Below are 1,044,929 nucleotides of genomic sequence, written 5' to 3'. Positions count from 1 at the left end.
ACCATACCGGACCTTGTTTAATTCAATTCAATTCAATTCAAACTTTATTTGCGTAGCCGACTGGCCATAGCATCTAAAAGAGAACACCAACAAAAATACAACAAATATGGTTACCAATAAAACCTTATTTTTTATATATATAAAGATTTTATTATTTTTCCATATGCATATAAAAAGAACACAACATACACAAATACAGTAAACCCTAACCCTAACCCTAACCCTAACCCTAACCCTAACCCAATAAAACCTTATAACCTATTAAAACTCAAGGTAATAGCTCCTTGGAACTTAACATAAATAGTAAAATGATACTGTTTAGTTTAGCAAACGTGCTAGCAGTTTTATTGCTACACCTGCCTGCTTTTTTTTTTTTTTTTGAAATCGAGACGGTTATCAGCTAGTTAGATCAGTATTTAATAATATAATTTAATAATACGATGTAACGCAAATGCAGCAATAGCGGTAAGCAAACCACACTCAGATCCCACTGAGGCGCAGCGCCTTTGTTTGCAATATGAAAGTATCATTGTTCCAGAGTAATGGGTGCATAGCAGGCACTTGGCAATGAAGTTTCTTTCTTGCAGCAGCAGGATTAAAAAAAACTGCCCCAGCCCACAGCAAAGCTGTCAGTCCCACTAGCACCATCACATGCCTGCCTTCCTGCTGTCAGCCGTCCCATCAAATCAAGAGACCGCAGTCGATGGTACCGAGTTTCCAACGTATCAGAAAAAAAGCAGCCAGGGAAAGAGCAAACCAACAGATTTTATGCCAAACCCACAAATGGCACTGCTTTCCATATTCAGTGAAGAAAAATCTTGGTCTATTGTAGAAGGAACATCTTACAATTTTAAATTTACTGCTGCAGGATTGTGCAAAAGGGGGGGGGGCTCCCGTTTCTAATGAATAATAATTGCACGTCTGCCTTGGTTATTAGTGTGCAAGCTTTTGGGTGCCACAGAGCTCTTCAACAACAGGGCAGGTGAAGTCCCACAAAGCAAAGTTGAGGTGAAGGAGAAAACCAAGCAATAGCTCAAAAGTTAAAAATGAGGCTAAGCGTTGCGGCTTTCAGAATGGCAAACTGTGGAGGCTGTAAATTATCGGGCAAGGAGGTCAGGGATTCCCTCCCGCAACGTGTGAAGCAGAGATTCTTCTCCAACCCCCCCCCCCCACACACCACCACCACCATAAAAGGCTGTGTCTGAAGTTTGGTGGGATTCCCCTGGGAGCCCCCTTTTATTCATTTAACAAAGTGTATTTTATACCGTTTGACTGTTTTTTTAAAAAAAAACACCTCTGGTTTGTGACATTTAAGTGAGGGGTGGGGCGTTGTTTCCTTGGCAACCCACCTACCTGGACTCTGGGTGTTGCTCCTCCTTATTCTTGATGTTCCGTCAGAATGTTGAGGCACCTGCTGCTCTCTCTGCCGCCTGGCTCAAACACCTCTCTCTTCAAGTTCATCTTTCCGTTTCTCTCATGAATCAGGTTATTCTCCATTAAGCCATGTTTGCAATGGGAGACCATCTCCATCTCCTTTTAAATACAGTAGACAACTCGTACATCCCAAGTTGAGGGGTGTGTGTAGCACAGTATTAGATCTGCTTTTAATGCTGAGGGTGGGGCTGAGAAGAGCTGCTGCCAGTCTGTGTGGGCAATACTGAGCTAGATGGGATCAACAGTCTGACTCGGTATAAGGCTGCTTCCTGTATATATCCTGTAAAAATAATTACACCCAAGCAACAGATGAGGAGGTGGCATGGACCAGAAGGAATGGAGGTTACTTGTGTAAGGGATGCTTCTGAATCCCAGGTGCAGAGGACCACATTCATGCCCTGCTTGCGAGTTCCCTGTAACAAAAATCTTAATTGCAATTCCCTCGTTGATTGCACTACCCTTCTCAACTGGATACAAGCAGCAGAGCTCCCACCGTCCTTCAGAAAACTTGCTCTCCCCAGGGAGGCTCGCCTGATGTCATCATTACAAGTAAAAGCATTCTGTTTTAACCACGTCTTTGGCTTTGAACTACTACCTATGGCCTTTCTGAGGGGGTGCAGTGTTTTAATACTTTTTGTTGTTGTTGTTAAGGTATGCTTTTGTTCTTTGTTTCAAAGGACGAAGAGCCACCACTGAAAAGGACCGTTCTCATGTTGCCACTCTCTGGATCTCTTGTGGAGGGGGCACATGAAGAAGGGCCTTGGATTACAATTGCAAGGTCCAGATTGGTTCATATAAAAGTAATTTATTATTTGTACCCCGCCCATCTGGCTGGGTCTCCCCAGCCACTCTGGGCGGCTTCCACCAAACATTAAAATACATTTAAAATATCACAGTTTAAAAACTTCCCTAAACAGGGCTGCCTTCAGGTATTTTCTGAATGTCAGGTAGTTGTTTATTCCCTTGACTTCTGATGGGAGGGCGTTCCACAGGGCGGGCGCCACTACCGAGAAGGCCCTCTGCCTGGTTCCCTGTAGTTTTGCTTCTTGCAGTGAGGGAACCGACAGAAGGCCCTCAGCACTGGATCTGTGTCCAGGCTGAATGATGGGGGTGGAGACGCTCCTTCAGGTATACAGGACTGAGGCCGTTTAGGGCTTTAAAGGTCAGCACCAACACTTTGAATTGTGCTCGGAAATGTACTGGGTGGTCCATGGTCTTTTTAGTGCAGCTGTGGAAGTTTTCCAGGTGGGGCTGGGAAAGACCTGTGTCAGAAGTGCTGCCAGTCAGTGTAGGCAATACTGTGAGATGCCAAGGACTGAATTTTTGTTCTACTAGAGTCTCATCCCTGTTCTGTATTAAGACTTAACACATCTAAGAACGCCAACCTATTCCATTACAAGCCCATCTTTTGCCTGTTTTTCATATTCTTCTTAGGAAAGAGGCAGTCAGGTGGCCTTTATGGCTGGTCAGCTGGATGGGGGCCAGCTCAGATTCTTGAGCAATGGCATGTGTAGCCTCTCAAGACTTTGCCATCTGGAGTTTGCTCTGGCGCAAGGTTGGGTGTAAAATGTCTGAAACAAGTCAATAAAAATGTCCTGCTTTCATCAAGGTCTAGTAGGAAGCCACTTCCCGATTTCCACATAAGGAAAACAATGCCCTTCAGAAGCTGTGATGGAACTCCCTGATTTAATGCTATGGCTTTTTTGGTATGTAAATAACACATCTGCGTGTTTCAATAGATGCGACCCAGAATTAGGAAGCGCTGATCTGTGTGGATAGAGCAATGAAAGTATTTATTATGGAGCTTGTCCACTTGCAAAGCCTGTTTTGGGCTGCACCAGCAAAACACTATGTCCCCTCCTCACCCCACCAAGTGTCACAGTTGCTGCTGCTGTTAATATGGACACCCTTGTTTTAGAACAAAGGAGTTGGGTTGTTCTTGCTTGCTTTGGTATATGCATAGACTCATGGTCTATATCGCAAGCTAGGGAACCTTGGTGCCAGTGCTTTTGCCTGGCTGAAACATGTCCTTGAACTGATGTTGCATCATCCTTACTTGTATGGACGGATGCAGAAGTGAGTGTGAAAACATCTGACTTTTGCATAGCTGGAATATAGCCTCCTTGTACTAAGGTTAAGAAGTGCACCTGCAGCTTGCGGACCTTGGAAGGTTGCCCATGTGCCAGAATTCATCCCTAGGTCTGAAAATGTCAACCCACCCCTACCTTAGCAAGAGCCACACTATTTTATTGGGCTGGCCAGTTATGCCTCATGGTCATTTTGGCTTGAATTAAATGCTAATCCTACTCAAGAAGTAAATGGACACAACTCATTTCAGTTGGATACCATACATATCCTAACTTCAGCTGCAGATGTAGGATCACAAGAGGCGAAAAAGCAATTACAACTGTCCAACTCCTGCAATAGTATGTGAAGTGTGGAGGTGAATATCCAGCTCACGCTTATTTTGACCAATGTGACGCAGGAACTGTTTGTCTGTAGCGGTTCAGAGTCAGGCTGACTTTTCCTTCAACGTCAATTTCAGGTTGTTGCTCAGGCCACTGCTACAGTGGTGCCCCGCTAGATGAAAATAATTCATTCTACGAGTGTCTTCGTAGAGCGAATTTTTCGTCTAGTGAAGCGGCAATGCAGCGCGGAGGTTTTCGCGCCGAAAAAAAAAATTCGTCTTGCGAGGCAGCCCCATTGACTTTTTCGTCTTGTGGGGCAGCCTTCCGCTAGCGAATGCCGTTCGTCTAGCGAGTTTTTCGTCTAGCGAGGCACCACTGTACTATGAAAAATTCACTGTAACAGCCATAATGTCTGGGAATGGTAGTCTAAACCAGTGTTTTTCAACCTTTTTGGGGCAAAGGCACACTTGTTTCATGAAAAAAATCACGAGGCACACCACCATTAGGAAATGTTAAAAAAATTAACTCCGTGCCTATATTGACTATATATAAAGTAATTCTCTTGAATTTTTCAATTTTTCCCACGGCACACCAGGCAACATCTCGCGGCACACTAGTGTGCCACGGAACAGTGGTTGAAAAACACTGGTCTAAACAGCTGGAGGCACCCAGCTGGGATAGCTCAGCCAGCAAGAGCATGAGGCTCTTAATCTCAAGTTCGAGTCCCATGCTGGGCAAAAGATTCCTGCATTGCAGGGAGTTGAACTAGATGACCCTTTGTGGCACCTTCCAGCTCTGTAATTCTGTAACTCAGGCTTCCTCAAACTCGGCCCTCCAGATGTTTTGAGACTACAATTCCCATCATCCCTGACCACTGGTCCTGCTAGCTAGGGATCATGGGAGTTGTAGGCCAAAAAACATCTGGAGGGCCGAGTTTGAGGAAGCCTCAACTGGTCTTCTTTCCCATTTTATGGCTAAGAAGTGTGTAATCCAGCAAAACGGCACCCCATATGTCCCCTGGCATTGAACAAGTCTCCTTAACACACACACACACACACACACACACACCCCCCTTTACTTAACATTCAGCTTTCAAGTTTAAAAGAAAATAAAAAATATAAGAAATATCTTTGCTTCCGAAAGCATTATCATACAGTACTCAAGGTTAAACACAAGTATCTACATTAAAGTTAAAAATAAATAGGATGAAGGCAAATTCATCTGGTTCTAGAGATGGCACAGAGAACTTGGCTGCGAGTATGACAAAGTATCATGAAATCTATTAATAGACTTTAAAACAGCCCGGCACAAAATACTTAAACCTTACTCATCAAGTGAGACCAAAACAAGATGTCGTAAGCATAAGCAGCAGCAGCAGCAGGTCTGTAAACAGCTGGCAGAGTTGAAAAGGAGCCTCTCTCGCAAGTGTGTCTTTTTCCGGCTTAGAGGGAGGATGGTGTATATTGGGGGGGAGAGGGTTGGGATTTCAGTGTTTACTTGTGGAAAGCAGGGGGTTGCAAAAGAACCCCTGACCAAGTCTGAAGGAAGAGAAAACAACGGCTGGCTTTAGTTGGAAAAGGGGAGGCTAAAGGGTAAGAAATGAGAAACTGAAGCAGCATCACAGAATCTGGAACATCACACACACACACACACATGCAATGATGCCCCCACTTCCCCCAAGCAGCTCTGGTGGAGGACCTCACCCACCGTTCCTGCGGCAGATTTGCCCCCCCCCCCAATCTGCACAATCCAGAAAAAGCCATGCTTTGCCACGCCTAGGGCAACCATACAGCAGCAGAGGCAGCCACTGTGGGCAAAGGAAGCCCTCTAAAATAACCTCCTGTTTCCATCTTTGCTAGTGCTGTGCCTTGACAGCAACAGAGTCTCCTTCCAAATTGCACTGCAATTAAGGCACCGACCGTGAAGAGGACCTGAAAACAACCTACTGGAGAGCAGCCCCCCCCCGGTCACTAAACTGGCGATGCTCCCCTGCCCAAAGCTGGCCACTCAGACTAAGGATACTAAGATTGAGTAGAAAAGAGCTCTTCTGTCTTGGGTCCCTCAGATTTGGGCAGACTATAACTCCCATCATCCACAGCTAGCTTAGTCCAGGGGTCAAGGATGGGAGTTGCTGTCCACCTACATCCGGGGAGCCAAGGTTGAAGAACTGATAGAAACAATGATTCTGACAGGACCTCCTGCGACAGGAATCAATGGATGATATTCCAGCAGCAACATGCAACTGAAGAAATGGGCATCATTCAGGTTGCGGGGGGTGGGGGGGGAGGAAGAGCAGCCCACCCTCCAAGCTCTGGTTTTGCCAGCCAAATAGGACTTTTTCCCTAGCAGGAATCGGTGGCAGACCCAATGCACCAGCTAGTGACAGCAAAGATGCCTGGCTTGTTCTTAGGCACACAGGAAGAGCCTTGCTGGATGCAGCGAAGGGTCTGTCTAAACCAACACCCCCGTTTCCGACAGTGGCTAGCCAGAAGTTTCTGGCGAGCACAAAAGCTCTCTTGCAAACTAGCATTTAGTGGCACTCTAGTCCCCCACACGAGGAAGTTTCACTGAGCTAACCTGAATAAAAACGGCTGCTGGGTGTCTCCTGCAGAAACGCTACAAGGGGGCATCGCATCTTGTGGCAAGGAGTACCATAAATAAACTGAGTGTGGTGTGTCTCTCTTTCAATTTCATGGGGAGACCTCAAATTCTAGTGTTGAGCGAGGGGAAGGAAAGCCTTTCCTCTACTTGTGTTCTCCTCTCCATGCATAATGACTTTAAGTGAACTGTGCTCATGCCTTCATTTGGCTATTTTTAAGCAAAACAGCACCAGATCATGTTAGCCTAAGGGAAAGTTTTCTGATCAGCGATTTTCAAACTCCTTGGGAACTGCCAGGAAGAAACGGGAGGAGAACTAGACACCTCCCTTTTCAGGGATTCCCCCGAAGACAGCACTGATGATCTCAAAGAGCCCGCTCCTTGCCCTCCTCGCCACCCATGCAGTCCTCGCAGCCGAGGACACCCGCCTCCAAATCCTCTCCCAGCTGGCCTCCCCAAGAAGCGGCACCCACAGATTTCCTCCGAGCCCCAGAGACAAGCTGTCCGATTGTTAGCGCAACTCGTTGAGGTTCAGGTTGTGGAGGTTCTGGCGCTGGCGGTTCAGGCTGATGGCGTTGTCCAAGGGCCGCTCCTCGCCCTCTTCCAGCGTCTCGGGCATGAACTGGCGGAAAATGCTGACGCTGCTGTGCCAGAAAATCGGCTCGGGCAGCTGGCCAGCCAAGCTCCACTTGCGGGTCTCCGGATCGTAGGACTCTAGCATCGCTGAGAGTTCAAAGGTGTTGTCGTAGCCGCCGGAGACGTAGAGCTTCCCTCCAAGGACGGCCAAGCTCCCTCCAACGTGCACCTGGAAGAAAAGGAGAGCGGTGCAGAAACCAAGCCATCTCTTCTCTACTCTGCATTTTGGAAGGTTGGTCACCTGCTTGCCATGCTTTCGGAAGCCTTTTAAAGATATCGCAAACCAAATTGTGCAGCGTCGTTCCCGGGATCAAGGAGCAGGGTTTTGTCTAGTGTTCGGATGCAATTGGATGCCCTTTCAAATTGAATTTTTTTTATTCTAATACGACACCTTGAACTGGCAGCAAATGGGCACAGGCGCAACATGTCGACAGGGTCTCTCTCCTGACATCAACCACGCTGCAGCAATCTGCACTCATTGCAGCTTCAAGATCAAGTGCAAGGGATAATAATGTAATAAAAATAATAATTTATTACTTATACCCCACCCATCAGGCTGGGCCTCCCTAACCACTCTGGGCAGCTTCCAACAGAATATTAAAAACACTATAAAAAACAGGCATCCCCAAACTCGGCCCTCCAGCTGTTTTGGGACTACAATTCCCATCATCCCTCACCACTGTTTCTGCTAGCTTGGGATGATGGGAGTTGTAGTCCCAACACAGCTGGAGGGCCGAGTTTGGGGATGCCTGCTATAAAACATCAAACATTAAAAACTTCCCTAAACAGGGCTGCCTTCAGATGTCCTCTAAAAGTCGGATAGTTGTTTTATTTCCTTGACATCTTATGGGAGGATGTTCCACAGGGCGGGTGCCACGACCGAGAAGGCCCTCTGCCTGGTTCCCTGAAACCTCAATTCTCGCAGCAAGGGAACAGCCAGAAGGGCCTTGGCGCTGGACCTCAGTTTCCAGGCTGAACGATGGGGGTGGAGACGCTCCTTCAGGTATACTGGGCCCCACAAAAAGCACATTGCAGTAATCCAACCCCCTCTCGCTAACTTTTCTCCATTGCCACCTTTGATCTGGACTCTTCAGCCTCCTCCCCCTTCAATTCCATTTAAGGTAAAGGGACCCCTGACCGTTAGGTCCAGTCGTGGATGACTCTGGGGTTGCGGCGCTCATCTTGCTTTATTGGCCAAGGGAGCTGGGTCATGTGACCAGCATGACTAAGCCGCTTCTGGCGAACCAGAGCAGCACACGGAAATGCCATTTACCTTCCTGCTGGAGCAGTACCTATTTATCTACTTGCACTTTGACATGCTTTTGAACTGCTAGGTAGGCAGGAGCGAGGACCGAGCAACGGGAGCTCACCCCGTTGCGGGGATTCAAACTGCCGACCTTCTGATCAGCAAGCCCTAGGCTCTGTGGTTTAAGCCACAGTGCCACCCGCGTCCCTTCAATTCCAATTACTGCTCATTAAAGATCCAAGACCCTCACCTGGAGCATTGGAGGGATTTTGTCCCATTCGTTCTTTGCTGGGTTGTAGACGTCCACTTCGGCAGAGTCGTCCCTGCAGAAGGAAATCAAGCAGAGGTGAACGAGAAGAAGATCCAAACACCCCTAGCCTTGTCGTGTGGAAGGGAGGGAAGGCACGATCCCCAAGCCTCTATGGTGGTACCTCGGGTTACAAACACCTTGGGTTACAAATACTTCGGGTTACAGACTCCGCTAACCCAGTAGTATCTTGGGTTAAGAACTTTGCCCTAGGATGAGAACAGAAATTGCGCGGCGGTGGCAGCGGGAGGCCCCATGAGCTAAAGTGGTACCTCAGGTTAAGAACGATTTCAGGTTAAGAACGAAGTAAGTCCATAACCAAAGGTACCACTGTACTTTATTCCTTAACGGGGCATGGGGACCCAATCCACTCAGACCTCATAGCGCTTGGCGCGCACACACCAAGTGTCAAAATTTCCGGGGCCTTTTGTGATCAGCTTAGAAAATAAAGATTCTGGTTGGAAGGACTGATGGAAAGGAAGGCGAGGAAGAGATCTTTGTGCAAACACACCAAACCCGCCGCCCAAAAATATGTTGCTTTCTTTCTCCTCTGCTTACCCCCACCCTTCCAGAGATTTGGAATCTGCTCTTTTCGTAGCCTCTCTAAAAGCAGCATTCCTCAGCCTGTGGACCTCCAGATGTTTTAGACTATCAAGACTTTGAAAAGATTGTATCACTGGATCAAATCTATCAGTTATGTGAAATTAATGAAGCTCAATAGTTATAACTGGAACATGAATAAATGTGCAATTAATGGCTACTGTTTTGAATGCTATTGTGCTATATTACCTTCCTTAGTGGAGCATGAATAATAATAATAATAATAATAATAATAATAATAATAATAATAATAATAATAATTTTATTTATACCCCGCCCTTCCCAGCCAAAAACCGGGCTCAGGGCGGCTAACACTAATTAAAATCACAGCAAAAACATAAAAACAATGCTTTTTATAGGGTGGGAGGTACAGGGGATGAGTTTATGGAGACAAGGCAATGGTGGCCTAAACCACTGAGCTAGACTTTGGAAGGGGAGGAGTTGCCTGCAGTTTCCATCCATCTTTTTTTGGAGGAGGAGAAGGAGATAAAAGGAGAAACCCTAGAAGCTTCCTGAGCTGTGCTCCAGCAGTTGCGTAACGCTCATCTCCTTGCTCTGTTCACGAAACAGGGAGCCTGACAGCAACAGGTGAGGGGTGTCGATGACAAAAGAAATGCGCTTTTCTGACCCGCAGAACGGCAGGCTGGGAGCCCGTCAAGACCGCCACAAAACTCCCAGCCGAAATGAAAGGGAAAGGCTCAGAACCTTCTCCTGGGCTGCTTCCTCCTCTCCTCTCAGCAAATGCCGAATGCCAATTGCATTCGTTAACTTTGTCGGGCAACTGTATTTACAATGAAATGTGGCACTTAGCAGAAGAGTTGGGGAAGGTGGGTGCAAAAGGAAAGGAGGGGGGTGGGGGGGTCACTGTCCTGTCGGCTTTGGGAGCTGCAAAATGTTTCTGGAGCCTCTGCAGGAATCCGAACTATTTCTCAAGCCAAGCTCTGGAAGGTTGCAGAATGCACAATTGCTTCTGGGGAGCAGAGCAGCCAAGCTCTTCAGCAAGCAACTGTTAAATCTCAGTGGGGCTGGCCGGGGGGGGGGGCAGAATGAATCTCAGCAGCAGGAATTCCAAGCTTCCTGTTCCTTGCCTGCACCAGTGGATTGAAGCGAGGCTGAACAGCCCCTTAAGATTCATTTAAGGCATCAGGATAAGGGGGCTATTTCTGCTTTCAAAAAAAGGATTTTCTTAACGTCTGGGGAAATGGGGTGTATACCCTGCCCCCAAATTAGGCATATGCTAGCACTGCAGGAGAGAAAAGAGCCCTGCGGGGACCAACTGGTTATAGTAAGCCGGACAGGGGTGAGTTTCACCATCCTGGCACCCTCTGAGCCATAAAGTCACTGGGGCCCCATGCAACAGCTCCCTGACCCAACTGCAACACGAAGAGAGTAATGTTGGCTTTGGGCAGCTGAAAGGGCAGCAAGCAAATCTTATCTTTCAGATGCTTCAGGCATACAACTTATTGCTTGTTTTAAAACAGGATGAAGCAGTTCATTCATTGGGAAGAGCATGTTGTACCCCCCCCCCGGCAAAAAATAAATAAAAAATCTGTTTGGCTTCTAGATGAAGAATGAGACTAGAGGTCACAAGGAAGCTCCCCACAGCCCCCGTTCACACAGGAGGAACCGAATGAGCCTCCACACCAGAGGAAGCCTCTTGGTGACTGTAGGGGCCACAGTTGCAGCAGTCCCTGGCAAGTGAATGGGTGACTGATAGCTGCGAGTGGGCTGTGGCAGCTACAGTCACATGGAGGCTCCTCAACCGATGAGAGTTTCCTGGCACAGCGAAGATCCGTCACCCTGTGAACAGCTGGTTCTGGAACCCATTTCTGAAGTCTACAGAGCGAGAGCTGCAACCTGAACAGAGCAGGTGCCCAAATCCCAACAAGGAAAGGGGCAGCTGACCCCTTCTCCTTCCTCCCCCCTCCTTGCCACTCCCTCGGCCAACTTGAAAGATAACAAGCTTATCCAAACTATTTTCAGACCTTGCTCAATCACGAGCTCAGCCCATCACTGGCTGAAGGGCTCGAGTGCCTTTCAGATAGCAGGAACCTGACCTACGACAGCCCCTCTCGATGAAGGGCACCAGGGAGCCGCCTCTGGGAAGCAACAGGCTCTTGGAAGCTCCCTTCTCTAAGCTTTGCCAACTTAATCTGCAGAAAGAGCTTTGGAAGTATGAAGCAAAGCTCCTTCTAGGTGGGGGGGGGCAGGAGTTCCTTCCCATCCCCCGCCCTGTCTGGGATGTTGCATAACTGGACCAGCATCCCGCAACCCTCCAAAATATCCAGGGAGATCAAACACATTCACAAAGAAGCTTGTAAAAACTCCTACGCAAAAACATCCCTGTTTGTGGCCTAGTGGGGCTATTGTGTGGGTGGAACGAGTGGCTTTTTTTTTTTTTTACAATTCTAGGTTGCACGCTCCCACCCTCACCCTATCTTGAGAGGAGATGGCAGCAGCTAAGGCAGCCTTTACCTGACAAAATACATCAACCCGCTGAGAGTGACGGTCTTGGGTGCGAACGACCAGGGGGGCAGCTGCCCGCAGTTCACCAGGGACCACAGGTCAGACTCGGGGTCGTAGCACTGCATCACCATGGACTCCTTGCCGGACAAGGAGCCGGTGGCGTAGAGCTTTCCGCGGCAGGCGGTGGTGGAGCAATTGTCCATGGGGTAGAGCATGGGCTGCAGGGGCTCCCAGGAGTCTAGTGTGTGGTCGTAGCGCTCGGTGCTGTCGGAGGCTACCACGTAGAGCAGCCCGTCCAGGACGACGGAGCTGTGGTACTCGCGGGCCTTCAGCATGGGAGACACCTCCGTCCACTCGTTCACGCTGGAGTTGTAGCGCCAGACGCAGTCGTAGAGCCTCGAGCCGTCGGAACCTCCTAGGGGCAGAGCACTGCGTCCCATTAGTATGGAATCATAGACCTGTAGAGTTGGAAGGGACCCCAGGGGTAATCTAGCCTCAACCCCCCCCCCAAAAAATGCAGGACTCGCACACAAGACTGTGGCTCAGGGCATGTGGTTCACCCTAATGGTCCACTTACACAAGGCAACAGCTCCATCTAATTGAGCTCCTTTGTACCACGTTAAACTGTGCCTTCTTACAAGCAGCAGCAAATCAAAGATTTGTGGCAGAGGTATTTCCCCTGGAGAATGCAGAACATGACTTTGATCCATGAAGGCCCTTTGTTACACACCAACGAACGTATTTCTTAATTGGGGGAGAACTGCCCACATCCCATGTTTGCTTGCAAGCCCAAATGCCCCTTGCTGAGACACCTCAACATCCCTTCAAGCAAGACCAGGCTCTGATCAAACCCAGAAACAAAAATGGAGTGCACAAATTTCCTTAGGGAAAATGGGATACATGGCCACTATCATCTGTGGCAACGAGAATCAGCTTCAGGCCAGTGTCCGATGCTCTCAGACTCTGACAAGAACCAACCTGTAGCTTGGAGAGAGCCGATGGCCCTCCTGTGGCACAATGGGTCAGTGCGCCTGGCCGTTAACCAGAAGGTTGGTGGTTCGAGACCACCCAGGGATGGCTGTGGGCAGGATTTGGACCAGATGACCATCATGATCCCTTCCAACTCTACAATTCTATTCTATGATGGAGATGTGGTACCCGCAAGGTGTTTGTAGACTACATTTGTAGACTACAGCACCCATCAATCCCTCACCTTTAGCTGTTTTGGTTGGGGTGGATAGGAATAGCTGGGATGGGAGTATAGGCTACCCACCTGTGCTGTACACAGACTTCAGCTGCATCCTTAGTCTGCTGAAGTCTACAGGGCTTAACTATGCTCGCAGAACCTCAGCCTGGCTGATGGGGCAGACTTCATGGCTTCTCCCCACCAAGAGGAAGACTCTGTTCCTCTGCACATCCCAGTGATCAGCTGTGGGCATGGGACTGGGACGGCCAGCTACCCTTACAAAAGCTCCTTTCTGGGCCCTGCACATGTGTGTTTGCAGGGATGTGGTGGTCTCCAAAGCTCACTGGGGGAGGCTTTGCCGAGGGAGAAAACGTCTGCCCCAAGGGCAGCCACATGGTGGGAATGAGAGAAAATCCTCCTAATGTCTTTTGACAGCTGTATGGAGAACTCCTGCAGGGAAGATTCCCAGGAGGGTGGCTGGTGCTGGGGCATAGCACAGAGGCATCTCAGCTCAGGTGTCTCCCTCGCTGGCTCCTAGCACCCGCTCTATAAATAACTTGCAAAGCAATGAACAGGAAGGGGGCGTGGAGACTCACACAGAGCCCCTTGTTCAGCCTCCTCTCTCTGGCTTCCCAGGAGGAAGGTCAAAACAAACTGGAAGCTCCCCACAAGCTCAAAGGCAGATGCTGCTGGTGACACATATCATCATCTCTGAGCATCGGCCACACACACTGGAGCTAAAGAAGGCACGTAAGATTGTCAGAAGAGCCCTGCAGCTGGATCAGGCCCACTTAGCCCAGCACAGTGACCAGCCAGATGCTTATAGGAAGCCGCAAGCTTCCCAAGAGTGATATGTATGCAGCCTAACACAGTACAACACATTCAGTCATAGGGCATTATTGACAAGAGGGAAAGGAGAGAGTGGATGGGGTCTGTTACCCTGGAGAAGAGCTGCCTGTAGGGATTGGGCAGGAGGGTAGCTAGGTCCTTAGGGCACAGACCCATGACACAAATTGGCAGGTGCTGATATGCATGGGTCCCCTTAAGATATTAAGAACTGAACAATACAGCTGTATCTGATCAATGGCCTATCTAGTTGCACTTCCTGTTTTCACAGGAGCCAACCAGATGCCCCAAAGGGAAGCCCACAAGCAGGACCCAAGCGAAAACTGCCACTCTCCCCACTTGTTATTGGCCAGCACTGGAATTCGGAAGCATTGCTGCCTCCATCCCTGAAGGCAGAGCCTAGCCAGAGTTGCTAGTAGCCATGGATACAGTACCCTTGTTTCCCCATGAACCTGTCCTATCCTCTTTTAAAGCCGTCCAAGTTGGTGGCCATCACCGCCTCCTCCGGGAGTTCCGCGGTTTAAGAGCTGTTCGCGCACCTTTTAGAGGGCACGCCTGTGGCAAACCCCTTCAAGCAGGGCTAGGGACACTCCAGCAACTGGTAGCCCTCCCGTCCCGGCTCACCGGTGACATAGATGTCGTTGCCGAGGGCGGCGGCGCTGTAGCCTCCTCCGAGGTGCTCGGGGAACTCGGCCAGGTAGCGCCAGTGTCCCGTGCGGGGGTTGAAGCAGTCGACGGTGACGAGCTCATCGCAGTCGCGGTCGCAACCGCCGAGGAGGACGAGGATCTCGGCCAGGCCGGTGGAAGGGCGCGGGCGGAGGCGGGCGCAGGGCGCGCGGTCGTGGCGGTCCAGGCGGCCGGCCTGGAAGAGGCGCGCCTCGGCCACCAGGCGCAGACAGGCCTCGGAGCGCGCCACCAGCGGCTCGCCCTCGACGTGGGCCAGGAGGGCGAAGCGGCGCACGAAGGGCAGCCGGACGTGCGCCAGGAGCTGGGGCAGGAGCGGAGCGCGGGCTGCCGGCTCGGCGCGCACCCAGCGCAGCGCCAGCTCGAAGGCCGCCTCCTCCTTGGGCACGCGGAGCGCGTCGTCGCGCAGGTACGAGAGCAGCCGCGGCAGCGGGAGGCGCTCCAGCTGCGCGGCCAGCTCGCCCTCGCTCTCGGCGGCGTGGCGCAGGACGCAGCGGCGGGCGGCGGCGGCCAGTGGGGCGCACGCGAAGGCCTCGCCGAACTCCTGCATCTCCAGGGCGGCGGCTGGCTCGAGACGCGCCGCCAGCCAGGCCCCGCACGCCGCCTTGACGGCTGGGAACTGGAGCAGGTCGGCGGCGCGCAGCAGGCGCTCGGCCAGCTCTGGCCCGCCGGGAGACGCCACCCGGCCCGTGTAGGCGAAGTCGAGCAGCAGGGCCAGGCACTCGGGCTCCACGCCGTGCAGCCGCACCCGCGCCGCGCGCGCCTCCCGCAGCCCGCCGCCGAACATGGCGCGGAAGTAGCCCGAGGCCGCTGCCAGCACCGCCCGGTGCGCGCCGAACTCCCCGCCGCCCGCTACCAGCGTCACGTCCAGCAGCGCCCGCTCCGCCCGCAGCGCGCACAGGCCCCGGAGCAGCGCCGTCGCGTGCGCCGCCTCCTCCGCCGTCGCCTCTTCGCCCGTCGTCGGTTCCATTCTCGCCCGCCGCTGAGTCTGACTGCCGCCCGACGCCTCCGCGCACCCTCGGCCGGCTCCTCCCTCGCCTGGGCTGGCGCCGGTCCCGCGCGCGCTCCGCCTCCTCCGAAGGGCGACGACGACGCGCCTGGCTGGCTGGCTGCAAGGGCGCCGCTCTCAGTCGCCAAGCAGCTTCGGAGAACACCAGGCTCCTCGCTGCCGCCCTCCTGCCTCCAAGGGGAGCCGGGAGGGGGCGGCTCTGTCGCTTCAGCCCCGGGAAAAGGGCAAGCCTGGGCTCTGGAGAGGAAGCGCCCGCTAGCACCAAGCGAAAGGCCACAGACGCTCGGCTGGACGTAAAAGGCAAATTGCTTGGAGCCTTCCCAAGGCAGTGGCGGCGCCTTTCAGCCTCCACCTGAACCTTCGTTAACTCTTTGCCAGCAAACTCTGAAAGGCTCGTGGGTGCGCAGGAAGAAGGCCCAGGGGAAAGGCTACCGGGATGCGCCTGGCGACGGCCCTCCTTGCATAGCTGCTCGGCTACCCGCTGCGTGGCTACTAGTCACGATGCCTCTAAAACTCCAAGGCTGTAATGTTTCTGAATGCGTCTTGCGGGAAACTGCAGGAGGGGAGAGTGACTCTGTGCTGGGGTTTCCAATAAGGTGGCATCTCGGTGGCCCCAGGCCCTGCCAGAACAGAATCCTGGACTAGATGAACCACTGGCCTCATCCAGCTGGCTTCTTTAATAGTATGTTCACAGTCTGCACAACTCACTCCCTAGTGAACGTTAAGTGCATAAGGTCATCAGGCTCCGTGGTAACAGCTACAATTCCCTTGTGGCATTTAATTCTGTTGAATTTATTTTACTGTATTTTAATTTATATATTGTAGATTTTTTTATATATTTAGTTTTTGAGATTTTCCCCGAGTACAAAGTTGCTTATAAACATTCTAAAGAAACAAGCCACTGAGTGAGCAGGGGCTGCGCCAGTCTTGTTTTGGGAGTAACTCCCTTTGAACTCAGTGAGGCAGACTCCCAAATAAACATGAGGCAAGGCCTCGTAGACTTTCCTAGGAAAGAGCCTGTTTCACATTCTGATGCATGCAGAAGATTATGATGCAATAAAGAATTAGTCACTAACACCCCTGTTCTAAATATAGTGGGTGACGCCAAGTAAGTCATACCCAGGGAGTGACTTAAGCTGGATATCCCCCATTATGGGGAAATAGTGGATCTGGCTCCTGAGCTTAGGACTTCACAGCTCCATAGTCTGGTGGTGCAATAAATCAAGTGCGTCTCATTCTAGGTGCACTCAGGTGGGCGCTCTCCAAAAAGCAACAACTTAAGCAGTCAAGTACTGTACTTCTTTATAGTGCCAAAAGAAAGGGGGATAAACAACTGTTCACATGCATGCATCCATTATTATTTGACAGACTAGGACACTCACACACTTACAGAGGCTGCAAAACCCCTTCTCAGAACTTATACACACACACACAAATTGTTAATGGGTTTTCCCAATACCCCCAACTACTGCAACACCACTGCTTTATTAAGATCTGGTACCTTTCCCCCCAGCACCAAATATGGGGTTACAATCTAAAATTCACCCCAGCAAGTGGAAAGAGATTGCAGTGGGATAAATTGCAAAACATGACTTATTATTTCAGTTACACAAACTTGGTGACCTCTTGGTCCTAAGCAGGGCACGCCTTTGCCATGGAGCTTCCAAAGATGCCTGGTTCGATTTGGGGCCTCAGCATCCGAGCAGCGCACTACAAGAATGTTGTGCTGAAGCTCTCCAGTCACAGCCTGAGTGTTTTCTCTCACAAAGGCCTCCTCTGTTGCAAGGACACTGCTTCTCTCGGATCTGCAACTGCTGATCAGCACATAACCATGTCAGCTGCTTATATAAAGCACATCAGACCAGACCCCGTGGCTGTAAACATCCCAGAAAAACTTTGCAGCTTTTCTCATCTGGGCAGTTTACATTTACTGTTAGTACTACCACTCCCCCCCACAAAAGAAATAGTTGTTTTTTAATAATTTTATTTATAGTTTTCATTTATATACATTTCAGTAGTTTAACAATAGTTGTAACATTTCAAACCTCAACTTCCTCCTCTTTCTGCGGTTTCTTAACTTTATTTTTATTATTTCCAGCATATTCTAAATTAACTTATTTAAAATATTTGTTTTATTTTTTAATTGGGCTGTATCCAATGTCACTCACATTCAGAGGAGACCCATGGATAGGCAGAGGCCGCTTTTTGCAATATCTGCATTTATTTACAGATACCCCAATGGCTGGCATTAACATAGCAGACCCTGGATCTGTAGTCTCCCACTGGGAGGGGGGAGGGGGGGAATGCTCTCTCCTTCCAAAAAAAGAGTCCAGGGATTGAGAGGAATCTCCTTAACAAAGGGAAGGTGCTTGGCCACACTGCCAGGGCCTTTAAGGTAATTCCTGGCACTGCTGCTGGGTCCCATTAATGTAACAATCAGGAGTCGCTTGTTGGCAGGTAAGACCTGCATTGACACCATCAAAAACCCATAAAAGCAGAAGGTTCAATTAACTCTATATCTGCTGGTCTCCTCTACTGATCTCATGGATGAAGGATGGAAGGGCCCATCTTGTTATTCTTTGGATTCATGTTTTTAAAAGGCATGCTTATTGCTCCTTCTGAAAAACTGAACCACCTTGTGTACCACTAGAGGCTATGCAACCCCCTCAGACTTTGCATCAGTCTGGGAACTGTTCTGTGATTTTTATCACCAAACAATCTCATGGTTCGCACATTCATACTAAATATGATTTTATCTGGCAACGTCTATGAACAACTGATATATTTTGGTATAAATACTGTATGAACCGTGCATCCTACTATGGAACATATTTTATGCTATTTGGTCTTTGCAAAGCATTTTTTAAATTTTACCATGCATTTTTACCCCTTTTGTTTTTATGACAGTTTTTATGATGGTTTGATGTTTTGTTTGTTTCATTTGCAAATCTTATTTTTAAAAGTTTATATACACCCACCCACACCAAAATAAAAGAATTACAGGAACCTCTGAAAGGGCTTCGAGTTATTGCGGAGTGTCCTGAAACTTAATGAACTGCGACATCAATTGTAAAAAACAAAAACCTTGCAAGACTTCCTGTGAACTTCCAGTGCCTCCCAAACCCCGACTGGGAAATTGCCCATCAGGATGCCTAAAGATCTCTCGGTGGAGCGCAAGGACTACGATTCCCGGTTTGCCATGCGAGCGGCGCAGGCGCAGTGCTGCTGCCAGACCAGGAGGCTCCTCCCCACTCGGGCGGGCGGGGCGGGGCTTCGGCACCCACCCCCGTTGCCGGTCCCGGGAGGCGCTGCCGCCGCCGCCGCCGCTGCTGTTGGCTTGCCGCCTCCTCCTCCTCCACCACCTCCACCTCCTCGCTCGGTCCTCTGATCCCACCCAGCCTGCCAGCCATGGATTCTGACTCCTGCGCTTCCCCGCCGCCCCCCGAGGTGAGAAGAGCCCCCTTGCCGTCCTCCCCCCAGTGATGGGGTACAAGGAGTCCTGCCCCCTCCCCCCCCAAAAAACCACTACCGCATATATACCCCCAGGAGCCCCACTTTCTCCTCTCCCCCCGTTTCGTCCCCCGCCCCGCTTTCTCTTCATCCTTCTTCAAGCCTTCTACCCGCCCCCCGCCCCGCTCTAGCCCCAGTTCAGGACACCCCCCCCATCCACTCCCCTCTCCGCGCAGAATTGGGTCTCTTGCTTGAGGTTGGATGTACGTGGGTGGGAGAGGGGGAAGGCGTGGCAGAGTTGAGGGGGTGTCCGGAGCTTCTTTTTTCTCCATTTAAATCTCACCCCCTCCCTCCAGCACACCTTTCCAAGCCTTCCTCGGCCACTGTTCTCCCCTCCCTTCCCTTCTTTTAAGGGTGCGATCCTTCTCTGGTGCTTCATCAGCACCCTGGGGGGTGTTTGCCCCCGCCGCCCAGGGCCGGTTGGGATCCGGCTTGCTGGGCAGCCGGTTGCCCGCACTCCATGCCTGACCCTCACTCCAAATCCCAACAAAGAAGCAGGCTCCCCTCCAGAATAAACCTCCCCGTCCCCCCTCCACCGGGCATTGCCCACTTATTATGATGGCGGCGGGTGGGGAATGGGCAAAAGTCTGCAATGTGGCGCGGCGCTTTAAGGGTTTGCTTGCAAAAGTGGGGGTCCCCTCCCCTGCAGCTCCTCAGCCAGTGACCCCTCCCTTTAGCAAAGTTTTCTCAAGGCCCCCCCCCCCCGCTTTTTCGGTCTCCGAGTGGCACCTCGCTGGCCCTGCCCTCTTCGAGTCCGTGGCTGACGCCCCTAGTGGTTACGCCCGCCTCTTCCTCCCTCCTTGCAGGATTTTTCTCCCGGATCCAAACGATGCCGCACGGTGGAGGACTTCAACAAGTTTTGCACATTCGTCTTGGCCTACGCGGGGTACATCCCCTACCCGCAAGAGGTATGGACGTCGGAGTGCGGGGTGGAGGCTGCCTTCGGTGCAGCTGGATAATTGGGGCGGGGGGGGGGAGGGGAGAGGCGGGCTCTGCTTCCCAAGATGCGGCTACCCTGCTGTGCAAAAGAGTGGGTGTTCTCTCCCCCTAAGGCTTTCTGGGATTTGGGGCCCTGGCAGGCTCCGGTTCATTGGTGGGGGGAGAATCGTCTCCGGAGGGAAAGGATCGGGAGAGGAAGCAGTGAATCAGTGTGTGTGTGTGTGTGTGTGTGTGTGTGTGTTTAATGTCTTTGCAAATGCTGCCTGGGGATTAGGATGCTTTTGTGGAATGAAATGTCAGGAGGTGCTTTTTTGTTCTTATGCAGATTGGCAGCCTTTGCGAACCTGGTGGCCTCCGGACATTTCGGACTACAATTCCCATCATCCCCCATGGGCCATCATGTAGCCATGCTGATGGGAGTTGTGGTCCGAAACACCTGGATAGCCCCATGTTGGCTACACCTGCATTGATAGGGAAGTGGGAAAGGCTGTTCTACAGCCCTTCTGTTCTGTCCACCCTGAATGTCCAAAGTGACCAGCTGTAGTGTCAAAATGCAGGCAAAACTCTGGAGATTCTTGCATTGCAGGGGGCTGGACTAGATGGCCCTTGGGGGGCCCCTTCCAACTTTGCACCTGTACCATTTCACAAAACTGTAATTTAAAACAATTGCTTGGGTGCTGGGCCTAATTGCAGCCTCTGTGAAACTGATTTCTGTGAAACTGATTTCTTTCTGCAGGACCCTTCTGTGCGGAACGCCCCTAGCCCCCCCAACAGCACCGGGGGCACCATCGACAGCGACAGTGGGGATGTGGGTGAAGCGAGGCTCCCCTCCGCCCTCTCCTTGCCAGGGAAAGCACAGAAGAGCTTCAGCCAGCTGACACATTGGAAAGCTTACACCTCCCTCTACCAGTGGGCAAAGCCCCAGGGCTTCCTGTTGGGCAGGAAGAAAATGGGGCTCAGGAGGAAGAGGAAGCTGAAGCGGAGGGAGGTGCTGGCGCCTCCACCCCCAGAAGAGGAAGACAGCCGGGAGCTGCTGGGAGGGGAGGAGTCCTATGCGCAGGCGCCCACGAGCCCCTCTTCGGAAGGCGATGCCCACTCCTCCACGGGGCACTGCTCAGCATGGGACTCTGACTCGCTCTCCAGTGCTTCGTGCCTGCCAGCAGCCCCACCAGAGGCTCCGCGCCTGGTTCAGACGGTGGGCAAGCGCACCATCATCCGGCAAGGGAAGCAGGTGGTGTTCCGCGATGAGGACGGCAGTGCAGATGACGAGGACATCATGGTGGATTCAGGTATGGAGCAGAGAGGGTCTCAAACAAAGCACTGTCTTTCTGCATCAGGCAGAAGGTTAAAAGCAGGGGAGCCATGAAGGCTGGATGGCATGTACTGACAGCTCCAGCCAAAACTTGCAGAAAACATCTGAAGGGCACCAAGCTAGTGATTGCAGTGCTGGTGGCACCACTTGGGAGAGCTTTCTCGGTGGTGGCTCCCTTTACGTGGAACACTTTGCCCTGTTCCCCTCTTGATTTGTGTTCTACTAGCGACTGATAACTTTTTAAATGAGCTTTTTGATTCTCTTGCTGTTTCACGACCCGATTGCAAATATTGCCTTTTAACTAATCATTTGTGTTTTTAATGGCTGGCTCACTCCTGGCTTCCTATATGTAAAACCACAAGATGAGCAACGCCCTTGTGGAGGGGGAAAACAGTGGTATAATTTTAAATAAGAATGTATGTATATTTTAAAAGGTCAGTGTATTAACCGCCTATTATTGACGGAACTCTCACCGCTATTAAAAAAACCAAAGCGGTATTTTGAAATCATTATTGTGGTGTGACCAGTTGAAGGCAACAAATTCTCTTGCCACAACAAATGAACTCCTTGGGGAGCCTGTGGGAACCCTGCAGTTATTATTGCTGGCTTCCATCATCAAAGCAGCAGCAAGGGATAGTGGGAGTTGTAGTCCAGAACAGCTGGAGAACCCCAGAAGAGTAGCCAAGCCCTTTTCTGTGTCACCAGCGGCAAGAGTGTTGGGCTGAGAGATAAAGGCTTGCTCCTTGGAGGGAGCACCCACCTACAAACAGGCTTCCCAGGTAGATGAATGTGGTTGTATTTGAGGACTGGTGGTATATCTGATTAGGGTCTCTTACCTAGAACTTGTTTCTCTCTCTTCCTCCCTGCCACACAGATGATGATTCCTGGGACCTTGTGACCTGTTTCTGCATGAAACCCTTTGCCGGGCGCCCCATGATCGAGTGCAACGAATGCCACACCTGGATCCACCTTTCCTGCGCAAAGATCCGCAAGTCCAACGTCCCAGAAATCTACGTCTGCCAGAAGTGTCGGGACTCCAAGTTCAACATCCGCCGCTCCAGCCGCTCCCGGATGGGGTCGCGCCGGCACTTCCTGGATTAGCCGGGTGGGATTTCCCCTTAACGAGTTTGACACAAGCGGACTTGTCATGTGAAACACGAGACTCTGGTTGGTGGGGGACAAACCCAGCCACAAGCAGGGAACATCCTCTCTGTGGTGAAGGGAAGCGTCTCGAGGCACCCTCAATGGCCTAAATCGCCACTTGAGAAGGACCCGATTCCGTGCCCCAACCAACGCAAGCCGAAGAAAAAGGGCATCATTAGGATAAGAGGAAGGGGGGGCTGCCTGGTGTGCACCTCACTTCCCTTTCTTTCTGTTGTCCCAGGTATGAAAGTATGGCAGGATGAACTGCCTGATGGGTGCTGAGTGACTCCACCATCAGGGAAGGGGATGCAGCAGTTTGAGAGCTGGAGGTGCCAGCAGCTGTTGCACCTCCACCGCGCTGCAGCAGCAGGATCTCTGTTAAGGTTGTGTGAAAAAGGGTTGCCTTCCCCACCCAGTGGAGAGCCAATCCGAGGTAGCCTCAAAGTGAGACAGCCCGTGGCTGCTGCTTTAAAAGCCACCTTCAGTGGGGGAAGCCATCTGCTCGTGCAGGCAGGGAGAGGGAAGGGCAGCCATTTCTCTCCCTTCGGAGGATGGGCTCAATTCTTATTCTGACAGGCTCCTCCTCCTCTCAGGTCCATGATAGGCTTTCCTTCAAGTCGGCTGGCTCTGTGTTCGTAAATTGGGAAACGTGTAAAAACGCTTCTTCTGAGCTGATAGGGGTGGTAAGCCTTGGCACCTGGGGATGCCTCTATGCATCCAGTACAGAAGTCTTGCGAGCTGGGAAATCGGCACAGAGATCTCAGGTTTAACAAGCCCAGTGGATTCCTGCCACCAGAGTGCTGATGCCTCCTTTGCAGTGACCAAACTGGCTTATTGGACAGATGTGAATCCTCAAGTGGATTCTCCCTTTGCATCGCTCTGAGCTGTCGACAGCAAGGAAATGTAGTTTGTGTGGGGAAGGAAGAGCAGCAGGCTCGGTGGAGTGAGGAGTGCACTAAGACAGACAGTCGTCTTGCCCGAGTCTCAGCGTGGAAAAGTATTTCTTTGGGCACCTAATGTGCGACCCAGGTTTTCTTATGATGGACTTGTGTTACAAGTGGTAATGGATGGGGGGATTGATACCCCTTAAGTCATTTACCCAATTGGTTTGGTAGGGTTCCCATACTGCATTCTTCTGCCATGACCGCAAAACTTTGTCCATTTATCAGAAGTATGAAGAACTTGATTCCTCCACACAGCAGGGTCTGCTTTCCCATTTGCCAAAGACAGTTCTTCTACAGAATGCCCCAGGCTGATGCTGTGATCACTTGGCAGCCTCAGCTACCATCTTGGTGGTGTGGTTTTTTTTAAATATATGTCTGCAGAGCAAGACAAATCAGTGTAGGACATCTTGTGGTGGAGGAAACAACCGAGGAATAAGTTTCCTGTTGAGCAAGAGTTTTCACTTGTATTTTGGCATTGAGCTCTAGGACCCAGTTTCAACCATTCTGCAATCAGGTGGTGTCTGGCAAGCCCAGTTAATTGGGTTTTTCAGCAGAAGAATAAACATCTTGCATGTCTGTGAGTTCATCTTTGTGCAATCTCAGTTTGAGAGCTTTATTTTTTTTAATTAAAATTATTTGTATTATCGGATGAGGTTCCTTGTCTGTCTTTCTAGAAAAGAAGTAAAATCTTTAAATGGTGCATGGGTGACGTGTTTTGCTGCTCAGTAGGAGTGGAGGCAAAACCACTCCAAAGCACTGGGAGAAGGAGCAGGAAGGTGATGGGGTGGCGGTGGCAGCTTGAACATAGATACCATCCTTTGGGCGTGACTAGTGTAAATGCGAAAAATGCACTTCCCTTTATTGGGGATGGGTGGTACTGTAGTTCAGTGGTAGAAAGTCCTCAGTTCAATCCATGGCATCTCAGATAGGGCTGGGTGCAGACAATACCTGTACTGAGAAAGCTGGACCAAGGTTCTGACTGGGCACATGGTTGCTTCTTGTTTTCTGAGTCTGGAGGAGCAATTCTACGTCAACACCATTAAATTTCTATTCATTTAGCCCATTCAATTTTCCACTACAATGCTCAAACCAGCTTTGAATGCAGGGGATCAGGAATGTCTGGGGATCATGAACACCTTGTTGGCAAATGGCTCCTGGACAAGATTCCCCCTTGGTCTAATCCTGCAACCAGGATCTCATTTTAGTGCTTAAGGCCCCAACTTTGGGGCTTCATCTCCCGTTTAAAAAAAGGACCAGTCTGTCAAAATCACAGCCATGGCTGATGAAGGTGCACCAACTGTCTGATGACAGAATGCGGCTTTGTAGGATTAAATCTTTAGGGAGGGATGTTTGATCAGTGCCAGGAACAGCCCGTAGGAATCAGGTTGTCCACCCCCCCCAACACTTCATTCCAAACATTAATATTTCTGCTTGATTTTAATGTGTTTACAGGCAGAGCTGTTGGGGGAGCGGACAGTAGTCTCCACTCAGATCACACTTCAGCCTCAGAACTTCTAGTGGCCTGAGAAGAGTCCCTATTGTTTTGGTATTTCCCTAACACACACACACACACACTCCCTTTCACCCATATAAAGTATTATGATAATGTCCCACCAGAGGGTTGTTGAGAAGGTAACAGAATATGGGCGGAGTGAAACTGCTTTGCATCTGCAGAATGCTGGAAACCCCCAATCTTGAGTTTCTTAAAAGCATTATTGGTAGTGAAGCCACTCTTGAGGTAAGAACTCACCTTGCAGGCTCAGAAACCTCCAAAAAAAGGGGCTTGGGAGTAAGGGGACGGGGTGGGCAGAGACCCACTGCAGCTAGGTAAGAGAGGGGTCATCTCCAAGCCAAAGGGCAACATCCCCCACAGCTTCCATCTTTGTTGAGGCTGATGGGATGGGGGCACATGATTAAAGGATTCCTTTATGTAACAGGCTCAATTTATGGGCATCACCATGAATGCCAATAGCTATTAGGTTAAGCTGGTCACCAAATTCAGCTGAAATGGAGCTTAGGAGGATGGCTGCAGAGGGAGAGAGCACTGGTATGCCAGCTAAGAGCTATGAGCACCTGGAACACGAATGGGAAGAGCATCAAGCACCTGGGTGGCTCTTACAGCCACTTCCCCTATAGTCTACAGGAGCAGAAAGAGCAGAGGAAATAGAAAATGCACACATTTCCAGACACCAACCATGGCTCCATCACCCTGATGGTGCCCTCTAGCTGCAGTTGGACTCCAACTCCCATCATCCCTTACCCCTGGCCATGCTGGCTGATGGGAGCTGAGAACCTAACAGCACTGGAGAGTAACAGGTTAGGTAAGACTGATCCCTTGTCCATACCTGTTGCAAGAAAGAATGACCAATTAAGTCACCAGAAGGCACTACATTTAGCCTCCCTGAAGGATCAGAGTAAGCATGTCTGGCTGTATCCTTTGCCTCTTTGCCCAGTGGGAGGCTTCTGTGCCCCTTCTTTAAGTAGCCAACAGTCCGGAGAAAATGGGTCTCTTTTTATTGTCCTTATTTGTTACAGGAGAAACCAGAGGCTCTGACCACATCAGCGGCTCATGCACTTTGCAAAATTCCCAGTCACACGAGGCAGGGGCTTTGGAAAGCGGGGAAGGATTGAAGTGGAGGGGTGCTCAGGCTGAGCTGGGTTCAAAAAGCAGAAGGTTCAAGTGGTTATTGTCTGAAAGGCGCCGAAGCAAGCCTGCCTCCAGGGTGCTCCTTCTTACCAGTGTTAATTCTAGCTTGATTCTGGTTCTTGAAGAGGCCAGGTCACAGATTTCTGAAACCAGAACTCACTGCGATCCAGGAATAAATACTATGACCATACAGTGTATTTCTCATTCCATCAGCTCTGAAGGAACTCAGGATAACTGACGTGGAAAAATGAGTGGGGCAGTCGGGTAGGGGTGTCAACATGAATAAGGATCTTTACTTGAAGGTACCAAGGGTTAACCAAGGAGATGGATATTACTAGACCAGAACTTGGTTCAATGGAAGATGAGAGAGAAAAATATTTGTCCAACAAAACTGAGGAGCAGCAACACCTAATTTCAAGAGGAAAAAGGGGGCAGGAGGGATGTAATAGGCTTCATGGAATCAGTTATCATTTTACTTAGGGTAAGAGCTAAGGTGGGGACAGATGGGGGGTATGATCTGGATCCAAATGAGTGGGGCGAACCCAGTTATACAAACGAATAAAGTGGCACAGGGGATGCACCACACTGTGTTTCAGGAACCAGCAGTTACAACGTAAAGCTTGTTTTGGCATTCAACACCCCCAGGGATCCTGCATAAATGTCATCAAGGAAGGTGTTCCAAGGACTATCAGAGAGGCAACTCCAGTCTCCTCTCTTTGGGTCTGTAAAAGGAGCTCTACACTGCCACCAGGGACAGAGGGCCAAAAATGGGACTCCTGCAACCTCTCCGTTGCTTTCTTGTAGCACAAGAGCACCACTGGTCTGCGGTGGGAGCAATCTTCCATCGAGAATGCTATTGCCTCTGATTTGGCACTCACTTGGCCCTCCCACTCCTATCTCCCCATTGTGCCTCCATCCGCACGACGCCTTTTGTGTACATCAAAACACTTATGGCGACTTTTACTCCTTTTCCAGGCCAGCTTCTTGCTGTGCTTGGAACAAAGACAAGTTGACAGGGAAACAGTTCCTCTTAGTGTATCATATTATATCAGCTGCTAGAGAGAGAGAGAGAGATGATGATGGACAGGAAGATTCAAATGTGTTAAAAGAAAGGCTTACAAACAAATTTCCCAAAGTGCATTTTGATTTTGGAACGTGGATATGAGCACCGTGTTCTTTGCATTGCCGAGCAGCAGCAAGGGTCTGTGCGGCGGAGGCCATGAATATGCCCGCTCACTCCTTCACCTGAAGTAGCCCGTACCCCCCTCCACTTCCTGCAAGAATAAGATCGACACCTCACCCACCCCGCCCCCCAGCCCCAAGGCTCCCCCCGCTGAAGAGGACACTGGTTACTGCAGGGGAAAGAGGGGGCTCCCAGTCTGCAGCCCGCCCCCTTGCGTTGACAGGGGCAGGCTAGAAATGCTAGCCATCATCAGCTGTGTCAGTCAAGCAACGGTCCCCAGCTGCAGGGTCTGGGTGCCACTGTCTTGTTAGAGCAGATTCCTCTCATTTTGTCCCACAATGTTATGTTGGGTGTCCAACCACCTTCTTCTGCACCGATCAGGAAATACGGTAAGTCGCATCCCCACCCGTCTGAAGATGTCATCAAATCCAGGGAGGAAAGATGGTGCCATATCTGCTGGCCCCTGGGCACAGAACTCAGCACCTGCCCTCTTCCTCACCAGATTAGCTGTCTGCATCAATCCGGTGAGCTGTGAGGGTAGCAAAAAGAAAAAGAAAAAAAGAGGGTGGGTGGGCAGGGAGATAAAGAGAGGAGAGACTGTTTTATAGAGGCTGAGGTCAAGGCAAACTTGCTAAAGAGTCACCACTGAGGGAAGTGTAAAGGCACTTTTTTTTTAATAAGCAGGGGGCAACAGTGGGTTCACTCCCAGGAGACCCACATTGTGCTCCTCCCACCCCTGTAAAACACCTCCTGCAAAATGGCAAAGGAGAGCAGGAAGCAGCCTGCCTCCAGCACTACGCAGCATGCCACCATCCACAGGGGAAACTGGCAGGGAGGCCCCCAATCCAAATCCTGACACGGAAATCAATTTTGTGGGCTATGGCTCTAAGCTATAATAGCTGCAAAGTTGGGGGTTCTGAAAATCTGGGTTTGCCCTGCCCTGCTGCAGCTGTGTACACAGGGGCACGAAGTAGCCTCCAGAGAAGCAGGGCAGGGAAATGTTGCCATTCCTTTAGGAGCTGGAAGCTGCTCCCCAAACCAGCCGGAGTCACACTGCATGGAGCTGGCCAGCCATTTCTGGGCACTTAGGATACGCCTCATCCTGAAGATGTGCAATATTTCTGCCGCCTTGGGGACTTGAAGCTTCCTCTCTACTTTGTTGATTTTATCAACTTTAAATTATTATTAACCTTAATTTGCTACTCAAGCTATTACTTGTCCTCCACCAGCAGGCCCCAGGGTGAGTTACAACAATTTCAGTTTTTAAAAACAGTTAAATCAGTCCCAGGAATATCTCCAGTGTCAAAGACCAAGGTACAAGAGGTGGGTCATTTGACAACGAAGTCAGGTTTAAGGGGTTCTCTGTGCGTCCTCATAGTCATGCTTAAATTGCTGGAGGAAAGTCTTGGCTCCATGCAGCAGAGTGTGCTGTGGCCACAACCGTCTCAAACTCACAGCCTCTGTCAGTGGACTGAAGGAACATGAAGGCAAACAAGGCGGGAGTGAAATTTGGAGATGTGTGTATCGTCGTCATCCCCCTGACCCCATGAGTCCTTGCAAATGCAATCTTCCCATCTCCTGTCCATATGGCAGCTCCTCAGTGGAAGGGCAATGGTTGCCTTTACCAGGCCTGAAGAGGGGCTGGAAGCGGAAGCAGCAGACCAGGGCTTTGCTACTTACACTGCTTTGGTATCCGAAGGGCCTCGTTGTCGCCAGACATCACTTGATGCAGGACTCCTCGGAACTGGTAGAGGACTTTCAGGCTCTTATCTTCCCCGACACAAGGGTCGTAGAACCCAGGCAGGCCGGCCTGCAAGAGAGGAACAGTCACACGCTGAGTCAAGGAGAAGGGCGGTTATAGAGATCTGATTGTTAAGTGACTGGTTGGGACCCATCTTGAAACCTCCTGCCATTGGAAAACTCTGGATGGAAAAGTTTAACGTTCGGATATGGCCACCAGCTTTGAATGATAAATTGACTCAGGAATGCAAGAGGGCCAGGGGAGAAACACATGAAGGCAACTTTGAAACAGTCTGGTGCCAGTTTATCTCTTCTAGAAACCTCAACAATACATCAGTTTTACTGCTATCTAATCACCTAATCATCTAATTCCTTGAGTTCAGTTGATTCTTATTTGCTGTGCTTGGTGCTGTTTTTAACCCCTTTATGTTAAAAATTCCAATAAAAATGTAATTACAAAAAAAGGAAGAGATGATGGTGGTTGTGCAGAAGTATGCACATTGTGTAAGAGCTAGTGCACTTGTGTGCACACCCACCCACCACAGAACTATTGTAAAGCTTGGCTTCTGTATCCTACTGGAAGTCCAACCAAAGGTTTACAAATCACACCTTATGATTGCATGGCTTGGGCTGTGAACCACCCCACGGCGCCCTCAGAAATGAAACAGGTGAGTTGTGTGAGATAATCTGTTTCTCCACCTCCCTGCACACTGGCCTCCTCTTTACCTTGGATGCTTCTGTAAGGATGAGCTTGGAGTCTTTCACCAGGCACTGCAAGGGCACAGTCACGTCTATGACCTTCACCTTCTCGTTCCTTCTGCTTTGGTCATTGACGAATTTCCCGTACCAGGCATTCACCACAATCAGGCCTGCATTGTTAACGAGAATAAGCTGTTGGCGCAGAGGACACTTTCAGGAAACAGGGGAACGCCCCCCTCCCCCTCCAGGCAAGGAGAGAGAGACAGAGACAGAGACAGAGACAGAGACAGACACACACACACACACAGAGAGAGAGAGAGAGGTCTGCCCAGGCCTCTTACTATATAAAATCAAAACAGATGAGCACACAAATCCCTCCACTGGGATAGAGGCTCCCCTTTTAAGATTCCATATATTCTTCCACCTTAGAGGCTAGGGCCTTGATTTATTTTTAAAAGAACTACTGAGGTTCTTGGGTTGCTGATTTCTGCAACTAGTACCAAAGCCTGAGCTTGCACAGTACAATAATAGGAGGTGCCTTACACTGAGCATGCTCTAGCTCAGCTTCATCCATGCCAATGGGAATAGGCTCTCCAGGGATTCAGACATTGGTCTTTTTTCTGCCTTACCCCAGAGATGCCAAAGTATGAACCTGAGACCTTCTGCATGCAAAGCAGGTGCTCCACCACGGACCTACGGCTCACCCGCCACTCATATGGGATGAATATGCCCTTGTAGATAAACTGGAACCAAATAGGTATTCCAGAATCATTAAAGCAAGCATTCTGGGGCACAACCTTTTTCCCCTTAGTGCTTCCTGTTCCAACTCGATGACTGAAGCCCCATAAGAGCAGCAAGCAACACAGTAGCATTTACGAACCCAAACAGAAGTGTGCAACCACCTCAAATGCCTGCAGGGCAGACCTGGGTGGAAGAAAAGGGAAATCAGCACTCCTTACCCATCCTGGCTTCTTCGGCCTCAATAATTCTCCGGACAGATTCCTGCATCAGCCGCACCTAAGTGAGGGGACAGACCAGGATTCAGCATCAAAAGAAGAAGGCTTATTTATTGTGTTTGCAAATATTCCTAAAGGGAAAAAGGAGGAGGAGGAGGCCTTTATAGGGACTGCACTTGTGTAAAACCAACATGTGAGCCAGGAATGGGCTACGCTCTGCCTCTTCCATCATAGGAGACTGCAGAAGGTTGCCCTCCAACTCATGGAAAGCAACAGGGATGGTGGACCTTTGGTCATTCTGGGGTTGGTTTTATGTGTGAGAGAACCTGAGAGGGGAGCCCCTAGACTGTGTTGCTCAAAGGCACAGAGGCAAAGTGGGAGCTGCAGCAGTAGGACAATCAAGAGCAAGACCCAACTCCTCTCTGGGAACCTCATAAAAACAAGACCGGAGGGAAGGGCCAAGGCTTGGGGATGTGTTCTCCTTCAACACATTACGCTACATGGGGCACGAGGAGGAACAGGATCTAAGCAAGATTAAGGCTTGCTCAGCAGCTGCAGAGGTTTTGCTGCCTACATGCTCCCAAGCATAACTTTGCAAGCACTAGGAAACATGTTTCACAGAGAGAGGTGAATTTCTGCACTTGTGTGTAGAGTTGCGTCACACTCGTCTCTCCAGGGTTGCAGGACAAGGTGTTCTCCAAAAAGCTATGCCAGGTTCTCTTGCCTGCCTCTGATCTTGAAGGCCTCCTTACCACATGCAATTGGAGCCTGTCATTGTACAGTAACTCAGCCAGGAGGGATGTGCACTCTGCAGCCTGCCCAGAGGCACTTGGATCGATTCTCCCTGCACTCCTGTCTGGATGTTGGCACTGCCCAGAGGTGACCAGGCAAAGTCCCCCCCCCCCACCCCCAGCCTCGATAATGAAGATTTGTTGTAACAAGAAATACATTAGCAAGGGCTAGATTTACTAGTGGCCTTGTGAATGCTTGTCATCAAGAGGCAGGGTCAAAATATCTGAAATAAGTGAAAACCTTAGACATTGAATGAGACCAAGGTGGAAACATCTAGCCCAGTACTGTGCATCTCAAAAGACATCACTTGGAAGCGCACATGCCAGGTGTGAAGGAGGCAAATGACAAATAAAAAGATGTCAGGTACTTATTGGTGCTAGCTTGCCTACAATAGAGACAATCTATGCTACAATAGAGACAATCTAAGTTAGGAAGAGAGCAGAGAGAATTGTAACAGAGCCTTTACATCCCGGTCATCATCTGCTTGATTTACTTCCATCTGGACGTCGCTACAGGACTTCATATACAAAATCGGCCACGCACAGGAACAGCTTTTTCCCTTGTGCCATTAAATTGTTAAATTCGTTTCCCTTGTGCCATTAAATTGTTAAATTCGTAGTTGTGTAGCTGAAGGGGAGGTCAATTATGGGTGGGATTTCTTTGCTTCTTTGTATTGTGAGTGGAACAGTGTTTGTATGTTTACATTGCAATGTAGCCGAAACAAATTCCAAGTATGTTGAAAAATGTACTCGGCCAATAATAAATTATTGCTTATTCCTTAACCTGGGACATGTAAAGCATATGATCTATCAGAGATGTGGCCCTGGCCCCCAAAACTGGCTACAGTCACACTCTTGCATGTGTTCTATTTTTGAAAACACACACATACACTCTCTCTCTCTCCAGTAAAGGCAGGCGATGAGGCAATTAAAACAGATTCAGTTATGTAAAAACCTGATTAAAAACAAAATAAACCCAACGCTTTCAAAAATGAAGACAGCCAGGAGAAACAGTGAAAATTTGTGAGAGGGCTATGCAAAATTCACAAGGGAGAGTTAGGAAGCAGCAACTCACCAGACCTCCTCAAACACCCAACCACATTGTATTCTCAGCTGCCAGAGTGTTTTTTGAAGGGAAGAAAAGCCCTTGAGGTGAAGCCCAGATCAATTATTCCAAGGAGAAAGTGCACAGAGAACCCTAAATTATCCAGGAACGGGGAAGGAAGCAAGACTTGAGACTCACTGCGGCTTCTGCTTCCTGCTTCTTCTGCAAAGTGTCGCTGGCCGTGCTCTCCCGCTGCTTCTCCAATTCTCTAATGTTTGGGTGGGGGAGAGGAAGGAGGAGGGTTTCATTGTAGTCTGGGCACCTGCCCAAGGTTTCTGGCCTCCCTTCCCACTTTTCCCCAACCAATTCCCTGAGAGAAGCAGCCATGCTGCACGAAGGCAGAACAACCTGACTCATGAAAGTCAAGCCCACTGAAACGAGCAGGAGCTAGACAGGAACACTGCTTACTTCTCTGTTGCTCTTGCAAGTTTCAAGGGCCCCCAAAACATGAGGGCTTCCCAATGGTGATGGATCGCATCTCATGTTAATTGGCTAGAGCAGGAAGGTATTCTTTGGACGGTTTTCTAAGCAAGTCACAGAAATACCCCCTTTGCAGCCCAGAGTCTGGCTCCTTCTTCTCGCTCCACAAATCCCTCCACCCTCACAGGAGAGCTCTGCGGAAAAGAACAGGAGGATGTTCCCCCCCCACCCTCTGCCAAACCACCACTACTGCTTCCCCCACAGTGGCCGGCCAGAAACTTGCAGGAGGACCACAAGCAGCCCTGGAATGCTACAAACCTCGCTTGCTGCCCCATCCTCCGGCACCCTGTTTCCAGAGATGTACTGCCTCTGATGTACACACAGGGCAGCCCTCTCCTCCATCATCAGCTGCCTTTGCTGTGCTGTGCTTTGCAAGTCAGTCCCACCTCTATCCTCCCCCAATGCATGCTGGGAATGCTTTTGGGGCACTCACTTCTCCCTCTGCGCCCTCAGGTAGGGCCTGATGATGAGCCTGTGCATGGCAAAGTAGATGACGAGGGGCCCCGCCGTGGCGTAGAAGACCGCACTGGGCAGCAGCTGATCCGTCAAGTGGATGGGGAAGAAGTAGGTCTGGCTGGCTCGGTTCAGCCTGAGATGCAGGGGAAAGAAGAGCAGTTAGCTGGCAAGGCAGGCACAGAGAACCTGCAGGAGCCAGCTTCAAATACGCAAGGGGCCAGGGGAGGGAGAGAGAGAGAGAGCGTGCCCGACTCTCTGGTTCCTTGTCCTGCTCAATCATTTGCTGCCAGGTGGCAATGGGACTTTGGTGACCCTGGTGTGGCAAGGGATGCCTTGAGTGGCGGGAGGCCCACAGCCAGAACTCTAGAGCAGGAAGAGGAGGGCCCCAACCCTGCTGGGGCCCACCTACATGACATGTGCCCAGGCACACAATTTTAAGGCAATCCCTCCTCCATGTTTCATTACTCAAGCCTGCTGAGCTCTTTTAGCAGGGGGCAGGAAGAGAGTGAGAGACAAGCTCTGAAGTCCGATCATTCAACTTCCCGCTTTTCCCAGGCCATTCTGCTGTGTTCCGGAGCCCTCTGCTGGCAAAACTGAAACATGCCACCCAGAATGACAGCAGCACACGTTGTGATAAGTGTCTCCAGTAGACACAGCTTTAACAGGTGTCTGGTTATTAGACATACTGTGTTGCCCCGAAGGTGAACTGCTCCAGAAGCTGTGCTGACACCATGTGGGTACTCAACATAACCCTACAATTCATTGGAAGTAGCTATGGGGCATATGTGTTTACACACGCCTGCTTTGATATCCTAATTGGCCTAGCTTTCATGGTATCCCTATCTGTAGGAACTGGGATGTTGGGCTCAAAGCCCAGAAGAGGAACTCTGTAATGTTCTGGGTGCCTGCCACCTGCACCCCTGGTCAGTTGGCTGACGTAACCTGCCTTAGTGTATAAACAATGTATGTGCTTTAGGCTGGGTGCAGACAGTCCATCATCGGACAAGCCACCTCCTTGCTGTGGAGCCTACTTGCTGTAGCATCCATCCCATATCTGCAAGGGCAAGGGAACTGACAGGCTGCTTCTCGCTGTAGGTCTATTTCTCTTCTTTAATAAAGCATTAGAACTGATCTTCCCTGGCACTTCCGCAAATCTCAAACTCATAGAGCCCTCCTCTGGCTCTACAGCCTGGGTGCAGGTCAACACACAAACATAGTGCGTTCATTCTGAACTACTAGTCCTGTGGAGGGGCAAGGCCCAGGGGCTCGAGGAGCTGGCAGTGGGCATCGTGCTGAGAAGTGGGACTTGGCAAAGGGGCCTAAGAATGCCAACCCTTACATGCAGTTCAGTCCAGTGGCTTTCCATGGAGTCCCTCAGTAAGTACCAGCAGCAAAATGCCAAACCAGAGGCAGGAGGAGCCGCTCCCTAGAACAACCTTCCCCAACCTGGTGCTGAAGACTGCTGCTGTCCAGGGCAGCCAGAGGGCAGCAGTCTGTGGAAAGCAGCCCCAGAACTCAGGCTGCCAACTCACTTGATTTTCAGAGAGACTCCCTGGGGTACGCCAACACTGACGGTGGCTCCAAGGATGCTGTGCCTGGAGATTTTCCGCTCCGCCCCATATTCCACAATGGTCCCAAAGAAACCAGCTCTGAAACAAAAGCATTTGTGAACACTAAGCAGAGGGACAGGCTCTGCCTCCTGAGATCACTGAGTCTCATCTTTAATATACCTTGCCAACTCACCCCCTTGCCTGATGGGTCTCCCTTCCCCTCCAGAAATAAAGAGGCACTGCAGCAGCACCTGGCATGCCTGCTACATCTGGTTTCCAGATGATGAGCACTGCAGCTGCAGAAGGATGCCAACCTCTTGCCCATGCATCCTTAAAGCAACCATTGCAAGAGGCTGACTCCCTTGCGCAAACCCCTATGCCAAGAGCTGCCTCCTGCCTGCTAGTTATACCTGCCAGGGGCAACCCTCTGGGCTGGGACTTACTTGAGAGATCCTTTCACTCGCGTCTGATCCTCGTCCTGAAACTTGTGCTGGTAACTGACCATCATGAAGGAGTGAGGGATGCCCAGCTGTGGCATGAGAGAAACAGGAAGGTCAGCGAACCCTCTTTCTTCCTTCGCTTCTGTCTCCCTCGCATTCACACATATATGCCAACACACTTTCTGTCCCTTGCCTACTGGCAGTAGATCCCTAATTCATTCATGCAACTCACTGTCAAGAGACCAAGTCGTGGTTTAGGTAACTTTATAGGCAGACTGGTCCATTTCATGCAGTAGGGTAGGGTTGTTCACACAGCCATGTTCAGAGACCACACTGTGGAGCATGGCTCAGGTATAAACAGTTGGGTGGCCCACACAGATTCCTCAGGAGTAGATGAAGCCTCATCCCCCTCTTAACCCCCAGAGTCACAGGCCAACCATTAGATCCAAAGAGGCAACTTATCAATTCAAGTCGCTCCACTTCAACTCAAAAGACTCCCTGAGTTACTAGCACAGGTCTCCCCCACCCTCAAAGAGCAGACAATAATTGCAAAGAACAGTTGGAGCCAAAGGAAAGAGGGCCGCCCTACCTGAAATGCCATTGTGAAGTGGCTAGTTTTGGTGTCCCGGACAATGCTTGTATTCATTGCTGACTGAATGCCCCAGCGCCACTGCAAGTAGCCCATGGTGTTCTTGTCCAGGTTCCTTGCCAGGACGGTTGTAAGGCCCGGGCGGATCCCTCGGGAGGAGAACTGCAGCGCACAGCTTGTCGTGACAAAGCTGTGAACAAGGGGATGGCAGGAAGAGGCTTAGAAGGAAAATCGTCTCAGTGAAACCGGATGGTTTTCCCTCTCCTGTTTAGGCAACTGCTGCTCACGAGGAGCCTCTCCCAGCTACACCCTGCTCCCTAGCTACAGCCACATCCATTCCCTTTTTAAGGCCATGAGAGCTTGAGGTGTGCAGGAGGCAAGTTATCCCAGCTTCAATTAGAGCCTCCAACTTACAGATGGACATGCACACCTCCTCCTTCTCCAGCAACATCTCTTGGGAGTTGGGAAAGGATAAGAGGAGGATTATCAGCTTGTGATTCTGGAAGCTGCTCAAAGCTCCCGTCATGCTCTGATGTGTACATGGAGCCCCACACATCAAACCAAGCTGCCCTGTTCTCTTTGGGGGCAAAACGCCAGCAAACAGCACACTCTCTGCCTCTGCTCTCTAGGAAATGTGCTGGGCCAGAAGAATGGAGTCAGCTGCATGCTATGCCAAGGACAAATTGACACAGGGGCCATCTCAAGGGTATGGGTCGGCTCTGCCAGAGTCAACCCACAGGGCAACTGGACCCTATCCATTCCAACTGCTGCATGCCCACACAACAGATGCCCGGAATGAAACAGTAACGAGCAGCAGTTACTGGCCCCCGTGTTGCAGTTCACTATTGCACTGCCCTTCCTTCTGCTAGCCCAGGCATGTACTGTCATCTCTGCTGACACTTGTAGATCTAGGAAATGTGTGGAGTCAGTTATTAACTGGCCACTGTTCCGTGGCAGAGCACAGGTGTTGCAGGTCACTCCCTGGTGTTATAATAATTCTAAGGTCTCAAATATAGAATAAATGTTCATAAATGTACAAGCCAAACACACATACTTAAGTATATAAACCACGTGTCTGAAACAGTACAGGAGAGCAATCCTGAAGCCATTTTGACTCTCCCAAATTGACCTCAAATATTTCTCTGCAAGGAGGAAGGAAATGGGAAAAGCTTTCCAATTGTCTTTGGACTGTAGGGGCTTACACCCCCCTGCAAATACAGTCTGGCAAGTATCTGTTAGGCTGAGCACACTATATGTGTAAGAGATTCAGGATTCAATATGTGTAAGAGCTTCAGGAACTTAAGTATTTACCATCTCAAAGGAATGGCCAGGCTACTCAGAAAATGCAATCAAGTAAGGCATTATCAGGAGGGTGGTCTTGGGCTTTCAAGAGACTTTCAAAAGTATTTACAGGGGCTTGCACACCATTGTTCAGGGGTCTCCTCCCTCCTGCGTGTGGTGAGCGGGGACCCTGTTGCAACCGTTTATTTCCTTTAATAAAGATCAGATTTACTAGCAGGCTTTGCTTTCAATATACTCTGGTTGACCTCTGCTTTCTCTCTGACCAAGAGCTCTCCTGAGGGACTCTCTACGGGCTCTAGATACCCCATAAGGGAATTAAGAGGTATTTTCTTATAACACTGGCAGCTCCAGGCCAAAGACCCCAGACAGCTGCTGCCCATCAATGATGGCAGCACTGGGCAGCTTTGGATCAGCGTGATAGCTGGGCTTGAGCTTGCTGCCCATTAGGAACTAAACTGGAAGCTGTCAATAGTGGCAACTTTTCCAATAATTCCTTTTGGAAAGATATGAGCTAAGGCAGAAGCAAAGGCCATCTTCTGGCCACAGAGGGATATTGCACCCCAGGAAAGAAGAGGCTCATGACGATGGACAAGCAGGACTCAGGGGCAAGCACACTCTCCCTTCCTGCCGTTTCCAGCAACTGGTATTCAGAAGCATTTATTGCCTCCAACCGTGGAGGCAGAGCAGAGCCATTGATCCAAGTTTAGTCCTAACCTGCAACCCACTTTGAATATTGTAAACTTCCTGTGTAAGCTTTTCTCTTTCCCATACTACACTCCCTTCTTTTTGCATTTTCCTCTCTCACCTCTAACAAACAAAATGACAACTGGAGGGTCAAGGAAAATCCAGCTGGAACAGAAATACAGAGGAATAAACGTGGGTGAGAAATTCAGAGATCCCTCTCTTTGGTAGTTGGCACTAACTCCCAGGGGTTGCCAGAGTAGATCCCTTAAACCTGACAGGGGAAATGGGGCTGGGGTTCAAGCAACACAAGGGGCAACATGGTGACCCTTGCTGTCTCTCCCAAGTTCAATTTGTGCTTGGGGAGAGTTCACGCAGCTGGGGACGGGGGGAGGCTTCCCTACTAATACTGACTTGTCCTTTTGAGAAAGAGAGAATGAAAGAAGAGGGAGAGACACTTGATCCTCTTTCCTGCCTTTTCCAAACTGTAGGGCCTACGAGAGGCAGCTGTCTGTCTCACTGGAAGGCCAGGGACACTTTGCAGGCACCTGCTCCTGTTTCAAGACTATACTTTGCGGCATCGGCTGAAAAGCACTTTCATATGGAGTTGCTAGACCAGGGGTTGGCCAACTTACCCGGCCTTGGGCCAGTTCCTCCAGCGCCGATCGCGCAGCGGGCCGGAGGGCAGGAGAGCGTGCACCCATACATGTGCACACACACTATTTCTGTTGCACTTCCGGGTTGGCGGAGCTTGTGCGCATGCACCTCCTCCAACCCGGAAGTGCGCCAGAAATGACACTTGTGCATGTGCACAAGCTATTTCCGGTGCTCCGCCAACCCGGAAGTAGGCAGCCGCGCCAGTAAGAGTGGGCATCGGCAGTGGGCGTCGCTGCGGGCCGGATAAAATCACTTGGACCGTATCCGGCCCATGGGCCTTAGTTTGGGGACCCCTGTGCTAGACGGACCTTGGATCCACCATGGACCTCTTTCATAAGAAAGAACTCAATACAGCAAACGATTCTACATCTCTGAATCCCTAGGTTTGGCATGGTTACATTATTTACATTTCAGCCTGCCATGTATTTTCTGAGAGGGGCACCAGGGCCCTGAAAGAAAAGGTAGCCATATGATTGAAAACTGGCATCCTACTGGTGTCAAACACTGAATGGCACTGTGGGTGGTTAATATCGGTGCCACTGTGTATGTTGGCTGGTTGCCTGTAGATGCAAGAGACACATAGAGATAGTGATGAATAATTGGTTGCATATTCTGTTTTTTTTAAGGTTTGATGTTCGGTTGTATTTTTATATATGCTGTAAGCCGCCCAAAGTGGCTGGGAAAACCCAGCCAGATGGGTGGGATATAAATAAAATAAAAATAATAACATCACAAATCAGTCCTGTTCCTTCTAGTGGGTGGAAGGTTGTCCTCCGCCCCTTTCTAAGTCTTACCATCTTTGTGTAAGATTCCGAAACACCTTCAGGCCAAACAAAGGCCCCTGGAGGTCTCCAGCTCCGAACTCTATCTGCACAAAAAGAAGACGGACGAGAGTTAGGAAGCAACAGCTACAGAGGTGAGATCAGTGCGACTCAGTTAAGCTCTGGGGCTGGTCAGAGAGCTCACTGTCGTGAGCTGCCCACAGCCCTTCACTGGTACAAGCTGCCTTTAACTACTCCTCTATGGCAGCAACTCGGGACGCCTGGATAGGCACTGGAGTGCATGGCCAGGGAGAGGAGGCAGGTGGTGCTTCCTCCCCTGGAACACAGCAGTGCTCACAGCAGGAAGTTAGCTGTGCAAATCCACATGGTAGCCTAGTCCAGCACAGTGAAATTGCCCAGCTTCGAGAGAGTGAAAAAAGAGGGCTCTGGGTGCCCTAAAACAGGAAAATCAGTGACCTCCCACCAACAAGAAAGACAGAGAAAGAGCAGCAGCAGCAGCAGCAGCAGCAGCAGCAGCAGCAGCAGCAGCAAGAAACAGGGTGAAAACTGGGAGAAACCAGCCCTCTTACCTCTCCCCAGCCTTTGGCAGACGTCACACGCCTCAGAGCCAAGTTCACAGAGCCGCCTCCATTCCCGTTCTGCGTTGAGAGGTTTCCCGACAATATCGCAGTGTCTGTGGCTGTCAGTGGAGCCTGCAAGAGAAAGGCAGCTGTCTTGTTGCAGCTCATAGGAGTCCTGCACAATCTACAGCAGGCCTCACTCTCAGTGGCAGGTGTCACCAAAAGCAGACCCGCCTGGTTGGCACCCCTTTTCAGTCTCCCATATAAATGAATACTTAAGATGCTGCCTCAACACCAGGTGGCCTCACCTGAGTGGGTACAGGGAGAGCGTAACGTAACTCTGTGTGCACTGATGCTCTCTGCACAAAGGAGACAAGTTCATGGAGGAGAAAGCTACTGATGGCAAGCCATGACAGCTGTGCTCCGCCTCCACACTTAAGAGGCAGCAATGATTCTGAATACCAGTTTTTGGAAACCACAGGATAGGAGAGTGTTCTTGTTCTTGGTTCCTGCTTGCAGGTTCCCTGCAGGCATTTGGTTGGCCACAGTGGGAACAACACTCTATGCCCCAACACTGTGTGGCCTCATCTACGTGGGTAGAATGTGTGGTGCACGGATGCTCTCTGCACGTAGGAGGGGTAGACATACATGCCCAAGACGTGGAATCAGATTAATCGGTGAATTTGAGAGCCATCATCTGCTGCAGATACACACTTAGACAAGACTTGAGGTGTGATGATTCAACCAAACTACTGAATAAGTCCACCGTATGCTCAGCCTCCTGGCATTCGACCCTCTCAGAAGCTGCGCTGTTGACTAGTTTTATGAATGCCTCTCCACCACTTGCTGTCCTTGGCATGTCCTGGAATGCTCCATCATATTGCAGCTCAACTAACAGTGGGCAGGGGATGCTGACCAAGTGTGCAGAAGAAGCAGAGAATAGTCTTTGGGCTTCCCCACTACTACCAAAAGCGGGATGCAGGTGGCGCTGTGGTCTAAACCACTGAGCCTCTTGGGCTTGCCATTCAGAAGGTCGGCGGTTCGAATCCATGCAATGGGGTGAGCTCCCGTTGCTCTGTCCCAGCTTCTGTCAACCTAGCTGTTCAAAAGCATACCAGTGCAAGTAGATAAATAGGTACTGCTGAGGCAGGAAGGTAAACAGCATTACCGTGTGCTCTAGTTTCCGTCACGGTGTTCTGTTGCGCCTGAAGCGGTTTAGTTATGCTGGCCATGAAAGCTGTCTGTGGACAAACACTGGCTCCCTCAGCCTAAAATGTGAGATGAGCGCCACACCCCAGTCACCTTCGACTGGACTTAACCACCCAGGGGTCCTTTACCATACCTTTTTTTAACTACTACTAACACCCTTTGCCCGGGAAACAGCTTTTAAGCAACACACGCAGAGCCTGTGAAGACTCTCTGCTTCTAGAGATGGGAGGTGTGTGGCATACAAATGGACAGCACTTGAGCGCATGAGAGACTCTGACAGCACATGGGCTCAGCCGCAAGTGAACCTTCCCTTTCCCACTTCCTCCGGTGCCATTTCAAAACAGATAATTGCATCCCAGAGCCAGATTTCATTTCCCATTGCTCTGTGCTGAGGTGCCTCATTAACAGAGAAACCCTTTTTAATTTCTCTCTCTCTCTCTCTCTCTCTCTCTCTCACACACACACACACACACACTATTTATACTTTACCTCGATGGACTGCGATATGTGCATTTTGTTAATTTCAACATGGGGAAAGCTGCTCCCTGGCACTTCTTCGTACTCCTCATCGTACCGATCAAAGAGGTCAGTGGCGTCTATTCCAACGCTAATTGTCCCCTGGAGAAACAAAGAAACAAGCCCTTGGTGTTAAATGGCATTGTGCTCAGCTGTTTCAATGCCTTGCTCTCTTCGGCGGCCAGTCTTCTTCTGCCTGGAACAGCAAGAAAAAACTTTGCTCTGCCATTTCCTTTGCAAGCCCTTCTGAAAGCCCACCCCCTTAGCCGACAAGATCTTATGCTTAACCTCCAAATGCTCACTTGCAGCTGCAATTCCTTACGTTCATCCCTATCCCATTGGGGAAAACCTTAATTCGTTACCAGAGATCTTAACACTGAAAGACATGGGCCAGTTTTAAGCACCTTCAAATGGTTATCCCTGCATTTGTTCCAGGGAAGCCTGCTGGATCAGGCTGGTGGCCCATCCAAGTCCAGCATCCTGTTGTCACAGTGGCCAGTCAGATGCCCCTATGAGAAACCCTGTCTCCTCCTGTGGCTTCCAGCAACTGGCATTCAGAAGCATTACTGCTTCCAGATGTGGAGGTACGGCATAGCCGTCACAGCCAGTTGCCACTGATAGCCTTAAGTATTCATCCAACCCTCTTTCCAAGGCATCCCAGCTGGTGGCTGTTGCTGACTCCTGTGGCAGTGAGTTCCGTAGTCTAACTACGTGCCCACCCCTATCTTCTCTGCCAAATTCAGCCTGTAAACTCCAAGCAGGAAAGTCTTGCCTCCTTGCTACGTTGCTCTAGAACTGATGGCTCTATACTAGATGGAAAAGTGCAAATCATGTTCACTATTACGAATGCATGAGCTGCATGCTCCTGTACCACCATCTATTTCAGAGAGTGGTCTGTGCAGATTAAGAGACAAACCCCGTCCCTCCATCCCACTTTTAAACATCTCAGAAAGACCTGCTCACTCGGATATCTAGGGGGAATCCAGAAAAGCTCAGATATGGCTGATTTATGCAGCTGCACCCCTAATGCTGGCAGGCAATCAAAGTGTCAATTAGGGCCTCAGGATGTAGGCAAGGCTTGGATAAAATTAAACCCTGCACATGGCACCACTGTCAGAATGCGTGCAAGGAAAGACTGATTTGCATCTGACCCTCGAGACCAAAAATAAAACAAAATCCGCCTTAAGGCTCTTCTCCCCCACCATGCCAACCGCCACCTGCAGAAATACTGCAATACAAAATGGAAGACATCAACAAGAGGCAAACAGAACCACTTGGAACGGGAGGGGCTCATCTTTATGATGGGTGGGTCTGTTCGCATGAGCTTGGGAGTCCATTCGGCTTCTCAGCCCTGGAAATCAGTTAATGAAGTGATGCATTTTTAAAGCTCTTAGTAAGGGCTGTGGAAAAAACCAAAGACATAACAGTCTCTACTAGCAGGCCTACAATCTAAGAGACCCAGCGCAAAACTGAAAGAGGGGCAAGAGAAGGAAGACAAAGCTAGGGGTGAGCAATAAGGCAACCGATTTTTACTGGTGGTACCAAATTGTTCTGGGACAGGAGGGGAGCCTGTGTTCATGGTGCCTCCATCCCAACCAGCCACTGCACAGAAAGAGTAGTGGGACCCTATCAAAGCATTTCTGCAGTTTCAAGTCCAGACCTGACCAAAGCTATCAAAAGACACCAGGGACATCTGGCTCAGGACCTCAATACCTTAAGGTCTGTCTCTCCCCATACAAACCAACCCAGACCCTGCGCTTGGTGCCCAAGGCCCCTCTCCATGTCCTCCTTCCCAGAAAGGTTCGGAAGGCTGCAACAAGAGAACTGGCCTTTTCTGTGGTGGCTCCCCATCTGTGGAATGCTCTACCCAGAGAGGCTCACTTGGCACCATCATTAAATGTCTTCAGGTGCCAGGCAAAAACATTCCTCTTTACCCAGGCCTTTGGCCATTAAATATTCTGTGGCCTGTTAAAGGGGGGGGCTGCTATTACAGTTATTTTATTATTATGCTGTCTTTTATTATGCTATTTATTATGTTTTCATTATTGTGCTCTGTAAAATGTGTTTTTAAATGTTGTTCACCACCCTGGGATCAACTGAATAAATAATAACTTTTTTTCACTGCTTAGGAATGTCCACCTCCAACAGGGTGCTGTTTGGTGCTGCAAAAAACCTAAGATGTGCCAACATTTTATTCGCAACGTTGCTCCCTGGGAGTGTGCCAGAGCACTTGCAGTGTGGAGCTCCCAAATCCATGCCTCTGAGAAGCAACTGAAGAGGAAAGGAGGAGCTAGGAGGCCACTGAGCCTGAAACCTGCTGTTGGGTGCCAAAGACACTTGATGGGAGTTAAGCAGATGTTTGTTGGAGAGCAACTGATCCAGGGATAAGAGGGATCACTCTTTTTTAGCAGGTCTAGAGGCTTTCCCACTGTGCTCCTTTGCGGAGGAGAAAGATGCCAGCCATCTCTTGACTGCACATCATAATCCTAAAGGAGCACATAATCTCACAGCCGCATCCAGCTCCCCGAGAGTCTCAGCCTGGGTTTCACTTGCTATTCTTTTTTAAACTAAGCAAGTATCCAAGTTAAAGAAAGCTGTAAAGAAACACCAGAAGGAATAGACTGTGATGGTCAAACAGTTGGAGGCAATGGTGCTTCTCTGCCTTGTGTGGACTGCTCCCTGCTCCACCCCCCCCCCAGCAACTGGCAAGCCAGAATAAATGATATGAGATAAGAGATGCCTATGCAAAAATAATTGAATTGAACGGAATTCAGCAGTCCTTGGCGCCAGCCCCCAGCAAAACTGGCCAATTCTACCCAGAGTGACTTTGCGAGGGGTATGTGAGCCACTTTCCCCTTCAGCTGAAGACGCTCTGGTGATATTTAAATAGGGGAGGGAGAACCAAACCAGGAAGCACCCCACCCCAAACTCCAGTAATGAGCAAGCAGAAACGCTCTGGGCTGCTGATTGGGAATGAAGGCTGAAAGCTGCAGTCCCTGCAGAGGGAGAACACAAAGTGAGATGCCATAAATTAAGCCCTGGCGCTTGCCAAACAAGACATGTTTTTCACCGCCTCAGTCATTCCTGTCCGCTATTCAGGCTGCTATATACTCAGACGGCTGGTGGAGCTTAGATCCTGATTTGCTTCCCCCCCACCCCCAGCCCGCTTTTCACTATAAACGCTTTATTTCTTGCCACAAAGGGAGGAAAGGGATAAAAGGAGAACTCAGAAATCTCTTCTGTGGTCGAGCAAATTCATCACTTTGAAAAGTCTCAGGACTGAGACCATCTTGTTGTTGACACTTTCAAGCTCCCCTGGAAGCCCTTTTCTTGCAGGAACGGGGGCTGAAGCGCAAGGTAAAAAAATGCTTCAAATAAATAAGTAAGTTCACTCCACACTCATTTGCATGGATGGAAGCAAGTTGCTTTAAAATTTGCAATCTACATGCTCCTCCTTCTCCCTGATTTTAATGAGTCTTAGTGGGCTATAGACACCTCTGCAAGGTTGAGTCAACCTTACAACTTGCAAAAAACCCAAACAAACTCCAAACTACATTTCTTTGTGATCTTCAGCAGAAATTTCTCTCTCACTGTGTCCTTATCCAGCTAGGCTGGACCTTCCATTCACACCTGGTGCCTGTGGTGTGAACTATTCCAAATAAAGAGACACATGTTGTTGTTTTTAAAAAAAGAGCCAGTGTGGTGTAGTGGTTAGAGTGCTGGACTAGAACTTGGGAGACTGGGGTTCAAATCCCCATTCAGCCACGAAGCTTGCTCATTGACCCTGGGCTATCTCTCTCAGCCTAATCTACCTCATGGGGCTGTTTTGAAGATAAAATGAGGAGAGGAAGAATTGGGTACACCACCTTGAACTTCATTGGAGGAAAGATGGGCTATAAATGTAATCATCATCATCATCATCATCATCACAGGTCAGTGTGGTATAGTGACTAGTGTGGTGTCCCAGGTTCAAAATCCCCACTCAGGCATGAAGTTCACTGGGTGACCTTGGGCCATCTCTCAGCCTAACCTACCACAAAGGACTATTGTGAGGTAAAAAGCAGGTACTTTCCTTGGAGGAAAACTAAGATATAAGCATAATAAATAAGATCAGCTGCAAGCCCTGTTTATGCAAGAAAGGTCTCTTTCTCTCTCTCTTTCTCTCTCTGTCTCTCTCTCTCACACACACACAATTACATTAAATCCCTTTTCTTTCTTTCTTAAAAACAAACCAACCAGAAGGGTTGGGCTTTTTTTCTTGGAGGAAGACCTGCTTCACCCACCCATTCCCAGAGCTCTTTTTCCAACCCAGACAAGAGAAAAGACCCACAGATACGTCCACAAGTTGGTCTGAAATGAAAAAAAGAACCAATTCCCTCCCCAAATGATTAAAAAATCCCCATGCTTGGTCTTCTGGAACCAATTCTCACTCACTGCAGGCTTCCTAGGAAATGGCTATTATCAAGCTTTCCCATGGCCTTGGGTGCTGGCACAGTTTAAGTGTCTGAGCAGCAGGAATGTTCATAGATATTCTGGAATACCTCTAGCAGTGGACTCAGTAGCGAGGAAGTGCTAATTTCAATCCACAGAAGCCAGGGTTCAACCACCCAATTTTACAGGGGTTTCTGAACGCTGAAGCGTGTTTTTACTTCAGTATTTCTCTCCAGTTGTGTTTCTTTGATTTGGGGCAAATCATCACCACCACCATCACCACTGCTGTTTCCCTGCACACCCAGATAATCTGTATGGGTTTATTAGATATCTCATTAATCTCTCATTGGCCAAAAAATTGTCCAACATGGCTCTGATTTTGCAGAGTTAACATAGATTATTATTTGTTTTAACCCAAGCTCGACCTCACACTGTTTGACTATGTTCAAAGACCACCAAGGAGGGTGTCTGCTTTTTGCCCAGCATTTGTGGGTGCAATAGATGGCTGATGGTTGCTCCTCAGAGAAACAGCACAAATCCTCCAGGACTGAACAACCTTCACCAACAAATCTGAACAAAAGCATAAAAAGTCCCGCCGATCTCATTCTACCAGCTCCTCTGGGACAAGTAGGTGGCAGGCCGTTGGTTTTTTTTTTTTTAAGCCCTGCTTTATTTGCTTGCCTTTCTCCACAAGGATGCCTTTTGCCAGCTACAGGCTGGGCAAGCCCGTCTAAGGGAGGTGCAGCTGGTGAGGTCACGTGTCAGAGCCCATGCCACACTGGCAAGGGAATCTGGTCAAATGGAAGGAATGGGTGGGTGGGGGTCAGAATAGCAGATGGTAGGTGGTTAAATATAGCACCCGGAAGATGAGAACACACCTCCTGTCACTGTATGAGATGCGGAGGGGGGGGGGGGCTGGTTCTTGCCAGCCACTCTAAATAGAGCAAACTTAAACCCCAAACTGGGGGGTTGGGGAAGAAACGTGGGGGGATGAGAGAGCGGGTGGTGGTGGTGAGGTTGTGGACCAGCAATGGGAAAACAAACCATGAAAGATAACTAGCCTGGCATAGCTCCTGCAGAATACATAAACTCTCTATGAAACACTGAAGTGCCAACCTGAAGCAAGACAAGTGCAGGTATAGTTGCCTGGAGCTATATATATAAAAAAAAAAACCAGGTCACCAGAGTGCCAAACAAGAGGCTCACACCACTGTTTTGAGATGCATTTCCTTTAACCCAGGCATGTCCAACAGGTAGATCGTGATCTACTGGTAGATCGTGATCTACTGGTAGATCGCGGGGGGTTCCTGATAGATCCTGGTTGACCTCTGGCCCCTCAGCGATCTCCTTACAAAAAAAGCAAAACAAACAAACAAACAAACCCAACTTTGGCTTCCTAAAAAAAGCTCCACAACATTGGGTAGCTGACTGCCAGACTTTTTACGGCAATGAGTAGATCACTGCCAGTTTTCTTATACTGTGAGTAGATCACAGTCTATTGGGAGTTGGACGTCCCTGCTTTAACCTATCTCTTGCACCATGAGTGCACATAGGATTCAGAATCCCTCTGGTTCAGAATCTAAAGGACTCCAGAAAGACTTGGAACGGTGTCTTGTTTTACGGGTTGCTGGAGACTGAAAGATGCCAGCACAAGAACTACAATCTTCATAAGCGAGTAAAGCAATTTATTGCGCCAAAGGAAGGAGATCATTCCAGGGTGGCAAATGGTGAGGCGTCCTTTTTGTGCTGAAGGGAGAAGACGCCCAGATACTTTCAAGCAATGTAATGTATGCAGTAAATGGGCTTCTTATGCCCTGGACATCCCTCAAGCTAAACAACCGTTCGATTGGAATACATGCACTACAGCAAAGAGGCTGCCTTTAGCACATTAGAAATGCTGGCTTCCAAAGTATAAAGTTGTCCAGCGCAGCAGGTCTGGGGTAGTCGGGAGGAAGGTGGGCATCTTGCCATTTGGCTTGGTGAATGATCTCTCTTCAGGTGTGCTGGCAGCCATGGTCTCTACACTTCCCCAGCCTCATGAAAGCCAGAAAGCACACCCCATGACCATCAAAGGCATTTTCAAGAGACACAAGGCTTTGAGATCATAACCCAAAGGTAAGGTCTTTACTTTGATCAGCGTACCACCCATCAAAAAACCAAACAGTAAATATTTTCAAATAAGACTGCTTGCTATAGTTTTCAGAAGTTTTGTTCTAATGACAATTTCTTTTAAAAATAAACCTTTTTACAAAGAAAACAGATTTCAAACATTAAACAACTGGTTTCTATGTGTTTTCTCTCTCTCTCTGTAGAATCCAAGATGACAGTCAAGCAACCCAGACAAGCCCTGGCTAGGGATAAAGTGAAGGCCACGGACCAGGCTAATCGCGGAGGAAAGTCGAGAAAGAACCAGACAGCTAGGGCTGAAACACAGGCAGAGAGGGGGACAGTCCTTGCTCCAAGGTCACAGACGTACAGCGGAGACATGCTAGAGAGAGGCAGCAGCGCCAGGATTGGCGGAGGAAAAAATCAAAGCAGAAAGAAAGCAGCCCTAAATTAAACACATTATTCCTCGAGGGCCAAGAGCAGGGTAATTATGAGCAGAGTGATGAAATTGGAGGACCCTAAGCTTAGGCTACAGCGACTCCACACCAGGTTTAGCCATATGGTCTAAATTAAAAGCAAAATTAAGTATCTTCATGGGTGAAATATTGTCAGAACAGGCAAGGGGTTCCCAAACTGTGGTTTGTGAATCACCATGGGGTCCATTCAGGTGGTTTGTGGGGTGAAGACAGGTGGTGCCACATTCATCACATTAAATATCCATATTGATTTTTAACTGTATTTTCATTGCTTCTTTTATTTCTTACAATGCATTTTTTTGTGCTACCATGTGAATTCTATGGAATACAATAAAATGCAACATATAATAAACAAAAGGAGAAATAAAATACACTTAAATACTGTACAGCATCTAGCACAGCACATTGCAATCAATGCAGCAAGCAGAAAAGACAATAAGTGGACTGCCAAGATGCCTGGCAATGTTCAGGAGGAGGTTTGTGGGAGGCAAGAGCAGGGGAGGAGCTTGGGGACTCCTGGAATAAGCTAAACCCAGGAAGCAGAGGGAGCTGGCTAAGTTAGCTGCACTTACATACCAATGGCTAACTTATACCACTGATTCCAACGGGGGCTTATACTGCATCCCATCCAAATATATAATTATACAAGGAGGAACCAGTTTGGAACACAGGATGCTGTCACACATTCTGTCACCCTTCAGAATGACCATCAATAGGTCTTGGGGCAATTCAACGCATAGGAACATAGGATGTTGCTTTACACTGAGTCAGACCACTGGCCCACCTGGATAGCTCAGTTGGTTAGAGCATGCTGCTGAAAACACCAAGGTTTCAGGTTCGATCCCTGTATGGGATGACTGCATATTCCTGCATTACAGGGGTTGGAGTTGGACTAGATAATCCTCAGAGTTCCTTCCAACTCTACAATTCTATGGATCAGCATTGTCTATTGTAGACACCAGGCTTGAGAGATCTAGTGTGCTTTACCTGGTACAAAAGATAAATATCTTTCAGAGCCCAGGAATTTATTTTGAGCTCCAAAACTGAACAGAGCTCACAAGTTTTCCTCTCCTGGAAACTTCCCCCTTTCTTTTTTTATTTTCTTTTGTTAGTTTCCTGAAGTCATTTTTGTTGGTATTGCTGCACAACTAAGAATCAGAAATCCTTGCTGATTTACTTCACAGCACCCAGATATCTACCAGTAGATCCTGATCCATCTTCTGGCCACCCCGATCTATATTGACTGGCAGCTGTTCTCCAGGGGTTCAGGCAGGAGTCCCTCCCAGCCCTTCCTGGAGAAGCCAGGGATTGAATTTGGGACCTTCTGTATGAAAAACCTTGTGCTCTGCTCCTGAGCCATGGCCCTTGGATCACAACTGGTCCCCAAGGATTACCCCACCCCCCTTTATTGCCCAAAACACACAAGAGAATTTCTACCATGGCTAAAGGCAATTTCACACATGCATGTTGATCATTTGATGACTGCCAAATTATAGGGGGGGGGCACTGATGGCTTGCCTGAGAGAATGGGCTGCCTTGCATTGCCTGCTACCATTTCAAAAGCACTGCTTTTCAAGAGTCAGTTCACACATCCAGTGGAGAGTCATCCAGCGACAAAAGGAGCCTGCCTCAACTAGCAGAACAGAACCCACTGCTGCAACCCAGAGAGAGGCTGAAAAGCATGCAAAGGCACACACAATTAATTTCTGCAGGACAGAGCCTGATGGAGCGCAGCCAGCAAGCAACACCAAAGAGGCGCCTCTGGGAAACTTAATTCAGGAGAAGAACATCTTTCTGCTAAACTAAATCCACCATTCATGGCAAAGGTGATATGAGAAAGGCAGGTCAAGGCATATTTTTCACACCGATATAGAACAAGGTCACTGTGCAATCTTCTGCCGCTTCGAGGTGACAGTCGAAGATGTGCTTTCAGAATCCCAGGGCAAACCTTTTCGCGTGCACCCTGCAATCTTATTTTAGAATTCTCTCTTTCGGGAAATATAGCTCTGCTCGTCACAACTCCCCTTTCATTTGCACCAGCCTGAAACTGAGAATGTGCGGTGTTACCCAAGATGGGTCCTGGCACACGAGGAGGAGAGAGGGGCTGCGCTTGCATCCAGAATATAACACGGGCTGCCGACGGCACACCACTGAGCATAACTCTGCTCACAGAAGCATGGAGTGGAAATAAACAAGGTTGCAATAGGCGCCTTTTTGCCAAGTGGAGATGCTCACAGCTGTGCAACCACAATGAGCTGTGTGCAAGTATTGGAGGCTTTCAGAACCTCATGGGATTTTCGGCAACGGCAGCTCTAGGGAAAAGGAGGAGGACACAGTCCAACGCTCAGGTGACACCCTCAGCCACTTTGTGGCATTTCAAGAAGAAACCATTTGAGCTACTGATGCAAATGGGGCCAGAGAGCGTGAAACTGAATGCATGTACTCTGTTGTTGCTCTCATCTTCTCAATTTAAATGCCAGGCATAGAAGCATCTGTTCTGAAGAAGGCCAAATGAACTACAAACTCAAACAAGCAGCCACACAATCCCTTGATCATCAGGCCATGGCAGGCGAACTGCAACCCATCACAGATACCGGTATTTAATTATGGTGTTTTGCTTTTCTTTTGCTCATGCGCTTCATTGGTATGCTGTGCTCCCCCTCCCACCTTGAGAATGCCCCAGGAGGTCCCCAGGTGCCTCTCCATTTAGATGCTGACTAGACTCAGAACGGCTGGGCTTCCGTGCTGCTTCTGCTGCATCATCATAGATCTTCAGGCCATGTTCTAATAAAAAGAGCTGCCAGCAACCAGTGCTTCACAAGGACCATATTTTGAACAGAGATAAGGGACAAGAGAGCTGCAGCTTTGGCTCTGACCCACCTTTGGCTCCAACTCATTCCTGAATTGCAGGAGGTTGGACTAGACGACCCTTTGGGTCCCTTACAACTCTATAATTCTATGATTCCCACTACTGCAGAGCAGTCTTTGGTGTTCTCCAGATGTTGCTGGAGTCCCGCTATTATAGCACATTACCACTCACTGGGGTTGATGGGAATTGTAGTCCAAACAGCACCAGGAGGACTCCAGGTTTACGTCTGGCACACTCCTATTTCCATGTACTGGGGTGGGGAGGGGTGCAAGATCCTGTGGCCTCAAGGTATTTCATCAGCTGAGATGGAGCTGCCCTACGCCTGGTAAAAGTACTAATTTCAAAAACAACTAGTTTCCTCCCCCGTGGCCTGACCCTCCAAAGGCACCACCTCAGCTCATCCCTTGGCAAAGCACATGGCTGCTACCTGCGGCCCACGAAAACTGCTTTGGGAAACCCCCACCTAGTCATCAAGCCAAATGGAGAATAGGCACAAGCCACTGGACAGCCTGCAAGCCGCCCCCCCCTCCGCCTTTTCAGATGTTGGCTGTGATGCTCCTGCTCCTGCAAAGGGAGGCAGAAGTACCCTTCATCTCGTATGCTGGAATTACCATTCTACTCACAGCAGGTCACTGACATCCTCCAACCCTCCAGCGCAGTGTCTTGAAACAGAGAAAGAAAAAGCCAGCAGAAAAAGAAAGAAAAAACACACGACCAGACAACTTGCAGCCTGCCAAGCTGCCCGCATCTGCTTATTGCTCCCTATTTCTGGTTAGAAATGCTTACTTATTTGAAGCCTATTTTATAGAACTAATAAACCGTCGGAAATTTTAAAATAACTCGCGTTCTTGTATGAAACGATCACAGCTGTGCTACCTAATTCCACAGGACGCTGCCTGGAGAGACATTTCCATAGAATGCCAATAAGCAATTGCTGTAAACACCCAGATGGCTGATTTTTATCACCGGATGCAGAGGCTTCGGCTCACAATGCGGCTCTCCTCTTTATCGCTCAACAGCCGCGGCAAAACGCAGCCGCCTCCTCACTGGAAATGTCAGGCTCCTGAAGTCAAGGGGAAGGAGTGCAGGGTGACAAGTGCCGCCCCTCACTTGCTCACCTACCCCCTTCCCTGGACTGTCCTCTCCCCACAAAGTCCCATGGCCCAGTCCCAGGGATAATGGAAATTACAAAACAACGAGGTTTTCATGTTCCATGACCCTATGTATGTGTAAACTGCTGCATGGGGTGAACGAGATGATCCTTGTGGGATTCTTTCGACTGTACAATTCTGTGATTCCATGTATACATGCAAGAGACAGCAGGGGCAGGTAAGAGTGCACAGGGCTGAAAAGAAAAACAAAACAGGCCAAGGTGGGTCCCTTTTGGCAATGCACTGAACTCTTTGTTGCCATTCCAGACATACAGGGCTTACACTATGGAGATGCAGGCACAGGATAACATCTCTGCCTTTGTGCACAGAACACCAGGGCCGTGAAAGCTTTCCAACATCAAACCTCAAGCTTAGGATGCATGCCCTACTATCCACACACACACCGCAAATCTCCACGAAATGGGTTCAAAGTAGGTGTGAAGGAGAGGCAACTGACCTCAGGCAAAGTAGGATGATACACAAGGAGTCACTTCCAAAAGAACCCCCCCCCACCTCCATGTCCATTTTAATATGTAATTTAGAAACATGGAAAGCGAGTAGAATGTTTGGTTGAGGCAAGGAAGCCGGGACTTCTCTGCACCTGCCTGTCTGCTTCATCCTGCCCTCACTCCCTCACACAAACTCTTGTCTTTCAGCTTCCACTCATCTCCACGGCCTCAGACGGCCAACTCCCATATCCCAAGAGGAGGTGTATTTGGCGGAGTGCACTGGAACCACTTCCCCCTCAAAACAACAACAACAAGTGGCTAGTCTCCATTAAATAGTTGGTAAGGTACTATGCCGTTTTGGAGCATTTATAACCAGGCATAGTACTAAAGGCAAAAACACACAATTATACGTCACATCCATATATATTATCTATATATTATGAGGATTACTGTTTAACATGCTTATATGCCGCTTTTTGTCAAAAGTGGCCTCAAAGCAGTTTTAAATAAATAAATAAATAAATAAATAAATTACAAATCACATAATACAGTTAAGATAACAGTGAAATATCAGCAGCACCTACATCAAGAATAAAACCACCGTATTAAGCCACACATGTGACCTGTGCATGGCTGGTTCCTGACCCTCCCCCAACTTCACAAAAGAGCCTGTACGCAAGAAAAAGGGAGGCATCCACCCAGCTTGGCAGTTCCACGGCTGCATTCCTTTCAATTGTTCTCGTGCCTCGGCAGAGCCTGGTGGATTGCTCCCTTAACAGTTTTAATTTAATTTTCCAGCGATAACACTGTTGGAGCAGAAGAGAGAAAGGCTGCCATAAAAGAAAAGAATTAAATTATATACTGTAAAACGGTTTGCATCCCCGGGGAGCGAGCAGGGAACAAACAGTTGTTCGGAAGAAAGAGAGATGTCGATAGATAAACCTTTGTGTTCTTACAACGAGTAGCCTCTCATTACCATTGCTGTGCTGTGGAGACAGGAAGGGGAAAAAATATTTAAACCTGGGCCTTGAGGAAGGTCTGGAGGGCATGAGGCAGGCCATTGGGGCTGATGGAAGCACAATCATGCTGGTGGCAAATGATGGGATTCCCAGTCCAAAACCATCTAGAAGGCACCAAGCTGATGACAGCCAATATCAGTTTCACCCACATCAGCCAAACTATAGCTTGGTTTTAAGAGGACAAGCCTCTGGTTCACAGAGACTTCATCTACCTTCATCTACTTCTACTACCTACGTCCTGGTTTGATCAAACCACAGTTTCTTGTTACATCTGAAACAATTTTTTGAAACTGTCCTCCAAACCAGAATGCAACCCGTGGTTTGAAGCTGGCTGGGCCACCTTACTCAGGAGGCAAGCACAAATCTTGCTTGCTGGTGAAGGTGGAATGTGCAGCTAGAGTCTGATCGTACCAGAAAGCAGCAGAAACTGAACGTTCATGAGGAGTAGGGGAGGGGAAGGGCATGCTCATGGGACTTGCCCCCAAAGCACCATGGTTTGGCTGAACTGAACCATTGCTTTGGTTAAATGTTTGCTTGCCTTCTGATGCTGACCTCAGCAGAGGCAAGACAAAAGGTACCCTGGACAGCTCCTTGAGTTCTGCATGAAAGCAGAGCTTCAGGTGCAGTTAATTCTCAACTTGCAGCTCTGTTCCTCCTTCACTTAGAGCAGACACCCCCAAACTAAGCCTCCAGATGTTTTGGGGCTACAATTCCCATCATCCCTGACCACTGGTCCTGTTAGCCAGGGATGATGGGAACTGTAGTCCCAAAACATCTGGAGGGCCGAGTTTGGGGATGCCTGACTTAGAGGTACTCTTTGCTGAAAGGGCACCAGCCTCTCTCTTCCATTGGTCATTTACTCCAGTAGAGAGGGGAGACTCTAGTTGCATGGAGCCTTCTGAGATGGACTGCTCTGAGTCAGAGGTGGGCAATGTGATGTCCTTGGGTCAGAGGTGTACTGGCTCCTTAGGCTCTCCTTGCCCACCTCCAGCATGACACAAGCAGAGCCTGGCAAGTTCTTAGTTGGAAAAGCACCTAGAAAACTCATCATCATATCCACCTCTAATTGTGCAACGAGTCAGACAGGAAGATGAAAGGGCAGCTACCCCATGCTGGGCTAGGTGACAAAGGTATTTTGAGACATGTTTTATTTTTGCAGTCAGGAAAAGAGGGTGGGGAATAAAACGCTCAGTTTTTTTTGTTGGAATTGCTTGGAACCTGAGACAAGTAAGGGCCCTTGCTTTCTACAAACCCTGGACTCCAAAACATGGTGCCTTCTATTTAGTTGCAGAGTTAAAACCAGACACTTGCAGAGCACACCACCTGGTGAATTAGATGCCCTCGGGCCTTTCACCCTTCTACAATTCCACATAAGAGTTTAAGAATATGATCAACGTGGGAAAGTAAGGAGTTTTCAGCTACCTGGGAATCTCAGCTTGTATCGTAAGAAAAGGAAATTACAAATACAGCTTGGGAAACAAGGGAGAACTGCCTGCTAAAACCTCAAAAGCCAGTGGGACAGAGGCCAAAGGTGGCCCCCAGGGATTCCAGCTGAGACTTCATTGCTTCTGCACACAAACTAGCAGAAACCAATATGCAAAATTAAGCAGCGTGATTTATGTGGGTAACAGAATCCAAAATTTGGGGTCAACAGCACACAGATTCCTTTTTTTTTGGTTGTTGTTCCAATAATGTTTAACCCATCTTCAACACCCAAGGGAGAGAAAGCACAAGGAGGAAAAGAAAAAACAAGGATATGTTTCAGTGTCTAAAATCACAGAGTCACTGCCAGCACCTGCCTGCTCCATGGTTTAGAATGCCAGGGGGAAAGGGACACATGTGTGACACTGGCAAAAATACACTTCAGATCCTTTGGGGCAGGAATCATCTAGGAAAAGGGAAACCATGTGTGGGTCCCAATACTAACAGTTGCCTTGCAGTTTACCCAAATACGATGGTCCCAGCATTATCTTTTTCTCCTCCTCTGACTGGTTGCTTTGATACAGGGCACAGGCAGTGGGAGTCTTTACCAGACTTGCTACCCAGAGCCATCTAACACAAGCCCTTCTGCATCCAAAGCATGTGTCCTGCCACTGAACTATGGCCGCTCCTCCAGGACAGGGTACCTTTCCAAGGATGCTAACTCCCAACCAAGGAGTGCTGTCTCACTCTATTTACAGAAGAGAAGGTGTGCTCATTCATATTGGCCAGAAACAAATGCTCCCTGCATGTGATTGTGTTTTATACTACTCGAGAGGGTTGGGTGGGACTAGAGATAAAAGGACAAGCATATCCAGCTCAGCCAAGGATTAAGAAAAGTTGTCAAAAACAGTAGGGCAAGAATTCCCCTGCAAAGGTTCCACCTCCATCAGCCACACCCAGGGTAGATCTGACCACCCTACTGTCAGTGTTTACGTCAGATTCCTTAGGCCCAAAAGGAAATGGCCTTTAGGCTGCCCTAGAATCCAGACAGCCTCTTGGCACTGCAAAGGTTTGGGTGCTATGATAAGGCATAGAAACTTCTATTGGACAGCAACAATGGAGCAGGTTTGGAAGTGCTTTTAAGTACCTAATAGAGAAAACAACCCGACACATCATTTTAGTGTACACAGAAATGATACACAAGAAGTTCATAACCAATTCACCACACCACAACTGGAGTTAAAAAAATAAAAATAAAAGAGCAGAACGCTTACGACAATGATGGATATAAAGCACCAGCTGTTCAGGGGGGAAGAGGGGGGGCAGATAATGAAAAGGAAAGGAAAGCCACATCTGAAAGACACTTTTTATTTGGGCAAGCTTTTAGCCGCAGGGAATCTGCATTGGTGTTGTGTTATTTCAGCTACATGTTTATATCTGCAATATATTTGGCATTTTATACAACTGTTATCTTTTAGCATGCTGCACAATGCTCCAACTTGAAGATACGACCAAATATGAATATAAAAATACATTCCATAGTTTGAGAGAAGACTTTGAAGAGAGGAAATGCCGCTGTGTTCATCAGCCCCGCCTGAGAAAGCTCAAGAATCTTTGCACCAGGCCACTGTCCAAAACAATGTGACAATCGTTTAAAAAGCCAGGCAGTTACTGATCTGTAGCCCATCTTGATCCAGGGAGGCTCAAGGTAAAGCTCGGCCCAGGGGCTTTAGAAGGTTAGAGATGTTTGGCACCGATTTGAGTCTTAATGCTGGAGCGCTTCAAGACACATTAGTGCACCTAGACGCTGCAACTAACTGCGAGCACAGCTAGGAGGCTAGATCAAGAAATCTGGGCCTTGAAACAAGGGCATATCAGGGTTTGAGACAAGATCCGGCTCAGTGAACCATTGTGAGCCTGGGAGCCTGACTCTCTGCGTGCCACGATCCAGCTCATGCCACTGGACTTTGAAGTCCTGAAGTAAAAGCTGCATGCCCCCCACCGTCTCAATAGTTACAACCATGACCCTACATACCACAAGGACTGGGGTGATGGGGATGCAAGCCCCAGCTCTGTATCCCCCCCCCCCCACACTCCACTACTGTCTATTCTAATTGGCAGCAGCCCTCCAGAGGTCTGGTGTGTTCTGCTGAAGATGCTAGGGAATGAATTTGGGGCCTTTGGCATAGAAAGCAGGTCCTCAGTCACCAAGCTAGGTGCCATCCAAGACCCAGTTAAGCCAGTATGCCAAGAGACTGGGCACACTGGCCCAAGGGATGCAACTGCAGCTCTGCAGCATGTGACTAGGGGCTGCATTTGATCCGGGGCAGAGGGAAGAGCGAGAAGATTGGCAGATGGCTGTAAGTAGGAGTTTTACAAACCAACACTGCACCTACACAAATCCATGGCACACCTGGGAAAGGGTCTCCCTGCATTGCTGCTTCTGGCTGACATTTTGACAGCTTTAAAATACACAAGCCCGAAACACGAAAGTGCCTGGGTTTATTGGTTCTTGAGCTGGGAGCAGCTTCATCGATGACGGCTGTTTGTCTGAGAGCATAATTAAGTTATTTCGAAAATGGGCCCTCGCTGTGCCTCTGGAGAGATTCCAAAGTTTCTGCACTTGTTTTGAAATTCTGAGTTGCTGCTGGAAGGTTCCTGTGACTTGGCACGGCTGGGTACTTTTCCTGCTTTGACACCTCCCAGCTCGACTTGGGGGGCATCCTGGGCTGCAACGCTGCTGCAGAGCAGCAGGCAGTGGAGAATGCTGATCCAAGAACCGTGAGGTTTCACTCAAAAGCTCTCAATGCACGTCCACCATTCTGTTCTCCATTCTTAATGCCCAACCATTCCTGCCTGTGGCCTCTATGCTTCCAGCTCTGCTCCTCTTCATACAGTACTGGCTCCTACACCTGGAACTCCGCCCCTCAATACCTAACTTCATGGTGTGATCCCCTATCTCACAGTCTCAAAACCTACATTGTCTGTAACTTAACCTCCCCCCCCTTTTTTTTGCCTAACTGCTTCATCCTTATCCCCAACCAAAAATGCATTGGCTTACTCACATTTAAACCTTGGTAATCCCAACCCTCCCTTCTGTTGTTTTCCTTTGCTTCTGGACACTTACTAGAGAGCAGGCATGTGGTGCTACTTGGGGAGGAATATGAAGGCCGCGTTGCAGAGTCAGGAGGCAGCATTCACATCATGGCGGTTGAGCTTCTCCAGGACCAAGTGTGTGCCCTTCTGGAAGCCTCATCTCACCTTTCATGCATTTGTCCATTAAGGAAGTATAATAACTATGACCACAACATCAACCTAGACGCAGACACACACACACACAAGCTCCCAGCACCTGCTATCTCAGGAACACTTCCTCCAGGCCAAGAGGGCACTCTAGCCTTTTACCTTGGGGTTAGTCCGCTGCTGAAGCCTCCTCTCTTCCCTCTCTCTCTGCAAACGCTCAAATTCCTCCCTGATCTCAGCAGGTGTCCTCCTCCTTTCCACCACCTGCAGGAGAAGGAATCAAGCATTTAGAGTTTATTTGGCAGCAGGACAGCCAGCAAACAAACAAACAAACAAACAAACAAGTGTGGGGCGTTTAATCAGAGATGCAACTGGAAACGCTCGAGGGCTTTTAATTCTCTATAGACAGGCAGGCCCAGAAGGGCTGTTTCCTTTCTTCACGCTGCAACATTCTCTCTCTTTCTGTGTCGTTCCCTCCTAGACAAAGGCACAGAGCTTTTATTGTTTTATTTAGAGTTACCAGTTACACTCCTGGCGCCCGGCTTCGTAAAAACAAATGCACGCAATATGAGACCCTGGCAACCCTAGCAGGGAGCCCACACAAAACATGACGTCCCTTGAACTGACAGTGTACCAGCATAATATAACAAAACAAGAAGCGCCATTCCGAAGAGAGATAACTGCTCAGTGCAGGATATCCAGGGCACCCAGATAAATGAATTGCAAGCAGTAAGTTGAGGTTCTTTAGTTTCCTGAGAATCCATCTAACACCAGCAACTTTTTTTCCAGGCCATAAATGGCAAAGCAGGCACAAATTACAATAATGGCAGCACACCAGTGCGTTCAAACATGAGGTTGCTTTGCTGAAGCTCAACAGTCAGTTCCTGGATGGGAAACCACCACATGTCCCTAAATGCAACACCCTATGTTCTAGCATGGAAGGAAGGTAGGGTATAAATGTAAGTGAATCAAAGGCCAGCGGCACAAGGCCAATTTCACAGGCACCAAGGTTTTTGCACTTGTGATAACAATCCTCACTTTTTAGAGTATTTTAAAGAAGAAAGTATCATAACTCAGTGGCAGAGCATCTGCTTTGCATGCAGAATGTCCCAGGCTTAACCCCTGGCATCTCCAGGTAGGATTGGAGGGGAAATCCTGCCTGAAACTCTGAAGAACTGCTGCCAGTTGGTGTGTAGACAATACTGAGCTACACATACATACCGTCTAAGGCAGTTTCCGATGTTCAAAGTGATTCATCTACATTTTCTCAGGAATCTGTACAACCCCACAAGTGACATCAATACTATCTTCCCCCAATATTGCAGATGTGGCATGCCTGTGGTGGCTGCTGCTGCTGGGGCTTGTCTAAAGGGACCAAGTGAGTTGATGGCAAAGGTTAAATTTGAAGTGGTGACTTCTGGAATCAGTCTTTGAGTTGTATCCAAGGCTAGCCCTACACAGAGTAGGCCCATTGAAGTTAATTGATACAACTAAGCTTAGGTCCATTAGTTTCAATGATTCTGAGTAGAATTTGGTTGGATACAACCCTTAGTTACTACACAGGAGTAACTCTCCAAACATTTACCTATAAGACTGTCTAACCTAGCTGTTTCTTAAGACAGCAACCAAGGCCACAACAGCTTTATTTGACAGGTGGAGTTTTGCCTTTCCTAAGGAAGGCGCTGCATTCTGAGTGCATGGAAATATGATTTCCCCCGGAACAGAAACATTTCCTTGGCTGCAGAGGCCACCAACTCTGAAGACAGGTTGTAGCAGAAACTTTAAGAGGCCTGAGTTTGGGGAAGAAATCACATCCACTCTCCCTACCCCCCAATACCAGGTTCTAAAACTATTTGATGGAAACGAGGGGATTAAATCAGCCGAGTCTGGCAAGGCCAGAAGGGGTGAGATTTGTTGTGGAGAATCCGAACCGCTTAACCTCTGCAAACCTGAATTAATGACTTTAAATTACTTTATCTCTGACATTCCTTGTGGCAGGAGGAAGCAAAAAAAATGGCTCTAAGGATCTCCATTCACTCAATTTCTAGGCATCAGATTATAGAGCAAGTTGCTCATTCCAAACACATCTGACAGGGCTAACTGCAAGGTCAAGAACACCTGCCCCTTGGCATCCCAATGAGGCCAGCAAGAGCTTGATCCGTCTTCTGTGTTCAATGCAGTGGTTTTACTGGATACTTTTAAAAAACAGGCTTTCGATTTGTTCTTATTTGTTACATGTTGTATCTGGGTCCGTTCTCCAAAAGTGGCTTTTTCACCTCTCAGACACCATGTGAGCTAAGCAAGCCTGAGAGGGAGGTTTGCTGTAAGCCAAACAGACACAACCTGGGTTATCTGCACACAAACCAGGGGCCACATCCTTTGTCTATCATCACCATTGTTTACTGCCTCAACAGCTAGGCATAGATTCAAGTCTGTCCACTAGCTTACAATCTAAACGGCATCAGACTGGGAGCGGGGGCTGTTAGTATGCTACTGAAAACTAGCGAGGGAAAAATGCCAGATTATAATTGCAAGTTTTTAAAGGGTGAGGAAATGTAAAGACAACTTAACAAAGCTTTGAAACTGTTACATGCAATATTTAAGAAACACTTCCAGTATTCTGAGTGTGACTATTTTTGCTGCTACTACTGTTCTGTCATTTTATGATAAATCGTATTATCAGCGTAGCATTCCTTTTGGTGTATTATTGTTGCAATTTGTTTCCATACATACGTATTCTCTATTCTGAGACCTTGAGGTGAAGGGTAGATTGCAAGTGCTTCAAATAAAAAGGAAGAAGAGTTTGGATTTGATATCCCGCTTTATCACTACCCTAAGGAGTCTCAAAGCGGCTCACAATCTCCTTTCCCTTCCTCCCCCACAACAAACACTCTGTGAGGTGAGTGGAGCTGAGAGACTTCCAAGAAGTGTGACTAACCCAAGGTCACCCAGCAGCTGCATGTGGAGGAGCAGAGACGCGAACCCGGTTCCCCAGATTACGAGTCTACCACTCTTAACCACTACACCTATGGAAATAATAAGATCCAGAATTCGCTCCCACAAGATGCAGTGCTAGCCGCAAGCATGGATGCTCTTAAAAGGGGGTTAGACAAATCTGTGGAGAATAAGGACTAGATGGGCCCTTGGCCTTATTCGGAAGCAAGGCTCTTCTTGGGTTCTCATGAGATTTCCTGCTCATTGTTCAGATGGTATCGCCACCCAAGTTTTGTTCCCGCAACTACATTCCCCTCTCTTCACGCCTTCACTTTAAGCTCCTTTTATGTACTTGGCAGTATCTCCACATCCAATGCTTGTCTAGAACAACCTTCTCTCTCTGTTGGTTCCTCTCTGGAGCCTTTGCTATACAGGGCCCAAACTTCTTGACCAGACTAAAACAGTACTCTCAACTGGACTCCCCCTGTGCCCTTTTCTCTCTTCCTGATTGATGCTCTCTCCCTTTCCTCCCCCAAAGCTGCTAATTTTAAATAGTTAACTTTCAAATTATGTACGACACTTAGCAATTTCAGGAACTTAGTCGATAATAATGATAGGTACCAGCCCAAATGCTCTCAAAGGCAAGGGGATCAAGAGTGAGTGGCTAATAAGCCATAATAGATACCACCACCCCAGGCTCCTCTCACACAGCCCTGGTGCTGCTCCACGCATACCCCTTCCTCACCACTTCCCTTTCACCAGCAACTATACCAACATTGACAGAAAAGAAGCAAAAGGCAAGAAAACTTGAGGGCTCTGAGCACAGCAGTATAGGAAGCTGCCTTATACTGAATCAGATCACTGGTTCACCTAACTCAGTATTGTCTACACCAACTGGCAGTGGTTCTCCAAAGTTTCAGGCAGCAGTCTCTCCCAGCCCTATCAGGAGATGCCAGGAATTGAACCTGGGCCCTTCTGCATGCAAGGCAGATTCTCTAACCCTGAGCTCTGTCCCTCCCCTACAGAGAATACTGGCAGATGTTTTAAAAAGTAACACCAAATGCCTCCCCCAGAGTGAAAGCTATTACTGAAGTAGGGCAGGATCTATATTAAACAATTCATCCTGCAGCTGCAGGAACACAGAACCAGCCTTGATGGTAGCTCCATAAAACAAGCTCTGCTGGTTAGGTTTGGCATCGGAGTATGAGTCATGCGATGAAGCTTGTTTTTATCTATGGGGCACTATTCCTGTACAGTATAACATCTCTGAGTGAATATGGAGGGAGGGAGGCTCTTTTTGTACCTAACAACAAAGACAGTGAAGTCAACAGGTGCTTTTTTATCACCATTAGATGTTAGGCTATGACCCTGATGAATGAGAACCCGAGCAGCCAACTCTGCCTTTAACCACGCTTCCAGTTTCTTAAAATGCTTGCTTTCGTATCCACTTTCCATCACATAGCTGAGGGAATACAGGCTGTTTAGGATGCGTTTGCACGTAGGTGTGTAAAGTTGCCTCTTTGCACTCCTAACCAATGGTCAACTTCCTAGGATAACAGGGGGTGTTGCGGGATTGATGTACTCTCTGTGGCCAAGCTCCGCTCCGGGGAGTTGGAAGCCTCTCTATCCGCAGCACCGCATTTCCAGGCTCAGAGTGACTGTACCCCCAAACCAAGGGTAAAACAAACACTGCTTCAACACACTCAATGGGGCAGAGGGAAAGAATGACCAATTGAGCAGTGGCGGGTTTTGATTTCTTCTGTTGTTTAAACACCACAGCATTGCCACACTGAAGAAACTCAAAAGTCACTTCTCAGTTAATGTTGGATCAGCTTGATGTCCAAGTTGGAGAGCAGGAAAGGATTTTCCATTGGACAGAGAAGGTATCCTGAGTAACATGGGCATAGAAGTCTTTGCATGCACCCGCAGTTTGTCACGTATAGCCCAGACAACACCAGTGAAAGTGGCTGGGAGGATTCTGAGAGTGAACAACTTGCAGGTCCTATCTGGCTGCAATGGTCTTACCTCCCATCCTTCCATTTCGAGGCCTCTCTTTCCATATATGTCATAGATGGCTCTTGTCTGTGGGTCACTGAGCACTGAAAATCAAAACCAAAACATGTTCAGAGCATGCAGCAGTCAAAGCAGATTTCAGACAGAAGTACATGTACACGCGTGCGTACACACACACACACACACACACACACTTTCCAGCACCTTCCAAATACATTTTCAGGAAACCTAAAACCAAGCCATCAAGCACACATTCCACAAAGACAACGTGGCCACCTCAAGCGCACTTCCAAATATGACTATGTGACACACCTCTTTGCAAACCTAGATTTACATTTTTAAATGCATGCACCTAGAAAACAAGCTGGGAGGCCGAACCTCTTTGTAGGAGAATGCCAAGCGCGTTTCTAGAACAGATTTTTCAAAGCACAACTCTTGGAATGCAAAGGGTTGAGGATTTCCCCCTACACAAACATCACCCATTTCAAGGTCTCTGCTGGATTTCCCTCCCGCTTTTCCAAGTGTGTTCCCATGCATCACAAGGCCTAATTAAGAACGCTGTAAACGATTCCGCCCACGTCCAAGCCTAATGGGAGGAAAGGAATGCTGACCATTCAGAAAACACCAGAACCAAATTTCTTTAGCTAATCTCTAGGATTTAATAAGAAATCATTTATTCACCATTTCACTTTAGCTTCCCTTTGGGCCAAACCGCTGGGCGACGAGAAATGCGGGTACTGCAGTTTTTCTACTGGGGTGGGGGTAGAATCCTGCAAGCTCCTAATTCACTTAAGTTTCAGTTACTTCTCCCCAAATTTCAAAAAATGCTGCAAACAAACTATCAATAATTCAGACGCATGCAAGATTCATTCAACCAAACCCAGATAACAGAATATAATCAAAAGGGCAACAGTTTCGATGAAAGACGGAGCGGAAACACACACAGCCCATCTGCCTGTGACTGCAGAGCTGAGAATCTGGAGAGATTGCATTATCTTGACTATGCAGATTTATCACCCAACACACTCCAGAGTTTCCTGATGGCTATTAACATCTAATTTTTTTGGCAACAACCCCCACCCCCGGCAAACTGAGATAAGAGATAAGCTTTTACAGCAGATTGGGGGAAAGTCTTTATTTCGGAGAGGAACATCTTCTTCTATACTTAGTTAAGTCTAATTATAGGAGAATTGCATGCCAAGCATAGCAAACAGCATCTCGAGTGAATTATAGCCCATACTTTCGCTGGTGGAAGAAATTCTCATCTCCCCTGTAATCCTTCATGGGAAGCAAAACCAGCCTGATGAGAAGCACTTACAGTTACGACTGCTTCAGATGACTATTTCAGTGCTGACACAGTTGGATTTTTTTACATTTCCTTTCCACATCATGAACTTCTATTTTTTGTGCAGAGCAAAATAAGAAACAAAAACTAAAGGAAAAAAAACCCAATGCCCCTATTCTGCAATTACACATCGTCCCTGCATCTGCCACCAAAAAAGCTCACCAAGGAATCTGGTACTCACAAGGCAGCTCTAGATAAGGAAAGAAGGATGCAGTTGCAGTTGCACACAACTGGGAGTCAGTGGGGTGGGCAGACTATGTTGTAACACCAAGTGGAAATCTGGGTAACCTTGGAGGCCTCCTCCAACCTCAGTTCTGCTGCCTGTCTAACAGAAAGATCTCACCTTGCAAAGGGTTCCAATGTCCTTGCTGAGCATGCTCGGCTGACTGCTTACAACAGGGGTGTGGAATTGGATCTGAACAGGGGACCAGAGCATTAAATCCCCTATCCCCTTGCAGACCACACTTCAGCAGGAGGGTGCGGTCACCCAGTTGGCAACCACTGGCATGACATCAGGCGGCCTGTTCAACTCATGTGGTTTGAAACTCTGCAAGCCCTGACTTGAGCAGATTGCTAGAGCCTGCAAAGTACTGAGAGTGATAGTGGGTGCTGCTAAAAGGCAGTGCCTGCAATCCCCTTTCTGGTCCACCTGTCAGAAATCACACAGGTTGCAAAGTTTAGGGCAGGTGGCAGTCATTCAGCCACAACAACCTCATGGACCATGTTCGATTTACGCACCAGAGCCTCCCTGCCCGTGGCTTGCAGCAAATCCCAGAAGAGCAGGCGTGCTAGTCCTGTTACAGTCAGCACAAACATGAATTCTGCAACACCTTAAAGACTTAAGAGATCCACTGAGGCACCAGCTTTTGTGGAATAGAGTCTGCTTGGCCACTCAAGGCTGCCATCAGCACCTATTGCAATGATCTCCAATTGGTGCCAAGACATGGAAGGGTGTAACAGGAAAACCAGTGTGGTGCAGCTGACAAAAGCATTGGACTTTTAACCTTACAATAGCCCTATAGAGCAGGGGTCAGCAAACTTTTTCAGCAGGGGGCTGGGCCACTGTCCCTCAGACCTTGTGTGGGGCCGGACTATATTTTTTTGGGGGGGGAATGAATGAATTCCTATGCCCCACAAATAACCCAGAGATGCATTTTAAATAAAAGGACACATTCTACTCATGTAAAAACATGCTGATTCCCGGACTGTCCGCAGGTCGGATTTAGAAGGTGATTGGGGCAGATCCGGCCCCTGGGCCTTAATTTGCCTACCCATGCTACAGAATATGACATTTATGTTCTCTGCACCAAGCTGCTGGAAGGAAGGTGGGGTGCCAAAGAATATATAAATATACCTGTCTTTGGACTATACTTGTCCAGTGCTTTCAGTTTTATAAAAACTGTCCCAGGACCTCAGAAGGGGGCTTGGGACATGAAGCCTCCCTTGGACCAGGGAGATATACTTTTGATGCATAAACACACAGTTCTGGGGTGGTCAAGAGAAAACCACATGATTTGAAGGGTGGTGTCCTTAGCAATCTGTCAAGCAACAGAGGGATTAGTACAGGAAGTGGCCATTTTTTGTGTGTTCGATTGGCACATGACCGCCAATGTACAGTGGTACCTCGACTTACGAATTTAATCCGTTCCAAATGCACATTTGTAGGTCGAAAAATTCGTAAGTCAAAAAAAGCAATTTTCCCATAGGAATGCATTGGAAATGAAAAATTCGGAAAAATTCAAGTAAAAAGTCGAGTAAACCGCATCTAAAATTCGTAAGTCGAGTAAACCCCATCTAAAACCGCCAGCGGATGTCCTTTAGATGTCGAAAAATTCGTAGGTGTGCGGGCACTTTTTTCATTCGTAAGTCGAAAAATTCGTATGTCAAGTAATTCGTAAGTCGAGGTACCACCGTACATGCTTTTTCCAGCCCTTGAAGGGGACAGAAGGGGGTGGGCTTATGCGCGCTCCACCAGCATGCGCAAAGACTCGGAATAAAACCCCTGTGCAAATGGGGAGTTGCCCATATAGCAAGGGAACAAGGATGAAAGATCCCTGGGAAAAGTTGGTGTTTCCTCACCCTGCTTACTCTACGCTCTTGAAATTCAGCTGAAGATCTCCTGGGAAATGCTGCTCCCTGGCCCACAGAGCAAAAAGTCCTCCACCAATTTGATGCATTCTGACACAGACTGCCTCCTATCAACCATGTGTGTTGAGATTCTGTCCCATAATGACCAAATGTTGGTTCATGTGCTGTAGAGGATCGCTCATCCTACATATGGAAGCCTCAGAGCTGCTGGATTGGCGAGTGGTATGAGGAAGGCAGCTGACTGTGCAAGTTAGCAGCATCTCTGTTCAAGTACTGAATGGCCCCACCAAGCTGAAAGCTAAAATCTGGCTGCTGTACAGAGAGGTTATACTGGAAGTTGCCTAGAGAAGCATGCTTCTTCAGTCTTACTCCTGGCTTTCTAGTCTAGTTTGCTACTAGAAAAGATGATTGGCTTGCTGGCATTCAGAGGTGGTCACTTCAAAACCCTTCCATGCCATACTCATAGAATAAGACTCCGTGGTCAGAATCTTTATTGGCTTGTTAGTGTATATCCTTGGGACCCCCCCCCCCCAAAAAAAACCAAATATATGTTCACTCATAGGAACATACTGAATCGGGCCAATGCTTCATATAGCTCAGTATGGACTACACTGACTGGCATCAGCTCTCTGGGGTTTCAGGCAGGTTTCTCTCCCAGCCCGACCTGGAGATGCCAGGAACCGAACCTGAGACCCTTCACATGTAGTAGATGCTCTGCCACTGAGCTACAGCCCTTCCAACGACTCATTTGTCAAAAACTGATAGTCTAGGTATTGATTCTCTCATATGAAAATGGCAAAATCCAGCTACTGCCTTTAACAGCAAAAAAGACTCGCTGTCTGGATTCCAAGCTAGAAAATCCATTGGCAGCTGCTGAGCCGAGGATGGCTGTGAATCTCCAGCATCCACTGACCTTCATAAGCCTGATGGAGAAGGTTGAAGAGCTGCTCGGCCTGCCTCTTGAGCTCTGGGTCCCTGTGCTTGTCAGGATGGTACAGCATACACAGCCTACGGTAGGCAGCTTTCAGCTCTTCCTGAGAGGCCTGCGAGAAGAAAAGAAATCCAATTATAGCACAATCAATGCAGTTAAGCCGCTATCATCTCAAAAATCTGCCCAGAAACGGGAACCCATCAGACGCACTCTGGCGCGTTCTGTTCTGCAGATCGGGAAGCATAATGAAGCTGTGATTTGCTAGGGCCGCTTCTCTTGGCATGGTGCAAGAAACCACCAGTCTGGGGCATTAATAATCATAATTTATGTAGCACAGTTCAAGCATTCAAAGCACTTACAATTATCTCAGTATTCCTTACAACAGCCTCCTAGAAGCTGAGCCAGCCAGGACTCTGGATAAAAGTGCCATCAGCATGCATGGGGCTTTACAAAGCACAAGGCAACAGGGCTCTGCCCCGGGAAACATAAAATATAAAGTAATTGTGCTACTATAATGCTGTTCTTTTGTTTTATTCTAGTTTATAATTTAAAACCAGTTTTATATCTTTGCAAGCCATTTTGCATGCACCTGGTTCTAAAAAAGCAGGCTATAATTAACAACGATGTATTATTATTATTTATGAATAAGAGAAGAATGAAGGCAAAGGTAAACAGGAGGAAAATGTGTCTTTGCTTCAGTTGCATGTATTTAATGTTTCTTCCAAGTGGCAATGGAGATTCAGACGTTGTGCTGGTTCAGGGGCCTCATAACCTTTATGGTCCTTGTGCCACAGAAGGGGACACTGGAGGGGTAAGGGCCCTGCTTGAGGCATGTTTGTGAACAGTCTCTTGCCTGTGGCAACCAAGATTCACCTCCAAAACTCCTAATGGCTGCACCCAAGAGGCTTCATATAAATGTAAAACAGCATTGGGGACATGGGGACAAAATTGTACCTTGTAGTGCATCACAGCATGAAGACTGTGGAGCTGAAACACAGTCTCTCAGTGCTACTCTCTGGAAAAGACCCTCTAGGTAGGAGTGGAACCAGTGTAAAACAGTGTCCCCTGATACCCATCCCACAGAACCAGTCCAGGAGGATGTCTTGGTCTAGTATCAAAATCCGTGGAGAAAGACAAAGAAGCAGAAATGCATTACCCCTGTCCCACTCTCTATACAGGTTATCCATCCAGGTAACCAAGGCTGATTCAATTCCAAAACAGCACCTGAATGCAGAATGAAGCGGATTCAGGTACCATATTTTTCATTACAGGTAGGTAGCCGTGTTGGTCTGCCATAGTCAAAACAAAATAAAAAAATTCCTTCCAGTAGCACCTTAGAGACCAACCAAGTTTGTTCTTGGTATGAGCTTTTGTGTGCACTGTGATCAGCAGTGGCGGGCAGGCGGGTGAGCGACTGGCGGAAGTGACCTCCCCCACCCCCCAAAAGAGCTAAACAATTTAATTTCTTAATTTTGGTTTAAAAAACAACAACAGGGGTCGTCTTATACATGGGGGCGTGTTATACACGGAAAAATACGGTAATTCCTCCAGGAACTCACTGCTTGGCCACCACCTTACCCAAGAAAGGGGTATTTATTATGGGTAGTAATTGTTATAAACCACAGGATCCAGGGTGGGTTTCTTCAGAAGCGGGCGCACCACCCACCATCTGCTTAAGGGGAGCGGCACCACTCCCTCATGTCAATAAGCCTTCATCGTACCCTGGGCCCATCTGGTCAACCATTCCTGACAGGCTTTTACTAGCCAGGATGGGCAGGGGTTAAGAGAGCAAGAAGCCGGTAGCATCATTGCAAGAATGTTGCTTACATTATCAGGCCAAGTAAAGTGACACTGATTCCTCGGTGAAGGCACTGCATTGGACACTTCAACTGGAGTTGCAACAGCAGTAACATCTAAGGCGCTATGGGGATGGGAGGAACTCAGCAAAGGCAGATTTGCTAGCCTTCAAGGTGAAGGCAAGGGTGCAAACTCTGGAACTAAAAAGAATGCCTATTTGTTACAAAACACCAAGCCAAATTCCTTGAAATTCACCATGATTACCCACAGGAGCAAAAGAGAGGTTTACGAGGTTGAATGATTAACTTGCAAAGATGGGGGCATATCTTTCTTCAACACACAAATGCATTTTAACAATATACTTTCAAAGGCCTTCTGCCTGCTCCTTTTGATCAATGCAGAGGTTTGTCCAGCTGTTTAGCTCGGAAACAAAAGGTCAGGGTGCTTCACATATAAGGCTAAGCCTCTCGCTCATGAACAAACACAGCGTATCAGCAAAAAACTGCAGTTTTTAATACATAAAGTAGGATTTGAGCCATTTCTGGTGACAAACAGGAATTGAGAGATTTCTTCTGTTTCTTATTCATGCGTCTTGGTTCAATGACAAAGGAATTGGACAGACCTACCTGGCTCCTGAGAACGCATTGCCTGGTGAAGGAGTCATCCTTCCTGAGCAACTGCTGTCTCTTTCCACTCTCTTGGTTATTAGAATTAAAGTAGATGAGAAGGGAGTGGAATTTCGAGCTCGGCAATGACCTTCTTTAATCAAATTAGTGATAAATGGCTTAATGTGCTATTGATTAAGTAATAGAAATGAGCAGTTCCATTTTTCACAAATATCATGTTCAATAAAATGTTAGATTGGGCCTTTCATCATAAGTGAATCACTAAGGTCATTGGTTCAATATTTCAAGAGTGATAACCTCTCTCCAGCCACCGCAGAAAATACTGACAACATTTCAAATTCTAATGAGATACATAAGTCACTAATAATGATATTTTAAGTTACATTCTTATTACTTAAACTTGGGGCAAAATTAAGAGGCACGCCATCATGCTATTCGGGGGATTAAACTCATTCATTTCACATCTCAATCATCCAGTTACATCTTCACAGCATGTAAATCTATTACAGATTAAATGGCCATATACTAGCAAATTGCCAGAGACAGGTTTTAGACATCCTTCTCTTCCCCTTCCCCAGGCCCATAAAGTTTAGTGACCTATTATTCTCAGATTAGCCAGTGCTCTGAAGAGCTGAATTTGCCCTATAAGAAGCTAGGTACAACATATGGAAACAAAGGCCTACAAAGGCAATGGAGAATTTCTCAATTTCAGCCCCAAAGTAAATTTAGTTATCTAGCAGAACTGGCTTTTGAAAGCCTCCAGAGAGCTCTGCTGAGAGTCCCTCAAGCCCTTAAGGGGACAGGAAAAGGACACCTGGGCATGGCTTGCTGCAACTACAGTAACCCTGCAACTTACATCCATTTAACTTGTGCATATTCAGCTTTACAGACTTGGCAAAAAAAAAAAAGTAAAAGCAGTGGAAACGAGGCAGGAAAAAAGACTTTGGCAATCCCACCCGCCACTGGACCTAATACGTTTTGACTATATGTGATTTTTGCTTCAGCTGTGATCCTGGGAACGTAACCTCTGTGTAAGTTGTAGACTTACTGCAAGATAGCTGAAAATTCATCTCAAAACCAGCCTTCCCAACCTGATACCTTTTGGAAAAAAATTCCAATCAGCTTGGCCTTGCTACCTAGGGCTGATGGGAGTTGTAGTCCAAAGTATCTGGTTGGCTTCAGGTTGAGGAAGACTTTTTAGAAGCATATGTATCAGCCAGTTTTTTCAGTTACACTAGGGCAAGATTTAAGGGAAGAAGCAGGGCTATGCTGAGTCTGGATCACCTAAGTGGCTCCCATTGGGATCTATGGAGAAAATGGTTGCATTCTGAGACAAAGTCAAAACAGAGCACTGGAACAAACACAGCTTCAACAACAATGGCATCTCAAGCACATTCACATCATGCAATCATAAGAGGGGAAATAAAGTGCTGAAGGTCATTTTGCTAGCATATGTTCTGCTCAATTCTGGAGGAGAACAAAAAAACCCTTTAACTCTATTTCAGTGAGCAATAGAGAATTACCACTAAAACTCAAATATAGCTGGTACCTAACCTCTAGGAAGGAGGGACGCGGGTGGCACTGTGGGTTAAACCACAGAGCCTAGGGTTTGCCGATCAGAAGGTCAGCGGTTTGAATCCCCGCGACGGCGTGAGCTCCCGTTGCTCGGTCCCTGCTCTTGCCAACCTAGCTATTCAAAAGCACATCAAAGTGCAAGTAGATAAATAGGTACCGCTCCGGCGGGAAGGTAAACGGCGTTTCCGTGCACTGCTCTGGTTCGCCAGAAGCAGCTTAGTCATGCTGGCCACATGATCTGGAAGCTTTATGCCGGCTCCCTTGGCCAATAAAGCGAGATGAGCACTGCAACCCCAGAGTCATCCGTGACTGGACCTAACGGTCAGGGGTCCCTTTAACTTTACCTTTACCCTCTAGGAAGCTGGCAACAATCCATCTTGGTGCTTCACCACATTGCTGGAGGGGCTGCCCTACACCCGGTACTCCTCTGCTCTCGGCATTTCTCCTGCAGAATCAAGTTGACTCAACCTCTGAGATCTAAAGCCACATTGTGATTCAGGATAGACCTTGTCAGCAAGTGACTGTAATCTGTTGAGTACTACATGGTACTGCTGAGTACTGTGAAGAAGGCTGTCTTCACAGCACTCATCAGGGAGATTCCACAGTAGTTGTTGCAGTCATGGTAGTCACCTTTGTTCTTGTAGAAGGTCACAATGCTGGAGTCGGGCATGTCTTGTGGCACGGATCCTAATTTCTAACATTGCAAGAGAAGGCCGTAGAGGTGTATCATGAGGGAAGATGGCTTTCAGCAGTTCTGCTGGGATTCCGTCCTGTCCTGGGACTTTCCCACATTCCAGAGAGTTGATGGCATTCTTCAGCTCATTGAGGGAGGGGCATCCAGCTCTTCCAAGACAGGCAGAGACTGGATATTGTCGATTGTGGTGTCAGAAACATGTTTTCCCACGGTTACAGCTCTTGATAGTGCTCATCACTTCATCTGTTTGCTGTGGTCTGTGATGATCTCTCCCAACAAGGTTTTCAGTGGTAGTTTTTCTGACTGTTGGTCCAAAGACTTTCTTCATGGCTTTGTACATTTTGCAGGTATTGCCACTGTCAGCAGCAAGTTGAATGCTCTGACACAGCTTTAGCCAACAGTCATTGGCACACTGTCTGGCAAATCACTGAGCATTGTTCCTTGCCTTTCTCAGTGCAGCAAGCATCTTCTCGCAGGGCACATGCTTGTAGCTCACAAGAGCCTCGTGCTTTGCAGCAATAACAGGCTCCATGTCCTTAATGCCAGCCTCAAACCAGTCAGGGATCTGCTGCTCTCTTTTGCTGAAGACATAGCTGTGTTGTAGGTTGCCTCTTTGATGTGGTTCCACCTTACGTCAATGCTATCTCTAAAGTAGTTCAGTACAGTTGTGCTTGTTCAACAGAATCAGAGCAGCACTCACAAAGTTCGTGTATGACTGTTCTGGCAATGCAGTATAGGTCCTCTTCGGCTGAATAAGAATCTTCTTGCCACCAGGGAGTGAATCCGTGTCACTGTTGACACTCTGGTAGCTCCATGTGACACCAACATAGCTTAGTGCCAATTGCCTGGTGACAATCAAGTCCAGCTGGTGCCAGTGGCCTGACCTTGTCTCCAGGATGCTGTTTTGCCTTGGTAGAGAAGAATGTGTTCATGAAGCAGAGGCTATGGTACGAGCACAGCTCAAGCAGCCTTTGTCAGTTCACATTCATAGTTGTCCCATGTGTGACCTTTGTTTCCAATTCTGGAATTAAAATCTCCCAGCAGTAATAGGTGTTCTCAAGCTGGGACCCACCTGGCAGCTTGGTCTAGTGCCTCACAGAATTGGTCCTTGATCTGTATATCAGAGCATATAGTGGAAGTGTAAATGCTCCAGAAGTTAAGTGGACCAGTGTGGCTGAGAGACAGAGAGGATGCCCTCAGTCGGCAATTCTATCATAGACAAAAGTGAGTTTCTCACAGCAATGCTTATAGCTTGAATTTGTGGTTCTTCTGAGGCCTCCTTGCCAGAAGGTGTGTTTCTTCTCTGCCATTAAACATGAGTCTTGTCTCCTGTAGAATGGCAATGTCAATGCTGTGTGTTTTCAGCTCACAGTCAATGATGGTCGTCTTCCATGAGTCATTGACTTGCAGCAAATCGGTGGGCAAGCCAGGACACATGGCCATGATGTTCCAGCTTGCTAGGTGAAAGGTTTTTTTTTTTTTTTTTTTTTGGCTGGTGCAGTGGTTTGATTCACTCATTGAGTGATACTCTGAGCTCTAAGCACCCATTGATGCAGACAGACAGTGGTGGGTCAGCACCTTATTGACCGGAGGCTGCCCAGCTTAAGGTGGGCAAAGTGTTAGAAACTGAGATATGAAAGCTAGGAGCTAAATGATACCTTAATCCTAGGTTGTGGGCATAACAAAGGAATGTCTAGGTGCACTTTTAATAACAAGACTACAAAGCTGAAAATGAATGAACTGCAGCTAAAATATTATGCTCATTTTTCACATGGTCTATCTAGTCCTTCCCCTGCCCACCCCCTAATAGTCTTAAGAGGGTCTCTTCTCCAGTCTTCAGAGAGTTGCTGGAAGTGGGGAGGCAGAAAAGGGGCCTCCTTTCCTTCCACTCTGCAGTTTTAATCTGAAATCTTAGGTGCAGTATTGTGCCCAGAGCTCAGAAACTGCTCACGCTAATGAAATTCCCTGTTGCAAAATGCGCCTAGAACAATGGGAGTTTCGAATGCTGGATGGGCAGTAGCAAGCAGACCAGTGAGACATGATCATTTCTCCCACTGACGAAAGCAACACCCGCACCCACCACACTCCTCAGACTACAAAAGAGCATGATGGCTCCTAAATTGAGGCCTATTAAGACCCCAGAAGTTACTTGAGAGGCTGATGTTGAATAACTGGTTTGCAAAAATGCTACAAATTAACAAAATGATCACTTGGAATGTGGACTGTTTTTATTTTTAAGGCTTCCAGGGAAAGAGAAGCAATTTCCTTCTTAAATCCCTTCCCCAAAGTCATCCTTCTGAGCTGGAATCGCCTGGAAGTTGTACCTTGGTTCGGCCTTGATTTATGAGCTACCCAATTAAATGATCTGTCATAACACTCTTACATTTTGAAAGGACAATGACAAGTCCCATTTCTCAGTTCACATATATTTCACGTTTTCATCTCTGTTAGCAAATCACCTGGGAATCATGGAAATGAGTCCTCCCCGCTTCACTACCACCACCACTGCCTTTTCCATTTAATAAATGTGGTTTGTGTTTCTTGTGTTCTAAATGGAAACAAAACTAACAACTATACATTACATTGACAAAATGTTTTGCCTATAAATCATCATGAATACAGATAGCATTCTGGGAACTGGCATTTTTTGGTATTTATAAAAAGGTTTTTTTTTAAAACTGGCCTTTTAGGGTATAGTCCTTCTAAAGTGAATCAGAAAGATTCATTCATAAAAATCACTTTTTGTTTGTATACCAAGCTATTCACCAGTTAATGAGCAGACACAAGTAAAGTTCAAGGAAGCGCTAGCACTGTCGCATGAAGCAATGGAGAACGTCGTGAAGACCACTATCACCTCTCCCTGCCCTTCATCTTCTCTTCCGAAAGCTCTTTCATCCAAACCCGTCAGCATCCAGTTCACGCTCCCTCTGACATCCTCTACTTTGTCAAGTGCAGAACAGAGCTGAACTATTATTTCTCATGATCTGGACACACTGCTTCTGTTATCACAGCTTAAGGATGCATTAGCTATTTCAGCAGCCATGCTTCACTGCTGATTCATGTTCAGCTTGTGATCAACTAAAGACATCAAGATGCTTTTCACGTATACCACTGCAAAGCCAGGTCCCCCATTCTGTACCTTTGCCTTTGATAATTTGCACCTAGTTGCAGGACTTGACATTTATCTCTGTTGAGTTTCATCTTGCTGGTTTCTGCACTAGTGTTTCAGCCTGCCAAGATAATTTTGAATCTTGATTTTGTCTTCTGCAGTGTTATCTACTCCTCCTGTTTTTGTGTCACTTGCAAATATGATAAGCTTTCTCTGCTCCTTCAGCCAAGTTGTTTATAAAAAAATGTTCAACAGAACAACGCCTAGGACAGAGTCTTATGGCCTCACTTAACTTGCATGACAGCTCTAATAATGACTGCTGTTGTGAAAGCAATGTAGAAAACAGTTTAAGTATTGTATATAATAGGCAGCACCCTTGCCAAGCACTCTTTTTGTCTCAATGCAAGTTAAGCATAAAAAAACCAATTGCCAAAGTTTAGGCAGGGAGGAGGGAGTTTTTCCTACTGCCACTGAAGCCTATCAATATGTACCCAAGAAAAGAACTGGTGGCTAATAGAGACCATGGAATAATAATGGCACAAGAACAAAACCATTAAGTAAGAGATGGCAACAACATTAAGTTTTCCTTTAAAACAAGCTTCTAGCGCATCTTTATCAACGGTAAAGTTATCAAATTGGATTTGAACTATGAACCGCAGCATCACATTGTGTCAGTCTTTAAAGCACTACGGCAGCAATTTTTCTTGCAATCTGGGTACAACTTTGGAATCAACCCATATTAGATGGCTACACTACTATCAAAATTGCTTGAGAGAGAAGAAAGCAATCTTACAAAAATTTATAATGGAAAGCAGCCTAACAGCCATCTTACACACTCAACTCTGTGGTTGTTTTCATTTCATTTTTGCTTCCATAGCACCAGGGAGTCAATCTGGTATGTGGCACTGGATTCTCCAACCCACCCCTTTCCCCAATGATACTGAGGGATGGATACAAGCAGCTACTAAAGGACACCACACTAGCATGGTACACTGCCCTACCAGCGCTGTTCCACAAGTAAAAGCTGATAGCTTAGGAGGGAGATGCCAACATCCATCCCTCTCTGGTCACCATTCTAAGTAAATCCTGCAAACCTTTTACTCTGGTAGCAGCCTCATGGCAGAGAATATGGAAGCACACAGAGTACTAAAAATAAAATAATGTAAGTTATGCACAACAACAGGAATCACAGAGATATTCTGGGATGATATACCGGTAGCTAGGCTCATGCCAAACCCAAAAGCAAGGTATGCAATAAACCACAGTGTGTGAGTGCTGAAGTATTCCTCCAGTTTTCCTAGTGGGACTGAATAGAGGTGGCGGCATTGAACACATATGGTCGTATGGCCTAGCAGCCCAAGGTCACATCAACACTGTACTTCTGATACTCTTCAAAACTGTGAGGAGCTACCATAAAATATGAAGGAAACAAAAGCATCCCTTTGAACAAAAGCCAGTCTAGGAAATGGTTGCTGTAGAGGCTGTGCTGGGGCTTGAGTGTGCAGCAGATGGTCAAAGGAAATTCATTGAAAGTGGCTGTTTAGACAGTTTGCTTGAGCTGCTCAGTTCATAAAATGTTTATTACCTTCTCCTATGGTTTTCTGGAACACTGCCTGTGATAATATCTGGATGGCTGAAAGACCATGGTTTTATTGCATCCAGCAAACCCAACCTCAGGCCATTTGTCTGGCCCATGCATTTCTACATTCTATCCTCTTTCCAAGGTAGTACATCCATGGCAATGTAAACTTTCCAGAGCTCTGTAGAAGCTGACCCTTATAGCATTCCCGGAGAAGCAAGCTGACACATAGACTGGATTCTGAGATGTGAGGTTCTCATTTATGCAGTTCTCAGAAACAAAGGGGCAATGATGAAAGGGAGCCGCAAGCTTGTGCTTTTCATCACTTCCTTCTTCTTTCCAAAAGACTGCAGTGGTCTTTGGGGAATATTTATCAAAGTTGAGATGGCTGCCATTATTAACTTTATTGTGGTTAAAATGCAAATGACATGAAGTTGCCTCCGCACTGTGTAGGGAGGAGAGGGAGGAGATGGACAGGCATATTTCCTTCTCTTTGAAGGAAACCCTCTGTAAGATTTTTACTAGTTTTACAAACCTCTGTCAAGCTTTTCAGCTGTTTATGGCTCAGATATAATAAGCCCTTAATTTAAACCCCCAGAATATGAACCATCCCTCAATGCTGTTGATGACAAACTAAAGGTGTTGAAGCCTCTCCAGTGATATAATGAATGTTTGTGCTATGGTGGGGAATGCTTTAAATTAGCAAGAAATCCTAGACATGTTTACACATATTTCAACTTGAAAAGTACTGGTACTTCTGAATTGCCCAAATAAAGTCCCATTCCCCAGTGGGAAGCAGACTCCTAGTGTTACCTGGGATGCCTGCGGTGGCAGCAGTTCCCATTACCCCATTGCTTTTATTTTTATTTTTTAAAAAATCCTTCCAGTAGCACCTTACTGGAAGGATTTTTTTATTTTTTATTTTGTTTTGACTATGGCAGACCAACACGGCTACCTACCTGTAACTTTTATTTTTCTTGTTATCTCAGGCTGTTTGCCTTGTAATTTCCTGCCTGTCTGATCTCCACCTCACCCTCATATTCTCTATTTAGTGAGTTAGAAATGGGAAATCCCTTGCTATTGGATCATTTCTATTTAAATAAATACAAATCTTAACACCAGCAAGCACATGTGATAATTAACAGATCTGAGGTTATACTGGGGAACACAATGAAAATGGCAAACAGGGTAACCAAAAAGATGAAGGAGCTGCAGTAACTCCACCGCAAAGGTTACAACATTTGGGACATTTGGTCTGGTGAAAAAAATGCGAGTAAGAGGGAACATGATAGAGGTGTAAAAGAACAGAGAGAAAAATAAACTATTCCTCTCTCATAACACTAGAACTCATAAATATCAAATAAAGATGAAGGCTGAAAGATTCGAGAAAGATAAAATGAAGTACTTCTTCATGCAGCACTGTGCAATTGGCTTTCAGAGGAGAAAGTGATGGCCACCAATCTGGATGGCTTTAAAAGAGGATTGGACAAATTCATTGAGGAGAAGACTATCAATGGCTACTAGCCATGATGTCTATGCTCTGCCTTCTCAGTTGGAAGGCTGAAAGCCATAGGAGGTGAGAATGCTCTTGTGCTTGAGTCCTGCTTGATGGCTTCCCATTGGGGAATCTGGTTGGCCACTGGGAAAACAGGATGCTGGACTCAATGGGCCATTGGCCTGATCCATTTTAAGAAGGACTTTAACAAAGTGGAAGAGGTGATTGCCAGGTGGAGGTATGCCAAGGAAACAAATCCTATGAGGAATAGTTTAAAGACCAGAGAACAGAAGATGAGACATGACAGTGCTTCACATATCTGTCATACAGCAGATGGAGCAGGCTTGCTTACTGTTACCTTTAGAGGCCAGGACTAGAACCAAGGGGTGGAAATTGGCTACTAGACAGGATGGTTCTACTCTGCCTCTATGGTTGGATGTAGCATGCTGGGAATTACAAAGGAGAGTGCTCTCATTGTACTCAGGTCTTGCTTGTGACCTTGCTATAGGCATGGTATGATATGAGTTACTAACCCTGATGGTTATGGTCTACCTCCACTGTTGGAGGCAGTAATGCTTCTGAGTACCAATTGCTGGAAACAACAGGCAGAAAGAGCTTTTTTGTGCTCGGGTCCTGCTTATCGGCTTCTCACATGCATCTGGTTGGCATTGGTGAGAATACGATGCTAGACTAGATGGGCCATTGTGTGATTTTGGAGCATTCAGAGTCCTTGGCATTCATTTTCCCCTATAAATCCACACAGCAGCTTTGTAAAATAGGCTGGTGTGATTATCCCCATGTTGCAATGAGGTGACTGTGGACAAGCATGGCTTGTCTTGGGTCATGTAGCGACTTCATGGCTGAGAAATTGATGACGGCTAAGGCTATCAATGGCCACTAGGCACAATTACTATGCTCAGCCTCCATGGTCAGAAGCAGTAATACTTCTTAATACCACTTTATGGGAATCACAGGTGCTGAGAATGCTGCTAAAGCTGCTTTGAATAACAATGTTAATATAATACACACTGTTTAAATTCTTAACTCATATTTACAACCTCTCCTTGTTGTTTTTAAAAATAAATTTTAATAGCAAACAAAGGTAGAAATTGCATTTGTGTCTCTCCTATGAGGAAAGCTTGCAGTGTCTGGGACTCTACAGCTTAGAGAAAAGTCAAGTAAGAGGAGACATTTATAATTTTTTGGAGAAAGTAGAGAAAAGTTTTTCCGCCTCTCTCGTGACACTAGAACATGAGGACTTCCAATGAAACTGAATGTGGGAAGAAGATTCCAACAGATACAATAAATGACTTCTTTATGCAGTGCAGAGTTTTACTATGGGGCTGCCTCCCACAGGAGGGGATAATGGCTAACTTGGATGGCTTTCATAGAGGATCCGACAAATGCATGGAGGAAAGGACTGTCACTGGCTATTAACCACGATGGCTCTGCTCTGCTTTTGTGGAGCTGCAATGCTTCTGAATACCAGTTGCTGGAAGCCACAGGAGGGGGGAGAGTTGCTCCTGTTGCATTCAGGTCCTGCTGGCAGGTTTCCCACTGGGACATCTGGTTACCCACTGCGGACACAGGATCATGGGCTACATGGCCGGCCCTACGCCGCCCTTGCCTGGCGCTCCTGCTGCTGAGCCTCTCCTGCGTCCTTCGCAGGTGCCCATTCTGTGACCCGCCCCTCCCCCGCTCCCCCCCCTCAGTGATTCGCCGGCTCCGCCTCTCCTACCCAGGCCTCTCCTTCCCCCCCGAGCTGCTTGTGAAGGCCCCCACCGCCGGCGCCTCACCTCCCGCCGCACGTTCAGCAGCGAGTAATAGTCCTCGTTGTCCGGCGCCTCATCCACTGACGAGGCCGCCGCCATGTTGCCGACCTCTCACCCGCACTCGCGCATGCGCCGGCGTGGTGGCTGCAGCCGGCCGGCCGCCGTCCTGGCCGCTCTAGGAAAGAGGAAAGCTAAGGAGGCCTCTTGGCTGCAGCGCCCCCTGCAGACACACTTTTAGAAAAAGGTGGCAGGGACTGGTAAGGGGAAAAACGCAAGACAGCGGCGGGAGGGCACAATGTCGAGCGAGGAGGACCGCATGCACAGAAGCGGGAAACCAGGAAGGGGGGGGTGAACGGCTCCTGAGAGAGCTTTTGAACAGGCCGCCGCGTGGATCTCGGCGCGCATGTGCAGCCCCCCTATTGCTCTCTGGCTTCTAGCGGAAAGCGACGCACCGCCCTCTTGTGGGCGGGGATATTTGTAGCGCCGCCTCCCTCAGACTCAAACTGTTTCAGTGTATCTGAAGAAGTGTGCATGCACACGAAAGCTCATACCAAGAGCAAACTTAGTTGGTCTCTTAAGTTGCTACTGGAAAGAATTTTATTATTTATCATTTTGTTTTGACTATGGCAGACCAACATGGCTACCTACCTGCAGGGAGGGTGTTAAGTACAGTATTGAGCAGTTTGGGAAAACATTATAGCAAAATACATTAATCGGTTATGGAAAATGAAGCATCAGTGATGCAGCCCAGTCAGTAACCGTGGATCTCTTCTGTAGCAGTTAATTAATGTGAATAATAATATTCATGATTTAAAAGATTTGAATATAATAATAATTATATTTATAATCAGGATCCTTTCCACTTCGGTGGTAGGATGCAGCCCTGTGTTGGGGAGAGGATAGTCTGGTGTGCACAATGTTGTAACATACTCAAGAAACCCACACACTTTGTTCCGTATTGATAAATCCCTTGAAACTACCCGTGCCTGTTCTATACATATCCCTGATAATTTACGCCATCTATAATCGCCACTTCACATATCTAGAAAGTGGGGGGTGTGGTGGCGGTGGCATAAATCCGTCTCTTTGCCATCCTTTTAAACGCCGAATATCGTATACATTTCAAAAGGTGGTTAAAGTGTTTTAGGGTATGTCTACACTGCAAACTGACCAGGTTTATATCAATTTCACTGTTATGGCTTGCTGTAAAGAGTCTTGAAGTTTGTTGAGATCCGTGATATAGATCTTTTGAAGATCCCGTTGGAATAAGATATGTGATGGACCAGGATCAGACTAAAGGGAGCCCATCTACCAAGCATCTATCCTGCTACCAGCAGTGGGTGCAGTCCGGGATGCCCGCAAGCAAGTCTGGCTGCTGTCCCTCAGTGATGGGCATTGTAAAGTGTTCTGGCTCAGAGAAGTCTTTTGGCTTGCCATCCCCACTGCTGGACACTTGAGGCACCTTTTATTCTGATTGGTTTGTGCAAAGGTTCTACAACAGGGGTTGCGTTGCATGGAGGAGAAGGAAGGGGAAACCCTGTTTCACAAGCAGAAGTCCTTGTGCAGGGCTTCTGCTAATGAACTCCTTAGCTCCATCATGCCACCCAAAATTATTTAAATACATTACTAACAGGAAAGTAGCTCAGGAGGCAGTTGGATTTGGATGACAAGGGATTCAAAGGTGTGCTAAAGAAGGAAAAGGAGACTGCAGAGAAGCTGAAAAGGAATAAAAGAACTACCAGGCTCTTGGCAACAATTGCTATCTTCTGTCTCCATGGGTCAGAGGCATCCCCTGAATACTGCTGGCTGGAAATCACAACAGAGAAGAGTGCTGTGTTGCGCACATGCCCTGCTTCCTGACTTCCCAGAAGAGGCCATTGTAATGGCTTTAAAAAAGGATTAGACAAATTCATGGAGGAGAAGGCTATCAGCAGCTACTAGGTTGGAGGCAGCAATGTTTCTGAATATCAGTTGCTGGAAGCCACAGGAGGGGCCATGGTGGGAACAGGATGCTGGACTCAATGGGCCATTGGCCTGATCCAGCAGGCTTGTCTTATGTTCTTAACTTTGCTTCAAGCGATTGCTACCGCGTATTTCCTTTTTTTTTTTTTTTAAATAAGAATTTATTGGCATTTTTCTATAACAACATATACCCACACCCACACCTACAATTAAACAAATGCAAAACAAATAAAACAAATACAAACAATGTCAAGTTTTCTTATTGCATCTTTCTAAAAAAAAAAAAAAATTCTATTTCCATATCTTGACCATTGACTTCCCCTGCCTTTTCACCTTCGAGTTTATATCCTTAATCTACTTTATAACCATTTCTCCTGAGAACAGAAAAAAATTTAAATTCAATTGTATAATTACATTCAATTTATATCTTCAACATTTTACTAAGAATACATCGTCATAATAATACCTCGTCGTAATTCTTCTTCATTTATTCTTATCGATTTCTTATCTTAATCTACATCTTAATCTTAATCCATAAACTTCATCCACTTAAATTCACTTTACTTATACTCCACCTCACAGATCTTCACAAATCATTCGCATCAAATCTATCTCTTCTATCCTTAAGACCACTGCTAATAACATAAAAACTTGAAATATCTCCTTTCATGTTCGAATAAAAAGTATATAAAAAAAAAAAATTATTGTTGACAGTATTCGCCCTCCGATTTCAATTTACCATATCAGGCTACTTTAAATTTTACTTAATGCTTCACCCCACACCCCCTCTGTCCATTATTCTTCTCCTGGTGGCATCAGCACTGAACTTCCATGTAACTTCCCTCTCCAAACGTCCACAGATCCAGGCACAGTCCAAACCTCTCCTTGCCACGAGTTCAGGGGTGTCCATCTCATCATCTCTCAGCTTCTTCGGTTCTTTGTAGCATTCCTTTTCTTCTTGTAAATACCTTAATTCTCTGTCCCTGGCCCCCGAGCTCACACCTCGGGGACTGGATATAAAAAATCTTGATGTCGCCTTGGGGCTGCCACCCCCAGAAAGCGAATTTCTTCTCCGAAGTAGCTCACTCTTTTCTCTCCATCTTTCCATCCACCCACTCAGCTCCTTGGCAAGGCTTTCTTCCAAAGTGTCAAAAGTTTTAAAAGCCTCCTCTGTGGGCAATTGGTTCCATTTCAGACCCCCACACAAGACTTTGACTCTTCTACAAAGCAGTTCCACCTTCAAGGCAGTGAGTCTCTGTTCATCTGTTAGTCCAGAGTTCAATACCAGTTCAAGGACAAAGCCCAGCATACTGGCAGAGGAGGAGGAAGTGGGTATCATATTTCTACTCCTGCCTCTTTGTTCGTCGCCATTTTCCTGAGCTGGAGCACAAATACCGCAACTTTAAATGGAGATATTTTCCTCTAGTTAGCTTCCCAAAAAAAGAGATTGCCAATCTCATGTGTCAATTTTAAATACTTTGTAACCAGTTCTGTAGCAGTAGTCACTCAAATTGGTTAGTTTGAGCTCGAAGGGAGGGAGGCAGGCTGCCTTTCTCCTTCCCCCCGGATCGTTCCGAAAACACGAATTCTAATCAGATTCTTTACTCACGACCACCGGGTTCCTTTAGCTCCATTCTTCAAAGGTAGAACTTAGACGCTCACCGCGGGCTTTGTCGCCGCATTTGCATCCCGGTTGGGGCATGTCCCCGAAGCCCGGCTCCGTTGGCCCTTCACCCCCACTCCCCCTTTACAGGGGGGGCGAGGGAAGGGTTCGGAGCCTCCGCGGGCGCTGCCGGGGAGCCCAGGGTGCGGGACGCTCTTCCCGCACCCCAACCGGAGCCCCGCTTTGCGGTAGCGGGGCTCCTAACCCCCGGGATGGACAGGGCGCTTCGGACCCGAAGCAGCCCTCGACCACCCGGCGATTGCGTCGCCGCCGGAAGTCTGCTACCGCGTATTTCCCCCCATTTCCCCATTACTTTCCTTACTGCAAAAAGCCCAAGGGTGTTTTTTGGTGTCCTCTCGGTATTATTATTATTATTATTATTATTATTATTATTTTATTTTGGAAGCAGATTTGTTGGGCAAGAGCAGCAAATCTGCTCTAATTGCAAAACCTGGATTTATTGCCTCATGCTTGAATCTCACTTGCAAGAGAGCACCAATCTGGCAACAGCCTAATCTCCTTTTAAAGCCAGCTAAGCTCCTGCCCGCTGCCATCACCTGGTGGAAGAGACCTCCACACATTAAGCACGCATTGTGGAAATAGGCCCTTCCTCCTGGAGAATTATAGTTTTCTCCCTCTTTCTCTCATAACACCAGAACTCGACGTGGACATCCAACGAAGCTGAATATTGGAAGATTCAAAACGGAAGAAATAAAGTAGGCTGCTTCTTCACACAGTGCATAGTTAAACTATGGAACTCGCTCCTGCAGGAGGCAGTGGTAGCTTTAAAAGAGGATTAGACAAAGAGAAGGTGATCAGTGGCCAAGATGGCTGTGCTTTGCTTCCAGGCTTGGAGGCAGCAATGCTTCTGAGTATCAGTCGCTGGAAGCCACAGGAAGGGGAGGTTGCAGCTGGAATACTGCAGCAGCCGGAAGCAGCGTCTGGGCAGAAATCGCTGTGAAATGTCTGCGGAAACCTGGACATAGGGCAATCAATGTTGGAAGTCTAGATTTTTGACAAATTTCCTTAGAAATAGCTCAGAAACTTCATTTATTTTTGAGATTTTGCAAAAAAATATTGGCCTGATCCAGCAAGCTGTTGAGAGGTAAACTACAGAGCCCAGAGCGGGGAGGGAATGTGTTTCGAATGTGCTTTTAGGGTATCATGTGTACTCGCAAACTTTTCACTGCCCTTTTTCGGGGTGGTGGGGTTATCATTATTTATTTATTTGTTTATTTATTTATTTTACATACCGCCCTATACCCAGAGGTCTCAGGGCAGTTCACAGAACAAAGGTTGAGTAGAGAAGAGTTGTTACCTCCCGGCAACATAAACCCTGAGCGAACAAGGTGTTATGTACTGAGTTGACTAGGATCCAAACTGCAGCAGTCTGATTGGTCCTAGAACAATAGGATTGAGATTGCAGCAGTCTGACTGGTCCCAGAACAATAGGATTGAGATTGCAGCAGTCTGATTGGTCCCAGAACAATAGGATTGAGATTGCAGCAGTCTGATTGGTCTGCAGGAGCCACCCAATCCAGCTCCAGGTGGAAGTGAATCCGCACTCTGATTGGCATACAGGAGTATCCCGGAATTAGCCAATCACGTGGGGCCCATTGTGTAAATAGTGTATATAAAGCAAACGTTTTGGGGGAACTACATTCCTCACTACTATGAGCTGAATAAAGAGCATGAAAATCACACTGGACTCCGAGTATCTTTCACAAGCATTGAAAGGAACGTGACTGTGTAAACAACTGCTTGCAGCCACCAGTGTTATGTAGCTCATAACATCCTCCACTCCCCTTCAGGCTTGACCCTACCATTCCTCATGTGTCGTCGCCCCCCCCCCCCGCTCTCCTTTCTCTGCCAATGGTGAAAGGTCCTCCTCATTACCACTGTGCATTTTACAAGCACCTTTCTCGTTAGTTGTGCATGCTGAGGCAGCACCCGTTTTGTCTCCCTTCCTTAATTGCTTGGCGTACGTAGACGTACCTACAGTCCTATATTTGGAAAGGTAATTTTCATGTAAATTCCTGCCTCTGGTATATATTGCATTGCGAGATCTAATTAATTAGATTGGGTGCCCTTCCTCGGGAAGATTACTTAAAAATCTGTCTGTTCTATAATTTAAACGTTCGGGGAAATTGCAGAGTTCTGAAGAAAAGGAGGGGGGGGTTGGCAGGGCTGGCTGACAGCCTGACCTTACAGAAGCATAGTAGTAAGTTTCAGGGGGGCTTACGTCCAGGTAGGCGGAGATAAGATTGCACGTTTTGGAAAGGAGATCGGCACTGTTCCTGCCCCCTTCCAAATCTGTTTTCCATGCACAAATCCTCATAAAGGGGTTCCACAGAAAAAAGTCTCTTCCTTCCGTTCCACCTGCAGCCTGGGCCCCTACCTCCATACCTGTGTCTTCAGTGCATCCTTGCTTCTGCACTTTTTGAGGCATAGGGCATCTCATAATGAGGCCTGCAAAGTGTCCTGTCCCCCCTCCTGACAGGTACTTTGAGTTATCCCTGCTCCCCACCGCTGAGGATTCCCCTTGTGGTTTCGTGACACTGGATCCCAATTCGGTCTCTGAGATATTTCCTTCCCAAGATCCCTATCTTTCCATTTATAACATAACAGGTTTTTGTTTTGTTTTGTTTTAAAGGCATCGTAAGTTCTGCATTTGTAAGAAATCAATCTTTTGCTTGGTCAGACCACACCTGGAATACTGTGTCCAGTTCTGGGCGCCACAATTTAAGAAGGGTATTGACAAGCTGGAACATGTGCAGAGGAGGATGATCAAGGGTCTGGAAACCAAGCCTTATGAGGAACAGTTGAAGGAGCTGGGGATGTTTAGCCTGGAATAGAGGAGACTGAGAGGAGATAAGACAGCCATCTTCAAATATCTATAGGGCTGTCTTAAGGAAGATGGACCAAGCTTGCTTTCTCCTGCTCCAGAGGGAAGGACCCCAACCAATGGATTCAAATTACAAGAAAGGAAATTACGAGGAAACATCAGGAAGAACTTCCTGTCAGTAAAAGCTGTTTGATGGTGGAACAGTTTCCCTCGGGAGGTTGTGGACTCTCCTTCCTTGGGGGTTTTCAAGCAGAGGTTGGATGGCCATCTGTCATGGATGCTTTAGTTGAGATTCCTGCATTGCAGGGGGTTGGATTAGATGACCCTTGTGGTACGATCCAACTCTGTGATTCTGATTTCCCCCTTGCAGGCAGGGAATTGGGTAAGGGGATTGCGAAACTTTCTGTGATCCGGGAACTGCATCTCCTCCTGAGCCCAGCTCGGCCCCCGAGACGTGTTTCTTCGCTTCCTTTATCTCCTGCAGAAAGAGAAAAAGCCAACCGTATCGTTAAATGAGGGGGGAAAGGGCTAGCCATATACAATTTTGTCATGCACCTTCGTGGGGACGGCCAGCCGCATATTTCAGCGGGGGAGGGCCCTCGCCTTGCCAGACTTTCTGTGGTGCCTGCGCACTTTCCTCCCCACCCAAAGTGAAGTGGCAAAACAATTTATACTGCAGCAGTGAAGTCTGAAATCCATTATTGCCGGCGCTTATCTTCAAAACAGAAGTCAATTTATCCCAGCTGTTCCCCCACCCCCTCCTCTGCAATAGATCTGGGCTGCATGCTCATCTAGGGCAGGAGAAGCTGTGGGTGCTCTTGCATTTTGCGTGGGACCTCCTCCCCCCCACCCGTGCTTTCCCAGGGGATAGATGTTGGCCCCAAACAAAGGTCACCACCTGTCTCCATTTGAACGAGGGCTGCGCTAGCCGGGAGAGGAACATTGCAGAGTGCCACTGCCGAATCTAAGCCGCCCTCTATAATTCATAAGGAGAAATTACCTATAATCTTTTTATTATTCTCTTGTCATTGAGCCGGGATGGGGATTTAAGGCTATTTTTGTCGTTTTCTCCATTGCTTTGCCTCCGCACACTTGGAAAGCAGGCTGAGCTAGGAGGGAGTCGAGGATGGTTGGGATGCACAGAGGAGCTCCCCACCCCATCCCGCTCCCTGCAAGCTGGAAACTGCTGAACAGGGATATTTCCAGTTCAGCCACCTCAGGGGTGTCCTGGATAATCATGCAGTTTGTAGGATATTAACCGTGGAGGGGTGAAGCAGGGGTCCCGGTTTAGGATGCAGAGGGAGAAAAAGAAGAAGAAGCAAACTCGCCGGAAAGATATCTGAGCAAAGGGCACCCAAGGTGCTCAGCAGCCTTTCACCCGAGGCTGGCCCTTGAGTTTATTCAAGACATAGCTGTCAAATCTCCCTTTTTTGTGGGAAACTCCCTTATTCCAAGCCGTTTCCCGCTGCTATCCCTTATTGTTGATATTCCTTAAATTTCCCTTATTTCCGGGAAGGAGAGTTGGAGTCCGGGGACTCTTTGGGTCCCTGCCTTTCTCAGCCCTGCCTGCCTGCCTGCCTACCTCACAGGACTGTTGTGGGGATTAAATGAGGACTGGGACCAGGGAGCTCCTTGGAGAAAAAGGTGGAATATAAATACCTAATAACAAACAGACAGACAGACAGATATATAAAGAAGAAGATAACATAGATGGATGTTTCTCAGCAACAGGTGCTCAGATTAAGCATTGCTGCCCCTAACTGGAGGCAGAGCAGAGCCAACCTGGCCAGAAGCCATCAGTGGTCCTCTCCTCCTGCATGAATTGGCCTAATCCTTTTCTAAAGCCATCCAAGTTGGTGGCCATCGCTGCTCCCTGTGGCAGGGAGTTCCAGAGGTTAACCGTGTGCTGCGTGAATAAGTGCTTTCTTTTCTCTGCCCTGATTTCTCTTTCCTGGGAGCTCTTTCCTGGTGTAAATTAATTTGTAGCCTGGGGGGGGGGGATTACCGCGGCGTGGACTGTCCCTGAGAACCGTAGACTGTCCCCGGGACAGGTGAGGGTGCTGATCCCTTATTTTCAAATCCGAAACTTGACAGCTATGATTCAAGATTCAGTGGGAAACACACAACCAGGCTGAAGCGACCCCCGTCTCCATGACACCCCCGTGGTGGCTGAGCTAGGAATAAGAACACAAGAACAGAAGCAGAATCCGCCGGATCAGGCCACTGGCCCATTTAGGTCAGCGCAGCAACCAGCCAGGTGTCTCAGTGGGAAATCTGCAAGCAGGGTTCGAGCACAAGAGCCCTCTCCCGTCCAACATCTGGTATTCAGAATCATTACCCTTTCTGACTGTGGAGGCACAACGTAGCCCTCATGGCTAGCAGCCATTGGTAGCCGCCTCCTCCACGAATTTGTCCCATCCTCTTTTAAAGCAATCCGAATTGGTGGCCATCCCTGCCTCCTGAGGGAAGGAGTTCCGCAGTTTAACCGTGTGCTGCGGGAAGAAGGGCTTTCCTTTAACTGCGCCTGAATCTTCTGCCGCTGCTGCTTTATGCCTCTAAATAACTAACTATCAACATTAGCAATGCAGGCCTAATAGCCGCTTTGTTTCATGCAAATAGATGGGCATGCTTTGCTGCCCAATGCTGGCTCAGCAAGGTCCAATGAGGATAGGACTGGCAGCTTTCAACCAGCTCTGGGGGCAGCTGCCTTTCCTGAACCACAGTTTGGAGCATCTCTCTGAACACCAACGTGTCTTCAGGCTTGGCTCCGCCCACTCAAGCTGACCATTGGGCCCTCCTGGAAAGGAAAAGCTGTCAACAGCCTCCTGTTGGGATTTGTGCCTTCCCGGCTTCTGTGTGTGTGTTGGTTCCGCCTCCTGGTTTGCATTTACCGAAAACATTTTTTTCCCTTGCCCTTCAGCCCCCCAAAGGCTCCCAGAGCTGCTTAGAAATGTTAGCTTAAGACAGTCCTTGCCTTCAGGCTTAAAATCTGAAAGGCGTAGCACAAAAGGAAAAGGGACTGGGAGGGAGAAGGAAAAAGGCAAGCTCTGGCAGTAGTGTTTAAACATTGCTGGACTTTTAGCACAGCTAGTGGAGAGGCTCTGCACTCCCATCTCAGTCCATTCTCCTATAGGAAGCTAGTTACAGTATTATCATCTTTTTTTCAATCAGGGAGATGATGGTGGTGGTGTCTCAGCAGCCCTGATCCAAGAGCAGCCGTAGATCAATTGATGAGTACCTGCTTTGCATGTAGAGAGTCTGAGATTCCATCTATTGCCCCTTGAGAGATCTCACGCAGCTAGACCAGGAAAGGCCTCCCTCCGAATCCTCAAAGAGCTGCTGCCAGAAAATCACAGCAGCCTCTCACTTAGTGCTCTCCCAGTGCTCTGGACTCTTAGTATTCAGGGATAGTGCAGGGACCTAAAGTTCAACAGAGCCTGGAGGCCGTCCAGTTGAGGAAGGCTCTGGGCTAGGTGGGCCAAACTCAACAGGAGGAGGCTTCGTACATTCGGCAGCAGATGTGGCGCTCAAATCTCGATCACATGGTGGGTTAAGGGACACAGAAGGACTGGATCCTCCTCACTGCACCCTTCTGAAACAAGGGAGCAATGGGCCGGCAGCCTTCTTGAAGGGGCCGCTTAAATCTTCACCTAGGCAGAAACTCAGGGGGGTGGCTGTTTGTGGTGGGGTGGTGGGGAGAAGCTGCATTGCAGGGGGTTGGACCCAGTGGCGTAGCAAGGGAGGGGCGTAGGGGGCGGGGCGCCCCAGGTTCCAGGGGAGGGGGGTGACACTCCCCGTCCCCTCCCGCCACTCCCCACCACCCGGCCCACAAGCCACCGCCTGCCCGGCAGCCCACACAGTCACCGTGGCACCAGATGGGCTGCGCATGCACAGCCTGCCGCAACACCCCACCCCCAGGGGGGTGCCTCCGTACCGCCACCCCGGGTGGCGCGGAGGCTTTCTCCACCACTGGTTGGACCAGATGACCCTTAGGGGTCCCTTCCGACTCTACAGTTCTGGGCATCTATGATGCTCATGCCTCTTTCCTTGCAGAGCAGACGTTTGCAACATGGCTTGCAGACCCACTGCTCATTCTAACCCAGCCTTCCTCTACCTCTGTCCGGCAACATCTGGAGGGCTGCCCAGATGCCTTCCAGATGTTTCTCACCAGCCCCTGACTCAGTGCCAACTGCTCCGCCGTGCCAAGACTCTTCTTTTCCACCCACCACCGCAGTGTGATACTCGACCTTTTGCAAGATAGCTGAAGAAAGAGACAGGGATGAGAGTTCAGAGGTCTGGAATTGCCATGGCAATGTGTCCTAGATTTCCCAGGAAGCCTGCAGTGCAAAAGGACAAACCATCCCTTTTGTGGGGGGGGGGGCTGCGTCGTCCCCTGGCAAGAGGTAGCAAAAAAATCACAGCACGTCCTCTCGCCCTCCAGACACCCCCCAACACACACACACACACACACACACACACACAGCTGTCAACTTTCCCCCCTTTTAAAGGAAAATTCCCTTATTCCGAATAGGATTCCTCGCAAGAAAAGGGAAAAGTTTATAGCTACGCACACACGTTGCATTTAAGTGATGGCGAAGCAGACCCACAAACACACAACTGCTTGGTTGCTCTAGGAGACAGATTGTGGCACTTGAAAAGACTGGTTCTTGGGCAAGAAATGCATGATTTACCACCATCGGAGGCAGCAATGCTTCTGCATACCAGTTGCTGGAAACCACAAGAAGGGAGTATTGCTCTTGCACTCTGGTCCTGCTTGTGCTCTTCCCATTGGGGCATCTGGTTGGCCACTGTCAAAACAGGATGCTGGGCTAGATAGGGTCCCTTTGCCCTGATCCACCAGGGCTGTTCTTACATTCTGATGCCCAGGGAGCCTTCCAGTGTGGCTGATGTTTGCCCCTTGCTTTCCTGGATGGAAGATGGACAGAGGGACAGGGCAGTCATTCTCCTCTGTACAGTAAACTCTACATACATCCATTGCCCCGCCCACTTTTGCTTCCGGCCCCGCCCATCACTGCCACATGGCCCTCAGGAGGTGGCCTGGGAGACTGATGAAGCCCTCGGGCTGAGCTGGAAATGGTTCTCCACACCTGCCCTTGGTGATCCATGCAAGTAGTGTTTCTATGCACAATACCTTTGGGATTCCTTGACTTTCCCTGTCACAGCTGACTGTAAACAGGATATTGCCTCCTGCCTCATACTTCCTGCCGCCCCCAAATGGACAATCTTGCCTTCGTTATAAAGATAATTTCTGTGAATGAAACTGCCAATAAGAAACGAGTCCCTTGGGTGGATATAAAGTGTTTATGCAAAATGTTAAAGAGAAAGAGGGAGGGGAGGAGGGAGAGAGAGAGAGAGAGAAGGAGTCTTGAACATAAAAGCTTGCAAGCCAGCCCGTTCTAACTCTCAGGTTGCAATCTAACAGAGAATCAGGTGCTATAATAATGATATATTATTATTATTATTATTATTATTATTATTATTATTATTATTATTATTATTATTATTTGTTGTTGTTGTTGTTGTTGTTGTTTTATTATTAATTTTATTATTTGTACCCATCTGACTGGGTTGCCCCAGCCTCTCTGGGCAGCTTCCAACATATATAAAAACATAGTAAAGCATTAAACATTAAAAGATTCCCTATGCAGGGCTGCCTTCAGGTCTCTTCTAAAGGTTGTAGCCTATAGTTACTTTTCTCCTTGACATCTAATCCTTCTACCTCCAGGAACCAAAAGGGGGATAGCAGCATGGGAGGGTTAGCTGGTTATTTCTCTAGGGTGCTATTTCCTGAAACAGGGGACAACATGGGATGGAGGGATATGGTTGTAAACATCAGCCCAGGGAGCAACATGGTAGCTGGCTGAAGATCTTTGGGTGCCCTGAGCAAAGGTGGAGAGGATGCACCCCCAGGTCTGTGTACAGAAGCCCAACAAGCTGGCAGCTGAAGCCTACATCAGCAATGGGGTATTTTTTTGCTTTTTACAACAACAACAACAACAACAACTTATTATTTATACCCTGCCCATCTGGCTGGGCTCCACCCTCTTTAAATTTTTTAATTTCCCCTCTTTTTATTTTTATTTTTAAAAAACCTTCATTAACATTATTAACAACCCAAAAGCGCAGTAGCAGGCTATTACATAATACAATATACAAAATCAACAAACAATAAATGGATTCTGTTAGGAGATACTGCTTCCAAAAATGTGTACATTAGTCAAAATGGCCTGCAAAAATATATTTACAAGGAGGAATCCGCAGTGAAACATCGCTGAATTTTCATTTTCAGGAGGATTTTTAAAAAGGAAACATTGCAGACTGGTGCAGAAGTGTGGAGGAGTGAATTTTAGATGGTAAAGCAACGAGAAATGGAGAAAACCAAAATGGATAGGTCCTTCCATCCCTACTCGCAGCCTGGGTTTGTTTGTTTGTTTGGTCAACAGAGATGAAGGCCGCCATAGGGTTGCAAAGGGGAAGACTGAGAGATCATCTCATAGAATCACAGAATTGTAGAGTTGGAAGGGATCTCCAAGGGGCATCTAGCCAAACCTCTGGGAGCAATGAAATGGCTGGCACAGTTCCCAGATGCCTTTGGCGACTGACTGGTGCAGTGAGAGAAAAGGATGGCAAAAAGGTCAGGCTTTAAATTTTTTGTGAAACTTTGACATCATACGGCTTATTGCTTTGAGCACTTGACGTAGTATGTAAAGGAGCAGACTTCTATCTTAGACCTATTCATATACTTTTATAAAACATAGAAACCACTAAAAACAGAACAAAGTAATCATTACAACGACTGACCAATCGAAAGGCTTGAAAGAACAGGAGAGTTCTGTCTGCATAGACAAGTCTTCAAGAGATGCCTGGAAGTCTGTGAGGGAGGATGAACACGGCATCTCTGCCGGAAGAGTTTCCCATGGCATGGGACCAGTGACCACCGATGCCCAGCTTCCAGCATACCCTCCAACATGTTGCCACAGAAAAACGGGTCTTCCAGGACACACTCCTGTATGAATTGTGTGACCTGCATGAGATCGCAGTGCCCCAAACCTCACTTTCTTGGGTGCCACAATCTCACATGAAATTGCACCCTGAACATTTTTGGGGGCTGTGGCACCCCAAAACAAGATGTCCCAATTTAATCAGAGCAGCTGAGGCCAGTTGACACCAGTCAGGCGTCTGTAACACTGAGTGGGCAACTAATAGGGCTCTTCTGGCCAATCTCATAGCACAGGGAATATTGTGCTGAGGGTGTATTTTGGTGATTTACTTAAAAACATGCACTGCAAATGCCCACACTGATTTTGGAGTCCAGCTTTTGTGGGTGCAGATATTCTTTCTTTCTTTCTTTCTTTCTTTCTTTCTTTCTTTCTTTCTTTCTTTCTTTCTTTCTTTCTTTCCAAGGGGGTTGCACACAGCCGTTATGGCCCCTCCTGTATTAAGTCCATCCGTACGGATGCCCCTTCCTCTTCTGGAGCAGAGGGGCTTGGGCTGGAATACTCCAGGGCTCCAACGGAAAAACATTTTTGCTCTTCCTTTTTAATGTTTTCCCTGCATGCTGCTGCTGATTTTATAACCTTGCTCACTGCATAGGAAATGAGGCTGTTGCTTTATTGCTGGAGTCCGAAGGACTCCTCATTTTCTATCGGCAGGGGAAAAAACCAACAACTCGCAGATCTTCAGAAAGGGAAGTTTCAGACGCAAACGCTTTGTCTCCCTCCCATTCCATCTCATTCTCCCGGCCCTGCTTTGGCTATTGCATCGTTCAGGAGAGCAACATTTCCTCAGGGGAAACCTTCTGGGGGCCACATGCCAGGAATGTGCGTGCACGTTAGGGCCGGAGGTAAATGGCAAAGCAATGGGCGGGGCCAGAGGCCAAATTGGGAAGGTCAATGGCTGGAACTCTGACTTTTGTACAGTGGGCTGCATTCCAGCCCCACACTGAGGTTTCTAAACAAACCCACCCACCCCAACTCCTTACTTATTGTCAGGAGCAAGCCAGAAATAAATCACACAGACTAGGTGAAGAAACAGGATCTGCACAGGAGCTCCAGGCCTCATGAGCACAGCAACTCTTCTCCGGTAGGTCTTGCCTCTATGAGGCGGTCGTGGAGACTGAAGTTCCCAGCCTTCCCACAGCTGCTTAAGTCTCCTTCTCTGCCAGGTCTTTCCCAAGCAATCTGAGACTGTGCCAGCGTTCCCTTTTCTTGCTGTTCCCACTTCATGCCTCTGCTGGTTCTGGCGGACCACAGGGAGGGGGAAACGTGCTTCTTCATCAGCCTAACTCGTCTCTTCCTCTTGGTCCCCCTCATCTCCAGCCTCCGCTTCTGCCTCTGATTCTGGACTTGTCTCTCCCACAGACTCTCCCCTCTCAATAAACCCTGTTACCTCTTCGACTCACAACTTCCAACACCTCTTCCTCACAGTCTTCTCCCTCTTCTCTCTCTGACCACTCATTGTTGTCCCATCACCAGTCCCTGGGCTCTGAGCCTTCTTCCCTTGGGGCTGCCCCAGCTGGTTCCTCCCACCATTCCTCTGCGCCCAAGCAGCCCATGACACCCAGGCAAGCAAGCAAGTGCAAGGACATGTTCCAGCCAGGCATTTGAGGGAAGGTTGGAGTAGGATTGGTGTGAGGTGTGGCCTAGGAAGAGGGTCTATGGCGTGGGGAGAGTCCTGAGGTCCTGATACAGAGGTCTGGCAGGCCAAATTTGCCCCCAATGCCTGAGAGTCTCCACTCCTAGTGTAGCCCCTCACCTGAGAGTTCAGCAGCGCTTTCTGATAACCCTCCCATATTCACCTGTACTTTACCAGCAGCTAGAAAAGCGTGATAAAGATCCTATGAGATCATTCTGGGACCCATCAGGCCTTGTGACACTGTGCCATTAAATGACATCAGGAGTCATACACATGTCTTTTTAAAAAGAAAAAGAAAAGAAAGGCCCTAATATGTGAAAATCACCGCTTTATTTTTAACCGAGGCAGGAGCTCTAAGAATAACTCTGAAAGCCAGGCTTAAATGTGAGAAAAGATTCCATTGCTCAGTATAGATGACACACAATTAAAAATAACATTGGGGGGGAATGCAAAAGAAGAAAATAAATCCATGAGCATGAGGTAGGAAGGTCCATTTGTTCAGACCGATTTATTGTGGGAGATTCCTGAGAGGCTTAGCAAATTTTGGAAGAGAAAAAGAGATTATATTTTATGGGAAAGGATTCAATAACCATTTTTTCCCCATAAAGCCAGTGATGGAAGATTGTCTTTGCTCCGCATAAACGTAACAGGAAATCAATAGTATCTTTTATGTGGGAAGAGACATCATCTCCGCGGACTTCTAAGACCAGCAGATATGACCAAATCATGACTTCACAAAAATTTAGCACTCGGCGTTCTTATCAGAGTGGGCAGGAGAGAATTCGTGACTTGCAAGTGCTTTTGGAGGTTCCCCCACCCCAATAAAATGCAGAAATGCCAGGCCTTCGTTGAGCATAAGAACATATGAATAGGGTGCAGGATGAGGCCAGTGGTCCCATCTAGTTCCCGTTTCACAGTGCTTGACACTGGGTTTGCACTTTTGCGTGCAAACAGAAATTGTGCGGCTGTGCCGTGCTCCTGTCTTGAAACGCGATGACAGCATCTCTTAGTTGAGAGTAAGGGAAAGCTCTTTGTTCAGGCTGATAACGGTCCAGGTTCAACAGGAAGTGCAGGATCCAGAAGCAGTGGCATGCGGTCAGTGGACTAGGCTAAGCTAGTCCCCTAAATGCTCCCAGTAAAGTACAATATTATAGCCTGGTGCCTCATTCCCAAAGCCCAGGAAACTTCTGCCCAGCTCTGAGAGGGAGGCACGATGCTCACGAGTGTGATGCTGGGACATCGTGAGGTCCCGCACGCGACATCAGCCCGTCCAATCACCCTCACAAGCTGGCCCTAACTGTTCCCCTCCGAAAAGTTTTTACCGCACGCCACTGCCGAGGCACGAAGGCAAGAGAAGAGTTGCAGGTCTGAACTGAACGGAGATACACACAAACCTCTCTCTTTGCCCAAGTGCATCTTTCTCCACCACACCCAAATATCCTTCACGAGGAGAATCGAGTGCCCACCATCAGCTGCACATGGCCAGTGGGCAACAAACAAACAAACAAACAAACAAACAAACAAACAAACAGGAGAGCGGGGAAGCCGTTTGTGCTGCTTCTCTTCTGGGGTTGCCACAAATAAAGGACAGGTCAGGGTGAGGATTGGGGGGGCACGCACACTCTCATGACACCGAATCCTCCCCCCTTTTTGGAGGGGTGTTCCCCTGCAAGAGGGAAGGAAGGAGGGCACAAAGGAGAAAGAGGAAGTCTCTCCCCCCTTCTCTCTATTGCTGCTCGCGCCCGGCTAGGCTTCTTGTCAGCCACACAACCCCCATTTTGTGCTGGATGAGTTTGAATATAGGGGGGAAAGGCATCCTATTTGTAGTCCAAATGGGACAAGGGACACTTTTGTCCAAAAAGAGGGTGATCCTGTTTTTCTAGGGACAGGTGACAACCGGGTTCTCCCCCCACAAAAAAAATGATTCCAAAGCAATCAGAATGTGAGGAGGCCAAGCTCCTAGAGTTCTATCAGCTGCTCTGCAACCTTCTGCTTTTTTTGGAGGGAAGGGGGGAGTTAAACTATCAAGGATCACCAACCTGGTGCTCATGGGCACCATGGTGCCTGGGGGTGCCAGGGAAGGCCTTTGCAGGTGCCGTGGCTCCTATGGGTGCTCAGCTGGCTATCCCCATTGTAGGGAGTAAGAACCAACTGAGAATTCACGAGGGGGATCAGATCTAGAGTGTGTCAGTGGGGTCCAGTCCCTGAAGGAGCTGACCGGCTGGTTGAAAAGTCTTTGCTGTACTTGGCAGTCTTTGATGTCTGAGGAAATTAGCATCCTGTTGGAGTGTCAGGCTTCAGGGACTCAGCTTCCTCCCCCCTTTGGCAGTATATAAGCAGATCAAAGAGAAAGGAGTCTCTTACCAGTTAGAAACGTTAATTATCACAGCGAGAGAACAAATAATCCATTTCCTAGGAATGAAGGTGCTCCCAATTAAGGGTTCCACCCACTTCCTCCCTAGTCACCCACATCTTCTAACCTGATCTCTCAACCACTGTGCTTTCTATGCTGCCACCTTATCTGCCCTTCTTGACCTTGAGCTGAGTGGATGAACACTTTCCAGTGACAGTGAGTCTGTTAACTCTCTCTCTCCCCCAGTTCTCCTCCTCCTAGCTGTTCCCCATCCAGTATGTCCCAGCTTCTGCCTTCTGAACTATGTCCCTCTGCAAACCACTGTTCCAAACCTATACTGTCCTCCTGCTCCTGGGAAGATTCAGGATCCTGATCGGTTGGAGGGGGAGGCTCCCACCGTTCCTCCTCAGTGCAGCCCTCCTCAGCACAGTCCCTGACATGGAGACGGGGCGGGAGGATCCCCCCCCCAAAGGTCCTGAAAGTTATCCCCCTGTGGCGGGAGGCCACCTGAGCCTCATCCTCTTTAGAGACCCCACCCTCATCAGAGACCTTTCCTGTGTCCTGCCTTGCTTCATGCCTGGCTTGCCTCCAAACCTTCAGCTGACATGCCCTTCTTCCTCTGAGAGGCCATGACTCCAAGGTGGGAGATGGGGACATCTCCCCAGTGCACCAGGCACCTCCCCTTCCCATGCCATCCCAGAGAGCCTGGGGCAGGAGGCTATGAAACAAGGGCCTGAGAGCAGTAAAGACAGCAGCCCACAGTGCAGAAAAGTCAGGCACTTTCCCCGCAAATGCCACAGCACCAATTATTCCTGCCAGGGGACCCGTAGCCTCTTCAGCGTTTGTTAATCATGGTTGCCGGTGTAGATCTTGCTTTTAATGGGAGTGCAGACATGAGCTTTGGGGATGGCGGAGGGAGGGGGGAAACCCTTCCTTCAGTGTCGGGATAATGGCCCCACGATTCGAGTTCCGTAAACAGAGGGTTGTGGTTGCCTTGCGCTTTCCTGACGAAGAGCACACTCTGGGATTAATTAAACTCTCTGCTTTCTGCTCGCCAGCGTAACCTTTCCCTTTATGCATTTTAGTGGGTGTACGGTGGAAAAAAGTCAAGTCTATTATCCGCATGGCTCCGAGGAAGAGAGTTATGCACATCTTTGGAGTGAACGAGGCGTTTAATGTTGCACAGGTGCCGTCGCTCCAGACGCGGCTCTCAAACATGTGCCGCTTATAGAATCAAGTTGCAAGCCGGTCCCAAGCAGACCCTGGCCTGCTCCTTTTTGGGGGTATGGAGCAGGGTGTCTGGAAACACCCTAAGAGCCTCCTGGGACAGGCTGGAGGAGCCCTGTATCCCACAAGATGTTGCCCAGCTCTGCCCTGCCCTGAGAACAAAGTCCCAAACTTTTCGCCTACCCTCAGGGCCAGATTAAGACCTTTAGATGTCCTAAGGGCTGAAAATATTATGAGACGCCCGTCCCATACGTGATTCAAAACGAAAGCAACATTAAACCATCAAATTATTATTATTATTATTATTAACTTACATGCTTGCTGGAACTAAGATTCTACATTTCCTGATTGCAAAATTCTGGATAGGTTGATTGATTTTTTAAAAAAATAAAAGAATCAAATGTCGAATTCATTCAAAAAACAGAACCCAACTCCCTCTTTTGTATGTTTGTTGTGGAGGAGGGTCCCTGCTTTGCTGGTGCCCTAAACACTTAGTCTGGCTATTGCGTGGTCCAACACCATCCATCCTCACTGTGAAGTGGCAATGGCAGTGGGATTATGCCTCCTGGAACAAAGGCTAGTAGGGAAGGCCCTGTCTCACTGGGGTGACAGTGGAGGACGTACCTGAGGGAACAAGGCCTTCTTAGAGGTGGCACCAAAGCTATTGATCTCATGGATCTCTGAATTTTACATTTTGTCGCTTTGCTGTTCCTGTTGGTTAATTCCTGCTGCTGCTGCTGCTGCTGCTGCTGCTGCTGCTGCTGCTGCTGCTGCTGCTGCTGCACCTGAGTAGTTATCCACTTCCTGTTGTCCTCTGCTGTTTAATTTTATTGCTTTTTAATTTTCATTTCTGCTTGTCGTCCTGGCGGTGATGGGAGTTGTCGCTCCAGACATCAGGAGGGTGCCAGTTTGGCCAGTGCTGACCTAATTATTATGGCAACATTTTGGGTGGCCCTTTTGCCCCTGCTATTTAGTGGTTATGTATCGCTTTTCAAATAATCATGTCTAAAGATGCTACAAAATTAGCTTCCAGGGGAGCCTGTGGCTGCACATGTGTGTTGCTCCAGCTCCCATCAACCTGCACCAGCATGGTCAGCGATGGTAGTCCAACAGCATCTTCAGGGCTGTAGGGTTCATATTTCTGCTTTCAACCCTTTAATTGTTTTAGCGAAAGGAGGAGGGAGAAATGAACTCCTTAATTCTGGGAGGTGATGGGTGGTTATTACAATTCATCAATCAACAGCATATTTTCCTTCTGTACGGGGGGGGGGGGGCATGGCAGGAGACGGAGACCTGCCACAGTTTTTTTGGTTTGCCAAGTAATTGTAGAAGAAGAGAAAAAGAATCAAAGCAGCTTTGGTTTTTGTTACTTTTCTCTCACTGGAGAAGGGATCCAGAAAAAGCTCCCCCTGCCTACTTTTAGGAGGAGGATATTTTCTAAAGGATCCCATTTGCTTTCTCCCCATCAATATTTGATCGGGATATATTTCTTCCGAATTTGGAACGTTGAACTCTGAGAGGGGGCCATGCTGTAATGGAAATATTTTTCCAGAGGGAAGAACCTGAGAGGCAGACGGTGAGGCCCGGACCCTGAAGAGAGACGCAGAGAGGAACCTGGAAATGTCAGTGACGCCTCTGGGCGGCTGAAGGGAAAGATCAAGGAGGAACGATGGAGGGCCTCTCTCCTCCTCTCCTGCCCACACCAAGGGTGTGTGAAACTATTTCTTGCCTCTCCAACAACCCAGTCTGCCTGAGGTAAATCTTCTGTCTGCTTCCTAGATGTTCCCATTCCTTATAGTTCACCTTATATCACAATAGGTTTTTTAAAAAACTTATTTATCTTTAACCATCAGCTATCCCCTTGCCAATTCTTTCCTTATTTTTTAAAATAAGTTTATTTATAATTTTTCTTTATAACAAATAAACATTCCAACAATGAAAAAGGGATTTAAACAATTCTCACATATCAAACCTCGACATCCCTCCCCCTCTTTCAGCGGTTCCATGAATTTACCCTCTTTTTCTTCTTCTTCTGCATATCCCAATTAACTCTATTTATTCTTTTCCTCATCTATTTCATATATGTTTTAGAAACTGCAGGTTTTTACAATAACCCTGCTAATGTCTTAATTTGTTTACAAATTGTTTGTAAATATTCAATACACAATTCCCATTCCTTAATAAAAAGTTTGTTGTCTTGATTCCTTATTCTTCTGGTAAGCTTTGCCATTTCTGCGTAGTCCAATCATTTCTGTAGCCGTTCCTCTTTTGTCTGGACCCCCCCTTGCCAATTTTTTGCATGTACAATGTTTTAACATTTGCAATACCTACAAGCAGTGCTATTTTTCTAGAAAAAGAGGTGCCAGAACTCAGCATGGACACCTCCCTTGTTACCTTAGTATGGAAATGGTGCCCACCTGAGAGGTGCCAGAACTGAGTTCTGGCTGGAAAAAAAGCCCTGTCTACAAATGAGGTTACTCCACAAAATTATCAGCCTCCATAAACTAATGCGAACCAGGCAGGGTGGGGGGATGACGTGCAAGAGGAGATGAAAGGCAGAAATACTCAGCTCCTACCTGGCCTTAGTCTCTTGCATCAGGGAAATTGTGTTTTTCCTGGGAAAAATAGAACAATTGATATGAGAGACTAGCAGGCCAGGATAGGTCTCTCTGGCTTTCGCATGTTGCTTCAGAGCTGCTGTCTGCAGGAAAGGGTGAGATGCTGAAAGACCAAAGGTGGGCAAACGCTGCGCCTGTCTTCAAAAGGAGGCAGGGGAAGCAGATCTGGGAAACTTTAAACCAGGCAACTTGACAACTGGGCAAAATTATTGAGCAGATTATGAAGTGCTCCGTCCGTGGGCCTCTAGAGAAGAATGCTTACTAGGAGTAGCCAGCCTGGACATATCAAATGTAGGTTATGCCAGACAATTCTTGTCCTGTTTTTTTTTTTTGGACAGACTTGTTCGTCTGATGGATCATGGGAATGCTGCAGACATCGTGCATCTTGATTTCAGCGAAGCATTTTGTGAGCTGCCCTATTATGTCGTTGACAAGAAGACAAAATGCGGGCTGAACGGAGCAACTGCTTGGTGGATCCGCAGTCGGCTGAAGAACTGTTTCCAGCAAATGATCATGAATGGCTCTGCATCAGCCTTGATGGAGGTCTTGAAGGGAGGGCCATAGGGATCCATCATAAGCCCTGCGCTGTTCAACATTTTATAAATGTGGGGTGCTTATCCAATTTGCAGGTGATGTGAAACTGGGGCTGATGAACGCCACACTAGACAGACTCAGGATTCAAGATTATCTTGACAGGCTGGAGAGCTGGGCCGAAACCTACAAGATGAAATTCAGCAGAGATAAATGCAGTGCAATTTTTTTCCCCCTGGAAAAAGCGGTGCTGGAGCTCACCATGAACATCTCCCTCACTCTTTTACAGTGGCAATGGCACCCACCCGAGCTGAACTCTGGTGAGCTCCGGCTGAAAAGAAATCCCGGATAAATGTAAAGTGTGTTTTTTAAAAAAATTTATATAAAACAAACAAACGAAGGCATGATGAACATCGGATGGGGTTCAGTAGTACCTGTGAGTAGGGTCTTAGGCCGCTTGAGCAGGAACAGAGATCACAAGAAGTGACTGCTCTCTTCTGCACCGGTCAGCAGGGTGCCCTTAGAGTCCTGTGTCCAGTTCTGCGTGCCACATTTCAAGAAGGACATTGACAAATCGGACTGCATCCAGGGAAGGGTGACAAGGATGGACTGGGGTCTAGGAACCAAATTAGAATACGAGAAACGGTTGAAAGCGTTGGGAGAAGAGACAATTAAGGGGAGACATGATAGCAGCCTTCAAATATGTGTTACACGGGAGATGGAGATGATATTCTCTCTGCTCCAGAGGGCAGGAGGACTAGAATGGATGTTCGAGAACTGCAGGGAAGCAGATTTCAGCTAAGCAACAGAATCTTATCGGTAATAAGGCAAGAGCTAATCAGCAGTGGGACAATCTGCCTGCTCTCCCTCGCTAGGGGTATTGAGTAAAAGCCTAAGAACATAAGATTCTGCAGGATCAGGCCGATGGCATCTTGTTCTCACAGTGGCCAACCAGATGCCTGCGGGAAGCCTGTAAAGAGGACCCAAACACAACAGTACTCTCCCCTCCAGTGACTTCCAGCAACTGGTATTCAGAAGTATTTATTGCATCCCACAGGCATCCTGACTACTGGCTGTTGGTAGCCACCTCCTCCATGAATCTTTCCAATTCTCTTTCAAAGCCATCCGAGTTGGTGGTCATCAACTCACTGCAGATGTAAATTCCATAGTTTATGCGCTGCATGGACTTTCTTTTATGTGCCACTCTATTCCGCCTTGGTCAGACCACACCTGGAATACTGTGTCCAATTCTGGGCAACACAATTTAAGAAGGACGTTGACAAGCTGGAACGTGTGCAGAGGAGGGCAATCAAGATGATTAGGGGTCTGGCCTTATGAGGAGCGCTTGAAGAAGCTGGGTATGTTTAGCTTGGAAAAAGAGGAGACGGAGAAGAGGTATAATAGCCATCTTCAAATACCTTAAGGGCTGTCACATGGAAGAGGCAACAAGGTTGTTTTCTCCTGCTCTGGAAGGTAGGACTCGAATCAATGGCTTCAAGTTACAAGAAAGGAGATTCCGGAAAAACCTTCTGACAGTAAGAGCTGTTCGACAGTGGAACAGTCTCTCTCGGGAGGTTGTGGACTTTCTTTCCTTGGAGGTTTTTAAGAAGAGGTTGGATGCCCATCTGTCATGGATGCTTTAGCTGAGATACCTGCATTGCAGGGGGTTGGACTAGATGACCCTTGGGGGTCCCTTCCAACTCTACCCTTCTATGATCTGTCCTGAATCTCCCAAAATTCAAGATCATTGGATGTGCATGAGTTGTAGTGCAGCAAAAGAGGAGAGGGAAGCTTTTTATATCCACTTTATGGTATGCTGCATTGCGGACTCTACTTTGAGCAGGGGTTGGTCGTGATGATCTCCAGGTGTCTCTTCCAGTTCTGTGACATGATTCCGTGCCCTGCTCCGCCAGCTGCCTGCTGGGCTCCTCAGCTTTGCCCAGTTTCTTTTTCTGCGTTACTGTTTCTGCCTGCCAGGCTCCGGGCAGTTGAGTAATGGTCCCCCATGTAATGTGGGCAAGCGGAAGCTGTAAAAATGGGTGTTGGAGTATTACCTGTCATCAGAGCCCATCGCATCTTGCAGCCTCTCCTAATGGGCTGACATATATCTTAAATAAGAGATGCAGGAGAGTGCCGAGAGCCGCAGAGCTCACCATCGCAGAGCCTCGGTCTCTTGGCACGGCTGATGCATAAACAAGGCCCCCTCCACTAAACAGTCTGTATTTTCAAGGTCTTTTAGCAACGTGGGGAAGAAATCTCCCCCCCCCCATCCACCCATCACTCTCGTTTCTCCTATCTAAGCAGATGAATTGCACCAAGTACTTAGACTGTGAACCTCTGCATGGAACAACGGAGGGACTTTGGAAAGGAACCTGCTCACATTTCTGCTCAAAATGTGGGGCTCCTTTTAAATGTTTCCTCGTCCCTGCCCCCCCCCCCCGCTCTTCAGTTCCATTTCAGATTTTCTCCTTTTGTTTATTTGCTGCATATATAGACCATCTTTCTGCTAAGGCACCTGGTGTGGTTCTTTTTTCTTTTTTGCAGTGCCAAAGACTAGATAGATAGATAGATAGATAGATAGATAGATAGATAGATAGATAGATATAGATATAGATAGATAGACAGACAGATTCAAACAGCCACACAGTAAAAGGAATGTATTCTTTCTGCATATGCTGTCTACGTTGCAGATTTGTGAACGGGAAAATTAAAAAAAAGTTGTGTATAAATCTGTCAATAAAAAGGAAACTAATTAGGAGCCAGTTGTGTAGTGGTTGGGGGGGTGGCTGAACTTTGGGGTTCTTGGAGAAGACCCCCCCAATTCTCCAGGCATTACACTCAGATCATCAAGAGATGCCTGGGGTCTCAACTTGGGTTTGGCTGCTTTCCCAGAGGGCCGACTCAGGACACTTTGCCCCCTTCCATACAGAAGCTGGCTGGGCTGGTAGCTGACTCTCACATCAACATTGGCACGTGGGCTAGAATTTCAGAAGGCAGAAGTTTTTCATGCTTCTCTTGACTAGAAAGTCAGCACCGCTTCCGCTCTTGATGGAGACTCAACTCTGGTGCTAGCTAGGTAACTGAGAAACTTCCTTTGCCAAGGCTGTAACCCTCAATCAGCCACTAGGGTGAAAGTCCTGTGGTTCTTAAAAGGAACTCCCCCCCCCCAACTTCCTTCTGCAGAATCCCAACTGTTTCCTTCAGCCCCTTCACCTGCACAAGAACATTCCAATTTGTGGTGCAACTTATCCCACCAGGGTGGCCTATCAGGGCTGGTCAGCTTGCAAAGGAACAACAACACAACATCCATTTCTTTGATTTTTACTCTGCCGCTTGGTTGAAGCCCCCGAAGGGGCTCACAATCAAATAATCAATTATGGAAATCACTCCCACAGGAGGCAGTGATGGCCACCAACCCAGATGACTTTAAAAGAGGGAGGGGAGGAGAGGGGAGGAGAGGGCTGTCAATGGCTACTAGCCATGACAGCTATGCTCTGCCTCCACATTTGGAGGTGGCAATGCTTCTGAATGCCAACTGCTGGAAACCACAGCAGGAGAGAGCAAGTATTGCTCTTGAACGTTGGTCCTGCTTGTGGGCTTCCCATGGGGGCATCAGGTTGGCCACTGCGAGAACAGGATGCTGGACTAGATGAGCCATTGGCCTGATCCAGCAGGGCTTTTCTTGTGTTCTTATGTCCATCAAACAAAACACCCCATGGAATAAAAAGACATGTTCCCAACCAGCTTTTCATAGTTACAACACACCCCTGTAAGGCAGGAATCCAGAAACCAAGCTCCTATAACCTTGATCCAAAATTCCCCAATAAAAACTCAATCGGGGAGCTTGTAGATCTTCTCTGCTTTACTTTAGCATTGCAGGGGCTCGGACTGGATGGCCCTTGGGGTCCCTTCCAACTCTACAATTCTATACTAAGGAATGTGGGTGGCACTGTGGTCTAAACCACCAAGCTTATTGGGCTTGCCCATTATAAGATTGGCGGTTGAAATCCGTGCGACAGGGTGAACTCCCGTTGTTTTGTCCCAGCTCCTGCCAACTTACCAGTTTGAAAGCATAGATAAATATGTACCACTGCGGCGGGAAGGTAAATGGCATTTTCATGGGCTCTAGCAGTTGTGATGGTGCTCTGTGCGCCAGAAGCAGCTTAGTCATGCTGACCACATGACCCGGAAAGATTTCTGTGGACAAGTTCTGCCTCCCTTGGCGGAGATGAGCCCTGCACCCCATACTGTAGTAGAATTTGACTGGACCTAACTGTCCAGGGGTCCTTTACCTTTCCCGATTCTATGATCCAGGAGCTCCAGAACTCTGAAGAGAACACAGTGTTAGGAGTGAGTGCAGGATGGGTGGGCGGGTGGCGCTGTGGTCTAAACTACTGAGCCTCTTCGGCTTGCAGATCAGAAGGTCGGTGGTTCGAATCCCTGCAACCGAGTGAGCTCCTGTTGCTCTGTCCTAGCTCCTGTCAACCTAGCAGTTCAAAAGCACGCCAGTGCAAGTAGATTACCTTCCCGCCGCAGCAGTGCCTAGTTAACAGCGTTTCCGTGCGCTCTGGCTTCCATCACAGTGTTTCCGTTGTGCCAGAAGCAGTTTAGTTATGCTGGCCACATGACCTGGAAAGCTGTCTGTGGACAAACGCCGGCTCCCTCGGCCTGAAAGCAAGATGAGCGCCACAACCCCATAGTCGCCTTTGACTGGACTAAAGCGTCCGGGGGTCCTTTACCTTTACCTTTACCAAGATGACCTGGTAAGTTCTTGACCTGGTCTCAGTTGCTTCCTGTTTCCAGGACTTTTTTGCCAGCTGCCTAGGAAATAACACAGGTTTGCCTTGGATGACTCACAGCATACATCAGCCTTCTCCAACCGGGTGCCCTCCAGATGTTCTGGACTACAATTGCCACTGGCCCCTGGCCAAAACTGCTGTCAAATGATCTAGCGGGCACCAAGTTGCGAAAGTCTAGCTTCCAGGGAATGGTCAAGAACTACTGGGTGGAAGGCTGGTGGGGAAGGTTAGATGCTGGCAAGGAGCAAAGAGAGTGAGGAATCCAAGGTGCTGGGTTTACTGAAATGTCAGCTGTGTCGGAGAGTACATGCCGCGTACAAAGAAAGATCACAGGGAAGGAGATTCTTCCAAGGTATTGCCTCTTCCTGTCCGCAGCTAATAGTTGACCAATCCACCTGCCCCATGCAGCCCCCCCTCCATGTCTTTGCAAACAATCCCCACATCTGCCGCTCTGACAAGGTTTTCTACCCTTGCTCTGTCCCAGGCTGCGATATTTAATATTTAACCATCTTTATTCAGTAAATAATTGATGCGCTTGTCTCAGCAACCTCAGATCAGCAGCCGGCTTTATTGTTGACAACAGGGAAATGTTCTCCTGCTGTCCTTAACTGTTTGTTACATGTGAACTTTGGGTCTCTGGATATATGAGAGCATCTCTTCCTGGTCCCAAGGCCACACACCTGGCTGCCCCAGCTCTGGGAGACGTGGGTGCCGGGAGGATGAGTGCCTGGCCCTGGAGGAAACACAAGAGGAGAAGCAGGTGGGCAGCCCAGCAGGTGGAGAGGGAAGGAGCTCGGCCCACACCTGAGCGATGAGCCTTGAAGGAATCAGCAGATCTGTAGTGCAAAGCAGAATCCTATGGGCAGCCTGCAGTACTCCCCTCTGGCCACTTTCGGCTGTGGCGCTGAAGAGCAGGCAGAAAGCAAGGCTTCTTCTCCTGTTTGTGCCCGGGCTGATACCACAGTGATGCAGACTCCTCCATTCAAAACCTTTACTGTAATTCATTACTGGGAGGCAGAGAAGCAGTTGCAAAGGAGTGTGGGGCTTGGGCTGATGCCAAGGGGTCTCTCTCTATTTGCCATTCCTTTCTGCCCTGGGCCCACCCCTTTTGAAGATGCATACCCTTCAACATTTCTCTGATGAAAATAGGGGCGTCCTATTCTATTCTTATTACTGTTGTTGTGTATTAAATAAGATATTCTGTCAGCCGGGTAAAGTAATGTTATTGGTCAATTTGAAGAGTACAATCACAATCCACAGCCTGATTGGGTCCCGCCGGGAAGTTTGAATATTATTGGTTCCCGCTAAAATGTATCTTTTCCCTCTGTCCCAATGTGTCTATAAATAGAGCTTTCCCTACCCCCTATTCCCCAGTCTTGTCTTATCCCTTACAATAAAGAGCTGTTCACTAAGAAGTGTTGCTGGACTTATTGCTACCAGAACCCACAACACAACAACTGTACCCCACCCATCTGATTGCGTTGACCCAGCCACTCTGGGTGGCTTCCAACATATCTAAAAACATAATAAAACACTAAACTTTTAAAAAAAACCTTCCCTATACAGGGCTGTCCTCTGATGTCATCTAAAGGTTGTATAGGTACTTATCTTCTCGGCTCGGGGGTAGCATAACTCCATATCTTTCAACATTTCTCTGATGGAAACAGGGATGTCTTAAGGAAAAGCGAGACATTCCAGGATCAAATCAGAAACTGGGACGGCTACTGTAAATCTGGGACTGTCCCTGGAAAATAGGGACACTTGGAAGGTCTGGAGATGTCTCCTATGAAAGATTTAAGAACACAGTGCAGACTCGGGGGCCTTGAGAGTCCACAAAGCCTCGTTCCCAGCACCCTGTGATATATAAAAGCACTTGCTGTTTTCCACTCCGCTTTGAGTGATAGGCAATTCCAGGGTGGCCTTTTATATGGACATATCAGCACTTGTTTTTAAGCCCAATGCAAACCTTATCTGCTGTTGCCTGAATGGCCAAATCTCCTGCCTCCCTGCCACCCAGAAACACTGCTCGACAGGCAACCTTCCCACAGAACTATCACCTCAAAGGGAAACAAGTTCTCTGGGCTGGGCTGAAAATAGCAGCAAGCCTGCATTTATTGGACATAGAATGGAATGTGAGGAGCAGCTGAAAGCTTTCAACGTCGGCACTAAAAATCTTGCTTTTGAGCGGTGAGAGGGAAATGCACTTTTTTTGAAAGTAACATCCGAACTGCCCCCCCACCAACTGCAGCTCCTTTGAGATGGCACCCACATCCTCCCACAAGTCTGACATGCATGCCTTGGGAGAGGGATTTGTTGTGCAAACCGCAACAGATGGATAAGCCAAAAAGTGTGAGTGGAGATTCCCGACTTTGTCATTGCACCTTTTAAATGGAATCCTTTTTATTTTGTTTTCCTCGTGGATGTTCCGTTTACTAAACCTCCATAGCAAGTCTCTGAGAAGCACCCACTCTTCCCCTCTCATTTCTGCCATATCATCACATTAACCCAATTAACCAAGCTTATCCTACAGCTGCCATGGAATGACAATGAGGAACAGGGGGCCGTGGTGATGGGGGGTGGAATATCTTTAAACATTTTAACCTTTCCAAGAAAAGAAACTGAACAGGGAAACCAACACAAATACACACACCCCTCTTCATTACTCATCTGATGAAACATCAGAGTCCTTCCTTTTTGGGCACCAGGAAGCACGCAGGTATTTAACCAGCTGCCTACATAAGCTCACGACAAAGTGGAGCCATCACATACATGCAGGCAAATTCTACATGCAGGGTCAGGCCTCCCAGGTTCGCATGCACTGTAGTGTCAAGGCAGTTGTCCGGTCTGCAGCCTCTCTGGATCAATGAAATCCATTGGATCCTGGTCCAAACCAGTCCATGCATGGAACCAGAATGAAACAAGACCTTCTCTCCTGCCCTTGAAGAAGAACCTCAGGATTGTCCTCAGCTCATGCTGGGACAGATCCCCCAATGCAGCCCATTTAGAGAGTATGCAGAGTTAATAAATCTGATGCCTGACCCCAAATTGGCCACACACCCCCACTCTAGAGCCAGTGTGGTGTAGTGGTTAAGAGTGGTAGACTTGTAATCTGGTGAACTGGGTTCGCGTCTCCGCTCCTCCACATGAAGCTGCTGGGTGACCTTGGGCTAGTCACACTTCTTTGAAGTATCTCAGCCCCACTCACCTCACAGAGTGTTTGTTGTGGGGGAGGAAGGGAAAGGAAAATGTTAGCCGCTTTGAGACTCTTTCGGGTAGTGATAAAGTGGGATATCAAATCCAAACTCCTCCTCCTCCTCCTCCTCCTCCTCCTCCTCCTCCTCCTCTTCTTCTTCTCTCACCAGAACTCAGCGGCAAAAGGGCCAATGAGCTCAGCTAGGACCTGGGAAGGGCCAGGGTTCAAGTCCTCAAGCAGCCATGAAGCACACTGGGTGTCCTTGGGCCAGTCGCTGTCTCTCTCAGCTTGATCTACCTCACAGGGTTATTGTGATGATTAAACAAGGAGGGGGGAAGAACCATATACACCACGTTGAGCCCCTTGGAGAAAAAGGTGGGATAAAAATGCGATAAAATAAATAACAACAAACTGTGGGCGACTCCCTGCAAAAAGAAAGCGAATGTATAAGGCAAAGGGCAGGTTTTTAATGTTAGTTCTCTACTGGCAAGGTATTTATTTTTGCAAAGAAAATTTATATGGTCTCGTTTTTCCTACCACCACCTCCTCCTGAGTTCAACTCACTGAGCTCCCAATTGCTTTGTGAGCAGATTTTCCAGACTCAGTCCACCGCCGTCTCTGGGCGCAGTTCTGACTGTCACTTCAAACAGGGGAAGCGAATTCTCGTTTGATCTCCTGACAAACAAGCTGGACGATTTCCATCTCCGACTGTCTTGTCTTCCCTCCCTCTGCACCCCTTCCCAAATTTGCTTCAGTCATCAGCACAAATAATAAAAAAAGCCATGAAAACCAACAGGTCGTTGAGAAAGGGAAGCTCGTTCTCCGGAGGCGCAGAAGGGAAGCGATCCCTTTTGAGCGTTTAGTCACACACATCAAAGGAAACAAGCGTTTCCATCTTCATTTGCATTGTGAAGGCATTTGATGTGGTCCAGTTCCAAAGGCGCCGCTTGAGGAGGCAGCAAGTGCCTTTGACGGCGCTGGGGAGCAAAAAGCAGCCAGGCAAGGAGAAGGAGGAGAAGTGGGAGATGGCCCAGCAGTGCCAAGGCACTCTGCATCTCCAGAAAAGGACAGAGCAATTTGCTTCGTTACCGGGGGGACTCATCGAAGCACGGATTCCTTGACATCTGCGATGGGAATGCTGGATTGGCACTGATCCCCGGATTCTTCAGCTCTTGAAACGAAGGCAGTTTTAATCGCTGTCCTAAAAAGTAAAACAAGAATGCATCGACTGTTTTCTACTCTTGAACAAGCTCTGTAAAACGTGGCTCCTTACTAGGGAACGCTGGTATGCTGTTTTTTCTTTATTTAAAAAAGAAAAGATAGATAAAAGAAAGCCATTCTTCACACAGCACATAGTGAAACCATGGAACTCGCTCCCACTGGAGGCAGTGATGGCCACCAACTTGGGTGGCTTTTAAAGAGGATTGGACAAATTCATGGAGGAGAGGGCTGTTGACGGCTGCTAGCCATGATGTCTATGCTGCGTCTCCATGGTCAGAGGCTGTAATGGTCCTGAATGCCAGTTGCTGGAAACTGCAGGAGGGGAGAGGGCTCTTGGGCTCAGCTCCTGCTTGTGTTCTTCCCAGAAGAAGCGTCTGGTTGGCCACGTGAGAAAAGGAGGGCTGGACCAAATGGGTCTTTGGTCCAACAGGTCTCTTCTTACATTCTTTTGAAGTCCCACATGCCCCCAACTGGATGGTTCAGCCTTAGCCAGAGGAGAAGGACCATGGCAAGATGTGTGGCACATGTACATGCTCGGGATTCTGGGAAGTGTTGTTCATCTAGGCACATGCAACCTCTTCAGGTGAAGTGTTGACTTCACCACAACCCTCTCTGAACAGAATGTGCCCCAGAAGAACTCCATGCCTTCCAACATTTCTCCAAAGAAAATAGGGACGTCCTATTCCACGATGATGATAATACTCTGGGTGGTTTCTAACACATATAAAAACATAATAAATCTATATAGGGCTGCCTTCAGATGACTTCTAAGGGTTGTATAGTTACTTATCTCCTTGGCTCAGGGATCACAGAACTCCATACCCTCCAACATTTCTCAAGTGGAAACAGGGACGTCCTAAGGAAAAGCGGGTCCTTCTGGGATCAAATAAGAAACTTTACAGCTTCTGTAAAATTAGGATGTCCCTGGAAAATCGGGACACTTGGAGGGTATGGAACTCAGCAGGAACTTCCATGTCCTGCACTGGAGGCGTAAAGCCATCATGGCAGAACAGCTGAACTATTGTCAGCTGGTCTATCATTAGTGATCTCTCAGGGAACCCCAGTTAATACAAGAGACATTGAGCACCATGAACTTTGAAAGCTTTCAAAGAGAAGGTTCATGATTAAATAGATTCCCCAGCCTTCTCAACTTCCCCAGCAAAGAGATTCAGACAAAGCAGGAATGGCAAAGAGATTAAAATTTGCTTCCTCACAAGAGACATGACCAGCTTCCCTATGCTTTTAATTTTTTTAGCCCTATTAGAAACTAAGATGTCAAAGAGGAGGCTGTAGAACAAATTAATACAGTAAACTGCAATTAATCACCTGCGCTAGATTGTATGCATTCAAGAATTCAGCAAGATTTTAAGAATTAAACAGTGCGGCTTGAAGGAAAAAAAAACACTATAAAGTTAATCTATCATTAAAATCAGCTCTCATCCTGGAGTGTAGCCAGGGCTTTGCCGATCTGTTTGAAAAAGGCCTGAGGGTAATCTTGGGAATGGCAGACCAGTAAGCCTGACTTTAGAACCAGGTAAATTAGCTGCAAAAAATAATTAAAGATGGCATGGTATGATAGGGGCAAAGCAGCAGGGCTTCTGCAAAGGGAAAAGCTTTGCCTCTCCAGCCTAATAAGATTCTTTGAGGGAGCCAACAACACAGCGGATAAAGGGCTGCTGGCAGAAAAAATTTATTAGACTTTTCAAAAGTCTTTGATAAAGTTCCTCACAAGAGGCTATTAAGAAAACTAGGTAGTCATGGGGTGAGAGGTAAAGATCTGTTATGGATTAGAAACTGGCTAGGAGATCGCTAGAAACAAAGCAGGAATAAATCTTCGATGGGCAGCAAAAGGAAGAGATTAATAATGAGGTACTCCAAGTATCAGGAGTCTGACGGCTGGTTCTAAATACATGAATATGTTATGAAAGCAAGTTGTTAAAATCACATCAGCTTTGCAATGAAGAGTATTCTGCTGGTGCCTAGCCAAGCTGTTCCTAAATTTATGAAATAAACCAATAAAGTATATGCAGATGTTATTAGCTAAATTTCTGTTTGTGTATAAAGGTGCACAGGGTTCTTCAGCAGGGAGATGGTATCGCTCCAGGTTCCCTACTTTCACAGTCACTTTCCTGGTGAGGAGAGGGCTTTATAATGTTAGGTGCCACCCCAATTTCTGGGGAACGAGAGATTCCAGGGGTTCTAAGTGGTTTCCCCCAGGATTTGGTTTCCTTGGAATGAAGGTCAGCAGAGTCTGTGGTGTTTTTAGAATGTTTGGATTTATTTGCAAAACCTGTGCAGAGGATGGAGGGGCTCACAGCATTAATGCCACAGCAGAACTTGCTTTTCGTTTAGGCTTCCCGAGAAGCACCAAACCCAGCTTTGGATCCAGCACGGAGCAAGATATGGCTCTGTCTCTGGCTTCCAGCATCAGCCCAGCTCTCTCTCACATATTCTCAAGCACACTACAGCCCCTTGGGTTTTTCTTTTTTTTCCATTCTAGGATAAGGTGGCATCCCACCCAGTGTGGTGAAAAAGACCCACCCATTTATGTCTATAGAAACAGAGCAACCTCTTTGGCTATATTCAATTGCCGTACTTAACTCGCCAGCCAAAGCCTACCTTGACAAAGGATTTGGTTTGGCAGGCTTCCTCTTATACATTCTACGTTGGCAGCTTCAAGATGGCAGGTTTGGAAGGAACCCATGGTATCATCTATACTGACCCCTCCAAACTCATAACGATAATATTTCCTTTCTTACTCATAAGGCTCTCCCTCTCCCTCCCTCCCTCTTTGGCCATGCAGCTAGCACTATTATAAGGGCGAAAATCAGCCTGTGAGAGAAGAGGAAACCAAGAGGCAACAAGAGTGTATGTCGAGCAAGAGGATACAGCAGGGTTCATCAGTATATATATAAATCCCCATTTGGCCATGAGGTTCTCTGGGTGACCTCGGGCTGGTCACAGCCTCTCAGCCTAACGCACGTCCCAAGGTTATTGTAGCATTATTTCGTTGAGAAAGGGGAGAACCATGTACACCATTTGAGTTCCTTGGAGGAAAAGGTGGGACACAAATGCAACTGATAAATAATAATAAAGATTTGGGCCTGCAGATATATGTGGAATTTTGAGCAAGTGCTGTGGCAATCACGAAATGGCAAAACAGGATGTTACCACTTAGCATGCACACTGCTTGCTGCCCCCCCCCCCCGTTGCTCCCACTGAAGCCTCACTTTCTGGGGTCACATGGCTCTGGCTTCCAGGTTCTGGTGATATCTTGTGAGAGCCCTGCACGGAGCCTCGCACAACCTTCCTGAGACCCCAGTAAGTAAGGCTCTTGCACAATCTCACCACAGCTGCTTCTCTGGCAGGGGTGCACCTGTGGAGGTGTGCCTTGGATTTCACCTGGCATGCAACGAAATGTAGGCATGTTCAATGTAGGAGAGACTGAGCCAGGTGAAACTGAGCAGGAAAAACAAAAAAGCCTCTGGTGCACTGAGGATTTTGGAGGGGTTATTCACTGAGACCTTTCACAAGCACCATAGGAGAAAATGGCAGGGAACCCTGGGATAGAGATAAGTTTCTTTCACTCTTCCATAGAACCCAGTGGGCTCATGCAATGAAGCTGAATGAGGAAAGACAAAAATAAGGACTTATTCACACATTGCAGAGTTACAGCTATGGAGTTCTCTATGCAAGATGGGTGTTACAATGAATATGATTTCCCAGCTTTTGAAGTACAGAAAACTGAAAAACATCTGTTGCAACTATGCATCCATTCCTGTGGCATAAAATATAAACATATTAGGGCTGCAACTTTAATAAATAGGGAAGATTTATCTATTAAAATATGTTCTGAGCCACTAAAAATGTACTTGGGTTAATAAAATCCAAAACTTTAGTTTGAAAGTTTCCTATATAAAGCTTGCAGGACCAGGAGGTGCTTGGCAGCGGGGTGGAGGGCTCCTGAAATTAAGCATGGTTGTATTACCACCACCACTTTCTGTCCGAAATGTATGTTTTTAAATTAAATTAATCATTGCAACAATTATAATGGTGATAATACTAACAGCCGTCCTAACATTATCATTTTTAAATGGAATAGTTACTATAACAATAAAAATTATAATTGCATCAATAAAAAATTATAATTGCAACAATGAAATTAATCAGCGCAGTAATAACAAAAACAGGCACAGTAATAAACAGATAATGAAATTAACACGAAGAAAAATTAATTAATTAATGTGTGAATAACGGTCTTTTTATTTGGTTTTTGCAAATAAGGACCCATGCAGACACCAGCCCCTCCAGAACCCAGCAGAACAGCCAATGATGGCAGGGACCAAGGGAGATCCTCCAATCGGACAGAGATCTAGACACTTCAACCATTGAAGTAAACCACTGAGAGTACCCCTTGGTCAATCAGAACTGCGGATTCGTTCCGCACCCCCTACCATTGGTCACAGTGCCCCTTTTGCGCCTCCGCCAATCAGCGCCTTTGTTTAGGGTTAACAAGGCGAGCAGGGGCGTGGCTGCCTGTCAATGCCAGCTGACCAATAGGAGCGCGCATCGGATTCCAGCCCCCGCCTTCATTCTCTCTCTCTCTCTCTCTCTCTCTCTCTCTCTGCTACCTTCTCTCCCTTTGGGACGCTGCTCCCTCCCACCCTCCGGCGTCGCGCTTCCTCGCCCTATTCGCTGCCTCGCATTTGCGTCACGGTTTTTCCCCGCCGCATCCTTCCTAACGCCGTCATTTGGCGCGGCTATTGGCTTAACCACCTGCCAGCAACCCCCTCCGCACCTTTCTAGAGTCTGATTGGCTACTCTCCCTACTCTAGAGAGTCCCTTTGCCTCTCCCCGCTCCTTTCATCATGGCCGCACTAGCCCCTCTGATGCGCCTCCCTCCTCTTCTCCCGCCCACAAGCCGACTTAGTCGCCCATAGGCCAGCGACGGTGCCAGTCAGGCCCATCCTCCCTTCCGGCTCGCCTCTGCTTAGCGAGGGTTGGCGGAGACAGGCATCAGTCCGCGAAAGGCCCAATGGGAGCGTCGCATTGCCTGTGAGGCGGCGGCTGGGGGGTCGGTTGGCTGGCCCGGTGTCGGACGCGGCGGCGGCGAGGGGACGCAGGCAGGCAGGCAACAACGGCGGCAGGGGCTGGAGGTGGACGGCAGGGGGGTAACAACAGCGGCGGCGACAGGAGAAAGAGGGGGGGCCTGAGAGAGTGAGGGAGCGGAACCGGAAATAGGTCGGCAGGAGGAAGGGGCGGGGGCAGCAGGCGGTGGCGGCAACGGCAGCGGCGCGCGCGCCTGCCTGGATCCCGGTCGCGAGGAGGAGGCGGCGGAGGAGGATGTGGCGCGCGGAGGGGAAATGGCCGCCGAAAACAAGCCGGAAGGTGAGCTGTGAGGGATGGGAGAGAGGGAACCGAAGCGCCGGCAGGACTGACCCGGCTGGTTTCACTGACTGATGGAGGGGGTGGCGGGCGGGTGGCCGGGAGGGTTGAGGGGACACGCGGCGGTGGCGCGCAGGCGGGAACGCGCGCGCACAGGGGGGGACCCCCCTCGAATTCCGCTCCCGCCCCGCTGCCTCGCGCGCGCTTCCTCCAAAATTCTTCCAAACGAGCCCAACGAGGCGGTGTCTCGGCTCGGCGTCTCGGGTCGGTCTCCCGGCCCGAAAGTTTCGAGGAGCTGCTGCCGCTGCTGAGGGGAGGGGTCGGCGGAGGGGGCAGCCTGGGGGCGGGGAATGGCCGGCCAATGGGAGAGGGGGGGCGAGGAGAGAGGGGGCGCGCGCGCGCGCTCAAACCCCTCCCCCGCCTCTGCTCCTGGCGACCCTCCGGAATAGGATCCCGCCTCTCATTGCCTTGCATGACAAGTGAGGCGAGGTGTGGGGTCGGGTGGGAAGAGAGAGAATCGGGGGGTTTTCCCTAGGCGAACGGGGGTTTGTCCCTGGGGCGATGGTGATGGAGTGGTTGTCCTCCTTGAGCTGCAAGGAGAAAGCTGGAGGGGCGCAAAAAGAGAAGAGTTCGGCGTGGGAACACAAAACGCACATACACACGACTGTGCCTCTTATTTGTTAGGCTGGGGAGTGGGGTAGGAAGAAGCACTTTTAGGCAGAAATCAAAAAGATTTGCCTTTAGGTGCTGAATACCTAAAAGAAAGAAAAGAAACCCCTAGAGGTGACGTCTGCCTGCTCCGTGGAGCGTGTTGGAGTTGGCATGTCCCGGGATTTGGGCTGGCTGGCCAGTTCTGTCAGTGCATTGTGATGACGTGCAAGTGGGGAGGGTTGGGTGGGTTAAGGTCCTGTGTGCTAAGAGAGTGGCTGTCTGGCAGCTGTGACATGCTCATGCACCCCTGTGCACACCAAAGACATAAGCAGCATCTTTCTCTGTGTGAGGATTGCAAGCGGACAAGCCCTGCCTTTGAACACATGGTTCACCTGCCAGGGTTTGCCAGGCAAAGGAGCGACAGAGCCACCTGTTCTCCTTGTCAGTGGAAAGGTCTGTGAAAGTCACTCTTTGCGTACTGTGGAAAGAACACTGGTACTTTTCTCTCCAGTCTCTGGCACTGGAAGGTTGTGATTGCCCTCACTTCCTTTTGTATATATAAGCAGGACATGGGATTGGTGCCTTTTCATGTTGGGATATTGCTGACCCACACAGTAATTGGCCAATGACAAATGCAGGTGAAAGTGGGCATTTACTTGTCATTTTGGGAGATCTGTGCCTGATTGCAGACAAGGACGCAGATACTCTGCTGTATGGTTTTGGTGGGACAGGCCTGCTTACTGAAGGCAGAATAAGGTTTGAGCCATAGTGAGGTCACAGCAGGCGTTGCTATTTGTGCAATTGGAGAGAAGGGATGTCTGACTTCTCCAGATGTAGGGAAAGAGAAGCATAATTGTGCCAGCTCTCATGCTGGGCTGTGGTAAGATGTGGTGGAGTAAGGGGCAGGGGAAAGATATACATCTAGCCTTTTTATGTGGGGATCCAGTTTTCTGTTGTCACTGACAGCACACTAAACATTAAAAAATATAACCCTGTTGATCCTTGGTAGCTAGCATGGGCAGAGAAAAGTGCTGTGGTACGTGCATGATTAATATGTGCGTGAAAAAAACATCAAAGTTGTGGACCAGAGAAAGAGGCAATGTTCTGGGCAGCCAAGGGCATGCCTTAAAAGGTAAGCTGGAGACCAGGCCATCCTTTCTGTTGGTGGAGGTGGGTGGGAAACTGGATAAATTGAGTGTAGGACAGGGCCTTGCATCTCATGGCAGCTGAGGCATTACCATATTGCTCCAAATAGTCTATCCTCTGCTGCTGTTCAAGGAGAAGGTACGGTATTGCTGCTTGGAGGTGCAAGTAGAGGCTACAGCAGTGTCATGCACATAGGTATTTGGCATGCATAAGTAGAGAGGCAGCCTTTTGTACAGAAGAACGAATATGCGTGATTTAAATGTGTGCATGATAGCATTTTCACCCTCATGTATGCTCCACGGGCCATCTCTGGGTAGCACAGGCACACCTGTGTGGATGGACATTCCTCTTCCCCTCTTCATATAGAGAAGTAAATAAATTTGATGGCATTTACCCAACTTTATGCTTAGATTTGTAATTGACCCATATCTGCTTGTTTCCTTATGCTTCCCCCTGTTGCTTCCTCTCTCTGTGTTGTGGCTAGACATGTGAGCCTAGTGGGGCATGGGCTGGCTATTCAACCTTCGGTTTACTACCTCTTCTGCGTCACGCTGTAAGACATCTGAGAGGGGACATGTTTTTAATGGGGTTGATTGACTGCTTTCAATTCATCTTCACCTCTTGGCACCATTTTGTTTCTCCTGTATATACTTTAGTCACAGATGCAATATGGCCTAATTGATGCTGAGCCATAAGAATCTTAATATGCTGCCCTCACCTGTAGGCAGGTGTGTTGGTGCTATCCATTTAGGAACATTGGAAGCTGCCTTCTATTGAATCAGACACTTGATCCATTGAGCTCACTGTTGTCTACACTGACTGCTAGTGGCTCTCCATGGCTGGAGATGCTTGGGATTAAACATGGGACCTTTCACATGCAAAGCAGGTGCTCTATCACTGAGCTATAATTTTTTTTGCCTTGCATTATGGGAAGGGCTGATCCTGCTAGTGTGTGTTCATTATAGGACAGACAACCACAGTAGCCCATGCAAAGTGAAAGCTGTGGCACATGCACCCAACTGTACCAGTGTTTCTTAGGGAAAGGGGCTAGGCATTCCAGGTTTGACTTTTCAAAATGGGGATTGGTTGCCATCTACTACGGAGTAGTACTAGCTCATTAGTAAAGCACATGCTTTGCAGCAGGCATCTCTCGTTAAATAATCTTAAGAAAGAAGGTTTGGGGGAAACTGTCTGCTGGAGACCTTGGAGAGCTCTTGTCAGTTGGAAATGTTGTAGATCATATTGAGCTAGATGAACCAGTGGGCTGTGGCTCAGTGTAGGAACTGCCATTCATAATAATATGCCCACTCAATAAACATACTCAATGTGTGATGTTATCAAACATTCTCCCTCTTTTGTGTGTGTGCATATGCTCTTGTTTAATATTCAGTTCAAGAGACCAGGCAGAACTGGGAGACTCCTATATCTAGTGCCCCTGTCCTGAGCTAATTAATAAGCAGGTAGGTTCTTTCAAACGATCACTCAGAGCTAGTAGAAAGTGGTGGAATTAACCACATGTTACATTCAAATTCTTTTCCAGTAGTGCAGTATTTTGCCTTAGTGGCACAACCTTCCTTCCTTCCTGTTGTTGTTTATTAAATTTGTATACTGGGCTTCAGCTGAAGATCCCAGGGCTGTTCACATGTGTGATGTGTGTAATTTTTTCTTGTGCAAATCAATCAATCTGTTCTAATGCTTCAAATATATAAATGTGCATAACTTGTGACTACATATCTCCTTCAGAAGGAATTGCTCAACACATATCTTCCTTGCATATGTCCTTGTGTGCATGTCCATTAAAATATTTAGGCAATAATCCACGTGCATGCCATTTTCTTGGTGTAGGTTAGAATTATTTTGGTCCCACAAAATATTTGGGATGTCCAGTAAGCAGAGGAGTTTCCCTTGTTTTGCGTCAATGGGTTTAGGGTTTGCTTTGGGGCATGTTGGTGCAGGTGAGATACTGGTGTCAAAGGCCTAATATTCAAAGTAGACTAAAAATGAGAATGAAAAAACAACAACAACAACCTGTGATTGGGATGTGGTATCTGAGTTGCTGCGACTTATTCTCAGGTGGCTCATTTTATGTATTACAAATTAGCATTCAACTTCTTTTTGATCGAGAGCTAAAACTTTCAGCTGCACTAAAAGAAAGTTGGTATGGTGCATGTCCATGCTTTAAACATTACTGCACAATGGGAGTGGTGTAGTAATTGAAATGGTGGCAGTAGTAATCAAGGACTCTAGCCAGGGATAAAATAAGGGATCAAATTGTTTGTTGTTTACAGCATTTTAAAGCAATAAATTTTATATTAAAATCAAATTGATTTTGTTAATGAATTCTCCACAAGTCTTTGAACCTTTTGTGTGATGTACAAAAGTCTTATTGAGATGTCACCTTGGTTTTGGAATTAATTAACGCTTAATAGGTAAAAAAAATATGACTTGTGAGGGGAAGAGGTAAAGCCTGTAACTTTTTCATGAAGTTGCATAAAGAGAATACGGTTTTGAAAATTGGAACATGAGGCTTTTATTGCATAGCCACAAGGGGGTAGTGATGTACTGTCAAAGAAATTTGTAGTGTATTGGCTGATCCCTTTAAGAACGTTTTAAATATACACATTGGGCTAGTATATATGAATGCCAACTCTGTGAGGTATTTAATTTTTTTTTGCAAGTAAAGGTTTTAAAGGGTTAAACATGTCCTGTCTTTATATAGGCTGTGTAATGCTGGATGGTTAAATGTTCTTTTCTATGCTTCTGTAGTACCTGCCAAGGCATCAGTTGCAATCAAAGTTGTTGTTTTGCATATTGCATTTAGAACTTCAAAAGTACTAAGGTGGCATGAGGTGAGGTGGGAAGCTGTGCCCAAACCTTAACCATATGGATATGACAAGTAGGGGGTGTTTTGAGTTTAAAAAGCAAAAAAATAAACCATATATGAATTGTTTTCTTTTTGTTCAAGGCTTTCATTCATTTGCATAACTTTGTCAGAAACATGCAACATCACCTTTATTTGTACAGTGCTAGCAGGGCCGGAAAGCAACTTGAAATCTCTAGATGTAGTCAAGGGGTTTTCAGTAGGTAGTAGTATCAAATGTCACAGACAACTTGCGCCCAGTCAAACTGTTGTGGCTGGGTACTTGGGGCCCTGCATGCTGGAATGGACTTTGGAGGTCTGAGGGAGTGAAATGGCACATGTTCTCTTTCCTTATGGAGATGCTGCTGAAACAGTATAGAATGTGATGTTAATATGTGTTTGCCTTAATAATAGAGAAGGTGAAGAGTCTTTTTTTTTAACATAGTAGGTCAAAGGATGCCATTCAAAATCTTCCACCAGTTTTAGAACTCTTGTGCCTTAAAATACAGTAGGCCTACCTCATATTCAGCTAAACATGTAGTTATACAATGACCCACATCTTTCCCCCCATTCACAAAATCACTGACTTGAGCTCCCAAATTCATGGCTTCTGCACATCCATTTGCTGTGCACTGTGGAAGTTTCGGGATAATCGAGCTTGCGTGGGTGAGTAAATGGAGAGGAAGATGCTGGCTTTGCCTTCTAAGATGCGCATAAGCATTTTCCTCACGTAAGAGGTTGTCTTGATGTCCTGTTTTGGTACAGGCATTACTTGAGGTGAATGAATTTCATGTGGGCTAGTAGTTATAAGCCATAAAGTTGCTTGAATAGTGCTTAAAGTTTCATTCTTGTACATTGTTCACTTCAGGAAGTCTAGTTCTTTTGGGACTGCAACAGCTGTTAGTGTGTTGAGACGATTACCGGTAACCTGCAAGGTCATTTGTTTCTCTGTTGCAGAAGGTCCGCTGTGATCCTTGACTTGCACCCTGTTTAAGCAGGAAGGTTGTCATGTAGTCTTGCCATGCCATGTGATAGTAGTTTTGTCATGTGATAGTCATGCATTGATGTTTAGAAATGTCTCTTCATGTCCCTTCCTCAACTACATTCTTGGTCCTTGTAGATAGTAGATGTGAATGCTGGCATTTAAATTAACATTCAGAAAACTCTTGCTCATCATGAAACTCCCGTGAGCTCTCTGAGATTGCCATATTCCAAACTGCTTGATCCCCACCCAAAAAGCACATTTTACCTTCATTACTTTGTGTTTACTTTGTCTGTAAATTATTACATAATTTTAAAATGGGTTACACTGTCCTTTACAGTAGCTCAGATTGTTCTAGACATCCTGACATTAATTTGTTTTCCACTTAGTAAATATTTATTGTAATTTTAGTGAGCTGGCCTGTGGGTAGCCTTTCTCCCTCTTTCTTTGGGGGGGGGGGCAAAAATTCTTTTTTGCTTTGCTTAATCACATGATACTTAACCTCTGTCAAAAGTATAAAGGGAGCCATTTCTCTCCTTTAATGATTGTACAAAGACAAGTATTTCACTAGTGGTTTATAATTGGAGATGCTGTTCCGGTTAACTTATAAAACTTAATGTTTAATAATCTCTGGACTTAACTGCGTGTGAAATCAAGTGGGCTGACCATTCTCAGGTCTGAGAATCTGACTATTTTGTAAGCCATTGATGCACTCCCTAAGGCACCATGGATGAAGTGGAAAGCGCTGGTGCTAAGAAGGAAGTCATGTTTTTCCATTTGTTTTGAAGGGTGGCTGCCTCTTAACTGGTCTCTGCCACCCACAACAGGGGTAATAAATGACAAGGGAAGGGTGTCATTCTCAGTGGAGGGTTTTAGGGATGTTCTTGTAGTACAAGAGTCTTGCCCCTGTTGTGAGAATGGTTTGCAAATATGGTTTTTAAATCGTTTTCACCCCTTAGTATTTCTGTCTGGAGTGCTGTACTGTATGGCCTGGTGGCTCACTTGGGGTGATGATGTACTTCCTGGGGGCGATAATATTACCAGAACACAAGCATGGAAAAGCAGTTGTCTCCACCAGGGCAGATAATTCAGCATTTAAAACTCATTTCTCAAACTGCCAGCCATATTTCTGGAGTCAAAAAAGTGTGTGTGGATTTTGAAGTGTTAAGTATTCAAGTGAATATTTATAGCAAGGCATAGAATGGGGTTGGAAGGGACCATGAACAGATTAGTTAACAGGTGAATGCAGATAGCTGTGCTAAGTGGATTCTCTATTGTATAGATTTGAAATAGCTTCTTGCTGAGCTGCTTCTTGGTAAAATCGAGCATTTAATTTGAAAAATGAAGACCTTTGTGGAGTGTTAAACTAAGGGAAAATGTAGCCTGTGCCTATAGTTTAGCACTGACAGTTAAAAAACTTAATCTTCAGAGGGCTGGGGATTGGAACGGCATCTGATGTCTCTTGCAGAACATAGACATGTTGTGATCTGGTTTTAAAGAAAAGCATGTTGTTGTTATTATTGTTGTTTGTTTTTTAAAAATCTCCTCTCTGTCCAAAGGTTTTGCTCATGTTGGAGTTTGGACTTTGAAAGGCATTTCCTGTGGCCATCTACTTTGATTCTCTTCCTTGTAAAATGTACTGCATGACGGCGGAGGCTGCTATTGAATAACTGTTCTGGTTTTATTGACCAACCATAGGCTGGGGGCAGCAAATCTTCAACAGAAAGATCTCTGCTGTGGAATTTGCTATTAGTTCAGCTGGAAGCCTTAGCTGCCCCTGAGGTTTTCATACATGACTGGAATGGGAGCAGGGCTTTCAGTGTTTAAGCAACAAATGGCTGTTCTGGAATAGAGTTCACTTTAAAAATGAAATTGTGCCCCCTGTTAAATTCACAGATTTTCATCACTTGTAGAAATATTAAGTAACATCTAACTTTAAACTGATGGCTTCATCTAGAAGTGGACACAGATCAATTTTTGAGTATATTTAGAAATGTTACAAAATTAAAGGTTTAGTAAATAGGGTTGGAAACTTGGATTGGCAACTTTCCCCCAGGTTTTTTTTTAATGGAATGTGACTTTCACTTTGCATTTTGATACCTAGGAAACTGGGAAATACTGTAGTTGATAGTCCAGTCAGGTTTTGTCTTTTGGCTCCAGGCCCCGACAAAGATGCAAGGAAGCTTCTTGGTTCCAAAAGGTCACTGTAGGGAAAAGAACTGGAGAATTTCTGCGATCCATTGATTTATTCCAATATATCATTTTGAAATAACTGCAAGTGTATGGGGTGGGGGTGGGTGGGGTGGAAAGGACAAGTTCTTTGCTAGTGATGATCAGGAATCAAATGGGAATGAAAAGAAGAGGGTATAGGTATACTCTCCTGAGACCAGTATTATTTGGCCTAGTGCAACTGCATTTGGAATATGGGTTACTGTTCTGGTTGCTTCATCTCAAAAATGATAACTGCTCTTTCCCCTTTTTTCAAAGGGCAACCAATGCAAACAAAAGGTTTCAAGCACCTTTACTATGGGTGAAATAATCTGGGGCTTTTTAGTTTAGAAGAAAAATGACTAAAGAATAATGGTTTTTAAAACTATGTAAAATGTAGAGAAAGTGCAGATATATTTTTCTAATACTAGAGCTTTGGGTTATCTAATAACTCAATGGCAGGAGATTCAAAACAGTCACTGGAAAAGCAGTTCACACACACAGGAAGGCATAATAATGGCATGAAATTCAGTTGTGTGAGCCACAAGATGTGGTGATGGCCATGGACTGGGATAGTAGAAAAAGACATGGGGTTAGAGAAATTCTGGAAGATGAAAGATGGTCTTAATGGTTCTTCACAGTGAAATTTTGAATGATATAATCTACCAAAAATGCGTCAAATACCCTGAATTAATTGGCACCTGGTTTCCCATCTTCATTTGATGCTTAAATTTTGAAGCACAATTACGGTGCAATCCTAGACAAGTGTACTTGGACAGAAGCCTCACTGAATTCTTGTGACTTAGTCCAAGCTAAGTATGTATAGGTTTGCAGCCTTAATGTGGTTTCAGTGTTTAAACAAATCCAAAGCTTTCCCTGGAAATTATTTTTATTGCCATTCTTGTAAAGACATGACTATTCAACAGCATGCACTTCCCTTGTATCATTTAAGAAGAAAATAACAAGGCATTTAAACCTATTAATAAGCTAGTTTCAATCTGCCCAAAGACTCACATATTGAATATTTTTCAGGTAAAGTCATCTGAGAAAGTAATTAAAATGTTGAAATTGCCCAAATGCAGTGGCATTCTACAGTATCTACTCATTAGATTAATCATTAAGAAACTATGCATTTTTAGAACTGGGAAAAATTATGTGGAAATAGAAATGGACATTTTCCTGCTCTGCTTCACTGTTTATTCTCTCTTAACTGTTGAATGGAGTCTCCAGGATTGGAACCAATGGGCTTCTGAATACCAGTTGCTGAAGATACATAATATTGTAGTTGATCTTGTGTGTTTGGTGACTTCCTGGAAGCAGGAGGTTGGTTAGCTGGAGGGAAAGCCATTGGGGAATGAGGGTGTTGTCCCTGAGTTTCTCCCCCTCACATCTTCTTTTCAACTTTCTTTTCATGCTATGTGTAGTTATCTTCTTCCTGCTCTTTTCTTGAAATTGACTACTGCTGCTGTTTATATCTTGGTTATGAAGAAGTCTTTCCTAAACATGCTGCCTGGGGCAAGGGAGTTGTAGTCCAAAACATCTATGGGCACCAGCTTGGGGAAGCATTGACAGAGTTTCTTGGTAGGGTGTCTACTACCTTACAATGTAAAAGTTGTAATTTTGGAATATATATATTTTATGCAGTTGTACCTTGGAAGTTGAATGGAGTCGTTCAACTTCCAAAACGTTTGGAATCCAAAGTGCGGCTTCTGATTGGCTGCAGGAAGCTCCTGCAGCCAATTGGGAGCCCCGGAAGCCCCGTTGCACGTTCACATCCCAAAAAACATTTGCAAACCGGAACACTCACTTCTAGGTTTGTGGCGTTTGGGAGCCAAAATGTTTGACTTGCAAGGCGTTTGGGATCCAAGGTACAGAGGTTTTTCTAATCATTGCATACTTCTGGATATTTCAGTACAGGTAACTACTTTTTCTTGTTGCAGTTTTGTTCCTACACTTGTAGATTCTTATCTCTTTCTTCTTCAGCTTTTACAAAAATTATGGAAAAGACAAGTGCCCTGTAAAAGGCGAGAAAACAATTTTGCAGGCTTTGAAAAACGACTGCCTAGAAGCAAACCTAAATGGTACAAATGCAGCTGCTCCAGGGCTTGTACAAAAAAGGCCAGCTAGGCTGCGTGGAGCTGGAAACTGCCCTGGCGTGTATTGCTGCTTTGTTCAGTTTTCAAGCACATGTTGAGCTTGCAGTCTGTCACCCAGATGGCTATTTTTAGCACTACTACTGCCGCTTTCAGAATTTCTCCCTCCCCCCCCCCTTTTCCACTAAACCTTCTTGTTAAATAATATTCTTAGATGTATTTGATCTTACTTGGCGATTTGAGCCTGGCTTCAAACCTGTGCAGTTCATTATATGCATTTCGTCTTCACTCTGCTTTCTCATGCATAAACTGAATGGAACTTAAGAGATAGCAGCTTGAGAATGTACATCATCATCATCATCATCATCATCATCTGGATTTATTACACACCCTTCACCCTGAGATCTCAGGGTTGGTTATGGCAATGCAACATTAGAAGCAGTTGAAACAACTTAAAATCAAAAGAATTTGGTGAGATATATACGTCAAAGGCCGGGGCAAAGAGGTGAATTTTTAGCATACAATAAAACCTATATACTGAAGGTGCAAGATGCACCTTTGTGGGGAGGGAATTCTGCAACTTAGGGGATGCCACAGGGGATGTTCTCTCTTGAGCCACCACCCCTCAAACATTTGTGGGTGGTTCGACTACCCAAGAGGGCCCACACTCTCGAGATGGTCTATATAGGAAAGGAGGTGGCCTATTCAGATATTTGTGGCCTGTAGTGTTTGGTGAAGTATGTCCTCGGTGCTGCTGTGCTCTCTCTCTCCTGCCCCCCCCCGCCTCGTATATATCTACCTAAGTCAGCTGGGAGACGAAAGTGAACAGAGAAGTAGCATAGTTTGAATAGGTAGTAGCAGTTAGCTGCATGAGAGTAATTGCATTGAGGAGTTCTGTCATCACATTATTATGTAGTGAGAACATGATGGGAGTAATCAGCTTGTTTGTGATCCAGAAGAACTGTGTGCAAGGTAAATAAATGACAAGTTGTTCAGTCCAAAATATTACTTTTCCAAGCTTCAGGAGAAATGTCTTGAATTGGATAATCATGCTGCAGTATGTCTCCAATGACATCTTTATTTCCTCTCTCAAAAATACTTGCCTCAACTCTAAAATTGCTTAGAGGCATAATCTAGTGATTCTGCCAAAGAGCAGTAACATCATTAAATACTTTTCACTGTTTGCATTCATATCCTGGCTGTTGAATTTTTAGGGAGTATACCTGCCCATGCAGTGTCTTCCTGCCCACCATCTGATCTTGTGTGGCAGATTGTTTAGTTCTGAAACAGAGGTTCCCTGCAAGCCTCATTCTGGTGGTTCACAGTATGCCCGTATTAAATAATTGTATTGAGTTTTAATTGTATTTTTATTGCTGCTTTTAATTCTTATTGTGTATATTATTGTATTACAATATGTATTCTACGGAAGGTATACAATAAAATACAACATAGGAAATAAAAGAAGCAGTAAAATACACTTGGAAATAATCCAGCACAGTGCATTAAAATTGCTGCAATAGGCAGAAAAATCATTTAAGTAGTCCTCCAATACAATCAGCAATTTTTAAGTGGAGAAAAAAGTTTGAGAACTACTGTTCTAAAACATAACGATTACCTTTTTGTGACCTAATCTTGAGTGTGTTGAAATTACAGGGGCAGGAAAAGACTTGACCTGACACAGCTGTTTGTCAGCGTTGGGAAGAACAGCCAAGCAGTGCAAGCGTGTTGCTTTTGTATAGTTGGAATAGGCTGTACTGCAGGTAGAACAAGACTGCATGTTCTGTGCATTTGTTTTATATTTGTAAACCAGGTAGAAGCCATTTTGGCATATAAGTGGTATATAAATTAATAAATGATATTTTAAAAATGTGTAAATATCTGCAGTCATGGTGGCCAGTATAATGCTCTTAGGGATTTGTTCTTGTGTCCTTGGCTCTTTGTAGGATGGAGAGGTATTTTGAACCCGAATGGAAGGTCTGTTTTATGGGACCTTTTGGTGGAGGATGTACATTGCAAACAGTAAAAATTTCTTTGCACCAAAGCTTTGATGGTTAAAGGCCTACAGTTCCAAATCTGTTGGATCACCAAATATTTAAGAACTGGTAAAAAAAGAGAGGGGTATGTGTATGTGTATATAGAGGAAGGGAGGGAGGCATGATTTGTTTGCTGTTGTATGTTTCAATTTTTTATTGTCTATGTTGCCTCCTTTGGGAGGATGCAGTGCAAGGAATGTGAATGAGGCTATAAAACCACCAAGACTTTATAGAGTGTAATTAATTCAGAATCCTTTATGGACTTTTATTGGTTGGCCTTCTCTCCCTTCCCTCACTTACCTTTTAGACTTTTAAGACTTTTGTACCATGGAGTTTAGATGATTGCTTTGCAGAACTTGGACTGCTGTCCAGTCCAATTTTCCAATTTTTGAGTCCCACTGAGTCCAGTTAGTAATTCCTAAGTTTTGGCTTAGTGTACTACACCCAAGACACTTAAGAACGATGCCTTACCTGAATATGTAGACACTTTGTTATTTTGTTATGGGGAATTTTTTTCTGCTTGAGCTGTATTGATTTTTTTTTTTTAATGACGTGGAGCTCTTGTTCCTAATACTGAATTCAGTTGTGTTCTGCCACTTGCTGCTCCATGTTCTTGCCTCCCTTGCCCCAATTTTTGCATTTGTCCACTGTGCACATGAAATGAATAGTTCAGTGTATAAAGTGTGACAGTTTGGTTCTTAACTCTATTTTACCCTTCCAGTCAATGTGAAGTTTGTATGGTTCAAGAAATGGATAAGAGGCCGTCACCAGTTTGGTCCTTCATGAGGGTTGTTGGCTGTGCAGGACTCTCTTCTCAGAATTCACCAGCTGATCATTGGTTCTTGCTGAGAGCCCTGTTATAAGCTTTGAAGCTCTGACAATCAGCTGATCAGCAGTGCCTGCAACCCCCCTTTTGGCCTAGTGCAACTTCAGTTGCCCACACCTGATGCACATGGCTTTTTCAAATTTACCTTGTGGGTCAGATGAGGAAGTCTGGCTGGCCTAATTAATTCTGCAAGCTGGAGGTTTCCTTCCCCTTCCTGAAGTGATAAAAAAGTTGATAGTTCTTGTAGGGACATGTTCCTCTTGAGGAGGAGAACATTTGAGACTTAATATGCCTGTAATAATAAAGAAATCTCAAGCTTCATCAGAGCCAACTTTCCCTGATCTGGCACCCTCAGATATTGTCAAACTACACCTTCCTTCATCCCATGCTGGCTTGGCGCTTATGGGAGTTGTAGTATGTGAAGGGCACCAGTCTGAGGAAAGGTACAATTGTAGTTTTTTGCCATTACCTCCCACCTGCACTCTTGAAGCTCCATTTTAAAATATTGCCTATTCTCCACCTCTGAAACCCCCAGCTGAGCAATTCACTTAACTTTTTTCTCTTTCCTCCTGTTGTATAAACAGAGTAGGATGTAAATATTATTTATTATCTCACTCTACTGTTGTTTGCACCCAAAGTATGCATCCATACCACCATTAACTACCGTGTTTCTCCTAAAATAAGACACCTTCTTATATTTTTTACCCCCTCAACAAAACACAGTATGGCTTATTTTCAGGGGATGTCTTATTTTAACCGCGTCACGTCAGTACGCTGCATAGCCACGCCTCTCCAGGCTGTTTTAATGGGAGGTGCCGCGTCACTATGGCTTATTTTTGGGGTATGGCTTATTTTCAGGGAACAGCTTATATTTCGCAAATGCATAGAAATCCTGCTATGGCTTATTTTATGGCTATGTCTTATATTAGGAGAAACATGGTACCTACTGATAAAGGTGCTGTGTATAATGACTATATATCCAGACCAAAGGCTCCATATTTTGGTTTGTACTAAACAGTGCCTCCAGTTGCTGAAAGTTGATAAGAATAAAATGAGGCATGATCTTCATGTCTTAACAGTTTCTTTACTCTGGCATCAGAACATTTGTAACCCAACAGTACTTCCTTTTCTCTTCCTTTTTATGTTACATAGATGCTTCAAAGGGGAGCGCTTTGCTTGATGTTCTGTCATGCAAGCTGCAACTTAGTGTGAATTTGAAAGAATGAAAAGACAGTTTAGATCTGAATGCCAGATCTCTGCTTTAAATAAGGAGAATGATAAAATCGAGAGGCTTCATATCTGTAATTTTGGTGTTCACTGTAGACTTAGTTCATCAAGGCAGCATGCATAGTCCTTCCCTCCCCCCTATTTTATCTTCCTAACAACCCTCTGAGGTAGGTTAGGCTTAGAGCTGGTGCCTGGTCCGAGTCACCCAGTGAGCTTTCATGGCTTAAAGAGGATTTCAACTTGGGTCTCCCCAGTTCTAGTCTGACAACCGCTATACCACACTGATCCCTGAGTAAAGCTTCCCTGTTTGTCTTGACCTGACTCTGCTTCGTGCCTGAGCTTAAACATTTTATAGTACCTTTTTGTCGGGTGAAGCTGATAGATGCTTATAATACAAGTCTTTCTTGAGGACTGTATTTTAGACCTGTGTAAGACTGAAAGTAGAAAAACATTTGAAAATGTCAGTAGAGGATAACCTGCTGTGCAATGGGATAAGATGTTATTTCTATGTCAGTCTGCCCCCCTCTTTCCTGCAAATTAAATGCAGCCTATTTGAATAGCCACTTGTTACCTACACCTTATCTTAGGCTTGGATGTGGTATTCTAACGAATCCTCAAATGTGCTCAATGCACACAACTAAGGCTGATAGTAGAAGAATTCATTGCTAGGTTGCATAAATGCAGTACGTTTTCCTTTTTGTTATCCAAACTTCTTTTGCTTTTGCTTTCAGATCTTTGATTATACAAACATACACGCTGAAAAATCTGGAGAGAGGGCCATTTTTATTTTTAACTGGTATAAGCTTTTTTTTCTATAGCACCTTGGACAGTACATGCTGTAGAGTAAACATAGGAATTTAAGTTGAGAAGAACAAACCCTCCTCACAGCTGTGCAGTCTTCCTGTCCATCATGACTTGGGTTTGGTCTCCACGTATCCATGTAGGCCGCCATGTTCCAGCACACTCTAGACACCTGGGAGACTTTGTGGTTTAGCGGCCGTTCAATAGCTATCATGTTGCTTCAGGAGACTATAGCAGTTTGCAATGGCCAGGCCTCTGCCCTTTTGTATGTGAGGATTGGGATGCTTTGGTCATATGGCTCATGTAGTGATCCAGAGCAGGAAAAAATTCTGGTACTATGCTTTCCCATGGAAACGTATTCATTTCTCAAAATGTGTTGTTGACTAAAATGAATCAGTAGCACAGTGGCCTAGGTCACATGTCACTTTAAAGCATAGTTAAAAACAAGTTGTTGCTTAACGAAGGCAAGCAATGTGCTGGTGCATTTATTCCTCCCCTATTCCTGCCTTCGTTGCATCGGGAGGGAAATAAACCAGGAGCTGGCTCAGTGTTACTTGCAAACAAGTGCTCATGATCTGTTTCTCTCAAAACATACCACAAGCAGTAAGCCAAGAGCAAACCTTGGCTAATGAGATTCCAGTTTAATTTTCCAATTCGGATTCTGTTTTTCAAGTAGCCTGTGACTGCTCCAATCATTTGCAGAAGCTTCAAGAGTTGTTGTGGTATTACTGAACCATACATGATCTCTTATACTGACCTGACACTCTCAGCACTATTGAACTTGCCCTTCAACTGTCATACCTGATTTTTGTGTGTGGAGATAGTGAATAGAGAACATTGTTTTGCGTAAGTCTAGAATTGGAAGTTATTTGTTGTACTCTTTCTGGTTTGTGGTCAACCCTACACCAAACCCAGGGCTCAGGCTCTATTGCTGTAACCAAGACTAGTCATGATTAAAACAAACAAAAAAAAATCCCCAAAGGGATTGTAGTTTAAAATTGCCTCTTTAGCTCTCCCTTGTATAGAAGGCATACTGGGGTACTGGGATGTCTTCTGTAGAAGTGGCAGCAGAGATTGGATTTGCTGTTCTGACACTTCATTTAGTACCACTTGGGAACAAAGCTGCTGGCAGCTTGTGTGGTTGGTTTGGAAAGATGTCAGCTCATAAACTTAGTCTCCACTTGTGAGATCAAGGGACTATTATGTCTGTGGTACAAGCTTAGATTTGTAGTGGCTCATTGTCTTGGCTTCCTTATGGTCACAAGTGGTATTTGTAATGTGACAAGTTATGGAGGAGAATTTTCTCTCTCTCACTCACTGTGTGTGTGTGTGTGTGTGAGAGAGAGAGAGAGAGAGAACTTGAACCTTTTGCATCAGAGAGGAGGAATAAGTTCTAAGTCTTGTTTCTGATGTATTGCATTTACTTTTTTCCTCTTTGTAGATGATCATGGAAACAGCAATGGAAGTCATGTAAAAATCTTTTTACCGAAAAAGCTGCTTGAATGTCTACCAAAATGTTCCAGTTTACCAAAAGAGAGGCACCGTTGGAACACTAACGAGGTAGCTACATCCAATTTCTGTGTTTTTCACTGGCTGGATTGTAAATCATAGCACATTGGAATCATAATCCTGTTCAGAAAGGCTCTGCCACCATCAGTGTAAAGCCATTCCTCCTCCCCTGGCAAGAATTGTCAATCAAGTCATTGGAAACTTAGCACGGAGTTTGAATTGTTTGTGTTTTTAAAAACAAAGAGGCAGAATTTGTGGGCTCTGCTGCATGTGGCAGGTGTTGGCATTTGTTTGCATGTCTTGCATTTTGCTTCTCTCCAAGGTATAGTTAAGATCTGTGTGTATCTGATGTAAATGCTCTTACACTTGTCAGGAATTAATGAAGACGTAGCTATGGTGCATCTTTGTCTCAAGTGTTAATTTGATAAAGACAGGAGGAAGATGATAAAACTTCCCAACAGCAGAACTGCTCTTGACCCTGCTTGCACAATAACCTCCTTGCTTTTCAAATTGCTTTAATATAGCATCCTCTTGATGGTATAAAGAATGAAATCTAGCCACGTATGAAACATTTGGTAATGTGCATAAAGGGTTTCAGAAATATTTAGTCTCTGAGGAATGTAGCATTCTCATGTCAGTTTTTAAAAATCAACCCTTTTAAATTCCACGATATAGTGGTCAAGTGTGGTTTGTTATAATGCAGAATATGTGAAGAGATGTGAACTCTATCCAAGCTCTTTTAAGTTCTTTGCTGACTTCTGCAGAAAGTTAAGCACAGGCTTAAATCTCTTCTGATGGAATGGGTGGGTCTTTAAAGAACATAATCTTTGTTTGGATTGTTCCCTGCATATAAAGTATTTCGGTGTAACTTTGGGCTGGACACGGTGTGCAAGCAGTCACACTCTGCAAAGGTTCTACTTGCAGCTTGTAGAAAAGTATAGGTTTGTCAAGAATAAGTGGCTTGTAAGTAGTTGTGAATATATGCAACTAACAATCTGCGAGAGAAATGTATATTTGATGGTTAACTTGCTAGTTGCCAGAGTTGCTTCAATACCTTCATCTGGTAACTTATTTCAGAAGGTTTCATCACAAATTGGGGGCACCATCTAGCTTAAGTTCAATGCTCTTAACATTCCATTTATTTCAGTGGAAAATTTTAAGCATGTGTGCAGTCAATGGGATTTACAGTACTTACCTTTGGCAGGATTGTATCTGTGGTGTAGAACATGCACCTTCACAGGTGGGAAAACGTGTTGATAGCAAAGTTATATTATGCTTGATTTCCCACTCCCTACTTTTGGTAACTTGTTTAGTATTTCATGGATTCTTTTTTAAAGCTTTTTTGTGGTTCCTGAGTTCTGACATCTTAGGTGATAACTTCTGTTGGCTTTGTAGCTTTTCTTGGTTATTTGTCTTGCAGCCATGCACAACTGGACTCCATCTCTGTAATTAGTAAAGCTTTTCCACATAGTACTGTGATGCCGTTTGCAAACCATTTTGAATATAATTAGAAAGTTCTGCAGCTTTTAGCGGATAAGTAAGAAAGAGAAAAGTCAATTCCTTCTAAAGGGAGTATCAAGCCTGTGGGCCAATATCCTTTGGTCTTTCTCAAAAACGTTTTCTCTGATTTTAACCAAATCTCTGGTCTTTTCCATTTCTGCTTTGAAGGATATGAAAATAGCCAAGTGCCATTCATAAAAACCTGTGGGACTGGCTGCCACAGATTAGTTATTCACGATATGTTGATTCCTTAGGCCATAGAACAAATTGCAGTTGTGACCTATGCAGCAACTTGCTTTGTTCTTAGAATAGTGTTGATCACAAGTGCGTGTTCTACTTTGAGTTATTCAGCATAAACAGTTGTATGATCAGGCATGAGATAAATTGTTGACTTTGCAGATGGTGCTCTTGAAGTTGAAGATGCGTCTTTATGGAGAGATTAAAGCAAATGGTTTCAAGTTCTTCAGAGTTGCAGTTTCATTTTTACTGCACTCTTTCTCAAAAAAGGAGCAGTTGCTCCTTTATCTTTGAGAATTCTTGGAGAACAGGTGAGGTCCCTACAGACTGGAGGTGGGCAAATGTTGTTCCCACCTTCAAAAAGGGGGGAAAGGAAGACCCAGGTAACTACCGGCCGGTGAGCTTGACATTGATACAAGGGAAGGTCCTAGTTAATTCAACACTCAGCCTGTGAGCATTTAGTAAAGGATGCTGGGAATACTAAGACCCAGCATGGGTTTCTCAAAAATAAGTCACGCCAGACCAATCTGATTTCCTTTTTTGATGGAATTACAAACTTGGTGGATCAGGGAAATGCTGTGGACATAGTGTATCTTGATTTCAGTAAGGCTTTTGACAAAGTGCCCATTATATTCTTGTGAGGAAGCTGGTAAAATGTGGGTTGAACGAGGCTTCAAGTTGCAAGAAAGAAGATTCCAACTAAACATTCAGAAAAACTTTCTGACAGTAAGAGCTGTTCAGCAGGGAAACAGACTTCCACGAGAGGTGGTGGACTCTCCTTCCTTGGAGGTTTTTAAGAAGAGGTTGGGTGTTCATATGTCATGGATGCTTTAGTTGAGATTCCTGCATTGCAGGGGGTTGGACTAGATTGTGTGGACTAGATCCAACTCGTAAGATTCTATGATTCTATGACCATAGAGCACATTTCCTTATCTGTAAAATACACAGGACAGCTGTAGCAAAGGGTGGTTCAGATCAAGTCCTGGAAGGAAAAGGGAAACTTGAAGGAAGGACAGTCTCAAACCTTCCATTTAGTAAAGTAACATCTGAAGTTGTGGGTGGTGGGAAAGGCATACAGCCTCCTGATGAGGGATTTGCTATTTGTTTGTGGAGATTCACTTAAAGTGTTTGGAAATATGTAGATACACAGTTGCCCAAATGCTGTCTCTTTTAAAATAAAAGTCATGGTGTCCGTTGTTGTCAGAAAAGAAACACTACTTGTTCATTTTTTTCCTTTCAAATTGGAGAAGGTAAATTATCAGAAGTTAGTCTGATAATGTCATTGTTGCTTCACGTGGTTGAGACAGACTAATATACATTTGATGTTTGGGGGGATAAAAGTTAAGGGTTTGTACAGCCATCAGTGCTTAAGTTCGCTACCAATTAACATCTCCAGCAGTATATGATGCATATCAATTTATATGCCTTTTAAAGAATTCCTGTTATACTCAGGCTAATACTGCTTTTATATGGCAGCGCTGCCTCTGGCTTTTTCAGCAAAGGAAGAGGGTGGTCACTCCATTACTTGGGGTTGAAATTGCAAACTACTCATACCACATTCTTGGGATTCCCTAACACTTGTTCATGCTGTGGTGTGATTTTTGTCTGTACATGCAGTCTTTTTCTTGGAGTTGTGATTGGCTTCCATTGTGTGTTTGAGATTGGATTCATTTTTCATTTAATTTGTATGCTGCCTTTAAAAATTGTGCTTAAAGCAACTTGCGATATATGCACATCTCTGGAGAAGATGTTGAAAGGAACCATTCCCATTTGACCATCAAAGCTGTAGTGGTAAACAATGATGTGGGACAGAACTTTATTCTTCCATGGAAAAATTTCCATTGCATAAGTTCATTAAGTAACAATGAATAAGTGTTAATAGCAAATACAATATTAGGCAAACATGGCTGTTTCAAAGCTAAATTTAATGTCTTTGAGGTGATTATCCCTAGTAAGTATGTGAGAGAATATATATATATATATATTTGAAGTCAAATACTTGTGGTGTGTTGGGACAGAAGATTAACTTGGGGCACTTTTTAAGCTTTGTTCACTAAACTAAAGCGGATATGCTAAATGAGATCACCCTAGGGCATCAGAAAAAAATTCTGATGCAAATTACCCCAATCTTCAATAAAATAAAATAAAATCCTGGGAAACCCCTATCACTAATGCCAAGGATTCAGTTTTGTAGCCACCAGCTAGGAGGGGGAAATGAAATGGCCAGACACCTTCACTTTACTAGTTGAAAGTTTCCTTTGCACCAAATTGTATTTGTAGAGGCCCTGCAGCTCTGTGCAAGCACAGGTGTTTGCCAGCTACTGGAGAATGTTTGGGGTTGGGCAGATGGGATGGACTGAAGTTGGAAGTTAGGGTAAGCAAAGTAAGATTTGGAGGAATTTGGATTCTTTGCTTGATTAAAAGACAGAAGTGACTGTTTCACTCATTTTACTGATATCCTTGAGAATTCTTTGAGAACAGGTGAGGTCCCTGCAAACCTGAAGTAGGCAAATGTTGTCCCCATTCAGAAATGGAAAAAGAGAAGACCTAGGTAACTACTGACCTGTCATCTTGACATTAATACCAGGAAAGGTTCTAGAACAGGTCATCAAACAGCTGGTCTGTTAGCACTTAGAAAAACATGCAGTGAATATTAAGAGCCAGCATGGGTTTCTTTAAAATTAAGTCATGCCAGACTAATCTTATTACCTTTTTATTATTTATTTTTGATTTGATTTACTTTTTGACTTACAAGCATGTTGGACCAGTGGAATGCTATGGATGTAGTGTATCTTGATTTCAGTAAGGCTTTTGATAAAGTCTCACACAATATTCTTGCAAAGAAGCTGGTGAACTGTGGGCTAGATGATGTTGCTGTTGGATGGCCATCTGTCATGGATTCTTTAGTTTAGATTCCTGCATTGCAGAGGGTTGGACTGAATGACAAGCTTTGCAGTGATCTCCTAGCCAATATTTATGAAGGGCTATGTCCATAAGCTGGCCTTTATATGGGAAGCCAGCAAGCAAGGTGGATATCGCCCAGCTCTGTTGATTTCAAAGTTGCTTTCCCTGTCCTCACTTGGAATGAGCAGATGCCTATTCCATTCTAGCAGCCTTCATGGTTTGCTCCCTCTAAGTGTTGTATAATGTAATGCCCTTGTGTTAAAAAGATACAGAACGTCAGTGCCAGAAGCTGTCAGTTTAATTGGGTCCCAGCATTATTGTTTTTATTTGCAATGTAGTCCACACATTATTTTATATTGGAAGGAATTACTCTCATGAAGTTACACAGAGCAAACTCTTCCCTGGTGAAGTTTCCGAAATCTCTTTACACAGGGACTTCATGCCTCTTGGCTTCCACAGTGCCTTTCTGTCTTGGCAGAGTTCATTAAATTGACAGAAACTGAGGTTACCTGCTGTTAATCACAGGCGCAGCTGTCTGTTGTGAAGTTTAGAGCTGGAGTTACGGAATGTACTGTAGCAATCTCTGTTCTCCAAGAAACATCAAAGCCACAGACTTATGTGTTTTAGGAATAGGTCGTGTAAGCAGGCACATTTGCACATCTTTAGTTCAGCAGTACAAAAGATGCCTTCCTATCGGTGAGCTGAACACCAAGCCAATTTGTACTGCACATGATAGAAAATGTTTTGGTAAAAATACACAGCTTCAGTATTCTGAGAAACATTTGACTGCAAAGTTCGTTTTCTCCTTTTAGTTTTCTTCATGAGAACACCTTAGTTATGATCTATAAGTCTCTCTGTAGTTTTCCATTGCCCTGTCTTGTAGCAACATTCACACTTGCAGATCTCAGGCTTAATGTCCCCCGGTCTGATATTTTGGTAAATTGTTTGTGCTGGTAATAGGGAGAAAGTTCTTTCCCTTGCTACGACTGTCACCAGAGAAAGGAGTATAGGGGAGGGATGAAGACAAAGCACCTGGCATAGTGTAGAAATCTTGGCGGCGCCCCCCCCCCCCTGAAAAAAAGTGCTTGTGCTTTTCTAGGAATCCAGGCTGATGAAGCCAGTTGCATCTAAATCCAAAGTTACTGTGCCAGTCTTTCCTACCCTGATGACTGTGAATGCCATTCTGCTTTCTAAGCAGCTATGCAGCAGCCACCGTGTGCGAGGAGCCAAGATACTGATAGATCAGGAACCACAGAGGAATTCAGGAGGAGAATTCTGCAGCAATACAGAGAATCACAAGTGAAGGTCAATATCTGCCTACTGCAATTCTTCTGTTTGTGAGCACCTTGCAGCCAGCCTGTCACAGTAGCTTTAGGTATTAATCAGTAGCAACCTTCCTGTTACAGAAAGTAACTGGCAGAGTGGCTTTCTCCCCCTAAGCTATCCTATAAGGTGGGCTGGCTATGAAACATCAGTCCATTTTTTAAAATGGTGCCAATGCTGATATGTTCCATCTGCCCCTCAATGAGTCGGGTAAATAAAATATTTTTCACATAGAAGGGTGGGTGAGTGGAAAGAGAAGCAAGAGGCTGTCATGCTTGACTACTAATCTTAGTGAAACTAATTTGCTATATTCTGTAGTATCAAAATCAACTATTTCTACTTGGCCAAATGTGCTGGGGTGTCCCCATCCCCCAAAACATGAAAGTAGCTATAACTTCTTAGGCCACAGTACAAAAATATGTTGTGAACAATCCTCTGATGTCCTTTGTATGGAATGTAAATGCAATGAGTTGAGTGCTTTGTGGTCAAGTAAGTTGCTTGTAATGTTTTGGCAGCCTATATAAGGAGGTCATCAAAATACATTTTCCTCTTGGGCCTGAGTCTTTGTATTACAAAGTGCTGTGCAGACATTATGAGGGTCAAACTGCCATTGAAAGCATAGCACTATAGCTTGAACATAGTACTTTTGCTTGGAATGGACTGTTGAGGTAATAGGTTCAAATCCTGTGTTTTGCTGTTCTCAGTATTTTACTTATCTGGGGTTTTGTTTCTGAGATAATGTTCAGCTTTGGGTGCCTCTGAAGCCCATCCCAACTGCAGGGGTAATTTTCTACCCCACCCCCCAGTCAGGAGGATCATTAACTTTGCCAGCGGTTAGGCTTTATCAGTGAATGTGTGAACCTCAGTCTCAAACTGGTACTGTACCCCTGAACACCTCATCTTTCACCTGAAATGTCAGCCAAAGCTTAGAGGTAGAGTTTACACTATGTATGTTCAAATCCTTGCATAGCTAATTAAAAGACAACAGATTCCTACAATTTGGGCTTGGGGATATTAAGAATCACTGTTATTCCAGCAGACTATAGTGGTCTGAAGGAGATGAACCTATCTGCCAGTATAGGAGAACATATTCATAAATTCAAACTACAGTAAATACCAGGATCTTAGTGTCATCAACATATAGCTGATACTGAAATCTCTTCTGAGATGTAGTGAGGATACCTAAGGAAGGGAAAGAATAGCAGGATGGTAAGAATAAACATGAAGGGACCCCCAACAAACAACAGGAAAGCAGAGAAAGAGCTTCCCTTTGTGGAAACATTGAAAGAACAGGCAAGAGAACTGGCTGAGGACAGAATCGTGGAGAGCTGGGACATAAAGGGAGACAAGAGGGTGTGACAGGACTGAGGAGGGTATCAAAGTTGGAGAAGTTCCTTCAAGAACTCCTGGAAGTGGTGTAGTCTTTTTTTGGCTACACTATAAAACAGATGAGAAGGTGCAAGGATGAATTGGTTGTGCATGAAGTTGGCCAAGTCTTTTGTTCTCCTCCAGAGGTGTTCAGCCATGTGAGAACATGGATCGAGAGAGCAGTGGGCCAGGGCTGGGAATGAGAGGAGTTATTAGTCTCCTGGGAAAGTGGGCAGATATGTCTAGCTGTGGGCAGGATAGAATGAATTGCAAGTGAAAACTGCAGAGTCTGAGAAGGAGGCAAAGACAGCAGATGGAGAAGATTAGTGGATTGGAGGTCTTGGGAGGATCAAGAGGCAAAATGTAGGGAGGTGGATGAAGGAGATGTATCAGTCTGACAGAGGGAATTTACCGGTAACTACAGAAGCATTTGAGATTGAGTGGTTTTTGGTGAAGAGAAACTCAAGAGTGCCCAAGGCAGTGAATGGAGAGTCTGTCCAAAGCTGTAGAAAGAAGAAGCCAAGAAGCAGCTGAGTCAGGGCAATAATCAACGTGAATGCTGAAGTCATCCAGGAGCAAAGTAGAAGTGTTGTCCCAAACTCAGGTCATGCAGGTCACATGCCATTGAGCCTTCAGATTCTATATCTGTGTAGGGACAGTTGTGAAATTTTTGTTTGATTCTATACACATGCAGTAAGACAAAGCAAGATCACTTAGTTGAAGACTAAATGGTCAGAACTTCCCAGAAGCAAAGGCTAGCAGTTATTCAGTGGAACGTTCTGCAGCATGTCAAGGACTGTTAATGTTGATACTTGATGGTTAACAGTTAATAGTTTACACAATAATAAATGCCACGTATGCAACACCGTAGAGATTATGTCTAATTCTTGACCTTAAAATTCAGGTATTTTGCCCTGGTTATCTCAGTTTTTGTTTATAAGCCTGCGAGTTTAATTTTAAGAGATTTTCCACTGCTGGAAACAGCTTATATGTGGCAGATCGGCAACATAAAATAATCCAGAAAATGGGTGCATTAGGGAGATGCTGTTAAAAACATAATATTATTATTTTTTGAGAGCTTGTTCACCTTATGCTGCATTTGATGCCTGGCAGCTTTGTTGAGAAACGTTTCTGCTTTTAAGAAAAGTGAAGGTTCTCTCTCTGATGTTACAGCAAGTCATTCCTTGATGTGCAGGGAAAGCTTGAGTTATGCTTGTGAATATTGATGTGATGTTGACTTGCCCATAACAGACAACTATGTGTATATGTCCAGCGTGGAGGTACAGTAGGTGCATCTGTAATGAAAGCAGACAGTTTCAATCATGGCTGCAGTGCTCTTCTCCTCTTTCCTGAAATTCTGCTGAGTCATTTAGCACCCACTCCATGAGCTCCCTCCACCCCATACTCTGTCCCCTGCATTGTGCAAAACTGACTTGGCTACTCCACATTTTGCCTTTAAAAGAACCTTGAGGCAGAATTGAAATTTCTCCGTGCTGTGTTAAATTTACATAGTGCAGAATTTGCTGTTAATGTTGCCCTGCTGTATGTTTCTGCTAATGTTTACCAAATTAGCAAACGTTTGGAGTAGGCACAGTAATTTCACATGACTGAAAGGTTATAATTCTGGCTGATTTTTAAACAAACACATCGTGCTAACTGTTGGGCTTCCAAAGAAGGTGATCAAAGCAGTGCTGTGTTTTCCTTAAACTGCTGCATGAAAGTAGCTTTCTTTTTTGCTGCTTTTTCCAGTCATCATCATCATCATCATCATCATTATTATTATTATTATTATTATTTAGCTATAGGTAATATCACCTAGTTACAGTTCCCATATAACTTACAACTTCTGCAGATCTTTAAATGTTTTTGAAAAATATTTAAAGGAGCTATTGAACGAATGAATAAATTTGAAATGTACACTACCTAATTGTTATAAATGAATATTTCAGAGGAGTTTGGGGTGAAACTATATTGTTGGGAACCATGAAAAATGCCTCTAGACAGACCTTTAGTTCATCATTATTTCAGTGAAAAGGGATTGGTGCCATGCAGAGTCTGTGAAGAAGAGAGAGGAAAAACCTGCCAGGCCATGTCTGAATTATCTCCCCCTAACCCAGCAGGAGGCAGGGCAGGGTTTGAAGTGAGCAAACAAACCCTTAAGCAACTTTGGAAACACTTTTGGGCCCTTTCATTGAAAGGGCAGTAGGGAGTGACTGGCAGATCCTAATGGACTCCTCCATTGTGCTTAAAGCCAATTAATAGCATAGTTTACAAAAAGTAGCCAAGGTTACCATTTGAAGTGCAGATTCCTTAGCTTATGGGGCCAATAAATCTTCCAATCAGTGTACTGTGATAGGCTTTCATCACTTTCCCTTTCTGGAAAAACTGGAAGACTAATTTTAGACTTGCCAGTAGCCTGGACTCAGAAGTGAGAGATGATTAGGTTCAGGACACTTTGCCTTTACGTACATGAAAAAAGAAGTATTATTAACAAGTGCACCATAAAGTGCATGTGTGTGCATACTCCTGCCCCACAGCATTGTAAATTTAGTACAATTTACACAAAAGTTTGGGACTGCAGCTTTGGGCTGATGGTTGTCTGTTCATGGTTGCTCTATGCAGTGACAATATGCCCCTCGGTTCTCTTTTCTGTGGCCCTGGGGTTCTTGGAACAGAACTCAGAAATAACTGGCTGGTAGATCTGGCTGGATAGCCTCAGAGAGAGAGAGAGCATGTGAAAACTGGCCTATCTACCGGTATTTGTGTTAACATTGCTCCATAGCTGCTGCAAAGGACTTCCTCCTTTTTTGAGACTCAAGGCTTCAACTGCTTCATTCCACTGGGTTTCTATACCTATGTGTCCCATTGATGGGTTACTACCATCTCTTTAGTCTTGGGGAAATGACACCATATCATATACCCATGGTTTCCAGTAATTTGTGACTTTGTAGTACCAAGACCTTTTGAGGGACACATATGATTTTGTGTGTGTGTTGGGAAGGTGAATTTGCTCTTCAGGTGCCTGAATACAGCTCCTGCTTTGCTTCACAGTTATCTTTCACCCCTACCTGTCTTCTGTGCCGCCCATTTTCCCCAAGGAGTTTTTTCCGCCCACCAACATAGCTTCCTTCAGTCTTAATTTCCTGCTGTACATTTTCGCACACATTATATTTTCACCCTCCTTGTTTTGCAGGCTGCATCATCTTCCCCCACATTCTCTACCAAAGACTCTTTCGAAGTCTTACTTTCTCTTCCCTTCCACCACTCTTATCCCTGCCCCAGTGGAGTTTCTGTGTTGCCTTCCTACTGTAGAGGTCAGGAACTTTGTTCTCCAAATGCCATTATGTTGTAAATAATGGTCCACACCAGCCAAAGGTCATAAAAGTGGCTAGTGTTCTTAGAGCTAAGCTGCTGTATTCCTTATTCCTTTCTGCTCCCCCTTCCCCAGCACTTAATACGTGTGTATCCTTTATCCTCAGGACTGTAACCTACTGAGTTCAATGAGATTTTCTAGTAGGTGTGCCTGGGGCTGTAGCCTTCCCAACTGTTTTGAGGATAGCCATAAGTTGGAGGGTTGTATTCTACTAAGTAATACTTAAGTAGACCTATTGGGATGAATGCATCTAAGTGTGTCATGGCCATGAATTTCATTGGGTCTACTCTGAGTCAGATTAGCATTGTATAGAATCTGACAAAAATGAATATATCAAAATACTTCATTTGAGCTTTTGTATACCTCCATTAGCGTTTTTTCATTGTTTGCTGATTGTTTGTATTTTGAAAAAAATGTGAATAAAAACATTCTAAAAAGCACCCTAACACTGTATGCATCCGATACGTTGCAGATTTCTCCCCTGAAGTAAATGAAAGACGATCAGCAGCCTTTTTAAAGCTATGCCAAATTCCTTGTATCAGTGGGTATGTTTGCCCTTTTAACATTCACCCCCTGCCCCAGCCATGTAATAGTGAATCTGTTGCTGACTAGTGGTTGTATGTGAAGCATCAAGGGTTGTATTAAATGATTCTTGAGTTTTGCATGTTTTCCAGTGGCCTCTTCCTTTAGCACTAATTCAACCTCCTTACGCTTTTAAGGATGCAGGTAGTATTTTTTCAGCTTCCAAGTACACCAGTTTGTCTCTTGTTGCCCTGGGGACCTGTCCTGACTTCTCCTTTGCCGCTCTCTGACTCTTGCCCATTCCATAAGCATTAGTATTTCTCTAGGTGCTATTTACAGCAGGTAATGGTAAGCAGGTAGTATTTCTGCTTCCTTGTTTCCTCTTCGTCCCCTTTCAGCAGTGGCCACTCATTTTATGTACAGCATTCTGTATCTGAAATATATTTAGAGCATTCAGCTTTTCTCACTGAAATCAATTAATGAGTATTTTCTTGTATAGGTTTTTTTCTATTTGTGCATCTCTATGCCCCGCCCCTGCTACTTCTCATGTTGCTTTTGTTTTCCATGTGAAATAACCCCCCCCCCCCGGAAGCATAGAAAGCGAGATTGAAAAGGCAGCATATCAACAACTTAGAAAATGTAATATTCTTCATTCCCAATTCATTTGATAAGTGAGCCAGTTCATCTGCCTCTTTTATTCTAGTGCCTTGCACAAAGATGTTTAAATCGACTTTGGAAAATAGTTTCTTTGTAAAATGCTGTGTAGAAGTACCAGGACCTGCAATACATATTGTAGAACATTTCCTTGAATGCTGATTTCCAGAGGCTGAGTGTTTTGTGATGCAGCAGCAGCTAATTGCCGCTTCTGCCCTCCAGATAAACAGGATAAACACTTTGATAAAATTGAACAAATTACTGCATCTCTGCCAGGGTTTTGTGTGTGCGTGTATTTTTTTTGCTAGCATGTTTTGAGATGTTTGGTTATTGCAGGAGGAATGGAATCATGGGTAATTTGTGATTACTTTTTCAGAAATAAATAAATATTGGGAAATTTGAAGCAATGGGAAGGATGGATCTATCCAGGGTATGTTCATTTCTGGGCAGACCACCACCCCTCAAAACTTTATTGGCCATGGCTGCCCATGGACTCTCTGGCAACCATGGAATGGGTTGTATCCTTGGACCTGCTTAAGGCCAATCTTCTCCATGGGTGTGGTAAGAACATGGCTATCTGATGTCAAGATACCCCTGGGTGTTGGAAAAAATGTAATAAATGCTTTAGAGCCAAGAAAAGTGAATATGCATCTTTTAAAAAATCTTGTATTCAATCAACAATTTAAAAATAGAATGTTGTAGTTGTAGCTCAAGTATATTAACTTCAAAGGGTTGTATTCAACATTGGTTCTACTCGGAGTAGACCCATTTAAATTAATAGACATGGTCAGTTAAATTCAGTGGGTCTACTGTCTGTTGGTCTAATGTTGGATACCACCCAAAGTTTGTAGTTTGTGTTTCAAGGACAAGCTTTTTAAAAAATTCATACTGTTCAGTTTCTACACACTTTAGAGTGAGCAAAATTGGCCCATACATTCTTTTTCATCTCCCCCCTCATGGAAAAGGACACAGTCTTTACATGTGCAGGCATAATGGTGAAATGAGTTACACTCATAATAAATATTTGTAACTCATATTGCCATAAAAAGGAATTCATGGGTGCATATATATAAACAATAAAATAGAGATTGTCTACAACAGATAAAGATGAGATGACAAATACAATAATTCAGTGGTTTAAAAACTGCACAATGGGAGGATGTCAAAGATGAGGCAAGGGTGGGAAGCTCTAGTGCTGGGCATGTAGTCAAAGTGAAGCGCACCCCCCCCCACAATGTTCCAACCAAGTGCCACTCAAATGTTCATCACCCACCCTTGAGTTTGATGGGAAATAAAAAGTGTTGGGTACCATCCTCATATGAGTTGCACCACATTCCCAGATGATCTCAACCAGTGGGGTTTGCCAGCAGCCAAACTGTCAAATAGAAATCCCCCAGCCCAGCCTTCTGGAACTATCTGTCCAGGAAGGGCTGAAACCAGAGTCCCATTCCAGTTGGATGGTCCAGAATGGTGCCATGTTCAGTGATATCAGATACTGTACCATTGAATGGTCCAGTAGAACCAGCAGGTGGCACTCTTACTGTTCTCTTCCCAGTGTGGTTTGCCCAACTGGGTAACAACAGCCATAACAGGACCTTTATCTATTTCATCTGGGAGAATGTGGACTGATGTCACTACCACATTTTCAGACACCTTGCTCAGAAAAGGAATATTAGTGATTACTTGGAATATGGTGGGATTCGATAAGGACTATGTTAGCAAAGTTCTTCACCACTACCTCATTTGATAAGGAAGTGTTTATCCCTCTCCTCACCCACTTGGTCAGCCCACCCCTGGATATCTTTGTCCACCAGAAAGCATAAGGACAGAATATGTTCTTTTTATCTACTGACTCTGCCCTAACCAATATGGTTTAGGGACCCCCTCCCCCAGTTTGATACTGGGCCCTATTTAGTTAATTAATTTTTGTTATAGTGTGAGACGTCCAAACAGAAAGCTGCAATGATCTACAATGGTTCAGAATTCTGACAAACAAGAAGAAACATGGTGATGTGTAGCCCTTGAGCCACATCACAACAGTGGTTGAATTCTTACCACACGGTGTGAATAATGTTATGAATTAAACGGAAAATGATTTCTGGTATGGTCTATACTTCAGTAGCTAATAAACTTCTGGCATTCATGTGATTTTGTGTGTAAGCACAATTTTAATCATTGTTTCCTCCCCCATTCCCACAAAGTTTTCTGTGGGTTGTATCAAGTGTTATCACTTTAAGGAGACTAATTGAAATCAATGGACATGCCTAACTCAGGTCCACTAATTTCAATTGGTCTATTCTGAGTGACACTTGGTTCAGTGCAACCTTACATGTAAAATATTCAATATTTTGCAAAGTTTTGGAGATGAATTTTTGTCGAAAGCCAACCAGCCATGTCCTATTCCTTACATTGGGGCAATTGGGGGGGGGAGTTTAATTTAGTGAAGGTTAAAAACATAAGTTGTCATTTCTATAAGAACTATAGAAGGCTTTCAGTTTTACTCTGAAGCTCCTTAAAAAAAATGGGTGCATGTTGTTCTTAGACATTGCCTTGTAGCTCAGATTAGAGACATTAATAAAGAAATGTTCTATGTATGCTTTGATATACTTGTTCTGAAACACCCCACGTAGGCATATGTTAAAAGCATTTGTGGCAGTTTCACAAGAAAACTTGCAGTTTCAGTTGTCAAAAGATTTAATTTGTCCTGTGTGAATTTGGCCTTAAGATATTAATCTTTAAATGAGTCATCACAATAATCACCCAGCCCTTCACCAGCTAGATGTTCACCATCTTCTGAACCCAGTGCCAGTTTTGGACTGTGCACATATCAATGCACACAAATCCATTTTTCTGGCAGACACATTTTGGCTCTGATGCAACTGCAGGCTAGATGATCAAGTACACCCTCAGTGTATTGTATACATATGTATGATTTGGGTGACTCAAAGCTTACTGTGGGGCGCATAGCCCAATTCCTTCATTAATCTGTTTGTGCATGTTGGGTACTTTCAGCAAGTGAATGCCACATTTTAGTGTCTTGTGCACCAACAAAGTGTTGGCTTGGACAAGAGGCTGTGGTATCTGGTAGAGTTTGGGTTGTGTTTACAGGGGGCCCAAAGTTTACCATGGGGTGCACAGACCCAGTTCCCTTTTAATTTATACATATTTTTTGCTGTTACTGACAATGTAGTATAGCTTGACTATGTTTGTTGCTTAACAAAGCATTGGGTTTGATGTGATTCTGTGGCAAACTGTAGAAGATGCTGCACTAGAGATGCGGGTGACTTTGCAAAGCACTTTGACTGTTGTAATTCCTTAACCAGATCGCTTCACCTTTCTGCATAATTTAAGTAATGATCACACACCAGCTGCATGATGCCTGCAGGTCTGCCGCCTATTTTCCATCTCTTAGGTTGTATACCTTTCCAGGAATGATATACACAGTATTGTTAATCAGGTATGGTATGAATTTTCTGTTTGGTTTGTGAGCTAATGTAGATAAATTCAGAGTGGGTGCTGTTTCATTAGTTGCCTGGACTAAGTCGTGTGGTGTTTCCTATGTAGCTTACGTGCTTTTTATTACTTGGATTTAAATAGGGAAATGTTAAAAATGCCTTTTAAGTTTAGCATGAATTTAATTACATGGAATGTAATGTTTCGTTCTTGTGTCTGGATTTCTGTCTCCTTGAAGGATTCTTGATAGGATTGGAGAAAAACAATGTACCAGTATTGCTGAAATGTCACCTAAATGCTCTGTTAGAATAGTTAGGGATGCTTTTCAGCTCAGTTATGCAAGGCCTGTTGTTCTTGGAGCTATGCAGCTGCTTCAGTCTGGAGTAAACCATGTTACTTTCTTAATGTTTTATCCCAGAAGTTATACTTTGGCTTTGAACTGGGCTTAGGGTTACTGAGGAAATGGTGCCAACTTAATCATAGTGTTTTATCTGAAGTATGTGATCATTTCTCCCCTCCCCAAATAAATATGGTGTTTACTCAGATGAATCTGATTTCACCTTGCTTATATACTAGTTATCCTGCTTCTTAGCTCTTCCTCCCCCCTCTCCTTTCAAAGACTAGAACAATACAAACAACAGTGCCTCTGAAGGATTGTGTGCCTCATACTGACATTGTGATGGGATATTGATTCTTGCTGTAACATTTAAAATGGCGTGCATGCCTCCCAGCAGTGAATACATATGACAGATGCAATATGAGATGAGAATTCTGGTAGAAATGAAATGATGTAGGGTTTATTTTCCTGTTCCAGTGGCTTTGCTGAGTGGGGAGGGGAGAGATGGGTTGGGTTTATCTTCTGTTCTTTTTGTAGGCAGGCAGCCCCAAGGAACTAAGACATTAGTTTCCAGTCCTGCAAGTGATTTTAATAAAAAAAACTAATTTAAGGAGAGGATTGGGCTGACTCTGCTTTTGTTTGTGTGCATGTGTGTTGGTTGCTGCAGGATCATATTCCCAGAACATATTCTTATTTTGGCTCACTTTATTTCCCAAGCAATTCCAGGGTTAACGGCTGGATGTAGAGGATGTGAGTAGGATGAAGACAGAAAAAGCAATACATGAATTGCAGTGAGAAAGTTAAAAACTCTGGCTCAGCTTTCATGTCCTATGCAGATGTAGTGCTGCCCAGTTTCCTAATCATGTTGCAGACTTTCATGTCACCTCTCTGCACAGATCTTCCCCTCTCCTTTTCGCCTCAGAGCAACGTATATCTTAAGTGCTACCTTTTTGCCCATTAATTTCCTGACTATAGTTGGCAACGATGGTCAGAATTAGATTTGGAAAGCGTGATTTGGGCAAACTATGAGTAGTGTGCTTGTGTAGACATTGCATACTACTTGGCTTTGAAATAGTAAGGTTTTTTTTAAATGCCTGCAAGAAAGGAATGGGTTGAGGAGTGACCAAGACTATAGGGTGCTCCCCTCCCAACCATGGTTGGTCAGCTGCTCAAGAGTTGTATCTAAACTGAGCTGGATCTGGGAAACTGACCTGTGATGCTTCTGAAACATGAATGCCAAAAGCCTTTTAAACTGGTATCAGTTGGTGTCCTTAAACTGGTACCATTTAGTGTAACTGGCTGTGTGGCAGAGACTAACGAATTCGTTTCTCTTTGCCTTAGCCCTGTTACTGCTTACTTTTCACAGGCTACTGTGTTTTGGGATTGAGATGGAAAACCAGGAGCAAACGGCCACACTGACATCACCCAAGGGGGTTAGTGGAAATAGTATGCAAATACAGTGGTACCTCGGGTTAAGTACGCTTCAGGTTAAGTACACTTCAGGTTAAGAACTCCACTTAAGAACAGAAATTGTGCTCTGGCGGCGCAGTGGCAGCAGGAGGTCCCATTAGCTAAAGTGGTGCTTCAGGTTAAGTATGGTTCAGGTTAAGAACGGACCTCCAGAACGAATTAAGTACTTAACCCGAGGTACCACTGTACATTGTATCTAAGACCAACACTCACAATTTCTGGTTGCCTGTTTGTGGGTCACTGTGACCTTGCTCCATCCCAACACGAAGGACTGGTCTCTGATGTCATGCTGAACTTTGCTCCAAGACTTGGTGGGGGGGGGGATTTTCTGTGTTGTGTTATAGAAACATAGGATGCTGTCTTATATAATGAGTCAGAACATTGGTCCATCTAGTTCAATACTGTCTACATTGACTGGCAGTGGGCTCTCCAGGCTTTCAGGCAGAGAGGTCTTTCCTAGCCCTATCTGACAATTCTGGGGATTAAGACTGAGATCTTATTCATGCAAAACAGATGCCCTATCACTGAGCTACAGTCATTTCCAAACTTGGAGTTGGGAGCTTGAGGTGCCTCTACAGTGAATTGCGACTCCAGGGTGTGTGTGTGGGGAGGGGGAGATAGAGGTTTGTTGTGCTCACCAAAGGGGTGGGGGTACTTACCATGACAAGAAAGCGATTGAGTTTCTTCCCCATTTGAGACTTAACTCTTTTTAATCTGTGTGGTGTAGTGGTTTGCACTGGGACTGAGGAGATGGTTCAAATCCCCACTCACTGATGATGCCCACTGGGTGATCTTGGGCCAGTCATAGTCTCCTAGTCAAACATAGCTGGTTGTGAGGGTAAAATGGGAGGTGAGCAGGAAGAGAATGGAAAGTGAGGGACCATGTGTGTAGTCTTGAGCTCCTTGGAGAAAAGACAGGATATACTGTGATATATACCGTAAATTCATTCCCTTTTGTATTGGTAATCAGATTACTTTGGGTAGAGTCTCAGTTCTGAGAAATCTGTAGCCTGTGGCTTGTTGTCCTGAACGTATACTTTTTACCCTCTATGCCCCATTCAAATATCCTACGTTACCAATAAGCCAGGAAGCCCTAACATTTGCTTTTTAAATGCAGCTCTAGGTTGATCGGATGCTGCCTTTTAATACAATGTTAATCTGTACATTAATAAAAAAATAGACTGAACTTGAAATAGTAAGATATGTTGTGCTTGGTGGTTGAGGGTTATGCAGTGTTTGTTTACCATATGAGACCAGCTGAACTCTTGAGGAGTCCTCCCGGCCATGCCCCCCCCCCTCCCCGGCAAAAGAAAAAATATTAAGCCTTAACAACTTGCTTTGTGTGGGGAATAAATTTTTGCAAAATGAGAAGAATCAACATAACATTCTTATTTCAGAATGACTTGGGAGCTCCTCTGAGATGTGTTAGAATGTATATCAAAGATTATTCACTTTATGTAGCGGAATTTCAATCACTTTAGATGTCTTTAGTAGTAAACTTACTCTAGAAGACCTTTTTATTGAGTTAAAGAGCTACTTACTTTAAACATGTGTGTTGGCTTTTATAATGTTTGCTAAATCAAGAGCAGCCAGATCAATAGTCCAACTGAGGTCAATATAGTGGGGTAACTGGGTTGAAATTGGACTCTGCTTCTTTAAAAAATATATGGGGGGAAGCATTTTTTGCAGCACAGTTAACAATATTATTTCCAAATAAATTGTTCATGCATTTCATCTATCACTGTGACAAAAACATAGTGTGGTTTTAACTTTTTTATTAAAAAAATTAAGCTACTTGAGTCATCACTGGATATGTGATGCATTCTTTTTATTGGATTTTAATAAATAAGCAACTACAAAACTAACTGCTAAGGCTGTGCAGAGCCCCCCCCCCAAGTAGTAGAAATATGTTTTGAAGTGAAGGTGACGGTAAATGTTGATTTGTCATAACTGATTGCAATGTGTTTGATTCATTTCAGTAAATGTGAATCTGTGCAACATACTTAGTTTTTTACTTACTGTAGCTCCTTTGTTTTGCAGAGATCTTGATGCAGCGCCATTTTGGATTTCTTTTTAATAATGTGTGACCCTTCACCTTTGATCCCTTGACCTGCATTATCTTGGTAACCATTTCATTTTTAATTTAATTTTCATTTTTTGATTTTTGGTGTGCAAGCTTGTAACATTTCACCTTAAATTGTAACATTCTTTGATTTCTCTAAATATAAGTATTATGTTTACCTGTAAATGTTGTAAAATGTTAGTTTCATTTTCTGTATTAAAATTCATTTCAGTTTTAAAAATATGCAGTTCTCATTGTTTTTCTTTTGATGTGTAACAGTGTTCATGTTTTTATACAGTATGTTTTCTAGCCATGTGTTTACAGCACTTATAAACTAACATTCTTTTTAAAAAATAATAATATGCAAGTTTTAAGCTTGCATATTCTTAAAACATTTTTCTTGCCCAAGTAATATGTTAGCAGTTTTGAGATCACAAGAGTATTATAGGGCTGAATTTTAAATCTATCTGTCTGTTACACAGCTTACTTCACAAGCCTCCTTTGCAAGTGCAGTTTCATTTAAATGTATGTAAAGATGCACCTTTTAATTTTTGTTCAGCTAAGTTAATTCTCCTTTTTTCCTGTTCTGGAGAATATTTGTTTCTTTTATGAAGACTCCATAATTGTTGTTTTGCCTGATGATGATGCCCATGCCTTGCTAGTTGACTTGTCCCTACTTGGTGTTTTTGGGACTTGCACTTCAAATTGTTGTTGGTATAGTGCAGCCTTCACCATTCTGGAGCCCTGTGGATGTTTTGGACTACAGCTCCCATCAGGCCTAGCCAGCACAGCACCATGTTCCAGTTGGATTGAATTGCAGCCCAAAACATCCGGAAGGCACCAGATACATGCAAATGCTCCATTTTTAACTAAAATCTGATGTAACAATTTACTATCACTAGACAGCAGATTTGTTGGACAAAATGAAGTGATCAGTACAGATTCAGATGACTACTTCTCTCCCTCATAACTGAAGTGGATGGACAATCACTTGTCCTCCGTATTACAGTTGTAATTGCAAGGGAATATGTTTAGCAGCAACATTCTTGGCATGCACTGGGTCAGACTTCACGGAAGAGGTGACATGTTAAAATCTGAAAGGAACTGAGCTTGCAGATTCTTCCGAAACAGGTAGTTTTAGAAGGTTGGAGCATGCTTACAAATCACATTGTTTTCAGTGAAGTTTTCTTCCAAGTAAGACTGCATAAGAATTATGGCACCAGTGGCACTGTTATGATCTAATGCTATTGGAATAATTCACATCAAGAGTGAGTATCATTTGACTGTAGAGCTCCAGCGTGTTTTTATGTATAAAAAAAGGAAAAGGTGTTGACACTTAAAGCAGTCAGCTAACTTAGGACAATGACTGTGACTTTGATAGGAATCTATTTTTGTCTTACAAATGATCTGGTGAAATCTGTGCTGAGCATGGCCCAGTGGAGCACAGATTATTTTTTAAGTGCCTCATTATTTTATTCTCTAACATTTAATACTGAAGTTTTAATTGCACACAGCTGAAGCTGCTAAATGAATGCTGAAATGGGTTTAGGGCCTCTTGGAGCTGCCTTTGTCTATGAAACTTTTTTGTTCATTACAGTCACAAATTACAATTTGGGTTTGGTACTAGGGATCTTGAGCTCTTGCTGTCCACCTCTCCCTCATTTAGGATAATATCTTTGCCCTCTCAGCACTATTAACAAACTGCAGACTCCGGGATTGTTTGGGGGAAGCCAAGTGTTACGATGTTGTTTTAAATGGATATTGCAGACGGGGCCTTTTCTCCTAGGAGTTAGGAAGCCATGTGAGGCTGTGAGAATGTGTCCCAAAGCTCCTGAGGTCTTGCTGCTTGGAGTTAAGGAGTCAGGAGTTGGCTATGGTATTGCACAGACCACCTCCTCCTCAACCCATGTGCTAATTTTACTCACCATTATATCTGGCTGTTAATCAGGGTCTACAATTTTTGCTGGCCAACCCCCCCAAATTCTGGTTGTCTGGTTCCTCCCCGCACTGGCTGGCTGGCTGGCTTTGGCACCTCTGACAAATTGCGAAGAAATCCCCCCCCCCAATTTCTTGTGGGAAAAGCAGGAGGGAAGTAGCATTCTGGCTTCAGCTGGCGCTTGGCAATGCGGTTTGGAGTCTCGCTGCTGAGCAAAGACTAAGAGAGATTCCCTACCTGTTTTCCTCTCCCTGTGAAGAGCGAGGTGAGGAGCGAGCTTCTAACTCTCAGCTGGCTTTTCTTCCAGGATTGGGGTGGGTGGGAGGGAATTGCAGTGAAGTTGCTGTGACAGTCCCAGCCCCACTCTGTAGCTTCAAAAGTGGGCGCAAGCTCGTCACGTTTGCCAGAGGGTGATATATCATACTCACCATGGAACAGCACAGAGGACAAAGCCTGCTGTTACCATTGGTTTAAAATGCAAGTTAGAATCCACCTGACAGAACCACGACCATATTCTATTCACTTACCTCCAGGGAGCATTATGTATACACCCCAGTGGATTCTACTGCTGCATAAATGAAGTGGGTTTTCTGCATTTGAACCTAGTACAACCCCCCCCTTCTGTTAGTGGTTATAGCTGAGTACTTTGTCCTGCCAAAGCAACCCCATTTCCTTGAGCTGCCAGCTGCAGCCCTAAGCACTTTGTGAGTTGGCTTCTTTGAAGTCAGCAGAGTTTCCTTAAGTAAATGTGCTTAGGAGCAGAGCATCGGGCTGTGAACCTGCCCAGTTCAAGAGCCCTTACTGGAGTTGAAGGGACTGTCTGAGCAGGGAGCCAAAGGATGAATCCCGGAGGCATGTAGCTGTGGAAATGCAGGCCTGCTGCATGATGGGGGCACACGCTTTTGCAGGTTCTCGTAGTCAGATTTGCTAGAAGTCTGGAGGGTTTCAATATTTTAGAACAGTTTTTAAACAAGCCTCGTGGCATGGCAAGCAATGAGATTGTCATGCTTTTCTAAGTGCAGAATGAGCTTGCAAACACTATAGGTCCAAAGGGTTGTTTTTACTTGCAAGCTGGTTTAGAGAACTCAAGGCCCTGAAAGTTGTCTGGGTTTCCTGCCTCCTGCTGTAGCTGGAGTTGGTCAGTACTTTTTAAAAATTCAAACTGATTAGGAGCTTTTGCTCCGTTTTCAGCTGTTGGCAAACTCTTGGCTACCAGGAGCTCCTAATTATGAACATATCAACAAGAAAGACCAACAGTTCTCCCATATATATATATATATATATATATATATATATATATCTCAATATCACACACTGTAGTAGCAGAACCTCATTTAAACATGACTTGAATATACCCCCCTCCCCCTTTCCTTTAGGAGTCATACATAAAAGCAGTTGTTATGCATTTGAAATGGAACCTTTTAAAACACATTTTTCTTCTTTTAGGTTGCTGCTAACATGACAGCATTAAAAGCTTGCTTGTAAAATAAAGCGGATTGTCTCTGTAAGCCCCCTCCATCCTACTTCAAATAATTGTGTGGGAAGACAAACGAAATAAGTAATGGAGGACATAGAAGTACACCAGATTTTTCACCCAGTGCTCTCTGGAAGTTTGCTGAAGAGATTTAATAACTGGCAAAATGTAATAGGATGCTTGGAGAGAGCTCACATTCCGGTTTCAGAGGGGCATATTGTACGTCCCTTGCAGGGCAAAGTTGGCACTCTTGTTGGGATCAGCCTATGGAAGTGAATCCTGCTAAAATTATTACTATTACTATTATATACAAATTAATTTATTTGATTTATATTTCACCTTTCCTCTAAGGAGCTCAAGGTGGTATGCATGATTTTCCCCCTCCCCATTTTATACTAACAACAACCCTGTGAAGTAGGTTAGGCTGAGAGATGGGTGACTGGCCCAGGGTCATCCAGTGAGCTTTGTGGCCAAGCGGGAATTTGAACCCTCGTCTCCCAGTTCCTAGTCTTAACCACTGCACCACAGTGGCTGTGATTGTAGTACCTGAGCAAAAACTCCATAATCTAGCTCAGGGGTCAGCAACCTTTTTCAGCCACTGTCTCAGACGGTGGTGGGCTGGACTATATTTTGAAGAAAAAAGTGAACAAATTCCTATGCCCCACAAATAACCCAGAGATGCATTTTAAATAAAAGGACACATTCTACTCATGTAAAAACACGCTGATTCCCGGACTGTCCGCGGGCAGAATTGAGAAGGCTTTAGGTTGCCTACCCCTGCTCTAGCTCATTTCAGTGACATCTGGCCTCGGCAACATGTGGCTGATGAAGCCAAATGGATTCCTCCCAATATGGCAGCTTGTTTGGAAATTCATTGCTTCTTCTCCATCTCCCTCCCCACCCACCTTGCTAAAACTGGTATGTTTGCCATTTCCATATCCAGGGTAACACCAGCCAGCATAGTTAGTGACTGGGAATGATGGGAGTTGTAGTCCAATAATATTTGTAGGGTGCCACATTGGCTTCCCTTACTCCATGCCATAATAATGTTTACAGTAGTTGAACTCGCTGCTGAACCTCATATTCTCTCTGGGAAACGGGTTGAATGGCTCTTGGATCCCTCTGTTTGTACAATAATTGGACGATTACATTTTTATCCCCTTCTTCCTTCAAGGAGCTTGGGGTGGGCCTTCTGTCCTCCCCATTTTTATCATGTGCTCAACTCTGCTGATTTACTTTCCAAAGGAGTAGCTATGTTAGTCTTTTGCAGGAAAACATCAAAGTGTATTCTGCCACCTGAAAAGACTAACAAATTTTATGATGGCATAAGTTTTTTTTGTGGACTGAAGCTTGTTTTGTAATAAAATGTGTTGGTCTTTTAAGTGCCAGAGGACCTTAACATTGTTTTTTCCTTTGAGGTGAGTTAGGCTGAGAGGCAGTGACCGGCCCAAGGTCACACAGTGATACGAGTGGGGATATGAACCTAAGTCTTCACAGTTGCAATCAATATTTTGTCCACCACACCAGGGTCTACTTAGGTGGTGGTGATGTTTAACTATAACTGCAAGATATACCAACCAGATCCAGCTTGTAAAGACATAGCCAAGTAAAGAACAGGCTGCCTCTAAGTGCATTCTTAGCCGAGACATTTGTTTCTTGAACCAGAGAAATGAAATGAGCCCAGAGTCCTTTCACCCAAAAATGCATTCCTGATTACTCCCAAGTTTTCAGAATTCTCATTTAAGGAGGAAAAGTCCCTTTTTTTCATTGTTATGGTTCTTGAATAGGGAACTTGTTTATGACTCTTCAAATGTTACAGAACTACAGCTCCCATCATCCTTGGCCATAGGCCAAACTTGGTGGGACTGATGGAAGTTGTGGTTCTGCAACATCTGGAGACCCAAAGGTTCCCCACAACTGCCATAGTTGAAAGCTGTTGTTAACCTACTTCAGCTCACCCAGAAATCTTCTGGTAGATCTGGGTCTACCTTCTTTCCCCACCTCAAGCCTGCGCTGCAGCATACTGGATCTCTACTGAGAACACTGTGCGCAGTCTATAATGCTACATAAATTAACAGTTAAAACAAAGTAAGCATAGGGTATTAATCTCCATAGAAATCTTTTTTTTTGCTTTCTCTCTCTGCCATAGCTAAGAAAACACCAAGAACAGAGACTGAATTGTGTGTGAGTCCTGAAAGGCTGCTCTTAACTATTTCATGTATTGCCCATACTTGGCATCAGCTCTGATGCCAGGTTTTAACGGAGGTCATAAATTTAAAGCCAAGACCCTCATTTTCTTTCCTTGAGCTGGAAAATCTTCAGACTGGCCCCAAAGATCTAGAAATGTGTCCTTAGCTCTTCATAGGACTGGTGGCCCAAGTGGTTGCAACTGGGTGGTTGCCATTATAGTCCAGTTTTCTTCTAGTTTGACCCTTGCCTCAGTGTTTGGATACCTTGTTTGGCCAGAAGCTTTGCCCTGGGGCCAGCTGTTAAAGGTTGCTTTGGGAACCTTAGTCCCTCTACCAATGCCTTGTTATGCTTCTACCCATGTCACTCCATCCTTTCCTACCAGCTTTGAATCTTTGCTGCAACCAGCATATGGTTAAGGTTTTGCTCTTGGTTTGGAAGCTGATCAGTTCTCACTGTGTTTGGAAATCCTAATTAGCTGGTCTCACACGGGAGATTGGGGCGAAATTGGGAGGAGAGCTTGGGAATTCTTGCCTTGCATTGTGTGCAATAACTGCACCATCATTCTTGCTTGCACCAAAAGGGAACTGGTTAGCCACAATAGCTCTAGGGTTTAAAATGCCACATGAACAAGATTCATTCAGCTAATAAGCTTTGAGCCTTCGCCTTGGGTATCAATATTAAGGGGGTGGGGAAAACTATTTTCTTCACTAATGCAGTATTAAAATGGGTGGGAGCATAAATGAAGAGCTCTTTCCCTTCAAGCCAGTTTTGAGAAAGCCATTATGAGGTAACAAATGGCCGTTGTAGGTTGCTGTTCATACATGCCTCTGCATAGTCATAAGGTCTGCCTGCATCAGCACCATGTTGTCTTGGCACATCGTATCCCAGTGTTTTTCAGGAGGGGGCTACACATTCTGCATCCACTTCCAGCTCCTGTCACAGACAGGCTTTTTACTTCTGTGGCTCCTTTGTAAAGTAAGTGTCTTTGTGTATTCTTATGCTGTGAACTGCCCTGAGAGCTTTAGATGAAGGGTGGTATACAAATTCAATAAATAAAAATAATAATAGCAGCTCCACATGGCATTATATCATTACATTACATAAGCCTGCAACCTGCGCGGCGATTACATTCTGGGAATTGTGCCTAAAGCCAGAATCGTCAAAACACATTGGGGACAATGGTGGGTCGGATTGCTGAAGTATTTTTTTCATGGGCACCTGCCCCACCCTTTTTACTTTTTTTTTTTTTTTGCCAAACGCATTAAGCTCAATGCGCACAAGTTAAATGTGACATAAGTTGCAGGCTTACTGCATATATATTTAATGGGGTGTGAATGTTTTTGCCTTACAACATTTTTATATATTGCCTTTCCCCAGGCAGTTTATAATTTATAATAAAGGGCTTGCAATCTCAGAAGAGCCATGATACGAAAAGAAAGGGTATTGAGACAGGAGGGGGAAAAATAAGCATGTTCAGGTGCCAATTCTTTCACATGGTTGGTTCCAGAAGGATTGGGTGCAATGTTCATGCCTGGAGATAGCTCTGGGAGTGGAGAACCCCAAATCACAGTTGGTCCCAGGAAGCTAGGCTAGATGGGCCTTCAATGTCTGTCTTCCTCTGGTGCAGCCAGTTGGAATGACCACAGATGAAATCCAATTCAAGAAATCAGTAGGCTGGTCTATTTGGGGCCCCATGTACAACATTTTGCTTCCCGAAGACTTCTTCCTCAGACAGAGGAAGGCAGCATGAGTGGCACCATGTTAAGTATGGCGCTGTGTTTTCAGGACCCAGGCTGTGGATGCGCAGCCCTGCCCCCCCATGCCGGTGGACATGAGCCATGCTAAATGCAAGATGGTGGCACTTGTAGGACATGTGGCCACTGCTATTTTGGATGCTCAGCATGTGTAAATCTAGGTGCCAGGCTTTACCGCACACACAAGTTGCATCAGAATGGGGAAGAGTGTGCTTTTACAATGTAGTTAGCTCAAGCAGTGATATGAAATGTCAGTGCATGGAATGAGTTCCTAGGGGACAGAAACAAGCATACAGAAAATGAAGGGTACAAACTCAACCCCCAGGGGCTCTGTGAAGTGAGGAATTTGGGTACTGTCATATAGAAATACAGACCTTTTTTTTAGCACTGTTCCTCTGTATTTTAAATATTTTGTTGATGGGTGAGAGAGAGATTCCCGCCCACTAAATACGGTACGGTAGCAGCTTCTCGAGCACTGCAAAAATCAAGACAGCAGTACCCAAACCTTTTAGCTATCTTAGTCACCTTGGCTCACTTGTTGAGAAAAGCTTATTGTAGTTCTTGGGGAGGTATTGGGAGAAACCCAAGAATACAGCTCACTTGTGTACAATTTTTCAGACAAACGCTCCTAAGTCTCCTGTTCCTTGTGTGGTGGGAAATGCTAAGTAACTTCTCCCTGTCAGTTGCATTTAAGATTCTGTCCCTCACGAAATTCCATGCAGGGTCATTGTGGGTAGGGGTTACCGTTACAGCCTTCACCATGGGCACGGGTCTCTTGAGTGCATTGCCTTTACACCTGGTGAATGAGAACCATTCAATTATACAGCAGGGAGTAGAGTACTCCACTTGAAAACAACATCAGAGACTGCATTTAGTGGAGAAATTGCCCTGTTTTAAAGCTTGCGTTTCCAAGGAGCTGGTGTTCACACACACAGTGCACATATCTGCAGACCTCACACAGATTCATATGCACACGTTTTAGGCAACCATATAGATTCTGAACAGAGGGAAGAGCTTTTCTTTCCTATCCTCAGGGCCTAGAGGCAGGCTTCGGTTTAGGACAGATACAGCACAAGCTGAAGTTTGCAGAATCAGCCCCCATCTTGTGTACTGTCTGGGGACTGTGGTCTCAGTGACAGGTGGAATGATGCAGAGTTGGGGCAAAGTGGGTGCCTCTGTTGGGGGTAAACAACTGGGCATCTTCCCCTACTCTGTTGCTCAATGGTTCGTTGCATTGGCTGACACACACAGTTGGGCTTAGGAATTAATCTATCCCACGCAAATCTGCACATTCATTGAAGATGTTGCCTGAGGTCCTCTAGATGACCCTCGTCTTCAGAACAGGGCCTTCTCTGTAGTGATGTCCCACTTGTTTTTAAACAAATATGTAGGGGACGTTGAGGGAGGTGACCATGGGTAGGAAAAATGTTAGGGAGCAGCAGGAATAACATCATGGCCTCACCTGTGTGGACCTGCTTTATAAGGAAGGAGCCTGCTAACAGTTCCTTTTTCACCATCTCTTCCTGTGGGGAGATGGTGATGAAACACTAATCTGCCCAGAGTGAGCTGTTCTGCAGAGCAAACCGCACCGAAAGGAGGTGCCTTCCTCTTCTTTCACTACTACTGCTTCCGAATTCACTGCTTTTGTTTCACGGGGCCTTTTGATATATCCATATAAGCAAAAATCCAATAAACAATTTCAAAAAGCTTGCTCGTTAGGCTGATTTCCTCATTCTTTCACAATTCTAATTATCTGATGTGGAGGAAGTAACATAATACACCGAAAATCAAATGAGGAATTAAAATGGCAATAGCTTTATTGCTGGAGGTTTTTTCCCCCTCTTAAAAAAAATCCTAATGAAGGTTTAACTATTATGGGTGGTGGGAAGTGGGGGAGAACTTGTACCCACATTAGAAAGGCAGTTTCAGAATCTAGTTTCACACTTGAGTCATACTTGTCATTTGTAACTGGAGGCTGACAGGATGATGGCTCATTTTACCGAGGCTGGATGTGTTTTGTGTGTTGGCAAAGCCATATAATTTCTCTCTTCTCTGGCATAGGCTTCTTCCTGGGAATTACCTTGGGGAAAGGAGATGAACACCAGAAGAGCCCTGCAGCTGAATCAGGCCAAAGGGGGCCGATCTACTCCAGCATCCAGTTCTCACAGTGGCCAGCCAGATGCCCAAATGGGAAGCCCCAAAAGCAGGACTCTCCCCTTTTGTAATTCCCAGCAATTAGATACCACCTCTATCTCTGGAGGTTCTGCACAGCCATGGACAGCCTTATCATCAGTGGATTGGTCTAATCTTTTCATAGAATTGAAGAGTTGGAAGGGAATACGAGGGTCTTTCAGTCCAACCCCCAGGAATGCAGGAATATTTTGCCCAACATGAAGCTTGAACCCATGACCCTAAGACAAAACTGTCCAAGTCGGTGGTCCTCAACGACCGCTGGTCAAAGAAAATTCCAGAATTTAACTGGGTGAAGAAGTTTCTTTTGTCTGTCCAGCAACCTGCTTCATTGGTTGACTCCAGGTTCTGGTATTTTGAGAGAGTGAGAAGAAAAAATTACGTATCCACTTTCGTCAAGCATGCATAATCTTACATACCTGCATCGTATCCAAAGGTTAAAAGCTACTTTGAATTACGCACTGAAACAGGCAGCCCACTTTAAAACTGATGCATTGTGATTTGAATGACCAGTCCCACACAGAAATCTAGCTTTTGAGATGATTGTAGCTTGTCCGTAGTCTTTTGAAAGTCAGCCCCATGTATAAGGGACAGCTGTTGCCTCAGTCTGGATGTTACCAGGGCATGGATGACTGTGGCAAGGTTATCTCCATCTGTGAGTTGCTACAGTGGAACCTGGTCCTGAAAAGTATTTTGTAGAACCAAAAGTGCTACTGTGAGAGGAGCCCTCACGTAGTGGTAGAGCATATGCTTTGTACTTTGAGGATCCTAACTTCCATCCTCTGGAAATGCAGACAGAAAGATCTGAGATGGCAGATTTAACCTTGGGATAGCTGCTGCTTCTAGTTAAAGTAGACAGTGCTGGATTTCCTTGATCTTAGTGGTTCTAACTCTGTGTCATCGGCAGCATCACAGACTCACACATAAGTACTGAAGGAAATTAGTTCTGTAAATTATCCCGTATTGATGAGAACTAGAAACTTCAGTGAACTGAGGAAGGAATAAATTGCTTCAAACTTGTTCTCTTCCTACAGAAGCGCTGGCTCTTAAAAGTCATTAATTGATGCGTGTGACTGCCTTTGAAGATGAAAACTTGCTATATAAATGCTAAGTATTATTATTATAATACGTTGCGCAAATCAATTGATGCTCCTGCGTTTCTGGAACTCTACTATGTCAAGGCACAGATAAATTACTGCCCAATCTAAAGCACGATCAATAATTTAGACCTGAGATTTATTCAGCTTCAATTTAAAAATGATCTGAAAACCCGAGGATAAAGTATGGATCACATCTATTGAACTTCTTCAGTTCTGTGCTTCTGCTGTGAAACACTATGAGGGTATAAATAATTGCATTGCTATTATTCACAAACAGTTTTAATATTTAATAATTTGATAATTATAAGCTTTTAAAACATCCATTAAATTCCTGAGCCTCTGCTGTAGAATTGGGTGGTACACTCCGTTTTGTAAATAAAAATGAAAAAGAACAGGGCCCCATACAGAACTTGGAGTTGCGCCAAAGATAAAACAATCCTTTATATATTTAGGCAGGGGTAAGTCCTATGAGTTCAACCTTCCTCCCATGTTTACTGGATGTAGAACTTCAGTATACAATGGTTCCAAGGATCTGTGAGCATGTAATACACCCTCTCTGGTCTCTCCTTCCTTGCACAAATATCCCTCACTGCCTTAGCCATGGTTATTATATGCTTCAATGCAACCTTAATCTCCATGGTTAACATTAAGCAGGCAACTAATAGCCATGGTTTGGCTTAGTGTGTTGACTGAATGCAGGCTGGTGTTTTGGTGTTCCTCCAGACAAATCATGAACTCTAACCATGGTTTTTCATTTTGTAATTTCAGTAGTGGGAACAAACTACAAGCCTTGGTTTGCACAATTTACTAAACTTAACCGTGGGCTACCTCACACAGCAGCAGCAACAGGATTAGGAGGAGCAAAGTGACAGTGATCTCTCTGGCAGCCTGCATGTGTCTGGTTTAGTGTTACATACAACCTGTGCCATAGTTTTAACTGCTGGTTTATCAAACCATGGTTTGCATTAATGTCAACCTTGGTTATTGTGTGTGCCAATCTAAAGGGGGAAGGGCATTACATCACTGCCTACTCTTGATCCCTTAATCATGGTGCATCATTGTCTCAACAAACATCTGATTATACAATATATATTTGATTTACAATGCAGAATAATAAGCCATTATAACAATTTTACCTATAGAACTCACCTGTGAATTAAAGGGTTGACATCCAAAACTGGTATACCATATATTAAGAGTTTGACTATGGTGTGAAAATGTTTGACTAGGAAATCTAGGGCAAGTACTGCCTTTATAGGGAGACTATTAGTCTTGGCAGGAAAGGCAGCTTTGGAAGGAGTTCTTTGAGAGATATTATAATTAAAAGCTTTGTTTAAATGTAGGGTCCCCCCCACCTTCTGAGGAGTTTAAAGAAATCCCCTCCCTTCCTAAATTGATTACCTCTCAACATCAGAACTCTTTGGCATTAAATACAAACTAAGCAGCCGCCTTGCTGATTTGACTGTTCCTTTCTGTAAAAATGCAAAGTAGGTTTTTAATCTTCTGATTTAGATGTTTTAATAGAAAGGAAATGTTTAACTTGCTTTTGGTTGCAGCTGAACCTGAGTTTAATCCACAAGAAAATTATTAGAGGGAGAGAAAGAAAGAAAGAATGAAACTGAATAGAAATATGTTATTTGCTGGACTAGCTGTTTTAAGTGTCTTGGAATATAATATATTCCAAGCGGGGTTACTGTTTTTAATAGAAATGACAGCTTGCATTTACACACTTCCTATAATTTTAACTGAGGGCTTATATATGGCAATTTAGTAGTATATTTGTGAACTGGGGCAAAACCACTTGAGTGACAAACTGGATTTCTTGGCCCATTCAACTTGCCCCGTATCTCCTTAAAGAGTTGTTCCTCTTGGAGTTTTCAAACTTCCTGTGTTCAGTTGGTCCTTCCTATTCTTTTTCCTTTGTGAATCTACCATGGACACTCCGTGTCAGACCTGGAGTTTCCGAAGTGTATTTATCCAACAGATGCTGGTTTCTGACCAAGCCTGTTAGAACACCATCCAAAACAGCCTCTGCTAGCTTGGTGTTGTCAAATGGGGCTGTTGTAATCCAAAACATCTTGGGAAGGCACCAGAGTGACAAAGGCTACTCTAGAATTTGCGTGACACTCATCCTTTGGCTATCCACTATAAGAAATATTCGGTAACAATGGACAAAATGCTAGGCTTCCAGGGAAGCCCAATGCCATCATTATAATCTGCAGAGTTCAGATTTTTAAAGCCTGTAACCCACTTTTAACCTTAAGCCAGGAATGGGGAGCCTGCCTCCTTCCAGATGTGATTGGACTCCCACTCCCATCATCCCCAACCCTTTGACACATTGGCTGGGGCTGACTGGAGTTTGGAGCCGTGGTGTCAGGTACTGGCTGGATGCTGAGGAGTGATGACTAGATGCCGCTGAGTTGGCGCCAGCAGAAATGGGGCTGGAGGCTGCCTTGGAAGAAGAGATTGGTGATCTGGGTAGCCTGTAGCAGCCAGGAGATGAGAGTCAGAGGCAGGAGAAGCTGCAGGATTGAAGCGTGAAGAACAGGTGCAGAAGGAGAGAGAGAAGAGAGATCAGGCTGGCACAGAGTCAAGGACTTTCACCTTTCCACCTCTCCTGCTCCACTGTCTCCCAGGAACAGGTGAGGATTGGAGCTGCAGGAGTAGAAACAGGTTGCATGCAGGCACAGTTTGGGTCGGGGAGGTATATAAACCGAGGTCAGGGGCAGGGCCTCTGTTGCAACAACTTCCTCATCAGGTGCAAACCTAGGAGTGCACACCTAGGAGTAGCCAGCGGGCATGCCTTTTCCTAAGTTGTAAGAGAGTCAATTGTTCACTCTGGCAGTGCCGTGACACATGGTGGCTGAAGCTGATGTCTCCCCACCCCTGCCACAGGGAACCCACTTTTTAAAAGCAAATGTTCATCTTTCCCCTCTCTTCCAAGGAACAGGGCCGTGTGTGTGTGTGTGTGTGTGTGTGTGTGGACTTTTCAGCCCCGAAGGCTGTGCTTGCTTCCCACGAGTCACATTGCAATGGTGGATGGGGCCAGAGGGACAGTGGGAAGAGCAGCGATTGCAAATTTTATTTTTGTACAGGGGGCCAATTTCTAGGTACGCTCACACTCTCCTATCTGTCCTCCATTTAGAAACACAGGTGCTTTAATCCCTTTTAATTTTTTTTTTAAATATTATTTTAATATTTCTAGTAAACTGCTTAAGAGGTTCTGCTACCATCAAGTAGTATATTACTTTTGTTAAGTAAATAAAGATCATGGCAAGCAAGAAAGGTTTTTAGAGTTCAAGGACATACCTCACCCAGGTGAAACTGCTCAAGGTGGGCTCAAATATGGGTGTGGCCTGAGAAAGTCCTGAGGGCCAGGGAGAGAGCAGTAAATGACTTCATTTAGCTCCTGGGCCCTTTGTTTCCCCATCTCTCCCCCAGCGATGGAGCCATGGACATGATCCAGTTGAGTTGGGGCATGACCCACCTGTGAAATGGCAATGCATTAAATCATGCCTATAGGTCTCTTTCCCTCCCTTCTGTCTCTCCCACCTGTTGCCCACCCCATGAACTATCATGTTCTACCGAGGGCCATGGTTCCTAATGCAAAGTGACCCTTCCTGGCATCTGGAATGTGGAGATGAAATGCCAAACCACCTTCACCTCCAGTCTGAGTGGTGATCTGCTGACGGACACTCACACATGCTTAAGTTTACAGATTTAGAATTCCTTGATGTTGCCCCCCCCCCCAGTTTTAATACACACTGTTGACTCCAGCTGGTTGAACTTTGTTCCCATTGAAATGAAAGGCATGCCGAGCTAGTCCCATTGATTTCAACGAGACCTAAATTCAAGTAATAACTCAGTCTGGATCCAGCTCACAGGCTAGGGATCCTTCACATGAAACCACAGAAGCTTATAATGCTGCTGATACAAAAATCTTAAAATAAGGGAGAACAAGACGGCGGGTGAAAATCCTCCGGCTCCTCCTCCTCCTTTTCAAACTAAAGGGAAAGAAAACATGTAATCAGGACAGTCATCTGATGGATGAAATCTTAGCTGGCTGCTTATATGATGATTAAGTGATTTGGAATCTGCATGCATTTTGCTTTTGAATGAAACAAGAATTCTGGGAGGGGGGGGGGGAAACTTACTTTGTGTTTAGGGGGTCTACTTATCTGCCTCCACAGCTCCCATCTTAGAAGGGTCATTTCTGTAGAGAAAAGGGGATGGCTCTTCTAAGTTAGCACACACTATTTGCCTTTTTCATTGTTGTTGTTTTTAAAATCTGGTTAATCAGCAACACCTTTTCTAGCCAACAAATAATCGTAGAACTGCAGCCTTATGGTAAGGGACATCCCCTCTTCATTCAGCTTGGTTTGGGGGGGAAGTCTGCAGGTGGGAAGCAGCCTTCAGAGTTGTAGTAGCCATCAGAAACGCCTCTCTGAACAACAACAACAAAAATTCCTTCCAGAAGCACCTTAAAGACCAACTAAGTTTGTTCTTGGTATGAGCTTTTGTGTGCATGCACACAAAAGCTCATACCAAGAACAAACTTAGTTGGTCTTTAAGGTGCTACTGGAAGGAATTTATTTATTTATTTGTTTTGACTATGGCAGACCAATACGGCTACCTACCTGTTACCTCTCTGAACCTTTTCTCTGCTCATGTTCACCATATGGATGAAGCACTCAGGAATTCCCAGGTTTGAGGTACCACAATGGGATATAGGGAAGGAGGCAATCTCTTAGGCAGTGTTTTCCGACCTTTTTTGGGCAAAGGCACACTTGTTTCATGAAAAAAATCACGAGGTACACCACCATTAGAAAATGTTAAAAAATTTAACTCTGTGCCTATATTGACTATATAAAAAGTAATTTTTCAATTTTTCCCACGGCACACCAGGCAACATCTCGCGGCACACTAGTGTGCCGCGGAACAGTGGTTGAAAAACACTGCTCTTAGGTATGCCCAACCCAGACACATCAGCACCACATGGCCTGGTTAGCCTCCAGAAAGTAGCACATTTTGTCTGGAAGGTTTGGAGTTGCTCTGCAGAGAATACTTAAGGATTTCAATGATTTGTCATGCTCATAGGAGAATTCCAAATATTCCCTATATAGCAGCGGTTTTAGATTCATTACTGAAGGCAAAATCTCTCTTCAGCATTTATTGTTGAAGTTGCAAAGTGCTCTGGCTCTGGATATTGCCTGGGGGGGGGAAAAGAAGTACTGCTGTTTTTCTCTTCTCTGCCGAAAGATGATTGATCAGGCACTCAAACCATCTTGGATTACTCCGATACTTCGCTGGACATGCATTAATTACATGCAGTTCATGGCTGGATTGGGTGAATTGGCTGGCTGTAAACTGAGCTCCATAGGCCTTCATGAGAAGCTCAAATGTTCAGAAAGTTTCTTCCAAAGCAGCTTCCCCCAGCTTGGTGACGTCTAGATGCTTTGGACTACAACTCCCATCAGCCCCAGCAGGAAGGTTTGTCCTGTGTGTTGTTCCCTCTTCCCAGGGAGGGAACAACACACTGGGTTTTAGGACTGGGCTATTCAGGCCACATAGAATGGCTAAGTCATACCTCCCAGTGTTGGAGGCATTTTGTCATAAATACTACTTGCAGGGGGAGGCAAGAAGGGAGAGTGCTGTTGCACTCAGGTCCTGCTTGGGAGCTTTCCTGTGCAGCAGCTGGCTGACTACTGTGCAAAACAAGATGCTGGACTAAAGGATCCTTTTGGTCTGATCCAGCTGGAGGGCTCTTATTTATGTATTGAATAGCCTTGCATTTTTATCCTAGGAGCTTACGGTGGTGCACTTGGTTCTCTCCTTTAATCCCCACAGCAACCCTGTGAGGTAGGTTAGGCTGAGAGGCAGTGACTGGCCCAAGGTCACCCAGTGAGTTTCACGACTGAGTAGGGATTTGAACCCTGGTCTCCCATGTCTTAGTCCGGCACTCCAACCACTACACCACACTGGCTCTTCTTGGGTTCTGGAGAATCACATAGGCAAATGTGAGTGGAGAGAACCATTCCGTCGCTGCATCCTGGCTTGGCACATGTGAGCAACTGCAGTCCGATCCAAAGGCAACCAGCTTGGCAGTTGCAAACCATACACTTCTCTGGGCTGGCAATGGGGAAACCTTATTTGGCCGGAGCGCCACGTCCCCTTCTGGGCAAGGTTCAGAAGGCCTCCTGCCAGTGGTGGGTGGATGGGTGGGGCTGTAGGAAAAAAGGGGGTGGAGCAATGAATTTAAATTTTCCTTTTGCACGTTAGGCTGGTTTCTACACCAATACACCCACTCACACCCTTTGGTATCCTTCACCTACAAAAGCAAGAGGCATATCCACAGTTGAAGGACATATTCCAGCCAGGCAAAGGAGCTCAAGGGTCTGAAGCAGGTCCAGAGAGGGGAGTGTTCTGGGGGCCAAAGGAAGAGGTCGGGGGGGGGGGGAGCACATTCAGCCCAATACCTGAGATTTCTCCACCATTGCACTAGTCAATGCTGTTGATTCAGCCTTCTGCACCACCCCTTAAACCTCCCAGGACTCCTTCCTTGGCATGACCTTGGCTGGGATGGACATTCCCAGTCACACTGCCCGCCTTTACTCTGGTGAGCACTGGGATGCAGTGGGAAATGATAAGCAGCACTCAGACATCCTTCCTTGCGAGATTTCTGGGTTGAAGTTGCCCCTCTGCAGCCTTGAGTTTGCAGCAATGTGAAGTTGCCCCCCCCCACTCCCCTACCCCTCTGCTTCAGGTTGGCTTAACCCAAGTTTTCTAGATGCTGTTCTTTCCAAATCTGCCTCCCACCTCCCTGCCTAAATCCGCTCTTGTTATCTGAGCAGAGTGATTAGGTTCTTTACTCCCCTCCTGTGGATGTTGTCAAATAACATGCAGATCCCCCCCAACCTGCTGGGATTACCCTGCAGGCACATTTTAAATGACCCAACAAAGATTGCAGCTGGAAGTGACTTTTCTTTGCCCTTGTTTCCTTCCCCAGATGATTTAGGAAACTTTTTTTTTTTTGTATACATAAATACTTCTGGGAAACATTTTGCCTACCTTTATAGAAGTGCAAAAATTGGTTTGGAGTCCGTGGAATGACTCCCCCTCTCGAATTTTTCTAGTGGTCCTTGAAATTGTTCAGCCATTATTGGAAACTCTCAATGATACTTGACCCATTTAGGGTTTTATTCCCCACCCCAAGTATGCCGGTGTGTGTGTGTGTGTGTGTGTGTGTGTGTGTGTGTTTGACACCTTTCCAAGTGACATATCTATACATTGTAAAACTAAATGTTAGCATGTAGTGATTCTCCAGTTGATATTGAGGTCAATGTTGTTAGAGGAGACTGGACTTCTAGCACTGTATAAATTGCTGAAATATCTGGAGATGCAAAGAGAGCTCATTTCCCTCTCTCACTTGAGTGTAGTAACCAGGGGTGTTGCTAGGTGCTTAAAAAGACTCTGGGCGCAGGCCCATGGCACACATTTGCATAACATTTGCATATGCTAAGATAGATGTAAATTTAGACTGACTTTCACAGGGGGAAAACAAATTGTGCCTCTTGTTGTCAGGGCTTACTGTACTCTATGGGGTGCAAACAGAATTTCCCTCTGGGCAAATTAAGTTGGTTGTTGATGGGGTCTCAATAGCACATCCAGCTCCCTGTAAGCACTTTATTTTAAAAATGTGACCACAAATAAAGAAAAAAAATAGGGTGAGATTTGCAACCGTGCATGTCGGCCAAGACCAGGCTTCCTGAAACTCAGCCCTCCAGATGTTTTTGGCCTACAACTCCCATGATCCCTAGCTAGCAGGACCAGTGGCCAGGGATGATGGGAATTGTAGTCTCAAAACATCTAGAGGGCCGAGTTTGAGGAAGCCTGGCCAAGACCATGTCTCCGACCCTTTCACATGCAACTCATGCCTTAACCTGTGAAGGAAATGAGAAAGTCGTAACAACATTTTACTGTTTGAACATTCTCATAGACCTTACCTGTTCCTGGAAAATAATAAAGAAACTTGACATATACTGAGTTTCAATATTTAATGTATTAATGTGCTGCAAAAGTATGGTTGCAAATATAAGCATTTTTTAAAAAGCTTTTTAAGCTCTGAAAATGGGAGGGGCAGGAGATCTGGGTCCGAGTGCAAAAGATTCTGAACCAACCCGCTACTGATGTTTTTGGTGGCAACAGCTTCTTCAGGGGATATCTCTATGGGTCCATGGTTCTGTGTCACTTTACTTTTGGAAATGTTGGTTGCAACATGCTACTTCTGCGCTTTGAAGGAGCCGAATGCAGATACCACGAGCGAGTTGCTACACACTTGTTCCAGCCTGTTCTTTGTTAAGCTTGTTGGTTGTTCTTGTGTAGGCCCATCAAAGTATATGGCCAGACTGAGATGGAGGGAGGTTCAAGGTGCCAGTCCCTCTTGAGGTTCACCTACCCACCTAGTGTCCCTTGACCCAAACACCCACTCTGCCTACATTTGTACTATTTATTTACAAGGCTTGCAATAGTTTGCACTATTCATTTCCAAATTATTTACTATTTGTTCACAATAATTTGTACTGTAGTTGGCATCCTTGTGTCTCAAGAGACAATGGAGTGTGCCTCCTGGGGTGAAGTCAAACCATTGTGTTAACAGCACTGAAGTGACTTCCCCGGGACGTAAGCCTGGGCGCAGTGTGTGTGTAAGTCCTGGGCTGCCCACCCGACAAGAGCCCCGTCTCAGCCTTGCTGATGTTGTCCAAAGGAAAGCAGAGCAATACATCTGACACCAGCTTGGCTGCAAGAATTGCCGGAAGGAGGTGTATATAGTGCCACCCAGCCATCTTAGGGATACCACTTCAGATTTGTGTAGGGTTTTCTCCTTGGTTTGTACTATTTATTTACTATTTGTATGCTCATTATTTGCTATTTATTTGTTTGCAATAGTTTGTGCTCTTTATTTCCTGTTCGTTTGCACAAGGGAAGTCTCCTTGTTCATGGTGTGAGCCAGGGCCAAGCAGGGATTTTGCTGCCCTCCCAACTCACAGCTGGTTGGTGTCCCTGAACTGCATATAACTGAATGGAGAGAAAGGGGGGGGGGAGCAGTTTCTGCTATGCCCGACCCGTTCCCTCCTTGGGCCAGGGACATGGGACATTCCCTTCAGGGGTTCCCCAGTTCTTCATTGGGCTTCTTCCACCCTGGTCTGTAAAAGCAGCTTCTTGCCTCTTTGGTGGAGGGGCTGGTTGTGAGGCAAACTCTGTAGTGGCTGCTGGGGCAAGGGGCTGGGGGGCGGGGTGGGAAGAAAGCCGAAATCAGCAGTTTTATTTTTAAACCAAAGCACCTGTCAAAGCCATGTGACAAATTGACTGGCCTTTCTCTCTCTCCCCCACCCCCACCCTCGAGGCTTCAGTAATTGAATCATAAACTTGGTGAAGTTTGTAATGTCACTGTTTCAAATGAAGATTTTTTTAAAAGTTAGTTCATTTAAATCTCAAATGTGGGCTTCCCTTTTGTTTTCGTTTTGTGGGTGGCTGCAAGCAATGGCTGCTTAGCTATAATTGAGATCTTTTTCTGAGTCTGCCCACCCGCTCCGGCCTCCAAGGCTGAACACTGTTGGGCAAACAACAAATCCCCGAAGTCTGTTAAGAAGGAAAACAGAGAACTTTGCAATTTAAGCTTTGCACACCTATTTCCAAGTTAATTGTTTTCCAATCTGATGTATAGCAGCTACATTTTCTCTTGCCTTTTGATTAATAGCTTTGCTAATTATGTGGCAAGGAGAGATGGCTGGATAGATTTTAGACTTCTCTTGATAACATCCAAAGGGTTAGCCATGCTAGTGTCTTGCAGCAAAAAGGTAAAAGGATCTTGTGGCACTTGAAATGACATGGGAATTTATGAAGGCATAAACTTTTGTGGCCAGCAGTCTCCTTCATCAGATACCTGAGGTGTGTGTGTGTGTGTGTGTGTGTGTGTGTACACATGGAGAGATTGTAGAAAGTGAGGCCAGAGGAAAATTGACTGCCAATGGTGCTCTGCCATGGACCTTAAATTGGCCGCCTTAGGCTGTAGGCTGAAGGAGAGACTGTGGTGCTAATCTGCTGAAATAAAAGTCTGTCAATAGATTCAATGTTAAAACCTGTGGGCTGAACTGGGATAAGGGTGTTTTAGCACATAGAATCATACAATTTTAGAGTTGGAAGGGACCTCAAGAGTCATCTAGTTCAACTCCCTGCAATGCAGGAATCTCAGCTAAAGCATCCATGGCAGATGGCCATCCAACCTCTGCTTAAAAACCTCCAAGGAAGGAGAGCCCACAACCTCCCGAGGGAGATCATTCTACTGTCAAACAGCTCTTACTGTCAAAAAGTTATTCCTGATGTCTAGCTGGAATCTCCTTTCATGTAACTTGGAAGTCATTGGTTTGAGTCCTACCCTCCAGAGCAGGAGAAAACAAGCTTGTTCTCTCTTCCATGTGACAGCCCTTGAGATATTTAAAGATGGCTATCATATCTCCTCTCACTCTCCTCTTTTCCAGGCTAAGCATACCTAGCTCTTTCAACTGCTCCTCATAAGGCTTGGTTTCCCTTCTCGTGGTTTCCAGCAACTGCTATTCAAGAAGCATTACTGCCTCTTTCTGTTCAACATTTGCAGGTTGCAGCTTTTGGGGCATGTTAGTTTAGAGAAAAGTTGACAAAGAGGCAATATGATAGATGGACCAATGGTCTGACTGCATATGAGACAACCTATTTGTTGCTAATAGTTACAGGGAAACAGGGTAGGGAAAGTGAGGCAGGTACCACCATGATTTTATTTGTATGATGTCTATCCACACACATAAAGGGCAGCCAAAATGATCAAGGGAGGGTGAGGCGACTTCCCTAGGAAGAAAGGGGGAACATTTGGGACTTTTTAGTTTAAAGAAAAGGTAAGAGATGAAATGATGGAGCTTTATAAAACTTTGCATGAAAGTGGATAGAGGAAAGTTGTTCCTTCCCTTCTCATAGCACTAGAACTCATGGAAATTCAAGGAAGCTGAATGCTGGAAGATTCAGAACAGCTCAAAGAAAGTACTTCTTCACGCAGTGCATAGTTAAACTATGGAACTCACTTCAACTGGAGGCAGTGATGACGATGATAATTTATTTGTATCCCACCCATCTAACCAGGTCGCTCCAGCCACTCTGGGCGGCTTCCAACACATATAAAAACATAATAAAACATCAAACATTAAAAACTTCCCTATACAGGACTGCCTATACAGGAGTTCAGATGAGAGCCAGTGTGGTGTAGTGGTTAAGAGCGGTAGACTCGTAATCTGGTGAACCGGGTTCGTGTCTCCACTCCTCCACATGCAGCTGCTGGGTGACCATGCGCTAGTCACACTTCTCTGAAGTCTCTCAGCCCCACTCACCTCACAGAGTGTTTGTTGTGGGGGAGGAAGGGAAAGGAGAATGTTAGCTGCTTTGAGACTCCTTCGGGTAGTGATAAAGTGGGATATCAAATCCAAACTCCTCCTCCTCTTCTAAAGCTTGCGTGGTCAGTTATCTCCTTGACATCTGCTGGGAGGGCACCACCACTGAGAAGGCCCTCTGCCTGGTTCCCTGTAACCACACTTCTTGCAGTGAGGGAACCACCAGCAAGGCCCTCCTAGCTGGACCTCAATGTCCAGGCTGATTGACAGGGGTGGAGACCAGTTCATGGGAGAGAAGGCTATTAGTGCTTTTCCTTCACGCTTGGAAGCAGTAATACTTCTGATTACAAATTGCTGGAAACTGCACAAGGGGAGAGCGCTCTGTTGCTTGAATCTAGCTTGTGGGTTTCCAATGGGCATCTGGCTGGCCGCAATAAGAACAGGACTCTGGGCTAGATGAGCTCCCTTTTGCCTGATCCAGCAGGGCTCTTATGTTCTTAGCGGTGGCAGTGATGTGTATGTGTGTGCGTGAGAGCGAGAGAGCGAGGGAACAAGCAGCTATTGCAGCAGTCAGAGTGCAACTCCTGTAATCTGAGAAACCAATTTTACTCTGGTATATGAAGTCCCAGAAGGTCAATCAACCAGGTAACACACTTTCTAGGTATAAATGTGACATATCTGTCCTTGCGGTCCGGCCTGTTGCTAATTTGGGTGCGCACCGCAGTCCGCAGGAATGGTTGGGAAAGTCGGTGATTGGTGCGTGGGGAATTCTTTTATTTTCAGCTTGCTTTTTATTACTGCCATGTAACAGGTGAAATCCTGTGGGTTCTCTCTTTCTCTCTCTCTCTCTCCCTCCCACACACACACCTTAAATAAAATGACACGTAGCTGTAGGGTGCAGCTCAGAGAACAAAATAAAATGGTTCAATTTTAGACTTGTTCTACCCCACTGATACAGAAAATGAGGTTAGGCTGGAGTTACTGCGGGCGGTGAAATAACCTTGCCGGTAATCTTTGTCATATATACATTAAGAGGTTATGCATTTTTAATTGATATACTTTAAATGGAGGCAGGTAAAACAAGATGATTATTTAAAGAGAGAGAGATAGAGAGAGAGAGAGAGAGAGAGAGAGAGGAGGAGGAGGAGGGGAACATTTCATCATACATTAAGGGACACGGCGATTCTCTTTGGGGATTTCTTGCAGTTCATCAACTTGTGACATAAATATTCAGATGCCTCCAGCTTTTAATTTAACAAGCCCAAAGCAGCCTCCTGTGCTCTTTCCCTCATTAAAAGCAAGCAAACAAAAACAAACAAATAATGAACTGGCCACGGTTATAAAGCACAGGTGTTTTCCCTCTCTCTTTTTCAATGGATGTGAAAAAGTCCACCAGGACCATATCAAGTTAAGGGTTCACATTAATCAGGACTCTTTGTGTTTGGTCGTTTAAAAAATAATTGCATGGAGGTAGCCTGAATATTTTGCCCAGGGAAAACAACAACAACCTGAGCATATGCAGTTAACAAACAGAGAAGAGGTTTGTGTCCAAGGCTGATGAGCATAAGGGATAACCGAACAAGCCACCAAAGAGGAAGCAAAAGAGTTGCTTTTCTCTTGGGGGGGTGGGTGGGTTGGGTGCTGACTCCACCACTGGGGAGGTGTTTTCCCAGTCTTTCCCACGCAGTCATGATGGTCTCTCGTGGTGGGATTAAAGGAAGATAAATCAGCAAATATCTTTGCGTATATGCTTCTGATGATGCTTCCAAGTAGAAAACTGAATAAGCATGCAAGGCCACCAAAAGCACGTGCGACCAAAATAATGTTGGCATTTCAAAGGTTATTTATTCAATTTATGGCATCCCGCCTTTTTTTTTAATCCAAAGAGCTCAAGGTGGTATATATGGCTCTCTGCCTTCTCATTTAATCCACACAACAACCCTATGAGGTAGGTTAGGCTGAAAGAGCCAGTGCCTGGCCCAGCGTCACCCAGTGAACTTTGTGAGCGAGTGAGAATCTGAACTTTGGTTTGGCAGGTCCTATTCCAACACTCAAACCACTGCAACACAGTGGCTCTTCCTTGAGGTAGCTTGGAAAGGACCACAACTTTCATACGAGAAGGGCTACTCAATAAACAGTTGTCACCATGCTTGTGAAACATAACCTCCTTGTCAAGATGCAGTATACCTCTGTAATGGGTGCAGGGGGGAACAATGCCGCTGGAGTGTTGGCTTCAAGCTCGTCTTGAGAGCTCCTCCAGAATTGTTTGTGTGCTGCATAAACCGTCACAGAAGCCCAGCTATGTGATAAAAGCTCAATCAGCACCTTGCAGCAACCACAGAGGTGGTGGCAAGCATTTTGCCCCAAGGCATATGCAGAGAAGGCCTTGATCATGCTTTTTCTCTCACCTTGTGGCGGGGTGGGTGGGTGGGGACTTTAGAAGAGGGATGGGGAACTTGTGGCCCTGATGATGTTGTTGGATTCCAATATCAGCGTGGCAGAGAGTAGGGCCAAAACATTTTGGGAAGAGTGTTGGGGTGCCCTGGTAGATCCAGGGCAGCTTGAGGCTCACAAGGGAAGCAGGCAGTGCCCAAATGGAAGCAGAGAGGACCAGCACCTTGGACAGCTCCAGAGGCCCTGCAGACCTATAGGAAGAAACTAGAGCCACCTGAAGTCTTACGCAGGCTGACCAGGCCTCTGGAGTGGCGGGGAGGAGCTGCTTGGCTGGCTAAAGAGCTCTCTGCTTATTTCACAGTCTTCAGCTTCTGGGTAGCAGGAAAGATGATGTGGTACCCTACTGCGGATGGCAGGGATGTAACTGCCAGCTGAAAGGGACCCAGACAAAGTGCTTACAAATATTTGCAGCTGTGCTGTTTGGATTGTCCACCTTTGGCCCCAAAATGTTTTTTGTGCTGAACTGGCATAGAGGAGGAGCTTGTGCCAACTCAGCTGCTTAGTGAGACCGGCAAGGGATCTCATTGAATTGTTGAGATCCTAGCCCCACCAGTCTCAGAACTGATGCCACAGTGGCTCTGGGATGGCTCAGTGTCTGGTAGGAAAAGGAAAAGGACCCCTGGACAGTTAAATCTAGTCAAAGGTGACTATGGGATGTGGTGCTCATCTCGCTTCAGGCCGAGAGAGCTGGTATATGTCCACAGACAGCTTCTGGGTCATGTGGCCAGCATGACTAAACTGCACCTTGGCGGAAGCCAGAGCACATGGAAATGCCGTTTACCTTCCTGCCACAGTGCTACCTACTTATCTACTTGCACTGGCGTGCTTTCAAACTGCTAGGTTGGCAGGAGCTGGGACAGAGCAACACGAGCTCACCCCATTGTGCAGATTTGAACTGCCGACTTTCTGATTGGCAAGCCCAAGAGGCACTACCTGCGTCCTGCTCATATGTCTCTCCCCACCTTAAAATGCCCTCTCTTCCACTTCCTTTCCTGCCCTGCTTAGGAATTTTTCTGGAGCACCAAGGGAGTGCTGTGCTGGTTTTTGTTTTGTTTTTTGGAGGGGTCGACTATCCCTGGTCACCCACTCCTCACTTCCTTTCTGCTCCTGGCCTCTGAGCTGCCTGGATCATTAGTTGTCCAAATCCTTCAACTCCCACCCTCCCTATTTTTCATTGTAAGCTTTTATATTGACAGCTGAACGTGCAGTACTAATTCGGCCGTGTTCAGCCTTCTTAAAAATAGCCCAACTATTGAAGTCAATGCCAAGAAGGCTCGGTCAATTTCAATTTAATTTAAAAGGCGTCAGATCAAAGGATAACATAGCAAAGCCCAATAATAGCCCAGGGTATGGGGATCGATGCATAACGATGAGTGATTCGGATCTGAACCTCACTGAAGGACAGTTGAATGGAGCAGTGGGAATGGGCTACCCACAGCATGCTTGGAGCCTGAACCGTTTGGCAGCTGCTCCCATCTGAGCTGGTTTTGCAGGAAGCAGAAAGGAAGTGAGGGTCGTAGCACAGGATTCCCCCAACCCCTGTCTTTTTTGCTTTGCCTTCTTGCTCCCTACCTCCACCTGAACAAATGATTGTGTTGCAGGAAACTGTTGGCAGGTGAAATGCATGTTGCAAGACAGGCCCAGAGGGCTGCATTCAGCCCTTGGATCGGAGGTTTGCCACCCTTGCTGTAGAGGAGACACCATGTGTGCATTTGGGTATAAGAAAAGGATTCGGCTCTGGAATATGCGGAAGCTACAGAGCATGGCTTCTCCTGCAATGTTTACCTCTAATGGTGCTGAAACACCTGATCTGTTGTGACATCTTTTGAAAATCCATTTGGGGAATCAAACATATGTTTAAATGGCATCAAAGCCGGGATTGATATGTGGTGGGATGTTTGTGTGTGTGTGTTTGTGTGTGTGAATGAAATAGAAATCTGTTCTGAACTAGCACCAAGCGGTGCAATGAAACTTCTTTGTGCGAGTCCTCTCTCTCTGTCTCTCTTTTTTTATTGGAAACTTGTCACTGTCAAGAAAGGTCACACCATTCCCTCAATCCGTCTCATGCTATCTGTGTTTTGCAAAATGCTGCAAAACAGGGTCATAAACCCAGATGGAATATTTTAATGCTGACATTGACTCGCTCACCCACCAAAGGATTCCGAGCTTTTATTCCCTTGTATTCCTGACAAAAGTCCAGAGTAGCAAAATATGCCCCCCCACTCCTCCTCCTCCTCCTCCTCCTCCTCCGGGCCATTTTCACCTGTGAAGGCCCCAGCTTTCTGAAGGTGGCTTTTCCTGCGTGAGTGACTCAGACATGTGGCAAAGGCTACATGGATGAGTCATGCTTCTGAGGACAGGTGTGAGTCCCCCCCCCCCGCCCAATCCCACAAGACACCAGAAGCTCGGAAGGAAGGATTCTGCAGCTCATTTGCATTGCTCCTGTGCAATGTGGAAAGAGGAAGAAGTTGCCAGCTGTCCAAAAAGGTGTCTGTTTTAGGTACAGTTGCTAAAATAAACCTTGCAGGGGTGGGAGGGATTTTCTTCTTTCTCAACCATTTTTAGAAAGCTGACCTTATGCCCTCCAGATGCTTCAGACTGCAATTCCCATCAGCCCCAGCATGGCCATATGAGCTCTAGGGAACTTTGGCTCTCCTAATAGACCCTGAACCCTCAACGGGAGGGGTGGGAAGAGATTCCCCACCACCACCACATGTGATAGTGCATGCTGGACATGCCAAGCCAGACTTACTTGTAATCTTGCTTCCTCTTGTGGACTTGGTAGACTCATCGCTTTTAAGAAGTTTAGGGAAGTTTTTAAACTATGATATTTTAAATGTATTTTAATGTTTGGTGGAAGCCGCCCAGAGTGGCTGGGGAGACCTAGCCAGATGGGCGGGGTACAAATAAATAATAATAATAATAATAATAATAATAATAATAATAATAATAACATTTCCCTTTCCGCAAGGCTTGTACCGCCCCTCCTTATTGCAATGCCGCAGGGTGAAACTGCTACCTGGGTCCCAACCCGTGCTTAAACCTTCTGGGCTGCAGAGTTCATCTTCTCAAGACTCCAAGGTTACATTTTGCTATAAGCTTCCAGGCCTTATGGCAGCAAAGAAATGCCAAAAGCGTGTGAAGGGTGGTGCCTGCTGAAATCTCAGAAGCTGCAGGAGGGAGACACTGGGTAAGATTTCTGTGGGATCGGAAGAACATTAGAGCAGCCTCCTGGATCAGGCCAAAAGGGGCTCCACCTAGTCCAGCATCCTGTCCTCACAGTGGCCAACCAGTTGCCCCAGTGGGAAACCTGCGAGCAGGACCTGAGGCTTCCAGCAACTAGTATGCAGAACCACACCCCTCTAACCATGGATGCATAGCATAGGCATTGGGGTTAGTAACTGCCAATAGACTTCTCCTACTCCATGAATTAGTCCATTCCATCTGTTAAAGCCATCCAATTCAGTGCCCCCCCCCTGCCTCCTGTGGGAGCAAGTGTCATAGTTTCACTGTGTGAAGGACTATCTTTTATCTGTCCTGAGTCTTCACTGTTGCATTCAGTGACTGTATGAGGAGCAAACAGGTTTTGCCCAGTGCCATACACCAAAAGCCAAGGTTGGCCACGCACCTTGGTGGGCTGTCCATTCAGCATTTGTTTAGGATCTACATGTGCACAGGGCTTCCCAGTTTCATGGAGTGGCATGCTCTCCCCTCCTGTGGTTTCCATCAACTGTTTTTCAGAAGTATCGCTGCCTTCAACTGTCTAATCCTTTTTTAAAGCCATCCAAGGTTGGTGGCCATCCAGTGGCAGTGAGTTCCATAGTTCAACAATGCCTTGCGTGAAGAAGGAACCTTTCTTCATGGGGGACTTGCTCCACTCGCTTGATTATTTTTGGTTCCTCTTTTTTTTCAACCTTTCCCAACTCTACAATGTCCTTTTGGAGGTGAGGTAACAAGAACTGTACAACCTGTGTTCTCCGAGGAGCGGAACAAACTGTGGCAAATGAGAAGTTTTCACACAGGTTGCAGAATCCTTCTGGATGCTGAAAGTAGTTCGGGAGCTGCGGTTTAAAGGAAGTCCTTCGCTGGAACCTGGACCGCTGGCAAGGTCGAGGTTGCACGGCTGCCGTCTGTTCCCATGTAGCAAGTGGCATTCACATGGCACTCTGCTGAAGCTTCTTCTTCTGCTTTCCTCACCAATAAGCCCCCCGCCCAGTGCCCCTCCAAGCTTGCACTGAAAGGCCTAGAACATTGCCCCCTGGCAAAGTGTTACACTCCAGGCTTGGATGCGAACTGCAGATTACCAACCCTCCTCTTTGGCTGGTCCTTGCTTCAGTGGCTCTGTGCTTCTGTTTTGTTTAAGGTCAAGGTATGTAACCCATATAGCTGCTGGAAATGTAACTTTGCAAATGTCGCCTCGCATTCGTAAAATGTGAATTTTCGGCTGAGCGGCAATTGCGAGCCGAGCCATAAAGTTCTGGGAAGTGGTGATTTTGTGTGAATAGCGTTAACTGGATGGGTCAGGTCGTCTTTGCAGAACAGCTTTTCAAAGGGCTTTGGATTAAAAATGTCCTTCTTTGTTCGGGGTCTTATCTGAGTGGCTTCTCCTTTTGTAGTTTTTTCATCATTGATGGGTTAGAAATGCCTGAGCAGGTCACTTAGCCCAGTATTCTGTTTCCAGCGCTAGGCAGCCTGGTGCTTCCAAGCAAAGCATGAAAAGGATGTCCCTCCTCTATGACCATCTCTTTGCTTCTCCACAGCATCTTGTATTCAGGGATACACTGCCTCCGTGGTGCCAGGGAGCCAGTGTGGTGTAGTGGTTAAGAGCAGTAGGCTCATAATCTGGTGAACCGGGTTCGCGTCTCCACTCCTCCACATGCAGCTGCTGAGTGACCTTGGGCTAGTCACACTTTGAGGTCTCTCAGCCCTACTCACCTCACAGAGTGTTTGTTGTGGGGGAGGAAGGGAAAGGAGAATGTTAGCTGCTTTGAGACTCCTTCGGGTAGTGATAAAGCAGGATATCAAATCCAGACTCCTCCTCCTCCTCCTCCTCCTCCTCCTCCTCCTCCTCCTCCTCCTCTTCTTCTTCTCCATAAAGAGAGGTTTCATTCGACTTCTGTGGCTTATAGCTTCTGTTAATACCCCTCCTCTACGAATTTGCCACATCCTGGCAGAGATTTCCACAAGCCACTCATTTGTATTTGATGCCGAACCCATTGGTTGGGGCTCACAGCTGCTTCAAGCAAGCCTCCATGACAACCAGGTGAACCCACCCTTTCCTTGTTAGAATACTGTAATGCCTCTGCGTGGGACTGCCCTTGAAGACTGTTCACACATTTCTGCTAGATGTGACTGCAGAGAAGGCTTGCTATGGTGTTCCTGCCAGACATGCACCTGGTAGAGTCTGCAGGAAAGCCTTCTCGGCTGATCTTAAAGGATGAGTGAAGATCATATGTGAGAGAGGCATGGCATCATGTCAGGGTTCTGGGGTGGGCATTCCAGGCACCCATTAGACAGCAACAAAGGAAGGGTGGAGACTTTTGAAGGAGCAGGAGCAGAGCTGGAGAAGAAAGAGTTGTAGGCTGGAATACCAGATGGAGTAAGTTATTGGAGAACATGTAGCGGGAGAAGCCTTCTTTGAGGATGGGGCGCCCATCGCTGAAACCTCTAGTCTGCTCAAGCATGCACAGCAATTTATGCTGAGCTGAAAGATAAAGACTATAAAGTATTTAATGCGTCAAATGGCACTCTCTCTCTTTCTCTTTCCTTCTCACACCCACTAATAGTTATTAGCCACATTGAGTAGGAGTCCTGAGATATTAGAGGAGGATTCCCCCCCCCTTCATTCGTGTAAATCAAGTGCTGTGTTTGCTTCGGGACTTTCCCTCTCCCTCTCCTGCTACTGGTCCTGAAATATCCTTTAGATTAAATTTTTATATTTGCCAGGAAAGGGCCCTCATAAAGATGATCAGATTAAGATAACACCAGATGCCAGGAACTTGTTGCCCCTGTGAGGAGGGACATCACAAGAAGTTTCCCCCCTCCTTGTTATCACACAAATTGCAAACAATTTGCATACAACTGTGCGGGGGGGGGGGTTTATGCTAATTTGCTACACAATCAATCCAGTAGCAATTTTGTTTGTTTGTTTAGTGGTGTGTGAAACTTACTAGATGCCTCAGTAAATATATAGATACAGATATAGATATATTCCTACAATTAACTGCCCTGAGACCTCCGGGTATAGGGCGGTATATAAATTCTAATTCTAATTCTAATTCTAATTCTAATAATAATAATAATAATAATAATAATAACAGCTATTTGAGGATCTTGCATCATCATTATTATTTGTTTTTTATCAGATTTATAGATTTAATACAACCATTGTCAACAATGCTGTTTTCTGGGGCTGCAACCTCTAATTTGGGCAAGGGAGCTTTAGCTCAGTGGGTGAGCATCAGCTTTGCATGCAGAAGGTCACAGGTTCGATCCCCAATGACAGCTCAAGGTAGGGGTGGGGGGAAATCTCACTGAAACCCTGCAGAGCTGCTGCCAGTCAGTGTGGACAGTACTGAGCAAGATGGACCAAACTTTCTGACTTGGTTTAAGGCTGCTTCCTCTTTCCCTATTTAAATCAGCCCTTAGCTCAGAACCATGAGGACTGGGATCTTGCTGTAGCTCAGTGGCAAAGTGGCATCAGTTTCCTTGGTTCATGGCTGAATCTCCAGTGGTATCTCCAAGTAGGGCTAAGAACTCTTGCCAGGCATAAATAGGCTACAAAACAAAAAAACAACAACTCCTAGTTGCACTTGATTTACAACATGGAATGCAACTACCATATTTTTTGCTCCATAAGAAGCACTTTTTTCCTCCTAAAAAGTAAGGGGAAATATCTGTGCATCTTATGGAGCGAATGGTGGTCCCTGGAGCTGAATTGCCCAGGGGCCAAAAGAGGATCATGCTTTTTATTTTACAAAGAGAAAAGGGGGTGTTGAAAGGACCCCGCTCAGCAGCTGATCAGCAAGAGATCGGGAGAGAGATAAGAGTCCCCGGCTCCCTTTCAGCCCCGCCCTCCTTTGTTGAATGTGCTGCAGAGGGAGGTTGTTTGTTTCCCCAGCGACATGTGACTGGCTGATTAGATTATCTGTCTGGAAACTATAGAAAATGCTCCCTTTCCTTTAGAAGCTGCAGAAATGTGAGTTGAACCCCATAAAAACGGGGCTTTTCCTCTTTGCTTTTCCCCCTTTGCAAAAAAAGCTGCAAAACTTTTAGCTGATCCTCAAAAAACCAGGGCTTTTCCCTTTGCAAAAAAGCTGCAAAGCTTTTAGCTGATCCTCAAAAAAACAGGGCTTTTAGAGGAGGAAAACCAGAAAAATATTTTTTTTCTTGTTTCCTCTTCTAAAAACGAGGTGCGCCCTATGGTCCGGTGTGCCCTATGGAGTGAAAAATACGGTACTTTATAATATGATCATGGGGCATCCAGAAAGTATAAAACAATGCAGCTACATAAGACCATCAATCATTCCCAAGCTATAATTCTAAGCAAGCCTCTTACATATGTGCCTTAAGTATGTATGCCAACTCAATGAGAGGTGGGAGCTGGGTTTTGCCGGGTAATCTCATTTATATTAGGTCTTATTCGAGACAAACAAACTCTCATCTCCTCATCAACGCAAAGAAGCCTTTATCTCTTTTGATCCTTCGTATTGGTCAGAGTTGAAAAATCTCTGTTCTCAGCAATATCGTGGAGAACTGTAGAAGACCAGCCAAGGCTCTTGCTCTCATTTTGAAATGATAACTATCCATATTCTGCAAATATAAAACATTATTTTGATACTGTATTACTATACTATACTAGACTGAAATGTTTCTTCGATTGTTCTTGAATCTTCCTGCCACGTTTGCCACCCTCACCCTTTGAGAACCGCTGATGTATTTATATAACAAGACCTTTCCTTCTAACTAGGAGCAGTAGCAGCATTTAACCCCCACCCTCGATCAAATCATAAACAACCTACACCAGGGTCCCCTAGCATTTTTAGGAGTTAATGGGCAAATTTAAAATTTTGAGAGATGTGAAAAGGCACCTTCATCAGTCACTGCTGCACTTGCTCAGAGAGAGAAGCTCTCGCCTGTTCAGTATGGATGGAAGTATTGATGTGTGGTCCTGGCATCCAGTGCAATGTGGGCTTGTGGGTTGTGTGTGTGTTTTTTTCAAAACAAGAGAGGCTGGGGCAGTGCAAATGGGAATGGAGCTAGAAGAGCAAACAGCCTCGCACATGTTTTATTTATTTATAAAAAAATATTTACATACCACTAAATCATTTACAAAAAAGATAAAAAACCATGCAGTTTTTGAGGGAATATATGCAGAGACACTTTGCAGGCATCATAGGGCATCCTGGCACTAGTTTGGTACCAGCACCTTAGGTAAAGAGACCCCTGACTGTTAGGTCCAGTCGCGGACGACTGGGGTTGCGGCCGCTCATCTTGCTTTACTGGCCAAGGTAGCCGGCGTACAGCTTTCGGGTCGTGTGGCCAGCATGACAAAGCCGCTTCTGGCGAACCAGAGCAGCGCATGGAAATGCCATTTACCTTCCCGCCGGGGCAGTACCTATTTATCTACTTGCACTTTGAGGTGCTTTCGAAGTGCTAGGTTGGCAGGAGCAGGGACCGAGCAATGGGAGCTCACCCTGTCGCGGGGATTCGAACTGCTGACCTTCTGATCAGCCAGCCCTAGGCTCTGTGGTTTAACCCACAGCGCCACCCACGTCTTAGTGCACCCCTACACCACCCCCACCACCTCCAAAATCTTATGTATTGATGTTTTGCTGCTATGCAAAATTATTTTTAAAAACCCATCTCACTGACATTCTATCCCATGTCAGGCTTAGTGAGAGCAGGCCAGTTGAAATTTACAGACGTGACTAACTTAGGTCCATGAATTCCAGTGGGTCTACTCTGAACATCCCTTAGTATGTAACGGATAAATCAATGCAGCTCTTTTATTGGCTGATAGGCCTGGCTTTTGCTAACTTGTCAAAAGCATTTCTGCCTGATTGGGGCGGGACGGGGGGGGGGGTGGTTTCACCAAAAAGAGATGGCATTTCTGCTGCTCACAATTGTACTCTGAGCCCAAAGGCCTTTGTGTCATTTCGCCAATGAAATTGGTGTCAGCCAGCTTTGCTGCTGGATGAATTACCCCGATTGACTGATAAATGAATAATTCTCCAGCCAATCAGATTTGCTTACTCCTGGTTGTACAGTGATTTTTGACTGAGGCACTGGGCATGCCAATTCTCTCCCCCCCCCAACAAGCCAATAAAAATGTGCCGTTTTAAAAATAACGAGCCCAGTTGCCACTCTGGTCTACTACCATCCATCACAGGAAAATGACAAAAATTTGCATCATTAATCTCCGACTGCCACAACAAAAATGCAGAAAGCACCAAGAGAGAATTGCTCTGGGCGGCCGGGGTTGGGGTGGGGAGAAAGGAATGTCTCCCCACTGCAAATAAATGCTTTGTGCTTTTTTTTTGTCCTGTGGTGTTTTCAGTGTTTGAAAAATGCCCTCGCTTCACAATGGCACTTACCTGGCACCAGGAGACGATTATCCTGACACAATGTTCTATTCTATTGACATAGGCTCTTAACTGCTTGCCTGCCAGCTTTTAAGTGGGCAGCTTTCGCCCTCCCTGGGGCAGGCAATGTTGAGGCAGGAAGCGTGTGTGTGTGTGTGTGTGTGTGATTGTTACAAGTAAGCGATTGGTTGCCCGCCAGATAATATTATGGGGGTAATATTTTGTAAATCATGTTGATTGTTTGCTTCAAATGGAGTTCACAGATGAATTAAATCTCCCTGTCTCCCAAGTTTCACCCGTGCCTGTGAATGTGTGGTGGGGAATTGACTTACGGTACTTATATTTATCTTTTCATTGCATTTATACCCCGCCTTTCCTCCCAAGGAGCGCAAGGTGGCTCATGAGCTTCTCCCGCTCCCCATTTTATTCTCACAACAACCTTATGAGGTAGGTCAGGTTAAGAGACAGCGACTGACCCAAGGTCACCCAGTGGGCTTCGCAGCCGAGTGGGGATTTGAACCCTGGTCTCTCGCTAGTGCAACACTCTAATCCATTTGCTGTCTTACTTTGGAAGGAAGACACCATCCAAGGAATGCTGGAACCGCTATAAATCACAGTGAAGCCTTCCTGTGGACTGGTCTCTTTTGCCGAGAGAGGTGCAGGTGACTTGATTCTTCCTGTGTTTATGGTGTTGTGTCCCCAGTCTCTGAACCTGTGCCCTTGGCTGATTTTTTTTCTGGTGTACTGCTTCAGCCTAAGGTGTTGATGGACTGTCCTACTGCACATTTTTAACTTTGGCGGCACACGTTCATGGCACTCTTTCTCAGGTGGAATAAAGCTGAGATTGTCTTTAGGTACAAAACCCCCAACTTCAGGAAACGTCTTGCTGTAGCTCAGTGGCAAAAAGTGTCATCAGTTTGCTTGGTTCATGGCTGAATCTCCAATGGTATCTCCAAGTAGGGCTAAGAACTCTTGCCAGACATAAATATGCTGCAAAACAAACAAAAACAAAACAAAACATGTCTTTGCCATCAAGCCTCTGAGCGGGCTAATAAATGTACCATCCTGAAAATGCGTCAAATTCCTGCCCCCCCCAACTGAAAAGAAACCATGGATAAGCAGCCCAATTAAGGCATGCTCAAGTTCATTAATTTCAGTGGATCAACTTTGACTAAGACAAGCATTTGATACAACCCCATGCCACAATTAAACTTAAGAGCATAAGAAGAGACTGCTGGATCAGGCCAGCGGCCCATCTGGTCCAGCATCCTGCTCTCGGTGTGGCCTACAAGATGCCCCAGTGGGAAACTTGCAAGCAGCACCGGGGCACAGGAGAACTCTTCCCTCCTGTGTTTTCTAGCAACTGGCATTCACAGCATTACTGCGTCTGATTGTGGGGGTGGAACATGACCAACATGGGTTGTAGCCATCAAATAGCCCTTTCCTCTGTGAATCTGTGCAAACAATAATAATAATAATAATTTTATTATTTATGCTCCGACCATCTGATTGGGTTGCCTCAGCCACTCTGAGCGGCTCCAAAACAGAATATTAAAATCCACAATAAAACATCAGACATTAAAAACTTCCCTATCTATACAGGGATGCCTTCAGATGACTTCTAAAAGCCAGATAGTTATTTTTCTTCTTGGCATCTGATGGCAGGGCATTCCACAGGGAGGGCACCACGACCGAGAAGGCCCTCTGCCTGGTTCTCCGTGAAACTTCATCTCTTGCAGTGAGGGAACTGCCGGAAGGCCCTCGCTGTTGGATCATAACATCTGGGCTCAACAATGAGGGTGGAGATGCTCCTTCAGGTATACAGGGCCAAGACCATTTAGCACTTCAGCACCAGCACTTTGAATTGTGCTCAGAAATGTACCGGGAGCCCTTTTAGATCCATTAGGACCAGTTTTATATGGTCCTGGCAGCCGCTCCCAGTCCCCAGTCTGGTAGCCACATTCTGGATTAGTTGTAGTTTCCGAGTCTCCTTCAAAGGTAGCCCCACAGAGAGTGTATTGCAGTAGTCCAAGCAGGAGATAACCAGAGCATGTACCACTCTGGTGAGACAGTGCTCAGGCAGGTAGGGCCCCAGTCGGCGTACCAGATGGAGCTGGTAGACAGCTGCCCTGCACAGCCAGTAGACAGCCGCTCATAGTTTAAGTAGGCGCTGAGCGAAGGAGGACTTCCTTTTGGTTTTAAATGAATGCACTGCAAAATGTCACTCCGTTTTGGATGCTCCTTTTTAACACCTTTGGTTTGGGCCTGCTGCTTCTCCCATCCTAGTCCCTTCATGTGACCGAGCTAGACGGTTTCTTGCATTCTCAAAACCGATGCTTGACTGTGAATTACACAGCTGGGGGGAAAAGACCTCTGGAAAAATAAATAACCTCCCCCCCCCAAAAAACTTCCTATATCCTTGAGATCCAGCGAGGTTACTCAGATAAGGGCAGGCTCATCTGGCGTCGTGCTGCTATATTAACTTGCGTGGCAGACATTTCCTTTGCAAAAGGCTACAAACTCCATTCCGCCAGGTCAGGCAAAAGGCTAAGCTAGCTTGGAGGAAGAACCTCTCCCATTACAAGCAGCTGACCTCATAGGAGAGAGGGAGCCAGCCCATCAATTGCCAGCTAGGAGAATTATCTCAGGTACCACGGTGGGAGGGAGGAGGGGGTCGGGTTGGCTGGAGGAGGGAGGGAGATGGCAAAGTTAAGTAATATTTCACAATGGAAATGTAATCACATCCTGGCAGCCCTCCTCTCTCCCCTCCTCCACATTTCCCTGGATATTTTAGCTTGAAATAATTAAAGTTATTGCCCAGATACTATTTTTACAGCTTGCAGGAGTAACATATGGTGAGACAACCAGCCTGGGTTTATTTAGGCAAGCGCTGGAGTTTTAACAAAATTAAAAAGAATAAAAATTCCTCCAAAAATAATACATTTAAAAAGAGACTGAAAAGAACAGGCACCGTTCTTATATTTAAAGCAAGTGTTTCTAAAAAAAAAAATAAAGTACGACAAGCTCTCTTCCCCCTCCCCATCTTCCTCTATGTGAGATGTGCTTTTGGTACTTTCGAGGAGTAGCAGCTGCACATTTCTCCTGCAGAGGAAGGAAAATGGGTCAGCGCCAGTTCTGATACTGAAGGGAGGGGCCAGGAAAGGTGTTCAAAGAGAACAGCTGGGGCGGGGCAGGAGCTGGTCTTCTCTAAACTAGAGGAGGGGGCGTTTGTAATTGGGTGTAAACACCCCTTGGCCCGGTAGCCTGTAGCCGTGAGAATTGCCTTCCAGTAAATCATAGAACTGTAGAGTTGGATGGGATCCTGAGAGTCATCTAGTCCAGCCCCCTGCGATGTGTGTTCAGGATGTCCTTCGCCACAGCATAAGGACGTTTGTTTACAATGAAGAAAGAGAGGAGACAGGTACAATCAAGGCTGTGCCTATAATCCGTTTTGGCTTCAGGATTCAGAATGCTGTTTATCTCAGCTGTTAGTAGGAAGTGAAAGAATCAGGCAATCTTCTAGTCCTCATGGCCTTGATTGTGCATGTTTGTGTGTGTGTGTGTGTGTGTGTGTGTGCGCGCGCGCCTGCTGCAGTCCATGATGCTGGCAAGAGGGGTCATTAACTGAACCATTGTGTTCTGCAAAACCTCATGGCCATGCTCTACGGCTAGCAGGAATCCAGCAAGTTACACAAACTGAATAATTATAAGCAAATTCATTTAGTTTGCATAGTGTATACAAGTTGTTGGCACTTAGAGAGGGAGGAAAGAGCATGCAGTGCACAAACAGCTCTGACTGTGATTCTGAGGTCTGTAACTTGACATGAGAAGAGCCTTTTGGAGCAGCCCAACGGCCCATCTAGCCCAGCCTCCTGTTCTCACGGTGGCCAGCCAGATGCCTTTAAGAAACCTGGAAGCAGGACCTGAGCACAAAGCACCCACCCCACACTGTTAGTCTTTCAGCAACTGATATTCTGAAACGCCAAGGCTCCTCTTGCTAGGAATCCAAACCTGGATTTAAACCTCCGGCAGCCAGCTCCTATTTCCCCATCTTTGATTTATTTAAACTTATTTAGAAGATTTATTGCTTTTTCTGACCCTGGAGGCAGAGCATAGTCATCATGGCTAGTGGCCACTGATAGCTTTCTCCCCCGTGAATTTTGTCCAATCCTCTTTTAAACGCATCCAAGGATAGCTCAGTTGAGCATGAGACTCTTAATGTCAGGGTCATGGGTTCCAGCCCTATGTTGCTCAAAAGACCCTTTCATTGCAGGGGGTTGGACTGGATGACTCTCGTGGTCCCTTCAAACGCTACAATTCTATGATTCTAAGTTGGTGGCCATCACTGCATCCTGTGGAAGGGAGTTCCATAATCTATGTGCTATGTGAAGTCTTTTCTTTTTATCTGTTCTAAATCAGCCTGGATAGCTCAGTTGGTTAGAGTGTGGTGCTGATAGCACCAAGGTTGCAGGTTCGATCCCTGGATCCGGAACCCAGGCAGATGGGCGGGGTATAAATAAACCACAATCATAATCATCATTAGGGCTTAAATGATCCTCAGGGTCCTTTCTGACTCTACAATTGTATGATAATTCACGCAGTATTCGGTTTCATTGGCTGCCCATGAGTTCTACTCTTAACTCATGCTGGCACTAGGTCAAAAAGACAGGGCAGTTTGCTCTGTTTGCATGTGTCCAAACCTGAATTTGCTTTTGCCTAAAACACAAAACTGCAAGGAGGTCTCTTTCTGCTTCCACTTGCTGCTCAAAACACACTCCTCTCTTCAGACTATCAGCTGTTCTTCCTTTTGAGTTTCTGGGTCTCTAAATGTTTGATACTTGTCTTTCTCTCTCTTTTTTTTTAAAGGAGATTTTTGCATGTTCTTGGCTTCCCCTCTTACTCCTCCGCTTTGAAAATGTGTCTCCTGCGCTCCCCGCTCCCTCCCAAATAGGAGTGTGCTGGGCTTCCTCTGTGCTGTTGCCCTCTCTTTGAAATTTAAATTTCACCCCTAGCTCAGCTTTCTGCTGCCTTCGCTTTACTTTGAAGTATTCATGAGCGCAGTTATTTGAGGAAACCCTGACGCTATGATTAGTGATAAAGTAAACCGGGAACCTCGGAGGTGAAAGCGGCAGCGACGGCGTCGTCGTCGTTTGCTTCGGCAGCTTTTTCAACCTGCAATTTCTAATTATAAAGCTCTGCCATGTTAATCCAATGCAGTCTTGCAAGGCGTTCCAACAATGAAACTCTCAGCAGTGTCGGCGGCAGGGGAAGCAGTCTCTCACGCAAAGTCCATACCCTCGAACATTTCTCCGATGAAAATAGGGATGTCCTATTTAATAATAATAATAATAATAATAATAATAATAATAATAATAATAATAATATTTATACCCCACCTATCTGACTGGGTTGCCCCAGCCACTCTGGGCAGCTTCCAACATATATAAAAACATAATAAAACATTACAATTTTTTTTAAAAACTTCCCTATACAGGGCTTTCTTCTGATCTCCTGGGGTCGCTTAACTCCATACCCTCCAATATTTCTCAGATGAAAAGAGGGAGGTCCTAGGGAAAAGTGGGATATTCCGGGATAAAATCAGAAACCAGGAATAGACTGTCCCTGGAAAATAGAGACACTTTTGAAAGATCCCGGCTCTGGGTTGTCCACACAGTTGGTCTTACTCAGAGTAGACCCATTGAAATAAATGGAAAGGGCTAACGTACATCCACGCACATTGGAACATAACAATCAGTCCAGCATCCTGTTCTCAGCCAGATGCCCCAATGGGAATCCCACAGGTAGGATCCGAATGCAAGAGCAACTCTCCCCTCCTGCGGCTTCCAGCAACTGGTATTCAGAAGAACGTGGAGGCAGAGCATACCCACCATGGGAGTAGCCATTGATGGCCTTCTCCATAAATTGGCCCCATCCTCTTTTAAACCCATCTAAGTTGGTGCCAATCACCACCTCCTGCGGGAGTGAGTCCCATAGGCAGAGCCATCTTAAGGGGATCTGCCGCCCTGGCGCGGCTATCCCTCCGGCGCCCCCGCCATGCCGCCTCTCCGCCGCCTCCCTCCCGCGCTTGCCGCCCCTTGGGAGGGGGGTGGGCGAGCGGGGGATGAGGGGCGTGGCGCTGGAGCGGCGCGGGGCTCTGCGCGCCCTTCCAGCGCTTCCGGGATGGGAGGCGAGGGCGGACGGCTCGCGCTCTGCGCGCAGCCGGACGGCGCGGCGCGGCTGGGCAGCTCGCGCTGCATCGGGCGGCTGCGCCGCGCCATCCGGCTGCGCGCGGGAGCGCGAGCCGGCCGCCCTCGCCTCCCATCCCGGAAGCGCTGGAAGGGCGCGCAGAGCTCCTGTGCTCTGCTAGGCGGCCAGAGGGCGTGGCGTGGCTGGCCAGCTCCCTTGCCGGGAGTCAGAGGGCGCTGCCGGCAGGCGCTGCCAGCGGGGCTGGAGGGCGGAGGCGCCCTCCAGGCCATTGCGCCCTGGTGCGCCGCGCCACCAGCCCCAATGGATGAGACGGCTCTGCCCACAGGTTAACTCAGTGCTGCATGAAAAAGGCCTTTCTTTTATCTGTCCTGAATTTCCCAACACTCAGCTTCATTGGCTGTCCAAAGGTTCTAGGGTTACGGGAGAGGGAGGAAAACTCCCCCCTGTCTACTTTCTCCCTGCCAAGCTTCATTTTATAAACTCCTATCATGTCCTCTCTGACTCGCCTTTTCTCTAAATTAGCCCCTGTAGAAGATACTGCCAGTCTAAGAGGAGAACATACTTGCAGGTGGTCGTGCAGTTTGAATGGGGATAAGGTAGATTCATTTTGCTGTAGATTTTGCTGGCGTCCAAAGAGGTTCGGGCAGGTTCATGGAGGACAAAGCTACCAATGGCTACTAAACCCAGATGGCTATGCTCTGCCTCCAGCTGCAACTACAGATACCAACAGCTGCGTGCTGAGCCAGGGCCCTGAGCCGAAAGATGGGTCAGCCGTGGGATAAAGTCTTAAGAACCTGGTTGCCACGTGGTTCGCCACTTCGGCAGGTTCAGCAAATATTAGCAGCCTAGCAGTCCCCGTCCCCCCACCTATTGCGGTCGTCGCCCTCTTAATTCCGCCCCGGAGACCCTGCATTCAGCTGCCGGATGCCATGAAGGAGGCGATTTACGACGCCGGCACCTGCAGTGGGAAAATGACGGATGAAGAAAATGCCTTTAATTATCATTCCGTGCCACGTCCCTGTCTGCTCTCGTCTCGGGTGCTGCAGCTGTTGGCGCGCACTTTATTTTAAAGCCAATGTGCTTATCTGGAGGAGAGGCTGATCTCCCTGGGCAAATTGACTTGTGGGAGACGGGGGAAATGGCGCAGGCGGCAGCGAGGCAGGAGCAGCGGCAGCTGAGCAAATGCAGATTTGGGGCTGCGTTTGCTCCTCTTAATTGTCTGATCCGTTTGACTTCCCAGCAACTTCCCCCCCCCTCCCCACCGCCACCGGCTTCTGTAAATAAAACATTTGTGGGGACACCAAATCGAACACCTACGACCAAATTGCTTTGCAGAGGAGGCTCCGTGCCAAATTCCTTCTTCCCCCTCTTTGCTGCTATCCCCGCCTCCCCCCCCGCACAAAATGCATTCTCTGAATAAATAAGATTTATGTAAGTTTGCTTGCGTTGTTGCTGCCTTCTCCGCTGACGTGCGCTGCTGCTGTGATAAAACACATTTGTTTGGTTGAATTTGGGATTCTGTTGGCGAGTGGGCCGCAGAGGATGTGTTTTTCGGAGTGGAGGAAGAGCCTCTGCTGGATCAGGCCTGCACCGTGTGCCGCCCACAGCGCTTGACCAGATCCCCTGAGGAAGCTCGCAAGCAGGACCTGAAGGCAACAGTCTTCCCTCTTTCTTTGCAAAGGAATCCTGAAGTTGGAAGGGATCTTACAGGCCACGTTGTCCCCCCCCCTTGCATAATTACCTCTTGCAAAGGAGAGCCCACCTCCTCCAGAAGCTGTCTCTACCCATGTCCAAACTGCTCCTTACCTTTAGGATCTTCCTGCTAATGTTTAGCTGAAATCTACTTCCTTGCCATTTCCACCCAATGGTCCTAGCCCTCAGTGGGCAGGAGGGCTCCTCATTTCCAATGCAAGGCCTCTTCCTGTTGTTCTTAGCCTTTCCGCTGAGTCTCGCCACGTCTCTCAACATCCAGCTCCCTGCTCACCAGGAATTGGATTCCAGAAACTTGGCTGCGCATAAAGTGTCAAGCATCTAGAGTCCCGGAACGGAAAATTTTTAACAGAGAGGCCCAAATGCCTGGTCACCTGCACCACTCAGGCAGGGGAATCGTAGACCTGTAGAGTAGGAAGGCACTCTGAGCATCATCTAAAAATCTGTCTCGAATTCTTCATTGGATGTCCACAAGTTTGAGTGTTATATCGCTGCTGACTCTGGCCTGGATCCTGGGCTCTGAGCAGCTTGTTTTTCAGGCAAAGGCTGCCCATCTTGATGTGTCCCCTTTGCTGCTGCTGCTGCTGCCCACTTGTGCTGCCAGCTTGCCTCCAGACTGTGAGATGATGAGAAGAAGGGCAGTCCTGGCCCCTGGATCACTCTGCCGTCCACACAGGTGTCCACTTCTTCCTACGCTTCCCTCATCTGGAACGGGGAGCCCTTTACGGAGCAGAACTAGGCCCTGCCTGCTCCGTCTCCTCCTTTTGTGCTTGAGAGTCCTAGGCCCTGTCAAGGAAAACAAAACAGCTACTCAGCTCCAATTATCTCGAGAAACATCCCCCTTTTATCTGGTAATCATCGCGTGACATCCGAGTAATACCAACAGCAATTGTGATGATGTGGAGGCAAATATAATTAAACAATCATGTGGCAATAATTGACTGGAGCTGCTTAAAAAGAGAGGCACAGAAGCAGTTTTTTTTTTAAGAAGGAGCCTTACAGATTGCATCAAGGTCAGGAAGAGATGGCAGCGCCGTTACGATGCTCATCAGAGGAGCCGCGCCACGAAAGAATTAACACGTCTTTTTTTCTGAGGGAACGCACCACGTACACAGCCCTGCATTAATTTTTATTAAGCGTTTTATGTTTTAATACAAAGCCTCCTCATGGCGTTCTCCGAGCCTTGTACGCTTTATACGTGCCATATATTTCAGCGAAGGTTTCGCTTAGTGGGAATGTGAGATTTAGCACTGCTCGAAGCCAAACGCCCTCAAGGAGGGCTGACTTGCTCCTTGACCTCTAAACGCAGTTGGTGGTTAAGGTGCTATGATCTTACGATAGCCCCCCCCCCGGGAGGCGGAGATCTGTACTGGAAAGTACTGAGCCGCTATTGGCTGAGTTGTCCTGAGGTCAGATAGTAGAGGAGCAGGCAGCCAGGATGCTAGAAGGAGTGTCTAGGAGAAGTGGCCGCAGCAGGGGTAGCCCAGAGAAACAGGAGAGCAAATAAGACACGCTGGGTGGGTTGCACTGCAATGCTGCCTTCTGTCCACAGACCATAAGCTGCTATTTCAAGGCCGTCTGCTGACTGGTGAAAAGGAAGAATAATCCTCATGAATAGAGGCTGTTCCCTTTATCGAGCGTTGGATCCAAGTGAGATATAGACGCTTACATCCTTTTTTCCAAAGAGCAAGCCTGTGTGTTTGCCCAGCAGCAAAGCTCTCTCCCCAAGTCTCCCCACCTTCTCCTTTATTTTCCCAATTCCTGGTGCAGGATGGGGCACAGACAACCCTGGCCTCCAGCAGGGAATGGCTCAGGTTCTCATGCTGTTTTTCTGACAACAAACGTGCTTATCTCCTTTTCCTGCTTTTGGGTTATCTGTACTGTTTGGTTGGGTTGGGGAAGTTCCTCTCCAAGCGATGCAACAATACAGGCCTTTTGGCGGAATGAAAACCCCCTAATTACATGTGTGTGTGTGTGTGTGTGTGTGTGTGTGTGTGTTTGTGTGTGTTTGTGTCCCACAATTCTGTTTTCCACAATATCTATTTTTTTAAAATCACCAGAACTTATGGTAATTTCAAAACATGCTCTAAAGATTGTTTTTTGGGTAGTGGCAGTTCAAATAGTGGCTTATTTCTTCTCTAGAGGGGGAGTCCCAGCCTGGATGGACAGCAGCTCTGCCACAGAATTATGGTGCTTATGGATCAGGCCATCCAAGGGCATTTCTGCTGAATGCAGCGAAGGAGAAGATGGCAGGGCCCAACCCCACGGCCCATTCCACATACAGAAGCTGACCTGGCTGGTAGCTGAAACAGTCTCCAGCACTGGAGATGAACCAGGGCAATGGTGTAGCGTGGGTTGCCAGTGCCCGGGGGCTAGGAGGAAAACGGATGGAGTACACATGAGCATTCAATTGCTTAACAGCATCCAAGTCACTCAGGAGATTGCAGCTGCAGAGAGAGAAGAGTTGTTCCAGTCATTTTCAATGGAGCCCACCAATGGAAGGGCACAACTGTATTGAGGCAACACTGGGTGTTGAAATTTTGCGACCCTGCCAGTTCTGCCCCTGTGGCCCTCTCCATGCTACACCACTGAGCCAGCATCCTCTGCTGGCCCTGGAACTAGCTTGAGGGGGTTCAAGGCAAGCCCCCAGCATAGTAACACCCTATCCTCCAATGCCCTGGAGCTACTCCCCAACATCCACTGCCTGAGGCAGTTTCCTCAACCTCCCTAATGATAGGGCCGGCCTGGTTGCTGCTGCTGGTTGACGACATCAGGCCCTTTTGCCTCCTGCCTCTGGCTGATGCATGGAGCCCTCCTGTTACCCTGCTGGAGAAAGGTGAGGTCTGCAGGTCTGCTGCAGTTTGATGCTGCTCCATGTATGTATGCTTGTAGTGCAGGATTCTGCTTCCTGAGAAAGTGGGCATCTAGTGAAGCTGAATGTTGGAAGATACAGGATAGCTAAAAGAAAATCCTTCCTCATTCAGCACAGAATTAAACTATGGAACTCACTCCCACAGGAGGAAGGGATGGCCACTGACCTGGAGGAGAAGGCTGTCTATGATTCCTAGCCAGATGGCTCTGCTCTGCCTCCAGAGGTGGATGCAGAAAGGCTTCTGAGTACCAGTTTCTAGAAGCCACAGGTTTGGGTCCTGCTTGTGGGCTTCCCATTGGGACATCTGTCTGGCCACTGTGAGAACAGGATGCTGGACTTAGATGGGCCATTGGCCTGATCTTAAAGTGTGAACAAGGGTCAGACGAAATCTCCGAAACGGGTGGCCAAATTAGAGTGTCGAACTTGAATGGCTCATGCAGCTCTTTGCCCCTCACCCAGCCTAGCAGAATAAATTATGCAAATTTGCAGGATGAGTGCAGAATGGATTTGGGGCAATAGGAGAGCTGTGGTTTCGTTTGCAGTGTGGAGGTATTTGGGTGGAGCCTCTGGCTGCTTCTGCTACTGACCCAAGCCGACAGCCCCCACCCCCCAAGCCGGGATAGGGGGACAGCGGGTGGCTCTGCAGCTTTCGGAAAGCTTTCTGGGCTGCTGTGTCGTACAACAGCATCTCGTGTTCCTACATCTGCAGTAGGGATTTTTAATGTGTGAAGCTGAATTTTAATCACTGCCTCAATTGACTATTAAAATACAGCACCGCACCGTAAAATCACTGTTGCTCTGCTGCGGGGATGCGTCCCAGAGCAGCAGAGTGGCGCTCATGCGGGCGGCGAGCTGATGATTCTGATGAGGGCTGCAGCTTCTGTCATCTGTCTCCTTCCCTAGCTTGGCTCCTGTCCCTGCTTCCTTTCGCAAGTGGGGACCGGGGGAGGGGGACGGGGTGAGTTTGAAGGGCCATTGGAGCCCCAGGGCAGAGCATCTTCTCTGCATGCACAAGGTCCCAGGGTGAACCCCCAATGGCCTCTCCAGGGAGTTCTGGGAAAAAAGAACCCTGGTCCAAAATCCTGGAGAGACGCTGCTGCCAGTCAGTGCAGACAGTGCTGAGCTAGATGGACCATTGGTCTGACTCAGTAGGAGGTGCCTTCCTATGTTCTTGGGAAGAAATCCCCTACCAATCACTGAAACGGAAATGTCATGGTAAGAAAGCAGCGGTGGGAGGGACCACCCACATTGCAGGAAGAAGGCCCCAGGTCCAGTTCTTGACATGATCAGTCCAAAAGGAACCAGGAAGGAGCAGGTGATGTATAAGAGAACTCACCCTCTTTTAAAGCTTCCTCTTTGCCCCTTGGACTGAGGACTTATTACTGTGACTGGAGGTTTTGAGAGCTTTCCTGATGAAATGAGCACAACATCCCAGCATTGGGTTGCAGGTTACAAACAGGCAGAGAACTACAAGATAAGGGTAGGCTTAGCTAAGATGTTGATCCAACAATTGACACCCCCCCACACACTCTCCTTCCTATGAGTCCAGATCTCCACCTCCCAATCTGCTGGGACCCTTCCCCAGATCGAGCTCTTCCAGGGGTCCCAGCCCACTGGTGCCTTCTCTGGGGTCCACCTCCTCCAGCTCTCTAAGCTCCTTCCCTCCTTCCTTGTCTTCTGACCATCGTCTCCGCTATGTCTCCATGGGACTCACAACAACACGAGCAAGTTGGTTGGCTGTTACTGAGGCAACAAGTTCCACTGTTTAACCATACCTGTGTGGAGAAGTCCTTCCTTCTGCCAGCATTCCAAGAATGGTGCTCAAAGGGCTTGTGGGGCAGATGGCAGAAGCCACAAATTCGCATAAATCGGCAAATGCTTGTTTATAGGTGCTTTTCTGGGCAAATGAAGATGGCAGGTGGGCCTGGGGGTCTCACCGGTGCTGTGTTTTGCAGACCGTGCACCCAGCCCTGCATTTATTGCATTTATAGCCTGCCTTTCCCTTCAAGGATCTCAAAGTGGCATACACAGTTCTTCCCACTTCTCTGTTGTTTTTATCCTTGCAACAACCCGGTCAAGTAGGTTAGGCTGAGCATGAGGGACTGGCCTAAGGACACTGCAGTAAGGTGAGCCAAGTGGGGATTTGAACCCTGAGCTGTCCCGGGTCCTAGTCTGGCACTCTAACCACTAGGCCACCCTGGTTTTCTAATTTAACACATGGGAGAGTTTGAAAATAGGGTGGGAAGAGGTTTTATACATGGGAGAGTTTGAAAATAGGGTGGGAAATGGTTCCGGGGTGCATACACTTGGGATTTGGCCACTCTTGACCTCTGGCTAGCAATGTTCTGCCCCGTCCGCGCTGAGGAAGCCTTGAGCCTGGTCCATTTGCCTGCGAAGTGGTGACACAGCGGACTTGCCAGGGACGACCATCTGATTCACGGTTTGTTGGCACAGACTTTGGCTGTGTCGTATTTACTTTTTTGTTTACTGTTGGCTGTTAACAACGGTAATTACCGTATAGTTGTGAGATGAAAACATGACTAAATTATGACAGCGCTTGTGTAACAATCTCTTTGAACGGGCTCGGAAGGCAACAGCTGTACAATTAGGCTATAAATTCTCTTAAATGAACTTGTCTCTGCCAATGGTACCTGGGTGGCAGTGCTTTGGAAGAGATAACTAGGCTTAATGGGCTCGGCGAAGGAGCCCCGTGAAAGAAGGGGAGAGAGGGGAAACTTTGGTTTCTCTGCTGCAAACCAACTTGCTCTCTCCTGGCCCGGTTACTTTCCCCGCTTTCATTGTGGGACATCCGAGAAAGCCAAGAGTAGTTCCCTTCTCTCCGCCTCTCTCTCTCCGGTGTGATATTTGCTTCAAAGCCCTGTTGGAGTCTCAACACAGGTTCTCTCTACAGATGGCAGAAGGGAAGTTGGAAGAGAGAAAGGAGGCCTTGCACTGGATTTGTGTCGGTGCCAAATTCCGCGTGGGCAACTGACTTCGTCTGATCGTCTCTTGAAGCTGTGAGGCAAAAGCCAAAATGATCAAGCAGTGCAAAGAGACGAGTTTCCGCTGCACTCCCTGTATTGATGTGTATTTTGCTAATTAAAAAGAAGCTGCTCCGGTTTGAATTAGTCTGCATTTCAGGCAGCAGTTAGGGAGCTTCAAAGCTGTATTTCTCATGTTTGGAAAATAACAGCCGTCCAAGACTAGATTCCTGTATCTTTTCTAGTCTGAAGCAGACAAGGCTAAGACCATGAGGGTGGAGAGGGTGATGGGTGGCTGTAGTCAGGGCTGCTTTCTCCAGATCAGGTTTCCACCCCTGCACTCTGGCTTAGCATTGCCTACAGAAGATAGTCTTCTGTGTTATATCACTCATCAGCCCAGCACTGCTGTCTTGGAGTCCCTTTCTCTGAAGCTTGCAAGCAGGGTATGGGTGCATCCACATCATAGAAGCGTAGAATTGTAGAATTGTAGAATCATAGAATCTTATGAGTTGAAAGGGACCACAAGAACCATCTAGTTCAACCCCCTGCAATGTTGGAATCTCAGCTAAAGCATCCATGACAGATGGCCATCCAACCTCTGCTTAAAAACCTCCAAGGAAGGAGAGTCCACCACCTTTTGTGGGAGTCTGTTTCACTGCTTAACAGCTCTTACTGTCAGAAAGTTTTTCTGAATGTTTAGTCGGAATCTCCTTTTTTGCAAATTGAAGCCACTGGTTCAAGTCCTACCCTCCAGAGCAGGAGAAAAGAAGCTTGCTCCATCTTCCATGCAACAACCCTTGAGATATTTGAAGGTGGCTATCATATCTCCTCTCAGCCTCCTCTTTTCATGTAGGTGAAAGGAAGTGAGTGTGGCATTGGCAGTCCTAAGCAGGCCCTAAATCGGGGCTCTTCCCAGAGGGGGCAGCAAATCTCCCCATTGCCAAGGAGCCCTTGGAGCTGGATATCCTTGCCCCAGGGTGGTGGTAGGGTGTCCCCATACCAGCGACCTGACTTCCTGGCTGGCTCTCACCCAGGACTACAGGAGGAGAGAATATGGAGAGCCAGGCAGGAGATTCAGAGCTGCCACGGAAGCGCCCTGCCTGTGAGGCTACTTGGGAGGAGCATGCAGTACATGAAAGCAGATCAGGACCCGGCTGAGAGCCAGGAAGGCCTCCAGGTCCTCTGAAAGCTCCTTATCTGAGTGGCTTTGTTGCTGAAGCGCTCCGGACAGGAGTGCAGGACATTGCCCTGGGTTGTCACTCCAGTTGCAACATCTTCAAAGGAGTCTTTTCAGCACTGCACATCGCTCCTGGCCAGAAGCTGAATGTTGGAAGATTCAGGACAGATAAAAGAAACTCGCTTCCACACACAACCGAACTATGGAACTCACTCCCACAAGAGGCAGCAACGGGCACTAACTTGGATGGCTATAAAAGGTGGTTAGCAAATTCATGGAGGAGGAGGCTATCTGTGGCTTCCAGCCATGATTGCTATGATCTGCCTCCACAGTGGTAGTAATGCTTCTGAATAGCATTGCTGAATCACATGTGAAGGAAAGGGTTGCTCATGTGCTTAAGGGTTTCCCACTGAGGCAACTGGTTGTCCACTGATGCTGGCCTGATCCAGCAGGCTCTTCTTATGTCTCCCCCATTGAGTAACATGGTTGGTCACCGTGGGAACAGGATGGTGGATTAACCCATCTTCTCATGTTCTTATGATCTATCTGCCCATAACGGTCCCTGCCTCAACTCTCCCACAGAACATGTGCATCCATGCTAACATGATGCACAACTGTGTGCTACACCAGGTTGAGGGATGAGTCGATGCTGTGTGTTGTATTGAGACACCCCCTCCCCATGAATGTGTTTAGCACAAAGAAAATATTGGTGCATGCAATCCCAATCTCTGAGAGACTCATGGGATCCTAGCACTTACCCAGGATTTGGTTTTATTGGAAGGTCCGTGGAAACTGTGGTGACTTATGGATATATGTTGCTAGGAACACCAGCAGGCAGAGTTTTCTCTTTTGCGCAGGTCCCGCTTACGGGTTTCCCATTGATGGATCTGGTTGGCCACTGTGAGAACAGGATGCTGGACTAGATTGGGCCACTGGTCAGATCCCCATGTTGTTAGAGGGAGCCATTCTCAAGTGCCCTGGAGCACGCTGGTTTTTGCATCAGCGTGCTGTTTCTTAACTTATGGATATTGTTATCTTTCTTGGAAAGCTGCTGTCCTCAATTCTAGTTACTCTGAGCCCTGTAGTAAGAAGGGGCTGAAAATGTGTTGGCAGAACGGAATGGAATTGGGTTTGGTCATAAGCTGAATTTCCTTCCCCCCTGCCCCCGCCCAGCTGCTCCTTGTAGCTCTTTCATTCAAGTTATCTGATGGATGTCTGTTTCTTAGGGTTTTTTGTGAATGGATGTAGAAGCACATTAGAGAAACTGGAGACGGTGAAACGGTGTGGGTGTCCCCTGAGGGTGTAGCCTTTCCCGAACGAATATATTTTTTTTGTGTGTGTGTGTGTGCGCGCGCTGAATTTTCAAGCGGCTTTGCTGATTCGACAGTTTTGCTGAAACCTTCGTTGAAAACCTCTTGATGTTCTGAATTGTGTGTGTGTGTGTGTGTGTGTGTGTGTGTGTACACACATTCTGATTGCCGTGACCTGTGGTTGAACAATGGATGATGATGAAGACGGACATGTCAAACTCAAGCAGCAATTTCTCTGTGAAAGCACTTAGTTTGGAAATCTCTTGTGCTTTGATCAGAGTGCCTCTTTTCATTGAGCTCGGGAAATGTTGCAAAATCCGAGTACATTTCATTAATCTGCATTTTTATGCAATGTGTGGGGTTTTGTTTTTTGTTTGCAATGCACTGCATTTTCTTGTCAAATGTTTAATAATTTCTGTTTCTCTTTGTAAGTCGCAGACCAGAGCAAAGAAGGGCGAAATTAATCAAATCTCTTAAGTCAGGTGCAAGGCTAAAGGCCCAATCCACCTGTCTCCCCACCCTGGGGGTACTTAATTTTCTTTGCTCCTTCCCACATGGCAAGTGGATTGTAGGAGAGGTGTCAGGAAACTGAGACTGGCAGTGACAGATTGGAACACAGAAAGTTGCCTTCTATGCGAAATCAGACCCATTGGTCCTTCTTCCAGCTTTTTACTGACCGGCAGTGGCACTCTGGGATTTCAGACCAGGAGTCCTTCCTGGTCCTACCTGGAGATGCCAGGGCTTCTGCATTCAAAGGATGAGGTACGAGCCTTTTCTTAAAAATAAAGCAAGATTCCAATCAACGTGGTTCTGAATGGAGGATCATCTCAGTATTGCATGCACTGCCTCCAGAATTTCTTTCCCAGCCCGATCTGGAGATACCATTCAGGATTGAACATGGGACCTTCTGCATGCAAACCGTTGAGCTCGGGCTCTTCCCATTTTCTTATGGGCAAATACACTTGCTGATTGAAACCCCACATGACCTTCCTTCTCCCTACCCAGGTATGATCTGAGTTCACTTGGGGGCTTCTGTCCCCATTTGGTTCGTCATCCACTCATCATGGCCATTTTCACCCCCACCCCACCCCCCGCATTCTCCGGTGAGAGAGCTCCTGCTTGCTTCTTGGAATAAATTGCCCAGTGATGCGTTTGCCCAGATTTATTCCCTTTTTATTTTGCTAAATCGAGATTTTCTACAGCGTTGCATGGTTCAGGAGGAGCTCGGCTTCATGGGGCCGTGGGCAGGCGTTGCCTGTTCCTGATCCAGGCTCTGAAATGGATTGGCTTTTGCTGCCACTGTTCCGGCACTGTCTTTCTAAGTCCTGGTTATTAATGGGGCTCTGCAGCTCCCCACGGAAAGATTCAGGCTGTAAATAGCGAGGCCAGGAAAATATGGCACCTGCAATCAGGCTCGCTTGTCTGCTCTCGGAAAGAGAAAGCTCTCCACGTCCCGCCATATATTGCTCTGGACTTCCCCTCGGAGCCACCTGATTGCTGGCAGGATGCTAATTTATGGGAGCATAACTCAAAAGAAACAACACGAGAAAAGTTCTGTTCTGTGTTTGGAGATAATCCACTTAAATCTCAGGGAATGAAGAATTAAGAGGGTGTCTATGGAGCAGTGATAATTCTTTCCCACAACCTCTCTCCCCCACCTTTCTTTCCCAGAACCAAGTGAATTGAAAAGAAAAAGACAAAGACAAGGGGCAAGGAAAACACACAAACTTTGCAATGTTTGAGAGGAAGTCTGTGGGATCTGCTTGACTTTCCTTTTGGACTCTGGTGTTGCAGCCCAGTCCCTTGTCTTCATTGATAATCACCATGACCATTGCATTTTATTTAGAAAATGCAGTACTATCAAGTGGTGTTAACCAGGTTGATAGGCAACTGATTAATAATAAAACAGCAGGAGGTGCAGGTTAATTCTGTGTCCAGGGCGGCTGTCTACCAGCTCCATCTGGTATGCAGACTGAGACCCTACCTGCCTGCAGACTGTCTCGCCAGAGTGGTGCATGCTCTAGTTATCTCCCGCTTAGACTACTGCAATGCGCTCTACGTGGGGCTACCTTTGAAGGTGACCCGGAAACTGCAATTAATCCAGAATGCAGCAGCTAGACTGGTGACTGGGAGTGGCAGCCGGGACCACATAACACTGGTCCTGAGAGATCTACATTGGCTCCCATTACGTTTCCGAGCACAATTCAAAGTGTTGGTGCTGACCTTTAAAGCCCTAAACGGCCTCGGTCCTGTATACCTGAAGGAGCGTCTCCACCCCCATCGTTCAGCCCGGACACTGAGATCCAACGCTGAGGGCCTTCTGGTGGTTCCCTCACTGCGAGAAGCAAAGCTACAGGGAACCAGGCAGAGGGCCTTCTCGGTAGTGGCACCCGTCCTGTGGAACGCTCTCCCATCAGAGGTCAAAGAGATAAGCAACTACTTGACATTCAGAAAATACCTGAAGGCAGCCCTGTTTAGGGAAGTTTTTAATTTGTGACATTTTAATGTATTTTAATATTTGTTGGATATTATATTGTTGGATATTTGTTGAATAGGGGGACCTAGCCAGATGAGCGGGGTGCAAATAATAATAATAATAATAATAATAATAATAATAATAATAATAATAATAATAGGCCTGCATCAGGGTGTGGCAGCTTCCCCTGTTCTTAGGTGCTGTTCAGAACCTGATCATTTCAGCTTATGGTTTACTGGTCCTCTTGCTAGGGTTCGGGATTATAGAGATATATGTGAAACTCTGTGCATGCTTGAATATAATGCCCAGGAGAGCTTGGGAGTAAAGGTGCCAAGCTGAAAGTTCGAGGAACATGTGCCAGTGCAACTATTTTGGTATGATTCCAAACATTATTTTGCATGCCAAAGGTATTTATTAAGGGTCCCTGAAGGGGCTACTATTGGCAGAGACAGATAACATATGATTCTTAAACATAAACCATTAAGAATGTTTTATCTAAATCCCACGTACGAGGATTTTTTCATGCATTGCCCAGTTGGCACCACTGTAAAAAAACAACAACCTGAAGTAAAGCCAGTGAACATCTGGGCACATTTTTATTTTTTAGTATCTGGATACTGCCCTTCAGCTGTTGATCTCAGGGCAGTTCTTGGCTTAAGCCACCCGGTCTCTGTTCACTTGGGTCTTGCTGGATCTAGCTGCGTTTTTTCTTCCACTGTGATCTTCTTCAAATGGATTCCTGGAAATTAATGACCAGGGCCTCATAACAGCAATGTAAAGAAATAGAAAGAACTTGTAATTTTTTGGTCTCGTGTTATAAGCACACCAGGGCATATCTCTTGAGTACCAGTTTCTTGGAATCACATGTGAGGGAAAGGGTTGCTCTTGTGTTCAGCTTCTGCTTGAGAGTTTCCCATTGAGGCATCTGGTTGTCCACTGATGCTGGACCAGGTGGGCTACTGGCCTGATCCAGCAGGCTCTTCTTATGTCCCCACCTCCATTGAATAATGTGGAAACGGGATGCAGGATTAGATGGGGTAATCCAGCAGGCTCTTCTTATGATCTATCTGCCCATAATGGTCCCTGCCTCAGTGCCTCAACTCTCCCACAGAGCATGTGCATCCTTGCTAACATGATGCACAACTGTGGGCTACACCAGGTTGAAGGATGAGTCGATGCCGTGTGTTGTATTGAGACACACGCACACACCCCATGAATGTATTTAATACAAAGAGAGCTGGATTTGTATTCAAAGAGAGCTGGATTTGATGAAGTGAACATGCGTGAGGGCCGACCAAAGTTGTTGAGCTGTTTTTAGGATTGAAGTTGCTGAGCTTTTTAAAAGGATTTTACCCCAGAACATATACTGCCACAGGGGCTGGATTAAATCAACCGGTGGGCTGGATTAGGCCCCCGAAATGAACTTTGGACATGCCTGGTTTAATACAAAGAGAATATTGCTATGCAACCCCAATCTCTGAGAGACTCCTGGGATCCCAGCACTTACTTGGAGTTTTGTTTTGTTGGAATGAAGGTCCATGGAGAATGTAGTGACTTACGGATATATGTTTTTATCTGCACATATATACAACTTAGCAGAAGATGGAGGGGCTCACGGCATTAACACTTCAACAGATATCAGTTCTCCATTAGGAGTCTACGGGAGCCCCAACTCACAGCTTTCGGTCCAGTGTAGAGTAAGATGTGTCTCTGTTTTTGAAGCTTCAGCGCACGCACCCTTGGCCTATTGTTCTTCATCCTAGAATGATGTGGAACCCAGCCAGAGGAGGTGGGAAAAGGCCTGCCCATTTGTCTCCATGGCAACCTTTTCCAACATGTAAATGGGAGTACTTAACCGGCCCACCAAGGCCATTGCCTTAACAAAAGAAGTGGATCGGCTGGTTCAGCAGCCTCTTCTACTACATCCAAAACATCACCGGATATGGGATGCAGACCTGGAAGGGACCCATAGATACCATCCAGACTGACCCCCCCCCGAAACCTATAATACTATGAATTTCAGAACCCAGTGGCCAACAAGCAGAGAGTACTTGTCCTGCTTCCTGGAGTCTCCTTGAGTACTCCTTGAGTACTTGTCCTGCTTCCTTGAGTTCCTTGAGTCTTGGAACTTGGCCCCTAACACCAGCCTGCCCTTCTCTGTAGGCAATTTGTCTCCAGCGGATTGTCATACTGGACCTGACCATTCCATTCTCCCCTGTTAGGAGGGCCACAGCTCAGTGGGAGAGTGTAAGAAAAATTCCCTGGGATTTCTGTTGTAGTTGGGCTGGGTAAGACTCCCACCCAAGAAACTGGAGAACCACTTGCCAGTCCAAGGAGGCAGCATAAATGGCTTCATGCATTTCTCAGGAGATCTTGTGGGAATGTTGTGGATACTCGGAGAGGATATATTGATTTAGTATTATCCTTCCTCACTCACGCTTGTGAGTCAGCAGCAGAGCAACATTCCCCAATATATGTTGTTGTTGTTCAGTCGTTCAGTCGTGTCTGACTCTTCGTGACCCCATGGACCAGAGCACGCCAGGCACGCCTATCTTTCACTGCCTCCCACAGTTTGGCCAAACACATGCTAGTTGCTTCGAGAACACTATCCAACCATCTCATCCTCTGTCATCCCCTTCTCCTTGTGCCCTCCATCTTTCCCAACACCAGGGTCTTTTCCAGGGAGTCTTCTCTTCTCATGAGGTAGCCAAAGTACTGGAGCCTCAACTTCAGGATCTGTCCTTCCAGTGAGCACTCGGGGCTGATTTCTTTAAGGATGGATAAGTTTGATCTTTTTGCAGTCCATGGGACTCTTAAGAGTCTCCTCCAGCACCATAATTCAAAAGCATCAATTCTACGGCGATCAGTCTTCTTTATGGTCCAGCTCTCACTTCCATACATTAATACTGGGAAAACCATAGCTTTAACTATTCGGACCTTTGTCGGCAAGGTTATATCTCTGCTTTTTAAGATGCTGTCTAGGTTTGTCATTGCTTTCCTCCCAAGAAGCAGGCATCTTTAAATTTTGTGAGTGCTGTCACCATCTGCAGTGATCACGGAGCCCAAGAAAGTAAAATCTCTCACTGCCTCCATTTCTTCCCCTTCTATTTGCCAGGAGGTGATGGGACCAGTGGCCATGATCTTAGTTTTTTTGATGTTGAGCTTCAGACCATATTTTGCGCTCTCCTCTTTCACCCTCATTAAAAGGTTCTTTAATTCCTCCTCACTTTCTGCCATCAAGGTTGTGTCATCAGCATATCTGAGGTTGTTGATATTTCTTCCGGCAATCTTAATTCCGGCTTGGGATTCATCCAGTCCAGCCTTTCGCATGATGAATTCTGCATATAAGTTAAATAAGCAGGGAGACAATATACAGCCTTGTCATACTCCTTTCCCAATTTTTAACCAATCAGTTGTTCCATATCCAGTTCTAACTGTAGCTTCTTGTCCCACATAGAGATTTGTCAGGAGACAAATGAGACAAATCTACTAAATAGCTTCCCCAATATATAGCAGGAAGCTATTTAGTAGATTTGTTTGGATCTCTTTACTTAAACAATCCAATCTGGCATTGGTCACATTGGAGTATGTTCCTTTTATCCCTCCTAAACAGATTATAGACACAGGAAGCTTCTTTAAAAAGTAATAAGAAGTTTACTCACATTCAGTTCACAGTTGGATCCCTGAAGGCAGGCTTTAGCTTAGAGTTACAGAAGAGGGTTTGCGTTCATCCCATATGGGAATGAGCCCATGTCCTGGTGGCTGAGAGTCAGCAGACAGCAAAATACATCAGTATCAGGAGAGCATGGCATCAAGAGGAAGAAGAAGAGTCAAGAGAAGGAAGGTGGCTGCGTGACTGGATCTTTTGTGGGGTCTGCAAGGGTCACACCCACCGACTTGGTCACATGCAGGGGGAGGAGGCTCCAGACCAGGTGTAACAGTAAGTTCAACTGACTGGATCAACATCCCCCTGTCCGTGTCCATCCTAGGCAAACAAGGAATGTTGTACTTGACTGCTGCCATGGATTACATCCCAAAGATCTCTCACTTAGAAGATCTGTCAGCTACACAGTTCTCCATTAGCACAAGGGTGGAAGACTCTGTATATAGGATAGTAAGCTATTTAGAAGGAAGGGAGCTAGGTAGCTCCTTTGCAACCTTTCAGGAATGCTGTACCCCATAACTCCAGTTCCCTTCTATTGGACCCTCTTGGGCAACCAGGCCTTACATTCTTGTCATTCAGCTCAGTGGCAGGATTTAACCCCTTAAGGAATCCTGACATTGTTTTCGAAAGCTCAAGGAAGCGTCCTTCTCTCTCTCTCTCTCTCCCCAACCCCCCGTAATCCTTTGTTTCTTTCTCTTAAAATAAAAAAATTATAGTAAAATTAAGCAGTTATTAGTATTCACGAAAAACGGCTTGTAGCAGCCGCCATGGAAGTAACGAGAAGCCACCTGCAGTTCAAAGCAGTACTTGATAATGCTGTAATTAGATTTGAGATGCAAAAAAGCTCATTAAAATTAAATAACATATTTGTCACTGTTTTAAGAGGTACAGATTGCCTCGAATCACGCTGGTCTCCTGACCTTGATGTCTCCCGCACTGTCGTGGCTGTCAGAATTCAAAATGAATGCTGGCAATTTTACGCGATGATTTCTGGGGGTGCCGTGGGGTGGGGTGGGGTGGAAAATATTTGAATGCAATGTAAGCTTTAAGATGAAACAGCCAATGAAAGCTCCTGTCTCAGTATCTGGATTGTATTTCCTCCCCTCCTTTTTTTGAGGAGGGGGGAAGGGAGAGGGAGGTAGCCTGGAGTGAATTTACATGGCCATTTGGTGAGGTCAGGTATTTGGGAGGGGGGCGTTGCTTGCCTCTGCTTGGGAGCAGACAACTGGGGACTCTCTTTTCAAATGGAGCGAGCGGATGGGTCTCCATGCAGCCACCAACACAGATGCTGACTCTCTGGGGCCCTGGGTGTCTGAGCACCCACAAAATTCCCCATGATGGGACTGGGCAACAACAAATTTTGGTACCAGGGCCATGCACGACCACGGGGCCAAGCTGGCACTCCTGACCACCAACCTCTGGCAAGTATGCGGACCATGTTTGTGGGGGGATTGAAGATGTACCCAATGGTGGCACCTAACCCATTGCTCATGAGACTGCCATACTGCTGCTCTCCTTAGCGTTCTGGGCTGTAGTGGGGGGGAGGAGAGACCCTAGCTCAATGGGAGGGCATCTTCTTTGCATGTAGAGGGTCCCCAATTCAATTCCCGGCATCTCCAGTTGAGTCTGGGAATGTCCCCCACCTGTAACCCAGGAGGGCTGCTGCTGTAGACAACACTGAGTTAGATGAACCAATGACCTGACTCAGATAGATTCCTACGCTTCTGTGATTCTAGAGGTAGCTGTTAAGTGAGGTGTTGCGTGGAAACGTAACATTTACAAATGTCGGATACCTGAATGGAAAGAAAAAAGGTGGTTGTGAGGAAAATGAGCTCGGTCGTTCGAGCATGAGACTCTTGCTCTCAGGGTCATGGGTTTGAACCCCACACTGGACATTGCAGGGGGTTGAGCTAGATGACCCTTGGGGTCCCTTGAAACTCTACAATTCTATGAAGTAAACCTTTCAAGGTGGAACCAGGGAGTCTATAGGTGGAGTGTTTGTCAGTGTGCAACCTAGTTGGCAGAAAGAGAGCTCGTCAGTGGCTCCTCTTCAGGTGGCCAAAAGGAGATATTGCAGTTATCTACACACACAGGATTTAGGTGTCTCCCACTGGATTTCCCAAGGCTCTCTGGGACTCCCTTCTTGGGCAGAGAGCAAGGTATTCTCACAAGGCCAGGCTCTCCCATTTCCCCCTGAGTCCCTGTTCTGCTCCCAGCCTGGTTGCTCAGGCTGCCAGCTTTTCCAGAGCGATCGCTGGCTGTTGTAAAGATGGCTTATGCCATGTTTTGTTTTAAAACATGCCACCCTTTCATTATTTTGCTCCAGATGCCACAAAAAGCTAAACATGCTCTTAAAAACTCGATAAAACAATAATTCCATAAAAAAAACACTGCAAGAAATCATTCTGACGGCGGCAAATAATCTGAAGCCGATGTAAGCAGTCGTTAAAATACTTTCCTTGGGTGGGTTGGGGGTAAGGGGGTAGAGCTTCTGGGCTTTTTTTTGCTAGCTTGTGGAAAGAATATAAAGGTGGCGCATGACGGACACCCCCTGGGGAGAGGATGCCCCAAATTCTTCCTCTGTCTTCCTGCAACGTTGGAGGACGTGACGGCCCCTGTCCTGTTTATCTGCAAAGCAAGGTAGCAGGAGCCGAGCATTGGAGGTGAAGTCAAGGAGCTTGAATTTGATATGGAAGGCAATTTGGAGCTAGCGGCAAGGGGACGAGGACTAATTGTCTGGCTGGATTTGCGACTTGCTGAAATCCATACCGTGACCATCGCGGCAGGGGAAGGGCTAAGAGGAGTTTTGTCCGAAGGGCCCAGGGGTGTGGGGTGTGTGTGTGTGTGGGCTGCCTTCTTCTTTTTTTTGGGGGGGGGGGAAAGCCAGTCGGTGGGTGCTGTGCTTCCAGCTTCCCAAGGTCCTCGGAGAAAGGGGAGAGAATTGCTCTCCGAAATCTGTGGCCTCCCCCTCAATTGGTGCAGGACTCTGAGCTTTCCCTCTAGGTCACCCTCTCGCTGCACGGCACGGTCCATGAGCACTAGAGACATTACTTTCATTACAAATCTAAATATGATCCATATTAAACTCAATTGGCAATGCAGTTTTGGCCTCGGCAGTCAATTAAAATCATTTGCATTTATTACTAAACTACTTGTTTGCTTTCTTTGCCCCTTTCCACGCACACACAATCTCCAGCTGCTGTAGAAAATGTCCCTGAAGGTGACTGCTGTGATTGTGGGGGGCGGGCAAGAGCATCTGTTGAGCCCTCAAGTCCACGTGGACCTTTGAGGAGTGCCCTGTGTGTGTGTCTGCATGTGTGTGTGTGTAGGAGTGAACTTGGCTGGGTTTGCTTGCAGCGATGTCAGAAAACAGTGCCTAGAACGAGCCAAAGTGTCCAGAGAGCTGAGAAGCTTCTGCAGGCAACCCCTCCTCTCCCTGTTCCAGGAAAGGGAGCACTTTGGGGCTGACGCTATTCATAATTTTAGCATTTCAGGCTGGTCAGTGAAATTGATCAAAGCGGGTTTCCAGCTTTCCAAGGGACTTGAGGGTTGGGAGATGTGGCATGGTTTATAGACTGGGCGGTGGTGGTGCACGGAGGGGGGCAGGAATTAATCTTAAGGGGTTGAGGATCCCAGGAGGAGAGGTGCTTGAGGTTGGCTTGAATATGAAATGTGCTGGCCACAGCATAAAACCACGAGAAATCCCTTGGCCTGTTTCCTCTGCCACAGATCGAGGGGCTCAGAAACACCGTTGTGGCATTGCCTGGGACTGACGGGAGTTCTAGTCCAAAATATCTGGAGGATGCTACTGTAATGTGCAGCGAGAGTGACTCTCGGAGGGCTTTTCCAGCCTTGCTACATGAGATCCTTTTAACCAGAAGGTGCTAGGGTGCAAACCATGCCAGATGTGCCACCATGCTATGGTCCTCCCCGATTGATGTTGTCTTCTAATCATTGTGGTGTTGGGGCCACGCAGCTGTGTGCTTTTTATTGATGTGTTCTGCATCTATCACATTGTTTTGTTTGGGAAGGGGTCTGGGGTCTTCTGGTTGAAGGGTGCTATAGAAGGGCCCATGTCCCTCAGTGGCAGACCATCTGTTGGGCTTGCAGAAGGTTGCAAAATCTCCAAGCCGGGCTGGGAAAGATTCCTATCATTAACTCTAGGGATCTGCTGTTGCCAGTAGATGTGCTTGGTGAACCAGCAATCTAACTCAGTATCTAAGGCAGCTCCCTATGGCTCTCCAAAATTGCTAAACTAGCACACCTAAAAAAGCCCCTTTTGGCTTTTGGTACCCACCATGGCTTCCTTCACAGCACCTCCTTTCTTTCTTCTACCTTAGAGGGACAAGCAAAGGAACATAGGGATATGGAAATCTTCTAATGTCAGGCCATTGGTCCATTTAGTGCAGTATTGTCTACACTGACTGGCAGCAACTCTCCACTGGCTTGCAGGGGACATTCCCAGCCCTACCTGGGGAATCCAGGGGTTGAACCTTTGGCATGCAAAGTACCGGTAAGTCTTTATCATCTGTCACCACAGGATTCGAGCTGGGCATGTAAGAAGGCTCCTGTGGATGTCCCTGCCTGTTTCTGTTTGGGGGCTGCTGGCCTCTGATATTCTTACCTCCAAACACTGGCTTGCTTTGGAAGGTGGTGTCCAAAGACGACTGCAAAGATGACCTTGAAAGCCCAGATGAGACAGGAATGGCTGGAATAATTATGAGGGCCAGAACTGTGTTCTCACCTGCCTTGCCTTTGAATACCTTTCTGCAGCTTTATTTTAGGTACTTATTCCTTGTAAACCACTTAGAGCTTTTACTGCAATCCAGTGGTATATAAATTTTGTTGAACAAATAATTACATTGCTGCCTTTCCCCTTGACTATCCCACAGAGAGCTGTGGAACCCCAGAATCTAATGGCTTTTGCTGCAGCCAAAATTCTCGCACCTCCTGTGAGTGCCACGTAGCTCAGATTCCCCCCCCCGGATTTTTAAATATATATAAAATAATAATAATAATAATAATAATAATAATAATAATAATAATAATAGTTTTAATTTCATTTGAAGCAAATTATAAACCGCCTATCCTTGCCAAAAAACAACATTGAGGCGGTGTACAGCCCACTAAAATGCAAGTTCATTAGAATCAATACAACATGTAGCAATCAATAATGGCGGCAGCAGCGCCCCCATAACTGGCTAAAGTGCAGAGAGATGGGCTAATGGACCCCAAAAGCCAAAGCAAGCAGGCATGTTTCTGATGGTTGCCAGGAGCACACCACCACTGGCAGGCTGTAGAGCAACTTACTGAAACGAAAGTGAAGACTCCGTGCACGGCTCTTAAAATATGACCCAGAAAAATAGCTCATTCTAGACATTACGTAAAGAGCACTTTAATGATTAAAGTGAGGCTGCTGTTTCCACCCCCCACCCCCTCGCCAATTGGCTTGAGATTATTCCAGTAATCAGCAAAGAGCCTCCACATTGCAGGAAACAGCTGACTTGAATGAAGAGTTTGTGTCTCAACGTTCCCTTTGGCATAAAACTCCCAGGGTGGAGGGCACCGTAGGCCAAGCTTTACTTCACCCGGATGTTTTGGACTACAACTCCCAGCAGGCCTAGGCAGCATGGCCGTATGATGTCGGGGCTGATGGGAGTTGCAGTCCAGAATCTCTAGAGGGCACTGGGTTGCAGAAGGATGCCATAGCCTAGCCATCCCTCCATGACAGGCGTCACCTTTTCAATATTTCGCAAGCAGCATTTCAACCTCCCTGTCTGTTGTCCGTGCCTCCTTCTGCACCATTCTCAAAAGAGCCCAAGTTAATTACTTGTGATGGAATGGTACCTTGTTATGGCTTACTGCCCTTTGGTGTCCTCATATATTTTGCCAATATTTTTTAAAGACGATTTTCAGTTCCACAAGAGTCTGTGTTGGCCTCATAACAACAAAAGCAGCATCTTTTAGAGTTGTGTGGGTGCATTAAAGAAAGAAAAAGCCAAGGTGGTGCTTAACACGGTATCTTACAACTGCTGTCTTTCAAGGCCATTGCTGAAGAAAGCCTTGGGCCCATTTTACAGGCCTGTTTGCCGCATGAAACCAGGATTGCAGTTTGGAGACCTCTTCCCCTAATTCCTCTTCCATTTTGTTTACATCAACACCGGCAAGTACTTCTCTTCCAATATTTACAGATTAGAAGTGTGATTGCAAGGACACAAGGAAATGATAACCACAAATCTAATGAAGTTTGAGCAGTTCTTTTAAAGGGTTTCCTCTCTCAAATAGACAGTGTTCTTTGTCTCACCTCATTATGCCTGTTAAACTCTATGGTGGGGAAATGCCATAAATCTTGCTTTCCCAACCTACCAAAACCACTTATTTCCCTAAGTACTGCAAACTCTTTACTATGTATTGCTGATGCCAATGGTGTTTATGTGGCTTTGAAAGAGGTTATTAGACAAAAGGGAACAGTTGTTCCATCAGGCTGCTGGAGAGCAGGGAAGAGATGCAATTGCAGATCATCAACTTTTGGCGCCTCTTATACTTGAAATCTTTCCATTCCAGCCGGCTATTACAAGAATTCTGTAACTACAAAATAGTGCCCGAGTTTGCTTTTCTCCTCCGCCCATCCAGTTCCTTTTCCTTTTGTATCATGTCTTTTCAACTGACATTTGCAAGCTGTTTAGGGAGCATTCCCTCACCGCCTTGACTGAAGAGTGGAATAAATCTGAGACTCCATTGCCGTGCCTGTCTTTGCTCCTTCCACTTCATGCCAGAGGGAGAAGAGGGAACAGACTGGCAGAAGGAGGTCTTTGAAGCTGAAGAGGTAATAGGGTTTAGTGAGCAGGAAGAGGCTATGGCAGAGAGCAGTCCAGAAGAGAGGCTGGAGAGGAGAAGGGGCCAAGAAGCAGAGATGAGTCTGGCTGGTGAAGAAGCCAGGGGGTGCCTCCAACTGTGACCAGCTCCCCTCCCGACTGGTCTTCTCCCTCTGGCCACTCGTCATCATCCCACCACCAGCCGCCTGGCTCTGAGTCTTCTTTCCCTGCAGGTTCTCTTTGGGGTTCCCCTGCTGGTGCCTCCCACCACTCCTGGGTATCTAGCCAGTCCATGACAATTGAGGGGAGTAGGTTGATCAATATGAGCCATCACCTCTAAACAGAACCTCCTGGTTCAGACGCAGTGAGCCTCTGTAAATGTGTGTGTGTGTGTGTGTGTGTGTGTGTGTGTGTGTGTGTGTGTGTTTGCTTTCATGCCTTGTTTACAAGATACCTGGAAGGATCTGCCATTGTTGGAGTCAAGGCGATGGACTTGATCTGAACCAGCCAGGCTTGGTTCTTTCTATGTCAGTTTGGGAATTAGTGATACAATTAGTCAGAGGAAACACCCACACGCAGATGCAAGGGAAAGCTGTTCCACTGGCTGCCAGCTCCATCCGTTGATTCAAAGCTGTGAGGCACATCGCCACATCTGTTACCGGAATCAGCTGATTCTGCTTCCATCCCCAGGAGGGAGATAAGTCTACTGTGCCCTTTGGAAACTGGTCCTGCTCTGAGCTTGTTGCTTTTGTTTCAGTTGCACATCTGCCCGACTGCCATTTTGTAGAGGCCAAGGGAGCTCTCTGGCAGGCGTGCACCTTGGACTACCTCCTTGGGTGGCATAGCTGCACAGAGAGACACTATTTGCCTAATGGATTTTGCTCACATGCCTGGCATGGTGCGTCAGCAGAAGCTAGAAATAGTTTCTACCCTGAGACATGACTGAAGGAATTTCTCTGTTTTGAGATGGAGAAGGCTCTATGGCACGGCTTGTGACTGACCTACATTGCTTTTTTCCTTCAGAAAATGTATTCCCCCAGGTTTTGGCATTCTGCTGTTTGGGGTGTGCTTGTAGGAGCATCTGCTGGCCACTGACCTCTGAGACTGGTCACATTTGTCCCTTGTTGGTTTTCATGAGAACCTAAGCAGAGCCTGCTGGATCATGCAGCCTCCTGTTCTCATTGTGGCCAACCAGTTTCTTCAATGGGAGACCCATAAGCAGGATTCAGGCACAAGAGCAGCATTTCCCATGCACCCTGTGGTTTTGGGCAACTGGTATTCAGAAACATTGCTGCCTCCAATTGTGGTGGCAGAGCATAGCCACAAAACTTTTCATTGCCCATTTGTCTTCAGGTTTAAGCTTTGTAGAGGTTGGACATGTTCTAACAGGATTGTCCTTCACAGCAATGCCATAAGATGTTGAGGAAACACAGCTATTCCCTGGGCAGATGATGCCCATAGGAGAGATTGTGTGCTTGGTGGTGGGACATATCTCTCAAGGACAGCCCAGCTCAGTATTTATGTTTGGAAATGTTGACATCTTTACATCTCTCTCATGAGAACACTGACACTACCCTTTTGGCAGATCCTATGAGATCTCTGAATAGGGTGGTTACTGTATGAACTTTTAAAATGTCATTGGTTGCATAAAAGAACTTGCTGTTAAGACTTGCAATTGCAGAATGTTCATTCATCTCAGGAGGGCCTCTAGAGCAGTGTTTCCAACCTGGTGCGTCCTTAGATTTTTTAAACTACAACTCCCATCAGCCCCTGCTCGCCTCAGCTTCAGCATCATATGGTGGTGCTGGCTGGGCTTGATGGTGGGGTGGCAGCCTGAAACATCTGGAAGGCATCTGGTTGTGAAAGATGCTCTGGATATTTTCAGCAGAAAGGTTCTCCAATACCAGAAGCAAACAGCAATGATCAAGAGGTCTGGCTGAATATATTGTTTTATAAATATAAGATAAAGGTGTTATGTTATAAGTAATGCGCAAATAACCCCGCTTTTCTGCAAAATATATTGCACAACTATGTGCTTCACATCTTTTCTGCACTCTGTTCCCACACTGGGTACTTTGGGAATCAACTTAAACCAAAGATTAATGCCATCAATTTGCACCAAGTCAGATTGTGATCTCAGTGCTCATGAAATCATGTCACAGCCTGCATTGCACCTTTCCCAGCCTCCAGGAAAATGGATACGGGTGGTGGTGTCAAGCTGGTGTTCAAATTTGTTCTGTGAAATTGGATGCCTAACAAGCACACCAACATCCATTCTGTTTTTTTCAGTCCAGGACAGACAGCCCTGGACAATATATTTTGCATCTTTAATTGAAAATGGGTGTTGGAAGTTAGTGGTGGTCGGGTTCAACCTGGCGTTTCAACTGAAAACATGGAATCGTAACAAATGTGGAATGCTAAAGACGCTGCTCTGCCCAGCCAGCAATGTACTGAGGGGCTGCTGAGAGAACAGATTGGCAGGAAATTGGGCTCTTCTGAGGATTCCTCTGTAAGACATCCAAGCTCTCTGAGAAAATCACCTTCCCTCCCTCTTCACTCCACAAACTTGGTCCTACATCTAGAAGCTTTTCTGAAAATAATGAGAGCTGGGGAAACATTTGCAGCAATTGTGCGGAGGACCCGGTTTGCAGTCAGGTGAGCATAAGCGAGGCTGGTTCCTGATGCAATTGCTACAAGTGGGCTTTGCTCTTTTCAATATATAAAAGAGGTGAGCAGACTTTAGGCTCATCAGCTCTACTTTGCTCTTATACTAGAACCCTAAGATCTACTCACCAGAGCCAGTTTGCAAAAGACATGAAGGTACAATTAAGGAACCTCGGAGCACATTCTGAGCCAAGGAATTTGTTTTTGGGCACTGGTGTCTGGTTTGGCAAAGGAACCCACTTACCGCAGCAAGGCAGCAATTGCAGCACCACGGTCAGCTCCATGCGAGCCCTTTGCTCAGACAAAGCCAGAGGTGGACTGAGGGTTTTGAAGTCTGTGGTCACATCCACCCCTTACGTTTAAAGCAGTATCCTGCCACTTTACACAGTCAGGGTTCCCCCCCAAAAAATAATCCTGGGAACTGTAGTTTGTTAAGCATGCTGAGAGTTGTTAGCAGACCACTGTTCCCCTCACAGAGCTACAGTTCCCTGCAAAGAGGGATCCATTGTTAAACTCCTTTGGGAATTGTGAGGTTTGGAGGGAAGGAAGGAGGATGGCTGTGCCTTGTGCCCTGTGAATTGGGAAGGTTTGAGCAAGCAATAAGAAGATGGGAGCTTTAGACAACCAGGAATGACATTGTACTAAGTAACAGAAATGCATTAAAAAATAAAGGCTGCTGCTGTGCTGGGGGGTGAGGGGTGGGATGGGACTTAAAGGGTCAGCCTGTGACAAGTTGACAAGACCAGCTAATGCAGCATCTCCTGTTCATTCATCACCTTCCATGCTTGGTTTGGATCCCAAGCTTTGTATCTAGCCATGGCACGAATCGATGCCAAGCAGAAACACATGCACATACTCATCTCTGTCTTTCCAGGCTTTGATGAAATGGAAGAAGACATGCTTGAAATGGCCACCCTTGCTTCTGCCTCCGAAGAAGCAGGAATCGGGAGTGCGAAGTGGCCTCCATTAGCAAAGCGTCGTAATTTTCCAAATTAAATTTTAATGGCTAATTTGTCTTTCCCCCCCACCAAACATTTCAGAAAACATCTTCTTGTTTTTAAAGCAGTGCTTTCCTCTCTCCACAATGTCATGCTGAAGGAGAATCGGATTATCTCAGTATCTCCCAGTAAAGGCAGGCAGGCTGTTGAGCTCCTTCTCGTCTCTCTCGCAAAAGACTTTAAGCTGCAGAATAATTGCCAGTGACTATTAAATAGAAAGTGGTTGCGAAAGGGCCCTTGCAAAATGACAAGTGCAAATATGGGCACTGAAACAGCAACGCTCCCTTTGTGACATAAGCAAATGGGCTCTCCTCACTTAGATGGAAGGGTTAAAGGCCACACACACACCACCTCATTTCTGTAAAGGAAGTGACCAGCCGATCATGCCTGGGCTGTGAGCCTGTGTGATAGACTGGCCTAGGAGGAGAGTTCACAGGCTTCAGAGAATGGCAACAGGACCCGGGACAGCTCCCTCGATAGTCTCCCAAGGATGCTGCTCTGCCAACACTCAGCACCTCAGAAGTCAAGCCCTGTCTGGTACTTGAGGGTTTGCAGCCCTGACTGACCACCTGGTTGCCTCCCCTGACTTGGCTGCTTGGCACTCCCAGGGCAATCCTTGGGCAGCTGCAGAGTGGTGAAGCCTGACTCCTTGGTGGAAGAGTCTGAGTCCCCAGCCCAAAGGAGAGAGTCAAGGGTCAAGCTCTCTCCCTGGCCTCTTCCTTGGGGCATGGAGCCTGTGCGATCTTTCAGGGAGACTCCAGTTGACTCACATCCCTCAAAGCCCCCACTGCCTCAGAACTGGCACACAAAGCCCCACCAATATGAGACAAAACAGTCACACTCAACTGATCAGAAGGATACAAGAGTCTGGGATGGGTCATCCTGCTGCATCTTTTCAGGAAAATATCACTTCTCATGTCCACTCAGAGCAGACTTATGCCCCTGAAATGTGCTGATGGGCAGTAGAGCCAGTGCCGCAGGCACTCCAAATCACTGTGCTGCTCTTTGCAAGCCCTGTGGGGTGTGCTCTGAAGTCCTCTGGGACTTCAAAGTGCCCAGTCACATAGTGCCAATCTGACATCAGTTGACTGATAAGTGGGCCACCCCACCCACCTGTCAAATTTGACCTATGAGGCTAGTACCTAATAAGGTTCTGGCTCACAAAGCCAAAAAGGTCTCCCCCTCCAGCATAAGGAATCACCTCCACAGGCAACAAGGGTGAGTCCATCTCATTTTAAAGAAGACAGCCACTACAGCACCACCCACTTCCTCCAGTGGTGTTTGCAGCCAATCCCATGCACTGTGAAGCTTCAGGAGTCAGGGTGCTAAGGGGTGTACTTAACACAACTGGCAGAACACATCAAGAAGAGGAGAATGAATTTCCTTGTGGTTCTGGAGTCTGAGTGGGCTCCTCTTTTGAGAAGGTTCTATCTCAGAGGACTGTAGCTCAGCATCCCCAGATGAATGACTCCCTCCCTGAAACCACTAAAAGCTGCTGCCAGTCAGTGTAGACAGTATTGAGATTGATGCACCGAATGTTTGACTCAATATAAGGCAGCTTCCCATGTTCATCAGACTCGGCCTCCAGGAGCTGGCATTTCCTGCCATTGGGCTGCAAGCTCCACCCCAAGTCTCTGCCTCTTGTTCCATCTCCCTGTCAACTGTTCCAGCCCCTGAAACCTGACTTTGCCAGTGCAGGAGGAAATGCCTGCCTTGGTGGACAAAGCTCCTTTTCGGAGTGTGCTGAGGCAACCCCTGACCGTCAGCGCCAGGCCACCTGCGCTGGCCACAGAGCCTTCTGTCCTGTGTTGCGGAGGCGTTTCAAGCCCATCCATGCAGCCCCCTTTTCCTGTGCAGTTAATTGACTGCTGGCGATGCTAATCTGGGAGCCAGGCATAATCCTTTGCTGGGATGTGAAATTGACCAGAAAGTACATCCGAGAGATAAAGCCAGAGCCGACAGTCCCGCCAAGATGACTCATGGCCCTTTCCCCCCAATGTAAATATGTAAACATCGCTTGCGGCATCCGGGTGACATTGCACGGCTATTAATTACAAATGCAGGCTTAAATATATGCCGAGTACTCTTACGTTAACCCAAAGAGCACCAATAAATTTCAAGATCTTTGCATTAAGCAGCCAGTGGCTAATGGACAGGCAGGCAGGAATTGCCTGTAATGAAATGCCAGGCAGCTGTTAAGCAAGCAATGGGAATGAAAAGGGAGCCTGATGGATTGTCTCGGAGAGGTACTCACCCTGAAGTGCCCCCCAGCAGTTTTATGCCCCAACTTCTTTCCTCCCATGGCCTGCCTCTCCACAGATCCTTCCGCTGCCTGCCCAGACTCTCCTGCGCCCAGCTTCTTGCCTTTCCTGCCCATCAAACATCTCTCCATGGACTTACCTGCCCCCTTTCCTCTGTCTTGATTTCCTGCTTACACCACTGAGCTCCAATCCTCCAGCTCTATTGTACTGGAAGTTTGCATGCAGCTCTACTTGCGGAAGTGGGATTTGCATGGATTAAAACAATAGAGTGAGGAACCTCCAATTTTTTGACTGTCCCTATATCTTTAACCTCTTGAGCTGAGATTTCTATCCCTTTGTTGTTCAGACGGGTACCTCCTAGGTTGCATCTCTCTCTCTTGGGTTGGCCGCAAAATGAGATGTCATCTTTAACTATCCCCAAGAGAACAAAAGAGAAAGTGTGGCTGCTCCTCTAGACTAGTTAGTTAGACTGGAACTAGAAACTTTTGTATCCAAGTTATGTATTTGCTACAACAATCAACTTCATTATCTTCTTACTTGTGTGTCTGCAACAGGTAAAGTCTGCCCTTTAAAACCATGATTCTCTAGCTAGAGGCTGCTGATCCCAGCATCAGGTCTGTCTCTAGGGGTTTATCTACACACAGGAGGAAAAAAAAGGTATAAATAAATCATAAATTAAATTGTTTTAACAAAAGGGGTGAACCTCTATGTAAAATTGCATAGAAAAGTTTTCTGCTCCACATCGCCATCTGGTGTTGCATGTTTGTAACACATTTAAAACTGTTTTTTTTACTAATGTAGCTGAGTCCCTGATCTCTTTAATGCACCACCACTTTCCTCTCTGCCCTACTCTCCAAGTGCAGAACACCCACCCAAATACCCAGATATCAGTGGTGGTGATGGGGACTTTTTTATTGATAAAAATGCTTGCACACCGAAGTTTCATTTTTAAAAAGTCCAGCAATAATTACATATACACAATAAAACTCACATACCCATTTAAAATCACAGGTTGCCAGCTAAGTATATGTATTTTTCAGCCCGAGCCCTGCATTTCCTTCCTGGGCCACATGCCAGCAGTGGGCGGGGCCAGAGGCAAAAGTGGGCGGAACAGCAAATTGTACTTTTGCTCTGTGGACTGGTTTCTGCACAGGCTCACCCACCAGTGGCTGAAGAGGGCTGGTGCCTTTGTGCCTTCCTCGTGCGCTTCCCAGAGGCATCTGCTTGGCCACAGCTGAAAACAGGATCTATTTAACTTAGGATCTGGTGGGCAGGATCTGGCATTTGGGGGTGGGGCTCAGTGCCCAGTCCGGGGGCAGGGCTGCTATTGCTGGCTGGTGGGAACTCTAGTCTAAGGACACTTGTCAGTCACCTTACAAATCCTCTCCTTTGCTTAGTTGTCTGGGTGGCCTGGGGAATAGGCCTTGCCTACAGGGCTCCTGGTTCGAGTTCTGACAGATCTTGCTCTTCTGCTTTCCGTATATCTTTTCATCACCAACATCAAAGATGTAGTGAAGTGCTTGAGGAGCTCTTCATGTCTCCCTCCCTCTGCTGCCATATGAAGCCCCCCCCTCTGTGTGTGTGTCCCCCTTTTTATTGCATTTCCCCTTTAAGAAGAGTCAAATGCATGGCTGCTGCTGCTTTAGTCACAGAGGCAAGCACAGCTTGTAACACTTCTTGTTCCAGGGAGTGTCAAGGAGTGAAGAAAGGGAGGGAGTGGAAAAAACAACCTTGGAAGTAATTAATGGAACTGGGGGCGGGTGGTGGGCCTTCAGGAGAATAATAGCACACTGGTGCCCCCCCCCCAATTTCCCCCCCTCCTTCTTCATTCTGTGAGTGCAATTACCTAGAAGTTCCTTTGCTTTCCTTCCCTTCCATCACTTGAAATAGGAAAAACTAACTGAGGGAAAGGTGATGTCAAATCTCCAGCTTTGGCCAGGATTAAACGGGTGCTGTGCCAAATTCTGTCCTCTGGTTTTTCAGAAGTTTGCTCCTTCTAGGAAAGATGCTTCTTCCATTTTCCTGCTTGTTTCCAGGGCACTTTAGAATTCCTTGGAAATTTCAGAGAGTTTGGGGCCTTCCACACCTTCCAAGTGTCCCTATTTCCCCTGATTTAGAGAAACCGTCCAGTTTTTTATTTGTTCCTGGAATGTCTCATTTTTCCTTAGGATTTCCCTATTTTCACTGGAGAAATGTTGGAGGGTATGGTCTTGGGAGGTGGCTGTGGGTGGAGTGAATGTGCTTCTTTCCAGAACACTTTTCTGCAGCCTCCCTCCCTGTCTGCCTTTTGTGGTCTGAAAAAAACCCCATGGAGGAGGAGTTCACCTCACCATGCCTCCCCGCTGGGTAACCGGGGGAGGGGGGCTGTGAAGTGTAGCCCACCAAAGAGATGATTTGTAGAATGAAAGAACAGAGACCCACAAGCAACCCTTGGTCAATAAGGGGCACCCCACCCATGAAAATTCCACCGAAATGTTCTTATCCCTTTAATAAGGAAATGCAATTTCATTTTTTCATTAATTGGTGGGAAATGGTAAAAGAAAGAAATGGGAATTGTTTTGGATGCAAAATTAGGCAAAATCACCATGTATTCCTAAAGGCCTTCCTGGACCAGCATGGAACATTCTGCCTACCCCACCTTCCAATGCCCAGAGAGTATATTTGTATGAATTTAAGACATTATGCCAAGCCAGGGGTGCATAGAATCCAGACTTTCCCAAGCTGGTGCTGTCCAGATGTTTTGAACTACAACTCCCACCAACCTCAGTCTCCTAGGACTAGGGAATTGTTGCACAAAGCATCTGCAGGGCACCAGCTTATGGGAGGCTGGCTTAATCAGAGAGTGGCTGGCGAAGTGTCTCTGCGAAGCCCCAAAGTGGGTCAGGAGGTGGGCTCCCCCTTTCTCCTCCGTAGAAGATGCAGAAGGAAACCCCTTTGCAATGGCGTCTCCAGGCTCCCCCGCCTCCTCCTCAGCTGGTTCTTGCGAGCTGAGAAAGCACCACACAGGAAAGGATGCCTATTTCTTTCCCTTGGTGCCGGGGAGAGCCTCCACGCTGCTGCTTTGTCCCTTGACTCCCTCCCAGGAGACTGGAGCTGTTTCGCAATCCCTGGGGCATCCCGTTTCACAGGGGGGGGGGGGAAGTAATTTCACTTCTGAGAGAATCCTTTGATGTCCGCATCCCAGTTTGTAGGCAGCTTCTTCTCCAAGAGGAGTTGCCTCATGACATCTTCCTATGGGCTTCACTTGAAGTTGGGGAAACCAGGACACTTGGCTATGGGGAGACTTCAATCAGGGTGCTTGCCCATTTTGTTTTTAAGGGAAGTGTTCCTTTCTACCTTTTAAATCGCCTCCCCACTTTTTTTTTAAGTAGTCCTCACTTTTTAAAACTAGCAACAAGCAGCTGTCGGGAGCATAAGAGGCAGCCTCCCAGCCTCTCTGTGATTACAGGAAAGCCCAGCTGAGGGTATTATGGGATTTTCAGGAAACGAGGGGCACCTGGGAGGGCTGCAGGATGCAGAGGACCAGAGGGATTATTTGTAGATTGAAAGGAAGGGTACTCACAGCCATCCTCCTTGAAAGTAAGGTAAGCACAACCAAACCCTGAATCGCACCCAAGGGAAATTCACTAAGCACTTTCTTCTTCCTTTTGCTAGTTTTCAAATGGGCATTTTTGGAATTATTCATTCGTTGGAGAATCGTCAGAGGGAAAAGGAAGAAGGCTCCCCCCCCCTCCCCTCCATAGTTTGTTTGGCTGCTGCCAGTTTTGTGTTTTGCTGCTATTCCCGTGCTTTCATTTGGAAGGGCTTTTTGTTTTGTCGGGTTTTTAGAATGTACTTAATGATGACGCATTTGGTTGCTTTCATTTTTAAACGTTGACATTGAGTATCCCATGACGGGGAAGTTTAGTAAACAAGAGTATTTGCCACCTTGCGGGGCAGTGGGAAGGATGAACGGCAAAGTGCAGGCGACGTGATTTAAACATGTGCCAGACGTAGATGTCAAATGCAGCCATTCCTCCATCAACGTACTCCTTTCCTTTGGGTGTCTTGCCTTACTTTGCACTCAGGCCCTCCTTGTGGGCTTCCCCTTCCTCTCTTTTTATTGCTTATCCCCACCAAAACCAGGCACCGTGCTACTCATAAAGATCAAAATAATGCAAGGAAATCGGATCCTGCCATGCGCTGCAATAAATCTCTTCTTTGTTGCTGAGATATTCTTCTGATCATGTTTACTGGATTCGTTTTTCTCCCTTCTTTCGTATGTGTGTGACACATATACATATAAATAGTGTGCTGTGTAATTTGGTGTTGTTGTTGTTTTAATTGTTGTTATTCTCAGTTATATATGGGAGCACCAGGGTTTCCCCCCCCTCAGCCAAAACTCACTGGAACTCAGTTCCGGCACCTCTCAGGTGGGCACCATTGCCATTCTAATAGAACAAGAGAGCCATTCAGGGTGAGTTCCAGCACCTCTTTTGTCTAGAAATATAGCACTGGGGAGCACCACAATCTTGTCCGTGTTCAGGGTCTCCACAGGTCTTAATCCAGCCTTGCTGGTTGGCCACTGTGAGAGATCTAGGGCAGGGCTAGAGGGGTCTTTGGCCTGATCCAGCTGCAGACCTCCCAGAGGTACATAGGAAGCTGCCTTATACTGATGAGTCAGGCCATTGGTCCACTTAGTTTGGTATTGTCATAGAATTGTAGAGTTGGAAGGTACCCTCAAGGATCATCTAGTCCAACCCCTTGCAAGGCAGGAATTTCAGCTAAAGCTTCCATGACAGATGGCCATCCAACACTGAATGGCAGCTTTCTGGGATTTCCAGCAGATGACCTTTCCTGCCTTGCCTGGAGATGCTGTCTGGAATTGAACTCGGGACCTTCTGCACGCAGTGCAGGTGCTTGGCTGCTCTGCTATGTCACTTCCCTCTTTATGTTCTTAAAAAGCTGCACTGGGCCACTTGAGAGGAGTTTGCGCTGGCCCAGTGCAGTTCCACCAGCTCTCTGCCCCTTTTTCACTGTAGGCTTCCCCTCTCTGCAATACCAACTTGCAAATAGTTTTCAGAACTGTTACAATTACAGACAGCCCCAGCCTGTTGGACTCCAGCTCCCATCAGCCCTTGCAAGCAGCACTCCCAATGGCCAGGGATGATGGGAGTTGTAGTCCAACAACATCTGAAGGGCAGCAGGTTGGTTGGGAAAGCTGTTGTCACATTTAGAGCCCTTTTGAGCTTGCTTGGCTAAGGCCTCTGCATCCTGGCTATGGAGGCTACTTCAGTGACCACCCTGAATATTGCATTCAGGGTGGGATTCCTAACTTGTCCTTTTGCCATCTGTAAATGAACAAGCTTGCATGTTTCCTGACAACACAGGGATTCGCCTCTGTGGAAGGACAGCCACTGGTGACTCAGGCCCCCTTGGCTGTAATCTCTTAATTTGTATTTATCTCTGCAATCCGCCACCTGCTTTCTCTGCCTCGTGGGTGTCACTCGGGGTTAGGTCACTCCCAAAGGCAACTATGCTAGAACAATTATGGGGGTTGAAAGAAATGCCTTCTGTGAATTCTGTGTGACCTTGGAAGTCTGCATCCTTCTAAATCAGCAGTTTATGTCCCAGCCCAGGCTTCTTCTCTTTGCATCTCTTGTTTGCCTTCCACTGAAGGAGGTGCAGGCAGGCCTCATGCTGTCAGTTGCACCTGCCTGGGGGCTAGATCCTAGGCTCTTAACCATCTCAGGAGGTCCAAGGAGCTGCAGACGGCAGTACCCTTATGAGCCACCTTAGTCTCCTGTGACTTTAGAGCCCAGCTGCCTGGGGATAAAGATCTCGCTCTACAGTTTTCCTTTTGCCTGTAAGGGCCACATCCTGCCCTGGCAGAAGTCTTTTAGCTTGAGGTGCTGCCTGGGATTCCTAGCCCTCTTCTCATGCAGTAATAGGAAGCTGAAGGAGCTCTGCTAGAAGGACCAGAGGCATGCCAACTCAGGTTTGCAAAAGGGTTGAGCCGCATAGCTGAAAGCAACCACCCAGCCAGTCTTGGGGCCTGCTAGATAATGGCCTGGGAAGGCTGTAGCTTAGTGGTAGAGCATCTGCTTTGCATGCAGAAGGTGGCAGGTTCAATCCCCAGCACCTGCAGGTAGGACTGGGAAACGTCCCCATCCTAAAACCCTGGGGAGCTGCTGCCAGTTAGTGTGGGCAGCCCTGAGCTAGCTAGACCAGTGTACCCAAGGCAGTTTCCTCTGCTCCAAAGTCATTCATTAGGATTTTGTGTCCAGCCTTTCATGGGGCTGCCCTCAAGGTGACTTACAATAATTGACAGAAGTAACAGAATGCAAAGCCATGGAGAAAAAAGACCCAAGCCGGTATATAAAAATGACAGCCAAAGACCCTCAAAAGGGTCTTAAGAGAACAGGACGGATCTCTTCCGGCTCCTAAAAGGGAACAAATGATGGTGTCAAGCCCACACATCTAGGGTGAGGCTGGGTTTCATCATTTGGGTGCCACTGCAGAGAAGGCACTGCTACTCTCCCATGACCCCAGAAAGGGGGGCATTCAAGAAGACCCCTGGACAGATTGCTATTGGTAAAACTCAAACAGGAAAAGGGGATGGGGGGAATCCCAAGATGGGGCTGCTATTTTCCATGGCACAGGCCTGTATCGTCCTTTCCTTCAGGCAGTCTTTCTCAGCCTTGGGGTCGCAGATGTTGTCAGACTACATCTCCCATCATTCCTAGCTAGCATGGCCAGTGGTCAGCAGGTGATGGGAGTTGTAGTTCAATAACACCTGCAAACCCAAGAATGGCTTCCCCTAAGACGTCTCCAAATTTTCCCTGTTGACTCTCTTTTGTTCCAAGCCTTCTGCTCTGCCCTTCATTCTTTGGCATTATGAAACAGGGTTGCCAACCCTGAAAGAAGTTGTTGAGCTTTTTTTTTAGACAAACTCCCAAGTTGTTCAGCTATATATATATATATATATATATATATATATATATATATATATAAAACACATTTTTTTATTGACTTGCCTAAGATCCAGGACAAAGCACAGCCTTTCGGAAATTCCCCCCAGACGTCAATTCCGCCTTTGAAATCCCGGTAATATCCGGGAAAATCTGGACGTATGGCAGCCCTATTATAAAAGGTGTCCCTTGCCACTCTCTGCTTCCTCTGTTCTTGGGGAAAACTGCAGCCGTTCTAGCTATCTTTACAGTGGCTTTACATGGGCATCTCCAGGGAGACAGAGAGAGATCCTATTGGAGCAGGGCACTACTGCAGCGGGGGAGCAAGTCCTGAGTAAACAGCTTCTGTTTTGCAGCCACTGGAAAACGAGAGTTGTTTCTCTCCCCCCCCCCCCCCATCACCACCCCCAGCTTTGGAGCCCACAATTTGTATTCAGATGAAGGTCATCTGAAAGGTGTAACACAGTAAACAGCCATTATTTCATTTTGATGGTGGTAGTAAAATTATAGTGTTGGTTGAATTATTTTAGTGTGGGACCATTACCGTCTCCCTAAAACACTTCTAAGGGGTTTTTTATATCGGCACTGCAGTCCTGAAATTAGAGGAAAATTAAAAATCACAAGGCTGAGGGAGCACCGGTAATTTTTTGAGAGCCTGCCTCGGTTTTTATTAGGGTCCCTCTTGCAGCTGCTTCCGCTCTTGTGCTGAGAAGGGAAGCGTCCTCTGTCCCTTGACAAGTTGCCGTTGCTGGGGTCACCCAATGACGTTCCAGCTCCATCTTCAAGCTCTGCCCTTGTGTGTGGGGAGGGGGCTTCCATTCTGGCCCCTTCCACATGCACCATGACTTATTAAAGATGACTTGAGGGCTTCCACAGATATCTAAGTGGTGGTTGAGTTGACCCCCAAAGCAAGCAGAAGCGGTACAGTGAAATAATAAGACCCTAAACCATGAATTTAGCAGAGCTGTGAAAAACTGAACCTGCCATTTCTTGCAAAAAGAAGCTGGGAAATTCAGCCAGTCTCTCCAAATGAGGAGAAAGGGATGGTAGCTTGAGAAACTACCAGGAGCGGAGCTGTAGTCCTACTCAGAGTAGACCCATTGAGCCTAATGCATCTGACTTGGTCACGTTCATTAACTTTATAGCCGAGTGGAGGGGATTTGAACCCAGGTCTCTACCAGGTCCTAGTCTGACACTCTAACTGTGCCAACCAGGCTGTCAGTCTCTATCCCTGGCACTTTAGGATTTCAAAGGTTGAAACCAGCACTTTGAATCCGGCCTGGGAGATCAGTGCAACTGGTCCAGAATCAGTGCCATGCGCTCTGGCCATTGTTGCCCGCATCAGAAAACTGAGCAGTAGTGGCACAGCCTGCGCCAGTTGGATTTTCCAGACTGCCTGCAACAGCATGGTGCAGTGGTGAGAGTGTTGGACTAGGGACCTGGGAGAAACCAGGCTTCATATCCCCCAACTCAGCCATGAAGCTCACTGGGTGGTGTTGGGCCAGTCACTGCCTCTCAGCTTGTCCTACCTCACAGGGTTGTTGTGGGGATTAACTGAGATCGGGGAGAACCATGGGCTCCTTGGAGGAAAAGGTCGGCCATCAATGCAATAAGGAAGTATCCAGGAACATTGCAGGTCAATATAAAGCCCGTCAGCACTGCGGGGGGGGGGGGAATTGGGGGAGGCGAATGAATCTGAGCAGGGTACAAACTGGCCAGCAGCTCTTACTCAGGGCCGATGAGTGCTTAAGTTTGCTATACTTATGTTAAGGGGAGAGCTGACTGTTTGGAAAAATCCTGGTCCTTGCGACAGTTACGAATCTGCCTTGTGGATAAATGTCCTGACGAGGCAACGCCACTTTTTATCAAGGCAACCATAGGGAATAATAGCACAGGGCATCATACAGACCGTTTCACACACCCCCTGTTAACATTCAGAGCAGCCTTCCTCAACCTGGTGCCCTTGGGGAATTCTGTCTACGGCTGCATTCACAAGGCAGTTTATTTTGACATTTCCCTCTTAATTTCTGCATTATACTTGAGCTTTCAAACGACGTAAATGCGATTCAAGTTGAGCACTCCTTTCTGTGTTGCTTTTTCCCCCTGGGGGTGGGGTGGGGAAACCCCATTTGTACACAACACAGAAATGAGTGCTAAATTTGAGCTGTATTTCAGGTAGCGGTTTTTACGTTGTGTGAAAGCTCAGATTAAGTTAGGGAAACATCAGGAAAATAGAATAAGCTACTGTGTGAAAGTAGGAAACAAGCAGCGGGTGGAGGGATGCAATACACCCAACCAGGGGTTAAAATGGCCCATTTACGTACACCACACTGAAAATGCAACATTCTCAGATATGTGGACCTTATAGTACTAGCAAACGGTGCTGGAATTCTTCTAGTTGGGAAGCTTTGGTTTAGAGAAAAGGTGAGCAACGGGGGACATGATAGAAATTTACAAAATGATGCATGGCATGGGGAAAGTGGACAGAGGAAAGTTGTGTAGTGGTTAAGAGCAGTAGACTTGTAATCTGGGGAACTGGGTTCGCGTCTCCGCTCCTCCACATGCAGCTGCTGCGTGACCTTGGGCTAGTCACACTTCTTTGAAGTCTCTCAGCCCCACTCACCTCACAGAGTGTTTGTTGTGGGGGAGGAAGGGAAAGGAGAATGTTAGCCGCTTTGAGACTCCTTCGGGTAGTGATAAAGCGGGATATCAAATCCAAACTCTTCTTCTCTCCCCCCCCCCCTTGTAACACTAGAACTCGTGGGATGGAGGGTGGAAATGATGTCTTCATGTGGCACATAGACTATGGAACTCTCTCCCACAAGAGGCAGTGATGGCTACCAACTTGGATGGTTTTAAACGAGGATCAGAGAAATTTGTGGAAGACCAGTCTCTCAGTGGCTACTAGCCAGGATGGCGATGCTATCCCTCCATGACCAGAGGCAGCAAATGCTTCTGAAGATTAGTTGTTGGAAACCACAGGAGGGGAGAGGGCCGCTCTTGTGCCTGGCTCCTGCTTGCAGGCTTCCCTTTGGAGCATCTGGTTAGCCACTGTGAGAACAGGATGCTGGACTATGTGAGCCATTGGCATGACTCCTTTTTTTTACGTTCAGGGTGGCTGCAGTATTTGAAAGGGGGGGGACTTAGCTTCTAGCTCACACTCCCTCCCAGCCGCACCATTGCATTGGCTGTGTTTCGAGAAAGAGATCCCCGGAGTGGTTGTGATGTCCCCAACATCAGAAGAAAGTTTGTTAGATGGAAGAAGCAGGGGCTTGGGAGGGAAATGAAAAAAAGAGTGCTGAATGTTCCAAAATAAATAATCTTTTGGTAGCGGATTTTCCCACCTGGAGAGGTAGCTTGGCATGGCTTAATTTCCATGACGCAACAGTTTCCATCACTGCAGATGACAGTACAGTCAGACAGGCAGCACCCTAATCCTATGCCATGAGCCAACATTGACTCACTCTCGGGAACTGAGTAAGAGGGAGAAACAAATTTGGCACTGTGCCAAGAGGACCAGGCATCTCTGAGTGAGTGAGTGAGTGAGTGTGTCTCTCTGTGTATGTTGGGAAACAGAGTCAACTAGGCGTGGGGAATTCTCTTGGCAAAGGAGCGCATGAAAGCGTTCGTTGCACAGCCATTTTTGGTTCAATTAGTGTTTTCTCACAAATGTTTGAATCGACCCCAACTGTTTGCTTGACGTTCCAACATCGCAGGCGCAGCAGCTGAAAGGCAGATGAGAGGCCGCCGTGCTGTTTCAAGTAGCAGTCCAGAACAGGGAGATTAGTTGGGGGGGTGGGTGGGGGGAGGAACCACAGTTCATCGGACCTCTTTTCTCTGAATGCCATAACCCCCAAAGCTTTCAGCTGGCTTCAAAACAGTGCACGCCTCTTTCTGTACAAAAGGAGGAAGCAAAATCAGATGGGCAAAATCTTCGCCAAGGCTCCCTGCACCCACATTTTTATTTTTGGAACTTTGGAAGGTTGGGATGCTGGCTATTTGTGATGTTCAGCAAGAGGGGCAAGCGATTGCAGCCCCCTCTCTTTTCCTTGCCTGCTGTTATACGGGGTCCCTTTTGTGTTTCTATCACCGCCGCCACCACACACACGCTTTCCTTTTCAGAACTCTTGCAATATAAATGCCAGCTTAGCGGAATGAAAATAAATTCCACCACCCCAGTTCTAGCGAATCTTGGGCATGCCAGGGTGGAGGTTGGCTAGACAGGCTCAGGCAATTACACCTATTATTAGGAGGACGTTGGAGGGGTTGATGTACTGTGGGCCACGCGGAAACAGGCGTCTCTAGACGTGGGCTACATTTTAATAGTGGGATTCTCATAGATTATCGCTTCCTTCATTAACATTTTCACACCTCGCTGGCTAACAAACGAGGAGAAGGCCTCTCTGTACTGGTAGATTTATAATGCTTCAAATGCGCTCTCTCCTCCTGTGTGTGCCAGACTTTAATCTCCCCTAACCTGGAGCTGCCGGGGATTAACTCTCTCTCTGCTGAGCCTTCTGAGCAAGATCCACACTCTACATTCAAAGCACACTCAACACCACATTAACATGACACACTCACACACATACACACCCTGCAAGAATCCTGGGAACTGTGGTTTCTCCTGCAATTTCCAGCACCTCTTAGTGAAGGACACTTCCCACCAAGGCGCCTGGTACTTTCCAAAGTCCTTTAGGGTGAGTGTCTGTGGCCTTGTATGAGCCCCTTTTGGGGAATGGGTGGTTTCCTCTGCAGAGCCCTTCCCAGCCCCTTGATTCGTCTGCCTCTCGCAAGCCTGAGCCCCTGCATGCACAGGTACTGTTTAACTGCTCTAGCACCAGCCCGAGATCCCTTTATGGCGCTTGCGGCAGTCCATAAATCTTGGATGTACGTTTGTGAACCGCCTCCTCCAGTCCTCCTGGATCAAGGTGCCGCCTCAGCTCTGCCTTGACCCTGGACCATAGCAAGTAGTTGCATGGAGGGATGAGAGGTGATGCTTTTGTAATGCTGTGACTATGAGTACCTGCTGCTCTCTGGAGGTTGCTGGACTTCAACCCCCATGGGGAGGGGTAGTGCCTCTGGTGGGGGACACGTCGTGCTCCTCCTGGGGTAGATTGTTCACCTTTGGTCCCCACCCTGCACTCAGCTCTCACCTGAGGCTCCTAGAAGCTATCTAGGAAGAGGAGGAGGGGGCTATGAATGGCCGCTAGCACAATGAAGTCTGTGCTTTTCCTGCACTGTCAGAGGGACCAATGCTTCTGAAAACCAGCTGCTGGAAGCCACAGGAGGGCAGAGGGCTCTTGGGCTCAGGTCCTGCTTGCAGGTTTCCCACAGGGCATCTGGTTGGCCTCCCTAGGGCTGATCCCCCAAGCTTCTCTTACAAAGGTTTCTCTCTCTCTCTCTCTCTCTCTCTCTCTCTCTCTCTCTCTCTCTCTCTCTCTCTCTCTCTAGCTTTATGTCACCCCTGGGGTCTCTCCTGCATTCATCTCTCAATGACTTTAAATCACTTTGGTATTTTAGCAGCTGAGAGAGAGCGGGTACTGTCTTGCCAGTGTCATTATCTTAACAGTGAATGGCAGGAGGTTTCTCGTATGTGTCAGGAGCTGTCCGCTAAGTTGCATGAATGCAACCTGTCCGTGAAATGACACCAGTGATACTCCGGGGAGGGTCAGACTGTGACACATACTGGCCCCACTAAATGTGTGGTTCAGGAGCCTTAGACCAGGACTCAGAGTAGTTTCTCCATTGCAGCATTTCCCCTGGCTCTGCTTTCTGCAAACTAAAAAAATAAAAATAAATCTTGACTTGAGCGCAGTAACAATTCTGGGATTGTGCAAAGCAAGACTTGTTGTTGTGCTTTAATATGAAATGCTGCTCTCATGCCAAAATGGCTTCTAAGCGGTTTAAAACTGTAATATTTGTTCCCCCTCTCCATTTTATCCTCACAACAGCCCTGTGAAGTAGGCTAGGCTGAGAGACAGTGACTGGCCTAAAGACACCACAGTGAGCTTCATTGCTGAGTGGGGATTTGAACTCTGGTCTCTCCCAGGTCTTAGTCCAACACTCTAACCACTACTCCAACAGTTCTCAGATGAAAATAGGGGTGTCCTATATTGGACTTCCTGTGGAGCGCCATTCCGAGCAGCCGGGAGCTCTCTCAGCTCCGAGAGGGCTCCGGTGTTTTCGGGCAAGGAGCGACCACAACCGCGCTGTGGGCTCTCTAAAAACCTCAGGAGGAGCGTCCTGAGGACTTGGGATCTAGTGGGTGCCAGACGTGCTGTCCTTGCTCTTGAGTAGACTTAGTAAAGTCTGTTCAAGCGAGCGGGGCTCTGGCACGGCACTGAAGATCTAAATAATAATAATAATAATAATAATAATAATAATAATAATGCTCCGCCCATCTTACTGGGTTGCCCCGGCCACTTTGGGTGGCTTCCAACATATATCAAAACATAATAAAACATTAAACATAAAAACCTCCCTATGCAGGGCTGCCTTTAGATATCTTCTGGAGGTTGTTGGCTCAGGGGGTCACATAACTCCATAATTTCCAACATTTCCCTGATGAAAATAGGGACATCCTAAGGAAAAGCGGGACATTCCGGGATCAAATCAGACACCGGGACGGCTATTGTAAATCCAGGACTGTCCTGGGAAAACGGGGACACTTGGAGGGTCTGCAACACTTTCACTCATAATTCATAAAATCATTACTTAATTAAAGTATGCCAACCTCTGGATGACGCCTCCCTCGGCCTTTAGAGCCTTCTGACTCCTCTTCCAAGACAGTCATCATCCAGCTCTCCAGAACAAATTGGCAGAGCAAAAACCGGCTGCTCCACCCCAAGAGGGACTCTGGTCAATGAAGCACATGCAAAAAAAGGGAAAAGGAAACGGACAGAGAGTAAACAGGACGTGTGCAAAATCTCAATGTAACCTGCACCCCTAGAGCACTGGCAAATATCTTGGGCCTCGGAGGTGCTGTGTGGCCATGTGAAGGCAGGCTCAGTGAGGGGGGACACACACCAAGGTGCCTTGCTCATGCCCTCCCCCAAGCTAGAGCTGACCCGGAAGCAGAGTTTCCTCCAAGGGGGTGGGGTGCTCGGGTTGATGAATTGCCCCCGGCATCGTCTGCCACTGGAGATAAGCATCACCACCTGTTCTGTATTTATTATGAGCCACAATTTGGCGAAGGGAGAATTTAGATTAATAACATTCAGCCCGAAGAAGTAATTTCCTTTGAGGAAAGCGATTTGCATGCTCTCTGCCCAAAAGAGCCGTCACTGTGCTCTCTCCTCGTGTCAGCTCAAATAATGAAGTTGAAAATAACATGGAAGGTTAATAGGTCCTACTTATCTCCTTAGAGCCAAGAAGGGAGATTTACAGTGTGGAACCTCTTTTGCATATTTCCTTCGCAAAGCAAGCCCACCCCACCCCCCAGACAAGATTTATGGGAACCCCCCTGGCAAAAGGGACCTGCTCTGTGATTACTCAGCAGTGAGTCTGTACACCTCGCTATTTGCACAGACCAGCTTTCCCCAACCTGGTGCCCGCCAGGTGTTTTGGCCTAGAACACCACAGCTGGAATGCACAAATTAGGCAAGGCTAAGAGAGTTTCACAAGGCAAAAAGACGTCTGCTTTATCTTCCAATCACTGATTTGTGGTTTTGATTGCGAATCAAATGTTTGAAAGATAATAATAGCAATTTTGGGATGCTGATGGAGTGAGATCAATGGGTCGAAACGCTCTCCATACTGCAAATGTGCTCTAATTCGTTTTTGGCTACAAAAATATATCCCTGGGTTGATGGGCCTCATTTGCTGCAGATTAATGTTTTCTTCAGCTAGCCTATTGCCACAGTCTCTAGCCTAGCTGTTTGTAGCCTTCGTAAAAAAAAAGTCTTGACTGTAAGATTTCTGTGTCCATCTGGAGGTGAGTATTACCTGCCATGGCTGACCAATGGCATGACTGTTTACAGGCCTGGGTACAGGTTCCTAATGTGCCATTGATAGCGCATGGATCACATGCAGAGGAGAGTACCATAACCAAGATCATCAATGTCTGGAAGCCAAGCCTTGTGAGGAACAGTTGAGGGAGTTGGGTATGTTTAGCCTGGGGAAGGGAAGACTGAGAGGTGATAGAGCAACCATCTTCAAATAGCCAAAAGGCTGCATCATGGAAGATGGAGCAAGCTTGCTTTCTGCTGCTCCAGAAGGGAGGACCTGAACCAATGGATTCAAATCACAAAAAGGAGGTTGCAACTAAACGTTAGGAAGAACTTTCTGATGGTAACAGCTGTTTCACAGTGGAATGGACTCCCTCAGAAGCTGGTGGACCCTCTTTCACTGGAGGTTTTTTAAGCAGAGGTTGGATGGCCATCTGTCAAGGGGTTCCCTTGCAACTATGCAACTCTATGATTCCATGAGTATTCATGTGGAATCAGCTGGTGGTGCAGCAGGGATCCATAACGCTCCCAGGAAACCTCTTGGATGCAGGAAAATATGGATAATGGAGCTAAAAAAATGTGTCTTCTTTCAGAACGGAGCAGCGTGGGAAGTCGTTCTGTACCTGTGTGTATGTGTGTGATAGACTATTTATCCAGCACCAACAGCATACCAAATTAAATGAAAAAATGGCATATGTGGTATTTGAAGACCCAGGTGGCGCTGTGGGTTAAACCATAGAGTCTAGGGCTTGCTGATCAGAAGGTCAGTGGTTCGAATCCCTGCCACGGGGTGAGCTCCCGTTGCTCGGTCCCAGCTCCTGCCCACCTAGCAGTTCGAAAGCACGTCAAAGTGCAAGTAGATAAATAGGGACCTCTCCAGCGGGAAGGTAAACGGCATTTCTGTGCGCTGCTCTGGTTCTCCAGAAGCGGCTTTGTCATGCTGGCCACATGACCCGGAAGCTGTCTGCAGACAAACGCCGGCTCCCTTGGCCTATAGAGCGAGATGAGCGCCGCAACCCCAGAGTCGGACACGACTGGACCTGATGGTCAGGGGCCCCTTTAACCTTTACCTTAAAATCTATATAGGGTGGGGTGACACAACATATTGAAAATTAGGAAGGGAAAGTCCAAGGTAACCATGAATGAGAATTGCAGATTCAACTTCAGCTGATCTGTTTTTTCCACACAGAAGTTCAATGGGATTTGCAAGGGGTGTGGGTAGGATTGTAGCCTGAGGCTTTGCCTTGCTTTGGGATGAGGTCAAAGGATTAAGCCAAAAGCTGGACAGGAAAGGTGAGGTTGGGAAGAGGGCGGAGAATGGGGGCCGACGCACTGGAGTGACAGGCATGGGGCAGGGAGGGAGAAGAAGCAGAGCCTGGGGCTTCCCTGACCCAGAATAGAGACCCTGCTTTATGTGTTTGGATCCGCTTATTTGATTACTTTTACATGTTTTTATTCTGCTGTTTTATTGGCTTTAGGTTGTAATGTTTGCTTTAATGATATTGTTTGCTTTTCATCTTGCGTACCACTAAGAGATTTTTTAAAATAAAAAAATACACCATTTAGACATGCTTTCAAATAAATATATGCATTTATTTAAGAACAGCAGGAAGCATTGGAGGGCATTGAAGCCAGGTGCAGGCTTGGGAATCCATGAAATGGGAAATAAGGGCAGATTTTTGTATCCTCTTGAGCCCCTTGAATGTAACCATAGAACAGGGGTTGGCAAGGTTTACCTCACCTGGGCCGGTTCACTCCAGCAGAGATCCCTCTGTGGGCCGGATCGCATGCACCTGTGATTTCCAGCGTCTGCACCAGTTTAGTGCAGCGCACAGGGACTCGCCTAGCAGGCGGCTTGGTTTGGGGCCGGCTCGTGGGCCGGTGAAACGACCCCCGTGGGCCACTTGTGGCCCATGGGTCTTAGGTTGCTGACCCCTGCCATAGAAGCTCCAATTTGTGAGATGTCGGGCGCAGACAACTCTGATGGGGTGCAAATACATTTGGAGAAGGGGTCTTTTACAGTCCTTCAACCGTGTTGTTTAACACGAGAAGGCTTCAACCATCATTTCCAAGGTCTCTGATCGCTGAGGTACTAAAACGGGAACCCCCACTTTGCTTTTTCAGCCCAAACGGCTACATGTTGAGTGTGAAGAAGTAACCAACCCTGCAGCTTTGCAGCCGCACAAGTTCTGGGATGCTCAAAGCAAAGACTGTGCGGAGGCACAACAGGCAACCTCCTTTGAATGCAAGTGGTTGCAGAGGACCTCCCCATCCAGTTTGGTTGAGTGAGCCTGTCCTGCTTTGGGGGGAGATTAACTCACATGGAAAGCAGCAAGGCCAGATTGGCAACTCACCCAGAGACACAACAAGTGCCCTCCTTTGTAGATGGGCATGTTGGGCTCCTCGGGAGCCTTCCCTTATTTGGGGATTCCTGATCTAACCCAACACCCGATCTCTCTGCTTTCTAAAATGTGATGAGTGGGCCTGTTGGAACTGCCATGTCACCCAGAACCTCTCCTGTCCTCAGCAGGCAGTCCTGACCTTGCGGGAGCCGAGAGGAGGCCAATCTGTTATCTCAGCATAAAGGAGTATCTGGAGCTTGCTCGGCAATTGACCACTTTAAAAAAGAAATCCATCTTGCTTAAGCAGCAGATGATAACAGGCTGCGCGGGAGGGAGCACTTTCAGGACGTGCTCCCTGCTGTTCCAAATTATTAATTATTATTGGTGCTATTATTATTGGTGTTATCATTGCCCTTATTTTGATTAAATTCCAACGGGACCCAGGGCGCTTAGTTACGGACTTGAGCAGGCATAATTTCATTTTTAACTGCTAAGCTGTCCTTAGGTTATACAGACACAAATTACACAGAATTACCAGTTTCCGTTGTCCTCCCTCCCCCCTCTGCCCGCTTCCACTTAACTTGAAAATGGCCAAGCATGGTTTTGTTTTGTTTTGTTATTGTTGATATTAAAAATGGAAGTCAGGGATTCTTGTAATTGGCTAGCAGAAAATACATTAATTTTCAAAAGAATCGCATTATGAAACGGCGTTCTGTTGCTCCAGATAATGACAAAGGGGGAAATGGATTAGTCATTTTAGAAAGAAAGAAATTAACCAAGTAGGCACTTTGCCTGGCTTAACTTAACTCATCTTCCACTGCCACCTGGTTCTAATGTATTTTTGGTGTTTATTATTTTTAAAAAGAGTTGCAGAAATTCACCTGTGTTGCAACACCTCCCGCGACCATTCCCCATTTGTTGCCTCGTAAACAGGCACAATTCACTGGTGATAATACAGCTTTCTCAACAGCCCTTTCCTCCAACAACTCCTTCCGACCTGGAAGACTTTGTGTGTTTACAGGGTCATACCCTCCAACATTTCTCCAATGAAAATAGGGACGTCCTAAGGAAAAGCGGAACATTCCAAGATCAAATCAGAATCTGGGACAGCTTCTCTAAATCAGGGACTGTCCCTGGAAAATAGTGACACTTGGAGGGCCTGCTCACTTCTGAGCAGTTGGGGTTTCCATGAATATTCCGTAACACCCCAGCGGCTGAGCCAATTGCTAGAAAGGGCTGGTTTCAGTCCGCAGAAGCCCATAGCTGTGAAGGTTTTTGGTGACTGTCGCCTGCCTTTCCATGAAGTGTGTTTTTCTTTTGGTGAACTTCTCTAATTCGAGAGCAAGGCCCTGTTTCCCCGCAAATGTTCACGTTCTTGATTAATACCTCTCTTCAGCTGTTAGAGCTCTTGACTACGTACCTCTCAAGCTATGCTTGCTGGCGTCGCCTGCAGAGAAGGGTGGAGGGTGAAGGCAGAATTACCTTTGGAAGTGTGGTGAAGGCATCTTGAAGGCACCACCCTGACAATGAACATTGCGGGAGGCAGGCAGAGCCGTCTCATCCATTGGGGCTGGTGGCGCGGCGCGCCAGGGCGCAATGGCCTGGAGGGCGCCTCCGTCCTCCAGCCCCGCTGGCAGCGCCTGCCGGCAGCGCCCTCTGACTCCCGGCAAGGGAGCTGGCCGGCCACGCCACGCCCTCTGGCTGCCCAGCAGAGCACAGGAGCACAGCTCTGCGCGCCCTTCCAGCGCTTCCGGGACGGGAGGCGAGGGCGGCCGGCTCGCGCTCCGCGCGCAGCCGGGTGGCGCGGCGCAGCCGGGCAGCTCGCGCTCCGTGCGCAGCCGGCCGCCCACCCGATGGAGCACAAGCTGCCCAGCCGCGCCGCCCGGCTGCACCGTGCCATCCGGATGCGCGCGGGAGCGCGAGCCGGCCGCCCTCGCCTCCCGTCCCGGAAGCGCTGGAAGGGCGCGCAGAGCCCCGCGCCGCTCCAGCGCCACGCCCCTCATCCCCCGCTCGCCCACCCCCCTCCCAAGGGCCGGCAAGCGCGGGAAGGAGGCGGCGGAGAGGCGGCATGGCGGGGGCGCCGGAGGGATAGCCGCGCCAGGGCAGCAGATCCCCTTAAGACGTCTCTGGAGGCAGGGTACAGAAATGCAAACTGCCTCCTTCTCACTTGAGAACATGCGTCTGCTGAGAAAATGTGTGTGTGTGTGTGTGTTGGGGGGTGGGGGTGGGGTTAATTCTCAAAGTCTTTCCCCTGTATTATTAAGGGGAAGGAACTTACCGGTAGTGGTTTTGTTTTGCTGCGCTGTGTTTTTGCTTGAGGTGAAACCATTTGATTTTTGCTAGATGAGGTTCACTCTAGACAGGATGGGGGAAATTGTGTTTCCAGTCACAAAGCACTTCCTTGGAGGTGAAATGGACCAGCAGTGCGATTTCTCCTTCAGATGGCTTCATTTACATGTTTTTAAGTTTAAGTCAAGTGTTATTGGCCACCCCAATCTCTGCACAAGATTCCAGGGGGCTTTGCATTTAACTAGGAGTTTGTGTTTCCTTCAGAAGTGAGGTACAATGGAGGCTGTAGTGTCTTTGTGAAATACGATTTATTTACACATATTTACACCTGAGCCTGCTGTCGAGCAGGTTAAAATTAAAAAAAGAAACACGAGGAGCTCCAAAAGGAAGAACTTTCTGACGGCAAGAGCTGTTTAACAGCGGAATGGACTCCCTCAGAAGATGGTGGGCTCTCCTTCATAAGAGGTTTTTAAACAGAGGTTGGATGGCCATCTGTCAGGGATGTGATTCCTGCATTGTAGGGGGTTGGTCTAGATGACCCCTGGATCCCACTCCCACTCCACAATTATATGATTCCACGAGCTTTCCAAACGGTGTGAATGGGTAGTAAAATGGCAAATGCAATTCAAAGCAAACAAGCCGTTAGTGATGCACGTTGGTGCAGAAAGGTTCTTAATTTCACATATATTATAATAGGGTCTGAACTGGGGGTGGCTGGCCAGGAACGAGACCTAAGGGTGGTTGGTGAGGAGCTCGAGAAGCTTGTTGAAACAATTACTGCCCAGTCAGCCTGACATCAATACCAAGAAGGATTCTAGAGCAGATCATTAAGCAAACGGTCTGTGAGCACCTAGAAAGGAACGCTGTGATCACTAAAAGTCAGCATGGGCTTCTGAAAAATAAGTCATGTCAGACCAAACTGATCTCATTTTTTGACAGAATTACAAGCCTGGTAGATGAAGGGAATGCTGTAGATATAGCCTATCTTGATTTCAGCAAGGCCTTTGACAAGGTGCCCCATGATATTCTTGTAAAGAAGCTGGTAAAATGTGGGCTAGACAATGCTACCATTCAGTGGATTTGTAACTGGCTGACTGACAAAGGGTGTGCATTAATGGCTCCTCTTCATCCTGGAGAGAAGTGACTAGTGGGGTGCCACACTGGTTCTGTCTTGGGCCCAGTCTTATTCAACATCATTATCAATGACTTGGATGATGGGCTTGAGAGCATCCTGATCAAGTTTGCAGATGACACCAAATTGGGAGGGGTGGCTAATACCCCAGAGGACAGGATCACACTTCAAAATGACCTTAACAGATTAGAGAACTGGGCTAAAGCAAACAAGATGAATTTTAACAGGGATAAATGTAAAGTACTACACTTGGGCAAAAAAATAAAAAAATGAAAGACACAAATACAGGACGGGTGACACCTGGCTTGAAAGCAGTACATGTGAAAAGGATCTAGGAGTCTTGGTAGACCATAAACTTGACATGAGTCAACAGTGTGATGCAGCAGCTAAAAAAGCCAATGCAATTCTGGGCTGCATCAATAGGAGTATAGCATCTAGATCAAGGGAAGTAATAGTATTCCGCTCTGGTCAGACCTCACCTGGAATACTGTGTCCAGTTCTGGGCACCACAGTTCAAGAAGGATACTGACAAGCTGGAACGTGTCCAGAGGAGGGCAACCAAAATGGTCAAAGGCCTGGAAACAATGCCTTATGAGGAACGGCTTAGGGAGCTGGGTATGTTTAGCCTGGAGAAGAGAAGGTTAAAGGGTGATATGATAGCCATGTTCAAATATATAGAGGAGGGAGAACGGTTGTTTTCTGCTGCTCCAGAGAAACAGACATGGAGCAATGGATTCAAACTACAAGAAAGAAGTTTCCACCTAAACATCAGGAAGAACTTCCTGACAGTGAGAGCTGTTCGACTGTGGAATTTGCTGCCAAGGAGTGTGGTGGAGTCTCCTTCTTTGGACGTCTTTAAGCGGAGGCTTGACAGCCACCTGTCAGGAATGCTTTGATGGTGTTTCCTGCTTGGCAGGGGTTTGGACTGGATGGCCCTTGTGGTCTCTTCCAACTCTATGATTCTATGTGAGGGCATTATTGGAGCAGCATGCTTTGCCTTTGATTCTCCCTGAATTCCACTCTTGCGTGGGCGTGGGATCTGCTTCCCTTGCAAATCAACGCAGGAGAATATGTAGCCTTGGACTCTTCTTTTGCTGTGACATCTCATGTCTCTGAATGGCATGGAGACTGCATTCTGCTGTTGTGAAACACATCTGACATAACCTTCACCCACCAGCAAATGTAGGGATGTTTCAAGCGTCACGTTGACGGGAGAAGCATTTGCTCGGCATGTTTACAAGGTATTAGGAGGAGTCCGCGTTGAAATGGCAAGCACGTGGTCCTCCGTTTGCAGCGTGATTTTCGAGAAGCGAAGAAAGGGGGTTGCAGCAGCGTGATCTTTTCTCTGGAGCTAAACAGAGACAGGTTCTGGTGAGATAAATCTGCTTGACCTCCATGCCCAACCCCAGTACTGTAACTGCCTCCTAGGGCAGGCCACAGTGCGGCCATATCTGAATCCAGGTCAGGCAAAGGCAGAAATCCAGTCTGATTGATTACATGCAGGCCTGACCAACCCAGAGGCTTCCTGACATTTGCCAATATCATAGAGGACAAAGTGGTGCGCCCCTTTTACTCAACTGAAGAGGGCTAGACACATAATTCATATGAGCTCACTGGGCTGCAACAGCCTCAGCCTCTTGAAATTTCAAAGCAGAGAATGAAAAATTGGCTTGTCTTATGGAAATACTGACACCTAGGGACAGAAGCCAGGTATTACAATTGCCACCTCAATATGGCTTTCAACTTGGACAGCTTTGAAAGAGGATTAGACAAATTCATGGATGAGAAGGCTGTCGATGACTAGTAATTCTGCCTCCGGGATTAGAGGCACCATCATCTGAAACCCATTTGTTAGGGAACACAAAGAGGAGAGCTCTGTTGTGCTTGTGTCCTGCTTACGGGCTTCTCATAGGCTGGCCATAGCGAGAACAGAAATCTAGATGAGGCGTGTGTTCCAATCAGGAGAGAACATACATTTAGACTAGGACTTTGGCTGATAATTGAGAAAAACAAAGCCCAAAACAGAATTGCACCCAATATTGCAATTGCGGAAGGTTTTGGTGGCGTTAATCAATTCCACAATGATTTAGATTTATTGACTATGTGTTCTCCTTGGATAGCAACATTTTCATTTTGTTAAAAATATCATGCTTATACTGACAAACAGTATTTTATGTATTTTTCATATTTATATCCCCCTTGTGAACCAAGAGTGGTTCCCCAAGGCAGCTCACAATTAAAAGCAACAACACTGATGATACAGGAGGGATATATTTATGGTAGTACCCTCTGGTCTCCAGCAGTTGATGCCATAGTCCAGTTTCCAGCTTCTTTCCTCCAGAAAGAGGCAGCAGAAGTTGTAGTAATGCTTGAGGGCTGAGGGTAACCCAATAAAGTCTCAAAGAAAACTCCGGAGATGTGAAAACCCATGATGCAATGTGACTGTGAGCAACCCATGATGCAGTGTGACAATGACAAAAATGTCCTGTCATTTCTGCAGTGTTAAGGCCAAAACACCACAATACTTTATACCAATGTCTGAATGTATGTGAAAACATACGGACCAACCTGGAGCTGTCGAGATGTTTTAGACCCAATTGGTGCAGCCTTCTGATGCTGGGGCTGATGGAAGTTTCAGCCCAAAATGTATTGAGGGCTCTGGGTTGGGAAAAGTTGTTTTGGAGAACAAATTCATTCCAATTTGCCTTTTAATTTTGCACTTATTGAACCAATACCTGAGCCAAAACACAGCTACCCTTGGAAATTCACACTGCTTTGAGTTTTGCAAGGCTGTTCTCTAACCAAAATATCCATGCAAAAAAAATGTATTTTAGGGAGAGATGTACACATTGTTACTGGCAAAAACAATGCACAGGTATGCATTATGTTAGACGAAATTTCTTGTAAAATGTGCATATTAGGGTAGATTACATCCAAGAATGCACATTCAAAATGCAGATGGATTTCTATGCAGGGTTCTTGTTTGTTTGTTTCTTTAATTGCAAACTAGTGTGGAAATGGAGAGGACCAAATTTAAGATTGGAAAAATGATCAACACAAAATGGACAGATTTCCCCCTGATTCCTGGGCTGACAGAAATGAATTTGAAAGCAATAACACTTTGACAGAAATAGGCTGGATACACAAGTGAATAAACTATTATCCAGAAGGCAGTTAGTTCTCCATAGAAACTGCTTCCTCTGGCAATTGGTTTCACGTCTGACCTCCTGGGTTTCTTTCTTTCTTTTTTGCTCTGCTACACCTTGGAGATGATTCACTCCTTACTTTTGTAAAAAGAACATACTTCTTCATGCGGCGAGAGTTACATTAAAGAACTTGCTCACACGAGCCAGTGACAGCCACCAAGTTGGATGGCTTTAGGAAGAGGGTAGGACAAATTCATGGAGGAAGAGAAGGCTCTCCAGAACGCGGCAGCTAGTCTGCTTACTGTGAGTGGCCGCCGGGACCATATGACACCGGTCCTAAAGATCTTCACTGTGCGTTTCCGAGCACAATTCAAAGTGTTGCTGCTGACCTTTAAAGCCTTAAACAGCCCTGGCCCAGTATACCTGAAGGAGCGTCTCCACCCCCATTGCTCAGCCCGGACACTGAGGTCCTCCTCCAAGGGTCTTCTCCTGGTTCCTTCATTGCAAGAAGCAACAGGGAACCAGGCAGAGGGCCTTCTTGGTAGTGGCACCCTCCCTGTGGAATGCCTTCCCTTCAGATGTCAAGGAGATAAAGAATTGCACAACTTTTAGAAGACATCTGAAGGCAGCCCTGTACATGTATTGGGAAGTTTTTAATGCTTCCATTCGGTTTTTAATATATGCTGTAAACTGCCCAGTGTGGCTGGGGAAACCCAGCTAGATGGGCGGGGTATAAATACAATTGTTGTTGTTATTATTATTATTATTATTATTATTATTATTATTAAATAATACAACTACTACTACTACTACTACTACTACTACTGGCTTTACCTCCAGGGTCATAGACAGTAATTTGCCTGCATACCAGGTTCTGGAAGCCACAGGAGGGGAGAATGCTCTTGTGCTTGTGGGTCCTGCTTCTGGGTTTCCTATTGGGGCATCTGGTCGGTCACTGTGAGAACAGGATGCTAGACTAGTTGGGCCATTGGCCTGATCCAGCAGGCTCTCCTTATGTTCTTAAACTGGATATCGGAAGTTAGTGAAAAGGTGCCTGTGCATTCAAAGAGCTACGCGAAACAAGCACCGACTAGCCTCTCACTTTTGCTTAGCCACTTAAACTTCATTCGTTTGTCTCTGTTTTTCAGGCTTGTCTCTCACCCTTCATCCCAAGACCTCAAGGCAGGGGGCACAGCAAGTCTAAATACAGATAAAAACCACCCTGTGAAATTTAAAACTTAAAAGCACACCTTGGTGGTCTGTTAATATAGAAGTTAATTGCCAACACGTTAATATTGAGGCAGGGGCTTTTTGGAGCCCAGGTTTGAAAAGAAAAGTGCAGATTAGCAGCCCACTTAAAAGACGGCTCTGGGAAAAAAACGGCGTGGTTGGAGGGGGGCATGAGGGCCTAATAAGCACCCCCTTGTCTCGTGCGAAATGTAAAATATTAATTTAAGGTGGTGATTTCCCATTACCAGATAAGTGCAAAGAAAGGAATTAACTTTTCCTACTGCTTAAGGTATGATTCAATAATAACCGAAGCTTTTAAATGGATGAAATATTTAACATAATTTGCATACATTAAATGGCGGAATACTGGAATCTAACTGATGCATCGAACGGAACGAAAGGATAAAAACCCGGAGGGATAAATACGAAATTACCTGCAGAATAAGAGGCTTCCTTTCTTGGCAACAATGGCATTCGTTCCAGAAAGAGTGTTATCCAAAGCTTTTTCTAGAACTTCTCCCTCCGGCAAAGGAAGATGCAGGGAGATGCTTTGTACCAAGCTAGACCTTTGGTCCATCTTGTTCAGTGTTGCCTGCAGCAGGGGTAGAGAAAGTGGGGGGCTGCAGTTGTTTTTGGACTACAGCTGCCACCAGCCCTTGCCAGTGTAGCAAACAGGGGTGATGGAAATGGTAGTTCAACAGTATCTGAATGGCACCACATTGACTATCCCTGGACTCTGTGCTGGCTGGTAGAGGCTCTCCAGGTTTCATTCTTTCTTGGAGATGCTGAGGATTGAACCTTGGGCCTTCTGCTCTCAGAGCATGCCCTGCTTCTGAGTTGCGGCCTTTTCCAGGGTCTGGGAAGAAAATAAGCACCAGCAGGGTTGATGAGCAATGCACTGCAGAGATGGGGAGCAAATCACAGATTTGTAGAGTTGGAAGGGACACTGAGAAACATCTAGTCCAACCCCCTGCAATGCAGGGATACGCAGCTGTCCCATGTGGGGATCGAACCTGAAACCTTGGCGTTATCAGCACCATGCTCTAACCAACTGAGCCATCCGGGTGGATTGAGCCACGTTGGGCAGAAGAAGGCATTCCTGTTGGGTGGTCTCTCAACACAAGATGGCTTTGCTAGACAAGTGGAGGAGGAGCAGAGTTCAGTGCTGGTGTTTGACTACAGAAGGTGTCTATGGCATTTCCATTGAGTCTTGCCTAAGGCAGCGGATCTGTGCCTCTCCCTTGGGATGCCAAGGCGGGTGGTTGAAAGAGGGCTTGTGAGTGCTGTCCCTTTCTGAGGCCCATAAAGAGTGTCACAGCCACCCTCTTTCGGCAGCAGAGGCAGTATAAATTGGTGTTCTGGGAAATGGGTGCAGAGGTGTGCTTTTGCTGAATCCTAGTAATGGACGGGATCCATTATGAATCCCCCTATGAGGAAAGGCTGCAGCGTTTGGGAGGTTTTAGTTCAGAGAAAAAGTGAGCAAGAGGTCACATGGTAGAAGTTCATATAACTACGCGTGGCACAGAGAAAGGGGATAGGAAATTTCTTCTCCCTCTTAACACTGGAAACTGGTGAACATTCAATGAAGCTGAATGTTGGAAGATTCAGGACAGGTCAAAGAAAGTCCTTCATGTAGGGCAGGCTTCCTCAACCTCGGCCCTCCAGATGTTTTTGGCCTACAACGCCCATGATCCCTAGCTAGCAGGACCAGTGGTCAGGGATGATGGGAATTGTAGTCTCAAAACATCTGGAGGGCTGAGGTTGGGGAAGCTTGTTGTAGGGCATAGTTAAACTATGGAACTCCCTCCCGCAGGAGGCAGTAATGACCACCAACTTGGATGGTTTTAAAAGAGGACTGGAGAAATTAATGGGAAAGAATAAAGCTATCAATGGCTACACCTCCATAGTCTGAGGTGGTTAATGCTTCTGAATACCAGTTTCTGGAAACCGCAGGAGGGGAGAGGGCTCTTGTGTTTGGGTCCTGCTTGCAGGCTTCCCATAGGCACCTGCTTGGCCACTGTGAGAACAGGATGCCGTACTAGATGGGCCATTGGCCTTTTCCAGCAGGTTCTGCTTATGTTCTTGTTATGCAGCTTAACTGGCTGCTGGGGCCAGTTTCTCATCTCTCCCGCCCCCCCCCCCCCCGAAGAAGAGTGCCCACATGTTTGAAATGCACTGGGAATTCCTTAAAAAACTTCATCCTTCAATAATTGGCTTTCTGGCACCGATTGCCTTTGCCCTCCTGCCTTTAGCTGCTGTCTTCTGCAGCTATATATGTGCGTGTAAAAGAGAGGGAGAGGGAGCTCAGCTTTGCTTTGCTTTGCTTCGGAAATTTCCCTGGTGTCTTCTTCTCCTCTTAGCACGATACCTTTCTTTAGCTGCCTAAGAGCAAAGGGAATTTCATGGTAAATACTTCATACTAAATATATTTTCGGAAATCTAATGAGCCCCGGTCCTCCCCACTCCCTGCGGGGTGCAAATCGCTCTCTCTCTCTCTCTCTCTCTCTCTCCTACCTACTAAAGCGCTCTCTCTCTCTCTCTCTCTCTCTCTGTGTGTGTGTGTGTGTGTGAGAGAGAGAGAGAGAGAGAGAGAGAGCGCTTTAGTAGGTAGGAGAGAACCTTCATTTCCCCCTAAAGATATCTAAGCTACCCCATTTCAGAGGTTCAGTCTTGGTCATTGTATAAACCCAATCTCAACATTCAAAGAAGAAATCATGCAACATTTCAGACCTTGCTCAGCTAAGAATAACATTTTCTAGGCTCCCAGTAGCTACCATGGCAAGGGCTTCCTAGTCCTTCTGAAATCCTGTTGCTCTCCTCCCATTGCTGGGGAGTAGCTGAAACTCAGGGGGTTGGGTAGTTTCTCCACAGGCTTAAACTGGTTCAGTCATCATTCCTTTGGGCCTGGCTGTTTGGCCAGCTGTGCTCCACTCACCACCCAACCAGACTTTCTTAAGATAGCCAGGGTCACATATGACCGACTATGCAACCAGTTAAGAGATGATCTAACAGAGGGATGAGCGACCTGGCCTCTAGCCAGGACCGGTGCTAGGGCTTCTTGCACCCTAGGCGAACCACCTTCTGGTGCCCCCGCCCCCCCGCCAAAGCCTGCTTTAGCGGGAGGTGGGGGGTGGTGGAGAGGCAAGCAGCAGTTTCTCCGCTGTAGCAGAGAAGCTGCTGCTCGCCTGCCCCGCCCCCCGCCAAAGCCTGCTTTAGCGGGAGCCGGGGGGTGGTGTAGGGGGCAAGCAGCACCTCTCCACTACAGAGGAGAAGCTGCTGCTAGCCCATCCCATCCCGCCCCCCTGCCCAAGCCTGGCCAGCGCCCCCTCCATTTTGGCGCCCTAGGCAATTGCCTAGTTCGCCTAAATGGACGCTCCAGCCCTGCCTCTAGCCGAAAGCAGACAGCATTGCAAGCCACCTGTATTTTATTGGGCTCATTAGTCCTGACTTTATTCTCCCAGTACTGAGGCCTGGAAAACCAGCAAGCAACAGTTCTTTAGATTCTGCCCCACCTTCGCTCCTTATTTATTAGACTCTGTTTGGGCCCCATCCGTGAGCCCTGCCTAGCCTCCCTCATCCTGGTATTTTCAAAAAAACAAAACTTGGAAACCCCACAAGTGTGGGCTAGATGTCAAGCAATCTGGCTACCGGCAGCGGGAGGGGAGAAAGGACGCTTGCCTTCTGCTCCTGAAAAATGCCCAGGCATCTCCTTGAGAAGCTGGTGCCTCTCCCAGACATTTGGGGGTTTGTCTGTAATCCTGACAGTTTGCTTGTGTATTGAAATACATTTCCTAGCTTTAAGGGAGCATGCAGGGAAGATTAAACACACCCAATTCCATTCCACCATCAAATCTTTTTAAAAGCTTTTTTTTCTTTTGGTGGGGAGGGGTTAGGGGTTGCAGTTGGAGAACAGCCTTGTTGCGCATGCACAGACTTTAGATTCGTAGAACTGTAGAGTTTGAAGAGTCCCCTAGTACAACCCCTGCAAAGCATCCCTTGCCAGGAACAGCCATTGCGCAGTGATGCTCTCTAGTCCCACTGAAATAGCAACAAGGCGGCAGAGGGGTTTAGACTGGGGAAACAGTACAGTAGCACCTTGGTTCTTGAACTTAATCCATTCTGGGAGTATGTTCGACTCCCAAAACGGTTCAAAAACCAAGGCGCGGCTTCCGATTGGCTGCAGGAGCTTCCTGCACTCAAGCGGAAGCTGTGTTGGACATTCGGCTTCCGAAAAATGTTCACAAACCAGAACACTCCTGGGTTTGTGGAGTTCAGGATTAATGGGATTAATAATAATATTTTATTTATATCCCGCCCTCCCCGGCCAAATCCAGGCTCAGAGCGGCTAACAACAAGTAAAAATAGCACCGTGTACATAAAATCACACAGTCAGTTAAAATACATTCTGAAATCAATTCAGAATCAAATTAATGGCAACCATTGGGCTAGAGTTCTATGAGGATTACAGAAGGAGAGGGGGTCAGACTGTGCCTTGGCCAAATGCCTGGTGCAACAGCTCCGTCTTGTAGGCCCTGCAGAAGGATGTCAAGTTCCGCAGGGCCCTAGTCTCTTGTGACAGAGCGTTCCACCAGATCGGGGCCACGGCCAAAAAAGCCCTGCCACTGGTCGAGGCCAGCCTAACCTCCCTGTGGCCCGGGATCTGCAATATGTTTTTATTTGGAGACCGTAAGTTCCTCCATGGGACATACCAGGAGAGACGGTCCTGTAGGTACGAGGGTCCTAGGCCGTATAGGGCTTTGAAGATTAAAACCAGCACCTTAAACCGGATCCTGTACTCCACTGGGAGCCAGTGCAGCTGGTATAGCACTGGGTGAATGTGATCCTGCGGCGAGGACCCCCGTAAGGAGTCTCGCCGCGGCATAAACACACATGCACACACCAGCCAACCAACCCGGTGCTACCCTCCAATCTAATGAGGGTGCTTTGAACTAAGAATGAAATGCAGAAGACCCAGTCTCAGTCCCCCTGCAAGATGTTTTCTCCATTGGCAATGCCATCTCAGAACAAAGGCCGCAAAGAAGACCTTTGCCAAGCCTTGCTGCCACCCCCCCTCCCCGGAGACCCCAAGGGGGGCTCTCGGTGGCTTATTGCTCTGGTTCACCATGGGGCAAGGGCAAGAGACACCACAGAAGTGCTCAGATGAGAGTGATTGCTGGCCGGTAGGAATTGGGAATGTTTGCTCCAAGGGTGCAGCTTACTCGAGTGAAGCAGGAGGTGTGTGAAAGGGCCTCTTTCCTTCCCTTGGGACAGTTTGTGCTCCTGGAGAGACAAACGGGGGCTGTTTCTGAGAAAGCCTGGTTGTTAAAGGAAGCCAAGAGGAAAGAAGATTAAGGGAGGAACTTGATAACAATCTTCAAATAGTCAAAAGTCTGCTGCAATATAGTTGCAACTCAATTGTTCTCTGCTGCCACAGATAATCAAGCAAAGAGGCTTATATTTCAGGAAGGCAGGATTAGGAAACACTCTGCATGTGTGTGCTTTGGTGGGGGGGGGGGCGCATCTCAGCCACCAGAACAAGCGGCAACAAAACAGGTTGTCAAATCTCTTCTATAGAGTTTTCAAAGCAGATTCTAACCAACGTGCGGGAAGCTTCAGTCAGCCTGGCCAATGATCAGGGCTGATGGAATCCAGCAAAATCTGGAGGGTGCCTTGTTGGCTACCCATGGTGTATCCCAACCTGATGACCAGCACTTTGCTGGGAGGCTGCACATGAATTTGAGCCAGGAGGATTTTCCACAGCTAGGAAATGGGAGCTGTTAACACACCCAGCAAAAGCGCAAAGGAGACTGCTGCTGGAGTCTCTGCCATCTTCTCCTCTGCTGAGTTGTTGCTTGCAGCTGGGCCTTCCCCCCTCCTCTCAAAGCAGACCATCACCGGGTCTTCTTCCTTCCTCCTGAGTAGACCTCTGTCCAGCAACTCTTGGCTCCCATTAGGTCCACTGCACCTTTGCTCCTGAGGCCTGTGGAAGGACTGGGAATCAAGGCAGGGCTCATGGTGAAGTCAGAGAGGTCCTGTAGCTGGAGCTGTAGGTTCCTCTAGGTCTTAAGTTGGAATGAGGATCCAGCCACAAGGGTTCAAGTCCCTCCTTCCCAGCAAGCATGGGGTTGATGGGAGCACAGCCATGGTGGCTGGGGCAGATGGGAGCCGCCATCAAGAATGTTGGGCTGGCATCAGGCTGAGGAAGGCTGCTCCAGAGGAATACAGGCAGCGACTGTCTGGTCCTTTGAGCGATTGTTCCACACTGTTGGTGCTGTAACCAAGAAGGCCCCGCTCAGTGCATCAATGGACTGTCCTACACCAAAAACATGACACAGGTTCTCGTCCCCCCAAATCCATGAGCCCAGGGAGAAACACAGAGGCCGTCTCTTTCCCTTGGACAAATCTGGGGAACTTGATGCCCCCCAGTTGTTACTGTACTCCAACTCCATCCTTGACCTTGACTGTGTTAGCTGGAGTCGGACAGCATCTGAAGGGTGCCAAAGATTCCCCACCCCTCCACCTCAATGTATGCTGAGCTTGAGAGGCAATAGCCAGTACTTCAGTTGGGCTTACATTCATTGAGTAGACAGCCCCTAGCCACAATGGCTATTCACGGAGGCAGTAGTGCTTCTGAATACCAGTTGCTGGAAGCCAGAGGAGGGGAGAGGGTTCTTGGCCTTGGAGTCTTCTTGTGGGTTTCCCAATAGAGGCATCTGTCTGGGCACTGCAAGATCAGGATAAGAGCAGGGGGAGCTAGTTTACTCTGAGTCAGTCCATCTCGGCAGAGTATTGCCTATCCTGACTGCCAGCAGTGGCTCCTCATGGTTTCAGGCAGGGTGTCTCTCCCAGGCCCGCCTGGAGATGCGGCTGGGGATTGAACCCCCTGGGACCTTCTGCATGCAAAGCAGCTGCTCTACTGCTGAGCTACAGCCCTGGTGGGCTAGATGGGCCATTGGCCTAATCCAACAGGCTCTTCTTTTCTTAGGGCCCCAGGAACATAGGGGTGCCTAGTACAACTCGACCAACTGGAATTAGTGCTAGGAGCCTCAGAAAGGGCTGTGTGTGTGAAATCCAGGAGGCAAATATAAGGTCAACGTTAACAAGCAGATAGTCACTGTGCAAGTGTTTCTCAACAGGTTTCTAGAAATGCCCTTTTGTTTCTACTTATAAATTGCGGTTCATCATCAAAACAGTGGCCAGGGCCAGGCTGGATTATCAATTAGGCCCAATTAACATGAGATCCTCCCCATCCCCCAGTTCTGAGTGAAATGTATTTTAGCAATTTTTCTTCCTTTCTCTTTCTCTCTCTTACCAGGTCTTTGCAAATCATATCCTGAAATTAAAAGAACGCCTGGGAGGAAAATGAATGTGGCTTTCCCAGTGACTGGCTGGCATTTGGTGCCTGATTAGGGTGGGGGGGGACAGGAAAGGCTTTTAACCTCCCGATAGCTTGGATGCAGAGCTAGAAAGGGGGAAGGACATGTGGGTGTTGGCTGACAGGAAAGGCTGCTGTTTGCTGAAACGGATCTATGCTTCTAACTGTGGGGAGTAAGAGCTGAAAGAGAGATGTGCAGGTGTTTGAAAAGGGCCAACATTTCTGATTTCCCCAAATGCTGAACCTGCATCTTCAATTGTTAAAAATTACCTTATTTATTGAAACATTAACGCATCAAAAAGTGAGAATCCTGCCCAATGAAACCATGGAATTGCAGCGTTGGGAATGACTTCAAGGGTCATCTTCTAGTCCAGGAATCTCGGATGAAGAATCCCTGACAGGTGGCCATCCAACCTCAGCTTGGAAATCTCCAATGAAGGAGAGTCCATCACCTTCCAAAGGAGTCCATGCCACTGTCAAACAGCTCTTCCTCTTCCTAATGCTTAGCTGGGATTCCCTTTCTTGCAATTTGAATCTGTTGGTTCAGGTCCTCCACTCTTGAGCGGCAGGAAGCAAGCAAGCTTGCTCCACTTTCCATGCGACAGCAGCCCAGGTATTCAAATATGGCCATCGTATCGCCTCTCAATCTTCTCTTCAGTGACATACAAATACAATGAATAGAAACTGAAAGGGTTCTAGTAGATTAAAGACAGCATAGCGTTGACTATTAACAGTAGACTTACTATTATGGCAAAACCTTACCAAAACCCACCCATTTTTCCATAGAATTATTGGTTTGATTTGCACATGCTCTTTTATGACAAGGGAACTTGATAAACATTACAATGGGCTAGATCTCTTCTATCCATTCAAATTCAGGAGGAGGTCTGCTTTTCTACCAGTTAATTACAACAACTATTACCCTGATGGTGCAATTTCATATTTGAGCATGGATGTTTTGGGGGCACCGTGAGTGCACAGCCCCTCCCCTCAAAAAAGTGTATCTTATGGGCTCTGTAATCTCACAGAGGTCACATATGTGCTGGCCCCAGGGATGCCCGGCCCAGAGGACACCAGGTGGGAAGACCAGAAACTCACCCGGGGCTGAGCGGGGCGTGGTCAGCAGTCCCAGACAACAGCAGTGGGTCCAGCGAACCAACCAATCCTGGGATGGGGTGGCAGCAGGGTCAGGTAACAGTCCATGGGTCTAGCCAGCTAGTCAGAGGTCAGGAACATGCTGGGGGTTCGTCCACAAAGCAGGGTCGAAGTCCAGTCCAAGGTACAGCAGTCCAACAGGGGGTCAGTCCTGCAAGGAGCAAGGCAGGAAGCAGGGCAAGGTACAGGTCAGGAACAGGCAAGAGGACACAGGCAGGCACGCGGTAGCAACTGTGTTGCTCACGCAACTTGGGGCTGGGGCTGGCCGGCTTTTATCCACCCCGGGGCATAGGGCGGCCCCTATCCTCTGGTGACTTGCCTCTCCTTCTGGCCTGGAGCCAAGCACTCCTCCTGCAGGAACTTAGTTCCCTTTGCCTCTCTGCCCTGAGCCTCTGCAGCCCAGGGGCAACCTCAGCTTCCCCTGACGAGGCTGAGAGTGGAACACCTGCAGGCAATGGGTCCTCCATCCCATCAGGAGCCAGAGCAGACTCAGCTGATACCTGCACCTGAGGATCCAGCACAGGTGAGGACCCTTCAGACTCAAGCCCCAGCCCTGGCTCAGCTGGTTCTGGAGGCGGGGAATCCTGTGCAGGCTGGGATCCCTCAGGAATCCGAATCCCAGGCCATCACAACATAACTAACATAGCAGCGTGGACGGGAAGACGCGTACCCTGGTTCTGGGGCTCAAGATGTTGGAGGGTATGCCATTTTAGCTATTTAGCCCTCTATAGCCCTATCTTCCATGAGTTTGTCTAATCTTATTTCAAAGCCATCTCAGTTGTGTTCTGTAGAATGTTAATGGCCATATCTCTTGAATCATCTTGAGGCCATTACTTTGTAATGCACCTGGATCTCTGTGTGCAATTTCGATGATGTGTGGGGCTGGTTTGTCACCAGATCTTGCCTCGGGATAGAAAGCTGGTTGATTTTGATGTCCCTTCTGCTTCTTTGCAAAATGCCATCTGGAACTGGGGAGAGAATCCTCAGGTACCCAGGGTAACTTGTGCTGACTTTATTGCTTTCAAAATCAATGGTTGTGTCACCTTTTGAGCTGGACAGAAGCGGTGTGTGTGTGTGTGTGTGTGTGTGTGTGAGAGAGAGAGAGAGAGAGAGAGAGAGAGAGAGAGAGAAATATTTTGCTTTCTTGCCTTGTGGCAAAGCAGACTTTTACATTTTGAATGTCCCTGAAAATTCGATTTGAGATATTAAAAATACTTAAAACTCCTTTTGTATCTTTTATGCAGTCGACACGCTGTGATCAGCACAAATTTGTGGCCTTTTGCAAAGTGACTTCCCACCTCTGGAAACAAATTTAAAAACAATAAGCTTGTTTTAAAATTGCATATCTCTTCCCAACATCTTCTGATCGCCATCGAGAAGGAAATGCCCCCTCACTTTTTTAAACCTGAAAGCTAGAGGGGTTTTCTTGGTGGGTATTCGTAGCTAGATGCTCTCTTAAACAGAATATCTGTTTTGACGATTCCACTGTTGATGTATGAATATAAACAGCAGTTCTTGCCAATAAATGTTGTGTGATGCGAGAGCCCAGGAAATCTGGTTACGGTCCCTGACACGGAGCAAGTTCTGTCTCCATTGAGTTGCATTGGGAACTTCTCCCAACTGAGACTGCTTTCAGTATATACAAGGGAACCCTCCCCCCCTCCAAAAAAAAATGGTTTAGCACTTGGAGTGCTTGTGTTGCCAGAGCCCTAGTGGGTTGTGGGTGGGTGGCGAGTCGGCATTAGAGAGAGAAATCTCTGCAGGAAAGGGTCTCCCATTGCAATTCCATTATTATTATTTAAGGTTTTGAACATTTAAAAGTGCAGCCAGTCTGCACACAGATCAGTGGAGCACAAGGCATATCACTGAGTGTTTGCTATGATCACAGAGGAAGTTGAGGGGACAATTGGGCTAGCCTTTGCTGCAGCCTGAGAGATACTGCGGGTTTTGGACTGGGAATCCAAATCAGCCTCAATAACACTCTGTTAACAGTGGACTATGTTGCGGTCTTCCAGCCTTCCTCAAACCTGGGTCCCCAGTTAATGCTGGACTACATCTTCCGCCATCCCTGATAATGGTCCTTGTAACACTTGCAGGGTTGTTATACCCAATTTCAGCCCAACAGTGGTCTCATAGCAGTGGGCAACAGCACAGGGTTGTTGTAAAACACCCAGAGCCTGACCTTCGGTATTCAGTGTGAACTACAGGGCTGTGATAAAGCCACTTCCGCCCTTAGAGGAGCTGGTGTTGCGGTCAGTCACGACCTCCCCACGTGCCCTGGGGGTGGGTGCCCAGCCCCTGCGCGATTGGGGGGATCCCGGCTGCGTCACTCCCAGGCCGACCCATCTGATTGGCCTGGGGGTGTGGCCTGCCCCATTTAAGCAGGGCACAGCGGGCATTGGAATATTTTTGTAGGAGTGAAGATGGGAGGTTGCGCCATCACCTGCCCTGCATTTGAAGGGTATTCCGTTAAAGGATTCTGAGGGGCGTGGCTCTGTCCAAAGCCTAGGGAGGTTAGGGCCAAAGGCACGCCCCCTATCGGTGACCCCAGGAGGAGTACCTAGTTGATGTGCATCAGCAGGACTCCCTCTGCTGGTGGTTATCCCTTCCTGGACTTCCAGCACACGGGCTGGAGTCGGATATAGTCGGTCAGATCCAATGCCTAAGCCAATACCGCTCATCATCTGTAACCAATAAAGTTGTGGCCTTTTCTGCCCATTAACCTTATATATTGTGTCACGTGTCATTTTATTTTCCGTCGGGGTCGGGACATTGCCACGCAAGCCACTCTTTCTCAGCACCAGCCCCTTTGGATTAGCAGTTTTTTTTTGGGGGGGGGTGAACTGCATGTGCAGTTCTCCTCCTGCTACATTTGGGATTTGTTGGGGTGTTTTGGGAACCCCTCTGTCCAGTCCCAGCTTTATTAAAATGCTGGATTTCTCCATTAGTTTCCATGAGCAGTTTACACTTCTGTCTTGCAGGATGCTTAAAAACAGCTTCCCAGTGTGAAACAGGAAATGTCTTATCCAGACAATGAGATGGTCCTCTCTACACTTTATATGCTGACTTGTCTCTTCCTTCCAGCCCCTTCAGTTCCCACTGAGTCTGCTCAGTCTTCATTGGGTTGATTTCGGTAGTCCTTGCGTCACCCGCCCATTCATTTTTCTGTAGTCCTGCAAATCTTGGGATCCTCCTGAGCCTGGTGACCCCCTCCCCATTTTCATATGGGTGCAGCTGCTGTTTTGGCACAGGGCGCTGGATATCGGAAATAAAATGTTGGGTTGGAGTTCATGGCATAATGTCCGAGGCTAGTTCTCCCTTAACTTTAGCCCAATTGAGCAAGAAAGCATTAAGTAGCAGCTTTGTTAGATATACAATGGTCTCTTCTTAAACCAAAGATCTTTTTTTAACACCACCATAAAGCATCCGAAGGTATTTCCGAGCCAGATTGCGCCTGTATTCTTAGCAGACATTTTGATTGATCCATAAACCAACTTGCTGGTTCCTGAGAAGCCATGCAGTAAAATGTGATCTTAGGAGCTCAGATACCTCCATCTGTTTTCCTGAGCACAAGTCATTTGTATCGGGATGCGAGGGAGGATACGGGAGGTGCATACGGATCTCCTAATCAGCTTAATGGCCCCTTGCGCTGCCTGTGTGTGAATCTGTAAACAGGGGTAAAAAAAGGGACGCGGGTGGCACTGTGCTCTAAACCGCTTGTCGATTGGAAGGTCGGTGGTTTGAATCCCGGCGACGGGGTGAGCGCCCATTCCTCTGTCCCAGCTTCTGCCAACCTAGCAGTTTGAAAGCACACCAGTGCAAGGAGATAAATAGGTACCACTGTGGTGGGAAGGTAAATAGCGTTTCTGTGCGCTCTGGCTTCCGTCACGGTGTTCTGTTGCGCCGGAAGCGGTTTAGTCATGCTAGCCACATGACCCAGAAAGCTGTCTGTGGACAAACGCGGGCTCCCTTGGCCTGAAGCGAGATGAGCGCCGCAACCTCATAGTCGCCTTTGACTGGACTTAACCGTCCAGGGGTCCTTTACCTTTACCTTACCTTTTTAAACAGGGGAGACAGTCGCCTCCCGTTCTTACATTGGGGCCTTAAATTGCAAAAACTTGGCTCTCTGGTTTTCGACATTATTTTGAGTTCAGAACATATCCTCTAAAATGTTTGCAGTCCCTCCCGGTTTTGCATCACATGTAAACTTGATGGGCCCACTCCCTCATTGGGAGGGCGATTTCATCCTCTCCAACATTTCTCTGATGAAAATAGGGATGACCTATTTAACAGCAACAACAATTTTATTATTTGTACCCCGCCCATCTGACTGGGTTGTCCCAGCCACTCTGGGTGGCTCCCAACATATATAAAAACACAATAGAACATTAAACATTAAGCAGCTTCCCTATGCAGGGCTGCCTTAGATGTCTTCTAAAGGTTGTCTAGTTACTTATCTCATCGGCTCAGGGGTTGCATAACTCCAGACCCTCCAACATTACTCCGATAAAAATAGGGACATCCTAAGGAAAAGCGGGGCATTCTGGGATCAAATCAGAAACCGGGGCGACTTCTGTAAATTCAAGACTGTCCCTGGAAAATAGGGACACTTGGAGGGTCTGGGATTTTAACATTAACACATTAAAAGAACACCCAATCAAGGACCAGCCCTACAAAGAACTTTCCAGTTGGAGCGGGAATTCGCTAATTTTCAGCTTCTCTGCTATTTTCAGGAGCGAGCCTTTCTGATTTAATTCTGTTTTTCAAGCTGAACAAGTAACCACAATAAAACAGAACGAAATCCAGGACAGTTACTGATGGAAGCAATTGATGAATTGCAAGCGGTTGGAGCATGGATATTAAATTGGCATCATCCTTATCCGATAGATGAAGAAGAATGACCCGGCTTAATAGTGATCAGAGGTAAACAGCTAGAGCCCTATTCATCTTGCTTGGAAACACACGACATTTCTCGATGCAAAATGATTCTATTCTTTGAGACACAGAAAAGATATGAGCTCAGAAAACTTGGGAGGGGGTGGGAGGTTGTTCTGCGTTTGATCTGACTCGTCTTCGGAATTAACAAGCGCCCCAGGATGTTTCATGGCTGCACTTTCTCCTCCAACTCCCAGCAGCCTAAGGGTCAGGGATGATGGGCATTGTAGTCTCACAACATTTGGAGGGTCTCAGCGGCCTCCTCTGTTTTGCCATCCTATCAGGGAATTCAGAGTATGGGGCTTTCAAAATGTTTTCCTTGTAGGCAGGTGTTAGCCAGATCTTCAACCTCCTTAGCTTCAGAGGTGAACCACACAAGGTGGTCTTGCTGTGTGTGTGTGTGCACACGATGTTTTCCCTTTCCAAAGCAGGTAGGTTTTGGGAGAACCGACCATGTTTCCTTGGGGTATGTTCTATAATGGAGCGGGCTGGTCAGACAGAGCTTAAGGAAATAAGAAGTTGCCTTGCTGGATTAGAGGAAAGGTCTCCCTAGTCCAGGACTCTGCTTCCTACAATGATGCTTCTAGGAAGCACGTTGCTGAAGGCAAAGCCTCCAAGGAACTAGGATTCACAGGCTCACTGCCCAGCCCTGTCTCTCCATCCCAAGTGAATCAGGAAGAGGCTGTTCAGTTTGGGGGCAAGTGTTGGAAGCAGCCATTGGCTGGATGACAGCTAATAAACTGAGACTGAATATGAAGGCACTGATGATTGGGTTGTTCCCAGCTCTGAGAAGTAGCTAGGTGGCCTGTTCTGAACAGAGTCACATTCCCCCGAAGGAGTAAGTTTGTCAACGGAGGAAGCTTCTTCAGCAAACACAGCCACTAGAGGCCCAGGTGGCCCCAGGGGCATGGCATACCTAGTTCCCTCTCCAGCTGGTTTGCCAGCTGCAGCTCTTCCTGGACCAGGATAACCTTGCGTCAGAAGATAAGAATAGCACACTGAATCAGGCCAGTGGCCCATCTTGTCCAGCACCCTGCTCCCACAGCGGCCAAGCAGACACCACTCTAAATGCTCTGCTAACCTCCTGCTTAGATTATTGCAATGCACTCCACGAGTCCTTGATGACAGTATGGAAACTGCCACTGATGGAGATGCAGCTGTCAGGCTACGTGGGATCATTTCACATTGATCATAAAAGAGCTTCGTTGGGTTTCCCGGCCAAATTCAAGATGTTGATCTTAGTGTGTGAAGCTGTACACCTGTTGGGGACCCCTGCCCTGCCCACCAAGTATCTGAAGTAGCTCCTGGTCCATCATCTGCCTTGACATCTACCAGGGAGCTCTTGCTGGAGCTTCCATTGATGACCATGGGCCATTCTGCTGTGCCATGGGACTGGGCCTTCTTTGTTAATGGTGTCTTGCTTGTGGAACTTCCATCCACTGGAGTCACGGCCATCTCCGTTTTGCTGATGCCATTTCAGCATCTGCTGAAGATCCAGCTGTTCCTGTGGACTTCTGGGGGAAGCTGAGTCAGCTCTTCTTTTCGCTGTAGGAATGATGTATTGCCACATTTGTGGAAGACTCACCAGCGATTCCAAAGCATTAACGTAAAGTCTGTACATTCTCCTGGGTGGTTTGAAAATGTCAGAACATCTGAAAGGCCCTGTTTGGTCAGTTTTCTGTTTCCACGGAGGCTCGAAGCAGGAGTGCAACAGCGACTCTCCCCATTTACAGGCCATAGCAGCTGGCATTTGGAGGTATTTACTCTGAGACAACTCAGTTGGCAGAGCATGAGACTCTTAATCTCAGGGTTGTGGGTTCAAGCCCCATGTTGGGCCAAAGATTCCTACATTGCAGGGGGGTGGACTAGACGACCCTCATGGTCCCTCCCAACTCTACAATTCTGCAATTCAATGATTTTACTGCTTCCAACAGTGGAGGGAGAACCGAGCTATCATATGATGATGATAATATATATAACTGTTCCTAGCGTTGTCTACCCACTGTCCTGCTTAATGAGGGTTTTTATTTGTGTTGCATATGAACATGTAAGCAGTTAAGCTTGCAAATGGTGGGGATACTCTGCAGGAAGTTGCCTGTGTGTTTATGTGTGTTTAAAAGATGCATGAAAAGATATCTTTCGTTTAAAACAATCCTCATTTCCTTTTTGTTATGGCATTATTGTTGTTGTTGTTGTTTGCATTTGCATTTGTTGGGAATGCACTCTCTGAATTCTTAAAGTAATCCACTCTGGGACTGGCGGCTTAAATGGAAGGCGGTTAAGGCAACCCTCCCCAAAAGAAGCCCTTTCAAAGCCTCTCTCTCCCTCTCTTCAAATACCAAGAGCTTAAAGGTTCAGACCCAGTGAACTGTATGTAAAGAGGGATCATGTGAGTGAAGACTTTAAGATGAATGACGTGAAGGCGCCGTCAGAAATGCTTCAGCCTTCCTTGGCTTGTTCTAATGGAATCTCAAAAATAGCAGCGAGAGGGGCTTAAGGAAACCTGGCATTTCTCTAAGCACCCCTCTGCGGTGCTGATTTTAGCAGGCATGGCTTACCCCCCCCCCCAAAGGACCCTGGGAACTGTAGTTTTGTGTGTAGTTGCCAGGAATTATTCGTCTAACGGGTGTGGAACGGTCAACCTTTGGGGAGCATGGCAGCAGTGAGAAGGGGCAAAGGCAAAAGTGGACAGGGTTAGACTCTTATTTTTTGGTGGTACGCTGCATCCCACCCATGTGGAAACCAAGAGGTTGCTGCAACCTCCTCTCTTCATCTAGCCCAGCAATAGGCATGATCACAACTCAGGGGTGCATTCTGAGCTGGTGCAGAGCAGGGCTGGTGCCAGCCCAGCCCTGGCAAGGGAGCTGAACAGAGAGATTGGGATGGGAGGGCGCATCTGTCCCCTGCCTCTGTGGCTCCCCAACCCTGCATTAGATGGTTTCCACTTCTGCTCACAGCTATTGCTGCTGTTATCGTTTATTTATATAGTGCCATCAACATATACAGCTCTGCACACAGTTAAAACAAGAAATTCTACCCCAAAGAGCATGCAGTCTCAAACAGTTGTTATGCTACGGAAATGGCCGTTTGCCTCCGCAGTGCAGACAATGCGGAAGCTGCAAGAGTCATGGGTCCAGCGTGGCCATGCTTCATCCATGTAATTCTCCCCTTAGGGGAACTCATGTGTAGAAAGATGCTCAGGTGACATGAGCATACCCAAAGGCTGCTCGTATTGCAAGTTCCCCTTTGGGCTTTACAGGGAACATGCATGGAGCCTGGTTGTTGTTTTTGGTTTGAAAGATTTTCATGGATAACAAGGGATGACCTACAACTTCTCTGTTTTCAATTCCTGGAGTCCTTTCTACAAGCCAGTTATGTGAGATACTGCTGTCATAGACATTGTGAAGTTGAGGAGGTGGGGTGGGAGAGAGAGTCGGGGTGGTAAAAGGGCAGGTAATGATCTTTCATTCTTTTGCTATGTTATGTGCAGAGTTTTTGAGTCAGCGCCACCGGGGTAGGTTCTTTATTTGCCTGTTTGTTTTTGACGGTGGTGCGAGAGGTTGCAGAGCCCAGAGCAGGGTTGGTTGCATTCAGCTGACTGCAGTGAGTTTCATTTGTGGGTGTGAGGGGATGAGGGGTGGTTGGGGCAAATCAGAAACAGCCCTACTAGAAAAGCTAAGCAACAGATTGAAACTAACGTGGAGACAAACAAAAGAGGATGCCTTCACCCCGGCGTGGCTCCCCTTTATTTCCTAGACAGCCCAACAAGACAACCCACCTAACCTGTGTTCCAACAATATGGAGCCTGTGTTCAAGAATCTCATGCCTCAGTGTGGCTGTGTTGGGAACATGGCACCCAAATCCATTCTGAGGCCACCCATTTATTTGATTTATACCCCCACCTCTTCTCCAAGGAGCTCATGGGTCTCCTCCTCCTCGTTTTATCCTCACAACAACCCTGTGAGGTAGGTTAGGCTGAGAGAGAGCGCAACTGACTGAGCTGGTGAGATTTCATGCATGAAAGCAGAGAACATACACACCCCATTCCCTTCTCACCCACCATCAATGCATCGTGAACAACAGGAAGCTCTCCATCCCAAGTTGGAGTTATGACAAATGGAGGGTACCAATGGGCATAGCCTGGATTTGTGTTGGGGGAGGGCAGGCCTTTTGTTGGAGGGGCAGAACCTCAGTTAGCTATAGATTTTTATTGATTTAGGAGTGGCAGCTGCCCCTCCCTGCCCCCCCCCCCTTGGCTACACCCATGGAGGGCACCCTGAAACAGCTGGCTGATATGGGGAAAGTTGCCCAGGGCCCATAGAGAGACATATTCCTTGTGCTTGGACATGTGCGAACACCTTCCAGGGTACAGATATTCCCACCCACCTCCTGTCTAACGTAATGATGCATGCTTTGGTAGTGGTAGTTTCAGAGGGGCTGCACGCATTCAGTACCCCTAGTTTGAGACACCTGGTTCCCTTCAGTAATGACTGGTTTCCATTCAGAAACAGCCCTTCCAATGAGCCACCCTGTGGCCACCTCCATGCTGGGCTGCCCAGAGTTAAAAGCCCCAGCTGGATGGAACAGAGATTTGATATGTACCAGTACATTGCTGGTGGATTTCTTTCTTTCTTTCTTTCTTTCTTTCTTTCTTTCTTTCTTTCTTTCTTTCTTTCTTTCTTTCTCTCTTTCCCCACCCCCTCGTCCTCTTTTTGGTAATGGTAATGATGAATGGTGTTTCAGCCCGGCCGCGACAGTGAAAAATGTGACAGCAGAATCCAGCAGGATGGAGCCGGGGTCCCCGCTGAACTGGAACCAGATCAGCTGATTTGGAGACGTCTCTCGCCATGGGCACCTCTTTGAGTCTTGCCAGAAGCACTGGTGGACAGATGTTGGAGGCAGGCTTGGCTCCCCCCTCCCTCTCCCCCCTTTGCAATAATCAAAAGCAACCGTTTACGGAGTGTAGAGAACCTCAGAACATTTATCTAGTGCTTAACCTTTGGAAACTCTTCCTCTTGCATGAGCTGTTGTGTTGGGGATATACTGTGACAGCAGAAAGCTGGAAGCAAGGCCGATGATTATCCCGTAGTGTCTGTTGCCAGGAAGGAGGGGAGGCTGCTGAACAAGACCAGGAATAAAGCCCGTAGAAAGTAGAGGGAAGCAGAAGGTGGCTCCTTCCCACATGCTGGCAATGTATGCTGGGGAAACTTACCTGCAGAATTAGAGTTGTGCAGCTGATAATAATAATAATAATAATAATAATAATAATAATAATAATAATGTGCTCTTCACCAAAAGGCTCCAGGTGTATAATGAATTGCCAGGCACACCTCTGTGGGGAGGAGGGGCTGCCCCAGAGATGCTGCTGTCCTGGGTCACCCCACCCAATCTCTGAGGGCAGTGGAACCTCCAAGAGGGCACCTTCCGCTGCTGTTAGCACCCAAGGGGATCTGTAGGGAAGGAGGTGGCCTTTCAGGTATTTGGGGCCTAAGGCATATAAAGCTGTAAACACCTTGAATTAAGCCCTGGAGATGAACTGGCAACCAGTGGAACTGTTTTTAAACTGGGTTTATACGATTACCCAGTCAATAATCTGGTTGCTGCAATTTGGAGCGGTTGAAGGGTGGATCTACACACAGGAAAAACCCGCTATAAATAAGTCAGAAATTAAATTTTGTGTGTGTGTGTGTGTGTGTGTGTGTATATGTATTCCGAAGTTTCCAATCATCTTCAAGGGCAGCCCCATGTACAGTGCATTGCAGTAATCCTGTCTGGAAGTGTGGAGTACAATGGCCAAGTCATATTGATTGATTGATTGATTTACTTAGTTAGTTAGTTAGGTAAAGGTAAAGGTACCCCTGACCGTTAGGTCCAGTCATGGATGACTCTGGGGTTGTGGCGCTCATCTCGCTCTATAGGCCGAGGGAGCCGGCATTTGTCCGCAGGCAGCTTCTGGGTCATGTGGCTGGCATGACTAAGCCACTTCTGGTGAACCAGTGCAGTGCACGGAAACGCCGTCTACCTTCCCGCCGGAGCGGTACCTATTTATCTATTTGCACTTTGACGTGCTATTGAACTGCTAGGTTGGCAGGAGCAGGGACCGAACAACAGGAGCTTTCCGTTGCGGGGATTTGAACCGCCAACCTTCTGATCGGCAAACCCTAGGCTCTGTGGTTTAGACCACAGCGCCACCCCTAGTTAGTTAGTTTTAGTTAGTTTTCTTTATTAAATTTGTATACTACTCTTCATCCATAGATCTCAGGGCAGTTCACAACATAAAAATACAAAATACAGAATAAGAACAAACCAATAACCCCCCCCCCGCCCCCACTTATCCCAAATCTCTGAGCTTCCCATAGCTGTCAACTTTTCCCTTTTTAAAAGAGAAATTCCCTCATTCCGAATAGGATTCCTCGCAAGAAAAGGGAAAAGTTGACAGCTATGGAGCTGCCTGAGGCCGCCTGAGCCTCCCATGAGAGCGTTGGGTATGGTAGCACCCACAAGCTAGAGACCTGCTCCTTCCAGAACAGGCTGTCTTCCTATCTCCCAGATTTGAGAACTTGGAACACCTCTGTCTTTTCAGGATTCAGCTTCCATTTTAGGGAAGTGAAGGGTTAGAGCTGAACCAAGGCTACTCCTCCACGCACCTACCCATAACATTCAGCTCAGTAAGAGAGTGAATATCCACGCACGCCCCTGCCCCCAGGTTTCCGCTGTTGTTGCTTGTGTGTGAATGTTGCAGCATTTTGTTTGCAAAATCTGGATCCCTTCACAGGTTAGTAGGGCGAGCTTTCGGATTGGGGAATTCCAGATGGGGAAGGGCTGGAAAACAGCTTTCCTTCCAGCGAAAGGAACGGAAAGGGAGCGTGGGGAAGGCGTTGCCTCCTCCGTGTCTCCTTAAAATGAATGGCATTGAATTAGTAATAGGGGCCTGCTTTAATATTCATAGCCTGCTACTTACGCAAGCCAAAAATATTTTCGCTTTTATGTCCTGCATGAAATTGTAAAGGAGAGGGCGATTTCATGGCAGCCGTGGGCGTAATGAGTTGCAGAGGAGCCTGATCTTGTACATTAATCAGCATTTGTTAGCCACCTTCTCCCAACCTGACCTAGAAGAGCTCTCCCCTGCCTTTAAAAAAAAACACAAAAGAAGACGACTTGCTCTTTTCTTAGGTTCGAGGATGGAGTTTGCCATTTATCCTCCCATGCGTCTATCCTCCTCTCATGTTCCGCCCAAGTTCCTTGGTGTGCATAGGGCTGCAAGATTGTCACCTGGGGGTCTCCCCAAATAAAGTGGGGCATTTCAGTCGTGGCACCTTGGGTAAAGAACAGCCTCTCCAGGGAGGCTCACCTGGCACCATCTTTGTCATCCTTTCAGTGGCTGGTGGAGAAGACCTCCATGTTCCACCAGGCCTTAGACATGGTTGGTCAAAGTCTGGGCAGCTCTGAATGAACAGATCTGCCTCTTTGATTTGAGGGTGCAGTGGGCTTTTTGCTTTCTTTGCATCTGTGCTCATGGCTTACTTTATATTTCAGGTTTTTTTTTTTAAAAAAAACTTAATTATTGCAAGTTTCCAATAAAACTTAAGGTTATGGAACGGCCCACCAATAAATAAATGAAGTAACAAATGCCCCCTGTGCTGAGGGGGCACTGTGTCGGCTGGCATTCCTGGCTGCCCTCCTTGCCCAGAGACTACCCAATGAATTTGAAGCTCTCTCTCACTCTCTCTCTGTAGCCTTTTCTCACCATTGGAAAAAAGACAAGTTGTGGTGACGTGTGTGGAGGAGATGTGATCAGAAGAAGACCCGAAAGGGTTTTGCAAAGGGCAAGAGAGATCCGCTGGATGCTTTTCAGGGAAGCTGCAGGCACTTGAGCGCAGATCTTGAGAATATTATTGCAGGCTGGTGCTTTGCTCTGCATTCCCTGAGAAAACTGCAAAGAGAAGAGCCGAGGAAAGACGGTGGGACTTTTGCTCCACCATTTGGGACTGTCTGGTTGTTTCCTGACACAAGGCTCAGCAGCAAAAAGACCTCTGGGCTCAACTCGGAGCCATAAAGTGTGGTATGTCGTCATTACGGGAACACAGAGGTTTTCCTTCGTCGCCTTAGTATTCACAGGGAATTTTGGTTTCTGTGTCTTTTCTTCAAGAAAAGCTCTTTCTTATTTTGTGAGCCTCCCCCACCCCGCTCCCTGTTGCCGCTCTGCAACTTGGTTGAATTCCCCCCCCCCCCACTTTCATCCTTTGTGCTGAAAGCAAGATGTATTTAATTGCCTTTGTAATGGACTTATTTACCGTATACTCTGTGTGTATGCTGGGGATGGAGGGAGGTTACGAAGAAGGATTTTGCGAGGTTGTTGGCTCATATTATTCCACTGAGAGGGCAGCCAAGGGTCAAAAGATTATGGAGATAATGTATGTGAAAGGCTTTGATCTCTCCTGATGAAGCTGTAGAAAGGAGGAGGGGGTGCTCTTCTTAATTTTGAGGCATTTGGAGGAAAAGGGAGTGGAAGGACATGAGATGAGTCTTGCTGGATCAGGTCAGAGGGGAGCCCATCTAGTCCAGCATCCTTTTCTCACAGTGGCCAACCAGATGCCTCTTCTGAGAAAGCCTCAAGGAGGACCCGAGCACAAGAGCTCTCGCTCCTCCTGTGGCTCTTTTAAGCAAATCTACTTCAAGGGTTTACCCTATATAATCCTGATCCAGCATCCAGACTCTTCTACTGATCTTTGAGTACCCAGTGCCTGGTTTTGCCCAGACCAGCAAGGTTCTGTTTATTTTTCTTACACCCGCCCCCCATCATGAGGCTCTCTTGCCCAGAGTTGCAATTTTGGGCTAGGCTTTGGAGTAACTTACTCACTACGGAAAGCTGTTGCCCAACTGTGGGAGCCAACACTAGCCTTCTCGCTAATGCTGATCCATTGCCATGATGGCTTTGCTCCTCCTCCAATGATCAGAGGCAATAGTGCTTCTAAATACCAGTTGCTGGAAACCACAGGAGGGGAGAGGGCTCTTGTGCTTGAGTCCTGCTTGAAGGTTTCCTCCTGGGGCATCTAGGTGGCCACTGTGAGGACAGGATGTTAGGCTCGATCAGGCATAGGCAAACTCTGGCCCTTCAGATGTTTGGGACTGCAATTCCCATCATCCCTGACCACTGGTCCTGTTAGCTAGAGATGATGGGAATTGTAGTCCCAAACATCTAGAGGGCCAGAGTTTGCCTACGCCTGGGCTAGATGGGCCATTGGGTGATCCAGCAAGGCTCTTCTTGTGTTTTTAGGTTCTTACCTGGTCACTAGCTGAGTGTGCTTTATCCACCTGGCTGTGGTGTGATGGGCCCACTCCTGCTATCTCTGGATTTTGGGTGCTCCAGTGCTTTTCACTGACCTCTGAATCTCAGGCAGCCATGCTTCATTGCACCTTCTCTGCCGTGGCTCCATTCAACATACAATATTCCCCCAAGAAGAGTTGTTTTTAGCATCAACTGTGCTTGGGAGCACTTGAAGTTCTTGCTTACGTCGATGCATTTTTAGGGCGTGATCTCTGACCATTGGTGATGCTCATAGGGACCTGTAATCCATCAGCATCCAGACAGCGCACCATTTGATGGACCATTTGTTGAAACACACCTTCCCCACCCTCTTGCATTTGGGGGGGGCGCATTTCCTTTGGGATGCATGGTTCTCTCCCTCAAACCATCCCATGCGCTGCCGTACCAGGAGGCTTCATGCACTGGACAGAGCAGGATCTAGACCATGAAGTTCCTCTCTCGGATTCAATGGCTTGGCCTTCCTTGTGACTCCTTGCCGGTTTTCAAATGGCATCTGCTCAGGAGAGATGGTAGCTGGCGGAATTGTATGGATCCGGGATTATATGAGTGTCTGGTTATAATGGCCCCTTCGGCGCCATTATGGTTTAGCCTTGTAAACAGCATACATTTTAAGAGCTGCTTTAATATGTGCTTATACAACGGCCGCTAATGGGCCCTCCATATTCATTAAATCTATCAAGAGCTTCGTGTAATAGTTTTCTTTTGAAAACAAGCGTAAAAACTGTTAACACCGAGGTTTTGTAGCCCTTGTGGTCAGGCTCCACCCAGGCCGCCTCCTTCCTGCCTTTTACCACCCTTCCCTTGAAACAAGCCAGTGCATTAGGGCGCATTAGGAGGGGAGATAATGCTTGTGGCTTTGCAGGCAGAAAGCTGGGGACGAGAACAGCAAATGAAGAGGCTGGTTTCCGTCACAGCAGAGAGAGCAGATGGTGCTTTTTCCAGCATCTTGTTCGGATTTCAGAGGGGTCAATTCTTCGGGACATGGGGCAGAGCCAGGTCCAGCTGATCTAATGGAAGTTCTCAAGATGAAGCCTTCACCTCCCTCTTTCCAACATTTCCTGTTTGCTACAAGGCCCTTATTTTGCGTGTGAGTCAGAGTGTGAGCTTAAGGCCAGATCCCTGCAGCTGGATGAGGCCAAAGGACAATCTAAAATATATATATTCATTACACTGATATACAGTACTATACCACCTTTCCCCCCAAGGAACCCAAGGTGGTGTAACATGGTTCTCCTCCTCCTTTTCATCCTCACAACAGCCCTGTGAGGTAGGTTAGGCTGAGAGATGGCGACTGGCCCAAGGTCACTCGGCGAGCTTTATAAAAAGAACCCCCAGAGTGCTTTATGAAAAAGATAAAGCAACGGAAGCAAGAGAAAACGACAAGCAATAGTTTAAAATATACAAAAAGTTAAAATAGTGAAACAGGTTAAAGTTCCACATCAACTTTGTAAGCATCTGGGTGGGCTTGTCCAAACAGAAATGCTTTTAGCAGGTGCCAAAAATAACGCAGCAGAGGCGCCTGTCTGATATCAATAGGCAGGGAGTTCCAAAGTGCAGCTGCTGCCATACTAAAAGACGTGAGTTCTTCCAAAACGGACGTCTATATTCTTACAGGAAAAAAGAGACTGTCTTTAGTGCTTCATGCTGAGTTAAGAAACAACCCAACTTCTTCACACAACCCATCATGAATTTGCAGGATTTGCTGACACAAGATGCAGCGATGGCCACCAACTTGGATGGCTTTAGAAGGCAAATTCAAGAAGGATAAGGTCAGCCCTGATGGCTGTGTTCCATCTCCAGGATTGGTGAGCCTCTGAATGCCCATTGCTGCCAGAGATCACAAGCAGGATGAATGCTTGTGCACTCACCGTCCTGCTTGCAGGCTTCCCATGGGCATCTGGTTAGCCACTGCAAGTACGGGTGGAATGCTGAAGCAGATCAAGTTATTACAAATGCGGCGCCGGTAGTAGTGCAAATTCCACTGGTTGAAGTGGTCAAGTGGCCACATGTGGGGTAAGGGGGTCTCATAGGTAAACTGGTCCCAAGTTGTTGACATGTGAGATAAAGAGCCATCATAGTGTGTTAAGTTTATCTTTTATTGTGTTTTAATATTGTAACCAGGCCTGGGACCTTATGGTTAAGGGTGGGACATTGACAACAACAACAACAACAACAACAACAACAACAACAGCATGAATGGCAGGGGCAGTGGAGGGGGGCATTTCACACAGCTGCCCATCTTCAAAGGAACTGAGTTTTGGTCTCTTGTAGCTCTGATAGGTCCCAGCACAATCACTCTTAACATAATTTTGGCAATGATTTAATGTGCATCTTCTTCTTCTTTTCTTTTTTTCTTTTTTTCCAGAAAGCATTTTAATTCCCTGTTTGAAATGGGGAGGGGGGGGGTCCCCTCTCCACCATAAATCAGAGGCTGAATCTTTTAACATTTACAGTTTTAAATGAATTCCTGCCGAGAGTCTCTTAAGCCAGATTTATATCTGATTTTGCATTGAACTGTGTCGTTATGAGGGCCTGAAAAAAATTCTCGTAGAAAATTAGGCGTAATGCGGAAACATGCTGAAGAGACAGTTCTTCAGAAATGTGGAACGTTATTATGTTTCAGGGATATTGGAGGAAGGATATGCAAAAAAGAACAATTACCATGGACATTTTCCTTTTAATGATCCTTGTACAATTCTTTGGCAGAAAGGTTTGCTGATGCCTCGTTATAGATAAAGGAAAATTGAGAGAGCGATGAGACTGGCCCCAAACGGTGTCCGAACAAAAAGGAGGGCATCGAGCAGGGCAAGACTGGTGCGATGAGCTCAACCAGTCGGATGAATGTTTGTTCCCTGGACCAGGGATGGGTTGACGTCTCTTGCATGAGTCGCTCGTACATCTCGAGTTTACAAGGCTGTCTTGACAGTTGAGGCAGAGCTAATCTGCGCTGAGGGATCCTGAGTCTGCATTCTTTCTTCAGCAGATGGAGGAAGTGCCTTGCTGGATCCGGTTTTTACATTATTTTAAATATGTTTCTCCAGCATTCTTTGGAAGAATGCCAGGTGCAAGTGAGGATCGACCTGGAAGCGGAATAGTGGCCTAACCTTTGCTTATTTATTGCCTTCATATCCCACCTTTTTCTCTAGGGAGCTCAAGGCAGCGTACACTGTTCTCCCCACCCCCACTTAATCCCCCCATAACAATCCTGTGAGGTAGGTTAGGCTGAGAGACAGCGACTGGACTCCAAGGTCACCATGTGGGCTTCATGGCGGAATGGGGATTTGAACCCCAATTTCCCAGGTCCTAATCTGATGCTCTAACCATTAAGACACACTACCACTCTACCATCTCTCCTCCCTGTCTGCAATATGCAAGGATCCCTTATGGCAGGTTGGGCAATAGGCCTTCTCAGGCCACACCCCTCTCCACAGGCCACGCCCCTCCCCACAGACCACACCCCTTAACAGCCCTGTGTTCCACCTTCCCTGGATGTGTTTGCCTAGGTTGAATGTGTCCTTTTGACTTGGGATAAAGCCTCTTGCATGTCAGGATGGGGACAGAGATGTGCATAGGCATTTCTGACTGTCCCATGGCTGGAATGTGGCCTAATGTATTAATGTGGGTTGCTGCATCCCCTTTTGCCATCTGCGTCCACCCACACCCTTGTTGTTTTGGGATTGGAGAAAGGCACAGATTTTGCCCCCTATGATGACCCCCCCACATGTAGGTCCTCTTCCTCCACTCCTTGGTTCTTCGCTGGAATGAGTGGCAGCCCTTGAAGGCTCTGCTGGGAGGTGGTCTGGGATAAAACCCTCCACAGAGGTTTACTGGTGATTCCTCCCAGAGCGCTGGGATGGGTGGGGAAACCAGCAGCCTTGAATCATGGAATTCATCCAATCCTTCCTGCATCTGGTATTACTTTCCTTTTGCCGCACAGGTATGTTACGGGGGAAATCCTCCTAGCGGGAGCCTCGTTACTCTCTGATAGATCTCGTCACCATACTAGTCTGATGAAGATTGCAGTCCCATGTGAGGCGGGAGTAACTCCCACTGAAGTTAATGGGTGTTCCTTCTCCCGAATAAACATGCCCTGGGATATGCCTCAGAGCCTCTGATGCCATCTAAGGGCCATTTCACAATTTATTGAAATACTGCTTTCTTTTTAAGCAAATGAAAAGAGGAGTAGGCAGGGGGAATAATCCTGGTATGTCCCGGGTAGGACCTTAAGGTCCTCAAATAATAATTTGTTGGAGGTCCCGAGCCACAAGGATGCTAGGTTGGCTTCAACTAGGGCCAGGGCCTTCTCTGTACTGGCCCCGACTTGGTGGAACAGTCTGGCACAAGAGACCAGGGCCCTTTGGGTTGGTTTCAGTTTAACCCTGATGTTTCATTCTTTTGGTGTGATTGGTGGGCTACTTAAAAATGAGGCTGCAGTTTAGATTTAATTTTAAATTGTATTTTAATCTGTATTTTAATGAATTGTTTTATGTTTTTGTTGTGATTTTATTGGTGTTAGCTGCCCAGAGCCCGGTTTGGCGGGGAAGGGCGGGGTATAAATAAAAAATTATTATTATTATTATTATATTATATACAGTGGTACCTCGGATTACATACGCTTCAGGTTACAGACTCCGCTAACCCAGAAATAACGCTTCAGGTTAAGAACTTTGCTTCAGGATAAGAACAGAAATTGTGCTCTGGCGGCGCAGCGGCAGCGGGAGGTCCCTGTGGTGCTTCAGGTTAAGAACAGACCTCCGGAATGAATTAAGTACGTAGCCAGAGGAATCACTGTATTGAAAACACGGTAATTAGTGATGTAGCTGATGCTGAGGGTGGGAGTCAGTCAGGACTGGGCATTTTGCACATTTCAACGAAAAGGGCATGGGAAGAACAATGGTCCATCTATCACAGCATCCAGGAGCCAAGCACCAGAGCAGCCCTCTCCCCTCCTGTGGTTTCCAGCAACTGGTATTTATCTGCAACTTTACTTTGCAGATAAATTCCATCAGTGTCATGGTTACCCATAACTGTTTCCAAAGTGTACAAAGCATAGCAAGGGGAGGAGGAAGAGCTACAGTAATATCTGGGCTGAGTTCAGATCATGCTCTGTGTTACGGATACCCAGCAAGCCAAATACATTGTGGGCATCACAAGCGTTTATAACTTTTTTGACGCCAACATTTCACATACGTACATACATAATTAAATAAATTCAGAACTCATCTAATACATTCTACCCAAGTTGCAAACTCCAGTTTTCAGGAGAGAATATGACACACACACCCCATCCAAGCTTGTTATTTAGAAAACACACACACACACACACCCTGCTGCTGAGCTGTAAATTAAGATTGTGAAATTAGCAATTAGGAAAAAAAAGATAATTACAGCCACCACGCAGTATCTCGATTCGACTAATTTAGAGTCACTCGCTTGTATTACACACTGAAAGTGATTTTGGACAGATGGTCCTTGCAGAAAGGTGACTGCCTCCCCACGTCCTCCGGGGGGCCGTTTCTGCAGCTTTCTGAGCTGAGCAAGGGGCTGCCGTTTTCTCTGCTTTGGCTTTTCATTAGCCAGCATTTTTGAATTGGAAGCTCTCTTTTTTTTGCTGGGGGTGAGGAGGGGATGTATTAAATTTCATTCTCTGGGATTCTCTGAGTGGAAGAATGTCTGCGATTTCTTAGCCAAATGGATTCAGCGACAGCTTGCGAGGCAGCAATAACAGCAAACGGGCTATTCCCACCTCTCCATCCTTCCTTGTGTTTCCAGACACTGAAAGTTGCTTGCAAGTTGCAACGTGCTGCGGAGGTCTGTGCCTGTGCCTCGGCCCAAGTCAGGTGGAAGCCAGGTGCTCTTACCCTGTTTTGCAATTTGCCCGAGACAGATAGAGATTTACCTCCAGGAGAGTCGCAGCAAGATTCCGAGGACTTTAGTGGGGTTAAAGAGTGAACTGGGGAGCCACAGAACCTGGGTAACTCCTTGTTAAGGTAACATCCTTAACACAAAAAAAGATAGTGTAGGGGGGAAAGCTGCAGGAAAAGGAAGGCAAAATGAGGAAAGGTGGCAGCATTTGTGGTCCTTAAGTTTAGGAAAAGGGCAATTGAATGGGGGCGTGGAGGAGGTGTAGAAAATTCTGCATGGGGTGGAGAGGATAGTTAAGGAGAACATCCTCTCTCCCATTACCAGAACCCAAAGGGACCACCCATTGAAGTTGAATGTTGGAATTTGGAAATAACTAGTGTGGCATAATGGTTAGAGCAGGGGCCAGCAAACTTTTTCAGAGGTCGGACCTTGTGGGGGGGCACTATAATTTGAAAAAAATAAATTAAAAATGAACAAATTCCTATGCCCCACAAATAACCCAGAGATGCATTTTTTTTTTTTAAAAAAGGACACATTCTACTCATGTAAAAACACACTGATTCCTGGATCGTCCATGGGCCAGATTTAGAAGGCAATTGGGCCAGAGACGAGGGTTCGACTCCCCACTCAGCCATTGAGGTCTCACTGGGTGACTTTGGGGCAGTCATCATCTCTCAACCTAACGAGTCTCACAGGGTTGTTATGAGCATGAACTGTGGAGGAGGAGAACTATGAGCTCCTTGGAGGAAAAGGTGGCATAAAGCGTAATAATGAAATAGGTTTTAGGACAGAAAAGAAAAAAGTACTTCAGGAAAGACAAGTCATGCAGAAAAGCCCTGCCAGATGGCTACTTATGGTACAGAAGTGAGCTGTCCTTGCTCCTACTTGTGCTCCTCAGCAACTGATATGAAGTTTCTAGCCAACATGCATGTTGACTCTGTCTGCACGTTGAACCATTTGTGGATATTCACCACCTGTAAGAAAGGGAAGAGAACAAGCTATCTTTCGGTGGTGAACCCAGACATCTAGCTTTCATCTTCCAGGTTCTTATAGTCCTTCAGAAACCTGATTTGGTCAGAGGGGACCACAGGTTATGAGAGGTGAATGAAGGTACCATGAGGAAACAATGGCTCTCCTCTTCAAAAGTAGGCCCTCTCACTCCAGCCTTGGTTACGAAGGATGGGGAAGCCCTTGTAACTCCCCTGTCATGACAAATGGGGTCTCTCTCAATGTCAAAAGGGTCAGCCGAGGACTTGATGGGGCCGCGGGGAAGTGTCTTCACAGTCAGATGACTTCATTGGCTAATCGGAGCTCCAGATTCCTAAATGTCATTTTATAATGTCCAATTAAGGTATCAGTTTGAAGGCATCATGTTATTTTAATTGAAACCGGTAAGAGTAATCTGTTCAATTTTTCCAGCTAAATTAGCGGTACAGACCTTTTAACAGATACTTAATAGGACTCTGTTATTAATGGAAACTTCCTGCTGTGGGAAAAATCTAATGACTTGCCCTGTTACATTAATGGAAGTGGGTGGAAGGAGCCACCTACGAATATGTAGTCCTCAGTGGAAGGTGGTTGGTGGACTCTGGAGTTGGTGTCCTATCTCCTTGAGAAGATCTATACCAGGGTGGTTAACCAGAGACCCTCCAGAGGACATTGAGCTCCACGTTCCATCAACACCAGGCAGCACGTCCAATGGACACAAATGGGTGGGTTCAAAGCAAAAGGAGGTGCTGCCTCCCTTGTGGGTGTGTATTCTAGACCCCTTCCCTCCTAGAGAGCCAATGTGGTGTAGTGGTTAGAGTGTCTGACTACTAGGACTTGGGAGGAGCAGGGTTCAAATCCCTGCTTGGCTATAAAGCTCACTGCAGTGATCTTGGGTCACTTACTCACCCTCAGCCCGACCCACCTCGCAAGGTTGTTGTGGGGAGAGAGGGGAGAACCATAAATGCCACCTTGAACTCCTTGGAGGAAAAAGTGGGATAGAAATGCATTAAAACCTTGGTTCTTGAATGCCTTGGTACTCGTACTTTTTGGCTCCCAAACGCTAAAAACGCTAAGTGTTCCCGTTTTCAAACGTTTTTTGGAAGCTGAATGTCCAATGTGGCTTCCGCTTGAGTGCAGGAAGCTCCTGCAGCCAATTGGAAGTTGTCCCTTGGTTTTCGAACGGTTTCAGGAGTCAAATGGACTTCCAGAACGGATTGTGTTCGAGAACCTAGGTACGAATGCATGTGCCCTGTGTGGTGTAATGGCAGGATGTCTCTGAATATTTAGTGCTGGGGCCAAGGAACATGGAGGCTGCTATTGTCCTTATGACCTCCTTGCAGGGCTAGCTGGACCTTTGGATGGATCCAGCCTCAGGACTCCTTTTATGTTCTTATTGCCTGATTAAAATCTTGATTAAAAAATAAATAAATATTCATTTTAATAGAAACTTGTCAAACAATAAAATTACTCTTATACATGGATAAATTAATTTTTCTTTTTTCTTTCGGTCTTTTTTTTTTTTTTTTAATTCTCCAGCCTCCCCTTTCCTTCCAACACACACCTATTGAGATTGCAAATCCTCTGAGTAAAAAAAGAAAAGAAAAGAAAAAAATACCTCCTAATTCAAAATGATGGATTTTTGTGAGCCGTTGGCACTTCTAGCGACGATTCATAATGACATGCGCAGAACAAAGAAATATAATCAAATAAAGAGGAAAGCCCAAACGAGGGAGAGAAAGGGAAAGTAGTGGGGGTAGGGAAGGAAAAAATAAGAAAGAGAATCAAGAAAAGGTAAAATATATTTTCAGTAATGCAGTCCCTATAACCAGGTCCATCTCCTGCCTTGTGAGATGACCCCAACCCAGTTGTTTGTTTGTTGTTGTTATTTACCCACCCTTCACCCAGGTCAGGCTATAGCACCCAAACACATTAAAAACACTTTAAAACAACTCAAAATCATGGAAATAAAGTGGGCCCCTGTTCCGTCTCTCAGCCTACCTTATCTCACAGGGCTGTTGTAGAGCATGAAGCTATGTGTGCTGCCCTGACTTTATTTGGGGAAGGTTGGGGTAGAAATGTAAACATGTGAATTTTCAGCTTTCGTAAGAACATCAGAAGAACCCCACAGCAGCAGCAGAACCAAGCCAAAGAGGGCAATTTCCACAGTGGCCAATCAGATGCCTCTTCTGGGAAGCCCACAAGCAGGACTTGAGATCTCTGCCTTAGGAAATTTGCTTATAGAGACCCAAGTTACTGCTGCTGCTTTATATCTTTATATGTACTTGGAAATAGGTGCAGGGGCTGAAGCTTGAACTTCAAAGGTGGCCTTTTGGCCTTTAAGGAAGTCTCTGACACAAGATACAATGACATGGCGACTGGCTTAGACACATTCTAAAGGGGATTAGAGAAGTTCACAGGGGGGTGGGGTGGATGGTACTATGGTGAAAGAAAGCCGTTTCCCTTCAAAGCTTGCTGGGAGCTCCCCAAAAGCATCTGGAGAAAGGTGGAGCCTTAGTCTGATCCAGCAGGATGCTTCTCATGAAAGTGTGTTCAAACTTGCATGCAGGTCTTCCTAGCAAACAGGGGAAAGAGGATGTGTTCTGTGGGAGCTTGAGGCTCCTAATGGAAGCAGATCAGGACCTTGGACAGCTCCCTAGGCCCTGCTGCCCAGGGAAGCTGTAGGAAGGAGCTGGAGCCCCTGAAGTCTTATGCAGGGTTGGGAGGGTTAGAGTGCCAGGCTAGGACATGGGAGACAAAATTTAACAACAACAACAACAACAACAACAACAACAACAACTTTATTATTTCTACCCCGCCAATCTGGCTGGGTTTCCCAAGTCACTCTGGGAGGTTTACAACATATCTAAAAAACATCAATCCATAAAAACTTCCCTAAACAGGGCTGCCTTTAGGTGTCTTCTAAAAGGCAGTTGTTTATTTCATTGACATTTGAAGAGAGGGTGCCACTACCAAGAAGGCCCTCTGCCTGGTTCCCTGTAACTTCGCTTCTCGCAGTGAGGGAACCAGCAGAAGACCATCAGAGGAGGACCTCAGTGTCTGGGCTGATGCGACGGGGGTGGAGACGCTCCTTCAGGTATACTGAACTGAGGCTGTTTTGGGCTTTAAAGGTCAGCACCAACACTTTGAATGGTCCTCGGAAACGTACTGGGAGCCAGTGAAGATCCTTTAGGATGGGTTCGAATCCCGACTCAGGTACAAAGCTCACTGTGTGACCTGGGGTGCATCTCAGCCTAAACTACCTTACAGGGCTGTGGTGGGTATTAAATGGTGAGGGGGAGAACCATGTACACCACCTCAAGCTCCTTGGAGGAAAAGGTGGGGGGTAAGAATGCAATAAATAAATACCGAGTCCCACCTTCCAGAATCCAGGCCAATGACCAGAAAGACTCTGGGGTGACTGGCAATCATTTTGGCTCTTGGTACTTGGCCTTTTATTTTTCTTTGTTTTAATGAAATGTGTTATTTCCACAATGCAGTTGGCTTCTGCTCTTTCTGCATGCACGCTGATGCATGGCCATAAACTGAGCTGGCTGTGAGCCACAATGTTTGGGAGGGGAAATGTGGCTGCGGGGAATGTGTGTGTGTGTGTTTGTGCGCCGTGGGGCTGTTTGCACCTGGATTGCTTTCCGTTTGCAAGGCAGTGGACCAAGGTCCGTGCTGAGCTTCCGTTTGCCCACCTGTGTCTCTCTGTCTCTCTCTCTTTTGCTGGCAGTGTGGGCCGGTTCCGGATGCCGCTGCAGAGCCTCTAAATGAGTCAATTAGGGATGGTTTCACATGTTGATAATAAAAATCCCGCTTCTGTCTAATTAGGTAGGACATTAGTCGGTGTATCCTTCTTCAATTAGGAAAAAAAATACATTTTAAATGTAGTTTTAATTTATTTGTGCCTTTAATTCAGTCACAACAGGGGAAAGGGATGGCGGTAATTGCCTGGGCTTGCTCACAAGGTTGACTGTGATGGGAGCCCCGCGTTTGGGCTGATGGAGCTGGATTTGTTGGGGATATTAAAAGTTGGTCTTGCATCTGGCATAAAAGACTGGCAGCTTAGCCAGGAGGCACCTATGCCATGCCAACCTGTGAAGGCACCTCCAGGACAGTGATGGAGGGAGCGTTGTCACCTGCGAATGACGGACGGGCACAGTTCTTTGGCCATCGCAGGGTTTGCAGGATTGTGTGGCACCCATTCAGGAGGTCTTTTGAAGCTGGACCGTATCTTCAGGATAATGCATTGCAAAGGCATGTCCCAATTAACTTGGGACAGTTGAGGGGTATGCCAACATCTGGAAGGCCAAAGTCTACCCGCCCCGCCAGAACTGAAGGGTTTTCCAGAGCTTGATGCTAGATCGACTTTGCATATTTTCCAGTCAGCACCTCTTGCCCCCAGGAAAAGAAAGCTTCTTCCTAGCTTCAGAATCACAGTGTTTCTCTCTCTCTCTCTCTCTCTCTCTCTCTCTCTCTCTCTGTGTGTGTGTGTGTGTGTTATTCCAAAGCACTCTTGTGCTGCTTTATATTGTAAATGTCCAATGCAGTTTACAAACAGAAGAAGAAATACAACCAATCATGCAATTAGAACTCTGCAATAATGACACAATGTATGTTCAAATGATGTCCCTGCTGATGTGAAAGACCTGTATCGCTGGTTATCACAGATGAGTTTGAGAAAGAAGTGTTCAGATGCAGAGGAGTTTTGGGGGGGGCAGGGCGGATGACACCCAATTGCCCCACAGCACAAACGCTGGATAAAGACATCTCCATTAATTGGAGGTGAGCTGTATGATGTCTCTTCGCATCAGTATTTACATTTCAAACTCGAATTTCCCAGATGCAGATGAGGGACACAGGTGAAGATTTTCCTCCTCTTCCTATGTTGTGGTTATTAAAAATGGGGAATTTAATTAAGAGAATTGGGAAAGGGGGAGGGGGACCTGCATGTCATTAAAGCTGCAGCGGAGAAGCAATGCCAATGCGGCCACAGTTCTCCTTCTGAAAATGGCTTTTTATTGCACATAAAGGTGAAATTAATAAGACGTGGAGCTCAGAGTGGTTTCCAAGATCTCTGTAGAGCAGAGGGAGGTGGTTTCCGGAGAGTCTGCTCTGTTTCTGGCTTGGAATCCCTGTCCAACTCAGCAGTTGGTTCTTTATTGGGACAGTGTTTAGGGATGAGTGTTCCCTTCTTCTTTTGGGGGGATTTTCTGCTGTGCTTGGGCGGTGAGTGTCGCTGAAACCCACCAAGGGCAGCAGCAGTGGGAGAGTGGTGATGGCAGCCAAAGGGTTATTCATGACCTCGAGGAAAAGCAACAATAATCTCACATCGACTCCACCATGGCTAGTAGCCATCAATAACCTTACCCTCCATGAATTTGCCCAACCCTCTTTTAAAGCCACCCGAGTTGCTGGCCATCACTGACTCCTGTGGAAGTGAGTTCCACAGTTTAACTATGTGCTGTGTAAAGAGGTCCTTCCTTTTACGTGTTCAGCATTCAGGTCCAACATTCTGCTTCATGGGCTGTCCACAAGCCGAACAATATTGTCTCTTGTTCATCACTTAGCAGCTTGTGGTTATTATTTCTCTTTGGTGCATCCAGACCAATCAACAAATGTTAGGAATGCAGAAATAGTAAAAAGCAACAGCTCCGCTGTCTAAAGTGCATCTCACCCGCAGTGACAAAGTGTAAATTATCGCACTAAACGGGGTCCGCTGGGGAAGGAAGCAGGGGGCCCCCCGAGCACCGTAAGCGAGGTTTTTCAACATAAATTATCTAATTGCTTTATCCTGAGTTGCTATTAGCCAATTAAATGGAGCTGTCTGGTGGCAATATGTGGAGAGAGCCACAAAGGGAGGGAGGGGCTTCTCTTTGAATTTACACTGTACCATCTGCATAGGGGGCCCTGGACCCAGAAGCTCCTAAGTCACATTCAATCAAGGCAAGCACCCAGAATGAGATGGGCAGGTGCCATCTACCAGCCTTGAAACGTGGTAGAGCTTTTTTTTGGGGTGGAGTGATGTGGAGTTGCTTAGTTGGCAACCGTCAACGCCCCTCGCACGCCTCCTCTACAGCAGCGGCAAGCGGGCTCAGTGGCCTTGAATCATCAGCCAGCCTTGCTTTAACGCTGATGCCCTGAATAGCGAGTGAGCGGGTCCTCTTCAGCTGGTGCTTGGAAACAATAACAACAACACAATCTGCGCTGTGCATATCGGGGGCTCGGACGGATCCATCTGCCGGCTGCATTTTGATTGCCTGGAATGAGGGCAAAAAATGGCAGATGACTAACCTCAAGCTGCTCCGAAAACGGGCCGAGAGAACACCTGCAACGACAGCCTCCTGAACTCCTCATTTTTAATGACTAATGGAAACGGCGGCGATGGCAAGAGGCGAATTACGTCGTGCTGTGTTCAGTCATATATACCTGCACAATCCTTTCAGCTGTCAGAACCCATCAGCGCTTGGAGTTGAGATGAAAGGATGCAATTTATTACAACCTGTTGCATGACCACCCTCGGCCTCTTGCTATTCGCTGGGGGATTCTTGTCTGCACACCGAAATACCACCCAGTGTGGCTGGAAGGAGTCGCAAGCGAATATTCTCAGCCCAGTGATGCTGCTCTTCCCCCCACCAAATGTTCATTGCCAAACGATTGATCTGTGCACTTGCATTCAATTCTCAGCGTCCTTGGATCTCAGACACCCAAGATACCAGCCCATAGCTCCTCTCTGCCCACTCTCCTCTTGGTTACTAGGGGGTGGGTGCTTCCTTAATCCTCCTCTATAGCCAGGCACTTCTCCCCTGGAGTTTGCAGTTCTGAATGGCCTGGGCTTGTTTCTGAAGCGGAAGTGATGCATTAGGAATCCTCTGTTGTTTCATTCTGTGCTGTGCATGCTTAGTTGGCCACGGGCTTTGGTTCGTTCATTCATGTCTGCCTCCCTCTCCTACAGCCGGATGTGTGGAGGTGCCTGCAGGCATTGCTAAAATAACAGGGGGGAGGGGAGCGCAAAAGGGAAAGAAAACGCTCAACACCCTCTTTGACAAAAGGATCTTTGTGCAATGGGTTTTCTGGGGGGGCAGTCTGGATGACACCTGGGGGTCCCTTCTAAACCTGTGATCCTGTGCATGTGGAGATAGATTCTATGAGAGGAAGCCTGCTGAACTAGTCCTTCTGAAGGGAATGGCCTTGGCAGGACAGTTAAGTACTGCTATTTGCATGCCTAAGAGGTTGCCATAGAGACAAATAGGGGTGTGTGTAATCCCCCCTCCACCTAGTTGGAAGCCACATAACCTTGTAAGTTGGAAGGATAATACCCAGAGTTTTGGCTGATGCTGGAAGCTGGAGAGACAGAGGCTTGCCTTGCTCTGTGCTGGACTCAAGAGCTGTGATTAGGGGCGGTGTTAATGCCGCGAGCCCCTCCATCCTATTTTCAAGTTGTATATATGTGCGAATAAAACCATATATTCCAAAGGCGCCACAGCCCCCCCCCCCATCAACCTTCCTTCCAGGGAAAACAAACCCCTGGGTAAGTGATGGAACCTCTTCGGTTCTCCTGATGCGCAGAGATTGGGAGTGCACATACTAAGATATATAGGGTCACATTAATGTGGCTTCTTTTGGGGAGGGATAATATGTGGAAGTGTGCACCCCGATAACACTGAGAAGGGGAAAGATGCAGATGAAGTGATGGGACTGGAAGTTGGAGGGAAGTGTACACGCTCCACTGCGTTCTTGCAGTAAGTTCAGAACTCCTCCTGGCTCAACTGGGGAAAGGGCCGTGGGTCAGTTGTAGAGCATCTGCTGTGATTGATGCTAAAGGCCCCAGGTCCCTAGCACCTCCGGGAAGGCCTGGTAGAGGCTTTTACCGCAAAACCTGAAGAGTCACTACCAGTCTATGTGTTTGGAGGGTCAATGCCTTGACTGGGCATAAGCCAGCTTCCGGCATTCCTATGAACTCAGCAGGAGCGGGACACAGCATAGACCGCATCTCCAGAACCTTGAAATGACAGAATGAGCAAGCACATTCGTTCTGCACTCCCTTCTCCATAACACAGAAGGCGTGGTGTAGTGGTTAAGAGCGGTAGACTCGTAATCTGGTGAACCAGGTTCGCGTCTCCGCTCCTCCACATGCAGCTGCTGGGTGACCTTTGGCTAGTCACACTACTCTGAAGTCTCTCAGCCCCACTCACCTCACAGAGTGTTTGTTGTGGGGGAGGAAGGGAAAGGAGATTGTTAGCAGCTTTGAGACTCCTTCGGGTAGTGATAAAGCGGGATATCAAATCCAAACTCTTTTTCTTCTTCTTCTTCTTATCCTGGCCCCTAGTGCTGCCCATCTCTTCCCCCAGGGAGATGCACGTCAAAGGAGTTGCCCCTCTGGGCCAGGATTGCCTCCTACCTGATGGTTGGCTGCAAGTGGTATTCACAGGTATACTACCTGCCTAGGGAGGCTTCTCATAGCCTAATGTAAACATAGTTTGACTGTGTTTGTGGATAAGGACCTGGATGTTGTGCTGCAGTCCTAAAGAAAAAAGAAATTTGAAGGGATCCCCTGGAAGGCGGTAGACTCTCCTTGGAAGTTTTTTAATGGAGGTTGGATGGCCATCTGCCAGGGATTCTTCATTTGTGATTCCTGCATTGCAGGGGGTTGGACTAGACGACCCCTGTGATCCCTTCTGACCCTGCAATCCTGTGATTTAATGAACAAAAGAGGTGGCAGTGGCACCCTTCTGGAACCCTGTAGTGGTTAGACACCCAGGGGAGGGAGGCAAGAGAGAGGAATCCTGCAATACTGATTTCTGAGGCGGCACTAAGACTTCTCTTTTGCCCTCTGTTTCTTATTTTCTTTTATTCTTCCTTTCATGCTGCAGTTTCAGTGCAATCTTCACAGAGAGAGAGAGAGGAAGGAAGGTGGTGGTGGGGGGTATAGCCACATTGTGCAGGAATTAGATCCGACTCTGGTGACCTTGGTACTGACATCCTGGCTTTTGTTTGCAAAATTGGGCAGAATGCAAGTGACAAATGGGGAGATAGGAGACAAACGCAAACAATGAGCCTCTCCTGGAAGGGACAATGGATGGGGCTTAATTGATTTTCCTTTTCTTCTTTTCCTTTTTTCTGCGAAGACATTGATTTGACCCTGTAAGACACACAGAGAGCCGATCATTAGGGGGCTTAATGCACATCGAAATGTGGTTTATTATCGCAAAAACCCTGACTGCACACGTGGCAGCTTTGTCTTTTAATTATTATTTTAATGACATCTTTGTTATCTCCAGGCCTGCAAAATCTTTCTCTTTCTCCTTCCCCTCCTCCTCTGCTCGCTCAGTCCTCTCTCCCTTACCCCCCCCCCCATAAGCACCATAAGTGGCGGGACACTTTTGGAGACTGGGGAAGTTGAGAGTGGCGCAGCTAAATGAAAAGGGCCACCACTGCAGCTCTAAAGCCGGCGGGAAATTTCATTTCATTTTGCTGCTTCTACCCTGTGCAGTTTGTGAGAAGGAAAACACCCTCAGAGGTGCACAATGATTTATTTATTTATTTTAAAAAAGCACAACCCCCCCCCCCAAAGATAACAATTGATAAAGCATGCAAACATCCAATTGCATTTATAGTTGCGAAACACATATAATAACGAGGATGGGTTGGGTTTTGCACAGAAGACCCAGGTAACTTAGGGAAGGGCCATAGCACAGTTGCAGAGTATCTGCTTTGAGTGTAGAACGTCCCAGGTTCAATCTAGAAGGCGTTTCCAGGCAGGGCTGCAAAAGACTTCCTGCCTGAAACCTTGGAGAGAGACTGTCAGTCACTGTAGACAATACAAAGCTAGATGGCTCTGTATAAGGCAGCTTCCTATGTTCCTATAATCTTCACTTTCTACAAGTTTCTAGTCCTTATGGAAATAAATATCTTCATGCATGTTTAGGGGCACACTGCCTGCTCGCTGAAACTTATTTTATAAGCTGCATTCATGTCCCACCTTTCCTCCAGGAAGCTCAAGGTACCCTACATACTTCTCCTACCCATTTTATCTTCGCAACAATCCTGTGAGGTACCGGTAGGTTAGCCCGAGAATGAGCAATGACCCCAAAAGTCACCCAGTGAGCTTCATGGATGAGGGGGGATTTGAACCCTGGTCTCCCAGGTTCTGGTCCAGCACTCTAGCCACTACACCACACTGGCTACCAGAAGGGGGACAGCAGCTGAGTCTTTGCAGTAGACAGCGGCTGTGAAGGTCTGGAGTGTGGCAACATGAGAACGGGTCTTTTCTGTGGTGGCTTCCCGCTTGTGGAATGCTCTCTCCAGGAGGGCTCACTTGACACCATCATTACATAGCTTTAAGTGCCAGGCAAAACCATTTCTTTCCCTTAGGCCTAATTGGGTTTTAATTATCTGTGGTCTCCATGAGGGGGTGGGATGTTCCAATACCTGCTTTTTTCTTTTTTGAAAAGGGCCGTGTTTTTGATTTTTCTTTGTTTTATTTGATGTTGGTTTATTTTAGGTCACTTTGCGTTACCTGGGTTAAAAAGCAACTTATTGATGATGATGATGATGATGATAGGAATAGGAATAGGAATAGGAATAATTTATTATTGGCCAAGTACATTTCCCAACATACTTGGAATTTGTTTCGGCTACATTGCAATGTAAACATACAGACACTGTTCCTCTCACAATACAAAGAAGCAAAGAAACCCCACCCATATTTTACCTCCCCTTAAGCTATACAACTACGAATTTAACAATTTAATGGCACAAGGGAAAAAACTATTCTTGTGCCTGGCCGATTTTGTATATGAAGTCCTGTAGCGACGTCCAGATGGAAGTAAATCAAGCAGATGATGACCGGGATGTAAAGGATCTGCTACAATTCTCTCTGCTCTCTTCCTAACTCGGGTAGCATAAATTGTCTCTATTGAAGGCAAACTAACACCAATTACCCTTTCTGCAATTCTTACAGCTCGTTGGAGCCTTTTCTTGTCTCTCTTGGAGGCTGTACCATACCAAGCTGTTATAGAATTACAGAGAACAGTTTCAATGATGCCTCTGTAGAATTGGATCAACACTTCCTGGGACAATTTAAATTTCCTTAGTTGACGCAGGTTGATGTTAGTAATAATGCAATGTGGCACCAAGCAATTGTGATCTGACACTTTCCAGTGCATTTATTCATGACAGCCGTACCATGGTTTTTGAACAGCTTAGTTCTCGATCGTTTTGGCTCCCGAACGCCGCAAACCCGGAAGTGACTGTTCCGGTTTGCGAACTATTTTTGGAAGCCGAACGTCTGACGGGGCTTCCGTGGCTTCCGGTTGGCTACAGGAGCTGCACTTTGGTTTCTGAAAGTTTTGGAAGTCGAATGGACTTCTGGAACGGATTCCGTTCAACTTCCAAAGTACGGCTGTACTTTCCTTACCACAAAATGGTGTGTGTGTGTGTGTGTGTGTGTGTGTGAGAGAGAGAGAGAGAGAGAGAGGGAGAGAGTTGATTTCACAAGACTTCCAAATCTACTTTAATTGTGCAACATGAGTTTGCTGGTATATGACTGACACCCCCTGCCTTCAAAATAGCGGAAGCCTGGAAGCCACCATAGCTGTTGAAGTATTTTTATCCCACTCTCTCTTTTTTCTTTTTTAATGCCTCCAGGAATGCAGACAGCCAGAGATCTGATTTGTCAAGTGAAAGAGACGACATTCACAACCCTTCTCAAGTTGCCAATGCTAAGACAGCCCCTGTAAAACACACAACGCAAACGGAAAAGGGATAGGGATTTGGGGGGGGGGAAGAAAACTTACACACTGTTTCTTTGTTGCACCTCGTCCAGCATTTGAATGAAGGAAAGCAAACTGCTTTCCACATGGAGCTCTTGCCATTGGTGTCAATCCTCCTGCAATGTCTGTCACGAGGGCAAACAGAGGCTTGCACCATAGACCTCGCACAGCAGACCTTTCCCATGGGAAACTTGGCTGGCCACTTTTAATTTTCTGCTTAGAACACTTAGTAGGTTCCTTGCAGGTGATGCCATCTTGCACTCAGCATTGGCCATGGCAATGGCCTTGTTAACTCATGCAGGAAGTAGGACGGAGGTGGTCCTATGAGAGAATGAGCAGCTACTCAATAGAGACTGCTGCTTTAGTCCCCAAACACAGAATCATAGAATTGTAGAGTTGGAAGGGACCCTGAGGATCATCTAGTCTAACTTCCTGCAATGCAGGAATAGGCAGCTGTCCCATACAGGGATCGAACCTGCAACCTCGGCGTCATCAGCACCACGCTCTAGCCAACTGAGCTACCCAGGCTACCTGGCTCATGCCAAAAAAGATTACAGGTTTTTTAAAAAGAAAGAAAGAAAGAAAGAAAGAAAGAAAGAAAGAAAGAAAGAAAGAAAGAAAGAAAGAAAGATGTTCACTAGGGGTAGGGACCCTTAGTACATTTGGAGAGGAGTCTGTTTATAGCCACTGAAATCCCGACAGTATTAATAATCTGGGATTAGGCTGTAAATGTATACAGTGTGTTGAATGTGCTTGATCGAGGGGCCTCTTGTCTTGATTTCCTGGTTTTGAATCATAAAAAGCCGCCCTGATTAAACAAATAAGGTAGAAAAACCATATCGGAGTTAATGACTTCCAAGGCTGACCATCAATTGGCCAAGCGTTAATCAAAAGGCCCCCATAAAGCCGGGCTTCAGAGGGGCTTTCACAGCCATTAATCTCTCTAAGCAGTTCATTTCTCTCCCCCCACCCCGTTCCCCTTGCCGTCCCCCCTCCCTTGGTGTATGCTTTTTTCTAATGTGGCAAAAAAAGAACATAAATTTCTCTCTCATAACATTGATATCCCTTTATGGTAACCTCTCCAAGAGCGGGATCCCTTTATACGAGTTTGATAGAATATATAAATTGCATCGGAAGCAGCTCTGTAGGATTTCTGTGATTGACTACGGCACCAGGAGCGGACGCAGCGGTCCCAGCGCCGTAATAAGGCCATTACGCATTGCTCGGTTTTTATATTCTCCAGCAGAGCTTTGCTTGGCAAGGGAGGACGTGGTGGCGGGGAGGGAGAGGGGATCGCACACTTTTTTTTGCAAGCCGAGCTGTGCAGGGGACAGTTGCAGGAAGCTGGTTGCGGCCCCATAAGCCGCTTGTGAACTGTAACTCCCCTAACGTCCATGGAGGGAGTGGGATCGCACCCGGGTAGGCTCTGCTCACACCTTTGTATCAGTGCATGGGGGCTGCCCCATCCCTCTCTGCCTTAAGAGAAGGACCACAGCTGCTGGATCAGACCACCCAGTCCACCATCTTGCTTCTCCTGCTGGGCCAGCAGAGCCTGAGGGCAACAGCCCTCTCCTGCTTGTTTGCCCTTGAATTGAACATCTGATATCCAGAGGTAGGCTGCCCCGAAAATGGAGGCTCTGTATAGCCCTCCTAGATTACAGTGCTGACCACTTTCTTCCTTTATTTTTTTTTAATTTTGTTTTCTTATTTTATACTATACTACAACAACAAAAATCAAACATACATTCACATACATTTTCCAATTTTGGCTAACATAGCCGTGACTTCCCTCAGACCTTCCACATGGCTTCCAAAATTATATCTTAGTATTATACTTCTTTAATCTACCATTGCTTACATTATCATAAATCTCATACATACTCTAGCTACCATACTTACAATAATATTTCTACACATTAACTACAAAACTTCTTGAAGTCCTATTAGCGTATTCAATTGCAAATTGTCTTTCAAATAGTTCGTAAACTTTAACCAGTCTTTGATGAATTTCTGGTCCCGCTGTTCCCGGATTCTTCCCGTCATTTTATCCAGTTCTGCAGACTCTTTCTTCCTTTAAAGCCCGCGTACATCACCATGTCCTACGTACAGGAAATTCCATCAGATGCTGTAATTAGGTGTGTGCGGACTTGTCTTATGGCTTATATGTCAGACCTTGCTGCCTCTCCAACCGGCTCGGAATCGCCACCTCCATCAGCAATTCTTCAAGCAGCGTCTATCACCGCTGTGAAACTTTTTAATTTAACCTTTCACATAAAAGTCTAATGAGAAGCCAGGAGTGTTTTTCATCAACTCTTATTATGTGCTGCGTTCTTTCATAGAGGAGTGGGGAAACAGGCCTGGCTTGGGTCATTCCTGCTCTTTACCTCTCGATTAGATTACTCCGATGCACTTTGTGGGGGGCTGCCCTTGAAGACTGCCCTGGTCCAGAAGGTGGCTGCAAAGGCTCTGAGAGGGTTGTCCCTCCGGGCCACAACTCAAGCATCCCCTGTCAGAATGGAGATATCCAGGGAAGTTTTCCCAGTTTCATCACTGCCTGCTCTCAGGCGGGTGGCAAAGACCATTTTATTCAAGTGGGAGCATTTTAGAGAATGTATGTTCTCTGCTGCCGTTTTAAATTGCTGTGAATTGGTATTATTCAACGCCAAAATCCATTGTCTTTTCTGTATCTTGACATTTCTGTAAGCCGCCTTGCAATATTTTGTTAAAAGGTTGGGGTGTATTAAAAGCGCAGTTATGCTGTTTCCACGTTTTATCGAGTACCAAATAATTAAGTCATATTGGAAGAGGAAACTTGCGCTGTCATAGTGTGCTGTTTTTAGTCGTATTATTGTATAATTTGAACTGCTAGGTCAATAGTCTTCTAGAGGACCATCTCCTTTAAGAAAATACACGCTTAGCCTTAATGAACTTTGGCTCTTTAAATTCCAAGGCCCTCCAGACGTCCTTTTCAGAGTGATTTGTGGTCATGATGCCATCGGGGTGCTTATAGGCAATACGGCGTTCAATACTGTTTGCGTCTGCAAAAATGTCAGGGCGGACACATGTCTTCTTTTTCACTCAGTGTGCTCTCTGTAATCCTGTAACTTTTCAAGTTTGAGTTTCTCCAGAATGGGTTTAGATACGACAGACGGTAGACCCATTTTGTTCCTACGTGGACGGCAATTAAAGAAAATAATCTGTGTTCATTAGACTAACTTTGCCGAATCTACATCTTAACAAATTTGAAGTGGACTGTTGGAAAATCTCTCCAGGCCCCAGTAAGCTGTTAACTAGAGGGATTCCTCCCTCCCACCTAATACACAGTATTTCTTAAAACATATGGTGAGTTCCACCTGGAATACGTTTCCCAAAAACTACAGAGGAAAAGCATAAGTAAGATTTTAATGTAAATCGCTCCAACCACCACACCACACTGGCTCTGGGGTATTGTTTATCTACCTCGTGGTGCTTTTGAACATACTCTTGTCCTCTAGGCAATACTCTTGTCCTCTAGGCAAGATTTTAATGTAAATCGATGTCATTTCCCCAAGAACCCTGAAATAAACAAGTGTGAAATAATGTCCGCTCTGGAGCAGATAAACCTGCTTATTACTATTTTGAAACCCTTTCTTAAGGTGATTTCTTGATTAGATCAACCAAAATGTCACAAAACAACATGGGAACTTTGGAGCCACCCGAAACTCTTCATCAGGCTAGGTGATCAATAAAGCAGGAGGCCTGGGAGCAGCGGTGGAGCCAGCCAATTGGGTGCCTGGGGCCGTGGGCATGCCCTGGGCCCAGGGGTGGGACCAGCTGCCCGTGGGAGCGGGGCCAGCCAGGGCAGGATGCTCCGTGGGGCCTCTGAGGAGTCTGCCTGCCTCCTCCCACTCAGCCACCCTACAGCTGAGGGGGAGGCAGTGGCAGGACCGTTTGGGGGCAGCGTGGAGCCTCAGGGCGCCCAAGTCACCGCATCACTCCCAGGAGAGATGCGTGGCTCGGGCGCGCTGCAGGCCCCGTGGTGAGTGCCGCCCGGCATTTTGTCACCCCCCCCTCTGTGGTGACACCTGGGGTGCACCGCCCCCACCGCACCCCCTTCCTCCGCGCCTGCCTGGGAGTGGCAGAACAAACCATGGGCTCCTGCTCAAGCCCTGCATCTGCCCCTTGTGAACATTTTCAGGGAGAATGTAAAAGGAAGGGGTGGGGCTCAGTCTCAGGTGCCTTGCAGGGTCCAGGTATCTCCAAGGCCTGTCGGAAAGGAGAAATAACAATGGCCTGATTCCCCCATCTCTAGAAATACAAATTCTAATGAGCCAACACACTTACCTTAAAAAAAGAGGCAACCATATGGTTGAAATGTGTTTAGCAATTAATTTTTATTTCTAACTCTCCTTTTCTCCCCAAGGAGCTCCCGGTGGTGTACATGGTTCTCCCTCCCTCTCCTCATTTAATCCCCACAACGAACTTGCGAGGTAGGCTTGGCTGAGACTGAGTGACGGGCCCAAGGTTGCTGCAGTGAGCTTCATGACTGAGTGGGGATTTGAACCCTGGTCTCTCCCAGGTCCTAGTCCGACGCTCCAACCACCACACCACACCACACTGGCTCTGGGGTATTGTTTATCCACCTTGTGGTGCTTTTGAACATACTCTTGTCCTCTAGGCAATGTATTGGGGGTCGGGGAAATGGCAGGTTCTTTTTTTTTAACAGTCCTAACTTTCCCATTATGTCTCAGTGTCAAGACATCAGTAACCATTTCTGTCATTTGTGACTATTCAGGATAATCAGAAAGCAAGGCCCTCCTTTCCCACTCACCATCCACTTACCTCCCAGGTGAGCTTGCAGAAGAATGGGTGGAATGATATCTTTAACCGTTGTTTTAATCGATGGAGCTAAATCATTCTGCCATGTTGGAAGAGGGAAATGGGTTTGCCACCGTCTGGTATTTTTAAGTTGTATTGTTATTGATTGCATAACTGTGGAGCTGCTAGGTCAGTGAGCCTTTAAGAGGATTATCTCTTTTAAGAAAATGTGACGTTGTGACGCCTTTAGACTTTACGGAACTTGGGAGACGCCGAAATAAATGTGCTGATGAATTGGCAGGATGACTTGGAAAAGCAAAGTGGAACGGGTGGGGTGGGGTTGGGGTTGTACCATTTCACGAAACGCTCCTTGAATTTCCTGGGTCACTTCTGCAGATGTTTAGGTCTGAATTTTGGGGTTTCCTGCCAGAGCCCAACTCCAGGATTAACTTAAGATGAGTTGGTTTTGGTTCATCTGGCTTGGGACCCCTCTGGGCCAGTCTTTTGTTGTGGGCGTCTCCTGCAATGTGTTTTTTATTCTTCCCTAATCGCTGTGCTGCCACGCTTTCCAAATTATTACCACATTACTGTTGTCTGGAGAGGCTGTAGAACAACAAAATCGGGATAAAAACAAGCCGGAACATTAGTAGCATCAAAAATTACGGGATTTCAGCAGGAGGTTATGGGCAGACACTCAGAGTGTCCCTATTTTCCAGGGACATTCCTGGATTTACAGAAGCCATCCGGGTTTCTGATTTGATCCCAGAATGTCCCACTTTTCCTTAGGACGTCCCTATTTTCATCGAAGGTATGGAGTTGTGCGGCCCTGAGCCAAGGAGACAAGTAACTATACGACCTTTAGGAGACAACTGAAGGCAGCCCTGTATAGGGAAGTTCTTTAATGTTTAATGGTTTATTATTATTTTAAATGTTGGAAGCCACTCAGAGTGGCTGGGGCAACCCAGTCAGATGTGTAGGGTATAAAGAATAAAATTGTTGTTGTTGTTGAATTCCTATTTTCATTGGAGAAATGTTGGAGGGTATTATGGGATGTGCACTGATTGGCAGTGCAGCCGTGTGAGCATCTCAAAAGCATTTGCAGACACAAGCAGTGTTGAGAGTGGGGTCGCGTGTGACTGCCCCGATAGCATCATGAGCAGAAAACCTTGTGAATGTGCAGTAAAGAGGCCATCTGGAGGTCCCCTTCAGCATCTGGTGACACAATCCCCTGGGAAACTGGCAGAACTCAAGATGTAGTTTCTGCTGCTGCTGGAGGTAGGGTTAAGGCTGCACCCTTTGGGTACGTGATTATTGCATTTTTTTTTTCAATAGACGTTTGCAGAATGGGAGGACTTCTCTGCTGGGTAACCATGTTGCTCAGAAGCCATTCATTACGGCGTCCACACAGACCTAATAAAGCACACAACACAGAGATCTGGCACCATGGGAATGCCCAGAGGATGTGAAGTATGAGCCTTAACACTAAGACTATTGGAAACAAGATATATTTTTGTGTCTCATTTGGGAATACTCTAATTGTATTTTGTGGCTCTGGCAGATGCCTGGGCCAGCTGGTTGGAGAAAAAGAAATTGTAGGGTTCTCTATTCAGAGTTGGTACCATATAGGAAGCCTTTTGGATTTTTGTTTGAGAAACACTGTTGCTTTTGAAACAAGCCTGTTCTCATGTTTATGTTAGGCAAGTTCGGAAGCCTTTGGGTGGGCTCAAAAGAGACTCCAGGTGATAGTTGCAAGGGAAGAGAGGGATGCTGTTTCTACACCCAGGTCAGACTCTCTCCGGGACCTGCACTGGGATGTGATAAGAAGAGCTGTGGATCTTAAAAGGCAAGGTTCTCGTGGCACAAACTGTTCCTGGGTTGAAGCTGTTACTGGTGTCAGGCACGTTTGGCCTGTGTGTGTCCCAGCTCCCTCACTCCAGAAGTTATCCCACTGCTGAATGCACTAGACTGTGTTAGGGTGTAGCAGTGCTTGTGTCAGGGCCCAGTTGGCTGAGGAAGAGAGCGGGGAGCTGAAGAACAGACCTTCCAAGTGTCCCCATTTTCCAGGGATGTCCCTGATTTAGAGCAGCCATCCCGGTTTCTGATTTGACCCAGGAATGTCCCACTTTTCCTTAGGATGCCTCTATTTTCACTGGAGAAACGTTGGAGAGTATGGAGTTATCCAACCCCTGAGCCATCTGAAGACAATCCTGTATAGGGCAGGTTTTTTTTTTTAAAAAAAAAGTTTGATGTTTTATTATGTTTTTGTATATGTTGGAAGCTGCCCAGAGTGGCTGGAGCAACCCAGTAAGATGTGTGGGGTATCAATAGTAAAATTACCATTATGGAATGGGACGTCTCAGTTTTCATTGGAGAAATATTGGAGGGTATGCAAGAGCCCCCCAGGGAGAGGTTGGACTGGCTGGATGGAGAAGAGCAGTGGGAGCCTGCCTCCCAAAAGCCCCCCCCCCCCCGGGAGGGCTCCACAGCTACCTTAGAGCCTGGAGCCTGGTGGTGGGACACTGAGGAGCAGTGTGGTGTAGTGGTTAAGAGCGGTAGGCTTGTAATCTGGTGAACAGGGCTCGCGTCTCCACTCCTCCACATGCAGCTGCTGGGTGACCTTGGGCTAGTCACACTTCTTTGAAGTCTCTCAGCCCCACTCACCTCACAGAGTGTTTGTTGTGGGGGAGGAAGGGAAAGTAGAATGTTAGCCACTTTGAGACTCCTTCGGGTAGTGAAAAGCGGGATATCAAATCCAAACTACTACTCCTCCTCCTCCTCCTCTTCTTCTTCTTCTTCTTCTTCTTCTTCTTCTTCTTCTTCTTCTTCTTCTTCTGTCAGCAGAAGGGACGAGGTGGGAGCTGTTTGAAGCAGGAGATCTGAGCGATCAAGGGGTGTGTGCAGTGTTTCCCCCCCCCAAAAGAATGTTTAGGGATACTCTCATTTTCCTACTCATGTTGAAATACTGCCCCTCAATGAGGCCAAACTTAGATTCACAAAATGTTCAGGGCTATGCATAGCCCTGCGTCCTCCCAGAAAAAAAGGACTCTCTCTGTGTGTGCATTTCACCTGGTGCTGAAATGACTTCAGAGCAATCCAATGCAATCTATTGCAGCCTAAATGGGTGGCCCCTCCAGAATTTGACACACACACAAACACACACACACGGAGAGAGAGAGAGAGAGAGAGAGAGAGAGAGAGAGAGAGAGAGAGAGGAATTTGTAAATCTCTTTGTGCTTTGCTATTCAGAACTGAAATAGATGACCTTTCACACTCATGCAATACTGTACAATACAATACATGTAGGCCTGGGCAAAAAAATAAATAAATAGGAGGGCATATTCTGATGAGGGGATGAGTTTTGTTCCACATGTCAAATTTATGAAGGAGAGGGGAAATACTGGGGGGGGGGGCAATCCTTGTGGGAAGCTTCTTCTTCTCCACCCGCCTCTCTCAAATATTATGCAGATAACTATGTTCAGAACTGGAGCTTCTGGGCTATACCGACATGAAACCGCTTGTTTCCAGAGACTCAGACTCTGTTGCTCGTTGAGGGATGGGGCTGGGCATTCCCAGGCTGCAGCCCTGCGGATGGTCGCCTTAACCTAGCCGAAGCTGCAGGGCAGGGGTGAAACTAGGCTTCCTTTCACCCTTCTGGAGGCTTCAGCCGGGGCAAAAAAACTGGCTCCCCCCCCCCCCCCGGCCTGCACAGCTACAGCTCTGCTGCAGGGAAGTGGAAGGCACAACTTGAAAGCCTTACCCTGGCTGGCTTCTCCTTGGGGGCAGGATGAAGAGAGGGAGCAAGGAGGAAAAAGGAAAGGAAAGAAGTGAGAATCGGGGAAAGAGAGAGAAAGAGTTCAGCAGCAGAGTAGGAATAGGGGAAATACAGAACAAATTGTGTCCTGTATTGAATCGATTCAGGATATAGCATTTTATACTGAAATAAGGGACAATCCTGTATTACACAGGACGGTGGGATGGGCAACCTGTCTTGGGGTCCACCTTGTGGAAAACGCTCCCTGTGCACATAAGGCAGGCCCTGACTGTGGTGGGTATAGCGGCCACCCCAATGAATAGCTGGTCCTAGAGAATTTTTTTTTAAATAAAATGAGTAAACAACATGGCAATGCTGGCAATCCTATCTGTATGTCATCCAAGTCAGCGAACAGATACCCAATTAGCTTCAGAAAGGTTGTTGCTTCTCATTTTGGGGGTCCTGACTGGGATTGTTATCTGTGTGTGTGTGTGGGAGGGGGGGAAGGGGAAGAGTCTCCTCTTGCCTTGCAAGGATGAAGGATTAAATCTCTTACAACGCTTACCGGTGGCGATTTGTATTTTGTTCTCACGCCTGTTGACATGAAAATGTGTCTGTGGCTTCAGAGAAGCAGAGATGTCCATCAGCGTAATTGATGGATCGCCGGCGTTTTAACCAAGCCGTTTAAATCTGCACATTATCCCAAAGTCTCAGCGCCTGCCCCCTTATTGAGATGTCGGAGGAAAGCTTAGTGCAGAGGCCCCTCTCACAACTTCCCTTTCCGTTCCCAGTTACAGTAACCCCCTAGGAACGGCAGCCGCAGAGCACACTTATCGAGGGCGGCTTTCCGTTAGCTCTCTCGGCCCATTGATTAAAAATGGCACCGCTCACTCAGTCAACTGAAGTTTCAGTTGATTAAGCTGCTCGTTAGAGTTAGGAACCCTGCAAAGAAACAATTTGTCTTACTGTAACCTTTCCCCATCCTTGCAGTATTTTGCTTCTTCTGGCTGTTAATTATTCTCTCTAAACAAAAAAAAGGCTTTTCATTTCTGGGCAGGACAAAGGAAGTGTACAGAGCAGGGGATTGCACAGTTTAAATGTCAGCTGGGGCAGGTCTGGCTTGATTTATGTGGAGGGTGGGGGGGGCAGGCAGGCAGAGGAAGGGCAGAGTCCCCACGGCATCTGGGGCGAGGAGCAAGCCATATACATGCGTATCAAAGGGATCAAAGTGGGTCGCACGACCTGCTTCAGAGGGGGCCCCTTGGATTCAGTTCCAGAACTGGAGTGCCCGTTTCGCCACTGCTCTCCGTTCCTCCTGTCCTCTTCCCTTTACCAATGGTAGCCAAGGTTTTTTGCCCCCCCCCCCGAAGGTGTCCAGCAACATTTTCGGGACACCACATCGTCTTCCCCACTTGACATCATGGCAGCGCCTACCTGCAGGCTGCTTGCCTGGTAGCGAGGGGAAAGACGCAGAGGAATGAAAGGAGCCTGTTCAGTCGTGACAAACTACACACCTGCAGTGCGCTCTGTACAAAATTTGGAAATAGCAACTGAAATGACCGAGGCCTCAGTTCCACTTTGGAATGAAGATCAGATAATCCTGGGAGAAACCAATATGAGAATTTTAGTTGGAGACCACGGCATACACACACACACACACACACACACACACACACACACACACTTTTTATTAAGTACCCGGTATTCTTAGCCTGCTCCTTAGGCAAAGCAAGCAAGCAAACAAACAAAGAAAGTACCAGGTATCCCAGAACAGTTGACAAATGTCAGCGGTTAGACCATCACTACCATCAGGCTCACAATCTAAAAGACCTGACATGAAAGGAAAAGGGGTTGGGAAGCAGGAGGAAAGACTGCAAACTTGGGCGCCATTTCTTGGTAGACAGGATTATTTTATTTCCGCACAGAATTTTATTGGTCTGTGACTGTGATAAATAATTCGTCCTGTCGTGACCAGCTGGAGCAGGAAAGACTTCAAGGACAGGAGGAGCCAAAGGTTGCCTGTTCAGAAGTTACTTTGAATATGTATTTTGAACACTTTATAGCCTGATTGGCCCCCAAAGGAGCTCACAATGAAAGTGTGTTCAAGGGTGTAACAAGAAGGCTACATGGGGAAGGTTGAATGTGGCCAACTCTTCTGGTGTCTGGGGGTTGATGTCCCAGTCTCCAGCTCTGGGCTCTGCTCTCTGGAGGGAGGCGGCAGAAGGGGCTGTGGAGGCATTGGACTGGATTGGTGTGTTTGTGTGTGTGTGTAAGGCCTGGTGAATGATCAAGATGCATAGTCACGATGCCCCACTCTTTGGTGATGCCAGAGTCCCCTGACAGCCGATGATTTGCCACGATCCCTGCTCTCATCAAGAGAAATGGTTTTTAGAGTAGCGAAAGCACTGATATTTAATGGTTTTTCTTTTCATTTTCTCACCATTTGTGAGATGCTTGTGCGGTGCAATTAATAAGCTTCATTCACTCATTCATAATCTAACCCTCCCCTGTTTTTTTCCTCTTTCAGGAAATTGCTGCATATCTAATAACATTTGAGAAACATGAAGAATGGCTAACAACCTCCCCTAAAACCAGGTAAGATTCACCCCCCAAAAGCCCCCCTTCTTGTGAAAATGCCCATTGATCTATTTTGCTACTGATTTTACTTGACTGGCTAAATCAATTCATTGGTCACCCAGTGAAGGCAAAAGGCAGGGAGGGGATCAATGGGGTGGGGGGCCAGGCTGCAGAAGAACCAGCAGCCCACCAAGTCATGCTTGATAGCTTGTGACACCAAAGTCTCATTAATTGACTTAATGAGTATTTTATTGAATGAAATCAGACTGATTAAAACCAGGCCATCTGCAGTCTTGACAGGTGGGGAGGGGGGAGGCTGAAACCTGATGGCTCAACGTTTAATTGTTTCTGTTGAGAGGGATGGATTTTGAAGGCTTGGCTGAGCGAAGGGGTGTCGTCTGCTCAAGTCCGCGGCGTTCCCAATTGCTGAAAACCATTTTATACCAGACAGCAAAGGGAACCAGAACTGAAGGGGAAGTTGTGCGGGTGAATCTGAGATTGTCTGTTGTCCTGTTGCATTAAGCGCTTGCTGCGATGAGACCCCGTACCACCACAAGCCCCAGCCCACTTTCCCAGGAAAGGCCACAACTGGTAGACCCGATGTATACACTTTAGGTCGTAATTGCTACAAGGTCTCCCAGCTTTTAGAATTGTAGTAATTTTGCTCAGCCTCAGCTACAACAAATGAGAACAGAAGGTGTCTTTTCGTGCTGCGCAAAAATTGTGGACATTTTAAGTAGGGTTGAGAAGTATGTTGGGTTGGGTTTTTTTTTTTTAATCTGGTTGTTATTATTATTTTTTAACTCTATTCTCTGCAAAGGTTTGTGTTTCGGGAAGGCTGTTTCGGGTCATTTTCTTCGGGCTGCCAATGTTACTGAATTACAGCTCTTCCTCAGAATGACAGGGACAGGGGCTTATTGGAATTTAAGGGGACTTGATAGCTCCTCTTGATAGCTGCACCACCTTCAGAAGTCCAGGCGTAGTGGTGTCTTAGGAGAGGGCCTTCTCTGCAGCAGCCCCTAAGTTGTGGAACTACACCCCCCCCAGAGGTGCGCCTGGCAATATCGCTCTGTCCTTCCCATGTTATGCTGAAGAGGCATCTCTTCACCCTGGACTACGACACCTTAGATACGTATTTTAGGACCCATCCCGTTCTCTTGATCATAATCTGTATTTTTTAAAATTGTTGTAACCTGCCCTAGTGCCTTGTCGTAAAGGGCCAGCAAGAGATTGAAATAACAGCAGATTAATGACACAATTTGGGAGGCGAGGGTGGAACCCCTCCCCTTCCATTTCTTTTTGCGCTGTAAGGAATTGCGGTGCGATTAACATTTGCAAATAGCTGGCATTTCAGCAATATTCAGACGCTGCCATTCAAAATGTGGAATTTAAGTTCCGTTTGGAATATGAGGCTTTCATCTCAAAATGCGAATCCTTTCCCTAAGGTACATTCTGCTACGTTCAGGGGGTCTTACGGCCAGGTAAGCATGTAATAAGAGTGTCATTTTAGAGGGACATCTCTGAGTGTATCTCAGATTCAGAAGTTCTGCGGCACTCCAGCTATCGCAAGGGGCCAAGCACAACTGCATTCCAAACTCTTGAAGTGTTTTCAGGTATTGAAACTGGGTATCTTCTGTCAAATAATCAGAATTTGCATTGGGGAACATTGGATTCTTTTGCAAGGGATAGATTAATTTCAGCTGCAATGAGTTCAGCCATAGGAGCCAACTCCTAGGGGCTGTGGGGACTTTGGCCCCCACAATAAAATATTTGAAGGGGCCAGGCCCCCACAAAGTTGATAGGGATTCCCATTCAAATGCTGTGTGTGCACTGTGTCATGTGATCAATTATGTGGGGCAGGGCTTACCTTGGCCCCCCACAATATTTTATGCAAGTTGGCTCCCCTGAGTTCAACATTTATTATTTGACACATTTTATAGCCAACATTTTTCCCGTGATAGAACTCGAAAGAGCTGGCGTGGGGCTCCCAGAAAGCTTCTCATGTAGCTGCTGACTAGGCCAATTTTTGAAGAAAAACATAGAGGGAAAAATAGGGGTTACAGAGGGGAAACTTCAGCTCAAAGACGCAATAATTGTGTTTGTGAAGCCTCCCATTCCAAGCCCAGTGCTGAAGCATCAGAAATTTTGGAAGCATCAGAAATTTGGGGAGAGGAGTGGACTGTCCAGATTGAAGCCTTTGGCAAGGCTTGGTCTTGCTGACCTGAGAATGCCTTCATTTGTTGGGTTTTTGTACAGAGCAAAACAGTATCCCCAAATTCAGGGATTGATGCAGAAGATCCCAACTCGTAGGCAAACCTGCACCGGGGTCCCGCTTGTGGGTTTTCCATTTCGGCACCTGGTTGGCCACTATGAAAACAGGATGTTGGGGTGTCCCACCTCCAGTTCTTTTTCTCTCTCCACTCCCGACCCCATGACATGCAAAAGCTACACAAATCAAATTCCATTCTCTTTACTTGCCTGTTGCTTGGTTTGGAAATCAGTTAGCGGGAGGACAAAATTTTAGCAAGACTCAAGAACTGCTGTTGGGAGTAACATGTGGTATAGACTCACATTCCCAAGGTTGCGTTGATGCCAAAAATAAAAGGAGACCCGTCTATAGGAATTCTGGCACAGTTCTTTCCAGCAGGCAAAATGACCTCATGGGCCATTTACTTTAAAAAAAGAAAGAAAAGAAAAAAGGTCATAGCTTCTATATAAGTTTATGTCCCATTGTGTTTGATAAGAAGGTTGGTGACAGGCTATGAAGTGGTGCCAACCCCCCTGTTAGAATCTGCAGGAATGTGCTGAGCTCATGTTTGGGGACCATGGCAGGCAGGGAGATGGGTTCTCCTCCGGTCTTGCTACCTGGGAGACTTTAACTGGGGACTCTGTGGATATCCTGCAGGCAAAGCAGGTGCCCTAACACTAAACCACAGCCTCTCCCCCTGGCTTCTTGGAATAACTCAACTGCCGCAGGTTCTCCCTGCTCTGGGACCTTGGAGTGGAGTGCAAGCAACGAAGGCGAATGGTAAATAAATAGATTATCAGCATCGCCTTTAATTCTCCACTCTGCAGCCTTGAGTTGCTCCTTGCCGGAGTACCAGAATACAAGGGAGGAAGCTTTCCGTGCAAGTATTGGGTGGCCTGGGCCAGGATCAGACCCCCAAGAAGGGCTTCGTGCATGGAGTCTGCCTTGCCGTTTTTCTTCTGACTGGTGAAGGATTTCCATCCTCTTTCTGTCTCCTCTCTCCCCTTCCTTTGTGCTGAACAGCAGCCGAGGGAGGGAAATGCCGTTTCCTGACTCGAGAGTTACCGTGAAAGCGAAAGCAGATCATCCCAACCTCGTGCCAAGTCAACTTATTGAACGATCCAAAGTTCTCTTGTGCGACGTCGGGGGAAGGGGGGGGGCATCAGCCGCACCATTAAAATGTCTGATTATGGACGTATTTGCAGAAAGAGTTACTCCCCCTCCTCCCCGCAGCACCCCATAAAACTTTGAGGGTTTGTTTAGTCTGCTGAAGGCAAGGCACAAAAATAGCAGGATTTCTATTAATATTAAAATATCCTGCTCCTTTGCGATTATACTTGAAAGGCCTGCTGTCCCGGGAGAAGGAGGAAAAAAAAGAAGACTGAATGTGTGTGTGCATGACTGTGTGTGCGTGTGCGCACAATTGCTGTTCAAGGACCTTAAATTACTTGTTTGAATTTGCTTTGGAATTTATATAATATATTGAAATTAATTGCTGCAGTTTAGTGCTGAGTTCATACAAACAGGCCTCTTGGTATTAAAGAATTAATGACATTGATCCTGCACTGGACTGGAACATTCTTTTGGGTTGTTTCTCTCCCCCCCTCCCCCTGCCCCCACTACTAATTTTGTTTGAGAAAATTAATAAAAATGAATTGCACGGCTGTGACAGTTTCATAGAGTTTCTTAATAAGATGATGCATAATGTGAGCTGTAAGGAACCCTCTTGCAGCCGCTGTAGGTTCTGATATTATTATTATTATTATTATTATTATTATTATTATTATTATTTATTAAAAACCAAACATGTGCCCCCCCTTGCTGTTGGAGTGGCTCAGGAGACAATTAAAAACACAATCTATTAAAATGATTTCTAAATCAACACAACACCAATCAGCGGAGAAAATGATCATGGAGGCAGAAACATCTACCAAACCCTGTCTGAGTAGCTATCCTCCAACAAACTGCAGCTGGAAGGAGAATGAGAGAGCCTGTAAGTATCTCCTTTAGAGCCCCGTAAGGAGGACACCACCACTAAGAAGGCCCCGCTCCTTGCAGCCTTCTGCATGACTTTACAGAGTTTCCCCGATTTGTAAATGAAGTTTGCAACACTAAGAAATAAACAAACCGCCCCTAGTTAAAACTGTGGGATTCACTTGAACAATATTAAGCGATGGCAACGACATCAAAGTGATGCCCACCAACTTGAATGGCTTTAAAAGAGGATTAGACAAGTCTACTGGTGGCTACTAGTCACAATGGCTAAGGTCTGCCTCCACAGCGGGAGACAGCAATGCTTTTGAATACCGGTTGTTGGAGACCACGGGAAGGGAGAGGGCTCTTGTGCTCGGATCCTGCTTGAGATTTCCCCGCAGCCATCTAGTTGACCCCTGTGAGAACAGGATGCTGGACTTGGTGGGCCATTGGGCTGATCAAGCAGGCTCTTCTTACATCTGTTTGTCAGTTTCTTCAATTCTGCATGTTTTTATTCACACTTTCTGTACCACCCTGGTATCTTTTGAAGGAGGCAGTTAACAAATAAATTCTTGAACAAACTAAGGAACAGCCTTGCTTGTGGGCCTCTTGGAAGGACTGGATCTCATGGATCATTGCAAGGAGCAGCATACTGAACTACACAGACCTTTGGTATGATCCCTTAAAATAAAATAAAATATATATTTATATATTTTTCACAAATAAAATACAATTAATCAAACATTCCCCCATACACATTCACTTGAAAAGTTGACTTCCCTCCCACCCTTCCATGGTTTTCAAATGGTTAACTTCCGCTGCTGCATATTATAGTTAATCTATACCTTCTTTTCTCAACTTTATTTCCAAAATAACTTTTGCTTCCGAATTTAACTCCAAACCTGCTAGCAAACTCACCGTAGCTTCTCTACAAGTCCACCACATATAAAATGTACTTTCTATTTATTTGCATTTTCAACATGTACCTGATCCTTTAGTGTGATCGTGCCGCAGGGCCCTCCTAATGGTTGGTGGAGCAGGGCATTATTAGAGCACAAGGCCAACAGGCTTAGAGGGTAGGCAGGAGACATTGCTCAGGAAGGTTCTGCAGAGGAAATTGATCTGAAACGTGACAGGCCGGATCTTGGGCTGCAGATCTTGTGCCAGAAACCCAACCATATTTCAGTGATAAATGACTGCTGTTATGAGATTGCTATCAGAGATCTGCTATCTTAAATCCTTGCTTCTGATTGCATCAGCTTATTGCTGGAGTGAGACTTGCTCTGCTTAGGAAGTGATAACTGGGGGAGGGGGGGGAAATCTATGAGAATAACTGCAAGCAAACAAGGTCATGCGACAGTGCTAGGACCATTATTGTGTAGAAAGCTACCTCCATGAAAATGAATGGCGCATGGCATCCAGCCCCATGCTGACAGCCATTGGGATATCTGTTGATACCATCAGGGTGATCATCTTCATCTTCTTCTTCTTCATCATCATCATCATCATAAAACCCACTCAACAGGCTATGGGTTTTCCACCAAGATTTGGGAGGTCTGTAGTGCCAGAAATTCCCATGGTTGTTCCTTTGGGGTTTTCCTTTTGGTTGTGGTTAGGAAATATGCTAATGCATCAACTTGAGTATTATTAAAACTAATTAAAAACTAAATGCCACATCAAGATAGATCAACAAAGTACATTTCGCGATGCGTTCTCCTTGATGTTCCCTCCCTTGTAATCTCATTTGTTTGCTTGTTGTTGTGGTTGTTTTTTAATTGGCCAGCTAATCTACAGCAGAGCTGGCAGTCATTAGCATGGCTTGGGTGGGGGCGGGGGGCGGGGGCGGGAGAGGAGGGGCAGCAGCGAGGAAATAAATGAATACATGAAATGGTGGAGAAGTACAGTAGCATCACAGGAATCTGGAATACTTTGCAGTTTCTACGCAAAATAATGGAAATTAATTAGGCGTTTTTGCAGTGAACAAAAATGAGGTTGGTGGGGGGAGCCGTGGGGGGTGATGTGTTGTGGGCCCCACCAGGTTCCTTGTCATCTAATTTTGGGAAACATCAGACAGCTCCTCATTCTCCAGCTTCCATGGTATATATTCTTCAAGGAAACAAACAAAAAGACCTTCTGTTGGTTTTTTTTTTTTTTGGGGGGGGGGTTGTGTGTGTGTGTGTGTGTGTGTGTGTGTGTGTGTGATTTTGTGTATGCACCCACATCCACTTGTAACATCCAGTATGATGAGCCACTTGTATAAGCTTTGTGCCATGCATGCATGACATTACTTAAAAGGCCATAATATTATGAAATCTGCCGCATGCACTTCCTCTGGGAATAAGCTCCACAGAGCAAACTGAGTCTGCTCCTCCATGAATCTGACTCCCAACCCCCACCAACCATGATGTCTGAGCCGCTGAGCCTCTTGGACTTGCCGATCAGAAGGTTGGTGGTTCGAATCCCCGTGATGGAGTGAGCTCCCGTTGCTCTGTCCCAGCTACCTGCCAACCTAGCAGTTTGAAAGCACACCAGTGCAAGTAGATAAATAGGTATCGCTGTGGCGGGAAGGTAAACTGCTTTCCGTCACTGTGTTCCGTTGTTCCAGAAGCGTTTTAGTCATGCTGGCCACAGGACCTGGAAAAGTTGTCTGTGGACAAACGCCTGAAGCGAGATGAGCGCCGCAACCTCATAGTCGCCTTTGACTGGACTTAACCATCCAGGGGTCCTTTACCTTTTTCTTTTTCTTTTTAAACCTGTGTACTACCTCCACTGCTGAAGGCAGCAAATGCCTCCGAGTACCAGTTACAGGGGGGGTATATGAGTGGGGAAAGTCCTGTTGTTTCACTCATGTCCTGATTGTGGTGGGCTCCCCTTTGCAGCATCTGGTTGGCCAGCGTGAGGACAGGTTGCTGAAGTAGACGGGCCTTTGGACTGATCCAGCTGCTGCAGAGATTTTCTGGTGCTCCTTTTAGGGGCCGGGCAAGATCAGTGTTGCACTGACACCAGCCTGCCAGCAATTCTTAGAGCCAAACTTGTATCCCCAGCGAATTCCTGGTACACCAGTGGAGCGTCGTGATCCCACACCCTCCGACGTTCCTCAGATGAAAATAGGGATATTCTATTCTATGACAGTATCATGGCTAGTTAGTTGTATTTATTGACACACACCCCCCCCCCCAACCCGGGCTTCCCTAAATGCGGAACATAAGTTCAAAGACTGTTGTGCTTTAAAAAAACCTCAGTTTTGTGTGTTTCCTCTAATAACTTTTGTACTTTTAAAAAATTAATATTTTATTAAGAGAATTTCATATTTAAAATGGTAGAGTGAGGAAAAAAGAGAGTGAGTGAGTGAGTGAGAGATAGATAGATAATGAAAAAAAGAGGAACAAATACTGTTACATTACCATACGTTAATATGCAGGTGTTTATATTCTTATTTTCCTAATACACATATGATTGTCAGTAACCTAATATATTCTGTGTAAACCCATTCCAAATGTCATTGTATTGATCCAAAGAAAGTCTGAAAATAACTTTTGTACTTGACCAGGAGGAAATGCTCAAACAGTGATACTGATGTGGAATAGAATGTCCCTATATTCATCTGAGGAATGTTGGAGAGTATGGGATCCTGGAGGTACTTAAGCCTAGGTCTCGCTCTCTGTGGGTGAAGGGAGCCCCTGTGTTGCCCTTTTGACACAGCTTTTGATGTGCATTTGCTGCCCCCTTTGTTCTTGTGGCCGTGGGGGGTGAGCATGTGTGGGAGAGAGACAGAGTCTTGTGGCATAGAGGAAGCTCAGGCCGGGGTGCATTTGTGAGTCTCTGTTCTTAGTCTAAGGGCAGACATCCTCCCTAGAGCTCCCCAGTAGTGTCTGCTGGCTCTTCCTGGTCCCGGCATGCACTAGGAGCTCTGTGTAGGGCAGGCTCTCTTCTTTTGAGGGGGTGGCAACTGGGAGTTAATCATGCCAACTGCGTGCCAACTCATGCAGATGGTTGCACGGGCACATTAGTAACCAGAGCTGGGCCTTTGATTACCCCCATTTCCTCCCTTGGGGAAGCAATTATGGGCTTTCCACTGTGGGATGCCACTTCTGACACCACTTGTTGCACTCATGTTACTAGAGCCAGTGTGGTGTAGTGGTTAAGAGCGGTAGACTCGTAATCTGGGGAACCGTGTTCGTGTCTCCACTCCTCCACATGCAGCTGCTGGGTGACCTTGGGCTAGTCACACTTCTTTGAAGTCTCTCAGCCCCACTCACCTCACAGAGTGTTTGTTGTGGGGGAGGAAGGGAAAGGAGAATGTTAGCCGCTTTGAGACTCCTTCGGGTAGTGAAAAGCGGGATATCAAATCCAAACTCTTCTTCTTCTTCTACAGACAAACCCTCCTAGCTACTCTGTCCATACCCACCTTTTGGGCTTGTCTTGTCTCCACCTTGTAAAACTTCAGCTCAGGCAGGGCGCAGCTGGCTGTTTGGCTAGAAAGAAAGGTAGACATGTGGAGGACTAGGAGCGATTTCCTTCGCAATTCATATTTGCCCCCTTGCCATTCATTCATTTAGGCCCACACAACCGGCTCCTGTCCTTGCTTCCTTTGAAACATACCTGTGTGTTTGGAGAGTCTGCACCAAGGAAGTTGCTGTGTAACATTTCTAGGCAGCAGGAGTTGGCAATGATTAATATTTCTGAAACCCCAAAGTTCTGCGGCACTGTACTCTGGCGAATCAATAGCAATTTACATGCGGTGTCAGTATCTATTTGTGGTAATTTAGTTTTACTTCGGCTACCTCCTGGTTTTATTTTTAGCATTTTAATTTCCCTCTGCCAGCTTTTAGGAAAACAAGAGTCACTTTCTCTCTCTCCCCCCCCCCACCCCCTCATAGGCAGACAAGGGCTACTGGATGGGGGAGCCACCTTTCTTCCTGTGATAAATTCTCACCTAATAAATCATGAAGCTTTTCGAATGGCCCGATTCCTAAGAAAGCAAATGTGTGCCTCCCCCCCCCCCAAACTCCAAAAAACAACCGGCCACCTTTGTTGGTGGTCTCTGGGGAGACCTTTCCCTTTTGTGTCTTTTATCCAACTGGTGCAAAAAACTGAGTTCTGAAAACCTTGCAGGGACAGGTGCATGAGCCCTCCTGGAATTATGATCTCTCCCCTAATCCCCTTCCCCTTCTTTCGCCCTGGGGCAACTTGGAGACTGATCCTGTTTGATTGTGGGAAGTGGGGCGGTGGCTTTGCCGGCAAGGAAGAGATGTAGAAAAGAGATGGAAGAGAGCCGGTTTGGTTTGGTGGTTCGAGTGTCAGAACAAGACCTGGGTTCAAATCCACACGCAACCATGAAGCTCACTTTGGGTGACTTTGGGGGCCAGTCACTGCCTCTCAGCCTAACCTCAGGGTTTGTAGACGGTCATAGAATCATGGTGTTGGAAGGGACCACGAGGGTCATCTACTCCAACCCCCTGCAATGCAGGAATCTCTTGCCCAACGTGGGTCTCGAACCCACAACCCTGACATTAATAATCTCATGCTGTAACTGAGCTACCTCAGGTTGTTGTGGGGATTAAATGAGGAAGGGGGGGAACCACGTACACCACCCAAAGCTCATTGGATAAAAAAGTGGGATATAAATGCAATAAAGAAAGAGAGAGAAGAGGTTTCGTGAGGTGGGGGCAGGGGCATATGCCCTCCCCAGAGGCATAGGAAGGTCAGGTGGTACCTGATGCATTGATCCCCCCCCCCCCAGCAAAAATGGTTTTACGTTATTTCATATTTTCTTACAAAGGAATAATAACAAGTAGTAGTAGTAGTAGTAGTAATAAACAACTTTTATTTATATCCCACCCTCCCTGGCCGAAGTCGGGCTCAGGGTGGCTAACATCAGATACATAACATTGGTATAAAATCAAACAATAATTAAATTACCTCCTAAAAACATCTGAAAATCAAATTAAAGTCTAATTAGATGGCTTTCCACAGTGTTAGGGTTGGGAACAGTAAGTGCTCCACTGATCTGAAATTTCAGCCTTCACAACATAGGAAAACAGCCAAGTAAACAGCTGTTTTGGTGGAGGAGGGTCAAGATATTAACCGATATGCATGAAATTTCATATATAGCTATATAATCCCTAGTATAGTAAGGTAAGACCTTCGGAGCAGGCATTTTTTTTTTTAATTGTCTTTTCCCAAAAAATTGTTCCTTGATAATTTGTCACCCCCTCCATTATGGAACCTGGGGCAGTCTGCCCCCCCGCCCCCTTGCTACGCCCCTGGGTGGGGTGGGGGGTGGCATTTTAGGGTAGTATGGTTGTGAGGAGGAGGCAGACAAATGTGAACTGGATCCTGTAGGCAGGAAGTTGAGTCAGAGGCTCAGCTTGTGTGATACCTGGGGTGTTGTCTGAAAACACTGAAGCACTATTCATGAATTCTGTTTTCAGTGTTTGATGGTAGCTGTAACATTCAGGTGAGCCAGGAACCCACAGACAGCAGTTATAATTTTGCAGTTTATAATGCCAGCACTTCAGTCCTGATGTCTAAGTTTTCTTTTTGCACAGCGGTATCTGTTGCATTAGGGAACTGCGGCTTTTGGACTGACATGCCACCATGCTACTCTAAATTTAAAATGTCAGTAAAGACCTGTATGCCGGGATACTGCTCCAAATTTCATCACGTGAAATTACAGCGCAAAACTCCCATGATTTTCTGAGTCGACAGGGTTGCAGGTTGATTTTTTTTTTTCTGGCAACAATGAACACGGAAATTATTGCTAAACTTCCACCAGACTCCAGTAGACTTCTAGAAATGGCTTTATGTTGTGTGAAACACCACATATTTAACAGGTAAGGAAACGCGGTGAAGATGGAATAAAGTGCCATCTTAGTGCAACCTAAGTCTCTTGGTTGTATAATAAATGTTGCTTTTTAATTCCTGTATTTTTTGTTGATTGGATGAGAGTAGGGATGGAAGGCTCTTGTCAGTTTTGGTTTGTTCCACTTTCTCAGTTTTCCAGTGTTAAATTTAGTTCTTCAGAATTTCTGTGCAGATTTCTCCTAATAAGCACAGTTTTGACAAACAGACACATTTTTGAAACAATTTGTCTTAATATAATGCATTTTTAAATTTGTTGTTATGCATGCATTCTTCGAATACGTGCCTTTTTGTAAACTTTATTTGGTTGTAGAACTGCATCACAAAGTTCAGATAAGTGCATTTCTTTTAATGCACTTAACTGTTTTTACAATTCACATAATTGTTTCGTAAAGTGCAAATTTGATAAATTTGGTTTTAAAGGTGAACTGAATTAAATTTCTCCCCCATCCCTAGATGGGAGGACCATCTTGCCTTTCTCCTCATGCAGCAAAACACCCTGGGGAGGCTGTATCTGTTGAGACATTATTTAATCAGCAGCCCCTTTGAGACGGTCATGGAATTGTAGGATTTGACGGGACCCTAAGGATTATCCAGTTCAACCCTCTGCAATACAGGAATACTGCCCACAGCTGTCCCTGGGTGGGCTCGAACCACCAACCTTCTGGTTAACAGACAGCTGAGAAAACAGCCAAATACAACCACCACCCAGCACCCCCATGACCAAAAATCATCACCCTTATGGAAACCCCATATGGACATTGACTCAATGCCTTTTGGAGAGATTGGTGTCTACTGGTATTCTAGAACCTTTGCAGTATATTAATTTTGCAGCATATAATTAATAGTAAAGTTAATTGATGAATTATTCATTTTTTCATGTAAAAATAGGAGCAATAAATATTAATAACTTTTTTTTTTATTAAGGGACTTTCCATTTCCTGTGTCATTAAAGAGAGATTAACCAAAAGTTGGTTTTAAATGAAGATTGAAAACAATTGTGCTGTTGAATTAATTTACAGTGTTAAGGCCATTATGCCGTGATCATAACTCCTTGCATTGGAGAGATTCCCCTCCCCTTGACTGGATTAGTAATATTGGAGGCGGGGAAAGAGAGCACTGTGAGGACCTACGGAGCGTTTTGCTAAACTACAGAGCATTCTTTGGGTGTTTCCAGATGCAATTCTGCCTTAAATCAGTAGACGAGGCAAATGCCGCCACTTGAACAGGCCAGAAACTGCGGAAGGGGGAGGCAACCACTGAGATTGTTTGCTGAAGTGCAGCGCACACACCCTGGCATTGCAGGGGGTTGGACAAGACAACCCTTCAGGTCCCTTCCATACCTACGATTCCGTGATTTGAAATCCCTTTCAAAACAGAGGGCCACTTGTGCTAACAATCTTGGGTGAGCAGTAGGGTGCTGCTGTTGCAAATCCAACTTCTTGGACTGTCTAAGACTCTGTATTAGACTGGCTAAAATCTATTTCTCTTCCACGTTCACTCCTGTACTAACAAGTTTTTCCTTTGTGAGTAGAGAGAAGTGCATTATAGCTGCTAACTAGCGGCAGCTAGACTGGTGACCAGGAGTGGACGCCGGGACCATATAACGCCGGTCCTAAAGGATCTTCGTTGGTTCCCATTACGTTTCCGAGTACAATTCAAAGTGTTGGTGCTGACCTTTAAAGCCCTAAATGGCCTCGACCCAGTATACCTGAAGGAGCGTTTCTACCCCCATTGTTCAGCCAGGACACCGAGGTTCTCCTCCGAGGGTCTTCTGCAGGTTCCTTCACTGCAAGAAGCGAGGTTGTGTACAGGGAACCAGCCAGAGGGCCTTCTCGATAGTGGTGCCCTCCCTGTGGAACACCCTCCCTTCAGATGTCAAGGAAATAAACAACTCTCTGGCTTTTAGAAGACATCTGAAGGCAGCCCTATATAGGGAAGTTTTTAATGTTTGATGTTTTAGTATGTTCTGATATATGCTGTTAGCTGCCCAGAGTGGCTGGGGAAACCCAGCCAGATGGGCGGGGTATAAATAATAAAATTATTTTTATTGTGATCATTATAACTATACTTTACTAATAATAGCCAGAAAAATCCTCACGTTTATGGGTTTCTGGTCTAAGTAGCAAATGGCTCATTGAAGGCTGCCCGGAGGGAGCCCGATTCCTGTTGGTCTGTCGGTCCAATACCCCTTATAGCTTTGTTTCCCGAAGAGGATGAACTGGACGGAAGTGGTTTAATGGCCATGGAGTGAAAAGATTCCTGTTGCATGGAAGTCCAGTAGATTTGGAAAGCCAACAATGAATCCTTTCAGCAGCTCAACCCTCTTCCCACTTTGTTTTAAAAATGCCCTTAGAGCAGGCGCTCCAGAACAGCCGAGATCCATTCATAGTCTTATACGATTTCATTTTGACTGTGTTTCCGATGAATTATTCAGCCAGGCGGCAGGTGAGAACGGGCTCCCCCGGACGGCTTGTTTTATTTAATATCTGGCTGGTAACCGAGGAGGAGAACAGCGTCGCGGTGATAGACAAGAGATCTGCTAACTTCAGCGTGGAAGGAGATATCCGTGTAGCCTCATATGGGGATTTAATTGGTACAGATGTTGATATTTCGGTTCTGCTGTGTAAGACAGTTTGTTGAACTTAGGAGGCGGGTAAAGGAGGGGGGGATTTCTGAATTGCTGTGGTTTTTGTTTTTTTGAAGAGGTATATGCACAGGTTGTCTTGGTTTGTGCAGGAGAAAGAAAGAGTTATTTAGGAAGCAGGAAGTTACTACATATTTCTGGAGCAGCTGTTGGTTCCCTTTTCCCATTTCCAGTCATTTAACTTATGAGTTTGCTCTGCCCTGCCTTCCGCTCAGGTGGGTAAGTTGATAATCCATACCCTCCAACATTTATCCGATGAAAATAGGGACACCCTGTTCCTCCATCATCACCATCCTATTTATATCCCACACATCTGACTGGGTTGCCCCAGCCACTCTGGGCAGCTTCCAACATATATAAAAGCATAATGAAACATTAAACATTAAAAAAAACCCTCTTCCCTATAACAGGGCTTCCTTGAGATGGTTCGAGGGTTGGATAACCCCATACCCTCCAACATTTCTCTGATGAAAATAGGGACGTCCTAAGGCAAAGAGGATCAAATCAGAAACAAGGGCAGTTTCTGTAAATCCAGGAATGTTCCTGGAAAATAGGGACACTTGGACGGTCTGGACTTAATAGTCTTAATAGCCCCCTCGCTACCACCACCTCTGCAGGTGGCCCTGTGTACCATTTCAGTTGGGTAGCACACAATTCATATTTCTCTGCTTCCTCACCAACCACCACCGTTTCAAACCTGTTGGCAAAGAAATGGAGGCGAAGGCTTTCAAAGCCTACTAGCCATGCTGGCTACCCTCTGCATCTGCGGTCAGAGGCAAGCCATGCTTCTCAATAGCAGTTGCTGGAAGCCACAGAAGGGGGGCAGCATCCTGGTGCTCAGGTCCTGCTTGCAGGTGTCCCATTGTGGCATCTGGTTGGCTACTGTGAGAACAGGATGCTGGGCCAGAAGGGCCTTTGACTGGATCCAGCAGGGCTCTTTGGATGTTCTTATCTGAACATCACAGGACCACCATCAGGACGACAGGAATAAAATGGGGTTTGCCTCTGCAGCCCTGATGGTAAGCATATTTACTCAGGAAGAAACACTGGGTAGGTTTTTGTTGTTGTTGTTGTTGTTGTTTTTTGAGGTAAAGGATGGCATGTGCTCCAAAAGTATAACAGTGTGGGAACTGAGAGGCAGCCTTCCTTCGAAACTTGCACTCCTTCAGGTTTTGCAGTGCACATTTCCAGCTGAGTAATGGGTGCAAAACATGCATGCCCTAGTGTGGAGTGTGAATAAAAATGCATATATTAGTGAATACAAAAACGAATTCTGTTGCGGAATGGGGGGGATATGCTTTTTCGAATGTGTATATTATACAAAATTGCATACAGACATGTGTATATTAGGGGGGGAAATACAGGGAAAGGCAGGTGAATGTTCGCAATGATTATTATTATTTTTTAAATTGCAAGCTCAAAATGTGGAAAACTGATTATCAGATTGAAAAAATTAGAAACTGAGAGAAACTGAGACACCCATCCTTTCAGTAACCGTGTACACATCCAGCTGCCCATCCCAAGTAAGATATTTGTTGTTGTTGTTTTAAAATATATGTGCCCACCTGGGGGATTTTTTTACATTTTAAAGTAAATGTCTGGGTTTTTTGTTTGTTTGATTGATTGTTTTTTGGTTTGGGCGCATGCAGCTCAGGCTTAGGCTGCTCAGCATGCCATGGCCGCTGCCAGCCCGAGTTGGGGAAAGAGGGGCACAGGCATGGCAGCCCCATGCGCCTCTTTCCCCACTTTGGGCTGGCAGTGGCTTGGGCTGTCCTGTTTTATTGCTCTTCAAGATATGGCAACCCTATTTTATTGGGAAAGTCCAATTGAATGGCTGGTGACACCACTGCACCTAATGCTCTTTTATCAATGTATTATGAAGACAGGAGAATTGTCCACAACCCTATTATTATTATTATTATTATTATTATTATTATTATTATTATTATTTTGTACCCCGCCCTTCTGTCTGGCTTGCCCCAGCCACTCTGGGTGGCTTCCAACATATATAAAAACATCATAAAACATTAAACGTTAAATAAAATAATTCAGCTTTGTTTTTATTTTGGTATTTTTGTGTGTGGCGGTGATCTGTGTTTGGAATTGATGGGAGCACCTCTTCTTCCTGGTGAAAAGTTGGGAGCATTTCAGGGGGACCCAGCAAACTCATATTTATTCATGATATTTAACCGGGGTAATAAAATTAAAGGCTTTGTGGCATTTTAAATGCCTTACAGCTTAATTTATATTCTGGCATGCTAATGAAGAGCCAGCTTTTGTCCAGGAGGTGAGATATGCAAAAATAACCTTTAAGTTGCTCATAATTAACCTTTAATGATATTCCCTCCACTTTACCAGTTTTGTTTTTTTGCACATCAGGAAGTGAAATGCAAGAAGCTGGCCATCCCTCTCTGCAGCCGACAGAACATGGCATTTTCTTTTTCTATTTTTTTTAAAAAAATCTTCTTTTGGGGGGGGGGGTTATTTATTTGCACAGGTTCTTCCTACATGAAACCTGGCACCAGAAGAGGGAATGCTCAAGATCAGGGACAGCTTTCCCAGTTTCCTTCCTATCCCTCTCTTCTGAGGAAGATAATTATTGACAGAGATAGTAGGCATGAAATAGTGACTAAATGAGCTTTCTCTCCCCCTGCCTCTCTTTCTCTGCAGGTTTTTGGGGGGCGGGGGGGGGGCAGGATAAGATGGACTGTAAACGGATATGATTAGTGGCATCCCTGGGACCAGTGAACAACAGCAACTGAGCAGTAGGTGCCACTGTCACCAGAGACTTCCCAAGTGCTGCTGGCCTGCAACAGGGCCTTTTTGGTGGTGGCTCCCCGGTTGCGAAATGCCCTCCCTAGTCAGGTGCACCTGTTCCCTTCATTGTCAACTCTCAGGAGGAATCTGGAAACATTTCTCTTTAGCCAGGCATTTGGTGGCTGGAGGGAGACTCTTCCCAGCAACCACAAGATCCTTGCATAGAAGGATGCTTTGAATTGCTGTAAAGATGTTTTTCACTGTAGCCGACTTTAGATGTTACAAATTGTAATTGTTTTTAGAATGTCTTAAAAGGTTCTAGAATGGGTTCTTTTTTAATGTTCTCCAGGAGTAGGGCTGGGGGGGGGGGACCCACCTGGGCCTCTGGTGAGCTGGTGTCCGTCACAATAGACCAGAGGCCTGACTCATAAGCCAGCTTCATACGCACAGGAACCTGGGATAGCTCAGTTGGTGGAGCATGAGACTCTTAATCTCATGGTTGTGGGTTCGAGCCCTATCTTGGACAGAAGATTCCTGCAATGCAGGGGGTTGGACTAGATGACCCTCGTGGTCCCTTCCAACTCTACATTTCTGGGATAACACAATGGAACAGGCCAGTGGCCCATCTAGCCCAGCACCCCAAAGCCCTAATGAGAAACTTGAAAGCAGGATCCGAGCACAACAGCACTCCCCCCCCTCCTACTGTTTCCAGCAACTGGTATTCAGAAGCACAACTGAGTGTGAGAGCTAGTAGCCATCATTGGCCTTACCAATTGTACAATCCTCTTTTAAAGCCCTCTAAAGGTAATGGTAAAGGACCCCTGGATGGTTAAGTCCAGTCAAAGGTGACTATGGGGTTGCGGCGCTCATCTCGCTTTCAGGCCAAGGGAGCTGGTGTTTGTCCACAGACAGCTTTCCGGGTCTTGTGGCCAGCGTGACTAAACCACTTCTGACACAACGGAACACCATGACGGAAACTAGAGCACATGGAAACGCCGTTTACCTTCCCGCCGGAGCGATATCTATTTATCTACTTGCACTGGCGTGCTTTCAAACTGCTAGGTTGACAGGAGCTGGGACAGAGCAACGGGAGCTCACTCCATCGCGGGGATTCGAACCACTGACCTTCTGATCGGCAAGCAAGCCCAAGAGGCTCAGTGGCTTAGACCACAGTGCCACCTTTTAAAGTCCTCTGCATTGGTGACAGTCACTATCTCTTATGGGTGTGAGTTCCATAGTTTAACTAAGCTCTGCATGGAAAAAGAACTCTATTTATCTGTCCTGAATCTTCTGACATTCAGCTTCATGAGTTCCAGTGTTATGAGAGAGGAAGGCCCAGTGTTACCAGGACTCAGAGTAGTTGGGGTTGGAATCATTGGAAGCATAGAGTTACAGGAAATCTGGTAAAATGAGGGAGTGAAAGGGCAGAAAAGAATGTTTTTTTTTTTTAAAAAAAATTAAAAATAAAATAAAAAAGTAGTTATTTTAAATTCTCGCCCTGTAACTTTCTGCAATGCTGACTGCCATGCCATTTCCTATGCTGCCTTCCTGCTGTGCCCCCCCCATCATGCATTCTTTAAGCTACCAGGAAGGGTTGGGGTGCTGAATGCCTCTGCCGGAGATGGATGTAACATTTGATCCGCTACCAGTTGTGACACTTGTAAGGCAGGCAAAACAGGGCGTTTTTAATTGGATTGAATATATTTCATGACCAAGAAAAGGCTTCATTGATTCCAGAGTCTTTTTGATGTTATCTGTAGGCACATTAACATCTCTGAAAGAGACTCACCCCCAGCAGCAGCAGCAACATCTGCCTCTCCTTGCCCACCATTAAGGTGCTTGATAAACTCTGCTATGAGCTGTGCCTGGTGTTACTTACAAACACAAGGTGACCCGGCTTCGGGAGAGGTGTCAGCCAAAGCCAAGGCCAGCTTCTTCTGCTGGGAGGAGGCTCTCGCACTCCCCAAAGGGGCTTTCATGTCCCTCCAGTGTGGTGTAGTGGTTAAGAGTGGTAGATTTGTAATCTGGGGAACCGGGTTCGCGTCTCCGCTCCTCCACATGCAGCTGCTGGGTGACGTTGGGCTAGTCACACTTCTTTGAAGTCTCTCAGCCCCACTCACCTCACAGAGTGTTTGTTGGGGGGGGGGGGAGGAAGGGAAAGGAGAATGTTAGCCGCTTTGAGACTCCTTAGGGTAGTGATAAAGCGGGATATCAAATCCAAACTCTTCTTCTTCTTCTCCTCCTCCATGCCAGTCTGAGCCTTCTCCGCAATTGCAAAGAGCTTCGTTAACTGCAAAGACTTCCTGATGGAGGTTGGGGACTTCAGAGCAGCCAGGCCGGCTTGCCAAGGGACAGAGTGGGGTGTCCTTGCCCTCTTGAAATGATTGAAGCCGAATTGCAACAGGTGGAGGAAAGGCCGGGCCCAGGTGCTTCGAGGCAACAGTGCGCAGGAAAGGACTCAGGCTGAAAGAGACAACTGGCACCCCTAATTTCACAGCGCCTTTTAAAACTGTCATTGGGGGTGACAGTTTCCTCCTCCTTTCATCCCTCGCTCCCTTGTAGCCCATCCACCCCCCCATCCAAATAATAACACCCAGTGTCTTTTCATAAACCCATTATTTGAGCCCTATTTCAGAATGCTTTATGACTCAGACTAGAGCTACAACATTTAAATATTTAAATCGGTCAGGCCCTTTACAAAAAAACAAAACAAAAACCTTTTAATTGACTTAAGTAAACAAAAAAAACCCGATTAGTCTGGGAGCACTTTTGTGCGTGCATTTAATGTTTGTTTATTTTTTTGACTTGTATCCAAAGTTAGACCTGCTCAGAGGAGACCCAACTGAAGTTAATGGGCATGACTAACTCAGGCCCATTTATTTTAGTGGGTCTACTCTCAGCAGGATGGATGAGACCCGACGTTTGCAGCGAAAGCCCTCACACAAACTGCGGGTGTCGAATGCAGTCGTAAGAGACATTTTCCCTCCTCACCTACATGTTACTTTTTTAAACTTTTTAATTATGTCCCACTCAGCCCTATCATCCAAGGAGGTCAAGGTAACATATGTGATCCCCTCCCCACCCCATTCTATCCTCACAACAACCCTGTGAGGTCAGCCTGGCTGGGAGAGAGTGATCGACAGAAGTTCAGCCAGTGGGCTTCATGGCCGAATGGAGATTTGACCCTTGGCCTCCCTGGTCTTAGTTCAACACCCTAACCCAGAACCTACCAAACTGTGAGTCACGATATGTTAGTGTGTCGCGCAAACACTCCCAGCACTCTTCCCAGGGCTGATAAGGGGTTAGTTTAACCTCCGGTTTGCTACCAAAACTGAATTACTCTGTCATGAAAATGATACATGTCTAAGAAGTGCGCCAGCAATACGAAAAGTTTGGAAAGTTCTGCTCTGGCGACTATGACACTATGGTGTCTCACAAGAGGAAATGATGTTTCTAAAATGCCTCCTCTGACGATGCACGCCTTGTTGGCAGCCATCAGAGGAAGCCTGTGTTTCTCAGAGTAGCATAGGAGCATGGTCAGCAGAGAATAGGCCTGGCTCAACTCCCAGGAAGGCTCCTCTGGGATAGTTCAAACACTTCATAAGGCAATACAGGGCCAGGACCACTCCCCACCTGGAATTGGAGCTAAAAGACCAAGGGCAAGTGTTGGTGCATGGAGAGTAAGTTGTAAGCAAGCACAACTGACGACGTTAAACGACATCACTTCTGATCATGGGGCATGTCTGTTGAGGCATCAACCATACTTTCCAGTTCCCTGGTTTTGTGGAGCAACATGGGGCAGCCTTAAATCTGATCTTAAATAACCAAGTCTCTTAAGCCCTCTCGCCGGACTGTTTTTACGCACGTTCAATTTATCTGTACAAACTTAACCAATCAATTGATTAATTGCCCAAAGCTCATGTGATCCATTAAGGAATGTTTAATTGGGTGTCAGTCCTGATTATTCGTGAGTTGGGCCCAAAGGTCCTGTTCCAGAATGTGGAAATCACTTTCCCTTCTTTTGAGCAAAAATCATAAAAAGAACATCCCCTCGATGTCCTCCTTCTGCTCAGAACATGTCCTATGTACTCTCTTTGGGATCCCATTTTCCTGCTGCTCAAGCTTCTTTGCATCCAACCCATTTGTTATTGTTTATGCACCACCGTCAGTGGGCCTCTGCATTGGACAGAGTCCTATCATTAGAAGGCAGCTCCCTGTCTCAAGGAGTTTACAGTCCTTTCTGTTTTGGTTTCACAGTGGATGGAAAATGGAGAGGGGAAAATGAGAGCTGCGAGTGACGGGTAGAATTTGAACAAGTGTCATTACATAGTCTGTCAGTTGCATGGACTTAGGTCTCTACCTAGAAAGCCAACAGGACCCAATCTGGCACCTTGTAGATTGATGTTTTGGACTCCAATCCCCCAAAAGGCTGGAGGACACCATGTTGGGGAAAGCTGGGCTAAGCTAAGATCTGTGTGGAAGGATGTCTGAAGGAGTTGGCACAGCCCAGGTGTCCTGGCATGGAGATCCAAGCATGAGGGGTAGGAGAGAGAGAGAGAGTGTGTGTGTGTCAGAGACATCACTGAAGGAAGCAGGAGACCTTTTGGCAGATCATTTTCAGAAAGCTGGAGGAACAAGGGACAAGCTGGAGGGAGAACTCAGAAGAGAATGGGATGCTGCTGCCGGTTCCTCAGGAGCTACCACCATCCCTGATCAACTTGTAGGCCTAGCAGCGAATGACCACCGTGCTTGTATTGAATTCAGAGTGCCCCTGTGGTTGGTTGGTGTACATGGTCCTGTGCCCCATGCTTGGGCGGGGTCTCACTCTTGGGACACTGCTGAGGTTTGAATTCACAGCAAAGCGTTGACGGCATTGTCCTGTGAGGCTGCCGGCGTCTCTGATCCCCCACTTGGAGCAGCTTGTTCCACCGTTGAGGTGTGTCCTCTCGTTGTTCCTCCTTGCTGTGAGTTTTTTAGCTGCTGCACTGGGGATCTCGGCGGGGCATTTGATGCTCTGAGTTCTAATGGCATGTGCTCTTTGGCTCCTGCTGGGGAGATGAATGTTTAATAAAGGCCTTCCTCGGTGGTTTCCACCAGCCGCCTTTGCTGCCGCAGGATCACCTGTGCACATAAAAGTCTTCCTGCTCCTTGTTGGGAGTTCTGCCTCCCCTCTCTCCCTCCCCTCTTTATTTCAAGCATCTGATACTTGGGAACTTGTTACCGGAATGCTCCCGGCTGGAGATCCAAAGCCAATTTAAGCGGTGAGGGGGGAAAGCCGGCAAGGTAATTTTCGAGACCCATAAGCAAACAACTTGCGAGAGCAGCTGATGGGAAAGTGGGGAGCGAGATGTCGCCTACTGAGTTTACCTGGAGAGAAATCGTTCGTGCATCCCTTTATCTCGGCCTCTTAACTTATCGCATCCACTTTGCATTTAAATGGAAATATTCTCTCCACCCCCCCCCCCAAATGTTTTTAATACTCCACGTTGGACTTAAGCATTTCTTAAAGTGCAGTGAGTAAACAGACAGGGAAGCACAGTGGGGTGGCTGCTGCTTGGAGGTCACGGGGAAGGGCAGGCTGCTCAATCTTTTTTGGAAGTCTATATATATCTGAGACCTCTGACTGTGCGCTGCCTTGGGTTGCCGGAAGGCCAGATGAAGCATTAGGCTCAGTATGTGGGCATCTTGATGGTGTCATCTACCGTATTCCACATCCGTTTCCAAGCTCTGCTTTGAAGGCCTCTTTTCTTCATCTCTCCTGTCCTGATCCTCTTTGCGCGAGAATTTCCTCCCACCTTGGGTGAGGAGTGGAACATGCTCCCCACCCAACCTGAAGCCTTAAATGACACAAATTGGGTGGCATGCGTAGTAGTCAATGCTAGTCCTACTCAGTGTAGATTCATGGATGTTTACGGACACGACTAACTTCATTCATTCCAATGGGTCTACTTTCTCAGTAGGATTTAGTTGAACACAACCCTATGCAATGGCCTGTTTGCCTTGGCTGGTCTTCTCCAATTGGAGAAAGCTGGCCTTGTCTGGAGTATATTCTGCACCTCCGAACCCTACACCACCTTGAAGATTGGCCAAAACCTACCTGTAAGAAGAAGGAGAAAAAAATCTAGGTGCCTTGTGGATTTGTTGTGGCTCCCCCAAGAGCTGGGACCTGACATTTCCTTTTGGATACAGCCTTGGCTGTTTGAGAATTCACAGGCGTGGCTCTTCTCTTTTTTGAACACTTCACTTCCAATTTGCCCACCACCTCTATTTGTTCCAGGCAATTGTGAACACAATTGGTAAAGTAAGCATCAACTAAGAGTTTAATTGTTCCGCTTAATGGACAATGACTGATGAGACGGAAGCTTTTGCCGGGCTGGTACCTTATACCGCACTGACAGGCTGCTCTTGTGGCGATGGCAGTAGCTGCCTTCTGGGCTCTGACCTCCTCTGGGTTCAGAATTCTTTTTTTACTTTGCTTTTCCAGACAGTTACCATAGTGGCCATATCAGAGAATCCTGGGGCTGCGAAGTTGACTTCTCTGTCCACCACAACCCCGAGACCCCTTTTGGGGGAGCACCTGGGGATAAGTGTGACAGTGAGATGGCTATGCCAACACCAACTTCATCTCCAGGGTTGCAGAGGCAGCAGTGCCCAGCTGTAGCAGGCTGTGCATGCCCAGCCTCCATGGAGGAGTCCTCATTTGCTTGCCAGGCCCTGAGTGCAAATAAGCTGTGCCCACCTGGCTCTTCAAAAGGAGTGCACAGGGGGTGTTCAAGTGTTGAGTCGACACCTTATCAGTTCCCCAGACAGAAATGCATATAAAATTATATATATATGGGAAGGGAGGGGGAGTTTACAAAATACACACAGTGCATTATTCTGGGGAAATCAGCTTATTAAAATTCATACTTCAGGGCTAAACTGTGCACAAAAATGTGAACATTTAGAGAAATGTACATGGACATTCATACAAATTATTGTGTAGATTCATTCATTTTTTACTGAAATCACAAACTGATGCAGGAATGCAGTGAACTAAACCAAAGTTTGGGCAAACAAGAAATGGACTGATGCTTCCATTTCTAGGAAGGTGGTATAAATGCCCCCTTTTCCCCTTGGGCAAGAGCCCTGTGTGGTGGGTTAGCGAGAGCTTCATGAATGAGTCAGGATCCAAACCCAGGTTTCCTGGTCTTCACCTATCTACTCCACCACACTGGCTCTCTTTCCTGTTGCATATTCGTCAAAACGTTTTGCCAGCTGTACAAACCAGAGAGAGAGAGAGATCTATTTGTGGCTGTTCCCATTTTGCAGTTGGGAAACTGAGTCAGGGTGCCATGCCCAGCCCACCCAAGCAGTCTGCTGTTGAGCAGGGATCTGAACGCTGCAGGACCTAGGCTCTGGCTAGCTCAGAGCCACATGGTACGCTCTGCAATCTGCAGCACATCCCATTCTCTCCTCCTTCATGATTTGCCCTCTGCTTGCCCAAGCTGGAATTTTAGAACAATTAATAAAAATGGGGTGTATGTGTGTGTCAACAGTGCTGCTATTAATGATCTCTGCACCTGCTGATTCTTTGGAGCCCCAAACCTTTAGGGTTATTTCCAATTCTTATTATTAGAGGAGGGGTTTGGAGGCCACCAAAGGTGGAAGAAGGTGGGCCTGTCCGGAGATGTGGCGTTGGCATTGCTAATCGGGCTGCTTTAATTGAGGGCGAAGGCCTCCTTCAGGTCCCTGCCAAACCATCAAGCGTGAAGGTAATTTGGAAAGCTTTACAGTGCCTGCCTGCTTGCTTGCTTGCCTCCCTCCCTCCCTTCCTGCGGATGGTAAGCAGGCCAGCTCCTCTGCAACAAGGCCCTTGTTTTACGGCAGAGCCTCGAAACGGTCAACTGAACAGGAATGCCAAGGGCTGGGATGTGTAAAAATTCCCCGACCCCATCTTTAGGTTTCTTTCGCCGCTGCTGGCACTAACAAGTCCCAGGTTGTTTGCTAAAGACCGTAAAAAACGCCTTGCCCTCCTCATCTATGGACAGTGAGAGTGTCAAGCCTCTGTCGAAACGATTTAGCTTCCTCCTGCTCACTAGAACCAGGCAGCCACCATCGAAATCAGATGCCGTTGGGCAGCTGCATTTACATGCTCCTGGCTATTTTTATTTTACAACCTGCTATAACTCTCTTTCCCCTCTCCTCCTCCTCCTCAGTTCTTAGTGAATCTGAACACCCTTTCTTAATCTTGCATTTTCTCTTTCTAATCCTCTCTTGCTGTTATCTGTCCCCAGTGATTAATTTTAGGTTGCAACAGCCTTGAGGCAGGTTGAGGCAGTGACCTATGATTTCTCCCCTATTTTTATTTATTTATTTATTTTTATTTATTTTTATTTTATTTTATTTGTTTTATTTTATTGCTTTTCTGAATCTCCTGAAAAAAGGGGGAGGAGTTTGGGTGTTGTTGCTTTTTTGCTGCCTCCGAAAACCAGCAAATCACTGGGTCTGAATGTTCGCTACCCCAGAGTCCTAAAGGAACACAAATGTGAAACTGGTGATCTTCTTACAAAAAAAAATATGTGTTACTTGTCCCTAAAAGTGGCCAATGTAACACCATTAACAGCAACAGCAACCACCCCCACCACCACCACCACCACCACCACCACCAGATCTAGGTGGGATCCTGGAGATTCTAGGCAGATTATTGTCTGCTTTTGGAAAACTGTTAGGAAGTATTGTTAAAGATAGGATTGACTAGTATATAGAAGAACAAGCCTTGCTGAAGCAGAACCAGCATGGCTTCTACAAGGACAAGTCTTGTCTCACTAACCTTTCAGAATCATTTGGGAGTGTCAATAAGCATATAGATGGAGGTGACCCAGTTGACATAGTGTACTTGGATTTGGTACTGAAGTGTGACAAGACACTGAAGAGAAGAAGCAGGTGTGTGCTCTTCCTGTTTCTCTCCTGATAAAGGTCGTATTTCAGGGAAACCAGGACTGATTCAGTCCCAAATTTAGGTCTGAACACAGATTGAAATGGATATAAAAAACAGTTTTCTCCAGAAACACCACAGCCCCCTCCATCACCTTACCTCCCCAAAATCAGCAACTGATCATAGAATTGTAGTGTTGGAAGGGACCACAAGGGCCATCTAGTCCAACCCCCTTGCAATGCAGAAATCATTTTGCCGGTGGTTGTTACATGCCATTGGCATTCAGCAACTGCCCAGTCATATGAAGGTGAGAAGATGGATCAGAAAGGAGCACAGAGCACAAACAGTTCAAAACTCCACAATGAAATGTGTCCTTGGTGAAGCCAAGGAAATCCCGGAAGACAACAATGCTAGAAAATCATGCTATACCTACCATTGGACAGAGTGAGCCAGTGAGGCCTCAGGCAGCAAAAGGTCTTGGCTGGGGGCAGAATAGGGAGCATGATTGAACCAGGACAGCTGGAATGTGTGCTCTTAGCCAATAATAATAATAATAATAATAATAATTTGTTGGGCTATGCTTTACATATTGTTTTGTATGTCTTGACTAACTACTGGCTCTTAATATTGATTGTGGTCTCTCTCTTTTGCATGTCTTGGCAATATTTTGCTTGCCTTCAGCTCCCATGAACACCCCCCTTTCAGGTCTAGCCCCTGCTCTTTGTGCTGCTAATGAGATTATGCTCCTTTTCTCTCTTCTCTCTCTCTCTCCCCCCACCCGCCTTTTGGCCTTGTTTTCTGCACAATCTCTAAGCTGAGGGTTTTTGAATTTGTGGGCAAAGATAAGATCCGGGAGCAGGGAGGGCTCATGCCAGCAAATGGCATACAAGTGGATAAACATTTTCAGGCCCAGGCTGGGTTGCTCAGTAATCGATAGATGGAGAGGGAGCCGTAGCATAAATCCACGTGTCAAAATGATTTTTCAGCCCCTTTGAGAGAAACGGATTTCAAAAGAGAGATTGACCCAAAGAAAGGAAAGGAAAGGACGGTTTTCTCCCAAGTTCCAGTTGGTTAGCATTCTTGCTAGGCACTCTGTAACAATACTTTAATATAATTAAATTTAAAATTCCATGTAGAATCTAGTGGGTAGGCAGATGTACTGGTATGTTAAACTTTATGTCGCTTGAAAATGGTTTTCAAGTACATCAGAGGGAGACCATCCAGCTGTAAAATTATCTGCTTTATGACGGTGCATCACAGCTTTGGTCTTTTCCCCCCCCTTTTAATTAAAAAATATACCTTTAAAGTCTAACAACCACACAGGCTGGCTTGACGGTAACTCCCACCACCCCTCCCTCCTTCCCTTCAACTCCCCTCGGGCCCCCCATGCTTCTTTCTTCTTGGAACTGAGAGGTAGGTGTCCCACCCCAGGAGCTGCAGTGTGGGAACGGCAGGCGCTAGGGAGGGAGGTTGTTGATGTGGCCTCTTGCCAAGTGGTGACAGAAGAGGAGGAGGCCCCAGTGCTCTTTCCAGTGGGAGGGGCATGGTGGGGGTAGTGAAGGGTGCAGGGGGTGGCCGACACAGCACTAACTCCCAGCCAGGCCGTAGCTCAGAAAGTCCGTGTTCAACCCCCAGCAGCATCTCCAGGTAGGGATGAGAACAAATCCTACCTGACACCCTGGACAGCCACTTGCAGTCAGAGTGGACCATAGTGAGCTAAACTGACCAGTGGATTGACTTGGTGTAAAGCCAGCTTATTGTGTTCCTATTTTGGAAGGGACAAAGCTGATTGGCTGAGTGCCCACATTGCCTTCGTTCAAAACCAGGAGGACTGGGATTAGATGGGCAGGGTACAAGTAAAATTGTCGTCGTTATCATCATCTTTGGAGAAAGACTCAGTAGAACACCTGCTTTGCATGAAGAAGGTCCCAAATTCAATCCCTGATGGCACCTCTGGATAGTGCTAAGGAGAGATCCTGGCCTGAAATCCCAGAGAGCCACTGCCAGTCAGTGTAGGCAGCACTGAGCGAGATGGACCAATGGCATCTGTCATTTACTGGCAGGACATTGATGAGTGTTGCACTGGGAGAAGGGGGGTTAGAGTCTGACTTGGGAGAGGGGAGCAGCGGTTTGTAGGGTACTGTACCAGCCAAGAGGCAAGAGTCAGAGGCAGGGAAAGTTTGGAGCTGGAAGAAGAGGCAGGCCCAGCAAGTGAAGGGCCGGGTGCTCCCCCACCCCCTTCTGCACCACTGTGTCCCCGAACCAAGAGAGAGCTGAAGTGGGAAGAGCAGAGGATGTTTCCATGCAGGCACAGTCTCTGGCTATGTGTGTGCTGTGCAGCCCATCGAGGGAAAGTGCATAAACTGGTGGCGGGAGAGTTGTTGCCTGTTGCTGCAATTGCTCCGTAGAGCGCTGACCTGGGAATAGCTGCCTAGATGCCAGATTGGTGTCCGTAGATACCCAGAGCTGTAGAAGTGACTGTGAGTGTTACCTTTGACAGTGAGAAGGGTTTACCCTCTGCCATGTGCACTCCTTTGGCTGGCTGGGAAATGACCTTGATAGCATCTTCTTGTGTTCCATCATCTCACTGGTATGAGGCCATAGACTACTTCACTGGCAGCAGTTGTGAGCTACTTCATGTCGGCTAGGGATTCTGGATGTGGAAAAGAAAGAACGGGTCTTTTTGTGTTAGCCCCCCAGAGCTCACCTTTCTCAGACTAGTGTCATCTTTTCAGTACCAGGCAACACACACACACATATACACACACTGTATATATTTGCTGGCATTTGGACTGTATAAATGGCTAGGCTTCTAGCAGTTGTTTCTGCTGGTTGGTCAGCAGATACAGATAATTCTTGCATTCAATGGTTTTGGAAGAAAGCTTTTAGTATATCCGTTATTTGTTTTTATGGATATCTTACAACGCAATTCTCTTGCTCTCTCTTTCTAAAATTGATTTGGGGCTTCTTTGGGTTACGTGAGGTGATATATAAATTTAATAAGCTGAGCTAAAACGGACTAAGTTCAGCATCCACCCTGAAATAACGAGGGCTATTCCAAAATGCTGTCGCACCGTAGACTTGTTTAATGGCATGATCATGCTAGCTTTTTTATTTTCAAGTCATTTCCTAATGATTCCTTTCCTAATGCTTCCTTCCAGCTTGGCCTCTGAACCCTGCCCCACTCCTCGGTATGGGGCAGCCTGTGCCATCTGTATGTGCCGTCCCATATTTATCCCCACGGGGGAAACAGCTCGAGGATCGGCTAGTGCCGTAGAGCATCCACTTTGCCTTGCCTTGTGGTTATTCCTGTGGTCTGTCAGATCAGAAAAGAGAATAGTTGTTTCGTGTGTGTGTGTGTGTGTGTGTGTGTGTGTGTGTGTGTGATGGGCTGGACAGTCACATCCTGCTTTGGAAGAACCTTATCAGACCTTAGGTGTGCAAAGGAAAGAGGGAAGTTAGTTAATGGAGGCTGGTTGGAGCTGGGCAGGAAGAAGAGGAGACAGCAACAATGCAGCAGAAGGATGAAGCTGAAGGCAGAAGAGGGAAGGAAGCAGATCAAGGCGAGGGCAGGAGAAGAACAAGCCGCGGAGGGAGGGCCCCTCTCAACTAGCAACCGCTGACTGGCAATCATTTATTTATCCTTCAACAAATTCCCTGTTGCCAAGGAACCAGCAGTGGGTTGGTTTGGCAGGTATCATGGAGGGTTTGTTTTCCTGGACTTCTGGCTTACGGTTGCTCTGTATTTGGTAGTCCTTAAGCTGGCAAGATAAAAGGATATTGTTCCATTCAGGGTGCTTGCCAGCCTCCTGAGCACAGGACCTTGAGGCATCGTTGTCCCGACAAATGTCATGACTAGAAGGGAAAGAGGTTGGGGAGCTTTGATGGTTTTCAGGCTGGTTTATACATTTGTAAAATAATTGCAACACCGCCACCCCCATGCTTTTGTTGAAACGAGCGTGTGTAATTTTGATCCAAACAGTCCACATAATGGTCTCAGACTGATGCAGGGTAAGCACATTTAAGTTCATTGATTTCCATGGGCTAATGAATCCTTCAGGTTCTCCTGCACTGCCAGGGTTTTGCTCAACAGGCCAGGAATGTTCCATGCCCATTTTGGGAGACAGAGGACCTGACAGTTTCAATGTTCTGAGTCACATACTTTAAAAACCTGAGTTATCTTAAACCTCACAGCTGTGCAGTGGGATCCATCACACCCTTGGCTGTCCCCATTTGCACTGGAAAAACTGGGGCAATCCCCTCTTACTGCTGCCTCTTCCCCACAAAAAACAACTTTTTGAAAGTGGGTTCACCCTGTCCCGTTACAAAACTTTGCAAGCCTCCCCCCTCCCTCGAAGAAACAAGGGCTAGTGACTTCTCCCCACGCGCCACAAGTAATGCTGATAGTTTGGCACATTAATTCTCCTGAGCTGTTGTTTGATGGGTTTAGGATTTGCCAAAGGGGTTTGCGAATGAACATCCAGAGAACCTTTGTGACATTTCCACATTTTAATTAACCTCCTGGCAGCAGGCGCAAATGTTATGAAGACGCAACCTGAATGTCAGTGACTATCTTCGAAATGCACAGAGGGAGAGGTGAGATTCTGACGGCCGTAGCCATGAGTGACAAGCCCAGGGTGCAGGGCTAGCCGCCAGAGAGGATCTTTTCCTCTGCCACAGGCTGGGTCAGGACGAGATCCAGGAAGGTGCGAGGAGATGGCTGGCTCAACCACGAAGGGCCTCCTTTAGGGTGGGGAAAGTTTGTGGAAAGTACAGCCAGCCAAGATGATGGCTCTGGAAATTTTGTCCCCTTCCCCCAACTTCCAGATTTGCCCACCCAAGGACAGAGAGGAGATCTAGTGACAGCACCTTCCATTCCCATCAATGTGTATTGATGAGCAGGAACCCTGTTCCCACCCACCAGCTGTTGTCCTCCAAACTCAGGCTCTCACTAAGAGATTGCTTGGAGCTGCCCGATTGAGTGGTTGCTGCTGCAGAGCTGTCCAGCATGGTCTACAGCAAGGTAGTTGAAGTCACAGAATCATATCATCAAAGAACTGCAGAGTTGGAAGGGATTCCGAAAGTCATCTAGTCCAACCCTGTGCAGTGCAGGAACCACAGCTAAAGAATCTCTGATAGATGGTGATCAACCCTCTGCTTAAAAACCTCCAAAGGAGGAGAGAGCACCGCCTTCCGAGGTTCCAATTTTCCAACATCAGAAAATTCTTCCTAATGTTTCATCGGACTCTCCTTTCTTGCAGTTTGAAGCCATTGATTTAGGTCCCACCATTTGGAGCAGCAGAAACAAGCTGGCTCCGTCTCCCACATCACAGACCTGTAGAAATTTGAAGGTGGCTATCATATCTCCTTCTCAGTCTCCTCTTTTCCAGGCTAAACTTCCCCAGCTCCCTGACCCATTCCTCATAAGGCTAGGTTCCCACAGCCTTGATCCTCTTGCTCACCCTCCTCTGCACACATTCCAGCTTGTCAACATCCTTCTTAAACTGTGGTACCCAGCACTGGACACAGGACTCCAGGTGGGCTCTGACCAAGGCTAGAGTGGCACTCCTACTTCCCTTGTTCTGGACCCTGTGCTTCTATTTAAGCAACCTAGAGTAGCATTAGTTTTTTTTGCTGCTGCATCACACTGTTGACTTGCATTATATTAAGCTTGTGGTCTGCTAAGACCCCTAGATCCCCTAGTCATAGAGGAACTGTCCAGCCAAAGGGTTGCATGGATCTGGAAACCACTTGTGCTCACAAATGCTGGACCGCCAACTGAGCACTTTTTATAATTGTCCCACCCCATCCTTGGGACATTGCCAGGATTTCTGCTCAGACTTGTTCTTGGCTCTGCATCCTGGGGAGGCCTGGAGCTTGGTGTGTATGTGTATGATCAATCAAAGTGCATCATTCTCAGGTTCTCTGGATTCTGGGAGCTCTCCAAATGGGAGGTAGTTTCAAAGAGTTTGTTGGGATTATCTGACTCCCCAAGGAGGAGGAGGAAGAGGAGGGCTGGTCCCGATAGTAAAGCGGCAGTATATTTATTTTATTTCGTAAAATCAGTAGACCATTTGATTGTAAAAGAAACCTCAAAGCAGTTTAGAAAAGGAATAAACCTTGAGAGGTCCAGAGAGAATGGACCTTCTCTGAAGTGGCTCCCCGTCTGTGGAATGCTCTCCCCAGGGAAGTTCAACTGGCACCTTCATACACCTTTAGGCGCCAGGTAACAACATTCATTTTTAACCAGACCTTTGGTAGATTTGATTGACATCCTATGCCCCTTTAAAATGTGGTTTTTTTTGGGGGGGGGTGTTATTTGGTTATTGTTTTTATTTTGATTATGTATTTTGTGGTTTTATATTTTGATTTTGTTCTGTGAACCTCTCTGAGACCTCTGGGTATAGGGAGGTATAATAATAATAATAATAATAATAATAATAATAATAATAATAATAATAATAATAATAAATAAATAAATAAATAGTAAATGCAGTTAAAAACACTCAAAACATAATTAAAATCAACAATAAACTAAAAACACATTCAGACATGTGCCATCATCCATGTGTTTGGATAGGTTTGACTAAATAAAATTTTTTTTTTAGCAAACATCGAAAAGAGTACAGTAAAGTTGCCTGCCTGGTCTCAATAGGCAGGGAGTTCCAAAGTGTCGCTGCCACCACACTAAAACATTGATTTCTTAAAGATGGGGAGTGAATATTATATGACACGTCGGTTCTGCGTATCCAAGCAGCCAAGTGGGCATATGGGAGTTAAAGTGATCTCATAGGTACAACACCTTGATGGGTGAACTGAGCTTCTGCCTCCAGCTCCTGACCTCTGGGACCCAGATCTGGAGAAATCAACACGCAGAAACACCCCATCTGTATTTGGCCAGTGCTGCCCATGACTCCAGCCTGATGTTGGCCGCCCCTTTCCTTCTCCATTCTGATTGCTCTCTGCAGCAGCGGTGAGGCTTTCTCTATCTGCTAGTAGGGAAAGTGACACTGAGTGATACAGATGGCAGGAGGACGGAGTGTTTACAAGGGAAATGAGGTTGTATATTTTAAGCCCTACTGTAAATACAAGTGACGGGCCAATGAATCAGAGTCTGTGGTCCAGGCAGAGAAAGTAGGATTCCCAGCGCTGATTTGTAGCCTGGTGTTCAGCCTTCCTATTGGCATGGGGAGAGATGCTCCCCCCCCCCCAATTCTGTACAAGTTGATGTACCAGCTGGATGCAGACTTTGCTGAATTAATATCTTGCTGACCTTTTGCATTCTCCTCATATTGGGTCCTTTCAACCCTTGGAAACACTCTTGTTTCAGGGCCAGAGTGACCAGGGACCAGCTTGTAGGCTGGATGTCTCTCCCAAAAGCAATGTTTCTGTCTCTTGGGTGGCCTTACAGAATTTTAATTGAGGCCTGTTTGAAGTTTGTCCACCATCTGCCTTTCAGAGGAGAAGAACGTCACTTTCAAGCTGTTGCAGATAGGTATATCGTACAGTTACTGTACTTCAACCTTCCGCTTAATTTTGTACACGTGCGCAATCAGGAAATGTCTACATTACAAAACGTTTGGAAGTTCTGCTGCGTTTTTTAAATATATATTTTGCTGGAAGCTGCTCAGAGTATGGCTGGGGCAATCCAGTTTAGACGAGTGGCATAGAAACAATAAAATTATTGTTGTTGCTGTGCAGTGTGGTGCCTGAATTTGTGCTCCAAGTCACCCTGTGTCCATGCTGAGCCACTTGGAGCCAGGGCTCAGAGCTGAGAGTTGGTTCCAAGAGTCAGAGCTGGGAGAAGAAAGCAGTTTTAAAATCAGAGGAGGTCAAGAAGCAGATGCAGGAAAGGATCACCAGGAACCCTGACGTAGAAGGGCTGACACACACATGCATTCATGGGGTATGTGCTGGTGGTGACTGACCAGGAACGAGACCTTGGAGTGAAACGAATGACGTAGTGATTCTTCATTGCTTCGTTTCTTGTTTATTTATTTATTCCTACAGAGTGGTGAGCATGGGCAGATTCCTTACAGCATTTGGCTCCTGCCCCCCTCCCAAGCATCACTGAGCATTGGGGGAAAGAGCAGGTGTGGGGTGGGAAAAAGCTATCTTGATGTGATGGTGCCTATGGCTGTTTCGAAATCTTTTTGTGTGTGTTGGGTTTGGCTGTCGAGTTGCCCTTGTGCATATGTTCAGAGAGCACGCAAAAAAGGAACTCGGTATAAAATCACACGTTGATTCCTATCCGTGGCTTTTTTTTGGCAGGAGCATAGAATTGTAGAGTCAGAAGAACAGACCCAGTCTTAAGTGTCTCCAGTTTTGAGTGCCTCAGCTTCTTAAAACCAGACCCTGCAGTTGTGTGGGGCATGTTGAAAGGGGAAAATTAAGTGAAAGCAGATGCACGGGAGCCAAGTCAGTCAGCAGAGAACAATTTAATCTCCCGAGTATTTGTTTCTGTATGCTATTTAATGATACCTTTGCAGTGTTTGCCTGATGGCTCAACTGCTGAGGAAGGTTACTGTGTATTCTTTTTTATATATATAAAAAATACTTGCTGCTGAGCGTGGCAAAAAGAAAAATTACACAACGAGAGGCTAAAAAGATTTGGGATTCTTTAACTCGGAAAGTGATGGCTAAGCGTCAGGGCAGCCCCCAACGTCTCTGCTTATAATGAACCTTTTGGAAGATAGGAATGGAAAAGAGATGTCTGCTACCCGCCCCCCCGCCCCCGGCATCCTAGATTCAGAGGGTGCCCAACGAAAAGCTAATGAACCAACGGAGAGATAAAGATTTGAAAAGTTTTTTTTTATTCTTCTGAAGAACTATTCTGGCTGCTCATCGCTTTCCAGGGCCACAATGCAAAATGCAAGGCTTTTTGATTCTATTTTATTAAAGTCATAAATGCGGCCAGGGTACTTTGGAAGCTGTGGGCCGGATTCAACTACAGTAGTACATCGGGTTACAAACACCTCGGGTTACAAACACTTTGGGCTACAGACTCTGCTAACCCAGAAGTAGTACCTTGGGTTAAGAACTTTGGCCCAGAATGAGAACAGAAATCACGCGCTGGCGATGCGGTGGCAGTGGGAGGCCCCATTAGCTAAAGTGGTACCTCAGGTTAAGAGCAGTTTCCGGTTAAGAACGGACCCCCAGAATGAATTAAGTTCATAACCAGAGGTACCACTGTATCTGGTTTCATTAGTACAGGCTTCCTCAACCTCGGTCCTCCTGATGTTTTGAGACTACAATTCCCATCATACCTGACCACTGGTCCTGCTAGCTAGGGATGATGGGAGTTGTAGGCCAAAAACATCTGGAGGGCCGAGGTTGAGGAAGCCTGCATTAGTAGAAGCCGGTAGAAGGACTCATGCTAATGCAGTGGGACTTCCTTCCCCCTCTCCCTAACGCACCTGGTGTGTCTCCCCCAAATCCACTCTGGAGGGTTAGGGGGAACCTCAGAACTGTGAGGTGGGTGCGGGGAGGGAAGAACATAAGAAGAGCCTGCTGGATCAGGCCAGTCGCCCATCTAGTACGCCATCCTGTTCACACAGTGGCTAACCAGATGCCTTTACAAATGTGGCCATAGTATCACAGAATTGTAGAGTTGGAAGCGACCCTGAGTATCATCTAGACCAACCCCCTGCAATGCAGGAACAGGCAGCTGTCCCATATGGGGATCGAACCTGCAACCTTGGCATTATCAGCACCATGCTCTAACCCACTGTACACACCACAGATTTGTATAATGGCATTATGATGTTGACCTCCCCCATTCCTTTCTTAGTGAAAGGGGAGCAGATGGTTCTCAGGTTGGGAAAACTGGTCCTCTTCCACTTCTGAGTGGGGTTGCACGCCCCCCAAAAGAGCAGCTGCACAGTCTGGAGCATGGGTAGGCAAACTAAGGCCCGGGGGCTGGATCGGGCCCAATCGCCTTCTAAATCCGGCCCGCAGGTAGTCCGGGAATCAGTGTGTTTTTATATGAGTAGAATGTGTTCTTTTATTTAAAATGCATCTCTGGGTTATTTGTGGGGCATAGGAATCTGTTCTTTTTAATATATATATATATTGTCCAGCCCCCCACAAGGTCTGAGGGACAGTGGACCTGCCCCCTGCTGAAAAAGTTTGCTGACCCCTGGTCTGGAGTGTGCTCTTTGACCCAGCTGCGTTGCCGGAACATCAAGTAGCCTCATTGCCATGCAGTACGTTTTACCAATGTAGGCTGGTTTGCCAGCAGTGGCTATTACTGGATAGGAATGGCTCACTCCCAGCTGGACTACTGCAGTGTATTGTATAAGGAGCTGCCCTCCATACCTTCAATTACTTAGAATTTGGCTGCAAGCATTCTTTCTGTTGAGGGTAGGTGGAGCCATGTTACACATTTCTCTGCTTCCTCCTGTGAGAATTTTAAAAGCCAGTGGAATACATTGTTCATTGTTCCTTTCACATGGAAATTAGCACCTGAGCAGAGTGTGCATTTGTGAAATAAAATGCTGCCGTTTAAAAGAGGACTTAATATGTGGTTAAGTGGCAGGAGCAGTCATAGAATCTCAAGACAGAAAGAGCAAAATATCAACAGGATGCTAAACTGTTCTTCCCCGATATGCGAGTGACAGGAAAGACGCAGGATGACAAGTTTATACTGTACTGTGAAATCAAGCTAGTGAGATAGGCTGTGATCCTAACTTCACTTAAAAAAGGCAAAGGACCCCTGACAGTTAAGTCCAGTGCTGTGCTCATCTTGCTTTACTGGCTGAGGGAGCTGGCTCTTGTCTGCAGGCAGTTTTTCCGGGTCATGTGGCCAGCATGACTAAGCTGCTTCTGGCAAAACCAGTTTACCTTCCCGCCGGAGCGGTACCTATTTATCTACTTGCACTTTGAGGTGCTTTCGAACTGCTAGGTGGGCAGGAGCTGGGACCGAGCAACAGGAGCTCACCCCGTCGCGGGGATTCGAACTGCCAACCTTTCGATCAGCAAGCCCAAGGCTCAGTGGTTTAGACCACAGCGCCACCTACCACTGCACTTACCTGGGAGTAAAGCCCTGCTGAATTCATTGGGATTTACTTTTGAGTAGACATGGTCAGGATTGCAGCTTTGTGATGGGTCATTAGCTATTTCATTAACCTTTGCCTTTAAGATGCCACACAAGACTTTTGGGGTTTGCTTGCAAAAGGCCAATAGAGCAACACCTCTGGAAATTCATTAACTTGAAAGGGAGCACACAGAGAAGGAGATTGCTTTGTAAATACCTTTGATGGCTGAGATGTGGATGTCTGTGTGCACTATGATATATACACATACTATATACATTGCTTCCAGCAGGTGAAAGTTGCCCACCGCTCACTTCCATAAAGCAGCATGTTTAGTGTGCAAACCTGGTAGACCTTCTCTTGATATTGGTCATTAGCATCACATTCTCTCATATCCTTTTGGAGAGGCTAGCCGTTGCTCTAGCTGCCTTGCCCAATGCACTTACCCAGTTAGGTGCCGATGGAAAGGTGGCTGGTTATGCTGGAGCCCAGGTAGACAAATTTGTCTACCACCTCAAGCGTGTGGTCACCAATGCTGCTGTGTCGAGTGCTCCTCAGGCTGATGGTGAGGCTCAACTCCCTTGCAAGCCTTGGGCAAAAGCAGATGATGAGTCTCTGTCGAGCTTCCTTGGAGTGTGCTGTCAAGGCTGCATCATCTGCAAACATTTTTCTGTTGTACATCCAGGACCGGTACTAGGCTTTCTTGCGCCCCAGGCGAGACCACCTTTCTGGCGCCCCCCGCCAAAGCCTGCTTTAGCGGGAGGTGGAGGTGGTGGAGAGGCAAGCAGCAGTTTCTTCCCGCTGTAGCAGAGAAGCTGCGGCTCGCCCGTCCGACCCCTCCGCCCCCTGCCAAAGCCTGCTTTAGCGGGAGCCAGGGGGGGTGTAGGGGGCAAGCATCCACCTCTCCGCTATAGCGGAGAAGCTGCTGCTAGCCCATCCTGCCCCCCCCCCGCCCAAGCCTGGCCAGCGCTCCCGCCATTTTGGTGCCCTAGGCATTGCCTAGTTCGCCTTAATGGATGCGCTGGCCCTGTGTACATCACAGGTGCAACACAAACACACGAGAGAGAGAGGAGAGGAGGATGAGGAGGGAGAGGGGAGGGAGGGGGGAAGGAGGGAGACGGAGAGAGGAGAGAGAGGAGAGAGAGAGAGAGAGAGAGAGAGAGAGAGAGAGAAACATATACAGGAATGAAAAACAACATCTTCCTTCCTATGGGAAATTAGGGACACAGAGAGAGCTAAGCCAGAGCTCTTCTCCCTGATTGCCTAGCTGCCTGCTAGATGCAAGGGCAGATCTGGTTGGTCTGAAGGATGCTTTTCTGCAGGTGTGAATATACCTTTTCAGTCCAAGTGCCCCAACTAGCTGTGGACAGAGCCAGATACCGAGGCAGGCAGAGCATTGGATGTGATTCTTGCCTTTCTACAGTAGGGTACGTGCCAGAGGTTTCCACACACACACACACTCATCCTCCACCCAGGAGAGCAGGACTGGAGAGGCCTTGTGACAGGTCTAGGGCCCACTTCAGCCTGGCACCAGCATTCACTGATTGTGAGAGGTGTGTGCTGGGGAAAGGGATAGTCCTGGGATAGTCCCAAGGGGCCCCATGGAGAGTTCCTGGGGTCCACATTTGGCCCTTAGGCCTGAGGTCCCCCATGTGTTCTGTGAATGTGCAGACCACACTTTAAAAGTCATTTCCCTCCAAAGACTGTTCCGACAAGCAAAGAGTGTCAGCTGTTGCCTCCCAATTGGACTGTTGTTGTTTTTATTTTTTTATTTGTAATTTTCAGTTATATACATTTCAATAGTTTTACAGTCATTTTAACATTTCAAAACTCAACTCCCTTCCTCCTCTTTCTGCGGTTCCTTAAATTTATATCCCCTGCATATTCTAAATTAACTTATTCTTTTATTCATCTACTTTAATTATTTACTCTTATGAAACTGCAGGTTATTACAATAATCCTGCCAATGTCCTTATCGGTTTGGACTGTTGTTTATTGGAAAGTGTACTATTTTAGACTGCAGTGCTCTTGAGTCATTCCATTCCCTGCCCATCAAAAGTAGAAGCAGGGTCCTGGCCTTTCACCCTGCTGCTAGGAAAAATGCTTTGAGATTTGAGTTCTACGAGAGGCAGGGGAGGAGAGCCGGGTGCAAGCCGTGCTTCTTCCTCTGCAGGGATATTTCAGCTGGACTTGGCCTGCCCCAAACATGACTGTTGGCCTAATGGAAATGGCCTTTGACAACCGGCTGTAGCTCATCTGACGAGTTGGTCTTCAAAATTGGCTTCCGAAAGATCAAACCTCAGTTCTTCCTCTACTGGGGAAATCCAGCAAATGGCCATGATGCTGCCGGTGTACTTGTGCAGCTGAATCCCAGCGATCAGCTGCCACCTACACACACACACACACACACACACACAAACGTAGCAAGGGGGGGGCGTAGGGAGGCGGGCCACCCCATGTTCCATAATGGAGGGGGTGACAAATTATCAAGGAACAATTACTGCCCTACTAGGGCGGTTCATAAAAACTTTTTTTTAAAAATGCCTGCTCCGAAGGTCTTATCATACTATACTAGGGATTATAAAGCTATATATGAAATTTAATGCATATTGGTTAATATCTTGACCCTCCTCCACCAAAATAGCTGTTTACTTGGCTGTTTTCCTATGTCGTGAAGGCTGAAATTTCAGTTCAGTGGAGCACTTACTGTTCCCAACCCTAACCCTGTGGAAAGCCATCTAATTAGACTTTAATTTGATTTTGAGATGTTTTTAGGAGGTAATTTAATTATTGTTTGATTTTATACCAATGTTATGTATCTGATGTTAGCCACCCTGAGCCCAACTTCGGCCGGGGAGGGCGGGATATAAATAAAAGTTTATTATTATTACTTGTTATTATTCCTTTGTAAGAAAATATGAAATAACGTAAAAACATTTTTGCGGGGGGGGGGATCAATGGGGGGTGACAAGAAATTTTCCGCACCGGTTCCACCTGACCTTCCTACGCCTCTGCACATACACACACACACACACACACACACTTCTTGCAATTGTTTGTCTTCAGAGAAAACATTTTCTGCCTCTGCAGGGCCGCAGTAATGGCCGAGAGCAAGGAGGAGATTACCATAGGAATGGCCCATTCATCTCCTGCAGTTGGTTTGGAATAAACCTCCAGTGGAGAGCCTGCAGTCGAAAATGGCACACAGTATGGATCCCCTGCAAGAGAGGAGCCAAAAATAGCCCTTTCGGTGGAGCGGAACTTTCAGGCCCTGAGTCTCTCGAGCAGAGAGTCCAGGTAGAAATACAGGAGCCGGTTTTCAAGAGAACGGCTCTCGTTATGTTCTATGGGACAAGGTGTAAGGGCTGCCTCCTGAGGCCATGGTGGCTCAACCTCTCCTACCCTTTGTACAGGTCATTTAAGGACAGGAGAGAGCAGGGCCAGTCCCAGAACTTTAAAAGACCAGGTGGGGAGGTGATATGCATCTGCTAATTTTGTTTATTTTCATTGCATTGATGCCCCATCTTCTTCTTCAAGGAGCTCAAAGTGCCATAGATGGTTCGTCCTCACCTCATTGTTTTCTTCCCAACAACCCCTTGAGGTAGGTTAGGCCGAGAGTGAACGACCAGCGCAAGGTCACCCAGTGAGTGGGGGTTTGAACCCAGGTTCTAGTCTGAAATTCTAATCACTGCATCACACTGGCTCTCCTGTATGTATTGATGCAAATTTAGGCCAACTTTAAGAGGGAAAATTGCTCTATAAGTAAAGTTACAAATGTGGGGTGTGTGTGCACAGGAGAAACGCCACTCCCAGGGCACCCTGTAACAATGCTCCTGGGGACAAATTCACCCTCAGCCTCAGAGACATCTCCAGAAAACTGGTTGTTTTCTCCCATATAAGTGAATGGTTGTTACCATTCACCCCAGTGGGGAAAATTCCGTATTACTTTTATATATTAGGGGTGGGCGTGACCACCTGTCAGAGTTGACCCATGAATTCTTTGCTCATCACCTGATGTGCAGGGAGCTTAATCCTGCTTTCTGCAAAGTTTGGGTGCATCAGCCAGTTACCTACGGGGAATTATCTCATCATCATCATCATCATCATAAATCTTTAATACGGTCAAAGACCAGCAAGAAAATTGTACAGTCCAATTCATATAATTGGTATCTGCTTAATAAAATTACAATTAAAATTTTGCAGATTTTTAAAAGTTTTATAGAATTTTTATGGATGGATCTTAACCACCTGTCGGCGTTCCTACAGTAGTCCTATGGTAGTTCCACTAGGGTGTCAGTCACTGGTATTTGCTGTCATCACAGTGCGTCTTATTCTTGTCGCTATGTAGCAAAATTTTGCAACAATCCTAGTGGTCCCTGTGTCTTTGGGAATTATCTCATGTACCTGAACCAAGCAGGATTGAAACAGCTCATGTGCAGGGAATTCTTTCAGTTCTGCATTTTTCCTATGGTAGACCTCAGTGTTCTGCGGGGGAACCCCAGAGTAGATCTCGCAAGCTTGAAGTTTGCTCACCTGGGTGTAGAACCTCTTCGGTGCAAACCTCAAAAAGCCGCCAAGAAACGCGACACAGCTGACCTGCACAGGTGTCACAACGGTGCTGACTGTGCAACCGCATTTCTAGATTGATAGATACCTGGGCAAGTATTCAGATATTCACCCCCACCTGCAACCTTTTGGTGTTACAGTCCAAAAACAGGTGCATTGCATTAGGTTGCTGTTCCCGTCTTCCAGCTTTGAGAGACGGCGTCATTTCCTCTCTTGACCGCACAAAGTCCTCTTGGCACTTTGCTACTTCAGGGATGACATGACGCAGGCATCCTCCTCTGTTTTTTCCCCGCTCAGGAAAGTGGCATCTGCTTTTTGATGGGGAAACGTGGTACATCAGACTGGACGGGTGAGCGGGGGGGACGGACAGTTTGGTGCGTGTGCCGGGTTCGTTTCAAAACCAATTTATCTTCCTTCATGGGATACACCAGCAAAGGGCTGCCATCCCTTGTCACCAGCTCCCGGGGAAAATTCATAGAGTTATAATTGAGAGAACAAACTGGGGGTGGTGCTGCTAATATGCCCCGACAGCGTTAAGCTGAGTGGAGCCATATTATAGAGCTGGATGTCAAAATGGGTTATGTGCGTAACTCAGGTGGTTCTCTGGAAGGAGCAGAGCAGGGGACGCTGGCCTTTAACGGAGAGCTCCTCTTCTGCGTTCCCTGCTGCAGCAACCCCCTCCCAGCAGGCTCTTTTGAGGAGGTCCTCCTGTGGCACTCAGCTCCTGCGCAGGCAGAGAGAGGGAGAGAGGTATGTGCTCTGGCTTGTGATTAGCCATCTGCCCAGGAGGCAGATTATGGGAGAACTCAGCTGCAACTGGAGTGTGTAAAGCAGGTGAGACATGTAACGGCTTTTGCAATCTGTAGGACACCCTGGGAAATGGAGTCTCTCTCTCTCTGTGTGTGTGTGTGTGTGTGTGTGTGTGTGTGTGTGCTGCTCCTGTGACAAAGCCCTTGGCTGTAGAGATGTGCAGTCCTCTCTCTCTCTCTCTCTCTCTCTCTCTCTCCCTCCCTCCCTCTCCCTCTCCCTCTCTGCTGGCGATCTTGTCAAAATCTGTTGAACAACCCTCAAAATTCCCACAAGCGCCTCACTTGTGACACTATCCAGTTTTCTCAGCTTCCAGTTCCAGGATTTGGGTCCATTATCATGCCTCATGAGAGCTCCTGGACTAGATTCTGCTCTTTTCTAGCCTGCTGCATTAGCACCGGCGGACTGCTGTAATAAAAGTTTTCTTCTTTGCTTACATGTAAACACTTCTGTGGTTTGGTCTTGGGTGGGAACCAGGGCAACATCACCGCTCCTGGCAGTGTGTATCCCCAATTCCTGGCAGCGGTACCCCAGTATAGTGCAAATATGCTGTGTCATGATGCCAGTAACACCTCTCCCGCCCCGCCCCCCGGCCTGTTTGCAAGTATTTTTGTATGTTTAATTATACGTTATGGGGCAGGAAGAGGACTCAACTTGGGAAGCAATTGTGCCATTGTGAGCTGCTGGGGGGCTTCCCAGGAGACCCCGACTACCCCACTAATACCCCCCAAAAAGTGCTGGGCAAGATGCATCCACTTCGTTTGATAATAGCAGCCCCGCTGGACCAATCAATCAATCAATCAATCAATCAATATTATTATTATTATTCTTGTTACTGCTTCTACTGTTACAAGGCGGAACACCACTTTTGGTAAGTTGTTTTCACACTTGCATGGTGAAGCTGACAGTTGCACTTCCCAAGCTCTGCCCCCTCCCAGAAATGAGACTCTCCCTCCCCCCTCTCTCCCTCCCCCCCTCTTCTTGACATCGTTTGGGCAGGGATGACTTTGCTTTATCCTTCACACTAACACTGAACTCTCATTTCCAGGTCGTTTTGCCCAGCAGGGCAGCACAGCAGGTTGAATGAATTTGGAATGCAGATTTTGTTTGATAAAAAATTGCTTCTATGAATCAAGCCATCTAAATGATTTGCCTCAATTACCGGGTTTGTTTACCCTGGAACCATTTCCTGCCGAGTGAGCCTGGCGCCGAGGCTCAGTAAGAAGGGGGTGCCAGTGGCTGGCCTGGTTATCAAGGCAAAAAGAGGTTTCACTTCATTGACTGTCATCAGCTGCTTCAGCAAGGCGATGCTGAGCCAAAACCGCAAGCCAGGTGGAGTCACTCATTTTCCAGGTTCCAGCTGGGACAGGGAACCTGTGTTCATAAGAGCAGGAAGTAGCCTTTTGCTGAATCAGACCATTTGGTCTATCTAGCTCAGCATTGTCTGATTGGCAGCAGCTCTCTGAGTTTGCAGGCAGGTGTTCCAAAGTCCCCCTGGAGATGCCGGGGATTGGGACCTTCTGCATATGAAGCAGATGCTCTGCCAATGAGCTCTTACTCCAGATGTTGTTGGAAACAGCTCCAATAATCTTGACCATCACCCCTCCTTGCTGGGGCTGAGGGAGTTTGGAGTTCACTAACACCTGCCATGCAGCAACATCCCACATGTTCACAAACCCCATTTTTGACAGTGACAAATGGTGACTTCACTTGGATGTGGGCGTGAAGTAGCCACCAGCCATCAAAGGCCACGAAGCACTTCAAAAACCTAGAGAGGGTGTTTGGCATATCCAGTGATCTCACAACCAGTAGGACCATTTCTGCAGATGCTGTGTTTCATTGCTAACGGCCAAACCTCCTTCGCCATGCTGCAGCAAAGTTTAATCTGTTTCCTTTCCCAGAGAACTCTGGTGCAATTCAGGCCACGGATTAACATTTTGCAGATTGTGACTGTTTCTCCGCTCTCTTTCCACCGAACCTCGCTCCTGTGCACTCGGTAGCTATCCTGATAATACAGGAATTATTTCTCAGTCACTCCAGAAGACCTGCTTCATTAGGTTGGTGACTGTTTGGCAATTTGCAAAGTCACTTTCACAAGTCCCCCCCCCCCTTCTCCTTTTAATACTCTCTGTGAGAGTCACTGTAATAAATGTATTCGATCTTAAGAGTGTTATGATTCAGTTTGGAGTGAGAGGAGGGGAGAGGGAAAAAAATTAGTCTCCATAATTAGCTGTGACCTCAAGATAAGCTTGGCGCTCTCTGGGAGATTGTGAAGATTTCCTGCTAGGAGCCCACCCACACCCCCGTTGCAATTCCTGCAGACATCCTGCAGCTGCTTTGATTACATCTCCATCAAGCTGGAATTGGAGCTGCACCTTGGCTAAGGTGGGCTTTCTGACTATATTTCTTAGCAGTAGTGTTTTCCTCCAGCTTGAGCTGTGCAGACAAGTAAGCAAAGGAAAACAAAACACACACAAGGGCAAAGGAAATCGGGCTCCTTGCATCTGTGGAAGGGCTACCTGGCTTCAGTCCCAGGTCAGGGGGCTGCTAGGAGGACCTATGGAGGTATGGTCTTCCTCCCCATCACCTGCTTGGAGCCACTGCACCATAGTCAGTGGCTGGCTTCAGGCGTTCAGCATCCTTTGACCAGTTGAAGCTGTGGGGCGAGGTGTAGGGACAAAATGGGAAGGAGCAGGTGGTGGCAGGTAGATGTTTGGCCAGGAGTTAGCCAGGTCTAAGCTCTGCAGAGAACTTGCTTCAGCAACCTCCAGAGGAGGCCCAGAGGCTGTAACTCAACTGATGCACACCTTGATTTCCTGAACCACCGGGTACCTGGCAGCCAGTCCTGCTGGAGGGCACGATCCCACAGCAGATGCTTGCGTGCAGTCCAGCAGGCCAATGTGTCTAGTGAGACCAGGTTCCTGCCTCTGCAGCCAATCCAGGGGCCAGGGTGCATGGAGATTAGTCCCACACAAGAACAGTCCCGAAGAGCTCCCTGGACCATCCAAGCCATGGTCCAACCAACGTGGGAGGTTGAACAGACACAGCAGCTCAGCTCTGCTTCCCTTGTGTACTTTGCCTGCTGATGGCAGCATCTGAGCTTGGCGAGGCAGGTGACCCTCACCTGTCCTGAGCTGGTGCAGCTGAGGAATCGCACCCTTCCTCCCAGAGCTAGCAAGCCCCACTGGCCAGCTAGGGAGCTGGGCTGGGTGCCCTTGCCTGCCTCAGCCTCCTAGAGCTTCCCTCCTGCTGCTCCCTATGCCTCAGAGCCTGCCATATTTGGGGAGAAAGCAGCTCCTCTGCCTCAGGTGATGGCTTCTGCTGCTCTGGTTCCTGTGCATTGACCCCCATCCCATCCCTCTCCATCCTCCCATCACCCGTGAGTACTTCCTACACCTATACCAACCTCTCCTTCCACATCCCTAGCTTGCCCTGGTGTGTCCTTGCCAGAATCCTCTTCCTCCTCCCTGTCGTCAGTTTATGACACTTAAGGAGGAGTGGATCTTGTAAAAAGGCCTTGTCTTTGCTTTGGAGTCCAGAGCTCATTGGCACCCCGTTTCCTTGTGTGTGGGGGGGGGGCAAGGCTGGGCAACTAGTGACATACCTCCATGGAGGGCTTAGCCTGGCTGCTTGGGTGGTCTGGGTTCCTTTGTCCCTGCACGGCAGAGGAGCAATTGCTGCTCATCCCCAGATAGAGGATCAGATCCTTGAAGCCCCCATGGATACTTTCCCATGTCCATGTCTGAGGCCACTGCCATTGGTGAAATTGTGGCATCTTTCCATGTACTGCTCACTGGTTCGAACCGCAATGCCAATTTGATCTCCCCTTTATTGGTGCAATTCCCGGAAAGGATTAAGTTTCAAGAAACACCTAGTTAAACTGGGGAACTCCCTCCCACAGGAAGCAGCGATGGGCACCAACTTGGATGGCTTTAAAAGAGGATTGGACAGCTTCATTGAGGACAAAGAAGATTGTTGCTATTAGCCACAATTGCTGTGTTTTACGTCCACTATCAAAGGGAGTGTGCCTCTGAATACCTGTTGCTGAAAACTGCAAGGGCGGGGAGTGCTGTTGTGCTCAGGTCCTGCTTGCAGGTTTCCCATGGAGGCATCTGGCTGGCCACTGTGAGAACAGGATGCTGTTCTAGATGGGACATTGGCCTGATCCAGCAGGCTCTTCTTGTGTTCTTAAGGAGAAGACATGACTTGTGGCCTCTGGGGGTTCACCTAGACCACTGGTCTTCAACTTGTGGGGTGGGACCCACTAGTGGCTTATGGCCTGATCCCAGGTGGGTCACAGCAGGAGCACTTGCTCCATGAAGATATATGGTAAAATGTTATGAAATGGATCCCCAAATGCATCTATGGGTTAAAAGTAGGTCCTGGCTCTGCAACGTTTGCAGATAACCTGACCTACAACAATGGCATGCAGAAGATTTAGATGGGCTGTTTTGTCTTATTCTGCTTTTTTATATTCTTGCAGGCAATTGGGTATGTTAATTGTTTTTTTTTTTAATGTTTTATTACTGGGCTTCTTTGATTGTAAACCATGTTGTGAAGCAGGATTGCCTGAACCGAGTCCAGAAACTCTTGAAACAAAGGAAGGAATAATCTCTTTCATCTCTGGGGCCAAATGGCCCTTCTCAGTTTCTTCCCCCCACCCCAAAGGGTTGTTTGTTTGCTCCGCAGAGACTTCCAGGCATGCTCACAAAATCAAAAGAGGCTCTGGCTTGCCAAAATGTCTTTTTGCTTTTCTGCGTGTGAGTGGAATTCATACAATATTTTTTGTCTTTTGCACAGATTTTTTTCTTGGGGGGGGGGGCGTATTCTTTGTTGTTGTTGTTGTTGTTGCCATAAATGGCGTTGCCTCCCTAGTCTGGAGCAAAGCTTAACAGCAAAATGGATTTTGACATTTTGATAAGGCTCAGAATCGTGATGCTGCTGATTTATGTAGTGTGGTTTTTTTTTGAAAAAAAATAATCTATTTTGAAAAGCTGGTTGCTTGATGTGAAAGGAGAGTGGAGAAGGAACCCTCCTGAGCTCAAAGGTCTCTCTAATATATGCTTGAAATGTATCATTTCTGGATAGATAATGAAATTTTGAGTTGCGGAGTTGATCGGGGGCGGGGGGGGGGGGCAGCAGTGGCAGTGGTTTCATCAGGCTGAAGGAGAAGGAGGGAAGTGGGGCTGCTGCAGGGCCCCCTCCATCCCTTCTGCTGAAAGACCAGCAGCTTTTGGCTCCTCCTTTCCTTCTGCAGTCTTTCCCCCCGCCCATCGCAAGAACTTTGCAACCAAGAACTGTTGGCTAAGTTTGCTTCCCGCCCTCCCCCACCCAATCTCCTTTTCCTCTCGTGTTGTGGATCGTGGCTGTCATCAGCGATATTTGCAAACTGTTCTGGGAGCTTCCTATGAATTTGGAGGCTTCGTGGGAGTGGTGTTAATGAGCAGGAATCTGTGAAGAAATTGCCTATTATTATTATTATTATTATTATTATTATTATTATTAGTCCAGCTGTTCAAGGCAGCTGTGAGCTGGATCTAAGCCAGTAATTATCACCACCTCTTGCGGCATGAGTTCCACAGATGAGGATGGAAGAGGGCACTAAAGCTTTCATCCTCCCATCCCGACCTCTGGAAATATTAGTCAAGGTTTCCTTTGGCTCCCAAGCATGCCTCTGAAACACAGGTGAACAACTTGCTTTAAAAATTAAAAAAAATCTGAAGAAGCTGGATTTTGTGGCCAGTGCCACATTGAGGCAAAGGGGGTGGGGGAGAATCAATGTCCAACATGCCTTTCTTTGTGTGCCTCCTCCACAATAGGTCTGGAGGGTGGCAACATGAGAACGAGCCTTTTCTGCAGTGGCTCCCCGTTTGTGGAATGCTCTCCCCAGGGAGGTTCACCTGGCGCCTTCATTAAACCTTTAGGCAGCAAGCAAAAACATTCCTCTTTAACAAGGCCTTGGGCTGATTGACTTCCAATGCCCTTTTAAGAAGTGTTGCGGGGAGTGGGTTATTGGGTTGTTTTGTTTTTATGTTGTGATTTTATCTTGTGAACTGCCCTGTGGGTATAGGACAGTATGCAAATTTTAATGATGTGATGATGATGATGATGATGATGGAGCTGTCCCACTCGGAGGGGTCAGGAGCCCAGCCTAGTTTGTGAATTGCCTTGATAAGGGCCAGAAACCTGTTTGTTTTTTTTAAATGAAAATTGTGAATCTTGGGTTGCTGAACAGGGTGGTGTGTTCTGAGAGTCCATTTCCATGGTACAATTTTGTAGCCATGGAATTCAGGACGACTGACCAGAACGCCTTGGACCTTGCATAAATCACCTGCAATATTGCAACGTATGCCGGAAGCAAGAGTCTAGGTTAGCCTGACCAGTGGGTCTTACAACATAAGGCTGCGTGGCTTCCCTCCCTCCCTCCCACCCACCCCACTGCCGCCTTTCTTTTCTTGAGCTGATTGATGTTTTCCAGAGATTCTTTTACAATATATCAGCTTCTGCTGTAAGAGCGATGCAATTTATGAAGGAAATTACAGGGGGAACATGTCCTTCCTCTGACAGGTGTTTTCTTAACTGTTGCCTCCTGGATGACGGGGCTGATGCGGAGCTTCGATATGGAGAATTGTGGGAAGGAAATGCGCAAGTGGTTAAAGAAAGTTCTTGCCATAACCTTGGAAGTGGCAGGGTGGTTTTTTGACAGGAGCCGCGGGGGCTCTGCGGTTGCCCCCCCGCCCAGATCTCTGGGTTTCTTAGCAGCTGGCGCCTGACCAGTGCAATCAACCTGGTATGTTCTCGGATCGAGTATCATGCCATCAGTTTAATTTAATTTAATATTATTATTATTATTTTTTGCTAAAAAGGGTTATCTGCCCAACTCAGGGCCATGAATCATATTGTCAGCTTTTTGTGCTGACTCTGCCTGCCTGCGTTCCGCTGTCAGAAATGGGACAAGCGGATTCAAGCCTGGGCTAAACGAGGAGAAGGAAGCGGTGACTCAAAAGAGCTCCCCTTGGATTTGGCTGCCCTGATCTGCTCTTGGCTCACATTTACAAAATCGCCAGGGTGAGGGAGGGGGCAAGCTCGGGGCCGCTCTTTCTGCACTCTGCTAGGGACAAGATAACTTGTTCCGCTTCTGAATTTCCCACAGAGGAAACCTCTCAGGACAGACGTTGCCAGCCTATTTATTTATTTATTTATTTATTTATACATACATACATACATACATACATACATACATACATACATACATACCCTGCCCATCTGGCTGGGTTTCACCAGCCACTCTGGGCGTCTTCCAACAGAATGTTATAATACAATAATCTATTAAACATTAAAAGCTTCCCTAAACAGGGCTGCTTTCAGATGTCTCCTAAAAGTCTGGTAGTTGGTTTCCTCTTTGACATCTGGTGGGAGGGTGTTCCACAGGGCGGGTGCCACTACTGAGAAGGCCCTCTGCCTGGTTCCCTGGTGAGGCCTGCAGCTGGGAACCCACTGAATGAACTACCCAGGATGGTGAGTGCACCAAGGGAACAAGGAATATTGGTGCCTGTGATTGGCAAGCAGTATGGAGTCTCTGGAATGGTCCTTCCTGGCATAAATGCAAAGAGCCTCACCTTCTGCCTAAGCTTGTTGACTGCACCTTCTGCCTGCTGAACTTGAAGGCTCCAGATTGCAGCTTTGCAATCTTCCTTTTCCACGTTTTGGGGAGAACCTCCCCCCCCAGGAGTTCAAAATGACTTCCATGGTTCTCCCCTTCCCCATTTAATCCCCACAGCAAGCATGTGAGGTTAGACTGAGAGGCCCAAGTTCCCTCAGCGAGCTTCTTCATGGCCACGTGAGGATTTGAACCCCTTTCTCTCCCACATCCTAGTCCTGATCAGTGACCACTATACCTACGCCTGTCCTGGTTGTGACTCAGCTTGCTGAATGATGATAAACTCCGAAAACATCAGGGAGGGAACTCCAGGTGCAACTCCCCCGCCCTTCCTCTTCCGCCAGGTACTGGGGGTCCAGAAAGAAATGAACATGGCAACTGTCAGGTCTCCTCTCTACAACTCTGTCCGAAAATGCTGCTTGGCAGTTCTAACCTGCAGTCAAAATGAATTTGGAGTTCAGCTAAGGAGGATTTTGGGGGGAGAGGAGAGCTACTCAAACTCACCTCTGTGCAGAAGTCTCTTGTCTTATGGGGGTGGCAGAGGGGGACGGGTCCCCAAACTTGCCTGAACCTCTGATGAGAAGGTGGCTGTGACCAAGGATAAGGCTTCCCAACTCCTCCACAGCCCTGCCTGCCCCCCCCCCCCCGGTCTCTCCTTTCCACTGTGCCTTTGTCTCCGAGAACATCCTCTTCTGGTGCGGGCTCCCCCTCCTCACTTTTGCATGGAAATGCAAAGTATCTGCTTTAAAAATAATCATAAAGGGAGTTATTTATAGCAGATGGCAGTAACCACCAGCAGAATGAATTCCCTGGTTGTCCTGCGTGCAAATTACTGACAAAAGTAAGAGGGAGACGGCGATAAAGCCTGGCTGTGTTAAATCACCACTTTCATGCCTTCCATAAGTACCACTCATGATCCAAATACGCCAGGCATCTCCTTTCTTGGTGCCCATCTCATCCCACACTCACCTTACAGGCCACCATCTCTACTAAGGAGGCTTCAGCATCAAAACTTCCGTCCAGATTTGCAGAGTCCTGAGTCACCTGCTCTTGTTTTCGAAGGGAGACAGCTGTGTTTGGAATTCTCCAGTCTCCTGTTCATTATTATTTCCAAACACATGCACAGTTTCAGGGACTTCGGTCGGTTTTGTTGGGGAGCCCCTCTCTGTTACCAATGTGCTCAATAACGACCCTTAAGCAATGGGACCATTGCTTATCCTTACTTTGCTTCCTGGATCCTGACTTGTACATGGTCTAGAGTCTTTGGACACTTTGGCTAGAAACCTCGCCTCCCCCCAGCCTCCTTGAGTAGAACTACTACTTGGGGCAAAACAGCCTGTTGAGGGGAAACAGCTGCAGGAACCCTGGCAGAGAATCCCTCAGGATTTAAGGAGAGTGCAGCTGCACTGTGCCACCAGGGAGCGGATAGGCCCGAAAACTCACCTTGCAACTCCTTGTGAGTGATCTGCGTCTCCTTCCTAGCAGAAAAGCCAGGAATGTTCCTTGCCTCAAGGAGCCTGCCAGCTTAACTGTCGGGGTGAAATATGCCATCTCTCTTTTGCATGGGATTTCTTGCCGCCTGCTCCAGGTAAGCAGCCCGTAGACAGTATCTTATTTGAACAGTTGCACGGGCTGTGCCTGATAACACAATTCCATTAAGACGCTTCTATCTTTATCATAAAAAGGCAACTTGTAAAATAGGGCTGGTATTGTGGCAGAGTATAATCGGAATAAAAAATGCAGGGGGAGAGAATATTTGAAAGTGTTTATTTCCTGGGACGCTGCTTTGGCAAATGTCAGCGGTGATGGATGCGGCATTCAGAAGTTTTGTCAGCTGGGTCTCCCCCGCCCCTCCAACGCCATGCCATTGAAGGTTACATTTTCAGTATCTTTTCAGCACTGGAAGTATGCAGAATAAATCACTATTAAAAATGCTGGACACACTGAATAAATATCCTGGCTTCATATTGAAATATTTTGATGGTGGCAATGCGTTTTATCTTACTCCTATCCGAGTGCGAGGAGAAGCAAAGGGAGGGAAGATAAAGCCATTTCTGATTTGAAATAACTTCAGAACAAGCCGGAGATATTGTACAATCTGTCAGTGGATGTGCCAGGGCCTGAGACAGGTTGAAGGGTTGCTCCTGAGCATGACTTCAGCCACACACGGATGACAAATGGAGCAGGGAGAAGCGTGATGCTCTCCAACTCAGTGGCAGGAACTGGACAAGCAGGTGCGGGGGCGCGCGCGTGCGGAGGGGGGGGGAGTTAACTTGTTTCATCTCACAAGGTTCCCTTAAATCCTGTACAGACTTCCTCTCCATCATGACACCCACCGTGTGGAATTGCTTCCTTCGAAAGAGATTTGAGGAATGCCTTCTGCTTCATTCCATATAGGTGGAATGCCTTCCGCTGCTGGCATTGATAGGAGGTGCTGCCAAACAACTGTATGGCTATCCCTGGTCAAGATACTTGAAGCTTTAAAGTACCTTGTTGGGTGCCCAGGGTTTCTGATTTTGAGAGATAGGTCTAGAAACAAGCTACCTTCTGCCTTGTAAATTGTTCTTCCCCCTCCAAAATTGTTAAAGTAGCTGTCAGCCAGGGGGTTCAAACCGGTACCTTCCGAATGCCGTTGGAACACACAACTAAAGAGCCCCCTTTGGCTGATGGTTCTCCTTCCTAGGATGAGGTGTCATCCAGCTAGGTGAGGTGGTTGGGGGAAATTCCTGCCTCTTTCCTGAAAAGCACCATCACTTAGTTGTAGCTCTTGCTGCAACCTAGCTCATTCTTTGAGATTCGGAAGGGAACACTTGAGTGGCCAGCTAAGACCATTGTCTTAAAAGGAAAAGTGGCCAGTTCAGAAGGCTCTTCTACTAGATACTAATCCTCACTGGATACAGCATCACAGACCTGGAAGTGTTCCAAGGATATCATCCAAATTGCTCCCCCCCAAAAAAAAACATATAACAATATTATTCCTGATCTCCCATCTTGACTCACTCACTTATGGGGTGGGGTGGGCTTTCTAGGCAATGGTGATGCCTCTGGGATTCCTGATGGCACTGCCTGCATGTGTATGTTTGTGGTTGGGGGGGGGGAATGAATGCTACCCAGGGCCTCCCCATTATAACTGTGTGGACTGCTGGGAAGCATCCAAGCTGGCGGCTTAACTCTCCCCCCCCACTTGTCAGTCCCTCTTTTGGTGGCACTGCTGCTCTGGAAGACAAATAGAATTAATTTCTGCACCTCTCTTAGTCCTAAACTGAGTGTCATGTCCGGGCTCATTCCAGCGACCTTTGCGTACAGCTTGATTGCTACATTTTGCTGGGATGCTTTGCACTAATGAAATCTGATTGGGAGATAGAATAGATTTCCGCCCAAAGGAAAGGAAGAAAAGAAAGGGGGGGGGAAGCCGCCTCCTGCTTGCTCTCCCTGCCTGGTGTCCCACTTTAATTGCCTTGTCATCATTAATTGATGTCTCAGAAGTGATATAAATAAATAAATGGCATTCCTGAGGTTCGTTTGGAGCCTGGGGCAAAGAGGAGGAAGGGGCCCTCTTTGGAGCTTGGCTGCAAAAGCAGAAGTAGCCCAGAGGCCAGGAAATGGGGCTCAAGGGAGGTAACCTGGTCTTATTACTGCTCCTGCTCTCCTTTGAATCCCTTTGTATCTTAGAGGGGAGGGTGACAAAGGGAGGCACAATAGTGATAAATGTGGAGCTCATCACCCTGGCTGCATACTGAGCTCACACTCTCCTGGGGTGGGGGGGTGGCGAGGGAGGGTGAGATGCAACAAAGGCATGATGGGCGCATGGCGATTGTGATCTGTAGGCAGCACAGAGGGCCAGAGCAGAGGGGCAGAGCAGGCAGAAGGTCCCAGGTTCCAACCCTGATACCTCCAGTTCAAATGACAGAATCATAGAATTGTCATCTAGTCCAACCCCCTCCCTGCAATGCAGGAATCTCAGCTAAAGCATCCATGACAGGTGGCCATCCAAGCTCTGCTTTAAGACCTCCAAGGAAGGAGAGTCCACGACTTTCCAAGGTAGTCTGTTCCACAGTCAGAACAGCTCTTATAATCAGAAAGTTCTTCCTGATACTTAGTTGGTATCTCCTTTCTTGTAACTGAAGCCATTGGTTTGGTTCCTCCCCTCTGGAGGAGGAAAACAAGTTTGCTTCATCTTCCATGTGACAGCCCTTCAGATGGCTGTCCTATCTCCTCTCAGTCTTCTCTTGTTCAGGCTAAACATACCAAACTCCCTCAACCGTTCCTCATAGGGCTTGGTTTCCAAGACCCTTAATCACCTTGGTCGCCCTCCTCTGCACATATCTCACATAGCAGGCCATCTCCTGATATCTCTTGGATATCAGGGCTGGGGAAAAGTCTCTTCCACCCAAGACACCGGGAGTTCCTGCCAGTGTGGCTAATAGCCTAGCCTTTGCCAACCTTCCAGATGTTTTGGACGACAACTCCCATTAGCTCCAGACTGATGGGGCTGATGCCAACGTAAGGACACAAGGAAACCCTGGCTGCTGGATCAGGCCACAGGGAAGCCATCTAGTCCAGCATCCTGTTCTCACAATGGCCAGCCCCAATGGGAAGCCCCATAAGTAGAACCTATAGAACAGTGCAAGAGCAGCACTCTCCCCACTTGTGATTCCCAGCAACTGGCATTCAGAGCAATGCTGCTTCGTACCATGGAGAGCTTTGTGTTTGTCTAATTGGCTTTTAAAGTTCACTGCCTCGTGCAGGAGTGGATTCCATAGTTTTAACTATGCACTGCAAGAAGAAATGCTTTCTTGTATCTGCCCTGAATCTTCCAACATTCAACTTCATTGGAGGCCCGTGACTCTTAGTCTTGGGCACGGGTAGACAAACTTAAGGCCAGGGGGGCGGATCCGGCCCAATCGCCTTCTAAATCTGGCCCACGGACGGTCCGGGAATCAGCGTGTTTTACATGAGTAGAATGTATTCTTTTATTTAAAATGCATCTCTGGGTTATTTGTGAGGCACAGGAATTCGTTCACTCCCCCCCCCATATAGCCCAGCTCCCCACAAGGTCTGAGGGACCGTGGACCAGCCCCCTGCTGACAGAGTTTGCTGACCCCTGGTCTTAGGTTTCTCCATCATGTCTCCTGCCCTACTCACTAAACAGTACTCAATGCTGCAACTTTTCCTCATAGGGGAGTAGCTTCACCCCCTTGATAATTTTGCTTGCTCTTTTCTGAACCTTTCCCTGACTCTACAATATCCTTTTTGACACGAGGTGACCAGAACCATACATAGTATTCCAAAATGCGTTCACACCATAGGCTTGTGTTATTGGCAGTATGAGGTTGGCAGTTTCATATTTTAATTCCTTTCCTAATGATCCCTAGCATGGACTTTCTCACACCTGCCACACACTGGGTCAACAGTCCTGGTTTAGGCACAGGGTGTCATGGGCTCAGACCAAGACATAGGGAAGTTGGGTGTAGAGGGGAAGCTCAACTCAACAGGAGGCAACTGTCTTGGGGTGGAGGTGACAGCCCCACCTGCTTTGTAATGTGCAGACCCACCATGCACGACCCTTTCAATGCAATGGAGTGCTGGCACCCGTGCACAGACTCAGAAATGTGGCTTCCCATTTCATCTGAGAAACTTCTCACTGAGTTTCAAAGAGCGATAAATTGCTAGAATATGATGGAGAGGGGAGAGAGGAGAGGCTGTTGGCCCACCCCACCAGGGCTGATTTACATGATGCACTGAACATCTCTCAGCCCTGGGTCAGCCTGGATTTATGTATATAATTAGTATTAATCAACAATCAAATGAGAGCTCTTGAGTAAATCAACGTTTTTTAATTAGATTGCTATGTTGCGTAAAATATTTTCTGACTGCGTGGAGAAAGGGAGCCCGCTGGAGCTCCTCCGCTGTGCCCTCTTCATTAGTGTTGGGGGCTCAAATGTTTGCAACCGCTCTCGGCTTCTGCTAATCAGGGGTTTTCGGTGGCTCTGCCAGGCTAGCAGTTGCATTCTGGGACAGCCTGGTGTGGAGTTTCTTGCTCTCCGAAGGAAGATTGCCAACAGCTGGATGTTGAAACATCAGCAGGTGAATATAAAACCATGGGGCTCAGGCAAGCCATTAGCAAATGGAGCAGAGGGAGTTTCTCATTGATCTCAGAGCTGCCAGAGAGCCTGGATAACAAAAGACTCCTACTGGATCAGAACCAATGATACTTCTAGGATTATGCTCATTTCAGTTGTCATGGTCTTGATCCCTCAGAATCCCCAAGCAGTAGAAGCTTCACAAAGGAGATGAACCCACTCACTCACTGGGCCATTCTGAGTAGACATATTGGCATCCGATTCCAGAACAAAGAAACCCCCAGTCCTCAAACTTGAGAATCTATGCTTGGCTGTGGACTCTGAGGAATGGATTCCTAATTGCTCCAAGGATCACAAAAGCCCTGCAGAGCACCAACAGCTGTTCTCCATTTCTCCAAGCCCTGGTGCCTAGAGAGGGACCCTTTGCTGCAGGGCTCAGAATTCTCCCTTCTGGAATTCTCTAGGTCAGTGTTCCCCAACCTTGGGCCCCAGCTGTTTTTGGCCTACAACTCCCATCATCCCTGACCACTGGCCTTGCTAGCTAGGGATGATGGGAGCTGTAGTCCAAAAACAGCTGGAGGCCCAAGGTTGGGGAACACTGCTCCAGGTCATACTACAAAGCTGTTGCCCAGGCAGTCACTGTCCATGGTCCTGAAATGCTCGCTCTTAAAGTATGCGCTGCTGACGCTGTCCAGGGTCCTGACTTTGTGCCTTAGCGCGAAACTGACTTGGGAAGTGCTGAACCGTTTCAGCTATCTTGCCTGGGCCACCAACACCTCAGGGATCAGGACATGGGCATAGATAGACCTCCTCCTCCTCCAGCTGCATGTGAGTTTGACAAACCTACTTGAAAGTGTAGTCCAATCTAAAGCCCACCTAGGCCAGCAGGCCTCGCTATATCTTGTGGCCATGAGGCCCATAAGTTTATCACACATTGTATGATGGAATCAGTTGAGTAGGCAGCCTTTGTGAAAATGTACTCAAGGTAGTTTTGAGAGAGCTTCTGAGATGTGGGGCTGTGATGTTCCCAGACACAAGCCTCAAAGGGATACGTCTGGGGATGCTTCGTGGCCTAGGATGAAGATCTGAGTAGTTCTAAATCAAGGATAGAGAGCCCTTTTCAGGGGGCCTCATTTAATCATGGAGGGCATTCCTGGGGCCACCTGCCAGCTGTGAGTCACACCAGAGGCAAAAGCTGACAGGGCAGGGGGGGGGGGGGAAGAGGGGCAACTCTTATCTTGCTGCAGTAGGCTACATTCCAGCCAGAGGTTTCTATCTATCCCTATATCGGGCAGCAGAGGCACCATCACTATGCAAGAAAACTCTTCCAACCAGGGAAGAGCCTACCGGAACAGGACGTAGCTGTGGGCAAAATTAACAAGGCCTTGCATTTCATCATGGGCCTGAGGATTTCTTTTTCTGCTCTAAATGAACACCCTGGAAGGATGTGTTGAGCTGTACTGCCTTGTCTAGCTGGGCAGGAAATAAACACCCTCCCCCAAAAATCAGTGAGTAGTGGTGTGCCCTCCATCTACAACCTTCCCATAATGGGTTATAGTAGCACTGAAGTGAGTCTTTTTCTTCTTCACCCTATGGGGTGCAGTGCTGTGGATGTCTTGGAGATGGCAGCAATGTAGGGTCTTTAAGTGGTGGTCTGAGTGGCAGTTCCTGAGTTTTTTCACTGTTTAATCTCCCAAGAGTGAAAGAGAGATGGTGGGGGTGGGGGTGGCAGGCCTGGATTCCTTCTGAGGCCTCTGTGATGCTTGGGGGCAAATTGAGGTCCGTAATCTCGATCACACCAGCACTTGTTTCTTTCTTTTCCCAGCTGTCATGCAGGAAGGAGTTTGCAGACTGTCAAAATGTAATATTGGCTTGAAGTGCTTCTCAATTAAATTTATAATTAACAAGTTATTATTCCATTTTCAAATATTTACTGACTTTATAATATCTCAAATCATCTGCCAGGCACGACACATGTTAGAGGGAGATCCAGGGACCCTGGCGACGACAGCGTTCCCCTCGGTTTGCTAAGCATGGAAGGTGTCTGAAAGTTGTGGCACCTGGAGCTGTTTTTTCCATTCAAAATTAGCTTATGTTACACAGCTCTCTGTCCCTATCCTTGTGTTTGTTGGTTTTTTTTCTGCACATATTTTGTCTAGTGTGGCAATGATTCTGGCATTTTGTGAATGTGAGGAAGACAGACTCCTTTTCATCAGAATGCAGGAAAACTGAGTCAGACCACTGGTCTACCCTCACATAGCATGTCTACACCTGGGGTAGTCAACCTTTTTATACCTACAACCCACTAATGCATCTTTCTTGATGGCAAAATTTCCTTACCGCCCTCCAGTGCACTATGGAAGGAGGATTCAGCTTGTGCCGTATAACCCCTACGCCAACCTAGAATCTGACATGCCCACTAGTGTGTGTAGGGACCAGGTTGACAACCCCTGTCTACACTGACTAGCAGCAGGCCTACCTGAAGTTGCTGTGTATTGAGTCTGGGCCATTTCTGCAGCAAAGAGCAATGCCTCTCCCCTAAAAGAAGGAAGCCTGGGGCCTCACACGCTTCCTGAACTGGGGCTCAGATTCATAGCACAATGCTCTGACCAGATGAGCTAGGTGGCCAGCAAATCTCATGGCAATTTGTGGTCAATGGTTTCTATTAGGTGCCTCTGTCCTTTAGTGGTCTGTGTGTACATATTTTGTTTCTTTCTGTCATGCTCTGATCTGCGTTGGTTCTGGAGAGGCAAACTGGTTCTTGCGCACACTCGGGTGAGCCTTTGCTCCCAGCCCACTTCTCCTTGTCTCCTCCTGGGGTCCCTTGAAAACAACCACTACTGTGGCCTGAAGATCAGTACTTCTCCTGTATTTCTTTGCCTCGCCGAAAGGTGCAATCCCTACAGCCTGGAAAGGTACTGCAGGAGACATTCCGTTTCTCAGGCCCCAGGAGAGGCACCTACAAGAGTCCTGGCTCAGGTCTGTGGACCACAGAACGGTGGCATCTTCATTTCCATGGGGGCCACTGATTACCTACATCAGCTTCAGATCCAGGAACTGTTGTTGACGCTCTAGCCTCCGATTTCCCATCCTGTTCTTTGCTGGCCATAGCAATTTCACATAATGACTGACTTGCAGAAGGGCCCCCAAGGAACATCTGGGAAGATGCTGGACAGACAAAAGAGGAGGCAGTCATGGCCACCAACTTGGATGGCTTTCAAGGAGGATTAGGCAAACTCATGGAAAAGAGGGCTATTGAGGGCTACCAACCATGCTGGCTATGCTGTGCCTCTACATTTGGAGGCAGCAATGCTTCTGAGCACCAGTCGCTGGGAAGACACAGGAGGGAGAGGGTTTTTGGGCTTGAGTCCTGCTTGATGGATCCTGTGAAATGCCATTGACTGGTAGAGCCCAGGATAGGCATTTTGGTCGGGCGCTGGGAGAACAGGATGCTGGAACTAGATGGGCCTCCTTTTGTCTGATCCAGCAGGCTCCCCTTATGTTCTTACCTAGTCCAACACTTACCTAGTAGTCCACTATGAGAACAGGATGCTGTACTAGATGAAGCTCTGTCCTGATCCAGCAGCCACTGGGATCTTCTAATGTTCTTCTGCTTAACACACACACCCTTGATGCAGGAAACCCATTGTCATTGCATCCTCAGCGGGTAGCTATCCACCTCTGTTTTAATGAAGGAGAATCCACCAACATCCATGGCAGTTTCTTCCACCTTCTGGTTAATTGCCAACAGTCAGTATTGACAGAATGTGCTTCCTAATATTTAGTCCAGATCCTTTTCCTGCTGAAGTCCAGAGCTGTGCATGTCCGACTGTTCAGCTTTATTTTTCCTCAGTAGCAAATCTCCAGAATGACGTGGCTCCTAGCCACTTCCACCCCATTGGGCCATTTATTTTTCTGAGGATGGGTGAGCATCAAAGCTGGGATAGCTGGTTCCCTTCCCCGGTTCTCCTCTCAACTTCTGGGAGACAAAGTGGTCAAGGCAAGTCAGGAATTGATGAGACCTTTAATCAGGTTAGTTGAAGCAGATGAAACCTCTCATTGCCCCCCGCCCCCCCGAGCTGGCATCTCTCCTTTTTCCAGAAGCAAAAGCAATTCTAAGTGCATTGTGCGTTAAACTCCTTTAAAAACACACACACAACCCAAAAACCAATTAGATTAATAATAAACCTCTCACAGCTCTCATTAGCTCCAAATTGGGTTAAACTTGGTTGTTAAGTTTCAGGGAACATGTAATTTTCTTCACATCTGCTGCAAAACGTAAGGGATAAGAATTGGAGGCTTGCGGGGGGGTTTCCCCCCAGAATGGAAGTTTGGGCTTCCCTGAAATTAATGTGCTCTTTATTTTGGAGGTATTTGTCCCAGGCCTGTATATGGCAATTTTTATCAGTGCCTGGGTCTCCGTCTTGGGTGGTTGTCCATCTTGGATGTTGAGAAGGCCACTTTTCATTCTTTGCCATGAGGCTGGTAAGTTTTTTCACCCAGGAACTGCATTCCCTCATGAACCACCTTCTGGTGGGCAGAGCTAGAGGTAAAAGTGGGTGGAGCCATGGGTCCAGCTGTCACTTTTTGTGCTGCTGACTTACATTCTAGCTGTGCAAATGCACCCCCACCCCCATACCCATACCCACACCCCTTTTTGTCCTGAACCCAGGCAAGAAAGATGCAGGGACACATTCCAGCCAGCCAGGGCTGATGTGCAGAGTATATCCTGGGGAGATAGAGGAGCCTACACGGCTGCATTTTGGTCCCCTGGTCCTCAGATTTCAGTTCACTGAGAAAAACAACAACATTAATGTTAAGCAAAAAAGGCCACCTAACTCTCTCTCCATTGGCAGGCAACAGGAGTGCATTGCATTTCTCTCTAGCCCAGAATTAACTTCTCTTTTAACACATCTACAACGGAAGGGATGTCCCTCATGCACAAGCCATCTGAAGTAAATAAGTCTCCAGGGCCTTTTTACATGTCTGGAGTGTGCTAGTGTTCCCCCCGCCCCTAAGTGTCTGCGTTACAGTGCTGTGGGGCCACCACAAAGAGGACCCTGCCCCTCATGCATGAGTCAACACCAATCACTGAGGTGCTGAGCAGACAAGAGGGGCCATGATATTCACATGTGGGCAGCTCATAGAACCAGCATTTTGCAGTGGGCTTGGGGACCCCCCCCCCGCCCTTGCAACCATTGCAAGTGGTTTGGATTTGTCTAATGTGCTATTTTCAAAACTAATACCCAAATGTAAATATTTTGATGCACCTTTAATAACTCCCTCCTGCTAAATATTTGTGAGGTTCTTAATGATGGGTTCTTTCCAATGAAATTCCGCTCAGAATAGACCCACTAAAATGAATGGACCTGAGTTAGTCATGTCTTTGGCCTGCAATGGGTCTACCTTGAGTAGAATTAACATTGGATACACCCCAGTAAATGTTTTTTATTTATTAATTTGTTGCATTTATGGCTTGTTTTTCCCCCCTCCAAGAAGCTTGAGGTGGCGTACACAGTTTCTCCCTCCTCTTTTAATCCCCCACAACAACCCTGCGAGGTAGGTTAGGCTGAGAGTGATTGACTGGCCCAAGGCCACCCAGTGGGCACCTCCTTGTCTGAGTAGGGATTTGAACATTTATCTCCCAGACCCTGGTCCAGCACTCTAACCACTGTACCACATTGTCTCTCTGGTGTATGTGTGTGTGTATATATCTATATCTATATATAGATATATGGGCGGGGGTAAATCTTAGCCCATTATTTCTCGGGAAGATGAATGGCCGTTGTCTTTCACAGCATATGCCGCTGCTGTCACAAATTTAAAAATGATTTCTGTATATGATCCTTCATAGACATTTATTAGTGTGGCAGGCATTGTTCCCCGCCGGGCGAGAGTGGCGTCTGGAGGATACCTCTCCAAAAACAAACCCAGGGATTTTTTCCTTTTTTTCCCTCTCCAGAATGAAATGTGAGAAAGGGGAAGACAGCAGGCAAAAGAGCACCTGCTGCATTTCATTTTACCGGTGGAAAATTAAAAGGCCATAAAGAGAGGGGAGTGCATCTCCCCTACAGCTCTCCTTGGTGCCCTTCTGTGGATTTGCCCACCACCAATTGGGCTAATGGAATCTATGCCAAGCAGAGGCATGCCCCAGCAGAGGAGAGAGGACAAGTTGCCATCTTCTTCAGCCCCCAACCCCAAATGCAGAGCCAGCTCTTAGCTTTCGGGGGTCTTGTGAGGGGGGACATCCTCTACACCCTGCTCCCTTAGTGAGACTTCACCCTCAGCACCATGAATCTCCTGCTGCTGCTGCTGCTGCTGCTGTTCCCCTTTCTCATTGATCAAGGAGAGAGTCACTGAGCAAGCAGACAGAGGCGTACTAGGCTCCCCTGCACCCTTGGCAAGGATCAGTTTGGCGCCTCCGAAACCAGGAGAGACCATGGACCAGAAACTGAAAAAGTTTGCATTTTGTTGCCTTTCACACACTGCCAGTGACTTCCTCTGTGGTCATTGGGGTCTGCTCTGCTCTGTTCCATCTCCCCTCTTCCTCCTCCTCCACCTCCCTCCCTCCCTCCAAGGCAGAGTGGAGAGGCACAATTGTAGTGCCCAGAACTGGACATGGTACCCCAGGCACATTAGAGTGGCACTCTTACTTCCCTTGATCTGGACACTATACTTTTGTTAATGCACACCAGATTTGCATTAGCTTTTATTTTTATTTTTTATTTTTTGCTGCTGCATCACACTATTAACTCATGTTCACCCTAAGACCCCAGATCCTTTTCACATGACAGCGATCGGATTGTGCATCCCCCTGCACACACTCACACATAATCCAGGGCCTGTGTGTTATTTAATACAGGTCACGTGATGATGATGATGTTGTTGTTGTTGTTCAGTCGTTCAGTCGTGTCCGACTCTTCGTGACCCCATGGACCAGAGCACGCCAGGCACGCCTATCCTTCACTGCCTCCCGCAGTTTGGCCAAACTCATGTTAGTAGCTTCGAGAACACTGTCCAACCATCTCATCCTCTGTCGTCCCCTTCTCCTTGTGCCCTCCATCTTTCCCAACATCAGGGTCTTTTCTAGGGATTCTTCTCTTCTCATGAGGTGGCCAAAGTACTGGAGCCTCAACTTCAGGATCTGTCCTTCTAGTGAGTACTCAGGGCTGATTTCTTTGAGAATGGATAGGTTTGATCTTCTTGCAGTCCATGGGACTCTCAAGAGTCTCCTCCAGCACCATAATTCAAAAGCATCAATTCTACGGCGATCAGCCTTCTTGATGGTCCAGCTCTCACTTCCGTACATTACTACTGGGAAAACCATAGCTTTAACTATACGGACCTTTGTCGGCAAGGTGATGTCTTTGCTTTTTAAGATGCTGTCTAGGTTTGTCATTGCTTTTCTCCCAAGAAGCAGGCGTCTTCTAATTTCGTGACTGCTGTCACCATCTGCAGTGATCATGGAACCCAAGAAAGTGAAATCTCTGATGTAAAAGGACACAAATGGAATTTTACAATGTGAGTTCGACTCATCCATGCACTGCATGGTGATAAAGTTCTGGAAGGCAGATTTGTATGGCCAAATCCAAATTTCACAATGCGGATGTGTGCAGAAAATGTGCTCCTTTACCTTGTTGTCTCTTCCTGTTTTCTCTTCTTTCCCACACCGTTTAAAAAAAACAAACGTTTTTCAACATTACACTTAGTCTGCCTAAAGGGATAAGTCTGGCAGGGTTTTATATAAAAGCTGTGTTTTTTCTTTCCATGGTTGTGGCAGCTAAAACTCGGGTACTACAAGTGAAGTCTTGACGTTGCAGATTGACCTTTGCACCATTTGCTCAGAACAGAAGTGTTCTTTTAAAGATTAAATCTTAGCTGTCATTTTCTGCAGGATTTTTTTTTGTTTTAAAGGCAGGTGTGTTATTCTCTGAGTTCTTCACATGTGTTTTCCATAAAGGAGAGAACCTTGGTTTTCACCAATAAATAAAGCATTTATTTGGAATCCCACAAACCCAGGATGATATGCAACATTTAAGCTATGTTTAAAATAAGATTTGGTATTTTTCTTTTTCTTTTTTTCTTTTTGGAGGGTTTATTCCCCCCCCCCCCTTTAAATTGGAACTTCGGGTTCTCAAGATAATGACTTGTTTCCGTGGAGAGAGCAATCAATAACTCAAAACGACAGTTAACACAAAGAACAGAAATCCTGTAGCTATATTTGAAAATATAGATCAAGCAGGCCCTCTCCTAGGTGCACTAACAGATATGTGAGTGATTTATACGAAAACAGTTTAAAACATTCACTTGCTGTAAGGACTAATTTTCAATAAATCAAACTGCATTCCCCATAGGAGTGTGAAATAAATGAGGGCAGGAGAAATTGCTGAAGGTTGTTCTGCAATAAAGAGATGGCTCCGAGTTCCCTTAAAATTATATTTAAATGGACAAAGTTGATTTAACTGTCTTTTCTCGTGTCTAGTACCAAGATTTAGGTCTATAGCACGTCATTAGAACCAGAAATTATTCATCAGCCGACTTTTAGTATTTCGTATGCATTCTACTTAATGGCAATTTTAATATTCCCATCTTCGGCCCTAAATCGTTATGGAGAGGATTCAAATTGCTTGGTATATGGAGCAGCCCATAAAATTCTTTCGGGAAAATTTTTCAAATTGAGTGGCAAAGATAGAATTATCAACATCTGATATTATCTGGTTGTTTGAAAACGGAAAAGGGGGTTTGGGAGGGGGGGGTAGAGAAGAGGCCTTTTATTGTGTGTTTGCTGGTGGCAGTAAAATCTATATAACCCAGAAGTTAAGTATCCCTGCAGTGGGTGAACGATTTGATATTTACAGCAACCACAGTTAAAACGAGAGTTGAACCCCATCCTTCCTCAGTGGGAGTGGTTGGCCCAGGGCCACACTGTGGCAGGCGACTGTCCAAGCTGAGCCAGAGGAAGCCTGCTTGGCAGGGGGTTGGACTGGATGGCCCTTGTGGTCTCTTCCAACTCTATGATTCTATGATTCTAAGCCAGCTGAGTGGGGACCAGGGGTTAGGGCCAGAAGTGAAGAAGCTGATGGTTTGAGTAAGCCAAGAGCCCAAAAAGGCCACCCAGGACCAGCCCAAATCCTTGCCTGTCTAGGAAAGCTTTATAACTGAGAGCCAGTGTGGTGTAGTGGTTAAGAGCGGTAGACTTGTAATCTGGTGAACCGGGTTCGCGTCTCCGCTCCTCCACAAACAGCTGCTGGGTGACCTTGGGCTAGTCACATTTCTTTGAAGTCTCTCAGCCCCAACTCACCTCACAGAGTGTTTGTTGTGGGGGAGGAAGGGAAAGGAGAATATTAGCCACTTTGAGACTCCTTAGGGTAGTGATAAAGTGGGATATCAAATCCAAACTTCTTATTCTTCTTCTTCTTCTTCTTCTTCTTCTTCTTCTTCTTCTTCTTCTTCTTCTTCTTCTTCTTCTTCTTCTTCCTTCTAGAATAACGTCTCATTGACATTCTATCTTTCACTGCAAAATAAATCTAAGCATTATAAAAAGAACACTATGCTTTGGCCAAATTGGAAAGAACTGTCTTCATCGTTCTGCTTATAGTGAAGACCAAGAGCTGTGTGGGTGTTGTGGGAGTTTGTGCACTGTGCTTCTGAGTCACATAAGGGTATTTGAACCCTTGCCTGTAGGGATGTCTGGGGGAATGCCGGCTGCGTCCTTCGGGCTGGTGGATGGGGGGGGGCGCTGGTATTACCTTGTGTCTTGAGGTTAGTAATGCTGCTGCAAAGAGCTGATCTGGGTCCATGTCTCCATTGGCATGAGAACCTAAGAAGAATCTGCTGGATCAGGGCATAGGGGGTCTACTGTATCCAGCAACTTGTTCTCAAAGTAGCCAAGCTTGTAGGGAAGGTAAAGGAAGACTCCTGCTTGTGATTCCCAGCGACTGGTTTTTTGAGGCAGGCTGCCTTGGCACGGGACGTACCGGTAGTTGCATAGCCTTCAGGGCTAGTGGGTGTGGATGGACTTTCTCTCCAGTCCTCTTTCAAAGCCATCCCGGTTGGTGACCATCCCTGCCTCTTGTGGGAGCAAAGGATATAATTTAGTTATGTGTGAAGGACTTAGAAAGAGCTTGCAGAATCAGGCCAATAGCACATCATCTAGTCCAGCAGATTAGGGCATGTCATTTTAGAGGGTGAAACTTATTTTTTTGCATTCCCCGCCCCCCCCCCCCCGGAGGTTGGTCTTTAAAATTTGCCTTTGGATGTAAGAAATTCAAATCTTATCCTTTTTGTGCCTGGGCAACATTTAGCTTGGTAAGTCTACATTTGATGAAGAAGCACCTAAACCGCTGTCGGAAAAAACCAAAGAATTTTAATTTTGCCTTCTGAAAATATCAGGTGATGCTCAATAAATGAATAATATATAATATAGCTGCAAGTACTTGGCAATTATATTTAATCATTTCTATGCAATTTTTTACGCACCTTTCACTTACCAAGCAAAGCTGAGTCCAGCATCCTCTTCTCATCGTGGCCACCTAGGTGCCCCAGTGGGAAACCCCACTCCAAGCAGGATCCTGGCTCAAGAACCCTCTCCCCCTCCTGTGGTTCCCAACAACTGCTGCCTCTGACCACGGAAGCAGAGCATAGCTATCATGACTAGTGACTACTGACAGCTTTCTCCACAAATTTGTCCAATCCTCTTTTAAATCCTTCTGCCACGTGTTGCAGCTTCCCGCCCTTCTTATCTGGAAGCGGATCCGGAGCAGGCTCCTCTGCTCGGCCCAAGCCAGAGGTTGCCAGGGCGCCCCACTTATTTTGGCACCCTCCTGTCTGTAATTGTGCCAGCCCCGATGAATGGCCGCCGTTGTGTTGATGAAGCAGCCCTGGGTGCTTGCTGGAAGGAGGAGGTGAGGATTAAGTGCCGTGGCCCACCGCTGCTCCGCCAAGACACATCCAGGCTCCAATTAATGTGTCCTTGATGGGATTAGTCACTGCCTTGACTGCGACTCTGGATAAAAATTGCCACGTCTGTTACTTTTAGGCTTTAACTTTCGCTAAAATATTGCAGATGCGATAGAGGCGCCCCGGCTTTCATCTGAAATGCAAATTGGTTTTAATATTGGCGACTCGGGGAAGGGTTGGCGTATTTACATTTCCGCGACGTGCCCGCGTGCGGGATTTATGTCGGTCCCTGCATGAGTGGAAGAGGATCTCATCGCTAGAATCTTAATTTCATTATATACGGGGAGCCCAAAGAGCCAGGTGAGCGGCAGGCAGGCATAACTCAAGCTTCCTTCAACCCCAACGCAGGCGCCGCGCTAACGAAAGGGAGCGGAGTCTTTAGGAGAGAGCGAGAGAGAGAGGCATATAACTCAGCTCCCTGCGTAAGATGAAGCACCGCTAGGGCTCCAGCTCAGGCGTCAAATTCGGCGGATTTGTGTTCCGTTGCCGGAGCAGGTGGTGTGCTTTTTTGTTTTGTAGCTTTGCTACAAGAAGCTGAACGTAAACTAAAGATATTTCTCCGCTCCCTGCCCCCACCACTTCCGCTAGCAGCTTGAACACAAACCATATCTCAAGGCCTAAAGGCAAGTGCTTATTTTGCAAAACAAACAGACAGCCGAGAAGTGATGGATTGCATGCTAGCCTGCAATGCCACAAGTTGCAAGCAGAAATCTTTTCAGATAGTGGCGTATGTGTATGTGTTTAAACTGACTGCAGGCTGTGTGTGTGACACGGTGGGCTGGATAGAGGTGGCCAGAACCAATTGCCTGCGTTGATTTTTCAGTAGATAGAAATGGCAGAAAGCCATGCTGATGTATTGAGGGAGGGGAACACCAAGCAACAGTAGTGTAACAGGTGTGATAGCCTGCCTACAGTGACCCCATAACCTTCCAGCTGGACTTCTGCAGTTCACTGTATTGTGGGGCTGCCCCTGGAGACTGCAGCTGGTACAAAATACAACATTCATGATGTTAACTACCCACACTGTAGTCTGGGATTTGAGGCTGAATGGGAAGGTCATCTTGGCACCACCACCAAGTTTTACTTTCAGACACAACAAGGGGAGTTTTCTTTTTGTCTGAGGCTTCTAGAGAATTTAGCCACATAGCCTTGAAGATTAGATGCACGACAGGTGAGCGAAACAGGTCAATGATTTTACACGTGTCTTTGTTTTAGATGCTGTAAACATTTTGAAACCTGTTCTGAGATCGCTTGTGAGCAACAGTGAGATATAAATTCCATAAAACGAACAAACTCCACTGTTTATTAGCAACGGCGCCATGCCGTTTATTAATTGCCCCTTGTTCTGAGCTGAGTGAGGTTGCCGAGACAGCAAAACAGGGACTTGAACCCCCTCCTTCTCCTTTTATCTGTCCTGAGTCTTCCAGCATTTGGCTTCATTGGATGCTTGCGAGTTCTAGTGCTATGAGAGAAGGAGAAAAAAACCTTTTCCCCAAAATGTTATAAACTTATATCTTGTCACCTCTTACTCACCTTTTCTCTAAACTAAAAAAGTTTCATATGCTGCAACCTTTCCAAACAAGGGAGTTGCTCCATCTCCTTGATCATTTTTGGGTGCCCTTTTCTGAACTCTACAATATCCTTTTTGAGTCGACGCGGCCAGATTTGTAGACAGTGCTCCAAGTGCAGTGGCACCATAGATTTGTATAACGGCATTAATATATTGACACTTCTTATTTCCAACCCTTTTCTTAATGATCTCTAGCATGGAATTTGCCCTTTTCGCACCTGAGTTCCTTCAATCCACTTCGACTTGCGTTTCACTCTTTCTGAATTCTGGTTTAAGCCAGGATGCAGTTTGCTTTCAGTTCCTTCTTGTAATTCCCCTCCCTGTGTTATTTAGCTTTGTGGGTCTCTTGGTTACATTTGCACCCTGACTTTCCATAATATATATATTTTAAAGCTATCCAAGGTAGGCAACACCAGTACTATTCAACTAACCCACCAGCAGGTATCAATGGAGCAGATTAAAAATGGCAGCTTGTTGGTAAAAAACATAACTGAATTAGAGATAGGGATTAAAACACAAAGCAAAACATACTGGCCACTGACTGAACTCCTGTTTAAGTAGAATAGGTGTTTAGAAACAGATGTTTAGAAAAATAGAATTGGAGAGCTGGAAGGGGCCCAGGGGGTCATCTAAAATACTTCACAGAGAACAACCTTGATGTGATCTTCCAGGCAGCTGCCTGTTTGGTGCAGAGCTCCATTCATGTCTTCTTACATATTGGCAGACTCTAGAAAAATTAGCATGATATGACCTTTTGGGGATGTGGGCCATAGCTCAGTGGGAGAGCATCTGCTTTGCAGGCAGGTTCAGTCCCCAGCAGCATTTCAATATAGGGCTGGGAGAGGTCACCCCTGCCTGAAAACCTGGAGAGCGGATGCCAATCAGTGTCGGCTATACTGAGCTGGGTGGACCAATGGTCTGACTCAGTACAGTGGTGTAGGGAACCGCTTTGCTGTCTGGAGTGGCAAATGTGGGGGCACCCCCGGGGGCGGGGCGCTGCTCCCTAGTGCGCGCGCCCTGACATCACAACGCATGCATCGTGACATCACAACGCATGCGCAGCATCCAGGGTGAAGTGTGCATGTGCAGACATGCGCACTCCACCCAAGATGCCAGGTGCGAGTGGCCGGCACCTCTTCCGTGCAACCTTAAAAGTTGCCGCCACCGAACAGAAGGGGTGCCGGGCAGTGGCTTGGGAGTGGGGTGGGGTGGGGTGGCGCCGAGTGTCACCCTCCCCCAAGGCTGGCACTTGGGGCGCTCTGCCCCATTGCCCCCCCTCGGTACGCCACTGACTCAGTATAAGGCAGATTCCTATGCACAATGACATCCAAATGGCTTTTCTGTCATGTTTCGCCAAGGCTCAAGCTGTGGGAAACTTGATAACACACACACACACACACCACTCTGTGCTCAAAATTTGGAATATTTCTGCCTCTTCAGAAATGAGACCAAGTCCCCGCAAAGTCCAAACTCCAGGGAAAGATTTGTCTGAGAATTCCAGGAGCGCTATCTGTTGAACATGGACAGGAGTGTTTTTGTCCTGGACGTCCAAACAGCAATGTCAGGAAAGTTTTACTGAGCCAAACTCTGAACCAGAGGTGAGCTTTTAATGGCTTCCTGGCTTGGGGAAGAGTCCCAGGCACTCACATCAGTTCTATGCTGATAAAAGCATAATCCTTTGAATCCAATCCTTTGAAACTTGTCCTCCCCATACCCAGTATTTCCAAATACTGGGAGAGGATCAGAGGGGTGCATTTTCCACCCTTCTCCCTCATCCTGATGCCCAAGATAAACATCTAGGAGCAGAATCCTGGGAGATCGTGGGAGATGTAGTTACCCTGAGGGCTCTTGAGCCTACACCTCCCATGCTCCATGTCAATAATCCAGGCCCATTTATACTTCTCTTCCCTCTTTCCTGCACTCCTGCAAATTTGCTCCGAGTTGCAGGTGCCACAATAGTCCCCGAAGCCCCTGCTTCTGGCACAGTTCCCACAGAAAGGTTGTTCTGTGGTTGCAATTGGTGGGACCCCTCCAGACTGACAAAGCCTTGGAAGAAGCAGAGAGAGGCCAAGCCCTCACAGAGGATATGCCACCTTGAGTTTCTTGGAGGAAAGGTGAAATAGCAAATCAAAGGAATAAATAGATTTAATAAAAAGTTAGGGCCGGGGGGGGGGGGGTCCCAAGTTCCATGGTTGGGATTCTCTCCCCCTCCTCCTCTCCCTGTCTTCCTAAAGCCGTTCTTAACCACAGCGGTGGAAAAATCAAGGCAGAGCACTTGGTGAGGCAACAATGGCTCATGCATTTGGTTTTTAATTTACAGCCAATCCTCAAAAGATTGATTCAGCTCTGGAAATAATGCCGGTTTCATTTGTTCTGCCGGCAAAAAGGAAAAAAAAAAGTGCTGCTATTGTGCTGTCTCATAAATGCGCCTTGTTTCCAAAAAACAGAAGCAGGCTCCCCTTCCTTTCTTCTCTGGGAGCTCGGTAGCTCTTGCCGTTGTAAATCTCCCGGAATGTATGATGGACGCTGACATTTGCATTGTGCTGATATCCATGCGGGATGTTCTCTGGGAGTTTTTCTGCCACTGAGCAGCTTTGGACATTAATGATATGCACAAATGCAGGAAGCACCGGGGAGCCGCCCCTCCCTCTTCCCTGACAAATGCTTAACATAAAAACCGGGGGCCTGAAGATTGCTCTCTGCAGCCTCCGGAGCGGACTCAGAGGTCACCAGGATTTCGTCACTTGGAAACATGACAGAATGACAGTTGCCTAAGCTTTGGAGCAGGTTGGAGAATCAGTTTGGATCGTGTTTTAGTGCAAAGTTCTCTAATTCTCACTTCCTCAAACAGAAAGCAAGCCCAAATGCAGCCATTGGTGGCCCCTTCTTCCCTGGAGGTTTTTATGCAGAGGTTGTTGGATGTTCTTTTAGCTGTGGTTCCCGCACTGCAGGGGGTGGGGTGGACTAGAGGACCCTCTGGGGTCCCTTCCAGCTGAACAGTTCTTTGAATCGGCGGTCCTTCAAAATTCACACTTCTTTGAATTTTGTGCTGCTCTTCTCCAGCCAGAAAAATATCTCCAAAAATGCATTACACTGGGAGAAAGGGTGTGTGTGTGTGTGTGTGTGTGAGTAGATGAGAGAGAGAGAGAGAGAGAGAGAGAATAACTTGCACAAATTTATGGGGGGAATTGCATGCAAAAATATGCATATCCAGAGAAATCCACACGAGACAATGGGAGTTGTTTTTTGGGGGGGAGGACTTTTGGAAAAAGATAATTGTCATGAACTGATGCAGAAATGTAGTGAACTTAAGACTGCAAAGCCAACACATTTATCCATCTGTGGTGTTGTTTAGGGTGGCCATGTGCCTTCACTTTACAGAGGGCATTCTTTAGTTGAAGGTGGCCAGTCCATGTTCTGGTTAAAAATAAAGAACCCCAAGAAGAAGGGAGAATTTGGGGTGGGTGTTGAAGTCACTCCTCAGCAAACCCCCTGCACAGGAGGCTTTAAAGAGGCACACAGGTCACATATAATGAGATGCACTGCATTGCTATTTAATATCATAAAATCATGTCCAACATTAGTCCTCTTCAGAGTAAAATAATAGGCATGACTAATTTTGGTCTGTTAATTTCAGTGTGTTTACTATGTGTAGGGATACAACCCAGGGTTATTATTTCAAAACTAGCATTTGATGTATGTAAATTAGCATACACGAGTCTGCGTCTTATTTTGTTCACTTTTTTTGGCTGATAGGTGAGGGCCACCCAAGTGTTGGGTTTAAGTTGGCAGAAGAATGTAGCCTCCTTCCTTCCCCTTCCCAGTAAAAACCTCTCCTGTGGCTTTTTAACCTCTTCCTGGCAGCACAAGGCCCCCGAAGCTGGAGTCAACCCTACTTGTTTGTTACCATGATGATATTCATTCTCCCTTAGAGAGGGACAGCTTTCTTAGCCTTGACTTTTCCTTCTCTAAAATGGAAATAACAGCAGAGCTGGTTATTCGTTTGGTTAGATCAGGCTTCCTCAGACTCGGCCCTCCAGATGTTTTTGGCCTACAACTCCCATGATTCCTAGTTAGCAGGACCAGCGGTCAGGGATGATGGGAACTGTAGTCTCAAAACATCTGGAGGGCTGAGTTTGAGGAAGCCCGGGTCAGATCATTTCTACCCCACTTAATGTAAAGAAATCTCGTAAGTAGGGCACAGAAAACTAAAGCAGCAACAACAGAAAACTTCAACAAGTGTTGAGAGAGAGAGAGAGAGATTGAGATTTAGTCTCCTAACATATAATGCTCAACACCTCTCTGCCTCCTGGCTCTCACCCAGGACTGCTCTCACCCAGGGCTCATACAAACTCACTGCTCGCCCCCCAAATCTCACAGAGAATAGGGTTCCTGGAAACCGCTGGCCTCACCTTTGTCTCTCTCCCCCGCCCCCCAGTGGTTGATGCTGGCGCCCAGGTGGGATGGAGCATTTCAAGGCTTCCCACAGCCAGGTCCTTTTCGACTGCTCTCTACTACGCAGCCAGTTTCAGGCTGCAGCACTGCAGGTTGGGTGCCTTTTCCAGAAGGCATCAAGGATGGCAGCGAACAGGACGGCCCCTCCACTTTGCAAAGGGAGATTAAAGCACCTGCCGTGTTGTTTAGGGATGTTGTGCACAAATAAGGGATGCAAACTTTAATTTGTTTTAATTAACCAAGATCTTAAAGTGCGGGGTGCGTCTTTATTTGATGCGACTGTGAGTTAAACGCATACGTGTTTATATTTTTTTTGAGGCTCTAACACTGGTGTGTTTCTGTAATTGGGAAGGAAAACAGGAAAATATCTTAAGTTGGTTTATTAAATTCTGAATTATTAATTCCAAATTATATTGCACTTCAGTATCTCGGGGAAAGAAACAGGGTCCTGTGTTGAGGTTTCGATAATATGCATATTGAGTTTAAATTTAATCAAGTGATCAGCCAATTGACTGTCAGGTGATGACTCAACTAAAATTATTTTAATTAGTCAACTGCACTTGCATAAATCTAAATCTAAATCTAAATAAGTCAATGGAATCAAAGGGAAGCAAGGCGCCCCCAAACCCTTCCTTCTTCAAGGCCTCTCTCCCCGCAACTGCTTCAGATGGCATTTGAAGAGGATAATTCAGTGCAATGATTATGTTACAAAAACCCATTTCTCCCTATCGAGCCCTCCTGTGGAGACTCCAGCTGCCAGGCTCTGCACCACAAGCTCTGGCCCCTGGGAATGGAAATGTAATTCCCTTTATGTTCTAAAGCCAAGAGTTCAGGTGAAAGGGGGACCTGCTTCCTTCCTCTTTCCCTTTACAGACCCACTCAGAGGACAACACCTTTGGCTTATAGGGACACTGGCCCCATGGGGTGGAGGGAGGAGGAAAGATTAGCCCCCAGAATGGTAAGATTTCTGTTTTAAGGTTTATTCCTTTTGGTTTTGATGTAGTTTTAATTGTTGTGACCTGTACTGAGTGCATCCGTTCAAAGGAATACTTTTGCACCAATGTGATGGTGTGTGGGGTGCCTTTCTGAAGTGCTTGGACTTCACCAGTTCTTGTGAGCTGGCGAGCTGGCTCTGTGCCCAGATGAGGCACACAGCTGCCTCTGTGTCCTCGCTTCTTCCCCTTTGATTGTCTCCTGCCGTGATCCTTATCACTCTGCTTTTCTGCCGGAAAACAGAAGGATGGACTTTCGACAATTTTGCAGGCACTCAAAGAGACAAATTTCATACCCTTCAGCATTTCTTAGATGAAAATACGATAGTCTTGTCTAATAATTGTTGTTGTTGTTGTTGTTGTTGTTAACACCCCACCCATCTGACTGAGCGTCCCAACCACTCTGGGCAGCTTCCAACATATGGAAAAACACAATTAAACATTTAAAAAACTTCCCTATACAGGGCTGCCTTTAGATGTCTTCTAAAGGTTGTATAGTTACTTATCTCCTTGGCTTGTTGGTTGCATAACTCCATACCCTTCAGTAGCACCTTCGAGACCAACTGAGTTTGTTCTTGGTATGAGCTTTCGTGTGCATGCACACTTCTTCAGATACATGCATGTATCTGAAGATGCATGCACACGAAGAAGTGTGCATGTACACTTCTTCGTGTGCATGCACACTTCTTCAGGTATCTGAAGAAGTGTGCATGCACACGAAAGCTCATACCAAGAACAAACTCAGTTGGTCTCTAAGGTGCTACTGGAAAGAATTTTTGATTTTGTTTTGACTATGGCAGACCAACACGGCTACCCACCTGTAACTCCATACCCTTCAAACATTTCTCTGATAAAAATAAGGACATCCTAAGGAAAAGCGGGATCAAATCAGAAACTGGGATGACTTCTGTAAATCCAGGACTGTCCCTGGAAAATAGGGACACTTGGGGGGTCTTGATAATTATCAGAAGCTTCCTTCCTCCTAGGCTGCACATGAGACCACCAGGGGTATGATCTGTCTGACTCTCAAGACCCTGCATTTCCATTCTAATTGTAGTTACAGTTCTCCTTCGTTCTGTTTATTGATTTATTTCCATGCATTTGCTGTAGATGAAAAATAATATGAATGAAGTAACGGTGGGGAGAAGGAGTCGTGGTTGGGGCAAGAGGCGTAAAACCAAGAAGGGTGTGTTGTGTGTTGTGTGAGCAGGCAGAGCTGAAGGAGAAAGCAACAAGTCTCTGAAGAATGGATCTTTTCTCAGGCTTGGCAGGTTGCCTGCCAAGAGGTTGTCTTCTCAGGCCTCGATACACAGGAAACATGGAGGTCTTCTTGAGGCTTGTTTGGCGCAGCTTGGCTTGACTGGGCTAAAAGGCTCCCCCAGCAGTCTGTAGGCAAGGAGCCTGGGGCATGGAGGAGCAGGAACAAGACTCGCAAGGGGCTACGAGTTATGACCTCAACCTGGATCTCAGGTGTCTTCTGCTGCAGAGGAACAGCTGGCTTGCAGCTGAGCCCTTCTAGAGAGTGGCAGAAAGATGTGGCTAGCCTTTCTTCATTGGTTTATTATTACTGTTAATTACCCAAACTTCACCCTTAGGCCCAGCGTTAAATTACAGTACTAAAAACAATTAAAAACAACTTGCAGTCACAAAAGTCAGAACATAAGAGGAGCCTGCTGGATCAGGCCAATAGCATCCTGTTCTCATTGCGGTTGGAAGGCTTTCCTGTGGGGCTGGGAAGCCTGTGACGCTCCAGCTCCAGCTAGCATGGCCAATTGTCAGGAATGATGGGGCTTGGAGACTAGCACCATCAACTTGAAGCAAGGACCCCATCAAAGAAAAGCAAGGAAGTACCCAGGCTGTGCTTGACTCTTTCTCTCATTTTCTGACATTGTCTATGCTGTGCCATCATAAGCAAGCCTGAACAACTCATTATCACTTCATTCATTTGCCAAAGCGAGGGGATGCCGTCACTCTTGCAGTGTGTGTGTGTGTGTGTGTGTGTGTGTGTGTGTGGCGGGTGGGGAAACATTCATGTTTTTGCTTCCCCTGCCATTTGCATGGTGTGCTTTGAAAGCTCTAAATTACTGTAAAATTGGAGGGCAGAAATAGCCCGTGGTCTGTTGACTTTGCTCCATGCCTCCAGACAAGGGAAGTTCAGCCACATTAGCTTCTTCCTTTTAAACAGCAGAAGTAGCTTAACAGCTGTATGGCCAGGTTAGTAGGTTTCAAACTATACTCCCATCATCCCTGGTGTCACGTGACCATGCTGATTGAGGGTGATGGGATTTGTAGTCCAATACATCGGGGGGGGGGGATCCAGACTTAGGAAGGCTGATGTATCGGCCAATAACTTTGTGGACTAATTTGCAAGGTTGTTGCATTCACTTATTTAACAACATGTATAAACAGATTATTAGAATGAAAAATCCCCCTATGCTGCTGACAGTAGACAGCCCTAAAAGTACCAATAAAAACATGCATTAAAAACAAGTTAAATAATGGACTTGCTGAAACACAAAAGGGTTTTAGCAGATGCCAAAACCAATACACTGATTGTGTTTGGCCTGATATCGGAGAGATCTGGCCCAGTGTTTTTCTCTTTCCTGTGTTTGCATTCAGAAGACTTCCCACCATGTGAGACCTCTCTGTTTGTAACGGGTCTAAGATCCAGGGCATCTGATCCTGCTTTGGATATTCAGAAATGCTCTTTCCTCCAAAGACTGGATGGGAAAGGGGGATCCTAGCTGGTGGCCTGGGGTTGTTTTTGAAAAGCCTGCAATGTTTTTTGTCCAAATGAGGAAATGATCTGCTGACCTTGGCTGACGCATCTCCCTTTCAGAAGCTAATTTCTCGATTTTATGGCGATGGGAGCTGAGGCATTCTGAGTTTCCTTCTCTGCAGACATCTGAAATAATTAGAAGGGTGGAATAGTAAAAAGGCGAATGGGGGGGGGGCAGAAATCAATTTTAGAAAAAAGGACCTTCTCCAGGCAGGCTTTTGGATGACCTTACTCCTTTGTTCTAGAAAACTTTGAGTCACTGTTAGCTTTGCAATATTTACTGCGGACTCAGAGCTCCCTTGGCTGTAAAGCATAGATCCCGATTAAATTATACGCCTGACATTTACCAAATTTTTATGTGACAATTTAGAAGAAACTGGTTGCGTTAAACAGCCTTATTAATATTGCAGTAATGTGATTAGGGGGAATATCACGGTCATTTAGACCAAAGGGGCTTGTAATTTATGGCCTTGGCTAGCAAGATGCTCTTGACCAAAATAGAATTTCTGCAATGGCTGGTGGGCCGAAGGGAAAAAGGTTGTACCTTTTCTGGTTAACTTTTATCATTATTAGTGTGTGCCATTTGCTCCTTAATACACAGACACCTGGCCCTTACTCTGGAAATCTCAGAGCAGCTTCTAGAGCAGGGGAGCTGGTTTAGGGCTACAATTCCAACCACCCCTGACCATTCCATGGCTTATCACGCACTGGAGCAGCCCTGCTGAATCAGCATAAGGCGGGCGCATGGAATCCAGCATCCTGCTTCTTGCCAATGGCAGTCGCTCAGAGGCACAAGCAGGGCCTTGAGACCACCCGCCTTCTCGGCTGTGGCTCGCTGGCATCTGGCATTCTGTAGCACAACTGCCTCCAGGCGTGGAGACTTTGCGATTGTCATCGGAATGTCTCTCCTTCCTTCTGTGAATTTGTCTGGTCTGCTTCTGCCAGGGGTGTTGAATGCAGAAGAGTGGAGCTGTTGCGCAGTGAAAAATAAAGAAAGCATGAATAACCAATGAAGAATCCCCTTCTAAAGCCACCCAAGTTGGTGGCCACCACCACTGCACCTTCTGGAAGCAAATCCTGCAATCTGTCCCGTGATATTTTGTCGGGTGCAGGACGTGAGTGGAACTCCTACAGATGAAGTCATCATCAGGCACATCATGGTGCTAAACGCAATGCCCAGGAGAGGGGAGGTTGAGTGTATCGGCCCACGGCACACCCTCCCCTCCCAGTTGTGCCCAGGACAAGCAATCCCTCTATTTGAAATCTCTCTCTCTCTCTCTCTCTCTCTCTCTCTCTCTCTCTCTCTCTCTCTCTCTCTGTGTGTGTGTCCTTCCTCCAGGCCCCAAATAAGATACAGGGAGATAGGAGCAAGCGGTTTTCCTTAAATGCCACAGAGCCATCAAAGGGAGGAAATTCAAAGTTGCCTTGGAAGTTGAAGCTTCCCCTGTAAATATCCTGTGCCATCTTCAATAGGGAAAGCTGTTTGATAGTGGATAGAGAGCTGGAGCTCACACCCAGGCCAGCTGACTGGCTGTGGCTAGGAGGCTACCGGTAGTAGGGAACTTCATTGATGGGAAGCAGCGGACCTCCCATGCTGGAGGCTATGGGGCGAATGCGGTGCCCACCTACCCTGCTGCCAAACATGGCTGCTTTGACTGACATTTGGTTTGACCCAGTGAAGCCAGTTCAGTTGTTCTATCTTTGTGCTATTTGAGTTTGGCATCGGCTGAGCTTGAAGATCCCGCACAGATCTTCCATGGGTGGTCCTTCCATGATGATGATGATGATGATGATGTCATGACTTTGTGGTTCTTCTCTCTTTCTCCTATGGAGTAGTTAGAAGCCATCCATTCCGAACTCCGTGGCTCAATGCAGTGTCTGCAGTCCAGGAGACAACGACAGCATTGCCGACAGAGGCATTGCTAGCAGTCACTGATAGCCTTATCCTCCATGAATGCCTGTCACCCCACCCTGGTCACCCTTTTCTGGACATGCTCCTGTTTGACAATGCCCTCCTTAAAGTGTAGCATCCAGAATTGGACACAGCACTCTGGATGAAGCCCATAGAGCACTGAACAGAGTGGAACGATTACTTTTCATGATTTTCATTTGGCATGCCAACTTGTTACATTTAACTACTACTTCCTCTTCCTCTAATCATCATCATCATCATCATCATCAATATTTACAACCTACACTTACTCTAAAAGGGTGGCAGACACATCCTCATTTTTTCCAAAATGAAGGGGAAAAAAGAATCATTTTAAAAACAGTTAAAACATTCCAAAAACAGTCACAGTTAATAAAACCTTCTTCCATCCAGTGATCTCAGGGTTGCCAGGAGCAGCGTTCTTCAATCACCAAATCCCTGGGTAAACAGGAATGTTTTCAGATTGCTCCTGGAGGAGCCCGTTCCAAGCTTTTGAACTGTTGCACTTATTGTTCATTTGAAATGCTGTGAGAAATACAAATGAACAGATGCTGAGGATAATGAGGATAAACAAGGGGCTAGTACCGAGATCTGTAGGTTTGGCTCTTGGTTTTACAGAAGACCAATGAAGTAAAAGATGCAAAATGAATATGATGTCAAAGGGCTTGTGAATCATAGAATGGTAAAACTGGATGGGAACCCAAAGGGGCACCTAGTGCAGCCCCCTGCAATTTCTGTGTCTATATATCACATAGTAAAGGGTAAAGGGACCCCTGACCATTAGGTACAGTCGCGGACGACTCTGGGGTTGCAGCGCTCATCTCGCTTTACTGGCCGAGGGAGCCGGCGTACAGCTTCCGGATCATGTGGCCAGCATGACTAAGCTGCTTCTGGTGAACCAGAGCAGTGCATGGAAATGCCGTTTACCTTCCCGCTGGAGTGGTACCTATTTATCTACTTGCACTTTGACGTGCTTTCGAACTGCTAGGTTGGGAGGAGCAGGGACCAAGCTACGGGAGCTCACCCCGTCGCGGGGATTCGAACTGCCGACCTTCTGATCGGCAAGCCCTAGGCTCTGTGGTTTAACCCACAGCGCCACCCGCGTCCCCTATCACATAGTATATTTACTAGCAAATCAAGTGACTGGAGATGTACCAGTAAGCGCCTGCATTCACAGGCAAAACCTCCTCCCTTTTTTTGGTCCCAAGGTCTGTGCTGTGTCGCCATGCTTGCTAAGGTCACTTGTCAAACGAATTCCAGAAATTCACTCCAAATCTATTGGAAGGTTGTGTCTTCTTCTAGTTTATTTAAGGACATAAGAAGGGGCCTTCCGCTGGATCAGGCCAGTGGCCCACCCAGTCCATCATCCTGTCCTCACCATGGCCGTCCAGATGCCCCCATGGGGAATGTCAAGCAGGACCTAAAAGCAACAGCACTCTCCCTTCCAGCAACCTTGTATCCAGAGGCATCACTGCCTCCAATTGTGGGTGGAGAATATTGTGACATGTTTTCACAGGTCTGTGTGCATTATCATAGAATTGTAGAGTTGGAAAGTTATATATTTTTTAAAAAAATCTATTTGTTAAATATACATATATTTCTAGCAGTTAGAATAAACCCCCCCCCCCCCGATTTTTATCGGGGAGACACAGCTTGGGTTATGAAAGGGAAAGGGGTGCCTCTGTAATGTGTGACGTCTCTAAGCCCCCCGCAATCCAAGCTTCCCCATTCCATGGAATAATATTTCTTTACCCCCTCCCTGCAATATTCAAAGCGAATGGCCCGTGTGTCCCTTGGAGGGGTCCCCCGGGGTAATAATTTGAGATAATTTTTGCTTCCGATAACTCTCTGCAGGCTGCCTCTCCATTTGCATATGCTGTCCAGCTTCCTCGGTGCTTCTGCTCTGCCCCTGAAGGGACACAATTAAATTACCTGATTCACCTCCTTCCCTTTTTGGATCCGTGGGGTTGATGAATGTCTTCGGCTGTGATGTTGTAAAAGCAAAAGCTGGTCTCTTTCTTGGCCTGTCTTCAAGGTGATTAATGAGCCGTTCCAGGACGGGGGCAAGGAAAGGGTAGGGGGGGAGAGATTTTCTCCATCCTCCCCGTTTTTTATTAACTGCACATTGGGGAGAAAGAGCATTTAATATTCAATGATAAACAATTTAATAATTCAATAGCAACAATGAGTCAATAATACATACCATTCCTTCTCGGCACCTGTTACTGAGAGAGGAAGCTGAAGTGTTCAGGTCTGCTGAGTCTGGAGGTGGCGGTGAAGGAAGAAGTTTAGAAAACTTGTGAGTGGTTTGGAGGATGAGGATAATGTCCCTCTTCCATTCCATCATAGCGGCATTCCCAGCCTACGTTGTTCTCCACCTGTTTCCAGTTGAACGTGGAAAGTTCGGGATTGGTGTATGTCTAGTTTGCCACAGCGATTTAATCACAAAGCAAAAAGGGATCTTGGTGCAATCCTGTGGCTGCAGCAAGATTCATTATCTCACTGCATTTTATAACAATGTGTGTCATATGCGCCAACTCCTAGGGGCCGAGGCCTTTTCGGCCCCTCCCCAATGCATTTTTTGAGGGGGCCAGCAACCTCCGTGTTCAGAGGACATTTGGCTACCCCCCCCAGCTCCTTGTGATGATGTTGCACATGTGACTTCAGGATGTTGTGCGATGTCGTACACTTGGCATCAGAACGTCACGTGGGCCCCCCTCCATCAACTTGCAAAGGTGGTGCCTCTGATATGTGTATCTCAATGTGCCTAGATGCTTGTCCACAGAAAAAATAGTGAAGTTGTGAGCCTTAAGTTGTTGAACTCTCTTCCCATAGAAATGCACCTGGCAACTTCATTATACAGCTTTAGTTGAATGCTGAACACACCTCTTTGCCCTAGCTTTTGATCTTGTGGTGCATATTTGTAGAACCTGCCTTGCTTCTGTGATTGTTCCAAACTGCTTTTAACGTTGTGTTTTAATTGTTCTAACTCACTGGGGGACCTTCGGGTGAACGGCAAGCAAGCAAGCAATAATAATAATGGTTTTTACTTTTATTAGTAAAAAGTCTCCCAGAAAAAGTTTACATACAATCAAAACGGGACAGTCCCTACCCAAGGACTTAACACACAAACACGACAAGCAAGGAAAAAGGGACAGGGAGGGAAGAGGAAAATCAAAACTCAGGCACCAATTTCTGAACAGTTGTTCCTATAATGACCAGCAAGCACAATCCAGGGGCAGGAGGTGCCTGATGGAGCTGGGCCCCCAGCAAAGCTGATGCAATGAGCCCTGCTGCTTTGCATCTCTCCCACTGAGGCTGCCCTCAGATGACACTTGAGAGGAGGCCTGATGGAGCCGGCCTGTCGCAGCAGAGCCCATGGAGGGAACCCAGCTTCGCAGCTATCTTACTGCTGGAATGGCTACTCCTTGATGATGTTGATGATGATGTTAATATAATCCTGTGGCCAAAGGGAAATGACAGTTCTCAGCACCACTCAGCAAACAGAATTAGGTGGTTTGTAAACCCCAGTTCCTGGGGGAAATTCACGTGTGGCGATTTTTATAAAACGTTTAACGAGAAACTGGACAAGAAAGATTTTCTACCTCCTCTGGCTGCAATGTCAGTAGACAGGCAATAAAAAAGTTTTCTGCTCTCCCAATGTGGAATTTCTGGCACAAATTGTAGTGATGTTCACTGGCTTAAGTGGTTTGGACAAATTTATGAAATGGGAGAGGTCTAACACAAAATAGTTGATTCACAGTGGAACTTTCCAGGTTCAGAGGTAATGTGCCTTTAGTTACAGAGGCAGCTGGCTGGCCACTGTTGGCGACAGAACACTGGGCTAGCAAACCCAGGACCTTTTTTCTGAGCGAGCAGAAGCAGCCCTTGCATAAGCAGAGAAACACCAGGGGAAAGCACAGATTGGAAAGGCAGGAGAGCCTCAGCGTTCCCCCCACCCCACCCCCAGTCTGGACTGCGCATGGTATAAATTTGATGAGAGAAATCCCCAAAGGGAAGTTTACAGGCCGAACCTTTCGGTGTGATTAGTTTGCAGGGTTTGTGTGTGCGTGTGTGTGTTTTATTTTACTTTTTGGTAATGTAATGTAGCAACGGAGCCGTTTGTTTGCAGGATTTGTATCTGATCTTGATCTCGCCTTGCCTCCGCCATCAATTTATTACTCCTGGCCATGTTTGTGTTTGAGAGAGATAAGCGCGGGAGACATATTTTCTCAGCCTCCCTTTTCTCCCCCTGTCCCGGCCTCCCCTTCGAAGCACAGAGAAAATCTGTAGGAATAATTCTGCAGCAGGTTGAATTTGACCCATGTTTGTTATGATGCCAAGAACTACCGTAGTTGGCTTCTGCGAGGAATAGGCTGACTTGGAGGGCTGTTGTTGAAATAGGCCATGGGGCTGATATCTGGAACTGCTTGCCTTCAATACCCTCCAAGACACAGGAAGGATGTTTGGTCAAAGTTTGTTCATCATTGATTGCCAGGGAACAGCACCTGCAGGAAGCCTTGAGTTAGAGACCCAGGAATATGTAAAAATACTTATTAAGCAGCCGCAGGCAGCTCAAGCTCTTTGCCGAACAGCTGAAGGTCATCTAAGAAGAGAAGGGAATCTGCTGGCAAAAGGAAAGGGGCCTGAACCCACATCTCTAAGAGAGTTGGTGTGCCCAACTCATTGTACTTCCTGCAGGTGATTTGGCTCAGAACTGTGATAAATGCTTCTTGCTTCGCTGGGTGGAGGTGTGCGTTTGGAAACCTCTGGCTTTTGAGTAGCTGGATTTGCGCCTGTTGTACAAAGCTAAGCACCATACCGTACCCTCCAACATTTCTCTGATGAAAATAGAAATGTCCCCATTCAACATTTTTCTGATGAAAATAGGGGTGTCAAAAGGCAGGACATTCTGGGATCAAATCAGAAACTGGGGTGGCTTCTGTAAATCTGGAACTGTCCTGGGAAAATAGGGACACGTGGAGGGATCTGTCACATCTGTTGCTCCACCCACATTTGCCTCTGGCCCCACCCACCACCGACACCAGAAGGTTGATCACGAGGGCATGCAGCTCTGAAAAGGGTGTACAGACTAGTCAGGTTTGTGAAGGATCATCCCTATGCTAAGTGTTTTCCACATCAAGCCATTGGTCCCTCAAGCCCAACGTTGTCTGGTCCATATTTCTCTGTCCTGGTGGGCTCCAGATGTTTGGAATATAGGTTCCTATCAACTCGGACCATTGGTCATGCTGGCCAGGGCTGACAGGAGTTGCAGCCCCAAGCCCACCATATCTGATGTAGGGATGTAGGCAAGGTGGTCACAGATGTGTGTGTGTGTGTATTTCGCTTCCCTCTTTCCGTTGACCTTTGCAATGGGGATTTCATGCAACAGGTCGAGCGCTGCTGGTCTGGAGGAATCAAGGATACAGATCCCACTCCACCCCACCCACAACGCTGCCACATTTAAGCCATTCTGCTGGTGCATCTTCACAGCAGAACAGGTGTGCCAGGGGTGTGTTCCACTCATGTGCCCCGGGGGTGTTCAGCTGCTATGTCCTGTGTACACACTATGCATCTCTTGTTAAGTAGATATGAAGAACCTGCTGGATCAGGCCAGGGGCCCATCCAGCAATTGACATTCAGAGGCATTTGCTAGTTTAACTACTTGCTGCATGAAGGAGGATTTGCTTTATCTGTCCTGAACCTTCCAGCATTCGGCTTCATTGGATACTTGGGAGTTCCAGTGTTAGGACAGAGGGAGGAAAACTTTCACTGAGAGTGAAATGGATTATGTATTGGTCCCCTTCCCAGCCCCCTGTTGTGTGGCTTGGTGCCTTGGGGAAAACATGGAGTTCTCTCTCTCTCTCTCTCTCTCTCTCTCTCTCTCTCTCCCTCCCCCAATTTTGATCTCAGTGGGGGAGTAAAGCAATCAGCCTCCCTTTCCCGCCTTAAGCTTATGTCTTAGTGGGAGGCGAAGGAGGCCCTGGCCACATTGCCAGCTGTGGGGCAGCACAGCTGGGCTGCTTTTAGGTGGCTGTCGTCACCCCGCACCATCTTTCTCAGTGGGGCAGCACCTTGAAGCATCACAGGGATGCAGGGATGGGGAAGAAATTCAATTCATTTTGCATTTAAAGGCAAACCTACCTATTGTGTACTTTCCCAAACAGTATGCAAATAGAAACATAAACCATCCATCACATTTTGTGCTTCTCTGAATTTTGCAATGCAGACCTCCAGCCAAGTATTGTCTGCAAAAATTGCACATATCGGAATGAAGTGTGTGCAGAAATGCATTGGTTAGTGAAAATAACACGCAAAACCGCTTTCCAGTTTGGAAAAATAATAATTGCAGTTCCAAAATGTGTACATTAGACAAAATTGTGTACAAAATTAGGAGAAATTCATACTAAAATGCTGCCGAATTTCCATGAGGACTACATGAAAATGTGGAGAACTGAAGAATAGGAAAATGTGAAACTGAGAGAAGCTGAAATGGATAGATTCTCCTATCCTTACACTAACTTAAAGGGACCTGGGATGGTCAGCTTTTCCGGGAGGTTCTGAGGACCCCTTGATCTCAGCAATGAGTGGTTCGAGGCTGATGATGCTGAAAGCGCCTTTTAACTGGCACAGCATTAAGATATGTGTTAGGAGGTGAAGGTCAGAGAAGAGACTGGCACACTTACTGATCCAAGGTGAAACTGTGTTCCCAGCCCTTGCTTTGTGGGTGCCAGCTTTGAAGTCAGGTTCATGACTCAGACCTGTGAAAGTTAAAACCTATAAGACAAAAAAAAAGTAGAGAAAAGAACAAAAAATTCTCAAATGTCCCGTTGTAAAAAATAAATAAAAATCTTGAGCAATCATCAGCAAGGCAGCAGGGACCAGACACACAAAGCTCTTGCAGGAGGGGTAACAGGAGAAGACCCCACCCCTCAGTAGGGAGATAGTTAGGCACTCATGCCAAGTGGGTTTGGAGGACTTGTTTGACCAAAACTGAGAGAGTGCCTGTGTGCCTGTGATAGGCAGCAATACAACAATCATTTTATTTAGAGAGCAGTCGCTTTATTTTGCAGTCTTTGGACTGCCAGGGGAAAGGAATTGGGAGGCAGAGGAGCCCCAACCTCACACGGCATCAGATAGTGGGCCAAGCCCTCTGAAGGGACAGTGTGAACAGCCCCCCTCCCCACTGACCGCAAGGTCTGGGGCAGATGGTATAGGACGATGCAGATCGGTCAACTTCTGGACCTCCCGGGGAAGGGCGTTGTGTTGGCTGGGTGCGATGTCTGACAAACCCCCACCCACATCTCATGGGACGATGGTGTCATAAGAACATGGGAAGAGCCTGCTGGGTTTATTTATACCTTCTGTAAGGTTCTCAGGTGTTGCTCAGGTGAGTAACCAGCCAAAGTCCATGGCTCTCAGGTGTTGCTCAGGTGAGTAACCAGCCAAAGTCCGTGGCTCTTTCCTATAAAGCATTTATTGTGCAGATATATACAGTGCTGAGCATCAACGATCACGTCTGACTCATCCTAGTTCAGAGTCCGGGAATGAGTCTTTCCGGTTTTTGGACCAACATAAAAGCCGCGGGAAATGGAATCCCCTCCTATCTCCCCTGCGCTGAAGCCCTCTGCGCAGTTGGGGTGCCAGAAGAGGTGCGCCTTCCCTTGATCCTGCTTGGCGTGAAGGCTCTGCTACCCTGCCAAAGCCCCGACACTCCCTGCCTCCCACTGCTTTGGGATGCTAAACACCTAAACAAAATGGATAAGAACATCTAAGGAGCCCTGCAGCTAGATCAGACCAGTGGCCCATCAGGTCAAAATGGGCAACCAGATGTCTCAAGGGAAAATCCCACAAGCAGGATCTGAGCACAAGAGTGCTCTCCCCTCTACCAACTGGCATTGTGAAGCATCACTTTCCTTTTACTGTGGAGAGCAGAGCCTCCTCCATCACCTCTAGTAGCCATACCCCATGGATGGAGCTACAAGCAGTCCCCACACCTCCCAACAGATCTTAAACCCCAAGCTGGTAGGTGCTCCTTCAAGCATCCCTCCAAGTATTTACCCTGCTACTTTTTACTCTCTGAAAACAGCTGCCTGATCCTGAGCACAGAGAAAGGTTTTTTTGCGGGGGGGGGGTCCTTTTACACTCTGGTAATGTGTGTGTGTGTGTGTGTGTGAGAGAGAGAGAGAGAGAGAGTTGGGGTGTGCAGAGCAGGGAGAGAGTGGCTTCCTTCCACCCTCAGTTCCTCGCGTAGATTTTGTTTCACTTCCACAACTTCAAGAGATTTACGTGCTCAAATGCCGCCAACTCCAGGTTTTTCCCCAGAAGTTGTTTATGGCGGCAACTGCTGCTAATGTTGTTGTATTTCTTTCTGTTCTTGGTGTTCCAAAGCCAAATTACTGTGACTAATGTACTTCTATAAATTTTTGCAGCCATCTCCATGGCTGCTGTCTGAAAATGATGCACAGTCTCTTCTTTGTGAATTCTGGGTTTACTGAGGGTTGTTTCCTTTGTGTGGGGGGTGGGGGTGGGGAGGGAAGGATGGCTTGTGCAAGAGTGGTATTTCTATTATATCAATTTGCCATATGGTAAAGCGGTTGGGGGGTGGAGATACAAACATGCGCTGAATGGACGGCGACAGATGTTTATTGGACAAATGGCTTCACCATCCTCTGTAGCTATGCCAAGATGGACATTTCTGAAAAAGATCTGGAGGCTTCCCTGGAGCTGATGAAGACAGAGCAAAGGCTAGATCTAACATTGACCTGTGTTGGGGGGGTGGGCAGCAGTGATTTCTTTTTGTTCTGGGGAAAATCGATGCTGGTTTGTTTTGTTTTTTAAATCTGACTTCTTTATTCCAAACTTGCTTTTTACCTAAATCATGAACGATGGGTTAAAAGATGGAGATGGGGGGGGGGAGAGAGAGACACTCTTTGGAAAAGTCTGAGATATTGTGTGGACCACAAACACAATCAGTATAACCTCCCCCCCCCCTTTTCTACTGCTTCCTCCCTACCACCACCCCTCCTGACCCCACCACAAGACTCTACACCAGGGGTCCCCAAACTAAGTCTCGGGGGCCAGATGCGGCCCAATCGCCTTCTAAATCCGGCCTGCAGAGGGTCCAGGAATCAGCGTGTTTTTACATGAGTAGAATGTATCCTTTTATTTAAATTGCATCTCTGGGTTATTTGTGGGGCATAGGAATTCGTTCATTCCCCCCCCCCCAAAATATAGTCTGGCCCCCCACAAGCTCTGAGGGACAGTGGACCAGCCCCCTGCTGAAAAAGTTTCCCGCCCCCTGCTTTAGACAAGCTGAAGAATCTGGATACACCACACAAAATGAGGCAGGAACATTTTTCACAGTTCCTTCTAAAACCACCGGTTAATAGACTGGTTAAATTTTTGAATGTACATAAAGCTATGTGTCCGCTTTAACTTAGCATGTTAGGGAGAGAGGTTTTGCTCAGATCTAACAGTCAGGCTCCAGATCAAAATTCCCCCACTCAGAAATGTGTGATGTGTGTCCCTTTTTGAATGGGCTGCAGACCCATTTCTCACCACTGGAAATGCTCTCTGCCGGCTGTGGGACTTTTTGCTGTTCTCTCTCTCTCTCTCTCTCTCTCTCTCTCTCTCTCTCTCTCTCTCTCCTGTAGGGATGGGAGACAAATTTGGTTTGGTCCACAACTTCTTGTAAATCTACTTAATTTAATGCAAACCTGTTTGATTCACACTTCCCAAAAACATATGCAGAAGGGGGGGGGGGGAACAGCAGCTGCACTTTGAAGTTCATTCTTCTCCCACGTTTTGTGGTGGCCAACTCCAGCCAAGAAACATGTGCATGAAAATGCATGCCATTAGTGAAAATAACATCCAAATACATAGGAGGGGAAATTGCATGCAAAAATATGGATACTTGGGAAATGCACTTCAAAATGCTGACAAGTTTTTGTGAGGACTGTTTTTAGTAAACTGGGATGAACTGACTAGAAAAATTAGAAGTGGAGAGAGAAACTGGAATGGGCTGATTCTTCCATGCCTGCTCCTCTGCCAGTGCCTGCCTTCCTTGACAGCAATCAGTCATCAATCAATCAATCAATCAATCAACAAACTCTTGACTTTGCATAGTGGGAGGGGGAGGTAACCACTAGCAGCAGGAAGAGCTTGCAGGCAGGTAAGCAGGTGCCCCTGTGGATGAATGGGTTGAAAATGATGTTCCTAATCATGATTTTCAGTGTGAGTGGAAAGGTTGGTTGGTTGGTTGGGGAGGAGTGGGATGCGCAAAACCAACTGGGGTCTTTTGAGCCCTTTCAGGTGCTCAAAAACAAGCAGGCAACCCCTGGAATATTTCAAGAAGTTTGGGGGAATGCTCAAACAGCCCAAATTGTTATTGAGACAAGCTGGGCAGGCATGGGAACATCACTAAGTGCTGGTGCTACTTCATTGATAGGCGCAGGGAGCACCCCCCAAAATATGACCTCCCTGCCCCACTGCAGTCCAGAATTCTCAAACCTTCTGCAGCTCCTTCCTGGTTCTGTGGAGGAGAGGAGATTTCTGCACAGCTTCAGTCCCCCCCCCCTTGGAAGGAGCTTTTGCTGTGTTGGTTTCTTGGGCTTTCAGGATCCCTCCAGCAAGTTCTCCCAGATACCTCTTTGTAAAAAACAAACAAAAGTGTGGCACTTTGGTTTAAAGCTATTTGTGCACATTGACTGTGCAATCCAGGCAGGTTGGCCTGTCTTCTTATTTGTAGCTTGTGGGGGGGGGGGACACACATACACAGAGAAGCTTGCCCAGTGCTGGCTCCAGCATCCAAGGTGTCCTATGCGGGCCAAGGGGAGAGGGAAGGGGAGGCAAGTGAAAGGCCACCCTCTCTCTGGGTGCGGAGTGGGAAGGGGAACAGGTAGCCACAACAAGAAAGGGCAACCATGAGGCTGGGAGTTGGCAGTGGGACCCCTCCAGGAGTGTGGGCCTGGCATGGGTCCAGTGATCCCAACCCCTGGTGCTGGCCTTCAAAGACGCCACCAAGCATCTCCATGGCTATCCTGAGATTTGAACCGAGGGCATCCAGCTCGTAGCTCATGCTCTCTGTAGCAATGCTGTGCTGGCTTAGTGTGCTTCTTCCTCTGAACTCTCATTCTTAGCTGTTGCACTGCAATAACTTTGATCGGCAGGCTTCATTCTTTGGGGAGAAATTTCCAGGTGGGTTTTGGGAGAGTTGCAGGGAGGAGGAACTACTAGGTAGGTGATAATTTTCTGCCGCACGGAGAATATTTCCTTTCTACAGTAACTGCCGTTGGTCACCTTATAGGAGTGAGTTCTCTACCTCTGTTAATTGACAGCTGAACCACCCTCCCTCTGTGTGCATGTGTGTGTATGGGACTCACTCACAGCTTTGAGGCAGCAGCATCCCAGGTGTTGGGTGTGAACGTAGATTTGCTCATAGCTGTCAACCTTTCCCCTTTTTTGTGGGAAATTCCCTTATTATAGCATTGGGAAACAGCAGGGAGGGTTGACAGCTATGCATTTGCCCGGCCTCCCTGATGAGCCACCCTCCTCTTGTTTTCCAGGCCTCAGAATGGCTCTATGATCCTATACAACAGGAAGAAGGTGAAATACAGGAAAGATGGATATTGCTGGAAGAAGCGGAAAGACGGGAAGACCACCCGAGAAGATCATATGAAGCTGAAGGTTCAGGGGGTGGAGGTGAGTGCACAAGGCGGCGGTGGCCGGGGGGTGGGGCTTCATTGCATCAGCTGACCAAGTAGGATGTTGTTGTTGTTGTTGTTTTAAAAAAATGTTGCGTCCATATATATGTATTTTAAAATGCTCCGCTCCACTTACTTACAGTACTTGTGAAAGGCTACCTTCATGTGTTACCCTAATCCCTGTTATTGTAGGAGAGCCATGTTGCTGTTGGTGGTTTTTTTGTGAGCAAGAGGTTGTTTCTGGTGGTGTAGGGCTAAACCCAGCACTCTGGAGCAGTGTTCGAAACTCCCATTGTTCTAGGCCCATTTTGCGACAGGGAATTTCATGTGCGCGAGCAGTTTCTGAGCTCTGGGCGCAGTAGTGTGCCTAAGATTTCAGATTAAAACTGCAGAGCGGAAGGAATGGAGCCCCTTTTTCTGCCTCCCCACTTCCAGCTACTCTCTGAAGACTGGAGAAGGGACCCTCTTAAGAATATTGGGTGGGGTGGACAGGGGAAGGACTAGAGTTAGACCATGTAAAAAATGAACATAACATTTTAGTTGAACTTCATTCATCTTCAGCTTTGTATTCTTGTTATACATAAAAAGTGGGCCTAGACTTCCTTTGTTGTGCCCATATCCTAGGTTTAAGGTGCCATTTAGCTCCTGGCTTTCATATCTGAGCTTCTAACACTGCTCTGGAGAGTCCTTGCGACTTGGTTGTAGGGCCAATGGAAGCCACATTTAGGAATCTAACTGGTTGGAGTTGGAAGGAGTTGTGACAGTTCGGAAGGGACTTGATTCAGTGCTTTTCCCTTGCTGAGCTTTTTGAGTTCTCTTACTTCGGTAAGGGGAGTGTGCGTGTTATCCTTGCGTCTTGAAAGACGAGTGATGCTTGGGGGAATTCTTGTCTCCCTGATCACAGTTTTTTTTAATGTAAGCTTTTGAAAGCTGTTTATTGCTTAAAAGTTTTTTTTTTTAAAAAAAAAAACCTTATTGTGAAAGAGTTCATTTCTTCTTCTTCTTCATTATCATCTTCAACATCATCATCATCATTGCAATTGTGAATTACATCAATGGCGAAAAAGTTTCACAAGTGAGTTACTGGTGATAACAGAGTTGTGCATGCAAGCGAATTTCAATTTGTCTTGCTCTCGGTTTCCAAAATAAGTGCTTGAGAAGAAATGGCTTCTGGAGCCAGGGAAGAGCGACAGCTTTAAAAAACAAAACAGATTTGTTCAGATGTAAAAGAGGGTGTACAAAGTCCCATCAATATAACAGAAGTTTATACGTTGCTGTATTTTATTATTCAGTTGCTTCACAAGGGACTGCATGTCTTGGTTGTGATTGATTCTCCTTGTATTTTAAAGTTTGAGCTTCTGCTACGTTGAGCTAGTTTTGACTTCTTCTTTTTTAAAGGATATAAATATAAAATAAAGCATGTGCCTAATACATGTCAGGATTTTAAAGGGATATGGTGCCTGGTGGTACCTCTCATCTGCACTGAAATTGCTTGCTAGAATGCTAAGGAGCTGTAATGACCATTAGCCATTAGAGATGTGCTTTTCCCACTCAATACTTAATAATTAAAGTGCCCCTAGAGGGATCCGTGGAAACACTGTGTGTGTCACCATCAGACCATCTTAAATTCTAACTCATCCCCCGCTCCTGCTGGTGACGCGATTAATGACAGAGCTGAATCTAATTCAGCAAGAGGGTAGCCCCTTTCCATGGCACAAGTCAGATTGGGTGCTGCCGTAGTTTGTGGGGCATTCGGGGGAAGCATTTCCATTTGCATGTTGCTCCGCTGTGGATCTTGGCCCGAAGCAGTCACTTGTCCTTTTCGGGCTGCAGATGCTGCCTGGCCGTTTCTGCATCTTTGACAAAAGTGGCATTTGGGAAGCGATTGGGTGGGTTTTCTCAGCAGCAGAAGGACGAAGGACTGTGCTCTCTCTGTGTCTTTCTGCCTAATGACAAAGCAGTGCAGTGACAAATCAATGGAAAAGTCTTGCCGGGCACCCTTTCTTCTGCCTTTCTCCCTCTCTTGCAATTCACTTCGTTCTGGTGCACATTAAGATGCAGATTATCCTGAGACTCCTCGTTGCCACAGACTCCCAGCTCCCAGACGCTGGGCATTGATTAGGCTGCTCATGAATATTGAAAGCTGCGCGTCACTTGCCGGTTCCTCCTGACACAGGGCAACGAGGCGATGGCTGCGTCAGCCAGGCAAATGCAACACCCGAGCAGAAAAGCGGGGAGCCCACTTGAGGCCAGAGCTGTGGCTGTCTGCTTTCATGACATACCAGTAGCCCATCAGCCATTTCCCTGTTTGCTATGGTTTCCACTGCTGCTTCATCTTGTGAGAGAAGGACTTCTTACTTGACTTTTTTTTTCAGTGCTGGGGCAGACTGATATTATACCCTCCAACATTCCACTGAATAAAATTGGGGTGTGCATCTTTTGTTGCTGCTTCTGCAATTCTGGGATGTCCTGGGAAATTGGGGGGTGGTTGTGTGGTACGTGATACTACCCTGGCTAGCGGCCGCTTATCATTAGCGCATACGTGCATGGTTGGATCCACTGCTTCCCCCAGGGTCTCTGCCCCCACTGCTGTGGGGTGCATGGCTGCTGCCAGCCTGTTTCCCTAGTAATGTGCAGAAAGAGAAACAAGTGCCCTCTTTGCACAACGGATATCTGAGTTACAAAATTCACTGTGGCAAGCTGTATTGCTGGCTGCTGACTTGGATGGTTTTTAGAGGGGTTTAGACACATTGCAGTAATGCTTCCGAATACCATTTGCAGGAAGCCATGGGGGGAAGTTGTTGTGCTCAGGTCCCATTTGCCGGTTTCCAACCGGCATCTGGTGAGAACAAGATGCTGGAATAGATGAGTCATTGGCCTCATCCAGCAGGCTCTTCTTAGGATCTTAATGGAGGGGATAAGGCTGTCTTCTACCTCCACTGTAGAAGGCAGTGTGTCTCTGAATGTCAGTTTCTGGGGATCAGAGCTACAAAGACTGCAGTTGTGGTCAGGACCTGCTTGTGGGCTTCACATCTGGGCATCTGGTTGGCCACTGTCAAAACAGGACGTTGGACCAGATGGGCCATTGGCCTGACCCAACAGGTTTTTCTAATGTTCTTAAGGGAGGGATGAGATACAATGGCTATATTCAACCTGAAGGAGGCAGTATGTTTCTGAATGCCAATTGCTGGGAATCGGAACTGGGGAGCACTACTGCATTCAGGTCCTGCTTGTGGGCTTCCCATAGGTGCATCTGGTTGGCCACTATCAGTACAGAATATTGGTCCAGATCAGTGTTTCCCAGCCTTGGGTCTCCATCTGTTTTTGGACCACAACTCCCATCATTCCTAGCTAGCAAGACCAGTGGTCAGGTATGATAGGAACTGTAGTCTAAAAACAGCTGGAGACAAAAGATTGGGAAACACTGGTCCAAATGGACCATTGTGACCTCATCTCTCTGCAGGGCTCACTGGGCATTCTTATTCATTTGTTCGTGTGTTTTTATGTAGCATCCTGAAGCGGGGTACAAAGGTATAAATAAATTAAACCATATTAACATTGCCAAAAATACACAAAATGACAACCCTCCAAGTCATTGTCCACCCCATGCAGGGGGCACAGAAATACCGACCCTGATGATGTCACATCATTATCTTTTGATAAATGTTTTTAAGGAGGCATTTTGGGTGGGTTTCCCAAACTTAGGTCTTTGGCTGTTTTGGGACTTTAGTTCCCATAATTCCCGACCACTGGTCCTGCTAACTAGGGATGTTTGGAATTGTAGTCCAAAAACAGCTGGAGACCCATTTGGGAGGGGGGAGCATTTGCATGTGGGATATCTGTTAGCTGAGCATCACTCGGAAAGTGAGGAGCATCCTTGTGTGTCAGCGGTGCTTGTCAGGTGGAATTTGATCAGGCTTTGGGTTGCCATTAGAGCTTTCTTGAAACGTCTGAGATGAAGGAGCGGAGGTATGCTTATTGAATTGTACAAACCTGAAGGAACTGAAAACACTCTGAGGGATTAGATTAAACATCAGGCAAAGACGGATTTTGCATTGCTGCGGTTCCTTCAGCATCAAGTTTACTTGTCGATTCAACAGGAGCAGACTGGCGACGGATTCGACCGCCAGCTCCTTCTGCTCTCAGTCAACCTCTCAGTCAAAGAGGGACATGAACTGGTGAGACCAGAGGAGAGTGTTTTTGCACTTAGCCCAAACTTTCCCAACCTGGTGCCCTCCAGGTCATCCCTCCAGGTCAGGATGGCTGGCTAGGGATGTTGGAAGCTGGCATCCCAACAACATCTGGAAGGGAGAAGGCTGGTCTATGTTTGACATATAACCAGATTTAATGGTGAGCTGTGGTTGTTGTTGGGTTTTTTTTTAAGCACGTGCATCAGTTGATATCTTTGAAGGGGTGGAGGGAGGCATTGTCAGATTTCTGGATGACCAGAGAGAGAGAGAGAGAGCACTGATTCTTTAGGAGGGAGAATGAATAAAATCCAGAATAACCTTGGACTGACTGGTAAGTGGGTTGGGACTAACCAAGAAGAAGAAGAAAAAGAGTTTGGATTTGATTTCCCACTTTATCACTACCCTAAGGAGACTCAAAGTGGCTAACATTCGCCTTTCCCTTCCTCCCCCACAACAAACACTCTGTGAGGTAAGTGGGGCTGAGAGATTTCAGAGAAGTGTGACTAACCCAAGGTCACCCAGCAGCTGCATGTGGAGGAGCGGGGACGCGAACCCGGTTCACCAGATTACAAGTCTACCGCTCTTAACCACTACACCACACTGGCTCTCAGGTGGAATTCAAGGGAGGCCAATGGAGAGCTCCAGATTTAGGCAAAGCAATAACCAAGGAGAGGAGAGCCCCTGGGGCACTTGAGGCAGCAGCAGTAGCAAGGAGACCCAGTAAGACTGTTTGTTGTCACTCTGCATGTGCTGTTTGAATGCCCCAATAGATCTTCATCAAAGGTCCAGCTTCCTTGATGTGGAATAGGTTACCTGAATGTAAAAACACCCTGAATGAAACAACGCCTTCAATTGCTTAGCAACTTGCTCTGCCTCCCCACATTTACGCTGTCCCAGCAGTGACATTACACCTTTTACGGCTTCATTCTCACTGTAATTTAATGAGATGGTCTTTATGTGGACTTTTACAGGGAGGACTAGCAGGGAGAAGGGGCTCCCATCTGCAGCAGGGCACTTGCCATATTAGGTATTAAGAGAGCTAGAAATAATGGCTTTGAAAAACAACTCCAGCTCTGATTTGCTGCCAGAGGAGGAACTCTTTATTGGGGTTGACAGAAGGCTCATAAAAAAACACAGTGCTGAAGAGAGGCCAATGAGGAACATGGGAGAGGTGTCAGCTGATCCGAGGGGACCCCAAAGATTTCAGAAGTACAACGTATCTTCTTTTTTGAAAAGATCTAAGGTGTGTCCCCTCAAGAAAAAGCATTACAGTGAGGACTGAGCATGCTCAGTAGCCATGGAATGTTAAGGGTCAGTGGGAAAAGAAAAGAGAAAACCCATGGAACGGAGGAGGAGGATATCTGTGAACAAAACCACCCTTTGTTAGAGAGTCGGGGCGATACACACACTGCAACACTTTGTTGCAGGTCCCCAAAGAATTTCATACTGTGGGATAAATGCCCCAAGAAGACAGCAGGTTCACAAATACTAATGCCAGATTTGCAGAGGGTGAGGGAGCTATGCAAACCAGTTGTGCATGTGATCTGTTACGATGATTGAGACCGGCGCTGCTTTGAATGGGGGAACACGATGTGCAATTAAAATAATTAATTGTGCTATGATGAACAACAACCATTTGTGTGCATGGTTGGGTTTGTGAACATGACGCGCAATTGCTGTTGTTTTACATTGCCCTGGGTGGTTTTTATATTATTATTATTACAGAAAGGTGATTCATAAGCTTTACAAATAACGAAGTGCAGGTTATGCTCAAGTGATACACGGGAAGAAGCTGGATCAATCTTTTGACAAGCACATCTCTGCGTTGGTGAAGAAATGCTCTAATTGTCGGGTTGTCAGCCGTGTGTTGGGAGGTGGAGCTGCTCGTGAACAGAAAGGGCCAAACTGCACCGATCGCTTTAAAGATTTTGATTTGCTGTTGGAGGCGGGAGAGATGGCTGGAGCAAAGATCCCCAAAATGTGAAGTGGGCACTGAAGTGGAAGTTTGATGAGGCTTCTTCAAGTCAGACCATGGATCCGTCTAACACTGGCAAGCGCTCTCCAGGGTTTCAAGAGGGGACCTTTCCGATTCCCAGCCTTTCTGGGGCTGCCAAGCATTGAACCTGGGGTCTCCTGTGGTTGCAAAGCATGCGCTCTACCACAAGGAACAAATGGTTGCACACACCCCAATCTCTGAGCAGTGAGAGGCTCCATGGCTGCCTGTACTTGCCCAGGGTTTGGTTTCCTAGGAAGGAAGGTCAGTGGAGACTGTGGTGTCTTTAGGATATATGGTTTTATTTGCACATACATACAAGCTGAGCATAGGATGGAGGGGCTCACAGCATGGCTCCCCCCATCCGGTTTCCAGCGAAGTCCCAAGTCACAGTTTGGGGTCCAGCTTGGAGCAAGACAAGCCTTTGTGTCTCCCCAGCTTCCAGCATCAGCCAAACTCTCTCTCTCTCTCTCTCTCTCTCTCTCTCTCTCTCTCTCACACACACACACACACACACACACACAGCCCACCTTGCCTTATTCCCAGGTGAGGTGGGAAAAGGCCCACCCATTTGTCTCCATGGTAACAGAGCAATCTCCTTGGATATGCAAGTGCCGGGTACTTAGTTGAGCAGCAAAGACTATTACCCCGACAAAGGAACTTGTTTGACTTCTTTCCTGTTACAGCTTCTGCCACGCATAAACATACCATAGGCTCCATAGGTATCTTCCAGACTGATCCCCTGAATTCACAACACATGGAGGTGCCTTATACTGAGTCAGGTCATCTTCTTCAGTTTTGCCTACACCAGGAATACCCAACATGCTTCCCTCTCCTTGTCTGTGGACCACAACTCCCATCATGCCTGACCATTGTGTGTGCTGACCAGGCCTGATCGGAGCTGTTGATTCCTCATCCTTGCTCTACACTGATTGGATCTGGTTCTGCAGAGTCTTTCCCATCCCTCCTTGGAGATGCCTTCTTTCTGCAAAGTAAGCATTCTACCCCTTTCCTTAAGGCAATGGAAGCTGCCTTGTACAGAGACTCGGCCGCTGGTCCATGTAGCTTAGTGTTGTCTACACTGGCTGGCAGCAGCTCTCCGAGGTTTCAGACCAGGAGTCTTCCCAGTCCTTACCTAGGAGATGCTGGAGAGTGAACCTGGGACCTTCTCCATTCACAGTAGGTTCTCAAGCCCTGAGTTTTGACGCTGCTCAGCGAGTGTGTGTTGCTGTGGCCCAGGAGAATGGGAGATTCCCAGGGAAGGGTTCCTGTTCACTCCCTGTCTCCCTGTTACTTTCCTAGCTTACATGGCCTGCAGTCCTTTAAAACAAAACCAAAGAGAGAGAGAGAGAGAGAGAGAGAGAGAGAGAGAGAGAGAGAGGAGAAAAGATTCTGGGCGGCAGCCCCAGCCGTGAGGATTCACTTGGCCCTCCTGTATTTATATCTCTTGGCAGAAGCTGCCGAAGATTCCCCCAAATCATCGTCCTCCTTGAACTTCTAATTAGTTAGAATCCCTGGTGGTGTGTTCATAATCAATTTGCCATAATTAAAAAATTCAGCTAATAAATAGAGGTAAAGCTGAATGTTGGAAGTCGCACCGTCTTCTTTCTGGGCTGACACGGCGCTGAATTTACAGCTGGGTGCTTTAGTTAATGGGTCTGCCTTATTCTTTGTGCATAAAGTTCTATAAATATCCAGGAGTGATGTGTTTTGAATGCAGAATGGACCTCCCCCTTCTTGTTTGGGGTGGGGGAAAGAATAAAAGCATTGTTTTTTTAAAAAATGTTAATGCTCGGCAAGAGATGCTTTTAATGTAGAAAACGACTAAAGAAATAAAGTAAGAAGATGGATTTTGTTATTTAATTTGGATATATGTTGAGTCCAGCCTTTCTGAAGGACCCTGCCTCGCTATATGAGCCTGCCTGGGCTTCTGAGATCTTCGCGGCAGGCTTTCTCTCAGTCCCGCCACCCGAGAGAGGGCCTTCTTGGTTGTAGCTCCCAAATTATGCAACTCGCTTCCACGGGAAGCTAGGCTGGACCCCTCTCTGCTTTCCTTTTGCTGGCAGGCAAAAGTTGGAGAAGCAGGTGCCAATTCTGCAGAGAAAGAATGCTTTTGGGAATCCGGAGGGCAGGTTTAGCACAGCACTAGCTGGGGATTGTGAGTCGGGAAGCTATTCTGGGGCGAGGAAGGAGGTTTTGCTAAGGATAAAGCCTAGACGATGGAGGAGGAACACAACATAATCACAATGTGTAATGTCCTTGCTTAGAGGCAGTGTACCACAAAGTAAGCAGCTCTGTGAACATAAAATGGGTGCTGCTGCTGGTGAGCTTCCTGGAGGCAGTGCCGTAGCTACGAGGGGTGGGGTATTCAGGTTACTTGACCTGGGTGAAACCTCCAGAGGGGTGCCATTGAGACTCCCAGCCTGTGTTTGTGTGTATGTACACAAATCTGTGCAAGGTGTGTGTGCCAAACTGCGTCTTTGACCCAGGTGAAATAAAGCCTAGTTTCACCCCTGCTGGAAGCCTAAGGCTGATTACCATGTGACTAAAATGAACCTTTTGGCCTTACCCAGCTGCAGAGCTCTTCTTGCATTTCTTTGAAATCTGGAACTAGAATCTGATCTCCTCCAAAAAGGCCAGACCAGGAACTTTCAGGTAGTAATTGCTTTTGCAGTTGTTGAATTGAATTGCTGGGTGTGTGTTGTGACCTGTCCTGGGAACGTTGATTGATGAAGGGCAGGCAAAATATACGAGAAATGCTGATGGATTCTGCCAGTGTCTAAACAGAAAATTCTCGGCGGGGTGGGGGTTCATACCTCAAGTGGGACAGTTTGCCAATTTCTCATGCCTGCCTTCAGGGCACCCATGCAACTGGGCACCCATGTTTCTTTAAACGAGCGCTGGAGTCAGTATTTTGTGGCACATTCAATACATTCTGCTTTCTTTATAGCTGCGCCATACCTGTTTTGAACTTCATTAAAACAAAACAAAAAAAATTCACTGAGGTAGGGGGGAAGTGGCCACATGGTGTCAGTTTTGCATGCAGGCCTTTCATTATTATTGTTACAATATAGATCTCCCTGTATGGATGGATGCAAAAAAAAAAAAAAAGTTTTCTTATTACTTGGTAAGCGCTAGAACATTTCTGTCAAAAAGTGGGTGGGGGTGGGGGAGGAAGGAAACCAGCCCACAGAAGGCTTTTGTGGTGTTTCAGTCTAACTGTTACATGCAGGCTGGATGTTGCATTGCCAGGATAACCTTGGTGATAATAGGGTATTATTATTACCAACACAGCTTGGGAGCAAAGGATGCCCTGCCTGAGAACACGCTGCCTTTTTATTTTATTTTCCAAAGCCACCCCCAGTTTGTAAGTGACCAGTGGGGCTTTTTCTGGCATTCTGTATGTAAAGGATCCCCAGCTGGATCCAAAATTGCAGGAATATATGCTGGCATTACTCAGTTCCTTGCAGCTGTCGGCAAAGCGCACTCCCGGGTTATTACCGGAGGACGAAGCAACTTGTGAGACCAGAGCTAATCTTGCAAAACTATTCCTAGGATGCTCTGATCTGCTTTAATTTAACATGGGTCTTTCTCTCCATTGGAGGTGAGCTGTGTAGTTTGCAAACTAATTAGGTTCATGTTGTTCAGACCGGCTGTGCTTAATGCATTTCAGCAAAATAGAATGAGGGCCGCTTAGAGGAGGTGGCCGGGTGGGTGCTTTGATGCAGCCACGCTGAGCTGGCCTTTGCGAGGGATGGTGCTTGGCTCAACACCCAAAAGATTTTGTGTTAACGGAACAGCTTGGTCTCATTCCAAGACCACCTCCTGCCCCCCCCCCTGGGCTGCAGGCATTATGGCTGTGGTAACTGGTCATTGGGGGCGGTGGAAAAAAACTGCTCTGTGTTTTATTTTGGGGGGGGGGACATCATGCCCGTGGACTAGGAGTTAGCCACCCCATCATGGCAAAATATAGATTGCTGTCATTCTGTCCTAGTTAGGCTATAATCCATGGGGCACTGGCCAAGCACTGGAGGATACTGGCCTTATGCAGGTAGTGGCGGGACATCCCTTTCAGGACCAAGGACAGGTCCCAAAGAGGTGTTGTGCTCCTGCAGACACCCAGGCACTAAAGCAAAGAAGCCAGCCTTGACCTGGAAGGTGTTGTGGCCTCCAGGTGAGCCCTCTAAGAGCCGCAGAGAGTCATCAGGAGCTTTGTCTAGGTGTGGACATGGCAGCCCACCTGATTCCAGTTGCCAGAGGACTCTTCAAGATGCTTCAAGTACAAAGTCTCATATTGGTTTGGGGTCAGTGCTCGCCCCCATCTGGAGAGATCCCTCAACTCTGAAGGTGCTGTCATAGGAAGCTGAGGGATTGAGAGACATGACAACCAATGTACCTTTGTGGTAGCAGCAATGCTAGAGCCTGTGCCTGAACTTTTGCGGAGAGTTGTGGTATGACCGTTGAAATTGGGGTGCTGGTCAGCTCCTCAAAATTCAGGCATCCTAGTTTCTTGTGAAGTATGTGGGTGGTATTCAACTAAGTTTTACTGAGAGTAGACCTGTTGAAATGAACAGGCCTGGCTAAGTTATGCTATTTAATCTCAGAGGGTCTACTCTGAGAAAAAATACACCCAATGTATTCAGAGTCTCAGACCATGAACAAAGACCCCTCTTCCCCCACCACATACACACTGACAAGTTACGCAAAATGTGAGAATAATAGTGCTGGCCTGCCTTAAAGGGTTATTTGTAAGGATTCCTGAGTTAATGCATGTAGAAGCTCTTAAAGTGCTCTCTAAATGCTAGGTCAGGAATAGGCAAACTCGGCCCTCCAGATGTTTTGGGACTACAACTCCCATCATCCCTAGCTAACATGACCAGTAGTCAGGGATGATTGGAGTTGTAGTCCCAAAACATCTGGAGGGCTGAGTTTGCCTATGCCTGTGCTAGGTGGTGTTATTACCCTATGCTCTGAATGTTCCTTTGGCCTGATGCAGATTTCAGTGAAATGCAAAAGCTTTCACATTAGTCTTGGTTAGCCAAATGCAGCCAAAACTGGAATCCTGCCCATTTACCCAGGAGTAAGTCCTGCTGAACTCAGTGGAGCTTTAGGCTAGGCCAGGATTGTGCTGTAATTTCATTTACATTGTGCTGTTAATGCACTGCTTTTCAAAATAGATGCATGAAGCAGTTTACAGTATAAAGACTCATAAGATGACAGGTGAAACCAGTAATAGTTGAAATAAGCAACTCAGATGAGATTCATCATTGGTATGATCTCAAAGAAGAGGTGGAGCAAGAGGGATTTTACCTGCTCCTGAAAGCATCCAGTGAGGAGGATTCAAGTACACCTAAGAGTGGAAAACATCCCCTATGTTGGGGCAATGACTAAGAAGGCCCTGCCTAGTAGATTTTGTGACCTTTCCCTGGAGATCTCGAAAAGGGAGTGGCTCTTAAGGAAGTAGATTACAGATTTTAAAAATGCACCTCAAATTAGGTTTGAAAACATAGTAATAAGCAACACCGTAGAAGAGACATAATGCACAGATACTGGCTTGTCTAAGTCAAAAGATGAGCAGCAGTTATTTGAATAACTTGAATTTTACAAACAGTCTTCAAGGGCAGGCCTACATGGAAAGTGCTCTACAGTAGTCTAATTTGGACATTGCTAAAGCACTAGTGACAGTAACAAAGTTTTTGGTCAGCAGCTTTTAAGAGAAGTTGAGGGGAGGTAAAATGGTGGGAAAGATTTTTATTTTTATTTACTTAAACCATTTCCTCCCACTCTTCAGCCCAAAAAGGCTCCCAAAGTGGCTGACAGTCAGGTGTTGGTGGCAAGACATTCCCTGTCCACTGGTCTGCAGACATGGCACAAAAGGAAAGAAGATTGGAAGGGAGAAGGAGAAAATTAAGCTATTTGAAACAGAAGAAGAAGAAGAAGAAGAAGAAAGAAGAGGAGTTTGGATTTAATATCCGCTTTATCACTACCCTAAGGAGTCTCAAAGCGGCTAACATTCTCCTTTCCCTTCCTCCCCCACAACAAGCACTCTGTGAGGTGAGTGGGTCTGATAGACTTCAAAGAAGTGTGACTAGCCCAAGGTCAACCAGCAGCTGCATGTGGAGGAGCGGAGATGCGAACACAGTTCACCAGATTACCAGTCTACCACTCTTAACCACTACACCACACTGGCCTTTGTAGAGACCAGACCAGCTGAAATAGAAAGCTTTCCAGTGGAGGAAGAGGAAAATGCCACACGTATTTCCGAACAGCTGATGGGGAGGCTCTGCCACCTCCCTGTCCCCAAATCTTCTTCCCTCTCCTGTAGGGGCCCTCTGAAGTGAAGATGGGAATAAAAATTCCCAGGATTGGAGTTGAGAGGGGAGAGAGAAAGATAGAAGCCCCTTGCTTGCCAGTGCATTTATTAAGGAGAGAGCGCCTGCCCCTTAGGACACATATATTAGTCTTTCCTGTTTTAAGCATTTACATGACAGTAGGAGAAAAGCCTCGGTCTGTTTTCTGTAATCTGCGTGGCCATAAATCCAGCACCCTCGGTGGTGATGGATGTGAGAGGCAGGGGTTTATTACAAGGAGTGTTTAAAAAATGTTGACTCTTCACAAATTGATTATTTGGGATTTATTTCAGAAAATATTTGCCACGGCGTGTGATATACTGAACTTATGGTCATTACGGCTCCTTAACGATTCACGCATCAAAGGGCACACCAGGGAAATCGGAGAGCTCCTTTTACAGTTTCTGAAGGGGGAATATGGATTATTATTAATTCTCAAATGGGCCTCCGGAGGATCTCTTCAGAAGGGGACGTGCATATCAATAATCCCCTTTCTGTATTGGGGGATCCTAATGTATTCATACACGGGAACATAAATTAAAAGCAAACACTTTTTCTCTTGTGGCAGGTTGATGCTCTAAGTGCTTGAGGGAGAATGTCTTTGAGCTTTGCCAAATACATAACACCCAAACTGTTTTAAACCACTTCACTTCCTTTTCTCGGAACTCACAGTAACGTTTATGGAGACAAATTTCTGGGAGCTGATGGCTTAAGGGGCCCTTTGAGCCAGTAAATGGAGCTTCCAGGTTCAGGGGCAGTCTACCTGTGCTTAGTGCAAGCAGCAGGGAGACGGCACTTCTTCTTTGTGCTGTTCTTCTCAGGTTCCCAGAGGATCTGCCCGGCGACAGTGGCGGGGGTGGTGGAGAGAAATGCTGAACTAGATGGGCCATTTTATTTCTATTGCAGAGCAGGGATTGCCTTTGAGGGACTGCTCTGTGTTTGTTTAGAAAATGAAAATACTTTCAATACCAGATGGAATTGCTTGATGGTTTTAAGCAGCCCCAGAAGGGTCGGAGATGGCAATAAATCCGCAAAGAAGTAAAGAGTCTATTTCTTTGTCTGTCTCTTTTCAACTAATTCCTCTTGAAACATATTGTGAATGGGCTGAGTTATAACAAAAGCCACGGAGGGAAAAGCCGAGAGGCAGGCAGAACCAGCCTCGACATGGGCTTTAACCAGGAGAAGGATGCAAAGCGACTTCTTTTTTTGCATCCCCCCACCCCCACCCCTTTTCCACTCAATTAGTTTCCACGCTGTGCTGGGTGCAAACTTCGATTGGAGAAGGTTTTTCTTCTTCTTCTCCCCCCCCCCCCCGTTTGCTTTTTACATGATTAAGAGAGATGAGATGAAATAAATTGCATGAATTACCCGCTGTGGTTGCTGCCTTCCAGCTTTCTTAAGGAAACCTTCCGGTGACTTTCTGTTCTCAACTTCCGGAGCTTTTGGCGTCTGTGTACTAGGGTTGGTTTTGCTATTGGTGGAGGAGGCGACAGCTGTTGAGTTCCAAAGAGGCATTATTGTCACAGACACCTAAGGATCGCATAAGCCAGCAACTTAGATGGCTTTGGAAGAGGATGGGACCAATTCGTGGAGGGGGAGGGCTATCAACAGGTGCTAGCCACAGTGGCTATGCTCTGCCTACACGGTCAGAGGCAGTAAAGGGCTATTCTTGTGCTCTCACATTCTTAACTGCCTTGCTGAATCAGTCTAAAGTCCAGCATCTGGCCAGGTTCCCCCAGATCCTCATGAGCCAGGCATGAAGGCAGCATCCTGCCCCATTGTTCGTCCCCTCTAAGAACCGATGCCAGAGCCATGCTGCTTCTCGGCATGGATATTCCAGCAGAACTCTTTGCCTTGCCCTCCTCCATTAATTAGTTGAATCCCCATCCAAGTTAGCAACCATCACGGCGTCTTCTGGCAGGCAATTCCATTGAGTCTCTTTTCTCTTCCCTCCTCATTTCTCTCCCCCCCCCTTTTGTCTATTAGATTGGCAAGAATGGTCTTGTTCTCTGTATAGCACTTAGAAAATTGTAGGGACTTATTAAATGTGGTGTTGTAGTCGATGATGATCTGTGGAATGCCTGCCAGTACCTGTTGGCCAGTTCCAGTGCCACCACTGTTGACTAGAAACACAGTCATTTCCAACAAATGGTCCAGGTTGTGGTTGTTGTTTTCCCCCGAGTTTCTTTTATTCTTAATAGTACTACTACTAATAAAACTTGGCCGATCCCTTCTTTGCCAAACCGTACAAGTGTTCCTGTTTGTCTTGTAAATGAAAACTAGAAAGCACTGTCTTCTCTCTCCCTATTCTTGGAGATGTGTTCTCCCTCTCACCCATTTTCTCTCTCTGCGTGTCCTGTTTCTTTCCAGAAAGTTTTCTTCTTCATTTAGCTGAGCTCCCCTGTAGCAACTTGACAACCTCATCTGCCCACCAGTTGCTGTGGGTTGAGGCAGGCAGGCAGAGGAGAACACAGTGAAGCCGACATACATCTGATGTCGACATCAGGAGTGAGTGATTCACCCTGACTGAAAGCAGGACTTTGCTGGAAGTCGGCTCCTGAGGGGGTGGGTGAAAGCCAGACACAGATACCATCAATTGCTGGAGACCTTGGGCACCTCTGAGTTACATCTTGCGGCAATGAGATCTGGAGTCCTACATAATGATGTAATCAGATAGTTTTCACCATGCACTTTGATAGTGATGGGTGTAAGGAATGTGGCTCTTAAGGGCATGGAGTGCCATGGGCGTAGCCAGGATTTTTGTTGGGGGGGAGAGAGAGGCTTTTGTTGGGGGAGGCAGAACCTCAGCTTTGTATTGATTCAGGGGGGACAGCTGGCCCCTGACCCCCTTTGGCTATGCCCATGCTTGCCTCTTGGTAGAATACAGTTTTCTACAAACCATAGGGGTTCCTGTCTTGGAGAATCTTGTATTCAGGGTGTTCCTGCCTGGTGTGTCCTGGGGAGTACTGAAAATAGGGACAACATTTGCCCTCCTCCAGTTTGCTGGGACTTTGCCTGTTCTCCAGGAACTCTCAAAGATTACTGCCAGTGGTTCTGAAATCACCTCTGCCAGTTCTTTTAATACTCTTGGATGTAGTTCATCTGGCCCTGGAGATTTGAATAAATTTAAACTAGCCAAGTATTCTTGCACTACCTCCTTACTTATTCTGGGCTGTGTTTCCCCTGCTGAATCATCTGCTCCATATTCTTCAGGTTGGGCATTGTTTTCTTTTTTTTTTTTTTGGAGAATTCAGCTGGCCCCCAACCATTCCAGTCCATGGGCTTCCTGTAGCTGAAATTGTGATAAAGGTGGAGAATCACCTGGTGACCTTGGAGGTTTTTGTTTTGTTAATGGGGCTGCCTGTGCAAGAGCTGTTTCGGTGGTGATGCTACAGTCCCCTGCTTTGATAACAGCGCAGTGGCAGCACACAAATGGATCTTGGGCTCAGGCCTCGTCTATACACCCATTGTGTTTTGATTTCCTGCTATGCATGCAGGATGGAGGCTCAAAAAATTGAGCACTCTGGAAAACATTCTCTCTGCAGCAATAAAGCAGAAGGGGGTGAGGAATGAAGCCTCTGCACCCCAGTCCTACGCCCACCCCGCCACCCACGCTGGAAAAATTCGTCTCCTTGCTCTTGGGATGCTTTTTTGCTGCAGTAACATTTATGGAAGGATCTTAAGACCCAGCTCTAGTGCGCTTGGGCTGCTCAACATTTTGCCTTCTGAATTTCACTGAAGGATAAGCAAGCGAAGAGGCGAACATCTGCTGGAAAACATTTAAGCAGCAAAAAAGTGTTTGTCTTGCAGAATATTTCAGGAAGCGCATTTAATTTATTTTGCTTAATTATCTCTCCTTGCATTTTTAATGTCCTTTAATACAGTTACGTTAAGCACTGCAGTGTCAAGATACTTAGAGCCCCCTTCTAATACATCCCGAATGAGGTGATTAAATTGCTTCTCTAACATGGCTTTGCAAAAAATTTATATATCTGTATCTCTCTCTCTCTCTCTCCTCTCTCTCTCTCTCTCTCTCTCTCTCTCTCTCTGTATATACATTGTGCATCATCACAGGGAATGGGGGAACTTGCATAACCCTTTGAATCGAAAGGTCACCGTAAGTTTATAGAAGACAAAAAGGGAAACACTGTCCTCTTCCACTTAGGGATTTTTAAGCAATGAAATAATACAATGAGTACATGTGCAAATTTGTGAAATAATTTTTTCAGTGCTGAGATCGATATATATTTTGTTAGTAATTTGTGTCTTGTAAATTTAAGTAATTTCTCTGCCAAATCCATTTTTAAACTTGTGAGCTCAATATTGAATGGATTTTCATTCTTTGCGGTAAATTCTCGCCATGTGTCTCCCATCTGTGTTTTCAGAATTGCAAGAAAATTATTAATAGAAGGAGGAAAAGAAAAGAAGAACGCAGGAGTGTTGGGGGAAAATACCCTGTCTCCCGTTTTTTACTCCCTAATGCATCTCAAATAAATATTGCGCTTTCATGTTACATCTAGCAAATGTTTTAGGCAGCATAAATTATACAACTCATTATCTTTGCTTAGAAAACCCCCAGCAAAACTTTGGCTCTCAGATGCTGAAATTCCTGATAGGCTCCCTGTAATTTAGTTTATTACTGACTCACCTTTTTTTTAATTAATAATTCCCAAGGAACTGCATCTCTGTTGCTCAAACCTCTGGGAATAGGATTGTTTCCTAGAGAGAAATCTCACATTAAAAATAATAATTGATATTTTGTTCTTTAACACTAAGTGTGGAATGGCTCTTTCTGTGACTCATTCTTCTTTGCAATATCCTTTGCTGCTGTTTTCTATTTATTGTTGGGTTGTTGTTGTTGGTTGGTTTGTTTTTTTGCAAATCTAGCATGCCTGCTAGATTTTTCTATTAACCGTCCATCCTTTTTGCTGCAAAGTTTTCCTGGTGGATTGTAGCAGGAGCAACAAAAGAGTTCTTTGGCATTTTAAAGCATAACAAATTTTATTACAGCACAAGCTTTCCTAGACTACAGTCCAGTTTATCAATCACATGAAGTGTTATGCTGAGTTCATAGCTATACACAGATCCCCCCTTTTTTTCTTTTATCAGAGATGCAGTTGTAGAAAGTGAGATTAGAGGGAAACCATGTACAAACGGTGAAAAATAGCTCATTAACAGTGGTTAATTCACAAACCCATTGTCAATGACACATACCTCCTGCCATTGGTAGCATAGGGTGCTAAAAATCCTTTCTCTTGGCTCATTCCAGAAATGACAGCATCAAACCTCTTGCTGTCTTTCCATCCAGTTGTTTCCTTTCAATTTCCTTTGCTCTAGGGTGGTCTCTGCCAGGGTCTCAGGGTACTCTGGGAAGTTGAAATACCTCCCCCCACTTCCCATATATGGATACTGCCATTTCTGATGTCAGATTCGTGTCCTTTCATTATTTTGTATCCGGCTGTCCCCTTTTGTGTGGAAGATGCAATGGGGCACTGCTGGCAAACGATTCCGTACCCTAAAATAGGACCTCTACACCTTTCAGAATGGTTTAGATTCCTCAGTTGAGATCGGACTATATGGGTTAATAAAAAGGGCTCCTGGCTTGTTTTGCTTTTAGGCTGAATTTTGTCCTGTTTTCTACCTGCGCGCTTTCATCTCATTTTGTACTCCTGTCAGTTTTGTGCAAGCTGTCTTGTGGAATTTGTCACTGTCAGTTGCCATGATGGCCACTCACTTAGGAGGAGTTTAAATGAAATCGCTGGAGGGGAAGAGGTCTATTAGTGGCCATTAGCCAAGAGAGCTAAAGTGGAACCTCCATGTTCAGCTGCAGGGCTACCTGTTGTTAGGGGAGAAACACAAGGAAATGTCCATACCCAGCCTGGAGCTTCATGGAGGCCGGGCAGCCCCTCAGTCTCACATGAAGTGGCTTTTCATATATTTCAGAGCTGCTTTCTCTATTCCACATGGCATATTTAAAATGAAGGATGAAGGGTGTTACCCTTTGGCTTTTGATGTTTTTAAACTGCCTGGTAGTTCATTTGCTTGCAGGATGCCGCAAGCTGGGGGAAATCCAAAATGCACCCCTTCTTCCATCTTCCTCCTCTCACTGATAATCATTGTGCAAGTAAGTCATAAGTTTCGCAAAAGTATTGCGCACTCTATAATAGTTGTGTGGAAAAGAACTCTTAATGAAGGAGTCAAAGGAAGCAGGTGTATTGAGCCTGGAGAAGAGAAGATGTGTGTGGGGGGGGTCATGGACCCCTGCCTGTGTGTAGTGTGGTGTGGTGGTTAAGAGTGGTAGACTCATAATCTGGTGAACTGGGTTCGCGTCTCCACTCCTCCACAAGCAGCTGCTGGGTGACCTTGGGCCAGTCACACTTCTCTGAAGTCTCTCAGCCCCACTCACCTCACAGAGTGTTTGTTGTGGGGGAGGAAGGGAAAGGAGAACGTTAGCCGCTTTGAGACTCCTCCGGGTAGTGATAAAGCGGGATATCAAATCCAAACTCTTCTGAAGGACAGCCACACAGAAGAAGGCAGGCTTGTTTTCTGCTGCCCCCGAGAGAGGGGCAGGCCTCGAGCTCACGGGCTGGAGTCAGAGGAAGGTAGATTGCAGTTGACTATTAGAAGAAATGCATTGACATCAAGAGGTTGACAACGGAACTGATAATGCAGAGGGGTGTTGGGTGGGCTCTCTGCCTCACTGGGGGCGTCTTCAAGCAGAGGCGTCTCTTGCAGGGGTGCTCTTAGCACTGGATCCTCTGACCCAAACAATGGGCCCTGTTGCATCTCACAGCTGTGTGGCAGAGCCTGGATCTCCGGCCGGCCTCCTTCCGCTGGTGGCTCAGCTCTGGAGCCAGACCAACGGGGCTCTCACGCTCACAACCAGCAGGGCAATAAACAAATCTTGCATTATTTATAATTGTGGAGATTAATTATGAATTGTAACGGTAAGGAACGTTATAGTGATGGATCTGCAGAGGCGAAATTGTTCTCATTAAAGGAGCAGGAGGAATAGATTAGGGGTCGGCAGTTGTTTGGAGAAGGTTTCTCCTTGGGCTCTGCTCCCCTTGTGGGTCTGGAATCCTGGTGTGAGTGAGGGTGTTGCTGCACTCCTATGGATGTAAACCCAGATACAAAAATACTGTGTGTTTCATACATGAACCTTTGTTGTTGTTGTTGTTGTTGTTGTTGTTGTTGTTCAGTCGTTCAGTCGTGTCCGACTCTTCATGACCCCATGGACCAGAGCACGCCAGGCATGCCTATCCTTCACTGCCTCTCGCAGTTTGGCCAAACTCATGTTAGTAGCTTCGAGAACACTGTCCAACCATCTCATCCTCTGTCGTCCCCTTCTCCTTGTGCCCTCCATCTTTCCCAACATCAGGGTCTTTTCCAGGGAGTCTTCTCTTCTCATGAGGTGGCCAAAGTACTGGAGCCTCAACTTCAGGATCTGTCCTTCCAGTGAGCACTCAGGGCTGATTTCTTTGAGAATGGATAGGTTTGATCTTCTTGCAGTCCATGGGACTCTCAAGAGTTTCCTCCAGCACCATAATTCAAAAGCATCAATTCTTCGGCGTGAACCTTAATTTAAAAGCATCAATTCTTCGGCCATGAACCTTGGGGATGTTTAAAACAGGCTTAAGGATTCCAGTCCACGTTTAAAAACCTGTAGCATGTTAATAATACATTTTTCTGGAGGGAGGGTTGGGTTCTGTGTTAAATTGGTTGCAGCAAAAGCGGCAGAATCTTGTAGTGCCAGGAAGACTAACGAGTGGGTTCTGAACGGCAAAAGGTTATTCCAAAATAAAGGGGTTGGCCTTTAAAGTGCAACAAGAGGCTTTGATTTTTATTTCTTTACACACATGTGCCAGAAGTAATGTGTGGCCCGTGACACACAGCCACGTGTCTCTTCCAAATCCGCCTTCCGGCAAACTAGCCTTCACCTGCGTTCCGTTGCATGCGCTGCAAATGCAGAGTAGGTACATGAGAATTGGGAGCTCTGTCATCTGCGGGGAGTGTAAAATACGGATTTTCCAGCCTGGCTTTGAGGCTGCCTAATTCTGCCCGAAACAAAATCTCAAGGGGAATTTGAAAGACCCAGCTTGGATGAAATTGTCACAGCATTTTCAGGGATGAAAATGAATGTTTGGATAGTGAGAGGGTGCCCGTTGCATCTCTCTGCCTGAATCATGTCTCCAGGTTTGCCCCCTCTCAAGCAGGAGGCATGCCTCAAACCAAGTCACCCCCACCCACCCACCCAGAATTTTGCCAAAAGCATTTGAGGCCACTTTGGAGATTTCCTGCCCAGGTGAAGTAATGAAGTCCTTGCAGTTTCTCTGCAGATGCTCCCCACATGTTGACCCCCCTGACGGATCTCATTTTCCAATTCTGGGATATGGGTAGGGTTAGGGTATGATGCTCCAAAAGCACCTCTGGCATGGCTTGAAGCCAGCCCAAGGGGAAAGAGAGGCTCCTAGCATCTCATTAGAATGTGGTTGAATCAGAATCAACCTGCTCTGCTTCCTGTGGCTTTTGCAACAGGCCAGGCTAGGGAAGGGGGTGGGGGAGATAAATTTGTTTTGCATTTTAAGGTGCACCCCCCTATTTTGCACCTCCTGAAATAACCCCTTGCAAAATCTCTGAAATGCACACTTTTTCTGAATTATGATGCAAAAAAAAAATGTGTATACGGAAATGTGTTTCCTTTCGTTTTTGAGAATAAAAGAATGCATATATTAGTGAACATAATATTTGGTCAGTTGGAAAGCGGAATAGGGAATAGGGATTCAGCCTGCGCTGGAGGGGAGTGTAATACTCCCCTTGAAGTTTGGGCATGTTCTCTCCTGGGCTCATACCTGAGCATGGATGCCCAGGTCTCTGCAGCAGCAAGGAGTGCATTTGCACAATTAAAGTTAGTGCACCAACTGCGCCCGTTCCTTGTGATGTCTGATTTGGCCATGGTGATGCATGTCTTAGTTGCATCCTGTTTGGATTACTGTAACTACATGGGGCTGCCTTTGAATAGCGCTCAGAAACTTCATCTGGTTCAAAGAGCTGCAGCCAGATTGCTGACTGTAGCTGGTTCTTGGGAGAATATGACTCCCTTGCTGGAACAGCTCCACTGGCTTCCAGTCTGTTTCAGGGCACAATTCAAAGTGCTGGTTATGATCTATAAAAACCCTACATGGCTTAGGCCCAAGTGATGTCAAATACCATATTCCCTCATTTGACCCTGCTTGGGTTTTGAGATCTTTTGGGGAAGCCCTTTCTTGGTCCTGCTACCTTCACAGACATGCTTGTTGGGAAAGTGTGAGAGGGCCTTCTTGGTTGCTGCACCCAGGATTTGGAGAATTCATTCCTGGAGAAGCTAGACTGGCTCCCTCCTTGTTGTCCTTCCACTAACAGGGGAAGACCTTGCTCCAACAGGCTCCGGAGAACTGACTGCTTTTAGTTAAAGAGAGCCAGTGTGGTGTAGTGGTTAAGAGCGGTAGACTCGTAATCTGGGGAACCGGGTTCGTGTCTCCACTCCTCCACATGCAGCTGCTGGGTGACCTTGGGCTAGTCACACTTCTCTGAAGTCTCTCAGCCCCACTCACCTCACAGAGTGTTTGTTGTGGGGGAGGAAGGGAAAGGAGAATGTTAGCCGCTTTGAGACTCCTTCGGGTAGTGAAAAGCGGGATATCAAATCCAAACTCTTCTTCTTCTTCTTCTTCTTCTTCTTCTTCTTCTTCTTCTTCTTCTTCTTCTTCTGGTGCTGTGATGTTTTTATTGTAATCATTGGTATGTTTTATAAATACAGTGGTACCTTGGTTTGCATACGTCTTGATTTGCATACATTTTGTCCCCCCCCCCCAATAATATTTATTCTTTTTCGAAACAAGCATACAAAAATGTAACATACTAAAACATAATAAACATACAAAAGCCTTAAAAAGGGGGGAAAAAACATAAAAAGATTCTTTTTTCTCCTCTAAATTTCTTTAACAGTGTTAGCTGATTTCCCTTGGTCCTTCCCATCTGATTTTCATTGTTAAATCATCCTTAGCAGTTTGGTTTATCATCATACTTAACATATTGATAATAATTACCAATAGTGCTCACTAGAAGGAGAGATCCTGAAGTTGAGGCTCCAGTACTTTGGCCACCTCATGAGAAGAGAAGACTCCCTAGAAAAGACCCTGATGTTGGGAAAGATGGAGGGCACAAGGAGAAGGGGACGACAGAGGATGAGATGGTTGGACAGTGTTCTCGAAGCTACTAGGCAGTGAAGGATAGGCGTGCCTGGCGTGCTCTGGTCCATGGTGTCACGAAGAGTCAGACACGACTGAACGACTGAACAACAACAAACAACAAACCTATATTATTACTTCACCATAAAAAACAAAAACTCTATACTAAAATCAAACTTCATGCTGCAAGCCTATAACTCCTCCTCTACAAGTCCATAATTTTATATATTGCAATATTTTTTCAAATAAGCTTTGAATTTCTTCCAATCTTCTTCCAAACACGTCAAACCTGGAAGTGCGTGTCCCGGTTTGCAACCTTTTTTTGGATGACAACCCTTTTTTATTATTACGAACAATTTTTTTTTGGAGGCCCCATTGGCGAAAGCGTGCCTTGGGTTACAACCTGTTTTGGTTTACAAACGCACCCCCAGAACGGATTATGGTTGTAAACCAAGGTACCACTGTCCTCTGTGTTTGTATATAGTTTTGATTCTATCAATGTTTAATTATTTTTAAATGACTGATTTCCCCCCGTTTTTTTCACTGGCTCTTGTTTTTATCTGTAAACCACCTTGAGTCCCATGATTTTAATAATAATATTTCGGATGGATTGTTGAACTGTGTGCATTGGGTGAATGTGTATGCAAAAATATCTCTTTTAGGAGAAACATGAACTAAAAAGCCAATGGATTTTTGGAAAAAAACAGGAAATAAGAGAAATCAAAATGGAAGATTTGTGCCTCCCTTGCCTGGGTAGAAGGCTCTGAGATGTTCCTGGGTGTCAAGCGACATCTGCTCCAGCCATAGGCTCCTCTCTCTACTTTGATTGGTCACCTGAAAATTCTCACTGGAGCCCTTGAGAAAGCCACATCTTCCATTCATAAAACCTCAGGTCTCATTCAGCTGTTTCTGTTCCCAGGCTCATCCTTTCAGTACCTAGGTTTATAAGACAAGCATCTTGGAGGACAGATTGAACGTGCACCATCTGCACCCACACCAGGAACTGGATGCTCCTGACCTTGTTTTTAATTAATGTCCGTTTTTCTTTGTTATTGGAACAATTCTGCGTTGCATTGTAAGAAGGAAAGCTAGCTCCAGCGGTCACCTGTCTTTCACTGGGCCCACCAACCCCTTTGACCATCTCTTCCTCCCTCCCTCTCATTTTCTTTTTAATGCAAGAAGGTTGGTTGTTGGGTTTTTTTTAATTCCTCTTTATGCTTGTTCCGGGAGGCAAAGCATTTTGTCTGGCTGTCCTTTAATCGGAAGTGCCTGAGGGCTGCTAAAGCGACTCTGTCCAGATGGCTCAGGTCTCCTCTTTGCAAGATCGGCAAGGCCAAGGGTGCTTTGCGTCTCCTAAACCTGTCACCCGTCTTCCTGGCAGGGCTACAGCAGCATCCCAGGCAGAATACAAAGGATGCTTTCGTGCTGAGCGAAAGGTGAAGTGCTGCAACTCTGAGGTTTGCGCCTTCTCAAAGGCATGCAAACAAACACACATTCGCCTTCTGCTGCATTTTCTTTCTGAACCGTTGCTGCTTCTTGCTGTAGGACTACAGCAGACTCTTCTCCCCACAACCTGGCTCTTTGACACCTTGCAAGGCTTTATTTATTTATGCTGTCATACACATATGTCCTGACTTCCTTCCATCTTGCTGCACAGAGGTCTCCGACTTGGGCACTGACCAGACGCAGACCTGCTTAGCTCCAGGAAGGGGCCCACATTAAAGACCTTCACATCACCCCTGTCCCGTTTCCCAATCACTCTCTCCATCTTGTCCGGGTTCAGAACACACTAAGCTTTCGTAAGTCAGGCCAGATGGTCCACATTGACCTCCAGTCGTGGCTCTCTGTGGTGGTCTCAGGGAGAGTTGCATTTTGCCACTGTAAGTGTCCCTGGTGTTGGTGGGAATACTAGTGAACATGTACATGGTGTCTTGCAGTAACCCTCCCCCTCCATATCACACCCTTTTCAATTTCCCATGAACGTGGGGGAATTTGGGGCTGGCTTTTGGAAAGAAGATCTAGGAAACGCAACTGAGCAAGACGGACCTCGTAATGTGTGGGTGTGGGGGGAGAGTTGCATACCCTCCAATATTTCTCCTATGAAAATAGGAACATCCTATTCAATACGACGACTACTACTAATAATAATACCCCACCCATCTAACTGGGTTGTCCTAGCCCCTCTGGGCAGCTTTCAAGATATATAAAAACACAATAAATCATTAAACATTTAAAAAAAAAAACTTCCCCTATACAGGGCTGCCTTCCGATGCCTTCTGTATGTTGTATAGTTACTTATCTCCTTGGTTTGGGGGGTGGCATAACTCCATACTCTCCAACATTCCTCTGACGGAAATAGGGATGTCCTAAGGAAAAGCAGGACATCCCAGGATCAAATCAGAAACTGGGATAGCTTCTGTAAATCTGGGACTGTCCCTGGAAAATAGGGGCACTTGGAGGGTCTGGAGTTGCTTCCATAGTAGAACCACAGAAATGTGGGCAATGGAAGAGAAACCATGTGTCATCTAGCCCAACTCTCTGCAATGCAGAAACCACAGCTAAAGAATCTCTGAGAAGACCATCCAACCTCTTTTCAAAACCCTCCAATGAAGGAGAGTCTGCCACCTTTCATTTTAATTACGTCCCATTCCCAAGTTTAGAGAAATTTCAACCTTACTCTGTCTTCGGGGCCATTTTTAGCCCTTCCATCACAAACAAAACACCCTTGCAGAAAATATTGGGCCAGTTCTAATTTCTTGCAGGTTTTTTCGCAGCCAGCCTGGCCAACGCTGAGGCTTCGCCTTGCATGCTGACGCTGCAGATCTCCATTTCCTTCCGTGCTTGTCTAGTCCCAGGTGCCCCCTCCCCATCCCCACGCAACAGGACCCCTGCCATGAAGTTTCTGGTTTACTTGGCTGACCTTCCTGAGCACAGGCTCTGCGTGAATCAAGGCCGCGGCCCTCCCTCCTTCCTCTGCTGCAAGGCGTAATATTCCGTGTGCGGTATCAAGTTTGCAATAAAGGCATTGGTAATTGCTTTGTAATTGACTGCTTCACCTTTCCCCCCTCCCCCTCCCCCCATTTAATAAATAGCACGAATAAAGCCGAACCACATGTGGTGGGGATTGTAATTCAAATCCCATTCACTAAAAGCGGGCCATTTTTCATTTAGCATGGAAAGGCGAGTTTCCTATGTAAATTATTCCAAAAGGATCTCGCTAGACTAATGACATTAGTGTCTGGATGGATTGAAGTTGTTTGAGTAATTGATGCTGGAGCACAGCTGCAAACTGTGCGAGGAGCCGAGGGCGGTAGCTGCCGGGGAGAGGCGGGGCGGGAGACAGTGGGCGGAAAAGGAAAGTGCAGGGGACACAGAAGTTTTAGCAGCTTTCACCAGACGGACTGCAAAAGCAGTAGAAAACAGAAGCTGCCTGGAATGATCTGGTGTATGGGGCAGTTGCCCCCATTGCCAAATGCAGAAGTGACCCCGCAGCTCTAAACACATCAGCCCAGCAAGAACCAGGTCTCAGGGGCACAGATGGGCTGATGAAAAGCTGTGGCTGGGCCAGCGAACTTAACCTAAGAACATAATCAGGGCCCTGGTGGGGATCAAGCCAGTGGCCCATCTCATCCAGCATCCTGTTTTCACAGCAGCCAACCAACCAGGTGTCTTTAGGAAGCCCGCAAGCAGGATCTGAGCACAAGAGCATCCTCCCCCTTCCTATGGGTTCCAGAGCAATGGGAAGTTGCACTAGATAAGCCTTTGGTCCGCTCCACACAGAGTCTCTTTAAAGATGGAAAGCAGGGCTTTGGGGGGATTCCATTGCCTCTCAAGGCATGGGTTCAGTGGAGAGGGCCTTTCCAGCAACATACAGGACGCAGGCTTCGTCCAAAAGTGACAAGATTGCGTGTGGGATGGGCAGCAAAACGTTAAGAACTTAAGAAGAGCGTGTTGGATCAGGCCAGTGGCCCATCTAATCCAGCTTTGTGTTCTCACAGTGGCCGGCAAGGAGAATCTGAGCATAAGAACCTTCTCCCCAGTCTGTGGCTTCCAACAGCCGGTATCCAGAAGCATTGCTTCCTCTGACCAATGAGGCAGAACATGGCCATCAAAGCAAGTAGCCTTCTCCTTCATGAAGCTGTCCAATCCTCTCTTAAAGCCAGCCAATGCATATCCCCAAACATTTCTCTGATGAAAATAGAGACGTCCTAGTTAATAATAATAATAATAATAATAATAATTTTATTTATACCCCACCCATCTGACTGGGTTGCCCCAGCCACTCTGTGCCGTTTCCAACATATATAAAAACATAATAAAACATTAAACATTAAAACACTTCCCTATACAGGGCTGCCAGGAACAAAGGTTCCAGTTACAGGTAGGAAGCCGTGTTGGTCTGCCATAGTCGAAACAAAATAAAAAATCCTTCCAGTAGCACCTTAGAGACCAACTAAGTTTGTTCTCGGTATGAGCTTTCAGGAACAAAGGTTGTATAATTACTTATCTCATTGGCTCGTGGAGGGTTGTGTGTGTGTGTGTGTTTCATAACTCCATGCTGTCCAGCATTTCTCTGGTGGAAGCAGGGACGTCCTACCATACCCTCCAACATTTCTCCCATGAAAATAGGGGCATCCTAAGGAAAAGTAGGACGATCCAGGATCAAATCGGAAACCGGGACAGCTTCTGTAAATCCGGGACTGTCCCTGGAAAATAGGGACACTTGCGGAGGTGTTATGAGGCTGGAGGCCATCACCCTCTCCTGCATATGAGAGGAGGTGAACAGGTAGCTTGCCTAGGTCACATTGTAGAGAGTTGGGGTGGGGGAAACTACCCTCCCCCCCTCGAGCAAGCAGTCAGGGACACTCCTCACAGGGACTCCCCACCCCAAGCGTGGGGGAGACTCTCCGTCTTGTGCGCAAAGTATAGAGAGATGCTTAGCCAAGCCCCAGGAGCTGCTGCAATATTATTATCATTTATTACCATGGTTTAAAATATTTATATCCTGCCGACTAACTGTAGTTCTCGAGGTGGCTTCGGAGGACATTAAAAAGCGAGTAAGATAGCAGGGAAAACAAACACCCACGTTAAAAGGGAACGGCCACCAGCCGATTAAAAACCAGAAGCTGAGTTGATTAATCAGTCACTTAAACTCACACAAAAGCCCAGGTAAATAATGGGTCGATCTGGCCCCTGTAGGCATGTGTGTTTGCACATTTATGTATGGGGTAGATTTATACCCTGATGCCCCCCCCTCCTCAGAAAAAGGGCATCACGAGGGTTACAACAGCGATAATAAAACAGCATAATCACAATAAACCAAATTTTAAAACCAGCAAATAAAATAAAACACAACCGTAAAGCAGCAGCAATAAAATTCTGCATAGAACCGCACTGCAACTGCCCGTTGCTTGAAAAGCTCAGCAGTGGGGGGGGGGGGGCAGGTTGGATATAATTTGGGAGGGGGTTACCCCCAAGAAAGCCCTGCAGGCTGCCAGCAAAGGGAGAGCCCATCCGCTCTAGAGAATGGGTACCATTGCTCAGCTGCCTTTCCCTGTCTAGAAGAGTCGCCTAATGTTCAAGCATTGGTTTGGGACTTAACCTCTGGAGCAGCAGAAAGCTAGCTTGCTCCATCTTCCATGTTAACAACCCTTCAGATATTTGAAAATGGATATCACATCACACGTAAACCAGACTTCTCTTCTCCAGGCTAAACATACCAAACTCCCTCAACCATTCCTCATAAGACTTTGTTTCCAGAGTTCAACCTCCCCCTTTCATCTTTCCCTTTCAGCTAGGACTCCTTCCTCCATCATGCCCGTCCTATCCAACATTTCTGTGATGAAAATAGGGACGTCCTATTCAATTATTATTATTATTATATTTTTATTTATATCTCGCCCATCTGACTGGGTTGCCCCAGCCACTCTGGGTGGCTTCCAATATATATATAAACATAATAAAACTATACAGGGCTGCCTTCAGGTGTCTTCTAAACGTTATATATCTCCTTGGCTCAGGGGTTGCATAACTCATAGAATCATAGAATTAGAAGAGACCACAAGGGCCATCCAGTCCAACCCCCTGCCAAGCAGGAAACACCATCAAAGCATTCCTGACAGATGGCTGTCAAGCCTCCGCTTAAAGACCTCCAAAGAAGGAGACTCCACCACACTCCTTGGCAGCAAATTCCACTGCCGAACAGCTCTTACTGTCAGGAAGTTCTTCCTAATGTTTAGGTGGAATCTTCTTTCTTGTAGTTTGAATCCATTGCCCCGTGTCCACTTCTCTTGAGCAGCAGAAAACAACCTTTCTCTCTCCTCTATATGACATCCTTTTATATATTTGAACATGGCTATCATATCACCCCTTAACCTTCTCTTCTCCAGGCTAAACATACCCAGCTCCCTAAGCCGTTCCTCATAAGGCATTGTTTCCAGGCCTTTGACCATTTTGGTTGCCCTCTTCTGGACACGTTCCAGCTTGTCAGTATCCTTCTTGAACTGTGGTGCCCAGAACTCCATACCCTTCAACATTTCTCCAATGAAAATAGGGATATCCTATAGAAAAGTGCAACATTCCGGGATCAACACAGAAACCAGAACAGCTTCTGTAAATCCAGGACTGTCCCTAGAAAATAGGGAAACTTGGAGGATACTGTGAGCCTGGTTTTGGATGTCCAGGGTGAGGGAAGGATGTCCGATCCTGGGCAGTGCATGTGTGTGAGCTGAGTGGTTTCCCATTCAAGGCAATATTCCAAGGAATACAAGGCCTCCTCCACCTCATGTCTACCCAGCCCAAGAAGGCCCAGGTGGGCCTCATCCTTTTCACTTAGCCCAGGTAGGGAGAGACAGTGAAGGGCCAGATTCATGCAGGAGAGGGAGTGTGGCCCAGGAGGTGGGGCTGTCCCCTCCCCTCAGAGGTCCCCGTGTCCAGGGCCCCCTCCCAGCCAGCAGGCGGCACTGCTCCCCGATGCAGAGAGGTCACCTTTGGCTTCTGTCTCCCAGTTTAAACCTACCCGAAAAGAGCATCTGTTTTGAGGCCAGCTTCTCTTTTTTCATCTCAGTGGTTTATCATTCTTCACAGACATCTCCTGTCTGCAGCTATCAAAATAACCTGAGCAATCTTTTCAGGAAGTGGGAGCCTCTGGGAGGGAGGAAGGGAGGGAGGGAGGGAAGGAGGGGAAAGGCAGGTTGCCCCTTGAGAATTGCTCCTCTCTGCTTCTCCTGCTGCTCACTGGGGGGGGGGGGGAAGCTCTCTAGCTGGAATCGCCTGGGATTGTCACCAGCTCAAGAAACCTCCTGCAAGCATCTCAGCCACACTTAAGAGATGCACCGCAACTCCCTCCCCCCCCCCCACGTCTTTTCCGGCCTCTTGAGAACCTGTCAGCGGGATAATGTAGAAATCAAAACTGCGGTGCAATTAAATACTTACTTACTCCTCTTCATGTCCCTTTAGACACAATCTCGCCTGGAAACTCCTGCTCCTTTCTATCTGGTTATTTTGAAAGGGGGGGGGAAAGTGGTGGTTTTAACTTGGGGGAGCAATAACTTCATTTCTGGAAGCAAAAAAATACATGTTAATTCTTGGCGCGGCAGCCGCACACGTAATGTGCTCAGGGCACATCTTATTTGGGCTACTGCTTATGAGTCTCCTCTGACGACAATTAGAAAAAACCCTCCCACCCTGAACAAGCGTTCTAAACTGGGTCGCAGGTGGTTGTTGGTTCCCCCTGTCTTTTAATATCTGGGTTGTTTTTTTTGGTTTTGGATTTTTGTCCTTGCAACTCAATAATTTCTGGGCCCAAAGATCTGGGTGAAGGCAGGAAAGTGTAGGGATTACGGAGAAGTGTTTATGAAACAGAACAACTGGGGTATAAAATTGGTGGGCTCTCCTTTCTTGGAGGTTTTTAAACAGAGGCTGGTTGGCCACCTGTCAGGCATCTTTTAGCTGTTATTCCCGCGTTGCAGAGGGTTGGTCTAGATGACTCTAGGGATCCCTTCCAACTCTGCAGTTCTGTGATTCTGTGATTCCAACATTGAGCAGAAGTGGAGGCTCCACACAGAGGCTGCTGAGAGCATTAGGTAAAGGTAAAGGGACCCCTGACCATCAGGTCCAGTCGTGTCCGACTCTGGGGTTGCGGCACTCATCTCGCTCTATAGGCCGAGGGAGCCGGCGTTTGTCCGCAGACAGCTTCCGGGTCATGTGGCCAGCATGACAAAGCCGCTTCTGGTGAACCACAGCAGCGCACGGAAACGCCGTTTACCTTCCCGCTGGAGCGGTCCCTATTTATCTACTTGCACTTTGACGTGCTTTCGAACTGCTAGGTGGACAGGAGCTGGGACCGAGCAACGGGAGCTCACCCCGTGGCAGGGATTCGAACTGCCGACCTTCTGATCAACAAGCCCTAGACTCTGTGGTTTAACCCACAGCGCCACCTGGGTCCCGCTGAGAGCATTACTTTGGCCCTTAATGGGTTTTTTTTTGGGGGGGGGAGCAGCTGGGTGTCCTTGTAGTGCAATGCTTGGGAACAAAGGTGTGGTTTGGAGCAGGTGAGCAGGACTCAGCACGTGGCATGGGGAGCGACAGCTGTTCTTAATGGTGCCTTATGCATCCCGAGGCCCCCAATTAGTTCCTTGAACTTTCAAAATAAGGAGCAAGAGGTATTGGCAGCTGAGAACCTAAAAGAAGGCCCCTGATTCCACCCATGTGCTGTGGATTGATGAATGAGCAAGTAAGATGAAGAGGGCTGAATGAGATTTCCCCACCCAAGCCACATTTGGCCTGGCGAACCAGCCTTTTAGGGCATTTCCCCCCAATATAGTCAGTTTGGTTTGCAGTTTCGCCCCCCCCCTCCATATACGCAATTCTGGTTGGATTTTAGCAAAATCCAGAGAAGCGTGAATTCCAGAGGATCGGTTCTCTTCCGTTCATTATTGTTTCCAGAAGTGCGAGTTAGGCAGGTTGGCTCGATGCAACAACAGAACGGAATTTCTCCCTCATTCCTGTTTGATCCAGGCTGTGTGTTTGATGTCGGGGAAAACCGATGGCTTCCATGTGGCCAGAGACAGTCGAGCAACTCGAAAGGTTCCCTTGTTCGGGGTGAAGTGGCTCCTTAATCTGCTTGACTTGCTCACATTAATCAACAAGTCTCCTTCATTGCTAATGCTCCAAATGGCAGGCAGTTCACGTCCGTGACTCAGTCCAGGGATAGACTGATAGCAAAAGCGCTGCTTTTAACCCGGGGGGGGGGGGCGGGGGGGGCTGCCTCATAGAATCATAGAGTTGGAAGAGACCACAAGGGCCATCCAGTCCAAACCCCTGCCAAGCGGGAAACACCATCAAAGCATTCCTGACAGATGGCTGTCAAGCCTCTGCTTAAAGATCTCCAAAGAAGGAGACTCCACCACACTCCTTGGCAGCAAATTCCACTGTCAAACGGCTCTTACTGTCAGGAAGTTCTTCCTAATGTTTAGGTGGAATCTTCTTTCTTGTAGTTTGAATCCATTGCTCCGTGTCCGCTTCTCTGCAGCAGCAGAAAACAACCTTTCTCCCTCCTCTATATGGCACCCTTTTATATATTTGAACATGGCTATCATATCACCCCTTAACCTTCTCTTCTCCAAGCTAAACATACCCAGCTCCTTAAGCCATTCCTCATAAGGCATCGTTTCCAGGCCTCTGAAGACAGTTTGGAAACTTCACGTGCTGCAAAAAGTGGCTGTCCAGAAGAATTTGCACCAGGATTGTGCTATTTAATTTATTTATTTGTTAAAATGTTTATACACCAGTACATCATGAGAAACTGCATATTCTAATTTTTGGTAGTCAGTCCCATCTCTCCCCCCCCCCCCAAGAAAATATATCAAGGTGGTTTGCAACAGTAAAATATAAAACTGTACAAGGAAACCATAAATCAAGTTAAAAACAGACATCAGTTCACATTTGTGGAACAATGGAGTCTTAATTGCCTGCAAAGGCCTGGCATTATAGAAAAGATTTCAGCAGGAGTTTAAAAGTTATAATAGAAGGCACCCACTGAATTTCTGTTGGCAGGGTGTTCCACAGGACTGGACTGATGACATAAAGTTCAGTTTCTTGCTGTTGTCAAATAAGCCTCAGCAATTTGGAGAATGACCAGCGATGTTCCTGCCAGTGACCTCAGTGATCAAGCTGGGATACAAGGCTTCCAGTGGCCCTCGAGGTACCCTGGACCTATATTGTTCAGCGCTTTGTATACAAGGACCTTGAATCTGGCCTTGTAGTAAATGGTCCCATCACCTCCTGGCAAATAGAAGGGGAAGAAATGGAGGCAGTGAGAGATTTTACTTTCTTGGGTTCCATGATCACTGCAGATGGTGACAGCAGTAATGAAATTAAAAGACGCCTGCTTCTTGGGAGGAAAGAAATGACAAATCTAGACAGCATCTTAAAAAGCAGAGACATCATCTTGCCGACAAAGGTCCGTATAGTTAAAGCTATGGTTTTCCCAGTAGTGAAGTATGGAAGTGAGAGCTGGACCATAAAGAAGGCTGAACACCGAAAAATTGATGCTTTTGAATTATGGTGCTGGAGGAGACTCTTGAGAGTCCCATGGACTGCAAGAAGATCAAACCTATCCATCCTTAAAGAAATCAACCCTGAGTGCTCACTGGAAGGATGGATCCTGAAGCTGAGGCTCCAATACTTTGGCCATCTCATGAGAAGAGAAGACTCCCTGGAGAAGACCCTGATGTTGGGAAAGATTAAGGGCACGAGGAAAGGGGACGACAGAGGATGAGATGGTTGGACAGTGTTCTCAAAGCTACCAACATGAGTCTGACCAAACTGCGGGAGGCAGTGGAAGACAGAAGTGCCTGGAATGCTCTGGTCCGTGGAGTCACGAAGAGTCAGATACAACTAAACAACAACAACAACAAGTAAATGCTGGCGCTTTAACAATGGCGTCCTTCATTCTCAAACAGAAGCTTCCACCAGCAGTCTGGCTACCATCTTTTGCATCAGCTGGAGCTTCTGAACCAGACCAAGGGCAGCCCCACATAGAACACATTGCAGTAATCCAGCCTCAATGTTCCCAATGCATGGACTGCAGTGGTCAGTCTATCCCTGTTCAGGAATGGCCATAGTTGGCAAACCAGACATAGCTGGTAAAAGGCACTCCTAGCGACAAAGGACACTCTTTGGCACAGTGGTTCAGTGCTGGTAGTCATCTTTAAATCCCTCAATGGGTTGGGCCCAGGTTACCTGTAGGCCACCTGCACTTGCACCAAAGCTTCTGCTCGCACATAGCAATCTACTTCAGAGTCCCTGGCTGCTTTGGGGTTTCTCAATGGTGACATCACGTGGAATCCAACTGCTTGGGAGGCTAGACTGATTCCATCCCTCAATAGTTTTCAAGCTCTCCCAGAACTCTCAGTGGAGCATCTTTGGGTGCTGAGTTTGTGCTGGGCTGGGCTGATGGCTTTTGTGCTGACTTCTTAGATCATCATGATAAAACGTTGCTGTTTCTAAATGCTGTTTGTATCGGTCGTTTTCTTATTGTGCCCTACTTGGCAAAGAATGTTTTATTAAAAAGTGGTTCATAAACCCATTAAGCCAAATGAAACAGTGCAGCAAAGATGGTGATGGGGAGATGGTTGGCAGCAAACTCAGTGGCATTGGTTATCCTTTCGGGAAGTCACCCAAACAGTTCCTGTTTCGTTGGCAGTTAAAGATGAATGATTTAATCATGCTTTGGTTGTGTCCACAATTGTATGATCTGTGGCTTAGGAAGGGTTGGTGATTCCCTGAGCTGTAGGCATCCGGAATCTAGGAAACTGGCTGGTGCCATGGTACCCTTGTATGCCACCCTGGAGCCCTCTGGGTGTTCTGGAATATTAATTCCCACCCGCTCCACCCAGTATGGCCAACAGTCAGGGATGATGGGTTTTGGAGGCCAAAACATGTGGAGGGCACCAAATACTGGGGAAACTGATCTCCTACACTGACTGGCAGCTGCTCTCCAAGGTACCAGACAGGGGTCTTTCCCAGCCTTACCTGGAGATGCTGGGGGTCAAAGCAGCCATAATGTCAAAGCAGAAATTTTATTAATGAGCTACAACCTCATTAGTGTGGAAATTGAACCCCCTCAGGTCTACACTCCTAGGAGTCCTCGATGCGATTCCATATCTGAGATGAGCTCGGGCAAAAGAACAGGCAGCAGGGTAGTCAACAGCCTGACATATACTCAATCCTGTCCCGATTGCCCAATACCAAGTAGCCAGCCCTCTTCAATTGGTCCAGGGTAAGGAAGAGCCTGCTTTTTGGGCCGCTGATATCCATTCTCCCCATCCACTGAGGTTACCATGTTCCTGGACCACAAGTACCACGAAGAGCCACTGGGCTGAGGCATCCCTCTCTGTTGCCATCTGAATCAGGTCGGGTTGAATTTTCTTCTTTTTTTTAACCAGAGGCAAATGCGGGGGGGGGGGGGGAGAGAATACGGACTGTAATTTTCAGAACTTGAGTAATCCCATTAAAGTTAATGGGGCTGCTCCAAGCAGAAGCCGCTCGCTGCTTGTTGCCCTCCCATCTGTGTCTGAAGCCACAGACATTTTCCTACGGGCGAGTTTGCTCAAGCCTGCCCTTTATGCAATCGCTGCTGTGCCGGCAAACGCCAGTCAATTTTCTCCTGGAATTACTCTGCAATTAGGGATGTGGAGGCAACGGGAAGGTGGCATTCAGCTACGTGGCGCTGTGAAAGGCAGGCCAGGCATGTGCCCGCCACTGTCACTTGCAATCCAGGGAGACGTCTGCAGCTTGTCTCTTGGCAATCGGGACTGATTACAGCAGACACCAGGGAACAAATTAGTGCACTCTGTTAAGAACGAGGGACCTGGACAGCGTCTGATGGCACTTCTGAGCATCACTCAGGCTTGAGCTGGCAGAGCAGCTGTTTTCGCACTTCGAGACCAGGGCTGTGGCTTCCACAGTTTCCTCACCCCATGACCCGGTCAGTCCTAGCCTGGAGCACTGTAATCCTCTCCGCGTGCAACTGATCTTGAAGAAGAGTTGGGAGTGGCAATTGGTGAAGGGGGCTTAGCTGCAGGACTCCTGCCCATCTCAGGTAGCTCAGTTGGTTAGAGCATGGTGCTGGTAATGTCAAGGTTGCAAGTTCGATCCCTGTATGGAACAGCTGCATATTTCTGTATTGCAAGGGGTTGAACTAGATCATCATCAGGGTCCTTTCCGGGGTTGTTTTTTTCTTTTCAGCTGAAACTGCACCTCTCCGGTAGGCGCCATTGCCATTATAAGAGAACAAGGGAGGTCCTGAGCCCTGGGGAGAGCAGTTTTGTAGAAAACTAGCACTGGGACACCCTTCTAACTCTACAATGATTCTGTGACTTGACTATGTTGAGTTGTCTCTTGCTCTGTGACTCAATCCAAGGTGCTAGATTTACGTCTCTGGGCACCAGTTGCAGGAAATCACGGGTGAGCAGAGTTGCTGTCGTGCTCACGTCCAGCTCGCAGGCTTCCGCCACGGGGATCTGGTCAGCTGCCCCGACTCTGGCATTAATTTTGGAAATCCTGCTGCTCAAACCAGAACCCCGGAGGAACAGGATACAGAGCAGAGCAAACCCACAAAGCCACCCAGGGGTGTTTTGGGTTACAACTCCCATCAGCCTGAGGGAGCATGGCCCCATCCTTTATCCAGCCTAAGTGGAGGCTTGGCCATGGGGGTGTCAGAGGTGCCCATGGGCAACCAACACATTTGTGAAACTGACCATAACTTCTGTATATCGTGCACTGTAGAAAAATTATTGTTGGGATATTCCAAAGCCTAGCAGCGAAAAAATGAAATAAAGCTGCAAGAGATTAATCCTATTAGGACAGTTCAGACAGGCTACTACAGCTGGAAAAGGTCATTCCATCACCAGTGGTGGGTGAGGGGCAGCTTCCAACTCTTGACAGTAGTCTTATTTGGCAGAGACATTGGCAGGAGTTTGCCTGGGTGAGGAGGCAGACCAGCGTGCTGCTGTTGGTTGCGGGAAGATATGTTTTTAGGACTTGGTCTGTATTGATTTGAAGAATCGCTTAAATATAACTCCCCGGGAAGGGCTGCTCCGGGCTCACATGTTTTAACGGACATCTTTGTACGTAGGGGCAGAACTTTGGTCCCCACAATTCGTTACACATCCTAAAAGGGCCAGGTATTAAGGTGGGGGGGGAGCGAGTTGGGGGGCAGAGGGAAGTGAAGCACAACCTTAGCTGACTTCAGATTGCAACGACAAAAGCAGCAGGGGCACCGACACACCACCCCAACATCTATATTGACATTTTCACTTTGAACGGATTGGAAATGGAATATCCTTTCTTTCGCCGGCGCTCCAGGGGCTGGCAGGGGCTGGGGGGGGCGCATTTCATAGAAACAAAATCCAATTGCAGATCTAAAGATTGAGGGCCTGAAATGAAATATCTCACGAATAAATGATATGGAGATTGGACGGTTGGATCTGTAGCCAAGGATCGGATGAAGGGGAGCAAGGTTTATTGGCCGAACCTCTCGATAATTGTGTGAGCCGCTTTTCACAACTTGGCAATTTAAAAAGCGATTCTTTCCCTGTGAAATAAAAATGGGGGTGGGGGTGGAATGCTGGACCTCTCTCTCTCTCTTTCAATCTCTCTGTGTATATACCTTAAAAAAAACAACGCCCTGAAATACCGGTATGTGAAATATGGAAAGTTAAACAGAGTTCCCTGTCTTTCCTGTTTCCTTTACAATTTGCTTCCAACTTAAACATGGGAGAATGTCAGGGTTATGGGGCTTGAACTGTGGCCTTTATTGCAGAAAAAGTGCTCATTAACTCATGGGGCTGCTCTAGAGGAGCCTTCCCCAACTTGGTGCTCCCCAGATGTTGTCAGACTACAACTCCCATAATCCCTCTGCTGGCTGGGTCTGATGGGAATTCTAGTCCAGAACCATCAGCATGGCACCAGGTCGAGGAGAAAGCTGGTCTACGTGATTAATGGGTTCCCTTCCAAAATTATTCCCACCTGGAATTCTGCTCTCCCTGCATTTGGAGATTTCAGAGGATCCGGCCTTGTTCTCAAAGTGGAAACTGTGGTCCATTATTTAACCTCGGAGTGTTGTGCCCAGCACTGGATGTGCAAAGTTTATGCCTTGACACCCCTTCTCTGGCATTATCAGCCTGCACGTTTGATGAAACACTACAAAAAGTGGATGAAAGCGATTTTTGAGAAGGGATTACTTTTGTGCTGTGCTTTAACAATACGAAGGAGCGTATAAACAAAATTACACAGAAGAGGAATACTGATGCAATTGTAATATACAGTCGTAACCTTGGCTGTCAAACTTAATCCGTTCCAGGAGTACATTTGACTCCTGGAACCAGAGGAGTAAGATGCAAGGTGGAGCAAACCCACAGAGAGCAGGGCAGGATCAGGCCTGAGAGCACCAGCATATCCCTCCCACTAACCATGGAAGCCCAGCCCCTCCTGGCACTAGGGAGAATGGGGAAGAAATTTGTTCCAGTTGGCATTTTAATATTAAACTCCCTCATTTGCACTTTTCATAAACAACCCACGATCCTTCAAAAGTCAGGCTTCTCTGGATTTTGCGACGCAGGTCTCTCTAGTCAAGTAACTTGTACAAAATAAATAAATACGGTAAATCCATAAACTAAACTTTGCAAGAACAGGCATCCACTAGTGCCAATGACGTGTGAAAACACAGCGTATTAAGGAAGATTGTTCTGCAAATGTGTATTGGGCAGAACTGCTTAGGGGGGGGGGAAGTGTATTGTTCATTTGCACAAAAATGCTGATGAATTTTGATGAGGACTTAAAAAAGAAAATCACAAACTGATGTGGAGATGTGAAGACTTGGAAAATGAGAACGTGAGAGAAGCTGAAATGGAGAGATTCCGCCATCCCTCCTTGGTTTCCACCTCCTGTAAGCTTCCCAATTTTTATTTTTATGCATTTTATTTGAGGGGAGGTTTTTTTTTGGAGGGCGGGGGCTAACTGCTTTCTTGGAGGGTGCCTGTTTTTTTTCTTTCCTTTTCTTTTGTTTAAAAACAACAACATTTGTTTCATTTGTTCTGAGGTACCTAAGTGTTTTGCCTGTTTCTGGAGTTATGAGCATCGCCTCGTTTTCTTCTGTGAAATGGGTACTTAGTTTCCTATATTTCCAAACCTGTCCCAGGGGTCAAAAAGTTTGGGGAGGCCTGTTCTGCTGGCACTGGTGCATGTGTGTGTTTGGGGGTGGGGGGTTTCACATGCAAAAAGACCCCAGCAACTCATTCAAAAAACTTCCCAGAGTCCCTGAAGGGTCTGGGTTAGGCCTCTGGTTGCCCAGACTTTCCTCTATGCATCTGATTCCAATGGAGCTTTGAATTCTGGACACAAAACGGTGTTGGCCATTGCCAAGATTGTCATCCCCTCCTCCTTCCCCTTCCACCCTTTGCCTCTGGGGAGGATTTATAGGGACAATATGTTCTCTGTTTGCAGGCCTTCGCTGGCATTTAGGAAATATTCTTAAATCTTTTTGTCTTCAAAACAACGCTTCGAGTGGATGATGCACTGTCTGTGATTTTTGTGCAATTTGTCAGAAAACATGTAGCCATCTATATTACCAATGTCCAGCTGGGCAGAAAGATAGCTTTTTCTGTGTGGGTGAAAAAATCTTGCACACCAAGAACATTTATGAACATCTGAAATATGAGCCTTATGGTGCTCTTGGTGAGGAGGGAGGAAGCCTTTAAACTTTTGCCTCCTTTTCTTGGGAGCACATTAATCCCCCGTCAGACATAGACACGCTACATGGATAGTCTGTTCTGATTTATGTACATAGCATGTACATTCCTTAGCACAGCATCATGAGAAAGGCCCTCGCCTGCAAGGAGCTTACAGTCAGTGAGGGGGAGCGGATGGGCGCAAGCTGACTGGATTCTGGCTTGATGAGCTTCCGGCTACAGTTTCAGAACCTCCAAAGGTCCCCAGGCCAACAGTGTCTGCCTGAGAAACTGGGAAGGGAGGAAAAAGATTTGATTTGGCTCCCATATCAATGCAGAGCTACCTAACATATTGAATTACAGGTGGGTAGCCGTGTTGGTCTGCCATAGTCGAAACAAAATAGAAAATTCTTTCCAGTAGCACCTTAGAGACCAACTGAGTTTGTTCTTGGTATGAGCTTTCGTGTGCATGCACACGAAAGCTCATACCAAGAACAAACTCAGTTGGTCTCTAAGGTGCTACTGGAAAGAATTTTCTATTTTGTTTTAACATATTGAAGCAATCTATGAACCCAAACATGGGCACCCTTCGAAGCAGCTCATCACAATGCGACGCAATTGTGCAACAGAAAAAGTGTTGATAACGTCACAGAAGTTTATTGCTCTTTGGCCAACCAGGCCAAATGCATTGCACCCACACCCACCCTGCAAACACATGCACCACGAAGCAAAACCAAGCTTGCATGAAATTAAGTGCATGCAGGATGCATTATCATGAAAAGCTGTTTAGAAACATTCCCTCACGAAAGCAGAGCTCCAAAGTTATTTTAATGTGTGTGATGTTCAGGTGCGGTCTGTAGCATGTGCCTCTCGTAGCCTGTTTGAAAAATCTGGCGGTTCTGTATGACGTGACGTAACCTGTATCTGCTGCTAGGAATGTGTTTCTCTTAAAGGGGGGGGGGATTGCTAAGTGTACAGAAATGTGACTGTTGGAGGAAAGGGTGCATGAAAACAAGTTGGGTTGTGAAAATAACATAAAGGGTGCATGTTGTTAGGGAGAATTGCTTGCTAAAAAGTGCAAGGCAATCATTGCATACAAAGGTGTACATTATTCTTATTCTTAGAATTGATATACCACCCTACACCCCGAGGTCTCAGGGAGGTTCACAGAATAAAATCAAAATATAAAACCACTAAATACATAATCAAAATAAAAACAACAACCCAATAACAACCCCCAAACCCCACATTTTAAAAGAGCATAGGATGTCAATCAAATCAACCAAAGGCTTGGTAAAAAAGGAATGTTTTTGCCTGGCGCCTAAAGGTGTATAACGAAGGCACCAGGCGAACTTCCCTGGAGAGAGCATTGCACAGATGAGGAGCCACTGCAGAGAAGGCCCGTTCTCGTGCTGCCACCCTCCGGACCTCTGGCACACAAAGAAGAGCCTCAGAAGGTGATCTGGGTAGGTTCATATGGAAAGAGGCAGCCCTTGAGGTATTGCGGTCCTGAGCTGTTTAAGGCTTTATCAGTCAAACCCAGCATTGCAGTAATCGAACATCTTAGGAGAACTGCACACTACCTGACATGAAAATGCGGAGAACTCAGCTGAAAAAGTGAGAGAAAAGCAAATGGACAGATTTGCCCTTCCCTACTGGGAAGCTAGAAGCCACCACTGTCTGTACTGCAGTTGCCCCTCTGAAGTGTTTCTCTACAGGCAGGTCCCTGCCCCAAAGTGCTTGCAGTCTAGAACTTGACACAGAGAGTGGGCAACAGAGGAAGGGATGGAAAATGGAGACTGTGGACAGGCAGGGGGAGAATATAGATTCCTTTCCATTGCACGTACGTTGGCTTAGCAGCAGTGGGGAAGTGAGGTGCTTCTGGTGGTTGCAGCAGCAGCAGCAGCAGCTGCTGCTGCTGGATCTTCTCAGGACTGAATTCTGGGTTGACCTCTTCTCAAAGCAGCTGCTGGTGGGAAAATGCTTCTGCAAATCCTGCCCCGGCCCCTTCCTTTCAAAGAGCCCTAGCCGGGAGATGCATTTCAAAGGACGGCAGGATGACCAAACTGGGCCGTAGCTGTATCAGAGGAGTTCCCCCCTTCGAAACACAATCTCCCTTTAGTCATTTAAATGTTACAGCAAGATTTTTATTTTTGTTATTTTGTAAGTGACTCTCAGGCAGTTCCCAGAGAAGGGCTTTGCTGAGCAAGTGTTAAATCAGCAGCCGAAGCACAAAGCGTCTAATGATGGGGCTGTTTGACCAGTTTAACCAAGTTGACAGAACTGGTGGTGGCGAGATGAGGGCTGACAGGGTGAGGAGCGGAGTTTTTACAGCCCTTGCATATTGAGCCTGCTGAGTCACAGGGAAAGAAGAAGGGAAAGAAGAGGCAGGGAGGATGGCGTCTCCCTCTGGGAGCTGCAGCCAAAAGCATCTTGTTCACCACATAGCTCTTTCAAAAGCAGCCGGGCTTCCCTGGCAGGATCAGGCCACAGGTGAGAAGGTCAGGGCCTGGGAACTCTTTTCAGCCTTCAGAATCATAGAGTCGCAAGACCCGAAAGGGACCACGAGCGCCATCTAGTCCAACCCCCTGTAGTGCAGGAATCTTTTGCCCAACGTGGGCCTCAAAGCCACAACCTTGAGTCTCATGCTCTGCCAACTGAGCTATCCCAGCTGTCGTGTTGTGGGCCTGCTCCTTCTTGGTGCAAAGCACAAGCTGTCGTGTTGTGGGCCTGCTCCTTCTTGGTGCAAAGCACAAGCTGCCCTGTGTAGCCCATCTGAAGAGGAGCTGCCAGCCAAGGCCAAGCAAGGAAGGGGCAGAGGAAGTAGGGAGTAGGGAGGAAGAAGAACCCAGCCAAGAGGTCCAGGGATCTGGAAGCTGTGGGGAGCAGGTTGGTGCCGGAGATCTGCCTTTGGGGCCTGCCACAGTTTTGGTTGTGCTTTTGCAAATTGAGGAAGTGGAGTTCCGGGTGGAGTTGGGTAGATTTATATATTTTCTCCTCTTGCCACTCTTTGCGGTCTTAAATGCTCCCCCTTCCCCAAAGCAAAAGAGATCTTCCTGCATCTCCCCCCCCCCCCGCCGCCCCTTGTGGATCTAATAGCATTTTGACTGAGGAAAGTGAAAGCAGGCACACACACCCCTTTAAAGGAGCCACTGGGGATGGATAATTAGGAAGGAAGGGAGAGCTGGAGTCGCGGGGGTTGCCAGCCTTTCCGGGGGCAAGTTTGCAAGCCGGGCAAACTGTTGCACACAAACAGCTCTGCATCCAAGCACACAATACAATCTCTTCTCTCGGCTGCAACAGAATGCTGCTTTCAAGCCAAACCTCCATGAGGGGACAGGGAGGGAGCCCTGTGGGTGTTGGGCAAGACACGTGTACCAGTGAGAGGCAGATGGGCAACCTCTGACATAGATTATGAATTGCCCGTGTTTTCAGCACCATGGATAGATCCCAGCAGACGCACCATTGGAGGGCGAAGCTAAGGCCAGGAATCTCCTGCTCCTCTCTGAGTGTTCACAGAATTATAGACTCACAGAACTGTAGGGTTGGAAGGGGCCCCAGTGCTCATCTAGTCCACCCCCTGCAATGCAGTGTTGGTCCAGTGCAGTCCTGCGCCAGTGAAGGGTGTGTGGTTCCAAATCCCCGGGAAGGAGACTAAATAGAGCAGTCGTTCCCAAACTACCCCCAATGGACCGCTTGAAAATTGCTGAGGATCTTGGCGGGCCATGTAATGATTCTTTGAAAAAATAAATAAATATGCCTGCTTTAGCAATTGCAGTGCGCTGTGCTAGATGCTGTATGGTTTTTAGATGCATTTTTAAAAACTCCTGCTTTTATTTCTTACACATTCTATCTTACTGCATTACAGTTTGGATTCCATAGGGTTCCAATTGTAACGCAATAAAATGCAATGTAAGAAATAAACGAAGCAGTAAAAATACAATTAGAAATCGATACGGAAATTTAGTGCGAAGGATGCGTCGCCTCTCTCCTTCAACCACAAATCCACAAATCCATGCCGTGGACCACCTGAATGACCCTCATAGAGCTGTGGTGGACCACAGGCAGCAGTTTGGGAACCTGTGTCATAGATGAAATAACCTGCACTCTGCCACCTCTGCCATGTATCCCAGAGGGTCCACTGATCCCTCTGAGTATGGCATGGATGTGGGGAGGTGGGGAGGTTTGCAGAGGATCCTGGAGAGGTATCTCTGGTATCTGAAGATGCCCAGAAGGTAATGGGTGGAACGGAGGCTTAGTTGGGTGATCTGCCTCTTCCTCCTTTGTAATCTGCAGTGACTTAGTCTTGGGATCCCCGCCCCATACAAATCTTCTTTTGCAGACAAGCTTCCTGAATTTATGTCCAGGTCCTAAGCCATGGCAGGACATTCCAGAGGTGATGCTTTTCTGGACACCAAAAGGCCTCTTAATAAAGATAGTGGGGGAGGACATTCCATGCGCTCTGTGCAGCAGAAGAACCCATTTTTATGATTTAAAAGTGCATTTTTTAAAAAAATTCAAAATGTATGGAATTTGAATGCAGAGAAGAAGAAGAAGAAGAGTTTGGATTTGATATCCCGCTTTTTACTACCCGAAGGAGTCTCAAAGCGGCTAACATTCTCCTTTCCCTTCCTCCCCCACAACAAACACTCTGTGAGGTGAGTGGGGCTGAGAGACTTCAGAGAAGTGTGACTAGCCCAAGGTCACCCAGCAGCTGCATGTGGAGGAGTGCAGACACGAACCCGGTTCCCCAGATTACGAGTCTGCCGCTCCTAACCACTACACCAAACTGGCTCTCTTTGCATTCTTTCCAAAGATCTGCACAAAACAGGGCAGGAGGACAGCCCTGTGACTGAGTGCCAGTGAGACTAAAAGGTAATGAAATTAGGCTGCTGGGCATTCCTAATCCCATGGAGTTTTCACACAGAATCATGATAATTGTAGAGTTGGATGTGACCCTGAGTGTCATGTAGTCCAACCCCCTGCAATGCAGGAATCTTTTCCCCAACATGGAGCTTGAACCCACAACCCTGAGATTCAGAGCCTCGTGCTCTACCAACTGAGCTATCCCAGGCATTGCTGTAGGTCCTCCTCGCCATGGGCTGTAGGAGCCAGGGAGGGGCAAGGTCCATCCTGCCACAGCCACATGTCGTAGAAATGCTCTTCTTTCCATGGAGGATGAAAGACTCTTGATGGCTACTGGCCGTGATGGTTATGCTCTGCATCCACGGTCAGAGGCAGAAATGCTTCTTAATACCAGTTTGCTGAGAACCGCAGGAGCAGAGAGTTGCTGTGGTGCTCGTGGGTTTTGCATTGGGGCACCTGAGAACAGGATGCTGGACTAGATGGGTCCCATTTGGCTTGATCCAGAATGTTCTTCTTAGGTTGTGAAATGCTTCCTCGAAACCTGTAGGTTCATCTGAGAAGGGAAAGAGCTTCCCCACGCACCCAGATGCATATCCCTGGAGAGGTCCTCTACAGGACTCTGGCCACATCAGAGGGACCTGAAGGTGTGGGGGAACGGCTCTTTCTCCTAGAATCTGGTGGAGAAGCATTTGCTGTCCTTGGAGGGCAGAATTGCCCCTCTAACCCTCTCTTGCTCTTTCAGCACGCGAGTCACAGAAACCTCCCTTGTGTGAGAATTTAAAAGAAAGTGTGATGGGAGAGGAGGTTTCATTTTTTTTAAAAAAAGATGTGCAGATGTCTCAAGCCTGCCAATAAACAGTGCTAGGAGCGCACCCCTCCCCCTTTATTGTTCTGCAGATATCCTGATCTTACAGGTGTGCAAGCAGGTACAAAGGAGAGTAGGGACTGTGGGTCCTAGGCCTTTCATAGCTTTCATGCAGGAGAAGCCTGAGGCTTGTGATGACAAACCCTGCCGTAGAGATCTTCCTCCTCCCCCCCCCTCCCCAGCTCTTCACCCTCATTCGGCGTGATCCTTCACAGCCACTTCTTCATCTTAGCAGGTTTATGGTCGCTCTAGAGCAAATCACCTGGTGATATATATTCATCTTGTGTCTACTGCCACCTTGTGGTCACCCACTTGTAACTGCAGCCGTGCCAAGCAGATCAAAATAGCTTTTTGGTGTGTGTGTGTGTTGGTGGTGGTGGGGGGGCGACGTGTTCCCCTTCCCGCTGAAAAGAAAGAATACGATTTGCCATTTAGAGGTTTCTCTATTCCATGAAACAGTGTAGAGTCTTTAACGCAGCATAGAAATGCAAGAAATCTGGAGATGGGGGGTTGGGGTTGGGGGTTGGGGTGGGATTTACTATTTCCCATTTTAAAAAAATGAAATTGACATGTTTTTCTTTTGTTTCTTACATGCATTTTACCTGTGTTAAGATGCACTCCTGCACCCCGCTTGTAGTGGGGCATACCTCTGAGTAAATGTGCTGCATGGAAGTGCAATATATTGGTTTGCACTCAGTGGTTATGTATAACTTAGCAAATAAAATTGAACTATATACGGTAGAACATATCAGGGGGTGAGACTAGATGAGCCTCGGGGGTCCTTTCCTACTCTACCATTTCATAGAACTGTAGAGTTGGAAAGGACCCCCGAGGCTCATCTAGTTTAACCCCCTGCAATACAGGAATCTTAACTAAATCATACATGGCAGAGGGCCATCTAACCTCTGCTTATACAAATATGCCCTCTGGTCCTCTGAACTGCTTAAGGTGCTTAAATAAGATATCAAAACTGAAAACCAAAAGCAGAATCACAGCCATAAACAAAAAAGGAAGGTTTGATTATCTGCGGTTAGGAAAGCCAAACAGAAACAAAAGGAACTTTAGAACTAGCTCTTGAAATAAACATCCCTCTGGTAAGCAATATGTATTCAATTACACTTTCTTATTTCCTACTCACCCCTACCTGGAATGAAGCCCTGTGGAACATTGTGGGACTTGCCACCCACCACACACCCATTTCTATAATGGGTCGGCCCTCCCCATTCCCTCGTCTCCTGTGCTGCAGGAGCCAGGAAGTCCTGGCTGAACACTCTGGCTCTTTTCCAGCCTTGCACACCATGGAGGAGGGAGCATAAGGGGTCCCCATATCTCACAACCACAAGAGCATTTTATGGCGCAGTCCGTAGGGGAAGGGGAACCCCTTGGGTGCTTCAGTGGTGGTTCAAAAGTAGTGCCTGCTTAACCTTTGGGTGAATTTGGATGAGGCGAGAGCCACTTCTGCTGGAGGGCCATCATTGCAAATCATTGCCTTGCATCCCCTCCAGCTTTTCTCCCAAAATGCTTTTTTTTTTTGAAAGCTAGGGATGGAAGGACGCAGGAGTGCCTCTGGGTGCAGCTGTTGGAGCCCACACAATTGCACACGTGGCTGTAATTTTGCCTGGATAATGGTGTCATGAAATTGAGCACTTAACTTCTCCTGACCTTCTCCAACCTCCTGCAGTCTCTTAGGACTCCTGTGCCACAGGTTCTGCTCCCACAATCCGCCACCCCCCTCTGCTGCCTTATTGGATCCCTGGATCCCCCCCTCCCCACGATTGCTCACTGCAACAAATATTTTTCCCCCCAGTGGAAAGGAGGAATCCTGTGTTGCTAAGGACTGCACAATTTTGCAGTACTATAAACCTGCTTTTGAGGATTATGACTTCTCTCTCTCTCTCTCTCTCTCTCTCTCTCTCTCTCTCTCTCTCTCTCTCATCTAAGTACATTTCTCAGCAGTGTGCTGGAATAAGAGTTTACGGCAGTGCTTTTGCTGTAATTTTTGCATCCCTGTTGTCATAAACAAGGAAAGTGGGTTAAAAAGGGCCCACCTCCTAAAAGATGGCATTCATAAAAACAGAAAGAGGCTCATGAAATCCACACGCCGGGACTCGCACTACCCTTGCTGGTGTTCCTATTTCTGTAGCTAACTTCCAAACCTAGCGTGTGCTTGATGTGGGGGGGGGGGGGCTGCTTCAGGGGTGACCCAAGCACATGCGGAAGGTCTTGAGGGTCTGGTTGATGGCTGTGGCCCCTCTTGTGGGCTTCCCATTGGAATATCTGGGTGGCCACAATGAGGACAGGGCGCTGGGCTAGACGGGCCTTTGCTCTGACCCAGCTGCAGGGTTCTTCTTGTGCTCATTCCTGCTTGGCAGGGGGTTGGACTGGATGGCCCTTGTGGTCTCTTCCAACTCTATGATTCTATGATTCTATGATTCATCTGAGCATATCCATTTCCCAGGGGCAGCAGGTCCCCCTCTCCAGGGACAGCCCTTTCCCCCAACTGCTCTCTCAATTCCCTCCAGCCTGAAGTGCAATTTAGAGGTTTGGCATGAGAGTAAGGAAGCTCAAGACCCCTTTGGGGAATGTTGCTAGTGCTATTGAGAGTTCCCTTGGTGTTACTTCAGCCAACAACCCTCCGCTCTCCCAGTTCTCCTTCAGATGTCAGCTTAGGCCAGTGTTTCACAACCTTTTTCCGACCATGGCCCCCTTCTCACCTTTTTTTCCTTCCTGTGCCCCCTATGGGTGTAGGCAGGGGGGCAGCTGCCCCCCAACTGAGTAAAAATCTACCAAAAAAAGATACAAATCTGAGCTTCTGCCCCCTTAACAAAAATCCTGGCTATGCCCATGCACTCCCCTGTCCTAGAAAGGTAGCTGTTTACATTTTGGTTTGTAAACAGAACATGTTTTATTTATATATTTTTATAATTTATATAAAATACAATTAAATAAACTGATAGGAACATAATGAAATATTGTTGAAGCAGAAAAACATAGAATTGTAGAATCACAGAGCTGGAAGGGACCCCAAGGGTCATCTTTCTAGTGCAACCCCCTGCAATGTAGGAAACTTAGCTAAGCATCCATGACAGATGGCCATCCAACCTCTGCTTAGAAACCTCCAAGGAAGGAGAGTCCAGAACCTCCCAAGGAAGATCCATCTTCCATGTATTATAAAAATTAAACAACACTTATGTGACCCCAGTTATTTGACACAGAGGGGGAAACCTACAGATACAGTATATATGGGAGATTTTTAAAAAGCAAGTGGTCCTCACTGATCTGCTACAAAAAGATCTTGTCATCTGGAGTAGCTTAGGATGCCTAGGTAAAACTTTATAGCCCCCCTTACCTGGGAGTAAGGCCCACTGAACTTAGTGTGGCTTTCTTCCCAGTAGGCATTTAGTTATTTACTAGATGCAAGTCAGCAGCACCAGAGGACCTTGCTCAGCTAGGAGCTGGGATAGATTTCACCCCGCGCCTTGCAGACCTGGGGCGATGCAGCCAATGGGCCCTATGCTCTTTGGCAGTATCCAAAGGCCCTGATCCGCTAGGTGCTGGGGTGGATTGCACCGTGCACCTTGCAGAGTCAGGCCCAGGCTGCCACCGGGCCCAGCATTGGCGGCAGCAACAAGCCCAGCCCTACCCATTGCCACCCCACCACCACACTTACCTGACCTGGAGGTTCTGCATCGCAGGCTCTACGGGTCAAAACAGGATCCTCAGTGATCGCCTTCTTCCACCGGAAACAAACCAGGACTGCTCCAAGAAAATGCATGGGGCAAAAAGGGGGACTGGGCCCTGGTGAACCACTCCCTTACCCGATTGTGATTGGCCAAGCAGATAGCCAGCTGATCATGATTTAAAACAAAAACCAAAAAACTGAAATTGATTTTTTTTCTTCACTTCTCATTTCCCTCTGTGGCCCCCCTAGCCTTGTGCTGTGGCCCCCCATTTATGTGATTTTCACCTGGGGGCCCCTCGGAATATCTCTCTCTCTCTGTGTGTGTGTGTGTGTGTGTGTGTGTGTGGAAACACTGATTTAGGTGACAGCTGGTGGCCAATCAAGTCCCCAATCTTATCAGCTTTCTCTGTGGAGGGTCTCTTTGCCTCCAGGTGATATTCCTAGAGGTAAGAGGCAGCAGGTCACCCCCACAGGGCAACCTTGCAAATGACTTACATTGAAGTTTTCTGCAGGTTCCCATTGGCCTAATCTGACTGGGTCTTCTTATGTTCCTGTGTTAATCTTCAAGTCTGCCCCAGAGCAAAGAGGAGGAGCACATTTATTAAGAAAGCACCTGCAATACAGAGGCTCAGTTGACACAGTGAATACCTGTTGCTAGGAATTGCAAGTGGGAGGTAGAACTGCTGCTTCTTTGTCATTTGGATGTGCTTCTCATTGGGGCATCTGGTTGGCCACAGGATGCTGGACTTGTTGGGCACTGGCCTGATCCAGCAGGTACTTCTTATTACTAGATTGCAGTAAAACACTGACGATGCCCTTGAAGTTGACTCGGGAATTGCAGCCAGTCCGAAACACAGCGAAACTCTATTGTCTGAGCAGAGCCAGCTGTTGGAACCACATTTCCCCAGTTCTTCAAGATCTGCACCGGCTTCCAGTTTGTTTCCTTTGTGAATTCCTGGTTTAAGCATCACAGCATGTGTCAAGAGACAGGGTGGCAGTAGCGGCGGCAGCCCACTTCAGTGAGAAGGAAGAGACTTGGTCGGTGGGTGAGGAAAGAGGGGCACCAGGTTGACGAACGAGGAGGAAGGGAAAAGAAATGCCTAGAGACTGAAATACATATTTAAGCCTTGGGAGTGTCAAGTTCCCAGTTCAAGAGCACAAGGCTCTCAATGCAGCCACCTTGCCGGATGGCTTAAGCAGATCTGGATCAGGGTGAGAGAGTGTCTGGGGCCCTCCAGGCATGTTGGGAGAAGGATAGGAAAGAATAAATTGACACTGTAAACCCCCTTCCCCTATAAGGAATTGGATAAAAATACAAATAGCTATGTAAAGTATGGAGTTGTTTGCTCCTTGGCATGATTTACTTCCTTCCAAGTCATGTCTTCTACTCCTTCGTGGACTTCCGGTTAGGTGCCGAGTCAATGGCGGACGGGAGTCTGAAGGCTCCGTCCTCCGCTAGGCGATAGGGATCTCCGTGCCTGCGCCACGGGTCCCTTAAAGCCACGGGAAGAGCGTCCCGTGGACCGACAGCTTCGTGGGTCCCAGACGTGCTGTCTCCGCTCCTGATTGACCCTCGTAAGGGGGAAAGTCAGGCGAGCGGAGCCCCAGCACGGGACTGAAGAAGCGACTGCCTGCGGAGGATCAAAGCAGCGATCCCGCCAGACCTGAGCACCCGGCACTTCCTACACAGAAACTTCCAAAGAAACTCTGTAAGTTAAAGAATTGGATTATTTTACAAGTTTAAAGAGCACTGCTTGCAGAGGAAATTGCAAAAGGAAGCCTGTTCCCTTTGAACTGTTTGCGCGAGCTTGGTAGCGCTAAAAGATCAAAGCCGCGACTAACGGGAAAGTTTTGCGAACTCTGCCAAACTTTTTAAAAGTGGATTAAAAGTTGTTTAAAGGATGTTTAAAGATTTAAAAACAGTTGATATGGCAAAAGAAGATGCCCCTCACCCTCTGGATTAGGATTCCGGGTCAGTAGCGGGCTGTGATACATTGTTGCCATTTTTTCTTTGTTGGTGTCTCAGTGACTGTTTACCAGTGGAGACATTTTGACTTCTTTGTAACCAGATACAAGTTACTCTATGGACTTTGGTGGTAACACTGCAAGTTAGAAACTGTTACTGACTTGGGCTACATGAAAATAAACCCTTCTTGGCTTTAAGGAATTTATATCTTGGAAAATTTAAACTCTTTGCCTAAAAGTTGGATCTTTGGGACTGGTGTGGGCTCCTGGCTCAGCAGTCTCTTTGTTCTCAGAACTGAGCTGCTGGCCACCTGGTGTTTACTTTTGGGACTGTTGGCCTTCTGCTGTGAATGTCTGAGATTGTTACCACAGCAACTGGAGTGACCTTGAGATTACAATTGCAGAGCTCACAGGAGATGGACACTAGATCAAAAACAACTGGTTCTAGCTCTGCACAAAAAAGAGGCTCTGTTTCCCTAACTCTACAGGAGCAAATGGAGAAATTGGTTGTTAGCGTGACAGAAATTGCAGCAGGACTGAAAAGCGTCACTGAAGGGTTGAAGCAAACACAAGATCAAGTTTCATCAGGAAATACAGCAGTGAACTCAGCAATTGAAAAGTTACAAGCTGATATTAAAGCGGATATTAAAAATTCTACGCAGACCCTGGAAAAATCAATTGGGCAAATTGAGGAGAACGTAAGGAAGAACAGAGAAGAAATTAATAGAATTGGGCAGGAGGTGACCACCTTGAAAAAGGACTCTGAGGAAATTAAAGTGGTCAAAGAAAAAATAAAAAAGGTGGAGGAAAAATTGGATAATTTAGATTTGGAGCAGATAGAGAATATTGGAACACGACAGAGAACTGTTGAAGAGTCTCTCGCATTTCTGCAACTACATCAGAGAGAGGGCAACATCCGCCTAAGGGGTCTTCCAGAATTGGAAGGGGAAGATCTAAAAGCGTATATTGTGAAGTTATTTTCAGGATTTTGGGAGATAGAAGAAATTAACGTCTCAGCGCGCATAGTGAAGGCCTTCAGATTTGGACCAAGAGGTTCCAGAGGAAAGAAAAGCAATAAAACAGTCAGTGACTGTTTGATTGTGCTACACGATCGACACGACAGGGACTACTTTCTGGACTTGCATTACAGAAACAACCTGGTGGTAGAGCAGAACAAAGTAATTTTTTATAAGGATATCCCCAGATTTTTCCTTGACAAAAGAGTTCCTTACAACGACTTGGCGACTGAGCTTAGAAAAAGGAAAATCCCCTTCAGTTGGGAATTTCCAGAAGGCCTGGCATTTACGTTTGAAGGAAAAAAGATAAGAATAAGGTCCTTGGCGGAGAAGCAAAAGTTTTTGGACAAGCATCTGGAACAATTCAAAGGTACACCACTCGATCCAGCACAACTCTACAAGTTCCTAGCGGAATTTCCATCACTGCCGGGACTACCAAGCTTACCAGGCCCAAGCCAGGATTCAGAGAAGGACAAGAAAGGAGAAGCAACTGGAGGAGAAGAATAAAGAAAGGGAAATGGCGCTCAAGCTAATGACATGGAATGTCCGGGGATTGAATCAGAGACCAAAGAGACGCAGAGTGTTTTATAGCATAGAAAAGAAGAATTTGGATATAATATGTTTACAGGAAACCCACATAGCCCGACGTCATAGAAGATTATTACAGAACAAAAAATTAGGCCAAGAGTTTATATCATCGGACAAGGTCAAGAAGAGAGGAGTAGTGATATATGCAAAGGAGAAATATAGCCCAAGACAGCTCTTTAAAGATGAAGAAGGGAGATACATCGCAATTGAAATCAATATACAAGGCGAAAAACTTTTGATTCTGGGACTTTATGCACCAAATGATGGAAAGTCAATTTTTTATAAGAAAATACATGATCTGCTGTTGGACTACTTGGATTACAAATTAATTTGCCTTGGAGACTTTAATGGTGCAGTTTCCACACTAATGGACAGATCCCAAAGAACCAAACTAACGAATGATGGGAAACTCCCAAAGACTTTTTTCGAAATGGTTGATAATTTGAACTTGGTGGATTCTTGGAGATTAAAAAACCCTACAGATACAGAGGCAACTTATTTCAGTGAACCTCAGCAGTCATGGTCGAGGATAGATTATATTTGGATTTCGAATGAATTGGCTCCAAAAATACAAAAGGCAGAAATCGGCCCCAAAACTCTTTCAGACCATAATCCGGTACAGTTAAATTTAAAAATGATTTCCAAGGATTCTTTCAGATGGAGAATGGATGACGCTTTGATGAGAGACACCAAGCTAGTAGAAAGAGCGGAGAAAAAGATAAAAGAATATTTTCAGATAAATTGGAGTTCCGAAGTGGAGAAAAGAATTGCATGGGATGCAAGTAAAGCTGTAATGAGAGGATTTCTCATTAGTGAAAAAGCAAAAAAGAAGAGACAACAAAACGCAGAAATGGAGAGATTGTTGAAATCAATCAAAGAAAAGGAAAAAGAATTAAGAGGACATCCCAGAAGTGTTAAAATTCAAAAAGAAATCAAATACTTGCAATCCCAATATGCCAATATAATGAATCAGGACATTGAATGGAAAGTGAAAATGATGAAACAAAGAACATTCGAATCGGCTAATAAGTGTGGAAAACTACTAGCTTGGCAATTGAAGAAAAGACAAAAGGCAAATGTCATCAGCACTTTGGTAGTAAATGGAAAAAATGTGGAGAAACCGGAGGAAATCAGATGGTGTTTTCAAAGATTCTACAAGCAACTGTATAAGGAGGAGAAGATAGATGAAGTAGAAATAGACCGATTTCTGGAAAAGAATGGATTGCAAAAAGTCCCAGAGGAAAAATTAGTCACTCTCAACCACCCAATATCGACACAGGAGATAGAAGATGCAATAAACAACATGCAATTGGGGAAGGCTCCAGGACCGGACGGATTAACAGCAAAATATTATAAGACACTGAAAGACTGGCTATCGCAGCCGCTAAGAGAAATTTGCAATAAAATACTAAAAGGAGATAGGGCACCAGAGACGTGGAAGGAAGCCTTTATCACACTGATTCCAAAACCAGATACTGATAAGACCCAAATGAAAAATTATCGTCCAATATCCCTTTTGAACGTGGATTACAAAATCTTTGCAAATGTATTGGCTACAAGGTTGAAAAGAGTGTTGAAAGATTATATACACAGAGATCAAGCAGGTTTCTTGCCAGGAAGACAAATTAGTAACAACACGAGAATTATTGTGGACATTTTAGAAAAACTGGAGAGAAACATAAATACAGATGCGGCACTACTGTTTGTTGATGCAGAGAAAGCATTTGATAAAGTTTCTTGGACATTTATGAAAAAGAATCTGGAAAGGATGGGAGTTGGTGAAAAATTTCTGAATGGCATTAAGGCCATTTATACAGAACAAAGAGCTAAAGTAATAGTAAACAGTGTGATATCGGAGGAGTTTGAAGTTGAAAAGGGAACAAGACAAGGGTGCCCTATCTCCCCTTTACTTTTTATTACGGTCCTGGAAGTCCTTCTAAATATGATACGAAAGGACAAACAGATAAAAGGAATTCGTGTGGGAGAGAAGGAATACAAACTACGCGCCTTTGCAGACGATCTGATGTTATCCCTGCAGGAACCGGAAAGCAGTGTTCCCAGAGCCTTGGAATTAATTGAACAATTTGGACTTGTAGCTGGTTTCAAATTAAATAAGCAGAAAACCAAAGTTTTAGGAAAAAATTTGAGTGCAGAACAAATTCAAAGAATACAGGAAGGCACGGGCCTCAATTTTGTCAAAACAGTAAAATATCTAGGTATCAATCTCACAACCAAGAATCTGAACCTGTACAAGGACAATTACGAAAAACTGTGGATGGAAATAAAGAAAGACATGGAGATATGGACAAGATTGAAATTGTCGTTAATGGGAAGAATTGCCGTGATAAAAATGAATGTCCTACCAAGGATGCTGTTTTTATTCCAAGCCATACCAATTTTGGACAAACTGGACTGTTTTAAGAAATGGCAAAAGGACTTATCAAGGTTTATATGGCAGGGCAAAAAGCCAAGAATTAAGTTTAAGATCCTAACAGACTCTAAAGAGAGAGGAGGCTTTGCCCTGCCGGACTTAAGACTTTATTTTGAAGCAGCGGCCTTTTGCTGGCTAAAGGATTGGTTTAAACTAGAGAATGTTGATGTATTGGACTTGGAAGGATATGATAACATGTTCGGTTGGCATGCATACCTTTGGTACGACAAGGTTAAGATCCACAGAACCTTTAAGTCTCATATAGTTAGAAAATCCCTGTACCAGGTCTGGACTAGATATAAAGACTTGTTAGAGAGAAAGACCCCTAGATGGATCTCTCCAGTGGAGGCCAAAGCCTATAAGAGACCGAACATGTCTGCAAACTGGTTAAGATATATGGACATATTGCAGCAGGAAGGGGACTCTTTTAAACTTAAAAGTTACGATCAAGTGAAAAGCCAGGTCCCCGACTGGCTGCACTATCATCAGGTATATGAAACATTTAAAATGGACAAAAAAGTTGGTTTTCAAGTAGAAAAATCAAAACTGGAAACAGAACTGATAGAATCGAACTTTAAGAACCTTTCCAAAATGTATAATCTTTTGCTAGAGTGGCATACGAAAGATGAACTGGTTAAATCGTCAATGATAAATTGGGCGAAAGATATAGGACATAATATTATGATGGATGACTGGGAGGGATTGTGGCAAAAAGGTATTAAATTCACTGCTTGTCATAGTTTAAGAGAAAATATAATGAAAATGGTTTACAGATGGTATTTGACTCCAGTTAAGATGGCCAGGATGAATACCAAAATGTCAGATGTATGTTGGAAATGTAAACATGCGAAAGGTACCTTTTTTCATATGTGGTGGTTGTGCCCAGCGGTAAATGCTTTCTGGGATAAGATTTATAATGAACTCAAGAAGGTAATGAAAGTTACCTTTTGTAAGAAACCAGAGGCATTCCTTCTGAGCATAACTAATGATGAGATACCCAGTCAGGATAGAGTGTTTTTTATGTATGCCACAACAGCAGCTAGAATTTTATTGGCAAGAACATGGAAAGGCGAAGAGATACCAACGGTGGAAGAATGGCAGATGAAGATGATGGAATACATGGAACTCGCAGAACTGACCGCCAGAATCCGGGACCAGAGGGAGGAGAAGGTGTCACGGGATTGGAAGAAATTCAAAGACTATCTAGTTAAATCAGTAAAATTGAATATTTGAGCAGAATTAAATAGAATAGCGGCTTTAGCAGGTATATGTTAGATAAAAGTGTTAGTAAGATATTTTGTGTGAAAGATTTAATTGTTAGAAAATGTGTTAAGATTTGGTGTTTAAGTTAAGATATGGTTAAGTAAAGCAAAGCGCATTAAAAATTGAGCAAATGTGAATAGAATAAGAGATAAAAGCTACCCAGAAGATATATATGATTCTGAAGACAGTGGAGGGAATGGGGGAAGTCCCCCAAAACAGAGAAGATAGTAATAAGAAAAGTAAGAGGATAAGTGTTAGTTTAAAGGTTTGTATATGTTTCTTTTTATTGTAATTGTTTGATTGTGTTTTTGTGTTGTGTTTATGTATTGCATTTTTGTATTGTTATTGTTGTTGTTTATGCTATGTTTTTCTTTTGTCTGAATAGAAAATAAAAGTCATGTCTTCTACTCCTTCGTAACCCACCGAGCAGCAGAAAGTGGATAGGCCTCGAAGCCCATGGAGATTCCCGAGGCCCTTGACTTGCTACGGATCGCGTTGGGCCCAGGGCAAAAGCAGCGTTTATCACCCTTGCCAAGGAGTTGTGAATGCCGCTCGCCCTGATTGCTACCTGCTCTCCGCAGCTTAGGAGCTAATTACTGTTTTTGCCCGTCTCCTCTGTGTTGCGAAATTGCTAACTGATTAGGAAAATTGGTACGTCTCCCCCGTCACCCAGGGCGGGGTTTGTGTTTGTGTGTTTTCTGTTTTGCCGAAAGGCCTTTCTGAAGCGCCTGAAGGGGGGGGGGTCTGGGGCCAATTGGCAGGTACTGTTCCTTGCCGTTTGAGCGGGAGATGGCGGAGCTGATATTTGGGGAGAGGGCGGCACTTCTGAACGGGTGGCTCGGTGGCCATCCGGCCTTGGGAGAGGGAAGGCGCAGCTGCCTGCAGGGGAGCTGCGAGTGTGTCATTATCGGCCCCTCAGGAGCCTCGTTCTGGCAAAGTTATGTGGATCTCTAGAGCTTTTCATGTTGAGATTTCACTTTGAGAACTCACCTTGGTTCCAAAGAACAAAAGCCAAGCCTTGCAGGTGCATCAGAGCTGCAACCCACTCCACCTTTGCACAGGTAGACAGCAACATGCCTTTAGGAAGTCCATAAGAGGCGCACGAAGCCCCCACTCCTATGATTCCCCCCCCCATGTTGCTTCGGATCAAATCCCCACTTGGTCACAAAGCTGTCTGGGTGACCTGGGTCCAGTCTCTGCACCTGAACCTAACCCACCTCACAGGGTTGTTGTTGGAATTAAATGAGGAGGGGAAGAACCACCTTCAGCTCACTGGAGAAGAAGGTAGGATTTATAAGCGCATTAAATAAATAAACAATAAATAGGTCAATGGGAAATGCGACCTGTATTTGGACCAGTGTGGGGGTCTGTCCCACCCCTCCAGACTCAGGGAGCTGCTATTCCTGTCTCCATGAACAAGGGGTTCAGGTTGAGTCTGATTCCCACAATGTCAGAACTCGGACATATCGGGTTGTCTCCAACTAAGTCCTGCTCAGATGAAACACGTTGAAATTGATGGGCCTAAGTTCACCATGTTCATTAACCTTCCAATTGGTCTACCCTGAGTAGGACTAGCACCGGATACACAATCCAAAGTCTCATATCCTGGATTGCCTTCCTCCCTCTCCATGGGCTCCCTCGTTTGAAGTGGTTGCAGTGCAGAATTGGGCCAGAGAGCCGAGTACATCGTCCTCTCTCATCCCACAATATCCTCATTTGTAAAATGGTGCGTCCGTCAGCTGAATGCCTTGGAGGGGGGGACAGGAAGAGACAACTCCAGGTTTGCAAATAGCACATGGATCACCTCTAGATGGTCAGGAAAATTGCAGAAGTTGTTTTACTTTTTAAACAACAGCTTGCAGAGAACAGGAGCAGAGCCGTCTTTGCTATTGTCTTACTGGCACCTTGTGCCAGGGCGCCGGCCTCGCAGGGGCATCCCAGCGAGTGGGGGAGCTGCGCGGCTTTGCCAGCGGCCTCCCTTTTCCCTGCATGCCCGCCAGCTGTGCCCTGTCAACCATATGACTGGTGGGCGTACAGCTTGCCTCCCAAGCCTCCGTGGGAGGAGACCGAGCCCCGCAGAGGCTTAGGATGGAAGCTGGACCCCACCAACTATATGGCTGGCGGGCGTGCAGCATCCTCCCCAAGCCTCCGCGGGAGGAGAGCGATCCCCGCAGAGGCTTGGGGAAAGGTTGACAACTCTGGGTAACGGGGGGGGGGCACAGCACCGGATATGCTTAAGACGGCCCTGAACAGGAGGGTTATTTATTTAAATGTTTTAAAACAAATCAAAAATCCCAGCAGAGCTTTTTAAAATTCCTCCTCATGCTTCTCTGGGCTGGGACCAGAGGCTCCCGTAATCCACTGTGAAATCATCAGCCAGTTTCTCCCATTCACCCTGTGTGGCTGCAAAGCACCCTTGATGGTTGCTTTTGTAGCGCCTTAATAGAAATCAATGGCACAGCCCAATGTGTGCGGAGCCTCCATTGTCCCAATTCCAAAATGGAAATAATAGAGCAAGTGCAATGAAGAGGAGCAATTACGATCAAGGGCAGGAGACATCTCTCCCGGCACAAGGTGGGCTTGAAAAGGGTTGGGGAAGAGAGAAGGGAATAATTGTGGATGGGCAGGTTGGCAGAACGGAACCTGGAAGGCTGGCGTAGACTTTTTCTATACCATACCAAGAGTGGCGGAATTAACATTCAACGGGTCTGAAATGAACAAAGGGAAACATCTCTTCCTCTCCCCGCCCCCCACCCGACATCCCAGGTCACAATGAGACATAATAGCGGACAATTATATAGAACTTGTTCAGAACCGAACGAGATTTATCCTTAGCTGAGCTTTTGATTGCACAAAATTGGAGGACGGCGGATCTCCCTGCTCAAAACGAATTGCTTTTGAGGGTGTAGGAGCTTGGCTCATGAAACAATGGGAAGGAGACGTGCGGCTCAATGGGCTAGTTGCCGTGAGAGCAACGTGGATGAGTTTTCAGGCAACTTAACATTGCTCCAGGACTGCTCTATTGGAAATACATCAGAAGGTGTGGATAAAGATGATAAGCAGTATCCAGTAGATTCACATCCTAAAAGACCCCCCCAAAGGCAATGGCCCTGGGGCCTAGCAATGCCCCCTTCCCCAAGTCTCTACAGCTAGACACAGCTGGCCAGAAAATGCCTCTCACTCACATGGTTTTGCCAGTGGCTCCCTTTTGAAGGGACCTGGGGATGGAGGGTGGGGGAATGCAGGTGCAAATGATCATTCCCTGATGGTAGAGACAGTCTCTCTTTCCTCTGAGGACTAGGAACTTGTAGAATATGGGTAGAATATGGCTTGCTCCAGTCCCAGCCAACATGGTCAAAAGTCAGGGATGATGGGAGTTGTAGTGCAGCAATATCCTAAGGGCACCCTGTTGGGTGCCCTGCTTCAGGACTCCCATTAAATGTTGGCTTTCCGCTCCTTGGGATTCCAGCTCCTTGAGCTCCTTGGAGAACAGGTAGGGTTACAAAATAAAACTAATTTAAACAGCACACACCTAGTGTTCTTAGACTGGCCACAGGGACCTTGTTTTTAAAAGGCAGGTTTCCATTCATGGTGATACCTGGGCAGCCATGGAGAATTTGTGCCACTCTCCATAAATTGTCCAGATGTCTGCAGTCTGGCAGATGTCAATGGGAGCTCTGTGGGCACCAAATCATTTAAACAAAGTGCCCCCGACTGCATCCTGTTCCTGATCCACCCTAGGAATACAGGCTAGGGTCAGAAAAAGAAGGTCAGAAGTTTGGGGGAAGGTCACCCCCCCCCCAAAAAAGCACCTTGATTTGATTTCAGATATTAATTAATTGATTACCTGCCCTTCACATTCTGGTCTCAGGGTGGGTGACAGTGTTAAAGCACCGTATTAAAAACAGATCAAAACAATTTAAAATATACACCTCTAGGGTCAAAAGCCAGGGTGAAGAGATGCTTCTTCAACTGTATAATGAAGGTGCCAGACACACCCCTGTGGAGAGGGAATTCCACAACTTAGGGCCCACCACAGAGAAGACCCTCTCCTTGGTTGCCACACACACACACACACACACACACACACACACACACACACACCAAGCCTCTGAGGACAGAGGCTTCCTGTACCCTCTAAATTCTGCAAATGAATCATCTGTACAATGTGAGCATCTGGGTGGTATCATCATTCCTCAACTGAGGAGGCCATAGTATGGGTCTCCCCATGACTCTTCTCAGTGGTGGAGCGTCTCGTGAAAGGGCTTCTGGTATGAATCTTATCACCCGGGAGGAGTTGATTCCTTACTGTAAGGCACTTTGAAACGCCCCCAGAAATAGACAGGGAGCCTGCATAGCTGTTCTCCCCTTTTTTCCTTCTATGGTGTCCTCTATCTTAATACCGTACCTTAGTTATTATCACTAAAATGTGGACCTCTCTCTGTCATACTTTGTGTGCGTGTCTTTTGTATTTGATTGTAGTAATATACTTCGCAATGGATGGGATAAGGAAATATTTTTCAGGTGTACATTTTAATGTAGTATATGGCAAGTGGCCTTCAGAGTGTTCCTTGTTGCAGGTGTCTAAGAAACTGAAAACAATAATGTCAAACTAACCACCCCGTCGCTCCCTTTCACCCAGCCTGAAGGCAGAGCTCAGATCTAAATAATAATAATAAGAATAATGTTCATATCTGCACTGAAGCGCAGAGAGTCCGAAGGTTGCTGATCTCAATATAAAAGAAGGCATTGGCACAACAATACTTTCTCTTTGCAATATGCAACTCAAAGTACATTTCCTTTTTTCCTGTTTTTTTTTCTTTTTGTCACCATGAAACTAAAAAAGGAAATACTTTAAAAGCAATAAATATTATTGTTTTATTTGGTGTTTGAATGTGCTCTAAACTGCTTTGAGATTCCCCCCCTCCCCCGCCTTTAAAATCTAAAGCGGTATAGAAATGAAATGAATAAGAATAAGAATTAATAACAGATATCCAGCTAAGTCGCACCTAGAGTATCGCTTGCCCTGGGGATAGCTGGAGAAGGAGAAGAAATAATCTCTGTGGTAGGGAAGTAGGGAAGACTTTTTCTCGGTGGTTCTGCCTCTCCCCTTCCTTTCTCTCTCCCCCCCCCCCCATCCCACGTCAAGAGCAGAGCTGGCAACTTTATGCAGGCTCCAGATTCAAGAAGGTCAGCATGCTCTCTCCACAAGACCGGTGCCAGCAATATTGTTTGAGAGAGATGGATTATCTGTCTTTGCTGGAGGAGGGATGGAGGGTCTGCAGAGGGCAAATGGAATACATAGCGGCACGCGTCAGACCGGCTGAAAGGCGAAAAGGGAAAGGTGGGCGTTTTGCAGAGCAAACCCCCAAGCAGCCCTCCCTCCCGGATCAGGAGTTGCTCGATACAGACTTTTTCTCTCTCCCCCCCCCCAACCCGTGATGGTCTTTCTGGTACAAATATACCGCCAAAGCCCATCTCAAAGCTGGAGCAATGCAAGAGGGAGGAATCTGAATGTCAAAAGGGCTGCTGATGGGCTGTCTTGGCGTTGTCAGGGCTTGAGATTTGGATTTGAAAAGTGTCAGAGTTTAGCAGGAGGCGGCCCCCTGGTACTCCCTCCTGCGAGTCGGAAACAAATGCCGGCAAATGGAGGGTCAGACGATGACATGCTTGCCTCTGGAGGTTTCGTGGAGGTGGAGGAGAGGCCTGGATTTCCAGCTTGACGCGAGGCTTCCTTAGACTTCCTTAGCAAACATCTTACCCTGCTGCTGAAACCTTGCGGATAAGGCCTGTGATTCGTATCACCTAAAGGAGCAGACAAATATGACCCAAAGGATACAGAGAGCCAGTGTGGTGCAGTGGTTACAGCAGGCATAGGCACACTCGGCCCTCCAGATGTTTTGGGACTATAACTCCTATCATCCCTAGCTAACAGGACGAGTGGCCAGGGATGGTGGGAGTTGTAGTCCCAAAACATCTGGAGGGCCAAGGTTGGGGGTGCCTGGTTTATAGTGTGTCGCAAGCCCCCTGAATGGTAGGAAAGTCCAGGAGAAGCAGAAAGGGACTCTTTGCTGTAGGAGGAGAAAGCATTTGAGGGCTTTTCCAGTTCCTGGCTACTTTCAAATATATGGCATAATGCCTGCAACCTTGCAGGGAGATCTGGAGGGCCAGGTTTGCCTATGCCTGGGTTAGAGTGTCATAGAATCATAGAATCATAGAAGCATAGAGTTGGAAGAGACCACAAGGGCCATCCAGTCCAACCCCTGCCAAGCAGGAAACACTGGGACCTCAAAGAACCAGGTCAAGCATCCCATCTCAGCTGTGAAGCTCACTGGGCGACCATGGGCCAGTCACCATTTCTCAGCCTAACGTCCCTCACGAGGTTACTGTGAGGGTAAAATGGGGAGGGGGAAGAACCACGCTTGCCATATTGAGTTCGCTGGAAGAAAAGGTGGGATATAAATGCAATAAATGAATATATAAATGAATAAATATCTGAGTTGGATGCTGCTTGAAGAAGTGTGGCCGACCACCTGCCTCCTTGACCCTTGCCTACCTTGGCTTCTCAGAGCTAGCCATAGAGAGATGACTGGGTGGGACCAGGGGGTGATTACTGCTTCCGTGGAGAAGGGAGAACAGCAGCTCCCTATAAGGAGGCGGTGGTCCGGCCTGCCTTTAAGGCCTCCCCAGACCCATGTCACAAATTGATGGAACCAAGATTGGCCGCAGCTTCCTGTCAATTGGACACTCATTGTACAACCGGGCAATGGGGGACAGTTGATACCATGTGGTGTGTCGAAGGTCCCCTCCCTGCTGTTCCTCCAACATGACAAATCATATGCTCATGCGCTGAGTTCAGTTTTTCTTGTTGCTGAAAATGGTGTAGATTTCCACACATATCCCCAACTGTTTCTGGCTTCTTGGCACCCTCCAGAATAGAGAATCTCCCTTCCCAAATATCCACCTCCCTTCTTCTTTCTTGCCCACGCTCTTTCTCACTTCCCTCATTCCGTGTTGTAATTCCTCCCTCCCATCATATCCAGAATTTCAGCTGCAGAAGATGATGGCCCTTCTTTCCCATAGACCTTCCTTAGGCACCTTAAAGCTCTTTGGGGACGAGTGCTGTGAGGGCCTCACCAGGAGAGGACTGCCTCATGGAGGAGAAGGCTTGTTGGTGGAAAATAGCCAGGATGGCTATGCCCTGCCTCCACGGTAAGAGGCAGTCATGCTTCTGAACACCAATTGCTGGGAACCACAAGAGGTGAAAGGGCTCTTGTGCTCATGTCCTGTTTGCAAGCTTAGCATTGTCACATCTGGTTGGCCACAGTGAGGACTGTGGGAATGTTTAGGGTGGCAGGAGAGAATATATTGTTTATTAATATCCTTCCTAACTTGTGTTAGCAAGTTTCTTTACTTAGCAGAGTGCATTCCCCTTTACACAGCAGAAAGCTAGTTGCAAACTCGTGTGAGTTTCTTAAGACAATACGCAATTCAATCTGGCAGAGCACAGTGTGATCCCTGAAGGCAGGCTTAAGGCTTAAAGTTACAAGCATATACAAACAGGTTTACTCCATATGTGGGTTGACCTAGTGACAGCAGGCTAGCAGTCCAGCAGTTCACAGGATGAAAGGAAGGTGGAAAAGAAAGGAGATTGGCAGCATGCCTTGTCCTTTTACCAGGTCTGGAAAGGTCACGCCCACCCACTAGTCACATGCAAGGAAGGAAGCTCTAGGCCAGGAGGAACAGGAAGTTTCGGCTGGCTGGACCAAACATCCCCTTGCATGTCCACTCTAGGAAAACAAGGAATGTTGTATTTGACTGCTCTCAGTGGATTACATCCCACAAGGAGAAGATGCTGGACCAGGTGGATCCCATTGACCTGATCCCACAGGTTATTCTTTGTTGTTGCAGAATGCCTTTCCCCCTACTTTTCCTTCCAGTTCAAGCTGACAGCCTCTTTGACATAGCTGTCAACTTTTCCCTTTTCTTGTGAGGAATCCTATCCGGAATAAGGGAATTTCCCTTTAAAAAAGGGGGAAAGTTGACAGCTATGCTCTTTGATGATTTATCCTACTATCTGGCTCTGGTTTGCCTCTGTCCCTGCCTGCCTGGGAGCTCCAAAGGGGCTGGAATCTTTATGCGAGGGAAGCAACTTCGCAAAGGTGGATGGGGGAAAGAGGGATGGCACCCCCAGGGCTGATAAAATGCTGGGGATTTAGAACACATTTCCGGCGGCCTTTTGGTGGCAGGAGGGTGTTTGGAGTTACGTGCCTGTTGAGATTACCGGTACGCACTTTGCTTGTTGGTGTTATGGATGTCTTGCTGTGAGTTGCAGCCAGGCTCCAAGGTCTTTTCAGAGAGGCCGGTTTATATTGCTTTGAACTCACGAGAGCAGAGACCTTGAAAGGTGCCTCCATCCTTCAGAGGCATTTGCCACGGTGTGGAAAACCTACAACTAGAGACCCAGCACTGATTTCCATCTGAACGCCCTCCTAATGATTCTGAAAGAGGGAAGACAGCGAGGGGAGGCTAGTTTCTCTTTCAAGTAGCGTATGTTGGGGCAGGAGGCTGATCTTCAGAGGAGGATTTAAACCCCATCCCCCCCAAAATTGGAAAGAAGTTTGGATCACAGCTCAACGGTCCCTCTGCTGTTTTACATCCTGTGCGCAATTAAAAACCTAACAATAAACAATTAACACAAGGGCCAAATGTTTAAAAAGAGAGGGGGGAGATTATGTAGAACTTAAACGACAAGAGACAAGTCAACATAAAACAGAGATGCCTCGCAATGTCTCCTGAAGTAGATCCAAAGCTCTAAACCAGGCATAGGCAAACTTGGCTCTGCAGATGTTTTGGGACTACGACTCCCATCATCCCTAGCTAACAGGACCAGTGGTCAGGGATGATGGGAGTTGTAGTCCCCAAATAGCTGGAGGGCCGAGTTTGCCTATGCCTGCTCTAGACCCTCTGGGAAGAATCGTGATCCCCCAGTGACCCCACTATGAGGAAGAATGCAGCCTCTTTACCTGGATGGTAATGAGATGCCACCTTTGCTATGAAATCTCATTGAGATCTCACTGAGCGAGGCAGTAAAAGGTTCAGAGATCAGGGCTCTATAGCAACTCCTCTGCCTGGACCCAAATCTCTGTGTTCCTGTCCACTGGCATCCTGAACAAGATGTTACTGCATTTTTGATTAACACATAGCCAAAACTTTTCCTGCAATTCACCTTTGCAAGGATATGCACAGGAGAAAACAATGGAAAAGCGACTGATTCTGCGAAACCTTAAAAGCACCAATGCCCTCAACAGTCTTGTTGTTTTTTGAAAAATTCCTTTGTACCCTACCTTTCTTCAATGAATGTGGTTCATTTGGCACAGAGCATCCCCAGAGCTTCGGGGGTGGGGTGGGGGTGGCTCAGGACATATACCAGGTTTAGGAGTCCTCCAGCCGCCTCCATCTTGCTCACAACCTCCTAGCAGCAGGTCTCAAGGCTGCATGCAGTCAAGGACCGGAGAAGTTCAGCGGAGCCACGTGGTTGGCTTCTTAGCATCATTCATCACCAGTTACAGGCTGTCAATTAAGCAGAGTGGGGAACAAGGTGTCCTGTGCTCTCAGCAAGTTTACCTAACACCCTGGGTTTTGTGCAAACGCACAGAGTTAGCGCTGTGAAGAAGAAGGCACAGTTGAGTTCTCGGGTTCCATACTCTGGGGAACCTCCAGAATTATTTTTTTAAAGGCACACATAACCAGGTGCTTTAAAAAACCTGCAGAATATCCAATGGGCTGTAAAGCAACGATCCCAGCAAAAAGCATATATAGCGATTCCACTTTCATACATGCTGGCGTCACAAGTTTCAGACACCCGTCCTCAAAACGGGTTGTATGGCTTTCACGGTGCATCTGTCGCACAAAGCATGATGCATCTGGCTGTTTGTAGGTCCTGTGGGTCCATGGATACAGCTTTGCACCTCTGCAAGCCATAGGGGGTGGGGGACTGCTGGGAAGCTCCAGCAGCACTGCTTGCACAGTGCCCTGTGTGTTACTACACAGAATACCCTAAGAACACTGTCCCATCATACAGTTAGAGAGATCCCATTGGTCTCTTGAAGCAGGAGTATACAGACCTCAATCCCTGTTGAGCATTGCCTGTGTCATTGACTTAGCTACACACCCTTCTGAACAGTTCTGATAACACCCTCCAACTTACTCCCGGCTCAGGACTTTTCCCTGCACCAGGGGGATAGGTGGCTTCTGTTTTCAGAAGAAGGGAGGGATCTCCTCAGCCTTCGTAGGTGGAACCAGGTGAGGTGGGATCCCTCTGTATTTCTGCGACCATTTGGATGTGGCACGGGTGATGGAAACTTGCCAGAGCAACCACAGCTACCGGGCAGGCGTAAATAATTTCTTTGCCACCATATGGCATTTAATTAGCTGAAACCAGGGGAAAGGATCCCGCTGCATTAATGGAATTTCTTGGACAAATGTTTTTTATCCGAGAGAGAGAGCGGGCAAAACTGTCCATAGCTCTGAGTTGCGGCAAAAGGCAAATAGGAAGGGATATTCATCCTCCCCCTTCCTTTTTTTTAATGCCAGAGGGGCGGGAAATTGTTAGATATCCAGAAACACAAGCAGAATCTAAATGGGGAAAGGACGTTCAGTGTGGAAATGGCACTGCTCTTGCTTCTGTTAAACAAACAGAATGTGAGTTGAGAAATGGAGGCCGAGGCAGCCAAAGTCCGCTGGCAAGAACCGCTGGGCAGAGCAGATCAGCCTAAGCCATGCTCTGTTAACTGAGTTATTACAATGGTTCGTCCTCCTGGAGATGCCAAAAGCGGAGGTTCTGTAAATAATCCGGGAGGAAGATAGTCCTCACTCAGAAGGCTCGCTGCCTTATGGCAAGTGTGCCACAAGTCAAGTCTGCAACATGAGTGAGTATCACTCTTGCATGCGCACACCATAATAACTGCACACCTTTTTTAACAACAATGAAAAGTGTGGGGGGGGGATTCAAACGAATGAGTACCCACTCATTGTTTTGTGGGGTTGTGAGGTGAGGTGGGAAGTGATAGATTTCACAAGAGCCCAAATGGATCTGCGGCGCCATTGTTCTTTGTCGAGGTGGGTGCGTTCCAGCCTCTCCAGCTCTCGCTCTCTAAGACATCAAATCAAACACACAGGACACATTTTTTTTTTTGCCCCCGCAGGTGGCAAGTCTCTTCTTGCTCTGCCCTCCTCCGCCGGTGGGAGGTCCTGGCTAGCAAGCGCTCTCATTTAATCAGTTCTTCCCCCGAACGATAGTTCTCCTTGGGCTTTCCAGATAGTTCTCTCTGGGCTTTCCAGTGGATTTCAGCTCCGTTTTCCTCACAGCTGAATCTGCATTACAAATGAAGACTTCTTTAATCACGCCTAGGACAAGGGTATGGATTGCAGAAAAATATGAAGCAATTATTAATCAGGTTGATTTGTGCTAATTGGTTGTTTTGGCTACTGGGGGCCACGAGAGCAGCAAGTGATTTACGGGTATTTCCTTGTGGCTGTTTTTGATTAGCATGAAAGTTAGGACCGTTTTTTTGGCGTTGTTGTCTGATTTGCAAGGGGGTAGGGGTGGGGGCGGGGGAATTGTCCTCCATTTATACGGGCTAAGCAGAGGGTGCCGTGCTACTCAGAAGCAAGCTAAGGTGGCATGCTTGGTGCTGTGAATGGCAGTTGCATGAAGCAGGGAGAGACAGAGAGACAAGAAAGAAATGGGATTTCTGGGTCACAAAACAAGGGATTATTCTCTTGCATCAGTACATTGAAATACCAAGATCTAGCAAGAGTACAGTAGACTCTGGTGGAGCTCCTGTTCCATTCTACTGAGGTTTTTTGCAGAAAAAGTTGATGTGCAATGCATATTTTCCAGTTTCAATTTTCAGGTAGAAACTTGGAAGATTTGGTGGAAGAGAAATCCACCCAACACTTAGAGCCACCCAGTCAGGAATCACACACAGTTTGACTAGCACAGCACAGCACCGCATCATCATCATCATCATCATAGCCATCAGATGTGACTAATTGATGATGTCACAGCAGGCATGTCTAAGTGGACATTATCACAAGTGTCTGATTGGGCAACCGCATGTATTCTGCTTGAATTGCATGGTAGAATCCATGTGGAATATAAATGCGAGGAAATAAATTTTTAAAAGGACAATTGGAGCTTGTTTTGGCACCACCCAAAAAAGTTTGCAAAAAAGCCAAACAATCCTGTAAGTCATTTTAACTCTGCTCTTGGGAGAAGTTCCTGGTGGGTTGTGCCCACTTCAGTTAAAGTGAGGTTGCCCTTGGGGATGTTGTACCTCGGTGCCAAGATGTCTTGGGCCAACCCTGAAAGAGGTTGACAAGACACAGCAAAGGTTGCCAGCTTTGGGCATTTCAATAAGCAAAGGAAGCCAACACCGGCTGGCATGCCACCCAAACATCATGTCTGGCTCTAGCCCTGTGGTTTTGGCATCTAGTGGATGGTAAAGATCAAATGTGCTCAATAGATGTTAATGCAGTTTCATCACTGCTTCCTCTTAGATACGGCCAGCAAATTCCCCCTCTCAACCACCATCTCCCCCTTAATGTGATTTGATAAGCAGTATCCTTGTGCTTGGTTCCCTTAGCTGGTCCTCCAGCAATCATAGAGTACTGGGAAGAGTGGCCGAAAATGAATCTCCCTCTTGATCAGTGTGGGTAGTGGAAAGTACATTCTGGGAATATTTCACGCAGTGCAGTCAGTGGCACACTTTGAGCCAAAGGATGGGAAACAATGAGAGCAACTGGCGAGCCGGCACTGCAACAAAGGCAGAATTGCATATCTGCTCCTTGTAGGAACTACAGGCATGAACACATTAGCGGCTAAAAACACAGCGAGGTCATCCCCCCCCCCCCCGCTGTGTCTCAAGGTGACTTTTACATTGCTGTGCATACTATTACCTGATTCGCTTCCCTGTGCCTGCAACCACCCCTGTGCTCTTATTCAGTGAAGCCGTCATCTGAGCATGTGCAGTGACTGTACACACCTCAGCTTAACTGTGGGGGTACATTTTCAAATTGGACGGAAGCTGATTTGAGGGGAAATGCATCAAACAGCAGCGTTTCTCAAGGAACGGCAGGATACAGATGGATTGCGGATGGTGCCGTGTTTTCTTGGCTTCAAATACCCACCGTGAGAGTGCATAGTAACTGGAGTAAGGGGCAGTATGTCTGTGCAGCTTGTGACTTCTGAAAAATAACCGTAGTTTCTCCCATGCTTTCTGAAAAACTGAGAAAAGTTTTTGCATGGCAGGGTGAGGTTGTTGTTGTTGTTGTTGTTGTTGTTGTTGTTGTTCAGTCGTTCAGTCGTGTCCGACTCTTCATGACCCCATGGACCAGAGCACGCCAGGCACGCCTATCCTCCACTGCCTCTCACAGTTTGGCCAAACTCATGTTAGTAGCTTCGAGAACACTGTCCAACCATCTCATCCTCTGTCGTCCCCTTCTCCTTGTGCCCTCCATCTTTCCCAACATCAGGGTCTTTTCTAGGGAGTCTTCTCTTCTCATGAGGTGGCCAAAGTACTGGAGCCTCAACTTCAGGATCTGTCCTTCTAGTGAGCACTCAGGGCCGATTTCCTTGAGAATGGATAGGTTTGATCTTCTTGCAGTCCATGGGACTCTCAAGAGTCTCCTCCAGCACCATAATTCAAAAGCATCAATTCTTCAGCGATCAGCCTTCTTTATGGTCCAGCAGGGTGAGGTAACGGAGCCAAAATGCACACAGGAACACATGGCGTGACTTTTGCTTTGCTACCCTCAGCGTTCCCCAGAGATTGCACCTAACCAGGAACCTACAAATTTCCCTCAAAATATCAGCCAGGAATGGGGAAGATTTATGGCCCTCCAGGTCTTGTTGGCGAATATGGTTGATGGTCATGGAGAGTCACCTGGAGGGCATCAACCTAAATGCTAAGATGCCCTGAAAAGACCCAGTGGGTGCCCTGGCTTGGCTACCAGGCAGAAGGAGTTCATCTTGATCTCTCACCTCATTTTAGCTCCACATTTTTGCATCCAGGTATTCCAGTCGACATCAGAGGGCATATTTATTTTATGAATGACTTCTGGGAGGGGATTATAAACCCCACCAGGATCCTCTCTGGGAGGCTGGCTCATATTCTATTTTGTCAGCAAACAAAAAAAAGAGAGAGAGGCAAGTTTAATACTTGCACAGGTCCTTTGGGATCACCCTGATGAATACAAGATGACAGTTGTCACAACACTCCATATAAATACAAGCAGTTTTGCAGAGCTCTCTTCTATTTTTAATGCAAAGCCCACCAAACTTGCTCTGGGGGGAGGCTGTCTGGGGAGCTGGCTCTGGTATCTATCATCCATATTGCGCCGTCACTTCTAAACACCCCCCCCCCCGCCCCGCACTCCACTTTTATTAGTTCAATGAAAAAACAGTTAATCAGGTAATTCATCTGCCAGGTGCCATCTTGACAATCTGGATATATTTAACTGGCAGCTCAGCGGAGCCTGGCTGGGGAGGGTGATTGGTGCCACCCTCTCATTGTCGCTGGCATTTTCTGCATATACGACTGTTTTGTTTTGCTTCCCCCTCCCTCAAGTCAAGCTGAACATCCCAGCAGCAAGAATTTGGGCCAGTTCTTCCCTACTCCTTGCCCAATACTTTCACCACTAGGCTATGCTTCCTTTGGCCCGACCCTGACCTCTCCCTGGTGGCAATTTAAAACCTCAGGATGCTCCTGGGTGAACAATGGGCAGTGCCCTAAAGTACCAAAATAATAGGCCACACAGTCTTCCAAAAACTGGTGCCTTCCAGCTGTTGTTGGACTACAACTCCCATGAGCCCCAGCCAGCTGTGGGGAGTTGTAGTCCAGTCGGTGGAGGGTGGTTCATTAGGGCCAATGGGGCGCTGCCCCACCAACCTAAGCCTGCCCTCAGCTAGCCCCCACCATGGGCGTAGCCAGGATTTCTGTTGTGGGGGGCAGGCTTTTGTTAGGGGAGGGCAGAAGCTAGGATTTGTATTGATTTGTATTGATTTTGATTGTTATAGGGGAGGCTGCTGTCCCCCTGCTCCCCCCTTGGCCAGGGCCATGGCCCCCACCTGCCTGCCTTCTTACTTGCAACAAGTCCAGGGGGTGGCATCCCCCACCCACCTCAAAAAGGAAAGTCCGAAAGGTGGGAAGGGAACAGGAAAGAATAGCAACATAATGATTGGGGGGGCGGTGCACAAAGAGCAATGAGCATTTTTAGTTGCTGGGAGATGACCGCAAGGTAGGAAAATCCGGACACAAAAGTTATTGAGGGGTTTTTTGGGGACCATTTTTGGCCTTACTTCTGGGAGAGGGAGACAATGGAACAAGGGGGAATCTGCAAGGTTTGTTTGTAGATTTCCGGGGAGGGGGGTTCTACAAACCGCAAATCAGCTGATGAAGTACACGGACCTGCAGTGGTCTCTGATCTAACAGATCTTAAGAGCTCCTGAAAAAGCCCAAAACCTGAATGCTGACCACTTGATCTCTTCTGCATTAGTATACTGTACTCAGCAAAAATCCCCCAGTCCTGCTGCTCTTTAAAACAGCTCAAAATTATCTTGCTTTGTTTACATGTTAATGGAGGCTGCTGGAAGAAAGAGGTCTCCCTCCCCCTTTTTTATTGCTTGCTTTTAAAGTGGGGGAGGGGGTGCAGGAGACCATCAGGGATCCAGCTGCTTCTTGGCAGCCGATCCATTATCCTTCTTAGCAACTGACCCCCACAACTGCCTCTTCCGGATAAAGCAGCACCGGGGCTATTTTTAGCTCATCAAAGAGATGCCAAGGAAGAGACGTTTGGAAATGAGAGCTGAACTTTCCCAGAGAGGCTAATCAGAAGCAGACGCCTGAAAAGGGGTCCGGACATCTCTGCTCACCCCTCTTCCCTGGCGGTCAGAAGAATGGACAGATATCAGGACTTGACCCGTCAAGGTCTCTCAACACATCCGACCGCTTCTCTTTTGCATCTGTGAAGCTGCTTGGCTAAATTGATGCATCTGGCTCTTTGCTCTCGTCTGTGGGAATGCACACGGGGAAATTTCTTTCAAGCTATCCTGCTCCTCAGTAGTTCCCCCCTCCTGTTGAAGCTCGCCCACCCCACCCCACCCTTGCCCATTCCTCCAGGCAAAAACAAAAAAAATTGCCTAACCACCATCTTTCTGGTGGGCAAGTTGACATGACGAGGAAGAACCCCCGTTGCCTCGGAGCCAGGAAGTCTGAGCTCGCCTTTGCGTGGAAAAGTTTAATAGCAACTTTATTGAGCACAAAAAGGAGACTTCCTTGCATCCCTGTTGATTGCATAATAGAGGGAAATGAGTTGAGTCAGCTCCTGTACAACTGAACAGGCCCAAATGCCAGCTTTTGCCCTTAGGGAAAGCTTTCTCTATTCCTCTCCTGACATTCCCGGGAGATAACCTAATTAAAACTACAGATGCTGGGTTTTATTATTATTATTATTATTAAAAAATGCTTGCCAGATGTTTTCTTAAAATGACCTAGCAGTGCTGGCAGATGAAAAGGAAAGTGCTGGCCCTGGACGCATCTGATGGCATAATGCAACCGTGTGTGTGTGTGTGTGTGTGTGTGTGTGTGTGTGTGGTGGGGCAGGGAGGGGAGGCCTCCATTCTGTATGCTAATGAATTTCAGTAGCAGACCACTAAGCCATAAAGCAAATGGGTTTCTGAGAGCACTGCATCAGTAATTCTTATCACCTGGCATCTGGGTATGTTTAGCCTGGGTATGTTTAGCCTGGAGAAGAGAAGGTTAAGGGGTGATATGATAGCCATGTTCAAATATATAAAAGGATGTCATATAGAGGAGGGTGAAAGGTTGTTTTCTGCTGCTCCAGAGAAGTGGACACGGGGCAATGGATTCAAACTACAAGAAAGAAGATTCCACCTAAACATTAGGAAGAACTTCCTGACAGTGAGAGCTGTTTGGCAGTGGAATTTGCTACCAAGGAGTGTGGTGGAGTCTCCTTCTTTGGAGGTCTTTAAGCAGAGGCTTGACAGCCATCTGTCAGGAATGCTTTGATGGTGTTTCCTGCTTGGCAGGGGGTTGGACTGGATGGCCCTTGTGGTCTCTTCCAACTCTAGGATTCTATGAATCTATTATCTGGAGCCACCAGCACAAGCAAGGTGATGCTGGAAGGAGACCCCGGCTCTGCATGACTGAGAGGACTCTGCAAGCATGCCCTCTGCAGCCGGTGGGCCAGAGAGGTGTCCTTGCCTGCAGCCAGTGACGTCAGCTGAAGAAGGACTTGGAAGAGGGAGGGGCCTCCTGGGGTCTGGGATGGAGTCGCCTTCCTTGCACTGCCGCCACCATAGCTGCCTTTAAAACTAGCCCCCGAGCCACTCCCGTCGCTTGTGCTCCTCTCGTCACTGGACTTCCCTGCTCCTGTATCAACATCAAATCAAAGTACTTCGCCGTGCAGCACATGAACTGTGGAACTCACTGCTGCAGTGATGGCCACCAACCCAGGTGGCTTTAAAGAAAGGATTGGACAAATTTGTGGATCAGAGAGGGCTGTTGATGGCTACCAGCCGCAATGGCTATGCTCGAGGTCGGAGGCAGTAAATGATTCTGGATACTGAATCCCAAGGGGACAGAGCGCTGTTGAGCCCAGGTCCTGCTTGTGCCCATCCCACTGGGACATCTAGTTGTCCACTGTGAGAATAGGATGCAGGACTCGATGGGCCACTGGCTTGATCTAACAGCCTGTTCTTACAGACTTAATACCAGTTGCTGGATGCTACAGGAGGGGAGAGAGTGCTTGTGCTCGAATCCTGCTTCAGGGTTTACCATAGGCATCTGCTTGGCCACTGTGAGAAGAGGGTGATGGACTAGAGAGGCCACTGGCCTGATCCAGCATATGCTTCTTATGTTCATATGTTCCTTCTCCTGCCAGCACATCCTCCTGGAAGCATCTTGAACATTTATGTTCATATGTTAAAGCTGAAAATAAGAGGCGGTCCATTACACAGACAAAATCTCTCTCCTCCCTGCCACTGCTAGAAATCTCCTCCACCCCAGGAATCCTGCTTCCTGCTGCTTTTGCAGACAGCTCACTTTGAATTGATCTCAGCTATGGATGGCTCCCAGCCCTCCTGCAGATGCTGAGATTGGGCTAGCCCTCTCACTGGCAGGGCCACGCTGAATTAGCCAGGCCTGGCTAATATACTGCAGCCCTTCAGATGTTTTGGCCTACAACTCCCATGATCCCTAGCTAGCAGGACCAGTGGTCAGGGATGATGGGAATTGTAGTCCAAAACATCTGGAGGGCCGAAGTTTGGGGATGCCCATACTAGAGGCTTCCAAACGTTGCCTGGCTTTCAGTGCAAAATTCATGAAAAAATTGACTCTTCCCTTACATGGTCCTTAAGTCCTTCTGTCCAGCCATATCCCAAGAGTCTAGAATCCTGGAGAATTCAGCACAAGAGAACCCAATCAGACCTTGCTATGCTGCGGCATTACCCTCAAAGGTGCGGGACTTTGTATTTGGTGCAGGTCAAAGACAATAAAACAGGCCAGAAAGAGAAAGGGACACAGACGGTGGGTGCCTGATGGGCAGCTGCAGTAACCTGATCTGATACTTTAGCCAAGAGCGGTGGTAGCAGCAAAAGGAAAAGTTCAGCAAAAGTTATTGGTGGAACATATAATTGCTATTCCGTCCCTGTTGTTTTCCGGCGAGATGATGAATATAGCACCCTTTAATCAATTTCTTTTAAAGCAAATTGACTCTCGCTTTCCCTTGGACCGACAATTTATAGGCAACAAATGTCTATTGGCACATTTATCAAAGAAAACATGGAGGTTAAATTACAGTTAAACTAGCAGCCAGCTGTCAATATCTAAGGATCGCAAACTATTTTTTTGCAGCCTCCGTTGGGGCAGCTCTCTGAGCTCCTAACCATGTGAGGTCAGGATTATTCCTTTGTGCGTGCTTGCGCGCACACACACACTCATGGATGACATATATCAATGTGTCATATCTGGAATTAAATCCAGCTTCTTGCACCTAAGAGACTTATAAATTGGTCCTGGGAATGAATCACTCCAGGTTCCCCCCCCCCTTTTTAGTTTTTATAAAAAAATCATGGAGGATGCAAGGAAGGATTCCCCCCACATGTCTGTTTTCCAAAAAAAAAGGAACTAGAATCGTTCCTTTTTTATCCCTTCAAGGAAGCTTAAATTGTAACTGTGCAATTTACAATTGCATTGTAAATTGCACAGTTACAATTCACAAGGTACAGGTTGGGGGCAGGGCGTAAATTTGATCTGCATTTTAAAAACAACCCGCCAAGCCTGATTTGCGCATCAGGAAACAGTTTGCAAGCCGAATCCCAGCTATCCGTCAAAATCCATACTTCTGCAACTGCAATGCAGTCCTCAAACCATATTGGGGAAAGCATAATCAGACGTGCATTTTATTACGGAAATTTCTTTTGCAAGAAAATTTCACATATTAGGCTAAATTGTATTCAAAGATATGCATATTAGAACAAATCCACCCCAAAAATGATTTTATAAGAAATCGTGCATAAAACTTCCAAACAGATGTAGAAAATGGAGCTAGCTGACTGCGAAAATGAGAATCTCAGAGACACCAAAATGGAGATATTCATCTTTCCCTGCTACTGCAGTTGGTGTAGAAACACTGTTTTGGGGCCTCTAGTGTGTGGCCATGAGGTGGAAGGAGCCCTCAGGTGACTCTATCCTCTGCTATGCGTTCTCAGTGTGGTGTAGAGCAAGCTGCCCTCTCTGCCTCAGTTCCCCCACCCGCAGTATGGCAATAAACAAAAATACTCCTGCCTTAAAGTGTTTGTCGGAAAGGTTATGACAGTATGATTTGAGTGAAGCAATCTGAATATTTGAAAGAGGTCTAGAAAGCTCTGGCCACCTCGCCAGCATCCTTTTCTCGCCTCTTACAATTCTTCAATGTCCGTTTTGAAGCGAGGCGACCAGAACCGTACACAGTATTGCTAATGCACTCCCATTAAAGCCATTATGATATCCTGATAAACTGCACCTCTTTACAGGGAGGTTAAGAACACAGCTATTGCAAGTTGTTGTTCAGTCGCTCAGTCGTGTCCGACTCTTCGTGACCCCATGGACCACAGCATGCCAGGCACCCCTATCCTCCACTGCCTCCCGCAAGTGCAGCATGCTAAATGCACGTGTGGAGGTTGCAGGCTCCAGCATCTTATTTGAAAAGACGTCTCTAACCATGCAGCTAGGGAATGTGGTGCCTGGCAGATGTTGCTGGACTCTCAACTCCCATCCGCCCCGGGCAACATATCATGGATGACAGGAGCTGGAGTTCAACAGCTTCTGGGAAGCCCCCATGCTGGCAAACCCTGATAGACGGATCACTGCTGCTGGTGGATAATGTATGTATTATATGAGCAATAATCAGGAGACTTTATATTCAATGGGACTTACTCCTCTTAGAGACTAAAGGGCTTATGTGCTATTGGTGAGAAGATGTTTGGAGGGTTGAGCAACCCCCAATTCCACATGTGGTTTTAAACAGTGCTTTTTTCGGGGGGGGGGGAGGTGGAGAAACTCACCACAAAGTTTGTTTGTTTGTTGCAGGCACAGTCGCAGTGCCACACACCCACACACCCTGGGCAGTGGCTAATGCACAAGATGTGATTAATAAACTCAAGCAGACAATGATCTGGATTAGAAATGGCCACAACTTTATTGATTAGGGATATAGGTGGCTTTTTTGGCTCAGGCGTTGGGTGTATATCCATTCCATCTCCAGCCCCAGACCAATTTTTTTTTTATTATTATTTAATCAAAAAGGTAAGGGAGCTCAGTTCCTGTAAATTCCTGCTAAAAAAAAAACCGCCCTGGTTTTAAATATTATAATTAAAATGTGCAGAGTGTGCATCAGTGCAAAAACACCCCCCGTGCCTTCCCAGGAGTCTTTGCAAAGCATGCTCCCAGATCCATCTCTCAGGGGAAGCAATAACCATCCTGATATTTGGCTCCTGGGATCTCTTTTTTAAAAGCTGCACGATGGAGCTCTCCTGGCCCAGCCTCTCTGGTGCTGGTGGACAATCTGGCTCGGATTGTGTTCTGGTCCCTACCACAGCGGCACCTTCCTTCCTGTGCAGGCCGGATTGTGGTGCCATCCAAGAACTTTTGCTGCTTCTTTGAATCTTGGAAGAGAGGCGATAGGGGCCAAATGACACGGGGCGCTACTGACCAGAGGCATTTCTTCCCTGGAGCTGAGCCAGCGGCCCAGAGTGACAGGTCTCCCAGGGGAGAGGGGAGACCTGCCAAAGACGGCCACTGCTGAGCGTGGGTTGTTGTGTTGTTGTGTTGTTGTTTTTAATGCCACCTTTGCCAGCTGCAGTGCCAAGAGAGAGGCTGGTGATGAATGTGGGATTGTTCTCCCCTCTCATAAGCGTCATCTGCGTGCATTATCTTCCAACCGCCTCGGCTCCGTCATTTGGTTGGCGTCCAGCGATGCCTTTGCAGAATTTCTAGGAGGTATTGTCTCCGTCTGGCCTCTCGTTCCCTCCCTCTCTCTCTCCGTGAAGCAAAAGAAGAACGCGGAAGCCGCCAGCGTTACGGTCTGTGTGCCAAGCGCCAATCCGGATGGTGCAGTAACAAAAGGCAAGGAAGGCATTGTGCCACAAGCTGCCAGCCTGAGACAGAGGGGATTTAGTCTGGTTTCGCAGTGAGCGGCTGGTGGCTGTGCCGTGGTCTTCCTCCTCCTCCTCCTCTTCTGCATGACATGTGCTAGTTACGTCCACCACCCAGAGATGTACATGGCTCCTCTGCACCCTTGGCAGGGAGCTGTATCTGTGTCCACCCCCCCTGCCAATCCCTTGTACCCTTGCCAAGGAGATGCATTGGCACCTCCAAAGCTAGGAGAGACCATAGACCACAAACTAAAAGAGTTTTATTTTCACCACCTTTTATGCTCCACCAGTGACTTCCTCTGTGGTCATCAGGATCGGGTCTGTTCTGTTTTGCCTCTCCTCCTCCTCCTCCTCCTCCTCCTCCTCCTCCTCCTCCTCCTCTGTCATTGCATCAATTTGTCTCCCGTCCTTCCTTGCTTCCTCTCACCGCTTTCCCTCTTAGCCATTCCAAACCAGAGTGCAGAGGTGCGATTTTTGCACAAACCCTTTGCAGTTTCAAAACAGGCAGCAAATAGCAGCCAAGGAACAGAATAGGGTAAAAAGATCTGGAGAAGAAAGAGAGGTAGAATGAAAATGCAGGTTGTCACACTAAGAGCCAGTGTTGCATAGTGGTTAGAGTGTTGGACTAGGACCTGGGAGACCACAGTTCAGACCCCCCACTCGGCCATGAAGCTCACTGGGTGACCTTGGGCTAGTCACTGTCTCTCTGCCTAACCTACCTCATAGGGTTGTCATCAATGCTTTTTTTCCTTAAAAAAATGTTTAGGGGTACTCTCATTTTCCTACTCATATTGAAATACTGCCCCTCAATTAGTCCCCCTGCATCCCCCCAGAAAAAAGCACTGGTTGTCATGGAGATTAAAGGAGGAAAGGGAGAATGATTTATGCCACCTTGAGCTCCTTAGAGAAAAAAGGAGAGATATTAATGCAATAATTAAATAATAAATAAATTTAACACTTATAGTGCGCCTAAAATCTTCTAAACACTGTACATACATTAAAAGACAAGACAGGCTCTGATATGTCATGAAAGGAAAAAGGAATGGGGAGGGAAGAGGAAAGCAAGCACTGAAGCAGCTGATCCTCCACTGGTCATTGGACAAGGCCATGGCGTCCTCCTGTTTGCCATGATGGTCTTCCTGGGAAATAGAAGTGAGGGGGAGGCAGAGGATGAAACCCTCCAGCAGTCCCTTTCCTTTCTGGCTGGAGTGCAATTCAATTCAGCTCTGCAATTGCAGAGTAACAGTAATAGTAACTGGTAGAGATTGATGGACCTGCTTGTATCTAGTCCCTGCCAGTTTTGTGTGTCTGCATCAGGCATAGGCAAACTCAGCCCTCCAGATGTTTTGAGACTACAATTCATATCATCCCTGACCACTTGCCCTGTGAACTAGGGATGATGGGAGTTGTAGTCCCAAAACATCTGGAGGGCCAAGTTTGCCTATGCATGGTCTACATTCATAAGACACTTCCTGTACGTTTCCAAATGAACCTCTATTTAATGTTTTTTTTTTTAAATCCACTCTTTTTTTATTTAAATATGTATTTCTGAACACACTGATGAGTTTTCTATGAAAGAATGCATTTCTGAATGTGTATTAATTCTAAAATGCACATTTCTATAGGCGTCTTGTTATTTTGAACTGCACTGCAAAATTAATAGAGCATGGAAATCTGCCTTTTACTGAGTTGGACCATTGGTCCATCTAACTCAGTATTTTCTACACTGACTGGCAGTGGCTCTCTTGGGTTTCAGGCAGGGGACATTCGCAGCTCTGCCTGGAGATGCCATGGAAGATTGAACCTGGGACCATATGCATGCAAAGCAGAATCCCTACCCCTGAGCTACAGCCCTTCCTCCAAGGGATAAACCACAACTGCTTTTTTTCTTCTGGAAGCTGCAGATCAGGCTGGCTCTCTTTAAAATACAAAGCGACCAGGTTCCTTGTGCATCTCTAGTAACAAGTCTGTAAATGCACAGAGGACCTCATGAGGATAGTGCGTATGGTTAAAAAATAAAAATAAATGAAAAAGTGGGTGTTGAAAGTTCTTGGACTCTGCGCTGGTATAAATTTGCTCCTTCCCTTGAGGAAGCTGCAAACTCTCAACAAGATGCCAGAATTTCTTTGGAAGTTTTAGCCTCCTAGTGCAGTTCGTTCAATGATGGCCATCTCAGCTGCAGGGCAGGAACAGTAACTCCAGCAGGGAGAAATTCTCCCGTGGGGACCCCGTTTTATTGATGTTCTGCTTTCTGGTGACCCGTCAACCATCTCCTATTCCGATAAGTGAAGGAAAGCCACTTTGCAAATCTGATTTGGCTGAGCACAGCTCACTTTCCAATCCCAGCAGGGAGGTGACTGGTGGTTTCTCGGAACCGAAGGGGCAGAGAGGAGAGGGCCGTGTCTCCCTCTGCACAGTTTGGGAAGTGGGTGGGGCTTTGGAAATTGGCATGTGGGCAGATAGGAATCATACAGTGCTGACCTGCCCTCGTTGGGGCAGAAGGCAGGAGCCCCAGAGCCAATGGCAACAGAACCAAGTCGAGCTAGTTTTCCTCCCATCTTCCTCCCTGCTGAATACTACGAGGGCAAAAGGAGGAACATCGGAACAGACTGCCGGATCAGGCCAATGGACCATCTAGTCCAGCATCCTGTTCTCATAGTGACCAACCAGATGCCTGTGGGAAACCTGCAAGCAGGACCCAAATTCAATAGCACTCTCTCCTCCAGCAACTGTTACGCAGAAAGCATTGCTGCCTCTGACCATGGAGACAGAGCATAGCCATCATGATTAGTAGCCATTGATAGCCTTGTCCTTCACCCCCCCTTTTAAAGCCATGTAGGTGGGTGACCATCTCTGCCTCCTGTGGGAGAGAGTTCCATAGTTTCACTATGTGCTGCATGAGGAAGGACTTCATCTTATCTGTCCAGTATCTTCCAATATTCAGCTCCATTCGATGTCCATGAGCTCTAGTGTTCTGAGAGAGGGAGGAAAGCTTTTCTCCATCCAGACTCCCCATGCTGTGCATAATTTTACAGACTCCTGACATGTCACCTATTCTTACCTTTTCTCTAAACTAAAAAAACCCCAAACTCTGCAACCGTTCTTCATAGGAGAGTCGCTCCGTCCCCTTGATTCTTTTGACTGCCCTTTTCTCGAAGCAACCAGAACTGTACACAGTATTCCAATTGTGTTTGTGCCATAGATTTGTATAGCAGGATTATGATACCAGCAGGTATACTTTCTATTCCTTTCCTAAAGATCCCTCCTAGCATGGAAGTTGCCAGACTGTGTTGATGGCTAAGAAGGCATGGAGGTTGGGGGGGCTGCCTGAGGGCAACCTGAGGTTGGGGGAGTCCAGTGTCCCTTTTGTCCTCATGGACCAGCTCCCAGTGATAATGTGTCTTCAGCCTGGCCTGCAGCGTGTTGAGAAGATGGCGGAAGAAGAAGTAGGGAGGAGAAGAAGGAGGAAACAGGCAGCAGGTCCTGCTCTGCTGAGCTGGGAAAGGGAGTCAAACAAGGCTGTGGCACTGCTAGAGGGCCTTGCCAATCCAGAAGTATACCTTATACTTCCTGACCATCACAGAGGCTGATGTTGGCCCCCCCCCCCGATCCATTCTGTGTCTAATAGATGGCTATCAATGTCTACTAGCCACAATGGCTATGCTCCACCTCTGCAGCTGGAGGAAGTAATGCTTCTGAATACCAGTTACTGGAAAATACAGGAGGGGGACAGTGTTCTTGTGTTCAGGACCAGCTTGAGAGCTTCCCACTGGGGCATCTGGTTGGCCACTGTGAGAGCAGGATGCTGGACTAGATGATATTGACTGCAAAACTGAGCTGATTCATCCATCTCAGGTAGAAAGCAACCACAAGGCCTCATCTTGTGAAAGGATTGGCCAGAATTGACTGTCTAGGGTCCACCTGGAGCCTCGTTCCTTTTAAGGCAGGGTTTTTGGGTGTTTGTTTGTTTGTTTGTTTTACAATCAAGTGCTGTAGAAATTTTATTAAATAAATAAGGCAAGCAATGGAGGCAGCAATTCTTCCAGACACCAGTTGCTGGAAACCACAGGATAGAAGAGTGTTATTGTGCTCAAATCCTGCTTGCAGGTTTCCCAGAGGAGGCATCTCTTTTGCCACCACAAGAACAGGATGCTGAACTAGATGGATGCTTGGCCTGATCCAGCAGGGCCATTCTTATGCTCTTATGTTAAGCTGCTCTTAGCTCTGCATAGAAGAGGGAGATAGAACTCATGCAATACCATTTAAAAAAGAAAAGAGAAGAAAAGCTCCCTAGGATCATTGCCATGCACCAAGCATTTTTAAGGTTTTAGTAATCATTCCCACTCTTAGTGTTGACAAATGCTGCACAATCTGCCTTCAACCATTAGTAATAAATATGCAGGCAATTGAATCGATTGATGTGCAGAGAAGCAACTTTGTGAGAAGAGTGGGAAGGGAGCAAACAGTGGGGGAGATCTGAATTTGGTGGCGTCTCCCCTGGGGGGCCAGGGAGGTGCCTCTTGCATCTCCCTGGTGAGCTCCCTAGGCAAGTTGAGGTCAGGTCCTGGTTCTGTAGGACCTGCAGGACCTGGGACAGCACCAAGGCAGCAGAGATGTTTCCCCAGCGAGGTAGGAACAAAAAAGCTTGCAGAATCCCTATGCAGGATGTAGTGATGGCTGGCCCCTCACCATGTAGGATCATGGAAAGAACTCAGAGGCAGTCACACAGGAAGCTTCCTTATACTGAGGCAGAATCTTGGCCCATCTGTCTTGGCTTTGCTCACAGTGACTGGCAGCAGCTCTCCATGCTTTCAGAGAGGGGGCATTCCCAGCCGTATGTGGAAATGCCAGGGATCCTTGGGCATGCAAAGCAGATGCTCTGCCACTGATCTATGCCCCCACCCCACCCAGTCCTCTGGCTTGTGCTCACTCAGTCATCTTTTCAAAGGTGGAAGGTGAAAGCAGGGACTGTGGGACACTCATTGGGGTGCTTGGAGCTGCTGGTCCCTGCTGAACCCCCTTTGTTCTCATCTTTTCAACCCTTCTCCCTTCACAGGCAATTCTGCACCTGTGACAGCAGTGTCCTCTGAATCAACTGCTTAGGGCAGTGTGTGTGTGTGTGTGTGTGTGTGTGAGAGAGAGAGAGAGAGAGAGAGAGAGACTCTCCTTCTCATCCATAATTCAGCAGGCTTTCTATTTCCCTAATCAGAAATTACCTTCTCTGCCCCCTCCCACTCCAGCTTGGACCAGCTTTCCCCTCCGCTCCAGCAAAACTTTCTTACATGGGCCGAGCATCAAAAAAAACCTCATGCAGGTGTCGCCTGCATCATCTGGATGCATCGGCCGGCCGATCCTAAAGAGTCCTTTAAATCGATACAAGCCCATTAATGGGCATTGTCAGTTTGGGCGCACCAAGTTGGCGCCATGACAGGCTTCTGTTTGCACCCGCAGGTCTGTGGGATGCAAGAGGGGGGAGAGTGTCATTATCATTGTACTGTGTGAGGTTGGTGGGGGGAACGGCTCGGAGAGAGACGTACGTGCTTTGCAGGGCAGTTGGCTTCCAAGCTGGCACAGGGGAGGCTGGGAGCCATTTTTCAGCTCAGTTCCTGGCTGATGAGCTGTTGAAGGACAAAAGGTCAGGCCATAACGTTGGCAGAGACAGAACCTCGGGCGGGCTGGCGAGGCAGTGGCTGCTCTTCTCCCTCCCTCTCTTTCTCTCCCTCTCTCGCTAGCTGTGTCTCACTGTAGTGAAAGTTGCTCAGAGTGTCACAGGAGTGGGGGGGGGGAGAAAGAGGGGAGCGGGTGACAAGAGAGACAGCTGTGCCCATCAAGAGATGCTCCTGTGTCTCTAGGAGACGGCGGCGCGTGGGCCTGTTTGGTGGCATTGTTTGGCAAACGTGGCAGTGTGGGAGGCATGGCTGCACTCCTCCACATCGGGCAGCCCTTCGTTTCTTTCTCAGCAAATTGCCAAGGGGTGGAAGCCCGTCTCCCTGCTCTTGGAAGCCTTAGGTGGGCGACGGGCTGAAGGCCAGGCATTCTGCAGATCATCAGGCATCATCGCCAATATTATCGACAACAAACAAGCTTGGGGGCACGTTAAAGGCTAGCAAAAGTTGCTATGAGACGAGCTTTCACAGACATAGCTGTGTTCTGCTGGTTTTTTTGGGCAACACAGTCAACCCTCCAGAAATTAGTAGTAGTAAATACTCAGGGCTTTTCTTTTTCTTTTCAGCTGGCTCACCGGAGCTCAGCTCCAGCACCTCTCAGGTGGGCACCATTGCCATTCTAGGAAGGTAGAAGTTCATAGTGAACTCTGCCACCTCTTTTTCTAGAAAAAAGCACTGTAAATTCTTCACCCCGAGTACCCACTTGTTAAGGTTTGTAGTTTCCTTTTACATGTATGTGCTGTTTTTAATTATTCTGTATGCAAATCACCTTGAGACAGTGGTTTGGAAAGCAATGAATAAATCAAAGGTAACAATAATGTAGTATTTGTAGCATCAAGCAGTGCCCCCCAAAAATGCCCCTCTTCTCATGTCTTAAAGTCCTTCTTGAAGTATAAACTGCTGCCCCAGGAGACAGTGGTGGCCACCAGCTTGGGTGGCTTGAGAAGGAGGTTAGACAAATTGACTGGCAACTAGTCACGGCCACTGCCACCATTGCTGAAGGTAGATGCCTTCCTGATACTGGTTTCTGGGGAACACAAATGGCTGCAGGGCTGCTGCTGTCTCCCTCACATCCTACTTGTGGACTTCCCTTTGGGGTAACTGGTCAGTCATTCTGGGAACAGGATGCTGGGCTAGTTTTCTGTAATGGAGGGGCCGAGTATTCTATATATGAGACATAGTTCTTCTTTCCTATGTTGTGAGTTGCCAAGAGATTTAAGTAGGGAATGCACAAATCATCATCATCTTATCTTCCCAGGACTAACCCCCTTACACTAAGTATCAGAATCACCTCCAGCCAAGTCAGTGTGTGTACAAAAGTGTAGGTGTCAGGAGAAAGTGTGTATAAAATACATATACTAGTGAAAATAATATATTCTGTCAGGGGAAATAACTTGCTTAAATAGGTATCTTAGACAGAAATGTGTGGGTTTTTTTAAGTGTATATTTTCAGATACCGTAAATGCACCAAGATGCACACACACACACGTATAAATTTTTGACGAACATTTGTGAAGAGAAGACTTTTTTTTATTTGCAGACTGATGTGGAAATGTGGTGGACTGAGTTTTAAGGCTGGGCAGCTGGAGAATGGAGAGGACGAATTTGTCCATTTTTGGCTGTGGCTCTGAATCACCACAACCCAACACCTTTGCCCCGTAGCTCACCTGCTGCCTCAATGCCTTGTCTTTAAAGTGAGGAGCAAGTTCTGTAAGAAGAGGTGGGAGCAGATCCTGAACGGGAAGGGAAGAACTAGCAGCAGCAGGAGACTCTGGGGAGAGGCAGGCCAGGAAGTTGGAAGGTGGCTTCCTGGCTTCCACCTTCCTGATGGCTTCAGGCCTACAGCGCTTTTGAGGCTGGAGGTTTCCGCTAGTTGGCCTGAAGTGCTTGGCCATTGTTCTCCTCAACCCGCTGTCCTGGTTGTGCAATGATTAAAGCACCCATAACGTCTCTCCCTGAGTGTCTGACTCATGAAAAAAGGGTGCGTGATCCAGCCCAAGGGAAGCAAAAATTCAGCATACGCTTAAGCATTTCCCCTTTAACGTGGGCTACAGGAGACCCCAGCGCCTGTCATTCTGAAAGAGCGAGGTGCATATTTGGGGGTGGAAGAGCAGAACTTGGGGGAAGGCTTTTTCTTGCAGTCATCCTTTTGAAAAGCGGCCCCCGGCTTTCTCTCCCCCCCCACCCCGACTTGGTTATCTCTTGCCAAGATGAGACCCTGTCATCTCTCTGTTGATTTTCAACAGCTGTACCAGTTGGAATATTTTATTCCGTGCAGAGGGGTTGAGACAACAAATTGTAGCTGTGATATCAACTTAAAAGCCATTAGCATTCCATGCTTGCGCATGTTAATGACACCGCGGAATAGCGATAATTAGATGAAGCATCATTTAACATCATCGCTGGTGTACTTTACATTTATTTATACATCATTCCACAAGCCCCCCCTCTTCCGAAGTCAGCAAAATCGAAGCCCTCCATGGCGTTCAATAAGGAAAATATCCCATGGCTGCTAGTTAATTATGCCGGCTTATTTGTGTAATAATTCTCCTTATTGCATTACTGTCCGCTTGCAGAGGGATCTGGGGAAGTGACCCTGGCCTTCTCTCCCCCCCCCCCAACCTTTCTTTTCATTCATCACTTGTTCTTCTGTCAAGGCTCTGCTGCGGCTCTTATTGTCATTTTCTGCAGCGAGCCTGGCCGTGATGAAGCTGTGCCACGGTGCAGAGAGGAAAATCTAGCTGAAGGATGACAAATGAGAAGGGGATTATTTAGCTGCAAAAAAGCTCAGTGGCAGCAGCAACAGCATGGGTTCTGGGAGGGTTGGAACCAGGCCAGGGGGCTGGGGGAGATCTTCACTCACCTGATGCCCTCCAGATTTTTTGGACCACAACACTCTTCAGCCTCAGCCAAGACGGCACAGGATGATGGGAGCTGCAGCCCACACCTGCAGGCAGTGTACGACAACACTGTGAAACACGAAAGCAAGGCAATAAAATCAAAAGGCAATCTGCCATCCAAATAAATTCAAACTCGCAGCAACAGGCACCCAGAACCAGAAAAGGCCATGAGGAACGGAAAGGTTTTCACTGTGCCCTGAAACTATGAGAGCATTGATGTGTGCCTTATTTCCAGGGGGAAGGGGGCCACCACAGAGAAGGGAAAGTCCTCTTCCTGGTTGTTGCTGGATGGAGATTGGGAGGTTCTGGGCAAACTGGGAGGGCTTGAGCTGAATGCATCTTTAGTCAGTTCAGGTCAGAAAGAACCAATTGGCTTTTGGAAGTGTGTGAGAGATGGACCGACCCAAGTACAGATACGGGAAGGCCCCACTTCTCAATACCTAATGGACCAGTTAGGGAACCACAAAGGGGCACAAGGCCACACACTGAGAAGCTCCAAGTTCAAATCCCAGCTTATCCAGACAGCAGGAGAATGGCTGTAAGGAATCTAAAGATTCGCATCCAGCAGTATCTTCTGTGAAGGCTTTTGGCTCCCACCTGTTGGGACTTGAGTCCCCATCCTGGTTTTGGGATGCTTAGAAATGTTTTCCCACCAGCAGAACCCCTTCAGACATATGGGACAAAAACTGGGAGTTCCACTCAGGAGATGTGCAGTGGAAGAGCAATATCAGAACAAGCATGGAAGGCGCACAAGGAGACACAGTTTGCTCAGACTGACCTCATGGCATCACGCTGTGTGGTGGTGGGGCCTCGGGGACAAGGGCAGTTCAGTCACAGTACAAGCCTCTGGAGGGATAGGTCAGTAGGTAGAGCATGAGACTCTAAATCTCAGGGTCATGGGTTTGAGCCCCACGTTGGGTGAAATATTCCTACACAATGGACGGGGTTGGGCTAGATGTTCCACATTGCCCCTTCCAACTCTATAATTATATGGTTCTATGAAGAGAGCAGGGTTGAAAGTTCAGTGCAGTCCAGCCAAGCCAAGGCCAAACCTCCGAGTCTAGACCCCAGAGGCCAAGGTCAAGAGCACAGCCAGGAGAGGGAACTCAACTTAGGAGCCAGAGACCTGTGGAGAGTCTGCTTTGCCGTCTGGGGTCTTGGGGTCTGGCACCAGGGCAGGGCAGGGCATAACACATGATCAGAACAAAGCTTGGTGTTGCAACAAGGTCTGCTTGCACTTCAGGACATCTTTGCCACCCCTTGGGAAGAAGACACACACACACACCCCCTCTGAGAGCAGCCTCTGTACCACCTTCTGTTTGTCTCTCCTATTTTTATCTCTTTCTCTGCCTTCCAAGGTTTGTAATTGCCCTTGGAACGGGGCCGTACAGATTCTTGGAAGGGAGGATGTCAGATTCCCAGCATCCTCGCAGGCGAAAGACAGGCCCTGCTATGTTGGCACAACAGCCTCCTTCCCTTGTACAACATCCTCACAGGAGCATCTCATGTCTCGCACTTCTCATGCAGCAAGCGCGCCTCACTCACTGTTTGGATTTGGCATGAGAGATGAATGCAGATTTCAGAAAAATGGCTCCTTCCAGGACAGACCCTCCCCCTCCTCCTCCTCCTCTCCCTGTTTCTCCTTCCGAGGGTTCCCTTTAAAGTTCATTACTTCCCCCCTCCACCCACCCCGCACAGGCGTGAATCCCTAAGTGCTTAGAAATTGCTCCAGTTCACCAGATGTGGGGAGAATATGAAAGGTTTTTGGTGTTTCTCTATTTACGACCTCCTCTTTAATAACAGAGCAAGAGACTTGGCTGTTTCCTGAGAGGTGGCGGAGATTGGGCAGGCGGGGGGGGGCATTTCTGGGTTTTCAACTCCGGCTGACATTTTGACACAAATGTCATCATTTGCAAATATCTGCCAGCTCTGTTCATAAGGCACCTCATCTGCAGGTTTAACAATTGTCGCTTCAAATCCGGGGGGGGGGGGGGGCGAGAAGAGAGTGAGAAATCCAACCTTAGAATACAGTCTAAATTAGAACACCGTCATCCCTGACCATTGGTCCTGCTGGCTAATGCTGATGGGAGACAGAGTCCAGCAACATCTGGAGGGGTGCAGTTTCCCCACCTCTCCTCTAGCTAAATAGCCTACTAAATAAAATAACACTGGCCTACCTTACAGTGTTGTTGGGATACTGAGATAATGTGTGTAAAGTGCCTTGAGCCCCTCACATACTCTATAGAGATGAATCTGCTACTGTTATTATCCATTATCTTTTAAGAGGCTGTTCTTATTTCAGTTGGATGAGCAAATGGTTTTCCCCTCCCTCCCGTTTTCCATGCATCTGTTAGGGAGAGTTCAGGGGCAAAGCTGAAAATGGCTGTTTCTATGCCTAAGGCTCAACATTCCTCTCTCTCTCTCTCTCTCTCTCTCTCTCTCTCTCTCTCTCACACACACACACACACACACACACACACACACACTCTGTCCCTGGTGGGAACCAGCACCAGATCAAATGAAGGGATGAGTACTGCTGCTATTGTGTGTCCAAATTCTCCCTGCCCAGGTAGACTTCTCTTGCTCAGAAGATCTTGTGCAAAAACTAAGGAACAAAGCAAAATCCTCATCCCCACTCTACCTGTCTGTAACCACCTAGAGCCTCTCTGCACCTACCCCCATGAGGGGCGGAGTGTGTTTTGCCAAATGAGGGGGCAGCAGAAATTAAGTGTCCCAAATGTGAAGCCTGCAAGCAGGACCCAAGCACAAGAGCATTTCCCCCTCCTGTGGTTTCCAGCAACGTGTATTAGGAAGCATGACTTCCTCCAGCTGTGGAGACGGGAGCATAGTCATCATGACTAGTGAGGGTTATGGTTCTTATGTGATTTCACTAGGATAACTTGAATCTCATTTTGCACCCTCTCCAGTCTGTGCCAAGGCAGGCCCCCTTTCTACTTACCCTCCTGGTGAAGATTCACAGCTGGGTTCCCCAACCTGGGTTATCTTGGACTACAGCTTTATCAGCCTCAGGTGCTGCCTGGGGTGGCTGTGGGGATGATGGAATCTGCAGCCCAAACATCTAGAGGGCACCAGGTTATGGAAGCCTCATATATGGATGCTGACCAAGGATGGAAAGACCTGTCTCATGTTTTCTTTTTCTTTTTCCCAACCTTAAATTCAGTTCTCCGCGTTTTGCAGCATTTTGCAGTTCTCATGAAAATCAGCGTTTGAGTGCATATTTCTCCTAATAAACACATTTTATATGCAGTTTTGTACCTATTTTTGCAAGCAATTTCCTCTAAAGTGATGCATTTTTGTATGTTATTCTCACAGATCTTTCCGTTTCTATGCACACTTTCCCCTAACATATCCATTTTTGTAAACGTTGGTTGGCTGGAGAACTGCATTGCAAAATTAGAACGAGTGTGAATTTTGAAGGGTAACTGTGTTTTGGGTTCTCATAATCGTTTCAGAAAGTGCAGATTTGGTAGGTTTGTTTTTAAGTGTGCATTGAATCAAATGTCTCATTTACCCCAAGGCTGACTGACCTGTCCCTCCCTATTTTTTTTTTTTAAAAGGACACATTTCAGTTTTATGAACAGCACCTTGGACAGCTCCTTGAGAAACCTGAGAGCTCTGCCATATTGCCCACCTCTTCCCCCCCCCCAACATTTTCCTCTCTCTGCATTTTTGAGTTCTAGATAAATTCCCTGTGTGTGTGCGCGCACACACACATACACACACACATTGCAGTATCAGGTGCAGTTTGCAATACATTACTCGGTCCTGACATTTATGGTGAGTCTAAACAGTGTGTGTTATTCCTGCCAAATCATCAGGCTCAAGCCAGGGGGAGAAACGGCCAGCAGCTAGAGGAGGTTTTATACAAAAGAGAGCAAAGTGATGCACTCTGGCTTTTCGTACTGCCAGCTATAAAACAGAAAACCGAAGAGCAGAAAATTGAAACCATCATGAAAGTGTCAGGTCCAGGGGCATCTGAGGCAGAAACCTTCCTGACTGCGGAAGTGATGCCGGCATGGAATCCTCTGGGTGGCTCTCCTTCAAAGTTTCCCCCCAGTGATTCTTTGGGTTTGGCGGGACAGACAATGGGTGAGTCAAAGGGTCTCCCTTGCCACCCTAGCCCCATCCACAGAGACACCATTGGGCGTTTCTCTCTCCCAATTAAATGCTTCTGGGGGGGTAGGGGGTAGAAATGAAGGTTTACTTTTCTTAGGATGAAGCAGAGCTCTGTATGTGAGCTACTGATAGCTCTTTGAAATGGATGACTGAGAAGAAAGCTGCTGTGATTAGGGATGGAATTGGTTGTAGGCTTTGACATTCTACAAGGTTGCCCCGTATTATTATTTTTTTATGGCTCAGCTCCTGCCCTGTGGAATAGTTAATTTTAAATATAAACAGTTATATATTGGTCTCTTATAAAACAGCCATGCTGATTCATTGGGGTTGATAGTGTGTGGGTGTGTGTGTGTGTGCATGTGTATACAAACACACACTAGGGGCCATGTCCCTGCAAATTCTGCTCACCAACCCCTATCATTTCCCCCACATTATGCAATGATCTCCTTCCCGCCTCATGCAAATACTAAGCTCGCTTTTCACCTTCCCAACCTGATTTCTTTTGTGCAAATTCAGGATGTGGACTACAAATACTCCAATGGGAACTGCATGACGACAGCCTTACATTTCTGTGCATATAGGAAGATATATATCCCACTCTCATATCTCACATGTTGTTTTGCTATTGTTTTTTTTGGAAATTTCTTACAGTGAAAGCCACTGGGGGAGTTGCTCAGAAAGGGAGCCTATAAATATTTTCATATTTTACAGATTAAAACACAAGTCAACATTCTACACATCTGGGTAGGCTTAGGAACAAATCCCACTGACCAGAATCAACATAGTGCCTGACCCTGTTCTAATTTAGTCTTCAAGGGGCTTTTTGCTGATTGTTTATTTATTCCACACACACACACACATCACCTTTTTCCTCCAAGGATCTCAAGATGGTGTCCATGGTTCTCCCCTTCCTCATTTAATCCCCAAAACACCCCGTGACATAGTTTGGGATGAGAGGCAGTGACTGGACCAAGGTTGCTTAATGAGTTTTGTGACTGAGTTGGGGTTTTGAACCCAGGTCTCCCAGGTTCTAGTTCAACACTCTAACCACTACACCACACTGTCTACAGTGCGAATGAGATCTCCAGGCAGCAGCTCCCAGGTTTCTTTCCACAGGGGGATTTCTCCTCTCTGAGTCGGTGTCAGGGAGGATCTCAGAGCCTTGTGTAAGTTGTCTGAAGAGACAAAGGCATTGCGGCAACTCAGCCAGGTTTGCTAATATATTCATGGTTAAATTTAATATGAAGTGGAAGGCCTTTGTTGGTTTCTGTACATGTAGTTAAAACTCCTGACTTGACAAATGAGATGTGACCTTGAAGTAAATTTGTCTATTATCTTGAAGTCACGCCGGCAGATATTAAAAATGGACTTCATTTATTTTACGAGGAGTCGGGGCATGTCAAGCTGCTCATAATTAGTAATAAACTTATCTTTGCCTGACTACTTTTTACACTGTTTGTATTTTTTTATTGATCTCGTCATGCTTCTGCGGCAATCATCCTCAATCGGCAGCAATGGGGTCATTTATAACAAAACAAGTCATCTCCCAACTTGGGATAGAGATGGGGGAAGTCCTTTAACTAATTAGTGCCATTTTGTAGGCTTTCATTCAGCGCAAACCATCTTTAATCATAACTGCCAGTCAAAAGTGCTCTCCTCTCTCTCTCCCTCTCTCTCTCTCTCTCTCTCGGTTAAAACTCATTTTTGCAGCTGGTAAACAAAGGTGAAAGAATTTGTTTCCTCAAAGTGAAATAAAATACAATTGGCCAAGCCCCTCAGTCTGAAACAGGTTTGCTACACTGGCTTTGCTTCCTTTGGGTCTCTGTAACAAGACACACGAGACCTTTTTAGTTGTGCTGGAGTCAAAACCAAGAGAGAATGAAATGAATAGACAGTGTAAAGATTAACATGTCTGGGGTTTCCTCCCCAACTTTGTGTTGCATTGTCTTGCTGACATAACTTTGCTGCATCAAAATAAAGAGACACACTGAATTGTTGAACCCAAATTATTCTAATCCTGGGAACCATCGTTTCAGCCTATAATGAGGCCAAGCTATACACCATGTAGCCCAATCTCTTCTTCCTAAGAGGTGCCAACCTCTGGAAAGCTTATGAGCAGCGGATGCAGATTGTAGCCTCTTCCTGTTGCTTGCCTCCTGTCCCTGCTTCTATAATATTCAGGTACACTGCTTCGACAGATGGAAGCTCCTTTGGACTGTCCTTTTTCTAGCCATTGATCGACCTTTCCACCTCCATGATTTGTCTTGTCTTCTACTTCTTCTTTTTAAGGCCATTTGAGCCATCACATCAAACAGCGCTAAAATATTTTATTGGCGGGGGCCAAAGGGTCCTCGGGAGTGGGCTCCTATGATCTAATATGCACATTTTTGCCTAATGGACCCATGCTTGCAAGCAATATGCCCCAACACAATACATTTTTGCAGATTATTTTCACTGACGTTAGCAGATTTTGTGTGCACACACTTCCCCCCAGTACATCCGTTTTTGTATGCATTTTGTCTTGGTGGGAGAAATGTGTCACAAAATTCAAAGAAGTGAGTTTCCTACTTTTGAAGATGGCTGTATTTTGGTAAGAAAAACTTGGGGGGGGGATACCTCTTTTTGTGGGTCCTGAAACTTGCCATGCAACCAGCCTTAACTTACCCCTTCCTGTATTCCTTCCTGAGTGGTGTTCACTGTGCTGTGGATGTTGTAGAAGGCGGTGAAGAGAGAAAACAAATGATGAGTCACTGCGTGATGTTTTTGAATCTATGGAGCTTGCCCTTTGATATGTCTTTTCATTGTTTTAGTTTATTGCTTTTGGTTTTCTCCTCCACCACCCTTTTTATTTCCTTTTAGGCATCATTCCTTATTTTGAAAGGTTCACTCTCCAGCCTGTGAATTTTTGTTCAAAGTTTGAAGGTTGGTTTCCGAGAGGCAGGGCAGCATTGAAAACAAGCAGAGTGGGGGGTTTAATTCAAGAGGTACCCAAGATACCCATGTTAGAGGAACATGGTGGTTGGTGCAGCTTTTAGAAGCTGCTGCCGAACGAATGTGGGTGGAGAAAGGTTTTTGTTCCTCGTAACACTAGAACCCGTGGACATGCAATGAAGCTCAGTGTTGGAAGATTCAGGACAGATAAAAGAAAGTCGTCATGCATAGTTAAACAGTGGAACTCCCTCCCACAGGAGGCAGCGATGGCCCCCAACCTAGATGGCTTTAAAAGAGGATTAGACAAATTCATGAAGGAGGAGAAGGCTATCAGTGATTGCCAGCAATGATGGCTATGCTCTGTCCGGAAGTCGGAGGCAGCAAAATTTCTGAATACCAATTACTGGGAACCACAGTTTTGGAGGGGAGAGTGCTCTTAGACTCTGGTCCTGCTTGTGGGCTTTCCATTGAAGCATCTGGTTGGCTGCCTTAAGAACAGGATGGTGGATTAGAGCAGCCATTGGCCTGATTCAGCAGGTCCTTCTTGCATTATTGTGATATCATACAGGTGTTGTGGGGAGCAGGTCCAAGCATACTGTCCTGATCCAGTTTGGTGTAGTGGTTAGTGTGTCAGACTCCGTCCTGGGAGACTGAGGTTCAAATCCAAACACTCCTTGGGCCAGTCACTTACTCTCAGCCTACCTCACAGGGTTGTTGTGAGGATTAAATGAGGAGGAGCAGGAAGAAGAGAGCCATGTGTGCCACCTTGAGCTCCATGAACAAAAAAGTGGGATATAAATGCAAGCAATAAATAAATGAAAGTCATTTTGATGGCCTGAGCCAAGCATGTCCAGTACCAGATGGAAATCAGGACCCTGGACAGGGGCATGTGTACTGGGTCAGAGTGCAGGAGCAGCCAGGGTTTCAGAGCAATCTCGCAGAGCTATCATACAGGTAAGAGAAGCAGGAGGAAGTTGCCGCTTGCAGAGGTTTACAGTGGGGAAGTTTCTGGGCCCCAGCGCTCATCATCCCTGACCATTAGCCATGCTGGGCGGGGCTGATGGGAGTTGGAGTCCTACAATGTCTGGAGGGCCGAAGGATTCCCTTCCCTGCTAGAAAGTCTGGTCTGGAGCAGTGGCGTAGCATGGCGGGAGGGTGGGGGGTCACAGGGGCAGTTGTCCTGGGTACAAAATTGTTAAGGGGAGCAAAATTTCAACACATGATGGTGCCTCAATACAGCTGCATGCTTCTGTCGCTGGGGTCCATTTAAAATGGCTTCTCCATGCAAACCTCTCCAGACAATGGAACAACTCTTCTTTTCTTGTCTCTGTGGCTGCAATCTCCTGGGTGATGTGGATACTGTTAGGCAATTGAATGTGCATGCATACTCTGTCCATTTCCCTCCCACCACCACCCTCCATATGGCCCTGGGCACTGGCAACACACACTACGCCACTAGTTAGGATAATCCAGGCAGTCTCCTGAGCGTTGCAACATGCCTCATTTTGGGCAGAGGGGGTTTGCGGGGACTTGGCCAATGGAAGTTTGGCAGGACTTTCTTTATCCTCAAGGCCATCAGTGATCCAGGTGCCGCCTTGGGGGTTCAGAAGGCTGCGTGTCCCATTTGGTGCTGGCAGGTCCAGTTGAACTACCTGGAGAATCTAAAACCGAGGTCTTTTATGGATCGTATGGGGGAGCAGCAGGAGAGTTACAGGTAGGGGATTCCTCGGGGAGTAAGGGCAAGGAGAGGAGGGAGTGAGGCTCTGGAGAACTGGGATGAATTGAGGACTGGCTCTGCCACTCATAGGCATGCGAGGGAAGATTTTGGGTTGTTTTTTTATACAAGAAGGCAGCTGAGGCCTCGAGAGCGAGAGCTGGCTCAGCGTCCAAGGTGATATTTCTGTGTCTTCATTTCTGCCGTCATTCATCTCTTTTGCAATCTGGCCACAGGCCGGTTATTTCCTCTCTCCTCCCCACCCCACTCCTTTTTGCAAAAGGAAGTTTACTGCTGCAAGTAATAGGGTCATTTTCCTGCGGCCATAAATCCGACTGTAGTTTGCTGTGGCTTCTGGATGGGAAGAGTAGAGGCCTTAGTTAATGGGCTTGAGCCACTGAAAAATGCAGAGCCCTCTTTCAAGGCATGTGTTTGGTGCTGGGGGTAGGGGGGACAGATTCTGCCTGTCTGCTTTGCAATTATGGTTTGGCAGAGGGGTGGGACTGAGAGTCTTTGCCGCCCGTCCATCTGCCAAGCTCTTCCTTCGCAGTCTTCTTGAGCCAGGACTCGAGAGATAACCCTATAGGTGTGACCATTAACATTTCCCCTCTACAATAATAGAGGGAGGCAAATTGGTTTCTCCTCTTTCTCGTAGTCCTAGCATCTCATTTCCTACGGACTGTTGCAATTTAAAGAGGAACTCTTTCCCCTCTGCAGAAGAGCCAATTTTCTCTGTGCCCTTACTTTTCTCTGTGCTAAACAGAAGGGGGAAAGGTCCATTGTCGTATGTGAAGAGCAGGAAGAAGTCAATCTGGTCTCATATCTGATTAAAATGCATGTGCTTATTAGGAGTGGGGGAGCCATTTTCACATTGGCCACTTCAAGGGGGTTTGGGGTGCTCAGTGCCACACAGTGGTATCCTGTTGGTGAAGGCTCAGCCAGTCAGCTTGGGTCAAGAGTGTTCTGGTTTGGCCCCCAAGCAGCAAGACCTTGGTGTGGGTGTGTGATCAATTCTCTTCCCTGACCCTGTGATTCCAGGCATCAATACCCACACCTGCTCCTGCTTGCAAAGTCCCCATCCCAGCTCTGTGTTTCTTGGTCATGCAGGTAAGAAACACAAGACAGAAGCTTAAATGTTCATCAGCCTTCCCCAACCTGGCACCCTCCAGATGTTTCAGACCACAACTCCCATCAGCATCTCCCAGCACTGATGGGAATTGTAGTGGACCCTGCCTCTGGTCGTTGGACCCTGCCTCTGGTCGTTCATATATGTTCCCCTGCATGTGCCATAGGTAATCTCTCTTTATCCCTCTGTATAGGGGAATGTTAAGTGGAGCAGCAAATGTGCATAACAACTGGTCATTGTGCACATTCACCGTGCCTCATGGAGTATGTGCACATAATCCTTCCAGGAATAGGAAATTTCCCAGTTAATATACATAATAGCCAACAGGCCTTGCAGAAAGCACGTGTATTTAATTTCCATCAGAATTGTGAGAGCAAAGGTCTAAAACTCCTCTTCTTGCAGTCCCTCTTCTGCTGCTCGGCTGACTAGGGAACAACTGAGAGTGGTGAAAGGGGGGCTGGGTTCATTTATTTAAAATCTGGAATGCCCTTCTTCCTGCTGCTTAGCTGATCAGTGGGAGGATATGTTGTGGATACATAAATCTAGGCAGTGGTCCAGAAGCAACCCAGGGGGTACAGATGGCACATTTCTGAACGGTAAACAATAATCTTTGGGGAGGCAGCATGAGGGCTTGGGTAGCTTCCCAGGGCTCTCCTGTGACCTTCCCAGAGCCCAGTAAGCAAAGGAACCCCACTGGGGTGCAGGAGTAGAAAGGGGAATAAATTAATGGAAGCTGGGGAACGTTGGGTTTCCCCAGCTCTCCATTTATTTATCTGTATTTCCCCCACCCATAGACAGCTGTGATTGTGTAACTCTAATAAGTGTAAGATGCTAGTTACCTGTATCTGTCTATATCACTATATTCCTGTTGATCCATTGACTGGTTGATATAGATGCAGAATTGTGTTTTGTAGCTGTACACAATGTGTAAGTAATTTATGGACTTGGAGCCACAGGAACTCCGATGGCCTCTGGCTTTGGTGGCTTTAGTCAAGGGGAGGGGAAGTTCCATCAATATCTATTATTTCAATTGATCGATCAATTTATTGCAGACAATAGGCTAGAAGGGAAAAAAGCACACAGTACATATAGCTACTGTTTTCTTTTTATTTCAGCATCGCTAACCCACATTGCTGTGTTGAAGTCAAACTATGGGTGGCTTACAGATAAAAATGTGTCAATCAAACCATGTTCAAAACGGTCGCTGAAAATAACAGTGCTGGTTGCTCACATAGAACCTTCATGTTCGGCAACAGTCTACCTTTCAACATCCCATTCCCAGGGGGCACAGAGTCAGGGCTGGCTGTTGCCTCCCCCTCTGCTTGTTGGCTTCCCATTGGGCCATCTGGTTGGCTGCTGTGGGGGCATCTGTTGGACCTGAGAGCCCTGCCATGGTCTGATCCAGCAGGCATTGTCTTTTTTCAGCATACTCAAGGAGAGAGAAAGTCACTCCCTAATCTCTCGGTTTGCCTTGGCCATGGCAAAGGAGGAGCTGAGAAATACCATTCTTTTATAATTTCTGATTTTGTTGTTGTTGTTGTTCTGCAGAGCCAATTAATACAAATGTGCCTAGTTGTGGATTTACTGTACAAAAATCAAAATTCACCAGCTACAGGAAAACAATGAGACGTTAGCTAAAAATAACTGGATTACTTCTCACCTTTGATACCTTGGCGGATCCTGATTTTAATGTCTGCAGCATTTGGGGCAAGTCTGAGTTTACTATGTTAAGAGGAAAATTCCACACTTGTTGTGCAACCCGTCAGAAACATTCAAAGCTACCTTATTTTAAATATGCCCCCCCCCCCCGCTTTTTGGGATCCTGTCCTCAAAAGGCAGCTTCTGGCAATAGACAAAAGCAATTAATGATACAAATAGAAAATTCAGACTGAAACTTAACATCAGGTAAAGTCGACAACTGAAGGTTTGTGTGATAGAGAGGCTTAAAACATAAAAGGTCAATTGGGAAAGGAAGTCTTAAGAGCCCTTTTCAAAGCAACCAGAGAAGATCTCTGGCACACGGTGATGCTGGTTCAGGAGGCCCTTGTCTCTCCAGACCAGAAAGCTGAGCCACCATGACCCTTCTTAAGGTTCAGGCAGTTTCTTGAAACATTGCAGCAAGCCTGTTACATATTGATGAGTGTTTTAATCTGAGTATCAAAGGTGGGAGCCTGAGGCTGACCAATGGTGGCAATGTCAAGAGGGGCCTCCAAGTGAGATGTGGACCACCAGGCCCACACAGTCACTTCACTGCACGACACCAGTGCCTTTCTGTGTTATAGATTTGGGAGGCAGACCCTCCCTTCAAACCCTAGAAATTAATCAACGTAGGATTTTGATTATTTGGGATGTGAAGGGAGAAATACAAGCTGTAGAGGAATTCCTGGACTGGCATATGCAAAACCACCTGGCAAAGCTAGGGCCAATTGAGGGTCATTGAGGGCCATTGGCAATGCAAGAGAACTGTCTTTTCCCCCTTGCCCTGAGGTGTGAACAGAGACAGGGGTGTGGAAAGTTGTCAGGGAAACTGTGACAGGAACAGAGAGTCTGGTGGGAAGGGGATCTGGGAAGGAGAAGGAAGAAGAGGTCTGGAAACCATCTTGGGCAGGTTGGCTGAAGGCTGGCTGAATTCTGTGGGGTACAAGCCCCTCTTGAAACAACCATGCTGTAAGATTTGGAGTCCCTCTGTGCAGACTGAAGGTGTAAATAGGTGCATACACCACATTTCTTAAAGCCATTGCAGTTTCCACCATGTCACAGTTCTCCAAAGGAGCACAGACCCTGGGTGACCCCCCCCCATGGGCACCTGCCACCGCTCATTTGGGGGGGGGGTCACCCAACTTTTGTAACCGCATTATTTGTGGTGTTTCTTCCTAAACTCAGGTGTGATTAGGGTGAAAAGCTGCCCCGTCACCTCTGCTCCCCAGTGCAAATTTTAGCTGGCACCTGGCACCACTTACACATTGGGATTGCGTTTGTCAGCACTTCTCCTTCCCCCAAACACACACACACACACACACACACACACACACACACACTTCTGGTTACACCTGTAGGGGACCTTGAACTATGAAATCATATTTCATCTTCTGCACAGAGCCAGACGATTGATGTAATGTGAATGTCGAAGAGGTTGTTAATAAATAATGAATTGCAGAACGAGCCAAAGGGTTGACCTTTTGGAGAACACCGTCTGTCACTGGGAGCTGTGCTTGATCTTTCGCTTTAACACCCATTTCCAAGGGTGGCAATTGGACTTCTCTTTTGCTCCTCTTCAGGCTACTGTAGCGTCTTGTCTTGTCTGTGCCTCGACTTGAACTCGCACGAACTTTAATGCAGGCTTTCGGTGCAGTTCTTCCGGTGCATCCATTAATTCACCACTGGAGGGGCAGAACCCGGAGGGTTCCGTTGTGCAGATGCACTTGCTTTTTCCAAACCAAAAAGCTCTGTTTCTAGTCCTCATCATCCATATGAAGGTAATAAGTCCTTCCCGAACCCACCCACTGCCTGTGTTGATGTCCTGAATAGCTAAGGAAGCTCCAGAGGGAGAGGCCCTCAGAAGTGGCTTGCTCCTTTCTGGAAAGGAAAAAGAGGAAGGAAGGAAAATTTTTGGAGCCTCTGAATCTCTCCTTTTCCCAAACTTAAGTTCAGTTCTTCCCATTTCATCCTTATTTCTCCAAATACATTTTTGTATGCAATTTTTCCTCATAGAAATATTTCTGCAATGTGAATATATAATGCTTCCCCCTCTGCTGTTTCCACAGATATGTGTATTTATATGCCTAGTCTATGCAGTTTTGTACACATTACTTGGATGGATAACTGCACTGCAAAATTTGCAAGTTTCAAATGCAGGGCTGCATTTCAGGTCCTCTGTTCCTACAGGGAGCGCAAATGAGGGAAATTCACATTTGAATGTGAACTGGATTGAATTTCTCCCTATCCCCAATTACTTCAGTTATGAAACACACAAGCAACATTTCACATGCCGCCATTGCAACCTTTCTATCCAAGTGTTTCTGCATTTCTGATATATTGCAGCAAAATTAAACAATCATTTTTTTAAAAAAAGAAAGAAAAAAAGGAACACTCTGAGCATGTGTGCAATTTTGCATTTTAAAAACTCACTAACACCATAGCGCTATCATGACTGCAGGAATGAAATAGGCTTTGCTTCTGCTGCTTCACTAAACACATTTACTTGAGTCTTAGCACCATTTTGTTGTGGGAAGGGATTGTATATGTTTCTGAAATAAAAAAATAGTGCTGCGAGGAGCATCTTTCACCATGGACATTCCCAACCAGCCACCATCAGATTATGTGTTTTAAAAGTTTTAACAAGAAGGAAAGCTGCTCTGCTACCCACCCCCATCATTTCCTGCTCTCTGGGTGATCATTTCCTCCTCCCCCCCAGGCGCGCGGGGGTGGGGGTCTAGATGTAGAGAAACAGCTTCCTTCATTGAGGGGAATCTGTTCTGTTGTTTGGGAATAATTAAAAAGCAGGAAGAGGAGCTCATCTGTTCCCCCATACGCAAGTGAATGTGTGAATCAGCCTCAGGTCAACCTGAGGAATCCACTTCAGTTTCAGTTTGCAGGGTGAGTAAGAGATTTCTCAGGGCTCTCTGCTGGGCTAGGGGTGCTGCTGTCTCAAAAACAAGCGGGGTCCTTTGACTGTAGCTGCTGCTGCTGCTGCTGCTGCTACTACTATAAAGCAAAAACGCAGCAAAATCGACTGCCTAACTGCTTAGCAGAATTCTTGATGCTTTGCAATACATAAAGCTCCCCGCATTTGCAGTTGCATGTTGAAAGACATCTGGAAACATTTCTAGTGCCGTCCTCTCCAGTGAGATACTCCAGTTTTGATAGCATTCATCCTAAAGCTAACGGCAAGGTTTTAAGAAGAAAAAAGAACAGCTTTGTTTGGAGGAAGAATGTCTCTCCCCCCCCCCCACTTAAACGGCGCCACAGCAACCATTTATTATTATTATTATTATTATTATTATTATTATTATTATTATTATTATTATTTTCTCCTCCGGAGGAGTAGAGTTCTTGATTTAGAAATCAAGGCACCTAAAGTCACTTGAACCAGAGTACGCAAAGTGCAAAGTCTTCCCACAGCCCCATCCCCTCGATAAAAACAGACATGGATGAATAGATGTCAATAAGTGATGGGGGAGGGGAGGGGGGGCTTAGTACCATTTAATGTCATGGACATGTGAATTTCAAAAACCTGGCAACAGGTTGTTTGGCTTGTAGTCAATATTTTGTTTAATGCAATGAGCTGCAAATTCCCTTTACAGAATGTCATTATCATAAAGAAGATAACTTTTAACATCAAAACCATTTGGACTTGGAAATATTTACAAATTAAAAAACAAACATCCAGTGTCTGGATATTCAAACCGAGCAGGCATAAGCCCAGGCATAAGGCCTTAACTCAAGCCACATTCACACCATCCATTTAGACAACTAAATGACCACTTTAAACAGACCTAGGTAAAGGTAAAGGTACCCCTGACCGTTAGGTTCAGTCACACACAACTCTGGGGTTGCGGCGCTCATCTTGCTCTATAGGCTGAGGGAGCCGGCGTTTGTCTGCAGACAGCTTCCAGGTCATGTGGCCAGCATGACTAAGCCGCTTCTGGCGAACCAGAGCAGCACATGGAAACACCGTTTACCTTCCAACCGGAGCAGTACCTATTTATCTACTTGCACTTTTTGGCGTGCTTTCAAACTACTAGGTAGGCAGGAGCTGGGACTGAGCAACAGGAGCTCACCCCGTTGTGGGGATTTGAACCGCCGACCTTCTGATTGGCAAGCCCTAGGGTCTGTGGTTTAGACCACAGTGCCACCCATGTCCCTTAAACAGACCTAGCTTCCCCCAAAGAATTCTGGGAGCTGTAGTTTGGTTAAGAAGGATGAGAGATGTTTGGAGACCCTGCTATTCCCCTCCCAGAGCTACAATTCCTAGAATAGTTTAACAATCAATCCCTCTCCACAGGGAATTCCGGAAACTGTATCTCTGGGATCAGGATAGGTTTCACCTAACAAGTCTCAGCACTGTCAACAAATCACAGCTCCCAGAATTCTTTGCTGGAAGCCATGACTGTTTAAAGTGGTATCATAGTGCTTTAAGTGGCTGGTGTGACTGTGTCTTTAGAGTACTGTAGCTAAACTTTAACCTACATTTTGGATTCTTTTCAAAACCTCCCCTCTACTTTGATGTGCCATTCTTCAGACTTCTCTCCATCTGCGGCCTTCGTGAAGCTCTTCTCTCGATGTCCTCCGACAGCCTTTCTGACAGAGGTGGAGGTGGAGACGTCAAAACGCCTTTAAGTCATTCTCTCCTTTGTCAGCCACTTATTTACATATCAGTGTTTGTGTCCGGCTGCATCCGGAGGAGTCCGAGCCTCAGATCGCCGGTATCTCTCTCCTCGTCTAGACCCCGGCTGCGCTTTGGCCCTTTTTTCCAATTTATGCAAAACGTAACCTTTGCTTGCCTCTCTCTCTCTCTGCCCTGCTCCCCACTCCTGTCCTCCCTTGGCAATCTTTCCCTCTTTTAAGGGGGGAAAACGCTGACAGGGCCTTTCTCCTGTGTCATTTTGGAAACTGTCAACAAATTCTATGGAGAGGTGACCTCCATTATGAGAAAGAAACCCAGTCTTGGACGTCGCCCAAGCTCCACACCGAAGCGCTCCTTTGAGTGGCAAGGTGACATTGTTTGTCATATCAGCATTCATGACCAGCTCCCCGCTCCTCGGAGAGTAATTATTTCTTTCTGAAAGAAAGGTCCAATTTGCTGTAAAGAACAGAGCCCCAGGTGAGAGAGAGAGAGAGAGAGAGAGAGAGAGAGAGAGAGAGAGAGAGAGGAGCCTGCCAGCCGGTTCCCCTGATACAAAATGAGGCAAGGAAACCGAACTTTGCATCACCCCGGCAATTGCGCGGGGCTTATTACGTTCCTCTCTGTGGCTTTTCCCCTGCCAGGTCCCATTAGAGCACCCAGGTGGCACTTCGGTTCGGCATACAGATCACAGGGCGAAGAGCGCCAGCTTGCAGGCGTACGTGAAAATCCCAAATGCCTGTAGTCTAAATGGGACCCTTTCCTTCCTGTGAAATTTCTCAGGCCCTTCACTCAGCTAGGAAGTTTTGTCTCCACATTCCCCTTTAGCATTGGTTGCCACGGGGTAGGAATGCACAAGCACACACTAGGAAATGTGGGCACTCTATCCTAGGTTGAGGTTATTGCAGTGATAATATCAGGGCAAAGACCCTCATCGAAACACCCTTCTCTTTATCAAAATTGGCTTTGGAGAGATTGTTGGAGGCCGTGTGCCTCTGGGCGTCACTTGCTGGGAATCACAGGAGGGCAGAGTGTTGCTGTTGGGCTCCGGCTTGCAGGCTTCCCACTGAGGCATCTGATCAGCCAATGTGAGGACAGGGTGAGGGTCTCTTCCAACTCTAAAATTCTATGGCTCTGTGGGTTGACCTTGGGGGCTTCTGCATGCAGTCTGTGTACCGCACCCCTTCCTCAATGGTCCCATTTAAAAACGCAACATGGGAATTGAGTCAAAGTGTTTTGCTTCCCCTGTGCCTTTGTGGCTCTGGGCGCTGGGAAAAGGAAAAGAGAGCCACTATATGAAGGTGCTAGAGGAGGAAATTTATCTCTCTTCTGTACAGCGGTACCCTGGTTCTCAAACTTTATCCATTCCGGAAGTCCGTTCCAAAACCAAAGCGTTCCAAAACCAAGGTGCACTTTCCCATAGAAAGTAATGCAAAATGGATTCATCCGTTCCAGACTTTTAAAAACAACCCCTTTTAACATGAATTTTACTATCCAACGAGACCATTGATCCATAAAATGAAAGCAATAATCAATGTACTGTACTATAAAATAAATAAGACAGTATTGTAGATGATTAAAAATTAACATTATTTTTTCTCTTACCTGCACTGATGATAGCCATTGTTTAGATGGGGGGGGGAACTTTTATCCATTTCCGCAGTCACTCACTCACTCACTCACTCACTCACTCAATCAGTAGCTGAACTGGGTTCCACACAGTCACAAAAACAAATTAACTGAAAAAGCCTCAAAAACAAAAATGCAAAATAAATAGCAAAAACAAAAGTGCCAAACTTAATCTGTTCTGGAAGTCTGTTTGACTTCTGAAATGTTCGAAAACTAAGGCGCAGCTTCTGATTGGTGCAGGCACCCCAGAAACAATAGGTGCAGGCACCCCAGAAACAATAGCCGACAGCTGTATTGGACGTTTGGCTTCTGAAAAATATTCAAAAAAACTTACTTCCAGGTTTTCGGCATTTGAGAACCAAGGCGTTTGAGAACCAAGGTACCACTGTATTCCAAAACCAATGGACAGAACTGAATCCTTGGTTTCCTGAGTCGGTATAACTGCTGTCAAACGCCTTGTTTTTTTTAAAAAAAATTGAACAACTATTTTGAATCCGCTTGGTATGGCAAGCCTGGCTTTGCTATGATTTATCTACCTGGGAGAAACTACTTGACACCCAACACAAACACACACACATCCACACCAGTCATTGTTCACGAGAAAACCCCAGTGGCTCCCACCCCTTCCATACTGCCCATTATGAGCTCTGTAGAAAAGGACAACATCACTCGGCTTCTGGGGTCCACAACATGACACCCCTGGGCATCAAGCTGCCCTCGGACACCCACTTTGCCTCCTACCATTAAAAAATGCCAAGAATTCCACTGCAAATGCCACAGATCTGCCTTTGCAGAAAAGTATCCTGGACATGTAGAATGTGTTCTATTTTTTTCATCATGCGGAGAGGGTACAGCAGTAACCAAATGTCCGCACTTGTGTGCAACAGTGGGAAGTGTAGAAAACAGGGCCACCCGTGACTGTAAATTTTAGATCGTAACTCACATGTGCTCTTTTCTCCTGGTGGGACTGAGATGTGCTTCCAAATAAAAGCCTTGATGTTGCTTCAAACCAGTTTCACATCATGGCTCACTCACCACTGCACTGGGCCTGGGAGGAGAGGAGCAACTCAGCCCAGCACTGCAACAGGGAGTAAAGGGCCTTGACTTCCTTCCAAGAGAGCCTTCTCGCCCTCCAATGTGGCACCATTGCTGCAAGGTCCGTGTTTAGGAAACAGGCAAGAGCACACCTGGTTTCTAGAGCACACCTGGTTTCCTTGGAGGACCCATGTCATGTCCCCTGAACATCTGAAGATCTGGTGCATAGCGGTACAAGGCAGGGCCTTACTTTCTGTGGCCCCGAAGTTGTGATGCTTCCTCCCCACTCACTTCTTTGTTACTAGCTTTTAGATGCCAGGAAGCATTAGGAGTGCTCTGATGGCCATTTTCCACCAAGCATCTTCACGTTGTAGTGGGTTTGATAACTTCCCTTCCTGCTCATCAAAGCAATGACTAGGAAGGAGCAATTTGACAGTTTCAGGTCCACCTTGCAGGGTTCGCATTGAGGCATCTGGTTGGCCACTGTGAGAACAGGATACTGGACTAGATGGGCTGCCAGCGGGCTCATCTAATGTTTTTTTTTTTTTTCTTTAGATGCCCAAGCAGAGGCTTCATGTGCATATCATACTATTATTTGAGGAAGATGAGGTGACAGCCCCTCTTCCAGGCTAGATGCGGCCTTCCCTGGTTTGACTGACATTTGATCAGGGGCTCACCTTTTTATTCAGTTTGGAAAAGGAATTTGGTTGGTCACTATTTGAACAGGATGCTGGACTACAGGGGCATAGTGATTTCAACCTCTTTGCCCAACTCAGTGTGCTGTGTCAATGATGTATTCTCTCTCTCTTGCTCTCATTTTTTAGCTGCTGTCAAAAACCATTGGGGGCTTAGAAATCCACATGGGGATGCTTTTTGGGGGTGAGTGGGGGGTCAGATCAGACTCAACATCTGGACCTCAACCATTCCTCCAGTAAGGACTGTTGTTGCCTAGTTAAAGACACATCCACTGCAGGGCATCTTTTTTAAAGTTCCTCCCGGTAAAGGGAGCCCGTGGCTCTCACCCTGAGCCATTGGATTCCAGAATTCTGAACTAGCCACTGCAGCTGTTGTTATGTAGACACCTTGCATCAAGCTCTAGGTATGCTCCGTTTCATTCTTGGCATCTCCCCCCCCCCATGCGCATTCTGCATCCCACCTTGAGCAACTCCAAATGTTCTTACGTCGTCATGCAGCTTCCCAAACGGCACTTTCCACATTCTGTCCTTTAAGGCCTCATGTAGGGAACGATAAAAATCCGGAGAAGGCAATTGGCTTCAGCACGGCATAAATGCAGCTTGGATATTATGGTGTATGCTAAATTTTAATGGCATTTAGAAAAAGTGTTTTGTGGGGTAGAAAATAGAACTGAACCTATCAAACATCCAGTGTGCTGTAAGCTTTATTGAGCAGAACCCTTTCGCTGCTACAATCAGAAGGATTTAAATGTAATAAGGTGCACTTGGAACCCAAGGGTTTTTAAATATACGTGGTGTTTTGTTTATTTTTTTATTTTTTAAAAACACACATTGATGCAAGAAGTAGAATGAACAGATCGATTTTCAGGGAAGGCAGAATTCAAGAGGGAAGAGGGAGCTTTTAAGTGGTGCGTGTTTGACAAAGAATTATTTATTGACAAGTGTTATTAAAATATTACAGAGTTAGGCAGAATAATGCCGTCTCTCCACCTAGGTTTCACTCCTGTAATTTCTGTTTGTTGGTTCTTATACCCAAAATGACTTTTAAAAAAGAAGCCATTATATTTCTGTTTTAGCTAAATGTGTGTGGGGCGGGGGCGGGGGGAGCTCCAGCAATGAGCTGCCACCACCTTTTACGGCAGCATGCAGTGGGGGATGCCCTGGACTCCCCCTGCCACACTTTATAAAAGCGCAACATTGCTTTGCATTTCTGTCCTGAGGAGGCTCAGCTGCTGCTGCTGGCGCTGGGGTGCCTAGCTTTCCGTTTTAGTGCCTGCCGTTAATGGAAGAGTGGTTTACATATGTCTACAAGTTTTAAAGTACTCTTTTTATATTGCAATAAATGTGTTCTAGGCTGTTCCTCGTGAGTTGTGGTGAAGGGCGGACAAATCTGTCAGCTTCCGTTTCTCTTGGTTTCCCAATTCCGTTTGCCACACTTCAGCATCAGGAGGCAAATTCTTATTTGCAAAAAAAAGAAGAAGAAAGAAAAAAGTTATGATGGAAATTTGTCAGATCTAGAAATGCATAATATACCCATTTTTGTATGTACTTTTTGGGCTGAATATATACATTTTGGCGAGTCCCCCTAATATAGTGTGTGGGTTTATTTTATTTTATTTTATTATTTTATTTGTATATGCATTTTTTATGCACAATTTCATTTAATTTTGTTGCACATAAGCCCAATCACCAAGCTGCGAGAGACTCAGGGGTTCCAGTACTTACTCAGGGTGAATTTTCCTTGGATGAAGGTCAATGGAGACTGTGGTGTCTTTAGGAGATATACGGTATTAACACATATATACAGCCTGAGCCTAGGCTGGAGTTGCTCACAGCATTATCTCACACCCCTATAGGGCTTGCTTCCCTGTTAGGCTTCCAGGGAAGCCTAAAAACATAGGCCAGCAAAAATAGATAAAACAGTACAATAGAAATGGTAGCCACTCAAGAATAAGTGTCTAAAATATAGCCTTAATTAAGAAATGGCAATCCAAAATAAATAGGGGCTGGGCAAGTTAGTAATGTTCATCAACATCAATTGGTCTACTCTTAGTAATGGGACGCTGGTGGTGCTGTGGTCTAAACCACTGAGCCTCTTGGGCTTGCTGATCGGAAGGTCGGCAGTTCAAATCCCCGTCATGGAATGAGCTCGCGTTGCTCTGCCGCAGCTTCTGCCAGCCTAGCAGTTCGAAAGCATGCCAGTGCAAGTAAATAAATAGGTACCACTGTGGCGGGAAGGTAAACGGCGTTTCCGTGCGCTCTGGTTTCCGTCATGGTGTTCCGTTGCACCAGAAGCGGTTTAGTCATGCTCGCCACATGACCCAGAAAGCTAGCTGTGGACAAACGCTGGCAATCCGGGCCTCAGGACCAAGTTTCTCTGCCCAGGCAAGCTCATGCAATCCTTTTGATAACATTCAAATAAAAAGGTTGAGACATGCCCCCCAACCTTACATAACTTACACCAGATTTGGCGCAAACGAATATACGAAGCAAATTTAGGAGTTCCTTTTTGGATGAGACAACACCTGAGGGGAAATGAAGGGAGATTATCATGTTTTGGTTGGAATGCTGGGTTTCCCCAGGGTATGTGGTTTTGTTTTTTTGTTTTTTGCATGCGGTAACCCTACTCAGAGTAGACCCATTGCAATTGCTGGGCATGACTGATTTTGGTTCATTGATTTCAATGGGTTGTATCCTGCTGAGTCCTGCTCAGAGTAAACCCAATAATAAATTAATAAGCCTAAGTGATCCATGTCTATTCATTTCAATGGGTCTACTTTGAGTAGGACTAGCATTGTGCGCATCTCATTGGGTCTACTCAGAGCAGATGAATGCTCTAGCAATCATTATTGGTCTTGGGAAGATGTCCTGAATGTTACTTTTGTTGTTGTTGTTGTTCATATAAAGCACCTCATTTGTAGGTCTGGATTAGTGCCTTGGCTTTGCCCTAAGAACAGGGACCTAGACTTTCAGAATCAGTTTGGGAAATTAGCCTCAGCTCTTTGTTTGTGGCATCATTGTATCCCCCCCCCTTCCTGTCTCTTAAATGCAAGGAGGAGGCATCTGTAATGGAGCCGAATTTTGCAGCATAACTCATGGAGTTGTACAAATACCCCATCAGCGGCGCAGCGGCTCATTTCATTGTCCTCAGTGCATGGAATCTTCATTATTTGCACTGTTGATAAAAGGCTGGGTTTCTTAGCAGATCTGCGCTACTCCATTTAGCTGGGAACAGTGATGTATTCTTCCCTCGCGATTGGACATCCTCTGTTTCCTTGGGTAATAAAGAACTCCCACACTGAAAGAGGAGAAAATGGCTGTTTCTCCCCTTGCTGGAGAGAGAGGGAGAGAACAGACCCAAACAATGCGGGGTGGGCAGAAGTCCCAGAGGGTGGGCTTGCCTGGAGGGAGCTGCCCAAATGCTCTGCGTTTCTTTCTTTCTCTCCAGGTTTTGGAGTGCCGAGTTAGCTGCTTTCATTGCCAAACTGTGCCCAATGCCCGAGGGACCCTTGGGCTTTCTGATATTTGTTTCCAAATTTGGGGGATGCCTTAAGGGTACAGCTGGTAGTGGACTGGAGACAGAAAACAAAAAAGTGGGACATGGGAAGATGTCGAGTCTTGCCTTAACTCCATTGAGCTCAGCGGTGTCTACAGTGGTTGCATACCCTCCAACATTTCACTGATGAAAATACGGACATCCAGGTTGGCAGTGGCTCCCGGGGATTTAGACAGGGTCTTCCCTGCCAAGCATGTGCTTCAGGTTTGCTCAAAGTTTGCTTGTTACAGGGGCCAGCAGGTCAAGCAGCTGCCCGTGGTCCTGAGCAATATAAGAAAACCAAAGAACTGGGTGAGCCCCAATGAGTAGTATGAACTGAAGAAAAAATGACCATCGCTGATGCTATGTTACTGGAATAAGTTACTGAAACCCAAAGCATTTGCAGTGTGATTCCCTTCTTTGGCAGATATTGTCAGGTTGGGGGCTAATCCAAATCAGCCCAGTGGAGGGTTAGGTACCTTTCTCAGCTGTGTCTCAATACCAGCTTCTTCGCTTGGGCTGGCAGACATCTGTGGTAGTCAATGAGAATAACCTGGAGACCTGACAGGGCTGAATTCCCATAGCTGACCATCCTCACTGGCCTGCCTTTGAAATCTCCTGGTGTGCACTGGCCCTCCCTCCCCCACCCCTATAGATAGCCAGCAGCCTTCCCTTGTCTACACAGGCTATAAACATGCTCCAAGTAATTACGTTCCTGGCAGGTAATCCTGGAGAGAGAAAGGGAGACCCTTTATCTGCGTGTGCAGAGCGTCTCTCTCTAGACTTTTATCAGCTGCAAACAGAAAGGATGGAGGGAAGGCGAGGTTTATTTTCCTGACGATAAGGATCTGGGCTCCTCAGCAGAGACAAAGAGACAGACAGACAGACAGACAGACAGACCCCAAACTTCATTGCGCAGGATGATCTCCCCAGCCAAGATCGCTTGGCAGATGGATTGTCTGGGTGGAGCAGGGGCAAGTGGGCCCTGCAGATTTACTGGCATGTTGGATGTCCCAGCATTCATTGCTGCTCAGTCGTAATTCTTACTCAAGCTGTAATTGTAAACAAAGACACTTCCACAGTGCGACCTTATGAAAATAGGCCTCCTCAGAAATTTGTCCTTCTGCATTCAGTGGGAGTTACTGCCCTGTAAGTGCTGCAGAGTTCAGAAGGGGAAGCGAGCCCAATGGACCAGGCCAGTGGCCCATCTGGTCCAGCATCCTGTTCTCTGCCAGATGCCCACAGAGGAAGCTCACTAGCAGGACATGAGCGCAACAGTACTCTGCCCACCTGTGACTCCAAGGGCATAATGCCTCTGACAGTGAAGATAGAACACAGCCACTATAGCTCGCAGCCATTGACTGCCTTCTCCTCCATGAATTTGCTCAATCCTTTTGTAAGATGGCCATCTAAGTTGGTGGCCATGCCTGCCTCCTGTGGAAGTGAATGTCATGGTTTAACTATGAGCTGCGTGAAGAAGGACTTCCTTTTGTCAGTCCATATTCTTCCAACATTCAGCTTCATTGGAGTCCACCTGTTCTGGTGCTATGAGAGAGAGAGGGGGAAAAAACTTCCATATCCACTTTCTCACAGATGATGGGGGTCTTGAGAAGAGACATGATGAATGAATGAATGGATGAATGAATGAATGAATGTAGAGGAGATTATTCTTCCTGCGCAGCCTTCACCCTCTCTGCCTTCCAGATGTTTTGGACTACAACTCCCATCAGACACAGCCAGCGTGACTGTATGACACTGGTGCTGATGGGAGTGCCGGTCAAAAACCTCTGGAGGACACCGAGTGGGTTGACGTCTCTTCACATATTTCTCTCTCTCTCTCTCTCTCTCTCTGTGTGTGTGTGTGTGTGTGGAGAGAGAGAGAAAGACGGGGGTGAAGAGAGATCTTTTTTATTATTCTCTTTGTTCCTCTTGTTCTTTTAGTGGCTGAGTCAGCACTTTGTGTGGCATTTAAGAAAGTTAATAGGGAATGCTGGATAAATAATTTAAGGTCATAGATAGGCTCCTCAGAGGCCTGCCTTCGCTTTTTTTCCAAGCTTCTGTAATGTGATGCTTATGCTGTTCAAAGCAGGGAAAGCAATCCTAGAATGTTGGCAATAAAAACTGATACACACAATGATGCCTGCTTTGGTCATGCCCAAATGGGCATTGGGATAAATCCACATGGCTGGCACAACCCTTCTCCTGCGGACAGCTGAAAATCTCTAGCTCCATAGTTTTGCTCCCCCACTCACTGTAAGGATGGAATCAATCAAGGACTCGATACATTTTAAATAAGAATTTGGTGGGATTTGTTGTGAACATGGATACATGGGAAAGGTTTTGCTGGTCAGAAGAAGAACAGCAAGCTAGAGACGGGGCTAGTGGGGCCAGTAAAGGGACAGATCCAGCATCCATGACATCTACCAGGGTCCCGGGCTCATTATCTTAGGCAGAGGAGGCAGAATCCTGAGCCTCTGGGTTGCGCTGCATCAGTGTTGGCTGCTCCCTTCCCTACCAGGGTCAAGATGTTCTTTCGCTGTCAGTCGCATGAGCCACTCTCTGCCCCATTTGTGCTCCCTGGTTACTGGTATCCAGAGGCAAACTGCTTCCGAGAGCCCTCCCCCCCTTAAAAAATCAGCTCATTTTGCTCTTCCATGTGCACACATTGAAAAATGCTAATCTAAACATAAAAATATCTAAACAGACTTAATGTACTATGGAGCAGCTTTTTATCAGCTTGGGTCCTGATTCATTAACATTTGCTTGCCGAGGTGAGGGCCATTATTGTTATGGGATTCCTCGGCATGGCCATATGGATATGTTGGCTGTGTTGGATGGATCAGCATGGGAGCAGCAACAAAGCCATCTGGGTGGTGCTTGCCGTTCGCCTTGAAATAGCTTTTAAAGTGCAGGCATGGGGAGGCCCCCACATTTCCAGGCAGAATCTGGTGCCTTGTGTGACTGAAAGGCCCAGGAATTCACTTGCTTTGGTCTGGAAGTACCCAGCTCTCAGCCCACTCAGCACCTCTTCTGATCCTACCCCTCACACCTCCCTTAATTCTCTCTCTCTCTCTCTCTCTCTCTCTCTCTCTCTCTCACACACACACACACACACACACACACACACAGCCTCTCTCTTTCTCTTGGGTTGAAACTAGCAAGGTGTTTCTGAGGATGCAATGGCCTTGGCACACATGAATCTTGGTTAGCTAGCAGGCATTCAGGACCATGGACAGCTCACTGGTTAGCTAACAGGCATTCAGGACCATGGACAGCTCACTGGTTAGCTAGCAGGCATTCAGGACCATAGACAGCTCATTCTGGGCCATGATTCAGAGTGAAGCAAGAAAGGAACCATAGAACATTCAACCTTAGTTTGGGGCCATCCAAGGGCCAAACTGGACCTTACTAGGCTTGGCAGCCAGATCTGTTGTAAAAAAACCAAATGTAAATACCAGGCACTGGTTTTCACCAGAAATTGAGAACATAGGAAAAAGCTGTGATCCTGAAAAATAGTGCACCTCCCCCCTCCCACAGGGCAGTTAGCACTTAAAAAGAAAATACTTCCCTCTGATATCAGTGGGAGTCTTCCACCACCCCCACCCCTGCATGCGCCCGCTAATTGTTGGGGAGGGGTGATTTTTGCCAGGATCACAACCAAAAAAATAAGTGTTAAAGTACCTCTCCCCATGTGCTGTGGTCCCAATAAAAATCAGGGTGGGGGTGTCTGGTATTTCATTTTTTGAAAACTATAGGTGTGGTTGCTAGTCATGCAATTAAAGCAGGCATAGGCAAACTCCAGCCCTCCAGATGTTTGGGACTACAATTCCCATCACCCCTCACCACTGGTCCTGTTAGCTAGGGATGATGGGAATTGTAATCCCAAACATCTGGAGTGTTGGAGTTTGCCTATGCCTGAATTAAAGTAACACCTGGTTGCCCTGGGAGGTTAGGTAATCCCCAAGGGAGGTGAGTTCCCCCAGTTTTGTTTTGTTTTTTAGTGTCCACAGCTTGGTTAGCAGTCATGTAACCAGCAGAGGCTCATGGGGTCTCCATGCCCCCTTCCTGCCCTACTCCCCAGCCCAGTCTCTTATCTCAATCCTGTGCAGTGGAAACGCGCCATTTCATGGTATTTGTCAGCATGCCGAAAATTGCCCCGAGGTCCTGCATTTATGTTTGCAGACTTTGTAAAAATATTATTTCCCATTGCTACTCAGTTTTTATAATGTCAATATGTTCAGATCTACTCTTTGGAATTACATTTTATACACAATGCTGCTCCCTTTATGCCCTGGAGAATGTGTGTTGTTGAAGTTAGGTTTTTTAAAAAAATGGGGTGAGAAAAGGAAAAGCCAGCCCCTTTTCAAGGGGAAATTCACAGGAGACTTGGGCTTTTGGCAACCATGTGGTTTATTATTATTATTATTATTATTATTATTATTATTATTATTATTATTATTATCTGGAGTGAAATGTGCCACATATCCTTAATTGAAATTCACCTTTTTTATAATCCAGAAGCCTCTTCCCTCCACTTCTTTTTATGGCTGTGATTTGAAATCCATTGTCGAGGATGATTATCTTCAAAGATTAATTCTCCCTGGGGAGGTTGCTGAGTTGCTGGTGTAATTGGAAAGACAGAAATTTTAAAAAAAAAAAATGAGGGGAGGGGTGGGGGAAAGAAAGGAAATACACCTGTTTGCATCTCCCATCACCATACTGTGCAATCCTAAGAACTGTCCTCCTGGACAAGCTAGTGGCCTGATTATGTGATGATGTGAAGACAACCATTCTATTGAGGTCCATAGTCTGGCCAAAATGGCCCCATCCACTGCTCTTAACTCCAGTATCCCACAGAAGCAGCTCTGAAAATAAGTCCCCTCAAAAGGACCACCTCTGCTGGTTTTTTCCCTTCCTTGTGGCTTTCCCAGAGACCTGGTTGACTACTACGAAAAGCAGGGTGCTGCAGGTCTACATATATCCATCTAATCCAGCTGGAATTTTCCTACACTCTTACAATATATTAGCTGTATAACCCCTGGCCTATTAGTGGCTACAGCAGAAGGGCCCACCTGGAAGTTCCAGATCTTTACCCCAGTATTTTCGGCTATTTGCAGGGCTGTACAAAAACCTTGGTAACATTCTTCATGGTGGGTGTCAGCTGCCTTCCCACCTAAAGCTCTCCCTCCCCTCCCCCCAAAGCCACTTGTGCAAGACTCATAGTCTTCCCTGGCTTTGGCTACAAAATCATTCCAGATGATGACACTCTCCAAGGGCAACATCATCACCAGCCTGTCAGCTCACTGCTGCCCCGTGTGGTGAGCAAGATCACTGCTGTTTCTTAGGGAAGAACCTCCTGGACTGACTCTGTCTATGGTGGCCATTAGCTCCTCCTAGGCAGGGAGGAGCATAATGGGGTGTATAAGAGGTCTACTGAGCACTAGTTAGTGTGTCTGGTCTTGGCCTTTAGCTCTGACGCTGGGTCAGAATCTCCAGTCCTGCCTGTGATCCAGACTGCTCTTTGGTGTGGATTCCCTGTGCCCAGCCCCAACAAACTCCTCATGAGAGGTTCAATCTCGTACATTGTGTTGTAGACTGCCTTGATATTTTATGTGATGCTGGTGGTCAATACTGTGTGTGTGTAATCAATAGATTGCCCAGGTGAGTGGCGCTTGTCATGCATTTCCCAGATCCACAAGCTGTATAGCAGGGGTGTCCAACCGGTCGACCACGATTGACTGGTCGATCCCCGGGAGGTTTGGGTCGATCGTGGTCGATCCTTTGTGGGGAGAAAACAGGATCCGGCCCTGCCCCCTCGCTCTGCCCTCCATTTGTGCATGATCGCTAGAACAGAAGACAGAGTTTTCGCTGTGAGGCTGCCTGTTTCCTGATCAATCTTTTGGTGAGCAGCCCTTAAAAAAGCTCAACAACTCTGACCTGAACCCCCCCAAAAAGGGGTAGATCACTGCCAGTATTTTATTCTGTGAGTAGATGACAGTCTCTTGGGAGTTGGACGTCCAACCTTGTTTCAGTTTGTCATAGTCTGTTATTCAGGGGCAGAGCTGATTCTGGCTCCAAATGCTTGACTCTTAGCTCTTGGGTCTTGGCTCTCTCCAGATTGCTGCCCACTGCCCAACACTGATACATCCAATAGCCACAATAGCCAAAACGGACCCTCCATGTTCAGAGGCACCTGACCATGAACACTGGGTGAGGGGGAAGCTCTCAACATGCCCTGCTTGTGAGCTTCCAAGGGGCATATAGTTGACCACTCTGGTAAACAAGACAGTGGACTAGATGAAACTAGATCCTTAAGTTCTGGTGTTTTAAGCAAATGAGTGTCTATTTACAATTGTAGTCTGATGTGTGTCCTCTCCAAAAGTTGGGGTGCTATGCTCTCTGACTGCCAGGGCTGGTGGACTCCAAATGACCTACCTTGCATGTTGCATAAGCTATCCATTCTGAAAATGTGTGCCACCAGAAATAAATAAAAGACTCAACTGAACATGTGCCCACCCACAGAGGAGGCCACCTGGCCGGCTCTAATCCTGCCTCCATCTGTGCATCATGTGTGTTTGGATCAGCAAGAGACTCCTGACATTGAATCAGGACTTCTTGTGAGAACGCTGGTCATGATTCATTGCTCTGGGTTACCTCCTTCCAGTCTGGAGATGTGCCCTGGTCAGTGAATCATGCAGAAACACAGATGGGCACTCCTCTGTGGACACTGATTTCTTGCTCTTTCACCCTCGCTAGAAATTGGGTGGGGTGGGGTGGGGTGGGGCTTTCAGGTCCAGGAGCAAAGCACTGCCTACAGTTTGCTTCATAATAAAAAATTATGCTTCAGCTATCATAAGTTTAGTAAATACTGCTCTATAATCCCTTTTAAATGCTGTTTATACAAGTTGCAAACATGACATCCCATGGCAAGCAGACCTAGGGGGTGGCGTTGTCCATTTTTGTGTGAATAAAATGCTTCCTTTCTATTTTCCTGAAGCAGATCTTTGCCAGTTTCCACACCACAAAAGCCTTTCTAGGATTAAACATTCTGGTGGATACATGAAACCCACCCAGTTGAGAGCTCTAGGGAGTTTTGGGATGAGAGTCAACTACAGGATGCAACAGGAGCAGCATTTAGGTCCTGTGAGGGCAGGCCTGCCTCTGATACAGCCCCCATTTCCTGATACCCCAAACTTCCCTTAGTTTTCTCCTTTCCCTTTGGTTACTGCCATTGTGTCCTTCCTGATGCCAGTTGCTCTGAGACTCTTGCTAAACTCTCAAAATTCCCCACCTTGTGAAGCACAAAATTAAAACTATTGTTCAATTATGGAAGGGGTTCATTAGCTGGGAAGCAGGGCAATCCTTAATCAACTGCCCCAACTTAGGTAAATAGATAGCACAGTTGTGCAATTAATTGGACTGTGCCTTTGCTGGCAACTGACTGGAGGGGAAGGAACTCCGGAATTTAAGGAACAAATTGTGTTGCACAATCCGGTTAAGAATCCCAAATCCCACCATCTTATGTTTTGACATGTCTATTATTTATATGCAAATGCAGTCTTTTCGGCAGAATTTCCTTGGAGATAAACTTTATTAAGGAAGTTAAAGGCAGAGGACACAATATGTTAATGGGAGATAATCAACATGTGGCTTGTGACTTTGGGAACAGGCTTGCAAGGAAAAGGGCAGATTAGCTGCTTCTGTTCACGTTTCCTCCCCTGCAGAGGCAGCTGGGTCTACAGCATCATAGAGGGAGGGGGCTCTTGGCAGTCCTCCTTGCATTTCTATTAGGCACCCTCCTGCGCTGGTGATGAGGACAAAAACAAACCCAACAGAAGCAGCCAAAAACTCAATGAAGTCAAGTTCTCCATCGCTGGTGCTACCCAGTGTGTGCCCTCAATCAGCACAGTGTTGTTCAGAAACAAAACAAAACAAAAACAAACCAGTCTCTGCCCCGAGCCCCTTGCCATGTAAATTTGACCAAGGGAAACTTGTAACAGGGGAGTTGTTTGGGCAAAGGTTAGAAGGACTTGGGATAGCTCAGTTGGTAGAACATGAGACTCTTAATCTCAAGGTCATGGGTTTGAGACCCATGCAGGGAAAAAGATTCCTGCCTTGCAGAGGATTGGACTAGAGGACCCTTGTGGTCCCTTCTAACTCAACAATTCCATGATTCTGTGATTTGCATTGTGATTTGAAGAGGTGACCCTGTGTAAAGTCTGCAGTGGGTGGGGGGAGATTCAGCTGAAAATAGCAGGGAGAGCTCTGCAAGGGGATCTCAGTGTGGTCTCGGGGTCATGGCAGCCCAACTCTTTCCTCACATCAGTAAACCAATGCAAAGAGGCTGTGCTCCATTAATGGAACTTGGCAACAATAGAAAATCTTGATAACTCTCTCTGTAAATGGAGACATTGATGTTTGGGGAGAGCTCTCAGGCTCTGGCCACATCTCTCAGACATTCTGCATGAATGGGAACTTACAGATTCACCCCAACTTTGCTTTCGGTGAGAGTCAGTTGCAACCTGAAGCACCATTAAATCTCTTAATCTTAGCCAATCCTTTCACTACACAGCTTCTGGTGAATGCTGAAGACGCACCTTTGGCACTTGAGGTGTACAGTTTTAGGACCCACCTTATTTCTATAGTTTTAAGTTGTTTAAACTGCTTTTAATACTGTGTTTTAATAGTTGAATCCTGCCCCTGCGACCTTAGGGTGAAGGGCAGGGAATATCATGATAATGCCCCATGCGTTCCTTTTGTGTGTGTGTGGCTACCTTGCATGGATTGAGCTCTCGTCCATCTGCTTGCAAGCAATCACAAGGCCTTCTGTTTTAAAAAGACATTCTTCCGAAGCTCAGCCTGATACTGATGGAACTTCAGTGCACATGCTCAGACCCTCCAAGTGTCCCTATTTTCCAGGCACAGCCCCAGATTTAGAGAAACCATCCCGGTTTCTGATTTGATCCTGGAATGTCCCGCTTTTCCTTAGGATGCCTCTATTTTCATCGGAGAAATGTCAGAGGGACATGGAATGAGACGTTCCCAGAGCTTTTTTTCCCCCCAGCCAGGACTCACTAGAACTCAGTTCCAGCACCTCTCAGATTGGCACCATTGCCATTCTAATAGAATGAGGGAGGTGTTCATGCTGAGTTCATATTTCTAGGGAAATAGGAAAATAGCATTGGGCGTCCCTATTTTCATCAGAGAAATGTTGGAGGGTATGCATGCCTTGCTCTGAGGAAGAGGGAAGGGGGTTAATGTGCATGGTTTGTCTGAAGCCAATTGGGAGACATAACAACCAATAAGATGAAGGGAAATGGGTTGGTGAAGCGCATGGTTCACTATGTGTGTCTATGTGTGTGTGTGGGGGGGGGGTGTTATCTGCCCAAATGCCACTCCATCCCCCAGAGTCCCACTTAACACAAGGTGACTTCAATGAGATCTCCGTAACTTGCTAAACTTTCTTCCAGGGTAGATGCAAACTGTTTCAGGCCTTTGCTGGAACATTTAATTTGAGGAGGAAGAGACAGATTGGAGGGAGGAGTCTCAGCTATCAGGCAATCAACCCTTCTGTTATTTCCACCTCCAAATTAATTTCTTGTAATTGTTTTGCACTTCCAGAACTGTGGCGGCTTAATAATGCTTCAAGAATGCCTCTCGTGCTTTTGTGTCTCTTTACTTGAAGGCTGGGTTCTGCATCGCCTTCAAGGATTGGGGAGGGGAGGGGGGAGAAGAATGCCTTTGCAGGAATAACCTGCTATGTTGTGGCCAGGTGTTGAGATAAGGAGTCCTAGAGAGGGATGCACTTTCAGACTTCCAGCTCCCACCTTCACCCTTGGCCATTGGCCATGATGGTTTCTGGGGCTGATGTAAGTTGGAGGCCAAAATCGCCACTTTCTTTTTCTCAGCAGGACCAGACATATTTGTAGAAACACCCGTCAGGAAGACAGAGTCCCTGGCCTCTGGCTTCCCCGGAAGGTTGGACTCATAAGCATTTAAACAGTGTCCTATAAGCCTTGTAAGAGCTTCTCCCACAGCAGAGGGGGGGTCTCAGGGCCAGAGGTGGTCCCCGAGTCCCTCTGTTTGGCCCTTGAGACTTTTCCCAGGCCACACCCTCTTCTCAGTGACACACACACACACACACACACAGAGAGAGAGAGAGAGAGAGAGAGAGAGAGAGAGAGAGAGAGAGTCCCCACTCTTTGTTTTGCTTTTGGCTGAGCTGGAATGTCTTTGTGAACTGTGTTAGGTCTCTTGTTTGTCTGGATGGTGAGAGAAGAGATATGGGGGTGGTTAGGAACCCCCTGGCTTTCATGTGGCTTGGATCTACCTGTACAAAGGTAAGTCACCTGTGTTGCTTTGTCCACTTTTGCACCTGGCCCTGCCCACCATGGAAGATTGCCCATGAGGGAATGCAGCCCTCAGGCTGTAATACGTTTCCAACTCCTCGTCTACATTAGTTCTCCAGGGTTTCAGGCTTGCTGTGTTTCCCAGCCCCACTTGGAGATGCCGGAGGTTAGACCTCCTGTGGTCTAAGCCTTTCCACTGAACCCTTAAAAACTGCCTCACAATGTGTATATTGTTGTTGTTGTCCAGTCGTTCAGTTGTGTCTGACTCTTCGTGACCCCGTGGACCAGAGCATGCCAGGCACCCCTATCCTCCACTGCCTCCCGCAGTTTGGCCAAACTCATGCCAGTCGCTTTGAGAACACTGTCCAACCATCTCATCTTCTGTCGTCATTAAATGGTGCTTAGTGGCCAGTTCCAGGGCTGAAGAGCGCTTTACATTTGCTCAAAGTCACACTGCAACATGGTATTTGACTTCTTTGTGTAAAAAGCATTAGAGGAGGATACAGATAGCCTGAGAATTCAGAAGGAGCATTGCATTGTCATGGAAAGTGCCATTGCTTGTTGATGTTGGCATTTGACAGTGGAGTTGTCAGAACCTTCCTGCGTAGGATTGAAAGGGTCCTTGGAAGCTGAGGTCAGAGGGCCAAGGACAGCCCAGACCGAGTAACTGTTGGGTGGTATGTTTTGGCCTTTGCTGCCCTTGTCTGTGTTTACTGCTTACAGCTCTTGCAGGCTGCAGGCTGGTTCCCATTTATACCCAGAAGCGAGCCTCAGTGAACTCAACAGGGCTTACTTCTGAGTAGACATGCATCGGATTACACTGTTAATCCTCCCTGGGAAGCTGCAGCTTTCAATATTTCACTGGCAAATAAGGCTGTTCCAATGTTTGCTCCAGGCTCTTAACTTCCAGTTTGAATATATTTATTTCTGCCCCCCTCCCCGCACCTTCTTCTATTCATCTCTTCTCTGGGGGGATGTTGTGAATGTTTAATTTTCCCCATCATAAGCAAAGCCTGTTAAGCAGAGTGAAACAGAAAGAGACATCTCGGGGAATAGCTCACAAGACCAGCTCCCTTTGCATGCAAAAGGGTAACTGGATCTCTTCCCCCACAAAGAAACTCTGAAAAAAAGAGGGGTGGGAAGATGGGACAGAGAGAAGCTTGGAGAGGCTGGAGGGATTCAACCTGATTCCTCTCAATTCTCCTGCCATCCCACCGGATCCGCACTTCCCAAACTATTGTGCGGATCAGAACCTAATTACCCTCCAGGTTTCGCATCACAACAAATGTGTGTTTTAGGATGGAAATGTTAGAAATGCGTACATAGAGATAAAATATGCCACTGTGCATTTAATTACAAATCTCAGAACAGATGAGCGTGTGTTTATGTGCATATGCTTTAATGAAAAAAGTGCAGAGACTGTCACAGAAAGAGGAAGGCGAGGGAACTACGAATGAGTACCTGCAGAACCGGCCCTTCCTTAGAGCCAGGCATGCCAGGCTGTGAAGAGACAAGGGGAGTGGAGGGGGTGGGTGGACACGAGGCTACCTGAATGGCCCTCGTGGCTGAATCACACCATTGGCCCACCTAACCAAAACAATCAAGGGGGTGAAGCTACTCCCCTGTGCAGAAAAGTCACAGTGTTTGTGACTTAGTAGTTCAGAGAAAAAGCAGGTAAGAGACAACATCATAGAAATTTAAAAAAAAATTACGCACAACAAGGGGAAAAGTCCATAGGGAAACATTTCTCTCCCTCTCATAACACTCAGAACTCGTGGGCGTGCAATGATGCTGAATATTGGAAAAATAAGGACAGATAAAAGAAAGTGCTTCTTCCTGCAGTGCATAGTTAATCTGTGGAACTCACGCCCACAGGAATGGAAGCATCCTGGGATGGGGGAGAGCTGTCTGTCCTTCAGCTCATCCTTCAATGTGCCCAGACATGCTCCCTGCTCTGCCAGTGTACCGTCACCCCTCCCCAGAAATCATGTGCTGGCTCCACGTGTGATAGATTGGAAGGGCAGCAGAGGGAGAGCATTCATCTCCATTTCCCTGAAGGCAGGACCACGTATTTCACCTAAAACAGGTATCTTTCCCAAAATGTCATCCCATCATGCATGGGAACACTTGCCCCAAATCATGAATATATAGGGAAGCTTTTAATATTTGATGAATCACTGTAGTTTAATATTCTGCTGGAAGAATTTATTATTATTATTATTATTATTATTATTATTATTATTATTATTATTTTGTCCTCCATCCTGCCCCGCCCCCTACATACCCCCCCCCCATCCTTGGCTGCTGGGGACCTTCTTCCTGAAGTTCTAGGTTAGACAAGCTCAGTTTTCTGACTGCAAAGTTTTTGTGGTGGAGATCAGCACCCACCACAGATGGGCTTGGCCTGGCCCCTCACTCTTGGCCGCCTGGCCTCCACGGCCGTGATGGCGAGGCAGCGGAGGGTGGCCTCATCGTCCTTGGTGAAGGCAAACTCATTATGTATGCCTGAGCGGACATTTTGACAATTAACAAATGCAGAGGGCCTGGGTGGATGAGGAGGACCTATCCATCTTTTACTCCTCACTAATCTCTAACTATTCTTACAAATGGTCTGGAAAGTGGGACATTTAACTCAACGTGGCAATTATTTCTAACCTTTCCCCCGCCATGCCGTGGGAATAGATTTGCTTTGACAAGGATCGTTGGCAGGGCTAATGGTGCTGAGGATGTGGGGGCAAGAGGATGGGGGCGGGGAGAGCGGCATGCTCTGGACTCAACCCGGATTGAACCAGCTGCCCTGCGTGGTGCGAAAGAGCAGAGAGGGATGCCTCCCATTTCTGTCATTTTTGTCAGGGGGTGTGGGGAACCTCGAACCGAGAGTCTTGCAGCTGGAGTTTGGGACGTTGCTGAGCCAGCTCCCTGGGGCTGTGTATGCTCAGGATTGAAGGCTACCTCCTTCAGCCATGGAAGGAGAAAAGCCTGTGTGACATCAGCCACTGTCCTTGGAGGGCAGAGGCAGGCTTCCTGACTGGCCAGGTCTTGGAGGAAAGACCCTCAACAGCTGATATTCATGAGGTCAGATGGTTCCCACTACAGCAGCTGCCCTCCAACCTGGTGCCTTCCACTTGTTTTGGAGTCCAGCTCCCAGCAGCCACAGCCAGCAGCGTCAGAAGTCAAGCAAGGAAGGGAGACAAGGAAGCAGGGCTACTTCTTCACATTCCTGTCTACATGAATTTGATGCATTGTTGTCTTTGCAAAGTTTGTGTGTGTCTGAGAGAGGGGTGGAGAGTGGGGGTTCAGACTAGGCAGAGAAAAGATAAAATTTTCCCCATCTTCAGATGTAGACCCTGCATTACTACATAGTGTTGCATGGTGCCCTAATCTCTGAGCAGGGCGAGATTTCAGGGGTCCCAGGGTTCGTGATTCCTTTGGGAATGATGCTAGGCAGAGATGGTGGTGCCTTTATGATATATGGTTTATTTGCATGTATATACAACCTGAGCCATGCAAATAAGCCATATAACCTGAGTCGGGACACGGGTGGCGCTGTGGTCTAAACCACTGAGCCTAGGGCTTGCCGATCGGAAGGTCGGCGGTTCAAATCCCCGCGACGGGGTGAGCTCCCGTTGTTTGCTCCCAGCTCCTGCCCACCTAGCAGTTTGAAAGCACGTCAAAGTGCAAGTAGATAAATAGGTACCGCTCCGGCGGGAAGGTAAACGGTGTTTCCATGCACTGCTCTGGTTCGCCAGAAGCGGCTTGGTCATGCTCGCCACATGACCCGGAAGCTGTCTGCAGACAAACGCTGGCTCCCTCGGTCTATAGTGCGAGATGAGCGCCACAACCCCAGAGTTGTCTGCAACTGGACCTAATGGTCAGGGGTACCTTTACCTTTACAACCTGAGCCAGCGACAGAAGGGTTCACAGCATCAACACCCCAAGAGGGGCTTGTTTCTCCCATCACTGCAGCCTTGGATTCAAACAGAAATCAAACATTTGCGCGTGCGCTCTCTCTCTCTCTCTCTCTCTCTCTCTCTCTCTCTCTCTCTCTCTACCTTTTTGCTGCTTTGCTTCTAGCTCATATCACTGAACCCTCAGCTCTTGCCTTTTGTCCTTTTCTACTAGCCAATTGAGGGGGGGCATGCATTTGCCATCTCATACAGATCCACTTCCTTTGTTTCCCTTAATGACCCATGACCCACCTGATCACCTCATCAGGAAGCTAGACTTGGTTTATATTTTAACATTTGCTGGATCCAGGGGTTAGAAGGGTATTGCATACAGCCTGCTGCCCCCAAACTCATAGCAATACTAAGTGCCATGACATAACAAGGGCATAACCTCACTTTCTGGAGCAACCTTGACTGGTCCTTTTCCAACCTGTGGCTGCTATTAGGAGCCAGGCAGTGGCTTCAAAGGGGGATGTATTTGAAGTGAGATGTGGAGGGTTCTCTCTGTAGCTCCTGTGGCATGCCATGCAATTTATCATGTTTATTCTACCTGGCAGGAAGGCACTTGGGGGTGGGGTCAGGGAGCGTGCTGCTCCTGCAGGTGCAGCCTGAGAGGTTTGCAGGCATCTGTCTGAAACTTTGGGTTTTGCTCATTTGAGAAGGTGCTCTTCCCGGAGAGTGGAGTTGGGAGAGAGAGCAATCTATTTCGGGCAAGATTGAAGGTTCTGCAACTGATAATAGAAAAAACGGTCGTCTTTGAATAAAATGCACAGGAAGTGTGAAAGGGCCTGCTTCACAGAACGCCCGCCCCCTCCTAACTTTGAGTCCTCTTTTCCCATGGCTGAAGGCTGAAAAATAGAAGCAGGAATAAATTAGTCCCCGTCGTTAAAAAGACTGCTGAGATTTAAATAGCCGTGGCAGGATTCCCTTCCTGCCTCCCATCCCCTACCCCTCCTTCAAAGAACAGTGAATTGAATTAACATTTTGGGTTGCATTTATTGCTCTTCTCTCTTTTATTGGCTGCTAAATAACTTTTATGGACACATCCGTTGCTTCCAGCCTGCAGAGGTAACAACCCCCGTTTTGTCGCTCTGCCGTCAACTCTTCTATTTCACGCAGATGCTGAGGGAAGTTTAGAGTTCTGATAGCGCGTGCCCTGCCCACCCAACAGGGTGCCGGGTTCAAATCCTGACTTGCAGTGTCTGGGTCTTGAGAAGTGGGCCTGCCTGATGCTTGTACCTCTCCGAGCCGCTCAGGTGTTTTTTTGGGGGGAGGAGCCTCCATGTCTCTGCCAGAAGTTTACAGTAAGTGACATCCAGCGCTGCCTTTGGGAGGTGGGGCAGGGGCCCCTCCAGCCCCACACCAGAGAAAAGCTCCCTGCCTTTAGGTTCCCCTTGAAATCCTCCAAGAATCACACTTGAGGAGGAGGCTTCCCTCCACACACATACACAGACCATTATCAGAAATTACGTTTTTCAAGTAAAATTTCCTTCCAAGTCTTCTAAGCCTTAGTTGAAAACTGGCTCGTTTGTAGCAGAGAGGTTTCAACAAAAACGACTCTTTTGAAGGCAGGGCAAATCCAATCCTCCTTTCTTCGATTTGCTTTGCACTGAGAGGAAGTCTCTGCACCCGGTATTAAAAGGAGAAGACTGGCAGACCCGCTAGCCCGGTGATGAGGGTGCATTTGGGGAGAGGAAGCCGCCCCAGAAACAGGTCGAGCAGCCAGATGCATTGCGGGGAAGCGGGGGGGGAGAGACATTTTTCTCCTTATTGTTTCTGTTCTAACGTGACGCACATCATATGCCGGTGTCCCAAAGAGGAGTCGAGTTAATTGAAGCGGAAGTCTTTGCTGCTTGAGCGCTTCCGGATCCAGGCGCGAGAGGCTTCGTTCAAGAGCTGGCAAAACCCGCTCATTAGGATCGATGGGTTTGGAACTATTGAGTTTGACATCTCCGCCAAGCAGCCCCACGCCCTGCTCTGTAAGGCAGTCAAGGAGTGGGACGAAGGCAGCTGCCAGTCTCCAGGCATCTCCCGTTCTCCCACATCATGAAACTGGTCGCCCACCTCCAACCTTGTCAGCAGCGCTCTGCTTCAAGAGGCTAGGCGGGTATCAGGGTGTTGTTGTTGTTGTTGTTGTTGTTGTTGTTGTTAACAGCTCACTTATGCCTACTAAATCTTTGCTGATCTTGGCTTTGGGCGTGTGTTTAGGAATAAGCAGGAGGTAGCTTGGCTATTTGCTCAATTTTCTTTCTTTTTTCATATAATTTTATTTGGGTTTACATATTAAGTTTATAATCATACCACAACACATCAAAAGTTACAAGATTCCCCCAAATCTCTGGACTTCCCACCTTCCTTTCCATGGGTTCTGTTGTTAAACATTTTCTGCTGCATTTTTTTTTTAATAATCCAAATATATATATTTGTATAACTCGATTACATCCATAGTTCTAGTTGCATTACAAGAGTGATTGCAATCCTGCTAATGTTTCAGCTGCCAACAGTGATCTTCAAGGTAAATTACAAATTTTCCCCATTCCTTATTAAAGTTTTGTTCTTCCTGATTCCTGAGCTTTCCGGTCAGTTTTGCCATTTCGGCATAGTCCAACAAATTAATCTGCCATTCCTCTCTTGTAGGGACTTTATCTTCTTTCCATCTCTGGGCTAACAGCATCCCTGCAGCTGTCGTCACATATATAAAGAGTCTTTTCTGCTCCCTTGGAATTTCAGCACCTACTGTACAATTCCTAATAGAAAAGCCTCTGTTGTTTGTTTTTTTTAAAAAAAAGTCACTTTAAATATTTTTCGTTTCATTATATATCATTTCCAAAAATGCTTTTATTACCTTACATCTCCACCACATATGATAGACACCTCAGGGCAAGGACCTGTCGGTGAAGTTTGCAAACCAAGCCATTGGTCCATCTAGCACAGCACTGTCACCATTGACTGACAATGGTTCTCCAGATAAGAGTCTCTCCCAACTCTGCCTGGAGATGCACGGCTGAACCTGAGACCTTCTGCATGCAAAGCAGGTGCTATACCAGCAAACCACAACCCTTCCTCTGTTGGTTTACTTCTCCATGGATAGCCAATGTGCTGCCTCCAGGTGTGCTTCTACTCCAACTCCCAGCAGCCTCAGCACTCAGCCTGGCCAATGGCCAGGGGTGATAGGAATTGTAGTCCAACATTAGCTGGAAGGTACCATATTGGCTGCAGGGATGCGGGTGTTGCTGTGGTCTAAACCACACAGCCTAGGGCTTGCTGATCAGAAGGTTGGTGGTTCGAATCCCTGCGATAGGGTGAGCTCCCGTTGCTCGGTCCCAGCTCCTGCCCACCTAGCAGTTTGAAAGCACGTCAAAAGTGCAAGTAGATAAATAGGTACCGCTCTGGTGGGAAGGTAAACGGCGTTTCCGTGCGCTGCTCTGGTTCGCCAGAAGCGGTTTTGTCATGCTGGCCACATGACCTGGAAGCTGTACGCCGGCTCCCTCGGCCAGTAAAGCGAGATGAGCGCCACAACCCCAGAATCGGACATGACTGGACCTAATGGTCAGGGGTCCCTTTACCTTTTACCTTACCATATTGGCTAATAGGAATTCGGATGCTACAAATCTATATCTTCCTGAGTGTGCCATATTGCCAAAGATCTCAGGTCCTTCTCTTCTTTAAAAAAAGTATCCTATCTTGGAAAAGTTATTAAAGTGGGTATCAAAGCCGCATTTTCTCCTCTTCCAGCATTCCAGACGATGCATTTCAGTTATCAGCGCAAACTTACAAAGCTGAGACAAGTAGGAGTTGAGCCTATCAAACAAGCACATTTGGCATGGATGCCCTCTGTCTGGGCATTCTGAGGGGTGGGCAGAAAACTGGAGCCAGCCCTGTTTATTCATTTTAAGTTGCCTCCAACCTCTCCTTTCTTCCACCCCACACAGAGTGGCTGTATCAGCCCCATCTCCTCGTCCTTTTGTGTTTCAATTGGCAGCAAGCGCTTTCCTCTCATCCCGCTGTGCCCTCCTGGGGATGTGAGTGTCTTTTGGTTCTGTCGATTCTATGAAGCTTTAAGCGTTCAAAGAGCTTCATTGTACTATGGTCCCATTCACTCACACCCCCCCAAGCCACACACACACACACACACACACACTTGAAGCAGGGCACGGAGCTCAAGAGTGGCCACCAGATCTCACCTAAAGCTAAATTCCGAGGCAAATTTGGTGGTTTCTGCTTCAGGGGAAAGATCGGAGGACTATTGTTATTTTATCTTTAGGGAAGAAAGAAAGTGATTTGGTGGGATGAGCTGATTTACTCCAGGGAAGGAAGTGCTCTGCTTCCAACCCACCCAACTAGGACTTCCAACAACCACTGCGGTGCTGCAATAGATTAGCTTTGCTGGCTTACTATTGGGAATGGGCATATTAGTCTAGGGGTTGCCAGTGCAGTGCCTGGGAGCACCAGTCTGTCCGCTGGTACCACCTACAGTCTCTGTAAATATCCCCTTGGAAATACGGTACACGGTGCACCAGAGATTCCTTGCTCTTCCTGCTCAGAGCCTGTTTGGAGCCTGTCTCAGCCTCTCCTATGCTAAACATATCCATGTTTTATTGGGTGTCAGGACTTGACACCTGCCCTCCCATCCTTTCCGACCAGAGGAGAGGCGCAAAGAATTTCTCTGTGTGGGGCGAGTGTGGTGGCTGTCGATGTAGGTGCCTCTTCCCCCATTGGTTGGGGCAGCATATGTCTGTACCACATTGTCATCCTGCCTCCTTTTCTGCTCTGTTAGATATGGTGGCCATTTCCTGTACCATGACTCCAAAGCAGCCACTTTCTGACTATCTGAAAGACCCTATCATCTCATACCAACCTGCCCAGGCTCTGAGGTCTTAAGGGGAGTCCCGCCACCCTCACAGGCATGCTTGGTGGGGATGCAGGAGAGGGCCTTCTTGGTGGCTGCTCCCAGACACTGCAACTCCCTTCCTAGAAAAGCTAGACTGGCTCCCTCCTTGCTGTCCTTGAAGGGTTTCTTGTTCCAACAGGCCTTTGGGAACTGACTAATTTTTACAGAAAAGGCTGGTGCTGATGATGTTTTTATTGTTGTTGTTCTCTTTATTTTAATAGTTTTTTTAAAAAAAATACTGTTTTAATTCTATTAGTGTTTAATGACTTTTTAATTGTGTCTGTGTTTTTAGCTTTTAAAAAAATATTTTAACTGCTGTTTGTATCTGCAAACTGCCTTGAGTCCCAGTCTGGGTAAAAGGCAGTGTATACGTAAATATAGCGATGATGATGATAATTCTGATGGGCATCTCAAGGTGACTGGAGACTCTGCACTTTCCCTGCCCGGTTAACGTGCAAAACAGTTTTCGATATTTCATGCAGAATCCATTGGGGCAAAGCAAAATAATTGATAGAAGCCATTTTTATTGCCTCTTAGGTAACAAACCTCCAGTGTAAATTAACTGCCTTAATTAATGATCAGCATAAAATCAAACCCCCCCCCCCCATTTTTTAGTGTAACTGTAAGTTCTCGGCTAATTTTACAGTTGAGCCAGAGTTAGAAACATCCTTTAGAAGATGGATGAGGCTGATAAGTTTCGGCTGCCCGAGAGGCTCTCCTCTGGACTGACACCCTTTGAGCTGGTCCTCACATATATATATTTGCCGTTTGATGAACTGGAACTGAATGTGTAAACCAAATCAAAACAGACATCCACTCATCGTACCAAAACCCAACCAGATTTCTTTTCATTCATCGGTAAGCAGGAGATATAAATCTCTTGGCCAGCTGAATTTGCCCTAAGCCCCCCACGCACTGAGGGAGGGGGGAATTCCTGTCATGTACTGAATGTGTCTCCAGCACAAAGCAATGGTGTTTAAAGTCTAGAACAGTTTGGCCATTCTGTGGGAGCCTTCTTCAATCTGGTACCTACCAGATGTTTCAGGCTATAGCTCCCAATAGCAACAGCGAGCACACTTGCTGAGATAGGTAGCCCAAAGCACTTGGAGAGAAAACTGGCCTATAACCATACAAGGAAATATTGAGAAAGGGCTACCATGGGTGGTGTTTGGGCAGGACGTTCCTTTGGGGGTGGCCACGATTCAGGGTTGGCCAGCAATATGCCGGCTGATGCATGTAGAAAAGATTCGGTAGACTTCAGGATGAAAGGTGGCCGGTGGAAGTTCCCCTTTCCTAAAACCTGGCTCCAGAGATTTTTAAATACCTCCACCTGGGCCAATCTGGCAACCATCAGACCAGTTAGTTCACTGTTTTTTTGTGGCACGCAGTTGTATTTCAGTGACCCAGCTTGCGATGCAATAAATAAAAGCTCCTTGAAGCTTGCGGACTCCTTCACGTCACCCCAACATAGATTCTGCGTGACTTATACGAAAACGTCGAGAACGTAACAAAATGCTTCTCCATGACACATTTGTTAGCGCGTTGCTCTCTGTGACTCAGGAAGGAAATTTATTCTGGATTTTGCTTATTTTCTCTCTCTCTTGTGCGTGGGGAGGGGGGAACCCAGGAGTTTTGGCTCCCCCCCCCTCCTGCCCCCTTCCCCCAGTTTCTTTTCTCTTCCTATATTTTGTCGAGGATTGTTGATATATGTCCCGGTGCTCTGGAATCTGTTTGCCAAGGAGTTTATCTTGCACTAGTCGTTGGGATAAAGGGGACAGGCCTGCTTAAAAAGAGATCTTTCATATTCTGAGCTGTCTGAGCAATCAATAAGCATTCGTGAGGGGCAGAGCCACTGACCTCATGACAGTAATTTCAGTCATTTTAAAGAAAGTGAGCCATACTTCACTCTTGACATGCTGGAGAGGGAGGAGGAGGAGGAGAAGGAGGCTCTGCTGCCGCTCCTGCCTGGGACTCTCTGTTGCTTTCAGGGTACAATACCTCTTCAGTCGCTCCCCCCTCCCTCTTCAGGACTGACGCCTTCCCACTCTGTGACTTCTAACTAAAGATGCTCAAGGATTTTTTCTGCTTTGCGCTTCTCAAGCAAACTGGCCTGATTCTCACTTTCTGAACCAATACAGAAAGAGCAAGAAGAGCGTCACCCACCAGTTTTCATACTCCCCCCCCAAAAAAACCCTGCAAAGCAAGCTGTCATCTCCTTCCCCCCCCCAAAAAAAATACCCCACCCACAAACCCATAATGCATACTGGCGATTCTCAACTTATGCTGGGGTTATGTAGCCAAAATCACACCTAGTCAAAGGCAGGTGGGATTGCCAAACTCCGGCTGCTGAATTGTGCACTAGCTGAAGTTTCAGAACTGTCTTCAGAGGCAGCTCTACATATAACGCTCATACCATCAGGATGATCCTCTCACGTTTCGTCCAAATCCGTTTTCCCCTTGTCATTTGAGCCCAATGGGGGAGGCAGATTTGGCCCATCGACTATGTGGCAGCCCTTGAAATGTTTGGAAATGGCTATCATATATCATTAGTGATTGATTCTCTGAAAGATGTCAGGGGTCTCCAAGAAGGGACTTGTCAGGGGAAGGAGGTGCTGAGTTGCCCTCTGCTGGGCTTCAGCACCCCCACTGCAGATGCTCAGAGAGGGGGGTTGCTCAGCAGGCTTCCGGGGATGCAGGAGGCCAGTTGGCTTCTATCGGGCACCATAAAATGGCTGATGTGGGGTGAGCCCAAGCTGCTCTGTTCTTGGATTGTGTACTTGACTTCCAGACCACAGGCTCTGAAAGTCTTTTGCATTTCGGTGTCAGTGATATTAATAATGATAATTAACCAGGGCTGGGGGGGGGGAATGCCTCCAGTTTACACTTTTATGCGAGCGTACCAGATTTGCATTCTCCAGACCGAAATTCTCTGTGGAAATTTGGCAATGTGGTTCTCCATTAAAAAAGAAAAAAACACACACACACGAAAAAGTGTGTATTAAGTGAAAGTGCCCATAAAAATGCATAGTTGTATGGGCAAATTGCTTGCAAAAAAAAAAAATGCATAACGTATGGGGAAATGCTTGCAAAAAAATACATATATTGGGCAAAACAGTGTACAAAGATCTGTGTAGCAGGACTAATGGGTGCAAAACTGTGTCTGGATTCTTCATGCAGACTTTGAAAAACAAAACCACAAATTGACATGGAAAAGTGAGAGATTGACTTAGATTGGATCTCTATGAACTGGACAGCGTGGGCCGCAATTGGGGTCCCTGCTTTGTCTTTGAGGTTTGGTTCCGTATTTTCCGCCCTGTAGCCGTAGTGCTGCTTTGTACATTTTGAATCCAAATTCATTTCATGGGCCTCGTTCCCTGCTGCCACTACGGGATCAAAAGCACTCTTTCCCCAGAGGGTTTTGTGGGAGCTTCCCTGTCTTTGGGGGGGTGTTCCCTCCACCTGGGTGCCTCCCTGGCAGAGACAACATCTTCATCGGCCTCCCACAGCCGTAATCGGCTCCTGATTGAGATTAATAGAGAAAATATTTCCATGCGCCTTTTCATTAATCTATGTTCGGGAAATTAATCTTGTGGGGCGACCTGTGAAAGGTGTTAATTGCAGTTTCACATGCGAATCTATCAAAAGTTTGGGAAAGGCACGCTAACAACGGCAAAACAACAGCCGGCGGTTCCGAGGGGATTTCTGCGGCTCAGAAGCGCATCTTTCGCCTGCCAATTAGGAGCAGAAAAGGGTTCCTGATGTGGCACAAATCTGGCCCCTTTTGCAGCAGGGTGGATGCATTTCTTGAATGGCTGCCAGGGGCCGCCGGGGAGGTGGTGAATCTCCACTTTATTTGCTCTATTCTGCTGCACAGAATCTAATAATTGCTCATTCGCCATAATGTGCTGCAGCAGCCAGGCAGTTTGTTGCTCTGTGGCTTTCATCCATGTCCAGTGACTGCTCCTGCCACTGATGTTGTGTGTATGGAAAAATGACATGTTAGTTTTAAAAGAAAATAGGGGGAGGAAGAAATAAGCACATCTGAGATCTCCCGCCTTTGCCCGTCACGTACTTAGAATCATAGAATTCCCAGCTCCTTTACATTGCAGGAATCACAACCAAGGAATCACTGACAAAAGGCCACCCAACCTCTGCTTAAAAACCTCCGAGGTAGTAGAGTCCAGCATCTTCCAAGGGAATCTGTTCCACGGTCGAACAGCTCTCCCTGTCAGAAAGTTCTTCCGAATTATTACATTTACTGTATATACCCTTCTTCTTCTTCTTCTTCTTCTTCTTCTTCTTCTTCTTCTTCTTCTTCTTCTTCTTCCCCGACCTTATTCTAATGGCTCACATCAAATGTAACTGATCTGTAGTAAAGACTCTACAACCTGAAAAAGAGACAATTCGCGTACTTTTGTAAACTGAGAAACTCTTTCATAAACATTATTTAGAAAGAAAGAAAAAGTTTCTTCCTAATGTTCATTCAGAATTGCCTTTCTTGTCATTTGAATCCATTGGTTGGAGTCCTGCCCTCTGGAACAGCAGGAAACAAGCTTGTTCTGTCTTCCATGGGACAGTCCTTTTAGATATTTGAAGGTGGCTCTTGGATCACCTCCCCACCCTCTGTAACCTTTATTGCTATTACTTATTAGGGGGGGGGGATGAAAACAAACCTTGCAGTTTTTCAGAATCTTTCCCCCCCCCTGTCAGAGCCCCCAAACACCTCCATTCCTCCGTGTTTTGTGCCCTGCCTAATGAAAATATTCACTGGTTCATTCAAATTTGCCTTTGCTTGCCCCCAGCGACATTATTGCATAGGGGAGCGGCCCCCCAAAGTAAGTGAGGTGGTAGCTTCTTGACAGAGCACCTGCATCGCATGCAGAAGGTCTCAGGTTCAATTCCTGATAGCATTGACAAGTAGGGCTGGGAACCCCCCCCCCCCCGTGCGGAAATCTGAAAAGCCAAAGTTACTGTCAGAGTTTGCAAAATGAGTTATGTGGACCAGTGGCCGAACTCAGTATAAGATAGCTCTCTATTTCAAAATGGCCTTTTATTCCTGAACTTGAGGACTAGAATCTTACTTTCTTTTTAAGGGAGGGGCCACAGCTCAGTCATAGGGCATCTGCCTCACATGCTGAAGGTTTTGGGTTCTATCCCTGGCATCTGCAGGTAGGGCTAGGAGTGCCCCCTGCCTGAAAAGCCTGAAAGTCTAAAGGCATATCAGTGCTGACAGTAATGAGCCAGATTTACCAGGGGCCTGGCTCAGAATAAAGCAGCATCTTATATTCCTATGAGGTCACCAGGCAAACAACAGTGCTAAAAAAGGAGCACAAAACAAGTTAAGTATTCTAAATATTTAATTTGAAAAACCCCAAAAATCCACCGATTTTCATGCAGGAAGTGAAAGTGGTGCATACTTTCCATGGCTGTGTTAGTTATTTCAATTATCAACATTTTTGAGTGAGTGTACACTTGTCGCTTGATTCCTCCCTACAAACAAGGCAATTATTCCTATTTTACAGATTAGGAGACTGAACCAAAAAGATGACTTGCCCAAGGTCAGCACAGGAGCACAGGACTGGGCTGTGATTAGTGTTCTTATCTCCATGTTCTAAACTTAGTGACAACAAATAGATTTAGATGAGCAGCTGCCCTTTGAAGTACATCAGTGCCTGTCTGCCACACCATGACAAGTAGATGGGACTGGCTTATTGGAAGCAAATGTAACTTTTTCCTGGCTATGGAGTCCATAATGCCTTCAACCAGAGGACTTTGGTCAAACTTTGAAAGAAGCAAGAGGATGTGAAAATAAATAATTGATGGCTGGTTTTTCTGCTTGTTGTTTTTTAATTGAACCAAAGAAATAATAACAAAATGGAAATGGAAAAGCCACCAAATGCATTAGCCATCATGCTAAGATGGGGTGGCATTGTCCATGGGGATGCCATGCCCTCCAGCACTGATAGCCCAAGCAAGAGAAAGGCCAGGAACCTCAGGGTTTCATGCAGACCAAGAATGTGAAGCAAGGAATTGGTCAGCACCTTGGAGAGAGGCTGAGATGGGTTTCAGGACCATGGCTAGCGACGCTGCAGTTGAGGCCAAAATGGACAAGTTGCCTTAGCACTGCCATGGAACAAACACCTGGCAGATTTTTATAACCCATTTTGGCTGATTTCACAGACTAGTACCTTCGTTTGCAGTTATTGGCTTCTATTAAGCTGTAGCTGCCAAGAAAGACTCGGGTGCACACTGTCCCTTCAGATTTCTTCCTTTCCTTTTTTTTCTTTTGGCACTTCTTGAATTTGACACCATTTTCATTTACCTCAAGTTGACAGGAAGAAAGGCACCACATTCAAAAAACACCAAATTCTCCTAGTGGCTGGAAAAGAAGAACTGGGAACCCAGTCAGTGTGCCCCTCCCCCAGCACCTTTCTTTTCATTTTGGTCCTGCAGGTTTTCCTTGTTCTGTGCTTGACACCAGGTGTTCTGCAAGTGTCGGGCTGATGTATCTGCATGAGGAAGGGTACACAGAGCGGAGCCCTCAACCTTCCTAGACTGTCCTTCGAATGACCTCTCAGGATCGCTGGCCTGACTTCACTTCCTCCTCCTCCTCCTTGTCCCATTAGAAGCCAGACATGCTTGGAACTCTCTCCACCTGTGATGCAAGAATGAGTTGCTCAAGGCATCTGCACCTTAAATGGGACTGGGATCTTTTCTATCCAACATGTGTTTCCTGTCATGAACACGGCTTTCTTATTTCCCTAAACTCTGAGCCTTGTTGTGATTATATCCAGTCTAAAGTGTGCTGCTCTACCAGGGATCAATTTCAGCTTCTGCTGAGCGTTTGACTGCAAATGCTATCAAAGTGATGGTTTGGACTAATGAGGGGAGCAGTGGGGTTTGTGAGGGGCCTAAGTAGACCCCTGTTCTGGAGATCCACCCCTTCCCCCGCCTTCCTAGGCCCTGGGGCCTGAAGGGGCTGTGGGGATACATCCTCAGGGCTTTTCTGATCCTCTCAGGGGTCTGTGGGCCAATTATTCAGAGTCTGATGGCAGAAGTGCCTCTTCTTTGTTTAGTGGAGGAGATGTGGGCTTCAGTGGGTCAAGAAGTGGGCTCATTTCCTCTCTGGGGCTGCTTTCATTAGAGGTCTCTGCCTCCAAGGATTCCTGTTCTGGAGCCATGTCAAGAAGTAGATCCAGCTTTGCCCTCAGGATTCTTTTCTGTTCCCAAAGAGATTAAGGTGATGTGTGTGTGTGTGTGTGTGTGTGTGTGTGTGTGTGTGTGTCCCTCTTTTCTATCTTTGCCATGCATATGGATGAGAATTGCTTGGGGAAATTTCACGTGCAGTTCCTAAGGAACTCAGGGTGGAATTGATTCATATTTTCTGGTTCTGGCAGTTCCACGACCAGCAAAAACTTTATATGTTAAGAAGATATAGGCACAAAGACGTTCCAATATTTGGACTAAGCAGGCTGTGTACATATTCTCCAGTAGACTGTGTGCAGAATAGTCCCAGGGGTTCCACTTGCAAGCTAAGCACAAACGTAAGGGTGGGGGCACTACACTCTGAGCAGCCTGCGTGCCCAGAATTAAGTGTCAGTATTGCCTCTGAGCAAAAGATTCCAGCTTGGACTTGCTTCCCCGACGAGCAAAGGAAAAGTTAAAGGCGCTGCTAGCTGTTCCCTGTTGCCAAAGATATGAGTTGAAGTCCTCCTGCTATTTGGGATTTCAAAAGTTCATTGCTGGGTCAGAACAAGGGGCATTCAGTCCAGGATTCTTCTTCAGGCAGCAGACAGGCCCTGGAAGCCCACAAGCAGGAAGTGGAAGGAAACAGCCCCTCCTCCACTGATTGACAGCATTGATTGACTGCCTCCAAACCAGGCAGGACATTTAGCCACAAAAAGCAGAAGTGCAATTATCCCCAGGCAGATGAGAAAAGCAGTTACCCATCCCATAATGTGTATGATGGTAGGAACAGTTGCCCATTCAAAAATAAAAATAGGGCACCACTCCTGGTTAGAGGAGTTGTGCCTGCAGCTGTTTAAAAGGGGGCAACAACTCACTTCTTTGGGTCTCTGGTGGGCAACTTGCATCTGGTTTCTTGGAGGGTGACCAGGGGTTGACCATGATGGACAGAGGATTGAGACTGGAGTTAAGAGGTTGAAACATAACACAATAAACGTAACAAAATATTCAAAAGCCATTGGCGTATCCTGGTTTGCTTCTCTTTTAGATTGTAGTTTGTGTAGGGCAGGGAGCTTTTTTTTATTTCTACCTTTCGGAGATGTAGCAGATACTTTTAGATGCTCTATAACTACTCACATATGAGATTGCAAAAAAAAAAAAAATGTCTGTTGGTCATTCTGGCAACATCCTCTGCAGGTTGAGTGTGCAGCTCAGTGTGACCAAGAGACAGGAGAGGCAACAGCTTCCTCTGTGTAGGGGATCCCTCCCCCTTCTCCAGCTGGCCTTCAGCATGGGGTGACAGGAGTGGGGAATGGCCGCCACCATGCCAGGCATAGGTTCCTACTTCCTTCTTCCTTTTGCAGGGGATTGTGGGGAAAAGCTGAGCCTGGCTAAGGCTAAGGAAGAGCTGCCACTGCAGCACAGTCAGCAAGAGAAGACTGAGAAATTAGGGCTTTCTGGTGCCCTGTGGATCGGAGTTCTTTTCAGAAAGGAATTATTTATTTCCAATTACTGGTAATTAAATGTGGCATGGCAATAACCCTTGTTTACATTGCCCAAGTAGCCTCAGGATGATGATCTATTGTTGGCTATTACTTATGAAAGGACTCTTGGTAAATTTTGCGCAACTTGAAAAACGGCAGAGAACATATTGGCGAAAATTGATGAATCGGAGGGCCGAGGGAACCGCCGTCTCCACTCCCAGGAGGCTCATTTTTAATGATACTTTTTTCTCTGTGTTTGTTAGCATACTGCTTATCCCTGACTTGGAGAAGCAAACAGCAATCTGGGCTTTCACCTGAACCAGAGACAAACAGGAGTCAGTTTCAAGGGCTGAGGAAATATCACCCCTGATTTATTGCTATTAATAGGGCACCTGGTCTCAGGCACCTGGTCATTCTCCATCATGTATTTCCACCTGACAATTGGGAGGCCCTTGAGTGCCACTCCCCTTCTTGGGCTGCTGGTGGAAAGCATTTTCCCGGAAAGGCATCCCTTCCTTCCGTGGAGTCACGTGGCTGTGGAAGCCTCTGGGTGCCCATTGCATGCAAGAGTGTGGTTATCTGCAGAGCCAGCGTGTCAGTCCAAATTAGAGCTATCTCCAAGTGGGTTGACGCATCACCCCCACCTGTGTGGAGCACACAAGCGCACACACACAATCCACCAAGACTCTGTTTGCATCCTTGCTTTCCGGTCTCTTGCTGCTGGTGCCGCCATGCACAGAGCATCATGAGCAGCTCCAGCTTGGAACGGCCTCTGCCTGGCTCTGCTCTGTTCCCCTCGTGCAATGCCTGACCTGCTCTGGCAGCATTTTGCTCCCCTTGACTCTTCAGGGATGAAAACACTGCCGCAGCACATGAAGATATTTTTGAAGGGGAGGGTGGGGCGGGTGATCCGTGGCGCCGCTTCCTTCTGCCAGGACTTCTGTGCATTTGACGGGCAGTAATGCAGCAGGGTTGGGGAAAGCTTCCCTTGTTGAAATATCACCTCTCATGCAGAAGAGGAGCAGAAAAAAGGGGCAACTTGAGCCCCAAACCACATCATTTGTACATGCATGTACACAGACGTGTGTGTGTGTGTGTGTGTGTGTTTGTTCATTCCTGCCTGCACACACACAAGCATGCTCTTCCCACCCTGTCAATATTTGCTCAAACAGGATATTACCGGTACATTATGTGTATGCTGATTGCCTGAATTATAATGTATACTCTGATCAGCCTCGGAGTACCTGCTCTGTTTCCTATCATGGATAAGGCTGTGGCACAAGAGCCATGGACCCTGCCGTGGTGGCCCCTCGATTGTGGACACTCTCCCTGCAAAGGCCTGCCAGATGGCATCTTTGCTGGCTTCCTGGAAGGCAGCTAGAGTTTTTGTTTTTACCCTCAGATGATTGCTATGCTCTCTGTTTGTGATCTATTGATGCTGATATTTAAGGGACAGCATTAGGATGTTTGAATTTTATCTTTTAAAAACAGAATTGTAAAACGTTTGTTCCTTTGTTTGTTACATTAATATACCACTGTTAATCTTCCAAGGAACTCGAGATAGTGTACATGGTTCTCCTCCTCCCCATTTCATCCTCACAACAACCCTGTGAGGTAGGTTAGGGTAAGAGATGGTGACTGACCCAAGGTCACCCAGTGAGCTTCATGGCTGAGTGGGAAACTGACCCCTGCTATCCCAGGTCCTACACCCTAACCATCACACCACAATGTTTATGCTATACAAATGGCTATTCCAAGTGAGATTGCTAAACTTAGATTCTTTCACACAGAAAAGAGATATACTCAGATAAATAAATCAGAATCGGTACATCGGAAGCTGTCTTATACTGAATCAGGCCGTCGGTTCATCTAGCTCACTATTGTCCACAATGAATGGTGGCAATGGCTCTCTTGGGGATTGAGCCTTGGGCCTTTTGCAGGCAGTGCTGCCTCTTGACCTATGAGCCTTGTGTGTGGCACTACAAGTCATTGGACAAGGATTGACTCACTAGATTGATCATTGGTTTCGTTCTCAGCGGCTTCCATCAAGACCTACAGAAAAATAAACAGATCGAAATTGGGAAATGATTGGAGAGGATCCTGACTGGGGGGGCGGGGATGCTTGCCAGCTGGAATTTTACCCCTCCAAGCAGTGTAGTCTGAAAATTCATCCTCCTGCAGAGGGAGGAAAAATGGAAACTGAAAAACCCCAAATAATATTATTTATTATTATTTAGTTCCAGCATCTACCAATTCTTTAGACAGCACTGTATTCTTTAAAAAGTAGGGTGGTGGTGATGGGGGAGGGGGAGTTGTTCTAGCTAGTGACCCAAAATATTTAATGGATTCAAACTGGCCCTTCCCACTAAGGATGTAAGGAGGCAATGATCTCCATCAGCTCCTCTGTTCATCGCAACCAGCCCTGTTTCCATTCTGCTCCACTTCGGCTTCTGCTAAAAACTACACTGTTGGTCTCGCTATTTGCTATGGCCAAAACTTACATAACTATGTATTTAATTATGCAATAAATTTCAATGGAAAGAAAACATCAAACAGTACAGAAAATAAATGTAATTATTTACATAATATTTGTGGACTTAAAAAAAAAATATGATAGTGAATACTGCTCACATACACTTGCATGATTTCCATTCTTGGCCTTTGTTGAGCAAGCAGATCATACCAGCTCCCACTCCCATTTTCTGTTGGTTTTCTCCAACTTCTGTACTTCCCACCCGCCATATACCTTGACCTCACAATAGGTCCATCAACATACTCAGCACAGCGAAGACAACCTGATGTGTGAGTCCTGGAGTCCTGTGTTCAGTTCTAAGAGGTGACCCAGTGTGCATATTTCACATGGAAGATGAAGGCAGCTTGTTTTCTGCTGCTCTAGAGGGGAGGACCCAAACCAGTAGATTCAAATTACACAAAAAGAAGATTCCGACTAAACATAAGGAAGTACTTTCTTTTCTTTCAGATCTTTTTTATTTTTTTATTTTGACAAAGTAATAATCATATACAAATAAGAATAAAAACGTGCACCCCTACCACCAAGACCACTCCATTGTAACTACCGGTACCCAACTTCCCAAAATTTCAACACCTCTTGCTATGGTTTGTACAAATTCTACAAACATCCTCCATATCTCCTCAAAATCATTTCTCCTGCATATTCCCCATCTTACCTTAATGGCATGTGCTAATTTATTGTTAATAGCTATATATCCCACACCTCTTTATGCCATTCTTCCATTTTATATTCTGCTTCCCTCTTCCACTTCCTAGCTATAATAATTCATGCAGCTGTCAATAAATTTGTGAGCAAGTCCTTCATAACCTGTGAACCTTCCACCCCATCATGAATTGATAATAATGCTACCTCTGGACTTTCGGTCAGCTTTAGCCCAGTGATTTCTGTTATCTCCTTAAACACCCTTTGCCCCCCCCCCCATGTACATATTTACACCTCCACCACATGTGAACATAATTCCCTGTTTCCTGGCATCCCCAAGGAAGGAGTGTCTAACAGTAAGAGCTGTTTAACAGTGGAACGGGCTCCCTTAGAAAGCAGGGGACTCTCCTTCACTGAAGGTTTTAAAGCAGAGGTTGGATGACCATCTGTCAGGGATTCTTGAGCTGTGATTCCTGCATTGCAGGGATGGGAGTAGAGGGACCCATGTGGTCCTTCCAATTCTATGATTCTGCAGTTCTATGAGTTGCAGGCAAACTGGTTTTCACACCAGATAGTCACAGGTATGACAATCCACACACTGGCCCAAATAAGAGCTTGAGCAGTAGGAGAAGCCCGTCATCTCTTCCAGCCAGTAGCTGGGAAAGGCTGCTAAGCCACACAGTTCCAGTTCACTTACATTTCTGAGTCCAGCTACAGAACGGTTAATAGTGGACTGCTCTGTGGCTTAAGTCCTGCAGAGAAGAGTAGAGCTGTACTTCTGAAGCATGACCATCAGCACGGAGGCACTGGGCTGTGTCCTAGCCTTCTCCGGGGGCTTTTAGGACTATCCTGAGCCCATGGGTCATTAAAAAAAAAGTTTAATCCATTCCCTCCCCCCCCCCAAAAAATAGACCATCCATTGCACAGACAAAAAAAATAGACCATCCGTACCATCCATTGCACAGAGAAAACAGAAGCCAAACAAAACCCATCAGTGAGAAAGAATTTAATCCAGTCCAAGTATGAGGGATAAGCTGTGTGGTGTGTCAGTTTTAGACATAGGGGCAAGGGGAATATTTGGAGGCGCACGAAAGGAAAAGCAAGGCACGACTGCATGATATTTGGTAGAGGTCCGTTTGCCAGCCCAGTGAGCTTCCCTTGCGGGTGGGAATTTTCTTGTTCCAGGGCACTTTGAAGGAGCCTGTTAGCCAATCACGGAAGACATGTCGATGAGCACCCCATGCTGGCTCTGTAATCAGAATGCAGACATGGACGGAAATGACTCTGCGGGGAACTTCCAGACGGAAGAAGATCCTCCTGCCTTAATTGGGTTTGGTAATCAGCCTTGGCTTAACGAAGGGGATGGGCACCTCATATTGTACTAGAGTTGCTAACAGGTAGTCTTTCAGAGAAGGGTGTACTGGCAATCACCACCCTGAAGCTTTATTTTTCTTGCTGTGGGTAGAAGAGCCTTCTGACTCTAGGTGAATCCCGTAAGGATTTGCTGGGCTGGATCATGCCCGCTGCCTTGTTTTCTGTGTGCATACATTGATCCTGGAGGCGCAGTGATGTACCTTGGTTAAAGAAACAAATGGCATCTTTTTGGGAGCATTCGCTGACCCCATAGAAGCTTCTATGGAGAGGATAACTGTAGCCTTCCGCTGTTGGATTGTTCTCATCCTGTGGTTTTTGGAGGTAGACTGCTTCTATATATGGAGGTTCCACTCAGATATCATAGTAGACCTCCCCTCCCCTGTGAATGCATTGCCCTTTTTCCAGCGGCGTAGCTAGCCGCTTGGGTGCCTGGTGCGGGGGCGTGTCCTACAGCCGGGGGCAGGGCAAACCACCCATGGGGGTGGGGCAAACCTCCCATGGGGCCAGGGTGAGCCTCTCCGATGCTTGGAGCCTCTCCGCCACCTTCACCTCCACCTCAGCTGTAGGGTGGCTGAGGGAGAGGCAGTAGGCAGATGCAAGTCCTACGCTGCCATTTCAGGCAGTGCGGAACCTTCAGGTGCCTAAGCCACCACGTCACTCCTAAAAAGTTTTGTGAGCCCAATTAAAACAACAACAAAATATTTTAAACTCATTTTGTCACACACACACCCAGTGATGATGCCCAGGGTGGACCACACCCCCTGCACCCCCTTCCTTCGCCACTGCCTTTTTCTAAACGATTTAGGATAGAATTCTGTACGACTCTTTTTTTTTTTTTTTTAAAGCAAAGTAGTTCTAAAGGTGAAGGTAAAGGGACCCCTGACCATTAGGTACAGTCGCGGACGACTTTGGGGTTGCGGTGCTCATCTCGCTTTATTGGCCGAGGGAGCCGGCGTACAGCTTCCGGCTCATGTGGCCACCATGACTAAGCCGCTTCTGGTGAACCAGAGCAGCGCACAGAAATGCCGTTCACCTTCCCGCTTGCACTTTGATGTGCTTTCGAACTGCTAGGTTGGCAGGAGCAGGGACCGAGTAACGGGAGCTCACCCCGTCGTGGGGATTCGAACCGCTGACCTTCTGATCGGCAAGCCCTAGGCTCTGTGGTTTAACCCACAGCGCCACCCGCATCCCTAGTTCTAGTAGTAGTTCTCTGAAGCTGCAATTGGGAAAGGAGTAAATGGGTATTTAGGTCTTTCCCTGTTTGACCCCTCAAGTTGATTTGCAGTCTGTGGGTTGGTGGGAATACAGGCCCCCCCTTGCAACTCTGTGCAAACTATGTTTGACCCCTCGGATGGCCCTTGCCTGGTCCTTTCTCTGGGGCTAATGTTGCTTCCCTCTAGTTCCCAGTCAACCCAGATTACCTCCTACACACCCAAGAATGGGCTTCCAAGGAAATTGGCAGGGCTGGGTCGCTTGCAAAGGAGAGCCAAGCATCTCTTGGTGCCCTCAGCTGGAATCGGAAGCCTGGAGAAACCCGACCAGGCAGCTGCCTTCCAGCCTGAGCTGGGCCCCGTCTCAGAGCATTGATCCGCCACCTGATCATGACAGCCTGGAATAGCCACGGTTTTGTGTGGAAAGTGCCGACGCCAGCCCTTCTGGCTGAGATCCTATTATCGCCTAAATAACCGTATTGATTGGATTGATACTCTTTTCTTAGCGTTTTCTGTCTCATTATAAAACATAAGAGGCTGTTGGACGGGGGGCAGATGTGGACACCCCCCCCCTTCCCCACACTGCCTTTTCATGTATAGAATTTGTGAGATTAACTTGCTTGTTGCATGGTGGCAGCGGCGGGCGGGAGAGAGCCCTGGTTTTGGCAGTCTGCAATTAATGAAAGGCGGGTGTTATGTCCTGGAGTCAGTAGTTTGACAAAAGCTAGTTTTAAGAAAAGGTGGGAAGGATCCCAGCCAGCCAGCCACCCCCAGCCAGCCTTCTCTAGCCCTAGACCCCTCTGGGGATGAGACCAGGTTTTCTGAAATTCCCAGTTCCCTCTCTGAAGAGGCAAAGTTGCCAGATGAGAGTAGCAGGATCTGCCCATGGGCAGCATCCATTTAGGAAGCCCTCCAAGTCTGGCCGTACCATCAGCAGGGAGAAGTGGGCACCTCAGGATGCTGAGTCTGAGAGTCGCAAAAGGGCAGCAAGTTGTTAGCTAATGTGTTAGGATTTTATTGATTCTGCCAGGCAAGGGGGAGACAGGAACACTTGGGGAGTTTCCTGCTGCAGGTAGCAAAGCCACTTGCCTGACTTTGGGTGCTGTGCATCTTGGCTTGCATGGGGGGTCCCTCTCGGTTCTCTCAGTTTCTCATTCCCCCCCCCCATCTTAAATCCAGTTCTCCATATTTCTACAGGAATTTTTAACTTATTTATTTTTCAAATAAAAGCCTCGTGCAAATTTGCCAGTGTCTCTGTGCAAATTTCTCCCCAATGAAGACATTTTTGCATGCAGTTTTGCCTAACATACATATCTTTTTTTTAAAAAAAAATGCCCCCCATATACGGTAATAATATATCTTCGAATGCTGCTTTCGCTAATATATGCATACTTAAGCATTCTTTGTCCAAGTGACGCATTATTATTATTTTTGCACACTTTCCTTGGAGTGGGCAAGGATAACTGCATTGCAAAACTTGGGAGAAGTGCGGATTTTGACGGGTGGGTTGTTTTTCAGTTTTGCATCCTGTTTCAGAAAGTGCAGATTTGGCCTGTTCTCCTTTTAAATGTGAACTTAATTGAATTTCCTCTCCATCCCTGAGAGGGATTGAAAATGTCTCAGGCAGCAAAATGCCCTGGGCTGACTGGATGTTTCTGACTCCCCCTGCCACATCATCCACATTCCTCCCCTGTATTTGGTGGGGGCAGGTGGCTAAATGATGCTGCTTACAAGGTGGAACCGGCAGATTAGGAATTGTGTTTCCCCCTACCTCGATTTTGTGCAAGGAGAACTTCTTCTGCCTGTGGAGTTTGCAGCAGCTTTTAGTTTCTTCATTTCCTTCTTATCTCTGCTCTGCAACCAAACATCCCCAGAATGTGGGTGCACCTTGAATAAAACAAGGCAAAAGAAAAGAAATCGCTGCGTGCCCCTGTGCACAATCACATTAATATTATATGTCGTTGTTGTTTAGTCATTTAGTCATGTCCGACTCTTCGTGACCCCATGGTCCAGAGCACGCCAGGCACTCCTGTCTTCCACTGCCTCCTGCATTTTGGTCAAACTCATGTTGGTAGCCTCGAGAACACTGTCCAACCATCTCGTCCTCTGTTGTCCCCTTCTCCTTGTGCCCTCCATCTTTCCCAACATCAGGGTCTTTTCCAGGGAGTCTTCTCTTCTCATGAGGTGGCCAAAGTATTGGAGCCTCAGTTTCAGGATTTGTCCTTCCAGTGAGCACTCAGGGCTGATTTCTTTAAGAATTGATAGGTTTGATTTTCTTGCAGTCCATGGGACTCTCAAGAGTCTCCTCCAGCACCATAATTCAAAAGCATCTCTCATATATATATATATATAAAATTTCTACCACCTTTCTTCTCCAAGGAAGGTGGTAGAAATTTATATATATATATATATATATATATATATATATATATATATATATATATATATATATATATATATGATGTCCCAGGCATTTTCAGAAAAAGCAATGTAGCCGTTCCGGCCACATAAGGGGGGGGGAATTGAAAATCTGCAACAAATTGCGTGCAAACATTTGAGTTTTCCAGGACTCTTCATCAGATAAACAAAGGGTTGTCAAGTGGGGGGGGGGGGAGAGAGAGAAACAGCTGATGCTGGAGCCACCTACGTCTGCAACTAGTAGATTAATTTTCACTTTTGTTAATATAAAAACTGCCTCCTAGCCTCTCTTGACTTCCCACCCACCCAGGAACCCACCAAGAATGGAGAAAAGACCTGAGCAACCTGTTTCTCCTTCCCAGCAGGTCTTGCTACCACTGAAACCCTGCATGGTGTCTCACAGAGAGCTCCATTGGATTGGGTGGTACCCAACTAAGGTCTTGTCAGAGCAGTCACTGAAATTCATGACACCTAAGTCAGTGATGCTCCTTTGCTTCAGCGGGACTGCTCTGAATAGGAACAGCATTGTATGTAACCCAGTGCCTGTCAACTTCTTTTACAGCCTGCCTTGAGACTCTCTCCAGATGCAGGCTCAGGTCTTCAGTAGCACCCAGTCTTTTTTCTCTATGCTACTCTCGGGTCCTCTGCCTGTATTTTACCATCTAGCTGGGGAACACTAAAGCTTGCACATTGCGGAGTGCCTGGGGAGGGGCCATCTTGGCTCAGTGGCAGAGCATTTGCTTTGCATGCAGAAGGTCCCAGGTTCAAACCCTAGTGGCATCTCCAGGATGGGCCAGGAGAGACACCTGCTTGAAACCCTGGAGAGCTGCTGCCAGCCAGTGTAGGCAACACTAATGACAATAGTCTGGCTCAGTATAAGGTAACTTCCACTGCTTTGTGCCACTTTGGTTAACCTAATAAAAGAATTACCCTACTAGTGATAATTGGAATTAAGAGTTAATGTAATTTTGATTGTTTTGGTGGCAGTGTTGCTAGTGGGCTTGAATGGAAAGTGGGGTGCACCCTGTTTAGATCTTGGGTCCCCAGATGTTGTTGTATTACAACTCTCCCATCATCCCTGACCACTGGTCCTGCTAGTGAAGGATGATAGGAGTTGTAGTCCAACAACACCTGGGGATCTGAGGTTGAGAAAGACTAGTTTAGATAGATAAATAAGTTACTGGGGATGGAGGGGCTCCCCCTTCCTAAGTCTTCCCCACCTGGGATAAGAACTCAAGGTATATCTGCTGCTTCTCCCTCTGGAAAATTCTTTTCCCTTGCTCAGCAGTCTCCGCTGAGCCTCAAACTCCGACAACTCCTGATGAAACAAAGCAGCCGTAATTTACGGGATTTTTGAGATAAGGTCGGAGCAGAAGACAAGGGAGAAGGGCTCCCAAGCCTTGCCATTTTTCATGTGGTGGAATTGACCGGCGCCGTATATCTTACGAGAGCAGCTCTCGGACAGCATTTATTATCTCCCATGAAAATGAGCTTTTCAGCTTTGATAAAAAATTAATACAAGTAAATGTCGACCTTTTTCTCTGCTTATTGAATGTCAAGAAAGCTGAGCTCCGTGGGCTCGTTTTGAACTTTGGTAAATTTCTCCAGACTAATCAGAAGAGACGAACGGGCCCCCGTTTGGGTTTTGGGGAGGCATGAAAAATTTATTGGTTGATTGTGGGCAATGTAAACTTGGTATTTTTGCCGAGGCCTGTCCAGAAAAGCCTTTCTTAAAGGCTTACTTACTGTCACGGCTGCCAAGGGCCAGTGAGCTATAGCAGGAGGCTGGGAGGCTTTTAAATTGGAACAGGAAGATTTAATACAGGCATACACAATAATTTGCTTTTAGCTGTATAAATAGCATAACAAGCAGGGAGTTGTCCAGAGGACGCTTGAAGGTCAGATCTCTCCAGGTTTGGAGCACACTTAGTGAGAAGTGGCAGCAGGAAGGACCTGATCCGGGGCCATCAACTGCTTCCAAAGGAGGGCAGAGAGGACTGAGGTTGCAGCCTGGGTAGGCCGAAGAGGGGGAGCTGAACGAAGCCCCTTGCCAACTTAACTATACTTAGATTTTTGATTTTTAGCCAGTTTCTCTCAGAAGGGAATTACTTAAGGGCACTAAGTGAAGAACAGCTTACGTGGGTTGGATCTCTCCCCAGCTTCTGCCAACGTCATTCTACTCTGTTGTCTCTACCCTGACTTCTACAAGGAAGTTTTAAGCCTTTCTCTGAACCCTAAACTGACGTGGAACCTTAATAGTTGAAACCATGTAAAAGTGAGAACTGGTGTGTGTGTGTGTGTGTACATGTGTGTACATGTGTGTATATGTGTGTGTGCATGGCTTATGTACAGTATCCAAAGGGGCTCAGCCCCTCTCTCCTGCCTCCTGCACAACAGCCTGTCCCTCCCACTCAGGAGTTTAAATTGATCATGCCCGGGGAAGGCTTTGAATGCTGATAATTATTAATTCTCCAAAGTGTAATGACTTCTTATCTTTAAAGATAATCGAGGGGTAGGATGAAACTAAGGGCCACCAAATGAATTGGCTCACAGCAAAGTTGGAAACGTTCCATTTTCTTTTTCTTTTCTTTCCTTTCCATTCTGGTCAGAGGACAAAATGCATCACCGGGCTAACAATGGGGAGGATAAAAAAGCAGCCGTAGAGAAAGAGCCAGAGAGAAGCAAACAAAGCGCCAGGTGTGGAAGTTTATGATGCATTTCGGAGAAGTCCCTTTTTGAGAAAGGCTCTCTGTACCAAAAAAAAGAGAGGGGACATTATAACAGGACAGAAACTGCATCTTCTAAAGCTAGGACTGTCTGCTAGGAGTGGGCAGTAGGAACTGCGCCTTCCTTGAAGGCGCTGGGAGAATAGTCCTTCCCATTTTGCTTTAGGCCAGAAAATATTCTCCTGAATTTCTTTCATTCCCCACATGTGATATATGAGGCTGAGGCCTCTGAAAGAAGGGGCAGGACTCTCCCTGAGCTGGCCTGAGAGGATCAGGGGCCCACCTGGTGTTAGTAGGCAGGGAAAGAAGCAATGGGATCCTAGAATCGTAGAGTTGGAAGGGACCCCAGAAGTCATCTAGCCCAACTCCCTTGCAAAGCAGGAATCACAAGTAAAGACTCCCTGACAGATGTTCATCCAACCTTTGCTTAAAAACCTGAAATGAAGGAGGCTCCGCCACCTTCCAGTGCAATGTGTGTCCAGTAAAGTCCCACCCACCCCTGGAGGAGAGCACATCTTGATTTATGCATACTTCCACACAGCATCTGCCAAGATCCACCTTCAGGGGCCATAGGAGGAGGCAGGAAGAAGACCCTGTGCAATCCCCGGTATCATCACTGCAAAGAAAAAAAGGTACCCATGGTGAACGTAAAGTATGACCCGTTTCTGCACCACCTCTGCCAACCCTGTGCAACAGCCACTTGCCCCAGTAGCGATCAGAGGAGAGATTGGCAGTCAAGTCACCATGTGGCTTGTGGATCCTCGTCACCCGGTTGTGATGCTGTGCTAGAAATATACCACGGTCGCAATCCTATATATTCTTATCCTAGAGGATAGGGGAGCCTCATTGGACTCAACAGCCAGAGCTGAAAGAAAGTTACTCCCATATGTTCTCTAGGTGCGCAAATATTTGGCTGGTACTCAGTACGCTCAGGGTTGGCCCTCGCATTTGGCAGAGTGAGGTGGCTGCCTCAAGCGGCAGGTGCTGAAGGGTGGCAGTGGAAGGAAGGGCTGAGTACCAGTATCACACATGTCCAGGCCTCAAGCTCCTCTCCTGCCCTATCACCAATGCCGGTGAGATTCAGCTCCCAGCCTAGTCAACTTCTCTGTGTGAAACTGCTGGGAGGGGATGGATGTTGCCCTTCACCTCAAGGCAGCAAAACGTTTTGAGTCAGCCCCGAATATTCCAAGTCAGCATTTGACAACCAATGATATTTAGTGTCAATATTTCACTGCTGATGTGACTTGCCAGTTGGTATCTGATAGCATTTGACAGCTGATATGCAATCACAGCCAGACTTTGACAGCATCTGACATGTCGCATGTCAACCCGTGACGATATTTCACATTAGGCAACAGCAGCAGCCTCAACGTATGTGACAGCCCCCAAGTCAGCTGACTTCCTGCAGCATTTAATATGTGGGGTGTGGGGTGTGGGGGGTGGGGAGGTTGCTCATTCATTCCATTTGCTCCCTGATCTCAAACCTCAAAATAATCTGAAAACCCAAATGGTTAAAGCTTTAGTTTCATGCCAGATTCCAGCTTTGAAACCCAAAGGTCAAGTCTTAAAGGTCTGGCCCCAGCAACGCTTTCGAATTGTGAAATTTGAAATTTTGTGGGAATTTGAACCCTTCCACTCTGCTCGATTGGTCATTACGGTTTAATGATTCTTCTGTGTATGGTGGAGGCTGGTACCCATTGTGGCTTGTAGGAAGAAGAAGAAGAAGAAGAAGAAGAAGAAGAAGAAGAAGAAGAAGAGGAGGAGGAGTTTGGATTTGATATCCCGCTTTATCACTACCCGAAGGAGTCTCAAAGTGTCGAACATTCTCCTTTCCCTTCCTCCCCCACAACAAACACTCTGTGAGGTGAGTGCGGCTGAGAGACCTCAGAGAAGTGTGACTAGCCCAAGGTCACCCAGCAGCTGCATGTGGAAGAGCGGAGACGCAAACCAGGTTCACCAGATTACGAGTCTACTGCTCTTAACCACTACACCATACTGGCAAGAAGCCCAAACAATAGGTGGGGCAGGATCCAATGACAGACAGAGCCTTCCCTTGCTCCTTTTGCTGCCATCCACCTCTCTGCTGAGCTCCACAAGGGGCAAGACTGAAACTTGTGAATGAGGAGGAAGCAGGAAGAGGGCCTGCTCGGTGGTGGCGCGACATCTGAAGGCAGCCCTGTTTAGGGAAGTTTTTAATGTTTGATGTTTTATTTTGTTTTTAATCTGTTGGGAGCTGCCCAGAGTGGCTGGGGAAACCCAGCCAGATGAACGGGGTATAAATAAATTGTTGTTGTTGTTGTTGTTGTTGTTGTTAGGCAGTTGGACTGGTTTTAAGTGAGAAGGCAAGCAAGTCGGGGCTGGCTGAGGTTGGTGGGGCAGCACCCCAGGGATTCTTTAGCTGTGATTCCTGCTTTGCAAGGGGTTGGACTGGATAGCCTTTGGGGTCCCTTCCAACTCTACAGTCCTATGAGTCTGTGTAGCGAACTTCACTCCACTTGGGAAGCATGCATGTCAGCAAGCAAGGTGGGCCAAGCTCTTTCCTTCTGGCAATGTGCCTGTTGGTTTTAGGGGTTCCTACCCCATCTTTGACGTGGTTGCCATGAGAACGCAGGTGGCGCTGTGGGTTAAGCCACAGAGCCTGGGGCTTGCTGATCAGAAGGTCGGTGGTTCGAATCCCCACGGTGGGGTGAGCTCCCGTTGCTCGGTCCCAGCTCCTGCCCACCTAGCAGTTCGAAAGCACCTCAAAGTGCAAGTAGATAAATAGGCACCGCTCCGGCGGGAAGTTAAACGGCGTTTCCGTGCGCTGCTCTGGTTCACCAGAAGCGGCTTAGTCATGCTGGCCACATGACCCGGAAGCTGTATGCTGGCTCCCTCGGCCATTAATGCAAGATGAGCACCGCAACCCCAGAGTCGTCCACGATTGGACCTAATGGTCAGGGGTCCCTTTAGCTTTACCTTACCCCATCTTTTAAGATGTCCCCAAGGCAATGTATCGAGTAGCCCCAAATGTTGGACCACCTGCAACCGTACCACCCTGCTTCTTAGGTTTCTGACAGTTGTTTGCGCAAGAAAAGTGATGCTGGCAAGGTTAGGACACTCCAGCAACTGCACCTTATAATCCATTTCCTGACATCCCTTGCGTCTTGTCCCATCACCTGGCCAGAGGTGCATTTGCCCTCCCAGGTATGGCAACGTCTTGACTGTCGTCACAAGGTTAGGAGAATTGCAAGCAGAAGGCGGGGAGGGAGAGAAATCATCCCGAGCATTAAAGTCACATGGAAATACGGCTTCGATGCAGAGAACTATTTCATATTTATTCTCCTTTAGCAACCGTTATAAAAGGCGTATAATGGGGATGTTGCAAATTAGACAAGTGTTTTCCTCCTAGCCTGACAATAAAAAAAAATACATCAGAGTCGAGCTGGAAATCCTAATATAAGGAAAAATAATGTTGGAGCTGAGCTGTGACAGGAGTTAATGAAGATTTTACTAGAAGGTTTTCATCATATCGGCAGCAAAAAAGGGGGGGGAAGCAGAAGCAGGGTGGGAATCAGATATAAACTTGTGGTAATGAACTGTGAATGTGCCGGCGGGTTGCTGAAGCCCTAAGCGATGGGTACCTGGCCAATTCTGTGCAGTGGGTCTCTGAGGCAGGTAACGGGCCCCACTCTGGGTCAGGTAATTTAAGGAAGGCTTCCTCAACCTGGTGCCCTCCAGCTATTCTGCACCACAAATCCCGTCAGTCCCAGCCAGAAGGGACAGGTTATCTCGTCCTGTTTTCGTCAATCCAAAATATTTGGGTTTCTCTATAGCTATAGCTATAGCTAGATATATTTGACCTTCACATTGGTTTTCAGCATTTACTGGCATCCAATCCTGACCTGCTACAGAGTTCAGCATCTGACAGCCAGCATGTAGTCACGCCATGGTAGCTCAGCGGGACAGCACTTGTGATACATGCAGAACGCCCAAGGCTCAATCCCCATCCCTGCCTGAAACCCTGGAATACCACTGCCGGCCAGTGTCTACGGTACTGTGCTAGGCAGACCCATTAGCTGATCTGGGTCAAGGCCGCTTCCTCTGCCTCCACGTTTGGTCAATGGGATGCAGAGGCCCTTAGCATTCAGGCCGTGTTTGCCTCCTGGCAGCTCAGGAGAGATCAGATCCCGTGTCTTCCAAAACAACATTAGGAAGAACTTCCTGACAGTAAGAGCTGTCCGACAGTGGAATTTGCTGCCAAGGAGTGTGGTGGAGTCTCCTTCTTTGGAGGTCTTTAAGCGGAGGCTTGACAGCCATCTGTCAGGAATGCTTTGATTTGTAAGAAGCAAAAGCCATAGCTCAGCGTCTGAGCATCTGCTTTGCAAACAGAAGGTCCCAGGTTTGGACCTGGGGGAAGTACCCTGCCTGAGTTTTCTTTCCTCCACAAAGGTCCTAAGGATCCCATTTTTCCCCCTGTCTGTTGGAGACTGGTTGTGGTCATATCCAGGTTGTGACGCGAGCACCATCAGAGTTATTGCCGAGTCTCCCCACCAGCTGCTAATTACCCGACTCCTCTTGGACTTAATTATTCCTTTTGCCTTGGCAGTGATGGATATTGCCTGTCAGGGCAGCAAACGCCGTTCCAGCCACACTGCTGGGATGCCTTTCGGTCTGGTGTTCTTGCTGCGGGGCTCATTCTGTTCTGTTTTTGCAGGGGCCCCCGGGAGGCCCAGCTGAGTCGCTCTTCCTAATGAATCCCTGTGATGATGCAACTTGTGAAAGCGCCCTTTCTGGTGTGCATCGCAACCGCTTCAAATGCAGCAGTATTTTTTTTTTTTAAGTAGCTTCTTTGCACTATAATTCAGCATCTCAATACAATGCAGGTGAGCAGCGGGAGAGAGAATTACGTGACACAAGAACAAAATAGCAGAAAGCCAGTGTGGTGCAGTGGTTAGAGCGTTGGATTAGGACCTGGGAAGCCAAGGTTCAAATTCCCACTCGGCCATGAAACTCCCTGGGTGACCTAGAACCGGTCACTGTCTCTCTCATCCTGACCTACCTCACATGGTTGTTGTGGGGACTAAATGAGGAAGGGGAGAACCATACACACCACCTTGAGCTGCTTGGAGGAAAAGATGGGCTATAAAGGCAAAAATAAAATAAAATACATAATAAACCAAACAAAATATCAGAGAAACTGGCTGGATCAGGCCAAGGGTCTATCTAGTCCAGCATCCTGTGGACTAGCCACTTGGTTTCTGGAAGCCCACAAGCAGAGGATGATTGCATTCATCCTTCTTGTTTCCCCAAAACAACCAATAATTGGTATTCAAAGGTAAACTGCTGCTGCTGCACAAACAGTTTCCATATCCTGTTTATATTAGTGGCAAGTTTGTCTAAGCCCTCTTCAAAACCAGAGATTAATTTTGTGTTGGGTTTTAAACCAGCTGCTCCCCCAAAGAAGTGTGCAACATCCCCCTTTGTATGTATCCCCACAAAAACAACCTTGTGAGGTATTGTAGGCTAACGACTTACCCAAGGTTGCATGATGAGCTTTAAGACTGAACCAAGAGTCCATCACTCTTATATACTGATTCTCCAAGACAACCACTTTGATTCACGGTCAGACCACTGCACTCAGATGTAGAAATTAGTGGTTTGCCGTTTCCCAAGGTTGTGGGAAGCTGGACGGGGGACTTGTTGGTTTCAAAAACTGGTTTGCCACGCCATGACCCTGGGGCTCTCTTGCTTGAGATACACACACCTAACTGCATGTGTCTTTAGGTCTCTGCCATAATAGAATCATAGAGTTGGAAGGGACCCAAAGGGTCATCAGGTTCAGGAGTCACAGCAAGACCACCTGTCCGAAGAAACTTCACAATCCAGTCTTTCTTCATTAGCATAGCACCGACATTCTATCATGTATATGGAATGGAGATTCAGCTCCCTGCACCCAGGTGTGGAGCAAGAGGGGTGCGTTGGGGGCGGTCCGCCCTGTGTGCCACCCTGGAGGGGGGTGACACTTGGCACGCCCCCCCCCACCGCAACGCCCAAGCCTAGCCCTGCCACCCAGTAAAAAGCATGCACTGACTGCTTGCTCGCAAACCTGCTTGGTGCGCGCTTTCCTTTTTCCGGCTGGGGCGTGCCAGGGAGGGGTGTCATTACGTAGCAACACATGCACATGCGCACTATGGAGTGGTGCTGCTGGAAAACCGCAAGCAAGCCTGCTCGGAGCCGAACAGGTTTGCGAGAAAGCTGCGAGGCTGCCTCGCTCCGCGGATTACTCGCGGTTTTCCAGTGGCACCACTCCATAGCTTGCATGCGCATGCGTCGCTTCAGAGTGACACCCCACCCCCGGGTGCCCCCAGGTTTGCCACTCCAGGTGGCCAAGTGGTTTCCTTCGCTGCTGCCTGCACCTATTGAGTTAATTGTCTAAATTTCCTCTGGGAAGGTGACTTCTAAGGGATCCTGGTGAGAATCTTGTTGCCTCCATAACATTCCCCCCTGTTTCTAGGCCCACATTCTCTGCAAATGCCACCAGCCTCTCCCCTGGCACTGACAGAAACTTAAGTTTTAAGAAGACTTGAGAGCTGTGGCAGACGGTAGCAAAGGACTCCGCATGTTTCTAGGCAGTAGAGAGGAGTGTGGGGAGAACGGGGAGAGATTCCAAGTGGCCCCCGTCATGGTCCACTCGCTGCCTCGGCAGCTTTCTGCTATGTGCCTGTGTGCTACATCCAATTTCCTGACTAAAATGTGAGGCAACAAATATGAATATGTATTAACAAAGTCCTTGATTAATTGCGCTGTTCAGCGTGGATACATCTTTTAATGATTATTTCCCTTTTTAATTAGAATTTATCTCTCCCCTAACCACAGACAACAGGATTAGAAGAGGGACTTTTTATTCTGCCATCAATTCTTTCCCCTCCCTTTGATGCGACTGGCAGGATGCAGAGCGAAGCAGCAGCCAGTAATCTGCATTGTTGTTGTCCCCCCACCCAAAATACCTCCACTCTCTTTCTTTGGGTCTGCAGGGAAGCTGGAGTTGGGGTTTTTTGGGGGGGGGGAGATTCCTTCCCCCCCTCCCTTATCTTCTCATTGTTCCTTGTGTGGATTAGGCAGTTTACAGACTTGGATGAGAGACAGCTTCCTAGTATCAGGAGTTTGTTTGCTCTCCTTTCACAAAAGGACGAGTGTTAAGAAGCTTCAGACTCAGGCGAGTTCAATTAATGACTCTCTTTGCCCTCAAGCACAAATGGAAGGAGCTTGGCTCTGACACAGACATCATTTGGCCAGCCTCAGATTCCTGGCTGATGGAGGCAGGTTGGTGGGGAATGTTGAACCAAGCAAGGAAGGGTGTTTGGAGGTGTGTGATCAAACACTTGGGACTTTGATTTCTCCTGTTTAGAAATGTGCTGACCAAATGTCTTCTGCAGCAAAAGGAGGGCTCTGACACTTTTCCCCCTGATTATTTTATTCAAGCAAAATATTTATACATCATATATTTATATGATAGCCATGTTCAATATATAAAAGGATGTCATATAGAGGAGGGTGAAAGGTTGTTTTCTGCTGCTCCAGAGAAGCGGACACAGAGCAATGGATTCAAACTACAAGAAAGAAGATTCCACCTAAACATTAGGAAGAACTTCCTGACAGTGAGAGCTGTTCGGCAGTGGAATTTGCTACCAAGGAGTGTGGTGGAGTCTCCTTCTTTGGAGGTCTTTAAGCAGAGGCTTGACAGCCATCTGTCAGGAATGCTTTGATGGTGTTTCCTGCTTGGCAGGGGGTTGGACTGCATGGCCCTTGTGGTCTCTTCCAACTCTATGATTCTATGATTTATACCATAACATAACAGAGCATCCATGTAAACTTGCATCAATATTTTTTAAAAAGCCTTTAACCGCCTATAGAACCACTTTGGATGTTAATCCAATTGAGAGGCTGCCTTGTACTAAAGATACTGCTTTGGTTCACATAGCTCAGTATAATTGTCTACACTGGCTGTCAGGGGTTTCAGGCGGGGCATTCCCAGCTGTACTTGACATCTCCAGATTCAGGAAGGCTGAATACCAGGGACAGGGAAACTTGTAACCCTCCAGGTGTTGCTGGCCTAGAACTCCCATCACCATTCCTGACCGTTGGTTCTGTTGGCTTGGGATGATGGGATTTGGAGTCCAATAACATCTGGAGAGGGGTTGATGTTCTCCATCCATGCTGTAGCTCTTTCAAGGTGAGAACCAACATGGTAAGAAACTGTGTCTGGAACCAAATGGGTCGGTGTTCCTTAGAAGCAAATGGGTGGTGGTTTTGCTACTGCTAGTGCCAATCGAGAATCATATCATGGGCCAGCTGACAAACTTCTGGGTTGTCTTTTAAGGGCACACTCCCATAGAAGTAATGGTGATAGTCCAAATGAGAGCTTCCTTGTGCATATGTGGCAGTAGCCATGCCTGATGACTTGGAGATTGGATCCCGGCCCATGATTCAAGAAGGCTCATTTGGATTGTGGATTTGCTTGCTGCCATTGCCAGGGCTCCCATATGGAGCTGTTCCGGCTACTTCAGGATCATGATGCTAATCTCTAGGGGTGTGCATATCACCCCCAAGATGTGCCTTGCATCTGTATCTGTGCATTAAAAAAAAATCATATCTGTTTCTTAGTATCTGTAAAACGAACCTGTTTTCACCATGCACTATAATGGGGGATCTAAAAATGTGCAGAAGTGGGTGAAATTTGCAGGTGCAGGAGCCTACCCAGAGTAAATGTGGTCTAGATGTCAAGGAGAACAAAAAATCTCATGAGATTTAGGTGAGAACTTGCAAGCTTGTTAGCTCTGGGAGGAGGCGTGTGATTCCTCAATTGGAGTAGGCTCAGGTGAGGATCAGATGCCTTGTCCATCCCAATCCCAGCAGGTATATAACAGAAAGACCGTCCTGGCCAGCCTGCATCCTGGCTGCTGTTTTTTTGGAGGGAGAGGCCTGTTTAATTGGGATATCGGCTGTTTTGGCATGATGGTATATCGACCTGTGGGGGGAAAATGTGTCAGAAATCACTTACAATGGCAACTGTGCCCACCTGAGAGGTGCCAGAACTGACTTTCTTTGAGTTCCAGCTGGAAGAAAAAGCCTTGCCTGTGGTGATGTTTTGCTGGGTGCTGTCTCCCTCCATGCCCCCTACTTCCGTGTGTGTGTGTGTGTGTGTGCCACTGGAATAGTCAGAGGCAACAAATGCCTCTGAATTCCCAGTGCTGGGAACAACAAGTGGGGAGAGTTGCTGTTGCACTCAGGTTCTGGTTATGGGTTACATTTGGGGCATCAGTTTAGCTAGTTTGAGAACAGGATGCTGGACTAGATGCTCCTGAGCCAGCAGGCTCTTACGATGTTCTTAACAGAAAAAAATGGCAGCCTTTTACTTGGATTAGGGCATACATTGTAATAGTTTCTCATTTGTTCCTCTGATCCAACTCCTTCTATAGGAGTCACTTTAATCTCTCCCCCTCCCTCCCTCCCTCCATTCCCCTCTCCCCCCTCCCCAATTCTCCCACATCAAAGTGAGAGGTACCTTCATCGCCAGTGTTCTCTCACCAAGGCTGTTGTGATTAAGCACTTAAATTGATTAATCAAATTTCCTGCAATGAGAACCACTGTCATTCATTAATCGGAGCTAGATTATAAATAAGAGGTGGTAGATATAAGCAGCAAACGTGTTGACAGACGCGGCGCGTCACCTTGAATACAAATGGGCCCAGTGCACCCAGTGGGTTCTCGCTATAGGCAGCTTCTTCCCCACATATGAAATCAGATCCAGGTCATTTTAATAAAGAAATATGCTGCCAGTGTGGTGTAGTGGTTAAGAGCGGTAGACTCGTTATCTGGGGAACCGGGTTCGCGTCTCCACTCCTCCACATGCAGCTGCTGGGTGACCTTGGGCTAGTCACACTTCTCTGAAGTCTCTCAGCCCCACTCACCTCACAGAGTGTTTGTTGTGGGGGAGGAAGGGAAAGGAGAATGTTGGCCGCTTTGAGACTCCTTTGGGTAGTGAAAAGCGGGATATCAAATCCAAACTCTTCTTCTTCTTCTTCTTCTTCTGCGGCTTTTGCCTGCGTGAAAATTGTGGGTTGCTCTCAGTCCTGCCAGGAGATCTGATGCTGACATGATATGTGGAACTCCACATGCTTCCGCTCTGAGTTCACACAAGGCTTGATATACCTGTAGCTTGCTTTGGACACGTCTGCACTTGGACTGGGGAGGAGACACCCAACTGGAAATGCCTCACCTCTCTGCCCTTCCTTCCATCTCTGTGCAAAGGGGCTTGCAAGTGCAGAGACTCAAAACCATCTTGGAAGGGGCTTGCAAGTGCAGAGACTCAAAACCATCTTGGAAGGGGCTTGCAAGGGCAAAGACTCAAACCTTCTGGTTGCCACAAAGCAGTTGAGACTGCAGAGAATTCCCTATTTATTTTCCCTAGTTCTGTATTGTCTTTCTCTCAGTTTGGGTGTTGCTGTTGTTGTTTTAGCATTTCTTGTGTTGTCTAGATGGGGCTTCACTTCCTGTTTTGTTTTGCTTTTGTCCACATTTGGCCACAGTGCTTGGTCTGACACAAATCAGAATCACATGATTTCCCACAGCCAATGAGAATAAAGGGCTATGGACACCAATTAGACCGAGGAGTACTGTATACAGAAGGAGGGGAGGTTGCTAAGGAGAGCCAGCAGCCCAATAGCATCCTTGACACTTGTTAGGCTTTTTTTTTTTGAAGCGAATATTGCAATTGGAGAACATTGCAATTAGAGAAAGCCTTTCTTTCCATGCTGTGGTGTTGAACACTTTTTGCGTGTAGCTCACCTTATCGCTGTTGTTCTAGGCAGGTAGCAAGTGCCTCTTCTTCCCTTTTTTTTTTTTTAGCCGAAGTCCAATCACAGTATATGCTTTAAGGCACAGCCATTGCATTGCAGCCTTGGGATGTCAATGCATTTTAGGAGTGACTGAATGGTGAAGACATTGAAGATGATAAACAATTGAGCCGGTGATTTGGGATGTCAATGATGAGCAACATCTGAAGGGCAGCAGGTGTGGGAAGGCTGATCTAGTCCATTCTTCCTGCGGTGATCTGCCAGGCACTTTTAGATGGGCCACCAGCAGGGTGTGATATCTCCAGGCACCCCATCATCACCACCATCTTCACTGGTGACCCTCCAATTGCTGATCTTCCTTAGCACCCTGCCTCTAAATGGAGGTGCTGTAGACACATCTTGGCAAAATGTGCATCTCAAAGCCTTAAGGCAGCACATTAATGAACTCCAGAGGTCTTAAAGAGCATTTCCAGCCTATTCAACAAGAGATCCTAAGTTAGTGATGCCCATTAACTTCAGTGGGTCTACTCTGATTGGCATATAAGGCTACAAAAAGCTGCTTTATACTGAGTACATCCATTGGTCCAGCTTGCTCAGTATTGTATGCACTGACTGGCAGCAGCTCTCTGGGGTTTCAGACAGGAGTCTCTCCCAGCTGGGTAGCTCAGTTGGTTGGAGCATAGTGCTGATAGCGCCGAGGTTGCAGCTGCGTATTCCTGCATTGCAGGGGGTTGGACTAGATGATCCTCAGGGTCCCTTCCAACTCCAAAATCTATGATCTACCTGGAGATGCCACTGGGGATTGAACTTGGGACCTTTTGCATATAAGGCAGATGCCCTCCCACTGAGCCCTTCCCCAAGTGGAGCTGCCATAGAACCTCAGGATGAAATGTGCATCTCAAACCTTTAAGGCAGGCTCCCTCAAACTCAGCCCTCCATATATTTTTGGCCTACAACTCCCATGATCCCTAGCTAGCAGGACCAGTGGTCAGGGATGATGGGAATTGTAGTCTCAAAACATCTGGAGGGCCGAGGTTGAGGAAGCCTGCTTTAAGGCAACCTTTCCAGGCGAGAGGCGAGCTAGGGCCCACAGAGGCTGAGTTTCTCCAGTCCATGTTCTCTGAAGTCACCCACTGTCGCTGAGAACTTGAATTGCAGAAGCTGGAGCCTGAAGTACGGCAGGCGAGAAAAGTCTGCACTGTTGACTTAGATGAAGGCAGAAGGTACGGGTCCCCATGAGCTATTGATATACCAGGCCTGCCGCCCTGCTCAGAGAGCTTACAATGCCTGATGAATGCTGCTCCTGCCCTGACCCCCAGGGGGTTGGAGAGCCCAGAGTTGCAGGTGGACCACTAGGTGAATTCCCAAGTCCCGGAGTCTCCACTGCTCCCCTTTCCCACTTGGGGAATAAATGGCAGCTCTGCTCTTCAGCTCCAGCTTCTGGGGGGCATGTCAGTGAGTGGAGGGAGCCTTGCCGAGATTAAAGCTATCATTTCTCGCTGTGCAGCCTGCATGCCTCTGAGTCGTAAATATTTAAAGAACTCTTATTAAAAGAATTACCGTCGTAAAAGTTTAAGTGTTTGATAGATGAAAACCAACTTGGGTGTTGCTCTCGTGCTTTCGGGAGCAGTGGGAAGGGGCTGCTCTGGAGGTGAGGGAGCAAGTCAGGCTTGTGGGAAAGGAAGTTTTTTTTGTCTTTTGCAGGCCTTCTTTCAGCTGCCCTTATAATTAAATTGGCCTGTCCTTTCTTGGCACAGCGCCCCCTTCTGGCCTTGTCAATGTCTCCACCTCAGGCCCTTCCTCCACGCAGGAATGAAGGTAGCCCCGCAGGGAGAAAAGTCCTTGATGTGCTACATTTCTGCCCTTGAGTTTGGTGCATTCCCAAAATTCAACATCCTCCCTGAGGTTTGAAAGCGATGGCTTTCAAAGAGGATTGGTCAGATTCCATACCTTCCAACATTTCTCCGATGAAAATAGGGATGTTCTATTCCATAATAATAATTTTATTCTTTATACCCCGCCCATCTGACTGGGTTGCCCCAGCCACTCTGGGCAGCTTCCAACATCTATAAAAACATTAAAAAAAATTAAACATTTTAAAATTACCCTATACAGAGCAGCCTTCATATGTCTTCTAAAGGTTGTATGGTTACTTATCTCCTTGGCTTGGGGGTGTTGGAAAATGCCCTGGGGGGTGCCTGCAAGCCCCCGGAACTCTGAGTGTCCTCTAGTACGCACAGCTCTAGAAAAGGTAGCTCCCTTCTCTTCCAGTGCACTTCTAGTGACATACATCATAATGATATATGCACACTAAGCTTCTGGCAGAACACAGAAAGAAGCGCGAAACATCATAGAGCTAATCTACTATTTATTTACACGCTATGTACAGACAAAAGCATAATGGCGTCCGTTCTCTCCAGCTCCGAGAGAAACAACAGGCACAAGTAAAAGTGAAAGTACATTATAAAGTACATACAGCGGAAGAGATAAGACTGTCTTCCGTTTCCCACAGTCTTCTCAGACTGGCATCGGTCAATCACAAATGCAGCATTGGAGGAGTGAAATTGCTAACAGGGGGTTGCATAACTCCATACCTTCCAGCATTTCTCCAATGAAAATAGGAAAAGCGGGACATTCCAGGATCAAATCAGAAACTTGGGACAGCTTCTGTCAATCCGGGATTGTCCCTGAAAAATAGGGATGCTTGTTGTTGTTTAGTCATGTCTGACTCTTTGTGACCCCATGGACCAGAGCATGCCAGGCACTCCTGTCTTCCACTGCCTCCCGCAGTTTGGTCAGACTCATGTTGGTAGCTTCAAGAACACTGTCCAACCACCTCATCCTCTGTCGTCCCCTTCTCCTTGTGCCCTCCATCTTTCCCAACATCAGGGTCTTTTCCAGGGAGTCTTCTCTTCTCATGAAGTGGCCAAAGTATTGGAGCCTCAGCTTCAGGATCTGTCCTTCCAGTGAGCACTCAGGGCTGATTTCCTTAAGAATGGATAGGTTTGATTTTCTTGCAGTCCATGGGACTCTCAAGAGTCTCCTCCAGCACCATAATTCAAAAGCATCAGTTCTTTGGCGGTCTGCCTTCTTTATGGTCCAGCTCTCACTTCCATACATCACTACTGGATGGAATCACTGCCTTGTCGTGGCGAAGGGGTTTGAATAACTCAGAGAAGCTATGAGCTATGACGTGCAGGGCCACCCAAGATGGACAGGTCATAGGGGAGAGTTTTGACAAAACGTGATCTACCTGGAGCAGGAACTGGCAAGCCACTCCAGTATCCCTGCCAAGAAAACTCCATGGACAAAGACAACAGGGACACTTGGAGGGTCTGCAAATTCATGAAGGAGAGGTCTATTAAAGGCTACTAGCCCTGGTGGCTATGCTCTGCCCCCACAGTCAGAGGCAGCAGTGCTTCTGAATTCCAATCGCTGGAAGCCACAGGAGGGGAACGGAAAGCTATTGTCCCACAGGCATCTGGTTGGCCACTGTGAGAACAGGAAGCTGGACTGGATGGGACATTGGCCTGATCCAGCAGGCTGTTCTTACGTTCCTATAGTGTGTTTCTATGTCAGGAAAGCTGCACACTCACCAGAAGGTCAGGACTAGCGAGGTGCAGCTTCCAGCCCAGGGCATACTCAGTAAAAAGTCCAGATGGTGCAGAATGGCCCTGGCAGAGACCCCTTGCCTGCTGGGAGCTTCCATCGTAGTGCCTGGCTGTTGGAAGCGCCAAGGGAGGGAAGAAGCGAAGGTGATGAGGAAGGGGTGCCTGGGAGCCAAGGCAGAGGACCAGGCCTCCCCGCCTCCCCCTCGGCCTGAGTGCCAGGGCCCTGAAAAATAAAGATTGATGGAGCCTGCTTGCTTTGGCCTGGCGTTGGCTGGGAGTCAGGGGGGCTTTATAGCGGCACGTTGGCTGTTCTCACTGAATTTTGATTAATGGAGCAGGCTGGAACTGCTGATGTCTCCCAGCTCCTTTAGCTGACAGGAATGAGGGTAATCTGGTGTTTAAATGGATTTGGGGATGTGTCTGTGGTTTTAGCCTCCGAGTCCTGAAGGGATGGCCATCTGCTGCATGATAGGGAAGCTCTGCATGGCTCAGAGGCTCTGGATTTCGGGTCCGCCAAAGACCAATGACACGTCTATAAAACAGGAGGTTCTGTGTCTCAGCGTTCTTAAGGTTCTGTTCTGTTTTAAAATACTTTTTTTCAGATTTGGCTGGAGCAGAGTGTGAAAGCCACAGATCAAAGGCCTCTGGTTCCCTCCCTACGCTAGTCTCTCCTTTCTGGACCAGTTAGCCGTACACGTTCCCCTGGAGGGATTCCTTCGCAAACACAGATGGGGGGGAAAACCTGCTCCTAAATGTAATGTCTTTTGCACACCAGCAACCTGTTTGGCATTTTGATGATTTTGAGCACATCGTTCCCTTGCCCTTTTAGAAACAGGTGCAACGGAGGCAGTAATGGTGGGTCCTCCTCAAGCATCTTGCAGATGGCATGAACCCATTCAGCCTGGGTTTTACAAACAGCACAAATTGACAGGGTCATTTTGCATGTGGCTGGACAATCCCCAACTCCCCATTGCATTGTGCTCCCCATGGCTGGTAGTTGGGCTTTTTCAAGGAAAGGCAAGGTGGAAATGCATTAAATAAGCTATGGGGAACGTGTGGCCCTCTAGGTTTTTATGAACTGCGGCTTCCATCATTCCTGATCAAGCTGAAGAATGAGGCTATGTCACTCTATGACTATCAGGACATGACAGTCATAGTCATCGGGGCATGCTGACACCTTCTAAAAAGCTCTGAGAGGGCCATGATGAAATGGCAACCCATCTGTAGTGGGTGGTTGGGCTGGACAATATATTGTCCAAAACCAGTGTGAAGTCCATATTGTGATATCAGTGTCATCATTTTTGACCTGACAATATATTGTCACTCATGATGTGTGTGTGTGTGTGTGTGTGTGTGTGTGTGTTGTGCAAGCATCGCAATGTGGGAAAAACCATAAAGTTAGCCAATGCCTCTACATAGCTTCATCTTTATTTCCGACATCATGATATAGCTCAGTGTTTTGTGGATGATATATCACATTGTTGAAAACCAGATTTCGCCCAGCCATAGTGGGTGGCTGAAGCAGGATTGACATGGCTTGCCCTGGTCACAGCTATCTTCCCAAGCGCCTGTGTTTCTTGCAAATCGTGTAGTTGGTGTTGTGCAAAGTAGTGGCAGAGTACCTGCAGTAAACACCACTTTAGTAACCTGTTAGGCAGATATTTTATTATACAGTGGTACCTCTGGATGTGAACGGGATCTGTTCCGGAGCCCCATATGCATCATGAGCAGAAAGCATCATGAAGCGTCGCATCTGCGCATGTGCGTGATACGATTCGGTGCTTCTGCGCATGATGTCATTTCGAGCGTCTGTGCATGTGCGAACTGCCAAACCCAGAAGTAAGCCGTTCCGGTACTTCGGGTTCAGCGCGTTCATAACCCGCGCCAAACTGCAACCCGCAGTGGCTGTAACACAAAGTATGACTGTATTTTGGAGTTTCTGCTTCTGAAGGGTTTGACTTCCAGTGAAAGAGGAAGCCAGGAGGCACATCAATCTGTTGGCTTCTTAAGACACAATTCCACAAGGCTGTCGCATTAAGAGAAGGCTGGGAGTGGGGTAGAGAGGAGGCGATCAGACCTTACAAATACGCTGCATTTGAAATGTGTGTGTGTGTGTGTGTCCCCTCCCCACCAGAAAACACCGGGGTGCCTTGGTAAGCATCATGGAAACAGGAGGGACTAAATTACCCGTCCATGCCTTAGGGGGCTCGGAGGCCCACCAGCTCCTACATTACACTTGCAAAATTCAATACTGCTGTATTTGAAGCCTGACTGCTCATATTTTAAAGCAGCTCCATTTTGTTGCAGGCGACAGAAACCCTGTTATACATCTAAGAAATGTGTACCCCATGCAGCCGACACGCCATTACATGTTTTAAAACGCAGCAGGTCCATCTTCTCCAAGCCTCATCCATAACGGAGCCAATAAGGTCCAGGACCAAGGTTATGAGCAACTCCTGATTATACCCGGTGACAGCCTTTTAATTTAAGGGACCTGCATCTCGTGGCTCAGGTTAGGGCCTGGCTCCCCTTCCTCTCTGGAAGTTTCCTGCTATTGTACAGGTTGTTGTTATTCAACAAGGAAAACTCCTGGAACAATCGGAGGGATAAATGGGGCTGTGTTTATACTGCAGTTTCCCCAGCGCATAGAAGACTTGGAGTTTGTGAAGGGATCCAGCTTCCTCACCTTTCTCTCTCTCTCTCTCTCTCTCTCTCTCTGGATAGCTAAGTTGCTTAGAATGTGGTGCTGATAACGCCAGGGTTGTAAGTTTGACCCCCCCCCCCATATGGGACAGCTACATATTCCAGCATGAGAGGGAGTTGGAATAGAATATAGATAAGGGGTCAGCAAACTTTTTCAGCAGGGGGCCGGTCCACTGTCCCTCAGACCTTGTGGGGGGCCAGAATATATTTTGGGGGGGAAATAAAAATGAAAGAATTCCTATGCCCCACAAATAACTGGCCAAATTTAGAAGGCGACTGGGCCAGATCCAGCCCCCAGGCCTTAGTTTGCCTACCCATGATATAGATGATCGTCATGGTCCTTTCCAACTCTTCTATTCTGTACCGCTCTGTTCTTTACTCTCTTAAAAATTAGTTTTTGTCCTTATGCCCATGAAGCCCTTGTTCCGTACATTCAGGTCTTTAGCCATTAGAACATAAGAAGAGAACCTAAGGAGAGTCTGGCTGCTGGATCAGGCCCACAGGGGCCCACTCTGTTCTCGCAGTGGCCAACCAGAAAAGGGTGGGTGTCAGGAACTGCTAGAGACCTGCAGTGAGTTCCTATTGAGCTAAACTCAAACTTCAAAGGGTCAGCCCTTGACTCAGGTGGTCAAAATGCAAAAAAAGAGAGAGAGAAAGACATGGCCTTCCTGGTTGCTCTTTTTGTCAGCACCTGTCAATCTATTTCATTGGGTCTTTCAGTTCCAGAGTGCTGAAAAGCAGTAACAAAATGCATGCCCGCCCAGCCTCTGCAGGTCAGGCATCATTTTATAAATGTCTCTTGGACACGCCCTTACAAACTGCCCATGGTGGGAGCATTCCTCACCCTTCCCACCCCACACACAGTTATGCCCACAAAAGGACCTGTCACCTTTGGATCTCTTGATTGGGCTTGTGGTGAGCTGCCCTGCATTGCTGGGAGGCTGCCCTGTCCTCCCTCTTAATCCTACTTCCTCCTTGCCATTTTCCATCCTGATGTGGTTTTCCCTGCTGAAAAGACGATGGCGCCTAAATTAGCCAGTGCAACCGGGTGGGAGGTACATCCTTGATGTCTCTTCCCTCCCCTGTGTGATGCTCCTTCCCTTTGCTGCTCATCTCAGTGCCTGGCCATTCCCTTTGGATTGATTGCGGAGGCAGTTCCTTCCCTTTCACACACACACACACCCCACTCCCCAGATGCTGACAGATCTTTGCAAAGTAGATTTCACGAGACTGTGTCTCATGCTTGTGGCAGTTGCTTAAACCCTGTTGCCAACCAGCTCTTTTGCTCAGAAGTTTCCGCGATTGTATTTATTGGGAAGTCCATCTTGAGTCAGGATTTCAGTCTTGCATGGTTAACCTGAGCCTCCCCACCCCCTCCCCTCCCTCTTTTTGCTATCAGGTTAATTCTTCTATCTCTTAGCCTCCTTTTGGAGAGAAGGGAGTTAGGCATGAGAAATTGGATGTCAGGAGGAGAGAGGAAGATTGGGGGGGGGGGAGCAAGGAAGAAATTGCCTGTTGAGGGAGAGGGGGGATCATGTGCTGATAAGACACTGCTTGGAGGGGGACTCCAAGACTGCTCAGCTGGGTCAGGAGAAAGAAGCCTCCCCCCCCCACACAATCATCATGCAAGGCATGTTGCTGCACAAAATAGATGCATGTCAGCATGCTGAGGACTTCTTACAGAGAGAGGAGAGCCGGCCACCACTGTCTGCCGGGTTGTTTCCAGCACTGGTGGATAATATAGGGATCTGAGTCGAATGAGCCAAACCACTGGTCCAAGGAGCTTGGGATGCTCTCCTTTAACTGACAGGGTCTCTCCAGGGTCTCAGGAAGAGGGAGGGGAGGCTCTCTACATCACTTGCCACCAAGTGCTCCTCTTGTAACTGCAGATGTTGGGGATCAAACCTTGAACCTTGCTCCCTAACCCTCTGGAGCACCCCTATGTCTGATTATTACAGGTCAGGGGGACGGCTGACATGGTGATCCCTAATACATTGCAGTCGGACTCCAGCTCCCCCTAGCCGGCATGGACAATGGTCCTGCCCCCTTCAAAAGCACGCTTGGTGGAGACGCAGAGGTGGGCCTTCTTGGTGGCTGCTCCTAGACTCTGGAACTCCCTCCCTAGAGAAGCCAGACTGGCTCCCTCCTTGCTGTCCTTCCGGCGGCAGGCGAAGGCTTTCTTGTTTCAACAGACCTCTGGGAACAGACTGTTATAAAGGAAAGGGCTGGTGCTATTGTGTTTTTTATTGTTGCCATTGCATGTCTTTCTAATAGATCTTTTTATCTATTTTCAAAATTCCATTAGTGTTCATTTACTTTTCAATGACTATATTTTCTATGTTTCTAGCCCCCCCCCCCCCCCGCCGCCCATTTTATCTTAAATTTGTCTGTTTATCTGTAAGCCACCTTTGAGTCCCAGCCTGGGAACAAGGCGGGGTATAAATGAATACAATGTCACCATCTTGTTTAATCGATCATTATGTTTACATCCCATTTTCTTCCCTCCGAGGATCTCAAGGTGGTGTGTGTGGTTCTCCCTCTCTCCATTTTATCCTCATAACAACCCTGTGAGGTAGGTTAGGCTGTGATACGGCGACTCACCCAATGAGCTTCATGGCTGAGTTGGGCTCTGAACCCTGGTCTTCTGATTGGACGACTCTACCCACTACACTACCGCTGCCTTTTTAAAGACCAGGAAGGCAGAGAAGGTGAGAGTCGGACGCCTGACTCCAACTCAGGAGAAGGCAATGGATGGGAAGAGGCAGCCTGGGAGGGTGACATACAGAGGTCCTTCCCTCTGGAAGGGATCACCAGCGAGAAGATAAATCCCTCAGAGTGTGGCCTCCTTACCAACAGCCCAGGTGTGCAGTACCCAAATGCTAAGACTGTGTTCCAGTAGCTGGAGCTCCACCTTTAGGGTTCCCAAAGTTCTGCACCCAATGTAGGGACATCAGGACAGAAGTCCATAGTCACTTACCTCCCCCCACACCCCACTTTTCTGTCAATGCAGAGAGTGTTACGAGATGCATAATGGAACGCACCGGTCCAGGATCATAATTTACCCACATCTGCATATATAAACTTTTTAGAGCAGAGGTTTTTATGTGATTTGTTCTCTCTAAAGATTGATTTAGCTTCTTATTAGGGGAATTGGGGAATTGCATATGGAGAAAACTAAACCTAATCCAGGGGGGGGGGTGTTTTGAAGGGGGTGATGGTGGTGGAGGAGGAAATAGATTTTATTTAAATATATATTTCTCTCTCTCCACTGGTGCAATTCAGCAGGGAGTAGATTTCAAAGCTTGTCCAACCTTAGCTTGAATTTCTGATTCCTTTTGCTTTTCCCGTTCACATCCCCCAAGGTGGTCTCATTAAAGGGAAAACACCTCAGCATTATTGTATTATTTTTAAATAAGCCACAGAAACTTGGAGGGCTTCGCGGAGGGGCAGCAGGTGGGTGGGTGGGTGGGTGGGTGGGGGGAGAAATTCCTCTCCCGCTTTGCATCCTCTTCTCTGCCCGTTTTCACAAATGATGATCACACAGTTATCAAAGTGAGCACACTTTGGAGAGGGCCGCCAGCAACCTTCATAGACACCTTCAGCTATCTGAAGGCCTGCCATATGGAAGTCAGTGCAAGCTTGTTTTCTGCTGCTCCAGAGGGCAGGACCTGAACTAATGGATTCAAACTGCAAGGAAGGAGATTCCGATTAAACGTTAGGAAGGACGTTAAGAAATGTTTGACAGTGGAACGGACTCCCTCGGAAGGTGGTGGCATCTCCTTCATTGGAGGTTTTTAAGCAGGCAGAGGTTGGGCGGCCACCTGTCAGGGATTATTTAGCTGTGCATTGTGGGGGGGGATTGGACTAGATGACCCTTGGCGTCCCTTCCAACTCTGCAGTATTCTAAGATTCTATAAATCAGTGCTTGCTTTGGGTCTCATGGCATTGTTCTTGAGGAGGGACTCTCATTGTATAGTACAAACCAGTGGGTGTCAGGCTCTCATCTCTATCTCAAATGAACCTGCTCCGTAGCCCTCTTCACATTTTGCATGCATGCAGGGCACTCTTGTGTTGAAATCAGTGTGAGACCCTGGCCCCAGCATCACACAGCCAGCTCCATCACAGCCTGGCATCTGAAAGCTGAGCACTGAATTCCAGAAAGTAGAGGTGGTTGCCCTATGTGTCCCCCCCCCCTCCCAAAAAAACGCTGCCAGTCTACAACTCCCATCATCCTCCCTGGTCATTGGCCAGGCTGGCTGCAGGGAGTTAGAATCCAGAAATGACATCTGGAGGGGACATGGTGAAGGGGCTTCCAATAATTGGAATGCTCCATTTGCCAGGTCCTCCTCTGTATGCACGATCAGCGCTTCAGCTTGTAAAAACACAAAAAAACAACGGATCTGGAGGCAGTTATTGGGCTGGATGTGGGCCAACAAACAGAAGCTGGACACAAATAAAATGTAGGTGTTTTGAGCGGGTGGTTCCTGGGTGTGGCAGTTGGCCGAGCATCCCATTCCATATAGTGTTGCACTCTCCTTGAAGGAGCAGGTGTGCAATTTGGGGTTACTCCAACAACCTCTTTGTCACCGGATGCCCAGGTGGCCTCAGTGGCTAGAGTAGCCAGCCATGGTTATCCATGTTTGGGTAACCTCCAGGTTGGATTACTGCGATGCGTTCTATGTGGGGCTGCCCTTGAAGACTGTTCAGAGGTGGCAAGTAGTGCAAAATGCATCAGCCAGAATGCTTGTGGAAGCGGCAGGCTGCTTGCGCGTGACCCTGCCATTACAAAAGCGATTGCACAGGTTGCCAAATAGCTCCCGATCCCAATTCAATGTGCCGATGTGACATTTGATGGCCTGAAACCCAAATACCGTATCTGAGAAAATGCACACACACAACCCACCCCATACCATCCTGCCTGGTTCTTAAGATCATTTACTGAGGTCCTTCCTCCTGGTGGTCTGTTTGATGGATAGGAATCATATTGGATAGGGGGCTGCAAGGCTGTTTCAGTGGCAGCTCCAGAATTCTTGAATGATCTCCCACTGTCTGGCCTCAACATCACACCTGGTTAGAAGGGCAGGTGAAGACACACTTTGTCTGCCATGCTTTTGGAGGGGAGGAGGTGTGATGCATTGAGGGCTGTGAGTTGCATCCGACCAGACTCATTGCATTGAAGAAACCTAAGTCAGCCATGTCCATTAACTTCAGTGGGTCTACTCTGAGTAGGACTAGGACTAGAGGGAATCAGCCTAGACTCTGGCAGGCTAGGGGTAGGTCATGAAGGAGGGCTCAATCAAAGAGATCAGGGCCCTTTCAGGCTAGCAGGAGAGCAAGGAGAAAGAGGCAAAGGAGTGAAGCCCAGACTCTGGCACTGCAGCTTTTCTCTGGCTTTGGAGTTATTTATAGATTGGAGAGTCAGTGGGGCTACCTAGGGTTAGAGGCTGGCTGTTGCCAAGCCAAGCCCTGGAAAGAGAAGAGCCCCCCCCCCCTTGCCTCCCCCTCAGAAAGGCTGCTGATCTTTTCTCCATTGTGAAATTTTTCTTTTATTTTTGTCAAGTTAAAAGAAAATCATGGGTCGGGGTGTGTGTGCGCGCACACACATGGAATTCCACCCGTCTCTGTCCAGCCCATTAATTCTGCATGCTCAGGACAGAATTAACCTTGGCAAGCTTTCTAGAGGAGAGAGTAATTCTAACCATAAAAATCTGCTGATTAAAGCTAGTTTTAGGAATTCGATTTCACTTAATGCCTTGGCAGCCAGCCCAGCAGAGCATTAACAGAGCCACAGATACACAAACCTCTCTCTCTGTTGTTCGTTGTTGTTGGGGGGTTTCTTTTTTGTTTTGCTTTGTTTTAACCTCTTCAATTAAAAAAAAAAATCAAGCTAATGAAACTCCCTTTGCATGTTTTAAGCAAGAATTCATTTTAAGAACTCCTTTTAAAAAGTGCATTAAAAAAGAAGGAGGAAGTGAGGCTTCCCTCCCTCCTGTTGCAAAGGGAAGGGGAGGGAGAGAGAGAGAGAAAGAAAGCCCTTGTGACAGTGGCAGGACATGTGCCCCCCCCCCCCAACAGCATGGCATTGTGCCTTGCAAAGGAGGCCACCCAGGAACTTGGAGGGGAGGGAGGAGTGTCAAGGAGAAAGCAGTCTTGGAATGCTCCAAACGGAGCCCGGAGTGTGCTGACATTTGGAGGAGAATTGCCAGCGCTTTTGAAGGCCTCATCAGCCTATGCCAAATGTTTGCTAATTTTGAAATTTGCTTCAAAATTAGCATCTTTGACACAGCCCAGCTAATTACTGCTGAAGACAGGACGGGATGCTCACTTTGCTGAAGATTTGCGCTGCTTTGGTTCTCTCGGTGCTACTGCTTCTTTGCACCACCTTCCTCCTGCTTTTGCCCTCACTGTCCTTGCCCTCATTTGCCCTCATCTGGCTTCCTCCTCATGCTGACTCCTTCTACTGGGCACCCAGGAAATTCCTGGCCACAGGAAGGTGGTCTCTATCTCTCAGCAATCATGTGAAGTTCTCCTGAGAATGGGTAGAGCAAGAGAGTAGATTAGCCTTCCTCCACCTGGTTCCCTCCAGATGCTTTGAACAAAAACTTCCATCGGGCACACAGCTTTCCTTCAAACTTTGCACATCTCTGAATTCAGCACTGCAGTTCTGCGACAGCAACAAGCAATGCCCAGGAAAAAATGCATATATTGTTGGGAAAAGGTGCATGAAGTGCATATATTTGTGAAAATATTACGGAAATTCAAAAAAGGCTTGCAAAAATGTGCATAGTAGGCAGAATTGCATACAGAATGTGTATATTATTATGGCATGCTGATGGGCAGGAGGATTTTCTGGAAAACTTCCAATGGATGGATGGATGGATGGACGTAGGAATGGAACAAAACTTAGACAAGCCAGAACTGGTCAATTCACCCATACCTATCTGTTGGCCAAACATCTGGAGGGCATGGGGTTTAAGGAAAGGATAGAGCAGATCAAGTATCTTGAAAAGGGATTGATAGCTGCCTTCTCCATGAAAGTAGTTCCTTCTGCTATCAATGGCTGCTAGCCTGGGTAGCTATGATCTGCCTCTGCAATTGGAGGCAGTAAATGCTTCTGAATACCAGTTTCTGGGAACTGTAGGAATGGGAAGCGATCTTGCACTCAGATCTTGCTTGAGGGTGTCCTAGAAGAAGCATCTGATAGGCCAGGCATAGGCAAACTCGGCCCTCCAGATGTTTTGGGACCATCCCTAGCTAACAGGACCAGTGGTCAGGGATGATGGGAGTTGTAGTCCCAAAACATCTGGAGGGCCGAGTTTGCCTATGCCTGTGATAGGCCATGGTGAGAACAGAAAGCTGGCCTTCATCCCACTACAGGGCTCTTCCTTGTGTTACACCTTTTGAAGTTCCCTGTTGGTCTTGCAGAAGTGGATCTTCTTTCTTTCGAATGTATCTGGTTGTTGATTGAAAAGCCGAAGGCGGCCTTTGCAATAAAAAATGGAAAGGGTCCTTGCTGTCTCTCCTTCCCTCTCCAGCCATAGGGTGGCTGGAGAGGGCCTGCCTGATGCAGGGGGTGGGGAGCAGAAATTGAATTATGGAGGAGTGGGCTTTCTCTCTTTCTCCTAAGCTGCTCAGAAGATGCGGGTGGCATCAGAGTTTCAAACTGGAGTCTTCGTGCCCCAATCCATTTGGTAACCTTTAAAGTGCTCCGGGATGCCTGGTTGTTTTTGCTGCCACAGATGTGTAAAGCTGCTCCTCTGGAGAGGTTACATTGAGAATGGCTACTAGCATGGTGTCCTTACACACACACACACACAAACACACACACAGCCAGTGGTCTGACCTGTGAATGACAACATGCTGCCCGGGGAGAAGCTTCCAGCCAAGCAAGATGTGAAAGACAAGACCTGGAGGTGAAAGGCCTCATCCCTGCCGGAAGGGCAGTCTTTGTTCTGTGCATTTGTAAATGACTCGGTGGCTCCCCGTGGCGAAGGAGAGGTGTGCAGGCTAAGGCTGGCTAATGGGGAGCGCTTATCCCTGGCTCCCAGTAGCCCTGGCTGTGTGGCTTGACTCGTGCCAAGAATGGGCACAGAGCAGGAGAGCTTCCAGGGCTTTTGTCCAACATGAAGGATGCGCTTGAAAGAAGCCCCTTGATAGTGGGTCTGGCCTTTGCTGGAGCAGCTCCCCCTCCTTCCCCTTGCCCTCTGCTTCCTTGGATGGAAGATTAGCCGAGGAACACAACACTGTATGGCAAATGGGTGGCGGGCACTCTTAGAAGGACAACAGATGCATAATTCTGTTAGAAATGCAAGAGTATTAAAAGCCATCAGCTGTGTTAGGGCTCAAGCAACATATGGAGGCAGGCTGCAAGTCCTGTTCTTTCCGGAGTCGGGGGAGATTTAGGGCCCCCTTCTTATTGCAACAGTCTGGAAGTTTAGGGATATCTTTTAGTGCATTTTTTAAAATGCCATGCTGGTATATTAAAAAGCAACCCCAAAAAGGGATATTGTCATGAGGATCTACTGCAATTCATCATATGTAAGAACACAAGATGAGCTGGATCAGGCCAATGGCCCATCTAGTCCAGCATCCTGTTCTCACAGTGGCCGACCAGATGCCCCAGTGGGAAACCTGCATGCAAAACCTTGAATGCCAAGGATATCTCAGTTTATACTTGTGGTGTTCACATTGTGTTGCTGCTTCTCACTCTCAGGAAGGGCTGCAGCTTTGCATGCAGAAGGTCCCAATCCATGTAGAGAATGGTACTCACTTAGATGGGCCAAGGCAGTATATTCGGTATAAGAACATAGACAGACTCTGCTGGATCAAGACAATGGCCTCCTGTACCCACAATGGCTGACCCAGTGCTTCTAATGGGAAACCCACAAGCTGGACCCAAGCCCTTCGCTAAGGACATGCAGGTTTCAGGTTGCCCCTAAGACTGATTGGAAGAAGAAACACACTGTGGTCGAGCCTTCGTTTTTCACAGAATCATCTAACTGTAGAGTTAGAAGGGACCTTCAAGGGCCATCCAGTCCAACCCACAGCAATGCAGGAATCACAGCTGAAGAATCCCTGACAGATGGCCACCCAACTGCAGGTTACAAACCTCCACCGAAGGAGAGTCCACTGCCTTCCGAAGGAGCTGAATAGCTTTTAAAATATAAAATCCCAGCTGTTCCCCAGATCTGCCTCCATCCTTAGGCAAAAAAACCGCACAGAAGTTCTTTGCAGAGACTGATCTGTTGTTAAGGTCGATCTTCTGCTTAAAACTGACAGCTGGGATGGCAATGGGGGATACCCTTGCTGGCAGATAAGGCAGAGAATGTTATAAGAAATGCATTTGTAAGTTTGCATTTGAGGGGTCTGAGAATCAAGAGGTGGATAGAATCTCTTAAGCACCATGAATCACACTCTGCAGCACTTTCTGTGGATTTCTCTAAGCCTTGACTTCCCAAATAACTTATGCTTGGGATATTGCAGCCTCAGTCTGAGATAAAGCAATGAAGGTGTCTCTGGAGAATATGGACACACACACACACACCAATAGGGACGTGCAAAAAGAGAGTGCGGTGCATGGCGGACACGTCCCCGTTCTCAGAGGTGGCTCTTTAACGTCCTTTGAAGTTGGTCTCTTTGAGAGTCTGCCCTGGAGGGAGGCTGGCACACGCACGCGCCGTGGGACCAGCGGAGATGGAATCCACTGTGAGAATAATTAAATCCTCTTCAGGGAGCGGCACGCATTTCCACCCCATCGCAGAGGGGCTGGGCCACTCTGCTGGCGTTGGTGAAACAGAAGTCAACAAAAAGGGAGCGCGAGAGAGCTGATTGAAATATTAAATTATGGTAAGCAGGAGCCTTGCCAGGAGGCTTCACACAAGCAAATAGGCATTGATTTTCTAATTAGAGGAAGGGCTGCCCGGGTGCCTGCCCCGCTCCTGCGTGCGCAGGGGATTGATTGAAGGGAAGGAAGGACCTTCTTTGTTGGGGAGGGAAGAAGGAGCCTGGGCTGGGTGGAGGGCAGATCTGTAGCGGCTCCCGAGCTGCCAAAGGAGGTCAAAGAGTCTAAGAGAAGACTGTAGCTCAGCTGTAGAACATCTGCCTGCATGCAGAAGATTCCAAGTTCAATGCCTGGCATCTCCAGGTAGGGCTGTGCTTGAAACCCTGGAGAGCCACTGTCAGTCATTGTGGACAACACTGAGTAAGATGGGCCAAGGATCCAACTCAATAGAAGGTAGTTTCCTATGTTCATATCCTGCCATCTTTGGAGACATGCAGGTGTGCCCATGCTCAGGTAGAAGGTGATGGAGATGTACACAACCTCCTGAGAGATTCTCGTTGGCTTCCCATGAAATGCCCACATTCCGATACCTTCTGCAGCTTAATGGTGATCCTGTTTGGTCCCAAGCTAACATTGTCGGCAGAAACCTATTATTCCCTTACTCTTCCTCCTCTCTTCCTTGTCTCTGTCCCCACTGCCCAATTGGGGATGCTTCTAAACTCAGGAACCTAGAAACCCAGAAAGCTGTGCCTTACATGAAATCAGGTTCCTGGTCCAATTAGCCCTATATTGTCTGTGCTTAATGGTTTTGCCTATGTTTGCCCTGAAGCAGGATCTTTTCATAGGCTCATGCTAATCCTCCACCACCACCATCTCACCTGGAGACTCTGTTGAGCAATTTGAGGAGATGGTAATGTTCATTAGCAATCCAGTGTGAAAATGGGGTGGGCTTTTGCCATCTTAATTGTAGCAATCAATAGAATGCTATAATGTTATACTTCATTTTATTATACCAGTTGGCAAACACAAAAATACACATCCTGCTTGCCTTTGCATTGTTCATTTCCTGCTGTCTCAAATTCCTCCGCCCACTTCCCCTTGCTGCCTTTTAGGGTTCATAGAATCATAGAATTATAGCGTTAGGAGGGAACCCAAAGGATCATGTAGTCCAGCCCCCTACGGTGCAGGAATCTCAGCTAAAGAATCTGTGACAGGTGGCCATCCAAAACCCTGATTCAGCTGCAGGGCTCTATTTCCTTATGTGAACCTCCCAATGGGTCATACTTTCCACCTCTTGGAAGATGCTTCCTAAGAACCCTTTGGATGTCCACCCGATGCAAAGACAGTGATGCTGAGGGCCCTCAGCAATTCATTTGGAAGGGCTGGAAATCCGATTTTTCAAGAGCGCCTGCTGTAAACAGAGGAAGGCTTTCATCTCCCTATAATTAATCCATTGCGATAAACTGATCAGAATCAACTTGTTTAGCATCAATGGGACTGTCATAAAAAGCAACGCAGCTAAAAGCTATGACTTCCATTGCAGGAGAACAAACTCAAGGCATCCTTCCTGACTTGTCGCTGAAAACAGGTGGAAACAAGTTGGGGCTCTTTTCTGGTTTTCGGTACAATGTTCAGTCAAGAATGGAAAGTTGTCCACCACTATCACCTGGCAACCTTTGCATACCTTTGCACTGTGGCACATCTCACCAGCATCCCCACGCGGCTTTCTGACGTAGATATTTCTGGTAGTTGTGTCAGGAAAGTCCGTTGGGTGGGGAAGACTCAGCCATGCAATCCAGTCCATGTGGTTGCCTAGTGCTTGTCTTCTTGGATGTCCTTGAGTTCTAAACATCTGAAGGCAGCCCTGTTTAGGGAGGCTTTTAATGTTTAATAGATTATTGCATTTTAATGTTCTGTTGGAAGCTGCCCAGAGTGGCTGGGGAAACCCAGCCAGATGGACGGGGTATAAATAAATTATTATTATTATTATTATTATTATTATTATTATTATTATTAAACCTTAGGAGAGACTTTCTTAGGGTAAGAGCAGTTTGACAGTAGAGCGGACTCCCTTGGAAGGTGGTAGACTCTAGTCCAGGGGTAGGCAACCTAAGGCCCGTGGGCCAGGTGTAGCCCAATCACCTTCTAAATCTGGCCTGCGGACGGTCCCAGAATCAGCGTGTTTTTACATAGAATCATAGAATCATAGTGTTGGAAGAGACCACAAGGGCCATCCAGTCCAACCCCCTGCCAAGCAGGAAACACCATCAAAGCATTCCTGACAGATGGCTGTCAAGCCTCTGCTTAAAGACCTCCAAAGAAGGAGACTCCACCACACTCCTTGGTAGCAAATTCCACTGCCAAACAACTCTCACTGTCAGGAAGTTCTTCCTAATGTTTAGGTGGAATCTTCTTTCTTGTAGTTTGAATCCATTGCTCCGTGTCCGCTTCTCTGGAGCAGCAGAAAACAACCTTTCACCCTCCTCTATATGACATCCTTTGATATATTTGAACATGGCTATCATATCACCCCTTAACCTTCTCTTCTCCAGGCTAAACATACCCAGCTCCCTAAGCCGTTCGTCATAAGGCATTGTTTCCAGGCCTTTGACCATTTTGGTTGCCCTCTTCTGGACACGTTCCAGCTTGTCAGTATCCTTCTTGAACTGTGGTGCCCAGAACTGGACACTGTATTCCAGGTGAGGTCTGACCAGAGCAGAATATAGTGGTACTAATACTTCCCTTGATCTAGACGCTATACTCCTATTGATGCAGCCCAGAATTGCATTGGCTTTTTTAGCTGCTGCATCACACTGTTGACTCATGTCAAGTTTGTGGTCTACCAAGACTCCTAGATCCTTTTCACATGTACTGCTCTCAAGCCAGGTGTCACCCATCCTGAGTAGAATGTGTGCTTTTATTTAAAATGCATCTCTGGATTATTTGTGGGGCATAGGAATTCGTTCATTTTCCCCCCTAAAATATAGTTTAGCCCACCACATGGTCTGAGGGATGGTGGACCGGCCCACAGCTGAAAAAGGTTGCTGACCCCTGCGCTAGGCTTTTAAGCAGAGGTTGGATGGCCATCTGCCAGGGGTTCTGTAGCTGTGATTCCCCGCATTGCCTGGGTTCAGACTAAATGGCCCTTGGGGTCCCTTCCAACTCTACAATTCTATGATAAGTATTATGAGAGAGGGAGGAAAACTTGTCTCTTTCCCCTTTCTCCACACTGTGCAGAACATTATGCACAGCAGCCATTTGCCTCCCCCCTCCTAATAAGCACCGAGCATTGTAACCTTTCCTCATAGGGTAGTTGCTCTGCTCCGCTGATCATAATGCTTGCCTGCACCGAAAAAGCATGAGGGCTGGGAGGGGGGGTGTGTGTTGAAAGCAGGAAGCCACAACTAGTGAAATTCCTCCAGGAAGCTTTTGTGCCTTCCAACCTGGAAGATCAGGCTTAGTTCAGACTTTGCCCTTCAAAGTCCCCAGAGGAAGCTGCTGATGCCGGCAGGTTAACAGGGAATCCAAGTGAGACTCACCTGCAACAAGAGAGAAGGAAGTGTGCATTATCACCATGGGAGCAGGCCGGGGAGACACCATTAATGGCTGTACCCGACTGTGAGAATTGAGAGCATCTTGTTGAGCGTGTTATGCCCCAGTTCATGTCCTAGGAGCTGTTTAGAGGCAAAAGTTCCATTAAAACAAAAACTCCACTTCCTACCCTCTGGGGTTGGCATTTCCATAGAGTATCTCTCTCTTTCCAACCCATCTTTCCCCAGAACATCACTTTGAGCCTCTTGCCAATTAAATCCAATCCAACCCCAAATCACCACCACATATGCTTCCTGGTTTCCTTCAATCCAATTGTAGCATGTTATCAATTTTTTAGCTGTTATTTCACTTTATAGCCCTTTAATATATTATTAATCTTGGAAACCCTGCTTCCTGCCCCTCCAAAAAAAGGAAGCCATCCACCCACTATAGATATAGATATATAGATATATATTTTCCTTTTCACAAATTTATGTCTTCAACATTATTTTTATGTCTTTTTATCTGGAAATGCATTTAATTTTTATTACAGTATTCACTCATGTCGTCTTCATTCCAGCAATTGAATTTATTAAGATTTGTTTCCTCTGCAGCTGGTCCTCATCCTTCTCCTCCAACAGTGTTTGTTCGGAAGTTCCAGGCGCAGAGCAGCCTGGGCTGCCCGCATTTCATTGGAAGGCAGGGTGTATCTGGAGTCCTTAGGGAGCCTGCAAGCTCCCCCTACTCTTGAGCAAGCTTATAGGGCAAGCGTCTTTTGCTAGCTTTGGACTGTGGTAGGGGAAAAGGATCCAAAGCCATAACCCCATCCAGAGATTTTTGGCTCCCGGAGAGAGCCCTTTGCCTGCTAGCCACTTCTGCAACTTCAGGGATGGAGCGCCATTTGTCTACTACAAAGCTCAGTTCCACCACTACCACCCCCCATTAGCCCAATGCCCAGCCGTTTTCCATCCTCCTTGCACCTGAGGCAGAATCAGATTGGAATCCATTTAGTTAAAATTAATTTTGGAGCAATTCTCTCTTGGTTAACGAGTTCCATGCTCTTCGCTCTCAGTCGGGAGACAAATGGGATTTTAATCGGCTGGTCTGATCTACGACTTGCACTAGCCACAGCCTCAGAATGCGGGCGACAGCTTTGCAGGAGCCCAGTTGAGACAACCCATAATATTGCTCCTCCGGATAATTTGTAAGAATAGACAAAATGAACATCGTAAAATCCGAGGAGAGGGGGTCTAATGTCAGAACATAAGGACAGCTTTTTGCTGGATCAGGCCAAAAGAGGCTCACCCAGAACAGCATCCTGTCCTCACAGTAGCCAACCAGATGCCTGTGAGAAACCCACAAGCAGGACCTGAATACAAGAGCCGCCCCACTACTTCCAGCAACCAGTATTCAGGAGCATTACTGCCTCCAACTGTGCTGGCAAAGCATAGCCTTCATCATGCCTTGTAGCCACTGATAGACTGTTCCTCTGTGAATTGGCTCTTCAGACATTGCTGGACTCCCAACTCCCATCATCCTTGACCATTGACATTGCTGGCTTCTTGAGGTTGGTGCTGAACAACAGCTGGAGAAGGACCACAGGTCCCATCGCCCATTTCAAAGAATCCTAGAAAGGGAAACCTCAAAGGACCACACAGCCCAACTTCAGGCCTGGGATGCCTGTTGGCGGTGCAAGTTCCCTGGGATCCATGACTGTATCTTCTCTGCATCAGAGGTTGGGCCATGTGTCACAGGGAGACATCTTGGCCAGGGAGGTCAGACGCAGAGGTGGAATGGGGTGGCAGTGTGGAACCTAAGCCCAGTAGCTTAGACAGTGTTGAGCTGGATGCTGAGGAGAGTCTGAGCAGGCTGTTGGGAGAAATCCTTGCCTCGGTAGCATCAGATGTCACTTGGCTTGGCCCAGCTGACACTCCCAACCTGAAGGGAGGTGTTGGAGCCTCGGTCAGACAGTGAACAGACAGCATCAAGGCCACCTCCCATCTCCAAGGATGCACCACCCTTTGTGCCAGCATGAGCAGAGAAGGGTTGCTTGCCCAGTCCTGTGGCCGGGGAATGACTGTGCCCTCTCTGCTCTTCGAAACGGTCACTTGGGGGGCATGCCAAGTGTTGGGACAAAGCTGACACCTAGAGCTTTGTTGCGACCACATGACTCAAACACCTTGTCACCTGATCTATGTTTGGATATTGTAATGAACTCTAGAATAAAGCTTTTGCCAATAATTGAGTCCAAGCGCCACACCCACAAGTGGGAGCTAGGGCAGGTAGCATCTGAATGGATGCAATTCCCATCTGCACCAGACAGCATGGCCAGCAGTCAAGGGAATTGGGAGTTGGAGACCAACATTATCTGGAAGGCTAGAGGTGAGCTAACCATGCTCTATAGGAATTTTGAGCTCTGTAGGGAAGGTTAAAGGTAAAGGACCCCTGACAGTTAAGTCCAGTCGCAGACAACTCTGGGGTTGCGGCGCTCATCTCACTTTACAGGCTGACGGAGCCGGCGTTTGTCCGCAGACAGTTTTTCCGGATCATGTGGCCAGCATGACTAAGCCACTTCTGGTGCAACAGAACACCGAAACCAGAGCAGTGCACGGAAACACCATTTACCTTCCTGCTGGAGCACTACCTATTTATCTACTTGCACTTTTTGGTGTGCTTTCAAACTGCTAGGTTGGCAGGAGCTGGGACTAAGCAACGGGAGCTCACCCCATCATGGGGATTCGAACTGCCAACCTTCCAATCGGCAAGCCCAAGAGGCTCAGTGGTTTAGACCACAGTGCCACCTGCAACCCTACTATAGGGAAGGTTAGAGCTGGCTATGCACCAGCCAAAGGGTTACTGCTGTGTTGACCAAGGAAGATCAAGACACTCAGCTCCCAGTATTTATTCTAGCCCTGGACATCCCAGAGGCATGCTGCCAGAGGCATGCTGCATGCTCCAAGGGCTGGTGTTGCACACCCTCATTCTCCTTTGTAGCTCTGAGGTCCCACATAACGTACAAGACTATTAGTCTGACCAGTTTCAGAGCCTGCAGGTGAAAACCTGCAATGTCCCCCCCCCCTTCTGCCTGCTATGTGATAAGCTGAATTCACTTCCTTCCTCCTTTCAATAGTGGGATTAACGTGCTACACTTTCCTTTGGCTAACATTATCTGCTCCCTCCCTTCTTAGTCTTATTTTCAGCAGGGGGTGTCAATGTTTTTCCCCTAGACATGTTTTGGAAATATTATTAAGCGCTGGCATTTGTGTTCATAAAAATAACTCCTTGACAGAAGCTGGCGGCCTTGAAAATCCTTCTTAATTCAAGCCAACCTTGTGAGTGATTATCTTGGGTGGCAAAAGGAGGCATTTCCTCTGAGTGTGCTCCCTGATAAAGCATGTCCTTTTTAATGACTCACCTGAATTGACATTTCCCCCCCTCCCACTAATCCCGTTATGGTCCCAGCTAATGATGTAAAGCCAGGAAATGCTCTTTTTGTTTTTTTAAATATATACTTCTTCTTTTATTTTACATTGCAAAAAGGATCTTTGGTGCTGAAGAATTATACATCTGAACTGGTGGAGGCAAATATGTGCGGATGAAATAGCTCAGATTGCAGCATCGAGGATAAGATATGGGTCTGTGTGCATGGGCACAAAGATTGTAAATGAAGGCAAGGAGAGGATGAACAATTGAGTTTAAGGCTTTTGGTTCTTATCCTGTTCTGGTGGGGTATGGTTTGTGGGGTGCTGGGCAAGACCAAGGCAACCGTGGGAAGAAGCATGAAGCCATCCACTGGCAGTGGAAACCAGAAGTATGAGCAAGTGGCATAACACTTGGGATGTGCAGGCTTGAGAAATAGCCAGGTCACAGTGAAAACCAGCCAGGACCAAGGACAGCTCAAAGGACGCACAAAGTTGCTCCAACAAGCAGCAGAGCCCAACAGAACCTTCGTCTTCTGCTGCAGACTCTGACGATGGTGTGGTGCTCCAAGGTCTGGCTTGGAGCCACAGATTCCTTCTTAATCACTGTCATCTCCAGTGTCAGCTCACATACTCGGCAGTCTGTACACTTCCAGGAGCTTTTGGGGTCCTGGTCCAACCTCAAGCCCTCCACTTCATGGAGATCTGCACACACTTCTCCCACAGACGCTTCCTTGGCCAAACATGTGGCGTCAGGAGACGATGCTGGCCCTTGCACCTCTTGATATAGGTCTTCAAGGCACTAGCTGTATTTCCACATGATGCTAAGCCATGCAAGGGCGACCCTTGGGTCCACAGCTGGCACAAAGGAGGTCAAGAAGCTTGTTTCCATTTCCGAGGAACCACAGTTTAGCATTACACTCTAAACGGTGGTTAGCCTTTGTTGAAACAAACCAGGTTTGTAACCCTCAGACTGAAGTTGGTTAGTCTCAACAAACCATTGTGAAGTTTAGCTGCGGTTTGTTTGTGTTCAGATGTCATGAGTGGCTGGGGAAACCCAGCCGGATGGGCGTGGTACAAATAATAAATTATTAATAATAATATTATGAGGTCAAAAATGGAAGTGGAAGCTTCTGAACTCTGCCTTGTGGCAGAGGTAGGGAAGAGGAAGCATGCAAGCCAACCATCATTGTGCGGGTGTTCTGTGCAAGCACAACCACTGTTGAGGTTAGGGTTTGTGAGTATCCCAAATCCAATCTCTGATAATGCTTTGTATGTTCTGTATGTTGCATACATCTCTGTGCTTGCCCATTCTCACTTAATCCTGTTATGCAGAAAGGTGCCAGCATTTCAAACCCTTCTTTCTTTCTTTCTTTCTTTCTTTCTTTCTTTCTGTCTTTCTTTCTTTCTCTCTCTCTCTCTCTCTCTCTCTGATGTTTCTGCATGTTGGATTCTGAGCCTGCTGCTATCAGGGGAAAATAAATGGGAAGGAGAACATCACCCAGAAACAGGGTTAGTGACTGCAGGGTGATTTCCAGGAGAGACCTATGGCAGCGGGAAGGTGTAGCATAGAGACAAGGCAGCGCACAAAGACATGACAGCTGGTAGCTGACAATAAAGTCAGGGCATGATGGATATCCGTGATTTTCTGTGCCAGTGTGAAAGGCCACAGGTACAGCGGCACAGATATGTGTCCCAAACAGGCAGCAGGGTTGAGAATGTTATCATCAGATGCATGAAATACCTGAAATGCAGCCTCCTTCCCTACAAACCCTCTCAGGGCCCTCTTGGTAGTTTCGCCACCCTCAGAAGTGTTGGGACTTCTCTGTGGAGGCATCTGGGACTCCTTCCCCACACCTTGCTTCTTCACTATGCAATTTCCAATGTATGCTGAAGATGCACCTCTTTATCCTGGCTTTTGGTACCTGTGATGTGTGTTTTCAAGGCCCACCCCATTGCTGTGGTTGTAATCTGTTCTAACTGTTTGCAATTTCCATTGTTGTAATCTGCCCTGGGAGCTGCCGGTATGTGGTATTGATGGTGTTGTTGTTGTTGATGATGATGATGATGCAGAAAGCAACTTGATGGTCAAGTTGAAGTGTACCTAAGCAAGTTGCAGATAACGGATGATTCTTTAGGTAAGCTTTACTCTGGAGAGCCAGTGTGGTGTAGTGGTTAAGAGCGGTAGTCTTGTAATCTGGTGAACCGGGTTCACGTCTCCGCTTCTCCACATGCAGCTGCTGCTTGGGCTAGTCACACTTCTTTGAAGTCTCTCAGCCCCACTCACCTCACAGAGTGTCTGTTGTGGGGGAGGAAGGGAAAGGAGAATGTTAGCCACTTTGAGACTCCTTCGTGTAGTGATAAAGCGGGATATCAAATCCAAACTCTTCTTCTTTACTCACAGTTGACCCGCTGAAATGGCGGACATCAAGTCCATTAATTTCTATAGGTCTACTGTAAGCAAAACTTAGCTGAATGCCACCCAGTGATATATATTCTGTTGTAGTTGGCATCCATTTGTCTCGAGATAGAATGTCGTGCAGGGGGTGACTTCCCCGAGCTGTAAGCCTGGGTTTTGTGTATGGGGGTCCTGGGCTGCCCAGATGACAAAACCCCCTCTAGGCCTCACTAATGTGGTCCAAAGGAAAACAGAGCAGTAAGTTTGTCACCAGCTTGGCAGCAAGAGTTGCCAGAAGGAGATGTGCAGTGAAATGTTTGTGATTCACCTCTGTGTGCTTAGACAGTGCTTGAAGAGGTGCCTTTCTGTAATGGGGTACATTGTCCTTTGTTAACCAGATACTTGCCAGATATTTTGGACTACAACCCCCATCAGCCCCAGCCAGCGTGGCTGGGGTGGATGGGAGTTGTAATCCATAAAACATGGAGGGAACCATGTTGGGAACATGTGTGGTACACGGTGATCAGTTAAGCCAGCTACAAAGGACAAAGTGAATTCAGACCCACCTTGCAGAAAGCACACCCGCCACCTTTTGTATTCGAGGGTCCCAAAGATCCAGTGCTAGCCTGCAGACTGCAGAAATATTCAGAGGAATCCAAAGAACTCAGCCCTCATAAAAACAGATACAAATAATCTCTCCCTCCAGAGCTGATGGAAGAGACCTCTGGCTATCACCAGCTCCCGGGATGATTCCTGAACGGCTTTTTGTGCCGTTGGGAAAACTCCTTAAGAAATCCAGAAATAACTCGGGTGGGGGAGTTAATATCTTCAGAAGGAGAAGTGGCATCTCATAACTTATTTAGTTTTGGTATTTATTTCAGCAGCAGAGAGGCAGGAAGCAAAAGTTTCTGCTTTATCCGAGACCTGCTTTATCTTAATCCTCTGCTTTATGGCATCCGGGTGCTGCTAATATTTACACAGAGCAGCTCGTTTTAAAATATTTACAGTGCATATAGCTCTTAATAGCGTTAATATTTTAAAATGCTTTGGCACTGAAGGGTGCTAAACTTGCTTGCTGAGGCAGTATTAAAAAAAGGGCTCCAGTGGTAATAACTTGAAATCCAGATCAGTTTGGCACCTTTTCCCTTCTCTTCTTCCCATGCAATTTTGGAGCAAATGCGGCTCCTTCCGAAATGGAAGCTTACATAATGCTGCCCCATAGATCTGTGAGCCTCTCCGGCTGTGCCTTCCTCCTCCTCGCTGGCGCAACCAGTGTGCACCAGGAAGGCATGTTTGGAAAGCTGAGAGGGAGCTGGTGACCTTTCACCTGAGTGAGGACTCTGTCCTATATGCCCCCTCCCCAGAAATGCACACACTGCTTTGCAGGAAAAATCTATGTCTCGGTTCAGAGGCAGAAAGTCACCAGGCTCCATTTGCCAAGAGGCAGCCATGGAAGTGGGGGCGGTTAGAGCTGCTGTGCTCAATGCAGATTCATGGTTTCCCTCTTATAACTCTGGATTTTTTCCCCTCTTCTTTCTCCCCGTCTTTAGTGCCTGTATGGTTGCTACGTTCATTCTTCAATCATCCCCACTTTCCACAGAAGGTGCTACTGGCTTCTTCAGGTAAGACATGGCCTTTGTATCTTATGGTGAGAAGCAGGGATTCTGGAGGGATCCCATCTGCCTCTGGTTTGGGGAAGGGTTTCCATCGCACAAATGTTGTCACGGATGTTTTCTTTGCTACGTGGTTGGAAATGAAATGGCCGCTTCTATTTCGAAAGAATTCCTGTTGGCGGACTCCGTTGTTGTTGTTGTTTGTGAGAAGGGATTGGATGAGGAGACCTGCGTTTTCTGTTTCTTGTGGTGTGCTGAAGGGACAACTGCAGAGGCATTGCGAGGCCAGTCTAAGGAATCAAGAGTGGTGGCTTTGAAATGGAACAATTTGCACCAATTGCACCAGCAGAGTGAAAGAAAACTGGCTGGCCTTGAACAGAGGTGGGAATCAGTGAACAACAGCGACTGGATTAGGAAGGAAATTGGGAGGAGGGGGCAGTGCAATTTTATTTGTGGTATCTTTACCTGAGGCATCAAAGTCAACAGTCTTCTTTGGTGTCAAGTTGTGGGTGAGGCGGAAAGGATGCAAGGCCGAGAAGGAGGAGAAAGTGAATGGCGGCCAATTCAAGACCTCAAACCTCACCAGAAAAGCCTTGTTACTTGTGATCGCCCAAGGGGTGCTCGCTGGATCACTCTGGCCTATGACGAGACCCCCTTGTAAGTCTGCCTGAGCCAAGTAGTGGTGGTGGGGCTCAAGTTGCAGACCCCCTTGGCACCCATCCAATTCTGGTAGGCTGAGGCGCCCTTCTGTGCTATGAAGTTCAGTTGTAGGCTTGGTGAAAACTAGCTGAGCCTTGGGAGCCTTCTCCGTCGAGCCCTGCAGGTGAAGGGGTTTTATGGCTGTTGCCTCTTTTCCCAGTTACGTCTGCGTTACTTACTGGCAAAGCTTCAGGCCTCGCCGTTGCGTGGAGATGATTTGTGACTGAGTCCAGGGTGGGGGAAGCGCTTTCCTCACTCGTCCCTTCCGCCGTGAATCCCTGGGCTGCAAGTGGTGCAGAAATTGTGAGCTCGAGAGTTCGGCATCTCTCTTAAAAAATAAATCTGGCCTGTGTGTCAGTTTGAAATGGGACGTGCAATCCTGAGTAAAGGGGAAGATTTATTGTGCTGCCACTGTAGGAATGTTTGTGGGTCTCCCGTTGCTTCCATGCGAGTTTGTGAGGAGACCTGAGGATGCTTTTAGAGAGAGGTGGCGTGAGGCAGGGGGTGCCAACAGCCTGTTCCATTTTGTAAAGCACAGCAAAATAAGCTTGTATCTAGCCTCTATCTATCGGTCGGTCGATCTCCCGTCAGTTGTTTTGAGGACTGCTTGCTGTCTACTAACCACAAATCAGCTACTTGAACATTATTTCCACGTGGGATGCAGGTTAAGGTTTGCGGCTCGGTGTTTAGTTTGATCGATTTATTTTTATTTTTAAAAGGACATAATCCTGAGGAAAATGGGCTTCATGGTCCCACCCTTCTGTCCCTTGACCATCAGTGGGATCTACTGTCTTCTAACGGTTGTGTGAAATTCTGTGTCAGTCCAGAGGAAACTGGCGGGTGACAGGGAGAAGATCCAACATAGGGCTGCAAAATGGGTTGGGGGAAGGACAGCTTTCTTTGCCCCTCCCTCCTTATTTACTCTCCTTTCATCTTTCAGAATAGTCCAAAGGGCCATCAGGCCAGACAGAATATTCATTTCCAGCTCTGCTATATTCAATGGAGAAATAAATGTGTCAGCCCTTAAGAGTGATAGCATTTCCTTTTTTGGCTGACATAAGAACAGAAGACTTCTTCCAAAGCTCTGAAATCCAGGGTCCATTTTCTTCTCACTTCCTCCCTCAGTGAACTTCAGTTGAGTCTTGGCCTTCTCATCTGAGGAACCTTGGGAGACCAGAGGCCAGACTTCGTACCTCAGCAATCAGGCCTTTGTTCTGCCTAGGGCCCTAGGCACTGTCTAGGTCAGCAGGCAGATGCCCAGCAAAGACCTTCCCCAGCCCAGCTACTGGAAAAGCTTATTTAAGAAAGAAAACTGAGAAGGGAGGCCATTGAACCTGCTCTGATCAGCTGTTGCTTTCTGACCTGGGAGTTTGGGGGGGGCAAGCAGGAACCCTTGGGCATTTTGAGGCTTGAGATGTGAAAGAGCCAGGAATTTGTAGCCAAGCAGAAGTCACAATTTAAGGGAGTGTGAGGTGGTTGAAGGTTGGCAAGGACTCACTGTTGGGCTCGGAAAATCCAGAAACCGGCTCAGCTATTTACAATTCCAGTTACACACCCTTGCAGATTCTGTTGCATGCCAGTTTATGTCACTGGCAGCATGGCAGGGTTTAAATCCTGCTTTTTGCCTGGTTCTCCTCTGGTCACTGCTGTGGGGCTGGGGATCTGCCTCCTGATGGAATTAGTGGGGGTGAGGAGGAGAGAGCTCAACCACTAGTCCCAGGTACAGAGGCTACAGCCTGCACTCTTCCCAGCATGAAGGAACTCTTGACCCTTGTCTGCATCAGGGAGAGGGGCTGCTGAGCAGGTCAGTATCAGACTCTACCAGCTAACTTGGTATAGCCAGGATGAGGTAGGAAAACTGTCCGGGACTGTACCACTTCAAAGACGGAAGGCTTACAAGGCTGAATGTTCCCCTGCAAACATATATTCTCTTGGCACAGAAAGATAGGATATCATAGAATCATAGAGTTGGATGGGACCCTGAAGATTATCTCATCCAACCCCTCGCAGTGCAGGAATATGCAGCTGCCCCTCTGAGGGATCGAACCTGCAACCTTGGTGTTATCGGTACTATACTCTAACCAACTGAGCTATCCAGCTATCAAAATCTGGGAGAATGTTAGAGTAGGCTTCTTCTCTCTGACACCCAGTTTTCCACGGACAGGTTTTTTTTTTTTTTTTAATTTACTTTGTTTTATTGACCTCGGAGTCCAGCTGGCCTTAAGGAAGCCGCTGCTTAGCCAGCTTCAGCCCTCCTCTCACAGTTGCAAAATGAGGGTCATTTCCTGGCAGCGTTGTTGTTAAGATTGATAAAGGCATGCATGCAACATCCTTCGGAGTGCTTGACAAGCGTGATGAGTTCCTTGGAGAAAAAGGCGGCATGTAAAGAAAATAAGTAAAGTAAAATAAATACAGTGGTACCTCGGTTTACAAACTTAATCCGTTCTGGAAGTCCGTTCTTAAATTGAAACCATTCTTAAACCAAGGTGTGCTTTCCCTAATGAGGCCTCCCACCGCCGGTGCCCTTCCACCATTCAGATTCTGTTCTTAGACTGAGGTAAAGTTCTCAAACCGGGACACTACTTCCAGTTTTGCGGAGTTCGTAAACCAAATAGTTCTTAAACAGGGCTGTTCTTAAACCGAGGTACCACTGTACATTATGCCTGTAGTGTCATTGCTCTGGCCTCAGTTGAAAATGGCAATTTGAAGGGTCCTCTAGCTCTTTCCTTACTCCTGTCTCATGACTCCATTCCATGTATCTTTTCCTTGGTGGGAATAATCAACTCCTCAGTGAATCTCTTCTTTGCCTGGAGAATTGATGGGGATTTGGGCGAGCCAACCAAAAGCCCCTTTTTTTTCTGGTGTGAGCTCGTCCATGAGCAGCTCTTGCCTCGTGAAACTAAATTGCCTTAATCAACCACAAGGACGGGTTGTGCCTTTGTTGCGCTGAAGTGCAAGCGCGTGATTCATGTGAGCATCTTCCTGGCGGAAATGGGCATCCTTCGATCACTTCCCCAAGGTCAGACAGCTTTGCAAAGAGAAAGCGGGGTGGGGAGGCAGTGGGCAGAGATGGCTAATCCCCCTTTCAGATACCTCCATGAGGCATCCATTCCGCGTCAAGGGTGAAAGCTGGGATAAGGAAGATGGAAAGCCTTCGCAGTGCCAAATGAAGCATCCATGATCAGAGTCCTTGCTGATACCTCTATATCAGAGCATGACAAAGGAGGGATTTGGGGCTCAGGGCTGTGTAAGTGATTCTCGGGCAGCTCCTGACCATACGTCATTCCAAACATGGTGTTCTGTGCCACTTTGACTTTTTGAAGCTGGAAATTTGGTATCCCCACGGATGTCAGCTCCCCACCTGAAAATCCTCTTGCAGTTTGGTGGGGAGGAGGGCAGCCGGTGCGGAGAGCAAGAGGCCGAAAGGCCCTGCAGGCTGAGTATTTACCGGTAACTTTCCCCTGGGCGCGGCGCTAAGTGTTGCTACTGGTCAGTTGGCACTCCGTCCAGGGGAACGCAGCCTACATTCAGACTGTCTGCAAAGCCACCCACCCGAAGAGGGCAAACAGACTCCAGTGCTGAAAAAACACCTCTGTGAGCCTGCATGTGGAGTTTGCACGCAGCTTTTGGTGTCCTGACCTGAGCTTCTTCTGTGTTTAGGCTCCCTAAGGACTTTTTTTTCCCTTCTCAACGCAAGAGCGATGCCAGCCAAACTATTTATACACGCAGTGGCAGTTCGACTCTCTGTCCAGAACTGGGTTCCTAGTTCATGGCAACAGCTTGTTAAAATTAGAAAATAGCTTTAAAAATTCATGTGCCTCTTTTGCGTTGCTGTTCCTTTTGCTCTCTAAAGCCAGAGCTATTCTCAAGCCTGTTTTTACCTTTGATGACCTGTATGCAACTCAACATTCATTTCTCCATTGATGTGGGGTGTGTGTGTGTGTGTGCTGTGCCTGCTTTCAACACTACCTCCCGCTTCTGCCCCACAAAGGCTCTCTTCTGTGAAACTACTTACTTTTAATGCTGGTAGACAGATAGTTTATGTCAGTTCACCCTTGGAGAGAGGGTCAGGCCAGGCATCTGTCTTGCTGCAAAGGCACTGAGGATGTCTATGATAGAGTGGTGTTGTTGTTACTGTTGCTCTTGTTGTTGTTCATTTCCTTTTTAGGTTGCTTTATATATTTTTAAGCAAAACATCTCAAAGCGGTTTACAGCACATCAAAACGTCAGATTGGCTCACTCCACCAGTGTGAGGTAGGGTCGGGCCCTGGCTTCTGTGTAGACCTTCCTCATCTGCAATTCCTGAAGCTATGCACGGACCACTTCTCTTTTGGAAGCTGCTCTCCTCCATTGTTTGCAAAGCAATCCTCTCCATGTTAAAAATGCATACAAAAAGAAGGATCTATAAAGGGGGAGGGGGCAAAGGTTGAGATTCAACATTGAGCTGCTACAGATGTTCCGTCTTTGCAAGCTTTTCAGCTTGCCAAATGGAACAATCCCTCCTCCATTCCCAACCAGCGCTGTTTTGGGGGTTCCCTTGTTACCCCTCCAAGACAATTCAGTGGGATTGTGGGGGGGCATGCCTCATTTTGCAAGCTAAAGTCCATGCGCAGGGGCTCTTACTGACAGGGCCCATCAGGTGAATGCCACCCATAAATTTCTGAAAGCATTGTACAAAAACATGTCACTAAAGCGAGAAGGTATCACATTTGAAATCAGAAGCTAAGGGAGATTGTAGGTTTTCCCCTGAGCGAAACAACAAAAGAAGCTATTTCTTGTTTCTCGAGCCATCCTAAGTGCCCTACTGTTGGAATCAAAAGATTGCGCTTGACAATGCCATCAGAACAGGACCCTCTTTGACAAAAGATGAGCACCAATTAAACTGCTATTTAAGAACCCCCAGCTTAATCTGTATTAATGAGGCAATCAATTAATCATTCCGGATTAATGTTTTAAGCCCTACGATTTGCCTTTTCAAAGGACAAATGGTGATAAACAAAATGCCTGAATTGGTCGACTCTCCCAGCCCCCCTGGAAGACAGAGGGAGAGAGAAAGAGCCAGGCATCTGATCAGCAAACATTGATCATCTGGTTCTGGACTTAGATGTCTTTAGGTGGGGAATGGAAAACTCAGAAGCGCATGGAGTGTGGATTCCTCCCTGGACGTTCCGCTCCAACCTTGCAAGTTATCTCATCAGGGCAGTGTTTCTTGATAACACCTTCCATGCTCTGGGTAGAATATAGGCATTAAATAGTTTCCTCCATCAACAGACTCTTGAAAAAACATAATTGTGCTACCTCACCTCCAGATCTGTGGTTCACATCGAGGAGAACAGTTGCTGCCACAAAGTGTGGCAATGGCCCCAAAGATAGATGGCTTTAAAAGGGGAGGCACAAGTTAATTCTTTTGAGGTGGAAATCCAAATACCCAGAGCCAGCAGGTATTTGTTGCATCACTGCTGCAATGTGATTTCACAGAATCATAGCATTATAGAGTTGGAAGGGGCTCTGAGGGTCATCTAGTCCAACCCCCTGCAGTGCAGGAATGCACAGCTGTCCCTTACAGGAATCAAACCTGCAACCTTGGCACTATCAGCACCAGGCTCTAACCAATTGACCTTTCTACAGATATGAGTTGTTTTAATCTCTCTCTCTCTCTCTTTGGTCTCTTTACTGTTCAGTTTTTTATTTTTTAATACTTAAATAACTTGATGGTTTTATGTTTTTGATTGTTGTGCTCAACCTCAGGTTTCTTGGGAAGAGAATTACGGATGGATGCATGGATAGTTGGCAGGCAGACCCAGCCAGCATCCCTTAGTGAAAATCTGTGTAGTCTCTTAGCATTCTTGGATCCTTGGGAAGTAACCCACCCACCCTTCCTTCCTTCCTTCCTTCCTTCCTTCCTTCCCTCCCTCTCTCGGTCCCCCTTTCTTGCCCGTGTTTAAAGGGTTTGCTCTGTGGAGCTCAGACCTCTTTATTTTTTCTCTGGGAAGTGCCATGTCTGCTGGCGATGAACAGAGTAATAATTAATAAAAGGCAGTTGAGCCCAGAGAGAAAGAATCCGCAGGTGATTTTTATACTGGGCTAGGGTGCCCTGTGTTGCATCTCAGGGTTTTCACTTTCTTTCTTCAAGATGAGGAAGGGGTCAGGGTCTAGCTAGGAGGGTAAAACACTTGGCTGTTGGGTCGCAACTCTTCCAGCAGAGAAGATTGCTTCTTGGCCTTTACCTCTGAGATTTGAACCACTCCTAATTTATACCTCGGTAGGTAGGCTGGAAGGAAGCATCTTCTAATGAGGCTGCCTCTTGTACTTCCACATATTCTGTAGTGCCAAGAGATCCACTGCAGGCTGCAGAATAAATTTTAGTAATAGCCCTGCTTTCTAGAAGGACTCTCACTCCTCACCAGCAAAGGGAATGTCTTTCCTTCGGATGCAATCTGTGCCAGTTCCTTTTCAAACCCTTGGAAAGGCTTCTGCGCTAAGAGACTTGTTTGACAAAGTGAAGCGCTTCTCTCTGTGTGTAGAGAAACACAAGTAAGTGTGTGTGTGTGTGTGTGAGAGAGAGAGAGAGAGAGAGAGAGAGAGGGAGAGAGAGTGTTTAGACAGCACCAGACTTCTAGCAATGGAAAACAGACCTGTATTTACAGCGATTAATACTGCCAGGAATGCGAGTTGGCTTTGCTGTCAGTTTTGGCCCAGCTGAATGGCAGAATGGAGTGTTTCCCTTCTGCTGTTGAGAATTAGTAGCTTGGGAGGCTCAAACACATCTGGCTGTTGTGAGATCGCAGGGCTGGCTGCCATTTGCCAAGCATCATCCTGCTGTCGAGTTCACTGTTGTGATGCCGATTTTTTTACCGACTGCACAGCAGATTTGTGGGGTGTTGGTAGGCTCTGGTCTCCAGTCTTAAACTCAAACCATACATTACTTCTACAGCATGGCATAGGGTTGGAGCCAATGTTGGTCCTACTCAGAGTAGGCCCGTGGAAACAAATGGACCCGGCTAACATCTGTTGATTTCAATGGGTTGACTCTGAGTAGGATTTAGTCAGATAACAACCTATAGGTGCTGGTTCAAAAAGAAAGGGGCAGATTTATTTAGAATTCATCAGTGTTAGGCTCTAAAAAAACAACAACCAAAAAAACCCAGTGTTAGGCTCTGTTCATTTAGGACTCAATCAAGACCTTGGTTTCCTTTCCCATGAGAGCTTTTAAATTAGCATGGTAAAGCAGAGAAGATTGTGCTGTATATAAGAAAATAGCACACCCTCCAAGTGTCTCTGTTTTCCAGGGACAGTCCTGGATTTACAGAAGCCATCCCAATTTCTTATTTGATCCCAGAATGTCCCCCTTTTCCTTAGGACGTCCCTATTTTCATCAGAAATATGTTGGAGGGTATGCAGTTAGGCGACCCCCAAGCCACGGAGATAAGTAGCTGTACAACTTTTAGAAGATATCTGAAGGCTATAGGGAAGTGTTTTAATGTTTAATGTTTCATTGTGTTTTTATAGATGTTGGGATAATAATAATAATAATAATAATAATAATATGATGATGATGATGGAATAGGACATCCCTATTTTCATTGGAGAAATATTGGAGGGTATGATACAAGTCTGGCCTGCTGGGTCAGGCCAAAGGGGGCCCATCTAGTCCAGCATCGTGTTCTCACAGTGGCTGCCCAGATGCCTATGGGAAGCCTGTGGGCAGGACCCATGCACAGCAGCTCTCTCCCCTCCAGTAGCCTCCACACACTGGTGTTCAGAAGCATCACTGCCTCTGACTACAGAGGCAGAGCTTAGCCATCTTAGCTAGTGGCCATTGGTAGCCTTACACGCCATGGTGTTTTTTTTTTTTTTTTGTCTAATCCTTTTTTTAAAGCCGTCCTGGTTGGTGGCCAGCTGTCATGAAGGGGCAACGTGTTCATCTTGTGTGCGTTTGAGCTTCACGCTGAAATGTCACGGGCCCCCTGTCCCTCTTTCGCTTCATATCCATTTTTTCCTGTGTGCGTCTTGAGTTGCATCCAGTGTCAGACCTCCTCAAAGAAGACCCGTCGCAAGGTGTTTACTCTGAGCAGAACGACTACTGGGTAGTACAACTCTGTGTGCGCTTGCTGGCGGAGGGTAGCGTTTCACACCCCCGACAAAGCTGGCTCCGGTCCATGAAACGTTTCTGCCACAATAAATCTGTTAGTCTTTAACAAGTCGCTGCTGCTTTTGTGGCAACAGACCAGCACGTCTGGTCCTCTGGAAGTTGCTCAAGGAGCTGCTGCAAAATTTCCCCTGTATGTTTCGAGAGCAATCTTCTTCTGCTTCTTTTGGGACCCCTTCCAAACTGGTGGCAAAGTTCTGCTGTTGTTGTGTTTTTTTCAGGGTTTGGCAGCACAAACGCCGTGTTTTGCAACACAAACAAACAAACAAATTGAGTGATAGGTACATCAAACTGGGGTTCATAGTTAGCACCCAAAACACTCTTGTTGTCCCATTCATTCCTTGACGGTGCAGGCATCTTGAGGCAGGGAGCAGGCAGTCCGTGGTGCTGCAGGTGTTTCTCACCCCAATGCTCCTCGCAGAGTTGTTGCGAAGGCAAACCTGTGGCAGGAGAGGGCTCTGTGTTTCATAGCAGCCACTCTGAGAAACTCGGAGAAGGAAGGGATAAGCGTGCTTCTTTGAGCTGTGCAGGGAGAATCCTCTCCTCACGATGGTGCCGGGAGGCACAGCGATGTTTTCTTTGCCCGAAGGCATTCCGAGATAGCTGGTCCTCCAGAGGCTGGGGTGTTGGGTTCCTTTTATATAAAGGGGTGTAAATTCATGCTGTAGATGGCATGTGTTAATTTACCACTACCTTGGGAGAGAAGCACCATTACTGGGTGATAAAAGAGGCCCTAAGTGTGAACTCCTGTTTCTGTTACCCATAAATGTACAATAAAGGCACGTGTGTGCGCTTGGGTAGCTCCCATTACAATAACTCTAACCCATCTCCACAAACACGCCCTGTCCCCCTTGAAATCACGGTTGATAAGTAGCCCCTCTGCCCCCCCCCCCCACGCCATCATATATGTCTGCCTGATGTATAGGAGGGTGTTAAAAGCTCTTGTGAACTTAGCCAGAGGCTACATATTATCGCTTCATAACAAGGTGGCAAAGGCGTCTCAAATTGGCACCTTGACTGTAAGTGTTGACTTCACAGTATCTTAAATGGAGCTGAACTGTAGATTTTTGTTCCCTTTCACATTTCATCCCTTTAATTATTTGTCTTTTCAAAACTATCTTCCCTGCTTGCTGCGCCTGGCCGATAAGGTGACAAGGAAAGTCATAACAAAGGGAGGTCAGCAATACCTTTTTCCTTGACAAGAACATGGGCCAGGCGGGCTGAGGAAATGAATTGCCGGATGTTCATTCCGATTAGGCTGGGGGGGGGGGAATACCAAGGCGCCCTCCCCAGTTGCTGAGAGCGTGTTTGTTATTTGATTTGACCGTGTTGGGGATCCGTTATTTTCAAGGCGACAAGGTTTGCAGCTGCAAGTGTGCGTGCGTGCGCGCATGAGAGAAAGGGGGTGTGTGAAGAAAGGCTCAGAGATGTGTTTGCCCTGGAAGTGCCCTCAGCACACCAGTCATCCCAAAAGCCTGGCCAAGGATCTTGTTTTGGGATCTAGGAACATGCTGAGTGATGATGGCACTGACCTGAATTGTTCCCCAGGGCAGGAGACTCATTTGCCCAGCTCATGATGCTCGGCGGTTTCCCAGATCTTCCTCCCAAGTTTCTCTTCCAGCTTGGATGGGTGAAGGAGGTTATTCTTCTCTTTGCTCACCTTCAACAGGTGAGCTGCTTTGCCAGTGGCCTGTGAAGATCTTTTGTGTTAAGCTCCTTACCATCTATGGGGCTCTTGACTTACTCTGGAAGCTTTTGCAGGAGTCCGGCAACTCCAAGCTATACCCCGCCCTTCCTCCTGAAGGAGCCCAGGGTGGCAAGAGCACTGGCCTTGATCTGCTTATTGGTGTTCAGAAGGCATCTTTGCTAACCTGGCTTGTCACCTGCTGCGTCCAGAGTTTGGGGCCAACATCTCAGGAGCTTGGAGGTTCTGGACCCATTGGGCTTTTGGGTCAGGATACCCAGGCACTTGCTAGCCCAGGTTTCCAACCAACTGCAGTCAAACTACAGTGAGGCCTCCTCGTGTATAGCCACCACTAACAGACTAGTAATGCCGTGATCAGTGTGGTTCAAGCCTTGCATTGCCCAGATTCTCTCAAGCAGTGAAGTGGCTCAGGAGCTCATCAGACAACAGCATCTCCTCAAGCTCATTTACCTCCTCTCTGTCAAGGAGCTACTAATGATTCCAGCATGGCCAATGGTCCACACTGGTGGGAGCTATAGTTCAGGAAGATCTGGAGGGCATCCTGTTGACTGCACCCTATCCTGGATGTGATATAGCTCTGGGAGTAAGGAATCCATTTACGACAACCACCACTCTCTTCCATCCTTGGAACAGGGATAGGGAACCTGTGGTCTCCCACATACTGCTGGGCTCCGTCTCCCATTATCCCCGCCCGTTGGCCATGCTGGCTAGAGTTGAAGTCCCATGCACATCAAAGTGCAAGTAGATAAATAGGTCCTGCTCCGGCGGGAAGGTAAACGGCGTTTCCGTGCGCTGCTCTGCTTCGCCAGAAGCGGCTTAGTCATGCTGGCCACATGACCCAGAAGCTGTACGCCGGCTGCCTTGGCCAATAAAGTGAGATGAGCGCAGCAACCCCAGAGTCATCCGCAAATGTACCTAATGGTCAGGGATCCCCTTTACCCCCTAGCTGCTACTACCCACTCCTCCATTGCCTTAGAATGACACAGAGGTGGTGGCAGGAAAGGATTTTAAAAAGAATAATCTGTGGCTCTCACACACCTCAAATGGACTGCCCCCTCTTTAAATCTTGGCAGATTTATGCACATCATTCCTCCCCCCCCCACCTCCCAAAAAATATTTGTTTCATTTGTTTTGGACCCCAAATTCTCTGCCTGCAAATGGAGTAGCATATTTGGCACCTATTTTTGGATCAGCACTAAGATAGGTAGACAGACAGATCTGTGTACATAATTATGGTAGATAAATCTATTGTGGTACCAGAAAGGTGTACCAGTGTTAACATCCCCTCTAGTGGAAATGTTGCCATTTTCTCTGTATCATTTCCCCTTTATTTACCAGCTCTGTAGGCAGGCAGCCCACTCAGGTTGCCCGATTTGCAGTGGGTTTTTATTTTCCTGTTCTCTGTGCTTTGATGGCATCATAATGCTGTAGAAAGAAAAGACCCCACAGCAGAAGGCAGACGAGAGAGACAGAGAGAGAGCATTTTGCAAAGTGTTGGGCAAGATTTGTGAGGTTTTCACCATTTCTGTTGGTGTGAGAGAACAGACGCTGGGTGCATGCAGGACTCTCTGCCTGACTGAGAGATGGATAAAATCAGGAAGACTTCTGACATCATGGGTTCCCTTGTGGCATGTGAGCACCCATTTGAGCAGTGGCCCTCCAGAGCAGCAGAGAAGAAAGCACACAGGACCACCAGCTCCTTCTGGAGTGTCTGGTTCAGTGCCCACTTGCTTCTTGCGCCCTTTCCCCCAGGAATGCTGCCACCCAATGTTGCCAGTGATGCACGGTGGAGACCACGATGGAGAATAGGAGCCCACATGCATGGGGGATCTGCACTGCACTCCTCACCTGCACCTCTGAATGGGGACCGTTGGGTACTGCTTTATACTGACCATTGCTCTATTTCACTCAGTATTGCCTGCGACTCTTCAGGACTGCAGACTCAGGGTTCTCTCCAAGCCCTGCTTGGAGATGGCGCTGGACAAGTGTAGGGGTACTGGATCTGAGGCATTTTGCATGCCAAGTAGACTTTCTAACACGGACCTGCAACCCCTCCCTGTTTTTGAGCAGGAGTCCCAGACATGCGATCCCCATGTGCTGGAAGGAGGCGGTGGCGGGGTGTTCCACGTGCCTCACATCCTTTATCCGAGGCCAGCCACGCCTCCGTCAATTCCTCCGGTCTTCCTTTCCAATCTCCAGTCTCCCGTCATAGTTTAGAGGACCGCGGCTGTTAAGCCCAGAGATAAAGGGAAGAGACAAACGGAAGCTGAATGAGATGCGGAGTCCTTAGAGATGGAAATTATTAATTAGACTTATTATCCGGAGCTTGTCAGTTGACTAATCCTTCGTGATGCTCAGGGCTTTGTGCTGCCAGGGTTGTGTCCTGTCAGCCTTGCGAAAGAATTGCTTTGTGATCAGAAGCACTAAGCCGGCTGCTTTGCTTGCTGCCTTTATTTGTCAGACCAAACAAGCATTCACCTCTCTTCCCCTCGTGCGTGGCTATGCCACAAGCAAAGCAGCCTGGAAAGCAAGATGCGACAACAAAATCCGGTGCTGCGTTTCCAGAGACCGAGCAAAGCTTGGTGTTTCTCATGGGGAGAGGAGGAGTGGATCTTTGTGGCCCCTTTACCCACTCCTGCTCCCAAGTTGGCTTGAATCTGGCCCTCTGTCCACTGTAGTGGGGAGAGATGGGGGGGCAGAGAGCCCTATTATGATGACCCAGTGCCTGACCTCCTCTCTGCAGCTGAGGCCAGGGGCAGAGGAAAGGAGGCAGGCTTGGTTTTGCGAACCTGGACCTTCCCTCTCCACCTGTGACCTCCAGGCCCACAGATAGGAGATATGGAACTGTTCCATGCAACTTTCTCATTGGTACTAAACCAAGGCAGGCGATCACTGCATTCCAATCAGCAAAGTGGAGGCGTAGTCGGTTTGATAAAAAATAAGTCGTTTTGGGTTGCCTTGGGCAAAATAAAGCAGCTGACAAATTAAATTAATGGTAATAGCAGAGAGATCTTGAATTCCTCAAACATCTCTAAGGGGAACTGTTCCTATTCCAATGCGTTAATTCATTGCTGGATCTGACAAAGGCCCATTTTGTCTGGCACGGCATCCCCAAAGTGCCCACCAGCAACATGCCTCTGAGTACTTACAAGCAGGATGTGGCTTCTGCTTTCTCAAGTTGTATAACATTTTTCTTTCATCTTGTGGCGGAATCTGCCTGATAATGGCACTCTGAGGCACCGGAATGGACATAGAAAGAGTGGCAGCTACTTGTGCGTTGTTGTTGTTGTTGTTGTTGTTTGTTTGTTTGTTGTTGTTGTCTTCATTATATAAAAGGATGAATCCTGCTCACTCCACTAAAAGCATGAGCACAATATCAAATTAGTTCTTGCCTGCTGCCTAAAGATAGAGAAAGGTGGTGCCTGGTGTTCTTCCCTGGGGAGAGGGTCCCACAAGAAGGGAGCCACCACTGAAAAGGCCCAGTCTCATGTTGCCGCTCCACGTGCCTCCCTCAGAGGGGACCCTTAGAGAAGGACTTCAAATGATCAAGGCAGGATCCAGGTTGGTTTTGATGAGGAAATGCATTGGGATCCTTAGGCTTTATATGTCAAGACCACCACTTAAAACTGAGTCCAGAAACTATCCTGTAAACAGTGCAGACATGCTAGTATTGATGCTGCCCGCTGAAATTTTCTCGTCCCAGTTAGCAGTCTGGCTGCTGAATTCTGCACCAACCACAATCTCTGAACCATCTTCAAAGGCAGCCCCATGTATAATTAGATTACATTGCTGTAATCTAACCTCCAGGCAGCCATGGCTGGAAGGCCCTCCTTTCCACTGAGGCTCCCTGTCCCTCCTGCAACAGTAGTGGATCTAGAAGTGTTGTGTCGTCCCCCCCCACTCAGGCTGCACACCTGCCCCTTCAGAGGGAGGGTCAGCCCATCCGGAGCAAGCTTGACCCCACCTGTCCAGTCCAATTGGCAACCCGCTCCGAGGCAGCTGTCAGGAAGGTGCGAGAGGAAAGCTCCAGCAGCCGCTTTGCAAGAGTTCAGTGGCTGCTGGTCTGGTCTTTGTCAGCTCCTCTTTTGATCATCCCGGCCTCTGCCTCAGGCGTGCCAGGCCCTGTGCGTCTCGATCGCAGGAGGGGGTTGTGGCAGTGTGGAGTGGCAGGCAACTGTCTCAGCCGCTGCTTGTGATGGGCGTTGAGTGTCACCTGCAGAGACAGCTCCTCTTGTTCGTTCCAACATGCTCATTTGCTGCCGCCGGAAACCTTGTTCTCATTTGCTCGCTTCAAACGGGTGCGGGGAAGAAGGGGCTCCATTGTGTGCCCATTTCCTTTGTGCGTGGGTCTGGGGGGGGGCTTCCTTTGAGAGCCAGAGAGGTCAGTTGCCATCCATGGGGGGGGGGCTGGTCCACAAGGGTAGCAGAACAAAAACAAAAACAACAGCCTTTATATGCCCATCTTTCATCTAAGGAGCTCAGGGTGGCAGACAGAATTCTCCTCTTCCCCATTTTATCCTCACAACAGTCCTGTGAGGTAGGTTAAGCCAAGAGCGACTGCCTGGCCTAAGGGCACCCAGCAAGCTTTATGTCTGAGTGGAGTTTTGAAATCTGGTCTCCCAGGTCCAACAGCCTAACCACTAGGCAACCCTGGCAGAGTGAGGTTGGAAAGGGGTTGCTGAGGTAGTAGAATGGGCATTTCTTCCCAAAACACACACACAGGTGGTGAGTCCCAGGTTCCCCCTTTTAAGCTCCCTCTTCTAGCAGACAAACAAGCCTAGCACCTCTGAGAAAGATTCACACGCCTCCGGTTTTTGTGCTTGCAATGAGAACTTCATGTTGAGGAACCTTGAAAGCAGTTATTGTCCCCTCCTGCTGATGGAAGCAATGCAGGGAACAACACTTGTGTAATGCGTTCGAGGGTTCATAGCACTCCGTAGTCCTTGTGGCAATACCGTACGTACAGTAATTGCCTCAGTATTGTCATTGTCATCCCCCACGATATTGCAGATGAGGTGACTGAGGGGGACTAACAGCATTCTGCTCCCTTTTCAGGCTGCATGTCTCTTCCCAGAGTAGCAGGGTTATTGTAGGATGACACGTGCTTTTTTCCCCCAGCCGGAGTGCATCAAAGCTCAGTTCCGGCACCTCTCATGTAGGTGCCATGGTGGGCTGGTGGTTCCTCCACCCACTTCTTGCCTTTATGTGCTTCTGAGAAGCCCAAAACGAACATTTCAAGTGCTGAGTCTGCACTTTTCTTAGATCTGTAACTCCACCTAGCTCCTAGCCATGATTGGTCAAGCTACGGGGCGGGTCTAACTCATATTTCCTTTTCTTCGATCCATCTCCCGTGCTGTGGCAGTGGGCCCTTCCAAGCTGCCTTTTCCTGAATCTAAGAGAGCGAAGGAGACAGGGGTGCATTCATTTGACCTGCACCAGAACCAGGGGCAACCCCCAGTCCAGCCAGGGAGACAGCTTCACCATAGTTTTTAGTTGTGAAACCAGCATCTGTTCAGGGCTGCCCCGAGTTGCCCGGTGACTTACTGGAGCAACACCATGGAGAGTTCTGGCACCTGTTTTTCTTGAAAAAAGACACTGTGCCCGCACACATGAGCATAAGAAGATCTGTGCAGCAGGACCAGCCCAAAGGGGGTCCATTCAGTCCATCATTCTGTTCTCAAAGTGGCCAACCAGATGCCCCCAATTGGCAAGAACAGTAGCCCTGTCCCGAAATCCTGCAGTTTCCAGCAACTGGCATTCAGAAGCATCACTGCCTCCAACCTATAGGATGAGTAAAAGCCAGGGATAGCATCCAAAGGTTGCATTGACCTTCTGTTGATGTTCTGGCTCAGGAAGAGTGAATGTGGGTTTTACAAATGAGCCTCTCTTAAGAATGTGGGGAAAAAATCACCAAAAGGGGTGTGTGTGTGTGTGTGTGTGGGTGTGTGTGATTTATGGGAAGCTGTAATATATCAAGGCCTGCCTCTACTGACTGCATGGTACAGAAATGAAATTTCCAACCTAACTTCATTTTTTGCAGAGGTTTCTGCCACTTTTGTCTTGGACACACACATAGAGAGGGACAAAACCCATAAAGGTTCTTTCTCTGGGCATACAAAAAAAACTGACATAGGTGCAAAATGAAGCCAGCGAGCCAGCCAGGAACTCAAGTCTCTGCTTAAATAAACCATCAGATGCATTTTCCAGTCTGCCCTGGGATGTGGCCGGGTTGCTAATTGCTAGGGGTTTATTATCGAAATCCCATAAACAAGAGAGTACTGAACAGGGGTGACTTGTGCTGGGCTGGGGGGGGGGTGAGGGGACCAAAAAGCAGATTTAATGCTCCTGGCTCCATGTGGAACTGAGGTATCGTTTGCAATTTTAGGCTGAGAGAGGCCTGTCTTTTTATCGCTGCGGCATTGCTGCCATTCACTGCTGGCTCAGCCAGCACCACACAGAATAGCAGCAGAGCATGAGAATTGCCAGCAAGAACCGGGGGGGGGGGGAGCAGATCTGGCCTGGATGGGACAAGTGACAAGTTGGCCATTCAGCTGAGCCTCCTCCAGGGAGGCAGTCGTGCTTCTGAATGCCAGTTGCTAGAAACCACTGGTGGGGGAAGTGTTTTTGTGCCTGGGTCCTGCTTGCGGGGATCTGGTTGGTGACTGCAAGAACAGGATGCTGGGCCATTGCCTATTCTTATATTTCTTCAAAGCAATTGCGATTCCCCAACTATCCCCCCCCCAGGCTTTATCGAGGTGACCCTACTTTGTTCCACCTTTATTGGCCCATAACAAGAGAAAGTTCCGTAGTTTGATATATGTTACCGGCCCGCATGCATACATCCCTAGATCTCTCATCTCATGACGATGCCCAGGCAAATTTGGGAGCCCTTTGCTCACAGAAAGGACTGATGTGTTTGAGCTGAGTTCTGCTCAGTGCGATGACTCTGCGGTGGCTCGTTCCAACGGGCAAGTTCTGATGTGGCAGTCTGCGGACAGTCCCCACGGCATTTATGAATGAAATGGGAGAGTTCAGATGCTTACATTTGACTACATTGGCAAGACAGCAAGAAGGATTTGTCTGTGTTCCTGGGTGTCTTTTGTAGGCTGTTGCACTTGGGTATTGGGATCAAATTGATAGCTGTCTAAAACAGGTTCTCTGGGACAACTGAACTGACCAGATGAGCTGTAGGTCAGTTTAATGTGAGTTCCCCTACACCCAGAAGTCCTTAAAATGACCCTGGTTTTTATCCCTTCACATCTGCAGATGTACCTCTTAGCTTGCTAGATGCATCTGCTTGCTAAACTTTTGGCCCACAAATCCTCCGAGGAGCTTAGGGTGGCTCATGGCACTCCTTTCACATGCACAGCTTAAGTTCATAAACCAAACTCCTCAGTTCTGAACTGTGGATGCTTCACTCATTCTTCCTCTGCTTCCGCCCCCTTGCCGCCACCGCCGCCGTTGCAGCTCAGGCACCGCTTGGTCCCATCCCACCCGAATCTTTGATGCTTTCCATGAGTTATCCTCGCCGCAAGAGCCGAAGTCTGACAACAGCACAGCTCAGTGGGAAACAAAATCAAACTAAAGGCGATGTGATTTTTTTATTGAGTTCTTGTACACCAAAGATTAGCCTCTCTCATTTTTGGCAGCACTTAAATTGCATTCTAATGCTATTTTGAGACATTGTGCATGGTAAATTGACTCCACCTCGGATCTCGGGTAAATGACTTATGAAATTGTGCTGTTTTCGTGGAGTCAAATGCTGCGTTCTGTTGAGGATTGTTAAAACAAGAATCGGAGGTGGGGGTTCTTTTGTGCTCCTTTATCCACCCACCCCTTCCTTAAGGCTGCATTCTTATAAACCATTACCTGGGAGCTTACTTCTGAGTAGGCATGTATAAGATAGTTCTGCAAGCTTCCTTAGAGAGCAGATTTTGCCCTTGTAATAACTGTTTAGAAATGTATGCAAGTTGATTGGATATTACTGGGGTGAAAAAGCAAGCCCACAGTAAGTGGTGCCAACATTAGCACAGTCTCAAAACTCAGAATTCTTAAAGATAAAAAATATCCGTAGACTTCTTACTGATTTTGCCACACCACTCCCAGTGGGCAACAGCCTCCACTGCTTCCATCTGTCTGTCTGGAATTTCCCACCAATCTGTTTTCTTGGATGGTCCCAAGCCATATTTTTCTGTCCTTTTCTCTCCACTTTCTCCAAATTGTGCATAACTTTTATACAACTCCATCCGTTAGCTGCCTGCCCACACCTCACAATTTAAAAATCCCCAAATGCTTTGGCATTGTTTGCTTCCCCAGAAAGCTGGTTTAAGGTCCACACACACACCCTGTAAATTATTGAGCATTCAGCTTTTGCATCACTGAAGTGCAAACAGGCCTCATGTTTCCACATGGCAGAAACACTTAACTGTTGACTCCTCACCTCCTCTCGTCCACAAAGGACAAGGTGGACTTTTGTTTTGATGGAGCAGGGCAGTGATTGTGCTCTCGGAATATAATGTGAAGGAGAGGTTTGAATGTCCCATGTTATATCTGGAGAGTGGCAGCACTTCCAGAAGGCACCAAAACGACCTTACTGGCGAGTTTGCAACGAGCCCGGACTGGGGCTTCCGCACAGCCAAGCTACAAGCTCACCCTGACTACTGATGGAGGGCAGGAGTCAGCTGTCAGGCTGGTGACATGGATGAGCTGAGCAGTTGGTGCTGGGCAGAGGATGCCTCTGTGTGGGTGAGCAGGTGAGGGCAGGCGGCTGCCAGGCAGCTACTGGCATGCAGAGTTCATTAGCCAGCCTGTCACGCCTCTGACAGGCACGGACAGGGAATAAATCCTGGCTCGGGCATCCAAGGGACCTTAAAATAGATTCTGGAATTAGTCCTGGCCTGAAACGGGGGAGATTCTCGTTAAAACGGTTCTGCTTTTCGAGAAACGACGCCATCACGCTGGCAGGGCTCGGAGATCGGCTGCTTGCTCCCGAGTGCGGCAAAGCAAATGAATAAATCAAACGCTCTTGCGTGCTTTGAAAGACTGAAGAGATGGCTGGCTGTGGCTCCTCATCTCCCAAGGGGTGGGGGTCAGGGTTAGTCATGCCTTTCAGTTTCTGAAAAGGGCCACTGCTGTTGGGCAGAATTTTAGGTGTGCATGATCCAAGGGGAGGAAACTGAGAAGACTGGAAGTTGGGAAACAGAGAGGAATTTGCTGCCACAGAATCCCCACCCCTCTGCGAATTTTGGTGTGGAGTTTTCTCCCAACGTTCAGCAGATATCTCAATGAAAAATTAATTTGGGAGGTTTTAGTTAGCTTCCTATTGGGATATTCTGGTTTCCACTTGTTTTGTGTTGTTTCCTGGGGTCGGGGAATCTATAAAATGAGCAGCACCCACATCATCCTCTGCAGGTAAGTTAACCTGATTGGAGAAGTGCCATGGTCAGCAAGAGATGCTGTAATTGTCAGCCCAAGCGAGGGAGCGAAAAGTCAGAGGATGAGGTTGCAATCCATTGCGGTTTGCTTACAGGGCTTCTTTTAAAATCCATATAAAACTGTCACTGTTTGGAGGAGGTACGCAAGCAGCTTAAGAAGGAAGGACGTTTCCAAGAGGCTCTCTGAGTTCTGAGTGTTTCCAAGTTCCCCTTGGATGCTTGTAGAGGGGGGCTCATTAATGAACATACCTGCGGGGGTGGGTGGGTGGATGGAAATGGAGTAATTAATTTTAGATACTTGTGAAACCAAAGGAGGTTTTTAAAAAGAATTGAGTATGTTTTTTTTAAAAAAGAACGGATTTCTGGAAGGGACAAGAACCCAGTTAAAGGGAGATGCTTTGAGAGTGAGAGAGATTGAGAGAGAGTTTAAGCAAATATAATTTTGCTGCTCTGGCCCCCTTTTATCTCTTGCTTTCAAGCCAGATAATAGCATTTTAGAAGAAGTCACCCCATGTGATTTTCTGTACAAAAGCTTGCGAGATGACGGGCAGATATTTGTTTGTGGTGCCTGAAGGGGCTGAGCAAAGTAATGGGATTGCCTCAAAGGACTCTCCTCCCTCCTCCCTCTGTAGGGAGGCAAAACTCATAAGTATATCGAGAAGATCCTGCTGGGTTCCAAATATCAGGCATTTCTGGGCACACAAAGGAAGGGTTTGCCTCCCTGCATTTATCACTTGTGATCCCAACGCCTCCTTTGCTTCCCCACTCCTCTCTCTTTGTCTGTGAGGACAGGAAACTGAGATGGTGACAGGCGACAGAACTGAGGAGGGTCGCTGGGCAAGCCTAGCAAAGGACTCGTGAACTTGAACCAGACCCCTCTGGTGCCTGCACAGCATGCACTCAGCCTCCCAGTGTGGCTCTCAGAGCCAGTGTGGTGTAGTGGTTAAGAGCGGTAGACTTGTTATCTGGGGAACCAGGTTCGCGTCTCCACTCCTCCACATGCAGCTGCTGGGTGACCTTCGGCTAGTCACACTTCTTTGAAGTCTCTCAGCCCCACTCACCTCACAGAGTGTTTGTTGTGGGGGAGGAAGGGAAAGGAGAATGTTGGCCGCTTTGAGACTCCTTTGGGTAGTGAAAAGCGGGATATCAAATCCAAACTCTTCTTCTTCTTCTTCTTCTTCTTCTTCTTCTTCTTCTTCTTCTTCTTCTTCTTCTTCTTCTTCTTCCCAAAGTCACCGGAAGGAAGGGGCTGATGGGGTAGAGCAGGCATAGGCAAACTCGGCCCTCCAGATGTTTTGGGACTACAACTCCCATCATCCCCAGCTAACAGGACCAGTGGTCAGGGATGATGGGAATTGTAGCCCCAAAACATCTGGAGGGCCGAGTTTGTCTATGCCTGAGGTAGAGCTTTGGCAAGGCCTCTGCCTTAGCCAGCCCTCCTTTACAAAAATCCTCTGGTTCCCTCAGCCCAATGCCTCAGCTCCAGCAGGGACCAGGCTGGAGAGCTCCCACTCCCCACTTGGATTTGGGCATGGCTGCCAACGAGTTCGGCTTGCTCCCTCTCACAGGGCAATGGAGGGGGGGAGCTAGGGAGTAGAGCAACCATTGTTACAGTGTTCAGGTTCTCTCCACCTCTTCCTTCAAGCTCCTCCCCAGAAGCCACCTTCCCTGTCAAAGTGAGGCAGTGTGGTGTAGTGGTTAGAGTTTCAGACTAGGACCTGGTGGGAGATATCAGGGTGAACCTGGGCCAGTCACTGCCTCTCAGCCTAACCTACCTCAGAAGGTTGTTGTGAGGACAAAACAGGGAGGAGGAGAAGCACGTATAAGTCACCTTGAGATCCTTGAAGTAAAAGGAAAGGATATAAATGCAATAGATGGATAAATAAATGAAGTCTTCACCAGGAACCTTGAGTCTTCCTCCTCTTCCTCAAACGAAATGAACCTGATATACATGCTGCTTCCTTATGTCACCTTCGTCCCTCGTGAACTTGGCCATGCCCTCCTTCCTCCTGCTGCCAAGTCCCCACCCACCGGCAATCATTGTCGACATCAAAATGATACTGGTCCTTTGATGCAGGCATCTGTCCATTGTGCTTCTCAGACTAGGATGCAAAGTCTTGCGTTCAAGTGTTCACTCAGCCTTGAGAATCACTGGGTGGCTTTGGACCTGTCACTGCCTCTCAGCCTATAGCACAGGGTTGTTTGCTTTTTGTCCAATCAATCAAGAAAGAACCTAAGCGAACTGCTTCCAATGTTTGTTGGAAATGTAAAGAAAAAGAGGGCACGTTCTACCATATGTGGTGGATGTGCAAGGAAATAAAAGCTTTCTGGGAAATGATATATAATGAGTTGAAAAAGATGTTTAAAATAACATTTGCTAAAAAAAATAAAAGCTAGAGGCTTTTTTGTTAGGCATTTTAGGCACAGAAATTATGAGCGAGCTGAAAAGACTTTTTATGTATGTGGCCCTGAAATGGAAGGAAGACAAAGTTCCAACACGAGAAGAGTGGCAGGTGAAGATGATGGACTATGCCGAAATGGCAAAGCTAACCGGGAGACTCGGAGACCAAGAGGAGAAGAAATTTAAGAAAGAATGGGAGAAATTTACAATTTATTTAAAAGAGCATTGCAAACAATTAAAAACTTTGGCAGGATTAGATTAATACTTGTGATATAAAATAATATAAAGGAAAAGAAGATAATATTAACAATAATTCAGATAAAATTGGATAAGCTGTATGGAAAAAGGGAGAATAATGGAAACCAGAGGGGGTGGTTGGGAAGGAAGTCAAGAGATTCAGAGAATCCTATGTGCGATGGTGAATGATGTGTTCTGATGGAAATTTCATTTGTGAAACTTAATAAAAAAATATTTATAAAAAAATAAAAATAAACACTGCAACCGGGGGGGGGGGGGGGAAGCGAAGTTACGAAACAGTGGAGCAGAGCAGAGGTTGCATTTTCCAAATAAAGAGAGAGCAGGTGAAAAAGAAAAGCAGCAAAACACATTACACAATCCAAATTATGTGGTTTGTGGGCAGGCAAAAGTTTTGAGTATGTGGATTTGACATGGAAGAAATTAAATCCCTCCGAATCAAGTGGAAATGTTAAAGATTTCCCTTTCTTCCAGGTCTACCCTTTAAAACCCATAATTTGTGAGTTATTTTCTCCGCAAAAGCCAGAGTGCATATATTCTTGTGCCACAATGAGAGGCTTAAGCCCTGTCACGTTTTCTGATTCTGGGCCTAGTAAGCTATCACTGCAGCCATCATCCATGTGAGAAGTTCCTCAGGTCAGAAAGTTGCTGTTTGATCACCTCACAAACCCCCAAAGGGCAAGTTTTGGAGAGGCTTGGGTGAGGCATTTAAATTTGTTTTGATACTGGGTCAGCCCAAAATTTAGATGCATGTAAAATTTAGACCGTGGAAAAATGTCCTTCCTGCTGCCACAACCACTCCAAGAACCCCGTGGAGTATTTGATATATGAGGAAGACCCACAGGTGTGTGGTGCCACCCTCACTGGGTTGTTATGTTGATGAAATTTGGCAGAAGGGGAGAGAAGAACCCAGTAGGCTACCTTGAGTTGCCTGGGGGAAAGATGTGATACCACTGTGTTAAATAAATAAAGCGCTGTGCATATTGCACAGGTCCTGTACTTCATAGATCCTCAGTTACATTAATGCAGTGATATTTACAGCAAGGTATGCAAATGTTGTTGTCGCCCCCCCCCCCAATAGCATATGGGGGTCGGTTTCTGAGGCTGATAAACATTGCCTAACACCACTTAATGTATGGATAAGCCACCTGGAGCCGCTTGGCTCACAGCTCACGCTCTCGGCACTGAGTCTACATAAATAATCAGTGGAGTGGGTCTCTCATAGTCCGAGTGATTCCTCTCTTGCCTTGTCAGAATTGCCTCCCAGGACAGTGATCTTGCTGCTACTGTAGCTGTAGCCGTACACTTGGCATTCTCGTGTTCCCCTCCCTCCCGATTCTCTTTCCCCACCAAATTAAGGCAGGAAACAGGAAATCTGTCTCTGCTTAATGAGCTGGAGACATTAAAACAAAGAAAAAGCCACTGCGTTTAATATTCCGCAGGTGTATCAGCCTCTCTCCTAGGTAGTCACCTGCAGTTCCTAAAGAAAACAAAGCAAGCAAGCAATTGGAATGTGGCAGAATTATGGGATGGCAGGACTGGGCTCAGGGATCGGGCTCTTGCACATAAGCAGCATCCTGGTTCCTCCTCTCCCCCCCCCCATCCAGATGAAACTTTGCTCAAGAAACCAGGATAAATAACAGAAGGTGATGGGAGCACCTTCAGCCAAGGCTCAGAAATGCACAACTGTTGGCCAATATGCCAAATGCTGCACCCAGCCACGTATGGTGGTCTTTCTAACAGAATGGGAGGAGCCATTTCATCGTGTGGGGAGGGGGTAGTGGTGGAAAGAGAGTTCACAGAGAGAGAGAACAAAACAGTCCAAATCTGAAAGCCATGGTACAGGCGGAGGAGTAGCCTACAGAGCAAAATAGCTTGGCAGTTTCAGCACCATGGAGAGATCCAAGGCTGCAACTTGATTCAACAAGAGTTGGGAGATGAGACCAGAGGCATTTTGAACTTCTGCCTCCTGCCCACATCTCCTCCACCCTGCACTCTTTAAAGGAGGGCTAGGTAGTGCCAGGGAAGAAATTTGATCTTGTTTACATTTTAAGGGGAAACTCCCTCATTTGCACTTCTTGAACCAATATGCAAACCAAAACACAGCTATCCGTCAAAATGCATATTTCTCCAAATGTTGCTATTCAGCAGGCGGTGTGTACAAAGATGCATAGAGGAGCGAGGTGTGCAAATAAATGTATATATAAGTAAAAAGCACACAGAGAGGTGTGTTATATTAAGGGAAAGTGCTTGTGAATGTGTCAAAACTGCATACAAAAGTGTCTTGATTAGGAGAAACTTGCATTAAAATGCTGGTGAACTTTCACGAGGATTATATATATTTGCAAATTTCTGTGAAAATGTGGAGGAATGAATTCAAGATTGGAAAAAATCAGAAACTGAGAGAACTGGAATTGAGCAGTCTGTCCATCCCTGGCACTAGAGAATTTCTCCAAGGAACAACAACCCCTCACTCTCAAAGGCAAGTCCCTCTCCTGCCTTCCATCATGGCCTCCTTCCACCTAAAGCAGGGGTCGGCAAAGTTTTGTGGCTTGGGCCAGTTCATGGTCCCACAGGCACCGCTGTGGGCTGGAGTGCGCACACAGGCGGGCATGCACACATGCACAAACACTATTTCTGGCACTCCTTCCCGTGCGGAGGAGGTGTGTGCAGCTTCCCATTGGCTACAGGAGCTTCCTGCAGCCAATGGGAAGCCGACCAGCATTGCAGAAGGCGGTCCCTGCTCTGCTCCACACCGGTTTAGTGTGGCGCATAGGAGCCGACCAAGCAGGCGGCGGGGGTCCCCACGCAGGCAGAGGGGGTCCATGGGCCAGTTAAATGACCCCCATGGGCAGCTTGTGGCCCATGGGCCTTAGGTTGCCGACCCCTGACCTAGAGCACCCTCTGCCCTTTTGGAGTGGCAAACATCTTGTGGAAGGCACCAGTCTTGGAGGTGCATTGAGATGAGTTTGTTTTTAATATATACATATATAATGAAAATTTAAGTGGGAATGGTCTGGAATCAACTTAACACTTGAGAAAATGACACAAACCAGAGAGATTGAGATCCATCCTTGGAGAAGCTGTTGTGTCCCAAACAAGACCAGAAGCCCATCTAGCATTTCCTCTTTCTGAGTTCCAGGTGCTATAGACTCTCTGTCAGGCTTACAAAGAGCACATGAGCATGTGTCAAGTGCAGCGTCCACCAACCCCTTTCCTTTCCCTGGCACCATGGAAGGCAGAATGTGCTTCTCCATTTGTGTCCCAACAAAGTACAGCAAACAGCCCTGAATTTCCCAGCAGAGTTTGGTGGCCATACAAATAGCTCAAGATTCAGTGGCTGTTGCTCTTTCAGTTTTATTGAACATTAAATCCATCACACAAAAGGGAGGGGGGAAGGGAGAGGGAATGTAGGAAGAAAAATGAATGCAACATCTTTCAAGGTCACTTACACGGATTGCTTCCTCCCCCTTCCCAATGCACAACGGACGGATCCAGGGCACTGGTGTGAAAAAATCCTGCATCAATTAACCACAAAGCCTCTGATCCAGCAGTGTGAAGTCCACATCACCACACTAGAATTTTTCTTCTCTAGTTCTATCTCAACTGGGCTACAGTCGGAGTCCAGTCTGGGGCCTTCAAAGTCCACCCCAGAGGATCAAGGTCCCTGCTGTCCAAGGCTCAATCCATGCACCATCATCATCGGGGTGGGGGGGGGGCTAGATAAGTCATCACTGAATGCTCCCTTGCTGGGAAGGAGAATGCTGGCCCTTCCATGAGGCAGGGTGAAGGTGGCCAACACAGGCGGCAGATGCTGAGGGGCAGGAAGAAGTAGCAAGGTGACCAGGCATAGGCAAACTCAGCCCTCCAGATATTTTGGGACTACAGTTCCCATCATCCCTGACCACTGGTCCTGTTAGCTAGGATCATGGGAGTTGTAGTCCCAAAACATCTGGAGGGCTGAGTTTGCCTATGCCTGAAAGTGACTCTGAAATTATTGTTACAGGTAGGTAGCCGTGTTGGTCTGCCATAGTCAAAACAAAATAATAATAAAAAAAATCCTTCCAGTAGCACCTTAGAGACCAACTAAGTTTGTTCTTGGTATGAGCTTTTGTGTCAGTTCTAGGGGTATTACCAAAGGTTGTCAATAATCACTGGCTGGCCGACAACTTGTGAATGTGTCTAGTCCTTTTTAAAAACCATTTAAAGTCCTATTTGGCATCTCATGCTCACGCAGTTACAGTTGCACGAGGTGGAACAGTGGGTCTCTCTTCCTGACACTGCCACTCTTTTCACATTCTTGGCTCCTGGTCACATGCTTCTCATATCCTATTGTAAGCAGTGCTTTTTCGGGGGGGGCTCAGGGGTACGCATACCCCTAAACATTTTGTGAATCTAAGTTTGGCTTCATTGAGGGGCAGTATTTCAATATGAGTAGGAAAATGAGAGTACCCCTAAACATTTTAAAAAAAAAAAAGGAAAAAAGCACTAATTATAAGGATGTATATATAGTGTTTATTCCCTAAGAAGGACTGAATCATGTCTGGAGTTCTGGCACTTCTTCTGTAGCTTCCACTAAGTTCAGCTTAGGTTGCATGCCCTTCTGAAATACTGTGTGTCCCAAATACATCACTGAGATGGTACGGAAGGAGCACTTTCATAGGACTATTTTGTTGCCGTTCTCCTTAGTCCACTTTCAAAATGCCACCATGTTCCACAGCAGTTTTGCCATACACTGAGAAGTACGCGGCATCTGAGGTATTGCCAAAAAAAATTGTGTGATGCACTATTCTTTGAAGGGTGACGAGACTAATCCAAATGGCATCCTTTATGCTGGAACAGCCCTTCTGGGGTGCTAAATGCCATGTAGCCAAAGGAATCTGATGATATGCTAGTGTCATATCCAAAGATATAAAGGCCGAAGCCTCCTTTGAAGTAAGCAGCACCTGCCCTTTGGAATTCCTTCCCCTCCTCTGTTGTCTTTTCTGCATCTGCTTTCCTCTTTTCCATCTTTCTCTTTCAACAAACCATTTAAGATCTTTCCGAGGCTGCATCTGTATTGGAATCGTTTTAAAGGTGTTTTTTTTTTAATTCTTTTATCACTTCCTGTTCACTTCCCTGGGCTACTTTGGGAGGGAGAGCAGGATATAAATTTCATAAACAAAGAAGTTTGGTCAGTGTTAGGCAAGGGGAGACACCTGCAACAACGTTAGTTTACACCTCTCAAATCTATGAGCATGCGAAGATTTCCGTTCTATTTCTGCATCATGACAGTAGAAGAAACCCATTCTGATGAGATCTGGCTATTATTATAGGTACTAGCGCTTTAAACCCGTTAAATTAACGGGCGCTAGAACATATGTGGTGAAACTTTTTAAAAAACAGACTGCTTGCCCGCCGCCACTTATAACGGCCGCTGCCGCTTAGAAGTACGTCCACGCGAGCGTGCACCCACCGCGTGCCCGCACACACCCGCCGCTTCAGCAGCTTCGCCCGGCCGTCCGAAGTCTCTGCGCTCCAAGTCCCAACGGCTGTCCATGGGGCACATGCGCAGTAGTGCAACCCCATGGACACAGGGACTGGACGCAGAGACACTTGCACTTTATTAGTGTAGATTACATCCAGGTTCAGCTGGATTTTATGTCTGAAATGCTTGGCATAACATGGAGTGTCAGTGAAAAAAAAACGGGTGATTATGTCTGTACCTGCTTCGTTGTTCATTTGTAATGCAGGATCCACACTAATTAGCACCCAAAGTCATGTGGAGATCTTGCTGCTGATTCCATCCTTTAATGGGAACTTTTGCAACCTACATTTTACCTTCTGAAATAGGGTCCTTATACTCCGGAGCAGCTTTGAAACATTAATTGATAACGCTAGGGGATCCTCCATAAACCCCCGTGTTTACATCTGGAGCTTCCAAGTTAAAGCATAGCTTGTAAAATAGCACCCAATATAACTGAGCTGGAATTGTGGATTAAGGGGGCCTGGAGCCATTCTTTGTTCATGCCTATTTATTTTCACCTGACAGTGTGCGACGGGTCATGATCACACTTAAGAAATTGTCCCGAGGCATTTCATCCTCATTTCCATCAGAATCCCCTGAATCACCACCACTTTCATAATAGACTTGCACACTTTTGGCAAAAATGTCCTTTATTTGTGGCATTTGTTACAAGTCACCTTTCAAACAAGACACTCTTGGAAATCAGCTTTGCGGTTTGGATCCCCTCAACGGTAGCAGAAATAACTGCACATTTGCCTTACAAGGCAGAACGGAAGCAGGTTCCCTCCCCACCCCCACCACCTTTGGAGAAGTTGTCTCAAACTCCCTTCCCCCTCCCTGGCTTGACTCTTATCCTGTTTCCTGCTGGAAAAGATGGATCTGATCCACGGTGCTCTTCTTAAGTTCTGGTGCTCTAGTGGAGAAGCCGGAGAAACATGTGGAGAGGGATATGGCGCTGTGAATGGCATTCTCAGCCAGTTATTCCAACAGCTGTCCTGTCCCGTCCCGTCCCCCAAAAAAAGAAGCTTCCTTTCCAGTAGAAGTGTCTCTTGATGTTCAGATGAAGAGGTTTTCATAACAATGCAGTCTCTAATCACTTCCTCTGCTATGTTGCCAAAATCACAAGTCACACATAATGCAATGACATAGCAATCTATTGGCTCTCTTGGTAGTTGAAACCTTGAATAAAATGTGTTGCTTTCAGCAATCACACTCACGTTTTGAAAGGCTTCTTTGCTTGTGGAAGCTCCAAAATGTGAACCAACCCAAATTTCTCCTCCATTCCTACTTTGGCCTGCCCTCCTTCTGAAAAAAAAAATATTTCTCTTTTGCCCTTCTGCAGGATCACCAAGGAGGAGTCTGTGCGTGGGATTTATTCCCTTCTCTCAGCATTCTGACTGGGTTTAGGGCAGTAGTTCTGAGCAGGAACGCATCCAATAAAAATTTGATGTGGCACTATAGCTCAGCAGAATCATCTTTTTAAGGATTCCACCTCTGGAGTATATTCCATTTTTAGTGCATTCTTTTTGGCACTGCAAATGAACTCTTAGCTTGTTAACCCGTTTATGGGGAAGAGGAAGAGGAAGAAGGAGAAGATGGTCTCATCCCAGTATTTCCCTGAGCAATATTTAGGTTTCTCTCTATGTGTCGGGGACTCTGGGGCTTGCTGTGGGGAGCTCTGGATCTGGTGCTGATAACTGTCTCGGCAAGTCACCAAATCCAGTGGCTCGAATCCAACTAAGCCTTGCTCCAAGTAGATCCATTGAGATTAATGGCCCAAAGTTAGTTATGTAAATTCGTTCCTATGTGTCATCTGCAGAGCCCTCTTCAGGCAGGAAGGAGAACAGCTCTCAGCAGGTAGAGGAAACATCTAAACTGGTGAGGAAGCATCTAAACTGGTGAGGATAAAGACTAGGAGATAGAGGCTTCTCCTTTCACCTTCTGGCATGAACCTTCTGTCTGCAGCAATTACTACTATGCAACCTTAGCATACTCCAGAGCCAGACTTAGTGCAGCCGGTCCTCATCTTGAGACTTTTCCTTCACATCATCAGTGCTTCTTCCCCCAACTCCTTCCATTTGTGAAATGCCATGTAGAAGTCACCAGGTTGGCTCTGAATGATACCAATGGAGAGGAAGCCACCCCTGAGCCAATGGGCGGCTGACAAGAAGCCAACTGTGCCTGGTGGATATAAAGTTGTGAAGTCTGTTGAGAAGAAGAAATAAATTTGCCACGTTTAGTGCGGGTGTAATAAATTTTGATTCCTTGTCCTCTGAGGCTCACATTGGCTTAGCATGCAAAACGAAGCCATTTGGGAGCACAGGAATGTGGAGGATTGAGAAATGGGCCTATGAAACAACAACCGCAATGCTTATTACAGCTCGTAGGGTCTTTCTCCATGATGTCCACCACCCTCAGGGCATCAATGTATCCTGGGCATCCTTCTCATGGTGGACATGATGGGACTGTGCGGATTTTCCCTGGGTGTGCCCTGAAATCCAGATTAGCAGGAATTGTAGTGGAGTCGGAGAATGTGACCATGAAGGTTTGACTTTGCTGCAGTTTGCTTGCAAGGGCTGGGTGGAGAGAGATTCTCAGAGTAGCTCCTAGATCGCAGGGCATGGATTATGAAAGCCAGGCTGAGGAAAGCTCCTTGGGTGGCCAAGGGCAAGTAGTTGCCACATTTGATCCTGCCTCTCTAGTTGAGAGACAAGAAGTCCACTATTGGAAAAGCAGGATTCAGTTGTTACTGATAAGTAAGATGACGCAAAAGCTGATGGTTTTGTTTCCTATCTATCTATCTATCTGTTTCACACTTCCAGTGAGCTGAAGGTGGTGTCTCCACTAATCTTCACAGTAACCCAACAATGTCATAACAATGGCTTGACATTGCTGCAGTTTGTTTGCAAGAGATTTGTAGCTAAGTCTCTGTAGTCACTAGAGTCTGGTGGAGGGACAGAGAACCTTTGGCGCTCCGGTTACTGCTGAATTACAACTCCCATCAGCCCCAGCAAGGATAGCCAAACCAGGGGTAATGAGACTTGTAGTTCAGCCACATCTGGACGGCCAGAGGTTCCTCACACCTGGTCAAGTGGAAGCACCGAGTTTGCATTTGGGCTTTTGGTCAGAGTGGGAAAACAATCAGCAGTTGCATTTAAAAGGATGCCTTTTGTCGCCTATTGCTTTTGCTACAGTTCTAATGCTAAAAGCATCTAATTTGCATTACTGCTGAGGCTTGTGGGAAATTCACCATAAGCTAAAACAAGCAAGAAAATGGAGCTTAAAGGGAGGGATAACAGGCTGCACGTAAGTCTTGCAGACTGGGGCATTCAGTTTGACAAGTTCAGAGGTTGCACAGCTGCTTGTCACCAAGGCTTCAGTGCTGCCTTAGGCTTCCCCACATCTTCACATTCCTTCCTCGGAGGTATTTGCACTGCTCTGACCAAATTGTAATTGGTGTCACGATCAAGGCAAAAGAATAAAGTTTTGAAGGGCAGCTGAAAACAATAAAGTCCAGCCAATGCTGTGAGTCACTTTAGATCTCTCAAAAATAGTTGGTCTTTCCACCCCCTTGGTGCTCTCTAATGGCTGCTGAAATTGCTAACCCAATTTGGAACTAACATCCGGTTTAAGGCCTGTGGTTTCCTAGTTCCACACTGGATCCCTATAAAATTAGGATGCTGCTTCTGTCCTGCCCACTTCCAGCATGAAAACTGTTGTACAGTTAAGCCAGAAAGTTCCTCTTGCCCTGTGCTCAGTTAAGCTTGGTCCTTCCCTGCAGCATCACCTGGGAGATCACAAATCTCAATCCCTGGGACACTAAATAAGTAGAAAGACAGGCCGGCTCTTCCATGTCTGATTTTGCAGTTAACGTCCTCGCTGTGCATGACCTCAGCTTCTGACAAGATGGAATGAGGTTTGGAAACAAACAGTGACATGCTTGCCGCACCCTAGCTGGGTGGCATAGAGGAGAATCGACCTGTTACCCCCCCCTCCCCAGTAGACTACAGAGACTTCAGAAGCCAGTCTTCTGCCTTCTTCAGACCTGTGTAGCTTGTTTGTTTCACATCAAGAATGATGAGGCCTGCACCTTGGTCCTCTCAGAGACATTATCCGGCAGCTTCCTCTTATTCATCACAGCAAATGGCCCAGACTGACTAGAGAAGTGCTTCTGTGGGAAAAGGAACAACATTCCTTTCCTCCTCTCCCGTGGACCTGCTATACTCAAGTGCTGGCGGGGGGTGGGGGCTGGAGGCTCTGTCTGCAGACAGATTTCCTTGCTGCCACTAGACCTTTCCTTCAGGGGGCTCTTCCTTAGCTGAAGAGGAACGTGTGATTTGGGTCAGCTTGAAGTGGACCCCAGCTGCCCATCCACTCGAGCTCTTATCACAGCAAGGCAGAGACTTATCAAGAACGGGAACGGGATCTAATCACTCGCTCTGGAATGAGCTTGGTGTGGCAGCTCCCATGCAGCCATTTGTTTCTGGAAGGACTAGGTCCCTCCTGAATAAGTTGATTGCCTGCTCATTTAAACATTTATTATGTTATGCTAGCAAAAAAAGGGGGGGCTCATGTGGTTGTAAGCAGAGCCTCTGTAGTCTGCCTGCTAAGCCACCGCCAGCCCAAAGATTGCCACACTGTTCACAGCCAGAGATGGGTGGGGTGGGTTGGCTGTATTTTAGCGACTTGGGGAGCAAGGTGATAAGAGGAATGAAGGAGTAATAGCACCAGTCAGAATGTCTGGTGCCATTTCTTTTACCCTGCAAGGATGATTGCTTTGTGGAGATGCCATGCAGGGATGAGGCATTACCGTAAAGCCAGTTCAGAGAAAGGGCAGAGATTTCGTACCCTCACTCTGTAGCCTTGTGTGCAAAAAAAGAAAAAAGAAAAAAGTTGCCTCTCAGCAACTGGAACTTCTAGGGGCTCGATTGTCATTTGTGACCATGAAATAGGTAGTGGCAAAAAAACAAACAAAAAACTTTTGGTTCAGCAGTAGTTTTCTTGGACTTCAGGAGGGTGGCCTGATTTTCTGTGTGCTCTCTTGGTAAGGCACATTGCAACAAAGCCACAAGGTCCCTATGGATGCAGCTGACTCCCCCCCCCCCCAATACACACACACTTAAAGACACAGGAGCCTCATGGGCAGGAAGTGACACTGCTGATTTCCAAAGTGCTGCTAAGATGCAGACAAACAGCATTTCAGAAACGGAAGAATAGCCACTCCCCACATGCCTTCTTGGGTTTCGGGTTCTATCTGTCTGTCTGTGTATCTGTCTAACTCTCCAATGCCTCATTATGCCTTGTGGTTTTTATCTTCCACCTTTGACTGGACACATTCTGGAGAGCCACAAAACTTCTGTGAAGTCAGCACCAGCCGTTTTGCCATTCCTAACTTCTGGTCTTGCCCTTTGCTGAGCAGAACCACCTGCCAGCATTTCCTGGGACAGGCACACCCCAGGCCCAATGCCGTGTGCCTCTTTTCTGTAAATTTCAATTAAAATGCTAAAAGGGTGCTCCTTTCGCTCAGCACGCCACAGAGTGCCTCGGCAGCTGATGCTGTCGTCTCAAACTTGCCAGGGTCATCTGTCAGAAATCCTTCACCCAAATCCACTTAGGGGATTAAGGCAGCACTTGACGCCGTGAGGGGGTGTGGCTCCAGCCGGCATCCGTGGCCATGTTGGTGGGTCTTTTTCTCTCCCCACTTCTGCTGGTTACAGTGCAGCATTTTCTTAAACAGAGGCCGGAGCAGCAGTAGAGGCCTTGTATAGGAGAGGATATGACAAATTCACAGAGGAGATCGAGCTTGACAACTCCCAGCCATTATATCTAAGTAGAACTTCATAGTTCAGGGGCAGTCTACCTCTGGGAGTCAAGTGGCAGGAGACTTACATCCTTGTCTGGGTATCTCCAGTGGCACTTGGGTAGTTGCCGTGAGGAGGGTGCATTCTTCCAAATGAAAGCCAGGGCTGCGTTGTTCCAAACAAACCATGCCTGGGGCCCACCAGTAGTTTCCTGTTGTTTTGATAGACCTTTTCCTGCCGCTTGTAGGATTTTCAAAGAAGCTTTTCACTGGGACGGGAAATGAAAGAATCCCAATATTTTATGTGTTTATTTCTTAAATGTCTTGCTGCCTGGCATTAGATCAGATTTCCAGATACAGCCAAGTGTAAATATTGGAGGAGGGGGGATGATACCCAGCAGTGGCTGGTGCCCATTAGGACCAGTCAGGCGGAAGGCGGGGAGCCCAAAGAGTTGGTGGCACCAGAGCCAATGGCAGGCAGAGCTAAGTTATTCTAGATTTGTCCCCATTCTTCTCCACGATAATAAGGACAACACCTGAGAGGAAGGTGGCAGGCAGGTGAGGGCTGCCTCAGGCCAGACTGAGGTTGTTGGGGCAGTGCCCCAATTTACCTTGTTGAAGCAGCCTCCCCAGGTGAGATGACCTTCCCACCAGCTTCCAAGGAAATGACGCTTTGGGCAAAATGTGGCCTCTTCAGAGCTGCGGCCCAGAGAAGTGTGCTAGTCTCCTTTCCCCAGGTACGTGTGTGTGTGTGTGTGTGACCCACAATGCTGCATTTAGATGGTGGCAATAAGGAAGGCTTCTTCTCCCAACCTGCCTTTAGTCCCGAGGAGCCCTGGCAGTGGCTTGTGCTCTTAGCATCTCAGCATCCTTTTAAAGATTTCTTAGAACAAGTTTGTGGCCAAGCTGAGGGAGGAAAACCAATGCTGAGCATCCTTGCTCCTGGGCCTTGATGGAGGAGATGGAGGACCTGCGTCAGTGAGTGATTGCCTTTCCAATACCTCTTAGCGGAAAGCTGGAGGACCTCGAAGAGGGAGAGCTCCTGGCTATCTTTTAGTGATAAACCGGAGTCTCCAGTGAGTAAACAATTGGTTCGCCACCCCCCCAACTCCCTCCCTCCCCCACATTGCAGTCCTTCTTGCAGTAACATCTATTATGTCAGCCCCCAAAATGTGTGGAAAGCATCCTCCGTTGCTGCCCCCTCCCCCCTCGCTATAGAAAAGCAGCACCAGAGCAAGTAAAATGGCCCGTCATGGGAGATGAAATATGCCCACATTCTTGGCAAAGCCTGTTTTTATTGCATGATGGTCCGAGATTCCGTGGATCAAGGCATCCGGCACTATTTCCAAATGGCTCACTGGCCCCGGTTGTCGTCACTCGCAGGCGCGGGGGCCATTCCCTCCCCCTTCTGGTTTACTCTTTTTTAGCCGGATTATTATCCATAAGTTTCGAAACAGCAATGGATTCCTGAGTGCTTTATAAATTAGGGCTGTATTATAGCTGCACCCAACAGCGCGGCTATATTTTTAGATGGTGTCAGAGTTTCTATTATAAACCCCATTTTTCAGAGCTTTATAACTTGGCCATAAAACTTTCACTGTGCGCCAACACCCAGAATAGACCGACTGCGTCTTGCACTTTGGAGAGGGAGGGGAATTAAAATCTTTTGGCCATATAATGGGGGTGTTTCTGTGCGTGAGACTGGGAGCAGGGCATATTGATTGTTGTACGAAGTGAAGACAGAGAGGGCTCTTCACTTTCTCAGTTCACGAGTAGCCCCTGCCAGGCAGGAAGCAGCAATCATTAATGTCTCGTCAAGGTGATCTTGATATGAAACCTCATTTGCTTACCTGCAAAGTGGAAGCAAGTTGTGGGAATGTTCTGACTCAGTCATCAGAGCACTTTTAGTGCAGTCCTAAAAATGTAAACGTGTCAATGGGGCAAATATGTGCTTGGGTATCATGCAGGTCCACTCACCATGAAAGCAAACACCCCAACATTTCTCTGATGAAAATAGGGGCATCCCATTCAATTATAATTATATTATTGATACCCTGCCCATCTGACTAGGTTGCTCCAGCCACGCTGGGCGGCTTCCAACATATATTAAAAACATAACAAAACATTAAACATTAAAATAAAACTTCCCTATGTGGGGCTGCCTTCAGATGTCTTCTAAAGGTTGTATAGTTGCTTATCTCCTTGGCTCGGGGGTTGCATAACAACATTTCTTCGATGAAAATGGGGACGTCCTAAGGAAAAGCGAGACCAAATCAGAAACCAGGATGGCTTCTGTAAATCTGGGACTGTCCCTGGAAAATAGGTACACTTGGAAGGTCTTTGAAGCAGCTATGCTAGCCTTCTGATTTCCTGTTTGGTGTAGACTCAGTGGCAAACCTGGAGGCAGTGTGGGGTTCTCATTCCACCATACTGATCAGTACTGGAGTATGATGATCAAGTTTCTGCTTCGAAAGGCACAGCTTGCAAATGAAAGGGAAGCAAATTGGGAGTCTCCAGCCTGGAAGGTGGTGGGTGGCTTCCTTTTGCCTCCCCTTCCCACCCACCCCCGTACATGAGGGAGGGAAAGGAAGAGTCCAGGGAGGGTCCCCTCCTCCCTTTGCTTCTGCATCCCTCTTTCTGCCTGGAAATGCATTTCTCTTAAGTTTATTACAGAGAGTGCTGCATTCATTTCGCCTCCGGAATGCTGCCTTGTAAGGAACACCCTATAAAATTTTGTTTCAGGTGCTGCAAACGCCACAAGAATCCATTAAAATGGGGGGGGGGGTTGCTGCTGTTGTTTTGTAAGTCATATTGAATTACAGCCTTTAGGGAGGATGTTTTTACCATCTTTCTTCTTTCTATCCTTTCTACTGCCCACTATTTCCAATCTAAGACCTGCCCCCCCAAAATACAAAAAAACAAAAAAATGAAACAACACATCCACTCTTACATGCATAATGCATAACGTAACTGCCGCAGACATTTTGGCAGGTGTAATGATGCTGGTTTTATAAGAAAGGCTCACCTTTAATCTCACTTCACCTGGGTCCAAACGTCAATATTTTCCCACCAAGATCCTGGCTTTGCTTGTCGTTCTTTTCTCTTTCCTTCTCATGCTTTTTAGTAGGGAGAAAACAAGAGAGGACAGCAAGAGGAGGGAGAACTGGTTCCAGAATTGCTCAAGGCCCCTGTCCATCAGGGGCCAAGCCAGAATAAATTATGGAAAGTCATAAAGATCACATCATAAATAAATCACACAGAGTTAGAGCTATTGTGCAATTCACTGGCTCACACGATCCAGCTCGTCTCACTTGGTGCAGGATCTTCAGGTACTTTCCCACATAGGGAACTCAGTGCCAGGCCACTCTTGGAGGCTGGAAACGGTGGAACTGCCCATCCTTACCCAGGATAGAAGATAGAAACCTTACATCAATGCAGGGTAGCAGGGAGCATCTGGAAAGGGAGAGTCAGATGAGAAAGAGGCAAGAACAGAAAGCTTGTTTTTGAAGGTGCCACCATAAACTACCCATCTCAAGAGCTTGGGTTAGGTAAAACATTCCTCCACTCTGCCTGCCATCCCCTCTCTTCTGCTGACTCAAAGGCTTGGAAGGGCAATTGTTCTCTTGGTTATAGATATACCTGGAAATCCCAGTTGTCCTACAATGGACGGCCCAAAGAGACCTCAGTGGCAACGAGGTGAGCCTAGTGGCCACGTGGCCAGCTTTACGGAGGAGAGTCTCATCAGTAGAAATTGCCCATCCACGGTCTTCCCTCCCTGCTATGGGGAGATGTACAGTATACCTGTTTTGTTTTTATTAATTTTGAAATTTGCATCTATACATATAAATTAGCAAGTGAAGGTTTTGTGCAAATTTCTGGTGGTCCATAACTGCATATGAAATGGCAGACTGGTCAGCTTCACACACCTACTTGGCACTAGATGTGTCTGTTCCCCAGCCTGAGGTTCAACTCTGAGAGGCTCTAGCAAGAGAGTCAGATCCTGAAGAAGAAGGGGAATAGCTTTGCTTTTACTAACTTTAACAAGTATCCCACACCCTACAGAAATTAATGAGGATGACTAAGATCCTTTATAGTGAATTGTGTCTACTAACAGGGGGGTGAGGGTGGCAGGCTTTCCTTACATCAGGGATTTCAACCCTTACAAGGAAATGTAACAAAATAGAAAATTCTTTCCAGTAGCACCTTAGAGACCAACTGAGTTTGTTCTTGGTATGAGCTTTCGTGTGCATGCACACTTCTTCAGATACACTGAAACAGAAGTCACCAGATCCTTAAATATAGTGAGGGAGTGGGGAGGGGTATTACTCAGAAGGGTGGTGGGAATGGGTGATCAGCTGATAGGTGTGGAAAACCTGTTGACGAACGGCTGCAATTAGTCTTGCAGGGAAAGGCAAGGGGTGAGATGGCTAAAGATAGCTTTGTTATGTATAATGAGATGAGAATCCAATGTCTTTGTTCAGACCAGGTTTCTCCATGGTAAAACCATGTGATTAGTTTGGTGATTAGTTGCAATTCGGCTATGCACAGGAAAGCTCATACCAAGAACAAACTCAGTTGGTTTCTAAGGTGCTACTGGAAAGAATTTTCTATTTTATTTCGACTATGGCAGACCAACACGGCTACCCACCTGTAAAAGGAAATGTAAGTTTAACCTGTCAGGATATTATCCTCAAACTCATATTACTCACAGATGCAAATATGAGAACCAGATCTCCTAGGTTCCCTTCCGCGTTTCCATTTTCCGTAGCCTCCATGTATTGGCCACGGTCCGAATCTGGGGGAAAGACTTATCTCTCGCATTCTCCCATCCTCATTTTCATTTTCATTTCCAAATGAGGGAGAGAGGATTTCTCTTTGCAAAATCCAAAGGCAGCAAGTTAGGACTGCCAGATTCTGGTGCATTTTAGCCCTTGGGGAGTCTTCTGTCCTTCTTCTTCTTCTTCTTCTTTTACCGTTGCTGTACAGAAAGATGAAAATGCTTCATTAAGAAGCAAAACGCCGTTGTGTTTTATCTGGAGGAGATCCTAGAGGACTAAATTAGGAGCAAGAAACATCTGTTGCTTTCTGCCTTTGTTTTAGTGCTCAATCTGCCAGCAATTCTGGCCTTTTGTACCCTTTTTAATGCGTCCCCTTATTCTAAATATTAGGGCATGTTTTGTTCATTAACTGCCATCATGTTGCAACCTTCTGGCAGAGGCAGCTCAAAGACCAGCGAGGGAGAAATCGGGGGCTTTTCTCTCTCGTGCCAAGAACTAACAGATCGGCTTCTGGAAGTAGAAGCTGAGCCAAAAGTTGCTCTGTGAGAACTTTCCGCTCAAAATTTGGGGGACAAAAAACCTGAGCCTCTCCACCACCACCCCCTCCATTCCTGGCATACTGTTGTTTTTTTGTTTCCTTCTCATGTTTTGCTGCTGCTGTTCCTGCCTCTGGTTTCACAATGAGGCATTTCTGGGTGGCTGCCATTTTTATTTCCCATAATCCCCTGGGAACAATGCTACATCTTTGTGAACGATTGTTCCAAGGGGATGACTAGGGTGGGCGGGCAGGTGGAATAATGGCTTTCTGGTGCTCCTAAGGTTTGTCACCAGCAAGGACTCCTTATTTTGGCTCAGACTTATGAAACGGATGGCATTTTAATTCTGAGGAATGAAAAATGATGTAGCAGCAAGTGCAGGAACTGATTTCACGGAGTAGGGCCTACAGGGCATGAACATTCTTGTGCTCATTAGGCCTGAAACCCAGCCAAACCTGTGAAGTTTTGTTTCTCTAATAAAGAGTTAACTTCAGCATTGAATTGTATGATTTATTGTCTGGCTTGCTCCATGACAAATACCAATAACAAATGCTTTTCAACAGCATGCCACATGCGCTACCTAATGCCGAAAGCCACACATACCCCTGCATGCAGGCACCACCCTCTGTGGTCTAGAGCAGCTGGTTTTCTTTCAGCCACCTTCCCCACCTCCCACAACATGGGGATAACAACACTGGAAGGATTGTTAGGAGAATTGGTATGGTGAACCTTCAGAAGTGTCCAGAGCCTGGGGGCTGTCCATGGTGCTGAAAGCTTTGATTCAGCCTGAATGGAATGGCCTACCCTAGAACTTTGGCCTTTCCTGGCCCGCTGGAGGAGACCTGCAGTTGCCAAAGGCAGGTGGGTCAGCATCTCTTCCCAAGCCTGCCAAAGCTCAGCAGCCTTATTCCTGCCCCTACCCCCCAAAACATAAACTTTATCCTGCCTCCGGATCATCAGGAATATTCCCATTGACAGAAAAAGAAAGTCTGGCAAGAGCTGGCTCTTACATTCTGCAAAGATCTGGAGGCAAGCCCTTCCTCTCTCTCGATCCCAGATGTGCCCAAGACCATTTCTTGCCTGAGGTGAGCAGCCAAGGGCTACCTGTTGCTCTTTCCAAGGCTTAACACCCAAGGGCGGCCAAGTTATTCCAGCCCCGGAGGCAGAGAAGCCCACGAGCATCTGATGGTAAAAACACAGTAATGGCCAATTAAATAGCGTAACAATTTGCTGTCCTTTGAGGGCGCCCCAAACCAGCTGCCCAAGGCGGCTCCTTCACTGCACCCAATGACAGGGCCAGTCTTGAATGCACCTGAAAGCATCCCGGGCTTCCTTCTCGGTGCCCCCGTGGCCATGGCAGTTTGCCTGCTGGAAGCAAAGCGAAAGGTTTACTTTGCCCTGTCTGCTACGAATCTCCCTCCAATGGAAAGCTGGTCTCATTGTTTCCACATCACATCAAATAATACTTTGAGGCAGAAAGTGAGAAAGCTGGCGGGGGGGGGGTGGTTGGAGAGAGAGAGAGAGAGAGAGAGAGAGAGAGAGAGAGAGTGCGGAAATATGGAGCGCGCCACGAAAGCAATATAGAGATGTTTCCCGTCGTTATAGCAACGGAAGCTAAACAGTTGACACTGAGACGAGGCGAGGAGTTTAGAGCCGGGGCTCCGCTGCGCTCCCCCCCCCCCCGCCTTGTCACAGCCGTTCCAGGACTTCTGCAATTCTAATGAATTTGACAAGAGGCGCTTGCTCTGCCGCTGCCGCCGCTCTGGCTAAGCAATTTTCTTCACAATCACCAGGCGGGGTTTGCTTTCTCTTCGCCCCCACCTTGTTTGCAAAGAAGATGAGCCTGGGAAATTGAGACCGGTGCTTCTCCAGCCAAGGGTGCCTGCATGCAGAACTCTCTCTCTCTGTCTCTCTGTCTATCTCCCTCTCTGTTAAACAACAGCATGGATGGCCTTGCTTGCTACCACCACGGAAGGATTATTTTCTCCCTCTCTCCTGCACACACAAGTGCAGGTAGTGACCACAACATGTCAAAGGTGTCCACGGCTAATTATGCATTAGGTGCGTAATTAGTGTGGGACAATCATGACATTTTAATGTTGTTAATTTTTATGCTATCCGAGGAATTGGAACGAGCCCGCAAGTTGCAGGTGAAGAAGCGCCACACTGGAGGCTAGGTGGGGGGAGGGAGATTCTGGCAGGCAAAGATCATTCAGACTGAGGTTCAGGGAACCGCATTGCAGGATGCAGCCCTGCCTGCATTTGCCCCACTGATGTCCAAAGGGTCAAGGAGCTTTGCCTGACCTCTCCTTCCCCTCCAAGATGTCCAATCTGCTGAGCCTGACTAACCAATTGTGAAGTAGGGGGAGCAATTCGTGGATTAAACCCATGAATGCCCGTGTTCTTCTGCCTTAGCTTATGTTGAATGACCTCTCCAGAGTTTGGGCCCAGCAGGACTTACCCTGTCCCTTCCAAAGAGAGGTCCCAGCTGCAAGCCCTCTGTGCCACCGCAGGCTGACCCAGACTTACTCTCCAGCAGTTATGGGGGAAGAGGAGCCCTGCTGCTCCTCAATATGCATTTGAGGGTGGCAGAAAGCACTTTCCCCATGACCCTGGGTCTTGCCAGGGGGTGTACCACAGTGCCCAGACATTCACCTTAAGGGTTGAGGCTGCTCCAAACTACTTCCAACCATGCTGCCTTGGCCAAGGTATGTATGGGACCAGGGAGACCCTAGGGCTCCAGTCCTGGAGGGGTGTGTGTGGCCCAATCCAAACTGATCCCCAGCTTAAATAAGGACTAAATGAACTAGCTTGAATTAGGACCATTCTGAAATGGCCCACCTGGAGCAGATGCAACTCAGCCACAGTGGTGACTGTTGGAGGGACACAGTATTCTGGGGCAGCAGTGGACTGGCTTCTTGTCGGGGCAGGAGAATGTGGCTGGCTTCTAGTTCACTCCCGGAAGCAAAGTGAAAGGCTGCTTTTTGCTAGGGCTGGGCAAAAGTTTCTCAACCCCTCACTTCTCTGCTGGATCTTTCTTCCGAGCACAGCTCAGGGAGAAGCCATGTGACGTTTGGGGAGGGTTTTTGTGAGGAAGCCACTTGACCTTTGAAAGGTGTACGTGTTCGCAAGGTGTTTGGGAAAGGTATGGAGCTGGGGGGGGGGTGTGCATGTTTGTGACTAGTCAGGCTGTCAGTTCTCTTAGCAGCAAATGCAGGAGGAACCTGGCGGATTCCTTTAGGGAAATCAGCAAAGACAAAGCTGTGCTCCCGCCTCGCTGCCAGGAGAGGGGCTCCCTCTTCAGGGAGTTCTCCACTAGCTGCTGTGCCTCTTTGACTTCAGAGTGTGCTCAAGAATATCAAGGCGGCCTCAAGGCTGATGCTTAGACTGTTGCTGTTTAGATTCTTTTGGCTGTGTGTATATGGGGTTTTTATATATATGATGCAATTTTAGTTCGTGTTTGTGTTTATGCAGGGCAGGGGTGTTTTTTGTGGTGCTCTTAAAAGGGGGGGGGGTTAATTGAACTATTCTCCATCCATTTTTAATGAGAAAAGAAATTGCACTTGAAAATTAGCAAAAGGGGAGAGAAATTTTCAATAAAATCTCCATGGGCGGGGGTTTGTGGGCTTTATTGTGCCTACCTTACTTTCAAGGTGACTGAGTGAGTTTGTGAGTCGTCGTCGTCTTCTTCTTCTTTGGAGATCACTCGTAGCCGAGTAAGATTGTCTTCCATAAACACAGTTTTAAAAGTGAGTCCGTAAGTGACTGCGAAGGGCAATTCTGGATCCACATGTCCTTCCACAATGGGGACATATGTTTCTGTGCGGGAGATGATCACTGTGAGGGTTTGCCAAGCGTGCCTTCCTCTTAGCACATTTCTCCCTTTTATCCTGAGTCTGAGCATCTTCAAAGTCCATGACACCTTTGGTAAAGACTGTTCTCCAACTGGAGCACTCACAGGCCAGTGTTTCCCAGTTGTTGGTGTTTATACTACATTTTTTAAGATTTGCCTTGAGAGAGTCTTTAAACCTCTTTTGTTGACCACCAGAATTACGCTTTCCATTTTTAAGTTTGGAATAGAGTAGTTGCTTTGGAAGACAATAATCAGGCATCTGCACAACATGACCAGTCCAACGAAGTTGATGTTGAAAAATCATTGCTTCAACACTGGTAATCTTTGCTTCTTCCAGTACACAGGCATTAGTTTGCCTGTCTTCCCAAGTGATGTGTAAAAATTTTCGGAGACACCGTTGATGGAATCTTTTGAGGAACTGGAGGTGGTGTTTATAAGTGTTCCATGTTCTGCAAATCATCTGCCTGGTGCCTGGCTGCACTTTCTGAACATAAAAATGTAAGACAATGTTGCTGGATCAGGCAGCCCAGGAGCCCATCTAGTCCAGCATCCTGTTCTCACAGTGGCCAACCAGATGCCCCCAAGGGAAGCCCCCAAGCAAGAACTGAGCACAACAGCAGTGTTCTCTCCATTTGTGATTCCCAGCCAACTGGTAGCCAGAGGCACACTGCCTCCAATGGTGGAAGCAGAACATAGTCGTGAGAGTCAGGAGCCATTCCTAGCTTTATCCTCCGTGAATTTTTCTAACCCTCTTTTAAAGCCATCCAGGTTGGTAGATTAGACACCAACAATTCTAATATTTCAAGTCCAGGCTCGGCACCCATTTTCAAGAGTGTCGGGAAACGTATAAAACATGCCATAATGTGATTGTTCCCTTGAGCGCTGCAAGTTCACGGTTAAGTTTGATGTGTAACCTTAACGGCACAATCCATTGTTTGGATCCCCAGCTCCCGATGCAGAAATGCGTTGCAGTGCAATGTCTCCAGCGATGTCTCCCAAACCTTGAGCCTTGCCAGCGTTCTTGTGCCTTGTGGGATGGCACAAATAAATAAATAACCATAATGCTCTGCAAGCTACACAAGGACAGGGAGAAGTGAAAAAAATAGCTCATATTTGTAAGCCGTGTGTTAAATTGGGACACCTTCTAGCTTCAGTTTTTCCCCTGCTCGTGTGCTTGGGTGAAAGTTATGGAAGCAAGTGTAAAATATAGGGAGACACAGTTCTTTGTAAAGTCGGAATGGTCTGTGCTTCCCTGAGCATGTTCGAAATGCCTTGCATAGAAGACAGAAGAGAGGCTAAAACAGGGGTCCCCAAACTAAGGCCCGTGGGCCGTATACGGCCCGAGGGACTCAGTTATCCGGCCCGCGGCGACCCCCACTGCCGCCACCTGCTCTTACCGGCGCAGCGTGGCTGCCCACTTCCAGGTCAGCGGAGCACCAGAAATAGCTTGTGCACGTGCGCAAGCGTCATTTCCGGCACACTTCCAGGTCTGAGGAGGCCCGTGCACACGCGCACAAGCTATTTCCGGTGCTCCGACAACCCGGAAGTACGTCGGAAATAGCGTGTGTGCATGCGTATGGACCCCTGCCCTCCATCCCACCGTGTGATCGGCGCTGGAGGAACCAGCCCAAGGCCTGCCAACCCCTGGGCTAAAACTTCCAAGTGGGCAAAAGTGGTCATTTCCCCCCTAGATGTTTTGGCTTACAACTCCCATCAGCCCCAGCCACAACTACTGGGGCTGGTGAGAGTTGTATTGCAAAAGGGTACCAGGTTGGGCAAGGCTGGGCTAGAGGTACATCTAACTTTGCCAGTGATGAAATGCAGAATTTTCTTCTCCCCAAGTCATCTTGTTTGAAAGGGGGTGGGGGGGGGGGAGAGAAACCTCTAAAGCTGCAGTATCCGTCTTCCTAATCACCAGCAAGGCAATATAAGTCCTTCAGCAGTGTGGTGCGATAAGAAACAGCAAAACAAGTTAAGAGATAAGAAATGACATTTTTATAGGCACGCAAGCCTGGCCTTCACGCCTGTTCACTTGGAAGTGAATCTCACTCATCTCCAGAGGACTTGCTCACTAGTCTGTGCGCTTAGGATTGCAGCCTGTGTCACCTCAGAAGTAAGACCCAGTGATTTCAATGGGGTTTCCTCCCAGGTAAGCAGGACCAGGATTGCAGCTGTAGCCAGCCAGCATCTTGAATTGAAGTCAGAAAGGAACTTTCTCATTGGCAAGGCATGAATAACGGCATTGGTAATCCTTGCACACACAATGGGTGTGTGTGTGTGTGTCCTGTTGCTGGTTTGTTGAGCTCTGTTTTGACACTTGTTAAAATTGTGTCTTCATGCTTGGGAGACAGAAGCCAAACCACCAAGCTTGCAAACTCCTAAATGCCAGGGCCAGTTGTCTTCATTAACACAGCAATCAGCTTTTTGGGGGGGGGGGGAGTTGGAGAGAGAGAGAGAGAGAGAGAGAGAGAGAGAGAGAGAGAACGAGAACGTATTTGGTTCTGTTTAGCAGAAGCCTGATGAGCTTCTAGCTTTGCGGCTTTTTATTTTGCTTTCCTCTTTCTCAGAGAAGACTGAAATCGGCCTCCGTGCTGCTGGCTGTGCCCAAATGAAGGGCCAAATGGAATAAATTGGAACTGATTGTCATTCAATTAGCGGCCTGGGCAGTGAGGTGAGGCCTCATCTTACAAGAGCTGAAGAAAGTGGGGGCTGAACAGAGGGAGGGGGGCTGCCAGCTTTCCATTAATCATCAGAGAGGCAACAGGGAGGCAGGTTCCTTGGCAAAGGTCCTGAAGGGAGAACATTCTTTCTGGAGGACTGACAAGGAAGTGGCTCCCAACAGTGCCTCAGGGCCATTCTGCACAGTGCATCAGCCTTTCCCCCAAACTGGTCCCCTCCGGTTGATTGGGAGTCCAGCTCCCAGTAGCTCCAACCCAGCGTGCCCCATGGTCAGAGGTCACGGGAGTTGCGAATGGAGAGAGGCAGATCTGAGCTGCTCAACCAAGCTCCTTCCAAGGGAGTGCAACCCTGCCCAGGGTGGGCAGTTATCCAGTTTGGGAATATCTGGGCACCCCCCCAAAAAGGCATGCATCTCAGGAGGGGACCCATTGACTCCTCCATTCATCAGTGCAGCCTGCTTGGCTGAGACGCTAGTGGCAAGGAGGAGGAGGAGGAAGAAGAAGAAGAAGAGGTGGAGGAGGAGAAAGAAAGAGCTGTTGATGCCACAGCCTGTTTGCTCATTGGTTCTCTGTGTGGCAGATGAGAAAGTGATAGGCCAGAGGCAAACTGACTAAGGGAGGAAGCTACTCTTGCCCAAAGCCCCCCCCCCAGAAGCTGAGATTAGTACGGATTCATTCAGTGGTAGCACCACAACCTTAGATGTCCATGCCTGCTCTGGAAGCCATTCCCTCTGCATTAGAAGCTGCGTCCCTAACCTCTATTGAATAGGGGGCTGCTGACTGCAATGGGCTGGGCTAGTCGCCAACTTGGATGGCTTTAAAAGAGAATTAGACCGATTCATGGAGGGGAAGGCTATCAATGGCTGCTAGACACAATGGCTATGCTCTTCCTTCACAGTCGGAGGCAGCAATGCTTCTGAATACCAGTTCCTGGAAGCCACAGGAAGGGAAAGTGCTCTTGTGCTCCAATCCTGCTTGTGGGTTTCCCACTGGGGCATCTGGTTGGCCACTGTGAGAACAGGATGCTGTACTAGATGGACCACTGGCCTGGCCCAGCAGGTCTCTTCTTAGGTCTTTATCGCTTGGCGGGGAGAGAGAAAGCACTTTGGATGCCTGGAAGACTGCGATTATTTTACTCCTGAATGGCTGTTTGCTCTTATTAAATGCTCAGCTTCTTCCACAGAGCAAAATGCTGGCGGGTGTTGAACGTGGAATCCCCCCAGCATGAGGCCCGAGCACCCTGGACTCCCTGTGGATTGGACACTTCCCAGATTCACCTCACCGGCACTAATGGGGTGGGAGCTCTGGAGGCCTGAGAGACGTGCCCACCGCTTGCAGGCCTGCAAAGCTTTTCACAGGAGGCCTCCTTGCCAGCTGCCGGGATTCCTCTGAGGCGGAGAGCAGTCAGAGAAGCATGAAATGGTGGGTTTCTGAGGGGGGGAAATCTGTCAGCAGCCTTCAGAGTTTTGCATCTCCAGTTGTGCTCATTCTCAGCTTTGGATTGGGTGAGGTGATGATCAGGTAGCTAATGACAAATGTGCCCAAATCTCCATCTCCACACCTTGCCAGGAAGCCATTAGTTTGATGTGTTGGGGATTTACAAGACCATTGAGCCATTTGGGGATAAGGATGCAACCCAAATCCAACGGCACAGATTCTGGAATCTGACCAGGTGGAATATTGGGTGCACACAGGGGTGCGTGTGTTGCAGAAAGCTCCACCCACACGGCACCCCTTCCTATGGCCATTGTTCCAGCGTGTGTTGGTGACACCAGCCAAGGCGTGGTGATGAGGGGTGTACCTTGTCCTCAAATAACCCCACAAGGCCCGGGTTATTTCAGACCAGAATGGCATGGCTCCCAGCATTTCTCAGATGGAAGCCAGACACTTTTGTGGATTTGTAACACCTCAAATCTGAGGGACGCTGCCTCCACGTTGCACGCTGCCAAAAACTTTTCGCCACTCAGCATGGCTTGCATTCATTTAATCCTCTGTAGAATGACCCTGCATCGGCTTCTCAAAGAGATGTGCTGTGTGTGTGTGTGTGTGTGTGTGTGTGTGTGTTTTAAGGGTGATTGTCTTTCAGAACACAAGACTGTTTACTGTATTGTTCGGTTCACAATGGAGCTGGTTGTACTTATTATTGAAACCTCGCAAGGCAGATTCAGCTTCTTGATGAGGTTGCTTGCAGGGGCTGGATAAAGATGGGAAAGGGTTGTGCTTCAAAGCACTTTAAAGGGGTAATCCTTTGCACACACCTAAGGGGGAAAGAGTCCTGGATTCCACGGGGGGGGGGGGAAGCCTCACTGAACTCCACCGTTTTGAGTAAATATGCAGAAGAGTCTGCAGAAAATTGTGGGGTTTTTTAATAATAAAAAACTGGTACCCCCAATCTGTCCAGTGCCCCCCCCAAAAAAGAATGTGCCCAGGAGTTTGCAGGAGTGCCCTGGCAGATGAGGAAAGATAGCAAATGTTGAAGACCCTTTCTTCTTCACTGTTAGCGACTCTCCAAGATTTCAGGCAGCGGTCCTTCCCAGTCCTACCTATAGACGCCAAGGACGGTGATCCTGGAGGCTGGAACCCTTTGCATGCAAAGCAGGTGCTCTGCCACTGGGCAGCAGTCCTTTCAATAAAAAATGAAGCAAGATGCAAGCCCTCGCAGTTCTGAATAAAGTCATTTCTTTTATCTGCCCCGAATCTTCCAACGTTTGACTTCATTGGATGTCCACAAGTTCTAGGGTTACATTTGTCCTGGAACTGAGATGAAACCTCTCATTTGCCTGGATGAAGGTTGGAAAAGTGGTGTGGGTGGGTTGTAGAAACCTCTGGCTTTTGCACAGTTGACGTAGCCTCCTGCACCACGGTCCGGGTCGTACCACTTGGTCTCTGTCCATTTTTGCTCTAGCCTCCTCCTCCTCCTCCACCACCACCACCACCACCCAGAAGGGGGTTCCCATGGGGGAATGCAGCTCTGGGGCTGAAAGGGGTTCCCCGCCCTTGACTGCTGGAACTGTCTAGCATTCTTGACAAAATGAGTTTCTTCCCCACCAGCACCACACTAGCCCCCTCCTCCTGGTGAAGACCAGGAGGAAGCCCTCCTTACCACCATCCCTGGTGTTTAATATCTGCTGTCAGCCTGTAGCCTTCTTGCACGCGAGACCTCTATAGCTCTTCATATTGAGCTGTCAGCATTCATCCCCTCCAACGTATTTTCTCCTTCTGTCAGGTGCTGGGATGGCATTCAGCTGAGCAGAAGAGAACTGTAGGAAGCTGATATGCTTTTGTGTGTGTGTGTGTGTGTGTGTGTGTGTGTGAATTATTGGATGTCATTCTGAAATGGCAGGTGGAAGCACAGTCTTGGTTGCTTTATCACCTGAAAATTTGGGGAGGCCACCAACAGGGCATGGGCTTCTCAACATTGGTGCTGCCCACTGTAGACCAGTCAACTTGACCCAAAGAGAAAGCCAGATCAGGACAGACAAGAGTCCAAATGTGGGAAACCAAACTATGCCACTCCAGAGGAGCCCCCTCCTTTTAAAAAAAATCTTTGCCAACTTTTATTTAAAGAAAAAGCACTCTCCAAGTAGGAGACAGAGCTGAACCAGGACATTTCTCCCTAGTGCCTTAGTTTTCTTTCATGTTTGTTTGGGTTTTTTTTTGTTTTTTGTTTTTTGTTTTCAACAGGGCACACTACTAAAAGCTGTAGAAAGAGCCCCCCCCCCCACCAGCTGTCTGAAATGGTACACTTCACCCTGCCAGTTCAGGACTGTACCATTCAATTATTCCGCTGCATTATGCAAGCCAAGAGGTTGTGTGGTGGGTTGTTGCCACAAACTGCCCTATACCCCTTTCGCAGAGGGATTTGGGTCCAATTAATGAGTTGTGCAGAAACCTGGGGGGGGGGGTTATTAAGAAGATAAGGACAGAGCCAGTTGCTTTGTACCCAAGTCAGAGCGTTCTTCCATCTAGTATTGTCTGTGCTAATTGTCAGTGCCCCTCCAAGGTTTCAGCCAAGGGGTCCTACCTGGATAATCCATTGGGGACTGAACATGGGACCTTCTTTTTTTGCAAGCCAGACACCCTCCCACTGATCTGCAATGGTCCTTCCCCTATATCATGGTTTGGTGTTTCCCATGAAGTCCAGCTCATCCCCACCAGGCAGAGCAGCAACACAAAGCAGCCTAGTTCACACCTGCCTTCCCTTTCAATGGCTTCATCTTAAAATCAAACACACACACACACACACACCAAGCACGGCAGGGAGCATCTCACTCAAGAGCTCAATCATAAACAGAATAACAGACTGGGAATTCATTGATTCTGCCAGCTCCCGATTCATACAGAAGTGCCTTTCTTCCAAAATGTAATAAAAGAGACAAATTGCAGCAATGTGCCACAGCTTTTGAGGCTGGGGCTTTGTTTGTTGAGAAACAAGCGGCTCGGCATAGAGCTGAGATGATGACAAGAACGGCGTCGGGAAATAAACCCCCAAACTCTTTTGTTGCCCATGAATGCAGCGCCGTGGTTGGCATACGACACTCTGGAGTGGCAGAGAAAAGCATTGGGTCTGCACCAGTTGCCTGTCCATGATGCTCTCAAAGAGCTGGCAATGCATCAGGCGAAGCAACCAGGAGTGAGGGGCTCTGCTCCCAACCCACCTCTCTCTAGATTCAAATGAGCGTCCGAATCTGGCAAAGGTGAACACTTCATTCCTTTGGGGTTCTTCTCCCAAGGCAGAAGAGCATGGCTGGTATTCTCAAACAGGCCTTCTTATGATGGACAACTGTCCCCTGGTCTTCCCTGCCTTGGGAAGGCATGGCTTGTTGTCCGTGGGGAGCCATGGAAGGTTCTTGGGGTGGTGAGTCTCGCCAGCTCAGCACAAAGCTCTTCCACCTTCCTTCAATTGCTACTCGTTCATCCATGAGCCTGGCAGATGCAGCCATGGACTTCAGAGATGCTGCAGGACCACTACCTCTCCTCCATCGCCTGTCTCTGTAAAGCCCTCGAAATTTGCTCGCCTCACATGAGGAGGCCTTGCCTGGTACAGCTGTCTATTAGAACCTGACCTTCCTGACGAAACACCTCCACCACTCTGTTTCGAATGGCACCACCCAGCTCCTTCATTGGCTTCTTCTGAGATGTCATCTCTTGCACGTTTTGTTCTCCTGGGTCCTTTGCCTGCTGCCCTTGGAGCATCTTCCATACCCACCTTGAGCCACATGGTTCACCTCTGGAGCCTCCACAGTGACTCCATATCCTAGGTCATCATGTTAATTCCACACATTCTTGTGGAACGTGTGCTCCATATTCTAAAGTTTCTCCGCCCACCCAAGTGCTCAAGCAGCCGCACCCTCTGTGACATCACAGCAACTGAGCCAATGGCAGCTGGAAGGGCCAAGACACTCTGGACTGAGGCAGGGATGGGATCAGAATATGGGAGCCATTTAGGCACTGGCACGCCAAGCGTAAAAGCAGGGAAGAAGAGAGGCCAGTAGGAGTTTGCAAGAAAGAGAGTGATTTACTCCTAAGTATGTTAGGTTTCAGATTGGTGCATAAATTGGCTTAAATGCTGGAGGAGGGGCGCTTGGGGCCATGAGGAAGGTGGTTCAACACCCCTCACTGCCTGTCATACTGATGGGCCCTTAGCTAGTACATTATATATAAAGCATATCTATTATATGAGAAAACTCTGAGTTTCCTGCAGGCCCTCTGTTCCATCAATATACTGGGAAGTGCAAGGAGGGCCTGGGGGAAATCAGAGAAAAGAAGAATCTGATTTTTCCTGGCATTAATCTTAATAAATGTCTCTTGTTCGGGAAAACAATAGTTGGTGAAAAACAGGCCTGCAAATTAGAAATATTTCTTACAAATAGTTTCCCTTCGAGCGTAAGTGTTGGGAGTACGGCGAAGGACACCGATAAGCTGGGCGGCAGGAGGAGGGAGAGAGGAGAAATGATTTGCATGGCTGCCTCTGGAAGTCAGGCCAGGTTTCCAGAAGAAGTTGGTCAGGGGAGGGGGCTTCTGCTTGCCCACTTTGGGTGGGGTGGGGATGCAGTGCTCAGGATGCAAGGCCCTCACCCAGCATAAGGAGCAGCATTATGGATGCTGAATGAAAGTCGCTCCCCACGATCTTCCTTATTTCCTACTTGGAGATGCTAGGGATTGAATTTGGAACATCCTGCATGCAAGGCAAACGTTCTGCTATTGAGCTATGGCCCTTCCCCACACTTCTACCTGCAGAAGCCTTTCGTTTCATCAGGCTGCAGGAGAAGGGGTGCAGGGCCATTCCATTGGCGGAACCGAGAGAGCAACAAATTTTGGTGCCTCTTTTGAGTGTCTTGCTTTGCCTGTATTGGGCCTGTGGGGGAAATGGCCATAAATTCTAGGCCCAGGGAGCTACCAAGGCACCCTACTGGCTGCATTTGGAAAGATGTTGTCTCTGCAAAGGCTTATGGCCGCACCTGGGAGCCTTAAAGGGGCTGACAGTGTTGGATCTACAGGCGCCGCTGTTCCTCTTTCTCCTGCAAAAAGAAGCCCTAGGGCAAAGCCCTGCACTGTGGCCCTGATCCAGATGGCATCCTCCATGGCACCAAAGCTGCTTTTTTGGGGAGGAAGACAAAGGAATGCCTTCTGGTCACACAGAGTTCCATGTGATGCAATGAAGTGGATTTACTTCCCCCCAGTTCCATTCTCGTCCTTCTGCTGCTGCTGTTTTGTGGGCTGCCACCTGGATTTTAGTTTGAGCAGGAGAGTGTCTAAAACAAACATGAGAGGTACACTCAGCTTAATTTATTTATCTATCGTGCAGATTTACTGCCCGCCTTCCATCGCCATGGTCCCCGGGGTGGGCTGCAGATCAGAAATTACATAAGAGCCATTAAAACAGCCATAAACTGTAAATCGGCATAAACAATAGGAGCAGCTGAAATAGCAGCTGAAAGCCACAGAAACTGCACAGGGCTGCCTGTCAAAGCTGAGTGCGGCCCAAGTGTGAAAGTGACCGTGGTGGGAAATGTGCAGTGTTCCCCTTGGAAGTAAGCTTGGCTCAGACACTGTTATATTTCTGGTGCCAAGCAAAGACGAGCCAGTTTGCCCGGGCATTGTAGGGTGTTGGCGCACTTTTGATTTAGATTCTGAATTAATGAACAAGGTATGATTGAAAAAGTGATCTTAAAATAGTGTAGAAAGCTGGTGTGAAAGGCAGTTCTGAGAGCCACAGTCCCATGAGCCAGGACACTGCCAGAAATGGGGCTTAAGAATGTAAGACCATTGCTGGATCAGGCCAATGCACCAGGGCCTGTTGTTTCACTGATCTGTCGGTCACTGGTGGAGGAAGAAGAGTGGGGGGGAGCGCACCGCCCCCGACAGCGTGATCCAAGTGGGGTGCCATCGCAGCTGCCCCCCGCCCATGCTGGGTGCCCCGCCCCCACAGGCGGTGCACACCCACCCCGCCTGCTCTCCGCTCCCCGGTGCCGGAGCAGGAAGCTCCACCACTGCTGTTGGTGCTCTTTTCTGCATTGGGAAACACCAGGAGAATAGCTCTGCGTGTACGACCACAAAAAAGACGACAGTTTTGCAGTTTTGCGTGCATCGGTAGTTGTGAGTGTTTTGGAAGAGATGAATCATTGGAAGGTGGGGTGTGGCAAACTGCCTATCCACGAGGCTTTGTTGGGAAGCCAAAAATAAGAACAAACAGAACCACACAGAGCATCCCTAATCCCGTCAGTTTCGCTTTGGGAACTAGGAGTTTTGGAACCCCAGGCTCCCCTGAGAAAGGGATTCAACATTTTGGGGCCATCTGTAGCTAATACGCTGGCGCTCTGAAAATACTGAGGGATCCAGGCAGGCTCCTTTGGGTGATTTATAGGAAAGCCAAAGTGTAAGTCCATCACAGATTATGCCTTTTGTCTCTGGAGTGGCATATATGAGCGCAACTCCCAGGCAACATTACATGGGAAACATAACTGGCCCTGAGTTACATCACTCAAGAGTGCCTGGGTGACGTTCAAGAAGCCGTGTTTAAAATGAGAAACAGGAGCATCCTGGGCACCAGCAATATTTGATGGAAGTAAAGGAAAGACACCTTCAAGCAAAGGTTTTTGGTGGGGGTTTTTTTTAATATCAAGTGATTTCCGCTTGCTTCCCTTTATGTGAGGGAAGGGTTTTGATGTTCTGCGACATCCTCTCTCTCTCTCTCTCTCTCTCTTTTTAAGACCCAGAAAGTTCCATAAAACAATCCCAAAGAGCGGAGGAGGGTCTTTCATCTGCTTTCAAGCCATTTCCCCCTAAGGAGATGGAGAAAAGGGGAGGGCGGCGGCATCGAGGCTGCAAGGTTACCACAAGGTCACCTGCTACAAAAAAAAGGAAGCTGGGAGGAGGGGGGGGTCTCCTTTCTTTTTAAGAAAATATCCCTATGAACCGTTAATGGGTGAAAGCTGGAGAACGTTTGCTTACTGCTCCGTTTTTGGATTTAAAGTTCCGGGGTTTTCTTTTTCTTTTCTTTTTTTTCTTTAAGAGAGATAAAAAGATGTGCCTTGAACTTTGGTATTGTTGTGTGCTCAGAAATAATGCCAGTCCTTTAAAGTTTGATGAGCTGGGAGCCTTGAGGGGATCAAAGGATTTTGAAAGGGAAGGTTACCATGTGCATTAACAAGGGCCCTTTTGATCCACGAAAGTGCAAGGCCTCCTCTCGCAGACAGGAAGGAAGTACTGGTGGCTACCCTAACCACTGCTCCGGTAATGGGAACGATGCCCCCAAATGGCCAAACCGCACCCATTCGTTGAAATGCAGATGATCCAACGGGCAACCTTGGATTCTGCAGCCAAAATAAACCCAAAGCCAGCATTCATGGGTGTCATGATCTACAACTAGGGGTGGAAGGACCTGACAAATTCACTTCTCTCTGATCCCTTCCCCCCCCCCCCCGGTCTTAAATTCAGTTCTCTACATTTTGCAGCAATTGGGGGTTTTTATATTTAAAAAAGTCCTCATGAAAATTCATCAGCATTGAAGAGGGCTTTTCACCTTACAAACACATTATTCTTTGATGTTTTGACTAATGTGCAAGCAATTTCTCCTAATGTAATGCGTTGTTGTTGTTGTTGTTGTTGTTGTTGTTGTTGTTGTTGTTGTTGTTTTCTCTAATAGCTTTATACACACTTCACCCTAACATGTGCATTTTTGTAAACGTCGGTTAGTCAGAGAGCCGCATCGCAAAATTCAGATGAGTGTGGTGTGTGTGTGTGTGTGTGTGTGTGTGTGTGTGCGTGTGTGTGTGTTAGGATGGCTACATTTCGGTTCACACAATTGTTTTGGAAAGTGCAAATTTGACAAATTTGGCTTCTGATGCAAACAGAATCAAACCCTAACCCTGAAACTATTCTTAGAGTGAACCCAAAGCCAATATTAAGGAGTGTCAATCAGGGTTAGGTGTCTCCTATGGGCCTCCTCCAGGTATCCTTCAACCCCCAACCAGGGGGAACCTCTGGTACTGTAGCATGGGATGTCCAGCTCAAATGTCTCCTTGGGACCGCAAGTGGCTGCATGGGGATATACTGGGGGGGGGGGTCCTGCTCCCCCTGGGGAGACCTCAGATTCGAGGTCTGGACAGCACCGACCCCCTGACACAAGGATGGGACATCTGCAAAGAGCTGAATTGCTTCTTTCCTTGGCAACACCCCCCCCCCCAGCCACTGCCCTTGCAAAAGTTCTCTGTGCCAGCTGTGGCTGGTTCTCAAAGGTGATGAAAGTTGCCAAGTGAGGCCTTTCCTGTTTTGTCAGCAACAAGCTGAACTTCCCTGTCACCCCCTAATGTGTTCGCTCTCCGTCTTTCTCTCTCTCTCTTTCTCTCCCCCCCCCCGCCTCAGTCAGTGGCACAGCAAAGTAATATCTGCCGATACTAAGCCATACATCTTGGCGGGTGACAAATCACTTTTTAATTGCCTCAAGGAAGAAATCCATTAGTCTTCCTTTTACGTGAGAATCATAATAACATCAGCTAAACGCAAGATGGATGGGAGCCTTGAGTCAATGGGGTTATGTGAGCAGATGAAACTGCCTCTGACTCGGCCAGGCCCCCCGGACCCTCCTGCGGCCTGGGAGCCCCACCTTTTGATGGGCAGTGGATCTCCAAGGGCTCAGGAGGAGAGGGGGCTCGATCAGCTCGGCTTCCACACACACACACACACACACACACACACACCTCTCAAACTTTGGACACATGAACTGCCAAGTGGGTGAGGAACATGTGGAAGAGGCTTCAAGGGGCATAGGTACCTCTTCTAAATGGTTTCAGGCACAGCATTGATCTCAGTGGAGGACAGTTTTCTGCAGCTTTGTCTTGGAAGAAGAAGAAGAAGAAGAAGAAGAAGAAGAAGAAGAAGAAGAAGAAGAAGAAGAAGAAGAAGAGGAGGAGGAGGAGGAGGAGGAGGAGGAGGAGGAGGAGGAGGAGGAGGAGGAGAAAGAGGAGGAGAGTTTTAGCATTCATCAGGGCAACCTCACAGACCCAGCTTGTATAAAGCTCCACAGTACTTCTTTGTGTCACCTTCCAATCCTCCACTTGCAATTGGGGACTTGGTGAGGAAAGACTTCCACTCTCCTTTGGCAGGTACAGAAGACGAAAGGAAAAAAGGGAAGGGGGAAGGGGAACACAGAGGTGGATTTGGAGTTTTTATGCATAGGTGAAACATCTGAGAAATTCTAGGGGAAACATTATTTTAATAAGGCTGGAGGGTGGGAATTGCCTGGGCAAGAATGGAGCTGTTTTGAATGGAGAGTTGATGGCTGTTTGTAGCCACTCCTAGGGAAAATTCACTTCAGGGCCTGGCATTCACGCTGCTAGTCTCAACGGCTACATTCTCCCTCCTCCATTGGAGACAGTGTGCCTCTGAATGCCAGTTGCTCGGTTGGGGAGAGTGCTGCTGTTTGCTCATGCCCTGCTTGGGGGCTCCCCATTGGGGCATCTGGACCAGCAAACAAACCCTTAAACAGCAGGCAAGGAAACAAAACTTTCTGGGCTAAACTACTTCCGTTGCATGTGGGAGCTGAATGCTTTCCAATACCTGTGCCTCAAAATTTTAAAATCCTGCATGTAGAAAATTAGTGTATCGGGAGAACAGCTCTAGCCTTGCCTTCTTCTCCCCCCCCCCACTCCAGACATGCTGTTTTTCTATGTGCAGGGAACTTTGTTTCTGCGGAGGAGCATTCTGTATTGTGACATCCCCCACACACCTGCAGTCTGAAGTGGTGCAATATAAAAATAGATTTACCCCCCTAGTCGGCTGCTGGTGAGTCCGAGGCCCTTCTTCTTCAGCATTTAAGTGTGATGTTCTGATGTTTATCGGGTTCCACATTATGTGTTGTCAGTTATCCGATGATGACACCCTCAGTTTGGTGTCAGAACTCTTACCTGAAGAGCAGCCTGTCACAGGTTGTGCACAACCACAGATGCTTCTCCTGGCCTGTTGCATTAAATTAGCTGGCATTAGAGCACCCATTTTTATTTACAGCATGTTGTAACAGAGAAAAAGAGAGAGGAGGGGTCTCTCTCTCTCTTTCTCTCTGGCAGTAACATCTGTAACTTTCACCATCTCTCCATTCTGGATACGCCTGGGAGCTCATTATGTTTTGAAATATAGAACAAATTACATTTTTTTTAGATAATTACCTTAAATGATTAGGCTTATGATATCCCTGATTAGTCAGAAATTTAGGAGGAATCGTGAATTTTAGATACGATAATTGGAAACTAATTTTTTCTCTTTCTTGGAGAATGATGGACAGAACGTATTTTTTCTCTCTTTTAAAACTTCCCCCTTTTTTAAATGACAGAGTAAAATGTTTGCCCTACATTTTCCTCTAGGGCTGAAATTGAGTTGCCACGGATCCAGGCTGAACAATCCAAGCAAGAGATACTTAAGTGCATCATGGAAATGTGGATCAGGCCCCTGCCCCCACCCACTTTGAGCTCACTTGCCATGTTTTCCTCCCATGTGCTGGATAGCTGGCCATCAGGAAAAACATAATTCTTTTGGCCTTAGCCTCTTGCGCACAGAGAGAGTATAGGGATACATGCCTTGCAAGGCTGCTGTGTGGATTGCTGAGACCAGATGTAGAATGCTCTGAGCATTACTATAGGAAACGTGGCTGGTGTTCTTATGCCTTCAGATGCTGAGCTCAATCAACAGCATTGTATGGGGGAAAGGGCATGGCTTGTTGATGGAGCACCTCCCTTGCCTTTTAGAAGGTCCCAGGTTTCATCTCCAGGTAGGGCCCAGAATGCCCCCTGCCTGAAACCCTGGAGAGCCACTGCCAATCAGTGTTAGGAATAAAATTGACCAGCGAGCCCTGTCTCCTCCGCATTTGCCTTTCCAGCACTTCCGGCAGGAAGGTCCCTCCTCTGCCATTTAGATTCATGGAGACCTCAGCATGGAGGCCAGAAGAAAGCAGGGGGGGGACCAGGGTCATCGTCCCAGGTGCATGGGGGGGAGCGCTGCTCATGCCACCCTCCCCGAGCTAGCCCTTCACCGCTTTGCGAGACTGGGATCTGATCAGATCCCAGCCTGGCAAAGTGGCTCAGGGAGGGTGACATAAGAAGGATGCAGCAGCCATGCGCCCTTCAATCCCAGTCCCTCAAGGGCAAAGCTGGGGTTGAAGGGCGCGTGGCTTCCTTTTCATGCTGCCCTCCCCAAGCCGCTTTGCAAGGCTGGGATCTGATCATTCCAGCCTCGCAAAGCGGATTGGGGCCGGTGTTGCTCTGGCAGCTGTGAGGGCTGGGCTGGAGTGCAGCGGGCTCCGATTGCCCTCCTGGCCCCGGGCTCCATGAAAACCTACTCTGCCATTGGGAGGAAGGAGGTGTGAGGTGGGCAGATGCTGCTGCTGCTGCTGCTGGAGCTCCCTTTGTTCCTTCCCACATTCTGGGAAGTGGGGCGGGAGCCTTTCCACCCGGCCAGAGCTCTTTCTCGCTGGAGGAGCGACTTAGATCAAACTCTTAAGAGTGTCTTATAATGAGCAAATGACAGTTTGCATCCCAGGCAATCCCTAATGAAGCCAACTCAAGTCAGGCTGTTCTCACTGAAGGGTGCCAAGCTGTAGGGCAGAGAGATGGATGCCGGCCTCTTCCCTTAATTATCGTATGTCTTGCGCTCTCTCTCTCTCTTTCTCTCTCTCGGGTCTCTCCTTCCTGGTGCTTCCCTCACCGCGGCGCAAGTCCCCACAATCTGTAATTAATTACCGGAGCGCCTGCTGGCAGCTATTTTTGAGACAAATACATGGGGATGTGGCTGCAGAAACAGGCTCACAGACCTGCAGACAGGGAGGGTCCTTGTAGATCCAAAGTTAATTTTCTTGTCCGGCCGACCCTGAGTTGCTGTTCATCTTTCTTTCTCTTTCTTGCCTGAAAGAGACATGGCCTTTTTCCATCTTTGTTTTTGACATGCTGGCTGGTGTTATATAAGAAGAACAGTCCAAACCAGCTCGCAATTTGGGCAAGATCTGGTGTGGTCATTACTTAAACCCAGGGCTTCTGGATCCAGGGGCCCCCAGAAGCCTCTCTGGAAATGGAGACACTGGAGTTTGAAATGGAGAAGAAGGTCCTGCTCTGTGGACCAGGAAAAGGTCCAAGACCTAATTTCCAGTATGTATGCAATGCCTGTCCAATGCAGGAGCTTCATGCTGCCTGCCACTAAGAACATAAGAAGACCCTGCTGGATCGGCCAATGGGGTCCCATCTAGTCCAGCATTCTGTTCTCACGGTGGCCAACCAGGTGCATGTGGGAGGTCTGCAAGCAGGGCCCAAGTGCAAGAACAACACTCCCCACTTGTGGTTCCACTAGATGGCTCAGTCGGTCTGAGCCTGGTGCTGATAATACCGAGGTTGCAAGTTCAATCCCCATATGGGACAGCTGCATATCCTTTCATTGCAGGGGGTTGATGATCCTCCAGGTCCCTTCCAACTCTACAATTCTATGATTCCCAGCAATTGGTATTCAGAAGCATTACTGCCTCCAACCGTGGAGGCAAAGCATAGCCATCATGGCTAGGAGCTGTTGGTAGCCTTCTCCTCCATGAATTTGCCTGATCCCTCTAGTTGGTGGCCATCACTTCCTCCTGTGGGAGCCAGTTCCTTAGCATAGCTATGGCCTGAGGCTGATGCTTAAGATCCTCCTTCCATTGTTTTCTGGGCATAAGAAAGAACCTGAGAACAGGAGATACAGACCACCTTCCCCAACCTGGTGCCCTCTGGATGTTCGCTGGGCTGATGTGAACTTTAGTCCAGAACATCAGAAGGGGCAGATTTGCAGCATGAGGATCAACTCCAGGTTCCTGACTTCTGTAGCAATTCCTGAGAGGAGGAGAGGGGTTCTGTGACCAACCAGTGATCTAAACACCTCTGCGTCCTCATTTTCTTTGGAGACCATCCCCATCAAGACAAATTTTTACCAGAGCGGTGTGTTTGCTTTCTCTGTCCTTGAATCATTTCCTAAATTTACTTTTCTAAATGTCATTAACCTGCAATTTCAGGCCTTTCTGAATCTAATAATGTGCTGATGCCTCCATAATTGGTCAGCCAGACAGAATTAGGGAAGGTGACGGGAGCAAGTTTGTGGACAGCAAAATTCAATGGGAGTTTCCCTCCTCTTCGCTACCTTTTGGCCCTGGCTTCCATAGCCTTATAGAGCATGAGATGGCAGAGCAGATAAGAGGAACCCGCCACCACTGTTTCTGGCTGTGTGGATCCTGTTAGGTGGAAATGGTTTTTCTTTTATCCACAATGACTAAAGCCTGAATCTAGGAGTTCATCTCCAGCTCAGCTACTTAGTAGACTTCAGTGTTAAGGCTATTGGTCATCACAGCAAGAAACAAACAAAATGCATTGTCGCCTATGTTAATGACACTCAGAGTAGATCCATTTAAATTAATAGGCATGACTAACATGGGCCCATAGGGGTGCCTGGCGTGCTCTGGTCCATGGGGTCACGAAGAGTCGGACATGACTGAATGACTGAACAACAACAACACAACATGGGCCCATTAATTTTAATGGGTCTACTTTAAGTAGAACTTAGTTCAATACCACCCATGCCCGGTGACTTTTTCCCAAGTCAGGAGACAGGTTGGTCCAATTTGCACATAACACGGTGCTATGGTTTGTTTTCCAAACCACAAGTTAACCACATAGATGATCCAACAAATCAAGGCTCGCTTCTCAAAAATGTGACTTGCTTTCCCGCTGCTCTTGCCTCATGCCTTTGTAGCTTGGCGATGTCTGGGGTGGAGTGGAGGCTTGGTTAAGGAAGGGTGCCAGGTCATCATTGAAACAGACCAAGTTTCCTAAGCCATCTGTGCTGTACCTGCTCGGTTTGCTCACTTCAAGGCCCCTCTTTGATGTCTCTTCTGGAGGTTCTTGATCCTGGATCTGACAGCCTTTCAACTAGGTGGCAAAATAGGACACATGGCTGCCCAAAATTTGCTCAGGTCAATATTAAGGGAAGCACTGATCGGTAGCAAAATACCTCCTATGCCATCTCTTTCTCCCTCACCCCAACTTGGAAATTACAGGCCAGGGAAATGCAGTAGGGCAGAGTGAAGGGGCCCGCCTCATTCATGCATCATATTTTTTGGTGTCATGAAAAGACAGCAAATGGTTAATTATTTAATTTGTAGTTGCATTTTCATGGCGGTGGTGGGGAGGTAGCGGTGTGGTTTTCTGCCTACTCCATTGCTAAAATAACCTGGCAGGCCTCCTCTGCCCCTTGGCTTCCCCACTTCAAGCAGCAAAATAGGAACATTGGGAAGCTAAAGAGTCCATCTAGCTCAGGGTTGTTGACACTGATTGGCCATGGCTCTGGAGAGGCCATTGCAGATAGAAGCTGGGACTTTTTACGCCATGGAGTTGGTACCCATCACCCCACTAATTGTTTTGTGCCAGCACTGGGTGACTCGAGGCTCCTGTTGAGTGGTGATGATTCAGAGGCTGAGATGGAGGAATTCTGAGGGCAGAGAAAATGTTTTTTTTTAGACTGGGCAAAGTTTCTCGCGGGGATGACACAGCCCTCTCTCGAATCAAGGAAGCACAGTTCCCCATCACCACCTCTCCTCTCCCGCCAGCAGAAGCTAATGGCTCTGGAAGGAAGTCACATCACATTAGCTTGATAACTGCACAGGCAAAGGGGCTCCGCTGCTCCTCCCCTTCCCCACCTTGATAGTTAGAGGAATGATCCCCAGGAAAGCCATAAATTATAACCCAATCACCAGCGAACTTCTGGCATGACCCATCAGGCCTGCCACGCAGGAAGTAACTCCCGTTTCCTGGGAATGGAGAAAGAATTGGTGGCGTCTGGAAAAGGCAGCTGGACTCTCTGCACTCCTTAGTTCGAATCCTCGCGTGTATCGGCTTGCATCGAAACGGCCACTTCCTCCTCCTCTTTGCCCAATCCCTGGTGCAGGTGGCAAGCAGCTGGACAGTTGGTCATGAATAATGCATCGGGTTAAAGGCCGGCGAGGGACCTGTAAGCGGTCAGAAAGGTCACATAAGCGATTGTTAAGGCCTAAACACCGAGCTCAACTTTAGCGGCGTGATTAATTGACGGGATCATGCGAGCTTCTTTGCAGAAGGGCCTCTCGAATTAGTTCATTAGTTACAGAAAGTTGCTTCTCTGCAGAAACTCCGAGAAGGTCGTTGCTCTCTCTCGAAAACAAGCCGGCCACGGAACAGCTTGGCTCGGCGCCCCAACTGGTTCTGCTTGCGTTAACCTCAGAACCTGGAAGTGGAGGGAAAGCATGAACTCTATCGTCGGCACAGCGAGGAGGACGCGAGGTGACCTTCAAGGGCCACTCGACCTTGGTCTGCATGGCAGCATCATTACACTGTCACCATTGTGTTAATTTATTCCTTTCTTGCTCTCTGGGGTTTTTATTTGTTTTCTCCTCATTCCCTGCTTCTCCTCTCTATTTAATTCTTCTGCTTTTAGTGTATTAGAGCAAATCTGTGGTCCCTGCTAGGTGATTTATAGGGTGAAGAGGAGCATTAGCAATTTAAGAGTGGTGAAAGTGGTCTGCGGGCACCCTCCCTGCCCTCAAAAATGTGTATGACACTTCCATGTTTAGGGTGAGAGGGAATGGCTTTGTTGTTTCCAGCTTGATTCATTTTGAGCAGAGGAAAGACCGTCTGTGATTAGTGCCTACTGTCCAGTACTTGTGCCGTCACTAACACACCTCCCCCAGCGACAGGGAACCTTCCCCCCAGAGACAGGGAACCTTCCACCCCATTTAGAATCTTGGCTGGGAACATCCTGCACATTTTGTACAAAGCCTCGCGTGCTTCTGGAAGGGCTCCAGAACCCACTGGGGAGCCAAAGATCAGCGGCCTGTTTCTTAAATGCTTCTACCCCATCTGGGATAGGAGAAACTTGGTTCAAATCTAGCTAAACCTCACTTCCCAAAACAATGCATGGGCTGAAAGGCAGCTGGCCTTTGAAATTTGCACTTCTCTGAATTTTGCAATGCCATTCCCCAAACAGAGAAATGTATACCTGAATGCATGAATTCAGGGAACCACGTGTTACTGAAAATTATTTACAAAATGCATTTTATTAGGAGAAAATGTTTGCAGAGTATGTATAAATTACGGTATGCAAAATTGCATACAATAATAATGTTTATACATGCAAGTCCTGCTATCAGAATGCTTGTTATCTGAAATCTCAGTTATCTGAACACAAAGAACTATATCCAAATCTCACTACATGAACGGCTGATTCAGGTATCCAAACAGCCAGAGTTTGCCCACTTCCTTACTAGTTTGAGGTTGGCTGATTGGCAGAAGCCATTTCAGACAGAAACCCTGGAATGTGGGAAGGAGATCAGACAAATTGCTTTTTCCTTTGCTTGGTTTTTGCTGGTTGGCTGCAGCAGTTTCGGGCAGAAACCATGATGGGAGGGAGGGTGATTGGACAAAGCACAGGTTAGAAATGGTCCCATAGGAAATAATGAAAATCATCAGCTTGCTATGCAAACACTTTCTTATTGAAGGATGTTCTGTTTGGAAAGCGGGACCTATGTGCATTGGGGAAAATGTGCACTGAATAAAAAAAGTTCATGAAGACTTTAAAACTGATGTAGCAAACTGAACTTAAGATGAGGAAAGTGAGAATGTGGGAGAAACTGAAACTGATAGTTTCACCCAGTTGCCAGTCTCTAACAGAGGACAGTTATCTGTTTGAAGGGTTGTCAGGCTCAAGTGTGGTTTAAAGAAAAAGAAGAACTTGAAAGGAAAGCGGCCGGGGGAGGATCTTGTCCCCTCTGAGGCCACTGGCACTCCTGGAATGGATGGTGAGATCCGTTCTGCCTGCAGCAACCCAGTCTAGAATTTGGACAGGGGAAAAAATGGGATTTATTTCACACTGTGCCCAAACATTTCCAAGCATACTTCTTTGGCCGTGGGAAGCAGTTTACTGAGCCTGTGTGTGCTTGTTTCATTTGTTTTACTTAACAATTTTCATATCCCGCTTGATTGTAATAAAACTTCGAAGGGGGTTGTCAAAAAAGAAAGAAAGAAAACATTAAAATTATCAATAAAGGACTTTTAAAACTGGGTATTGAAAAGCAATTCAAGAGATAATTGAAACCAACAGTAGGGCAAAAAGAGATGTCTGGGAGCCTGGCCTGAATGAAAAGGTTTGATTTGAAGTTCTGCAGGTTTGTAACACCAGCTACAAAGCTTCTCATAAGGAAATTTCACTTAAGAATGTCCTGGACAGGCCATGCTTTGGACATTGGATTAAAGCTTCATTTATGACCTCAACATGGCCTGGTGGCTATCAGTCTTAGCAGGGTGGAAGAGGAGAAGCCGTAGGCCTTGTCATAATCATCCCTGGGTACCATCCAAGGTGGTTGGAAGGAGAAGGAGGAGGGCCTTTCAAAAGGACCAGTCAGGCCATGATGTTTCCTCAATAATTACAAATTGATTGAAGTGAAACAGGTGCGTTGTGACGGTCCTGAGCACATTAGTGGGGGAATAAAGTCACTGTGACCGGATGCCAGCACAAAGCAAATCCTGCCTTGCCGGAATTATTGTAGCATGTTATTGATCACGTAGCTCAGAGGCTCACACATTTTCCCCAATGGCAAGTTTTGTTCAGATGTGGGGCGTGGAAAGCACAGGCCCATTTGCAGATGGCAAAAAGCAGGAGATGGAGCTGCCCAGGCAGGCATAAGGAGGGGGCATGCTTAGGCTGCAGCTCCTGTTTCACCTCTTGAGTGCCAAACTGGAAAGTTTAGGGGTGTGCAAGTGGTCTGCTAGCATCCATGTATATGTCCCTCCACAGCAAAACCTGGTTAGGTTTCCAACACGTGTCAAAGTCCTTTTGGTAGCAACACACTCTTGTGCATGTTTCATAGAATCATAGAATTGTAGAACTGGAAGGGCTTCCAAGAGTCATCTGGTCCTACCCCTTGTAATGCAGGAATCTCAACTAAAGCATCCATGACAGATGACCATCCAACCTCTGTTTAAAAACCTCCAGTGAAGGAGAGTCTGTCACCTCTTGTGGGAATCAGTTCCACTGTCAGACAGCTCTTACCTTCAGAAAGTTCTTCCTGATCTTTAGTCAGAATCTCCTTGAAGCCATTGATTCAGGTCCAACCCTCCAGAGCAGGAGAAAACAAGCTTGCTCCCTCTTCCACGTGACAGCCCTTGAGATATTTGAAAATGCCCATCATATGTTTAGCCTGGATAACAGGAGACTGAGAGGATATAGGATAGCCATCTTCAAATATCTCAAGGGCTGTCGTGTGGAAGATGGAGCAAGCCAGTTTTCTCCTGCTCTGTGGGGGTAGGACCTGAACCAATAGCTCCAAGTTACAAGAAAGGAGATTCTGAATAAACAACAGGAAGAACTTTCTGATGGTAAGAGCTGTTCGACAACGGAACAGACTCCCACAAGAGGCGATAGACTCTCCTTCATTGGAGGTTTTCAAGTATAGGTTGGACGGCCATCTGTCACAGATGCTTTAGTTTAGATTCCTGCATTGCTGGGGGTTGGACTAGATGACCCTTGGTGTCCCTTCCAGCTCTACAATTCTATCATTCTATGATTCTAACTCTTGTTACCCACCATGGAACCTTAGAGTGAAAGGCAGGCAATACATTGTAACAACAACAACAACAAATGTGCATATATTTGGAGAACATGTGCATTAAAATTTCAAATATTAGTGAAAACATCATACGGACAAACATTGTATTAGGGAAAAGTGCTTGCAAAAAGGTTTATATTAGGCAAAACCGCATACAAAATATGCATATTAAATGCTGGTGCATTTTTATGAGGATCTCTTTATTTATTTTTTAAAAAGCAAATTGATGCAGAGATATGATGAAAACGTAAGACTGGGAAAACGAGAAATTGAGAGAAACCAAAATTGACAGAGTCCTCCTCCCCATCATTTTGTCATTTATGCAAAGGAATTCTACCCTGCCTTTCTATCTCTTCTTTTTAGCATTTTTTTCCAATTATGAAATGCGTATAAAAAGTTGAGTACAAATATAAATACAGATAATATACAGTTAATGATATTTACGGCACTAAGGTTTCTATAATGTTGTTGGAAATAGAATATTCATAGTTTGATAAGGAATTCCATCAGTCAAGTATATACATGAATCAAATGTATATCAAAAGAGTTATAAAAAGATATATTAGTCATTTTCCCTCCATTTTTTCTGTGCTTCTTGAGTTCATACTGCCTGATCTAAACTCCCACACTTCAGCTAGTTTTATAGCATTAAACTTCCTCTAAGAAAGAATATGGGTTTGTACTTCATTGTTCCATTAAGAGATAAACAAACTCTATGTGATGCCCCAGATTTTAACTAACCAGGATTTGATAGGAGAAATTGTTCCCCAGTTCCAACATACATTACTGCTTTTCTGGCTTTTGTTAGCAAATGAGGAATCATTTCTAAATCTTCCTCTGGTGTTTTATCCATGAGATATCCAAATAATATTACTGTTGGATATCTCAGGAGCTCACGATCTAAAATATTTTTCACTTCAATCAATACAGAATTCCAAAGTGTTTGGCTTTTTGGACCGGTCCTTATAATGTGAGCTAGATTTGCTCTGGGCATTTTACATTACCTACCATGGTCACTGTCTTCTGGGTATATTTCATTCAGTCAAACTGATGCTATGTACTATCTAGTTTGTTTGTTTGTTTGTTTGTTTGTTTTATTTTTAAAAAAGCGTTAGAGATACATGTGTAAGGTAGATCCAGGACCCTATCTTCAAACCTTACCTGTTGGACCTGCTATAGCAACTCTTGCTACCGTTTGCCTGATATTTACAGCATGAAGGTTCTAGATTAGCGAATGGCTTTTGTATCTCGCTCAGAACTCCATTGGCTTGTCTATTAGACGTAATCAATATTTCAAAGCTTTCTGGATCTCTTAACGAGACGTGGATGCGTTGCAATTTATTTACTATCTTCCTAACTCGAAGGTATGTAAATCAAAGGTAACTGTGCGTACTCCAGAGTTTGTTTAACCTGACAGCTAAATGTTTCTCCTGTGAACATACTCCTAAGTTCAATCAAACCACAGTTCTCCTTCCTTATGAGCGCCACATTCCCCCAACGACATCTCCGGGTAGGATTGGAAAACACCCTCATCTGAAATCCTGGACAGCCACTGCTGCTGGTCTGGTTTGTTTTGGAATAAGTTGGCTTTGTGTGTGTTCCTGTGATTCCCAGATCCGCCAGCCCAATAGATTTCTGTGCTTCATCTGTCTTCTGTTGTCGTGGGATTTTTTTTTCCACCCTATGAGGTATCGGTTTTCACACCCACGCGGCAGGAAAGTTATCTCAGATAATTTCTCTGAAGCTTTTCTGAGCAACTGCTCCAGTATTTCTGTCATCCAAACACTTGTAGGTGGTAGCTACTGGCAACCATTGGAAGATGTTTTTCTTTTCTTTTTTGGGTGGGGGTGGGGGTGGGGGTGGGGAGCTTGCTGAAGGCAGCTCTTTTCTTCATTCCCTTCCATTACAGCCCAAGGAAAGTTCAGAGAGAGATGCTGCTAAGCTCTTGGGGGGGGGGGGCAAGAAGTGGATCCCCTCCTGCAAATGGCTCTTTAATGGGTTCAGGGCAACTTTATTTAGCCAGATGGCTTTCGAAGTGAACATTGCTGTAAAGAGAAATGACTCCGCTTTATTTGCTCTGACTAACTTGTGAATAGGGGGTGTTGCTAGGTACTTATGAGGGCTCTGAGCATAGGCCCATGGCGCAAATGGACGTGCATGTAAAGAGTGCCTCTGGGCAAATGAAGATGGCATTGACTAGAAGGGGGGCACTCACCAGCCCAGTGCTTTGTAGACCCCCCCAGGCACCTTGGCGAACAAAGTAAAAAGGGGGAAGTTGGTTTTAAAAGGGGTGGTGTTTTTAGTTGGAAAAAAATGAATTCTGAAAAATGGAAATATGAGGTAGGAGATTTGGGGGTGAATACAGAAGACATGAGGGATAGGAGCCATCTTCTAGGGACCAAAGTCCTTTCGCGTGCCCCCCAATAAAATATTTGAGGGGGCTGGCCCTCCTCAAAGTTGATGGGCATTGCCATTCTAATGGTGTACATGCACTGTGTCTTGTGATCAGTTATGTGGGGTGGGGCCTTACCTGCCCCCCCCATATTTTATTCAAGTTGGCTTCCTTGCATGGGGGGTGAGCCCCCTGGAGACCCTTGAAAATGCCCCTGCCTCCTCTTGACCAGCCTTGAGCCGTGGCTGCAAAAGGGGTCCTCATGCCAAAGGGACTCTCTCAAGTCCATTTAACAGGAAACAGGCCAGGGAGCTGTGAGGTCCATGAGATGACCTTTGCCATCGCCTCTCCTGGGAGGATTTGAATGGGTCTGGGGGTGCAAGGCCCATCTCCATCTCCAGGCAGCAGTGTCCTGCTGGAATATGTGTGTGTGTGTGTGTGTGTGTGAGAGAGAGAGAGAGAGAGAGAGAGAGAGAGAGAGAGAGAGAGAGAGAGAGAGAGAGAAAGAAAGAAAGAAAGAAAGAAAGAAAGAAAGAAAGAAAGAAAGAAAGAAAGAAAGAAAGAAAGAAAGATAAACAGAGCAGCACACATACACAGGAAAACACCCTGTCCTGGCTTCCCTGTTCCCTGGGTGTCTTCCACCTTCATTCCTTCCAGAAGTACCTGCTTTGGGGTCCCAGGCAACCCCCTCCCCCGTCCCCTCCGTTTGGCGGTGCCTTCAGAGGCGCTGTTACAAATGAGGGCTCTGCGGAGATGAGCGCTCTCGGTTCCCCAGATCACCTTTTCCTTTATTTTCTGAAGTGCTCAGAAATTGAAGAAACAAGCAGCGTGTCTGGGGAGTTTGACCTAGACAGCTCTATTAGGCTCGCATGTGGAGTTTGAAAAGAAGGGAGCGAGAAAACAGTCACCTCCACCTGAATGTCGGGTAAGGGGGGGGGGAAGAGATTTTTCCTTCCCTTTCAAGAGGCAGAGGAGTGATGAGCGGCACTCACTTCCCGCACCGAGGCACAAAGGATGAGTTCAGCCCTCACTGTCCCTTGAAGTTTTAACTCCCATCCCCTTCCTCTAAGGAAACTCATTAAAATGTATTTAGGGACATATTTTTTTTGTCCTCCTAAATTCACACACATTAACTCCATCCATGCTGCTGAGATTGGAGGGTTTCTGATCCTGCCAGGCACACTGAGACTGCCCGCCATGTGTGAATGTGAGTGACATGCAGGAGGGGAGTGGCAGTTTCAGGGTACTCACAGCAACACACCCTCACAGCCATGCCCACTTCTGAGATTTTGCAACCTTATAGTTTACACAATAATAATAATTGCAACAGATCTCCACATGTTCCCTTTCCACTGCATCTACAATTTCCTGTGCACATACATGGGCAAATGATTTGGACTACTCCAGTTTCTTTTTTCAGAGTGACTTAAGTTGTGCTTTCCCCAAAGTTCCATTGCACGTGACAGAACTTGCGCACTGCTCTCTTGTGTAGCCCCCCTTGCTTTTTCAGCGTGCCTAAATGCTTAGCTCTTGGAGAGTACAGAACGATGATTCATAGAATCATAGAGTTGGAAGGGACCCTGAGGATCATCTAGTTCAGTTCCCTGCAATGCAGGAAGATGCAGCTGCCCCCCCCCCCAATACAGGGACCGAACTCGCAACCTCGGCGTTATCAGCATCACGCTCAAACCAACTGAGCCATCCGGTCTGATTCCTCTTTGCTCTTCCCGCATGCCTTCTCCAGAGAGTGGCCCTAGGAACCAGTCCTCAACCTCTTTCGCTCTGATTGGCTCCAAACAGCACAAGGGAAGGAGAAGTCTTTTTCTCAGTGGCTAGAAAGAACCCTTTTCGTGCTGATTGGAGGAGGCTCTAGGATGCTGGGAACAGGGACTTAGCTGCAGAAATAGCAATGGGTTTTTGAACACCCCAACCCCAGACCCCTACACCTCTGGCCGCATGAAGAACATGCCAAACCCTCCTCAGCAAACTGAGGGGCCTCCAAGCAGGTGATACAGTTGCAATGGGAGCTGTGGTTCAGTCTCTTTTCAGCTTTGTGCCTTGTGTTTTGCAGCAAGGCTTCAGCTGCCCCTGGGACCCGGGTCTCCCATGGGTGGTAGAGGCTGGCTGAGGATCCCCTTAGGCTGAGGATGGAGCTGATGAGGGGGCTTGTTGCCCAGTGCCCCCTGGACATGAGACCCGGTGGACGAGGTGGCCACCTGTTCATTTGCTCGCTCACTCGCTCTTCCCCCCCCCCTTAATTTGAAGCAGTTTCCTTCCACCCTGCCCACTTATTGTCACAGGTTGAAATTAATGTCCTCTGATATAGAGGCAGGCAGCAAAACAATACCGTCAGAATTAGAGAGTAATTTTGGTCGCTGTAGTCATTAAGATAAAAGGCCCGTTAATGAGCAGCAGAGCCTTATTTGGTTCTGGTATCTTAATTTAATTGGATTTAAAAGCAGAAAAGAAAACCCAGGAATGTGAGGGGAGGAGGGGAGGGGGACAGCACCCTGCACATTGTGTTCATTGAAGCCTTCCTTACACAAATCTCCGCAGAATCAACACCAGGCACCTCTAAAATCAGCAAATTTCACCAGGGATGACAAGATGTGTTTGTTTGCTTCCATAGAGGAAACTTCAAGCCTATGCTTTCTTTCTTTCTTTCTTTCTTTCTTTCTTTCTTTCTTTCTTTCTTTCTTTCTTTCTTTCTTTCTATCTACCTACCTTCCTTCCTTCCTTCCTTCCTTCCTTCCTTCCTTCTTTCTTTCTTTCTTTCTTTCAATATATTTTCTAAAATTTCCACAAATTTCACATAAAATTCCAATACATTATAATTTTTTCTTTTGTTTTATTGACTTCCCATCTCATTTTCTGTTGTGTTTTTTTTATTCTATCTCCTTGCTTTACCCTACCTTCACTCGTTTTTGTCATAAGTATAATACAATAATCTCTAATTACGGTATTTCTGTTGCTCTATAGTTCAAATCCTGCTCGTCATCATATTATAATATTCATCATATTATAATATGTCTTTAAATAGCCCCCCCCCAAAAAAAAGGCTTCCATTCTTCCATAAAACAGTCATCCTTAAGTTCTCTTATTTTGGCTGCTAGCTTTGCAGGTCCAGCCTGCGCTCTTTCTGTCTGATGTGCAAGCGCATGAAACATGGACCCAGTCGGATACCTGGATGGGTGCCTCTGGCTGGCCATTCATTTGCCCTGAGAAACAGCTCAACTCTCCTGCTGCTGTTCCCCCTTGACATCCTTGTAAGAGAACCTGTCACAGACTGAACCAGGGACCACCTGCCTGCATCTCAGGTGCCCCAGGAGGGAGCTTTCGCCTCCACCCCCCTCAAGTAGATCTTCTCTGGAGATAAATGGTTTGCTTGAGGGAGAAGGCCAGTGAGGAGTGTGTCAGCTCCGGACAGGAGCAGATAAAAGCAGCAGCAGAGCCGTCACTAGCACCCCCCAGATCCTCAAGGTTCTGCATCCCTCCTCCCCGAGCCGTGCAAAAATAAAAGAAACAGGGTGGTCAAATGCAATAAGTTAAAAATAAAAAAGCAAGTTGTTTTAAGCAATAGTTACCTCTGCACCAACTCCTTTGGGGGAATGATGACTAGGTAGTGAGTTGAGAATGATCGTGCATCTATAAACGTGTCATTGGACACTTGGGGGGGGTGGATTTTCCAGGGGAGAAAGCAGGTGGTGCCGTCGAAGCCCTGGTCTCATTATGGGATGGTGAGATGAAATGGGCTCCTCTCTGGCATACTGGAACCCAAGTGGTTTCCTGGTATTCTAAAAGCTTTGGGCTATGAAGAAGACCAAAGACTAGCACTTGATTGGCACAAGTCTTGCTGCAAAGCCGACTGAACACTGGATAGTGTGAACTGCAAAAAAAGGCTCATCTCTGGCCGGTTGCTTGGAAACTGAGGTCTCTCGAAGAAGGAGCAGGGGGAACAGAGTCACCACCACCACACCTCAGGAGATCTCCACCCTGCCAGTGACCCTGAAGGGTGTTTGAATCTCTACATACCTGGCCCAAGAGGACTGGAGGTCCTAACGCCAGCTGCCTGGGTTCCTGCCCAGCTCCCAGAGCCCCCTTAACTTCTCCCCCCACCAGCCACAGGAGTGGAGGAGATGCTGAGTGAGGAAAGAGCTTCAGGGCTGCTGTCGAAGTGCCCAGCTGGCTGTGCATGAGGCCACTCAGGAGGAAGGGGAAGCACGTGCTTAGATCAGGGCCTCAAACTCCTAGCCGAGGTCCCAACCTGAGCTTCCTTGCTGAAGCTCCAAGATCCAGACTTCCTGACCTGGGGAAGCAAACCTTCCCAATGGCAACTGCTGATTGCAGTTGTAGTTGTAGTCCAATACATCTGGAAGGGACCAAGTTGTGGAAGACTATCTTTGAAGAGGGGTGGCCGTTAAAATGTCCTTCAGGTGTGGCTTGGCTCCCAGCTCCCATCACCCCTGATCATGTGTTATTCTGGGCTCTGGGACTGGCAGATACTCAAGTGGTCGAGTTCAAGTTTGAGTGAGGCCTGAGCCACAGAAGCAGGAAGGGAAGGTCTTCCCTTTTGCCCAGCAAAAGTGATGCAATAAAACCTCCAGGCCAGCTAAGGAGGGGAGAGTGAAGGAAGGGCCCCCACCTGCCCTGCTTCTTGCACAGCAAACAGGCCCCCATTCCGTAGCAGAAGGCCATCCATCACTCCCCCACTGTTTTCTACTTCAGGAGAAATGAAATGTGGGACTGGAAGAATTATGGTGTTGACAGCTGCTTGGTGCCAGGTGTTTATGCAAATACTCACGGTGGCTTTTGTCCCTGCAGCTGCAAATGACAAATGCAGGCCTTGGAAAAAAGACCCTCCCGCATTTTCCCATCCAAGACTAGCACAAAGCGCTGGAGGCATCAACCTCCCCACTGCTGGGAGGTGTGTGCTTGTGTGTTTCTGCATTGCATAAAATAATTGCAGCCTATAAAACCAGTTTTCATCATTCTGCCCAGCGCTCCCTCCTTTATGTCATAAGAACATAGGGAGCCGTCTTTTAGCATCAGGCCATTGGTCCATGTAGTTCACTGGTGCCTACACCATTCGGCAGTGACTGCCTATGTCTCAGGCAGAAGTCTTCTCCATCCCTAACCTGGAGCTCACTGGGGTTCAGCCTGAGACATTCTGCATGCACAGCCTGGGATCTCTTGAGCCTCAGTGCAGACTTTTTGCAGAAGGGTGGTTTCAAAGCAACAGGTAGTTCGGCCTCGGAATGATTTGCAGCAGATCGGCAAAGGTTTCTGACCTAGCAACAGCAAAATTAAATTCGGCTTTCAAAATAAAGGAAGCTAACCAGGAGTGTGTATGTTTTATGAAAAAGCACTGTGAGCTCAGTTCTGCTGAAAAGAAATCCCTCGGTTCATATTAGGCTCAGAGGCGCTACCTGGTCCTTAAATTCTATGTCTTTTCACCTGGCCTCACTTGGGAGAGCTCAGAGTTCTATTGAAGAAGGGCAGGGAAGGAAAGTAGCTCCAACAAGCCTGAAACCTGCCTGTCTCCTGTTTCTTAGGATCTCTAGGGGCAGACTAAACCTCAACATACACACCAGGGTTGGCAATGTCTCTGACCAAACTCATTACTTTCTGCCCTGTAAGCAAATGGCTGCCATTCATCCCCATCATTCACACTTGGGGACAACATTATAGGAGAGAGGAGCAAGTATCCATTAGCCTTGATCTTGGGTGACCTGGGCTTCAATGACAAGGATCCCACTATGGTGTGCAAAGCGCCTCTATGGAGGACAGTGGTGTCCCTTGACCTCCTGCTCAACCCTCTCTGCCAGCACCTTTTGAGACTTTTACAGAGCCGTTGGGTTTTGCTGCCACTATTTAGCTGCTCATACTTTGAGAATGCTCTGTTTAATAGCCATCCCCTGACAAAAGTAGCATAATCACCCAGTGTTACACAGGAAGGGAGCAAAATCCAGTAGAATAACTCAGCATGGAATGGGAAGACACCATCCAATGGGAAACATCATCATCATCATCATCATCATCATTACAAACAGCCTCTATGCAATTCACGAAAATGAATACAAAATTGCAAATCAATGTAGTCATCATCAATGAATAAAACAGGCCTGCCCGTCACAAACTACCTGCATTTTCATTAATATACAGGTTTTATTTATTTTATTTTATTTATTCCCATTCAGCCAATGTCTTTTTTTGTACACATTCATTGGCTGGAGAACTGCCTTGCAAAATTTGGAGATGGGTGCATTTTTCAGGACGGGAATGTTTGGGTTTGCATTTTGTTTGGGGGTGGGAGTGTGACTTAGGCAGCTGCCCCTAATTTCTCCCCTCCTCTCTCCCTCGGCACAGTTTGCCACATGGGAAACACACATACACACACTGTGGGCCTTTGGCCCCTTGGCCCAACCCTTTCCCTTCCTCGGAACTCTGTTCTTCCACGGCTGGGATTGCCGCATCCCCTCTTCTTCCGGTAGGGATCCATCCCTGCCAGCCTCTGCCGTTTGCTCTCCTTGCAAGCCTCAGGCTAGGACCCCCGAGGGGGAGCGTGTCTTCTGACACTAAATGTGAGTGATTCCCAGAAAACCACATGTCAGCTTGATGAAAGGGGTTGTGACGCCAGGAACGCTTGACAGCGAGCAACTGGGGGAGGGGGGGAGAGAAATGTTAATGTTCTCCTTCTGGGAGCAATTCAGCATCTGGATAGCGCCAAGGCTCACATCACCTGCAGGGAGCAGCGAACAGGACTCATACATCCCCAGCACAGTGGCTGAAACTCCCTCCCTGGCCTGGGAACAAATGATTTATGGCAAGGCAGGCAGGCAGGCAGGCAAGGACTGGCACGGCAGCGGCAGAGAGGTGCTTGTCCTCCATCCTACCATGGCCCTGAGTGCTTTGTATCCTTCCCTTCCTTGGGGACAGGCGATTCATGGTGACAACAACCCTCCATGCCAAGACCAAATTCCGTCTTGCAACTTCTGCATTCCAATCACGCAGGATGAGGAGGTGGAAGCTGATTGTGTGGGTTGCAATGGAGCATTCCTGCATGAAGTGGAATGCAAATCCTCACCATGTCAAGGGATTTCCAAGGACTACAACTAGGGAATTGTCATCCCAAACTTGCAGTGCTGATTAGGTAAAAGGTAAAGGACCCCTGGACGGTTAAGTCCAGTCAAAGGCAACTATGGGATTGCGGCGCTCATCTCGCTTTCAGGCCAAGGGAGCTGGCTTTGTCCACAGACAACTTTCCAGGTTATGTGGCCAGCATGACTAAATCGCTTCTGGTGACAGAAATCAGAGCACACAGTAACGCCGTTTACCTACCCTCTGCAGCAGTACCTATTTATCTACTTGCACTGGCATGCTTTCAAACTGCTAGGCTGGCAGGAACTGGGACAGAGCAACAGGAGCTCCCCCTGTCAAGGGGATTTGAACCACCGACCTTCTGATCAGCAAGCCCAAGTGGCTCAGTGGTTTAGACCACAGCGCCACCTGCATCCCTACTGCTGATTAACATTTGCTAGCAGAGGGCCTGCTGTCGTTGTCAAACAGCCCTCGTTTTCCCCAAGAACCAAGTCAACTAAATCAACCTTGGCAAACCTGGTGCCATGCAGGTGTTTTGGACAGATGTGCTGGCTAGGGCTGATGAGAGTTGTAGTCCAAGACTTTCTAGAGGTTGCCAGGTTGGTGAGGACTAAGTAATGGCAACCCTGAGTATTCATAGACTTGCCCGTCCAGAGCCTTTGTTCATGTTTTCTTAGTGCAGTAGCCTAGTGGGATCATCTTTGTTTTGCAGAGAGGAGACCAATGGCAAGCATGGCTTGTCTCGGGTCATGTGGTGAATTAATGGCTGAGAAATTCATGGATGAGAAGGCTGCCAGTGGCTACTAGCCACCATAGTTATGCTCAGCCCCCGCTGTTGGCGGAAGCATGGAAATCACAGGTGGGGACGCTGCTGCTTCTTGCACACAAGTCTAGCTTGTGGACTTCCCCAAAATGGCGCCTGGTTGGCCACTGTGAAAACAAGAAGCTGCATTAGATGGGCTCCCTTTGGCCGGATCCTGCTGCAAGGCTCTTCTGCTGTTCTTGAGGAATGGAGCGCCAAAGGTCCCCACCATGCTGCCCTCTTCCAGTGTCTCCGTGGAGGGGAGACTTTTCCTCTCTCTACCACTGGGGCCCCTCTCGACTCTATCATTTCCCCCTCCAAATTCTCCCTAGATGCCTTGCCCCCCACCCGGGCAGCCTCATCATTTCCCAGAGTTTCAGAGCCACTGATATTTGGGGAAAGCACCAAGCTCTACTGCAGATCGTCCGCCCTCCGTCCATAGCTGTGATTTATTGGATGGGGAATATTATAGCGCTATTATCTCCTCATGTGTTTTAGATTGTGTACCAACCTGAGTTTCTTTGAACATTGGCAGTATAATTTCTTTTTTAAAAATAATAATAGAAATAAAAGTTCTTACCTCTGCTTCACAGCCGCACCTGCAAAATGTGAGTGATTGTAATGCTGGTGTAGCTTTCAGGGTGGTTGTTTGGGTGACTGAGATAGTATGTGTGTTTGTTTGTTTGTTTGCGTGTGTGTGTGCGCGCGCGTGCGTGTGTGTGCGTGCGTGTTGGAACACTCAAAAAGTTCATTGCTGCCACTGCTTCTGCTTTTGCATGACTCAAATTCCAGGGGCTTTAGGACAAAAGTGCCCCTATCAAGAATTTGCGTCCCTGTGAGCCTAGAGAGGCCTTGTGTGGGATGAAATGGTTTGTGACATACAGGCTTCTGCACTTGGGATTATAATTTACTAAAGCTGCCTGCCAGGTGCTGTTGTTGGACTCCAGCTCCCATCAGCCCCAGCCAAGGGTCAGCAATGATGGGAAATCTAGTCTGGCAACATTGAGGAAGGTGCCAGGTGTGGAGGAGAATGCACTGAACCCTATTTAAACAACCTGCAGTGCACATGTCTTGTTGATCAAGATCTCTTCAAGAAAATCACACACACACACCCAAAAAATGGAATGGAGGTCACATAGCCCTAGTTTTTGCAGCCTTAGCTACAACCACTAGGTTGGAAAATGTATGCTCATATGTTTAATGTAGGAAGGATGGCTCAGTCAGTACAGTACGTGACACTTAATCTCAGGGTCGTGGGTTCGAGGCCCACATTGGGTGAAGGATTCCTGCATTGCAGGGGGTTGGACTAGATTATCCTTGCGGTCCCTTCCAACTCTATGATTCTGTGATCTCTGTGTACATCAGACAAATGCTTTTCAAGCTTTGGGAGTCTCAACAACCTGCTTGAAGAGGCACAAAGGGGCAAGATTAGCTCAGTTTGATTTCAGCTCCTTTTGTGGCAGCAATGCGAGGGGGACGCAGCCGAGGTTTGTATAATCGATGCTTTAGTTGCTTCAGAAACCAAAGGCTTCCTGCCACACCGCCGAATCCCAACCTGCGTATGTGCTGCATATACTTCAGCGCCTGCCCCCCACCGCCATTATGTGCATCTTACCTGACAGTCTGCTGTTGTTCCTCTGTCATGTTCCTCACAATTCTCAGCACTGTTATCACCTCCTTTTTGGAGAGGCTTCCTTCAGTCCCCAGTGTCATTTCCCTCTGTTTCCTCAATGTCTTATCTGGCTTCACTTTAGCACATTGGCTCCACTGTAGAGGTGAGGAATCACTTGAGAAGCCTGGTGGCTTCAGACCTGGAACGCCAACAGATTAAATCATTTTCTCGTTGATTTAAACACATTTGCATTTTAGTGAAACCTTGGTATAGGCAAACAGATAACTACAGAGGCGGCGGCAGCATCTGAGTGAGAGTGGCAGAAACAGGATGACTTGCAGTGGGGAGGACTTCTCATCCAAAGGGGGTGGGAGAAATCACAGTGGTTAGTTGGTAGAAGACAAATGATCACATGCAAAGATAAACACATTCTTCCATGTTGGATCATAACCAGTCAATAAGCATAGGAAGAAGACCCTTTGCCCAATTTGATCCGGTCTTGTCTTATCTGACCGGCTGGCAGCTCTTTGTGGTCCATGAAGTTTACAGCGTTTTGGACTTTTTAGTTTGGGGGGGGGGGAGGTGGCATGAAAGAAGTTTATAACATGGATGGCTTTGAAAGAAGATGGGACAAATTTATGGAAGCTCTTGATGGCTACTTGCCATGATAGCTGTGTTCAGCCTCCACGGTTGGAGGCAGTCATGCTTCTGAATACCAGCTGCCGGAAGCCACAGAAGCGAAGGGTGCTCTTGGTCCCGGGTCCTGCTTGTGGGTTTCCCATTGGGGCATCTGGTTGGCCACTGTGAGAACAGGATGCTGAGACAGATGGGTCTCCCATTGGCCTGATCCAAAAGTCTCTTCTTATGTCACTGGCAAGGAATGTTTTCCCACAGCCCTGATGACCAGGATCCTTTTAGCTTGAGATTCTGGAGACGAAACCTGCATGCCAGAAGGCTGCAGTTGTGACCCCTTCAGACTTATGGGGAATGTGATGTTAACAACACTCATGGAAGCACACACACACACCCCAAAAAATGTTTGCAATATTCATGCACCCTCCCTCAGCCTGGCATTTAGGCTGAGTCCCTTTTGTATACTCTCTGTAAAACCCTCCTCCCAACCATGTGACTGTATTATTATTATTATTAGTAGTAGTAGTAGTAGTAATAGTAGTAGTAGTAGTAATTAGATTTGTTACATGTCCTTCACTAGAAAGTCCCAGGTTGAGTTACAGCAGTAAGTAATTTGGGGCATTAAACACTAGGGTGAGCATTTTAAATTAGGCCCAGAAAGTCACTGGCAACCAGGGTGGCTGTTTTAAAACAAGGGTTAATTGCAGTAAGAGCCGCCAGCTTTAACTAGAGGGTTCGCCGAATGCCAATAAAGGGGCTCTCCATAAGATATACCTCCATAAGAGCTTGGAGCTCCCTGAGATTTGCTAGAAAAGCTCTTGGATTGCACACTGTCCTTGCTTCTAAGAAACTTCCCAGAGCCGTGCCTTGTAGGTCATTAGCTTATGGATAGCACCATTCTCTGAGCTATGATTAGGCTTGTGATTAGGCTTGGGCCTTGAGTGAAAATTGCAGGAGGGGGTGAGGGGCAGTTGAAAGCCCACCAAAGTATGGAGGTGCTTTTTGACCATTGATGAAGAAGAAAGCTTTGAAAAGGGCATCAGGTCTGGGAGAGAGGTCTTGCGAGCAGAAGCAGGCATTTCCATGAGTTCCCTTTGAAAATGTCAAAACCTATTTCAAACGGGCCAAGCAAGGCAGGCTGCAGGGCACCACTTGATTCCTCTGAACAGGATTGTATTGAGGCAGATGTGTAGCAAGGTCAGGTGGTACCCGGTGTGGAATTTATTTTGTCACACACTCCCATTGACGGCTTGGGGTAGGCTTGGGAGTTGTGGGCAGGCGGCGTGTCGAATGTCACCCCCCCCCCAGGCACGCCGCCCACCCACAACTCTCAAGCCTACCCCCAAGTTATCAAAATGAAGGGGGAAGGCTGCTGGGAAAGCGGCGGTGCTTTGGCGGCGCCACTTTGCTGTGCCACTTTGCCTTCATTTTGACAGCTCGGGGGAGGCTTGGGAGTTGTGGGCGGGTGGCGCACCGAATGTCGCCCCCCTCAGCGATGACACCCGGGGGGGTCTGCACCCCCCTTCCACGCCTCTGTATTGAGGAAGGGGGTGAGGAACTCCTATCTGCTTTTGATCTGCAGTGGTGCATTCACACATGCAGAGAGACATCCATGCAGGTCTGTGTGAACCAGGCCTGGTTATCTTGATAACACCTCAACGGCCTCAAGACCAAAAAGGCCTGTTTGAGCACAGTTATTCTTTCCCCTGAACATCGCCTGAGCAATGCATCCTCTGTTTTCATGTTTACGTGTCCCAAAACTTGGCAAGTGTCTCAAGCCACATTCCCCTCTGGACTCAGCAAAATCTTCTGTGCCTTTCCTGCCCCACCTATTGACTGTGTGCTTCATGAATCAAAATCGGTTCCGCTTTCAGCTGCGTGGTGTTTTTTTCCAAGCATTTGGTAAAGGGGAAGGGATGCTCTTTGGTATGGGGGGGGGGGACCCCCATGCTTGGGTATTCCAGGTGACATCATGGCAGCAGCGGCAGCAGCAGCAACCAGATAGGAAGCCACTTGGCAGCTGCGTGACATGATGCAGGCAGATTTGTTCCAGGGACCCCTTTGCTGGGGGCAGGGGTGGGGAGTGCAATCCTGCCTCAGCCATGAGCATTCAGAAATTAAGGAATCCTCCCCTGTGTTCTAGCCAAAGTCACAGCGCCCTCTGGTGCCCATTTGACGGAAACATTGTGCTTGGCAAGGCTGCAGAATTGCATTTCTAGCGGGGGGGATCCCATCACAAAAGCAGCAGCTTGCTAAACTTGCAGGTCTGCCTTCAACGCACACACGCCAGCCTTGTCTCAATGTCTCAGCCTTGCTGTCTGTTGCCCTTTCCTCAAGGTGTGCCATTTTGGTACAATCCAGATCAGCCACCTTACTCAGCTGCCCTCGTACACACACACACACACACACACACACACACACACATCCCTGGCAGTAATCAAAACAGAGAATACAAAGGCGATGCAGGGTGTTATTTTTGTCCAAAGGAAAGGAAGTGACTCATTCATTGGTCGGGGCTGAGAATCTCCGTCCGGCTCTCAGTGGCATCACCAGCTGCCAGGTGCCCACATTGGCACTCGGCCGATGAGGGCCAGGAGAGCAGAATCAAGAGCCGGGCAACAATAGCCGAGCATATCCAGGCATTTGCTTGGCGTCAAGGCAGAGATGAGAGAGCAAAGCCATGGCAAGAGGAGCTTCGCCTGCACAGGCTCCTTGACTCCCAGGTCAATTGAGGCTTGGCGTAGATGATGGGCACATTTTCCCCTGGGGGACTTCCGTTGGCTGAGACTAAATTTTGTTGTCCAGCTCGGCTCTGGTTAAGGTCAGATGGAGCTCAAAGTGTGTGGGGGTGACAATGAGGATGAAGGGGATCTCTCAGCAGCAAAGAGCACCAAGACCAGGCATTGTCTCCACATTGCTCCAACCATCTTGGGACCCTTTGACAGAGGTCAGGGAAAGATTGCCTTGCCTGGCTCTGGTCTGTTGGGACAGGGAGCCTTCCTGGCACAGGTGGAATTTTGCCTGGCATCTTTGAGGTTGCCAGTTCTGTGGGAATGGATTTAGGCACTAGGAGAGGATATATTGTTTGTTATCCTTGCTTGCTCACATTAGTGAGAACAGCAGAGTACCAATTTTTGCAGCTTAAACTTGGAAGCTAAGGCAAGGTTGATTTAACCTTCTCGGAACAATAATCCAGTATGCTTTAAGGCAGACCGGGTTTTCCCCAGTATTGCCTCTTTTTTTCCTCTTGAAAACAACAATCACACACACACATTGTTTTGTGAGGAAATAAAAGTCATATTTACTTACCCAATCTAGGTCTTGAAGCAGGAGTTACGGTAACAAAACGAAGGCAGGTTTAAAACTGCTAAGTTACAAAATGGTACAAAAAGTACAAAATGTAAGTTCAAAAATGATGTCTAAGCTGCACAGCTCAGACACATGCATGTTGTCAGCTTGGAAGCATGATGAAGGAAGATGAGGCTGCCCAGTCAGAAAGAAAGGATGCAGCTTTAAAGCTTCCTGCCAAGGCATACAAAGGAAGTGATCTCACTGAGTTCTCTCTAGCAAATTTTACAAGAAAGCTCTGTGATCCTCAGCCCCTTCATGCATCTGTCTGGCAAAACATGAAGTCTTGGTTTGGCTGTAATGATCTCCTACAAGTTCAAGACTATTGCAACCTTGAGTTCCAACAGTCTACCTTTCCAGTGGAATGTGTTTCTTGAGGAGGGGGAGTGTTACCATGGACAGAAAATTCTCAGCACTCTTGCCAGGCTTTCTCTTAGGAAACCCAGGCCAGGTACCTCATCCCAAAACTTAAGTAAGCCTGTTGTGTAGACATGACTATATAAAAGGCAATCCAGTTGAAATCTCTAGTTCATTTGCATGCAATTGATGGGGCTATGGTTTCTGCCTCCGGTGGTGCAGTGGCTGATTTTGAAGTGCAAGAGCTTGATACTATCACACACACACACACTGAAGAACAACTGTGTATAGCACAGCACCCCATTTTATTGGGATCAGCATAATCGCAATCGCATGGCAACATGGGGAATAAGCTCCATTGAACACAGTGGTGATTACTTGTAAGACACATGGAGTTTTAGCAAAAGATCCTCAAGTGGTTGAAATGCAGCTGTTATATATTCATTAGAAAATGCAAACAAACTTGCAGAGAAGTGTCATCATTTCAAGTAGGAATCCTGTCAAAGGAAAAGAAAGTACCCAGCCTCTGTTTGCTTATTTTTTCCCAGTCTCTGATTTCCACTGTTTCCATCTGTCCCAAACAAATTTTGCCAGGTGCTGAAGCCAGGCAAAAGCATCTGGTAGCTGATGGTGGGCCCGGCCCTCCCATTGGCAGAGTGAGGTGGCTGCGGGCTGCCTCAGGCAGCAGGCACTGAAGGGCAGCTGTGGAGGACAGGGCTGGGTATGCTGCATGCCCAGGAAATAAGCTCCTCTGCTGCCTTCAGGAAAAGGGGAGGATGTTGCCCCTTTACCGGTGCTGAACTGAGATGGCATTCAGGTTCTGTACCTGGGATTTGTGCAAGGGAGTGCCCCATTATTTTCCTTCATAAGAATATAAGAAGTGCATGCTGGGTGAGGCCAATGGCCCATCTAGCCCAGCAGACTGTTCTCACAGCAGCCAACCAGTGGGAAAGCGGGAAGCAGGATCTGAGCACAACAGCACCCTCCTTAACTGTGGCTTCCAGCAACTGGCATTCAGAAGCTCTCCCTCCATAGCCATCCTAGCTAGTAGCCATCAATGGCCTTATTCTGCTCCAACTACTGGTATGTTGGTGTGCATCACTTCCCCTCTGTGGGAACAGGTTCCATAGTTTAACTAAGTGCTGTTGCTTTTATCGGTCCCGAATCTTCCGTCATTCAGCTTCACCAAACATTCTGGAGCTACAAGAGAGGAAGAAAAAGTTTTATTGGTCCACTTTCTCCATAACGTGCATAATTTTATAAGCATCAGTTGTGTCACCTCTTGCCTTCCCTCTAAACTCAAAGGTCCCAAACGCTGCGACCTTTCCTCATAGGGGAATTGCTCCATCCCTTTGTTCCTCTTGGGTGCCCATTTCTGAATCTTTTCCTTCCCTTCTGGCAGCAAAATTTCTCAAGCCAGCCTTGCTCCAATGCCGACAAGGCTAGGAAGATGTGAGTGGCTTTCCTTCCCCTTTTAGTTGCAGGCTGGTCCATATTTCAGATGTGAACTGAGCCACTGTACTCTGTCTCTATAACAGAGAAGAATCATAACACTAGCCTCCCATTTGGGGCTTTCATATTACTCCAAAAATGTCCACAGAGCAGTCTGGCCATTTAAAGAAAGTGGTGCATAAATACCAAGCATTATTGATTAAAACCTCCCTTTCCCTTTCAGAACACAAAGCTGGGGTCTCCTGGCATTTCCCAGCATGCTGTGCTGCAAATTAGTTATGCAGCTGGTTGCAAGCCGGGACAGGGGCGGGGGGGGGGGAGGAGATGGTTAAAAGCCCCCTTTTTTTACAAGTTTGAGTTGCTGTTGCTGTTAGAACACAGGCACCCCCAGCACCCCCCCTAAAAAAATTAATGATGCACGCAAACCTGGTAAGTTTGGTTGAGTACAGAGTTCCTGAGGAATACACTCTTCTTTGCATCACTAAGCAACTGCAGTCCGTTCACTCACACAGAGCAAATTGAAACATTGATTTATCTATTTGTTTTGAAACCGGCACCAGTGGTTTCATTACTGCATCCCATGGGGAGACCCTCGCCCATGCTTGGCTTGGAAATTAACTCTTTTTGCCCAAGAAGCAGCTCTGGAATTTGCATCGGCGAACCTGTGCAAGAGCCAGAAGTGGCGGCGGCAGTGTGTGAGAGAGAAAGAGAGAAGATGAGGGTTTTACCCGGGCACAAGGAAGCATGAGATCAGGAGCTGTGCAGGGCTGCTTTTGTAGTCAAGGCAGGGCTGGTGAGAGCAAACCTGAGCTAAGCAGATGTTTGTACTGTAGGTGCCAAGTGAGATTCAGGTAGACTGGTGTAGGATATGCTAAACCTGGGACCCAAGGGTTGTCAAGGCAGGGATGCAGCCTGGGTGTTCCTCCAGCTCTGGTCAAAGGAGGGAAGTACAGACAAAGTAGGCAGGCTAGGAGGAAGTATGTTTTGCCTTACAAAGCTTCCAGGACAGGTGTGGTCTACCTGATGACCCCTGATAGGGCTGTGCTGCTACTGCTCTACTAACTTGGTTAGGAGTGCCTTTTTTTTCAACCCCAGCAGGTTTGCCAGCAACACCCCTTTTGGAAAACGATGACTGCCATTGCACTCCGTGCTTTGATCACTTCCAGATTCAATTATTGCAATGTGCTCCATGCGAGGCTGCTTTTGAAGACAATTCAGGAACATAAGTTGGCCCAAAATGCAGCAGCCAGATATCTGGCAGGGGTTTTGTTTAGATCTCATATAACCCCAGTTCATGGTGCTCGTGTTGGTGTTCAAAGCCCTAAACGGCTTTGCCCCCAAATGTCTGAAAGGCCGCCTCCTTCCCTACAGACCTTCTTGGGTGCTGAGCTCAGCAGAGGAGCACTTCTTGGTCATTCCTCCACCCTCAGAAGCTTGGGGGTGTGGCTGTGGAGAGGGCCTTCTCTGTGGTGGCCCCTAAACTGTGGGACTCCCTCCACACTGAAGTGCATCTGGCGCCTTCACTCTACAGCATTTGCTGAACACTGAAGATGCATCCTGGCTTTTGACACCTGAGATGCATGTTTTTAGGACCCACCTTATTTCTGTGGCTGCAATTAGATTTAAACTGTTTTTTTAATATTGTGTTTTAATCATTGTAACCCGCCCTGGGACCTTGAAGTGAAGCGCAGGTAATTAATACTCCTACTAATAATTTCACTTTACCCTCCCTTATCATCAGGCAGTAGCTGGATCTCAAGACCTCTCCCTCTCTATCTATCTCTTTCTCTCTTCTCCTCCTCCTCCTCCTCTTTCCCTCCTTCCTTTCCAAAGTTCAAGGTGATGTATATAAAACAATGCAATAAAGAACCATAAAGCCGCGATTTCACAAACAAGACACTAGCAGCACCAGAGGTGTGCTGTGACTCCCTCCAGTTTCACAGGTAGGAAAATCCACAGATGCTCAGCCAAGTAGCACTTACCCCACTGAATTTCCCCTATAGGGGGATTTACTGTAGATTTGGTAGGGCCAGCTCAGTTAAAACATTGGTAGGAGTTAAGGGAGGAGTGGAGTGAAAAAGAGTTGTGGTGAGAAGATAATAGGAAGTTCTCTTGAAAGTTTTGCGTATCTCCAAAGTCTTAAAGGTTCTCAGGCTTTGGTCGAATGCATGGCTGTTGTCAAGGGGTGGCCCATCTTCAGCCACCCCCCACCCCACCCCAGGTCCTTTGCATTGGCCCCAGATCTCCTCCCCTTTCTCCTCTCCCCAAAACTCCCCAAAAGGTTGTGGCACTGTGGGAGGGAAGGTGAGGGGGAGGGCTTCGCACCAGGCTTCACAGGCACCTTCATCATTCCCAACCTAGGGAGGACTTGAGGAGAGGTCTACTTGAGTTCTTTGAGCGGTGAGCTCTTTGAGTGTGGGGAGAATTTGCATTGGCCAAAATTCCCCCCGCTTTAATCTTACATCTGTTATAATATAATTATTATATTTATAAATTTGCGCTGAGGCTCTTTCTTCTCTCTTTAGAACAGGCATGGCCAAACTTGGCCCTCCAGATGTTTTGGGACTACAACTCCCATCATCCCTAGCTAACAGGACCAGTGGTCAGGGATTATGGGAATTGTAGCCCCAAAACATCTGGAGGGCCAAGTTTGGCCGTGCCTGCTTTAGAGTCTTGAGAACTTGTGATAAGGTTGTTGTAAATAATGTGTGTTGGCTTTTTCAGATTCAGATTTCACTCCTCCTTCTGCTTTAATCGTGTTATTTACAATTCCTTATATTAATGGGGAAGGACTTGAGACTTGCAACTTTTAAAGACTTTAAAAATACATGATACACAAACCCTTAACTAATGTCTAAAAAATAATCCAATGCCATTTTAAAATGTGTTGGAGGGGGTCATTGGGTTGCTTTTGTTTTTGGGTTTTTTATTATGTATTTTGTGTTTGTATATTGGAAAACAGGATAAGTTAGACAAACACACCCAGTATTTTAAAGTCATGTTCTTCTGTGCAAACCCTTTCAATTCAGCCTGGCTGTCCAACACTTGCCAGGGAACTGTATTTGTCAGGAAACAAGATGAGGGGTGGCAAAAGCCTCAAAAAGACACACACACACACACACACACACACACACACGAGAGAGAGAGAAAGCAGAGGATCTTGGCTGATCTTATGGAAATGAAGCCTTGTAACCAAATAAATCCAATTCAAAACCTGACCTCAGCTATAATTACTGCACATGGAAGCTCTACTTTTGACAAACAATTTACTTTTACTTTTTCATTTTCCCTTTGGTCATACAGTCATAATACTTCTTAGAATTCCTCAAATTATCTGTTACACTCTGAGGAGATCTACTTAAGGTTGAATGGAAGCCAGATACATACACAGACCATTTTACTATCTGGAGAGACAATCTCTTCTCCAGCCTCTTTCAAACTACTTTTTATGCCCTTTATGAACAAATGTGTTGAGTTTTGTGTGTGTGTGTGTGCAAACGTACGGGGGGGTGCGCGCATGCAGAATTGGGTCTTTGTCCCGGATAACAGAAAGCCTAGTTTTGGCCCTGGACACCCTATTTAATCTCACACCCATGACGCCCAGCCAAGGACCTTGCAGACTCTGAGGTTACTTTCTTGGGTGGGTGGGGTTGTTATTTGGGGACTCAGCCCTGCCACCATCGTCTGAGTCAGAGGATGACTCCCTTGCAGAACCTCTGCCTCGCCACCAACAGAAACCATAGCAGCCAAATGAAGGGAGGCCTTTTAAGTAGTTAAGAGGGGGATGTTTTGGCTACCTGGGAGCTCTCCAAGGTCCTGATCTTGTCTGATCTCTACTTTGTCCTGCTGCAGCCGGGAGCCTCATACTCCCTCGGTACAGAGCCCTGTATGAAGCAAGAGAATATTAGAATATTTGGCCATATCCGGCTAAGTAGGTCTACTCTGTGTAGGACTGGCATTGGATACAACCCAGTGTGCATGTAGGGAGTGTGTGTGTGTGTGTGTGTGTGTGTGTGTGTGTGTGTGTTATTGGGAGCAATCTGGAGCATGAATTTTTCCAAAGGGAAGCCACCCCTGAGGCTTCCTGGGAGAAGATGGAGGCACCTAGACATTGGCAGAGTCTGAAAATGAAGTGTGTAGAGCTGCATTCCCGTTCAAGAAAGGTCTCCCTGCAAGGAGAAGGGCAACTCCGTCAGCAGAAAAGGAGGGGCAAGAGGAGACTGTGGAAAGGCGTTGTTTGCAGAGAGCCGGCTTAATACATTAGCAGATGGGCAACTCCATTGATCCGGCCTTCTGGAAGATGCCACACCTCCCCAATACCAAAGAGTCTTTGCTCATTATGCCCAAACTCTGAGCGCAGTTATTAGTTTCCTTCCAATGGTTCTCCAGGAAAGTGTCCGTAATTAATAACTGTTAAACTTGGGAGGCCGCCTGGCTCATCCCCAGATCACCTCTCCGGTCTCACCACAGATCCCAGCTGCTCTCCAGCGCTGCACTTCCACGGGCGCCACTGCACAGAGGAGCTGCATTATTAAAACGCACTTAGAGCAAGGAGCCTCGCGTAGAGGGGGCTCAGGCCATCTACATCAAAGGCAGTCGAGCTGCCAGAATCGAAGGGATGATGAAGTGTGAGGTTGTTTACAGGCTTGGTCTGGCTGGGCAGGGATGTGCTCGAAATGGCGATGGTGCTGAAGTGAAGAGCATGTGCAGGGGGTAGAGAGGCGCAGGGTGCTGAGGAAGAGCCGCCGGCAGCTCTTTGCACCTTTCACAGCTCCATAAATTCTCTGCAGGAGCCAGGATGGTTGCACGAAAGGCTTTCGTTCCATCAGGCCTGACTGAGCTGCTCCGCTGGCACCCTGGAACACTGTCAAGAGGGCAGTATGGTGTGTGCATGTGCAGAGTGTCTCTGTGAGCCGTTGGGGGAGGGCAGGGAGTACATCATGGCACCTGGAGAGACCCTGGCAAGAGAGGACTCCTCTCCCTGTTTGTTGCACCTGCCCATCGTCGCTCAGGCACCTGCTCAAAACAGTTTCCTTCCAGGAGGCTTTGGCACCCTAAATGCTTCTCAGATGCTTTGCTTATCATAGAATTGTAGAGTTGGAAGAGACCCTGAGGATCTTCTAGTCCAACCCCCTGCAATGCATCTGTCCCATACGGGGATCAAACCTGCAACCTTGGCATTATCAGAACCATGCTCTAACCAACTGAGCTGCCCAGGCCCTCCTGTTGAGATCTTACATTGAGGTTTAATTTATGCTTTTAATATTGCGTATTGTAAATTTCATTCCTGTAAGCCACTTGATACCTACTTGGTGAAACACAGGAGAGAGGGAGAGAGAGAAGGAGAGAGGGAGGGAGAGGACAGATTTTGCCCTTATTACAAGAATAGCTGTGTAATTTCCCTTACAGGACTGAAAGGGAAAGGAAGGGACACCACTGGGGTGACCCCTGCCCCTCTCTCACCACTAACTATCTACCCTGTTCATCTGCCCCTGCCTGGGTTCTGTTTCTTAGATGTGCTATCATGCAATGGAATGTTGGTCACACTATTGTGTGACTTGTGATCGCTTTTCATTATATCGAGAGTTATCAATGGCTTGTGGAGCTTGATAGAGCAACACTGTCATTAGCAATTTCCCCACTCATTTTTGTGTCTCTGCAGTGACTGTTCATGTACGTAGAATCAATACCAAAATATGTCTGTGGGCCAAATAAATGACTGCCTTCCCCACCGTTGATGTGGTACCTGGTGTACCCAAGACCCAAAACAGGAATTAATGATGCTGGAGTTCCAGTCTCCGTGGAGACACTTACAAAAAGGTGAAGGGGTCCTTATCTGTCCCACAGGTCTGAATGTGCCCCCTTCTCCCCCTCCCCATTTCTTCTCTCTCTCTCTCTCTCTCTTCCCATAAACCCACATCTCTTCTGCCATGCTGTCTATGGGCTAGCCAAAATTCATCAGAACTCAAAACATGGCAAACACATCAAAATTAAATAGTAATGCTCTCTTTCTCACACACCCTGCAAATTCTCAACTGAAGTATATCAGTGGTTTGCACTCTTGGGCCACATCTACACTGTACATGGAAAATAGCCTTACATCATTCTGACCATCATAGCTTTCCCCCAAAGCATCCTGGGAGCAGGCACACAGCTCTGCACATTAAAAACATTCTTCTTCTTCTTCTTCCTTCTTCTTCATGAACTGTGTTTATTTATTCTCCTTCAACTGCTCTATTTCATTACTGATTCTTTAAAGAGGACCCAAAGTCCTGATGGCTGTCAGGTGGGAGCCAGGCCAGCTGGGCTTATGCCAGGAGTGCTGAATCGCCACCATCCAGCTTGGATTTCCCCTCCTCTTTTGTTCTCAAGCTGCCCTAAAGTGGGTTAGTGGATCAGAGCAGATTCCCACTTTGTTATTCACAGAATGCTGCCTTTTGGCTCCAGCTGGAGAAGAGTTCCATGTTTTCCGCTCGTCTAAAAAAAGAAGCCCTCTCTGTGCAAAGGCTGGCTATTTTTACCTCCCGTAAATTGGTTTCTCTCCCCCTCCCCCGCCCCCCAAATCTCTATCTCTCACTCACTCACTTTTTGTTCATCTGAGCAGAGAACTTACAAGGCTCCCTGCTCTGTGCCCCTTGCCCATATCTAAAGATCCTCATGTGGCCCAGATGGTCCTGTGAAGACCACTGTCAGGACATGCCCATCCCTCTCCCTTTCCCCTCACCTTCTCTCTCTCATACACACACAACCCCCCAGGCAGAAGCTGCTCTCCTGACAGCATGGCCAGCATCTCCCCCAAATGACCTTCCTTTCCATTGCAGGTGATTGGGGGGCAGTACGGGAGAGGGGTGGACCAGCCATAGACAGCAGTCTTGGAGAGGCCCCATGTGGAGATTCCACCCAGAGAAGGCACAGTTGATGGGAGACAATGGGAGGGAGGCATATCTTTAAAGGCATCAAGGCATATCCAAGTCCAAGCCCTTGTCGACATGATGCCATCAGAACGTAATAAGAACCCTGTAGCTTTGATGAGGCCAAAGGGGACCCATCTAAGTCCATTATCCTGTTCTCGCATTGGCCAGCCAGGTGCCCAATGGGGAATTGGCAAGCGAGACCCGAGCACAAGAGCACTCTCCTCTCCTGTAGTTTCTAGCAATTAGTATTCAGAAGCATTGCTGCCTCTGACCATAGAGGCGCGGAATATAGCCAGCAGGGTTAGTAGCCACCAATGAATTTGTATAGAGAAATAGAGAAGTATCACCTGGATGAACATAATTTCTATCTTCCTTTTTTTCTTTTTTTCTTTTTTGCGAGAGCTAACAATCCAAATCACATTATCTTCCATGGAAGTTTACACCTCTGCCCTGACAGTTTGGGTGTGCTCCTCTTGATCCTGGTGCCTGTTGCTATCAGAGTGTCAGAGATGCATCGCCCTAAATGTCCCTTTCCTCTTCCCCTCCTGCTCTCTTTCCTCCCTTGCTGACAACTGCCACAATCTCATTTCTAACAGTAGTCTTTTGAGGCTGGGCGAGGTTGGCATCTCCATTTTTCATTCTCGCCAATGCTTTAAGGGTTTGAGGGAGATTAACTGCCAGGAGGCCTGAGGTGCACAGGCAAGAAGAATGGGTTTGTTGTTGTTTTTTAAGTAGGAGAGTGGGTTTTGTCAGGGCTAAAAAGACATGATAAAGTCATTCACAAAGTTGGCAGCATGAGGAGCTGTCCTTCTTGCACTTTCTCTCTGCCCTAAGAAATTCCTTCCAGATTCCTGGAAGAAAAATGCGATGTTCCACAATAATTCTTTGTGGGGAAGAAAAGAGGTACAGAAGTACCTCGGAAGTCGAACAGAATCCATTCCGGAAATCCATTCGACTTCCAAAATGTTCAGGAACCAAGGCACGACTTCTGATTGGTTGCAGGAAGCTCCTGCAGCCAATCTGAAGCCGCAATGGATGTTTGGGTTCCAAAGAACGTTCTTAAACTGGAACAATCACTTCCGGGTTTGTGACGTTCGGGAGCCAAATCGTTCAACTGGCAAGGCGTTTGACTTCCAAGGTGCAACTGTATTTGGAGCCAGCAGGTGTCAAGGATTGACCTAGCCAGGCAACTGCAAAGCACCCAGGAGAGTTTATTGGGAGGTTGAATTTTCCACCCTATCAATGCCACATTTCTGCAACTTTTTGGTGTCCCTCCCTCCCTCCCCCAAGAATATGAGAACATAAGAAGAGCCTGCTGGCTCCGGCCAATGGGCCATCTAGTCCAGCATCCTGTTCTCACAGTGGCCAAACAGATGTCCACTGTGGGAAACTCACAAGCAAGACCTGAGCGCAAGACCTGTGCTTTCCAGCAACTGGTATTCAGAAGCATTGCTGCCTCTGAGCACAGAGGCACAGAGTAGAGCCATCAGGAGATGAATAACATTCACATAGCCCTGATGGGTAACTCTCTAGAGCTGACATTGTACTGACTGGCACAGGAGAGCCAGTGTGGTGTAGTGGTTAAGAGCGGTAGACTCGTTATCTGGGGAACCGGGTTCGCGTCTCCGCTCCTCCACATGCAGCTGCTGGGTGACCTTGGGCTAGTCACACTTCTCTGAAGTCTCTCAGCCCCACTCACCTCACAGAGTGTTTGTTGTGGGGGAGGAAGGGAAAGGAGAATGTTAGCCGCTTTGAAACTCCTTCGGGTAGTGAAAAACGGGATATCAAATCCAAACTCCTCCTCCTCTTCTTCTTCTTCTTCTTCTTCTTCTTCTTCTTCTTCTTCTTCTTCTTCTTTGCGGGGTCCTTGTGGCAAGATTTTGCACGGCTGGCTTAGCCACAGTTGGGGAGAAGTTGTGCACTCGTCTCTCTCCCAAGCAATGCATTTTGAGGGTCTTGCATTTCAGAACCGGAGGCCTCTTTGGGCAAAGTTGGATGGAGTCACCGAGTGCCCACCAGGCCTGTGGGCGTATATGAGCAAGTTCTCTTCCGAAAGCGTCCTCGCCTTCTAAATCAAATTACTCTGGTCCCCAGCTAAAATGCAGGCCTGGGGCTCAGGCGCTCCTCTTGAAACATTAACTGTTGTGTGCAAACCCTGAGCGGAACACCCTTCAGAGTTATTTAAGAGCTCCTCTCCTTTCCATTTTGATGATCTGTTTCTAAATTATACATTAAACTTATCAGGGTGACTAATGCCTTGCAGCCTCTGCACATCAGCCCTAATGTTGCTTACTTGGCGTCAACTCTGTGTTTACATGGAGAGGAGGCAAAGGGGCCGGTCTCCTCCCACCCCACCCCACCCCCGCAACCATCCACTGTGTTTATCTGGAAGGCTGACATCCACAAAACACAAAACACATCCCCAGCGTCAGCACTCCTGGGCAATCCTTGGTCTGCATGGCAGCAGCAGTTCCTCATGGCTGTTCGAAGGGCCTATGGAACAACTCCCACTCCAGACACAACCCTGAGAGAAAGAGAGGGAGGGAGGGAGACAGAAGCACTCTTTCTCTTCTCTGCAATATTGGTGGTGCTTGGGGGAGCTGTGGGGATGATGGATTTGGACATGGGCACCTAAAGTTACATTTTATCCATTCATCTCATGTGCGTCCAAAAGAGAGATGTACCTAAGGACTGAGGCCACAACTCTTTGCAGAGCAAGTCACCCCAAGCCCATTGAAAGGAATGGCATGGGAACAGGATCAGGCTGCAAGGGAGTGAACCACACGCCTTTGCAGAGGGGATAACAGATCTGTTACTAGGAGTGGGGAGACACTTGTATCTAGCATGCTTCTTGGGAGCAGAAAAACACAAGTCTACACTGCCCAACAAACCCGGGCCATGGAGCTTCTAGGCAAATCTTCCCCTATTTGGTTCTGGGATGGCAGAGAAATTGCCTGCTCCTTGTGATAGCCACCATACTAGCCCTATTCAGAGTAGGCCCATTGAAGTTAATGAGCAGCCTGCCAAGCTTAGGTCCATTGATTTCAACAGGTGGACTCTGAGTAGGACTTAGACAACTGAGACAACCCATTGTGCCCTCCAGATGTTGATGAACTTCAACTCCCATCATCCCTGACCATTAGCTGTGCTGGCTGGCACTGATGGGAGTTGTAGTCCAACAACATTTGGAAGGTGCAGCATTGGTTACCCCTGCACTAGGGGTATCTTGTACAATCCTGGGGTTAACGGTTCCTGTTCAAAGGGTCAGATTCCAGGTGATAATCCAACTGAGGGGGCCATGCGCTAGAACTCCTGCATCCAGATTCACAGCTCTGTGGTTGGCCACACTTCTGGCTTAGCAGGAAGAGAGCAAACCAGCTATGGCCAGCGTGTATATATATATATATATATATATATATATATATATATATATCCATCCAAGGTCATGTTTAATTGCCATTCTCCTACCAGAAGGAATCAGAGTGGGGAAACACTATAATAGACTCTATTAATGAATACATTTATCTAGGACAAATGCCGTCTCCTCATCACAAGCTACTCGAAGAAATTAAATGCAAAATCTAATTAGGATGGTGTGTGTTTGGAAAGCTAAGCAGTCTAATGAAGGGAATCATCCTCCTTGTCAAAGAGAGAGAATATATTCGCCCTGTGTGTATTGCAACTTTTATTTCTGCAACACTGGTGTGTGTGTGTGTGTTTGTGTGCACGCTTGCGAGCACATGCGCAGTTCTGTTTTAGCAAGAAAGATGTGGCACTGAGTTGAGCTAGGGTCCAGCCTGCCACAGGAACAGCTTAGCATCACTATCAATCATGGCTTGGCCAAATGATTGGCTTTGACACATAGGCAGCTTTCTGCTCCTCCGGCTGATGTAAGCAATTTTCGCGCTATTTAGGAAGGGGGTATCTGTGGGAAGGGGCTGACCATTACTAGATGGGATCCTTTCCCCTCTTCAGAAAGAGGCACAGACTGGTGCTTGCTTGTCATTCTTAATGTGGTCCCTCGCTCCCAAATCAAACCTAGCAGGGTCCTGCTCTGGACCCTTTGCTGGACTTACCTCTCTGGGACAAAAATTGGTATGATTTCAGCCAAGACAATGAACAGTTTTTAGACAGTAGACCTCCCCAAAGCATCCTGGGTATCTGTCTGCCACATCAGTAGCAACGAGAAATGCAGGCTATGTGAGGCTGCTTTTGGAAGATGATTGAAAGAATTCTCTTTGACCAATTTTCTCCCCAGCTCTTGGGAGTTCAAGCTTACCCAGCCGGGCTTCCAAAGTGCATTGGGCACTCTCCATTATTCCATTTTTGGAACATCACAGTTTTCTATGGAGGGCTGCACGTGTGCCATGAGCCACAGCTTCCTGCCACATCTAATGCTTTGATGCCACGTGTTGTCAGTGTGCAGAAGTGCAACTGCACATCAGTAGAACATCGCGCAGAAAGAATGGCAATCGGGCATTTCACAGCCAAATATTGTTGTTTCCCCCCCTTCTTTTTTTTCTGGGCATCTTTCCATCATCGTGTACCTGTGCACCACTAATTTTCAAAGGGGGGGGGGGAATTGATGGAAGGAATCTGTGCACACTCTGCTTCTGAAATTAATTTTAGAAGTTCTCCAGATTAAATTGATATTCAGAAAGAGTGGAACCCAGGGCAGAGCAGACTTGGGGAACAATCTGAGCTGGGGAAATCTGCTCATCTCCATTTATGCTTCACAAATGAATCTTCTCTTTGCTCACCTGGATTGATCCTGATGCTGGAACGTTCTAGGGCAGCTGAGAGCCGGTTTCTTTTTCAGCAAGAGCATAGTGGGAGCTTGAAAGAGTTTTTGCAATGAGCAAAGCCACTGCCTGTGCAAGTTGCAAGCAGGCGCTGAAGCAAATGTTTTGAATCCTAAAGCAAGGCCAGTCCCTCACCCCACAATCCTAAGCACTGCCCGTGCTAGCCAGAAACCTCTGAGCAATCCTGCCAGAGCTATTTCCCCAGATATGGCCTGCTTAATTTGTCCTACAGAACTCAACGCAATCCTCTGAGAAGTGTTAATCCTTATGGGGGTGCATTGCTTTTTGTTTGTTATTGTGGTATGTTATTTTTGAGTTTTTATATTGCAAGCCATCCTGTGATCCTCATGTGAAAGGTCAGTATAGAAACTTCGGTAATGGTAACGATACTAATAAACCAAGCTCCTCCCCCTTCATCTGCATAGCCCCACCCTGGGCCCCATTCCTTAGCCATATTTGACTGTGACGGAATGATGGGAGTTTGCATCCAAGAGAGAGGACATTGGAAGCTGTCCATCAAACAGATGGATGGAGAGAGGCTCCAGAGCATCCCTGAATTCAGGGGTGCTCTGGTGAAATATTGTGGTTTGAGTCGCATTTCTGTACTGTTTGGAAAGGGAATCCAATGGAGTTGTGTGGGATTCTGTATAGCATCCTCATCTCCTGAGTACGAGGTGGAACGAAGCCGAAATGGAGAGAGCATTAGGTAATTAACAAATAATGTCAAGGAGCTGGTTGTCCTGCCAAGAGCCTTACATGGCCGCTGCCTACCCCTGGACCAAAGAGCCTTTCAAGCAAGGGTGTCATCTCCAGCTTCACAAGCCCCCGCCCTCACCCTCGCTCCTTTGGCTGCTGATCTGCCTCTTTTGTTCCTCCCTCGGAGCAAGGCTCCGTCTCAAAATGACAAGCTTCAAGAGAGATTAATTTGTTATTTCAGCCCTTTGGAAAGTGCAGTTGCGCAGAAACGAGGTTCCCGGGTCGTAACGAAGTTCAGATCAATTAAAACAATTTACTTTGCCGCTAATGATTTCAGACCATTGTAATTTATTAGTAAGTAAATGACTTCAAAAGTGCATTCGTTCGGCGGCGGCACAGGGGGAATCTTAACAAGTTCTCGGATAAATTAAGGCCAGGATTTTGGGAGCTAGCTTTTATCGTGGCGTGTTTAAAAGCAGGGCCCCCGCCACTCAGCTTGATGGCTTCAAAGTTTCTGGAAACAATTAAAACTTCTAATCAGTTCTTTGGGGCTTTTTAAAGAAATGCAAATGAAGAGAGGGGCGGCTCTTGTGCTGGGTCAGTTTAAAGCAACCCTTTCTTCTTAGCAGGAATCACATTCTGCCTCCCTGTTTATGCCATCAGTGGCTAGGCACCCCACTCTAGTAACATGTGTTGTGGATGGGAAGGAGGAGCTGTTTTGGCCCATGAGGGGGTGGAAGCGGGGGCTGAGGGTGCTTCTCTGCTGGATGCTGTTTGGGAGCCATGCAGTGAAGTCACTTCACTTTTCATGGTGTGCTGATTAGGATGGACAAGGAAATCTCTCCACTGGTGGTTTGTTTTTCCTGCCCAAGTGACTTCAGCAGTGGCAATTCTCTTTCCTTTGTGTCTGCTGGAGGTGGCTTTGCACTTCTAAAACAGAAAGGGCAAGTCTTCAGTTCGGTGGATGGGAAGGGGCAGGTGAAAACAGAGTGAGTTTTGCAGACTTTGGGGGGATGGAGAAGGCTTATAGCTCTATGGCAGAGAGCCAGTGTGGTGCAGTGGTTAAGAGCGGTAGACTCGTAATCTGGTGAACCGGGTTCGCGTCTCCGCTCCTCCACATGCAGCTGCTGGGTGACCTTGGGCTAGTCACACTTCTTTGAAGTCTCTCAGCCCCACTCACCTCAAAGAGTGTTTGTTGTGGGGGAGGAAGGGAAAGGAGAATGTTAGCTGCTTTGAGACTCCTTCAGGTAGTGATAAAGCGGGATATCAAATCCAAACTCCTCCTCTTCTTCTTCTTCTTCTTCTTCTTCTTCTTCTGGCGGCTTGCATTGCTCAAGTTCCCACATGGCATCCACCACCAGGCCTTGAGCAGCAAGAGGGAAGGGCTTTCCCTTGCTCTAGGGCAAGGGTCCCCAAACTAAAGCCCGGGGGCCGGATGCAGCCCAGTCGCCTTCTAAATCCGGCCCTCAGACAGTCCCGGAATCAGCATGTTTTTACATGAGTAGAATATGTCCTTTTATTTAAAATGCATCTCTGGGGTATTTGTGGGGCATAGGAATTTGTTATTTTTTTTTTCAAAATATAGTCCGGCCCCCCACAAGGTCTGAGGGACAGTGGACCGGCCCCCTGCTGAAAAAGTTTGCTGACCCCTGCTCTAGGGCTTAAGCTCTGATGGCATTTGCAGGAGCGTAGGCCGGAAGTGAGCCCCACCACTTCAAGAGGGTGGTACAAGCTCCTGGGATCTTGACCTCCCCCCATGAGTCACCTGCAGTGGAGGGTAAGCATGGTGGCCCAGGGTCTGGGGCCACAAATGTTCCCTGGAAGTCCTTCTCCCTTGTGGCTCTTCAGTCGAGGAGAATGAAGAAACTATCGGATGAATCTGCTGACATGGGGCAAGAAGACGCATAGCTGTTCCTTAAAGCAAGCTACCATCTGCAAGAGCCAGAAATGCGGGGGGGGGACAGCAAACCATCTGTTAATTAGCCCTGTCCATTGGCACCTCTGCATTGCATTGTGGAGAGTGGGAGGTGATGAGTTGGAAAGTTTCAAGTGGACCCTTGCTCTGCCTCCTTTCTTGCCTCCTGCCCCCCTCCCTTAAAAAAAAGCCTCAGCGGCTAATCAAGGCATCACTGTGCACAGGTGTCATTCTTGGAACACAGGTGTGGGACAGAGAGCACAGGGCCTATGTTCGACTCTGCTTTATTATCGCTCTCCGAAAGGGAATTAAAGAGCAATTAGTGAGCGAGGACTGGGTTGTATGTTAAGTGGCTGAAGGTTTAAGAAGCCACCTGGAGTGCTTAATTAGTGAACAGAGAGGTGTTTGGGGCTTGCAAAGCTCTCAGCCCTTTGACCTAGAAGCTGGCCAGATGTGGGGAGTGGATCTAAGAAAGGGTCCCTGCTACAAGGAGCTTACAAAGAGCAAACCCTTGACAAGGAAGGCAGAAGAGGGCAGACAAAACATTTCATTTCGTTTCACTAGTAATTTGTATGCAACCTTTCTACATTGCTATACACAGGGCGGTATAGAAGCAACAAGGTATTACAACCAAGATCACACATCCTACAACAATCCAACCCAATGCAAGTAAGCCAGAATAACGAAACACTGGCTTTAAGATAAGCAACTTACATCAAATAAAGCAATATTCAATAAGCCATTTAGAATATAATACTACGCAATTAAATTAACTCTCAGAATACCAGCAAGTCATAATTAAACAGTAATTCACTCTCACCGATTACAATAAATCATTGCTAGGCTATAATCAATAAAAAGAACAGCAAAGTTGCAATCCATGAAATGTCACAATACATTAAAAAAAAGTAAAAAGACTAAATGGAGCAACAAAGTTGCATAATTTATAAAATTACAGAACGAACATAACTGGTCCCCTAGTTCACATCCAGTATCTAATCCAATCCTGCTTCTTAAGACTCTTTGGAATGTTGGAAGAGCCTCACATAGACTGTCCTCCTTAAACAAGCCTTTAAGGTAGGGGTAGTGTGATGATTCTTGTATTGTGAGGGGGGCGGAGAGGCTTTCTGGGCTCGTGGGCAGATGTGTCTCCTCACCCAGGGGTGGGGAACATTTCTCGGAGTGAGGGCCATGTTTCCCCAGGGGCAGTTTTCCGGGGTGCACATACCAGCGGTGGGCATGCCCAGAGGGAAAAGTGGGTGGAGCAACAGACGTGATGGCACTCCAGGCATGCAGAAGCCAGATTTACACACATGCACAAATCCCTTGGTCCACCCTCCAAACACACAAGCAAGAGGCATGATTGAGGACATAGAATTGTAGAGTTGGAAGGGACCCTGAGGATTGTATAGACCAGGGGTAGGCAACCTAAGGCCCGTAGGCCGGGTGCGGCCCAATCTCCCTCAGACAGTTCGGGAATCAGTGTGTTTTTCCATGAGTAGAATGTGTCCTTTTATTTAAAATGCATCTCTGGGTTATTTGTGGGGCCTGTCTGGTGTTTTTACATGAGTAGAATGTGTGCTATTGTTTAAAATGCATCTCTGGGTTATTTGTGGGGCATAGGAATTCGTCCTTATTTTTTTCCAAAATACAGTCCGGCTCACCACATGGTCTGAGGGACAGTGGACCGGCCCACGGCTGAAAAAGGTTGCTGACCCCTGGTATAGACTCTAGTGCAACCCCCTGCAATGCAGGAATAGGCAGCTGTCCCAGACGGGGATCGAACCTGCAGGTGGCTGGGGTGAGGGGAAGCCTGGGAACAGCAGTGGAGGAAGCCGCTCAGGCGGTGCACCCAGGGGTGGGATGTGCTGCCCATAGGGCGGGGCCCACCGCGGGTCCTCTGGAGTCTGCCTGCCTTCTCCCATTCAGCCGCCCTACATCTGGGGGGAGGCAGTGGGTGGACTGTGTGGGAAGCGCCCAAGCCACCACATCTCTCCCAGGAGAGACTCATGGCTCGGGCGCGCTGCAGGCCCCACGGTAAGTCCCGCCCGGCATTTTGTCAAACCCCCCCCTCAGTGGTGACACCCAGGGCAGCCCGCACCCACCGCACCCCCCTTCCTCTGCTGCTGCCTGGGAAGTCCTGAGAAACTGGTAGAAAGGTACAGAAGGACACATTTGAGTGCTGGGTTGAAGGTTCCCCCACCCCATCTCTTAAGCGTTAGGCTCCACCAGCTCTTGCGAATGATTAATTCGCTTACTGTAGTGCTGGGTCCCTGGTTCAAATGTCAGGCTTCCTCATCATCATCATCATCACCACCAACTTGAAGCAGAACTTACCAAAGAGCAAGCATTGCACACATACACACACACAGAGAGAGAGAGAGAGAGAGAGAGAGAGAGAGAGAGAGAGAGAGAGAGACTTCTTGAGGATTAACAGCCTGTGCCGCCTTTCTCAGGGTCGCTGCATCCGTGGACACGTTCCGTCACAGCTTCAATCTGCCCCTGGGTGAAATTGAGTGTCAGCTGCCAGGGCCGCTCAGATCCGTCAAGTGCCACTCGCCTTCCCCTTTATTAGTTCTATCGGTTTTATTGCCTGGCTTCAGCTCTGAAGGGTGATGGTTGTTTAGTGACAGGCGCTGGGAAAATCATTCAAGTTGACAGTGCTTTTTAGATTCCATTTCTCCACCGCCAGCCCCTATCTCTGGATGCTTGTGTCTGCTCCTAAGAGGGAGAGAGGAGCATCAGAGGCCTCCTGCAACCTGCGAGGTGATATCACAAAGTTCTCCTATGTCCTCCCCACACCCAGGACTACAGAAAAACTCAGGGAGTTATAAGGAAGACAGCACACCTGAACACAAGCAGAATCCAGTTCCATCTCTGGATGATCACTGTTGCAGTAGGGGGGCTTGGACTAGATGACCCTTGGGATCCCTTTGTTTCTGTGTCATACATTTTTATCTTGCCCTTCCTCCAAGGAATTTAAGGCAGTGTACGCATTTTCCCCCCTCCACACACACACACACAACAACAACAACAACAACAACAACCCTGCGGGGAAGGTTAGTCAGAGGGAGTGAGATTGGCACAAAGCTACCTAACACTCAAACTGCCACAGCACGCTTGACTCATCCTACCTGCAACTGGAGGAGGGAGGAGTCAAGGAATCCAGATGAGATGAGACCTATCAAGTAACTAGTCCACAAGCATCGTAGACAACCATGCAGCTGGTTATGTTGGCCACTCTAGGCTAAAGCTAATTCGGATACAGTGGATAAACTGATGAGATCTCCAGGATTATTTGAGTTGAACCTGAAGATTGTGATTTGAAGGGCTGTAATGAAAACAGAGGGGTTGCAGTATAAAAATTGCCGTGAATCTGTGGATTGGCAACTGATCCCCTACATCAAGACCCCGGCCAAACCCGCTTGGTTTGCAAAGCGTTTGTGGGAGGGCAGTTCTTGATTCATTTTTGTTTTTGTTTCATTATGTCCTTTTTGTTCTCATTTTGTATTTTTCTGATGTGAACCACTCTGGGATCTCTGAATGAAGGGTGATACACTAATTTAATTGTTGATGATGGGTGATAATGATTATGACAATGATAATGATAATGATAATAGCAGCAGTGTGTTAGTCTGCTTACTCTTTGCCCAGGACACAGAATTTCTGCATAGATGATAGAATAGATAGATAGATGGAGGCAGTGAGAGATTTCACTTTCTTGGGTTCCATGATCACTGCAGATGGTGACAGCAGTCACGAAATTAGAAGACGCCTGCTTCTTGGGAGAAAAGCAATGACAAACTTAGACAGCATCTTAAAAAGCAAAGACATCACCTTGCCGACAAAGGTCCGTATAGTTAAAGCTATGGTTTTCCCAGTAGTAATGTACGGAAGTGAGAGCTGGACCATCAAGAAGGCTGATCGCCGAAGAATTGATGCTTTTGAATTATGGTGCTGGAGGAGACTCTTGAGAGTCCCATGGACTGCAAGAAGATCAAACCTATCCATTCTCAAAGAAATCAGCCCTGAGTGCTCACTAGAAGGACAGATCCTGAAGTTGAGGCTCCAGTACTTTGGCCACCTCATGAGAAGAGAAGACTCCCTAGAAAAGACCCTGATGTTGGGAAAGATGGAGGGCACAAGGAGAAGGGGATGACAGAGGATGAGATGGTTGGACAGTGTTCTCGAAGCTACTAACATGAGTTTGGCCAAACTGCGAGAGGCAGTGAAGGATTGGCGTGCTCTGGTCCATGGGGTCATGAAGAGTCGGACAGGACTGAACGACTGAACAACAACAATTCTGCCTTGGTCAGGCCACACCTGGAACACCTGTGTCCAATTCTAGGCACCACAATTTAAGAAGGGTGGTGACAAGCTGGAATGTGTGCAGAGGAAGGAAAGCAAGATGATCAAGGGTCTGGGAGCTGGGTATGTTTAGCCTAGAAAAAGAGGAGACTAAGAGGGGATATGATGGCCATCTTCAAATACCTTAAGGGTTGTCACATGGAAGAGGGAGCAAGCTTGTTTTCTCCTTCTCTGGAGGGTAGGACTCGAACCAATGGCTTCATGTTACAAGGAAGGAAATTCTGACTAAGCACACAGAAAAAAACTTTCTGACAGTAAGAGCTGTTCAACAGCATAATGGACTCCCTTGGGAGGTTGTGATCTCTCCTTCCTTGGAGGTTTTCAAGCAGAGGTTGGATGGCCATCTGTCATGGATGCTTTAGCTGAGATTCCTGCATTGCAGGGGGTTGGACTAGATGATCCTCCAGCTCCCTTCCAGCTCTACAATTCTAATATTCTGGTGGTCCAAGCTGTTTGAGAATGGCACAGTCTGTCTCAGAAGGTGGTCGACTCCTCTTTCTTGGAGATTTCAAAGCAGAGATTGAATTGCCCGCCAACCAGTGATGCTGTAAGAGATGCATTTGGAGATGCATCTGTTGAGAGCACATTGTAAGACAGTTGTGTTTCCCTGCTATGTTTTCAAGCAGGCAGGCAGTGTGTCTTTGGGCAGCGCCACTTGGCGTGAGGACAGGAGTGTGACACTTTGCAGAGAGGAGGACAGGACTCCAGGAAGGAAGATTAACTGGGCCATCTCACAGTTGCAAGTCGGGTGGTTGATCAAGGAAAAAACAAATGCCTGAGTGCCTTTTGGAGTGTAAGAGTGGAGTGTCCCTCCCATTTTAGTTCAGGAAAAATATCACCCTTCTTCCCCAGGGATGAAAAGTTTTGGGAATGGTACCTTTTTTTGGACACAGTTGGGACCTCACAGTAAAAAAACAAAAAACCTACCACCCCACTCTCCCTGCTTTTGACTGGAGTTTAGTGCAAGTGACCCACTAAAATGGGTGCCAGGGGCAGGAAAACGTTGCCCAGCCCCTCCTTCCGAAACCCGGGCTTAAAAACTGAAATCAGTAAATGAACTCCATGCAGCAAACGGAGGGGGAAGAGAAAATGCCCCCGTCAGCCAAGCCATCCTATTCCCAGCATCTTAGAGAGGATTTTGGCTAACACCTGCAGTTCTGTCGCCATTAAATATTTATTCGTCGATGGCGAGAGTGGGGTTGGCGTTTTATTCTTCCCCGTGTTGAAACTAGGCCAGGCTGGGATTTAAAGACGCAAGTGCCTACGTGATTCCATTACCTTGCAGGATGTGGTACCTGCTTTGAGCGAGATGCGGGATTTGCGCTCTGTTTCACTGAACCTCCTCCTTAGACCTCTGTCGGCAGGAGCAAGGGCAGCAAGGCAGAGGAGAGACGTCCTAACCTCAGTTATCCAGGAGGAAGCCCCGTTGAATTCAATAAGACTGGCTTTTACAGAGACACAGCTGTGGTTGTGCTGTCAGTCAGAGAACCCACAGAGCCATGGGCAGCCGTGCCCAGACCTGGGCACTGAGGGGGTCATATTCTGCCACTGGTGCTGTGTAGGAAGGAGCAGGCACACCTTTTCTTAGTATACCTTACATAGCGCCAACTGGTGGCATTGACTGTAACTGCACTTACATTACAACCGCTACGTTGTGCTAGTTAGATCTGTGCCCGTCTGGGTTCAGGCCTAGATTTGGGGCTGAATCGGCCTTGATTGCCCTGATGGGTGACCTTTATAGAGGGAAGGGCAGGGGGAGGGCAACCCTGTTCCTTCTGCTCAATCTCTCAGCACCTTTTGATACTGTCGACCATGGTATCTTTCTGGACCAACTGCAAAATGGGTGTCCGTAGCACATGCAGTGGTGGCTCTATTCCTATCTGCAGGATCAGGTCCAGAGTGTAACCCTGGGGGAGTGCTCATTGGCCCCTTATGTGGGGTGCTGCAGGGCACTCCTTTGTCCCCAAGGCTATCCAACATTAAGCCATTAAGGGCAGCCATTAATGCTTTCATTAGTTCTTTTTCCAAGCTTGTCATTCTTTGTGCAACTGAGCTGAATGTTTCAGAAAATGTCTCTTCCCCCCCCCCCGTTCCCCCCCCTGCTTTGCAGCAGCAGCTCCTCTTGCTGCTCCTCCGGGCAGATGCCAGGCGCCATTTTTATTTCCCATAAATCACCTTTCCAATCCCCCGTTCTCTGTCCTGACCGTGCGAAAAGAACTCGGCAATCCCAGAGGAAGAATGCAAATAACGTCGAGGCACAGCTGAACAGCAAGCCCTGATGGACAACTATTCAAAGCCTTCAGACTGCAAGATGCCATTTGCATTTTGCATGCATGAAAATTGCATGAAGCGCAATTGCAAAATCTGTGGAGCCTTTTTGCATATTTGCAAGGGACATAGTTGCCGCTCTGCTGAGTCGTTTCCACCTTTCTACTTTGATCTTATTGCAGCAGATCTTCTTGCATCCAGGTGTGAAATCTAAATCTGAGAGCCCACCTCTCCCCACACTGCACACCTGGACCTTCAGGCAAAGTCCTGCTCCACCCAAAACAGTTTTAATCCTTATTTTCAAGTCCATCCCATTTCTGACCAGGAGAAGTTCTGTCTTACCCAGATTTAGCCTCAGTTTCTTAAGTCCAGGTGCAGCCCTGAGAATACCCACAGCTTCCTCAAAGTAGAATGAAAAGAATAAAGAGAGGTGGCATGTTATCCATATGTTGGTCACAATGCAGCCCAAATCTCTCCCAATAGCTCCATGGGGGCATTAAGCAATGGGGTGGGCAAGTTGTGTCCCTGTGGGGCACCGGAATCCAGAATGCCAAGCAGGATCCCTCCTGCGCCACATGCTGGAACTAGCCCTCAGGGGAGGACAGGAACTCTTCTCAGCTGTGGCTCGTCTTCATGATGCATTGCGCCTCTGTCCTCCTTTTCTCTCCCTTGCCCATTCTCTGCTGAAATACAGATTGCAAATGCCTTTCAGCAGGGCAGGCACCAAGGTGGTGCTGTGATAAGCAACAAGCCATTCATGGTTCATGTGGAACCGGTGTGGTTGTTTCCCTCTGGTGGAAAGCAATGGTAAAAGCAGGAGGTGACTTCCTGTCTCCAACCACCCTCTTCCTGCTACTCCCTTCCATGCACAGCAGACAAAGGGCTTTTTCCCACTAGGGATGGGCTGGTTGGTCGATTTCTCTCTTTTTCTCATATTTCCCATCTTAAATTCCTTTCTCCACATTTCCACACCAGTTTGCAATTTTTGAAAAATTCCTCGTGAAAATTTGTCAGTGTGAACTTCTAATATCGGTGCACAATTTTGCCTAATCTACACATTTTTGCAAAGCTCTTTTCCTTAACTTAATGCATTTTCGTGTGATCTATTCACCAGCACATGAATCTTATGCACTTTTTATATGCATTTTTATACACTAAACATGGCTAGGGAACCGCATTGTAAAATTCAGAGAAGTGTGAATTTTGCAAGACGACCATGGTTTGGTTCATGTTTTGTTTTGCAAAGTGTGAATTGGGTAGGTTTGCCTTTAAATGTGGACTGAATTGATGTTTTCCTTACAAGCGTGATGTTTTCCTTACAAGCGTGTAGCCTACCCTTGTGCAGTAAAAATGGAGCCATGTAAAGAGACATCTTGCCCCAGCCAGTCTTGGCTTCCCAAAGGCTGGTCTGCACTGCTGTCCAGGGGACCATCACCTAAACAAGATCATGCCTGAAGCAATCCCAAGTCACTCCCCGTGTTTGGGGGGGGGGGCTGAACAACATCCTCTGACTCCCACCCAACCCGCACATCAGAAAAGCTCCTTTACCTTCTTTTGATGTGGCAGGCAGGGGGGCTGGTGCTTATTTTGCTGCTCAGGGAGGAGAAGGAAGAGAAAAATATATATGTATATCCTGCACAGCTTCCCAACGCCAGCTGATTGCAGGCACAAAATAATCCCAGGCCAGAGTTTCCCTACACACCAGAATCCCAAGTATTATCTGCTTGAGAAAGCTTCTGGAACAGCTTTCCTCCCGGTGCCCCCGAAATGTGCCCCCACTGGCAAGTTAGGGATCTGAGCAGCAGCTGTTCAGCTCCTCTCTTCCACCCCCTGGAATTTCCTCTCCAACCTCCTCAACATCCTCCATTCATTTGAAACGGCCGCTGGGGAAGACCTGAGCAGTAATGCAGGTAGACGCCACGAAAGGTAGAGACAGACTCCCTTTCATATCTGCATGCTTGAGCAAAGAAGGGGTGTCAAGCCAGGAAAAAAGAGGGTATTTTAGGCCAGTGGTGTCATCACATATGATGCAGAGCTTTTGTCTCCCCGAAATCACTCCAACAACCCTGCAAAGATTACGATGAGAGGTGGTGGTTTATGTTGTTTCTTGTTTTAGGCGTTATTTCACCATTAACAAAGCAGAAACACGCGTGAAGGCATTTAAACAAACAAGCAAACCAGAACCAATGTCAGAATAAAATCAGAAGAACTGAAACTAGGAGCAAGCAACAATAGGATAGCAGTCGTTCCAGGGAGAAATCTCCCAGCTGCTGCTCCCTAAAGGAAAAGGAGTGATGCTCACCCAGTTCCCCTGGGGTGGCTGTACCAAAAATGGGGCACAGGAACTGGAAAGGTCCTGCCACTGGCCACTTCCCCTCTGGAACTTAACTTCCACCAGTCATCTCAGCAGACTGAGAGGTTTGTGCAGAGCTAGGCAACCCTTCAGGTGCCCTGGCTGGTCCCAGATCAGATCTTCACCTGCAGGGCCACTGTTGAGTTCGTGGTAAGTGGCAGGTGGGAATGAGGATTCTGGCAGGCACGACCATTATCCTGCCCTAATTCTCCCTCATCTCGTTGGCGAGAAAATCCTTCACCTGAATTTTAAGTCAGCTTCTCCCAGCATGGTGCCTTCTAGATGTTTGGACTACAGCTCCCATTGTCCCCTGCCAGCACACCTCTGCAGTGCTAACTGGGGCTGATGGAAGTTGCAATCCAAAACTTATGGAGAGCAGAGGCTGGATGATTTGTCTCTCCTCATTATGAGAAGTGGGTGCATCCTTCTTGGAGAGGGCAGTGGCTTCAACCCACCCCTCTAAATTTTCTTAAGGTGCTGCTCTACCCCCACCAAAAGCATAGGCTCTTTTGCCCTTCCCAGGCTCTAGCCTCTGGGAGGTGTCAAGGCAAGGATTTAAAAACCAACAGATGTTGTTTCCTTTTGTCTTGGGAGGAAAGAAAATGCTAGGCTCAGATATTTTCCAGCGCTTTGCATGTGAATAAGCCCGTTAAGAAAGTTAATGTCAACATTAATCCCGTCCCCAAAATACCTAATTTGCATCAAGATGATAGGAAGCATCTAAATTGTCCTGGCCCAGCAGGGGAAGCTGCTGGCAGCCTAGGGGAAGACCCCTAGTGGACCTCAGATCTTCCTCCTGCCTCCTTGTTTGGAAATCAGCTGGAGGAAGTAATATCCAGAGGGGTTAGGTAGGTTGCTCTTCCAGATCAAATCAACAAAGAGTCATTAAGGCAGGGACAAATTTATGATGGCATAATAAGCTTTTATGGACTAGATTCCTTTGTTTGTTGATGTTACTGTGACTCAGCTTTTGTAACAATGCATGTGGAACCCACCTTAATGTAAATAGCAGGGCTCAAGATGAATTCATGAGTCTTGCAAGTGGGCAGATCCACTGTTGAGTAGCTCATACTGTCAGGGACCTCTGGCCAAAGTCCTTTGTCTTGTAAGTTAAGCCCATGGTTTTGGGTCCTAACCTCTGAAGCAACAGGAAACAAATTTGCTCCACCGTCTAAGGGGCAGTTCTTCAAATATTTGAAGATGACTCCTATACCTTTTAAGTACCTCTTCTCCTGGCGATAATACCCCAGCTGCTTCGACCTTTCATCACAGGGGGTTGTAGTCATTGCCACCCATACTAAGAGTAGACCCATTGAACTCGATGGACAAAACTAAATAGGGTCCATTGATTTCAATCAGTCTAGTCTGAGTAGGACTTAGTTGGAGTCAACTGAATTCTAAGGTCCCAAATATAGAATAAATGTTCATAAATCCACAAAGCAAACACATACATAAGTATACAAACCACGTGTCTGAAATGGTACAGGAGAGCAATCCTGAAGCCATTTTGACACTCCCAAATTGACCTCAAATATTTCTCTGCAAGGAGGAAGGAAATGGGGAAAGCTTTCCAATTTTCTTTGGACTGTAGGAGCTAACACCTCCCTGCAAATACAGTCTGGCAAGTATCTGTTAAACTGAGCAAACTATCAACATGTGTAAGAGATTCAGGATTTACCATCTCAAAGGAATGGCCAGGCTACCCAGAAAATGCAGTCAAGTAAGGGACGTGGGTGGTGCTGTGGTCTAAGCCACAGAGCCTAGGGCTTGCTGATTGGAAGGTTGGCGGTTCGAATCCCCATGACGGGGTGAGCTCCCATTGCTCGGTCCCAACTCCTGCCCACCTAACAGTTCGAAAGCACATCAAGTGCAAGTAGATAAATAGGTACTGCTCCAGCTGGAAGGTAAATGGCGTTTCCGTGCACTGCTCTGGTTCGCCAGAAGCAGCTTAGTCATGCTGGCCACATGACACGGAAGCTGTCTGCTCCCTCAGCCTATAGAGTGAGATGAGTGCACAACCCCAGAGTCATCCACAACTGGACCTAACAGTCGGGGTACTTTTACCTTTACCTTTAAGGCATTATCAGGTATCCTGGCAGACAGGAAAGAAGCAAAAACTCTCAAATTTCTGCTGGAGATTCTGTGATGTATGCATGATGCTTTGGGTGGTGGTCTTGGGCTACAGGGTGGGCAATTTCAAAAGCTTGTGCACCATTGTTCTGGGTCTCTCTTACCTCCTTGCCAGGAGGGGAGGGAACTCTGTTGCAACAGAAAAATAAAGATCTGCCTTGCTTTCTGTGGATCTTGCCTCCACCCATTCATGTCTGACCGATCATGGACTTAGGGGACTCAGTCCCTTGGGGAGTTGGGCTGTGGAAAAAAGAAGAAGAAAACCCTATTTTTTTCCTATAACACAACCCAGGAGCTCCACGCCCCTCACCCTTGCCATGCTCCTCTGGAGACTAGAGCAGTGCTGTTACTTCTCTGGTCACTATGCTTTCCTTGACACAACCTAGAATTGCTGTAGCCTTTTTAGCCACCCCCTAGCACTGCTGACTCATGCTTAGCATGGGGTGCACTAAAACCACAAAGTCCTTTTTGAAGGCGCTGCTGTCACCACTGCTGTCAATCTGATTGATCAACACATAAATGCCATTTAGCTTCTCCACCCAACATGGTGTCATCTGAAAATGTTATGAGCATCCCCCTCCATTCCTTTCAGGCTCAGGGCAGAAGCATGAAGCTTTCACCTTGTCACTTGTCACCAGGTGGATGAGGAGCCATTGGTGAGAACTCTTGGGTACCGTCCATTGCTGGAAACCACAGAAGGCGAGAATGCTCTTGTGCTTGTATCCTGCTTGCTGGTTTCCCACAAGCATCTGGTCGGCCACTGTGAGAACAGGATGCTGGAATAGATGGACCACCAGCCTGATCCATCAGGGCTTTTCTTATGTTTTTATGCCCATCCAGAAGCTGCAAATCCACCAAGCAGCAGCATTGTCTAGATGGGAGGGACAAGCCACAAGCTGTCACCTGGACGCCCAACACTTGCGGGCTTCCTCAGAGGCATGGCGTCTATTGGAAACTATTCAACAAGATGGGTTCACCATGGCAGTTCTGGGCTTCATCCTATCACCTGTTTCTGCACTATGCAATCATGCACAGGCGGATGGAGTTTTTCTGGGTTACCTGCCTTCTTGGAGAGGGGAATGTTTGCTCAGCAAAAGGGCTATCCCACTGCACATTGGACTACATGTCTCTTCCCCCGGCTTGCTAAAAGACTTCAGGTAGCTGTTTATTCCTCTGTGTTACCTGCTCCTTCTCAGATGCTTCTTTGGATTCTGTGGATGCCAGAAGCCTAAAGGAACCTTTGATCTGCGCTCAGCCTCCCTTACATCCTCCCAACTTCAAACGCTCCCTTGTTAAACTTTAATCAGCCCTCCATTCCGCTCTGGGTTCGGCACTTACCGCTCCATTTCTGGGTTATCTCAGCTGTTAGCAGGCACTCGGCTCCTCAAGGAGCTGAATGGTCGAATGAAAAGGAGGATTTACCATTCTTTGATGACGGGAGTCTTCAGCGCTTGAGGTTGCAAGTCGTGGAAGTCGACAGGCCCTCTGTGCGGTGGAGGTTGGGCCTGGGGAAGGAGGCTGGTGGCATCTAGTCCTGATCCTTTGGAGCCAGTGGCTTGAACTGGAAATCCATTTCATCCTTCCTCCATCCCTTCACAGTCCTGGCACTCATTAGCCTGTCTACAGAGCAGGCCTCTCGGTGGAGAATCAGATCCAGCATAGCGCTGCAGACTCCAGCACAAAGAGGGTATCCCTGACCACTGGGAGAGAGGGGCTGATGGGAGTTGAGAGCCCAGCAGCACCAGGTGGTGTTGGTTAGATTAGACTTATTACTAAAAAGGTGGTTTAGTTTCATGAGGGAAGCATGCAACTGCAGAGTCGGCTGTTGTTGTAGTTGTTGTTGTTGTTGTTGTTGTTGTTGTTGTTGTTTGCTATAGTGCATGCATTCATTCACTAACTTCACATGAGCATCTCAAGGTGATCTAAAATTAAAATTGCAACAACAAAAAAACAACCCCGGCAGTTATATTTAAGAAACAAAACAAAACCCAAGCCATCCAAAATAGACACGTGGCAAAAGACCCCTTTATCCAGCTGGGAAATTCCATCAGAATGAAAATGCCTGTGATTGTTTCCAGGAAGCAGAAGACAGTGGGTGCCTGTTGTATCTCGATGGTAATTCTGCTCTGCAGAACAGGGGCAGTCACTCTAAAGGCCCTGCTCTTGAGTTATCGTGAAGCAGGCTTCAGTGATCTTTGGCACTTGTAGGAAAGACTCTCCTGCAGAGTGCACCAATTTCCTGGGTATTATATAAGGGATAAGGCTGTCTCTCAAGTAACCTGGTTGCCTCAGCTGTATAGAGACTAAGTTGTTAGCACCAAAGCCTTGAACTTGGCCCAGTAGCAAATTGGCAGCCAAGGCAAATCCCTCAAGCAAGTTTGCCCCCACAAGCAACCTAGCCACCACAACCTGCAGCAGCTGTATCCTCTGGTCCAACCTCAAGGGTAGCCCCGCATAGAGTGCATTGCGGTGATCCAGCCATTGGTTAAAGGGGGCTTGCTATCCTCCCAAGGGCTAAGGAGCCACTGGGAGAGGAAGGCCTGACAGCCCCTTAACCTCACAGGTGACTCTGGCCTCTGCTTGAGAGACCCTATCTTCCCTAATACAGCCAGTAGGAGCCAATGGGAGCTGTCCAGGGTCCTGTTCTGTCTTGCTCTGCCTTGCCATGGATGGGGTGGTGCAGGCATGAGGCTCTGGTCTTCATTAGCATGTCATTTGCAAGCCCCAGTTGGAGGGACAGGGTGCTTAAGAGAAAGGAGGTCTGCCCACTATCTCCTTAGAGTGGAGGTGGGAAGCTTTAGATCCAGTGACTCAATGGAAAATCCAGATGCAAAGGCAACAGAGTATTAATAGATGGATGGATATCAGATGGTGCCTTGTTGCTTCTAACGCACACTCCCAAGTCCAGCAAGGAGCCACTGCTGCATGGGAAGACTTCCTACATTGCAGGGGTTGAACTGGATTACCCTTGTGGCCCCTTCCAACTCTACGGTTCTGTGGTTCTTTAATGGCCACTTCATGGCTGGGACATAGAAGCTGCTTTAGAGGGACAACTGGCAAAGTCCCTTTGACTTTCCGTTCCTTGGCTGAACTTCTAGCTCCAAGTTTTTAATTATTATGGTTATTATTTTATTGTTCTCTCTGCTTAGCAATGTCTTGGTTTCTTTTTTTACTTTTTTAAAAGGATAATAATAATAATAATAATAATAATAATAATAATAATAATGATTAATACCACTAATGAAGCCGCCGAGCCTTCAGCTTGCGACTGATAAGAGGTGGAAGTGTCTGAATTGAAAAGCCGAATTTTCCAGCGGCGCCTGCTGTTGATATAAACCTTGAGAGCTCTCGGTGAATGTCAGCCCGGCTTTGAAATTAAAATATCTCCTGTTTTGTTGCGTCCATTGTTCCATCGCAACCTCGAGTTAGCTAGGGAAGGAAGGGAAAGAGCCACTTGGGGGCTTGCGGTATAATACTGGCATTTCTAAGCGGTGGAAGGGATGGGAGAGTTGCAAATGGAGCTCCATCTGTTTGAAAGGCAGAGTGTGTTGCGGGGTGGGGGGGGAGGTGGTATTCTGCTCCAAATGGAGAAATGCCATGGCTGCATCCTGGGAGCTACACTAGGTAGGGCAAAGACCGGACAGCCCTAGAGAAGCAGCCCAGTGGGGCATGTGCTAAGGCAGGCATGGGGCAGGGGCGGCAGGTATTTGGCAACCAGTTAGGAACATAAGAAGTCCCATCTGAGTCCCATCTAGTACAGCCAAGAGAGACTTGAGAAGTCCAGAGCCAGGACATGGAGGTAACAGATTTCCTCCTTACTGTTTGTTCCCAGGTGATATTCAGAGGTATTCACCCTCTCAACATGGGGCAGTTAAGCTGCTATGGCTAACTACAATGGACAGCCCTGTTCTTTTTCTTAGATCCTCTTTTTCCTTTGCCCCTCACACTCAGTCCATCATCAGGCTGATCTCCATTGCCCTTCCCTTCTGCTTTGACATTGCCGAACTGAGCCCCTTTCTCGCTTTCCCCTCGGGGAAAATATCTGGTTGCTGCCCAGGGCCATCTCATGCCTTGACTACTGCTGTCTCCTTCTCTTTGGCCTTCCGTAGCCTTGCTGTAGTCTTCTTGTGTCCATCCTACACCCTGCTGCCCAAATCAGCCCCCTGATCATCTCAGCCATAAATCCTTGCTCTGGCTTTCTGTCTGGTCCCAGGTGCTGCACAAACATCTCTGCTTCTGTTGGCTTGTGCCCCCTGCCCCTTATATCACCACCCATACTTCCCTGCCTGTGACCCACACTCGCCTACTGCTCTCAATAGTTCAAATTCTCCTGCCCCTTCAAATCTTCCCACCCTTCTTCCCTGGTAGCTGGAACTGCCAGCCAGAACCCCCTCTGCATGACCCTTCAAATTCCTGCTTAAAACTCATCTTTGGCCCAAGCCTCTTCTCCTCAGGCCCAATGCGTCCCACAGGAACTCAGCCTCACTGCATGTAACTGCAGCCATTGCATGTTGTCTCATTCCCCCTCTCCACCCTCCCCGCCACACAATCCCACTTCCTTTGTCTCTCTCTTGGGACTCTTTTTCAATTGTAAGTCTTTGGGGGAAGGGACCTGTGCAGCCAGTCTTTGGAAGGTTGGCTTCACTAAAAAAAGGCTCAAGATGTTCTCCACTTTTGTTCTGGGGAGGGATGAGATGCCACCCAATATTGTCTGGGGGTGGGGGGCGGGACTGAAACTCTGCAACTGCATAGGGAGTCTGGTTATTCTTTTTATCAGAAAAATTATTTCCCCCTGAAACATTTTGGCTCAGCCTCGCCAGCGTTCGGTGGAGTTCCTTTCCTCCACAAAAGTTGTGTTTATTGCTGCTCGACTCACGCACATTGCAAAGTCAAACCCATAGAAACTGTTTTGCTGCAGGCTCCCTGGGAATGATGCACAGCATTATCTAGGAGCAGCTTGCACTGGAGCGATTCCTTATGCAAATTTGGTGGAGGGGCCCCAAAGAGATTAATGAGACCTTTTTCAATTAGTGCACAGGGAGAAAAGGCAAAGAGTTCCCATTGTCATCTTATCTCCTGGGTTCTTTATCCAGGTGAAGAGTGAAAGTCAGCTCTGTGCCAGGGGGCGGAGGGCGGCAGCGTTTTTGCACTAGGTTGAGGGGCCAAGGGAGTCTGCATGGCCTTGGTGGTCCCTGTGAGCTGCCAGGCTGGTGGAGGGGCATCAAGTGTGGTCAGCATCAAGGTCTGCTAGGAAAGACCACCACACTGCAGACCACCAACGTGAGGTTTCAGTGACAGGGCAGACATCTCTGCTCAGGCAGAGATTGCTGTCTGATGAAAATGGCATTTGGGTTGCTAAGTTGACCCCCAGTTTTACTGGCTTCTTATGGGCTGAAGTGGGGAAGGGAGAAGCTGGGGCACAAGAGATCCTGATGAGGGGGCAGAGAGGCACCTATGGCACTGTCTGTGGGTTGAAGCAGCGAAAGCCTAGTGAAAGCCTAACAACAGCAACAGCACACTCCGGTTATAGACTGAATCAGGGCAGCAGCTCTGAGCACCATCAGAGAAAACTCTTTTTTATGACTTTCTTTCAAAATTCCTAAAAAGACTACTACAGTGGAACCTCGGTTTCCAAGCGTCTCGGAAGTTGAATGTTTCGGCTTTTGAACGCCAAAAACCCAGAAGTAAATGCTTCCATTTTCAAATGCTTTTCGGGAGCCAAACATGCCACGTGGCTTCCGTATTGAGTTTTCCAGATGTAAATGCTTCTGGAAATGCAGGTTTCGCTTTTTGAATGTTTCGGAAGTCAGAACGGTCTTCCAGAACGGATTACATTCAGAAACTGAGGTTCCACTGTATAATGTTATGCTACACCTTAGCATTTTCAACCACCCCTCAAAGCTGCATCTATTTTTTAAAGAAGCATGAGGAAGCTTGGGAACCCCAGGAAATGGGCAAACCCAGACGCCATCCTCCTAAACTCAGAGAAACAGCCCAGTCCAAATGTGTTCTTTGCTGCAGTCCTCCCCCCCCCCCCCCCCCCGCCTCTGATGAGGACAAAAAAAAAAAAAACATTCTTCCCCAAAGCCTACAGATAACTACAGACTTCAGCATCATCTATAAATAAAGAGGGTGACCGTCCCCTGCTCCCTTCTGCCTCAGTGTGTCCTTCAGGGCCCTGCACTGGCTTTTGTTTTGCTTTTTACTCAGTCCCACAGAGGTTAAGAAAGAAGGGAAACTTCTACTGAGGTCTGTGTGGAGGCCACCTGAAAATTCTGCCCCTGTGTAAGAAACATTTGAACAATGCTGCCTGGAAAGGAGTCTTGAGTAGGGCAGGCAGCCCAAAACCTCCCTGCAAGGTGAAGGAAAAACTGTCTTTGAATTCTTCTCTTCTTTGGAGAGTTAGTCTTTATGAATGCTTTGGGGGGCTATTGATTGACTGACAGTTGTGCCGTTGATTATCCTGGTACGTTGTTCCCACCTTCAGTTCTTTTATAAGAAATATGGGATATGCATTTTAAAAATAAGGCAGCACGCCTTGACATCCCCACCTCCACCCCGTGGCTGAATCAGAAGACCCATCTTGGGACCTGACCTGCCTCCCCCCCCCCCCCAAACGTCCTTTTCAGGTCTCTGAAAATGAGTGGCATGTCCCCTTGTTGGCACCTAAAGGAGGAGAAGCTTCTGAGCTGTCTTGGCTTTCGCACAAGGATGCAGATTTTCTGCCTTGTCCTGTGGGGAGGTTGTGGAAGGGAATGGGGGGAGCTCATGTCATCTGGGACACTCAGATGGTGTTAGTGAGCAGGTATTGCCACAAATGGGGCTTGCGATGTGAAGGAAGCTCCCAGGTTATCAGCAAATGCCAGGAGTGACTGGAGGGAGCGTGGAGATAAAGAAGGATTAAGGAGGCAGCTAACAAGAAGGCAGAACTCTGATTTCCTAATCCAAGCCCTGCCCTGCAGCGGCTTTCTAACCCTTTAGTCATAAAATGTACAGCACCATCCTCACTCCAGTGATTAGGCTTCCTTTTGTCATACAAAGGTATTAAAAAGGAGCGCACGCCGCTCCCATTTTCTTGAAAACAAATGCGGGCAATTCTGCGATTACCACGGAGGTGGCATAAACATCGCCCTGGGAAGCTGTCATTGCTGGCAGCTCCAGGGAGAGGCGGGCTCACCTGAAACGCAGGTTGGGAGGAGAACAGCTGGATTTCTGGGACGAGGAGAGAAAAGATGGGCTGGGATTCGCCCCTCCTGCTCTGTCATGGTGCTTTTGTCAGCCAAACAAATGATCAGTCGCTCTGGAGTACTTCTGGAGCGACAGGGCACCTGCTCTGCAGGGAGAAGGTCCCAGGTCCAAGTGTCGCTGTTTTCCAAGGATAGTCCCAGATTTACAGACGCCATCCTGATTTCTGATTTGATCCCAGAATGTCCCACTTAGGACATCCATATTTTCATGAGTGAAATGTTGGAGAGAATGGTTGTTGTTGTTGTTCAGTCATTCAGTCGTGTCCGACCCTTCATGACCCCATGGACCAGAGCACGCCAGGCACCCCTATCCTCCACTGCCTCCCGCAGTTTGGCCAAACTCATGCCAGTCGCTTCAAGAACACTGTCCAACCATCTCATCCTCTGTCGTCCCCTTCTCCTTGTGCCCTCCATCCACCTGGAGAAGGAACTGGCAAGCCACTCCAGTATCCCTGTCAAGAAAACTCCATGGACAAAGACAACAGGAGGGAATGGTAGGACGTCCCTATTTCCATTGGAGAAATGTTGGAGGGTATGCAGTACTGGACCAGATGGAGCAGGGATCTGAGTCAGTATAAGGCAGCTTCTTATGTGTCCTCCCTCCAATGCCCATGTGCAGGATGGTTCCAGGATGGAATGTGAATCTTGGCTGTAGCAAAACGCAGCTCTTAAGGTGGTGGGTGACACAAATATTCTTTATTTGTGTAGCCAAAGCCATTATGAAAAACAAGATACACAAGACAAAATAAAATGCATTACACAGGTAAGATAATTATTAAAACCAGGCATTCCATCGGATAGGAATTTGCTCTCCTGAAGAAATTGGCTTGTCATCCCTACAGACTTTTCTCCTTAAAATTTCCACTCTAAAAGATGAAACTGGGTATCTTTTCAGAAGTTTAAGAGAGTCTGTCACACAGTAAAAAGTTAATCAAGTACCCAATCCATCTCTCCGCTGAGAGATTTTAAATCTTTGAGCAAGGCTGCTCTTAAGTCCTCGCAGATTGCAAGCAAGGCAGATGACCCCACGTGGACAGAGACTCTTCGTACAGAATCGGACAATAGCGTCCTTCAACTATAGCAGACTGCATAGACGGTACTTTCAGAGCCGCAAAGGCATTTCTCCGTTTGGCATTTGTAATACTGGCGTCATAGTGATGGCAAGGAGTCCGAATGGGTAGTTTTGCATACCAAGGGGCATATTCAGACAAGCAGGCAGAAGTACAATAAGCACAAAAATCATGTTTTAGAATACAAAAGTTTATGTGGCGAGATGCCATCTCAAAATCTGATGAGTTCAAAATGTCCAAAGAGTGCCCATGCATAACAATAACTTGTAGTATTTCCTGATTCCAGGATGGAATCGCTCCATTATTAAGATTCAGCATTTCCCTGAAAGCAGAAAATACTGAAATGGGTCCTATCCCTTTTTAAATTTCAACCAGTAAAGGTAAAGGTAAAGGTAAAGGGACCCCTAACGGTTAGGTCCAGTCGCAGACGACTCTGGGGTCGCAGCGCTCATCTCACTTTACTGGCCGAGGGAGCCGGCGTACAGCTTCCGGGTCATGTGGCCAGCATGACTAAGCCGCTTCTGGTGAACCAGAGCAGCGCACGGAAACGCTGTTTACCTTCCCACCAGAGCGGTACCTATTTATCTACTTGTACTTTGATGTGCTTTCGAACTGCTAGGTTGGCAGGAGCAGGGACCGAGCAACGGGAGCTCACCCCATCGCGGGGATTCAAACCGCTGACCTTCTGATCAGCAAGCCCTAGGCTCTGTGGTTTAGACCACAGCGCCACCCACCACAGTTTCAACCAGTAGGTGGTGATAATAAGGGTCCTGAAACAAATGGGTGCTATGCAAACATTTGAGACAGAAGGCAGCTATTTGCAGGGCCAGGGTAGATTCTCCTAATCAATTTTGTAATAACAGTGATTATTTTTTAGCTCCCTGAAGAAGTCTACTTAATGTAATGGAAAGGTTCTGTTGGTGTGAGCACAGGCCCAGTTTCCCAGCTCCGTTTCCAGGCTTTGGTTACCAACAAAAGAGGCTGGCGCACTATTTTCTTCCTTCTTTTCTCAATAAATTTATCTCCTACTAGCTCTCCGTTGATGCTTGACTGGAGAACCTTTCCTGCCTAAAGGTCTTGGAGTTGAAATTCTCAGGGGTGAGGTGGCACCCAGGAACTTATGCCTTTCCCTTGCCACCGGCCGCCCCCCCTGCCCCCCCCAGTCGCTGCTGCTTCCATGCCAGCAGCTGTCAAATCCACCGGCCTTGGCATGGTTATTTATTTATGCCTTGCTAAGATGCCCTTGTGTCCTGGTGACTCTTGCTCTCTGTTTTATGTTTCTTATTTCAAAACTTAGGGGGGGGGAGCACTTTGCTTGCTCTGGGGCCTGGGGAAAAAGTTCCTCCTTAACCGAGGTTAATGTGGGAAATAAAATGGGTTGGTGGAACAAACAATGGCTGATTTACTCCCCTAATTTCCACAGGCTGGCGCAGCCGAAAGAGAGCCTAGCGCATGCGCCTTCCTGCCGGCGCCTGTGCCAGGAGGTCCACAGCACCATTACAAGCCATTATTACTTTCTGGATAATGTATACATTTTCACTATCACCCAGCCCCTTGCTCCTTCATTTTTCATAAGAAGTGGCACGAGATTAATGACGCAGCCGCAGAAGAAACGTAACGCCATGCCAACTTGATTTATTGACCACTTAGCATTGATGAAGCTGCAACCACGACTCAAACAGCTGTTGCCACTGCATTTCTCTTTATCAAAGGGAACAGCTTTTTGCATTTTTAACCAGGTCTTGAGCTGGTTTCTGCTTATCGTGCACAACCAAGCAAAAGGGGAAGAACACAAAAGTGGAGCCAAATATCTTCTTTGTGTCAGGAACTACCAGGTTTAGAAAAACAGAAGTGTGCTTCCTTGCCAGAGTTGAGTCTTGGTGATGTAAAGGTGCCTCTGAGCATAGACTTGTAGCTTAAAGTGCAGCCCCGATGATGCCTTGGCAAGCGAAAGCAGCTTTGGCTCTGTCATCAACAGCTGATGGGCAGTCAAGCCCAAGCCTTGGGTGCTTTAAGCACCACACAGGGCTCTTTGCAAGACCAGCGCGGGCACTTTGAAGTCTCCAAGTCGGGACGTCAAAGCACCCAATCACCTGATGCCATTGTGATGCCAGGTGATTGAATGGTGGGTCAAATCTGGCCAGCTGGGATCTGGTAGGAATCTGGCCCACTGCACCGAAAAGGTTCCCCACCTCCTCACCCCATATTCTCCCAGTCTGAGTGAATAATGCCTCTCCTTTCCCAGGCAGTTCCTGCCAGTAGCAAACACCAGGCTGCATCAGACAGAGAGCAGGTTCATCACCTCACCTTGTGGCTTAGCCTGTCCACTTGTGTCCCAACTATTGTGCAACGGGAATCTCTTGCTCCCCTTGCCCCTGAGGTGTAAGTCCTGGAGGACCAGAGTGTGTGCTTCACAGGAATCCCAGTGTGACCAAGAGACAGTCACCAGACAGACAGGTGCCGACATTTGGGTGCTTCCACCAGCAACTGAGAGCACCCCCTCTTCACCCTGGATTTTCCTGGCTGCTAGTAGTACCATCTCCTGGCACCTGTGGTTGTAACGGATGTTTTGTTGATATGGATTTTATTCTTATATTTTGTGTTTTAATTCTCTTGGCCTCTCTTTCAAAGGAATGGCGATATACTTTAATACATATATGGCTGATCTGCAGCCATTTTGCCAGGGGCCACAGAATGCTTGCTCTGCATCTACGATGGATCAGTTTCTCAGTGCGACTACAGCAGGTCACACTCTGAAACTCCCTGTCCATTGACACCCGGTGGCTGGTACCTTCTCTGTGCTGTTTCTAGCACCTGCTTAAAAACTTTTTTATGTTTAGGGAAGACTTCCCAGACATCTAATTTTATTACGTGCGCTTGTTTTTAAATTCTGTTGACTTCCTCTGTGCTTTTGGATAATTTAATTATGTATATTTATTTTTTTACAGTTTGTTGATTTGATCCGCATTTTTATGCTCCGTTATGTGAGTGGTTTAGAGGGTCATCTTTTTTGATTAGGCAGGTCGATAAATCCCTTTAAATAAATAGATAAAATTAATCCTTTGTTTTATGTATGGCTCTTAAAGTGCTTTCGGACCTGCCTTGAATCCTCAGCATACATTTCCAAAGGGCTCTGGCCTCCAGCTGCTGTTTGTTTGCCCTGCTGTGTCTCATGGACAAATGGCAGGTGTCATTAAATACAACATGCAGGATTTTTTTTAAATTTTCAATGCAAGCAGCATTACCTGGCTGCTAATTATGGGGAGTGGGGTCAACCTTCCCCTCTCCAGTGGTGGACCTAAGGAAAATCTCTCCTCTGAAACTCTAGCGCTTGCCTGCTTGAGCCGTGTTCTCCCCCTGGGTCAATGAGAGCATGTGCACAGACACACTTTCCAAGCATGAGCAGATCGCATTGAGACGCTGCTAGCCACAGTGACTATGCCCTGCCTCCACAGCGGTGCTTCCGAATACCATAGGGCTCTTGTGCTCAATGTTCTGCTCCCTGGTTTCCCACAGCCATCTGGTTGGCCACCATGAGAACAGGATGCTGGACTAGATGGGCCATTGGCCTGATCCAGCAAGACATTCTGATGTTCTTGTGCCCCACTGACATCAGTGGGCCTCACTCCTAAGGTAACTGGGAACAGAGTTGCTGCCTCAGTATGACGGTGGCAGGTGTGGGAGGGGGTGAGGGTGGTTGACAAAGCAGCAGAGCTTTAACTAAAAGAGAGGGGTTGACATGCAGTGTGGAAGCAGGGGAAATCCGAACCGGCAGCTCAATTTTCTGCAGAAGTATTCCGCTCAAGATTGGGTAGGGAAACTGAACTTACCCAGTGACTCTTGCCTCTCTATCTGGGCTGGCATTTAGCAGTCAGAGCTGCTCCCAAGAAGGAGATGTTATATAGCTTGATATTTAACTAACATCCGTAGTGAGTTCTATTTTTAAAAACTGCACTCCGCTCCAAGCCCTCGGCATCAGGTAAATAAAGAGTTCAAAGATGACGGGGCTTGCTTTGATTGGGCACCCTGGCCCCATTTATGAAGTTTGCCTAGGTCATCAAGGTGGGGTGAGCGAAGGACTCTGCATGATGAGGAAGGCGGGAGGATGCGTTTCAGCGATCATAAAAGCCGATTGGGGTGAGCCGTTCCGCAGCCTCCTTGAAATACCTGCATCCAGGGCAGTATTAATTCACAATAACAGGACAATAAATATGATACATTTCTAATAACTCCCATTATAGTAAAACGAATGGAAGTGAGAAAGGAGATGAGGAGTTCTCTTTGCCTTTGGGAACTTTCCCGATTGCTTTTTCTAAACGCTGGGTTAGTGATTGCCTCCCCCCCCCCCCCGAGCATTGGGTTGATTTGCTCACTTTATGGGTCTGTTAGGAGGCAAAATTCCCACCAGATGCCCTTCCAAAGCCCTTCAAATAAGGGCTGGATAAAAACTACAGAGGATAAACATCCTTGAAACTGAGGATCAGGAGAGGCAGCACGTCTCTTCCTGAGGCTGTGCTAGCAGCTTCGAGGGTCCAGATTGAAAGGTCCTCTTCTCCTCCAGCTTAAGGTCAGTATTGGACACCCATAGGTACCACTTCCCTTTCCTCAAGCAAGCTGAATTGCCTGTGGCCGCCCTACACCGCCTTCCCCCTCTGGACGCATGGCTGGAGGCTCTGCTGATTGCTGGATCTGCTGTCCTCTACTGATTGAAAGGTCAAGAGGTTGTTTCTCCTCTTTGGATTAAGATGGGGGGGGCGATAATTGCCCTATAACCTTGGAAGGTGGTGGACTCTCCTTCCTTGGACATTTTTAAGTAGAGGCTGGATGGCCATCTGTCACGGATGCTTTAGCTGAGATTCCTGCATTGCAGGAGGTTGGACTAGATGACCCACAAGGGGGTCACTTCCAACTCTACAGTTCTATGATTCTATGAATCTCGAAGCTCAGCATCTACAGTGTGTCCAACTGCTGCCTGAGTGCATTGCAGGGTGCAATAAGGGCCCCAACTGCATCATCACATCTGATTGCAAGCACACTTGCGGCAGGAGAAGAGGCCTCTACCTCCCCACTCAGATATTTCACATCTAAAGCCTCTGCCTGGAAAGGGGACTGAGCCATGAGGAGTTCAAACCACCTTCTCACAAGGCATCCTAAAGTGGGCATCTGAGGCCAGTTGCTGGAAGCAGCTGGAGGGTCCTGCTCTGGGGGCCAGGCAAGCTTCTAGAGGGGAATCATGGAATCATAGAACTGTCGAGCTAAAAGGGATCCCGAGGGTCACCCAGTCCAACCCCCTGCAATGCAGGAACCACAGCTAAAGAATGGAGGTTTTTTACACACAAACTAGGTTTTTTAACGGCCCATGAAGGAGAGTTCACCACCTTCCAAGGAAGTCTCTTCCACTGTCAAACAACTCTCGCCACCAGAAAGTTCTTTCTAATGCTTCCTGGTCCTCCTGGCCATTCTGCAGGCTGCATCCAATTGACAGGGGCAGGGGTGTTCACGGAGGGCTGGATCAGGCCCCTCTCCTTGTCCTGAATTGAGAGTTGAATCACACCACCCAAATGCACGTTTAAGGCACCCTCCTTCAGGGCAGGAAGATGAAGTGATTTGCTTCCTAATTGCTTGCCTTCAATGTCCTCTTCCCCCATCTGGGAGGAGAAGCAACTCCAGAGTGTGCTTTTCCTTGATAGTTTCTGCGGGGAGGAAGGCCGGCGCCCTCTCAGTTCCTGCCTGTGCCCCCACTCACTTGCGGCAAAGAGGGCTTTTCCCCCTGCTGTCCTTGGTCTCAGCCTATAGTTCAGGCCCCCGGTGTGTGTTTAAACCATCTGAAGGACAAGCAGTTAATTGCCTGGCGGCATCTTTTTCATTAGTGAAGAAATGCTCGTTAGTGTGGGAGCTGATTTGCTGGTCTGCTACCTTCCACCAGCAGCAAAGCGACTCCCTTTTGGCGAGGTCGGGCGGGGAGGGGGGGGGTGAGCTGCTTGGTGCAGACACAGATCCCCCCCCATCCCCCTCCCAAGCCCTGCTCTAGCAACATTAATGAAACATTAGAGTTTTAATTACACCATTATCCTATTTATTTTTATAAATAATTCCAGAGCAGTCATTAAAGTTTGTGGAATTTAGGAGCAAATGACTTCAGGGAGAGGAATCAAGTTTTCAATCTCGTTGTTGTCTGTCGTGGGGGCTCTTTCCTGGTTGCCTTGTTGTTCTTAAGATTATTCATTTATCCACCATCCAAGTGGAAGAAGTTTCTTTGTCGGAAAGTTTGTTGCGGCGGGACCAGACTTTCTGTGGTTGCTGCCAGCTCTCTGGCCCCCAGTTCTAGGAGTATACTGAGGTCCTGCAAATGTCTGAGGATGCCAGTCTTCCTCCCTGTTCTCCTCTCCCCTCTGGGCTAGGGGTGCTGGGTGGCTGCTCAGACACACCCAGATTCTGCTCCAGGAAAAGCTGCGCATGACCAATCCTGCCTGGAATATACAAACGGAGCCCATTTGCACAATTCCTCCCTTCCCATGCATAACTCGTCCTGCCACTTTTCCTGTTTTACATAATTCAGTGCCAGAAACTACCTTCCGCCTGCCCACCCCACCAGCTTCTGAGATTTCAGTGGCCGTTGTCCTTTTCGCACCCATCCAAGCTGACCTTCTCAGGCTTTAAAAAAAAAAACTTTCCTTTTGCTTCACCTTACAAGGGAAGAGCCCGTCAAAACGCCTCTCGTGCCATGTTCAGTCACTGCCTTTTGAAAACGTCCAGCCTCTCTAGAACAGGTTTGCGTGTCGAGACCCCAAAGCCGCCCTCCCAGGGATGAAATAAAAACACCAGGACACAGAATATAAGGTTAATGTGATTGGGTAAAAATTTGGCCACAACTTTATTGGTTACAGCATGTGAGCGGTATTGGCTTAGGCATTGAGTGGACCTGACTATATCTGACTCCTGCCCGCAGAGCAGGAAGTCCAGTAAGGGTAAACCACTGATAAGGGGAGCCCCGTCGATTCAGACCAACTCGAGTTCCCCTTGGGTTCCAATGGGGTCGTGGCATGGCCCTAGCCCCGCCCCGGGCTTCGGACAAGATCCCACACCCCCGGATTCCTTTAACGGACTACCCTTAAGCTTGGAGGGGCAGGCGATGGCCAGGCCTCCCCTCCCCCAACATTAGGTCACTCAATGCCTAACCGCCACCTTACAAAGTTGTGACGATTGCTAAGTGGTAGGCGAAAACCAAATGGCCCAGCCAATCTGCCAAGTGGAAAAATTCCTACCAGGCCCCCGACAAGGGCAGGCGACCAACCGAAGTCCAAAGCAAGGCCATAGGGTGAAACCTGCCTACAGGGAAGGGAGGGAGGGTGGGAGATCCGAGGAAGCGAGCCGAAAGGAGGTCTCTCGGCTCGCGCCTCTCCTTTTGAAAGGGAGCCCCCGGCCACGCCCCCAGCCGGCTGATTGGCCGGTTGCCTGCTGACGCGGCCGGGGACTCCTCCGAGCAGCGAGGGACAAAGTCCCCCGCCCACAGGAAGTGGGGAGAGCGGCTCTGCGGTCCACCGCAACTCCTCCCCACAAGGAGGTGGAGCGGATTTGCGTGTCGAGACCCCAAAGCCGCCCTCCCAGGGATGAAATAAAAACACCAGGACACAGAATATAAGGTTAATGTGATTGGGTAAAAATTTGGCCACAACTTTATTGGTTACAGCATGTGAGCGGTATTGGCTTAGGCATTGAGTGGACCTGACTATATCTGACTCCTGCCCGCAGAGCAGGAAGTCCAGTAAGGGTAAACCACTGATAAGGGGAGCCCCGTCGATTCAGACCAACTCGAGTTCCCCTTGGGTTCCAATGGGGTCGTGGCATGGCCCTAGCCCCGCCCCGGGCTTCGGACAAGATCCCACACCCCCGGATTCCTTTAACGGACTACCCTTAAGCTTGGAGGGGCAGGCGATGGCCAGGCCTCCCCTCCCCCAACATTAGGTCACTCAATGCCTAACCGCCACAAGAGTCCCGAAAGGGGCTCGCCGCCACATACCCTCACAGCTGCAACCAATACTTCAATCCCTCCGCTATATCGGCCAGCCAAAAGTCATTTTCCTCATTCAGAAAGGTGTAAGCCATCATCTCAAAACAATGCCATCTTGCTGTAAAGTATAGTGTGTAAGCCATCATCTCAAAACAATGCCATCTTGCTGTAAGGTATAGTGGGATGCAGAATCAACCGGCCACCCAGCATGTGCACCTTCTGTGCCACTGAATGATTCAAGCATTTTTTGGGTATGATCTGCTGCAGCTGAGGAACTACTACCAGGCAAATGCGTCTCTCCAGAAGCTGCAATCAAATAAGAGTCATTTTGGAGAGTTCATTGACATAAAGCCCAAGTCCTTTTGATGTTCGTGAGCAAGTCCAGGCCTTTTCGACTCGGCCAACAGTTTTCTCCCAGGTGCAAAACCAAAGCGTTGGTTGGGGGGGGGGCTTATGCCTCAGCCCTGGCCGTCACAATTGGCAACATCTTCCACCGCATCCCACGCCTCAAAATCCAAACAATATGGATGTGTGCAGGAAAACCCAGCTGGCACCACAAGCCACTGGCAATTGCCCTCACCCGGGCCCAGTGCACGATACTGCAGCCCACAATCCAGATCTCAATGCACTCTGAATCTAAAAAGGAAAGAAATAACAAGACGGAATAAGTCACAGGCCTGTTTAAATTCCGGAGCTGCCATGGATGTAACCTTGAGCCGAAAGGAGGTCTCTCGGCTCGCGCCTCTCCTTTTGAAAGGGAGCCCCCGGCCACGCCCCCAGCCGGCTGATTGGCCGGTTGCCTGCTGACGCGGCCGGGGACTCCTCCGAGCAGCGAGGGACAAAGTCCCCCGCCCACAGGAAGTGGGGAGAGCGGCTCTGCGGTCCACCGCAACTCCTCCCCACAAGGAGGTGGAGCGGATTTGTCACATATGAATGAAGTCACCTTGGTTACGGTGGTAAAACCTGGATTCTTCCTTTGTGCAATCTATATATTTTAAAACAAAGATGAATGAAACTTGGATTGCTATGAATAAGCTGTTTGCCACTAACCCTTTCTTATATTTAAACATATTGGGCCCCACCTAGTCTGCCTCAGGCAGGCGTCCCCCTAGGGGGAAACAGCACCTCTTTCCCACCACCACACCCATGGGTGCCCTTACAGACTGCCCACCCCCTTGTCTAGAGGTGGGCAGGTGATGACTGTTCATTGGGCCCAGTTGTGGTCCTCACCCCCCCCTTGGTCATGTCCTCTGACCTCTTTCCAGTGCCAGGTGAAAACTTTTTTGTTTTGTTTTATGGAGTCCTTGAATCTGCTGCTCTTTATATTGCAGCCTGGTTTTTCATACTGTTGCTTTATTGTTTATTTCTTGAGGGAAAGGAGCACAAACTGCCCTGCAAGGGTACACAGCCCTAGCAATTGCAGGAAGTCCTGAGCTCAGAGGAAAGGGGTAGACGTCCCCTTCTGGAACTCACATTTGCATCCCGGGACCAAACTAGTCTCACAGGTGCAATAAATTATTGCCACCTGGCTTGAAGCCAAGCACTACCAGCTGGAGATGCCTTCTGTGGGTCCACTGGTTCCTTGGGGTTCTTTGGGGCAGAACCCCAAGGAACTTTCCATACAGGCAGCAAAGTTCTTAATGTGGAGCCCAAAGCCTGGGATACAGCCAAGCCCAGAGTAAGCCTTGAAGCAACGGATAGGCTTTCTCAGGAGAATCAGGAGGGAGCAGCCTCCAGAACGGACAGGACGCCACGTTCGATTGACAGTGGTTTGAGGATGAGAAAAGGGAACTCAGGGATGGGGAGCAAATCCATGCCCCATTTGCATTTTAACACGAACCTCCTGCTCCCACAGTTTCCAAACAGATACACCAACCGACACACAACCATCCTCTGGCAACCTCGTTGAATGTTGTGAGGCAGCACGGAAATGCATATACTCCCCAAAATAGCATAGAAAACCACCATATGTTAGGGGGTGTTCTTGCAAAAGTGCATATATATTTGCCAAAACGCATTCATGAGGAGAAAGGAGTACAAGACGGTGCATAAGTTTGTGTGCATGCGTAAATTTGTGTGCGTAACTTCTTTGCGAATTAATGCAGAAATGGGGGGAATGGAACTGAAGTGGTTTTGTCATTTAATGTTGTTGGCTTTTGTTGCAAACCTCCTTTTGAGCTTTTATCAACCGGAAGGTATCATCATCTACTGCAGTGGTTTTCAAGCAATGTGCCATGGCACCCTGGGGTGCCTTGAGAGATGGTCAGGGGTGCCGCGAGCGACACTGGCCTCTGTCCCTCTTTCTTTCCCTTCCTCCTCTGATGCCCTCTCACATCTCTGTCTCCCAAAGGCTTGCACAGCTGTTTGTTGCAGCAGCCGTGGCTACAAGTTGCCCAGGTGAATGGTGCCTCTGGGGCTGGTCAGGGGGTGCTGGTTGCCAGGAGCTGAGGCTGCCTTGGAGTAAGCAAGCAAGCGGGCAAGGGAGCCCAGCCAGCCAGTCCACCAGCCCTTGCTGTTGGGAATGGCCAGACAAGTCCCTGACCCCTGTGGGGCAGTGTGAGGAGGCATCTCTCTTTGGGGCGGGGAGGGGGCAGTTCAGAGACCAGCAGCGGCTGTCCAGAGGACTCCCAAGGAAAAGGGAGAGGAGGCTAAGGGGACACTCCACAAGGGAAGGTGTTTGAAAAGGGGTGAGATGTTGTCAGCTCTGCAGGCAAGGGGTGACATAACTGGGCTCCTCAGGTGCCGCAGAAAGAATGTAGTTGGTCAAGGGAGTCTTGGACTCAAAAAGGTTGAAGAACTCTGATCTACTGTATATTCCGGGAAGCTGTTTGACGGCCTACTCTGTATTTGGACACCTCTTTAGATACTGTGACCAAAAGTTTTATGATTGTTCCTGAGATCAAGGAGCAATTCTCATCTGGGCGCCATTTTGAATTAAGATGGTCGACTTCTAACTTCTCTCATAATGGCACTGATTTCAGCCGCTGGCTTCAATACTGTACTGCGCTGATTTGTTAATTTATTTTTTGTGGGGGCAGGGCCTTAGAATTCCGGGGGGGGGGGTGTGCCAGGTATGATTTTGCTAAGAAATAATGATGCTAATAGGTCTTTTAGAATAAATTGGCGGTGGTGATGACAATGTGTGTTCTCTACCATTCTTCCTGCAGAACCCGGACATTGTGCTGGTCCACTACTTGAATGTACCCGCCATCGAGGACTGTGGAAAGCCCTGTGGCCCCATCCTGTGCTCCATCAACACCGACAAGAAGGAGTGGGCGAAATGGACGAAAGAGGAGCTGATTGGCCAGCTGAAGCCAATGTGTGAGTAGGGCCTGCTGCGCTTGGGGCTCCAGAAGCAGTAGGGCCCTGTGTGGTTTTGATTGGTTGGTTGGTTGGTTGGTTGGTTGGTTTGGTGAGTGGGAACAGGGGAGCTTCCCTTGCATATGGATAAGGTAGCTGATACACTCAGCATGCACTTCGGTCGCAAACCTACAGGCGCACCCTGCAGAATTTGCAGGAGGAGGGTTATGAGTCATAGAATCAAAGGAGAGTAGAGTCAGAAGTTACCACAAGGATCATCTAGTCCAACCCCCTGCAATGCATGAATCTTTTGCCCAGCATAGGGCTCGAACCCATGACCCTGAGATTAAGAGTCTCCTGCTCTACCGACTGAGCTACAAACTGGCTGGCTGCCGTCCCATTAGACACCTGTTTCGATTTCAGCAGTGCAAGGGGTGCAGGAAGGAGAAGAGATAGACTCATGGAATTGTGTCACCCAGTCCTGCAATGCAGAATTCACAACTAAAGAATCCCTGACAGATGGCCATCCAACCTCTGTTTAAAAACCTCCAGTGAAGGAGAGGCCAACACCTCCCAAGGGAGTCGGTCCCACCGTCAAACAGCTCTTACTGTCAGAAAGTTCTTCCTAATGTTTAGGACTGTCTTGCCATTTGTACCCATTAGCTTGGGTCCTCCCCTCTGCAGTGGCAGACAACAAGCCTGCTCCATCTTCCACATGGCAGCCCGTCAGATATTTGAAGATGGCCATCATGTCACCTCTCAGAGCCAGATTCCAAGGCCTACTCTTTTTTGCTCGTTGAAGAACAAGCCGCAAACAAAAAGGGAAGCTCCTTTTTATGCTTCCTGAGAGTCATGGTGATGCAGTCAGCCCTTGCCCAAGAAACGCCCTCTCCAAAAAGCAAAAGGCTGCGTATTTGCCGTTCATGAGAATCATTACATGCCTTGCAGACATCAAAGCCATTCTGCCATCGATAACAACAGTCGCCTGCTGCGTCAAAACAAAGCCAAATATGCTGCAGGGAGCTCCTGAGGAGGCTTCCTCACATGCAGGACAAAATGCAGGGAGGCAAATGGAGGCGCCCACACCTGCGCCCACACAGCCAGGGCCTCTGTGCCCCGGGGCCTGGCTCCCTCGCCTGGCCTTCACACAGAGATATGTGCCTGTTCCATGCAGGTTTGACTTGTTGCCTTGACAAGCATTTCCTTGTTAGGCTCCTGCCTCCTGCTGCCCTCTGCGGGGGCTGCCTTGGCTCCTTCCCCTCCTGGCTGCCCACCGATTGAAGTGCAAAGAGCATTTTGGAGCAGCTCTTCCTCCCATACAGAGAGCGGCTGCTTTGCTTTAGCCATCCGGCAAAAGGCTCAGAAACGGGAGAAACCTCCGCTCTGTCAGCAAGCCGTGCTGAGAATGAGCCGGGCCAGATCCACCTCCCTGGCCAAGACAAATTTGTCCCCTTCGTTCCCTCTGAGCCTCGTTCCCAGGATATTGCAAGTGTTTCCCCTCTGAATCCTGCTGAGCCTAGGACTGTGTTTGCAGAAGGAGTGCCTGGACAGATTGCAAGTGGACTTTGGAGGCCGGGAAAAGGCCAACCCCAGCTTCAGAACACCCAGAAAGTGCGGCCTCTTCCTTGCTGGGCTGAAAGTAGCAGAGCCCATAATGGGAAGAGCAGCTGCTTTGCATGCAGAAGGTCCAAGATTCATCAACTCCAAGGCTGGGAGAGAATCCTGCCTGAAACCCTGGAGAGTCACTGTCGGTCAGCGTAGACAATTTATTTGATTTCTTAACTGCCTTCGTGGTATAAGGTCCCGGGTGAGGGTTACGACAATAGAAAGATGCAATATTAAAACTGATTAACTTCAAAATCAGAAGGATAGGGTGGGTTCTAAAATATGTATCTCAGGGTAAAGAGGTGCATCTTCAGAATACAGATATCATATACCATCCATGCATAATCCAATTGTGGCTGAGGGGGGCAGTCTGGGGTGTATAACTGAGACTTGGGTGGACCCATGCTAATCCAGTATACCTACCTGAGTATTTGCTGCAACACCATTTTAAGTCAGATGGGTGGGGAGAGATGGCGGGTTGTAGTTATCCATAAAACCCCCACTTCCTTTGCCAAAAGATCCCTCCACATCATGTTTGCAATCAAGGGACTGTTTGTGGTGATGGACCACAGAGAAAGACCGAGGGTACTGCTAGTTTGCTGTCTAGTTTGCTGCATTGCAACCACAACGCCACCTCCCCACAAAGGAACTTGGTCCAGCGAACCAGCTGGGGATGGGCCACAATGTCCTCTCTGTGAGCCTTTGGGTGCGGGGAGCTGCAACTTTGCAAACTCTGGAAGGTCCCAGTAAGGGAGATCAGGAGTACAGCTTATTTTATTTATTTGTTGCGTTTATATCTCCGCTTTTTCTCCAATGAGCTCGAGGTGGTGTACATCCCCATTTGCTCCTTACAACAACCCTGTGAGGTAGGCTGAGAGGCAGTGACTTGGCCAAGGTGGGGGGTTTGAACCCTGGACTCCCAGGTCCTAGCCTGGCACTCTAACCACTACACCACACTGGCTCTCACACGTGTGTGGCTGACGGCACAGGTGTCTTTTTGTCCTCTCTGATCTCCAACTCAGGCTCCTTCACAGACTCAGTTCTCGCCCAGTGGTGTCGCTTAAGCTCTGCAGCTTCCAGCATTGCCTGTGCAATGGAAAGCGTATTCTGCAGCCGTCAGGGGCTATTACACTTGGAAGGCTCCCCTCCCCACAACGTACAGAAGCCGAGAGTCTCAAGAAACTGGGTGGGCAGCCCTAGAATCCCCGATTCTGCCTTTTCCTGGCTCCTGCGCACACAACAGCTGGGGCTGCTGCTCCACTCTGCCAGAGTGACAGGCGGCGTTGGCGCAGCCCTGACCTTAAAGAGAGGGGCCAAACTGCCCCCCCAGGGCTGGAGATGTGGAGCTGGAAAACTTTTGAGGGCATCTCTGATATCAATCCAAGGCCTGCCGGGCACCTCAGGAGGGGGGAAGTGGCAGCCGGCTTTAAAATCTGCAGTGCGTCAGGAAAAACGGCGTGCGGATGACACCAAGCCGGCTGTAAATCTCTTTTATGCCTCGGGAGGGAAGCGCAAAGTTCTGCCCAATTATTCGGCCTGCTTAGGCATCTGCACGTCCCTGTTTATGGATGCGCATCCTGGGAGAGTCTCCCGTGGAAATGCAGCTTGGGTTGGAAAGGGTGTGTGCGTGTGTGTGTGCATTTGCGGGGTGGGAGCTTTAGATTCTGATCAGGCTTCCGGTGAGGCGGGGAGGGGGGGAGCGTGGAGCTTGGCTGAGCACATTCCGGGGGGCGCCAAGCACTCTCCTCGCCAGGCAGACCTGCAATTGGGTTCCAGAGCAGAGCCCTGCTGCTCAGTCCAGGAGCCAAGCCCATTAGCTTCATCACATTTCCACATAAATCACATTCTATCGCAGGCTTCACAGTTTGATTTCCTGATGTTTCCAAATTTCTCTGCCCTGAAGGAGATTAGCCCGTGATTGAATCTGAATGTGTTGCCTGCTCCTCCTCCTCCTCCTCCTCCTCCTCCTCCTCCTCCTCCAGGAGTCCAGGGCAGCCTTTCACCAGAGAGGCTTCTTCTCTCTCCCCCCCCCCCAATTCACCTGTTGCATAATGCAGCTCAGTCTCCTTCCTACCACCCCAATTACCTTCATTCTTCCAGGCTTCTGAAGCACAAACTTCCACAGGTGAGCTTTGATTCCCTGGCCTGTCTCAGAGTCAGCCTTCTCTCTTCTGATGGCTGGAGCTGGCCGAGACTCCACTGCCACCAGCCACTTAATTACGGGGTCCAGATGCTGCCTCCTTGGGGGCAGATTCAAGCAGAATTTATCGGCCCTCCAGAAATGGCTTTTAATTTCAGGCAGGAGAAGGAAACTTCCCTTGGCAAGGAAGGACGCCTGCTGTCCTGGCCACAGAGGAAGCTCACTGGGTAGGGCAGGGCAGATCATGCAGGTGCTTTGATCTGTTGAAAACGAAGTGGAATTAGCCTGCAGAAGAAACACATGATAAGGGAATCTGCCTCTTAACTTCGCTGTTTGTATATAGTGCCATCCAAGTGGGTGGCACACCAGGCACAGCAAATCAAGGGTAGAGCCGTGGTGCTCACCTGACCTTGGACTACAACTCCCATGATCCTCACTGTCCACTGCCCATGCCGCCTCCTAGGGCTGCTGGGAGTCTGAGCCCAACAGCAGCATCTGGAGAAGGGAGGTTGGGGAAGGCTGGTCTAGATTTTGAAAGCGGGAGGCAGGGGGAAAGAGACAGGGCATGTTGATGCGTGTCCATAATCACATGTGCACCCACACATGGATGCCGACACATGTCACTACCAGGGAAGGTGTGCCGTTCAGGATCTCGAGCCAAGAGTCACAGTAAGCCACATGGAAGGAAGGCGCATTCTACGTTATTAACAGGGGTAGATCAGCCATGGGATGCAGGCTAGCTGCAACCCAATCTGCATGTATAGTATTACAAAACAGGAATCGGTTAGCAGGTCTGCGGAGTGGATACAGCTGAAGATGTGCATGCTCTGAAGCTCAGACATGGCCTCAACTGACAGCTCAGTGGACGTGTCATGTGGAAAAGGGAAAGCCAGGAGAAAGGAGAGGCAGAGGGCAAAAAAGGTCTGGCAGGGGGCTACCGAGCCCTGGAAGCACATGTGGTGGGGAGGCGAGAAGAGAGACCCTGAGAGACATGATCAGAGAGAGAAAACGCCAAGATGGGTCTTTTCCAAGAAGAGCAGGAGGAGTACGAAGTTTCTTTGAAGACTTCAAGGCTAGACTTTTATGGCTACCAAGGGTTGGGTGGCCAGGCAGCCTGGCTCTCCGATCAGAAGGTGGGTCTTGTCATGAAGCAAAGCTACAGGGAACCAGGCAGAGGGCCTTCTCGGTAGTGGCGCCCACCCTGTGGAACGCCCTCCCATCAGATGTCAAAGAGATAAACAACTACCTGACATTTAGAAAACATCTGAAGGCAGCCCTCTTTAGGGAAGTTTTTAACGTGTGGCATTTTAATGTATTTTAATCTTTGTTGGAAGCCGCCCAGAGTGGCTGGGGAAACCCAGCCGGATGGACAGGGTATAAATATTATATTATTATTATTATTATTATTATTATTATTATTATTATTATTATTATTATTATTATTATGCACAAACAGCCAGAGGGAAGGCAGTGAGGGTGGTAATGGCCGGAAGGAGGCAAGACATTGGAGATTCCCTGGAGCCTTGCACAGGACAAGTGAACTAGAGGGTTTGTGTAGCACTGTGCCAGGCTGTTGCTGTTGAGTGGCACCCAGGGTGTATGAAGGGGATAGATCTTGAAGCCTGGGTCAGGTGGCACGTGGGGTCACGCAAAATGGCTGTATTTGGAAGGGAGGAGCCCGCTTCCGGAGAGTTGTAGCGGGAGCTGCAGGGAGGTGCTATCACGAGCTAGAAACAGCGCGAGTCCCTGGCAGTTGGCACCTGTCAGCTACTTCCAAGCACTCGGCCTTCAGCCTGCCATTGTGCTTAATTGTTTCCCCTCCTGCTCCCCGCTATCCTTGCTTTGAGAGCTCTCCAAGCTGATCTGCAGATGCCCTTGGAGGCATCTGGTAGCTGAAACAAGATTAGCAAAGCAGAACTCCGTGTGCTCCAGCCAGGCCATCTGATCAGCAGCACTGCAAGGCAGCTGAGCCAGGAGAGCTGTGATGGTGTGGCCTTGACACTGCCACCGTCTTTCCAGTTCTGTAAAGCGAGACCCCAGAGGGTTGCAGGTTCCGCGTCAGTTGTAGCTGTGATGGGGCCTCTCCCAGGCAGGCAGGAGTCCATATTGGCCGGGGATGCTTGATGATGGTATGTATGAAAATAGTCACCTAAACTAAAAGGTTAGGCAGATTTGGATGGCTTTGCTCTGGCAGAACATTAAAAGAATGCAAGGGAAGGCAGAAGATAAAGGAAAGGCCAGCTGGGTTTTCGCAGATCCTGAGATTTAGTCACACTTGATTTTCTCTGGGTCTCATACCTTGGGTGCTGCCGTCACAAATTTTACCAACTTTACATGTTGTTGTTTTATAATGGAATTGTGAAAATTTAGGGCCTGTGCTTCCCCTCTGCCTTGCCCTGAGGACCAATTGCCACTGTCACAGCAAATGTGGTGTTTAGTTCTGAGGAGTGCACGGCCTCTGCAGGAGGAATTCCATGCTCCAGTCTCAGTTTCCAAAGCCCCAAGCACCAGATTTCCACAGACAAACAGTCGGCCGCTCTGCGTCTCATACGGTTCTTCTTTAGCATTGCCGTTTTTTCACCCGTGATGGGCTTTGGCATCCAAGCATCAAGTGGCCTTCAAAGTATTTGCTTGCATAACATGGATTTGTTGGGAAGGCAAGGAATAGGTTGGTGGGAAGTGTCAGAAAGAGAATGCAGAAGGTGCACTAGACTTAGTTGATGGAAGTGAGATAACAGCGATTATTATTATTATTATTATTATTATTATTATTATTATTATTATTATTTATACCCCAGCCACTCTGGGGCTTCCAACAGAATATTAAAATACAATAGTCTATTAAACATTAAAAGCTTCCCTAAACAGGGCTGCCTTCAGATGTCTTCTAAAAGCCTGATAGTTGTTTTTCTCTTTGACATCTGGTGGGAGGGCGGTCCACAGGGTGGGTGCCACTACTGAGAAAGCCCTCTGCCTGGTTCTCTGTAACTTGGCTTCTTGCAGCGAGGGAACCACCAGAAGGCCCTCGGCACTGGACCTCAGTGTCCAGGCAGAACGATGGAGGGGTGGAGATGCTCCTTCAGGTATATTTAAATCCAGGACAATGATATATATAGCAGTTAATGGAAATCTTGGCAAATTTTTCAATGTGGCCATTTCTGGAGCAGAATTCAGAAGTTCTGAAATAGCATTACTCACCCATCATTTCATTGGTTGGTTGGTTGGTTGGTTGATTTGTTTGTTTGTTTGTTTGTAGTATTTTTTTTCCATAAGAACCATCATCAACACAACATATCAACATTTATATAATACATTATAAAATTTCAAGCTTAAACAGAGCACAATTTGCTATTATTATTATTATGAAGGATTTTTTTTTGTCCTGCTGAAGACTCAGCATTACTAACTTAATATAACACTATCTGGATCATTCTTAGTGAAATACAAACTGAGGCGTTGCATTTGGCCACAACCACTGACTGATTTTTGCTGTATTCAACAAAACTGTTCCATCTTCTCCAAAAGCAGCTTTTGTCCCTTTGCTTCTGTTTCTGAATAACCAGAAATGGAACTCAAGGCAACTCACAAAAGTTAAAACAAACACAAATAAAACACAGAAAGTCTAGGAGTGTCCTTTCCTTCAACCCCACCAAACATGCCTGTGAGGGGGGTGGGACTGAGAGCATGGCCTTCCCAGAAGATCTCAGAGCCTGGGCAGGTTCATATGGGAGAATAATGTCCTTCAGATAGCCTGGGTATGTAAAGAGCTTTATAGGTCATAACCAGAACTTCAAATTGTGTCCGGAAACAGACCGGAAAACAGTGGAGCTGTTGTAAGAAGGGATTCATATGCTATCCCCAGCTAATAGTCTGGTTGCAGCTCTCTAGGCCAGCTGAAGGTTCCAAGCACTTTTCAAAGGCAGTTCCACATACAGCACATTACAGTATTCCAGATGTGGTGAAGCTAAGGTGTGTGTCACTGGGGCCAGATCAGAGAAATGCACTTGTGGCCACCACAGAGACCTGGGCACGCCCAAACTGCCTTCAAGGGGCATCCCCATCCATTATAGGCTAAGCCCTATTATTCCACCCTCTGACTGACCAAGAGCACCTCTGTCTTGCCTGGATCAAGTTTCAATTTGTTCACCCTCCTCCAGTCTGTTAGCTGATGACAGGCGTTGGTTTAGAACCAAGGCAGCTTCCTTGGATTTAGGTGGAAAGGTGAAATAGAGCTAGGTGTCATCAGCATACTGGTGCCACCCAACCCCAAGACCTCTACCAGCGGTTTCATGTAAATGTGAAATAACCTGGAGGACAGGACAGAACCCTGTGGCACTCCGCAGGCCAACGGCCAAGACATCAGACAGGAGTCCCTCGGCACCAACTTCTGGATTTGCTCACCCAGGAAGGCATGGAGCCACTGTACAACAGTGCTTTCAGGTCCCGTCCCAGCAAGGTGGATCAGACGAATACCATGGTTGGTGGTTTCGAAAGCCGCTGAGAAGTCCAGCTAAACCAACTGGGACACACTCCCCCTGTCCAATTTCTGGCATAAGTCATTCACCAAGGCGACCCCAAGCCATCTCTGTCCCAGAGCAGGCCTAAAACCATGTCGAAATGGATCTAGAAAATCCATCTCATCCAGAAACCTCTGGAGATGCGGTGCCAGCACATGCTTCACTACCTTGCCCAGAAATGGATTATTGGAAGGCAGTGGATAATTATCCAACATGGTGGGATTCCAATCCTGTTTTGAAACATCACATTCCCAGCAGATGGCGGGGATCACCTCTCATTTTGGCATTTCCAGCACATGGTGGAGTGATTTTTTATTAATCTTTTGTATCTAGACCAGATGGTTACATATATATATAAACTACTACTACTACTGAGTTTTAAAACTCATCGTTCTTTTGGGAGCTTTTGATAATGATGATGCTGCATTAGACGTATTAGTCGCCTTCTACCAAAGCCTCAAGGAGACTCGCAAGAAGATGAAGTTGCGACCCAGGAGGACTCCCCTCTGAGCGCCTGGGGGCCCCAGTCCTGCCACTCACCACCTGGCCTAGGGCAGGGCCTGATGGGCTCCATAAAGGACTGTTGCCGCTGCTGCTGGGCAGAGAGGGCTCCGTTTTTGGTTTTTGTTTAAATTGCTGTTATTTTTTACCTATGTCATTTTAAACTGTGATATTAATGCTGTATTCTTAGTTTTTGATTTTGATTTATGTGGAAATTGTTTTCCATTTGGTTGTGTATTTTTTTGGATGTGGTTTATTTATTGTTTATGACTTTTGTAATTATGTAAATCTTGTCATGTTGTAAGCCGCCTTGAGCATTGTTTTTAACTGTGGAAAGGCAGCATACAAATAAAATGATGATGATGATGATGATGTTGATGATGAGATCAATGCAAACCATCAAGAGCCGCCGCATGTTGGACCACCCTAGTCTAGATGAATTCATGGATGAGAAGGCTCCCCACCACTGCTACCCATGCTAGCTAAGTGGAACCTCCATGTTCAAAGGCAATGTACAGCTCTGGATACCCAATGCACAAACGCCATCACCTCCACACCCTGCTTGTAAGCATGGAAGAGGCACCTGTCAGAAGATGAGAGCCAGGATGGGACAGACCTGGTGTGGTCCTGCATGAGATTGGATCTTGGAGGTCCTGGATGAAGTTTGTGATGTGAAGGGGTGGAAGTTCTCCAGACAGCTGAATGTTGGAAGACTAGGGACAGACAAAAGAAAGTTCTTCATGCCAGCGGAGTTAAATGATGGAACCTGCTCCCACAGGAGGCAGTGATGACCACCAACTTGGATGGCGTTAAAAGAGGATTGGAAAAATTCATGAAGGAGAACAAGGCTGTCGGTGGCTACTAGTCACGGTGACTATGCTCTGCTTCCACTGTGTGGAAGGAGATGAAGCCTTCACGTTGTGATTTGGGTATAGATCCGTCCAAGACTCTTGTTTCTTAAGGCTATTGCATTTTAGGATGCCCCCCACCACCACCTATCAGCCAGAATCTCTTCTGAATCGATCAATAGGGCGTTCTGCTTACATATGGAGCTAACAGCTTTTTATATGGATGACAAAGTTGTCACAACTGGTTAATAAGAAACCACAGGGAACTAGCTTTACAGGAGAAATGCAGGGAAATCATCCTTGCTGAAGTGAAAACCTTTGACATGACATGCTCTGTTCCTTCACCTACTCTCCCACCTTCATGCCAACTTTCTTTTTACACACTAAGAGAGATTATAAGAATATAAGAGCCTGAATGTGCTCCACACTATTACAGGGCCAGATCCTTGCAGACCCCAGGCCCTTACGTTCTGCACCCACAACTATCACTGGCAGTAATGCTTCTGAATGCCAGTTCCTGGGAACCACAGGAGGGAAGAGTGCTCTTGTGCTCAGGGTCAGCTTCCCAGAAGAGGCATTTGGTTGGCTACTGTGAGAACGGGATGCTGAACTAGATGGTCCCCCTTTGGCCAGATCCTGCAAGCTCTTCTTATGTTCTCAAGACCATCCATTGGGCCAAAGGGCTTCCCCCCGCCCTCCCCTCAAAGGGATCATCTCCATCTCAGCCCTTGGTGACGTCGAATGTTCAGGGAACTCTCTTGTCACGCACGGCGTTGTCTGCTCTTTTGCACAGTGTTGTGTTTGACAACTGAATTTCCGCCTTCCATGTTGCACTTCCGCGCATCGAAAGCCGAGCTCGCACCTCCAGCAAATGCTGCTGCGTGTCAGTCATCCGTAATCACTGTGTTCTTGTTTTCTCCTAATTATTCAAAGCACAGACCTGAAACAGCCAACGGAATTCTTAAGTCTGTAATCTTGGTGATTATAGAATATTTAAAGGGTGGGGGTTGACCACTAACAGCAAAAGCTTTCATTTATGTATCAAAGCAAGCAGAGCCTCATCATTGCCTGGTCAAGGAGCTCCACCGTGTGGCTAGCAATAAGAATGAATCTCTCTTTTTTTTTTTTCCCGCTATAAAATTGGGGCTGGGGGAGGAGTTGTTTCAGCACATTTTCACCCAGCGAACATTCGTTCTCTCTTGATTTGTTTGTGGGGAGGGGAGAAGATGTTGCAAGGATTATCCCACATTTTCCTGTCCCTTTCCTTATCACATTTGTGTGGAGCGGATGGGGGAGCGGATCTGTTGCTCAAAGTCTCCTACTTGACAGCCGCCTGAATTTGCTAATAGGCAATTGAATCCTACCCTGAAAATAATGACTGTCTGCAAGTGCCCCGAGCCTACCAAATCAGGATTTATTATCTGCACGGGGCATTCAAGGCTTGAAAACTGTTCCGGCTTCAATTTCTTTCTAATCACCGTGGAACCCTGGCATGGGCCACAATGCTCATTTGTATTACAAATGCCTCTTTTGTTTATCTCCCTCCCTCCCTCTGGGTCTTCTGTATTGGCAGCACTCGGGTATTTGTATAAATAGCAGGGATAGGGATGCTTAGCAAAGAGCTGTCAGGGATCAAGCCGCCACAGGCAGATCTTCCCGGTCAGGTCACGCATTCAGCAACATGCCCTGTGGTGTTGCAAAATCCAGGGAAGTGCCAGTGTTTGTGAACTGTAGTTTAGAGAAAAGGTGAGTAAGAAGTTGCGTGATATTTATTTATTGATGTTATTGTTTATTTCATAAAATTTATACACCCGCTTGATTGGAAAAAGAAACCGACAGCAACCTCAAAGCAGTTTACAAAAAGACAAAACAAGAAAGCCAAGAAGAAGAAATCACAACCATACTTTAAAACATGCAAAAATTAAAATACTAAAATGTATTAAAAATGACCTCAACTTTCTAAGTATCTGGGTATGCTTGTCCAAACAAGAATAGTTTACAGCAGGCACTGGAAGAGTATAGTGAAGGCAAGTGCTTGCTCTCAATAGGCAGGGAGTTCCAAAGTTCAGGTGTTGCCACACTCAACGATCAAGTTTTTACAAATGTGGAACAGGTATTGTGTAGCACCTGTAATGGTGCCAATTCCTCTCTCTCCTTCTTCCTGTTGAGACAGCTGGTTGGCCACTGTGAGAACAAGAAGCTGGAGGAAGAGGAGGCAGAGATGGGCCCCCTGTGGTCGGATCCTGATCCAGCTGCTGCTGCTGCTTCAGGACACTTCTTGTTCTTAGGTGTGATGCTGATGCTGGGAATCAAAAGCAACCAGCAGCTAATAACACTTGATTTTTTTTTGAAAACCGTTTGTTTATTTCCCCTCCCCATTTATATGCCGCCTTTCTGCCCACTTTGAAATAGAGGGAAAGTGCTCCTTGTTGAGACGTTTGCTTTATAATTTGCTCTTTTAATTCGAGAGCCAACTCAAAGAACCATTTTGTGATGGGGCAGCCTATAAATAACAGGCAAACCGGCCGTTAGGCAGGCAGGCAGGGGTGGCCTCTCTTTTTCTCGGAGATGCTTTGCAGGCAGAGCCTGCCTTTCCGGTTTGGAAGCGGGGAGAGGTGTCCCAGGTGTGCCACAGCCAAGCTGGTGCTCTGCTTTTGCTGATGTCGAGCTTGTGGGTTTGTGGAAAGCCATAAAGGGGCCTTGCAATGGGCACCAGAGGAGGAGGAGGAGAGAGGAATTAATGGCTCCTGCCGCAGGAGTCATAAATGAGCCGTGTGGCAGCCGCTCAGCACTTCCACCAGTTTGTGTACCTGGTATAGAGATTCAGGAGAGAGCACCAAACTAGGAGGGGAGCTTCTGCACACACACACACACACACACACACACAACCCCCTGTTTGCCAGCTCAGGAACAACTGAGCAAGGCATCTGATGTGCTGGAGAGTAAGGAGGACCAGGTGTGGTGTGGACATCACCACTGCCCGCTGCTCCCCTGTGGCCCATCACTGAGAAACTGTGACTCTGGGATTGTAGTCCTAGGCCCACCTACTTAGGAGTAAACCCCAGTGAGCTCAGTGTCATGTTCTCCAGAATATAATTGTTTAGATGACTCAGAAGTAAATAACAAAACAGGCATCCCCAGCCAAACCACAAGAAACACCTCTGTTTCTGCAGCTCACCAATGCCACTACACACAATATGCACACACACACACACACACACACACACACACACACCTTCCTGACCAAGCCTATTTCTCCAGAGCAGCTCTCCCCAGCCTGGTGTGCTCAAACTCTTTTGGACTACAACTCCCATGATCCCCAGAGGACACATGCCAATTGGGGCTGATGGGAGTTGTAGTCCGAAAAGCCGGGGGGGGGGGGACCAGGTTGGCAAAGGTTGTGCCAAAGGGACTCTAGTTTCCCATCTGGGAAACAGCCCTCTGGAGTAACCCTCAAAGCGCCGTGTCTCCAAAGCGAGGACAAATTGTTTCCAACACTTTAATATGCTTGGAAAATTACAACCAGAAAAGGCTGGGTTGGGCCTGCAGTGCAAATCAGCTGAGAAACTCTAATAAGGAGTAGGGGCTGCTTGAGTTTTTCACTCTCCTTGGTCCTGAAAGTAGAACTTTTAAATACAGGCATCTCCCCCACTTACGTGGGGTTTTGTTTCCGGGTGCCGTGTGTTTAAGTGAAAGCGTGCAGAGTAGGGAACACCATCTAAAAAAACTGTCAACGCCCTTTAAAACTCTGGAAACCCTCGAAAAAACCCTTTTAAAAACCAGCAGCACTTACCAGACTGGCCTGAATGGTGGCAATAGTGACTGTCTTCCTCATTGCTGGAGGAGAATGTGGAAACAAGGTGGGTAGACCAGTCCCCCCCCGTAAGCGCCTGGCTGTGATTCGGAGGTAGACCAATACCCTGCAGTGCTTGGCTGTGGCCAACTTCCCTCTCTTTTTGCCGCGTTTTTGCGGTTTTCCTGCTCTTTTTCTGGCCGTTTTTTGCCTTTTTCACACCTCTTTGCAGTTTAAGTCAATTTACTTCATTGTTTCTCAGCGCGTGTACGCAGTCGTGTGCGGGTCGAATGCGCATAAATAGAGAGAGGCCTATAAATGTAAGGAAACGGCAAGCTTCTAGTTCTTCTACTATCCCATAACATTCATGGTGTCTTTTCTGCACTATCAGGCCCTTTTTTTTGGAATTTACTGTTTAATAACTGCAGCCCCTTCCGGAGATGGACCTGGCATTCCACCAGAGGCTTGTTTCTCTCTCTCTCTCTCTCCCTCTCTGCCTCTGACGCTCAAAATATCTGCACGTTATGGAAGCCTTCTTCCTGCAAAGTGCAGCCTATTCCCATTGTTTTTAGTGCATTCTCCCCTAACGCAAACCTTTTGTAGATAGATCGATAGTTATTTGTGTGCCCTTTTTGGAGACCAGAACTATATCCCACACTCAAGAAGTGTGTAATCCAAGGGATCGTTTCATTCCAAGCAGGTCAAATTGGGTCAGTCCACGGCGATAAATGTATAGGATGACTTTCTTCCACCAGTTACTTGCTCAGAGCTCCTTGATTAACCCTGGCGAAGCCGAGTGCTTTCAGCTAGGCACCGCATGGCTCAGAAGGGGCAATCTCTTTAGGCACTTGGTTCGGGAGACTAACGTGATGCAGTTATAGCCGCAGGCCCCAGACCTTCGCAAAGAGGCAGATACATTTCTAATTGCCTTTTTTGTAGTTAAAAGAAAATGCTCTGCCTTGCTTGACCCGCAGCTGCAATTAAGGAGCAAATGACAGACTTCACCGGGTTTCTAAGGAGATGCCGGAATGAGCAGCAATTGCTGGAAAAGAAAGGATTGCAAAGGGAACCCCAAACAGGGACATTGTTTCGAGTCTGCTCGCTCAGCAACGCACATCCAGGTGGGTTTTCACAACCCACAAAAGGGTGGGAGACTATTGTGTAAGTGTTCGGAGGTATGAAAAGAGAAATCTAATTAAAGTTTAATCCAGTTGAGAAAAACCAGGAGTGATCCCTTTATTTCTGTCAATTAAAACTTGTGGGGAGTCAGGAATGAAAAGGCACATGCTACTTTTTCAAATGGGCAGTCGCCAAGGAGACCCCGGCTGTTGTGTGTCCACAGTTAGGGTCTTTGGAGACAGGGTAGTATTTTTTTTTTCTCTTGGAAATGTAAGAACACAGGAGAAATGGAGGGAGCTGCCTTATACTGAGACCAGCAGCCCATCCAACTTCAGATGAGCAGTGGCTGCATAGGATTACGAACAGGAGTTTCTCCCCAGCCCTCCCTGAGAGGGAATGCCAGGGGATGAGCCTGGGACCTTTTCATGCAAAACTCGTACTGTAGTCTACAGCTGAGCTGTGGCCCTGCTTCTCACATGTGTGGTTTTATATTTTCATGGAAGTCATAAAGACAGGAATGGCTACATAAGGGTCATGGGGTAAGCCACAAAGTCCTGGTTTTAAGTAAGCCCTTATTTTGTTTTGTTTTATTTCCAAATAGTTGTAACCAGGTCTGTATTGGCTATTTTCAATCCCAGAGCAAGGAACAATGAGAACAATATTATCTCAGCATCAGCCCCAGAGATGATGAAAAAATGCTACCCTACTTTACAGGGCTGTTGTGGATGTTACTGCAGTCATATATGTGTGTAGCACAGAAATGCGTTTCTCCCCAGCTGATATCTTATGCCCTTTTAAAATGTGGTTGTGAGGTTTTTTGGGGTAGGGGGGAATATTGGGTTGTTGTTTTTAGTTTGAAGATATATTTTGTGGTTTTCTATTTTGTGGGTGTGTGGTTTGTGAGAGACGGAGGCAGAGTTGTATGCATGGCTGTGCATAGGTGAAATGGATCTGTTTGAAAGATGATGATGATGATGATGATACCCCGCCCATCTGGTTGGGTTTCCCCAGCCACTCTGTGCTGCTCCCAACAGAATATTAAAAACACGACAAAACATCAAACATTAAAAACTTCCCTAAACAGGACTGCCTTCAGATAGATGCCTTTATGTCTGGTCTATATGTGTGTGCATGAGAGAGTATGTGTGTGGTGCAGCTGCATTGTATATTATTATTATTATTATTATTATTATTATTATTATTATTATTATTATTATTATACTGCCCTATACCCGGAGGTCTCAGGGCGGTTCACAGAACAAAATCAAAATATAAGGCGACAAAATAAATAATCAAAATAAACACGACAACCCAATAACCAACCCACCCACCCCTCCTAAAAAAAACATTTTAAAAGTGCATAGGATGTCAATCAAATCAACCAAAGGCCTGGTTAAAAGGGAACGTTTTTGCCTGGTGCCTAAAGGTGTATAATGAAGGCGCCAGGCGGACTTCCCTGGGGAGAACATTCCACAGATGGGAAGCCACTGCAGAAAAGGCCCGTTCTTGTGTTGTCACCCTCCAGACCCTCAAGGAGGATGCACACAAAGAAGGGCCTCAGAATATGATTTCGGGGTCCAGGTAGGTTCATATGGAAAGAGGCAGTCCTGAGTCGTTTAAAGCTTTCTAGGTCAAACCCAGCACTTTGGGGGGTTTTTAAACATTTTTAATTTTATTGAAGAAATTTTAGCATAATCAAACATTCAAATTACATTTTTCAATTTCAACTAACCCCCCCCCCCGACTTCCGACTTCCCTTCCTGGTTTATAGAATATCTGTTTCTTCTGCTTATAATTTTGTATTCCTTATATATTAAAATTAAGGTTGTATCATTTATCTATTCTTCTCACTTTTACCTCATAATGATACTTTCTGTTTGTATTTGTCCATTGTAAGTGTATTACTCGAATCCTGCCAGTGAGTTCCTTTCAGTGCGTTGTTTCTGTATATACATCGTAAAAGGTTCCCAATCTTTTTTAAAGTTGTTATTGTCCTTGTCTTTAAGTCAGTTAGCTTCGCCATTTCAGCGTATTCCATCAACTCTCCTTGCCAATGTTCTTTCGTTGGTATTTCGTAGCTTTTCCATCTTTGGGATAGTAAAATTCTGGCTGGGTTTGTTTTGTTTTTTTTGCAAACCCAGCACTTTGAATTGGGCCCAGAAACTAATTGGTAGATAGTGCAGTCAGACCAGGATCAGTGTAATATGTTCTGGTGAGCAAACTGGCTGCTGAATTCTGCACTAGCGGAAGTTTCCGAACCGTCTTCAGAGGCAGCCCTATGTATAACGCATTGCAGTAATCTAACCTTGAGATTACCAGAGCATAGACAACAGTAGTTAGGCTATCCCTGTCCAGATAGGGGCATAGCTGGGCCACCAGCCGAAGGTGACACTCCGAGCCACTGAGGCCACCTGAGCCTCGAGTGATAGGAAAGGATCCAGGGGTATGCTTTCGTTTCACTATTTATTCACCTCTCTACCCAAACTCCAATGAGATCTGGTGTGCTTTCCAAGCAGTTTTGATCTTCCAGCCTTTCCGGGAGGGAGGTGGCAATGGGCTGTTTTATTAACCTTCCCTTCATAATGCTCTCTCCCCCACCCCACCCCTTCCCACTGATTCATTATGTGTCAGGAAGCCGAGCGTGACATGTTAAAAGCCATCTTGATAGTATTTTATATTCAGTGCTAACAACTCACTGGCTCAGAGGAGGTTTTCTTTAAAAAGCGGGGGGGGGGGGAGTTGCGCTGCGCAAGGAAAGCGAGACAATCTGCATATTGGATGTGCCAAGACAGTCGGTAATTTACATTAAGCATCCTGAAATTCTCTCCTTGCAATCTGTCACCCTTCAGTGGGTTTTCATCGTATAACCTTCACAACAGAAGGGGGAGCAGCAGCAGAAAAAGAAGCTCATTTGGAGGAGAAGGAGCAGCAGCCTAGCTTGGTGACCCAATGAGGGAAAGGTGGGGCATGGGTACAGGATTTGTGGCCAAAAAGCAAGCAGAGTTGAAGGCCAGCATTGTTCTTCAGAGAGCTGGGGATGATCCAGCGGAGGGTCCTCTCTCTATTCTGTACAGACTCAGAGCCAAATTGAAGAGGCCTTGCAAGTCCCCCATCACCTCACAAAACACCACCGTACCTTCTTGAGGAGCAAAAAACGGTCCCTTCCAACTTTACGATTCCGTCAGCAGCAGAACTGTACGTCCACTGCAAGGGAAACATAGCTCTGGAATCTGTGACGTCACACTTTGCACCCAGCCCAGAAGCTATCATAAGCCCAAGGATTCCAGAGCCCCTGCAAAGTTATGGCGGAGGTGGTGGTCCCCCAAGGTCAGCCATTGATTAAACATTGGCTCTGATCTGCTTGCACACAGGCTATGCAAAGCTTAGTTCCACCTAAAAGACTGGCAGACTAACCCCAAAGGCTAGAAGCAAAGACAGATTTCACAGATGTGTTTGAAGGTCGGGTGTGGTGCCTACTGGCTAGTGCATATGATGTCATGACTGGAGCCTAATGCTGAAGAGTCTTTAAAAAATTGCTTCCTTTTTTTATCTGTTCTTCTGCTGTCTGCCCATCTACAGCTCCTTCTCTCCTGCCACTTCAGTATCATCTTCTTTTCTCTCAAAACATACCTTCTCTTTCCGGGACTTCCTTCCTTTCTGGCCCAACACCTAATATGCCCCAGGTGAAGACAGATAGTTTTCCTCCTCAATTGCAAGTCTCTGCCTCTTGCCTGTTTATCTAAGCAGGGCTGCAGCTAAAACAAGGGAGGCATCTGAAATTCTCCTTGTTTTGGTTCCAAAGTTGAACTGAAGGACTCTGTAGATCCCTTTTTTATTTTCAGGTGGTGCACAAAGGGACATGCATGCACACTTCACCACAGTCTTCAATGCATCACACACACACCTTTGCATTACTGACATGAAAACCTTGCACAAGAGCAGCTTCAGTGTGACCTGATTGCACCAAGACGCTCTTTGGGCAGAGGTTGTGTCTCTGCACTTGTGTGCATGGCTGAAACGCAGCAAAACTCACCTGCAGGAAACCATGCGCACATTCATGCCAAGAGCGCTTTTGCAGGGTGGGGGGCACAGAAGAAAAAGAAAAAAAGAATTATCCCTGCACATATTTCCATAGGTTGGTACACAGAGGGGTGGGAGAAATGCAAAGAAGCTGAAGGGAGTTGAATCTTTGGCAAAGGGTGTACACTCCTGTCCTGGGATTTATTTTAGGAGTTATTCCAGCAAAGGAGGAGTGGGAAGCAGGGCAAAGCCCCATAGATAAGCATGGAAGGGAGAAAGGGGCATCCTCTCATTCCCAACTCTAATCACCCCAATGGGAAATGAGGTGACGAAGCACGTGGTTCCACATAGTCTGTCCCCAACCAAAGATCCTCCAGAGCAAAGGATTTGCCAGGACAATTGCTGGTCGTTGGCTGCTGCTGCTTCCACCTCACACCTTCCCTTTCTCTCTCTCTCTCTTTCCACAGTTCACGGCATCAAGTGGACATGCAGCAATGGGAACAGCAGTTCGGGCTTCTCTGTGGAGCAGCTGGTGCAGCAGATCCTGGACAGCCACCAGACCAAACCGCAGCCTCGGACGCACAATTGCCTCTGCACTGGCAACTTGGGTGAGGAGCAGGAGCTTGCAGGGCCCAAAGTGGAGCAAAAACGTTCTGCACTCTCCCAGTTTTGGAATGCCACAGAGTGCTGGATTTGTGGGAGGGCTAGGAAGGTCCTCTGCCTGAATAACTTGAAGAGCCACTGCCAGTCCATGTATGGACTGACATGGATGGACCAATGCTCTGACTCTGTATAAGACAGCTTCCTGTGCTCAGGGCCAGCCCACTCCTGAGATAAAGTGAAGCAACTGCCTCAGGTGCCAGAATCCACAGGAGCAGCAGTTTCTGGTGTAGCCCATTATTCCCTCTTTGTTCCTGATGTCAAGCTTCACTTTCTCCTTCTTCCCTGGTGGAGAGGGGAACACCATTTTGTAGTTCATTTCAAGTGTCAAAATGTATTGGGCCAGTCCTGCCTGTGCTCCCCATGTCCTTATGGGGCAGGAGGGTTGAAGGGCTCTTAGCCATAATACCTTAAGCAGGAACCTACATTAGAGAGATGGCAGACATTAGAGGTGGACAGATCAGCCGATTTCTAGGCTACTTGGGGAGGTAACTTCCAGTTCGCCCCTTTACTGAGCATTCAGCCTGATTTGCTGGTGGGGAGGTCACATTATTTTGTCAAAGGAAGTATTATCCTTCGCTTCCCAGCGTATTTGCTGGTCATTTTCCTTAGTGCAAAAAGTCCAGTCTTTTGAGGAAACAGGTCTGTGCAAGAGCTGGAAAATGACTATAATTGCACAGCCTGCACTTGCCAGGATACGACTGAATCCTCACCCCACCAATAAAAGGGGACATTCTGTATGTGCCCCAAATTTCAGACATACCTTCTGTCCTGTTTCTTCTTCAGACTACAAACCTCTTTTAAATAACCACACAAAGAATTGCATTATTTTTGCATATTTTATCTTAAAATATGTGTTTTGTACACATTTTATTCTAAAATGCTTACTTTTGAATGCATTTTAACCTAAACTATGAATCCTCTTTATGATTTTCAGATTTATACATTTCAATAATTTTACAGACATTTTAACATTTCAAAACTTGTCTTCCTTCCCCTTCTTTCTGTGGTTCCTTAAATTCTTTTAATTTATACTCTCCTCCCTCTTGTTTTAATAAATGTCTATAAGTTATCCACCCTTCTATCATATTCTTTTTCTTTACTGCTATAGCTTCCAACGGTGAGAGCCAAAGTGGTGTTTTTACCTCTAATAAATGTTTGTATTCATCCCGTACTCTATACAAATTTTTCCTAATTATATGATCTGTAAATCCTTTATGTACTTTCACCTCTTCATATCATAAATAAGCATGCCAACCAAAAATATCATGACCTCCTAAGTCTAGAATATGTGAATTCTCTAATGCCATCTATTCATTCAACCAACAAAGACAGGATGCCTCGTAGTATAGTCTCATGTCAAAATCAATTGAAAGCTGAGTTCCTTCTGGCCCACGTCTTATTCCAAGAGGCACAAATCCAGCTGTAGGCAAAACATGTTCAGGCTGAAGCTCTGAATCCCCCAATAGGTTGATCCTTTCATGGTGCTTTTGCCCATCTTCATCTTGCTCTAAGGCTGACAGCTGTAGAAAGCTCCAGCTCTTCAGTCCCAGCCACCCCTCTGCATTAGAAAGTAATAGAGAGAAACCTCTGGCATAAGGACCAGCTGGCTTGTGTTCCAGTCCACTATTAACCTTCTGTTTCTGCTTGGGACAGGCGCAGGTAGCAGTGTGCACCACAAGTGCAACAGTGCCAAACACCGCATCATCTCACCAAAGGTCGAGCCGAGGTCAGGCGGGTACAGCGCCCACTCCGAGGTGCAGAACAACGATGTCTCCGAAGGGAAGAACGAGCACAGCCATGGCAAGTCGTCCAGCCGGGAGAAAAGGAATGGCAAAGTGGCCAAGCCGGTCCTGCTGCATCAGAACAGCACAGAGGTCTCCTCGACCAATCAGGTGGAAGTCCCCGACACCACGCAGAACTCCCCCGTGTCCATCAGCAGTGGGTTGAACAGTGACCCTGATGTGGCGGACAGCCCGGCTGTCACCGGGGTCTCCAGCATGGCCGTTGCCTCAGTGATGGGCAACCTGTCGCAAAGCGCCACGGTCTTCATGTCGGATGTGACCAGCGAGGCCGTCTACACAATGTCACCCACTGCGGGTCCCAATCAGCACCTCCTGTCCTCGGATGCAGCTGCCCAAGGGCTGGTCCTGGCCGTGAGCTCGGATGGCCACAAGTTTACCTTCCCCACCGCCAGCAGCTCAGAGGGCCTGTCCATGCTGCCCGCCAGCGTCTCCGAAGAGCTGGTGCTCTCCACCACTCTCGACAGTGGCCGGAAGATCCCAGAAACCACTATGAATTTCGACCCGGACTGCTTCCTTAACAATCCCAAGCAGGGGCAGACGTATGGAGGAGGAGGCCCCAAGGCAGATTGCCTGGGCCCCAACATCAGGCAGTCACCCACGACAGAGCGCGGGTTCAACTTCAGCGCAGCCCTCACCAAGGAGATTAAGACGGAGGACACGTCCTTTGAGCAACAGATGTCGAAAGAAGCATTCTCCTCCTCTTCCTCGTCCAACTCGCTCACCCTTACGACCGGTTCCAGTTTGCTTCCGTCCGGCGGAGGCCTCAGCCCCAGTACCACCTTGGAACAAATGGACTTTAGCGCAATCGATTCCAACAAGGATTACTCCTCTGGTTTCAACCAAGCGGTCCAGAGCCCTCACGTCCACCAGACCCCTTCCCCCAGTTTCTTCCTGCAGGATGCCAGCAAACCTCTGCCTCTGGAGCAAAACAGCCACAACAACCTGAACGATGCAAGCAGTTCCTTTGTCAACCCTTTAGGGCTCCCCAACGTGAAGACGGAGGCTTCCTCCCAGAGCACCTCCAACTGCAACGGCACGGTGGAAGCTCGCATCGAGTCCACCTCTTCGCTCCAGCTCATGCAGTTCCAGGCAAACTTCCAGGCTATGTCGGCTGAAGGCGAGGTCCCAATGGAGACCTCACCGCAGGCAGATGGGAACGAGAACCTGCTGAAGACGGGGGAGCTCCAGGCCTGTGGTGGGACAGAGCACTACATGCAGCCCGAGACCAACGGGGGCAACTTGCGGAATGGGAACAGCCTTCCCATCCTCCAAGCGAACATGGTGCAAGGCCTCTACCCAGTAGCCCACCCGGGTTTGAACAACTCCTCCAACATGGAGCTGAGCTTGGACCACTTTGACATCTCCTTTAGCAACCAGTTCTCTGACCTGATCAATGATTTCATCTCTGTGGAAGGTGGGAGCAACACCATCTACGGGCACCAGCTGGTATCAGGCGAGAGCAGTGGGCTGTCCCAGCCGGAGGACGCCAACCGGGCCTCCTACAGCCAGGCAGAGATGTGTATCCCCTGCTGCAGCCCCCAGCAAGCCAGCCTGCACCTCAGCAGCAGCACAGAGAATGGGGCAAGCACTCTGGCCTACATGCACGTGACTGAGGTGGTGTCGGCGGCGGCGGCAGCTGCCGCTGCTGCTCAGGGCACCCTGGGCATGCTCCAGCAGAGCGGGCGCCTTTTCATGGTGACGGATTACTCGCCAGAGTGGTCTTATCCAGAGGTGAGCTGTTTGGCTTTTCAGCCCTTGCTGGGTTTTGGCAGTACTATTTTTCTAGAAAAAGAGGTGCAGGAACTCACCATGATGAACACCTCCCTTGTTCTCTTAGAATGGCAATGGCGCCCACCTGAGAGATGCCAGAACTGACTTCCAGTGAGTTGCGGCTGGGGGGGTGGAGTGGAGCCCTGGGTTTTGGAAATGAGATAATTTGGTCTGCCAAAGAGGGGAGGGCCCCACCTCTCTACCTGACTGTCCCATCTGTGCTCCAGGGAAGTTGGAAAGGAAGAAAAACTGAAACCACAGCATGCAAGAGAGAGGGAGCTTCTGCTGTTAGAGGTTGTATGCCTCTGAATGCCAGTCCTGGGAGCCAAAAGTAGGGAGGGTGCTGCTGCTGCTGCTGCTGCTGCTGCTGTCCTCGTGTCCTGCTTGTGGGCTTCCCAGAAGAAACATCTGGTTGACTACTGCAAGAACAGAATTCTGGGCTCGTTGGGTCCTTAAGACCTGATCGAGCTGCTGCTGGGCTCCTCTGGTGCTCCTATATTCTCCTTTCCAATAGGCATTACAGTCTCTCATTCCCACCAAGGCCTCTGTCCTTCCCTGTTTTAGGCTGAGCAAAGATGGGAGAGAGAGGTTGGGGTTATTGGGAGTAGGTAGGTGAGTGACACAGTTTCCAGCTTCAGCCTAGAAATATTTTGAACCGGCCTTCTGTGTTACCTTTCTCTAACTGCATGCCAAGACTCCCAGGTTGGACACTAAATGTGCACTGGCCAAGGTGCTGCAACCAGACCTTCTCACAGCATCCACACTTTTAACTCTTTAGAGAAGTAGATTTGAAAAGTATTGACAATGTGTTTGTCGAGGGCCTCCCAATCCAACCTGGTAAAATTGCTTTTTTGAAAAGTGTTTCCTGCCTTTCTGCCACTGGGGGTCAGCACAAGAGAAGCATATTTCGGATTCTCCAGGTTTTTAGATCTCCTGCCCAAATGTGGCATTTCCTCCTCATCAGAAACCAATGCAGGGCGGCTCTGCAGCCAGAAGATGCTTCTTGTCCTACGGCAGTGTTTTTCAACCTTTTTTGGGCAAGGGCACACTTGTTTTATGAAAAAAATCACGAGGCACACCACCATTAGAAAATGTTAAAAAAATTAACTCTGTGCCTATATTGACTATATATAAAGTAATTCTCTTGAATAGGAATCAAATAAACACAATTTTTCCCACGGCACACCAGGCAAAATCTCGCGGCACACTAGTGTGCCGCGGAACAGTGGTTGAAAAACACTGTCCTACGGTACTTGCTTGGACAGAGGCAGCAGTGGAACAGAGGCCTCTCCTTCCCCCAGCCCACATTTGATTCTCTCTCCCGGGCAACTTAGGCTAAAACAAGTCCTCCCTTCAAAGTCAAGGGTCACACGCATCAGTTTTCTTTGCAGAATAAGCAGCAGCTGCAGGAAGCTACCGTGGCTTTCCCCACAGAGCCATTTCTCACTGAAAATGCCCATAGCAGGAAATATTGTATCTTTTCCTCATGGTGAGTCGGGGCACAATATTGATCTGAAAAAAGAGGCAGAGGGAGAGTGGGTTAAGATGACCCTCCCCTGCTGCTGCTGCTCCTCCAGGCTCTTTTACATTTTTTGCAAAATCAGGAGACTGTGATCCACTTCTCTCTTGTACTCTCTAGCTGGGCCCTGAGAATCTCAGCCTGACTCAGGAGCTGCAGGCGAGCGGAGAGGGGCCTTTTCAGCAGCGGCTCCCTTCTTCTGGAAGGGCTTTGGAAAGGAAGTCTGAATGTCTCTCTCCTGTGTTGTGGTTCCAGTGTTGATGGATTGGTTTTTATTTCTCCTGCTTCCTTCAAGGGGCCGCTTTCCTTCAGGTGGAATGGCAACAAGCTTTGAGGTCCTTATTGGGGAGAAAGCTGGGCGGTGAACATGCCTGATAACATTCATCAGACAATAGGTTGCTGCATTTTCCATTCTTTCAGATGGGGAACTGAGGCAAATAACGACTTCTCTAGGCCGCAGAGTCAACTGAAGCCAGGGGTGGTATTTGAACCCCTGCTGATGGTGTCCAATGCTAGTCCTACTCAGAGTAGGCCCATTGAAATTAACAGACATGAGCAATTTAGGTTCATTAATGTCAGTGGGTCTACTCTCTGCATAGGTCTTAGTTGAATACCAGCTCACATCTGCCCTGTTTACACTTAGCTTCCTGTCTACTAGGTGGCATTGGTTACAGGACTTTGTTGGAGGAAATAAGACAGTATCTGATGGAGCGGCACATGGTTGTTCTCTGGTTCCTACGAAGCTAGCCTTTGCTGAGTGGTGCCTTTCCAATGTTTTGAGCTACAATATGGCCGTGACAGCTGGGGATGATGGGAGTTGTAGTCCAAAACCTCAGTTGGGCACCTCGAACCACTCACAGCTCCACACTTCCAGTTCCCAACTGAAAGCCACCTCATAAATAGGGGAGGCCCTCCTACCTCACCATGGGGCCCTGCCTGCTTGCCTGGTCTTGGCTGTCCCACATGCAGCAGGCATTGGCCACCAGGGCTGAGAGTCCCTTGGCGTCCATACGACTCCTGCTCTTATTTCTTCTCTCTGTGGCAAATGCCAGTCACTTTGTGGGGCAGGAGGAGGAGGGAGCCCCCCAGAGGAGGCAGCCAAGAGTGGTCCAAGATTGACTCCTCCTGACCCCCATTCCCTGCTCTGCTTGCTTTTTTCCTCTCCAGGGGGGCGTGAAGGTGCTGATCACAGGGCCCTGGCAGGAGGCCAGCAATAACTACAGCTGCCTGTTTGACCAGATCTCAGTGCCGGCCTCCTTGATACAGCCGGGGGTGCTGCGTTGTTATTGCCCAGGTGAGAAATCCAGGAAAGTAAGTGTGTTGGGGGGGGGGTGTGAGTGAGTGTGTTTTAAAGCCCCTGTGCTGGAAGCGTTGCATCAGAAAGAGCTGGGACATCTTTACACAATTGTAATCCTTGCTTCAGAACTCAGGAGTCACTCTGCTGCAAAGTTCAAGCCTTTGGCTTCCAACCACAGCATGCCAGGTTCCTGGAAACCTGTGAGTTGGGGAGGAGTAAAGAGGCCCTCCCTGCCATTTGTTTCCAGCATCTGTTATTTGTAGGTACATGGCCTCTGAGCATGGAGGTTCAATTTGACTGTCATGTCGGTAGATCTGTCTTCTGATCTGTTGCTTTTCATATAGATTTTCCCCCATCTGCTGCTGCCGTCCCAGTTTTAGCACATTGTTTAAGTTGTCCTATTGTCCAGTTTGTTGTTTAAATAGTCATGCTGGCCACATGACCCGAAAAGCTGTCTGCGAACAAATACAGGCTCCCTCGGCCTGAAGCGAGATGAGCGCCGCATCCCATAGCCAAGTTTCACTGGACTTAACTTTCCGGGGGTACTTCACCTTTACCTTGCCACCTTGCAGCAGACAAAGAGCCAGCCTCTGCTTCCAGAAAGGGCAGGTGGTGGGGAGGAGAGGGGGTCGCCACAGTCCTCAACACACTGAGAAAGGTGTGTTTTGCAGGTGCCCAGTGAAGGCTTCCGTGTGTTGGGATCACTTTCTTAAAAGCCACCGTCTCCGTTTGCCTTTCAGCTCATGACACGGGGCTCGTCACTCTGCAAGTGGCCTTCAACAACCAGATCATCTCCAACTCGGTGGTCTTTGAGTACAAAGCACGGGCACTGCCACCCTTGCCTTCCTCTCAGCACGACTGGCTGTCCCTGGATGGTGAGAAATGCAAACATGGCTCCCAGAGTGGTGGGTGGTCTTGGGGGCAGGAGGTCAGACTGTGGAGTGGGGGCTCCAGTCTCCTGAAGATGGGGGAAATGTCAGGCTTGATCGCTGGTGAATCCCTTCCTTGCAAGTAGAGCTGTTGCCTTCAGTTTTGTCTTGTAAAAGATACCTTAACCAGCCCATCCACCAGCAGGTCTCGGCCCCTGTTACTCTGGAGCACTCCCGAGTGATAAATCTCCTTCCAAAGCAAGCCCAGAATCTAAGAATGATGTATAGAGCCAGAAGTGACTGCAAGGGCAATCACAAGTGTTTCTGGGGTACTTCAGAACTCTGAAGCCCCAGATGTGCTCCATCAGTAACAGGGATGCCACAAGTTCTAGGATAGCTCAGTTGGTAGAACATGAGACTGTTAATCTCAGGGTTGTGGGTTCAAGCCCCACGTTGGGCAAAAGATTCCTGCATTGCAGGGGGGGTTGCACTAGATGATCCGAGTGGTCCCTTCCAACTCTACAATTCCATGATTCTATGATTTCAAAAACAGTGCCTCCCCTAGGCCACCACATCCACCAGCCTTCCAAAGCTTTGTGCCCTCCAGATTACTGATGCTGGCCTCCAACTCAGAGCGACCCCAGCAGCTAGCATGACCAGTGGTTAGGGAATGTGAGGAAGGTTGTAGCCCAAACATTTAGAAGGCACCAGCTTGGGGAAGGCTGTGCAAATGAGCGGGAGGATGGCAGAGACTCTGCTTCTCCTGCTACCTGTTCCTGTGTGGAAAAAGCCATGCTCGCCAGAGGCTCGGTCTATTAATTTCCTTGGAGGTGGGGAAGCTGACCCAGATTGTTCCCAGGCGACTCTTCAAAGAGTTCCACCTCCAGCTGACTCAGGCAACCTGGATTTTTTGTAGCTTACAGGGTGAAATAGGGGATAATGAAACTGCACTGCTCAGGTTTCCTGGAGGAACTGAGGCTCACCAAGCTAAAAGATGTGAGTGGGAGAGATGGAGGGTGCTACAGAGATCCCCTTTCTCCTACAGGAGAGGATAGGGCACCATTCTGATTCCATCTAATCAAATTTTATTGGCTCCGTTTGCACTGGGCTAGTGGTGGGGCATTCAAATGCGACAAAAATCAAAGCCATAAAAGTCTGCCAAACAGCAAAGCAGGTCAAAGACAATCCAGGGAGCTTTCTTTTCAAACACCTCCAGCAAATCCAGGAAACCCGACTTGCTAGCAGTGAGGAATACCTGCCCGGGGAGGGAGACACCTGGGAGGAGGTGCAGCTCCTGCAAAGCAGCTCTGCTTTGGGGCTCTGAGTTGTCTCTGGGCTGCATCACTCCAGACATTTCATGGGGGAGCCACGTAACTAAATGACCCTGCATGCCAAAACAAACCTTCCATGTGGAAAATTGTTGGGGAGAAGAAGGGCTCTGACCTCCTTCTGCAGACATTTCTTCTTCTTGGGGAAGGCTCAGTTAATCAGAGGATCCCTCAGGTTCATTTAATCATGCAATCTGATGTACAGTACTACATAGCCAAGCATAGCTGCGATGCCTTAGCTAAAGCTAGGCCACTATCCTTGCAAGCGTGAGGGCTGCTCAAAGACACAATAAGCATTTGCAAATGATGCAAAACTGTGAGGGAAAGCTACTATCACTGCAGACCTTGAGAAAACAGGAAACTGGGCCAAAACTAATAAAAAAGAATTTTACAGCAACAAATGCAAAGTTCTATATTTAGTGAGGTGCACCCTGAGGTTTTGTTGTTGTTGTCCTTTGGGGGCAACCTGCCTTGGCAGCAATACATGTAAAAAGGATCTCAGAATTGTAATCAGCTACAACCTGAACATGAGCCAGCACTGTGATATGGCTGGGGGGGAGGCAAATAATTTTAGGCAACATGAATAGGAGGATCATAGTTTCCAAGTCCTGGGAAGTAATAGTTCTAATTTATTTAGCAGTAGTCCAACCTGGTCTGGAGGACTGTGTCCACGTATGAGTGCCACGCTCTTAAGAGTGATGTAGACAAGTTGTATTATAGATTTGGGTGGGACCTTGGAAACACGTGATGCCTGGCTCAGTGCAGGATCTGCAACAGCAGCATCCTTAGCTGGTGACCGTTCCAAGGAGAGCCCATCTTCTCCTGAGGCAGCCTTCAAAATGGGGAGCGTTTCACACCCTGAAACGCAGGAATGCCCAAAGGGGGAGGATTGCCTTGCCGGCTCTGCTCCGGACGCTGAAGGGGGCCTGCCCAAGGGAAGGCCGTCCCAACGTCGATCCCACCCCAGTTTAGCCATGCGTCCTTGCCGCAGACCCTCCCTTTGCTTCACGGGTGCCCTGACACAAGAGTTGGAGGAGACTCCCGCCAAAGCCCACCCGCAGGGATGGGGGGAGTGGGGGAAGCAGGGAGGCCGAATCCAGGGACAGCAGAAACAACCCGAAGGCAAGCCGGGTGGGGGGGCACTTTTCAGCTCGCGGAGGAGAAGGGAGGAGGACGGCGCAAGGCATAGCGACTTGCAGCTTGCAGGGCGACGGGCGACAGCCAGGGCCGGCGAAGGGGAAAGGCGGGCGGCTCAGCCCGGCGGGAGGGGGGCGGCGTTGCCGCGCGGAGGCGGCTCCAGCCGCGCTTTGTCATAATGCGGAGCGCCCCCTCCCCGGCGGCTGCATTGCGGGCGCAGAGCGGCGGCAAGACCGAGCGAGACTGGCCAGGTCGCTCGCTCTCCGGGGCGAGCGCATCCTCCTTCTCCTCCTTCTCGTGCGCTCCGGCCGGGCATGGCGGGGCCGCGACGGACGGCGCAGGCAAGGCAGGGCTGGGCTGGGCTCCGCGGGCGAGGTGGGCGGCGGCGGCGGCGCGGGGCGTCCCGGGCCGGGCACCTGTTGCGCTGCCCCGACGGCTCCTCATTGGCTCCGGCGCGCGTGTGGCGAGCGGGCGCTCCCCGGCGGCAGCGGGGGCTGATGTCACTTTCCGCGCTGCGGATTGGCCGTGCAGAGGCGGGGAAGGAAAAGGAGGGCTGCCCAAAGAGCCCGGCGGGCTGGCCGGCCGCTCGCTCGCTCGCTCGCTCGGGCTGCGTCCGAAGGGACCCGCGGGCGGGTAAGCTGGCTGGCAGGTAAGTGCGCCTCGCTCCCGCCCTGCCCACTTTTTTTGCGCCACCGCGGGGCCCGCGCGGAAGGTGGGAGCGGACTCCAGGGGAGCGCCAGGCTCGGACGAGGAACGGGGAAAGTTCCCAGCCGCACGTGGGGAAGGAACGCGCCCTCTTCTCCCCCGCCCCCCAGGGAAGTTCCTCGCTATCCCTTACTTCGGGAGGGGGCACAGAAGAGCCGCCTAGAGGCTCCGGAACGCCCACCGCCAGCAGCAGCGGCGACCTCTCCCTCGGGGCGTCCGAAATGTAAGAAAACTTATTTTGAAATGCGGGGGACAGGGAGAGAAAGTGATTTGGAGCAAGAATGTGGTGAAGCCTGCCCCGCCCCTCGCCCCAAGGAAGTGCCAGGCCTCCTTGAACTGGTTGACCCTCGGGGCCGCTTTTTAGACAATAGTGTGATTAGTATACAGCTGGCGGGCAGGTGGTTTTTGCAAACTGTGCTCCCCCAAAATAGGCTACTCAGCCCGAAGAGGTGGCCTGTGGAACCTCCTGTCTTGGTTTGCCACCCTGGAAGTGGAGCGAAATCCCAAGAGAGGGAGTACCCCCCCCCCATCGAAATCTGACAGTGTCAGGGATCTCAGTCCCCAGCTGGATTCATTGTGGGGTATTAGAGATCTGGTTTTCCCCCAGGCAGGTTCATCACTTGATGACCACAATTTAAGGTGGAGCACATGGATTCTCTCCCTTGCTCCAGAGGGCAGGCCCAAAGGCCAAGGGTGCAAATGGGAAGGAGGAATACCCTCATGGTACAAGCTGTTCCACTGTGGAAGCAAGGCAGCCTCTGGGGGTGATGTGCTCTATCTATCCTGTTAGGGTACTGTCATGGGTGCTGTAGTTGCAGATCCCTGCCTTGCACAAGGTTGGGCTAGATGTTCTGCAACTCTTTCATTCTATAATTATGCTGTACAGCAAGGTCCTTTCCCTCCAGGCTGCAGATATTAAGCCCTCAAACATGTGGGTGATGCCTGGAAGAATCTGGGGTAGGGGAGTGGCCAACTAGGTTATATTTATTCGCTTGTCAAATTTCTGTCCCCCAGCACCACCAAGATCCCAGGGAGGCAAACAACAAAGCAGGAAGACAGTGCAGTTAAAAATAAGATGAAACTTATTTAAAGCAATTAAGGACATCTGAAAACCACAGCTAATTTCAAGCTTGCTGGAATCAGAATTTCTCAGCTATCAAATAGAAATGTTTTTAAACTCCTCCTAAATGTTAGTATTGAAAGAGACAGAGGCATCTCACCAGGGAGAACCACAGATGGGGAACCACCACCAAAGGGGCCCTGTTGCTGGTCAGTGCCAGTTGAGCAACTACCAGAAGTGGCAGCGCCAATTGTAGGGCTTGAGATGGTTGATATTTGCAGGGGGTCGGTACTTGGGTCCTGGCTGTTTTGGGCAGCTAGGACAGCACTTTCAGGACTGGTGATGCTTGGCCCCTTGAGGCTGCCCCACACACCAATCCAGCAGCTGCATTCTGCATTTGAGTGTCAGTCTTCCGAAGGCACTACCCTGTTTCTCCTAAAATAAGACATAGCCATAAAATAAGCCATAGCAGGATTTCTATGCATTTGCGAAATATAAGCCGTTCCCCAAAAATAAGCCATACCCCGAAAATAAGCCATAGTGCCATGGTACCTCCCATTAAAACAGCCTGGAGAGGCGTGGCTATGCAGCGTACCGATGCGACACGGTTAAAATAAGACATCCCCTGAAAATAAGCCATACTGTGTTTTGTTGAGCGAAAAAAAATATAAGACGGTGTCTTATTTTAGGAGAAACACGGTAGTACCCTATATATAATTCCTTTCCTATTCCCCCACCCGAGAGAGAAGCAGAGTCAGTGACTCAAAAGTAACATTGGTTGGCCGAAGGGTTTCTACATGAAATCTGGGCAAGCAAGATGCATTGTGACATTTCAAGGGCAGAAGCATCCTGAGAGTGCAGAGTAGGGTCAGTGGTGGGTGTGGCTTGTGCAGAGACTTATGTGGGGCCCTTTTGGTGCCAGATGCACCAAGAGGGCTGCACAAGTCTCCTAGGCCTGAGGTTCCTCACTGTTTCACTGAGGCCTTTGGAAGGATGCAAGCTGGCTGTCCTCAGTGCCTTGGTGTCCAAAGATAAACTCCTGCGACCTGGAGGTCCCATTTAGCCTACATGCCTGCTAGCTGTTGTTGGGTCTATCCATTGGAAGGTGCCAACAGGGCCAAAGACCCTGGGCATGCATTGCTTTCTTTTTTAGAATGTTTAAATACAGAAGCTGATTCTGTTTTGGGTGGTTGAGAAAACCCAAGAAAGCACTCAGAAGCAGGACAGTGTGATGCAAAAGAGCAGAAGAAGAATTGCTAGCATATTGATTCCCCCCAGATTCCTTCACACACATCCTTGTGGTTACAGACTTCTGAAGACTTGGGACCCTTTTGACAGTGGCTTGCCTCTCCCATTTTGCTTTTGCTCCCCATGGCGGGAATGGGGATACCTCTCTGATTCACACTCTTTCTCTTTGTTTCTCTCCTGTGTTGCCGCAGAGAACCAGTTCAGGATGTCTATCCTGGAGCGACTTGAGCAGATGGAGCGGAGGATGGCCGAAATGACTGGGTCCCAGCAGCAGCAGCACAAGCAAGGCGTAGGTGGTGGTGGGGGCAACGGCAGCGGCAATGGAGGTAGCCAAGCACAGGTACATGCTGAGCCCCCTGGCTGTGTTCCTGGGTGCCCCACAGGAGTACTTTACGTTCAAGAGGCTTTTGCAGTCTCTTCAGTCTTTTGTGCCACTCTAGAGAGGCTTCCTCCTCCCTCTTGGCTTTGAAGTGGCTGCTGGTGGTGCAAAACAAAAAACCACCAGCACAAACTGGGAGGAGGGGAACATTTAAGGTAGAGGCTTTGTGCTCCATGATGCTGGGCCAGCCACCGTAGGTCACTGGTAGAGCCCCTCCTTTTATGCTGAAGGTTCCAGGCTCAATCTCCCATGGTATCTCCAAGGTGGGGCTGGAAATGTCCCCTGCTTGAAACCCTGGAGAGTTGCTGCCAGTCAGTGTAGACAGTACTGAGCTAGATGGACCAATGGTCAGACTCAGCAAAACGCAGATTCCTATTTATCTTCTATGTTCAGTGTTGATGAAGAAGATGCACAGTCCATTTTGGGTGCAAAATGCAGACCATTGGTTCATTTAGCTCAGTTTTGACTGTTGGTGGCTCTCCACAGTTTCAGGGAGGTTGTTTTTTTTCCTGGAGATGCCATTGGTAATTGAACCAGGAGCCTTCTGCATGCAAAGCAGCTGCTTTAGCACTGAGCTATGGACCTTCTTCAGTTTATCAATTTCCCCTTGAAGACAATGAGTAAGGAGAGATATGTGCTACTATGTAGAAATTAAAGAAGCTAAAATGCTCAGAAATATTGTAGTTAGTGTAATTGGTTGCTCATTCTGAAGAGGGAAAATAATGCATAGGCTTAAAAAAAAGCAACAACAACAACCAGAGTATCTTCCGCATTAGCTCCCTGGGCCCTTCCCAGCTGTATTCTTGGGGAAGGCTGAAATGGTCCTGAAGACAAGCACAGGGAGTGTCCTAGCTGGCAGCTTGGTCCTTTCTCACTAGCTCAGACTTGCACTTCCTTGTGTTTTCCCTTGTTTGAGGGACACGACCCATTCATAGCACAGAGCCAACAAGCCCCAGCTGTTTGAGGACAGACTCTTCCCCCCTTCAAGCTGTCATTTGTTCATGGCAAAATCCATTAAGAAGCCTTAGACTCTGCTCTCTCTCTCTGCCCACACTGCTTGACTTGCTCTCCTGAAAGCTAGCCCCTGAGCCCAGCGCATCTCTCCCTTGCAGTGCGTCTCGGGGGCAGCCACCTTGGGGAACTGCTTTGAGAGCCGTGTGGTGGTTGTGTGTGAGAAGATGATGAGCAGGGCCTGCTGGGCCAAATCCAAGCACCTCATCCACTCCAAGACCTTCCGGGGGATGACCCTCCTGCACCTGGCAGCAGCCCAGGGCTATGCGACCCTCATCCAGACTCTCCTCAAATGGCGGTAAGAGCCTGGGGGTGCAGGGGCAGGCTCTGGGTGTGGGCACTTGGCTATGCCACTTACATAGGAGGAGGCAGCTCCTGGTGTTCAGGGCTGTCCTGGGGACTTGGTAGGAACCCCTTAAGGGCTGTTGAAGCCCTCAAGTGACTAGTTGACTATCCCCTGTGCAAATGATTCCTCCCATTGCTGTGGTAACTGTATCTTCACAGTACATGGGTGCAATCTCTTATTGGATCCAAATAAGCAAAAAAAGAAACTCTTAAATCCCTGAGCACCATGGGTGTGTGGCCTTTGCCACTTGGGGAAGCTTGATTGAAAGTCACAGTGTGTCTGGAGTGTGGGAAACTGTCTAGAATTGAACTATTTTGGATGAAGATTGGGCAGCTATGGGAGAAAAATCATTGTAAAACAAATTCTGCAAGACTAAAATAAAATTCTTTGAAAATAATACAAAAAATGACATTTAATGCCTTTAAAAAGGCACTAAAATCCTACTCAGCTGCTTGCTACAGGGGATGTCCAGTTCATGGTTCCTTCACACACATGTGGTGGTAAAGTGTCAAAGTTGCCCAGTTCTGGGATGAAATATTTATAGAAGTAACAAAAATACTGGGAAAACCTGTAAAAAAGAAGAAGAAAGAAACCACTAGAAATAGCATTGTTAGGTGTATTCAGTGGAGATGAACTAAGGTTTAGTAAATGGCAGCAAGAACATTGCTAGCCAGAAATTGGAAAGAAACAAAATGTTTAAATGTATTAAAATAGTACAGTGTAATTTGGGAAATGGCACTTTCTGTTTAAAAAAACAACAACTATAAAAAACATTTTTGTTTATATTGACATCTGCAACCTTCAGACTCTCTCCACTCCAGTGCTTATACAAACTTTACTGTTATTATTTAGATCTAAACTATGCCTTTAGGTGGGGTAAAAGGGGGGGTGCTAGGAAGGATGTTTAGTTTGTAATTTCCCCCTCTTCAATATGTAACTCAAAAGTACAATTTTTTTTTGCAAGTAACTTAAAAAAAAAACACCACCGTCAAGCTGCCACCCACATTTTCTTTGAGGGAAAGATTCCCCCCCCCTCCCCTGAGTAAACAGCCACAAATGACTACTCTCCTTCTTGGGCCCCCAGGACCAAGCATGCTGACAGCATCGACCTAGAGCTGGAAGTGGACCCCTTGAACGTGGATCATTTCTCCTGCACGCCGCTGGTAAGTAGCCCTGCCCTGCCCACGAGGTGTTCAAAGTCGCTTTTCTTTGCAGCTTGTGGTAACCAGGGAGAGGGTGGTATGAGTTTTCCATTGGGATCCTTGCACAAGTTTTGCATCCTTAACATGCCACTCCCTTTCCCTGAGCATATGCGATAGTGTAGGCTTGCAAGCTGTGTCCAACTCCAAGAGACTTGAATGTGAAACAATGGAGCTGTCCTATGGTGCACACACCAAAACTTGACAAGCCTACAAACAGATAGTTCTGTGAGTGGGTCCTGTACTCTGCCACAGTCCCCTCTTCTTTTCTTCCTTGCCCACCCAACCTCTTTTTTCTTCCAGATGTGGGCATGTGCACTGGGCCACATGGATGCAGCTGTGGTCCTTTACAAGTGGGACCGCCGCGCTATCTCCATCCCCGACTCCCTCGGGAGGCTCCCCTTGGCTATTGCTCGTTCTCGGGGCCACGTGAAGCTGGCTGAGTGCCTCGAGCACCTGCAGCGGGAGGAGCAAGCCCAACTCAGGCAAACCCCCCGGATCCCCTGTCCTTCGCATGAGGAACCCAGCAGTGAGAACTGGATCGCCCAGTGGCACAGTGAGATGGTAGCCTCTCAGGAGCCCCAGAAGGGAGTCACCGTGATTTCCAATTCCAATACAGGTAGGATGTTTGGTGTGGTTTGTTTGTTTGTTTGTTTGTTTGTTTGTTTGTTTTAAAGGCCTCCATCACATTCCTTGGAGAAAAGGTTTGGCCCATTCTCCTCCTCCTTCATTTGTTTCCCAGAAACTTAGGATGATCACACAGTGGCTAATTTTGGACGTCAGTATCCTGGCTCAATAAGCTGAGCTACGCACAAACTTCTACCTGCTGGCTCCATCCACTTCTCTCTCCTGCTCTTGCTGCACACCATGAAGACTTCCTGGGTTAATCATTGTTTCCTTTTCTGTCCAAACCAGGAAATGCTGGTTACTAGGGTGGGGGCACACCAGGTTTTGAGACAAACTTCTACTGTGGTTTCAGATCCTGGTTTGTGCCAGCCCTGGCAACCATGGTTTCCTGGTTTATATGGAATGGGCAGCTATGGTTACTTTACCCCTGGCATCTGGTACTGAGGAGGGAAGAACCAGTGCAGCAGCAGAACACAGGCACAAGGCCCCCTATGTACCCTAGCTTAATGAGTTCTGTTCCTCCTGTGCAGGTGATTGAGTCTTCTTGGTTTATCACAACTAGACCCTTGCCTTCCTGCTATGATCTAGAAACAGACTTAGGATGAGGCCAGTTTAGAGACCCGTTTTGCTCCCTCCCAACAGTGTCCACCAAATGTGCCCTTTTACACAGGGGTGCTATTCACATATGTGGGGAAACTAAGGTGCCTGCCCCCTCTGTCATAAGGAGGGGGCCTGTGTGCGTCTCCATACAGAGCTGATGCAGAGGTGCTCTGCTGTTCCCCACCTTGGGCACTTGCTTGCCAGGCCTCCAGAGCCTCATGGTCCCTTTGGCAGAGTGGACGCAGGGCGCATTTCATGGGAGCAGCGCATGCACATGCATACTCGCATGGCTGAGTCCTGACTTGTCTTTTGTTTGATTCCAGAGCTGAGGCGGCCCCGGTCCGAACCCTCCAGTTACTACAGCAGTGAGAGCCAGAAGGAGTACCCTGCACCCAAAAAACACAAACTGAACCCCGACTACTTCTCTGCTCGGCAGGAGAAGCTTCTTTCCACCGCCCTGAGCCTGGAGCAGCCGAGTGCCCGGAAGCCAAGCTCCAGTGCTAAGCAATCCCTCCCAGAGACAATCAGCCCCAGGCATGGGGTGCGGGACTATGCGCGGGAGCTTGTCTCCGAAGTAGCTGGCTACCACAGCTCCGGCACACAGGCAGGGGCCAAGTGGAGCCCAAAGGAGGCGTATATTGGCGTGCCTGCGATGCAGGTGGCAGGCAGCCCCAAGGGGCTGGCACTGGGGAAGGACTCAGGGGCCCAGCAGCTCCATCCGCGGGAGCAGATGAGCGTGCTGATGATGGCGGAGCGGGAGGTGGCTGACGCAGAGCTCCTCTCCTTCCGGGACGGCACAGAAAGTGAGGACTGCTTGCATCACATGGATGACCTGCAGGTGAGCCTTCATAAAACACACACCGGGGGAGTGAACCGTCCAATATCAAAAGCACTGCAAACAAAACAATCATTAAAATGACTAGCTATGCAAGAGGTAGTTTAAACATTAAAAAAAACTTCATGAAAAAGCTGGAAGTGAGAATGCCATTGCCAAATCTCTGCTGGAAGAGTGTTCCACAGCATGGAACCTGCTGCACTTAAACTCCCAATTTTTGGTTGAGGCCCATAGGGCTTCTGTAACATGGGGGGCAACTAGCAGTGCTCACCTGGATAATCTCAGTGATCAGGCTGGGATATATGAAGGTTCAGACAGTCCTTAAGGTACCCTGGGCCCAAGCTGCTCAGGGTGTTGTGTATCAGCAGAAGAACCTTGAACCTGGCCTGGAATATAAACACTTGAAATAAATAAGGATGGGAGGAAAGAATGGGTGTCTATTAGCAGCTATGTGAGTGTAAAGGAGGGTGAGGGGTCTGCCCACCACTGCATGTGGTCCTCAGTAGAGCAAAAAAGGCCAAGGTGGGTCAGGCAACATTCCCTGACCATTTAAAAACTTCCATGTCACCCCTCCTTGCTATTCTGAGGGCCTGGGAGGCTCTGCTTTTATGGCTGACTATGAGCCCTATCAGGGAACCCAATTCCCTCAGCCTTGCTTGTATGATAAACACAGGTTTGGGTAGCTGTGCTGCTTTCATTTCCTGCTGCCACCAACACACTCAGAACAGCTTTCAAAACCTCCTAGTAGCTGATGATATAGCCAGCTTAGGGGTGAAGTGGACATTTACACTAGAGACAGGATGAACTCCTAAGATGGCTGGTGTCTTAAGGGGAATGCTGTGTGCATGAGGGAAATAAGGATATTTGCACAGGGGTCTTAAAGGTGCTTGTTGACACTTTCTGAAGGCTCACGAAGTGCTGCTGTTGCTGACCCCAGCCTCTTTCACTTCAACCCAAATTCCCTAAGCATCCACCACAGACAAATTTGCCCACCACTCACTCCAGCTCCTGGGAGCAATCTGTACTCCTGGCTGTTTGGTCAACTTCAAAAACCCGCTTGTGGGAAGACCTTGACACCGGGCAGCCTCTCAAGCTAACTCCCTTCCCTTCATTGTCATCAAATGAGTATTAATAACACACTGGGCAATAGTATTTATGCCTCAGCTTTCTTTCTCTGGTCTTTTCTTCACACACCTCTTATCGACTCCCCGTTTCCCTCAACTGTCAAAATTCAACAGACTCTTTCTTAAAACCCAACCTGCATGATACATTTAAAGCACCAGAATGTGACTTTAAACAGGCATAGCTTCTTCCCCCAAAGAATCCTGAGAACTGTTAAGTTTGATAAAAGTGAAGAGAGTTATTAAGACACCCCTTTCTCCCTCTTTCAAAGAGCTTCAATTCCCAGAGTTTTCTTGGGAAGAGGAATTGACTCTTAAACTATTCTGGGAATTATAGCCCTTGGAGGGGAATAGGTCTTCTGACAACTCTCTGCAGCCTTCACAAGCTGCAGTTCCCATGATGCTTTGAGTGAAGCCATGACACTTTAAAATGGTTTAAATGTAAAGGGCAAATGGGGCCCAACTGACGTTTAATTCCCAACTGACGAGAATCTCCAGCCAATCAGAGTGCTGTCAGCCACACAGACCAATCAGAATGAATTTACCTGAACCAAGCATAATAAGATTCTCTTGTCAACACCAGCTACTGCTAAACAGGCTTGCAACGTCCTGTAATGGGACAAGGCCTTGACCTTTGCCAATTGCAGAATACTTTTTACCTTCAAAACCCAAGCACAAGCATTTTATGTAAAGCGTTCCTCCTCGGTCTGACAGGAGCAGGTTCTCGGACCCGACAGGAAGGGAGGTGGTGAGAAGTGCTGTTCTCGCTTTGCCTCCACCCACGTGCCCCTGAAAACCTTTCCTTCTCACTTCACAGGTGACCATGATGACTCTGGCAGAGCACATCATCGAAGCGACCCCAGAGAGGATCAAGCGGGAAAACTTTGTGCCAATGGAGGCGCCACCAGCCGAGAGGACGGAGAGCGCCACCATTAGCACTTCAATGAGCTGGCTGGCCAGTTACCTCGCAGATGTCGACCATTTACCAAGTGCTGCTCAAATAAGGTCTGTGGGCTTGTATTATTACCAGGACTGGTCGAGCTTGTGATGCCCGCTGGCCCATATTGACTTTTCTGGCCCTCACCTTGCGAAATTGAAAACCCACCAGGCAAGAGGGGGGCTCCTTGTTGCTGCTGATGCTGTCATATGGGGGGGGGAAATCTCCTACCCAGTACCCAGCTGTTAGATGCTTTAGTTCATTTCTGAATTTTGGGTTACAGCAGCTAAAATTAATCCACTTTGTTTTTCTGAGTCAAGCCAGTAAAGGTTCAGAACACCCCTGAAACAGGTTCCATTCAGGTTCACTGGGTGTGGAGCAAGTTAACTAGTTACAACAAAGTTTCAACCCTTAACCCTCAAGTACTGTACTGTGAAATAAACATCACTGGAATGCTAAATAGTAAGCTTGCAGCATGTTTTCATGCTGTTTCAACAAGGGTTGGCACATTCTGGGTCACCAAGACTTAACCCTTGCCTCAGAGAGGGTGAGCGTCTTCTCCCTGACCTGAAACACAGCACTAAGTCATGAACCAGCTGAAGCACCTCTGCCATCATGGTCCAGTCCATGAGTGAGAATGGTATTTTGGTCAATGAGTTAACACCGCCTCCCAAATAAAGAACCCTCTGAAGTGTAGTTTAACGGTGCTGGGAATCATAGCTGTGTAAGGAGGTAAGCTACAGCCCGATGATTCTTTGGGGAAACTGTGCTTCCACTGTATGGCTCGGATGTGACCAACTCACTTGTCTCTCCCCACCCTTAATCTGAACCAGATCCTGGATTTGTTATTTGTCTCCAGCCAGCCAGCATGTATTGGTGTTTGTGCAGCTATGACCCTCTTCCCCGGTGCCTCTTTTTGCAGAAGCCTGTACATTGGACCCCTGACCCCTTCTTCCAACACCAGCCTGAGCCCTGCAAGCTCACCAGTCAATGAAATGGCTTTTGAGAAGCCCAGCCTCCCTTCGGCAACAGACTGGACAGAATTCCTAAGCGCCTCCACCAGCGAGAAAGTCGAAAACGAGTTTGCGCAGCTGACCCTCTCCGATCACGAGCAGAGAGAGCTCTACGAGGCTGCCAAGCTGGTCCAGACGGTCTTCAGGAAATACAAGGTGAAGGGCAGAAGTCACTGTTGGTAGGGGTGGGTGCAGGGAGATGGCATCAGGGGTGCGTGGAAGTCTCCCAACCTCCCTTGGGAATCAGTGGCACTCCGATGCCAGCTGACAGAAAGAAGTTATTTTAGAGCACAGTGGCAAGTGAAGTGGAAGCCCAGGGCTGGTGTTTGGCACATGATTGTCCAATCTGCCCCTGCATGTGTTGAAGGAGGCAGCAACAAAAATGGCCCAGGAAGGTTCAAGGGAGGTGCCCTCCTCCACTGCTGATGCTGCAAATACATTGTTTAGTTTCAGGTGGGTAGCCGTGTTGGTCTGCCATAGTCAAAACAAAATCGAAAATTCTTTCTAGTAGCACCTTAGAGACCAACTGAGTTTGTTCCTGGTATGAGCATGCACACGAAAGCTCATACCAGCAACAAACTCAGTTGGTCTCTAAGGTGCTACTAGAAAGAATTTTCGATTTTGTATTGTTTAGTTTGTTCTATGTTCTCCTGTAGTGTTTGTTTCCCCACTACAAAACATGAGCTGCCACTGGCAGGAGCAGGAAAATGCACTTCATGGTTGTGTCAGGTGATGCTCTAGATGCTTCTGCATTGGGCAGCCTGATGTTCTTTGCCACACTTCTTTCCATGCTTTGAGTTCCAGTTCTCACAGGGTGCTTCTCTGAGGTATTCAGGGAATAATCTACAACCTTGACACAGTTGCACTTGTGTGCTGTAGCACTCAGGTCCTGCTTGCAGTCCCATTCCCTCTACCATTTGTCCCCTTCCCTTGCAGGGACGCCCCCTCCGGGAGCAACAGGAAGTGGCCGCTGCTGTCATTCAGCGTTGTTACCGGAAATACAAACAGGTGAGCTGCAGATGGCTTTATCTTGGTACCCTCAGGCAAGTGTGAGAAGCCACCCTGGACTGCTTTGTTTCTTGCAACTCAGCAGAGAGCTACTTCAGAAGTTTCAAAGACAGAGTGTGCCCAATTTTCAGCCTCCACAAGTGAGGGAGCCTGGGTTACTCCTGCTTCCTTTGCCTCACACCTCTTGTGAAAAAATTAAGCATCCCAAAGAGAGAGGCCTTCTGGTCCAACAGCTCATGGCGTGGTCAAACAGTTTCAGCACCATTTCAGACCACGGGTTGGGGTGGGCTTCAATAGCATGACACCTTTAAAAAAAGCTTGCTAGACCTCAGTCCTGTTCATCCTTTCCTCCACCTGAAGCCTCAGAGTAATCCCCCAGATCAGTGTGTTGAGTCAAACTTCTGTAAATATGTGCATGGAAGCTTAACTTGCATTTTTCTGTATTTGAGTAAATGTATAGATTCAAGGTGGTGGCAAGGTGTGGGAGCTAATGGGCCAGATAGGTTGTGAGGGAAGGCAGGGCCCTCTTTATCTGGAAAGGAATGTATAAGCAGGACTTTAGGAAATCTGCTATCTGTCTGACATGCTAGCCATCTGTCTGACATGCTAGTCCCCAACCCCATTCAGTTCAGCAATCTTCACCCCACCCTGCCATCTGAACAGCCCAGGAACAGTTTCGAACATACGTTGATGGCCTTTTTTTGCCTTGAAGCCCTGAGATTATGGTACTTTTTGAGGTGTTGCATACATCAAGTATGTAGCTGTATTTACTGTAGCCGCCAGCACCCTGCTTTTGTTTCCAAACTGCCATGCTTCGTGCTGTGGTGTCATCATGTAGAGCAGCAGAGGTTATGAGGAGGACTCTAAAGTGTGCACAGCACTTTGGATCCTAGCCATTGTCAACTACTGGTTTTGCTTGAGATTCACCACAAAGAGAGGGTGGGAGCTGGTTTATTTCCATGTTATGTTGCTGCAGCTGTCCCCAATAGCCAATAAAGTTGGGGTATTGCTGTGGTGTTTAACTTTCAAGGCAGGAGAGAGAGAGAGAATCTCCCTTAAAAAAAAGCTGAGGAATGGCTTCCTTCAGAGGCTTGGCAGTTGCCCACATATTTAGGTTGAGTTCTCAACCACCAATGGCAGAGTTTTTTCTGAGGAAATTGGTAAAGCTCAACTCTGCAGGCTCCCAAGCAAAGAGCCCTTTCCCAGCCATCTTACATTCAGCCCACAGCAGGACTCCCCAGGAAATTGCTGCTGCTGCAGTAGCAACTGCACACCCTCCTCCCTCCCTGTTGTGGGTGAACCTGAATGTGGCTGTTGGCTTCCAGCAGCACCCATTTGCTTTGATAGAATCTCTTCTGGAGGCACCCAGACCTCCTAAGGAGGCAGAGCCCCTCACTCTGTGCTGATGATGACTGACATGGCAGGCCGTTGAACGTTAATCTTGTATTTTCTGTTTCTCCCCCTCCCAAGCTTACTTGGATAGCCTTGAAGGTAATGACTGAAAATGCCCAGCATTTGGGCTCATGAGCTTTTCACTTTCATTGCAAGCCAAGGAGAGGGTCTGACCATTTTGCTAGAGCACACGTGGGTCGCATCCTGCTGTGGAGTGTGCATGCCAGCAGTCCTGCTTTGTTATGAATGGCAACCTGTCCCTTATGAAAGGGGCACATTTTCAGGGCCTTACCTGGCACCACAGAATTTGCTGGGGAGGGAGTTACACTTGGGGTGCATGCCGGAGGGAGAGACCGCAAATCACTGCAAAGCAAGGAAGGACTTCTACAAGTAGCTAAATAGGTTAAATTTAAAGTTGTTAAAATCATGAAGTCTAATTTAATTTAATTTGCTTAGCTTTTTCGTTTGTATGTTTTTGCACTCAATGGCCAAAGCTCTGGACGGCAGGGAAAGAAACTGGCTCAGAGACAGCCTGCCCATTTTCCTTTAAGCTTATATAAGTGAAGCGGGCTAGGTGCTTTTTAATTTAAAAATGAAAGCTGAAAATTCAGGGAAGTTGTCTGGTCCCTGGAAGCCCACCTCCAGTTTGGCACACTGGCCTTCCATTCCTACCATTTCACAGGCACACAGAATTTGCCATGGATGGGCCACAATGGGGGCCTGAGTCCTCTCCTAACCCCTCTTTCCCAGCACCTTCTTCTTCACCTACAAGTGTGGTGGCCCCCTAAACTGCTCCCCATATGGAGAAGGTACCAGTTTGCTTCCTTGATTAGGAGAATTGAGAGAGAACATCATTTGGCAGCAGTGCAGATTTGGCAATTGGGGGGGGGGGGAGGTTCAAGCACAATTTGGCGGTGGGTTAGGGTAGAGCAGGGGGAGAGATTCCTCAGTCAGAAACACCAACTGTTCTGTACACTTTGCTGATTTAGAGGCACTCTACCCCCAAGAGGTAGCTTATGCAGCCAGGAAACAAGGAGTGGCAGCTTCATCTTGTCCAGCTTCCCCATTCAGTGACCCATGTGTCAGACAGAGTAGGGGCCAGATCATCCATTGGCCCAGTCTAGCATGGTGGCAAGCCTTGTGTGTCAAGTAGGCACAAAGCCCACTTTTTCTGTGTGGCGCTGATTTGCACATAATACTAAGCCAAGGCTCATGGCTTGTTCCTCTTGACGCCAGGCAGGTTGGAAACCCTAATTGTACAATGCCAAGGGAAAACAGGCATCAGCTCTCCTGTGCATCAGCTGTTGGGTGAGAGAATGAAAGCCTGCTGGATCAGCTGCTTAGGGCTTGCAGACCACTTTGTACAGAGGTTCCCCGGGGCAAGTGGGATAACCCATATGGCATCATTATGACATCATTTGATTGACATGTGGGTTGTCCTCACCTACCTGTCGAAGTTGTTCCATGGGGGCCTGACCCACGGAGCTGGAAATGTTGTCCACCCTTGCAATGGATGCTGCTCATTCATGTTAAATGTGACCAACTGCATAGCATGATGTTTGAATCAGCCCACTATCAGGTTGAAAATTGGTGAAGTATTTGGCCTAATGTGCAGGTTTGTGTGCTTTCTCTGTCTCTTACACATGCACAGTAAATGGAAACCAAGTCTTAGAGCAGATTAATTTTTAAAAAAAAAAAACATTTTCCCCATGCTCTAAGGAGTAATTGAAATATTTTTGTCATTGTCCATAGAAAGCACTCGTAATTGGGAGACATTAATATTTTCTAAAAGTCCCAGTCCAGTCAGCTTCCAGTTTGTGGAACATACATGTGCACCATCCAGAGATGACTAACAGGTGTGGAAGGCCTGCCACAGGTGATCCACATTGCATTGAGATACATTCTGCATTTTCAGGGCAGAGCCTTTTTGCATATTCAGCTGGCCGTCCTCAAGGGATTGAGCTGTTTTGTGTGGTGAACTAGTGCAGGGGAGGGGAGTTAAGGGTAACAAGGAATAGAATTTATAGATGCAATCTTCCCCCCTATTATGTGCCCTGCTTAGTAAAAGCAGGAGGGCACTTTTTCTGTTACTGCAGTGAAATTCTTCTGTGCCCATCTCTGGATTTTCCCCTGAGTGACTGTTATTTTTGCCTTTGGGAGTGCTTCAGCCTCTCTCTCTCTCTCTTTCTCTCTCTTTCTCTCTCTTCCCCTTGCAGTATGCACTTTATAAAAAGATGATACAAGCTGCCATCCTCATCCAGAGCAAATTCCGAAGCTACTACGAACAGAAGAAATTCCAGCAGAGCCGGAGAGCTGCTGTCCTAATCCAGCAGTTCTACCGCAGCTACAAGGAATGTGGGAAGAGGAGACAAAGTCGCAGGACGGCTGCTCTCGTGCAGCAGAAGCTCAGGTGAGGTGGGCATGCTGGAGAAGGTAGACAGGGCATGGGGCTAGTCCTCACTGATCTTGGGCAGTTCCCCACCCACATTGACTTGCCAGCTGATATCAGGCAGAGTGGATGGATGGATGGATGGATGGATGGATGGATGGGGGTGTAAGGCAGAGGTTGATGCTTATGCACAACCTAGATTCTGCCCCACCCCACCCCGATGAATCAAGCAAATGCATAGGAACAAATATTATTGCTCTCAGAATTCATGATTCTGCATCTGTTACCGAAGAGTGCCTGCCAGCTGACATTTGGAAGGGCCAAGAAAGACAGGGGCACTGATGGGCGAAGAAGGGCAGACAAAAGGGCAGCTCAGATAGGTGGGGGCTTTCTAATGCTAGGAGGCCTTGTAGGAAGGAGGCCCATGTTCATAAAGTGTTTTGGTTGTTTATAGTTCTTAAAATTTTCTCTAATACAATAAAATTGCAACTACAAAAGGTACACATTGAATAAGTAGAATACAGAGCCCTCACTTAAAATTAATTGTTAGCCTTTACCACCTACAGAGGACAGCAGCTCCTCCTAGCTCTCACCTGGGATCTTTCGTTTCTCCTCCCAGCTTCTCACCCCTGAGAAACCAACCTTTCCCTCTCTCTCACCCAGGGTCCTCCATTGACCATCGACCACCCCATCAGTATACAGTCTTTGGACCTTAATAAAGGCTCCAAACATATGACTCCAAAGAAAGAAGAAAAGGAAGAAAAGCAAAGAATAGAAACAAAAGAAAGAAAGGGACAATAAAAAAGAAAGGAGAGAGAGAGAGAGAGAGTAAAACAGACAAAATAAAAAGAAACATTAGCAAAAAAATAATAATACATGGAGTGTTTTGTCGGCCAGCCTCCCTTATTATGAGTAAAAGTGCTAAAGTTTTTAGTCATCAGCTTGGACAGTCTCTCTCATAGGAGCATTAAGCTGCTCTATATACCACAGGCAGGCAGTTGGTCCATATAGCTCAGTATTGTTTGCACTGACTGGCAGAGGCTCTCCAGGGTTCCAGAAAGGGGGAAAGAGTCTTTCCCAGCCTAACTGGAGGATTGAACTTGAGATCTTCAGCATTGAAAGCAGATGCTCTACTACCACTTACTTAGATGGCCTTTTCCCTTCCCCACTTCCTCCTTGGTATCTCCTGGACCCTGATGTTCCCTTCCTTCCTTCCTTCCTTCCTTCCTTCCTTCCTTCCTTCCTTCCTGTCTTGCAGAAGCAGCTTGCTCACCAAGAAGCAGGACCAAGCTGCTCGCAAGATCATGCGTTTTTTACGACGCTGCCGCCACAGGTGAGACATCACCAGCGTTCAGTTTCTAGGTGTGCCCTCACCAAGATTCCTAGTTGGGGGCTACAGACCAAGGATTGGAAGGTAGTGGGTACAATCACATGGGGGGCTGCAAATGGTTGTGCCAAGAAACAAAGTACAGGTGCTCCCCAGAGGATTGGGGCCTGGTTGGATCATGAGTGTTGGTTTGTCCATGGGAAGCTGACTTGGGCCTCTGAAGGCAAAAGCAGGCACAACACTCTTGGCTGCAGCCACGTGAACCTTTGCCTGCAATGTAAATCTGGTTTTATAACATCACTGTTGCTAGATCTGCTCTTGGTTTGGACCCTCTTACATGCTTCAGGGGAGCTGCCTGCCTTTAAACATATACAGATGTATACTGTATATTTATATTAGTGGTTCCCTATACCTTATAAAAATATTAAATGATCATTTCAAAAAACAGATACTAAACTGCCCTGGCAGTTTATTGTGTGGTTGATGCTTTGATGATGTGGGCATGGGTCAATAGGAACCCAGCACCTTTCCTGACAGGCTCAATGTCTGCAGAAATTGTTTTTTAGGTTCAAAAAAGCCCCCTGTGTTTCCCTCCCAGGACAGTGTAAGTCTGTGGTACCCCCAGGTAAGGCAATAGGACATGCTTCTGTGGGATCCATCCCAAGAGGACTGTCAGTCCAAGCAGTGGGGTGTAGAGGGGGTGCTCCTGTTGCTTCACGATGAAGAAAGGCCATCTGAAATTTCAGAGTTTGGCACATGAGGAGGGGAGGCAAGAGGAAAGTGGCTGGGTAGATGCACTAAGAAGGAACAGAAGGGGAACTAAGAGCTTTTCTGCATATGACCCAGGATGTCATTTCAGATTTAGGACTAGTTGGGTGATGCTGGAAACTGCAGAGTGCAAATGAATGCAACCAACAAAGATTGTGGGGTTTGAATGGGCAGCCAAGCTTCAGGTAGAATTGCTGCTAGGCTGGAATTATGCACTTCACCTGCAGTTTGAGCTGGGGTGGTGGGAAGTCACTTAAGTGCAGAAGCTGTCTTAGGTTGACAAGCGTCTGTATGATGCCTTCATGGCTCCCAGCAACAGTTCAATACTGCTCAAGGCAATGAGTCTTCAATCCTTTACCCACTTACTTAAAAGTAAGCTCCACTGAACTCAGTGGGGCTGAATCTGTAGAATCATATTGTTACCAGCTCCTTCTAGCTGAAATGGGCCTCCTTAGTCTTCAAGTAAGTCATATTCTATGATTTTTCTTTTCTTTTTACACATGTGCACAGAGAGAGCAACAGGTTTTGTGGCACATAAAAGCACTTTTCAGTCATAGACCAATATGCTTTAATGGTTATAGCAACCAATGAGTGTGCACATTTTTCAGGAAATACAACTGAGGAAATGAGTTTTAAAACTATTGAGTTGTGCCCTCCTCATAACAGACTCATTGAAATTAATAGCCATGGCTCAATTTGTTACCTTAATTTCATTGAGTGTACTCCGAGTTGGACTAGCATTAGATACAACCCATTATTTAAATCAGTAATGCAGGCCTTTTCGTCCTCCATGAATTTGCTTGATCCCGTCTTAAAGCCACTGAAGCCACATTTGGTAGAATCAGATTCCACAAGCTAACTACATGCTGTGTCAAAAGTAATTTCTTTTGTCTGTCCTGAATCTACTGCCCACCAAGTTCAGAGCAACCCCAAATTATACTGTTGTGAGAGAAGGAGAAGGAAGGAAAACCTTCTGTCTAATTTCACCCCATCTCATCTCTACCAACTTCTTACTCTTCTGTTATCTAAACTAAGAAGCCCCCAAACAGTACAGCCTTTGCTCTTTTTAGAGTAAGCCCGTGTAAATTAATGAACCTTAGTTAGTCATGCCCATGAACTTCAGTGGGTCTACTCTGAATAGGACAGTGAGTTCTGGAGAATTCAAAGGTTTGCTTGGTCCATTCTGATTAGTCCTAACAAAAAGAACCCAATATTATCTTGATGTAATAACCATCTCTTGTAACACTAGAATTTGTGGACATCCAATGAAGCTGGATGTTAGAGGATCCAGGACAGAAAAACAAAAGTACTCCTTCAGACAGTGTATAATTAAACTATGGAATTTGTTCCCACGGGAGGCATTGAGGGCGACAAATTTGGATGGCTTAAAAAGAGGATTGGACAAATTCATGGAAGATAAGGCTATCAGTGGCTAATAGCCAGTATGGTTATGCTCCGCCTCCCCAATTGGAGACAGTAATACTTCTGAATACAGGTTGCTGGAAAACTGCAAGAGGGGAGACTGCTTTTTAAGTCCTGCTTGTAGACTTCCCATAACCATCCAGTTGGCCACTGTGAGAATAGGATGCTGGACTAGATGGGCCACTGGCCTGATCCAGCAGACCCTTCTCATCTGATGTCTTTTGTTGTTTAACTGGATTCTAATTCACTTGTACTGCCATCTCTGCTCCATTTACTCAAAGGACCTTTGTTTGACAGACTTTGTTAAAAGATTTTGGAGCTCCAAGTATATACTACCTTCAAAATAACCACTGCCCATGTATTAGTTGGCAACATTCTGGTTTATAGGAGTTGTTCCCACAATGGCCTCTGTGTTTGGTTGTGTATTTTGTACCATTCTTCCCACCATATGTGAGGGAGAGATGCAAAACTTTAACCCCCCCCCAAAAAAAAAACTTATGGAAGGGACAAATGGCGATAAGACGAAGCAAAGTGGTAGCCTCTTTAGCTTGTGATAGCCCGACTCCAAGGGCTCATCAACACTTCCATTTGTCTCACTCCTTTCCTACGGAAAACCCACTGCCTAGCTCTAAATCAGAGCAAACGTCAATCCAGAGAAAACCTAAATTGCACTCCCATTCAGTGCTAAAGAGCAGTTTTCCCCAGAGGAAAGCAGCGGAACAAGAGGAAGTTTGGATAAGCCCTGAATATGCTTTGAACTTGACAGTACTTTTTAAGGATGTACACCAGGGGGTAGCAGGTTACAAATTGGCAGTCCAGATGTCATACCTGTAGCCCCATCTGCTGGTGTTTCTTGACATCCTGTGCACAGCAAATGACTAGTTTGGCTTTGAAACAAGTAATAAGGCATGACTAGCTTTTTCCAGCAGGAAACACCTCAGGTGGCAAAACGGCATATGGGGATCAAGAAGCAAAGGGAAGGGGGCCCTTTGGAAAAGTGGCCAGCACCCTTCTGTTGAATCTGATGTTAATCAGAATTTTGATTCTGATTAATGGATTTTCATTACTTAATTTGAACCTTGGTAAGAAAGTGACGTTTTGGTCAGTGAGCCAAGATGGTTACAAGGTTTTGACAATGGCTTGGATACTTTTCACTGCGTTCGTAGCGCACCATATCCCTGGGGTTACAGTTAAGGAACACCTTATTTCTGATTATCACATAGTCTTTCTAAGAAAACTTGTTCTAGTCTTCTGAGTCAGAGAAGGAGGGTCTTGGAACATCAATGCTACTTCCTACCCAGCTCCAATAAAATAGACCCACCTATGGGTTTTGCTCAATATTGTATGGTGCTACTCAACCGACCTCACCCTCCCAGCATGTAGGTTGTTGCAAGCTGGCCCCTGAGATCTGACACCCCCACCATGGCCACCCTCTCCTCTCCCTCTCCCTTCCCCAGAGCAGGCAGCTTGCCTATCTTCCTTGATCTGAAGCTGTTGAATAAAAGGTGTCTACCTGTTGCCATCTATATGCTAATAGCTCTTTGCTATCGTTTTGCGCATCTGAAGCCCTCTGGTGGACCATAGGCGGTACAAAAGGGTGAGTTTAGCTGCCTGCTGGACTGTTTCTCTTCCATTTAAAATGATATATCTATATATATCTCACAATATATATATACATATATACACACATATATATATATGTCTCTCTCTCTCTTTGCTTTCTGCTTGCTTGCATGGGGCTGCAGCTGAGATGATGACCATGAAGTTTCACATCCATTGAATTCTCTCTGAATCGGGGAAAGTGACCATGCCACAGCTAACTGTTGCGGTTACTAACACCGCTGCTTCGTACTACCTGCAGTAGCTGTTACAGATGCATGAACGGAGCAGGGGTGGGGAGGGAGTACTCCTGTCCATCAATCATGGGGCATGCTGATCAATGAGAGAGAATGGGGCAGAAATCTCTGTCCCATTGCCCCCCACCCCCAGTAGCAGCTGTACTGAGCCTACCTAGCTACATTCTCTGTGGACGGTATCTGCTTCTGTCTATACAAAATTGCCCATAGCCTGAAAGCGAGGCTCCATCCATCACAAGGCCTCAGTGCTTTGTTGAACAGACTTTCTCCTCTTCTGCCTGGAGGGAAGAAAGGAGTGAGAGCTTCCTGCTCTAGCCTAGGAAGCGCTGGCTGTCAGCACTTCAGGCCAGGAATCAGGAACTGGGGTGCTGGGGGATGAGAGCTCAGCCAAGTAAAACATTGTGGTTGGGTGGTCCCTCTAAAGGCACAGGAGCCGCCCTTGCCATTGGCAGGTAGTATGAAGTCTATGGATTTGATGAATACTGATAGCCTAACCAAAGCTGCTGTCTACTGTAGTTCAGGATCTGGGAGAAGCCCCCAGCCTGGATCAGGCAGCCAAGGTCTGACCTGAGAGCAACACACACAACTGCATTGGCATCGTGCAGGCTCTCTTTTCCTTCCATGTCCTTACAATGCTGACATCTTGCTACATGAATGACTTCTGAAAGTCAGTGGAAATGTAGGGGCTAAAGAGAGGAGGGCTGGATGTGAGCTGCTGGGTTGCAGGACTGGGAAAGAGACTCAGCAGAGCCCTTGCTGCCAATCAGAGCAGGCAGCACTGAGTAGCAAGGAGGATCCACTGCCTGGCTTACAATCAGGTAGTTTCATGTGTCTGGAGCAGGAGAGCACATGCTTTGCATGCAGAATGTCCATCTCCAGCAGCAGCAGTGCTGGGGAAGACCCTGGAAGACCAAGCACCTCATCTTATCTGTTTTCTGCACAGTTATAGGATATGCCGTCCTTGTTTCTCATTTGTTGTGGGGGTCTGTTCTCCACCCAGCCAATCTTGCAGTTTGTTGGGCATCTTGTTCTTGGGACTGCCTCAGATATGAGATTTTATTTCATGTATTCTTTTAGTTATATCATTATTTTAAAATGTGGACCATATCAGAGTAGCCAGCAAGATTCAATGGCAACATTCCTCCTAGAAGCTGACAGCAGTGGTGAAGAAAATCATCCTTAAGATTTCTTGTATAGCTTTCTTTCCATTCTCTACTGAGTCCTTTAGTGGCTTAATCATGGGGGTTTTCCACAATTGAGCATTATTGAGCTGTTAATGCACTTTCCCCCCGCCCCACATTTGAATTATTCCATGGCTGCATATACATGAATTTGCCTATGAGGAAGAACTTTTATCTTTCCTGTTCATGTCAGTAGGCATTCCCTTTTGCGTTTCCCCCTGCCTTCTAATTTGCTGATTCAGTTGTGCCGAATAAATACTGACAGGGCATGTGCACAGATAACTGGGCATGCAATTTTTAAATCTTTAGCACACACTTTTGTAGTTTTCTGACTTTGTGCAAATCTGAAGGATCAAAAGAAAATATCTAAGGCTACACTCCTCCATTCAGGAGTGTGCCAGAAAATAAATGAAAGCAATTGTATGTTTTCAGCACATACTTTGAGATTAATACTGTGCAGTATTTGGTGCAGATTTGTGTGTGTGTGTGTAGTTTGCTTATACAGTTTTCTGGTTTTGTGCAAATTTGAGAGATCAAAAGGGGAAAAAACCACAAGGCTGTACAGCATTCGGGAGTGCAGTGGAAATAATTAAGAACATGACTGGAAAAGAAATGAAGGTATTGAGATAGTACTGAGCATGGAAAGGTGAGTAGCAGAAAGTGAAAATAGATCCACCCACCCCTAAATAAATAGTTTGCATTTCCAAGTGCAGTAGTTTGGAGCCCAATTTCCCCCAACGTCTCATTCCCCCTGTATCCAGAAAACTCGAATTTATAGGGGCAAAGCATCAAGATTGGTGTTTGTGGGTAACATCATGTGGATAATGCAAATTAAATGGGAAAGCAAATAGCTGCAAACACACAATAAACTCTGGTGTGAACAAACCCACTGATGTTTGTCCAGAAAAAGCCCTCTCCTCAAAAAAAAAACAAAAAAAAAAAACCCCAACAACAACAAACACCCCACAACAGTTCTGAAAGTCTTACATCTCAAGTGGTGACCACATCTTCCCAGAATATGTCTTCCTATCCTGTTGCAGGTGTTGAGCTTGTCACATTTCTTTCTAATTGGATTAATAGCCATTCCCTCTACTCAGAGAACTCTTTGACAGGTGGTTCTGTGTTGGAATCCTAAAGTTCCCCAGCAAGATAATTTCTCAACGCCACCATCAAAACAACACCCAGAATCCCTTGCTGAGGAATTTGTGATAATTGACAGAAGGTCCATGCATGCTTATAGGGTCGGTGTGCATATACAGAAGCGGTGGGAAGAGTAATGTGCTAGAGCAAGTTTTTTTTTTTTTTTTAAACTTTATTACGGTCATAGACCAGCAGAACTAGAGCAAGTTCTTCCAGCTCAACCTCAGGCTGTGAACACATCACTGGCCTAAAATGCAGCAAGGTTGGCCGCAGTTCCCCCAGCTGCATTTCAGCTGTGTGCTTTTTTGTATGCATCAGTACAGCTGGGATGTGCTTCCAAGTTGCCTGCCTGTCCTCCCCAGTGGGCAGGGATGGCTTCAGAAAGCTTATGATTTCAGATTGAAGTGAAGCTGGTTTGGGTAACAGTACATCCAAATACAGTATTTCTCAAGAGAATACAGGAAAGATGTGGATTGTGGCTGACACCATTGTGTGTGTATGGCTTGACAATCCAGTGGTGGAAGTGCACTGGATGCTGAGCGAATGGGAGTCTGTCCACTGCCTCAGTACTGTGGGCAAGGAAGCCTCCCATTAACAAATGCAAGGCTGGACTGATGCAGAAGAGTTGCTTTTGAAGGGTGCTGGAGAATGGCCTCATGCCTATGTGAACACACTTTGTAACAAGTGTGTGTGCTTGGCAGGGTCTGCTCAATGCTGTTTTGGACAGTGGAACCCATTTTGATGCCATTTGACTCTCCCATTGCAAAATCTATTGGCACATTCCATAAAGGTGAGGGAGCTTTCCCTTTTATACAGTACAGGTACCTTTAGAACAGTTGTGTGCTGCTGAGCTGGGATTTGAAAAAAAGAAAAAGGAACATATTTGTTTACTATTGCCCCATTAGTTTGTTGATGATGCCATGTTCGGTATCCTACGGTAAAAAATGCCACTGCACCGCCTCTTTCTCTCCCTTCACCTGGCAATTTTTACAGGGCTGCAAAATGAGAAGGAGAATTCCCAGCATGGGAAGATCCTGCCTCATGCAAAGGGGAACATGGGGTGTCTCTCAGTTCAGCTAGGCCTTAGAGGCATGATAAATAGCTTCAGGATTGGGTCCATGGAGCAGCCCCATAGCACAGCTTGTGACGGGAGGTGTTAGGACAGCTGCTCTGACAGGTAGAAACAGCTGCTGGTAGGACTAGGCACTTATGGGGTGAGCAAAGAGAAAACTCTTTGCTCTCATCTGCTGATGAGAGAGGGGGACATGAGTTTCCAGAGCCTGGGACTGACTCAGAAACACATAAAGGCAGGCACAGTAAGAGAGAGCCCCCCAAAGTGCTGAGAGGAAGGCCTTGTGGCAGGAGGCAGAGTCTTTCCTAGTGCAGGCAGCCACTTCCCAACAAAAGCCATGAAAGCTGCTACATTTGGCCATCAGCTGAGCATCTATAATATGGATCTTTGCTTTGCAAAGGATCTTGATCTGACAGCTGACCTAAAAGCATTCTAGGGGCCGAGCCCCGGAATACCATTTTAGTTATTCAACTATGTTTCTATTTTGGCAGGTGCAGGAGAGTCTAATCAGGTCCTTCAGTAATTTTGCAGATTTGTCGAAGGGGAAGCAAGAGCTTTAATCTCACTGGCAACCACAGGCCACTTCCACACAAATCAGCACCAAATCTGGACTTGCCATGGCACACCGACCCTGTAAGATAGCCCAGTAGCAACGGGTGTCCCATTCTCTATTTGTCTCTCCCTCTCCTTGCTACCAACCATGTATGTCACTTGGGGCAGAGTATAGCATTCCCACTGCTCTCTGTTGATCTTAGGAGTAGGTAAACAGCTAGATGAACTCCCAAGTCTCCTACTTGAGAACTTCAGACTGTCACCCCTCCTGCTTTCCCAGGCGCCTTAGCAACAGTTGTGTAGTCCAATGTTGGGGGACAGATCACCCGCCCTTGAAGGTATCCAGGATTCAGAAAAGCCCAGGAATCCAATTCAGCAGTTTTATACAAAATGAATATATAAAATAGGGAGTGAGTATCCAGATCAAAATGGAGATAAAAACCCTATGCTAGAATGTTGGGTGGTGGTGGTGATGATGATGATGATGATTTTATTCATACCCCACCCATCAAATAAGTTTTACTCAGCATAGGCCCGTTCCTTTTTAAAAAATTTAAAATACATATTTTAAGTTGTTTCCAGTTCTCTGTAAGCTGCCTTGAGTCCCTGTCAGGGAAAAAGGTGGGATATAAATAAATATAATAATGAATATTAATGGTCCTAACTTAGTCATGTCTATTGTTTCAAATGGGTCTATTCTGCCTGGGTATTCTGAGCCAGGGACAAAGGTGTGTGGAGGTGAGGAATAGGAGCCACCTGTGCCATGGCCTTTCCCTTCAGGAAGAATTGGATGGTTGCATGTTAAGGTGGCTTTGGGCACCTGTTTTTAGCATGGTTCATGTCAGCCCAGACCCACTCCTGTGCCTCCACCTCCTCCTCACATTGCAACTCCCTGGGCTTCTGCTTCAGGCGGCCTTGACCATCTCTGCTGCTTTGATTTCCACACAAGAGGGAGCTGCTGCTGCTGCTCTGCCCTCCTATAAAAGACCACATCTGCTGCAGCTGCGACTGCCGTTGCTGTGCATGTGCGGGACACGCTCACATCTCTGAATGCTGCTGCTGCTCCTTCCCAGTTGCCATGAGAATTTGTACAGCCCCCATGCACCTCACAGCACACCTCTTTCAGTTAGAAGTTCTGAGGCAGGCCTAGTCTGGCTTCTCTGTCCTGGTTCAGGAGTGGGCAAATGCTGCAGCAGCTGCTTTTGCCATGAAAAGGAGTCACAATGCATAGGAAGATTTTGAGGTTTGAAACCTGGGCCTAACCTAATAACCCATCCATGAGTGTGTGTGTATATGTGTGTGCATGCATAAGCCTCAGAGTCAGTGTGATCAGCTGGCTAGATGAAGCCTCTGGATTGGACAGACATAACATAAGTCCTGGGACTCCGGGCTTTCTTCCTCTGCCTGCTCAACAGAGCACTACGGTCTGCCTGCTCCAGCTCTCAGCTCCAGTGACTGACCTGCGAGGCATCTTTGGGCTTGAGAATATGCACCGCTGGTCTGGATACAGGAATAGCTGTCCACAGCTCTGACCTGGAGTGGAGAAGCCTTAGCTGGGACCTGATCTGTTTCCAGAGCTCCTACAATGGGGTTTCATGGTTCCTCTGCCAGTGGTGACCCTCCATACCTAGTGCAATGGTGATCTGGCACTGTCCTGTGAGCTTTGCCCAGGAGTGGGGTCTTGCCCCTGCATTTACACATGGGGCATTCCCTGGAAGCAGTGGAGGAGGGAAGCATATAGCTCAGCTATGAGGCATTTCTAATTGTTTGGGGAAAGTGTGGGGTTTCCCACTAGCAAGGCAACACTGTCTTGGCCCCACAGCTTGGGGGCTGCTCAGGGAACCTCTGTCATAGCTGTGTAAGGGGTTCCTTGCACTTTTGCATGTCAAAGCAGGCTTAGCTCTTGCCTTTTCATGTTAAAGAAGAAAAATGGGCAATTGGCAAAAAGATAGATATATCTAAGTTCAGTGAATAAGTTTCCTTATACTTACAGCCCTCTCTTGAATATTGTTGAATAAAAAAAGACCTCTCTAGCCAAAGTGTACATCTTAACAGCTCCACAAAGGACACATGTCTGAAGGGTTCCCAGAGGCAAACCTTTCAGAGCTGCTCTTTTCAGAGTTCTCTATGGAGTGGGTGGTTACTAACATGGTTCCCCCACCCAATTTTGCTGTATCCCAACTCCCATCATCCCTAACTTTTGGCCATGCTGGCTAGGGCTGGTGGGAATTGGAGTCCAACATTTTCTGAAGGGCAACCCATTGGCTACCTCTGCTGTGCAGCTTCCTCAGGTGCAAAGATAAATTTTCAGATCTGGGAGTGGTCCCACTGATAGCAGCATCTATATTTAAACAGGTTGTAGTATATTCATTGCTATATTCAATAAGTGTGATTGAATACTGACAATAGTGTGTTTTGGTAAGTATGTCTCTTACTATGTTTGAAACCTGAATTAACCACTGGATTTTTGGTTTCTTCTGAAGTCTCATCAGCTTCCCAGTTCTTGTGCCACCTTGAGGGTGCACAGTTAGACAGTGTCTTTCTTTCTTTCTTTCTTGTTTAACCTGGACTTCTCATGCCTTGGGCAAATCCAGCATCTCCCTCCAGCATCAGGGCCTGAGATCCTTCAGCAAGGTGGAAACAACACCAGGGAGAGACTTTCAAAGGCCAAGAGTGAGGCTAAAGAGAATGGTGGATTTGTTGTTGGAAAGCCAATCTGGGGTTAAGCGCAAAAAAGCCACCCAAGGAGGCAGGGCAGGTGGGAGCACAGAGAGAAGCCAGTAATAGGAGCAGTAGGAAAAACGCTTGAGAAACTATGAAAGGCGGGGGGTGGAGGAGACAGCCAGCAGACATGCCTTTCACTACAAAAATAAGAGGAAGAGGAAGTTTGGCCTGGAATTAGACTGGGGAGGCCCTTTCTGTTGAAGAAGGGAGGGAGAAAGGGTTGCTGCAGCCCAGTTCTCAAGAAGTCCATGTGACTTAAGACACCCGTCACCACTTGTTGAAACTTGTCCAAGAGAGCAGGGATGAGAAAATAACGCATCACATGTGGTCTGCGTCAAGGCAGCCACAGCCACCATTTCCAAAGTAATCTTGTTCCATTTGCCTCTTTCAGGAGCTGAATTCTTTCGAAGTACAAATCAGTGTGTTAAGTTGCAGGCCACATGCTCTGGGGTGTCTCTCTTATTGGGCCTTCTCTCTCTTTTTGCTTTGCAACCCAAATGAGAGATCTGGAAAAAGGGAGGAGCCCCCATTTCCCAAATTTCCCACGAGCCATTACTGCTCTAAGAGAAACAGGTAACTGATTCTAAAGTCCCACCCTGGGGCTCCACCCACTCCACTGCCACCCTCTGCTCCTTTTCCTTCACCGGTCAGTTTCTGACCTTCCGCATTGCCCCAACCAGTTCTGCTGTCCACTTCATCCAGCATTTCTTTGGCTGGGCATTTTGGAGTCTGCTGTGATGCAAGACAGCTTTGCAATGTGCTTTTTACTCACTCAGCCATTTCTCTGCTCTTACAAAGTTATTTTCCCCCGCCTAACTAGACCTAACTCATTTTGCTCACAATATCGTCATCTGAAGTTGGGGTGGGGAGGTGGATAAATGGGCAGAGGGCTTTGTCTGCAGGTGGCTTTTCAGGGCTTCTGCTTCTGCCATTGCTTCTTCAATATGTTATGCAACCCCCTTGTTGTGATTCATCAAAGAAAGCAGCAAAGGAAATTCTCTGCTTGGAGGGGGAGTGAGGCATCTACTTGGCAGCAGGGTGCGGGGGCATGACCACATCCTTTATTGAAAGGATGCACAGTGAAAGTGTTTCTAGTTTAAAGTTCTCAGCTGCATCCATATTATCTAAATTGTAAATGAAGCTTCTATCCCACAAGTAAGATGCTCTGGCTGCTACTGGAAGCAACCGCCCAACCCTCATCTGATGAGAATGGGGAAAGGAGATGGAAGATCCCACTCCCAGTATTCTGCTCTATGTGGGGCTTGTTTAACTCTATGGTGTCTGGAATTCTGCCTCTGTTGTAGTGTAATCTTCATGCCTCAGGGTTTGACCACTAAGTGTACAAATACCCACCCCACTTTTTAGACTTTTCAACTAATCAGGGTGTTTTCATACATACATACATAATTTTATTATGGTCAAAGACCAGCTCGTGTTTTCAGTTATATTTGAACCAGATTTCTCTTGCTACCGTATCTTGTAGTTGATTCCTGTGCTTCTTCATCAGTAAATCACAGTGTTCTCCATGGTGCTTACACGGATGTATGTGTGAATAGGATTGCACAATACTGTAAAACATTGGGGAGAGTGGGTGGAAGGGATATTTTTATGCCTATCCATTTGGGAGGAGAAACATGTCAGTGTCCCCTATTCAGAATGACCTAAGTGATCTCCAAACTACTGCTGCAGAAGATTGGGGGATAGGTTTGAGGGTGTGCATTCCCCTTCCATGGAGTGTTGGCTAGGCCTGTTGAGCCTCACCACCATCTCTACTGAAATGGTAGGATAGCTCGAGAACATAGCCAAGTTCTGCTGGGAAGGGAGGCCTTTTTCTGAACATATCCCAGAAAAGTCAAAGTGCTCTTCAAATGCTTGCAGCTTAATGTTTTTGCAAAATAAGAGAAAATAGCAACAAAACCAAAGGAAAGTGGGAGCAATGTTAGGAGATTTGACTAATGGTATATAAATTTTGCTGAATAAGATAAATTGGAATATTGAGTCTTTTCCAAAACGGGGAGAAGTATCTTTGCATCAAGGAGGAAGGAGAGTAAGGATGTGATTTTGGCTGGTGGCGTCATGGTTGTATTGAACCTGCAATTTCATTAGCACTATATATTATTGATTTAGTACTCTGCACATAGTTGTAAAACTGGATATAGTGTTTCCAACAAAGCATAAAATTCTATTAAACCTACCTGTGTTTGAAACAGTTGCTCAAAGCAAATTAGTATCACTCCCCTGCCCCAGCACCCACACAGAAAATGGGGCCTGATCCATCTCTAGCCCAATCTGGTTGCATGCAGCCAGCAAGCCTAGACAGCAAGGAGCCACCCATCTATTGCCAACACATCCATTACATCAAGTTGAGTCTCTATCAGCATTCTGTGTAGATCTGTCTGGCTCGGCCCAAGGCACAGGTGTATGGAGGTAAGGCTCACGTTAAAGCCAGGTCACATCAGAAACTGCAGCTCTAGAGTCTACCTCCATTTCAGCTAAGGAGCATCACAAAGCTCTTAATACCCCAAGAGTCAACAATTGTCTATCCATTAAGTAGTTGGTCTGGTGTTTAAACCTCAGCATTCAAGCAAGTCAGCCACCTGATTTGGTCCCAAGAAAGGCGGTGTGTAAATTTCCAGATGACATCTGTACTCGCTCAAATGTGGAATGTGGCGAGAATCCGCATGCATTTTCCAGACAATGGCAACTGGTCTCCACCAGTCCAGACACTGCATGCTGATGATGACAGATGGTGCCAACAAAGCATGACTTGCATCCCCTCCACTCCAGCAGAAGTGCTCTGTTAGCCTAGACTTTGCATGACTCAGCATGTCTGCAAAGGAGCCACCAGCTTCGATTGATCATGCATGTCCTCAATGAGACCCTATAGAAGGTGGGTCTTCTACTTCAGTGAATGGGTCCACAATGGGAAAATGTGGACTTTGCATGGGAAAAGCACGCCTGGCCTGACACATGTATCTCCTCTTTCTGAATTTAACATGTCTATTACCTCAACTCACTGTGAACATGGTGTGCCTACCCAGTCAGGTTGCAACTCAAGAGAGAGGTGGGAAGACGCTTTACAAAAGGGCTTTGTGGACAGTGACAAGAACTATAAAAGAGAGGAAAAGGTTTCTAGCTTCATGGGGCAAAAAGGGAAAGGTCATTGCAACCTCTGTCTTGGCCAAGGAGCCAGTTGGGAAGCCTGGCAGACCAGTGTTGTCTCCAACAGAGGCACATAAAGAGAGAAAAGACAGGATAAGTCCATCACCAGGAAGAGTTCCTCATCTGACAATTTCAGTTGGCGCTGGACAACTTGCCTATTCCTTCAGCCAGTGGAGGTGCATTGCTAGATGATATTTTCATCCCTTCAGCATGCTCGCTGTCCAGCAAAGATGGCCAAGCTGGTTGTAAGCAGGTTGTCTGAACCCACCTTGAAATGAGCATCATTCTTGGTCTCATGGAGAGTTCCTGTGCATACCTTGAGCTCCCACATAAGCAGCTGACTGCAACAGAAGGTTGTTCAGGAGAAAGGCTGGTGTTTATGTTGAACGTATCTTGGCCAGCTGTTGACCAAAGGTGGGGCTGAGGGAGAGAAAAGAAGCCCTTGCTATGTTGCTGCCACTACGTAGCTGTACCTTTTACGTGTAGCTGGTCTTTTTTACACAAAATGCCATGTGTCTGAAGGGACAATCCAGATCAGGAATCTTGCTTGGTGAGCAGCAGGGAATTTGGGCGAAAACACCTGTTTGTTTAGATGAGAGCTTTATTCCTCCATGCAAACTGCAGGTATGGGGTCCTGATTGGGATCGCAGCAGAAGGCAAAGGGTTAAAAGCACACAAACCATTACAAGCTACCTATTGGGATTCCGATATGGATCAAGCACCACCACCCCTCTGGATTTTTTTATTTTTTTAATGTACATTTAAATGTTATTTATTTAAACAATTCATTTATATACTACTTAACTACAGTAGTCTAAGCAGTTTACAAATATGCAATACAAAAAGTATAAACCAGTTAAAACTATAAAATCAAACTTCAATTAAAAGACCAGTTGGGTTAAAAAAAATATTTTTAGTAAGTGCCAGAAGTTCAGTAGGCAGGGGACCTGTCTGATGGCAATTAGGAGTTCCATAAAATTGGGCCCACGCTAAATGTGCGGCTACATGCATCTGAACCACATGGTACTGCTAACAGTGATGCCCCCCAAAGACCTCAGTGATCAAACAGGGATATAAGGGATTAGGCAATCCTTCAGGTGTCTTGCAGCCAAATTCTTAAAACACATTGTAAATTAATACAAGAATCTTGAAACTGGCCCGGTTGCGAATGGGCAGCCAGTGCAAACTTGAGCACCAGAGGTTTGTGCTGGCGACAGTCAGACCCCCAACAATAGTCTAGCCACAGTGTTTGGCACCAGCTGCAGCCTCTGGACAAGGCCTGAGGGTAGCTCCATGTAGATGCATTGCAGTAATCAAGTATTGAGGCTTCCAATGCATAAATCACCATGGCCAGACTGTCCTTGTCCAAGAACATCTGTATTTGACATACCAACAAGGCTGGTAAAAGGCATTCCTAGCTCCTGATGCCTCCTGAGCTTCTAGGGACAAAGGTGGATCCATAAGCACTCCCCAACTGCAAACCTGTTCTTTCAGAAGAAGCATAGCAACATCCAGAACAGGTGACTGGCATATATTCTAGACATGGGAACTAACCAGCCTACAGATAGATTTTCTGTCTTCTCAGAGTTCAAGCTACGGTATTCTTTTCCCCCCCCCCCAGCTTTTTCCTAGAAGCTGCTTCAAATGACACTTGCCTTTTGGGACTACTGTATACAGTTAATTTTTTAATTATTAGTGAAATGTGGGAGAAAAATGAGGTGGTTATTTCCTCTGCCAAAAAATAATAAAGAAATGCAGAATGCCTTTTCATTTTTCACACCAAGGGTTTTGGAAACAGAAACGTCATACCTCTCCCCATTTCCCCTTTTCTTTCATTTCAGAGCGAAAGAATTGAAAAAGGCCAAGGAACTTGAAGAAAGAGGCGGCAGCGGCAGCATCCCGTAGCAATGTGACATTGCTTTTCAGACTGTTTTCATTTTCTGTTTTTAGCAGAAACATGCAACAACTACAAAAAAAATATTTAAAAAAAAGAAACTGACTGCAGTGCCGAGAATTTCGGCTGCAGGATTTTAATGGTAATGTTTAGTCATTACATTTGCACTTTCATGGACAACTTTTAATTTGTTCAGCAAGACATCTTGGAACTCAAATCTTTGGTTGGATCATGGGGGGGAAAGTGACACCCGGAAGGCGTTTTCATGAGTTGCTTCGTTCCTCTCAAATATGAAAAAAGAGAAGCAATTAATTATCCTTTTCATATAGGGCTGTATTAAAACAAAACAAACAATGTGTGGAACTGTACAAATAATAATACCAAAAAAAGCAAAAACCCCACAACCCAAGAATGCTATTCCTGCACCTGTCAATCATCTCCAAGACCTGGAACCGTTGGGATTCCCTGTGGAAAGGCGCTGCTCACCTTCCTTCCATCTTGTGCGGGGCCTCCATCTTCCCTCCTCCATCACCTCCTTTGCACACCTGTGTCTTTTTGTTCTTCATTGAATCTCTCTCTGCAACTTTTTAGATCTGCTGGTTTTAAATGTATCCCGTGGGACTTTTCCCAGAAAGCTGTCAGTGTTTTTAAGGCAAACGGGTATTTTGCAAGAGGGTGGGGTGCGGGGCGGGGGAGAGAGAATGGGTGAGCAGCTCAAGCAAAAAGATCCTTTTGGTTCGGTGGTTTTCCTTTTTCTTTCTCTCTCTCTCTTGTGCTCTCTCTCTCTCTCTCTCGCCTTCAAGTATCTCAGCTGCCATATGCACTTCTCATATTTGGCACTTTATTTTCTGGCCTTACTTCACGCAAGATTTTTACTTCTTTAATAACAGTGATGATTTGTAAAGCATTTTGGTAACCTGCAGACCTCTTGTTCGACCGAAGAGTCACATGCAAATAAGCTGACTGGACATTTCTACCACCGAAGGGAGCGAGCAGTCGGGTGCTGCATTCCGGCCAGTAAATCTCTTGTTTTGGCTATTTCATCTCAAAAAAAAGAAAACCTAGGCAGTTTCTGTACATAGAGAGAAGGTAGAAATGGAAATGAGAAATAAATATTTGAAAGGGAATATATTGATTAATTGCTAACTATTTTATTCACAAAGGGTCAATAACTTGGCAAGAGAAATTTGCGTATTTGTATAGTTTTGTCTGAATGAGCGAGAAGAGTGTGGATGTTTGTACATATTGTATATACTAAAACAGATGTGCATGAATTCAAGGACAAAAAGAAGACATGAAAAAGCAAAGCATTAGTGGCTTATGGTCTGTAAAATGAAACAAAAAAAACTTTATTTCACTATAAGAAACTTTATTTTAAATGTTCTTTAGAAGAACATTTTGCTAACGCATGACTAAACTGCAGAAGCAGAAGAGCTAAAATGTATTTAGACTTAGGAAAAAAACGGCAAAGTAACATTACTTTAAAAAAAAAAGAGTTATGTTTACATTTGATTTTGGCTACCAGGAATTTATTTAAATTTCTTTTAACCTTCTTGGTTACCTTTTTAATATTTTATTTAATTTCTCCTTTTTTGCCAATGGTGCCAAGTAAAGTGAATGCTAATATTGCTTAAGAAAAATTAAGTTATTTTGCAAAGCAGATAATCATAAGAATACAAAATTGTATCTAGCTTAACACCATACACTCTCACTCCAATAAAGAACACTTAGAATGAACATAAAATAAAAAATAAAAATAAAAGAAAAAGAAATAGTATGAAAGTAGAAAAAAAAATATGTTTCACATATCCATATTTCCTGCTGGAAGTCAGACAATGTACTAAAAATTGCACAAAATTTTAAAAAAAGAGTAAAAGTTTAAAAGATGCAAGCAGGTTTTGTAGGGGTGTCATGGTATATTGCTATTTCCACATAGACAGGAGCCAAAGAAATCTGTTTTAGAAGAGTCATTTCGATATGGAAGCTGATGTGAAATGTAGATGCTGGGAAGTGGGGTGAGAGGGTGGGCAAATCTTGATTTTGAACTACTCTCCGCTGCGCCTGAAGTCAGATAGATTATTTTGGCTTTTGACTGGGTGTAGCTCGGGTCAGAGGTGGTGGGGGGGGCCCACCAGCCTGCCCATCCACCTCTGCCTGGCTACCTCTGTCCATCCCGCACGCTTCCCCCCCCCCCAACGCCCTGTATCCTGCTAGTGCCAGTTGAAACGTTGCCAGTGGGTTGGTCGCTTGGCCTGGCCTTTCGAGGCATTTTGCTTTATGGAAGAGTAATTGTTCTTGCTTGATCCCAGCCACCAGATGCAATGTGTAGTCTTTGCTCAGAGGCTTGTTGTGAAGCCTAAAAATACTCACAATTCTGTGAAGCTTTTAAACTGGTGTCTTTATAAAAGAAGAGTTAAACACACAAAGATTGTGGCAACAAAAAAGAAAAGAAAAAGACAAAAGCCAACCTGGGGTCAGAGCTCTCCGTGCCTTTTTCTCTCATTGAAATTGTATATCTCTCTTTCTCTGTCTCTTTTAAATTCCTTTATTTCACTGCCAAGACTGAAAAATAACTGCGGTGTGTGTGCTGAAGCTCCTGCTTAGACCCCTCTGTACGTTTGTTAAGTGCTGTTTTGTGGCCCAGTTCAGTAAAGGGTGGAAACACAGAAAAGCCCAAAGCAGGGCAGGTGGACAGAGGAGACCTCAGCTCCTCCTGTTGCCCTCTAAGGCCAGCCCTGGGCTTCCTGGGCCCTTTGCACAGGGGGGCAAAGAGGAACAAGGAGCCTGAAGCGGGTGCCAACTTGGCAGCACCCTCTGCTTGCCGTTTTCAAACGGTGCGCTTATTGTCTCATTTTGGGCTGACCCTTGTTGCTTTCCGTCCTCACCAGTCACGACCTGAGTGGCGATTTTTGGAGCCTGTCCCCTCCGTTTGTCCTAAAAGGGGGTTCTTCGGAGTCAGGGTTACCTTGAGGTGTTTCCGCTTCAACCCTTCCAGATCCGCAGGCTCGGTGTTGCGTTGACCAAGTGTCAGTCTGGCTCTCAGGGTGCTGCGCAGGCTGGAGCAAGAAGCCCTTGCTTGGGACCTGCAAGGCAGGTTGAGGGTCACGGCTGTCATTTCCCCCCTCCCCTTGTTCCTCAGAGAGCTCCGGGGGGGGGGGTCCTTGTTGGAACAACCTGTGTGTTTATTCCAGTTTGACACGTGCCAAAAGGCCTTGCTGAATCAGGGCCATCACCTTTGGGCATATCAGTGACCTCGGGCATGTTTGGTTTGAGAACGTTCCCAAGACAGTATATCAGTTTTTTTTAATAAATAAAAAATATTTTGCTTGCCCTTTCCTGGGTTGCGGGACTCAGTTAGAAACAGGAAGACCCCCTCGGGGCCACCTTCCTGAATCATTGAGGTGCCTGAGCGCCTGAGTCCAGGACCCTCTTGTATGTCTCCCCAAAACCCAGAATTGCTCCTTTGTGTGACATCACGTGTGAAACGAACGATCCTGTGTGAACGAAATAAAGAATATAACATGAACCCCCTCTATGGTTGCACGCTTAATGGCAGTTCCACACAGCAGTTGGCGCCCAAACAGAGGGGAGGGGGGGTCCCCGAGACTTGCATGTAAACCTAGTATAGATGTCTCTTTTTGTAAGTTTTATTTTTGTAACTGTGCATGTTAAAAGCATCACTGAATCAATGGATCTGTTGAAGAACTCAGCTGCTGGAACCATGCAAAATGTTTTGAATTGCCCTTAAAATATGGAAAATGTTTTCTGAATGCTTTATATTCTTTCTGCTGTAAATTAAAAATGAAGAAAATTTCCCCATTTGAAGTCTGTTCTTTTTTAAGATATGCATGTATTTATATAGCTACTCCTATTTCAACGCGCAGGGTTGCCACCGACTAGATCCTGCTCAGAGTAGACCCACTGAAATCAATAGACCTAAGTTAGTCATGTTCATTAACCTCAGTGGGTTTACTCTTGAGTCAGGCTAGCCTTGGATAAAACTCAATGTCAGGTTTGGGCACCTGTTCAGGAGTGCAAAATGGGCATAAGTGAGATGGGTTGTTATTAAAACTATACCCATTTCCATGATTGAGGGGGACATTTTTGCTTCTCACGAGCCCCTGTGACAACACAGGACATGCCTCCAGCCACTGGCTATTCTTAGTAGTAGTTGCCAAGGTTTTTTTCATGGCAGCATTTGAGCAGAAGCAATCTAGCTGGGATTTCAAAGGAAAGACTCATAAGGTTGGAAGGATATTCTCAGGTCACCTAGTTCAGTCCCCTTTGCCAATGCAGGCAACCCACTCAAACAACAGCCTCCCTGACAGGTGGGCCACCCAGCCAACTCTCAAAACCCCTGAATGAGGGTGGGCCACCATTTTTCAAGCTGCAGGGCTGGCCCAAGACATTTTGTCCCTTGCGGCAAAAAAGAAAATGGTACCCCCCCTGCTGTGGCGGGGGACAGAAAGTGAGGCCAAAGAGGAGTAAGTGACAGCAACCCTGCTCTATTTAAAAAAGAAAAAATGTTTTTATTGGTTTTCAATATTGTTCCAATAGCAGCCTCATTATAACAATACCAAAATCTTTATAATTTCCATTATATTCCATTCAGATGTAATAATCCCTTATATAACAGCTACAATCTTTTGATTTCATTCGTGTTGGTTTATTAGGTAATTTATAAAGTTTCAAGTGAGGAACTCTTAACTGTAATTCTTATTCTTTCCTGCGTGTTGTGACGGTTCCCCCCCCATGATGTTTTCCCATCATGCCTCAGGAGAAGCAGTTATCTCTCAGTTTCCAAAAGTCACTGCATCACTTCGTCCTGTGATTTGGCTTCCAGTTGACAAGCCGCCTTCACAATTTTTCCAGCCTAGGAAGAACTGTCTGAATCCAGACTGCAAATAGGTAATCCAAAACCTTCTATTCCCGCAGCTGGTAGACTCCTTTCTTCCCTGCCACTGATTTATGGTCAATAGTCCTTATTTCAAACACAATCCTTTGTGGCTAAGGCAGGCTTTGCCCCATATTTTCGAAGTGTAGCGTTCAGCCCTCTTCCCTCTCAGTTCCTTTCCCTCACACATGCAGTTCCAGTTTTGTTAAATTCCATATTTATATTCCAATTTCTTCCTCCCTCACTTAAAAAAAGCTTGTATTCTGGGAAGGGTTACTGTATCATAAACAGAGAAAAACTTTTATATAAGCAAACCGTGGGCTCCCTTCATCCGAATGAAATCCTCTCTCAATCCAAACCTTTTAAATCCTTGTAGCTGGGTTCATTTTTGCAGTTTCTTATCTCATCATCTCAAGCATGCGCCTGCAGTTTTTAAAAACCCAATTAGCAGGATAACCTGTGCTTCCAAGAACGTGACTGGGGGGTCGTGGCAGCCTGAGTGCTCCATTCACCCAGTGCCTTTGTCTGCCCTCGCATTCCATGGGGAAGCGAGTGCCAGGCAAACTGTGGGTGAGAGCCAGGTTCCTCTTCCAACTGAAGAAGAATGCGGAAAATGCAGGTTATCTGTTTCTCTCCATGGTGTCGGGAGAGGCATCCATCCCTGGCACACAGGAAACTGGAAGCCAGCAGCCCTGCTCTTTCTAGGTGGCAGATACAGGCAACAAGTGCAGGTGATCAACTGACTGCTGACCCTCCCCAGCCTGCCACTTGAGGCAACTACTGGTGGGCCAGCCCTGCAATGCAGCAGTCTGTTGGCCTGTCAAAATCCTCATACCATCAGGAAATTTCATAATGTTTCATTTAAAATGTTTCAAGCCCCATGGTTCATGGCCTTCCCTCTAGAGCAGCAGGTGGAGAATCTATGATGTGGTTCCCCTACTATTCCCATCATTTCTGGGCATGTTGGGTGGTGGTGGTGGTTCAACAATATCTGGAGGTCTGCAGGACACCCCCCCCCAAATCCTGAAGCAACAGAAAACAAATTGACTCTGTCCTCTAACATTTTAATATCATTTCCTGGCCAGACATACCCAACACCTTTCCTCATAGGACCTGTTCTCCAGGCCACACCTCTCAAAATAATCAGTGCTGTTCTTCTGGCATTACTCCAGCAATGAAGATTCTCAGGAGTATTTTGCACATGCCAGGCTTGAATTGCCCTCACTGCTCTTCCATGCTGAATCACAGGAAAGGCTTTTGCAATGCAAATGCACTTTCTGCCCCGGCCTAGGCTAGCTTTCCATTGGCACTGCAAAGGCCACGTCAGAGCTGCTTCTAAGCCTTCTGTGTGGAAATACTCTCTGGGCTTTGGAACACTGGCTGAGTGACAGGTTGTGCCGTGAGTCAGCCATCTTGCATATGTGCCCCAGGTTTTGCCTACCTTCCATACTGAACTCTACATTTATCTCTGTTGAAATCTGTTTTGATAGTTTTGGCCACTTCTCTTGTCTTCTTGTTTCCGTCTTCCAATGTTTTAGCTACTCCACCCAGTTCGATGTCATCTGCCGATTTCCATTTCTTTGTTCAATCATTTATAAAGGTGTTAAGCAACAGCAGACCCAGGACCAAACCCTGCACGACACTGTTCCCCAGGTAAACAAAGAGGCATTTGTAAATGCTCTTTAAATGCAGTTCCTTAGATATCAGTAGATAACAAGAGTGTCATGGGGGGGGGGGGAATTGTCAAAAAGCACTGCTGAAGTCAATATGCAGTACTCCAGTGTCCACAGCATTCCCCTGATCTACCAGACTAGGGACTCATCAACAAAAGGAGATGAGCATCGTCTGTCATGCCTTGTTCTAAGAACATAAGGCAAGTCCTGCCGGATTAGGCTAAAAGGGGACCATCTGATCTAGCATCCTGTTCTCACAGTGACTGGCCAGATGCCTGTGGGAAGCCTGCAATCAGGACACAAGCACGCACAAGGGCACTCTCCCTGCCTGTGGCTTCCAGCAACCAGCATTTAGAAGAATTATGAATGCGCCTAATCCTCTTATAAAACCATCCAGGTTGGTGACCATCACTACTTCCGGAGAATTCCTTGTTAGCCTGTTTGTGGCCACAACCTTTCTCTAAATCAAAAGCAGGCAGGGTCTCCCCCCCCCCAAACACACCATGCCCACCACCAGGCATCATATTTGACATAAAGCGTGGTGCAGGTAAAGACGTGCCCCCCCCCCAAATCAGGTGCTCCCAAATGCAGCTGGTGATGGGCTGCTCCGTTCTTAACCTGAGCGCATCTCCTCTGAGTAGGACGACCACCGGAGGCTCACCAGCCTCACTCCAGCGCAATGCACTTAAGAACACACAGTAAAGAGAACCCTGGTGGATCAAGCCAGTGGCCTATCGAGTGCACCGTCCAGCGAAGCAGTGGGAAACGCGCAAGTAGAACCCGAGCGCAAGAGCCCTTGTCCCCTTCCTGTAGCTTTCAACAACTGCCGTTGAGGTGCATTGCTGCGTCTGGGAGCGGGGAAGAGCCATCGTGCCTAGTAGCCTTCCAGCCACGGCCGTCCAGGGAAAGAAGACGCCACAAATCAAGAGTTTCCGAAGAAGCCCTAAGAAGAGACCCCGGGCGGGCGGGCGCCGCGGCCAGCGGGTTCAGAAGCCCAGAAGCCGTCGGCTGAGCGCGCTCAAGCTTTTGCAAGGCTTCCCTGCTGCTCCTTGCCGTCGGGCAGGTTTCCCACTCCGCGGGTTGCGCTCTCGAAGGCGCCTAGCCGCTTCCCCTTCCTCCGCCTCCTGCTCCTGGGGCTGGGGGGCTTTCCCCGGCCGGCGGGGCGGAGCTTCCCAGGGCCCCACCCAGCGGCCGCGCCTGCAAAAGTTGCAGCCCGAAGCGGCACCAGCAACAACCCGGGGAGCAGGAAAAGTTCTTCGGAGAGAGCCGCTGCTGCGCCGCCACCACCCCCAACGTCACCATGTGAGCCCCGTCGGGCGGGCGGAGGGGGACCGGTCCTGATCTAGGGGCGTTGGGGGCGGGCGGAAGGGCTCCCCGCTAGCTGCCCTGCTTGGGGCGGCGCCTCCCCGGCCTTAGGCCCCGGCCCGCAGCCTGGTTGCACTCCCTCCCTTTCGCTTTTGCACCCCGACGCGCTGGCCCGGCTGGAGCGGGGTCCTGTTGCTCCTGGCCGCCACGGGGGGTAGTGAAAGTCGGCCGGACACTCTCGTTTCTTTTCCCGGGCTTGCGTGGCGTGGGCAGAGGCGCGGCCTCTAGGCATAGGCAGAGTGCCTTCGGGGGCGCGTCTCCACCGACGCACAGAACGGCTGCAGCCCTAAAGTGGCCCGCTGCCGAAGTTGGGTCTGGCTTCTCACGCCTCTCCAAGGCTAGTCCTCCTCGGAGTAGACGCGACTGGCTTAAGTGCATTAATTTCACTGCCCTTGCTCCAAGTAAAACTTTTTGGGAAGCAGCCCCATGTCTACTTGGCAGTAAATCCCTTTGAATTCCATGCTGGGCTGGGTTAGGGCGGAAGCCTTAAAGGAAAGGGATGTAGTACCGTGCCTGTCCCCTTGTAAGGCAAACGAAGAATAATCTTTCAGGCTTTCAGTATGGCGGGGGAAATTGGAGCTTAATTTGTTTGGGGGCTCAGCCCCTGTCAATCACGGTCAGGAGGACTGACGCTCTCGAAGAATTAACCACAGGCTGAACTTGAGCAATGTCGCCACTTTGCAATGGGTGTTGTATATTCTAATTTTCCTTTAAAAACAAAGTGTTCCCTGTTGAATTTCAAGTGGTTCAGGGTGAACATGTGGGATACAGGTCACCCTATGAAATGAGGCTCTCCTTTTTCTTCTGGTGTCAGCTCTTAAACAGCTGTTTCTCTTACCCACCTGGACCAGAATTCAGCTGGGAGATTAGTATAAATCACACATTTGGGCTGATGGGCCCAACTTGGCATGATGGCTCTGTGCCATTGAAAACCAACCAACCAGCGGGGCACCAGGAAGAGTCAGCTAGACTCACCAACCTGGCAAGTCCTTTCTCTTCTCTTACCAGTACTGCTGGGCAGAAACATCTCCCTTGGCCCTCACTTGGGAAATGGAATTGTTTCCCCTCACTGATGGTCTTCAGATGCTGGCAAAGTCTTCATTTATTCACCCAGGCCTTTTACGGGTTAAATATCCAGGGACCCAACCACTGTACAACCATTAGACTGCTGTTTTAGAAGCTTGTGCCGTTAGGTATTTTAATTAGTTTGTTACAGGTGGGTAGCCGTGTTGGTCTGCCATAGTCAAAACAAAATCTTCTCTGTATCTGAAGAAGTGTGCATGCACACGAAAGCTCATACCAGGAACAAACTCAGTTGGTCTCTAAGGTGCTACTAGAAAGAATTTTCGATTTTGTTTTAATTAGTTTGTGTTGATGGCTTTAATTACATTTTGCTCCTGATTGGGTGGAAAAAGCAATATAAAACTCACATAAATGCTACTCCTAAGCAAGCCACTGTCTGACTAATGGGACTTTCCTTCCTAAAAACTGTGTCCCAGCATTGCATTTCAAAATGGTTACAAAGGAAGGGTCAACCATATTGGACACTTTTGGAGGTTGTGGGTAGGATTTTACACCATTCTGTCTTGGCATAGACACCCCTGCACACAACACTGGAAGTTCCACACTTACATATTAGCAGTTTAATGTGAAACCTCCATCAAACTTAAAATTAGGGTTTTCTTGCATGTGTAAGGGATGTTTGGGGCAGCCTCCTTGGTCAACTTCAAGGCATGCCCTTCTGTTAACAAGAGAGTGATCAGTGTGATGGATCGTGCCCTTTCAAAATTGGTTGCTTCCAGAAGGTTTTTTTGTGGGGGATGTTGCCCTGATAATTTAGTTTTCGAGTGGGGATTTGATGCAAGAGAAACAAACCTGCAGACTTTAAAGGACTTAACTGTTATGGGCAAATCATCACATCCCGTCTTTGAGCCTGTTATGGGTCTGGCGGTGTCACTGTGTTGACAGCCTCCTGGCAACTTGTGGTGGCTTTCCCTCATTACAGGGGTGAGCCCTGTTGGACTCCCAAAACCCATCAGCCACACCCAGCATGATGGGAGCTTCAGCTGGTGCCCCCCTCCTGACACTTTTACCTTCCACTTCAGTATCACAAATGGCACCTAGACTGAGATTTTAATAACATGCAAGTGTCTTGACACTTAATTGGCAAGAAGACATGATTCAGTCATGAGCTGAAATCAAAAAGACAATGAGGTCTAAGAGAGCTAGAGGTCATTTCCTGAAACTTTAAAATCACTGGTTTTTTTAGCAGCTAATCCTCCAGTTTGAAACTTTGCACTCTCAAATGCTGCTGACATTTGTTTTCATTTCTCCTTCCCCCAGTGTCTGTCTTTTGGAAGCTTCTTCTTTCATGGGTTTAATTTTCAAAGGTGTAAAGATTTGGGTTGCTGTTGTTTTTTAATGAAATCAGGTGTTTTTAATGCTAAATGCTCATTCTGAGCTGCTTTCAAGACACCAGTTGGTACAATGGACACGAATCTAAGAAGCAACGCATGCGGGGGATTCTTTACCACTGGAATTCTGTCCTGGCCAAGCACACAGCAGGCCGTGATAACCTGACTTCATTGCCTCTGACTTGCAGGTCAACCAGTGGCCCCTCTGGGGCTGCCTCTGCCTCAGGCAGCAACCGGCTTCAGAAAACCCAGAACCAGGTGGATGAGGTAAGTGTGACACCATTGTGGCTCCCCTGAGCAACTGGGCATCCTGGTGGGGTGGGGTTCGTCTGTCTCCTGCAAGACATGAGCAAAGCTGGCCATCATCTGCCCTCTTCCTTCCCTCTTCTCTGTGGCTGCACTGCATGAAGCTGCATCAAGATGCATACTCTGTGGGGGTGGGGGTGACCTTCAAGGGGGTGTCTAGCTGGTGTAAACTTAATGTGGCTTCTAAGTGCCAAGCAACTGGGCATCCTGCCGTGGTTTTTCTGTTTCCAGAGGGGTTCAGCTTGGCCGTATGCTGCCATGAAATCAACAAAGGGTCTTGTGTGGCCAACTATAATTTATTACGGCACAAACCAGCCTTCCAGATGTTCGTCACCTCCCAACTCAGCACTGGCTGCTGGGTTTGGAGGTCCAATACCATCTGGAAGGCACTAGGCTGTGGGCAAGGCTGGCACAAGCTTTCCTCTGCCAGTGGACTTAGTTCATGGAAGTATATGCCCTACAAAGACCCCAGCTGCTGAATCTGGCCAAAGGTACGACTGTATATATGTGTGTCAAGAAATGATAGAGGCATCCACACACATGCTAAGAATCATTCTGACTTCTCAGGTGGTGGATATCATGAGAGTCAACGTGGACAAGGTTTTGGAAAGGGATGAGAAGCTGTCCGTGCTGGATGACCGCGTGGATGCCCTGCAAGCCGGAGCTGCCCAGTTTGAGACAAATGCTGCCAAGCTGAAGAGGAAGTACTGGTGGAAGAATTGCAAGGTAACTCTGACTGGGCTGCAGCAGCCTTCGCCAGCCTGGGGCCCTCCAGGTGTTTTGGAATGCAGCTGAGGTCCAGAACATCCGGAGGGAACCAGGTTGGCAAAAGATACGGGGTTCCCCCTGGGTCCCTGGACAGCTGCAAAGGATGATTGAGGGAGCCTCTTGGAAACTGAAGACCTGTAGGGGGTCAGGAAAGGGACACCAGTGGGAAGTTTATTTTCTCTGGTTCCAGAGGGTTGGACCGACCCCGATGGCTTCAATTAAAAGAAAGGGGATTCCAACTAAACATCTGGATAAAACTTTCTGACAGTAAGTGCTGTTTGACAGTGGAACGGACTCCCTTGGAAGGTGGTGGACTCTCCTTTAAGTAGAGGTCAGATGGCCACTTGTCATGGATTCTTCGGTTGAGATTCCTGCATTGCAGGGATGACCCTTGGGGTCCTTTCCAACTCTAAAATTCTATGATTATGTGTTTTACTCCCTGTTAACTAATGCACACAATTTCCCAGTTCCTGAATGATTTATTTATTTATTTTGGTAAAAATATATACTGCTAAATCATATTGACAGGAATCCTTGTATTATTAAGCTGCTACTTCTAAAAGAAATTCCGAGTTCCCAAATGATGTTAAATGCCACTATCTGTTGAATGATTGCAATTAGACAAAACTAGGATACTAGATTAAACTTGCAAATTAGGGTGGTGGCTCGCAGATTTAATAACTCTGCTCTGTTTCTCTCTCTTGGCAGATGTGGGCCATTCTGATTGCAGTGGTGGTCGTTCTCTTAATCATCATCATTGGTAAGTGTTTTGAGTCCTGGTTAGGTATGGAATATCATTGCCCAACCTTCGCCAACATGTTTCCCTGCAGTTTCTTTGGACTACAACTCCCATCAGACCTTGCAAATATGGCTGTGGCTGATGGGAGTTGTAGTCCAAAACACCTGGAGGTTAGCAAAGGCATCCATTATCAGATAGAGCGCTTGCTCCTTAGCCTGGGACTCACTGATATATTGGACCTCTCTGCTTCATTTGCCATTTGCGCCCCTGAAAAATGTCTTAAAAGGAAAGAACTTGTGATTCTCCATTAGAAGGCCACTGGTAATGCAGTCAGGTGGCTTTCTTCTGTCTGTCTCTCTTGGGATTTGTAGTAAAGAGGAGCCTGGTATTATATATTCTGTTCCGATCCCAGTGGACCCACTCCAGACTGAGATCTCTTCTAAAAGGTTGCGTGTAAAAGCCCTACAAGATAGTATTTCCCCAGGTACATTGATCTAGTAGTAACACTGCTCAAATAGGAAGATCTTTTAGCTCTTCTCAATCGCCAGGCTAAGTAAGGAGCAAGGAGGGGCTCCCAGATGTTGCTGGACTCTCATCACCCTCAGCCAGCATGGCCAATGGTCAAGGATGATTAAAGCAGCCTCCAGAGGGCCACCTCTGTTTTCAAGAAAAAGAGTTCCCTGGCACTGTGGAATAGCTGCCACAAATGCCTCTGTGCCCTGATTCATTGACTCAAGACTGTGCAGATAACTTGCTGGTTTGAAGGCTGTTGGCTTCATGCAGCTGGAGTCCCAACAACTTACAGTTTTGGAGGGTAAAATTGCTGCCCCAATTCCTTTTGTTGAGTTTGTTCTTAATGGGAGGTGAATGGCAAGTGCTTTGCATTCTGTGGCAGCCAATTTTGTTAGTTGCCAAGTGTTGGATGATGATCACTTTTTATAAAGGGAACTCCTCAAATATAAATAGTTTTGCAGGTATCCTTTCATTCTAAGCATAAAATCATGTTTCTTCTCCCAAACCCTTATGATTTATTTTTTTATTATTTTTTAAATATAGTTTGGAGCGTGTCCTCGTGAGCCGTTTGAGGAAACCCTGGAACTTGAAGCGGTTTTCAACAAGAAACATCAGTGTCCTCCATACCAAGCTTTCCTACGGGTGCACAAATCAAACGTTTATTTTGGATAGAAATGTTAACTCTGTAGCCTATAGACAAATGTGCCTTTATTCAAATGATGCGCTTCAACTTGTAAATGCTGTTGCAGTTGGCTGAGACTGCCAAGACCTGTATGAGTGAGGGCGAGACATCTTAAGGCTTGGGGGTATCATGATCTCTGTACTGAAGCTGTGAGTTTCTGGGTGGGTGGGTTTTCATAGATCATGGGTATTTTTTATCTGTTTCACCTACTATACCTGGACACGGAAGGAAACTAGCTTTCATTTGTGCTTTCTGGAGAATTTTTTTTCTCTTGTGCCATTTTGGAATCATTGTTGCCTTAATTAAATAATATCTCCTGATCAGGTGGGGAGCAACCATGAAAGTTGCACACTCCAAGCACTTAAGTGCCAATACACCTTTTGCAGTATTTGGGACAAAACACTGTGCCTTCTGCTCTTCTCGTAGTAAGCTGCCGTTCCTCAGTGCCTTTTGCCTGGACCTGAACAAATATTATAAAAGTATTTTTGAAAACTTATTTCTGGTTGAATTTAACGTTTCGGCATTGGGGGTTCTGGCAAAACTAAAACTGGCAAGAAAGGCTCCCTCAACATACCAGCAGAATATATTATCTGTTAGGGAAATGAGGGTCAAAAGAAACCTTGGAAATACTTTTGACTTGCAACTCATGTTGCTTAGGGTGGCCCATGCAGATGTCAGCTGCCCTCCTTGAGAGATTTTGCCAAAGAGTGCTTCTGTCCTCTTCGGTGTGCCAGATACTCTGGTGTGCCACAGCCCTTCATGAGCCAAGCAGTGTGTGATTGCGTGCCTTCTGGGTGATTCACTTTCCCTTCCCACCCACCCCCTTGCACCCTTCGCACAACACCCCACCCCTTTGGGTCTTCTGTTCTCCTTGTTGCCCTCTGCTTATGAGCAAAAACTGCATATATGAATGAGACCGGGTCTGTACTGTTTACCAGCATTGCCAAACATGTAGTCCTTGGTTCCTTGCCGACCCACCCCCTTTTTTTTTTACATATTTGTTATGCAAATTGCTAGAAAACTAGTTTTAAAGGGGTGGTGAAGATAAATGAAGAATAGATTGGTCTGCCTTAAAGAACTCCAGGCAAAACCAAATTGGCAGGCAATTTATAAGGAGTCTTTTTCTTGAGACTTGTCCTGCGATAGTTGTTAACCTGCTAGTTTTAAAGGGAAGGTGGAATATACGTCAGGAGGATAAGAATTATGGTAAAGATTTCAAAAATGTTTGATTATTCATGTGTTATCAATCCTCTTACTGTATAAAATGTTATTAAAACATTTCTTTAAACTTCAAGCTTAACCAAACACTGGATGTGAATTTTGCCTTGTAAGACTTGCCAGTGCCTTGACTGAAATCCAGCCTTGTTTTGTGTATGTGTATGTCTTGGCCAGGGCACAAAGCTTCACACAACTTCCTGGCACTATTAACAGGGCAAAGAAAAGCCTTCTTTGCAACTGCTTAATAAAAAGTGGATTATAAGTCGCTTCTGGTGTGCATTCTTTTTTTAAAAAAGTAATAAAGTAAAAGTGGAAGAGAAGCCACAGAGGATTTTCCTGCTCCTTTTACTTCTGCTTTCTGCTGGTCATGATGCTGTTGGTTTCAATTCCACTGTCAGAGACGGTATGCTTTGGAGGGCAGTTGCTGGGATTCATGAGCGGGGAGAGCTCTGCTGTTGTTGCACTCAGGTCTTTCTTGCAGGTTCCCCAGAAAAGTCATCCACTTGGCCCCAGATGCTCAACTGGGTAGACTCCCTTTGGCCATGTTATAAGAATTATAAGGACTTGGATATAAACTAAATGTACAAGGCAGACATGTACATAAATATATAATCCACATGTCTGAAACAGTACAGGAAGACAGTCCTGAAACCATTTTGACTCTCCCAAATTGACCAAATGTTTCTCTGCAAGGAGGAGGAAATGGGGAAAACCTCTCCATTGTCTCTTTGCTCACAAATCCTGCCTTAAGGGCACATTTAAGATATGAATAGGGTGAGCCTGTGACCTGGACTCAGGAATTAAGTATTTATCACCACAAAAGACTGGCCAGGCTCTCCAGGTAAACCCATCAACAGGTTTCCTGCCAGACAGGATTTCTGCTGTAGACCACCTCCTGTTATGTATTTCTGCTGTAGACCATGATGTATGTATGGTGTATTGGGGGGTGGTCTTGGGCTCCAGGGTGGGCAATTTCAGAAAGTCTGTATGGGCTGGCACACCATTGTTTGGGGTTCCTCTCCTTCCTCCTGTGTTGGGGTGGTGGTAGTTTGAGCACTCTGTTGCAAGTTTAATAAGGATCAGGCTTACTAGCTTCTTTGCTTCTCAATATTCTCTGGATGGCCTCTGTTATTTTCTCCTGCCGATAGAGAACCTACACAAGGACTTTATGGGCTCTTGCGTACCCCATAAGGGAAAGGGAGCAGTTTTTTTTTTCTTCTAACAGCCTGGTCCAACTAACTGCAAGGCTCTTTTGAAGTTCTCAAGTGAAGAGTGCTGTGTCACTCCAGATAGTGACAGACTAACTGTCCAGAAAAAGGTTTGTCTCACATTCTGCAATTTCTTTTCCTTTTAAAGGTTCCCCTCCCCCTTTTTTAATAGCTAACTGTGCCAGTAAGCCTCAGCTTCTTTTTGTTGGTCAATCCTGGCTTGGTGCACGCACTTGTCATAAGGTTGCCATGTGCACAGAACAGATGTGGACCCACCTAATGAGCCCTGCACCTGCCACAGACCTAAAAGTCCATTTACCCCGGTGTCTTCTTCCCGACGTTGATCAACCAGACGGCTCCTGGCAGCCCGCAAGCAGAGGCTGGAGAGCAATAGTCTTGCTACCAGGACTGGCCCACCCATGAGGCAAGGTGAAGAACCACAGGAGCAGCAGATCTGGGTTCCCAAGAAAGGCATTACACGCTGCGGTGGTGGCAACAGTTGTGCAGTGCTCCTTGGAGGCCAGATCTTCTGCCTCCTTCGCAGTACCCCCATGCCACCTTCACAGCAGCCTACCAGTGGATAGGAGGCACTGCTGGTCTTCCCCCCACCCCCCACTCCGAAGGGCTGGTCTGGTGCAGCACCTGTCACCCTCCAGATGTTGCCCACTGCCACCCCTGACCATTAGGCAGGCTGGTAGTTGGAAGCGTGGCAGCAGCTGAGGGGCCACAGTCGCTTTCTCCATTTGGGACCTAGGCCAGCCTTCCCTTCATCCCCCCCAAATGGTGCTCTCCAGGAGTTTTAGATGCAAGCCAAGCACAGTGGCCTGATGCAGATGGCAGCTGAGAGTTTAAAACATCAGGAGGGGGTCCATGTAGGGGCAAGGCTGGCAGAAGCGCTTCTGTGGGCTGCAGCCCCCTTGACCAGATGCATGAAGGGCTGCAAATGGGATTGGCAAAGGTGTGTGTGTCAGTGTTTGATGGCAGCGGAGGGCGACAGGAAATGGGGAGGTCGGATGAAAATAAGAGGCAGGAAAACACAGACGTTTTACTCTGTGGCAAAACACGACACACCAGACCAGGTGGGTCAATAATGCAAACATCCTGGCACTGGTAAGCCCACAATAAGACACTTGCAGCACTCTAATTTTGTGAAGCTCACTGAATTAGTTCAAGAATATCTGAACCGCACCTCAAAATAGTTCCCTGGAATGTAATTGAAATAAGATTTTGGAACGCAGAAATAAAGAAAATCATCAAACCATCAATTTTACCACATGGGGGGCCACTTAAATTATATAACTCGGAATTTGAACGATTCGTATTTGTAATTGTTTTCTAATTTGGTATTGTTATAATGGGGCTAATATTGGATTGTAACTGAAAACTAATAAAAATTATTTTTAAAAAAGTTTTGTCTTGTAAAAGGAGTAAACTGCTCCCTTTTTGGAAATGCTGATCTTGGGACCAGAACTTCTGAAAATTTTTTGTTTTTGTTTTTAATCGCCTTTCCAGGCTCGTGAGTTTTCAGGCGGCCTTGGAGACCCACAGAGATTGGCAAAGGCCAGCCAAAGCCGTCTGGGCAGAAGATCGCTAGGAACAGCCGCTTACCTCCTGAGAGGACGCACTAGCGAGGAAGATTGCGGGCAAGAGCTGGGCGCGCCTCGCAAACATGTTTACAGCGAAGCGGCCGTTGCTGAGCATGCGCTCAGCTGAGCAAAGGGCAGCCGCCTCCCTCCCCACCACCGTTCGCTCCCGAGCATGCGCGCGGGAGAGGAGTCAGTATGCGCGCGCGCACACACCACACGTAGAACTCCCTTTTCGGCTCCTCTTGTTCCGAGAGCGTGCGGCGGTGGGCGTGACACCCTCCTCAGGCACGAGGCATGGAAGCGCGACTTCCCGCGGGCTCCTCCCTCTCTCTACCAATAGCAACTCCGGCCCTCTTTAAAGCCCCTCACTTTCGGCCCCGCCCCTCCGCGCGCCGGTCCAATCAGGGCACTCATTCGGATGGCGCGCCCGCCTACGGGCCCTGGGGGCGGGGCTCCTGTCACGTTGCGCGGATGTGTGTAAAGTGTGAGGGGAAAGAGACGAGCGGAGGGGAAGGTCGGGCGCTGATGCTGATGGCGGGTGAGTGAATGGGAGAAGTGGGGCGTCCAGAGCCGGGTTGCCCCCCTCCACCACGTGCGTCCTGAGGACTAGCAACTTGGCTGGACGCGGTCGTTTTTGTGGGGGGAGCGGGGAGGAGTAAAGAGTTGCCAACTGGTGTTTGTTTTGAGGAGGAATCGCCTAAAAGACGCGCACTTCAATTCAGCTCAGTCGGTGGAGCGTGAGGGTCTATTAATATCAGGGTCGTGGGTTCGAGCCCCACTGCATTGTAGGGGGTTGGACTAGATGACCCTGGGGTTCCTTCCAACTCAAGGACAGGTAAAAGAGCGGGGTTTGCCGTAATGATCGCAGTCAAATGTTTCTCCATCCCGGTTGAAGCTCCCTGTGGCCGTTGTCCCCTTTGTCTTGAGGTCTCTCTCCTTGCCTAGCTTTTGCTTTCTCTCCCCAGTCGTACGTCCGAAGATTGCGTTTACTCCCAGAGCCCCGACCCTCCAGGATAAGGGAGCGGGAGAAGTCTGTTTTGCTTCTGTGGTTTTTTTTCTGTTTTGTTTTTTTGGGAAATGCTTTGCTTTCTCTAGGACGGGGTGAAACTTCGCCTGGAGTCGTTTTCTGCTGCTCGGTATTTCTCTGGTTGCGTTAAAAGCCTCCAAACCTCGGGGGGGGCGGGGCTGGGAGAGACCTGCACAGCAGCCTTCACGGTGCCTTGCGGTGGTGGTGAAAAGATGCGCCCATTGTTTAAACATTGCAATCAAAAGTATAGAACTCCTCCCAGGTCTCCACCTCTTTCTCTCCCCACAACCCACTTACCAGGAATGATAATGAGCATTTTTGCTGTGTTTCCTTTTTGCCTCTCCGTGATTCGCAGCTGTTCCTCCACCAAATCGTACTGTAGTGATGGCTATTGAAAACAGGGTGACACAAGGTTGGGGCGGGGGGGGGGGGTGATGCCTTGTGTATATATAGGTTGAATTCTATCAATGTTTAGTTGTTTTCCGGCTGTTGTTGTTGTTGTTTTACTGTGCTTATTTTTTATCCATAAGCCACTTTGAGACCCTGTCAGGGGAAAAGGTGGAATATAAATAAATAAACATAATCATATAGCATAATAATAGTATTGGGCTAAGCTATAGGTAGCGGGATGTGGGTGGCGCTGTGGTCTAAACCACAGAGCCTAGGGCTTGCTGATCAGAAGGTTGGCGGTTCAAATCCCCGTGACGGGGTGACCTGACCTCCCATTGCTCGGTTCCAGCTCCTGCCCCCCTAGCAGTTCGAAAGCACGTCAAAGTGCAAGTAGATAAATAGGTACTGCTCCGGCGGGAAGGTAACGGCGTTTCCGTGTGCTGCTCTGGTTCGCCAGAAGCGGCTTAGTCGTGCTGGCCACATGACCCAGAAGCTGTCTGCGGACAAACGCCGGCTCCCTCAGCCTATAGAGCGAGATGAGTGCTGCAACCCCAGAGTCATCCGTGACTGGACCTAATCGTCAGAGGGACCTTTACCTTTACCTTTAAGCTATAGGTATTATTGGGATAGGGCCCGCTGTTTAAAGGAAGATCTTTTTCCTGCTGTGGAATAGGATGTCCACTAAATATTTTGGTATGTACATACGCGCACACACACTCTTTGTTCCCTTCATCTTTAACAGTTCTTTACAGGTATGGTCTTCACCTGTCGCAAGAAGACATGTGTTTCAGATTAATTCCGGGGCGGGGTAGAGCCGAGAGGTTCAGACAGTTGGCTGCAAAAACATCTTTTGAAACTAAGCAATGGTCTCTGCATCATCTAATCTAGAACACCAAAAAGTTCAGAAACTAAAAATATGCAGGCCTAATTTGCTTGGTCTTAGCTACCGGTACTATGTCAGACTATTGTGGGAATGGAATTCCACTTCACCCATAATTTAAGATTTTTCAGGAATGTGGCTCATTTGCTTTCTGTTCAGTTAGCCAGGGGACCTGAGTAGTTCTGCAGGTAGTTATGAGTGGGTTCCTCACAGAACCTTGCTTCAGCACTTGTCAGTTAAACACTATTTCCAGTTCCTCCATTTTAAGACACACACACACACACACTGATGTCTGGGGCACACTGTCCTGTTTTCCCCCCACTCCTGTTCATACTAGCCTCATTCAGGTCTTCATGCCCCCAGTGTTACTAGGTGCCACTCAACCCCCAACCTTCCCCTGATGAGACTTTCAAGCATGTTTGGGTGAAAACTTAAAAGCCTCTCCTGCTCCTCCTCATTTAAGAGTCCCCCTTTAATAAAATGTGGAGTGCACAAGATCCCTTGCAGGCAGATCTGGTGTGAAACTTCTGTGGTTACCCTGTTCAGGACTATTGCCAGAAAAGGGCTATTGTGCAGTGTTTCTCTCCCCATCTCCCCCCCCCCCCCATTCAGCTTGGATTTATTATTTTCTTGCTTAGAGTTGATCGTTCGTCTTTTGTGACATCACTGCCTGCAAGCTTTTCTGAGAGTGCTTTTCAAGCTTGTTTTTCCTCTGTTGCACTGACTTTGAAAAAAATTATTAATCCTGCCTCCCAAGAGGAAGCCCACCCTGTTATAGGAAAATAAGAGGCTTGTTGCACAGTATGGACTTAGGGGTTTTGATGAAACATTACAAGCCACTGAAGTGGGACGGTGGAGCTGTTGGTGTTTCTGGTCCTGTACCAGACTAACAATTAGCAAATAATTTTCACTCTTCCGTTGCTTCATCTAGTGTTATATAAGCAAGTGAAAAAATGGCCTGGAAGTAATTCATAGGAATTCATGGCGGCACGTGGCAAGTCGGTCCTGATTGGCGTGCCTCCCTGTGGGCCAACTTGCAGCCTGGGAGAAGCCCTGCGGAGCTCCGTCTACCATCTCGCTTGGTGATGAGTTCTGGAGCACTCAAAAGCTTGCATACTATATTGTGGTATTTTGGTTGCCCCAAGAAAGTTCATGCCCTATGGAGGATTTGTGTGTTTGTTTTTCCCTTAACAGCCACCGCAGCTACCCTTACTTTTTTGTGTTGCTTCCTTGGCTGAAGTTAATGCCCAATGTTAGTGTTGTACAGCATTGTAGAAAAGTGGTGGTGAGTGACTGGCCCTCCCAAGTGTTGTCCGCTTCCAGCTCCAGACAACGTGGCTGATGGTCAGGGAGGGTGGGAGTTGTAGCCCAGCAACACTCTTTTGCTGGTCCAACTTTGCGCAAAGGAGGGGTCATCTCCACACCTGCTTTTATACTCCTGTAATAAGGTGTGGATTCCTTGCTCCCACACACTTCCCTTGGAGGCTTTCGCTCTCTGAACTGCACTGGAGTCTTGGGGTGGAGTGGGGGTGTGGTGGTGAGAGTCTCAAGTCCAGGAATATCCTCCTGAGCTCATTTTCTTCAACCAGGGGTGGGGAATCTGTGCCCCTCCAAACATTTCAGGCCTGCAGCTCCTATTTTCAAGCATCCTGGCTTCTGGGGTTGTTGGGAGCTGAAATCCAGCAGCAGCAGGCTCGCCACCCCTGCTGTAAATGGTCATTGTTGTGACCCAAGGAAGCAGCTCAGCCAAAAGGCACTTTTACCAAACCATTTAAAACATGACATGGTCCTGTTTTTGTTTTTTGTTTGAATTTTATTTCTTGCTTCCACAAGTATTGTTTTGTTGGTCCTAGGATAAAGCTGCAAACAACGTGAAGCTGGGACTCTTGCACATCATGTCCCTCTGCTTGGGTTTGGCAAGCAAGCCATGAGTCAATAAGAAGAATTTCAGGTTGGGTGTTAACAAGCATTATGTAATCATGGAGAGGAGCATGAGACTCGAGGCAGAGTCTCCTGGTGTGTCCTGGGAGCTGTTGTGAATAGAACTTGCCATGGAATCTGTGGCAATTTCAAAAGTAAAACTTCTAAATCCACCTGTGTATTATTGGTTCAGTTCTTCGCATTTTTTTCATTGATCCCAGTAGATTTTATTTATTAAAATGTAAAAAAACAACCCCAGAACATTCAAAGTAGTTTACAAAAAGAATAAAATACTGACATGATCAGAAAAAATAATTTTAAAAAACTATTTAATACAAACTGTAAATAAGTGAATGGTAAGCTAAAAGCCAGATTAAAACACAAACCAACATTCTACATAACTGGGTAGGGTTGTCTATTTGAGCAATGTGCCAGAAAGAGTACAGTGAAGGTCCTGCCTGGTGTCAATAGGCAGGGAGTTCCAAAGTGTGGGTGCTGCCAGATTGATTTCTTACAAATGAGGAACAAGTATTATGTGGCAGCTGCAACAGTGCTGGATCCGCAGATCAAAGTGGGCATATGTGGGGTACAGCAGACATGATACACTGATGAAGGATTCTTCTCCTATATAAGGATGGTCCCCTTTATTAGGAAATGTGATTTGTTGGTATTGGCTATTTCTCAGTTTCTGTTGGCATCACTTCATGTGACTGAAGAGCTCAGAGTTGGTGAAGGCAGAGGAAAGAGATTCTCTTCTACAAGCCACATCTTAATTTATAAGGGTGCTAGCGCAGTTGATAGGCAGAGAATCCACTGCTTTTCAGTAAACATGCTGAGGATTGTACTGCATGTTTTTTGCCCAGATTTTTTTAGCTTGCAGTGTATTAACTAGGACGGTCTATGTGAAAAAGCCTTTTATGGTACCTTTACTTTTGGTTATAGCAGAATTTATTGTTCTTACTGTAAACTCGTCTTTTTGTTGAAGAATACTTTTCAAGTTGTGCTGTTCAGGAGTCTAGCTTAGAAACACATGATCATCAAGACACTTACTTTTTCTTTGGCTTTTGATGCATTTTTCTTGAGGAGGCTGCCTAGCAAAGTGGCAACACCCCTCAATTTAATTAGAAAGGGAGTCTGTTCCCTGCGGCCTTTCAGCAGGTTGACTCCAGTTTCTGTTCACCAAGTATTGGTGAACCGCCTGCAAGTGTGTGGTGGAGCAGCAGCACTGAGAACCAAGCTCCACCTGCTCCGTGTGACACTCCAGGGATGGTTCTGTGTGTGGGGTCAGCCAGCTATTCACCACAAAGATATATTCGAAAAAGCAAGTTTGCTGAATTCCACCAAGCAAAATCTCCTTTTGGGCGTTCTTTTCCCTCCTGTGATTGTGCAGTGAGCACATTCAAAGTTCCATATCTCAGGAGAGCCTTCAGGGGTTCTAAAAATCTGAGGACAATTATGTATCGGCACTGGGCTTCCCCCTCCCATGGTTGCAGTGGTAACAGTCTTCTTCTGTTTTACCAGGATGAAGGCGCTGCAGGATGAAGGCGAAGGGGAGATGGAGTCGTTGAAACCAAAGGCTTCTGCAGCTCTCAGTCGGGAGAGCTGTCTGAAGCTAACTCCCCACAAGAATCTGTGGCCAATGGATCATCTTCAGGCTGAGAGGATGCAGTGACTCTGGACACTGTGCCCATCCAGAGGTGTCACAAGCACGCGTTGTTTTCAGCAGTAAAATGAAAAGGGGCCGATTGCTAATGCCAGATTCATGCGGTTTTCAAGGTGGCTTAGAAGGAAGAACTTGAATTTGACAGTGAACCAGGCCATGGCAAGGGAAGCCTCCTTACTGTAGCCCTTTGTCCACTCACTATGAATGAGGACCTGCTCCAGGATGACTTCTTGGAGCAGCAGGAAAACTGGTTGCCGGCCAACTTGGCCGAAATTGAGAACCAGGAAGGCGATACCCTTGAGGAGCAGAATGGTACCTGCGAAGAAGCTGCCGCACAGATATGTTGTGGTGGAAGTACAGAAAGCAGCTCCATTGGAAATGAGTCCATCAGGACCAGCACTCACGGCCTTGAATCAAATGGCAGCTTGGCCAGAAATCCTGATGGGCAGGACAGATCTGTAGGTGGCAGTGGTAGCAGCAGCAGCTGCAGCAGGTAATTCTTTTTGCCAGTTTGGTTAAAAGCTTGGCCGCATTCTGATTCTAAAGTTGGCGCTTGTAATGTCCCAGGGTTTAAACCAGGAGCTGCTGGAACTGCTGGGCCTGTATTTAGGAGCCAAGCACCATATCTTTGGGGCACATTTGGAGGCATTCAAGTATAGACCAGTAAATTGTTGTCACAGAGGGACACTTGGGGGATGAATGGATGCAAAGTTCCAGGGAGGAGCAGGTGACTCCATCCTCCATTCATCTCCACCATCCAAGAATTGGGTGGGCTCAATACTCCCCCCCCCCCCAAAAAAAATCGGGTAATCTTCACTGACCCATGTTGTGTTTGCTTTGGGATGAAGGCATCCCCATCATATTAACCAGATTTGGCAGGAGTGAAATACAAAAGAATTGCCAGCTGATTCCCTCCACGCAGGGCAGAAATGCCTTTCTAAAGGCAGTGTTGGATTAATGCAGCCTTGGCCAGCCTGATGCCTGCCAGTTGCCTTGGACTAAAAGTGGGTTAATCCCTTAATCCACAGATCCTTTCATGCAGCAGCAGACTTCCAGCAATTGTGCATATGATTGGCATTGGGGGGGGCAGCAGAGGTATAGATTAAGTTTGAACAATGTCGCCTGTGAATGAAACATATATTAAGGAAGCATGTCCCACACTTGTGCATAATTTGTGAAATGTTTTATTATCATAGCCCAAAGCAGTTTACATAGAAACTGATTTAAAATTCGTTTAACTTGATTTCTTAGTTGCCAGCTACAAATGAAGGGTCTAGGTGGCTTACAAGAAGTACAAACAGAATAATTTAAAATAGAATTGCAGCATAAATAATTAACAAACTCCTGTGACCTGTAAATCTGCTGAAACTCCGCTGGCACAGTTTAACACTGACCAGCGTGATGATAAATAAATAGGAATCCATTCCTCAAACGTCTGCAGGTAGAGGAAAGTCTTAACTTGGCACTGAAAAGTTTGATGCTAGGGAAGACCTTGCTTGGGACAGCATTTCACAGTTGCAATAAAAATTTAAAACCAGAATAGTGAGGCACAGCAAGTAAGTAAATTAAATCACAGGAGACTTCAAAAGCCACCAGAATACATACCTTTTAAAAATTCAAAACCCCAGGGAAAGAAAGAACTGTTCCTGGCCTTCCTAGAGAGGCCATTCTACAGCTCTGAAGGCAATTGCAGAAAAGGCCATGCTCCTAGCCACGCCTCTTGGAAAGCGAGATATAGAGCACGTTTCAAAGTAGGGGAATAGGAGTCTATACAGAGGGCGCTATTATCTTGGGCCATAATGGCTTTTAAAGGCATGCTTCAGTGCCCTCGGGTATTTTAGCTGAGTGCCAGGCTGTCTGAAGTGTTTATGAGGCTCTTGACAAGAAACGTAGAGCCTGGAATGTGTGAAGTGCCACAAACAAATAGGGTTCCATGTGCCAGCCTTGCCCACATGATGGTCCTGTTAGATGACAGAGCTCTAGATCCTTCTTTACAGCACAAGGAGCAACCTTTCTTTGTGCTGGAGCAAACATGACTTTCAGCTTCTCCCCACCCAAAGCAGATATCACCTTAGAAAGTCCCTTCTTTCTAAAATGTGCTGTTGTACTTTTTTTTGTATTCATCTGCAGCGAGCTGCTTTGTTGGAACCAAAGTAGTAATAGAAAGCTGAAGCTGCTGATCCAGGAAATGAAACAATATCTCCCTGCAGAGCAGGTGGAGAGTTGCAGCAAGGCCAGCACCCTCTGTGCCCTGAACTACGCTCTCAAGTGTGTCCAGCAGATCCAAGGTACGCGGGTGCATTTGAAGAAATCCCACACTGCACGTGTCGGCCTGTGTGACGCATGGCTGTGTGACGCTGGGGATTGAGTCCAGTGTTCTGGAGGTTGCTGAAGGGTGGCACGTGTAATGGCAGTTTCCTGGGTTCCACCTCTCTTGTGCTCTCTCACATGAGCAAGCAGTGGAACCCAGGAGGGTGCACCTGCCAAGGCAGGGACTATGAGAGGGCACACAGAATATGTTGGGCTTTCAGGAAGGGGCCACTGGCCACCCGTGGTGTACAGTGACAGCATGACATTGAATTCTTCCTTAGAAAGGGATCTTGAATCTGGCATGGCCATTTTACAAACAGGGTTACATAAGAAATATCCAAATTTGCCACCTGCTCATTGCTGATTTCTCCCCTTTGCTTCTTGCTTCCCTTGCCTCCTCACCAGCTGACAACAAAGTTTCTAAGGCTTTTGGTGAGCATGGAGCACATCAGACGAATGCCCCTGTGTATGGAGTGGAAGAGCTAGCAGCCATCATGTCTGAGCACAGCCCCAAAAACACAGTAAGTGACCAGAATGCTAATTGGGGCTCTTTGCCCATTTCAGGTGTACTGGTCAAAGAGTTCGCAGCAGCTGAAAGACGCTTCATAAAACGTAACCACCACAAAATGGCTGTTGTCTTCTTTCGCTGTAAAGCTGCATCTCTGGTTCACTCTTAGAGAAGGGATGAGAGAGACCTCCCAAGAAGTACTAATGAGTGATAAAAGCAGTGAGCAGGAATTGGTGGATCTGTCTGTGTGCAGGTCCCTGGGACACTTTCGTTTCTCAGCCTCTGGAAAACACAAGGCTGCGAGAGTTCTGTGTTGATGTCAGTAACCTATCTCCATCCTGAATCAGGTTTGTGGGGAGGGGGGGACCTTTTAGGTGAAGCGAGGCCATATTCCCTAGTAGGTGGGGCCAGAAGCTGAAAGCAAGGTAGAGCAAGAGATGTGTCCTTGGCTACATTTCAACCAGAGAATTGCTTAAACATGCATACCTCCATCTCCATCCTCCACCTAGGCAAGTAAGTCTTCTCACAGTTCAGGACTCATTTCTCTAGGCAAGAAGCACTTGGTGGAGGGCATGGAGTGGGGCTGATGGTAGAGGAGCAGGGTTTGAGGAGCATCCCAAGAGAGGAAGGCATGGAGGGCCACATTTGACCCTTGGACGCTAAGGGCCCTTGCCTCTTGTGTTAGGACATACCATGTAGCTGAGAAGCGGCAGATGGCAAGTGGATCCTGATTTGTAATGTGAAGACTGAACTCCTGTCTCTCTCTCTGATCTTGTTGGCTTATCAAGTGGGTCCTGCTGTTCTGGTTGTGCTTGAGGATTGTGCTTTCCCCCCTCCAGGACACCTTTGTAGCCGTCTTTTCATTGCACTCCGGGCGGACAGTGCATGTCTCTGAGCAAGCCGCCTCTGTCCTGAATTGCAAAAGGAAATGCTTGAAGTCCTGCCGCTTTGCAGAGCTGTTGGCTCCTCAGGATGTGGGTGTTTTCTACACTCACACCAACCAGGCTCACCTGCCGCTTTGGAACACGGAGGCCCCAAAAGGTGAATTGCTCTGCCCAGGGAAATTTCATCTTATATGCAAGGATGTATAAAATGCAAAACACTTGGATGAGTTGTAAATATTGTGCTTCAGATAAACACAGAGAATTATCTGGTTTACTAGTAATTCTTGTGTTGCTATTACAATATTGCAGCACATAGTCACTACCTAACCCAATTTTGGGGGGGGGGACCCTCCAACCTGCAGGCCAGATTTGATCCGACATGTGTCCCAATTTTTGTGGGGCTGTTTCAGCTTCCACACACCTGATGTCACCTGTGGCATCTGTATGGGACAGGTAGAGAGGTGACTGAGTTGGCTGTGCAGCCAAGTTCCTCACAGGACATTTGATTGTTCAGCAAGTCCCTGCAGAAATCATCGGCTGAAGGGCACTGAGTTTACCCCCGCTGGGCCAGGCAACCGACTTGAGTTCCGCTCCTGGAACTTGATAATGTAGCTGATTCCTGCTGTTCCTCACCAGCTGGCTGCTGGGTGGTTGGGAAGGACTTTGACAGGTGGACATGACAACCTGTCTGTCTGTCATCTGACAGGACATCTGGTACTTTACTCGCTCACCTATCATAGTTGGCCTGTGGGGTTGGGGACAGATAATGTCCTTAAAAACATGTGCACACTCTAGCAGCACTGAAAGTTCAGAGACTAATCCTGGGAGAAATGGGCTGAGGGTGGAGGGGTGTGCAGGTCAAGAGCACAAAGAAGTAGTTGGTCTTCCTTGCATGCAGCTCATCTGACCATGGAATGTGAGCTTTTAGTGGCACAGAAGAGCTGAAAATAATGCTAATATATTTCACATTTGGCAACTAATGCAGCTGTTTGGTTTCAGATAGTACATGGGTAAAAGGTAAAGGTAAAGGTACCCCTGACCATAAGGTCCAGTCATGAACGACTCTGGGGTTGCAGCGCTCATCTCGCTCTATAGGCCAAGGGAGCTGGTGTTTGTCCACAGACAGCTTCCGTGTCATGTGGCCAGCATGACTAAGCTGCTTCTGGCGAACCAGAGCAGCGCACGGAAACGGTGTTTACCTTCCCGCCGGAGCAGTACCTATTTATCTACTTGCACTTTGACGTGCTTTCGAACTGATAGGTTGGCAGGAGCTGGGACTGAGCAATGGGAGCTCACCTCATTGCAGGGATTTGAAACGCCAACCTTCCGATCAGCAAGCCTTAGGCTCTGTGGTTTAGACCACAGTGCCACCTGTGTCCCTTTTAGTACATGGGTAGACGAGTCTAAAAAGTCTGGGGCAGAAATTTTCACAGCCCTCTAGCAGCTATGGTGGCTCATTTACCAGAAGTAATGTTAACTCTAGAAGTGTATACTCAGTTCTGACCAAACTAAGCCTCCTAGAGCGAAATATACTTCCACTCCCATCTTTTCTGGTCCTGACCATCTTAGTTTTTGAAGTAGGTCCTGGGGGTGAGAGGGCACTAAGATGAGCATGCTGAGAACGCGGGAATTAATAAACAAATGTTGGTCTCCATGTATTTTTGCCCTTACAGATTCACTTTACGAATATGCACAAGTGAAGTCCTTTTTCTGCAGACTAAGGTGAGTATTATGCAGGATTGTGGCAAGAAGAGGGGTGTTACAAGCTATTTTCACAACTCTTCTGTGCGCATGTTGATGCCCAAGCATTTTAGGATGGTAGTGGTGACACTTCTTCCTATCACCCCTCCTGCTTCATTTTATGGGATTAACTGGAAATAGTTCTCCCCCCACCCCTTGGTAGCATGGAACAGAATCTGTGGCAACAAGGTGATCCAGTTTCTTGCTAAAAGGAAGCGTTTTGCTGTAGACTTGTTCCTACTGTTACAACACTTTGATGCTAAAATGCTGCTCTTCAGAGGAGACAAAGGAATCAAGCATCAGAGTGAATTAACAGGACAGCAGCTTCCTCTTCCTTCTAGCCAGAAACCCAGACAATCCCTTGCCATTTGGAGTAAACTTCATCTGTAGCTGACAAATTGTTGGTTTTCTGTTGTTTTGTTTGCAGGGGAGGCAAAGGTCAAGACCAAGAGAAGCACTACTACCCATTCCGGATGACCCCTTATTTGATCAACTTCTCTGTCTCTGACCCCAGTGGGCCGATGTCTTGTTGCTTGGCTCTAGCTGAAAAAATCCACTCTGGCTATGAAGGCAAGAAAAGGGGAACTCCAGTTAAAATTGGCCGGGCTAAAACCCAAATGTATCATGCTAGATCCTGTTATGTCTCCATCCCATCTTCTTCTGGGGATTAACTTTGGGACTGAAATGCACCCAGCATCCCTGTTAAATGGGCTATGTGTGTCTCATGTATGTGTTGGGATGTAGAAAAGGCGGATGCTTTCAATTCTTGTGTGTGACAGCCAGTTTGACAGAACATTCAAACTTCAATACGGACTGAAGCCAAGTAGACCCACTGAAATTAATACCACCTAAGTTAGTCATATCCGTTAACTGCAGTGGGTCTGCTCTGAAAGGTACTAACCCAGGATAAAGATGCCATAAATCTAATTTTGTGAACAAAGGGAGGTTCTAGATCAGGCTTCCTCAACCTCGGCCCTACAGATGTTTTGAGACTACAATTCCCAGCATCCCTGACCACTGGTCCTGCTAGCTAGGGATCATGGGAGTTGTAGGCCAAAAACATCTGGAGGGCCGAGGTTGAGTAAGCTTGCTCAAGATGGAACAGTATCTCTTCTCTTTCCTCAGCCTCTTTTGATAAGGAAGGGCTCCTGAAACCCAGAGAGAGTGTTTCTGAAAGTTTTGAGTGTTGTGGGTCTGCTGTCAGAAAGGAAAGTTGTTTGGGTTCACGTGAACCTCTAAGTGGATCTTGAGCTATCACTGATGCTTTGTGTTTCTTTCTGTTAAATTGTTAGCTCCTCGAATTCCTGTAGAAAAGAGGATCTTCACCACCACTCACACCCCAGGCTGTCTCTTTCTGGAGGTGGATGACAGGTGACGACTTTTATTTTGCTCATACATATGAGGTGTGTTGCTGGCAATGCCGGAGAGAAATGCCATTAGGGGCTGATGCATTGTCTGTTGCAAGCATGGGGTGCGCCCCTCTGCGGCCCTCCAGAGCTTGTTGGACTCCACCTGTGAACTGTCCCGGCAGGCAGCGTGGCCAGGGGTCCGCGATGGGAGTTGGAATCTAGCAACACCTGGAGGGCACAGATGTTCCCCACATAATGGGAGTATTGCTTTGTCTTATCCTAATAGTAACCAAAGAGCTGTCTCCTGAAGGCTTTTGAAAACACCCTGAACTCATGAAAGGTTCAGCAAACAGCTGAAAAAACGCAGCCCTCCTGGGGTGGAGCCATTCATGAATCAGTGGTGATGGGAATGGCCTTTCTGGATGGTCGACTGAGATCATAGTCAACAGGTGCTTAATAGTGCCATTTTATTGATGTTTAAAAGCCCGTCCCCCCCACCTTGGTTTCTATGTCACAAAAGGCTCCCTTACAAGGCTGGTGTTTGCACTGTGCTTTTGTCAATTGGCTGCTGCATTGCTTGATTTCAGGGCAGTGCCTCTGTTGGGATACCTGCCCCAGGATTTGCATGGGACGTCCATCTTGCAGTACCTTCACCCGGACGATCGACCCATCATGGTAGCCATTCATCGTAAAGGTAAATTTCAGTCTCTCATCTGCCTTTGGACCTGATGTGGGTGGAGGGAGTTTCCTCAGTGTCACAAGAGGAAGGGAGCAGGTTTTTCCCTGCTCAGCTCCCATTCCATGGTCAGACGAGCTGCATGCAGGGAAGAGGGTGATGCTGTTTTGGAGCAGTGAGGCCTTTGCACACTCTCTCTCTTTCTCTCTCCCCAGAAGCGGAGGCTTCCACTCCCATAGTGTAGTGCCTGTAGGGGTAGCCAGTTTCTCATCTAAGGGACTGTTTTGGGGACCATTTGTTCTGCATGTTTATTAACTTCAACCCATTCTGGATTTTATTTCAGTTTGTTTCTTTACCTCTTCATTCATGCCATATAACCCATAGCAAAGGCTCATGGGATTGCAGTTGCAAAGGCTCCTGCGATTGCTAACTGTTTTCCTGCTCTTTTCATGCCATTTTGAATTTCCTGCTCTTTTGGGGCCATTTTTGCAGTTTAAATTGATTTAATTATTTCCTCGTCACACTTGAGTAGAACATGTGTAAGTGGGGAGACGCTTGTATTCTGTACACTGACTGGCAGTAGCTCTCCCAACCTTACCTGGAAATCATAGAATCATAGAGGTGGAAGCGACCCTGAGGACCATCTAAGTCCAACCCCCTGCAATGCAGGAATATGTAGCAGTCCCATATAGGGATCGAACCTGCAACCTTGGCTTTATCCAACTGAGCTATCCAGGATGCCAGATGCTGAGGATTGAACTTGGGCTATTCTACATGCAAAGCAGACACTCTGACACTGGTTTCCCCCCCATAACCTCTCTCCTTCTCGCCGAGAAGAATGATAGAACTTTGCATTAAGCCAGTTCCAGTTCTGGTTATAGGGAACTAGGTGTGCGCGGGCCTTTGTGTGCTTCCATTGGCTGCTATCAATCCAACCTTGTTTTTGTCTCTGGCTTTTACTCAGTTCTAAAGTTTGCGGGCCGCCCTCCCTTTGAGCACTCGCCCATCCGATTTTGTACTCAGAACGGGGACTACGTCATCCTGGATACCAGCTGGTCCAGTTTTGTGAATCCGTGGAGCCGGAAGGTCATCTTCATCATTGGGCGGCACAAAGTCCGAACGTAAGCCTCTTGAAGCCCGTGTGTTTAGGGTTTGCCCTCTTTCCCTTGACACCTAGAGCCAATAAGGAGAATTCAGATTGGATTGATACTGTGCTCCTGTGTGTGTGAGCCTGTAGAACTGGTGTAATAATTTGGGTTTGTCAAAAGTGCCATTAAAATCAATGGCCGTGGATAGCTTGGGTCCGTTCATTTAAACGGGTCTCCTCTGAGTAGGACTGATGTGAATACAACACAAAGATGGTGAGACATGTGGCATGTTAAATGGACTTTAAATGAAGATTATGCCATTTTATCGGAGCAGGTCCAGTCAGCATCTTGCATGGTGCAGCAGTAGCAGTTTCCCAGGAGTCCTAAGCTAAGGCACTGCTGTTTATTTTGGCTCTCTGCACTCCAGGACCTGTTGAGATGCCAAGCATTGAGCCTGGGATCATCTGTGTGTAAAGCATGTGCACTTCCCCTTTGCTATGGCCAGAGTAGATCTGACTTGCATCGTTTTATAAGCCACAAAGTCCAAACGTAGGAAGATTCTGGCTAGCGAAATGCTTGTGGCCAGTACGTGGAGGCTGGAGGTTGGAGCTAGACAGGGAGCCCAGAGGAGACTGAGGGACTCAGATTCTTGCTGTCAGCTGACTTCTGAGTGCTCACGTGCTGGGTGTTTGCAGCTGGATCTTTTGCTTCTCAGTAGACCCAAGAAGACCCTGGTGTTGGAGCCTTCTGGCAGGGAAGCAGGCCAGCAACTCTGAGCTTCGCACTGAGTCTGCTGCTTCCTTCACTTCTGAGGCTGGGGAAGGAGAGAGTGAAGAATCAGAGATCTTGGGAGGGGCTCAGGGGGGCTATTAGGGGCACAAATGAGGCATCTGTGAGATGGAGCTCTTCAGGTTGCTTCAAGATTGTTGGGCTTTGGGTCAAGGCCCCAGGCTTCTTCCTCAGAAAAGCTTTTCATGGGATTTGGGTTGGGCAGGATCGTGACACTTCGTTAAAATTTGCCTTTGCTGCAGCAAAAGAAAGGATGCCATGCCAGATATTATTGACATGGAATTTCCGTTTTGTATGCAAATTGTTCATTGTTGAAATACTGTCTTCTCATGAGCCCCTCCGCTTGCTGCCAGGGTATTTCTTAGCCCTGCTCTAGCCTGTCTGGGCTTCCTTGGGCAGCCACAGACATTTCTCAAGCTCCGCTTTAATTCAGACCTTGTGTAGGAGAGCTCCTTACTTGGAAAAGAGTTTTGTGTCTAAGATATTCTGAAAATTCATTTTCAATTTGTGCCATCAGCACATAAGGCTAGTTGTTTCCTCCCCCCCCCCCAAGCAGGAACAGATTTCTTTTGGTATCCAGCTAAGTACCACTCAGGTTTACCCTAAGTTAATCAAGTTCATTCACTTGAGGGCCAACTCTGAGTAGGACTAGCACTGGATACAACCCTGTGGGTTTACTCTTTCATCAGTCTGTCTAACGTTATCCAGCTGGGGAGCCAGAAGAACTCAGCTGCAGAGCTAATCCCTTTCCTTAAATAACCCACTCCTGTAATCTTGTGATACAGACCTTCCCCCATCTAGTGTCGAGATGACGCTCTGCTTCCATTCATGCTTTGCAGGAGCCCTCTGAATGAAGATGTCTTTGCAGCAAGAAGCAAGGGGATGAACAGGGTTGACAAGGAGATCTGGGAGCTCCAAGGACAGATCTATAAGCTGCATCTGCAAGTAAGAAGGGGGAATGTTGCTCCAAGCAGGGATGCCTTCTGTCGGGTGGGGGCAGGGTGCATGTCAGCATTTCCCTCTCCGTGTGATCCGGAGGCATGCAGCTGATAGACGACCCTTTCCAGGCTTTGGAAGACCTCTGTTTTTCTTTGTTTCCAGCCTGTTTGTAGCAACAGTTCTAGCGGTTACGGAAGCCTTATTAGCAATGGATCTTATGAGCACTACATCAGTGTGGCGTCTTCCAGTGACTCCAATGGGAACTGTGCGGAGGAAATACAGAGAGAACTGGTGAGTCTCCAGTCATTCACAACTGGCCTGCAAAGCGGGGGCAGGGTGTTGTGGGGGTGCCTCTTGCCTGTTAACCAACAAGGAAGCTTATGAAGGAAATTTATTTAGAGGGGTTTGAGTTATGGGTGTTGTGTTCTATTTATTTGTAAACTGCTCTTTGTCAAAGAGATAGAGGCCCTCTGCCATTAAATATATCTGCTAATGGGGCCGAGTCTACAAGCTGGCCATGGCTACAACATCTTCCCATTTTTTTGTACTGCTGTTTGTGTTTCACCGTTCCCTCCCCACCCACCCTTGCTTTTGTGTAACATCTTGCCTGTTGAAGAGGCCTGGAGAGAACTTGAAATCCCCACACACCTTTGCAACAGCTTGCTTGGTCCTAATGAAAGTCTTGGCCAGCTGTGGGTTTGGGAGGTTTCTCTTATGGACCAACACTGCTACCTTTGCTTCATTCATCCTTTGTCCCAACCCCCAACCCCAGATGTCCTTACAGCAGATCTTTGTGGATGCCAACAGACTCAAGAATGTGGGTCAGCGGCTGTACATTGAATCACACAGAAAGCCTCAAGAGGGGACTCCCAGGGCAGAGCAGCCAGGAGGTGAGTTCATGGAGGCGACAATGGCCAGGGAGAGGAAGGGATGCATCGTTGAGGGTGCCTACCCCAAGACGGGGGAAATGGTCCAAGACAGATTGATTGACAACAAACATTTTCCAATCTGGAAAATGGAGCCAGTGGGAATGAAATTGAGACCAGGGACAAGTGGCCAAGTGGTGGTTGTCGCCCCCACTCCATTGTAAGGGACGTTCTCTTTCCCCCTCCCCCCTCTCCCAATTTTCTAGACAAAAAGCCAGGTGCTCCCCCTTCGACTCTCATTGACCCACCAGCTGAATCTTGTGATGCTTTGAGAAGCACCAACCACATCCTGTCCTATCAGCAAATTAACTGTATGGACAGCATCATCAGGTAATAACAACATGGAGTCTCAGCAGGTGTCGATGCTCCTGAAGGCTGACTTCCTCCTCAGTCCCTCTACTAGGCATTTCTTATGCCAGCAAGATTCAGTTTCTGTACCTCATTGTAAAAAGAAAAGTGTGAACTGTCTGTGAGGCACTCGGAGTAAGGTTGTGCTGCTTTCTCTGGTGAATCATGTTATTTCCCCCTTTTCTGTTGTTTTGGACTACTTAGCTTTCCTCTCTACAACCTCAAGGTTCCCAAAGCAGGTTGGGGCAGGGGGAGACATAAATACAGTCATACCTTGGTTTTCGAACAGCTTAGTTCTCAAACATTTTGGCTCCCAAACGCCACAAACCCGGAAGTGACTGTGCTGGTTTGCGAACTATTTTTGGAAGCTGAACATCCAACGGGGCTTCCGCGGCTGCTGATTGGCTGCAGGAGCTTCCTGCAGCCAATCAGAAGCCGTGCTTTGGTTTTCAAACGTTTTAGAAGTCAAACGGACTTCCAGAATGGATTTGGTTCGGCTTCCAAGGTACAGCTATAAATAGAAAAGTTTCTCAAAATAAAACCACACTCAATTCTAGTAGTGTGGCAGAAATTACATGGTGTCTGTATGAAACCAGGATTACATTCAGGCAATTCCTAGTGTCATCCTAGGCACCAGCAGCTCCCCCCACAAAAAAAAACCTTGAGCCAGCAGGTGGGGCTGAGCAGCTAGATCTCTCTCGGCCCTTACAGGGAGGGGGGCACAGTTTGCTCTCCTGTTGGCATCATTAGACCGTTCTGTTTGTACATTTGAGTGTGGCGTTTTATGTTCTCCCTAACAGACTAATGTATTATGCATAGAAGTGCTTGATAGAATTCCTTTTCCCCACTTTCTAAAGTGTCAGAGGACCATGGGGGGGGGGCAGAGAGAATACCTGCATAAATACAATGAAACAGAGGGTTGGATTGATCCTGATCTTTGTTCAGCCTTCTGGTTTAGTACAGGTTTGTGTGAAGATGGGAAATGGGCATGGGCTGAAGCCAAAGCCAGCCCTTTAAGGACATCTGTCAATAAATGAGAAGGGTGGGTCTTCCTTGCTGTTAAAACCAGTTTCCTTTAGCTCTCTGCTATATGTTTCAGTAATTTATAGCTGTATCCATAAAGTATGCAATGGCATGAATGGCTTCTGAAATGTCCACTTGTCACCCCCCCCTTTTTTTTAAATGAATGAGCATTTAAGTGTAGTTGCTTTGGTTGAACTGCCCTGATAAGGCTCTTCAGGCAGCTGAAACTTGCCTACTCCTTCATTCCCATTCTGACTGGCTGGGTGAACAGCCCTGCTTATATTCACGGACTTAGAATAGGAAGATGCTCATGCCACGCTCCTGATTGCAGATACCTGGAGAGTTGCAACAGTCCAGCCCTGAAAAGGAAGTGCGAGTCCTCTACCAATGCATCCTCTTCGTCCTCCGATGACGACAGGCAAGCTCAGCTAAGCCAGAATGACAAGCAAATCTTGGAAGGTGAGAGGGAGCGCAGGAAGGTTTTCAAGGGGTTTCAGTTTGCTGGCTGCTGGTGGTAGCTGTGGTAATGGCTGTTTCTGCCAATATGCTCCAGCGCTTCATGTGCTTTTTGGAAATGACTTCCCACCCAGATACTTTTTTTCTCATTCAAAAGCCCCACATTTAAATTGATCAGCTTTGCTTGTCTTGGCTGTGTTTCTGTTACATTGTATCTTTGAAAGCATTTGCTTTGAGGTTGGATGGCCATCTGTCATGGATGCTGTAGTTGAGATTCCTGCAAGGGTTGGCCAGACGATGCTTGGGGGTCCCTTCCAACTCAACAGTTCTATGATTCTTCTCCTACTAGATGCTGCCAAGCTGCCCTTGGTTGATTCCCAGCCACCTGTGATGCCCAAGCTGGAAGGCGACGTAGAGCAGCAGGCCCCAGCGAGGGTGGTGGGCGGCACTGCTGCAATGACTGACCTGGCGCTGACTGCCAAAGCATTGAGCGTGGTGTCCACAACCAGCCAGTGCAGCTACAGCAGCACCCTGGTCCACTTCCCACACCCAGAGTCAGGTAGGCTGGCAGATGGATCTTGCTCCTCTCCTGAGAAAAACACAAAAAACTCCGAGCTCCTTTGGTTACACACCTGCCTCCTCTCCCAAGCAAGCGGTGTTTTCCTACATAAATCTCATCCAGTTAGAACGGATGAGGCTCCAGGCAGGGCTGCTTGTTCTCCTCTCTCATCTTGGGGTCTCAGCACAAACAAACAAGCCATGCCCTCCTTGAAGGCTTTGGGAGGATGGCAGCTGGATGCTGTCCCTGTCCTCCTGCAGCAGTGTAGGAACCTCACTCTGTGATTGTGGGGGACAAATTGCTGCCTGTTTATAGGAGGTATCCATTGCAATGAGCACCAGTCACCTTGATTTTAGGCAGGGACCTTCCAGTTCTGTTCCAGGGAGCACACTTACTCACAACAGTGCTTAGAGTTCCTATGGCCTTCCTTTCTTTTGCCTTGCTAGACATTTGGGCATAAGTAGAAGAGGGAGGCCCAGTGCCCAAGCAGCCGAGAGTCCCAAACGCCTTCTCCTCCTCCACCACCACCACCACTTCCTCCTCCTCCTCTTTTTCCCCATATCATTCCTGTGCAGCTGATTCTCGGCAGGATAACTTTGATTCAGATGCTGTCAATCAAACGGTATCTGAGTTGCCTTCCATGTGGCATGTGGCTCCCCCTTTTGCAGCCTGAATAATCCATTCTGGTAGCCCTGCACAGCATCTAGGTGAATATTTGGGTGGCAGAGAAGGAGGTTCCCAAGTGTTGTCGGCTGCCTCCTCGGGAAGGTGTGGCTGACTGTCCTCCTCCTACCCCTCGCAGAAGCCACGGCGCTCGAAGAAGCCACTCTGCAAGGTGAACAGGTGGAGCCATCGCTGGCCAACCCCACACCCAGCGCAGCTGGGGCTGGAGCCACCCTGGAGGAAGTCAGGCTAGTGGGGCTGACCAAAGAGGTCTTGTCAGCTCACACGCAGAAGAAGGAGCAGGAATATGTGGACCGCTTCCGCCAGAGGGCCCTGTTGTCCTCATACCGGCCAGCCTACCTCCAGCATGGAGGGGCCAGGAGCAGCCAGCCTCGTTCCCAGGACCAAGGTAGGAACCAAGTGAGCAGCAATGGTGGGGGAGGCAGAGCTGTGGCAGCTCCCCATAGTGCTCTTGCTCTCTCTCCTCCCTACAGGCTGCTGAAACCTGCTTCTCTGTGTTCAGGGAAATAGCCCTCCCCATATTCTTGAATGGTGTGTGTTGGGGAAGAATTTAGCTATGGGGCTTAGAGGGGTCTCTCTCTATTTGGCTAGGGGACAGGATGCTGTGAGTCTGCAAGAAGCCAGCTTGCTTGCCACTGTACCCAAGAACACAGCCTGTGCCACGCTGCAGTTGTAGCCAAGGTTGCAGATTGCACTCGTAAGGGAGCAGCAGAGGCACAGCCAGGGACGCATCTTTATTGTGAGAGCAAAATGAAAGGTAGTTTTTGGATTGACTGTCTCTGAGAAGGGAGGAAGAGAATGAGAAGCTAGCAGCAATGAGGCAGAGGAGGCTGGAAAGTGAGAGAGTTTCCCTCCTTATATCTAAGAAATATGTCTGGGTAAGGGTGGGGGAACGAAGGTCTTTCAGCAGCAAGAAGAATAGGCTTCTTGCAGGCAGGCTTTGCTGAGGGCAGAATGAGGCCCCCAAAGAGCCAGGCCACAGTGCCTTGAGAGAAGTGGTTCAGGGGTGCGCAAAGAGGCTCCCAGCTGGGACTTCTGCAGGCCCAAGAGCCGAGCAGAAGAGCTTATGCCAAGAGGACTGCACCTGAAACCACAAAGTGGTGCCGCCTTGCCGGAGCAGCCAAACTGTTGCCCTCTAGTTGCTATTGGGCTCCAACTCTCTTCCCCTGGGTGGGAAGCACCTGTTGGGGGAAGGACTGCAGGAGAGGGGGATGGGAGAGGGCCTTAGGGTCAGGCAGGTGTCAGGATGGGCAGTGCAGCTGCCTGCTTTCTATCCTCAACTGGGAACCGGTGCTGCTTCTGCGCCTCTCCTACTGTCTATGGCTAAAGCGCTCTTAGCTTAACCCGTACTTGAACGGTCAGTCGTGATCACCTAAACAAAGGGTGCTTCTCCTGCCTGCCTCTCTCTCTCTCGTCACAATTTCCCCGCCTTTGGCTTCTTCCTCCGCAGATGATGTCTCTCCAAAGCAGACCAGGCCAGTGGGCTGGAAAAGGAAGACCAAGCCGGGGAAGTTCAAGCGCCAAAAACCACTGGGCTCCCCCGACAGCAGGAGTGGTGCTTGGAAGGCAGACACTTCCCAGGGACCCAACCCTGGGGCCCCGAGCTTCGCCCTCCCTGCCGATCCTTATGCAGCAACGCCTGGTTTCCCTGTCGCCTCTCTGGGAGGAGGCCCTGTCTTGCCGCCTTCTGCCACTGCAGCAGCCCCAGCCACCCCACCTTACCTGCCCTGCAGCATCCAGCCCCTCCCAGCATTCCGGGAAGCATACATGGGCGGCTTCATGACTGTCCTCTTTCAGAATTTCCCAGCATATCCTCCACAGCCGCCGCCACCACCACCTCTTTTCCCCCCTCCGCCTTCCTTCTCTGCGCAGCTCTTCCCCTGCCCCTCTGCTGCTTCCTACCTCTGCCCTGTGATGCCCCCGGGCCCTCCTTCCGCTCTCCCCATGGCAGCGCCAGGCCCCATGGAGCACCCTTCACCCCCCTCCACCCCAGTGTCTGCTGCCGAGGAAGAGCAGCCTGCATCGTCGGCGGACCCGCCCCACCAGAGGCTCTTCAGCAACTCCCGGAGCAGCTCCCCTCTGCAGCTGGACCTGCTTCAAGAAGAGCTGCCCAAACCACTGGAGCTGCCCAGCGCAGCACAGGCCCCCCTGGCAGGCACAGGGGCCATGTGTGTAAGTTCCTGCAAGGGGGATCCCGGGTCAGGTTTTGGGAAAGGTTGGCTGCCACTGCTGGCAGATTCAAGGGGGGGGGGAATAGCATAGTGCGCAAGGAATGCCACTCCCCCCAACCCCGGCTGTTTTCGTGTTCCGTGGGCCACAGAAGGAGTTTCTCCGTCACAGATCTGTGGGGCCTTGTGAAGCTGGCGGTGGGGCATCCCACCCAGAGGTCCCTTGCAGTCCATGCTGCTTATTCCACTTGGGTTTGGGTGGTGCTCTGCATATGGGGCATGGCAGCTGTGAACATGGCAATTCATTCCTCTCCCCCACCCCCTTTTCTGTCCTGGTCCTTCTGGCTCTTTCGGGAGCCACCTAACAACAGATGGTGGTTGTTCTAATTACGCCCTCTGTCTCCCAGGGATGCAGCTAAGGAGCGAAGAACAGGGACTTCCTGCGTTGGGTCGGTTTCCGTTCCGCTGTGTTCTGAGAGGTGGGAATCTGAGTTCTGCAGGCAAGGAGGAAAAAAATGTATTGGCTCCTGAATCCAGATTGGACTGGGAAAGTTGGCGCAGCTGCACTTTGGATGGGTAGAGGGTCCCAGGCGCATACAGCTGCTGTAGCTGTGAGTTGGGCACAGCCAACTGTGGAAATGAGACCCCCTTTGTGTGTGTTGTGTGTTGTCGTCTAGCACCGTATGTGGCAGCAGCAGGAAGCTTGTTTGGTCTCTGTTGGCAGGAGAAATCCTTGGGTTTAAAGCACCCACCCCTCCAGATGTTTCAGGCTCCAGCAGCCCCTGCCAGCCCGTCTGTAGTACCCTGGGAGTTGTAGTCCAAATAATCTGGAGGACAGGTTAAGGAAGTTCGCAGGTCTTGCGGGCTGTATTCACGCGACCACACTATTTGGCTCCGCGGCAGGAGTCTTTTACTTTCAGAAACAGCTGAGCTGGTACCAGCTGCTAATCCTGACCCCACCTGGGTGCCTGCAGAAAGCATCGCCATCTCTCCTTGAGCCCAGCAGTGACTTTGTGTGGATGGATTTATCCCATTTCCTTTGCAGGAACAATGCAGCGTGAACAATGACAGCCACTCCATCTCCAGTGAGCTCTTCGACCTTTTGCTACTGGAAGATTCCCAGTCTGGAAGTAGCTCAGCAGCCTCTGGCAGTGGGTCTGCCGAGTCCAGCTCCTTGGTCTCTGGGTCCAACGGTTCCAGCTCCAATGAAACATCTGGTTGTGGCACAGGTAAGGCAGGCACGCTGGGCACGAGAGGGAGACCCTGAAATATTTGATGGTGGTAAATGTTAAGTCCATGGATGGGGCAAGCCAGTGCCTTACAATACGCTGTGTGAAGGAGGAGTTCCTTTGTCTGTCCTGAATCTTCCAACATTCATCTTCTTCAGATGCCCCCAGCAGCTAGTATTACAAGAGAGGGGGAAGAGCTTTTCCTGATCCACTTTCTCCACTCAACGGGGGAAGTTGCTCCATCCCTTAATTATTTTGATTGCCCTTTTTGAACCTTTTCCTGCTCTGCAGTATGCTTTTTGAGGTGAGGTGATCAGCCACAATACTTCAAAGGCACTCACACAACACATTTGTATAAGGGCATTGTGATATTGGCAGTTTTATTTTAAATTCCTTTCCTAATGATCCCTAGCGTGGAATTTGCCTTTTTCACCACCGCTACACACTGGATCAATGTCTTCAGTGAGCTATCTGCTACAATCCCATTCTGACCCCATGAGCATATATGTGAAATGAGAAATCTTTGCTCCCGTGTGCATCACTTTGCACTTGCTTACACTGAATGTCATGTTATAATTTCCTACCCATAGACCCCACTTTGGAGCTCCACACAAATCCCTCTTTGTTTTAACCACTTTGAACAATTTGGCATCAACAGCAAACAAGTCTACCTGAGTGCTCACCTCAACTCTAGATCTAGAACAAGTTAAAAACACAGGTCCCAGTACAGATCCTAGGGGAATTCTAAATCTCTTCTTTTGGAGGACTGTCCCTTGATTTGTGCTGTCTGCTTCATGCTGCTTAACAAGTTCCTTATCCACAGGAGGATCACTCCTCAGCAATTTCGTGTTTTTGCTTTCAGGTACATGTTATCCAGACCCAGTGATTTGTCAGTCTTTAATTTGTCAATAAAAACTGCCCCTTGTCACTGCTGTTTGCTTCAGTTCCTCAGACTCCCTTCCTGTGAAAGTAGTTCAGGCACAGGAGGGATCTGCCCAGTGTCTCCCACTGTGAAGACAGATGCAAAGAATTTGCCTTGGGATCTCTGCAGCCCCTTTTTCTTGAGTGACTGGGCCACAACCTAGAAGGATAGGAAGTGCTGTGTGTGTTGGCTTCCACAGAAAGAGACGCCCAGAGGGATTTGCTAGCAGGGGAACGGCCACCCTCCTCCCTGCCTTGAGATTGGCCTGTGCAGAAACCCACATCTCATTTGTGTCCACCCACCTGTCTCCGAACAGGCAGCAGAAACAGCAGCAAATACTTTGCCAGAAGTGATTCCTCCGAGGTCTCAAAAAGGGGGAAGAACAGCCAAGAAGGAGGAGAAGAGGCGGAACGGCCACTGCGGCCAGCCAGGTTGGTGTGGAGGACAGTGAATAGGTTGCCTGAACCAATCCAGATGACCTACCGAATGCCAAAGCGGTGAGAAAATGCCTTTGCTTTGCTACTTCTTCAAACTAGGTAGGCCCTCCTGCCTTCCAGAAGGCAGCACTGGGAATATTGGGAGGGGGAAGGGCAAGCGGTTCAGGAAGGGGAGCAAAATAGGATTTTCGTAGCTTAGTCACCAGCAGGCCCCATGATGTTTGCCCCCTTGTGAGGTGCTGGAGGGACACATTGGGTTTTTATTGTTGCTGGGAGTGGTGGCTATTGATGGAAGTCTCCATCAAGGAAAATTTCCTGAAACTCTCACAGGCACCATCCCAGTCTGTCTCTGCATTGGAGCAGAAAGAGCATGTTCTGATGAGCGCCTTAACACAATGGATGAAATGCAGAATGTTTTTCTTTTTTTAATAATGGGCCAGGAAGAGAGGTCAATGGAGGAAAAGAGAGCCATGTGCAGCCCAGTCCCGGGTGGGTGGATGGATGGATGTATTGTCAAGGGGCGAATCTGAATTTTCATGCAGTTACAATTGGGATGTCCTCTCATCACCCTGCTGCCTATTCCCTAGGCTGTTGTTGAGAAGGCAGAGGCAGCCCTGAAATGTCTTTGGAGTGGTTTTCAGGAACCTGAAAGGATGGACCAATTTGAGGAAAGGCTTATACAGAACAGAGAATTGCTTTGGGTGGGGCTTAGGTTTTGCATCCAAGTGCAAAAGAGAGCTTGTGATTGGAAAGCAGGGAAGATTCATTTCAGAAGGGATCTGTTGGGCCTCCAGATGTTGGATTATCTAAACTCCGCCCTAGTGTCCAGCAGGATCAATGACCAGGGACAACGTCAATGGGAGTTGCAGCCTCCAGGCATGGCTGGGGTAGGAGAGGCATGCTCTTCTGTTGCTTCAAGGCTTCTAAGATTTTGGAGGGTGCCGCACCTTCTCTGTAAGACTGGGTGGTGAAAACTAGCTGAACTTTATGCAGAAGATTGTAGGAGGAGGTGATGTCAGGATTTTGGCTTTGTCAGACTGTTGCCTTTTTCTCTAGCCAGCTTCTCATCTCTTGCAGAATTGCAGAGGAGGTGCTGAAAGAGGACCTGGAGAAGCTGGCCACCATGGAGAGCAAGCAGCCCTGTTTCTCGGAAGGGCAGAAGGAGGAGCTGGCAGAGGTCCATCCCTGGATTCGCACACAGACTGTCCCCCAAGAAATTGACACCCAAGTAAGGAAACTGGGTGCATGGAAGCTGGTACTGTGGGTTTCAAATCCATGTGCTCTCACTGTATACTTTCCGGCAGCTGCTCAAAACATTCTGAACATGTAGAAGCTGCATGCGATTTACTTCCTTTTAAGCACTGCTGACTTTTGAATACTCTTAAATTCCTGCTTTTAACTGTGTTTTATCAATCATTTTAATGTTCTGTTGCATATTTTTGTAAACTGTTTAGAAGCTCTTACCATCACGCAGTTTATAATATATAGCAACAAATTCAATTAAAAAAAAACACGCACACACTCCTTTTCCTTTCAAATAGAGTTTGAGCCTTAATGCAACATACTATTCAGTAACTGTCCTCAAGTAGAGATGGGAAGGCCTGCGGAAAAAAACGGAAAAATGGGGGGGGGGGACAGGTTTCCCCCTGGTTTTTTCCAAAGCCGTTTTTTAGAAGTCCATGAGAAAAATGATGAAGAGGAAGAAGAAATGGAAAATGATAGCAGTAGTTCAGAAAATGAGAAAGAATGAACTGCATGTATATGTTGTGTCTTCTGTTTCTTTTCTTTTAAAGCACTACTCAAAGGGTAGACCTATGGAACTTAAATATTGAGGTGGACCTTAACTTTATTTGCTGTTAGTGCTAAGTGGCAAATCTGATTACTTTTTATGTTGATAGTTTCTTGCTTTTTTGTTGCTTTTGAGGGAAAGTGGGGGGTGGTTACCTGTTTTATTGCGATTCACACAATTTGTAAAACTACTCCACACTGAACTTCTTTTCCAATTTTTCCAAAATTTCTATTTTTTCGGGGGGGGGGAACATGGGAAATTGTGGGGTGTGTTTTTTTTTTCTCATGGCTTCAAAATTTCTGGAAATTTTACATCTCTGAGCTGGAGCAGGTGGACCTTTCATCCTGCCCAGGAGAGCTCCATTCTTCCACGTTACTCACCAACTTCCTTCCCTTGCTAGGGCTGCATCATGTGTGACAACAGGAACGCCGGACTGAATGTCATTGCTGGGCTGGAGGACAGAGATCCTCAAGAGGAGGACAGCAAGGACCTCCTTGATGAGACACTGCTGCTTCCACCACAGGCACCGCCCTAGAGAAGTCGGCCCTTCCTGTGCACTTGACCCGGCTCATCTTTCCCTCTGGCTGTCCAAAATGCTGCTTCCAAAGGCTCACCCATCACACCACTCCAAAATTTCTGAAATTATGGCAACTAATAGTTGGTTCTTGTTTTTAGACGAAGCGGCAAGGGCCCCTCTATAAATGACCAGTTGGTCCCCAAAATCCATGAGTAAGTCAGGTGCGCCTGTGCTCATTACACACACAAAGCTTCCCCATTGGAGCTGGATTAATGCCTGGAGTTCATCTGGCCAGATCTCGTCCAGTCCTTCCCTTTCATGGCAGAGAGCCAGATTTTCCTCTCTCCCACCCCTGGAGGGCCACCCACCTGTCAATCACCTTATGTCATCGTGGCGTCAGGGGGTGCTTTTCTGTTTGACGCCAACTGCTGGACTTTCAGGCAGCTCTTTGTAGGCGATGCTCCTCTCCTGCCACTACTTTGGTTGAATCAATTTTGGCCCCCCAAGGAATATATTAGGGTTATCGTCGTTGAGGGCTGTCAGTTTTTCAGAAGTAGAAATAGCAGCATTTTAAACTGACAAAACACCTCCTGGAGTTCCCTTATTTCTGCCTTTGAATTACACCCAGGATCTGCCTTCTCTTGGCTTGGTGTAGTGCCTGGCAGTTAGCCAGGAAAGGAAGAGAGAGTTATTTTCCCCCTCCTTGGGAACCACTTTTTTAAAAGAAGAAGTTTTCACCAACTAAGTTTTCTTCAGAGTAGACCCATTAATGCACCTAACGTAGCCAGGGCATTTTAACTTCTGTGGACCTACTCTGAGTAGGACTCATGTGCTACAACCCAGTATATATAATGTTGATGCTGCTGATAGAGACCATATCACCTGCAGCAGCTCAGGAGGATTTGCTCTAGGAATGGGACACACACACACACACACACACACCCCATTGCAAGCCACAATGTAGAATGTATAGTTCCAATTAGTTATCAGTGGGATTTATAAACTGGCTTTGGGTCAACAAACTTGTTTGTATCATACTTCTCAATACGTGCATTTTTAAAAGGTGAACTGTTTGTGCGTGAGATGGGGAGAATTTTTCTCTTTTTGAAACAAAATAAAATGTGAAAATCTTCTTCCTGGATGTTATTTTGCAATTTAAAATACACAGAGCATCCCCACCACTTTCTTCTCCACCACCACCACCAACAATCACAGCATGGTGCCTTCCTGCTGTTGGACCTTGCCATCATTGGGGAAGTGAAGGGGAGCCTTGTCAGGAAAAAAAGTTTAATTATTTTCAGTCTTTACACATTTTGAGTGAAAAACACAGGATGGGGGATTGAAGAACCTGCTTCAGAATAAGTAAAGACTGAAATTGGCAGCGGCAACAGAGGATAACTCGTAATTTCATCCAAGTTGATGGCTACACTTAATTGGTTTGTTTCTAAGAAGGACCTTTTATTTGCTCGCTGTTCCATCTGAGGCCAGCGCTTGTTTACTCTTTGAGAGACACTGCAAATCTTCCCAAAGTATGTCAAAGCCATAGGGAGGAAGTGCGGGAGTGCTCCCTTCAGCGGAGCTGGTTCTTCTTAAATCACATCAACTTTCCGTGCATTTTATCTGATTGCAGCATGATGCTCCCACCAGAGAGGCAGAGATTTATGACGGGCATCTTCCAAAGAGCTGCTGCCCATTCATCATTGCCAGCTCCACGCTTCATCTGAGGTTGAGGGACAGGCTGTCATGTCTGTGCCTAAAAATGAGAGCGGGGGTTGCAGGAGGTAGAGAGCCTTTTAAAAAAAAGTTAATTGGGTTTGATTGTCTTAAAGGAGTGGTCAGTCTAGGGACACCCAGTTCAATGCCAGCAGAGTCAGTGACATAGCTGAAGTCTGCCATTTCCACTGCTTTCCTTAATTGGGACAGAAATGTCTAGCCTTCCTTTCCCAGTGCTCCCCCCGCCCCCAATAGAGAAACTACTAAGTGCTTTTCCTGTCTCCTTTCCGCCGGCCTCACAGAGCATAAAACACAAAAGACTCAAAGCCTATCCACGCAGGGGCCTTGCTCCCTGCTGAAATGCAAACGGGAACCACCGAAGGAAGAAAACAATTCTTTGCTTACAAGATAGCAAACCAGATAGGATTTATTCCTCTCTCAAACAGCAAGGATCATAGAGGTTGTGGTTTGGAGTGCAGTTTGTTTTTGCCAGCTTCACATTTCTTTATTTTTATGTTTTAAATATGCACAAATCTATATGTGGGGTTGTAGGATTCTTCTTGATGACATAAATAAAGGAGCCAGAATGGGGAGTGGTGCGGTGTCCAGTTGGCCATCAGCCGCTCCCAGCCATCAGTTACACGCAGTATTTCCAGAAGCATTCGGAGAGGTTGCCACGCTTCTTGTACTGCTTCCTGTCTGTGGCTAGCAAGCGGCTCAGCAGCGTGTTCTGGGAGAGGTTTCCGAAGAGTGCCTAAGAAAGTGAACAGAAATATGGCGAAAGGAATGTTGAATCGTGTAAGGAAGGTTGACCGGGAGTCCCTGGCCGCACCCAGCAGAGCCATGGCACCCATAACAAGGAGAAAAGCTTTCAAATGGCCTTGGAGGTGGGGGGCTTCTCACCTCTTTGACATTTTCCCTCGGTGGCATAAAGCCTCTGGGCTGGAGACCTGGAACAAAAAGAAAAGATACATTCAGGCATTGCTTTCTTCTTTGGAAAGGTGAGGCTGGCTTGGGTCGTGGCCCATTTTCCACTGTTGGTTTGGTCCCCTTCCCCAGCTGCCCTTGGTGGGAGCTTTTGGACGTTGCTTCCTAGGACAGGAGTGGACAGAGAGTCAAAGGGGGCAAGGGTTGGTGTGCCCGTGCTCTCCTCTTTCAGCTCATGGTTGGTGCTGGTCAAACCAGTTTGCCAGCTCTCTTTAACACTCTTAATCCTAGAGAGGAAGAAGAAGAGCCTCTGCTGTACGCTGCTTCTTTGGATGGGAGTTTTCCAGATTAAAAGTAACAAAACCCAGCCTTGCAGAATACTGGGCATTTCCCTATTCTGCCCCTCCACAGCAGCTTGCTTATCAGGACTCTCTCATCTCACCTTTTCTATCCCCCAAGGTGACTTTCTTCCCACTTGATCCTAACAACATCCCTGTGAAGAGGTAGGTTAGACTGAGAGGCAGGGACTGGCCCAAGGTCACCCAGTGAGAATTTGTGGCCAAACGGAGATTTGAAGCCTGGTCTCCCGATTCCTGGTTTAGCCCCCTAACCACTTCACCAGGGGTCTTCCGCCCTTGCAGTTGCACCCAGCCTTGGTTCAGGCCATAGGTCCTGACCCATCAGTTGGAAGACCCCTGGCTCTGTTTTGAATGCTCCCTGATTGGCTAGGCTGCATGGAGTGCGAAAGAAGGTGGACAGGTAGTCCTAAGGGCAGGTATGGCGTGGGCGGCTTCAGCCCTTGGAGCAAGATCCACTGGGTAGCAGGAGCATCTCCAGAGAGCAGCAGCAGTTTGGTTGTCTGCGTCGCAAGTGCTGCAGAATGCCCCTGCCTGGCTTGCTCCCCCAGAGGCGAGAGGGGTTGTCTCTGTCTTACCTGCTTTCCTCAGAGTGTCTTCCACCTGTGCTCCCACTAATCCCTGTGGGGTCTGCATGAGGGAGGACCCTCTGTTCCTGCTGCTCAGGGCCTCCAGAGTTATCCTGGCATCTTCATCAGTGGCTGTAAGGAGAGAAGGACACGAGAGGGGGGCATCGCACAGCCTGAGGGGGGGCCCCTCTGTCTTGTCATGGGCCAACTGAGGCATAGTGGGTGGGTGGGTTGGTGGGAGGCAATTGAGACTCGAAAGGGGCTTTGCACAATCCACCCACCCTCTTCTCTCTTTCTCTGCAAAAGAGAGTCCTCCTGCCCAGTAGCTTTTCCCCTGCATTATTCTGTCAGCTTTAAGAGTGTAAGATCAGACCAAAGTCCTCCAGTGTCTATTGGGCAGCTTGCCCCCTGCTACCCTATTGGGCTCACCCTCTGCTCTTCAGAGGGCCCCTGCATCTAGGGCCTACTGTGGGGTGGGAGCCAGGAGGGCACCTTGTCCCAGGGCCTCAAGGGCCCCCTCAGAGTTAGATGCCAATTTTTAGACATTGGATAAACTTGCGGACCAAAACGTCACACATACACACACACACACACACACACACACACACAGAGAGAGAGAGAGATTATAACCGCAAATTTAAACAAATAAGATACGTGGTTTAGTAAAATGATTTTGTTGTGTATTTACATTTGGGACAATTCCAGGTTCTGATGGGGTCTGCCTGCCTGTACCGAAAAGGGTGTGTGAACTGAGGCCCACAGGCCTGGGGCTCTGGTTTTATGGGCCTCTGTAGCTTGTTGTTCCTGTTGTTTGTGTTGTTTGTTTTTTAATATATCCCTCACTTTTTATAAACCTCTCTTAGCCTTTTTCAAGACGCCTCATGTGTGAATCTTGACTATAAAACTCCTCTGCATTAGCGCTGCAAAAGTCTCCGTTCTTATTATTTTCTTCCACTGTCTGCTTCTGATCTGAATTGTGACTTTTCGTAAGAAAGCACATTATGTGCACACAAGGAAGACAGGTAACGGCGGCGTGTGCTTTGCATACAAATCATAGTCACATTTCCCTGGGCAGTAGTATCTTCCTTTAATTCTTCACAATATTTTTAAAATGCCATTTGCACAGCAATTTGAAGCATAAACCTAAACATACCTACTCAGAAGTGAGTTTTATTGAATTCAGTGGGGCTTACTCCCAGGTAAGTGGGCTTAGAATTGCTGCCAAAATATTCGAGAATCAGGAGTTTCCAATGCCAATTTCTCTCATCCAGTCTGTGCATTTAGTATTCAGACTTGCTCTCAGGCAGATCATTTTTATTTACTACTGTGAGTCTGAAGCAATAAAAGGAAGCAGCTTTTGGTTGTTGAATGCCCTATTTTGTTTCTCTGTGCTGGCTGGCCATTTTTTATTTTCATTATGGGTAGGGATGTCAGAAGCCGGGCCTCTGAGAGGCTCAGCCTGCCCCCGGACATGCCTTTTTTAAAAAAGGCCATATAAGCTGCTTGTGGCAGGGAGTTCCATAAGTGAATTAGGCTTCCTTGGGTCAGACCTGTCCTGCTGCAAGTGAAGAAGTGTGGCTCAAAACCTTTGCCTCCCTCCACACCCCAGCCAGAAAGGATCGTGTCAGGGTCTGGTATCTCTCTGCAGCCACAGTCCCCCCGCCCCCCCAAGTTTCTTTCCGCAGGGCTCCAGCAGCGTTAACCACCCACCTCATCCTTTGGCAAGGAGCAGATCTCGGTAACCTACAAAGGCTGCTACAATGGCCATTCCCAGGGATGAGTGGCTTTCATGGGCGTTCGTTTTCTTCTGTCATTATTTAACGTCAGGAGGAAAAGCTTCTCAATGGATGGATTGATGCTCTTTCAAAGATCCTCATATCTGGCAGTGCCAAGTGCAGGAGCCATTTCCAGTGGTTGGGGGGGGGCGGTTAGGATAGATGACTCACAAGGTCCCTTCCAACTCTGCAATTTTACGATTCCATGATTCTGTATCCTGACAGGTTCCCGGCAAAGGGCTTGCCAGTTCCCCCATGTGCCTGTTGATCATCCCTTGAGGGTCCATTTAGGGCACCAGGGGTTCCCTTAAGCTTCTAGTCCTCAAGCAATCGGCACACCTGTGTGAACTGGGATGTTTATCCATTTATTTATATTAGGAAATTTATATCCTTTGAACAAAGGCCCTCAGGGCGGTTTTTGTCATAATAATAAATGATGCAATAACCACCCCAACACAAGAACTTAAAACAACTGTATCAACCCAAATCCTATTTAAAGCAGCAGTGTCGACCCATTCATAAATTACTTGGCTGTTGCTCTCATTGGGAACATGAGAAGCTGCCTTGTGCTGAATCGGACTGTTAGACCGTCTAGCTTAGTGTTGTCCACACTGGCTGGCAGCAGCCCTCCAAGGTCTCAGGCATGGCATCTCTCCCAGCCCTACCTGGAGATGCCAGCAGGGATCGAACCTGGGGCCTTCTGCATGCAAGGCAGATGCTTTGCCACTGAGCTATGCTGGCTGGAAGAGGTGTGTCTTCTTTACCTGTTCCCTAAAAGAAGCGATGTGACTGGATGCCCCGCAGTGGGGGAGATAGTTCCCCAAATCTCTCTCCCTTGGCTGTTCTGCTTCTCCTGAACCTATTCTTCCACAACAAAGCAATGTCTTACTGAGTAAATGGAAAGGGAGAGGACTTACCTGGGAGCCAGTAGGACCCTTCGCTGGCCACAGGGATTGCCCAGAGTGGGCCAGAGAGACTGGCAAGGGAGAGGCAGATCCAGCCCAGCTTGTCCATCATGCCTCCCCAAAACGTCAGCGCTGAGATTTCCACCTGGCCGGTGCGTCTCCTCCTGCTGTTGCCCCCATCACGCGCTTTTATGCCACAGGTCCACCCGTGATGGTGAGTGACCTCATGACGCCCCCTGGCTCCACCCAGCGCGGATTCTCCAATGGCTGTCTCATCCGTGGAAGTGGAAACGCAAGCACGCTTTTCGCATTGATGTCATCTTTCAGAGTATAGCGGTTCTCAAACAATAAATTTACTGTCTCGTTGCCCGGTGGACAAAGCGAACATGATCTCCGACGTGGGGTGGGGTGGGGGAAAAGCAGGAAAAAAAGTTTATAAATCGGGCATAAAATAAAAGAGAGCACCTTCCAGCGATAAATCATGAGCTTAATGAAAGAGCTGGACGTCATTTGAAATGGGCAGAGTATTGAAATGGCTGATTTATGAACCTGGGCAGGCCTGACGCAAAGGATCTGGGACTGAACGGATTGCGCTTTTTCTCGCCTCCCCCCCCCCCTTCCATCCTTTGGGAAGATGGATGAATGAGAATGAGAATGAGAATGTTTGAAGAGGGTGAAGCGCATGAGGAGGGAATGACAGATCCTATTTCAACTTCTTTGCATCAAGGAAAGTTGAGATGAAGTTGTCGGTGGACTTTTCCCCATTTCATTTTTCTTCTTCTTCTTCTCTTTCCCTGCTTGCTGATGCCTCATGCAAGGCATATAGGTGATATAGGGATATAGGTGATTTGCCAAGGCATTATAAAATATCAACATGTATGCAACCATGTCCAAAGTGCGCAAGGGTGGTATGTTCATCTCAGGCTGCTGCAGTGCACCATGCCAGCAATGCTGGTCTTGTGTGGGGATGTCGGCAACGACACTGAGCCGGTAGGTTGGCTGTGCTTGCCCCACTCTTGAGGGCCGGTGAGAGTAGGACCAGAAAAGGGCAGAGGCAAAAAAAGGGGGGAGTCCCTCTAGGCAGGGACTGTGGGGTTGCCACAGATAGCCGAGTGCCTGTTATGTGAAAAGACGTACGCTTCCTCAATGGTCACCTGGTGATGGACTCCGCTGGTCCAGTTTCCAAGTATCCTCCAACTAAAGATACCCACTTTTAGTCCCTGATTAGCATGGCTGGCCCAATATATTTGGGTACCTGAGGCAGGCCCCAAAATGGCAGCTTCCCTCTCTGCCAGGGAAGAAGGGGCGGGGTGGGGAAAAAGATCGATATTGGGATCTGCTGCCCCAGTGTTGCCTGAGGCAGGTGCCTCACCTTGCCTCATGGGAGAGCCAACCTGGCAGATTGGGCCTCCTCTATGTCCAAAGATTGAGGCAAAGGGAGGGAAGGCCCAGAGGAGGTGCTGTGAGTGTCATGAATTGTTTGGAGTGCATTGCCCCCCAACCTCCTGGGGATGAAACGTGGACCTTTTGCTTTCAAAGCAGGTGCTTCTAATTATTCAGGTCATTTATTCTCCTCACCTGTCAAAAATAGTCCCATTGAAATATTCAGAAAGCACAAAGGTTAAAGCTGGGGTCAGGGAGTGCCCACAGCAGGCTTCCCCGGCCTGCTGCCCTTCAGACGTTTTGGATCACAGCTCCCCTCAACCTCAGCTGGCACAGCTGTATGATGCCGCTGCTGGGGCTGATGGGAATTGTAATCCAAAACATCTGGAGGGCGCCAGGTTGGGGAAAGCTGTTCTAGGGAGAGGAAAGAGCTGTGGCAGAATGGTCAGTGTGTGTGTTCGGGTGCAATACATTTATTCCTTCAGCCTGCCGTCATCTCGGGTCAAACAGGTTTGTAGGTTTTGTAGTATTTCAAAAATCCTAAAAGCTTGTTTGACCAGAGACCAGATAAGTCACCAGCCTAATCTGCGCATAAATTCAATTCAAGCTTTAGCTTAACTCATTGATGAAGCTGCAAATCAAGGGCATGGGCTTCTATTTGAGGGGTTATCATTTCTTTTGGGGAAAATATCAATGTTGGGGAGGGGGGAAATATGGCCACGAACAGCGTAAGATCAACCGTACTTTGCTTACCGTTGTGCTGCGGGGACATGGAATGAAAGCAAAAGTATTGGAAATGGCATTTCTTTCAAACAATGAGGTTTTGTTCATTTCTAAGCCACTTGAGACTTCAGAAGGTGAGAGAGGCACTAGCATTGAGGGTTTTTGTTTGTTTGTTTGTAGCCAAGGGGCAATGTGGCTTCTGGCTTCCTCTAAAGTCAGTTTCTGAGAGTCACAAGTGGGGCAAACTACAGTAAGAGCTGTTTGACAGAGTTCCCTTGAGAGGTTGTGGACTCTCCTTCCTTGGAGTTTTTTAAACAGAAGTTGGATGGCCATCTCTCATGGATGCTTTAGCTGAGATTCCTGCATTGCAGGGGGTTGGACTAGATGACCCCTGGGGTCCCTTCCAACTCTATGATTCAATGATTCCCATGTTGCCCACTGCAAGAACAAGGGCATTTGCTCTGACCCAACAGGCTTCTTCTAATTGTCGGAAAGTTGGGTGATTAATCGGCATGCCGGTCTCAAATGGATTGACAGCTCTCTCTTGATGGGAAAGGAGACTGCTGCCTCCTCCGGCCTGCTCCCTCCATCTCCTCCTCAGTGACTCATAGGCCTCATTTCATTTTGCTGTAGCGCAAAGTAATTAGGTCTGTGTGGAGACGGCGCGACCTCATTGCTCACAACAAACCCTTCTTCTTCTCCTTCTCCTTCAACAAATTGCCAGTGACAAAAGCATCAACCTGCAGTGGAAAGCTAATGAAGGGAGACCTTCTTGAGAAGGTGCGGCCCAGAGAGGTGCGTCATGAAGAGGCTGGCAGCGGTGAGTGGGGGTTGCCTGTGCCCTCCTGCCTTCACCTTGGCTGCTCATCGCCTCTGGCCCATGACGGTGGCATCTTCCGACACAAACAGACGTCAGTCGGCACTGCAGCGGCACGGAGATGAACCAAGAAGTTTCTCCAAGCGATGAGGCGGAGGACATGGAGGGAAGATCTCTGACAATGGCAGTGTTATAAGGGGGAAAAACTGCTCCTTTTCTCTTACGGGGTATCCAAGAGCCCATATAGAGTCCTTAAGTGGGTCCCCTATCGGTAGGAGAAAATAACAGAGGCCAACCAGAGTATATTGAGAAGCAAAACGGCTAGTAAGCCAGATCTTTCTTAAATTGTTGCAACAAAATCCCCGCTCACCTCACGCAGGAGGGAGGAGCACCCCAAACAATGGTGCACAAGCCCTTTTATAGACTTTTGAAATTGCCCATCCTGTAGCCCAAGACCACCCCCAAAAAACACCATACATACATCACAGAAGGAGGGATCTACAGCAGAAATCCTGCCTGCCAGGATACCTGATAATGGTCACTGATTGCTTTACCTGGGCAGCCTGGCCATTCTTTTGTGATGGTTAATACTTTAGTTCCTGAATCCAGGTCACAGGATCACCCTGGATCTGTAAGCAAAAGACAATGGGGAGGCTTTCCCATTTCCTTCCTCCTTGCAGAGAAATATTTGAGGTCAATTTGGGAGAGTCAAAATGGCTTCAGGATTGCACTCCTGTACTATTTCAGACACGGGGTTTATGTATGTGTTTGCCTTGTACATTTATGAACATTTATTCTATCTTTGAGACCTTGTTGTTGTTCAGTCGTTCAGTCGTGTCCGACTCTTCATGACCTTAGAATGTCCGACTCTTTGAGACCTTAGAATTCTTATAACAGCAGGATAAGGCCCAGAACAGTTTTTGAGATCATAGGTGGCAGATGCCTACTTTGGGGCAATGTCAGTGCCACGCTAGGCAGCAGCCTTCCCCTTTCGTCCATTTGATGCCACCTCTGCCAAGAAGCTAGGAGTGGGGTTGCACTCTGGGCCGCCATGAAGACTCGCTGGTCCTCCCCCAAATAATCCCTCAGGCATCACACTAGGACCACGTACGTATAAGCGAGGGGAGGGGAGACGCAACTGCCTTGCCTTGGCAACATAAGCACCTCCTAAGAGAGGCCTCCAAACTCTTCCCCAGCTGCCAAAACATCGCTCTCTGTAGCGCCTTCTCTCGCACGGAGCCCTGCTGGGCTGGCACGTGACCCGTGCGGCCCCCTTCTGCCCAAGCGGAGCATTTTCGAGCAGCACGCTGGCATTTCACAACCAAAACCCTCCCCGCCCCGTTCACCATGAGGGAAAACAAGTCTGGCATGAGGCAAGAGGTGCCTCCTCACAGCCGAGTCCCCTCTCAGCCCCCAGCAAGGGCAGGCCTCATGGGAGAGGGTGAAGAGGCTACCCCAAAAGAGAGGCCCCTGTTCTCGCCACCTCCCAAGACGAGCAGCGACCCTTGGGGAGATGGGAAGATGTTGCGGCCTACATGTTTAGGTTCCACTTACTGATCTAAAGGCAAGCCCAGGGGCGCCGCAGGGTATCGCAACTATGACGTAATACAGTGGTTCCTCTTGTTATTTGAGGGATCACACATTTTTATGCTTATCAAGCAGAGGCTGCTAGATAACGAATTCCAAAAACTACATCCTTCGCAGCCTTCCGTGTGTTCCCCTGCCTATCTGGGACTGCAACCCCATTACGGAAGGGTGCCTAACTACCTTTATGATTTGGTTACTCCATTACACCGCAGAGTATTTATGTCGGCGCATTTGAATGCCTTTCCGTCCACTGTGCTATCTGGAAGGTTTAGAAACACCCTCTTCCAGAACAGACTCTGCATCTGTCTGTGGTCAGAATGTACCTGATCCTATAGACCACATCGTTTTGGACTGCCCTCTTTTTAATACCTTTTGTGAAGATCCTTTGATGTCCTCTCTATGGCCCAGGGTCCCCTCTAATAAACAACCTCATAGTCCAATTTTTGCTGAGGGTTGATTCTCCTGAAGTCACTAGAGCTGTGGCCCAATTTTTGATCAGGATTTTTGAAGTAAAACCTGGGGTGCTCTGGTCTGTAGAATAGCGGCTGCTGAAGAGCCCTCCCTCCCTCCTTTCCTTCTTATACATTGTATGTTTTAGAATTTTAGTATATATAGATAGTTTTATGCTTATTGTTTTATTCATGCCAATAAAGGTGTTGCATTGTATTATAATACAGTGCTTCCCAATTGTTGGTCCCCAGTCCCCAGGGGGTCTGCATAACCCACCTAAGGGGACCTTGGCACCCATTCCCATAACAAAAGCTACCATCAAGATATAAAAGTTTCCAAAGTAGGGGGTCAGTGGCTTTGCTTTTGAAAACGGGGGGGTCCCTGCAGTACTTGGCCAATTGGGAACCACTGATGTAGCGAATTGAATAGAATGGAAGGTGAGAGGCAGGAGAGGCGTCAAATTTTGGCCTTGCAGAGGGTGAAGCTGAAATTTGAACGGTCAAAGTCCGCCCCAGATTTCCCTCTCCACTTGGGTACTCTGCACTTTAAAGTTTGTTTCAGAAATATATTGCTTGGCTTTGAAATTGCTTACACTACAAGTGAGGAGGATTATAATTGCACTCTGCCAGCAGATGGCGCCGGTAACCTTGCTTGTAATTTATTTTTCCGCCCCAGATGGCAGAGCCCAAAAAACGGGTTTGCATCTGGGGCTCTGAGGTCCCCCTGCCCCATACTTTTTATAAGAGGCAATACATATATACAAACCTGTGGTTCTTACCACTTGCTTATTTGCTTAATTTATGCATTGCCTCCCAAGAAACGCCTCCTACCAATTAACAATAATAAAAGATCAACAGTAAAAGCAATTTCAGTACACAGACTTACGGTGGGGGGCAGGGGGAAGATCCAATTAAAAGACTTGTTGAGAAATGAAGCTGAAAAGCTAACGATACATAATGGGAGGAAGCTCCGATGGGTTGTGGTGCCGCCACACTAAAGGCCTGATTCCTGTATCATTGGGGGGGGGGGGCAGATCTTCTATCTGCAGCACAAAGTCTAGCCTGCAAAGCATGTTATCGAATCACAGAATTGTAGAGTTGGAAGGGGGGCCTCGAACCCACAACCTTGAGATTGCCTCAAGCTCTACCGACTGAGCTACCAGCTGAGTATATAAGGGGCAAGACGCTCTCTTAGATTATCCTGGTACCGAGCCGCATAGGGCTTTGTATACCAGGCGCAGCACATTAAACTTAGTCCCGCAGCTAATTGGCAGCGGGTTCAAGGCCTTTAGCACTGGCGTAACATGAAGCCAATATTCTGCCCCCAGCTGCTGCTTTTTGCACTCGCTAGGTTCCAGGCCAACCACACAGAGGGCATTGCTGTAATCCAGCCTGGCAGTTTACCAGCATGTGGCTGCAGCTGGTGAAAGGAACTCCTGGCCACTGAGGACAGGTGGGCTTCTAGCGACACAGATTATGCAGGCGAATCCCTGGATTTACAAATTTACTCTTTCAGAGGGGAGTATGCAGGCAATTGTCCCAGCTGGAGAACTGGACACTCACAGCACCTCTGCCTTGCCAGGATTCAGATTCAGTTTGTTGGCCCTCGTCCAACCCACCGCTGAGTCCAGCCACTGGTCCAAGGTTTGCACAGCTTCTTCTGATTCAGATGTTACGGAGAAATTGTTCCACCAGCATACAGATGACTCTGCGCCCCAAATTGCCAAAGGATTGCTCCCAATGGTTAATGTGGGAGCTTAAATAGCCCTGGGAACAAGTTGGTACCCTGCAGCACCCCACGGTACAACTGCTGCCCACCCCACCCCCCAAAAAATAATCGCCCAGTGCCAGTGCTATTTGTCTAGGGGGAAAAAGAGGTGCTGGAACTCACCTTGAAATGCCTTCTTTGGTAAAACAAGGGCCTTCCTCAATACCCATCTCACAGAGTCAGTTGAGGAAGATTCCACCATCAATGGAATATTTGCTGAGAGATCAAGGAATAATAATAGGGTGGCCAGGGCTTTTATTCAGCCAGAACTCAGTTCCGGCACCTCTCAGGTGGGCGCCATTGCCATTATAAGAGAACAAGGGAGGCGTTTCAAGGTGAGTTCTGGCACCTCTTTTGTCTAGAAAAATATCACCAAGGGCGGTACTTCCCTTGTCCTCCTCCCATTAAAGTTCACCCATCATGACATTTCAGGCCTTTAAAGAGCCAGGCCTGGACCCAGCCTCAAAAGGGACAAGGTGATCAGATTCATCCAAGAGTGCTTGCAATTGCCTTGCCACTGTCTCCCTTAATCGCCTTTCCCCCATGGAGGGTATTTGTCACAAGCCACTGGGTCCAGAGTTAACTTTCTTCTCAGGGGTGGTGGGATGCCCATCTCTTTCAAGAGGTCCAGGACCACTCCCCTCATGCCAAGGTGTGTTCAGCCACCTCTGAATTATGTATTTAGATAATCTTATATACTGCCTAATGGCAATCGTCTTTAAAGCCATACAAACTTAAGACAAGTTCGCTCTGGATCCTGGTAGGATGGTAGTTAATTAACACGAACCATACACACATTTTTTTCATCTTTTTTTTAAACCTAAACTAAAACAAGTTTTCTTGCATTTGCTGAAAACCTTTCACAACATCATCCAAGCGACCTCGATTTCAAATACTCCGATTGTTTCTACTTTTAGTTAAGGATTTTTATTTATCTCGCTTGCAGCCTTTTCATGGAGGAAGGAGGAACCTGGACAGCTCAGTTGGCTAGAGCCTGGTGCTGATCATGCCAAGGTTGCATGTTCAATCCCCTGCAGGGGTTGGACTAGAGGATCCTCTACAATTCTACCACTTGCTTGATTTACACCTGGCAACGCCTGGGGTCCCTTCGTCCTGATGGGTCTCCTTTGAGTAAATTTAGCTGGCTGCAGCCCCCGCTTCCTCCTCCTCCTCCCCTCCCCCCTTGCTTTAATCCTACGCAAGGCCGCTTATCCAGGCGGTCGCCGGGCAGGAGGACGAGGTAGGAGCCGCTGCTGTATCCGGATCCGCCCGCTTCCCTCCTTCCTTATTGCGCTCGTTGGGGTGGCCTCCGGGACGGGGGAAGGCGGCGGTCCCCGTGGTTGGGCAAGGGCTGCGGACCTGGGGGGCTCGGCGGGGCCAGGAAGGCGGAGGAGGCGTCGCCCAGCCTCCCTCCTCCTTCCCTCCTTCCCTTCCTTCCTCCCATCCGCCTGCGGAGCCGCAGAGCCGCCGCCTCCTGCATGCCAGAAGGCGGGGCGAGAGCGCCTTGGCCGCGCAAGCAGGCAGGCAGGCAGGTAAGTACTTGGGGTGGGTGGTTTTGGGGTGGGGGTCTCCCACGTCCCTTCTCATTATGGCGTCTTGGATGAGAGGTTGGGGGGTGGCCTCTCCCCTCCCCTCTTTCTTTCTCTCCCACACCAGCAGGTGGAGGGAGGGGCCGGAGGTGCTTCGCCCAACAACAGCCCTGCGAGGTGGTCCCGCCTTCATCTTGCCCGGCGCCCTGCAAGTGTTGGGGGGGGGGGGTTGGAGGAAGAAAGGGTGGGGTCCATCACGGCCAAGGGTGGAGACCTGGCGCAGCAACCCGGATGCGGGGCTCCTCTCTGGGCTTTGCAGCAAGGGTAGTTCAGGAGGGATCAGGGTCGTGGCTATGCCCCCTCCCACCATGGCATGCCTGCCAGGTTGCCTTGCCTCGCTGTAATCCTCTGGTCATGTGCAGAGCGCCGCCTCTTCCCTCCTAAAAGGGATGAATCTTGCCGTCAGCGTGTCTGCATGCAAATTCAACCCCCACGGATCTCCAGGTGAGACCTGGGAAACCTTTGGGAAGGGTTGCAGCCAGCAGAGGCCCTTAAAAGGAACAGAGCTGTTACTGGCCATGTGCAAAGTTCCTCCCCCCCCCCGGGGGGGGCTGTTGTATATTTTAGCAAAGGAGGGTCCAGTCATGTCCCCGATAACATGAAGTCAAAAACAAACCCAAAATGGCAGCTTACTAAAAAATCCTAGAGGGGCTGTAGAGGTCACCTAGTTGAAATCCACATCCCGCTGCTCATTGCAGGAATTTGCAACTGCAGCAGTCCCTTGGGGGAGGCTGTCCATTCTACCCACAGTGAAGGAGGGCCCACTGGCTTCAAAGGTAGCCTCAGTCTCTGTTCCACTATCAAATAATAGATCTTAGCTGCTGGGAGGTTACCTGCTCCCCTTCTCCCTTGGTTCTGGTCCTGCTTGCTGGAGCATCTGCAGGGGATTCCACTGAGAGCAACTACATATCTCTTACCCAGGCTTTACATTGCTTCACAAGAGCATCTTGCTAGAGGGACAAAATTCAAGCCGTTTGATCATTTTGGATGAACAGTCTCTCTCTCTCTCTCTCTCTCTCTCTGTGTGTGTGTGTGTGTGTGTTACGGTAGCATATCTTTTGATTAACTTCTAGGGTTGCCAGGTTTCTTGCATACTCTCCTTTGGATTCCTCTGAGGCGCCTTGCTGATGTTCTGGGGGTCTGGAGGAAGCAGGATTATGATATAGCTGGGGAGGGGGGTTTGGCAAAGACTTTCCGTGCGCTGGGTTACGGTAATTGATGTAGAAGTTGGGGCTGAAGTGAGCCTGCTGGGAATGGGTTGCAACCCTGCAGTTGCAGGTGTGTTCATGTTACTGCACAATGACGCCCCCCACCCACCCACCCACCCACACCATGTGTTTCACATCTGCACAGCTTCATTATTGTCAGATGTGTTACCTCTTTTGTGTGCGCACCGGGGAACATTGACAAGATGGGGGGGGGGTCTTCACTCTTCCAACCTTGGGCAGAGATGAGCTTTGTGAACACAGAGGGGAAACCTAGCACTCAAAATGCAGCGAGTGTAAAATAAAGGGAAGTCTGGATGGAGCCACGATACACCGAAATTGAGCAGGAGAAGCTCTACCCACCCTTTGTCTCCCTGAGAGGAAGCGCTTCACATTTGCAGTCTTACAGGAAAAAAATATGAGGCACATAGAGAGAGTAGACCCCACACATCAACCGGGCACATTCATATGCCCTTACTTGGGAAAAGTTGCATTCCTCTCTGGCTGCTATTTCCAGAAGGAATCCACAGTCTTCAAGCTCTCCACTGGGGAGTTTGTTTAAATTTAGGAATGAGCAGAGACTTTGTACGACCAGAACAAGCCTCGATGAAGGGGAGGTTGGCACCGCGCTAGAAGTTAGAGAGAGGTCAGGGGTCTCTTGTGAGTGTCTCTTCCGTGTGCCTACCTCGAGTCCGGTAAGTTTTATATAAAGCTTTGAACCACCTTCTGATTTCGTGTGGAGTGATTTTGGGGTTGTCTATTGGCAGTAAATATCACCCTCACTTTTCTGTGTTAGGTCATAAGTTCAGCTCCTCTTCTTCCATTAAGGGGAACAAGAGTAGAATCTCTGTTCAGCTATGCTGAAAAGCAACATATGGCTAGAAATGGTCTAGGGCTATTCTAGGGACAAATGACAAATTGGCAAATCTCGGAGTCTTGATGGTGTTCATCTAAGTAGGGTTCTTAACACAATCCTCTTCATGTGTATGTTGAAGTAAGCCCTAGTGAGTTTAGTGGGACTTACCGGTACATCTATGTATCTTTTTTCAGCCTAAAGAACTCGGATATGAACTTGCTCAAAATATTCCACCTCTTGCCAAAATCTTTCCCCTTAGCAGAGAACTGGAAGGCAGGCAGCTTAACATGTATATTTATTTATTTATTTATTTATTTGTCGTATCGGATCCAGGAAATTACATTGTAATGTCCATTTCAGGTAAATTGGTGGAAAGCATAATTAAATACAAAATTGATCGTGCACATAGAAGAACAAGTCTAGCTGAGAATGAATCAGCAAGGCTTCTGTAAAGGGAATTTCTGCCTCCGCAACCTTTTAAGAGTTTGTGAAGAAGAATCAGGGAGCATGTGGGTAAGGGAAATCCAGAAGATGTTGTATACGTCTTCTGCCATCCAGTGCATAGCTGTCAACTTTTCCCTTTTCTTGCGAGGAATCCTATTCGGAATAAGGGAATTTCCCTTTAAAAAAGGGAAAAGTTGACAGCTATGATCCAGTGTAGCATAGTGGTTAGAGTGTTGAGTTATGAACTTGGAGACTAGAGTTCAAACCCCCTCTCAGCCATGAAGCTCACTTGGGTAAGCTTGGGCCATTCACCATTCCTTGGAGGAAACACGGGGCAGAAATGTACCGGTAATAATAAGCACACTCAAAAACCTTTTGACAAAGAAACACTTCACCAAAAGCAAATTAAATCAAATGCATTTAACAATCATAGGATAAGACAATAGGCCTTTTTTTTAGGAGTTAGTAACTATTTAAAGAACAGTAAGCAGAGTGTGGAGTAAATAAGTATTTCTTGCAAAGGAGGAAAGTTAAAAGTGGAGTTTGCCTGCCTGCATACTGAGGGAATCGGAGCTTGTTGTGACTCTCCCCAGAGGGTGCTGTGCAGTCGTGGCGAATAGCTTAGTGCAAACACTGTGCGACAGCTGCGGAAAAGGCTAATTCCATGCTGGGGATTATTAAGAAAGGGACTGAAAATAAAACTCTCAGTATCGTAATGCTCTTAGGCAAATCTTTGGTGCAGCAGCTGCATTTGGAGCCCTGCATCTCTTTCCCGACTCTTTCTCCACCCCCCATTTAAAAAAGCAGAGTAGGAAAAGGCGGAGCAGTCAAAAATATGTTGGGACTATGGAGGCAACTCCCCAAAGGAGTAAGGGTAAAGCTACCATTATTCCTGTTGAGACATCTCACCCACCCACCCACCCACTGTAATACTAGAAGTTCAGGTCACCCAGTGAAACTTGCCAGCCAGCATATCCGAGCGAGATAAAAGAGAGCTGCTGTTCACAGAGTGTGCAATTTTAACTTGTGGAATTTGCTTCTGCAAGAAGATGGCGGCAGGTTTAGAAAGGGGAATAGTCACGTGGGGGCAATGGCTGTGTTGGTGGAGAGGAAGGCAAGCTGCCCATTGGAGGCTGGCAGCAACTGGAAGCCACCCCCATGCCTTTGTGCCATCCTCTACTGGGTCACCCATTTTGCCAGTCACCATGTTGGCACCAGGAGGTGCAGGGAGACAGCACTGGGCTCCTTTGGGAGGAAGGGTCGGGTATAGGTGTGATCAAGTGGAATGTTTGGTTTGCCCTGTGTTGATCATGAGTTCACACACCTTCTTTTCTCTCAATGCCCTCCAGATGTTTGGGACTGTTAACTCCTGCAGCTTAGAGTGGGGTTTGCAGTCTAGAATGACAACTGGAAGGCAGCTAGAGATTATAATGTCTCTCTCTCTCTCTCTCTCTCTCTCTCTCTCTCTCTCTCCTTCCCTAAATCAGGGTTTTCCAAACTTGGACCTCCAGCTGTCTTTGGGTTACAAACGCCCATCACCCCTAGCTAGAAGGACCAATGAAAGCCTTGCACAAGAGTTATTTGGGGACCCTGTGGGGTATCTCTTGTTTTTGGGCTTGGGGAACTCTACACAGAAGCATTTCCTCTTGCGTTGGCCCTGGGAGAGAGTTTTTTGGAGGAGTGTGCTCACCTGTCAGCACCGACAGGCTTTGCCAGGCGAACCTCCCTGAGAGAGCCGCAGAGATAACCCGGGCTTCTCCTCCAGCATCTCTGAAACCCACTTAGGTTATCATCACTCGGCAATCCCAGTAACTCGTAGCCTCTCTTCTTGCAGGTTGCCTTTTCAGGAGTCCATGAGAACACAGCCCGGGCTCTGAAGATGACGGAAGTTCAGATTGACACGTCCCGCCTGCCTCCGGTCCAGGAAGGTAAGCCATGCAAGAAGCTAGGAGTTCACCTTGGTGTGTGTGTGTGTGTGTGTGTTAGGAAACATGAATAGAAGCTTCTCTGAGGGTGATAATCCCACTTTACTGATCTGCAGCTTGAAATGTGTGAAATTTCTAACCTTGAAAGGTGTGGGTTATTGTTGTTGTGATAATAATAATAATAATAATAATAATAATAATAATAATAATAATAGAATTTATATACCGTCCTACACCTGGAGGTCTCAGGGCAGTTCACATAAAAAAACCACAGTATATAAAATAAAAATAAGAGCAATAACCCAATAATACCCCCCTCAAAAGAGCCACATTTTAAAAGGGTATGGGATGTTGATCAGGTCAACCAAAGGCCTGGTGCCTAAAGGTGTATAATGAAGGCGCCAGGCGGACTTCCCTGGGGAAAGCATTCCACAGATGAGGGGCCACTGCAGAGAAGGCCCGTTCTCCTGTTGCCGCCCTCTGGACCTCTCGAGGAGTTAGCACATGAAGGAGGGCCTCAAAAGATGATCTCAGGGTCCGGGTAGGCTCATATGGGAAGAGGCGGGCCTTGAAGTATTGCGGTTGCATTTATAAGAGCAAAACCACAGCTTTGCCCAGTCGCCATCATGGCAAGGCAGGGACTTCTAGGAAGCCCATTTGCAGAGCCCAGCCAGCAGTCTGCCTCTGAACTTGGAAGCTCCATTCTTAAGTATAACGTATATGCTGCTCTTCTACAAAAAAGAGAAATGTACAAAACAATCATCAAAACGGAGAGCCGGTGTGGTGCAAACCCCCAAATGCCGCCAGGTGCTGAGGTACGGGGCGTGCCAAACAGACACAAGCTCGCCCGCTTAGAGATGTGTTCCAATTTCCATCTCCTTGCTTCTGCTGTGGGAGCAAAGGCCCAGGAATCCCACTTGCCCTCTGGAGTCTGCCATGGCCTCAAATTGATGGCTGGCAACTGTATGATTCCTGGAGGCAGAGCCCCCTTTTTTTAAAAAAAGAAAAGGTCCAGAAGGGAGACGGTCACGACAGACATCTCCTTTCTCTTGCTTGCTTTCATTCCTCCTGCCTCTAATTAGACAGGGAGGAGGGGGCGAAATCCTGCCCCTGGCATGCAGCTGCTTGCTCCGTGTACTGGGAGATTTGCTTCAAGCTTCACTGCAACTTCTCTCCTGCAGTCACTAGTGTCTAGACACTTGGGAGAAGAGGACTTCCACAATGTGGAGAGCCAGCCGGAGTTCAGTACACAGATCCAGTGGCTGCAGAATGATGGCCCCAGGTGGTATTTGGAAAGGTGGCTCAAGCTGTGGAAAAGCGTCAAAATCTAATGCCAATCCCTTTAAATAATAATAATAATAAGAAGAAGAATAAATTCCCTCCCTGTGGCCCAGTTAACTGGGGCAGCCTTCCCCAGCCTGGTGCCCTTCAGGTGTATTGGACCACGGGCAGCTGCTACACCTTGCCCTGCCAAGATCTCCTCTAGAATTGTGTGAGATGATGATTGTGAAGGCCTCGGAAAGCACCTGCCGAGAAGGGCGTAGCTAAGTCCTCCGAGAGAAGCTTGCTTCCCCTCCCCCCAGCGCTGCAGTGTTGGGGAGGGGCGCATTTTTTTTCCCCGTCGCCGAGATTTGATTCCGGGCCAGTAATTATAATGTGTGACATTATGTCCCTTATTCACCTTGTAATGTGATACGGAGAGGGACGGGGAAAGGATTAAATGAATGTAATTTGGGAAGGAGGAGGAAAGCGATGCCAGCTGGAAATGAAGTCGTGAGGCTGAGTGGAAGCAAAGCTCAGAGTCGGCAGGGTTTCCACTGACCTGTGGCCGCTTGACCATTCAGCTGCCTCTGGGAAGAGATTCTTCAGGGCCTCTCTGCTAAAAGAGCAGCAACTTCCAGGCACCCCTGGGTCGCTTCCACAGGGCAGCTGGTTGTGGCCTCAGTGCTGCTCACACAGGGAGATTATTATTATTATTTACAATATCCACACCATGTTGTCCTCATCGAAGTACCCCACCACCACCTTTAACCCAGAGTTCTGTTTTCCATGGTGGGGGTTTTTTTGTTTTTTTTTACTTCTCAGACATTCTGCAGAAGAGGCAAGTCCACATTAAATGGAACCAGAATAACATCCAGTGGCAATGAGTTCCACAGGTTGCCTTTGAAAGGAGTATTTCCCCTCACAACTCCGATTCCAGCCTGTTGTTGAATTCTAATTGATCATTGTTCTAGTTGCTGACTTCCAGTGCTAATCCGTTGCTCTCAGTGGTATGGAAAAAGGAATACAGGTTTCGGGCAGCCCCCTCCCTCCAAAATGGTGCCACTTGAGCCCTTGACTTCCTTACTCACTTGGAAGTTCCCTTGCCAGAAGGGCTGGTGCTGGCCGCTGGCTTCAAGTGGCGACTCCTGGAGTGGGGGGAGAAGGGCCCTATTCATCATGATGCAAGGACAATAAACTAGAAAAATGGTTTTGTTGTTTCGTTTTTGGTTTTTGGTTCTTCTGTCTGCCCCCCCCCCCGCCCCGGTGCTCCGCAGAAGAAAAGTTGCTGAGTGGAGGTTGGCCTCCCTAGACTGGGTGTGTGTGTCTGTCTGTCTGTCTGACTTCACATTTTTTGGAAGCAGAAGCTGTGTTTTTGCGCAGCACAAATGTGACCCACCCGCCCCCACCGGCAAGCGGCTGGGCTCTGTGACAAGGCTGGCTGGCACTCTTGAGCAAACGAGAGCCTTGTCAGGCTCAAGAAGGCATGGCGTGCCCAACACGGTCCTTTGTCGCCACCTTGGAAAAGGTTTTCCCTTGCAGTGGGCAAACTTTATTTGCCACCCTTTGGTTGAAGTGTGGTTGAGGCCTAAATGGCTTTTTTTGGGGGGGGGGTGTCACATCGTAAAGACCCTCCCTGGCTGGCATTTGCCACGGCACCCGGTTTAGGCTGAGAGGTGTGGCCCTCCCTGCTCGCTCCCCGCCCTTTTTCTTTTTGTGTTGCGTAAACGGTGCGTGTAGACAGAGATCTTTCAACACCTTGTTAAGCTGTGCTGACTTGTCGGCCAACTAGCTGCGGAATGGCTGGGTGTGCGGGGACTGGGTGTGCAACTTTGGACACACCCAGATTCTGGCAGGGTTCCTGCAAAGAGGCGCCTGTTGCCTTGGGCAGGCTGGCTGCGTTTTTGCCAAGGGAGCGCGGCTCACAGTCACCTCAGAGACGATGCCGCCACCTCTTCCTCCTCCTGTTAGGAAGGCAGAATGGAAGTCCTGGAGGCACCAAAGCAGAGGCAGCATTGATGCTCTGCAGGATTACAAGTATTTAGCAGCAACTACACAAAACATTCCTCCTCCAAATGCTGTCCCGGATGGCTGTGAGCTTCCTCGGTCCAAAACACAGCGCCCAGATGACTGGCTGGCTGGCGACCCAGTCGCAACTATCTTAAAACAAATGCCCCGGTGGCTGGTTTGTCTTCAGGCCCAATTAAAAGTCGTTTGTATTTAGAGCTCTAAACAACTTGGGCCCCGAACATTTGAAAGTCCCTCTACATCCCTACTGGCCTTCTTGGGTGCTGAGATTTGCTGAGATGCACCGCCTTAACCTGTCCTATTTTGCTGGATTTGCATTGCTCTGTTTCCATTTTGAATGGCTTCCCTCCCTGTTTTATAATTGCAAAGGCCTCCCCTGTTTACGTAGCTGCAATGGTTGGAACTCAACCTTGCGACTTTGTGGTGTGATGGGTGGGTAAGAAAACTTGCAAATAAACGAAAATATTGGCAGAACTGGGCTCTGCTGTTGTTTAATTGTGTGTTCTCTTTCGCCCTGCAGTTTGCCGAGATTTTGCTGTCCTGGAAGACGGCGCTTTGGCTTACAGCCTCCAAGAGCAAGAGAGTAAGATCTGATGGGACTCTTCCTGCTCCAATTCCTCGGGGCAAAGGCTCAGAGCAAGCCCAGCCTTGCCTTCCCTGGCCAGTGTTTTGGAATTTTGGGGGGTCTTCTTGGGGTCTACCTGGTCTGGCTGGGCCCCTGGCTTCAGCATTTACAACAACAACAGCTTTGTTATTTGTACCCTGCCCATCTGGCTTTGTTTCTCCGGGCAGCTTACGGGATATATAAAAACATAGTAAAATATCAAGCATTTAAACCTCCCTGATACAGGGCTGCCTTCAGGTGTTTTCTAAAAGTTTTGTAGTTCTTTATCTCCTTGACGTCTGAAGGGAGGGTGTTCCACAGGGAGGGCGCCACTACTGAGAAGGCCCTCTGCCTTTAGCATTGGAGTATTAACACCCCCCCCCCAAAAAAACCATACACACCACCCACTTAAGAGGCTTTCAGACGATCCCTGGAAATAGGTCCATCCTGCATGCTCAAGGCATCCCTTGGAAACACATTTAGTTTTCCAAGTACAGGGTGCCTGTAGGAGCCAGAGTTTTTACGGCTTTTTATTTTAGTTAATTAAATGGAGCCTAGTGCTTCAGTGAATCAACCTTGCAGATTTTAACGAGGAACAGGCTTGACAGGCACCGCTCTCTCCAGGGACGTTCTCAAGGTTGACTCCTTTTGGCGGCCCTTTGGAAGGGGACGGTTCCTCCTGCAACCCAGAAGGGGACGGTTCCTCCTGCAAGCCTTGCCCACCCCAGCCTGTCTTGGCTGCCACAGCGGATGCCCATGAATCATTCCGTGACGTCATTCCCCGCTGCAGTGACGCACACGGTCCGGGCAGAGGACACTTCTCCCACCTCCCCCGGTGCCGCCCCCTTCACCACCCACACCCTGTCAACGGGGCTGATGGATGGCAGCTAAGAACAGGGCTGCCAGGGGTGGTTGGAGTGGCTGGCTGGCCAGCCAAGCAGCTCTTGTCTATGGCACCCAGGGGTGGTGAGTTCGGGTGGCAGGCCGAAGAGGAAAGAGTCTTCCCTCTCCATCTCACCTCACCAAGCACCCTTGAGAGGGCAAGAAAGTGCGAACAGCTACTGCCCAGCAGACAGGATCTGGAAGAGATCCAGTCAGATGAGCAGCTTGGCATTGTGCCACCTGTTTGGGCTGCTACATCAGAGTCCTATTGCTCCACCTTGGCAGTCTTCCTTTCCCGCTTCTGCCCAGTGCCTGGAGAGGCAACCCAAGGAGTGTTGCCCCCCAAAAGTGCATCACTAGAAGCAGGATCACACATGCTCTGCAGCAGCTCCTTTGCTTTGGGCCATGACTCCTCCGTGGCAGCCATTTTGCGACTGGCGCCCCCAGCACCCTCTCAAAATTCAGCCTATACGGACAGGCGGCAGCTCTCCAGTGTTCCAGACAAGGGAGTCTTTCTTCCCAGCCCTACCTGGAGATGCCCTTGAAGGTGGGGAAGGGAGGAGAGAGAAGGACAAAAGAGGCCTTTCCGTTCTAGCCCATGCAGTGAAGTTTCCATCTCTTCGCAGTTGAACAGCATTACACTTCGAACATTCAGAAGAACCAACTGGTCCAGAAGGACATCCGAATTGCCAAGAAGCTTCAGGACCTGGAGGAGGAAGCCAGGAGGAAGCACCAGCTCTCTGAGCAGCAGAAGGAACTGTAGGTTTGCTTTGGAGTCCCAACTTTATTTATTGCAGGGCGGTGGTGTCTCTTGCTTTGGGTGGGAGAAAGAGTGATGCTTATGGGAAGGCATCCCAGTGGGATGGACAAGGCCTAGTCTTGGTTCTGCTGCGGCTGCATCTTCCAGTGTTTCCCGAGCTTGGGTCTGCAGCTGTTTTCCAACTACAATTCCCACTGGTCCTGCTAGCTAGGGATGATGGGAGTTGTAGTCCAAAAACAGCCGGAGACCCACATTTGTGTAGACCGAGGGTGGATGAGCATGGATCGGATGTGGGGGAAGTGGGGCAGACTAATTCTGAAAGGACTCTTTTTCCAAGCCCCTTTTTATTTATTTTATTCGCTTCTTAAATTTCTGTACAGCCCTACATCGCAGGGTCACAGGGCGGTTTACAATATAAAAACACAAAAATACACAACATAGTGACAAATAAAAACAATGTCCCCCCAAGTTTAAAATGTCATAGATTGTTTAATTAGCCAACGGCCTGGGAGAAAAGAAATGTTTTTGCCTGGCGCCTAAAGGTATGTAATGAAGGTGCCAGGCAAGCCTCCCTGGGGAGAGCATTCCACAAGCGGGGAGCCACCACAGAAAAGGCCTGCTCACATGTTGGCATCTCCAGACTACTCAGGGAGGGGCACAAGAAGAAGCATCCCAGATTGTGATCTCTGGGTCTGAGTCGGTTCATATGGGGAGGAGGTGGTCCTTGAGGTATTGCAGTCCTGAGCTGTTTAAGGCTTTATAGGTCAAAACCAGCACGTTGAATTGCGCCTGGAATTGGATTGGCAACCAATGCAGTTGAGCCAGGGTTGGCGTTATATGCTCACACTGTCTTGCTCTGGAATGAGCAAACTGGCCGCTGAATTCTGCACCGGCTGAAGTGCCCAAACCGTCTTCAGAGGCAGCCCCATGTATGATGTGTTGCAGCAATCTAACCAAGAGGTTACCAGAGCATAGACGGCAGAAGCTGGGCTATCCCTGCCCAGATTAGATCAAGCTGTCCTTTGAGGCTGAGAGGGATGTAAACTGAGGTTTGTCCCCCCACCCCCACCCCGCAACTCCAGTTTTAATCTGAGCTGCAGAAGAATTTGGGGCTCTAATGCTTGCCTCTCTTGCGGGGAGGCAAGCCTTAAAAGCCCACAGAGCTTGTGTCTGACCTTGCCTGTGGCGAGCTTTGCACATGCAGTGCAAGCGGACAGAGCATACTGAACATGTTGCGTCTCTAAAGTGTGTACCTGGTGCAGATGTGTATGCTAGAGGCAACGGATGACTTCTCTCTGTAGCTCCCCAGCTGCCTTTGTAAGGTTCCTGTACTCTTGAGGTCAGATTAACATCTAATGGGAGGCCCTCTGAAGTTCCTGGTCTCTTGTGCATCTGGTGATTAGCAAGGCCCAGACACCACAGGGACAGAGGCTTCCTGCTTCACTAATCGCCTCTTCCTTCCCTCTCTCCTGCCCGCATGACACGCAGGGAAGATCGGGACTCCGAAATTGCCCGTGCCATCCAGGAAGACATTCGGAGGGAGGCGGAGGAGAGTTGCCAGAGGAAGGAGAAGGACCAGGTAACGGGAACACCTGGAGCCAGGTGTCAGGCTCCCTCCCTCCCTCCCTTTGGCCCCCTCTCGGCAGGAACAGGACAGGGTGGGCTGCCTAGCAGGTCCTTCCGAAAGGCAGATTATTTTTAGTTGGCTTTGGCACACCCTGTTGCCTGACTCGGGCTGGGTTCTTGCACCTCCTTGTTCCTCCACTCAGTGGTCAGTGAGAAGCCGGCCGCTCATCGTGGAGCGTTGCGGAAACCCACTTAAATGAGAGTTTCGCCTTTGCAAAAACCTCTGCCTGCTCCCTGCCATTAGTGGCCAATGGCAGCTTGGCTGCAAACTGCTTTGAGGGCGACGTGTTAATATGTAGAACAGGCTGTTGGATTCCAAATGGGATTAGCCTGGAAAGAGCAGTTTGGTGGAGCTGCTGCTTGTCTGGATAATGGAACAAAAGCAAGAGATCAAAGCTGGCGGGGGCACCCGAGGTGACAGTGATCCCTGAAAGAGGCTTTCCCCAGCCCCTTCTCCCTCACAAGGGAGTGAAAGCCCCCTGCCCATTTCCACAGTTCCTCTGGAACAAAAGCTTCCCCAATAGAATATCCTCTTCTAAACCAATTTCCTTATCAGGTTGGACAGAACGAAAAAGAAAAATGCCATCTCCGCTCCATAAAATTACATTTCTTATGGCTGGCTGAACGTTGGCTTGAAAAGAACCTAAATAACTTTGAAAAAGATGAAGGCTTGGGTGGAGGGACGGTACCCGGGTCCAGAATAGCATTTCACCCTCTGGTTTAAAAACGTTCCCCAGAAGATAAAAGCAGGCACAACATTCCCGCTTTGGGCAGGAGACGGCTGCGGGGCAGAGTTTGCAGCAACTCCTGTCATCTCATTGAGTGAGGCTCCCTGTCAATACCGGGAGCCATCAACAAGCCTTGCTTCCACAAGTACCACTGGGAGGAGTGCACTTTCCAGCAGCTCCTTTGCAAGGGGGTGGGGGTGGGAAATAAGGCCGCAGAGGCACAGGTTTCCATTGTCTTTGTTCTCTGCCAGCTGAATGGGAGACAGATAGCACCGCGAGGTAGTGGCAGGGTGAAGCCTGGTTCTGGAATTCCATTTCCATCCCCTCTCAGTGGGTTTTTTCCTTTCCTCCGCACAGGAAATAGCCAAGCAGCTGCAGGACTTGGAGGAGGACAGCCTGCAGAAGAAACAGCAGCTGTGGCTCAGGAGCTCAAGTGCAACACAGCAAGAAGGAGGAGAAGGTATCTGGAGCTGGAGGAGGGGTGGGTGAGGGTTGCTCCAGAGAGAAGGAGCTTCTCTGGGGCCTTCGGGGGGGGGGGTTCATCTGACTGCAACTTGCATCCTCAGCTGGAGCACAGGTGGCATGGGACCAAAGACGGCACCTACTTTGGGTGCCACCGTTGCCTGGCCATCGCTGGTGCTGATGGGAGTTGTAGTCCAACCAGCATCCGGAAGGCAGCTGGTTGGGAAAGTTTGGTGCAGAGTTAGCGCCCGGCTCTTGGGGATGTCTCTGAGCCGACGCTTTGGCGTTACACTGCCCTGCAACTGGGAAATCTTGGCACCGTTTTAACGTGGCAGATTTCCAAGCACAAAAGCGCTGGGCTTTTGATGGCCTTTCGGAAGAGGACCAGGCCAGCCTCAGCTGGGTGCTCCTGTTTCTCCCCTTGGCCTTCAGCTGCCAGCACAGGGGCAACCTCCTGCAATGAGCTCTCTGCTCGCTTAACCAGCAGCACAGGCAGAGCTGCTCCTTCGTCCTCCTTCCCCCAACTCCATTTTTCACGTTTGTCTCTCCCCCCCCCCTCTCTGTGTCTTCAGATGACTCCCTTGGGCCCCTAAACTGGGTGATGGCAGAACTTGAACTCCAGAACCAGCAGCAGCTCCAGCAAGACGAAGAACTAGCCCGGGAGCTGCAAGCTGAGGAAGTGGCTCGCCTGGTGAGTGCCCATCTTGGTCTCCTCCTCCTCCTCCTCTGGGCCAGGAACTAAGGTTTGGGTGGCAGCAGTAGCTGGGGGGCACTTTCTTTCCTGTTGCAAACTGGACCTGTCATATAAAGAGAGCATGTGAAGGGCTTAAGGTTTCGCAACTGGAGGTAGGTTTGTGACAACTGCCGGGTACCTTGAAGGTTGTAAATCTCATGCCGGGACGTGTTGGCCCCAGGAGCTTTGGGGGAAGGTCCTTGGAAGCCAAATACAGACTGGCATGAAGTGGTTGAAATCCCGAATCTCCCAAGGCAGTGTTCTCCAAAGCAGGAGAAGTACCAGTTTCCTGCACTTGAGAACTTTCTGCTCGCAGTGGCTTTCTCTTGTCAGGATTCAGTTTCAATCACTTGGCCCTCATCCAGCACCCCTGCGGTGGGCTCTGGTGACAAGGGAGGGAGAGCCGAGTGTCATCAGCATTCCAGATCCCCAGCTGACCTCCCTCCAGTTGACTTCTAATAGACTCATAGAACTGTAGAGTCGGAAGGGACCCCCGAGAGCCATCTGGTCCAACCATCTGCAGTGCAGAAATCTCGACATGTGGTGCCCCATCCAATTTGAAACCATACCGGACCCTGCTTAGCTTTGCAAATGTGCTAGCGGTTTTATTGCTGCACCACTAGAGGGATGTTGTTAAAGAGTGCAGAGGGTAAGGTGGGCCCCATAGGCCTCCGAAACAATAATGCCAAAGTGTTTGTTCGTGTGCGTATAGACCAGAACAAGGCGGTCTGAGCATATTGCACCGATCCCGGTCCGACTGCACTGGCCACCGATTAGTTTCCGGGCCCAGTTCAAAGTGCTGGTTTTGACCTATAAAGCCTTAAACGGCTCAGGACCTCAATACTTCAAAGACGGCCTCTTTCCATATGAACCTACCCAGGCCCTGAGATCATTTTCTGAGGCCCTCCTTCATGTGCCACCTCCTCAAGAGGTCTGGAGGCTGGCAACACCAAAACAGGCCTTCTCTGCAGTGGCTCCCCATCTGTGGAATGCTCTCCCAAGGGAAGTTCGCCTGGTGCCTTCATTATACACCTTTAGGCACCAGGCAAAAACATTCCTTTTTAACCAGGCCTTTGGTTGACCTGATCAACATCCCATACCCTTTTAAAATGTGGCTCTTTTGGGGGGGGGTATTATTGGGTTATTGCTTTTATTTTCATTTTATATACTGTGATCTTTTTATGTGAGCCGCCCTGAGACCTCTGGGTATAGGGCGGTATATAAATTCAATTAATAATAATAATAATAATAATAATAATAATAATAATAATAATAATAATAATAATAATAATAATAGATAAAGGAAGCTGTCCAAAAGGCAACCGCACCGCCTGGGAAGATGCTTCGTACCGAGCCAGGCACCACTGAGTCCTGACTGGCAGCAACTGCCCAGCAAATGGCCTGAGGCAGTGTTTATATATTCCTGTATATTCCTGCATGAATCAGAATTACAAGGGCGCCTCAGAGAAGGAGCAGGTTGTTCTTTCGCCTTCCCAGGGTGAGAATCAAGCTTGCAGCTCCTGCCTTGGGAGAGCGGGGCTCATCCTCTGTATTGGAAATGCCTCGTGTAAAAAAAGAAAGATGAAAGAAAGAAAGAAAGAAAGAAAGAAAGAAAGAAAGAAAGAAAGAAAGAAAGAAAAAGAAAAGGATTTGTAGTGCGGACAGAGCTCCTCCTCTTCCACCTTCTCTGTGCCGCCATGTTTTGTTAGCTCTTTCACTCTCATACAGAAAGCCAGGAAGAACCGTGAACGCCACAATGACTACAGGGCAGCCCAGGTGGCTCAGGATGAGGTAAGGAGCTGGTCGCTGGTCTCTTCGCTCGGCTTGCCTCAGCGGGGCTTTGGTGTTTATGGGGGGGGGGTTTGCAGCTGTGGGCTTGCCCACTGGTGGAGATGGTGGCATCAAAGCAGCTCTGGCGTGACGGCCCAGCCCAGCTCCAACAGCATCCAAGGATGAAAGCAACTCTCTCGCTTCCCTCCATAAACAGCCAGGCTCCCTCCTTCAAGCTGGACCATGACTGGCTGGCTCGCAGTTGAGGCCACAGCCCTGCCAAGCCAGCTGCTCTCACCATGGGCATCCGAGCGAGAGTTTGCTGCTGGGAGGGCTCCTTGCCCATGGCCCCACCCTCCTCTGAGTGTGCAGCAGTGTCCCAAGAGCCAATTTGTCCTCCCCCCAGTGCCTTGTAAGCTGCTCAGGCCCTGTTCCACTGACCTCTTCCTTCCCTCCCTCCTTGAGACCTTTTGTGGGTCCTTTTGCCCACTCACGGCTCTGCGCCCGTTCAGAAGAGCCCCAAGACCTCCCTGTTTGTCTGGGCCTTTTGGGTTCAGGGTTGAGCCAGGAAAGACTGGAGTGTGGTAGGTGCTTTTGGACTGGAGAGTGGGCTGTCGAGTCACGAATGCCTCAACTCCGAAAGACTTCGAATCCTCTCATCTGGAGCCGAAACCACCCAAGGCCAGTTTGTTAGGGTGCGGCCTGGAGCTAAGCAACCAAAGGCCTTGTGGGGGGGGAGACACAGGTGGGTGGGTGGGGGACGCTGTTTGGAAAGCCTCACAAGGCCAACATCACTGGGCTCTGAGACAGAAATACCTTCAATGAGAGATATTGGCTTGCCTTTTAAAAAAAAGGCCTTTCTCCCTCCCCTGTCCTCCTCCCAGGAGATTGCCCGCTACATGCAAGACCAGGAACTAAAAGCTCAATGGAGATCCCCCAGGAGGAGCAGGACCATGACAGGGGTAGGGACCATGGAGGAGGCAGCCCCCAGCAGCAGCCCTAGCCAAGAGGTAAGTGACCCAGCTGGGGGGTGGGGGTGGCAAAAGGCGCCTCTGCATGGACCCAGCAGCTTGGAGCTGGCAGTGGCACCTTCCTCATGCATAGCAAATCTTGAAGTGAGGGTGCTCCTAATGACAGGTTCTATGCCCTGTGACAATGCAGCAAAACCAAACTTTTGACCAGTGCAGGCACAGTGACCTTCGTGCCAGGCCAGTTTCTTTTTCCTTGCTTAACATCCCACCTGGTCTCGAAAGCAGGCTTGCCGTTTGGCGGCGATTTGGCTGGCCTTTGGAATTTTCCGAAACGAAAATTGCCATTTGCCCCTGAGCCTGTGACCTCTCCTCTTCCTCGGCTTCGCTTACTCTGAGTAAAGCTTATTTTTTGGGCTGTGCGGAGGGTTAGGAAATAAGCACCATGGGGTGGGGGGTGGGGGGTGGGGGGTGGCACCAGCATCCCTGCGGCGGCTGCGCAGACCTCCCGGAGTTCACACCCATCTCCGACGAAAGAGAGCAGCTAGTCCTTTGGCAGACAGAATGGTCCAGGGTCTGTCTTACGTGGCGCCATGTTGCTTTCTTGCCAGAAGGAGGCGCAAGAGAGCTGCGGAGCCGCATCGCCAACCGGACTCTGGTCCTCGGACAGCTCAGAGGTGCCCCCCCACGGAGGCCAGCCGGACATCAGGTCAGTGCTGCTCAGATGGTAACTTTGCAAAGACCCCTTATGAATTTAATTATTCAAATGGTTATTAAATTCTGCTGTTTCTCTCTCTTTTTAAAGTTCACTTCCGGGACTCATTTATTGTCTTTATTAGAAACCAGATTTCCGAAGAGATGGTGGGCAGGGTGGGAGGGAGCGCAAAGAGGGGAAACGAACTTGCGAGTGTCCTGTCCTTCCTTGCAGGTTGTCCCTCAGGCCGCAGCTGTGCCGGAATATCGCCGAAGACCTGGACCCAACCTTCAGGGGCCAGAGGGTGGAGGACCCTGCTGGAATGGTTGCCCATTGCTCCAGAGGTGGGTAATGCAGCTGGTTCTTCTGGGATTGTAAGCCGTTTCCCAGGTGCTGACTGGGGACGGGGGTGTCCCTTTGACCTAAGGTACGCACAAGGGGACACTGTGGTCTAAACCACAGAGCCTAAGGCTTGCCAATGATCAGAAGGTCGGCGGTTCGAATCTCTGCGACAGGGTGAGCTCCTGTTGCTCGGTCCCTGCTCCTGCCAACCTAGCAGTTTGAAAGCACGTCAAATGCAAGTAGATAAATAGGTACCGCTCTGGCGGGAAGGTAAACGGCGTTTCCATGCGCTGCTCTGGTTCGCCAGAAGCGGCTTTGTCATGCTGGCCACATGACCCTGGAAGCTGTCTGCGGACAAACGCCGGCTCCCTCGGCCAGTAAAGCGGGATGAGCACTGCAACCCCAGAGTCGTCCGCAACTGGACCTAACGGCCAGGGGTCCCTTTACCTTTACCTTTACGCACAAGAGTGGCCACCAGGGGGCAGCAGGGGTTGGCATGCTTGTTGTTTCAACGCCAAACGAAGGCTTTGAACATTTGCTTGGGCACCATATTTTAAGTGGGGGACAGCATAGCAGTCCCTCCTGCCCTTCCCAGCGGCCTCTCTCTGTCCTCTCTGTTCGTTTTGAAGCGCTTGTTGTAGTATAGTTGGGGGTGCGCATTCAGTTGTGTTATGTTCGCTCTCTGATCTGCCTTGTGTTGATGAAGGATGCTAGAGATACCCTTTTTCATAAATAAACCAGACACAGTTCTGATCGGTCCAGATCCGGCAGTGGAATCCGATTCCACGCTCGGGTGCCCCATAAAGGGCAAACGCTGAAGAATAACATAATAAGAATAATACTTGTCCTTCAATTCCATGGCTAGATGTTACAACGTGGTTTTCTCAGCCCCATTTAACCCTCCGCAATGAAAGGCTGGGGCCATTTGCAGGCCAGTCAGAATCTTAGAGTTGGTTGGGACCCTGAGGGCCATCTAGCCCAACCCCCTGCAACACAGGAATCTTTTGCCCAATGTGGGGCTCGAACCCATGACCCTGAGATGAAGAGTCTCATGATCTACCAACTGAGCTATCCCAGCTGCAGTTGATGGGGAAGGGTAGCACCAAGGCCCCAAGTAGAGCAGGGGAAAACTCAGCGCTGAAACCCTGGTGAGCCACTGCTGCCAACCAGAGTAGGTGGCCCTGAGCTGCATGGACCAATGGCCTGAATTAGTGTCTAAGGCAGCAGCTTCCCCTGTTCCCATCCCTCCCTGACTGCACCCGGATGGTGGAAGTGGCAAGTGCTGCTACTGATTCCTATCATTCTGTTTATCGTCCCCGAGTCGACACTTCTCCCCTCCAAAAAAAACCCTCTTTGGCTCCCATGAATCCTCCCAAGATTATCAGTGGTGATAATTACCAAAAGGCTTTGCAACAAGATGCGAGCAGTTCCTGTGCAAGAGGAAGGTGCTCACAGCCTGCTCCACTGGGTGCTTGGCACCCCAGCACCACCATGTGCATGTGCCTGGTTGCCTTGGGGAGGGCTCTAGTCCTATCTTCCCCCTTATCTCAGCCGGTAGAGCATGAGACCCTTAATCTCGGGCCGCAGCAGATCCCTTCTCCCTGTGCTGCAAAGGGAGGAAGCCTCTTCTCCTATGGCTGTCTTGGGTACAGCACAACTGCCTCATCAGCACAGCAGGAGACGGACTTGTGAGCACCCTCCTCCAGTCTGGTGCCCTCCACATGTTAACTAGACTACAAATCCCATCATCCCTGAGCATTGGCCGTGCTAGCTGAGGCTGGTGGGCATTGTAGTCCAAAGCAGCTGGCTTGCTTGGGATGTGGGGATGGCTGCTGCTGGTGATGCCATTACAGACAGATCTCTCTCTCTCTCATCTCCTTTCCTCCTCCTGCCCCCACCCGACCACTTTAGCCGCTGCTGCCCCAGGAGGACGCTCGGTCCCTGCGGGCGGCTTCTTCGACTACCCAGACGAGCTTGGCGAACCTGCCTTTGTGTCCCCGACAAAACGACAGCCAGAGAAGGTAGGCCGTCAGAAACCCAGGGACAAGAAGGAAGGCTGCAAGCAACAGTGACGCATCCACTCCCCACAGAGCGGCTGCTCCCCCCCACCCCTCGCCACAGCAGGGACTCAGAGAGAAGGGGGCTTCATCCCTCTGGCCTCTTCGTCACCTCTGCCCATACCTTCAGTTGCTCGGGGGGGGGGGCAGAGTTTGCTATAACAAGTCTGAGGCCAACGATGCAAAAGGCTGCCATTCCCCCCCACCCTTTACAAAGAACGCCGATGTCCGCACAACTGCTGCATCCTCGTAGCTAAATGCGGCAGCTCCAGAAGGCTGCTTTCTCTTTTCTCCGGGACCAAAACGCTTTAGCCTCTTCTGCAAACCATCTTGACTTGCTCATGTGACCTTTTTTGCCCAGGTTGGGAAGAAGATGGCTTTGCCAGGCAAGATCTGCTGGGTTTCAAGAGGCAAGCAGCGGGTGCTCTGCAGAAGGGCAAGGCCCTGGCCCTCGGACTCCTTTGTGGGGAGATGCTCTTTTGCTGAGAGGGTACAGTTTTGCTGCAGCGAAAAATGGGGCGGCAGCAATTGGACGGGTGTGAGACTGGAAACGTCCTCTGAGAGGCTTGAAAGGATAAACCAAGAGCCCTGGATCAGACCCACCTAGTGCAAAATTGTGTCTTCATAGGGACCAACTAGATGCCTCGTGTAGGGAGCTAGCTAGTACAACATTCATTTTAAGCCTGCAACTGGTATTCAGGGGCATTGTGGTTGGTAGCCATTGACAGTCGCCTCTTCCTCCTCCATGAACTCGTCTTATCCTATTTTAAAACCATCAAAGTTGGTGATTTTCCATCGCCACATATTCCGGGAGCTCAACTTCACCCCACCAGCTTATTTTCTCCTTTTACTGCATGACAAGTGAGTTCTGAGTGACCCCACGAGGCTTTTGAGGAGATCAGGAATTTCCAGGGGATCCTAAAACGAGGCTCTTTCGTTAAGAGGGAGAATATATTACCTTCTCGGGCTCTTTGCATTTCTGCAGCATTGGACACGGTGTGCAATATAAACGGACAAGGAGCAAGAGCACGAAATGCTTTCGAAGTAGATTTGGAAAAGGTCTTCCGCAGACATACCCCTCTACTTATTGCCAGGGCTGGATCTCGCACTGCAAGGAGTGCAGTTTGAAATTGGTGCTAATTCTATGTGTATGTGTGTTTTAATGTACTAGCACTGTGAGCAGGATCTTTGCCCAGAGTGGCTGGTGCTGCTCAGCAGTTCTGCTAGCAAGAGTCTTGCTGAAGAAAAAGCTTCCTTGTGACTATTTTGTGCATTTTCTGTGGGGGCGGGAGTGGTGTGTGTTCAGGAAATGAGCCCTTGCTCAAAAACTGGTTCTTGCGCACTTTGGGGCGGCTTACGTAAACTTTTCCCACCTGAAGGGTGCAAAACCGTTGCCCTGGACCACATCTTCTGGGATTTGAGAAGGCTCCACAGGGAAAATCCTACAGGTGTGAGGGCCCTGCCCCCAATTGCTTCTTTCCTAGGTAAGCTGCATTTTCGAGTGTTCCCTCAGTTAAAGAACAGGGGGACCTCTGTGACAACTCCCAAATGAGTTTTGCAGAACGCTTTGCTAGGGGATGAGGGAAGTGTGCCAAGACCTCATAGGCAAAGCCAGGTTTGCTTTTTGCCAACAAGTGATGTATTCAGACACATTCAAAATAACATTTTCATGATCTCTTCTCTCCCCTTAAGCTTCCTCTCAGCTTAATGGGCCCCTTAGACCATGAAGGTTCTCTTTCACACCTCATCTTTTCAACAAGAACAAAAGCACAGGGGGAAATTGTTTAAAGCATTAATTTATTACAAAATATATATCTCTACGTAGCCTGACAGTAGCAAGTAACAGGTAGGGCTTGTGTCAGAGGTATATCAAAATGTTGTCGTCCCCACATATTATATATAACACTGTTTATGCAAAGTATCAAAGCTTTTGTTAAAAAAAATATATATCACTTAAAAAAAATTCTGTGGGAAAAAAATATAATTCCTGTGAAATTACCTTGAGGGAGAAACTGGATTCCCCCTTTCCATGCACCCTCACCAGCACATATGATGCCATGCCTATGCTGTGCCACCATTCATGTATTTGGGGCCTTACAACAACCTCCAAATGTTTGGGGATGCAACTCTGAAGCATCAGCCCCAGCGGATATGGGAAGGCTGCTTTACAAAGCACAAGGTAACAGATCCCGGCCACAAGGAGCTTACAGTGAGAAATCAGTTGCAGTGGTGGATTTAAGGGCACTTGGATACACAGAGGCTCTCCAAAATGCCATTGAAAGCACTTCAAGCGAAGCCTCAGCGCTTCATACTTGGCAGATTGTGCCACCTTTCGGTCAGCCTAATGCAAAGTGAGCTGTTTTCTGGGAACTCACGAGTCCCAGTCCTTGATGAACAAATAACTAACCCCTTCTTGGAAGAGCTTTTGGGATGCCACACATCATTATTATTATTTTCAGAATTTGGCAATTCTTCTCCTGCCCTCTCCAGCTGCCCCAAAATTCCTGAAGTCAATAGCTGGTGAAATAGCAGCCAAGAACGCTCTTTGTTAACGAGGAGGCTGGTTGACTTTGCGTAACCCAGGGCGGAAGCAATTCCAAACCCCTCTCCCGTCGGAGGATGCTCACATCCCCTGATGCATTGTGTCGCTACTGCCACCCATAACCAACAACTGTTTGAGTTGTGGGGTTTTTTTTTGCAATCTAGGGATCCAAACCACAGCACCCATTTTCTGCTGCTTCTAGGTTGGCTAGGGATTGTAGGCGCAGTTGCCACCTAGGGAGAGCAAGTTTCACTGAACTCGGCAAGACAAAATAAATATAGCTAAGTGCCATTAATCTAGAAGAGGGAATAGGGAGCCTACAGCTGAATGTGTCCCTCCAGGCAACACCCTTGGCCAGCCTTGTTCTACCTAAAGTCCTATGCTGGGGCTGTGGATCGTGACTTCCCTGGCTAGAGAGTGGAGAAGGGAGGCTTTCAGCATGGCTGGAATGAAACCCCTTGTACAAAGGAAGAAGAAAGAAGAGTTTGGATTTGATATCCCGCTTTTCACTACCCGAAGGAGTCTCAAAGCGGCTAACATTCTCCTTTCCCTTCCTCCCCCACAACAAACACTCTGTGAGGTGAGTGGGGCTGAGAGACTTCAGAGAAGTGTGACTAGCCCAAGGTCACCCAGCAGCTGCATGTGGAGGAGCGGAGACGCGAACCTGGTTCCCCAGATTACGAGTCTACCGCTCTTAACCACTAACTACACCACACTGGCTCAAAGGAGGCCAGAGATACATTTGGTTCCTCTCTCTGCTTTGCACCCTGCCTGATCTCGAGCATCTTGCAACACCGTCTCAACTGTCTTGCGTGCCTGATATTGGGTTTGTCAGTGAGTATCTCTTAAAGCAGGAACTGCTGGACTTTGCCTTGAGCAGGACAAACTATTTCCAGAGGGGGTAATAAGTGCAGCTGATGACAGGTGCACCTATTCATATTCCATTTTAGTTGTTTTCCATCCCCGGCGGTTGGTAGCATAGAGAGAAGCCAGGTCCCGGATCTCTGCCTTCTACACACACACACACCATGTGGCAATAGCACATCCTTCAAGAGGCAAGCAGAGCAAGGGCGGAAGAAGGCAGTTCACCAGCCTGGGTGCCCTTTTGCAGATCAAAGACCTCAAACCTCAGTTCGTCACAGAAGTTTCCGCCTGCGCGGTCACCACAGCCGCTCCACGTTAAGGAAAGAGCGCAGAGCACACCGCCGTGAGTCATCTGTGTAACCCTGAGCAAAAATGGTAAAGTGGGAGGTAGGGAGGCTGGGTCTGGGAACTGTAAGATAAGTTATGGTCTTCACTGGGGTCTCAGGAGGGGCTTTAGCTCTGTTGGGATGGGGTGAAGAGAGGAGGTCTGCCGGGCCGGCTCAGGCCAAGAAACGTTGGTGGCTCAGCTTAAAACACCCAGTGATAAAAGCAACCGTCAGAAGGGGCAGACCCTCATTGGATAGAGTGCAGCCCTGGGGGGAAAGAGAGAGTTGGGCCCCTGCTCTGCCCTCCCCACTTAAAACCTACTGCTTGTGTCGGTCATCGCCGCTTGTGGCAGGGCTACTGGTGGGCTGTCGCCTCGCGCTCAAATAGGAAAGGGCAGTCGCAGTGCAGGTGCCGGCCTTGAGGCCATTTCCCCAGCACCCCTCCCCTGCACCCCACATCAAAGATAAAATAATAATAATAATAAAGGCCAAAGTAATGTGAAAACAGGCTAGATGCTTTTGACCCACCCCAAACTCCCATCAGAGGTCGCATCTTTAATAGCATCCTGGGCACCAGGGCTCACTAAGGGATTTTTTCCACGAGCTGCCCTGTCAGCACTGCTGTTTCATTGCTTCCTCCCTCTTCTTCCTCCGGGTAGCGGTAGCTGCAGTCATCCACCTCCTGGGCCAACTGTCCAAGCGGCACTAATGGGGGGGGGAGAGAGAAAAACGGGAGAGTGATTTGCACAGCTACCCCCCAGTTCCTATTCTGTGGATAGAACATCGTCCCTGACCACTGGTCCTGTTAGCTAGGGATGATGGCAGTTGCAGTCCCAAAACATCTGGAGGGCCGAGTTTGGTAATCCCTGGGATAGAATCTGATTTCCATTCCCAGTTTGTGCCTTCTGTGCTGAAGCTCCCGTCCATCTAGCTCAGGGCTGGCTGTACTGACAAGCAGTGAGGGTCTCGGGGGGTCCCAGGCCATTTTGCAGCCCTAACTGGAGGTGCTGCTAGGAATGGAGCATGGGGGCCTTCTGCATGCCAAGCAGGTGCCGTGTGCCACAGAGCCACCGCCTTTCTTCAAATGCATGAAGCCAGGGCAGCACCCTTGCAAGGAGGAGCACAAAAACTCAACCCTGCTGCTGCTGCTGCTGCCGCCACCCCTGCCAGGGTCACTACTGACCTCCCCACCCACCCAAAAAGGCTCCATTTGTCTTCCAGCACAAACATGGGGCAGGTGAGAGAATTTTGTTTTTGTTGTTGTTGTTTAAAAAGAAATCCCTGCTAACCTCGAGATCAGCTTCAAGGTAACCTCAGCACTCTTCAAATCTAAAACCAGCTTCCCAAATGCCCCAGAGTTAAATGGAGGCTTTGGCTAGACAAGAGGGAGTCCTTCATGGGCCACCACATCCCCAGCCTATGTGGTGCCGATGCCGCAAGTGGAAAAGGGCTGCTTTCTACCAAAAAAATGACAAATGTGTGCTCGTATCTGGCTTGATGGAGACCCCACAGCATTTAGAGAGTGACTGATGTGGCTTTTCTGACTCAAGCAGAGAGGCAGGCTGAAAGGCAGAGGTCGCCCACCTTTTTTGGACCAGGGGGGCACATTTTTGAAAGTGCTGGGGGGACGGGGACGCACGTCATAAAATGGCTGCTGTAGGCGGTGTGGCATAACACAAAGTGAGAGAGAGTACCGTCATGGTGAGGTTTCTCCCATAATTGTATTTTCATATGGAATCGTTCTGCCTAGGAAATAAGACAGCGGCAGGGAAAATGCACGAAAGGGAAGGGGAAAACGGCAGCCCTTTAGGTCACCGGAGACTCCTTTCCACTGGTGTCCAAGCAGCTTGCTCAGTAACCACAGCGCTGACTACAGCCCTTGGCTAAAAACACGGACAGGCAGGGCTGTGTTGCTGTGTGGAGGCTGAAGTGAAACAGGGAAGGTGGTGACCTCTCAGGGCTGCAAGGCCAGAGGTGCCCTTACAGAGTCAAAGCACAGCCCTCCAGTGATGGGCTCTGAAGGAAGAAGTGACCGGGGGACCAGGCCAGGCAGAGGCAGGCCCTTGGGTGATGGCTATTCTCAGCTAAAATTTAAAAATTCTCCGCCGAAGCACCTCAAGATCTTGGAAAGCAAGAAGCGGCAACTGCCAGAGGTTCTGCTTGCACATCAGTTGCCCAACTGCTGAGAAGTGCTGATGTCTGCAGCCGACATATATTGAGCAAAGTAATGTGATGGGTGTCCCCCCCCCCATTTTGAACTACATATCCTGCGATTTGGGCTAATTTTGCACAACTCTGGTGTGGCAGTCATGCTGCTCTGCAGTGCAACGAGGCCTCCCTAGCCCCACCCCAGGCTCCGAAAGCCATTTTCAGACACCCTGTTTTGACTTCTGCGGATTCTGAAAAATGAGCCCACATCCTTCTAAATGTGCCTTGGTGGCCCCGAATATGCTAATCCTGTTTTTTGTTTTTAGAAAGCAGATGTTTTCAGGCAGGCAAGCTCTGGGCTCACTACCACATTCCGTGCTCCTGTGGGGTTGGGGACATATCCCTTGAGTGACCGAGATGTGGTTGGGGTGGTTCAGCCCTTGGTTAGGAAGGAAAGAGACAGAGATAGCTTCCGGTTCCACTCTGCCTTAATGGAGGCAGCCCCCATGACAGTGAGGAATCGTTGGCAAAGGAAAAACAAGGATGATTGAGGGTAATTATCCTTGCAAATTCCCCCCAGGGACAGGGGGGAACGGGCTTCAGTCGCAGTTTGTCTTGGTACCTGGCTCTCACTTCGGCATGGATTGCGGGAAGCAGGGAGGTGCTGAGTGCAAAAGCACTTCGCCTGCCAAAAACCCATTAAGAAGCAGAGGTTCTTTCATTAATTAGAGCTTAATTGGACTAAAATACAGGTGCATACAAGAAAAGATGAGATCACAAACTGCGGGAACATAAACAACTGCAAGGACTTTAAAGGTTTGGATTTGAAATAAAACTTCATTCAGTGCAAAAGACGGTGTGGGGAAGAGGAGCCTATGGTTTCTTTACTTAAAGATTTCTTCTCTACATTTATGATTCGGCAACCCTCCTCTGACTGTTAGTTCAAGCTATATTTGTACATGCAAGGATGGAAGAAATTGGATTATAAATATGGAATATAACATCAAGTGGAACTGTGTGTGTAAAAAAAGGAAAAAGGGAGGGGAGCTCTATTTTGCAAAAGGTTTACGATGGAAACTTAGAGCTGACTCTTCCCCATCCTTTATTATTTACAAAGTGAACTGAATAACATCAAGAGGACTTGAGATTTAATATAATTGGAAGTATAATTGCACATATACAGTTGGAAGGAAAGATGAAAGGAGTCTGTGAACTGCCAAGGAACTGATAAGGTTGTTTACTGAGTCATCTGCAGTTCGGCAGACCACTCTTCTTCCCAGGCTGAGAGGGGAAATGGTGACCACAGGTAATATTGACTGGGACAGAGTGACTTTTGCAGCTGTTGTTAAAGTTGCAAAACAACGAAGCACAGGACAGAGCGACAGAGAAATCTCTGAAACAACAATGGGATTTCAGCTCTGCCCAAGCATGATGGTTAACAGCGACAACCAGGGGAAATAAAGACAAAACATCTTACAAGGACAGGAAGAAACACCATGGACAAAATAATTGCCACACACAGGAAGAGCAAGGATATAGTTTGATTTCCTCACTTGTAGTTTTATAAATCATTTAATGCGTCCATACAAATAGAAGCTATTAATACTGCAGTTGTTGTATAAGGGATTATTATTATGACCAGTATGTAATTGAAATTAATAAGATTTTGGAACGCAGAAATAAAGAAAATCATCAAACCATCAAATCTAGCACAATTTGGTATTTGAACAACTGGTATTAATAATTGTATTATAAATTGGTATTATTATAATGAGATTACTATTGGGCTGTAATTGAAAACTGATAAATATTATTAAAATAAAATAAAATAAAAGAATAAAGTGAGAGAGAGAAACTCCAGGCATTTGAAATAACATTTAAGTGTTGGGAATGTAAAGAAACAGAGGGTACGTTTTATCATATGTGGTGGGAATGTAGGAAGGTTAAAAAAAATAGAGAGAAATGATATATAATGAAATGGGGGGGAATGTTTAGAATAACTTTTATTTAAAAACCAGAAGCCTTTCTATTAGGTATTGTAGGAGTGGAAATTTCAAAAGATCAGGAAAAAAATTGTTTATGTATGCTACGATGGCCACTTGAGTGCTGTTAGCCCAAAGATGGAGAGAAGAAGCAGTCCCGACTAAAGAAGAGTGGCAAACCAAATTAATGGGCTATGCTAAAATGGCAAAACTATCTGGAAAGCTCAGAAATCAAGATGCCAATAAATTTAAAAAAAGAATGGGAAATGTTCATTATGTATTTGCAAAAGTATTGTAAACAGATAAATACATTGGCAGGACTTTAAGAATACCTGTAATTTTAGAAATAGTATAGGAAATCTGAGGTTAGAAAAAAATTGGAGTAGAAATGATATGCATTTGATAAGAAATTTAAGGAACCAGGAATGGTGGTGGGGAAGGGAAGTCATGGGATTTGGAGAATCCCACTTTATGGAATTCATATGGTTTGATGTATAATTTTCTTTGTTTATGGATGTTACTGCATTTGTTACTGTTTGTTTTTTATTTTTGTTGTTGTTACTTTTGTTGAAAACATAATAAAAATGAAAAAATGTTTATTCCGGGCCCAACATATTTCAGAAAAAAGCGGCCCCAAGGAAAGCTTTTCTTCCTAGATGCATCAGGCCTAGACTAAAGCTTATTTCAAGTCTCATAGAATTGTAGAGGTGGAAGGGATCCCAAGGGCCATCTAGTCCAACCCCCTGCAATGCAGCTAAAGCATCCATGACAGACGGCTATCCAACCTCTGCTTAAAAACCTCCAAGGAAGGAGAGTCCACAACCTCCCAAAGGGAGACCGTTCCACTGTTCCGCTCTCCAGAGTGTCTCTCTTTCCTCCTGTGAGCCCTGAGCTGCTAGGAGACCAGTTGAACTTGCAACCTGGGAGGTTAAAAAAACAACACAGGGCTTGTCTTTCTAAATCCTGAAAGAAAGAAAGTCTAGCCCTTTCACCAGCCAGGGTTTGCATAGCCAGGAAACCAAAAGGCTGCAGTGACCCAGGAGTGCTGAATGGCTGCAACGGGGACCCCCCCACTCACCCAACTCAGGTTCTGAACTTCAGTGTCAATCCGTCCAGTCCCTGGACAAAGCACCCCATTGGTGATGCCCCAAAGTGGTGGTGGTGGGGGGGGGGAGAGAGAGCAGGTTCCTGGCAGAGGATTGCACCTTGGTCTTACCTTTCAGGATCACAGCCGGGAACTTCTCTTGAGCCCAGGCTCTGAAGAAGATGCAAAAGAGCACCAGGAACAGCATGCACAGAAGCAAGGCCACCGCCAAGGCGATGCTGATGGGGACCAGATAGCTGTCCTGCTCTAAAAACAAGGAGAAGGCATCCCTCAGAAGCAGCCCCAAAACTAAGCCAAGCTCCTGTAGGAAGTCCTACAGGTGTGCTTGGGCTCAGGAGAACAAGGCTGAAAAGCCTTCCTTTAACGCTGAATACTTGCCCCACGACAAGTAGTTCTAAACCTACATTTAGAACAAATATTAGAAAGAAATATCTGTGTTATCCGAGGCCTAAGGAGAAAACCAGGTACTCCAGCTCTGTATAGGGCAGTGTTTTTCAACCACTGTTCCGTGGCACACTAGTGTGCCGCGAGATGTTGCCTGGTGTGCCGTGGAAAAAATGGAAAAATTCAAGAGAATTACTTTATATATAGTCAATATAGGCACAGAGTTAATTTTTTTAACATTTTCTAATGGTGGTGTGCCTCGTGATTTTTTTCATGAAACAAGTGTGCCTTTGCCCAAAAAAGGTTGAAAAACACTGGTATAGGGGAACAGGCCTGCTGCCTGGGAAGAGCTCTGGGATCTCTAGCACCAGGTGCCTGGCAGCACCTGCCCAGTCCACCTGGTGCCCAGCAGTGGCACCACTTTGTCCAAGATGGAGGCACAAAGGAGTCATAGACCTCCAACCCAGGATGTGGCTGTTAACAGAATGCTCAGAGGCAAGCACACCTATCTACCAAGAAAATATGACTTATTCCAGGAGCGGTGGAGATAACTAACGGTGTACCAAAACAATGGATGGTCATTATTTCAAAGCAGGCAGCCTCTGGAAGGCTGTGAGGCTGTTGTATTTTGCCTCACGGATGGGTACCTGGCCCTTACTTGAACTCCTGAATGAAGGGGGGGAAAATTCGGTTCTTACAGCCCACAATGGAAACTCATCATCATCCTAAGCATGGAGTTTTGTACATTTCAGGTATGTGTCGCTATAACCTCCAGGGTGAAAAGAAGTGGTTGCGTTGGGCATGCGAGAACGTCAACCGAGGGGGCTTCAGGGTGACTAAGGAAAGCTGAGGACCAGTGTGCACTGTTTCTGGCCATGAGGACAGTGGCGGGGGAAGGGGGTGCGGGTGGTGTGGTCCACCCCGGGTGTCATCACTGAGGGGGTGACAAAATGAGTTTTAAAATAAAATTAAGAATTGGGCTCATGAAACTTTAGGAGTGATGTGATGGCTTAGCCCAGGGGTCAACAACCTTTTTCAGCCGTGGGCCGGACTATATTTTGAAGAAAAAAAGGAACAAACTCCTATGCCCCACAAATAACCCAGAGATGCATTTTAAACAAAAGCACACATTCTACTCATGTAAAAACATGCGGATTCCCGAACTGTCCGCGGGCCGGATTGAGAAGGTGATTTGGCTGCATCCGGCCCCTGGCTTTGGCGCCTGCAGGTTCTGTGCTGCTTAAAATGGCAGTGTGGGATTTGCCTCTGCCTACTGCCTCTCCTTCAGCCGCCCTACAGTGTCAGAGAGGCTCGCTCCGCCCCCCCCATGGGCGGATCACCCCCGCCCCTGGCTGCAGGACACACTTCTGCACCAGGCACCCGAGCAGCTAGCTACGCTGCTGCATGAGGAAAGGCACCCAAGAGCTGAGTCGGAGGAGGCTGTGAAGGCAGAAGAATGAGAGGCAGGAGCAGCAAAGAAGAGATGTAGAAATAGGATGATTTACCGGTCTAGAAGCTAAACAAAAAGCAAAACAAAAAATATGTAATAATACGTCTTCCACCCGATTAGGGTCCTTGTAGCAGCTCATCGTCAAACCCAGCAATTCAGAAACTAGAACAGCAGCCAAAAACAACCCCCTGCCTTGACACAGAGAAGCCAGGTCTCCAATGTCTATCACAAGCATTTCCATCAGTGGCTATTAGTGTGACACAGAGTAGTGGGTGACTTGCCCTTATTTCCTTTGGCCACCCTCCTCTGCCTTGACAGCAGAGGAGGCAAAGCCCTCTGAGTGACTTCTGCCAAGCTGCTGGTCGTTCAGCTCTTAGAGAGAGATGCAGCAAACCCTCACCTGCCTCCTTAGTTAAAACTGTCCAAGTCGGGAGTTGTGTAGGGCCTTCTGTTGTCGTGTTGCAAACCACATCAGTTTTCGCCGTCCCAGGAATTGAGATCTGATTAGCTGGACACCTGCAGGCAATCACAAAGTCCCATTAAAACACACACCAGCAGCTATAATACTGGGGGGGGGGGATTTTGCTGGGGGTTTTTTTAAGACTTACTGTGTCCAGTTTTGGCATTTACCAGTTATCGAGGACTTAAACTTCCCTTCAGGACACACTTGGCAACCTTTAAGGAACAGGTGGGTGTTACTTAATGGAAGTGAGGCAACAAACTCAGCCCTGCCCTCTGGGCTGGTCGAACGGACCCCCAAACTCACCAAGCTTACAAGAGCTTGAAAACCTCTACCCCCTCTGCTGGCAAGGAAGGCGTGTAACATTATTTCCCATACACAGGTATTTTGATGCCTTGGGATTCTTCTTGGTTGGGGGAATTGTTTGGTTTGGCCCTATAAGATGTCTTTTCAGCTAAAACAGAAAGCACCTCTTTGCTGACTAATATTCAACAGGGTCACTAGATTCTGAGAGAACGCTTGTAAGGTGTCACTGGAAAGTGAGGGGGCAGCATTGGGGGTGAGATGCTGTTGACGGAGGAGGTGGAGCCTCGGACACATTCTTATTTCTACGGCACCTTTTCTTCATGTTCCAAAGCCTCTAAAGAAGGTGCCCAGAGATGGCAGGAAATGGCCCATAACCCGGGAACAGCCCGATATTATTTCCAGGCACCTCTCCCTTCTGTTCCCCATCCGCCCCTTTGCACCCTCCAAGTCAGCCTCCTCTTTTCCATCTTCTGTCAGCCAGGCACCCTTCCCCACCCCATGCCTCTATCTCTCCAAAGAGTCTTTCCCTCCCTCTAGCGCCCCAGAAGCACAGCAACCAAAGAGGGACCTTTCTGCCGACCCAACCCGTCTGTGACATGAGGGCCCCTTCACCCACAGTGCCACATCATGCACACATCTCCAGTCTTTGGCACATTCCTACCCATCCCAAGCCCTCACCTGCTCCGTTCCACTCCTCTCCAACACCACAGATGCAGCTGCCGCACTCTAGGTTTCCGCATTCGTATTCAGGGGCGCATGTGCAGACAGCATCGGAGTCTTCTGAACAGTGTCGCTCATACTGATATTTGTCTAAAGAGTTAATGCATTTTTAGAGGTCCACATTACACCCGAAGATGGGGCCCGTTGGCTCCATCAAGCATCTGTGGCCACACGAAGTGGCAACTGAGTCAAGGGAGGAGTTCTGGAGGCAAGCAGGTGGGCTCTGCATGAAAAGGTGTTTGGGAGGGAGCCTTTTTGGCCTCCACTAACTAGTACCTTTGGGCGCTGGACATGAAGCCCACATGGGGCAAATCTGACAAGTGGGTGGGGCCATCCACCTGAGTCACCTGGCATCACAATGATGTCAGGGGCAAGGCGCTTTGAACAATAAGAATATGAATGCATCCACGGGAAACCTCTTTAATTAAATTGTATTCATTTGGAATTCATTGGCATTTGTATAATTGGGTTAATATTGGAAAACTAATAAATTTATTTGTCAAAGCACCCTGCAACATGGGCAGAGCTGGGTGGGGCAGCTGCCCCTCCTAAATCAAGTAAATAAATATAAATACTTAACTAACTGACCAATTGCCTCAGAGATATATCGGTTCTGCCCCCTCTAACATAAAGCCTGCCCCCCCTAAAATAAATCCTGGCTACACCCGTGCCCTGTAAGGTGCTGCTAAAATGAAGGGCTTTTTCCCTCTGCTTGAGCAGGGCTTTTGTTGCAACCGCTTTCCTGAGGGTTTGCATTGGAAGCCCTGCTAAGTCGGAGGGCTTCAGTATGCCTCTGAAAAGCAGCTGCTGGGCATCACCAATGGAGAACGTGTGCTCAGGTTCTCATTGTGAGGACTTCCCTTTGGGGCATATGGCCACTGTAAAAACTGGGCACAGGGCTAGATGTGCCACTGGCCATGTGACACTGCCCTTCCCATGTTTACATGGCCTTGAGGATGCAAGAAAGTGCTTACAGTCTACCCTGCTCTCAAATTTGCATTGCACCTCTGGTGTGCATGCCCAGCTCTTGTGGACTCCCAACACCCCTCACTGTCCACTCCTGTCTTCTCCCACCTTGCACCCTGTTTTCCCCACCCCAAGCAACAAAAGCTCTTAAGATCTGGGTTGTGCCAGCATTTCATCATGCAGAAGAGGCAAGTCCAGATACCCTTTCCCCAGGTGGCATCATTACTCCACTTTCTAAAGGAAATTGGCTCAGCTCATCCCTGCTCAGAGCCTGGGATCTCTCCTCATGAGCCATCCCGGGGTTATCCTGTCCTGAGCATCGCTGGCAGTCTCTCACCACCACCTACCCACGGAATTTCTCATGCCCTTTTTGCAAGTTGAAGCCCCCTTCGGAAGCAGCAGGCGCCAGCTGTGAGTGGGGTGGGCATCGCGAACGGGAGACACCTACCTTGGCACGGAGTGCAGGGGCTGCAAGTCTGGCGCTGTGCGTTCCGGTAGGTGCCTGGAGGAGAAGGGCAAAGCGGCGGCGTCAGAGGAGCGGGCTGAGGGGCCAGCCGGGCTCCGGCCAAGCCTCCCCACCCGTCCGCCTGCCAGGGCAGCCCCCTTACCTTTTTCGCAGCCCGCCTTGGCGGCGGCGAGGCATCTCCAAAGGAGGAAGGCGAGGAGCAGGAGCGGCGTCGGAGCGGAGCGCCCCATCAGAGTGCGCAAGAGGCGAGTAGGGACTACTCTCGCTTCCTTGGGGCGGCGCCAAGCCTTTTGTGCGTCGGAGCAGGACGCCAGCGACACGTGGGGGCCCCCGGGGCGGCTCCAGGGTCGGGAATCCCCGCCAGAGGCGGGGGCAGCCCCTCAAGAGCCACAGGGAGGGAGCAGGGGCTCGCCTCTTGGGACCCTCTCAAAGGCGAGCTGGGGCGCGCGCACCCTTCCACCTGCGCGTAAAAGGCTTCCAGCTAGCCTTGGAGGGGACCAACAGGCTTCATTCTCCTGCGCTCGGCTGCCGCCTGTTAGTGGGGTGGGTCCAGAGCAAGGGCATAGTCCCTTCCAAGCACCTGTCCGGTTGCATTTTCCGCTCTCACTTGCCTTCTTCTCTCGAAACCTCGCACGGGGAGGAGTGGGGCTTTGCTTTAGAGCTCCAAATGCGCACTTATTTGCCCGCACGTGATCGGATCCCACTCGAAAACGGGGGGGGGGCACTGCTTTGGAGCAGCACAACATACACCGGGAAGGAGGGAGAGGCCACAAACAGCACAACACAGATAAGGGTTCAAGGCCAATCCAGGGAGGAGCATCCTCTTTGGCCTAAGGAGTGGGGGAAAGGTAGGTTCTGGGGACAGAGGCAATGTGGTCATTTGGGGGGCACTTACAATTAAGAAAGCACCTCATGCATAATTCTGTACATCATGATGAAGCTGCAATGAAAGGATGGATAAAGATAGCATCACCAATTTGTTGTGGTCCATTTTATTATAACTGGAGTGGAGTGGATAATATTGCTCAGCATGTTGTATATCACCACTTAACTATAAACACATTCATACAAGTCACGAACAAACCAAATCATTACCTCCATATGCGAAGGGAGGGACATAAGGTGAATTGGTGTGAGCCAGTTCACTGATAGATAACAAGACAGTGGTTACTGGCTGATGAGCCCTTTCTCTTCCGTAATATCCTGTTTAATGACGAACTTTTTTTGAGTTTTCTTGGAAGCAAAGTCCTCAGATCACGGTGATCCGAACCTCTGCCAATTCAACTGAAATCACTGCTAAGCCACCACTGCATAGCAGACCCACCCAGGCAGCCACAGCAACCTCCCATAGCTGCTCACTGCATCACTTGAGAAGCAGGAGGTGCGAGTTCGAGACCCACCGGCCATGTCAGGGGCCAAAGTGAGGGAACTCCTGGAGTCAAATGGAAACTGGGTGCTCCACGGAGAAGTACCATGACACCACCCAGCCATGGCAGCAGACAGGGCAGCGGGCATAAACCTCTACACCAGTGTCAGGAACTACGGGATGAGTCCCATTGAGATAGAAGGGGGGGCCCTGGTTCGAATCCAGGGTACATTTCCACACTAGGAAAGGGGAGAAGGAGGATCCCACACAGGGACACCTAAGGAAAAGCGGGGGGGGGGGGGAGGAGACGGTTTCACAGACCAATTATAATAGGGCTCCTGTGTGGGCCAATCAGACCTTTTAGCTCACCCCCCCCCCCGTGGCAACCCACCTGACCAACCCACTCCCTGCTAGGTCACCCATGACAGATAACACCCCCCCCCTCATCCCAGCCTGTCCTCACAGCCCAGAGAATGGTGTGAGCAGTGAGCAGAAGGACCACTGCGTCCGAGTCTGCCTCCCATCAGCTCAGAGGTTTCTCCTGAGGCTTACTGAAGCCTGTTCCCAGGGGATCCTTAGCTACCCTTCCTTGCAACCAGGAGACATGATGACATGACTTAGTTCCATCACCTTTCGGCTCAGGTAAACTGTGAGAAAACACCGTTTACCTTCCCGCCGGAGCGGTACCTATTTATCTACTTGCACTTTGACGTGCTTTCAAACTGTGAACTGCCAAAGGCTTAGTCATGCTGGCCACATGACCCGGAAGCTGTCTGCGGACAAGCGCCAGCTCCCTCGGCCTATAGAGCGAGATGAGCGCACAACCCCAGAGTTGTCCATGACTGGACCTAATGGTCAGGGGTCCCTTTACCCTTTACCTTAAACTGTGAGGAGGGACCCATCCGTGTTTCGTTTCATTGCACCGCCTCAACAACTGCATAATCTCTGTGTTTGTTTGTAGGCAATGACCTCCCAGGTCTTACCTCTTTTACCTGTTGGCCAAACAAGTCTGACCAGCGGTCTTTCAGCTTTTCACACCTACATTTCGTCCGAGTGTGAATTTGGGGGACCCACTTCTTAATCAGGCTGCAGTGAGCCCAAAACTTATCACTGGAACACCAGTGGTTGCGAAGAGAAGGTGTTTGCCTTCACCTGGCAAGCAGAAAGCCCCCACCCCAGATAATAAGCTGACCGTGATGCCTTGTGCTGGGAAGTACAGTATGTGAAATGTCAAAGGAGGAAGGGGAGGGGGGCTTCCTGTCACTGGGCTGGATTAGAATCGTGAGCGGTAATCTTGCAATCGTGATTGAAGATAGAGAACTGGTAACTGTGGCTTCAAATAGGATGTTGTTGTGATTTTGAAACAGATAAAAGTAGTTTTTCTGCTTGATGATACCTACTCAAATGCAAGCAAAAATGTAAAGTTGAGATAATTTATCCTAACTGAAAAAGCATTGGCACCACCTACCCAGTTGGGCATGTTCATTTTATTTTAATTAGCTTGCTTATACCTATTTTCTTCAACTTGGAAAATAAGACTGTTTTCTCTTGGAAAAAAGTATGTGCAGTTGCCTTTATTCTTAATAGAAATTATTCTGAAATGCCCATGCACTGACTCTCCAGCTACTGCACATGGGGTGAAGATTGAGAGCAAAAAGAGAAATCAGGTGCTGTGAATGTTACCGCTGCTAAAAAAAGGGGGGGGGGACAGGTGATGTGCTGCTCTGGTTATTATATGTTAATAGCACATTGTCTGATAGTTTCTTCAGTGGCACAGCCAGGCTTGATGGGGCCCTGGGCAGGTGAGGCACACTGCTACCCTGCTTCCCCCCTGCCACTTGTTGCTCAGTGCCCCAGCCCACTTGCCAAGCAGTTGAAAGAGACTAGACGACCAGGGTGGAGCAAGAGAGCACACCCCTTCCCCCTCCCCAATGTCTGAGATGGTTCATGATGCATCAGACTGGTTTTTAAATCTTCTGTTAGCAGAAATTTTCTTTGGGTGGTAAAAGCAGAAAAGCCAGTTATTTGACTCTTTTGTGTGAGTAATGGCATCAGTAAGTGTTTGATCTGAGTTTTGCCGCCTTAAACTTCGCTCCCAGAGAACAAAGTTGTTAAAATATTTCCCAGAAACTAGGATTTTACCATTTCCTAGTCACTTGGTAAGAATAGCGGCACAGCTTTTTCAACAGGCTCTTTGGCACATCCAAAATTCCAAGCCTGGGCACCTTCACAGGATGACTGGGGGTTTATTCAGAAGGGCTGACTGCATCTTAAAGATAAAGGTAAAGGGACCCTGACCATTAGGTCCAGTCGCGGATGACTCTGGGGTTGCAGCGCTCATCTTGCCAGCGTATAGCTTCTGGGTCATGTGGTCAGCATGACTAAGCTGCTTCTGGCAAACCAGAGCAGCACATGGAAACAGCATTTACCTTCCCGCTGAGCGGTACCTATTTATCTACTTGCACTTTGACATGCTTTCGAACTGCTAGGTTGGCAGGAGCAGGGACCGAACAACGGGGGCTCACCCCGTCGCAGGGATTCGAACCACCGACCTTCTGATCGGCAAGCCTTAGGCTCTGTGGTTTAACCCACAGCTCCACCCGTGCATCTTACTATCTTATTATTTCTTACTTTTGTTAATCACTTTATATTGCCCAAAGCAACCGAGAGCAACTTACAACCAATCATCTGGTCATGTCATTTGGTTCAAATAGCTGTAATTGCTTAGTCATTTATTAGAATTCAATAAATTGCCCATCTTCAAACGCTAGATTTTTTTTAGCAGCTTTGAGAGACATGAAGGACAATATTGTGGAATGTAAACATTGGGCCAAGCAATCCCATAGTAACCTCGGGGCCATTTTAACAATGGGGGTAGGCATTCATAACGCACAACAAAGCTTGAGGTGAAAACGCACAGAGCCTTGCATAGCCTCCCCAGGGCTCATTCAACCACCCATTTTCTTCTCATACCAAGAGAATGCTGTGGTCCTCATGTCCTGCTGCTTTTAAGATTAAGATTCTCAAAGGCACATGGCTGACCACTGCTTCAGACAAAGTGCTGGAGACACTTTATGGTTTCTGTTTTTTAGTATTTCCCAAAAATTATACACTGCTGGATTGTAGAAAGGAACAAAAAGCAATTTACAAAAAAGATGAAACTATTGTTGCTACTTTTGAAAATCACAAATATTTATAATTAGAATAAAGAATAAGGCTGAATATTTCCCTATTTGTTATTCCAGAACATCACAAATAAAATCCATCACTTACAAACTTATTTGGTCACTATTCATTTACTTGTTCTTCTGCAGTATGCTAATCGGGGCCAGCTCCAGGTTTCTCAGGGCTTATATGGGCACTTGTTTTTTCAGTGTATCTGAAGAAGTGTGCATGCACACGAAAGCTCATACCAAGCTCATACTTAGTTGGTCTCTAAGGTGCTACTGGAAGGAATTTTTTATTTTATTTTGTATGGGCACTTGGTGTCAGTGTCCCTATAGGTCAGAAAAAGCTATCACCTGCTGACCAAAGCACCTCGTTCATCCTTTGCCCTCAGTGATTAGGAGAAAACAGCTCTGCTTTCCCTCAATGGTTACAAGCATTTTGAAAAAAGAGGACAAAAAAAGAAATGTTTCAGTGCCAGGTGCTGTGGGTCTTTGGCTATACTAATTCTGCTTCCAGTTGGAACCATGGAAAGACTTGTTCATCACCCATGACTGCTAAGCTTTCTCTGCTGAGGAAATTTCTCAAAAGCTGTTTAATGGACTTAATGCACAATGTCTACCCGATCACCCCTATCCACATGCTTATTGACATTCTCAAAGAACTCAGAATGGTTAGTTCAACAGGATGGCCTTGCAAAAAGCAATGCTTGTTCTGCTCCAGCAAGACTTGTTCTTCTGCATGACTCAGAATTATATCTGTAATGCTTTCCAACACTTTTCCCAGAATAGATATTAAGCTAATGGTCTGCAGTTTCTTAGATTTTTACACAGCGATTTCTAGGATTATCAAAAGATCTGGCCAAAGACTGGTGATATGAGCACCATCAAGCCTGAAATCAGAGTCCAGAGGCATCACGCTGCCGCTTCCCATGTTGGCCAGCCAGATGCGTCTGAGAGCCTATAAGCAGAATGGGGAAACAGCAGTTGTTTGCTCTCCAAGCACCTGGAATTCAGGGGTAGACTTCCTCTGGACAAGGAGGTTCCACTTCGCTGTCATGGCAATCACATTATTCATAAACATGGACCCCTTGTGCTGCCCCTTTGAAGCCATTTGTGTTTGGATTTCCCTTCACGGGGTCTGTGACCTTCTCACTCCTGGGGTTTAGTTTGACCCGAATCCGGAGTATCCATTTCCAGAGTTAACTCTCAAATACATGACTCCCCCGGGGTCCACCGCACAACGCAGGAGATGCCCTTCCCCATTGGCTCCGCCGCTGCAGGTAGGCGGGCCTTGGCCTTCCGCCTCGCGCCGCCCCAGGTGCGAACGTGACGTCAGCAAAGCCCCCTCAACTGCCAGAAAGCGCAGGCTGAGGCGTCCGCTCGCTCTCACCTTTTAAGCTTGTTTCCCCTCCCCAACCCCCAGCCGCGACCTTTTCGAATGACGGCCGCTACGCACAGGGCTCGAAAGCGAAATACGTCACTCACGAGTCTCCTCAGATCAGACCCTCTCGCCAGGGAATTTCCACACAAGTCCTCACCAAAGACATTTAAAGCACACGGTATCTGAAGAAGTGTGCATGCACACGAAAGCTCATACCAAGAACAAACTCAGCTGCTCTCTAAGGTGCTACTGGAAAGAATTTTCTATTTTGTTTCGACTATGGTAGACCAGCACGGCTACCCACCTGTAACTGTAGTTTAAGGGTGCTGGAGACTGTGGCTGTGAAGGGGGCACATTAGTGGGGAGGAGGTGCCGGGTGTCTGCGAAGCCGCCCTCCCCCCCTCCAACCCTCCCAACCACCACCCTCTCGCCATAGGCCATGCAGGCAACTTCGCGGTGAGGTCCCACAATGTTGTTAGGAGACTCCCCCTCCCCCCTCCTTCGCAAGCCATAATTCTCGCAGTCGTTTAACGGCTTTCCCTTTTGGGAATTCTGGGAATTGTAGTCCTTATGGGGGGGGGGAAGCGGCGGAAAGTGGACTTCTTAACTGTTCTCAGCACCCTTAACAAAATAAAGTTCCCAGGATTCCTTTCGGGAAGTCGCCGCTCTTTAAAGTGGTAGGAGCTGCCGCTTGAAATGCGAGGGGGGCTGTTGTAAAAAAGGGAGAGCCGCGGCTGGCGCGGAAGGGGTCAATGAGCGTCGGAGGCTCCTCCTCCTCCTCCTTACGGGAGTTCGAGTCTCTCTCTCTCTCTCTCTCTCTCTCTCTCTCTCTCTGTCTGGCTGTTCCATTCCTCCTGGAAGCGGGGGGAGGCGGGGAGGAACCATTAGCCTTCGCTTACGGAGCGCGATCGCGAGCCGGCAGCGTGAGGCAGCAGCAGCAGCAGCAGCAAGCGCCCGCCTCGTCTCTGGAGGAGGAGCTGCAGTTCCCGCCGCCTATTGCACGTAAGAAGGGGTGCATAAGCGGGCGGGAAGGAGGCGCGTGCAAAAGGTGACCCCCCCCGTGGGCGGGATGGGGCGCCTGGGCGAAGCGAAGGCCTGGCTGTGGAGGCGGCGGGGCCAAATCCTCCCTCTTGGCCGCTGGAAGGCCACCCCTCCGCCTCGCGTGTTCAGCAGCCTCCCTCCCTCGAGACTAAAAGCCGGGCAAAACACGACTGGGGTGACCCGGGTTACGACACGCGCGTCAAGGTGGTCCAGGGGAGTGCGTGCCTCCGCCTCTCTGGGGCAGGCCTCCAGGTGACCTACAACATCAGCCCCGCCCCACGCCCCTTCCCCAGGCCTGCTCTAAACATACAGGCAGACAGCAATCAGGTCTGCTCCTCCTCTGCCCTTGCCAGGCATCCAGATACCCACGTCTGAAACCTCCAATCTGTTCCCTGCTTTCACAACTCTGCCCGCTGACCCCAGTTTCCTGAAAAAGGCCAGTGCACTCGGATAACACAGGACTGCACTGCTGGGCTGCAACTCCTTCCTACTCAGCTAAAGAGGTATAGCAAAGCAGAGCTACCGTATTTTTTGCTCCATAAGACGCACTTTTTTCCTCCTAAAAAGTAAGGAGAAATACCTGTGCGTCTTATGGAGCGAATGGTGGTCCCTGGAGCTAAATTGCCCAGGAGCCAAAAGCAGATTGTGCTTTTTATTTTACAAAGAGAAAAGGGAGTGTTGAAAGGACCCCGCTCAGCAGCTGATCAGAAATAGATCGGGAGAGAGATAAGAGTCCCGGCTCCCTTTCAGCCCCGCCCTCCTTTGTTGAATGTGCTGCAGAGGGAGGTTGTTTGTTTCCCCAGGACATGTGACTGGCTGATTAGATTATCTGTCTACAAACAGTAGAAATGGCTCCTTTTCCTTAAGATTTTTCAGAAATGTGAGTTAAACCCCATAAAAATGGGGCTTTTCCTCTTTGTTTTTCCCCCTTTGCAAAAGGAGCTTTGCTTTTCTCCCTTTGCAAAAAAAGCTGCAAAACCTTTAGCTGATCCTCAAAAAAAAACCAAAAAACAAACAAACCAGGGCTTTTCCCTTTGCAAAAAAGCTGCAAAGCCTTTAGCTGATCCTAAAAAAAGGCCTTTTGCCTTTGCAAAAAAGCTGCAAAACTTTTAGCTGATCCTCAAAAAAATAACAACAAACAAACAGGGCTTTTAGAGGAGGAAAACCAGAAAAATGTTTTTTTCCTGGGTTTCCTCCTCTAAAAATGAGGTGCGCCCTATGGTCCAGTGCGTCCTATGGAGCGAAAAATACGGTAGTTTGCAGTGTTGGCAATAAGCAGTGCACTCTCAGCTGCATAGCAGTCTTAATACTGGTCTGGTATAATAATGATGCAGGGTTTTATGCATAAATACTGGCTGTGGAATTAATATTTGAGAGTTTGCAATTTCCACAGAGATTTGAGCTGCAAGCCCTTCACTGGGTATTTGTAAAAATGTCTAAAAAATATCTTGCGGTTCTCCTCCTGCAACATTTCTGGGGAGAGAGGACTCTGTGCTCTTTGTGTCCTCCCTGACAAGAGGGCACCAATTGCAGGAGCTATTTTACCGAAAGGTTCTATTTTACCATCTGCTTCTGGTCCCTGTTTGTAGCCTTGAATTCGTATGGTTGGTCTGTGGGCCTGATCCTACAACTCTTCAAATTTTATTTCCTTTTCACTTTAGCCTCATTGTGTTAGTGCTGTTCTTAATATTTTCTTCAGCCCTTGCTAACTGCAGTAGCATTCAAGCATTGCGTTCATTCCTCCCTCCTCTCAGTAAATTCAGTTCAGAAGCTATTTTTTTTAGCATTATGTCTGAATCAGCTGCAACTGATGAGAATACTGTCAGTTTCCCGCCATTACCTTACCGCTCACCGAGCAGGCCTAGCTGCTGTAATTGCGGGCAAAAGTAATTGAAAATGTGAAAGAAACCTGTGCTCTCATGCTGATTTACAGAACGTTTAACCAAGTGTGAGATGTCTAGATTACTGTCGTTGGAGTTGTTATGTAGGGAGCCCTTGGTTCATCTTGAGACTGCATTTCTGCATCCCCCCAAGGTGCTTATTTGACCACTGTAAAGTTAGAAAAAGGGGCAACAGAAAAATGGTGGTCAGCCCACTGGGACTTGCCTCAGGCAGGATTGCAGCTTGTGACCTTGCCAGATTAATGATCATTGTGACTTCTTGCAATAAAAGTTGGAGATGAGGTTTGCTATGTCCTCTTGTCAAGAGTTGGCTTCTGATGTAGGGAGAAATGTCATTCCCCAGGTACTTGGAAGTAAATAATCTCATTCCCCAGCAATTGGTGGTTTGTTTGTTTTGTTTTGTTTTGGGCTGTAGTTATGAGATTGCTGCTTCTTGCCTGGTGTCCCTCATAACCAAGGCTCCACTGCAGTGGGTATCTGTGATCTTATCCCTCCCTTGAAGATTGACGTAAATTTAAAAAAGGGCTGAGATCAGATATGCAGCTGGCAGGAAGCTCCTATTTCATCACTTCCAAGAAAGCAATGCTAAACCAGGGCTTTTTTCAGAAAAGTGCTGTGACCTTTGACCTTCCCAGGACTCTGGGGGTGTTCCTGGCCATACTGATGCTGGCTACTTTAAGGTGCTGCTAAGGCACTTAACGTTGACCTCTGTCCAGCAATTCTCCTTTCTATATCTTTCTTCTCTTCAGTACCTCCTGAGTTTGGCTGCAACTTGGATTATTGAGCAGTGGTGATTGAACAATAAACTGTGCAGATAAATGTTGCTTTCCCTAACACTTTGTTTGTCTCTTGTTCTGTAGTGTGTTTGAGAGAGAGCTAGCCTTTTGTTATCAAGGTGAGCAAAACGCCCAGTTTTCAACATGACTGCCAAAAGGGCTCTGGTGATCTTGGCCAAAGGAGCTGAAGAGATGGAAACCGTCATCCCCACAGACATCATGAGGAGGGCAGGTGTGAGTATGCCCTGGGGCTTCCTAGATAGCTCTTCCTTTCCTCCATTCCTCCTGGCATTGTTGTTGCTAACAATAAGACACTGCCCATGTGCAAGAAGGCAAGTTCCTTCCTTGGCTTAGGGAGCTTACAGTAGCTGAAATGGTTGTCCTGTTCCTCTGCATTGTTGCCTGCAGGTGGATTCCTCAGGAACTAGATGCTGAGCTGGTTGCAACAGTGTTGGGTGTTTAGTCCTGGGACCTGGAGGGCTCATGCACTGTTTAGAGCTGCATAGACAAGGCATGTTTAGTTGCTTGGCAATTGTGAAGCGGTTTGAGAAGCCATTTCTGCTGAGTTTCCCTTGCGTAGGCAAGCATGGGAAGTACAGCAGGCCTCCTGTCATTTGAGAAATCCTCCAGAGCAGAAGGTGGCTGAACCCAGAGCCTGGGTGATGGCCAGGGATGACGGGAGCTGATGCCCCACAGCATCTGGAGGGCTTTGGGTTCCCCCACTTCTGCTCCATGCAAACAGCACTTTGGGCAGGAGGTGTTCTGTATTAAGGATGGGTAGGTTTACATTATCAACAGTTCTATCACCTCCACTCCCCTTCCCATACCACCAACCCCTTCCCTCTGCTATTATGTTGGGGAGAAGGTTATATTACAATATAGAGAAGCAGACCTCCATCCCTGCAGCTTCGAGCCAGGAAAGGAGAGAGAGATTTATAGATACAGATGATCTAGATGTGGGTATATGCAGGTAGGTAGATATACTGTAGGTCTCTGCCTGTTCTATGGGCTCAGAGGGATTTACAGCGGTTTTATCATTTTTGTCCTCATGGGGCTCACAAAACCAAATGCTTTGGAATGAAAGAAGCCCCCCAAAATAAAAACTGTTCTTGTAAATATTGTAAACCCTGTTCTAATAAACAAAAAGTGAAATAAAGTAAACCACACCATCCAAAAAGCCATCCAGAGGCAGGCTGGCTGGCACCTGCTAGACACCAAAATGATGTGCTGTAGAGCAGGGCTGGACTGCAGAACAGAGGTCAGTTACAGGGGACAGAGACAGTGTCTCTTTCTGATTGGCCACTTGTGCAGACCAACCATTAGTTCCCTGCATTTGATATACCCACTTAATTCCACATATGCCTCTTTAACAGCTATTGTATGCCCACAGCATATTTAGAGGAGGTATGCTAGAATGTCTGCAGACATTTATTTGCAGCCAGGGAGAGGTGGGAGATATTGTTCAATTATGTAATGTGTTGCTCCCTGTATAGATTTCTCCCAAGGGATTCTTCAGAGAGAGTAAACTTTTTGAATAATAGCGGGTGGGGTTGGTTACTTGCTGATGGATTGGGGGGTTGGAGGAAACACACTATATACAAATTTACTAAATGCCCATTGTGCTGGGGACCACTAATGTGAAAATTTACCTCCACCAAACTATTTTCATTTCTCCGGTGTCTCAGTAGATTTTGGCAAATAAAGCAGAGCTGTCTGTTTTCTCACCAGATTTCTGTGACTGTAGCCGGCCTGACTGGTAAAGAGCCTGTGCAGTGCAGCCGAGATGTCTTAATTTGTCCCGACAAGAGTTTGGAAGATGCCCGGAAGGAGGTTGGTGCCACACAGATTCCATGTTGCAAAATAAAAATAAAAATGGGTGCCCCGCCTCTTTCATATTATGCCCGAGTTTCTTCATCATCATCTAGGGGTGGCCCAAGGGTACCTTCAGCTTGCACAGTGATAATAATGAGGAGAGTGGGGGAATTGCTGAGGAGCTGGAAACTCTGACTGGTAAAGAGGCAACTGGTGACTCGGGAAACTTTGGAGAAACCTCTCACGGTGCGTGCAGGCCGCTTCATGGAATCATGGCCACAGAAGTGGTTGAACTTGGAAGTTTCTGAGTGGTGTTCCATTAGCAAATGTGGATAGTGATTCTCAGTGCCACTGAGTTTAAATAGACACTGTATGACCTTACATGTCAAACAGATGCTAAGAAATGACACCATGAAAAAAACCCCCTCACAATATAACTTTTGGAGGGAGGGTAAAGATGCTAGGATCGAATCTGTCTGGAAGTAGCACCCTCTGATCCAAAAGGTCTCTTCTGCCCACCCACCAACCCCCAAATCCTGTAGTTTTAATGATGAAGGGAAAACCGTCACACCAGAGGCGCTTATTTCTGTTTATTCCAGGATTGAGCCATGGCACAATATTGAGTGTTTGGTTGCTTGCTAAAGGATAGCTGCAAATAAGATGTTTGCTTTTGTTTTTCCAGTCTTCATGTTTTTCTTTTGCTAATGCTTTTTTCTATTCTTAGGGACCCTATGATGTGGTGGTCTTGCCAGGAGGGAACCTGGGAGCTCAGAACTTGTCAGAGGTAACATTTTTGAGCAAATATTCTCCCGTTCTGAAAGTAAAGGAAGCGGAGTGCAATCTTTCCAAAGTAAATGTTGTAACCGCTTTGGTGTGTCTAAAGCCAAACTGATTTCTTTTCTGGGGAAAATGGGTGCACCTTCCCTTCCGCAGTTGAGCCAGGCTTACTCGAGTGGTTTTGAAACAAAAGAGGGCCAAATGGCACGTTTTGGAGTGTGGGGGCAGGGGAAGGAAGAAGCAGTTTCCTTTAGTCATCTAATAATAACAAAATCTTCTGACACCTTCCTTTGTACCCTTTTTCTTTGTTAGACGACCAGTTCTGATACATAACAGACTTCTTGTGTGCATAGCTGGAAATGGATAGCTTGTTGATCAAATAATATCTTTCCTTGCAGTCGCCTGCTGTGAAGGAGGTACTGAAAGACCAAGATGGCAGGAAAGGGCTGATTGCTGCCATCTGTGCAGGTATGCTATCAAGGTCTGCACCCAACACTCCAAAGATCCAGGATACCAACCCTGGATTCGCCTACCACAGCTGATGCCATTGGCTGCATCAATCCTGAGGTTTATTAGAAAATTGGAGTCCTTGGAGAACACAGGAAATAAAGTAGAAAGGTTGCAAGGACTCAGGCCAGGACGGCAATAAACAATGGTTTTCTCTGTTTTTGTTGTTGAAAGTATAAAACAAATTCCAGTTACAACGATTGTTAACTCCAGGACAAGGCCCTGTTTTGTTTATTCTTCATCAGCTATCGTTTCTTAGTTTTATGGTCAAAGAAAAACACAACTAATATCTGCACACTGCAAGTTTTGCAGGTTTGAAAACTGAGAGTTGGAAAGCTGTCTCAAGTCTCCACCCGTTGAGGAGAGAAACTTGAAAATAACAATCTTGTTAATTGTGCTTGCCCCCATGTGGAAAACGCTCTGTTTATACAGTGAAGCAGGCCTGGTTTGTTTTTCGAAGGGAGCCTTCCTTTAGGGGCAGCTTCTCTGAGATGGGATGTGACACAAAATAACACTGCAGAAATAGCTGCATTCCCCCCATGGAATCCTAGGTCCCTCTTCCAGTTAGCAGCTGCTAGCTGTGATTCTCTTCCCTCCTTGCTGCTTCTGACAGAGTGGCTGGCCAGGCTGTTCTGTGCTTGCCATATGTGGTGTGGCTTGACCTTCTCTCACCGCTTGGCCTTTGGGCGCTGTGAGTGTTGGGTTCCGCACCCTCCTGAGAGTTGCTCATCTCGAAAGCATTCTGGGTTGGCTCTTGCTAAGGGATCTGTTTGCAAGAAATGCATGCGGATGATTCAAGCTTGGCCTGCCGGTCCTCACTGTAGTGGGGAACCTTGGCTCAGTATCTCCTTAGACACTTTTGCTGTAGGAACTCCTCTGAAGTGAGAGTGAGTGTCATTCTCCATGCAAGGGTTTCTCCTCTGGGAATTGGCTTCTTCTGGCCAATGGAGAAACACCAGTCTCACTCTACTTTGTGGCAATAATAATCCTTCCAACTGCTTATTTGTATTTGCAAATGCAAGAACCAGTCAACCTCTTTCTTCTTAGGGTGCAGGTGAGGCTGACTTTGACATATGGGCAGAGCCACCTACCTGTCAAATGACTTGCAGGCATGGCAACATCATAGGTGGGCAGCCCCAGCCCCCTGTCGAAGTTGACCCATAGGGTGGGAGGAGGAGTCAGCTTCACTAGTGCCTTCCCCACAGGAAACTTACCTGCAGGAGTGAACTCTGGGTTTTGTGCTAGCTTTACACACCTGAAAGGTTATCAAACTTCCTGTTACCTTCCTCTTCCAGTTCAGTGGTTTAACCAGGACTAATGTTTTAGTGACTTGTTAATGACAAAGGGTACAATGGTGTTTTTGTCACCAGATTAAAAGGAGGGAGATTTGCTTTGAAACTGCATACAAGTTCCCTCTCTTAGTTTTGTCGATCAGTCCAGAATGTGGCACCTTAGATGTGTTGTACTTCGTTCAGTGGGACTTACTCTCAAGCAAATGGTGATGGGTGTACTACAAGTTGCATAACTTAATTGCTGGATGTTTCCAACTGGGGAATCGTCACCCCACATATTTGAAAGTTTTGTTAAAACGGGGGGGGGGGGGAGAGGTCTTATGGTCTTCCTTCGTTTAAACCTAATGCTATCATTTCAAGCTTATTAATTGCACACTTAACTGTTCCTCCCAAATCCTGCATGGGTAGGGCATGTGATGGTGGTAATGGTAGGGTGAGGGATCCCCAACACTCCTGTGGATCCGGCCTCACTTGCTACTTTAATGCTGGGACAGCTTTCCAGCATGATAAATGTGGCCCCGGGTTCCAAAAAAACGGTTCCCGCTATAAAGTGTGCACAAGTGACTGCTCTTTGTTGATCTCTAGGACCCACGGCTCTGCTGGCACATGGCATCGGATACGGATGCAAAGTGACAACCCATCCCTTGGCCAAAGACAAGATGATGAGCGGAGGTAGGTGGCTGCAGGCGCACGGCAGAGATCGACTTGCACAGACAGTGTTTCGGGAAGCACAGCTCAAGATTGTAATTAAGATGCCTTTCCCCAAAAAAGGAATGTCGGGTAACACACGTGTATTGTCAGAGACTTTGGTTTTGAGGAATTGCCAATTCTGTGAGACCTAAATCCGGCGGCAGTTCAAAGTTTGAGGTTTTTACCGCTTTGGGTGTCCCTCCCTCCTTATAAACCACCAGTATATAAATTTTATGAAATAAATAAAGGATGAGAATTGCGGCTTCTCTCCTTGCTACAGTAGATGAGGCTCATAGGTGGGGGTGGAGTCGGCTTCCTGTGGGCTGATGCCTACCGGGGTAACCTGTCCTGTTTTGTTTTTTCCTTGTGCTTTCCTTTGAAGACCACTACAAATACTCTGAGAGCCGCGTGGAAAAAGATGGGCACATCCTCACCAGCCGGGGACCCGGCACCAGTTTCGAGTTTGGCCTTGTGATTGTGGAAACGCTGCTGGGGAAAGAGGTGGCTGCTCAGGTGAAGGCCCCACTTGTCCTGAAAGACTAGGGCAGTGCCTTGCTGAAAGAGGAGAAAGCCTTGCAGCAGAAACCCTCCCCCCCCCCTTTTATAGCAATAGCAACACACTCACACAGGTCAGGCAGCCTCCTTAAGCACAGCAGCAGAGATGATAGTTGCACTTAAGCCTGGAAACTTGAAGCAGCCTGGAGGGGAAGGTGCCCAAGTCCCTTTTGTGTTTTCCGAGACCCACTTGCTTTCAATAAAAGAGGCACTCTGTTGAAGAGGTTTGTCTTGTATTTGTTGCCCTGTTTATTTATTTAAGAATCTGCATCCCATTGTTCTTTTACAAATTAACCCAATAAAACAATTTTTAAAAAATCTGTGAGTACATCAGCAAACATAAAACCACCGAACTGTAAAACACAGAAAAACCTGCAAGAATTAAGCAGTGACCCACCTGCAACCCAAATGTGTTGCAAAACAGGCTGGCTAAGGTGGTGGCCTTGAAGCCATATGAAGTCAGGGAGAGGTGGGCAACCATTCGGGGGTTGGAATTCAACTAAGCTTCATCAGATGAAGCCACATATTTTTTCTTGCACCGCTTCAGCATAGGTAAAGGGATGGATTTGTTTCATTGTTTGAAAAGATGCAAGATTTTGCCAGGCCATCAATGGAGCAAGTAACTGACACGGCCTCCATTGCCCCTTTCCAGCAAACCTTTTGAAGCCTAAATTGCAGAATCACAGATGCAAAGTGGCATTTTCACCTCCGTCCAATACAGTGTTTGCTTACCAAATTGACTGGTTTGCCTAGTCAAGTCATGCAAATGGAAGATAAATGTTGAGGGAAGTGATTAAATAAGAGCGATTCTGAGAGAGTACTGCAGGGAATACATAGATGGTTGAGACATTTTTCACGTTGACTGCGCACAAATGACTTCTAGGGCTTAATTTTCATATGCACTATTTATAGATGTTTAAGAGGAAGAAAGTGGCTTTGGATCAATGCCGTTAGTTGCGTGCCTAAAATCCAGAAGGGACGCCTCAATTGTTCGAGATGCCATCCAACGTAAAAACAGACACACACTTGTCCACAGCAGGCGTACGACTGACCCCCCCCCCCAAAAAAAATGAAGGAAAACAATGCAAAAACCAACAAAAACCTAATTCTTCTACCTCCCCCAACTTGAACTTAAGGATTTTAATAGCATGCGTAACACCTGAGTTGAATTGATGCTGAATCGAGTCTACTTTTGGCTAAGTGTTCCAAAGCATTGATTTATCCTATTTAACAAAATTTATATACCACTTGGTTGTTTAAAAAAACCCTAGCAGCAAACCTGTAAATTATTTACAAAAACAGTCAGGCCCCCCTGAATGCCTTGCCCCGGGGCACCTTACAGTGGGAACCCCCCCTCATAGATCACCCCTACTGAATTTAAGGGCCAGTTGGAAAACACCAACGGGCAGTTTTGTAAAATAATTCTGCTCCCCTGGGTAGATGGTGCTGAAGTGTGAAGGAACAGCCCCCTCCCCAGATTCTCTTGCAGTTTGACTTTACTCCTCTTCACCCTCCTTCCTACTGTACCAGGAATGGGGACCTGCCCAATATTGTGTGAGCTCCTGGTTCCCATCAGCTGCAGCAGACCATGCGGCCAAGAGTCAGGGAGGATGAGGACGACAAGCTGCATCTAGAGGCCCCCCTAAGGCTTCCCTATCCCTGCCCTAATTCTGGAAAGGGTGTCTTACTTGGGCCTTTGATCTTGCCTTCTGATGGTTGTGGAGGGAAGAGGAGCAGCGATCACTTTGTTACGTAGGATCCCTAATAAATATTACACAGACAAGCGGCAGAGAGAGTTGCTTATGTGTGGACCAGTGCTCTTTGGCAGTAGCCAAGCAGCACCACTGACTATCCTGCTTTCATTTCTGCCCTAAAATCCATTGAAATTCTACACCGAATTCTCAGAAGCTTGAAATATACAAATGCAGCGTCGCTCTGTAGTTTCTGCTATTTGGCCCTCGGGCGCACAGACGTTCTCTGATTCTGAGCACCCGCCCTGTGTTTACAACACAGGTGAAGTGTGCAGCCCCCTACCCTCCAGGCTTCCCTGTTTCTTGTTGGAGCAGAAGTTTTCCCGCAGTCCTTCCGGGCTTTCTCCTGTGGGAGAAGCCGGTGCTTCAGCCTTTCCCCCCACCCCAAGGAAGGCTTCTCACTGCTCAGCGTCTCTGACTGTGGCCGTGTAGGCTTGGATACAGGTCTGGAAATGGGCCACCGTGTTGAACTGCGGCCGGAAGAGGATCAGGTAGCATTTGGGCAGGAAGAAAGTGCAGAGGATGGCGTAGACGCTGGTCTGCACCGTGAACATCTGCAAGGCGGCGATCCCCTTGCCCTTCCCTTCGGTGGTGATGTAGATGAGCATGAAGCTGCCCCAGCCCATGAGGAAGACCAGCATGCTGGTGGTGAGGAGCCTCGCCTCGCTGTAATTCTTGGGCAGGTTGCGGCCCCAGAAGGCGAAGGCGAAGCAAGCGCCGCCCAGCAGGGTGATGTAGCCCAGCACCCCTCCTAGCCCCATGAAGTGGCCCTCGGAGCAGCGCAGGAAGACCTCCCTCTCGCTCACAAAATCCTCCTGCAACCTGGGTGGGGAGAAGCGGAGCCAGAGGAGGCAGAGGAGGGCCTGCAGGCCGCAGCTGAGGCCTACCGAGGCGTAGGTGCCTTTGTACTTGACCCAGCACTTGGCGGCTCCGGGGGGCAGCTTGCAGGCCATTTTGAAGATGAAGATGATCTGGAAGGAGCGGACCAGGAGGCAGGAGACGCACACGGTGAAGCTGACGGCGAACAAGGGCTGCCGGATCAGGCAGGTGACGTCGGTGGGCTCCCCGACGAACAGGCTGGTGGTGGTGCAGGAAGCCAGCAGCGAGGCCAGCATGACGAAAGCCAGCTTGCCCCCGGCCGCTTTGACCACCGGCGTTTGCCGGTGGAGGGCAAAAACCAGCAAGCAGCTGAAGAGCAGGAAGAAGTCGGTGGCGGTCAGGATCACCAGGGCCAAGATGGTGGTGTTGGTGATGTCGAGATACGTGATGCGTGGGTGGAAGCAGGTGCTGCTCTTCTGAGGGGACCACATCCCCGGGGGGCACGGGAAGCAAGTGTCTCTACCTGAAGAGGAGGAAAGGAGAAACTCACGTCAGCAGCGGGACTGCTTAGAAGTAGAAGAAAGTGCCTTACACCAAGGTAGGCACCGACTAGCTCAGTGTTGTTGCCTCTACATTGACTCTCCAGGACTTCCGTGCAGGGATCTCTCCCAGGCTAGGAAAGATATGTTGACAAGCTGGAACATGTGCAGAAGAGGGCAACTCAGATGATCAAGGGTCTAGAAGCCAAGCCTCGTGAGGAATGTTTGATGGAGCTGGGTATTGTTTAGCCTAGAAAAGAGGAGACTGAGAGGAGATACGGTGGTCATCGTCAAATATCCAAAGGGCTGTCACAGGGAGGCAAGCCTGTTTTCTCCTGCTCTGGAAGGGAGGACTCGAACCAATGACTTCAAGTTACAAGAAATGAGATTCCCACTAAGCATCAGGATAAACTTTGACAGTAAGAGCTGTTCGACCGTGGAATCGTCTCCCACAGGAGGTTGTGGACTCTCCTTCCTTGGAGGTTTTTAAGCAGAGGTTGGATGGGCATTTGCTTTAGCTGAGGTTCCTGCATTGCAGGGGGTTGGACTAGATGACCCTTGGGGTCCCTTCCAGCTCTACAGTTCTGCTTTTGAGCCCTGACTTCCCATTATGGACAGTGAAAAAAGCTTTGGCCAAGCCTCACTCTCTGTGCAAAGTCTGGCATAACAACAACAACAACAACAATAATATGTAATAATTAATTAATAATTATTTTTAACCCCACCTTTTCCCCAGATGGTGTCTTATAGCTGGTGAGCTCCCTGGGGCTTTGCAGAGCCCCACACTCTGTGCAAAGCTCAGCATGGGCCTTTCCAAAGGTTGTGGAGTCACAGACAGAGACAATCTCTGGAGCCTGTGTTGCCATCCACAAAGAGCCCTTTGCCTGAGTCTCTGCTTGGGGGAGAGGGGAGAAGGGCAGAGGGTGAAGCTGTGATGTGACTCAGAACAAAAACAAACCCTCCAGAGGAGCCTCTGTCAGCCCATGAAGGGATAGAGGCAAAAGTAGACAGCAGCGGCCCTTTGTACTCCTGTTCTGGACTGTTGTTCATTCGGAAGAATTGGCGCCATCACGAAAGACCTCATGAACGGGGATTTGAACCCAACACCTTATCTGACACTCTTAACTCCTGCACCTTGGGACTCTTTCCTGCCTTCCGCCTCTGCCTACTTGGCACTGATGACCTCTGAGTCAAGGGAGGGAGCTAGAACTTGTCTAGCTCATCGTGGAGGCCGGTCTTCAGATTCACAAATGAGGCTCCCTGAGCTACGCACTGTTTGCACTCACCTGTTTCGTTTTGATAGGTCCCTTCCAGGCAGTCGTCACAGCGACATAAACACTCCTCCAGCAATCGCTTGCTTCGGATTTGACCCACTTCACACACTGCTATGCAATATGATTTGGGGACCTAGAACAGGAGAGTTTGGTTAGGTGGAGGCATCTGAGTTGTTGGCGACTTATGGAAGTCAGTCGGTAGTTCACCGCACCGCATCCAGTGTGGTCATTAAAAGGGGTCATTAAAAAAGAATAGCAAATCAGTCTGCCAATATTACAAGGCTTTTATGCAAATCTATGTTGAGAAAAATGTAGGATAACGCAGGATATTCTATCAGAAAAATGTAGTGTACTGTTAAAATGGAAGGGGGTCAAACCATCACAAGGGGTGTTGAAATTTTGGGAGGTTGGATAGTTACAATGGAATGGTCTCAGTAGTGGGGTAAAGGTAAAGGGACCCCTGACCATCAGGTCCAGATGTGTCCGACTCTGGGGTTGCGGCGCTCATCTCGCTCTATAGGCCGAGGGAGCTGGGGTTTGTCCGCAGACAGCTTCCGGGTCATGTGGCCAGCATGACAAAGCCGCTTCTGGCGAACCAGAGCAGCGCACAGAAATGCCGTTTACCTTCCCACTGGAGCGGTCCCTATTTATCTACTTGCACTTTGACATGCTTTCGAACTGCTAGGTGGGCAGGAGCTGGGACTAAGCACCGGGAGCTCACCCTGTGGCAGGGATTCGAACCGCCAACCTTCTGATCAGCAAGTCCTAGACTCTGTGGTTTAACCCACAGCGCCACCTGGGTCCCTTACATGTGGGGTACACATGTTTATTCTTATTTATTTATGATTATTACTTTGTCTAAATGAATGAATGAATGAATGAATGAATGAATGAAAAAAATAAAAATGTAGGATATTGTAAAGCTGGAAAAGGTGTGCAAGAGAGCAAGCTAAATTATCCAGGAGCTGCAGCAACGCCCTGGATAGGCAGCATGTGGAGATCTAGGAAGCAGCAAGAGGAAGCTTCCCAGAAAAATCTCTTTGGTCACTGTGAGAAACGGAATGCCGGAACAGAAGGAGCCATTTGGGTCAGATCTAGATGGCTGCTCTTAGGTTCTTTTATGTCCAAGTAAGCCCCAATATTTTCCCCAATCTGATGCCCTCCAGATGTTTGGAGTACAGCTCACATCTTTGGTAATATCTAGCTACTGACTCACAGTTGTGTGAATGAAAGGTTTAACCCAAGCTCAGGTTGCCAGTGGAGAAGGAGCTTAGCAGGCTCCCTGCAGCCTTTTGTTTCCTCCCCACTCCTCTCTCTTTCCCCCTCTTTGTGCTTCCTGGAATAAGCAACCCAGTTCCCTGAAAGTGAACTGAATCTCTCAAAAACGAAGATTTTAAAGCCTGCGTCTTTGTTAACCTAAAGATTGCATGATTCTTTTCGTATGGAAACCAAGTTCTTTTCTTTTTGGAGTCATTTGGAACCTTTTCTTTCTTATTTTTACTGCCAGTGGATAGAGACTTGTTTCTTGTAACTTCTGGAATCTCTGTGAGTAAAAGCTTCACTTATTTGGAAAGCCTGTGATTTATTCTAGCCTGAGTATTTATGTGGGGAACATTTGTTTAAAGGTGGGCATGTGTAAATTAGAGCATTCGCCACTGTGCTTAGCTCTGCTATGGAGAGTAAGAATCTCTTCCAAACTTCTCTCTCCCAACATCTATCATCTCCATCCAGCATCACCCGTGTTTTCCTTCTTTCTGGTTGTTTCGCCTGGTGTCTTACCTGATCCCCTGGTGCTGGCCAACGGATTTCAGACTTGTTGATATTCAGGGCTTGGGAAGTGTAGCTGCCGATCGTCTTGAAAGCAGCCGTGCCATTTTCCCAACTCCAGGTGATGACGTTGTAGCCCAGGAACAGATCTCCCTGTTGGCCAAATGTGATGGTGTTGTCTTGCAGCGGAAAGTTCACCTTGTACAATGCCTTAAAAAACTGAAATGAGAAGATAATTGCATCTTGGGGGGGGGGGGGTTGCAGGGGGGAGGGGTTTACTGTGCTTGTTGAAAGATGTGTGGGTAGCACAGCTAAACATTGGCCTGAGAGATGATGATGATCCCTGGGGCCTGCTGTTGGTTGCTTTATTTCAGCTGGAGGCAGGAGACAATGTCAGCCTTCTCCGGAGATTCACGCTGAGCAGGATTTTCTAGAAAAATTATGTCAAGCATTCTGGGCATATTTGGTTAGAATTCAAATGCCAAGTTTCTTTAAATTACAACGATTTGCTGTTAAAATGCACAGCTCATGGCATTTTTAAAAAAATTTAAATTAGTTAAAATTAATGAAATTGTTAAAAGTGCCCTTTTAACATTATCTCTCCCCTGCTCCCCCATGGAAATTCCTTTGAAAAGAAAAAGAAAAGAAAGAATAAGCTCTGCTACAGAAACTGCACCCATTCCTCTCCCGGGTGATGGGAGAGATCTGCTTCAAGTTTCTTCCCTTTCCTCTCACAACCTCAGGGCACCTGATCCTAAAGGCAGCGACTGCCTTTGACATCTGAATGCCACCTGCTTGCCTTGGGTCTCTGAGCCGAGTGTGCTGGGAAACTGCTCTGGCCGCAGCCATTGCTGCGGAGGCGCTGGCTGACACCTGTCGGGTGCTATTAAGTCTCGCCAGACACAACAATACAACTAGACATGCTGCACGTGGACGCAGGAGGGAGGCGAGTGGGAAATGCGCTTTAGTCCCTGGGTGCCCCAAGCCGGCTTCCTCCAGGCATTGAGGGTTGAGGACAGGCGCTTCCTAGCCTGCCTTTGAACAAAGGGAGATGTGGAGCAGCCTGATCCCATATATACCAGATATTTGGGAAGGAGCAAAGGAGCTGAAAGGAAAAACCCCGGGGAGAGGATGCTATTTATCAAAACGGCAGCAGCAGTGGTGGCATGCAACACCTGCTCTCCTGAATGTAGCGCTTACCTGCCGTGGCTTGAACTGCTTGCTTGCTGGACACCCTTCCAGGTTGCACCCCAGGTGCTTGTGGAGGGCCTCGGCCAGGACATAGATGGAAGCGTACGAATAGAATGACCAGTGCCAAATGGAACTGTTCAAAATGTCGGCCAAAGTGTCTGGGGAGAGCAGGTGGTTCTCATCGCAGGACTGGGAGCAAGCCTCCACCGTCGGGGCCTCAGAGAGCAAAGGGCCATCCGTCTTGTTTGACGGGGAGCGCTGTAGCGTTTTCCCAACAAAGTGTACAAATTGAGGCAGTTTGACTGGCTTGATGGTGAGTCCAAGCACGGTGCCTGTTTCCTCGATGTTCGGTATGGAAACAATCGTGTCGGTTAAGATCCAGGACTCGGGCGCGATCCAGACTTTGCCTTTGATCTTCAGTTTGGTGACAGCGCGGAAGAACTTCCCGGCGATGACGTCATCGCTGAGGACGACGACGACGTTGGTTCTGGCTTTCTCTATGTTCTCAATCACCCTCTGCAGCTGGCTCTCCGAGATGCGGAGGTCAGCCGTCATCAGCCCCTGGTAGGAAATGCAGATGTTCTTGGCTGCTCCCTCGGCAATCAAAGCCTGGACTGTTTTCTCGCTGGCTTTGGTGCCGCTGCCCACAGCGGAGACGTACTCCCAGCCAAAGGCCGCGATCAAGGAGATGAGCCCCGAGATCTGGTGGTCATTGCTAGGGATCATACGGAAAAGTAGCGGAAAGAGCTTCTTGTCAGCAAAGGTCTCTTCCTTGATACTGTACGTGACCTGGACAGGAGACAGGAATGTTTCAAAAGCAGGAGGGCAATATGCAATGGTGTGTGCACAGCTCAGAGAGTGCCCAGAGCAGAGTGTGTTCTTACCAGGTGCAGGTGGGTGATGGAGGAAGTGGGGGAAGCTCTCATTTATTGGGTCCATTAGTCACCTACGGTAATACTCGCGACCAAGTTTAAAAACATTAACAACTGCAACATGAGCAACCACCAGCCATTAAACAACGTATTAACAACATACACCTAGCTCTATGTGGTTGACACTGCCTGGCAGCAGGGAATGTGTCCTAGCCCTGCCTGGAGATGCCACGTGCAAGGGGGTTGTCAGGCTTCAGGGAACCTGACCCCCCTCCCTCACAGCAGTCTGCCAGTAATGGAAAGACAAGAAGCTCTTACCAATGTCTTTTAGTCAATATTCACAGAGAGAGAGATAGACCGCAGAGGAGCAAGCTGATCGGGCGCCTGGGGTGGCGCATGTGCCCTGCATCCAGGGGCGGGGCCAGCCGCCTGCGAGGCAGGGCAAGCCGGGACAGGATGCTCCGCAGGGCCTCTGAGGAGTCTGCCTGCCTCCTCCCACTCAGCCACCCTACAGCCGAGGGGGAGGTGGCAGGTGGACCGTTTGGGGCAGCGTGGAGTCTGCGGGCGCCCAAGCCACCACGTCACTCCCAGGAGAGACGTGTGGCTCGGGCACGCTTCAGGCCCCATGATGAGTGCCGCCCAGCATTTTGTCACCCCCTCAGTGGTGAAACCTGGGGTGGCCCACCCCCACTGCACCCCCTTCCTCCGCCCCTGGACGTAGAAATGCAGTATCTCTTGGATAATGCCGTTGCTCCGAATAAACCCCTGCACCTCCTGTTATATGTCATCCCTATGTTGGCTGATCTGTGCTTTCTGCCTCTGAGCATCCTGTTTTACTTTCAATGCCCGCTGGATCCTGGGGGGGGGGGGGAGGTCTGGAATGCCTTCTCAAGACACTGAGTCTATCAGCTTTCTCTCCCCTGGTGCTGCTTTTTCCTGTTCCTCTCCCAGTATTTCCCAGCTTCTCCCTTCTGCAGCCTCTAAACTGTGACCTTCTGCAAACCGCTGTTCTAAATCTATACTGTCTCCCTCTTCTCTGGGAAGTGCAGGAGGAGGGGAGGGCAGTCTCCACCATTCCTCCTCAGTCCAGTCCCTGACAGGGATTGAAATTGGGACCTTACCACAGCAAGCGCTATGGTAGTGGGGCTGTGTCCACTCAGCCATATCCCTGAATGGTGGGCGCTGCCAACTCTCCCAAGCCTCCTACATCGCTAGGTGAGGCAGCTGCAGGCACCTCTCAGTCACCCGCTGTGTTTGCTATTATCTGTCACATGGACATTTCGCATGTAGTGCCCAAGTCGCTTAGGGCTTTGTGAATGAATTAACGCGATAGCCTTGAACCTGTCCCAGTGGCACGCTGGCAACCAGTACAGCCCTGGGATCACATATGGCCGGACATCCTCTCCTGGGAGCAACCTGGCTGCTGCATTCTGCGGAAGTCAAAGCTTCCAGACCAGTTCCACTTTACACTTTCACCCAGCTGGTGAGAGCCTAGCAGGGATTTGGCTGTCTTAACTGCTGCCTTGGGGTCTTCCTTCCCTCTCCCAACCTGGTTGCTTGGTGCCTGAGAATCCCTTGAGGTACATTCCACAGCTTTTCTGGCAACAGTTCACATATACGCAAATATGGCTGACACCACAATGAACCAGTCCATTTGTAGGCCCACCACCTCGGCAACAGAATCAGATGTTGAAACCATTTCTCAAAAAGGCCACCGAGACTAATGCGTAGCTTCAATTGAGCAGCTCACCTGCGGGAGGCCGTAGAAGGTGAAGACTCTCGCTGTCAGCTGCGTCATTTCGGGTGAGTCGGGACCCAACACACCGATGACTCTCTGGGAACAGCCTCCTTGGTGCGAGTGGCACCACTGGTGTGGGGAGAGCTGGAAGGCGGCTTGAAGGTAAAGGCTTTCTTGACAGGTGTCCCATATGTGGTATCCCAAGGTGACGTTGGGGAGCAAAGTGGAAGAATTGTTGATTTCCTCAACAGCCAGCCTCATGGCTTGAAACTGTGCATAGCCCCAGGGGTTTAAACTGAGGAAATAAATGTGGAGCTCAGTTAAGCCTGTAGAAATGGTACCTCAACACACACACACACACACACACATTTTGTGGAAATTTGTAACCCTACCAGAGAAGAATGGCAGATCAAGTTGATGGATTATGCCGAAAGGGCTAAAATGACTGGAAGAATCAGAAATCAAGAAGACCAAAATTTTTAATAAGGAATGGGGGAAATTTATAATTTATCTTAAAAACCATTGCAAACAGTTAAAATCATTAGCAGGATGGAATAACACTTGTAGTTTAATGGTGAATTTTGGACACAATGGAGAGGTAAAAGATTTGGATTACAGTGGTACCTCTGGTTACGCATTTAATTCGTTCCGGAGGTCTGTTCTTAACCTGAAACTGTTCTTAACCTGAGGTACCACTTCTGGGTTAGCAGAGTCTGTAACCCGAAGTGTTTGTAACCTGAGGTGTTTGTAACCCAAGGTACCACTGTATTATAAAAGATGATTAACAATGGGACCCACAAAGGGGTGGAGGGAAGTTCCAGAGATTCTTTGGAATCTTGTTTCTAGGCTGTATGTTGGATATGCGACTGTAAAATTTTAATCTGAAAAACCAAATAAATTCATATATAAAAGTAGCTGTTGTCATTATTATAATTAATTTGATTTATATACCGCCCCTTATGCAAAGATCCCAGGGCAGTGTACAACATTAAGGACATAGTTTACGGAGCATAATGATAAAAAACATAATATGGAGCATAATTAAATAATCATAACAACAGCCCCACCCCCCAGCCCAACACACATTTAACTGGCCATAGATTATTTAACGGCCGATGGCCTGAGTAAAGAGGAATGTTTTCACCTGGCAAGCTCTCTGTGGAGAGCATTCCACAGACGGGGAGCCACTACAGAAAAGGCCCATTCTCGTGTTGCCACCCTCCAAGCCCTCTCAAGGAGCGAGGGTATAGAGAAGGGCCTCAGATGACAAGCGCACAGTCCAGCTGGGTTCATATGATGAGCGGCGGTCCTTTGAGGTATGGAGGTCCCAAGCCGTGCAAGGGTTTGTAGGTCAAAACTAGTTATGAACAGACTCCAAGTTTACTTGCCAGCAGGCAGAGAGGGAGGGTGGCTGGAGAAGAGGTCTCCTAAAATGTTAGGGGTGGGTGTCTCAGGGAGTAGCATGCCCAGGGCAGTTAGAGAGGGATGGAGGGCCAATTGTGGCCCACAATCTCCAGGCTGCACTTCCCCAGATTCCTGGCCTCCCAGCTCTGTGACAGTCCAAGGAAAAAAGAGTGTGCACAACTGCTAGAGAAAGATGCTGTGTGTTGCACCCCAGTCCTATCTGAGAGATTCCTGCTCTGAGCAGAGAAGGCTGGGCTAAGTGGGCCCCTTTTGGTCTGACCCAGCCAGAAGCCAGACCTCCTTTTGTGTTCCTCAGCACCCTTTGTGGCCTCCTCATTGCCAACGCCCCCCAACCAGGTGCCCACCAGCTGGTCAGAGACAGGAAGAGTCAAAGGGGGTGAAACATGCAAGTGAAGCATGCAAGGGGGGGGGGCACAAAGTGCCACTGGAGGAAACAGCCCTGATTTCTGCTTCAGGGATGGGAGGAGAAAGAGGAGCCCCATCCCCACAGCACAACACAAAAGAAACAACGGCCCTCTCACCTCTCGCAGGAAAGCAGCTGAAGCGGGCGGGTCTTATGCTCCTTGGTGCTATTGCTATGGACTGGGTAGAGGCCCCCGATGATGAAGTCGCCTGGCAGGTTAAAGAGGGCCTGGCAAGAGCTGTGGGCAGCAGCAGTAGCCATGCACCCCACCAGGAAGGTGGCCAGGACAAGCCCCACAGACATGATGGAGAGAAAAAGCAGCTCACTGCCTCTCCCTCCTCGGGGCAGGCTGGTGGCATGGGGCGGGCAGGGGCTTGGAGGAGGCGCACACGTTTGCGCCGCTGCCTGGTTTTGCCACTGCTACCTGCCCCCCTCTGCATGTCACCCACGGGCGCCTCTTTTCCTGCTCTTCGGAGGAAGAGGAGGAGGAAGCCCATTTGCTTGCTTAGAAAGTGTTTTACATGCAGCTGAGACTGCTTTGCTTAATGGTGCCCTGCCAGCTGGGAGTGGGAGTGGTGAGGCAGGGGCGGGAGGCTCAACCAACTCGGAGGGAGAGGGGCAGGCATGTTAGCCAGGGCAACCAGAGGCCTGAAGGGAACACCATGAGCAGTTTAAGAAAATAAGAATCCTGCAGCTGGATCGAGCCAAAGGTTCCATCCTTCTGAGATGCCTGGGGGAGCAGGACATGGGATGCAGCAGCTGCTCCCATGGCTTCCAGCAACGGGTAAGCAGAACCATTCGCTGCCTCTGCCCATGGAAGCAGAGCATAGCCATTGTGGAAACGGGCTTGCTCCACATCTGTTAGCGCAGCCTTAAGTGGCATCTGCTTTTTAAGCAGTGACACCTCACTGCTGGGCTCAACCGAGAACCAACAAAGACACTGGGATCCTTCTCAGGGCTGCTGCTGCTGCTGCTGCTGCTGCTACCACCACCAAGGCAGGCTTCCCCGTCCCGGGCTGGGGCCCTTCACTTTTTTGGTACCTAAATGCAGGACGTGACTTGATTTATCTCTGTTGTATGGCACCTTTTTGTTGTTGCTCCAGTCTTCTCACCTGCGCGGCACCTCCGAATCTCAGAAGCACCCCCTTCTACAGACCCAGCCAAGAGCTTGATTAACTATGAACCCCCAAATCTGGGATCCCCCTCAAAATGGGTTCCAAAGTTTTGCAATCGTTTTGCAGTGTTTTCAGCGGAAACCCCATGTTTTGCAGCACCCCACAGATGGAGTAATTGATGCATCAAAACAGGGTGTGTCGTTAATTCCCCCAAACCCAATGTTGTCCGATTTGCGCCAAACTTTGGCAAAAGTTTTGCAGTGTTTTGCAGCAAACCCCCCCCCCCACGTTTTGCAGCGCCCCGCAAACAATGCAATAAGCACTCAAAGCCGGGGATCACGGGGTCACCCAAAAACCAAATGTCATCCAATTCACTCCAAACCGACGCCAAACTTTGGGGAAACGTTTGCAGCAGCATTTTGCAGCACAAACCCCACAAATGGAACAATAGACATCCAAAATGAGGGTCCTGGGTATTACCCAAAAACCCAAGGTCGTCTGATTCTCTCCAAACCAGTACCAAAGGTTTTAATCAACAGGACCTGAACGAATCACAGAAGCTTGCCAACATACCCAAGAAGACTTGAGACAAGAATGATTGGTAACAGTTAATATTTATAAATATAAATATAAACATCTATAAAACATGCAATCAGCAAAACCAATGTGATGGCATTTTGGGGGTCTCTGCGGAACACGGTTTTTTTGGCCACAAAAGGCTTCTGCAGGGCATTCCTCAAGGTTTCGCGCCTTTTAGGAGTGAATCGGACGGTGTTGGTTTTGGGGAGACACCGTGACCCCGCAGATTACGTTGCCGAAGAAACCATTTTGGGGGTCTCTGTGGAATGCTGTTTATTGGCCACAAAAGGCTTTTGTGGGGCTTGTACTGATGTTTGGCACCATTTTGGAGTGAAACGAGTGGAACCCTTTTTTTATATAAAAAAAATTGTGACTCCGTGGGTTAGGGTGCCGAGGACGTCATTTTGGTGGTCTCTGCAGAACATGGTATTTTAGCTGCGAAAGGTTTCTCTGGGCTGTTTCCCAAGGTTTCACGCCATTTTGGACTGGACTCATCTACAATTGGGTTCCAGATGTCATATTGAATAAAATGGTGGAGCAAACTAACCCTAGTTAAATATTCACTCCCACCCCCCACCAATTAATTTGGGGCTGGATCAGGTGCCCCTGGGTCAGGTCAGAACCATAGGTTCACACAGCCCTAAAATTAACACTGTCCATTTTAAAATCACAATATTTTAAAGGCTTCTTCAACTTCCAGGGATGCACTGGAAAGTTCCTGCTTGTAAAATGTATGATAAATATGTAATATATACTGCACAATTAACAAAATCATATATAAAATGTATTATTACTGTATATAAAATATAACATATTTTATATACAGTAATAATATATTAATTGTAATAAAACAATGTAATAGTGTAACTGCAGCCTCTTTTCCTACCCACTGCTGCCACCAGGTGGCATAATAATATAATTGCAGCCTCTTTCTGTGGACTCCTGCCATCTGGTGGTATAGAAGTAAAGGCACTCCTGACCGTTAGGTCCAGTTGCGGACAACTCTGGGGTTGCGGCACCCATCTTGCTTTACTGGCTGAGGGAGCCGGCGTTTGTCTGCAGACAGCTTCCGGGTCATGTGGCCAGCATGACTAAGCTGCTTCTGGTGAACCAGAACAGCACACGGAAACGGCGTTTACCTTTCCGCCGGAGTGCTACCTATTTATCTGCTTGCACTTTGACGTGCTTTCGAACTGCTAGGTTGGCAGGAGCTGGACTGAGCAACGGGAGCTCACCCCATTGCGGGGATTCGAACCACCAACCTTCTGGTCGGCAAGCCCTAGGCTCTGTGGCTTAGACCACAGCGCCACCTGCGTCCCATTATAGCTGCAACCTATTTAAAGCGAACTGCTTGAACTGTTCAGGCTCATAGCTTGGAGGTGCTGTTTGATCTGGTCCTTCTGTTGCTGTTGTAGGTGGCATCAGTGGCAAAGGGCACCTTTTCCCACCATGAGCTATGACTTACCCTGACCAAATTGGACCATGACATCATAATGCATGTCCTAGTGACCCCGAGATTAGACCAGTGTTTCCCAACCTTTTCCTGACTGTGGCCCCCTTCCGACCTTGTTTCCTTCCTGTGGCCCCTCCATGATTGTAGCTGGGAGGGGCAGGGGGGGCAGCTGCAGCATATTTTAAAGATGAAATGAAATAATAAAATAAAACCTGCTACTTTTGCTTGAAATCACCAGAGCCCCGTAAATATGACTTTTGAGATACAGCCGGTCTCTAAATTTGTGGCTTTTGTAACAGAGTTAATGCCTGGAACAAGAGCTCCCCCGGAGGTGGGGAAGATAGGATTGTGAGTCTAGGTCTGGGTACAAGCTGCTGAAGTGAGGCTCAATATTCAGACCTCAGTATTCCTTGTCTTGCCCATCTTGCTCTTTCCCAACAGCCCAAACTATTTTCTAACTGGCTTTTTCCTTTGACTGCCCTCACTTCCAAGCCTTCCCTGCCCTTATGAGAAGAGGAGGGGGGAGGAGATGCGCCACACATCAAAATCATTAAACCTAAGGAGCACCGTCTATCGCACAACCACCTACTCACAAATTCCTCACCGTTCCCAAAGAACCTCCCAGGACCTCATTAATTTGCAATTATCTCGGGATGTGCTTGGATCTGAAACACTCCCAAAGTGTAGGCAGCCCAGGTACGTCATCCCAGCCTCATTCCTGGGCTGGAGGAAACAATGAAAGCCTTTGCCAATCATTTATATCCAGATGCTCCTCGGAAGTACTGAAAAGCCAGTGTGGTGTAGTGGTTAGTGTTCCGGACAAGGACCAGAGAGAGCAGGGTTCGAATCCCCACTTGGCCATGAAGATCATTGGGTGTGACCTCGGGCCATTCGCTGCCTCTCAACCTAATCTAACCTACCTCACAGGGTTGTTATCGGGATTAATTTAGGAGGAGACACATGTATGCCACTTCAAGCTCCTTGCAGGCAGGATATGAATGCAATAAATAAATAAAAACATTGTCCACATTATGGGGGAAAGAAAGAAATGAATGGATGGATGGATGGATGGATGGATGGATAGCATGCATTTTGCTTTCACACCAAGCCTGAAAGGACAATTCTGAAGATTCACACATGTGAGCTCTCAAGTTCAATTGAGGGGAGAATTTTGAGGAGCTGTTGTTCAAGGGGCTCAGATTTTGTCTCTCCGACTTAAAAAATAATAATTGATCTGGTGGCCCAAGACAAGGCAAGACAAGATTGGAAGAAATTCAGAGGTCTTGAGAACCACTAAGGGAAGGGAGTCTGCTGTAAGACTGTGGGGGACGACAATTCTCCCCACCCTCTGCAGCTGGACAGAGGAGGTTCGTGATGGTAGCAGGAGAGGTGTCCTTGGTGTTCCCAGTGGTGATGAGGCCAAAAGGTGGAGGGTGTCCTGGGGGCAGCTTGGGGGGGGGAGGCTTTGGACCTCCCAAATCTTAAGCACCTTCCTCACATTTGACTGGCAGTGATTTGCGGTAGGTTGTTCACCCCAGGAAGAACAAGACCCAAAGAATGCCATTGCGGGCGGAGTCCAAACTGCCTCCTCCTTTGCAGGGCTTTTCATTCCCGAAGGCCGAGAGTGTGTGTCCTCAGCTGCCTTAACTAAGGGGATTGCTGCCTCCTTCGCACATCAGGGCAAAACTTGATTGTGCGCGCAGATAACAGAGCATGGTTATATAAGGAACTTGCCACACGTAATTCAGGGAAGGAGGTGGGGTGAGCAGCAAATTCTTTGCCCGTGGAAATTGGCACATGGGCAGGGGTTGTGCAAGGCCCAAATTACCCTGCAGGACGGGGTAGGAAGGGAACAGCTGCCTTTCCCCAGACAAGGTCAACCGCTGAATTCGTCACAGTTGTGTTTATTACAGGTTAAAAAGTAGCCTATACTTGCCTCTGCCTGAGAAGCTTGCGTTTCCAAAGCAAGCAGTGATCACAGGAATGGCCGGCATTGGCGGGAATACCCGCCTGCCCATCGCTTCCACATCCCTGGCAAGAAAGAGTGTCTTGCATAGCGGTTAGACTAGTGTTGGAGACCAGGGTTAAAATCCCCATGAAGCAGACCAGGTGGTCTTGGAGGCCAGCCACTGCCTCTCAGGCTTACCTACTTTGCAGGGTTGTGGTGAGGATAAATGGAGAGGACCTTGAGCTCCTTGGAGGAATGGCGGGATGGAAATGAATTGAAGAAATAAAGAGAGGAGCCTCTTAGCAAAACAGGTGTCTCAATGGTCGTGCCAAGCGACAAGTTCTGGCTGCCTCCCCCTGCTTGCTTCCCTACAGTTCCTTAGAAGCAGGGCATAAAACTCGGCCTCCACGACTATTCAAAGATGCCATTTGGAGCCCTCTGCGGCGCAAAAGAGGGGCATTTCACCAGAGTGTTGGTGCAGCCGTGGCGCTGTGCCAAGCTCAGCCTGTAACTAACCCTCACCCTTTCCTCTTCCATTTAGAGCACAGCCCACCTGCTGAGAGGGAATTGCAGCAAGGACAGGGAGAGCAAATATCCAGAACGATTAAATCAGGCTTCCTCACAATTGTTCTTATTGAATGTGTGGGCAGACAACACGAAAGCCTGGCACTCTAGGATCTCAGTATCTGAAGAAGTGTGCATGCACATGAAAGCTCATACCAAGAACTAACTCAGTTGGTCTCTAAGGTGCTACTGGAAATAATTTATTTTGTTTCGCCTAGAACCCTCAGTAACTCTGCATTTGGCAGGGTGGTAGAAGAACTTACGAACTTTGGCGATTGCCAAATAAAACCACACATAAACTGCGAGTTTCCAGGGGTTATTTGCTGTGCTTCAGACCTAGATGCTCAACGTTCAGCCTCCATGCCACCTCTAGGAATATGGATGTGTGTGTTGGTTTATATTGGCGCCATTACCATTTGCTGCTTCTTGTTTATTGCTTGTTTGCTTTGTGTGATGTAATTTTAACATTTTGCTATTGCACTTTGGGGTTGTTTATAGCATCAATAAAATAAAAAGAATGGGACGGGAGCAGCAGAAAGATGGAAGTATCGCTGGTGAGGGTTACAGCTCAAGGCATCTCCGGAAGTGGTGAAGCTTCTCGCATGGGAAACTGGTGCCTACCTCATGGCCTGGAACTGTTAAGGTGACTTCCTACAAGGTAAAGGTAAAGGACCCCTGGACGGTTAAGTCCAGTCAAAGGCGACTATGGGGTTGTGACACTCATCTCGCTTCCAGGCTGAGGGAGCCGGCGTTTGTCCACAGACAGCTTTCCGGGTCATGTGGCCAGCATGACTAAACTGCTTCTGGCGCAACGGGACACCGTGACGGAAACCAGAGTGCACAGAAACGCCATTTACCTTCCTGCCACAGCGGTACTTATTTACCTACTTGCACTGGCATGCTTTCAAACTGCTAGGTTGGCAGGAGCTGGGACAGAGCAACGGGAGCTCACCCCGCCGAGGGGATTCGAACCGCTGACCTTCTGGATCAGCATGCCCAAGAGGCTCAGTGGTTTAGACCACAGCGCCACCCGCTGTGGCTTCCTACAGAAGCAGAGGTGGCCTACAGAAGCTTCTCCTCCTCTCTTTGGGGAATCTGGATTAGTAGGACCACCGCTCTGGCTGTGCACTAGACAGGTTTCACTTGCAGATTTCGCAAAAAAAGAAAGAAAAGAAAAGCTCAAACTTTACAGAGACAACTTAAGTTTGCACCCTTCTCTTCTCCAAAGGAAAGCAACCCTAGGTAAAGCACCACACTGAGGAAGAGGAGAAACACATTGATAGGATCATCCTCTTACATTGCAGAATGGGATGGGGGGTGCACTAATATGGCAGGGGGAGGGCCAAGGCAAGGTCTGCGCTACTCATGACCAAGTCTCTGCACCACTTCCACCTCTCTCGTAAACGGATGCCTGTCAAGGAGGAGAAAATCCCAGCCTCCATTTCTCAGAAGGCCTGTCTATGGGAATTTGGCTCGCTCCCCCCCCCAATTGATGCTGAAGGTCAAATCCTGCTCACGGTCAACTGCTGCTGCTGGGTGCTTGGTGCCTTAGGACCAACTGGTCGAAGTGGTTCTGAGGAGAGGGCCTGGAGGCAAAGCAAAGACAGAACAACCTATCCTCTGCTGCTGGGGCTTTCAGTACTGTACCTTCAAGCGGCAAGATTTAGAGGAGTTTGCCTGCAGAGCCAGCCCACTGAGGGCATCTCCTCTTGCCACCCACCCACAGAACGCTCTAACAGGGAGGCCTCCTTCAGACCTCCGGGGGAGCATCTCTGCCGCCTCCCCCCTCCCCTTCCTGAGGCAGCGCCAAGCCCTGGCTGTTGAGTATCTGAGTAAGTGATCAAGAAGCTATTTGCACAAGTGAGGCAGGAGGCCTGGCAAGTCACATCCTGCACTGCGGCAGCAGCAGGAGGAGGAGGAGCAACACGAGCCTCCTTGGCTCACCGGTTATGGCAGTGCTGCTGCTGCTGCAGCATCAAGCAGGAGGGGAAGGGAGGGCGAGGCAGAGAGGCGGCAGCAACCTGATTCTGGTGCATCTGTGGCTCTGCCCTCAACCCGCAAATCTCAAGCAGGAGCTCCCTCTACATAAAAGAACCCAGATATCCACCCACCAGAGCAAGGAAACTTGGGTCTCCAGCAGTTTTTGGACTACCATTTCCATAATCCCTGACCACTAGCTAGGGATGATGGGAGTTGTAGTCCAACAAGGGCTGGAGACCCAAGTCTGGGAAACCCTGCACCAGAGCCAAGGGGGAAAACACATACTTAAAGAATTGTAAGCCCACGTTTTGTTTTGTTTTAAGTACCAGAACTGGGCACAGCTCAGAGCATCCTTCCACACAACACACATTTCTGACCATCAACTCCAGATCTCCCTATAAATTTCACCAGCCCAACTGTGTGGTTTTTGGGCATTGCCATTATTAAATGCTTGGGATCTACCGCACACCCGTCTTTTGCCCACCTTGCTCTGGCACCCTTTAAATTGTCCCCCTCAAGAGACACTGAGAACTGAAGGCAGGTGCTGAGCAGAGATATCATCAGTCCTCCAAGGGGAGTCAGCCCCAACTATGTGGAGATGCAGCTGGAGGCTGCAAGGAGCTTCAAGGCAGTTTGTCTGCAGGCACTGCAGCGATGCCATCCACAGCCTCAGGTGTTAATAATTGGGTGGCAAAAATGCTCCTAGGCTGCATACACGGTTTTCTTCTTGAAAAGCCATGTAAGACATGCCTGCCTTAGTTATGAGTAAAATTAAGACATCAGTTCAGTAGCTCAGAGGGCATCTAGTCATCGGCCCCTGCACAGTTCGATTCCAGGGGAAAAAGAGTTACAATAGAAAATGAGGAAAAGGGAGAAGCTTTTCAGAAAGCTGGTGGCGGAGGGTTTCATGTACCGCCTGGGAGGGGGCAGAAGAGGCTTTGTGGAAATCAAGCTGCACCTTCGAGGATGGGGGGGGGGGAGAGATGCCAACCCCTTGGGCAGGACTCAAAATGCTTGAGCAGGAGTTCTTCCAAGCACCAAAACAGGTGACAGCAGCATGAAGGTGGCTGCATACCATTTGCATGGGCACAAGCCACACTTGCAGAGGGAAGGAGATGGGGTTCCTGTTCATCTCCCCTTTAAAAGTCAGAGAAGGGGCTTCCTCCTCCTCCCAACCCGCCTCGGTACAGGCTCTTCCTCCTCCTCCTCCCGCTCAGAGTCCTCTGCTGCCCCCTTCTCTCCCTCCATCTCCCAGGGCTTTCGACCTGCAACAGCAAGCCCAGCCAGGGAGAGGCTTTGTGGGGTGGGAGGGTGGGGAACAGACTTCAGGGCTCGCCCAACCAATCCCTTCCGGAAGTCTCAACCCCTGCTAACAGCCCAGAAACCACAATTATAATGCAGGACAGGTCAAGAAGTGCTCGCCGGGGACAGAAACACCCTGGGAGTTGCACATCCTGCCTGCCCACGTGCTAAGTGGCTCTGGAAACCAAGCACCGGTGGCAAGCTGCCCAATCTTGATAAGCCTGCATAGCATGATTCCAGGGAGCTTCTCATTGGCCAACGCGGGGAGACGAGGAGACGCACCCCTAAAATGCAGCAGGAGGGAGGAGGCGGAGACGGCGGCAGCAGCAGCAAGAGCTCGCTGCTCTTCCAACTTTTGCGAAAGGGAAGCAAAAAACCCCACACAAGACGGCGCAGCCGAGGTGGTGTTATCATAAATAAGTACATTATAACTTTATTAAAATCCAAAGACACGGAAATATTCCAAAATACAAAGTGAACGACGTCATTCTTCCTCAATACTGTACACCTGGATGCAGGACCTCTCTCAGTGCATTATTATCAATATTATTTCCAGAATGTGAACATTGCCTTCATTTAGAGTTTGTACTAGAACCAAGTCAGCTTCCCAGACGGTTTCGGAGGGGCGAAGGGTGGGAGGCAAACAACAACTCCCAAGCGAGCTTTATTTTACACTGTAAACCGCAGTTGCATCCATTGGGAAAAGCCGGGTCTACGCCGGACCCTTGGCCGGAAAGCACCGTCCCCCTGGGGCCTGCGGGAACAAGTGAAAGTGTGTCGGGGTGTGTGTGTGCGAGTGTGCAAGAAAGAGGGACGGGGGGGGAAGAGAGATGGCAACACCTTTCACCAGCCACCTTCAAAGAGGACTCGGCAACGCGAGCCCAGCCTCTTCCACCATCCTGCAGAACACTGGAGAAGACAGGCTCAAGACCAGCTTGTGCCTCACTGCTATGCATAAACACATGCTCCCAACGCCACCTGGAGAACAGAAGTTGGTCCCATTTTTTAAAAAAATATCGGGGTGGTGGGGGAAGGGGGTGTTGCTGCTTCGCCCAGGGTGCTGCTCAGCCTGAGCTCCCGCTACCCAGTTGTTGCAAGGACACACACACACACAGTCGCGTGGAACCCACAAAACCTAGCGCACAAAAGTCCTTCTCGGGTTTCATCAAAGCCCAACTGCTGTGGGTGCAGGAGAACCAGCTGAACTGCGGCAAGCATCTGAGCGGCCGGGCGTGGGTAGGTGGAGATTAGGGACTGGGGGCAAGATTCCCCACCCCCCAAACCAAAAGTCTTAAACATGTGGAACAGCCCATCCAAACTAAGGTGAGCTCGGGGGGGGGGGAAAGCTCAGAAATGCGTGGTGGACTTTCCTGCCGCCCTCTCCCCCCACCCCAAATCTCTTCCCACAGCAAGGACAATTCCTGCTGGGATTCCCCACCAGTAAGAGAAGAGCAAATATTGGCAGAAATTGGATTTTTTTTAGGGGGGGCAGAAACACACTGTGGCCACCACTGTGCAGCAAAAAAAAGAATACTGAATGGGGCTTTTTTTTCTCTTCTGCTTCCAGCCGAAGCAGCTTGTCCTGTTAGCAAGAGTGCAATTCTTTCCCTACTTATACAAGTTTGCTCTAAGGATATTGAATGACAACTGGCCAATGCTGGCTATATAACGCTCGAGTCCTCCTCCAAGTCCTCTCCCGGGCCAGAACCGCCAGGGCCAGGCAGCCGAGCCCAACGCAGGCAGCGGCTGCAGCACCAGACAGAGGGGGCCTCTCCCTGCTCCTCTCCGGAAGGCTGGGCTTCTGCCCCTCCTCTTCATCCTCAAAAGGCCTGTGGCCAGCTCCCCGACGCCTCCTTCCTCGCGAGGCTCCCTCTTCCCTACGGAGACACCATGCAGGGCAAATGCTTGCGCTTGACCGGAACGTTCAGCATTCCGGCCAGGCTGGCTGCCTCCCCTTCCGGAGCCTCGTGCCACAGGGATGGCGGCAGCTGCCCTTCCGCGCTCAGGCTGCTGCCCTCTTCCGCTTCCCGGAAGAACTTCTCGTACCTGTCCAGGTAGGGGGGCCTTTCGGGCAGCAGGTAGTAGTGTGTGGAGCTGACCTTCTTGCCGTTCTCGATGATGGGCAGGATGCAGGGCACCCGGCTGCCCGAGCCCTCGCTGTGCTGCCGCTGCAGAGCTTTGCTGCTGACGTACTTGGGGTCCGGGGCAAAGCTCTGGGTGGGCGGCATGATGCCGTTGAGGTAGGAGGGCAGGCTCTTCGGGCTGGGCGTGCGGGAGTTGCTGCAGGATAGAGGCTCCCTCGGGGGGACCTTGGGCGGCTTGTCCTCGTCGCTGTAGGCGCTCGAAGCTACTTCGGCCGACCACCTCCGGTAGTCAGGCTTCAGCACCCTGGGCGGGATGGGCACCCTGGGAGGGACCTCGGGCTTGTCGTCGTCCGAGCTGGGAGACGCCCGGCGGAAGTGGCTGGAGACCCTCACCACCGGTTTGTGGAAGGACCCGGCCGGCCCGGAATGTGAGCGGCGCAACCGGCGGTGGAGCTGATGCGCTGCAGGAGCCGGAGGAGGAGGAGGAGGAGGAGCAACAACAGCAGCAGCACAGACACTGGCCGGACACCCGCTCTGCTTAGCGGAGGGAGGCTCTTCCGCCTTTGATCCCGCCGGGGCGTCAAAGTAAGCATAGTTGATTTGCCCGCAGCCCCGGAAGCTCCGCCTGCAGTACGCGGCGGGCTTGAAGGCAGGGCTACTGCACTCCTCCAGCAAAAAGTCTGTGTCGGAGCTGGTGAGGAACTCCACCTCCCGGTCCACATCGTCGTGCACGAAATCCTCCGGGATGGGCAGCGGGGGCAGAGGGCGGGTGCTTCGCTCGGCACCCGGAGGCGGCGGGGGGAAGGAGAACGCCGGCCCGCCCTTGATGGGGGTGGGGGGAGCTGCCTCGTCGGAGCCGGCGAGGGAGAGTCTGCCGAAGGCGGGGACCAGGCTGCGATCCTCTGGCCTCTCGCCGTTGGGGCTGGGCTTGTCGCTGCCGCCGTTCTGTGCTGGATCAGGGTCTGAAATGTGGCCTGAGAGGGAGAGGGAAAGAAGGGTGAATCTCTAGACACAGGGCACCTTATGCACAACTTTCCTCAAAGGGGAGAGAGAGTGTGGCTGCTGGATGAGGCCACAGAGGCACTGCCTCTGTCCAGCACCTCGCAGTGGAGAAAGCCAGATGCACCCAGCTGTTCATTGCCAGCACATGGCATTTATTGAGACTGGTAGACTGCTTCTGAACATGGAGGCCCCACTTGATAGGAGATATGGATAGACCCCGCCTCCTCTGCCATGTTCTTAGATGACTAGATGGTCGTTGGGGTCCCCTGGATGGAGCCCAAGTAGGGCCCAGCCTCCAAAGTGGCCAACTGGGAACCTCACAGACATGATAAAAGCAGCAGGCACAGCCCCTCCTTGACTCCATCCTTCTCAGCACAGCTGGGTGAGGTATCACAAGCCTCCCTGACCTCGGAACCTAAAATATTTCTGCTTGGCTGTCTAAAACATGTCATTCCAGTAAACGATCAAGAAATAGTGTTCGAAACCCGATTGACCGCTGCTAAGATTACAGCAAAAAAAATCGGGCAAAAGCCTATCTCCTACTATATCTGAATGGACTGATACGATTTAGTCTGTAATAACTATGCTTAAGGTAACTTATTACAAAATAATACATGCAAACTATCCTAACAAGTTTATGGAAAGAATGGTGCAGTTTTTTTGGTAACTTTCTGGAATAACAAACTCAGTGGTAATGCTGCCTTCAACTTGCTGTAACAGTATTTCTTTATGCTCCTTATTCTTGGTTTATTAATTTATTAGTTTATTATTATTATTATAAGCTAGACTGCTGGTTTTTCTGCTGCCTGCTAACCTTCCTCCTCCTCGTCAATAATTTAAAAAAAAAGCGGGTATCTTCTGGAACCAAATTGCTGGAGGGAGGAGGAGGGGGATTCATAACTGAAGAGCTCTGAACTGCAACGCAAATAAATCTGAGGCTGACGGCGGCGCCAGGTACCTACCGATGGACGTTAAGTGATGCTGTGCGGACGAGTTCAGATTGTAGGCCATTGCTACGGGCTCCATGTCAAAGAAAGGGCTGGAAGAGGGAGAGAGAAAGGAGGGCATCAGTAGGTGAAGCAGGGCCCAACCGCCATCACTAGCCCATACCCAAGTGCAAGAAAGTGATGTGAGTGGGAGAAAAGATCTGGTACCGTCCCTGAAGGAAGACTCACTTTTCAAAATGGCCTCCCCAACAGGGCTTCAGTCTCCCAATGCCTTGCCCCTTGTGGAGGAAGCTGCTCTTCAAGGGGACTCTCATCTCCGGAGCTGCGATGCCAGCTGTGGACATGCTGCTTGGCTGAAGTCTACGCTTTCAGAAGTCCACTGTCCTCGCCAGGTAGCCAGCTACTTCAGCAGCCTTTAAAAGGGGGGGGGGAGACAAACAAGGGTGTGTTAAGTCCCATGCAGGAAGAACTTTTCAAGGCTCACAACAGCCAGCAGAAGGAGAAGCTGCCTTGTGTAGCAATTCTAGGTCAAGGGCCCTCCTTGTAGCTCCGTTCAGTGGCAGGGCATCTGCTTGGCATGCAGAAGGTTCCTGCGTCCATCCCCAGCGGCATCTCTGGGTAAAGGCTGGGAGGGAGGAACCCTGGAGAGCTCCCCTTCCTTCCCCCATACACACCACGATTTGAACCCTGATGTGATCATCTTGCAAAGCCTGTTCAGAGCGACGGCAGGAAGCATTGCCCTCACTCCGAGTGGGCAAACATTTTCACATACGCTTGCAACGCGCAAGGCAGGAAACGCCACCGTCAGGTGTCCTGGTGTTTTGTTTAAAGGGGAGGGTGATAGGCGAACCCGAATGGAGATCTAGACATTACTGGGTTCCGGCTCCCATTGTCACTGGTCCACAAACCCTCAGGTTCCCAAGCCCAGATTTAAAGCTTCAAGGGAGCCTCTTGGTGATGGCGGGGCAGGGAAATGGCATTCAGGGAGTGTGGAAGTGGCTAAGGCTCCCCACCCCCGGGCAGACTCTTTCCCGGCACTGCTACCTGCACCCAGTCCCCCCCCCCCCCGGCTGCTTTGAACAACGCTGGGTTTGGAAGGGTATAAGAGAAAGAGAGAGCGCTCCCTTGGCAGTGCTCAGATATTTAAAGCAGCTATATAAGTTAGGCGCCAAACAGCTCCTTTAACTAGGGTTACAGCCACCAACGCGTAATGCCTAGTCACCATTTAGGGAGCCATGTTTGAATACGACTTTTGGGTTCCCGAAATTCATTCCGATTGGTGCAGATAGAAAATAACGGATGGAATTCTACAGGATGTCAAGATCCCGCAGGCATGTGTGTCAAGATCCAAAGTTCCCCAGGCATGCGCCTCCAGACAGCTGAGGTGCCCGGGCATCTTCACTTGGCCCCAAGCGGCCAATAGACAGGTACAAAAAGCGCATGGCGAATTTCAAACTCTGCTCCCTGCCCCTCCTCCTCTCGGCACAGCAAATGGGCACTTTCTTTCTAATCAAAACACGGTATATCAGCATTGCAAAATAATAAAGTATGTCTCCAGCACAAGGCACAAAGTAAACATAAGAACCTCCTCTCCCCTGAAGAGCTGGGGCAGGTAACCTTCTGGGCAAACAGACCCCATTTGCCATCTCGTGAAAGCCAAGAGGTGGACACTTGTTAATGGCCCTTCTGCCCCCCCCCCCAAGGCTGTGGGGCTCAGGCCACCTGCACGCTCCTGCTCAGGCTATATGAAAATCCCTCCCTGGGCTGTGCCAAACCTGGAAAGCACAGAACACCTTGTGCCAGCCTGCCCCCCTGCAGCGCCCGCAGGGGTGTTGTGCAACCAGCTCTGGTTTTGAAACCGTTCTGGAATGCAGAGCCTCCACTGCCATCAGCACATAGACGAGGACAGAAAGATCCTCCCACTCCCTGGCCTTTTTCAGGAGTCTGGCGGCTGCGGTGGGGGTGGGGTGGGGTTTGGGATGGTTTTATTGCCCAGTTCCTGCCTCCCCAAAAGAAAGTGAAGCAGATGTAAACCAATTTTCTACAAATGGAAGCAACCAAGAGAGGGACACCCGCAATGCTACAAGCCAAACTGGGATGGGGAGGGGGAGGAGGCAGAGAGAGAGAGAGAGAGAGAGAGAGAGAGAGGGAAGGAAGTCAGCCCAAAGCTCACCAAAATGGAGGGACAGAATCACACAGCTGGAAGGGACCCCCGAGGGTCATCCAGTCCAACCCTCTCCAATAAAGCAATCTCAACACGCGGTTCCCCATCCAGTTTGAAACCATACCAGACCCTGCTTAGCTTTGCAAATGTGCTAGCAGTTTTATTGCTGCACCATTAGCATGGTGGTGATGTTATTATTGATGCTAAGTCTGGCTCTCATCATCATCATCATCATCATCATCATCATAGCAGCAGCTGACTTCTGGTGCTAAATATGGGTGCCTTATGTTGAGGTAGCTTTCAAATCATTAAATAACAGTGCACACACACCCCGGGTGCAGGGAACCAGGTATCCGGGGATCCCATGGCTTTGGGCACAGTTCAGGGATTTGCAGCAAATGCTTCCAATTACCCCAACCTAATTCTTTTTAGAAGGCAACAAAATTAGTACCCTGAGTGCACTTCCTGGAAATTCAAGTTATGCAACCAGGAAAAGACTCTGGCGGTGGGGGACGGGTGGGAGGGATTTGCAAGTTACCCACAAAATTAATGTCGCTGAGGCAGGCAGTGCAGCAGATGGCTTTTAAGCAGTCTGTAAGCTTGCAAGGAAACAAAACTTTCTTCAGGGAGAGAGGGGGCAAGAGGCTGCTCCCTGAAACTGTGACCTCCTTGGGGCAGAGACTCACCTCTGCTACTCTGACAAGCGCCCGGGATGCTGATGACAAGCATAACAGTAAAAGCAAAGGAACACAGAGGAAGGCACCCAGGCTCTGCCCTCCCCTTTGGAAGGGAGAGCCAAAACTACAAATTGGATTATGGCCCAGAAAATGCAAAAATGGGACCCAAAGTGAGGCAGCACAAAGACGCAGAGTCAGGTGAAGGCTGAAAGCCCTGAAGGAAGCCGCTGTGTGTCCAAATTCTGAATACACGAGGTGGGGGGGGGGAAGCGTCCAGGCAGTCAGTCAGTCCATAACAACTTTGTCCTTTTGTGGCATCAAAGCAGCACAGGGAGGGAGGTTCTTTGCCAGGTTCTCAGGAGGCGATTCCAACTCCTCCTGCCCTGGGGTCCAGCCACTGCCTCTTTCCTCTCTTAATGAGAGCCAGAGTTTCAGAGAACCTTCAGCTGCCCTCAAATCTTACAGGGCAGTCATGGGGGCAGCTCCCAGTCCACACCACTGACCACCAGCTCCCACCAATGGGATATACAGACATTCCCGGAAGCTACATATCACAGCTCCCCTTTGGGGGGCGGAAAAAAACTGGGCAGGACGAATGGTCACTTGGACTTGCGAGTCAGCTGAAATCTAAACCTGTCTCAAGGATGCTTTAAACAGGCTGCTTGTATTTTAGCATTTGTTACAGCACTGGGTTTTTGTTTTAACTGCTTGCATCCAGTGAAACGTATTCAAAGGCCCTGCGATGCTGTCAACGCATAAAAGGAGTAGATGGAGATCTGCAAAGTAGGAAGGGGTGGTGGGTAGGAATCTTGCACGAAGAGTAAAAAAAAAAAAAAATCAGGCAGAGAACAGCCAGCCAAGAAACCTTCCTGCGGCCACAGCAAGTGGCTGGCAAGATAAACAAAAAACGGGATTCCTTCCTGTGGTTCAGCCAGGGTGCCGGGAGAGGCGCCATGCTGCCCTCGGGGGAACACAGAGCTGCATTTATCCAGCCTGCCTGCCTTTTGCACAGGGAGGAAGAGGAGGCGGAGGAGGAAGCAGCTGCTGCTTCTCTTTCTCTCTAGTGGTAACCTAATTTTCCCTGCTGCTTAACCACCAAGTATCATGAGTAAATCTCAAAAGAGGGAGGGAGGGAGGGACCCATTACTAGCAGCCAACTCATCAGACCCAGCCTGCAGCTCTTCCCTGCCTGACAACCACATGACGTCATTTCCTCCTCCTCCTCCCGTTGAGATTTATCCAGAGCTGAACTCAGAGGCACTTTCGCAAAACACACTCCTGAGATCCCAATAAAACCCAGGAGGGAGGGAGGGAGGGAAGAGGAAACGCCCCCCACCCCGCCAGTGCAAACTGGACTGTTGGCAAGCAGCACGTACCATGTCCTTCCTAGAATTCATAAAAGGAGTGCTGTGCAGCCCCTTACGTAATCTCCAGTGGTGTCAGCCTTGCAGGATTTTGCTCACAGGTAGATGATGCCAGGACATCCGGGGCTCCAGGTTGCAACAGACACCTGGGCTTCTGCAGCTTGCAGCCTGATAGCTCCTCCCCTCCGTACCACCATTCAGTCCTGCTAAGTATCTTCCCACCCACCTGCTACTTTTTAAATGAAGGGATCAGCCACCCACAGACATCCAAAGGAAGCCACACCACTCAACACAAACCTCAACTGGCTTCCTGTTCCGCTCCCCCACCCCTGGACTCTTAAGGTGAGGAGAGCCTGAAAAAACCAGTTTCCTGATGCCGCTCAATTTCTGCGTTTATAATTTCCTGTGGTTTCCTCTCCAAAGTGCTGCCTGCAAATGCTTGAGGGTGTTGCAGTCTTTCAGGCTGCTTGCTCGCCACTTTTGAGTGTGTCGAGGGAAGGCAGTAAAGTAAACTGAGAGTTGTCCGAGCAGATCCTTGCTTTCCCCACACTCCCTAGGCACTCAGTCCGAGCGGTTTTGCCCAGGAAAGCCCTCTTTTTTAAAGCAATAAATCTGAGCAAACGTCAATCCAGAGAAAACCCGATTGATCGTTTGCTCAGATTCGGGAGTAAATATGAGAAGCGGTGGGGAAGGGCAAGTATGGATGACCCTTGAGAGGTGTGAGTGCCCAGGGCTGTCCAGCTATACCTCCCAGCTCCTCTGCAGTTCTTCCACATGCCTGCCTGCGTCTGCAGAGCAACACAAGAAACCTTAACAAGACTTCTGCTGGGTTGCTAGGGATATTGCGGGCTGCAGCCCATCACAGATGGGAGCCACCCACACAGAGGGGTGGTCAACATGTCTGATGCTCAGGAACCCAAGAGAGCATTTGCACGTGGGCCTAGGCACAATGCATGTCTCCTGCACGCTGGAAGAGATGTAGCATACTGAGCACATGGAACAGGCTGACCCACAGAAACATCTGACTGCCTGGGGACACAGAAGGAGCGGAGCCCTAGAAACCCCCAAAGGGAGCGGGGTTGAGTTTTAAAGGAAGAAATGCACAGGCAGGAGGGGTTTTTTGACAGTCAAGGGGCAGCTGCGCAGATCAATGCAAAAGGCAGCAGAGAAAGAAGACCGGAGAAGATGGCGAGGGTTTGACAATGGGGGGCAAAATTCGGTCACGAAAAGCTGAATTCTGCAAAACAACCAGCACCACCTTTGAAACTCCTGAAAATTCACACAGATAACGTTACTGGACTCAAATACATCATTTACCCTTGAGGTTAGCTTGGTTGGTTAGAGTGTAGTTCTGATAATGCCAAAGTCACGGGTTCGATTCCTGTATGGGACTCCTGCATTGCAGGGGCCTGGACTAAATAAATAAATAAATATTTATACCCTGCCCACCTGGCTGGGTTTCCCCAGCCACTTGGGGTCCCTTCCAACCCTAAGATGCTGCCATAGGAAGGGGCACTCGTGCTTCATGGAGTCCTGCCCCACAGTGCCCTTTGAAGAGCTCCCCAGATATCCTCACATGCCAAACAAGCCCACAAGGGTTAAGCCCCTGGCTTCTCCCTACATGGACGCTGAACTCTGCACATACTTCCAAACTCTGGTAGGTCCCTCCCCCCGACCCTATGAGAAAGAGAGAGCACCCTGGGTTTGCTCAGAGTTGCAGAAAGAAAACTTACATCTGAGGCAGAAGAATTGAGCAAAGCGAGACCGGGATTTGGGGTGGCGGGGAAGAGATAGACATGCGAGGTGGTCTGGTGAGTCCAAGAGGGAATCGCTTGCTGGATGGACGGCAACAAAGCTGACCTTTTTTTCTTGGGAGCTGAGAAGCTCCTGAAACCCACCGTGGCTTTTAAAGGTGGCAACCTTGTCTCAAGGAACCCCTTATTTAGGAAAGAAGAGCCCCCTTTCCTTTTGCATTTTCAACACTGAGTAGCGATCACAGTGGGGGTTTAGGCTGGACTTTGCTTACAGAAGGACCCTGGGGTTACGGGCTCTGACAGTGATGTCTACCCCTGGAAATGACCCTGAAAGGGGAAGGGGGCTGCTTGGGAAGAAGAAGCACAGCTAAGAGGCTGACTTCTAAAGTCCCTGGTTCAAATCTACCCCCTGGTCTGCCTCTGGGAGGAATCTCCACCGCAATCGTCCTGTCTGTGATATGAGCCTTAAAGTTACTCCTAAGCTCTGGAGTAAGTTTGGCATCCCAGATGTTGAGAAACACTGATGCCCAAAGCTCTCTCTCCCCCACACACACACACAAAAAGAGGATGTTTAGAGGCCAGTTTATCACCTTTGGCCCCATGGTAAGAACTGGAACAGACAGGGCATATCTGACACAACAGAACTCAACCCGCTTTGTAGATGCTTACATCTCCACAACGAAACTGGGGAAGTGCCTTGTGGCAAGCATGTATTTTCCACACAAGAAATGCAACTCGGAGAGGGAATAACATCTTTGTCAGATTGACTCTGAAGATGCAATTATTAGCAGAGTGTTAAATCAATTAAAGAAGAAAGTTGGCGGGGGGGGGGGGTTGTCCTGGACGTGACAACTTATGGGAGCTCCCACATTAGACAGCAGTGATAATAGACTCCACATTTGTTGCCAAAGAAGCAGTAGAAGATTCTACGCCCCTTTAGAGTTTGGGGGTTGTCAGATGCCTCCCCCCCTCCCTCTCCCTCTGACCAGAATCAAAACCATTAAAGAACAAGATTGATCAGCCCGCCTGGTGCCTCCAGATTTGTTGGACTACAAGTCCCATCAGCCTCAGCCAGCTGCGGGAGGCTGGTCCAACACACCAGCTGCTTTCAAATACACACCCCTTGCAGATTTCAGCAAGGTAAGGCAAAGCAATTTTACACCAAAGTCTCTTCTCACTCAACTAGCCTGGTGCTTGCACACTTGAGGGGCCTTTGCCCACCGAGGGAAAGGCTGACCACTCTCTGTTTCCTGCACACAGAAGTGGAACACACTAAATCCCCAAATCCAATCTGAGTAGTTCTGAGCTAATAGCCAACATGGTGCCCTCAGCAGATGTTGCAGAACTCCAGCTGCCATTATCCCTCAATGACCACTGGCCATGCCAGCTGCTACGAGTTGGGAGTCCAACAAGCACAAAAAGCAGTGCAGACAAGTACACATATCAACAGTGCCTCAGCAAATGTGCCTTCTCAAGAGTAAGATAATTTGCTGCGTGAAGGGCCATCACAGTAGCAGAACCATCTCCAGAAATACCGCCCTGTGGCCTCAAGCACACTGTTCTGTCCCCTTGGAACTGGCCCTGCCTTCTGCCTTGCCAAAATGCGCCTTTCTATAAAACGGCCGAGTTGGCAGGCGGAGGTGCATAATTCACCACATCCCAGCAAATATTAAGAACTGAAAACCTGCAGGCAGAGATGAAGCAGCATGCTATTCAAGCCATTTAAAGGCCATTTGTGCACAAGACCTCATGAGACACAGCCAGGGTGCAACACCAGGTTTCAAAAATTAGGGATTTAAGGCTGTAGTCCTCAATGCGCTTACACAAGAAGTAAGGTCCAGCAACCTTCGTGATGCTCATGTCCAAGCAGACATGTGCAGGGGCTGAGAGAGATCCTAACCTTAACTGGCATCAACACTCACCCCAACGGGACCATCTGCACCTAGGAAGAAATGGGACACATGCATGCTCCAAGCCTCCAAGCCAGGGAAAACAGGCGCAGAAATCGCTCCCTCTTTCATGTTTGGCTGCTATCATTTGGATCACATGAAAATACCAGCTTCTAAGGAAAATGTCATGGAAACCCAAGATGCAGAGGAAGCCTGGGGCTCAGTGGCAGGCTCAAGCTGCCACCCACCACCTTGTGCCACCCTGGAAGCTGCTCCCGCTGCAGGGACCCCTCCTCTGCCCCGGCCCAGAGGCTGGCACCAGTGAGACAATGGCTGCCGTTTGCCCCGCCAGCCTTTCCCCGCCAGTGCCTCAGTTTCCCAGCCAGGCGGCGACAAGGGAGCCTGACACCGCGCAGGCACAAGAAGGGGGGGGGGGGAGGTGACGTCGCGGCCCAGGTGTCCCCCTGAGTCTCTCTCCTCTGCATCCCGTGCAAAACGTTTTCGCCACAGCTGAAGGCACCGATCCTGAAGAGGGGGAGCGGAGGGCGGGCTTGCACTCCTCCTTCATGCACACCTGCCGCGGCAAAAAGAGACCCGCCCGGGTCCGTGCGCCGGAGAAGCCCTTCGGGGACCGGGCCAGGGAGCGAAGGGCAGGCAGCAGAGGAGACAGGGAGGCCCCGTCGGGCAGCAGCTCGCCGCCTCCGCCCGGACGGTTGCGTGGCAACGGCCCTCGCCCTACCTGCGCGGCAGGTGCCCCTTCGCCCTCCTCTCCGCCGCCGCCGCCGCCGCCGCCGGTCCTCCTTCCAGGGCGGGGATGACTAAGCCGCCCTTCCGCAGGCGGAGGCTGCCTCGACGGGCAGGAGCAGCACAGCCCGGCCAACCTTGGCGGGAGGGAGCCGAGCGGCGGGCAAGGGGGGTCGCGTTCTCGCCTATTCCAAGTGGCGGCGGCATCAGCATCTGACCGACGAAGAGGCGAAGCCCCGTCGGGCGCTCCGGGGCCACCGCCGCCACCCTAAGTCTCCAGCCCGCCCCAGCGAGGCGCCGCTGCGCTCGCAGTGCCCCGGCCCGGGGCTATGCTGACGCCATCCAAAAAAAAAAAAGCTACATGTGTCCCCGAATCCTCACGTCCTCTCCGTTCACGCAGCCTGCCTCCCGCCCTCCGCCCTTACCCGTAGGGCAGCGCCGGGGCTCGACATGTCCCGTCTCCCCGCGACGTCGTTACTGCGCACGCGCCGCCACTACCATCTCCCGGCACCTCTCCCGACCGCGACTTCCTGGCTGAATGAAGGCGGACGATAAACGCAGCCTCTTTTTATAAGGGTGGGCGTGGCCCCGAGCTTATGCCGCGCCTCCTCCCCGCCCAGCGCCAGACAGTCTTAAAAGGGTAACGGCTCTAATTTCCGCTGCAGGGAGGTTCTCCTTCATCCGCGCCCCCCACTCCCGCTCTAAAGCCACGGTTGCCGGACCTCCCTCTGCTCCCCCCCCCGCACATGTTCAACAGGTGCAGCTTTCTTCTCGCAGCAACGCCTCCACGATGCTCCACGCAGGCAGCCGTTCAAGGCAAAGGAACCCGGGGGCAGCTATGCATACCGCAGTTGCATCGTGGTTTATCTATTAGGCTCAACAGCATTACAATTTTCCTTTGTTTCCTGGCACTAAGCTCCATGGACTTCACTGCTGTGCTTACTTCTGTCAAGGTTTCTCCTCATACTACCTGTGATCTTCTATTTACAGGGTATTTTTACCCGTGATTTCCCAAGAAAAGCTCAACAACTTGATTTCCTTAAAAAACAGTGCAACAACTTTGGCTGCCCCCTCAAAAAATAAATAATAAATCCTGGGTATGCCCATGGCCCGCTTCTCACCTTTATGCCAAGGTTTTGCCAGTTGCAGCTTGTCATGGATGGGTGGGAAATTCTGTATTTTGCATTGCAACTCTCCAATTTATAGGATCCCAGGAGCTGCTCCCCTTTGCATCTTTGCCCGCCCATTAGGACACGTCAGAACATCACATCACAGGAGTTCCAAATACAACATGACCCCTGCCCATCTCCACCTTCCCGAAAGGACATGGACCGGCATCACGGCAGCGTTGCTGTGAGAAAATCTGCCCAGTGGCAGATTTTGACCTGGTCACTGCCCTTGATGATAGAAGAAGGTTCTGGTGTTTACACAGTGAACTCTAAAGGTACTAAAAACATCCACAGCTTTCATTGTGAGAGCCATGGATCTCAGGAATATTCTTCTTTTGCAATGGCATTTCTTTCTAAGCCATTCTTTCTAAGATGTAACAGCCTATGGGGTTCATGCAATTCTTGCCCATTTTAAAAATCATTATTATTCCATCTTACCATTGGGAGAGACCTCTCCTGCTTGACGAGGGCATGTAAAGGAGACATGTGAACACCCCAACATGCAGCCTGAAAAGGGCTAATCTTTTGCAAGAGTCGCAAAAAGCCTCACAGCTACGGAACAGGCCATGGAGGCAGGAGACACAGCAGAAACAGGAGCAGGTTCTCCAGTGGGGAGGGGCCAGAGGCCTTCCTATTGTCCTGCAGTGAAAATGACCTAATTTGTGCCATTTTTCTCTGGGGAGAAAGCTTTCCGGCCCCCGGAGGACTGCCTCCCTAGCAGAATGGATGCAAATAGCAGGGATGGAAGAGACAGGGAGCCCCAGTCCCATTTTCTCTGTGTGGAAACATGACCTGTTGCAAGCTTCCCCAATCTGGTGCCCTCCTGCACCTGCCACCACAACCAAGTGACAGCCCATCATCTCCTGGGAGGAGGCAGTCTAACCGGAGGGGGGGTGGAATGCAGAGGCTGCTCCCTGCCAGGAGAAGTGAGGCTCGGGTGGCTTTGAAGAAGTCTATTCTTCACAGGCTATTCACAGCCTCCTGCTGTGAAACCTCCAAAAGTCTGGTAATAGCACTTGATCAGGGAGAAAAAGCTCCTGCCCACCTAGCAGTTCGAAAGCACGTCAAAGTGCAAGTAGATGAATAGGTACTGCTCCAGCGGGAAGGTAAACGGTGTTTCCGTGCACTGCTCTGGTTCTCCAGAAAGCGGCTTAGTCATGCTGGCCACATGACCCGGAAGCTGTACGCTGGCTCCCTCGGCCAGTAACGCGAGATGAGCGCCGCAACCCCAGAGTCAGACACGACTGGACCTAATGGTCAGGGGTCCCTTTACCTTTACCTTAGGGAGAACCAGGAACTATAAGGAAGCTTCCCTCTCTCCCTCCCTCCCAGGCCCTCTGGGTTTCCATCTGGCCAGTCTTGCTGATTGAGAGTGGGGTTGGCGGAAACTGAAAGACATATATGCTGGGGAACCATCGGCTGGAACCAATTCCCTCCCGTTCCCATGGCAACTGGAGAAGGCAAAAGAGGATGCAACTATAAGCATAGTCGAGGATGCCTGGCAAAACAGCTTCTTTGCCCTCCCACAACTGAGTGGTTTCTGAGACATGAAGCATGCTAGTCTGGGCCTCCGTGATCCACCTTGAGCGAAGCACTTGAGAAGAACCCTGGAGCACATCGTGCGTCCGTTTATGCCCTTCGATGACACACCTTGGCTCAGGTTTTCCGCCTGAGTGCAGCAAAGCTGTTCGGCAGTGGACAAGGCAAACTGGGCAGTCGGGTGTCAGAAGTTCCCCTTGCACGGTTATTGATGATTCTTGGGTAGAAGCCAGAGTAGGAGGACCAGGAGCACTTCACAAAGCCTGGCCTTGGCCTCTTGAAGTCCTCAAAGTGGCCGCTAAACTTGCCAGGTTCTCTGGGCCTTCATCCCTCTGGGCACCTTTCCTCATCTGGCCTCGGGGTCTCTCCTTTCATGCTAGCCAATATCCAGCAGGCTGCCTGGACAAGCCTATGGGTTGCTGGGATTCTGTCAAAGAAAGCTGGAAAACATGGGTCCGTTTCATCCAGTTTCTCAAAGATGAAACACACATCCCTAATTCTTACACTTCCTGAGGTTTCCTGCTCTCCCAGTTAAGACGAGCCAAAAGCTTGTTTCTTTTCTTAAAACATAATGTTTTGGAGGCCTTAATCTCACAGCAAATCTTGGTTTTGTGAAAGATTTGCAACCAAACAACAAGCAGCTGTTGAGCAAATGGGCATTATAATGGCAAATACAAGTTAAAGTGATGCACGTCAGGGAAAGAAAGAAAGAATTAATTTCCCATATATGCTCGTGGAGTGTGAACTGGCAGCGACTGACCAGGAACAAGACCTTGGGGTCATAGTAGGTAGTTCAAGGAAGATGTCAACCCCAGCATGTGGCAGCTGTGAAAAAGGGAAATTTGATGCTAGGGACCATTGGGAAAGGAATTCAAAATAAGACTTCCAACATCGCAGTGCTGCTATATAAATCTATTGTGCGACTGCATTTGGAATACTGTGTACAGTTCTGATTGCCTCACCTCAAAAAGGATGCTGCAGAGTTGGAAAAGGTTCAGAAAAGGTGAATAAAAACTGACTGAAAGATTAAAAAATTATGCATGGCGTGGAGAAACTGGATCGAGAAACGTTTTTCTCCCTCTCACATAACACTCAAACTCCTGGATATTCAATGCAGCTGATGGTTGGAAGATTCAGGACTGACAAAAGAAAGTCATTTTACTTTATTTTACTAAAATATTTGTATGCTGCAACTCGGCAACAAAAAAATCAGGACAGTTCACAACATTTGCGATACAATAAGAAGCCACACAAAAATTTAAGCAGATCACCAGCCATGGATAGCCTCAACCTCTACAAAATTTGTCTAATAATCCTCTTCTAAAGCCATCCAAGCTTGTGGCCTTCATTACCTACAGGTAAAGCAGGGATCAGCAACCTTTTTCAGCCGTGGGCCGGTCCACCATCCCTCAGACCATGTGGTGGGCTGGACTATATTTTGAAGAAGAAAAAAATATGAACGGATTCCTATGCCCCACAAATAACCCAGAGATGCATTTTAAATAACAACACACATTCTGCTCATGTAAAAACACCAGGCAGGCCCCATAAATAACCCAGAGATTCATTTTAAATTGAAGGACACATTCTACTCATGTAAAAACACGCTGATTCCTGGACAGTCCGCGGGCTGGAATGAGAAGGCGATTGGGCTGCGTCTGGCCCCCGGGCCTTAGGTTGCCTACCCCGACCTAAAGGAAAAGTTTAAAAGAACTGCACTTTCCCTCTTTGTCATGAGGAGTTTGAGGCATCCTGCAGACTCGGGGAATTCTTCAAAATCCGTCCTCCGAGGAGGTGCCAGGCTCTCCAGCTGACCACTAGGGTGCACTCTCCTCCCTTCCCAGGAAATGGGCTGCTCTTCAGTAGGCAGTCCCAGGGATTCAGCCTGGCTGTTTGAAATGCCATGGTAGGGACGCTCCATGCTCCAGTCTGGCCATCCTCCTGGGGAGAGGAGTCTCATCCCTCTCTTGCAAGGAGATGGGGGGTTGTGAAGGTGCGCAGCGTCAGCAAGAGCGTGGCTCGGCACCCACTGTAGTGACATCACACGTGGGTGGCTGTCATTCTTCGGTAACCTCACAAACCAAGTCTCAATCATATGCATTTTGCTAACAAGCTCAGTGGCAAACGGGTGTTTGCATGTAGGGGGAGGGTTGTTTGTGCAAAAAGTGTGTGTGTGGCGGGGGGGGGGGGGAGAGAAGGACACCCTGCCCTGAGCCAAAAACAAGCTTCAGAAGTGCTGTGATATAGTGATGGATTTAAAAATGCCCCCAAGCAGCCTGTCAGCCGTGAAGTAGAGACAGTGGCCAGAGAGTTTGCTTTGCATGATGACAAAGCTCACTTTCTCCTTCTCCGGCCCAATGTGACGCCAGCCTGAGTAGGACCAGTTTGTCAGAGAGCTTGGACTCAGTGCAGCAGAGCTCTTAGAAAGACACATCGCCCCTTCTTCACTCACTGCCAGTCACATTCTGATCCAGCCAGCCAGGCTTTCCCTAATGGCAGGTGAGAGAGACCAGGCCACTTACTGCAGGCTGTGAGGGGTGACTTGGTTGCTCCTTGCTGGGCATGAGGAACTGCCTTACACGGCTTCACTGGAAGCTTATCGTATCTGACATTCTGTATTTTGTACATCCTCCAACATTATATCTGATGAAAATAGGGACGTCCTATTCCATAGTAGTAGTAGTAATAATAATAATAATAATAATAATAATAATAATAATAATAATTGTACTATTTATTTGGCTGGCTTGCCCCAGCCACTCTGGGCCGCTTCCAATATATATAAAAACATAAGAAAACATTAAACATTTTTTTTAAAAAACTTCCCTATACAGGGCTGCCTTCAGATGTCTTCTGAAGGTTGTGTAGTTACTTATCTCCCTGGCTCAGGGGTCACATAACTCCATACCATCCCAAATTTATCCAATGAAAATAGGAAAGTCCTAAGAAAAAGCAGGGCATTCTGGGATCAATTCAGAAACCAGAATGGGTTCTGTAAATCTGGGACTGTCCTTGGAAAATAGGGGTGCTTGGAGAGTTTGATTTGACAATCGTTACATCAGTCGATAGGTGTTTCAATTATTCATTGAAATAATTGAAGTAGAGGCGAAAGGGGCAATGCAATGGATGTGACTCATAGCCTTGCAAAAGTCAAAGGTCACTGCTCACACGCACCCCTTAATTTCTCCACCCTCCATCCCAGGCAAGCAAGAGTCACACCCCTCTCCCTGGGTTCAAGGAGGGCCCATTCCAGGCAGGAAAAAAAGCACTGGAGGAGGGCATGGCCTCTGAGAGGGGGTGTGGCCTGGGAAGGAACCCTGAGGGCAAACTGAGAGCTCGAATCCAATTTGTACCGTCCTGTTAGGTTTCGAAATACATTTATATCGGACCGTTCGATGCAATTAAGTAATGGCACTTTTTCTTGGCACTGTGCTGCTGTCCTCATCTCGCGTCAGCCACATTTGGGCACATTTATAAGGTGAAGAGGCAAACAAATCCTTGTCGCATATTATAACAACACCTCTAAGCGTATTATGTGCTGTCCTGGTTTCAGGGCTGTGGGCTGGCACGAGCTAGATTAGGGGTAGCGGTGATTTACTACTTTACGGTGTGGCCCGCAGTAATGGACGTGCTTGCTGGGGCAAAGCTGCTCGCGTTACACTCAGCAAATGAGTAACATCTGTTCATCCCACATACAGAGCTGACTCCATATGGGAGGGCCTGTAATTTTAAGTGCTTTTCCTCTGAACCTGTTCCTAACAGTGGCTGGAAGTCAAAAGACGGGCTTTTGGGGTGGGTAATGAGTTAAAACAACAACCCAAAGCAAACTTCCTGCAAGCTGGTAACTGCCCTGAAAAGGGGCAGGCTGCCTCCTCCTCCTCCTCCTCCTCCTGCTCTCACGCTGACCAGCAGCAGCACTTTTAACTGATGCAGGAAGATCTTGTGTGTCTTCTCGGCTCATGACACACACGCGCGCACACTGAGTAACTCATGAAGAACGTGCTCACTTCCTCTGTGAGCAAGAGGCTATTCATGCCTCTTTCCTGGTTTCTGCAATGGGGAGAGCCCTGAGCTGGCCTCTTCCGTCCACTGTCTGCCACATGGCGACAGGCAGCTGCTATTTATTTATTTTATTTATTGCAGCGAAGGAGGAGAAGGTTACCTTTGCTGGTTTCTGTGACCTCATAGGGAAGAAACTAGGACCGTCTTCTCAGAGTGCCCACCTGCTTGGCCACTCACCTTTTCCTTCTTGGAGGTTCATTAGCAACAACCAAAGCCCACCTCCCTCTTAAGGACAGATCCATGCTTCAAGCTTTTTCTGTGTGTGTCACTTTAACTGTCATGGCTTCTCCCAAAGACTCCCGGGAACTGCGGTTACTGAAGGTGCAGTAAAGTCTCCTAAGAATGTAAGAGTAGCCTACTGGATCAGGACAATGGTCTATCTAGCCTAGAATTCTGTTCTCCCAATGGCCAACCAGGTGCCCCGATGGGAAATCCTCAAGCAGGGCCCAAGCACAAGAGCATTCTCCCTACCTGTGGTTTTTCAGATATTCAGAATGCAGGAGATATTCAGAAACATTTGCTGCCTTGAACTGAAGGGGCAGAATATAGCCACCATGACTAGCAGCCACCCATAGCCTTAATTTCTACAAATTTGTCCAACCCTCTTTTAAATCCATCCAAGATGGTGGCCATTGCTGCCTCCAGTGGCGGTGAGTTCCATAGTTTAACGGTGCGTTGTGCAAAGAAGTGCCCTCTTTTCTCTGTCCTGCATCTAACAACATTCAGCTTCATCGGATGTCCACAAGTTCTGGCATTACAAGAGAGGGAGAAAAGCTTTCCTCTAGCCACATTCTCCATGCCGTGCATTCATAAACTACCATCATGCCTTTTCTCTAACTTGCCTTTGTTCTTGACTGAAAAGTCCCAAATGCTGCAACTTTTCTTGCTCCACCCCCTCAAACAATTTGGTTGTTCTTTTCTGAACCCTTTTCCAACTCTACAATATCCTTTTGGAGGTGAGGCTCCTTGGAGCGCCCAGAACCCTCCAGCAAAGGAATGGCTATGGAGCCAGTTTAAGTCTGTGACTGAGCCATGCCCTTGGAATGACCTGGCTCTTCCTGCATATAATTATGGCATAAGAGGATGTGCTGGAAATGAGAAGCTGATGGCAACACAGATTTGAGCCAATCACACCTCTCTCTTCCTCACCTTTGGTGCCAACTCCTGCCCACAACGGGCACCTACTGTTGCCCAGGCTCTGTTTCCCTAGGACTCTCTCCGGAAAGAGAGATAACTGTCTACTTATCTGGTTTCCATTCATGCAGTTTGCTAAAAGATCAGCTATAAAAACGCAGTAATGTGTTCTATTTGTAGCAGTACATCAAGCTAGTTTTACATTGCCGGTGCATTAAGGTTTGGTTTCAATTTTATTTTATTTTATTTTTGCAATCTAAAAATGAAATTCTTCTTGCAAACGATACATGGAGGAAAATACTGTTTGGCATGCCAGCCCCAAATGCGAGGAAGTTCTCTTGAAACAGCCTTTCAAGGATGGGGGTGTGTGTGTGTGTGTGTGTGTGTGTGTGTGTGTGTACTTGTGAAGACAAGGTTTCTGTTCATTAACAGAATAACCTCCCAGCCGGCCGCATTTATGCTGCGTTGCAGATACACCAGCATGGCTGGTACTTACGAGAGTTCCCAGGAGGAGGACCACTTAGCCAGCTTAATTCAGGAAACAGGCTTTCCCATTGAAGACATTTTAAGGGCAGGTGCTAATCTGTAACATATGAAGCAGAGCATTGTGGGGGTGGACGGATGCTGATTGCAAAGCGTCCCAAAAGCAAAGGGCTTATTCCCACATCAAGGTTCCTTCGTCTCAGTCAGCTGTCAAAAATATTAGGCTTCTGTCTTCCTTTGACAGCTGCGTTTCACCCACCACTTAGTTGTTCCCAGTTCTCCACACAAGCACGTGGGGTGTTCTCAGGAGCTGCCAGAATTCAAAGCCACCGGGGCTAGTGTCATGGGAGCCTTAGAGGACACAGTCGTGCTCCCACGAGGCTAAACAAAAACTTAGCTGGGCCCCTCCAGATGTCTTTTTCATTGTGCCTTCATGATGATTTGCATTCATGATGCTTATATGTCTTCCCACTTTCAATATTGCTTGAGCCTGCACATGGGTACCCACCCACCTGGTATAAACCCACTAATTGCATCCATGACACTGGCAAGTGCTGCAGAGTTCACCCACCAGTTGTGATGGATTGGCCCTAGGGTGGAGGAAGTATTACATCCCAGCGCAGAAGGAGTTAATCCACCTTCATCTTGAGGGACAGGGACAGTTCATCCTTTGGGGGCAGGGCGGTCCCTGGTTTAAAAGGAGGGAATGGCTGTTTTGGCAGTTGAGAAGAGGTTGTGTGTGCGTGGAGACAGGGAAGAAGAGGGGTGTGGGGCCAGGATAGTGGTGGTTATTAGGCTAGGATAGGATGAAGATCAGTCAGTTATACTGAAAGAGTTTATGCTTTAGATGTAACTAAGCTGATGAACTATTGAAGTACTTGAAACATGATGTTCTGAAATAAACAAAGACTTGTTTTTGTTGAGCCAAGAGAAAAGAGGCATTTATTTGGTCCAGCGATATATGGATGCTCATGAGGAGGTGAACTCAGGGAAAAGACAAAACTGACCTGCAGGGTGATAGTTTGTGTCTTGGAGTTTCACTCAGTAGGGGCAAAAGGGCAGAAACCTTGGTAAGGCTACACAGTTGCTAAAAGGGTTTAGCTAACTAACGCAGTGGGGGGATCTAATGAGAGAGAGACCCGGAACTGATAGAGCTGAGAGGTATTCTTAACCCAGGAGCCCAGAGGACTTTGTTAGGACTTTGTGGTTTTAAAACAGGCCACGACAGCTGGACAAGAGAACCCCGTTACTAAGTTATCCCTAGTTATAATAAAAGCGGATTATCTACACAGACGGACCTTAAGGCATCGAGGTGGAGTGAATAGAAAAAGTGACCCGGAACACCTCAGAATTAATACTCTTAGTAACAGAGGGGTAGTTGGCAGGGAGGTTCACACCATCCACCTGGTATAAACCCACTAATTGCATCCATGACACTGGCAAGTGCTGCAGAGTTCACCCGAGAGTTGTCTTGTCTCTCTGAAACAAGAACCAAAAAAGCAACAGGAAACTTCTGCTCCATCCAAACACAACCAAATCCAACCTGGTGCTGCCTGTTGAGCAGCAGGTGAGACGGTGGTGGCTGCTGCCAGCCTGACCAGTTAACTTTGGCATAGTCTCTGGCAGATGAACTAGGTTTCTCCAGCAGTGCTTGTGCCACTGGCAGCTGCATCTTCTCAAGAAGAGAAAACTCCGTTGCTGGTTTCTGTTAACTCTTCCCTCTCCAGCCTTCTTGACCTGCTTTTCCTTTCCACAATAGCTGGAGTCCCTGCTTTTCCTTTCCACAATAGCTGGAGTCCACCTTGTCTTTTCTCTAGCTGGTCATTCTGTCTTAGTAATTTATTTTCGGTCTGTATCTCACAGTGTGCTTGAAGGCAGTGAGGGCTAGTGGTTAGGTGGCCAAAGTTGTAAAATGGCTGGAAGGAATGGAATTCAGCTGCCATTGTGAGACACAAGACAGGGCCAAAGAAAACCTAATGTTTATGCCTGATATTTACATTTTATTTGCCTTGTTAGGACTTTGTGATTTTAAAACTTGGTTTCTGGCACCATATTGTGGAAGACTAGGAGGCTGTATTGTCAGCCAGAAAGCTAGACAAGAACTTCATTGTCTCCCTGAAGAAAGATGAGGAAACTCCACCCAGATCAACAAAGTCCGGTACTGCCACTTAGCAACTAGCCCACAATCTCAGCGGTGTAACCTAAGCCACACAGGTTAAGCAAACACCTGCTAGCCCCCAGAGCACATGGAAGGAACATCTTTATTTATGAGCAGTTAAAAAAAAAAAAAAGCCTAGCAGAAAGGTCGAAATCTTTGTACCACAATCACACCTCTGTCTGGCTACCGCAAACATTCTGGGGTCTTCTTCTCCACTGTTGGCAGCCTGGCTGTAGAATATCCTCCCACTGAGGCATGACTGGGACTCCCCTGGACTCTTTCAGGAGGAAGAGCGAGATATTACTGGGAAATGGAACAAAACAGTGCTGTCACTGATTAGTTTTGGGTACCAGTCGCAAGCGTCCCTTTTCCGACAGGCCTTTCTGGGGGTGGAGGAGAGCAGCACAGGGAGCCACCCAGATCCCCCTTGTGTGTGTGTTTTGAGCAGGAACTGGTGGGATGAATTCTATATTGTTAGGCTGGTGTTAAGGTTTTTATTTTTTATTTTATTTTCTGGTGTGTTTTTATTTGTGTGAATCGCTGGGATAGAAATGGTGCAAGCAAATGAATGAAAGCTTCCCCTTTGGTATCCTAAGTCTAGCAAAGCAGTTTCCATGAGTGACTCCAAAGCCCAGAATGGCAGGAGCACCAACTCCCTTGTATGGATGGGGCACGGGCTGACTTGTGCCGCTGAGGAGGGAGCATTCTGCCTCCCCTCTTCGGTCCCTGGGTTGTTGTTCAATGAGCCCCCAGTTGGCACTTTGGCAGGGCCCACCAGAGATGCCCCCAAACCTGGCAGCCCACTCTGCCCATGGCCTGCATGCATCTACCATGGTTTGGCTGGAAGCCACTTGATGACCGGCAGCCCCCTGCTTCAGCAGCAGCGTAACACATAAAAGAGCCTGATGCATCAGTCCAAAGGGGGCCCATCTAGTTCAGCATCTTGTTCTCACTGTGGCCGACCAGATGCCCAAAAGGGAGACCCACAAGCTTGAGATACCCAGACAGGATAGAGTGTTTTTTATGTATGCCACAACAGCTGCTAGAATTTTACTTGCAAGAAATTGGAAAGGTGAAGAGATCCCGACAGTGGAAGAATGGCAGATGAAGTTAATGGACTTTATGGAACTCGCTGAACTGACCGCGAGACTCCGAGACCAGAGGGAGGAGAAGGTGCAACAGGATTGGAAGAAATTTAAGGACTATTTAAAAAATCGTGTAAAATTAGATATTTGAGCAGAATTAGCTTTGCGAATTGGCTTTAGCTAGTTGATGTTAGTTAAAACTGTATAAAAGAAGTATTGTTATGAATGATTTAAATGTTTAAGATTGTTTTAGGATAAGTAATCTAAGTAATGAACTATATTCGATTAATCAATGTCTTAAAGACTATTAAGAAGATTGGTAAATGTTAAGAAAAAAGATACAAAGTTACTAAAGTATATTGATACTGAACGCAGTTGAGGGAGCGGGGGAAGTCTACCCCTAAGAAGATAGAAACTAGAATTAAACAATGATAGCTTATTGTTCCTGTTTATGTAGGTTTGTATAAGTTTTCTTTTATTATTTGTTCTTTGTTTGATGTGTTCATTATGTTTTCTTTTTATGGTGTGTTTGTGTTTGTATTGTGTTTTTGTTGTTGTTTAATGCGAAAATAATAAAATATTATTATTATTATTATTAAAAAAGGGAGACCCACAAGCCAGACCCCATCACAACAGCACTCCCCCTCCCTGTGGCTTCCAGCAACTTGTATTCAGAAGCATTACTGCCTCAGTTCTCATCTGTAGCTCCTGGAGGCTGTCAGCCTGAGACAGAGGCGCCACCCCTGAGACTAGCCGGCTAAACCAGGTGAGGGTACCCAGTGGGTCTCGAACCTTTGGCGAGTTAGGGACTACCCCCCCCCCGCATGTGATCACAGGCTGCTTCCAACGGTCAAGAAGGCAGTTTCTGCATGTGCTGTAGAAGGGTCAGGTGGGGCTCATCAGCCTGGGGAGGTAGCTCATCTAGGAGATGGAAAACTCTGATCCTAAGCCTCCGCTGCCTTGAGGATATCTTTGGGAGAAGGAATGGCTAAACCCTACACAGATTCGGAGTGGAGTCTCTAAGGTGGTTGGGTGGCCCCTTGCACGCTTCCTTCCAGCAACTCCTGCAGGCAAGCTGGTGCCAAACATCTTGCTCTCCTTCCCTTTGGACCACATCGGCGAGGCCAAGAGGGTGGGGGTGGGGTGGGGTCTTGTCTTCTGGGCAGCCCAGGACCTCCACACACGACATTGCCCAGGCTTGCACCCCATGGAGGCTACTTCGTCGCTACTAACATTTGACTTCACCCCATGGAGGCGCACTCCATTGCCTCTCCAGACAAATGCAATCTGCCTCGGACTGTGGAGGTCGAGCGTAGCCATCTTGGCCAGCAGGAGCCAGCCACCATGTCTACTAGTAGCCATGGACAGCCCTCCCCTCCACGAATGTGCCTGCCGCTCCTCTCTCCAAGTAGCAGCACCCTGCAGTCTTTCCCGCTGACAGGTCGAGCCAGCCTGTTCCAGGCGCAGGCGCCGCTGCCTGCTGGCTGGAGCCGGGGCGCTGGGGATGCTGATGCTGCGGCTGTTCCCCGAGTGGCGCCTGCGCTCCGGCTGCAATTTCCTTGATACGCATCGCATCGGCGGCGGCGGCGGCACCGCTCCTCCGTCTGTTGCGAGGCGGAGGCGTCTCCGCTCAGCTTCTCGCGGCCATCCCTCGCTCGGCTTTGCCCTCGGCGGCCTGATCCCGTGCGATTGTCGCGGATTAGAACGGAGGCGGAGGGAAGATCTGCACCCACGCCTACCAACTGATCAAGGCGCATCCTGCATCCCGGCTTGAAGTGTGTGTGTGTGTGGGGGGGGGGAGTTGGCTCTGAGCTTAGCAGGGAGAGGGCGACTCAGAAACACAAGAAAACGAGGCTTCCATTTAAAATGATCTGCTCACCCACCCAGGTCATGCCAATGATGGGGAGCTGCCTGTGTTGTGCCCCCTTCACATGTTGCCATCACCCCACCCATCAGCCTCAAGCAGCTTGGCATGAGCGTAGTGGAGGGGGGGGTAGCTGCCCCCCAAAATCAAGCAAAAAACAAACAAACAAAGCTAACTGGCCAATTGCATCACAGGTAACTTGGTTCTCCCCCCCCCCCAGCATAAAGCCTGCCCCTCCTAAAATAAATCTTGTCTATGCCCATGCATCCTGGCTAGCCTTCTGTGATGATGCTGGGAGATGGAATCCTGCAACATCTGGGGGGGGTGTACAGATGTTCCTCGCTGCTGCTTGATGCTGAGCACATCTCAGCACCCAACCCAACCCAACCCATCCCACCCCCAACCCCATCCCCCACCAGCCCCTTGTCTCCCTGGCATTGATGTTGCCTGTTTCTTTGCACATCAGCATAAACTGGATTCCTGGTAGTAGGCCTACATGTGAAAAGGATCTAAGGGTCTTAGCAGACCATGAGTCAACAGTGTGATTCAGCAGGGAAAAGAAGGCTATTCTAGGCTGCATCAACAGAGGGATAGTTTCCTAATCAAGGGAAGTTAATAGGCCTGTTCTGTTCTGCCTGGCTCAGACAACACCCGGAGTGCTGCGTCCCATTCGGGACGGCACCATTTAAGATGGATATTGACAAGTTGGAATGTGGGCAGAGGTGGGTGACCAAGATGACCAAGGGTCTGGAAACTATATGGTTGGTTGTGCAAAAATGTGGCATGCCCACATCCGAAGCTCCTCTCAGCTTATTACACAACCGTGAGTCACTGATGAAGTGAGCATAACTGTTTGGAAAGCGTTAGCAACAAGGTCAGGGTGATCAAAGCATTGAGACGGTATAACCCAGTTTTCAGGTCTTTGAGATGTTTCCAGAAAGTATTCAGGTCATATGTTATCTGCCTCCCACCTACCTGCCTCAACTTCCCAAGTATCGGCTGAGGCAAGCTGGAAATAGATGTGCTTTGGAAACCCAAAAATATATCGCACTGAGTCATGTTTGGTGATTCAAGGTATGCAAAGTAGTATTTGGATTGCTCCCCCTGAACAATGCTTGGAACTGCATTGGCTCAGGAATCCAGCTCTTTCCCTCTTTATTTCTCTCTTTCCTCCTTCCCTCTCTCCTGTCAATCCGCAGCATGGAAACTCTTTGGGGCAGAGACTTTTTTGGTTTTGCTTGTGTTGTTTGAAGTCAATGGATGTTGGTGGAGCCCTCTTCTTGCTGTTCTGAACAGCACCCACCACTCTGGACCTGATCCAGCCCCTGTGCTAAGGAGGCTCAGCAAGGGAGTCCCAGGCAGAATTGCTGCACCTGCAAAGGGACCCCAGATTTTCTGGTTGTTCCTCTGGGATGACTCCCCAGCAATGATGCCATTGATACAAGATTCCAGGAGATTTTTCCTTTGTCCTCATTTCTTTGTTACACCATCCGCCTGCAATATCCCAATAGCGAAGCTACATTCCTCCATGCAGCCCCTCCGTGTGCCATTTCCATGCTTCCGGACCCCCAAATTCTTTATGGGAAAATTGCCCACCAGTAATACACAGCCAAAGGGTCACTGACGAGGGCAGCTGCTCTGCTGCCTCAGGCGGGCAACAGAAAAACCACCTGGCTGGAAGCAAGAGGAAGCCTGGAACTTGGCCGCCTCCAAGGGGAAGCCGGCCGGACATCTGTCTCTGCTTCTTCTCCCACACATTTACAAATGTTCTGCAAGCCTAACATTTGCTTCCTAGGGAGAGAAAATCCATCACACTCACAAGGAGCTGAAATGAACTTAACCATTTTAACAGGTTGCTTCTTCCAGAGGCCATTTTCCATCTCTCAGCATTTTTATGTATCAGAAATCATGCTGGCGGGGGGGGGGGGAATCTAGGTCTGTAAGGGATGGCGATCATAGGGACGCTTCATGTTTTACATCTTTCATGTCGGCCTTCCCCAACCGTGTGCCCTCCAGATGTTTTGGACAACAGCTGCCTCCAGCCCCAGATGCCAAGGCAGTTTTGGGCAGAAATAAGGGCACCTTACTTTTAGGGCTGATGAGAGCTGTTGTTGTCCAAAACATCTAGAAGGCATAAAATTGGCTGTTTTATGGCTTTTCTTGTATTGCCTCTTATCATAGAATCATAGAACTACAGAGTTGGAAGGGACCTTGAGGATCATCTAGGGTTTCCCAAACTTGGGTCTCCAGCTGCTTTTAGCCTACAACTCCCATCTTCCCTAGCTAGCAGGACCAGTGGTCAGGGATGATAGGGGTTGTAGTCCAAAAACAGCTGGAGACACAAGTTTGGGAAGCACTGATCTAGTCCAATCCCCCTGGAATGCAGGAATATGCAGCTGTCCCATGTGGGGAATCAAACCTGCAACTTTGGTGTTATCAGCACCATGCTTAGTCTAACCAGCCGAGCTATCCAGTTGGTTAACATAATCATCCTCTTCATTTTAATTGCCTTCTCCCCTTGGAGCTATCACTGAAAGGTGGTATGAAAATAAACAATGTTAATAAAAGAAAGAGATTCGTGCTCAAATATGCTTGCTTCTTTGGGTTTATAAGCATTGGTTTTGTACTTCCCTGTAGTGCGACATTTCAGGGGCAGCCTTTATCAGAAGCTGCTTCCTGTTGAAGGGAACGTATTGGACATTCGGGGTGTTTTCTTAACATTGGTTTATTTATGAATATATACACTCCGAGTGGAAGTGGGTGAGAAGCAGACATAGTGACCGGGAGTCCTCGTTTTGAAAGAATACCACTCCCTAAAAGGAACAGCTAGGCGTGCCTGGCGTGCTCTGGTCCATGGGGTCACGAAGAGTCGGACACAACTGAACGACTGAACAACAACAAAAAGGAACAGCAGGCCCTTTCAGCAGCTGCCCCAAAGTGTGTTTTGCCACCCATTTGCAAAACTACAAATCCAAGTGCCAGGTGGTGTAAGGAGCATGGAAATCCAGAGACTGTATCTTTCAGCAATCAAGTGCCTCGGTAAACAGGGATGTTTTGAAATTCCTCCTAAAAGTGTCACAACTGATGAATGTGAAACAGTTAATGCAACAATCAATAAAAGCAACCCATCAATCAAAATAAAGTGGTGTGTTAGAAATCACAGATTAACACACACATACTGTACACACAGACACACACTCAATAAATAGGCAGAGTACTCTTTAAAAATGACTCCTGCCAAAATGGAAAGTTCTTCATCCATCACCTGTAGTTCAACAGGAAAGGGTTGCCTGTCTGATTTTAGCTGGTCCACAGTACGGTACTTAACGAATAGCTCCTGGCAGATATGAGTGCTAAAAGAGAGCTCATCTGCACCCAACTTTTGCTCTGCGTTTTCTAGGCACAGGCCTCTGCTTTAAAGCTCTGTGTCTGAGAGCTCCCTGCCCCCCTGCTTTCCCCAAGAAAACTTGCCTCTTTGCCACTGAGTCGGAACAAATGGCAATTCGTATTTTCCATGGATTGCCATCTGTTCCGATTCAGCACTAAAGAGCAGGTTTCTGTGTGGAAATTGCCAGGGCAAAGAGGTGGGGAAAGTGCTTGGACAGAGGGTTTTAAAGCATGGCTCTGTGCCAGGTAATGCGACACAAAATGAAGTCTGGATGAGGTTGAGAGGCAGGAGCAGAGTCACATTGCTAGTACTGGTCATCCATCAGGTCGACCAAGTTGGATTTAGTTCCAAAATAAAGCCAGGACCCAGATTGAAATGAATTTGCTCTGCCACCGCATTCCACCACCTTGCTCAAGAGCAGGGTATATGTGACCAGGTGGCAGTTGTTAAAAGCTCCAAGATCCAAGGTGGGCTTCTGCAGGAGGACATACACTACCACCTGTTCGAGGGCAGGGGACTCACTTCATCATATGTTCACCACACTCTGGACCTACCCAGTCAATTGTCCCCTGTCCCCTGGACTGTCATTCGCCAGCCAGGATGGACAGGAATCAAGACAGCAAGGATGTAGTCACCGGAGCAAGACGGTTTGAGCATATTACACCAATCCTGGTCTAACTGCTCTGACTACCAATTAGTTTCCGGGCCCATTTCAAAGTGCTGGATTTGACCTATAAAGCCTTAAATGGCTCAGGACCGCAATACCTCAAAGACTGCCTCTTCCCATATGAACCTACCCGGACCCCAAGATCATCTTCTGAGGCCCTCCTTCGTGTGCCGCCTCCTCGAGATGTCTGGAGGGTGGCAACACGAGAACGGGCCTTCTCTGCAGTGGCTCCCCATCTGTGGAATGCTCTCCCCAGGGAAGTTTGCCTGGTGCCTTCATTATACACCTTTAGGCGCCAGGCAAAAATGTTCCTTTTTAACCAAGCCTTTGGTGAGTCTTATTGACATCCAACACCCTTTTAGAATGTGGCTTTTTTGGGGAGGGGGATGTTACTGAGTTATTACATTTGGTTTGATTTTATATGTTGTGGTCATGTTTCTCCCATGTGTGCCTGTGAAAATAAATCAACTGAATCTCTACAGCATGTAATGTTCAATTGCCCTATGTACAGTTCGATCCGTGCCAGTATATTAAATCCGATAATTCAGTCCATTGCTGATAAGCCAGTTGACCTATGTCTTGCTTGGGTTCTACAAGATGTGGACCCTTACATAACTCTACAGGTTGCTAGATTCCTAACAGCCGTCATTTCGTATAAGAGACGAAATGGGATGTTAGCCGATTATTGATAATTATAAATATGTTTTCCAAAATGAAATTAGACACTGGTTTTAGTCTGATGCCTAAATTTTAACTTTAAAATTTCTCTGAGATATGTTTTTTACGGAAATGTTAATATTGGTCCTTGTGAGTTGTGTTATCTTATTTGCGGCTTGTACGGTGCCGTTGTTTTATTTGATTCTCGTTGTTTGTTCTGTTTTGTATTGTATGATGGGCGCAAATGCCGAATAAACATCTATCTATATCTATGTTGTGGTCTTGTTGTGAACTGCCCTGAGACCTCCATGTATAGGACGGTGTATAAGTTGAAATAATAATAATAATAATAATAGTCCCATCATTGCTAGTGCCCTGTTCACATCACCAAGCTGCATGAACTGAAATCGATCCCATCAAGTACCGGTATGTGAAGGTGCTACTTCAGATACTACAACTGGATTTGCAAGTCCTGCGTCACCCAAGCAACTTTCTCCTGGAAGTGCTGCAGAAATCGCTCACAGATGGCTGTCGTGAACTCCAGTCCCATTGGTTTCTCATTGATTTTTTTAAATAAAAAATATTATTTTGTTCAGTGCTTTTTTCTTGGGGGTACTGAATGGTATGCAGTACCAGCACCTTTTCCCCCCCTAGAAGAAAAGCACTGATTTTCAACTGTTTAATTTTGTAAGCTTCCCTGAGAAGAGAAATACTGACGGGCAGGGTATAATTCTCTGAAAAGAACAAAGATAAGAAGGTAAACAGAGCAACTAGCCTTTTAACCGCACAGAGTTTTGAGCTGGCTACGGTGGAGTGGAAACGCGGCATGCAGGTCTGTTTCTGGAAGGATGTGATGAATTCATCATCAGCTGTCAAGAGAGCGGATGGGAAAGGGATTCTGAACCCAGTGCTGCACTTTGTCGCTTTCTGACACATTCCCAGACTCCTTCCTCTCCTTGCAGATAACACTGGGAGGTTCCTTGCCACGGTTGAGCAGAGGCAGGAGATGTTAAATCCAGCATCCACCTCTGTGACTCTGGAGAGCCTCAGCCGCAGACAGAAGGTTCCCTTGTGAAGCCAAAGGGTCCATAATTCATCCCAACAACCAGGGCCTTCTTGGCCCTGCTCTGCTGCATCCTGTCTCCGAGGCACCAGAGGACATGCAGGCAAGATGCTCCGGGGTCCTGCGGCTGCCCGGCTGGCAGCATTTACAGATGTCTGGCTGCCGAAACAGATCTTGTCGAGGGGCTTCTCTCGCCCCTAAACATTTTTGAATCGCACGATACATATTTCATTTCTTTCGTCATGCAGCCAGCCTCTGGAAAAATGAAGTCGTTAAAAACCAAATGTACTTTCCCCCCCCCTGTGGCTGAAGGAGAACCAGACTCTCTGAACCACGAGAGATGTTTCTTGTTGGGAGGTTTAGGAGGAAAACAGCAGACTCCAGGAATACAATGGCAGATCTGTTTATGGACAAGGGAGAGAGTCAGACCCTGACTCCTGTTCTGCTGAAACTGGGGCAAGGAAAAAGGGGGCAGGAAGGAGAAGGTGGCCCATCATTTGTAGCCAAAGCAGAATCTCCAATGTGCTCAGCCCAGGGAGGAATCGGGACATAGAACCCTTGATAGAATCCATGGCAATGTCAAGAGTAATTTATTACTAGGAACGTACAAAATGACCCTGAGATGCAGAATGAAATCAGGGAGGAATCCAAAAGGTGGACCTAGTCTTCATTGTTTCTATGTTTTGTTCAGATTATATCCTGTTCACTGATTTGATGGCTTTATTCCTGTGAAGAGGTCTATAAATTTAGTTCATCCTCATTATCTAGGCATCCATCTTTTGGGGGGATATTATGGAGGAGTGGGCCATTGGGGGTGAAGTCAAACCATTGGAAAGTTGCAGCCTTCCAATATTGGGGGGGGGGGCGGAAGGTAAGCACCGCCCCCAATTAATTGATCACGTGATGCGGTGCGCGCACACACCATTTGAATGACAATGCCCATCATTGGGGAGAGGGGCTGGTCCCCTAAAATATTTTATTGGGGGGCAAAGACCCCTCAGCCCCTTGGAGTTGGCTCCTAAGGTTGCAGCACCTGCTGTGGCTGTAGAGACCGATACGGGAGAGATAGGTTTTGTTGTAACTGGGGCAGATGGGGGCATCCGGTTGTGCTGCTACAGATGCAGATCATCTGGACTACTGTAATGCACTCTACATAGGACTGCCTTTAAAGATAGCGTGGCGACTTCAGCTGGTGCAGAACGTGGCTTGCCAGAACTGAGTGCACAGAAAATGTCACACCAATACTGTTCCAGTTGTGCTGCTTACCAGTGGACTTTCAGGCCCTATTAAATTGCAGGTTTGACTTTGAAGGCCATAAGCAGCTTGGGGCTGGGTTATCTGAAGAACTGTTTGCATCATAGGGGCTGAGGCAGTTTTGGCCCCATGAATGTATTTTTTTGGAGGGGTCAGGCCCCCTCGATTTTCAGAGGGCATTCATCTCCGGCCCCTGGCACCTTATAACACCAGGATTTTGCACGATGGTGTGTGTGTGTGTGGTGTTGCGTAGGGCTCCCCCAGTGCTCTGGAGAAGCTGGTGCCTCTGGTCTGCATCCCTACCTGGACACGCGCAGATGTGCCTCAGAGGTTCTGCTTGTCTTTCGCATCTGCAGATATTGCTGGACTAGAACTCCAAAACTCACCCCTGACCATTAGCCATGCTGGCTGGGGGCTGCTGGGAACCGAAGTCCAGCATCATAGCAAGAGCTGCAGGTTCCCCGCTGAGGCTATGCTGCTGTTGTTGTGCCAATAACCCAGCTGAATGGGTGCTAAGGAGAGAGACTCATGCCACATACCTACTTCATCTAGCCTGGTCTTAAGTGATGCAAGCCTGGTTGGCCTTCTGGACAGCAGTAGGCTATACCCCAGAGTCAAACTCTGAGGCTATGACCTCAAGCACTAGATCAGTGTTTCCCAAACTTGGGTCTCCAGCTGTTTTTGGACTACAGCTCCCATCATTCCTAGCTAGCAGGACCAGTGGTCATGGATGATGAGAACTGTAGTCCAAAAACAGCAGCAAACCCAAGTTTGGGAAACACTGCTCTAAAGCCTATGATGGCTCCATGTCACCGGCTGTGGGATCGCAGCAACGAAACCATCAGCCTACCTACAAGACACAGAATTGGCCCTGAGAGAGTGTGGCTAGCCTCAGAGAGTGCTAAGGCACGGCTTGTTCTCCCTTGGTGAGAGAAGGGAGGCCGACCAGAGCCAGGCCGGAGGAACTGAAGGAGTTAACTGAAGGTAGCTGCAACAGCAGCACCTGTGATGTGCGGCTTACACAACCTCCACACAGGAGGCCCCTGGCCAGGAAATCCTGTATTTCAGGTTGGGCTAGACTAAAAAAGAAGGCTGTCAAGGATATTTTCCCTCCGTCTGCTCAACTTCCCTCCCTAAAAAACGTCTCTTGCAAAATCTGTGTATTTGTGTAAAATAGAAGATTTCCCAAAGCCCTCACGCTTTCACCTTCAGGGCTGGCCCAAGACATTTGAATGCCTCAGGAGAAAACCCAAATTGCAGGGGTCCCATCCCTTCCCTTCCCTTCCCTTCTAGTTGACCCCATGGCTTGCACGCTACCTGCCAACAACTTCCCTTCTATGACTGAAGAGAGCAAGAGACCTACCCATGGAAGAGCAACCCCAGAGTTCCTCTTCTCATTGGGTCAGCCAACACAATAGAAGCTACAGGGAGGGTGTCTCCATGCAGGCAGTGGTGGAGTGGCAAATTCAGAAGTGCAGGTTTGCGTCAGGATAGTTGCAGCCACGCCCCTTCTAAGATAACCTTATCATTATGCAACAATAATAATTAGGGACGCAATGCAATGATCAATGCAGATCTGCCTTTCAGCTACATCTGCTATTCTCTGTGCAAATAATTTGAGGGACCAACATATCTTCTTTTGGAGTGACTTAATCTCTGCATCACCCAAAGTTCCGTTGTGCATAATAGAATTTGCGCACCATTCTCTTGCAACTGAAACACCCCTTGTGGTTTCCACATTCCCAAATGCTTAGCTTCGGAGCATAGAGAGGCTTTAATGTAACCCTTTCATGCTTATTGGGTGGTTCTAGGTTGATAGAGACCAAGGACTCTGCTGCAGATACTTTTCTGTGGTGGCTCCCCAACTGTGGAATGCTGTTCCCAGAGAGGCTCGCCTGGTGCCATCACTACATGTTTTTCGGCGCCAGGCAAAAACATTCCTCTTTACCCAGGCTTATGGCTATTAAATCATCTGTGGCCTGTGAAAGTGTGGGGGAGAGAGGATTGCTATGATGATGACTATTTTTTTTTAATTAGGCTGTCAGTCAGTGTGTTTTTTTATTATGTTTTTATCATTGGTGTTCTGTAGCATGTTTTTCATAGAATCATAGAATCATAGAGTTGGAAGAGACCACAAGGGCCATCCAGTCCAACCAGTCCAATCCAGTCCAACCCCCTGCCAAGCAGGAAACACCATCAAAGCATTCTTGACAGATGGCTGTCAAGCCTCTGCTTAAAGACCTCCAAAGAAGGAGACTCCACCACACTCCTTGGCAGCAAATTCCACTGTCGAACAGCTCTTACTGTCAGGAAGTTCTTCCTAATGTTTAGGTGGAATCTTCTTTCTTGTAGTTTGAATCCATTGCCCCGTGTCCGCTTCTCTAGAGCAGCAGAAAACAACCTTTCACCCTCCTCTATATGACATCCTTTTATATATTTGAACATGGCTATCAGATCACCCCTTAACCTTCTCTTTACATTTCTCCCTGTTAAAATTCATCTTGTTTGCTTTGGCCCAGTTCTCTATTCTGTTAAGGTCATTTTGAAGTGTGATCCTGTCATCTGGGGTATTAGCCACCCCTCCTAATTTGGTGTCATCTGCAAACTTGATCAGGTTACCCTCAAGCCCATCATCCAAGTCATTGATGAAGATGTTGAATAAGACTGGGCCCAAGACAGAACCCTGTGGCACCCCACTAGTCACTTCTCTCCATGTTAATGTTTAATGTTATACGCTGCAGTGCCGGATTTACGTATAAGCTAAACAAGCTATACCTTAGCGCCCCACTCTGTTGGGGGCCCCCAAAAAAAATTAAAGGGGGAAAAAACCTGGATGTACATTTCCAAAATATAAGATAAAAAACAAATAAAATAAAACCTACATACAACAATAGTGTTTTGTGTTGTGTAGGCTCCTATGATGTAAGTAATGGGCCCCGCCTGCTATCCTGCTCCCTAAAATATCACTGGTTTGCTCATTTCTATATATAGGGTGCCTACATTCTGCATGGACTGGTTGCATGGTGACATGTGCAAATGGCTCTTGATACCTATTAGGTCCATAAATTACCATATAGCATATATTCAACACAAAAAACAGCATCAATTTGTTGCTGACATTTGCTGGACATATAAAGGGCCCCATTACCTTCAGTAGCTTAGGGCCTCATCAAACCTAAATCCGGCCCTGACACTGCTCTGGAATCTCCTGATAAAGGGTGGTATATAAATTGAATGAATGAATGGGTCTTTCACACACCCACACCCACACCCACACACCTTGGCCCACTGCATATGGGGCAACACCAGCAGGGCACTTCCTCATCTTCCCTCTTCTCTGAAAGTGAGGACAAGGTGTGAGTCCCAAATACCTGCAGACTCTCCTCATCATCCCAGAAGCACACAAAACAGAGAAGGTAAGCCATCTTCAGCTCTGTCTTATTGTTCATGGAAACTGTCAGGCATCAAGGAATCCAATCCCCCACCCCACCCCACGGCAGGCTGCCAGGGACAGACAGTTACAGGTAGGTAGCTGTGTTGGTCTGCCATAGTCACGGCTACCTACCTGTAACTGGAACTATGGAAGGCACCACATTGAGCCGCATGAAATGGAAGGGATAGACAGCTTTGTGTCTTGTCTATGTGGACCAGCAGTGACTCTCCAGGGTTTCAGACGGGGAATCTCTCCCAGCCCTACCAGAAGATGCTGCCTGGAGGTCGAACCTGGGATCTTCCATATGAAAAGCAAATGTTCTACCACCACTGAGCTATGGCCTTCTTCTCTGGTATGAAGGGTAGGCACTGTTGCTGGGGTGTGTGTGTGTCTTCATACCCTCCAACATTGCTCCAGTGAAAATAGGGACACAAACAAACAAACAAATAATTCGAGTGTGCTGCCCCAGCTAATCTGGGTGGCTTCCACCATACATAAAAACACAATAAAGCAGTAAACATTAAAAAAAAACTTCTCTATATAGGGCTGCCTTTAGATGTCTTCTAAGGGTGTATAGTTGCTTAACTTATCTCCTTGGCTTGGGGGGGGGTGGGGGGGGTTGCATATCTGCTTACCCTCCAACATTTCTCCGATGGAAATTGGAACGTCCTAAGGAAAAGCAGGACATTCTGGGATCAAATCAGAAACCGGGACAGCTTCTGTAAATCCAGGACTGTCCCTAGAAAATAGGGACACTCGGAGGGTCTGTGAGCATTTTGCTAGCTAGTAGTCATAATAACTTTCACAGATGCTGGGCTTAGGGCTCGATCTCAACCCCCCTCCCAAAAAAACACGCACACTCCCCAGGACCCGCCTTGCTTGGCATCTCACTCAACTCACTCAAGAGACTGCCTCTGAAAAAAAATATTTAATTATTTTGCATGCTTCTTTCTGGCCCAAAGTGTGGTACAGAAATGCAGTCAAAACTAGTGAAACAAAACACAACAAAACTAAACAAGTAGCAAGGAGTGCTTCCATTAAGTTGCATAACAAAGAAAACTGGTAAAAAAGGGAGAAAATAAGAGAGGGTATTTTTTAAACAAACAAACAAACAAACAAACAAACACGAAGCGTTTCTGGGAATGTGCTGCTCTCTGCCTCCCTCCGGCCCCAAAATCTCCTTTGTCAAAGCCTGACACTTCCCACCATGTCAGGAGCAAAGTCCTAGGTCCGCCAATCCCTTCTGGTTCACAGGAGGCTCGTGCTGGCACAATTGCCTCTCTGACGTTTGGCAAAGGGCAAGGTCTACGTGCAAACCTGCAGTGCCAGCCGCAGACGAGGAGGTAAGCGGCCCCCCTTCCTTGCAGCTCGAACACACAGCCAGGAAGCTCTGGGGCTGGTGTCTCCTCCAGATGAATGCGGGGGGGGGGGGAGAACCAAGTGTGCAAAGCACACAGCCCCACCCCCACCATAGACAGTGTTCCCTCCAAGGTTGCTAGAGGATGAGCTCATCCCTCTGTATCAGGGGACAGAGTACCAGTGGCTCTCCAGATGGCATTGGATTCCAACTCCCATCAGCCCCATGATAGCACAGCCAGTTCCCCATCTCTGATCCTGTACTCACAGTCACCTGACAAGGGCACCCGGGGGTGGGGTGGGGGGGCTAGCCATCCACGGTGGCACGGCGAGCATCCCAGGGGTCTTGTGCAGCGATGTTACAACCCCCCCCCCCCAGGGATGACACCCAGGACGGATCGCACACACCGCACCCCCTTCCTCTGCCTGTGGTTTAGACCATAGCGCCACCCGCTTCCCTTATTGTTTACTCATAGTAGTAGTAAAGGTGGTAGCAGCAGCTATGCTAATCATATGGTGCCCATCAGTGTGGTTGCTGTGATTTTATAACCCTCCCACAACCAGTTTTTCCCTACTTATACTCACTTCAGCATGCTGTTTTCTGGTGATCCCGGGATCTCTTGACTGGTTGTTTTAAGGCCGGCCTGATCAAACTTTGCTTCCTCTGGTTAACCCCGCTGGAACTCCAGTTATTTCCAGACCCTGGGATCACTGGAGGAATGGTGGCTCCTCCTGGCAAATGGCCTGGTGCGCGCTGGACCACCATATTCCTTCCTTGCCCCCAGAATCTGGGTAACCAAAGCTCCTGGCTTAGCTCGCCATCTGTTGTAAGATTTTCTTACAACAGTGTCTATGACAGGGGTCAGCAACATTATTCAGCCATGGGCCGGTCCACCGTCCCTCAGACCATGTGGTGGGCCAGACTATATTTTGAAAAAGAATATGAACAAATTTCTATGCCCCACAAATAACCCAGAGATGCATTTTAAATAAAAAGACACATTCTACTCATGTAAAAACACGCTGGTTCCTGGACCATCTGTGGGCCGGATTGAGAAGGCGATTGGGCCGCATCTGGCTCACGGGCCTTAGGTTGCATACCCCTGGTCTATGACATTTCACTTGGTAACATAATGATAAAATAGCCCAACTCTTGGCTTGAAGGAGCCTATACCCGAAGAGGACAGCCTTTTCATTGCACATTCATGAACACAGAATCATAGAGTTGTAGTGTTGGAAGGGGTCACCAGTGTCATCTAGTCCAACCCCTGAACTAGAACCTGCTTTGAATACTGTTGACCCCTGCCAAAGGTCTTGGGGCAGTCACACACCTTCATTTCCAATCAGTGCATAAATTTCCTGCTGAAATTGCCCAACTTTTCATACCACTAATGTTCTGGGGTTTCTTTTAGTCCCCCCACTGCAGCCCCTCCAGACAGCAATTATGCGACAGCAATCCGGAAGCAGAGGGGAGCGACAAAGAAAGCAGAATAATATCTATTCTTGTGCCAAGAACCTGTTGCAGAAAACACCTGCGAGAAGAGCCCAGTCCGGAAAGGCCCTACGTTTTGACAGCTTGGGAGACAGAAAGGGAGAAAAGGGGAGAGGGTGAGGCCCAGCAGAAGATTTAAAAAATAATAATTTAGGTTTTGTTTTAAGTACTCCTGATGAGAGAATGAGGGCTTGCACACTTAACACTTTCCTGGTCTGTGTCCGAGTGTTTTTTCCCCCACCCACCCTGCTTTCCCCAGGAAAACCTGATCTTTAGTGCTGAATTGGAACAAATGGCAATTCACATTTTCCACAGATTGTGTATTAAAGAGTGGGTTTTTGCGGGGAAACCGTGTGTGTGTGTGTGCTCAGACATGACTGGAAAAGCACAAACCTCTGCCTAGAAAATTTGGAGGAAAATTAGTGTGGAAAAGCCCCAATACCCAGCAGAAAGCCTTCATTCAAGACCACAGCAAGACGGAAAGCCAGGAGCTCAGAGCTGCCATTCTCTCTCTCTCTCTCTCTCTCTCTCTCTCTCTCTCTCTCTCTCTCTCTCTCTCTCTCTCATTGTCCGCTCTATAACCTGATTCTTCTTTAGCCCTTGTTGCAAAGATTTCTTGTGGTGTCACATGACTTAAACACTAGAAGCCTTGACTGGAGGAGGAAGGCCATTTCCTCTTGACAAAGGGTGGGACTGTTGGATCGAGTGACTATTAAACACCCCACACTGCTCCAGGGGCAGGAGGGGAATTAAGAAACCAATTCCTGTTTGGCTCAGGACTCACACCTGCTTCCTAAAGGCATCTAATTGGAACCACCTTCTCAGTCTAGCCCAGATGCTGCCCTGGCGTCATCACCCAGCTCTTGGCAACGGGTGCAAGATTTCGAAGCTTGGCCACAGCAGAGCCAAGGTGGCAAATTAACTGCGAACCGCATACTGTAATTTGGAATCTCCTCCAAACCTGTGCCAAAGTTTTGCAGGGTTTTCTTTTGGCATCGTTTTTTGCAGCGAAAACCCTGCGTTTGATCAATTGCTCAGTTTGTGGGGTTCTGCAAAATGCAGGGTTTTTGCTGCAAAATGCTACAAAAACAAACAAACAAACAAACAAACAAACCTGCAAAATTTTGGCACAGGTTTGCAGAGGATCCCAAATTTGGGGGTTCATAGTTAATGGGACTGAACCAAGATTTTCGGCATGGTTTTGAGGCCACTCTTGTCTTTCATTGTATGCAGCAAACTGCTGTTCGGCTCAGTCACAGCCTCTCTGTCTGTGGCCCCCACTCTCAAAATTGACTTACGTTGGCAGAAGAAAGCATCTTATGTTTGAGAGACAAGGATGCAGGGACTGTTTATGCCGGAGTGGGGAAAACTTTTCAATTTATTTTCTGAGAGGGTTCTTTTTACCTCCCAAACACACATTAAATGGCCAATGGTTTCTGCTTTTATTGGTTTTGGCTTGTGCACCTGGTCCTTTAGGAGCACATTTACCCCATTCAGGACCAGGGAATTCCCTACATCCGCCTCCCCACCCCCCAAATAGTACTTCTGTCTTGGGATTCAGCCTCAATCCGTTAATGGCCACCCACCCACTGGTGTATGAAGGGGGGCAGGGGAGTGTACTGCCCCAGGCACCATTTGGGGGAAAAGGTGCCATCTTGGCTGCCCCCCCCCCCCGGACGCATGCCAGCCATGCCCATGCCTGTTCTCTGCTCCGGGGGCTGCAGCATGTTGCTCCGCCACTGCATCCACCCCCCCTCCACCTCCAGACACCCACACAAGACGTCCACCACCTTCACTGGTTCTGATTTAAACAAGAGGTAGATCTGGGTATCATCCACATATTGGTGAACGCCTAGCCCAAACCCCCGATGATCTCTCCCAGCAGCATGTTGAAAAGCATGGGAGAGAGGACAGAGGCTGAAGGCACCCCACAAACGAAGAAGAAGAAGAAGAAGAAGAAGAAGAAGAAGAAGAGGAGGAGGAGGAGGAGGAGGAGGAGGAGGAGGAGGAGGAGGAGGAGGAGGAGGAGGAGTTTGGATTTGATATCCCGCTTTATCACTACCCAAAGGCTAACATTCTCCTTTCCCTTCCTCCCCCACAACAAACACTCTGTGAGGTGAGTGGGGCTGAGAGACTTCAGAGAAGTGTGACTAGCCCAAGGTCACCCAGCAGCTGCATGTGGAGGAGTGGAGACGCGAACCCGGTTCCCCAGATTACGAGTCTACCGCTCTTAACGACTACACCACACCCAGGGGTCCAAACACTCACACACACACCCGACACCACTTTCTGGGCACGGCCCAGGAGGAAGGAGCAGAAGCACTGCATAACAGTGCCCCCAGCTCCCAACTCCTCTAGAAGATCCAGAAGGACATAATGGTCGATGGTATCAATGGTCGGTGGTATATTAAGACATTCCTGCCAACCTAGCAGTTTGAAAGCACACCAGTGCAAGTAGACAAATAGGTACCACTGTGGTGGGAAGGTAAAATGGCGTTTCTGTGCGCTCTGGTTTCTGCCATGGTGTCCCGTTGCGCCAGAAGCGGGTTAGTCATGCTGGTCACATGACCTGAAAAGCTGTCTGTGGACAAACGTCAGCTCCCTCGACCTGAAAGCGAGATGAGCGCCGCAACCCCATAGTCGCCTTTGACTGGACTTAACCGCCCAGGGGTCCTTTACCTTTTTTATATTAAGACATGAAAACATCTATGGTAAACCAAGTTAGATGCATTTTATGGCCATAAAGTCACAAAGTGACTTTGGATATGTGGTTTAAAGCACCCATACCGTACAATTTCCATCTCCCCCAACCCATCCCTCTTCAAAAAATAAAAGAAAACAAATGGAAAAAGAAAAAAACCTCTGTCAGCTGACGCCTGTGTTTCTCTCTGAGCTGATGGATTTGAAGAGATCCCTGAGGCTGTTCTGCAAGGTTCCCCGCCCTGCCTATAACCCCTATGGCTGGTCACTCAACTTTTCTATGAGCTCAGAGTGCTTCTGATGCCAACTGCTTTATACCAACTACCGGAAGCTAGAGGAGGGGAGCCAGCTCTTGTGCTCTGGTCCTGCTTGTGGGGCTTTCCCAGAAGAGGCACCTGCCTGTCCAGGATGCTGAACTAGATGGGACACTGGGCAGATCCTGCAGGGCTCTTCTGATGTGCTTGTTTTCAACCCGTCAACGTTGCTTTTTATGCTTCCCGGGAGAATCCCTCTCCTTTGCCCGGAGCCGTTTCTCCTGAGCTAGCGGCACCCAGCCTTGAAACTCCTCTTTGCTCCGGGATGACTCACACGCAAACGGCCTGTGGTGACATGGAGATGCAGCTCTTGGCAAGGGCGCCATGTATCTTTTTACTGGGTCAAATGTTGTTCTGCACTGCATGGGTCTGACTCAGCCCCCGAGCGGGTACGGAATGCCAGTGGGAACCGTCAGGTCCTTACTGTAAAGCAAACATTGCTAAAATTAGAAAGCCGCAACCTCCCGCCTTAAACCGGCCCGATCCCTTTCGCGGCGGCTGCAGAGCGAATGTGAGATCAGGCCTCCTCCTGCATCACGTCATGTACGGCTTGGTGACTCAGATGCCCAGTCAGTGTCTCCCAAGCAGCCAAGTTTGCCTAATATGGAAGAGGAAGAAGGACCCACCCCCTCCTCCATCTTTCAGGCATCCTTTGGAACCTTATGGCCTCCGGCTAAACGTGAGGGCCTCCCTTAGTAAGGCAACTGGGAGGAGTGTGTGTGCTCAGGCACAGGAGAGGGAAGAAATGCGGCCTCAGCAACCATGAAGTCTCTGGGTCAGCCAGTCTGGCTCTTCCTTGCTGGGTCTTCTGTTGAACTTCAAGTGCAGAAACTGACCTCAGGGATCCTGGTCTAAGACTTCGGCGCTATGAAGCAGGCTGTCCCCCCCTCATCAGGGCCATTTTGGCTTAGATTCCCCCCCCCCCCGCTGGAGGGAGCATCTCCAAAATGCTTCTCTAGGGAGAAGCAGCCCTGAAAGCAGATAGGGCACCACCCATGTCCTCAACTCAAAAGGAGCTGGTTCGTTTCTTCTCCCACATTTCCAGTATCTATTAAAAGTTAAAACGCCACATTCTTTTCATTCCGCAGGTATAATTCCTAGAATCACAGAATCGGAAGGGACCCTTGAGTATCATCTAGTCCAATTTAGCAAGTAGAATTGGGACTAGGGGATTATCTGAAAAAACAAAACCATTCTGGTAGTCCTACCACTAGAAATGATCCATCGAAAATCGGTGTAGGCAGAAGGGAGAGTGAGTCACTTCCTCGCCCAGCCATGCCTGCCTTCCTGTCACTCAAGTGAAGGAGCAAAACTCCAGTTTCTAACCATGACTCATAAGGAGGCCAGGAAAGGGTCTGGAGCAAACAAACACATTCGGGATGGAGTGCTAATGAGGAGTTATGAGTGAGCCAGGTTGGCAAGTCTCCTGGTGCGCAGGGCTGCAGCCGCAGGGTGAAAAGGGACAGGAAGAGCTCTTCCTTCAGGACCTGCAACACACATAGTGCAGCCCACACCCAAGCCCATCTCCTTCCTCTTCTTCCTGTACTTTAGCGAAAAGATATCACTGCTTTGGGGGGCGGGGCTTCAGCACCTTTGCACATCTGCAACCTTAGCACTAAGCCCTGCTTATTAAAAGGAGAAGCAGAGAGAGAGAGAGAGAGAGAGAGAGAGAGAGAGAGAGAGAGAGAGAGAGAGAGAGAGAGAGAGAGATTGTGCTGAACTGCATTCAACTCTCAATCAGGTTTTGGATACTCTGGTTTATTTTAAGGCAGCTGATTTAGCTGCACTGTGGTGCCAAGAAAGGCAGGCAGACAGGCAGCCTTACTGGGCCTTACTAGGCTAATGCATCGCAATGCATAATCTCACTATATTATCTCTGCTCCTGCAACGATCAAAGAAGGGAGCCATTTTTCAGAAGAGGGCTCTGTCTTCTTCTGTTTTGAGAAATGAGTTCCTGTGTTTTTTTTTTGTCCCAGGGTGGGGGGTGGTCCTGCCAGCCAAGGCATCCTTTGCCCCCACTACTGCCTAGAAGATGTAGGTGAGAAATGCAAACTGCTGCAGGAAGAAGGATAGCTCTGGAGTGACACGGAGTTTTAGCCAGTTTTGCAGGGTGGGATGGGACACCTGTCCTGGAGCTTGCTCTGCATATTCTAGTATTACCTAGAAATTGGAGGGGGGGGCAAGGACAGGTGGTCTTTGCTGCACATTACCAAAACCTCATTCATTTAGGTTCAAAACTCCATTCACAAATTCCCTTTCTAATCACAGGTGGGTAGCCGTGCTGGTCTGCCATAGTCGAAACAAAATAGAAAATTCTTTCCAGTAGCACCTTAGAGACCAACTGAGTTTGTTCTTGGTATGAGCTTTCGTGTGCATGCACACTTCTTCAGATACTCTAGATTAGGGGTCAGCAAACTTTTTCAACAGGGGGCGAGTCCACTGTCCCTCAGACCTTGTGGGGGGGCTGGAATATGTTTTGAAAAAGAAAAAATGAATGAATTCCTATGCCCCACAAATAACCCAGATATGCATTTTAAATAAAAGGGCACATTCTACAGTACTCATGTAAAAACATGCTGATTCCTGGACTGTCCGCGGGCCGGATTTAGAAGGTGATTGGGTTAGATCCAGCCCCCGGGCCTTAGTTTGCCTACCCATACTTAGAGACTAGAATCTAGATCCCTGACAGCAGCCCCTAATGTCAAGAAAATGAATAGCAACATATCTGCAAGCGGAGCGGAGCTCAATTTGCAGGAGGAGCCTGTGATTCCCCGTTGAGCCCCAGGTCTCCAACAAAGGAAAACAGGGAAGGTGTCAATACCAAATGTAGCAATTCACTGATAAATGTATCTACGTACTGACTCAATGGGAAAACTTCAGAAATTCATAAGAAACTGCTCCTATCAATCTTCTCAGTTCCAATGGCATTCAGGACCCAGGGAAGTGAGGTATAAGGGGAAGGGGAAGGGAGCCCACTGTACACTGGGGTGTACAGCCAGGTCTGCAGGGCCTTTGCAAGGAGTCATGACCATTGATATCCTGCCCCAAGAGTGTCAGACAGATAACCATCTCAATCACAATGCCTACCCACCCTATAGTGCAGTGTTTTTCAACCTTTTTTGGGCAAAGGCACACTTGTTTCATGAAAAAAATCACAAGGCACACCACCATTAGAAAATGTTTAAAAAAATTAACTCTGTGCCTATATTGACTATATATAAAGTAATTTTTCAATTTTTCCCATGGCACACCAGGCAACATCTCGCGGCACACTAGTGTGCCGCGGAACAGTGGTTGAAAAACACTGCTATAGTGGGATGATGAAGACAAGACAAAGGGGTGCATTTGACTTGACTCAGGGACCAGGGAACTGTAAACACTTTCCTTTGTACTGTGATGGAGTAAGTGTGAAAGACTATACAGTATTTGAGTGACAGGGGCATTCCTGGATCTCAGGTTCTACCTGAGACCACACCTTTTCTGTGACATGTCTTGATGATGCATTCTTCATGATTTATTATCGGAAAGTTTGGGGAACTTTAAAATACTGATGCAACCATTGTTCGGGGCTTCTGGCTGCTTTGTCTTTGTGGTAGTAGTTGGAAGTCTTGTTGCAACAATAAAGATCAGGCCTACTGGCCACTGTTTTGCTTCTATCTCCCGGCTGAAGTCTCTTGCTTGTGACACCCGACCTGAACCTATGGGAGTCAAGGTTAGGCGATTGTGGGGTGCTCCAAGGGCTCCTTGTTACACTAGTCCTGCCTATTGTTGTTGTTGTTGTTCTTTTTAAAAATCCTAACAACAAGCACGAGAAGCTTGAAACAGGACGGGAAGAAAACAAATAATTCTCAACTTTTTCAGAGGAGATTCCTCTCCTGTTGCTTCTCTGAATCACAGGCACCACCACACCAGAGCTAAATCCTGTTGAATTCTGATTGGTTTCAGCCGGAGCACCAAGCCTGTGCTTAACTATCTCCCACAAGGGTTGGATTGTGCTTGGAATAGCCAGCTGCCCAAACCTCACTGGCCAGGAGCCGGCAACCCAGGCTGACCCTCAGGAAGAGCTTCTGCAGACGACCTGCTCATCCCGATTTGCTCACACAAAACAGATGCAGAGGTTAGATTGGGAGGTCCAGTCTTTACCGAGCCTGCGATCTGTTTCGTTTGCGTTTTCCCCTCCCATTCCTACACCGTGAAAAGTCTGAGTCTTTTTTTTTTTTTACTCCTTATTTCATTCCATTCATGAATTCATTCCTATAAAATATATCGAAGTGATTTAACAACAACAACAGCCACAACACCCTATGTAGAAATCAATTGCAACCATTTCATTAGCCAAAAAAACAGACTTTGAATCCAATATAGATGCAGGCTGGGAGGAAAATTGCCCCTAAAAAAAGGCTTGTTGAAAAAAAAGGAAGGTTTTCAATAGGCGCTGGAAAGACGGTGGCTACCTGACATATAGTGGGACGGAGCTCCAGTTTTTTGTGGCAGATTTGTTGCACCAGGGCAACAGAGCACCAGAGCCGTCTCATCCATTGGGGCTGGTGGCGCGGCGCGCCAGGGCGCAATGGCCTGGAGGGCGCCTCCGTCCTCCAGCCCCGCTGGCAGCGCCTGCCGGCAGCGCCCTCTGACTCCCGGCAAGGGAGCTGGCCGGCCACGCCACGCCCTCTGGCTGCCCAGCAGAGCACAGGAGCACAGCTCTGCGCGCCCTTCCAGCGCTTCCGGAACGGGAGGCGAGGGCGGCCGGCTCGCGCTCCTGCGCGCAGCCGGGCAGCTCGCGCTCTGCGCGCAGCCGGCCGCCCACCCGATGAAGCACAAGCTGCCCAGCTGCGCCGCCCGGCTGCACTGCGCCATCCGGATGCGCGCGGGAGCGTGAGCCGGCCGCCCTTGCCTCCCATCCCAGAAGCGCTGGAAGGGCGCGCAGAGCCCCGCACCGCTCCAGCGCCACGCCCCTCATCCCCCGCTCGCCCACCCCCCTCCCAAGGGGCGGCAAGCGCGGGAGGGAGGCGGCGGAGAGGCGGCATGGTGGGGGCGCCGGAGGGATAGCCGCGCCAGGGCGGCAGATCCCCTTAAGACGGCTCTGCAAAGCACTTTAATCCACTTCAACTGTGCAAACCGCAAGTTACGGAATACTATTGCTCCGGAATCCCTCCTGCAAAACAGAAACAGTCCCAATGTCTGCAACGGTTTGGTTAACCTGCCAAGAGCCACAGGCAGGTGGGTGATTCACAGACAGAGCAATGTTGCGTCCATCACTGCTGTCCGTTTTGGAAACTGAACAGCAGCCAAAACCCCAGGCCAGAAAAGGGTGCATGCAGGTGTAAAAGTCGTCCTTGGTAGGATGTGAGAGTCCCCAAAATATTTTTGCCTGGCCTTTGCCAAGAGGAAAAAAATATATATCCCTGGACTCTGCGGTAAATTTACTGGCCTGGTCTTCTCCTGCACTTTGGTTCATCATAGCAAGTGGTGCGGGGTTTGATGATGGCTGCTTTGATTCACAGCTGCTTTCTAACTATTATTTTGAATAGCCATCCATGAGTTTTCATTTTGTTTAGTTGACCGGAAAAATGACTGGCTGAATTTGCTTCTAGGAAAAGCATTTAATCAAGGGGGAAAGATGGTTGAGATTTGCTTTCTAATCTCCTCATACCATGTCCCCTTGCTTCCACCAAAAAAACCCTTTAGGAAATTGTAGTTGCCTTTCTTCAGTTTTGCAGTTTGAATGGCTTTTTTCCCCAAGTGGGGACATTAGGTCACCTGTTGCAGGCGTTGGAGGGAATTCTATATGGGGTCTTCTCCAGCCCCCTCCCTACTTGGCACAGCTGGAGAAACAGGCCTCTAATGCTGTTTTTATGTGTTTTTATGTGTTTTTATGAACAGACTTTTATTCAGACTCCCTGGGGTGGCCAGGGAGGGTGGTGCACCCTGACCCGGTTGGAAGGGCTGCCAGAGCATTAATCTACTACCTGACACCTCAGCTGACTTCTTAGAAAGACAAACAAAGCCAGAAGAGGTGGTGGGGGTGGAAGGGGGTGGGGACGGGGGCCCAGTCTGATGTCTCTTGCAGGAGGCGGAATCTTGGCCAGAGGTGAATAGCAGGATTTAAAACAACAACAACACACACAGAGAGAAAAGGCAGAAATAGGAACCCTTTGCTCCCAGCAGAGAAGGCATCACTGACCTCTGGCTTCCTGTTTGGTTGCAGACCAAAATAAGTAAACATTGCACTGAATGGGGCTGCCGGGAACAATTGGCCACATTGTGTGGCCCCCCCCCCATCCCATTTTTCCTGGTGAAATGAATAGTGATGCTTTGGCGGGGGTGGCGTTCAGGAGAGAGAGAATCTCTGCTAGCCCCATTTAGTTAGGACCAGAGTCCGAAGCAAAAGCCAAGGGTGGCTGGAAGCCACAGGAGGGGAGAGTGCTGCTCCAGCCCCTCCAAGTGCCCCTATTTTCCAGGGACAGTCCCGGATTTACAGGAGGTGTCCCGCTTTCTTATTTGATCCCGGAATGTCCCGCTTTTCCTTAGGCTGTCCCTGTTTCCATCGGATAAATGTTGGAAGGTGTGGAGTTATGCAACCCCCCAAGCCAAGAAGATAAGTACCGGTAACTATGCAACCTTTAGAAGACATCTGAGGGAAGCCCTATATAGGGAATGTAATAGGAGTGCACCCCACCTGTACCCCATCTGCATCCCACTATCACCCCAATGAATAGAGAGGGGACCAAGGGAACCCAGGTCCAAGGCAAGGCCACCTGGAGGGAGAGAGAGCCATGTTGATCCATTTCTTTCCGGAAGCAGAAGGGCAGGTTGGGGGGGGGGAATGGACAGCGACAATCCTGATGTTCAGATGCAAATCTGACCGCTCATTATCTGATCACATCTCCGCACCCCACCCATGCCTATCGCCTGCAGCTGGATTAGCCTCTCCACCCAGCCTCTTGACCATTTGCATAATCTAAACCCATCAGCCAGACCCGCGCCACCTGTTGGGTCTACTACCAAAGCAGCAAGAAATAAACATCGAGACGTCAACTATAAACAAGGACAACCACCTTTATTCATAACAAAAGCATGGACATTTGCAATTCAGGAAATTCCAATCGCCGGCTCCACCCTGCATACAGAGATATACAGGACTGTTATCTAGTCAAAGGATGGACAGGAAAAAGCACTCAACCACCATTGTCAAATCCAATCACACAGTAAAATGTACTTACCTTATGTAAAATCCCTTTTTCCCACTCTTTTCGTGTCATTGACTTGTATGGAAAACAGAAATGTATATAAGTCTCCCTGTACCATAAGTCAGGGTTCTCTGTCCGTCTAGGGAACCTCTGTTGCAACAGATCTTGGAATAAATGGGAAGGCTACGCTTTGCTTTTTCAGCTACGGTTCGTCTCTGTCATTTCAGCATAAGTGGGAGGCTCTGCAAATTACAGGGTCTTCCCCAGGGTAAAAATTCCGGAACTCCCCCTTGGGAAACGGGCCCTATTTTCTCCTTATTATAGTTTTAATTGGCTTACAACAGGGAAGTTTAAATGTTTGATGTTTTTATATATGTTGGAAGCTGCCCAGAATGGCTGGGGCAACCCAGTCAGATGGGTGGGTAGAGAGAGGGAGCATGGCATTGGACATGGGCCCCCCCCCCCTGCTTTTTGCTCCTGTGCCCCTTAGGGGCTTCTTGGTTCGAACCAGCACTTTAAACTGGGCTCAGAAACAGGCTGTGATCCCGTCTGTTTTGCTGGTTATGCAAAAGAACAAGTTTTGCAAAGGTTCTTCTGACTCTTTCATCAAATTCAGTCTGCTTCTGTAGTAGGTGGTGAGATGGGGCAAGGAAGGAGCTAAGAAGGCCCAGAGGGAAATCTGACAGCTGGAAAACTGACAACCCCCACCTCCCCACAACCTCCAGCTTCTGGGATCTCAGCATTCATTAGGCAATAGCCAGGCAGCGTCAGACTTTATGGCATCCATGAAGGCCAGAATATTGATATATGAGAGAGAGAGAGAGAGAGAGAGAGAGAGAGAGAGAGAGAGAGAGAGAGAGAGGACGACTGCTGGTATTTTGGGGAAAAAATCCTGTGCCCTTGGTGACCTCCAAGTGGGAAGCTTGAGAGCAGAGCAAGCGCTTGATACTTTTGACTGGCCTGATTCAAAGTTGAATATATGTGTGAAATGCAAGTCTGGATATGACTCTGCTAAGCTATTGTCAGAGAATCACGACTCCTCTAGCTGTTGTATTCCACAGTGACCCTGTGTTTCCCCTGTTCCTCCTCCCCAAGTTCCCCCTTTTTATATTCTTTATTGAAAAATAAAACAAGTACAAAATTACAAGGGCACAGAGTAAGATAAGACACAAAAAGGAAGAAACAGGAAACAGTGCCCATGCAGAAAACAAAACAAAGATATTTTGTACAGTACAGTACAGTACAGTACAGTACAGTACAGTACAGTACAGTACAGTGGTACCTCGGGTTACAAACACCTTGTGTTACAAACACTTCGGGTTACAGACTCCGCTAACCCAGAAGTAGTACCTCGGGTTAAGAACTTTACCTCAGGATGAGAACAGAAATCGCGTGGCGGCGGTGTGGTGGCCCCATTAGCTAAAGTGGTACCTCAGGTTAAGAACAGTTTCAGGTTAAGAATGGACCTTTGGAACAAATTAAGTTTGTAACCAGAGGTACCACTGTACAAAAAAGGCGTCGGGGGAATTGTTATTGTAGTTAAAAAGGTAAAGGGACCCCTGACCATCAGGTCCAGTCGTGTCCGACTCTGGGGTTGCGGCGCTCATCTCGCTCTATAGGCCGAGGGAGCCGGCGTTTTGTCCGCAGACAGCTTCCGGGTCATGTGGCCAGCATGACAAAGCCGCTTCTGGCAAACCAGAGCAGCGCACGGAAACGCCGTTTACCTTCCCGTTGGAGCGGTCCCTATTTATCTACTTGCACTTTTAGGTGCTTTCGAACTGCTAGGTGGGCAGGAGCTGGTACCGAGCAACGGGAGCTCACCCCGTGGCAGGGATTCGAACCGCCGACCTTCTGATCAGCAAGCCCTAGACTCTGTGGTTTAACCCACAGCGCCACCTGGGTCCCATGTTATTGTAGTTAACTAGACCTTAAACTAACATGGTGTGTATTAAAAATAAATAAATTCTTTTTTGGCAGCTCTCCCCATGGGCTGAAGCCCTTTCTAGCATTTCGCTTCCAGCAAGGGATCTGAGAGGTTTTGCACTGTGGAAGCCTGAGAACAGTGCTAGACATGGAATATGCCAGAAAGGGCCTTGGAAGAATTGCTTTGAGGTCAGCAGATTTTAATCTGTTATTTGTTACAACACTGGAGCTTTAGCAAGCTTAGCCAGTGTGTCTTATTTATATTGGCAGCTCCAAAGATAACAGAAGGGTGAGGAAACTGTGAACAAGGCATCTGCAAAGAAACTCCACCCCGTACCATGAAATGGACATTTTATCAGTTCTCAGAAGTTCCCTGCTCAGGTAAGGGACAGGAACCTTGAATCACCCCCTACAGCACTGTGTGTGTGTGTGTGTTTACTGCACAGGAGTTTACTCTGTGTGTGGCCTTTAAGCAGATAATACACCTTCACTGCAGACACACACACACACACACCCCCTGCCACCCCCAGGAAGCAATTATGCAAGCGCCTTCTGCAGGGTAAACTCTCAAATAAAATCCACTAATGTGCACCTGTCATTACATAAGCTCTCGCCCATTCAAGATGTGTGACTCATTATCCCCTAATTAAAAACAATCAGGTTCCTTCATATTCATTCCCCCTCATAAGTAAATTTAAGTGAAGTACATGTCTTCTGTGGCTAACCAAGAAAGAAAGAAAAAGAGCTGTAATTAGCAGGGCGCCATAAGAGGCACCTGAGTTCTTTGAATTGAGTTTGGTGCTGGAAGAGGTGATGAGCTAGACTTGCTGCCACCACGCGGTGTGGGCCTCTCTGAGCCTTGAAGTTGGCAGCACCCTCTTTCAAAGGGTGGAAGCACACTTTGCTTTTTTTTAAATGCTGCCTTTGAAGGAACTCCAGTGCGGATTATTATCAGGCAATCCTCAAGGGCTGACGAATGCTGGCTCCTTCTGGAAGGTGGCTCCTTGCCCAGTGAGAGAGACACCGTGGCATTTAGGGGAATGGCCGCTGTTGTGAATAAAGAGGGACTGGATACCATTTTAATTATATTTAGGCGCTCTATACGGGCCATCTTGAGAGTCCAATGCAGGCAGAACGGCGAGACAAAAAAAAAAAAAATCATATCAACTGATTTAAACTGGGCTGCAGGTCTGTGGGTCTCAAAGCAAAGCGGGGTCCTGATCAAAGGTAGCCCCACGTAGAGTGCATTGCAGCAGTCCAAGCGGGAGATAATCAGAGCATGCACTACTCTGGCGAGACAGTCTGCAGGCAAGTAGGGTCTCAGCCAGTGTACCAGATGGAGCTGGTAGACGGCTGCCCTGGACACAGAATTGACCTGTGCCTTTAACAAAATGTCAGTGTGTGTAACCCACACAGAGTTTACATCTGCTTAAATCTATAGCTGCATAGAACTAAACTAGGGTGGGGAATCGTTTGGGGGCTGATGCATTATTCCAATGAAAAGTTGTTGCAGACCTTCCAAGTTCCCCTATTTTCCAGGGATGTCCCTGATTTAGAGAAGCCATCCCAGTTTCTGATTTGATCTTGGAATGTCCCATTTTTACTTAGGATTGTCCCTATTCTCACTGGAGAAATGTTGGAGGGTATGGAGTTGTGCGACCCCTGATTCATCTGAAGGCAATCTGGTATTGGGAAGTGGTTTTTTTAAAAATAAAATGTTTAATGTTTTATTATGTTTTTATATATGTTGGAAGCTGCCCAGAGTGGCTGGAGCGAGCAACCCAGTAAGATGTGTGGGGTATAAAATTATCCTCATGGAATGGGACATTTCTATTTTCATCAGAGAATTGTTGGAGGGTATTTTGTTGGAAGCTGCGGCTCCATTGAACTAGCAAAAAACTAACAGCAAAAGTAAGAAACCAACATGACAGACTATTTATGGAAGAATGGAAGCCCTTTTTGGAGTATCTGAAAAAATATCATAACCAGATGAAAAAGCAAGCAGGATTTTAAATATGAGCAGTTGGAGAAAAAATGATAATATTTGAAATAAAAGAATAGGTTTTAGGTGAAATGCAGTATGTAGGAAGGCAGGAAGTCAACGTTTAAAGAGAGATGTATGACAAATTTAAAAGCTATATACCAGTATGTGTGTGTGGTTGTGCAAAAGGCAAAAATAACTTTGTAATCTCCAAAAACAACACAGAAAACGCCAATGCATAACCAAGCTCAGACCCTGCCTATTCAAATCCTTAAGCTTCAAAAGGCAACAGCACCCATAAAACTGCATGCATGCAATTGCAAAATATTCAGATGACTATTTGCTTATTTCCAAAAAGTGCTAGTCAACCTCTCCACAGACATTTCCCCGGCTGCTTTAATCTTTTTGCCGAGGAAGAAGCTGCAAAAGCACACTTTCCACAATGTCAAAGCCCTTCTCCCTTTCATGTGCCCTCACCTCAAATAAATTCTAATATTGTGCTTTGAGTATTAGGAAAATGTCATTTTTGGTAACAGTTCTGCTGGTGTGGTGTGCAAAGCATATTCACGACAAAATGAGAAATGGATCCTGCAGGCAGCATCCTTCATTTTAAACTTGCACGTACAACATCCGTGCAAAGGAAGGAGCGTTTAGAGCTCAGCAAAGAGTTAAGGCAAACTCCACCAACCCGTCTGTTTAGGTGTCTCATGCAATCTCTAGGCCAGGTGATGCATGAATACAAGGAAAGGGGTGGGGGGGGAGAGGGGGAGGGAGCTCTGGGATCTGAAAACACTTTCAGCTCCCAGCGAGCGTAGGCCCGTGTGACAAGATGTTCAAGAGACGGAGACCACGTGATTAAACAGAGCACACAAACAGCATATCATTAGTGAACAAAAGGCAGGGTGTTCAGTACACAGCCCCACCCGTGATCAGTGACCTGTGCAATTGGCTGGGGGGTGGGTGGGGGGAGGATGGAGCAAATGGTTTTATATCCATCGACACAACAGAGATAAAACAATGTTGCTTTGACTGCGATCAAGATCCCAGATTTCTCCCTTGACCAGGGCTCCTAGGGAAGGATGATGAGAAAATTGCCACTGTCCAGGGCATGCCACTGATGGAAAACACAGCAAAAGAAAGAAAGAAACCTCCACACCAGTTTCCAGTGCGTGCAGACCCTTCAGGGTGGGAGAATTCAGCTGATTCCTGGCCCTTGAAAGCCAGTGAAGGAAGTTGATCAAGCCAGGACTCTTCAAGAGCACTCCTTGCCCCCAAACTTGCCCCAAACCTGCACTCCTTGATATTTTAGCATCCCAAATTCAGAGCAGTGTGAGGGATGCAGCAGCAGGAGGCAGGGGGCTTTCTTGGTTAGGCATCGCTGGACCACAGCTCAGAACGGCCAGTTTGTGGGAGACATCAGGGAGAGTTAGTTGGGAATGTCTTTGGGGACACCCCCTTTACGCCAGCTCTTTCACGGACACAAACATCTCCTAGGTTTAGCGACAGGTAGGAGGATTGACAGTGATAGTGTTGCATCCTTTTGCTCTAAGGCTTTTCCTGGTCCTTCCTCCCACTCCCACCTGCCAGACACCCTTCCCAAACCACACCAACAACCTTTCTTGGGGCCCTGCCAGCATAGGAAGCCTGAAGTTAGTTAGGGTCAGGGCTGTGGAAACAGCTTCAGTGACCAGGCAAGAGGCTCTGACCTTGGATCTCCAAGCTTTCTAAATCTGGGGAGAGAGATCTAGTGCATTTCATGGCTCATAGGATGCCCTCCCAGGTGGCCATAGGATTGGAGCCAAAGGTTTTCGGTACTTTTTATCATATGTGGTGGGAGTGTAAGAAGGTGAGAATGTATTGGGATATGATATATCATGAGTTAAGAAAAATGTTGTAATATAATTTTGTTAAGAAGCCTGAAGCTTTCTTATTAGGCATTGTAGGTACAGACATTGAAAAGAAGGACATTAGACTTTTCCAATACGCAGTGACTGCAGCTAGGATTCTTCTAGCACAAAAATGGAAACAAGAAGAATTACCGACGAAAGAAGAATGAACAGTGAAATTGACGGAATATGCAGAACTGGACAAAATGACGGGAAGAATCCGGGAACAGCGGGACCAGAAATTCATCAAAGACTGGTTAAAGTTTACGAACTATTTAAAAGACAATTTACAATTGAATACGCTAATAGGATTTCAAGAAGTTTTGTAGTTAATGTGTAGAAATATTATTGTAAGTATGGTAGTTAAAGTAAGAAGGAATTTTATGATAATGTAAGCAATGGTTGATTAAAGAAGTATAATATCAAGATATAATTCCGAAAACCATGTGGAGGGATTGAGGGAAGTCATGGCTTTGTAAGCCAAAGTGGAAAATGTATGAAAATGTTTGATTTAATTTTATATTGTAGTAGTATAGTGTAAAAAATAATAAAAATTATATTTAAAAAAAGGATTGGAGCCAAAGGTTGCTTCCAGAAAACCTGTTCATTGAGCATGCATCCTGATTTGTTTGCACAAGTTTGTGAGGACCTGCTTGTGGAACTTTCACCCCGATTTGGTTGCAAAGACGTAACACGTGGTTGTGTCTGTTGTGAGAAAGAAACGGCTGGGGAATTGCCTGATTTCTTTCTCTCACTTTTGCTGGGCTGCAGAATGGCTGGTTGCCCCAAGTGGTTTTAAACCTGGGCAGTGGCAGTGAGACCTGAATTGCATCCACCTTTTTAACATGTGTTCCCTCCACAAAAAGCTTATGCTAAAAAAATAATAATGAACTGCATAAAGAAGTAAAAGACGGTATACTCAAAACATCAGAAGTCCCAGAAACGAGGCTTTTTAAACATATCTCTCCATCCGGTCGGCAGAAGGATTCAAAATGGAGGTTCCGAAAGAGAAAATAATTAAATTTAAACTCAGGAACAAAACGTGAAATATTCGTGCTAATGAAAGAAAGCAGGCTGGGTGAGTCTTCCAGCTGGGAAGGTTCGCCATGTGGAAAGCCCACAGCACCTGCTCCTAAATCTTAATTCTTCCAAGAGAAAGAAGTAGGCTAACCTGATAGAAACAAAGAATGCAAAGCCTCTCCCAGGGGAATGAGCTCATAACTAGGGGGCTTACTGGATCTGCTTGCTTAGCTTAACCCTTTTATGCATGCAAGAGGCAGAAACTATCTCACAGCGTCAAGCACTTTCCACTGCATTTCCACCCCCCACCCCAGTCGCTTTTCTTATTGCAAAAAGTCACACTTTGGGAGGGAAGTGGGCTTGTTGCGCAAGAGCTCCAAATCAACTTTCATTGCACAATCTCAGTTTGCCTGTGTGGGGTGGAATCTTACCTGGAAGTAGCAATGGCTTGGAAGAAGCCCTGGAGACAGATTTCCATGAACGTGAAAGGAAATGACTTGAAAACATGCAAACTGCAGAAGCCTTGACACTAGGTTACAAACTGACACAGTGTTATTGTTGGTGCTTTGCAGATTGTTTGCATATATACCCTGTTTCTCATAAAATAAGACATAGCCATAAAATAAGCCATAGCAGGATTTCTATGCATTTGCGAAATATAAGCCGTTCCCCAAAAATAAGCCATACCCCGAAAATAAGCCATAGTGACGTGGTACCTCCCATTAAAACAGCCTGGAGAGGCGTGGCTTGCAGCGTACCGATGCGACACGGTTAAAATAAGACATCCCCTGAAAATAAGCCATACTGTGTTTTGTTGAGCGAAAAAAAATATAAGACGGTGTCTTATTTTAGGAGAAACACGGTACGTTAAAATATATATATATTACTGTATCAAGAAACGTTGGGTTCTGTTGAACAAAGAACTTGTTGCAAAATCCCCGCTGCTCCTTTCTTAATTGCAGCTGAACTGTCCAGGAAAACAGATGACAGACTGCAGAAATGGTTCTAAGCCTGGCAACGGTTGCCAAAATGACTACTGGAAGACAAAGGCTTTTCGTGATTGGCATCTTCACGCTTGGCCAGTGCCCACTTTGCACCCTCTCTTCTTCTTGTCCAGTTAAAATCCACATTTAGCTTTTACCTAATTCCTGGGATACTTTATAGAGGGCAAATACAATATTTGCAACACTTGCATTTTAAGTTAGATAATGATTGATGGTGTTTGGATTTGTGGGTTGTGTGTACAGTACTTTTAAAAACTTTTGAAGTTTTCAGGAAAGAGTTCATGGTTCTGTGGCCCTCCAGGGTGTCGGGTCTGAGCTTTATGAGCCCCTCTCAAAAGGCCTTGCGGGGGGGGGGGGAGGGTCCTTTGAGGAAAATGGGAACTGGCCCCTCTCTCCAGTTCTGTGGCTCCTAGCGGCTGGTGGATAGCAAAGGCTTTCCTCCACCGCAGACCAAGGACAGCCACTCCCCAACAAGCAGACGATGCCACCCAGGTGCACCAGAAGCCTGCCTCACTATAAAGCGGATGTCCAAGAGCCACCCTCTTGTGAAACATGGACACCGTGTCCTTGCGTGAGCGTGTCAACAGAAGAGGCCCGGCTGACTTCATGCAAACTCCAAGGCCGGAGCCTGCCCTACCTGATGTAACAAGCATTCTGGGTTGCAGATGCTCCTTTTCCTTGCAAACCCTCGACCGGCTGAATAACTGCAATGCTTGGCTTCCAGCCACAGCAAATTGCCAGAGCGACTGGCTGCTGCTGGGGAGGAAGTGATTCAAAGGACACTCATACAGCTCTCCTGGTTTTGCAACCGGTGAGTCACTTAACTCCCTCACTTGTTCTCCCCTCCCAACCCTTTCTCCTTCCCTTTTCTCTTTCAGTTTTCCCTGTTCTGTTTGGGTAGCTCCATGGTGCCTCATTCGCTGGCAGACCCGCACTGTGAGCAGTGTTCTGGGGAAGAGGTGGCCTCTCAGCCTCTGCCTGCTTGTCTGTGGTTTGCCCTGGCAAGGGTCTCCTAGGTAGGGTGCTGGTTCTCTACCTGGTGGGGCTAAGGAGCAACACAACCATATTTCTCTAGTATTGAAACGGCTGTATTAAAACCCATTTGGGCCACTCTGAAACATAGAAACATAGGAGGCCACCCAGAGTGACTGGGGGGACCCAGCCAGATGGGCAGGGTACAAATAATAATAATAATAATAATAATAATAATAATAATAATAATAATAATAATAATATAGGCTGGCTTTGGTGTAAGTTCACTATTGTGCTATTCCACTGACAAATCTATTATTATTATTATTATTATTAAAGGTGCATGGCCACAGGTGAACAAATACCATCTTACGTGCTCACAATAAACCTCAGGTTTGCAATTACACTTAAACCTGTAGCCAGTGCTAGGCCTTCTCAAGAGTAGACACCACTGAAGTTAATGCACACGGCTAATTTGGGAGCATTCATTTCAGTGGGTCTCACTGAATACTCTTGTGTAGACGAAAGCCCACAGAGAAACATGGAATCTGTGCAATGCTCCCGCAACCTCTGCTGCATACACAGCTCCAGTCCCTGGTGGGAGCGACAGCTGGATCGCCTCTACCTGTGACAACTCCCCCTGCCCCTGCAGAGCACCTTTGCTCAAGTGACAGCCGGAGCTGGATGTTGAGAATTATGTCATCTAATTTCACGAGTTGTTCATCAGCCAGGGAGGTGCTCACGCCCTCCTGGGTAAACAGCTTCTGCCCCATTCCTTGAGGTTGCATCATTCAGCCCATGCGGAAGGACCAGTGATGTCATGCTGTGGAGCAGGAGCCTTTGAGACATGGGCAAGAAATTGTGTCAGGCTCTGTTGTCGTTTCTCTTTGTCTCTCTCTCTCTTTTTTTATATTTTCACTTGAACAAATATTCTGATATCTGTCATCAGTTCAAATCTAATCTCCCATCCTGGTTGGTAAACAGGTCACGCAGAGGTTGTGTTTGCAGGGTGTTGTGAAATGCCTCTGGATTTCTTGCGGTGCCTCAGCTGATTGCTGCGAACACCACTCCTCCAGGTCCTGTGCAGTCCTAGGACTCCTCCTATGGGTGGGTGAGCAGAGGGAAAGGGACAAAGAATCTCTGCAGAAATTCTCACACTGGACTAACCTTGAGAAACACAGAGCTGAGCTCCTGAAACGTGGCTGTGCTGTGCGGACCTCCCAGGCTGACCTGGAAGTTCTTTGCAGATTCCCCTATTTGTTCAGATTACAGCTATCTTCTGAATTTCAGCTCTGCTCCTTCAGTCACCAGTGACAAGTCAAAGAGGAAGCCTGAGCTCCGGTACATAAATTATCCTTTTCTCCCCAACTCCACTTAGAATTTTTGGCACCAGCCATTTTTAAACTGTGCTTTGCGATGCCCACAAATCACAACCAGAGCAAAAGATGGGGAAAGGACAGGTGGGTTGATGCCCTCAGATGAGTAAGGCATCATCAGTGTAACCGTGGAGGAGGAGGAGAGAGGCAGCTCCCCATTTCCCGGTTTTGCCCATTTATCTAAAATAAAACATGCCCAAGGCAACCTACCCAGTCCATGCATGACAAGAGTCTTCCCGCAAGCATAACATCTGCTGAATTGCAGCATAGGATGCTCAACGCATCGTGGCCAAAAGAATGAGGACCCTCCCACGGCATCTGCCGACCATGTGCCAGCTTAGCTCTTCATTCATTCATGCTTATATACATTTATCAACTGTCCCAAACAGGGGTCGAACCTGCAACCTTCGTGTTATGAGCACCACGCTCTAACCAACCGAGCTATCCAGTTCTTCTGAGGACCGTGATATAATAATTTCTTTTATTTTCATACCCTACCCATCTGATTGGGGTTAACCCAGCCACTCTGGGCGGCTTCCAACAAAACAACAAAGGAACAAAACGAAACATCAAACATTATGAGTGGAGGGAGTCGTGTTGCCTCTGCTTCTGCTGCAATATGTTCAGCTTTTGGGCATCCCAGAAAAGACACTTGCTTATCCGCTGTGAGCCCGCTTTGGCACGATCACTTTGACATTCTTAACCGAGAGAAAGATGATTCTTATTAAATGACAGAAGCAGTTACATGCAGCGCAGATTCCATTGCCCTTTTAAGACACAGCGAAGGGAATGGATGCTTGAGTCAGCAGCAGCAGCAGCAGCAGCAGCAACAGCGCAGCAGCAGAAGGAACTGGTGGCTCAACTTTCACGAGCTGCTACACCCCCACAGTGTGATGCTGCAGGTCAGACTGGGCAGCGAAAAGCATGAATCAGTGGAAATCCACGCAAGGAGACTGGGAGCCTTTGAGAGAGAGAGAGAGAGAGAGAGAGAGAGAGAGAGAGAGAGAGAGAGAGAGAGAGAGAGCGCTGAGCGGCACAGCATGTTCCTGGGCTCAGGTTTCCATCAGGACTCTCTGCCCGGTCTGTGTGTCAGATTTATTTTTACACATTCTCCCATATATTTGTTCAAGTCTGCACTTGTTCCTTCGACAAGGAGCGTTTTCATGAGTCCGCTGTGGTCTGGGGAGCACTTCTCCAGCTTACTTATGACCCCACAAGTATTTATAGCTTGCGCTCCTCCTGTAAAGTCATCTTGTTGCCTCAGACGTGAAATAAAACTAGACTAAACGATGCGGATCACAGCCTGACCCCAACCGCCTTCAGGGCAGTGGATGTGGCTTTCCCCCACCCTTTAATGCACTTTTTGCAACTGCTGGATGTGGGGGGTGGGGGTGGGGAGTGGCTCAGACTCTGCTGCACAGAGGGGGGATCCCCCAGCACACATGGGGCAGGTAGCACAGGATCAGTACCTAAGGGGGAAATGGGGCCCACTGCCTCCTCCATGGGGGAAGAAACTCTACTCAGTGCCACTGTGTGCATGTGCTTGTGTGTCACACACCCCACACATGTTCATGGGGAGTTCCTCTTTTTTCTGGAATAATAGCTCTGTAATCACATCCCTGTTTGAGACGGTTACCCAACTTCTCTATCAAGCCCGCCCCCCCCCCTCTGCAGTCCACTGTGGGCATTTAAGGAGGTAAAATGGGATAACTTATATGCTGTTTTTATGGCATTTGCTTGCCAAAAGCTCCTTCCGTGGTTCTGCCAGGCTGGGCTCGGCGAGAGAGCAGCTCACCGTGTCGCTTAGGCAACTGTAACCACAAGAGACCAGAAACAAGTTATAAAAAGAGTTTATTATAATAAAGAATCACCCCTGATACAAAAACAGAATGCCAAAGGTTAGAGGCAATAGGTCAAACAAGTGCGCTGTACCGTAATAACAAACAAAGCAGAAGAAACGACAAGGGCTCTCTGGATAATGGGCATTCAACCCTGGGAGAGGTCGTTCTGGAGTGGAGAAGACATTCTCTTGGCTCCCTTTATCTGCTAAAAATTGTCAAAGCCACCCCTCCAGAAATATGTAAGTTGTGATGCAAAGTCTCCAGCATCTTTGAATAGATGGGCAGCACCTCAGGCCCACCCCCACCCCACCCTGAGGGGTGCTACCTATTTCTGAAATTTGCAAAGGCTACGTGAAAGTGAGCAAGATCCTCTTTCCTCACATCCTGATATGTTAACTCATCTCCTGTCCTGTCCTGTTTTGTTCACCCGAAACAGGTGTTTGTCCTGTCCAACGAAACCATGTCTGACCGCAACTCTTAGTAATCTCTCCCCCCCCACTGTACTGTGTTCCTTGTACTGGTTTCAGTTTCTCCCTCCTGCTGGACACCTGAGGTGTCATCCTGTTTTTTGCAACAGGTACCAGGCTGTACCTGCATCTTCATATCAACTCAGTACTTTTCCAGCATCCCAGACTTGCCCTTTTGTCCACATTCCTCTGCCTTGATAACCACTTCCTCTGTTTTAGCTAAGTCCATCAGCAAGCTTGCATGTTGTTCCTTCTCTTCATGGTGAAATGAAGCCTGTCCTTGCCCACAAGCAGAAAGCACCTTTAAAAGCAGAGTATCAGAATATAAACATAGCTTTTCTGAATGCATTGGGGGTTTTAGGGTCCTACACCACCACCCCATGGTGCGTGGTTCTTGCCTTCAGGACCTGGGACTCTTCAGAAATAATAATAATAATAATAATAATAATAATAATAATAATAATAATAATAATAATATTTATACCCCGCTCATCTGGGATATAAATAAGCCACTCTGGGCGGCTTCCAACAGAATGTTAAAATGTTAACAGAATGTTAAAATACAATAATCTATTAAACATTAAAAGCTTCCCTAAACAGGGCTGCTTTCAGATGTCTCCTAAAAGTCTGGAAGTTGGTTTTCTCGTTGACATCTACCTCATACCAGGATGTTCAAAGCCACGCTGAAGAATAATAGAAGGGACCAGGAGGATCATTGCAGGAATCTTTTGCCCAACATGAGTCTTGAACCCAGAATCCTGAGAGTCTCATGCTCTACCGACTGAGGTTCCCCAGAACAAGTGAATCATTTGCAACATTGTGGTTTCCATTGATTGTGGATGCAGACAAGGAGTCATCACTGCATCTCCAGTTAAGTTCTGGGGAAATGCTTTTTTAAATAAATAAGTAAAATCATCAACATATTCCTTAACCACTTTAACACTCAGAAGTCTTCTGCCAGATTCAGGAAAACAGAAAGCTATTTTCCTTCTGTAAATTTGTCTTATAATTTCAAAACTTCCAATAAAAAATGATATGAATGAATGAATGAATGAATGGCCTGCCAGACTCAAACCAGTTAGGAACTTAACCCTTTCTGCGCTTGCGATGTGGTTATAATGCCCAGCACTCAAGCAGGGCTAATTGAGCAATTAAGTTCGAAATGGGATGGAAAGGAAGGGAGACACCCAACTAAGTGGATGTTGCTGCTCATTATCTTTCATTTCATTATGTAACCTGCCAGGAGGATGGAGTTGGCAGAGCTCAGCAGAAAGTTGCTGTCAGCCGCTGGAATTACTGAGGAGCTACACGAGGGATGGATAACCTCTCCGGTCCAGAGAGGCTAAATATGCACCTCCACCTGCTGCCCCCTCCACACACTCTGCCCAGGCAAAGCTCTTCCCCCAGGCCAGGCTCATTTTGCCATTGGAAAGAGTATTCAGGTAGCAGCTTCTCTCTCTTGGCTGCTGTCAGCTGCCCAGTCACTAGTGCAGCACCTTGTTGGGCACCTCAGAGCTGGCAGCCCATCCTGGGACTCCTGCCAGTCACAGCACCACCTAGGGCAGTGGTTCTCAAAAGGTGCAGCGCACCACACTGGTGTGGCAGGAAGATTCAAGGACAAAGAAACATTTAAGCATTTCATTGTAGCAGAGTACCAAGATCAGAAAAGATAAAGGCTTCTTTGTGTTGATGAGACGAGAGTTTGTTTGCCTCATATTAGACCTAATGTAAATGAGATTACCTGGCAAAAGCAAGCTCACACATCTCATTGTATACATATTTAATGTAAGAGGCTCGTTCATAAATATATTTTTGGGAATGATACATTGTTTTATACTTTCTGGATGCCCCATGATCACATTATAAAGTAGTTGTGTTTTATGTTATAAACCAAGCACTGCTAGGAGTTGTTCCTCTTTGTTTTCCAATGTATTTCTTATCAAATAAAAATAATAGTGTGGCACAAGCGATTTTTAATTCTGAAAGTGTGGCCCAAAGAAAAGAAGTTTGAGAATGGTTGACCTAGGGGCAGCCACATGGCCTCCAGTCCAACAGGGATCTGAGCGCCAATTTCATTGCAAAATTCAGAGACGTGCAGATTTTGAGGACTGATGAGTTTCAATGTGCATATTGTTTCAGAAAGTGCAGTTCTGGAAGGTTCACTTTTAAATGCAAAACTGAATTGGTTTTCTCTCTCCAGCTTGGCATGCCAATGAACTGATGGATTAGTTCTAGTTGCAGCCTTGAGATTGTGGTTCTCCGCTGGGTTGCTGCTTAAACAAATCGACTGAAGGGGCATTTCAGTGTGTTGACTAGGATTTAGCATGGTCTTCTGTACTAGCCTTGATTGGACCACCAGTTTAACGTTGTTGTTGTTGTTGTTGATTTAGAAAATGTGTTTAGTAATAGGACAAGTGCATTTATGTATTTGTTTTCTCCTTTTAAGAATATCCTGTTTCCCCCATTAAAATAATTCAAGAAGAACGGACAATTAAAACATCAAAATAAAACAATAAGCACACAGTATCTCCACCTGCACTCATGCAGCAATGCAGGAAGAGAGGGCAAAGCCCAAATACCCCTTGAGAGTTATATTGACTGGACCAGAATTCCCCTGCTATCTGGTCTAGTCCACTTTGCATCTCCTTTGTATTCTGCTGGTCGTTGAGGAATTTGGAAAACAGAGTGAACAACTCCAAACATGGATGTAGCCAGGATTTATGATGGTGGTGGTGGGGAAGAACCTTAGCTAGTTAAGTATTTTTGTTGATTTACTTGATATGGAGGGGCAGCTCCCCCCCCCCCCGTTGGCTACACCCATGATTCCAATCAGGTTCTTTGCAGTACTACAATGAGTGCCTACCTCAGTGCAACAATACCTGTTGAGTTGCATGTCCATTGTATGAGAGACTTATGGAGTCTTTGTAACATTTGCTTCATTTTTCTGTGGTGCTGCTTAGGGTGTTGGGAGACCAGGACTAGGGAGACCAGGGTTCAAATCCTCACTTTTATTTATTTATTTATTTATTTATTTATTTATTTATTTATATTTTTCAAGTTTATACATTTCATTAGTTTTACAATCAATTTAACATTTCCAAATTTTGACTTCCTTCCCCCCTTTCTGCGTTTCCTTAAATTATTTTTAAAGATATTTTCTGCATATCCAAGTTCATTTAACTTGCTCATTTATTTATCTACTGTAAATATATACTCTTATAAAACTGCAGGTTATTACATTAATCCTGCTAATGCTTTTATCTGTTTATAATTTATCTGTAAATATTCAATAAACCATTTCCATTCCTTTATTTTAAGAAAAAGTTTGTTATCTTGATTTCTTACTCTTCTGGTATGTTTCTTCATTCAGCCAGTGTAACCTAACTCACTGGGTTGTTGTGTGGAGGGGGCAGAATCAAGTCTGGTCCCTTGAGCTCCTGCCATGGGAGATAATACTAGGGCAAGCAGAAGACCCTCTCTCCTGAAAACAACCTGGGCAGCCTCCCAAACTACACCCCCCCCATTTTGCCTAACCCTACTAGGAAACACACTGCTAGAGACTGGTAAAGGTAAAGGTACCCCCTGACCATGAGGTCCAGTCATGGACGACTCTGGGGTTGTGGTGCTCATCTCGCCCTATAGGCCGAGGGAGCTGGCGTTTGTTCGCAGACAGCTTCCAGATCATGTGACCAGCATGACTAAGCTGCTTCTGGCGAACCAGAGCAGCACACGGAAACGCCGTTTACCTTCCCGCCGGAGTGGTGCCTATTTATCTACTTGCACTTGACGTGCTTTCGAACTGCTAGGTGGGCAGGAGCTGGGACTGAGCAACGGGAGCTCACCCCGTCGCGGGGATTTGAACCACCGACCTTCTGATTGGCAAGCCCTAGGCTCTGTGGTTTAGACCACAGCACCACCTGTATTGCAACCCAAATTCTGGAGGTTACTTTCCCATTTATGTGGGGAAGGACCATCCATAGTCCTCAATATTCATTTGCCAGAGGCCTGGAACACTCATTCATTCACAGCTATCAAAGAGCAAAATCTACAGCTGCTTGGGAAGACCAACAGCAGCAAAACCAAGGCACTGTTAAATCAGAGAGTGGTGGTGGTGGGGAGCTGGAAAATGCTGTAAATCTCTCCGGTGGGAGAAAAATTAAGAGGTGAATATTGTGTTTCCCGATTTCCCATTTCTTGACCTTTGCCTCTGAAACAGGCAGTCTTAATGACTAGCCCAGGGTGACAGCAGCTGTGGGCTGAAGCACTAGATCATAATCACTTCCTTGGGCTTCGACAACCAAGGTGGACAAGCCAGATCCACATCCTGAAGGAGGATGCAAGGAAATTGGGACTTCCTTCTGGAGGAGGCGGTGGCGGCGAATGTTGTCCTGCCAAGGCAATGCTTCCATCCACTTCAGTGGTAATTAGGTTTCAACGACTTACACACACAGCAACCTCTGTCTCTGAGCAAAAGCCAGCCAGTTCTTCTCCACCAGCATTTGAGAGAGACAAATGGCCTCCATTCATGTTACCTGTAGCTCTCCCAAGTAAGGAAGGATTGAGTCCTAAGCTTCTCCTGGTGCACCCCTTACCCTGTGCCAGCCTATATGCAATCTTGCCCCTCCCTTTCCTGGTCAGTGACAGTGATATTCCTGCTGGGAAGTCAGTGATGCAGTTCTGCTCCAGTTCAACATGCGGACCCTCCAAGTAGTGTCCCTATTTTCTAGTGACAGTCCCTGATTTACAGAAGCCGTCCCAGTTTCAGATTTGATCCTGGAATGTCCCACTTTACCTTATGATGTGCTTATTTTCATGAGAGAAATGCTGGAAGGTGTGGGGCTATGCAACTGCCAAGCCAAGGAGATAAGTAACTCTACAACCGTTAGAAGATATCTGAAGGAAGCCCAGCATAGGGAAGTTTTTAAAAATTGTTTAATGTTTTATTGTTTTTATGTATGTTGGAAGCACCCAGAGTATCTGGGGCAATCCAGTCAGATGGACAAGGTATAAATAGAACACCACAACCAGCTGTTGCTGTTGTTGTTATTGAATAGGATGTCCCTGTTTTCATTGAAGTGTTGGAGGGTATGCAACATGGAGGTCCACACTACAAAAGAAACTTTACAAGTCCTTTATAGAAACAGCTGTACAAAACCACTGGTGTTGTTGTTTAGTCATTTAGTCGTGTCCAACTCTTCGTGACCCCATGGACCAGAGCACGCCAGCCACTCCTGTCTTCCACTGCCTCCCGCAGTTTGGACAGACTCATGTTGGTAGCTTTGAGAACACTGTCCAACCATCTTGTCCTCTGTTGTCCCCTTCTCCTTGTGGCCTCCATCTTTCCCAACATCAGGTTCTTTTGCAAGGAGTCTTCTCTTCTCATGAGGTGGCCAAAGTATTGGAGCCTCTGCTTCAGGATCTGTCCTTCCAGTGAGCACTCAGGGCTGATTTCCTTAAGAATTGATAGGTTTGAACTTCTTGCAGTCCATGGGACTCTCAAGAGTCTCCTCCAGCACCATAATTCAAAAGCATCAATTCTTCGGCGACCAGCCTTCTTTATGGTGTAGCTCTCACCACTGGTACCATTAGGCAAAGTGAGGCAACAGGATGCTGAGGGCAGCAGTCACATTCTGGATTAGCTGCACTCAGAGGGGAATCGGGCTTGTGGGGGGGGGGAAGCCCACCACCCAGCTTGTAACTATCCCCATCCCCACATGCAACGCTTCCCAGTGCCATTTGCTCAGAAGCCTGCTGGGCTGCTAACTCTCACCAAACTTCCGGCTGTATCCTACACGTCGGATGTTCAAAGGTCACAGCTTCTGCCAGGCAGATTATTAGCCATCTGACCCTGGCATTTGTTCTGTGTCCAAACGCTCTACAAACAGTTGTGTTGACTTTACCCTGCAGTTACCTGGAACTGGGAGGTCAGTTTGCCGCCACCCACCACACAGAGGCAGCCATTGGCTCAGGGATGTTGGCATGTGCCTCCTGGATGGGACACCCCGTCCTTACTTCCCTTTTCTTTGTCTTTGTAAGAACAGAGAAGGTAAAAAACGTTGCCAGATGCTGCTTTCTCTTGCTGTGTCCTGAAGAACTCATGAACGTTAACCATCAGGGCAAAGGGGGTCAAAAATGGGTGTGGGGTCCAGAAGCCCCACCTAGGCTTTCTCTATGAAGGAAGACAGCTCCGTTGGGTAAAGCATGAGACCCTTAATCTCAGGGTTGTGGGTTTGAGCCCCATGTTGGGCAAAATGTTCCTGCATTGCAGGGGATTGACCCTTGTGGTCCCTTCCAACTGTATAATTCTATGAATCTGCTGCAGAGTGAAGACATGGGCTGTTCCTGATTGCCCATTGGGTGCATATGAGTGTTTAGGCTTCCAGCGGATTGTCTACCAGAGACTGAAAATGGGCTCCAAAGAGTGTGATTGATGGATGTGATTGTCAAGGGGGCGAGGAGAGACAGAGGTCTACCATACAGTGCAGCCATCTTTGGCCTCGAGAAATCCGAGTGTCTTGTGTGAGTGGGAAAACTAATGTGTGTGAGAGGTGCGGGGGAGGGGGCAGATAGATGGGGCTGAAATTCTTGGAAGGCTTCCAGGCTACCTGCCAAGCTGAGCTCCCCCCAACTGCCCCCTCTTGAATAGGGAGAGCCTGCCTCCCCCCTGCCTTCCATGTCTTTGCAGGCCTTCTGCGTGGATGCAGGGACCTCCCAATGAAACCCAAGTCTCTCTATGGCCTCACAGGTTTTTCTGGCTGTCTGGTGCCGGAGCAGCCTCAGCACTGCAATTAAGTCTGTCTGTCTCCGGTGTGTCGCATCCTGTTAAGAAGATCCAGATGGCAATCAGAGCTGGAATTGCACACCATCGCCCTGACTCAGAGACCCGAGGAAAGAGCTGGGGCTGAGCGGCACGTAATTACGCCTGCAAACAAAGCAGTTATTTTGTCATTTCCCCTGCAATTGAGAAAGGGCCACCAACAGCAGAGACTATTAAGGACCTCAAAGGCTGGACTGCCATTTTCCAAGGTAGTAAGTGCTGCAGCTGCAGGATGGCAAGTTCTGGCTAAGCCCAGCAGCCCACCAAAATTTATAGTCCACTATATATATATATATATATATATATATATATATATATATATATATATATATATATATATAAATGTAAGTTCAGGTTACATAAAAGTGTAAGATATTAATTAACCCCCCTCGATAAACCTGACGAACTTTCAAAACAAACAGACACAATAAATTTATGAAAAGTATTGTCACACAAGTTAGCACATGCAAATAAGTATCAGATTTTGTCCTCATTTCTGGCAAAGCCAAAGAGGGGGTCCTTAACACTCCAGATAGACACTCAAAGAGTCCCTGGCATGGGAGAGTTTCAAGGTGTGTTTGTGTGTGGGGGGGGTAAGCAGTCACAAAGCACAACTTCTCTTCATTTGCTCTCTGCTCTGAAGCAGAGGCACAGGTGGCCATTAAATTAGCCCCCGTGTGGGAGCTTGGAGTTTGAAATGAGAGGAGAGAGACAATTAAAGTATTTTATGCCTTAGCTACTGTGGGCTTTGTAGATTATAACTGGCATATTGTAGGGAATGTATAGAGAACAGAGCCCTCTGCTTTGCCAACAGTTCAGGAAGCAAGAAGCAAGTATTCGATATTCTTTTGACACAGGGCCATGTGGGTTATCGGGATGCAAAACCGTATCAAGAAATAGCTCAGCAAGTAGAATAAAGTTCTGTTCCAGGCATTGTAAGCATGACTAGCAGAGGCGGCGGCAGCAGCAGCAACTGCTGCAGAGGTTTACAAAGATGAAGATCTATTTTCCTGTACAGTACATGCAGAACTCCATGGCAAAGGGCCCGTGGCTACAAATGGATCTGGCTTGCAAGCAAAGGGGGTGTGTGTGTGTTCCATACACATGTATACTGCACAGCAGTGGTGATGATGCAAGGCAGGAACTCTGAAATCACCCAGGAGGCATTCTGCTTGCTGACTCCTTAGGTTTGCACAAGGATTCCCTGGAACTGATTATTCTTTAGCCTGGCAGACTGTCAAAACCAAATCCTGTTAATGAAAGTAATAACTAGGTGCATTAAAAAAAAGACTAAACTAGATGTAAAAAAACCCACACAAAACTTGTTTGTCTCCAGAACCAATTTAGAACATCAGAATGTAAAAAAAAGAGCCTGCTGGATCAGGCCAATGGCCCTTCTAGTCTGGTATTCTGTTCTCACAGTGGCCAACCAGGCGCCTGCAAGAGACCAGCAGCAAGCAGGACCTGAGCACAAGAGCCCTCTCTCCTCCTGTGGTTTCCAGCAACTGACATTCAGAAGCATTGCTGCCTCTGAATGTGGAGGCAGAGAATGGCCATCATGGCTAGTACCCACTGATATCCCTCTCCTCCACCAATTTGTTGATTTAAACAGACATGGCAGGCTTTGGGCACTTGAAAGGATTTTTGAAACTGCAAACAGGATCTCTTCCCGAGGCTGCTGTACCCATTACCAGGGCATTCACACCACAGGTGAATGAAGCTTGGAGGTCTTGCTTTCATGCAGAACAGAGACCCCCCCCCCCGCCTACTTTTGAAGGGTTGGAATTATTCTCTTCCTTCCAACCTGCTCTGAGCCACCGCCCAGGCTGCAGGCTTTTCAGGAGGCCTCAATGACCTCTTCCTCAATTGTTCTTCCAGAAGTGATATACAGTGGTACCTCGACTTACGAATTTAATCCGTTCCAAATGCACATTGTAGGTCGAAACATTTGTAAGTCGAAAAAAGCGATTTCCCCATAGGAATGCATTGGAAACGAAAAATTTGGAAAAATTCGTAAGTCGAGTAAACCGCATCTAAAATTCGTAAGTTGAGTAAACCCCATCTAAAACCGCCAACGGATGTCCATTCGTAAGTCGAAAAATTCGTATGTTGAGTAATTCGTAAGTCGGGGTACCACTGTATATGAATGTTAGCCGCTTTGAGACTCCTTCGGGTAGTAAAAAGCGGGATATCAAATCCAAACTCTTCTTCGTATATTATTGCTTGGACAGTGGCTATGTTTTCCTGGCTTCCTTGTGAGCAGATTGGATCAGTTGAGTTGCTTCAGGTTTTAATCTTTTGTATTCCTATTCCTGTGTTGTTGGTGTTGCTGTTGTTGTTTTTTGGGGTTGTTGTTGTTGTTTTAAGCAGCTTTCAGGAATTGCCTGAAAGTATTTTTTTAAAACAAAATAAATCCTGTCTGTCACATAGCTGGATATATTGGAGCAGAGGCTCCTTCAGATGACGAGAATGCTTATTGAGCATTCCCATAAATCAGACATTTATATCACATTTTTAGAATCCTTTTCCCTGTCACCTTCCTAACAACAAAAAGTGTGGCTATTTTGAAAGTGGATTTGTTGCACCAGAGTGCTTTAATCCACTTTAACTGTGCAAACTTAAATTTTGGCATGCAATTGAATTCCTCCAGCAAAATATTGACAGTCTGGAGGTAATCCAGGCCAGATCTGTCACAAGGCTGCCCTGTTTCCTGAAAGTGAGCAATCAGGGCAAGCAAATAGGAAGGTTTTGCAACGGGATAGGTGCAAAAGACAAACAGAGGCCTGATTCGTTGGGTCCGAGGAGGAGATTATGGCCTGCTCGTCTTTTTCTGTGTTTGGTGCTTCCAATCCCCCTATACTCAAGTATTCAAAGAACCTGCAGGGAGGGGCTCCAGGGGACACATTGCAGCCTTGCCCCTAACACCCCACCCTTCCTGTGTCAAATGGGATGGCTTGAAAGGAGATCCTTTACATGTTCCTCTGAACCTATCTAGAATCCGCCCTGCCATAGGAAACCTCATAGGATGCACAGGTTTCTCAGCTGCAAAAAGACCTCTTAAGCACATTCATTTGAATGCACAAGAAACACATCCCACATCCCCGGGTTAAAAGCTTCAGCTTCAGTGCACAAATGTCAGGGATGGAGAGGGTTGCTGAGGAGGAGGGTCACATATGGCCCCCCTCCAAGTCCTCACTTTACTTCTCCACCTGGATATTAGGTCACATCTAATGTGGCCAGTTCTGGGCACCTTATACTAAGGCAAAACTGGAGCATTTGCAAAGGAGGGCGATCAGCCTGGAGCATGGAACCTACATTTGGTAAGGAACAGTTGAAAGAACCGAGTATGTTTAGGATGGTGAGGGGTCAGATTTTTGTGTGTGGAACATAAGTTGGATAATGATACCATGTCAGAAAATCCCAAATCCCCAGAAATAAATAATAATAATAATAATAATAATAATAATAATACCCCACCCATCTGGCTGGGTTTCCCCAGCCACTCTGGGCGGCTTACAACACACATAAAAATATAGTAAACCGTCAAACGTTAAACACTTCCCGATACAGGGCTGCCTTCAAATGTCTTCTAAAAGTTGTATAGTACCGGGAACAGCCACTGCTCCCTCCGTGACCTCCTTTGGAGGGTCCGGAAGTTTGCTGGCTGAGAAAGGGAACGCTAGACTAGAGGACCACCAGTGTGAGCACAGACAATGTTTATGTTCTTATAAGCCTGCAAACCCCTATATACTTTGCCTGAAAATATAATGGATGCTCCCAGTTAACTATGAAACAAAATAAAACATTTCCCCCCCAAAAAATCTCCAACAACCGCAGCATTCATTTTCTCGTATAACCCCCCCCCCCACCAAGATACACTTGTGTCAAAGCTGTAAAAGGGAACTAACTCAGCTGGAGCTAATGCTTCCTTCGGAGAAAGGATTATGGACTGCTTGAAAGGGAGGTTTCCAAGAAACAGTGCAATAAGCCCCAATCCGAGAGAGAGGGATAAAATGAATGAAGGGTTTGTCTTTTGCTAAGCCAGGTTGCCAAGGCTAAAATGAAGCTGTAAACGAAGGGGAAAGATGAATACCTTGTCACAAACCATTTCATAGGGCAGCTACACAAAAGGACTGGGGCTGAATGAATACGGAACGTCTCATCTGGATGGAGGAGGCATCCTGAGGGGAGAGAGCATCAGGTATGCAAAGCCATGAGCTGACATTCATCCCAAAATGCCCCCTTTGTGAGAGAGGAACAAAGTTGGGTGTCACTTCCAAGAACAATTTATGTGTAAATCCACATGTACGGCAGCCCGGGGACAGAGCAAGAGATTTGTAGCGTCTCTTCTGTCTCAGCTTCCCCCAAAAGAATGAAAAAAGGTTGGGAACATTTTCGGTTCCCATCCTTTTTGGTAACTCTGGGAAGGCAGAACCTCCTCACCCCCCCCCCCTCCTTCCACACATAAAGCAACACCACAAAAAGGCCATCTGGCCCTAGCCCAGTGGAGTGTCTGCTGGGTGGCAGGAAAATCAAAGACAATGTTCTGGATTTCCCCCGCAACCCGGGATATGTCTCTGACAAAAGCCAATGGATCCTCTAACTGGCTGGTTTTGCAAGCAACATAAAATGTCCTTCCTTAGCAATTCAGCAGCTTGCTCTGTGTTCATCCAGGGGCTTGAAGGCCCTCTGGTGTGATCAGATTGCTTAATAATAGGGTTGTCCACTGATTTGCTCATTTTTTATTAGTGAATTTATTAAATGGAATACACTTGCACATCACCACAATCCCAAAATCAGGAAGGTCATTTTAGTCACTTTCCTTTCGGACGCTTAACATGGGCTGCTTTCGTAGCTGCAGCTATCTCCTTCCCAGCTCTGTTTCTTTAAAGCAGTCTTCTCCAACCAGGTGCCCCTCCTGATCTTTTGAACTACAGCTTCCACCAGCCCCAGCTAGCGTGATGTTTGGGACTGACGGGACGTTGTTGCCCAAAAGACCTAGAGGGCACCTGGTTGTCCAAAGCTCTGCTCTCAGTGCCTCTTTCTGTCTTTCTTGCCAAGCGCCACTTGCAGATTACTGGGCTGTTATAAATAATAAAGTAAACTTAAAATTATACCCCCAATTTTCTGTGAAGATCCAAGCTGCTTAAAAATAAAGATATTAAAAATACTTCAATATATTATCAAGAATAAATGTCATGGTGGTTCACTACAGTTCTAGTGTTGATCACAACCAACCAATCCCCCCATTAGATTTTGTGTGATAGGTATTTGGATTTGCTTAAGTCCTCAGAGTATGGTATTGTTTTAAACACTGCAGGTTGTACCCAACTAAGTCCTACCCAGAGCAGGCACAACGAAACGGATTGATCTATATAAGGGTCTACTGAACAGGATCAGCACTGGGATTAACCCTGTAAATCTGAGTGCTTCCTATAGCATGTGTAGCCAATGTGATGCCCTCCAGATTATGTTGGGCTACAACTCCCATCGTCTCTTACCACTGTTAATGCTGGCTGGCGCTGATGTGAGTTGTAGTCCAACATCTGCAGGCCATGACTTTGGGTACCCCTGCCATATAGGAATGGAAAGAATACTCCAAGAATGAATGATTAAACAGTTGTTAAAGAGCAGCATCAGCCCACTCTCAAGAAAAATGACCCTCTAAAGGTAGACTGCTCCTGGTGCTTTTACCACAAACTGTTCCATTCATATCCTCTACCCCAAAGTGGACAAATCCCCCCCTTTCCTCCTTTGAGCAAATTCATCACCACCTCATGAGTGTCAATGAAAAAGCCTTGTGGTGGGAGGTCATGTGACAGATCTGTGACTGCCCCTTCACACATCATGTGAAAGACCTATATTAACCAGACCTGCACGAGGAAGTATGATGCAAAGTCTTCCTCCATGCTTATGAATGTCATTATGTGGTCGCCAAAGTCAGCTGAAGTTGTCATCAGATTTAAGAGGCTCTATGACAACAGATAAAGCGAGGCCAATAAAGCAAGATGAGCGCCGCAACCCCAGAGTCGTCCGCAACTGGACCTAATGGTCAAGGGTCCCTTTACCTTTTATGACAACAGGCTCCCATGTGGCTTGGAGTAAAATACTGTGCTTCTATCTGAAGAATAATTCCCAAGACTCAAAATATTACAGGTCAGTTAGCCTACTTGCTCTTTCAGTTAAGAAGCTGGTTTCTTACTTCTTAGGGAAAATGTCACTCTTGGGCCTTACAATAAAACAGGCTGGTTTTTATGAAAGGCTTTTGTAATAGGTAGCTCTTTCAGCCGTCAGAATTCAAATCACAGATAAGCTGTAGGTTGCAGGAAAAAACCCCTGTACACAACCTTTGTTGATCTAGGCTTGGCTTTTGATACCCTAACTGATGAACTAATAGAACAGGAATGCCCTTAACACAACGGATACATTAAACAACCAATTCTTGACCTCTGGATGGAGATAAAGGCAAGTTAATGGTCCGGGTTTCTAACCGGTTCTTCAGTACTGCTGGCAAAACACATTAGAACATTATCAAGTCATCTTTATCATAAGCCTAGGCAAGATTACTAATCACAAAACAAAGCTCCAGGTATTTTAAAGCTCAGCCGTCCTCACAGCGACAAAGATCTAATAGCTTTTTAATTTTATTTCAACTTCAGAGACAGCAGTCAGGGCCCTCCATTTCTTAAGAGCAAACTGGTATATAGTTGCCCCCCCCCCCAGTACTACCAGCATAAAGGCAGATGACAACAACACACAGAAGATTGTGCTCCACAGATGGAGTACTGAACTTACGTCACAAGGTGGCAGCAGCACAATTTAAGAGACTGCAGGCTCAAGCATAGCACTTCAGTGGTCTGGATTTCACCCCTCTGTATGCAGTGGCTGGATCTGTGTGTCTAACCTTATATGTGAGAAGCCAATTTAGGAGCCAATCAAAGTAATTTTGTAGGTGCTACTGTTGTTCACAACCTGCAGATGGAAGGCACAGCCCAGAGGGGTGGGTTCTTCCCTGCCCCGCCCCTCTTTTCATTCGTTCATTCACTTCATTCAGAGGTTTTTAATGTACATCCATAGCTCATTGATATCAACAATGGAAGAGTAGCAATGGCCTTCACTGAAAGGGTGGCTGGACTGGCTTTCTGACTGCCCAACACTGCACTATACAATGGTTAAAAAGCTTGGGTCAAACATGGATTCATTCAGTGCTTGTTTTCTAGAAAAAGAGCTCCTGGAACTCAGCAAGAATGCCCCCCCTCCTTTTCTTAGAATGGCAATGGTGCCCACCTGAGAGGTACTGGAACTGAGTTCTGTCATGTTCCAGCTTAAAAAAGCCCTGGAGTCATTCATTCATAAACTTTGTGCAGAAGCATCAACACTGTCCAAGTCCCCACCACCACCGTTCCATGTGCCACTTTTTGAAGGGATTTGGTGCCACATAAAAAGGTAATGGAGTCAAAGGGATAAGACAAACTGAACACAGAATGCCTCTTCATCCTCTGTTATGTCATATGCATAAAAGGTAAAGGGACCCCTGACCATTAGGTCCAGTCGTGTCCGACTCTAGGGTTGCGGCGCTCATCTCGCTGTAGGCCGAGGGAGCCGGCGTTTGTCCGCAGACAGCTTCCGGGTCATGTGGCCAGCCTGACAAAGCCGCTTCTGGCGAACCAGAGCAGCGCACGGAAACGCCGTTTACTTTCCCGCCGGAGTGGTCCCTATTTATCTACTTGCACTTTGATGTGCTTTCAAACTGCTAGGTGGGCAGGAGCTGGGACCAAACAACGGGAGCTCACCCCGTCGCAAGGATTTGAACCGCTGATCTTCTGATCAGCAAGCCCTAGGTTTAACCCACAGCGCCACCTGGGTCCCTTATGTCATATGCATAGTGTGTATTTAAAACACAAAATGTACTCCAGAGCTGTTCCTGGGTTCCCTGTTCTTTCTCTTTATCGAAAAGAAATAAAATACACTTCCAAATAAAAAATGAAACAGTAAGCCAAGCCAGGCTGAAGATGCTCACCCATGTCCAATATTCGGTAAACCCAGGCTGACTCTGAGAGGTTTTCAACAGGAACAAATGGATTCAGTGTTTAGGTTTATCACTAAATAACACTTGTAGCACAGACTCATACCAAACAGGAGCTCAGTTTATTCAGTCAGTTTGTTAACATCATTGTTAATGTTTTCTACCTTAATATAAGTAATTTCAATACCAGTTTGTCCTCGCACACTTGAGTACGTCAGAGCTACTGATGCATATTACAAGGTCATGCTTGCAAGCTGTTTCTAGAAAGCTCAAAGCCATATATGCCAAAGGACTCCCTCATGAAGAATATGTTGCAGTGCAAGGGCCAGTAGAGCTGCCAGGGCCTATTTGTGACAACTGTCTTGGACCCCCCCCCCAAAAAAATCCGTTTTTTAAAAAAATGTTCTGGTCCAAGCAGAGCAAGGTGGCTGAGATAAGCTTCACACAATCCCAAGAGTGAAACAACAGGTGGGAGCCTGGAGGGAAATTTAAAGGGCACTTTGATTCAGCTTCTCAGTGTCACAGCTGCCACCATTGCCTGGTAAGTCAACCAGGACCCACCACTGAATGGTCTACCAGAGGGAAGTTTATCCAGAGACCCCTCAATCCTTGAGGTGGTCCTGGATGGAGCTCATGGACTGCAGGATGGGCAGCCGTGTTCTTAGGAGTAGGTTGGGTAGGGGTTCTTGTCCTCAACCACCTGCCCACATGGCAAGGCTGTCATGCTTCTGCCATCTGCTTTGCCACTCTCTATTTGGATCACTATGTTCCCCTACGCCTGCTTCCAGGAGCAGAAAAATAAATGTGGCACCCAGGCCCCTGGGCAGCCCTCAGGCAGCCCCTCTATTTGTCTCATAAATGGCCTAATGTACCAAAACAGAAGGGAAGGAAGCCTAAAAAAGGGCACAGCCAGGTGGACAACAAAACCACGCAGCCTCCTATGATGCCCAGAAGGGAGAGTCTGCCTTTCAATGCACACATCTGATCCAAACCTTTCCATCATGGACACCCTGTTTTTCTAGGATTGCTTTCATCCCTGCTGTGCCTTGCTCCATGGCAAATGTTCAAGCAGGTTCCAGCCCAACAAAGACACAGGTTGGCGCAGGCTATCGCATCGCGGTGACTTTTTTCATCCAGCAAGTCTTCCGAATTCACCGTCACCAGCTGTGCTCCACTTTGGTGCCCTGTACTTCTGGTAACGTCAGAAACACCTGAGCGTCAGCGAATTCCGGCTCTGCCACGGTGACCACGGGCTCAGGTGTCTGAAGCACCTGGCAAGGAAAGGACATGGATGTCATTGCTTCAGCTGGGCAGAAGAGTGCACTGGACATTCACTTTGTGGGCAAGTAGCCACTCACACTCAGCCTGGCTTTCCTTCTCACAGTATAATGGGGAGTGGGTGAAGTTGAGGCAACTCTAAGTTGGCATCAGAAGAATATATCCATACTGGGGAACTGGATCTGACAGGTTGGCAGCCAATTGTGCCCATGGACTGGAGGTTCCCCACATCTGGCCTATATCGTAACATACCAGAAAAAACATTGTGTGTGTGTGTGGGGGGGAGTTGTGTTAAGAGGCTTTGTCCTTCCTGATGGGATGACACAGAAAAGGGGCCCACATCCCTAATGGGAAAGGTATCACTGACCTGCACTACCTGGGCCATCGGAACTTGTGAACTGGCAACCACCACCTTTGGGTGCTCAGCACCAGAGTGCTGCTCCAGCTGCTCTTGTCCAGGGAAGACCTCCTCGCAGAGTGTGCAGACCAAGGAAGGCTCTGAAGGGCTGGTGTGTTTGGCGGCCAGGTGCTGCTGCAGTGCCCCCTGGAGGTGGAAAGAAGCTGAGCAGTGTGGGCAGTGGAGGGGTTGAGACCCTAAGGGAGAGAGAGAGACAGACAGTGCAGTCGTGAGTAGGCAGGGAAGTGGGAACCTCCTGGGAGAGGGGAAACAAGGGGCAAATTAGGGGGACACTCACCCAAGTGCTGGCTTTTCTCGTGGGCCTGCAGCAAAGCGATCGAAGGGAAGAGTCTCTTGCACTTCTCACACTCATGGAATGTCACTTCTAAAGGAAAGCCACAAGACCCTCAGTAGGTAGTTTATCAAAAAGAGGGTTCAGCTACAGGCCAGATATCTACTGCTCAGGAGAAGGGCTTGCAAAGCATTTTTTGGGTGGCTCCTCTAATACATTCTCTTCCAACCAACACAGCCTCAGAGCCAACAGTAAGCCAACCACCTCGGTACAGTGGATCCCACTCCCTCACAACCTGGCTGTTGTGGGATCCACCAGGCTTCTAACACTTGTCCCATCAATCCAAAACCACTGCCTAAAAAGTGAAGTGTGAAGGCACCGTGCACCCAAACCTCACCAAAATATGACAAGCGATGGAGATTTTGTGGAGATCTATCAACAGTTCCTAGGAAGAGAGTGGTGGATTCCATATACCTCCACACCCTCAGGGGAAGTCTGCCTCTGAACACTTGATGCCAGGGGAGGGCAGGGACCACCCTGCTTTTGACTTTGCCAGGAACAATGGTAGAGAAAGACAGGCTACCGAATGAGCTGGACCTTGGTCTGATCCCACAAAGCTCACTTAACAGCCAGTGCTGAGCTGGAGGTCCCGTGCCAAAGAGGCAAGACCTGTCAGGCACCAAGAGCAGAAGGCGCCAAGGTGGCACCTTTGCCCTCCGAGTCCTTTACCTGCATGCTCTTCCTTGGTGTGTCTCCTGTGGGCTGCAGTGCTGGAAAAGGTCTTATCGCAGGAGCTGCACTGCAGCGAAGAGAACTTGGAGGACCGGTGGTTCTGAGCAGCAAAGATGTCCGGGTGATGAGTCCGATTGTGGTACCACAGCCCTGACAATTGCTGGAGAGAGCAAATCCATTCTGGTTATCACAACCCACACACAGAGGGGGTTGGGCTGCAGGTTCAAAGCCTCGACTCTGGGATTCACACTGACTATAGGGATTCCACCCTCCCACCCCACCCCCAAGGTAGACAATGGCTTCTGTCTCCAAAGGAAACACTGCTACATCAATCCCTTGGCTGTTGCTAGCCCACATGCCCCCAATTGCATTTTCTATCTATCCACAAAGGGAGGTCAATGGATGCCCACAGCAGAGCCTGATCTTCAGTGAAGGCAAGTCTTTGGAAGAAGTCCAAGTAAGACTTCCCTGGTGCTCCTTCTCTGCCATCCCTGGGTGCAGAGGAGTGACCAAGTCAGAATCTGATTGCCTATTGTAAACACAGTCTTTGGAACCAATGGGCTGGTTTTATTTGGTATTTTATCATTACAAAGTCACCTTTTACTGATTTTTATTGTAAAACGCCTTGTGCAAAATATAGCTTTTTATCACGTACAAAGAGACAAAGGAGGAAATGCCCATTTTAGAATTCAACACTTTTGGATTCCCAGAGACTCAGGGGAAGCAAAGGAAGGTGTGTCTGTGTGTGCAAGGGGGAGGTGAGACCTAAGAATGGAAAGGGGGAGGGATGGTTGTCCCGTTGGCCACTGCTTCTGCCAAAGCAGACCCACCTGATAAGCTTTGTTGCAGATCTGGCAGCTGAAAGGTTTCCCCCCGACGTGGGTGACCACGTGGCGCTCCAACAGGGATGGTGCACTGAAAACCTTCCCACAGGTTGGGCATGGGTGGTACTCCCTGGAGTGGGCTGCATGGATGTGCTTCTGGTGCTCCTGCAGGGTGGGGAAGCTCATCTGGCACTTCTGGCAGTCATAGGGGTCGTCAATGTCTGAGTCCCCGTGTGGAGGGGAGGGCAGGAAGGTGGGGGTGAGGAAACAGCGAGTTCACATGCAGAGGGTTCAGGAGGAGCAGAAGGACAAAACAGGAGCTGGTTACAATCGCACAACTGTTTACCCTCCGATTATGCTGCCCTACCCTCAGGAGATACTTTGCTCCCAACCAGGAACACATTCAGTCTTAGCTAGGCATCATGTCGGTGCTCTTCATGATTCCAGCCTTGCTGGCAGAGCCCAAGCCCTTGACTATACCCTGCTGTGTGGGGCTTTTAGGCAGAGATACAGAAGAACAGCCACCACCAATAGCAGACCTCCAGCTCCTGGAAGGACAGTTGGGGTCACCCTACCTCAAGGGCTCAGCACTGCCTCCTTCTCCAAAGCAGTACCACATGCGAGAGTGTAAGCTTGAGAGCAAGAACTCACAGATTACTCATCATTATATAAAAAAATCTCTAAATAATGATGATGATGAGCAACTCCTCTAGATCTCTGGCACTGGTCCAGGAAGGGGATGCCCTCACAATAAGAGGCAGAGAGGGCGGGAAGCTGTTGCTGTCATTATTTATTGTCATTTATTATTATGAAGCTCAAGGCACTCACTGTGAAAGGTGTGCAGGTGTATGGAGAGACCGTTGGCTTGGCGGAAGCCTTTCCCACATTCCCGGCAGACGTAGGGTTTGTCACCTGTGTGGGTGCGCACGTGGCGGGAAAGCTCAATGGACTGCGCGAAGACGGCGGCACAGTACTGGCAAGCGTACATCTTCCCTGCCAAGAGAGCCAATGCAATGTGTTGAAATGAGGGCTAATATTATGGCACTGAGCCTAAGCATGGAAGGACTGGCATGCTAGATGGACCATCATCAGCTTTCCAGAATACCCAAGCAGTGCCTGGTCTTGGAGCAGTGTTAGAAAATCAGATATGTAAGCTAGGCGCCAAGTGGCTCCTTAAACCAAGGTTGCAGTTGCCAAAATGATTGATTCTCAATTAAACATCCAGCTAGTTCAGATGACAATCTTGAGTCAGGTTAAGAGCTCGGTGACCTTAAAGATGAAAAGTCACTTGACCCAGAGACAGCCCACATACATACAGTATTGGCTTATTCTGACCTGTTTTTCTTAATGGTGACTGCTCCTGCTCAGGCTGTGCAGAAAAAGCATTTGGGTTCCTGAAATTCATTCCAATTGTGCCGATAAAATATTAGCGACAGAATTCTACAGGATGGGGTATGAGTGTGTGAAAACAGTCCAGATCCAATGACCTCCAGGCATGCACCTCCGGATGGTGGATGTGTCAGATGCCATCCTGGCACCCAGGCAGCTTCACTTGGTCAGAAGTGTTCAAAATCCAGGTGCAAAATGCGCCTGGCTAATCTCAAACACTGTCTCAGAGTGACAGGGATCAGCTGGAAGACAGCAAGAGGAGCCAAAAAAGGTGGCTGAGGGACAGAGGGCAGTAACCCATTTTGGGGTCTTCAAAGCTGTGATGAGGTCAGGTAGCCCCACAAGGGAAGCACTCACACACCCCAACTTTCAGTACCCAGCAACTAGGGCCCCTGTGAAGTTTGGCCTCCTCCACACAGCGGGGCTCAGTGCTGCTTGCCAAGGTGCCTTTCCCTGTCTCCCAGCCCTGCTATGCAGCAGCACATCACAGCCCAACCCCTGCTCGGCAGGGTCCCCAGTTCTTTGCTAGCTTCCCTGACTCCTGTCTAGTTGCTGCAGTCGGAGGCTGACCCGGAGGAGTGCCTGGCCTCACCTTTGGCGTGCTTCTTCTTGGTATGGTAGGCGAGGGCCGAAGCTTGGGCAAAGCTCATCAGGCAGTGCTTGCAGGCGAAGGGCTGGTCACCCGTGTGCAGGCGCTGGTGGTTCTTGAGCGTGGAGTTGGCAGCAAACTTGGCGCCACACTCTTCACAGGAAAAGGGCTTCTCGTCAAAGTGCTCCGTCAGTTTGTGGTACTGCATCCCTGAGGGGAGGTGGGGAGGGAGAAGGAAAAGCAGCAGGTGGGGCGGGAAGCCTTCAGCTCCCCAGCACACCACATGCAGCCTTTTCAGATCAGCTTCCCGAGGGACACAGAGCTGCTCACCACCGCCTGCTCAAACAGGGCCCGGGCTGCAGCGGAGGGGATTCATGCTGGGAAAAGTCCCTGCTGTGGGAAGGGCCCTCTCTCAAGCTTTTCCTGGGCATGGTAAGGAAGTGGCATTCACTCGCACAGCCCTCACAATGTGCCCAGAGAAAGTCATCTAGACTGGGCCAAGCAGAGTGGGTGGAGCAGGGCTAATTCTCCAGCCTCAAGGCTTTGAAATGGGCTGCCAAGCCTGCTCCCTCCACCTCAGCCAGGCTCAGCAGGCATCTGGATCTAGAACAGGGTTTCTCAAACTTGGGTCATCAGCTGCTTTTGGACTACAGTTCCCATCATTCCTGGCCACTGGTCCAGATAGCTAGGGATGATGTCCAAAAACAACTGGAGACCCAAGTTTGAGAAACCCCAATCTAGAGGATGACTGGACCCCTGCGGTTTCACTTCTGAATGCAGAGGGGGTCTGACTGTAAATGAAGAGATAAAAGTGAAGCCTGCAGCTCCCAGCAGCCCTGTGGCTAGCCATACCTGATGTGTGTGCAAACTCCCGCCCACAAATGTCGCAGGCCACAGGGAGGCGGGGCTTCTTGGGCTTCTTCTTCCGCAGGGAGGCACCTGGCTTGCCGTGAGCCTCCACCTGGTGCTTCTCCAGCTCTGCCTTGGAGGCCTTCACCTCGCCACACTCTGAGCACTGTGCCGGCTTCTGGTGGGCCACCCGGCAGCGCTTCTCGTGCACCTTCAGGCGGCAGTAGAAGCGAAAGCTTTTCCCGCAGGCCTTGCAGGCAAAGCTCTTTGGGGAGGCGGCCCCCTTGGGGGCCTCTGGGCTTTGCCCCCCCTTGGGCTCCGCTTTGCCCACCGCTTCAACCTGAGACATGCTGTTCACCTTCCATTTCCAGACACTGGCCTTCCCTCCATCGACAGCTGTCAAGAGCCCTGTGGAAGAACAAAGAAGAAGAAGAAGAGTTTGGATTTGATATCCTGCTTTTCACTACCCGAAGGAGTCTCAAAGTGGCTAACATTCTCCTTTCCCTTCCTCCCCCACAACAAACACTCTGTGAGGTGAGTGGGGCTGAGAGACTTCAAAGAAGTGTGACTAGCCCAAGGTCACCCAGCAGCTGCATGTGGAGGAGCGGAGACGCGAACCCGGTTCCCCAGATTACAAGTCTACCGCTCTTAACCACTACACCACACTGGCTCTCCAAAAGGAAACAGTCACTCTGAGGCATGTGGACCATGGCTTCAGGGCCATCAGCAGGAGCCAAAAATATCTGTAGAACAATATGCTGAGCACTGCTTCCAGAGAACCTTTGTAAGGGTCAAGTTTGTAGCTTCTAGCTTACTAGAAGTTTCTAGCGTCTAGCTTACTAGTTTCTATTAAGTGCTTCCAAGCATCAGGACAGTTTCAGAGGAATTCCCAGGAGTGGTCAGCAGTAGCAACTGCTTCAGCTTCTTATCTACCCCCTTGCCAAGCAAAACTTACACCAACTGTGTAAAACAATAGGAATTCTGAAGCATACTTCAACGGGTGCAACATATGCAGGTCACATAGCTTTAATCTTTGTAGCACCTGAGGCAAAAACCTTGTACCACTTCCCAAAAGCTACTTAGAAAGTGCAAGACAGGCTGGGCAATGAGGATCAACTACCTCAAGGTCAGGCGGCTTGAAAGGAAGGAGAAATCCCAAAGCAGGATCTGCAAGGACATGCCTGCACCTGCGGGGGACACCACTCTTCCCATGCACTGCACAGCTCAGCAACAGTAGAAATGGGTTTTTGCTACAAGGGTCTATATTTTGCATTTTTTTACTTTTGTTTTCGGTGTATCTGCTGTTTTTTTTTTTTATAAAAAAAACCTTTTCCTATTTTTCTTGTACATTGTATTCAGACGATTGTGTAGAAGTTGATTGATAACAATACTTAAAAACCTGAAAATCTATTCTACCTTTAATTAAGCAAGTTTCTAGGCCTTCAGTGTGCAAGGGAGGGGGGTTGGGTCTGGTGGAATCTCTTATAAAATAATAATAATAATAATAATAATAATAATAATAATAATAATAATAATAATAATTTATTGTTTATATCCCACCCATCTGGCTGGGTTTCCCCAGCCACTCTGAGCGGCTCCCAACAGAATATTAAAAACACGATAAAACATCAAACATTAAAAACTTCTCTAAACAGGGCCGCCTTCAGGGGACTGAGCAGGGTTTTCAGGGTTAGAGAATGCTTCCATGGACTGCACCACTCTTTCCTCCTCCCCATGGCAGGCAGGAGTAGAAGGAACCAGGCAAAATCAGCTGCCATGTGGAAGTGTCTTCCACACTTTCCTCTGGCTGCTCTCCCCTACTGGATCCTTGTACAACAACCAGGCCCCTCATGCAACAACCCAAGACTGTAGGCCTTTGAGTGCTGCCTCTACTCTGCAATGAAAGCATTATTCTGCTTCCTTTTGCTCCAGCATCTCAGCAGCCCCTTGAAAGAAGCTGGGAGTGGCTCTGGGCAGCATTCAGCCTCCTGGCTGTGGGTTCTTGAACTGACCCGCAGAGGGAGTCTCTTTGCAGTGAGCTGCTCCCCCCACTCTCCCTTTGCCTCAATTTCTGCCAAACTGACCACAAAACAACGCACCTGTCAAACATGCACACAAATGTGTATGTTGCCAATTGCAGGCTGGGGCTGGGCGTGTCCCTCACCATGTGCCTAGAGAGTGGCATATACAAGGCAGAAAGATTCTCACCAGCTTGCTGTAGTTCCTGCATCACTGTCTGCAGGCCTGGGAAGGACTCCTGAATGCTGCAGAGGAGCTGGCATATCTGGGTGGCAGGAAGCGGCTTGTGGGTCCGGGCACTGCTCAGAGCTGCCCTCCAGGAGGTCACAGGGGCCACCTCCTGCAGGCAAGTGCTCACCAACTGGGAAAAGCCACAGAAGAAACACACAATGAAGAGAGTCCCCCTACCCTGCTGCATGGCAGGATTATTTGACCTCTCCACTGGGTGCCTGAGCAGGTGCAGATGCTCCCCATGTGTGGCACGGGGGACTAGATCAACCCAGAAGGTCCAGCGAGTTCAGCCCCATGCCTCTGGGAGCTGCCAAGCAGGGAGATAAAAGACAGCAGCACTGTTCTGTCAAACCCCAGTCGTTTATTGACTCCTAAACATGCCCTGAGAGTCTATAGGGCAAGGAATGGTTTTCATGTGTAGATAGATAGATAGATAAATAAATAAATAAGAAATGCAACACAGAAGCTCTTTTGAGCTACAGCGGTGGAGGGCTGTTGCTGATCAACTTCCTCACTGAATGTGTCCGTTTGTATCTTGTGGCAGTGAATCACATAAGCTAATAATGCATTTGATGAAGAAGCAGCAGCACCACATTTCCGGTCATCGGGGGTGAAGTTGCGATGGGGTTAAGACCAAGTTGTGAAGCACACATTCACCTGGCCATTGGTTGTCTCAATCCACCCAGCAGACATCCTGCTACAGACTTAGCATACCTGAGATATACACACCTGGCATCCAGGGACAGCATCCTGAACCTCCTTGGCTGGTTTGGCCAGGTCTGCTTCTACTGGTGGCAACTCCTCTAGACCAGCTCCCTGCTGGAGGGCCTGGGAAATCAGCTTGCGATGCCTCAGTAGTATTTCTGTGGCAATGCTGTCACTAGAGCCAACTATGGAAATGGGGGGTGGGGTGTCAAATTACCAACTAAAGGGCTACTGCAGAGCCTCAGCTTCCCAACAGTCATGCCATTCCCCTGCCCCATTATGCACTCCCCGTTGTGAGAAATCTTCAAACTGTCTCTTGGAGCCTGCATAACCCAGATGGGATGGTTTCAAACTTATGGAGGACATGTAGGAACAGGCCATCCTAAGCAAGCAAGGAGACCAGCCGTACACAGAAAGCGTGTGTTGTGGGTGAAGACTCTCCTGCATGTCACAAAGACCATCTGAGGCCTTGTTGGACAAGGTGGGAGTGGGCACGCCTCCGTGCCATGATACTGAGTGAAAGCTTGGTTGGGGCCATAGCCTTCAAAGCCTTTTCTGAACAGTCACCACTGCCAAATTGTTACCCCAAGGGTACCTGTGCTGTCAGAGCCAACTGCTGCAGCCACCCAACGGTCCATTAGGAGACCCAGGCCAGGGAAAGGAGCTTTCAGGGCCCCAAGAAACTTGGATAGGGCCTCTGGGCTCAGGATCTTCTCCTCCTTGAACAGATTCTCTGCAGTTTCCCTGGGTGAGCTGCCTTCAGAGCAGTCCATGGCAGCCTGCAAGGACAATTACACAGCTAAGCAGGAGATTCTGAGAAATGTAGCAAACGCACAAGCAATGCTCCCCCGCCCTCATACGCACCTTGATGCAGTCTGCTGTAGCTGAAATTTTGAAACACATACACTATTTCAAGTATGTTTCAGAAATCTAACCTGGCAGTGACAGGATCTGTGTATTCCAAGAAATATTTCAGTTGGGCACCAATTCTGTGCAAAGGAACCACTGATGCTTAATAGCTATCAAGAGCAATGCAAACTGGGAAAAGCTTACCTATTTAATTCATTTATATACCACCAATTAGGGTATGAACTCTTGCAAGGTATCTTACAAAAGATATATAAATATATGATAAACATTAAAAAGAGACAAACTGATTTAAAATAACTGACAGAAGCACCAGCTAATGCATGAATCCAGCTTAAGACCTTGAGATCATGTAGTCCCAACTCCCTTCTAATGCCCCATACAGGGATCGAACCTGCAACCTTCGTGTTATCAGCACCATGCTCTAACTAACTGAGCTATCCATCATGAAGTGACCTGGGCAACTCTGCCTATCCGCTTGACATATTGGCAGAAAGGAAGGAGGCATTAGTGGGAGAGGAAAGGGTGATGTGGGTAAGAAGGGAGTGGCAAAAAGACAGGGGCATGCCCATGCCTTTCCCTTTTTCCAGTTTACCTGCTTTTCTGCTCCAGAGAGGAAAGCATCATCCTCTGATGTGTCCAAGAGCCCTTGGATGGGCCTCAGCTGTGTCAAATCCGTTAGAAGCTCTTCCTTACTTTCCTGGGGCACGGCAGCTGTAGGCTTCACCTCTTCTGAGCTTCCTATGAAAAGAGGAAGCCCAGAAAGTCAAAGGGAGAAAGGCCAGTGGAAGGAGGATGAAAGCAGGGGCTATTGTCTTCCTCTTCTGAGAATTGTTCACCAAGCGAGAGAACACTGCATACTATGCACACCAAGCATACATAATGGATATATGTTCCCAATTGATCACTGCACTCTGCAGCAGATTTCATCTGGGAGTGCATTCCATGTTGGCATCTACTGAAGACCTCCTTCCAAAATGCCTTGAAAGTGCAGATTTTTATCCCAGCCTTTATTCATCTAGAAACTGTATTCCTTTTTTCTTTGTTACTGTTGATGCCTTGTTGCTAAATTGCTTTGGGATGTTTCATGGGAAGTGAGTCACAAATGAGTGCAAGGGAGCATTCTGGTGGGAATGTTTATGCTAAAAAACCAAAATGTCTTAATTACCTAATAGGTGCTGCTGGAGGAGTTTCTTGGGAAGAGCTTTGCTTCTCCCACCTAGGCTCCTGATTAAGATGGTGCATCTCCCTCCTCTTGCAGACAAGGGGAAAAGCATGCATTGACACAGGCAGAATCTCCTGGCTTTTGGCTTGCAACAGGAGCAGCAGCTCACAGCATCAAGTGACGACTTCCATGTGTGAAACAGCCATCGCAGGGCAACCGCCACAAACAAGGCTGTCTCTGCACAGAGTCAAACGCAAACTTTTCAACTGTGGCAGTTCACTAATTGACCTCAAAGTTGTCAGACAAGGTACATACATACATACATGTATGAATCAGTCCACTGGGTAGAATTACAACAGGCAAAGTTACTCTATAGTTTATTAGGAGCAGGCAATGTCAAGGTGACACTCTCACCTGTACCTCCAACCAGGTCTTTCTCCTCTGGCAGTTTGGTGCTCTCCCATTCCTCACAAATGCTCTGGCCACCTGGACACAGAGGGAGAACTTTGGGATCCTGGCTATGAGAATCAGGAAGCCGAGTTTCCTTGCCTGAAGCTTTCTGACATGTGCTCTGTCCTTGCACTCTGGTGGGGTCCACAGAGTCTGCAGAGCCAGAAGAAACCTGCTCAGGATGCAACATCACTTTGACACTGAGTTTTGCAGCATGAGAACTGTCCAAAGTGGCAACACCTTTACTAGATGCATCCTCTGCCTGAACAGAAATGTCCCTCAGCACTTCTTCTTGACTTGGAAAGCTCAGAAGGTCCCCAAGAAGGGTTTTGCAACTGACAGCCACATCAAACATCTGCAGACTGTCTGCCACAGATATGATGTTGGTGAAATTGTGCTTCCCAGGAGGCAGCTTGCCTGTATATATCATTTCTAGCAGGAGCGCAAATTCATCTGGGGCAACGACAGAAGCATCAATGGAGACTGTGTCTGTGCCATCCAGCACAGACCTGAACAACACACTGGCTGCTGCCAGCACAACCTTGTGTGCTCGGAAATGCATCGTCCCAACCAAGATGCTACAGTCACAGAACTGCTGTTCCCTGCAGAGTGTATGGAGCTGTTGAAGTAGTTGCTGGCTGTAGTTTGGAAGATCCATAGCTCCCTGGAAGTCTCTGTTCTCTTCACGTTATGTATAGTTTTGCTCCCAATCAACTGTACACAGATGAGAAGAGCAGCAAATTAGTTGCATTGACTGCACTTGTTCCCTTCCCCAAACTATCACTGTGATCAAACCTGTGGCGTTGCCACGAACAAAGGTGAACAACCTTGGGACACTACTGCTTTCCACCTGTAACACCCAACTACACTTTGAGTAAGAAGGTATTTCCCCCAAACAGGGTAATACTATTTAGAGACCTCTGCTCTGCTCTCTAGTTGTGCCTGCTGTGTCACACTTGTCTTCCTTTCAATCCTTCCTCAAAACCTACATTTTCTGGCTCAACCTCCTTGTTCCCATTCCTTACTGCAAACCTCATCATGTAAGGAAACTAGGAGGGCCATCTTAGGTGGATACAAATTGCTTTTGTTCCCCTTTCCCCAGCCTCTCCTGCTTCCCCATGTGCTAAACTTCAGACTGTAAGCTCCTTGGGGCAGGGACCTGCCCTCTCACACTCTGTAGAGCCTGGTTTTCGGAAATTCAAAGAGTAGTGCAACGGCATTTGCAAGCAGCCCAGTACTGCTCCAGTTTGAGAGCACGTCAGTGCAAGTAGATAAAAAGCACCGCTGTGGCAGAAAGGTAAACACTGTTTCCATGTGCTCTGGTTTCCATCACAGTGTCCTGTTGCACCAGAAGTGGTTTTAGTCATGCTGGCCACTTGGCCCGGAAAGCTGTCTGTGGACAAACACCAGCTCCCTTGGCCTGAAAAGGAGATGAGAGCCACAACCCCATAGTTGCCTTTGACTGGACTTAACCATCCAGGGGTTCTTTACCTTTTAATTTTACCCACTGCTCCTTAAATACCTGAAATGGTAGAGTTAAAGAGAAGCATGGGCCTGTTGGGGACAGGGGCTTTCAAATAGCCCAGTGCTGTTCTGTGGACCTTTGGTTTCCCACTGAATGGAAGCTCCTTGAGGAAGGAAAAGTCCCACAAAAGATGCCAGGTTACACCAAGCCGGTGCTGCCCATGGTTCACTCAAAGAACACTGGAAGCTCCAGTTTGGGGAACTGCAGGTCTTTTGAGAGGCGAACCCAGGATTCTTGAAGGGAAGTCATGCGCTGGAAACATGTGATGGGCATGAGTTTTTGGTGTGTCGACCTCCCCCCAGTCGCTTTCATGAGCTGTTTCTTATCACAAGCCGCTCTGGGAGCCTTTTTGTAAAGGGGGGGGGGGGCAACAATGAAAACTATACTCCAGCCTCGAGGCTTCTTTCCTCCCTCATTCCCTGCCGTGTCTCACAGCCCAAGAGAGCCCAACGTGGGCCGAATGCCCTTTCAAGGGAGATGCGTGGCCGGTGGCCAGCTGCGAGGGGGCGGACGCAGAGGCTCCTCCGAGTAGCACCAGCCTCCCGAGGGGCTTGTCCCGGACGAGGCCTCCCACCCTGGCGCTCTCTCTCTCCCTTGCCCGCTCGAGCCAGGCGGCGGCCTCCCGAAGGGGCCCATGCCCACTGAGAAGCCAAACGCAGAGGCCTGTCCAGAGCCAGAGGCATCGTCTTCTTCGTGGCCCCCACCCTCCCCGGACGGGTGAAGGAGAGACGACTTGGGATACGGCGAGGAGGCCCTAAATCGGGCGCCTAGGCCAGCTGCCGTTGCCATGGTTACCTTTATTGGGAGCCGCGCGGCGGCGGACACGGGCGAAGGTGGGCGCGAGGGAGGAGGAACAATAAAGCTTCAACAAGGACGGCGTCCCTCAGCCGTTTCCCCGGCCCCGCCTCCTCCCGGGCACAGAGGCGGAAACAAGAGAAGAGTCGCGCTTCACAGGCGGGCCCGGAGGCGGGACTTCCTCTCATCGCTTGTCTGTCAACGGAGGTCCACCACCCACCTCGCGTCAAATGGTTAACTTCTGAAGACCGGATTGGCCGCTGCGGGAGCGACGAGGTCACGTGAACAGCCGCGGCCTGCTCTGGAACCGCGCTCGGGGCTGGGAAGAGGGAGGCCGGTCGGCTACAGTTCTGGATTCCCCCAATGGCTTCGTTTGTTAGCACCATCCTCCCGTCTCGCAAGTAAAAAGTGGTAATAGGAGCCAAGACGTTATGCGTCCAAAAATCAGTCTACCATTATTTTTTAAGTCTATGGTTCAGGGGTTGTTTGCTTGGCATGAGCCGAGCGACCGCATGTTCGAGGTTCGCGTCGCTCTAGACAACGCCCTGAAACTCTATGAAAAATATCCTGTTGGGTCTCTTTGACGTCATCGGACGTCGACAGGAAGAAAAGTTCCTTCCCGGAAGTAGGTCGGAGGAGGACACAAAATAGGGGTAGGAATGCTGTCTGGAGAGCATCCCTTTTTCTGGAGCCGGATATGGCGGAGGCCTCCTGTGTTACCATGGGGATAGGGGGCTTAGGGGTGGAGTCTCTTTAAGGGGTCCCTTGCTTGCCCTGGGGAATCCTGAGATTGGTGTTGGCAGCTTGGGGGTGCGGCCGTTGTAGCTTTACTGATATATTACAGGAAAGGGGCGCTGGCATGAACTGACTGGCAGAAGAGACTCGTCCTTCACATTATGCTGATTTGACTTGTGGAACTGCCTGCCACATGATTTGAACTGCCTCAAGCAGCTTTAAAGGGAAATGAGCCAAATTTCATGGAGAAGATAAACTGTGGAACCATCTGAGAGAGGGCTGTCCCTGTTTGTGATCTCCCCATTGTGAAAAGCACAATGCTGGCCTAGATTGGACTCTGGCCTGGTACGGTAGAGCTCTGCTTGTTGCGTTATTACATTTATATCCTTTTACTCTGTGTTGTTCAGAGAGCATGCAAAGGTTCTCTCCTGCCTCCACCCTATAATTTTGTCCTCCCATCAACCTTGTGAGTTGGGTAACCTGAGAGATTGTGGCTGACCTGAATCACCAGCTGAGCTTGATGGCTGAGTAGGGGAGGGATTTGAACTTGATCTCCCAAAGTTTTGGGGATTAGTCTGATTAGCCTTGACTACTTTTATAAGTTAGTGGCTGGAAGGTGGTTTAGAGAGCTGGATACTGGAGGGTTTTTTTTTCTGAGGCAGCAGTTGTATTTGAGATGGCATTGTGTATTGTGCCACCTTGATGGGTTTATTGCGGTATCTGCTTCCATGGTCAACAACCCCTACATCAAGTGTATAAAATGTTGTCCTTCATGAGTATCTAACTGACAAAACACATTATAGTCTGTGGAAACTGGTGTCACAATAAATCTTCTAGTCTTTGAGGTTCTGCAATATTCCTTGCTTTAAGAATAGTGGGTAGAAATGAAATTCCCGAGGTGGGGAATAAAAAGAAATAAACAGTAGTGTACCTTGGTATGCCAGGTTAAAACTACTACCGGTATCTTAACCAAACTTTTAATGGCAGATTTGTGACCTGCTGGGACTGCTAATTTTTGATGTTATGAAAGAGTGAATATTTCTTCCTGTTTTATGATTGTAGGATGATTTGATTGATTTTAGGTTACGTGGGGGTCTAATGAATCTATGTGAGCTGCTTTGTAGAATTTAAAGAGAAAAAGCTGCACACAAATACTTATAATAAATGAGAAAAATCACATTTTTTCTGAATATGGTGTTGTATTTGAAGTTTGTGTATATATATATATATATATATATGAAAATCAATTAAAATATAATACAAAGAAAAAGATAAACACATTCAAATCAAGAATCCACATCTAGAGAATAGTAAATCTGGTAAGTAAAAAAGGCAATTTTTCAGTTGAGCAGGACCCACAAATGAACGGGGCATGTTCTAGAAACTAGCAGCCATCTATATTGTTTTAAATATTAGTGTTATAAAAGGTCATAATGAACGAGGGGGCAGCTTGCAGACAGAATTCTCCAAGTAATAAGAATCATTTATAAGCACCTATTGGGGTGCTTTCACAGTTGCTGTATCCAGGCTGGATAGTTGCATTCTTTTTTAAATTCAGCTTACGGTAGCCGAAAGCAACCTTGATACTAGCACAGGTAGGCTATTATGTACTATTTGTTCCAGAATTTTTACATATCTGAAGAAATCTCTCTTTCAAAATATCACTATGCCAAGAAAAATTTCCCTCAGTCTGTTCTTGCTGTGTGTGGACTCCTGAATGCTGTTGCCAGATATATACTCCAAATGGGTCTGAGGTGTAGAATATGACTTGTGGGCAAGATAAGGCACGTAATAGACATAGGAGTAAGGTATTGAAATAGGATTAGGCAGTCTTTGGGGATATGGTGTTGCAGAGAGGAGAGGCTAGGTTATTTCTAACCCTTTGTGCTTTCTGATTAAAGAGACCCAAACCATTTTATTTTACTCTTTCTAGGCATATATACCAGAGTTAGATTATTGCAATGGATGCTGCCGGGCGCCCTTCGACGGGACAGGTGATCCTCCTGGCGACCAGTTCAGCTGTCACCGCAATTCTGTATGCCATTTACAGGCAAAAGTCAAAAATAGTTCACAGCCTGAAGGTCAGTTGTTGCTTAGAACACGGATAACCATTATTTTTAATTTTATGTATTCAGTATTTTTTCAATGTCTGTTCTGCTTCTCAACTAAAAAGTATCTGGAACAGCTGCAACAGCCTTTAAATGTTGAATTTATAAAAGGTAAAGCCTGTTATGAGCATCATAAACTAAAAGTATATTGGATCCAAAAACTACAAATGCCAAACAAAGGGAGAAAATCCCAAAAGGTGAGAAAGGAGTGGGGGGGGCACACAATTATTGTGTTGTGGGTTGTAGTCAATTAATTTCTACGCAAAGTAGACCCTTCAAAGGTGTTGAGTGAAGGACAGGCTCATACCAATGTTTAATTCCCTCCTCCACCCAGGGAGCGAAAAAAGTCACCTTAGACCAGGATTTGAAGACTATCCTTATGGAAGCGCCTGGGAAGTGTGTCCCTTATGCAGTAATAGAAGGTAGGGTTTGTGAGTCTTGTGGGTTGCTGGTAATGGGGGTGGGGGGTGGGAAACATGTATGAATATTTGCCATTAGGTGTCTAGTTTGCTCCATCTGTCAGGGAGGATTATGGTATAACGTGCACACTAAAATGCAACTCCCATCAGCCCCAGCCAGTGATCATGGCTGTCCCTGCACTGCATAGTCCTTAGACCTGTGGGTAATTTAATGGGTTGCCACCTGTCATTCCCATTGCTCTTGCTGTTCTGTTACACTGTGGTGAGTCTTTGGGTGTACAATTAAGCTCTTTTCAGCTGTTCTTTTCTCCCTCCGCCATCCGATAGGTGTAGTGCGGTCTATTAAGGAAACCCTCAACAGTCAGTTTGTGGAAAACTGCAAGGGAGTGATTCAGAGGCTAACACTGCAGGAGCACAAGATAGTGTGGAACCGAACCACGCACCTCTGGTAGGTACATTTCACTCCCAGACTTGAAAATGGGGCAAGAAGGTTGTTGCTTCCACTGATGTATTGGTGTGAGGCAAGAGTGGAGTATGTGGCTTAATCAGTAGGGTAGGCCAGGTACCATTCAGATTATTATAATCAACCTTTCAATCTCTATCAGGGTGGAGTCTGCATGCAGTCCTATATACTCCTCTGGCCCCCAGGGCTCTCCCCAGCCTATATCCCCTTCCCAGGCTTGCTCTGTCGCCCCATGAGTGCTTTTGCCTGGCTGGAATGTGCACCTGCAAGAATGCCTCTAGCTTGCCAAGATGGAGAGCTGTGTGTAAAATAAAATAAAAACCCTCTGACATCTGTGTCAGAAAAGCAGCCCCCATGCTTAAAAAAAGGACCCCCCAAACAACACTGTGTAGGTTTTTTCAAAGTCTACATCTAGCACCTAGGAAGTTTAATCAAAGTGTGTTGTGGCACCTTAAAGACTAATACATTTGTTACGGCATAAGCTTTTGTGGACAAAAGTCCATTTTGATATAGTGTAGAGTATCATTTTTAATGGGCAGATATGGGATGAGGGGAGAGAGATGTAAAGAGTGAGGTGAGGTGTCAATGAAAAGCAAACAAAAGACGAAAACGAAACAGTTTGTGACAATTGCATTGCAGTTGGAAACAGGGCAGGGAACCATTTGGACCAGTGGTGGGCAGAGCCAGAGGCAAAGGTGGCAATAAAGAAAACCAAGTTTTACCTTGTATAGCAGGCTTGATTGTACACACACTCTGTCCTCCATTGAGAGAAGGAAGAAGCATTATCAAAGTTCAATAATGCATTCCAACCAGGCAAGAACACTGAGGGAAGGGTGCAACTTTGGAAGATGTGTGGCTTGATGAGAAGCCTGAGGGCCATAGACCTACCCTGTCCCTGATCTAAACAGTTGTGATACGATAGGGGAGGGAAGAGAAGTGCAAGCAAATTCCGGCAAACTCGAGCAAATTCTTCATTAAGTTTCTGTAGACCGAAAAGTTAGGACCCGTTCCTGGGCAAACCTTTATGTGTGCAGCAGGTGGGCCCAGCTAAGTGGGCAATCCGTTCTGTGCTTCTTCTGCTGCTGCTTTAAACCTTTTTGCTGGGTCCTCGTTCCCCAGGAGCGACTATGAGAAGATCATTCACCAGAGGACCAACACGACAGCCTTTGATATGGTGCCCCAGGAGGGAGGAGCCGATGTCGCCGTGAGGGTTTTGAAACCCCTGGACGCTGCCGAGCTCAGCTTGGAGACAGTGTACGAGAAGTTCCACCCGTCCGTCCAGTCCTTCACGGATGTGATTGGCCACTACATCAGCGGGGAGCGCCCCAAAGGCATCAAGGAGACCGAAGAGATGCTGAAGGTGGGGGCGGCGCTTACCGGGGTGGGCGAGCTGGTCTTGGACAACAACACCATCAGGCTGCAGCCCCCCAAGCAGGGAATGCGCTATTACCTCAGCAGCCTAGATTTTGAGGCCTTGCTCCAGAAGGAAGAATCGAGCGTCCGTCTCTGGAAGGTCCTGACTCTCCTTTTCGGCTTTGCCACGTGCGCCGTGCTCTTCTTCGTCCTGCACAAGCAGTACTGCCATCACCGGGAGAAGCAGCGCCTGCGTCAGGTGCAGGAGATGATCGCAGCGGGCGGGGACACGCTGAATGCATGCGTCGTCTGCTTGAGCAATGCCCGCTCCTGTGTGTTCCTCGAGTGCGGGCACGTCTGCTCGTGCGACAAGTGCTACCAGGCTCTGCCGCAGCCTCCCCGCTGCCCCATTTGTAGGCAAGAGATCGCAAGAGTCGTGCCTTTGTACAACAGCTGAATTGGTGGCGCCGTCTCTTTCGGCGACCTCCCCGTCGGTCTTTCTCGTCAAGGAACGCTCTTCTGGGTTTTGCTGCATCATAGAGGCGTGCGGGGTGTGGGTTTGGTGGTTGTGACCCTTTGCACAGACAGTTGGAGAACCAAGCCATGTTGCGTAGAGCTGCAAACAAAGATTCAGAGCTTTTAACAATTGCTGTGATTTGGGAAGTAGACTATTCAACACTGCTTGGGTGGATTTTTTTTTTTTTTGCCAAAATGAAGGTTCTCAACTGACAATTCACATGTAAACCATGGAAAATTCTGTTTTCTCCAACCTGGTGCCCCGCGGATATTTTGGACTACAGCTACCACCAGCCCTTGGGTTGTAACCTAAACCACCTGGAGGGCACCAGGTTGGATAAGGCTGCTTGAACTAATCCCTGTATTTTCTTTCTCCTGTGTGAGAATTAACAGGATCATGTTTCTAAACTGGTATGCTTTTTCTGAGTTGTTTATCACGAGTGCTGTGTGTGTGTGTTCTTCCTCCGAAAAATTTACCAATCCCAATTCTCTCCTGAGAAGCTCCAAATTCAGTGCTCAGAATAAATTAAGTTTGCACTGCTTTGGTTTAAATTTTGCTTTCAGTATTACAGATCTCCAATCTTTTTATTTTTTTAGTAAGGAGGTGGTTAGAGTGAAGAGGGAAGACTCTTGAGCTTATGGCAAGGGGGCAGGCAGGGCAGTAGCCCTAGTGGGGAAATGGAAAGCTGCACTGGCCAGTGAAGTACAACCTCTCCCCCACCCGGCACAGCTCTGGTAGTTGCTGACTGTTCATTAAACAGAATCGGGCCACTTCACAGGGTGAATGATGATGAAAATGGCAACCAAAGTGATCAAGAGGATGGAGCAACTCCCCTATGAAGAATGGTTGCAGCATGGCAATTAAAGGATTTAAAGTGGTTTGATTGTAATTATCCCTTCCTATAATTTTGAAGGGAAACATAAAGTGCTCTGTATGTCAGCACTTCACAATTTCCTTAATTTGGTGCAGGTGTTCATTTTAAGTATAAACAGGACTCCATTTTCGTAGCTGATTGTATGCAGCAGTGCCCTCTTTTTGCACCGACGTGGTCTAAATGTGCATATTGTCCTCTAGTTTTGGGCACCTGTATTCATGCAAACACAAACCTATACATATTCACACACAGAACGGATATTGTAAACTGTTCAGTCATGGCAAAGGCTCTTGTTTCCGAAAAGGACAGGACGGCGTTTGGGTGACAGGGACTGATCTCTCCACCACTTTTAATTGTTCTCTGAAATGTGGCGGGGAGGAAAAATGGGAAAGATGAATTATCTCTGCAAGCCCCTTCCCAATACCCACCCACTTCAGTGCATGGAAGGGAGGGGTCTCCTTCATTTACAATACCAGTAAGCAGTGTGTGTATCCAATGTAAACGAGATGCTACAGCTCTATATATAAAAGGCTAGACTATTGGGCTACAGGTTCGCAGAGGAGGCTGATGGGTTTGAACGCCCTTTCTATCGGTTCGAAAGGTGGAGAGCTTCAAAGCTCTTTTTGCAAAGGGGTTTCCCAGCCAAGAAACAGCTTTCAAGCTCTCAGACTTGCTTGCCTGCTCTTAGAGGCTCTGGTGGGAACTCGGGTGACTTTGCGAAAGCTCGCGAGAGCCTCCAAGGGCTGGGTAAGCAAGTCTGAGCTTAGAAGCTCTCTGCTTGGGGGACAAAGCCTGCTCAGAGCCCAGTTCTGGAAAGGGTAAGGATGTTCGCGACAGTTCCAAGACGGTGGTTTGAGTATGCGCCTACCTGCATATATGTGACACCCCCAGAATGTGACTCCTGCGCAAGGCATGATCACACTGTGCTCACTGCTTTGGCACTTGCCTAAGAATTTGAGCTGAGCTGTACCGGATCAGGCCAGTGCCCACCTAGTGCAACATCCTGTCCTCACAGCAGCCTACCAGATGCCTGTGGGAAACAGCAAGCGGGACCCGAGTATGAGAGCTTTCTCTCGCCCTGCCCCACTCTCCATGGTTTCTAGCAACTCTTCCCAGACAGCCTTGCAACGATATTTCCACCCTTTTCTTTGCCCGGAGTATGATTGCCCAACCTCAAGGCGAGAGAACCAGGAAGGGGCCTTTACATCTCTCACGAGTCCATGCGCAGAGCTGGCTTCCAAGCGAGTGCTTACCCAGAACAATGACTCGCACGGAAATGTGGGCTGCTCCTGATGGTGGCTGATTCTGTTGGGGCTGAAACAGAACTGACGACGAACGCAGAGTTAGTAACTGTGTGATTGGTTAAAGGACCTTCCTGTGGTCCAGATCTTCCCACTCTGCTGCTGCTATTTACTTAAAAATGCACCATGCAATTGCATGATTCCTTGTTTTGAATCCTGTTATCAGAATCCCATGAAGTAGGTTAGGCTTCATGCCTGAGTTAGGTCACCCGCATCCTATTTCAGCACTCTTAACGCGCTACAGCACGCTGGCTTTTGATGTGACAATTTGACAGGTATAACAATGGGAAGCATGAATCCAGTTTGCTTTCTGGAGAAGACCGGTGCAATCACCTGAGATAGCTACTTCATTTCCTTATTTATTGCATTGCACCCCACGTTTTCTTCCAAGGAGCTCGAGGTAGCATACATGATTCTTCCTCCTCCTCCGTCTCCACAGAAACCCTGTGAGGTAGTTACAGGTGGGTAGCCATATTGGTCTGCCATAGTCAAAACAAAATGGAAAATTCTTTCCAGTAGCACCTTAGAGACCAACTGAGTTTGTTCTTGGTATGCGCTTTCGTGTGCATGCACACTTCTTCAGATACACTGAAACAGAAGTCACCAGATCCTTAAATATAGTGAGGGAGTGGGGAGGGGTATTACTCAGAAGGGTGGTGGGAATGGGTGATCAGCTGATAGGTGTGGGAAACCTGTTGACGACTCTTAATGGCTGCAATTAGTCTTGCAGGGAAAGGCAAGGGGTGACATGGCTAAAAATAGCTTTGTTATGTATAATGAGATAAGAATCCAATGTCTTTGTTCAGACCAGGTTTCTCCATGGTTTTAAGTTTGGTGATTAGTTGCAATTCAGCCACTTCTCTTTCCAGTCTATTTCTGAAATTTCTTTGTATTAAGGCAGCTACTTTGAGATCTTTTATAGAATGTCCTGGGAGATTGAAGTGTTCTCCTACTGGTTTCTCTGTCTTGTGATTCCTGATATCAGATTTATGTCCATTTATCCTTTGGCGTAGGGTTTGGCCTGTTTGTCCAATATAGAGAGCTGAAGGGCACTGTTGGATTTTGATTGCATACACAACGTTGGAAGATGAGCAAGGTGAGGTAGGTTAGGCCGAGAGGCTGCCCCAAGGTTTAGTCAAAACAAAATCGAAAATTCTTTCTAGTAGCACCTTAGAGACCAACTGAGTTTGTTCCTGGTATGAGCTTTCGTGTGCATGCACACTTCTTCAGATACACAGAGGTTTAGTGATCTTCATGGCTTCATGGCCAAGTGGGGATTTGAACCTTGGTCTCCTAGGTCCAGGTCTGGCACTAACCACTACACCACATCAGATTTCTACTGTGCTGCCATGCCTTAACCACTTGTAGAGCTTAAAACGATCTGCATGAATTCTGAGCCCTGTATTGTTTGGGAACCTATGCTTTTGTGGTTCCTGAGATGCTGTGTTGGGACTCTAGGTGGCGATGCATCACCGTGATGGTTGCGCTCAGGTGGCCAAGCTCAGCAACCTTCCTCTGCAAGCCCACAACTCCATCTGCTGGCAGGCTTGCTTTCGCCAAGCGAAGATGCAGAGGTGTGATGGTAAACAGGGACAGCAAAGCAGAGAGAGCTGCCACTCCGGTCTATTTTTGTTTCTGCCGCTCCCTTTCACTCCTACAGCGATGGTACTATTGGACCTATGAATCTGTTTTCCAAGTAAGAGGGTGTTTTCAGCAGCCACCTGTTTCAGTCCCAGAGTGAAGCAACAACAACAAAATATTTCGACAATGTTAAAAAGCACAATATCCCATGCAAATTGTCCGTGCGTGTGTCGTTTTCACACGTCCATCTTTGTTGGACTTGGAGATTGGTGTGAGGGAAGGTAAAATGGGTGAGAATCCACCTTGCAAGTGCTGCAGTCTGCACATGCCCAGGAACAGTCTTTTCTTCATGACATTGCAAAGCGTTAGAGCACCTGTGTTGCATGCTAAAGATCCCAGGTTCAATCCTTGGCATTTTCAGGTAGGTTTGGGAATACCCCCTGCCTAAAATCGTGCAAAGCTACAGCCAGTCAGTGTGGACAGTACTGAGCTGGAGGGATCAATGTTCTGACTTTGTGCACAGTTTGCTCCTACAAGGTAAGATGGCCACCAGTTTTAAAAGGGATAAGACAAATTAATGGTGGCGGTGGGGTGGTGGGGAGTTTTTAGCATGCACCAAAAACAGTACTGCAAATACACCTGTCTAATATCAATGGGCAGGGAGTTTCAAAGTGTAGGTGCTGCCACAATGAAGGATTCCTTACAAGTGTGAAATCAAAGTGATATGGCACTTGTAAAAGGGCTGATTCTGCAGACCATTTAGGTGAATGCATACTGCAAGAAGCTAGTCATAGAATCCCAGAGTTGGAAGCGATCCTGGGGATCTTCTAGTAGTTCAACCCCCTACAATGCAGGAATCTGCAGCTGTCCCATACAGGGATCGAACATGCAACCTTGGCGTTACCAGCACCATACTCACTGCACTATTCACTCGGTCCTGATCAGCCCCATTTGGAAGCAGGTCAGCAATGGGAACCTGCAGCTTTTCAGAGGTAGCTGGACACCACTGCCCATCACCGCCACCTTTGGCCATGATGCTGGCAGGGGCTGATGGGATCTGGAGTCTTATCAACATCTGGAGGGTTACTACTCTTCACTATCACTTCTGCATGAGATCATTTAAGGCCAAGATGGGGAAACTTGTGACTTTCCACTTACTTACTTGGAACCACTTTTCCATTCAGTTTGCAGAAAGCCTTTTGAAGTTCCTTGCAATCCTGTTTTTTGTTTTTTTACCGCTCTGAACAATTCGGCGCCAGCATTAAAAGGAAGTAAATTAGTTCTGAATCTGCGGAACTGCCACCAAGAAGGATTCTGGGCAGACCTTTTCTGTATGTATTTTGCCCCACTCCTTTCAAAAGGCTAATAATGCAAACCCTTCCTTCCGGCCCTCACCAAAAAACCTCTCCGCAGGCACTTTGTGGAAGGCAAACACAGTTGCCCCAATAATCTCTTATTTGGAGGCTACCTGTTGTGAAAAGTGGGATCCATCGAGCCAATAGCCTCACGCTTAAAAATGGCACAAGCTTCTCTGGAATGAGAGAGGCAGAGCCTTTTCAATCTTGATGATGTTGCTTGCTCTTGTTTAACCAGAATATATATGCATGTGTATATATATAATATTAAAGTGCTAGATGAACCCAGGCCGATCCATCTGCTAGCTTAGGTGCCGAGATGGAAAATATTTGTTTTACTCTCTTCCAAGTGAAGTTTGGGGGGTGCGTGTGAGGTCTTTGTGTGTGTGGCTGTGAGGAGGCAGCTAAATGCACACAGTGCTTCAAGGCATGATAGAACAGCAAATTAAATTAAAAAGTAAGCAGGTGGCTCTTCTTTTACCTCCTGCCCACCCACGCTGGTTGTTTTTTGAGTAAGGGGAACAAATCCCTCTTAATGTTTGCACCTGAAACGTGCCGGTCAAAAAACCGACCTTGTGGTTCTCTATTCCGCCCTCCCACCGGCTCCCCACTCATAGGTAGGGCTGGCAAATCTGACAGTCTTCGTTTCTTATTTTTCCCCCAATCTGGAGACTGTGACCTGCAGTTTAGGCAGGGAGAGCTGTGTTTGGTAAACTGAAGGCTGCTCCCTGGCATTTCCAGGTAGGGCTGGGAAAACATCCTTGCCTGTGCAGAATCATTGCTTGTCAGTGTAGATGAGGGGTGGGGAAATAATCTATTCACAGTTTCTTATTCCCCTGCTCCTATTCTCCCTTCCCAGCCAACAATTAGGCATGAAAAAAAGTCATGTGCTCTTTGGAGAGTCTGACTGGGGAGGCAAGAGTTAATCATCCCCCCCAGCTGCTATCCCCAGGAAACTCACAGCAACCCTGCAACAGTTAGGCTTGGAGGGAGTTACACCCCAGGTCCCCAACACAATCCCTCCAAATCCTGCCCCCCCCCCAATGCAGTTGAAAACCCCTTCTGTTGTAGCATTCTAATTTTCAAATCTAATTTCAGTAAGGGGTAGGAGGATGGGATCCTGCGGGCGCCATCTAGTTGCATGTAAGACCAGAAGTGCATATTGACAACCCATGTTTTAAGCTGCCTTGAAGTCCCCTTTGTTGCTTTTGCCGCAAGAGACTGCTTCTTGTGAGTGAGCATCTTTTCATGGGGACTAGTGACGTGCCCAGGGATATATATATATATTTTAATGGAACCACCCTCAAAAAGCATACATCTTTCTCCCGCTCCGAGATCATCTTTCCATTTAGACTTCATAAAAGTGTTCCTTCTAGTATTTTCAAATCTACTTCAAGCTGCTTTTGGAAGCTGGGCTCCTTGAAACACATTTCTGTGTGTGCGAGACCTGAAACGGGGAAACAGGGACAGTTGTTTTTATTCCTTACAGCCTGGAACCCTCAGCGGGAGACGCTGAGGGGAGCCAGCAGCCAGAACCTTCTCCAGAAACGCTTGCGAAAAACTGATTCAGATTTCCTAGGCTGGGCCCTGTGGGAAGCAGGGATAGGATAGCTCCTGGGGAAAATACCTTAAAGATGTTCTTGAATTACATTTCACCCAGTTGTCCTACTTTCCAGAGTAAAGTACCTAACTTAACAGAGGACGGTCCTCAATCTCAAGGGATGTCAGAGAGAACAGCCCTTTATTTGGAGATGTCTTCTGGGACTTCCCAGTCCAAATCTGGTTTAAAGATATGGAGGATGTGCAGGAGAGGCCTCGAAAATGTCCATGCACATCCATACCACGGTCTTCCCCACCAGGATGAGATTTGATTTCTATTAAAATGAGAAGAACATAAAAGAGCCTGCTGGATCAGGCCAAAGGCCCTTCTAGTCCAGAGTCCCTGTTCTCAGAGTGGCCAACCAGATTGCTGTGGGAAATGCAAGCAGCAACACGCGTGCAAGAGCACTTTCCCCTCCTGTGGCTTCCAGCAACGAGTGTACAGAAGCATTTATTGCCTCTGGCGGTAGAGGGAGTTCCACAGTTTGTGCTGTGCGAAGAAGGACTTTATTTTACCTGTCTTGAATCTTACAACATTCAGCTTCATTGGCTGTTCGCGAGTTCTAGTGTTATGGGGGGGGGGGGAACAAGCCTCTCTCCACTCTCTCCATGCAAGACATTATTTTATAAACTTCACCTCTTATTTGCTTTTTCTTTTTCTTTTTTTAAGTTGCTGCAGCATAAGGGAGTCGATTCATCCCCTTGATCATTTTGGGTGCACTTTTCTGAACTTTCCCCAACTCCTTTTTGAAGTGAGGCAACCAGAACCGTACACAGGATTCCAAATGCGGCTGCATCAAAGATTTGTATAATGGCATTGTGATATTGGCAGTTTTATTCTCAATTCTCTTCCTAATGATGGAATCTTTCCCTGGCACGGAGTCCGATAATCATCATTCCTATGCATCCTACACACCCTCTATTTTGAAGGGATATCTCGTTTATTTATTTTGTTCATTTCATAAAAGCGATACACCCCTTGATTGTTTACAAAAAGAAGAAAGCAATAACATTATTGGTAAAAATAGTAAAAACAACAACAAAGAACACCTATTTGAAACTTTTTTAAAAAAAATTAAAATCAGCAATAAACTAAAAAAAATGCTTGAAATGTTCTATGTTTCTGGGTAGGCTTGTCTACACAAAAATATTTTTAGCAGGTGCTGAAAAAAGTACAGTGAAGGCGCTTGTCTGATGTCAATAGGCAGGGAGTTCCCAAGTATAGGTGCTGCCACAACCAAAGTTCACTTTAAACAGCAAGAACCTTAAGAAGGGAGGCCTATGCTGGGATAGCTCAGCCAGTAGAGCAATAGACTCTTAATCTCAGGGTCATGGGTTTGAACCCCACATTGGGCAAAAATATTCCTGCATTGCAGGGGGTTGGACTAGATGACCCTCGTGGTCCCTTCCAACTCTACGATTCTAAGATGCCCATCCACACCTGGAGAGCAGACTAAACGAGCACACAGCTCACCTGGCCACTGCGGGGATACGGGTTGTATGTCTATTTAATTTGTGGTCCTAGTTTCTAAATTTGAACCGACACATACTGTATAAATGCGAATTGTGTCATGAACGATGGGAGTGAAGTTAAACAAAAACTAGAGGGCATCATGTTGGCTACCTCTGTTGTAGCCTTTTCTCCTAGGGAAATTGTTCCGCATCTTTTCCATCTCTAACTACGTCATTTATTGAGATGGGGTTGGGGTGGGAAAACACTACTCTGCGGGTGGTTTTCCTCCCCAGCCCATTTCCCAATAACCTCTCGCATGAAGTTCTTGCTTTAATGTTCATTTAAATCACGTGGATCTGTTGTGGTGATGGGTAGGTGCAACTTGCAAATTTTAGCGTTGGCCAAAGGTGCCAGACTTTGCAAGCTGACGTGTTTGCGGTGCCTGTGCAAAAATGAAAGAGCTGCGGAGGTGATAGCAGCCTGTAAATATGAGGTGTGCAGCTGCTGCCAGTGTGCATTTAAAATACTTATCATCGACAGTCCTGCAGTTGGGTCAGGGATCAGAGCCTGCAGTTACATTTCCAGGGGAAAGGAATATCTCCAGGTTTGAATGGGATGTAAGGTGGGGAAGCTCCCCTTCCCTTGGGATGGATCTGTGCTGTGGAAAAGAAAGCTAGTTCACCTAGCCCTTATTTGCTTGCTCTTCTTCCCAGATCATGGCTGTACTTTGGCCCATCTGCAGCGGGAAATTGTTATGCCTTTGGAAAACAGCCAGCAGAGAACAGCTCTTTCCATATGCCCAGAGTGAACTCAGTGCCCCCGAGGTGCTCAAAGGCATACCAACTATTGCTTTATACAGCTTAAAACCTGCACTTTGAATTGTTTGTGGAAGAGAAGGAAGGAGGAAGCACATTGATGCAAGTATCTGACCCGGGGTGGCTCGCCTTGTGTGTGCATGTGTGCGCATATCAGTGGTGGGTGGGGCCGAAAGGGTGAGTGGCTGCCACTCCCCCCCCCCCCACAAAAAACACCAAGCAGCGCTCTCTTCTCAGCTGATATGTGCAGATCAGCTGATGGAAGTGGCTATATTTTCCTCCCTACTGATCAAAAGATTGGCATTGATAACCAGGAAGGGAGGCAATTTTTATCTGGGCTCCTTCACCATGCACCTCAGTGCCATTTTTTTTTGTCTCCAATTATGTCTCTGTGGAGCAGTTTGTGTGGTCATCTGTTAACCAAAAGGTTGGTAGTTTGAGCCCATCTAGCGAACATTTCTGTTTAATTCTTCTACTTGTTGCAATGAATAGTAATAACATACCTTCCTACATTTCCCCAATTAAAATGGGGACATTCTATTCCATAATAATAATGTTGCTATTTATATAACTCTGAGTGCCTTCAAACATATATAAAAACATAATTAAACATTAAACATTAAAACAACCTTCCCTATACAGGACTGGCTCGGCGGTTGGATAACTCCATACCCTCCAGCATTTCTCTGATGGAAATAGGGACATCCTATGGGAAAGTGGGATATTACTGGATCACATCAGAAACTGGGACAGCTTCTGTAAATCCAGGGCTGTCCCTGGAAAATAGGGACACTTGGAGGGTCTGTAATAATAATCCTTTTATTATTTATACCCCACCCATCTGGCTGGGCTTCCCCAGCCACTCTAGGCGGCTTCCAGAGCATATAAAAACATAATAAAGTATCAAACATTAAAAACTTCCCTGTTCAAGGCTGTGTAGTTCTTTATCACCTTGATGGGAGGGCGTTCCACAGGGAGGTTGTCACTGCTGAGAAGGCTTTCTGCCTGGTTCCCTGTAACTGCAGTGAAGGAACCACCAGAAGTCCCGCGGAGCTGGACCTCAGTGAGCAATGAGGTTGGAGATGCCCCATCAGGCAAATTGGGGGTTGCTTAGGGAGGCAACCCCCAATTTGCGCAGGGGTTGTATTCTGGGTCATTGCGCACATCAGTGGAGCATGCGTACCCCCACCCTGCCCCATTATGCACCTGCCCCCTTTCCCAGCCACTTCTGAGTCACAGTGATGCATGTGTGTGTGATCGCATGCCAATGGGACCCGAGAAAATTCGCCGTTGCCTATACATCATTTGGGGAGCCAGTGGTAGTGTAGTGTTTAACTAGGACCTAAGAGACCATGGTTTAAATTTGTCTTTCAGAGTAACTAGCCTCACAGCTTTGTTGTGGGGGTCAATTGAGGGGGGCAGGGAGAACCACACAGGCTACCTTGTGCTCCTTGGAGTGAGGGCAGAAGAAAAAAAATTGCTTGAGGGATCAGGAGGTCTTTCCCTGCATCTGAATAAGGTGACATCTCCCACACATGGAGGTGGGGCAGGTCAGGGCCAAGAACAGAACTCCTGGCTTCCTTTGCCTTCTGGCTGTAGGAAACTGACAACTGAAACTGATGTCTCAGGTAGACAAGGGGTTGCGTCACCTTGCTGTAACACAGTTAGCGATGCCTTTCAGTCACAAGGGAGGATTCCATCGTGGCAATGGATCTCTCAAGTTACACAGCCAACTAACCCGGAGCCAAAGGAGAAACTGTATGGGGGTGTTTCAGTTCACTGCAGCAAGTGACAATGGACCAATGAATCGATTTTGGTTCCCCCTCCCTCTCTCTTTCAAATCTTAAATCCATTTTCCATAACAATTTCCAGATAGCTCATGAAAACTCCCTGGCAAATTTCTCTTAAATGCAACTTTTTGTATGCAGCATTGACCAATATAGAATTATTATTTCTTTGCAAGCTGTTTTCTCAAGAACCATAGATTCGTACAGTTGGAAGGGACCCTAAGAGTAATCTAGTCCAACCCACTGCGGTGCAGGAATCTCAACTAAAGTACTATATGTTCTTTTCATTAAGAACATGCACACCTTGAAGATGGTCTGGAGGCTGCAGTGAATGCAGAATGTGGCTGGCATGTGGGGTAGCCCAGTGGGATTGTACATCTTGAAAGCACCTACCTGGCAGCCAGTGAGCTAACAGGTCAAATCCAAGGAGTTAAAACTAGCATACAACGCCCTAAATGCTTAGGACCCAAGTACCTTAAAGAACCAATTCCCCAATATCAACCATCTTGAATACCCTACGATTGGTAGGTTAGGCCTTGTTGGTGGTGCAGGGCCTTTTTGGTGGTGGTTCCCCATTTGAGGAATGCCCTCCCCAACGAAGTGCACCTTTCTCCCTCAATATTGACTTTCAGGAAGAATTTTAAAGTATTCCTATTTACCCCAGCATTTAATGGCTGAAAGACACTGTTCCCCAAGATCACTGGTTGCAAATGCTGTAATATGTTTTGTTTTTTTAAGAATGGTTCCAAACAGTTTCCACTGTTTGTTAGTTTTAAAGTGTTTTATCATTACCGTGTCTGGCCACCCCCCTGGGCTCCTCCAAGAGGAAGAGTGGCGTATAAATGGAATAACTACTAATAATTTCTGCCATGGATATTCAAAGGCTGAACTTCTGACTTAAGAGCAGCCTTGCCAGCCAAATGTCCCCGTCAAAGTGCTATAAAAACAGGTTTCTTTTTCATTGTGCTTTTAGGGTGCTAGTTGTCCTGATTTGGCACACATGCTGTCTCCTGCTGTGTTTCGGGGTGTTTTCTTTTTGCTATGGATTGTGCTTTTAATGTGTATGTGTGTGTTTTTTTTTAATTTTATTTTCTTGAAACCACCTGGTGACTCAGAAGTGGAGTGTACCTTTGGGCTTGTAAACCTACAAATAAACAAACAAACAAGTGACTTTCTTTGCTCCTTTCAGGTGTGCTTAATAAATTGCCCCCTCCCCGGCCACAACATGCATGCAGCGGGGAAGGCAACATGGGATGAGAGTCCAGCTCACATAACACTGCACTCTGAATGTGCCCTGGAACAACCTCTTCTTTATGACGTTACAAGGCATTAGAGGGAGAATTGCATGCAGAAGGTCTCAGGTTTGATCCTTGTCATCTCCCTGACCATAAAGAAGGCTGATCGCTGAAGAATTGATGCTTTTGAATTATGGTGCTGGAGGAGACTCTTGAGAGTCCCATGGACTGCAAGAAGATCAAACCTATCCATTCTTAAGGAAATCAGCCCTCAGTGCTCACTAGAAGGACAGATCCTGAAGTTGAGGCTCCAGTACTTTGGCCACCTCATGAGAAGAGAAGACTCCCTAGAAAAGACCCTGATGTTGGGAAAGATGGAGGGCACAAGGAGAAGGGGACGACAGAGGACGAGATGGTTGGACAGTGTTCTCGAAGCTACTAACATGAGTTTGGCCAAACTGCGGGAGGCAGTGAAGGATAGGCGTGCCTGGCGTGCTCTGGTCCATGGGGTCACGAAGAGTCGGACACGACTGAACGACTGAACAACAACAACAACAACAATCTCCCTGAGAAGCTGCTGCCAGCCAGTGTAGAAAACACTGAGGTCAATGGAACAGTGGCCTACTTCTGGTCAGCGTCTTAAGGATGAATTTCCAGTTTAAATTCAGCCCTGCTGCGTGGGAAAGGCAAGCAGATTGGCCAATTCGGAGTACTGCAGAAAAGCAAAGATGCTTTGGAAAATGACATTATCCTGTTTCCCCCCCCCCCTCCAAAATGCTGACGATCATTTTCATGTGCTTATAGCTTGTAGCCAGTGCTGGTACCTCTCAGAGTTACCCAACAGAAATGAATGGACTTGGCTAACCTGGGCCCATAATTTCCATGTAGAACCGAGCTGGATACAACCCATAGCTCTCTTCTCATCCACTTTACCCTCATAACAACCCTGTGAGGTAGGCTAGTCTGAACGAGGCAGAGCGAGAGCGAGAGCTGGGAGTTGACCCTGGCTGCTTGCTTCTTCTGCTGACAGCAACCACCGCCATTGGGGATGCTGGTTCTGTGCAAGCTGTCACGTATTTCCTGTTTCCTGCTATTTAACTTTAATTGTTGTGGTTGTTTTATGCTTTGTGTACTGAGTTGCACTTAAAAAATTTTTTAATGTTTGTTTCATGTCATTTTACCTGCTACTTCCTTGAAAGAAAAACAACCAGTTGCTAAAATTGCAATAAATACATTGGAGAAAGGAATGCAACACACAGGGATTAGGAGAGCTATGATATTATAATAATAATAATAATAATAATAATAATAATAATAATAATAATAATAATATTCATTTACTGCCGGCCACTCTGGGATTGTGGGACTAAAGGGTGTAAATGGGAAGTTTTAATAGAAATAAATGCAATTATTTTCTTGCCAAACCAGCCAACGGAGAAAAAACAACCGTAGATGCATTTGGCAAAATTATTCACGTAAGCATTCATATAAACAGAATAAGGAGCACATAAATATGTGCGTGTGTGCGCTCACACGAACACAAGTTGTTTTACTCATTTTTAAAAAAATATCGGTTACCATAAACTGCTCTGAGCATGCTGAGCTGACAGGGCGGCAAAGGCAGATTGTAAAACAAATACCATTATTTTCTTGCCAGCTGGTGAAAATTTGGCCAACAAATACAATAAGGCAGGACATGGGGTGTCCTGGGTTGTTGCTGCCGTCGCCGCTGTTTCTTAAAGGGCAATCTACTGTTTTATTTCTTTCCCTCTCTCCTTTTGGGGAAAAAAATGACGAAAAAAAGAGATGCATTTTGGCTGCTGTTCGCAATAACCGTAACGTGAGCATGCTAGTCTCCTGAGTCACAGAGGAAGGTCTGCAGGCTGAGCTGCAACATTTCAAAACAAGCAAGCATGGGCTGTAAGAGCAACGCCGTTGCAATAGACGTGAGAGCAGCTGGTCCGAGATGAACACGCGAGATAAGGAGAGCGCAGGAATTTTCCGACGCTCTTTCTTCCTCAGAGACACGGGTGAGCGCAGGGAGACGCGGATGAGAGAAGAGTGAGACACTTTCCAAGCTGCATCTCTCTCTCTCTCTCTCTCTCTCTCTCTCTCTCTCTCTCTCTCTCTCTCTCTCTCTCTTCCTCCTCCTCCCTCTCTGACGCTGTAGCTTTTCCAGGGATCTCTGCCTTTTTTCTCCTCCCTCCCACCCCTCCCTCTCCTGTCTCTTCCTCGCTAGGCTTTGCCTGTCAGTCTGCCGAGCACCTTCCCTGCGCACCTTCCCGAGCCGCGAGCGCGCAAGCCCCAGGCAAAAACAGGCTAGGCAAGGAGCCGCAGCCTAGCCGGGCAGCCCCCCAGCAGCCGCCCGTCCCCCACCCCCCGCGCGCCCGATCCTACTTCTGCCATCAGCCGCACCCCGGAGACGACCCCTGCGGGCCTGCCTGAGGGACTTCCCCCTCCCGGAGCTGCTACTTGCCGCCGCTGCAGTCCCGCCCGCCTGCCTCGCTCTCCCGGGAGCTGCCTCGGTGGAAGCGACGATGTCGGAGGTGCTGCCTTACAGCGAGGAGAAGATCGGGCCCTATGGGGACGGTGGCGAGGTGGGACAGATCTCCTTCACCTGCCGCCTGCAGGACACCAACAACTTCTACGCGGGGGGGCAGACCAAGCGGCCCCCCAAACTGGGACAGATCGGCAGGAGCAAATGCGGTGAGCGCAGTGGGGCAGCGATGCGGGGCACATGCGGGGTAGACGCGGGGTAAGGGGAGCCCACTCGAGCAGCAGGCGAGGGGGAGGCTGTCTTGGAAACTGCACCCCAGCCTCCCCATTGCTTTGAGGCAAATTGCTGGTGGGCGCCTTCCTCTAGTCCCTGCACCCCCCCCCCCAATGTTGTGGAAGTTCTTAACTTTTCCGAGAGTGGGGTGGCGTGTGAGAGCTTGCACCCCCTTAGTTACAAATCCTTATTTGTAGTTTCTCTGGGTTCTCCCACCACCACGAGCTCCCATGGCGGAGTCCTAGGTGTGCTTACTCGAGAGTAAGCCTCACCATGTTCCATAGGAGCACCTCCCCCCCCCTTCCTCGATGTGCTGGGAGCACAGCAGTGAGGAACGACAGAGCAGCTGCTTTGCATGCCGAAGGTCGAGGGTTCATTCTCTGCCCCCCCCCCAATAACTCTAGGTAGGGCTGGGAATGTACCCTGTCCAAAAGCCTGGAGAGCCTCTGCCAGTCAGTGTAGGTAACGCTAAGCTAGATAAACCAACGACCTGACTTTCAGTGCTTTTGTTAAAACCGGCCCCTTGATTAGAACCGCAAAGACGGGCATATTGCTTTGTTTTTATAGGATGGGCCGCAGCTCAGAGATGGAGCATCTGCTTTCATTGTAGAAGCTCCCCGGTTCAATTCTTGGCATCTACAGGCAGGGGTAGGGAGCTCCCTTATCTGGAACCTGGAGAGCTGCTGCCAGTCAGTGTAGGTAATAGAGCTAGATCAAACAACAGCCTGACATGATATAAGGAAGCGTCCGGTGTTTCTATGGTCCAAACAGTTCCTGTGCCCTTATCTGATTCTGAATTAGACAGGACCCTGGCTTAAAGCAGCCCCCCCCCAATAGATTAAAACACCCTTAAACATGATCCATCTTTTTCTCCAAAACCTCCTTCTTGCCCAACAGCTGGGGTGAAACTTGTTTGTGCCACAGTTCTTATGTTTAAACTCAGAGACGACCTACTGAATTGAATCAATTTAAGTAGTCCGCTCATTTCAGTGGGTCCACAACTGACATTATACGCAATCTGTAATTGTTAATTCTTCCTAATCCTGCACCTGTTCACCCCCTCGCCTTTTCTTTCCTCTGCACTAAGCCCATGCAAACCTTTCTGCTCTCCTTCCCCCCCTTCCCTCTGCAGACTTTTAGCTGTTCACCCCATCCATATATCCATCCCTGCGGCCAGAAGCACCCTCAGCAGGGGGGGGGGGGGGTCCTTGACCTGGCAGTTTAATCTTAAGAAACATGCCCAAGGCAGGCTGGATTTGTGCTTGTGTGTGTCAAAAGGATAGAAGCTTAAAAAATAAATAACAGGAGTGCCTGTTCCCAAAGATGGGGTGAGCCGGGTGAGGGTCAGGTGAGGAGGTGGGATTTAAAGCCCAATGCATCCAACTCCTGTCCAGGAAGAGTTTCTGCACTCTGCAGCAGTGCTGGGAAAGAGCCTTTGATCTGGGCTTCAGTGGGGCCAAAGTGCTGAGTGAAAGATCACCCCTCCTCTCTCTGTGCAAGAAAAGGGCATGCACATGCATATATGATGCTCATTTTCTGAAGAACTGGTTTCCCCCCAAGCTCCTACTGCAGTGTCAATAATATGGAGTAGAAGTCTGCATGTCTCCCATTCCCATGTGCTCCCATCTCTCACAACCCCTATAAGACCCAGTGAAGGAAAAATATCTGGAGTCAAATGAATTTGCCAAAATTGGAAGTTCTTCTTCTCCTGCTGGTGTCCTCAGTGTATGTTAGCATATGAGAGAGAGAGAGAGAGAGAGAGAGAGAGAGAGAGAGAGAGATAGTCTGCCCAGATCGGTCACTGTCCTCTAGGCGCTTACAATCTAAAATGTGGGAAATTAGGCAGTGAGGGAAGGAAGGCTGTAGTGGTGGTGAGGTACTTACAACTTTGGCTGCTGATGGTCAAGAAAAATGTTTAAAACGATCAAGAGACTTGTGGCATTTCAGTTTCTTTTGGTGCGCAGTGGCTTATGCCAAAATAAATAGGTAAGCCTTTCGGGTGCCACAAGTCTATTCCGTTGTTTTTGCTAGAACAGCTTGACTGTCTGGAAATATAATAATATAGAGGTGTGAGGTTATAGACTGGGCCATAGACTGGGGAGGGGGGGAGGGATTGGACCCTACCCCAACGAGGTGGGCCCGCTGCACAGAAGCCATGACACCCATGTGTAGGTCCCTAGCGGGGTTCCACTTGAGATTCTTATTGAAGTAACAGTAGTAAGACTTGGAGTTGCACAGCACTCTGCTCCAGGTTGGTGAGTTGGGAAATGTATGCTTGAAAGGCTGGACCCCGGCCTCTTCTTGAATCCTTAGATCCAGTTCGCTTCTGTCAAATTATTTGGCAGAGAGAGGAAATGGGTTGGAGGTACCAACGTTCAAATTTACAAGATTTTAGAGAGGTGGGGGCGGAAGAAGGAAAATAGTACCCCAGTAGGGGACAGAGGTCATCAACGGACCCTTTCCACGTACAGCTTTCTGTTTCCCACTCGCTTAAATTTTCCCTTGAGACTAGAGGGTCTCACCCAACATAATTAGGGCTTAATTATAACAAGTAGAAGGGGTGTGTGTGTGTGGTCTCTTTGTGCTTCTGATTCTGCAATTAATTTTAGGATAGTAATGGCACTAGCCAACCTGGGACTTCATTTGCATGGTTTTTTTTGGGGGGGGGTGCTTTTTTGTTTTGCTCACAAAAAAAGAATCTTAATTTGATACTCCATATATCACCTTTGAGGTTGTAGATTTTGTGACCTTCGAAAGGGCAGATTCTCAGCGATAAACTTTGCAGGCACTCCTCTGGAAAGAACAGCACATATTTGGACTGAAATCATCTTTTCAGAAAGGAGTGTGTGTGTGTGTGTGTGTGTGTACACCCCCTACAGTCACGGGGAGGGTGACAGCAGATTTTCTGAGTCACAAATAAAAAAGGTTTTTGTGACTGCAACTCCAATTTCACTCACTAGGTAATTATCCCCTGTTGAACATAGTGTGACTGGAGATTATTATTATTATTATTATTATTATTATTATTTGTGGGGAAGAGGGATTAAAAATAATTGCAAATGATAAATGATGATTTTCAAGGTGAGTAAATGGATGTAAATACACTTTCACCCCCACTAATGCCCTCTGACAAATCCACAAGGTAATTCTCCTTTACAAGACCTGGGATAAATGAAACAAAATTTAAAAAAAATCCTTCCAGTAGCACCTTAGAGACCAACTAAGTTAGTTATAGATATGAGCTTTCGTGTGCATGCACAGGTATCTGAAGAAGTGTGCATGCACATGAAAGCCCATACCTATAACTAACTTAGTTGGTCTCTAAGGTGCTACTGGAAGGAATTTTTATTTTTATTTTGTTTCAACTATGGCAGACCAACACGGCTACCTACCTGTAACTGGGATAAATGGTTAGTCTGATCCAGAGCTCATTCCTTTGGAACTAAAGCTACAGAACTTCAGTTCTCTGGTTCGCATTTGTCCCTTTCTCATTTTATCACCCATTTTAAAGCCCATCCCCACCCTGTGGCTTCTCACTATAGGGTGAGGTCAGCAATAAAAATCTAAATAATGGAAGCTTCATAGAATCTTAAATGCTCTGCTTTCTTTTCTTTTTTCTGCTCACAGTTGTCATTGAAGATGACAGAATTGACGATGTCCTCAAAAACATTTCAGAGAAACCACCTCCGGGAGTTTAAATCTTTCCACAGAGACACTGAGTGAAAAGGAGGGGGAAGAAAATGATTGACCTTTTATTATTGGGTAAAAACAAAAAAGGCAAGCAAACTAATAGCACTTTGAAGTTATTCCTTGCTATCCTGTGACCGACCCATCATGCGAAATCCTTAGGAGCAGGCTCAGAGGCAGTCGATGTGAGATGAGGAAAGCAGTTTTACTCATGTGTGAAAAGATAAAATAAATAAATAAATAAATAAATCCAAGCCCAACTAGATTCCAGGAACTGCAAAATGCAAACCGTACAAATTGAAATGTACGAAGAAGAGCTCAGTTGTCTAAATTAAGACTGATGCCCCCCCTTTTTTCCCTCTGGATGATGGGTAATTGGGAATTTGGATTTTAAAAAGTCCCTTAAACATACAGAATGGAAAAAAGGCACGGAATCTAGCAGTGTTTTCTTGGAAATCTTGGGAAGTGTCACTGTTTATACTTGTTCTGAACAAGCACTTGTTTACATGGTAAAATCTTGCAAAAACAATTCCATACATTTTCATACAATATGCCCTCCATCTCCATTTTTTTAAAAAAAGAAAATGTCTGTATTTATGAATGTGGGTGGGGAAAGGGAGGGGAAAATAATGATATATAATTATAATTATAAACATATATATATATATCTATCTATATCTATATTTAATTCTAGCTACCTTTTAAAGTTTCAATGGAATGTAAGGTACCAAAACGTTTCTAAGGAAGGGATTCTACAGGGAAGAAATTCTCTCAGTATTAGTATTTTCTGAAAACAGATTGCAAATCTGGTATTTCATTGCTGCAGGAGGCAATTGTTCTTAAGGAAATATAGAAATTTACTTTTATATGTGAAATGGGGGCAGAAAAAAACAAAAGATGTGCATCGCTTTTTCTAATGACCACAAGCAAGCAAAGTGGGCTAACTGCTTTCTTTCTTTTTTTAAAAAAACTGTGACTTTATTCACTGTCACAGAGTATGATTAAATAAACAAAACAAACAAACAAAAAACCCGCAAAAAACACCCCACTCTGGGGGGGAAAAATACACCCGAACCACAATACAGTGACATGTGTGCCAAATATTTTGAAATGCCAAAAGGCATTATTCTTTTTCCCTTTTCCCATTTTTGTGATTTTGAGTCCACGTAAAGTTGCATTTTTGTACTCTTCTTTATAAAGGCTCTTTACTGACTCTTTTCGTGAAAAACACATATACCTATGGAAAGCTGACTTTTGGAGTCTCCTCCATTTTCTCCTTTCTTCATTTCTGGTCGTCCTGATTGTACTTCAATTTTTACTTATTTTTGCATGACCTGCAAAACAAGAGGGGAAATTGCCTCTTCAAGTGAGGAAATATTTTTTTTGCCGTTCTCCTTGCATAAACTCTGGAATGACCTTTCAATGGGTAGTCTTGTTTCCTTTACTTATAAATATCGTGTATGTTGCACTTCTTTGCACAGGGCTATTTCTGAAATGTATAATAAAATAAGGAAAGAAAAAAAAGAGAGAAAGAAAAAAAGTTCTTGTGTTCTTGTTTCATTTTATCCTTATAACAGCCCTGCAAGATAAAACAAGCTGAAAAATAGTGGCTAGATCAGCCTTAGTAAGCAAATTTAATGGTTGGGCAAGGATTTGAATTCCATAGCCCAAATCTCCCCATTTAAACAATGCATGGTTGGTTCCCCCCCCCTTTTGCATTTCCTGACTTCCATGACCAAAGTCCATATTGATTGATCTGCCAAGAAACTGAATAACTCCTTTCTTCATTGAAAACCAATACCCCCTGATCTTCTGCATGTGAAAACAGGAACATGCTTGTAAGAGTCCTGGCCTCACCCCAAAAATTACTTCTGCCATTACACATTACTTAAGGCAGGGATGGGCAGAAAGTAGATTGGGATCTACTGGTAGGAGATCAGCAAAGGTATTTGACTCGGAACTGTTTTAAAAACATCAACATCAGAAAGATGGCCAAAAAAATATATTAGGCTGCTGAAATCAAGAAAATAGGAATAGATTTGCCCGTGAAACCAATTGTGTGGAAGTGCCAGTTATGTTAATTCAAACAAACAGAGCTTGTTCTCAGAGGCCTCTTAGGGTCTCCCAGATGTCCTTTTTTATTGCATATCCATGATAATTTGCTCTCACAATGCTAAGCAACCTCGTATCAATACTGATTTGTGCCTGCAAAAGCTTTGGGGCAACCACCTGGCTGAATTTCCATTCAGTGCATATGCCGTAACTTCCCACCCTACAAATATTCTGTTCCATTTTCTTTTGGTCCCGCCACCAACTTGGGAGGGGGCCATATCCTGCAATTCTACACCTGTATTTTTGAGCCATTCTTTTGCATCAGACCCTGGTTGGCGCACCAAGATCCCATGAGCTTAAAGTCAGTCCACTAGGAGCAGAGAACCTGTGGCCCTTCAGATATCATTGTGATGTCCAGCTTCCTAGAGGCTCAGTTTACCAAAGGGATGGTGGAATTGTAGTCTATCAACATCTAGAGAGCAACAGATGTTCCCCATTCCTGACTCAGGGTCTACCCTGTCTGCTATATTCATGCAACAGGCTGCTCTCTGCTGATTTCAGAGCAAAGACTTGTTTATCTTTTTTGTTAAACGCATGCTTGGAGTGGGGAATTCCCCTGCCTTGTTATTGACCATTTGTTGTTGTTTAGTCGTGTCCGACTCTTCGTGACCCCATGGACCAGAGCACGCCAGGCACTTCTGTCTTTCACTGCCTCCCGCAGTTTGGTCAGACTCATGTTGGTAGCTTCGAGAACACTGTCCAACCATCTCATCCTCTGTCGTCCCCTTCTCCTTGTGCCCTCCATCTTTCCCATCAGGGTCTTTTCCAGGGAGTCTTCTCTTCTCGTGAGGTGGCCAAAGTATTGGAGCCTCAGCTTCAGGATCTGCCCTTCCAGTGAGCACTCAGGGCTGATTTCCTTAAGAATGGATAGGTTTGATCTTCTTGCAGTCCATGGGACTCTAAAGAGTCTCCTCCAGCACCATAATTCAAAAGCATCAATTGACCATTAGGCACCATTTAATATCCTTCCATCAAGTTTAATGTGAGATGTGGTGCCTTAGGGGACAACCCAAACCCAAGATCCACCAGGCAAAGGGTGTTAGGATCTGGTGGATTCCCTGCTCACTCTAGCAGTCCCAGCATGGCTGCGCTATGACAGCATAAGCCCCTCATCTCAACTCAGTTACACCAGCATAAATCCCTCACCCTGGCTCATCTGGCTGAGCTGGGACTGTTGAATCTTACACCAGTGTAAGCTCTGAAAAGTGGGCATTCTGGGGGAGGGACTGGGCAGAGGGGACTTAGGTTGGATCCTAACTCTGTTCAGTTTAGTCATGTGACCTGGCGACCTGGCAGAACTAATGCCAGCAAAAAAGGATGGTGTTAGTCAAACTCTATTTAAATGTTTGTTTCCCCCTCTGCCAGGCCCAGATGGGCTCAGGCCAAGTGGCAGAAGCTTGGAACAGGGGTAATTTATGCCAGTTTAATTTAAACCGGTGTGAATCCCTCTGGCTGCCTATATTTAGGATTGCTCTGCTTGTAGACAAGCATGGGCATTGAAATACATGTGCTCTAGATGGCAGGAAACAGAACAGCTAGGAAACCCTGGGGCAGTAAAGATTAGCTGTTGAACACAACTGTTCAGACTTTAGCAAGACATCTTAAAGAGGAAAAAATAAACAGGAAACTGGGACTTGTCCTTGAGAGTCCGGGACTAGGGTCTTTCCACTTAGCCATCGCCAAGAACCGGGAAATGTATCACCTGAAAAAGAGATCAGGAAATGCCACAGTTTTGCATAAAATGTGCCTATGCTGATTTATATGTGTAGGTGCAAAATTAGAATGCCTTTAAATAGCAAGTCATGTCAACATAGCTCAGTCCAAGTGCTTAACTGTTGATGGGCAATGTCAAGCCCCACCCATCAGTTTCACTTAGACCCTGCTTTGCACCCTACATGGATTTTGCTAGGCTGGATTGTGTCCTTGGACACTGATAATGCCTCTTGCTTGTTCAGATAGAGGATAGAGAGGCAGAAACTAGCCACCTGTAAAATTTACATTCATTGCTCCACCCACTTTTGGCTCTGGCCACGCCCACCCCTGGCACCTGGCTCTCCAGAGGTTGCCAAGAAGGGGATGTGGCCGTCCGTCTGAAAAAGGTTTCCTACCCTTGCCTGAATCAATTGCTAAAAGCAAATCATTTAAGATGCTGCTTTGCGTTTCCAAGAATTAAGATACAGCCTTGCTTAACTTGGTGGGTATAACTGGATCTAGCACTTCCCCAGTTGGCAACTTTGTGGATGGATATCTCTCCATCTACCTCCATCCCTCTAAAAGGCATCTCAGCTGCTGCGTGTCAACAGATTGTAGCCTAAAATGGGCCCGCTGTAAAGCAAGCAGAAGCAAGACTCAGGGTGACACCTTACTCCACAAATATAGTAAGGAAAGAAAATCTAAGGGGTTGCTGAGTAGCCTCAAAATACTGACTGAAAACTGGAACTCAATAATGGGTAGGAATGGAAATGGAAAACTGGAGATGGAATGGAGTATCCTGGCAGAGGGCACAAGGAAAGCTCCTGTTAGGAGAGAAGGATAGACTGGAACATTTGGCTGCAGGTCCCACTTGTTCAGTTGGGGGCAAAAGCACAATCTGAGCCTCCCTCTATAGAGCTTGGCTATTGGGTTCTGGAACTGCAGCCCTTGCCTTGAAAACCTCAGATTCTACAGACAAGGGAGGGAGCACACGAGGAGACAAAGCGTACGTGGGGCACACGGTGTTTGAGCAAGATCCCAGATGGACACGTGATGTGCCCTGCTCAAAGGGAAGGCACATTAAGCATGAGCTCTGTGTTAATTGCAGGGATTAAAAAACCACGGCGAGCCTCATCGGGCTTGCAGGGAGAGCGTAAAAAGAGGCAGTAATGAGCATGCCGTGTGATCCCCCTGGCTTCAGAGCGCCAGAGGAAGGAAAACTAGCAAGAGGCTGCTGTTAGAAAATGCACAAAAGGAAAGCAGAGAGAGAGAGAGAGACCGAGTTGGAGGGAGGCGGCGTGGTCATCTAGTCTTGCCTCAAATGAATGCCATATTCACAACTCAGAAACTGCTTTTGTGTCCCATTGTATTCAGCTGCTTCTAGTTTATGCACAGGCCATGAAACCCTCCTTTCCTTCCCACCAGGTTTCTCTCAGCAGCCAGCATTGAGAGGCCTCCTGTCTCGGAGCACAGAAATGTCTTTCGCCATCATTGCTCATGCATTTAACCACATGTGCACCAGGGACAAGCTGCATGGGATGCATAGTGGATATCTGGAGATATAGGGTGAAGAGGAAAGGAGTCCCAAGGCTGTGCATGCACACACCATACATTTAGAGCACATGACATCACCTCACCCCCAGAATCCTTGGAACTGTAGAGCCAATGTGGTTTGGTGGTTAGAGTGTCAGACTAGGAGCTGGAAGACCAGGGTTCAAATCCCCACTTGCCCATAAAGCTCAATTGTAGGGGTTGTTTTTGGCACTCAGTCACTGCATCTCACCCTCATCTCCCTCACAGGGTTGTTGTGAGCATAACATGGGGGAAAGGAGAGCCACAAGACTATGGGTTCAAATCCCCTTGGCCATGAAGCTCACAGTGATTTTGGGAGCCAGTCAATGCATTGTGCCTAATCTACATCACAGGGTTGCTGTGAGGATTAAATGAGGAGGGGGGAGAGACGTTTTCACCTGGTGCCTAAAGGTGTTTAATGAAGGCACCAGCTGAACATCCCTGGGGAGAGCGTTCCACAAATGGGGAGCCACTGCAGAAAAGGCCCATTCTTATGTTGCCACCCTCCGGACCTCTTGTGGAGAGGGCACACAAAGAAGGGCCTCAGGTGGTGATCTCAGGTAGGTTCATATGGAGAGAGGTGGTCTTTGAGGTAATGTGGACCTGACCTGTTTAAGGCTTTATAGCTCAGAACCAGCACTTTGAATTGGGCCCAGAAACTAATTGGCAGCCAGTGCATTTAGGCCAGGATTGGTGTATTATGCTCAAACTGTCTTTCTATGGTGAGCAACCTGGCCCTTGAATTCTGCACTAGCTGGAGTTTCTGAACCACCTTGAGAGGCAGCCCTATGTATAACGCATTGCAGTAATCTAACCTAGCTTCCATTCATCTGCAGGTGGTAAGGCAAGCCCCCAGTTTCCATGCAGACATATATTGCTGAAAGCATGCAATTGGGAGATGCAAACAGAGCAGCTTCCTCCCCGCTCTCCATACCTCCCCATGTACCAGCATCAGAGCAGAAAGAATTGAAAGGAGAACCGTGTCCTTTGGCATGACTCTGATGCTCTGCCAGAGCCAAAATGTTACTATCTGACTCTTCCTCTGGCTGAAAAATTAGGCTTTTGACAAATGAGGGTTACATTGCACAGGGGTTGAGAGCCAGCTGACCAGGCAGGGCAAAAGAATCATCATCTAATTTCTGCCAGGGATGAGTGGATCTATCCATTTCATTTTCTTTCGCTTTCTCCTTTTTCCAATCCTCCATTCAGTTCTCAACATTTCCTCATGTGTTTGAATGTTCCACATGAAAATTCACCAGCATCTCAGAGCCAGCCTCTCCCAATATATACACGATTGGTGAAGGAATTTCCACCACCACAATGTGTTTGGGTTTTTTTTGTATTTTGGTTTCACTAATACATGTATTAGGGGATGCGGGTGGTGTAGTGGTCTAACCTACTGAGTCTCTTGGGCTTGCCGATCAGAAGTTCAGCGGTTCGAATCCCCTTGATGGGGTGAGCTCTCGTTGCTTGGTCTCAGTTCCTGCCAACCTAGCAGTTCAAAAGCACACCAGTGCAAGTAGATAAATAGGTACCGCTGCGGTGGGAAGGTACACGGCCTTTCCATGCACTGCTCTGGTTTCGGTGCTCTGTTGCACCAGAAGCAGCTTAGTCATGCTGGCCACATGACCCAGAAAAACTGTCTGCAGACAAATGCCGGCTCCCTCGGCCTGTAAAGTGAGATGAGCGCCTCAACCCCAGAGTCATCTGCGACTGGACTTAACTGTCAGGGGTCCTTTACCTTTACCTTTAATACATGTATTAATAAGCACACTTTCCTCTACCATATGCATTTGTGTAGATCTTACTTGGCTGGAGAAACTGCATTGCAATTTAGAAAAGTGCAAATTCTGAAGGATGACTGTGTCTTGGTTTTGTGTACTGTTTCAGAAAGGGTGCATTTCACAGGTCCACCTTTAAAAGCAAATGGAATCAAATTTCTTTTGGAATAAGCAGCAGCCTTTAATTAACACTCACTGTCTTTAGAAAAAGAAGCCACAAAGTGGCTTTTCTGAGCTAATCTGAGCTTTTCTCTCCCATTTCCTCTTTCCTTCCTCTATAACCAGTAATGGCAGATGATTGTAAGTAAATATCCAGTTTACACTTTACAGCTGTGTCTGTGTTTCTTGGAATGAGATCAAAACCTGCTCTGCAACCATTTCTCTCCCCCCCACCCCGCATCCCTAATTACCACCTAAAAAACAAAAGAACAAACCATTGCACAGAGATGTTAGGTTAGGAGCTATTCTGAAATGCTACAAATCCAAATTTCTGCCTGAGTTTTGGAGTTCAGAATGACTTGATTGTAAAATGGAACCAGTGGATTAGGAATTTGGCAGCAGAGTAAGTGGTGGCTGCTGTGTCTGCTCTGGTGGTGAGCAGTTTGCTCCTTGGAGGCTGGATCTGCCACCCGAGGCAGCTGCCTCACCTCACTTCATGGGCAGACTGTCCCTGGTAAGTCCCACCTTCATTGAAAGGTGCCTTTTCAGTTGAAGGGGCCCAGCCCGTTCCAGCAGTCCTTTACTCCAGGAGACTCTGGTTGTACTGGGGCTTCTGAGCCAGAGGAGGGTGATGCAACGTCCTCAAGCGGGATGGGCACTTGTGCCATGGGATCACATGGCAGTGGTGTTTCTCCAGGACGTTCACAGTCCTCAACCTCGTCCCCAGAAGAAGGCGGATCCAACCCCCAGGACCATGACAGTCACATGGGCTTGTGCAAGCCAACGAGTCCACATTGCTGCCTGAGCAAAGGAGAGAGGGCCCGCCCCAATTCCAAGAACAGAAGCTGACTGGGCTGGCAGATGAATCTTCCTCCAATCATGGCAACAGCAGTACAGCACCACAGCCTCCATCACAGCTGAGGGCAACAAGATAGTTGGGTATGTGGGGTACACCCAGCTCTGCCCCTTTGTTGTTGTCCAGTCATTCAGTCATGTCTGACTCTTCGTGACCCCATGGACCAGAGCACGCCAGGCATGCCTATCTTTCACTGCCTCCCGCAGTTTGGCCAAACTCATGCTAGTCACTTCGAGAACACCGTCCAACCATCTCATCCTCTGTCGTCCCCTTCTCCTTGTGCCCTCCATCTTTCCCAACATCAGGGTGTTTTCTAGGGAGTCTTCTCTTCTCATGAGGTGGCCAAAGTACTGGAGCCTCAACTTCAGGATCAATCCTTCCAGTGAGCACTCAGGGCTGATTTCTTTAAGGATGGATAAGTTTGATCTTTTTGCAGTCCATGGGACTCTCAAGAGTCTCCTCCAGCACCATAATTCTGCCCCTTAGCAGAAGGGAATGCCTAGGGGGTCCAGGAGAACCATCTCTCTCTCTCATAGCTGTCAACCTTCCCTTTTTATGCGGGAAATTCCCCTAAAGGATCTCTGTGTGTGTGTGTGTGTGTGTGTGTGTGTGTGTGTGTGTGTTGTCCCTACTGTCTCTTGTGTCTGCCAGCTAAGACAGTTGCCGCATTCTGCCTAACAGTAGGGCCACACACACACACACAAACTCCTCCACACCTGGCGCCAATAATCCGCACAGAACACCTTGCACAGGAGAGGGGCCTGAGAGTGAAAACAGTTCCTTGTCTAATTAAAAACCTGCAAAGTAATTTCCCAAATAACATAAGAAGCCGTTTGGAAGAGATTTAGCATCTTATCCCAACTCATTTCCAGCCTCCAGAATGCGTTCCTTGAGCATCGTTCAAATATCATTAAGAGAAGTCAATCCGCAGGAAAGGCGGAGAAAGGAAAGGAAGGGGGGATCTTGTTCTAGGGGTTGATTGGATTCTCTCCCTTTCCTTTCTGAATCTGTAAGGAGCCCTTCCATAAAATGCACCTGTTTGCCTAATGATGGGTTTGGGTGGAGAAAGAGGAGTGAAGAGAACGGGGGGGGGGGGGGCTGCCCGCAGCAGAGCAGAGAAATTAAATTTGGTTTGCCTTCAGTAAAAGGCCTTAAAGATGCACACACACAATACACAATACACCATACTCCCCAATTCTCTTCCCACACACAGAAGTAATTTTGTCAAATCTTTTGTCAACTTCACCAGGATGAGCCTATTACTTCGGTGTGCTATTTAGCTCATTCCGCTCTGAACGACCAGCCACAGACTATATTATATGCCTGGTATTCAACTAAAAGCTGCTCAGAGTAGACCCGCTGAAATGATCTAAGTTATGTGCATTCGTTTTTATGGATCTGCTCTGAACAGATACAACCCCATGCTTTTAAAAAGGAAATGAATGTTTCCCATCTCAAACTAAATGCATCCTGAAATAATATTTATTGGGTTCAATCTTTGAGGGGGGGGGGAAGAGCGTGTGCCAGCAGCATAGCTTGGTCCATCACGAATGTTTGGCATGTGAGTGCCTGTGTGTGTGTGTGTGAAATGAAATGCAGGGAGACGAACACAAAATCTGGTACAGAGTCACAAATTCATTAATTATGACCAATTAAGAAAGGGAAAGATTTTTAAAGATAGAAAATACCAAATGGCAGCAAGCGTATCTCTTGCTCTAAAATCAAAGAAATGGGAGGAGGGCAATGTCTTTGAAATGCCTCATACCAAGCCCAACTAATGGACCATCTAGCTTAGCACTGTCTATCTCAGGCTTCCACAGCCTGGTAGTCCCACCCACCCCAGATATTGTTGGATCCTAACTCCCATCTTCCCTGATCAGTGGCCATGCTGGCTGTGACTGATGGGAGATGGAGTCCAGCAACATCTGGAGAACACCAAGGGTGGGGAGGCTGTTGGACACTGAATGGCAGCAACTCACTTTTCACCCCAAACTGAAGATGTCAGGGGTAGACCTTTGGGTCTTTTGCATCCAACATGAGCTACAGCCCTTCCCCTAACCCAGGAAGCTGCCACATCTGCCCTGAGGCATCACAAAATCCCATTGTCCCAAGGAAGTGGTGGCTTAGATGAGATGGCATGAGACGGGCTGTAAGGTGGAGCAGAGTTGGAGTGGGATCACATCATCAGGACCCTGGACAAAACTGACAGTAGCTGCACTTCAGCACCATGGCTAGCGATCTTGCAGTTAAAGCAAAGCCTAGGTCTAGGTGAGTGTTTCCCAAACTTGGGTCTCCAGCTGCTTTTGGACTACAACTCCCATCATCCCTCACCACTGGTCCTGCTAGAAAGGGATGATGAGAGTTGTAGTCCAAAAAACAGCTGGAGACCCAAATTTGGGAAACACTGGTCTAGAGTGAAGTCTTTTGCTCCCCTAGAACCAGATCATCCCTCCCAGACTTTGCTCCTCCCTTGAGGAGTGGAAAGCCTTGAAGGGGCAGCCAGACAAAAACCACTTAAGGAGCACGTGGCCCATGGAGAGTCATAGGGGCCAAACAGAGAGCCCTGGAATGCCCTATTTGGCCTCTAGACCTGAGGTCCCCCCCCCACCGTTGTAGAGCATGTGGCTCAACGGGAGCTGTCCTGGGTGCTGAAGCTGCCAGCCTGCTTGTGCCACAAAGTCTTTTTGTCAAGGGCAGGTCAGGAACACATGCCACACAGCTGTTTTTATGAAGAGGGCATTGCCAGTTGGCCCTAGGTATTACAGAGGGAGGCAAGGGGTGACCCCCCAGGCTAGTCAGATGCCTGTGCAATGTCAAAGGCAGAGTACAGTGGAGATAAGTCAGTAGCTGGCATTCAGAGGTACACTGCCTCTGACCATAGGGTTGCCATTGAGCTCTTAGTCACTAAGTTAGCTAAATCATTTTATCCTGCTCCTCAGTTGAAAAGGGCACCCAGAGCAGGGAGCAATAAGCAGTAACGAGGCAGTCCCTGCCCTCAGGATTACAATCTAAAAGACATGGCACAAAAAGATTCAGGAGGGATGGGAGATGGGGAAGCAAACCTAGGCATTAGTTTTTAATTACAAAGTTGTTGTATGTGTTCCTTCTGGTAGGGAAGCAAACTCATTCCCACTGCTTCTTCTGTGGCTAATGGATGGGCCCTATTGGTCTCTCCTTGGCCCCGATGCTGGTCATAAAGGAGCAGTCTCTCAGTAGTCTTTGGTCCCCAAACCAATGGTAGCCACCAGTGTGTGCTCTCCTTCAGATGCAATGATGACAAATTCATGGGGGATGGGGCTATCAGTTGGCTGTATGCCATCTCTGATAACTGAGGTGGCGTGCCTCCTACCTATTGCTGCAACTCCTATTGTGGCCATGTCTTGCGCGTGTTTTCCCCAGAGACTGATCACTGTGAGAACAGGATGCTGTACTAGATGGGCCATTGTATGTTCTGCTGTCTAATGAGTATGCTTTGCTATTTCCAAAAGCTAATGGTCATTACCACATCTTGTGGCAGTGAGTTCCCCCGATACATGATGCCCTGTGGGAATAAATGCTTTCTCCTCTCTCTTCTGGAAGTCTCCCCTCACCCCCCTCTCTTTCTCTCATGCACCCACACACCAGCACCCACACACTAATCTAACATTTTATATCCCCTTCTTATAACCCTCAGCAAAGTGCTTCCCTTCACATGCTGGAGTGCACAGCTGTTTCGTGCACCTGACGACACAGAAGAGTAGGCAGAAAGAGCCATTCACTGGTCTTTTATGTGAGAAGTGCCATTTGCACAAAGCGGATCTCGGATTGCTTCAGAGCAACATGAATAATGGAAGGCCTCTGGTACTCTCAGTTCAATTACTCAGATAAATAATACAGCCATCAAAGTGGATAACATATAATAACCAAGGAAATGAGCAATACGAAGAAGGGAGGAAGAAGGCAAATTATTTGGGAAGGGGGCAGCTGAAGGGTGGGGGAGGGTAGAGCGGGAAAAGAAACCAGGTGCTTCATGGTCTCTGCTCAGAGACTGAAATTTCCGAAAGGTACTTATTGTAATAATGGCTAAAGCCAACCCAGAGCGGGTTGCATGAAATATTTAACCATCATCATCCAGACGTAACCAGCACACCTCCTATTCCGTAAACCAGACAGGCACCTGAAGCTGGATTCCTGCAGTGCACTCTGTGTGGGGCTTTCCTTGTACTCTCTCCACAAACTGTGGCACAAATCCTAAAATCCTAGAGTTTCAAGGGACCCCAAAGGTCATCTAGTCCAACCCCCTGCAATGCAGGAATCTCAGCTAAAGCATCCATGACAGATGGCCATCCAACCTCTGCTTAGAAACCTCAAATGAAGGAGAGTCCACCACTTCCTGAGAGAGCCTGTTCTGCTGTCGAAGGACTCTTACTGTCAGAAAGCTTTTTTCCGTATGTTTAGTCAGAATCTCCTTTCTTGTCACTTGAAGTCATGGGTTCGAGTCCTACCCTCCAGAGCAGGAGAAAACAATCTTGTTCCCTCTTCCATGCGACAGCCCTTAAGATATTTGAACCGACAGTTCTGAAACCCTCTTAATGTATTACAGTGTATTGCTTGAAGATCTGTGCGGGATTCCCAGAGTTCCTTATAAAGAGGGATTGGCAGTTCCACCACTCTGGCAACTGTAGCTCTGAGAGGGGAATTTAGGGTCTCCTAACAACTCAGCACCCTTAACAAACTACACCTCCCAAGATCCTTTGGGGGAAGCCATGACTGCTTGTACTGATATCATAGCATTTTACATATATGGTGCCAATATGGGCCAGGTCTCCTGCAACAGGTTGGGCCCCTTTCAGAGCAAAGTCTCCACTCATCCAGGGCAAGGCTCCCTTGTCAAAGGAAGCTGCAGACCTTTTTAAGGCTCAGTCTGGAGGGGTGTGCGTTGATGGATTAAAATCGAAGCACCACATTTTTTGATCAGGTTTCAGCAAATACTGAACCCAAGATTCTGGGGAATAATTGCATTTTCTCATAGGTGAGTGGGACAGGAATTTCCACGTGGCAGAGGGAGAGTCATGAACAGAAAAGGGAGTGTGCCACCCAGGCGCATAGGGAGCCACTTTGCCACCCTGGGCGGCAAAGCGGGGACACCCTCCTGGGGGCGGGGCGCCGCTCCCTAGCACGTGTGCGCCGTGATGTCACGGTGTATGCGCAGCATCCCGGGGGGGCAGCACGTGCACAGTCCACCCAAGATGGCGGGCACGAGCGGCCAGCACCCCTTCTGACTGTGTGCCGCCACCGCCGCACGGTCAGAAGGGGTGCCAGCTGCTTGCACCTGCCATCTTGGGTGTGCACGAGCGGCCGGCACCCCTTCCGACTGTGGCGGTGGTGGCGTGGCAAGTTTTAAGCGCTGCAGCCTTAAAACTTGCTTCGCTGCCACCGCTGATCGCAGGGGCGGGGTGCCGCCCCAATTGCCACCCCCCCCCAGGGCGGTACCCAGGACATAACGCCCCCCACCCCTTGCTCCACCCCTGGTGCCACCCCCTCTCCTCCCTCCGTCCTCACTAAGCTTCTGGCCTGATTCAGAGCTCCAGTGTTTGACAGCTGTGAAGGACCTATTGGCAAAAGACACCTGAGAGGCTGGGCTGCTTCAAAGGGAAGGTAATCTGGACTGCTTGTCAATGCATTCCATTATCTCCCCAATGACCTTCTTGCCTGGGAGGACAGGGCCTTGCTGTCCGGAACATATGATATCCGCGATCTGGTTACACTGCACCGGAGAAGCCCAGTCACTGAAACCGGAGGAAAATACCCTCCTGGAGAGACTGCGATGATGGTCTCGGGGACTTGGCAGAAGCTGCTCTGGATTTCCGTCGCTATAGCAACCGCTTCCACAGGCCAGTGCTTGGCGCTTCTGCTGGGAACTTGGAACGCGATGCAGAGGAGCTTTGTTGATTCTGCTTGCACAAACCATTGAAGTCTTGTGGGAATGCCTGGGGTGTTACCTGCGGCAACTGGGTAGGGGAGGAAAAGATGCCCCAAAGGCAGGAAGGGTATCACTGGGGTGGGAGCTAATACTGTCTTACACTGACTGGCAGTGGCTCTCAAGGGTTTCGGATGGCAAGTGTTTCCCGTTGCACCCTTGAGATTCCGGGGACTGAACCCGAGACCTTTTACATGTAACACACGTGCTTTATCACTAAGCGGTGATTCTTCCCCTGGCATTAAATTCCGATTCTAGTCCTCATGGTTCAGAACAAAGAGCCGATTTAAATAAGAAGCTGCCTTATGCTGAGCCAGGTCATTGGTCCAGCAGAGATGCTGGAGACAGAATCTGAGACCTTCTAAGTGCAAGGCATGTGCCCTACCATTGAGCACATGTGCACTACCACTGAGGTGTCAGCAAGGGCCATTCTGAGATCCAAGTAGCATGAGCGCTCCTTCCTTCACAACCCTGGCTCCAGCAGATGTCTGCAAACAGTAAGAGAGGGATTCCATTGGCTCTCTATCGGGGAAAGCATTCTGTAGTTCAGTGCCATGAGACTGAGAAGGATTCCATACCCTCTAACATCTCTCTGGTGAAAATTGGGACATGTGTTAGCTGGCTCTCATGAGAGTGTGGCACCAAGTGTTGGCTCATCTCCTTACCTGAGCTCAGTGGCGACAATCCTGGAGGGGGGAAATGGGACACTCTGAGAACAAATCAGAAGCTGCAGTGGCTTCTGGGATGTCCCAGGAAAATCGGGACCCTTGGAGGGTATGGGATTCATATCTTGTAGTTGCCCGTGCGATTCCACAGGGAATGGGCAGAAGACTCTCTGACCTTGATCTTAAAGGTTAGGTAGCCACCTGCAGAAGAAGGGAGTAACATGAGCTATTAAATATTCAGGAAAAGTCAGAAGCCCAATGTAACTTCGTTTATTCCACAGCTCACTCCATATTAAAACAAGAACACACTCTGAAAGCCAACCCGAACTGCCAGTTGGCAGTTGACAGTTGATAGACCTTGCCATTGGAACTTTCGTCCACCTACGCTCTGCGATTGGTTAGAATCATAACGTGTTAAACCCAATACATAACACTCCTCCCCCCAACTTCCTAACAAAAGGAACAAACATAGTCATCCAAGTGTGCTGGCCTTTTCCGCTCCCGCTGGGACCGTCGTGGTTCCTGTGCCTGAATGGGTGACCCAGGAGGTTCCTCCGGTACCTGCGGTCTAAGTGGGGAGGCCAGCTCTGAAGGGGTCATGGCCAATGGCACCATTGAGGACTCCGGCCTGAAGTCACCTTGCTGGGGTAACTCGGTCACCGGCAACCCATCTGGTTCCCACCCTGGCCTGGGCACAGATTCTCCCAAAGTACCCATTTCTCTGTACTCTGGTTCCGCTTGAAGTTCCCTGTTCGGAGGTGTCCTGGTTCTGATCTGGTCAAGGTGTCTCTTCCAAACCAGACCCCCCTCCAACCCTACCTCATAGGAGACCGGACCTGTACAGCGGGCAATGGTACCGGGGACCCAACCCTGTCCAGGCCCATAGTTCCGGACGTACACAGTGTCCCCCGGGAAGAACCCTCTAGGAGCCCCCCGCACCACAGTCGATGGCCGTTGCTCAAGAGCCCGGTCGGGGTGCATACGATCAAGGAGGGTAGTGAGCCTCCTTCCCATAAGCAACTCCGCTGGGCTCCGGCCGGTCACTGCGCTTGGAGTGGTGTGTTGGGCTAATAAGAACTCCGCTAACCGGAGAGTCCAGTCACCATGCACTATGCGCCTAAGTGCGTCTTTGGTAGTACGGACCATGCGTTCAGCTTGGCCATTAGTGGCTGGGTGAAAAGGAGCGGAACGAATGTGGCGGATTCCATTCTTTGTTACAAATTCTTTGAATTCCGCCGAAGTAAAAGCAGTCCCATTATCACTCACCAGTGTGTCTGGCAAGCCATGTGTTGCAAATAGCTTCCTAAGCGCGTTTATAGTTGCTCTCGTGGACACGGTTGAGGTCGGCACCACCTCTAGCCACTTGGACTGAGAGTCGACCACTATTAGGAAGAGTTGGCCCTGAAAAGGCCCCGCGAAGTCCACGTGCACCCGGGACCATGGGGACTGTGTGGACTCCCAGGACTGTACTGGAGCCTTGGGTGGATCCGGCCGGGAGACCTGGCAGGGCTCGCAACGTTTCACCCAACCCTCTATCTCCGCATCTATGCCTGGCCACCACACATAGCTACGGGCCAATGCCTTCATCCGGACAATTCCCGGGTGAGACACATGCAGCCCTTCTAAGACTTTTTTTCTTAACGGGGTGGGGACTATAACACGGCTACCCCATAACACGCATCCTCGGTGAGTAGACAGCTCGTCTTTGCGGGCTGTGTAACATGAAAATTCTGGACCCGGCTTCCCGGGCCACCCCCTCCCCACCCAGTCCGAGACACGGGCCAATAGTCTGTCCTTCGCGGTTGCGGCGGCAATGTCCTTCACATGCAGGGGCTGGTCAGGTAAGTCTTCCAGCCGCAGGATCTGGTGGGCAGGAGCAGGGTCAGGGCCGCTCTCCGGCAGTGGCAAGCGGCTGAGCGCGTCTGCATGACCCATGGCTTTCCCAGGTCGGTGCTGTAGTGAGTATTGGTACCCGGCCAGGAAAATGGACCAGCGCAATACTCGTGGCGAAAGCATCTGGGGTGTCTGGCGGTCGGGCGCAAAGAGTCCCAGGAGTGGCTTGTGGTCTGTAATGATTGTGAAAGGCCGACCATAAAGGAAGTCATGAAACTTTTTGACTCCTTTAACTATTGCCAAACCCTCCTTGTCGATCTGGGAGTAGTTGCGCTCTGCCGACGTGTGAGTTTGGGAGAAGTAAGCTACTGGAACTTCCCTCCCATCTGGGAGCTGGTGGCCCAGTACTGCGCCCACTCCATAAGGGGAAGCATCGCAAGCCAATACCACCGGAAGCTTTTCGTCGAAGTGTGCCAACACTGAGTTGGACACAAGCAAGTCTTTGACCCCTCGGAAAGCCTTGGCCTGTCGAGGGCCCCAGACCCATGGTGCTTTTTTGTCCAGGAGCCTGTGCAAAGGCTCAGCTACGGCTGCCTTGTGTGGCAGGAATGCATGATAAAAATTAAGAAGTCCCAAGAAGGCTTGTAACTCTGCCTTGTTCTTTGGGTCTGGGGCATCGCAAATGGCGCGCACTTTGTCCTCTGCTGGATGCAGGCCGTCCGCGTCAACCCGGAACCCCAGGAAATCCACACTGCTAACTCCCAACAGGCACTTTTTCTGCTTTACTTTAAGTCCTGCTGCCTGGAAGCGTTGGAGCACTGTCCGTAATCTGGCGGTAAAGTCCTCTTTTGATGATGCGGCAATCAGCACATCATCGAAAAACGGGTGTGACTCCGGGAATGCCTTTAAGGAGACGATCCATTAGGCTCTGAAATAACCCTGGGGCCACGCAAACTCCAAACTGTAGGCGTTTGACCCTGAAAGCACCCCTGTGAGTCACGATTGTCTGGCGTCTGCGGTGGCCTCATCAACGGGCAGCTGCTGATAAGCTTGCGCTAAATCTAACTTCCCAAAAATCTTGGCCCCAGCCAGGGTCGCTAACACGTGGTTCACTACTGGAACTGGGTATGCGTGATCCTGTAAGGCCCTGTTCAGAGTGCATTTGTAATCACCACAAATACGAACTGAGCCGTCTGGCTTAACCGGTGTGACAATTGGGGTTTCCCAGGTTCCCGAATCTACCGGCTCTAAGACCCCTTGTGCGACTAAGCGATCAAGCTCCTCATCGATCCTGGGTTTCAGCGCAAATGGGACTCTACGGGCCTTGACCCGGATGGGTTGCACTGTGGGGTTCAGCCGTAGGGAAATCGGGGGTCCGTTGTACAGGCCCAGGGTTCCATCGAAGACTGATGGAAACTCGTGGCAGATTGATTCAAATTCTGCCCCTGGGGAAATCTGATTAAGCCCTGAAATGCTTAAGCCTAATGGCCCGAACCATGCTAGGCCTAGAAGGCTAGTGAATGGGCCTTTAGTTATGATGAGGTTCAAATTCTTGGTGTACTTCTTAAACTGGACCTTGAAGGTGCCCATACCCTTTAGCTGTATTCTTTTCCTCTGGAAGTCCCGCAGAACTATGGGGGCCGGGCGGAGAGGAGGACCGCCGTCAGGACAAAGCTCTTTCAGAGTCTTAGCAGATATTATGGAGTAGGATGAGCCGGTATCCAATTCCATAGTACACGGGGATCCCTCTATCTTGAGTCGCACCCTAAGCTTATTGGGCCCCGGGGACGGAAGTTGCAGTACCCTGGCTGAAGAGGTGGACTGTAACTCCTCCTCTATGTAGGCCTCATGGACACGTTGCTTGGGTCGTGCTCCGAAGGTCTTGGAGCGGCAGACTCGACCAATGTGCCCAGTTTTCCCACAGCGGCGACATGTGGCATTCCGAAACCTGCATGTCCGCCGCTCGTGGTTTTCTCCGCAGCTGGCGCAGGTCCCTTGAGGTGCGTCAGATGATCGCTGGTTCGACAAAGTGCTTGTAGCTTGGGAGCTGTGGTGTCGGTCGGATCTGTCCGAAGCTCGGTGGACATCCCCATTGTGGGAATCTACTGAAGATGACCGGTCTCGCTGTATGCGGTGAGTTCTCACTTCGGCATGTAGGCTGTAGGCCGCCTCATGGGCGTTATCCTTCTCAAAGGATGTGGCCATATTTATTGCTTCCATCATTGTGATGTCATCTTTTGCCAGCAGCTTGCGGCGGAGACGGCTGTCTTGCACACCAGTGATGAATCTTTCGAGAAGTCGTTCCTCGATGTCAGTGAATTGGCAATACATCGCAATTGCCCGGAGCGCGGTGATGTATTCCCTCGCTGACTCTTGCGCTTGTTGCACTCTGTGCGCCAAGTCGTAGCGGCAGTGGTTCTTAGTTGGCTGAGGTGCGAGGTGTCTTGTCATAGCCTGTGTCAGCTCATCGAAAGTGCAGGCCTCTATGTCCCTGGGTGCCATCAGACCTTCCAGTAGAGTGATGGCGGAACTTCCCAGCACAGTGAGAAGTACATCTACTTTATCAATTTCCCTAGTAAACCCTTGAAGCCGAACATAGCTCTTTATTCGGCGGAGCCATTGTGGCCATTGCTCGGGGTGACTCAAGTCGAAGTCTGGTGGTGGCCTAGTCTGCCCAGCGGCCATTTTCGTACCTTGAGCTGTCGCTTGTGTTGTGCTGGTTGATTGCGAAGGCGCTGCTGGCCCTTCTTCACTACCGGAGTTCTCCGCAGAGTCCAGTGTGACTGGATGTCGCACTCACTATGAGTGGCAGGGCGGTGCTGCAGTGCCAACTCAGGCCTCAAATCCGGGAGGGCCAGTATCCCATCCTCGTCGCCAGTATTAAATATTCAGGAAAAGTCAGAAGCCCAATGTAACTTCGTTTATTCCACAGCTCACTCCATATTAAAACAAGAACACACTCTGAAAGCCAACCCGAACTGCCAGTTGGCAGTTGACAGTTGATAGACCTTGCCATTGGAACTTTCGTCCACCTACGCTCTGCGATTGGTTAGAATCATAACGTGTTAAACCCAATACATAACATGAGCAGAGAAGGTGGACCTGTAGATGGGTGGGTGGGTGGGAGGGAGCTGTAGCTCTCCAGAAGCTGTTGGACTCCAATTCTCACCACCCCTCACCATTGCTGGATAATGGGGTGAGGATGATGGGCGCCAGAGTCTTACAGCATCTGGAGGGCTGCAGCCTACCCCACCCCTGGAAACAGAGGAAAGTGGGCAAAGTTATTTTCCTCAATTCTGTTTTCTCTCCCGAGTTCTCACGGCGCAGAGGGAGATGCTGCCGTTGCCACAGTAACCTGAAAGTGCATTTGAGCTAAAGAACTTAATCCAAGTTATTTCTGTGCTGAGTTTTTTGGGAGATGTACAGAAAGTTTGGCTCTCTTCCTTAGGTCATTAGGCAAGCGGAATCCAAAATCCATTCTGCCCATCTCAGTTGCCCACCCCACCGGCCCCTCTTATTGCGAGGGAGCACTGTCAAATCTGAATTAATAACATCCCTTCTCCCACTTTGCGTCTCCCAACCCATTTTGTATTTCTAATGCAGTAAGGCAATAAAAAACATGAGAAGAGACCTGCTGGATTGGACAAAGGCTGCTTGGAGCCTCATCATCTTCCCCACAGGGACCAAACAGATGCCCTGGCGAAGCCCATAAGCTGGACACAAGGACAAATGCCCCTCACCCCATTGCTTGCCCCTAGCAACGAGTGTTCCTTTCCAATCTGCCTCAAAACATAACTCCTCCTAACAGTGAACTCAAGTGTTCAGTGCCAACAGGATTGTAGCCAAAACAGGGCCACTGAGAACAAGATTTAGCATGTTTTTGGGTGGAGGAAACTCTGTTCCAGAGGGCACAACCTGAACCAACAGATCCAAATTGCAAGAAAGGAGATAACTCAGTCAGTAAGAGCACAAGACTCTTGATCTCAGGGTTGTGGGTTCAGGCCTCACGTTGGGTGAAAGATTCCTGCATTGCAGGGTGTTGCAATAGATGACCTTCCTGGTCCCCCCCCCCCAACTCTGCAATTCTTCGATTAGGGAGAACTTTCTAATGTAAGAGCTGTTCAACAGTGGAACAGACTCCCTCAGAAGGTGGTGGACTCTCCTTCACTGGAGGTTTTTAAACAGAGGTTGGATGACCATCTGCCAGAGATTCTTTAGCTTTGATCCCTATATTACAAGGGGGTTGGACTCGATGACCCTTGCGGTCCCAACTCTATAATTCTATGGTTCTGTGATTTATTATAGTTGGGTTCTATTGCTCTATAGCAGTGGTGGCGAATGTTTTAGAGACCGAGCGCCCAAACTGCAACCAAAAACCCACTTATTTATCGCACAGTGCCAGCCAACCTGGCAATTTAATATGGGATAATAATGATTGTCTGCATGTCTGTACACTGTATTTCCCCTGAAACTGTTGAGCTTTTGGGGGGCAGGATTGCCCAGAGCTGATGAGCTTTTTTGGGGGGGGGGAGAGAAAATTGCCAACAGTTGACGAGCCTTTTGGGGAGGGTTGCCCAAAGTTGTTGAGCTTCTGGGCGGGGGGTAGTGAGGGGTTGGCGAAAAACAACACTCACACGCATGAAGAACACTTCATTCCGCACGTGGCGGCGAAGACAACTATCGTCTCAACGCTCGCCACCAGGAAACAATCAATGAAACCCCTGGCAGCCTCATCCGATCGCATCGCAGCGGCCTGGTTGGCGGGAGGAAAACTCCTCCTGATGAGAGGAAAGAGCTCTAGGGAGCATTTTCTGCCAGCATTGCCATTGGGGGGGGACACCTGCCCATTTAAACAACCAGCAGCAACAGCAGTGCTTGGCGGTGGCGTGCGTGCCAACGGAGAGGGCTCCGGGTGCCCACTCTGGCACGCGTGCCATAGGTTCGCCACCACTGCTCTATAGCTCCAACCAACTTAGTGGCCACATTGTGGTGCACCGAATGAATTTCTTCATAGCAGCTATATATCTCCCCTGAGCAGGCAGGTTTCATCCCAGCAGGTACACTGGTGTCTCCCTTAGGTTAAAGTGACTCAGGTAGTTGAGGAAGTCAAGATTACAGGCAGTGGCAGAGCAAGCTGATCAGGTACCTGGGGTGGCGTGGCGTGTGTGCTCTGCACACAGGGGCGGGGGCCAGCCGCCTGCGGGGTTGGGCCAGCCATGGCAGGACGCTCCGTGGGGCCTCTGAGGAGTCTGCCTGCCTCCTTGCACTCAGCCTCCCTACAGTAGAGGGGGAGGTGGCAGGCGGACTGTTTGGGGCAGCAAGGAGCCTGCAGGAGCCCAAGCCACCGTGTCACTCCCAGGAGAGACGTGTGGCTCGGGCACGCTGCAGGCCCTGCAGTGAGTGCCGCCTGGCATTTTGTCACCCCCCTCAGTGGTGATACCCAGGGTGGACCGCCCCCACTGCACCCCCTTCTTTCACCCATGGTTACAGGTAACTTAGCAGCACTCCTCTCTCTTGATGCCTTCGAGGCGTTTCATTGCATAGAAACGGGTTTTATTAACAAGGTGGCAGTGATTATCTTCTATGGGTTCCCCCCCCCCTCAGCATACATATAGGCAGGGACATCAAGCACTCCGCCCCCACCCCCCTTGCCTCTCCTGTTTGCATTTGTTGTTGAGGTTTTGGCCAATAAGTTCAGATCAAATTGTGCTAAGTAGTGTCGAAGGATTTCCCATGTTGCAATGTGGCCCATGGACTGAACCCCCCCCCCCACTGAATGAAAGGGTTGAATTAGATGGCCTTGGGCGTACCCCCTCAGTGCTGTAGTTCTCATTCTTGTGCTGCTGAAGCCACTTCTTCTGTTCCTCCCTCCCTCCAGATCGCTGAGATTGGCTCCAGCACAGAAACATCAGCATGCCTGCTACCCAGCGCCCAAGAGATGTCACTGAAAACTCCAGCAGCTTGAAATAACCCACATAGGGGGGGGAAAGAGGTCAGTGTGCTCTGTTGTAAGAAGGCGGAAGCCTCAGCTCTTCTGGGGGCCTTGCACATGTTCCCTCTAAGAATTGAGGCAAAATAAAGTGAAATGTTCCGCCTGGAACAAAGATAAACAGGTTAATTATTCACAACTCCCCTTTCCAAGCTGTCTTCTCTCACAAATGTAGCATAATCTTGAAATATATAAATATTCATCATCATCATCTTTTCTTTTCTTTTTCTTTTTTGCTCAAGTAGGGCTTGCTAAACTAGGTCAGCTTTTTACTGTGAAATGGTTTATTTATGATACAGAGAAGGAGAGGGAGAGCAGCTTTGTTTGGAAAGAATTTTTCTAAAGGAAAGCAAACCACATTGTCTCCGTGTTTAGAATAGTATGGAGATTCTTAGGATTGCCCACTTGTATTTGACTGGCAGGTTAAATACAACTTGTTCCTACCCAATTGCCATTGCATATTCATTCTTGGGGGGGGGGGATAGTCCAGAGCTACAAACTGGTTTTCACATCTATTTCATGGTTGCCCAGACAGCACTTTTTCGGGTTGGGAGCCAAAGTTTCGTTTTGTTTTAAATTATTATTTCATTTCAGAATGTATATAAAAACAGAGAAAACAATTCCAGCAACTGACAAATAATTAGAGATGAAAAGCAAAATTATAAAATAGGCATGCAGAATGAGTTAAAATAATAGCATCTAAGTAAAGACTTTATCAGCTTTATCAGATCAACAAATACAGTTCCAGATTTGCTTCATGTACATTCTCACACTTCACAACAACCTTGTAAGGTTGATTAGTGTTGTTTTATCCCTGTGTTGGAAAGAGAAAGCAGAGGGTGAGAATGTAAGGTGAAAATTAGTGCTCTGATGGATCAGATCAGAGATGGCTTCCCCATCATCGCAAGATTCCTCTAGTCCAGGCACATCCAACAGGTAGATCGTGATCTACCGGTAGATCACTGGATGCCTGTGGTAGATCACTGGCTCCCCCCAAAGAAGCTCAACAGCTTTGGCTCTCCTAAAAAAAGCTAAACATTTTTGCCCTGCACCCCCCAAAAATGGGCTTTCCTCCTCCCTAAAAAAAGCTAAACATTTTTGCCCTCCACCCCCCAAAAGAGGGTAGATCACTGCCAGTTTTTAAATTCTGCGAGTAGATCGCAGTCTCTTGGGAGTGAGCTTCAGTGGCTGAGTGGGGGTTTGAACCCTGGTCTCCCAGGCCTTATGCAGCCCCATCCCCCCAAAAAACTCTATTGCCCTCCAGATGTTTTGCACTACAATTCCCATGGAAGGCACCAGGTTGGAGAAGGCTGTACAGTCTACACTGACAGAATCTAAGACAGGAATCTTTCCCAACCCCACCAGAAGATGCTAGGAATATAGAACCTAGGACACTCTGACTGCAAAGAGCCTACTCTGACACTGAGCTACGGCCCTTCATATCCCACATTTAAGAAATTAGGTAGAAGTTGGGACATAATCAAGCTCCTCCTGCTGCACATAGGACAGGAAAGAGAAATTAATTTTTGCCCTGGCCAGTAAAATGGCTTGACCTGGCCCTGTCTGCATTTCCTCTATTATTCTTTAGCATCCTTAACTCCCAGAATAGAACAGTGAAAAAGTTTCCAGTTCCAGAAGCATTAGATGTAAGTCATGGGAATGTTACGCAAGGTTTGATGGTGCCTTGTAAGCAGTCATTAAAGTGATTGAAAAGCCTGGGCGGATGTCTATGGAGAGTTAAAAAAAGATAACAGATGAATTCTAATAATGATGACAATAATTGCAGTGTGGAAGACCTTCCATAAATTCTAGAAGCATTGCAATGGGGGAATGGCATACTGCAGAGCGATTGCGGGTTAAAAGGACCATCAGAGACATATGGAGGAATTAGGGGTGGCAAAGCGGTGACCTTTCAGATGTTGTTGGACTGGTGTAGCTCCCGCCAGCCCAAATAACATGGCCAAAAGTCCAGAAGCATATGGAGGGCTACAGATTAGTCACTCTTGCCTCAAAGACTCTTGCTCCAGAGAAGCGGACACAGGGCAATGGATTCAAACTACAAGAAAGAAGATTCCACCTAAACATTAGGAAGAACTTCCTGACAGTGAGAGCTGTTCGGCAGTGGAATTTGCTACCAAGGAGTGTGGTGGAGTCTCCTTCTTTGGAGGTCTTTAAGCAGAGGCTTGACAGCCATCTGTCACGAATGCTTTGATGGTGTTTCCTGCTTGGCAGGGGGTTGGACTGGATGGCCCTTGTGGTCTTTTCCAACTCTATGATTCTATGAAAGACTTAGGAAAAGGCTGTACTGCAAATAAATAATACAGATTGCATGCAATGAAGTTGCCCCATTTGTGCAGAGTTCTGTTTGTGCCATGGGACTTCCTTTCCCTCTCCTCTCCCTGTGTGCCCCCCACAGATCTGCTCTGGAGGGCTGGCGGAAAAGCCCAGAACAGATTTGGGGGCATACAGGAGGAAGGGAAGTTCTGTTGTGCCAGTGGAAGTCTATCATTGGGCATGCTGCACTCGCTGCAGTTTCTGAATCAACTGCAAGGAAAGCCCCACGTAGAGTGGCTTGCAGTAGTCCAGTCTTGAAGTTACCAATGGCCCCTTTAAAAAGAAGAAGCTCATAACCAGGGGGTTTGGAGGGTATGACTGTGATGGCCTGGGACTCGGGCTCGGGTTCAGAACTGGAGGAGGCTCAGTCCGGATCGGATCCTCTGCCCCAGGCATCAGCTGAACCTGGTCTGGGGCCTGTTTCCTGAATAGCCTCACTCTGCTCAGGTTCCCCAGCAACAAGCACTAGCTGGGCTGAGTCAGGGGCCTGAGCCTGCCCTGGATCCAGGTGCTGAGGATACCTCATTGCCGTCAGCTGGGCCATCAGAGGCTGAGGCGGCTCCTGGGTCTGGTAACCCTCCGGAGTCTCCTGAGCTGAAGAGACTCAGGGCTGAGAGAAGGAGGGACCTGAGTACTCGCAGGAGGAGTGCTCGCCTTCAGGCGAGACAGGGTGGTGAGTCGTTGGGGGATCGGGACCGGCCATTACCTTGTCAGAGATAAAAGGGCAGTCAGATCCCGCCCCAGGTTGTGGGAGCAACATTGCTGCTTGCCAGATCCTGCCTGTGTTCCTGTTGCTGACCCTGCCTGGATTCCACCAGACTGACCCCTCGTTGACTCCTTGGACTTCGGACCGGACTTGGACCATGCTTCTTGCATTACCCTCAGGACCAGCACAATGACTTGCTTTCAGGTTTTCACTTCTATCTTTCACAACCAGTTCCCCCCCCCCCCAATTCCAAATGATTGGTCTGGTAGCGATTAGTTCTGGGCCCTTCACCAATGCAGTCCTCCAAAGAAGATAAGGCAGTTGTCAAAAAGAGGAAGAAACAGCTTCTATTTATGCATAAATATCTTGATCAACGATGAGAGCAGCAGCAGCAGAAATATGTGACTGTTAAGAGGATTTGGGGGGAAACATTCTGGAACACGCCACATTGCACCAGCAAAGTGGCTATCCCTGTGCAGAAAAAGACCCCATGGAGAAGGAAAGACCTCCAGAAGGCATTGAAAATTGGGGAGAAGAACAGGGATAGTTAGAGCAGGCAGGGTTCTCCTTGTTATGAAGGCTCTCCTCCTGGAGACAGGCAGAGAAAACTGGCAGGGATCATAAAAATGAAATGAAATTTTCTCAAAGGGTTTTATACACAATGGCATTGTGTGGAGGGACTCGGTGGTAGTTGCCCCGGGTGCAAAATTGTTAACGGGTGCAAAATGTCAACACCCAGTGCTGCCAGAATACAGTCACATGCTTCTGTCGCTGGACTTTGTTGAAAACGGCTTCTCCATGCAAACCAGGAAGTGGCCTCTCCAGACATTGCAACAACTCTTCTTTTCTTATCTCGGCAGCTACAATCTCCTGGGTGATGCAGACACCATCAGGCAGTTGAATGTGCATGCATACCTCAATCTGTTTCCCTAGCTCCCACCCATCTTTTCTGTGCGGCCCCGGGTGTTGGCAACCAACGATACGCCACTGGTTATACACAGAAAAGAAAGGGTCATAACTTAGTAGAGAATCATCTGTTTTGCATGCCAAGGGTCCCCTGCTCAACCCCTGGCATCTCCAAGATGGACTGAGATAGGCTGCCAGTCAGTGCAGACCACACTAGAAGGATCATTAGTCTGACTCAATGTACAGCAGCTTCCAATGGTTCCTTTTAGAGACAGTAATGCCTCTGAATGCTAGCTGCTGGTAACTGCAGGAGGGGCAAGTGCTTGAGGGTTTCTCACAGGCGTTTGGTTGGCCACTGTGAGAACAGGATGCTGGAGTAGATGGGCCATTGCCCTGATCCTGCAAGGGTCTCCTTTTGTTCTTAGGTACTACAGGAGGCTTGACAGAAGTGGCAAATCATGCTGGCTTGGACATTTCCCCTTCTGGTCCCTGCATTCAGTGAACACATTTATGAAGAGTGTGAAACATTCCTCCTAATAACTTGGGAGTTCTCCAAAGGAATCAGCCTTATTTACACTCCTGTGGTCACACACGTTCCCTCGGTTTCCATTTTCCTCAAATCTCGCTCTGTGTGCAGCTGGGCAACATTAATTTCCACTTTGTTTCAAATGTCGGCTGAATGACTGTCTCCATAATGACACCAATTCATTTTCTTTCCCTCAAGTGGCTCTGTAGGAAATTGTTTGTAGTTGATGTCAAGCGGCTGTGGGGTTTCCCTTGTGTTGAAAATCCAGGTCATTTCAGGAAATCTCCCAGTCCTACTCATCAGGTTTTCTTTTCAAGTTGGGCACACAGGCATTAATAAGTTTTGCATTTTATGCCGAAAGTGTAAAGACAAATTGGATACATGCATTCGTGCCCTGGGAGGAGAATGTCACCTTTACTTTCTTTTCTCCATTTCCTTTCCAAACAATTTAATATTACAGCTGAGCTGAAAGTTCATAAGAATTGACTTGCGGCTCAGTGTTTGATGGGTTGGGAGTGGGGTTGGGGAGAGCCATGGAGGCTGATCTGTTAAGGCAAATGGGCCACTCTCCCACCTTACCAGTCCCAAAGGAGCTCCTAGCCACCACTACAAATGGGACCTGAATACCTGAATGCCCAACATTTCCTGCTATCATCAGTTTTGGTGGGTACCCTGATGACCAGTGGGTGGTGGAGGCTATTCCCACTTTCTCTCTGAAATGTAGGTGGGTTCCCATGCCTCAAGACACAGTGATAACAGCAAGAACCTTTATTGAACTAACAGTACTGGATAACAGGGGCAAAGCAACTGCTTATATACACTTCTGAAGGCCTGGGCCACTCCCACTCCCAACATGATTGGCTGTCTAAACGTCCAAGCTGCGAATCATGACTTAGAGTTAAAGGGCCAATGGCTGAGGCCCAAATCCTGAAATGTTCTGTGACTGGATATCATGTATCGAATCAGAACACAGGAGCTTAGAATCCTTAGTCCAGACTCAAGCTCAGGCAAACACAGACCACTGAATACATAACACTCTCCATGCCCAGACCATTTCCCAACAAGTTGCATAGGGATGAAAGTATCCTCATCAGAAGGATTAGACAAATTCATGGAGGATAAAGCTATCAATGGCTACTAGCCACAATTGCTAAGTTCCACCTCCACCGTTGGAGGCAACAAGATTCTGAACACCAGTTGCTGGAAATCAAAAGTGGAGAGAGGGCTGAAGAAGGCTCATCTCCCCACCACACGTCCTGAGCCTGAGATTCCTGAAGGCTTGGCCATAATAATTTCCACTTGCCCACGCTTTTCGAACTGTAGAGAGCCATCTCTGAGTCTCCCCTACCATTGGAGGTGCTGTGGGTGACTACCAAGGAGAAGACCTTTTCGGTAATGGCCACATCACTGAACGCTCTCCTTGCAACGGATGCATTATCAATATCTACCACATAGCCTTTCTAACAGAAACAACAACGATCCAGGAAACTAGCTCCTTGAGAGTTGACTCAGGAAGGTGGCCTGCCTGGGGAACTGGTATTCTGTGCAGGCTCCCAGAGCTCATAAAAAATAAAGTCCATTCTACCATTATCTCAGCTCATAGTGAGTTTCTTCACAAACAGCAGAAGACAGAAGCTTTTCTGGTGCTCAGGCTGGGCAATGACTTGGAGAGGGCCAAGACCCAAGGGCAACCAAAATCTGAAGACAAATTGGAAGTCGGGCACAAGACAGAACATTAGTCTCTCTTCTGTCTTGTGCCCGACTTCTAATTTCAGGCAAACCTTTTTGCTCAAGCAATGCACTGCTGAGGCAGGAAGACCCACTCCTCCTCACCCATCAGGAGTCCATCACCCATTTGGGTGGAGTCAGTCCGGAAGGTTCTTCCCTGTGAAGTTGTAATGATACTGCTCACAACAAGAGGCAGTGGTCTGTATTTCCTGGCAGACACTCATTCTGGTATCTTCTTTCCTGTGGCATATCCTTTTGACCCGCTGCCCAAGTTATCAGCTTTTTAACTTCTAGTGATCCGCTTTAATTGGATGCCATTTTTTTGAAGTTGTTGTTGAAGCTTATTTTAGGGTGCTGCATGTGTTTTTAACATTTTATTATAAGCTGCCCTGGTAAGGGTGTTGTAGGAAGGGGGTGTGCATGCAAATGACAGATGACAAACAATCCATGCACAATAATAAACTGAGATGTTTGGTTTGGGTTTTGCTTGGTTTTTTTTTAAATGGTATTCCTCCATCACTACCATTACGTGCTCTGCAGTGTTTGGCTTTCCAACAGGGTGGATTTAACTCAAGCAATAATAACTTGCCCTGTTGTCATGACAACTGTGAAAGTTAGGCTCCTGATCAGAGAGCGGCAGTGTGCATGTCTCTGTGTGTGAAAGTTTGCCATGTTGCTAATTGTAGATCTGGTGAATATGTTTGGAGATGTCACAGGATAATAAGTCAGGAATGTTACCAGTGCCGGATTTATGTACAAGCTAAACAAGCTATAGCTTAGGGCCCCACTCTCTTGGGGGCCCCCCCAAAAATTAAAGGAAAAACAACAATCCTGGATGTACATTTCCAAAAAAGAAGATAAAAAATAAAATAAAACCTACATACAGCAACAGTTTTGTATAGGCTCCCATGAGATCCATAAATTACCATATAGCATATATTCAACACAAAAACAGCAACAATTTGTTGTTGACAAAGCACAGCTGGACATATAAAGAGCCCCATTACCTTCAGTAGTTTAGGGGCCTCATCAAACCTAAATCCAGCCCTGAATGTTACTGATGATGATGATCAAGGTGACTGGAATGAGCAGAATGTTGAGTACATTCCATTTGTACAATGCTTTACTAATAGATATGTGCAGCAGACACCACACAGAAGAAATGTACAGTAAAATGAACAATTGCATCAATATTGCTTTATGGTTTCTTAGTGTTTTCATGTTGGTGATGAGGAAAAAAATAGGTATATATATATAAAAGATTCTGTGGATGCTAAGATCCAGGTTTGGGGCAAGTACTCTTTGGTGAGAGAACCTCTGCAGAGACTCAAAATCACAAAATATGCAGCAAAATAAAAAAATGGAAATGTAGGTTTTTAGTCCTTTAAAATATGCCCTTGTAAGTTCCAAAATAGTCTCATCTTCTCCCAGCATAGGAAAAGTCCACATGTTTGACAAGTTAAAAATAGTTTACTTACAAAGTTAAAAACCATTTACTTACAAACTCTCCCAAAGTCAGATTCATGTGCTTCTCAATACAGCAGTAAAACAAAAACAAAAAAAAACACAGGCAGTGAAACTTTGCCTAGTTACTGTGGTGAAAGTTCCTAAATTATTGGTATAGGAACAGAAGAGAGGCTTGTTAGAGCCATGCGGTCTGAGCTTGGAGCAACCAGCTTGGAGCAACCAGGTCAGACCTCTATGCATGCTGAGGTTCTCAGGTAGACAAAGGTGAACAAAGGGTGAACAATGGCTTTGACACCCCTTCCTCCAAGGTGAGGGGGAGTGACCTAGTTAAAGCTGACAGGGCAGCTTACTCTGGACTTAGCTACATTAGTAAAAAAAACAGCGTTTTGAATGCATTATAAACATGCAACACCAGTTGGTGTTGTAGAGCACAAAACTTTTCTATGTGGTTTTACATAGCATTTTTTTTCTTTTGTTATAACAATTTAATTTAATACTTATTTATAGTGGTTTTTTCCCGTGTATATCCATCCTCTATGGCATTAACTTCTTTATGCATTAATTAGACTTAAGCATGTTGGTTATATGAGGCTGGGTATCCCACATTTTTCGCAGCTCCACTGCAGGCCTTCCTCTACACACAGCATGGAGATCTAAAGTGGGGTGTTTGAGTTAATGCACTTGGAGGTCTTCCTGCAGTCCACCCACACACTGTACCATTGGTCTTCCTGATTGTTGTCAGCCTGAGATCCCAAACTTCTTCCAGCTGCCCTTTGGCTCACCAACCCCCACCAACCACCATCACTTACCACTGCCAACAACAAGCCAAATGTCAGAGGTTATGACATACACATGATCCCCTCCACACACACACACACACACACACACACACACACACACACCCCACCTATGCAAGCAAAATGTGTCTTCACAAGTCAATGACACATTCCAGCCAGCCAAAAGCACTCTGGGGAGTGTGTGGCTTTTGGAAGAGCATATGATTGGCCTAGGAAGCATCCTGAGGACCGGACAGAGAGTTTTTATACTCCACATCTAGTATGACGAAGAAGTTATGGGGAACTGAAAACCTGGGACACATTTTAATGATATTTTGGTTGGGCTATGAATGAAAAAATAACATTTTTTCAGCTGAAGAGTGGGCTTTTGATAAATAACCAAAACTGAACCGGACTTGGATGATCATTAGCCCGAGAAGCAGTTAGACTTCTGAAAGCCCGACTGTTTTACAGAGTAGCAATGGTTTAGCTTTTTTATCTTTCCCCCAACCTGCCCCAATTAGAGGATGATTTTCACCATGCTCTCGCTGAAGCCCGAAATCCAAGCGTTTTGCAGGTCACCCACGGATACTGGTTATGTAATGGGGGTGGATGGAAGGGGGGGTTGACTCTGCCTCCCACGCTGCTGAGATAATAAAGGCAGAAATAAAGACAGACTAGTGAAAAAGCTGTGGCTGCACCAGGTGAGCACAGATAGATTTTAAAATCCAAGGGAGGTAGGAGATGTGGGATGTTTTGAGTGAATCAGTCCATTTCAGTTCCTCATCTCTTCCAGTCTTGGGCTCATTCCTCCCCACTGGTTTATAATGGGATGGGGGTAGAATTTCAATTTAGTTTGCATGTTAACCTGAATTTGGTTAATTCACACTTCTGCAATTCTATTTGGAGGTTTGGATAACCTGGGCTTGTTTCCATTGCAGACCTGAAATACCAGGACACCTCCATTCTTCCATGTCCCAGAGTGTGTTTTCAAGTCTTTGTATTCATTTGCATCCTGCCTCCCATGCTACTGATATTCCCCTGCCCATGGATAAAACACTGCAAGAAAGCAATCTAGATGCGATTCTGTGGGCAGTTACATCAATACCCCTGTTTAGTGTGGTGTCTCTACAAGGCACATTGGTAAAACTCAACCCATGGTCCTACCTGCATTTACATCAAGACAGCTTTTAGGACTCACCCGTTCACCATCTTCCTTGCTTTACTGATCTGTTCCTTGCTGTATAAATCAGTCATTCTAAATTTGCACCTTTATCACTTAACCTCTGCACATTTTGTGCAAGCCCACCTCCTCTTTTAGGTGATGGGTTTCTTTTTTTTCTGTCAGTGCTTAGGTGGTTGCTTTTACCTGAAGGAGCATCTCCACCTCCATCATTCTGCCCGGACACTGAGATCCAGCGCTGAGGGCCTTCTGGTGGTTCCCTCACTGCGAGAAGTGAGGTTACAGGGAACCAGGCAGAGGGCCTTCTCGGTAGTGGCACCCGCCCTGTGGAACGCCCTCCCACCAGATGTCAAGGTAATAAACAACTATCTGACTTTTAGAAGACATCTGAGGGCAGCCCTGTTTAGGGAAGTTTTTAATGTTTGATGCTGTATTGCTTTTAATATTCGGTTGGAAGCCGCCTAGAGTGGTTGGGGAAACCCATTTAGGTGGGTGGGGTATAAATAATAAAAGGATTATTATTACAGACCCTCCAAGTGCCCCTATTTTTCGGGGACAGTCCTGGATTTACAGAAGCTGTCCCAGTTTCTGATGTGATCCAATAATGTCCCACTTTCCCTTAGGATGTCCCTATTTTCATCAGAGAAATGCTTGAGGGTATGGTAGAATGTCTCTCTTTTCATTGAAGAAATGTTGGAGGGTATGGATATTTTAAATATTCTGTTGGGAGCTGCCCAGAGTGGCTGGGGATGTGCGGGGTATAAATAATAATAATAATAATAATAATAATAATAATAATAATAATAATAATTATTAACCTGTTACTGAGACTAAGATTCTCTCAAGCCAGTGAGTCATTTCATGCAGCCAAGAATGCAAGCATTTTTATTAATCTCTTTTAACCTCCTTTCCCCCCTTCAGGAATTTCTCTGTCCACTTTGTGTTGCTGTGCTGTGCCTTCTCCATTCTGCTACCATTCCTCTGCTCCCCACCCCACCATTATGGGTGGCCTGCAGCCAGCTTGGTGCTGGCCCCGTCTCTATGGGAACCAGCACATAATATGTTCCCACCATAGATCTAAGCACCCACGTTCATGTTCACCTCCTGCATTTCATTGACCCACATTTCCAGCAGCGGCAAGTTCATCCTTCTCCACCCCCCCCCCCACCACCTGCAGGATGCAGAATTCAGCAGGGCTGGCCTGTGCTAATTCCAAACAGCAAATTGTTATGTCAGAGCTTCCTTCATGTTCATTCCCCGGAGCATGTTTGTAAACGAGCTAAGACCCGTAAAGCAGAAACAATTGATCCAAAGCAAGCAAGGCGCAATGTAACCCTGTCAGGATCAATAGGGCTAAGAAATCACTTGTTTAAATGGGGATTATTATGAGGGATATACCAACTGATGAAACAACCCTTTATTGATTAACCAACTAATGGAGTAATCCAGTGCTTTTCAGATAACAGTTTTAGACAGGGATGAGCGGATTCTCCACATTGTCTGTGTTTAGCGATACCGGAATTTGCTCTCCAGCTCCTTAATTCTGGTTCAATGAAAGGAATGGAGGTAGAATTTGTTTGGTCCACTTTCAGCATCGGACTAACCCAATTTGACATTCCCGGACTTGCCTGTGGATCGGCGTGCAAACCTCCTGCTGGATTGCACACTTCTCCAGATTCCGCAAAGCGGTTTCAGTCCCAAATGGAGTGTACATAAATCAGAAAAGATCTATATAAGATGTGTGCTTTAAATGGTGAGCTGATCCCTGCAGGGAGTTTTTTACTATCTGCTAGATATACTGTTATCAAAATAATAAAGATTCTGTAATGCAAGAGCGTTGGGGAACCTGTGAACTTCCAGATATTGCTGATCTGCACCTCCATCTCCCCCGACCATTGGCAGGGCTGTCTGGGACTGGTGGGAATTGGGAGTCCCATAACATCTGGAGGGTGTGTGGATATCTCACCATCATCAACATCCCATACTTGGCCCCCCTACATTTGTCACTGCAGGGGCCCTGATATGAGTGAAGAAGATGCATTAACAGCCTTTTCTAAACAAACAAGTTGTCTTCTGCATTTTATTCTAATGTTTTTTTTAAAAGGGGGGGGTGCTTATTGTTGCAATAATCGTATGTAAACAGCTTTGTGAGGCCCACTTCAAAGCAGTATACTGTAAATAAATAATAAAAATAATTCAAGTTTCTCCTTTTTCCAGAAACATAATAGAAAATTCTTTCCAGTAGCACCTTAGAGACCAACTGAGTTTGTTCTTGGTATGAGCTTTCGTGTGCATGCACACTTCTTCAGATACCATGCACACGAAAGCTCATACCAAGAACAAACTCAGTTGGTCTCTAAGGTGCTTTGTTGTTGTTGTTGTTCAGTCGTTCAGTCGTGTCCGACTCTTCGTGACCCCATGGACCAGAGTACGCCAGGCACGCCTATCCTTCACTGCCTCTCACAGTTTGGCCAAACTCATGTTAGTAGCTTCAAGAACACTGTCCAACCATCTCATCCTCTGTCGTCCCCTTCTCCTTGTGCCCTCCATCTTTCCCAACATCAGGGTCTTTTCTAGGGATTCTTCTCTTCTCATGAGGTGGCCAAAGTACTGGAGCCTCAACTTCAGGATCTGTCCTTCTAGTGAGTACTCAGGGCTGATTTCTTTGAGAATGGATAGGTTTGATCTTCTTGCAGTCCACGGGACTCTCAAGAGTCTCCTCCAGCACCATAATTCAAAAGCATCAATTCTACGGCGATCAGCCTTCTTTATGGTCCAGCTCTCACTTCCGTACATTACTACTGGGAAAACCATAGCTTTAACTATACGGACCTTTGTCGGCAAGGTGATGTCTTTGCTTTTTAAGATGCTGTCTAGGTTTGTCATTGCTTTTCTCCCAAGAAGCAGGCGTCTTCTGATTTCGTGACTGCTGTCACCATCTGCAGTGATCATGGAACCCAAGAAAGTGAAATCTCTCACTGCCTCCATTTCTTCCCCTTCTATTTGCTATTCTAAGGTGCTACTGGAAAGAATTTTCTATTTTGTTTCAACTATGG

The 1,044,929-nt window shown here is 47.6% G+C and overlaps 14 protein-coding genes, 1 long non-coding RNA gene and 1 other non-coding gene across 31 annotated transcripts; 8 read left to right on the top strand and 8 right to left on the bottom strand.

Moving 5' to 3' along the window:
- Positions 1 to 5,566: 5,566 nt before the first annotated feature.
- Positions 5,567 to 15,459, bottom strand: KLHL21 (kelch like family member 21). The gene is made up of 4 exons (XM_033156540.1): positions 14,352 to 15,459; positions 11,705 to 12,110; positions 8,573 to 8,645; positions 5,567 to 7,245 (listed from the first exon to the last, which is right to left on the bottom strand). The coding sequence occupies exons 1-4, from the start codon at positions 15,379 to 15,381 to the stop codon at positions 6,952 to 6,954; spliced, it is 1,803 nt and encodes a 600-aa protein (XP_033012431.1). The 5' UTR covers positions 15,382 to 15,459; the 3' UTR covers positions 5,567 to 6,951.
- A 3,320-nt stretch (positions 15,460 to 18,779) lies between these two features.
- PHF13 (PHD finger protein 13) lies at positions 18,780 to 22,464 on the top strand. Of its 2 annotated transcripts, XM_033156539.1 has the most exons (5): positions 18,780 to 18,867; positions 19,737 to 19,838; positions 20,606 to 20,857; positions 20,900 to 21,158; positions 22,056 to 22,464. In XM_033156539.1, the coding sequence occupies exons 1-5, from the start codon at positions 18,829 to 18,831 to the stop codon at positions 22,280 to 22,282; spliced, it is 879 nt and encodes a 292-aa protein (XP_033012430.1). In that variant the 5' UTR covers positions 18,780 to 18,828; the 3' UTR covers positions 22,283 to 22,464. The 2 variants fall into 2 exon arrangements, with proteins under 2 accessions (XP_033012430.1, XP_033012429.1); XM_033156538.1 differs by having other exon boundaries at positions 20,606 to 21,158.
- Positions 22,465 to 27,227: 4,763 nt separating this feature from the next.
- On the bottom strand, positions 27,228 to 80,895 carry DNAJC11 (DnaJ heat shock protein family (Hsp40) member C11). Of its 3 annotated transcripts, none has more exons than XM_033156535.1 (16): positions 80,760 to 80,895; positions 68,071 to 68,200; positions 63,737 to 63,810; positions 58,940 to 59,041; positions 41,585 to 41,713; positions 39,896 to 40,018; positions 39,339 to 39,412; positions 35,905 to 36,094; positions 35,319 to 35,404; positions 34,858 to 34,974; positions 33,303 to 33,458; positions 32,528 to 32,597; positions 30,497 to 30,554; positions 29,565 to 29,707; positions 28,779 to 28,908; positions 27,228 to 27,627 (listed from the first exon to the last, which is right to left on the bottom strand). In XM_033156535.1, exons 1-16 carry the CDS (start codon positions 80,832 to 80,834, stop codon positions 27,602 to 27,604), a joined length of 1,683 nt encoding a protein of 560 aa, XP_033012426.1. In that variant the 5' UTR covers positions 80,835 to 80,895; the 3' UTR covers positions 27,228 to 27,601. The 3 variants fall into 3 exon arrangements, with proteins under 3 accessions (XP_033012426.1, XP_033012427.1, XP_033012428.1); XM_033156536.1 differs by lacking the exon at positions 80,760 to 80,895 and adding an exon at positions 75,240 to 75,264; XM_033156537.1 differs by lacking the exons at positions 63,737 to 63,810; positions 80,760 to 80,895 and having other exon boundaries at positions 68,071 to 68,196.
- Positions 80,896 to 116,981: 36,086 nt separating this feature from the next.
- CAMTA1 (calmodulin binding transcription activator 1) lies at positions 116,982 to 770,142 on the top strand. Of its 4 annotated transcripts, XM_033156532.1 has the most exons (23): positions 116,982 to 117,190; positions 133,456 to 133,574; positions 299,490 to 299,557; positions 389,348 to 389,483; positions 575,671 to 575,742; positions 704,300 to 704,453; positions 723,443 to 723,583; positions 725,292 to 727,171; positions 729,897 to 730,023; positions 730,767 to 730,901; positions 736,565 to 736,713; positions 737,865 to 738,061; positions 739,194 to 739,272; positions 739,612 to 739,927; positions 740,859 to 741,373; positions 743,309 to 743,496; positions 744,351 to 744,597; positions 745,378 to 745,449; positions 746,920 to 746,940; positions 749,058 to 749,251; positions 750,489 to 750,563; positions 754,314 to 754,344; positions 766,276 to 770,142. In XM_033156532.1, the coding sequence occupies exons 1-23, from the start codon at positions 117,166 to 117,168 to the stop codon at positions 766,306 to 766,308; spliced, it is 4,974 nt and encodes a 1,657-aa protein (XP_033012423.1). In that variant the 5' UTR covers positions 116,982 to 117,165; the 3' UTR covers positions 766,309 to 770,142. The 4 variants fall into 4 exon arrangements, with proteins under 4 accessions (XP_033012423.1, XP_033012425.1, XP_033012422.1 ...); XM_033156534.1 differs by lacking the exon at positions 746,920 to 746,940; XM_033156531.1 differs by lacking the exon at positions 754,314 to 754,344.
- TRNAI-GAU lies at positions 288,869 to 288,942 on the bottom strand. Its single transcript has one exon. It is a non-coding gene; the product is annotated as a tRNA-Ile (tRNA).
- Positions 770,143 to 774,119: 3,977 nt separating the features above from the next.
- VAMP3 (vesicle associated membrane protein 3) lies at positions 774,120 to 781,166 on the top strand. Its single transcript, XM_033156530.1, has 5 exons — positions 774,120 to 774,197; positions 776,863 to 776,941; positions 777,548 to 777,706; positions 778,457 to 778,508; positions 779,544 to 781,166. Coding segments are annotated over exons 1-5 (312 nt in total). The 5' UTR covers positions 774,120 to 774,195; the 3' UTR covers positions 779,564 to 781,166.
- A 3,002-nt stretch (positions 781,167 to 784,168) lies between these two features.
- Positions 784,169 to 811,952, top strand: PER3 (period circadian regulator 3). 3 transcript variants are annotated; one of them, XM_033156526.1, is made up of 22 exons: positions 784,169 to 784,232; positions 789,433 to 790,067; positions 791,705 to 791,862; positions 792,290 to 792,405; positions 793,232 to 793,433; positions 794,950 to 794,998; positions 795,444 to 795,586; positions 796,309 to 796,387; positions 796,953 to 797,059; positions 798,006 to 798,162; positions 799,758 to 799,863; positions 800,020 to 800,148; positions 800,630 to 800,747; positions 800,990 to 801,113; positions 802,486 to 802,613; positions 802,960 to 803,169; positions 803,972 to 804,241; positions 805,304 to 806,025; positions 807,067 to 807,250; positions 808,489 to 808,603; positions 809,687 to 809,837; positions 810,799 to 811,952. In XM_033156526.1, exons 2-22 carry the CDS (start codon positions 789,775 to 789,777, stop codon positions 810,931 to 810,933), a joined length of 3,696 nt encoding a protein of 1,231 aa, XP_033012417.1. In that variant the 5' UTR covers positions 784,169 to 784,232; positions 789,433 to 789,774; the 3' UTR covers positions 810,934 to 811,952. The 3 variants fall into 3 exon arrangements, with proteins under 3 accessions (XP_033012417.1, XP_033012416.1, XP_033012418.1); XM_033156525.1 differs by having other exon boundaries at positions 808,489 to 808,669; XM_033156527.1 differs by lacking the exons at positions 807,067 to 807,250; positions 808,489 to 808,603; positions 809,687 to 809,837; positions 810,799 to 811,952 and adding an exon at positions 806,429 to 806,833.
- A 1,145-nt stretch (positions 811,953 to 813,097) lies between these two features.
- Positions 813,098 to 817,552, bottom strand: LOC117050738 (urotensin-2-like). The gene is given in 5 exon segments (XM_033156528.1): positions 813,098 to 813,382; positions 813,532 to 813,578; positions 814,490 to 814,612; positions 817,173 to 817,426; positions 817,428 to 817,552. Coding segments are annotated over 5 exon segments (594 nt in total). The 5' UTR covers positions 817,481 to 817,552; the 3' UTR covers positions 813,098 to 813,265.
- A 7,711-nt stretch (positions 817,553 to 825,263) lies between these two features.
- Positions 825,264 to 844,946, top strand: LOC117051004 (coiled-coil domain-containing protein 50-like). Its single transcript, XM_033157011.1, has 12 exons — positions 825,264 to 825,419; positions 829,816 to 829,909; positions 833,715 to 833,777; positions 835,307 to 835,439; positions 836,929 to 837,019; positions 838,152 to 838,254; positions 838,829 to 838,947; positions 840,718 to 840,780; positions 841,644 to 841,769; positions 842,291 to 842,436; positions 842,656 to 842,765; positions 844,675 to 844,946. The coding sequence occupies exons 1-12, from the start codon at positions 825,366 to 825,368 to the stop codon at positions 844,833 to 844,835; spliced, it is 1,263 nt and encodes a 420-aa protein (XP_033012902.1). The 5' UTR covers positions 825,264 to 825,365; the 3' UTR covers positions 844,836 to 844,946.
- Positions 844,947 to 856,021: 11,075 nt separating this feature from the next.
- On the bottom strand, positions 856,022 to 857,123 carry LOC117052283. The gene is made up of 3 exons (XR_004427241.1): positions 857,066 to 857,123; positions 856,230 to 856,296; positions 856,022 to 856,137 (listed from the first exon to the last, which is right to left on the bottom strand). It is a non-coding gene; the product is annotated as an uncharacterized LOC117052283 (long non-coding RNA).
- Positions 857,124 to 865,438: 8,315 nt separating this feature from the next.
- On the top strand, positions 865,439 to 874,040 carry PARK7 (Parkinsonism associated deglycase). Its single transcript, XM_033156523.1, has 7 exons — positions 865,439 to 865,455; positions 868,256 to 868,405; positions 869,900 to 870,001; positions 870,708 to 870,767; positions 871,159 to 871,228; positions 873,145 to 873,231; positions 873,632 to 874,040. Exons 2-7 carry the CDS (start codon positions 868,316 to 868,318, stop codon positions 873,790 to 873,792), a joined length of 570 nt encoding a protein of 189 aa, XP_033012414.1. The 5' UTR covers positions 865,439 to 865,455; positions 868,256 to 868,315; the 3' UTR covers positions 873,793 to 874,040.
- A 1,889-nt stretch (positions 874,041 to 875,929) lies between these two features.
- On the bottom strand, positions 875,930 to 884,067 carry LOC117050735 (taste receptor type 1 member 1-like). The gene is made up of 5 exons (XM_033156524.1): positions 883,768 to 884,067; positions 881,155 to 881,934; positions 879,967 to 880,173; positions 878,200 to 878,320; positions 875,930 to 876,897 (listed from the first exon to the last, which is right to left on the bottom strand). Exons 1-5 carry the CDS (start codon positions 884,014 to 884,016, stop codon positions 875,954 to 875,956), a joined length of 2,301 nt encoding a protein of 766 aa, XP_033012415.1. The 5' UTR covers positions 884,017 to 884,067; the 3' UTR covers positions 875,930 to 875,953.
- Positions 884,068 to 896,084: 12,017 nt separating this feature from the next.
- ERRFI1 (ERBB receptor feedback inhibitor 1) lies at positions 896,085 to 908,309 on the bottom strand. 2 transcript variants are annotated; one of them, XM_033156522.1, is made up of 4 exons: positions 908,271 to 908,309; positions 898,786 to 898,970; positions 898,573 to 898,649; positions 896,085 to 897,582 (listed from the first exon to the last, which is right to left on the bottom strand). In XM_033156522.1, exons 2-4 carry the CDS (start codon positions 898,899 to 898,901, stop codon positions 896,402 to 896,404), a joined length of 1,374 nt encoding a protein of 457 aa, XP_033012413.1. In that variant the 5' UTR covers positions 898,902 to 898,970; positions 908,271 to 908,309; the 3' UTR covers positions 896,085 to 896,401. The 2 variants fall into 2 exon arrangements, with proteins under 2 accessions (XP_033012413.1, XP_033012412.1); XM_033156521.1 differs by lacking the exon at positions 908,271 to 908,309 and adding an exon at positions 907,575 to 907,701.
- Positions 908,310 to 972,558: 64,249 nt separating this feature from the next.
- Positions 972,559 to 985,895, bottom strand: ZBTB40 (zinc finger and BTB domain containing 40). 3 transcript variants are annotated; one of them, XM_033156514.1, is made up of 14 exons: positions 985,578 to 985,893; positions 983,222 to 983,971; positions 982,238 to 982,383; positions 981,371 to 981,554; positions 980,800 to 980,960; positions 980,029 to 980,200; positions 977,824 to 978,228; positions 976,975 to 977,181; positions 975,822 to 975,986; positions 975,000 to 975,214; positions 974,167 to 974,329; positions 973,444 to 973,530; positions 973,125 to 973,342; positions 972,559 to 972,741 (listed from the first exon to the last, which is right to left on the bottom strand). In XM_033156514.1, exons 2-14 carry the CDS (start codon positions 983,913 to 983,915, stop codon positions 972,628 to 972,630), a joined length of 2,931 nt encoding a protein of 976 aa, XP_033012405.1. In that variant the 5' UTR covers positions 983,916 to 983,971; positions 985,578 to 985,893; the 3' UTR covers positions 972,559 to 972,627. The 3 variants fall into 3 exon arrangements, 2 of the variants coding, with proteins under 2 accessions (XP_033012405.1, XP_033012404.1); XM_033156513.1 differs by having other exon boundaries at positions 972,560 to 972,741; positions 973,116 to 973,342; positions 985,578 to 985,891; XR_004427123.1 differs by lacking the exons at positions 972,559 to 972,741; positions 973,125 to 973,342 and having other exon boundaries at positions 975,000 to 975,158; positions 985,578 to 985,895.
- Positions 985,896 to 986,130: 235 nt separating this feature from the next.
- Positions 986,131 to 991,728, top strand: MUL1 (mitochondrial E3 ubiquitin protein ligase 1). Of its 5 annotated transcripts, none has more exons than XM_033156515.1 (5): positions 986,131 to 986,230; positions 988,246 to 988,393; positions 988,755 to 988,842; positions 989,167 to 989,287; positions 990,422 to 991,728. In XM_033156515.1, the coding sequence occupies exons 2-5, from the start codon at positions 988,274 to 988,276 to the stop codon at positions 991,110 to 991,112; spliced, it is 1,020 nt and encodes a 339-aa protein (XP_033012406.1). In that variant the 5' UTR covers positions 986,131 to 986,230; positions 988,246 to 988,273; the 3' UTR covers positions 991,113 to 991,728. The 5 variants fall into 5 exon arrangements, with proteins under 5 accessions (XP_033012406.1, XP_033012411.1, XP_033012409.1 ...); XM_033156518.1 differs by having other exon boundaries at positions 986,182 to 986,277; XM_033156519.1 differs by lacking the exon at positions 986,131 to 986,230 and adding an exon at positions 987,608 to 987,631.
- Positions 991,729 to 1,005,399: 13,671 nt separating this feature from the next.
- CAMK2N1 (calcium/calmodulin dependent protein kinase II inhibitor 1) lies at positions 1,005,400 to 1,009,711 on the top strand. Its single transcript, XM_033156512.1, has 2 exons — positions 1,005,400 to 1,005,878; positions 1,009,570 to 1,009,711. Exons 1-2 carry the CDS (start codon positions 1,005,710 to 1,005,712, stop codon positions 1,009,638 to 1,009,640), a joined length of 240 nt encoding a protein of 79 aa, XP_033012403.1. The 5' UTR covers positions 1,005,400 to 1,005,709; the 3' UTR covers positions 1,009,641 to 1,009,711.
- Positions 1,009,712 to 1,044,929: the final 35,218 nt, after the last annotated feature.

The sequence above is a fragment of the Lacerta agilis genome, chromosome 8 (assembly GCF_009819535.1).
Source record: "Lacerta agilis isolate rLacAgi1 chromosome 8, rLacAgi1.pri, whole genome shotgun sequence".
In the NCBI taxonomy this organism is placed as follows: domain Eukaryota; kingdom Metazoa; phylum Chordata; class Lepidosauria; order Squamata; family Lacertidae; genus Lacerta; species Lacerta agilis.
This window is presented reverse-complemented; position numbering and strand designations above follow the sequence as displayed.

Coding starts and splice junctions, on each gene's coding strand:
- KLHL21 (XM_033156540.1), bottom strand. CDS start 15,381: ATGGAACCGACGACGGGCGAAGAGGCGACGGCGGAGGAGGCGGCGCAC. Junction 12,111..14,351: donor CAACGACATCTATGTCACCG/GTGAGCCGGGAC, acceptor CTCTGCCCCTAG/GAGGTTCCGACGGCTCGAGG. Junction 7,246..8,572: donor AAATCCCTCCAATGCTCCAG/GTGAGGGTCTTG, acceptor CTTTTCTTCCAG/GTGCACGTTGGAGGGAGCTT.
- PHF13 (XM_033156538.1), top strand. CDS start 18,829: ATGGATTCTGACTCCTGCGCTTCCCCGCCGCCCCCCGAG. Junction 18,868..19,736: donor CTTCCCCGCCGCCCCCCGAG/GTGAGAAGAGCC, acceptor CCCTCCTTGCAG/GATTTTTCTCCCGGATCCAA. Junction 21,159..22,055: donor GGACATCATGGTGGATTCAG/GTATGGAGCAGA, acceptor CCTGCCACACAG/ATGATGATTCCTGGGACCTT.
- DNAJC11 (XM_033156535.1), bottom strand. CDS start 80,834: ATGGCGGCGGCCTCGTCAGTGGATGAGGCGCCGGACAACGAGGACTAT. Junction 39,413..39,895: donor CTGCCAAAGGCTGGGGAGAG/GTAAGAGGGCTG, acceptor CTTTTTGTGCAG/ATAGAGTTCGGAGCTGGAGA. Junction 33,459..34,857: donor GGAGTCTCTCTGAAAATCAA/GTGAGTTGGCAG, acceptor CCTGCATCTCAG/GCTGAACCGAGCCAGCCAGA.
- CAMTA1 (XM_033156531.1), top strand. CDS start 117,166: ATGGCCGCCGAAAACAAGCCGGAAG. Junction 741,374..743,308: donor ATCACATGGATGACCTGCAG/GTGAGCCTTCAT, acceptor CTCACTTCACAG/GTGACCATGATGACTCTGGC. Junction 744,598..745,377: donor CGGTCTTCAGGAAATACAAG/GTGAAGGGCAGA, acceptor CTTCCCTTGCAG/GGACGCCCCCTCCGGGAGCA.
- VAMP3 (XM_033156530.1), top strand. Junction 776,942..777,547: donor CCCAGAACCAGGTGGATGAG/GTAAGTGTGACA, acceptor CTGACTTCTCAG/GTGGTGGATATCATGAGAGT. Junction 778,509..779,543: donor TCTCTTAATCATCATCATTG/GTAAGTGTTTTG, acceptor TTTTAAATATAG/TTTGGAGCGTGTCCTCGTGA.
- PER3 (XM_033156525.1), top strand. CDS start 789,775: ATGAATGAGGACCTGCTCCAGGATGACTTCTTGGAGCAGCAGGAAAAC. Junction 798,163..799,757: donor GGGCGGCACAAAGTCCGAAC/GTAAGCCTCTTG, acceptor CATGCTTTGCAG/GAGCCCTCTGAATGAAGATG. Junction 800,149..800,629: donor AGGAAATACAGAGAGAACTG/GTGAGTCTCCAG, acceptor CCCCAACCCCAG/ATGTCCTTACAGCAGATCTT.
- LOC117051004 (XM_033157011.1), top strand. CDS start 825,366: ATGCCAGAAGGCGGGGCGAGAGCGCCTTGGCCGCGCAAGCAGGCAGGC. Junction 825,420..829,815: donor GCAAGCAGGCAGGCAGGCAG/GTAAGTACTTGG, acceptor CTCTTCTTGCAG/GTTGCCTTTTCAGGAGTCCA. Junction 842,766..844,674: donor GGTTGCCCATTGCTCCAGAG/GTGGGTAATGCA, acceptor CGACCACTTTAG/CCGCTGCTGCCCCAGGAGGA.
- PARK7 (XM_033156523.1), top strand. CDS start 868,316: ATGACTGCCAAAAGGGCTCTGGTGATCTTGGCCAAAGGAGCTGAAGAG. Junction 870,002..870,707: donor TGGAAGATGCCCGGAAGGAG/GTTGGTGCCACA, acceptor TTCTATTCTTAG/GGACCCTATGATGTGGTGGT. Junction 873,232..873,631: donor AGACAAGATGATGAGCGGAG/GTAGGTGGCTGC, acceptor TTTCCTTTGAAG/ACCACTACAAATACTCTGAG.
- LOC117050735 (XM_033156524.1), bottom strand. CDS start 884,016: ATGAGGCTGGCTGTTGAGGAAATCAACAATTCTTCCACTTTGCTCCCC. Junction 881,935..883,767: donor CCTTCTACGGCCTCCCGCAG/GTGAGCTGCTCA, acceptor TCTCCTGTCCAG/GTCACGTACAGTATCAAGGA. Junction 878,321..879,966: donor GGCCAGCACCAGGGGATCAG/GTAAGACACCAG, acceptor CTCCTGTTCTAG/GTCCCCAAATCATATTGCAT.
- ERRFI1 (XM_033156522.1), bottom strand. CDS start 898,901: ATGTCCACAGCTGGCATCGCAGCTCCGGAGATGAGAGTCCCCTTGAAG. Junction 898,650..898,785: donor TGGGGAGGCCATTTTGAAAA/GTGAGTCTTCCT, acceptor TCCCTCTTCCAG/CCCTTTCTTTGACATGGAGC. Junction 897,583..898,572: donor GCATCACTTAACGTCCATCG/GTAGGTACCTGG, acceptor TCTCCCTCTCAG/GCCACATTTCAGACCCTGAT.
- ZBTB40 (XM_033156513.1), bottom strand. CDS start 983,915: ATGGATCTTCCAAACTACAGCCAGCAACTACTTCAACAGCTCCATACA. Junction 982,384..983,221: donor AGACCTGGTTGGAGGTACAG/GTGAGAGTGTCA, acceptor CTCTTTTCATAG/GAAGCTCAGAAGAGGTGAAG. Junction 980,961..981,370: donor AGTTGGCTCTGACAGCACAG/GTACCCTTGGGG, acceptor CCATTTCCATAG/TTGGCTCTAGTGACAGCATT.
- MUL1 (XM_033156515.1), top strand. CDS start 988,274: ATGGATGCTGCCGGGCGCCCTTCGACGGGACAGGTGATCCTCCTGGCG. Junction 988,843..989,166: donor CCCTTATGCAGTAATAGAAG/GTAGGGTTTGTG, acceptor GCCATCCGATAG/GTGTAGTGCGGTCTATTAAG. Junction 989,288..990,421: donor AACCGAACCACGCACCTCTG/GTAGGTACATTT, acceptor CTCGTTCCCCAG/GAGCGACTATGAGAAGATCA.
- CAMK2N1 (XM_033156512.1), top strand. CDS start 1,005,710: ATGTCGGAGGTGCTGCCTTACAGCGAGGAGAAGATCGGGCCCTATGGG. Junction 1,005,879..1,009,569: donor GATCGGCAGGAGCAAATGCG/GTGAGCGCAGTG, acceptor TTCTGCTCACAG/TTGTCATTGAAGATGACAGA.